General features: G+C 39.6%; 8 protein-coding genes and 2 non-coding genes across 45 annotated transcripts; 5 read left to right on the top strand and 5 right to left on the bottom strand.

Annotated features, from left to right (window-relative positions):
- Positions 1-36,618: 36,618 nt before the first annotated feature.
- On the bottom strand, positions 36,619-111,762 carry SLAIN2 (SLAIN motif family member 2). 3 transcript variants are annotated; one of them, XM_015096491.3, is made up of 9 exons: positions 111,108-111,762; positions 80,423-80,571; positions 75,674-75,838; positions 72,242-72,403; positions 69,055-69,414; positions 68,540-68,677; positions 61,884-61,961; positions 41,111-41,429; positions 36,619-39,631 (listed from the first exon to the last, which is right to left on the bottom strand). In XM_015096491.3, exons 1-9 carry the CDS (start codon positions 111,494-111,496, stop codon positions 39,565-39,567), a joined length of 1,827 nt encoding a protein of 608 aa, XP_014951977.1. In that variant the 5' UTR covers positions 111,497-111,762; the 3' UTR covers positions 36,619-39,564. The 3 variants fall into 3 exon arrangements, with proteins under 3 accessions (XP_014951977.1, XP_027826784.1, XP_014951978.1); XM_027970983.2 differs by having other exon boundaries at positions 111,541-111,762; XM_015096492.3 differs by lacking the exon at positions 61,884-61,961.
- A 58,969-nt stretch (positions 111,763-170,731) lies between these two features.
- TEC (tec protein tyrosine kinase) lies at positions 170,732-328,976 on the top strand. Of its 9 annotated transcripts, none has more exons than XM_042251380.2 (20): positions 170,732-170,771; positions 171,455-171,536; positions 176,468-185,950; positions 227,038-227,223; positions 278,562-278,666; positions 283,709-283,790; positions 284,494-284,622; positions 292,785-292,831; positions 294,590-294,762; positions 298,833-298,898; positions 306,164-306,218; positions 310,236-310,315; positions 311,841-311,974; positions 315,197-315,271; positions 316,036-316,207; positions 316,330-316,546; positions 323,040-323,104; positions 326,302-326,420; positions 326,504-326,637; positions 328,312-328,976. In XM_042251380.2, the coding sequence occupies exons 3-20, from the start codon at positions 185,846-185,848 to the stop codon at positions 328,393-328,395; spliced, it is 2,028 nt and encodes a 675-aa protein (XP_042107314.1). In that variant the 5' UTR covers positions 170,732-170,771; positions 171,455-171,536; positions 176,468-185,845; the 3' UTR covers positions 328,396-328,976. The 9 variants fall into 9 exon arrangements, with proteins under 9 accessions (XP_042107314.1, XP_060273060.1, XP_060273061.1 ...); XM_060417077.1 differs by having other exon boundaries at positions 326,504-326,661; XM_060417078.1 differs by having other exon boundaries at positions 170,732-170,950; positions 326,504-326,661.
- On the bottom strand, positions 175,989-176,061 carry TRNAW-CCA (transfer RNA tryptophan (anticodon CCA)). Its single transcript has one exon. It is a non-coding gene; the product is annotated as a tRNA-Trp (tRNA).
- A 1,654-nt stretch (positions 328,977-330,630) lies between the features above and the next one.
- Positions 330,631-394,073, top strand: TXK (TXK tyrosine kinase). 8 transcript variants are annotated; one of them, XM_042251387.1, is made up of 16 exons: positions 330,631-330,739; positions 332,599-332,662; positions 351,099-351,153; positions 352,152-352,254; positions 352,957-353,162; positions 356,917-356,982; positions 363,948-364,002; positions 372,355-372,434; positions 373,074-373,201; positions 376,250-376,324; positions 379,391-379,562; positions 384,543-384,759; positions 387,291-387,355; positions 388,353-388,471; positions 389,956-390,113; positions 393,034-394,073. In XM_042251387.1, exons 2-16 carry the CDS (start codon positions 332,647-332,649, stop codon positions 393,100-393,102), a joined length of 1,584 nt encoding a protein of 527 aa, XP_042107321.1. In that variant the 5' UTR covers positions 330,631-330,739; positions 332,599-332,646; the 3' UTR covers positions 393,103-394,073. The 8 variants fall into 8 exon arrangements, with proteins under 8 accessions (XP_042107321.1, XP_060273063.1, XP_060273067.1 ...); XM_060417080.1 differs by having other exon boundaries at positions 389,956-394,073; XM_042251386.1 differs by lacking the exon at positions 330,631-330,739 and having other exon boundaries at positions 332,573-332,662.
- Positions 394,074-403,482: 9,409 nt separating this feature from the next.
- Positions 403,483-430,095, bottom strand: NIPAL1 (NIPA like domain containing 1). The gene is made up of 6 exons (XM_027970980.3): positions 429,959-430,095; positions 421,138-421,404; positions 413,529-413,585; positions 410,286-410,376; positions 408,432-408,592; positions 403,483-407,914 (listed from the first exon to the last, which is right to left on the bottom strand). The coding sequence occupies exons 1-6, from the start codon at positions 430,002-430,004 to the stop codon at positions 407,298-407,300; spliced, it is 1,239 nt and encodes a 412-aa protein (XP_027826781.1). The 5' UTR covers positions 430,005-430,095; the 3' UTR covers positions 403,483-407,297.
- A 37,487-nt stretch (positions 430,096-467,582) lies between these two features.
- On the top strand, positions 467,583-482,362 carry CNGA1 (cyclic nucleotide gated channel subunit alpha 1). Its single transcript, XM_015096334.3, has 8 exons — positions 467,583-467,696; positions 468,900-469,019; positions 469,956-470,018; positions 476,603-476,644; positions 476,728-476,838; positions 478,037-478,144; positions 478,917-479,023; positions 480,526-482,362. Exons 1-8 carry the CDS (start codon positions 467,590-467,592, stop codon positions 481,938-481,940), a joined length of 2,073 nt encoding a protein of 690 aa, XP_014951820.2. The 5' UTR covers positions 467,583-467,589; the 3' UTR covers positions 481,941-482,362.
- Positions 482,363-499,563: 17,201 nt separating this feature from the next.
- Positions 499,564-555,531, top strand: NFXL1 (nuclear transcription factor, X-box binding like 1). Of its 7 annotated transcripts, none has more exons than XM_042251377.1 (23): positions 499,564-499,665; positions 500,064-500,249; positions 503,160-503,333; positions 507,021-507,130; positions 508,951-509,081; positions 510,550-510,728; positions 510,958-511,119; positions 511,221-511,321; positions 511,916-512,030; positions 513,612-513,736; positions 514,344-514,466; positions 517,464-517,554; positions 522,071-522,191; positions 522,423-522,582; positions 523,835-523,926; positions 533,664-533,685; positions 534,413-534,553; positions 538,514-538,680; positions 541,567-541,636; positions 546,882-546,986; positions 550,986-551,072; positions 551,881-551,934; positions 553,951-555,531. In XM_042251377.1, exons 2-23 carry the CDS (start codon positions 500,066-500,068, stop codon positions 554,122-554,124), a joined length of 2,688 nt encoding a protein of 895 aa, XP_042107311.1. In that variant the 5' UTR covers positions 499,564-499,665; positions 500,064-500,065; the 3' UTR covers positions 554,125-555,531. The 7 variants fall into 7 exon arrangements, with proteins under 7 accessions (XP_042107311.1, XP_042107308.1, XP_012035315.3 ...); XM_042251374.1 differs by having other exon boundaries at positions 500,064-500,309; XM_012179925.3 differs by having other exon boundaries at positions 499,642-499,728.
- Positions 555,532-564,523: 8,992 nt separating this feature from the next.
- Positions 564,524-862,418, top strand: CORIN (corin, serine peptidase). Of its 7 annotated transcripts, XM_042251370.2 has the most exons (23): positions 564,524-564,701; positions 564,932-565,126; positions 630,977-631,121; positions 646,468-646,668; positions 682,461-682,668; positions 704,837-705,018; positions 755,149-755,262; positions 772,610-772,717; positions 773,847-773,957; positions 776,642-776,758; positions 780,018-780,125; positions 788,029-788,260; positions 791,325-791,470; positions 792,594-792,701; positions 803,575-803,688; positions 805,013-805,123; positions 806,204-806,333; positions 830,349-830,465; positions 833,063-833,112; positions 833,268-833,442; positions 847,016-847,287; positions 849,343-849,476; positions 860,319-862,418. In XM_042251370.2, exons 1-23 carry the CDS (start codon positions 564,630-564,632, stop codon positions 860,499-860,501), a joined length of 3,333 nt encoding a protein of 1,110 aa, XP_042107304.1. In that variant the 5' UTR covers positions 564,524-564,629; the 3' UTR covers positions 860,502-862,418. The 7 variants fall into 7 exon arrangements, with proteins under 7 accessions (XP_042107304.1, XP_012035306.3, XP_060273056.1 ...); XM_012179916.5 differs by lacking the exon at positions 564,932-565,126; XM_060417073.1 differs by lacking the exon at positions 646,468-646,668.
- A 1,738-nt stretch (positions 862,419-864,156) lies between these two features.
- Positions 864,157-991,339, bottom strand: ATP10D (ATPase phospholipid transporting 10D (putative)). Of its 7 annotated transcripts, XM_012179906.5 has the most exons (24): positions 991,123-991,339; positions 984,461-984,588; positions 955,694-956,020; positions 953,066-953,260; positions 938,291-938,495; positions 935,967-936,052; positions 928,492-928,598; positions 928,071-928,202; positions 927,548-927,675; positions 927,186-927,438; positions 914,433-914,671; positions 906,252-906,440; positions 903,305-903,911; positions 902,462-902,568; positions 899,286-899,412; positions 897,480-897,664; positions 893,997-894,306; positions 891,039-891,115; positions 889,283-889,408; positions 883,136-883,336; positions 878,088-878,168; positions 876,759-876,863; positions 872,184-872,371; positions 864,157-865,719 (listed from the first exon to the last, which is right to left on the bottom strand). In XM_012179906.5, exons 3-24 carry the CDS (start codon positions 955,981-955,983, stop codon positions 865,389-865,391), a joined length of 4,269 nt encoding a protein of 1,422 aa, XP_012035296.3. In that variant the 5' UTR covers positions 955,984-956,020; positions 984,461-984,588; positions 991,123-991,339; the 3' UTR covers positions 864,157-865,388. The 7 variants fall into 7 exon arrangements, with proteins under 7 accessions (XP_012035296.3, XP_060273054.1, XP_012035294.3 ...); XM_060417071.1 differs by lacking the exon at positions 878,088-878,168; XM_012179904.5 differs by lacking the exon at positions 984,461-984,588.
- Positions 880,622-880,694, bottom strand: TRNAC-GCA (transfer RNA cysteine (anticodon GCA)). Its single transcript has one exon. It is a non-coding gene; the product is annotated as a tRNA-Cys (tRNA).
- Positions 991,340-1,013,502: the final 22,163 nt, after the last annotated feature.

Genomic DNA, 1,013,502 nt, shown 5'->3' with positions numbered 1-1,013,502 from the left:
GAAACAATTCCATTCACCATTGCAATGAAAAGAATAAAATACTTAGGAATATATCTACCTAAAGAAACTAAGGACCTATATATAGAAAACTATAAAACACTGGTGAAAGAAATCAAAGAGGACACTAACAGATGGAGAAATATACCATGTTCATGGATTGGAAGAATCAATATAGTGAAAATGAGTATACTACCCAAAGCAATCTATAGATTCAATGTAATCCCTATCAAGCTACCAACAGTATTTTTCACAGAGCTAGAACAAATAATTTCACAATTTATATGGAAATACAAAAAACCTCCAATAGCCAAAGCAATCTTGAGAAAGAAGAATGGACCTGGAGGAATCAACCTGCCTGACTTCAGGCTCTACTACAAAGCCACCGTCATCAAGACAGTACAGTACTGGCACTGGCACAAAGACAGAAATATAGATCAATGGAACAAAATAGAAAGCCCAGAGATAAATCCACACACCTAAGGACACCTTATCTTCAACAAAGGAGGCAAGAATATACAATGGATTAACGATAATCTCTTTAGCAAGTGGTGCTGGGAAGACTGGTCAACCACTTGTAAAAGAATGAAACTAGAACACTTTCTAACACCATACACAAAAATAAACTCAAAATGGGCATAAGACCAGAAACTATAAAACTCCTAGAGGAGAACATAGGCAAAACACTCTCTGACATAAATCACAGCAGGATCCTCTATGACCCACCTCCCAGAATGTTGGAAATAAAAGCAAAAATAAACAAATGGGACCTAATTAAAATTAAAAGCTCCTGCACAACAAAGGAAACTATAAACAAGGTGAAAAGACAGCCTTCAGAATGGGAGAAAATAATAGCAAATGAAGCAACTGACAAACAACTAATCTCAAAAATATACAAGCAACTTATGCAGCTCAATTCCAGAAAAATAAATGACCCAATCAAAAAATGGGCCAAAGAACTAAATAAACATTTCTCCAAAGAAGACATACAGATGGCTAACAAATACATGAAAAGATGCTCAACATCACTCATTATTAGAGAAATGCAAATCAAAACCACAATGAGGTACCATTTCATGCCAGTCAGAATGACTGCTATCCAAAAGTCTACAAGCAATAAAGGCTGGAGAGGGTGTGGAGAAAAGGGAACCCTCCTACACTGTTGGTGGGAATGCAAACTAGTACAGCCACTATGGAGAACAGTATGGAGATTCCTTTAAAAACTGGAAATAGAACTGCCTTATGACCCAGCAATCCCACTGCTGGGCATACATACTGAGGAAACCAAAATTGAAAGAGACAAGTGTACCCCAATGTTCATCACAGCACTGTTTATAATAGCCAGGACATGGAAACAACCTAGATATCCATCAGCAGACAAATGGATAAGAAAGCTGTGGTACATATACACAATGCAGTATTACTCAGCCATTAAAAAGAATACATTTGAATCAGTTCTACTGAGGTGGATGAAACTGGAGCCGATTATACAGAGTGAAGTAAAGAAAAACACCAATACAGTATACTAACGCATATATATGAAATTTAGAAAGATGGCAACGATAACCCTGTATGCGAGACAGCAAAAGAGACACAGATGTATAGAACAGTCTTTTGACTCTGTGGGAGTGGGAGAGGGTGGGATGATTTGGGAGAATGGCATTGAAACATGTATAATATCATATAAGAAATGAATCGCCAGTCTAGGTTCGAAGCAGGGTGCAGGATGCTTGGGGCTGGTGCACTGGGATGACCTGGAGGGATGGTGTGAGGGGGAGTTTGGGATTGGGAACACCTGTACACTCATGGCGGATTCATGTTGATGTGTGACAAAACCAATACAATATTGTAAAGTAAAAAAATAATAATAATAAATAAATAAAAGACTGACATAAATGATATTATATTATGGTGCCAAGGATTCTATCATCTGCATACCCTCTCATATTGCTAGTGGTGTATCCTTTCTAGAAGAAAACTTGGTGTAGATGACAGTAGCCCTAAAAATGCGCATCTGCTTTGATCTAGCAATTCTATTTGTGGGTGTTTATCCTAAGGAAACAATCAGGGAATTTTTTTAAAAAAAATGAGAGCCACTTGAGTGCTTACATACAGGACAATCTGCTGAGCTTTTAATCATGGATCATCTCATTCAGTTTTTATAACAGGCTTAATGAGGTCAGAAATTTGCCAAGTCGAAAGAATTTGCCAAGTCACCTCCTAGTAGGGATAGAGTCAGGCTTTTTGAACCCAAGCTTTTGGATCCCAAAGTCAGTCCTAAACCGAATATGATGTAGTTAAACAGGAAAGTGAAAGTGTTATTCGATCAGTCCTTTCTGACTTTTTGCAACCACATGGACTGTAGCCCGCGAGGCTCCTCTGTCCATGGGATTTTCCAGGCAAGAATACTGGAGTGGGTTGCCATTTCCTTCTCCAGGGGATTTTCCCAACCCAGGGATCAAACCCAGGTCTCCTGCATTGCAGGAGGATTCTTTACCACCTGAGCCAATAGAGATTGCCTTTAAAAACTAAAATAGAGTTACTATATGATCCAGCAATCCCACTCCTGGGCATATATCTGGAAAGAGGAATGCTCTAATTTGAAAATATACATGTACCTCAGTGTTTACTGCAACACTATTTCCAATAGCCAAGACATAGAAGCAACCTAAATGTCCACTGAAAAATGAGTGGGTAAAGAAGATGTGATACATATAGCATATATACAATGGAATATCACTCAGCCATTAAAAAGGAATGAAATAAGGCTATTTGTAGCAACATGGATGGACCTAGAGATGATCACACTAAGTGAAGTAAGTCAGATAGAAAAAAAAAAAAATTCTATCACTTCTCTGTGAAATATTACAAAATGATACAAATGAATTTATTTACAAAACAGAAATATAGTCACAAACATAGACATCAAATCCACGGTTACCAAAAGGGAAAAGGGCAGAGGAGGGATAAATTAAGAATTTGAGATTAACAGGCAGGGCTTCCTTGGTGGCTGAGCAGTAAAAAGAATTCACTTGGAATTCAGGAGACGTGGGTTCTATCCCTAGCTTGGGAAGATGCCCTGAAAAAGGAAATGGCAACCCACTCCAGTATTCTTGCCTGGAAAATCCCATGGACAGGGGAGCCTGGAGGGCTTACAGTCCATGGGGTTGCAAAATAGTTAGTCACAACTGAGTGGCTAAACAACAATAACAACAACAAGCTACTATATACAAAATAGATAAACAACAAGGACCTACTGTATAGCACAGGGAACTGCATTCAATATCTTGAAGTACCTATAATGGAACAGAATCTAAGAAAGAAGGTATATCGATATATGTAACTGACTTTGTTGCATACCTGAAACACTGTAAATCAGCTATGCCTCAATTTAAGAAATTTTTAAAAATAAATAAATACGAATGTACTAAGACAAGAGACTACTATGCAGATGCCAAGAAGAGTGCTTACAACCAGAGTTCCTAATCTGGAGTCCACGGATGAGTCTGAGACTCTCCTGAAATAAAGTTAGTTTTTGTACATATGGACATTTTTTTTCCTGAAATGTGAGTTCATGACTTTTCTCAGTAAGTCCAAGACCCATTTTGAGGACTATTTAAAGACAAAAGAAAAATTACGTGTTGACATAATCTTAAGTAAGCTATAAACACATATTAACATACACATATTCTAGTAAATATATTTTATATATATGTAAACTTGGAATTTCTCCAATGTATATCTGCTGCTGCTGCTAAGTCGCTTCAGTCGTGTCCGACTCTGTGCGACCCCATAGACGGCAGCCCACCAGGCTCCCCCGTCCCTGGGATTCTCCAGGCAAGAACACTGGAGTGGGTTGCCATTTCCGTCTCCAATGCATGAAAGTGAAAAGTGAAAGTGAAGTCGTTCAGTCGTGTCCGACTCTTCGTGACCCCATGGACGGCAGCCCACCAGGCTCCTTCGTCCATGGGATTTTCCAGGCCAGAGTACTGGAGTGGGGTGCCATTGCCTCTCCAGTATTAAAAGGGATTTTTATTTTCTTCTTTGTGTTTCACTGTGTTTTTCAAAATTATACATATATTTTATAATCAGAAAAATAAAAAAATTTTTTAGTTTAAAATCCAGAGGAAAAATACATTCTACAAGTATCAAAGTGAAAATCATGTAATCAATCTATAGGCCATAGGTTGATACAGAAAAATAGGCCAAAGATACAATGTATAATAGACAAATTATATTCTACCAAATAGGAAGAGTTTTAAATAGGGAAAGTTTTACCCCACTAATATTTAAATAAACATGTAATATGAAACTTCAAAAAAAAAGTCAAATAGAGTATCAAAGTAACATTTAATTGTGATAATGCTATAGAAGCACACCTTTGATGGTGAGTCGGTATTTGATACAATTTCTGGGGAAAGCACTTTGATAATACAGTCCTGCTTGACATTTGTTTTTAAAAATTTGAATTATTCCAAGTGAGGTGCCAGAAACCCTGACTCAAATTGCTTTAAGCCAAAAAGGGAGTTTAGTGACTCATGAGAATGAAAAATCCCCTGGTGTGGCTGGCTCCCAGGTTACAGTGAGGACTCGGTCTCTGTCCATTTCTCAGCTCTACTTTCCTCTATGTCATCTTTATTTTAACATTCACTTTCTCTCCAGGGGGCTTTTTTTTCCCAGAAATATCCACCAGCTCAGAACCACCCATGGAAAGAGAAAGCTTACTTCCCAATGATTTTCATAAAAGTCTTGGGGTAAATTTGACCCAGGAACTGTGCCCATCCTCAAAAAAGACCTTGTAGCCACAAAGGGGAATGCTCTCCCTTGAACTTGGGGTAGTCTCATCCCCACATGAGACATATGAAACTCAGATTTGGGTCAGGGATTCCCCAGAGGAATACTGGGTGCTCTTAACAGATGGAGGAAATATGGATATTGGGCAGGCAGAAACTAGAGGGCCTCACCCTGCTGATTTAGAGAAATCATCTGAATTGCAGACAGTTTATTCAGGAAGCTAAAATAAGATTGTGGTAAGAGAAAAGACATTTAGAAATAACCTGAATATTCAGCAATATGCAATTGATTGAACATATTACACTTTATTCATATAATGGAACAGTATACAACTATTAAAAAGCTTAATAATCCGAAATGAAGAAAATTAATTATACAACAGAATGTAGACACAATTTGGTCCCAATTTCTTTAAAAATATTTATATATTTGTATTCGAAAGGACTGGACCAATGTGTACAAAATATAGTGGATGATGGATGATTTTTGTATTCTTATATTTGCTTTATCTCTACTCTCAACCACCACCCCCTCATAGAAACTGAAATTGTCAAATAAGTAGATCGAGTATATAGCTATATTGCATTTTAATCAATGAAACAGGGAAGTTTTCTAAATTCCTTGAAGCAACTTGAATTACAATAATGTTTGACCACTTTTGTTGAAAGGAAGCAGGAAAATTTTCTTCTAATAGAATCCATCAAACAGGAGAGTTGGTTGGAATATTCCTCTCAGCTGGTTTGTATCTAAGAACAACATGGCCTGGTGATTATGCCTGACTTGTATAATCAAGCCTATTTTCCAGGATAAATGTCCGTTTCTAACAGTGTTAATTATACTTCAATAACTAGCTAATGACAGATATAACCAGGGACTATCTTCTGTGCCCAAAAAGCGTTCCGCACTTAAAATGCTAGTCTGCAGTAAAGGTTTCACCACTCTCCCAAAGCAGAGGTTCCAATAAACCAAAGTGGCATAAAGCAAAGAAGCAATTACCTTAGGACACATCTTGCAACAGACGTACAAAATCAATCAAGATAAAGCACAGATGTTCAGACAGAGTTCACAGCTCTGGCTGCCTGATGCTGAGATGAGGAGTGTCATTACCAGGAAGGGGTTTGTTGGATCCACTCTTACTGCTTGGAGCACTCGATGCTTCTGTAACGGTTATTGCAAAACCAACACAATTTTCACTTTTTTTATGAAAGTGAAAATCCTCTTTGGATTGCTTTTGGTTAGTGAAAACAAAGACTAATGTGTAGGTCTTTTGTAAAAGTAAAGTGGTATGAAGTGAGCTTTGGAAAAGGGGAGGATACCCATGTTACAATTATATAACTGGCATGAAAGCCTGAATATTTCGAGTTGGTGGGGGCTTGGATTGTCGCTCCTGGTGCATGCTACTGCTGCGGCTAAGTCACTTCAGTCGTGTCCGACTCTGTGCGACCTCATAGACGGCAGCCCACCAGGCTCCCCGTCTCTGGGATTCTCCAGGCAAGAACACTGGAGTAGGTTGCCATTTCCTTCTCCAATGCATAAAAGTGAAAAGTGAAGGTGAAGTTGCTCAGTCGTGTCAGACTCTTAGCGACCCCACGGACTGCAGCCTACCAGGCTCCTCCATCCATGGGATTTTCCAGGCAAGAGTCCTGGAGTGGGTTGCCATTGCCTTCTCCATCTGGTGCATGCAAACATGTTAAAACCTGCTCAGGAATGTATGGGTGACCCGTTGGACTCTGCAGGCAGAGGTCCTATTTATGAAAGCCTTACTGTAGAGTGGCCAGATGTAGTAAATAAAAGTATAGGATGCCCAGTAAAATTTGAATATTGGGTAAACAATAAAGTTTTTAATATAGATGTCCCAAATATTTTATCAGGCATTGTCACCTGGAGAAAGAGGGTGATTAGAAAACTGACCTGAACTGAACTGAGAAAGCTGAAATGAAGTGGTGGCTTCTGAGGGCCAGGAGCACCGTGTGGCTAGGAAGCAACCCCCAAATCGCAGGAAATACACTAAATGGGAAAAGGGGAGGTGATAGGCTTGGGCCAAGGATGGTGCCTGGGGAGCGATGAAGAGGAGACAGCAAGGCCCCTCCTTGTCTCCTGAGGAACATGGCCTGGTTCCAGGTGGAGAGAAGCACTGCTATTGCTGTTTCTGATTAAGCATGTTCTGTAGTGAAGTCCAGTCACATAGAGTGGAAGGAAGACATTGATGTACACAAACACTATAGCAGGAAGTAATCTGGGAATGAAGGATGTGTTAATTGGACACAGAGTGGCTCTCAAGGGGGACAGAAAGCCAAGAAGGAAGCCCTAGGGAGGACCAGTGGACAGAGGTGAAGTCCAAGATGTCCATGGAGGAAGGTATTTATGTTCACCCAACTCATATGGCCAAACAGTCACTCCACTGAGCAAAACCAGTTGTTTTGCTCCCCAGAGTTCCTCCCCTTTTCTCCTGGGAGATAGACCCTCCTTTCGGGTGGGAGGATCTGGGCAGGGGCTGGGGTGTGGAAGTGGGGAGGGGGAGGGTATTGCATGTTCAACAGCTGCTGTCATAAAGTCCGAATGGAAGCCACTGCCTTCCTAAGGACCCCATCTCTGAGTTATCAGGGACTGGTTTAGGGATGGACCTCCAGACCCTTCATAACTTGGAGAAATCCTAGGCAGAGGGTAGCTTTTACTGTCAGCTTGTACGGAGAAATTCACTACGGGCAGAACTGTCCTTGAAAATCCTTTAGATACACATAACAGTATAATAATTTTTTTTCATGAAGGTCACAATGACACATCACCCCAGTATTGGAACAGAGGGCTGTTTCTTCCTCTGAGCACCAGAGGAAGTGATCAGCTTGCAATTCAGGGTCAGGTTATATGAAATGACTCTCTGGACCTTTGCTCCAGGTTATCAGGCCATGATAAGCGCTGGGACCTCAGGTACAGCACATTGTCTTCTCTGGGCTTGGACCCACTGTACTCAGTGGCCGGCCGCGTCACTCACACACAACCATCATCTCTCTGTTATTTTCCCCTCGTCCAACTCAAAGAGTTGATTTTGTAAACAATAAAGTGTGTATATGATGTGACCCCAGGAACCAACCTCTTACCCTCGGTGACTGGTTCAGTAAGTAGAAATTGATCCACCATTAGAAAAGACCCTGATGCGGGGAAAGATTGAAGACAGTAGGAGAAGGGGACAACAGAGGATGAGATGGTTGGATGGCATCGCTGACGCAATGGACATGAGTCCAGGAGACAGTCAAGGACAGGGAAACCTGGTGTGCTGCAGTCCATGGGGTTGCAAAGAGTCAGACACGACTGATCGACCAAACAACAACAAGGTCAATTAAGGCCTTTTCCTGTGATGTTTTTTTAAATGAGAATCACAAGGAAAAGCCCTGTTGTTAAGAAGTTGGCAAGTTGTGAACCCAGAAACTGATACTAACCATAGCTCCATTTTGTAAAACCACCCAGCTTGGGAGAATAAAGCCAAAAATAAAAGCCTAAATAAAGCTGATGAGAGGTGAAGAGAGAAAATGCAGGCAGGTTCCTGTTTGGGTTCTTTCCAACAACACTCCTCACCTTCCTCGTTATGCGAACCAGTTCAAGTTGCAAGTGAAGGAGTCCTTGAATAATAAAACCATTTTCACCTAGTGTGAAAGTGTAGAAAGATTGGGAATTAGTTGTTTAGTAATTTTACAGGTGGCATTTGGCTATTATTTGGTTAGTTTTGGTGTAACTCCCATTCCTGGATTGCAGCCCAATCTCATGCAGCCAGGGGAAGAATGGGCTGCATTAAGTTGTTGCACAAAATAAGCAGTTGCTAATATAGCGTAATCTGTCATCAAGGTATTACCAGCTTCCCATACTGGGAGGTGATCTTAACTGTTACTGAATACATTAGAGTGGCATAACTCACCTAGTTCCTGTGAAGGATCTTGGTATCTCAGTACTGGTTTGTGCAGCTTTTGCTTCCAAACCTTCTGCTACTTCATCTGAGGCTTTGATTCCTTGTGTCCTCACATGACTTTTCCCAGCCTATCTTGCTTGCTCTGATAACATGTCAGATCTCATCCAGCAATCATCTTTGTAAAAATACCATCTCATCTGCTCGTGGATCATGTGATCCAATGCGCACTTCCTAGTCCCTACAGGAGGCATCAGTTGAGAGTTGATTTAATCCAGGTCCTCCTTTGTGTGTTATCTCAAAGTCTGTATCAGAAGGGCCATCAACGTTCCACTCACTTCCTCAGTAATTTAACAATAGGGGTTTGCTTTACATGAGAAGATTGTTTTTTCTTTTCTTTGCTAAACTTCCATTCTTTAACGAGTCCCATCCTTGTTCACCTATTCTCACCTATTCTTTAACTTTCTTACCACTATCAACTAAACAGAAAGGTGAGAAGTCTTGCTTTCCTGGAGTCCTAATATTTCAATGGGCTTCTGATACATAGAAGACTTTCCTGGGGACTTCACATAGCAGTCTTTGTATGGCATAAAGGCTTGTATCAGGAGGCATTTGTCATCTGATAACCTGAAAAGAAAGAAACAGTATCTACAAAGCTCTAGCAGGATATTAAACTGAGAATTATTTGATCTAAACATGAAAAGCTCCAGTGATATTTTTAAAGGTCCTCAACTGAAAGATTACCTCTTGTTAAACAGAAAACACAATAAATAGCAAAAATGAGATTTAAAACAAAAATGTTTTATTAAAATTAGACACCACTAATTAGTTTGAATTTCAGTTAAAAATACTTTTTTTTCCATCACCCCATATAAAGTAGAAAAATGTTAACATTTTTGAATTTGGGAAGTATTGTTTTGAAACTTTCTTCAAAGCTGGCTCTCTTGGAATAATTTTAAGCATCCTGCCAATCACACAAGAAGCAAATCATAAAAACAACCTCTTACTAATTTAACCTTGGTAAGTAATGATATGTGTTTGTGGAATAACAATGAATACTGGTTTCATATGATCCTAAGACAAGACTGTGGTCTGTTAACAATTTTATATTTCATGTATTCTTTTCTCACTCTCAATATTGAATTAGTCTTGCCATCCAATAGATCTGAGAATTATTACCAATAGATGCGCTTTCCAGTATCTGTCATTGCGCTCTACTGCCCTACTTTGTGTAGAGTATTAGTTGGGTGAGAGTAGACAAGGTCCCTGCATCCCCCTTACCACTTCTCAAAATCATGCTGCAAGGACTTACAGGGGCTGGAGATGGGGGGATTATAAACTGGTGCTAGTATTTTTATCATACTTGTTTTGACTCTCTCCGAACTGGTCAAATAGAAATAACTTTTCAGAAAATCTGATATTTTGTAATATATATGACACATATAAGTATATATGTGTGTATGACATATGTTTTAATAGTATGTGTGTGTGTGTGTGTGTATATATATGTATATATATATGCATGCTTCTCCTATTACTCTAGATTTAGAATTGTCTGTAATTAGTAGTGTGAGAGTTGGACTGTGAAGAAAGCTGAGCACCAAAGAATTGATGCTTTTGAACTGTCGTGTTGAAGAAGATTCTTGAGAGTCCCTTGGCCTGCAAAGAGATCTAATCAGTCCATCCTAAAGGAGATCAGTCCTGGGTGTTCATTGAAAGGACTGATGCTGAAGCTGAAACTCCAATACTTGGGCCACCTCATGCAAAGAGTTGACTCATTGGAAGAGACCCTGATGCTGGGAGGGACTGGGGGCAGGAGGAGAAGGGGACAACAGAGGATAAGATGGCTGGATGGCATCACCAACTTGATGGACATGAGTTTGGATGAACTCCGGGAGCTGGTGATGGACAGGGAGGCCTGGGGTGCTGTGATTCATGGGGTCCCAAAGAGTCGGACACGACTGAGTGACTGAACTGAACTGATAGTTAGTAGACACGGATTCTGAAAATTTCAGAGTTCTTTTTGTAATATTGTATTTTTAAAAATATTTATTTATTTATTTTGGTTGCACCAGGTCTTAGTTGCTTCATGTAGGATCTAGTTCCCTGACCAGGGAGTCTTAGCCACTGGACCACCAGGGAAGTCCTGTAATATTGTATTATAAAGGCTCTAATTCAAAGCTGAGTATTAATCTCCCAACAATTTTCAAGACAGTAGAGGGCTTCCCTGGTAGTTCAGATGGTAGAGAATCTGCCTGTAATGCTGGAGACCTGGGTTTGATCCCTAGGTCAAGAAGGTCTCCTGGAGAAGGAAATGGAACCCACTCCAGTATTCTTGCCTGGAGAATTCCATGGACAGAGGAATCTGGTGGGCTACAGTCCAGGGGGTCACAAACAGTCAGACACAACTAAGTGAGTAACACACACACAGGATGATAGAGGTAGGTAGATATGTGATCTGTTTCATATTCTCAAGGACTTTGCTGCTCCAAGTAAACAGTCAATTACAATACACGGCATATTGTAATGAATTGTATATATTCAAGTTCAAATAGAGATAGGTGGTGGTGATGAATTCTGGCTGTGGAGTCTAAGCCTGGTTAACCAACAAGTGTCTAGACTTTGATTGTGTGAAGGAAGGCAAGGACATTCCAAAGAAGAGGTTGAACAAAGTCATGGGTACATGACTTCCACAGAAGCACAGGGAGTGTACACAAGTGGCCAGGACAAGAAAAATATACAGAAAGATGGATGGGAGAAGTAAATTATGTACGGGCTAGGTGAAGTGAAAGTTGGAAAGCCATGTCCAACTCTTTGTGACCCCATGGACTGTAGCCTGTCAGGCCCCTCTGTCCATGGAATTCTTCAGGCCAGAATACTGGAGTGGGTAGCTGTTCCCTTCGCCTGGGTATCTTCCCAACCCAGGGATTGAACCTAGGTCTCCCATGTTGCAGGTGGATTCTTTACCATCTGAGCCACCAGGGAAGCCCAAGAACTCTCGAGTGGGTAGCCTATCCCTTCTCCAGGGTATCTTGCCAACCCAGGAATCAAACCAGAGCCTCCTGCATTGGCAGGACACAGCTATGAAGGGCTTTTTGTTTGTTTTGTTTTTAATTTTTTATTGTCATGTAAAGATCTTTAATTTTATTTTGTGGACAGCAGGAAGTCAGCTAGGTTTTCTATGCAGGGAAACGACATATCCAGATTCAAGACTCAGAAAGACAATTCCAGAAACTTAGGGTAAACGGACAGAAACAGGCGTAAGAAGTGAGTCAAGCTAGGAGGCTATTATGGTAATGCCAATGGAAATTAATGGCAACTTATCTGGAGAATAAGCATGGAAATTGAGAAAAGATACAATTGTGGTGCTGGAGAGAGATGACTCAAAAGCAAAATTAGGTTCTAATTTGGAAGACTGGGTGGATGGTAATAACATTAACTGAGCTACATATCATAGGCAAAGTAGCAAGTATGAGACTAGGTTTTAAGTATGTTGGGTAGGAACTTTCCTGGAGGTCTCGTGGTTAAGATTCTGTGCTTCCACTGCAGGGGATGCAGGTTTGAGCCTTTGTTGGGGAACTAAGATTCTGCCCCAAAATAAAATAAATAGATAAATACATTGGATGCTGGATGTTTGGATATTAGACCGGTTGGAGTCCAATATGTAAATGAGCTTTGGTTCTGAAGCCTAAGACAGAGGCCTGGGAATAGATGTAAATTAGTAGTCAGATGTATAGCAATTGTCACACCTGCCTCTACTTTCTGATAATATGATTGATTCTGCAAGCCGAAAATCTTTCTTTTATGAAAAAACACTGAGAGATGCTACATAGAAGATAACATCATCCCTTTAAAGACACAGACCAGCCCATAACAGAATCCTGGAAAACCTCCATTACATCTAATGGGCATTCCAGAAGGACTTATGGAGGCTGGAGATGGGGGCAAAGAAGTAATATTTCAAAATGTAATAGTTTAAAATTTTCCAGACTTGGAGAAAAATGATTCCAGGTTAAGGAAGCATAGTGAGTCCTGAGAATGGTAAACAGAAATAATTTCATACCTTGTAGATACATTGTAGTGAAGATGAAAAAAGACAGGATATCTTAATTATATAACTTTTGGCTTTACCATCCTCATTTTTAGATAAGATTGAATTGGATAATGTCTAAAATCATTCATTTATCAGATATCTGGATGAATGTCAGGTATTCAGTTCAGTTCAGTTCAGTCGCTCAGTTGTGTCCGACTCTTTGGGACCCCATGAATTGCAGCACGCCAGGCCTCCCTGTTCATCACCAACTCCCAGAGTTCATTCAGACTCACGTCCATCGAGTCAGTGATGCCATCCAGCCATCTCATCCTCTGTCGTCCCCTTCTCCTCCTGCCCCCAATCCCTCCCAGCATCAGAGTCTTTTCCAATGAGTCAACTCTTCGCATGAGGTGGCCAAAGTACTGGAGCTTCAGCTTTAGCATCATTCCTTCCAAAGAAATCCCAGGCCTGATCTCCTTCAGAATGGACTGGTTGAATCAGGTATTAGGGATGTAAAAACGAGGAAGACAACTTCTATAAAGACAGTACCTGCTCTCCACCACACACTTCTATGTTCCATTTATACTCTTCTTCAGACTCTCTTGTGTGATACTTGTCACATCCTTGCTGTTCTAGGATTTAGTCAGGGGCTCTTTTTCCCTCTACACATTCTTAGATGACTTCATTCACTTGCCTTTAGCCCTGAACTGTAGAGAATGACTCTCCAATCTCTACTTCTAGTCCCAAATCCACTACAGATACTGCAAACATGGCATAAACTATAATTCATTCTCTCCACCCCAGACCCCTATTCTTGACCTCAGTTAATGGCACTGCCATCATCAGCTTCTTGCTCTTATTTATGTTTTTCTGTAGCCAGAAATACACTTACTCCTTCTCTTCATCTGGTAATAGCCAGTTCATCCTTCAAAATTCACTTCATATCTCACTTCCTCTGTGAGGCCCTAGAACTCACCTTTGGTTTCCCTGTGAGTCGAGTGTCATCTTCTTTGGTTCCCCAAGTTACCGTTATGGCCTCCCCAACCTGTAATATTTTTTTGACATCTACCTTCTCCAGTAGACACAGGTCTGTAGCAGTGGGAGCTGAGCTAGTGCAGTTTTGTGTCCTGAGCATTGCTTTGTCGTGGAGCACTGCTTTGTCGTAGTTCCTATCTTGAAAAGAGACCCACTCTGAATATAGCTGAATGAATGGGCGATGGGTTAATGAATGGATGTGTCTTATCCATCCAACACAGGGCGAGTCAAGAGATATTGTCATCTGGTGACCACACTCACTTCAGTTAAATTGGCTGTGATTTGCAGTCTGGTGTGAAAGCAGAAATGTGTGCAGAGCACACTGGTGGGTTTCCAGGCTGCCTGATTTCCGCAGCAGGGTGTTGCCAATCATTGTCATAAAGCCGTCGCCACAGCTCTGCTCCAAATGACCTGAAGTGAAACTGTCTGGGCTGTGGACTGGAATATTAAATGACATTGTGTTTCTGCGGCTAGCTGAGCTGCTTGAGTCACAGCTGCAGTAAAAACGTTTTAACAAAATTAAAATCTCTGTGGGGGAGGGGAAGCAGAGCATAAAGAAGGCTGGGCAGAATGCAGAGATGGAGGCAGGCAGGGGAGGGAGACCATGGTATTGCCTAATTTCTATATTTAGTTATAATAGGAAAGAAGAGGTTGAGACTGAGAGGTCTGCATTTGTGATTTAAAATATTCTAAAATTTGCTCCCCATTGAATTGGAAAAAAAAAAAAAAGGTAAGAAATTCTGGAAAATACACACACAAATCAAAAGGGGCCATGGGGCAAAGGAATAAAATCTGTCCCCTGCCAGAGCAAATTGAAACAGATCAATTACCTCTTGTCACTTCCTATTTCCAAACTAATGAATTACTGTTTAAAAAGCTTGGCTCTGTGCACTGTTGGGTTTAGTACAAAGGAGGAAATTTCTGATGTGTATCTCACGCAAATGAAAAATGATCGGGGTGATAAAGTACTGCTGCTTCTTTAGGGAACCAACATAAATAAATCCTGTTCATACAGAAAAACTAGAACTTTAAAAATCTTTATGGTAAATTAGAGTCCTGAGGATCATGTTCTAGTTTATTTTTACTCAAATGAATATGTCTAGGTGTCACCTTGAACAAAGGAAAGAAAATATAAGGTAGCTTTCTTTGGTAGCTTTGCTCCATTTAAAAAGGAAGAAATACTCCAATGTTCATAGCGACACTATTTACAATAGCCAAGACATAGAAACAATCTAAGTGTCTGTCAACAGTTGAATGGATAAAGAAGACATGATATATATACAATGGAATATTATTCAGTGATAAAAAGAATGAAATAATGGCATTCGCAGCAGCATGGATGGATCTAGAGATCATACTAAGTGAAGTAAGTAGACAAAGACAAATATCATACGATCGCTTATATGCTGCTGCTGCTGCTGCTGCTAAGTCGCTTCAGTCGTGTCCGACTCTGTGTGACCCCAGAGATGGCAGCCCACCAGGCTCCCCCGTCCCTGGGATTCTCCAGGCAAGAACACTGGAGTGGGTTGCCATTTCCTTCTCCAATGCATGAGAGTGAAAAGTGAAAGTGAAGTCGCTCAGTTGTGTCCGACCCTTAGCAACTCCATGGACTGCAGCCTACCAGGCTCCTCCGTCCATGCGATTTTCCAGGCAAGAGTACTGGAGTTGGGTGCCATTGCCTTCTCCTCGCTTATATGAGGAATATCATATATTCCAATATCACTTATGTGTGGAATCTAGAAAAATGATACAAATGAACTTATTTACAAATCAAGAAATAGACTCATAGACATAGAAAGCAAACTTATGGTTACCAAAGGGGAAAAGAGGGGAGGAAGGGAAAAATTAGGAGCTTGGGATTAATGGAAACACACTAGTATGCATAAAATAGATAAACAACAAGGACCTACCATATAGCACAGAGAGCTACACTCAGGTATCTTATAATAAGCCATAATGGAAAAGAATTTGAGAAAAGAATATACATACATATGAATCCCTTTTGCTGTACACCTGCAACTTACACATTATAAATCATCTATGCATCAGTTTTTAAAAAAAAAAAGCAGAACTAACTTGTCAGCCCATTGTTTTCCAGGCCCTGAGAGTATAAAAGTGAGTTAGATGAGATTTCTGCAGCTCACAGCAAATGTAAAAAGACGAGACAGGGCCCAACCCAGAGCACCAAAGACCAGCAAAGAGCACAGAGGAGGAAGAACTACTGGACCCAGGAGGGACCAGAGGCGGGCACTGAAGGTCAGGAATCCACTTTCCCCAGAGTCTTAAATCTATAGTCTGTGGGGAACTGAGCTTCTAAGCAAAGAGAGTGATATTTTTTAATAAAACTCTGGTAGTAACTTGAAGGCCAGCCTGAATCCATGACATCCTTGATGATATCATTCCACTTTCCGGCATGTAACTGATATGGGGGTTTTCATCTTCAGGAAAGCGTACTGAAATGCAGGTGATTTTAAACTAAATTTATCACAAACTTTGGTACTTTAACTATTACTAAATTATTGACCACGTGCTTCTTAATTGATCACAGCTGGGCAATGCTAGAGCAAGGATGGTCATGTGCGTTCTGTGGACATTTGGGGGTTCAGGTGTCTTGGGAAGGGGGGTAGGTAAGAAGACGGAGCCTGGACCATCCCCATTACACACACACGTGTACAAAACACACTTCAACCAAAGTAGCTGCACTTTAATTATGGTAGATCTATCACTAAAATTTTGTTTTTATAAGATGTTCCACCGCTTTTTTAAAAAGTTGTTTGCAAAATGGATAGAAGGTGGGAGAGACTGGAGGCAGAGAAAACAAATAGGACATAATTTTAACAGTTTGGGTGAGAATAATAAAACTGGTTCAGGGAGTTCCCTAGTGGCTCAGGTGTTAGGATATGGTGCTTTAAGCGGAACCTTGGTTCAATCCCTGGTCAGGGGACTAAGATCCACAAGCTGCATGGTGCAACCAGGGGAGAAAAATGAACAAAATTTAACCAATCTGCCAAAAAAAAAAAAAAAGGCTCAGTTAAATCTAGTTGAATGGATGAATTAAACCAGTATGAATCACATTCCCTAGATATATTTCCATGATATATATAATAGGAGACTATGCCTCTAATTTATATTGGCATGAGACTGGGGGCGTGTGTGCATGCTGAGTTGCTTCAGTCATCTCCTACTCTGTGCAACGCTATGAACCATACATAGCACTCCAGGCTCTTCTGTCCATGGGATTCTCCAGGCAAGAGTACTGGAGCGGTTTGCTGTACCCTTCTAACCCAGAGATCAAACCTGAGTCCCTTGTGTCTCCTGCATTGGCAGGCAGGTTCTTACCACTAGCACCACTTGGGAATCCCTCGAGATGGGGTGAAAGTGAAAGTCACTCAGTTGTGTCTGACTCTTTGCGACACCATGGGCTATACAGTCCATGGAATTCTCCAGACCAGAACACTGGAGTGGGTAGCCTTGAGGATCTTCCTGATGACTTCCACAAATGGGGACATAAGATCCATTGGGAGTCAACAATCAACAGCAATGAATTTTAAATCAGAGTGGTCCAATTCTGAAAAATAACTCTAGCAGTTACCATAGTTATGGGGTATGTGATCTCACACCCTGGATGAATGTCTGCCTCTCCTAGCTGGCTGTCCATGGTGGCTTCAGTCATTAGCTCTATAACTCCTTGAACCATACATAGACCACTCTGAACTCTTATGATTCTAGGCAAGAGTAGGCTGGAGCGCCAGTATCCGACTTCTAACCTTGATAAAACTGGAGTCCAAAAGTGCTGTGCAGAGGAGCAGTGCTTCCTCTGAAGACAGTAATCTGAAAAGTCGTTCATGTGGAGAGCCTCAGTCATGACTGAAGATAGGGGGGGGCTCTTCAGAGGCTGAGGTCTCTGAGTCTTTTCTAGGTGCAGAAGCTCAGAGGCAGGTCCACTTGTCCAGGAAAATATGGGAGGCTTTTATATAAGAGGTGACCTTTGAATTGAGCCTGTAAAGGTGAATAGGATTTAACAAGATGACTTGATCCCAGCAATACCATGGAATAAATATCCTAAAAACCCCTCTAGTTACAAAATACCAGAACTGTTGAATTAAATACAATAACTGTCCTTTCAATCAGGAACATAGAATCGTGAACCAGTGCTGAAGCCCATGCTTTATTGAAGGAATTTGCAAGAACTAGGAACCCAAGATTGACAGGAGAAATATCAATAACCTCAGATATGCAGATGACACCACCCTTAGGGCAGAAAGTGAAGAGGAGCTAAAAAGCCTCTTGATGAAAGTGAAAGAGGAGAGTGAAAACACTGGCTTAAAACTCAACATTCAGAAAACGAAGATCATGGCATCCGGTCCCATCACTTCATGGGAAATAGATGGGAAACAGTGGAAACAGTGTCAGACTTTATTTTGAGGGGCTCCAAAATCACTGCAGATGGTGATTGCAGCCATGAAATTAAAAGACGCTTACTTCTTGGAAGGAAAGCTATGACCAATTTAGACAGCATATTGAAAAGCAGAGACATTACTTTGCCAACAAAGGTCTGTCTAGTCAAAGCTATGGTTTTTCCAGTGGTCATGTATGGATGTGAGAGTTGGACTATAAAGAAAGCTGAGCGCTGAAGAATTGATGCTTTTGAAGTGTGGTGTTGGAGAAGACTCTTGAGAGTCCCTTGGACAGCAAGGAGATCCAACCAGTCCATTCTAAAGGAAATCAGTCCTAAATATTCACTGGAAGGACTGATGCTAAAGCTGAAACTCTAATCCTTTGGCCACCTGATGCAAAGAACTGAAAGACCCTGATGCTGGGAAAGATTGAAGGCAGGAGGAGAAGGGGAAGACAGAGGATGAGATGGCTGGATGGCATCACTGATGTGATGGACAAGAGTTTGAGTAGGTTTCGGGAGTTGGTGATGGACAGGGAGGCCTGGTGTGCTGTAGTCCATGGGGTTGCAAAGAGTTGGACACAACTGAGCGACTGAACTGAACTGAATAACTAAAGTCCATCTGTGATTCTGATTTCCTTAGTTTTTTGCTTTATGTTGTTTTTCTCTTTCAGGAGATACTACATTGCATTTAGTTGTCATGTATCTTCATTTTATTTTTATAAATATAAAAATTTCACACTAATTCACTTGTTTTGAAAATAAATTGAATTGAGAGCTAGCCGACTGGGAGTCAGTTTCCAGTGCCTCAAGAGAAAACAAGGTCTCCCCCTAGTGTTTAGAATAGAAAATAGCATTTTCTCAACTTTGTACAAATACAAAACAAACCCTCCTTCAGTTCAGTTCAGTTCAGTTCAGTGACTCAGTCGTGTCCAACTCTTTGCAACCCCATGAATCACAGCACCCCAGGCCTCCCTGTCCAACACCAACTCCAGGAGTTTACCCAAACTCATGTCCATCGAGGCAGTGATGCCATCCAGCCATCTCATCCTCTGTTGCTCCCTTCTCCTCCTGCCCCTAATCCCTCCCAGCATCAGAGTCTTTTCCAATGAGTCAACTCTTCGCATCAGGTGGCCCAAGTATTAGAGTTTCAGCTTCAGCATCAGTCCTTTCAATGAACACCCAGGACTGATCTCCTTCAGGATGGACTGGTTGGATCTCCTTGCAGTCCAAGGGACTCTCAAGAGTCTTCTCTAACACCACACTTCAAAAGCATCAATTCTTCAGCGCTCAGCTTTCTTCACTGTCCAACTCTCACATCCATACATGACCACTGGAAAAACCATAGCCTTGACTAGATGGACCTTTGTTGGCAAAGTAATATCTCTGCTTTTTAATATGCTATCTATATTGGTCATAACTTTCCTTCCAAGGAGTAAGCGTCTTTTAATTTCACGGCTGCAATCACCATCTGCAGTGATTTGGAGCCCCTCAAAATAAAGTCTGACACTGTTTCCACTGTTTCCCCATCTATTTCCCATGAAGTGATGGGACCAGATGCCATGATCTTCGTTTTCTGAATGTTGAGCTTTGGCCAACTTTTTCACTCTCCTCTTTCAACTTCATCAAGAGGCTTTTTAGTTCCTCTTCACTTTCTGCCATAAGGTTGGTGTCATCTGCATATCTGAGGTTATTATTATTTCTCCTGGAAATCTTGATTCCAGCTTGTGCTTCTTCCAGCCCAGCATTTCTCATGATCTATTCTGCATATAAGTTAAATAAGCAGGGTGACAATATAAAGCCTTGACTTACTCCTTTTCCTAACTGGAACCAGTCTGTTGTTCCATGTCCAGTTCGAACTGTTGCTTCCTGACCTGCATATAGGTTTCTCAACAGGCAGGTCAGATGGTCTGGTATCCCCATCTCTTGAAGAATTTTTCACAGTTTATTGTGATCCACACAGTCAAAGGCTTTGGCATAGTCAATGAAGCAGAAATATATGTTTTTCTGGAACTCTCTTGCTTTTTCGATGATCCAGCAGATGTTGGCAATTTGATCTCTGGTTCCTCTGCCTTTTCTAAAACAAGCTTGGATATCTGGAAGTTCATGGTTCAAGCTTTCCAAATTTGCTGGCATACTGAACGCAGCACTTTCACAGCGTCATCTTTCAGGATTTGAAATAGCTCAACTGGAATTCCATCACCTTCACTAGCTTTGTTCATAGTGATGCTTTCTAAGGCCCACTTGACTTCACATTCCAGGATGTCTGGCTCTAATTGAGTGATCACACCATCATGATTATATGGGTCGTGAAGATCTCTTTTGTACATTTCTTCTGTGTATTCCTGCCACCTCTTCTTAATATCTTCTGCTTCTGTTAGGTCCATACCATTTCTGTCCTTTATCAAGCCCATCTTTGCATGAAATGTTCCCTTGGTATCTCTAATTTTCTTGAAGAGATTTCTAGACTTTCCCATTCTTTTTGTTTTCCTCTATTTCCTTGCATAAAAAGTTGTCTTTTTGGAAATGATATTAAAAATCCTAGTTTAAATATTATCCACAGGAAGAGAAGGCACAGTTAATTACTAAAAAAAAATGGCCAACAACCTCAACATCAAAATATCCTTGAAGAGGGATGGAGTTTTGGACCTGGCAGGGGGTTCATGTAAATATGTGCAAGGTTGGTGAGCAGGTGTCCCCTACAGGGCCTGATGTCATGCCTCCTACAGAACAGGTAATCAAAGACTGAATGGGCAGTTTTCTGTGAGTTTACACTCTTTATATTCATTATAATATAATCAGGATTAATGAGTATAAAAGATGAGGCATTCAATTCCTGTGCTATCTGTCCACTTCACTAGTCTTAATGAGCACTCCAGTCAACAGCACTTTCCCCCTCTCCTACGTCCCTCCCCAATTACTGGATATTGGATTTCTATCTATTTGAACATTTGAACATAGTGAAAAATCAAGAAGAATGCCAAAGGAGGCCTGTGAAATAACTGTCCCAAAGCAAGTAAATAGAAATCTGGCATCCATGCAAAAATAGACATAGCTAAGAACTTTGAACTTACTGAATATTCTTCTATGTAATTCTAATAATTATGATAATTTGATCTGCATCCACAGGAAAAAAGACAGCACCTCTGTAAAGGTGGCTTCAATGCTGTATTTCTGGCAATAGGAGAACATCTACTGAACACAGAATAGTCATTGGTTTTACTGATGAGCTTAAATTATTAAGCAATATTCACATCATAATCAGCATCTTCTATTTATGAAAGCATCAGAAAAAGATTTTCATCAGATACTAATGAAAGAAATTGAAGAAGACACAAATAAATGGAAAGATAGTCTATGCTCATGAGTTGGAAGATTTAATATTGTTAAAATGCCCACCCTACCCACAGCAATCTACCGATTCAATACATTCCTACCAACATTCCAAAGGCATTTTCCACAGAAATAGAAAAACCCTAAAATAGGTATGGAACCATAAAAGACTCTGAGTAGCCACAGCAGTCTTGAGAAAGAAGAAAAAAACGGGAGGTATCATACTCCCTGATTTCAAATTGTATTACAAAATCATAGTCATCAAAAGAGTATAGTATTGGCATTAAATACAGACACATAGATCAATGGAATAGAATAGAAATCCTTGAAAAAAAAACCCACAAATATAGGGTCAATTAATTTATAAGAAAGGAGCACAAAAACATACAATACAGACAGTGTCTTCAATAAATCGTGTTGGAAAAACTGGATAGTCACATGCAAAAGAAAGAAACTGGACCACTATCTTACCACACATGAAAATTAACGCAAAATGGATCAAAGATTTGAACACGACGCGAAACTGTCACACTCTTATAGTAAGAAGACACAGGCCACAAACTCCTTGAAATCAGTCTTGGTGATTTTTGAATTTGATACCAAAAGCAAAGGCAACAAAAGCAAAAATAAACAAGTGAGACTACATCAAACTAAAAAGCTTCTTCACAGCAAAGGAAATCATAAAGCAAAATGAAAAGTCAACCTACCAAATGGGAGAAAAATTTTGCAAATCATATATAATAAGGGGTTAATATCCAAAATATATAAAGAACTCATAAAACTCAATAGCAAAAAACCCAAATAATTCTATTAAAAACTGAGCAGAGGATCTGAAAGACATTTTTTTCAAAGACAGAGGATTTGAATAGACATTTTTCCAAAGATGGCCAACAGGCACATGAAAAAATGCTCAAAATCACTAATCAATAGAAAAATACAAATCAAATCCACAATGACATATCATCTCCCAACTGTTAGAATGGCTATTATCAAAAAGACTAGAAATAATAAGTATTGCTGAGGATGTGGAAGGAACCCTTGTATACTTGTTGATGGGAATGTATTAATAAACTGGTGCAGCCACTATGGAAAACTGTATGGAGTTTCCTCAAAAAATTTAAAATAGAATTACTATATGATCCAGAAATCCCACTACTGCATATTTATTTGAAAGAAACAAAACAGTACCTTGAAAAGATTACGCACCTCTGTGTTCACTGCATAGCTCAGTTGGTGAAGAATCCGCCTGCAATGCAGGGGACCCAGGTTTGATTCCTGGGTTGGGAAGATCCCCTGGAGAAGGGCTAGGCTGCCCACTCCAGTATTCTTGGGCTTCCCTCGTGGCTCAGCTGGTAAAGAATCTGCCTGCAATGCGGGAGACCTGGGTTTGATCCCTAGGTTGGGAAGATTCCCTGGAGAAGGGAAAGGGTACCCACTCCAGTATTCTGGCCTGGAGAATTCCATGGACTATACATACAGTCTATGAGGTCGCAAACAGTCAGACATGACTGAGTGACTTTCACTCACTCATGTTCACTGCAGCATTATTTATAATAACGAAGCTCTGGAAGCTACCTAAGTGTCCATCAATGGATAAATGGCTAAAGAAAATATGTATAAACATATACATACACAATGGAGTATTACTCAGCTATAAAAAAGAAGGAAACCTTGCCATGTGCAGTAGCATGGATGGGCCTTGAGGACATTATATTAACTGAAATAAGTCAGCCAGAGAAAGACGAATATTGTATGATCTCACTTATATGTGGTATCCAAAACAAAACAAACCGAAGTATGAACAAACAAACTGAGTTCATGGATATAGACAACAGATTGCTGATTACCAGAGGTGCAGAGGGGAAGTGGGAGGTAGTGTGGGAAGTGGGTGAAATGGGTGAAGGGGATTAAAGAGTGGAAACCCAGTTATAAAATAAATAAGTTGTAGATATATAATGTACAACTTGGGGACTATAGCTAATAATATTGTATTGTATATTTGAAAGTTGCTATAGCTAATAATCAGAGAAGGCAATGGCACCCCACTCCAGTACTCTTGCCTGGAAAATCCCATGGATGGAGGAGCCTGGTGGGCTGCAGTCCATGGGGTCACTAAGAGTTGGACACAACTGAGTGACTTCAGTTTCACTTTTCACTTTCATGTATTGGAGAAGGAAATGGCAACCCACTCCAGTGTTCTTGCCTGGAGAATCCCAGGGACGGGGGAGCCTGGCGGGCTGCCGTCTATGGGGTTGCACAGAGTCGGACATGACTGAAGTGACTTAGCAGCAGCAGCAGCAGCAGCAGCATAGCTAATAATTCTGTATTGCATATTTGAAAGTTGCTAAAAGAATAGAACTTGGAAGTTTTCTTCACAAGAAAAATTTGTAACTATGTATAGTGATGAATGTTAACTAGATTTACTATGGTGGTCATTTTGCAATGTATACAAATATCAAATCATTATGTCATATACCTGAAATGAATATAATGCTACATGTCAATTGTATCTAAATACAAATAAAAACAGATTAATAAAAGAGAAAGTTAGTGTTAAAAAGAACTCTTTTTTGGTATATATGAGTCTACCTGGTTTGGTGGCATCTACAAGAGAATAATCTACAAGTACTTCATTTTATCTAAAAGATAAAGTTTAAGTATAAATACTCTTAACTAGCTGCTGACCAAGTTGCCAATTCTCAAAGAAAGCTTTCCCTCTCCCCCACAGTTTTCTGGAGTGTATATTAAAACAAGGATGTCTAACATAGAAAATCAAGTTTTCTAATTAAAACTTTTTCATGTTACTTTAAAGGAATTAAGACAAAGATAAGGGATTTTACAGGTTTTGCTTACACTTTAGTAGTCATAGTCTCTTTTATTTACTATAAACCAACACGTATAACTTGATTATGAAATTATATTATCAGAAGTATTTTTTTCTCAGTGCACAGCTTAGGGCTGTGCAGAGTAAGTTAAACCTACAGAAGCCTTTCTGGCTTGCTGAAGAACGAAAATGTTTGGAAAATTTTAGTATTTAGGTTAAAAATTTCATCATGCTCACCTTACCTCTAAGAGAATAGTTGTATTATAAAACAAAAACACAATCAGTATTCTGAAAAGGAAGAAGAAAATATGCCACATGAGGTTTTTTCTATTTTCTTCAGCTTCATGTTTTCTTGTCCAGTAAAAACTTCTTCTTCTTCTATTTATGTAAATCACCGTTTTTTTGTTTTTTTTTTTGGAGCAAAACAGACTATTAGGAAATAAATTCATATATATTAGGTTGGTGACAATGTAATTTTTGTTTTTGCATTGTTGAAATTTGCCATTTGGTATTGATTTTAATGAGCATTTCTCACTATTTTTTTTTGCTAATGACTTATTATTTGCTGTGTATTTTATATTTATTTTACACTATGGAAATGCTGCTAGACAAGAAGCAAATTCGAGTGATTTTCTAAGAAGGTGGGTTGTAAAGCAGCAGAGACAACTCCCAACATCAACAATGCACTTGGCCCAGGAACTGCTAACAAACATACAATGCAGTGGTGGTTCAAGGAGTTTTGCAAAGGAGATGAGAGCCTTGAAGATGAGGAGTGTAGTGGCCAGCCATCAGAAGTTGACAGTGACCAACTGAGAGCTTGGTCACTGTAGCTGACCTTAACTACATAAGAAGTTGCCAAAGAAATCAATGTCAACCATTCTACAGTCGTTGGGCATTTGAAGCAAATTGGAATGGTGAAAAAGCTCGATAAGTGGGTGCCTCGTGAACCGACTGAAAATTTAAAAAAATCATTTTGAAGTGTTGTCTTCTCTTATTCTACACAACCTCGAACCATTTCTCGATGGGATTGTGATGTATGATGAAAAGTGGATTTTATACAGCAACCAGAGATGACCAGCTCAGGGGATGGACTGAGAAGAAGCTCTAAAGCACTTCCCAAAGCCAAACTTGCACCAAAAAAATATCATGGTCACTGTTGTTGGTCTGATCCATTACAGCTTTCTGAATCCTGGTGAATCCATTACATCTGAGAAGTTTGCTCAGCAAATTGATGAGATGCAGTGAGAACTGCAACAGCTGCAGCTGGCACTGGTCAACAGAAAGGGCCCAATTCTCCGAGACAACACCTGACCGCAAATAGCACAACCAACGCTTCAAAAGTTGAATGAATTGGGCTACAGAGTTTTGCCTCACCCACCATATTCACCTGACTGCTTGCCAACTGACTACCACTTAAAGCATCTCGACAACTTTATGTTTCCACAACCAGGAGGAGGCAGAAAATGCTTTCCAAGAGTTCACTGAATCCTGAAGCATGCATTTTTATGCTATAGGAATAAGCAAACATTTCTCATTGGCAAAAATGTGTTGACTGTAATGGTCATTTTGATTAATAAAGGCGTATTTGAGCCTAGTTATAATGATTCAAAATTTAAGATTTGAAACCGCAGTTACTTTTATACCAACCTAAGAAATTTACACTTTCTGGCAAAGGAAGAAAAATGCAAAGCATATGACAAAGCACAAAGGTCTTATAATCAAAAGGGCCACCCTCAGTTCCTCAAGAGACACAATGATCTTCCAGGTACTGCATTCTAGAATAAAGTTGTTACAATGGGCCCTTATACAGGGGATGTTGAACCACAGAATGAACAATGCCCTTGATAATTTTACACCAGAGAGAAGTAGCTTTTGTGGTTGTTCTTCATAAAACTCTGGATAAAGCCCAAAGCACAACGCTAAAGAAAAATTTAGGAAAGTGACTTTCATGGCCCAAATATCTAAGAGCATGTCCCACGAACCAGATTCTATTCATTTAACTAAAAGTCAGGTAAGTTTTTGGCGAGATTTGGAGAAGTCAGAAGAAGAGCTACGTTTCTCCTACTTTTTGAGAAAGCATTGGGTGTACATATGCACATGGTGAAGAATTCAGAAGCACAAGAAAGATTTCTGGTGAAATGAATGTTTTTACTAAACAGAGTCCCTAGTTCCCCTCTCCAGAGGTCAGTCATCAGTTTCTTTTGTTTTCCTCTAGAGGAAATCATTGCTAATCAAGTGAATAGCACAAACAAGCCTCTTTTTGCCACAAACGGCATTGTTTGGTACTTCGTTTTTGCTTCTAACTCTGTATCTTGGGTATCATGCCACATAATTATACAGAGCTCTTATATCTTGGTCTTCCTAATTGGCTGCATGATATTTCAGTGAATAATGTATCATAATTTAACCAGTGTCCTATTGGTTGTCATTCAAGTTCAGCCTTTGCCACAAGTAACACTATAATAAAGGTCCTATATGCACAACTACATAAACACATGTGCAGGTATAAGATACATTCTTGGAAATCACTGTGTGTGCTTAGTTGCTTCAGTCATGTCCAACTCCATGCCACCCTATGGACTGTCACCCACCAGGCTCCTCTGTCCATGGGATTCTCCAGGCAAGAATAGTGGAGTAGCTTGGCATGCCCTCCTCTGCGGGATCTTCCTGACCCAGGAATTGAACCTCTTACATCTCCTACATCTCCTGCATTAGCAGGCAGGCTCTTTACCACTAGCACCACTTGGGAAGCCCTGGAAATCACTCTATCTACATTTTAACCTACACTGCAAATTTTGTTCAGTGTTACAAACTGCTCTCAAGACATTCTCGCCAACAATGCGTTCATTCAAGATTTAAGTGCTTACAATGTGCTAGGCACTGTTCTAGGCACTTGATGTACAATGATAAATCAAAGATCTCTGCTCCTGTGAAGCTTATATTGTGAGTGTGAGAGAGAGAGAGACAGAGACACAAACAGAAAGACAGAGGGGTTACAAAGAATGACTCTGAAGTTTTCATCCTGTTGCCATCAGCCAAGATGGATACAGGCTTGCAAGATCAGAAGTTTGTTTTCGCACATATACACCCTGAGATTTCTACTGGATTTCCAAGTGAAGATACTGAATCAGCAGATGGGTACATAAATCTTGAGTTCAGGAAATGGGTCTGAATCTAGACACATAATAGATGATTTCTCTAGTCAAGGCTATGGTTTTTCCAGTGGTCACGATGGATGTGAGAGTTGGACTGTGAAGAAGGCTGAGTGCCGAAGAATTGATGCTTTTGAACTGCGGTGTTGGAGAAGACTCTTGAGAGTCCCTTGGACTGCAAGGAGATCCAACCAGTCCATTCTGAAGGAGATCAGCCCTGGGTGTTCTTTTGGAAGGAATGATGCTGGAGCTGAAACTCCAGTACTTTGGCCACCTCATGCAGAGCTTCATTGGAAAAGACTCTGATGCTGGGAGGGATTGGGGGCAGGAGGAGAAGGGGACGACAGAGGATGAGATGGCTGGATGGTATCACTGACTCAATGGACATGAGTCTGAGTGAATTCCGGGAGTTGGTGATGGACAGGGAGGCCTGGCGTGCTGTGATTCATGGGGTTGCAGAGTCGGACATGACTGAGCGACTGAACTGAACTGAAGCCAAGAACCATTGAGTGAGTATAGACAGAGAAGTGGACCAAGGATTGGGACTTTCTGTGCTGTGCTTAGTTGCTCAGTCGTGTCTGACTCTTTGCGACCCCATGAACAGTAGCCCGACAGGCTCCTCTGTCCATAGAATTCTCCAGGCCAGAATACTGGAGTGGGTAGTTGTTCCGTCTCCAGGGTATCTTCCCAACTTAGGGATTGAACCCAGGTCTCCCACATTGCAGGTAGATTCTTTATCATCTGAGCCACCAAAGAAGCCCAAGATTATGGAGTGGTAGCCTATCCCTTTTCCAGGGGAACTTCCTGACCTAGGAATCGAAGTGGGGTCTCCTGCATTGCAGGTGGATTCTTTACCAGCTGAGCTACTAGGGAAGCCCTGGATTGGGCCTTGGGACACATCAAATTAATAGCTGCAATTTAAAAATTGAGATACACTTGGTAAAACTGATAAGGGAGGAGAAGTGGGAGAGGGATAGGGAGAGGGAGAATGTACAAAACCCCAAATATCAATACAAGAAATGAAAGGGATATCACATTGTATTATTCATTCATTAAAAAGAACCATGAAAAACTTCACTCAAAATTATTTTTACTTATCTAGGATACATGGACTAGGTAGCCTTTCCCTTCTCCAGGGACATCTTCCCAACCCAGGGATCGAACCCAGGTCTCCCACATTGCAGGCAGATTCTTTATCAGTTGAGCCACCAGGGATTCCCAGAGACAACTCCTACTAATCAGTTAAAGAAAGCTCAATAGAAAATCAGAGAAAAACAAATACTGTATGTGAATACATAATAAGGGATGTAGAAAAATGGTACAGATGAACCGGATATGTGGACACAGGTAAGAGGGGAAGGTGAGCAGGATGAACAGGGAGATTAGAATTGACATATATACACTACCATGCACAAAATACATCAGCTAGTGGGAACCTTCTGTATAGCACAGGGCGCTCGGTTCAGTGCTCTGTGATGACCCCGAGTGGTGGGGATGCGAGGGTGGGAGGAAGGTCTCAGAGGGAGGGGCATATGTATACATACAGCTGATTCACTTCATTGTACAGCAGAAACTAACACAGCGTTGTATACTCACATAAAAAGAAAATAAAACCAGGCAAGTTCTCGGAACAAATTTCAAGAGGATATCCAAATGATCAACAAGCATGTGAAAAAGAACACAACCATCATGAACTATCAAAGAAATGAAAACTAAACCCACAGAGAGATCACAGTGTACTCTGAATGACTAAAGTAAAGGGAAAAAGGTAAAAATATAGTAAAAAGGACGGTCAATACCAAACACTAGCAAGGATGTGGAGCAATGGAACATTCATACACTGTGGGTAAGAATGGGAGCTGACACAACACTGTGGAAAACAGCCTGGAAAACATCTGTTGATGCTGAACACGTGCACATCCCTTTACCTAGCAATTCCACTTATAAACGTAAGTGCATCAAACAGAAGCGCATGCACATGTACAAGAAAGTTCACAGCAGTCCTTTGACTTCACTGATTTCCTCAATTGTTTTTGAGTTCAGTCTCACTGAAGTCTGCTCTTAAATTTTTTTCCTTTGGCTTCTCTTTGTAGTTTCTTAAGGTAAATGCTTAGATAGTTGATTTGAGATCTCTTATCAGTTTCCTGTTGCTGCTGTAACAAATTACCACAAACTTAGTGGCTTCAGCTCAGTTTAGTTCAGTCGCTCAGTCGTGTCCGACTCTGCGACTCCATGAATTGCAGCACACCAGGCCTCCCTGTCCATCACCAACTCCTGGAGTTCACTCAAACGCACGTCCATCGAGTCGGTGATGCCATCCAGCCATCTCATCCTCTGTTGTCCCCTTCTCCTCCTGCCCCCAATCCCTCCCAGCATCAGAATCTTTTCCAATGAGTCAACTCTTCGCATGAGGCAGCCAAAGGGGATGAAAGAGGAAAATGGTTGGATAGCATCACCAACTCAATGGACATGGGTTTGGGTGGACCCTGGGAGTTGGTGTTGGACAGGAAGGCCTGGTGTGCTGTGGTTCATGGGGTTGCAGAGTCAGACACGACTGAGTGACTGAACTGAATGAACATTTATGCTGCTTTTCCTTTGTTCTTGTAGTTCTAAATTTCCCTCTGGCATCACTGTCTTCAAGTCTGCAGATTTTATATAAAGTCTTATTTTTCCCTCACCGGAAAATGTCATTTTGCTGTAATTACTGTCCAGTGTGTAGAAGTTTGAATTGATTATTCTTTTTCACCTTATTCTAAAGGTCTTATTCACTATTTTACGGACTCACAGAAATCTGTGATCATTTAAATTGTTGTTCTACCATACGTAATGCGTTTCAATCTGGCTGCTTTCAAGACTTTTCTCCTTTATCTCTGGTGTCAGCACTGTAATTGTCTGTATGTGTATTTCTGAGTTTTTGCTTTTTGAGTTATGAAGTTTAATTCACTTCGTTGTCTTAGTGTGGTTTTATCTTATCAACCCAGATAGGTTCAGTTAACTGAGATTCTTGAAATCTGTTAAGTTTATGTCTTTCATCAAATTTGGGAACTTTCATTCATTACTTCTTCAAATAATTGTTCTGTACCTATCTCTTTCTCTTCCTTTCTGGTATCCTAACACTGGTGTGCTAGAGCCAGCTTATGAACAAACTCTCGGAATGGAACTCATTCGTATGTAGGGGGCTTACTGTAAGGCTCCACAGAGAAGAGGCAGAGAGATCAGGAGGGGTATAATCAAGGAGCATGGGTTCTAGAGTGCGGGCTCAGCAGTTGGGACTGATGGGCTTATCTGCTCCATGGCACATGGCATCTTCCCAGACTAGGGATTGAGCCCGTCTCCCCTGCACTGGCAGGCAGATTCTTAAATCACTGGGCCATCACGGAAGTCCCTACAAATGACTTCTTTTTGAGAGCCAGAGTCCAGTGAAACAAATGTTGGGCCTTTTGATACTGGTCCTCTGGTTCCTGAGGCTCTGCTTATTCTTCCAATCTTTTGTTGCTCTGCTCTCCAGGTTTAATAAATTCTATTGATCTTTCTTCAGTATCACTGACTTTCCTGTCATCTTTAGTTAGCTATTGGATCCATCTAGCAACTTTTTAAAACTTCAGATTATTTTTTCAGTTCTAAAATTTCCATTAAAAAAATTCCACTTTGTTGAGAGATTCTACAGTTTCATTCATCTCAAGGGTGTTTTCCTTTATCTCATGTTATAATGGCTGCCTTAAAATCTGAAAATTCTAACATCTGGACCATCTTGGTGTTGACATTTACTATCTTAACTTCTTCAGAATTAATCTCATTTCTCTGGTTCTTTGTATGTTGAATAATTGTGGATTATATGTTAAATTGAACATTATTTAGACTCCGCTGCTGCTGCTGCTGCTAAGTCACTTCAGTCGTGTCCGACTCTGTGTGACCCCAGAGACAGCAGCCCACCAGGCTCCCTCATCCCTGGGATTCTCCAGGCAAGAACACTGGAGTGGGTTACCATTTCCTTCTCCAATGCATGAAAGTGAAAAGTGAAAGTGAAGTCGCTCAGTTGTGTCTGACCCTCAGCGACCCCATGCACTGCAGCCTTCCAGGCTCCTCCGTCCATGGGATTTTCCAGGCAAGAGTACTAGAGTGGGGTGCCACTGCCTTCTCCTTAGGTCCTGTTAAAATGTTCCGGAGAATGTTGATTTTGTTTATTTAAACAACCAACCCAGACAAGTTCAGAATGCAAGTTCTGTTTCATCTTCTGCAGCCTGTGGTTCCAGTGTCAGTTTAGTTTACAAAGGTTTTGTTACGCTGTGTGGGATCAACCTCACACATGCACTGCTCAGTAGTTATGCTGTGTCATAATTAGCGGTTTAAATTAGTTCAGTTCTCAAAGGCTTTGCTGTGCTGCTTTGGGTCTGAGTATGTGTAGTGCAGGGGTAAGCTTAGAGCTTACACTGATTAGTTTGGATTAAATCACAATAAAGGACCCCTTTCTCTGGGCTCTCTTCCTAGTTTCCTCCTTACCCCAAAGGGTGCCTTTGCTTTTCCTCTGACCAGATACAAAGGTTCTCTCAGAATTTTAACTCCATCACTATCACTGGGCAGTTGCCACAACTCAGTTCACCTTTAGGACAAAAAGTAGAGAAAAATGGAGATTACTCTCACTCTTTAGACTGCTGAGGTTCTTTTTCCATTTTCTCTATCAGAAAAATAGGGGTTCCATCAATTTTAACTGTTGGCACTGCTTACTACCAGGGCTTAATGGGGTGCTTAACAGCGACAAATCATGAAAGAAAAGCAAAAGTCCCCAACAAGCTCTAGCTTCCAAGAGCTTTTTTTTTCCCCCTTTTTTTGGGGGAAGGTGGGCAGGGTTCCTTTCATAGGTTTTCCCTCAGAATTTTCTCTGGTTTAACCTATCAGAGGAGCCATCATGACAGCTCTGCTGGGTGCCTTCTCTGAGGACAGGGCCAAGACAAAAGAGAAAAAACCACTCATTTCTCTGAGTCTCTTCTCCAGGTCTGAGGCTCCTCCCAGACCACCTGCTTTTGTTTGTATTTCTGTGTCCACAGGTAGGTACCTTATGCATTTTGTCCAAAATTTTTAGTTGTCAGTAGGAAAAAAAAGCTTTTGAGAGCTTGCTCTGTCTCAATTATCTCTGAAGTCCAAATCTGCAATATTTTTAAGAGACTTAAACTGGAAACAACCCAATTGCTCTTCAACATTAGAATGGACAAATTGTGATATATACAATGGCATATGACAATTAGAATGAACACACTACAATAACATCAATATGCGTGAATTTCACATTATCTTTGCTGTTTAGTTCTTGAGTCAGAGAAATACCATTTTTAGCCTTTAATCAAAATGACAGGCAGAAAAAAATTAGTGTCTGGTTTGTTGTTCAGTTGCTAAATTGTGTCCGAGTCTTTGCGACTCCATGGACTATAGCACACCAGGCTTCCCTGTCCTTCACTATTTCTCAGAGTTTGCTCAAACTCATGTCCATTGAGTCAGTGATGCCATCCAACCACCTCATCCTCTGTTGCCCCCTTCTTCTACTGCCCTCTATTTTTCCCAGCATCAGGGTCTTTTCCAATGAGTCGGCTCTTTGCATCAGGTGGCCAAAGTACTGGAGCTTCAGCTTCTCTGGTTACATTTAGATAAAGTTCAAAAATAGGCAAAACTTAAATTATAATGTTGGAAGTCAGGACACCTGTTATCTTTGAAGAGGAAGGAAGTAGTGATTGGCAGACGGCATTAGGAGAGCTTTTTGGGTACTCTTAAGAGTCTAACTCTTGCCTGCATGGTGGTTATACATGCAGCCACTTAGTAATTCACTCAGCTGAACATTTGTTTTGTACACTTTTCTGTACATATTCTATGTGCCAATTTAAAAAACACATTAACTCTTCCTTCAGGTGGCAGATGACAGAACCTTAGTTTAAGCCAATCTGTGTATTAAGGGGAACTTATAATAAGGATACGAGGTGTTTCGTGGAATTCAAGGTCAGGAATGATACTGGGCTGCATGAACATGAACCAAGGGATCCAATACTATCAGAACCTGCCCTCTCACCACAAATGTAGTGAGGAAACATGACCACTGACATGAAACCACCATTCTATATGGTACACACAGACATTTTTGGTGTGTACCTATTGTTTTGTTTACTCAAGACAAGGCTTACTTACTGGAGACAGCACCACTTTTAGGGAAAATGGTCATCCCTCATCCTATCCATATGGTTTCTCACAAGAGATACATGTTTTTTACTTAACCCCAATCACCTGCCATAGTCAACAAGCCCAGTAATGGGCACCTGACCTGTGCTGGGGAACACTATTCCTAGATGTTTTATTTTTGGGGCCAGCGCTCTATTTTTAAATAGGCATGCTTGGGGTAGGGTGCAGAAATCTGCATTTTAACAGCTTGTCAGATGATTCTGAAGTTTGAGGACTGTAATCTAGACTATCTTGATTCTTTATTTGGCTGTGCCCATTTTTTCAGAGGTGTTTTGTTTTGAAACTGGAATTGTATTCAACCAAACCTGTCAATTCATGGCTTGGTAGGCTGTGTGTGTATGTTGGGGTGGGGGGGGGGGTGGGGGGCTCAAGTGTTAAGAAAAGAAACTATATAAAGAATATGAAAATACAGATGTGGGAAAATTTGGGAATATTTGTACATTTTTCCTGGAACTTTTTCCTCCCCTAGCAGAATCCATCTGAATGATAGGGGTCCTCAGTGACCTCAGAGTTAAGAAAAAGTTACAATGTCAATCATGAATATGATCCCAATTTCATTGGGTGGGTGGGTGGGGGGGACAACATCCTTAAATTTAAGTGGCTTATTACCTATGGAGTAAGTGCTTTTTCTTCTTTATAAATTTCCTCTATTCCTCTATTTTTCTGTAATAAACATAATTTTTCATAAAGACAGCTGATGGTATGAAGATACAGTGTACGTGTTTATTTTTAATCAAGGAATATCTATAATAAGGAACCGAGAAATATGTCAAGCTTTCAACAAGCAGTTAATGTACACCTCTGCTTCAAGAGGAAACTCATGTCAGTATTGTATAAGTGAAAAAAGTATTTCCTCATCTCAAACAGAAGACTTCTTACCCTTCCACTTAATACAGGTTTCCCACTACTGAAGTTGAGAGCGTTCCTATGAAACTTTCCTGAGCTGGAATGGCATAAAGTGAAGAAACAATTATCTGAGGACACAGCTTGCTAACAGAGACACAAATCAAGTACAGCACAGATGCTCACATGGTTCCAAGCTACGGTGGCTTGAGACGCTGAGTAGCTCCTGGTGCAGGGGCTTCACGGGTTGGGCTCACTGTTCCCTGCAAAATAAACACTGAACACTATTTTTGCTTTCACCTTTTTTTGTAAAAGCAAAAATCCTCTTTGAACTTCTTTTGGTTAGTAAAAAGAGGTACAAATTGGTCTTTCAAAAAAGTGAAGTGGCACACAGTGAACCTTTGAAATGTGGGAGATACCTGTTATTTTATAACCATGCTAAGGTCAGCACTTAAATCTTTATTTCTGGGAGGAGAGATTGCAGGATCCAAAGGTAAAATGTGGGATCATTTCCCCTTTTATGTTTCTTAGTATGTTCAGTTAAGTAAAAAGTAATGAGCCTATTATTTTCAAAATCATTAGAAACAAAGCTTTCTTCCCCTCTATCTAAAAAGAAAACACGGAAGTTACCCAGTGTAAAGAACTGGTTTGAAATTAGAATACAGTTAACACTTTTAACTGAGTTGTATTAAGAGAGGTCCATGAGGAAAATTTGTTCCATTTTTTACCAGTAAACAGAAGGCCGTTTCATTTGCTAAGACTTATTCAGGATCATTAAAAATATGTTAGTGGTGCTAACTTTGGCTTCATGCTCATATGAACACACTTTTTTCCTCCAAGTTAGTTTCACTATCATTTATTTTGCTTTTGTAGCTCAAAGCTAAGCTTGGATATAGCAAATAATTCACAAGAACCACCATATATATTTTTGTGTTGTACTGGGTATATAAAAAGCTTAAGTAAACTTTTCATTCATGAATTTACAAGTATAATGACATTCAATTTTAAATGATTCTTTAAAAAAAGATTCTTAAAAGCTTTTAGATTGACTCGGGAGAGAAAGTCAAGCATGAAAGTGTCATGTCTCTACAACTCATTAGTGAGACCAATTTTAACACAGAGAATGGTGAAAACTTCCAAAAGGGATGGAGGGAACTAATAACACAGTATACAATTCTCGATTTTTTTTTCCATTCACCCATAAAAGAAAGATGCACATGATCAACTAAATAAATATGCATCCTGCTGCTGCTGCTGCTAAGTCGCTTCAGTCGTGTCCGACTCTGTGTGACCCCCTAGACAGCAGCCCACCAGGCTCTGCCGCCCCTGGGATTCTCCAGGCAAGAACACTGGAGTGGGTTGCCATTTCCTTCTCCAAGGCATGAAAGTGAAAAGTGAAAGTGAAGTCGCTCAGTCGTGTCCGACTCTTCGAGACCCCATGGACGGCAGCCCACCAGACTCCTCCGTCCGTGGGATTTTCCAGGCAAGAGTACTGGAGTGGGGTGCCATTGGATTTGGTTTGAAAAGGTATTAATTTCCTCTTCTGGATACTTTTTTTAAGGTTGTTTTTAAAAAAGGATTTATTTGACTGCACTGGGTCAGTGTTCTGGCACGTGGGATCTTCCATTGTGGCACGTGGACTTCACAGCATGTGGGATCCCAGCTCTCTGACCAGAGATCGAACCCCTATCCTCTGCATTGCAAAGGGAATTTTTAACCACCGGACCACCAGGGGAAGTCCCTGGATCCTCTTACATAATGGTGTTTTTGCTAGTTTATGTATGCTATCTTTTTTTAACTAGACAACAATTCACAGCAAGTTAAAAAGTTATAGGAATGTACCAGTTTTGAGTAAACTACAAATTTCACCCATCAAAATCCATATATGAAGTAATTAGGACAGAGAGAATACAGCGTGATATATTCCAACCTCACAGAGATCAAGTCCAAAGGGACAATGTGACTTGGGTTGCGTTTAGGAAAAAAAAAATCAACTGAGATATTTATTATTACCAATTGTAAGCAACTGGCGAAAAGGAGGGTAGATCTTACCGTACCCAGAAATTAATAAAACACTTGAAAAAACAAATATAAATTTAATAATAAACATTACGGTCAGGTTGTTTATTAAGGAGGCAACCACACATACAAGTTCGGCTATAGAAATGTTTGCAAATCAAACTTCATGTGATCTAAAAGGACCATGCGTAATGTCAAAAATGGACACCTGTACATTCAATAAAAAGTTAAATATACATAGTCTAGATCATTCTAGAGTTATACAAACATCTGGGGACACATATGTATCTTATTTCCTTCAGAAAAACGTTTTTATAAAAGTGATGTATTGAGATAATAATTTTAAAAGTATCTGACAATTATGAATGGTCCCCAGTATTACAAAATGTGATTCTCAGGGTATGAAAACCAAAAAAAGCCAACCCTTCAGAGTGCTTTATATTATACAAACAAGTTTTGTAGAAAAATGATCCAGCAAATGCTTGAGTTAAGAATATTTATATTTTTCCAATTCTTTACACTTTTATTAACACACTTACAAAAAATAACATTCAAACACTGAAAAATTAAATAACTTTGGAAGCAGAGCTCATAGCTTTCTGCTCACATATAAGTGACAATTCTGGGCTGTTGGCACAAAAAAATAATCAACATTCATAAAACCCTTACTACTATATATCAAACATAAGTTAAAATCATAGGCACTAGTTTATCAAATCCACATTTCATCTGTAAGAGTAACCACAGCGAATCCTTATATTTTTCCCAAACAGAAAAATTGGCAATACACAAAGGCTTTTAGTAAAAAGGCAATTTTTCTCTTTAGGAAACTAAAAGCCAATAGTCTGTGGTAGTATAACAGCAGGTAAAATAATACTTTACCTAACTCAGATCCATCATGTTCTTAACAAGTGATGAAAATTTTAATTAAAGAAAAATAGACATTTTTTTTTCTGATGCAGCCATTAAAAAAAAAGTTAAATAACCTGAATATTCCTTTTGAAACTGATAATCTAACTTAAAAATGTAATGGGTGTTTTATAAGAGTTAAAATTCCTTTTAATTATTAGATTGCAGCATTTTTTTTTTTTTTACAATGTTGCACTGAAAACTGAGACCTATTTTTCCTTTTGTGTATACGTGGTTTAAAAGAGACAGTGGCTAGTTCTTTTACTTACTTAGATTTTTACAAGAGATACCCCTCTACCCAAAACAGATGCATTATCTTCCTCTGAAAAGCAACATTTTAAAGTTCATCATTATATGTGGAATTCTGGCGCCATCCTTTCCTGACCCACTCCCATCACCCTCAAATCCAAGAATAAAATTTCTTCCTTGCATTATACACCAAAATACACTAGCACTGGCAGTTTAAACTTCCAGCAGCTGTGCTAACTGAATGACTCCTTACTGGTCAAGCTAATAAAGACTACCATGGTGTCCATCATGGCAGAACAGCAGTCTTGATCTTAAAAGTTTTATCCTTCTTTCAATCTATAAACCTCAGTACTATCCTGAATATAAGCTTCCCATTTCTCTCTCAATTTCTTTTGCCAACTTACAGAATGTCTTTGACTAACAGAAGATGAACGTATATTCAAATATCTAAAATCCTTTAATGACCTGACTGCCAATATTTTAGAGCTCTACAAATTAAATATTTAAAAACAGACCTCACCATGAAAAAATGAGAAATCTGCAGAAGATGGAAGCTTTAGTCTAGTAATAGTCAAATAAAATCCAAATTAGTTATTTCTAGGATATACATAAGGGCCATCACAGAGCAAGTGTTTAACAGGTTAGAGTCATATGTAGTAGGTTTCATTTGTACCCCCAAATGCAAAAACTGACGTCAGACAGAATCTAAAAGGGACAGTATTTTCAAAGGGTGTGATGAAACAGTTGCTCAGTTTAAGCAGATCAACTTAAATAGGATTCAGCAGGCTATAATTTCCCATCACATAATAGGCTGCTAGGTCAATTAATAGTAACAATACAACTGTCATTACCAGAGTTTTTGAACATTAGTGCATAGATTACACCCCCTCCCCCTTATCGTATGGTTTTGTTCCAGGTTATAAGCACTGAAGTGGTGTTATTTTTATCAAGAATAAAGACACATACTACTTGCTCTTTCCCATCATGGAAACCTGCTAATAAAAACAAGATCTCTTAGTCCTGTAACAGATAACAGCATGTGAAGAAGTTGGCTTCAATAGCAAAGGCTATCTTTCCTGAGCCAGGAGCTATAAAGTTTAGAAAGATTGTACAACTGATATTAAGCCCTTTTGGCAATCAAAACAAACACACAAAAGTCTGATGTGTCAATGCAACATGATGGATGCACGGTCAACACTATCTGGTGGTGGTGATATGTGAGCTACATCCAAAACTTAAGATTAAACAAAATGACAATTTTTCTAATGAATCTGCAAAAATAATTTATAGGATTCTCCCAAATTTAGGTATTGTGTTTTAAATCTCTAGCCCAGGTTTCTTCCCACCCTGTCCCCTTCCATCTCAATCTAGTTTCCTGGAGTACTAGTGAAACGTTTTAGATAATTAGTCAGAATATTAGTTCTCATTAACACAAATATTTATTGATACTATGTATACAGTAACTTAGGTTGAACGTGAAGTTTTGGATAGCTAGAATTCACCTTGTGCACAAAGGTATGCTCTCATTTACAGATGGGCATTTCTCTTTGGCATCCATTGGTTTTTTGCCCAGATATTGGCCTCTGTCAAATATTAAAAAATCAATTTAGTTGCTATTAAATAAAACTAAAAGTGATTCCATGGAGAGTGATTGTATGATTACCAAACACATCTGATGTTAAATGTCATTAAAGTGCTGTTTGATCATCTCTGTCAATTTGTGCTAATTAAGACAGAGAGGGCTGGGATTTTATAAATCCCAAGAGTCTTATCTGAACAGTCTGCATATAAAAGTTGTCTTTTAGTCTGGTGGAGGGGTATCCATGAAGCTGTGGACCTCTGCATTCTTGTTTTTGCTGGTCAATAACAGCCATCTTTCCAACTGTCATCTTTCATGCTGCCATAGGTTTTAGGAGCTGGCAAGGATCTGAAATAAAGCAATTTTACAAAATGATTTGCAAGGTTTTATGGAACATTACCATGCTATCTTCCATGCATATCAATTACTTTGTAGGTTGCAACACAATCCAATGTTCCAGGGGACTGCCGAGATCAAAGCTCTAAACAGCTATCAGCATAACCATTCTAGATCAGGCACGTCCACAACTTTTAAGTTTTACTGGGCATCAGGTAACTGCACTAACCTCTTTTTTGTTAACATAGCCACTGTAGTAAGAGAAAAGACTGTCTTGTCTTTTCCAACCAAATGGATCACTAAACTTATTACTTACTTATTTGAGGGGTAAACTGATGAATGTGTTATTAGTGGCACAGTGTCACCATCGTTAGAGAGGCAAAATGGGATAGTGCTTAAAAGGACTCTGAAGTCAGACATACTTGGAACTGTAGGTCTTACTAGTTGAAGTCTCAGGCAAATTACTTAACTTCATTAAATTTTAATATTCTCTGAAAAATAAGCATAATAACAGTACCTATATGTCTAATGCTATAGTAAAAATTCAGTAAGGTGTTCATGTGTGTGCTAAGTCGCTGTAGCCGTGTCCGACTCTCCAACCCTATGGACTGAAGCCCGCCAGGCTCCTCTGTCCATGAGATTCTCCAGGCAAGAATACTGGAGTGGGTTGCCATTTTTTCCTCCAAGGAATCATCCTGACTTAGGGATTGAAAAACTGTTGTACTCTACTGAACTCAAAAGTGTAATATATTATCTTAGAATAAAAGAAGTATGGTTAATTCAGTTTCAATGCTTAAGGCACAAAAGCACTTTTTTCATGCAAATAAATATTTCAAGTTTAACACATTCAACACAAAATGATGGTGGTAAGCACATTCCTTACCACCATATGTGAAAGGTACAGATATGACTACATATATGTGACTCCCAATCTGGGTAGGCTCAGAATCATCTGAAGATTAAACAAACAAATTTAAAAACAGCATACCTACAGATTTGGGGCTTCACACCAGATCTACTTTGTGGGCAAAACTCAGGCCTCTATATTTACATAAATTCCACAGAAGATTCTGAACTGTAGTGAGATTTGAAAACCAACCTCCTGGATTACACACTCAGACCTGACAGCTAAAGTTTTATCTTAAATCTCATTGTAGGTTCTACTATGTTTTAATATCTTTACTGAATATCATTATATTCAAAATGAACAAATACCACAACTAGATGGAGTGGTTCTAACAATTTTTCCTAGGAATTCACCAAGATGCTTGATCAAACCAGGCATCTGGGCAAATTTAATCTGAATCAAAGTGATATAATACCCCAATGTCCCAAGTGAGAATTTCTTGAAAGTAATGTTTTATTCAAATTTTAATGATTTTAGTGGGAACCCACTAGGACTCCTGATCTTCACTATCAGAACTGAAGGTAATTCCCGTCTACCCACTTTCCTATACTCAAGAAAGTCAAAACAGAGTATTTGCCACTTACCTGCGAACAGGCTGTGCAAGTTTGCTGCGAGGCACTGGTATACCCCCAGCAGAAGGGGCACTGGGTCTGGGCAAGCCACTTCTCATCACAGTTGTCCCTGCAGGTCTGGTTAGAGTAGTGCTGTTGATATTGCTGGGAGGATTTGCTGGGGCTGTGTTCTGAACCATGGGAGGCCCAGGTGAGGAAGTGGTTTGCATGAGCTGTGTTGTTTCTTGGCTACCAGGAGAACCAGAGCCATGGTTACTAAATGCTTTTACTGGTTGCCGGAGAGCCAAAGGAGACGGTGCTGCAGGGGAGCGGAATTTACCTGGAGAAGGTACTGCAGAATGGCAAAGAAAAATCAATGTTTTCAGTGGAAATCAAGTGCAAGTGAAACTGCTGCTTTATGACTGGGCACCAGTACATCTGTATTCCTGAAAATTCACTCTAGAGAAATGCAAGGAGTAAAGAATATTTCTGGGGTAATATATACATTTACATAAAGATCACTAGCAGCTCTTAAGTAACCAAGTCCTTACTCAGAGGACTGTAACTATCCTTGATAGCAGTGTTTTAATTTTTAACTAGGTCAGCTAGGAATCCACAATAACGGAAGAGACACTGCAGCATTCTGTTTCAGCATGGCAACCAACCCAAGCCACATTCTAGAGGTGAAAAAAGTGCTGGCTACTAGACGGTTGACTGGAATTTCAAACACACTTTCCCCTCAAAGAAACAATCATGTAAACATGTTATCAAGTATCTGGAAAGTAAGTCCTCTCTCATCCACAGTGTAACTTAAAATTTAGAAACTGAACCTGCTTCTACTGTGCTTCAGCAAGTAGGGAAGTTAAAATCTAGGAGCACATCAAGAACTATATGAAGTCATAGGATAGACATGGTATGTTTTGCTGGAATGTCAATTCTACTAAGTAGTTAAAGACATTATTAAAATAAGTAATGATACACAGAAGAATTAAATGTGCAATTGAAGTAATTTTTGTCAAAATAAGACTTCAAAATAAATTTTATTATTGTGGTGGTCCCTTAGCATTGTAAGCTCAGATGTTGAGGGATTCATTCATCCTTTCCTGCTTATTCTATTTGGATAAATCACCTCTGGAAGGTTTCTTCAAATACCTATGAATGCCTACATATAATATAAATAAAAAATATTACCTTAACATGCTTTCCTAACAAAGAACTCTGGGGTGGGGGTTCAGAGTGAATGATAGATGGGAGTAAGGGAGGAGAGTTCAGAGGAAAAGGGAGAAAGAAATCAGTCACCCTATTCTCTCTCAACCTGCATTACTTTGCCTAAGATATCAATAGAGAGAAAGCTTGACTATGTACCAAAATCCCAAGGAACATTAAAAGGAGGGGAGAGGGGCCCAAGCACCATTCCCAGAAAATCTAGTTTGGAATGAAATCAATATACTTATTTTAAAACCATAATAGGAGCTTCCAACCATGTTGACAAAAACAGGGCTTACCCTCCTGCTATAAGCACCTCTATAATTTGGGTAAGATACATAAAAACGATTTTCAAATATTGAACAACAGGCAGTACAGGACTGTAATTCCTGAGAGAAGGAAAATAAACGTGATGAGCTCTCAGGCTTTTTAAGGGGAAGGGGATGGCAGTGGATTTTTTGGATTATAGAATAAGGAGGAGGATCCAGAGAATATCAAAATTATCTTGCTAAATTGAGGAGACAAAAATTGGAATCTGAGGGGCAAAGCACCTTAGAGGAGGGAGGTGCTCCAGAAGACCTCTATAACTCAGGTCTGTTTGAACCTCTGCCTGAATATTGAGCTGTGCATGCACCAAGTAAAGCTCCGTAAGACTGAGCAAAGAAGGCATGTAGTAAACTGAACAGTTTCCAAAGCTTTTACAGGACTAGGATACGTTTGAGTTTCAACCAGTTAGAGCAGAGAATCCTTGCCAAATATTCAGGACAATCAGGGGACACTCTAAAAGATATAAACTAGTTCTAGACTAAAACAACTCTAAATCCACTCTAACAAAACTCAACAAAAAGCCACTAAAGCAGGGATCAGCAAGTTACCACTCATGGGAAACTAAAATGCTTTTGTAAATAAAGTTTTATTAGAATATGGCAACATTCATATGTTTATATTTCTTGTCTATGGCTGCTTTCCAGCTACAAAGTGTAGTTAACAGTTACAATAGAGACCATATCACCCATGATCCTAAAATATTTACTATCTGGTCCTTTAAGAAAATGTTTGCTGATCCTTGCTAGAAGGATCACACTAATCTATAAATAACTGTTTGCCAGAATAAAGTCCACACTATTTAAAATTAGATAACAAAATCCAGCATACAACATAAAACTTCACAATGTCTACTAACCAATAAAAACCAGTAGACATATAAAGAAACTATAAAGTGATAACCAAAACTAGGCTAAAAATTAGTCAGGAGAAACAGATTAAGAAGTCACAGGGATGACTGAGCTACTGAACTACTGTAATAGTTTATAAAAACTATTACATACAAGCTTAAGGATATAAAAAATATATAAACATGAGATGAGAATTAAAGATTTTTTGAAGAGCTAGATAGAACTTTTTAAAAAAAACTTTAGGAATTCTATTCTTCTTCTTATTTTTGGCTGCACCCTGTGGCTTGTGGAGAGAAAACAGACTAAAAAAAAAAAATCTCCCAAGGCAATAAACATAAAAGTGAAAACAAACAAATAGGACATAATCAAACTTACAAGCTTTTGTATAACAAAGGAAACCATAAACAAAATGAATAAACAACTTAAAGAATGGTATAACATATTTACAAATGAGGCGACAAACAAGGGCTTAATTTCCAAAATATACAAACAGCTCGTATAGCTGAACAGCCAAAAACAACCAACCAATTGAAAAATGGGCAGGAGACCTACCTAGACATTTCTCCAAAGAAGACATACAGATGGGCAATGCACACATGAAAAGATACTCAACATCACTAATCATTAGAAAAATTCAAATCAAATCTATAATGAGGTATCACCTCACACCCATCAGAAAGGCCATAATAAAAAACTCCACAAAATAATAAATGTTGGAGATGGTGTGGAGAAAAAGGAACCCTCCTACACTTTTGGTGGGAATGTAAATTGATGCAGCCACTATGGAAAACAGTACAGAGGATCTTCAAAAAATTAAAAACAGATCATATGATCCAGCAATCCCACTCCCAGGCAAACATCAGACAAAACCACAATTCAAAAAGATAAATGCAGTCCTATGTTCATAGCAGAACTATTCACAATAGCAAAGACCTGGAAACAACCTGAATATCTATCAACAGATGAATGGATAAACAAGATGTGTTACATATACACAATAGAATCCTACTCAGTTGTAAAAAAAAGAATGAAATAATGCCATTTGCAGCCACATGGATGAACTTAGAGATAACCAGACTAAGTGAAAAATGTTAGAAAAAGAAAGACAAATACCATAAATCACTTACATGTGGAATGTAAAATATGACACAAACAACCCTATGTATGAAACAGAAACAGACACAGAGAAGAGACCTGTGGCTGCCAAGGGGGAATGAAGTCGGGGGAGGGATGGATTAGGAGTTTCAGATCAGCAGAGGCAAACCATTATATATAGAATGGATAACCAACAGGATTCTACTGCATAGCACAGGGAACTACATTCAATATCCTGTGATAAAACCATAATTAAAAAGAATTTTTAAAAATGTACATATATGTATAACTGAATCACTTTGTTGTACAGCAGAAATTAACACAGCATTGTAAACCAACTGTTTATAGTTCAATAGAGAAAAAGAAAGAAGGAAATGAACAGAATTTTCAGGGACCTGTAGGGTTACAAGAGGCTTAGATCTGTATGTCACTGGAGTACTAGGAAGAAAGGAGAAAGAGAGGACAAAAAGTATGGTGGGAAACAATGACTTCCGTGTATGAAAACTCACCATATTTGCTAAAGGACATAAACCTGCAGATTCAAAAAACTAAGAGAACACTAAACTAGATAAATCCAAAGCAATCCATGTCAAAACACATCACAGTTAAACTTTTGAACATGAAACACAATAAAAACCTTGAAGTCAGAGAGAGAGATAACACATAACCTACAGGGGAAGATGAATTTTTAATAACAGTGGACTTCTCAACATAATCCACAGAGATTAGAAGGAAAGTGGCATAAATTTGTCAAGAGTTGAAAGAAAAGAAATGTCAACCCGGAATCCTATACCCAGAGAAAATATCCTAGAAAAATTAAGGGAAAATCAAGACATTCTCAAGACAAAAAAACCAAGACAATGTGTGGGCAGCAGACCCATTTCCTCCCCACTACCCTGCCAAAAAAACCCAGCTGAACAAGTTCTATAAACAGGCAGAAAATGATAAGATGGAACCCTGGAATACCAGAAAGGAAGAAAGAAAAAGGTAAACAAAAATATAGGCAGACTCACAGGCTTTCCCTCTCCTTGAGTTTTCAAAATTATATTTCCAGGTTGAAGAAAAATTTGTAATATTAATGGCATTGGAAATATTAAAGTAAATATTTAAGACAACTACAAATAGGGTGAGGGTAAAGATACAGGAAAAAAGGTAAGGTTTACATACTTGAACTGATAAAATGATAACATCAACAGTGAAGTGAAGTGAAAGTCACTCAGTTGTGTCTGACTCTGTGACCCCATGGACTATACAGTCCATGCAATTCTCCAGGCCAGAATACTGGAGTGGGTAGCCTTTCCCTTCTCCACAGGACCTTCCCAACCCAGAGATCGAATCCAGGTCTCCCGCACTGCAGGCAGATTCTTTACCAGCTGAGCCACAAGGGAAGCCCAAGAATACTGGAGTGGGTAACCTATCCCTTCTCCAGTGGATCTTCCCAACCCAGGAATCAAACCAGGGTCTCCTGCATTGCAGGCGGATTCTTTACCAACTGAACTATGAGATACTGATATGTATATATGATGTTATGCATATATAATGTAATACAGCCACTATTACTGCACAATAACTATGCAAATATATGCACTCAAAAACACTACATTTAAGTCATTTGTGGTTGCCATAGTGGAGAGAGAAAATCAGACAAAGTTGGTCAAAAGGTACAAACTTCCAATTATAAGACTAGTAAGTACCAGGGATATAATGTATTGATAGAACTTAATTAACTGCTGTATGTTATATATGAAAGTTGTTAAAAGAGTGAATCTTAAGATTTTTTGGTTTTGTAGCTGCATGAGATGATGGATGTTCACTAAACTTAATTGGCTATCATTTCATAATGTATGGAAATCAAAATCATTATGTTGTATACCTTATATATATACAGTGTTATATGCCAATTACATCTCAATAAAACTGAAAGGGAAAAAACACTGTAAGTCAAGATGGAATTCCAAAGAATGTTCAAGTAACCCACAGGAATGTAAGAAAAAGAAAACAGATAAATGAAAAATAGGGAAAACAAACAGAAAACAACAAATAAATGGCAGACTTAAGCATATCAATAATTATACGAAACGTAAATGGCCCATCTGTACCAATTATTAAGCCAGATTTGGTAGAAATGCATTTAAAATATAACCTAACTTTATTCTGTCTATAAGAAACTCACTTCAAATATAAAAATATAGGGAGGTTGAAAGTTAAGGGATGGAAAAGATATATCATGCCAACAATACAAAAAGCAAAGCATGATGTTTACAGTAACATCAGACAATTAAAAAGAAAATTACACAGGACAAGGCAGGGTAATACATAATGAAAGCAGGGTCAAATTACCAAGACAAGCCAATCCTAAATATGTACATACTAAAGACAGCTATAAACATGTGAAGGAAAAACTCTGAACTGAAAGGAGAAATAGACAAACCCACAATAGTTGGAGATTTCAACATCTCCCTCTCAACTAATGGAACTAGACAGAAAACAAGCAAGCGTATGTAAAAACTCAACATCACCACCACCAATTATAAGATCTAATTGACATTTATATCAACAGAACAGTCCACTCAACAACAGGAGAAAATACATTCTTTTCAAGTGTCCACAGAAGCCAAGTCAAGATAGAGTACACCCTGGGCCATAAAGCAAACTTCACCAAGTTTTTAAAAAACTGAAATTACAAAGAGTACTTTCTCTGATCATAATATAATGAAATCAATAACTAAAAGGTAACAAAGATTTTAAAAATCACCTGAAAACCAAATAATACACTTGAATAGAAATTTTATAATATATGGAACTGAATAAAAATTAAAATACAAAATATCAAAGTTTGTGGGTCATAATTAGGAAGAAGTCTTACATCAGTAATCTAAGTTCCTATCTTCAAAAACCTAGAAAAAGTAGAGTAAAAAAACTCAAAGCAAGCAGAAGAAAATAATAAAGAGCAAAAATTAATCAGGCTGAAAATAGAAGAGCACAGAAAAAAAAAATCAATGAAACAGAGAGTTCTTTTACAACTGACAAACCTGACAAAATAAAAAGGAGAGAAAATACAAAGTATTAGTATCAGTAGTGAAATGGGATATCACTACAGACCCTGGAGACATTAAAAGGATCACAAGGGAGTACAATTCTACACGTGTTAATCTGACAATTTAGATGAAAAGAACCAACTATTCAAAATGCACAAACTACCATGACTCATCTGGTATGTAACAGATAAACTGAATGGCCATATAATTATTAAGGAAACTGATTACCAACAATGGACTGTCTAGCCAAACTATGGTTTTTCCAGTAGTCATGTATAGCTGTGAGAATTGGACTATAAAGAAAGCTGAGTGCCAAAGATTGGTGCTTTTGAACTGTGGTGTTGGAGAAGACTTTGAGAGTCCTTTGGACTGCAAGGAAATCAAGTCAGCCAATTCTAAAGGAGATCAGTCCTGAATATTCATTCACTGCAAGGACTGATGCTGAAGCTAAAACTCCATTACTTTGGCCACCTGATGTGAAGAACCAACTCCTTAGAAAAGACCCTGCTGCTGGGAAAGATTGAAGGCAGGAGGAGAAGAGGACGACAGAGGATGAGATGGCTGGATGGCATCACCAACACAATGGACATAAGTTTGAGTAGGCTTCAGGAGTTGGTGACAGACAGGAAGGCCTGGCATGCTGCAGTCCATGGGGTCGCAAAGAGTCAGACATGACTGAGCGACTAAACTGAACTGACTGAACTGAATTTCATAACTCGAAATCCTCTGAAAGAGAAACCTCCAGGCATAGACAACTTCACTGAAAAAATCTACCAAATGTTTAAAGAGGAATTAACACCAATTCCATATACTCTCTACCAGAAAAGAGAAGAGGAGAGAATAAATCATAATTAATTCATTTTATGAAATGTCAACCATAATATCAAAACAGAAAAAGACAGTGTCAAAAAAGAAACTTGAAGACCAATACCCCTCAGGAATATGGACATAAAACTCTTAACAAAATATAAACAGAAAGAACTCAGTGATAGATAAAAAAAAATTATACACCATGATCAAGTGGGGTTTTTTCCAGGATGTGAAGATAGTTCAATACTTGAAAATCAATCAACATAATCCTCCACAATTAACAGGCTAAAGAAGAAAAATTACATGAGCCCACCTCTTGATGGAAAAAAGCATTTGACAAAGTTTAACACATATTCATGACAAAATTTTCAGAAAAACATGGAATAGGAACTTCAACTTGATAAAGAGCACCTACAAAAAAATCTACAGCTAACATTATACTTATACTATATAACAATATAAACAATATATAATAATAACCTCAGATATCCAGATACCACCACACTTATGGCAGAAAGCAAAGAACTACAGAGCATCTTGATGAAAGTGAAAGAGGAGAGTGACAAAGTTGGCTTAAAGCTCAACATTCAGAAAACTAAGATTGTGGTATCTGGTCCCATCACTTCACAGGAAATAGATGGGAAACAGTGGAAACAGTGGCTGACTTTAGTTTTTTGGGCTCCAAATTCACTGCAGATGGTGACTGCAGCTTGCTCCTTGCAAGAAAAGTTATGACCAACCTAGACAGCGTATGAAAAAGCAGACACATTACTTTGCCAACAAAGGTCCGTCTAGTCAAAGCTATGGTTTTTCCAGTAGTCATGTATGAATGTGAGAGTTGAACTGTGAAGAAAGCTGAGCGCCAAAGAATTGATGCTTTTGAACTGTGGTGTTGGAGAAGACTTGAGAGTCCCTTGGACTGCAAGGAGATCAAATCAGTCAACCCTAAAGGAAATTAGTCCTGAATATTCACTGCAAGGACTGATGCTGAAGTTGAAATACCAATACTTTGGCCACCTGATGCAAAGAACTGACTCTTTTGAAAAGACCCTGATGCTGGGAAAGATTGAGGGTGGGAGAAGGGGATGACAGAGGATGAGATGGTTGGATGGCATCACCAATGTAAAGGACATGAGTTTGAGTAAACTCTGGGAGTTGGTGATGGACAGGGAGGCCTGGCATATTGCTGTCCATGGGGTTGCAGAGAGTCAGACATGACTGAGCGACTGAACTGAACTGAACATTATACTTAATGAGGAAAGACTGAATGCTTCCCCTCTAAGATCACGAACAAGGTAAGGATATATGCTCTCATCACTCTTATGCAACTCAGTGCTAGAAGTTCCAGTGAGTGCAATAAATAAGAAAAGAAAACAATGGACTTAGATTGGTGCAAACATAACTGAGGTTTTTTACATTGTTGAAACTTGCCATTTGATACTGTAATAGATTCTTAATAAAGGTGGTTATGTTACACATCATTTTAACGCACATTTCTTGCTTTATGCTTTTTGCTAATGACTTATTACTTGTTTTTTATATTTTAGACTATGGAAACGATGTTAGACAAAAAAGCAACTTCAAGTGATTTTCTTATTTAGTTCAAAATGGGTCATAAAGCAGCAGAGACAACTCACAGCATCAACAACACATTTGGCCCAGGAACTGCTAGCGAACATACAGTGCAGTGGTGGTTCAAGAAGTTTCACAAAGGAGATGAGAGCACTGAAGAGGAGGAGCATAGTGACCATCCATTGGAAGATGCCAACTGACAGACACCATCGAAGCTAATCCTCTTACAACTAACCACACGAGAAGTTGCCTAAGTCTCAGTGTCGACCATTCTGTGGTCGTTTGGCAGAGGAAGCAAATTGGGAAGATGAAAAAGCTTGGTAAGTGGGTGCCTCATGAACTGACTGCAAATCAGAAAATTGTCATTTTGAAGGGTTGTCTTTTATTCTACACAATGAGCCATTTCACAATCTGATTGTGATGTATGATGATACCAGGATTTTGTATGACAACCAATGACGACCAGCTCATGGCTGGACTGAGAAGAAGATCCAAAGAACTTCTCAAAGCCAAACTTGCATGCAAAGAAGGTCATGGTCACTGTTTGGTGGTCTGCTATGGTTTGATCCACTACAGCTTTTTGAATCCTAGCGAAACTGTTATATCTGAGAAGTATGCTCAGCAAATTGATGAGATGCAACAAAAACAGCAACGTTTCCAGCCAGCATCAGTCAACAGAAATGGCCCAATTCTTCTCCATGACAACGCCTGACTGCACGTTATACAACTGATGCTTCAAAACTTGATCAAATTGGGCTATGAAGTTTTGCTTCATCCGCCATATTCTCCTGACCTCTTGTCAATCAACTACCATTTCTTTAAGCATCTTTGACAACTTTTTGCAGGGAAAATGGTTCCACAACCACAGGAGGCAGAAAATGCTTTCCAAGAGTTCATCAAATCCCAAAGCACAGATTTTTATGTTCTAGGAATAAGCAAACCTATTTCTCATTGGCAAAATTGTGTCTATTGTAATGGTTCCTATTTTGATTAATAAAGATGTGTTTGAGCCTAGTTATGCACCAACCTAACACATTTCTGGGAAAGACTGAGGGTGGAAGGAGAAGAAAGTGTCAGAGGATGAGATGGCTGGATGGCATCACCGATGCTGTGGACATGAACTTGGGCAAACTCCAGGAGACAGTGAGGGACAGGGAGGCCTGGAGTACTGCAGTCCATAGGGTCACAATGAGTCAGACACAACTAGGCGACTGAACAACAACAACAATGGGTTAGGAAAAAAAGAAACCTCTCTCCATGATTGTTTACACAGAAAATCCCAAGGAATCTAAAAAACAGACAAAAAATAAAATCTTCCAGAAATTCTAAGCTCAGGAAAGTCACAAAATGGAAGATAAACATATAAAAACCGGTTATATTTCTATATGCCAGCAGTAAGTGTATGGAAATATAAATTTTAAATGCAATACCATTTGCACTGCACCCCAAAAGAGAGAAAAATAAATACACAGATGTAAATCTAACAAAACAAGTTTCCGCAAATATCAGGTTAGCTGTGAAGATCAAATGAGTAATGTATAAGCAAACTGTTGATAAAATGTAAAATATTACAGGATTTATAAGACAAATCATAGCCATGCCTCCCATACCCAGGGAATATGGTGCCTTTCAGCCTGCTGCAGCTCAGTTCTCTGGAAGATATTCAACAATGCCACTCAGGACAGTCTCCTGGGCTGTTCTGATAAACTGACTAAAATGTAGGGATTAAGTAAATTAGGCTCTATTGCCCAAATTAATTATGACAGCAGGACATAATTTCTCTTTATACTCATTTTGGATATGAAGAATTACACTTGATCCAAGGCACAAAATGAAGGAATGTTATCTGCTCCAAGCAAGAATTAGAATTCTATTTATAAAACTGACATGACTAAGAATGTTAACTGTGGTGTCAGAGTCATCTCTAAAATGGAATGGTGGGTGATATGAGGATTCTTGTTTTTCAAATATTCATTTTTGTCTTTTAATAAGCATTTAATAAAAATCTGTTTATTTTCTACTTAAGGCTTAAATAATTCAGCAGGCACTTAACTCTAAAAAACAGAAACTGATTAAACTGTATACTGTATTTATCTTGATAAATATTCACTGAATTTTTTACAAATAATCTATCACAACATTAAACACTATCTTGCAATATAAAAACTAGACATATCAAGTGGTTGTTTTCAGTCATGTGTCAACCAAACTACAAATTACATTAATTGTATAATTTTTAAAAAATATGTAAATGTCCAATAAATATATAGTTTGCAATAAAAACACACATAATGCCAAACATTGGCCACCAAGACTAATGGGGAACAAAATAGTTATCAAAACATATATGCCATTCAATTAATTATTTTAATAAATAGAGAATAAGAACAAAAATACTTCCTTGTCAATTATCCTAGTTACACTACTCATTCCAGCCCCTCAATGATCTACGCACGATAAATGATGGGCAACAGGTTACTGACATAATAAGGACTTAAAAAAAATAATTTCTGGTTATTAAAAACCATAGAGATGAAGTAAACATGATTCTCTCATTACAAAGTTAAAGAATCCTTGTTAAAAGAGATGGTAGTAACCATCTAGTACAACCCTTCCACTCTACAGTGAAGGAAAATTGCCATAATCACAGAAATCAATTGACCAAATAAACAGGAAAATGAGGCCTTGAATCCAGGTCTCCTGATTCCCAGACTGGTAATACCAAAGGAGAAACACCTCTGGGAGTAAAAGTTAAAATATCATTTTTAACATTTTAATTTTCAACTAGACTCAGAAAGTTTATTTGTGGGTCTATCCTATGCAGGCTTTATAAGATATGACACCAAGGTATATTAATTTTTTTATGGCTGACAAGTAATCATAGAAAAAGCCTTTGATTTCTTCTTTCATTACTATACAGTACTTGCCATTATTTTTCTAAGCATATAAAGAAAATATTTATTAAACATAGAGGCAGAAGAAACCTGTGAGAATCGGCTTCACTAGCTTTTCTTCCATATATACAAAAACAGATAGATAATAAATAAGCTACCAACACACATCTGCAGCATCAGCAGCATTATTCACAACAGGTAGAAAATGGGAAACAACTCAAATGTCCACCAACTGATGAATGGATAGACAAAACTGGTTTGTGTCCATACAATGGGATATCATTTGGCAATAAAAAAGGAACAAAGTACTAATACATGCTAAATACGATGAACTTGGGAAATGTTACGTTAAGTGAAATAAACCAGCTGCAAAGATCACCTATACTGATATGAGATGTTTAGCACAGGCAAATCCAGAGGCAGATTAGTGGCTGCCAGTGCCTAGAAGGAGTGGGGAATGGGGTGACGAAAATTTCTACAATCAGACAGTGGTTAACAGTTGCTCAACCTATGAACTGACCTTTGAGTAATTCAAGGAGTTAGAGGTGCTGACCATTTGCACAGTGGAAATCCACACGTAACGTTGCAGCTGGCCCTCTGTATGCACGGTTCTGCACCTGTGGATCCAGCCACTCCAGACTGTGTGGTATTGCAGCACATGCGTATAGTGAAAAAATCCACGCATAAGTGAACCCACAGTTCAAACCCATGTTGTTCAAGGGTTAACTGTATTACCCTTTTTTTGCGTACAGTTTAAAAGAATGAATTTTAAAATAAGGGAGGGGAATAACAGCAAGAAACCTCAAAAAAGAAACAGCCCCATTTTCAAACAGTTCCCTAAAACAACAGAAGAGGGAGCGCTACAGCCATAAATTGGAAACTTAAAACTCTGTAAGTGTTTAGAAAACCAATTTCATAGAACAATAAACAGCAGAAAGAATGAGGCCAAATTTCATATAAACCTATTGTATGAAAAAAAGAACATAAGAAAATAAAGACTAGAATAATACTTCTACTAATGGTGAAATCTTGCCAAATATGTCTACCATGCATACGCAACAAAGGTCCATCTAGTCAAAGCTATGGGTTTTCCAGCAGTCATGTATGGATGTGAGAGTTGGATGATAAAGAAAACCGAGAGCTGAAGAATTGATGCTTTTGAAGTGTGGTGTTGGAGAAGACTCTTGAGAGTCCCCTGGACTGCAAGGAGATCAAATCAGTCCTGAATATTCATCACAAGGACTGATGCTGAAGCTGAAACTCCAATCCTTTGGCCACCTGACGCAAAGAACTGACTCATCTGAACGGACAAAGAATTAATCTCAAAAATATACAAGCAACTCCTGCAGCTCAATTCCAGAAAAATAAACGACCCAATCAAAAAGTGGGCCAAAGAACTAAACAGACATTTCTCCACAGAAGACATACAGATGGCTAACAAAAATATGAAAAGATGCTCAACATCACTCATTATCAGAGAAATGCAAATCAAAATCACAATGAGGTACCATCTCACGCCAGTCAGAATGGCTGCGATCCAAAAGTCTACAAGCAATAAATGCTGGAGAGGGTATGCAGAAAAGGGAACCCTCTTACACTGTTGGTGGGAATGCAAACTAGTACAGCCACTTTGGAGAAGAGTGTGGAGGTTCCTTAAAAAACTGGAAATAGAACTGCCATAGGACCCAGCAATCCCACTGCTGGGCATACACACCAAGGAAACCAGAACTGAAAGAGACAAGTGTACCCCAATGTTCACTGCAGCACTGTTTATAATAGCCAGGACATGGAAGCAACCTAGATGTCCATCAGCAGATGAATGGATAAGAAAGCTGTGGTACATATACACAATGGAATATTACTCAGCCATTAAAAAGAATACATTCGAATCAGTTCTAATGAGGTGGATGAAACTGGAGTGAAGTAAGCCAGAAAGAAAAACACCAATACAGTATACTAATGCATATATATGGAATTTAGAAAGATGGTAATGATAATCCTGTATGCGAGACAGCAAAAAAGACACATATGTATAGAAGTCTTTTGGACTCTGTGGGAGAGGGCGAGGGCAGGATGATATGGGAGAATGGCATTGAAAGATGTAAATTATCACATGTGAAACGAATCACCAGTCCAGGTTCAATGTATGATACAGGGTGCTCGGGGCTGGTGCACTGGGATGACCCAGAGAGATAGGATGGGGAGGGAGGTGGGGGGGGTTCAGGATGGGGAACACGTGTACACCCATGGCAGATTCATGTCAATGTAGGGCAAAACCAATACAATATTATAAAGTAAAAAAATAAATAAATTTAAAAAAAAAAGAAAGAAAAGACCCTGAAGACCCTGATGCTGGAAAAGATTGAACGCAGGAGGAGAAGGGGACAGCAGAGGATGAGATGGTTGGATGGCATCACTGACTGGATGGACATGAGTTTGAGCAAGCACCGAGAGTCGGCAATGGACAGGGAAGCCTGGCATGTTGCACTCCAAGGGGTCACAAAGAGTTGGACATGACTGAGCAACTGAACTGAACTGATGTGGTGGTGGTGGTGGTGCTGCTGCTGCATCGCTTCAGTCGTGTCTGACTCTGTGCGACCCCACAGACAGCAGCCCACCAGGCTCCCCCATCCCTGGGATTCTCCAGGCAAGAATACTGGAGTGGGTTGCCATTTCTTTTTCCAATGCATGAAAGTGAAAAGTGAAAGTGAAATTGCTCAGTCATGTCCGAGTCTTCTCGACCCCATGGACTGCAGCCTACCAGGCTCCTCCATCCATGGGATTTTCCAGGCAAGAGTAATGGAGTGGCTTGCCACTGCCTTCTCCGAACTGATGTGCACACACACACAAAGATGAAAATTACAAGCTACAAAAGAACATAAATAATAAATAATGAAAAACATTCAAAAGTGAGATGGTGGAACACAGAAAAGAATTAGACATAAAATAAATCATTTCAAAGTGAAGTCTAAGATGGAAGGAACAAGAGTCACCATACACAACAGAGTGCTTTAAGAGAAATAAACAATGAAAATAAACTTTTACAGAACAAGAAGAAATTAAGAAAGATGAAATGGATTCAAGAGAAGGCAACAAACATAGAAGAAGGGCAAAGAACACCTAATATGTGTACAAGAATACCTACAAAAAGAGAAAAGCAATGCAAAAGGACACAATGATGAAAACTGTAATTCTAAAGAACTTGTCTAAAATTTTTAAATCTCTGCAACTTTAAATTGCAATAACACATCACAAGGCTGGGGAAATCAACTCAGAAGAACCAACACAGAGATGCATTCTCATTAATTATTGACCTTTAAAGAGAAGAAAAAACCTTTGGACATCTAGATAAAAATATCAAATGACTGTAACAAAAACAAGTCTTTATTCCTGACAAAAAATAAGAGTCATATATTTAGGATACTCAAGGAAAGAAAATATGAGCCAAAGATTTCATATCTAGCTGACTTTCAAATATAAAAATAGCAAACAAGCTGTCACCAACATGCAAAAAATGAGAGAATGGATATTGTTCCCATAACTCCTTCCGAAGGAATCTACTAGAGGATAAGCTTTAAATAAGAAAACTGACTGGTGAGACAATATCAACAGACTGGTAGTAAGCATGAGATATTATTTAAATGTAGAGCTATCTCTAAATGAGGCATAAAGGAGAATATGGAATAGTTATATATGGGAAATGTTCTATAAACTGTTTTTAGTAACCATACTGTATGGTGTATTACACTAATGTTATTTATCCCCAGAAGATTCTCTGTAAAACATGGGAGAAAAATTGTTACATGATACTCTATTTCTTTGTGTTTCCAAGAAATAGGCTTCTCAGAGCAGGATAAAAGAAAGATAGATAATAAGTTAAAAGAGGCTAAAGCCCTAAATTTGAAAGGGAAGTATTAGCATGAACTCTTTAAGGCTCTCAATCTTAAAAAATACACAAACCTACACATATACAGTTCTGGTAACTGAAAAGACCTAGAAACAATGACCAACAAGAGAGCAAAGAGCATAAGTAATAATAACTAAGATTTTGGTTCTGAGATTCCACTGCCTACCTAAAGAAATCAAGGTTTTTGGAAAAAAAATAAATCCAGGTCTGTGGCAGGAAATGCAAAAGATGAGCCAATCTTGTCATATCAGTTTATTAAGACTTTATCAAAGACTACCATGGTTGTGTCAAAAAGACCTGAACACCAACTTGATGATGCTTCTACCAAAGTTGGGAAAATGCCCAGAACAGATTGAAACACAATAAAAAAATGTTTGTTTAAATCTATACATTTATAATGACACATATTAAAGAAAAATACTGGTTATCTTTGAAGAATTCTGGGTTGCCAATTTTTTATTTTGCAAACTGGTAAATAAAGGGAAAGAATAAGCACTGAAATAAACCTTTAGTGCTGGTTTACCAAAGAATAAGTTTCTCTGCATACTAGTTTTTTTATTTTAAATAAAGGAATGTTAGAATTGAAAAACCCAATTCTGCAATTCCTAATAAAGTAAGGATATAGGCATTATGCATCAATGCCTGTTAATATCACATGAAACAGGCAACCCCACTGTACGCACCTTTGCCTGAAGAAGTGCCACCACCAATGAGATAGTCTTGCCAAAAATAACATTACTGAATCTAATTAAGCATGAAGATAGCTACCAATTTATAGGAAATACAGAGGAACCTGATAAAAGACATCACAGAAAATCCAATTTGTGTGAACATCTATAGGACAAGTGATTTGGTGGTTTCTTCAAACAATAAGGGGTAGTAAAGAGTTGGAGGAGAGCTATAAATTAAGGGAGACTTAAAAAGACATAGTAAAGAGGCAAAACTATAGTTTGATTACTTGGATGACATACAGAGAAGTAAGGAACTTCTGGAAGTTCTAAAATAAAAATTATGGCTACTTTGGTGAAAAGAGGTCAAGAGAGGATTGTGTTTGAAAGTAGATGGATGTAGAGCATCTAAGGGAGTAAGTTCTAGTCTCCTGATATAAATGGTAGTCACAAGGTTGTTGCCTTATAGGAATTCATTAAGTTCTCTATGTATTATACGGTTTTCTGAATTGGTGTTGTATTTTAAAATAACAAGGATTAAAAGATAAGATTTATGAATCAGAAATCTTTTTAACTGTATTAATATGTAAGTTCTTAGATGAATGAAAGGACTCCTTTATGAAAGAAGTCAAAATGTTCTATTAACACAATCTCAAGATATGGAGAGAAATACTTTAATAAGGTTAATGTATAAACTGAGGGAAAACTAGAGAGTTTATAAAGAGGTACACTAAGCTGTAGCTTCACTATTGTAAAAAATGTTTCCTTCTCTAATGGCAGCAGCATTTTGCCTTATCTATAAACTTGAGGGCTAGGGAGGAATAACAATATGAGGGTAAATCGGAATCAGGTGATCTTTTTAAGACCACAGAATATTAGATTTTTAACATTCTAAAATGCAGTCCTATTTAATCAGGAAAATCAAGGCACAAATTTCAGAGAGGAGGGAATTTTGAAATAGGATTTTCTCAGAAAAGGAAATTAATCAATGTACTTAAGACTTAACTAGAGAAGAAAAAAGAATCTTAGAAAATCACACAAGCCTTAGCAAGTCTAAATGTAAATACAATCCATTCAATCATCATTCCAAAACAGCATGACATGGTCTAACAGAATGTTTGTGTTTGAAGGGAGCCCCAAGAACAGTCCTCTGTGCTCTTCTTTCCCATTCTCCCACTGTATATAACAAAGTCATGGGAGCGGGAGCAACTCCTATCATTTTAACTGCTTCGAAAAGCTGTTTGTGGCAGAGGCTGGCTTTGATCACAACTGTTAATAGAAGAAAAAGTAAAGAGGGGCTAAAACAGAGGAAAAAAGAGAAAAGGATATAATGCATGTATCCTATTTGATTCAGATTCAGTACATGTTAACTGACAGAAAAGAGAACACAAGAAATTTTAAATTTTAGATCCAGAGTAATTATAAAATTCCTGGGTTCATATCATTAAGGACTCTGATTAACTATTGCTTATCTCATGTTAAATATCTCAAAATACAGTGAATTAGAACATTAAAGCAGTATTAGACAACTACCATCACAAACTCCTTAGTTGCTTCTTTCCTTCCAAATAAAAATAAAAAACATTTAAATTTAAAAAAAAAAATTTAAATTTGCCCTGAGCTCTGCATTCACTTTTCTAATTAGTCATTTTCTTCCCCTAACTTGGTTAGGTTCCCACCCTGTTTATCTCTACTTCACTGATTCTCCAACAACTGAAGGTAGATAAAACATATCTTTATCAAAGCAGTTTAAGCAGTCATTTCTATGAAGTCTTAAAAACACACAATGGGTTTCTTCCCTCTTCTCAAAGGGAAAAACTGGATGAAGAAAGCCAAAAGCTTTGCAAGAAGAAAATGCAAACAGGGATGTGTCCAGCCTCTTGAGTTAGTGGCATGATCGTCTTCATCAACAAATGTTCATGGTGTGTTTCTTTTGTGCCACGCAACATAGTTTTACTTCTCTTCCCATCTTCAAACTCCAGCCACTACTAAATGCAATCAAAAGCAGTTTCCAAGAGTTTAAGGAAAACTTCCTCCTCTTCCCACGATTCTTTGAGCCCTTAAAGTAAGTAAATCAGCTTTCTAGAAAACATTATAGGTTCATCCCCAGGATAAGGAACATTTGATTTATATGGCAATTTACCATCTAGTCCATGTTTCTCTACTAGGCAGGTTTGTAAAGTTACCTGTAAACATATGTCCTGTCTGCTTTACATCCTCCAAGATCAGAGAATCCCACAGTCCAAAGCAGACCCCTTTTTCTCACAAAGTCAAGACATGAGGGGAAATCAGAAAACCCATTTTGGCCTTCCAGTCAAGAGAGATTCTCCAATTCAGCTTTACCAGTCGTTAAATTAGTATTTAAAATCCTGTCATAAACCATTTCTCAATTGGTTTAGAACTTACAGTGTAAGTGATCACCAAGCCACAACACCAACCAGAAAATATGGGAGTCTGGATTAAGATAATTAAGAGATTAAACAAAATGAAATTAAAAGAACAAAAATATCAAACATGCACATGCACTGACTCCTCTCCCTGTACCACGTCAACTAGACAGCTAGAGGCACCAGGAACTATGAGACTCAGTGTTCCTGCTGTCACAGAGGCTAGGTAGTCTGGTAGCTCAGAATCACAAAAATAATGTAATCTCCATAGGCCCTACCCACCCCTCCCCCAAAAAGTCAGCCAGAAATTACGATCTTCTCAGTCTGATAATGGCTTCCCTTGTGGCTCAGCTGGTAAAGAATCCGCCTGCAATGTGGGAGACCCAGGTCCAATCCCTGGGTTGGGAAGATCCCCTGGAGAAGGGGAAGGCTACCCACTCCAGTATTCTGGCCTAGAGAATTCCATGGACTGTATAGTCCAAAGAGTCACAAAGAGTTGGACACGACTGAGTGACTGTCACTTTCACTTTCAATCTAATAAAGAGTAACACAGAATCAAGTAAAATTTTTAAATTATATAAACTTAAGGCGCCCAAAATGAAGCAGCTTGTAGAACATACCAAAAAATACAATTTATATAAACTTAATATACTCTCTTGCCCTTTTGTAGATACAATCCTTTCATGATCTTCTGTTTTCACCTTCTTCCCATACCTAAAAATATTCAAAAGTATTTGGGAATCTCAAAAAAGAGGCATAGGGTCCCCAAAAAATTTAAGAACATTTTCTACAATGATCTTTAACAAGTCACCTTCTTCTTCAATAAAAGAGCATAATCTATTCCGCATTTCTGACAAAGGGCACCAGAAAACACCCCTATTGGAGGCCTAAGATCAACTTCCGACATCCAAAACACAAACTTTCCTACAGTCTTATTTTCTATTTGACTATTTTCTTGGGATTCTAATATCTAACAGTATTTCCTTAAATTATACTTATCCACCAAATCACTGCTAAATCATTTGCTTTTAATGAACTTGCTGAAGTATTGATATCTATTTCAGTACTTCTGTCGCCATATTAACTAAATCGTTTTTTCAACAAATCAAACCTCAAACCTCCTCTTCCATGTAACGTGCTGTTAGTGTTTTATCCTTATATTGTTAGTTGTTGAGTTCTGAAGCTGTCAGGAAATCTGTGCAGACAGGGGAAATATTTTTCTTCACTGCCTGTATTTATTCTGTCCCATATTCTCTGAGGTTTCTATTCATTCTTTTTCTCTCTTGGCTGCTCAGCATTCGGAACTTCCTTGACCAGGGGGACCAGGAATCAAACCCTGCCCTGAGAAGCAGAATTATGGACTATTAACCACTTCCCACCAGGGAAGTCCTATTCATTCTTATTACTGTTGGTCTATCCAATCCCACAGTGTTTCTCCCAATTCTTTTTCCTAGCTGTCCATACATTCAATCTCCTGGAACCAATATGATAGCTTTGATGTCCAACCTTCAGATATTTCTTCAACACTCAGTTCTTATAAAAACTACCATTCCATAAATATTCCAAACATCATCAGTTAACCATAACTGTGCTCTAACCTCAATCAATCTCTAATATGAAAACAGGCCCATTTCATCCTACAGGTAAGTAAATCCAAACACCAAAGTCAGAAGAAAAAATACTGCATACAGAATGTCTGGCATTTCATACATTTTAAAGCATTTATTAGTTTATCTAACAAAATTAAAACAGTGCCTCTCAGTTTTAGGTAAGAAAAATGATAAATTCTCTAATATGAAAAGCAATCATAAATAAATATCATTTATTCCTTTCAGAATTGCAACTCAATACATACCTCTGTAGAAAATTAGTTTCTTCTGGATTTATCCAAGTAACAGAGAATGAATCCACATTATTTTATTATTAAAAAAAAAAAAAAAAAAAGACTAAAACGTGCCCTACAGACATCACTGACTCAGTATGCCAAAAGGTGAAAGATTTAACTAGCTTGATTGTTTGCTGAAATTTAAAACTTAGTAAGAGGCTGTAGTTACCTCTTTTTGTAGATGAAGTTTGAAGCAACTGTTTGGCTTTGAGGGAAGTACGAGGCAAATTTTTCAGCCTTTGCGAAGCTGTTGAAAAATAAGGAACTGTAATATTTGCCTGGAAGGACAAGATAAAGGCTATAGCTTCTGTAAACTTGAATATTTTAATATAAACTTGAAAATTTATCAAGAAACAGATAGGCGAGAATACCTCAGAAACCTAAAATCAGAGGAATCAAAGTGATGCTTAGTGCATTAAGTTAGAAAAGAAAGGGAATGGAAATCTTAGTGCAAAGTGCAGACTTTAAGAAACTGTTTCTTATAGATGAGAAAATCTATAACATGTAAACTGATCAAAATATCAGAGAAAACAAAACCACCAGCAAACATGCTACAGGATGCAAAGAATACAAAGCTAATAAGTAAAAGTGATGAACACAAGCACACAGTACAGAAAAAAATAAATAAATGTAGTACTTGTTCAGTGCAAAAAAGCAGACTCTGGCAAAGCAGTTATTGTTAGATGAACGGTCCTAAGGTGAAAGAGTAATCCTCATACTCAAAAAGGAGAAGAAAACTCAGAACCAGGCAGGTCCTCAAGGGAGTCCACAATCTAGTTGCTCTAAGTATGTTCAACAACATCTTGGTGTAGAATTCACCTAGCTGCATTTTAGACCTGGTTATCTGGACTAAGTGCTCATGCATATGGATGGTCAGGGGTAGGGATGTGTGTGTGTATGTGTTGGAGTTGAGGGATTTGGAGGAATCAGAGCATCTGTTTTTTAAGTGTTCAAGGAGGAGTTCTAAGCTTTCTTCACAACTCCTCATCTATTAACTGCAGTAAAACTCTCAAAACTAGCAACTAAGCAGCAGTTCAGAGACATCCAGAGTTAAAGCTCACTATGGCTCCAATGAGTGGGTGAGTCCCACAGCCACCAGGGCAGTCACCTATGTCAGTGGTTCTAAAACATCATTCTGTGATGTGAAAATCAGACTTCATACACCTCTAGGCCCCCAAAAAGAGACCTCAAGCCATAAATCTGGCCAGCATTCAGTCATTTATGGATAAATGTATTACTTGATATATCACCAAAAAGAACTAAGGAGAATTTTTCTTTATCTCTATTACTTAATCCAATCAATGGTGATAGGATTTTCACTAATAGGAAACATTTTTAAAAAGTAACAAACCCATTTGATTTCAATTTCTACCAATACTTATTACAACACACTACTGCAACTCAATGTTGTATGCCAGTTTAAGTTAAATATATTGCCAGGCAGACTAGCAAAAAATTCCCCAAACTTAAAAAAATGTATCAATTTTATAATGCAGTACCTCATATCTATCCCACAGAAATATCAGGCACTATCATCATTAAATATTCTTCATTTATATATTTACTCACACATGCTTTCTACCATTCATATTCTCATTCATTCCCTCACCCATTCATTCCTACTCTCTTTCTAATAATTGTGTACTTTATTCCAGGTACTGTTTTAGAAATAATGAATATATAGCTGGGCAGACAAAGTTCCTGCTTCCATGGAACTAAGAGTTTAGGGAAGGGGAAACAGACAAGAAACAAAGAGTAAAATCCATGGCCTGCCAGATGGTGACAGGTGCTAAGGAGAAAATTAAGTAGGAAAGGGGGACAAGAAGTAGGAGACATAAGCTGCAATCATAAATAGGGTGATTAAGAAATATTTCTCCTGAGATGACATTTGCCCAAAGATCTGAAGGAAGAGTGGAAGTGAGCCATATAGATGTTGGGGGAATGCATTCTAGACAAAAGGAAAAGCAGTAGTAAGGACCTGAGCTAGGAGTGTGCCGGATACACATGAAGAACAGAAGCAGGCCACAGTGTCTGTAGTGGAGCAAATGAGGGCAAAGGGTAACCAACTGCGCATAATGCTGGCAATCCACAATATCTATTAACCACCAAGATTTCTTAAATGAGGGTTTAAATATAAAATATCCTCTATAACCAACTGTTCTGGAAAGATCTTGTTTAAATTCACAGCTATAATAACTCTAATGGACTTTATTTATCCCTCAAGTTTCATGGGTGATGTCACAAGAACAGCATCTACAGACAAGTGATGACTGTCCAGTGGAAATGCAAAGAATCAAACTGTAAATAGGTTCAGGCAGTATACTCTAAATTTGCCTGATACAGAGAATAAAATGAATGATTTTCATGATACCACAAAGAAACATAATGTTACACAAATAAGAACAAAAACTAAATTTTAATCTGAATTATCAATCTTAATTTGATCCATTTTCCAATGGCAAAATCACTTTTATTTCTTTATTTTGACCATGTGGCTTGTGGGATCCTAGTTCCCCTCTAGGGATCCAACTCATGCCTGCTGCAGTGGAAATACAAAGTCCCAACTACTGGACTGCCAAGGAGTTCCCAAAATCACTTTTTAAATGACAAAGTATACTAAACTGAAGTCTCCAAATCCTTCTGGAACTTTAATCCACTCTTCACATTGCTATCAAATTCAATTTCTTAAGAAGGAACCCTGATTAAAAGCCTATGATAGCTTGTTAAGATGAAATCTAAACTCATTTTATTTACCTACTTATTTTTTGGCTGCATCACACAGCTTGTGGGATCTTAGTTTCCTGACTAGAACCTGTACCCTCAGCAATGAAAGTACAGAGGCTTAACCACTGGAGTGCCAGGAAATTCCAAATATGGTATTTTAAAATTCCCACAATCTATCCCCTACCTGCCATCTCTCATTCTTGTCACTGAACCGACTAACCATCCTGTGACCCACACTTTAGTCAAACAAAACCACTATAATCAGGGTGTCATTCTTACGATTTCATTCCTGGTCCCACTGTTGGGAAAACCTATACTTTCTTCCCTCATGTGATACCTTCTCCAGAGCTGGCTGAGATATCTTTCAGTATCTTCCCAGAAAACCTCTTTATACTGATGAGTGTAATACCTCTGTTTCCCCATCACTTCCTGCTTTTGAAGGGCATGAGCTCTCTCTTTCATATTTATATTCCCAATGCTTGGAACATAACATATACCCTATAAACATCTTAATTATTTACTGAATAATTAAGTAATAATAATAATCTCTGGATAAAATCTGGAGACTTCAATTAAATATTCAAGATCCTCCACAGCTGAGATCCAATTCAGTGGTTCTTAAACTTAACTATGCCCCAGAGTCAGCTGAGACACTTCTAAAAAATAGATTCTGGGTCCCCATTCCAGATGTATTCTATCAATGTTTCCAGAAGTAAAGGTCAGAAGAACTATACTTAATATCAATGTTTTTGTGATACCTGACTCAACATAATTATACTGGGGCTTCCCTGGTAGCTCAGACGGTAAAGCTTCTGCCTACAATGCGGGAGACCTGGCTTCAATCCCTGGGTCGGGAAGATCCCCTGGAGAAGGAAATGGTAACCCACTCCAGTATTCTTGCCTGGAAAATCCCATGGACTGAGGAGCCTGGTAGGCTATAGTCCATGGGGTCGCAAAGAGTCGGACATGACTGAGCGACTTATTTTACTTCAACTTCATGTTTCATAATTGTGTAAAATTCTAGTGTTTTGGTCACAAGTGAAATTTGGACGAGAATTCCTTCCCCATGGGCCAAAATGCAGTCTGGCTACACATAAGCTGGCAACTGCCCTGAACACTCCCTCCTCAGTGTGAGGTCCTCAGTACAATACTGATCCTATACATCTCTCCTCTAGGAGTACACTGTATCCTGTGCAAATATATTCTTCCACTTAGTCACATGTAAGCAAGCAAATGATAAATGTTACACAGACTTAGTTTATTCTTTTGTGGTAATTCACAAAGTATTTATAGTTCAACCTCAAATCATGCTCCAACAGAGTCATCCAAGAATATTTTCCAATGCCTCCTTATTTGCAGTTAGGGTCAGCATGATGTAATCCAAACAGTAACTGGGAGGAAATTGGGAGACACAGAGGAGCTGAGAGTTAATCTGGCTTGGTTTTGCCAGTTTTCTAGTTACTTTGCACTGTACATATAATTTACATGGATCTCTGCTCCCTCTCTATAAAAATAAAAAAATGAGATGTTGTGAGGGTCAAATGAGATAATACATATAAAAGTAAATATGTACTACTTTTTCAAAACCAGCTGACTGTCTTGGGTTTTTCTCCCTTCTCTTATTTCTGAACCAGTAATTCCTATATTTTTCTGAAAATTAAGCCTTCTACTAAACCTGTTCTCTAGTGGTCTTAGAAAACAAGGAATACTAGTCTTTTGAAAAACTGTCCTTGACAAACATTCCTTCAACTGGAGAAACTGAAAAAATTACATGTATTCATGACCTTTGCAATGCTCTGGTTTTCTTAAACTTTTTAAGTTACTCACATTTTCCAAATATAAAAGTCAAGAATTGATAATAGCTATGAAAATGAAGTATATTAGAACTCTCATAATATTCATATTTGAATGCCAGCATCCACAATAATGCAGCCATAGCAAATAAGCATATAAAAATAGTGATTGCATAGTAACAAGGCAAAAGAAGTGGTCCCTTAGGTGGAAATAACAGCAATCTTGCAAAGTTAGGTTCATGCAGACCAGCAAGTAAGAACCAAAGCTTTACCACTTAAGAGCTGGAAAAATACTTAAAAGAAAACAAAATGCAGCAAATATATGAACTGGTTTGTATAAAATATTTAAAATGCTATTCATGTATAAAACTTGCCATTATAATATTTTTACATAATTACCATATTAGTCTTTTTATTTTGATATGTAATAGTACATCTAACACACACACTAATTGAAACACGTATTATGTATTAAAGATATATGTAAAATTTTCAGAAAAACAGGTAACATTTTATTTTGCTTCATAATGTATTGACTTTAAACACAAAGCTTTAACTTTTTTTCTTTTTTGGTGGCACCATGTGGCTTGTGGGATCTTAGTTCCCTGACCAGGGACTGAACCCAGAGCCACGGCAGTGAAAGCGCCAGGTCCTAACCACTGGACTGCCAGGGAAGTCCAAGTTTTAAATATTTTTATCAAATGAACTTTATTAAATTTTAAACCTGCTAATATTCTGGATTGACTACTTTTCAAATACATCCTGTGAACAGTGCGACTCTATACTAAAATAAATGTTTCTGACATTTTCATCATAAACAAGTTTCACAACTACAAATATAAAAATAAACAAGTATATGCAATTTTTAAAAAACGATGGTACCTTACTATTTCTCCTGCCTATACATTATTCAAGTACTGAAATGTACTGCTGTGAAACTGCATATATATATTCATTCCACTTACAAGTAAATTAGTGATTAGAATCTCACTATGTTTCTTTACCTATTTTTAATTATCAACTTCTGAGGGAAAACAGAAAATAATTCAACTATAGGGAAAAAATTCTAGGGAATGAGCAAGTGATAAGCTACATAGCCTTTCAAAGCTTCCAGTTCCTAGTTTGTAAAAATGTATTAGTAACTGAAACTACTTTATAGACTTGTTCAGAGGATTAAACAGAATTATGAATATAAGGTATAGCACAATGTGAGTTTTATAAATAATATCATTTACAATTGGTAAATAAGGAAAACTTATCAATATTATCACAAAAGTCATTTTGGTTCAAACTGAACCAAAATTTTTTTCTAGACTGTGAATTTTTGAGCCACCAAATAACAGCAGCTTAATATAAAGTACACCAAGTCAGCTAAACACAACAGAGCCAAGGAAGAATGCAAGGGGACTTACAAAAGAATTGAACGCTGTCAAAGTTGTTACTCAATACACAAGCTACAAATGGACAGTCAGTAACTTTATGTTTGTATCACTTCTTCATCACAGCTTTGAGGAAATGAAGGAACACATCACAGTGACCACTTTAACCACAAACAGTAAATATGTTACAAAGGAACTGAATAAATCAGACTACAACACTGATGTGAACTGTGGGATAGAAGGCATGCATACTGAGCATTTCAGAGATTGCAGAAATAACTCTGATAGTTGTTTAAAACTGGGTTTAGTACATGCTCATATCTGCCTTAGTTAATAAGCAATAGTTCTTGGAAAGTGTTCAATTCTTTTAAAATCACTCTGTAAAGTACAGAGTGCCCATCTACTCCCACATCACTTCTTGGCTCAGTCTGGCCACTTTGTCTTAGGCGTTCCTTCTGTGTGATTCTCTAATCCTTGTTTATGTTGCATATTTCTCCTTAAATCAACAGTTTCAGCTTTTCTTTCCATCAAGTTACTTTCAACCTTTTTTTAAAAAATAAAATTCTACCTTTGGTAAAGTATTTATTAAGAATTTAGCAAGCCTTCATTTGTATATTTATAGGACGATTATTGCTTTTATTAATATTCTAGTAACAAGGCTCCTTGGGTTTTAAATGGTCTATTTCAGGACTATTCTCCCTCGACCCCCCCAGATTCTGTCACTTTTAATGTTCAGTACTGCAGAACGGAAGGTTTTTAAAGAATATATATATTTATATATATTTAATTTATATATAATTTAATATAGCTATGATCATCTTATAGAACTAATAAGCATTACATTTTACTATAGTACAGCTATTCAGCACAAAATTAAACTCTGTAATTTTCATTTTTCTTTAAATAACTGATACATAAAAGGTACTTACTGGCTGAAGCCTGAGGTTGCATGCGAGGTATACCTCCATTTGGCACTTGAAAATTTGAGTCACTTCTGCTGCTTTTCACTGAGTCAACTTGTGTATTAGATGTTCGGGACAGGTTTGGAAGACTGCGTCTTAGTTTTTCTATGACAACAGAATTTTAATTATAAAAAAACAAGTCAAAACATTTTTTAGGATGGAGAAAATTAAAATATTAATATTAAAAAATCATTCTTTAAGTGTTCTGGAGACTTTAGAAGAGCTAACAGAAAAAAAAACCATTCTTATAAAAAATAATACAGTTTCTACAAATGGGTAGAACCTTTAAAAAAAAGTAGAATCTTTTAAAAAGAACCATAAATTACTTAACTCAAAATCTAAACATTTCATGAGTATGGCAAACCAAAACTAACCTAAGTAAAAATTCTTGATCTACTTATCTAAAATACAAAACCTTGGTAAAAACGGTGTTACTATATACCAAAATATGAAGGATAATTTTTTTCCATTCTTATGGTTACCTTCATTTTTAACATTGGTTGTCTGTAAATCTGTTGGATGGCCTTGAAGTGAAAGGCGAGGTTGCTGTAAGCGGCTAATCATAGGCTGTGGGGACACTCTACTGTACTCTATTCCCCGAGCAGGAGATCGAGAACGAGGTGAATTTCGGGGTGACTGCTTGGGTGAAGGTCGAGGTGAATTGCGTGGTGATGGTGAAAACCTGTTAACAGCAGGGTATACCGCATGATGCACATTGTCATCTTCGTCATCTAAACTCTGCGCGTCAAGCTCCTGATCACTAAAAGTACCCCGTCTCGTAGAATTGCAAGATGAACCAGAACTGCGCCGAGACGCTGTGGCTGCATATTCTTGCCGGAGACCTGACAATAATGAATGTGTTATTTCTTTGGTATTAAACATTTAAGGTTTAAAAGCACAAGATTACCATTGAGAAACACAAATAGCATATAACATGTAAAGGAAAATTCCCTTTTACTTGATTCATCTTAGACCTCCCCACACATAAGGATGCATATACTACATCTAAAAAGCTATTGTTAAATTACATGAAATTCATAAACTTTTACCCAATTTCAACATTTCTTCTTGAATCCAAAATCTATATTAAAAAGAAAACCATAAATTTAAAAATACTTCTATTTCAAAAGACAGAGTCTAAACTTGAGATTAACATTAAAGGAATATTGAAGGAAAACAATTACCTGTCCAACCAGTGTAAAGAATATATCAGTGAGTAAATAAACATCCTGGATACTAAACCTTTGGGTTAATCTTACTCAGAAGACGATGAAGGAAACTTCTAACCCACTCTTAGGAATTCAATACTTGGGTACAAATGTATTTTCAATTGCTTCATAAGCTAACGGACTTCAATAAAATAAGCTTATATTCTAAACCATCAAGTAAGAATTTTCAAAGGAGTCCCTTTTTTCTTGTTTTTCCAGAAACACCCAAGCAACCTAAGAGGCCCTTCAAATTGTATTAAAACTTCTGGAGTAAAAACAAATGTGAAACATATTCAATGAGAAAAAAATTACAATTGAAAAAGAGTGTTGAATTCAGATAGTATTTTAGGGCAATCCTGCTAACTATTGGCAGTTTAGTCCAGAAGATCTGTCTGTTCTTGAGTAGTATTCAAACTTCCTAAGTTATATAGTCATACACAGACAGTGTTATCAACATGGTTCCCGAAAGAAGTGAAAGAGAATCATATCAGGGTACCTATAACACTATGGTTTCCTAGGGCCCACCTAGCCCTTTGGTCAGGTTTGGAGACCATTGCAGTAACTGACAAATTACTTGGTGCCACCTAGCAAAAGACAACAGACCCATGAAAAGAGTATTGTTTTAGAAAAGAAAATCCCAATCCTGATGCAAGTTCTCCATTAACAAGTGGGTCTTAGGGAGATCACAACCACTATGGGCATTGTGCTTTTCTCATCTTAAAAATGAGGGATCTGAACCAAGCAAAAGTCCACATCTGTTACTTTACAATTTTGTTAGCAAGAAACTGGAGAAACAATGTTGCAAAAAGGAAAATCATTCTCTTAAAAAGAAAATGATGGTGTTTTCAAAGAGGTATCACTCATATTTTCAGTATCACTTTCTTTTTTTAAAAAGAAAGAAATATTTATGCATGTGAATAGCTTAGAAAGGATTTTTAAAGAAAGGCTAAAATTTCTATTATGTGTTACCAACATACAATATGAAAACTATAGCAAATATGTGATTGAATTTCTAACAAAATATTGCAGTCTAAAAAGTCAGGGTTCAAAGAAGAAACGAATAACTTTAGTCTAAGTGACAGGCAGCATTCTTTATTCTTTCTTCACATCTGTGACAATAACCCCTCATTAGCTGACAATATCATACTTGGAGTGAGCAGTTATGTCTACAAAGTTACAGAAGAAAAGGGTAACATGTTACTGGTTTCTAGGGCTAAAGACAGATAAGCACCAAACCTTTCTATCTTTCTAAGGGAAGATGTGTAAAATGGGATAAGAATTAGCAGAGTAAGAAACCAACATTCTGCAGTTTCTTAATGTTACAGCTTGATAAAACTTACATAAAACAAAGGACAAACAAAATTTCTCAACTAAATTATAGCACTACTCCATTACCTCAGCCAACTGTCAAGACTGAAACCTGTGCTTTAAGGATCTTTTCATTGTAAAGCTTAAAGAGATCACTTTAGAGAGATTGCTTCCTTCAGTTAAGCCCATACAATAAAACGTACAGGCAAGAATAATACTATCATCATCTTATATTCAGATGAGAGTCAAGTCACTGATGAACCCTTGAAATAATAAAAATTTTGTGCACATGTATATTTTGGGGACAACACTCCTATCAGATTCTCAAAGGTACCTGTTACCCAAAAAGTTGCAAGGACCACTGTGCAAAGCAGTATCACATGCTTCATTTAATGTCACAATTTCAAGTTTCACAATTTCATAAAGGTCTCTCTCTCTCTTTATTTAATCATAATACACCATACATTGTAATAAAGATGATATACTTGCCTCCAAGGAGAAAAAATCAATTTTGTGGGTGTGAAAAAAATCTTAAGAGATAACAGTTTGTGGTTCTTAGAGTACACACAAAGAGATATAGAATACATCAGTGGTATTAAAATTTATTGGGAGTGGAGGTGAGTAAAAAGGAAAAGAAAAATCTAAATACGCTCCTTAGGGGACAGGTAATAATGAAGGAACAGCTGAGAAATGCTAATCTACACTAAGGAAACAGAGAACAGAGTATAACTATACTAGTGAATTGGAGAAGGAAATGGCAACCCACTCCAGTACTCTTGCCTGGAGAATCCCATGGACAGAGGAGCCTGGTGGGCTACAGTCTACAGAGTCGCAAAGAGTCGGACACGACTGAGCAACTTCACTCACTCATGCTAGTGAATTACAGTACAGAGTAACACGCAGGGTATGATTTCCAGTCACAGCAGAGCAAAGCCTGCTTTTCTTCAGTACTCACACAGCAAACTGCTCAGCATACAATGGACTCTAAAAACAAGTATATGAACAAACCAGTCCACATGCTGAAAAAGCCTCTGAAATTTCAACATTTCTATTCTTATTAAACTACTAATCCACAACACTGTAAGACATTTAATAAGGGCAACAAAATTATACCATAATGAAAGACCTAAGCTTTAACCATTAAAATACTTACTTTCTTCCTGCATCCGAGCTAGAATTTGCACATCAGTTACATCATTTAGCTTATAATTGGATCCAATTGAATCTTCATCTAATTCTGAAGCACTTAATTCACTGTCTATAGAGGACTGAGGACTGAGTGGAGGATTTCTGTCTGATGAACCTTTCAAATTACCTTAAAAAAGAAAATGATTCAAACTTTGGTGAACAAAAACTGAATAAACATCTGTTGCAATTAACTTGCTATTATATCTTTGGGTTGATTCAGTTTATTGCTATTCTGTCTTTTCTGTTTATAAAATTCCCAGATGTTAAAATTAAAAACTGACCTGATTAAGAATAAAGACAGCTATAGAGACTCCTTCATATACAATGACAAATACAAAACTCATTTTCTTAGCTATAATTTATCCATATTCTTATGAAAAATTAAGTTTTCAAAACAGTACTGGGAAAGTAGTTAATGTTCACATAATACATGCTAGAGGATTCCAACTTTTACCAGGTAGCCAACGAAACTGCTCTATAAATAGATGAATTATGTCATGCTTTCCCCTCCTATTCAGTCATTAGCAAACACCATCATCTTTTCCCTTGAATAAAACCACCTACTTTTCCTAAACAAGAAAACTATAATTTGAGGAAAATCAGGATTCTTTAGAGATTTAGAACCAAACCAAAGAAAGAACACTAAGCTCGTTTCTCCTACGTTATGCCATGTTTACAAAATTCCTGTGTCAAACTAGTAATGGGGATCCAAGGAGTTCTCTGATGTTTAGTAGTGAAGCACAAAGACAGGATGAAGGAAATGACTGGATTAAAAACACATTTTATCACTATAAACCAAAGGAGGATGGAAGACAGCTCAAAGGAATAAAGGCTATACATATCCAAAAGAGTCTTATTAGGTTGGTGAAAAAATAATTGCAGTTTCAGACCGTGAATTTTAAATCATAACTAGGCTCAAACACATCTTTATTAATCAAAATAGGAACAATTATAATCAACACAGTTTTGCTAACAAGAAATAAGTTTGTTTATCCCTGTAGCATAAAAATCTGTGCTTTTGGGTTTTATGAACTCTTAGAAAGCATTTTCTGCCTCCTGCTGGTTGTGGAAGCATCTCCCCTGCAAAAAACTGTTGAGATGCTTGAAGAAGTGGTAGTCGGTTAGCAAGAGGTCAGGTGAATACAGTGGATGAGGTAAAACTTTGTAGCCCAGTTCATTCAATTTTTGAAGTGTTGCTTGTACAACATGTGGTTGGGTGTTGTCATGGAGAAGAACTGGACCCATTCTGTTGACCACTGGCTGCAGGCGTTGCAGTTTTCAGTGCATCTCATCGATTTGCTGAGCATACTTCTCAGGTGTAATGGTTCTGCCAGGATTCAAAAAGCTGTAGTGGATCAGACGAGCAGCGGACCACCAAACAGTGACCAGACCTTTCCTGGTGCCAGTCTGGCTTTGTGAAGAGCTTTGAAAGTCCAAATACAAGCTGGTCGCTGCCAGCTGTCATATAAAATCCACTTTTCGTTGCACATCACAGTCCGATCAAGAAATGGTTCACTGTTGTTACATAGAATAAGAGAAGACAACACTTCAAAAGGATGATTTTTTTGATTTGTGGTCAGCTCATGAGTCACCCACTTATCATGCTTTTTCACCTTTCAATTTGCTTTGAAGGTCAAATGACCATAGAATGGTCAACGTTGAGTTCTTTGGCAACTTCTCATGTAGTTGTACGGAGAAGGCAATGGCACCCCACTCCAGTACTCGTGCCTGGAAAATCCCATGGACAGAGGAACTTGGTAGGCTGCAGTCCATGGGGTCTCTGAGGGTCAGACATGACTGGGCAACTTCACTTTCACTTTTCACTTTCATGCATTGCAGAAGGAAATGGCAACCCACTCCAGTGTTCTTGCCTGGAGAATCCCAGGGACGGCGGACCCTGGTGGGCTGCTGTCTATGGGGTTGCACAGAATCGGACACGACTGAAGAGACTTAGCAGCAGCAGCAGCAGCATGTAGTTGTAAAGAGGATCAGCTTCAGTGACCCTCTTAATTGGTCACTATCAACTTCGGATGGCTGGCCACTCCGCCCCTCATCTTCAAGGCTCTCATCTCTTTTGCAAAATTTCTCAAATCACGACTGCCCTGTATGTTCGTTAGCAATTCCTGGGCCAAATGCGTTGTTGATGTTACAAGTTGTCTCTAATGCCTTACAACCCCTTTTGAACTTGAATAAGAAAACTGATTGAATTTTCTATTTGTTAATCATCATTTCCATAGTTTAAATATAAAATACACAGCAAGTAATAAGTCATTAGCAAAAAAATAATAATAAAGTGAGAAAGGTGCATTAAAATGACGTACAACATAACCACAATTCATTAAGAATCTATTCCAATACCAAACAGCAAAGTTCAACAATACAAACTGCAATTACTTTTGCACCAACCTAATAACTTCTTTCTAAGGAAATGCTTTCATCTGATCAACTTCCAATGAAGAACTGAAAAATCCCAACACTGTTACTAATATTTCTAATACAGATGTATTTGAAATTCTTGTTTTCTGAATTTTTCACCGCAAGAGTCAGCTCTAACATGAATGGCATGTAAAAAGAGCGAGAAGAATACAAAACATAGCTAATATTTATATTATCAAAAAGAGTATAGTGCACATAAAAGGAAATGTACTACAAGGTCAGTCTCAAATAGTATCTGAATAAAAATTTTTAATATTTTTAAAAAATATTAAACAAATAGATCAAACTTTTTAGTACAACAGTCATGGGTGAAATAAGTAGCAACCTATGTACAGAGCAAAGAGCAGGATCAGTAAGTGATGAAACTGGCAAGTACACAGGTCAAAAGTTTGAGGTGATTAATACTTTTTAAGGGAGCTATAATAATTAATCATAACAACAGCAGTAATAAGAGTAACTGAATGGGTGAAATCTAAAGAACAGTAAGCTATACAACAACAGTCTCAGTCATAGAACCATGCAGAACATTCTTTCCTCAATTATAGCAATCTATCCCTCTCCTATACCCTTCATGGCTCTAAACACCCCCTTGGCACATTCATACACAGTCTAATACTATTATTAAAGTATAGTATCAAAGCTCATTAAAACTCCTATTTAACTGAAGCTTTTACAACTCAAGCAAGCATTTGTTAAGAGAATCAAACTTATGATCCTATTTAATCAAGCCACATTAAAAAAATGTTACATATATGCTAAAGAAAACTGGATGTATCCTGGCTTATCTGTATCCCTGGTGCCCAGTACAGCACCACCTGGTGCTAAGTAGCTCCTTGACAATATCTTCTCAAATCTGTTGGAGGTTTCATAAATAAAAGAACTTGAGCTACTGATGAATAAATTATTTTCTGAGGCAGGGCAATAAGTTAAAAACTTTCTCAATTACTTCATTTCTCCTTACCTGAATTTCCAGGAAGTATTAGCTGTTTGACAATAGGAGGTCGCACTGGGGTTGAGGACGGAGAATTGAAACCACTACTGTATGGGCTACTGGCATTTGGACTGTAAGGACTTGTATAACTGACGGAGTTGAAAGGATTATTATACAAATTCTGCCTCTTGAGAGCTGCATTAATGACAAGAGAAAAAATCAAATTGAACAAAAGGCTAGTAACATTTCAAAAAATTTCCTGTTAGGCAATTCAGTAATTCATTATCTCAATTTAAATACAGAAACATTTCTACGGGGGGTTGTATATCACATTAATAATCCCAACAAAATATCTCCACTATCTTAAATTTGGTTACGCAAATAAAACAGGAGCCACATCAAACAAAAATATTTTAAGATGTTACAGAAAAACCCATATGAACTTTATGGCTAACCCAATAATACCACAGGAAGAATATCTCCTCAATAAATTATTAACTACTAAATTAAGTTACTTCTGTCTTGTTAGGAAGTTTACTCCCACTGTTGAATAGCCTTTAAAAATAAAATGAATATAAAAGCAATTTTTGTCTTCTCATTTTTTGAATACATATTGCTAGTAACAACAAAAAACTATGAAATAATGAGGTCTGGATTCCTAAGTTTGGATTTTAGAAGAAATAAAACAATATTGACTATTTAGTGAAAGTGAAGTTGCTCAGTTGTGTCTGACTCTTTTCGACCCTGTGGACTGTAGCCTACCAGGCTCCTCTGTCCATGGGATTTTCCAGGCAAGAATATTGGAGTGGGTTGCCATTTCCTTCTCCAGGAGATCTTCCCTACCCAAAGACTGAACCCAGGCCTCCCACATTGTAGGCAGAAGCTTTAGCTTTACCATCTGAGCCACCAAGGAAGTCCATTGACTATTCAGGCCGTATTCAAGTCAAACATGCAAGAATTCTTAAAAAAAAAAAAAAAAAAAAGTTCTCCCCACTCCTATATTCTGGGCCAAAGAGAATACTCTGCTAGAAAAAGGTAAAACATCTGTGCTATGTGTATAAAATATAAAAGTAGTATGAAAGATCTCAAGCGCAATTATATGGAAGAAAAATTAATACTTAAAATATTTTGGGAGGCACTTTCCTTGTGGTCCCGTGGTTAAGAAGCCACCTCGCAATGCAGGGTACTCAGGTTTGATCCCTGGTCTGGGAAGATTTCACATGCTGCCGAGCAACTAAGCCCACACGCCGCAACTACTGAGCCCACATACAACAACTGGAGAATCTGTGCCGCAACGAAAGATCCCACATGATTCAAGAAGGATCCCGTGTGCTGCAACTGAGACCCAACGCAGCCAGCTAAATAAATACATATATAAAAGCATTTTTTTCTTTCCTCCACTCTATTCTAAAATCTACCATTTATTCATGTTTATGACCATTACCAAAGTATGATGTAGAATACATACACAGATGTGACATGGTACTTTTTCTCAACAGGCCTATCTCCAAGTAGTGCAGGGAGAAAAAACAATGATTTCAAGGCAAAATGAAATGAGTAGTATCAAAAAAGTGCAAAGAGGCTAATGGAAATGAGGAGATGGGAGTAATTCATTACAACCAACAGAAAATAGGTAAGGCTTTTTGGAAGAAGAGGCAGTGGAGCAATCTTAAATGGATGAGTAGTAATTTGATAGGACACTCGTACTGAGCAAAGTATATGGTTTCATCTGTGCTTATAACAAACTAAAGCTGTGTCGTGAAAATGCATACTGTGTTTAGGGAATAACAGTGAGTAATCTAGAAAGGTAAAGTACACGGTGAGGGACAAAACAAGAAAAACCAGCTGGGGCCGGGTCACAGGAGGCCTGGAATGCCATGCTTAGGAGTTTGAAATGTGTCCAGTAGCAATTATAACACCATTAGGGACTTTGAGCAAGAGTACTGTGATCTAATCAGCACAGGAAAAATAAATGGTCAAAATCCTAATGTTAAATGGATTAGACTGAACTCTAATAAAGGTGACCAAAAAAGGGAAGAAAGGGATAATTAAAAACTAGAAAGGATTACTAAAGGAAAAAAAAAAAAAAAAAGATGGTTCTGAAGTTTCTGGTTTGTTTACAGGCAGAGCACCGGTTTTGAGAGGAGGCAAACATGTTTTCTGTTAAGTTGGATAGTACAGTAAGCTGGCCAGTAGTTTTACACATATTCACCACGAGACAAGACATCATTAAACACACTGAGTATGAAGTACATAGCCTGATCTCAATATATCAACCTGAGCAGAAATAGGGGTGTTCGTTCCTTCCTCTTCACTCTGATTTCCTTTGAAGCATATTCTCTATTTGGTTATTTATTTAATTACCATCACTGCAAATTCTCAACTCAAATTTTAACTTTCTTTTTCCTGAGAAATTTCAATCGTACTCACAACATTAGTTATATTACCCAAATCCCCATTACTTATATCTCTAAGCCTACGTTTTCATGGGCTTCAGTCTCATATACACTGCCCACTTAATGTCTCCCCTGAAGGTATGGCAAATGTACCCCAAAACCAACTCATTCTTTTCTCATTTTCATTCTCAAAACTAATTCATGTCCAAATCCAAACTCATTCTTTCTGAGCTAAAACAAATTTTAGCTGCTGTCCTTATCTCAGAACGGTAAAAACATTCACCCTATCACACTAGCTGGAAACAAAGAAATCAATGCCGATACTTTCTTCTCCCCCATTTCCTCATATTTGGCTTATTCCTTTTTCCTTTCACACCTTTTCATCTTGACTATGACCCCTTCCCCCAACGCACACTGCTCAGCTATCATCATCAACCCTCCTCAAAACCATCCTATGCTCACTTTCGGCCTTCTCCACTCTAATATAGTCTGGGATGACAAAATGTTCTAGAGACAGAGGCGACGGCACTGTGAATGTACTTAATGCCACTGAACTGTACATTTAAAAATAGTTAAAGTGGGGAATTTTATGTTAAATAAGTCTTACCACCCAAAAAAAAAAAAAAAGATGGGCAGAGAACAGAGAAGGGAGACCTTAAAGACTGAAAACTAGGGAGTGTTTAAGACAGGGTAAAAAAGATAATGCATTATCATTAAAAAATAAATAAACAAGAAAAGAATGCCTTAGGAACACATGGTAGTCCACTCAAGAGAAGCTGAGTGTGAAGGAGCAGAAACTGTTGTTCTGGAATACAACAGCTAAGTTTCTAGGAAGATGTGCCTTATCAAAAAATACATTTAAAAAAAAAATCTTCCCTCCAACCTGGGAAAAGAGAGGTTTAGGACTATAAGCTTCAAACTTGAAACAGCCAAATTACTTTTCCTTTAAATATATACAGTTATAGCTACTGCTCTGTGCACACAGCTGTAAGATCTAAGCATTGTTATGCAGATCCAGTACTTGATTACACCTAGTTTCAGTTCAAGAGTAACATCTTCTCTTACATGCTCCTACTATCTTTAATAATTTTGTCATAATAAAGCAAAAAGCTAGTCACTCCAATTGCTACTTCTGAAGTGTAACCGCTTTGGTGTTCTCCACTATGTCTATCCCATACATTATTTTATTATAATAACCATTGCTCACTACAGACAAACTACACTTTACTATATGCCAGTTTAACTGTGTACATTCCCCATGCCTCCCCTGACCACTTGCAGCTTACACCCTGAAAAAAAGAGCATGTACTTCAACAATAAAGCCAAAAAAAGTACTCTTAAGGACATAGCTGCCAAGCAAACAAAAAGTGAAAAACAAAAACCTATTCCAAATTAGTAATCATGCATCAATCTTTTACTACATGAGTTTTCCTGAAACCTATTACTTTTTTTGGTCTTCTGTTTTTGTTTTTTGGCCATGCCATGTGAATTGCAGGATCTCAGTTTCCTGAACGGGAACTGAGCCCAGGCACCAGCAGCAAAAGCACTGAGGATCGACCACTAGACATCCAGGGAATTCCTGGAAACTGATATTCTTAACAGAATGACAGTAATTCCAAGAGAGAGTCAATAATATTTTTCCTATATTTCCAACACACCAGTATGCTACATTAAATGCCATAAATAGTGACACATATATTTTATTAGCTTTGTGACTGCTATTAAACAACAGGGCATAAAAGCAATTTAAAACCTAAAATGCCAAATAAAAAAACAAAGCAAACAAAAAGACAACAGGCATGAATGCATTTACTAATCACTACCATGAGCCAGAAAAACATGCAAGGCTCTTTCATAAAACATTATCATTTAATCCTTAAATAACACTTATAAGGTTTCATCATCCTTATAAGAAAACTGAGCTCAACGGAGTTGAGTTAACTCACAGGGTCACAAGCAACTAAGCGACAGAGTGAGAAGGAGATCTCTAAGGTTCTCCCTCTGATTCTTTCTATCACATCAGAATTTCCCTGAGGCTGGTGAGATGATTTCAGATGATACCAGACAAAACATTTTTTAAAATAACCATTTGTTTTAGCTTACATTAGAAAAAAAAAAACTTGCCATAAAATCCATTATTTCACAGATATTTTTTAGCATGAAGCTAAATAAATAGAGATTTTTTTAAAAAAGAACTTATTAAGTAAATAACAGAACAGGGTTATGTGCATATGGCAAAACCTCACAACAGCATGCACAATGTGATCTGAAAAACACCACCAAGCAAGGAACTGCCTTCCTAAAAATATACCATTCAACATTTATCTGTTTTTTGATTAAAGAAAGCAAAGGGGTGAATTTACAAGAAAAATTACAGACATACCTGACATAGTTTGATCAAGTTTGTGGATAAGAGACTTTTTAGCACATTCAACATCAGGACTTGGGTAATCCAAAACTTGCCTGCACCAAACTAAAGGACTAACCGATTTCTGCATTGGTGTAAGTTTTTTCTTTGGTGATGAATATAGCCTAGGAGAAAACAAAAAACAAAAAAGACTAATGTTAGTTACTAAACACAAGGTTATAAAATAAGGGATCTTTTGAACAGATTTAAATTGGGGGATGAGAAGTAAAAAATGATGGAGTATTTTTAAATCACCCACATCTACTTTCTACACAGAAAGAAAATATTATAACCATCAAATCTCAACTATTAAGTCAACTCAAAGGCGGCCAACTGTCCAGTCCTAAAGTCTGTCTTATTTTTCTTTTACTCTCATTCAAAAACTATGAGGAAACATGTTTTTACATTAGTTTATTCTGTTCTTGTAGTTCTTAACTCCCTAACATAACCATATCATTAGGTCTTGTCTAGAAGGCAGACAAATACCTTCCTTGCTTTCCAATTCCCAGTTCCCTTCCTACCACAAACCTCACGAAAATTTATCATTAGCAATTCATTCCTTTTACTTAAGCAGCAGCCCTCTATAGCCCTCTTTTCAAATGATGGTACATTAGAAAAAAGCAATAATGAAAAAAATCCTTAATAACAATATGATCCAATTTACTACATTACTTCGGTTTCAGTAAAGCAGAAAGAAGACATATTTTATAAGTTCCTAGAGAACGTATATAAAAACAAAAAGGTTCAAGAAGACAGGAGACTTTAATTTCCTAAGTAAGTAAGTAAGTGTTAGTCATTCAGCCATGCCCAACTCTTTGGGACCCCATGGACTACGGCCCACCAGGCTCCTCTGTCCATGAGATTTTCCAGGCAAGGATACTGGAGTGGGTTGCCATTTCCTTCTCCAGGGGATCTTCCCGACCCAGGGATTGAACCCAGGTCTCCTGCACTGCAGGCAGATTCTTTACCGACTGAGCTACAAGGGAGGCCTACTTGATTGGTTTTTCCTCAAATGAGTTCAGATCATATCAACTGATGTTCATTTCAAATGTGACTCTACAGGAAAAATGTGAAGTTAACTGGACTCTAACCAGAGTGGTTTCCAAATTAAGACACTTTAGGTGAAATTTATGATGTAAACAAAATTATTATATTTCCAATGGATGTGATGTAAAATCAGCTCCTTTCTTGGGTCCTACTGACACATGGAGGATGGGGAAAGGGAGACAAAGGGCCCCATCTCCCACTGCTTCCTTGTCTTGTTGATGCTGGATAGAGGTGAAAGTTCAGCTCTCTTGCTGGGCCTCTATGACTTAATTTTAACAGAAACAGGGTAATGAAGTAATACTTTTCAAGTTTTATTGACAAGTGAAAACTTGATAATCTCAACCTACTGTAAATTATATTAGCCATCAATAAATTGGCTGTGTCCATCAAAACGCAGTCCCCCTTGATTAAACTATGTATTATTATTTTTTTAATTTTTATTTTTACTTTATTTTGCTTTACAATACTGTATTGGTTCTACCATACATTGATATGAACCAGCCACGGGTGTACATGAGTTCCCAATCCTGAACCCCCCTGCCCACCTCCCACCCCATATCATCTCTCCGGATCATCCCCGTGTAAACTATGTAAGAAATTCAAAAGTATCAGAGTGAAAAAAAATGTTTTCAGTATGCCAACAGTTATTTTAAAGAAGTCTATGTATTTGTAAGAAATGAGCAAAGGAGATAATACGTATAATTACTGCAAGCACTTTTGTTTGGGGTTTTCTTTAAAATTTAGGGTTAGGGAAACACTTGGTTTTGCTAAAGAGGCATTCAGTTACATGCTACATACAATACAGCTTATATGTCCTCTGGCAGGTTTAAAAGTACTGTGAAATGTCAACCAAAGGTTCCCTGACTGAAAAATAATTTGGTGCCAATATCATATGAGCCAAAATGTTTTATTTTTAGGAATCATTTTAGTGATGGGACACTGAAATAAGAGAACAGAGTGGCAGAAAATAGTTTGCACACACAAGGGTTACTGAATCAGTGTCCCCCTTTTCATCACTCGAGGAATAGACAGTTTGCTACATTACCTTTTATCTGTTACCAGAAGGCAAGAGCATTCTCTATTGCCACTAAGGGGATTAAATATAGGATCTGAAGGGAAAGAAGTAGTTTATACATGTAGCATCAGCAGGACTTGGTGACAGATTAATGATGAGGGTAGGAAATAAAAAAGATGGAGAAATCCAAAACTGTTCTACAGTTTTTAGCTTTTTGTGACTGAAAGTATTACAGTGCCACTAACAAAAACAGGAAAGCTACCATTCGTGTGGTATAGGGGAGACCATGTTTTAATAGATTCTGAATTATTGATGCTTTATTCATTTAGTTTATGGTAGTTTCTATATTTTTAAGATGCTAAAAGAACCTTACAACTTTTTTTAAAAATACAACTTTTTCAAGATATAATTTACATACCACAAAATCAACCTGTGTAATCTCTGTACTATAGAACCCATTGTATAATTTGATAAATTTAGTATTTAGTTATTCCAACCACCATCATCATGTAATTTTAGAATTAATTTATATCACCCTAAAAAGAAACCCCTTTTCTGTTTCTACCTCAAGCCCTAGGCATTAACTAATGTGCTTTCAGCTCCATGTCCTTTTCTAGACATTTCATATAAATGAAATCATTCAATGTTTTGTGTGTATGGTTTCCTTCATGTGAATTACCAAAGTCTGAAAGAAAGAGTGAGCACTGCTAAAAACCAAAGTCTGAAAGAAAGAGTGAGCACTGCTACCAATACTAAAAGAACTGTAAGGAATATCACGAACAACGTTATGCCAACAAAGGAGGTATGACAGATAAATTTCTAGAAAGATACAAGTTATCAACTGGGACTCAAGAAAAAATTGAGACTCTGAAGAGATTATAAAAAGAAATTGAATTAGTAATGAGGAATCTCCCTGCAAAGAAAAGTCCAGGCCCGATGCCTTCACTTATTTATCAATACTAAGGAAAAATGCCAATCCTATACAAAATCTTTCAGAAAACAGATCTAATAGTGAAAGACTGAATGCTTCTCTGAAGACTGGGAACACAGTTAAGGATGTACAGTATTATCATCTCTATCCAGTGTGGTACTGGAGTATCTAGCCAGTGCAATATGGCAAGAAAAAGAAATTCAAGGCATCCATATGGGAAAGAAAAAGTAAAACTGTCTTTATTCACAGACAATATGATCCTGTACATAAAAAATCCTTTGTAGAATCTACTGAAAGCAAACAAAATCAACTAGATTTAGCAAGGTCATAGGATATAAAATCAACAGCTCTCCCTCCACAAAAAAATTGTACTTCTATGTATCGAAGAATTCAAACATGAAATAAAAATTCCATTCACAACAGCATCAAAAAGAATACTTCGGAATAAATTTAACAAATGAACTGCAAGAGTTGTACACTGAAAACAATAAAACATTGCTGAGAGAAACTAAAGAAGCCCTAAATAAATGGGACAGATGCATCATCATGTTCACAGACTCAACATTAACATGTCAATTCTTCCAAACTGATCAACAGAATACAACCCCTAAAATATATCATCAGACATTTTTACAGAAATGGACAGCCTGATTCTAAAAGTTACATGAAAATGTAAAGATACAGAATGGCCAAAAGGATTCTGAAAAAGAAAAGTCCTTTTTTTAAAAAAAATTTCAAAATCTCTGATCTTGCTCCCTTCCAATTCATTCCATATACTGCAGGTGAACTGTTTCCTAAAATATGAATCTGACTATTAATACTACTCTACTAAAAATTCTATGCCAGTTTTTAAAAATATCTATCTATAGGCTGCACTGGGTCTTTTTTGCTGTGCATGCACATTCTCTAGTTGCAGTGAGTGGGAGTTTCTCTTTGTTGTGGTGCAAGGACTTTCTCTGTGGTGGTTTCTCTTACTTTGGAGCATGGGTTCTAGGAACATGGACTTCAGTAGTTGTGGTTCATGGGCTCAGTTGCTCGGCAGCATGTGGGATCCTCCTGGACCAGGTATCAAGCCCGTGTCCCCTGCACTGGCAGGCAGATTCCTAACCCCTGAACCACCAGGGAAGTCACTATGCCAGTTTCCTTTTGCCTTACAGTCTTTTCCAAAACACAGCTCCCATGACCCTTGAGACACAGCAATGATCTAACTGTTGTAGTACTTTTTTTTTTTAAGCTACATTTCTCACCCTCCTCCATCACTCCAATCTAAATAACAGCCATATGGTACTAATTTCTAGTCTTGAAAGCCCAATACTTTTGCTTTTAGGTCATCTGTATATGCTGTTCCCCTTGCTCAATTCCACTTTGGGCTTACTTTACCCTTCCCTTGTCCAACTTCAGCCAGCCCACTACTACTTTCTACTGAATCTCAGCTTAAATGTCACTTCTTAAAGGGAACCTTCCTTAAGTATCTTTCATAAGACTATATTAGGTGCCCCTCTATGTACTACATGGTGAAGAAAGGTGTTTTAACAAAGCATCTTTGCATCTACTTAGACATGGCCCACCAAAAAGAAAATTCCACCTCTAACCATCTTTGAATTACAAGAAACTTACTTTATTCATTTTTATCCTGTCTGAAGTTTCTGAGTTGGTATTTCTAAGTTGAAGAGAGACCTGTAAAAAACTGTTAGCAGCAATAAAAACATTAAACATGGATAAACCTCAGAAATACTAAACTAAGTTAAAGAAGTCAGCCACAAAAGACCACAAACTGCATGACACCATTCATATGGAATGTCTAAAATAGGCAAAAGTATGAGATGGAAAGTAGATTAGAGGTTGCCTAGGGATAGGAGAGAGGGTGGGGAAAGAGAAATGGGTAATGACTGCTAATGGGTATAAGAATTCTTTGGGGAATACTGAAAATATTCTAATCCAAGATTATGGCCATGGTTGTACTATTCTGTAAACATACTGGAAATAATACTACAAACAGGTGAATTTTATGTAAATTCTATCTTAGTAAAGGTATTAAAAAATCTGTTAGAAATAATTGGCCTTTCAAGATACTGCATTTTCCCTTAAGAGTAATCAATACAAAGGAATTAAACACCATTAAATGTAATTTATATATATTGCTAAAAGAGCTCTAATAAAGATAAAAGAATATGAATACTAACAATATAAATATTAAGAAACTGATCATTACAAATCATATTTTGACCCATATATCACACATGCCTGTATACTATGACTTGTGATTTTTTTTTTAAAAATCTAAGAATATAACTATTTTTGGAAGAGTAAAAATTTTAGTAATATATTTAAAAATATATATTATGGTCACTATACAAAAAATATCTACATGACCCAGATAACCATGAGGCTATGATCACTCACCTAGAGCCAGACATCCTGGAATGCAAAGTCAAGTGGCTTGGAAGCATCACTACGAACAAAAAGAATGGAGGTGATGGAATTATACCTGAGCTATTTCAAATCCTAAAAGATGATGCTCTGAAAGTGCTGCACTCCATATGTCAACAAATCTGGAAAACTCAACAGTGGCCACAGGACTGGAAAAGGTCAGTTTTCATTCCAATCCCAAAGAAGGCAATCCCAAAGAATGCTCAAACTACCACACAGTTACACTCATCTCATATGCTAGAGAAGTAATGCTTGAAATTCTCTAAGTCAGGATTCACCAGTACATGAACAAACTTCCAGATGTTCCAGATGGATTTAGAAAAGGCAGAGGAACCAGAGAAGAAAACGCCAACATCCACTGGATCATCAAAAAAACACAAGAGTTCCAGAAAAACAGCTACTTCTGCTTTACTGACTATGCCAAAGCCTTTGACTGTGTGGATCACAATAAACTGTGGAAAATTCTGAAAGAGACGGGAATACCAGACCACCTGACCTGCCTCTTGAGAAATCTGTATGCAGGTCAAGAAGCAACAGCTAGAAGTGGATGTGGAACAACAGACTGGTTCCAAATAGGAAAAGGAGTACGTCAAGGCTGTATATTGTTACTCTGCTTATTTAACTAATATGCATCATGAGAAATGCTGGGCAGAATAAAGCACAAGCTGGAATCAAGACTGCCGGGAGAAAAATTCAATAACCTCAGATATGCAGATGATACCACACTTATGGCAGAAAGCAAAGAGAACTAACGAGCCTCTTGATGAAAGTGAAAGAGGAGAGTGAAAAAACTGGCTTAAAATTTAAAAGTTGGCTTAAATTTAAAACTAGTTTTCAAAAACTTAAGAAAAAAAAGTTTTTACAACATTCAGAAAACTAAGATTATGGAATTCGGTCCCATCACTTCATAGCAAATAGATGGGGAAACAACGGAAACAGAAGAGAGACTATTTATTCTCAGTCAGTTCAGTCGCTCAGTCATGTCCACTTTTTGTGACCCCATGAACTGCAGCACCCCAGGCCTCCCTGTCCATCACCATCTCCCGGAGTTCAACCAAACTCACGTCCATAGAGTCGGTGATGCCATCCAGCCATTTCATCCACTGTTGTACCCTTTTCCTCCTGTCCCCAATCCCTCCCAGCATCAGAGTCTTTTCCACTGCGTCAACTCTTTGCATGAGGTGGCCAGAGTACTGGAGTTTCAGCTTTAGCATCATTCCTTCCAAAGAACACTCGGAGCCGATCTCCTTTAGAATGGACTGGTTGAATCTCCTTGCAGTCCAAGGGACTCTCAAGAGTCTTTTCCAACACCATAGTTCAAAAGCATCAATTCTTTGGTACTCAGCTTTCTTCACAGTCCAACTCTCACATCCATACATGACCACTGGAAAAACCACAGCCTTGACTGGACAGACCTTTGTTGGCAAAGCAATGTCTCTGCTTTTCAATACGCTATCTAGGTTGGTCATAACTTTCTTTCCAAGGAGTAAGCGTATTTAATTTCATGGCTGCAGTCACCATCTGCACTGATTTTGGAGCACAAAAAAATAAAGTCTGACACTGTTTCCCCATCTATTTGCCATGAAGTGATGGGACCAGATGCCATGATCTTCGTTTCCTGAATGTTGAGCTTTAAGCCAACTTTTTCACTCTCCTCTTTCACTTTCATCAAGAGGCTTTTCAGTTCCTCTTCACTTTCTGCCATAAGGGTGATGTCATCTGCATATCTGACGTTATTGAGATTTCTCCCGGCAATCCTGATTCCAGCTTGTGCTTCTTCCAGCCCAGAGTTTCTCATGATGTACTCTGCATATAAGTTAAATAAGCAGGGTGACAATATACAGCCTTGACGTACTCCTTTTCCTATTTGGAACCAGTCTGTTGTTCCATGTCCAGTTCTAACTGTTGCTTCCTGACCTGCATATAGGTTTCTCAAGAGGCAGGTCAGGTGGTCTGTATTTCCATCTCTTTCAGAATTTTCCACAGTTTATTGTGATCCACACAGTCAAAGGCTTTGGCATAGTCAATAAAGCAGAAATAGATGTTTTCTGGAACTCTCTTGCTTTTTCCATGATCCAGCGGAAATTGGCAATTTGATCTCTGGTTCCTCTGCCTTTTCTAAAACCAGCTTGAACATCTGGAAGTTCACAGTTCACGTATTGCTGAAGCCTGGCTTGGAGAATTTTGAGCATTACTTTACTAGCATGTGAGATGAGTGCAATTGTGCGGTAGTTTGAGCATTCTTTGGCATTGCCTTTCTTTGGGATTGGAATGAAAACGGACCTTTTCCAGTGCTGTGGCCACTGCTGAGTTTTCCAAATTTCCTGGCATATTGAGTGCAGCACTTTCACAGCATCATCTTTCAGGATTTGCAATAGCTCAACTGGAATTCTATCACCTCCACTAGCTTTGTTCCTAGTGATGCTTTCTAAGGTTCACTTGACTTCACATTCCAGGATGTCTGGCTCTAGGTGAGTGATCATACCATCATGATTATCTTGGTCGTGAAGATCTTTTTTTGTACACTTCTTCTGTGTATTCTTGCCACCTCTTCTTAATATCTTCTGCTTCTGTTAGGTCCATACCATTTCTGTCTTTTATCAAGCCCATCTTTGCATGAAACGTTCCCTTGGTGTCTCTAATTTTCTTGAAGCGATCTCAAGTCTTTCCCATTCTGTTGTTTTCCTCTATTTCTTTGCACTGATCGCTGAGGAAGGCTTTCGTATCTCTTCTTGCTATTCTTTGGAACTCTGCATTCTTTGGAACAGATGCTTCAGTTCTGTTCAGTTTAGTCACTCAGTGTCTGACTCTTTGCGACCCCATGAATTACAGCACACCAGGCCTCCTTGTCCATCACCATCTCCCGGAGTTCAATCAAACTCACGTCCATCGAGTCAGTGATGCCATCCAGCCTTCTCATCCTCTGTCAACCCCTTCTCCTCCTGCCCCCAATCCCTTCCAGCATCAGAGTCTTTTCCAATGAGTCAACTTTCCACATCAGGTGGCCAAAGTACTGGAGTTTCCTTCCAAAGAACACCCAGGGCTGATCTCCTTTAGGATGGACTGGCTGGATCTCCTTGCAGTCCAAGGAACTCTCAAGAGTCTTCTCCTATACCACAATTTAAAAGCATCAATTCTTTGGCACTCAGCTTTCTTCACAGTCCAACTCTGGCATTCATACATGAAAACTGGAAAAATCATAGACTTGACTAAACAGACCTTTGTTGGCAAAGTAATGTCTCTGCTTCTCAATATGCTATCTAGGTTGGTCATAACTTTTCTTCCAAGGAGTAAGCGTCTTTTAATTTCATGGCTGCAATCACCATCTGCAGTGATTTTGGAGCCCAAAAAAATAAAGTCTGACACTGTTTCCATTGTTTCCCCATCTATTTCCCATGAAGTGATGGGACCAGATGCCATGATCTTCGTTTTCTGAATGTTGAGCTTTAAGCCAACTTTTCTACTCTTCACTTTCACTTTCATCAAGAGGCTTTTTCCTCTTCACTTTCTGCCCTAAGTAAGGGTGGTGTCATCTGCATATCTGAGGTTATTGAAATTTCTCCAGGCAATCTTGATTCCAGCTTGTGCTTCTTCCAGCCCTCTTTCCTTTTCACTTCTCTTCTTTCAGAGCTATTTGTACGGCCGCCCCAGACAGCCATTTTACTTTTTTGCATTTCTTTTCCACGGGGATGTTGGTAGGCTCCAAAATCACTGCAGACGGTTACTGCCGCCATAAAATTAAAAGATGCTTGCTCCCTGAAGAACAGCTATGACCAAACTAGACAGCATATTAAAAAGCAGAGACATTACTTTGCCAACATAGGTTCGTCTAGTTAAAGCTATGGTTTTTCCAGTAGTCATGTACGTATGAGAGAGCTGAACTATGAAGAAAGCTGAGCGCCGAAGAATTGATGCTTTTGAACTGTGGAGTTGAAGACTCTTGAGAGTTCCTAGGACTGCAAGGAGATCCAACCAGTCAATCCTAAAGGAAATCAGTGCTGAATATTCATTTGAAGGACTAATTCTGAAGCTGAAACTCTAATACTTTGGCCACCTGATGCGAAGAACTGACTCACTGGAAAAGACCCTGATGCTGGGAAAGATTGAAGGCGGGCGGAGAAGGGGACAACAGAGGATGAGATGGTTGGATTGCATCACCGATGCAATGGACATGAGTTTGAGTAGGCTCCAGGAATTGGTGATGGACAAGGAAGCCTGGCGTGCTGCAGTCCTTGGGCTCACAAACAATCAGACACGACTGAGCGACTGAACTGAACTGACTGTGGACAGTGACTGCAGCCAAGAAATTAAAAGACACTTGCTCCTTGGAAGAAAAGCTATTACAAATCTAGACAGCATATGAAAAAGGAGACATTAGTTAGCCAGAAAGGTCTGTATAGTCAAAGCTATGGTTTTTCCAGTAGTCATGTACAATTGTCAGAGTTGGACCATGAAGAAGGCTGAGTGCCAAATAATTGATGCTTTCAAACTGTGGTGCTGGAGAAGACTCTTGAGAGTACCTTGGACAGCAAAGAGATCAAACTAGTGAATCCTAAAGGAAATCAACCCTGAATTTAGTCATTGGAAGGACTGATGCTGAAGCTCCAACACTTTGGCCACCTGATGCTAAGAGCCGACTCACTGGAAAGACCCTGATGCTGGGAAATAGTGAAGGCAGGAGGAGAAGGGGACGTCAGAGGATGAGATGGTTGGATGGCTTCGCTGACTCAATGGACATGAGTTTGAGCAACTCTGGGAGATGGTGAAGGACAGGGAAGCCTGGGGTGCTGCATGCAGTCCATGGAGTCTCAAACAGTCAAACATGACTTAACGACTGAACAACAAGAAGTGATAATAATCTTCCGCCTACCAATTCTGTCCTCTGAAGTTATTAATATTTATAGTTTGCATAGGTTTCTCCTGAGGTTTCTATACATACACATAGCAGACACATAATTAAAAGATGGGGGTAGATGGGAGACTAGAGATACTTTGCTGAATTTAAGATAACCACAATAATCACGTTTCATGTTGCAGTCAGCTGAAAGTAGGCTAATAAAGTTAAGATTTAACTCAAAGTAAAAATAAAAGCTGTATTAAAATTATTACTGAGAAACTTCTGCAGATTGGTGTGAAAACTTTTACAAGCTAAGGAAAATCAGATTTGAATACCTCAAAATCATCCTTCTCTATTTACTGAGTAAGGCATACTCAAAGCAAAAGATTGGCGCCTCTGTCTTCACAAAGCTCAATATATATTCCCTGCAATAGTAATGACATTTCCAGACTATTAAATATTTGATCCTGAATAAAGTGTTAGTTGCTCAGTCATGCCCAACTCTTTTTGACCCCATGGACTGTAGCCCGCCAGGCTACTTTGTCCATGGAATTTCCCAGGCAAGAAACACTGGAGCAGGCTACCATTTCCTATTCCAGGAGGCCTTCCTGACCCAAGGATCAAACCTACATCTCTTGCGTCTCCTGGATTGGCAGGTATATTCTTTACCACTGTGCCATGTGGGAAGCCCAAGATTTTTTGTCCTACCACATCTAAATATAATTTAATGAACTATTAGGATTGTGTTGCTGTTGTTTAGTTGCTTAGTCATGTCTGACTCTTTTGCAACCACATGGACTGTAACCCGCTAGGCTTCTCTGTCCAGGGGATTTCCCAGGCAAGAATACTGAAGTGGGTTGCCATTTCCTTCTTCAGGGGATCTTCCCAACCCAGGGACTGAATTCACATATCCTGCAATGGCAGGTGAATTCTTTACCGCCAAGCCACCCTGAAAGCACAGCTCTTATGAGATAGGTACTATTATAATCCCTGTTTTATAAATGAGGTCACCGAAGCACAGTGAGATGAATGACTTGCCCAAGATGACATAGCTGTTAAGTGGCAAAACTATGATTGCTTGAGAACAATTGCTCTTAACTATCATACTTTTCCAACTAATACCATTACTTTAAAAAATGCAAAAGATACTTGCAAAGACTTCTATATAGCAATCATCCTAATGGCCTTCTGCTGTTCCCTGCTTTCTTCTAAGCCCTATGAACCACAAAATATAAAGCTGTAATTGATCCTACTATTACAAGGGAAAAAAATCACAATGCAACTGAAGAAAGAATCTTCAGTTTCTCTGTAATTATGCAATTGAAGAAAAGTATCTTCAGTTTATATGCAATAAAAGTCTTTTTGAAATTTTAGTAAATAACAGTGGTAATCATTTGCAAGGCAAATTCATTAATAAAGTCTTAGAACAGTTTAGAAGCCCCAAAATGACATCAGCTGCAGGGCAGAATACAGATATAAACTGCTAGTATGTCAGCAAAACACAACAAGGTGAGTCAAAAACTGGCAGAGCAGGTAGCACAGACTGAAGAGAGGTTTAGAGCAGTAAATCGCAAACTGCTGGACAGTGACATGCTGTGCTTCCATTTTCATTTCATGAGTCTCTTGATTCTCATTTTGCTGTGGTATGAGTTTTTTAATTTTAAGAAAATAAAAACAATTTTGATATTCCTTGGGATGCCACAAAACTGGGCTGGAAATTACTTCTTTAAAAAGGCAAACATCTAGTGTTGAGGCATAATCATGTACTGCTGGAAAACAATAGTAACCGTGAGATCAACTGGGAGTGTAGCAATCAGAAAATGAGTTGTTTCTTTTTGAGAAAAGACATCAGGAAGACTGGAAGTCTCAAACTATACCAGATGCTGCAAACTGTAGCAAAAGCATGTATCACATCTATATATTTCATTAAATGTGTGTGTGGTTCATATTGATTCTCTTAAGAGTATTTTGCTTGTCAACAGCTAATTTTATCTGTGAAAGGCCTTAAACAAGACTTCAGGTGTTTAAGAAACCATGGTTCTTATGGCTAAAAAGTTAACTTTTAGCAAACGATATGTCCTTCAAATCCTAAATAATAATAATGTATGTGTGTGTGTGTCAGTTGCTCAGTCGTGTCTGACTCTTTGCAACCCCATGGACTGTAGCCCACCAGGCTCCTCTGTCCATGGTATTCTCCAGGCAAGAACACTGGAGTGGGTTGCCATTCCCTTCTCCAGGGGATCTTCCCAACCCAGGGATTGAACCCAGGTCTCCTGCATTGCAGGCAAATTCTTTACCATCTAAGCCACCAGGGAAGCCCAATAATAATGTATACTGACTTTTAATGGTTTATCAACCAAGCTTAGGTTTTTAAAATTAATATATATTTTTCTTAGTGTTGGGAAGGTTTCTGCAAAACTATCTGATAAAAGTTGTGAAAGCAGCAAGTTAGAATTTACTAAACACTGGTTAACAAAGATTCATCAACATAACACCAAACTGTCTGCTCAGAGAATCTATTTGCAGTATTCCTACAGGCTCTGAAATTAGATTTTTGGATTATTGTAAAATTAGAATATTTTGTCCACTTTGTGAAAACATGAATCAAACAGGAATAGAAGAAATCAAAATACATATATTAAGATAAACATATATTCAAATATAAGGATTTAACCTCAACAATAGACTAGCCTAAAACATTAGGTAATTACAGTGCTAATATCTTTATGTTACATGACAGAGCAGGAAGAGTAAGTAATACATTATACTCTGCTTTTAGAACCAAAGTTAACGTTAAGGCCAGTCCAGACATTCTCTTCTCTTTTACTTTTGAAAAGACAGATATAAAAAGATAGGAATGAGTATGTGAGGGTTCCTTATTATTAAATGGTACTGTATACCAAGATGGTTAGAATGCATAAAATACATTTTAGGGGGATGGGGGAAAGTATTTAACAATGTCCTTGAGAGAAAACCCAATCTAGTCCTCTACTGTTCAAGCCTGCAGTTGTATGTATACATAAAAGTTATACATATTTAACTCTCTGTCATATACAACTCCAAGCATCTCAGGGCCAGAAATATTCATATCATCTCTTATGGTCCACCCTTAGTGCCAAAGATAACTGCCTGGCACACAGTAGTTTTTCCTAATGTTCAGAATATTACTATTTTATGACTTAGACATGTGTATGAAGCAAAGTTACTAAATCAGATACTTATTCCTGCAATACAGCACTAAATATTTCTGATTAAGGAGACAATGTAAGTATGCTTTAGTGCAATACTTGGGGTGATTTTGCCACTAGGAAACATCTGGCAACGTATGACATTTCTGCCTGGCCAGGGGTGTTGCTACACATCATATAATACACAGGACAGCCCTCACAACAAAGAAGTTTGTGGTCCAAAGTATCAATTCTCTCATATAAGTAAGTAAGATCAAAATGCTATTTTTAAGCAATGTAAATCAACTTCCTTAAAAGCAATGTAGTTACAAAACATCTACATTGCTTAAAAATATCATTTTGGTATTACTTTTAAAGGGCTTCCCTGGTGGTTCAGACAGTAAAAAATCTGCCTGCAGTGCAGGAGACCTGGATTTGATCACTGGGTTGGGAAGATCCTCGGGAAGGGAGCATGGCAACCAACTTCAGTATTCATGCTTGGAGAATCCCCATGGACAGAGGAGTCTGGCAGGCTACAGTCCATGGGGTTGCAAAGAGTCAAACACGACTGAGCAACTAAACATACAAATATTTTATAAGAGGAATTAAACAAATCTGATCTTGAATCATTTAGCTTGATATAACTTTTTTTTTTTTTTTTTGCAATCAATCATAAGTGGTTGGGATGAAATGGAAAGACCATCATCACGGACTCAGTACTTTGATTTGAATTCCAGTTTTGCTATGTGTTTCTGGACCCAAGAGGTGGGTAAAGATCAACTTGGCTTTCTAGCACACAAAGATACCTACATCTCCTGTTCCCACCCACATACTACTGCCACACTATTCTTTTCAAAACACCATTTTGTTAAGGATATTCCAACACTCAAAAACCTCCGTCTAGATTTCAGAGATCATCTACAGTATGGGCTCCAATCCAAAGATTCAACTTTCTTCAGTTCAGTTCAGTCTCTCTGTCGTGACTCTTTGTGATCCCATGGACTGCAGCACGCCAGGCTTCCCTGTCCATCACCAACTCCTGGAGTCTACTCAAACTCATGTCCATCGTGTCGGTGATGCCATCCAACCATCTCATCCTCTGTCGTCCCCTTCTCCTGCCCTCAATCTTTCCCAGCATCACGGTCTTTTCCAATGAGTCAGTTCTTCACATCAGGTGGCCAAAGTATTGGAGTTTCGGCTTCAGCATCAGTCCTTCCAATGAATATTCAGGACTGATTTCCTTTAGGATTGACTGGTTGGATCTCCTTGCAGTCCAAGGGACTCTCAAGAGTCTTCTCCAACACCACACTTCAAAAACATCAATTCTTCAGCGCTCAACTTTCTTTCTTTATAGTCCAACTCTCACATCCATACATGACTACTGGAAAAACCATAGCTTTGACTAGACAGAGCTTTGCTGGTAAAGTAATGTCTCTGCATTTTAATATGCTGTCTAGGTTGGTCACAGCTTTTCTTCCAAGGAACAAGTGTCTTTTAATTTCATAGCTGCAGTCACCACCTGCAGTTATTTTGGAGCCCAAAAAAATAAAGTCTCTCTCTGTTTCCATTGTTTCCCCATCTATCTGCTATGAAGTGATGGGACTGGATGCCATGATCTTAGTTTTCTGTATGTTGAGTTTTAAGCCAACTTTCTTACCTGCTCCCTAACAAACTTCTACCTTCACAGGCTTTGCTTCACCCTACTCAAATGAGTAAGATGAAGAACTGTACAAAAAAGATCTTCACGACCCAGATAATCATGATGGTATGATCACTCACCTAGAGCCAGACATCCTGGAATATGAAGTCAAGTGAGCCTTAGAAAGTATCACTACAAGCAAAGCTAGTGGAGGTGATGGAATTGCAGTTGAGCTATTTCAAATCCTGAAAGATGATGCTGTGAAAGTGCTGCACTCAATATGCCAGCAAATTTGGAAAACTCAGCAGTGGCCACAGCACTGGAACAGGTCCGTTTTCATTCCAATCCCTAAGAAAGGAAATGCCAAAGAATGCTCAAACTACCGCACAATTGCTCATCTCACACGCTAGTAAAGTAATGCTCAAAATTCACCAAGCCAGGCTTCAGCAATACGTGAACCGTGAACTTCCAGATGTTCAAGCTGGTTTTAGAAAAGGCAGAGGAACCAGAGATCAAATTGCCAACATCCGCTGGATCATGGAAAAAGCAAGAGAGTTCCAGAAAACATCTATTTCTGCTTTATTGACTATGCCAAAGCCTTTGACTGTGTGGATCACAATAAACTGTGGAAAATTCTGAAAGAGATGGGAATACAGACCACCTGACCTGCCTCTTGAGAAACCTATATGCAGGTCAGGAAGCAACAGTTAGAACTGGACATGGAACAACAGACTGGTTCCAAATAGGAAAAGGAGTATGTCAAGGCTGTATACTGTCACCCTGCTTATTTAACTTATATGCAGAGGACATCATGAGAAACTCTGGGCTGGAAGAAGCACAAGCTGGAATCAAGATTGCTGGGAGAAATATCAATAACATCAGATATGCAGATGACACCACCCTTATGGCAGAAAGTGAAGAGGAATAAAAAGGCTCTTGATGAAAGTGAAAGAGAAGAGTTGAAAAAGTTGGCTTAAAGCTCAACATTCAGAAAACTAAGATCATGGCATCTGGTCCCAACACTTCATGGGAAATAGATGGGGAAACAATGGAAACAGTGTCAGACTTTATTTTTTTGTGCTCCAAAATCAGTGCAGATGGTGACTGCAGCCATGAAATTAAATACGCTTACTCTTTGGAAGGAAAGTTATGACCAACCTAGACAGCACATTGAAAAGCAGAGACATTACTTTGCCAACAAAGGTCCGTCTAGTCAAGGCTATAACTTTTCCAGTGGTCATGTATAGATGTGAGAGTTGGACTGTGAAGAAAGCTGAGTGCCAAAGAATTGATGCTTTTGAACTGTGGTGTTGGAGAAGACTCCTGAGAGTCCCTTGGACTGCAAGGAGATCCAGCCAGTCCATTCTGAAGGACATCAGCCCTGGGTGTTCTTTGGAAGGAATGATGCTAAAGCTGAAGCTCCAGTACTTTGGCCACCTCATGTGAAGAGTTGACTCACTGGAAAAGATTGATGCTGGGAGGGACTGGGGACAGGAGGAGAAAGGGATGACAATGAGATGGCTGGATGGCATCACTGACTCGATGGACGTGAGTTTCAGTGAACTCTGGGAGTTGTTGATGGACAGGGAGGCCTGGTGTGCTGTGATTCATGGGGTCGCAAAGAGTCGGACATGACTGAGTGATTGAACTGAACTCAAATGAGGCACTCATTCTTTTCCCTGCACTTTTTGATTCAGAAAGAACAGCAAGACATACCCTTTGATCTATCTGTACCCATTGTTGGAAGCTGGTAAAGAATCTGCCTGCAATGCGGGAGACCTGGGTTCGATCCCTGGGTTGGGAAGATCCCACTCCAGTATTCTGGCATGGAGAATTCCCTGGACTGTATAGTTCATGGGGTCACAAAGAGTCAGACAGAACTGAGTGACCTTCACTTTCACTTTCTCACATTCAAGTCCATATAAATTTTTTTTAAGAACTCTCACTGCTGGTTTTATAGAAAATCAAATTTGCTCTCATAATGTTTCCAAGTTAAACTCCAAGCACTTGAAGGCTTAGTATAAAGCCACAATCAGTCATTTAAACAAACATTTATGTGGTAGCTACCACTGGCCAGGCATGGTGCTAAACAGGAATCCAAAGATAAATTAAGACAAAACTGAATGATTGTACCTAACACAGTACTTGTTAGCTCTCTCACTCATAGGCAGTACTACCATCGAAACCTATAGCACCTATTTATCAAGTTCCAAACCTCCAGATTCAGGTTTCTAGGATTCATCTTTCTTGGGAGGATTTTGTTTTTCCAATCCTCTCCAGATCAGCCCCAGCGAAAAATAACCAATGGTAAACAAGAGTTTCACTATGACAAGTCAATGAAAAACCCATTATCTTCCTCCTAGGGGGGAAATTAGCAGGTTCACTCAAAAGATAGTCACATCCTAAAACTATTAATTTACTCTTTCTATATCTACTAGTTATTAATAGAGACATACAATATAATCTCTATAATTATAAAATACAGCACTAATTAGGCACTAAATGCATATACTTAAAACCTCCTCACTAACTTGATACCATCTATTAAATTCCATTCCTCAAGTTTATCAGACTCACAGGTTATTTGTGGACTTAGCCTGGCTCACCCCTTGCTTCTAATTCATACTTTTCAAACAAAACAACCCTTAACAGCCACACATGGTTGGGTACTTTCTGACTCTCTCACAGACAGATGAGCAGAAGTTCCTGAATGGAGTAGTGGAGGGTTGTGTGTGGGAGGAATCTCCTTCTAGTAAACTGTTAGAAGTGGGATATGGTTTGATTCATCCTCATGAATTCTAAACCTCTAAATTTTAACTAAACACGATTTCTCTATTTCTAAGTATTTGTATAAACTTCATGGTATTGCATTATCTTGCTTATCTATTATTTTTCACATTTCAAGAAGATATAATCACTTTTTATTTCCTCCCTATAGTTCTTTTTTTCTTTTCTTTTCTTTTTTTTTTTTTAAATTTTAGTTTTTTATTTTTTAAATTTTAAAATCTTTAATTCTTACATGCATTCCCAAACATGAACCCCCCTCCCACCTCCCTCCCCATAACATCTTTCTGGGTCATCCCCATGCACCAGCCCCAAGCATGCTGCACCTGCGTCAGACATAGACTGGCGATTCAATTCACATGATAGTATACATGTTAGAATGTCTATAGTTCTTTAATATTGTCAAGAAATTGCAATTTGACTCCAGAATTTGAACCTTTTCCAAGATTAAAGCAAACTGTGTATTTTTCATTTTGTGTCTTCCTCTTAAATAATCTAGTTTGTACCTAAAGGTGTCTACATCCTCCATTAGATTCCCAAATGAAAGATCACAGAGGATGTGATTTTTGAGTAAACAGAACACGCAAAATAAGAACTTGTATTACTAAAAGACTTCAAACCTAAATGTTTTTACAAGTTCACTTTTGTTACTAAACTATCATAACAGGAGTCAACATGCCCAGTGCCTTGGCTAACACAAGTCATTATCATAATGAATTTGTTGCTGTTTTACTGTTTAATTGCTAAATTGTATTCAACTCTTTTGTGACCCCCATGGACTATAGCACATCAGGCTCCTCTATCCATGGGATTTTCCAGGCAAGAATACTGGAGTAGGTTGCCATTTCCTTCTCTAGGGGATCTCCCAACCCAGGCATCGAACCCACGTCTCCTGCACTGGCAGGATTATTTACCACTGAGCGATCTGGGAAGACCATTATTAGGAATAGTACATTATTATTAATATAACTCAATGCATTTACATTAAGACATTATTTAATGCTATTTACTATCTAAATTATTTTTTTAATCATGTCAAAATTACACAAATTTACTGATATATAGATATGCTCCCAACAGAAGGCAAGAAGGCAGGGATCTGGGAGAAAAGGAGCCTTTTTGGGCTACCTGGGCATCAGCACCAGCCAGGTACTTCAGGAAGTCTGGCACAGGGATCTGCATGCAGAGTAGTCCTAAAAATGAGACTGAGGAGAGCAAGCAACATCAGTGACCCAGAAGGCTCACAGAATGTGAACTCCAAGCTTTAGAATTCTTTATCTGGTATCCTTGGAAAATTAAGCTGTTTGGATCCCTCCCCCCAACAAAAACAGACTACAGATGACAGTAATATCTTTTTGATCCCCCTCCTAATGAAAATAAAAATAAATGAATGGGAGTTAATTAAACTTAAAAGCTTTTGTAGCAAAGGAGACCATAAACAAAAAGACACCCCACAGAATAGGAGAAAATATTTGCAAATGAAGTAACTAACAAGGGGTTAACCTCTAAAGATACAAACAACTTATGTACCTCAATAAAACAAACAAACAAACAAAAACCAAACAACTCAATCAAAAAAAATGGGTTGGGGAGGGGTGGGGAAGAGAAGACTAAACCAACATTTCTCCAGAGACATACAGATGGCCAAAAAGCACACAAAAAGATGCTCAATATGACTAATTACTAGAGGTATGCGAATCAAAACTACTATGAGGTATCACCTCACACTAGTCAGAATGGTCATCATCAAAAGATCTACCAACAATAAATGCTGGAGAGGGTGTGGAGAAAAGGGAACCTTCCTACACTGTGGGTGGGAATGTAAATTGGTACAACCATTATGGAAAACAGTATGGAGGTTCCTTAAAAAAAATACAGAACTACCACATGATTCAACAATCCCACTATGGGTATACTATGGGCATATATTCAGAGAAACCGTAATTTGAAAAGACACAGGCACCCCAAAGTTCACTGCAGCACAATTCACAAGAGCCGAGACATGGAAGTGACCTAAACATCCATCACGTTGTATTATGATCCCTACTCTATGTGACCACAGACTATTGAAACTGACTTCAATTAGTAGGATTTATCACCAGGATTTTTTAATTATAAAATCAACTTATGTTCATAGCAGAAAACTGAGAAATCATAAAATATACAAAGAAGTATAAAATCTTTTATCCTACCAAAGAGACAATTTTGAAGCTGATTTTTGATATAAGACACTGTATCTTGACAGTATTTTAACTAATTCATGGGAGAGTACAGTTTCAATACTGCCATTATGCAGGCTACATGTGAAATTCCTTACTGTTAACTGGCATTGGTGGCATTCAAGTCATGCAAAAAATTTGGTCTCATTATTTTCAGCTTCACCTAGTTTCAACTTATCATTGACAATCAGATTGATTCAATTTAATATAACTGAACTCACAAGATTCTGAGAGTCTGTTTTGGATACACAAAGATGAATATGATACTGTTCCCTCTGCTTAAAATGCTCACAATCTAGACAAGACAGACCAAAGAGGAGGTTATGATGTTACCCGTGCTCTAAAAAGAAACATAAACAGTAGTAGGTAACATTGAAGAGGAAGTAAACTAAGTGGGAAATTTAGAATTTCAGAGAGAAAAAGAAGATACGCTACACAGAACAAACATTAAAAGGTAATAGGCCTGAACGTTCATGAAATTTCCTGACAACAGCAGGTAAATCTAGGAAAAAGGTGAACTGGACTTATACTGCTGAGAGCTTCAAATATCTTCCTAACCCATTTTTACTCACTAGGCATAATAATGACTTTAGACAGTTTTCAAAACTGAAACCTACCCTCAACAGGAAAAGAATTTGCCATTACTAAGGATATGCAAAGAAATGTGCCACAGATTTATAAAAACTCCATGATGCTTAAAGATCTCTCCCACATTTAAGCTTAGCACTTTGTCTTGAAGGTTATCTTATGTTCCCAAAAGACTACAATATTTTAATCACAGAAATACAACTTAAAAGAACACTTAGAAGTAATCAAATTCAACTTTTACCTCTTTCTAACATCCCTTGCCACAGGACAATTAACTTTTACTGCTAAACGTTACACTTTTTAAAGGCAGTTCATACTGTCTAGGAACAGCTCCACTAGAACATTTTCCTTCTATTAATTAAATATTTGCTTACCTCTAATATATACCTTGGCCACCTAATGTGAAGAGTCAACTCATTGAAAAAGACCCTGATGCTGGGAAAGACTGAAGGCAGGAGGGAAAGGGGATGACAGAGGTTGAGAGAGTTGGATGGCATCACCGACTCAACAGACATGAGTTTGAGCAAACTCTGGGAGATGGTGAAGGACAGGGAAGCCTGGCATACCACAATCCATGGGCTCGCAAAGAGTCGGACACAAATGAGCAGCTGAACAACAACAATGTATACCTATTGTCCTAGTGATGATCTCCAGAGTTATACAGAATAAATCTTAAAAAATCAATCTATCTACAGGTTAAACAAATCAAGATAAAATGTTACTTATCAGGCATGATTTTAAGGCTTGGTATAAATCCCAATGAACTATATTAGCTGTGTGACTTCGAGTTTAATTTCCTTACTTGTAAGAGGACAAGTAAGATAACATGACACCTTCTTATCAATATGATAGAGATAAACTTTGAAGACACAATAATAAATGAAATAAACCAGACACTAAAAGATAAATTCTACATGATTCCACTTCCATGTGGTACCCAGAGTAGTCAAATTCATAGACAGACTGTAGAATGGTGGTGGTGGTGAGGGGCTGGAGGCAGGGTGAATATGGGAATGAGGAGTTACTGTTTATACAAAATTTCAATTTGTAAAGAAAGTTCTAGAGAAGGATAGTGGAGATGACCTCACAACAACATAAATGTGTTTAATATGCCACTGAACTATACACTTAGAAGTGATTAAAATGGTGAAGTTTTTGTTTTGTATATTTTACCCTAATTTAAAAAAAAGGGGGGATAAATACAATTACAATTCAAAACAGATTAAATGATTTAACATGTGTAAAATGCCTTGGTATAAAGAACATGCTCAAACAGTAATGACTGTAATGTATTTTACCAATCACGTGGCCCTTCTTGGTCAAATTCAATTTTTTAAGAAAGCAAGAAAATGCATCACTATGTCTAACTGTTCTAACATTGGGCTGCTCACACATACAGGCTCTAAGAATTTGTTCCATTGAAGAAAAAAGAAAATATAAAGTCATGTTAGAATGACTGGGAAACCAGAGCTAAGAGGGGAATAAAATGGTCATCTGGTATATAACTTCTGATTCAATTAAAACACACACAAACCATGTTACTTTAAAATAACATCTCCTTGGTACAGAAGAATCCAGAAGACAAAACTTTAAGATTTTAATCAGTGAGCCACTGCCAAATCATAAGTGGTGGCAAGTATACAAATTAAATTGCTTTATAAACCTGGGCTCATCATATTAAATTACAAATTCTACCAACAGTCTCCTACAAAAAGCATACGTAAAACAAAATGGTCAGGTAATAAAGTCCATTCTCAAAAGTGAAGGGCTATGAGAAAAAAAATACAGTAAGTAAAAACTATATACCTATCGATCGCTGAGCTGGGTAAAGTTTATCAATAAAATTTATTGATGAGCAATCTGAGTGAAAGTGCCTTCATAAACTTAAAACTGATTTAAAGTAAAGCAAATTTAACAGGATATGAGGAACAATTTAGTTTTCCAATCTCAAAACCTTTTAAGGGGACCTCCCTGGTGGCACAGTGGATAAGAATCCACTTGCCAATGCACGGGACATAGGTTCAATCCCTGGTCCTGGAAGATTCCACCTGCCAAAGAACAACTAAGAAATGAAAGCACAGAGACACTAAAACTAAATTTAATTAAAAATGTTAACTAATTATAAAACTAATGATGATATTACAGGAACTGACTACAGGCCAATAGGCCAAAGAAAAATATGAATGATGTTACTTACCTAATATAAATTCCATACAAAGAAAAGATGTAATAGTGATGATCTAAAAACATTAAGAGCACATTCGATGATATTAAAGATGGGAAACTGGTATTGTAGTTATGTTTAAAAAGAGTCCATATTTTCTACTATAATATTTAGTAATTAAATGATATGATGCTTGAGATGAAATTTACTTCAAAACAGTCCAAAAGGTGGAGGTTTTAATGCTACAGATGAAACAAGAATGGCATGAGCTGGTAAGTGTTAAAGATAAGTGATAAGTAAAGGTTTGTTTCATTGTTCATTCTACTTTTGTACATGTTTAAATTTTTCAAGTTCACTGCAAAGACAGGCCAGTGTAGAATTAAAATAAAATGGTGATGATGATGACAAAGCTAACACTTATATTTTTAATTTGTACCAAGAACTTATAAATGCTTTGCAGATATTTAATTATATGTGGCTGGTATAATAATTAACTCTGCAAACAATGAAGAGTCTCAAGCACAGAGAGTAAGTGGTTGACAAGGTCATGCAGTTGACAAGGGTGGGGCTACAGTCTGACTCCTGGGGCTCTAAGGCCACTTCAGCACAAGAATAATGAGTACCAAAAGAGGTCATCAGATAAAGAAATCAAAAATGTACCTAGGGCTCAGGTTGTTAAAAGATAAATGATCAAACAAATTAGGTGGAATATAGAACAGCTAAAGGTGAATAACTACAAATCTATGAAGAGTAACATTAAAAAAAAAATACAGATAATTAGAATTAGGTAAAGGCTTCCCAGGTGGCACAGTGGTAAAGAAATCAGCCTGCCAAGCAGGAAACATAAGAGCTGTGGATCCAATCCCTGGGTCAGGAAGATCCCCTGGAGGAGGAAATGGAAAACCACTCCAGTATTCTTGCCTAGAAAATTTCATGGACAGAGGAGCCTGGCAGACTACAGTCCATGGGGACGCAAAGAGGTGGACATGACTAAGCATGCACACACACAACAGTTGAAAATGTTTAAATACAGTCAGAGTATCTGTGTTCCAATCCTAGTTTGTCCATATATTTGAGTGACTATAAGCAAGTTATTTAATCTAAGCTTTAATTTCTTCACCTTTAAAATGGGGATTAATAATAGAATGATCATACTGGGTTATTAAAAAGATGAATTACAGTATAAAAAGTGCTTAGTATAGTATCCATCATGTGTTAATGTAATAAATAATTGTTAGCAATTATTAAAAATAAAAGAACAATAAAAATCACATTGACGGATGTCTTCTTTCACTGCTTATACCCAACATGATACTGGGTGTTCTAGTTTCAGGGCATTTAGGCAGGTAAATGAAATAAAAGGTATCCAGCCTGGAAAAAAAGAAGTTAAATTACCTCTATCAGCAGATGACATAATTTTATATATAAAAAATTATGGATTTTTATCATTTTGTTTTTATGGATATAAAAAACTATGGATTCACACCAAAAAACAAACTATCACAGCTAATAAACAACCTCAGTAAGATTGCAAGAGACAATGACATCAATACACAGAAATCAACTGTATTTCTATATAGCAGTAATGAGTCCAAAAATGAAATTAAGAAAAACAATTCCATTTACAGTGACATCAAAAAAAGAATAAAATGACTGAGATAAAATTAACAAAAGGAACATAACACTTCTACACTGAAAACTTTTTAAAAGTTGAAAAAAACTAAAAATCAATATTGTTAAGATCTCAATAGTTAAAATCCCAAATTTACCTACAGGTTTAACATAATCCCTATCAAAATTCCAGTGGTTTTTTTTTTTTTCTGAGATTTACAAGTTGATCCTAAAATTCATATGAAAATACAAAAGTCCCTGAAGAGCCAAAACAATCTTGAAATAAACAAAATCAGAAGACTCACACTTTCCAATTTCAAATCTATAGTAATTATGGCTGTGTAGTACTGGAATAAGGATAGTCATAGATAGATTAACAGAATAGAATTGAGAGTCCAGAAATAAGCCCATACATTTATAAGCAACTGAATTTTGACAAAGGTGTGATGACAATTTAATGGGAACAGAAAAGTCTTCTCAACAAATGGGACAGAGACGACTGGATGTCCACATGCAAAATGAACTGTTGGACCCCTACCTCACACCATATAAAAACTCAGAATGAAGGCTCCCCTGGTGGTCCAGTGGTTAAGAATTCACCTTGCAATGTATGGGACACTGATTCAATCCCTGGTCCACAAAGATCCCACATGCTGTTGGGCAACTAAGCCCATGAATCGCAACTACTGGGGCCAAGTGTTGCAACTACTGAAGCCTACACACCATAGAGCTCGTGGCCTGCAACGAGAGACCACCTCAATGAGAAGCCCACACACCACAACAGGAGAAAGCCCGCATGCAGCAATGAAGACCCAGGACAGCCAAAAATAATTTAAAAATTTAAAAACTCAGAATGAATCTGAATACTGGTAAGAATGTGGAAAAACGGGAACCTTTGTGTAATGCTGGTTGGAATGCACAATGGCTTAGCTGCTGTAGAAAACAATACAGTGGCTCCTCAAAAAATTAAACGTAGAATTACCATTTGATCAAAAAAACTCCACTTCTGGTTATGAATCCACAAGAAATGAAAGCAAGGACTTGCACAGATTATTTGTAGGCCCACATTCATAGCAGCATTTTTCACAACAGCCAAGAAATGGAAGCAATGCAAGCATCCACCAAAAGATGAATGGATAAAGAAGCTGTGTTATATACATAGAATGGACTATTATTCAGCCTTAAAAACAGAAGGAAGCCCTATCATATGCTACAACATGGATGAACCTTAAGAAAATTATGCTCCGTGAAATAAGCTTGTCACAAAGGAACAAATTCTTCATGATTCCACTTATAGGCATCTAATGTAGCTAAACTCACAGAAATAAAGTACATAGGACAGTACTTGCCAGGAGCTGGGGGTCCTGGGGGTAAGGAGTTGCTGTTCTGTGAGTGTCAAGTTTCAGTCACGCAGGATGGGAGGGTTCTGGGGATCTGCTGCACAGAAGCAATGTGTATGCAGCTGACAGTACTACACTACAAACTTGGAATTGTTGGGAGGCTAAACTGAGGGAAATTGAAGTCCAAATTGAGTCAAGGTGATAGCAGGCTGAAAGGCAGCTTGAAACAAGGTTAGCTCTACTCTTCTAAATAATGGAAAATTACTGCTGTTGATCCAAAATATTATGGAAGGGTCAAAAGCCTGAATAAGAGGAAATATTAGAATTTCTAAAGCGAAAAGGAAGCAATGTCTAGAAATTCCAGACAGATTGATTCCTTGCAAAATTCAAAATTATGTTAAACAAAATGTAAAGTTAGAAAAGGTAAAAGCCAGAAGATTCATCATGAACAAGTGAATAACTGCAATTTCTATTTTGATAAGTTCACTTAACTGTAGGTAAGAACTCTGTAGGCACCATACAGCTTAATTACAGCAAGACACTTGGCAAAATCTTTCATAATATCCATACAGGCAAAATGGCATATAGGCTTGATAAGAAGAAATAGTACTAATAGTTATTGAATAACCACAATGTATGTTGACTAATGATGTTAACCTGGAGAAAGTCTAGTCGTACTGCATACTTCAGAGCCCTTTATTCTATAATTTTAGTATTTTCATCAACAACCTGAATGAAGACCCATTAAGTACTCCTATGAAGTATCAGTGAGTGAGTGAGTGAAGTCGCTCAGTCCCGTCCGACTCTTTGAGACCCCATGGACTATATCATACCAGGCTCCTCTGTCCCTGGGATTTTCCAGGCAAGGGTACTGGAGTGGGTTGCCATTTCCTTCTCCAGAGGATCCTCTAGACCCAGGGCTCGAACCCGGATCTCCCACATTGCAGGCAGACGCTTTACCGTCTGAGCCACTAGGGAAGCCATGAAAATGACCAAAAAAATTGGAAGGAATAGGTAATATTAAATTCCTAAATCAAGACTAACAAAATACAAAAACTTAATATTTAAGCTAAAAAAAATAATTACAGAAAACCAGGGTTAGGAAGACTTGGTTTAACTATGTATAAAAATATAGAGTGTAATTGAAACTACTGGCTCATATTGAGCATAAGTAACAGAAGTCAAAACTGTTAATGAAATACCTGGTTCCAAATAACAGCATTTAGCTCATGCAAAATATATCCACCACACGCTGGTCAAATATCATCTAAAATTCCAAGTTCAGTTCTGGATAACACATGTAATGACAAGGAACAACTATAATTTATTAATAGAAAAATGACTATGGTTGAAAGATCAAAGAATTACATTAAGTTAGGAATGATTAAAGGGCTTTCTAGGTGGCTCAGTATTAAAGAATCCACCTGGCAGGCAGGAGAAGCAGCTTTGCTCCCTGGGTCAGAAAGATCCCCTGCAGAAGGAAATGGCAACCCACTCCAGTATTTCTGCCTAGAGAATCCCATGGACAGAGAAGGCTGGTGGGCTACAATCCATGGGATTGCAAAAGAGTCGGACATGACTTAGGAGCTAAATAACAAGAAGGAAACAAACTGAGGTTGTTTTACTCTGGAGATTATAGTGCTCAATGTGTGGTAGGGAGGAGTCAGTAGGGTTATGATGGTAGTATTCAAATAATGTAAGGGGCTGTTCAGGTGGAAAAGGAATTATACTTGGAGAAAGCAAAATAAAGTGGGACAACATAAGCTATGATGTCATAAAGACCTGGATTCAAATCCTGGCTCCATCATTTACTGTCTGCTATTTGATGCTTAGAGAGTGATTAAGTTTCCTTACCTGGAAAATGATACCTACCTCATAAATGGATAAAAAATTAAATGCAATCAAGTGTAAAATTGTTCATACGTTGCCTGGCATTGCATGACACACTGGGATACACATAATGTAAGTTTCCTTCTCTAGATTTTTCTGAGTTGTTCTATAACAGTAATTTTCAAACTAATAATTACCATTAATGGGTCACCAAATCAGCTCAGTGAATTGTAATCAGCATTTTTACCCTAAAGAAACAGAAAATCGTAGCACTTTAACATATATACTAAGTATAGTTTTGTGAAACTGTTTCAATTATTCACATACATGTGTGTACTAAACTGTGGTATAAAATGTATTTATCAGGAAGATGGATCTAAAAAGAGTGAAAGTCACTGCTAAAAGTACAGTGGGTTTGTGTGTGTGTATGTGTGACTCAGTCATGTCCGACTCTTTGCAACCCCATGGACTGCAGCCCACCAGGCTCCTCTGTCCATGGGATTCTCCAGTCAAGAATACCTGAGTGGTCTGCCAGTTCCGTCTCCACTAAGTAGTAGTATACTGGTTACTAACTGTGTTCTATAGAAACTAGTTCCTTGGGAGCTCAAATAAGTTTAGGAGACAAACCACACCACTTAAGAGATTTACTATGTTCAACACATACTAGGATATCAAAAAAGTTCAACATAAAAGAAAACTTTTTTGTTGTTGTTGAACCTTTTCCTCAGATATATCTGATCTCAGACCAACAATTATTTTTTCACACAATATCTACTAACACCTTCAGGAGTGGCATTTTGTGGTATACATTTGGGGAAAAAAACATTTCCCTAAATGAAAGAGAAAGAAATGTGTATGTTACAGAAAGTAGATTTTTAGTTTGCTAAGAAAAACTCCTGATTTAAAATCTTCCTCTTGCTGCTAACACCCACCACCCTTTATAACTTAATACTTCATACACATACTCCAAAAACACTTTAAACATGATTTTCAAACTTTTAATTCACACAAATCTTTTCAGAAAAAGGGTAGGACATCTATAACATCAAGACATGTAACCAGGAACCAACTGGCCAAAAGAAACTTCTAGCATAGTATTTTAAAAGACTTGCTTTACTTGAACAAACCCTATGCTCAGAAACCAAAGCAGCAAAAGACTTAATCAGCCTCTCCAAGCAGAGTTAATGTGTTCTAAGAATATGTAATCTAAAATGGGGGATGAGTGCAGCTAATCCTCGTTTTTATTAAGAGCATCATTCTCATCATCACTTGGAAGAGGCATGCAATGGTATTTAGATGATTCTCACTTCTTTTAAAGTGTATACATACCTAGGATTCCTTTGTGAGGACATGACTTCACACTAATATGAAAACTGTCACTACCACAGTCAGTTCTAATTATATTTGGTATCACTTGGCAGTATAATAAAGGCCTGACATCATATATTCAAGAGTATCTCTGTATTTCAAACCTTTCTAATCGAGAGTTACAAATATCTCTGACTCTGCTCTGGCAGTTGTCAGAGCATAAAATGCCCCTCACTCCTCAGGCTCCACCTCTCCTCAAAGTTTTCCCAACTACCTTAGACCATTATTTTCTTCCCAATTTCTCAGCACTCTCAGTACTTTCAGTCCTTATCAATCTTTTAAGCAATTCACAATGTATTTCCCAGCCAATTCCTTATTTTGTTGTTCAGTCGCCAAGTCGGGTCTGACTCTTCGCAACCCTATCCCAACAAGACTGTAACTGCCTTAATGAACAGGGATCAAATTTAAGAATCTCCCACAAGATCCTGGAAGCACTCACTAAATAAATATTTCTTGATATTAACAACTTGGCTTAAGAGTAATAGCAGCTAGTATCAGAGAGCTTATATACCAGACCCATGCTAAAAGGATACATGGATTACCTCACATGATCTTCACAACGCTATAGAATAAAGAACTATTATTTTCTTCATCAAGTAAGGGGAAGAAAGTGCGGCTCAGAGTAACTTGCCCAAGGTCGTACAGCTGTGAGTAGCAGAGCCAGGGCCTGAATCCAGGCAAAGCTCTCAACTATATCAGGACATTCAGTAAAGTTGCAGCCCTGCAAAACCAGAGTCTATGAAGGATTTCAATTTCACTAAGTTAGAAGTTTCAATTTCAACAAAGAACAGAGATACTTTAGCTAAAAGATGAAAACTTAAAAAAAAAAAAAGACAAAAGAATTTCCCATAGATATTTTTATGCAATTGCCATAAAACACGAAAGAAACTGCCTCTCATGTCCTCTCTATATATGGAAGTGATATTATGCCATGGGTCACAATTTTATCGAGTAGCTTGTGACAATACAGTTCAGTTCACATTTTTAAATAGGGCTCTTTTTCTCTGCCTCTAGCATGACATGGAAATGAAAGATGGAAAACTGTCACTTCACACCTTAGGAAAACGCCAAGCCTAATTCTTGTTTAAAAAATGAGAGTCAGGGCTCTTGTTCCACCGTTGACTCTTACACAAAGCGGCACCATCCTCTGCCCTCTTCACACAAAGCAAGCTTCACCCCACTACCCAAGGGGGAGTGCTGATTCACATGGTCTCCCCATCGCCGCCAGAAATGTACCCAACTCCCACTGGTCCAAAACGCTGACCACTGCGCGGACTTCGATTACCCTGGTCTGCTCCCCGCACCGGGTGACACCTCATCAAGCAGAACCCCTCCCCGACACCCAAAATACCCAAGCCAGCATCCGAAAGCCAGGATTTCACACAAAGCAAGATCCCTTTCTACAGAGCAGTTTCCCATCTCCGACTCCTCCCACGGCGAGCAGCCTTTCCTAGGCTGTGCCAGTCCCCAGACCCCAACGGGGCCCAAAGCCCAGAGGGTGCCCCAACACAGGAGAACTAGCTACAAACCCTGTTCCTCTCGCAAGCCCCGAACCCCCAACTCTCGCTGACCTTACCGCTGCCAAAACAAGAAAACCACGAGTCAGAGAGCGGACCCCGCTACACAAAGCGAGGTGTCTTACCGGGGGACCCCCGTCCCCGCCCAGCCCCGGCCCGGAGCCCCGCGCTCACCAGCTCTCCTCCTCCTCCTCCCAGCCTGACAGGCGCTCCAGCTCCTCGGGCCGCAGCGGCTCCACCTCGTCCAGCAAGCCGCCCTCGCCCGCTGGCAGCAAGGAGGTGGCGTCCCGCAGCTCCTCGCTACTCGTCCGCCTCGGGCCCGACCCGGCCCCGCTGCCCGATTTGGCGCTGAGGCCCAAGGGGAAGCCCCGAGGAGACGCCGTGCCGGAGGAGGGAGTGGACGCTCCGGCCCGAACCGGGCTGCCGGGCCCGAAGGAGCCGGCGCCCTGCACGGCCCCGGAGCGGCTCCTCAGCTGCTCGTTCTGCTTCTCCAGCATCTTCACCAGCTCCTGCAGCTTCCGCACCTCCTGGTCCGCGTTCACGTCGGAGTTAACGTCCTCCATCCCGGCCCCGCTGCCTCTGCCGCCCGCCACCCGTTCGGACTCACAGCGACAGGCAAAGAGCCGCAGGAAAGAGGCGCCGCCGCCGCCGCTCACTCTAGCCGAGGCGCCGGCATATAGCAGGGCCAGGCCCCACCGCCTGTGTCCCTCCTGCTCCGGTTCCCAAGCGTCGCCGGACCCAGCCGAGCCGCCTCATCTGCGCCGGCTCCAGGATTGGGGGAGGCGGCGCCAATATCCGGCCTCGGCAGCCATCTTCCCTCCGTCCCTCCGCCCCTTCAGCCCGGCCCAGTGGGTGACCTCAGAGCGTCGTGGGTGGACCGGCCGCCGACCGGCGCTAGGAACCCAGCTCAGATCTCGCGGAGGGGCGTGGCCATGGGCGAGGCTGGTGGGGCGGGGCCGCGTGGGGCGGGCCTTAAGCCGGAAGGGGCGTGTCCGGAGCGTTGGCGGAGGCGGGTCACTGCTTTGCTGGATGAGACGAACGATTCCGGGCGCAGGCGGGGCCCGAGGGGAGTGTGGACTAGGCAGCGGGTGGGACTAAGATTGCAAGTCGAGACTCTTAGCCCCACCAATTGGCGTTGGTTGAACACCCGCCTGTGGGTCCAGCGTCCGATCCTGTTCTCCTTCTAAGTGGGTTCTCTGGTGGGCGCTGAGCCTGGCCCCATGGAAAGAGTTTTACTTCGTGTGTTTAGCAAATATTTAGTCGATGCCTTCTTGAAATAGGGGATTGTCGGGTCTGGCAGGAGCCGCAGACCATCTGCGACCCGTTTCTTCTGAAAATGAGAAAGCCAAATCTCAAATGGTTAAGAGACGTCTAAAACAGAATAACCATAAATTGTTGAGTGCTTACTACGGAGAGACACTGTGCATTAGATAAAGACATTATCTAGAACAATTTTTCCGACTTCACTGCTGTTTTCAGCACACTCAAGGAAGCAGGGATAGAAAACTGCTCCTTTCTCAACTTTGTTGTCGATGCATAATTTCTTCTTTGTATTTTCTTCTGAAAAGCTTTTCCACATTGTGTCTTGCCTTTAAAAGGTTGTGTACTGAAAGTACTTAATAAACATGTTGACGAATACTGATAAACGCTGAGAGAAGTATGACTAAAAATTTGTCTTCGGTGGCACCCGTTTGTAATTTGTCCCAGGTGGCGCAGTGTTAAAGAATCTGCCTGCCAATTCAGGAGACACAAGCGGCCTGGGTTCGACCCCTGGAGATCCCCTGGAGAAGGGAATGGCAACCCACTCCGGTATTCTTGCTCGGGAATCCCGTGGACAGAGGAGCCTTGTGGGCTACAGTCCATGGGGTCACAAAGAGTCGGAGATGAATGAGACACACACACACACTCTGTTTTGATCACATTCAGTGCTCTTGAGACCTCGGTTGTGAACTATGGTTTGTGTTTGCAGCTCTCCTCTAATTGCCTCCTCCACCCTTTGCTAATAATGGCCCAGTCCTGCTACACCTGGGTGTGGACTCACATGCCCTGTCAAACTTGCTTCTACCCTTGAGTCCTCCTGCGCTGTATTTCCCTTATATTGAATACTCCACCTGCCAAGTCTGATTCTTTTCTTAAAACTCCTGATCACCCATTTAGGAAACCTTTTCCTGACAATTCCAAGGAGATCTAGTTGTTCTGTTTACTGTAGCATTGCTGTTGTTCAGTTGCTAAGTCATGTCTGACTCTCTGTGACCCCGTGGACTGTAGCATGGCAGGCCTCACTGTCTTCAGTATCTCCTAGAGCTTGCTCAAACTCATGTACATTGATCAGCATTACCTGATCAATAATTTTCAACAGGTATTTGCACTTTTGAAAAATTTGCTTCTTTTTCTAAGTCACTTTCAATTCTTTTTGTCTTTGTACCTGATGAAAAGGGACCATTCATTTTAGTTTTCCAGGTCTAGTAAAGTGCCTGACACAGTGGACATTCAATATTTGGCTTGTTGAAAGTTATGAGGAATGTAAATTCTGACAGGTCAAGGACCAGATAGATGTTTATTCATAGCAAAAAAAAAAAAAAGCATTGAGTATTTTCAAAGTTTGCTAACTATAAACAAGTAGAATATTTTCCTAGCTATGCACACCTAGTCAAAGAATGTCTTTGCATCACAGTAACTGTGAAGCAGTATATATTACCTGTATAATGCACATCTAAATATCATTGCTATCCCTGGCACATCTGAATTAGTCACCAGAGGGTTAAACATCATGGTTGCTTTACATAGAGCACTTTCACTTGCATTTAATGGTTTGCAAAATAGATCTCAACCAGCCAGGTTCTGTAACAAAAGCATTCCAAATATATTCCTTGCAAAGAATAATAGTTCATATAACATTATGAAGTTCATGGGGCAATGTGAAGGAATGAATGGGTCATCAAAAGACTGGTTGGCAGATTCTAGCTATACCATAAATATGGTGCAAGTGTGCTAACTAAGTTGCTCCAGTCACTCCAACTCTTTGCGACCCTACCATAGCCCACCAGGCTCCTCTGTCCTTGGGGTTCTCCAGGCAAGAATACTGGAGTGGGTTGCCATTTTCTTCTCCAGGGAATCTTCCTGATTCAGGGATCAAACCCACATCTCTCATTGGCAGGTCCGCTCTTTACCAATAGCACCACCTACTTGACCTTAACCTCTGGCCTTATTTTCAAAATATGTTTGAATACTTCCTCGCACCACCACTAGTACAACTCTAGTTTAAGCTGCTATCTTTTCTTGTGGTTCTCTCTTAATGAATTGTTCCACATTGCTGCTTACAATCTGTGATGCACATAGTAACCAGATGATCCTTTGTTTAAGTCAGACCAGGCCACTTCTTTGCTGGGGATCCTCTGCTTGATTCTTAACATACTTAAAAATCTCAGGTCCTTTCCTTTTCCTGTAAGATTGGATACTTGGCTACTTCTTCAGGTATCTCATTGAGTACCCTATTCTTCCCTTCTATCACTCTAGTCCAGCCACACTGGCCTTTCTGATGTTCTTCAAACATGCCATGCAGATCTCTACTTTAGGGACTTTGCAATTGCTATTCCCTCTATCCAGGGTCAATTCTTCTTCCACACTGTCACATTACTAATCTCCCTTCATTCAGGTCTCAGCTCAAATATAACCACCCAAGTTCACTATCTTCATTATTATGACCCTCACAAAACAGCATCCTTACCGTTCCCTACCCTCTTAACCTTTTAATTTTTCCTCGGATACATCATCTATTTCTTCCTTTAATTTATTGCCTATCTCTCCCCAGCAGAATATGAACTGGGTGAAAACAGGATTCACTGATGCCTGGTGCCAAGAACAGTGCCTACTATATGGTGGATGTTAATAAATGTTGAATGAATGGATGGACTTAGGTCAAGCGGATTTCAGATAAATGTATTTGTTATGTCTCAGATCATTAAGGTGGAGATTCCTAATAATGTTGAATGGTTGATTTTCTTAATTATATTTCCTCTTCCAAAAGAGCAGCATGTCATACACATATGTCATCTTCAACATGTCCTGAACGCCAACAGCCCTTACAAATTGCTGAGGAGAGAAAATCTTAGGTTTTCACTGAGAAGTATGAGGATAAGAATATTACATTCCGTCCTAAAACTATCTTTCTCTTCCAGGTTAACTGCAATACTGTCTTCTCTGGTGATTCTGAATTGTTGGAGCATATTTTTAAAGTCACTCTAAAAGTGACCTCATGTAAGTATGAGGTGTAAAGCTGGGAGGTGTCTGTAGTATGCATCACATTTAGCCCAACTAGCTCTTCAAGTGTTGTCCTTTATGATAAGCTTGCTTTGTTCCTGAATGAAGGAGTTGCTTCTTTTCTAAGCAGGTGTGGCCCCTTCCAAAACTTGCTTCTACTTGCATGTTAGTTCTTGGCGAAACTCCTAACAAAGTGGAAAATATTACAAACCACCAAAAGTATTTAAGGAAAAACTATTACTCAATGGTTTAAAGATATTCAGCAGTCCTAAAATCCTAAACCAATATGTGTATGTGTATGTATGAGCATATGCCCAAAAGGAGTTTAGAAATTACTGGGCACTTACAGAAATATTTGCATTTGTTTTAAAAATGCTCAAATTCTTTGAAGAAACCTTGTCTATTTAGCACATCCATTTTGTCATCACAGGCACACACTGGGCTAGTCATTTCCTAGATGTTCTCTCGCACCTAATCCTCACCAGCATTTTCCCCTGAGATCTACCTCCTTCTGGTCTATCTTGGGGCCTTTTCTTTACCGTCTTTTCCTTTAAGAAGGAATCTCAGGAACTTTAAAAGGCTATGCATATAAGAGATTCTGAATTGAAATCTTGGGAACAAAAAGAAGAGGAACCCAGGATTTGGACCTAAAATTTTTCCAGTCAACATTGATTAGGTCTTACAGTTATGGGATGCCTCAAAAGTGGCCATGATGTCAGGCATCACTTCCTTAGGAAGGTCCTCTGGTCAAGAGTGGCCCCCTATCTCACTGTTGGGGGCATGTATTATAATGATGTAAAGATGGGAAGGCCCATGATGAGGGCAGAGGTGAACAGACTCTTATAGTCTTCGGACGCTATTGTCTGAGCCCCAAATGAAACATTACTTAATCTCCCACCCTTTTGTGGCAGCAAAAGGGAAGATAAGATTTTAAATAAAAATTATTATTTCTTCCTTTTTTTAAGTAGTATATCAGCAGAACAGTGAAGCTGGAAAAGAAGACTGTGAATCACTTCTGAATATCAATGATGTTCTAGGGAACCTACCATTCAAGGATAGGAGAAAACTTTTTAAGAATCATCCAAATCTCCAAGTTGATACAAGTCCCAGTTATCTGTCTAGGATTTAAAATAGGTTGTTCTGAGGACTAACTTAGAGATGCTAGAGAGATAGTAGACTGTGAATAAAGGGCTGGATTAGGCTTAAATAAATTAAGCTGTCTAGACATTTATACAGTTACTCTTCTATCTAAGAAGTTGAAAGAATTCTATTCCTAAGTCTTTGGGATACTCCTGGAATATTACACAGACTGACAGACATAATCAACTATTCAATTTACTGAAGCACATCTAGAAATTTCCTTTCTTATTCATCATCACCCTTATATAAACAAAGTTATATGTACCCTGGAAGTGTAATTCTGTAAATATCTAGGTCTTTCTGGATTAGCCCAATAATAGTGACTAACAAGGGGCTTTCCTGGCAGACCAGTGGTTAAGACTCCATGCTTCCATTCCTGGGGTTGTTAGTTCAATCCCTGGTCAGAGAAGTTCCATATGCCACAAGATGTGGCCCAAAAAACTCCCTGAATACAGAACAACAAAAAATAGTAGCTAACAATTATTGACCACTTTTATGATACATAATAATTCATTTAAAACTCACAATTGTCCTTTGAGGCAGCAGCTATTAGTATCATCATCTCTGTTTTGCAAATGAGGAAACCAAGATAAAAATGTTAAATCACTTCCCAGAAGTAGTAGAGCTGGTTTTGAACCCAGGTGGTCTGACTTTAGAATCTGCACTCAAATCTCCCATAGTTCATGACCAAGATGAGTTCTCCATTATTTTCCTTCCAAGAATTTTGACACCTCAGTCAGCTACCATCTGGAGTGGGGACTGGGAACAATGGTTATTGCTTTCATGATACCCAACAACTTGATCCTCTTGCTCTAAGAGCACGTTTGCCAGTTTTGCAGTCTCAGAGACTCTGGGACTCGACACATAGAAGCAATCTGTTCCTTAAGAGAGGGAAGTAATTCCTCCATCTCTTGTTCAAAATACTTCCTAGTAGGCCATTTACTCTGATAGTATTGGGCTTCCCTTGTGGCTTAGTTGGTAAAGGATCTGCCTGCAATGCAGGAGACCTGGGTTCAGTCCCTGGGTTGGGAAGATCGCCTGGAGAAGGGAAAGGCTACCCACTCCCGTATGCTGTTCTAGAGCATTCCATGGACTGTATAGTCCTTGGGGTTGAAAAGAGTTGGACATGACTGAGCGACTTTCACTTCACTTTTTCTGATAGTACTCCAGATACTTGAGAAGCAGGAGGAAGGGTCCTGAAGACCATGTCCCTCCTGCCCCCAGTCAGCACTTTACTTAGATGAAGCTTCAGCATCTGAGCTTCTTACCCAAAAGAAAGGCTGGTAGACTAGTCCAGTTCTTTAGGAGTTTTATGGGGAAGAAGCTGACAGAGGGAGTCTTTTACCCAGAGCAGTAATACCACCACAATCAACAAAGCATGAAGATTTAAAGGCCAGAATTTAATGGGAAGAGTCCTAGGCCTATACATGAGAGAAGGAAAATTTGAACAGGTCCTGAAATAAGGGAAATGAGTTCAGTTCAGTTCAGTTCAATCACTCAGTCATGTCCGACTCTTTGCGACCCCATGAATCGCAGCACTCCAGGCCTCCCTGTCCATCATCATGTAGTTAGCAAAAGACGAAGTATAAAGCAAAGGAAACACATGAGAGCAGGAGGCGTGGCCTCAACAGTAGATGAGAAGGTGAGTTTCCACTAAAATTAAGTGTTTGCAGGCTCAGTAGCAGGTTGTGTGGGAGGAAGAGTTGCATTTAAAGGGCCAGTGATGCTGTTGCCTGGCTGGGTTGTATGTTTCTAGCCTTGGGACACATTGGTAACCAGATATGCTTGGACCAGGGCCCGCTCTACAGAGTCGCTGATGCACAAGAGTCCACCATTGTGCCGATCTGTAAACAGATTCCATCTCCCCAAAGTTCCCTGAAACCAGATAGCCCTCATCTCACATCTGTACCCTTGTCTAGAGAAATGAGGGTAGGGTGTTGGCAGGAAGATGAGAAGCCGGGCACAGGTCGTTCCCCTGTTATCAGTGGGTATGCTTGACTTCAGATAGGGCACCTGCACGTGAAGAGACAACTACCAGTTCAAACAGAGCTGCTCTGTCTGTTGGCGTGATTGTCTACCCCAGCTTATGAGAAGACTCGCTTCCCCTCTCAGTCATCACCATTCTCCCAGATCGCTTGCACTTTTGCTATTGCCTATTTTTTCAACCCCCTTTCAGTTGATCAGGAGGTGTGGCCAGGTATCTAGGCAACCTCCCGTGACACAAAGCTGTCAGTTCACAGTTCTGCTTAAGTACCCTCTGGTCTTTGAATGTTGTCTGCCTTTCAGTTGTTCAGTCATGTCCGACTCTGTGACCCCATGGACTGCAGCACGCCAGGCTACCCTGTCCTTCACCATCTCTCAGAGTTTGCTCAAACTCATGTCCATTGAGTCTGTGATGCCATCCAACCATCTTATCCTCTGTTGTCCCCTTTTCCTCCTTTGAATATCGGACCCAAATGATGATATGATATCTTTGTAAACAACTCTTGAGAAAACCACCAAGATTCTGCTGTGTGTGGGCAGCAGGACAGATCATGGCATTGACTGTCATGATCCTGGCAGAGAGAGGGTATGTGTACTATGGGCTAGCAGGACAATGTGTATTGCTCTCATAAATAGAATTACAGGCTGCATGGAAGGTGATGAATTTCTCCAACCTGTCCACCAGGTAGGATAAAAGAGATGCTTTTCTACATCTCCACCTCAGATACCTTTAGAGCTACATCATAATGTTGCACAAGGTCCCCTCCAAGAATAGGCATAGCCTGAGTTCAGGCAGAAAAAACAACTCCTCCTACACTTAGTCAAAAGGCTAATAAAGGCCACCACCTCCACACAGAAGCTGATGTGCTCCCTAAGCACAATAATGTAGTTGCCAGAGCTTCCAAGCTATTGTAGCAATGGGCTTGGCTCTGGAGTCTTATATTTGAGCAACAACATTCAGTCATCCCTTGTAGGGTTAGCCCAGCAGTGAACCAGCCAGGATTAGTACCATGAGCAGAGAATATGAGCTGGAGCTATGTGAGAGGATACAAAGTGATGTGCAAGAGGGCTCCAGGCTCATTTCTATTGGGTCAATCTAGCTTAATGCCCAAAGTTTAGACAGTCCTTTCCCTGACCTCCGAACAATGCTAAACATCAGATCTTTTTTCTTATAGTTTCCTAGAATGTTTACATTCAGCTTTTCAGTTGACATGAGATTTATTGTGGTGGGTGTGTAAGGCATAAATCTATTGCTTTTTTTTTTTTTTTCCTTCTTTTTTCTGGCTGAGCAGTGTGGCATGCGGAATCTTAGTTCCCCAGGCAGGAATGGAAACTGTGTCCTCTGCAGTGGAACCCCCAAGTCTTAGCCATTGGACAGCCAGAGAAGTCTCAGTAAGGTTTAACTCTAAATGGACAGTTTTATATGGGTAATGTAGTATGCTGGGTTACACTCTATATATTCATTCAGTCTTTGTTACTAATTCAAAGTACACTGTTAAGGGCCAGAGAAGATAAAGGCCATATAAGGACTGTGCCCCTTACTCTGCAGCAGCTTACTGTCCAATTAAGGGGATGAAATGTACACAGATAACTATGCATACAAAGAACCTTGTGAAAAGTGCCATGTGAGCCATATGGACAAGAGAGAATACAAGGGCTTTTTTTGTGTGTTTGTTTTCCATCTGTTTTTTTTGTTTTTGTTTTTTTTTTGTTTTTGTTTTGAGAGAGAGAGAGAAAGAAAGTATTAAGGGAATAGAAGTAGCTTGAGTTTTCCCAGAAGAAGTGTGATTTCAGATAGGCCTTCAGGGATAGGTAGCTATTTTAACCAACAAGTTGGTTGTAATGAGCAGAAAACCACTTGAACCATCTCAGTTTAAAAAGGGGGTTATCCACTCATCTCACTTTTAAGAATATATTCCAAAAGTAAACTGGAAAAAAATATTTAACAGAAATATGCACAGGGCAATTTACTATTTTTATGCCATTATCGGTAATAACAAAAGCAACTCCAGTATTGAAAGTATGGGACTGGTTGAGACATCATGATGCAGCCACACCGTGGAGAACTGTGCAGTAAAAGGAAAGAGAAAGATAACTTGTCTCCAAGATATTTGGTTTAGAATGGTGCTTAGTGTCAACAGGAGGGACAGATATAAAGTATGTACATATGTGCTTATATTTTCAGAAAGAAACAATGGAAGACTAACACAAAAATGATAAAAACAAAAAACAGTGACCCAGTGAAAAAGGGTGGTGCTAGTGGTAAAGAGGGCTTCCCTGGTGGCTTAGACAGTAAAGAATCTGCCTGCAGTGCAGGAGACCTGGCTTCGATTCCTGGGTCAGGAAGATCCCCTGAAGAAGGGAATGGCAACCCCCTCCAGTAATCTTGCCTGGAGAGTCCCATGGACAGAGGAGCCTGGCGGGGTATAGTCTATAAGGTCGCAAAAAGTAAGACACAACTGAGCAACTAACACTTAATCACTTTGTGGTAAAGAACCCACATGCCACGGCAGGAACATAAGAGGCTTGGGTTCAATTCCTGGATCAGGAAGATCCTCTAGAAGAGAATGTGGCAACCCACTCCAGTATTCTTGCCTGGAAAAATCTCATGGACAGAGGAGCCTGGTGAACTAGAGCCCATAGGGTCGCACAGAGTTGGACATGATTGAAGTGACTTTGCACTCATGCACGCAATGAGAAAGGAGGAAGTAGAGTGAAGGAAATATAAATTATGATACAATATTCATATTTTATGAATTTTGGCAAGATAAAAATTTAAACATGGAAAAAATTTTCTCTGCCGTTTGGCCTCCTCTCTCCCCCATTGTACATTGTGTATCTGAATTGTGCATTGACCAAATCTCCCCATCAGCAGAAATACCTGCTCAACCATAAAGAGCAACATTCTGTCTGGACCAAGAAGACAACTCCTTTAAAGATAACATTCCTTCCTGATGTTCTAAAGGGGTCTGAATGACCCATCACTGTGCACTTACAGATCTGGATTGCATAAGCTGTTAATAATATATCATTTAATATACAGCCCTCTTATCTCAAAAAATTTACATAACTATGCTTTGACTTGTAACAGGTGGAACAGTTCTCAGAGGTTTCTGAAGAGCTTATCCCAGGTTATAATCCTCAATTTGGCTTGACTAAGTTTTCCATTTCTTCTTTAGATTGACTGATTAATTTTTCATCAACAAAATAGAATTTATCTTGAGTTTATCTTGTAATATAGTTTTGACTTTGGAACCATGTAGATATTGACATGCTTAAGAAAGAGAAATCGAAAGTAAAAAAGGCGAGCAGGGGGTGCTTCCCTCGTGGTTCCAGGATAAAGACTCTGCCTACCGATGCAGAAGACATAAGTTCAGTCCCTAGTCTGGAAAGATCCCACGTGACACAGCAGCTAAGCCCGTGCACTATGACTGTTGATCCTGTGCTCTAGAGCCCGGGAACCACAACTCCTGAGCACACACACCGCAACCACTAAAACCCCCATGCCCCAGAGCCTGTGCTCCACAAAAAGAAAAGCCACTGCAATGCAAAGCCTGTGCACCACAACTAGAGAGTAGCTTCTGCTCCCCACAACTCGGGAAAGTCTGGGCAGCAGTGAAGACCCAGCAGAGCCCAGATAAATAAATACATTTTTCAAAAAAGTGAAAAAGTGGAGCTATTAAAAAGTCCTACTATAACATCTGATGATAGGTAAAGCCAGTTGAGGAACAGAACTACAAAGTAAGAAACCAAGGCAAGGACTTCCCTCGTGGTACAGTGAATAAGAATCTGCTTGCCAATGCAGGAGACACAGGTTCCATCCCTCTTCCAGGAAGATCCCATGTGCCTCAAGGCAGCTAACTCTGTATGCCACAACTACTGAACCCAATCACTAGAGCCCTCGAGCTGCAACTACTAAAGCTCATATGCCTAGAGCCTGTGCTCTGCAGCAAGAGAAGAGCCTGCAATGGGAAGCTCAGGCACCTCAATGAAGATTATTCCTCCCTCACCAAAACTAGAGAAAGCCCATGTGCAGCAGCAAAAACCCAGCACAACAACAACAAAAAAGCGGTACTCTATATGACCATAAGAACTATCAGTCATGTTTCAAAAGAAACCAAGGCAATGTCCTCCATCTCCTTTAAGTTACTCATTTATTTATCCAACATGTTTACTGAGCACATATTAGGTACCAGGAATTGTTATAGGCATTAGGCATATAGTAAAAAATCAAAAGGAAAAGACTTTATGGAGCTTACATTTTAGTGATGGGTAACAGATGATTAATACATGAGTAAAATATAGAGTTTGCCATATGATAATGGTGCTATGGAGAAAAATCAGGGAGGAGAATAAGGAGCATGGGCAGGGGTAGGATTGTAATTTTAAATAGTGGCTAGGCAGAGTCTTGCAGAGAAGATGACACTTGAGCAAAGGTCTGAAGGAGGTAAGAAAGCACAACAGGCAGGTTACTTGGGAAGAGCATGCCCACAGAATTGCAAGTCAAAGGCTCTGAGGCCAAAATGTGCCTGGCTTCAAGGAAGAAGTTCCCTGTTGCTGAACTGGAGTGAGTGGTGGGGAGGGTCTTGGGAGACAGAGATCAGAGGGGCAGAGGAAAGCTTCCATAGGGCCTATGAGGTACTTGTAAGGACGTAGGCTTTTACTCCAACTAAAATGAGAAGAAAAGGGAGGATTTTGGGCAGAAGAGTGACATGACCTGATTTGCATTTTAACCAGGAGCTTCCTGGTCTCTGCTTCTTGCATTTTCAGCAGTGGCTCCATGCCTTTTGTTCTCTCTCAAAATTTCTGCTTACTCATGGCTTCTGAGTTCCCATCTTAACATCAGCTTACATGTGACTTTTTGTTTGGTGTTATAACAACTGTTGACATTTCAGCTTGTGTGCCTACTGTGACCTAATCACTCAGTCTCTCAGTGTCTCAATTCTGGATTCTTGGGTGACATAATATTAGACTCACCATATTACTAGGCTAACTAAGATTAGCCCATTGCAAGAGAACAGGCTGAAGCAAGGGTGGGCAGAAATGATTAGCATCCTATAAAATGTCCAAAATATTATGGGCAGAAAAGCAATGGTTAAACAGGTACCTCAAATATTTTGATTATTCAACATATACATAACAATCAGTAATCTGGCATATTTAGTAAACAATCTATAATCCAATTAGACTGCTAGGGTGCTCAGGAACCACCTAGGAGTAATAGTAATAATAGATGACTTTACAGTGCTTTATACTAAAAAAGTTACACGGAGCTCCCCTGTAGCTCAAATGGTAAAGATTCTGCCTGCAATGCATGGGACCTAGGTTTGATACCTGGGTCAGGAAGATCCGCTGGAGAAGGGAATGGTTACCCACTCCAGTATTCATGCCTGGAGAATCCCATGGACAGAGGAGCCTGGCGGGCTACAGTCTGTGGAGTCGCAAAGAGTCAGACACAACTGAGCGACTAACACTGCTACACTGTACTAAAATAGAGCTTCTAAAGCTGTTCATGGTAAAGACTACTTTTCTCATTTCCAATCCGTAGGAGAATTAGACTTTTGTAAAAGTGAATTCCTAGAAAAATTAAATTTAAGAAGATATATAAAATTAAAACCTACATTTGTTGTTAGAGAAAAATTTCATTTTTTTATTTACTTAGAAATTTATACAAATAGCTATAAAAATTTCAAAATGCTTAGTCTCAATCTCTGTACTTATCACGTACCTGTTACAAATAGTTCTAAGCTTTAAATAGCACTGTACTAAAGCTCACTTATCTAAGTAGTAGCTAAATTCTACAGTAATGATGGAAGATTAAGGGCATTTCATATTCTGAATAAGCATATTAAAGAATATGAATTGTGTTGCTGATGTTACTTTCACTTTCCTCATTCTTCTCATTAAATAAGCTTAGTGCCCTGCATGCAGTTTCTAATGAATCTTTGTTGACTGAAATATTTCTGTAGTTTGAGAATAATTTTATGCAAAACAATGTGTAACTTGTTCTATTTAAATTTATTATTACAGATTAAATAAATAGAGGAAAGCAAAAAAATAGAGGAAAACAATAGAATGGGAAAGACTAGAGATCTCTTCAAGAAAATTGGAGATGCCAAGGGAACATTTCATGCAAAGATGGGCACAATAAAACAGAAATGGTATGGACCTAACAGAAGCAAAATATATTAAGAAGAGGTGGCCAGAATACACAGAAGAACTATACAAAAAATACCTTCATGACCCAGATAACCCCGATGGTATGATCACTCACCTACAGGCAGACATCGTGGAATATGAGGTCAAGTGGGCTTTAGGAAGCATCATTACAAACAAAGCTAGTGGAGGTGATGGAATTCCAGTTGAGCTATTTTAAATCCTAAAAGATGATGCTCTGAAAGTGCTGCACTCAATATGCCAGCAAATTTGGAAAACCCAGCAGTGGCCAAAAGACTGGAAAAGGTCAGTTTTCACTCCAATCCCAAAGAAAGGCAATGCCAAAGAATATTCAAACTACTTCACAGTTGCACTCATCTCACACACTAGTAAAGTAATGCTCAAAATTGTCCAAGCCAGTCTTCAGCAATACGTGAACCGTGAACTTTCAGATGTTCAAGCTGGATTTAAAAAAGGCAGAGGAACCAGAGATCAAATTGCCAACATCCGTTGGATCACCAAAAAACCAAGGGAGTTCCAGAAAAACATCTACTCTTGCTTTATTGACTATGCCAAAGGTTTGATTGTGTGGATCACAACAAACTGTGGAAAATTCTTCAAAATATGGGAATACCAGACCACTTGACCTTCCTCCTGAGAAATCTGTATGCAGGTCAAGAAGCAACAGTTAGAACTGTACATGGAACAACGACTGGTTCCAAATTCGGAAAGGAGTACCTCAAGGCTGTATACTGTCACCCTGCTTATTTAACTTATATGCAGAGTACATCATGTGAAATGCTGGGCTGGATGAAGCACAAGCTGGAATCAAGATTGCTGGGAGAAATATCAATAACCTCAGATACACAGATGACACCGCCCTTATGACAGAAAGCAAGGAAGAACTAAAGAGCCTCTTGATGAAAGTAAAAGAGGACAGTGAAAAACGCATCCAGTCCCATCACTTCATGGCAAATCGATGGGGAAACAATGGAAACAGTGAGAAACTTTGGGCTCCAAAATCACTGCAGATGGTGATTGCAGCCATGAAATTAAAAGATGCTTGCTTCTTGGAAGAAAATCTATGACCAAATTAGACAGCATATGAAAAAACAGAGACATTACTTTGCTAACAAAGGTCCATCTAGTCAAAGCTATGGTTTTTCCAGTAGTCATGTGTGGATGTGAGAGTTGGACTATAAAGAAAACTGAGCACCAAAGAATTGATGCTTTTGAACTCTGGTGCTGGAGAAGACTCTTGAGAGTCCCTTGGGCTGCAAGGAGATCAAACCAGTCAGTCCTAAAGGATATCAGTCCTGAATATTCATTGGAAGGACTGAAGCTGAAGCTGAAACTTCAATACTTTGGCCACCTGATGCGAAGAGCTGACTCATTGAAAAAGACCCTGATGCTGGGAAAGATTGAAGGCAGGAGGAGAAGGGGACTACAGAGCATGAGATGGTTGGATGGCATCACCGACTCGACGGACATGAGTGTGAGCAAGCTCCGGGAGTTGGTGATGGACAGGGAAGCCTGGCGTGCTGCAGTTCATAGGGTCAAAAAGAGTTGGACACAACTGAGTGACTGAGCTGAACTGAACTGAACTCTAAATGCTAAATATGGCTGAAATAAGTTCTGGTTTCTCTTGGGTTAGAAATGGGACACTCAAGGGGACAAACAAAATATCTTCTTAAATACCCAAGTCTCTGATGTCTCCTGTATTAGCATGCAGTTTCTTTACCACTAGCGCCACCTGGAAAGCCCAAATTTCAGATATAGACAACAACAAAGTACTGAAACAAGAGGGAAGGGGGCAGGGCTCGACCTCTAAAGAAGACATAGACCAAGGACACAACATAAACTGATTAGAACCAAATAGGTCCGAGATGATGGAAGAGTCGAAAGAGTCGAATTCCGCTAGACCTTGAGCCTCATCATTCACTCATTATAATACATCAGCGAACTAAATGACACACCCACAGGCCCCATGACCTTTCTAAGGTCAAAAGTGAGCAGTGGCTCACTTCCTGAAAATCCCCATCCTTTTCCTAAAATCTGGCATCCCAGCTGGTGTTAGTGGTAAAGAATCCGCCTGTCGATGCAGGAGACATAATAAGAGACACAGCTTAGATCCCTGGGTTGGGAAGATCCCCTGGAAAAGGAACTGGCAGCACACTTCAGTCTTCTTGCCTGGAGTATCCCATGGGCAGAGGAACCTGGCGGGCTACAATCCATAATGCTGTAAAGAGTCAGACATGACTGAAGCGACTTAGCACGCACACGCATCGTCCCTGAAATAGCTGGAAGACTCCTCCCCCTCATTAGAGCATGAAATTACTTACCCCTATAAAAACTGACAAGATGCCCTGGAGAAGGGAATGGCAACCCACTCCAGTATTCTTGCCTAAAGAATCCCGTGGACAGAGGAGCCTGGCGGGCTATAGTCCACGGGGTCACAAAGAGTTGGACATGACTGAGTGACTATACATTCTTTATTCATAAAAACTGACAACGCCTTACCCTTTTACCTTCTTGCACTTCTGAGTGCCACTCTTGCCTTCTGAGATAGCCCATATTCTGTGTAGTGTGTGTGTGTGTGTGTGTGTGTGTGTGTTAGTTGCTCAGTCGTGTCTGATTCTTTGAGACCCAGTGGACAGTAGCCTACCAGGCTCCTCCGTCCATGGAGTTCTCCAGGCAAGAGTACTGGAATGGGTTGCTATTCCTTTCTCCAGGGTATCTTCCTGACCAAGGTATTGAACCTGGGTTTCCTGCATTGCAGGCAGATTCTTTACTGTCTGAGCAACCAGGGAGGCCCCTCTGTGTAATGTGTTTCTCTCTAAATAAATCCACTTCTTACCTATTTGTCTCTCACTAAAGACTTTCTGTGATGAAACATGAAGAAGCTAAGCTTCATTAAGTCCTGTGACCAGGTATGATCTCAATTAGAAGACCATGGGTTCAAGTTCCAGTTTGAGTCGTATGGCTTCAGTACTAACACTAACTTAGAGGGAACAGTGCTTCTAAATATTCACATTTCATTGAGATTGAAAATCCTGGTTCTGTAATTGATTTATGGACCATTTTCTAATATAGCTAGTATTTAAGCACTTAATTGCTATGCTGGGTTTTCTATAAAGTGAATTAAGCTAATTAAAGGCCAATATTTTATGGTTTCATCATCTAATACAAATGTATCAATAAGTATAACTGAAGAAACAGTATGTAAATCATTGATTTATTTACAAACTACCATTCTATAATCCCTGATCGGAAAGAAATTATAGAATAAGTTTACTCTGGTAGCAGTAAGCTTTGACTACTGGTTTATTTCTGAAGACTATATGACTTTCTTTATCCACAGAATTCTGAGTAACCAAAATTTAAACTCATGCACAAACTGATTTTAAAAACCTGAAATTGTTATGAGGAATTAAGTGAGGGTGTTTAAGTCTCTTAGTATTGCCTTGAATTTCTTTCAAAGATAGCATTAAATGTTCCAAGTTTTGTTTTTATTCATACAGAACCAGAGTAGTTCAGCAGGAAAAACATAAAACAATACCCCATTTGACCCTTTGCCACAAGCTACTCTTTAAAAAACAGAAAAAGAAAATTTAAAAAGGGAAATTGTTTTTAAAGAACTATTTCAAGTGCATCATTGCCAGGAATTTAAATTGGTCTCCTCCATACCATTGTTGTAAAAAAACATTAATATTGTTTTCAAAATATTTCTATACCTTTTGGGATGAGATACCTTTGTTTTTCTTTTTTTAAATCAAGTTCTAATGGTAAGGTTCTGTAAGATACAAACTAGTAAATATTCCCTGCATTCACTTGTAAAAATGCTAAACCTATCCTATAACCATTCTAAAAACTATCATATGTACTTATTTACTTCAGAGGTCTAAATATTTACATATTCACTTCAGAGGTGTAAATAGGTTACTGACTGCTGTTTCTTCTGCTTAGCTCATCCTCTTCTCACCTACCTGGAGAGAGACATTTCTCCTGGATCTCTTGCATTTCTGCATATCTTGTGACTGAGCCATTGCCACTCTTTTTCTGGATTATCTTTTCGAGGATGTTTACACAACAAAACAGTCTTGGAAACTACAGATAATGCCTCTCTGTAGAAAAGAGCAGGTTTTTCTTTAGCCATCAAATACAACCCAAATTGCGTATTAAAAACCAGAGACATCATTTTGCTGACAAAGGTCCATACAAGTCAAAGCTATAGATTCTCCAGTAGTCTTGTACTACTACCATAAAGACCATATGGACCTTGGTCTTTATTTTTGGCTGCCCTGGGTCTTCATTGCTGGGTGTAGTCTTTCGCTAGTCGAAGTGAGTGGGAGCTGCTCTCTACTTGAGGTGTGAAGGGCTGCTACCAGTTTGACCATAAAGAGGGCTGAACGCTGAAGAATTGATGCTTTTGAACTGTGGTGCTGGAGAAGACTCTTGAGAGTCCTTTGGACTGCAAGGAGATCAAACCAGTCAATCCTAAAGGAAATCAACCCTGAATAGTCATTGGAAGGACTGATGCTGAAGCTGAAGCTCCAAATCTTTGGCCACCTGATGCAAGGAGCCGACTCACTGAAAAAGACCCTGATGTGCTGGGAAAGATTTAAGGCAAAAGGAGAAGGAGGCAGCAGAGAAAGAGATGGTTAGATAGCATCACCTACTCAATGGACATCAATTTGAGCAAACTCAGAGATAGTGGAGGTCAGAGGGGCCTGACATGCTGCAGGCCATCGGATTGCAAAGAGTTAGACATGACTTAGCAATTAAACAACAAACTGTAAAAATAATGTTTCCTCTCAGGGCCAAGGTCAGGCATACATCCTGCTCATTATAAAAGATTTGGGTTCCCTTGGACTTCCCTGGTGGTCCAGTGGTTAAGAATCCACCTGCCAACCCAGGGGGACATGGGTTTGATCCCTGGTTTGGGGTGATTCCACATTCTATGGGGCAGCTATGCCCACGCACCACAACTACTGAAGCTTGCTTGCCCTAGAGCCTGAGCTTTACAACAAGAGAAGCCACTACAGTAAGAAGCCCTCCACACCTCAAGTAGAGAGCGGCTCCCACTCACTTCAACTAGCGAAAGACTATACCCAGCAATGAAGACCCAGGGCAGCCAAAAATAAACAAGTAAAATAAAAAAGATTTGGGTTCCCTAAACTTGCAGGTTCTCAATCCACTGGGTATGTAAGCACCACCTGGCTCTGTTCATGTTGCCCGGAGCTCAGAACGAGTGCAAATGTTGACACTCTGGCTACTGCTATGAGTATGAATGATATATTGTTCTTTGTCTACAGCTCAGGAACATTTTTGTTTTCTGCCAGAATGAAACTGTGGCAAGCAAACTTCTTAGCTTGTAAATAGGGTAAAATTCCTGGGTTCCTTGCAATACCTCAGTTCTTGCATTGAGATCTTTCCTAAGATGCCCCTTACCTTTTTGCTCTTCAGGTTCCAGAGAGAATCTGTGTCTCCATAATGAACTTCCTTTTTATTTGCATTTAAATGGGCTCCCATTATTTGTAATCAAAATAGTCCTGATACTGTAGCCAAAAGTGGAATCAGACTGCTCACCACTCAAAAGCTGATAAAGTGGCAAGGTTGGTAGAAAGGAAAGCTTGCTTTACTTTAGATGCCAGAAATTGGAGGAGGGGGAGGAAGGGAGAGAGATGGTGTCCTGTCTAGAGACTGACTCCCTACAATCAGGGGCAAGAGCTTTTATAGATGAAGGAGGCGGCTACATGTAGAAACAGTACAGATAGCTCTGAAAGGCATCTTGAAATTGGTCATCAGTAGTCTGATCAGCATCGTGTTGGTTGTTTTAAGTACAGCTACTTTTCAGGTCCACAGTCCATTTTGTTCCCATTTCCAGGAGCCCAGTTCTTAGAACTGTATCATGACTACAGTCTGGTCATCATGTAGTTAACTTCTTCCACCTGGTGGGGGTTTTAGTATCCACAGGATGGCTCACAGTATATGGCTCAGAATATTATCTATAGCCTTTGAGAAAGAGCTAAAGGTCCTTGACTTGCTTATTGACTAAACTACTATTGTTTTGTCCTATTTTCCTTTGCTTCTATATTTTCTTGCTTCCCTGTTCAGATTTATTCTTTGGCTAAAGTTTTTGCATAGATGAAAGGCAGGCAGAGGATATGGAAGGGAAGGACCACAGGGTCCTGTTCAGTTTCAATACCATCAAGAAAATCTATTTCTTTTTGGAAATAGAACAATAGGGGGGAATATTCGAGTGGTGTTCTAAATGCTTTCATTCAACAAATCTTTGTTGAGTCGTTCCAGGTATTATGCTGGATGCTGGGGCTACAATAGCAAGTAGCATGTGGTTCATAGAGGTTCAATTATCCATAAGAGAAGCAGCCTTAAGTATAAGTAAAGCAACACATATTAGTTGTAAATTGTGAGAAGTGGAGGTGAAGGAAAGGAATAAAAAGGGAGGCTACTTTACGAAGAGCGATTGGAGAAGGTGACTTTGGGAGAGGCATATTTAAGCTGAAATGTGAAGGATGAGAAGGCCAAAGATCGGTATAAATTGAAGGAACAGTACGTGCCAAAGCTTTGAGATGGAAAAAGCTTAAGAAATGTGAAAACTGAGAGAAGAACAATTGTGAATAAATGTAGTGAGTAGCGGGAAGAATGCCAGGTGGGGACTTAGGCCAGATTATTCAGGGATTTACTCTGTGTACAATGGGAAGCCATTGGAGAGTTTTAAGAACTTAAAGACAGGACCCAATTTACATTAAAGAAAACAAATTTTGCTGTTGTATGGAGGATGGGTTGGAGGAAAGCAAAATTGGAAGCAGAGAGACCGGTTATGAGGTTGTTGCTTTATCCAGGAAAGAAAGAATGGTGGCCAAAAACAAGTGGTAGCAGTGGAGACAGGGAAAGTGGGTCCTGTGTGACTGGGACAGTGAATGTGGGTGGGGGTGGCAATCTGGGAGAGTGGTGGGTGGGGAAGGTCTGGGGATGTTCAAGTCAAAACTGCCATTTGGGGCAATGTTTAGTTGTACATTTCTGTGCAGTACCCCAGGGAAGACATCAAGTCGGCCATTGGAGGTTGAAGCCTAGAGTTAGATATAAATTTGAGGATCATCAACATATATATAGTATTTGGTCCCAGGATCATAATTTCCTTTCAGTTTACTGAAAGGTTTCTTTCAGTTTACTTTCTTTCCCAGGACTTACTGCTCATCCTTGGTGTCTCAGATGGTAAGGAAACTGCTTGCAATGCAGAAGACCTGGGTTCAACCCCTGGGTCAAGAAGATCCCCTGGAGGAGGAAATGGCAACCCACTCCAGTATTCTTGCCTGGAGAATCCCATGGACAGAAGAGCCTGGTGGGCTACAGTCCATGGGGTCACAAAGAGTCAAAGAGGACTAAACGACTAACACTTTCACTTTCTCCCCAAATTGGGATGTGCAGGAACTTCTGAATCTCCTGCAGACCACCCACAGAACATTAAGAAACGGAAGCACCATGCTCAGATTTCTCTCTTCCTAATGGTGCCACCATGACTATTTTTTTCTTACTCTGGCAGTTCCAGGTTGATGAGGGCCTTCCTACAAGATGGCCTCTTTCCAGAAACCCTGACAGAAAGGTGCCTTTGCTTTCAAGCTCCACCTCAACCTACCTGAAGGGTTTTTGCTGACACAGTTTAATGGGGCTAGAGTTCTGGGCTCCTTCTCAGTTTATATCCATCCATGTTCATGTCTATAAACTAAAATAACATTGCCTCCTTCTCTCCCAAGCATAAGCGTTTCTTCTTTAAAGACTATTTTTTAAAACCACGTGGGTTTTTTGGACATATAAGTTACATACCAAAACATTCACCCACTTGGGTGTATAATTTAATGAATTTTAATAACACTCAAAGTAATAAACATAGCTGTGCAGCCATCATCACCATTCACTGTGGACTATTTCGATCAACCCCTAAAACTCTTCTGTGCTCATTTGCAGGCATTCCTTTTTTCCTCCGCCATGGCTCCAGGCAACCACTCATCTATTTTTGGGACTTTTTTGGCCTTTCCTAGACATTTCATATAAATGGAATCATGCAATATGTGGTCTTTTGTGTCTGGCTCCTCTTACCGAGCATAATGTTTTTGAATTTCATCCAAGTTGTAGCATATAGCAACATTTCATTACTTTTTTATTGCTGAATTTCCTTCTATTGTGTGGATGTACAACATTTTGATTATCCATTTGCTTGCTAATTGTCATTTGGGTTGATTTTGGCTATTATGAGTAATGCTGCAGACATAGCATTCTTATTCACCAGCCTTAGTCACATGTTGAAAGAATCACACATAATTTTTAAAAATTGTGAGTTAAGGGTGTAATTTGTTGTGTCTTTTCCTCTATTTTCCAGTTCTTTTGGAAATTTGGTTATACTGTATATATAGTTTTAAAAGTAAACTTTATTCATTTGATTTAAAAGTTATCATGAGATAGTTCAGTCACACACAAAGGCATTAGGATAACAACCCAAAAAAGTCATGCACCTACCACAGTTCAAGAAATATTTCTCTGTCTAGGAGATAACTGCTCTCATTAATTTGTATTTTCATTCCCATTCATGTCTATGTACTTTTACACGTAGACATTCTTATAAAATGCATAGTATTTTCTGTGTGATTTTAGACTGAAGATACACTGTATGAAAAATAATGGTACTATGTATTCTTCTTAGTACTTTAGTACTAACTTATTTTTTTTTTCCATAATAGCCACATTAAGTTGAACAAATACTATCCCCACTTCACAGATAAGGAAACTGAGGCCAACAGAGGTTAAGTTACCTGCCAAGGTTACACAGGTAGTAAATAGAACTGGGTTTGAACTCAGGAGTCTGACTCCAGAGTATCTGCATGACTATGCCACACTATTTCAAATATTACATTGTCATACTGTGTTTCTTTTGCAACCTGCTTTTCCCTTCAATGTTATATTTGCAAGATTCCCCCATAATGATGCATGAAGCCATAGTTCCTTCCCTTTCATTACAACACGGTATTTTGTTCAATGACTAGGCCACAATTCAGTTATTCATTCTACTATTAATAGAGATGATTACCAAGAATACTGCAAGTACATTCTTGAACAGGTCTTCCTGTGCACACATGCAAGAGTTCCTATAGGGTATATATCTACAGAGAGAATTTCTGGGTCATATGGTATGTGCATCTTCAAACTAACTAGATATTTCCAGTTATTCTCCATAATGATGATGTCATTTCACTTGCAAGAAATCAGCTTGAAAAACATTCTTCTGTCCCTGGTTACAATATAAAAAATAACCAAGCACTACAAGATACTGGAATAAAATGCCAAAAAAAAAAGTGACAAGAAATGGAAGTTAAAAAGAAGAGTATGGTAACCCAAATTTGCTATTTATCAATTTTCTCATCTCCTTTTCCTTTCTTCCTAAGCTATATTCAACTCTTGTATCTTTCCTGAAAAGCACAAACCTGATATATTACTACAAATATTAAAACCCCTGAATTCTTTACAGAGGAGTGAATTATTTTGAAGTGGAGTGCCTTCATAGTTCAGTGTTTCACTGATCCCCTCTTTTCCTTAAACATTGCCATAGGTTTCTTCTCTACCAGCCTGAAACTTGCTATTTTGTATACTCACAATCATGGAGCATTAAAGAGTTGAAACTCTCTTTCATATATAAATAGAGATATAGACCCCAGGGGAATGGCAACCCACTCCAGTACTCTTGCCTGGAGAATCCCATGGAGGGAGCAGCCTGGTAGGCTACAGTCCATGAGGTCGCAAAGAGTCAGACACAAGTGAGTGACTTCACTTCACTTCACTTTATAAACCCCAAGTAACTTTTTTCAGTGAAGAACCTATAAAGTTGTAAGAAAACAAAAAGTTTAGTGTAAGAGATTTTAGTTCAGTTGTTTGATAATTTACATGCATCTAACTGTAATACTGCATAAGAAACTTTCTTTCTTTGGCTGTGCTGGGTCTTCATTGCTGTGTGGCCTTTTCTCTACTCGTGGCTACTCTCCAGCTGAAGTGCAAGAGCTTATCATTGCAATGGCTTCTCTTATTGCAGCTCCCAGGCTCCAGAGCACAGGCTCAGTAGTTTTGGTGTACTGTGCTTAGTTGTCCAGCGGCATGAGGGATCTTCCTGGACCAGGGATTGAACCCATGTTCCCTGCATTAGCAGGTGGATTCTTTACCACTGAGCCACCAGGCAAGCCTGAAAATTTCTTACATAAAAGGAATATAAGCAAACTTTGGAAGGTAAATGTTCTTTTTGAAATATTTTGCCTTAAGATTCTTTTCAAATCTTTCTCTCTCATACATTTAAAATGGAATCAAGTGTAGTTTGCTTCTAAATTATAAGCAATGTTCTGCTTCCTCTGCAGCTTGAAGGGACATCATGGATGATGCCTTTCAGGTATAGAGAAGAGCACAGGATTAGTGGGGGTGGAGGGTGGAAGGAGAGAGAGGGAGCCTCCTAAACATGAGCTCATGGAAGATTGTAAACATTCATTGCATTTTTATTCTTCAGATCAACTAGGCACCTTCACTTATTTGTCTTGCCCCTCTACCTACCATGCTTTCTGAAGCTGTCTCACTTTCTTCTGTGTTCATCTTTCATCAGTCTCTCCTCCTTTGTCCTAGGGTGGCAGGACAGGATTGACAATGTATAAGTGCTCCCCTCTTGGATACTTTCTTTCACTTGATGCCGCATCCCCATAGAAGATATACTCTTTCATCTCACAGATGCTTCCTGTCCTTCCTGGTGTGCCTTATAGAGCAGAGGCTGCAAATTCAAATGCCCACAGTAGCCAGAAAGGCAACTTTACCAAGGAAAAGTGGGAAGGGATCACAGAGAACTGGAATGATGCCCCATAAAAGGAAGTGGCTACTACCAAGCTCCTGTTGATTCTTACCATTGGAAAATGGGATCCCAATATTGCCAGGTCTTTTGATTTCTCAGGTGATCTGGAAATACAGATTTTTAGGTGAAATTCTCCCACTGTTAAATGTTGGAACCTAACTCAGTATAGACAACAGAAACATTCTACAACTTAAACTAAGTTGGAGGGCTGGCAGTGGCTTGCGGGTTGCCATTTTACCACCTTTACTTTAAGGAGAGTTCTGTCTTGGCCAGCTTGATTCCCAGACCTTTTGCGGAGTTGATAATGCAGAATTGAACAAAATGAGTAGAGAGAACCAAGATCTCGGGGGTAAAATGAAAAACATAAGGACCTAACTGAATGATGGAGGATGATCTAGATAACAAAGAGCTGGGAGGAAAGGGGGGTAAGAGAAACAGAGTTTCCAGAGCTGGGCAGTCAGGTGTGGAAAAGTGGGAAGGACGCTCTAGAGGAGTGCTGCACGAGAAATCTTCTTAGGGTGGAGGTAAGGTGAGGAAAAAGCACGAATAAGTGTCAGTAAACATGGGTCACATTTTAACGATCCTCAGAGAAATTAGGTAGAGATTGGAATTCTTTTTTAAAGACCTTTTTGGATGCTAAGGATTGGGCTTTTAAAATGTGACAAAAATAAAGGAAGGAAGGAAGAAAAGAAAAATTAATAAAAAAGAAAGAAGAAAACCAAAATGTAACTCCATATGAAGACCAGGTCACTTCGAGTTCTGGGAATTAGTAGGAATAAGTTTTTTGATTGCTGACAACAGAAACAATTCTGCGTAACTTAAGAAGAAAATAGATAGATTGGAAGGATATGGGGCACATCAAAGAATCAAAGAATTTTAGGAAAACAAGAAAAGCAGGCTAAGGAAATGAGCAAGAATGAGGGAACAGCCTGGAAGACAGCCAGCTCATACACTGGAACAGCCTGCCTCTCTTGTCACTACTGGACACTCACTGTTACACGCCTGGCTCTGCTCTCACTGCTGGTACTCTGTTGGGCACTGGCTGCTCCCATCAGCAACAGAAATAATGTTATAATCTACTGTTCTTGCTTCTTTGTATCAAGACTTGAAATCCATATGCGAGATAGCAAAAGAGACATAGATGTATAGAACAGTCTTTTGGACTCTGTGGGAGAGGGCGAGGGTGGGATGGTTTGGGAGAATGGCACTGAAACATGTATATTATTATCACATGTAAAATGGATCGCCAGTCCAGGTTCACTGCATGATACAGTATGCTCAGGGCTGGTGCACTGGGATGACCCAAAGGGATGGTACGGAGAGGGAGGTGGGAGAGGGGTTCAGGATGGGGAACACGGGTACACCCGTGGCGGATTCATGTTGATGTATGGCAAAACCAATACAATATTGTAAAGCAATTAGCCTTCAATTAAAATAAATAAATTTATATTTTAAAAAAAGACTCAAAATCCTAAATCGAGAATTTCTGTCTAACCTTAGGGCATATGCCTATTCCCTAGCTGGGAGGAATCTGAGAGCACAAGGGTAGTTCTTCTTAGCTTTCCCAGGAGGGGAGAAGCAGCTTTCTGCCCAAATGCATGCATTGGCAGCTTCTCCAGACAGGAAGTTCATTTGTATTAAGAATTGGGCAGTCACACGTCTACTGCAGAACCTCAGTGGAGGTAGTCCCCAGTGTGAAAGACTGAGCAGGAGACGGCCAGTGTATCAGGCAGGATATGATTCTTCATGCTGCAGTAAAAGATAACTCCAGAATTTCAGTGGTTCACAGCAACAAAGTTTTACTTCTCATTCACAACCATTGCAGACTGTCCACTGTCCTCATTTTAGGACCCAGGTTGGTGAAGCAGCCTCTACCTGGAAACATTACTAATCTCATAGCTTCAGTGGGGGTGGGGGGTGGGGTGGGAGGAAGAGCATAGCAAGCCATATTCTAACTCTCAAAGCTTAAGCTTGGAAGTGATGAACATACCTTCTGCTCACATATTCCTCATCCAAACAAATCATACGACCAAACCTATTATCTGTGGGACAGGGAAGTATATTATGACCCAAAGAAAGGGCAGTTTACTATTTTTTAAAAGGAATTAAGGCCATTATCGGGGAGGGAGGAGGGGGGTACACCAGATAGCAGGAATGAGAATATTAGAGGCAAAAAACAAAATGGTGTTTGGGCAGTGGCTACAAATAGCATGCTATTACTGAAGTATAAGGCTCAGAACAGGAAGAATTAAGAGTAGTGAATGACAGGTGGGAAAGAGGTCACCAGGCCCTTGTCTCCAGGATGAAGAACTTGATCCTTATTCTGTAGGCAATGAGGCATCCTTGTGGGTTTTTAAACAAGAATATGAGATGACTACATTTGTGCTTTAGGCAGATTACTCTATGCAAAAGATGATTTGAAAGAGGTCTGTTTGGAGGCTCTTGTATTTATTCAAGTGAAGGATGACAGCCTGAACTGGAGAAGCTAATCGGGGTGAAGAGGTGGTGACAGGCAGAGAGAAGGCAGAATGGCTGCGTTTGTTGATTGATTAGATGTGAAGGGTGAGAGAAAAAGAGACAGGGAGGGTGCTCAAAACTACTCATTCTGCACAATTCAATTTCCTTCACCTTCCTACTAAGTGACAAAGCTGAACGTCTAACATCACCAAAATATTGTAGAACTTGGAATTTTCTGTTTCCCTAGATGTGTACATTGGAAAAGGCTAAAAGTTCCCAAGAAAATAAAAACGGCTAAACATTGCCTCACATCCTAGTGTAAAAAGAAGTTTAAAATGGGCATACTTCTTCAAGTGACTACCTGATCTCTCTTCTCCATTTATCTCCCTTTTTAATCATTCGATTCTCACGTTTTAGCCTATCCTTCAAGGTGTAGTATAACAATGAGAAAGGCGCGCCCTCTTTTTTCTTTTAATAATTTTTATTTGTTTATTTATTTTTGGCTGTGCTGGGTCTTCACTGCTGCTAGGGCTTTTCTCCGGTTGGGGTGAGCAGGGGCCACCCTCTAGTTGTGGTGAGTGCAGCTTCTCTTTGCAGTGGCATCTCCACTGCAAACACAGACTCCAGGGCCTGTGCCATCAGGGAAGCCCAGTCACTTTATGGTAGAACGCCAGCTAATCAGATGGCTCAGCGGTAAAGAATCTGCCTCCCAATGCAGGAGGCACAGGAGATGCAGGTTCGATCCCTGGGTGGGAAAGATCCTGGAAGAGGAAATGATAACCCACTGCAATATTCTTGCCTGGAGAACCCCATGGGCAGAGGAGCCTGGCGGGCTATAGTCCATGGGATCGCAAAGAGTCGGACACGACTGAGCAGCTGAGCACACACACACAGTATCACCAGTAAGAAGACACACTGACGTCATTGCCTACTGATCTGATGCACTGAGAACATCTGTAATACTCCTGCCCCTCAAATTATAACTTGTATCTGATCATGAGGACACAACAAACCCAAACTAAGTTCATGAAACTCGGCCTCAAAAATACCAAAATTATAAAAGACAAAGAGAGTTTGAGAAACGGTCCTGATTTTGATAGGGATTCTGTGGTTTTGTAAATAGTGCCCTTCTTTACAAGGCCAATGGGACAATGTCTGCAACTTACTTTTAAATGGTTTAAAAAATTATACATCATTGCTGTCTCATATATTTGTACGGGTGAGATAATGAGAAGGGGAGGGAGGGAGAGAAAGAGAAAAAAGGAGAATGGTGAAAATGTTAATAAGTAGGGAATCCAGGTCTTGGGTAAAGGGTGTATAGAATTTCTTTGCACCGTTTTCTATAATTCTGGTCTCAAACTAAAACAAAAATTAAAACTAGAGAATGGAACTACTGAATATCGAAAAACATTCTTCAGAAAAAACATCCTTGATACAGTGTTAAGAGAAAGATATTACTAAAGAAATGAATAAAATAAATGACTTGGGGAAACAACAAGCTTCAGAGATGCATCCTTAGTACCAACATGGTGAGACAGGGCGAAAGCAGATATGGCTGCTTGGGTCTGGATCACAACTTCTCTAGTGCTAGAGGCTAGCCCCTTCCTCCGAAGATCAGGGGAGAGTAATGAGAGAATGTAACAACATAATAGAACACAATACAATAAACTCCTTAAAAGCCAATAAGCACCATCTAGTGGCAAGAAGATGACTTTCCCCACAGTTTAAGAATCGTCGAATTCAAATTGTACAGGTCAGTTTGCGTGTCTACCAGCAGAGTGTGAGAGGTTCCAAAGTTTCACACCTTCCCAATCTTCAGCAGGCTTGCTAAGGTCACCCTTGTCCAGTTTTATCATTTGATAAGTATGGAATGGTATTTCCCATAAGTGAAAGTGAAAGTGACTCAGTCATGTCTGACTCGTTGCGACCCCAAGGACTATACAGTCCATGGGATGCTCTAGGCCAGAATACTGGAGTGGGTAGCCTTTCCCTTCTCCAGGGGATCTCCCCAACCCTGGCATTGAACCCAGGTCTCCTGCATTGCAGGCAGATTCTTTACCAACTAAGCCACAAGGAAAGCCCATAAACTTTCCCATAAACTTGAGGTTATATTTAGAGGCTTGGTTTAGATTCAGGTTTGTTTGTTTATTTATTTTTTTAATTGGAGGATAATTGCTTTGCAATATTGTGTTGGTCTTTGTTATACATCAACACAAATTAGTCATAGGTATACATATATCCCAGAGAAGGCAATGGCACCCCACTCCAGTACTCTTGCCTGGAAAATCCCATGGATGGAAAAGTCTGGAAGGCTGCAGTCTATGGGGTCACTGAGGGTTGGACACAACTGAGCGACTTCACTTTCACTTTTCCCTTTCATGCATTGGAGAAGGAAATAGCAACCCACTCCAGTGTTCTAGCCTGGAGAATCCCAGGGATGGGGAGCCTGGTGGGCTGCCGTCTATGAGGTCATGCAGAGTTGGACACGACTGAAGCGACTTAGCAGCAGCAGCAGCATACATATATCCTCTCGTTGTTGAACCTCCCTTCCTCACCCACCTCATCTCACCCCCTCTAGATTGCCACAGAGCACTTGATTTGAGCACCCTGAGTCCCAGCCATTTCCCCTGGCTATCTATTTTACATATGGTAATGTATATGTTTCCATGCTATTCTCTCAATTCGTCCCACCCTCTCCATCCCCGGCTGTGTCCACAAATCTGTTCTCTATGTCTGCATCTCCATTGCTGCCCTGCAAATAAGTCCACCAGTACCATCTTTCTAGATTCCATGTATATCTGTTGATATACAATATTTGCTTTCCTCTTTCCGTCTTACTTCACTCTGTGTAACAGGTTCTAAGTTCATTCACCTCATTAGGACTGACTCAAATGTGTTCTTTTATATGGCTGAGTAATATTCCATTGTGTATATGCACCACAACTCTCTTTATCCATTCATCTGTCAGTGGACATCTAGGTTGCTTCCATGTTCTAACTATTGTAAATATGCTGCAATGAACATTGGGATACATGTGTCTCTTTCAGTTATGGTTTTCTTATGTACTACTGGTATATGCCCAGTAGTGGGATTGTTGGGTCACACTGTAGTTCTATCCCTAGTTTTTTAAGGAATATCCATATTGTTCTCTGTAGTAGCTGTATAAATTTGCATTCCCACTAATAGTGCAAGAGGGTTCACTTTTCCTCACACCTTTCCATCATTATTGTTTGTAGATATTTTGATGATGGCTATTTTGACTGGACATCCTGGAATGTGAAGTCAAGTGGGCCTTAGAAAGCATCACTATGAACAAAGCTAGTGGAGGTGATGGAATTCCAGTTGAGCTATTTCAAATCCTGAATGATGATGCTCTGAAAGTGCTGCACTCAATATGCCAGCAAATTTGGAAAACTCAGCAGTGGCCGCAGCACTGGAAAAGGTCAGTTTTCATTCCAATCCCAAAGAAAGGCAATGCCAAAGAATGCTCAAACTACTGCACAATTGCACTCATCTCACACGCTAGTAAAGTAATGCTCAAAATTCACCAAGCCAGGCTTCAGCAATACGTGAACCGTGAACTTCCAGACGTTCAAGCTGGTTTTAGAAAAGGCAGAGGAACCAGAGATCAAATTGCCAACATCCACTGGATCGTAGAAAAAGCAAGAGAGTTCCAAAGAAACATGTATTTCTGCTTTATCGACTATGCCAAAGCCTTTGACTGTGTGGATCACAATAAACTGTGGAAAGTTCTGAAAGAGATGGGAATACCAGACCACCTGACCTGCCTCTTGAGAAACCTGTATGCAGGTCAGGAAGTAACAGTTAGAACTGGACATGGAACAACAGACTGGTTCCAAATAGGAAAAGGAGTATGTCAAGGCTGTATATTGTCACCTTGCTTATTTAACTTCTATGCAGAGTACAGCAGGAGAAACGCTGGGCTGGAAGAAGCACAAGCTGGAATCAAGATTGCCAGGAGAAATATCAATAACCTCAGATATGCAGATGACACCACCTTTATGGCAGAAAGTGAAGAAGAACTAAAGAGCCTCTTGATGAAAGTGAAAGAGGAGAGTGAAAAAGTTGGCTTAAAGCTCAACATTGAGAAAATGAAGATCATGGCATCTGGTCCCATCACTTCATGGGAAATAGATAGGGAAACACTGGAAACAGTGTCAGACTTTTTGGGCTCCAAAATCATTGCAGATGGTGATTGTAGCCCTGAAATTAAAAGACGCTTACTCCTTGGAAGAAAAGTTATGACCAATCTAGATAGTATACTGAAAAGCAGAGACATTACTTTGCCAACAAAGGTCCGTCTAGTCAAGGCTATGGTTTTTCCTGTGGTTATGTATGGATGTGAAAGTTGGACTGTGAAGAAAGCTGAGCGCTAAAGAATTGATACTTTTGAACTGTGGTGTTGGAGAAGACTCTTGAGAGTCCCTTGGACTGCAAGGAGATCCAACCAGTCCATTCTGAAGGAGATCAGTCCTGGGATTTCTTTGGAAGGAATGATGCTAAAGCTGAAACTCCAGTACTTTGGCCACTTCATGCGAAGAGTTGACTCATTGGAAAAGACTCTGATGCTGGGAGGGATTGGGGGCAGGAGGAGAAGGGGATGACAGAGGATGAGATGGCTGGATGGCATCACCGACTCAATGGATGTGAGTTTGAGTGAATCCGGGAGATGGTGATGGACAGGGAGGCCTGGTGTGCTGCAATTCATGGGGTCGCAAAGAGTCGTACACGAGTGATCTACTGAACTGAACTGATTCTGACCGGTGTGAAGTGATACCTCATTGTAGTTTTGATTTACATTTCTCTAATGAGCAATGTTGAGCATCTTTTCATGTGCTCATTTGTCATCTGGATGTCTTTGGAGAAATGTCTGTTCAGGTCTTCTGCCCAGACCTTTTTGATTGGGCTGTTTGTTTTCCTGATATAGCTGTATGAGCTGGAAATTAATTTTCTGGAAATTAATCCTGTTAGTTGTTTTGGTGGCAATTATTTTCCCCCATTCTGAGGCTTTTAATCTTGTTTATTGTTTTCTTTGCTGTGCAAAAGCTTTTAAGTTTAAGGGCTTCTCAGGTGACACTAGTGGTTAAGAATCTTCCTGCCAATGCAGGAGACCCAAGAGATGTGGGTTCTATCCCTGGGTCAGAAAGATTCCCTGCAGGAGAAATGGCAACCCAGTCCAGTGTTCTTGCCTGGGAAATCCCATGGACAAAGGGGATCGGCAGGCCACAGTCCATGGAATCGCAAAAAACTGACAAGACTGAGCACTGCTACTGTACTGTAAGTCCCATTTGTTTATTTTTGCTTTTATTTCCATTACTCTGCTGCTGCTAAGTCACTCCAGTCGTGTCCGACTCTGTGCAACCCCATAGACGGCAGCCCACCAGGCTCCCCCGTCCCTGGGATTCCCCAGGCAAGAACACTGGAGTGGGTTAAGTGAAAAGTCAAAGTGAAGTTGCTCTGTCGTGTCCGACTCCCAGCGACCCCATGGACTGCAGCCCACCAGGTTCCCCCGTCCATAGGATTTTTCAGGCAAGAGTACGAGAGTGGGGTGCCATTGCCTTCTCCATCCATTACTCTAGGAGATGGGTAAAAGAGGATCTTGCTGTGATGTCAAAGAGTGTACTGCCTGTATTTTCCTCTAAGAGCTTTTTAGTTTCTGGCCTTACATTTAAGTCTTTAATCCATTTTGAGTTTATTTTTGTGTACGGAGTTAGGAAATGTTCTAGTTTAAACAAAGATACTACATACACAATTCTATATACTTCCTATTGTATCACAACAAAAGGCACATGATACTGATTATGAGCTATACAAGCTAAAGCAATGAGGGCACTTTTAGCTTTGTATCATCTTTGTATTATCATTTATTATCTTCAAAGTGGCTTAACAATTGCAGTGTATTTCAATTGTTTCTGTCCATATTTTTAAGCAGGTAAGGTAGGTTACTGAGGCTTTTTTGGTTAGTAAAGGATCACACTTTCCCATGTTTACTATTATATTTCTGTCCTTTTCTTATTATATTACTCAGATAATAACAAATCATTATCATACAGCAAAAACTTATCAGTTTCCCTTAAAATTTATTTTATTTAATTTATTTATGTATTTTAGATTTAAAAATAATTCATATTTCTAGTCTTATCTGAAACCCTTTTGGCATACTGAGTTTTTCAGGTTTAATAAATTTAATAAATGCACATAGGGGCTTCTCTAGTGGCTCAAGAATCTGCCTGCCAATGAAGAAGATGTAGGGTCTATCCCCGGGTTGGGAAGATCCCCTGGAAAAGGAAATGGCAACCCACTCCAGTATTCTTGCCTGGGAAATCCCATGGACAGTGGAGCCTGGAGGGCTATAGTCCATGGGGGTCATCTGACACGACTTAGTGACTAAATAACAACTGGCTGTCAATCAATAAGTTCAAATGCGGCCAATCTGATCCATCAATACATATACTAATAAGACCCCTCATCAATATTTCACCAAACGTTGATAATCTCCTATGCTTCACTTCTCTAATCCCTTCCTCTCCCAGAACTTCTGGCAACCAATAATCTTTTTCCTGTCTCCATAGCTTTGCCTTTTCCAGAATGTCATATAATTGGAATCATACAGTACGTAGTCATTTCATATCTGCTTCTTTCACTTAACAATATGCACTTCAGTGTCTTCCATATCTTTTTTTCCCTCTGTGTCTTTTTGTGACTCGATAGCACATTTCTTTTTGTTGCTGAATAATAGGCCATTGTTTGGTTGTACCACAACTTATCTATCCATTCACCCACTGAGGGATGCCATGGTTGCATCCAAGTTTTGGCAGTTATGAGTACAGCTGCTATAAACATTTGTGTGCAGGTTTTTCTGTGGATGTTTGGATAAATACTGCTTTCCTGATAGTTCAGTTGGTGAGGAATCTACCTGCAATGCAGGAGACCCTGGTTTGATTCCTGGGTTGGGAAGATCTGGAAAAGGGATAGGCTACTCACTCCAGTAATCTTGGGCTTCCCTTGTGGCTCAGCTGGTTAAGAATCCGCCTGCAATGAGGGAGACCTTGGTTCGATCCCTGGGTTGGGAAGATCCCCTGGAGAAGGGAAAAGCTACCCACTCCAGTATTCTGGCCTGGAGAATTCCATGAACTGTATAGTCAATGGGGTCGCAAACAGTCGGATACGACTGAGCGACTTTCACTTAGGTAAATACTAAAGGATATCATTGCTGGGTCATATGCTAAGAGTAAGCTTAGTTTTGTAAAAAAGTGCCAAACTGTTTTCCAGAATTGGCTGTTCCGTTTTGCATTCCCACTGGAAATGAACAAGCTCCCATGGCACCACAAGCTCCCCAGCATTTGGGATTGTCAGTGTTTTGGATTTTAGCCATTGTGATATGTGTGTATTGGTATTTCATTGTTGTTTTAATTTGCAATTCCCTAGTGATATACCATGTTGAGCATCTTTTTTTTTTTTTTAATTGTTTTATTTTTGGCTACACCGGGCTTTCATTATCGCACGTGGGCTTTCTCTAGTTGCTGTGATCAGGCTCCTCATTGCGGTGGCTTCTGTTTTTGCGCAGCATGGATTCTAGGGTTCACGAGCTCAGTAGCTGTGGCACATGGCCATATTTGCCTCGCGGCCTGTGGGATATTCCTGGGCCAGGGATCAAACCGGTGTCGCCCGCACCACAAGGTGGATTCCTAACCACTGGATCACCAGGGAGAACCCCAAGCATCTTTTCATAAACTTATTTGCCCTCCCTTTCTTCTGGGTTTTTCCTGCCACTATAGGTAACCATTTTTTATTGACTTTTGGTTTGCCCTTCTATTTTTACTTAAAAAAATCATATGTACTTATATATATAGTCCCCTTTCTTACACAAAAATGTAGCATACTGTACAGATTCCAAAGCATTTTATAGAGCATCTTTTACTACAGCAGCATAGAACCCATCATATGGACATACTATTGTTTCATAAATGCTGAACATTTAATGGTTTCTAATCTTTTGCTATTACAAATAACACTACAGTGAATAAGCTTGTGCACACATCATTTCATATTTCTGTTTGTATATCTTTGAGATACGTTTTATCGAAAGGTGATCATAGTGTCCAAGGTTAATGACTATGTAATTTTGCTAGATATTGCCAAATTCTCCTGATACCCCTGCATTCCACCAGCAATGTATGAAAATGCATGCTTTCCTGCAGATCTGCCAATAAGATCTTTTGTTAAACTTAAGGATTTTTGCCAATGTGATAGAGGAAAGCTGTAATGTTCTACATTTTAGCACTATAGAAGTCTGTTCTGTTCTAAATTATACATTTTTATGCATCTAAGATATTTTATAAAACAAGTTATCATAAGAAATTATTTTTAAAGAAGATAGGTTTTCTATTTCAGTCTTAGAAGAAATATACCACTTTTATTGATAATCTAACTACTGATTAAAGAACTAGAACAATTTGCAGCTAGAATGAGAAAGAATTTCAGAGGTAAGAAAGTCTGATCTTATCTTTTAACAAAGTAAAACTCCTGAGCTCAAAGAAGCCAGGTAATTAACTTCCAGTTACATGGTTCATGAAAAATGAGCTCACATTTTACTAAACCTAAAAATACTGCAGTGAATACATCAAAATTATGAAGAATGCTCTCCAAAAACTGGAAGGCATAACACCCATCTTCATAACAATTTCACTAAGTTAAACTTTGATGGATTACATCAAAGCCAAAGCACTTGACTGACTACTGCTGTGCTTTTCTACAATTCTGGAAGCTGATGTGAGCAGCGAAACCCAGCGTCACTTGGTTCTAACAGCATTATCAATCATCTTTCTCACTTTTTCAGCTTTACAGTCAAATAGATCTGCTAATGGATTTCTGCCAATAGTTCCCAAATTTACAATATGTAATCTGAAGACAAGGCCTATATATATTAGAATTTTTCTGTCAGTCTTACTATGACAGAATTGTTTGTAATTCTTGAGAACAGAATTATCTTTTTGACTTGGCTTCTTCTTATGGAGTAGCAGGATGAAACTGCAACACTTTTACAGTTTTGGTCCCATTAAAAGGTATAGACACTTAGAAGTATTGTACACTAAATTTGCATTCAGAGACTTCTTAACAAAAGCAAAAAGTTGGAGCAAATTAATCAAAATCACCAATTATCCATGGTGTCATTCATAGCACAAGAAAAATAATTTTTTGGTCCAGCACACAAGCCATTTCAATATCACATATTGCGTTTAGTTTCCATGTTTGCTTTAGTCTTCTTTCATCTGGAATAACACCTCAGACTTTCTTTCATGGCTTTGATTTTTTGGAGCATCAGGTCTGTTACTGTGTAGGATGTCTGATGGTCCCTCACACTTAGACTCAAGTTATGAGTTTGGAACAGGACTAACACAGAAGTGATGCTGTATTTTCAGTGCCTTGGGTCAGTCATACATCAGTTCACGTGACACTAATGTGTCCCAGTAGCCATGATATGTATCTTAATTATTAATACTTGTGTTAAAGAGATGTCTGCTTGGTTTCTCCACTGTAAAGTCACTATTTTTTTTTACAAGTAAAAAGCAATTTGTGGGGAGATACTTTGAGACTATATCCTATTTCTCATTAAACTTTCATCTACTAATTTTAGCATCCATCGATGACTCTTGACCAAGCCAATAACTATGTGATAGTTACCAAATGGTGGCATAAGGATATTGTTTAATTTGGATTTTTTCTCTTTTGGCTGTGCTGTACAGCTTGCAAAATATTAACAGTGGCTTGTGGGCTCTCAGTTCCTGAGCCAGGAATGGAACCTGTGCCCTCAGCAGTGAAAGCACAGAGTTCCAACCATTGGACCACCAGGGAATTCCCAAGTTGGGATTTTCTTAACATACTACGATTGTAATAATACATTTGTTTGCATGAAGTGCCAGAGAAAATAAAATAGCTTAAAACAGCAACCCAAAGAAGCTGTGTAATGACAAGTCAGTTTGCACAAATAACAAAAACTATTTAGAAGTATGAATGAGCAAGTCTCTTACAGCCTAAACCTTTTCTTCCTTTCTAGTTTTATTGAGATATAACTGACATGCAGCACTGTATACATTTAAGGTATACAGCATAATGGCTTGACTCATATATATTGTGAAATAATTACTATAATAAGTTGGTTAACATCCATCATCTCACATAGGTACAAAAACACTCCAAAGAAACAAAGGAAAAAGAAATGCTTTTCACTCTAGTGATGAGAACTGTTAGAATCTATCCCCTTGCTGCTGCTGCTGCTGCTGCTAAGTCACCTCAGTCATGTCTGACTCTGTGTGACCCCATAGACGGCAGCCCACCAGGCTCCCCCGTCCCTGGGATTCTCCAGGCAAGAACACTGGAGTGGGTTGCCATTTCCCTCTCCAATGCATGAAAGTGAAAAGTGAAAGGGAAGTCGCTCAGTCGTGTCCGACTCTTAGCGACCCCATGGACTGCAGCCTACCAGGCTCCTCCATCCATGGGATTTTCCAGGCAAGAGTACTGGAGTGGGGTGCCATTGCCTTCTCCATCTATCCCCTTAGCAACTTTGAAATATACCATCTGGCAGTTTAGCTCTTAGTCATCATGTTTGTTTTGACCTATATATATAAGGTCAAAGAAATTTTGGGAAACCTTTTAAATTTTAATTGTCACACATATCTTTGGGGGTAAATAAAAAGGATGCCCACCCAACATAAGCTTGAAAAAAGATGTTTTGATGGGGTTAACTGGAGCAGACTATCATATCATAAACTTATCACAGGGATGAAATTAACTCTGTTAATAAGCTTGAATCTTACAAGATCTATATGCTTTGCTTTTGTATTTCTCCAAATACAAAAAGTGTTTTCCTTAATAATAACTTACATGAAATTAAAAATTATTGTAATTATTAAACATTTCAAACATACAGAAAAAAATTACAGATATCCATTTACCCACTATCTGAATGTAAATGATGTTTACATCTTACTATCTTTGCTTCAGAATGTTTTTTTCTCTACATAAATAAAGTATTTTGGATACACCTAAAGCCAAACTTTCATCTTTCTCCTTTCCCTCCTCAGGGTTAGCCATTTCCTATCATCAATGTGTCTTTACCATGCATGACTTCATGCTTTGAATATATATCGTTGACTCCAATATCTTAATGAGCTTCCCTCATAGCTCAGTAGGTAAAGAATCTGCCTGCAATGCAGGAGCTCCGGGTTCAATTCCTGGGTCGGGAAAATCCTCTGGAGAAGGAAATAGCAACCCACTCCAGTATTCTTGCCTGGAGAATCCCATGGACAGAGGAAGGCTACAGTCCATGGGGTTGTAAGAGTCAGACATGACTTAGCCACTAAACCACTACCACCTTATTAATATATCTATATAACATTGTTTAATGCATCACATAATTAGATTAATGATTATAAGTTGCATCATACTGAATGTATCATATTTCTATTAACTTTCATTTTTACTTAGTCTAATATTTTTGGAACTTATCTACATTGATACATGTACATCTGACTTATTCATTTTAACTACTGTGTGGAAATTTATTGTATGAATAATCATCACTATTGTTTATTTCCCAGCTGATGATGAATTAGTGTTTTTATTTTAATTTATTTATTTCTGCCTCAAAGGGTGATGTAATAAATATTCTTATATATTTTCCTTGGTATATGTGGGCAAGTTTCCCTGTAGTAAAAAAAATGTGAGTCGTGGAGTAACCATATCTTCAGTTTTACTAAGTGTTGCCAAATTGTTTTCTAAATGGTTGCATCAACTGATACTCTTATCAACAACTCACATCTTCTCTTGATTCATCAGGCTTTCTAATTTGTTTCCAGTTGGAAGTATGTGAATTATCATCTCCTTATTGCTTAAATTTGAATTTCTTAATTAGTAGTACACAAATCTTTCTTTTCATGTTTTTGCTATTGCATTTTCTTTCTCTATAATATACCTGGTTACATCCTTCACCCATTTTTATTGGGTCATTTATAATTTTCTTGTTCATTTGAAAGAGTTCTTATTTATTATAAATATTAATTCTTTGTTCTATGCCTTGCATCTCCTGCCACATGTAACTTGGTAAACTTTGTATATAGTGCTTTGGATACATGTTTTAAATTTAATGTGGCTAAACTTAGTAACCAGATAGTTTCATTTGTTTGGGGTCATGAAGACCAGAAAATCAGCGTTTCTTAAAACTAGTGTTTATTAGCATTAATATACCTGGATGAGATCTAGTTCTCTGTGCTAAACATTCCCCGGTTCCATATCCCTTCTAATGCCTATGGAAGCAGAAGAAATTGAGACAAATTCTTAGAATTTGGATATAGTTGGGAATCTTAAAACTGGCTATAAGAAGCTGCACTTCAAGCAAATATTTTTCCTGGGGTAAATGAAGGAGACTCTCACCAAGTTAGTTTTATTGTCAGTTTTTGTTTTGTTTGGGGAAGGGCAGGGGTTAAACCAGGTAGATGAGCTTTTGTTTCTTAACAGCTACTACTATCTGTGTGTGTTAGCCCCTCAGTCATGTTCAGTTCTCTGCGATCACATAGACTGTAGCCCACCAGGCTCCTCTGTCCAAGGAATTCTCCAGGCAAGAATACTGGAGTGGGTTGCCCTGCTCTTCTCCAGCGGATCTACCCTACCCGGGGATCGAACCCGGGTCTCCTACATTGCAGTCGGACTTTTTACTGCCTGAGTCACCAGGGCTATTACTCCTAATGGGGAGTATTGATAATCTGGTATATGCTACTCTTCAAAAAGAAGAAAAAATATTAAGTTTTTTAAAAACTTTTTATGTTGTATTCGGTATAGCCAATTAGCAATGTTGTGATAGCTTCAGGTGAACAGCAGAGGGTCTCAGTCATACATATACATGTTCTCCCAAGAAATACTGTCTTGAGTCACATTAGCGGATAGGAGTTGCCAGGATATTTTCCTAACATCTTGCTGGTTCTGTGGATGACAGCTGGGGTTTTGTAATACCTGATGCTTAATTCTCTGCCATTTGTTAAGAAATTTCTTTTCTGCAAGGATTGGATGAGTAGCTATTTCTCATATCCATATGAAATACTTCACACCCAACTCCACCTTGCTGAACATTTGGATAGTAGGATGTGTAAAAAGCTAATATAATAGCCACTTTGCTTCTACCAGGAAGAAAAAGGTAGTATACAGCCTCTTTTTTAATGACTGTGAGAACTAGAAAAGTTACTTTCCCCTAAGACTACCTAACTGAATCAACCCAAACTTTAAAATCCTTGGTCAATTTTCCTTATTATGAAATCTTTTCAAAGCAAAATTAAATAATGATATATTAGTCATTACCAATACTAAAAATTACACCCCAACTGATTCTCCATAAACAGAGGCTCATCTTCCAGAGACGAGGGCAGAGAGAAAATTGGTTCAAGTGATCAATTCCTTTTAATGCTTTCTGTTATGTTTATATGCGAGGTGAAGCTTTTTTCATTTTTAAGAGAAGTTCTCTGACCCGTATTAAAGACTGTTTTTTTAAGCTATTGAATTTTCATTTCTTATTAAAAATTATTAAGTTCAGTAAAATTGTTAACAATGAGAGTTAAAAAAAAACAACAACTGGTAATTCCCTGGCAGTCTGATGATTAGGACTCTCACTGAGTGGGCCCCAGGTTCGATCCCTGATCTGGGAACTAAGATCCCACAAGCCTTGTGGTGTGGCCAAAAAAGAAATTAATGAATAAAAATAAATAACAACAACAACAATATCATTGAAAGCTTAATCACAGAAACAATGGATAATAATTACAGAAAATTATAATAGAGAAAAAAGAATATTAAAATCTATAAGCATACCACCTAGAAGTAATAATTATTAGTATTTTGGAATATAATTTATTTTTTCTATGCATATCTATGTACATTTTAACCAAAGATGAGATAATAAAATCCATCTACCTTATAAATATATTTTTCACTGTTTCTTTCTTGATATAACAGTTTACTTTATCAGCAAATATTCATCTAAAATATCATTTTGAAGATCCTTTTACTTATATATGCCATCAGAGTTGTATCATAATACATATATATAGAAATGTACCTAATCATTTTTAAATTTTTATGTTATGAGTTTTAACATTAATGAAAATCATTAATAACTTTTTACACGTGTCTATGAATAGTTCTTTGACGAACAGTCACTCCAGAGCAAATGGTATAAAAATTTTTAGGGCTTTTGATATTTACTACAAAATTTATCTTGATAAAGCTTATATAACTTACACACTTAAAAGCCTTTTAATACATATTTTTTTACTTCCTTACAGGTAAGATTTCAACTTTGTTGGCCATACCCTAATGTTTATCAATATCCAATAGAATATTGACCCATTAACATCCATTTAGTATAGTGCTATGCATTAGAAATCTTATCATATACTATTAATAGGTAACTATTAATTTGAGAGCCATTTCTAGCATTAAATGAAGATGAAAAGTAAATGTAAAAACTTATCTGTGAATTCTTAAAAATATATTCAGGAAAATATTTTTTTAAAAGCTTTCAAAAATATTTGTTTGGTTGTGCCAAGTCTTAGTTGTGGCATGAGGGCTCTAGTTCTCTGTCCAGGGACTGAAGTCTGGCCTACTGCATTGGGAGTGAGGAGTCTTAACCACTGGACCAACATGGAAGTCCCTACTTTTTTTTTTTTTTAATAAACTACTGTATTATTGGAGAATGAGTGACAGTCACAAAAAGGTAGGTTTTGAGCAGAACTATATGTTATAATATAAATATTTAGAAGTGAAAGTGAATGTGTTAGTCAGTTGTGTCTGACTCTGCGACTCCATGGACTGTAGCCCACCAGGGTTCTCTGTCCATGGACTTCTCCAGGCAAGAATACTGGAGTGGGTTGCCATTCGCTTCTCCAGAAACATTTAGAAATTATCCCTGAAATAGTATAGGTTGAAACTATAGTAAAAAAAATTTTAAACTTAGATAAATTATGGATAACTGAACAATGATTGACTCAAAATAGAGATTATACTACATACAATTATTTCATCAAGCAGCACTTTCCCACAAACTAGATTATAAACATTAGACTAGTAATATGATCACAAATGGAATTATTATATTCTATTGTCCTTGCATCATTCATTCAACAAATTTTGAGTGCCTACATGTGCCATTTAAACATTTTTAGTTTTTTTTTCCTATAAACAATCTCACATTCACCAATTCATATTCTACATAGCTGGAGGAGGAAATGGCCAGACACTCCAATATTCTTGCCAGGATAATCCCTGGATAATGGATGTAGGAGCCTGGCTGGCTACAGTCCTTGGGCTCGCAAGAGTTGGACTTGATTAAGCGACTAAACCACTACCAAAATTCTTCATAGCAAGAGTTTAGATTTCCATGATACAGGGGGTGAAACTCCAGGCTTCTGATGCAGGGGGTATGGGTTCGATCCTTGGTTGGAAAATTAAGATCTGGCATGCTGCACATCATGGCCAAAAAAAAAAGAGTATTAAATTTTTTATATTTGTGGAGATAAATACTACAGGACTGGTGAATGACCTTGGAGTCCTGGAGTAAGAGTTGCTGGGACTGGGGTTCCCCTCTTTCTGCAGTAGGAGGGCTGCATCTTCCCACTAGGTCTCCAGATGCCGGGAGCCACTTTCTCAGCACTGCTCAGAACTGCTGGCATTAAAGCTCAGGCTGCCCAAGCAGTTCGTTTATCCCCACAACACTCTCATGCTCACCTTGCCGAAAGAGAGAGCAACAGAGGGGCAGGTCTCTCAACTAGAAGATAGCTTTCACGTTGTACCCACTATGTCCGGGCTCAAGTACATCTCTTTTTAGAACGTGTACGAGGGGGAATGCATCCATCTGCTGCCCCTTCTACCTGGGGTTTCTGCTGGCTCCAAGTGATACCACTGATACTCACTGGAGCCATTCACCTGGCAATATTTAAGTAATCATTGTGGGAATCTTAGATCTGGCAGGGTCTTACCACCCCCTCCCAGCATTTCCTCAACTCCACCATGTCTTGGCAAGTCCCAGGCAGGACCATCAAGGTTCCTTCCGTTCTCCGCTACGCTCCTCCCTGAGAGTAGCTCCACTGCTTTTTGTCCCCTCACCCAGAACACACAGGAGCTGGGATGTGGGGAGTTGAGTGCATGCTAAATCGCTTCAGTGGTATTTGACTCTTTGCGACCCTATCAACTATAGCTCACCAGGCTCTTCCGTCCATGGGATTCTCCAGGCAAGAATATTGGAGTGGACTGCTGTTCCCTCCTGCAGGGAACGTTCTCGATCAGGGATTAACCGGAGTTTGTCTCCTGCATGGGCAGACAGGTTTTTTTTTTTACCACTAACGCCACCTGGTAAGCCCTTCTTTTTTCTTCCCCACCCTTCCCAGGTTTGAGGAATATTTCTATTTTGGATTTTGGTGATGGGGAAGGAACTGGTTCTCTGCTGCATTTCCTTTCAAAATAATTTTTTAAATGACCTTACATTTGGACTTTCCTTTTGAATTTAGAAGCTAGAGTTCAGTGTATTTTTTTTTTTTCCTCACACTAAAAGCTGATCTCTGTCCTGACCCTACCCAGATGGCAGCCTCCTGTCTTGCAGCCCAAAGGGGAAAGATGGTCAAAGGTTCAGGGAACAAAATACACGGACCAAAACCTCACAAAATCATTCCATCAAACAGCTCATGAATATTATGTCTTACATGAGGAAATGGTTATGTTGTCATAAGTGAAAAAATAGGAAAAATGTAACTATGCCTTGAATAAAGCTATATAAAATGAAAATGTCTACATAGAAAATAAGACAGGGATGAAGAACACTAAATTGCTAATTTAAGTTACATTTAGAGCAGAGGGATTATAGGTTGAGATTTTATTTTTTGTTTTCCAAAACGCTTGTGATTACTTTCATAAGTTGGAAAAAAATGAATGTACCAAAACTAAAAGAGAAATGTCTTTCATTGTTTGCAGTACATTTCCTTGAACAGACCTTGAATAATGAAGAAATATACTACATTTATAGATAATGACCCTATCCTCTTGTGGTAAGCCATTCTAGTGTTTTAATAATCTTCTTGGTCAGGAAGTCTTCCTTCTATCTGTCATAAATATAATTTGCTATATTACTATAATGTTTCTTATGTCTCTGGCAAACATTTCAGTTTGTCATTTAGCCAATGTTATCATTGTGGTTAACCACAAAGGAAAAGTATCCTCATATACTATAAATAACAATATGTTAGCTAAACTATTAGTTGTTTATGGAAAGTATTGTAAGTTATATAAACCTCTGTCATAGCGTATCATAATATATTGGAGTAAACATAAGCAAGATAAAATAATTTGTCATTATCTACCAGATTTCTTAGCATATGGGATACTTCCAATAGATGATAATTAAATAAATTCAATTTTATGATTTTAAAAGTCCTGATCATTTCATAGGAACATAAGTGATTTGAAATATCTTGATTTTTGAAAGTCTTTGGATTAAAATCCAGATCAAATCTTTAAGACATTTATTTGAAAAATTATCCTTGTCTATAGTATGAGAGGTTTGCCTGGAGAGCCTCTAACCCTTTCATCCTTTATAAAGGCATTTTTTTGTCTGTTTGTTTGTTTTCTGGCTGTCCTGTACAGCTTGCAGGGTCTTATTTCCCCAACCAGGAATTGAACTCAGGCCTTCTGCACAGAGCCCTAACCGCTGGACTGCCAGGGAATTCCCTAAAGGTAAATAATTCTATGACTTTATGATTCATTGGCCCACAAATGCCAAAAAATTAAATCTAGTTTTCTTTATATTTGAATATTATTTTATTTAAGAAACATTAAAAAAATAAAAGGAACTGGCATATTTAGGCCGAACTTATATTGTCAGTGGAAACAGAATTGAGTGCTTCCCTAGTCCAGTGGATTCAGAGAGCAGAGCCATGTGACTAGTCTAAACACTCCTTCAGGATGACAGAAGGTAGGGTATTTTTACACATAGTGAGGATACTTTCTTTAAATGGCTCTATGCTTCATACAGTCGTTTTCACACTCCATGTTGACTATGCACACGGCCTGAAATAAAATAGTATTGGAGTACAGCAGACACACTAGAGACAGCTCATTGGCAATCAAGAGCTTTGTAAGCCTCAATTATAAAATCACAGAAATTTTCTGGAGAAAAGGGGAAAAGTAAAATCCACTGACTAACAAGGTATCCTCCAGCTGCTGGTACAGAATTTTGCATAGCTTCAGCAATGGCCAAAGGAGTCACAAATCACACGGAAGTGAATTTTGATGGGTCTGTTCCAGTTTTAAGACAGGGTAATCAATCCCTAGTCTGGAGGTCCCTCCTTATCTCTGAGGAGATTGTGGGCAGTTTTGGGATTTACCGAGGAGTCTTGTTCAGTATAAGATGCCTGTGCTGTGCTTAGTTGCTTAGTTGTATCCGACTCTTTGTGATCCCATGGACTGTAGCCTGCCAGGCTCCTCTGTCCATAGGCATTCTCAGGCAAGAATACTGGAGTGGGTTGCCATGCCCTCCTCCAAAGGATTTTCCTGACCCAGGGATCAACCCGGGATCTCCTGCATTGCAGGCGAATTCTTTACCAGCTGAGCTACCAGGGAAGCCCATAAGATGGCTAGGGATCCCTTAATATCATGCGGAAACTTCAATGGCAGTGTTTCCCAAAGTGTGTCACCTGGAGTATTGAAGGCAGTGCCATTTTCCCTGCCTGCCTTTCTGTGAATGTACGCCCACAGTATGCTATGGACCCATGTTGTCCAATCTGGGCACACCAGACACAAGCAGCTATTGAATACCTGCACCTGACTAATCCAAATAGAAATACACTGTAAAATACATACCCAATGTTGAAAGCATAGCAGGAAAAAAATAAAGTAAAATGTCTCACTAATAATTTTTTGTATGCACCACATGTCGAAAAGCTTGTATTCTAGTAAACTGGGTTAAGTAAGACATGCAAATAACCTTAATTTTACTTGTTTCGTTTTTGATAACATGAGTGGCCTGGGTTTGTGGTGCTCATTGGATTTTGGCTGGATGGTGCTGCTCTAGACAGATACCACTGGGAAGAGCTCCTGTCCGTCCCAGCACTCCGCTCGCACAGCATGCTGGGAATACACCAGGGACCACTACAGGAGGCCCTGGCTCAGAGAGGAGGATTTATCTAATGGTCAACAGCAGGGGGCTGTGTTGGAAGCTCCCTGCTGGGTACTGCAGCTGAGTCTGGGGCTGAAGGCGGATGAGGTCAAGGGAGGAAATAACAGGTATTTGCATTTTCAGTTTCCTGAAATTTCCTTATTAGGTTGTTTTATTTAAGTCGGGGAGGGGGGAGTGGAAACAAGTGAAAAGAATATATTAGTACAGGTAGGTCTTTAGATATGTAAATATACAATTGAAGTTTGTTTTATACATTCAACATGACTATTTACTTAAGATTCTTTGACTAAAACCATTAATATATATATTTTAGAGTATGACTTTCTGGGTTTTATTGTAAATCCTTAGTTTTTCTGTTTCATAGTAAATACAGGGCTCATTTTCTCCATCGCATCAGGAGATGGCTATTCATTCAAGGGAAGGAGAGAAGCCAACTTCTCTGTCCCACACGGCTTCTTCTCTATCTTCTCGCAGCAATCATACTGTCTGTGTTGCTGCTGACCCTTGTTGACTTAAAAAAAAATGTACAATATGAGAGTTGCGAGTTAAGTTTTAACTGGGGCAAAATGAGGACTGTAGGCCAGGAGATAGCGCCTCAGATACCTCTGAGAAACTGCTCCAAAGAGGCAGGGATGAAAAAGGTCAATATGTATGTGATTTTTGGTGAAAAGAAAATGCATGCAATCAAGCACATATTTTTCCAAAAGATTTCTGCTTGTCTCTTGAAGCCTTTGCTAGTCATGAGGAAGAGTCACCACCATGAAGGATTTTAGTGCTTTTCTAGATATGAGGAGATACAAGAATTGGGCTCACAAAATCAACTCCTGAAAAGATATAATTATCTGAGGAACTCCCTCCTTCGCAATGAGCACAGAGTGCCTCATTTCTGCTCTCCACCCTGAACTCCTTGCAGGGGGTATTGAAGGTCAGCATTTGCAGCAGCACATGACTTAATCCTTATAGATGTAGATGGCATGTGCCCATGGTAAGTGCCAATTTGTAGTTGACACTCTTAATCAAAGAGTTTGCAGTTCAGAAGTCCGGGGGAGATGCTTAGCTGTCCTTTTGAATGTTTCTATCAGCCCCTGAGGAATAGATTTGCATTTGCATTATTATGGAAGGATGTTCAAGAACTTTCTGTTTAGGATATAGGAATTCCACTAAAGGAATTCTTTTTTTTTTTTTGCTGTTAAAGTTAACAATGCAGGATATTATAAAGAGCAGAAAAACAGTCTGAGGATGAAGGCAATTTTGCAAATAGACTTGAGCCTGTTAACCATCTTCCTCTATGAAAAGAAGTTTATATATTTATTAATTTACTTGGCAAGTTGATGATAGTCTCCCAGGTAGGTGCAAGGAACCTATTGTAGCACCTATAGTAGGTGCTAGTTTCATGAAATCTTGCAGACAATTAAGAAGATATCTTATAGAGGACAATTTCTAGTGTAGATCTGAAAACTTCAAGATGGAGAAACTTAGAGTTAGCAAAGAGGGGAAGAAATTCTTTAAATAGAGAAAGATGTTAATTTTTACCTCTTGAAAAAGACCAAGAGGGTTGCCATCATTTCTAGCAGACTGCCTAACAAAAATGTGTCTGGCAGGCCACATTTTCTAACGGGCTTTGTTCCCACTATTGTTTAGAAGCCAAGAACTAAGTTGAACTAAAGAAGTCTAGCTTGTTTTTGATCATCATATTGTGTTATCAATGTTATGAAATAACATGCAATGTTAGAAAAATAAGCACAGGAAAAGGTTCTTTATAACCTTTTAATTTCTTTTGTATTTAAATTAATCCTCAGGGAAAAGAGAAGAGAAAAGGCCAAAATATTTCTTCCATTTTATAAAAACATGTAGTATCCAATCTCCTTAATTTGGAATTAAATTGGCTGAGCACCTCTGGGTGGGGACTTCTGAGAGATGATGTGGAACATGCCTTGATCTCAGTTTCTAATGCAACCAGCTGCAGCTATTAATGATTCCATACCACCAGGATATAAAGCATATCATAGTCCTTAAACCAAATGTCATCGGTATTGAGCCCTCATCTGTCCACTACAGGCTTCCCTGGTGGCTCAGATGGTAAAGAATCTGCCTGCAATGCAGGAGACCCAGGTTTGATTCCCCAGTCAGGAAGATTCCCTGGAGGAGGGTGTGGCAACTCATTCCAATATTCTTGCCTGGAGAATCCCATGGACAGAGGAGCCTAGTGGGCTACAGTCCCTGGGGTCACAAAGAGTCGGACAAAGCTGAGCAGCTAACACTTCCACTTCTTCCTGTTCACTAGGCAGGAAATCAAATCTCAGTTATTATTCAATCCCTTTTACTCCCTGCCATGGAATCATACAAGAATCACAAGCCTACATTGTTCCAGGAGCTTTGGGAAGAGGCCCATACTTAGTCCTTGAATGGATGTTGACTTCATATCAACTGCTTCTTCTGTAGAAGCTGGTCTTTGGTACTTTGGTGGGCAAGACTGTGGTGAATGAAGCAGACCCTTGCTTAGTTTCCTAAGTTTACTTGGAGGAGCTACCAATGTCCACCCTGAGTGCAGTACATGAATGAGGCCCACAGCCGCCATTCTTAGAACCAGATTGTACTTTGAGTCTAGGGGCAGGACCTGTCTTGGCTTGGGTTCTCCCAAAGCAGAGCTGTGATAAGCGCTCTTACTTAGGCAGTATACTTAGAGTGATAGGGCTTCCCTGGTGGCTCAGTGGTAAAGAATTCACCTGCCAATACAGGAGATGCAGGTTCAGTCTCTGGGTTGGGAAGATCCCCTGGAGAAGGAAATGGCAACCCACTCCGGTATTATTCCCTGGGAAATCACATGGACAGAGGAGCATGGTGGGGTATAGTTCATAGGTCTGCAAAAGAGTCAGATGCAACTTTGCAGCTAAACATCAACAGCAACAACACTTAGAGTGACCATAGGAAACAGGAGTAAGATGGTGGGGAGAGTGAAGCAGAGAAACTGGAAAAGCCGTGTGAAGGCGTGTTTTGGAGGTCAATGCTTTGGGTAACAGGGCTTTGATTTGGCTAAAACCTTCAGTGCAGTATGTTAAGTGACTTCCAGAATAGTCTGTTCAAAATTGTCTGTACTGGAGTTGGAAAAATTCATATATACATCAGGTACTGTCTCCCATTTGTCTAGGGTTGCTGTGTCAGTTTGCCTGGACTGCCACAACATTCCCAGACTGGGCAGCTTAAACAATAGAAATTTATTTTCTCAGAACTTGGGGGCTGGCAGGTCTGGATTCTCCTGAGGTCCCGCTCCTTGGCTTCCTCAGGACCACCTGCTAGCTGTATCCTCACCTGGCCTTATCTCTCTGCGTCTCTTTTCCTGATGTCCCTTCTCCTTCTTACAGGGACATTCGTCCATATAAGGTCCACCCTTATGACCTCTTTGACCTACATTACCCCCTGAAAGGCCCTAACTCCAAATACAGTACGTTCACATTGGAGGTTAGGGCTTAAAACTATGAATTTGGCAGAGGTCGGGGTTGGGGTAGGGTGACACAATTCACTCCATAATGGTTACCCTTGGCAGAGCTAACTGTTGACCAGGGTAGAGAACAAATGCAGTAGTGTAAAGTTACTGGAAACTCAGACTTGGATGAATTCAGAGGTGAGGGGGAAAGAATGTCGTTATTGTTCTGTCGCTAAGTCATGTCTGACTCTTTGAGACCCCATGAGCTGCAGCACGCCAGGTTTCCCTGTCCTTCACTATCTCTTGGAGTTTGCTCCACAATTTTCTGGAGGGGAAAGAATACAGAGTTGGGATTTCAGATGCTTGGACTGTCACCTTTTTCCTTCTCAAGTCAAAACTAGATCTTCCCTCACTATCTAAAATGAACCAGGTTAATCCTTTTCAATGGGCTAGAAACAAAGCCAATCTTTACTTCCCTCCTGGGTGAGGAAAGTATTTTATTTTTAATTTTTTGGCCATGCTACACAGCATGTGGGATCTTAGTTCCTCAACTGGGGATCAAAGTTGTGTCCCCTGCATCAGAAGTACATAGTCTCAACCACTGGACTGCCAGGGAAGTCCTAAAGGCTATGTTTTTTAAGACGATATGCTGGGTCTTTCTTTCCTGGGATGGGTGTCTTAGGCTAAGATGTGTGCTCATCAGAACTAAGACAAGGATCTCATTGCAAATGATTTATTTCGGAGGCAATCAAAGAAAAGAAAGAAGTGAATAAAGTGTGTATTAGTGAGCAGATTATCACTGAGGGCAACTGGCCCTCCATTCACTAGAATATGCCTCAGAGCTGTCCTACCCAAAGGCAAGGAAACTGGGGTATTTATCCTCCAGTCCTCTCCTGTCATTGGTTGGTAGGAGTTTCCTGGCGATGTTAACTCTTCTGGCATTTCTGGACTATTCTGTATAAGAGGAAGCTGTCAGGCACAAGTTGCCTAAGGAAGACCTTGTGTATCTAAGGAATATGAGGGACATTGACAGCTACTATGGTGGGGTGAGGCAGGGAAAGGATGTCTGGAAGAGGGATGAACTAAGTAATTAACAGTATGAGCAGAACTGGACCATCGGAAGATTTCATTAAAAAAAATCAATAAATATGCTGTGATATTAGCAGTAGCTATTTGCATTTGTTTTATTATTGTTACTCAAAACATATTCTGCTATTCAGACTTTGCTATTGTTGTCCAGTTGCTAAGTCATGTTCAACTCTTTGTGACCCCATGAACTGCAGCAGGCCAGGGTTCCTGTCCTTCACTATCTCCCCAAGTTTGCTCAAATTCATATCCATTGAGTCAGTGATACTATCTAACCATATAATCTAATTCAGGCTTTATATTACTTTTAATCGCCTATCTTTGTTAGGTTTAAATCAATGAAGTTTTTTTAAAATTTAAATTTATTTACTTTTGGCTGGGCTGGGTCTTCATTGCTTCGAGGGTTCTTCTCTAGTTGTAGAAGCAAGGGCTACTCTCTCCTTGTGGTGCACAGCCTTCTCACTGTGGTAGTTTTTCTTGTGGAACATGGGCTCTAGGTCACGCAGGCTTCGTAGTTGTGGCACGTGGGCTTGGTAGCTGTGGCTCCGGACTCCAGAGCACAGGCTTAGCTGCTCTTCGGCACGTGGGATCTTCCCAGATCAGGGATCGAATTCATGTCTCCTGCATTGGCAAGTGAATTCTTTACCCCTGAGCCACCAGGGCAGCCTTAAATCAGTGTAGTTTTAATATTTTTTTCTTCTTCATGATTGTTTCATTTTGCAGGCACAAAGTAATACTGTATTGTTGTTCAGTATTGAATGACACTGATTTCTGCTTTTATCTTTAGTATTTCTTCTATTTAAATTTATATAGCTGTTCTTCCTTTTCTAGGTTCTTGACGGCGGGAGCTTAGATTTTTATTTCGGACTTTTCTTCTTTTCTAATGTAGGCATTTACTGCTATAAAATTTTCTCTTGACACTGTTCGGCTGTATGCACAAATATTGATATGCTGTATTTTTGTTTTCATTCCAGACAGAATATTTTTTTGTGTGATACCTTAATACATACTTTGATTCATGGATTATTTACAAGTAAGTTGTTATTTTCCAAGTGTTTGGGAGTTTTCCTGGAAATCTTTGTTATTGATTTCTGGTTTGCTTTCATTGTGACCTGAGAACACATGCTGTATGAGTTCAATTATTTAAAGTTTGCTGTAGTTTGTCTTATGGCCCAGGATATGATTATCTCAGTATATGCTTTAAGAACAGTTGAGGACTATTTTAAGAATTCTATTTCAGTTTAAATACAATGTTTTTGTGTATATCTCTTTCTATAGCTTTTTAAGTGGTTCAGTTCAGTTCAGTTCAGCCACTCAGTCGTGTCCAACTCTTTGCGACCCCATGAATTGCAGCACGCCAGGCCTCCCTGTCCATCACCAACTCCCGGAGTTCACTCAGATTCACGTCCATCGAGTCAGTGATGCCATCCAGCCATCTCATCCTCTGTCGTCCTTTTCTCCTCCTGTCCCCAATCCCTCCCAGCATCAGAGTCTTTTCCAGTGAGTCAACTCTTCGCATGAGGTGGCCAAAGTACTGGAGTTTCAGCTTTAGCATCGTTCCTTCCAAAGAAATCCCAGGGCTGATCTCCTTCAGAATGGACTGGTTGGATCTCCTTGCAGTCCAAGGGACTCTCAAGAGTCTTCTCCAACACCACAGTTCACATGCATTAATTCTTTGGCACTCAGCTTTCTTCACAGTCCAACTCTCATATCCATACATGACTACTGGAAAAACCATAGCCTTGACTAGATGGACCTTAGTCGGCAATAATATCTCTGCTTTTCAATATGCTATCTAGGTTGCTTATAACTTTCCTTCCAAGGAGTAAGCGTCTTTTAATTTCATGGCTGCAGTCACCATCTGCAGTGATTTTGGAGCCCAAAAAAATAAAGTCTGACACTGTTTCCACTGTTTCCCCATCTATTTCCCATGGAGTGATGGGACCGGATGCCATGATCTTTGTTTTCTGAATGTTGAGCTTTAAGCCAACTTTTTCACTCTCCTCTTTCATTTTCATCAAGAAGCTTTTTAGTTCCTCTTCACTTTCTGCCTTAAAGGTGGTGTCATCTGCGTTGCTCTAGCATTTATTGATATATTACATATATATAACTCCTCCTGGTGTCATTTTACCAGTTTGAGGGAAACAGAGAAACTTTAACTCCTTTTGCGTATCTTTACTCTCCAGGTGGCGCTAGTGGTAAAGAACCAGCCTGCCAATGCAGGAGACATAAGACATAAGTTTGATCCCTGGATTGGGAAGATTCCCCTGGAGGAGGGCATGGCAACCCACTCAAGTATTCTTGCCTGGAAAATCCCCATGGACAGCGGAGCCTGGTGGGCTACAGTCCATATAGTTGCAAAGAGTTGGACGTGACTGAAGCGACTTAGCAAGCATGCACTCTCCCCCGTTTATAATTGGCCTTAATAGTGACTTCTGTTGAAAATCTCATTTAAAAGGGTTTAAGGGCTTCCCTGGTGGCCGAGTAGATAAAAATCTCCATGCCAATACAAGGGAAATGGGTTCAATCCCTGGTCCAGGAAGATTCCACATGGTGTGGAGCAACTAAGCCTGTGTGCCACAACTCCTGAGTCCACACAACTACTGAGCCCATCTGCCTAGAGCCTGTGCTCTACTGCAATGAGAGGTCCATGCACCATGATAAAGAGTAGCTCCCACTTGCTGCAATCAGAGAAAACCTGTGTAAAAGCAATGGAGATCCAGCGCAGCCAAAAGTAAATAAAAATAACAATTAAAGGGTTTCAGAGTCGGACACGACTGAAGCGATGCAGCAGCAGCAGCAGCATACTTTACTCAATCCATTTTTAGATGACTGATCTTTCTACCAGAATGTAAGTACCACCATAACAGGGAGTTTTCTTGGGATTGTTCACCAGTGTTGCTGCTGCTGCTGTCGCTTCAGTCGTGTCCGACTCTGTGTGACCCCATAGATGGCAGCCCACCAGGCAGCTTTCTGCTAATGCAGTGATGGTCACATTTTCATAACTGCCACCAGTGAAAGCTCAGTGGTAAAGAATCTGCCTGCAATGCAGGAGATGTAGGTTCAATCCCTGGGTCAGGAAGATCTCCTGGAGAAGGAAATGGCAACTCCAGTATTCTTGCCTGGAAAATCCCACAGACAGAGGAACCTGGTGGGCCACAGTCCATGGGGTTGCAAAAGAGTCGGATATGACTTAGTGACTAAACATCAACAGCCATTGAAAAGGAAGCAGCTTCAAAAAGCTGTGGGGCTAGATCATTCTAGGTAGAAGAAACAGTAAGTAAAAGCCATTAGGCCACAATATACTTAGAATCCTACTAATAATACTGAGTATACCATTCTATATGACATAGCTCATTTCATCTCAATCCTCATAACTATAAATTTGTTGATATAGTATGACTCATTTGAAACACTATTTAGATCCTAATCCAAAACAAAAATTGGCCAAACCCACATGGTTTCACTCAATATGTTCCTCTTCTTACCTTTTTATGTCTTTTCTTCTGAGCATAATCTGGTTTTACTTTGGGGCCTTTTTTTCTAACTCTGTAATTTGATGTGTTTTTACTTACTGTTAAATCAACATTAAAACTTTATAGAAGGAATTAAAAAAAACACACAATGATCCATGATTCAAACATATTTTCCCTGGCAGCTCTGAATGGTTAAAGCTGTAAACTCTAGAGTCATAAAGCTTTATATTCATATCTTGGCTGTGTGACTTCAGGCAAATTATACTTAGGGCCTCTGCATTAGTCCTCTGATCTGTAAAATGAAAAGAAGAACTGCACACAGTTTTTTGTTAAAGCTACTGTACCTCACACAGTTGTGAGAATTAGGTGAATTGATCTAATGCATTTAAACAGTCTGGCACCTAAGAACCCCCCCCCCAATAACTGTTCATAATTCTTATTATCAACCCAACAATTTTCTTCCCACATAATTTTTATTTAGTTGCAGTCATAGGATATGTATGGAGTAGGGAATGGAAAACCAATTTAATATTATTGCCTGGGAAATTCCATGGACAGAGGAGCCTGGCAGACTACAGTCCATGGGACTGCAAAGAGTCAGACATGACTGAGCATGTGAGCATGTGTGCACATACACGTGCATGCACACACACAGAGGATATGTTAAGGATGGTGTTACACTTTTTAAATTTAATTTTCATAAGGTTTCTTCCACACTTATTTAATTAACCTACTGCTTTTAATGATACCCTGATATGCCATACTATTGATTAATTTTGCTTAAAAATTTCCCTGTTACTGGGCATTTATTTTATTATTATGAGTGATGATCATATAAATTTATTATTATGAGTGATGAATAATATTCTTTATTATTATGAGTGATGATCAGTAAAGTGTGGAAAATTCTGAAAGAGATGGGAATACCAGACCACCTGACCTGCCTCTTGGGATATCTGTATGCAGGCCAGGAAGCAACAGTTAGAGAACTGGACATGGAACAACAGACTGGTTCCACATAGGAAAAGGAGTACGTCAAGGCTGTATATTGTCACCCTGCTTATTTAACTTATATGCAGAATACATCATGAGAAACGCTGGGCTGGAAGAAGCAAAAGCTGGAATCAAGATTGCCGGGAAAATCTCAATAATGTCAGATATGCAGATGACACCACGCTTATGGCAGAATGTGAAGAAGAACTAAAGAGCCTCTTGATGAAAGTGAAAGAGGAAAGTTAAAAGTTGGCTTAAAGCTCAACATTCAGAAAACGAAGATCATGGCATCCGGTCCCATTACTTCATCAGCAGAAACAATGGCTGACTTTATTTTTTGGGGCTCCAAAATCACTGCAGATGGTGACTGCAGGCATGAAATTAAAAGACGCTTACTCCTTGGAAGGAAAGTTATGGCCAACCTAGGCAGCATATTAAAAGGCAGAGACATTACTTTGTCAACAAAGGTCCGTCTAGTCAAGGCTATGGTTTTTCCAGTAGTCATGTATGGGTGTGAGAGTTGGACTATAAAGAAAGCTGAGCACCAAAGAATTGATGCATTTGAACTGTGGTGTTGGAGAAGACTCTTGAGAGTCCCTTGGATTGCAAGGAGATCCAACCAGTCCATCCTAAAGGAGATCAGTCCTAGGTGTTCATTGGGAAGACTGATGTTGAAGTTGAAACTCCAATGCTTTGGCCACCTCATGCGAAGAACTGACTCATTTGAAAAGACCCTGATGCTGGGGAAGATTGAGGGCAGGAGGAGAAGGGGACGACAGAGGATGAGACGGTTGGATGACTCAGTGGAGATGAGTTTGGGTGGACTCTGGTAGTTGATGATGGACAGGGAGGCCTGGCGTGCTACGGTTTATAGGGTCTCAAAGAGTCTGACACGACTGAGCAACTGAAATGAACTGATGATCTTATGCACATGCTTTGTACATGATGCTTTTTCCTTCTTTTGAATGATTAATTTCCCAGCTGTCCCCAGGAGTATAATTTTTGATTTTGTGTCCAACATAAAACTCTTTCCTCCCATGTATTTAGTTCCAATGAAGCAACCATTGTACTTTTTACATGTACTTTCAGTACATGATGGGAAGAGAGGCAGACATATCATATCACCACAATGAAGTGATGTTCATGTAGGAACAGACTCTATACAAGACTGATAAGGTCTACATTATTAGCATCATTGTTGTTATCATTCATTTATTCCACAAACACTTACTATTCACCTTGGATGGGCGTGGACAATGGTTAGGAAGAAAGTTACAAAAGGGGGCCAGAGATGTACAAAAAAGAGTGGGAGAAGCTCCAAATGCTAAACACCAGTTTATTTACAAACTTTCCTTGTTGATTCTGCATGTCTTCTCAGGCATCATGTGGAATCTATCTGTAAGTTAAAAAGAGGCATTTTCTTTTCTCAAGGAACTAAGATTATATCAACCTGATATTTCTCAGCTAAATATATGAATTTTATGAAGCCATGTGGATATATGGTAAGAAGGAAGTCCCTCTCTCAAAGAAGTCATAGATCGCCTTTTTCCCCCCTTCTGCATTTCAATTTTATTAAAATAAATAGGGCAGTAAGAATGTTTGCATCTTCTCCTTGGAGGAAGAGGAAGAAATCTCGTCAGGTCCATCATCAGATTCCTTCTTTTGAAGAGGCCCAACCTAAAAGTTTGAGTTACATAAGCCTAACCTTGTATACTATTTTCTTTTCTTAAAAAAATTTTTTTATTGGAGTATAGTTGATTTACAATGTTGTGTTAGTTTCAGGTACACAGCAAAATGAATCAGTTATACATATATATATATATATATATATCTCCACTCTCTTTTAGATTCTTTTTCCATATATGCCATTTCAGAGTTACGTATATTAATAAAAGAATGAAATTAGAACACTCCCTAACACCATACACAAAGAGAAACTGAAAATGGATTAAAAACCTAAATCTAAGGCTGGATATTATAGCACTGTTAGAGGAAAACATAGGCAGAACACTGACATAAACTGCAGCTAGATCTTTCTTTACATTAAAAAATAAATTTTGTATTGGTGTATAGCTGATTAACAACCAATGTTGTGATAGTTTCAGGTGTGCAGCGAAGGGATTCAGTCATACATAATATGTATGCTGTTTTCTATTAAAGCTACTGCTCATTTCACATAAGAAATAGTACAGGTTAAATTTTTTTGTAAGTCTACCACATCCTGAATTCAGTTTTACACCTTTTCATTAATGTAGCTGAAGCTCTCTTTCTGACATTATCTCTAAAAACACTGCTGAAAACCAATGCCAGTACTCTCTACTGGCTTTGGAGATGATATACATGTGTTAATCACCTACTTATGCTTGTTGACTGGTAGTATAAACAATGCTTTCTTCAGGAAATGGTATGATGTTATGGAAACTAATTATTACCAATAGAGTTACATTTACCTAGATGTTTTGTTTACAGATCAGTCTATGGTTTTCTTGAGATCAGAGAGTGACAATCCAGACCTTCTCTTCTAAGAAGAGAAGTGATTTATGAAGGTGTTATGTGAGGATCGGGATTTGCTTCCCTTTCCATCAAACTTCACAAACTTTAAGAGCCTCATTTCCACCAAGTCAAAAACAGGAATCACCAGACTTGCCTCCCTCCAGGGAAAGAAAGCTGAAAATCAGTTCTTTTAATCACCACAAATATCTGTTAAACTCTTAAGACAGTAACTTTTACCTTTTTTGGGGGCAATTTGATGAAAATTCTAAGTTCTCTCCCTTATACATATATATGTGAGCATCTTTTCTTGGGAGAAAGCCAACTTTATTACCATAATTACATAATTATAATTTGTGCACACACAAAAGTATACATTTTGCATACTTTCAGAAGGTTCCTGACCTCTTCTCCCTCAAAGAACACCTTCCCTGGGGGAAATTCTTTAACCAGTCAACAGGCAGCAGAGAAGAGACTGGGGCTGCGAAGAGGCAAGATCACCAAAGAGAAATTTTACTAGATTCATTCTGAGACATCATACTCAAGGCCCTCACCTGAGTGAAAGAGGTTTTGGAATCAGAAAGCCTTGGTTCAAATCTGTGCTCTCTTCCCATCGCCCCTTCCTCTTAGGCAAATCATTAATCATCACATTTTTTTTTTTTTCTGTAAAAAGGAATCTTATCAGACTTCTCGGGGTTATTGTATGAGCAAAAGAGAGATAATATATAGGAAGGCATGCTTTTAGGTCTCCAACAAGCAGGAGGTAGAATGAGGATTAATGAATGTGACTTTCCCTTTGCTTCATCTTCAGGCTGACTACCTGGCTGATCAGCTCCCAGCTCCACTGTCACCTCCTTTGAGAAGCCTCGGGAACAACTAGATCTGTGGTCTTTCCCTCCCCACACTCTCAAATCCATCACCCTACTGTATTTTAGTCAGGAGGCTTCTTGCACCTGCAATGGCTTCATTTTTCACTTGCTTATTGATGACTGACTGTCCCTTTCGCCCCATTATACTAAAAGCTTCTGGAGGGCAGAGTCCTTGTATTTCTCTGGGCTCTAACAGCTCATGAGACATGTGCTGTGCCGTGCTTAGTGGCTCAGTCGTGTCTGACTCTTTGCAACCCCACAGACTATATAGCCCGCCAGGCTCCTCTGTCCACGGGATTCTCCAGGCAAGAATACTGGAGTGGGTTGCCATTTCCTTCTCCTCATGAGATATGGTGGACACTCAAATTTGGTGAGCCAGGAGAGCTGTGGTTTAGCGTTCAAAATCAGGAGGCAGACTACAGGGATTTGAATTCCAGCCTTTCAATTTGTTGTTGGGTGACATTAGGTAGGTTCTTTAAATTCTCTGTGCCTTTCACCCTACATAAACTGGTGGACTTTTATGGAGTCGCAGAGAGTCAGAAAGGGCTGAGCCACTGAGCGAGAACACACACACACACACACACACACACACACACACACACCCGACCACATGACCTGTTGTGATAGTTCCATGGGGTCACACACACAAACACACCACATGACCTGTAGGTGTATCAGATGCGCTCTGCTGCTTCAGGTTGGACAGAAAAAGACTTATTCTTTTGGTAACACACACACACACACACACACACACACACCCCGACCACGTGACCTGTTGTGATAGTTCCATGGGGTCACACATGCACACACACACCACGTGACCTGTAAGTGTATCAGATGCGCTCTGCTGCTTCAGGTTGAACAGAAAAGACTTATTCTTTTGGTAAAACTGGCTGCTTCGCTCCACCTCACTGCGTTACCACCTGGCTCGCCACCATTTAGCGGAAGGGGAGGTGCGGTCCCTAGTTCCGATCGAGTCCCCGCTCACCCACAGGTGGCACTGCTCGGGGCTCTCCCGGGCCAGGGGTGTCCGTGTCCTCGCGGGGCGGTTGAGGGGGGCAGGAAGGAGGAGGTTCCTGCGTCCAGGAAACACCAGGGACGTTCCCGCGACTTCCTCGAAACTTCCGCTGGGTCCCGGGAGTCGGAACGCGTAAGCGACCCACTCCCACCTTCAGTCTCAGCACCGCAGCAGAGCAGTGGGAACAGGTCGCCGCCGGCCTCCGGCAGCTGGAGGCGGAGCCCTCGCGGGCCGGGCGGTCGCCGGGCCGGTCGGGGCGGGGAGAGCCGAGGAGGGGGCGGGGCTCCAGGCACAGGACTCCGAGGCTCGGGCGGACTTCAGTGTCCCGGGCTCCGCGAAGCCGCTGCGCTCCAGCCAGGTAAGGGCGCTGCGGGCAGGCGAGGGCGGCCCAGGGCCTGCGCCACTCGGGGCGGGGAAGGGTGGGTGGGGATGTGTGCGGCGAGAGGAGAGTTCCAGCAGCTCAGAGGCTGACTCTCGTGGAACCAGGAAGGATTTTCTCTACCCCGCGCGGCCGTGAGCCCGAGCGCGCCGCCCCAGGTGAGGAACCCCGTCCCCTGCGGGCTACGGAGGGACAGGTGCGCGTCCCGGCGTAGCCGCGCCTTCCGGCGGCCCCAGCCTCTCGGTCTCCCGGGCTCCGGTGCTGGCTTCTCCCGAGGAGCGCCCGCCCTTCTCCTTGAGTCTCGGGACAGAGGCCGCCCTGCCCCAAATTCAGCGTTGGGTTCACTTCCCAGCCGCGCCGCGGACTTCATTCCTTCTCTCTGCTTGGGCAGCAGCGAAGTCTTGATGCGAGAGTTGGCAGAATCGACAGACTTTCCACGGTTGCATGTGTCTGAGTGCCTGTCCCCACCAGCCTTACATTTTTTTTTTTTTCAGCCTTACATTTTTAAATCTGGGAAACTGTGTATGAATCTTGATAGCAGGGAGTCGGTGAATACATGTGTTGGGAAAACTAGGGCCTTGACTCCGGGGTGTGCGCTTTCCTTCAGATCCTAAATTTCCTTTTGGTTTGATTTTGTTTTTTTTTTTTTTCCTCCATGGAAGAACAAGAAGTTGCTGTGTATCAGATTCGGAAACAGTCTCATCTGTTGCCATTCTTTGGAAACTGGAAGACTTGATTAGAAGGGTAGGTCTCAGTGTTAAGTTAGAACAACAGGATGACTGGTGGCTAAGTGGGTTTGAAGCTTATCCAGAATAGTTAAGTGTTCTGAGCATATACCCTGTGTTTTTCCAGTGAATGCCCATTTTTTTTCCTCTTCGGAAATTCTGAGAATTCACTTTTTTTTCTAGATAATTCTTCCCTAAAGAGCTAGAAAGGAGGAAACACTCCAACAAACCAGTAGGTTTCCCAAGTAAGTTTAGGATTTAACAGGTTGGTTTGTGATACTGGTAGGTTAGTTGTTGAGAATTGCATGGAGTGTCATGATTTACATGGAGAATAGAAAATGTGTATAACAGTCTCCTTAAGTATTTGAATTTTTTATTTTTTTTTTGGTTTAGGCACATTTTCATTGTTTAGGGAAAAACCATACTTTCCCAATACTCGTTAATCTGATCAGTATATTCTTTTGTCAGTTCTAGGTGCTTACTGCATTTGTGTTAATGATCTTGATTCTTCCCAGAGGGTGTGTACATTTTGGTTTGTAGAACTGTATAGGGCAAGCGTTGCAAACACATGGGAATCAGTGTTGTTTGACTGGCAAACCTCTAGTTTGCCACACACAGGTTCTTGAACTAGAATTTTGACATCTTCCCAAATAGAAAAAAAAAAGAATATTAATGTATGCTCTAGCACTGTCAACCTGTTCCTTGCTTATTGTGTATCAAAATAGTCATATTTTGTCAGCAGCTAGTCACTCAAGGGCAGAGTCTATGTTTTATCAGATCTTAGTGAATCTCAAGAAAAAGGCGATCTTTGCTTCCTAAGTTGACCCTGGACAGGATGGCAGGTGGCATTGTGGCTGTGTCTGGCCACTTTTTGCTTGAGGAAGAATTGCTGGTAGAGACCTTCCTCTGTGTGTACAGAGCGCTGGCAGCCTGAGCCTTGCGCTCCAGGCATATCTCTACCTACAGGTTCCTCCAGGTTGACCTGGTTGGTGCCTCCCTTCCCCACCCCAGCTCTTCCAGCTCCTTGGCTTCCATCCCACTACACTGCTCCCTGGGATTCCACCCCTGGAGAGAATCATTTTCTTGTTCAGGGCAGGGATAGTCCACGTAGTTGACAGGGCTGTTGACACCCAGCTTGGTGCATAGATGCTGTTGATGATGGGGCTGCCCGTTTCAGAGCCCTTACTGTGTTCTTTTTCCAGTGTACTCAGGCAAAGTGGAGCAACTGACGTCGAACCCAGATCAATCGCTGTGAAGGCTAGCTGCCTTGGTTGGATTAACTGGAGTCTGCTAGAAAGGAGTGCAATTGGTCCATGGTCCCTGGCAGTTCTAAAATTATCCCGTCCCAGGAGATTATGCCATGAGACTAGCTTTGTTGAAAAGAACCCCAGAGGAGAAAGGCATAGCAGTTGTCTTCACCTACAAGCATGCCTCCACCCAGGCTTGCCTTTGCATCTCTACTCTGGCTCAGCCAGTCCTTCTTGGTTTGGATTATAACTATTAACTTTCCCACTAAGTCTGACTGTTCAGAGCTCAGATGACCGCAGCTGCATGGTCTAGATGTAGAAAATGATATTTTCTTTTGTTTAGGTGAAACAAGGCTGGAATTTTCCCAAACAAATTGTTATTAGGGAAACAGAGCAAAAGCAAATAATAAAAGGGCACAGAAGCCACTATGCTTTTTGTTTTGTTATATTCTTCTCTCTTTTCAGTTTTAGTTTTAAACTTTTAATCCAAGTTACATTTTTCCCTCTTCAGAAATAAACACTTGTGATTCCCTGAGCTGGTTATATTGATATTTATTCCTTGTAGGCGATACTTGTTGCATTTTTCAGTTTGAAGGTTTATCTGTTCACTTCCCGCTGTGGAAGATGATGACTTGGTTCTTTTTTTCCCTTTGACCTCCCATCTAACCACAGCTTCCTTATTTTCCTATCCTTGCCATAGTTAAACAGTAATTAGATCAATATTCGTAGCCAAGCCAAGTACAACTTCTTTTCTTCGGAGTCAGTAATTGCTTTGTTTGTTCACTGATTTAGCTTTTTAAGTACTCATCATTAATTTTACCCAAAGCTTTTGAATAATTTTCAGATTCTTCCCTTGGAAGCATCAGGTATTCTGTCAGTTGCATTCTTGCTCTAGTCTGGACTGGCTGCCTTCTACATATGGGCACAGATGTCACCCTGAGGATCTCCCTTTGTCATCATCCTGGGAATCCCCATCATTTCTCTCCTGTATCAGTTCTCCTGTTGCCTATGGCACAGGCCTTTCTTATCTTTGTAGACTCCTTTGTTTTGGTATAGTCCATCCTCAATAAGTTTCCTGCTGAAGGCTGCATAGGGTGTATATTTTTTTTTATTTAGTTTATTGATTTGTGTTTTGTCTATTCATTTTACAGCAAGTGTTGAAAATATGTTTACCACTGTCAATTGATTGTTTATCTGACTGCAGAGTTATAGGATGGAAGATTTGAAGGCATTGTCTCATCATCCCCTTCTGGATTGTGGTGTTGCTATTGAGAAATTCAGATTCCTTAATTGTTAAGAAATCTTAACAATTAACAATTGTAAAATTTTTCTGACACCGTAATTTTGTCTGTAACCTTTCTACACACCTGCTGTTTGTGGAAGGAAGTTTATAGAATTCCTTTCTGGAAGTTTATAGAATTTTCTCTTGGCCTCCATAATCCTGAAATTTTCATGTGTGCTACGATATGGGTCTGTTTTCATCCATTGTTCTGGGTTCTTCCAGTCCAGAAATCTGTGTCTTTCAGTTTGGAAACTTTTCTTGAGTTATCTTATTGATCATTACTTTTTCTGTCTGATGTCCCTTTCAGAAAATTATTGTTCAGATACTAGATATTTTGGGCTGGATACTAGATGTTTTCTTACCTTTTCTTTACTCTTATCTGTCCTTTTATTTCTTGTTTCTATTTTGGGGGAGATTTTCTCAATATTATCATGAACTCCTTCCACTGAGTTTTTCATGAGTGTAATCAATCATATTTTAAATATTTAAAATTAAAACCTTTTTGTTCCCTGAATATATATGCATATGTATTTGTGTGTGGCTTTTGTATTTATTTCTTTCTTGATTTTGTTTTATGGTTTCAGTGTCTTATCTTTCTGAGGAGTTATTTTTTTTTTCCTTTTAAAGCTTTTTCCTTCCTGCACAGACTCAGTTTCCCCAGGTTGCTATTGTCTGTTTGTTTAGATCTTTACCTTTTGTGTTAGAGACTTTCCTTGTATTTCTGATATCCTATGTTGTCTACTCATATCTAAGTGGGGCATTAAAAAGCTAAAGATGTAGTGGGTTTGTTGACTGGGAAATTCACTACTGGGTGATTTGGGGAGACTCTGATGTTAGTACCTCTTGGGCTGGTGAGGGTGCTCAGAAAAAGCTCTTGCAGTGTTTTTCCTGGCTGATGGGAAGAGCCTGGCTGTCAGGAATCTGGGAGCTAGGTGGAGAAGAGGCTGATTGTCTCAGCATCTGCATGTTCATGTAACCCCTCCATGATATTAAAACACCCGAGCTGTGGCTGCCATACTCCAATACAGAGACCTTCTCTTTTCTGCCCTCTTTGCGAGTAGTTACATGTTCATGTAACTCCTCTGGGGGAAGAGGCAGGGAAGAAACTCTAGGTGTTTTTTTGCTGGGGTGGAGAAGGGGCAATCATTTAACTGCTCAGACTGGCTGAGACCTGGGGGACCTAATTCGTTCCTTAGGAGGCTTTCAATTTTCATTTTTGATCACCCCTCCCCCTACAGAGGGTGCCATTGTCTTAACTTATTTAGATTGCAAGGTGATCAAACCAGCCAGTCCTAAAGGAAATCAACTCTGAATATTCACTGGAAGGACTGATGCTGAAGCTCCAATACTTTGGCCACCTGATCCGAAGAGCCAACTCACTGGAAAAGACCCTGATGCTGGGAAAGATTGAAGGCAGGAGGAGAAGGGGACGACAGAGGATGGGATGGTTAGATGGGATCACCGACTCAGTGGACATGAGTTTGAGCAAACTCTGGGAGATAGTAAAGGACAGGGAAGCTTGGCATGCTGCAGTCCACGGGGTCGGAAAGAGTCAGACACGACTGAGAGACTGAACAACAACAATTTATCATTTTCAGATTCCATGGTATAAATCAGGGTGGATCTTGGCTTCCCTTCACCCCACCAAAGTATTTTTACTATTGTCTCTTTTCTCATTCTCTCCATCCTTGTGGGTTTGTCCCTCAATTGTCATTTTATTGGACTCTCAGGCGGGAGAGAAAGCAGAAGGTTTGTTTACTCTGCTCTTAGTGCCTGAAGTGTAGCTTTCTTAACCACCTCTGCCAAGGGACTAGTGTGGTTTAGCCACGGCAGTGTGCTGCCATTTTTCCTACCTTTACCCAGACTAAGCATTTTCTTTTATTTTTAATTTAATTTAATTTATTTACTTTTTGGGTGCACCATATGGCATGTGGGATCCTAGTTCCCTGGCCAGGGATCAAACCTGGGCCCCTTGCATTGGAAGCACGAAGTCCTAACCACTGGACCACCAGAGAAGTCCCAATAAACATTTTCTAATCACTCTGGGTATATTTTCTCACCCAGCCCAGTTTAGGCCCCTCATTCCTTCTTATATCACTCTAAGGATCCCCTACCAGTTGATTCCAGTGGTCACAGGAAGCAAAACCCCTAGCTTGAGTAGAGTATAGCTTACTGGTCATAGAGCCCTGGTTCCTGCTTCTCAAATTGGCTTTGTCTAGGAGGACTCATTATGTCACCTTGTCCCCTGAGTGTTACACCTTTCAGTGAAGCTCAGCCTCTATATGTCTAATGTTTTAAGCTGGAAGGTAGGCCTGGTGTCATTGGTGATCATGTGGTTTCCAGTGGAAATTATATGTCCTTCTGGAGGCATTTATCACATAGTTGCCTTACCAACAGCAACATCCTCTCTTCCCGTTTCAGAGTTCACACCTTTTCTTGGAATGGGCACCAAGTTCCTGTTTCTGGCTTGGATGAGCAGGGATGACGGACTTACCCTGCTCCTCACAGATGATCACAACTTTTCCAACCCTGTTTAACCAGCTGAGACATTCTTCAGGCTCCCTTAATGCAGTGTGATCTTACAGCTTTCTATCTCAGTAGCTTGACAACACCAACATGATTTTCTGGTTACGCATAGAGGAGTGATGCAAGAGTTAGCTTCCACTGAAGTTGGAAGAGTGTTGATCACACACCACCTTATCTGTGTAGAAAAAGCAAAGCTCTATACCCTCATGATGGTGGCTATGCATTGGGAATCCAGAAAGACCAGTGCTGCCAGTTGCTACAGTGGAGCAGATACAGCAGTCATTCTGAAAGATGACAGCAAAGGATAGGATGGTTAGGAAACACTCAGCTAGAACTCACTAGGTACCATTGTGAACAAAAGCTTGGCCAAGGGGAATACCTTCGGTGCTCATTCTTCCCTCTGTATTTCCACAGATATCCTTCCCTTTTTCTAAACAGAACCTTTGAAGACATTGCAACATCTTTTTCCAAGTAGCATACCTTTTCTTTAATGTGCTGAGTAATTCATATAAGTTCTTTTTGTCCTCTTAGCTGAAATGTGAACTCTCCCAGGTTAAGAGCACATGTCTAATGAATACTAGATCATTGTATCAGATGAATTTTCCAAATAATTGTCAACACTTGACAGTTAAAACACACACACACACACACACGTTATAATTATCCAAGTTGTATCCGATAGTCTGTATTCACTAAATTCTTTTTTAATATATTATATTTTTATTTTTTTAAACTTTTTATTTTGTATCACGGTATAGCTGATTGACAAACAATATTGTATATTCACTAATTCTTGATTATACTTTCACTTCTCTTTGGCTGAATAGACTGAAGCCGTACAGTATTCAGTTTAAGTATTCCCAAGTATAGTGAAGAGGAACTAAAAAGCCTCTTGATGAAAGTGAAAGAGGAGAGTGAAAAAGTTGGCTTAAAGCTCAACATTCAGAAAACGAAGATCATGGCATCTGGTCCCATCACTTCATGGGAAATAGATGGGAAACAGTGGAAACAGTGTCAGATTTTACTTTTTTGGGCTCCAAAATCACTGCAGATGGTGATTGCAGCCATGGAATTAAAAGACGCCTACTCCTTAGAAGAAAAGTTATGACCAACCTAGATAGCATATTGAAAAGCAGAGACATTACTTTGCCAACAAAGGTCCGTCTAGTCAAGGCTATGGTTTTCCAGTAGTCATGTATGGATGTGAGAGTTGGACTGTGAAGAAAGCTGAGTGCCGAAGAATTGATGCTTTTGAACTGTGGTGTTGGAGAAGACTCTTGAGAGTCCCTTGGACTGCAAGGAGATCCAACCAGTCCATTCTGAAGGAGATCAGCCCTGGCTGTTCTTTGGAAGGACTGACGCTAAAGCTCCAGTACTTTGATCACTTCATGCAAAGAGTTGACTCATTGGAAAAGACTCTGATGCTGGGAGTGACTGGGGGCAGGAGGAAGAGGGGACAACAGAGGATGAGATGGCTGGATGGCATTATCAACTCGATGGACGTGAGTCTGAGTGAACTCCGGGAGTTGGTGATGAACAGGGAGGCCTGGCGTGCTGCGATTCATGGGGTCGCAAAGAGTTGGACGTGACTGAGCGACTGAACTGGACTGACTAAAGTATGTTATTTAGAAATAATACTGATTGAAAACATTGAGAGGACAACATTAATTTTACTTATTATTAGTTGTTTTTCACCCATATATTTCTTAGCATAGTGTCGTGATTGTCTTGATTTTTATAGCTAAGGAAAGTAGCTTTGGAAGAGGAAGGGAAGTGTGTGCAAATTAGGTTTCTAATCCTCTAGGTTTTACGTTTGTATTTTTTTTTATGTTTGTATTTTTTAAAAATACATTTGTATTTTATTTTTTCTAAAAGAGGAAGATTTCTCTGATTTCAGCAATATTTCATATAGTTTTACTTTGGTAACTTCAGGCTATTTATTTTTTTAGGTTGAGAGCTTTGGAAATGCTTAGCTACAGAGCATCAAAATGAAAAACTTTACATCGTCATATACTACATGAAAGGCTTATACAGTAAAACTCTCTGTCAAGTACCTTACTCCCTTTACTTTACTTTTTTGCAAAATTCTAGCCTGATTTAATAGGGAAAACTTGTAATGTCTCTTCTCTTTATCCTGAATAGAGTTCTAATAGTGTTTTTCTGTTAGCTATTTCTTTAGAAACTGTCATGTCCTCAAGTATCCCCCAATATTAAGTTTCAGCTATAACTTGTGAGATTTCCACATGACATTTCTGCTTTATTGACTATGCCAAAGCCTTTGACTGTGTGGATCACAGTAAACTGGAAAATTCTTCAAGAGATGGGAATACCAGACCACCTGACCTGCCTCTTGAGAAACCTATCTGCAGGTCAGGAAGCAACAGTTAGAACTGGACATGGAACAACAGACTGGTTCCAAATAGGAAGAGGAGTACGTCAAGGCTGTATATTGTCACCCTGCTTATTTAACTTCTATGCAGAGTACATCATGAGATACACTGGGCTGGAAGAAGCACAAGCTAGAGTCAAGGTTGCTAGAAGAAACATCAGTAACCTCAGATATGCAGATGACACCACCCTTATGGCAGAAAGTGAAGAGGAACTAAAAGAGTCTCTTGATGAAGGTGAAAGAGGAGAGTGAAAAAGTTGGCTTAAAGCTCAACATTCAGAAAACGAAGATCGTGGCATCCGGTCCCATCACTTCATGGGAAATAGATGGAGAAACAGTGGAAACAGTGTCAGACTTTATTTTGGGGGGCTCCAAAATCATTGTAGATGGTGACTGCAGCCATGAAATTAAAAGATGCTTACTCCTTGGAAGAAAAGTTATGACCAACCTAGATAGCATATTGAAAAGCAGAGACATTACTTTGCCAACAAAGGTCCGTCTAGTCAAGGCTGTGGTTTTTCCATTGGTCACGTATGGATGTGAGAGTTGGACTGTGAAGAAGGCTGAGTGCCAAAAAATTGATGCTTTTGAACTGTGGTGTTGGAGAAGACTCTTGAGGGTCCCTTGGACTGCAAGGAGATCCAACCAGTCCATCCTAAAGGAGATCAGCCCTGGGTGTTCTTTGGAAGGAATGATGCTAAAGCTGAAACTCCAATACTTTGGTTACCTCATGCAAAGAATTGACTCATTGGAAAAGACCCTGATGCTGGGAGGGATTGAAGGCAGGAGGAGAAGGGGACAACAGAGGATGAGATGGCTGGATGGAATCACTGACTCAATGGACGTGAGTCTGAGTGAACTCCGGGAGTTGGTGATGGACAGAGAGGCCTGGTGTGCTGCAATCATGGGGTCGCAAAGAGTCGTACACGACTGAGTGACTGAACTGAAGTGAACCCCTAAGTTAAATTGTGTTTTTCTTTCCTACATAGTAGTGATTTCAGTGTTTATTATTCTGCAAATACAATTTAAGCACGCAGTAGAGTTAGTTTTTACCATTGGGATTATTTTTGTTTCACAGAAGGCAGTTGGCTTTCTATTTTATTTTCCTGCCTTCAGTAATAAAAATGCTTGATCCTTTAAGCATGCAGAGAAAAAGAAAACAATTAACTGAGTTTTGAGTGCTGTTAGATATGTAAGTTTTAGGTATGAATGCTTTTATTTTTTTAAAATGATATTCAGCTTATTTTTCACAAATTTAAGCCAGTTACAGAAGCAGTGCATTAAAGAATTCTTGTTCATAGATTCTGGAATCATAGCTGAGGTTTTTGAGGCTCAGCTGGTGACACATCCGGCTTTCCTCTCCCAGACCAAGGATGGAACTCTGCCTGCCACTAGCATTCCCCAGCTCTCAGTGTGCTTTCTGGACTCTCCCTGCCATCATTAAAAAGAAGTCATTTTATAGAATTTTATATATTCATTGTTAAAAAATTATGGACAGTACTGAAGCTTGCAAAAAAGAGATTTAAAATAACCCCCAAACTGTTCCAGAGAGAATCTTGGTAAACTCCCCTCTCCGTCATCTTTATCATCATTTGACTTTCTACAAAGCTTTAGCAACTTTCTAGAAAATAATTAACTGAGGGAGCATTGTGTGCAACCATTTATGTAACTCTGAATTCTATAATCTTTACATATATAACACATATATAGATACATTAATACACACACGTGTGTGTGTATATATATATACTTTATAAGATTAGACTTAGACATGCTATTCTTTGGGTAACAGTGTTCAAAATAGGCATCTTCTTATAGGAATAATTATCGTTTTTAATAGCCTGGTGACAGTCTATCTTGTTAATATGCAATGATATTTTTGAACCACTCCCCAATTGTTGGGCATATTTTTTGTTTGTTTGTCTTTAAGTAAATAGTGTTGCTTTATCTTTTTCCCATTTGGGAACTGTTTTCTCAGGAAATATTTTTCAAAATACCACTCTGGGATTAAAGGATTTCTAGTTTCCATTAATCATTGTCAGCAGGTACATAATAATAATTTATAAAAGCTCACTGGCTATATAAAGTTTCCATTACCTCTTTTTTGACCTTTTGGATCCACGGTATCTCTTCTGGGTGAAGACATAAGGTTTATCTGGAGTTCTTGAGGCCATGCCATGTACCCAGTTGTAGGTCAGATAGTAAAGCTGGAGTAGCCTGACAGGTTTATTTGGGGAGACTGTGTTCTTGTTGATAAATGTCTACAGCCTCTTTTTATTTTGTTGGATATCTGATAGGAAAAGTTTCCAGGGATCAGTAACAAAATGTGGAGGGGTTGTAATGAGATCTGTGAAACTAAATTTGTCTTTAGTACCTGGTCTAAGGTTCATGGAAGTGGGGGAGGCATTATATGTTCAGTAGGGAATTATGACGCTCCCACCCATTTCCCCATTACTGGACTGCATGAGGAAGTAGGAGGGGCAGGGCAACCAGTAACAGGAGAGAATTTTGTAGTAATGCAGTTTCTTGATAAAGAACTGGAGCAGAGTGAATTCCTATTCAGATCCCTGCCCCCACAGCCCCCAATCTCTCAGTCTGATGTTTAAAGCCTAGGCTAGATTTCTAAGTTAGCCATTATGTGGTATTGTGTTCCCAAGCCTCGGGTTTTCCATCTATTAAACAAAGCATAATGACACCTAATTAACAATCCACTTCAGAAAGATTCATGGCCTAATGCTTGTAAAAGACTTTGAGCTTTTCCCAGAGTGTTTTATATACATTCATGAGTAATGAGATGGCCTGCTCTATTTAGCAAAGGACATCTAAGTTATGAGTTTCCCAGGTGGCACTAGTGATAAAGAACCTACCTGCTAATGCAGAGGATGTAAGAGACATGGGTTCGATCCCTGGGTTGGAAAGATTCCCCTGGAGGAGGGCATGGCAACCTACTCCAGTATTCATGCCTGGAGAATCCCATGGACAGAGGAGCCAGGCAGGCTACAGTCCTTAGGGTCGCAAAGGGTCAGAGATGACCAAAGCAACTTAACACATGTATATTATGCCCATTTCACAGATAAAAAAAGTGAGCCTCATAGAGGATAATGCCTTGTTGAGAATAAGACAATAAATTTAATGTGGTGCCTGTGGAATTTTTCTTGGTCTTTGTGGAAGAACTGACTCATTTGAAAAGACCCTGATGCTGGGAAAGACTGAAGGTGGGAGGAGAAGGGGACAACAGAGGATGAGATGGTTCAATGGCATCACTGACTCAATGGACATGAATCTGAGTAAACTCCAGGAGTTGGTGATTGACAGGGAGGCCTGGCGAGCTGCAGTCCATGGGGTTGCAAGGAGTCGGACACTACTGAGCGAGAACTGAACTGAACTTGTGGAACGAGTAGAATTTAAAACAAATTCTGCAGAAGTGTATGTGTTGGGAAAGTGGAGTTTACAGTTTTTAAGCAGATATAACCTTTTGCTGGGATAGGCTACTCCTTTGTGAAGAGGAATCATGTTTGACAAATTCCCTAGAGTTCTTGAGGAACATTGCATAGCTATGGAAGCTAGGGATAAATTGTGAAAAGACTCCACACAAAGGCTATTAAATAAATTTAGTCAGTGGGAGGCTGGGAGAGATATTTTTAGAAGTCAGGAATAGGGAGGGGACTGGAAGATAGAACAGAGGTTAAGCATAGATGGATATGTCTCAGATTATAAATGTGAGTAAGTTAGTTTATTACTATTTCTAGAGTAAACATGTAGAAGAGGGAGTACACAGTGTAAACTCCCAAGTTTACAGGGAACCTGAACCTTTTGGGATGTAAGAAGCCAAATTGCTGGTCTCAAGCTCATGCAAAATGTCAGGGAAGTAGTAAAGACAGCATTTAGGTAAAATGAATCCATCTGTACATACAAATGTTCTAGTTTACTCAAGAATGAGATTCAGATATTACTGTCAATTCTTAACTGAAGACATTGATTCACTGTAGGATTTAGAATAAAAAAGCTAGCTACATCTTAGCTGTTACACATAATTCAGAAATGCTACCTTACTGGTTTTCATGATCCTTAAGCATGTAAGATTGTTCATCAATGTATCTTAAAAACACAGTGGACTTAGAAAAAAGCAAATATATTAATCGGCAGCATAGAGGATTGAGTAAATAATTCTGTCCAGTTCTTTGGTCTTGAAAGATAAATGCTGAGGAGACACGTGGACATGGTGTATCCTCTTAAGCCATGGCAACCCAAGCTCTGTTGTACAGGAAGATCTTTCATTTGCACCTTCTTTATTTCCAAATAATGCTCCAGTGGCCCCCTTGTAGTTAACTGAGCATGTAAGATGTGCCAGACTCCATGCTCAGTTCTTTACATTGGATTATCTCATTTAACCCTCCCAACAATCCCTATAAAGTGGGCAAGATAATTTTTGGCATTTTTATAGATGAAGAGCCTGAAGGAGTCTCGGGGAAATTTGGTTACGTGGTAGAGCCAGAGTTCAGAACAATACAGTCTGACTCCAGTGTACCCTGCAAGCTCTCCTGAGCTACACGTACTGAGCTGCCTGCTTGCCCGCTCGCTCTGTTATTTTCCTTCCTGGTCAACAGAGTTGGACAACCTGGAAGAAAACATAGAGGTCTGCTTCAAACAAAACTAAAAGCAACCAGTTCCCCTGAGTATCATTCCAAGCCCCTCGCACTATAGGTCCTAAGATGTCTTCACAGCAGCACTGATGAATAAAAATATTTTGGGACTTCCATGGTGGTCCAGTGGCTAAGACTCCATGCTCCCAATGCAAGGGGCCTGGGTTTGATACCTGGTCGGGGAAGTAGATCCCACATGCCACAACTGAAGATCCTGCCTGCTCAACTAAGACTGATGCAGCCAAATAAATACATATTTTAAAAAATATTCTGTGTGCCAGACATGTAATTTAGAAGTTTCTAGTTGCCACATTAAAAAAGCAAAACACAACAAGTGAAATTAATTTTAATAGTATATTTTGGGTAACTCAGTACATAAAAAATATTTTACCATATAATCATATAAAAGTTATTAATATGATACTAGAAACAACTCAGGAGCTTACTATGAGCAATACAGTATAATACAATGCAATGCAATTCAATAGAATATCTTATGCAGTACAGTGAATAAAGTAAAATGTAGTCCTACCAAACAAAGTTAGGAAACATATTTACACCACTTCAGTTTTAAATTTTAAATTAAAATTAAAGTGAAATTAAAAAATTAGTCCTCAGTTGTAATAGCCACATATCAAATGCTTAATTGCTGTTTGTGGTGAGTGTCAACCATATTAAATGGAGCAGCCCATAGCAAAAGTTACTGTCTGTCTCCAAAGGCCTGGGGACTCCAGATTCTCTATCTCCACCCTATTCCTTGACCCCTTCCAGCCCCCATGTCATCTTCCCTGCCTATACCCAGGGCTACCATGTACAGTTGTGCAGGTTATTCACTGCAAAACTCTGGGGTGTCATTCAGGTGGACGATTTGGTAGATGTGTTTACTCTGAGGATTGAAGTGAAGTGTCTAAATGAAGAGACATAATTTCCTAATTCATGCAAAGGCATTTTTTGGGGAAGGGGCAGTGGTTGCAGTCCTTTTATACCTTCTTAGCATTCCAGCAGTCGGGCCTGACATTCTTCTCTTGTATGCTCAGGACTTCCAGTGTTCACAGCCTATGGCTAAAAGTAAGGAAGCAGCTTCAGTCACCCTCTCTTCTCCCCAAAATCATGTCACAAACCCATAGTCATTTTTAATGGTAATTTACCTTGGAGCCATGTGTCTCACTCATCACTGTATCCTCAGTGGCTGTCACATAGTATGTAGGTGCTGAACAGATTCACTGATTTGAATTGTCATCTCAGAGTTCATTCAGGGCCCCTGTATTGTAGCCTGAGTTGCCCTTAATGAATCTGGACCTGAGGCTGATTTATCCAAGTTTGCTGACCTGGCTCTCTCTCTCACCAAGTCACAACTCACCCTTCATGTGGTGCCCTTGTTCTGAGTAATAATTGTCATGATTTTTTTAATTACTGATAATAGCTACCATTTATTGATCCCTGTTCATCAAGCATTATGCTTAGCAGTTTATGTGCGTTATTTCATTTAATCTTTTCAAACATCTCTAGAAGGTAGGTACTGTTTTATAAGCAGGAAACTGAGGCAGTGAGAAATTAAGTAATTTACTTGAGGTCACACAGGTGGCTCAGTGATAAAGAATTCGCCTGCAATGCAGAAGGCACAGGAGATGCAGGTTCAATCACTAGGTCAAAGATCCTCTGGAGGAGGAAATGGCAACCCTCTCCACTATTCTTGCCTGAAAAATCTCATGGACAGAGGAGCCTGGTGGGATACAGTCACGGGGCCCCAAAGAGTCAGACACAGTTGAGCGGCTGAACATACATACATATGCAGCTAGTCAATGTCAAAGCTGAAATTTAAAACCAGCTCTGTCTAACTTCAAAACCCTTCTAATGGTTTAAGTGAGAAAACTGGGCTTCTCTTTTGGTATCTGGGGCCTGACTGACAAGTCCCTACACTGTCTTTGCCCAGACTTCCTTCCTTCAGGGAACTTTCTATTCACAGTCCATGTAGTTTGGGTGGGGTTGACACCAGTGCCAAGGATGGTCATGTGACTCAGCTTTGGCCAATCTGAGAAGTGCCTCCTGACCTGGCCAGGTGATTGGTCAGAGGTGGGCACATGACCTAGACTCACTCAGCCTCTCTTTCTGGTTCACTTTAAGAGAGGAGGCATTTTTTTCCCTCTGGGATTTTTAGGCTGCTAGAGTAATGTAACCTAGAACTTCCGGTGGCCATCTTTCCACTACATGGAGGCAGCTGTTTGAAGGAGGAGGGAATGAATGAGGCTGACATGCAGAGAGAAGTACCAAGCGGTGGTGAGAGCACAGCAGCATTTGAACCCCAGCATTCAGATGTGCCTGAATCTTCCAGGACTTCTTGGTTATGTGAGCGAATACATTCCTTTTTGCTGTTATTGTGTGTCCAAATCTAGTTGTTTGGAATTGAAAATGCTAACTAATAGACAGTCTTTTCAGAAGATATTTTTGTCGTGGATTATCCTGTTGCCATTCTCGGTCTGCCAACTGGATGTATTCACTACTTCTTGGGCCTGGGTGCCTCCTGTGGTCTGCTCTGTGCTTGGAGGTCTTTGATCCCTGTAGACCCTGTAATATTCAGCTTGTTTCTTCCCTTATTCCACACCCAGTCCCTCCCTGGTACTCCCCTCAATCCACTACCCCCGTGGCACAGCCCACACAGGGAGATGTCAGTTGCTCCATGAGTGGAACATTAGGGAAATCGGATCTTTGTAGATGTTAGAACAATTACTCATCAACCTACGTCTGAATGTTGATCAAAGATTGTTGAATGCTTAACTCGTCTGGCCCCTGACACTCTCTGGGATCTCAGCCAGTTTAGGCCAGAGCGTTACCTCTTATCCCTAGTATCCTTGGCTCCCAGCCTTTCTGATCAGCTGCCTTCTTATGTACTCTCAACTCCCCTGTGATTCTGAGCTTCCAGCCTTCTACTGGCTTCCTGCCCACGTCTTTCCGGTGGCCCTCTGAGGGCATTGTTCCATGGTGAATCAGCATTCCCACAGCCCAGCTGCCTCACAGAGTGAGAACGCTCCCTTCTCTGCAGCTCACTCTTCTGTAGCCTTCTCCTGGCTTCCCTCTGTTCCTTCCAGGATGCGCAAAAGCCTTTCTCCTTTAGCCTTCAAGCCATTCATGGAAACACCCTTCTGATTTCTCCTTTTGTCACCGACCCATGGTCATGCTGCTTGTTAGATTCACTTGGTTCATGGTTTTCTCTCCCAACTCTGCCGTCTCTGCATTCATATGTACAACTAGCTTTATATATCTGTGATAAGTTGCCCAGTTGCCTTGAGGTACTTAAAGGGAGTAGCTAACTGTGACCAGAGTGGTATATCAGGGACACTCCATAAAAGAGATTACCTGTGATCAGGACCTTAACAAATGGGCCGGATTTCAACAGGTGCTCTTCTAGGCAGAGAGAACTCAAACAAAGGCATGGGGACGTGAAGACATCTATGTCCTTGAGCTCTTGGAAACAGATGGTAGGGTGGGAAGAGGGAACCCAGGTAGAATTTGACATGATGATATGTCGTTAAGATTAAGGAATAACCCCAAAGAGGATCCAGTGTGGAGAATGCAAGCGACAGACCAGCCTTTATTATTAAAGGGAGAAGTACTTTGAAGTTTTCAGGCATAGGATGATAGTACAGATTATAAGATAAAAACCTGTTAGGTTGATTATAAAAGGAGAAGAGTTGTAATTAAAGCAGTTGAAGGAAGTTCACAGTAAGACTAAGGATGTGGGGGGGGGCGGTAGAAGAAAAGGTGGGAGAATTTGTGGAGCAAACTGGTTGTGAGGGTGCAGGGAGCAGGCAGAGAAACCAGCAGGACATCTGCTTCTTAGGAGATGAGAGAGATCAAGGTCCTGCGTGGTGATGGGTGATTTAGAGGTGCAGGATTTGGTGTGAAACAACCGTGTACTAGATGTGAGTCAAAGTACAATTGGCCTTTTAATTATCTTATATATTAAGAGTAAAATGTTTATATCATGATGATTAAAATGACTTAAATTATGTAAGCTTGGGAATTCCTTGGCAATCTAGTGGTTAGGACTCCATACTTTCACTGCTGGGACCTGGGTTCAGTCCCTGGTCAGGGAACTAAAATCCTGCAAGCCGTACCGCATGGCCAAAAAAAAAAAAAAAAAGAAAATTGTGTTAAGATGTTTCTCAAACTGTTCTGTAGAATACTACAACTCTGGGAGATGTTAATCAGGTTCAAAGGAAACAGAATGAGTTCCATGATCAAATAAGATTGGAAAGTATTCTATATGATTCACAGAGCCTATTCATTTCTTAAGCGCTTCTGCGAAATGCACACAGGGAGCCAGTTAGACATTGATTAACCCTGATTTTCCTAAATATATTTGTCTATTTCAGCAAGCATGTAGTCAACACACACTGTAATAGTATGATCTGGCCACTGTGCTGGTCACTGGTCAGTAAGAGAATAAAATCAGCCCATGTGCCTGCCCTTGTGAGAGTGTGGACTGGTATCCTCTGACAAGTTCTTGGTGTTCTGGGACAGTTTGGGAAGCTTTAAGGTGTGTAGACATTCTTGTTTGTGCTCTGGAATAGAGTGGAGTGATTTTTAAAGCAATGCATATTTATTTATTTGGTTGCGTCAGGTCTTAGTTGTGGCACTCAGAATCCTCAGTCTTTCTTGTGGCATGTGGGACTTGCGGAGCATTTGAATGCTGTTAGTTGCAGGGGGTGGGATCTAGTTCCCTAACCAGGGTTTGAGGCTTGGAGTCTTGGCCACTTGACCCCCCCCCCCCCCGCCTCCAGCAGCGTGCTTATCTCCCTTCCTGTCTCTCTGCCTCCGTTTCTCTGTGTTACACCAGTATCTCTACTTTTCGCATACTTTTTCCTGCCCCTTCTGCCTTGGAGATGGACAGAGCTGATGACAAGCTAATTTTCAGTTCTGGGAAGTTGGTGACTTGCCCAGGGTAACCCAGCTAGTTAGTGGTAGAGCCAGAGCCCAGTTCTTCAGACTCTAGGTCCTATACAGATTCCATTCTTGGTGAGAAGGGACAATATGGAATGCCTAAATATTGAAAAAAAAATAAACTCAACAGGTTGAATGGGATACTATGGATTATGCCAGTTTAATCATTATCAGGGCTGATTTAGATATCACGACCACCACCACCATCGTCATCACTAATGTTGAGTAATTACTATGATCTGTGTTCTGTGCTAAGCACTTTACATATATTTAATTTTTACAACAACTCTGTGAAATAGTAATTATTACCCCATTTTATAGATGGGGAGGCCAGCTCAGAAAAGTGAGTGATATATCCATGTTTATACAGCTAGGAAGCAACAAAGCCAGGCTTCCATTCCAGGCTGTTTTCAGAGTCCACATACTTAACTTCATCTTCTATTAGGTGAATTTTTTTCTCTGCTTCTAAAATTCCTTCTCAGAATCAGTCTGTCTTTTCTCCCTTGCCATTTCAGCTTGCCCAGCCCATTCTGTTTGTGAAAAACTTGATTTCAGAAAGGATCTGATCTTTTATTTATTCCATGTCACGTAACATTCATCAAGTATTTAATGGGTGCTTACTATGTGAAGGTAATCCAAGTCTATGCCCCAACCAGTAACGCTGAAGAAGCTGAAGTTGAACAGTTCTATGAAGACCTACAAGACCTTTTAGAACTAATACTCAAAAAAGATGTCCTTTTCATTATAGGGGACTGGAATGCGAAAGTAGGCAGTCAAGAAACACCTGGAGTAACAGGCAAATTTGGCCTTGGAATGCGGAATGAAGCAGGGCAAAGGCTGATAGAGTTTTGCTAAGAGAACTCACTGGTCATAGCAAACACCCTCTTCCAACAACACAAGAGAAGACTCTATGCAGGGACATCACTAGATGGTCAACACCGAAATCAGACTGATTATATTCTTTGCAGCCAAAGATGGAGAAGCTCTATACAGTCAACAAAAACAAGATCAGGAGCTGACTGTGGCTCAGATCATGAACTCCTTATTACCAAATTCAGACTTAAATTGAAGAAAGTAGGGAAAACCGCTAGACCATTCAGGTATGACCTAAATCAAATCCCTTATGATTATACAGTGGAAGTGAGAAATAGATTTAAGGGCCTAGATCTGATAGATAGAGTGCCTGATGAACTATGGAATGAGGTTCATGACATTGTACAGGAGACAGGGATCAAGACCATCCCCATGGAAATGAAATGCAAAAAAGCACAATGGCTGTCTGGGGAGGCCTTACAAATAGCTGTGAAAAGAAGAGAGGCGAAAAGCAAAGGAGAAAAGGAAAGATATAAGCATCTGAATGCAGAGTTCCAAAGAATAGCAAGAAGAGATAAAAAAAGCCTTCTTCAGCGATCAATGCAAAGAAATAGAGGAAAACAACAGACTGGGAAAGACTAGAGATCTCTTCAAGAAAATTACAGATACCAAGGGAACATTTCATGCAAAGATGGGCACAATAAAGGACAGAAATGGTATGGACCTAACAGAAGCAGAAGATATTAAGAGGTGGCAAGAATACACAGAAGAACTGTACAAAAAAGATCTTCATGACCAAGATAATCACAATGGTGTGATCACTCATCTAGAGCCAGACATCCTGGAATGTGAAGCCAAGTGGGCCTTAGAAAGCATCACTATGAACAAAGCTAGTGGAGGTGATGGAATTCCAGTTGAGCTATTGCAAATCCTGAAAGATGATGCTGTGAAAGTGCTGCACTCAATATGCCAGCAAATTTGGAAAACTCAGCAGTGGCCACAGGACTGGAAAAGGTCAGTTTTCATTCCAATCCCAAAGAAAGGCAATGCCAAAGAATGCTCAAACTACTGCACAATTGCACTCATCTCACATTCTAGTAAAGTAATGCTCAAAATTCTCCAAGCCAGGCTTCAGCAATACGTGAACCATGAACTTCCTGATGTTCAAGCTGATTTTAGAAAAGGCAGAGGAACCAGAGATCAAATTGCCAACATCTGCTGGATCATGGAAAAACCAGGAGAGTTCTACAAAAACATCTATTTCTGCTCTGTTGATTATGCAAAAGCCTTTGACTGTGTGGATCACAATAAACTGGAAAATTCTGAAAGAGATGGGAATACCAGACCACCTGACCTGCCTCTTGAGAAATCTGTATGCAGGTCAGGAAGCAACAATTAGAACTGGACATGGAACAACAGACTGGTTCCAAATAGGAAAAGTAGTATGTCAAGGCTGTATATTGTCACCCTGCTTATTTAACTTATATGCAGAGTACATCATGAGAAATGCTGGACTGGAAGAAATACAAGCTGGAATCAAGATTGCCGGGAGAAATCTCAATAATGTCAGATATGCAGATAACACCACGCTTATGGCAGAAAGTGAAGAGGAGCTCAAAAGCCTCTTGATGAAAGTGAAAGAGGAGAGTGAAAAAGTTGGCTTAAAGCTCAACATTCAGAAAACGAATATCATGGCATCTGGTCCCATCACTTCATGGGAAATAGATGGGGAAACAGTGGAAACAGTGACAGACTTTATTTTTTTTGGCTCCAAATCAGTGCAGATGGTGACTGCAGCCATGAAATTAAAAGACGCTTCCTCCTTGGAAGAAAAGTTATGACCGACCTAGATAGCATATTCAAAAGCAGAGACATCACTTTGCTGACTAAGGTCCATCTAGTCAAGGCTATGGTTTTTCCAGTAGTCATGTATGGATGTGAGAGTTGGACTGTGAAGAAGGCTGACCGCTGAAGAATTGATGCTTTTGAAGTGTGGTATTGGAGAAGACTCTTGAGAGTCCCTTGGACTGCAAGGGGATCCAACCAGTCCATTCGGAAGGAGATCAACCCTGGGATTTCTTTGGAAGGAATGATGCTAAAGCTGAAGCTCCAGTACTTTGGCCACCTGATGTGAAGAGTTGACTCATTGGAAAAGACTCTGATGCTGGGATGGATTGGGGGCAGGAGGAGAAGGGGACGACAGAGGATGAGATGGCTGGATGGCATCACTGACTCGATGGACGCGACTCTGAGTGAACTCCGAGAGATGGTGATAGACAGGGAGGCCTGGCGTGCTGCAATTTATGGGGTCGCAAAGAGTCAGACACGACTGAGTGACTGAGCTGAACTGTACTGCTATGTGAAGGAACTGTTTTAGGAGCTGAGGATCCGGTGGTGAACACACAGACTAGATTCCTGCTTATGCAGAAGTTAGAGTCAGTATGGAGGTCACATGATTAAAAACAAATAACAGAAATCCTGCATAGTAATAAGTATGATGCAGAGAATTTAAATCCTTATTTTAATTTAATCAGAGTGACTGATTAGTTTAGATTGTGTAGTCAAGGGAAGGAGGGTTTCCGTGGTGGTTCAGCAGTAGAGAATCTGCCTGCCAATGCAGGAGACAGAAGTTCCATCCCTGGGTCAGGAAGATCCCCTGAAGGAGGGCATGGCAAGCCACTCCAGTATTCTTGTCTGGAGAATTCCATGGACAGAGGAGCCACAGTCCTTGGGGTTGCAAAGAGTCAGACATGACTTAGTGACTAAACAACAAAAGCAACGATCAAGGAAAGGTCTTTTGGTGAAAGTGACATATAGGTTGAATTTGAGTTACAAGATGTTATTGGTTCAAGAGTGAGCAAGAGAGAGCAGGTGGAATGATTTTCTAGATAGAGGTAACATGATTTGCAAAGACTGCCTGCCCCCCCAACATGCCATGGATTTGCTGTGTGTGAAGGACAGGAAGAAGGCTGTTGTGGGTTGACACATAGTGGGCCAGGGAGAGAGTGGTACTGGATGAGGTTGGACAAGTAGGTAGTGTCCTAAATTAAGAGATTTTTAGTCTGAGTTCAGGGTATCCATTAGAGGGTTTAAGCAGGACTGAGGACATAAGCTGATTTATGTTTTTAAAAGTTTGTGTTGACTGAGACTTCCCTGGTGGATAAGAAGCCACCTACTGAAGCAGGGGTCACGGGTTTAATCCCTAGTCTGGGAAGAGTGCCCATGCCTTGGAGCAGCTAAGCCGGTGTGCCACAACTCCTGAGCCTGCGCTCTAGGGCTCACGAGGCACACCTACTGAGCACGTGTGCCTAGAGCCCGTGCTCTGCAACGAGAGAAGCCATGGGAATGAGAAGGCTGAACACCACAACAAAGAGTCGCCCCCTACTCTCTGCCACTAGAAGACTGTGTGCAGCAACGAAGACCCAGTGCAACCAGAAAAAAAAGTTTATGTTGATTGATGAATATAGAAAGGATTGTAAGAAGATGAGGAAGGAAGTAGTGAGACCTAACAGGAGGATATTGCAATAGTCCTGACAAGGGATGATGGTATCTATATCAGTTATTGCCACAGTAATGCTGTGTGACAGATATCCCCTTAAACTTAGTGACATACAGAAAAAAGGATTATTTTTGCTTGGTCAATGGAATGGTTGGGTAATTCTGCTCTCCTGGGCCAGGCTCAGCTGATCCTGACTGAGCTTGTGCATGTCTGTGATCAGCTGTGGGTCAGGTAGGCAACTCTGCCATATTACCTGGTTTCCCTGATATGTTTGGGAGGGCCAGCTGGTTGTTGACTGTCTAGGATGGCCTCAACTCAGATGGCTGGGACAACTGTGGTCTTCTCTGTGTGGTGGTGTTACATGACTCTATTCTTATTCTCAGGCTGGCCCAGTCTTAGTCTCATGGTCATAATAAGGAAGCAAGAAAGGAAATAGAAATGGGCAGGCAGATTTTTAAGCTTTAGCTTGTGTTCAGTTTGCTACTGTTACATTGGTCAAGGCAGGTTACCTGAGTACATCAACAGCTAGTATGAGGGGCAGTGCCAAAGAGCAGCTATACAGAGAGGTATGAAAAGATTCAGAGAGGCATTAAAATCAGAGCCATTAGTGCAATCAGTCTGTTGCACTAAAGGGAAAAAGTATGAAGTGGAGTCTTGAATATTCATAGGATATTAGAATATTTTGGAGCCTGGTGGCTCCATGGGAAAGAGTCGGCCTGCAATGCAGGAGACGTGGGTTCGATCCCTGTTTTGGGAAGATCCCCGGGAGAAGGGAATGGCTACCACTCCAGGATTCTCGCCTAGAGAAGTCCATGAACAGAAGAGCTTGGCATGCTGCAGTCCATGGGGTTACAAAGAGTTGGACACGACTGAGTGACTAACACTTCCACTTCCACAGTCAAAAGAACATGCTGATGGATTAGAGTTGAGGTGTGAAGGAGAGGAATGAATCAATGATAGCTCTTAGATTTTTGGCTGAGCAGCTGGGGAGATGGTGAGGCCATTTATTCAGACATCAAAGACTAGATAAAGAGCAAATTTTGGGGAACTATATAGCAGTCCATTGTAGCCATGTTACATTTGAGATACTTGCTAGATATTTAAATAAAGATATCAAGATTGCAGTTGGATATATAAATCTGAGGTTCTTGGCAACAGGGCTAAAGATGGAGATGTCAGGTTTATTACTACACAGATGGTCTGTCAAGCTGTGGAACTGGATGAGGGTGCCTCCGAGGAGGATTCATAGATGAAGAAGCAAAACAAGCCCAGGACAGAGCGCTGGTGCACACCAGTGTTTAGAAGTAAAGGAGGAAAACAGAGGTCAGCAAAGGAGGCTGAGAAGGTTCAGCCTCTAAGATTGGAGAAAAATCAAGGAGACTTTGGTGTCACAGAGAACCAACAGAAGCGAAGCATTTCAAGGAGAGAATGGTCAGCTGTGTTAACATTGTTAGGGAGTCCGGGGAGAGAGACAAGAACTGGAAAGTGACCACTGGTTCTGGCAACAAGGCTGTTCTTGGTGATCTTGACACATGCAGTCTTAGTGGCCTGATGAGACAGAAGCGCACCTGGAGCAATTTGAGGCCAGCACATGAGTTGAGGAGCAGGGATAGCAACCCTAATCGTGTCTTTCAAGAGCTTTTGCTGTAAAGGGACTCAGGTGATACGGTAGTTGGAGGTGACTATGGGTCAAGGCAGAGGCTTATTTTGGGGAATGTATGTGATGCTGCTGTACCAAAGGGGATGATCCAGTAGAGAGACATCAGGTGCACCAAAGAAGGGAAAGCTACAGGCCACAGATGCTGGAGATGGCAGGAGAGGATGGGATTGAGAATTTAGAATAATTAGTGTGTTACCTTCTTCAGGGGTATTTGGGTGCTCTGTTTTATTTCTAATTTTGGAATGAAATATTTACCATTGAAGTGAATCGTTTCAGCCACCTGCCAGGGTAAGGATGGATATAAGTTCTGCTGTAACACTGGGCAGAGGGAATGCCTCTGTATTAGGCTCATTCAGCTACCATTGTAGAGGAGAGATGGAGAGACTTCTTTGGAAATATTCTATTTCTGTAGGTGGTGCTCAGTGTTTCTTTTTTCTTTTTTTACTTATTTTTATTTTTTGGCTGTGTTGCCTGACATGTGGGATCTTAGTTTGGCAACCAGGGATTGCACATCTCCCCCTGCAGTGGAAGCATGGAGTCTTAACCACTGGACTGCCAGGGAAACCTTCCATGTTTCCTATAATGATAGAAAAACTGATAAATTCAGTTTCTTAGATTTTTGATATGGGTAGCAAGTGTGGCACTTCTTGAGCAAAGTTAGGAAGGGAATGTGAATGACAGTGTCTAGATTCTTATAACAGTATGACTTGATGTTTTGATCAGTTCAATAGATTGCAGACCAGGTATGTATTCTGTAATTCCAGCTGGGAGATGAAAATTGCCTTTTATGCTTTTTAAGATAAAGTAACTTCAAATTTACCTTTTGAACCGTGGTATTGGAGAAGACTCTTGAGAGTCCCTTGGACTGCAAGGAGATCCAACCAGTCCATCCTAAAGGAGATCAGTCCTGGGTGTTCATTGGAAGGACTGATGTTGAAGCTGAAACTCCAATCCTTTGGCCACCTCATGCGAAGAGCTGACTCATTTGAAAAGACCCTGATGCTGGGAAAGATTGAGGAGGGGAGGAGAAGGGGACAACAGAGGATGAGATGGCTGGATGGCATCACCAACTCAATGGACATGAGTTTGGGCAAACTCCAGGAGTTGGTAATGGACAGGGAGGCCTGGTGTGCTGCGGTTCAGGGGGTTGCAAATAGTCGGACGTGACTGAGCAACTGAACTGAACTTAAACTTGAAACTATAATATAAAGCAAATATATTAAATGAATGGTAATTTAAAATGTATTTTGTAGACGTTCATGTGTACATTTGGTGATATTTAAGCAACTGTTTTCACCAGCCTTCCTGGAATCTGTGCTCTGTGTGTGGTGGGTGAGGATGGTGGTATGAAAAAAATGTAGTACCCTGTCTTAGAGTATCTTCACAGTCTTCAAAGATTTTTGTTCAGTTGCTGTGAATCTGTTTTCGTATTTCACTCATTTAAAATATTAGTGTTTACTTGTGCAGTTCATATTGTGAACTGAGAACCACATCTGCCACCACTCTGCTTTTTACTGCTTTCTGATTTGGTGGAAATAATACTGAAAAAGACATCTGCTAGGGTCTTAGTAATTCTTATATATAGCGGTCTGTTAGTTCAAAGGACTGTTAGTTCAAAGTTAGAAATATTAGGAAGTCAAGAAGCAAGACGTAAATCAGATGAAGTCAGAATCTCAAAATGTAAATGCTTCTAGTGTGAAGCTGTGGATCTTTGGAATTGTTGGTGTTTTCTATTACCTTAGATCTTTCAGGAGGGTGTATCTGAAAATACTTAGCCTTCAAAAATTTTTACAGCAAATATATTATTATTTTATTAATGTAATATTTACATTTCTTTCACATGTTGGAGAGTAAGTCTGAATTTCATTTAACTGTTATTGAAAATGAGCTTAAGAGTGTTGATCAGATATCGCTCAAGGATTGTATCTATTTACCTAATTCTGTACTCTACTCTTCTTTCTTTTTTTTGGCCATGCTTTGTGGCTTGTGGGATCTTAGTTCTGCCACCAGGGATTGAACCCAAACTGCTGAGTCCCAACCACTGGACCACCAGGGAATTCCCATCTACTCTTGTTTCTTGACTCAACAAGAAAGTAACCTGTCTAGCTTAGCTCAAGGAGAAATGCTTTATAAGGCTTTATTTACTTAGCTATTGCTGCTGCTGCTGCTGCTGCTAAGTCGCTTTAGTCGTGTCCGACTCTGTGCATAGACGGCAGCCTACCAGGCTCCTCTGTCCATGGGATTTTCCAGGCAAGAGTACTGGAGTGGGGTGCCATTGCCTTCTCCACTTAGCTATTAAGAAGTGTTAATATAAGAAATAGCCAAGTGAGGAATGTTTTTATAATTTCTGCCCAAACTTCTATTCAAGATGTATCATGTAGTATCTTTTGTTGTCCTTTATGACCCCATAAACTAGTTTGTCCTTAGAATTTAATGACAGGGAACGTTTTCCTATTGATCAGTTGGTGTGTCTCTTATGATAAAAAATTTCCTATACTGTGAAGCATTATGTTATCCCTTCCCTGGGTTTTGAGAAGCTCCAAATTTATTGCTCTGGTTATCAGTGTGTAGTAGCATTGTAGCCTATGTGCATTAAACTTTGGGGAATTAAATCCTATGGGTTAACAAAGGAAAGCAACAACATTTTTTTTTTAAAGCTTGGACCATTTTTAAAAATTTAATTTTTATTCTATCTTGGAGTATATTTGATTTACAGTTTCATGTTGATTTCAGGTATACAGCACAGTGACTCAGTTATACATATATATATGTATATGTGTAACATGTATATGTGTGTGTATATATATATATATATATATATATATATACCTTTTCAAATTCTTCTCCCTTATAGATTATTACAGAATGTTGAGTAGCATTCCCTGTGCCATATCAATGTCCTTATTGATTATCTATTTTATATAAACTATTACATACATTAATCCCAAACTCCTAATTTATCCCTCCCCTGACACCCTTCCCCTTTGGTAACCATAAGTTTGTCTTCTGTGTCTGTGAGTCTGTTTCTGTTTTGTAGATAAGATCATTTGTATCATCTTTCTAGATTTCACATATAAGTGAAATCATATGATATTTGTCTTTGTCTGAATTACTCCACTCAGTACGTTAATGTCTAGGTCCATCTGTGTTGCTGCAAATGGCGTCATTTCTTTCCTTTTTATGACCGAGTAATATTCCATTGTATAAGTGTGCCACATCGTCTTTATCCGTTCCTCTGTCGATGACCATTTAGGTTGCTTCCGTATCCTAGCTATTGTAAACAGCACTGCAGTGAACATTGAGGTGCATGTATATTTTCGAATTATGTTTTTTTCTAGATATATACCAACAAGTGGAATTGCTGGGCCATATGGTAGCTCTCTTTTTAGAGAAACAGCAATTTAAAGAATGTGGGTGCTTCCGTTCACCTTTCCACTCCAGAAGCATATGCTCCAGAGGGTGTGTGCTTTGGGAGATGTGGGAACCGCCTGCTTCCTTGTCTGTCTTTGTCAAGGTTTTTCCATGAGCATCTCACAGTACTGAATGTGATTTTAGTGGTGAGAGGTAAGTTTTTCTTACAAACTATCCCTTGAGTTCAAGTTAAGTACTTTGGTGCCAAACAAAACAACCAGAATCTTGTTTTTCTCTGCCAGATTATTAGATTGTTTGCAAAGTGGTCTCCATAATTCCTCTCCCTCCTCCACGTTGAAGATCACCTCCCATTCTGAATCTGGGCTTGGTAATATGACTTGCTTTGGCCAATGAGATAATAGCTAAGGTAAATCATTCAGAGACCTAAAGTGTGTTGCATATTGGGGCTTGCTCTCTCTTATTGCTCTTGGAACCTGGAGAACTACATGTATCAGCTTAAGCTGTCCGGTTGAAGAGGTCACATGGAAGGAACCTGAGGTGTCCTGGCTGATAGCCTGCAAGTGCTCAAAATATGAGTGAGGCCATTCTGGACATCGAGATCAGAATTGTTCCCCTGACAGAATCAGGAGGAAGAATACATTTTAATTGCTTTTATGTTCCTAATTATGGAATGGGGTTTATTTTGCTGGTGATTTTTCTCATCAAGAGCTAATGGATACAACTTCCAATGCTGGTGGACATTTCTGTTAATGCTGTGTTGGGCTTATCTGGAGACAGCGTGGCCGTGTCTTCGATGGAACATTCAAGGCTAATTTTGATTATATTCAGTTTCTGTTGTATGAGCTGATGTGAGGACCAACTTCCGTATAAATTTTGCCTGGTTTCACTCTGTTTTATTCCTTCCTTTTGGTTTCTGATTTCTCCTTTTACTTTTGATTTTCATCTGTATGTTATTTACATGTTGTACATTTATATTTTTCTTGAATTTTTTTATTGAGAATAAATTCAGGTAACCACCATTTGAACCAATTTGAAGAGTACAATCCTGTGGTTTTTAATATATTTACAATGTTGTATAACCACCACCACCATCTAATTCCAGAAGATTCTTATCATTTAAAAAAATTTCTGTACACACCCACCCTACCCCATTCTCTCTTCATTTCATCCAAACGATAGCCTACTTTCTTTCTCTATGGGTTTGCCTGTTTTGGACATTTCACATAAATGGTGTTCTGGTCATTTCACATAAATGGAATCAATAAAACATGTGGCCTTTTGTGCTTGGCTTCTTTAACTTAGTATAATATTTTCAAAGTTCATTTGTGTTGCACTATGAATCAGCACCTCATTGTTTTTTCTGGTGGAATAACATTCAGTTGTATGGGTTTATATATATCTCAATACATCAGTGTATGGACATTTGGGTTGTTTCCACTTTTTGGCTATTATGACTAATACCTCTATGTGCAGTAGTTTATAAGCCTCTTTGTGAATATATGTTTTCAATTCTCTTGGGTATGTACTTAAGAGTGGAAGTGCTGGGTCATAGCTTAACTCTATGTTTAACTTTTGAGGAACTACCAAACTGTTTTTCACATTGGCTGTATCACTTTACATTCCTACTAACAACGGATGAGGGTTCCCGTTTCTCCATATTCTTGTCAATCCTTATTTTCCTTTTCTGGATTATAACGAGCCTAGTATGTGTATAGTAGGATCTCCTTGTGCTTTTGATTTATGTATTCCTAAAAGCAAGAGAGTTCCAGAAAAACATCTGCTTTATTGACTATGCCAAAGCCTTTGACTGTGTGGATCACAATAAACTGTATAAAATTCTTCAAGAGATGGGAATACCAGACCACCTGAGCTGCCTCTTGAGAAATCTATATGTAGGTCAGGAAGCAGTAGTTAGAACTGGACATGGAACAACAGACTGGTTCCAAATAGGAAAAGTAGTATGTCAAGGCTGTATATTGTCACCCTGCTTATTTAACTTAATGAGTGCATCATGAGATACACTAGGCTGGATGAAACACAAGCTGGAATCAAGATTGCCAGGAGAAATATCAATAACCAGATATGCAGATGACACCACCCTTATGGCAAAAAGTGAAGAACCAAAGAGCCTCTTGATGAAAGTGAAAGAGGAGAGTGAAAAAGTTGGCTTAAAACTCAACATTCAGAAAACGAAGATCATGGCATTCAGTCCCATCACTTCATGGCAGATAGATAGGGAAACAGTGGAAACAGGGTCAGACTTTATTTTCTTGGGCTCCAAAATCACTGTAGATGGTGACTGCAGCCATGAAATTAAAAGACACCTGCTCCTTGGAAGAAAAGTTATGACCAACCTAGATAGCATATTAAAAAGCAGAGACATTACTTTGCCAACTAAAGTCTGTCTAGTCAAAGCTATGGTTTTTCCAGTAGTCATGTATGGATGTGAGAGTTGGACTGTAAAGAAAGCTGAGCACTGAAGAACTGATGCTTTTGAACTGTGGTGTTGGAGAAGACTCTTGAAGTCCCTTGGACTGCAAGGAGATCCAACCAGTCCATCCTAAATGAAATCAGTCTTGAGTATTCATTGGAAGGACTGATGCTGAATCTGAAACTCCAATACTTTGGCTACCTAATGTGAAGAACTAGCTTATTTGAAAAGACCCTGATGCTGGGAAAGATTGAAGGTGGGAAGAAAAGGGGACGACAGAGGGTGAGATGGTTGGATGGCATCACCAACTCAATGGACATGAGTTTGAGTAAACTCTTGGAGTTGGTAATGGACAGGGAGGCCTGCTGTGCTGCAGTCCAGGGGTCGCAAAGAATCGGACACGACTGAGCGACTGGACTGAACTGAAAAGCTAGTGATGTTGAGCATTTTTTCAAGTGTTTATTAGCCTTTTGACATCTTTGGGAAAATGTCTACTTAAGTCCTTTACCTGTTAATTTAGAAAAAAATTATTCAGTTGTGTTATATTTTCTGGATACTAGACTCTTATTGGTGCCTCAGCTGGTAAAGAATCTGCCTTCTATGCAGGAGACCTGGGTTCGATCCCAGTTTGGGAAGATGCCCTGGAGAAGGGGACGGTACCCACTCCAGTATTTGGCCTGGATAATTTCACAGACTGTATAGTCCATGGGTTGCAAAGAGTTGGACACGACTGACTTTCACTTCTCTTCAGACTCTTATTGGGTATGTCATTTGTGAATCCTTTCTCCCATATGTGGGTTGTCTTTTTACTTCCTTTGTAGTGTCCCTAGACATACAGAAGTTTTTGAGTTGAAGTCCAGTTTCTCTCTTTCGTCACTTGTGCTCTTCTTGAAGTTGTGTTTAAAAAACCATTGTGTGAACTAAAATCATACTGCTATGTTTCCTTCTGAGAGTTTTTGTAATTTTAGTTTTTACACTGTCTTTGATCCATTTAGAAATCACTTTTGTTTTTGGTGTGAAGTAGGGATCCAAATTCGCTTATATCTAGTTGTCTCAGGACCATTTGTTGCAAAGACTACTCTTTCCTTGTGGAATAGTCTTGGCATGCTCATCAAAAATCAATTAACCATTGATGTGTGGGGTTTCTTTCTGGACTCCCAGTTTTATACTGTTGATCTGTACATCTGTCTTTATATAATATTACACTGTTTGAATTCCTGTAATATTTAGTGAAAGTGAAAGTGTTAGTTGCTCAGTTGTGTCTGACTCTGCAACCACGTGGACTGTAGCCCACCAGTTTCCTCTGTCCATGGAATTCTCCAGGTGAGAGTACTGGAGTGGGTTGCCATTCCCTTTGAAATTGGGACTATGAGACCACCAACCTTTTGTTTTTCAAGATTAAATGGCTATTCAGCATTACTGTGTTAGTTTTAGTATTAGCTTGTCCATTTTTGAAAAAAAAAAAAAAAAAAGGCAATTGGAATTTTGATACAGATTATGTTGAATCTGTAGAATCATTTGATAATGAGTACCACTTTAGCAATATTAAGAATTTCAGTCCTTGAGCATGGACATCTTTCCCTTTATTTTGGTCTTAAATTTCTTTTAACAGCATTTTGTAGTTTCCAGTGCATAAGCCTTACACATCTTTGGTTAAATTCTGTCCATGTTTCTTTTTCTTTTTTTTCTTTTTTGATGGAGTCATATGGCTTGTGGCTCTTAGGTTCCTGACCAGGGATGGAACCTGGGCCCTTGGCAGTGAAAGCATGGAGTCCTAACCACTGGGCCTCCAGGAAATTCCCATGTTCATGTAGTTTTTAAAATTTTACTTTATTGAAGTATAATTGATTTACAATGTTATGTTAATTTCTTCTGTACAGCAGAGTGATTCAGTTATACATGCACACACACATATATATATATATATATACTTCTTCATATCCTTTCCATTGTGGCTTATTACAGGACATTGAATATAGTTCCCTGTGCTATGCACTAGGACCTTGTTGTTTATCCATTCTATATATAATAGTTTGCATCTGCTAACCCCAAACTCCCAATCCCTCCCTCCCTCCACACCACTCCCCTTTGTCTGTCACAAGTCTGTTCTCTGTTTCTGTTTCTGTTTCACAGATAAGTTCACTTGTATCATATTTTAGATTCCACATATAAGTGGTAATCATGTTATCTGTCTTTCTGACTTACTTAGTATGATAATCTCTAGGTCCATCTGTGTTGCTCCGTGTTGCTGCAGATGGATTGTTTCTTTCTTTTCTTATGGCTGAGTAATGTACCACATCTCCTTTATCTGTTCATTTGTTGATGGGCATTTAGGTCGTTTCTATGTCTTGGCTATTGTGAATAGTGCTGCTTGGCTATTGTGAATAGTGATGTATTTTTATTGTAAGGTGTCTCAATTTCTCTCTGAATGTACACAAGGTATAAATTGTAAATCAATAAAAATAAAAATTTTAATGTAGTTAATCAGCTATCTAATGTAGTCAGACTTTTACTATAAAAGTCTGAAAGTAAGGACACAAGATTTCTATTCTTAAAGGTATTATATTAGTTACATTCTCTTTTCTTTCTTCATTTATAAAATGGCACTTGCACTTACTATGGGACTCTTGCACATTTTAATTTCTTAGTGATAATAGTAGCACTACAAAAATTAAAATGGTAAGACTAAGAGTGAACACGTGACACTTAAGTGCATGTGCTCTTCTGAGTGCTTCCTGTGTATTAACTCATTTAATGAAATTCTGAGTGGGGGTGCAATTTTAAAAGCTAAGGGGCTGTGACTTTGTGTTTATGAAACTTTACATTTGAATGACATTTTTAAAAACATAATTTTAATCTAGAATTCTTAAAAATAGCTACAGTGAGTTGTTAGTTTTAAAAATTAAGGTCCTAATAATAGTATTAATGAACAAAGAGAGGGAAGTAGTATTTGTAAACTCAGCTTTTGTGTACTCCGAATTATCGGTAGAGAGGTTTGGACCCGATGATTCTAATTATTGGAGTACCCAGCTCTCATTTTCTGTAAACAAATAACTTGGATGTGAATAAGCTGTAAACGTCACAGTTCTCTGTATGGCACTTGAGAAGGATATTGGAGGAGAGGGCTCTTTAAAGCTTTAGACAGAAACTCTGCTGGAGTGTAAGCTTGAAGAAGGTGAGGCCTGTGTTTTCCATTGCACTGTTGTAACCCTCTCACAGCGTTAGATGTAGAGTAGATTTTAAACAAACTCTTTGGTTGAAAAATGAATGAACAAATGAATACAAGGCTGGAAAAGAATCAGTTTGGATTTTGATTTCTTTTTGATAGTGTAAATACCATTCTCTCCTTTGGGAATATGTGTGTGTATTCGGGTAGAAATGGAAGAAAGAAAGGATTATTGAAATAGAATATGTTTAAATTAATGGAAGTTGTTTTTACTGTTTTTCTTCAAACTCACCTTGCATTTAGTGGGGTTGAGCCCTTGTTCGACCATCTTCCATAGGTGACAACTAACTCAGCCCTTACCCCAGCTCAGACGTCATCTTCTCTGATTATCTTTCTACCTCCTACCTTCGGGCAGAGCTGAAGCTTGTATCCATCTGTGATATAGCACTTACCACATGGTTAATGATATTTTTACTTTCCATTATATATGTCCTTTCTCCTACGTTGTGGATACCTTATTGGCTCTGTCTTCTGCTTTATTCCCAGAATCTGATAGCATATCTGGCACTTAGCAGATACTCAGTTAACAGTTGTGGAATATGAAGACATGTATCAGTTCAAAACAAAGGTATGGCAAAATGAACTGACTGCTGTGTATAAGAAACTTTATGTGCATTTTTCTGATTTATACCTCATGTTACTCCATTAAGGGTGGTACCATTATCCTCATTATGAAGGTAAGGGAATAGTGTCAAACGAGTTAAGTAACTTGTATGAAGTTATACAGCTAATAAATGGCAAAGCTAAGATTTAGAGCCAGGTCAGTCAGATTTAAAAGTTCAGGCTCCTATAGGCAAAACATTCTCTGACGTAAAGTGTAGCAATGTCTCCTTAGGTCGGTCTCCCAAGACAATAGAAATAGAAGCAAAAATAAATAAATGGGACCTAATCAAACATATAAGCTTTTGTGTAGCGAAAGAAACCATAAACAAAATGAAAAGACAGCCTATGGACTGGGAGAAAATATTTACAAACAATGTGACTGATAAGGGCTTAATTTCCGAAATATATGAACAGCCAAGACAATTCAATAACAAAAAATCAAACAACCCAATCAAAAAATGGGCGGAAGACCTAAATAGATATTTCTCCGGAGAAGACATACAGGTGGCCCAAGGCACATGAGAAGAGGCTTAATATCACTAATTATCTGGGAAATGCAAATCAAAACTACTTATCTCATAGTAGTCAGAATGTCCATCATTAAAAAGTCCACAAACATTAAATGCTAGGGAGGATGTGAAGAAAAGGGAAACCTCCTACACTGTTGGTGGGAAGGTAAATTGGTGCAGCCCCCATGGAAAGTAGTATGGAGGTTTCTTAAAAAACTAAAAATAGAGTCACCATATGATCCAGCAATCCCACTACTGGGCATTTATCTGGAGAAAACTCTAGTACAAAGTATATGTGCATCCCAATGTTCATAGCAGCACTAGTTACAGTAGCCAAGACGTGAAAGTAGCATATATGCCCATTGACACATGAATGGATAAAGAAGAGGTGGGATGTATATACAATGGAATATTACTCAGCTGTAAAAAGAATGAAATAATTCCATTTGCAGCAACATGGATGGACCTAGAGATTATCAAACTAAATGAAGTAAGTCAGACAAAGACAAATATCATATGATATCACTTATATGTAGAATCTAAAATATGACACAAATGATCTTATTTACAAAACAGAAACAGGCTCACAGATGTAGAAGACAAATTTATGATTACCAAAGGGGAAAGGAGGTGGGGGAGGGATAAATTAGGAGCTCGAGATTAGCAGATACAAACTATCAATACTATATATAAAATAGGTAAAAACAAGGCCATACTATATAGTACAGGGAACTATATGTAATATCTTATAACCTATAATGGAAAAGAATATGAAAAAAGACTACATATATGTGTATGTATAACAGAATCACTTTCCTGTACACCTGAAACTAACACAGTCTTGTAAATCAACCATATTCCAATAGAAAAAAAGTTAGGTTCCTTCTACTAAATCATTCTGCTTAAACCAGGAGTTCTAATGTAAGTAATTGGTGAAATAAGATGACAGGGTGACATAGGGAAGGAAATCTTTAGGATAATGTATAAAGAACCATTGGTTGTCTCTTCTACAGCTCTGTCAGGAGACATTAAAATTTTTAGAGATAATATGTCAAAAGATATAGGCTTGCCTTCTAGATGGCTGAATTTCCTGTGTTTAATACAGTGGTATGGTTTCAGTGTGTCTGCCCTCTGATGCCCTCTTGCAACACCTACCATATTACTTGGGTTTCTCTTACCTTGGGGGTGGGGTATCTCTTCACGGCTGCTCCAGCAAAGCACAGCCCCTGATCCTTACCTTGGATGAGGGGTATCTCCTCTCGCCGCCATTCCTGACCTTCAGCGAGGGATGGCTCCTCTAGGCCCTCCTGCGCCGGGGCAGCCACCACTCCTTGGAAGCGGGGTTGCTCCTCCCAGCAGCCGCCCCTGGCTTCCGGTGTGGGGTTGCTCCTTCTGGCCGTGGCCTCGGGCGCCGCCCCTGGCCTCGGAGGCGGGGTGGCTCCTCCCGGCTGCCATCCCTGCCCTCGGGGGCAGGGTAGCTCCTCTCGGCCAAGGCGCAGCCTGGCACTCTAGGCTGCTGTCCCTGATCTCGGACGTGGGGTAGGTCTCGGCTGAGCTTAGTGCGCTGGCCGCTGCCTCCGCCTGCGCTTACTGCGCCGGCTGTCTGTATGCAGGCCAGGAAGCAACAGTTAGAACTGGACATGGAACAACAGACTGGTTCCAGATAGGAAAAGAAGTACGTCAAGGCTGTATATTGTCATCCTGATTATTTAACTTATATGCAGAGGACATCATGAGAAACGCTGGACTGGAAGAAACACAAGCTGGAATCAAAATTGCAGGGAAAAATATCAATAACCTCAGATATGCAGATGACACCACCATTATGGCAGAAAGTGAAGAGGAACTAAAAAGCCTCTTGATGAAAGTAATAGAGGAGAGTGAAAAAGTTGGCTTAAAGCTCAACATTCAGAAAACGAAGATCATGGCATCCGGTCCCATCACCCCATGGGAAATAGATGGAGAAACAGTGGAAACAGTGTCAGACTTTATTTTTTTGGGGCTCCAAAATCACTGCAGATGGTGATTGCAGCCAAGAAATTAAAAGACACTTACTCCTTGGAAGGAAAGTTATGACCAACCTAGATAGCATATTCAAAAGCAGAGACATTACTTTGCGGACTAAGGTCCATCTAGTCAAGGCTATGTTTTTTCCTGTGGTCATGTATGGATGTGAGAGTTGGACTGTGAAGAAGGCTGAGCACCGAGAATTGATGCTTTTGAAGCGTGGTGTTGGAGAAGACTCTTGAGAGTCCCTTGGACTGCAAGGAGATCCAACCAGTCCATTCTGAAGGAGATCAGCCCTGGGATTTCTTTGGAAGGAATGATGCTAAAGCTGAAACTCCAGTACTCTGGCCACCTCATGCAAAGAGTTGACTCATTGGAAAAGACTCTGATGCTGGGAGGGATTGGGGACAGGAGGAGAAGGGTGCGACAGAGGATGAGATGGCTGGATGGCATCACTGACTCGATGGACGTGAGTCTGAGTGAACTCTGGGAGTTGGTGATGGGCAGGGAGGCCTGGCATGCTGTGATTCATGGGGTCGCAATGAGTCGGACACGACTGAGCGATTGAACTGAACTGAATACAGTGGTATTAATACAGTGGTATTAAACAGTGGCAGAATTCCAAAGAATAGCAAGGAGAGATAAGAAAGCCTTCCTCAGCGATCAATGCAAAGAAATAGAGGAAAAGAACAGACTGGGAATGACTAGAGATCTCTTCAAGAAAATTACAGATACCAAGGGAACACTTCATGCAAACATGGGCTCAATAAAGGACAGAAATGGTATGGACCTAACAGAAGCAGAAGATATTAAGAAGAGGTGGCAAGAATACACAGAAGAATTGTACAAAAGAGATCTTCACGACCAAGATAATCATGATGGTGTGATCACTCACCTAGATCCAGACATCCTGGAATGTGAAGTCAAGTGGGCCTTAGAAAGCATCACTACGAACAAAGCTAGTGGAGGTGATGGAATTCCAGTTGAGCTATTGCAAATCCTGAAAGATGATGCTGTGAAAGTGCTGCACTCAATATGCCAGCAAATTTGGAAAACTCAGCAGTGGCCACAGGACTGGAAAAGGTCCGTTTTCATTCCAATCCCTAAGAAAGGCAATGCCAAAGAATGCTCAAACTACCGCACAGTTGCACTCATCTCACATTCTAGTAAAGTAATGCTCAAAATTCTCCAAGCCAGGCTTCAGCAATACGTGAACTGGGAACTCCCTGATGTTCAGGCTGGTTTTAGAAAAGGCAGAGGAACCAGAGATCAAATTGCCAACATCCGCTGGATCATGGAAAAAGCAAGAGAGTTCCAGAAAAACATCTATTTCTGCTTTATTGACTATGCCAAAGCCTTTGACTGTGTGGATCACAATAAACTGTGGAAAATTCTGAAAGAGATGGGAATACCAGACCACCTGACCTGCCTCTTGAGAAACCTATATGCAGGTCAGGAAGCAACAGTTAGAACTGGACATGGAACAACAGACTGGTTCCAAATAGGAAAAGGAGTATATCAAGGCTGTATATTGTCACTTTGCTTGTTTAACTTATATGCAGAGGACATCATGAGAAACGCTGGACTGGAAGAAGCACAAGCTGGAATCAAGATTGCCGGGAGAAATATCAATAACCTCAGATATGCAGATGACACCATCCTTATGGCAGAAAGTGAAGAGGAACTAAAAGCCTCTTGATGAAAGTGAAAGAGGAGAGTGAAAAAGTTGGCTTAAAGCTCAACATTCAGAAAACGAATATCATGGCATCTGGTCCCCTCACTTCATGGGAAATAGATGGGAAAACAGTGGAAACAGTGTCAGACTTTATTTTTTGGGGCTCCAAAATCACTGCAGATGGTGATTGCAGCCATGGAATTAAAAGATGCTTACTCCTTGGAAGAAAAGTTATGACCAACCTAGATAGCATATTGAAAAGCAGAGACATTACTTTTCCAACAAAGGTCCATCTAGTCAAGGCTATGGTTTTTCCAGTGGTCATGTATGGATGTGAGAGTTGGACTGTGAAGAAGGCTGAGCACCGAAGAATTGATGCTTTTGAACTGTGGTGTGGGAGAAGACTCTTGAGAGCCCCTTGGACTGCAAGGAGAACCAACCAGTCCATCCTAAAGGAGATCAGTCTTGGGTGTTCTTTGGAAAGACCGATGCTAAAGCTGAAACTCCAGTACTTTGGCCACTTGATGCGAAGAGTTGACTCATTGGAAAAGACTCTGATGCTGGGAAGGATTGGGGGCAGGAGGAGAAGGGGACGACAGAGGATGAGATGGCTGGATGGCATCACCGACTCGATGGACATGAGTTTGCGTGAACTCCTGAAGTTGGTGATGGACAGGGAGGCCTGGCGTGCTGTAATTCATGGGGTCGCAAAGAGCTGGACACAACTGTGCGACTGAACTGAACTGAATACAGTGGTAATATAGGGAACAAGTAGGTTTCCAAAATGTTGAGCTACATAAAATTTTAGAGCTGACAACATTAGAGCTCCTCAGCTTCAAGGCATTAATCTTAGAGATAACGTCATAGGACTTTAGATTTTGTGAGTTTTGCTTTCAGTTGCATTGTCAGCTGAGGGCAGAAAAGATTCTTCTACACCGTGAGGCTCACATTTATACTGTAACAAGGGATTCAGAATAGTGGCGGACAAAGACCTGCCACATCGACGAGACAGAGCAGGAGATCTGGGAGGAAACACCATCATTTCCCAACATCAGAGATGGGTGAGACCCAGAGCTTTGAGCTGCCAACCCCGTCAGGAAAAAGAACTTCTTGCATAGGTCAGACTTAATCCTCTGGAACATCTCAGAGGAGAGAAAGATCCTGGTTTTTTTTTTTTTTTGGTGATTTATGATTAAAAGACAAAGACCCTGATGATTTGCAATACAGATAGATGTACTTTTGAAAAAGATTTTTCCTGCAAATCTGTGCAGTGACAACAGGAAAAATTAAAAATGGTGAAGGATCTGAAAGTAGATACTTCTGTTTCTTTTGTGGTTTGGCTTCTGAGGTAAATACCACCAAGGCTTAAATAGAGTGAAATTGTTAAGCTATCAAGTACTTATTGAATACCTATTGTATTTCAGGCAGTGTACTGGTTGCTGGATCCTGCCAAATGTTATACTTTGTTTTGCTTGATTTTTTGTTAAGACAGAGTATTATTCAGGGTGGGAGAAATACTTGGTAATATGCTTCTGAGAAATTGCTGTGGAATGGAATGGAGATTTATGTATCTGTATAGCGTATGTATGTGCACATGGGCTCAATCGTGTCTGACTCTTTACGACCCCGTGGACTGTCCTACCAGGCTCCTCTGTCCATGGGGTTTCCCAGGTAAGAATACTGGACTGGGCTGCCATTTCCTTCTCCATCATATATGTACATACATACATAGATATCAGCTAATTTATTCTGTTGTGGCTGCCTAAATATCAGCATTGCCTTTTTTTTTTTTTTTTTAAATTTTGGCTGTGGTATACGGGCTTCATTGTGATACACGGGCTCTCTCTAGTTGCAGTGCAAGAGCTTCTCGCTATGGTGCATGCACTTGTCGTGTTGTGGCATGTGGGCTCAAGAACGCAGGGGATCAGGGGCAGTGGAACGAGGGCTTTGTTGTCCCCTAGCGTATGGGATCTTAGTTCCCTGACCAGGGATAGAACCTACATCCCCTGTGTTGGAAGACAGATTCTTAACCACTGGACCACCAGGGAAGTCCCAGTATGGCTTGTTTATGTCAAGTTGATTTTTATAATTTCACACAGCACTGGGAAAAAAATTGGGCATTGGTTTCTTTAATAGAATATAATTTTTCAAATGAAATTTTCAGTTGCACTGAAATATGCAACCGTCTGTTGGCCAAACATGATGTTAAGATTTAATGCTTGGCTGTCACCCCCAAAGGAGAAGTATCTAGCTTCAGAATCTTGGTATGGTTAGGGAATGCTTATGTGGGGAAAACTTTTGTTTTGGAGAAAGTAGTTGAAAATAGTAGGATGATGACGAAGTGAAAGTTCTGTAACTACTAAATTTCAGTTCAAGCTGTTGACAAATTCTGGAAGTTCCATGAAACCATTTCTCAATTCTTTAACACTCGGAATGGCCTTTTTCTTTCCGAAGATTTGTAGTATGTGTATTGAATAAATCTTGCCCCCATGAAAATATGTTTTTAATTCTGTAATTGAATTCAAACAGACATGTTACTCTAGTTAAATTTTATTTTAATTTCAGTCATATACTTGGAATGCATTTGGTCTGTAAAGTGAAGGATATATGTAGTTAAAAGAGTCATTCTTCTGTAACCAAGACTTCTGCTTTTGTCTTTAAGTTCTTTTCTTCACAACAAAACATGCCAAAGTAAATCTCATGATGGAGAGCCAGTACATAACTTCTGAAAATGAGAGTGAACACATGCCATTTTAAACTTTTCTTTCCTGTTTATGATTCAGATAAAAATCAAGCCACTCAGTAAGAACAACATTTTCATATCTGTTATATGTGGAAGTGATTATACAGACCAGAATATTAACATCTATTAATACTTTTATTCATGTGTTGGTGTACATCCAGCTATCTGTCAGAATTCTGGAAGTTCCGTGAAACCATTTCCCAATTATTTAAGACCCAGAATGGCCTTGTTTCTTTCCAAAGATTTGTAGTATGTGTATTGAATAAATCTTTCTCCCCCATGGAAACGTATTTTTAATTCTGTAATTTCATTAAATTACAGTTAATTTGATTGTAATTCTGTAATATGCTCATTGACATGGTCCACCATATTTTGAAGAGGGGTAGTTGTTCCTCTTTAGTGATTACATGTTAGTAATTTTTAAGGTTTATCGGTGTTCCAAAACAACTTGTCCATGTCACTTGTATGGCCCTCAACAGATTGCATTGTAGCTCTTTGTTTTTAAATTGCTTTTCCCTGTGCCTGCCTAGAGCAGAGTTCTTGTCTTGCTAACCTTTGTTACCTCCTCAGTGCCTCCTGCATAGTTTTCATACATCACGGCTTTGCAATAAATGCCAGAATGAATGACCATATATGAATCCCTGAAATTATTATTGTGGACAGATTATGTCATCAACTGAACTTGGTGAAAAGATGGATAAGTGAAAAAGAGGAAACATTTAAGGGAAGGAAGATGGTTGAAAGGGATTAGAGATGAATGAAATGAGAATGAGATGATCAGGAATGATAAAGTATATTAATTATATGTCCTGGTTATGTATTGCTGTGTAACTAACCACCTTAAACTTACCAGCACACAATCACAACCACTTTATTACACTCGTGGATTCTGTAGGCTAAATATTGGACTAGGGCCCAGTGGGAATGTTTGCTCCACAATATCTCATGCTCTTATCTTAGAAAACTTGATAGCTGGGAGCAACTTGGACAGCTGAGAGCTGGAATCATCTGAGGGTTTTTTCACTTATCTGTCTCAAGCTTTTGGGCTGGGATGATTTGAAGGCTGGGCTCAGCAGGAATTCTGCACTGGAACACCTGTATGTGACTTCTCTGTTTGGCAGGAGCTTCTCTCATTATGGTAGCTAGGTTCCATGTAAGACTGTCCCAAGAATGAGAAGTCTGAAAAAACAAGACAGAAGCTACTTGGCCTTTTCTGGCCTAGCCTCACAGATTACCCAGTATCCCTTCTGCTGTCCTCTATGAGTTGAAGGAATCAAAATCCTACTCAAATTCCCTGGGAGGAGTGTCAGTGAACTTGCATCTGTTTTTGAAAACAACAGTATTACGTGTCATAAGTGGTTCAGACAATGGCAGTGATGGGTAGAGCCAAGAACAGGGAAGTACATTATCAATTTACTTCATTAGGGAGAGTGTGTATGAGAAAGGTCCAGTTCCATTCTTTTGTGTATAGCTATCCAGTTTTCCCAACACCGTTTGTTTATTTAGTTTTATTCTTTTCTTTTTGGAAAAATAATTTCATGTATTTATTTTTGGCTGTGCTGGGTCTTTGTTACATGGGTTTTTCTCTAGTTGTGGGGAATGGAGACTACTCTCTCACTACCGTGTATGAGCTTCTCATTATGGTGGCTTCTCCTATTGCTGAGCACAGACTTTAGTAGTTGTGGCACATGAGCTCAGTAGTTACAGCTCCTGGGCTCTAAAGCACAGGCTCAATAGCTGTGGTGCACGGGCTTAGTTGCTCCACATGGCATGAGGGATCTTCTCAGATCAGAGATTGAACTCTTGTCTCCTGCAGTGGCAGGTGGATTCTTGACCACTGAGCCCCGGGGAATCTCCCCAACACCACTTATTGAAGAGATTGTCTTTTCTTCCATTGTATATGCTTGCCTCTTTTGCTGTAGCTTGACTGTGTGAGTGTAGGTTTATTAGGGGGCTCTCTATTGTGTTCCACTGATCTGTGTGTCTTTCTGTGTCAGTGCCATACAGTTTTGATTACAGCACTATAAGTTTGTAGTATAGTTTGAAATCAGGGAGTGTTATACCCCAGCTTTGTTCTTCTCTCTTAAAATTGTTTTATCTATTTGCGGTCATTTGTGGTTCCAAACTTTCCAGCTGGTGCTAGTGGCAGAGAACCTGCCTGCCAGTGCAGGAGATGTAAGAGGCTCGAGTTTGATCCCTTAGTTGGGAGGATCTTTTGAAGGAAGGAATGGCAATTTACTCCAGTATTCTTGCCTAGAGAATCCCATGGACAGAGGAGCCTGGTGGACAGAGCACGGGGTCGCAAAGAGTCGTACTGAGGCGACTTAGCATGCATGTGATTCCAGACAAATTCAGGATTATTTGTTTTAGTTCTATGAAAAATGACATTGGTATTTTGATATGGATTACATTGAATCTGTAGGTTGCTTTGGGTAGCACATCTAAATGATATTGATTCTTCCAGTCTATGAGAGTGGTATATCTTTCCATTTATTTGCCTTGTTTTCAGTTTCTTTCCTCAGTGTCTTAGGAGTTTTCAGAGTATAGGTATCTCATCTCATCAGTTAAATTTATTCCAATTGTAAAGGGCATTGTTTGCTTTATTTCTCTTTCCGATAGTTTGTTATTAGTATATAGAAATGCAGCAGATTTATGTATATTGCTTTTCTTATACCATACTAAAATATAAACTCAAAGTGGATTAAAGACTTGAATATAGGACCTGAAACTACAAAACTCCTAGAACACATGGGCAGTAATCTTTTTTTATATTTATCTTAGTAATATTTTTTTAATATGCTGTTAGGGCCACAATAACAAAAATAAACAAATGGCACTACATCAAACTAAGCCTTTGATGAAGTCAACAAAACAAAAAGACAACCCACTGAACAGGGGAAGATATTTGTAAATTGTATATTTGATAAGGGGTTGATATCCAAAGAACTCCTACAACTCAGTATCAACAAACAAAAGCCCCAATTAAAATATGGGCAGAGGACCTGAATAGACATTTCCCCAAAGAAGATAAACAAGGCATAGGAAAAGTTGCTCCATTGTCACTCACCACCAGGGACATGCAAATCAAAACCACTATGAGGTATCACCTCCCACTTGTGAGATCGGCTCTTAGCAAGAAGAAAAAACAACAAGTGTTGAGGAAAGGGAACCACTGTGCTGTGTTGGGGGGAATGTAAATTGGTGCAGCCACTATAGAAAACTGTATGGAATTTCCTCAAAAAGAGTTAAAAAATAGAGCTACCAAATGATCCAACAGTTCCACTTCTGGGTCTTTATCTGAAGAAAACAAAACAGTGACTCAAAAAGACATATACCCGTAAGTCTTCATTGAAGCATTATTTATGAGTAGCTAGCGTTCATTGATAGATGAATGGATAAAGAAGATGTGGTATATATACACAATGGAATACTACTTGGCTATAAGAAAGAATGAAATCTTGCCATTTGCAGCAACATGGATGGACCTGGTTACCTTCCAGGTCTAAGTGAAATAAATCAGAGAGAGAAAAACACATGCTATGATTTTACTTTTATTTGGAATCTAAAAAACAAAACAAATGAACAAAGAAAAGCAAAGTGGAAACAGACTCAGATACAGAAGATAAACTGGTGGTTGCCAGAGGGGAGGTGGGTGGAAGGACAGGTGAAGGGATGAAGAGGTTCAGTCTTCCGACTATAAAACAAATAAGACATGGAAAAGTAACATGCAGCATGAGGAATATAGTCAGTAATACTGTAATAAGCTGGTGTGCTGACAGATAATTAGACTTTTATGGCAATCATGTCATAGTGTATAAAAATATTGAATCACTGGTGTATACCTGAAACTAATATAATTGGAGAAGGAAACGGCAACCCACTCCAGTACTCTTGTGTACTAATTATAATCCCATAAACAAAAGTCAGTGGACATTTTCCTCAGTAATTAGATCATGGCTTATATTCATGATACTTTTTGAATGTAGTTTACAGTTTTTAATTGCTGCAAGTGATGTATAAGAATGTTTCTCCTTCAATAAAAAAATAAGAAAGAATGTTTTCTATGGAACTGGTATTCATAGGTGTTTAATTTTATCCTTTTAGAGATCAGATATATAACAGCTGGCATTTCACTTGGGGAAATTCATCTTTGAGCTCCACAAGCCTTAGAATTAAGGGTAAATAATTCTCTGGTCAAATTTGCCTCCTTGTCTTAGTGTGCTTTGTAGTTTCAATTGTGATGCTCACCTTTGGTACTTTCTAATGATTCTTTTGAAAAAGGCTACAGTTCAGGTATACTCACTTTATCTGACTGTCCACTGTGTTTTGGTGCTTTGTTAGTGTGTATAGAATTTTCTTTTTATTGTGCTTTAGGCTTGAAAAGCTAACTTCTGCTTTCATGAAATTTGAACAGGGGAAAGGAAAGGAAATAGAAGAAGAGGAGTTATAACAAGGACAAATGTTATATAGACTGTGGTTTTATTTTTGGCCCTGGAAACCACATACTCCTCTTTGTTGGGGAAGAAATGGTATCATATTACATTATCATGAGGCTTTGCTGACTCAAGGAATCATTGGGATCATTGGAAGAGCTTCTGTGATCAGCTGGATAGCGTAGTAATAATATCCTTGAAGGAGAGTCCGCCCACCTTTTTCTACTTTTATTTGACTGTCTTTCCCCTCATCCCCTTCTCTTCCTTTTTTCATCTTTTTATGTACTCTTTCTTACCAGTTCCAAAGGGTTGGATGACAGGGACATGGAAAACCTTACTGTTCCTTTAAATATATTTCAAAAAGTTTTTATTATGACATTTTCAAACGCAGACAAAAATAAAGTGTAATGAACTCCTGTGTGCCTCACTCAGCTTCTACAGTTACCAACTCATGAACAGTTTTATTTTGTCTACAGCCCCATATCCCCTTTACCAGATTATGAAGCAAATCACAGACAGTATTTTGTCTGCAAAATTTCAGTATGTATCTCTAAAAGATAACTCTTAAAAATAGAATCACAGTAGCATCATCACCCCCCAAAAATTCCAAAATGACCTAGTACTATTTTGTTATCATCAAATAAATCTTACCACAAACTTAAAATGATCACCAATATATAGTTAGCGGTCAAGTTGTTAAGAGTTATCTCACACATTTAAGAGATATCTCTTAAGACTTTTAAAAGGCTTTTGACTCCTCCTCAGTCTCACTGTTTTTGTTCCTGTAATTTTTTGTTAAGCTTACTTTCCTGTAAAAACAGCTGAATGCAATAATGATTTGAATTCTTTATTCCTATATTGAAAATAATAGGAAAATAATATGTTGGCATCGATGAATGTTTCAAATTAAAAACAATCTAGATTAATGTAGTCAAGGAACATATTTTGGTATAGATTATTTTATATATAATTTCCAAATTACTTTCATGTCTTCTCCTAGTAAAAGTTGCTGAAAAATCACTTGACCTACTTGAGAAATTTGTTATTCATGCCTTGTTCTCACTGGTTATTGTTTCCTTCTGAATTTGCAAGAAGCAGAAAGAGAAATATTTTCTGTGTATCAGAAACTCCCTTATGCGAGGAGAACTAGTGCCAGAGTACTGTCACTTAAAGTGAATCCACTTACATTTCATAGTAAATAGTAAACAAACAAAAAACCCACTATGATTCAGGCTTTATCATGAAAAATAAAGTGAATATATGTTTTTTAATCTCATATATGGTACCATTTAGATTATAATTTTTAACTTCTAAACGAAGAGGGAATCAACTATTTAGTTTTCTTGAAATTATTTTTCTGATGAAAATGCATGATAAAGATTTTTGACTTCCTTCCCTTACATTTGCATTTGTCAGCACAGATCTAAAGAGGGCCCTTTTTTGGGAAAGCCTTAGCAAGCTTTATCAGGTTTTGCAAGGGTGTTTCCTGAGGTAGATTAAAGGTTAAGTCACTATAACAAAGAGACCATCATTTGGCATTTCTAAAATCTGACAGAAGTGTGTTAATCCCTCACAAAGTAGGGTAGCACAAGTCTAGGCTGATTCAGCAGCTCTGATCCATGAAGTCATTCAAGGACTAGATTCCTTCTTCTTCCCCTCTACTCCCTACTGTCATGTGTTGAATGCATAAAGTTGTGTCTGCCATGTGTACTTTCTAAGAGAAAAGTGGAGAATGCTCTAAATGAGACTGAGGAGGTGGACAATGCTCTAAATCTGGGGAGAGTGACCTGTCTTTAAGTTGAAGCTGGTCCACATATCATGTCTGCACACATCCCTTTGGCTTTCAGTTAGATGGCCACAACTTGCTGCCAAGGCTGGGAAATATTATCTCTAGCCCATACATCCGGAAAGAAGGGAAGGATGAGTAGCGCACAGGGTTACAAGTGGGAAAGGGAGCAAAAAGCGGTCTGACACAGTGTATTTTAGTATTTTAAGTATAACTCATTTAAAAAATTTTTTTTAATTGAAGGATAATTGCTTTACAGAATTTTGTGATTTTCTGTCGTACATCAACAAGAATCAGCCTTAGGTATACCCATGTCCCCGCTCTCCTGGGCCTCCCTCCCATCTCCCTCTCCATTCCACCCTTCCACCTGTCCCCGAGCCCCTGTTTGAGTTCAGAGTCATAGAGCAGATTCCCATTGGCTGTCTATTTTACATATGGTCTTGTGAATTTCTGTTACTCTCTCCAATACATCTCCCCTTCTCCCTCCTCTCCTCCCACTGCCCATAGGTCTGTTCTCCGTGTCTGTTTCTCCACTGCAGCCCTAAAAATAAATTCACCAGTACCATCTCTTAAGATTCCATATATATGTCTCTGTATATGATATTTATATTTCTCTTTCTAAAGTGTAACTCATTTTTGATACTTATGTTATTGTTTTTTTCAGTGCATTTAATTAGTTAATCTGATTAAATGGGGTATAGTTACTTTACAATGTTGAGAGTTTTATTTTATTTTTACCAGCTAACTGCAAGATCCTCATTTGCCAGTGGCATTCATTGAGTGTGATGGGAGCAGTTCTCCAACATTATTCTCATTATTGACTTTTTAAAAACCCTCGTCTTTTGAACATTTGATGTTGAATGTTGCATTCCCTCATTCACTGAGAGAAAATGACCCACAAAGAAGCAGAACCTAGTAATGTGGAAGGAATATTTGGAGCCTATGTGGTCAGTTGATCAATGAGTAGTTTCTATGTTAAGACAACTTTTGATTCTCTCTAGAATGCTTAACTATGAATCTCCTGTAGTGTAAGTATATGAGATGATGTGTTGAGGTATTATAAGCAGATAGGGTGGGGCTCCTCAGAGGAAGAGAACTCAGCCATCCTAGGCCTAAATCATTTTGTGATCTAGCCCAGCCACAGTGCTCACTCTTGCAGAAGAATAGGTCTCAATAGTTAATGATTTTATAGGAGCAAAAGAAGGTAAAACTGAGCAGATATAATCAGGCCAGGGAGATAACTTTACCATGATATATCAGTTGTACTGTTTCAAAGGTCAGGATTAGCCTGAAGCACATTCTTGAGCTGTTTTGCAGAATGCAAACCCTCGTGGGGGCACAATTTCCAGATCCACTGGAACCTAAGGAATGATGATGGTGACCTTTGCTGACCCTCCCAACTTCCATCAACTTGTGCTGGACTCTGTCAACCTTTCCCCAGTTCTATGCTGAATTCTCTTTGCTCCAGCCCCAGTCTTGCTGTTTGGGGAGATAATGCTCTGGGAAGCGTCCTTGTTGTCCTCCTTACTTGCTGCAAGTAATAAATCCTTCCTTCTGCTCTTCTGTTTGAGTCTGTCTTTTGGCTCGATACCTGCCAAGAGGTGAAACCAATTTTCTTGTAATAGTATTGCTCATGGTTTCTTTTGTCAAAACTTTTTTCTCCATCCGCTGTTCTTTTTATCTCTCTTTTTTTTTCTTCATTTTTATCAGCCAGGAGACCCTCAACCACAATCATAGCCAAAGACCCCAGCAGGGTCCTTTGTTGTGAACCCCAAACCTGCCCTAAAGAGTATATGTTAAATTATTGCATATACCTGTGTTATATGGACAGTAGGAAACCACTATCTGTAGTGAAGTACTGCAAGTCCACCCCAAGTCCAACATCTTGATCACCAGCCATATGGCTGGACAGGCGCTGCATACCCAGGAGAGATAAGTCAGCTGACTTATGTAACTTTTGCCTTTTGACCTTTTGAGTCTAATCTAGACCTAGGTTCAGTAGATCAACAAACTACTCAAAACTTTGTAGCCTGTTACTGAGCAACTAGCTGAAAGGAGACATAGTCAAGACTTTAAGAAAATACAGTTTATCCCTGGGTGCCTTGTTTAATAGGTAAGGAAGACTTGCAGGCTAAACTTTTACTCTCAGCTGAGAGCTAAAAAAGTGCCTGATCCTGGAATAGCACCAATTCGTGATATTAAATGGGGAGCCTAGAATGTACCCTTTATTCTGATTAAAGTCAGCCGAGCATTTCCCTTCTTTTTGCTTGTGTTTCTGCTGTTCAGTTCCCCTTTTACAAAAGAAAATTGGGGCTTAAGCTGGGGTTTACATTGTAGAAGAGAGCAGGATAAAGTTTGTTACTATATAGTACCTATCCATTTTAGGTACTTTTGAATTGAACCATAACCCACAGAAACTGTTGGCAGGCATACAGCATTTGATTTCTCAGATAATTGTCAGTCTGATGTTTATTCATGCTAGATTTCTTAACATTACAAACAGGCTCAAACTTTTTGGTAAACCTATGATGAAATGTGTAATAGCCAATGTGTTCTGATGTAAACTTCTGAAATTGAGAGCTTTAACTACATTACTGCTCTCAGAGCATTGCCAAGTACTAGACTGAGTTAGATAATATTGTTGATTTGTATAGGTAAAATATTGCTGAACATTGACATTTTCATATGGCTTAACATAGTAAGATGAGAATTTCAACAACCTTTGATCACTCTGCTTCTTCCTGTAAGGAGTTCATCCTTTCTCTACCCTGACAACTAGGGTTTCTTAATTACTATATTCCTTACCGTCCTCTTGTTTGGTAATTCATAATCATCTCTGTACCCCTGATTGATTAAAAATATTGTGAAAGGATTTATATAATAGGCTGGATAACCTTAGTAGCCATTTAAAAAAACATTTTTCTTCAGGCAGAATTTTTATGATAAAGGAGTTCTTAGATCTTTTGGCTAAAATTGGTAGACCATGAAACCGAGAACCATTAGTTTGGTACTTAGATTTGTAACACTAGACGGAGAATACAACTTCATGGTGGTTTGGATTTCTCTTTGGTGAAACAGTGAACAGTGTCTGTTCTCTACTTTAGAATATTGGTATTCAGATAAGCAACAAGGATATACTGTATAGCACAGGGAACTATATTCATATCTTGTAAAAACTTACAATGGAAAATAATCTGAGAAACATAACTGAATTACTTTGCTATACACCTTAAACTAACACAGTGTTGTAAGTCAACTAATACTTTAATACAAAAAGAATATTGATGTTCAAAGACTCATGTGTTGTTTTTCAAGCTTTTAGCAATTAGCAGTCAGAGTAAAGAAAAGAATGTTCTTGTGCTCACTGTTAAGGAGACACAGAGAAAAGGGTCTTAAGTTGTAGCTCTTAGTTTCATTTTAAAAAGATATTTGTAACCCAGAGTTGGTTCCTTTGTGATTCTTTTGTCTGAAAGGCTCAATCCTTTTTGGTGTGGAAAATGGGAGAATCACCTGGAGGACTCTGAAATTTTGTTTCATCTTGTTTTTTCCTTTGGAGCATCAAACCGATTCTTTCACTCAGAGTGATTGTCTCCAGTTTTCTTAAAATTAATTATGTCTGTATGTATTCTTATTGAAGTACTGTTGATTTACAATGTTGCATTCATTTCAAGTGTATAGCAAAATGATTCAGGTATATATATATATATATATATATATATATGTATATTTCAGATTCTTTTCCCATGTAAGTTATTATACAATATTGAGTATAGTTCCCTATGCTATACAATAGGTCCTTGGTAGTTGTCTATTTCATTTATAGTAGTGTATGTATGTTAATCCCGAGCTCCTAGTTTATCCCCCCCTTGCCCCTTTCCCCTTTGGTAACCGTAAGTTTGTGTTCTGTGGTCTATTTCTTTTCTTTTTTTAAAAAATCTCCCAGATCTGTTATTGAAACTTGCAGTGATCAAACAACTTTGACATGCACATTACATTTACATTTCTTATCATCAGTCCCCTTTCCCAAGGGAGAACTCAGTTTCACAAAAGTTGAGGGACTTTCCCACATTCACAGAACTGAAGAAGCCTGACTTGACCCGGTACCTGGCTTTGGCTGGTTCCAGAGCTCATACTTCTCCTGCCATTCCCTGTTCCTCTGGTAGAATGTGTGGGTCTATTTCTGTTTGATTATAAATTCATTTGTTCTCTTTAGTCTTTGGTATTGAGAGATTGGTGTCCTTCTTAATGATGCCTTGGGAGTCATAGTTTATCTGTTGAAATTTGGAAGTTGCGTGGAATTGCCTTTAGCCATCTGCCTAAATAGAAGGCTGATAATGACGCATCATATGCTTTTCCTTTTAGTTCTCTCTTCCTTTCCACTGGAGAGGTTGTGTGTGTAGCGGTTAATAGTGCAGGCTGTGTGGTCAGAATGCCTGTATTAAAGTCTGGCTCTTATTCTTATCATATGACTAGGGAATAGTACCTTCAATAGGTTTGTTGAATTAAATGAGTTGCTACATCTGAAGTGCTTAGTGCTGGATTGAACCCGGGTCTCCCACATTGTAGACAGACGCTTAACTGTCTGAGCCACCCGGGAAGTCCTTAGAAATGCCAACACATAGCAAAATAGTGAAAGCTTGATTATAATTTTTATTATTTTTCTGTATAAATAGTAATTCTACAGGGATACTCCCTGATTCTCTTCTGGTCTGTTTATCTCTCTGGATTTCATTGATCTTATCAAAAGGTTAGTAGATTGACCTTTCAGGACAATGATGTTTACTATAAGGGAAATCTACTCGGCCTCCTCTCCTATTTTGATGTACTTTTCACAGTATTTGGCAGATAACGTGTTTCCTAGTTTGCAGCTTGGGGTTCAGAGCCATGTTTTTGTTCACTGGAGGTTGGGATTATCTTCCTCTCTGATTTGAACATTTTATTGCTTGCACAGAGTTTTAGGGAAAGTGAGTAGAGAACATATTAATACTCTTTGCACTGCCATTTTCTAATAATTTCCTGATAAGCAACCACTTTTACTTTTAAAACAACATGTTAGTATTGTAAATCTCTAAGTGATGTACTTACGCTGCCACTTCTTGCTTTTTCAATTTTAGGTATGACGCATTGACTTCCTACTAGTACTATGGAGGACATAGTTCTCTTTCACAACATATCTTGGGATCCACAAAGAAGCATATTTCCTGCATTCCCTTACCCCAGTATTTTTATGCTAGTAGTAAGGTTATTGTTGTTCAGTTGTTCAGTTGTGTCTGACTCTTTGCGGTCCCATGGCTTCCCTGTTCCTCATCATCTCCCAGAGTTTGCCCAAGTTCATTTTCATTGAATCAATGATGCCATCCAGCCATCTCATCCTTGTCTTCCTCTTCTCCTTCTGCCTTCACTCTTTCCCAGCATCAGGGTCTTTTCCAGTGAGTCAGCTGTTCACATCAGGTGGCCAAAGTATTGGAGCTTCATCTTCAGCATCAGTCCTTCCAAAGAGTGTTCAGGGTTGATTTCCTTTAAGATTGACTGGTTTGATCTTAAAGGTAAGATTACTACTTATAGTCTATTTTATTACGATGTTCTAGATGTTACATATGGCTGAACTCTGCAGCAAACTGTTATTATTTTTCCTTTTCTGTACAATTTCTTATTTTCCATAAACTAATTTATTATTTTTAGGTTTGCTACATTTTAACTAATTTATTATAAATCTTCTCTCAACACCTTCAGGTTCATTTCCTGGAAGAATTCCTTCCAAGAACTGTTTACCTTGATCTAGTTTGGCCTGGTGATTTTTGGTCTGCTGCCCAATGTCAGCTTCAGATTTCCCTTCACCACTGTTTGGGAGACTATCTTTACCTCTTTTGTTTTGAAACCCTTGTTTCCTGGATTCTGTGTATTTTATGATATAGTTTCTTTTTCTTTTTAAATTTTAATGGAGTATTGTCCTTAGGTAGCTATTTGAAGAGGGTGAATAGGAGGTAAAAATTTTAAAACCTTGCATATTTGAAAATGTTTTTATTCTTTTGTCACTGTATTGATAGTTTGGTTGAGTATAGACTCTTAAGTTAGAAATCAATTTTCTTCAAAAAATTTCTCCATTATTTTCTAGCTTCTATTATTGTCCTTGATGATTGCTATTATGAATTTTGATCCTTTCTATGAAACCTATTTTTAAGCTTGCTGGATCTTGTGCTTGTCCCTGTGATTTTGAAATTTTATGAGCTCTGCTGATTTGATTCTGTTTCAATTGAGAAGTAATCTTTAATTTGGGGAAATTTTCCTAAATTTCTTCTTTGATTGGTTTCTCACTGCTTTCTCCTCTTGGAACTCCTATTTTTCAAATGCTAAATTTTCTGGATGGATCCAGAAAAGTATATTTCCTCTCCAGTTTTTATTTTTATTTTTTGTTTCATATTTTGGGGCTATTTCCTCAGTTTTATATTCTGACTCTTCTACTGAGCTTCTCATATCTATTTTTCCCCCCAGTGTTCTTCTCTTTTGGTTCTGTGTACTTTATTTTGGCTGTATCCTGACCTTGTTTTATGCAAGCAATGTCTTCTCTTAACACTAGGATTTTAGGAGGGAGCCTGGGCTAATGTGTACATTGAGCCCTCCATCTTTAACTGAAAATCTATGTGAGGAGAACTTTCCTTCATTTATATGAACTTTCATAGTATTCTTTGGCCAGGATTTCCCATTGACCAACAGATTATTATAACAACAATGAACTATTTTTTTCATTTATTTAAGTATGTATTTAAAATTTTTTACAATGTTGTGTTGGTTTCTGCCATACAACAGTGCAAGTCAGCCATAATTATACATACATCCGCTCCCTCCATAACACGCCCCCAGGTCATCACAGAGCACTGGACTGGCCTTCTTGTGCTACATAGTAACTTCTCACCAGCTATCCATCCTACATCTGATAGTGTATATATGTTGATGCTACTTTCTCCATTTGGCCCACTCTCTCCCTCCCCCACAGTGTCCACAAGCCTGTTTTCTACGTCTGTGTCTGCATTGCCCCCTGCAAATAGGCTTGTCAATGCCATTTATTAAGATTCCATATACATGCACTAATATACTATATTTATTTTTCTCTTTCCGACCTACTTCACTCTGTATAACAGGTTCCAGGTTCATTCAGCGCACTAGAGCTGACTCAGGTCTATTCTTTTTTATGTCTAGTATCACATTGTATATACGTGCCACATCTTTATCCATTCATCTGTTGATGAGCATGAAGGTTGCTTCCATGTTCTGGCTGTTTTAAATAGTGCTGCTATGCACATCGGGGTACATGTGTCTTTTTTCGATTATTGTTTTCTCAGGGTATCTGCTGGGCTTGCTGGGTCGGTACCACATTTTTAGTTTAAAATAAGGAGGACCAACTTAGATGCAAAGGAACAAGAGCTTTTTATTCTGACTTCTCAGCTTAGGATAATGGGTCAATTAGACCTGTTATCCACCGCTTATTGAGAGGCACCAAGAGTGATATAAAGAGTTCGTGTCAGAGCCCAGTTTCTCCTCATTTAAGATAGTGGCTCTCAAATCTACCTGCACATTAAATTATGATGCCCTGGACCCCACCCCAGACCAATTCAGAGTATCTAGGTATGGGTTCAGGATGTCTGAATTCGGAATTCTGAAAAAAACTTCCCTGTGTGATTCTGATGTATACTTAAAGGTGAGAATTATTCCTCCAGGAGCTTAAAATCTAGGTGAGAGTTAGAATATCAATTTAGAGCAGCATCAATTGCTCTAAGACATGGAAGGCAACAATGAGCTCTGTGATGGGTGATACAGAGATCATGGGCCCAGGAACCAGATAATTTTTAATTAATTGGGACCATCAGGAAAGGCTTCATCAGGGAGGTGAGTTTTGAGCTAGTAGTTTTCATAGGTGGAGAGAGGGGGTTCTCTAGGCCAGGGAATGAATGCTAACTATTTTGACTGGGATATGGAGTGTTTGGAGAGCAGTAAAAGTAAAGGTTGGGTGTTAGGTTGCAGCTAAATTATGGACCATGTCTAGTGTTTTGGCTAAAGAATTTTTACTTTATCCTGCAGGTGATGAGGAGGACTTTGGGGAGGCATGGAGGGTTTCCAGTGAATGAATGTGGCATGATGACTGTGATGTCTTTGAAGGCTGAGCCAGTGGGAATTAAGGGCATGTAGTTTGAATAAAATGAGTCAGGAGCTGGGGTGAAAGGAAGACCAGTTGGAAAGCTATTGTCATGGCCCAGATGATAATTCTTTAAGCTAGAAAAAGAACATTGGAAATAAAAAATAACAATAATAAACATTTGTACAGTGTTTCATAATTAAGTTCTCTCTCACATCTCGTTAAACCTCACAGTGACCTTGTGATATTTAGCTCCATATTTTATGAATGAAAGAAACTGATGTTCAGAGGTTACGCTGTTGTAAAGTAACTTTACAGAAAACAGAAGGCCTGATTGGATAATGAAAGATCAGTAGTAGGGAGTTGCAAGGGATTTGCCAGGGTGTCAGCTTGGGTGGCACTAGGTTGGCTGAGGTTGGTATTGGGTTGGCCGAAAAGTTCATTAATTTCTCTCTGCCAAACTCAGTGGCAAGTTCCCAGTTTTGCTCTCTGATAACCACTTATTCTCTTCACATGACTCCTGTTGCCTCTCTGATTTTTAAAAAATATTTTATTAATTTATTTAATTGTGTCAGGTCTTAGTTGTGGCATACAGGATCTTTAGCTGCTGCATGTGGAATCTAGTTCCTTGACCAGGGATTGAACCCAGGCCCCCAGTATTGTGAGCCCAGAGTCTTAGCAACTGGACCATCAGGGAAGTCCTTGCCTCTATGATTTGCTAAACAATAACTTCTTGTCAGGGTGTGGTGGAAGGAAGGGAAGAAAGGGGTGTTGCCTTTTCAACTTGTCTCAGATAAAAATGTCCAGGCCTTTTCTGAGTGTCTTTGGTTTTCAGAAAGTGAAATTTTGTTGGATTTTGGAAGGCTTATTAGCCTGGGCATGGACAGTCTAGATGTGGGGGCTCCAAATACAGGACTGAGGACCTCATACTGATGAGCTCTGCCTTGAGAGGTAGCCGTGTAGGGTAGGGTAGCTGAGTAGCATAAGCTGTAACTGGGTGGGAATTGTTTTCTCTTGTGATTGAGACAGGAGCCACAGGGAAGAGAATGCGCAGCATGGTAGTGTAGGTATCAGAGAGCATCCTTGTAGTTCTGGTGGTGAGGTTGCTTATCAAGATTACATCCTTGCTACAACTGGAGATGGATGCCATCCACCACTGTGGTAATTCATTTTGTTCACAAGTCTGCATGCCTATGTGCTTGTCTATTTGTGTACCAAGATCCTGAGGCAATTTAAATACCAGCCTAAACCAGCCATGCAGGTGATGAAATGTACTTTTCCATCTGAGATATTTGTTTCTCTGCAATCAAGTAGCAGTAGAGTGTGCCAGCAAACCAAGGGATTGGCAGGGAGGGACAAAGGAGTGGATCATCATGGCAGTTCGGATTAGGTTTTCTTATGATATCCTGGGACTTGGAGGAACAAGATGGAAGAAGAGGAGGTTGAACTTTCATGCCCTGGGCATTTTCAGTCCGGGTGCATAGAGTAACATTCCTCAGCTCCAGTTGTCAGAGTAAAATCTGTTTTTGTAATTTGGAATGACAGGCGTCCTTGGATAATTAACATGTCGCATTTTATTTCAACTGTTTATTTTCTTACTTTAGAACACTGGGATCTTCAATGGCAGGAGAAACAGTGATCAGAAGACCGAGATGAATTTTAACACTATTCTGGAAGAGACTCTTATTAAGAGGTCACAGCAGAAAAAGAAGACATCACCCTTAAACTACAAAGAGAGACTTTTTGTGCTCACGAAGTCCATGTTGACCTACTACGAGGGTCGCCCAGAGGTAGGAGACAATCAAAATTTACTTCGCTGCTTTCTATGTTGATACTACCTTTTGACACTGACATTCCTGACACCCTCCAAATCTTATGCAATAAGCTTTAGGTTAATGAAGTTAAGCTAATGATTTGTTAGCTAATGAAGTTAAGCTAATGATTTGAAAGATAAAGTTTAGAATATGGATGGACATTTTCACACGTCTGTTAATTATGGATTTAGTATGCATGGGGATACATTTTATGTTGGCCTACTGAATTAATCTGTGAGAGGGAACAAATTCCTACATCAGTTTTAGATCCTTGTGGAATTCATTAGGTATGTTTTGTAAATGACTGTTTCCCATAAACTCATATTATGTATCAAAGTCTTCTTTATTAGCACATACAAACTGTGTCTATATCCATCACTCTATGAATATTTCTCCATTACTCAGTGAAAGTCACTTAAAACTGGTTAGTGATTTGGTGAAGTTGACTGGTAGCAAAACTGTTCAACTTTTTTTGTGCTAAGCAGCTAGTACAAAGTTCCTTTGATGGGAGCAGGGGACAGTGGCTCACTGAGAACCTGGTCGGTGAGCAGCTGGCATGGGGTTCATGTTGTCATCCAGCTCCTGGCTCTTAAGTCGGTTTGTCCTCTGGTTCTACCACTCGATGAGGTGTGTGAGTGTAGAGTAGCCTCTGACCCGCCTTTTTCTTCCTGCTGTATTGGGGACGCGTCATCCAGGGGACTGCAGGTCCAGCTGTGTCCTCCCTTTTAGACCTTTTCTCGGGTCCCAGGGGGTGGCTGGAGAGACTGGGTCACCCTTGTTTACCACATGCCATTGTCTAGTTGTTTACTAGTAGATTGCTGGTGATCTTGATGTTTTATTTTATTCTACTTTTTTCCTGGAGTGCCCTCCTCAGAAATGGATTTGCTTCTTTTTATTTTGTTTTTGTTTTGTTTTACGTCCACTGATTTTTCCCACTGATTTCTCTGTGTTTTGGTTCCCCCAGTACAGACAGAATGACATTGCTTTTCACTGGTGGTCCTCAATTCTGTTAATTTCTGTTGTGGCTTGTCATTGTGACCTGTGGTATTCTATAGGTTCATATAATTCAGTCTTTCATCCACCTTCCTAAATCCCCATAATGCTGAAGACCCAAACTTTAAAAACTCAGTTGTAAAACCTGACCTTAGATGAAGCTATTTTTAGTTTTTATCTTAGTGGATATGGGTATATATGGTAATAATCATGTGTTTAATTATGTGGGGCTGTCCTAGTTCTTGCTGGGAGTGTTATGTGTGCTATATGAGGTATAATACATTTATTAAATCTGAAAAATTCAGGATTCCAAAAGAGTTTCAGGTAAGACTAGAAATATGAATTATTTTAAAATCTAAAATAAAATTTAAGGGAAAGATTAATACATTTTTGCTGTATGATAATGATCTGTTATAATTTGAATAGTATAATAAGAAAAGAATAGAAATATTACAGTAAACATGGGAAAGTGTGGTCCTTTACTAACCAAGAAAGCCTCGGAAACCTACCTTACTTGCTTAGAGATATGGACTCTTACAGCTGAAATTCTTTGCAATTGTTAAATCACTTTGAAGATGATAAATGATAATACAAAGATGATACAAAGTTAAAAAGGCCCTCATTGCTTTAGCTTAGGAAGAATAAAGAGAACAGTGGAAACCCTCTTGTTTGACAACCTGACCCGCTGTCTTTCCTGGAAGCAGCTTCAGCCACCATGAGAACCAGAAAGGACAGAATGAGGAAGTTGTCACAATGTAAAAAAAGCCCAGCCTGTGACGCTTACCATCGATTTACTGTATAGCACAGGGAATTACCTTGCCTGGAAAATCCCATGGACAGAGGAGCCTGGTGGGCTAGGCTACGGGGTCACAAAGAATCGGACATGACTGAGCACACACACCCACACATAGGGGATTATACTCGGTATTTTATAATTTATAATGGAATAAAATCTGCAAAAAAACCTGAACCACTATGCTGTATACATGAAACTTGCATGATATTGTAAATCAACTATACTTCAATGGGAAAAAAAAAAAGAAGAATTCATCTCCTTTCTGGCTATTGATGACTGGCCCAGGGAGCCTAGTCGCATTAGCTAGTTCTGCCTGAGCCCCTGCTCATCCCAGGAGCTGGGCATTTTTATCTCTCCTGGATTCTTTTCTCAGGAACTGATGTTCATTGGGACACTTACGATCTTCAGTTGAAAATATGGTTGCAGATTTGTTTTCTTCCCACAATTAAAAACAAATGTTTACCTATATTAAAAAGTTTGGACTTTTAAGAGAAGAATCTGAATTCTTGAGAAAGTAAAAGTTCTGATCATATTGGGCTGAATTCCTTCATGACAGCTCTCAACCTGGCTTCTAGGTAAGTCCAGTAGGACTTCATTGTAGGGTTTCTTCGCTGTTTGAGTTAATGTGCCCAGTTCTCTGTTTTCCACAATTCAGTGTTCTTGTTTCCATCTCCCTTACCCTGTGATCTAAGGTGACGTGGGTAACCATGGAAATCAACAAGAATTTAAACAATATTATTTTGTTAAAAATACAGAACTCTTTTTAGTGTATTAGAAAAACCATAGGGGCCATTCTGGGATAGCCCCAGATATATTTATTTTAGTTGCTCATATTCTGTTTTAGAAGAGAAACAGTGGGTAGGCTACTGATTGATCTAGTAGCTATGTGGTTTCTTTATAGCTATTAAGTGACACTTATCCTTTATTAAAACTCTCAGTTAATCACAGTGTGAGTCAGACATCAGTCTTCTCCAGGTTTTCTACATCCCAGCTCCTTTGATATGATGGCAGCAGGACTTTACTGAAAATTTTCTTGTACCCTAAGTACAGTTTATTGTACTTTTTGAAGTGTGCCAAGGAATTCTGGGAAATTCAGTCAAGCTGTGTCTTTCAAGTCTGATGTTGGAAAACTTATGTTTCAGTCTCTGCTGTGGTTCATTGGTTTGTCCTTCTTACTCATTCTCAACCAGCTCATATTTCTGCATCTTCTAGTGAACTGATAAAATATCTTCCTGACAGTTTATATTGTTTGCTCTTCTTGTAATAACTCAGAACAGAGGACACTGTGATCTTGCTTTCTGATTAGGGAACTAATCACATAGGTCAGACCACCTAATATCCTGCTGGAGCCTCCACTTGGTTTTGAGATGGAATCTAGGGAAGAATAGGGCTGGAGTTAAATCAGAAAAATGACCTGTTAAATAGTAGAAAACAAAGAATGGTGAGATTTCTATATGATGAGATGTTTGAATACAGAAATTTCAAGTTGTATGTAAACCTGCAACTACTGTTACTTGAGAAATCAGGAAGTTTTTAAATTCAACTTTGAAATTATCAATTTGGTTGGTTTGTTGTCTGTAATACTCCTCTGGTTTGAAAACTGGCCAGTAGTTGATGAGGTTGAGGAACAAGGAGACTAATTGTGCTGCGGATCCCTAAGGCCATCCCTAGGTTCAGTGATTCAGTAGAATGCATGGGACTCAGTATAGAGTTGAGCTCACTGCTATGATTTATTTCAGTGAAAGGGAGACAAAGCAAAATGAGCAAGGCAAAAGGTGCATGGGGCAAGTCTGGAGAAACCAAGCACAAGCTTGCAGGAGTTCTCTCTCAGTAGAGTCACAAAGGGGGTGTATAATTCCTTCAGCTCCCAGTTGTGACAGTTGTGAAATGTTTTCTCACTGGGAATCTCGATGGAGACTCAGTGCTGAAGGTTTTCACTGGGCTAGTCATATAGGCACCCTCGATCAAAGCATGTACCAAAATTCCCGACTCTAGAAAGAAAGCAGGTGTTCAGTGTAAACCAGATTGTCTGTACAGTTTAGACCCAGTGAGCTATTCTTATCAGCACTGGGAATATTAGAGCTCTCCCCCTCCCAAAGTCCAAGTTCCCAGATGCCAGCCAAGGACCAACCTTGTAAGCAGACCTTTTTCAGCCTCACAGGCCTGTTAGGTTAACTCTTTCCCACACATTTGTAGTAGTTATGGCACAAATTATTGAGTACCAGATACGGCCAGGTACTATTCTACTGTGCTAAGTACATGCATTAATTTCTTTATTGCTCAAAAGAATAGCATATTACATCTTATTAGGACTCCCATTTCAAAAATGAGCAACACGAGACTTGTACGTATAAAAACTCACACAAGGTCAAATACTGATGAATTACGGGGCTATTTATTCAAAGCCTCTCTTTGAAACAGCCTTGATACTCCAGGGAAAATTAAGGGAAAAATCTATTAAATCTCTCTATAGTACAGATACATTTTTATTTTAAAAGTTTTGAGGAAATTTTTATTTCTTACTTTCAGTTACAAATTTTTAAAAATGTGTCTTGTGGTAGAAGAAAATGAACATCAGACAAAACTAAAGTTTCTGTCTGATTCTGCCACTATCTACCTAGACTTTATAAAACAATGTTTTTCAATTGTTTTTGTAGTTTAGAAATTACTTTCATGTATATTGTCTCTTTACACCCTTAACTCCTTCACCATGACTGTTCAAGCCAACACACACCCAGTCTGTTAACCAAGTCTCATGAATTCTCCTTTCTTTCATCAGAATCTTATTCCAGCCCCCACTGTCATTCTTTTGGTGGATCACTGCCCTAGTTGATTCTACTTTTGAATCTTCATCTTTCAACTATACAGACTTCAGAAGGATACTTAAAACCTATAGCTTTGCATCTACTCTAGGATCAAGTTAAAACCCCTTAGATTGATATACCAGGTACTTGATGCCATTTCTGCTTGTCATCCCTCTGTCTTCCCTCCATCTCCAGCTGTGTCTTCTACCTGTACTCTTTCACATTGTACCTTTCTTAGTATTGTTCAGTCAACTTGGAGTGATATGTTCTTCCACGTGCTTGCCAGGATCTGTCTATCTACCCACATTTACCCATCAAAAATATGGTGAGAGGCCTAGTCAACACTTGCTCATATTTTCTGACTGAGTTCAGTCCCTACCTTCTCTGAAGCCTTTTCTGTAATCCTCACACCAGTGGTGGACTCACCAGCCCCCGTCAGCCCTCTGCGCCCTGTCCCCTATTTTTATTGAGACATCGTGGTTGCTTGACTTTGTTTATGTATCTGTTCCCCCATTGGACTTCAAGCTCTTTGAGGGCAGGGTTCAAAGCTTTCCTATTTTCGTATTTCCGGGAGTTGACTGGAGAGTTGAGTCCTCAGTACCTAGTTGGATGGCTGGTTGGTTCAAAGGAGACTTGGGGAGACCTCAACCCTTCAAAGAAGGTAGGGCTTCCTATGCAGGTTTATCCTATGCAGACATCATGGACAACCAAAAAGGTTATCATGCTGCTAGTAAGAATAAGAGTCAGGATTAGAGCCTTGGTATTCCAACTGTAAGTTCAGTGTTCTTTCTGTAATGCCTCCCTTATCATTTTATACTTTGTACTTAAATCAAACATTCTATGTGATGAGATGTTTGAAAATTTAACTTTTTACCCAGGATAACTGTCTGGATGGTGGAGGAAGTTACAAGATGATGGCATGAGTCTCTTGAATATCCTGGGCCATCTTGCATATTTCTATAAAGTCTTCTAGGTCATATTGTTGCTTGCTTGACTGTTCCTGGGAACCTGGAGACTCTAGTGATGGAGACATAAGAGCTTGTAAGCTTCTGAGATTATTGGTTATTTCTCCCTTAGTTGTATGCCTTGACTAGGTGGACTCGTAGGGGAAAGTATAAGTTTATAGGATCCTTCTTATTGCTACCTGAAGATTTATATCTTCTAGCACTTTCTAGGATTCTGAGGGGTGAGTATGGGGTGGAAGATATAGTTTCTTTTACTTCAGGACAATTGGGAGCATTGGCATCGGGCTTTAGAGGTTTCCAGACAATTCTCCAGCTTATAAAGTGAGACAGCTCTAAATACTCCATAAACAGTACGATGACTAGTGTGCTAGGGGATTTTTCTGGCTCTGAAAAGCCTCAACTCTGTGATCCCATGAAAACTCATTTTCTCACTGGCAGTTGAGTTTCCATGTTTCTGAAATAAGGTTATATCAGCTTCCTGTCTTGTGTCTTAATTTCCTCTTTCTCTTTTCTTCCCCCACTCTTGATTTGTATTTGTGTTCTTATTTTTCTCTCCTGGATCTGACCTTCTTCATCACTTAAAACAGCCAAGATGTAGGTCTGAAGTCCTAGGGTCTGATTTACCCTCTTAAATTGCCAATTTATCTATTTTCATCAAACAGTATTAACTGTTTTTTTTTCTTTTTTCTCTAGGAAGCCGAAATGTATTTAAGACAGAAGAGGGGGATAACACCATTTGTTCTATCCACTCTCCTGAAGTATTTTTATAACCTTTTATTTTGCTGTAGTTTCAAACTGATAGAAAAGTTGCAGGACTAGTACAAGGGACTCTCAAATACTTTACTTAGCTTCACAAATTGCCTGTGGTTGCCCCATTTGCTCTGTTGTTCTGTTGCATGGTCTCTTTCTCTTCCTATGCATGTTTTCTGAACCATTGGGGAATAAGTTGTAGATGGTCCCCTTCTTTACTTTTTTTTCTTTTGGCCGCATCAGGAATAGAACCTATGCCCTCTGCAGTGGAAGGGTAGAATCTTAAATGGATCATAGTGAAGGCCCATGTAGATAATCCCTTTTTGCCACTAAATGGGTTGTTGTATATTGCCTAAAAATGAGGACATTCTCTTTTAGAACAACAGTCCAATGGTCAAAATCAAGACATGTAACACTGATACAATACTATTATTTGGTCCAGAGTCCATGGTCAAATAGGAGAAGACAATGGCAACCCACTTCAGTACTCTTGCCTGGAGAATCCCAGAGACAGAGGAGCCTGGTGGGCTGCCATCTATGGGGTCACACACAGTTGGACATGACTGGCACGACTTAGCAGCAGCAGCAGCAGCCACGGTCAAATTTCATTCATCGTTCCCCTGATGTCTTTATAGCTGTTTCAAAACCTCCCCTCCCAAATCCAGCATCTAATCCCTGATCATGCATTGTGTTTAGTAGGTCAAGACATACAGTTTGTAAATGTTCATGGTGCAAGGAAGAGAATGGTATACAGGAAATACTGTTCTTTGTTGTAAAGTGCCAACTATCTCATGAATACTCAGTGACTGTATATGAGAGTCCACATGCATGAAATCAGATTTAAAAATCATTATACGTTATTCCCCTGCTCACGTTCTCATGGTCATTATTAGGAACTGAAGGTCACCTTCCCATGAAATAAATCACTTTAGCCTGGTACCCTGGGATGATTAGAAACCACTTGTTCCTGTTTCCTTTTCTCTCACCCCCTCCTCGATTTTAACTTTTTATTTTCCTGTGTTAAACAATTACTAGTCATATAAAGCATTTTATGGAGAACAGTACAGTATGAGTAATTTCTAGTAAATGAAGTGTGAGTTTAATCAAAGATTTCTTCCTTATGCTACCTAAAAGTAGAAATAATAAAAGAATTCTAGGTCTCAAAAACACTTCTGCATCTGGCTATAATAGTTGTGATTTATTCATTAATTATTTGTATCATGATGAGAAAGACAAAGCCTGTAAGAAAAAATTAGCATTTCTGTTCAGAAATGGTATTACCTGATTTATTCATAGCTTTCAGCAATTTTTAGTGTTATCAAAAAATAAAATTTCCATCAAAGTTTTGTATAGTTATTTTAGCACTGAATATATTCAGAAAACTGTGCTGTAGGCACTGAAGGCAATTATGAAAAGACCAATTCCCAGAATGTCTGGGAAATGGCAGTATAGTTGAAACAGTGTTTCTCTGTCGCCCCCTTTCCCACCTGCCTGTCTTAAAAGAAACTTGTTTTAACCAGAAGTGTATGTCACTTGTTGCAGCTTTTTTTTTTTTTAAGAACTGTATTTGACATCATGGTTTTTGTAAGATGAGTTTTGTTCTCCGCATCATGAGCTGTTGGTCTGGGAATCCTTAGAAATCTTGGAAGCTAGTTCTGTAATTAGTAGTTTCTATTAAGTGTTTGTTGATGAGGATATATATGATATCACTTATCCTAAAGGACAATTAGAAAAGAGGCCAAATTATATGAGTAGAGGAAGCACGGACTTCCTAGTAGCTCAGATGGTAAAGAATCTGCCTGTAGTGCAGGAGACCCGGGTTTGATCCCTGAGTCGGGAAGATCCTCTGGAGAGGGAAATGGCAGCCCATTTCAGTATTCTTGCCTGGAGAATTCTACAGGCAGAGGAGCCTGGTAGGCTACAGTCCATGGATTAGCAAAGAGTTGGACATGACTGAGCAACTAACACTCCACTCCAGAGGAAGCATTGGTGGTAAAAGTGTAGACTGTGTAGATTTTTGGCAAAGGGTAAGATAGAGACTGGGGAAACATTAGAAAAGATGTCTGCTTGGCCATGGGTTGGAGTATGAGCAGTGTTGGGCAGAAAGAGCCCATTCATATGGTAGGAACATCACGTGCAAAGGCCCTGGGGTAGAAGAGGACTTGGTGTGTCTGTGGGACTGTACTGTTCTAGACCTGTATAGATTTGTATACTGATTATCACCATCCATGGGGATTTCTTATTTGTTAGTAATGAAGAAGAATCATACAATTTTAGAGCTTGAAGGGACATTAAAGAATAATCTTCAAGTTTTTCACTTGTAGAAACTGAACGTAACGAGATGATTTGCTCCAGATCATCCAGTAAGCCAATTGTTAAGCTTGGGCTAAAATCAGATCTGGCACTGCCTTTGTTCTGAAAAGGATGTGTTTGGGTTGCCCAAGTAGCTGAGGGAACTTTTACAGCTTCAATAATATGTTCATGCACAGAACAGACTCCCATCTAGTGATTATTCAGACCCCTTTGCCTAAAAATTCTTGTCATTTTTCTACTTTTGAAGCTTTGTTCTTTCTGTAACTAATAGTTCTGCTTATGTTTATTCAAGTACCATCTCAAGTTCTCTTTTTTAAAAAAAGCTAAATTTTTAAAAATTGAAGTATAGTTGATTTACAACCTTGTATGAGTTTCTGGTGGACGGCAAAGTGATTCAGTTATGTATGTGTGTGTGTGTGTGTATGTATGTGTATATGTATATATATATGTGTGTGTGTGTACATATATATGTATTCTTTTTCAAATTCTTTTCCATTATAGGTTATTATAAGATATTGACTACATCCCTGTGCTGCACAGTAAGACCTTGTTGTTTATCTATTTTATATAAAGAATTGTGTATCTATCAATTCCCAAGCTCCTCATTTACTACCCCCCACCGCAACCTAAATTTCCCCTTTGTTAAATTTGTTTTTTATGTCTGTGAATCTGTTTCTGTTTTGTGACTAAGTTTATTTGTATCACTGTCTTAGATTCCACATAGAGGTGATATCATATAATGTTTCTCTCTGGCTTACCTTTGAGAGACCTTGTTCACCTTCCCACTTTTCCAGCTCACAACCTCCCCCTCTCTTAGCTGGTTGTAATGCCAGCCCTTTCAGGATTACTGTTAAATTTATGTGTATTATTATTGCCTCTTTAAAATCGCTAACTATATGATTACCTCTTTGAGGGAAGAGGTTGTTGCCTTCTAATTTCAATATATCACACAATATCTTGTACCCATTAGGTGCTCAGAAAAGTTTTTGTTGGTAGTAATTACAATAGTGATGATCAGTTAATATTTCAAGTAAGCAAAAAGATCTTTAAAGATATTGTAATAGTTATTTCTGATGCTGTTTGTTCCATTTTAGTTGTTGAGGAGATGCATTATTTAGATTTAGAATCAAAAGTATGTTTTGATTTAGTATTTATTAGTATTAACCTTTCTCCCAAACTAAAATATGGACATTATTGTAAACAACCAGAGTATGAACTGTCAGAAGAAATCATATGTCCATTTGAGAAAGTGAAACTACATTTGAGTTGTTTCTAAACCCATTTAGAACATGGTTTCACCACTGGTCTGTGCTGGTCAGGTACATGTAGAGAATCACCTATTGAAGGCTGCTTAGAAACACTTGGGTTATTCAATGATTATCAATAATCCAGTGACTTTCTTAAGAGAACTCCTGACATTATTAGCCTTTGGGTCTTGTGAATATACTGTACTTCTGAGATAAATCTTACCATATGATGATTTGATAATTGCTACTTCATATAATTAAAAGCATTGTTACAGTCTTTTTTACCAAGGCTCTTCATTTACTTTTTTTATTTTCAATGTTAGAGAACTGCTGTGATGTTTGGAAGATTCTACATTGGTAAACACCTGAAATGAAAAATTTCACAGAATGTGTGAATATAGTTGTTACATAAAATTGAATGAATAAGTGAGGCTTAAGTGAAATCTGTAGTGATTTTTAATAGATTGTGAGAAAGGAGTTTCCCTGTGATCATCCTGGTTGTGTGAGAAGACTTTTGGAAAAGTTCTATCTTCCTTCCAAGTAGTCACATTGGTATAGCTGTTCCTTAATTTTATTTGCCACTGCAAAAGGTAACATGGACAGGTGTAATTCTCTGCTCATGAGATTGTAATATGTGAATTTTTCTCATTTTAGAGGAATATGCCGATAAAATATTGATATTTTATCTATATGTATATCTTGGCAGAAGAGAGTCCATACACTTATTTGTTATGTAGAAGTCAGTTCATTTGTTTTCATTTATTCATAATTTGTACAGCAAAGATTTAGTGAGTATTTAAGTGGTGCTAGTGGTAAAGAATCCTCCTGCCGTCACAGGAGACATAGGAAACACGGGTTTGATCCCTGAGTTGGGAAGATTCCTTGGCGAAGGAAATGGCAATCCAAATCCAGTATTCTTGCCCGGAAAATTCCATGGACAGAGGAACCTGGCAGGCTATAGTCCATGAGTTGCAAAAAGTCAGAAATAACTGACCACACACACACGATAAGATAAGGATGGGAAAACCGAAAAATGAATGATCCTGGTTTTGTTAAGCTTACAGTCTGATTAAGTTATAGTTCTACTTTTCTGGGTTCATAATGGTAGACTTGCCTATCCTGCATCCAGTCTGTTTCAAAGGGGACTTCTTGGCACCTGGAGTTCTTGTCCTTGTATGCCATGGTTATTTGCACTCGCCCATACTTTCTGGATTACCTGGAACTCTGAACTTCCCTCGCCCTTGGGTTTCCCTCTGTCCGTAGACTTTACATAGCATAGATTTCACAAACGTAGAGGGGTTTTACATACACACTTGCAATATTCTGTTCTCCATAGCATCTCCGTAAAGTATATGTGTAGATAACCATTTCTCCACCATTTACTTCATAAGTGAAGACACTGAAGGAGAAACAACTAAGTCATGTACCTTCTCTGAACTGACATCCCATTTGACTAGGTGAACCAAGATGTCTTATCTTTCTGGCTAGCGTGCTGTTAAACCACATTATGCTCCTTCCCTTGAAGGGGGACTTCCTTAAATAGTGTTTTCACTGACCGCCTCTAAACATACATTTCCTTCCTCCTTTCCTTCTGTAGCTTTATATGTTAGATCTTGAAAGGGTGTTCTTTTTAGCAGATGTTGAATTGTGTTTGCTGTTTTCCTCACTGCACCCCTGTGAGATGCTGGGAACCCTATGCATTTCAGTAAATTATAGTTGTACAGAAAAGAGACCCACAGAAAGAACACATTTCTGTGAATGCTTAGATGAAAGAAATGGAAAGGGCTAAACTGAAGTTGTAACTCTTCAGAACTTTAAAATGGGTTTGGTTAAATAATTCCTTTTATTTAATTTTAAATAGCTCATTTCAAAGTGCTTGTGCTGTGCTTAGTTGCTCAGTCGTGTCTGACTGTTTGTGACCCCATGGACTGTAGCCCACCAGGCTCCTCTGTCTATAGGGATTCTCCAGTCAAGAATACTAGAGTGGGTTGCCATACCCTCCTCCAGGGGATCTTCCCAACCCAGGGATTGAACCCAGGTCTCCCACAATGCAGGCAGATTCTTTACCATCTGAGCCACCAGGGAAGCCTAAGAATACTGGAGTGGGTAGCCTATCCCTTTTCCAGGGGAACTTCCTGGCCCAGGAATCGAACTGGGTCTCCTGCATTGTAGGCGGATTCTTTACCAGCTGGCTACTCAGGAAGCCCTCATTTCAAAGTATGAATGGTCAAATGTTTCTTCACACAGAAAACTCACAGATAACTAAAGATGAATTTATTCACATTCATAGTCTATCCCAACAAGTAGAGAACATTATCACAGCTGAAGAGAACTAATAAAATCTATTGCAGTAAGAAGTTAAGTGCTTTTTAAAATAGTAGATAAGTAGTTAAATATTTTTTCTAAATAGTTAAGTAAGCTGATTTTTAGGTTAACTCAGTTCTGACTAAGTTGTTCACTCGTCTCCAACTCTTCATGACTCCATGGACTGTAGCCTGCCAGGCCCCTCTGTCCATGTAATTTTCCAGGCAAGAATACTTGAGCGGGTAGCCATTCCCTTCTTCAGGGGATCTTCCCGACCCAGGGATTGAACCCAGGTCTCCTGCACTGCAAGCATATTCTTTACTGTCTGAGCCACCAAGGAAGCACTGATTATTTTACAACATCATAAAAAGGGTAGAGACTTGAATTTTCTTGGAAAAAAGAGAGCAGCTTGATGCTAAAGGTCAAATATGGAATTTAAAATTTGTTTTTAAACAAAGCGATTCTTTTACTTTCAGACATCACACTAAATCACTTTCTAAGATAGGTATTATGACTAAAATGTATGTAGGAAACAAGAGCAGTATCTACTGGATGAGAGAGTATGTTTCTAGAGGTTCTAGAACAAGCTTATCAGCGGTTTTCTATTTCTTCTTCACTGTAGGGAACTTCTGTTGTGGTCTGAGGTCCATCTTTGAATTAATTGCTTTTCTGTGAGTTAGAGAGTAGATTATGGACTCTGGGTTCAAATCATGTGGGTTCATGTGGGTTCAAATTCTCAATTTGTTACTTATTAACTGTGTGACCTCAGTCAAATTACTAAATCTCTCTGTGTCTCATTTTCCTCATCTTTAAAGTGGGGCAAATAATAGTACTTCCTTACAGGTTTTTGTCAGGAGTAAATGGATTGCCCTGTATATGAAGTAGTTAGGACAGTTCCTGGCATATAGTAGGTGCCATTCTAAGTGTCAGTGATTGTTGTTGTTATAAGTAAATTGCATTGTCTACGCACTTCTGTCTTTTTAGTATAATGTGTTTCAGTTTTTGCTCTTGCATCTGGCTTTTCCCAGATACTGACATATTTTTTCGCAATAAGCATAACCATTTCATTTTCCTAGTAAGTCACTAATCACAGGTGATTTCGTTCTTTAAATTGATCGTTGCTCCCTGTAGCCTAGTTGCATTTGTGGAGTCTGATCACTAGGGGAAATGCATACCGTGTGTGTGTGTGTGTGTGTGTGTGTGTGTGTGTGTGTGTGTGTGTGTGTGTGTGTGTGTAAATGCATGCCGTGTGTGTATAAATGCATACCGTGTGTGTGTGTGTAAATGCATACCATGTGTGTGTGTGTGTGAGCACTCAGTCATGTCTGACTTTTGTGACCCCCTGGACTGTAGCCCACCAGGCTACTTTGTTTATGGAATTCTCCAGGCGAGAATACTGGAGTGGGTTGCCATTTCCTCCTCCAGGGGACCTTCCTGACCCAGAGATTGAACCTGCATCTCTTGTATCTCCTGCATTGGTAGGCGGATTCTTTACCACTCTGCTACCTGGGAAGCCATGCCTACCTTGGGATAGGGCTAGTTCCCATTTTTGGCACCGCTGAGCATCTGTTGGTGGTATTCTCATTGGGTTTACCCTGTAAGTGTCTCTTTTGCCCACTGGCACATGACAGAATGAATGCTGGTTTGATGACTGTTGTGTTCTTCAGTTTTATATTTCATAACACTAGAGGTAGATCGACTGGGAAGGTAAAGAAAAGTAAGCATTAGAACCTTTCAGTTCCATAGAATTGGATTTGTAAAGCCCCTAGAAGGGCCCTAGCACTTTCACAGTTATAATTTTGCACTGAAAATAAGAGTCTTCTTCCCAAGGTGGGTAAGCCTCAAGCCTCTCGAGACCTGGATCTGCTTTTGCAGAACTTGTGAGACACTATTTGTTCTAGTATCTGATAATAACTACAAATCTGCCAGTGAAATACCCCCAGACATCTCCACTGTAAAGGAAGCACATTTATAGTTTATGTTCTTAAAAGTTTTTCTTTCAATATCAAGGTAATTTATCTACTTAAATTTGTTCAATTTATTTTTCTTTAATTAAAGTTTTAGCATTGTTTTTTAAAAAGTCTCATACTAAATATATTCCTGAATATTTTATGGTTGTAGTTACTCTTGTGAACAGGTGAATTTTCAAGATGTGTTATAGTTAGATACTGTTGATATGTAATCAAGCTCTTGATTTTTATATATCTGTTTTGTAACCAACCAGTATACTATATTATTTCTAAGTACTTACATAGGGGCACAATTTTATATTACCAATCTTGCTATAAAAGGGTTATTTTATGCTAAATTTAATCCAATTATGAGAATAAAATAATTTTAAAAAATATATTAAGAAAAATAAAAGCATTTAAAATCCTAAACAGGAATACTTGAAAGCCACATGGAAGCCTAGGGGAGGGTGTTCCAGCAGGCAAATCCAGGAAGTAAGGCCCCAAGGGAGGCATGGGGTACTTCTTTGCTCCAGAAACAGCAGAGAGGCTGAGGGACTGAAGTGGAGTTGGCAGGGTAGCGGGGATTGGCGGGGGTGGGGGGACGGGTGTGGAGTGTGGTGTGGGAGGTGGCTGGTGACCTGGGCAAGTTTGTACATGGATTGTTGTCAACCATGGAAAAGACTGAATTTTGTTCTTCTTTTTCTTTTTTTAATTAATTAATTTATTTTACTTTAAAATATTGTATTGGTTTTGCTATATATTGACTTGAATCCGCCATGGGTGTACATGTGTTCCCCATCCTGAATCCTGCTCCCACCTCCCTCCCCATCCCATCCCTCTGGGTCATCCCAGTGCACCAGCCCCAAGCACCAAGATATTGGAGGGTTACGAGTAGGGAGTGACGTAGTTTGGCCCTGACATTCATGCACATCAGAATCCTGGGGCTCAGTGCAACATGAGTCGGTGGTTAGAAGGTGTGAGGTTGTTTTGGCTCTGCTAGCCAGCATGAGGCTGCAGTCCATGGGGTCGCGAAGAGTCAGACATGACTGAGCGACTTCACTTTCACTTTTCACTTTCATGCATTGGAGAAGGAAATGGCAACCCAGTCCAGTGTTCTTGCCTGGAGAATCCCAGGGACGGGGGAGCCTGGTGGGCTGCCATCTATGGGGTCACACAGAGTCGGACACGGCTGAAGTGATTTAGCAGCAGCAGCAGCAGCCAGTGTGATCTTGAGGAGGTGAGTTATCCATGGAACACCTCAGTTTCAACCCTAAAATGAAGAAGTTGGATTATGTGGTCAGAGTCCTTTTCCTGGCTAAATATGATTCTCAAGTCTTAAAATAGTTATTAAACATTCAACATGTATCGGCAGTGTCCCCCACCTCCCCCACCTGCTCAGACTTGGATTTTCCTTCCCTGATCAGCTTCACCTCTACCTCTGTGGGTAGCCAGATTCCGGTCCGTGTGGAGTGGTGGTAACACTTTTTTTTTTCCAACATATATTTCCCTGGTTACCTCTTTTCATTGACTGTCGGCATTTACTCTCTGTTGAAGGGCCCTTTTAGATTTTTTTCCTCCTTTTTTTTTCTGTTAGGTTTTCTGCCTTTTAAAATGTACTTTTAGAATATATAAAATACATAATCTGAATCAAACTCGCTATCTGTATATGCTTTGCAAATACTTGTTTGTGCTTTGTGACTTGTCTTCTCTTCATGGCACCTTTTTTCTTATTGTGGTAAAAACATATAACATAAAGGTTACCATTGTAACTATTTTAAAGTGTACAATTCAGTGGCATTAAGTATATTAATAATGTTGTGCAACAACAACCACTGTTTAATTCTGGAACTTTTTTAATTTCTCCAAACAGAAACTGAGAATGTTCCATGTGCACTGAAGAAGAACATGTATTATGTTGCTTTTTGGATGAAATGTTCTGTATATATCTGTTAAGTACATCTTATATAAAGTATCATTTAAGGCAGATGGCTCCTTATTGATTTTCTGTCTGGATGATCTATCCATTGATGTAAGTGGGGTGTTAAAGTCCCTTGCTGTTATTGCATTGTGGTTTTTCCCTTTGGATTGGTTAATATTTGCTTTATATATTTATATCCTCCTATGTCGGACTTAAATATTTATGAATGCTATATCCTCTTAGTGGGTTGACATCTTTATAATTCCATTCAGTTCAGTTCAGTCGCTCAGTTGTGTCCGACTCTTTGCAACCCCATGAATCACAGCACATCAGGCCTTCCTGTCCATCACCAACTCCCGGAGTTCACTCCAACTCACGTCCGTTGAGTTGGTGATGCCATCCAGCCATCTCATCTTCTGTTGTCCCCTTTTCCTCCTGCCCCTAATCCCTCCCAGCCATCAGAGTCTTTTCTAATGAGTCAGCTCTTCACATGAGGTGGCCAAAGTACCGGAGCTTCAGCTTTAGCATCATTCCCTCCAAAGAACACCCAGGGCTGATCTCCTTCAGAATAGACTGGTTGGATCTCCTTGCAGTCCAAGGGACTCTCAGGAGTCTTCTCCAACACCACAGTTTAAAAGTATCAATTCTTCGGCACTCAGCCTTCTTCACAGTCCGACTCTCACATCCATACATGACCACTGGAAAACCATAGCCTTGACTAGACAGACCTTCGTTGGCAAAGTAATGTCTCTGCTTTTCAATATGCTATCTAGGTTGGTCATAACTTTTCTTCCAAGGAGTAAGCGTCTTTTAATTTCATGGCTGCAGTTAGATAATGATAATTACATATTCTTCACCTTTTATTACAGTCTTTGTTTTAAAGTCTATTTGTATAACATGGGTAAAGCTGCCCAAGTTTTCCTTGGGTTTCCATTCACCACTACCTTTATACTTACCTTTCCCATGAGATTTATCCTTCCAAATATATTCTTGTTGCTCATTCGTGCCCTCTCTTTTCAGTTTAAAGAAGCTCTTACACATCTGGTTTAGTGATGGTGACTCCTTTAGCATTGTTTGTCTGGAAAACTCTTGGTCTCTCCTTTAATTCTGAATAACTCTGTCAAGTATTCTTGGTTTGACGTTTACTTCTTTCAGGCCTTTGGCTATATTGAACTACCCCAGAATTACCCCAGTATCAGAACCAGACAAGGATGCTGCAAGAAAAGAAAATTGCAGATCAATATCCCTGATAACTTCAGATGTAAAAATCCTTAGGTGGTAAACTCATTGACATAGGTCTTGATGATTTTTTAAATCTGACACCAAAATAAAAGGCAACAAAAGCAAAAATAAGCAAATGGGTCTTCATCAAACCAAAAAGTTCTGCATAGAAAAGGAAACCATCAACAAAATGAAAAGGCAACATACCAACTGGAAGAAAATATTTACAAATCACATATCTGATAAGAAGTTAATATCTAAAATGTATATATAACTCATACAACTCAGTGACAAAAAAAAAGTGGGCTGAAGGTCTGAATTGACATTTTTTCCAATGAAGACATAACAGATGGCCAACAGGTATATGGAAAGGAGTTCAACATCACTAATCATCAGAGAAATGCAAATCAGCACTACAATGAGATATCACTTCACACTTGTCTGAATAGCTATTAAAAAAGATAAGAAATAACAAACATTGGTGAGGGTGTGGGGAAAAGGAAACATTTGTGCACTGTTGGTGGGAATGTAAATTGGTGCAGCCACTACAGAAGACGATATGGAGGTTTCTCAAAAAATTAAAAATAGAGCTACCATATGATCCAGAAGTTCCACTTTTGGATATTTGTCTAAAGAAAAGGAAAACACCAGTTCAAAATGATATGCACTCCTCAGTGTTCATTGCAGCATTATTTACAATAGCCAGAATACAGAAGCAATCTAAATATCAATAAATGAATGAATGGATAAAGAAATTGTGATATACAGAGACATACATGCACACAGGGGAATATTACTCAATCATAAAAAAGAAATGAAAGCGTGCCATTTGCAACAGTGTAGACAGACCTCAGGGCTTCCCTGGTGGCTCAGACAGTAAAGAATCTTCCTGCAATGCAGGAGACTTGGGTTTGATTCCTGGGTTGGGATGATCCTCTGCAGAAAGGGAATGGCTACTCACTCCAATATTCTTACCTAAGAAATCCCAAGGACAGAGAAGCCTGGCGGGCTACAGTCCTTGGAGTTGCAAAGAGTTGGACACAATTGAGCAACTAACATCTGAATACTTGAGATAGACCTCAAGGGCATTGCTAAGTAAAAATCAGTTAAAACATCAGTTCAGTTCAGTCTCTCAGTCACGTCCGACTCTTTGCGACCCCATGGACTGCAGCACTCCTGGCCTCCCTGTCTGTCACCAACTCCCAGAGTTTACTCAAACTCATGTCCATCGAGTTGGTGATGCCATCCAACTTTCACATCTTCTGTTGTCCCCTTTTCCTCCCGCCTTCAATCTTTCCCAGCATCAGGGTCTTTTCCAGTGAGTCATTTCTTCACATCAGGTGGCCAAAGTATTGGAGTTTCAGCTTAGCATCAGTCCTTCCAATGAATATTCAGGACTGATTTCCTTTGATGGACTGGTTGGATCTCCTTGCAGTCCAAGGGACTCTCAGGAGTCTTCTCCAATACCACAGTTCAAAAGCGTCAATTCTTTGGTGCTCACCTTTCTTTATAGTCCAACTCTTACATCCATACATGACTACAGGAATAACCTTAGCTTTGACTAGATGGACTTTTGTTGGTAAAGTAATGTCTCTGCTTTTTAATATGCTGTCTAGGTTGGTCATAAGTTTCCTTCCAAGGAGTAAGTATCTTAATTTCATGGCTGCAGTCACCATCTGCATTGATTTTGGAGCCCCCTCAAAATAAAATCTATCACTGTTTCCACTGTTTCCCCATCTATTTGCCATGAAGTGATGGGACCAGAAGCCACTTAGTTTTCTCCATGTCACTCTCCTCTTTCACTGTCATCAAGGGGCTCTTTAGTTCTTCTTCGCTTTCTGCCGTAAGGGTGGTATCATCTGCATATCTGAGGTTATTGATATTTCTCCTGGCAATCTTGATTCCAGCTTGTGGTTCATCCAGCCCAGTGTTTCTCATGATGTACTCTGCATATAAGTTAACTTTGCAGGGTGACAGTACACAGCCTTGAAATATTCCTTTCCAGATTTGGAACCAGTCTGATGTTCTATGTCCAGTTCTAAGTGTTGCTTCTTGACCTGCATATGGATTTCTCAAGAGGCAGGTCAGGTGGTCTGGTATTCCTATCTCTTTCAGAATTTTCTATAGTTTGTTGTGATCCACACAGTCAAAGCTTTGACATAGTCAATAAAGCAGAAGTAGATGTTTTTCTGGAAATCGCTTGCTTTTTTGATGATCCAATGGATTTTTGGCAATTTGATCTCTAGTTCCTCTGCCTTTTCTAAATCCAGCTTGAATATCTAGAAGTTCACGGTTCATGCACTGCCGAAGCCTGGCTTGGAGAATTTTGAGCATTACTTTACTAGCATGTGAGATGAGTGCAATTGTGTGGTAGTTTGAGCATTCCTTGGCATTGCCTTTCTCTGGGATTACAGAGTGATTTTTAACGTATGTAGTACCTAAAAAAATTAAAAAAGCCAAGTTTATAGATAGAGATAACAGATTGGTGGTTGCCAGAAGTAGGGGGTGCAGGGTTTGAGAAATGGGTACAAGGGTATTTAAATATTTAAAAAATGAAAACATAAAGTAATGAGGAAAAAAATTACAATAAAAGTTAGAATACATAGTTTTTCTTATTTTACATAAAAAAGTAAATCCATTAAGGCATTTTTTGAAAGTGAAAGTGAGCTGCTTCCCATACATTCTGGTTCCTAAATTGGTCCCTAAATTGTGATTAAAAATTTTTAGCACTAAGATTCACAAACACTATACAAAAGAAACCTAAATGAAGCTGACTTAGTATGTCAACTTATAACTTTCCTTTTCACTGTGAGGATACTGGGATACCACTAGAAATGTTTTTTGTTTTTATTTAGAAGGAAGTTTGGTTACATTCTTGGCTAATAGTTTCTAGTCTATAAATTTAATTATTTCTGCTTTATTGACTATGCCAAAGCCTTTTACTGTGTGGATCACAATAAACCGTGGAAAATTCTGAAAGAGATGGGAATACCAGACCACCTGACCTGCCTCTTGGGAAACCTGTATGCAGCTCAGGAAGCAACAGTTAGCACTGGACATGGAGCAACAGACTGGTTCCAAATAGGAAAAGGAGTATGTCAAGGCTGTATGTTGTCACCCTGCTTATTTAAGTTATATGCAGAGTACATCATGAGAAACGCTGGGCTGGAGGAAGCACAGGCTGGAATCAAGATTGCCAATAACCTCAGATATGCAGATGACACCACCCTTACGGCAGAAAGTGAAGAAGAACTAAAGTATCTCTTCATGAAGGTGAAAGAGGAGAGTGAAAAAGTTGGCTTAAAGCTCAACATTCAGAAAACGAAGATCATGGCATCCAATCCCATCGCTTCATGGGGAATAGATGGGGAAACAGTGGAAACAGTGGCTGACTTTTTTTTTTTTTTCTGGGCTCCAAAATCACTGCAGATGGTGACTGCAGCCATGAAATTAAAAGATGCTTACTCTTTGAAAGGAAAGTTATGACCAACCTAGACAGCATGTTCAAAAGCAGAGACATTACTTTGTCAACAAAGGTCCATCTAGTCAAGGCTATGGTTTTTTCAGTGGTCATGTATGGATGTGAGAGTTGGACTATAAAGAAAGCTGAGCACCAAAGAATTGATGCTTTTGAACCGTGGTGTTGGAGGAGACTTTTGAGAGTCCTTTGGACTGCAAGGAGCTCCAACCAGTTCATATTAAAGGAGATCAGTCCTGGGTGTTCATTGGAAGGACTGATGTTGAAGCTGAAACTCCAATACTTTGGCCACCTGATGTGAAGAGCTGACTCATTGGAAAAGACCCTGATGCTGGGAGGGATTGAAGGTGGGAGGAGAAGGTGACAACAGAGGATGAGACAGTTGGATGGCATCACCGACTCAATGGACATGAGTTTGGGTGGACTTTGGGAGTTGGTGATGGACAGGGGGGCCTGGCGTGCTGCAGTTCATGGCGTCGCAAAGAGTCAGACACGACTGAGCGGCTGAACTGAACTGAACGACACATAATGTCTTGCATTTCACCTCTGTTCTGTTTTTTTGGCTTCACTAGGTCTTTGCTGTACTCGGGCTTTGGTTAGATGTGGCTTTCAGGCTTCTCACCGCAGTGGCTTCTTTTGTTGCAGAGCAGGGGCTGTGGGGCATGAGGGCTTCAGTAGGTGTGGTGTACGGACTTAGTTGGTCCTTGGCATGTGGAATCTTCCCAGAACAGGGATTGAACCTGTGTCCCTTGCTTTGGCAGGTAAATTCTTAATGACTGGACCACCAGGGACATCTACCTCTAACTTTTGATAGTTTTTAAGACTATCGAATATAAAAATGGGAATCAGTAAACCCAAGGCCTAGGGTTTATTTGGTCTGTGGAACTAAGCAGTCACTTAATCACTCTGAACTCCAGTAATTTTATGCATAAAGAGGTGCAGGTGGGGCAGGAGGAGTAGCATCTGTCTTACCTATTTTATACACTGGTCAATATCTACTTAGAAAAATGGTAGTGAAACTATTTTGCATCTTTAAAAAATTAGCTATCATTATTATTATGATACAGGCTTCCCAGGTGGCTCAGTGGTGAAAAATCTGCCTACCAATTCAGGAGACACAGGAAATGTGGGTTTGATCCCTGGGTCAGAAAGATCCCCTGGAGGAGGAAATGGCAACCCATTCCAGTATTTTTGCCTGGAGAATCCCATGGACAGAAGAGCCTGGAGGGCTACAGTTCATGGGGCTGTACAGAGTCTGACCTGACTGAGTGAGCACACATATTATTATGATTCTAAATTAATTGTCATTATCAGTCATCTGAAAAGTTGTATTAGGTCAGGTAAATCCAGATGGTATAGAATTTTTTAGTACATAATTAACTTCTGAAAAACCACATGTAGTTTTGGTCATTCCTCAAAATAAAAAAACTGGAAACTAGCTGGAAATTATCGAGAAGGGTCATTAAAATGTTCAAAGGGAAGGACTTCCAGTGTAAACAGTGTAAAAGAGTAGACTGAACATTATAGAATCCTAAAGACTGATACAGGGAAAGGCAACAAAGGAGAGCAGTGGGTCTTTAAAACAAAAACAAACAACCCATCCACCATTGGCCTCATTTAAATAGTTGGTCCCCATTCCCTTAATACTGTAATCCCTTACAGTATTTAGTTTTTTCCATCTGACTCATTTCACTTAGGATAGGGCCATCTTCATCTGTCCATGTTAGTTACACATGGCAAAATTTTTTTATGGCTGAATAGTCTTCCATTGTATATATAGATCACATCTTCTTTGTCCATTCACCTGTTGATGGACACAGGTTGTTTTCATGTCTTGGCTGTTATAAATAATGCTGTTGTGAACATTATGGTGCCTGTACCTTTTCACATTAGTGTTTTTATTTTTTTGTCTATACACCCAGATCTCATTCCTTTTTATAGCTGAATAATATTATATCATAAGGGTATGCCACATTTGGCTTATTCACTTCTCTGTTGATGGTATTTGAGTTGTTTCCACTTTGAGGCTCTTTTGTTCTTTTTTTTTTTCAAATTTTAAACTTTTTATTTTGTATTGGGGTATAGCCGATTAACAATGTTACGGTAATTTCGGGTGAACAGTGAAGGGACTCAGCCATAGATATACATGTATTCATTCTCCCTCAAAGCCCGCTCTCATCTGGGTTGGCACAAAACATTGCGTAGAGTTCCACGTGCTATACAATAGGTCCTTTGTTGGTTATCTATTTTGAATAGCAAATAGCAGTGAGTTCATGACCTTCCCAAACTCCCTAACTATCCCTCCCCCCCGAGCCCCCATCCCCCACCGCCAGCAACCATAAGTTCATTTTCTAAGTCTGTGAGTCTCTTTCTGTTTTGTAAGTAAATTCATTTGTATCATTTCTTTTTAGATGTCATACAATATTTTTCCTTCTTTGTTCGAGTTACTTTTCTCATATGCCACTCTCTAGGTCCATCCATGTTGCAAATAGCATTATTTCATTCTTTTTAGTGGCTGAGTAATATTCCATTGTATATATGTACTAGATTATCTTTATCCATTCCTCTGTCAGTGGACGTTTAAGTTGCTTCCAAGTCTTGGCTTCTTGCCCACAGTAGTAGATATAACAGTCATCTGTATAAAATTCGCTCATTCCTGTCCATTTTAGTTCACTGATTCCTAAAATGTCAATGTTCACTCTTGCCATCTCCTCTTTGACCTATTTGATTTTATTTTCTTGGGCTCCAAAATCACTGCAGATGGTGACTGCAGGCATGAAATTAAAAGACGCTTGCTCCTTGGAATAAAAGCTATGACCAAGCTAGGCAGCATATTAAAAAGCAGAGACATTACTTTGCCAACAAATGTCCGTCTAGTCAAAGCTACGGTTTTTCCAGTAGTCATGTATGGATATGAGAGCTGGACAATAAAAGAAGGCTGAGTGCTAAAGTACTACTTCGAAATGTGGTGCCGGAGAAGACTCTTGAGAGTCCTATGGACAACAAGCAGATCAAACCAGTCAGTCCTAAAGGAAATCATTCCTCAATATTCATTGGAAGGACTGATGCTGAAGCTGAAGCTCCAATACTTTGGCCACCTGATGTGAAGAGCTGACTCATTGTAGAAGCCCCTGATGCTGGGAAAGGTTGAAGGGAGGCGGAAAAGGGGACGACAAAGGATGAGATGGTGGGATGGCATCACCGACTCAATGGACATGAGTTGGAGCAAGCTTCGGGAGTTAATGAAGCACAGGGAAGGCTGGCGTGCTGCAGTCCGTGGGGTCGCAGAGTCAGACACGACTGAGTGACTGAACACCATGTCTTAGCTATGGTGAACAGTGCTGCAGCGAACACTGGGGTGCAGGTACCCTTGCATATCATGTTTTCCTCTGGATATATGCCCAGAAGTGGGACTTCTGGGTCACATGGTAGCTCCATTTTTAGTTTTCTAAGGAATTCTCCATAGTGGCTTTGCCAGTTTGCATCCCCACCAATAGTGTAGGAGGGTTCCCATCTCCACACCCTCTGCAGCATTTGTTGTTTGTGGATTTTTCTGATGGTAGCCATTTTGACTGTGTGAGCGGATACCTTATTGTAGTTTTCGTTTGTATTTCTCTGATAACTAGTGATGTTGAACATCTTTCATGTGCCTGTTGGCCATCTGTATGTCCTCTTTGGAGAAACGGCTAATCAGGTATTTTGCCCATTTTTTGAGTGGGCTGTTTGTTTTGATGCTGTTAAGCATCATAAGCTGTCTGTAAATTCTGGAGACTAATCCATTATAGGTCCTTGTGGCTTTTTGAATGGAGCTGCTGTGAATATCCAGGTCCGTGTTTTTTTGTGGACGTATATTTTCATTTCTCTTGCTGGGTCATTGGGTAACTGTGTTTAACATTTTGAGCGACTGCTAGACTGTTTTCCAAAGGGGCTGTGACATTTTACATTCCCACCTGGGAGTGAATGAAGGTTCCAGTTTCTCCACATCCTTCTTAAGACACTTGTTTAAATCTCCCTTATTGTTTGAAGTCCTCCTAGTTGAAGTGGCATCTCATTGTGGTTTTGATTTGTATTTCTCTTTTGTCTAAAAATGCTGAGCATCTTTTCATGTAGCCTATTGCTTTTTAAAATGCATATATGCTTGCCCTCTTTGGTTAGACAATAAAGCTTGTCTGGCAGGAACTTTATCTTTACTCAGTTTTTTAAATGAAGGGGACAGTGGTGTGCTAGTAAATGCTTCACAACTGGAGGTCAGGGGGAAGCCCAAATTTTTAGCGTTTGCCAGTTTCTGTGGTTTAAGCACTCCTGCTGCTGCTGCTGCTGCTGCTAAGTCGCTTCAGTCGTGTTCGACTCTGTGCGACCCCACAGATGGCAGCCCACCAGGCTCCTCTGTCCCTGGGATTCTCCAGGCAAGAACACTGGAATGGGTTGCCATTTCCTTCTCCAATGCATGAAAGTGAAAAGTGAAAGTGAAGTCGCTCAGTCGTGTCTGACTCTTAGTGACCTCATGGATTGCAGCCTACCAGGCTCCTCTGTCCGTGGGATTTTCCAGGCAAGAGTACTGGAGTGGGGTGCCATTGCCTTCTCTGTTAAGCACTCCTGCTATGGCATATTTCCAGCCATCAACGAGCCATTGAAAGTGGAGCAGGGAGATGGTGTGCACAGTACGCTCTCATGAACTGGCATGAGCTGACTCCTTCCAGCATATCAGGAGGGGGAGGATTGGGTGAAGTAAACCTCATTAGGGCTGCCTGGTGAGTGCAGGCTGGGCCCTGCACATCGGAAGGGGTGCCGTCCTCATGTTAGTCTAAAGAGAAAAATGTATAATGTTCATTGAGTGTCTACCACATACTTAATCTTCACAAGAGTCTCCTGAGGCAGATTTTACTATCTTATTTTCAGAGAAATCCAAGGCTTAGGGAACTATTAACCAATTCAGTGATTCACAGCTCAGTGTCATCCTTGGGATTTAGGTCAGGATTCCAGTTTACCAACTGTTTTGGAGAGATGGTGAGATCTCCAAGACCACCCTCAGGCTTGATTAATTGCTGAGGGAACTCATTCAATGCAGCATGTTACTATACCCATGACTCTCATTTCTTATAGCAAAAGGATACAGAGTAAAATCAGCAAAGGGAAAAGGCACATGAGGTGAAGCCCAGAGGAAACCAGGCTCGAGCTTGCAAGATCCTTTCTCTGTGGAGTCACACAGAGTATGCTAAACCTCTAGCAGTGAGTTGACAATGTGTGAAATATTACCTGGCAGGAAGCTCATTACAGATGCATTAGGGCACTGGTTGGTTATATTGGCACCGTCTGCCTAGCATGAGCCAAAAATCCAAGTTCCAGAAGGAACACAGGTGTTCAGTGTAAACCAGGTTGTTTGTACAGACAGTTTAGACCCAGTGAGCCATGCTTTATTTTCTTTTTTCTTTTATTTTCTGACTCTGTGGCATGTGGGCTCTTAGTTCCTTGACCAGGGATCAGACCCATGCCTCCTGCAAGTGGAAGGGTGGTCTCAACCACTGGATCTCAGTGAGCCATTCTTATCTGTGCTGGGAATGATGGGACCTTTTCAAGTTCCTAAATGCCAGCCCAGGCCAATTGCAGAAAGGCCAATAGGCCTTTCTTAGAATAACAGTCTCCAGTCTGCTGTATTAACTCTTTTCTGCACACTAACCCCAATGCAAAAATAGGAAAGAAGGTTGAGAAAGGGCAGAGACTATATCTGCTTATCATTTCATCCCTTTTCCACTTCTGGTGCCTGCATCAGACTTGATACGAGCTGGGTTTCTAATAATGGTGCCCTGAGTTATGCAAATCCTCACTGGTGCTCAGCCCTTGTGCCCTCTGTAAGGCTTCTGTGCTCGAAAGGTTCTCTGGGTTCAGCCAGAACCTCCAGATCATGATTAATTATGACTATGACTGCTTAGCCCAGAAGTCTCTGTAGCTTCACAACCCCTCCTCTGACTTCTCGGTGACTGTTGTTTCTTGCAAGGCCTTCATTTGAATCACTGAGGTCTACATTTGTATCTCCAGTGGAAACAATGGTTCTTTTGTTCCAGTGCCCCAGACACCTTGCCTCAGGCTCACTTTTACTTCTGTGAACTTTAGCTAAAATTGAAACAGTTTCTTCCCCCTGACTTCCTCTGCCATGGTCCTATGTTGGGGTCACACCTTCTTTTTGTTCTAGCGGGCACTGACAGAGTGGGTTGTCCGCCCTGGGTCCAGTTGTTACCAGCACATTCGGGGATCTCTGCTATAGAGGAACTACTGGGAGAGAGCAGACCCGGCTGCCTCGAGCTGACTAAAACCCAGTTCCTCTCATTCTGAGTCACCAGACAGATCAGTTAAAGAAAACAACTTACCTTTCTTTGACCATTTCCCTCAGCTTTTGACTACTTCCCTCAGGTGAAGTAGTTGTTTTTCTGCCTATGACTTTACATAATTATTTTTTCCACTAATTAATTTAACATTATGGCTGGAAATATTCTTTTTTGGAGTTAAAAGCAAATTTTCTAACTAAAAGAGGAAGCACTGATTCAGATGTCAGATGGCCAGCGTTCGGTCCAAAACTGCGTCACTCACTGGCTCATATGAAGCTGGGGATGAGCAAACTGCTCTGTGCCACAGTCTTCTCATCTGTGAACTGGGGGCAATAATAGTTACTGCCTCATAGGGTTGTTGTGGGCATCAGTTGAGAAAATGCCTTTAAGATTTATTTCTTAGTTATTTGGCGGCACTGGGTCTTAGTTTCATCATGTGGGGTCTTTAGTTGAGGCATGTGAACTCTTATTTGCCACATGTGGGATCTAGTTTCCTGACCAGGGGTAACCCAGGCCCCCTGCATTGGGAACATGGAGTCCTAGCCACTGGACCACCAGGGAAGTCTGAGAGAATGCCTTTAAAATGTGCACTAAGTGAATTTAAAACACAATCCTCCATATAGTGAGCCTAGCTCAGTTGGTAAAGAATCCACCTGCAATGCAGGAGACCCTGGTTCGATTCCTAGGTGGGGAAGATCCGCTAGAGAAGGGATAGGCTACCCACTTCAGTATCCTGAGTGACTTTCACTTTAAAAGGAAAGTCAGTATATTTTAGTTAACTGTTGCTATAAAAGAATCATTCTTTTTGACTGCTCATACTGATTTGAGTAAACAAACACCCTGACCCTCTACCCCACACTCCTTTAGAACTCTATTTAACTGACAGTGAAAATTTTAAGGAAATTGTTTGAAAGGAGTTCCAGTGTGGTGAGTGAAGGCTGCTTACCTTGAAACAAGTTACGGGCTTTGGGACTGGGCAGCCTGGGGTCCACCTGAGACCATTCTCTGACTCTGTGAGCAGAGGGATCACTAACTGGGCTTTTGATTCTTGAGGTGGGGGGTGGGGAGGGCGTGATCTGCCCCTCCAGCCTCGGAATGTAGGCCCCTCCAAAGTCTCTCTGCAGGCTCACAGCTTCCTCCCACCATTACGTTCCTGTTCCTGCTCCTCCTCTTCCTCCTCCTCCTGGCCCATCTCGGATAGTGCCATTTGGATGTGCTCTCCCTGCCTCTTTAATGACTCCCTAGCTCTTATTTATTAATTTATTTACGTATATTGATCCATGTACCTCTTCTTTTCAGATTCTTTTCCTGTTTAGGTTATTACGTAACTTGAGCAGAGGTCCTGTGCTATATGGTAGGTCCTTGTTGGTTGTCCATTTTAAATATAGCTTTGTGTACATGTCCATCCAAGACTCCCCAACTCCTAACCGTTCTGTTCATACAGTGAGTAATGGCGTTTTTCTCCTTTTGTGGGCTCCAAGGTTTTCCTGCTTCCTTTCTGGCTGTTTGTTCTTGTCTCCTTCAAGAGTCAGTGTTCCTTAAGGTTGTTCTTTAAGGCCTCTTTTCTCATTCCACACTTGCCTGAGGGGACATCATTCATTTCCGTGGCTTTGGGTTGGCATCTATTTGCTAATAACATCTCTGCTGTGGTTTCCAGCCTGATGCCTATTCTGAGATCTAAGAATTTTCATCGCCACCTCAAATTCAAACTGTCTGAAAAGAAACTCAGGATCTCTGAGTTTCTGCCCACCATCTCTGCCTCAGTAATTGTACCATGGTCTCTCCAACTGCTTGTGCGAGGAACCTGAAAGTCATTCTGACCTTACCCTTCTTCACTCTCTGTCATGTCTGGACTCGCAACAGATTTTGTTGTTCCTATCTTCTCAATATAACCTCAATCCTGCTGCTTTTTCTTATCTCTACCACCACCATGATCCAAACCACCCCTGCCTATTCTTGGGTAAATATAGTAGCCTCTGTATCATATAGGATTGAGTTAGGCTATATATCACACAAAACCTCTAACTAATAGCAACTTAAATGTAATAGAAATTTTTTTTCTTTCAATGTGGAAAAAGACAAAGACTGGAAGCAAGCTGCCCTGAACTGGTACAGTAGATCCACCCTAGGGGTTTTGAATCCTGTCTTTTTGTTTTATCGTCCTAGCTTATATTTTTTATTTTGGCCCAAGATGGTTGCTGGTGCTCCAGCCATCTTTTCTGAATTGCAGGTTGTAAGAAGGAAGAACCTGGAGAAGGAAATGGCAACCCACTCCAGTACTCTTGCCTGGAGAATCCCATGGAGGGAGGAGAAAAAGAAGGCACTTCTCTCACCTGAGTTGATTTCCTTTAACAGCCTTTCCTTATGGTCTGTGTAAGACTTCCACCTGTATCTCATTGACTGTAAGTTGGCCGCATAGTCATACTTAGCTGCAAAGGGAGCCGAGAAATAGTCTTCTATTTTTAATATCAGTATACCCAACTAAAAGTTCAGTTCAGTTCAGTTTAGTTGCTCAGTCATGTGAGACTCTTTGCTACCCCATCAATCGCAGCATGCCAGGCCTCCCTGTCCGTCATCAACTCCCGGAGTTCACTCAGACTCGCGTCCATCGAGTCAGTGAGGCCATCCAGCCATCTCATCCTCTGTCGTCCCTTTCTTCTCCTGCCCCCAATCCCTCCCAGCATCAAAGTCTTTTCCAGTGAGTCTACTCTTCGCATGAGGTGGCCAAAGTACTGGAGTTTCAGCTTTAGCATTATTCCTTCCAAAGAAATCCCAGGGCTGATCTCCTTCAGAATGGACGGGTTGGATCTCCTTGCAGTCCAAGGGACTCTCAAGAGTCTTCTCCAATACCACACTTCAAAAGCATCAATTCTTTGGCACTCAGCCTTCTTCACAGTCCAACTCTCACATCCATACATGACTACTGGAAAAACCATAGCCTTGACTAGACGGACCTTAGTCGGCAAAGTAATGTCTCTAGGTTGGCCATAACGTTTCTTCCAAGGAGTAAGCGTCTTTTAATTTCATGGCTGCAGTCACCATCTGCAGTGATTTTGGAGCCCCCCAAAATAAACTCTGACACTGTTTAAACTGTTTCCCCATCTATTTCCCATGAAGTGATGGGACCGGATGCCATGATCTTCGTTTTCTGAATGTTGAGCTTTAAGCCAACTTTTTCACTCTCCTCGTTTACTTTCATCAAGAAGCTTTTTAGTTCCTCTTCACTTCTGCCATAATGGTGGTGTCATCTGCGTATCTGAGGTTATTGATATTTCTCCCGGCAATCTTGAATCCAGCTTGTGTTTCTTCCAGTCTAGCCTTTCTCATGATATACTCTGCATATAAGTTAAATAAGCAGGGTGACAACATACAGCCTTGACATACTCCTTTTCCTATTTGGAACCAGTCTGTTGTTCCATGTCCAGTTCTAACTGTTGCTTCCTGACCTGCATACAGATTTCTCAAGAGGCAGGTTAGGTGGTCTGGCATTCCCATCTCTTTCAGAATTTTCCACAGTTTATTGTGATCCACACAGTCAAAGGCTTTGGCATAGTCAATAAAGCAGAAATAGATGTTTTTCTGGAACTCTCTTGCTTTTTCCATGATCCAGCAGATGTTGGCAATTTGATCTCTGGTTCCTCTGCCTTTTCTAACACCAGCTTGAACGTCAGGGAGTTCACGGTTCACGTATTGCTGAAGCCTGGCTTGGAGAGTTTTGAGCATTACTTTACTAGCATGTGAGATGAGTGCAATTGTACAGTAGTTTGAGCATTCTTTGGCATTGCCTTTCTTTGGGATTGGAATGAAAACTGACCTTTTCCAGTCCTGTGGCCACTGCTGAGTTTTCCAAATTTGCTGGCATAAGTTAGGATTCCGTTTTTGCTGAGAAGTGGATATTATGGCTAGACAAGTAGGGATCTCTGCTACGTCCTAATAGCTCCTTTTTCTGTTCTTGCCATCTGCAGTCTGTGTACATCTTGGCCACAGTGATCTTTTGAAAACACAGTCTTGTTCCTCCTATGCTTAAAATCTTCATAAATTAATCACTATCTCCAACTTAAATCTCAACAGGCCTTTGGTCCAGCAGCTTGCCCATCTGCCTGCATTATCTGCACTTCTTTCTCTTCCTCACTTCTGACCTTCCAGGTTACCAGTCTTTGTGTTCCTTATAGGCACCTGGCTCCTTTCCACCTTAGAGCATGTGCTTTAGCTGTGTCCTCTGTCTAGAATCCATCCCTCCCTTCCCTTGACTGGCTAACTTCCTCAGGTTTCAGCTTAAATATCACTTGTTCAGTATAACTTCAGTGATCTTCCAGGTTAGATTAGTTTTCCACTTATAAAGTCAACTTGAGCTTTTACTTTTTTTTTTTTTACCACCTGTCTTTGCTTAATAAATTTTTAGTGCAAATGTTTTTGCAGTCTCTCTCTTAACTAATCTTTTGCAAGGCAGATGAAGGCATTTCTTAGCCCAGTAGTTGACCTGTGGTAGGTAATAAATGGTTGTTGAATGACTGAATGGTATTGAGGTTCAAGGATGGATGTTATGAATTTATTCTGGATCATGATAAAGAGATATAAATGAAAACTGTAAAGAGAAGTGGCTTGCTAGGTAGTCAGAGATACTGAATCAGGCACAGTAAGAGGTTGGGACTAGAGAAGTAATTTTGAAATAATCATATCTAATCTGTTTAATTCTCTTTATCCCAGAAGGAGGTAGCTTCCTAAGGGGATGTGCAGTGGGGCTTTAAATCCAGACAGTTTGCTCTGAATCCTGGATCTGGCATTCACTAGCTATGACAATTGGTCAGCTGATAAAATTCTGTTTCCTTATGTGTAAATGGAGAAAATACATAGCCTGCAAGGACATTTATATGCAGCCAGAATATTTTGAACTCTTCTGTTTAGTCTTAAAAAAACACTATTAAGAAGGAAGATACACCTCACTATTAAAAAGGAAGATATAGCTACTTAAATAAACAGAGATGATGGAAAACATTATCCTTTTTAATCATTTCCTGGTCATATCCTTTGAATGCATATCCTTTTTGCACAGTGAAAATCAAATTGCCTTCTGGGCTTAGGAACAGAGGGCTTTGGGGCTTTTTTGGAGGCTTTTTTTTAAAAAAATAACTTTTTATTTTATGTTGGAGGATTGCTGATGAACAATGTTGTGATAGTTTCAGGTGGACAGCAAAGGGACTCAGCCATATGTATGCATGTGTCCATTCTCCCCCAAACTCCCCTCTTGTCCAGGCTGCCACATAACATTGAGCAGAGTTCCACATGCTATACAGTAGGTCCTTGTTGAACGTAACTTGCCAAATACTTCCATAGTTTGTACCATATGTCATGGTCTTCTGTGCTTTTCAAGCATTAACTTTAATCCTCTGAACTTTATTAAGTAGATGCACCTATCATTTCCATTTTACGGATGAGGAAACTGAAGGATAAGGAGGTTGAGTTCCTCACCCAGGGTTGCAGAGCCAGGAATCCAGCTGAAGCTGTCTGATTCATACATAAGGATCAGGCTTCTATTCATTTTTATGTTCAGCAGAAAAAAGAACTTTCCCTCAAGAAAGCCTAGGAAACTTGTTAAAGTGTGCCTTTGTAGTAACTACTATCAATAGTATACTTTGAAGAAAGAGCAGTTTTGGGCCAAAGGTGCTCTCTGCTGTTGTGTAAAGGCTGTGAGCTACCAGAGATCAACTGTTTCTAATGTAAAAAGGAAGTGCTAATATAGTAGTTTGCAGATTCAGTATTGGTTTCATACTGTAAGACAGAGCTAAAATAGCCGCACAGGGCGAAAATAGTACAGTCACGTGAAGCATCAATAGTCCTTTTTAAAAAACAGAATTATCAGACCCATGAATTAGAGGTTAATCTCTTTTTCCAGATGAAAAGAGTGGATGTTGGTAGATACTGGTAATTTCTATTATGTCCTTCTGTAATGTTAGGGAACTGATATTTGTCCTAACCCAGGGAAGAATCTCATTCATGCCATTTTATTTTCTAAGATACAATCAAATTTGATATCAGTTCTCAGAAGACCTTTCCTGGCATCTAGAAGGTAGGTGTGAGGGTCTTTCTTTTAATAGAACTAGAAACTTTTCCTTTATTTTCCCTAAGGACTAATGTTGTTTTAAAATAATATTAATAGCTAAATTGATCAAACACTGGCTATTTGTCAGGTTTGTTTTGAGAGCTTAGCGTGAGTTGAGTCTTCAACTCTTACAGCAGGCTTAGGAGGTTGTGGTGCTGTTATTCGTCCTATGATATAGCTAAAGGCACTGAAGCTCAGGAAGGTTGAGTAACTTGTCCAAGGAGACACAGCAAATAAGTGACAGAGCTGAGATTCAAACCCAGGCATTCTGACTCCAGAGTCTTGCCTCTTAAGCAGTAAGCTCGTGTTAGAGTCCTGCTAGTTCTTAGTCTAATGAGGTGTGAGATATATAATACAAAGTAAAAATGATTTTTCCTTTTATTGTTATTTTAAATTATTATTATTATTTATGTATTTGGCTGCACCTGCTCTTAGTGACAGCACACAGAATCTTCCGTCTTCTTTATTGCATGCAGAATCTTTAGCTGCAGCCTGTGGGATCTGCTTCCTTGACCGGGGATTGAGCCTGGGCCTCCTACATTGGTATCTCAGAGTCTTAATCACTGGACACCAGAGAGTTCCCAGTTTATTATTTTTAGCAGCCTGGCCCTTGCATGCCAAATATAATCATTCAGTGCCATGGTTCCTCATTTCCTTTAAGGTTAAATGCAACCCCTGTATCAGAGGCTTCCATAATCTGGTCCCTTCTCACCTGCCCCCCCCCCCACCCTCTGACTCTCCTCTCCTGCCTCTTCCACTTGTCCTCCTCAGTTATCTGAACATGCAGGTACATTGACATCCCTAAATATGTTTTGCTCCTTAGCCTATGATATTCTAGTTGTCAGTAATACTCTTTTTCTTTGCTGGGAAAACTCTTCTTTAGGGCTCAAGGTGCAGCTCAAAGAGGCAACTTCTCCATGCAACCTTCTCTTACTCTTCTCCTGGAAGAATCAACCTCTTCTTCCTTTGTGTCCCACTACATTTTGTTCAGGAAAGAACCTTCTACACTGCCTCATGAGTAATCATCTCTTCCCAATCAGCTGGAAATTCGTGAGAACAGGAGCAGATGCTATATAAATGTTGACTGTGAGAGATGGAGGGGTGAGGAGGTGCAGGGGAGATACTTGAAACGTCTGAGGATATGTGGGTTAATTCCAGATATTTAATATCCTGTGTATGGAATGTAAGGCTTTTTGATTTGGGGACATAAATTATTCATTGTGACCTATTCATACTTCCTTTCATAACTCGAAACAAGAAGTGTATGAATTACATTGTTCACAACTGTGATATCCATGAAACAAGCAACAGTGAGATAGCTCTCAATTTGGCATTTTAAATAATTGTGCTGATTCTAGGTTAACTGTCTGATGTTTTAATTTGATTAAGTTAAATCCAATTTCAATTCCAGTGTTTTCCTGGGCTGCCCATACCACATATCCATTGAGCTCCCACTGTGCTGGGTGCTGGTGGTGACCACATGAGGCAGGTGCCCATCCCCTACCCATCTGTTATGGACATGGAGTATTCCATGAGAGTCTCACAGTTAACTACATATTATGATATGTAGAAGTTAGCAAAAGTACTTTCAGAAAAAGTACAGGCTGCTTTTGTTTCAAAGTGTGAGGTATGTGAGTAGGACCAAAACATTCTAATGGTGCAAGATGTATTAAATGGAGCCACCTGAAAATACCAGTATTTGATCATTTTTCACTTCTAAAAGGGTAGTTTCTTATGGTTTGACCTAATATTACCTTTGTGAATTGATGAGAAAAGCCACCTCTCTTTCTGAATCCACTTAAAAGCCTGTGGCTTGGTAATATGGAGGTTTCAGATGTTCTTACAGAAGTCATTTGCTATAGAAACTCCTACAAGTTCCTGGAAAGCCTTGCAAAGCCTGTTGCTGTCTAGGTGGTATGATATGGTCCCTCTGCACTCAGAAGGGAGCTAAGGGGGTAAGGAAGAGAGAATCAAACAGATAAGGCCCCTCACAGGTGCTGGTGGGCCCACAGTGAGCATAGCTTGGCTTCTGGGCTGTAGGGGTCATGTATTTGGCATTGGAGAGCATCTCTTGGAATGGCCATATATTCTGCAACATGGATTAATTTTTATTAGATTATTTGAGAGTTAATTGTATTAGCAATAGCAGAGTAAGAGAGGATGAACAGTTTAAGGATGGCCCCCAGCTGTGATAACCAATAAAGAGTAGAGTAGCACAGTCTAGAACTCTGTCTTCATTTGCTCTTGGTCAACTGGTTTAATGTCAGTGCCCCCATGTACCTAATTATACAATACAGATGCTAAACAACTCATTTTTTCAGTAAGATCAGTAGTTTTATAATTAGACTTGAAGCACTTAGAGATTGATGGATGCAAAGAGTTAGATGAGACCTCTGAGAGCACTGTGTGAGCATCAGGAATTGTGTTGGTTCCTCTTTTGAATCCATTGTTCACAGTACCAACAAGGATAGCTAAATCTTCATTAGCAGCGCTTAAGCAATCTGTTCATCTCTACTGTTTTTACCTGTTTATAATGCGCACTTTCTGTACTTTCACAAGGAATTTTTGTAAGTATATTCAACAACTGCTTTGATCAGGGTTTTTAAAAATATGATGGGAAGAAATATTTTTTTAGACTTCTCAAACGTACTCAAGTGTGGACAGAATAGCACACTGACTTGTATGTATCCAGCACCTGGCTAAATAACCCCAAGTCATACTCCCCATGCCCACTTTGGTTATCTTGTGGCACATCCTTCGCACTCTCAGTATCTTATAGAAATCACATAGTTTCTTCTACATATGCTTCCGTATCCATCCCCAAAAGACACAGAGTACCCATCTTTTTGCTGTTTTGTTTTTATGAAAGTACATTTGGTTTGCAGTGTTCAGGAATACAGCAAAGCTAGACATATATATATATATATATCTATTCTTTTTCAGATTATTTTCCCTTATTACAAATATTGAGCATAGTTCCCTGTGCTATACAGTAGGTCCTTCTTGATTATTTTATATATAGTAGCGTGTATATGTTAGTTCCAGACTTCCAGTTTCTCTCTCCCCCTGCCTTTCCCCTTTGGTAACCAGAAGTTTGCTTTCTGTCTGTGAGTCTGGTTCTGTTTTGTATGTAAGTTCATTTGTATCGTATTTTTTTTTTAACAAAGTCTGCGTCTTAATTAGAACCTTAATACTATCACACATCTCAAAACATATCAACAGAACTTCCTTGATGGCATGAAGCAGGCCCAGTTAGTGGAAGAAATTGTTTTTAAAATAGTTTTATCCATAGAATGTTCACAATTAAGAGATTGTGCTACCAATGTTTTCTGTAAATTAATTGTAATACAAAGTGAATATTCCTATAGAAACCATAGTAAAAGCAGTGGTTAGCACCCATTAGGCCTCCAGAAATCCATGGAACTAGACACTTTCATGTATTTCTCTTTGAATATCTTACTGTGGGGAGAATTGATAGACGGTTCATCTTTTCTTAGGAGAGATCTCAATATAAGATACACATTTTCTCTTTCTTGCTGGTGTTGTCCCATGTGATTCCTTCTCCCCATGTCCACCTCCTCATTCTCCTTCCCTTCACCCCTATCTCTTAGGCCCCCCTAGAAGCAAAAGGAAGGAACTTTCCCCAGCATGACTGATTATCTTTACTGGCAAAAAGGAAGGATGTTGCTTTCTTGCGGGCAGCAAGCAGTCTAGGGAAGCTACGTTATATGTAGTTGAATGTTTTAAAGGTATTTTAGTGAGCAGACTGCAGGATGATCCTGTTAACACTGGGGCAAACTAGAGAAATGTCGTATATGGTCCAGTAGAAACTTATTTAAAGGCCAAGTTCATGCACTGGTCTTGCAGGATCCTAGCACAGCTGGGTTTATTTTAAAGAAATCTTATCTCCAAATCTTACTTCTCTACAGGCACCTTTGTGGTTCACTCACATCAGATAAGCAAAGAGGTTTTTTGTTTTTTTTTTAGTGGAGAATCTGGAGGTCTCACATGGGTAGTGCATAGATAAAGTTCCCAGGAGGTTGTGAGCCTCCTAACATTCCCCTTGCTCAGAAACCCAGTCCTGCCTGCATGTCATAGGTCAGCCTTCAGGATGAGGCTGGGAGCAGTTACCACAGGGGTTTCCCACCCCTGGGACTATCGTTTCTCTGAACAATCACTTCATCAATCCATTTGGCCACGAAGGGGATACTGGGAGTAGGGGTGGAAATCGTACCCCTAATTGTGCTGCAGAAGTAGGCTCATGCCACATGCAAAAGCCACAGAGTTTGCTGAGTGTGTTGGCATTACTCATTGCCCTGCCACGCACCACTTATCCCGGAAACTGCATTTTCAATTTTGCCCTGTTTGCTCTATAATTTTTACCCACCAGAAACTCACACAGCTTCTCTCTCCTAAGTTCCTCTTGATTAGAAATCATGTTTTTGTGATTCTAGTTATTTATACTTTCAAAAAGATATAAAATATCATTAAAAAAAAAACATGAACACATGACTTGTTCACTGGAGAGCCTCAGAACATGTGTGAGCAAACATATGTGCAGTCACATACATGCGGGTGCGCACAGAACCCCTGATACAGAAGCAAGGCTCTGCTTGTCACTGTCAACAGTAGAAACTTGAAAACTGAAACCTAGGTTAAAAGACTTTCCTTCTTTTATCCCCTTCTTTCTCTTTTACTACTTAAACATACAAACAAATAAGATTTGCAGCGGCTTATCCAGTGATTACCTTCTCTGTGGTTGAGGAGGGGTCCCTTGACAGAGTTGTATTTCTGAGAATGTAATGTGTCAGTTACTGTGTTCATTTGTAGTCACACATTCAGCAATGTGCTTTGACTGAACAGGAGGGCAGAAAAAGGGCCTCTTAGGTCCTGGAAATTTGTGGTGTGCCTGTGCCCATCTGGGTTGGTGTATGTCTGAGACAGCAATGGCAGAAATAAAGCTAGCTGCAATGGAAGTGAAAGTTGTCTAACTCTTTGCAACCCCATGGACTATACAGCCCATGGAATTCTCTAGGCCAGAATATTGGAGTGGGTAGCCTTTCCCTGCTCCAGGGGATCTTCCCAACCCACTAGCTGAAACCCTGCTCTAAAATAGCATAGTCAAACAGATAGCTTGTGGGAAGCTGCCGTACAGCACAGGGACCTCAGCTTGGTGCTCTGTGATGACCTAGATGTGTGGGATGGTGTGAGTGTGGGAGGGAGATTCAAGAGGGAGGTGATATCTGTATACATTTAGCTTATTCACATTATTGTCCGCAGAAATTAACACAACATTGTAAAGTAGTTATCCTCTAATTAAAAAAAAAAATTGATGGCTGTGACAGGATATTATGAAATCAGATTCAAGGAAGGCCTCCTCCCTGCTTAGCTGAATCCTCTTCTGTTCATTCATGTTTTCATTCATTCATGTCCAACCCTGGGACCCTGTGGACTGTAGCCTGCCAGGCTCCTCTTTCCATGGAATTCTCCAGGCAAGAATACTGGAGTGGGTTGTCATTTCCTTCTCCAGGGGATCTCAACCCAGGGATCGAACCCAAGTCTCCTGCATCTCCTGCAGTGGCAGGTGGGTTCTTTACCACTGTGCCGCCTGGGAAGCATTCACTCATTCATTCATGCACAAGTCATCAGGCACCTGCCACATGTCAGGTGCTGCGGAGGAGGTGGGTGTGTCTTTCCCACTTAGTGACCTTTATCCTGCCTGCCTCGAAGAAGTCGGTCATGAGAAAAGGAGAAAGAGGAAGGTAGGGCTGGGCACCAGCATTAGGGAAAGGTATTAAATTAATTGTATTTCTTAACCAGAAAAATTTAGCACTGGATGAATCAGGTAGGTGGATGAGTTGTTTCTAAATCAAAACAAATACTAAGGCAGAGCCTTCATTTAATTGAGAGCTGATTAATTGCCTACTTCATTTTTATACCAGTTTTTTTTTATTTGTTTGTTGTTAAGTTTTCTAAGTCTTTGATTTATCTAAAACTTTTTCATATAGGTCACTATAGAGTATTGAGTAGAGTTCCCCGTGCTATACAGTAGGTCCTTATTAGTTATCCATTGTATATATAGTAGTGCATACATGTCAGTCCCAATCTCCAACTTATCCCTCCTGCCTTCACCTCTGGAGAAGGCAATGGCACCCCACTCCAGTACTCTTCCCTGGGAAATCCCATGAACAGAGGAGCGTGGTAGGCTACAGTCCATGGGGTCACTAGAGTCAGACACGACTGAGCGACTTCACTTTCACTTTTCACTTTCCTGCATTGGAGAAGGAAATGGCAACCCACTTCAGTGTTCTTGCCTGGGGAATCCCAGGGACAGAGGAGCCTGGTAGGCTACAGTCCATGGGGTCACTAGAGTCAGACACGACTGAGCGACTTCACTTTCACTTTTCACTTTCCTGCATTGGAGAAGGAAATGGCAACCCACTTCAGTGTTCTTGCCTGGGGAATCCCAGGGACAGAGGAGCCTGGTGGGCTGCCATCTATGGGATTGCACAGAGTCGGACATGACTGACGCGATTTAGCAGCAGCAGCAGCAGCAGCCTTTACCTCCTGGTAACCATAAGATTGTTTTCTATATCTGTAACTCTTTTTCTGTTCTGTAAATAAGTTCATTTGTACCATTTTTTAAAATTCTATTTGTAAGCAATATCATACCGTATTTGTCCTTCTCTGTCTGACTTAACTTCACCCAGTATGACAATCTCTGAGTTCATTTATGTTTCTGCAAATGGCATTATTTTTTTTTTTTATATATAGCAGAGTAATATTCAGTGTAGGGCTTCCCAGGTGGATCAAGTGGTAAAGAAGACTAAGAGTACGTGGCTTAAGTGTTAGTTGCTCAGTCGTGTCCGACTCTGTGCAACCTTGTTGACTGTAGCCTCTCCAGACTCCTCCGTCCATGGGATTTTCCAGACAAGAATACTGGAGTAGGTTGTCATTCCCTTCTTCAAGGGATCTTCCCTACCTAGGGATCGAATCTGGGTCTCCCAGATTACAGGCAGATTCTTTACTGTCTGACCCACCATGGAAGCCCAAGCGGTAAAGAATCTGCCTGCCACTGCAGGGAATGCAGTAGATGTGGGTTTGATCCCTGGGTCAGGAAGAGCCTCTGGAGGAGGAAATGGCAACTCACTCTAGTATTCTTGCCTGCAAAATCCTATGACATAGGAGCCTGCAGGCTACTGTCCCTGGGATCTTGAAGAGTTGGACACAGCTGAATGGCTGAGCATGCAATATTCAATTGCATATATGTACCACATCTTCTTTATGCATTCCTGTTGATGAGGACATTTCATGTCCTGTGAAAGTGGAAAAAAAGTGAAAGTGTTAGTTGCTCAGTCGTGTCTGATTCTTTGTGACCCCATGGACTGTAGCTTGCCAGGCTCCTCTGTCCATGGAATTGTCCAGGCAAGAATACTGCAGTCGGTAGCCATTCTCTTCTCCAGGGGATCTTCCTGACTCAGGGACTGAACCTGGGTCTCCTGCATTGCAAGTGAATTCTTGACCATCTGAGCCACTGTAAATTGTGCTGCAATTAACGTTGGGATGCATGCATCTTTTCAAATTATGGTTTCCTTTGGGTAGATGCCAAGAGATGGATTACTGGATCCTGTGGTAACTCTGTGTTTAGTTTTTAAAAGAACCTCCAAACTGTTCTCCATAGTGGCTGTAGCAATATACATGCCCACCAATAGTATAGGAGGCTTCCCTTTTCTCTACACCCTCTCTAGCATTTATTATTTGTAGATTTTTTATGACCATTCTGACCGTGTGCGGTGATATCTCATTGTATTTTTGATTTGCATTGAGGATCTTTTCATGTACTTTTTTGGCTACCTATATGTCTTCCTTGGAGGAAGGTCTATTTAGATCTTCCACTCATTTTTTGATTGGGTGTGTGTGTGTGTGTGTTTTTTTAAGAGTTTCTTTTTCTGTGAACCATGTTTAAAGTCTTTATTAAATTTGTTAATATAGCTTCCATTGTTTTAGTTTTTTTTACCTCAAGGCATGTGGGATATTACTTCCCCGACTGAGGGTCCATCCCACCCCCTCTGCACTGGAAGGTAAAATCTGAAGTGCTGGACCTTCAAAGAAAGTCCCAAGGTTGTTTGATATTGAGCTGCGTGAGCTATTTGAAGTCTATGATTTAGAACAGTAAATTATTAGCAAAGAATTTCTTAGTTTCTAAATATTCCCAGATTTTAAGATCTCTAAAGGCAGGGGCCATATTTTTTTTTTCAGCTTTGTTGAGGTTATAATTGATATATAGTAAACTGCATGTTATAATTGATATATAGTAAACTGCATGATAGGCTACCACTACAGTATTCTTGGGCTTCCCTGGTGGCTCAGTTGATAAAGAATCTGCCTGCAATGGGGGAGACCTGGGTTTGATCCCTGGGTTGAGAAAGATTCCCTGGAGAAAGGAATGAATATCCACTCCAGTATTCTAGCCTGGAGAATTCTACAGACTGTATAGTCCATGGGGTCACAAAGAGTTGGACATGACTGAGCAACTTTCACTTTCAAACTACATGTATTATTTGAGAAGTCTTGACATATGTATATACCTGTGAAGCCATTACTACAATAAAATAATGAACATATCCATTACCCCTCAAATTTTCTTCATGCTGTTTTTATAATTTGTACCCCACGGAAGAACTGTACAAAAAAGATCTTCACGACCAAGATAATCATGATGATGTGATGACTAATCTAGAGCCAGACATCTTGGAATGTGAAGTCAAGTGGACCTTAGAAAGCATCACTACGAACAAAGCTAGTGGAGGTGATGGCATTCCAGTTGAGCTGTTTCAAATCCTGAAAGATGATGCTGTGAAAGTGCTGCACTCAATATGCCAGCAAATTTGGAAAACTCAGCAATGGCCACAGGACTGGAAAAGGTCAGTTTTCATTCCAATCCCAAAGAAAGGCAATGCCAAAGAATGCTCAAACTACCGCACAATTGCACTCATCTCACATTCTAGTAAAGTAATACTCAAAATTTTCCAAGCCAGGCTTCAGCAATACGTGAACTGTGAACTCCCTGATGTTCAAGCTGGTTTTAGAAAAGGCAGAGGAACCAGAGATCAAATTGCCAACATCTGCTGGATCATGGAAAAAGCAAGAGAGTTCCAGAAAAACATGTATTTCTGCTTTATTGACTATGCCAAAGCCTTTGACTGTGTGGATCACAATAAACTGTGGAAAATTCTGAAAGAGATGGGAATACCAGACCACCTAACCTGCCTCTTGAGAAATCTGTATGCAGGTCAGGAAGCAACAGTTAGAACTGGGCATGGAGCAACAGACTGGTTCCAAATAGGAAAAGGAGTATGTCAAGGCTGTATATTGTCACCCTGCTTATTTAACTTATATGCAGAGGACATCATGAGAAACACTGGACTGGAAGAAACACAAGCTAGAATCAAGATTGCTGGGAGAAATATCAATAACCTCAGATATGCAGATGACACCATCCTTATGGCAGAAAGTGAAGAGGAGCTTAAAAGCCTCTTGATAAAAGTGAAAGAGGAGAGTGAAAAAGTTGGCTTAAAGCTCAACATTCAGAAAACGAAGATCATGGCATCTGGTCCCATCACTTCATGGGAAATAGATGGGAAACAGTAGAAACAGTGTCAGACTTTATTTTTGGGGGCTCCAAAATCACTGCAGATGGTGACTGCAGCCATGAAATTAAAAGATGCTTACTCCTTGGAAGAAAAGTTATGACCAACCTAGATAGCATATTCAAAAGCAGAGACATCGCTTTGCCGACTAAGGTCCATCTAGTCAAGGCTATGGTTTTTCCTGTGGTCATGTATGGATGTGAGAGTTGGACTGTGAAGAAGGCTGAGCGCCGAAGAATTGATGCTTTTGAACTGTGGTGTTGGAGAAGACTCTTGAGAGTCCCTTGGACTGCAAGGAGATCCAACCAGTCCATTCTGAAGGAGATCAACCCTGGGATTTCTTTGGAAGGAATGATGCTAAAGCTGAAACTCCAGTACTCTGGCCACCTCATGCAAAGAGTTGACTCATTGGAAAAGACTCTGATGCTGGGAGGGATTGGAGGCAGGAGGAGAAGGGGATGACTGAGGATGAGATGGCTGGATGGCATCACGGGCTCAATGGACGTGAGTCTGAGTGAAATCTCGGAGATGGTGATGGACAGGGAGGCCTGGCGTGCTGCGATTCATGGGGTCGCAAAGTCAGACACGACTGAGCGACTGAACTGAACTGAACTGAACTGAACCCCCTTTCTATCTCACTATCCCTGGGTAATCACTCATCTGATTTTTGGCACTATAGATTAGTTTGCATGTATGAGGATTTTGAAATAAACTAATATAGCATTTACTCTTTAAAAAGCTAGTTCCTTTCACCTAGCATATTATTTTGAAATATATCCATTTTATTGTATCAATGTTGCATTTCTTTTTATTGCTGTAAACTATTTCATTGTCCTGTCACCTGTTGATGGTCATTGAGGTTGTTTCCAGTTTTCAGCTAATACAAATAAAGCTGCTGGGAAGAACATTTTAGCAGATGTATGGGAGTAAGAGAGCTTTGTTAGTCTGAAGGTGGCAGAATAATCATAATTTAGAAGGTGACTCTATGGACTTCTGTTTGTGATCTTAGTGTTTGCATGTGGCAATTAGTAGTTCTAAAAACTGAAAAATGTATATAATATATATAAATATATATATATTTATATAATATAATAAACACTGGTTGATATTACTTTCACTTACATGCCTTTGGCCAGCGATTGGGCACACGGTCTTACCCAAATGCATGGAGATAGGAAAATACAGTCTAGCTGGGCAACCAGGAAGAAGGGGGAAACATGGCAGTCGAGATCTCGAGCATCATCTCTGCTCCCTAGGCCTCATAGTCTTTGGATTGAATTGATTAAGTCTGGAATTCATTGAATTTGGATGTCTGTCACATGAAATTTATAAAGTAAGAGATCTATATATGTTGATTTCTACAGAACTCACTCCAGTTTTTACTAAGTTTAAGTAAATTGCTTTTAGACTTACTTGCAAATACTTGTATTAGTAGGTTTTGCTTTCAACTATGATAAAACATAACTGGTATTAGTTTTAAAAAGTGCCCTTGGGTTACAAAAGAGTATTAGGAAAAGGGTGCCAGAAGTATAGAAGGAAGAGGAAGAGGAAAGAGGAAATGGTTACTTGGGGGGAATAAAAACTTTAACTTTGAATACAGTGAAAAACAGTCTCCAGAAACCTTATAATCATCTCTATCAACACAATATTATTTGAAGATTATTATGTGATTTTGGAAATGAATTTCTTTTTGTCTTCAGATTCCTTATCATTTATCCTGTTTTTGTTTTGGATGTTATGTTAGAAACCATAATCTTCATAAGTGAGCCATGCTTATGTATGTAACTACTGGCTTCTTAATGTAAAAGTACTCTTTTTATTTGTTTGTTTGATTAAAGTCACTTTGTAAATTGTAAGGCCCTTATGTCAGTTATTATTATGAGCTGATTAAAAGGGAGGAAAAAAATATTAAGATGTCAAGTTTTTGGTTTAGTTTTCTTCTAGTTTTTCATTGGAATTTAGTACTTAGTAAAGTACTAAATAGAATACCAAGAATACCAATAGAATTACCAAGTTGGAAATGACTTTATATTTATTCTACTTCTCCTGATACTGGAAAGGCCTATATCAAAATTATTTCCAGTATCCACACGCACACGGTCATAACCATCCTGAGGTTTTCCTTGTTTCTTATGATTAATGTGTCCTGTTGCTCTTGAGGCCCATTCTTTCAGCTCTGTTCTGAGTGGAAAGGGAAAACAACCTTCATGTATGAAACACGCCTTTTTACTCATTTGAGATTTTTGGTAGAATACATCAATTTATTTCTTTCCTTTTCAAGAGTTGATTGAAAACTCTATGGCCTTTTTTTTTTTTTTTTTTTTTATTTTTTTTTTTTTTTTTTTTTTTGCTCTCTTTTTTTTTTATTTTTTATTTTTTTTATTTTTTATTTTCTTTTATTTTTAGTTTTTATTATTGACCCCTCTGAACTTTCATTGTCAACTTGATTATTCCTTTCCTTAACCTTAGCAAATGGCTAGTTGTAAATTCCATAAGGGCAAGAAATTCTGTGCTTTTAAAATCTCTATCATGGTTCTTTGGTATCTCTGTGCCTGGTGGTAGAAGGAAACCAAAATCAATCTTTAATTAATGTGACTGAGTGAAGAAACGGTCATGATAGAATATAGTGAATGTCACTAGTAAGCTTTGATGCTGCCCATCTGCTGAGGACTGTGAGATTTAAGAACTTCACTATTATTATATATAACATATCTTTTGTCTGTATTCTCTGGAAGGTCCTTTGTCATTAAACATGCCACGTCAACAGCCATCCTTGGGTTTGTACTTATGGTCTGTTTTAATTGTTGTGTCCTTTGGAGAAAACAAGCTGACTGAACACTAAACAATTTAACTGGACCAGATGGAGTCCTAACGAAAGCATGGCAGTGTGTGTGCAACTAACTGGTTTGGGGTGTGCTTTTAATGTGTGCTGTGTGTGTGTTCAGTCACTCAGTTGTGTCTGACTCTGCAACCTCATGGACTATAGCCCACCAGGCTTCTCTGTCCATAGAGTTTTAATTCCATAGTTTGGGGAGAGAGATTCAATTCCAGCAAATAGCCCAGCCCTCACATTCAAGCTGTTAGTTTGAATCTTATTTACTGTCCAGTTTACATTTAATTGGTGAACTTGCTTTGATCTTATACCTATTAAGAATTATAAACATGAGAAATTTCCACTGAGTTAGTTTGTACTCAGTTAAGTGATATCAAGTTACTAAAGAGTACATAGCACTTGAGAAATCAGGATTGGAATTAGAGTTAAGGTCTTGGTTTGTTGTGTGACTTCTGCCCAGTTAATTACACGCTGTCAGCCTTGATTTCTTCATCGGTAAAGTGGGGTAGCAGCTCTCATAATGATGTGAGGATTCACTGAATTACCATTAAAGGTGCACACAGTGCCTGGCTCAGAGTAATTGTTATGGTTTGACATAAGATAATTTTATTTTCTTAAAATAAGTGTTCACAAATACTCAGGCTTGAGAGACCAGGAGTCAGGTAAAAGCTTCTGTGAGTTTGAAAGATGTGGTTTCAGTTCTAGCTCAGCCACTCATCACCTCTCAGCTACTCAGTTTCCTAACAACTTCCCAGGGTTGTTGTGAAGATGAATTAATAGTAGATGCTGCTGTTTAGAGAGTGACTTCCCTATACCAGCCACTGTACTGAACACCTTTGTACCTTATCTTTTTTCCTGCTTAGAGCTTAGTGAAATGAGCAGTGAAATTATCCTTTATCCTTAGTGAAATTATCCTATACCTTCAGAGGGACCCAGAGAAGGCAGAATGTGGCTGGACTCAGGATCTGCCTGCCTCCAAAGTCCATGCCCCCGACCTGAGGTCCCTGCAGTGCACAGGTAATTCATCCAGTAGCTTTCTTCTGTGGCAGGCAGCTGAGAATAGCCACATTAGGAATAAAAGTTGTGATACAGGGGGAAAGGGAGGAACCATTAATAATATCGGAGGGAAACTCTTATTGTGCATAGTAAGTCTTAGGACAGGGATGTAGAAAGGAGGACCCGAGGGTGTTTTGCAGGTAAACCTGGGGCCAGCTCTGGATATTTGTATACAATCATAAAATTTTAGTTTAATTTGGAGTTGTTATTGATATTTTAAAAAATATTTTAATTCTAGAAATTAAAGGAAAATAGGGTATCTTGTAAGACTTTCCCAGGGGCAGGTTCTCTTTCATCTAATTCCCAGTTTTACTGTTCTGCTGATGTGTTGTTTTACACACGTCATATTTCATCTGTCTCTCTAGTTTCCCTATGTAAACAATGGACAAAATGACCATTAGTTACCTATTCCTAATTTGGTCTCAAATAATCATTTTGGTGTCCTTTCCTACACTTCCCCTGAACCACTTTGAACTTTAGCCACAATGAATTTCTGTTCCCTAAATCAGTGCTTTGTTGTTTTTTTCGCCTGAGTTCTCTTCTCCACTTTCTCTAAAAGAAAACTTGTACTTATCTTTTAAAAAGCAAATCAAAATATCAGTTCCTCCCTGAAACTTTCCTGCCTTTTCCTGGCTCATTCCATAGCATAGCATGACACATGACTTCATCTTTATTTGATTGTGAGTCATTTCCCCCTTCCCCTTCCACCTACCATATTATTGTGAGCTCCTCTTGAGGGGACTCTCAACCCCTTTCCGTAATGTTGAGACTGCAGCACACAGCACTGTGCTTGGTGTCTGATCAGTGTTTGCCAGCAGGATGGGTAAAGTAATGAATGACCAACTTAAGTGTGAACCTTTATCTGTAAATTTCATAGGGAAGTATTTGAATTAATAAACCCAAATGTTGGTAGAGTACAATAGATTATATATCATGGGATGTGTATTTAGGGGGGCATAAACCAGCCCACCCCCGATTTTCCTATATAGATTAACTGGCATCTGTCAGCCGCTTTTAGTCACGGGGGCAGATGGTAAGTGGAGATAGGCGTTTCAGAAAGTGATGATGGTCTGCTGCTCAAGAGCTAAGAGAGCTGGCAGGTGATAAATGACCCCAGAGCAGTGTCTGAAAAAGCTCCATGATGTATCAACAGGGATTTTCTCCAGGGTTGGGGGATTAAAGGTCACTTGATTTTCTTCGTGCTGTTAATATTTTCGAAGGTTTCTACAGTGAACACGTGTGACGTATTAATAGGATCACAGTTTCTTCTGCCCACTAACTGGCATAAGCCCAGGAACAGGGTAGGTGGCCTTGTCTAACTAGCCCCCTTGGCACTGTGCACCAGGTTCTTTACAAGTTGGGCCCTGTTCACCTGCCTCATGGAGAAGGCAATGACACCCCACTGCAGTACTTTTGCCTGGAAAATCCCATGGAAGGAGGAGCCTGGTGGGCTGCATTCAGTGGGGTCACTAGAGTCGGACACGATTAAGCAACTTCACTTTTACTTTTCACTTTCATGCATTGGAGAAGGAAATGGAAACCCACTCCAGTGTTCTTGCCTGGAGAATCCCAGGGACAGGGAGGCCTGGTGGGTGCTGTCTATGGGGCCGCACAGAGTTGGACACGACTGAAACGATTTAGTAGCAGCAGCAGCAGCTGCCTCATGTACCTTGTGCTTCAGCCACACTTTTTTTCCTACTTATTTATTTTATATAGCAAACACTCACAGATATCATATTATAGATCACTCTTTAAAGCATTTTGCAAATGCTAACTCATTTAACTCTCATAACTATCTAATAATCTCTATGAAGTGGGTACTATTATTATTCCCATTTTATAGATGAGGCAGCTGAGGTCATTCTGGAGTATGTTTTTCATCCCATGTGCTGTAATTTTCATTCCCTTCCTACCGTATTATCAGAATTTCTTTTCTGAAATTAATCATATAAGCCTTGGTTCCCCAGTGTTCTCTTAGCATCTTTTTTATATCCAGCACTTACTACGTATTGCTGTGTTCTCATGTATGTCTCTCCCACAGGTAAACTTGGGCAAGTTACTTAATTTTTGTTTCCTTCTTCTGTAAGATGTGTCTGTTAACTGTTAACTCACAGCAATGGCACAATATTTGGATTGTATGTTCAGGAAATGCACTTTCTCTCTCTGGACTTGGTGTGTTCCTTAACACAGTGGCTGGCACGGAGCAAGTATTGTTCTGTAAGAAACTGAGTGGATGAGACAGAAGGAAAACCAGAGTGACCTAAAGTCAGAGCCTCTGCAGGAGAGAATAGCAGCACTTCCTTAATGCCTCATAAAGGCTTGAGCGGAAGATAGCTGAGCGAAGGCCATTTGGTTTGGTCATGAGTAGTGTTTTTGAGAACAACTTTAGCAGCTGTGGTGAGAAGGGAGGCAGGCAGATTGCACGTGGTTAAGGAGGAGTGGGTGGGAAGGAAATGAAGGCTGAAGGTGTAATACCTCTCTTTCAGGAAGGGAAGGCCAGAAGAAGGTCCTTGGTGTGGATGGCAGAGGCCTGAAGGTGACTATAGCAGAGGTCCCCAGCCTCCAGGCTTGGGACCGATACCTGCTGTCAGATCGCTAATTGCTGTCTAATTGCTGGCAGCAACATTAGGTTAGAAATAAAGTGCACAGGGAATGTAATGCACTTGAAATATCCTAAAACCAATCCCCAACTCCATGGTCCATGGAAAAATTGTCTTCCACGAAATTGGTCCCTGATGCCAAAAAGGTGGGGGACTTCTGATCTGTAGGCAGGAGAAGCAAAGGCCTCAGAAGAGTATGGCTGTAAAGAGCTTTCCTCTGGCTCTTGGGGCGGAAGGTCAGTCCATGCTCAGAATCCATGTTGCCCCATCGAGGACTTGGCTCCATTAATTTTGTCACCTGTTTACAGCTGGGGCATCCAAGGTTGAGGGAGCCTTAGGAGCTGTTTGGGATCCTTGGGTGATGTGTTTAACCTGTCTGAGGTGCAGTTTCCTCATCTGTAAAGTGAGAATTTGGTGAGCATAGAAAGAAATGAGGTCTGTTAAGTGCCAACTATTGTGTCCTTAGCTGTTGTGTCCTTTTAACCTTCTCATAGAGACAGGATGAAACAGAAGAAAAAGAAGGGTGAATCTTAGGGTGTTTTAGGCCTGCAAAAGTAAGAAGTCAGGGATGTGCTTGTGGGACGGCTTCTCTCTTCTCCATGAGGGAGGGACAGGGACAGTCCACTGGGATGAGGGGAATTGGTGGGGTTGGCAGCTCTGTAGCGTTTATGAGACTGGTGGTCTCCGTGGAGGCCACCGGCTTCTCTCCACTGGAGGCAGATGAGACCTGTGAAGGCCTGGCTAAGTATGAGAGGACAGGTAGGATTGTTTTGTGACCTGCTGCTGCCAGGCATGCAGGAGCAGAAGAAGGTGTGGGTAGAACTGGGGACTGACGGAAATGTCAGTGGGGGATGGGGATTCCTGTGTGGGAGTGGGTTGGGGAGAGGGAGAGAGAGATGGGGGTGGAGGGAGGGAGGGAGACAAGGAGGATGGATGCACTGGTAAGATGACGGTCAGGTAACAAATGGGAGCTGATAGTCTGGGAGGGTGGTCTGGGCTAAGGGTGGTGGTAGTTAAAACACAGAGCTGCTTATAAGGAGCAGGGTAGGGACTCCAAAGGTTGTGGCCAGAGGGGAGTTTCAAAGTACTAGATGAAGCAGTTTTGAATGACCAGGGCCAGGGCATGCCTGGGTCACCCCAGATACTACAGTGTTCTTCATCTTCATTTCTCTTCTTCTGTTCTTTGTCATATGACTCCATACATTCTCTTCTAAAGTAATCTTGGTCTTTGTGCAGCTTTTTGTATGGGATGTATCAGTTAATATTATTCAGTAAATATTTTTTATTTCTACATTGTGCTTAAAATCATTTTTAAGGATGCCAAATTGTCTTTGCACATACTACTTTGTATTCTTCTGGATTTTTTTCCCTGGGATAAATTCTCACATGTGAGATCATTATGCTCACGGATGTTAATGTTTTGGAGGGAGAAGTCCTGGTATGTCATTAGTTACTTGCTGTAGGGAGATTTGCAGTGAGCAGGGAGGGAGGGCAATAAGGAAGAAAAAAAAAGAAAAGAAAATTCAAACATAGACTCTGAATGGAGGTTTTGCATGAGCATGCGTCCTCACATCCTCCTGAGTTCTGTGTGCTGGAGTGCAAGATGTCTCTGGCTGGAGTTTGCATCTGTGATCGAGTGGATGGACTTTTGCTTGGTTTGTCTCTGATGCTTTCTTTTTTGGGTTATGAGAGTTGGCTGTCATCTACAAGTTAAGGTGTGTGTCTGTGAGGAAGACAGCAATCAAAAGGAGTCTCTTTCTCAGTTCTAGACCTTTCTGGAGAGGTCAAGGACAGAGCAATTTCAGCTTTGAAAATTAAAAGGCTTAATTATTTTGATTATAACCCTCATAGTGTTAGTATTTTGAATAATTTTAGCCATACAGCCAGGCATGATTTAGATAATTGTGAAGGAGAATATAATGTTTTGAATCAGTGATTTTTAAAACAAATATTGCTATTAATAACATTTTCCCTTTAACTTATGATTGAAATGGTTCTCTTTTTTTAACAGAAAAAGTGCAGAAAGGGATTTATTGATGTGTCAAAAATCAAGTGTGTGGAAATAGTGAAGAACGATGATGGTGTCATTCCCTGTCAAAATAAATATCCATTTCAGGTGAGCTGGCATATTTTTTCGACAGTGAATTTCTGGGCTTTTAGTCATGTTTACTATTTCACATTTAAGTTCCCTGTCATTGCTTTGTTGATTGATTTCTTGCAGCTTTGTTGAAGTATTAATATAATTGACCCATAAGAATCATATATATATAAGGTATAGATTTGATGTTTTGATATATTTCAACATTATGAGATGATTGCTACAATCAAGCTAGTTAACATATCCATCATTTCACGTAGTTACCATTTTCTTTCCTTCCCCCCTCCCTTGTTTTTTTCTCCAGTGGTGAGACACTTATCTCCCTTCTTAGCAAATTTCAAGCATGTAGTGTTGTTAACTGCTATCCCCATGCTGTACCTTAGATCTCCAGAACTCATTCATCTTGCATAACTTCAGCTTTGTACCCTTTGACCAACATCTCCCAGTGCTCCTCCTACCTGCCCCTGTCAGCCACTCTTGCTGTCTCTATGAGTGTGTTTAAGATTCCACATCTGTGATCATGCGATGTGTATCTTTCTGTGTCTGGTTTATTTCACTTATCATGATGCCCTCCAGGTTTATCCACGTTGAGGCAAGTGACAGGGTTTTTCTCTTTTAAAGCTGCATAATGTTCCACTGTGTGTATGTATATATATGTGTTTGTATGTGTATGTGTATATATATAAAACAATTGCTTTTATTCATTAATCTGTCTGTGGACATCTCATGTTTACCAACTAGATGGCTGTCAGAACCCTCTCCTTATTGGGTTTTTATGGGGGCTCCATTACTTAGGCACAGGTGATTACATCATTGGCCATTGATGAATGAATTCAGTCACAGCTCCTCTGTTCTTCTTGGAGCTCTCCACCTCCGAGAAATGAGACTGAAATTTCCAATACTATGATCACAGGGCTGGCTTCACTGGCAGCCAGCACCCTCCCCCACCTTCTCCCAGATTGTCACCTTATTAGCATAATTAAAAATACCCCTTTTCTCAGCGCAGGAAATTCCAAGCGGTTTCTAGGAGCTCTGTGCCAGGAACCGGAACAGAGACCAAATATATATTTGTTGTTATAAATCACAACATCACAGGTGTTAGCTACAAATTGGCACTTGTCATGGGCACTTGCCATTTACCTCTACAAGATGCTGCTGCAGCTGCTGACCTTCAGTACCCCCTGAAAGAAGTTCAGGGTATAGAGTGGAAATGAAGCACTCTGTGTTTTAGGAAAAACTGGCAGGACAGGTCTTCTGATAGATATTTTCAGGAGCTGATTTTATGAGCACAGTTCTTGTATCTCCTCATATCTGGAAAAGCACTAAAATCCTTCATAATGATGACTGTTTAACGAGCCTAGCAGAAACCTTCTGGCAAAATATGTGCTTGATTGCATGTACCCTCCTTTCAGCAAAAGTCACATATATATTGACCATCCCCCTTGCCTCTTTGGAGCAGTTTCTCAGAGTTATCTGACGTGCTGATTCCCGGGCTGCAGTCCTCATTTTGCCCTAAATAAAACTTGCAGCTCTCACATTGTATCTTTTCAAGGTTGACACAGGTATGAAAATCATGGGCCGAATGAGGCAGCATACATCCCCAGAGCCCTCTCTCTTAGTGCTTTATCTTTACCTCTTTATTATATCTCATTTTCTGTCCTGTAATAAGGTATTTCTTAGATTCATTTCTGTATCTCATGTAGTCCTAGCAAAGTGCTAGTTGTATGAATTAATCACTGAGGAGAATATAGCAATATTTGTTCTATGAAAGGAGATCCAACCAGTCCATCCTAAAGGAAATCAGTCCTGAATATTTATTGGAAGGACTGATGCTGGCTGAAACTCCAATCCTTTGTCTACCTGATGAAAAAGAACTGACTCCTTGGAAAAGACCCTGATGCTGGGAAAGATTGAAGACAGAAGGAGAAGGAGACGACAGAGGATGAGATGGTTGGATGGCATCACCAACTCAATGGACATGCGTTTGAGTAAATTCCCAGAGTTGGCAATGGACAGGGAAGCCTGGTGATCCACGGCATTGCAAAAAGTTGGACACGACTGGGTGACTGAACTGAACTGTTCTATGGTGTTCCCATTGTTACTAGACCACATTTATTTGATTAAAATGAATGAGAAGGGATTGTTGACAAAAAACTAATCAGTTGATCTAAGAAAGAAGTGGGGATTTTAAAAAACTATTTTATATTGAAGTATAATTGATTAACAATGTCATGTTAGTTTCAGGTGTACAGCAGAATGATTCAATTATATATATATATATATACCACACACACACACACGTATCTATTTTTTGGGGGGATTGGCATGTACACACTGCCGTGTGTGTGTGTGTGTGTGTGTGTGTGTGTGTGTGTGTGTGTGTATATATATATATATATATACATTTTTTTTTTGGCTTTGCCGTGCAGCTTGTGAGATCTTATTTCCCTGACCAAGGACTGAGCCTGGGCCCTTAGCAGTGAGAGCATGGGTGAAGTCCTAACCACTGTATTGCCAGGGAAGTCCCCATACTGCTGTATTTTAAATGGCTAACCAACAGGGACCTACTGATAGCATGGGGAACTCTGCTCAGTATTATGTAACAATCTACATGGGAAAAGAATTTGAAAAAAAAAAATGGAAAACTTAATTCGAGCCAGAGTTGAGGATTATAACCTGGGAGGAGCATCTCAAAAAGCTCTGAGAACTGTTCCACCTTCTACAAGTCAAGACACAGTTAATGATACATCAGTTTTTGAGTCAGAGGCCTGGACATCATGTGACATATTATTGACAGTTTTACAGAATCCAGATCTGAGCAGCATTGTAGTGGGTCATGTGACCCTTTACAAGATCAAGAAGGAATGCTATCTTTTAAGGCACCGTATTGTTCCTGCTGGGAAGATGATGTTGCTCTTTAGGGTTGAGCAGGTATTTCTGCTGATGGGGAGGTTTGATTTTGCATTACAGAGTTACACAATGTACAGTTGGGGGGAGAGGAGGCTGAAGAGCAGATAAGAATTTTTTGTTTATATTTCTCTAGTCTTGCCATAAAAATATTATTTTTATTTCTCAGGATTATCTATTAAATATGGTCAGGAAGAGCCATCTATTGATGAAAGAGCTATCTGTGTTCAATCTAGTGGCTATTGACATAGTAAAGAGAGGTTTCTAGCCAGATATTTCTTTTTGGTCAATCAGGGTGTTTCTGCCTTGTGACTGATCATCAAGGGTAAAGTGAAGACCAAAATTCTTGGGTTAGATTCCCATTCTTAATTTTGTTATTAATATTAAAAATATTAGGAATAAGACTGTCTAATTGCTTACCTGGAGGTAACTCTAAAAGAGGTACTGTGGTTAAAAGTTTGGAACTTAGAGTCAGGATCTTGGCTTTCTGGATGACATGCTGATGGGCAGGTAAATTAAGGGGTACCATTTGCAGTGTATTCTGTGTGAGTGGTGCCTCCGGGAGCTATTTAGAATTGATGTCTTGGATAGGCCTTAGTCTCCTCTTCTGCAAAATGGGAATACTAATGCCTTGATGGTAGGATTGATTGAGTTAATATCTGTAAAGTTTAGAGTTGGAGTAGTCAGTGCTTAATTAAGCTACCTACTGCAGTTATTTGTAGTGGCAAAAGGAAGGTGTAGGAGTGATCCTGAAAGAGCAGTCCATTCATCTAAATATTATTCAGAAAAATACTTGATTGGAATAATCCCTGTTGTACCAAGTTTACTTAAGGAACTTTAGTTCCTTACATTGCAAGAAATAATAAGATTGGCACAGCATCCTGGCCTCTGTACATTTTTTTCCTCCTGTAAAAGCACAGTCCTTTGCAAAATCCCACTTGATGTAGACATGAAGAAATAAATTTGCTTTTGTAAGAAGGGAATCTAGGTTCTTTGGAAAAGAACTGGAAATTGAAATCGGTTCTTTGGAAAGCAATTGACTTTTGCTTAAAGAATTTCCGAATCTTTTATTGGTTCCTACTAGTAGTCATGTGCAGCCATGAAACTAAAAGATGCTTACTCCTTGGAAGAAAACTTATGACCAACCTAGATAGCATATTGAAAAGCAGAGACATTACTTTGCCGACTAAGGTCCGTCTAGTCAAGGCTATGGTTTTCCAGTAGTCATGTATGGATGTGAGAGTTGGACTGTGAAGAAGGCTGAGCACCAAAGAATTGATGCGTTTGAACTGTGGTGTTGGAGAAGACTTTTGACAGTCCCTTGGACTGCAAGAAGATCCAACCAGTCCATTCTGAAGGAGATCAGCCCTGGGATTTCTTTGGAAGGAATGATGCTAAAGCTGAAACTCCAGTACTTTGGCCACCTCATGCAAAGAGTTGACTCATTGGAAAAGACTCTGATGCTGGGAGGGATTGTGGGCAGTAGGAGAAGGGGATGACCGAGGATGAGATGGCTGGATGGCATCACTGACTCGATGGACGCAAGTCTGAGTGAACTCCGTGAGTTGGTGATGGACAGGGAGGCCTGGCTTGCTGCGATTCATGGGGTCTCAAAGAGTCAGACACGGCTGAGCGACTGAACTGAACAGAACTGAGTAGTCATGTATGGATGTGAGAGTTGGACTGTGAAGAAAGCTGAGCGCAGAAGAATTGATGCTTTTGAACTGTGGTGTTGGAGAAGACTCTTGAGAGTCCCTTGGACTGCAAGGAGATCAAGCCAGTGCATGCTAAAGGAGATCAGTCCTGGGTGTTCTTTGGAAGGAATGATGCTAAAGCTGAAACTCCAGTACTTTGGCCACCTCATGAGAAGAGTTGACTCATTGGAAAAGACTCTGATGCTGGGAGGGATTGGGAGCAGGAGGAGAAAGGGACGACAGAGGATGAAGTAGCTGGATGGCATCACCAACTCGATGGACGTGAGGGAACTCCGGGAGTTGGTGATGGACAGGGAGGCCTGGCGTGCTGCAATTCATGGGGTCACAAAGAGTCAGACACGACTGAGCAACTAAACTGAACTGAACTGATAGTACCAAGGGCTCTGTGCTAGGTAGGAGTGCTATTTCTGACCTGTTCCATTTTTTGTTTTATTTCAGGTTGTGCATGATGCTAACACACTTTACATTTTTGCACCTAGTGCACAAAGCAGGGACCGGTGGGTAAAGAAGTTAAAAGAAGGTAAACTCATATCATGAAATATTAATCTGTACATAATTTCAGAATATAACATTCTTACCACTAGGACAGAACTATCTTACATTTATAATCTTTTAATCGACAATAAATGCTTCTCCAAGGTCATTCTTTTCCTGTAAGTGACACACATCGAAGATAACTTCCTTTTTTTATAATCTGCTTCCTTCTAGTGGCTTATACATAGTTTTTAAGAAAAACAAGCTTTCATTTAATATATAATACATTTGGAGGTGACTAAGCACTGGGCTTTTATGATAGCAGGATTTAGTATTTTCCAAGAAATTGTGTAGTCAACACTTGATGTGGAGGAATTGACTTGTACGTGAAGAATATTCACTTGTAATTTGTCCTGCATAATCCTCATTGCTTTCTCTGAAGAACAAAATGGTGATGGGCTGACTTTTGTGTTGATCCATCACAGTGTAGCAGAGGTTGCTTCTCCTTGTTAGCACAAGGGTGCCTCACCAAAAAAAGGAGGCAAAAGAGAACTGTATGCCTCTTCTGAGTGTTTATGAGGATTTCCTCATAATAAACAGTCCATGGGGTCACAAAAGAGTCAGACACGACTTTGTGTCTAAACAATAACAATGAATTTGGGAAAGAGTGATCAACAGTGTTATTCAAGGAAACACTCTATCATCTCTGCTTTATTTCACTGATCCTTTAATGTATCTTTGAATTACAGAAATAAAGAACAACAATAATATTATGATTAAATACCATCCTAAATTTTGGGCAGATGGAAGTTATCAGTGTTGCAGACAAACTGAAAAACTAGCACCTGGATGTGAAAAATATAATCTTTTTGAAAGTAGTAAGTATTCATTTTATTCTATAACTATGTTGTGCTCAGGATGTACATATTATTGGTAAAGGGAGAAAGTGACATGTTTTTGATTTTGCAGTTGGTTAAATATGGCCTTCAGACTTTCAGGGTAGGTATATTTTGTAAGGGTAAGTGTGAACCTAAGGAAGGACTGTCAGCACTTTTTCTCTCCTTTCCCCCCAGTGTTACTGAGGTATAATTAACAAAATTGCAACATCTGTACAATTTACAGTGAGGTGATTGGATATACTTATCCACTGGAAAAGGTTCTTCTCATTGAGCTAATTAAAACCTTGTGTGTTTACCTGTGTGTGTGTGTGTGTGTGTGTGTGTGTATGAAAACATTTAAGTTCTATTTTCTTAGAAAACTTCAGTTTACATTACAAAGCTATCAGCTATAGTTGCCATGTTATACACTAGATCCTTAGACTTTGTCTTTTTTCCTGTTTTATATATACACACACAGTTCAGTTCAGTTGCTCAGTTGTGTCGGACTCTTTGCGACTTCGTGGACTGCAGCATGCCAGGCGTCCATGTCTATCACCAACTCCTAGAGCTTGCTCAAACTCATGTCCATCCAGTTGGTGATACCATCCAACCAACCCCTAATCTGTTGTCCCCTTCTCCTCCTGCCTTCAATCTTTCTCAGCATCAGGATCTTTTCCAATGAGTCAGTTCTTCACATCAGGTGGCCAAAGTATAGGAGCTTTAGCTTCAGCATAGGTCCTTCCAATGAATATTCAGGACTGATTTCCTTTAGGATTGACTCGTTTGATCTTCTTGCAATTCAAGGGACTCTCAGGAGTCTTCTGCAACACCACAGTTCAAAAGCATCAATTCTTTGGTGTTCAGCTTTCTTTATGGTCCAACTCGCACATCCATACATGACTAATGAAAAAACCAGCTTTGACTAGATGGACCTTTTTTGGCAAAGTAATGTCTCTGCTTTTTAATATGCTGTCCAGGTTGGTCATAGCTTTTCTTCCAAGGAGCAAGTGTCTTTTAATTTCATGGCTGCAATCACCATCTGCAGTCACTTTGGAGCCAAAAAATAATAAAGTCTGTCACTGTTGCCCTTGTTTCCCCATCTATTTGCCATGAAGTGATGGGACCAGATGCCATGATTTTAGTTTTTTGAATGTTGAGTTTTAAGCCAGCTTTTTCACTCTCCTCTTTCACTTTCATCAAGAAGCTCTTTAGTTCCTCTTTGCTTTTTTCCATAAGGGTGGTGTCATCTGCATATCTGAGGTTATTCATATTTCTCCCTGCAGTCTTGATTCCAGCTTGTCCTTCATCCAGCCCAGCATGTCACATGATGTACTCTGCATTTAAGTTAAATAAGCAGGGTGACAATATACAGCCATGATGTACTTCTTCCCCAATTTGGAACCAGTCTGTTGTTCCATGTCCACTTCTAACTGTTGCTTCTTGATCTGCATACAGATTTCTCAAGAGGCAGGTCAAGTGTTCTGGTATTCCTCTTTCAGAATTTTCCACAGTTTGTTGTGATCCACACAGTCAAAGGCTTTGGCATAGTCAACAATGCAGATGTATTTCTGGAACTCTCTTGCTTTTTCTATGATCCAAAGGATGTTGGCAATTTGATCTCTGGTTCCTCTGCCTTTTCTAAATCCAGCTTGGAAAATTTTGAGCATTACTTTGCTAGTGTATGAGATGAGTGCAATTGTGTGGTAGTTTGAACATTCTTTGGCATTGCCTTTCTTTGGAATTGGAATGAAAACTGACCTTTTCCAGTCCTGTGGCCACTGCTGAGTTTTCCAAATTTCCTGGCATATTGAGTACAGTACTTTAACAGCATCATATTTTAAGATTTGAAATAGCTCAACTGGAATTCTATCACCTCCACTAGCTTTGTTCATAGTGATGCTTCCTGAGGCTCACTTGACTTGGCACTCCAGGATGTCTGGCTCTAGGTGAGTGATGACACCATTATGGTTATCTTGGTCATGACGATCTATTTTGTATAGTTCTGTGTGTTTTTGCCACGTCTTAATATCTTCTGCCTCTGTTAGGTCCGTACCATTTCTGTCCTTTATTGTGGCCATCTTTGTATGAAATGTTCCCTTGCTATCTCAATTTTCTTGAGAGATCTCTAGTCTTTCCCATTCTATTGTTTTCTTCTATTTCTTTGCATTTATCACTGAGGAAGACTTTCTTATCTCTGCTTGCTATTCATTGGAACTCTGCATTCAGAAGTGTGTATCTTTCCTTTTCTCCTTTGCATTTTGCCTCTCTTCTTTTCTCAGCTATTTGTAAGGCCTCCTCAGACAACCATTTTGCCTTTTTGCGTTTCTTTTTCTTGGGCATGGTCTTGATCACTGCCTCCTGTACAATGTCATGAAACTGCATCCATACTTCTTCAGACACTCTGCCTATCAGATCTAATACCTTGAGTCTATTTGTCACTTCCACTGTATAATCATAAGAGATTTGATTTAGGCCATACTTGAATGGTCTAGTGGTTTTCCCAACTTTCTTCAATTTAAGTCTGAATTTTGCAATAAGGAGTTCATGATCTGTGCCACAGTCAGTTCCTAGTCTTGTTTTTGCTGACTGTATAGAGCTTCTCCATCTTTGGCTGCAAAGAATATAATCAATCTGATTTCAGTATTGACCATCTGGTGATGTCCATGTGTAGAGTCTTCTCTTGTGTTATTGGAAGAGGGTGTTTGCTATGACTAGTGTGTTCTCTTGGCAAAACTCTGTTAGCCTTTGCCCTGCTTCATTCTGTACTGCAAGGCCAAATTTGCCTGTTACTCCAGGTGTTTCTTGACTTCCTACTTTTACATTCCAGTCCCCTATGATGAAAAGGACATCTTTTTGGGGGGTGTTAGTTCTAGATATATGTGTGTGTATATGTGCGTGCATGCATGCTTAGTTGCTCAGTTGTGTCCGACTCTTTCTACCCCCATAGACTATAGCCTGCCAGGCTCCTCTGTCCATTGGATTCTCAAGGCAAGAATACTGGAGTAGGTTGCCATTTCCTTCTCCAGTTATATATATATATATATATATATATATATATATATATATATAAAAATTGAGTAATAATTAACATACCTTATTCATTGAATAACTGTAAACTTGTATTCTTTTACCAACATCTCTATTTTCCCCACCCTGCATCCCCTGGCAACTATTATTCTACTATGAGTTTGTTTTTTTTTTTTAAGATTCCCCATATAAATTACAGCATGTGCTATTTGTCCTTTTCTGTCTGGCTTATTTCACTTAGCGTTATGCCCCCCAGCTTCATCCGTGTTGTCACAAATGGAAGGATTTCCTTCTTTTTCTAAGGCTGAATATTCCATCATGTATATGTGTACACATATACACACACATTGCATTTTCTGTATCCAGTCCTCTGTTGGTGAATGCTCAGGTTGTTTCTATTCCTGGCTATTGTAAAATATGCTGCCATGACCATGGGAGTACAGATTGTCTCCTCGAGGTATTGAGTACCTTTCATTTGTGTATATACCCAGAAGTGGGATTGGTGGATCATCTGGTAGTTCTATTTTTAAGTTTTTTGAGGAACTTCTATGTTATTTTCCACAGTGGCTACATCATTTACATTCTCACTAGCAGTGCACAAGAGTTCTCTTTTCTCTGCATCCGTATCAGCATTTGATATCACATGTGGGGTGTTTTTTTTGGTTTGTTTGTTTTTGTTTTTAAAATTTTTTTAATATAAATTTATTTATTTTAATTGGAGGCTAATTACTTTACAATATTGTATTGGTTTTGCTATACATCAACATGAATCCACCACGGGTGTACATGTGTTCCCCATCCTGAACCCCCTTCCCCCCTTCCTCCCCATACCATCCCTCTGGGTCATCCCAGTGCACCAGCCCCAAGCACCCTGTATCATGCATTGAACCTGGACTGGTGATTCGTTTCACATATGATATTATACATGTTTCAGTGCCATTCTCCCAAATCATCCCACCCTCGCCCTCTACCACAGAGTCCAAAAGACTGTTCTATACATCTGTGTCTCTTTTGCTATCTCTCATACAGGGTTATCATTACCATCTTTCTAAATTCCATACATATGCCTTAGTATACTGTATTGGTGTTTTTCTTTCTGGCTTACTTCACTCTGTATAATAGGCTCCAGTTTCATCCACCCCATTAGAACTGATTCAAATATATTCTTTTAATGGCTGAGTAATACTCCATTGTGTATATGTACCACAGCTTTCTTATCCATTTGTCTACTGATGGACATCTAGGTTGCTTCCATGTCCTGGCTATTATAAACAATGCTGCAATGAACATTGGGGTACACTTGTCTCTTTCAATTCTGGTTCCCATGGTGTGTATGCCCAGCAGTAGGATTGCTAGGTCGTATGGCAGTTCTATTTCCAGTTTTTAAAAGAATCTCCACACTGTTCTCCATAGTGGCTGTAGTAGTTTGTACTCCCATCAGCAGTTTAAGAGGGTTCCCTTTTCTCCACACCCTCTCCAGCATTTATTGCTTGTAGACTTTTGGATCACAGCCATTCTGACTGGCGTGAAATGGTACCTCATTGTGGTTTTGATTTGCATTTCTCTGATAATGAGTGATGTTGAGCATCTTTTCATGTGTTTGTTAGCCATCTGTATGTCTTCTTTGGAGAAATGTCTGTTTAGGTCTTTGGCCCATTTTTTGATTGGGTCGTTTATTTTTCTGGAATTGAGCTGCAGGAGTTGCTTATATATTTTTGAAATTAATTCTTTGTCAGTTGCTTCATTTGCTATTATTTTCTCCCATTCTGAAGGCTGTCTTTTCACCTTGCTTATAGTTTTCTTTGTTGTGCAGAAGCTTTTAATCTTAATTAGGTTCCATTTGTTTATTTTTGCTTTTATTTCCAGTAATCTGGGAGGTGGGTCATAGAGGATCCTGCTGTGATTTGTGTCTGAGAGTGTTTTGCCTATGTTCTCCTCTAGGAGTTTTATAGTTTCTGGTCTTACTTTTAGATCTTTAATCCGCTTTGAGTTTATTTTTGTGTATGGTGTTAGAAAGTGTTCTAGTTTCATTCTTTTACAAGTGGTTGACCAGTTTTCCCAGCACCACTTGTTAAAGAGATTATCTTTTTGCCATTGCATATTCTTGCCTTCTTTGTCAAAGATAAGGTGTCCATAGGTGCGTGGATTTATCTCTGGGCTTTCTATTTTGTTCCATTGATCTATATTTCTGTCTTTGTGTTAGTACCATACTGTCTTGATGACTGTGGCTTTGTGGTAGAGCCTGAAGTCAGGCAGATTGATTCCTCCAGTTCCATTCTTCTTTCTCAAGATTGCTTTGGCTATTCGAGGTGTTTTGTATTTCCATACAAATTTTGAAATTATTTGTTCTAGCTCTGTGAAAAATACCATTGGTAGCTTGATAGGGATTGCATTGAATCTATAGATTGCTTTGCATAGTACACTCATTTTCACTATATTGATTCTTCCAATCCAGGAACACGGTATATTTCTCCATCTGTTAGTGTCCTCTTTGATTTCTTTCACCAGTGTTTTATAGTTTTCTATATATAGGTCTTTAGTTTCTTTAGGTAGATATATTCCTAAGTATTTTATTCTTTTCGTTGCTATGGTGAATGGAATTGTTTCCTTAATTTCTCTTTCTATTTTCTCATTATTAGTGTATAGGAATGCAAGGGATTTCTGTGTGTTGATTTTATATCCTGTAACTTTACTGTATTCATTGATTATCTCTAGTAATTTTCTGGTGGAATCTTTAGGGTTTTCTATGTAGAGGATCATGTCATCTGCAAACAGTGAGAGTTTTACTTCTTCTTTTCCAATTTGGATTCCTTTTATTTCTTTTTCTGCTCTGATTGCCGTGGCCAAAACTTCCAAAACTATATTGAATAGTAGTGGTAAATGTGGGCACCCTTGTCTTGTTCCTGACTTTAGAGGAAATGAATCAATCCAAGGAGAAGATATGACAATTATAAATATATATGTGCCCAACCTAGGAGCATTGCAATATGTAAGACAAATGCTATCAAGTATGAAAGTGGAAATTAACAATAACACAATAATAGTGGGAGACTTTAATACTCCACTCACACCTGTGGATAGATCAACTAAACAGAAAATTAACAAGGAAACACAAACTTTAAATGATACAATAGACCAGTTAGACCTAATTGATATCTATAGGACATTTCACCCCCAAACAATGAACTTCACCTTTTTCTCAAGTGCACATGGAACTTTCTCCAAGATAGATCACATCCTGGGCCATAAATCTAGCCTTGGTAAATTGAAAAAAATTGACATCATTCCAAGCATCTTTTCTGACCACAATGCAGTAAGATTAGACCTCAATTACAGGAGAAAAACTATTAAAAATTCCAATATATGGAGGCTGATCAACACGCTGCTGAATAACCAACAAATCACAGAAGAAATCAAAAAAGAAATCAAAATATGCATAGAAATGAATGAAAATGAAAACACAACAACCGAAAACCAGTGGGACACTGTAAAAGTAGTGCTAAGGGGAAAGTTCATAGCAATACAGGCATACCTCAAGAAACAAGAAAAAAGTCAAATAAATAACCTAACTCTACACCAAAGCAACTAGAAAAGAAAGAAATGAAGAGCTCCAGGGTTAGTAGAAGGAAAGAAATCTTAAAAATTAGGGCAGAAATAAATGCAAAAGAAACAAAAGAGACCAAAGCCAAAAGCTGGTTCTTTGAGAGGATAAATAAAATTGACAAACCATTAGCCAGACTCATCAAGAAACAAAGGGAGAAAAATCAAATCAGTAAAATTAGAAATTAAAGTGGAGAGATCGCAACAGATAACACAGAAATACAAAGGATCATAAGAGACTACTATCAGCAATTATATGCCAATAAAATGGGCAACTTGGAAGAAATGGACAAATTCTTAGAAAAGTACAACTTTCCAAAACTGAACCAGGAAGAAATAGAAGAGCTTAACAGACCCATCACAAGCATGGAAATTGAAACAGTAACCAGAAATCTTCCAGCAAACAAAAGCCCAGGTCCAGATGGCTTCACAACTGAATTCTACCAAAAATTTAGAGAAGAGCTAACGCCTATCCTACTCAAACTCTTCCAGAAAATTGCAGAGGAAGGTAAACTTCCAAACTCATTCTATGAGGCCACCATCACCCTAATACCAAAACCTGACAAAGATGCCACAAAAAAAGAAAACTACAGGCCAATATCACTGATGAACATAGATGCAAAAATCCTTAACAAAATTTTAGCAATCAGAATCCAACAACACATTAAAAGATCATACATCATGACCAAGTGGTCTTTATCCCAGGGATGCAAGGATTCTTCAGTATCCACAAATCAATCAATGTAATACACCACATTAAGAAATTGAAAAATAAAAGCCATATGATTATCTCAATAGATGCAGAGAAAGCTTTTGACAAAATTCAACATCCATTTATGATAAAAACTCTCCAGAAAGCAGGAATAGAAGGAATATACCTCAACATAATAAAAGCTATATGACAAACCCACAGCAAACATTATCCTCAATGGTGAATAATTGAAAGCATTTCCCCTAAAGTCGGGAAGACAAGGGTGCCCACTTTCACATGTGGGTTTTATAATTGCTATCCTAGTACATATGAGTTGGTATCTTATTCCTGGTTTTAATTTGCATTTTCCTAATGATTAGTTATGCTGAGCACCTTTTAAGGTACCTCTTGGCTGTTTGTATGTCTTCTTTAAAAAAAAAAATCTCTTTAGGTCCTTTGTCCACTTTTAACTGAGTTATTATTTCACTATTGAGTTGTATGAGTTCCTTGAATATTTTGGATACTAACCCCTTCTCAGATATGTGGGTTGCAAATATTTTCTCCCCTTCTGTTGGTTGCCTTTTCATTTTATTGATGGTTTTCCTTTGCTGAGCAGAAGATTTTTGGTTCTGATGTAATCCCATTTGCTTACAATGAATGACACATGACCTCAATCCCTATGGCATTTACAGTCTGTTCAAGGTATCTGTTCTAAAATAGTGTTGCAAGCAACATGCACCAGAGTGAGAGAGTCAGAGTGGACTTCTTGTTATGTTTACTTTTCCTTAAAACTGTTGATCATTGTTAGATGGCATTTTAACCCATCTTGTTGTTGTATTTTTAGGTATAAGAAAAGCACTACCTCCAACACCAGCACCAGAAATAAAGAAAGTAGGTGGTCTTTAACTTTTGGAAGTGATGAAAGAGATAGTCACTCATTCATGTGTAACTTTTTGCGACCCATGGACTGTAGCCTGCTAGGCTCCACTATCCGTGGGATTTTCCAGGCAAGAACATTGGAGTCAGTAGCTATGCCCTTCTCCATGGGATCTTTCTGACCCAGGGATCGAACCCACATTGCAGATAGCTTTTTTACTGTCTGAGCCACCAGGGAAGCCCCTAACTTTTTTAAGCATGTGTTTACCAAGTGTGTTTTTGTTCAGTCCTGTGATGTTGCCTCCTGCATGGATCATATCAGAAATGGATGCTACTGCTAAGTCACTTCAGTCGTGTCCGACTCTATGTGACCCCATAGACGGCAGCCCACCAGGCTCCCTCGTCCCTGGGATTCTCCAGGCAAGAACACTGGAGTGGGTTGCCATTTCCTTCTCCTCAGAAATGGATAGATTATGGCTTAACTTGATTTTTTTTGGTGTCAAATAATATTTATTTAAGTGTATCAGAAATCATCACTGGGGGCCCTATTATCATTTTGGCTTTGAATATTATTCCAGCAATGTGGGACTTTAGAGGAATATTTCAGTCTTGAGACCACAGTATTATGACAAAAGAATGACTAGTGATTTAATGATATACTTATGAATAGTGGAGTATGGTAGAGAACATATATACTTTGGACTTGGGAGGGACCTGATCCAGCACGAATCTGGTGTGGGTGACTTTAAACCATTGTTTCCTTAGTTATAAAATGGGATTTATATATGCTTATGGAATTAGTACTAAGAATAAATGAGGATGCAAATGAACTTATTTGCAAAACAGAAACAGACTCACAGAGGAAGGAAACTTAGGGTTACCCAAGGGGAAAGGTGGGGTATGGGGGTAAATTAGGAGTTTGAGATTAGCAGATAGGAACTATTATATATAAAGTAGATAAACAGCAAGGTCCTACTCTATAGCATAGGGAGCTGTATTCAGTATCCTATAATAAACCATAATGAAAACAATATGAAAAAGAGTATATACTGAATCACTTCGCTGTATACCAGAAACAAATGCAGCATTGTAAGCTAACTATGTGCTATGCTGTGCTTAGGCGCTTAGTCATGTTCAGCTCTTTGCAACCCCACCTACTGTAGCCCACCAGGCTTCTCTGTCCATGGGGATTCACCAGGCAAGAATACTGGGGTGGGTAGCCTATCCCTTCTCCAGGGGAACTTCCTGACCCAGGAGTCAAACTGAGGTCTGCTGCATTGCAGGCAAATTCTTTACCAGCTGAACTACCAGGGAAGCCCAACTATATATTTCAATTTAAATTTAAAAAAAAAAAGAGAAGAAATATGCCGGCTATGTACTTAGAGTGTACCTTGCACACAGTAGGCATGAAGAAGTAGATTCCTTCAAGTGGGAGACCTGACGAAAGTAGGTCTTTTTCCCATTGTAGGCCATTAAATGGTGGGTCTGCTTCTAGTCGTCATTTCTACTCACATTCTACCCTTGCCTCTCCCTGGTAAGTTAATCCTGACACCGAGAAGAATCCTTTTGATATTTAAAGGCAGTTTTTGCTCTTGTCCTGTATTCTGAAACCCATGAGAGGCCCAGTAGCATCAATATCCTCAAACTCATGTGCGGAGAGTCCGCAGCTTATTTTAGGGAGAGTTTATTCTGTGGCAGTATGCAGTGGCTTAGTGTTTTACTTCACACCCAGTTTCACGTGGAAGACTAAACTTTCACATTTCCATTTCTTAGCGAAGGCCGCCTCCACCAATTCCGCCTGAAGAAGAAAATGGTGAAGAAATAGTTGTAGCCTTGTATGATTTCCAAGCGACGGAAGCACATGATCTCAGACTAGAGAGAGGCCAGGAGTATATCATATTGGAAAAGAATGATGTTCATTGGTGGAGAGCAAGAGATAAATACGGGTAGGTATTCCCTCCCTGTGGACGATACACAGTGGGTGGCTGGGAGTTAAATACTGAGTGAGAAGGTGATAATCTGTAACTGTTATGTAGTGAGACCAGTTCAGCAGCCATAAATGAAAATATACATTATTACCTTTTAGTAGCACAGTGTATTCTTAGTGACCAATAAGTGTAAATGGATCAACCACTTCTTTCCAGATATTAGAATCCATTCACACTGGTCTATTTCTCATCCATTGTATGTTTGAATTTGATTGTTTTTATCTTGGGGGAATGACATTTTAGGTCTCTTCCCGTCCCCCTCCCCCTCAAAGTAAATAAGTAATCTTAGATTGGTTGTAGAAAGAAAGAATGTGAGTATGTGTCTGTCTATATGTATGTGTGTGTGTGCCTATGTCTAAAATACATACATTCAAGAAGTTTAAAAAAAACATTATACTGAATAGGATTTAAAGAGAATAATCCTTTCAACCTTATTATTGGTAAATAGTGGGTAAATATGATAAACATTGCGGGGGGGGGGTGTATCTTAAGCTTCATTAGGAAAGCTCTGTATCCTGTGCTTAACTCTGTAGTATAACCCTGTTTTTATTCTGAATTCCTGTGAATAAGAAGAGGAGGACTTTTTGTCCTGATTAGAGCACTCAGTTCAGTTCAGTTCAGTCGCTCAGTCGTGTCCGACTCTTTGCGACCCTATGAATTGCAGCACGCCAGGCCTCCCTGTCCATCACCAACTCCCGGAATTCACTCAGACTCAGGTCCATCGAGTCAGTGATGCCATCCAGCCATCTCATCCTCTGTCGTCCCCTTCTCCTCCTGCCCCCAATCCCTCCCAGCATCAGAGTCTTTTCCAATGAGTCAGTTCTTCTCATGAAGTGGCCAAAATACTGCAGTTTCAGCTTTAGCATCATTCCTTCCAAAGAAATCCCAGGGCTGATCTCCTTCAGAATGGACTGGTCCCTTCACGCAAATCTACTTTCTTACCTCCTGCCCCACCCCCAGTTGCAGGGTCACTGCTGGAGAAGCAATGGAAGCTTCTGGATTGGGCAGGGCCCGTGTCTGCTGCTCACTTCTTAGTAGTGGTACATCTCCTGAGTGCTGTGCATTAGTACCTTTATGGAAACCTGTTCATCTATGTTTACAGGAAGATCATCACTGCTTTTTTTTTTTTTTGCCAAACAAGACTTTTTTTAAAAAATTATAGACATATCCAGAAGATATGTAATAGTTTAATGGAGCCTCTTGCCACTTGACTTCAGAAATTGGTCAGTCATAATTTTAAAATCTTCCCATTAAAAAAAAAATCTTCCTAACTGTTCCTTTTTTTTTTTTTGAGTATTTAAAAGTAGATTCAAATCATCATGAAATTTCACCCCCAAGTTTAATTGCGAAAGATTTTTTAAACAACTGCTGTGTCATTATCGTGTGTGTGTGTGTTTTAGTCGCTCAGCCATGTCTGACTTTCTGTGCCCACCAGGCTCTTCTGTCCATAGAATTCTCCAGGCAAGAATACTGGAGTGGGTAGCCATTGTCTTCTCCAAGGGATCTTCCCCACCCAGAGATTGTACCTGGGTCTCCTGATTGCAGGCAGTTTCTTTACCGTCTGAGCCACCAGGGAACCCCAACATTGTAATAGAATAATAATTTTCCCTAGAAGAAGAGTACAAATAAAAGCCCAGATATCAAATATTTAAATATTTATAAGTCAAGCTGACAAACTGGTGAATAAGATATAATTTATCCTCCAACTTGACAAACATACCTTCAAAATGACAAGGAAAGCAAGGTTTGGCTTGGAGTTCCGTGCCAGAATGTGACAGTGCACAGAGGGCTGGCCATCTCCCCAGGGTATCGCCCTTCTCCCTTCCCTTCTGTCCCTGGTTCCGTCTCACATGCACCATGTGCATCTCCCAGCTACACATCCAAATTCTGTCCATTTGGTTGGCAAAAGCCACCTCCTAGCTTGGTCACTGCCTGGACCTGGGCTGGAGGAGTGCATGCAAGCAGCGTCATTTGGTTTTCAGAGAATGAAACCCCTTGGAAAGGCCCATGTAGGACTTGGCAATAGGCAGCGAATTCTGAGGCCATAGTTTCAGATGATGGTCCAACTGAGGAATGGTGGATTTTAGCATTCTCTCGAAAGTGTGAGGTCAGAACAGGGGCCCTTCTGGCCCAGGTTTAAGGATAGTACCAACTCTGTAATTCTGGTTTCCCTTGATTAGCTCTAATCTGTAATTTTACAGTTTACTCAAGATTAAAACAAGGTCCACACAATGCATTTTGGCTGATATGTCTCATGTCTCTCTTTTATTCTGCAGCAATCCCTGTCCTTTTCTTCCCCCATTTTTGATTTATTGATGAAACCAGATCTTTTTCTCTATAGTGAGCCACAATCTAGATTAAGCTATTTTCTTCCACATGGTATTGTTTAATATGTATCTATGTCCTGTATATCTGGTGGTTCCACTTCTTATGATGCCAAGGTTACGCAGGTAAACATACCTGAGGTATGTTTGTCAACTTTATTCCTCCATCATAAAATTCTTTGTGAATGTTTCACTTAATGATTTTAGCATCCATTGATGATTATTGCTTAGATCGATTATTTCACTAAGGATAGCAAAATGGTGATTTTTATAATTCTGATGACCTAGCTTCCTCTGCTGATAACAGTGGTAACCAATACTTTTAAAAGTGTTATTATGGATGCTTTTGGGCTTCCCAGGTGGCTCAGTGGTAAAGAACCCACCTGCCAATCAATGCAGGAGATGTGGGTTCACTCCCTGGGTCAGGAAGATCGCCTGGAGAAGGAAATGGCAATCCATTTCCAAGTATTCTTGCCTGGGAAATCCCATGGATAGAGGAGCCTGGTGGGCTACAGTCCATGCGGTTGGAAAGAGTCAGACATGACTGAGCGACTAAACAGAAGGAGAAGCATGGATAGTTTCATATTTGGTTTTTTCCTATTGCAGTCATTATTCTTTTTTGCTTGGATTGTCCCATCATGCGTCAATGGTAGCTATTTTTGTTAGGGGTCCTTTTAGCTTTTCTTTCTCAGCTTCCTTGCTTCCTTGCCTTGAATAAAATAAAAGAGCTCAGTTTCATTCTTGTGTTTTTCCTGGTCAAACCTGCACTTTGCCATTTCCCCATAGAGTTCTGGCTCCTTTTCATACGAAATGATATTTAAAGATGACAGGTGGGGTACTAGGATTCTAATGCTGCTGGATTGTCCTTGCTTCTAGGCCTTTCTCAGTGCACAGAGCCACATATATACACTCTTATGTGTGCATATATTATGAATTGTTACTAACAGTTCCAATTCAGAATTATAGCATTTTTACTCAGAAATTGTATACATATATCTCTTTTTCTGCTGAAATTCTTGGCTCCAGCCAAGATTCTACCTACTCTGATTGCTCCTTAAACTTTAATGTGCACAGGAGTCATCTAGCGTAAAAATGCAAGGTTCCCTGGCCCCACACAGGCCTCCTCAGTTCATGTCTCTTGAGTAGGACCCAGGAATTTGTCATTTACCGAGTGACCAGATGATGCTGATGTAGATGTTAGGGATTACTCTCTGTGAAAGCGTGCGCTGCACAGACTGTCGCGGTGTTGCAGTGGCAGTTGTTTTCGTCCAACACTGCCGCTTTCCTGAAGCGGTGGTTTCTGTAAAACATCCCCCAAAAGTGTGAATTCAAGAGAAGCACCATAGAACGTTAGGAAGGGCTCTGAACTGAGTCACAAGTTCAGAATTCACATTCTGACCCTGTTACTGACTAGTTCTGAGCCCTTGAGAAAGTCTCAGTCTTCCTAAGCTTTGGTTTCCCCCACCAAAAAGTGGGTACAAGAATGTCTACCTACCTTAGAATTTTTGTAAGGATCCTATGAGGAAGTCCTTTGTAAAGCATCAAATATTGCAGATATATTGACTTATTGAGGGTCAGCCAATCTTTCTTATAAGCTTTAGGCAATATTATACTTTAATTATTACAGAAGGGCAGTAATTTTCCTCTTAATACTCTGTCAGTAAAATAATTTCAGTTTATCTAAAGTATTTTTCTCATTTCTAGGAGTGAAGGATATATCCCAAGTAATTATGTGACAGGAAAGAAATCAAACAACTTAGATCAATATGAGTAAGTAAAAGATTATTTTGTGAATGTGGAGAACCAGACATTGTTTTTCTTTTCCTAATTATGTGAGGCATCTGGGAGACTAATGGTTATCTTTAACTGTCTTTATAAGGTGATACCAACTTATTTTTAACTCAGTTGTCTAAGATGGTAAATGATGCTGTAAGAATTAGTTTCTATTATACGCTTCACCTGAACATACTATGTGTGACTCAAGTTACAGAAGTGAATATAATTAAATTGATTTTAAACAAATCACAGCTTAACTGGCTTTGAAATATAGCTCATTGCTCATTCATTTAAGAAATGAAAATACAGTTTGCTAGAGTTGCCTTTAAAAAAGCATTTGATTGTTTATTTTTCTAACTATAATAATATGTGATTATTGTTTTAAAATTGTTTGAAAATATGAAAAATGTTAATAAGGAAAAATTATAAATCAACTAGATCTGAACTCTGTCAACATCTGTATATTTTCTTTCAAGCTTTTTACTGTTTTAAAAAAAACAGAATCATGCTGTATATACTATTTTATATCCTGTTTAATTCACTTAACAGTATATTATTTCCTCATACCGTTAAATGTTCTTCAAGAACATTTTCATAATTGTACTATATTTCATTCTTCAAATATTTACTGAGACCTTAGCATATATCGTGCACTGTGTGAGATCTTAAGGAGTACAAGCAGGCATATAGCCACATGGATGTGCAGTAATTTATAAAATCATTTTCTTATTTGTGTGGCATGAATGTTTTGGCATCTTTGCTATATGAAAATACTGGGATACCTCTTTCTGCTTGTTGTTTTAAACTAGATCTTTAAAAACCTACGTACTGGGCTAAAGGCTAGTTTTGAACTTCTTAAGACTTCCAAAGCATGCTGTCAAATTACTTTTCAGAGAAAGCAAGTGGGCTGCTGTTCATACGCCCACTAGCAGTGTGTTGCCAGGTTTTAGTGAGAGGCTCAAATATACCAAATACTGTTTGTGGTCACTCTGAGGTGGTATTTGATGCTTCATTCACTTCTTTAAAAACAACACCATCACCACCACCTCCAACACAAAGCTGTTTCCTCTGTCCATGTCACTTCCTGTAACATGAGTGTACCTTAGAAGTCTGGAAAAGGATTGACGGATTCAAAAGTCATAGCTCCCAGTGGTGTGACCCCTTCAAAGGTGTTTTAGAAGTAGATGAGGGTATAAAAAACATGTGACTAAAATAGTGTTTTTGCTCTGAAATAAGTTTTAGGAAAATAGAGCATATCTTTAGAATTTAGGGAAGATGCTAAAAGTAGAAACTTGGACCTGATTTTAAAGGGATCTGGTAGAGAAGTGACTGATAATTTGAGGAGGGAAGTGCTTGGAAACCAGATAATCCTTATCTGAATGTAAGACTATCCTCTGTGACTCACGGGATTACACATAAGTGTTTTAGGAAGTTTATGATGCGTTGCCATGCATTTTTTGGGTGCCTGACTCCACCTCTGCATGATTAAGGGTACTTGTTGTGGGAGCCCCCTCAGCTGGCTTCTGCCCAAGGTTGGGGATACCATGTGGCAGGGTGCCAGTTCTGGCTGCATGAGAGATGAAAAACCTGTTCTCAGTGCTGACTCCTGCTGTCTTTCCATGCCACAGTTGGTGTTGGATTTTGCTAAAGCCCATCTTGTAATACATCTTAAATGTCTCCAAGATTAAAAAACCTTTTGCCAGCTGCTGAATCAAGAGCAATAAGGAGTTCATGATATGAGCCACAGTCAGCTCCTGGTCTTATTTTTGCTAACTGTATAGAGCTTCTCCATCTTTGTCTGCAAAGAATATAATCAATCTGATTTTGGTGTTGGCCATCTGGTGATGTCCATGTGTAGAGTCTTCTCTTGTGTTGTTTGGTGAGGTTGGTTGGAAGAGGGTGTTTGCTATGACTAGTGCGTTCTCTTGGCAAAACTCTATTAGCCTTTATCCTGCTTCATTCTGTACTCCAAGGCCAAATTTGCCTATTACTCCAGGTGTTTCTTGACTTCCTACTTTTGAGTTCCAGTCTCCTATAATGAAAAGGACATCTTTTTTGGGTGTTAGTTCTAAAAGGTCTTCCAGGTCTTCATAGAACTGTTCAACTTGAGCTTCTTCAGCATTACTGGTCAGGGCATAGACTTGAATTACTGTGAAATTGAATGGTTTACCTTGGAAACAAACAGAGATCATTCTGTCGTCTTTGAGATTGCCTCCAAGTACTGCATTTCAGACTCTTTCACTGACTATGATGGCTACTCCATTTCTTCTAAGGGATTCTTGCCCACAGTAGTAGATACAATAGTCATCTGAGTTAAATTCACCCATTCCAGTCCATTTTAGTTCACTGATTCCTAGAATGTCAATGTTCACTCTTGCCATCTCCTATTTGACCACTTCCAATTTGCCTTGATTCATGGACCTAACATTCCAGGTTCCTATGCAATATTGTTCTATACAGCATCCGACCTTGCTTCCATCACCAGTCACATCCACAACTGGGTGTTGTTTTTGGTTTGGCTCTGTCTCTTCTTTCTTTCTGGAGTTATTTCTCCACTGATCTCCAGTAGCATACTAGGCACCTACCAACCTGGGGAGTTCATCTTTTAGTGTCCTATCTTTTTGCCTTTCTTACTGTTCATGGGATTCTCAAGGCAAGAATACTGAAGTGGTTTGCCATTCCCTTCTCCAGTGGACCACATTTTGTCAGAACTCTCCACTAAGACCCATCTGTCTTGGGTGGCCCTACACGGCATGGCTTAGTTTCACTGAGTTAGACAAAGCTGTGGTCCATGTGACTAGATTGGCTAGTTTCTGTGATTGTGGTTTTAGGCTGTCTGCCCTCTGATGCCCTCTTTCAGCTCATACTACTGAGAAATGCTGGGCTGGATGAAGCACAAACTAGAATCAAGATTGCCGGGAGAAATATCAATAACCTCAGATATGCAGATGACACCACCCTTATGGCAGAAAGTGAAGAAGAACTAAAGAGGCTCTTGATGACAGTGAAAGAGGAGAGTGAAAAAGTTGACTTAAAGCTCAACATTCAGAAAACTAAGATCATGGCATCTGTTCCCATCACTTCATGGGAAATAGATGCGGAAACAGTGGAAACAGTGACAGATTTTTATTTTGGGGGGCTCCAGAATCACTGCAGATGGTGACTGCAGCCATGAAATTAAAAGATGCTTGCTCCTTGGAAGGAAAGTTATGACCAACCTAGACAGCACATTAAAAAGCAGAGACGTTACTTTGCCAACAAAGGTCTGTCTAGTCAAGGCTATGGTTTTTGCATTAATCATGTATGGATGTGAGAGTTGGACTCTAAAGAAAGCTAAGCGCCGAAGCATTGATGTGTTTGAACTGTGGTGTTGGAGAAGACTCTTGAGAGTCCCTTGGACTGCAAGAAGATCCAACCAGTCCACCCTAAAGGAGATCAGTCCTGAGTGTTCATTGGAAGGACTGATGTTGATGCTGAAAGTCCAATGCTTTGGCCATCTGATGTGAAAAACTGACTCATTGGAAAAGACCCTGATGCTGGGAAAGATTGAAGGCAGGAAGAGAAGGGGATGACAGAGGATGAGATGGTTGGATGGCATCACCGACTCAATAGACACGAGTTGAGTAAACTCTGGGAGTTGGTGATGGACAGGGAGGCCTGGCGTGCTGTGGTCCATGGGGTCACGAAGAGTCAGACACGACTGAGTGACTGAACTGAATTGAACTGAACTGAACTGAATCAAGAGCCCCTCTGCTGTTTGTTTGGGGGCAGGAGGAGTCCCAGGCAATGGTTGTCCCCTGGGCTGGGCTCAGGACTGCCAACCTACAGCTCCCAGGGTGTCAGCACCCTGGTTCTCACCTCTACATCAGGTCCCAGTTGGGGGAGGACAGAACCAGCAGAAGTGCTGCAGGAAAGAAACTGGACTCCCTGTGGTTCTCAGGAATATGTTCCTGATGGAAGCACATTAAAGGAAGAAGGTGACAGAAATGCAAGGGCCCTTAGGCGGGAATAGTCCAGGGCAAGACTTCACGGGTGATCCAGAAGGCAAGGCCCAAATTGAAAACTGGTTAAGATTTATAGCTCATTGATTGGTTGTTTTCTTTTCTTTTTTTTTTTTTTTGTTAATTTATACCTGTTGCCTCCTTTTTATAATTTACCCAGCCCACCCTCCCCAAGAAGCTTGACTAGGATCCTTCCTTTCCAGAAAGGACTCAGTATCCCTAAATCTACTTTTCCCCTCTATTCAGACACCACCATGAAGTCCTGTCCCTTTAAGTGTTTGAAGTGACTAGCCAATCTGAAACCCTCATTCCCATTAGGGTTTTGATATCTAAGAAGGGAATGACAAGTTACTTACAAATCCTGGATGTTGCTTCTAGAGATATATTGTACCTTGACCAAGGGGAACTAACTGACCTCCCGTAAGTATTTGTGTACCAGTCTTGTGAGAGATGCGCGTGCTGGCTTCCTAGAGCTGTAGCTCTCCTCCTCACCATGTGTGCTTCCTCACATTCCCACCCTGTGCATCGTTCTTTCCCATAGGATGCGTTCAGCATCCTTTCCCTCTATCCTTTCCCTCTTGTCTCTCCCTCCTTGCCCGGTGACAGCTATCATAGAAGAGACAAAGAAGCCACAAAGAACCGTTAGGAAATACTCACCAAGAGCCACAAGTTGATTCATCTTTTGATTTGCTCATCACTGCTTCCTGTTTTCCTTCCTTCAACATACATTTCAGTGTCTATTTAGAGTTTCTATTCTAGGGAAAGAGAGCATCCTTTCTGGAGAACCTGCAAATGCCATAAAAATGACTGCTTAGAACAGGATTTGTGCTGTGAATTCCTTTTCTTTCCTTATTTTCTTTATCCCTTCCTAGGAGCGTGAATATACCAAGTGAGGAAAGGACCTCTTTTTTTTCCCTCCGAGTTTCTTACATCTAATTCCTCTTGAAAGCCACAGTCTAGTTTTACTGACTACTTGCATGTGAACGTGAGACTAAACCTCCATTGTTTACTCTTGCTGTGAGAATATGGGCTTGGATCTTCTCTGATTAGTTGCTGCTGCTGCTGCTGCGAAGTCGCTTCAGTCGTGTCTGACTCTGTGCGACCCCAGATGGCAGCGCACCAGGCTCGCCCATCCCTGGGATTCTCCAGGCAAGAACACTGGAGTGGGTTGCCATTTCCTTCTCCAATGCATGAAAGTGAAAAGTAAAAGTGAAGTCGCTCAATTGTGTCTGACTCTTAGTGACCCCATGGACTGGAGCCCACCAGGCTCCTCCATCCATGGGATTTGCCAGACAAGAGTACTGGAGTGGGTGGCCATTGCCTTCTCCGATTAGTTAAGAGAATATTTTTCAGTCTTTCAGATCCTGCTGGTTTATAATGCATAGTGAGAGCTCCAGTTACTGTTCTTAAGACTGTTTTTAAGAAGATAGATATTTTCTCTATCAATGAGAAAGCTTTAGGGACAGGCAGAATCCAATCTGTTCTCCTTTTTTTTTTTTTTAATGTAAACCATTTTAAAAGTCTTTAGTAAATTCATTAACAATGTTGTTTCTGTTTTATGTTTCGTTTTTTTTTTTTTTGGTTGCAAGGCACATAGGATCTTAGCTCCCCAATCAAGGATCAAACCCACACCTCCTGCATTGAGAGGTGAAGTCTCAACCACTGGACAGATGCGGAAGTCCCCTCCTCCTTTATTTCATTTTTCAATTGCTTTCAGAAATTGATCAGAACTATAGCTTTGTTGAATGTGGTCCCAGTTCATAAAGTGGGGTCCACAGAAATGAGATCTTAATACCCACAATTCTGAGGCCTGGTTAATCATTTCAGGCTCCAAATAAAATAAGTTACCAGCTTGTATTGAGATTAGAATTTGTGTTTGGCTGCTACAACTGCTTAAAATAATCTTGACAAAAAAAGATCTTATATTTTTTTTCTTTGTATTTTTCTCTTCCTCAGTCAGGAAAGGCCTTTGTATTGGCCAGTCTCGTGGTGTTTGCTGGGCCAAAAGCAGGTGCTCATCCTCTTATAAAAGCCTGAAACAGTGATAAAAAAATTCATGTGTTTAGAGGGGCCAAGCTCAGTTTTGTAATATTGGAACCCTCAGGAAATACGACTGGTGGAGGGTTCTGCCCACAAAAGGCCATCTAAAACAAAACAACAGAGAACAAAAACTCCAGTGTAAAGCTGACAATTTGAGGGACTTATCTAGCAGTTCAGTGGTTAAGGTTCCATGCTTCCTACACGGGGAGGGGTGTGGGGGCGGTGGGAGGTGTGGGCATGGATTCCTGGTTGGGAATTAAGATTCCACATGTCACACGGCCAAAAAAATAAATAAACCTGACAATTTGAGTTGATCTTCTTTGGCCAACTTGCTCATAGTCCCATGGAGAGATTGAGCTGCAGAAAGCAAGGAAAGGGGTATACTTCTGAGTATGAAGTGGGAGATGGCAGTATCCATCTTTCCTTAGGAAAAATTTCCTAAGGGTTAAAAGGGGCGCTGATATGCAGGGGCTTAGCACAGAGCAGGGAGGGCAGGCGCCACTGCTTGGCTGTGGCAGAATTCCTACAACACACCTGAGGAGGCTACCAGGGGTTAGGACTGTGGTAGAAGCAGTATGCCTGGAAGACCTAGGAGGCCTCCTCCTCTGTTTTGCTCTGTTTCTTTCAACACTTGGGACCTTTGTGAAGTTTACTAGGGGAGTCTTCATGATAAGTTGAGATGAAATCTACTGCCTGTTGGTGGGATGGAGGCTTGGGATTAGATTTAATTTGAATTAAAGACAATATTGTAATGACATTTCCTGCATATTTGAGTCTGTGGGGTAAAATTCATTCTTGCTGTTATTATAATAGTGAAAAATTAGAAATGATTTTTATGTTAGCTAATAAAGAAGAGCTTAAATAAATTATGGCACATCCAGAATGTGAACTATATTGCCCTGCAAAGATGTGTGTGATACACTGTTAAGTGAAAAAATCCAGGTTCTGATACAGCAAGTATAGTTTGATCTCACTTTAATAATGAAAATGAGAATGTTAGCATACATATCAATCTTTATAAAAACATGAGTAGAAAAATTCCACAAGTATTTACATCCAAATGTTACTAGTGGTTTTCTGTTTTATAGAGAATATGCATGATATCTTGTTCTTATTTATTGTTTGTCAATGGTGAGCAGTATTGCCTTGCTAACTCTAAAAAAAAAAAACAGAACAATTAAAATACCTCAGGTCTTAAACATATCTTTTTCTGTTCAGATGGTATTGCAGAAATATGAATAGGAGCAAAGCCGAGCAACTCCTTAGAAGTGAGGTAAGTGTTTGTACTTGTTTTGTGGGTTTGGTTCCAGCACAGAATCAATTGAAATGAATTCCTGATTAGTAATTCCACCTACCTCTGTGACCAAAGCCTAAAAAAATACCATGATGTAAGTACAAAAATTTTTTTAAGTCATTTAAAAGTGAAGCCTGCTATATTTGTTTCCTGGGGCTACTGTAAACAAAGTACCACACACTGAGTGCTGTGCTAAAGTACCACAAACAGGAGTTTGTTGTTTCACGGATCCGAAGGTTAGAAACCTGAAATCCAGCTGTCAGTAGGCGGGGCTCCTTTCGGGGGCTGTGAGGGAGGGATCTGAATGAGGCCTCTCTCCCTTTCTCCCTGTGGTTCTTCCCTCTGTGCATATCTGGCTCTACGTCCAGATGTCCCCTTTATAAGGACTCCAGCCACATAGAAATAGGGCTCCCCGCCCCATGGTCTCATTTTCTCTTGATTGCCTCTGTAAATCTCCACAGAAGGTCACATTCTGAAGTACCAGGGATCAGAACTCCAGTGTGTGTTTTTCAAGGGGGGAAAAAACTCACTATTGTTCAGTCGCCCAGTCGTGTCTGACTTTTTGCGACCCCATGGACTGCAGCAGGCCAGGCTTCCCTGTCCTTCACTATCTCCAGGAGTTTGCTCAAACTCCTGTCAACAGATTTATAACAGTGGGTAATAGCTATACGTGGCCAACATTTATTTTCTTTACTGTTTCTTACTGATTTATCATGTGCTACCTTAATGTTAGTACTTATATGTATTTTTCTTCTTTGCCTCAAGTTGTTTTAAAACAGTTTTAACATCAATCTTACATGCTATCTTTTATAAGTTAAGTGTTAACACACTATTTAGTTGCCATTAGAAATGTGCTAAAATTCTTGCACTTTAGAAAGAATTACAGTGGCAAGATGAAATCTAGTCTAGAGGAAGCTAAGTGGACTGAATAAGGAGACCCATCCAAGTCTAGCTGTGACTTTTCTAGTCTGTTTTTTACATCTGTAAGGCAGAGATGTTGTATTAAAAGATGGCCTCTAAAGTTCTCTGAATTTATGACCTAGTTATTCTATTTAGTAATAGTTCTTTTAAACCTGTGCTTTCTCATTTTATCTCCTGCTTAATATCCCTAGTTGAGGTTTGGTTGGGTTGGGTGCTTATTGCTTATTTCTTGTAGTTTATGTTGAGAGAGCAGTACATGCATGCATGCTAAGTTGCTTCAGTTATGTCTGACTCTTTGTGACCCTATGAACTGTAGCCTGCCAGGCTCCTCTGTCCATGGGATTCTCCAGGCAAGAACACTGGAGTGGGTTGCCATTTCCTCCTCCAGGGGATCCTCCGGACCCAGGGATTGAACCCATGTCTTTTACATCTCCTGCATTGGCAGGCAGGTTCTTTGCCACCAGTGCCACCTGGAAAGCCCATACTGGAAGAGAGCAATAGCAGGTGATCATGCTTGATTCAGAGATCAAATTGCCAACATCCATTGGATCATCGAAAAAGCAGAGAGTTCCAGAAAAACACCTACTTCTGCTTTATTGACTATGCCAAAGCCTTTGACAGTGTGGATCACAAAAAACTGGAACATTCTTTAAGAGATGGGAATACCAGACCACTTTACCTGCCTCTTGAGGAATCTGTATGCAGGTCCAAAAGCAACAGTTAGAACCAGACATGGAACAACAGACTGGTTCCAAATTGGGAAAGGAGTATGTCAAAGCTGTATATTGTTACCTTGCTTGTTTAACTTATATGCAGAGTACATCATGCAGACTGCTGGGCTGGTTGAAGGACAAGCTGAAATCAAGATTGCTGGGAGAAATATCAATAACCTCATATACACAGATGATGCCACTCTTATGGCAGATAGCAAAGAGGAACTAAAGAGCTTCTTGATGAAAGTGAAAGAGGAGAGGGAAGAAGTTGGCTTAAAGTCCAACATTCAGAATACTAAGATCATGGCATCTGGTCCCATCACTTCATGGTAAATAGATGGAGAAACAATGGAAACAGTGACAGACTTTATTTTCTTGAGCTCCAAATCACTGCAGATGGTGACTGCACCCATGAAATTGAAAGCCTCCTTGGAAGAAAAGCTATGACCAACCTAGATAGCATATTAAAAAGCAGAGACATTACTCTGCCGACAAAGATCCATCTAGTCAAAACTATGGTTTTTTATTAGTCACGCATGGATATGAGAGTTGGACTCTAAAGAAAGCTGAGCACCGAAGAATTGATGCTTTTGAACTGTGGTGTTGGAGAAGACTCGAGAGTCCCTTGGTTTGCAAGGAGATCAAACCAGTCGATCCTAAAGGAAATCAGTCCTGAATATTCATTGGAAGGACTGATGCTGAAGCTGAAACTCTAATACTTTGGCCGCTTGATGCAAAGAACTGACTCATTGGAAAAGATCCTGATGCTGGGAAAGATCGAAGTCGGGAGGAGAAAGGGACAACAGAGGATGGGATGGTTGGATGGCATTTCTGACTCTATTAACATGAGTTTGAGCAAGCTCCTGGAGTTGGTGATGGACAGGGAATTCTGGCATGCTGCCGTCTATGCAGTTGCAAAGAGTCAGACACACCTGAGTGACTGAACTGAACTCGACTGATGCTTGATTCATATGACATGTCACCTCTCTTCCCATTCTGTGGGTGGCTCCACAGTGAAAGGCCGCTGTAGGGCAGTGGGTACCTAGAAGGCGTAGGGTCTAAATCCTGGCCCTGCTGTTTACTATCCATTTGACCTGGGGCAAATTTCCAACCTTTCTGTGCTTCATTTCCTCACCTGTAAACAGGTAAGGGGATAATAGTACCCACCTCCAAAGACTGTTTGGAGGACTGAGTAGGTCCACATATAACATAAGAGTAAGTTTTCAATAAGTGTGTGTTTTACTAGGGCCTTCCTTGGTGGTCCAGCGGTTAAGACTCTGCTTCCCCACTGCAGTGGGCACCTGGTTGATCCCTGGTTGGGAAACCAAGACCTCATATGCCACACAGTGCAGCCAAAAACAAAAGAAAATAAGCAAACAAACAAACAAAATGTGTTTTACTAGAAAATCTTCTAGCAAAGAAAAGGAACAGCTTCATAGAGTGAAATCATTTCCAGGAAATTTTGTGTAAGCAAATAATGTTAAGTAACTCAGGGGAAAAAAAGTTTTACTGACCAATAAATTATTATGATCATTGTCCCTAATTGTTCTTATCAGATTTATTTTGGGGGCCTTATTTCATTCCATTGTCTTTCCTAGGAATAAGGAAAAACTGTTTTATTTTCATCTGGTAGGCACACTTCCCAAGCAGGTTCAGTGATGGAGACTGACTGTGGCGTTATTGGTGGAGAGGTGTTTGAGGTTCCTAGCTTCTGTTTCTTGCTCTTTGGCTTAGAACTTGAGGATTTATCTTTTGACCATTCAGTATGTTTCAGCCTTTTGGTTTTCTCTGCTTAACTTGCTTGTGCTTCCATCTCTCCTTTTGTAAAGAGTGATATTTAACATAGATTTCTAGGAGAATTAAGGACTTTTTAAAATGTTTCTATAAAGAGCACTGAGATATTTACAGGAAAAATGCTATGTGGACAAAGATGATATTGAGCTAGGATTCAGGACTTCTAGCAAATATGAAAAATGTATGAAATGAAACCCAGTTGTTAAGAAATACCTTTTTCAGTAACTGTTTCCCCAAATGTCCAGGAAGTAAAGGAATTGCAAAACCTTGTCTGTCAGTTCTGAAAAGGCCCTGAGAGATTATCTTGTTGAAATATCTCCTACTAGTGTATGTGTGAAGAGTTGCAACTATGGGGAATTATGAGTGTGCTTTCTTTAACTAATCTCATGGTCCAGTAATGTGAAGTGAAAGGTCACGTGGATGACTTACCTGTTGGTAAATTGTGCTTCTCCAACCAGATTTTCTAGGAAGAGGATAATAATCATAAACTCATAAGATGGGGTTATTGGATCTTCTGTATGGCATTGATATTGGATTGAAATAAAATTTTTCTTAACTTGGATTTTAGGATAAAGAAGGTGGTTTTATGGTAAGAGATTCCAGTCAACCAGGCATGTATACAGTCTCCCTTTATACAAAGTTTGGAGGGTAAGTAATCTCTCTCTTTTAATTCAGAATCTTTGAATACAGTTCTTATATAGTTTGCATGGATTCCTGAAAAATAAGCTGCTATTCAGAATTTAAAAATCTGAACTTGATTTCTAAAGTCTATGTGCGGTGCTGAGCTTAGTCGCTCAGTTGTGCCCGACTCTTTGTGACCCCATGGACTGTAGTTCACCAGGCTCCTCTGTCCATGGGGATTCTCCAGGCAAGAACACTGGGGTGGGTTGCCATGCCCTCCTCCAGGGGATCTTCCTGACCCAGGGATCAAACCAAGCTCTCCCACATTGCAGGCGGATTCTTTACTGTCTGAGCCACCAGGAAGCCGTAAAGTCTATAACATGTTTGTATTCATATCTAGTAATTTTCCTCATTTTCTATATATGTATTTGTTGAGAATGGCTATTGAAACCTTGGGACTTCCCAGGTGGCCCAGTAAAGAATACAACTGCCAATGCAAGAGACTTGGGTTTGATCTCTGAGTCTGGAAGATCCCCTGGAGTAGGAAATGACAACCCACTCCAGTGTTCTTACCTGGAAAATTTCATGGACAGAGGAACCTGACTGGCTACAGTCTACGGGGTCACAAAGAGTCAGACACCACTGAGGGACTGAGCACACACACAGAAATCTTAGCAGCATTCCACAGATAATTACTTTGTACTGTGCTAGGTGCTAAGGCTCCCACACTGAGCAAAGCACATACAGAACCAGCCCTCCAGTCGCCTGGTGGGAGCTTCTTTCAGAGAAGCAAACAGGCAGTGCTGGTATAGATGCGTGAGTGCTGGGCAGAGTGTATGTGTGGCAGGGTACGGGGGTACATAGCCCAGACACATCTGAGTTAGTCATTAATACTGCCTACTGACATCCAATCTAAGACCTGATGGGTGAGGCAGGTGGAGGTTGGAGGGAGGGGAACAAGTGTTTCTGACACAGGAAATTGCTGGACCCAGAAGTGAAGGAGCACTTGGTGAGCTGAGCAAAGCGTATTGTAACTAGATTGTAGAATGGGAGAGGTAGGGCAAGGGAGGAGAGGGGAACCTGAGAAGGAAATGTGAAGCCTGAGCTTTATCTTAACACCAGCAAGAGTTCTCTGAAAAGGACTTTCATCAGATGACTCCAGATCTGTGTTACAGAAAGATATCTGAAACAGAAGTTGTACATGTTTTATAAGTTCAGTTTATTCACTTTTAGAGGTCCTCTGAACATTTGTAACATCAATAGCAGGGACAAAAAGCAGTAGCCAGCTAATTGCTGTTTTAAGACTCTATTAGTAAAGAGTTGGTAGAAATTCTTTTCAACAGTCTCATGCAAGAGATCAATGATGTTATCAGTGACCACTTTAAATCTCATCTGCTAATTTGAAAGGTAAAACTAAGAAGAACATGGGGAAAAATAAAATTTGTGTTGGAGACTAGATGGGGCTATATGTAGGGACCCTGGTAGAAAATATTTTACAAGTGAAGTTATGTTATTCCAACTTAGTTCTGACACATTTGGATTTTTGTTACAGCGAGGGTTCCTCAGGTTTCAGGCATTACCATATAAAGGAAACAATGACATCTCCAAAGAAGTATTATCTGGCAGAAAAACATGCTTTTGGTTCAATTCCTGAGATTATTGAATATCATAAGCACAATGCAGCAGGTAAGTGAGCTGTTAAAACCTATTTCAAATATGGTTAGAATTCAAATATGGTTAGACATTGTGATGAGTTCTTCCTTGAGCAATTTTATATTGTAATTAGTTGTAGAATGTCATTGATTTAAAATGATTGCATATTAAGGAAATGATATATACAAAGAAAAATCAGAAATAATGACTAAAGAAGTACAGTCTTGACCTTTAAATGCAAGTTATTCTTGTAGGTGGCAAATGTTCACATTTTTGTGATTTATACCCTTGGTGCTGACAAACACTCTTTGCTTGACCAAACTTTAGGCTCTGGAACCATCTCCTAGGTCCATCAGTACATTTTCTTATAATGTCCAATTTTAGCAATAACCCTGCTATGTCAGTTTAACCAGAACCTCTTACCCTTGAGATCTGATATATATCTAAGTACCCTCAATATCTGATTAAGTTCCTCATCTCCAGTCATCCCCTGGGTGATTGTCAGGCATCCTGGCTTATCTTCAGCGAGAATAATCTTGTTGCAAGATTCCTGCTAGATTGGCTTAGCTAGAACCATCCCCACTCCTCCCTCCGCTGGTGTTTCTTGTAGTAATTTTCACCCACTGAACCCCACTCTTCTCCTTGGCTGTAAGCTTTCGCTTGCCCATGCTGTATTTGGAGTTGAGTCTGTCTCTCTCCCCTATTCTAAAATCCCATTGCTGTGGTCCCAATACCTGTCACAGTGGTGCTGAATGAAGCCTGCCGAACCATCTGTCTGTGACAGTGTCATTGAATTTTTTTTTTTCCCTTTAACAGTACCAGACTAAAATTCAACATATGTCTGTGTCAGAGTTGTCACAGAAGCCACCAGATGAACAGCTTGGGTTTAGGTCTGTGTTAGAGGCTTCTAGAGATTAGAGTAATAGTGTCCCAGACAAGTTTCCCATCTTCCTGAATCTCTGCTACACTTGCGACTGAATGGGAATAAACCAAACAGCAAAAACAAAACCAGAGGCCACAGTTTTGCCCATTGAGAGTCGGACACGACTGAGCGACTTCACTTCACTTCACTTCAACCCACTCCACCAGTCCAGCTCTAGGCAACCACTAGTCTACTTTCTCTCTCTACAGATTTGCCTGTTCTGGATTTTTCATGTAAATGGAATTATACAATATGTGGTCTATTGTGACTAACTTCTTTGAGTATAGTATGTCAGAGCCTCTATAAGTACTCTATTCCTTTTCGCTGATGAATAATCATCCATTGTGTGGATTTGTTTATCTGTTTGGTGTCATTCATTAGTTGATGGACATTCGGGTTGTCTCCACCTTTTGGCTGTTTTCAGTTATGCTGCTATGAACATATGTGTACAAGTTTTTGCCTGGGAACATGTTGCATTTTTCTTGGGTACTTACCTAAGAATGGATTTGCTAGATCATATAGCAACTCTGTGTTTAATATTGATGAACAAATTTCATATCAATTTATCCCCCAAAGAACTTTTTTAAATCTTTTATTCTATTCTTTTTCAGTGTTCGCATTCCCCCATTTCTATTTGTTCTTGTGTGAATTTTATTCTTCATCATTATCTCAGTTAATTCATTTCAGAAACATGTATTAAATGCCTGCTGCATACCAGTAGCTATGTCAGGCTGTAGGGAGACTATGGTGAACTAGATGTTATTAATCTCACCATCTGGTGGGAGAGACAGAGAAGTACATGAGAATATTAAATTACTATGAGATATGGTATACTAGAGAAAATACATTGTGCTACAAGGTATCTATAGGTGAAATACCTGGGATTTCTTATTTAGTACTTAAGCAACTTAAGTTAAAGGATTTAAGGTACATCTCTGATTTCCAGTAGCTGGTATTCCCAATCGTGAATGTTGTAGAGTCCAATTTTTTGTTTGTTTTTTTTTTTTTCTCTACTAAATGCTTTATTTTTTAAATTTATTTTTTAATTGAAGGATAATTGCTTTACAGAATTTTGTTGGTTTCTGCCAAACATCAGCATGAATCAGCCATAGGTATACATATGTCCCTTCCCTCTTGAACCTCCCTCCCATCTCCCTCTTTATAGAGTCCAGTTTTTATGCTGAGATTACAAATACAGAATTATGTCAGGTGAATCACTTTAATTTTTAGTAGACTACTGTAGTTCCATTTTATAATTCAAATCATACTGGGAAAGAACATGATACAATAATTGATACTAATTTTTGGAAACTAACTTTAAACATCCTTTAAAGTGTTTGCAAAGACAGTATGCTAGCATGGTGCCTGATAAACACTGCATTTAAAAAAATAATGTTGAATGAATAAAAACATATGTATATTTAAAAAATATGAAATTGTCAACTCAGTAGTGAAACCAAGTAGAACCCTGTGGGGCCTTCCTGGGTACAAAAACCCCTGTGTGTTTCCCATTTCTTGTTTGTTTAAAAAAAAAAAAGCCTCCCCTGAAATCCTAAGGACAGGCTCAAGCAGTTCATGATTAGAGTTACCGGATTCCTAGTTCCTCCTGAAAGTATATAGATAACAATCTGATGCATACCTTTGAGTTGCTCTGAAGAAACTAAGACCCCCATCCAGGTGCAGGAAGGTGACTGCCTGCTGACCACTAGCAGGTAGACCCCAGACTGGTTGGAACTAGAAGGCTGATGACTGAGATTCCTGAAACATCACGCTGTTACCTACCACCAGTCAGTAGAAGGTCCATGAACTAATCACTCATCAGATGATCCCCTCCCACAGCACTGTCTTTAAAACCCTTGTTGAAAGGCTTTTGGGGAGTTTGAGTCTTTTGAGTACAAGCCACACATTCTCCTTGCTCGGCCCTGCAATAAACCTTTATCTGCTCCGAACTCTGACATTTTGGTTTGTTTGGCCTCACTGTGCATCAGGCACACAGACTTGCTTTTGACAACGTAGGATCATCTTCCTTCCTTCCTTCCTTTACTTTTTGCCAGCATATAGCACAGGAGAAGGAAATGGCAACCCACTCCAGTGTTCTTGCCTGGAGGATCCCAGGAATGGGGGAGCCTGGTGGGCTGCCGTCTCTGGGGTTACACAGAGTCGGACCCTACTGAAGTGACTTAGCAGCAGCAGCACAGGGCTGTATGTACATACAGAAGATGAGCAGTAAGTGAATAAAGGAATGAATTTTGTGGTGAATTTCTAGTTTAGTGTTTTACTATGCGGAATGATTCAGAGTGAATTCAATTGCAATACTTTTCTTTGATTTCTAGGACTTGCCACAAGGCTGCGGTACCCAGTTAGCACAAAGGGGAAGAATGCACCAACTACTGCAGGATTCAGCTACGGTAACTCCTTTTGTAGTTGTGTGGGTAATTTTTCTTGTAAAGAACCCATTATCACAAGGCCAGTTTAGATGCGTAGGATTGTACATAGTGGAGCTGTCTTTATAGTCTGAAATGTTAGATGATTATATTTAATAGCTGTAGTAACCCTAAGTTTTCTGTTTTCATCATTATTCATTATTTGGCAAAAAAAAAAAAAAAAAAACCTGCCTGTTTGTGAAAAAGAAGCATTACCATGTTACTTCTAAATTATATCAAAGTCTTCCTGGTTCTCACCAGGCTTGGTTGGCTACTCACAGGAATGTAAAGATGGAGGTTAGTAGAAAAGAGATCCAACTTGATTGTCTTTGTGCTACTGGTGAAAGCCTTTCAAACAGGTTAAACTCTTTCCAACTTGATGGACTTGAAAAAAAAAAAAAAAAAACCTGAAGGAGAAGAATGGTAAAGGAGGAGGTATTTGTTTAAAAAAAAAAAAAAAAAAGAGCACCTTTAACTTTCAGGCTCCATTATTAGCTGATTATGCAGCATCTTCTTTCCTTCAGTTCACTCTGCTTTTATTGTGACAGCTGAGAATGGGTCCATCGTCCTAGAGAGTAGAAAGCCACCTTCTGTAGTTTACATGCAGGTTGCAAGTCTGCTCTCTGTTTTACCAGTGATAGTATTAATTGTATAATTTTTAGATTGACTTCGGTTATAGTTTGTTTCTCACTGATTTCTACTGTGTTCTCCTGCTTAAACTTTAACCACTTTCTCCTTCTGTCTCACAGAAAAATGGGAGATTAACCCTTCAGAGCTGACCTTTATGAGGGAGTTGGGGAGTGGACTGTTTGGAGTGGTGAGGCTCGGCAAGTGGCGAGCTCAGTACAAAGTAGCCATCAAAGCTATTCGGGAAGGTGCCATGTGTGAGGAAGACTTCATAGAAGAAGCTAAAGTGATGATGTAAGTTTCTGTGTTTTTTTCTGGTTCCCCTTTCTGTATTCAGAAGTGGCCCTTTGCCAGCTAACAGCCCTGGTGGTTTCTTTCTCTGCAGTAACTCTCTGTATGCTTAACTTCCCTCCCAGGAAACTGACACACCCGAAGTTAGTACAACTTTATGGTGTATGCACGCAGCAGAAACCCATTTACATTGTTACTGAGTTCATGGAGAGGGGATGCCTTCTGAATTTCCTCCGGCAGAGACAAGGCCATTTCAGTAGAGATATTCTGCTGAGCATGTGTCAAGATGTGTGTGAAGGGATGGAGTACCTGGAGAGAAACAGCTTCATCCACAGAGACCTGGTAATCATGCCACCTGCTTCCCTGTCCCTGGCCAAATTCCTTTGTAATCTGGGTCAGCAGTTCAGTTCAGTTCAGTTCAGTCGCTCAGTCGTGCCTGACCCTTTGTGACCCCATGGACTGTAGCATGCCAGGCTTCCCTGTCCATCATCAATTCCTGGAGCTTGCTCAAACTCATGTCCATCGAGTCTGTGATGCCATCCAACCATCTCATCCCCTGTCGTCCCCTTCTCCTCCCGCCTTCAATCTCTCCCCAGCATCAGGGTCTTTTCCAATGAGTCAGTTCTTCGCATCAGGTGGCCAAAGTATTGGAGTTTCAGCTTCAACATAAGTCCTTCCAATGAATATTCAGGACTGATTTCCTTTAGGATTGACTGGTTGGATCTCCTTGCAGTCCAAGGGACTCTCAAGAGTCTTCTCCAACACGACAATTCAAAAGCATCATTTCTTTGGTGCTTAGCTTTTTTATGGTCCAACTCTGACATCAATACATGACTACTGGAAAAACAATAGCTTTGACTAGTCTACTGGAAAAACCATAGCTTTGTCAGCAGACAAGCAATGATTTATTCATACCCAAGTTTTGTTCTCAACAGTATTTCCCCATTATTTTTAAATGTGATAAATTTAACTTGCCCGATAGTTTTAACAGAAAGATCTTATTAAATCTAATACATGTAGTATATATAGTTACAGTGGTCTTATTTCCAAGTTAATAACCCTCCATTGATATTTGATCTTCACAAGAATCTCATGAGGTAGCCAGTGATAACAGATTTTCTGAGCACCGTTGTCTTATATAGGGAAATTAGCATCAGAGAAGTGAGATAATTTGCATATGGTGATAAATGGGTAAGTTAAGGGTTGACTCATCTTTTGACTTAATACTAAGGTCTTTTCTAGACTAGAAGCAGAAACTATTATATAACAAAAATCCTTCGGTTCATTTTCTTCATTGGGAAGAGATGGAGGGCCATGTTAATAACTCCAGAAAATATCAGTAATCTTTTACTGGTTCTAAATTATTATGATAGAGACACTTCTTGATTTTCCTCTGTCTTATTCTGTCTCCCTTTCTCCTCCATTCTTTTTTCTTTCTCTTTTTCTTCTCTGCCTATTATTGCCCAGTGTGTCTATTTTCAGTATGTTGGTAGAACTGTTAGTTCCTGTTAAAGTAGTACTTTGGCCACCTCATGCGAAGAGTTGACTCATTGGAAAAGACTCTGATGCTGGGAGGGATTGAGGGCAGGAGGAGAAGGGGACGACAGAGGATGAGATGGCTGGATGGCATCACCAATTCATTGGACGTGAGTTTGGATGAACTCCGGGAGTTGGTGATGGACAGAGAGGCCTGGTGTGCTGCAATTCATGGGGTCGCAAAGAGTCAGACACGACTGAGCGACTGAACTGAAACTGAAAGTATACAACACTCTATTATTAACTGTAGTAATCATGCTATGTCTTAGATACTCAGAACTTATAACTGAAAGTTTGTACCCTTTGACCAACATCTCTTATTTCCCCTATCCCCTAACCCCTGGCAGTCACCAGTATACTCTCTCTTTATAAAAGTTCTGTTCTTTTTAACCCCCGCTTAGACTCCATGGGTAAGTGATACCATACAGTGTTCGTCTTTCTCTGACTGACCTTTTTCACTTGACATAGTTTATTCCAGATTCATCCACGTTGTTGCAACTGATGGGATTTCCTTCTTTTTTATGGTTGAATAATGTTCCATTCTGCATGCCTGTGTGTGTATATTTATATACATGTGTGTATATATATATATATATAAAAGCAGAGACATTACTTTGCCGACTAAGGTCTGTCTAGTCAAGGCTATGGTTTTTCCAGTAGTCATGTATGGATGTGAGAGTTGGACTGTGAAGAAGGCTGAGCGCCAAAGAATTGATGCTTTTGAACTGTGGTGTTGGAGAAGACTCTTGAGAGTCCCTTGGACTGCAAGGAGATCCAACCTGTCCATTCTGAAGGAGATCAACCCTGGGATTTCTTTGGAAGAAATGATGCTAAAGCTGAAGCTCCAGTACTTTGGCCACCTCATGCGAAGAGTTGACTCATTGGAAAAGACTTTGATGCTGGGAGGGATTGGGGGCAGGAGGAGAAGGGGACGACCGAGGATGAGATGGCTGGATGGCATCACTGACTCGATGGACGTGAGTCTGAGTGAACTCCAGGAGTTGGTGATGGACAGGGAGGCTTGGTGCTGCGATTCTTGGGGTCGCAAAGAGTTGGACACGACTGAGCAACTGAACTGAACTGAACTGATGCTTGTATATATGTACACACAGGTGTACACACACACACACACTACACATGCATGCAGAATGGATGTATATATACATACACACACATACACACACACACATACACACACACACCCCACATTGTCTTTATTCATTCACCCACTGATGGACACTTACATTGTTACCATATCTTGACTGTTGTGAATAGTGTTGCTATGTATACGGGAGTGCAGATATTCCTTTAAGACACTAATTTTGTTTCCTTTGGATATGTACTCATAAGTGGGATTGCTGGTTCATATGGTCGTTCTATTTTTAATGTCTTGAGGAACCTCCATACTGCTTTCCGTAGTGGCTGTACCAATTTGCATTTCCACCAACAGCATACAAATATTCCTCTTTTTCTGCCTTTTATATTTCTTGCTAGTGTTTGTAATCTTGTGTTTTTGTTGGAGTAATTCTAATAGGTGTGAAGTGATATCTCATTGTAGTTTTGCTTGCATTCCCCTGATGGTTTGTGGTGTCGAGCCCCTTTTCGTATATATACTGACCATTTGTGTATCTTGTTTTTTGTTTGCTGTGCCTTGTGGCATGCAGGATATTAGTTCCCTGACCAGGGATTGAATCCGTGCTCCCTGCAGTGGAAGTGCAGAGTCCTAACCAGCGGACCACCAGGGAATTCCCTGTGTGTCTTTTTTGATGAAGTATGTATTCTGTCCTTTGCCCATTTTTCAGTCAAATATTTGCTTTTTTTTTGGCTATTGAGTTGAATGAGTTCCTTATTTATTTTAGATATTAACGCTTTATCAGAATGGTTTACAAACATTTTTTCCCATTCTGTGGTTTGCCTTTTCATTCTGTTGATTGTTTCCTTTGCTGTGAAAAAACTTCTCATTTTGGTGTAGCCCTAGTTAGTTTATTTGTGCTTTTGTTGCCCATGCTTTCGTGTCATATCCAAAAGTTAATTTTGTGTATGGTGTAAGGTTAGGGTCCAAGTTCATTATTTTGCATATGGATATTTGAATTTCCCAGCACCATTTATGGGAGAGATTATCCTTTCCCTATTGTGTGTTCTTGGTGCCCATGTTAAAGATTATTTAACCATACATGCGTGGGTTTAGTTCCAGTTTCTCTGTTTCTGTTCCGTTGGCCTATGTTTCTCTTTTTGTGCCTGTACCATACTGTTTTGATTACTATATTTCTGTAATCTGGTTCAAAATCAGGAAGTGTGATGCCTCCAGCTTTATTATTTTTCAAGATTCTTCTGGCTAGTCAAGATCTTTTGTAGTTCCATATGGATTTTAGGATTATTTTTTATATTCTATGAAAAATGCAGTAGAATGTTGATAGGGTTGCATTTCATCCATAGATAATTTTAGGTAGTATGGACATTTTGTCAGTATTAATTCTTCCACTCTGTGAACACGGGCCATCTTGCCACTTAATTGTGTCTTCTTCAGTTTCTTTCATCAGTCTTATAGTTGTCAATGTACAGGTCTTTCACCCCCTTGGTTAAATTTATTCCTACATATGTTAATGTTTTTTGTACTATTGAAATTCACTTGGTTTCTTAATTTCTCTCAGTTCATTGTTAGTGTATAGAAACAAAACTGATTTTTCTGTTTATTTTGTATCCAACTTTACTGAATTCTTTTATTTTCTTAACAGTTTTTTAGTGGAGTCTTTATAGTTTTCTATATATAAGATCATGTCATCTGCAAACAGCAACAGTCTTACTTTTCTATTCTAGTTTGGATGCCTTTTATTTTCTTTTCTCATCTTGTTCTGGCTAGGACTCCCAAGTACTGTGTTGAAAAGAAGTGACAAGAGTGGGCATCCTTGTCTTGTTCTGGATCTTGAAGAAAATGCTTTTAGCTTTTCACCATTGAGTATGTGGTTAGCTGTGAGCTTGTAATATATGTTTTTATTATGTTGAAGTATATTACTTCTATTAAGTACATTACTTCTAATTTGTTGAGAGTTTTTAATCATGAAATCAAGGGATGTTCAGTTTTGTCAAATGCTTTTTCTGTGTCTATTGAGATAATCATTTTTATCCTTCCTTCTGTTAGTGTGGTTCCTCGCAGTTTTTGATTTGCATGTATTGAACTATTCTTGTATCTCAGGATTAAATACCAATGATCATAGCATGTGATCATTTTAAATGTGCTGTTGAATTCTGTTTGCTAATATTTTGTTGAGGATCTTTATATCTGTGTTCATCAGGGATATTGGCCTATAATTTTATTTTCTTGTGTCCTTATCCTGCTTTGGTGTTAGGGTAATGTCAACCTTATTAAATAGGATTGGAAGTGTACCTTTTAAAAAATTTTTGGAAGAGCTAGAGAACTCAAATTTGATGTTAAGTCTTCTTTAAATGTTTGATAGAATTCACCAGTGCAATCATTTAGCCCTGGACTTTTCTTTCACAAAACTTAAAAAATTTATTTATTTTGGCTATGCTGGTCTTCATTGCTACCCATGGCCTTCTGTAACTGTGGTGACTAGAGGGTCTGTTCTAGTTCCAGTGCATGGGCTTCTCATTGCCGTGGTTTCTGTTGTTGCAGAGCGTGGGCTTTAGGGCACGCAGGCTTTAGTAGTTGCTGTGCAGGGGCTTTAGAGCACAGACTCGGCACATGTGGCACATGGGCTCCGCTGCTTATGGCGTGTGGGATCTTCTCGGACCAGGGATTGAACCCACGCCCCCTGCATTGGCAGGCGGATTCCCAGTCACTGGACAAAACTTTTAAAGACTACATTTTATGATAGGGGCAAAGGACTTTTCAAACTTGAAGATGTGAAAAGGCGGTGGGGTGGGGTGGGGGTTAGGGGGCTTTCCTGGTTAAGAATCTGTCTTGTGGTACAATCGACACTGGTTTGATCCTTGGTCCTGGAAGATCCCACATATTGCAGAGTAACTAAGCTTGAGTGCTGCAACTACTGAGCCCATGCTCTGGAGCTTGCGAGTTGTAACTATTGAGCCCAAGAGCCCTGGAGTCTCAGAGTCCCGCAACAGAAGCCACTGCAATAGGAAGCCTGTGCACCACCAACTAGAGAGTACTCTCCACTTGCTGCAACTAGAGAAAACCCATGCACAGCAACGAAGACCCAGTGCAGCCAATAAATGAATAAATAAAAAATGTTAAAGGCAGATGTGATCTGTGTAGCATTAAATTGTTATTATTATGTGCGGTGATGATAAAGAACATCTCTTTGTCATATTGAAACTTGTGAACTTAGCACCTTCCTCTTTCTTACACTTGTAAAACTGATGGAAATCTGTAGTCTCCGTGGGTATGACAGAGTACACCTCTTTATACACACACCTTGGTGAAGGCAATTCTGATACGTTTGTGCCTGTGATACTGACATCAGTAGGGTATGTTTTTGTCATCCCTTAAGGAAGATTTTGATGGTCTGTCTCCTGGGGGAGGAGTCCTGGTGACCATCATGTAAAGGCACTGTAGGGTATCTTTACAGGAAGATGGAGATAACCCAGAGAATGGGCATTAAGTAATACTTTTAAAGAAACATTTAAAACACATTCAACAGGAAATAACCTCATTCTGAAGCATCAGGAAGAAAAATACATTTTTACCCTATGGCTTTAGCATTTTAAGTGATTGTCATCATGTCCTCCCTCTGAGAGATACTATGTGTTATTCCAGACTATTTTCTTGAACCTTGTAACCTTAAAGAGTGGGCAAGAAAATTTAAATAATCTAGAATTGTATTTGTCATAAGTGAAAAAGCAAAGTATATTATGCAGGGCTGTTCTTTTGACTGTTTGGGGTAGGGAAGACCAATCATTGAGCAAAACCACTGGGTGAAAGATTTTTCACCCATCACTGTGGTGGTTTTGTGTTATATAGCTCACCTAGTAAGAACCTGAATTAAGGACCTTAAGAGGTGTTGTGACTATCGATAAGAAAATCAGGTAATTTAATAAGAATAGCAAAAAGCTGGTTGACCCTTCTGTTAGTCATTAGTGGCGACAGTTGGCAAAGATTATGTAATAGTGCCTTGTTTGCACATGAGACTTTTGACCTGTCTTTCTATCCATTCTTTCACATATATGTTGAAGACATTTCCATAGGGGTAAAAAAAATTTCATATAAGACACCTCTGCAAATGTTGACTGGCTTACAGTAAATTTAATATACACAGAGCTTATATTTTTCTATTTTTATTGAACTTTTACACTAATATACCATTTTAATGTTGTTTTCCAGGCTGCCAGAAATTGTCTAGTAAATGAGGCAGGAATTGTGAAAGTGTCTGATTTCGGAATGGCTAGGTAAGTCTGCGTATATGTGACCATTTTCTCTAAATTTGGGGTGAAATTAAGGCTGTGGCCTTTCCCTTTAAAGTACTTGACTTTTTCTTTGCAGTTTGTGTCAACTTCTTCCTCTAAAGCCTATTTAAGAACTCTTTTGAAATATCTTTTGCTCCATTAGCAAAACATTAGAAGTATGCATCATTTTTGTACAGATCGATTTTTCTGCTTCTTAGTATTTTTGATATAAGGTTAGAAAATAAATTAGATAATCTATATTGTAAAAAAATTATTTGCTGAATTTGTCTAAATTGTTAGCTTTGATTTCTTTCTCAGGTAAACTGTTGAGAAATTATGATTACTTAGTGCTTCATTTGGAGAAGGCAATGGCAAACCACTCTAGTACTCTTGCCTGGAAAATCTCATGGAATTTCCCTGGTAGGCTGCAGTCCATGGGGTCGCTAAGAATCGGACACGACTGAGCAACTTCACTTTCACTTTTCACTTTCCTGCATTGGAGAAGGAAATGGCAACCCAATCCAGTGTTCTTGCCTGGAGAATCCCAGGGACAGGGGAGCGTGGTGGGCTGCCATCTATGGGGTCGCACAGAGTCAAACACGACTGAAGCGACTTAGCAGCAGCAGCAGCAGTACTTCATTATGTGGCTTTAGTTGATATTCACATTAGTTCATAAAATTGATAAGCATGGAAATATTCTGTACTGATAAAGCAAAAAGGAAATCCTGTTAGCCATCCTGAGATAAAGATTAATGTATTAATAACAGTACTGTATACATTGTGTTAATCATTGTTAACCATTCTCTCCACTAGGTGGTAGTATAGCCTGTTAAATATACAGCTTTCTTTTCTCCCTGGTGAGGATTAAATTTCTAGAATCTTTTGTTTTGATAGAAATGTGTTTGGGGTACAGTTTTTAGAATAACCAAATCGGTAGTGTTTTTATTCTCCTAATTTTTAAAATTTTAGTAGTGTGTTATAAAAGACCTTTAAAAAGTATTTCATTTGTCCTTTCTTTCCCTCCTTCCTTCTTTTCATTCATTCATCTGTACGTGTGTGAGTCCTAAGTCACTTCAGTCCTGTCCGACTCTTTGCGACCCTGTGGACTGGAGCCTTCCAAGCTCCTCTGTCCATGGAATTCTCCAGGCATCTGTACCTCCATCCATAAAAAAATTAGGTGCCTGTGCTGCGCTAGGCACAACATTAGAGATTGAAGCCTAGCAGAGGCTAAGACATTCGAGTCCCTGCCCATGTGCAGCTTTAATTCAGGAGGAGAGAGAAGCATAAGACCTCAGAAGCACTAAGAGGGGGAAACAACAGAGTGAGGTACCAGCACGGGGGTTCGCAAATATCAGCCTCCGGGCCACATCTGACCTGACACCTCTGTTTGTACAACCTGAGCCACCCACGGTGTTCACATTTTTTAATGGTCTGAAGAAAACTTAAAAAAATGTTATGACATGTGAAAATGATCTGAAAGTCCAATATCAGTGTCCATAAATATGATATTATTAGGACATAGACTCGTCTGACTGCTTTCTCTCGACAAAGGCCTGCAAACCTGAAATATTCATGATCTGGCCTTTTACAGAAAACATTCGCCAACCCTTGTGATAGTGATAAGCTGGGGTTCGTGGGGTGGTGGGTGCTGAGTGATGTGTGGGGTGGGGTGATGGTTACTTTTTTAGGTCTGTTGCTCTGGAAGGCTCTTTGAGACCAGGATATTTGGAAAGGGACTCAAAAGGTAGGCAGTAGTCAATTAGGTGAAAAATCTGACTGTAAAATAATCCAGGTGGTAAGAAACAGCGAGTGCAAAAATTTGAAATTAGGGATGAGTTTGGCCTGCTCAGGAGTCAAAAGAGGGTCAGGGTGGTTGGCCCACGGCCAGCGTGAGGAACGGTTATAAAGCAGGCAAAGCCAGGTCATACAGCCAGGTCTCTCTCCTAAGGAAATTCAAGCCAAGGGAGGTTTGAAAGCCATTACTGTCAGAAATGGGACCAGAACTGCCGACTCTCAGGAAGTAATGACCCAGTGCTCTTTGTTTTCATTCTGTGAAGACATTCTGTATCTGCCAGGAAGATCTCCAATTTCATGCTTGATTTTCGTATATGTCAGTCTTTCAGAAAAACCTGTGCTTTTGCATCAGTCCCTCTAAAACAGTGGTCCCCAACCTTTTTGGCACCAGGGACTACTTTCATGAAAGGAAATTTTCCCATGGACCCGGGGTGGGGGATGGTTTCAGGATGATTCAAGCACATTATATTTATTGTGCATTTTATTTCTATTAGTATTACATCAATTCCAGCTCAGATCATCAGGCATTAGATCTTAGAGGTTGGGAATCCCTGCTTCTAAAACACTCATTCCACACTCAACTCAAACTCTGCTGACAGGCACCCATGGTGGCATTGTCACCATCTTTGTCTATACAGCAAGGGAAGTTTGTGCAAGTATTTGAATTTTCCCATGGAGCTTGTATAAGTTAACTTCATATGTCCCTGTACTACATAAACACCTTCCTCTTGCAAATACATACTGAACACATTATAAAAAGGGCTGAAGAACCCAGGTTTACCATCCCAATTAAGGATCCTCCCCAGGGGTAACTGGTGTTACCAGCTTGTGTGTGTCTTCCCGGAAGGACATAAGTGTACTCCCACAGAAGAATTACATGCTATTGTTTTGAGTGTGTATGTATAGAGGAGGGATGTTGTGGTATATACACCACAGTGTACAGACATCATTTTGCTCTTCTTATTTGCTATAGTTTTAAGTGGTGCTCTGTGGAATCATGGGGGCAAAAGCACATGTTCCAGGCTCTTTGCACCACTTCCTTAGAGCAGCTCTGCTTTAGATGTTTTATAAATGCAGCCTTTGGGTAGAACTTGGTTTATAGGACAAAATTGCTTATTTAAAAAAAAGGTTGCAAGCTTTTATTGTGTGCTGCCTCCACTGCCTTATAAAAAAGAAAAACATAAAAGTGAAAGTGCAGATAGAATGTTACAGCGTTTCCATCTCAAGCACCCAGAGGAAGACAACAATCGCAGAGGCGTGGCTGCAGAGGCAAGCAGCTTCAACCGGATGCTTGTTGGACTTCAATCAACTGTGTTTTGATTCTGGGGTGGGTGGCGGGGGTGGGGGTAAGGGGGTATTAAAGAACCTGTCCAAAATAGAGATCATAACTCACTGTCTTACCCCAGGTATGTCCTGGATGATCAGTACACGAGTTCTTCTGGTGCTAAATTTCCTGTGAAGTGGTGTCCACCTGAGGTGTTTAATTACAGCCGCTTTAGCAGCAAATCAGATGTCTGGTCATTTGGTAAGACTCGAGCTCCACTTCCCCTCAACTCTGCCCTAAAGAGGAAGTGGGTGCATTGTTTGGCAATCCTTCTCGTCTTCCAGGTGTCTTAATGTGGGAAGTATTCACTGAAGGCAGAATGCCCTTTGAGAAAAACACCAACTATGAAGTGGTAACCATGGTTACCCGCGGCCACCGACTGCACCAGCCAAAGTTGGCCTCCAGATATGTATACGAGGTGATGCTGAGATGTTGGCAGGAGGTATTACATTTTTGGGGTGCTTTCTTCCTCAGTCTCTAAAGCATTCAGGGATCTGGGCTTGGTAGATTTTAATTTAATGTGTGGTCATTATAGCCTAGTGCATGCTTTACATGATTTCAGACTCTTAAGTAGGAAGCTGCTCTTCTCAACTCGGTCTGAGTAACAGGAAGAAGATGTGAAGATGAGGAAAACACTAATAATAAGATAGTCAATTCAGGCTGCCCCTTCCCTCCCAAGTGGGCATCCTGCCGTGGTTGCCTGAGTTGGGGACTCTGGGAACAAACCTGGAGAAGTAGCTCTTCTTTCAGTGGCCCTCTTGTGTTATGGAAATATATACTCTTTCACCAGAGAGGATTTCTTTCTCCAAGCCTCAAATTCCTCAGGTCTCTTTACTCGTAGTCTTTGGAAGCTTTCCTTCTCCATGTGTTGAAATGTTACCTCATAGAAGAGACTGGCTTCCCTGGTGGCTCAGTGGTGAAGAATCTCCCTGCTAATGCAGGAGACGTGGGTTTGATCCCTGGGTCGGGAAGATCCCTTGGAGAAGGAGATGAGAACCCACTCTAGTGTTCTTGCCTGAAGAATCCCATGGAGAGAAGCCTGGCAGGCTCCAGTCCATGGGGTCACAAGAGTCGGACCTGACTGACAGTTAAACAACAACGACAGAGATTAGACACGAAAGTGACTTTTGGAAGAAAGTCGCTTCAGTCGTGTCCGACTCTGTGCGACCCCATAGACAGCAGCCCACCAGGCTCCCCCGTCCCTGGGATGCTCCAGGCAAGAACACTGGAGTGGGTTGCCATTTCCTCCTCCAATGCATGAAAGTGAAAAGTGAAAGTGAAGTCGCTCAGTCGTGTCTGACTCCTAGCGACCCCATGGACGGCAGCCTACCAGGCTCCTCCATCCATGGGATTTTCCAGGCAAGAGTGCTGGAGTGGGGTGCCATTGCCTTCTCCAACACTAACATTAGTTCACAAGTATTACGTGATAGGCACTGTGCTAAGTGCTTTCGGTTAGTCCTCAAAGTAACCCTGTGAAGTTTGGATACATTGACCACGGTGTGGATGGGGATACCATGTTAATGCCTGCCCAAGGCCACTTTGCCGTAGAGAAACAGAGTCCTGTCCAACTCCAAAGCCCATGCCCTCAGTCACTTGCTATCATTTGCCTCCTAAGAGCATTGATTGGGATGGGAAGAGGCCTTCTGGCCAAGAAGTGGCGCTGGCCGGGAGGGGATAGTGTGAGCAAAGATCGGGTGGTGGCACTGGACGTAGTGTGTGTACACAAGTGTGGAGACTGTTCTGCTTGAGCATAGAGCCCAGGTGAGGGTTTTGTGGGAAATAAAATGGTAGCAAGGCCATGGGGGTGGGACAGGTCACAGAGGGCGCTGCAGGGTAGCAGGACTTGATTTTACAGGTAGTTGGGATCTCTACTAGGTTCTTGAGTTGGATGCAAAAGCTGTGGGGCAGAAAGATTAGTGTAGCAGCAACACACGCAGGATCAGTGAGACCTGATGGAGAGGTATGTGTGCTCCGGTCCGGAAGCAAAGAGTCCCTCACTCTGGTACGCTGTGCCGTCTGAGTTTGAGCAGTGAAAACTCATTTTGGGGATGAGTTCTGGAACCCACAGCTTCTCTTTGATTTTGAATTCTAGAAACCGGAGGGAAGGCCTTCCTTTGAAGATTTGCTGCGCACGATAGATGAGCTAGTCGAATGTGGAGAAGCTTTTGGAAGATGAGTGGCGCTGTGACCGACGGCTTTCAGATTCCAAAGCACGAGGATGAAATGGCACTTTGTGGCAGACTCTTAATTTATTTAGCACTTGGACGGGTAGATTGTTTTACTTATAAAGTGGAAACACCTGACGCATTTGCTTCATGACCAGCCGTAGCTCTGTGACTGAATCTTCTGGATTAATGGAAATGCTGGCTTAGACAAAGTGGTTAAAAGCACCCACTTTTATTCATTCCACAAGGGCTAGAGTGCCCACTGTGGGCCAGGCACTGTACCCAGGCCCCCAGAGTCAGTCCATTTCTGGGGTGTACAAGGGGTCATGTCCGCTGGTATCAGTGGAAGGCCAGGGTAATTGGGAGGAGGAAGGGCGTCAGAGCTGCAGTCCAGCCACCCATCTGCCCCGTGATTTCTCAAAAATCTGGGCCAGGGTGTTGTCTAGAATGTGGGTTCTGGATGGATCAGTACCCATCTTAGGTTTTGAAACATCTGTTTTCAAGATTGCCATTAGTATCTCATTAAAACATATTTGTATGCTGTACATATTATAAATATATATAATATATAAAGTTATATATTTATAAGAAATGAGTTGTCTTTTTTTAATTTAATTTTTATTGGGATATAGCTGATTTCATGAGTTGTCGTTTAATTGAAACATTTAATGCTGTAATACATGAGCCAACCTTCTTAGGACATGGATTGTCTTAATTCCTTTTTCCCCAGGGATAAAACATTCCCTACTGAAGAGGAATGTCTGGACCCTTCTATTGCTTGTGCCCGCTCCTTACTTGAGTAGCCATGTTTGGGGTGCCTGTCCAGTTTAAGCCCCCAGCAGGGTTTGTGTTGGGCTAAGTGGTCCTGTCCATGGTATCCACAGCTAATTAAAGTTGGATGGAAAATTGAACTGGGTTTCCCTGATGGCTCAGATGGTAAAGAATCTGCCTGCAATGCAGGAGACCTGGGTTCGATCCCTGGGTTGGGAAGATCCCCTGGAGAAGGAGACGGCAACCCACTCCAGTATTCTTGCCTGGAGAATTCCATGGACAGAGGGCCCTGGAGGGCTGTTGTCCTTGGGATCACAAAGAGTTGAAAGGTCCTGTCCATGATATCCACAGCTAATTGCAGTTGTATGGCGAATTGAACTCAGCCATTCAGTTAGTCTCTGTGTCTGAAACTCTGTCCCTGGACATAAATGCTGTGAGTGGAGGTGTACTCTGGAGCAGAAGGATCAGTGATGATCAGCACAATGCCTGTCCCCACTGCCTGCAAGATGCAGGAGCAAGCCAAGTTCTGGCAGAATCCAGGAAACAGCCAGGAATAATGGAGAGCATGGTGTACCAAGCTGTCTCCCAGATGGTTTTCAGGAGGCCTGCTTGGACTTGAGTTCCTGTGTCAGAGAAATTTTCTATTATAGCTTCATAGTAGACCCTGTGATTGAGGTTATTTGAGTGGGTTTCTGCCCCTTATAATTTCTGACCAAGATACCATCTGAATTAGAACCTCATTTCTTCATGAGCCCAGGGAAAAGAAACACAGTCTCTATCATGAAAGCAAAGGCTATGTATTGCTCTACACAGGATTGTTGGTTTTGAAGCCACAGAAAGCCCAGGAGGACACAGGGGCTTTCTTTAGGAATTCATCTGCTCCAGGGACCCTGGTCTTGACCCTGTTCTGTGCAGCACTGTGTGAACACTCCTTATGTAGCATTCACACAGTAGTTCTTATGTGAAGAAGCTACTCAATGCCCGGCAGCGAGTTGTCTTGACCAGCAACATCCTATAGAACCTCCCCCAGGAATAGCTGCAGAGGCTAAACCACCGTGTTGCCAAAGAAACAGCTCACAGGAGGGCAATGCTGGGTTCAGGAGTATACCTCTCTGGTTCCCTAAGCAAGTAACAGGTCAGAAGATGAGCCCATGGCCTCAGAATAGCACAAATACTGTTCCCTAGCTACCTGTTTCCTCTAGGACTCTCTGTTGATCTTGGGACATCAAAAAGGCACCTCTGTGGTTCGTATGTTTGAAGCACTAAAATGTCTTACTCATTTATGCAGGGCCCAAAGAAACCTGTGTACTGCAAGACTCGGGTTTCAAAGGATTTATTATGGCTCTTGCTTCCAAGAACAAGCTGAGGCCTCCATGTTTAATTTTTTTTTTTTTCAAACTACACACTCAAGACCCACTTCCTTTACCATCCTGCAAGTCTCATGAACAAGGGTGGGGCTGCTTCTATCACATGCCAGCTTGTAGGGCACATGCCAGCTTGTTGGGACCCAGACAGCATGTCTTCTACATGTGACTTCTCATTTCCCTGTTTGAGGATCTAGAGGCAAGAGCAGGCAAAGTCAAGGTGAGTGACCCATCTACCCTCTTTTGTTGACGGCACTGACTTGAATACTGCAGCGGTGGTACTGTGTGCTATGTGTGCTAAGTCACTCAGTCGTGTCTGACTCTGCAACCCCATGGACTGTAGCCTGCCAGGCTCCTCTGTTCATAGGGATCCTCCAGGCAAGAATACTGGAGTGGGTTGCCATGCCCTCCTCCAGGAGATCTTCCCGACCCAGGGATCAAACCCAGCTCTCTCAGTGGTACTGCTGCTGCTGCTGCTGCTAAGTCGCTTCAGTTGTGTCCAACTCTGTACGACCCCATAGATGGCAGCCCATCAGGCTCCCCCGTCCCTGGGATTTTCCAGGCAAGAACACTGGAGTGGGTTGCCATTTCCTTCTCCAGTGCAGGAAAGTGAAAAGTGAAAGTGAAGTTCCTCAGTCGTGTCCGACTCTTCGCAACCCCATGGACTGCAGCCCACCAGGCTCCTCCATCCGTGGGATTTTCCAGGCAAGAGTACTGGAGTGGAGTGCCATTACCTTCTCCACGCAGTGGTGCTAGAACCATTTAACTGAAAAAGTGCTTAAATGGTTAAAAAAAATTATACATGTTGTATGTAGGGAAAAACAAGACGTTTGAAGGAACACAAGCTGTGGCTGGCTTCTCTGAGCAGCACCTTCATATGACCCTGGAGAATCATCTTTCCAGTCTGTTCAGTTCAGCTGCCTTCCATCCTTCCCTGTTCCCTACCTAATGGAAAAAAATAAAACATTTGTCCTGAGCCTTGCCACAGTCTGTTTCTTGCCTTCCTCCTCATCTTCCTGTTTAACCGTACCCCCATCACAACAACATATGCATATGTTAACTGTAGCTCATTCAGGGAGTTGGCTGTGCACAAGCTGTAGCCTACCTTACAATCATTTTCACGCTTTTTTCCCTCCTTCCTTCCTCGCCTTGACGACTCCTGCGCCTCCCAGCCACATCCCGTGTTTCCCGTTTGACCTTGAGGAGCTGCATTGAAAGTGCTAGGTGGCTTTGATGAAAAAGGAGAAGCTATAGCCCTTGCCTAACAGTTGATGAATACTTTTGATGGGAAAGCAAGATTTGGCTACATTTGGAAACATCTTAAAAAATCTTTAAATCGTTCACTAGAACGTTTTGAAAAAGTTTTTTTTTTAATATATATATAAAGCCCTAGCTGCAGCAAAAGAAGTAGAAATAGAAGAATCCACCCAGAATATGTAAAGAGATCTTAATCTATAAAGCAGGAAATAGGAAGGGCCATGTGAATTTGCTATGTCTTCAGCGCACTTGTTCCCTTTAGTTTACTTACTTTTTGTTTATTTTTCAGTGGGATAAAGTGAAACTCCTAAGTGCATTTTTATCATTGATAATGTTACCTGGGGATGGGTTGGTTTTCCCTCCTCCCCACGGAATAAATTTTCTTCTGATGGTGCCGAAAAGTGTTAGTACTGAGCCGGAGGACAGAACATTCTAGACGTGGTACTTCAAAACTGACAATCTAGTTCTGTTTCTACCATGAACTGTGCCCCTTATCCCATCTGTGCCTCCATTTCCTCTTCTGTTCAGAGACAGAAGTTTGCATTCATGCTCTTTTTTTAAGGTCCCTTTTACCCAAACCTTGTGACTTCTTGAAATGGTCTTTGGTGGGGTCACCCACACAGTCGGGAAGGAGGAGCAAACAGCAGCTACCCTCAGATCTGGATGGAGATTATTCAGCTTTCTCTTATATAGGCCATCAGGCTGTCATTCACACACTTCGCTGAGGTTTTTAGAACAGGAAAATAGGTGGGGTTAACTTTGCCCGTGAGAAACACCCTCGGTGAGCTATGATTTCAGTTAAAAGATGTGTTTTTGTGACAGGAGCATCGCTGGAGACCAGAAGGCTGTATGCTCCCCACATAAGGCAGCATGATTCTTTCCACTTGTAAGTAAGATGGCTTGGGCCTTTGTCTTCAGGGCTTGTTCTGGGCTTGGTTCTCACTCTTGAATTCCAGAAGTTATGATCTTTGCAAGATAATTTCCCCAGATGTTGTGACAGGGTTTTGTTTGTTATTTGACAAGCATGGTGATGATGTCATTTTAGAAAATATTCAGCCTTAAGAACACAAACCGCCCCCCGCCCCAAATTTCTGTGTGTAGAAATGTGATCAGTTTGAAAAGTATTTGTGTTAGAATATTTAGTGAGAGAACTGAGGGCAGAAGTCTAGGATACCAAGTTCTAGTTCAGGATTTGCTGCCACCTTCGGGGGTCACCTTTGGCAACTTCTTTATGTGAGGTCCCCATCTGTACAGCAGGGACCCTCTTTTTGCCTACCTCCCAACACAGTGTAATAGAAAACAAGAAATTAAAATGACAGGTTCTTCATGAACTTAATTTTGGAATGGATTTGGAGGACTATTCAGTCCCATGTACAAGTTTTGGAAATGCATATTAATTTACCTTGAAGACTCAGAGAGACTTGTTATGCAAGAAATTAAAAATTGGGAAGAAAAACACTGATTTGAATACTGGATGAGTATGAAAACTATGCTCAGTAACATCAGAATAAAGCAGTCAAGGCCAGCTGACAACAGTTTTTACACTTCTGATTTTTTAAGTGGCATTAGGAAAAATTGTTTGCAATTTTTAAAATGTCATGGGTTTAAACTAAATCACCTCAGGACTCGATAAGATTTGTAAAAAAAAAAAATTATCCAGGCTATCCCACTTGTACTTACCTGAACTATAACTTACTGTCAGGATCCACACATAAAGATGGATGCCTGTTATCAGACTTACAGGCAAAGCAGAGTGAAGCGCTAAGAGCTAAGAAGCAGTAACCCGTGTCCCCACCTCCCCCAGCAACAGGACAAAGATGAACAGTGACTTAATAAGAACCTTTTATTAAAAGCCATGTGGGCATCTGTTCTTCATGTCTCCTGAGATCAGAACTAGAGAAAAGGCTGTAAATAACAGGAAGGATTCAGTTATATATAAAATAAACAGTGAGGGTTGAGACAACGATTAGATTGCCCAAAGGACTGAATAAGAGGTTGCCTATTTGTGGGGATATTTTGAGGATCATTCTGTCTGGTCTGGAAGGGCATAGGTTTGATGAACTATCACTGTCCTTTCCAGCTTCTGATAATTTGACTGCATGGTGAGAATCACCAATTTATCTATTCCAACAAAGTGCACTTAGATGTGACTCTGTTTCCTCCTGGGTGAAACAAATGAGTGTTTACTGCCAATGAGAGAAAACTGAGGGGTGCCCCAGGGTGTGTTAGTACCAACTGAAACCGTATTTCTAAGTGTTTGCTGGGCCACAGTCATTTGAGAAACACAGTGGTCGTTTTAAGGGTTGTCATAGAAGTCTGGCCTCCTAGGCTGCTGCTGTGGGACAGGAGAAGGTGGAAGGTGAGTGCTGATCATACAGACTGGTGGGCAGAGCCTGAGGGAGGTGCCAGGGCCCTGCTCCAGTGAGGGTCAGTTTGTGAAACAACAACTAACGGCTGCTTTGAGGACAGTCCCAGCCCAGGGGATTATTTAGGGCGCAGGGACCAGGGAGAAATGTTGGGGGCTCGTAAAGCTGACTACCGCCCTCCCTTCCACCTCATCATCACCTTATTTCTCGTTTCTTTCCAGTTTATAGAGAAGAAGGAAAAGTAATCTTTGAGTGCTTCTTAAGTCTTAGTGTGTCCAAAGTGTGCCTGGGATACTGGTAAAAGGTAGTTTTCTGGACTCATAATTTGATCGGGGGTGGGGGTGGCGAGGTAAGGACCCCGTGATCACGCTACCTTTCCTGGGCCTCTGATTTCAAAGCCCCTCTTATTCCTTCTTGTTCCTCCTTGGGCCACCTGATGGAAAGAGCTGACTTACTGGAAAAGACCCTGATGCTGGGAAAGATTGAAGGCAGGAGGAGAAGGGGGCGACCGAGGAGAATGAGTTGGTTAAATAGCAGCATCGAGTCAATGGACGTGAGTTTGAGCAAATTCCAGGAGACAGTGAAGGACAGGGAAGCCTGGCGTGCTGCAGTCCATGGGGTCACAAAGAGTCAGACGTGACTGAGCGAACAACAACTGAACAAACAAAAACTGAAAAACAACAACATTCCTCATATTTGAGTCCCACACGAACCCCTTTAAATTAATATTCTGTTATTTCTTTTCCAGTTAATACGAAGATAAGGAGGGTGGCTGCATAGGCATCTCTAAGGTGGCCCAGTGATGCCTCCTCTTGCTGTCCACACCCTTGCATGATCTCTCTTCTCTAGTATGAACGGAGTATGGTAGCTGGGCTGGATAGAGTGCTCCTGGGAGATGAGCTTGCAGCAGACTAGCTTCTGTCTTAGCGCTCTCAGACTTCCTGTCTTTTGGAAAGCCCACTGCCATGCTGTGAGCCTTCTTGGACAGCCTATGGAGAATCCCCATCCCCATGAGCCATGCCACCAAAGCCAGCAACAGCCGTGTGAGTGAACTTGAAAGCAGATTCTCCAACTTAACCCAACTCCCCTTTACCACAATGTCACGAGCTTCGTGACCTTTTCAGCTTGATTCAGAGGCACCCAGCAAAGCTGTGCCTGGACTCCCGACCCACAGAAACTGTGAGATGGTTTCTGCCTCTAGGTTTGGCATCCAACAATGAATAGCTAAATCAGTGGCAAAACCTAGGACAGCCATGGACCTAAAGAAGACTTGGCCAGTTTGCCTCAGGCTGGAGTCGGTCCTCTTTCTGAAAAATAGGCTCAGTGTTAATATGGACACTAGAATACATGTCTTTCCTTTTGTTTCTAAATCATTTCATTTTTATCCTCTCACAGCTGCATAAAAGCAATAATGCCCATAGCAGCCACTGTCTGGCACCGGGTTTGTGAGGTTTCCATGCTTTTTTGTGTGTGACCAGCAGATGCCTTGCTGCGCAGTGAAGCCCACTGACCAGCATCTTTCTCCTCCCTGCCTTTGGAGAGCGTGGCCCAGTGCTGGCTGCCAGCGGGTCTGGTGACCACCAAGATGGCCAGATGTCTGGGTGTGATGTCTATGAGCTGTTTGTGCACTTGGAGGTCACAGACCACAACCTCCTAGGAAACACCACTCTGAGATCTGGTGATGGAGGAGTTGTGTGCAGGATGCTTGCAAAGTCCTCTTCATGCTATCCCAGAACTGAGGAGGAATGAAGTTCTTTCCTGAAGCAAACAAGGGCTTCTGGAGCTGGAATGTTTGATATCCGGGGCTTTGCTGGCTAAAGCTGTGAATGGATGGGCTGTCAGTCTTCAGGGAGACTCCACCTTTTCCTTCAGCATCTTTGCTCCCAGGACACCATTTCCCCTAGTGCCCAGTGCCCCATGCAGCTCCCCGAGCTTCCAGAGTCCCCTTGCCCTTTCCCTCACACAGCAGCTCCTCAGGCCCAGCCAGGCCAGCACTGCGCTTGTCCTCCACCCAGAGTATCAGATACTGTCCCATGAGCAAGCTGCCTGTTTTCTATTACGAACCAACGAATCCCTTAGTGGAGTAACTTGAAGCTTTAACAGACAGGATAATGTCCAAAAACCAGTTTGAGATCTAATACAGAGTCACTGACTTATTTTGTCAATACATTTAAAAGACACTAACATCTCTGATGACTTATTTTTAGAAGAATGGAAACACACTGTTTCTTAATTCTGTGAAAGGAGTGTCCTTTTAATATCAGAAGAGGCGCACACACATAACAAGGAAAATGTAAGGTTTCAAATACATAGAGCATAAACTCAGAACCGAGGATATCTTTTAAATGTTTTAAAATTTAAATTTTACTTTATATTGGAGTATAGTTGATTTACAATGTGTTAGTTTCAGGTATACAGCAAAATGACTCAGTTATATATCAACTGTTTTTCAGACTTTCTTCCCATATAGATTATTACAGAATATTCAGTAAAAGTTCTCTGTGCTATTTATATACAGTAGGTTCCTGTTGATTATCTATTTTATATATAGTAGTATGTATATGTGTGTATATGTGTACCCAAAACTCCTAATTTATCATGCCCTCACCTTTCCCCTTTGGTGACCATAAGTTTGTATCGAGGATAATGTTTTAAATTGAGTAAATATTTCTCTGAAAAACTCAGTGTGTTTCTCTCCCTCTCGTTTCCTCCCTCTCTTCCCCTTTCCCTCTCTTTCTATTTTCTTTTCTGTCTTTCCCTCATTGATGTGGATTCTTCATTCAGTGGACAGAAAGCCTTTTTGCGGTGCCTGCTCAGAGGTAGAAATCCAAGCTATAAAAAAGCTAGCTATGTGTCACACCTCCCAGATGACGTGGGGTTAAGTTCACTAAAATGTATCTGTCTTCAAAAGTCCCTTAATAGATGTGGAGTGGACTGTTAGTCGCTCAGTCGTGTCTGACTCTTTGCAAACCCACAGGCTGTAGCCCACCAGACTCCTCTGTCCAAGGAATTCTCCGGGCAAGAATACTGGAGTAGGTTGCCATTTCCTTCTGCAGAGGATCTTTCCTACCCAGGGATCAAACCCAGGTCTCCTGCATTGTAGGCAGATTCTTTACTGTCTGACCTACTGGAAAGTCCCAGAAATAGATCTAGGGGTGGAAGTTTACTGCAGTCATGAAGAGGTGTGCCCTTTCTGTGAATTTCTGGGGTAAAAAAAAAGGCGGTTCTTACAGTGGACTTAGGAGGATCAGCTCCAATAGCCCAGAGACCTTTTTCCAAAGCCAAAGTTTCCCAGACTTTGCCATTCCTGGAATTCTTCAGCTGTGAGTGCAGCTGCCCTAGAATTCCTGGTCCTAAAACCACAACCTGGATTGTGTGGGCTGAGCCACTAGCCTAGTCTTTGGCTCGAGGCAGCTCTTGAAACGAGCCAGTAATTCACATTTTCGAATAAATGTCACCAGCCATCTATTACTGCTGCTGCTGCTGCTGCTAAGTCGCTTCAGTCTTGTCCGACTCTGTGCGACCCCATAGACGGCAGCCCGTCAGGCTCCCCCGTCCCTGGGATTCTCCAGGCAAGAACACTGGAGTGGGTTGCTATTTCCTTCTCCAATGCATGAAAGTGAAAAGTGAAAGTGAAGTCGCTCAGTCGTGTTCGACTCTTAGCGACCCCATGGACTGCAGCCTACCAGGCTCCTCCATCCATGGGATTTTTCCAGGCAAGAGTACTGGAGTGGGGTGCCATTGCCTTCTCCAGCCATCTATTACTAGCAAAGTTGTTATAAGCAACCAGCCAGTTGTTATAAGCAAACTCAGGAGGAATGAGTTTCACTTGGCGCACTGATTCAAAACGAAACTCTGCCATCGGAAACGCCCGGGGATGAACGTGAGGTTATACACATACAAACCTGAAAACATTAGAAACGCGCCAGCTTTGCTTCCCAGACAGCAGTGGCCCAACAGCTCCTGTGCTTGGGTTCATCTTCGGGACTGAGAGCCTCCGGGAGATGTTGTGAGAAGTGGTGCTTCTCCCATTTGCTCCCTTCTAGCGCCCCCTGGTGGAAAACCGTCCCCAAACCGAGCCCTGCCGTAGCCATGTGCTCAAGGCCAGAGGTGGAAAGGAGACGCGCGGATGGGAGAAGAGGGCAAGCCTTCACAGGAAAGAACGAGAATATCAAATAAAATGAGAAGCCCAACTCCCTTATCCATGAGAGACTTGCCAGTTCCTAAAGGTCACAGAGATTATGGCGGGATGTGATGCCCTTTTCCTGATTTGCTGGTACAAGATAGATAATTAAAGACATTTGCTGGGGAATAAGAAGCAGATGAAAAGAACAGCACAGATGTAAGCCTGGGAGAGAGGAAGCTCTGATTACTTCCAGCGATAATCCTCAACCCTGAGTATAACCTCCAGCAGGCAAATAGTCATTGTCTGTCTCTGGGGCGTTTTAGACAGTCTCTGGCAAAGGCCAGGTATGCATGAATTTCTGCCTAAAGCGGAAATTTTACAAAGGCGCAAAAAGGCTTTCTCTTTGCAGGTTACTGAGAAAAAATTCAAAGAATAGCTTCTGTAATCACCGTGGGCATGTGGCAGTGACTTCGTTTACTCATTCACCTGGACGACCTGTGATGCTGTAAATACCAAATGACCATGAATCCAATAATCATTATCATTTACTTTGGCATGAATCAACACTTCAGTCTGTAAACAGACATGCCAAGTGTCTTGAAGAGTCACGCCAAACAAGGATGGTCAGGAAGCTGTTTGGCTTTTACCGTTTGTTTTTCACTCACTCCTTGGTAATTCACTGGGCAGCAACTAGTTGCTAGCAACTGTTTTGTGCAGAACTGGAACCATGAACAAGGCAGACGTGGGCCTCCATGCTCACAGCTGTCCTTGGCCTTCAGCGGAAAACCTTATTGTGACTAAAGTCATAGCGGAGTAGTACCTTTATTTCAAGGCAGTTGTCTTTGCTATTGAATGAGGACAAATACATTTTTTTTATTGGAGTATAATTGTCTTATATCTTTCCTTTTCTCCTTGGCTTTTCGCTTCTCTTCTTTTCACAGCTATTTGTAAGGCTTCCCCAGACAGCCATTTCGCTTTTTTGCATTTCTTTTCCATGGAGATGGTCTTGATCCCTGTCTCCTGTACAATGTCACGAACCTCATTCCATAGTTTATCAGGCAATCTATCTATCAGATCTAGGCCCTTAAATCTATTTCTCACTTCCACTGTATAATCATAAGGGATTTGATTTAGGTCATACCTGAATGGTCTAGCGGTTTTCCCTGCTTTCTTCAATTTAAGTCTGAATTTGGTAATAAGGAGTTCATGGTCCGAGCCACAGTCAGCTCCTAGTCTTGTTTTTGTTGACTGTATAGAGCTTCTCCATCTTTGGTTGCAGAGAATATAATCAATCTGATTTCGGTGTTGACCATCTGGTGATGTTCATGTGTAGAGTCTTCTCTTGTGTTGTTGGAAGAGGGTGTTTGCTATGACCAGTGTATTTTCTTGGCAAAACTCTGTTAGTCTTTGCCCTGCTTCATTCTGCATTCCAAGGCCAAATTTGCCTGTTACTCCAGGTGTTTCTTGACTTCCTACTTTTGCATTCCAGTCCCCTATAATGAAAAGGACATCTTTTTTGGGTGTTAGTTCTAAAAGGTCTTGTAGATCTTCATAGAACCGTTCAGCATCAGCTTCTTCAGCATTACTGGTTGGGGCATAGACTTGGATTTCTGTGATATTGAATGGTTTGCCTTGGAAACGAACAGAGATCATTCCTTCTTTAGCAATCAATGCAAAGAAATAGAGGAAAAGAACAGAATGGGAAAGACTAGAGATCTCCTCAAGAAAATTAGAGATACCAAGGGAACATTTCATTCAAAGATGGGCTCGATAAAGGACAGAAATGGTATGGACCTAACGGAAGCAGAAGATATTAAGAACAGATGGCAAGAATACACAGAAGAACTATACAGAAAAGATCTTCATGACCCAGATAATCACGATGGTGTGATCACTTATCTAGAGCCAGACATCCTGGAATGTGAAGTCAAGCTGGCCTTCGAAAGCTACGAACAAAGCTAGTGGAGGTGATGGATTTCCAGTGGAGCTATTTCAAATCCTGAAAGATAATGCTGTGAAAGTGCTGCATTCAATATGCCAGCAAATTTGGAAAACTCAGCAGTGGCCGCAGGACTGAAAAAGGTCCGTTTTCATTCCAATCCCAAAGAAAGGCAATGCCAAACAATGCTCAATTTGCTGCACAATTGCACTCATCTCACACGCTAGTAAAGTAATGCTCAAAATTCTCCAAGTCAGGCTTCAGCAATACGTGAACCGTGAACTTCCTGATGTTCAAGCTGGTTTTAGAAAAGGCAGAGGAACCAGAGATCAAATTGCCAACATCCACTGGATCATGGAAAAAGCAAGAGAGTTCCAGAAAAACATCTATTTCTGCTTTATTGACTATGCCAAAGCCTTTGACTGTGTGGATCACAATAAACTGTGGAAAATTCTGAAAGAGATGGGAATACCAGACCACCTGACCTGTCTCTTGAGAAATCTCATGCAGGCCAGGAAGCAACAGTTAGAACTGGACATGGAACAACAGACTGGTTCCAAATAGGAAAAGGAGTACATCAAGGCTGTATATTGTCATCCTGCTTATTTAACTTATATGCAGAGTATATCATAAGAAACGCTGGACTGGAAGAAACACGAGCTGGAATCAAGATTGCTGGGAGAAATATCAATAACCTCAGATATGCAGATGACACCACCCTTATGGCAGAAAGTGAAGAGGAACTAAAAAGCCTCTTGATGAAGGTAAAAGAGGAGAGTGAAAAAGTTGGCTTAAAGCTCAACATTCAGAAAACGAAGATCATGGCATCTGGTCCCATCACTTCATGGGAAAGAGATGGGGAAACAGTGGAAACAGTGTCAGACTTTATTTTTTGGGGCTCCAAAATCACTGCAGATGGTGACTGCAGCCATGAAATTAAAAGACGCTTATTCCTTGGAAGAAAAGTTTTGAGCAACCTAGATAGCATATTCAAAAGCAGAGACATTACTTTGCCAACTAAGGTCCATCTAGTCAAGGCTATGGTTTTTCCTGTGGTCATGTATGGATGTGAGAGTTGGACTGTGAAGAAGGCTGAGCGCCGAAGAATTGATGCGTTTGAACTGTGGTGTTGGAGAAGACTCTTGAGAGTCCCTTGGACTGCAAGGAGATCCAACCAGTTCATTCTGAAGGAGATCAGCCCTGGGATTTCTTTGGAAGGAATGATGCTGAAGCTGAAACTCCAGTACTTTGGCCACCTCATGTGAAGAGTTGACTCATTGGAAAAGACTCTGATGCTGGGAAGGATTGGGGGCAGGAGAAAAAGGGGACGCCAGAGGATGAGATGGCTGGATGGCATCACTGACTCGATGGATGTGAGTCTGAGTGAACTCCGGGAGTTGGTGATGGACAGGGAGGCCTGGTGTGCTGCGATTCATGGGGTCGCAAAGAGTCGGACACGACTGAACTACTGAACTGAACTGAGCTGATAGCTGTCTTACAAAGTTGTGTTAATTTCTGCTGTACAGAAAAGTGAATCAGTTATATATATACATATATCCCGTATATGGATATTGGATTTCCTTCCCACTTATGTCACCACAGAGTATTTGGAGAGTTCCCTGTGCTATACAGTCGGTTCTCATTAGTTATCTATTCTGTAAGTAGCAGTGTACGTAGTATTACCAATATCCCAATCCATCCCACCTCCCTTCCCCCTCCTTGTTATCCATGTTTGTTCTCTACGTCTGTGTCTCTATTTCTGCTTTGCAAATCAAATGAATATTCCTGAGTATTCTTCCTCCTAAATTTTAGCCTGCAGAAGAGAGTAAAGGTAACTGAGAGATTGTTACTGGATTTATTATCCACTCTGCTAGTGTGTAGTCATGTATTATAAATTCAGTGAAGAGGGCAAGGCCTTTTCCTAGTCCCCAGATATTATGTCTGCTGACAAATACCAGCAATTACCCTTTGAAAGCTCTATATATTTAAGGAAAAGACTCCGATGCTGGGAAAGATAGAAAGCAAAAGAAGGGTGTGGCAGAGGATGAGATAATTAGATAGCGTCACCTTACACAATGTGGGTGAGCCTCATTTAATTGGTTGAAGGCCTTAATAGAGCAAAGACTGATCTCCATTAAGCAAGAAAAAAGTGGGGCATCAGCCTGCCTCTGGACTCAAACTGCAGTTCTTCCCTGTCTCCAGTCTGCCTCATCACATTTTGGACTCACCAGCCCTCATAACTGTGTGAGCCAATTCCTTAACTCAGTCTCTCTCTGATCACCTTGATAAATATGAGTGTCATGCCTGCAAACATGCAAGTGCCTTTAGAAGAAGCACTGCAGTGCATGTTTGCTGTCGCATCAATTGACTGTCATAGCATTTACACCTGGAGAGCTGTTTTAGTTGGAAGAGGGCCCATTAGAGTCCTGAGTGGGGTAAATAGGGTAGAGAATGGACTCAGAACACAGGAGTTGGGGGACTGGAGGTCAGCTTTAACCTACTTAGCCTTCTTCCCATTCTGTCTTCAGAGGGAGAACCACAGTCTCCTTCTGTCTGTTTACCTTCACTCCACCCTGTGAATACAGAGCACATGAATGAGTTCTAGGAAGCTGACCGATGGGAAAGGAGGGAACTAAATGGCTAACTGCTCTGTTCTAGGCATTCCCCTTCGCTATCTTACACAATCTTCTTATCCACAAGAAGAGACTCATCAGTACGCTCACGGACTCAACCGAGCTCTGTGGGCTTAAATTTGTGCTTGGTTGCTTTTTAGGTATGTGGCTTTGGACAAATTACCGAACCTCTCTGTTATTCAGTTTCTTCTGTGCAATGGGGATAATAACATTCAGTTCAGTTCAGTCACTCAGTCGTGTCCGACTCTTTGCGACCCCATGAGCTGCAGCACACCAGGCCTCTCTATCCAACACCAACTCCCAGAGCCCACCCAAACTCGTGTCCACTAAGTCAGTGATGCCATCCAACCATCTCATCCTCTGTCGTCCCCTTCTCCTGCCCTCAATCTTTCCCAGCATCAGGGGCTTTTCTAATGAGTCAGCTCTTCACATCAGGTGATCAAAGTATTGGAGTTTCAGCTTCAACATCAGATCTTCCAATGAACACCCTGGACTGATCTCCTTTAGGATGGACTGGTTGGATCTCCTTGGAGTTCAAGGGACTCTCAAGAGTCTTCTCCAACACCACAGTTCAAAAGCATCAATTCTTTGGTGCTCAGCTTTCTTTATAGTCCAACTCTCAAATCCATACATGACCACTGGAAAAACCATAGCTTTGACTAGATGGACATTCGTTGGCAAAGTAATGTCTCTGCTTTTGAATATGCTATCTAGGTTGGCCATAACTTTTCTTCCAAGGAGTAAGCGTCTTTTAATTTCATGGCTGCAGTCACCGTCTGCAGTGATTTTGGAGCCCCAAAAATAAAGTCTCTCACTGTTTCCACTGTTTCCCCATCTATTTGCCATGAAGTGATGGGACTGGATGCCACGATCTTAGTTTTAGAGGCTTTTTAGTTCCTCTTCACTTTCTGCCATAAGGGTGGTGTCATCCGCATATCTAAGGTTATTGATATTTCTCCCGGCAACCTTGATTCCAGCTCGTGCTTCATCCAGCCCAGCGTTTCCCATGATGTACTCTGCATATAAGTTAAATAAGCAGGGTGACAACATACAGCCTTGACATACACCTTTTGGTGACAACATACAGCCTTGACATACACCTTTTCCTACTTGGAACCAGTCTGTTGTTCCATGTCCAGTTCTAACTGTTGCTTCCTGACCTGCATACAGGTTTCTCAAGAGACAGGTCAGGTGGTCTGGTATTCCCATCTCTTTCAGAATTTTCCACAGTTTATTGTGATCCACACAGACAAAGGCTTTGGCATAGTCAATAAAGCAGAAATAGATGTTTTTCTAGAACTCTCTTGCTTTTTCGATGATCCAGCGGATGTTGGCAATTTGATCTCTGGTTCTTCTGCCTTTTCTAAAACCAGCTTGAACATCTGGAAGTTCACAGTTCATGTATTGCTGAAGCCTGGCTTGGAGAATTTTGAGCATTAGTTTACTAGGGTGTGAGATGATGCAATTGTGCAGCAATTTGAGCATTCTTTGGCATTGCCTTTCTTTGGGATTGGAATGAAAACGGACCTTTTCCAGTCCTGTGGCCACTGCTGAGTTTTCCAAATTTGCTGGCATATTGAGTGCAGCACTTTCACAGCATCATCTTTCAGGATTTGAAATAGCTCTACTGGAATTCCATCACCTCCACTAGCTTTGTTCGTAGTTATGCTTCCTAAGGCCCATTTGGCTTCACATTCCAGGATGCCTGGCTCTAGGTAATAATAACATTAATAATAACAGTATTACATTATTATTACAGTAAGATCTTACTGTTACACATTGAAATAGTGTAGGGAGTGAGTGTGTGTGTATGTGTGTGTGCTCAGTCAGTCATGTCTGACTCTTTGTGACTTTATGAACTGTAGCTCCTCTGTCCATGAGATTTCCCAGACAAGAATACTGGGGTGGGGTGCCATTTCCTACTTCAGGGGATCTTCCTGGCCCAGGAATCAAACCTGTGCCTCTTGCATCTCCTGCATTGGCAGGCGGATTCTTTACCAGTAGCGTCACTTCCATAGGGTGTGAATTAGTATATGATAATGAGATCTTACTGTAGTGTCTGCATCGGGGAAGGGGATGGCACCCCACTCCAGTACTCTTGCCTGGAAAATCCCATGGACAGAGGAGCCTGGTAGGCTGTAGTCCATGGGGTCACAAAGTCGGACACGACTGAGCGACTTCACTTTCACTTTTCACTTTCATGCACTGGAGAAGGAAATGGCAACCCACTCCAGTATTCTTGCCTGGTGAATCCCAGGGATGGGGGAGCCTGGTGGGCTTCCTTTTATGGGGTCGCACAGAGTCGGACACGACTGAAGCGACTTAGCAGCAGCAGCAGCAGCAGCAGCAGCAGTAGTGTCTGCATATGGTAAAGACTTTGTTGGTAGGAGTGGGGAACTGCCTCTCTTAGAAGGTAGGTTTTATTTCCAACATTTTCCAGGTGAGTTTCCTGAGTAGATGCCCCACATCATATTGTTGCTACAAGAAAATGGAGCCATGACGTGACTTCAGGTTGCTCTGACCCTAATGATCGCTCAACTCCATATCTATCCTAACACAGAAAAAAAAAATTTGAACACCAATTTTACCATTTCGTTTAGCATCTCATGGATCGATGTTTGACTTCGGATAAACTGCTATTTTTTTTTCTTCCCACTCTTCTCCTTCTTCTTTTATTATATCTGGAACAAAATGTTAGACTCATGACCTACTATAAGCTCCGGAAGCTGTCTTCTTCAGCCTTATTGTTCCACTTAGTCAAAAGGACGTGGTCAACCTAGCTTTGTCTGTGGCCAGCATCAAGCTGTGAGATACCATGTGGTAGAGTGAGTTACTGAGAAATAGAGCCTAAATGTAATATGATGGTGTAGAGATCAGGAAGGTGTTACTTAACAGTTATCTACTGAGTTCTTGTTCTAAAGGAGCCTCCGATGCGATGTTACGGACAAGACAAAAAAGCATGCAACTCAGACCAAGAATCGAGCTTAATAGTTACAATCTAGCTCAATGGTTCTTAACAAAGGGTGGTTTTGCCCGCAGGGGACATCTGACAATGCCGCTGAATAGAGCGGTGTTCACACCTGTGAGGGGGAAGTGGGTATTAGAGGGGTGATGGGGCTGTTGCCGCTGGCACCTAGTGCATAGTGGCCAGAGATGCTGGTAAACATCCTGCAATACACAGGACGGCTCCCCGCAACAAAGAATCCATCAGTCTAAAGTGTCTAAAGTATCAGTAGTGGTGAGATTGAGAAGCCCAGTTAGTATAAATGACCATGGAAGATGGTACCTAATTAAGAGCCACAAGGCAAGACAAGTTATAGCGCTTTAGAAGCCTGGAGGAAGATTAGATGGGAGTGAAGTACAAAGGAAGCCTTTTTCAGGCTGGAGGCAGAACTAGGCAAGATGTCTGTGAGAACAGCAAATAGAAGAAGCTGGTGTAACAGGAATTGGTAAACAGTAAGAGTCAGGATGGGGGTGATCAGATTTTGAAAGGCCCTGAAGATAAGGAAAGATACAATCTCGTTGCCATATGTTGTTGAGAGTCTATTTTATCAGTTTAATTTTTTATTGAGGATTCAGTTCAGCTCAGTTCAGTCACTCAGTCGTGTCCGACTCTGTGAACCCATGAATCGCAGCACGCCAGGCCTCCCTGTCCATCACCATCTCCCGGAGTTCAGTGATATTCAATGTTCTAGCTTATATTAAAACCTGTGACCATAAAGGTCTTCGCTTACCTTGCCAGACCATCTTACAAAGGTTTCTAGGCTGAGTACAGAGTTTATTCTGCTTTATTGTGACCAAATTGTTCTCTGTCTTCAGTAGTTAGTGACTCTGTTCTACATATACAGTAAGGTCCTATCTTCTCTTATTTCGAGGACTTTCATAACCTAATCTTATATCCCCACTCTTACAGGTCACTACTTATTCTGTTGCTTATTTAGTTGCACTTGCTTATTCTGTCCCCTACACATTGAGTTTTCATTTTCCTGTTGGGACTGAATCAAAACAGGTGGGTGCTTTGGAAAAGTTATCATTTGATGCTCCTTCAAACCCATTCATTCATATGTTGATTTTGCTCAGCAAATATTTGTTGAGTAATGATTAGGTGTCAAAAACTGTTCAGGCCTCTTGGGATCTACCTGCGAACAAAGTAGACAATGATCCCTGTCTGCATTCTAGTTGAGGAGACAGTAAGGGGAGAAATGGTTAATTGCTAATCATGTTAGAATGTGGGGAATGCTATTTACAAAAAGAAGAATAGAGCGAAGTCAGGAATCCTGAAGTTACTAGGTGGAGGACAGGTAGCAATAGTCATGGGTCAGGGCACTCTTCACTGAGAAGGTGAGATTGGAGCAGACTTGAGGAGTGGAGAGAGGCAAGGACTGATGCCTGAGGGAAATGGTCCAGGCAGAACAGAAGTGAAGAGCCTGTGCTGAGAGCAGGCCTGGCCCGGAAGCACTGTGGGGCCAGTGTGGCCAGCGTTGGGGGTAGATGAGCATGAGCGCATTGGAGAGAGGGGTGAGAAGGCTCCAGGAGGCCAGACCACGGAAGGTGTAGAGACTGTTGTGAGAAATCGGCTAAAACGCTCCGTGAAATGGAGAGCGTTGTGGGTTTTTGAGACAAGGAGTAGCATGATCTGACCTAGGTTTTAAATTAATTACTCTGACTGCAGAAAAGAAACCACAGGGGGAGTTAAGGGTAGAAGCAGTAGGAAGTTAGGAGGCTATTGGTATAATTCAGATAATGGAGACTTAGACCTTTTTAGTAACAGAAGGGTGGGGGAAAAACACTAAGATTTTGAAAACTGACAGAAGCAGTTGAGACCCAAAAGCCTAATAATACACAGTGTGGTGCAAATTCGGGGGGGGGGCACTCTATTTGAGAGCCCAGACTCTATTTGATTTCTCCAGAAATCAACTTTGGGATGGAGAACAGATGGTTTCTTGGCTACGGAAGAAAGCTATTAAATTAGAGGGGTAAAGGTGAATCTTTGCCTGATAGAAATGAGATGTTTGCCAACTGGACCCCCAAGGTGTCTATAGCCCAAAGACACAATAATGGCAGTGTCCAAATCAGAGAAAGGCATGTAAGTAATACATGAATCTAGGTTTTGAAGGTCAACTTCGGTGAAAGGAAAAGGAAACAATATATAATTGATTACTGTCCTGGGTGTCTTTATCTTATTCACCCTATTCTGTCCTGGAAGGATGACCAGCAGGAGTTAAATGTGGAACCAGCCTCCATAGTGGCTTAGTGAGCTTGCTGCTGCTGCTGCTGCTGCTGCTGCTAAGTCGTTTCAGTCGTGTCCGACTCTGTGTGACCCCATAGACGGAAGCCCACCAGGCTCCCCTGTCCCTGGGATTCTCCAGGCAAGAACACTGGAGTGGGTTGCCATTTCCTTCTCCAATGCATGAAAGTGGAAAGTGAAAAGTGAAATTGAAGTCGTTCAGTCGTGTCCGACTCTTAGCGACCCCATGGACTGCAGCCTACCAGGCTCCTCCTTCCATGGGATTTTCCAGGCAAGAGCGCTGGAGTGGGGTGCCATTGCCTTCTCCGATTCCTTCTTCTCCTGGAAAAGTTATCTGTAGGGCTTAGTTCAATATGCTTCAAGCTCTCTGGCTTCTGGTAGCTAAATGGCCGGCTAAAGCCTTAATTCCTATGACATCTGGGAGACAACATCTTGCAAAGTTGGAATGATGTTCTATAGGATACAGTAAATGTCTTAAACCAGCAGCAAATGTGGTGATGTCTTCATAAAGCTAGGATCCATGTGTCTGGCAATTGAGGAGGAAGAGGTTGGAGTGGCCCCTCTTACCAACTAATAACCCACTGGAATATTGTTATTTTCTTTCCCTGCGACTTTTGTGTTTGGTGAGCTTGGAGATACCAGTGCCGCAGAGAAGAATCCCTTTCTTAGGGAATATTGGGAGCTAAGATTGCCCTCTGACCGTTGTGGGATTCTTGGTATCAGTGAGCTGATGGGCACAGAAAGGACTCAATGTATCAGAGATGAGTACCACAATTTCCAGGAAGAAACTGGGTTCATTCTCTACAATGAGGACAAAGAGGGCTTGGAAACTCAGGGGACATACTAGCTTCATTTCTTTCCTTTATTGGGGTGAAGTAGAAAAGAATAGCTTTATTGCTTTGCCAGGCAAGGGGGGGTGGGTGGTGAGTAGATCACAGTGTTTCTCCCCCTGGAGGCGGTAATGAGGAGATTTATTAGGAATGGTTCAAGGAGCAGGGCATGGTCAGCTCGTGGACATTCTTCTGATTGGCTAGTGGTGAGTCGGCATCATCAGCTTCTGGTTCCAACAGGCCTGGGGACTATGTGCTTGTGGGCAGCGTAAAGTTAACTTCTTCCATCTGGTGGGGGTTTCAGTCTCTGGTTTCAGGACCTAATGAAGCTCAGTCTTGTCTCATCACAGAAAGAATTCAGTAAGAGACAAAGTGATAGGTAAGAGGTGGATTTATTTAGAGAGAAATACATTCCACAGACAGAGTGTGGGCTACCTCAGGAGGCGACAGTAGCCACTAGCTTCATTCCTTAATATTCAAAATAGTCCTGCTCAGTAGAAAATTGTAACAACCCCATTAAGAACAACTAAGGACCAGATCCTACAGGAATGAACATTTGGGCAATTCCAGCAGATGAAAACTCCTTCCACCAAAGTGTTAGCAAAGGCAAGAGAGCACAAGGAATGGAAGGTGACAGAGGGCATCTGTGATCGACTTACGACCCAGGATAGCTACAAAGGTGGGAATAGTAGCAGCTATGTCCTATGTTACTCTTGTTTTCACCTTATGTCTTTCTCCATCTGATGTAAGAATCCTAATGATGGTTAATGTACCAAGTTTCAGGTGGGAGTGTAATCAAATTGACAGCACCTGGTGATAATGTTAGCTGATGGGGCTTTGTTGCTCCCTGTGTTCTGAGGGCATAGAGTGGATGCTGAGGGGTAGGTTGTACTGGGTGGCTTCTGCTTGTATCCGTCCCTCTTCTGTGTTCCAGGAGAGAAACTTTAGAGAAAACATCTAATTTAATCTTTTCAACAAAACTGTAATAATAATAGATTTTGATTGCCCTCTTACTACATACATGGCATAGCTCTAGGTGTTGTATAGGAACCCATTCAATTAATCCTCACAGTAGCCTTACATGCTAAGTATCCTATTATTCCCGTTTTACAGATGAGGAAACCTAAGCACAAACACTTAACTAGCTTGCCCAAATCCACAAAGGCGGAGATTAATCTCTGCCCCTTAAGGCTTCTCGAAGGGGATAGGTATGATTTTCTTGTTTTTACAGATAGGAAAACAATGACTTAGAGAAGTAAAGGGATTTATTCTTGATATAGTCAGCACCCCCCTGCCCCACCTCCAGCTAGAATTCATATGCAGCCCTTTCTAACCTCAAAGCTAATGCTCATGTCTAATGTACTCTGCTTTCTTAATAATACTTCATTTTCAGGGGCCAGTATGAGAAAGAGTTGCTGTGAAATGTAGGTTCTATGAACATAAAACAGCTTTCGATATATTCAGAATTTATTTATGGTTTGAAAATAGGCAAATAATCTAACAAAGATTAAGCTTGACAAAAGAAGTGTAAGAATGACCCAGATTTACTAAGTAGTTAGTACTTTCTTAAAATATTCAGTTTGTTTGAACCTAATCCATAGAAAGTTTGAGATCCAAAAAGGTACGTGTATTTTTATACACAAAATATAAAAATAGAATAAACATGCTGTTATATTATGTAGTATATTACATATTATAAATATATTTAGTATATTCATATTACTTTATATAAATGTATTTTAAAATATATTTGAAGAAATGTAATGGACCTAATTTTAAATCCCTACTAGTAGATTCTCTAGGAGAACGTTGTTTTTGGAATCATATTCTTTGGTACATTTGTCAGCCGACATCAGCCCTGATCAAGGTGAAGTGAGTACACCGGTCATTTATCATTCACTGACTGAGGAAATGCATGAAGCCAGAACCAGAGACAAGAGCCTGAGAAGGGAAACCACAATGGCCAGGGTGCCAGTAACTTATTTTCGTGTTAGTGACAATCTTTCACCTTTTACTAGTGAAGAAGGGCAGGTATAGGTTGGCATGTGCTGTATTAATAGGATTCTTTCTATTACCCATGCCCTCGGAGATTTCCTCCTTTGGAATAGTGCCAGCAGCTTCCTCTTTCCAATATCACGGACTCGTGGCTTTCTAACAGTTGAAAATGATCTGCTTTTCAGATAATACCATCCAGTCGATTTTCTGCTGCTGCTGTTGCTGTTCCGTGCAGAAGCGGTAAGTCTGAGGGCAACTTCTTGGGTGGAATCTCCCTGTTTCTTTGAATCTGCTGTTCATCTGCCTGGGAAACTCCTCCCATTTTCTCCCTATTGAATGGCCATTCATTTTAAAGCTAGCGATAGGTCATGTGTCAGGTCCATGGTCTTTCTCCAGTCTCTTGAACTTAACTGCTCCTTCCATTGTGTTCCCAGAGCATGCGGCCTGGTTCTGTATTTAATATTTGTTTCATGCATGCTATTTATGTGTCTGTGTCTCACTGTAATTTTTACCTTTTAAGGGCAAAAATCCTGTCTTATTTGAGATTCTCCCTGAAACTACCAATGTGTTTTATACTTTGGTGCCCAGTAAATGATGCATAAAGATAAAAATACAGGGTGCCATGATAATAGTAACAGCCAGCATTTAATGGGAGTCCTATATGTCAGACTGTGTTAAAAAGTTTATGTTTTTTAGCTCTTAGTAACTCTCAAAACCACCCTTTTTATTTGTTTTTACAATCCCCATTATACAGATGAAGAAATGCAGGCCTAGGGAGGTTACATTGCCCAAGGCCACACTATAAAAATGGTAGATCTGGGATCCAAACTCATGTTCTTAATCGCTACATCACATCTACTTTTTGACAATAGATACTTTCAAATGAGGCGATGCATGTGAAATGTAAAACACTGTGCCTGACACAGAGTAAGGTCTTCATTATTGTGGTTGTAATTGTATGCCCTTAATAGTCACCAGACTCTATGTTGCCCACGTGACATGTATTTTCTCAATTTTATTATTCATAACAACTCTATATGCTCTTAGTGTCTCTAGTCCTAGATTTAAAAAAGTAAAATAAAGTTCTGAGAGGTCCCAGAGTGCCTTGCCCAAGGAGTTAGGAAGTCTTCTAAATAAAAAATAGGAAGGAGACTTTACTACTAGCTTGTTTATAGTCGAGTGGATTTATAGCTAAGAGTAAAATAATCCTTTGTAACACGATTATTTTTCAATGTCAGGCAAGTGAGGACACAAATAAGCCTTAGCAAAGATGAAGAACTTTCAGAAAAATACACACAGCGTCGCAGACCATGGTTCAGTGACTTGCCAAGTAAGAAGCAAGTGAGTATCATTTTGAAGGGGGAGAAGGGGTAGAGGAAGGTGGCATTTTTAGGCTCTGTGCTTCGTGAGGTACCGTTTTCTACCCTGCCCAGAACCTAATGTCATGCTTGGCACATAATAAGTTTTCAATAAACTTTTAGTGAATCAACAGCCTAGAAGAAAGGGAAAGAAAAAAAGACCAGTTAAAATGGCCTATCCTGCAATATTTTGGCAGAATTTGAAATTGGGGAAAAAATGCCTTCTGGCTATCGCCATTTTGAGGCCAGGATCAGTTTTCAGTTCAGTGTTAGAAAATAAGTTTTCTTGGGAAGTTGATAAGCCCACACACAAGCTTACAGCATATTAAAGGGAAAAGCTGGTTGTTGTTTTTTTTCTTCCTCCTTTTTCCAAAGGAGAAAAATCCTTAAAGTGAAATTATTAAGGAGGAAATAAAATTTTAAGAATTGTGACATGAAAAATATTCAGTGCCATGCTGGCAAGAGAATTTGTGATCTCGAGAATTTACAGAATGATGAGTGTGTTGCTGGATCAGAAAATTGTTTTGTAGTTAGTCGTTTCCTACGTTTATACCATCAGGGCTTCGGCTTTACTGCAGCTAGCTGGGAGAAACCAGGCGGCAGGCAGATACTCTCTACCCTTGTTCTTTTTTAGCTCAGATCACTAAAACAATAGTAGCACGACTCACTCCTTAGTGTTTTACAGTCCAACAGGGGCCATGGGCAACCATCAAAACGCAAGCCACTGCCTCCCCTCCCACCCTCTGAGGTTTCTGAAGAGAAGATCCACGTTAAGGCACTGTACGATTTCCTGCCCAGAGAGCCCTATGATTTAGCCTTAAAGAGAGCCGAGGAATACCTTATCTTGGAGAAGTATGATCCTCACTGGTGGAAGGCAAGAGACCGCTTGGGGTAAGACTGGTGGTTTGTCTTTACCAAATATTTCCTCTTCCAGTCCCTAAAGTCTTCCGAAGTGTGAAATAGACTCCGTTTAGCTTATTAGAGAAATAGACTCTGTTTGTTTTCTCAAGGTTTATAACTCTCCCTTGTAAATGAAACAGAAGCTGTTCCCACACCCCTCCATCTGTATGAATGGGTATTATAATGCTGTGATTTCAGGCAGACTCTCCAAACTAGGCACATGTGGCTTTATATCCTGATGTAGCCACACACTGCTGTGTGTTGTGGGGCAAATTACTTATCCTCTCTGTTTCCCTTCCCTCCTTCCTTTCTCCCTCCCTCCTTCCCTTTCTTCCTGCCTTTTCCCTTCCTTTCTTTCTTCTCAGATATAGCCACCAGGGAAGTCTCTATAATTGACATAGAACACTATATTAGTTGCAGGTGTACAACATAATGATTTGTTCTTTATATTTATTGTGAAATAATCACTACAAGTCTAGTTAACATTCGGCAGCGTACATAGTTACAATTTTTTTCCTTGTGATAGGAACTTTTATGATTTACTGTCTTAGCAACTTTCAGACATGCAATATGGTACTATTTTTCACTTTTAATGCTTTTTAACTTTTTTAAATTATGAAAATAAGGTAACATATTTACAGGAGACATGGAAAATATAGAGCAAAGTTACATATAGTTCTATTATATATAATTGTTTTTAGGTAGGTAAATTAAGATGTTTAGTTCGAGTTTCAATATCAAACTCTCAAAAATTAATAGAATGAATATACAGAGAAATAGAAGGATATAGTAGACCTGAAAAGCACTATGAATCAATTCAACATAATATAAATTTATACAGCTTTCACACAACAGTAGGACACAAATTCTATTCAAGTTCCTATAGACAATAAAAAGAACTAAAATGCCTCTTGGTGAAAGTGAAAGAGGAGAGTGAAAAAGTTGGCTTAAAACTCAACATTCAGAAAATGAAGATCATGGCATCCAGTCCCATCACTTCATGGCCAGTAGATGGGGAAACAATGGAAAACAGTGACAGACTTTATTTTTTTGGGTTCCAAAATCACTGCAGATGGTGACTTCTGCCATGAGATTAAAAGACACTTACTCCTTGGAAGAAAAGCTATGACCAACCTAGACAGCATATTAAAAAGCAGAGACGTTACTTTGCCAACAAAGCTCCGCCTAGTCAAAGCTATGGTTTTTTCAGGAGTTATATATGGATGTGAGAGTTGGACTGTGAAGAAAGCTGAGTGCTGAAGAATTGATGCTTTTGAACTGTGGTGTTGGAGAAGACTCTTGAGAGTCCCTTGGACTGCAAGGAGATCCAACTAGCCAATCCTAAAGGAGATCAGTCCTGAATATTCATTGGAAGGACTAATGCTGAAGCTGAAACTCCAATACTTTGGCCACCTGATTCGAAGAACTGACTCAGAAGACCCTGATGCTGGGAAAGATTGAAGGCAGGAGGAGAAGGGGACCACAGGGGATGAGATGGTTGGATGGCATCACTGACTTGATCTACATGAGTTTGAGCAAGCTCCAGGAATTGGTGATGGACAGGGAAACCTTGTGTGCTGCAGTCCATGGGGTTGCAAAGAGTCAGACATGACTGAGCTGCTGAACTGAACTGAATTGATGGACAATAAACTAGGAGACACTGGAACATAATTCAGGGACATAAGTCCAGGTGCAAAAATGTCATGGTCTAAATGTATTGAAATCTTACAGAAGTCTGTTCTGTTATTACTGTGGAGTTAAAACATGCAATACGGTACTATTAACTCGTCATGATTCTACACATCATATCCCAAGCCTCATTTATTTTGTAACTGGAAGTTTATACCTTTTGATCCCCTTCACCCATTTTATCTCCCTACAACCACCCTTGCCTCTGGCAGCCACCAGTGTATTCTTTGTACTTTGAGCTTGTTTTGTTTCAATTTTTCATTTTTTTTTTAAAGTTTCACGTGTAAGTGAGACCACATGGTTTTTGTCTTTATTTCACTTAGTATAGTGCTGTCAAGGTCCGTCTATGTTGTTGCAAATGACAAAAATTTTACTCTTTTTATGAGTGAATAATATTTCATATATACCACATTTTCTTTATCAACTCATCCATCAGTGGACACTTGGTTGTCTCCATATCTTGGCTATTACAAATAGTGTTACAGTAAACATGGGGGTGCATGTATCTTTTTAAGTTAGTGTTTTCATTTTCTTCAGATAAATATCCAGAGGTGGAATTGGTGGATCATAAGATAGTTCTGTTTTTAATGAATTTTATTTGTAAATAAGAATACTAGTTTCTACCATACAAGTTTTTATTCTAATTTATGCTTTTTTTTTTTGCAATTTGAATTTTTTTCCTATTAAGCTCTAAGATAGAAACAGAAACAGTGTCTTACTCATTTTCATATTTCTACAATGACTAGTTTTGGAAGTAAACATTGCAGTAGTTTCTGAATGAAATTAGAAAAAAAGGCCCTGGGATACAAAAATACTTTTTTGTACCGCTTGCAATAGATTGTTAATTCTAGACTGGAGTCCTGGGTAGAGAAGAATTCTGAGGAGTATGTCTGCTTTCTGGGAGAGAATTCTTGGCCTTGTCAAGATTTTGAGGTTATAAGTATCTAAGCATTAGAAGTACATACAAATCTCTTTATGTTTTCTTAATGATTTGACTCTTTTACCAGTTCTTAATTAAGACTCAACATATGCTGGTGACTTTTCAGTGGGTAAAGAGGAATGATGTCCCAGAGACCGTGTAAGTTAGTAGGTTCAGGTCTGTATCAGTAACTATCCTTGCAGGTGGTATGTTGTCATGACTCAGACTTAAAGAGAAACAGCACCAATTTTTAACTTCAAAGTTAATCAGACAAATAGTGCCTAAATTCTGCTTTGCCACACCTCCAAACCCAGACTCTTTCCCAAAAGCAAGCACCATTATTCATTTAGTGATTCATTTCAATGATCTTCCTGTCCAGATCACTTTCAATGCACTTTCTTGGATGTATTAAAAATATGGTATTGTCTGAGGATTTAATTTATTTAAATCTGACTATACTTTATGCATTGCTCTGCAACTTGCTTGTATTCCTCAATAATATGTCTTGGAGATCTTTCATAATTTTAAATTTCAGATTTTGTTGGTGAAGTTATAGGAAAAGAAAAACTCCTCCCCTGCTGATAAGTGTGAAAATTGTTGCCCTTTGACAGCAATTTGCTGTTATCTACTGAAAAGATGCGCTTAATCAGCAACCCAGCAATTTTCCCACTTTGTATCTGTCTTAGAGAAATACTCTTACTTGTACACAAGAAGGCATATTCAAGTATTTCTTTACAGCTTTGTTGTAATAGAGCATGGCTAAACTAGAATATCTATTCTGTGGGATGCTCTGCAGCAATTAAAAAGAATTAAGTCAATATCTTTCCAATTGGTATGTTTTTAATCTAGTCACTATTACATCCCAGTGATTATGTTAAGCGGCCCTTTTCCTATTTGCAAAGATATCTGTGTGAGAAAACATCTTAAACTACTAATGTTAAACATCAGAAACTTAGTATTTGTTGTGCAAAGATTTTAGTTGAATGTTGAAATGAAAAAACTTTTTTCTTCTCTCAACAATTTAATTAGTCAAATGAATTTGATTTTCCTCTGCATCCTTGAGGTTTTTTAAAGGGATCTTTGCCACAATAATGCCACAGATGTGCCAAAATTTTGACTTTTGCTTTGTGTTTGTAGGAATGAAGGCTTAATTCCAAGCAACTATGTGACCGAAAACAAACCAACTAATTTAGAAATATATGAGTAAGTGTCCTCCAAAATATGTCCCGTGGTTAATCTATAAAAATCAGGTACATTTGGGTAACTTATTAGTATATATACTGTTTTGGGTCTGAAAAGGGAAAAGAAAGTAACACATTTGGAAGCTTTAGCTTAAGAGATTTTTAATCTTAATAATGGCTGATTCAGAAACTTCTTTTTCTTACAATTACTTTTTTTTGGTTTTGTTTGGCCAGTTAAAGGAAATTTTAACAGTGACTACAAGAAGCCAAACACTCATCTTGCACTTGTTTTACTGCGAGTCCTAAGTGGAAAAGTTATTATTTTAAAAATGAGGACTTCCTGGTGGTCCAGTGGTTAAGACTCTACACTTCTATTGCAGGAGGCATGGGTTCCATCCTTGGTTGGGGAGCTAAGACCAAAACTAAATGAAAAATGACATCAATTGTTCATTAATTAAGTTAGACTTAATATACAGACATGTTACTATAGTTTGACTCATGTTTTGAAGTGTTTAGAAATCACTGAAGATGAGAAATAGGCTAATGCTATAGTTCAGAAGAACTTTTGATATGTTCACTAGAGTTTTGCTTAGAAATGCATTCTTGTTACACTATATTAATGGATTTAGAAGATAGAAGCATTAGCAATCACTATTTAACCCCTCAATCTGCAGATCAGAAAATAAAGTTGAGATATTAATGTACAGATAGAGAGACAGGGCTAGGAGTGGTCCTTGTTGTACAGTTACCAAGTCATGTCTGACTCTTTGGGAGCCCTGGGATTGCAGCTTGTCAGGCTTCCCTGTCCCTCACCATGTCCTGGACTTTGCCCAAGTTCATGTCCATTGAATTGGTGATGCCATCCAACCATTTCATCCTCTGTTGCCGCCTTCTCCTCCTGCCTTCAATCTTTCCCAGCATCACGGTCTTTTCCAATGAGTCAGCTGTTCACATCAGGTGGCCAAAGTATTGGAGTTTCAGCTTCGGCATCAGTCCTTCCAAAGAGTATTCAGGGTTGATTTCCTAGTCTTTTATAAATTTAGGTTTGCAGTTTGAGCACTTGAGTGCCCTCCCCCGACTTAGATACTAGTTTTGCAGTTAGCATATGTTCCAGTAGGTTGTATTAGGTGATGTGAATTGAGGCATTAGAACAGGTACTTCCCTGAGAACCAGGCAAATTGAAAGAGAACTCAGCCTTGGACTGCCTTGCTGCTCATTGAAGCCCATTTGTAGGCCAGACTCAGCATGCCTGCCTGCCTGCCAAGTCGCTTCAGTCATGTCTGACTCTGTGCGACCCTATGAACTTTAGCCCACCAAGCTCCTCTGTCCATGGGATTCTCTAGGCAAGAATACTGTAGTGGGTTGCCATGCCCTCCTCCAGGGGATCTTCCCAACCCAGGGATAGAACCTGTGTCTATTACATCTCCTGCATTGGCAGGCAGGTTCTTTACCGCTAGTGCCACCTGGGAAACTCCAGACTCAGCACATCCGTCACCGAAAACACCCATAACCTTACCAGACCTTTCTGCTGGCTGTTTCCATTCTCCTTCTCAAGTCTCTGTCCTCAGCTCCATCACGGTGTCTTGTCTCTCTTCCTCTCCTTTGCTTAGCTTGTCATAACCCCTCTCTTGGTCTGTGTCATTTAGCTCTGCCCTGAAATTCCTTCTCCACTCAAAGCCCCCAGGTGGCTGACTCCACCTTCCTTAGCAAATAGCTTCACAACTCTCTACAGTTGCTCAGGCATGCCCCATGCATGGAGTTGGGGGTGGGGAGTGGGCAGGGGAGAGGAACTCACCACTAGCCCCAGCTGAAGCTGCTCAGCACAAACAGGTCTCTTTGAACTCTTTGAAGGCCAGATGAGGGAAAATTTTGTTTGAAAATCTCCTGCTAAGAAAAACCAGAAAAATAAGATGATTTTATCACCATATTCTAACTTCAGTTTGGATTTTCCTGGAAATTAAAGGAGACCTGTGTGAAGGTACCTAACACAGTGCCTGGTGATTAGCAAGTGGACGCTCAGTAATCAGCGTGGCTACTTTTCTTCCTTCTGTTATGAATTGATGTGCTTGTTGCTTCCCCTGTTTAGACCAGGCTTATGGTCTGGCTTTAACAACTTGTTTATACTGCAGATACTGGATCACAAATTAAGCCACTCTGAAGTTAGATAATCATCTCATTTCCTTAGCCTGGATTTATGTTTCTGTAAGCCTCTTTTATAAATGACTCTAATTATGAAAAGACCAATTTTTAATTTTATTATGGTTTTAAGAAGGTTATTAAAATATAGATCATCAATATAAATCACTAAAATTGATCAATCACTTACTATGCACCAAGCACCATTCTACTGACTGTACAGAAATTACTGTCCCATGTTGAAGTGCAGCAGTATGGGCTTATAAATCAGAGAAATCTGGGTTCAAATTCTGGCATCACTCTTGACTAATGGTTCAGCTCTGAGCAAAGTTACCTAATGTCTTTAAACCTCTGAATGATCTGAACCCTGGGGACAATAATGCCTGTCTCATTCGGTACATAGTAGCTTTCCAATACATTCTAGAAGTTACGACTATTTCCTTGAACTGTGAAACAAGAAAGACATTTACAGCTTTGTCCACCTTGCCTAGTATAACTGGTACACTACATTCAGAGTCACTTCAGTCCTCCACTTAATTTGTTCGATCTTTATCGTTATGTACTTAGGATAATATTAGATGTTAGCTGTTGTAAGCAGTGGAAGCACAATACAGAATACACAGAAGGAGTCCTGGTTTTCATGGAACTTACAGCTTCACAAAGAAATAGACATTAAGTAACCCTGAATTGACAAATAGACACATCATTTTAAATTGTGGTGTTATGAAGGAATAGTATGGAGCACAGGAAGGAAACGAGGGGAGGGAATATAATTTAAATGAGCATGTTGAGTGGGGAAGACCTTTCTGAGGACGTGACTTGAGGCCTAAAGGAGAAAGGAGAGAGTTAAGGGGCTGATGGAAGAAGGAATCCTGTCCCTGTGGGCTTCTGACATCTCTGGGGATCCTTTATACAGAGAAATATTTATGGCTACTTTGGTTTGAAATTAATATTCAAATTATCAACAATGCAATGAAAAAACTTTGTTTTCAGTAACCCTTCAAATTGAACTTTTAAATCTTGATATACTATTTATAAATCTAAAAAACAAGAACAATTACCTAAATTCATACTTGACAAAAATATCCTTAAACAATCCATCCTATTTACAAACTCAGTTAATTAAGTTTCCTGAAACATTTAACTTGCATAAATAAACTGAATAAATTCAGTTTTCTTTATAAAGGACATGCCTGACAGGTCAAATTTGCAATTGTAATAGCCCCTTGTAAGTCCTTACATGATCCTGGAAATGTAATAAATTAAACATAAATGTTTAATTAAGCATAATGTGAATTGAGTTCTTTTACCCATGTGAATATTATTTTAAAAATTAATTATTCTCAAACTTCAAATATCAAGTTGAAGTGTGAAGTGAAAGTTGTGTCCAACTCTTTACAGTCCATGGAATTCTCTAGGCCAGAATACTGGAGTGGGTAGCCTTCCCTTACTCCGGAAGATCTTCCCAACCCAGGGATCAAACCCAGGTCTCAGGGAAGCCCAAGAATACTGGAGTGGGTAGCCCACCCCCTTTCCAGCAGATCTTCCCCACCCAGGAATTGAACTGGTGTCTCCTGCATTGCAGGTGGATTCTTTACCAACTGAGCTATCAGAAGCTTCCCTTGTGGCTCAGCTGGTAAACAAGTTGAAGATTAGTTACAAATCTTAAAGCAAAGACAAAAAACCTGATATGCCAGATTCTCTTAAAATTTTTGATATTTTAAGTAGCAGACATTGATTATTCTGAGCCATGGATGTATAGTCTGACTTATCTCATTTTCTCTACACTAAATGCTTAATCTTCTCAGGGTCAGAAAGTCACCTGCTGCTGCTAAGTCACTTCAGTCGTGTCCGACTCTGTGCGACCCCGTAGATGGCAGCCAACCAGGCTCCTCTGTCCCTGGGATTCTCCAGGCAAGAATACTAGAGTGGGTTGCCATTTCCTTCTCTAATGCATGCCTGCATGCTAAGTCACTTCAGTCGTGTCTGACTCTGTGCAACCCCATGGACAGCAGCCCACCAGGCTCCTCTGTCCATAGGATTCTCTAGGCAAGAGTATTGGAGTGGGTTGCCATTTCCTTCTCCAGAAAGTCACCAGTGAAGCAAATTAACTTTCTCAGATCTAATAGGGTTTCCAGGGCTAAAACTCAAAGTCACAATACTATTCTTTACTGATTAAAAATCTAAGACTGGCACATGGGAGGCTTACACATATGTTCCATATGTGATGATTGTACTCAACCACAGTCAGATGTAGTAAAAAATGTATTAATAGAATCCCCACCCAATCCTGTGATTTGGGGCTTCTAATGACATCATTCAATATTAATTTTATAGTCAGTGTTGTCTCAATAAAGAAGTTGCAGCCTTACCTATTTGAAAAACACAAAACAAAAAACTCTTCTACCTTTTATCATCTGATTTAAATAGTTGAAATTCTAAAATACCATGCCTCAACCTCCTCTAAATTACATTTATCATTTTTCTGCCTTTTATTTATCATTATTGTAATGCAGATGGAATTCTGCCTTATTTTAACTGATCTTAAATTCATCATATACTTCTATCTGGTTCTTTTGTTACTTTTTTGAAGTCATTCTGAGAATGACTTCCACACGGATGGATTTTTAATTTATATTTAAACACAATATATTTTATTTATCACTATAATAAGTAAATACAAAGCAACAAAATGAATACCAACATGATAGCAGGTAAAGGAACATTATTTAGAAAAAAAATCAATTTATGTTAATTCCTCCCTTTTTGAGTGTCATTATGCTGTCTTCTGGAGAAGGCGATGGCACCCCACTCCAGTACGCTTGCCTGGAAAATCCCATGGACGGGGGAGCCTGGTAGGCTGCAGTCCATGGGGTCGCGAAGAGTTGGACACGACTGAAGTGACTAAGCAGAATGCTGTCTTCTCTTTTCACAACTTCAGTCTATTTCAGTGAGCTATAATCATTAGTCTCTTTTTAGCACCCATATTTCATAACTTAGCCAGTATGGGGGCCTCTTTAAATTGGTCCCCTGTAAATTTAACTCCACCTCATTTATTTTGAAAAATTTCTTCTTTCTACAGCAAGAGGTCTTAGACGCATCTTGAAATTCCCTCCCACAATAATAATATTCATTAACAAATATTGAATGATAGGCACAGTTTAAATTCACAATTACTCTTGTTCCCATTAGCAATAGGCAGTTATATGACTTTGACTAGAATCATCTGTAATCATCCCTTGTTCTCTGTGGTTCATCCTTTAAAAGACCGTTTTCAATTTAAGAGCGTTAACATTAATATTTTAAACACCTGGCCACGCTAGTTAGTGGCAGCTTTCTACTATAGAAGGTTAGGGGAAGTCCACATGAGGAGACAGGTCCCATTGTCCCAGGCAGGTATGAGTCTCATTCAGCCACCACTGGGCTCCCCCACCTGACTTAATGCCTGGGTATACCCACACCCTTTCTTCCGCTGTCCACAAAAATAGTATTTCTGGTAATATTAGATTAGCTTCTTTTTAAAGGCTTGTTTTGGAATGAAAGTGTTTCCTTTTTCTTTTCTTCTCCTCTGTTCTATCGTCACTTCCTCTCTCTTTCCCGTACAACATTTGCCTACTGCTTAGGTGCTGTCACATCACACCATATGTTTATTTATTAAAAAAAAAATAAAAACAATTTTTTGTTAAAGATTTTTTTATGTGGACCATTAAAAAAAATCTTTACTGAGTTTGTTATAATATTGCTTCTGTTTTGTTTTTGGTCTTTTGGCCCTGAGGTATGTGAGATCTTAGCTCCCAGATCAAGGATCAAACCCACACACCCCTTGTATTGGAAGATGAAGTTTTAACCACTGAACTTCCAGGGAAGTCCCAAAACCATATGTTTAAATTACAGTGTTCATTAATTATGATTACTGTGTGAACGTCTGATATTTTAAGGTCATTTAATGACGTGTTTCATGCAGACACAACAGGAAGGCTGGAGGCAGAAAAGGGCTTGGTGAATTTCAGCCGGGAAAGAAATCCAATGTGATGGAAGTTTAGTGAGTGAAGGAAGAATGAGGAGAATATGAGGCCCAGGAGGGTGTGGGGTGGGGTGATTAGTATACTGGTTGTTCCATTTACTCTATTAAATTACTGACTTTACTACAAGGTGGCATACTTTGGAGCTTCCCAGGTGGCTCGGTGGTAAAGAATTTGCCTGCCAATGCAGCAGACATGAGTCAACCCCTGACTGGGGAAGATCCCTGGGAGAGAGAAACGGCAACCCACTCCAGTATTCTTGCCTGGGAAATCCCAAGGACAGAGTAGTCTGGCGAGCTACAGTCCATGGGTCGCAAAAGAGTTGGACATGACTTAGCAACTAAACAGCAACAACAACATATTTAGGAGAATCAGATAAGTCAGTGTGAGTTTTAAGTTTGGAAAGGTGACGACACATGTAAGAGCAGGCAAATAAGATATTCCTGAGGGGAAAGATATGTGTATGTTTTAGTTGGGTTTAACCAAAGCTCAGGAAAGTGTTTATCAAAGATGATGACTTTTTAACCACATACATTTCATGGAAATTTTCAGGAAGTTAAACCATTCAAAATTAAGTGTGTTAAACCAAGTGTGTTTCAGAAAGTTGAAATATGGTAGAAAAATGAGATACTGGCTTGCAATTAATATAACTGTTAAATAAATCACTTGATATATTATTATAGTACATTATTGTTTATGTGAGTTAATCAGTCCCTTTATAAAATTAGTTCTGGAGTGTGTTTTTTTAAATGAAGGAAATGGAACAGGGTTTTTTTTCTGGAAACAAATGATATATAACATTAAATAATTATTTTTATTGCTCTTACAGGTGGTACCATAGGAATATCACTAGAAATCAGGCAGAACATCTTTTGAGACAAGAGGTAATTTATCCATGAATAATTTTGTGGATAGTTTCAAAATTTCTGAGAGAGGTGAATTATAAATACTCAGCTAAAAATGTTTTATTACTTCCTGATTTTTTTAGTTCTAAAATATTATTACAACTTCACTGGTACTACATTTTCTATTAAATTATAAACTAGATTAATTTGTATCAAATCATGTTTTCCATTGATTTTCACAATTTCACATATCTTTCTCCTGAAATGATTTCATCTCTAACATACCAAAACTGCTTCATTCACTCCAAAGTGCATTCTGCCAGAAGGGTCTCTAATTGAATTGCCTGTATACATTTGCATCAATGTCAGTCCAATAGATTCTCGGTCCTGAGCTTAGCTTAGACTCGTAAAAAGCATAGATACAGAAAAATACATGCAGCTGCACTTTCATTCTTTGGGAACAAAAGGAAGAGTGGAGCAGCAAACTTAGATCAAAACTGCTCATTTAGGTCAAAACAAAACAAAACTGAGTATAGTTTAAATTTCCAACTGACGGTAAGTATCAGCTGTGGGTAAATGCATAGTCAAAACTAGAAAGTAGCTGAGAAGTATGCATGTCATTATGACCCGATGTCAGATGCTGAGGAAATCTAGTAATATGAGTGAGAAAAAAATCAGTTCTGTAACTCAAAACTCAGTGCCAGTAATGACCTATGACACAGGGAAGATCCAGTTAGTATTTGGGGGATAGGCTGAGTACGAGGAACACAGACCTCTCAGGAGCTGGTGGAGATGGAGGTTGGAGGTCTGGCCCGGTCTCATTGGCTACAAGAAAAGGGAGCATGACGGCCAATGTGATATCTGCCTGGCATGGTGACATTATATATTAGCTGGTTCAGAACGGACAAGGAAGATGTAGTGATAAGCAGGCAGAACTGGAGAAAGGAAGTGGACAATTCAATCCACGGAAAGCAAGCTTGTCACAGGCAATATGGCCCGAATCACTGGGCTGGGCGGGTTCTACATGAGGTTCTGCATCTGAGAGGAAGCCAGAACAGGGTGAGAATCTGGCCTCCCTACCAAGAGTAGAATGGAGCATTTTGTAGCAAAACGTCCATACCCACAATCCAGATATCACAAATAGTAACACTGATCATAATGTTCTTCAATAAAATAAGACATTACAGAAGCTGTTGAGGCCCACCCTCTCCCTTATCTTTTTGGTCCTCACTTCTGAGGCAACCACAATAGAGGAGCATGTTCCCATTTTGTCCATGGGTTTATACTTTTATCACATGTATGTGTATAAACAACTATAGTGCTATTTTATGTGTTTTAATATTTGATGTCAAGGAGAGCACATATATGTTGATTTTTTTAACCAAACATTATATTTTCCATTTAATTCATAGGCATACACATGGATCAACACATACCTTCAACTATTATGTACTATTTCATTATGAGTACATAAAATATATCAATTTTATTATAGATAAACATTCTAATCATTTCTAATTTTTCGCTCTTACAAACAGTGCTGCAAAGAACATCCTTGTGCATGTCATCTTGTATACAAGGGCAAGGGGTTCTTTGAATTACACTCCAAAATGGAATCATCTGGTCAGAGGATATGTGCAGATTTAACATTACTAGATACTGTGTATTCAAATCAGGATTCAGGTACTTAGATCAATTTATACTCTTACAGGGAGTGAAAAAGCTGGTTTCCTACAAGGGCTTTTCTCATGGCTCAGATGGAAAGGGATCTGCCTGTAATGCAGGATCCCTGGGTTGGGAAGATCCTCTGGAGGAAGGCATGGCAACTTGTTCCAGGATTCTGCCTGGGAAATCCCATGGGCAGAGGAGCCTGGCAGGCTACAGTCCATGGGGTTGCAGTCAGATATGACTGAGTGATTAACAATCACTCATATTCCTACTAACAGTGGGTAGTTTCCGATTCCCCCCCCCCCAATTCATTGAGTGAAAAATTCTGTATTTTAAAATGTAATTTCTTTGGTAAACAGTTCAGTTGAAGTAACTTTCTATGTGTCTTTGACCAGTTGTACTGCCTCTGCTGTTACATGCCTGTTAATATCCTTTGCTCATTTTTCTATAATGTGTTTGGTTTTTTTAATACTGATCAATATGTGTTGTACTTAAGAAATATATATTCTGAATACCAATCTTTTGGCATTATGTGTTACAATGATATTTTTTGGATTTCTGGCTTTTTGTAAACTTTAGAGTATTTTCGTATACAAAAATTTTAAAATGTTAATGGCAAATCTCAATATTTTCCTTTATGATTTCTGCTTTTTGTTTTGTGTTATTTACTCTAAGAGATTCCTCTCTCTTCTGAGATAATAAAGGAATTTTATATTTTTCATTAAATGTTTTAAAGATGTGCTTTCACATTGAGGTCTTTAATCTGTCTGAAGAATGTATGTATGATGTTTTAAATACATACATATCTTTCCTATATATCTTAAAATATTTGTATAATTTACATATTTTCCAATTTTTATTTTTAAAATTATGCCTGGTTTAAATTTTATTTGGTTATGAGTCATTTAAAATATATATTGCTAGTTTGGCTTTCCTCAATTTAGCATTTTTCCTGTTAAGTTCAAAGTGAGCCCGGCTTCTAATTTTCTGTTCTCTTTGTCTGGTTTTGGTATAAATGTTATCCTAGCATCATAAAATAAGTTGGAATGTGGGGTTTTTAATCTCTTTTTCTAATCTCTGAAATTGTTTATATTAGATAGATGTTATTTGTTTCTTGAAGGTTAGTAAAATTTTCATAAAATAGTCTGGCAAAGACCACATCTATCCTTTTAAGAAAGAGAAAAATATACATTACTGTCTTCTCCACTTTGACCACTTTGAGTAAGTAAATGGAAGTTTTGAACAGACCATTTGCTGTATACTCATCGTGGATTATAATTAAGCCCTAGTTTTGACTAGCCTGTTTACCATATAGTGAGTTTTTGTACATTCCAGTTACAGAGATGTTCCCTTGAGATTTTGGTGAAATTTAAGGGAAGCAGAAATCTGCATTTGCAGTGAAAAATGATTGGTCTGTTTTTCATATTTAAGGGGCATGTGGCTATTTTCATGCTAATGTTGATATCATATGCATTCTTTTCATGATCTTCTTCTGCCGCTATAAACACATCAACAAAAAAGTCATTTTCAAAATGCAGTTTTTAAAACCTGGGCTTTATTAATAGTAGCAGTTTTGAATATGTAAGGTTAGTAGCTGCAGAAATCAAGCACTAGGTGGCACCCAGTTATCTTAACATTGGAGATATTGATATAGTTGTCAATTTTTTAAACTTACTTATTTTTAAAATTTTTATTAGAGTATAGTTGCTTTACAATGTTGTATTGGTTTCTGCTGTCCAGCAAAGTACATTTTACTGTTTAAACAATGAAGGTTTCTCTGGCTAGTCTCCCTTTTTAAGAAACTTTCTGAAAATATATGTTTTGTCTGTATGAACTTCAGAATTACTTTGCCTTGTTTAAGAAGTCTTCCTGTTGTTTGCATTAAATTTACAGATTAATTTAGGGAAAATTATTTATGCATTACAAATCAGTGTGTTTTGGGGACCAGTTTGTTCCAGGATGTATATATTAATTATTCACATAGAAAAAAATCAAAATTAGACCCAAACCTAAAGCAAAAATTGATATTAGATGGATGAAAGACCTAATTAGAAAAAGCAAATGCTTTTGTATTTTTCAGGAGAATTTTAAGGTTTTCTTCATTTAACACATGCACGTGTATTTTTAAATTTATATTAAAATAATTTATCTTTTTGTTTCTATTATAAGTGGGCATATCTTTTTATTTTTACTTTTGAAATCTCTTGATTTCTATGAATTAATTTTGTAACTGATGACTTTGATGAATTCGAAGTTTCTTTTTGATAGATAAGAAGTGGATTTAGTTAGAGAGACACACTCCACAGACAGAGTATGGGCCATCACAGAAGGCGAGTGTGGCTCAACTATTTTACTGTAGTAGTTTTTCAGTTGATGCTCTTAGGTTTAGGTACATAATCTTAGCAGTAGCAAACAGATTATTTCAACCCTCTTTTACAATTTTAATTCAGGGTTCTAATTTCTGCCTCGTTTAATGGCACTGGCTAGTTTCTTAGAACAGTTTTAAATACCACTGCTGACAGTGGGCATTTCTTTTTTCCTAATTTTAGTTAGAATGATTTCCACATAAAGCATGATACTGGACTTGGGACCAAAGTAAATAAGGGCTATTGTGTTAAAGAATATACATATATTCCTATTTTATAAAGAATAAAAAAACCTTGATAATAGAAATTGAAATTAAGTGCTTCTTCAACATCTATGGAAATTTAAGTGAGATTTTTCTTCTCAGATCTATTAAATGTTGACTCATATTAATAAAATTCTTAATGTTACATTACTTTTAAATTCCTTATGTAATCCCTCTTGGTTATGGTGTATTATTCTTCTGTTGTGCTACTGGATTCAGTTTGTTAATATTTAGTTAGGGTTTTTGCATTGATACGAGTGAAGACTGGTTGGTAATTTTCCCTTTTGTGCACAATCTTTGCTATGTTATGGCATGGATATTGAGGCTACTTTTTTATTGGGCCTATTTGTTCTTTTCATATGTTCTGGAATTATTTAATTGATCTATCTCTTTTTTTAAGATTTAGTAACATCACAGTTCAATGTAGTGCTTTTTTAATGTTGAAGCTGTTTTAAAACCTTATCTGCTTTTCAATTTATTAGGTCTATTAAGATTTCTAGCTTTTCTGGAATCAATTTTGACAAATGTTATGTTTTGCTAGCTACTTGTCCATTTTATTCAAGTTTTCAAATATATAGAGCCAAGAAGATTTTTTTTTCTGAATCCTTGTGACATTTTTAATAGATTTCCTCCGCTATTTATTAATTAGGTTAACTAGTAGGATACCTATTTTATTGTTTTTCTGTAGACAACCAGACTTTGAATGTAATTACTGTCTATCTATATTATATTTTTGTTTTTATAATTTATTATTTTCTGCCTTTGCCTTTATTAATTCTTTTCTTCTACTTTACCTGAGTTTATTTTATAATTCTTAACCTAACTTCTTGAGTTGGATATGTTTATTTTGTATTCTTCTCATTTATTGATATAATAAGACTGTGAATTTATTTCTGAGTATTGCCTAAACTATATAGCAGAGGTCCTAATAAGTAGTGTGTCAGTATTCTAGATGTTTTCATTTGTATTTGAATTTCCTTTTTTATTGAAACATGGTTGACATGTTTCATGTCAACATATTGTTACATGGTAAACATATTTTATCAGTTTCAGGTGTATGTACTGCATATTGATTTGATATTTGCATATATTATGAAATAATCACTGTAAATCTAGTCACATTCTGTCCCCATACCGGAGAAGGGAATAGCAACCCACTCCAGTACTCTTGCCTGGAAAATCCCATGGATGGAGGAGCCTGGTAGGCTGCAGTCCATGGGGTCGCCAAGAGTCGGAAACGACTGAGTGACTTCACTTTCACTTTTCACTTTCATGCATTGGAGAAGGAAATGGCAACCCACTCCAGTGTTCTTGCCTGAAGAATCCCAGGGATAGTGGAGCCTGGTGGGCTGCCGTCTCTGGGGTCACACAGAGTTGGACAAGACTGAAGCAACTTAGCAGCAGCAGCAGCAGTCCCCATACAAAATTACTACAATATTATTGACCATATTTCTTATGTTGTATATTACATCCCTGTGGCTTATTTATTTTCTAACAGGAGGTTTGTAATTCAATCCCCTTCACCTAGTTCATGCTCCCTACCACCCCCTCCCGTTGGGCAACCACCCATTTGTTCTCTGTATCTATGAGTCTGTTTTTGTTTTGTTTGCTTTGCTTTTTAGATTACACATATAGGTGAGATCATGTGGTATTTGTCCTTCTTGGTCTGGTTTATTTCACTTAGCATTATACCTTCTAGGTCTGTCCATATTGTCACAAATGGCAAGGTTTCATTATTTTTTATGGCTAGGTAATATTCCATGGTATATGTACACCACATCTTCTTTATCCGTTCATCTATCAGTGGATACTTAGGTTGCTTCCATATCTTGACTATTGTAAATAATGCTGCTATGAACATGTGCCTTTTCAAATTAATGCTTTTGTTTTCTTTGGGTGAATACGCAGAAGTAGAATTGCTGGACCATGTGGTTGTTCTATTTGAGGAATCTTCATGCTATTTTCCATAGTGGCTGCATCAATTTGTAATCCCACAAAGAGTACACAAGGGTTCTCTTTTCTCCACATCCTTGGCAACACTTGTCTCTTTGATGACAGCCTTTCTAACAGGTGTGAGGTAATATCTCAAGGTGGATTTGATTTGCATTTCCCTGATAATTAGTGGTGTTGAGCATCTTTTCATGGGTCTGTTTGCCAACTAGATGTCTTCTTTGGAAAAATGTCTGTTCAGATCCTCTGCCCTTTTTTAAACAAAATTGTCTATTTTTTGATGTTGAGTTGTATGAGTTCTTTGTATGTTTCAGGTACTAACCCCTGATCAGATATATCTTTTGTAAATATCTATTCCCATTCAGTAAGCTGCTTTTTCATTTTGTTGCTCATTTCTTTACTGTGTAGAAGCTTTTTAGTGTAATGTAGTCTTGTTCATTTTTGCTTGTTTCCTTTGCTTTGTTTCCATTGTTCCTTGTCTTCCTTTTGAGAAGACAAATCCAAAAAAAATGTTGCTAAGACCAACGTCAGAGAGCATACTGCCTATGTTCTTTTCTAGGACTATGATGGTTTCAGGTCTTACATTTAAATCTTTAATCCACTTTGAGTTTATTTTGGTACACTGTGGGAGAAAGTAGCCCAGTTTGATTCCTTTGCAAGTGGCTGTCCAGTTTTCCCACTGCAGTTTATTGAAAAGTCTGTCTTTCCCCCATTGTGTATTCTTGCCCTTTTTTGGGTCACAGATTATTTGACCATAGAAGCATGGGTTTATTTCTGGGCTCTCTACTGTACCACTGGTTAAAAACTCTGACCAGAAAAGGCTTGTCTCTTGGTAAGCATCTGGAAGGAGGAGACAATGTATTATGTTCCTCTTGAGGGGTCACATCATGCTGTTAGGGTTGTGCAGTTCTCACCAGTACTTCATAAGTGTAAATGTTCATGAGTTTGACAAGATCTGAGATATTTTCCTCTGCATGAACATAAGCAAACTTAATAGAGGCAAAGATTTTTTTGTTTGTTAATATCAAACAAACCAGACCAAGCAGTCCAACCTTCAAGTTTATTTAAAAGCAGTTTCAAAGAATGTCAAAAGTATTAGTTGCTAAGTCCTGACTGACTCTTTGCGACCCCATGGACCATAGCCTGCCAGACTCCTATGTCCATGGGATTTTCTAGACAAGAATACTGGAATGGGTTGCCATTCCCTTCTCCAGGGAATCTTCCTGACCCAGGGATTGAACCCAGGTCTCTCACATTGCAGGCAGATTCTTTACCATCTGAGCCACCAGGGAAGCCCAAAGAATGTCATTGGGGATCCAACTGATAATGTAAACATCAACCTTACTATAATATTCTTACCTCTTGCCCTCTGTGTCTCCTATATCCTTGCATGCATGCATGCTAAGTCATTTCACTCATGTACAACTCTGCAACCCCATGGACTGTAGTCCACCAGGCTCCTTTGTCCTTAGGGTTTTCCAGGCAAGAATATTGGAGTGGGTTGCCATGCCCGTCTCCAGAGGATCTTCCCAGCCCAGGGATTGAATCTGCATCTCTTGTGTCTCCTGCATCGGCAGGCGGATTCTTTACCACTACTGCCGCCTGGAAAGCCTGTATCCTTAGAGCAAACAAAATGGTTCTCCTTGCTCTTCTCTCAAGACTTCTCCAAGTCTATTCTCTTTCCATCTGCGTCATAAACTGGTCTTTTTCCCCATTCCTCAGATTCCTAGATGTATTTCTCCCTGCCTCCCTCACCCCCACTTGCCATATTGTTTCTTTGCCTGTAAAGAAAAATCCTGTTCATCTGTCTCAGAGTTCTTATTCATCAGCTCTTTTATCTATTACTTAATCAGTATACAAAAATAACTAAATGGTGGGGTACAAGGTTGTCAAATGCGGTATTAGAAAAATCATGAGCGAAGTTTTAAAATGCTCATACATTGCAGATTCTTAACCCAATTTTATTTTATTTTTTAGGTATGACATCTAAATCTGTAAGAATTTAAGAGATAAGATTGTGTGTACTTATAAAAACAATATCATCCTTCTATAGTAGTCAGTATAGCTTTAGTTTTCATTATGGAGATATTTGTCTTTCTTCCAAATAAGGAATAAACATGTACAATGAATGAATTGTTTTGCAGTCTAAAGAAGGTGCATTTATTGTCAGAGATTCAAGACATTTGGGATCCTACACCATTTCTGTGTTTATAAGAGATAAAAGGTAAGCAATTGTGATTTTGGTCACTTTAGAAATAACAGTCACTAGGATAGTCATTGTTAACGAGTCACCATCACATATTACCTACAGAGAGCTCTCTTGAATGCAGAAAGCTTCCTGTTTCTTTCTTCCTGAGAATGTTCTTTGCCTATGGGTTCTCGTGGTCCCCCCGGGGTGGGCTGGCAGTGACTAAGAGCATTGTAGGTATGTTTCACATTTCTCTCATGGCTTCCTGAAGGGATTAAGCCCCACTTGCCCATAACAAACCTGCTCATCAAGACACCCTCTGGTGGTTTTCCTCCTTTCTTTGTCTCACATGTCTCACAGTGCATTTGCTTATTCACTGGACTGATACCTGATTCAGTAGATACTTAGAAGTATCCATTACGAGCTGTACATTTTTGGACACTAGACTTGTCACCTAGACATCTTTGGCTGAAGTTATATTTGATCTAAGACCCTAATACCATAGCTGTGGAATTTTCCCAGCAATGGTGAGGCACCTGTTTATTGTAATCCTATCTACTTTTCAGTGTGTAGTGAGGATACAAGGTTTTGAAGTCGAGTCCTGTTGCTTAATGATTGACTTGGTTTCAAAGTGATCTTCTGCTTGTTTATGAACTCACATTTTATTGGTTATAGAGATATGGAGGCTACCATCAAGCATTATCAAATTAAAAGGAATGACTCAGGACAGTGGTATGTGGCTGAAAGACACCTGTTTCAATCAATCCCTGAGTTGATATGGTATCACCAGCACAATGCAGCCGGTAAGTTGAAAGATTCAGGCTGGGAGAGTTGGGGAGCCAGGCCCCAGGCAGGTTATGTGCCTTTGGTCAGACATTTAACAGGAGCAAATATCCCTGTAGAAATGTTAAAGAGCTTGAAATACAACCTGTCTTATGAGTAGTTCTCCTCCTCAGGAGAGAAGGAGGAGATGTTTTTTTGTTTTTCTAGTTAGAGGGGCAAGAGGTAGGTTGATTTTTCACATTTCTGTCAGTTTAGAAAAAAGATACGTGACAAAGATTCAAAAGGCCATTTAGTCACTATACGTTTGTTCTTGAAATTTACATGGTGCTAAATGTAATAAAATTTCAAATGTCTTAAAGAATCATGCTTTTTTTTCCTTTGCCCCTATAAATTTGCTCTCTAGACAGTTACAGTAGAAAATTACCCTTAAATGTCTCATTCTCTGTATTTCCTGTTTGGAGAGCAGGCACAGTCTTTCACAGTTATAATCTGACTTAAGTATACCATACCAGAGGCATATTTAACCCCCTCCTCTTGCTGTTATTTGCAATGATGGCTACTTTTGCAAACCTATCATCTGTGGAAAGATGTAAGATTCCAGAAAGTTCCATCACAGTTACAATCACAGCTCTGACCTTCAGCCCTCATTCAGTCTATCCTGGACTACTCTGAGTCCAAGGGGAATCTCTTTACCTCAACATTAGAGAATTTGGAACCCAGTGCAACTTTCATATTGTTTTGATTTCTTGATGCGCAGTACTTTTTAAGATTTTTCTCATGAAAAGTTGTGTTGACAAAAAAAGAATCCCTTTTGGAAAGCAGTCACTTTTCCATTACACTGGTTTTTTATATTAGGAATAAATCCAGGGAAATTTTATACACTTATGAGCTGAGTCCACCTGGATACTCCTGGTGGTCACTGGGCCTTTAGTTAGAGAGGAAGTGGCAACGTGTTTGAGTGAGGCCAGTGAGGACGTATTTGTGGCCAGAGATAGAAACCCTTAGAATCAGATCAGGTCTGAGTTTTCTTCTTCACTCTTCTCTTTCCTCTTCCTTCAAAGAAGAAATTTAAGAAACTGAGTGTCTGTGGTGGTGAGGTTAAAAAAAGTACTGAGGCAGATCAGGATGTGCTAACCTAAAAAGTTGTTGGTGATAAATTGTTTATAAAGGAAAAAAAGTGCAAAACAGTATATTTATAGCCTCACTTTTGTAGAGTAATACACATTCATACAGGCATGTGTGCCTAGGAAAATTCTGTTAAATTTAGATAATAATTTTTTAACTAATAACATGATAACAGACTATAAACTGTTAATGTTTACCTCTGAGGAAGGAGACTGAGGGTAAGGAAAACTTTTATTTTCTGCTTTATAGCTTGCCCTAGGTTTTTTTTTAAAATTACAATATACATATACATAAATTATTCTCACAGTGTATGAAATACCATACAGATAACTTTTAAAATTAAAGCTAGATCAAACAATAAGAAGATGAAAGACAGGAGTTGAAAACTTATAACTATGGCTGCTGTTAGAGAGAAAACAAAGCAGAAAAGAGATAAGACAAAGAGGAAGAAAAATGATAAGAGGAAAGGCATGGGATCCAGAAGCAACTAGTATTTATTGAAGACTTACTTTGGGCCAGACCCTATTTATGTCTATTTATTTATTTAATCCTCAGAGAAATCCGATGAGGTTGATACTGTTGACATCTCCATCTCCCAGATGAGGAAACTCAGGCATTCGTTGTGCTCAAGGTCACACCATTAATAGGTATTTGAGCCAAGATTTGAAACCACAGAAATCTATGAAGCCACTGGAGCCATTCAACCCTCTGGCTTCACAGTCTGTGTTTAATGACTGCTGTCTTTTCCAGAAAGAAGCAAATTAGATTATTGGAGAGACCATTTTAGAAGAGGCTTGAAACCCATGACTAGCCCATCTACTTTTTGACTTCTGGTCAGTTACGCTCAGAACAATCCATTTCCTTACCAGAAGTAAGGACAGTGCCGAGAGCGACAGGCTTTTTTTGTTTCTATCAGAGAGATACACTGTCACTAAACTATTGGTAGTCATTCACAAAACAAAAATGTTTGGCAAGCAAAAACTTTGAATTCAGAGGGAAGTGTTAGGTGTTAAAGCAGTTCCTCTTGTGTTTTTTATTTGGATCATGTGTTATGGAGTCCCAACTCGATGAGGACTCTAACCCCAACTAGGTCTTCAGAGTCACTAGTAAGCATCCTTTCTTCTGTTCAAATTTCTACCATTCTCCTCAAAACCCTCTTTCCAGTATTATCCACTGCCCATCAGCAAATTGCCTTTCTACTTCACTAAGAAAATTGAAATCTAAGCGGTATAAACTATGTATAAAATAAGCTACAAGGATATATTATACAACATAGAGAGTTACAGCCAATATTTTATAACTATAGATGGAGTATAACCTTGAAAAATTATGAAACACCTTATTGTACAGCTATAACTTATATAATATTGTACATCAACTATATTCTGTTTTAAAAAGTTAAAAGGACATCAAAGTCACCAAAAATGAGCTATCTCAATCTCATCCTTTTGCTTGCCATGCTCTTACCCTCATCTCACTCCCTCCAGCATTCAGCATATTTTTCTATAGTGAAATCTTGGAAATAATTTTAAGGTCGATTCATAGTCATTGATGTATATTGATTATATGTTGAGTGTAAGAAGCTTATAGCAAAACATTGACATTTCCATGAAACATACATATGTGTATATACGTTCAAATTCACATATAGAGATTTTTGCAAAGATGGTCACAAAAATGATAACAAAGTATCTCTGGATACTAAGATTTTGTAAGGGACCTTTTCATTTTTGTATTTTCTTGGATTCTTTAACTTGTGTTCAATGAGCATACGCTATATTATGAAAAGTCTTTTTCAAATAGGAAAAATAACCAAACAGACTAACTGTAGAATGCTTTCTCTGGCTGATCTGTTTAGGGAATGGTTCCATCTTCTGGTATATTTGGCTTTTTCTCTTGTACCAGGAACTAGAACTGAAATGCTGGTCTCTTTTTCTCCCCAGGACTCATGTCCCGTCTCCGTTACCCAGTTGGTCTGATGGGCAGTTGTTTGCCAGCCACAGCTGGTTTTAGTTATGGTAAAGTATGCATGCTTGCTCAAGTAAAAATCAAATCAAGAGTCTATCCCAAGTTCTATGTTCTTTGAATTCTCAGCTCTTTTGAGATGTCTGTCTTGATATATGTTTTCTCCTCAACGTTTAAATCTCCTTTCTGAGATTTAAATGCATTTAAATGCATCTCATAAGGGCATTTAAACTTTGGGGGGAAATGTTTCACTTTTGCTTTAAATTTCATTATGCATTGTTTGGAACCTCTTTGATAAATTCCAGTTCTTTTTATTTGAATGATTGGGTTGTTGCTCTCTGGTTATGTGGGTGACTGGGAAATGACTTCTTCCCAATGGGACCTACTAAAACGAACTGCGAAATCTGTCCTTTTCACCTTTTCAAATAGAACTTGGGTGAAGTTTGATTTGAAGTATTTTCTAGTGAATGTGGTAGTTACGAATCTATGAGAATAAATAAGAGCCAAAGAATCTTTCTTTCTAATTTGGTGATATTTTATTTCCTTAAATTTATCTCATTATGGGGACTAAGAATATGCTTAAAAAATACACACACACACAATTATTGTGTAGCAGGTACCCAGGACTCAGTCTCTGAATTGGAATGGAAAGGTGATTCCAGAGTGTTATGTGTGCTTAGATTATTTCTCTACCCCATAAATACTACATGTTTAAAAATTCTATCATTAGCAGTTTATCTAAGTTAAATATGGTCCTCATTCATTAAAAAATAAACTTTTCAATATTTAAATATCCTTAACAGTATATAGCTCATAAATCTAGAGTCTGATTAATTTTGTCTCATTTCGATTACTTTATATAAACGAAGTTCAACACCGTGCATCCATGCCTGGCTTCTTTCTCCCACCGGCCCATGAGTGAGTTCACTCGTGGTGTCGGATGTGGTTGGCTCATCTGTGTGGCGCTGCACTACTGTTTTGTGACTATACTGCAATGGGTTTGCCCATTTTTCTTTATATAGCCATTTGGGTTGTAACCAACTTTTGGCTTTTCTAAATAATATTATTATGAACATTCTTGTATGTCTTTTGATAAAGTTTAATCACATTTATGGCCAGACAATGTTGGATGTATACTTAGAAACAGATTTGCTGGGTCACAGAGTATGCACACACTCAGATTTAGTCAGTTTTCCAAAGAGCTTATCCCAAATTATAGTTCAATCAGTGACATGTGTGAGTTTCAGCTGTTCCGCATCTTTGTCCTTGCCAGTGTTTCATATTCTTGCGGTTTTTGTTTGTTCTGGCTTGGTTTTGGTTCACATTTTAGCCAATCTAGACTGTGTGTGCATATCTCATTTTGGTTTAAATATGCAATTTCCTTGATCAACTTTTCATAGGTTCAGTTGCCATTTTGGGTATTCTCTTTTGTGAGAGAAAACTCTATTCAAGTTTTTATTTGACACTTAAAAATAGGATTATATGCCTTGTCCTAGTTGATTTATTCTTATTTTGAAAAGGAATTCTTAGGTAGGTTATGTATTTTAAGAAATATCTTCCCCCAGTCTGAGGCTTAACTTTTCATTTTCTTAGTGGGCTATATTTGATAAATAAGATTTTATGAAGTATAATTTATCAATATTTTCTTCTATGATTATATTCTGTTGAATAAATCTATGCCAATCCCAAGGTCATGAATATATTCTCCTATGTTACTTAGCCCGATACAAGGGTCCATTAGTCCTTATAATTCTTTTTTTGGGGGGTGGGGTGGGTAGGGGAGAACATGCTTCACAGCTTGTGAAATCTTAGTTCCTTCTCCAGAAATTGAACCTGGGCACTGGACAGTGAAAGCATGAAATCCTAACCACTGGAGAGCCAGAGAATTCCCTTCGATTCTTTTAAATGCATTATCTTAAAGTTCCAGCAGATGGTGGCATTGCTATATAAAAAGGGATACTAAAAAGTTAAGATTTGATTCTCAGTTTTCCAAAGTATTATTTTAAAAATAGTCCCTGCCGATTATACAGAGTGAAGTAAGCCAGAAAGAAAAACACCAATACAGTATACTAACACATATATATGGAATTTAGAAAGATGGCAATGACGACCCTGTATGCAAGACAGGAAAAAAGACACAGCTGTGTATAACGGACTTTTGGACTCAGAGGGAGAGGGGGTGGGATGATTTGGGAGAATGGTTTTCTAACATGTATACTATCATGTAAGAATTGAATCGCCAGTCTATGTCTGACGCAGGATACAGCATGCTTGGGGCTGGTGCATGGGGATGACCCACAGAGATGTTATGGGGAGGGAGGTGGGAGGGGGTTCATGTTTGGGAACACATGTAAGAATTAAGGATTTTAAAATTAAAAAAATAAAAAACTGAAAAGAAAAAAAAATAATAAAAAAAAATAAAAATAGTCCCCCCTCCCCCACTGATTTGCTTTTATATGATGAGACATATTCACTAATGCAATTCTCATTTCAAACGTACACTTAGATATAGGTTAGAATCTTAATATTGAAAATATTTATGATGAATTGATTAGACTTTTTGCAAAAGAGAAAGGGCAAAAAAGCCCTTTAGAGGTGGGAGTGGCAGAGGAACTGTAAAAGAAACTGGGATTGGGGTGAGGGGAGCCCAGGTTTTCTCTGCCTCACAAGTTTACTTATCAGAACAAAAAGAGTCTGGGGACATACATATTTAGGTCCCACATCTGGTTTTGGCAGGTTTAGTTTAGAAAGACACGGAACTGTGTTTCCTTCTGGGTCTCTCAGGAAAGAAAAAGCCTGTTTTGATACCCATAATTTCTCTCTAAGTAAGTGAGGTTTGTGTCTTTGTTTATTTTTACTTATTTTATGAAAATGTGTTTATATGGCACGGCTCAACATACAAAATTCCTTAAGAAATTATTGCATTTAAACTTGAATTCTGGAATTACACTTTTAAGCCACAATGATAGTATTAAAAATGGTAACAGGCCTTTTCTACTCATTTGTAAATGTTTTCGACCTCTCTGAAAAATAAAATAGGTTGAGATAATTCCTAGATCTTTTCTAGCTCTAAAATTTAACTTTTCCTTACTTGTAACATGGATATTTTACTTTTCCAGAAAAGTGGGAGATAGATCCATCTGAGTTGGCTTTTGTGAAGCAGATTGGAAGTGGTCAGTTTGGAGTGGTCTATTTAGGCCAATGGCGAGCACATGTCCAGGTAGCTATCAAGGCCATCAACGAAGGCTTCATGTCTGAAGAGGATTTCATTGAAGAGGCTAAAGTGATGATGTAAGTATACACAAAACCCAGACAAATAGGCACAACATCCAGGTGTCATGGAAAGAACATGGATCTTGGAGTCACAAGTGGATTTGTGTCACAACTCTGCCCAAGCTAGTTGTGGGACCTGGGCTAATTATTTGACTTCTGTGTGGCTTGAGTTGTTTCATTTTTCTAAGCTTCAATTTCCTCACCTGTAAAATCTCACCTAGAATCTCTATCAGAAACAAGGAAGTAGAATTTAAATCCTTCTTCTGAGATGTTTAAACATAATTTGAGCAATTTTTGGGAAAAAAATATTTCACTTTTTTTTCAAATCTTATTATACATTTTTAGGAGCCCTTTCGATAAAGCAGGTGGAAGATGATGGTGAAAGGGGTGATAGCAGAGATGGAAAGAAGGGAATAGTTTCAGGATACATTTTTGAGATAAAATTATCAGGACTTGCTGATAAATTAGATGTTGCAAATCACTTAAGGAGACTGGGGGACCAAAAAGTGAAAACCAAGGTCTTGGGTGCACTATTAGGCAGAGAATGCACCATTTACTGAAATGGAAGAGACCTGCTGAGGAATAGTTTTAGAGGAAAAATGAGTAATTCTGCTTTGGACTTGTTGAATTTGAGAAACCTATTGGGTAGCCAAGTATGACCAAGGGTCAAATGCATGAGTCTAGAGTTCAGCCTGGTCACCACAGATGACATTAAAAACTCTGAAACTTGATCTGATCACATGGGAAAAAAGCACAATAGGAAGAGAAGAAGACTACAGAGTTTGAAAATATTTAAGTAACAAATTTACATAAATATGACATGTTTGTTCTACAATGAATCATATGCATTTTTCTAAGATGAGAAAGAAATGTGTATTAATGGGTCCTAAAGTTACAGCAAACAACAGCATTCTTTTTCTGTTTGCATCTTTCTGTGACCTTGAAAAATATTTGTCCTATTTGTTAGACTGAACCATACAAGTGAGGGTTTATTTATTTGTTCTTGCCTTATTTCTGATAATTTTTTCTGATAAACTTTGGCTAGTGATCTTACTGAGCAAATACAGTGTAATGTTCTAATTCTCAAATGCTTACATGTGACTATCAATTTGGCAGCTTTCTCTTGGAAAATTAGTTTTCCATCTCAAGAATTGCCTTCCTGCCATTATTCTGCACACATGTAAGCTGCATCCCCTAAGTGAAAACACACTTCATGAATTAGAAACGTAAATCAGACAAAATCTACACATATAATATGTACGTGTGTGTGTGTGCTCAGTTGCTCAGTTGTGTCTGATGCTTGCGATCCCATAGACTGTAGTCTGCCAGGCTCCTCTATCCATGGGATTTCCAGGCAAGAATAACTGCAGTGTGTTGCCATTTCCTACTTCAGGGAATCTTCCCAGGATTGGTCTCTTGTGTCTCCTGCACTGGCAGGCAGACTTTACCACTAGTGCCACCATATAATACCTATATCTACAAATTAAAGTCATGTATAGGTGCTTGAATATCTTTACCCCTACTAACTGGAGTGTTTCTGTTTGCTCATTATATGGGAATGTATCAATCACTCATACATGTTGTTTTGATATAATTAATCTCCCTGATTCATTGATCTTGTATTATCTTTATGAATGGAAAGAAGTAACATTTCAAGGTATTTTTGACTAACAAAATGTTAGTTAATTATACACCTCCTAAAATTACAAACATTAATTTGAATATTCTATTTCATATTCAAGTTGGCATAAAAGGGCTTTCATTTCAGTTCAGTCCCTCAATCGTGTCTGACTCTTTGTGACCCCATGAACCACAGCACGCCAGGCCTCCCTGTTCATCACCATCTCCCGGAGTTCACTCAGACTCACGTCCATCGAGTCCATGATGCCATCCAGCCATCTCATCCTCTGTCGTCGCCTTCTCCTCCTGCCCCCAATCCCTCCCAGCATCAGAGTCTTTTCCAATGAGTCAACTCTTCGCATGAGGTGGCCAAAGTACTGGAGTTTCAGCTTTAGCATCATTCCTTCCAAAGAACACCCAAGACTGATCTCCTTCAGAATGGACTGGTTGGATCTCCTTGCAGTCCAAGGGACTCTCAAGAGTCTTCTCCAACACCACAGTTCAAAAGAATCAATTCTTTGGTGCTCAGCTTTCTTCACAGTCCAACCCTCACAACTATACATGACTACTGGAAAAACCATAGCCTTGACTAGATGGACCCTTAGTCGGCAAAGTAATGTCTCTGCTTTTGAGTATGCTATCTAGGTTGGTCATAACTTTTCTTCCAAGGAGTAAGCATCTTTTAATTTCATGGCTGCAGTCACCATCTGCAGTGATTTTGGAGCCCCCAAAAATAAAGTCTGACACTGTTTCCACTGTTTCCCCATTTATTTGCTGTGAAGTGACGGGACTGGATGCCACGATCTTAGTTTTCTGAATGTTGAGCTTTAAGCCAACTTTTTCACTCTTCTCTTTCACTTTCATCAAGAGGCTTTTGAGTTCCTCTTCACTTTCTGCCATAAGGGTGGTGTCATCTGCATATCTGAGGTTATTGATATTTCTCCCGGCAACCTTGATTCCAGCTTGTGCTTCTTCCAGCCCAGCGTTTCTCGTGATGTACTCTGCATATAAGTTAAATTAGCAGGGTGACAATATACAGCCTTGACGTACTCCTTTTCCTACTTGGAACCAGTCTGTTTTTCCATGTCCAGTTCTAACTGTTGCTTCCTGACCTGCATATAGGTTTCTCAAGAGGCAGGTCAGGTGGTCTGGTATTCCAATCTCTTTCAGAATTTTCCACAGTTTATTGTGATCCGCACAGTCAAAGTCTTTGGCATAGTCAATAAAGCAGAAATAGATGTCTCTCTGGAACTCTCTTGCTTTTTCCATGATCCAGCGGATGTTGGCAATTTGATCTCTGGTTCCTCTGCCTTTTCTAAAACCAGCTTGAACATCCGGAAGTTCACGGTTCACGTATTGCTGAAGTCTGGCTTGGAGAATTTTGAGCATTACTTTACTAGCGTGTGAGATGAGTGCAATTGTGTGGTAGTTTGAGCATTCTTTGGCATTGACTTTCTTAGGGATTGGAATGAAAACAGACCTTTTCCAGTCCTGTGGCCACTGCTGAGTTTTCCAAACTTGCTGGCATATTGAGTACAGCACTTTCACAACATCATCTATCAGGATTTGAAGTGGCTCAACTGGAATTCCATCACCTCCACTAGCTTTGTTTATAGTGATGCTTTCTAAGGTTCACTTGACTTCACATTCCAGGATGTCTGGCTCTAGGTGAGTCATCACACCATCATGATTATCTTGGTCATGAAGATCTTTTTTGTACAGTTCTTCTGTGTATTCTTGCCACCTCTTCTTAATATCTTCTGCTTCTGTTAGGTCCATACCATTTCTGACCTTTATCGAGCCCATATTAGCATGAAATGTTCCCTTGGTAGCTCTAATTTTCTTGAAGAGATCTCTAGTCTTTCCCATTCTGTTGGTTTCCTCTATTTATTTGCACTGATCCCTGAGGAAGGCTTTCTTATCTCTTCTTGCTATTCTTTGGAACTCTGCATTCAGATCCTTATGTCTTTCCTTTTCTCCTTTGCTTTTCGCTTCTCTTTTTTTAGTCATGTATTTACATGTATCCATTCTCCCTCAAACTCCCCTCCAATCCTGGTTGCCACATAACATTGAGGAGAGTTATCTGTGCTATACAGTAGGTCCTTGTTGGTTATCCATTTTAGATATAGCGGTGTGTACGTGTGGATCCAAACTCCCTAACTATCCCTTCTCCCCATCTTTCCCAGCTGGTAACCATAAGTTCATTCTCTAAATCTGTGAATCTGTTTCTGTTTTGTAGATAAGTTCATTTGTATCATTTCATTTCCTTAAACAAAAAATTTTTAAAGCGTATTTTATTTTTGGCTGTGCTGGGCCATTGTTGCTGCTCGGGCTTTTCTCCAGTAACGGTGAGCCGGGGCTGCTCTCTAGCTGCGGTGCGCATGATTTTCATTGCGGTGGCATCTGCCGTGTGGAGCACAGGCTGTAGGGCGTGCAGGCTTCAGCAGCTGTGGCTCCCAGGCTCTAGAACAAAGGCTCAGTAGCTGTGGCAAACTAAGCAACTAGGCTTAGTTGCTCACGGCATGTGGCATCTTCCCAGATCAGGGATCAAACCTGCGTCTCTTGAACTGGCAGGTGGATTCTTTACCACTGAGCCACCAGGGAAGCCCCTCATTTGTATCATTTCTTAAAAACTTTATTTTAGTGTATTTTAGTAGGTGATATTCAAGGACACTGTGTATGTGTGTGTGAAAAGAGAAAAAGAGAGGAGAGAAAAGTTCAAGCAGCTGAGCACAAATGTTTTAGTTCTCTAAAGTGAAATTTTCTTTAAGTTATCCAACAGTTCAAAGCTCATTTCTATGAGGTGTCATAGCCATCACCTTTTAAGAGACATAAAATTATGATATGGGTGTGTCTGTGTGTATGTGTGTGATTACTAAATACATAGAAGAGTTTCATGTCAGTAAATGTTTTTCAGTCTTCAACTTAATCTAAAAATTTCCTTTAAATGCATTTATTAGTTATAATTTAAGTTTCTTTTAAAAATTCACATCAATTGCTCTTTCTTCCCTCTGTCTGTCCCGAATTTTTTGTCTAGACAGCTGTGATTGGGGAGGTTGAAACTCAAGGACCAGGAACTGGGCAAGGAGTAGCAGTAAAGAGGAAACAAAAGGCTTACAAAATGGAAAAAAGAAAAATAGAATATGGACTATCCTGTGTGTACCACAACTTAGGAAGTAGTACCGCATAACCTCTTGACCCCACTCTCTCAGCACATAAAGTGGGAAGGAAACTGTCCTACTTGCTCTGTGGTTGGGTTAGTTTCAGTCATAGCTTGATGATGAACATTATATGGAAATGGTAAGTATCACCAGTTGAGTTCAAACACTTGAAAACACAAAAGTGATTTTGCTCATGGGTCTATGCTTTCTTCAACAGGAAGTTATCTCATTCGAAGCTGGTTCAGCTTTATGGAGTGTGTATACAGCAGAAGCCCCTTTATATTGTGACAGAGTTTATGGAAAATGGCTGCCTGCTTAACTATCTGAGAGAGAGAAAAGGAAAGCTTAGCAAGGAGATGCTACTGAGTGTGTGCCAAGATATCTGTGAAGGAATGGAGTATCTGGAGAGAAACTGCTTTATCCATAGGGATTTAGTAAGTACAGAGCAAATTTGCTATTTTGTGAAGGACATGATAAGTTAGGACTTTCAGTACTTTGAATAATGCATCCTTTGGCTTAATTTTAAAACATTTTTCTATTCATGTAATTTGTTGAGAAATGTAGATTTATTTTCTATTGCCTACTGATGCTGTAACCAAGTAAGATGTTACTCTACATGTGTCTTGAACTAATTATTCACCAACAAATGAACTAAACTACTTTCCCTTCCTCTCTCCCCCTTTCTTCTTCCTTCTCTTATTGCCTTCTTTCTTTCTTTCAGCCAATAATCAAATACATATTAAGTGCCTATATATGACAAGCTCTCTGCCAGGTGCTGGAGGACCATGCTGAAGCACCAGCCCCAGTGGGTCTCACCCAGGGGGTGAAACTGCCTCCGAGTGGAGATGGTTTGGTTCTTACAGCAGCATAAAAGCACTACTGGCATTATTGAGAGGGACTCGAAATGTTAAACCATTCTGTTCTGTATCACTCAGAACAACCCTCCAAACAAAAAAGATCAAAGCTTGTTTTACCTCAGAAGCAAATAGCTCTCCTTCCCTGCCTTGCTACCTCCCCTTGAAAAACATTTTCTATCTGCTCCGTATTTATTCATGATATTCATACCATTCCTTCTGTGTCCCTTCATGTCTCGTTTCTAAGTTCCCAAATTAAATCCAATGAAAATTTGAGAATTTATGAGGAGTCCCTGTTACTGACACTTACAGGTAATCCTGAACTTCCATCAGCCATGACTAGGATGACCATAATATCTGTCATTCAGGCTGGACTATTTTGGGGCAAGAAAGGGGTCATAATTTCATTAGCCCCAGCACACCATTGCTTGTCCTACACATGATTGAGAGCTCTCATTGGCGTTTATTATTTACGACCTCCTTTAATAATTGTTTGCATTGTTTACACAAATATTAGACTCCAGACTCCTTGACACCAAGGCGTAGACTTCTTAGCTGCAGTTCAGTGTCATGAGAGTGCAAGCTGCTGAGCAATGGCTCTCAAACTTAGCTGGGCATTAGAATCACCTGGGGGCTTTAAAACATCACAGTACCGAGCCCATACCCCCAACCAATGAAATCAGAATCTTTGGGGGTAAAATCTAGTGATCAAGTTTTTGAGAAATTTCCCTGATAAGTTTGTTATGTAGTCAAGATGGCATACCCTGCTTCAGCTAGTTGAAATCTCACCTTTGTTTCTTACTAGCCGTGTGACCTTAAGTTAGTTAACTAGTCAAGTGGTGTTAATTATAGCACCTCCTTCCTATGGGCTTACTGGGAGGATTACGTGAATTAATATGTGTAAGCACTTAAAGCAGTGCCTGGCACGTAGAAAAGCTCCACCATTGTTCTACACGCCTCATGACGCATTCCCCAGTGTCTGGCCTGAGTTGCCATTGAGCACACATTTTATTGGATGGATACGGTATCAGTTCCACCTAACTCACCTTCCTAGTCTCTGTGGTTTGTCCTCCCCATGAAGATTAGAATTCAAAATTCAGTCAGGTGACAGCTGAGGTAATTCCATTTGCTCCAGCTGTCTTCTTGCAGACCTACCTAGTCTTGGTTCCTTCCTTGATCACTGTCTTTTGTGTCCTGTTTTCTCCACCTACATGCCACTTAAGATCTATTAGCTAACAATGTGTGTGTTCTCTGTTGAGGGCTTGCCTTGTGGTTTGACTTTGAGATCATTGCTGGCACTTGTCAACATCTTCCAGACTGGCCCCTGCTGGCCCTCCATTTCAAGTTTTTTCTTTTGTTTTTGAACTAACTGAACCACAAATTAGCTCAAAAGAGAAAAATTCGGTCAAACCTTTGACCTACATGAGGCTAAAAAATGAAGTCAATGGTTTTCCTGACTAAGCTGACTGAAAATAGATTGTCTTGGCATCAAATAGTTTCTGCATTATATACTGCTATATTTAGCTCACTGTGGTTTAATAAATAAGAAAATATCAATTGTAAACTGTTCAGTTCAGTTGCTCAGTTGTGTCCGACTCTTTGTGACCCCATGATGTTACATTCAATGAAATGTAAATTTTAAATACAATTTCTTAATTTCTATAAGTAATTTTATACAATGATTATCCCAAAGATATATAATGATCTTTTATTTTTCATGCATATTGGACTTTCCTCTTTTTATTTATAAAGGTAAAGTTTTAAATACACACGGTTTTTTATGTCAAGATTCATAGTTTTTTACCTCTTAGTTTGAGTTTATCCTGATACTTGTCAAGGATACTTCTTGAGAAAGATTACACATTTTAAAAAGGAAAAAAGTTAGTTAAAATTTTTCTTTTTTTATCATTTCTTAAAAAAAAATCACTAAAATCCATCTCGCAAGGGCAGATACATTAAATCCTATGTAGCACCGACAGTTATCACCATGAAGTAGCATGGTTGCTCACTCAGAGGTAGTGCTGAGCCACGAGCGAAATAAGGAAAAGAGTACAAACTCTGGAAAGAAAAAACTTTGCATTCAAACCTGGATTCTTTTCTTCTTTCTATAGGCAGCAAGGAATTGTTTGGTCAGTTCTACATGTATAGTAAAAATTTCGGACTTTGGAATGACAAGGTACATGATGCACTTTCTTTCTTTGTTTACTCGTAGTAGGGAATCTTACATTCGTCTACAGACAGACTGAAGGTGTTATCGGCTTTGCTCTTTTTTCCCTGAGGGAAGTGTTGATGTGGTTGGATGTCCTGCTGACCCACTTTGAGCTTTAGGACATGCACCAATTTAGCTATAAGGGAAACTGAGACTGTGGGCTAGTCTTCTGATCTGTCAGGTCATTATTAATAAAATATGTCATCCCTTAAAAATAAAAAGAATTTCTTAGTCGACTTATGATATGTAGAAGGTTAAGAGAAAAGTTGTCCTTATATATTTCTGAAATAGAAAAAAAAATTTGTTTGCTCAGCTTTGATTTTGCTGTCCTTTTCCTGCATTTCTCTTATCAATTGTAGTAGCTGACAGTCAGCAAGGGTGTGAAAATAAGGTTGAAAAACCTTATTTTCAACAACTCAGTGCAATTTATATTTTGAGTCTGCTTTCCTTCAGGTTGCTAGAAAGTTAATCCTAGTGATTTCAGGGTTTCTCTCTGGCTCTCTTCAGGGTCAAAATCCAAACTCCTTCTGTCTCATGGGGCCACATACTAGAGATGGCCTGACTGGTCCCTGTTGCTGATCACTGAAACTGGCTTCCCTGCAGCCACCATTTTCCTGTTTTGTCCTTGTCTGACTCTTGACACAGGTGGTTGCTGACTCATCCTGAATTTCTGTCTGTAAGATTCCTTCATGCCTGGCATTATTAAACCACAGGCCTATTTTAAACTGAAGAATTGCTATGGTTTTCTGAGATTCAAATATAATAAACACAATGGAGGTTTGGTTTAAGGGGGAAATTGTATCAGGGTTACTTTCCTACCTTGATAGCAAGAAGAGAAGGTATCCTGAGCCTTTCTGTGGTAAAAGACTTTGTATTTTAGAAATCAGAGTTAACCAAAAGGATTAGAAGTACACAGAACTTAGGGGTGATTAACACAATGTGCTCTGAACTCTGATGGCTGTAGGTACGTTTTGGATGATGAATATGTCAGTTCTTCTGGAGCCAAGTTCCCAGTCAAGTGGTCCCCTCCTGAAGTTTTTCATTTCAACAGATATAGCAGCAAATCTGACGTCTGGTCATTCGGTGAGTGAATTTGATGTTCATTTGCTGGAGCTTTATTGAATAAAATAGAGATTGCTCTTTTAACTTTGATTTTTTGATATTATCTAGCTAAAAGTCTTCTTATAACTGTGTTTCTGTCTCAGGTGTTCTAACACATCAGATTGTCTTTGGCAGCTGGCAACCTTCTTATATAAATTTGCCTTTGGGGTCTTTTCCTTTCCCACTGAGCACTTGCTGTAAAACCGTTTACAGAGTCTACTGATTTAGAAAACAAATTCAGCCAACCTTCCCACACCACAGAGACTTGCAAGGAAAACTGATTTTACAGCATCATTTAATCTTGAGTGTAATTAATAACCTTCATTTCTTGACTATCCGTGATGCCATCTCGTTTACATTATTATTCCCATATTTTGTGAAATTAGACATAGGCTTCCTTGGGGTCTATCAATAGCTATTTATATTGGGTAATGTTCTTCATTGAAAAAGAGATACTGTGGATCCATGTCTGATGGAATTTGTTCTTTGAGTTGACTTGCAGACAATGGCAATAAATGTGTAAATGATCTATCTATTCTCTTTCACCTGGGCCTTCCTGGGTGCCTTCTTAGGTTGTGAGAGACATCTGTACCCTCAAAGGGTGTGAATGTTATTTCCCACAATAAGGTTTAGCTTGTATTGATCTCATTAGCTCTCCACTGACATGTGATAGTCTTGGCTGGTGACATTTTAAGCTCTGCTGGAGAGCAGTTGAGTTGTGAGACCAATGATAACACCATAAGGATTTCATCAATGGTGGCTATAGAACAATTAGAAACCCTAGAGTTTTATCTGACCACCTGTCTTTCTTCCTCACTGGGCAGTGAGCTTCTTAAATTCTTAAGAACTTGGACAGGTTTCAATCTTAATTCTGTGGCTCTAACATAAGGGTGGAGTCTGATCAATATATAATACATATTTGTAGAATAAGTGAATAATTAAATGAACTCAAATTGAGAGACTTGAAGGAGCTTCATCAATCATCAATGAGTTTTGAACACCTGCTTATATAAACAGAACCCCTGCCAGATTTTCTGGGACTCTACTCAGCAGTCTTTCAATGGAAAGAGGGAAATGCATGCCTCCTGGTCAGGAGTTTTCCTGGCCTTAGCAGGCAGCAGGGGATTACACAATATTGTCATTTTCTATGGAATGGTAGAAAGTTTCATTGATATCAGGGTATGGAGACATGAATAGTACTTTGAATTAAAGATGCTGCCAGCATTTTCTTCCAATAAGAAGGCTGTCAGAACCAACAGAAAAGGGAAGGAATTGTTTTCCCTTGGAATATATTCAGTTCAAAACCTAAGATGCACAGGATCTGCTTCCTGGATAGAACTGCAGTCATTCTGGATGATTGCAACTCCATGGCTGCAGGAGGGAAATAATGCCTTGTAATTGGAAACAGCTCAGTTCCAAGTAACCACCTCTGTCTAACCTCTTATTTTTATGTGTTTTATTTTCAGGAGTTTTGATGTGGGAAGTTTTCTCAGAAGGAAAAATGCCTTTTGAGAATAGGTCAAATTTGCAAGTCGTGGAAGCTATTTCTAAAGGCTTCAGGCTGTACCGACCTTACCTGGCACCAATGTCCATATATGAAGTCATGTATAGCTGCTGGCATGAGGTGAGTGCCCTTACTTTCCTTCAAAGGTTGGCAGTTCCTGCATCTGAGAGCAGATTGATTATCACCCATGTTACCCCAGGACTCTGTCATGGCAGGAAACGGTTTCTATTTCTTGGTAATGATCCCTGAGAGCCAGAAGTACTTCCACAATAAAAATCATTAACACATTTTAACAGTGGCCTTTCAACTGAGGAATTCAGTACCTTTTCTAAGTCGTATCTTTCCAAAATTGGTTCCTACAGAAACTCTCGATGTTATTAAAGCCTCCGTGATGAGAGGTTTTACTCCTTTTAAGAACTTCTGGGTGGAAACTAAGGGTAGAATCAGACTTGTTCAATTTTCACGTTGAAAGAGAAGGATGGTGTTTTTATTTACTTCACTCTACTATAATTTGTCTTGCTTTTCCAAGGGTAAGAGTAATGGGTTTTATCTCTCCTGTGGCATTTGAGACTCCTGATAGATTAAACAAAAATAGGAATGAAGGCAGGAAGTGTGCCAGGAACTTGTACTCAGAAATCTCTCTCAGGAGGCCAGTTTCTCTTTTACTTGAAATGCCAACCTTAAAAATCAGGCCGGATGAGTTTATATCCCACCTCTGTCTTTTCTGGGGACAACTCAACACACCCCTCCCCATCATCAGACTCCTCTGTGACTTTGACAGTTCTCTCTTTCCAGTTGACAGTTTCAGCCCAGAATAGCTACAACTGGATGAGGATTTCCTCCTGGCTAAAAAAGAAATCACTCAACTTCCAATTCACAAACACTAAAAAAATTCAGTATTTCAGAAGTAACGTGGTTGTTTCCATTCCAGAAAAGTATTAATTTTATAAAGATCCCCAGTGTATGAAAATACTTTACATATGATTAACTGCTCTGCAAGGGCTCTTGAAAGACATAAAAAAATATTAAGTAAGCTGTTAGTAGCAAACAGATGTCTGAAGAGCATCTTTGCAATAATAATGTAAATAGCTCAGGAATGTACATGTCTAAAGCAATATACTTGTACATGCATATATAATAGAATACTTTTTGAGATTTTACATATCTGTGGAGAGGAGACAGAGAAAGGAGTAAATAAGATACTGAGGACCAAGTAAACAAGGTGCTTAAGCATCTCTAGACTCAAACATGATTATATTAGCATGGTTATACTTGTTTCTGGAGAAGGCAATGGCAACCCACTCCAGTACTCTTGCCTGGCAAATCCTATGGACAGAGGAACCTGGTAGGCTGCAGTCCATGGGGTTGCTAGGAGTCGGACACGACTGAGTGACTTCACTTTCACTTTTCACTTTCATGCATTGGAGAAGGAAATGGCAACCCACTCCAGTGTTCTTGCCTGGAGAATCCCAGGGATGGCGGAGCCTGGTGGGCTGCCGTCTATGGGGTCGCACAGAGTCGTCGGACACGACTGAAGCGACTTAGCAGCAGCAGCATACTTGTTTCATTGGCTCTACTACTGGCACAACCTCAGCACCAGCAACAAGCTCCTCTATTTATTCTTGAAGTCTCAAGGAAGACTCTCACATGTGCTCACATATTCTCCTATTCTGTCCTTTAATTGTTATATTTTATTTACTCTATTTAAAAAATGTCATTTATTAAAGTATAGTTGGCTTACAATGTTGTATATTAATTGCTGTTATACAGCAAAATGATTCAGTTATACATATATGTACATTCTTCTTATTCTTCTGTTATGGTTTATCACAGGACATTGAATATAGTTCCCTGTGTATACAGTAGGACCTTGTTGTTTATCCATTCTATATATAATAGTTTGCACCTGCTAATCCCAAACTCCCAACCCCTCCCTCCTCCACTCCCCCTCACCTTTGGCAACCAAAAATCTGTTCTCTGTGTCTGTGAGTCTGTTTCTTTTTTGTAGATAAGTTCATTTCTTTCATAGTTTATCCGCATATAAGCAAAATCATATGGTATTTGTCTTTCTCTTTCTGACTGACTTCACTCAGTATGATAATCTCTAGGTCTACCCATGGTGCTGCACATGGTATTGCTTTCTCTTTTTTATGGCTGAGTAGTATTCCGTTGTATATATGTACTTCATCTTCTTTATCCATTCCTGCATTGATGCACATTTAGGTTGTCTCCTACTCTGTACTTTTATTGATGCCATCTGTTTACAAGCCACTAGGGGTGGTGTCTCCCTACTAACCCTGTTGCCAGGGACCCCTACTACCATGAATATTTCTATTTCCCATGGATTTCGAAGATGCCATGGGGCTTCCTCATGGAGTCAAAGTCAAACCACATCCCACTGTGAAACAGGAAAAAGGCTCTAATCTCCATGGCTTGGAATTTATTGACTGAGCCTGAAGACAGCACAGTCAGTGCTTCAAGACCTGAAAAGGCCCTCATGGAAATATGCCTTTTGCTTTCTGACTAAAATCTGTCTTTCTACAGGGGGTCAGGTATAGTGAATAACGGGAAGAGCTTGGGGACTTGGGACTCTAGAGGCCCCTCTCTCCCAGCTCTTCCTTTATTCCATGCATATCAAGTCATCCAAATAGATCTCTAGGGCAGATCTATGGAGCGTTCTGTGGTGATGGAAGTATGCTATCCGCATTGTCCAAAAGGTCAGGTGATACCTGGCTATTGAATTGAAAAGTAGCTAGGGTGACTGAGAACTGAATTTTAAGATGTATCTAATTTCAGTTAATTTAAATAGCCATGTGAATGTTTGCAGCTCTAGCCATTTTATTTTTGCAGCGATCTCTTCCCTTATATTTTCACACCCCTGCCTCGCTCAGCTGCTGTTCATGCCCTGTCTATCAGCCAAGATATCTGTCTCTTCTGTTCGTGGTGAAACAGACCGGATCTGGGTCCTGCCAGCAAGTTCCAAAGCTGGTCTCTGTGTGAATCTTAAGCTAAGTTGACCGCCTCCAATTCCCTTTTCCAGAAACCTAAAGGCCGCCCGACGTTTGCTGAGCTGCTACAGGTTCTTACAGAGATTGCAGAAACCTGGTGACCTAAAGGGACTGCCAACCCAGAGGATCATCCTGCAGGACCGTCATGAAAGGAAACCCTGGGTGAAGTCACTGATGGTGACTATCACCCTTTAGAGCCACTGACTCTGAGAAACAGTGCAAAGATCACAGGCTTTTCCAATTTGTTAAAGCTTGAGAGTATTCTGACAATAACTCTTCTACATGTATGTTTGAAAGTGACTTCTAAACCTGGATTTTCCTGTAATATTCTTTATGTCTCATGCATGAAGAATGAAAAAATTGCTCCATGGTGGTCTTTACAGTGACTGCTCTTCATGAGAAACGCCCTGAGAGCCCCCAAGGTTACATGAGAACCTTATCCTTTACTGAGGACACTGCTTTACTGAAGAGGAGTGACTTCTTCTTTTTTTTTTTTTTTACTTTGGTGGCGCATCCGTAGAAGATGAAAATAAATTCTGCCAAATCCTGGAATAAAGGAGCCTGCCCTGCAGGATGTCATGCTTTTGAGCTGTACAGATCTTTATGAAAAATGCACCTTTACAAGCCACATGAGTGAGCATTCTGGAACTGTCCTTCATAATCTTCCTTATGTTATTTAATAAACTATTTTTGCACAGATTTGATTATTTCAGCACAGTTTCCTGTGCTCCAGTATTGAACAGTTACAGGAGAAAGTCCTTTGAACAGGATCTGGTGAAGTTTCTGTTTCTAGTGAGATCCATTGTCCAGGACAATTCAGAACCTCCATCTCAATTCTGAGATTTCACCCTTGGTACCTGTGAAATTGGATAATTGAGGAAGCCTCATTTTGTCATAGAAAGTACCTCTGGCACCTTCTAGAAGATGACTTGCTTTTTCCATAAGAACAAAAGGTGGCAAAAGCAAGATACTCAAATGTTACATCAAGTTCCATTATTTCTGAAGTCCAAGGTTTTAGATTCAAAATGAAATAACCAGTAATCACCATTAAACCTTAATTTTTCACATACCATTTGCAGGAATGATTGGAAATTGATCTTCTTCATCTTCAGTGCTTCAGAAAGGGGAAGCTGCATAGGGGAAAGGGTGCTGTAGAAAGCGGGAGTCATTACCATAAGGTTTAACAATGGGAGGGGCTTTCTAGATGGCACCTAGTGGTAAAGACCCCGCCTGCCAATGCAGGAAACATAAGAGACACGAGTTTGATCTCTGGGTCTGGAAGATCCCCTGGAGGGGGGTCATGGCAACCCACTCCAGTGTTCTTGCCTGGAGAATTCCCTGGACAGAGGAGCTTGGCAGGCTACAACCCATAGGGTCACAAAAAGAGCTGGACACAGCTGAGCACACTCGCACTTGGAAATAGAAACTCAGAGCTCTGGGGAGTGCAGCAGAGGAGTGGGTAACAGATGGAGGAAAGATAATCAAAAAACATCCACCGTTCTTCTCTTCCCCATGAGTCTCTTGCTTTCTTGGCCATTTAACACGTGGTCCAGCATCTTCACTAGTAACAACTTGGAGCTGTTCAGCTATGATCCCTATTTCCTTAAAGCAGATTAGCTCAAGTATGATTGATAAACTGGGGGACTTTGTCAGTATTAAGTGCCAGTTGGCCAGGTTTGTTTTTCTCCAGCACTTTAATGTTCTGAAGTCATCTGGGGTAATTTTTCTCACAACTAAAGAGAAAGCTTTAGCAGTAAATGAGGATCTTAAGAAATATAGGTGCCTTCTTTTAGTGCCGGTAGTGGTGGGTTGGTGACTTCCTGTATGATAAGCTGTCTGGGAAAGCTGAAAATGCAGGTGAAGAATCGGCTTGGACTGAAGCAGAGTGGTTTCCTTCTGTCACTTGTGCGCATCCACTCATTGATCTCATCTCCTGCTCCTCCCCTGTTAACTCACACTGTCCCTCGAACATTCCAGGCACCTCCTCACCTCAGGGCTTTTGCATCTGCCTGCCTTTTGCCAGGAGTGCTCCTCCTTGATAGCAATGTGGCTTGCCTCCTCATCTCCTCAGGACTGTTGCTCAAAAGTCACCCTCTCTGTTACGCTTTCTTGAATCATCCTATTTAAAACGATAACCCCACCATGGACATTCCCTGTCTCCTTTTTCCATATAATTTTTTATCTACAGCTCTTAACATTATACAGAAAATAATATATTTCTACTTATTTATTTGGTCTATTGTCTGTCTCATTATCCCTGAAACTGTAACATGTGTGAGGTCAGGCATTTTTGTCTCTTTTGTTCACTGCTATATCCCCAGCTCCTTAAATAGGGCCCAACACAGAGTTAAGCTAAACACTCATGGAATAACCCAATGAAATACAAGTGGTGGAATTATCCGGAGGCTTCATCTTCCAGAGGTGGGGATCCAGTCTGGTAAGCAGCTCTCCTCTTGGGATTCTTGGACAATCCATTGCTTTGCCACACAATAGTAGGCCATTTTTCCTTCTGATTCTAGTGTATAATCTCAGGTGTTCATCGCTCTTTTTAGTAGAATTCTTACTTTTTCAAGAACAATTTGACTTACCCATAAATTTTCCATATCTCCTTTTCCCTGTTTACATAGAGAAAATTATGTTTTGTTAGGGATTGACATCAGATTAACAGAAAAAAAGATTCCCAAATAAATCTATAGAGAAACATAAATTCATATAGACACATCGATATTTAATAGAAGTAGATTATCCTTGTGTCTACACAAGGACAGAAGTTTCTTCACACTCCTACCAGATGTACAAGCAGCCTGCAGCTATTTTATTTTATCTGAAATTATCCTGTTTTCCTCAGGTTCCCCTACCTGCTTAGAGTGCTGAGAAAATTTAGCTTAATCTTGTGACTTTAGTCCAGGGCAAAAATGAAAATATTCTCTGTGGGTGAAGTGGGTTGTCTCTCAGATTTTGCTTTTCCTTCTGCTTCTGCCAAGGTAGCATCTGGGCAGAGAAGAGAGAGGGGTGACTTTATCCAGGGGGTGATATTCAAAATATTTACCAACTGATTTGTCACAGGCAGACACCAATCAGAATGGATGGTGACCGCCAGTAATCAGTCCAGCCCTGCTGATGGAGACCATGACTATCAGCCCTGGCGAGGTGACCTTGAGGTGCTGACGTGAATGGGAGGGCTGCTTGGATTGGAGCAGTGTCCCCTGGCACCTCTGGTCTCAGCAACACTGCTTATCAGCCTGGTTGCTGCTTGTCCTACTGGCCTTTGCAGACCATAGGTTGGCCTCTCTTGACTAGCTCAGGATACAGAAGCTCTTCCTGGCTACTGAAACCTCATCCCAGCTCTTGCTGGCACTGTGGGGCCCTCTTAGGCTCTGCTCTGAGTTCCACTTGTCCCTCAGCCTGGGCTGTGTTGTAGCAGAGGCTGCCAGTCACCTTGGCTCCTGAACAATGGGCACCATGACAGTGCTTCTGCTCTCAGTCCATTGAGCTCCTGAGTCCCATCTTGAGTGTGTGTGGGAACTTCTGGGTCTTGTTCATACCACTCAGGGTAGAACAGCTCAGAAAGTTGAAACCCTGCAACTGTGCACTCCCACCCCTCCCCCTTACCACCCTGCCTGACCTTGTTGTGGGGCAGAGTTTATCTTGCTATAGCTGCTTGCCAGACTTGGGCAGGGACTGTTTGTGAGGGAACCCCCTCCAGGAGTCTGAAATATGAATCACAGCAAAAGCCCCTCACTGCCCTTGGCAGTGTCCACCTGGCCTCCCCTTCCTCGGTGGTATCTTCAGCCCATCTAACATCATTCTCCCAAAGAATATGAGATTTTTACTTCCTTGCCCTGGTCCTCACACAATAGAATGATCCAAGAGCTTTTCAAAAATATCTTATTTATCTGCTTTGAGGAGACCCAGGCATTGGTTTTACAACAAAGTGCCCCAAGTGATTCTCATGCAGGGCTGAGAACCATGGTTGTTAGCCCAGTGGCTCTCAGTCTTCACTGCTTACTAGAACCATCTGGGGAGATTTCATGCTCAGGCTACATCCTGCAGCAATGAAATCAGAATCACTAGCACAGGACTTTTTAAGTTGTTTGGATTATTCCAATAGGAGTCAAATGTGACAACTCTTGTTCTTCCAGGTCAGTTACTCTCAAACACTAATGCATGTACAATCACCTGCGGCCTTTGTTAAAACGCAGGTTCTGATTCAATAGGTCTGAGGTGGGGCCTCAGAGTCTTAGTTACTGAAAAGCTCCCAGCTGATGTCAATGGTGCAGGTCTTTAGACCATATCCTTCTTCCCAGAGGGTATTTGCCTTCTCACCCTCACAAACTAACTGGATTCAGAGAGAGGGAAATCACCTTGTTGAGTGAGTGACGTATTTCAAAGTTGTTATGCCTATTACATATTTCCTGGTAGTTGTTGGCATTTTATCTTCCAAAAGTCATGTAAAACCCTTTATTATTCTTGTTATGAAAGGTTGAAAAATTCAATTTTTAAGGCTGTCTTGTGGCAAGCTTGTTGCTTTAGTTGCTAAGTCATGTCTGACTCGCTTATGAGGCTCTTATGAGTCCTGGTAGCCCACCAGGCTCTTCTGTCCGTGGAATTCTCCAGGCAAGAATGCTGGAGTGGGTTGACATTTCCTTCTCCAGGGGATCTTCCCAACCCAGGGATTGAACCCACATCTTCTGCATTGGCAGATACGTTCTTAAAGCCCCATGACAAGCTTACCCACATGAGAAAGTTCTACATAACGAGATGCAGCCAGAAGCACCCAAGGATAGCTTCCCTTCCCAAAGGAACAAACCAATTTCACCAGAAGGAAAACTTTTGCTTCTTCCTACTTGGAGCACAGCCTTGAGACCTGGAGGTATAGTAGGTATAGTTACAGTGGATGGGATTCTCAGATTAAACATAGAAGGACCAGTCAAATCTGAATTTGGGATGACTTTTTTTTTTCTTTTTTGGCTACGTCGTGCATGGCTTGCAGGGACCTTAGTTCCCAGACCAGGGATGGACGCTGAAAGCGTGGACTCAACCACTGGACCGACAGGGGGTTCCCAACAGTTTTCTAGTGTGTTGTAGTCTCTTCTGTTGTGGTCACCCTCAGAGATGGATGAACCCCTATCCCAGACTTGGTTCAGATGTTGAGACTGCCGTTGTCATAGACACATTGAGAGAGTGTGAAAGGTTTATGACTCAGAGTGAGGGTTTCTGCGGACACCCGTGAACACGCTCCCCAACAGACCCAAAAGGTGACTTGAGAGCGCAGGGAGGAGCGGTTCCTTTGGGGTTTTGTGGTGAGGAAGGGTGGGGTAGAGAGGAAGGGGCTGGGCTGGTGTAGTTTGAACTTCCGCTGCTACGGAAGGAGCAGCAGTTCCTATCAGCTTGCTTGGGCGTGGGCAGAAGGGAAGAAGGCAGTGATGAGGCTTGAAAACTGTCATCAGTTAAACTGTTTATAACTGTGTTCCAAAGATTGTAGGGACATTCTTATACTATTTGAGGTATTGTGTGTGTGAAGTTCAAATTCAGCTGGGTGGTGTTTGTGGTTATTAAATGGCAGCCTTGTCTATGGAGCAGAGAGATACAAAGGGCGTGAATCTCTCCTTTGTGGCAGCTCTGCATTGCCCACTTCTAGGCTTCTTGTTCTATGAAACAAATGAATCCCTATTTCTTTAAGCCAATATTAGTCAGTCATTTAATTACCAGAAGCCAAGCCTATTCCTAAATGATACGTGTCTACTATTCTTCTATTGGCAGCTATCTTACTATATGCTTCTACTTAGGTCCCAATTATGTAGCTCACTTCAAAGATTATTGAAATCTAAAAAATTGAAAACAACCATAGCCACAGAATATACATGCTCTATTTTAGCACTTTTAAAATAACAGCTTTACCATGGGGATGAGACTTGGATAGGTGGGGTCTTAGATTAGATCTGTGGTTCTCAAGCCTGGCTGCCTATTAAAATCACCAGGGGAACTTCTAACAAAATAGCTTGACTGTACCCCCACCCTCACATGTTCTCTTTGATTGGTTTGGGGTGGGGTCTGGGCTTGGGAAGGTAAAACAGCCTTCTCAGGTGAAAGTAATGTGCAGTCAGGGTCAAAAATCATTGCGTGAAATAAAATACTTTGTTTTCTCTGGGTCAAGACTTCTTGTGAAGATTTTTTAAAAGGTGGGACAAAAGGAGAAAGATATCTCAGTGATGCCTGATGACTAACAGCTGTTCAACAGGGGGGCCCTTAATAAGACATCAGATGCTTTAGTTAGCCTGCCTTTAGCCACCAGCACAGCCAAGACATCACAGCCAAGACATCAAAGCCAAGGGGGGCTAAAGGAATACAATGACTTTTTTTTTTTTTTTTTTACAAAGAGCCAGAAATCCAGAGGCAGGGAGTCTGCAGTTTCTCCTTTCTGGATGGCAGTGCTCCCAGGTTACTTGGGAAGATACTAAAGATGCTGAGAACCTAGAGAGGATGTACTCATTTTAAAATTATTTTTAAGATTTTTTTTAATGTGGACCATTTTTAAAGTCTTAATTGAATTTGTTACAATATTGTTTGCATTTTGGGATTTTGGGGCAAAAGGCACGTGGGATCTTAGGTCCAGGACCAGGGATTGAACTCACATCCCCTGCATTGGAAGGTAAAGTCTTAACCACTGGATAAGTCCTGAGGAGTTACTGTTTATATCTCATGGAGGAGGGGTGGGGGGCACTCTGCATACAGAATTCCATGAAATCTCAGGAAAAGGGCCAGAAATTCATGTATTTTAGGAAGGGGTTTGTTTTGTGGAATCTGCTGGTTGATTGGGGGAAGTGAAAGTCAGGTGAGTTTCTGACTCTGAAATTAAGCCTTGTTTTCTTGTTTGCTTGGGAACCCGATCGGACGTTTCTGTTCAGCTACAGGTTTTAGAGCTCAGCCTTTTATGTCTCATTGATGATTCTGAAGTCATGGTCTTTCAGAGACACTGGACACACGGATGAGTTTGTCAGAAGGGTTTAATCTTCACTAGGCTGGACTGTAAATTATCCCAGTGTTGTGAAGGTAAGATCACATGCCCATGGCGCTGGCGGGGACCTGCTTCTTCCAGCCCCAGCTATGCCACACCATGAAGCAAAACAAATAATATAACACTTGATCTTGTTTGACCAGTTCCTCCATGCCTTTTATTTTTCCTCGGGCAGCAGGGTAATCTCCTATCAGCAGGCACCTCCCATAAGAAGTGGAAATGCTGCCTGTAACCTGAATTACATTGAATTCCTTAAGTCCACCTGACCTAAACCAGTTTGGTTCTCACAGTGAAACCACACTGTGGTGTCTCCAATGTTGACCCTCCTTCTTGCCCAGGTGAACTCAATCCAGTAGCCTACCTTTGCAGAAAGTCTGTCTCAGTACTTGCTAAAAAGACTGAATCACTGCCTTCCTTAAGTTTACACCCTGCGATCCTGTGATCCCAGACTCTCAAAGCCTTGCCCTTTTTTCTGTGCATGCAAGATTACTCAGAAGGAATTAAGTTCAAGTAAGATAACAAGGGTAAATAAAACCACATTCTATCCATAATAATTAAATTTCTGTTTCCTGCAAGGCTTGTCCATTATAACCTAGTCTTAACCATTCCCTGGGTTGGGAGAAGTGTGAACTCTTTTATTCAAATATACTTTATTTAAACTCTTCTAGTGAAATGATGAAATGTTTATAGTGAAAACAAAGGCAAAAGCTAATTGAAAAACAAGGAGACTTTCTGAGTTGGAGAGCTAGTTTGTCCCTTCTTGGTCTGTGAAACAATTTCATTGGGATGTTTGTTGTGCACAATTAACTCAAGGAGGAGCCATATACTTCACCCAGATCCATTCCAGGGAAGATCTAGAGACTTGACTCATAGATGCTAAAGAGTCAGGCCCTGTATTTGGTTTCCATGGTTGGTGAGTCTATAGAAGGCATTCACAATGTAATCCACAAACTTTTTTAAGTATAATACTTTTATTGTACCTGGTTTTCTTTTAAAAAATTATTGGAATATAGTTGATTTACAATGTTGTCTTAGTTTCAGGTGTACAGCAAAGTGATTCAGTTTTATATATGTATTCTTTTTTAAAAAAAACTTTTTATTTTGTATTGGGTTATAGCTGATTAACAACATTGTAATATTTTCAGGTAAATAGCAAAAAAACAAAAAAACAACCAGCCATACATATACATGTATTCATACTCCCCCCAATTCCTCTCCCATCCAGGCTGCCACATAACATTGAGCAGAATTTGATGCGCTATACAGTAGGTCCTTGTTGGTTATTATATATTTTATATACAGTATTTTGCATATGTTTTAATCCCAATCTCCTAATTTATCCCTCCCCCAATAGCACTCCACTCCAGTACTCTTGCCTGGAAAATCCCATGGACGGAAGAGCCTGGTAGGCTGCAGTCCATGGGTCGCTCGGAGTCGACTTTCACTTTCACTTTTCACTTTCATGCATTGGAGAAGGAAATGGCAACCCACTCCAGTGTTCTTGCCTGGAGAATCCCAGGGACGAGGGAGCCTGGTGGGCTGCCGTCTATGGGGTCACACAGAGTCGGACACGACTGAAGCGACTTAGCAGCACCTTCCCCAACTTCGCTTTTGGTAACCATAAATTTGTTATCTAAGTCGGTGAGTCTGTTTCTGTTTTGTAAATAAGTTCATTTGTATCATTTTTTTAAAAGATGCCACAAGTAAGAGATAGCATATGATGTCTATCTTTCTCTGACCTATTTAATATCATAATCTCTGAAAGTGTGAAAGTTGCTCAGTTGTGTCTGACTCTTTGTGACCCCACGGACTGTAGTCCATGAAATTCTCCAGGCCAGAATACTGGAGTGAGTACCCTTTCCCTTTTCCAGGGGATCTTCCCAATCCAGGGATCGAACCGTGGTCTCCTGCATTGTGGGTGGATTCTTAACCAGCTGAGCCACTCAAGGGAAGCCCAAGAATACTGGAGTGGGTAGTCTGTCCCTTCCCCAGGGGATCTTCGAGCTATGAGGGAAGTAGATCCATCCATATTGCTGCAAATGGCATTATTTCACTGGTTTTTACGGCTGAGTACTATTCCATATTGTATACATACCACATCTTCTCTATCTATTCATCTATTGATGGATACTTCAGTTGCTTCCATGTCTTGGCTGTTCTAAATAGTGCCACAAGCTGTGGGGACAGATTGAGTTTCATGCTGGCAGTCAGGAACTTCTGGCTGGATCACAGAAAGCAGGGTGTGGGAGGGAATTCTGGGAATGTGGTACTCAGGGCTTTTACCTCCATCTGTCATCCCTTCTGCACCACACACCTCTCCTCCCGGCCCTGCCCCCTGCCCCAGTCAAGTAGTTGCTCGGGCCTACATGTAGCTGTGTGAGGCAGGGCTGCATGGTCTTAAAAGCACCCCAGGGCAGAAAACTGGTGTGAGGCCTTGTCTCCTGACCACTGGACAAGCTTGAGGTTAGTGAAGCTTGGCCTACTGATTCCTGCCAGCTCTATTCCCAGCCACAGGGGGAGTTCTCCATATGAAACACAAAGTGCTTTAGAACTCAGAGGTTTTCTCCCATACTAAAGGCATTAATGGAGACTCGGTTTTCCTTCAAGAAGAAAGATTTTTCATGATTTGTAACTGAAGTGGGAAAAGGTGTCTCAGGTGGTCAGCTCTCTCAAAAAGCTTTTTTCTGCTTGTTTTTTGGCAAACAAATTCTCAGTTGGGAAACATGTATTGTTCATTGTTGTAGATAAAATTTAAGACTCTTTGTAACCTAAGCTTACCTCTTAGAGGCTTCCTGTACACTGCAGCCAGGGTACTGTAATGTTTGGTCTATGCTAACATGGCTTGCCGGGGGCAGCTGTCGTTCATTCTGACTCTGGGGAGATGTGTTCCACCAAGGCCTCCTTAGATGTGCCTAAGGAGTGGCCCTCCATACTGTGGAGTGGGGAGTTTGGGGAGCTTGGGTTTTGGTCATTCTGGCCCTAAGTAGCAATGTGATTTAGGGAACTGCAAATTATTTCTGTTCATTTAAAAAACAGACACAGGTAAGAAAGAGGCTTTTGTACCCTAGACAATTCATTTCCTTAGAAACAACTGAGAGAGCTGTTCTTAAACATGAATTCAAATTAAAATAAGGAAAGTTGATAAAGTCATGGTGATATGGTCAATACTGATAGTTGATAAAGGCATGTGGTCAAGTTCCCCTGGGGCCAGAAAGAGGGTTTGCTACCAAACATTGTTATATATTTTTTTCTTTTTCTCGTTTTTCTTTTAAATTTCTGAACTGAGAGGAGATACCATTACACTGACTGTTCAACAAAATTATCAAAAGATAAGACAGTTTCTTCTACTTTTTGTTCAGGTGCCAGATCAGTTAGTTATATAGGAGATGGCTTTGTGCAGAGCCTTTTTCTAAAACATAGACTTTAATTTCAAGGAAAATGACAAAGCATTAAGTACAAAGCCTTTTAAACCTTGAACTTTTCTTTTTAATTTTGCCATGACATAAACTTTAAGAAACTCAAAATGGAATTCCAACAAGGATAAGTAAGCCACATTATTTTATTACAAATGAAAAGATATAGAGAAACATTAAAAGTTGTAAACTTTCTAAAATGCACAGTATTTATAAACATTAGAAAAATAGAAAATTTCATGATCACAATTTTTTAAATATTTGAAAATATTTCATATATATTGATGTTATTTTCTACAAAGCTTTATTGGGATGTGAAAACTGTATTTAGTTTGGTTTTATTAAGAAAAATATTTTTGTCTGACATTTTGTATTGTTGATAATACACTAATAGAATTCATTTTCAGTTGAATTATTAAAAATGAACTAAAGTCACAAACTGAGAGCAAAAAACAATTTATGAAAACTGATGACTAATGGTCCTTATCAGTCTAATATTAAGACTATGAGAATTAAAATGTTTCAGAGACCTGAATTGTATTGAATGCCTCAATGTCAGGGATAAACGTGAGTGCTTTCCGTATATATATATTTGATTTCATACCCTTAAAAATGTTAACTGCATGCTGCCAAATCTAGAGGCTTTTATGAATATTTGGAAATCTGAACTAAAAATTAAATAATTAACCATTGATCTAAGAATAAAATTTTAAGTTAGAAAATAAAATTATTACGTTTACAGAATTAGGAAAGGCTTTCCTTTTGGCTGTGTGAAGACAGCTTTGTGATCCTTAATGATACACGTACAGATTTTCACATAATAAATCTTAAGGTATCTGAGATAAAGTGTATATATATTAAAATATATACATTTGAAAGTACCAGTTAAGACTAACACAGTTAGTCTGAATATAGGGATCCAGCATTTTATTCTTCCTTAGACAACATCTTCCTATTTGGGAAAAAGTATTCTGGGTTTTGGATTTGCAAAATTTTGGTTTTTCAATGCATATGCCCACCAGAGATTTTTAGAGTTTTTCAAATGTTTCATTGTTTCTCAATACATTTCAACTCATTAGATTTTTCTGAGACTTTCTCCTGGGCATATGTGTCAACACCAGTTCATTATCCATCCCAGGGTACACATGGTTTCTTGTATTCCAGGAACCTTCAAGCTGGGCACAATATACCAAGGGCAAAGCTTTGTAACAGGTGACCTTGAGGAAATACCTGAAACCAAGATTCACTTAAACGGAGGACTACCTTGGAGTCAGGTTGGATGCTCACTAAGAAGGTGTCCTGGAGAAAGCAACAGTTTTCAACAGAAAAAAAGAAAAACTTTAAATGAATTTCTACAACTTTTAACCACTACCTTTTTAGAAACCACGTTTTCTATGAACACAAGCTTGTGGTTATAACTTATGAATCTGATATACAATTTAGATGAAACAGCAATCAACAGAGTAAACATATATTTGACCTGAGGTATCAACCCATGAATCTTCCATGGATTATCAATTTTCAAATATTTGGAAGGCACTGAATTGCACTCAACACTGCGTGTGTGCTAAGTCACTTCAGTCATGTCCAGCTCTTTGCAACCCCATGGACTGTAGACTGCCAGGCCCTTCTGTCCATAGGATTCTCCAGGCAAGGACACTGGAGTGGGTTGCCATGCCCTTCTCCAGGGGATCTTCCTAATCCAGGGATTGAACCTGTGTTTCTCATGTCTCCTGCATTAGCAGGCTGGTTCTTTACCACTAGCGCAGCCCTATGCTAAAGAGACTATACCAGCACTTTAGAACGTTGCAGTCATCTCAGGTCATGACTGTGGACGTCAGTAATAGTTCAGCGAAACTGTGGAAATGCTCAAGTCACTTTAATGGCATTCTGAAGAAATTACCCAGGACAGACTTAAGCTAGATTACAAACAAATAAAACTACTAACATTTGAGGTTAGAGAAGAAAAATCCAGTCAAACTGAAGGGTTTTTGGGGTTAGGATTTTTTTGAGAGAAATAACTTTGGTCTAGAAATAATATAGCTAATTTCTTTTCCATTAAATTAATGAGTGATGAGTAATCTACCCATTAACAGTAAAGACCACCAAAATTGTTACTTCTCCCGTGCACTTGAAGATAGGAAAATTTTATGCAGGCTTTAAACATGAAAATATATTTCCCTGTACTAAGGTCTTAGTATTTTACCCTGAGGTCTTAGTATTTTGTTTTCTAAGAAGTTAACCCACCTTCCTATTCCCCCCAGATAATTACAATAAAATGTATAGAAAGCATGGCCAGGATGAAATTCAACAGAAAAAGACAATCTACCACTTACTGTGGTAGGATGCTGCTGCTAAGTCGCTTCAGTCATGTCCGACTCTTTGCGACCCCACAGACGGTAGCCACCAGGCTCCCCAGTCCCTGGGATTCTCCAGGCAAAAAACAGTGGAATGGGTTGCCATTTCCTTCTCCAATGCATGAAAGAGAAAAGTGAAAGTGAAGTCGCTCAGTCATGTCAGACTCTCAGCGACCCCATGGACTGCAGCCCATCAGGCTCCTCCATCCATGGGATTTTCCAGGCAAGAGCACTGGAATGGGGTGCCACTGCCTTCTCCTAAATTATTCCTGCTGCTGCTGCTGCTGCTAAGTCGTTTCAGTCGTGTCCGACTCTGTGCGACCCCATAGATGGCAGCCCATCAGGCTCCTGTGTCCCTGGGATTCTCCAGGCAAGAACACTGGAGTGGGTTGCCATTTCCTTCTCCGTGGTAGGATATGTATATTTTTTAAAGGTTAGTAACCAATTATAATTTCCTTAATAAAGGTCAAAGTGCCAGATTTCAAGAGGACAATTATGATAACTTATTCAGGTCTTTCATAAAGATTTTTCTATTTAGTTTGTGGAAACCCCCCCCTTTGGGGATTAAACCTTTGAGAAAAATTGAAGTGTATAATATAATGCTAAAATAATGTAGCAATTACTCTTTGAAAGTCTCTACATCAAAAAGAAAAATGACACTTGGGATAATAATAACAAAAGTAAAAAACAAAATTAATATAGAGAACTCCAAAGCTGAAATCACTTGTACTTCTTCAGAAACTCAGTTGTGTCTTATATTGTTCAGGTCTGAATTAAAAGAACCCATGAACATAATCATGTGCATTTGTTTTTGTGAAAAGGAAAAATAGTTTCATTTACCTAAGGTATTAAGTATTTCTCTCTTCCATTCTCCCATTTTAATTGTTAATAAATCTGTGATATGTCAATAAATTACAACTTATGAGCCCGTCGTGGGCACATGTGTCTTGCAGTCTAGCATACCACCGAGCAGATTTCCAACATGTGTATGTTCTTTAACGCTCTTCCCTTTAGCTCTTTAGTTCAGAAAGAAGGAAGTTGTAGAGCGAGGGGAAGCATCAGTGATCTCACTTCTCAGTCTTGATAATTTGAAACTATGACTCATTAGAGAGTGATGGCTGATATTCTGCTTGTCAGTACACAGTTGAGTTTACCTATGAATTACTGAGAGACTGAGAATAGCAGCCAAAGAAACGAAGAGCCACCTGGCAGAGTCACGCACACTGTGACCAGAAGAAAGAGATTATTCTGAGAGTTATCTAATTCTTTGACTTCTTTCATGCTTAGGGAGTGTTTCAAGTGTGCAGAAATGAAAAATAGCAGAAGTCTTCTGGACCAAAACTTTGATTTTTCAAACTTGATGGCTAAAAGTGAAGGCATTTTTATTTGGCCTCATGTGTACATTATGAGTTAGAACTTTAAAAATGCCAGCTTTCCTTATATTTCTTTCAAGAATCAGGTATTCCTTCTCCTCTCCAAGTGTCTCCTGCTGGTTAAAGTCCAGGCTTCTAGGGATTTTGACCAGTCCTGCTATATAAGGTAATGTCATCATCGAATCCTGGGACTGAACAGTCTGTGTTCTCTAGTAAGACGTATTTGTCTTCACTGCCATTTGCAGAGAGGACTTCTTTCTGAGTAGTGGATGTCAGGTCACTCCAGGTAATGTTAATGTTTTTAAAAGCATGTAGAAGGAAGATGCCATTGATGATGGTGAAGAACCCACTCAAAGTCCCGATGACATCTCCAGCATTCATGCCATACCATTCTTGGAATAAGATGGCGGAGCAAGTCACCACCATGGATGTGAACAACACATAATAAATGGGAGTCACAAGAGATGTATTAAAGGTGTCCAGTGCTTTGTTGAGATAGTTGATCTGTGTTGTCACTGAAAGCACAAGTACAGCCAACAAAACAAAGACCAGGGGATGCTTATAAACGGGCTTCCATTCCAGTAGTTCTTTGATGGCAATTCCCAGGCCCTTGACAGAGGAAACTGAAAATGCTCCAATCAATGAACAGATTGATATGTAGACCAGTATGTTGGTCTGTCCTTTCTTGGGTGCCACAATCAAAATTAGTACCAAGGAGATCACAGTTATGATCACAGCAAAGCAGATAAATCCTGTTAGAAGGAGAAAAGAATTAGACTTTAGAAAATGCCAATAGGGTCAGGTCTTTGTGAAATCTTGTTAGTCATGAGTTTAGGAGCATAAGTGTTTTAGAAAGAGAACCATGATTAAATTAAAAACAGGAACAGCAACATGTTACTGCATGGCTTTTGATATCTCACAATGGACTTTCACAGACATATTTGAACCTCACAGACAACACTATAAGGTACAGCAGCTATTGCCCGATTGACTTTATTTTCAGAATGAGGAAGATGTCAGACTTTGGGTTGGAATATATGCCTTTCCCCTCTCCAATTCCCATTTCTTCCCTTCATTCTCTGAAGTGAAGCACGGACACAAAAATAAGTTGCGGCACCTTTTCAGAAGGCTGGTACTACTCAGAAGGCTTGTACTATATCTCAATCCACAGACAGGCTTTCAGGAAGCATATTATAATATTATTACAAAGTCATGTGATGAGAGAAAGTGGAGCAGAATTTGAGTGTCTCTTTCGGTTGAATTACAGACCTGGGTCTCTCAATTTCATTTCCATTTCATGCAGAGTAGCAACTTTCTCTTCTTGTGGGGCATGGATAACCATCACAGTTGATCCCAATATACTTAATATGCAGCCTATTTTCCCATGAATGTTCAACTGCTCATTTAAAAAGTACGAAGACAATATTGCACTGTGGGAAGAAGGAAAAAAAAAAATCACTCTTATTCAATTATCTTTGGATTCCATAGCAGCTCAGTTGTCAGGCTGTGGTGTGAACCAGTCTGTATCTCAGTCAACTGCTTGGAATATGCTACGGGACACTGAAAACCCCACTTAGCTTGCTTGCTTTATTTATGTGTGTGTGAAGTTTTTTATATATTACTAAATTTGTATTTAGAAAAATTTCTACCATTTGTCAAACTTTAAGATTAACATTTAAAAAATCATTGGTAGTTTGCTATTTTAAAAAAATTTCATGGGAGTATAGCTGATTTACAGTGTTCTGTTAGTTTCAGGAATACAGCAAAGTGAATCAGCTATAAATATGCATATGTCCACTCTTTTTTAGATTCTGTTCCCATATAGGCCATTACAGAGTATTGAGTAGAGTTCCCTGTGCTATACAGTAGGTTCTGATTAGTTGTCTATTTTATATACAGTATATATATGTCAATTCCAGTCTTCCAATTTATCCCTTCCTCTCCCTTCACCTTCTGGTAACTGTAGGTTTATTTTCTACATCTGTACTCTGATTAGCTTTAAAACTCAGAAAAGATGATTAATCAAATCTGCTTAATTGCTTTTATATCTAAAACGTCATAATAGGCATTCTGTACACCTGAAAATTTCCCATGACCTTCTAAGAGGTCCCACTCAATTTGTTTTCAATTTCCCCATCTTCTGTAAAGTCAAAGTAGAAGATATTTTTACATCTTACTGGCATGATATATTTAGAACACGCATGCTCATGAAAGCTTCAAAAAAAGATATAAACCTAAAGAAGAATTAACTCTGCTCTTCAGGGCCAGTATTTAGCTAGTACACACAAGTACAACCAAATGGCTTGTCAAAATACTGAAATATTTCCTTACCAGCTGCTATTGCCCTGATACTTTCACCTATCCAATGCTCCCACTGCTTAGGTTGCTATGGCCTCAGGAAGTTCTAGATTGGCACCACGATGGACACAGATTATGCCTTCCTGCTGTTCAACCACTAGGTTGGCTGTGGTCCCTTCTCCTTATGCCCTGGCACTCCCACCAGTGGGTAGGCCTAGTCATAAACCTTCTTCTAGAGGTTGATAATGGAGATAAAAGGAAAAGACAACAAACACAATAGTTGCTTAGTTACAAAATAAAACAGTTCATGGGCTCATGGAACACATTCATTTGGGATCATAATAACGATCAACTCAAGATATATTAGATCCACTTTCTATTGACAGGAAAATGACTCCTGCTTGCAGGACTAAAAGAAACTAAGATGTCTCCAAACAGAAGTAATTCAGCATCAATGCAAGAGTTTTAGTAAAGAGCTGAAATTTAACCCAAATATCATGCTTTTTAAAGTCCTCTGATAACTATAGTCATTAACCACTATGACAAGAGAAAGCATAAAGAGGGTTGTGGCAATTTGTTCAGGCGAGAGGGGAAAAACTGCTTGGCTTCACTGAATCATCACAAAGAAAACACACAATTACCTTAAGTTTGGCAGGAAGACACTCCATTTCTTATTTCTACTGCTATTGTGGAATCTTCTTAAATTATTTTTGTGATTTTCAAAATTTTGCTTTGATGATACGCTTAGTAATCTATTTCTTGTGGGTTATGTGAATCATGGTATTAAAATCTCTGCAGAAGCCAAGTTCCTTACTGCTCACATACCTTACAAGAACACTCAGAGCGCCCAGTGAGGTGACCAGAGTGGCAGGAGCGAAAGCATAAGCTGCAAAATTCACCACCTCTCCTGCTCCCACTGGAAAGCAAGCAGCAGCGTTAACATAAAGGACAGGCACGTGTATTCAACAACTGACACAGGCAAAACAGTAGTCTTTTATCCTGAAGACGCTCATATCTAATGAAAAGGAATAATTTAACTTCTTTTAGGGAAGGTGGGGAAAGTTTGGTATTAAAAGGTTCCAGATAAACCATAACTACCTGATGAGGCAAACTCACTAATGCAAAAAGTGGTGACAGGGAAATATCTATTTTAAAAGACCTTCAATAAAGATTTTAGTTACTTTAGTACCAGAAACATAGTTGGTCACTCTGCTGAAATCTGGTAGAGGCAGGCTTTGAAGTGAGCAGAGAATTATTGTTTGCTCAAGAATACCTACTATTGGGCAAATTAACAATAAAGCAACTTGTAAAATTAGAACACTTTCTAGAGGTGTACAGTCCAGTCAGGGTTAGGCAGAGATACCCACAGGCCTGTGTAGTCAGCCAGCCCTGGATTTCAGGGGATCTACAAGCAAGTAACAGTATCTTAGCTCAAGTCCTAATAATGTGCTCCTGAAGGCCTTTTCTTATCTGAGCAACTCCAGACTTCCATGAGATAGGGAGATGCAATTAACTTTGAGAGCAATGGAAAATCCCTCTAAGAGTTGGGTTCTTGTATTGAGGGCAGATTATTCTCCTGGGTCACCACTGAATGCTTGCCCACAGAATGTAGTATTTCACACCGCAACTATGCCAAGCACATACTTCTTGTTGAGAGAGTTCTGGAACAGATAAAAGACACCAGTACACTTTTTCTTTTTCCCCCTGGCTGCTATCCACTCCACTCCCAGCCCCTACCCCATCCCCAGCCAGATCTGCAAGAGTAATCAGCTTCAAAACATCGTAGAAGAAATAGAAACATATAGAATGGAACAATTAGGAGACTGTGCATAATAGCAACAATGGTGGTTTTCTTGGAATCATAAGCAATGAAATAAAATTCATATTTTATGGCAAGATGAGAAAAATGTAAACATAATTTTTTTCCCCATTTGGGCTCCCTCTCCCCTTTAGTGTGTCTTGTGCATTAACCAGACCTCCTTAGCAGATATCCTTCCTCCTTAATATTGAAGGGCCTACTACCTTCTTTGTACATGCATATCTGGATTGTGTAAAGTGTACATTATACAGCATTTAATGTACAGCCTCCTGTCTTGAAAAACTTATACAACTGTGCTTTGATCTCTAATGGGCAGAATAGTTTGCTGAGAGGCTGTTCTCAGGTTATAATTCTCAATTTGGCTTGAATAAAATTTTCCATTTCTTTTTTAGACTGACTAGTTAATTTTTCGTCAACATAAGCTTTCTTGAATATCTCATTATTTATATTTTTATCATGATAGCTTTCCAGGAAAATACTGACTTCATGAAGTACTGTGTGTTTGTCTCTAGGTAAAAATCTCTAATGTTGAAGACAGTGCTTTTCTCGCTTCAATACTTGTAGAAACCATGTGCATGGTGAGAATACAATTACAAGCGTAGCCATATAATATTCTTCTACTTTCTATTGCATAGGTAGAGGGTGGGAAGATACGAGAAAGAGAGAGAGTAAAGGAAGAGAATCATCCAAGTATTTATTTGGAATCTTCCCAGTAGGGTCCCTGACGACAGTTATTCAAATGAAGTAAGAAAACAAATGTGAAAACACCTTAAAAATTTAAAAAATTGAAATTATTTTTATTCATCTTGTAAGCAGATAGGGTATGGGTTTCTCAAAGGAAAAGAATGAGATACAGCTTTCTGATGTAAGAGAAGCCATCTTAGGCCTAAGCTATTGTGTGCTCTAAGGCCACAGTGCTTGTCCTTGAACAGGCCTCAGTAATTAACGATCTTAAAGGAACAAAAGGACAAACTGTTATCAGGCAAGAAAGTAACAACAATAAAGATGATAAATTGGTTGTAAAGACTCCCAATTCTGGTTCAGTGGAAAGGTTAGCCTAAAGTACTTTCTCGAGCTACTTTGCAGAATTTAAATCCCCTCCACCACTAGATCCATTTGAACCTAAGGAATGATGTTGAACTTGCCCAACCCTCATGACTTCTATAAACTAGATAGAAGCCTTAGCTTGGAATTTATCAACCTTCATCCCATTTCTATGTTGGATTCTCTGCTCAAGCCCTCCATGAGTATGCACATACTTTGAGCTTGAAACTTTCCCAATTTGCTGTTTGGGGAGACAGTGCTTTGGGAAAGATCCCCAGAATTCTTACCTGTTTCAAGTAACAAATCCTTTTTTCTTATCTTTGGTTTGGTTGTGTCTTTTGACACCCACCAAGAGGCAAACCCAGTTTTGAGGTAACAAGCCTTTTAGATACCACCATTTGTTAAAAAAAAAAAGAAAGTTATCCAATTCTTTAAGAGAATCTCAAAAATACTGAAATGTTTTACTTGGTGCAGGAAAACTGATGGAAGTTTAAAGGCTGCAGAGGGAGATGGCTGGCAAGTGTGTGAAACTACAATTTATGAGGTCCTTTCTCTGGAAGTTTAAGGCTTGGAATTTGAAAGAGTTCAGAGGAGTTAGCAGGGAGATATAAATCTGCAAAAGTGCTTGAGAGATAACACTGCCTTCTCTCTGGACATCACATTAATGAAAGTGCTTTCACCTCATACAGAGTCTCATTTAATCCTCCGGGCAAGTCTAGGAGGAGGGAGAATACTGACAATCTTCATCTCCTCTCTGTTTGTTCAGAACTAAGCAGCCCAAGGGGACTTTCATTTATCCACGTTTTGGTCCTTGCTAGGAAAGTTACCCACTCTATGCAGCTAGAATAGTCACATATAGAATTAGGAGCCGGGGAAATGTAGGAGGGAAGCATTTTCATCAATTATTATGGGGAATAAAATATAAGAGAAGGAGAAGTTTGTGATAAAACATAAGATTTCAGATGATAAGTTTTTTCCTGGCATTCCAAGACAGTATTGAGAACATGAGGGTGGGAGGAAGACAGAATAAAACTTAATTCTAAATTCATAGGACTTACTTTACATATAAGACATTATGCCCACACAAAAACTTCCAGACTTATATGCCAGCCTTACCAGTTGGATAAACTGATCAATTTGAACAACTGCATGTAATTTATTCATCATTTTGCAAGCAAACACCATTCTTGGCATTATGGACTCACTTGAGAGTAATCCTGCCCACCAGAGCCATTCCTTGAGGTAAGAATGTCCACCTTGTCCTAGGAAAATGATGAAAATAGAAATTAAGTTCTAAAGTGGAAGAAGAGGGTTTGGGGAGTTAACTTCTATAAAAGGTACCAGAATATGGTTGGAAAAAGCAAGACTTAAGGCCTACTCAGTATATCTCATCTTTTAGCTTACTTACTCAGTCATTTCTAGAGATCTCCTAAAGTTTTCTTTATGTTGCCTTTGATTTCTATAGAAAATAAGTTTTCTTCATTTGCAGGAAAATTAGTCATGAGGTTTATTATTGTCAACTCAAAAAAAAAATGCAAACCTAAAAACAGAATTATGTTCTATTTGGTGGATTTGCTGAGGGCTTAAGTCTGGGAGGCAGCCTCTCAGATAATTCTGAGGTCCTGCTCTGAATAGGAAAGGGAAGAACCAGGATATATAGGAGTTTTGTGGGGGGGGGAAAAAAAAAAAACAACAAAAAAACAAAAAACAACCAAAGCCAAACAAACAAAAAAACCCCAGATAGTTGGAACATCAAAAGATTACTGTTAATTAAAAAAAAATGAATTTAGCACTTTTATTTGTGTGGGAAGATGTAGGAGTTTGGCTCACTGGAATCATTCCTTTGGTATGCACCTTAAGTATTTAGGGCCAGTATCTAGTGCTCTCCATCTTGAATCCCCTCAGGCTGCACTGTCTGCTGGTGGTGGCAGTCACTAATGCCTTGATGTCAGCAGTATCCTTTGTTTACTGATATGGAAGGTGACATTTTTTGTCTAAACTATTTATGCCATTCAGAGGTGTAGATCTCTCTCTCTCTCTTTAGTCGCTAAGTCATGTCCGGCTCTTGCGATCCCATGGACTGTAGCCTGCCAGGCTCCTCTGTCCATGGGATTCTCCAGGCAAGAATACTGGAGTGGGTTGCCATTTCCTTCTCCAGGGGATCTTCCTGACCCAGGGATCGAACCCAGCTCTCCTGCTTTGCAGGCAGATTCTTTACCAACTGAGCTATGAGGGAATAGAGAGAATTATAAGCCCTAAATGCTTTATTTTGGCCACAATTAAAGACAGAACCCTGTAAATATTAAATTGGATTGGTACCAAATGAAGACATTAAAGGAAAGAATTTGGCTGACATAAGAACTTTTGAAATTTTGGATAGTCAATGAGAGAATAACCAGTATTAGCCAGTTGGACTCTACTCTACCTTTTGGCACCACGAAACTGAATTTGTGTCAGTTGTCCTTCAGTCGCTCAGTTGTGTCTGACACTTTGTGACCCCATGGACAGCAGCATGCCAGGCTTCCCTGTCCATCACCAACTCCCAGAGCTTGCACAAACTCATGTCCATTGAGTCAGTGATGCCATCCAACCATCTCATCTTCTGTCATCCTCTTCTCCTCCTACCTTCAATCTTTCCCAACGTCAGGGTCTTTTCTTTGCAATGAATCAGTTCTTTGCATCAGGTGGCCAAAGTATTGGGGATTCAACATCAGTCCTAATGAATATTCAGGACTGATTTCCTTTAGGATGGACTGGTTGGATCTCCTTGCAGTCCAAGGAACTCTCAAGAGTTTTCAACAACACCAAAGCTCAAAAGCATCAATTGTTTGGTGTTCAGCCTTCTTTATGGTCCAACTCTCAAATCCATACATGACTACTGGAAGAACCACAGCTTTAACTATACGGACCTTTGTCAGTAAAGTAATGTCTCTGCTTTTAAATATGCTGTCTAGGTTTGTCACAGCTTTTCTTCCAAGGAGCAAGCATCTTTTAATTTCATGGCTGCAGTCACCATCTACAGTGATTTTGGAGAAAATCAAGAAAATACAGTCTGTCACTGTTTCCATTGTTTCCCCATCTATTTGCCACGAAGTGATGGGACCGGATGCCATGGTCTTAATTTTTTGAATGTTGAATTTCAAGCCAGCTTTTTGAATCTCCTCTTTCACTTTCATCAAGAGGTTCTTTAGTTCCTCTTCGCTTTCTGCCATAAAGGTGGTGTCATCTGCATATCTGAAGTTATTGATATTTCCTGGCAATCTTGATTCCAGCTTGTGCTTCATCCAGCCTGGCATTTCACATGATATACTCTGCATATAAGTTAAATTAGCAGGGTGACAATATACACACTTGACGTACTTCTTTCCCAATTTGGAACCAGTCTGTTGTTTCATGTCCAGTTCTAACTGTTGCTTCTTGACCTGTACAGGTTTCTCAGGAGGCAGGTAAGGTGGTCTGGTATTCCCATCTTTTTAAGAATTTTCCATAGTTTGTTGTGATCCACAGTCAAAGGCTTTAGCATAGTCAATGAAGCAGAAGTAGATGTTTTTCTGGAACTCTCTTGCTTTTTCTATGGTCCAGCGGATGTTGGCAATTTGATCTCTGGTTCCTCTGCCTTTTCTAAATCCAGTTTGAACATCTGAACTTTCTCTGTTCATGTACCATAGGCCTGGTTTGGAGAATTTTGAGGATTACTTTGCTAGCATGTGAAATTAGTGCAATTGTGTGGTAGTTTGAACATTCCTTGGCATTGCCCTTCTTTGGAACTGGAATGAAAACTGACCTTTTCTAGTCCTGTGGCCACTACTGAGTTTTCCATATTTGCTGGGATACTGAGTACAGCACTTTCACAGCATTATCTTTTAGGATTTGAAATAGCTCAGGTGGAATTCCATCACCTCCACTAGCTTTGTTCGTAGTGATGCTTCCTAAGACCCACTTGACTTCACATTCCAGGATGTGTGGCTCTAGGTGAGTGATCACACCATCCTGGTTATCTGGGTCATTAAGATCTTTCTTTGTATAATTCTTCTGTGTATTCTTGCCACCTCTTCTTAATATCTTCTGCTTCTGTTAAGTCCATACCATTTCTGTCCTTTACCGAGCCCATCTTTGCATGAAATGTTCCCTTGGTATCTCTAATTTTCTTGAAGAGATCTCTAGTCTTTCCCATCCTATTGTTTTCCTCTATTTCTTTGCACTGTTCACTTAGGAAGGTTTTCTTATCCCTCCTTGCTATTCTTTGGAACTGCATTCAGATGGATATATCTTTCTTTTTCTCCTTGCCTTTCAGTTCTCTTCTTTCTCAGCTAATTTGCCATTTCATCTTTTTGCATTTCTTTTTCTTGGGGTTGGTTTTGATCACCACCTCCTGTACAATGTGATGAACTTCTGTCCATAGTTCTTCAGGCACTGTGTCTATCAGATCTAATCCCTTGAATCTATTTGTGTCTAGTGTACTGAAAAGGACAAAAACCTTTCTTAAGATACTCAGGGAATTATCTTCCCACTCTTGTAATTTTTTACCTTAACCACATGAATTAACCACCTATTTATGATTTTTTCCTTACAAAATTTGCAAATAACTAAATTGGAATATTAAAATATGATTTCATATGCTGTTTTAAAAAAACTTAGTATCAGAAATACTTTCTCAGCCCTTAATTAATAATTGAGCATTCTAAAGTCTGGTATATTATTATTAACCTGTATGAGACCATATAGACACTCAAACATATAGTTTCTAGTTTTTTTCTAATCATTAAATAAAAGCCTTAAATATTATAAACATCCAGGTATGTAAATCTAGGTTGAATTCTTATTCACTCATTTTTCTTTTTTTAAACTCTTTTACTGTATAGGCCATAATGCTTATATTAGATGTGTTTAATTCTTTTTTTTAAGACATTGAAATATACTTGATTTATAATTTTGTGTTAGTTCCAGGTATATAGCAAAGTGATTTATATATATATATTTCAGATTAATTTCCATTATAGGTTATTACATGATATTGAATGTAGTTCTATATGCTATACAGTAAATATTTGTTGCTCATCTATTTTAGGTACAGTAGTTTGTGTCTCTTAATATCATACTTCTAATTTATCCTAATTTATCCCCTTCCCTTTGGTAACCATAAGTTTGTTTTCTATGTCTGTGAGTCTGGTTCTCTTTTATATATATATATATATATATATTCATTTGCATTATTTTGTAGATTCCACATATAAGTAATATATATTTGTCTTTCTCTGTTTGACTTAGTATTACATTCTCTAGGTGCATCTGTGTTGGTGTAAGTGGCAAGATTTAATTCATTTTTATGATTGGGTAATATTTTGTTATATTTATATATCCCATCTTCTTAAGCCAATCATCTGTTGATGGGCACTTGGGTTTTCTACATGCCTTGGCTTTTGTAAATAGTGCTGCTTTGAACACTGGGGTGTATTTATGTCTTTTCAAATTAGAGTTTTTGTCTTTTTGAATATATGCCCAGGAATGGGACTGCTGGATCATATGGTAACTCTAATTTTAGTGTTCTAAGAAACCTCCAATCGTTTTCCATAGTGGCTGTACCAATTTACCTTCCCACCAACAGTATGGGAGGGTTCCCTTTTCTCCACACCCTCTCCAGTCATTTGTCTGTGGACTTTTTAATGATGGCCATTCTGACCAGGGTGGGATAATACCTCACTATAGTTTTGATTTGCATTTCTCTGATAATTAGTGATACTGAACATCTTGTCATGTGTCTCTGGGTTATATGAATGTCTTCTTTGGAAAAATGTCTATTTAAGCATTCTGCCATTTTTTGATTGGGTTGTTTGTTTTGATATTGAGTTGTATGAGCTATTTGTATATTTTTGATGTTAACTCCTTGTTGGTCACACTGTTTGCAAATACTTTCTCCTATTACATAGGTTGTCTTTTTTGTTTTGTTGATGGTTTCCCTTACTATGCAAAAGCTTTAAGTTTGATTAGGTCCTATTTGTTTAGTTTTGCTTTTATTTTTTTGCCTTGGGAGACTGATATAAAAATATTGCTATGATTTATGTCCAAGAATGTTTTGCCTATGTTCTCCTCTAGGAGTTTTATGGTGTCACATCTTATATTTAGGTCTTTAAACCATTTTGAGTTTATTTTTGTATATGGTGGTGGTGGTGAAGTCACTCAGTCGTGTCCGACTCTTTGCGACCCTGTAGACTGTAACCTACTAGGCTTCTCAGGGATCGAACCCGGGTCTCCTGCATTGCAGGCAGATGCTTTAACCTCTGAGCCACCAGGGAAGCCCTTTGTATGTGGTGTGAGGGAATGTTCTAATTTCCTTGATTTACATGTAGCTGTCCAGTTATCCCAACACCAGGTATTGAAGAAACTGTCTTTTCTCCATTATATATTCTTGCTTGCTTTATAATAGAATAATTGACTGCAGATGTGTGGGTTATCTCTGTTCCATTGATCTATATGTCTGCTTTTGTGCCAATATGATGCTGTTTTGATTAATGTAGTTTCATTCACTTCTTAAGATAAATTCCCAGAAGTAGAATTATTAGATTTTTAAGATGGTAACATTTTAAACTTTCCCAAATTTCTCTCAGGAAAATTTATACCCATTTATATTGCTTCCAGCAATGTTTGAGAAAGCTATTTATTTCTCAAATTCCCTTAGCAGCATAGGGCATTATTTTTTAAAGAAAAACCAAATCTTGTTAAAATAGTAGGCAACAACTCTGGAGCCCATTGTTACAGAGTTGATATCTCTTTGGATACTAGTGAATTAACATTTACTTAAGTATGTTTATTGGCCACTTACAGTTCTTATTCTGTGAGTTCCTTGTTTATGTGCTTTGTCTTTTTCTGTTAGGTACTAATCTTTTTCTTATCAACTATTGTTGTTGTTTAGTCACAGCTAAGTCACGTCTGACCGTTTTGAGACCCCATGGACTGGAGCCTGCCAGGGTCCTCTGTCCTTGGGATTCTCTAGGCAAGAATACTGGAGTGGGTTGCCATTTCCTTTTCCTGGGATTATCAACTATAGTCACTCTATATATTGTGGATCCTAACCACCCTTTGTCATATATTTTGATATTTTCTCTCCTACATGTCATTTCCTTTTCAGTTTCAGTTAAAGGTGTTTTCAAGTAGGATTTTTTTTTGGTCTTTCCAGATAATCTCTTTCTTCATACAGAATTGTTTCCTCCTTTATCTTTATGCTTAGGAAGACTTTCTGATTAAAAAAATTATTTTAAATTTAACTTAAACTATGTGAAATCTATTGTGAAAAATGGTATAAAGTAGAACTCTTACATTTTTCTCCTCTAGTTTTTGCCAGTTGTCTCTATACTTTCGATTGAATAATTCACCCTTTCTCTAGTGGACTGAAATGCCACTTTAAAAACTGTGTAATAAACTGCTGCATGGACTTACTCGATTTTTCAATTATCTTTTATTTTGTCTATCTTTTTAAATGCTAAACTATTTTAATCAGTGTCCCCTCAATAGTACTCTTCTATAAACTTGTTTGTGTAATTCATAACCATTTATTATCCTCCATGGATCTTAGAACAATATTTAGCTTTTTAAAGACATTATTCTTGATAAGAATGAATAGAAAATTCATGGCTAATGAAGGACAGTCAAGTAGAGCTAACAGCTCTACTAACAGCTCTGAAATGTCACTGCAAATAGTAACCTAATTCTACTGCTATCCATTTATTGACCTGACAATACTTATTGGGTGCCAACCTCTATGCTAGGGAAGGTTCCTGCTTTTGTGAATCTACTATTGATAAACAAGCCTGTTGACAACAAGTAAATAAATAATAAAAGTACAATGACAAATTATTCCAGGGACAGTGAAGGAAACCCTTAGTGCAATAACAGCAGGGGTGGAGGTGAGTGAGACCTTCCCAAAGAGGATGGTCAAGAAGGCCATTCTGGAGTGGTTATAGTTTAGTTGAAGTCTGAAGGATGAGTCACCAAGCGACAGGCAGGGAGAAGAGAGTTGCAGGCAAAGGAAAGACCTTGAGGTGGGAAGCTGTCCCAGCCATGCTGTGCTCAGTCATTTCTGATTCTATGCTGTCCCCATGGACGGTAGCCCACCAGGTTCCTCTGTCCATGGGATTCTCCAGGCAAGAATACTGGGGTGGGTTGCCATTTCCTACTGCAGGGGATCTTCCTGACCCATGGATTGAACCCCTGTCTCTTGAGGTGGGAAAGAACTTGGTAAATTCCAAGAGCCAGAGAAAAGCAGGTGGCAGGGAGGGTAGCAGAAGATGAAGCTAGAGAGGTAGCGTGGGACACTTTAGGCAGGAGGTGAGGTCAGAGATTGTACAAGGATGTTTGGATTTTACTCTGCGTGCAGAGAAAACCCCCTAATGTGTTTAGCCTGATCTGACTTTAAATCCTGAAATCTCAGACTAAGGAGAAGGAGGTGACAGAGGATGAGATAGTTGAATGGCATCACTGACTCAATGGATGTGAGTTTGGGCAAATTCCTGGAGACAGTGAAGGACAGGGAAGCCTGGCGTGCTGCAGTCCAGAGGGTCGCAGAGTCAGACATGACTTAGCCACTGAACAACAACAAGGTTATGAAAGAATAACTCTTTCCACACGCTAAACCTCTTGAGTTTTAGTTTCACCCTAAAGGAGACACAACTGGTTCAGTCCTGGAAACTGCTGAGAACAGAGATAGGGGCTAAGACAGAGACAGGGAAATTCTCTGAAATTCTCATAGCACCGTGGTCTTACAATAGGATTATCTCTGCAATTAGAAACTTGAATTCATTAGTTGCATTTGTCTCTTACCAGCTCTAGTGACACCCTTTTTGGCCAGTTGCAAGAGGCCCTTTTTTTTCAAGATGAAACTGGAGCCAATAAAAATACTGGAACTTATTGCCAGTACCAGGCCTATATAAAGGCTGTATTTGTTCTCTGTATTTGTAGAAACGCTCAGGTTGGTTATGCTGGAATTCAGGTCCCTGTAGAGGACAGGAGAAGCCAGCAGCTGTGACACACGTGTGATCTCACACCAAGCCTGGGAGGCATTTGGGCAGCTCAGGGACAGCACATAGCCTGGAAAAAGGGAAAGAGGGAGATGTCAACTGACGAAAGGGAGATGCATTAACATTTTCTTTCTTTATCCAAGAAATAGAAACTTTCTTTCTCTACTAACACACTTTTTTACTGCCTGATGGGGGCAGTCTCCAGCACGTGATCCACGGGCTGGCAGACACATTCTGCTGGGCTCACACACACAAGTTCTTCACAGTGTTTGCAAAGTGCTTTAGCTGTCATCATCTAAGCATGACAAACTTCACATCAAAGTCTGGATTCCTCTTATTGAATGGAAAGTCTAGCAATACTTGGTTCTCTGCTGGAGCATCAAGGAGCTGTGCGCACTGGCTTGGGCTCAGCAGTTCATTATAGCCCCCTCCCCGGCACATCCACTTCCCTCCATCAGTGTGTTTCCCAGAAAGCATCAGTGTGTGTATAATGCCCGAAAGTAGGAAAGAGCACAGCAACCCCACCAGACTAGAAATCACCATGTTACAAGAAACTGAGCTAACCCACTTGATGTGCATTTCAGAAAATGTGTTTAAAAGTGGGTCTAGTTTTCTAGACCACTTTCCCCATAAAGAATAATTTTTCAAGTCTAATTCACTTCCTCCTTAATAAAACAGACTCTAATAGAAAAATGAATTAAATATCAGTTGGCCTTTTTTTTTTTCCCCTTGAAGAGGATTCAAATAAGCATGTAAATCCACTGAACCAGACCCATTATTATAACTGCCTGTTTTTTGGAGGGGGGAGGAGCTAAATACTAAAACACAGAATGAAAACATTTTATATTGTTTAAGAGATTTTTATAATCTATTCTCCATTTGAAAAGCTGCCAACACAGTGACCCTGTGACTAGGTTTTCTATCTTCTCAACTTTTTTTCCATTTGAAAGACATATTTTCCTAGCGTGATTTACCCTGAACAAAAATGCGCAAAAACAAATTTTAGAATTCAGTGAAATAAAGTCAGCTTTACATCTCAAAACTCTTAAGAAAGCACGTAAACAACAAAAGATAGTTTGACTAAATGTTGTCTTCGAAACAAAACTTTAATAGTGGGATCTGTGCCTCTGGGGCAAAGCAGTATGCGTGCATGCATGCATGCGTGCTAAGTTGCTTCAGTCTTGTCCAACTCTTTGCAACCGTCTAGACTGTAACCCACCAGGCTCCTCTGTCCATGGGATTCTCCAGGCAAGAATACTGGAGTGGGTTGCCATGTCCTCCTGTAGTGGCTTCCCAACCCACAGATCAAACCTGCACATCTTTTGTCTCATGCACTGGCAGGCAGGTTCATTACCACTAGCACCACCTGGGAAGCCCTAGAAGCAGTATGAGTTATGTGAATTTTACCACACATACAGTTGAGAAACAACTATTAAGTTCAAGTCTAGCAAAAGGTAAAATAACTGAATTCAGTTTTTTCATGGTTATTCTTTCATTTATCTCTGTAATTTGAAAATGAACCAACTTTGATTCAGAGATACAGGATAAATTCTGAGACAAAACTTCTAAATATTCCAAGGAGAATTATATTACTTCAGGGATAGTTTACTGTAACTGAGGAGTTTTTCAGGCTGGTTGTTTTACTAAGGACTGCTGCAAGTTTTCACATAAGCTAGCCGCAGCAACCTAGTCCTGGACACTGTTCATCGCATCTAACCCCCAATTACTACCAAAGTAATTTTTAGTAGTAAGAATTTTGATTACATGAATTTTTGTGAAAACATCTGACTGAACTGGACAGAAAATTCCATGGCTGCATCAGTATCATTTACTATGTAGTTAACATAACCATTCCAAAACTTTATCTCTGGAAACAGTGTGGGTGGATCTCATTCCAGTGAAACAATACTCTTTCTGAACTGTTTACACAGCAAAATGTTTTTTAGGGGGCGTGGGGCAGAGGATGATAAGGGAGCGCAAATAATCTTTGTTGCCTTTTGTAAGTTCTCATTGTAAATGAACATTAATGTTGCATGTTTTATGGCAGGAAAAATAATAAAATCTTGTCTAGTTACTGACCTTAGAACTTAAATTGTTTTATGTTTGGGGAGCATATGAAAGAGGGAGGCCACGGCAGATATGAACGAATGAGGGAGTGACTGGTGGGTAGGCGGGTATGGAGTGCTGCAGGGCAGGAGGGGAGGGATGGAGGAAGCGGAATATGTGGGCAGGGACACTGGAGGGTTTCAGAGCAATTAGAGATCTCAAAATTGAGGTAGCTTCTTAAGATTATAGTAAGCAAAATAATTCTCCAGGAGTTTAATCCAAACTTTATCTAACACAGAAAATCTATTACATTCCTTCTTTTTCATTTTAATAGACACTGCCAATAGCCCTATCAAGTATCTAAACCAATTTATATTCCTGTCAGCAAAGAGCATGTATCATTTCTTTAATGTTATGTTATTTTAAATACTGAATAACATTTAGGAAATATGTGTCAGTTATAAAGAAAAAATAATATACACCAACGTATCAACCACCTAATTTAAGAAATAAAACATTACCCCTCAAGGTAACAACTAATCTGATTTTCTGTCTAATAGTCCTTGCTTCAAAAAAAAAATGATTTCCTGGGACTTCCCTGCTAATCCACTGGTTAAGACTTGGAGGTTCCACTGCAAGGGACATGGGTTCAATCCCTGCTCAGGGAACTAAGATCCTACATGCCATGGGGAATGGCCAAAAGAAAAAAAAAAGAAAGAAATTTCCCCTATAAGATTATCTTTAAATAATAAATTGTTTTATTTTCTTCTTTTTGCACTTTCTAAAAATGTAATCATATAGTATGCATTCTTTGGTGATTGGGTTGCTTTTGAGGTTTATCATTCTGATGCTCTGACTGTAAGGTTTCCTTTTTTCCCTACTGGTCTGTAGAATTCCACTTTATGACTATCTCACCAGTAGTTTTTCTATTTTATAGTTTGTGGACATTTGGGTAATTTGCTGTGTTCTTGTTTTTACAAACAGTGCTGCTAACGTTCTCAATTATGTTAAACCAAATGAAGTTGATGATATTTGACAGTTTTTGACTCAACAGAAAATAGCAGTTTCATATGATTCAACTTAAGATGTATCTTCTAGGTACAGGTGTGAATGTCTTCTTACACACACTTAAAAATTTAACAACAAAGTCAAATTTTCTATAGGATTATATGCCTTTTCCCACCTTAAACTCTATTACTGATTGTCTATAATCTTGGGAAAGTTGAGTCATTACTCTTGACTTCAGTTTCTTCATCTCTCAAATGAGGGAGTTTGACTCAATGAGTCCAAAGATCCCTTCAGTACCTTTGGGTTTGATAATAAGCTATCTTGGTTTCCAGAGTAATTTACTTATAATTCTGGTAGTTCATAAATATCGCTGATGGACCAGCTCTAAATTCATAGGCACTTGTATCTGGAAGATATCTTAAAGAAACTGATGCCAAGATATTAAGTGACTTGGCAAAGACACGTAACAGCCAAAATCAGGGCCAAATAATCCAATTCCCAGACTACTATTCTATTTCAGAAACATAAGAACAAAAAGTTCAAATAAAGTCAGTTAAAATTTACTGTTGTTTATACAAAGATGAAATGCTTTGAATAGCTTTTTCAAGTCTTATTTGTCTATAAAGAATAATTTGGGGCTCTCCTGGTGGCTCAGTGGTAAAGAATCTGCCTGCCAATGTAGGAGACACAGGAGGATCCCTGTTCCTGGAAGATCCCACATACCTTGGAGCAACTAAGCCTGTGCACCACAACTATTGACCTTGTACTCTAGAGCCTGGGAGCTGCAACAACCGAAGCCTGAGCATCCTAGAGTTTGGGTTGTGTGTAATACAGCAATAGCTGACTGATAGTGGTGGTTTGGTGGTTTAATCGCTAAGTTGTGTCTGACTCTTGCAACCCCATGGACTGTAGCCAGCCAGGCTCCTCTGTCCTTGGGATTTCCCAGGCAAGAATCCTGGAGTGGGTTACCACTTCCTTCTCTAGGGGATCTTCCCGACCCAGGGATCAAACCCACATCTCCTGCCTTGCAGCCGGATTCTTTACTGCTGAGCCACCAGGGAAGCCCCTAGCTGACTGATACACTTGCCTGTTTATATTAGCAAAGGAAAGAATGAATGAGATCTCTTCTGTCTCCTACAATTTATTCTCCAAATATCAGCCAGTGTGAATCAGATTACATCACTCCCCTGCTTAATTCCCCATGATTTTTCATGGCAGTTATAACAAAATTTAAATTTCTAATTTTTAAAGAGCTTTATATGTTCTGAGACTTGCTCACCTCTGACATTACATTGCATTACTCTCTCACTCATTCCCTGAAACAACACTTTTCATTCTCTGATTCAATATATTTTTATTGAGTATCTACCATCTGTCAGGCATTTTCTAGAAGCTGGGGTTACAACTGTGAGTAAAGTAAAATTCCTGGGAAAATAAACAAGTGAACTAAAAACTACAGAATATGTTGACTGCCATGGAAAGGAGTAAAAGCAGCATAAAGGAGTATTTTTTAAGAGGGAGCACTGAATAGAAAAACCTCTCTGCTAAAAGTAAATGCAAACACCCAGATGTGGAAATTTACTTGAGGAGGGTAAAAGGAAGTTTACTAGCCAGGTTGGCTGATGAGAGAAGAGAGATGTTATGAGATGAGGCCAAAGAGTAGTAAGACATAGGCTCAGGTGAAATAAGCCTTTTGTTAAGTCCATCCTTTTGTGTCACTTCTCCTTCCAAAATTCTACAATGGCTTCCCTTTCCATTCAGAAAAAATCCAAAATCCCCACCACAGTCTAAAATGGCCTATAGAATCCTGCCTCCATGTATCTCTGTAACCTCATTTCCTAATTTTCTCCCTTCTTTCTTTTTTTCTTTTTTTTTTTCCTTCTTTCTTTAATAGGCTTAATTTCTTCTCATCTTAGAAGCTTTTAAGTAAGTAGCCTTCACTTGTTACTTAGTCCTAGTAGTGGCTGGTATGGCTAACTCCTCTTCACTCAACTCTCACCTCCTTAGAAAGACCTTCTCTGCCTTTCCAACCTAATTTCTCACTTTCCACTGTACAATTTAACACTGCCAACCAAACAAATGTCTTCTTACAGCTTAATTATGGCTTTGTAACAACACTGTATATCCACAGATCTATTTCATTTATTCAACAAACTACCATGTGGGTGCTAAGTCACTTCAGTTGTGTCCAACTCTCTGTGACCCTAAGGACTGTAGCCAGCCAAGCTCCTCTGTCCATGGGATTCTTCAGTCAAGAATACTAGAGTGGGTTGCCATTTCCTTCTCCAAGGGATCTTCCAGACTCAGGGATTGAACCTGCATCTCCTGTGTCTCCTGCATTGGCAGGCGGGTTCTTTACCACTAGCGCCACCCGGGAAGCCCAAACTACCATACAAGGCACCATGTTAGGTAACCATTCATCAACACTTAAATTCTTATTATACTTTCTGTGTGCCCAGCCTGTTCTAGGAATGTGGGAGACAGCGATCAACAAGATAGGTAAACAGGTCTCTGTTCTCATGAAAACTGACAATTTTATTGAGAAAACTAACAAAAAGACAATAATAAGGAGGGTAGAATAGGAATGAGAAATAATTTGGAGCAGAAATGGAGAGAAAATTTGGAGAATGAGAAATAATTTTGCTATAAACTGGAAGTTTGGAAATAAACTGTGATAGGACTGGGTAAGAAGCCCATTATTTCAATTAATCCAAATAAAATTGAGCAGATACTGTTGATTTTTTTAAGTTAAAAATTTGTATGTCTAAACAAGATCATCCCACTATCAGTATTTCTGGAAGCCAAATACTCTATGAGGACTGTTGACCATCAGATTTCCTACATAAACTGCTGCAATTAATAACATATTGTTTACTGAACAAACTTTAGTGAAGATTTTTACTAGCTTAGAGCACTTAAATTTCCACACTTTGAGCACTTAAACTTGGAAAAAAAAAACTTATGTTTTTAACTTTCTTGTAGAAATCTGGAGAAAATCTATTTTAGTGTAATATAAAAGAAGCTATATTTTATAGAGAAAATACAGCTTGCCCTGCTAATTAAAGTTATGTTCATTTGGTGGAATTTTGAGAAATGTTTATGATATGGTTTTTTTAAGAGTAAAATCTCAGAATCATTAACATATACCATTGCATCCAAGAGGCCAGAGAATGTAGATGGGCACCTACAGAAAAACAAAGTCTCAAATAATTTTGTACTTGGTTTGATTCCTAATTATGAAGACTTATTCAATTATTTGGGCCTCTAGGCCCAGACTGTCTTGCAAATCTCTCTGTTCTATTAATAGAACCTCGGTCAACGTTTGACACATGGGACCTAGGTCAATGTCATTTGAATAAGTGAACAAACGAAAAATGGATCCTTTACTCCATGTCAGGTCAGACTCTAAAGTGTTTGCTTCATATGTAATCCCACCTGCATCTACTCCTCAAACTCTAAACTGTAGGAATTATTCTCAATTTACAGATGAAGAAAGACTTAAGGATGGTATCATAGCTGAGAAAACTGCCTGTGAGCTCAGTTGCTTCAGTCATGTCTGATTCTTTGCAACTCCAGGGACTGCAGCCCACCAGGATCCTCTGTCCGTGGGATTCTCCAGGCAAAAGGACTGAAGTGGGTTGCCATTCCCTCCTCCAGGCGATCTTCCTGATCCAGGGATCGAACTGGAGTCATCTGCATTTCCTGCACTGCAGGCAGATTCTTCACCACTGAGTCACCAGGGAAGTTTCACTGATAACAATTCTGGTTTCTCTCAAGTCTTTTCCCCCAGCTGTTGTTCAGTCTCTCAGTCGTGTGCTTAGTTGTGTATCCAACTCTTTGCAACCTCATGGACTGCAGCACGCCAAGGTTCCCTGTCCTTCACCATCTCCCTGATGTTGCTCAAATTCATGTCCATTGAGTTTGTGATGCCCCCAGAGTCCCACACAATTAATTACCACAGTTAACCCTTGGTATTAAACATGGAGGGCTTCCTTGGTGGTTCAGAGGTAAAGAATCAACCTGCCAAAGCAGGAGACTTGAGTTCCATCCCTGGATTGGGAAGATCCTTTGGGGAAGGAAATGGCAACCCACTCCAGTATTCTTGCCTGGAGAATTCCATGGACAGAGGAGCCTGGTGGCTACAGTCTGTGGAGTCACAAAGAGTCTTACAGAACTTAATGACTAAAAAACAATGATTAAACATGGAGCTTGAACATTTCTTGTTGGAACTAAATATATGAGCAAAGCGGGAAAATCATCCCTAAGTTCAAACAAGCAGGGTAATTCACACATCCTCCTTACAGATCCTTGGGTAAACAAGGGTGGATGTGTTAGTAACAGTCCGACTTACTGGTTTAGGAATTCTTTAGACAAAGATTGACTATCTAGGAAATAATTCTAGATCCTACTGCCTTCAAAACCACTTTCAAAACTACAACTTTCTAATAGTTTGTGAATTGTTCAGGCATTTTACTCTGTGTTCGTTCTTTCTCTTCCTGGCATCGTTCTGACTCGTTCACTGCGTTCTGGCTTAAAAACAAAACAAACAATACTTCTCCACATCAAGGAATAAGCTGGGAGAGCCAAGGAAAGAGAAACTCGGGGGGATTTGCCCGCAATTTTGGGAAGGTAGAGTTCTTGCCACGCCTCTCTTTGTCCCCTCCCTCTTTACATCCTTACGGGTAAATCAGAAATCAGCTTTCCTCTGGACTCTGTACAAACTGAAAACTGTGATTTCTCCTGATACAAACTGTCCGCCGCCCCCTACCCGCCTGCCTGGTCCCCAGGTCCTGAGTTTCATCCCGAGTTACATGCGCCTTCGGTACTGAAGTTGTAGAAAGCCCAGGAGCAAAGGGCAAGGGGCGGCGCCCTAAGACTTTACCCGAAGAGGGTGGGGGCAGAAACCCAGGCCACAAAGCAGTGACAAACCAACAAATGATCGCGCCCAGTTCCGGTCTCGGCTTAACCAGCCAAGTGACTCTGCAGCGAGTCAGACGCGAGGCTACTGAGGTTGGAGGCGTTTTCACCTCTCAAAGAAAGAGGAGAGAGGTGGGCAGCCCAGCCTTGTCCAGCCTCCTCCCCCGAGGGTGTTTAGGGCGCCTGACCCTCTACTGTTCTTGAGCTTCGCCAAGCCAGCGCTGTGCGCAAGACTGGACGCCCGCCGGGTCCACGGCCGCGCCCTCTGCCCACGGGATGACGTCGACCACGGAATCTGGAAGTGAGTCTGAGTCAGTGGAAGCGTCTTTCTCGGATGAAACTTGGGAGTCTTCCCACAACACCCTGAACACCCCGTCAAGACACTCAACTCTTCATAATTTATGTGGACCTGTCTTCTGGAGTGGGAGTGGGAAGCCATGTATATCTTGTTCGACTCAGGCATTCCCATAGAGTCTGGCATATTGTTGGCACCAATAAATATCTGTTGACGAGCTGAGTGAATGAATAAATGTATGAATGAGTACGTTAAGAGTCGGCGTTTCCCTTTCTAGACTCCACAAGTACCCGCGACCGCCCGCCGGGTCTCATCGCCACCCGGACGCCAAGTCCTCCGGCCCGGAGCAGACACTCACCTTCTCGGCAGGGCTCTCCGGGCGGCAGCCTCACCTGTGCCCCCATGGCCCCCGACGGGGCTTCCCAGGCGCAGAAGCTCGCTCCTCAAGCACCCGGTTTTCTCCAGCTCCCCATGTAACCGCGTTGGGGCGGAGCTGCGGGGTCTCGGACTGCGGCGCGCAGACCCCGGCCCCGGGCAGCCTCAGCCAATGGGGACGGCGGGGTGGGGCCTCCGCTAGAGCCACGCCCCCGAGCCTCGGGGTTGGGTGCTGATTCCCACAGAGCTGGCGGAGGCTGCAATCCGCCCGCGCAGGTACCAGTGGTGGGTGTGAGGACGCCCCCTGGGGACCGCAGCTGGACCCAAGCAGAGCAGAAGCGCAGGCACACTTCGCGGTGTAAAGCGTCTCTCGGAGCGTGGAAGTCGCCAGGTCAACTCCCGGGGAATTTTGTGACGTAAAAGTCTGTGCTGAGGCCCCCTTCAGGCTCCTCCCTGGTCGAAATGCCCTCTGCCGGGGGATTCTGAGGGCCCTGCTTTGGGTGTTCGCGGTTTTGCAGGGAAGCTGTGGCCCCTGGGATTCTGCTCTGATTACCAAGTAAAGTTTATTCTGGCGGCTTGAGAAGAGAGTTTGTTGTTTTGGATTATTATCAGCTTTTCCCTAAGTCCAAGTTATGACCAAACTAGATAGCATATTCAAAAGCAGAGATATTACTTTGCCGACTAAGATCCGTCTAGCCAAGGCTATGGTTTTTCCAGTAGTCATGTATGGATGTGAGAGTTCCGAAGAATTGATGCGTTTGAACTGTGGTGTTGGAGAAGACCCTTGAGAGTCCCTCGACTGCAAGGAGATCCAACCAGTCCATTCTGAAGATCAGCCCTGGGATTTCTTTGGAAAGAATGAAGCTAAAGCTGAAACTTCAGTACTTTGGCCACCTCATGCAAAGAGTTGACTCATTGGAAAAGACTCTGATGCTAGGAGGGATTGGGGGCAGGGGGAGAAGGGGACGACAGAGGATGAAATGGCTGGATGGCATCACCTACTCGATGGATGTGAGTTTGAGTGAACTCCAGGAGTTGGTGATGGACAGGGAGGCCTGGCGTGCTGCAATTCATGGGGTTGCAAAGAGTCAGACACGAATGAGCGACTGAAGTGAACTGAACGTTTATGATAGTCTTACTTTTCCATGCATATGTAGGCACTTTATGTGTATTAACTCGTTATATCCCATAACATAGTCTGTTAACTCCTAGTTTACCGAGGAGAGATCAGAGGAAAAGAATGAGATTAAGTAATTTAACCAGCTAGTCATTGGAAGGCTTGGTAGCAGGTCATTATACAGCACGATATGGGTATAATTCCTGGTAAAGCTCTCACCACAGGAATGGGGTGCCTCTGTGCTCTGGGGCTTCGGCAGGGAAGGAAATACTCTTGTCTGCCTATCTTGCCTTTGCTGTAGGTAATCATGAGCAGTGCTATTAACTTTGTTACCTAGGAGTTGCATAGCAGAGGCTTGATCTTGCTTTTCTTGTTCTTTCAGTGAAGAGTTTAGATCAGCGAACAAAACAATACAAGGTACACACTTTCACATGTGATTGCCTTGGTGGAGAAGGAATAGCATGGGGAGGTGAAAGTTGGAAGGAAAGGAGATTTATGCCAAACTTGGATCACTGTAAAGCTTTGATTTCTATTTAAACGTTTTGTTTATACCTTAGAGTTGAAAATTTTACCTTATTAAAGATTGGTGATGATAGTCAACACGGATCTAAAGTACTATTTATTTATTACTTAGTTAACTGACACATATGTAGCATTTATATGGACAAATATTCTGAGATCTTTATGAATATTTGCTTTTAAAATTATCATAATAGATAGAAACTATTCTTAATCCTCACCTACAGATAACAAAACGGAGGCACACAGAGATTCAAACACTTGCCTGTGAACATATAGCTAGTAAGTGGTGGAGCTGGGGTGCTACCTGAGGCCTCAGAGTCTGTGCTCTTAACCCATTTGCTAATTGGATATTTTTTAAAAAATGAAAAATGTATCTTTGAGATGATACATAAATCTAGATCTGCAACTATTGAGTGGTTTTCTTCCTGATTATAGATCACATTTTTCTACCTTTTTAAATAAAATTTTTATTATTCATTTATTTATCTTTGGCTGCACTGGATCTTCATTGCTGCGGTGGTCTTTCTCTAGTTGTGGAGGGTGGGGGCTACTTATTGTGGTGGCTTCTCTTGTTGCGGAGCATGGGCTCCAGGCATGCAGGCTTCAGTAGCTGAAGCATTTGGGTTCAGCAGTTGTGGTGCACGGGCTTATCTGTTTCCAGGCATGTGGGATCTTAGTTCCCTGACCAAGGACTGAACCTGGTTCCCTGGACTACCAGGGAAGTCCTTGAACATGATATTTAAAATTCATGATTTATTTATGAATCTAAGCATCATTTTATGACTTGTATTGACAAGCAAACAGTACAAAGTTTCTCCACATAGAAATTGATAAAATAATCTATGATGACTCAAGTCTTATTTAACTTGGCACTGCTATCAGTAACACACAACCCTCTCTCCTCCGTGATAGGTTCCTTACCTACTCTGAATCCTTTGGAGCCCTTCTATATTAATTATGTTGTTTAACTAGAAATTTTGTGGGCTTCCCAGGTAGTGCTAGTGGTAAAGAATCTGCCTACCAATGCAGGAGATGCAAGAGACACGGCTTTTATCCCTGGGTGGGGAAGATCCCCTTGAGTAGGAAATGGTACCCCACGCACACACACACCCCACACACAACCAGAAATTTGATATTCTAACAGTAATTATTAATTAATAGTGAACTCCAGGACCTTTTAGTAAATAATACCTTAATAGTTGTCATAATTGATGTTCCAATGTATGCTATACCTGTTGGAAGAGTTTTGTGTAGAATATCTCTAATTACCATTAAGTGATAAAAAGGATCCCTTCAACTATCAACTATACTGATGAAAACAAACCCTTGCTAATTGGCAGGGCCAGTGTGCAACTCTACATTAGTTTGACTCCAAAGTCTGTTTGGTATTCTAAGCAACTGTTAACATAAGGTGCTAAAATTTTATTACTCAGCTTCTTTTAGATGTATGAGAATTAATCAAAATTCTATCAGTTTTTTAAGATCAGTTAAATTCAGTAATAATAAATGTTTTCTTTTAAATTACATGATAGTTTATGAAGAGTTGTGTAATTTTAGTTACAATAGCACAATAGTTACTTAGGTATGTACACTTCTTACGGGTAGGGCTGTGATTCTGTAGGCTCTAAAATCCTATTTTATTCATTCAGTAGGTCTGGTTTTACAGGTTGGATGCTTATGATCTGTAATTAGTGTGTGCTGTCCCTATAAACAAATCTACCTGAAAACCTAAATTATAATTAAGGAGTTAGTTTGCTCATTAGCAGAAATCTCACCACGTATTGCGGGCTTCCCAGGTGACTCAGTGGTAAAGCATCCACCTGCCAGTGTAGGAGACTCAGGAGATTCAGATTCGATCCCTAGGTTGGGAAGATTCTCTGGAGTAGGAAATGACACCTGTTCCAGTGTTCTTGTCTGGAAAATCCCATGGACAGAGGAGCCTGGCAGGCTGCAGTCCGTGGTATCACAAAGAGTTGGACAGGACTGAGCGACTGAGCCTGCACACATAGCCATATATTGAACACCTCATTTGTGGAAGAAAGTTTACTTACTATGTTAGATATATCTTTTAACTATGAAATAGAGAAGACTTAAAAATATTTAAAAAATTGAAGTATAGTTAATTTACTGTGTGTGTCAGATGATACCACACTTATGGCAGAAAGTGAAGAAGAACTAGAGCCTCTTGATGAAAGTGAAAGAGGAGAGTGAAAAAGCTTAAAACTTAAATATTAAGTTTTAAATGGCTTAAAACTTAAAACAACATTCAAAAAACTAAGATCATGGCATCTGGTCCCATCACTTCATGGTAAATAGATGGGGAAACAGTGGAAACAGTGACAGATTTTATTTTGGGGGGCTCCAAAATCACTGCAGATGGTGACTGCAGCCATGAAATTAAAAGACGCTTACTCCCTGGAAGGAAAGTTATGACCAAGCTAGACAGCATATTAAGAAGCAGAGACATTACTTTGCCAACAAAGGTCCGTCTTGTCAAAGCTATGGTTTTTTCAGTAGTCATGTATGGATGTGAGAGTTGGACTGTGAAGAAAGCTGAACGCTGAAGAATTGATGCGTTTTTTTTTTTTTTTTGACTTCCAAGAAACTCTTTATTTTTTAATTTTTATTTTTACTTTATTTTGCTTTACAATACTGTATTGGTTTTGCCATACATTGACATGAATCAGCCACGGGTGTACATGAGTTCCCAATCCTGAATCCCCCTCCCACCTCCCACCCCATATCATCTCTCTGGATCATCCCCATGCACCAGCCCCAAGCATCCTGTATCCTGTATCAAACATAGACTGGTGATTCGTTTCTTACATGATAGTATACCTGTTTCAATGCCATTCTCCCAAATCATCCCACTCTCTCCCTCTCCCACAGAGTCCAAAAGTCCGGTCTAAACATCTGTGTCTCTTGCTGTCTTGCATACAGGGTTATCATTACCATCTTTCTAAATTCCATATATATGTGTTAGTATACCGTATTGGTGTTTTTCTTTCTGGCTTACTTCACTCTGTATAATAGGCTCCAGTTTCATCCACCTCATTAGAACTGATTCAAATGTATTCTTTTTAATGGCTGAGTAATACTCCATTGTGTATATGTACCACAGCTTTCTTATCCATTCGTCTGCTGATGGACATCTAGGTTGTTTCCATGTCCTGGCTTTTATAAAGTGTTGCGATGAACATTGGGTACACGTGTCTCTTTCAATTCTGGTTTCCTCGGTGTGTATGCCCAGCAGTGGGATTGCTGGGTCATAAAGCAGTTCTATTTGCAATTTTTTAAGGAATCTCCACACTGTTCTCCCTACTGGCTGTACTAGTTTGCATTCCCATCAACAGTGTTAAGAGGGTTCCCTTTCCTCCACACTCTCTCAAGCATTTATTGCTTGTAGACTTTTGGATCGCTGCCATTCTGACTGGTGTGAAATGGTACCTCACTGTGGTTTTGATTTTCATTTCTCTGATAATGAGTGATGTTGAGCATCTTTTCATGTGTTTGTTAGCCATCCATATGTCTTGTTTGGAGAAATAGCCAAAGCAATCTTGAGAAAGAAGAATGGAACTGGAGGAATCAACCTGCCTGACTTCAGGCTCTGCTACAAAGCCACAGTCATCAAGACAGTATGGTACTGGCACGAAGACAGAAATATAGATCAATGGAACAAAATAGAAAGCCCAGAGATAAATCCACACACATATGGACACCTTATCTTCGACAAAGGAAGCAAGAATATACAATGGATTAAAGACAATCTCTTTAACAAGTGGTGCTGGGAAAACTGGTCAACCACTTGTAAAAGAATGAAACTAGATCACTTTCTAACACCATACACAAAAATAAACTCAAAATGGATTAAAGATCTGAATGTAAGACCAGAAACTATAAAACTCCTAGAGGAGAACATAGGCAAAACACTCTCAGACATAAATCACAGCAGGATCCTCTATGATCCACCTCCCAGAATACTGGAAATAAAAGCAAAAATAAACAAATGGGAACTAATTAAAATTAAAAGCTTCTGCACAACAAGGGAAACTATAAGCAAGGTGAAAAGACAGCCTTCCGAATGGGAGAAAATAATAGCAATGAAGCAACTGACAAACAACTAATCTCAAAAATATACAAGCAACTTATGTAGCTCAATTCCAGAAAAATAAACGACCCAATCAAAAAGTGGACCAAAGAACTAAATAGACATTTCTCCAAAGAAGACATACGGATGAACTGATGCTTTTGACTGCAAGGAGATCCAACCAGTCCATCCTAAAGGAAATCAGTCCTGAATATTCATTGGAAGGACTGATGCTGAAGCTGAAATTCCAATATTTTGGCCACATGATGCAAAGAATTGATTCATTTGAAAAGACCCTTATTCTGGGAAATAATGATTGATGGCAGGAGGAGAAGGGGATGACAGAGGATGAGATGTTTGAATGGCATCACGGACTCAATTAACGAGTTTGAGTAAGCTCTGAGAGTTGGTGATGAACAGGGAAGCCTGGCATGCTGCATTACATGGGGTTGTAAAGAGTTGGATACAGCTGAGTGACTGAACTGAACTCACTGAAGTGTACAGCAGAATGATTCAGTTATACATATATTCTTTTTCAGATTCTTTTCATCTGCCATCCTGTTCTGAACCACTGCCGTCTCTCACTGAATTGCTGTCTTAGCCTCCTAACTGTTCTTCACTTGATCTGTCCTCTAAGACCTTAACTCCTTCCCCTCCTGTCTTTGCTTCCTCTAACCTAGCCACCTGACCTCTTTGATGTTCTTTAAATACTCTAAGGCAGTCCTGTTTTTGAGCTTTGCACATGTTTTCTCGCCAGGCAGGATCTGCCCCCCCCCCACCCCCCAGAACTAGGCATGACTAGCTCTGTGCCTATATTGAGATCTCAGCTAGGTGAGGTCTTCCCTGAATACCCCATCTGAAACTGTCCTGCCTTATCCCCAAATCATTTTCTCTCCCCCTGCCTTATTTTATCATATTATTAATCACTGTCTGACTTCTGTGTTTACTGCTTAGTTTATTGTCTTGTGCTATCCTATCCCATTAGAATGTATCCTCTATGAGGGCAGGAACTTTTTTGTTTTGTTTACTTTTAATAGTTTTGTTTTAGTTTTGTTTACTATTAAACTTCTTAGTGCTTAGAAGGGAGCCTGGCACTGAATATCTGTTAAATGAATGATTATGCATGGTATTGAGCTAAACACTAAAGATACAGTCGTGAATAACACAGACATAGTCCTTTGTGGAGTTTATAGTTTTTATAGGGGAGACAGACATTAAACAATGTAGCTCAGCTGGTGAAGAATCTGCCTGCAATGCAGGAAACCTGGGTTTGATTGCTGGGTTGGGAAGATCCCCTAGAGAATGGAAAGGCTACCCAATCCAGTATTCTGGCCAGGAGAATTCCATGGAGTGTATAGTCCGTGGGGTCTCAAAGAGTCAGACACTACTGAGTGACTTTTACTTTACACAAGATTTAATTATTATGGTTATAAGTGCTGAGAAGACATCATTGACCTTTCTGACTGCAGGTCTTGGTGTGCTGGAAGACATACTGTCAAATATTTAATAATTTAGGGGCAAGCACCAGAATCCTTTACATCACACAATTTTTTGAAATGAAAATGTAAAAGAATCAATGTCACACAAATGAGCATCTACAGTTAGAGGCAGTTTAAATAGGATTATAAAGATTTAGAGGGAGCTGACAAAGCAAGGCTGGGAACCAGACTAAAAGTAGCCTACTAAACAGATAATCTAGTCTGGCTATGTTCTTTCCATCAGTCAAGGTTACTGCAGGTTCCAGGAGAAGAAATCCATTGGCAGACTGGGTCAAGTTAATTGTACTTTGGAGGGGAAAACAAAATGAAACGAGATGAAACATACTTTTACCCTTTTAAATTCGGGTAAATCAGAAAAGTATCCTAGTATGTGTGTTGTATATATGAAAACAACATTCCTACTTACCTTTGATTTCAGCAGAGATAATTTTCCCCCAGAAGTTTTCTTGACCGACTCTTTTCCTCTCCAAATCTTAGGGCTTCTTTTGTGTGCTTCCTTAGACCTCTGTCACACGCTTTGGTAAGCACCTCTTGCTTTGCCTGTTTCCTTCTTGTGGATAATCTCTAAGGAAAGGGCTTGTGGGTGTGCTCCCAGACCTTAGAATAGCACCCAGCATAGTGTGGTGCTCAGGAATTACATGTTGAATGAATTCTATGCCTTTATGAAGGACTATTATTTCACATTGTTAAGTACTATACACACAGAAAACACAGATTTTCATTTTAAAAAACGGAAGAGAATTACTTGGTCACACTCTGCTAGAATTATGTAATAAATTGTTTAGAAACAAGGTATAAAAAATAGCTCTGTATCTTTACCTATTAGTTATTTAATAGCCACATGTACCTGGCTATCAAAAGTCCAGTTGCAACATGTTGAATACAGGTAAGGCCTAAGCAATGTGTTGCAAAGATCCAGTTTAGAGGAAAGCGAAAGGGGAGAGAGTGCATTATTAAGTGTCATCTTATATACGCCATGAGTGTGTCATAAGGTGTAATCTTGCTCCATTTTTCTCACAAAATGTACTGAGGGAGGTATTATATTTCCATTTTACAGATAAATTGAGGCTCAGAAAGCTTAAGTCATTTTCTCAAGACTGCACAACTAGTAAGTGTCATCTCAAGAATCAAAAATATTCACTTCATCTTTAATTATAGTTTTGGAATAGGGAAGGTGCACAAAGGCAGTGGAAGCTAGCAAGGGAAGATAAAATAAATGAGAGCTTCTTATGGTGTGTGTGTGTGTGTGTGTGTGTGTGTGTGTGTGTGTGTGTATGTGTGTGTGTGTGTGTGTGTGTGTGTGTGTGTGTGATTCATTGGGGAATAGCTATTTTATAATGGCAAGTTCTGTGAAGTTTTATGTCAACCAGGGGTTGAGTCGACAGGAGGAAGAAAGGTATCAGAATTATTGCCTCAACTTTCTTGTTTAATTCATTGAATCATTCTAAGAGTATTTCAGTTAACAAGCAATCCAGGGGAAAATGAATGGCACTGTGAGGGAACAAGTTCCTAATCTTGTCATCTCGTTTTATTTTTAGGTATATTTGTTTTAGTTACATCTTTGAGCTTCCCTCATAGCTCATTGGTAAAGAATCTGCCTGCAATGCAGGAGACCCCAGTTTGATTCTTGGGTTGGGAAAATCCACTGGAGAAGGGATAGGCTACCCATTCCAGTATTTTGGGGCTTCTCTTATGGCTCAGCTGGTAAAGAATCTGCCTGCAGTGTGGAAGGCCTGGGTTTGATCCCTGGGTTGGGAAGATCCTCTGGAGAAGGAAAAGCCTGTCCACTCCAGTATTCTGGCCTGGAGAATTACATGAACTGTATAGTCCATGGGGTCAGTCACAAAGCTCTGGCGTGACTTTCACTTGGTGTATGAGGTAAGATTAGAAAAAGATTGCTCTAAATAACTGTAAGATATTTCCTGAGCAGAAATTTTTTTTTTTTTTTTTTTTTTTTTTTACTTCTTTTTGGCCATGCCACTTGACTTGTAGGATCTTAGTGCCTGACAAGTGATGGAATCTGGGCTCCTGGCACTAGAAGTGTGGACTCCTAACCACTGGACAGCCAGGGAATTTTCAAGAAAATATATTTTCAACTTTTAAAAGAAAGCATACACATTTCTGATAGTAGACCAATTATTGTAAAATAAAATTTAACTCTGCTATTTATCTTTAAAAATATTTAATAGTCACTTATAAAGTGTTTACCATGCTTTAGGAAGTGTAATAAACTCTTCATATTACTATATCTCATTTTAATCCTCAGATCTGCAAGGTATTATCATGTCCATTTCATTGAAACTGAAACTGAGACCCAGAGGGTTCACTATCATGCTCTAGTCTCAGAGCTGGTGAACTTGGAGCTGAGGTTCAAACCAGGCCTGTGACTCCCAAACCTCTGCGTGTAAACTTAGCATGGTGTCACAGACAACACCCCAACCTAAAGGTAGCTGTAGTTCCTGTAAGAGAGACGGAAGTAAAGTGAACATTGAATTTAAGAACAAAAGGTTCTTTATTATTAGACAAGTATAATTTTCTGAAAAATCCTTACTTCCAAGAAGAGATCTCTAACTAAGCATATTAAGGAGGTCTACAGTAATAAATCAGAAAAAAAGTTTTGTGAGTATGTGAAGTGAAGTGAAAGTTGCTCAGTCATGTCCAACTCCTTGTGATCCCATGGACTATACAGTCCATGGAATTCTCCAGGCCAGAATATGGAGTGGATAGCCATTCCCTTCTCCAGGAGATCTTCCTAACCCAGGAATTGAACCACGGACTCCTGCATTGCAGACAGATTCTTTACTAGCTGAGCAACCAGGGAAGCCCTTAGTGAGTATGTAAACTATCAAATATTTCATTAAAAACTCTGAGGAAAATTTACTGTTTGGTCATTAGAATAATATTCAGACACTAACTGGCATATCTTATTGCCACACTTAAAGTATGCCTTATTCTTTCAGGGACTCTCAGACTCATCCAATTTTATTTCTGACTAGATATGTTTCAGACATGCAGCTCTTCCACAAAACACACATTAAATGGGTCAGTGAATAAATAAGTATACCTTATTTATATTTTAACCATTTTATTATGATGGCACTATATTTAAAATTTTAGTCATAATTTGTAAAAGCCTATAATTCTATCCAGATTGTAATGCTGGATGAATTGAAAATAGAACTTTAATAAAATTCATTAGCCAACATTACCTTGGGTTAAGTTTAACTGCAAATTTGTTAAGAGGTATAGTATGAGAAAACCCCTTTTGTTCCTAAATCTGTCACATATTAATAAGCCTGGGCTCTAGCAAAGGATAATGGTGCTTTGCTGTTATTTTCATCTGTATATAAATCCGCAAATCCAATACTGGCTCATGAAAATCCTCCTTTGTCAATGCCACAGAACTGTTTCTTTCCTTGGGAATGATTAAGAAAACTAGCTGTTCATGCATGTTTAAAGAAAGGGAAAAGATCAGTGTATTTATTTCTTTTAAAAATTAGGACCTGGATTTTGACAATGTCCAGATTTACACTATATCCCTGTTTGCTTTGGATACACCACTGACTTCTGTTTCTGGAAGACACAGGTATAGCGCTTAAGCAACCAAAGGTAAGAACTCAGTGGTAATTAAAATTATATTTTCACATATGTTTATATCTCTGTTTCGATTTATTAATGCATCAGCATTTGCTGTGTTTTCCATGGTATATGCTTTCTAGCTACAACTGATGGTTTTATTTTTATTGATTTCTCTGTATTTTTGACAGATAAATGAATATTCTACTAAACACAATTTAGTTAAAGATATAATTTTAGTTAAAAATAACACTAAATAAAGTCTGGCAATATGGTCCTGCTAATCTGAATATCACAGCATAGTAAATACTACCTTTTTGCAAGTTTCAAATTCATTTTTTACAAATGTAGATATAGTTGATTTACAATATTGTCTTAGTTCCTAGTGTACAACAAAATGATTCATTTATATATATATAAAACATATGAATATCTGTGTATACATACGTTACATATATATATATATTCTTTTTCAGATTCTGTTCCATTTGGGTTATTAAAAGATATTGAGTAGAGTCCCCTGTGCTATACAGTAGGTCCTTATTGTTTACCTTCAAGTTCATTTTTAGAAGTCAAAACAATACCTTTGTTCAGATATGTCTTTCCTCAAAGGAAGTATCATATACTAGGTTTTCTTTCTTTTTAAGATATTTGAAGATGGAACACTGTCAAATTCATATAAATCCTAATAAAACTCCCTGAAAATATGAGCTCCAACTCATTGGAGACATTTAAGAACTTTTTAAATGTTAGTTACTTTATAAACATTATTATAGCAACCTGCAAACTTCCTTTTAGAGATAAGTGGTCTAAAAAGGTTTAAAGAATCTTTCAAGGTAACATTACTATTATGTGATGGAGCCAGAATTTAAATTATCTTGCTTTCTTTTATTTCTCCATGATAGGCATGTATAATTTAATTAGACTTTAAAAAACTTATCACTTATTTGATAGTTTTATTTTCCTGGCCTTCCTGGTGGCTCAGAAGGTAAAGAATCTAAAGAATCTGCCTGCAGGGCAGGAGACTTGGGTTTGATCCCTGAGTCAGGAAGATGCCCTGTAGCAGGGAATGGCTACCCACTCTAGTATTCTTGCCTAGAGAATTCCATGGTCAGAGAAGCCTGGAGGGGTTCAGTCCACAGGGTCACCAAGAGTTAGGAACTACTGAGTGACTGACACTTTCTTTTTTCACTTTATTTTTATAAACTTAAAACTACTCTTTATCATGTTTATTGTGCCAAGATTCAGTCAGTTCAGTTTAGCTCAGTTCAGTTCAGTTCATTCGCTCAGTCGTGTCCGACTCTTTGCAACCCCATGAATCGCAGCATGCCAGGCCTCCCTGTCCATCACCAACTCCCGGAATTCACTCAGACTCACGTCCATCGAGTCAGTGATGCCATCCAGCCATCTCATCCTGGGTCGTCCCCTTCTCCTCCTGCCCCCAATCCCTCCAAGATTACAGGATTTTAAATATTTGTGCTTTCATTCTGTATCAGAAAGTTAAACTTTATTAAACTGAGCTTTTAAAATGTTCCTACTGTTAAAGACATATCTTTTTACTCCTTGACCTTTTCTGTTTATATATCCCTCAGTCAATTTGTTCCACTATATTTATTCTTTCACTTACTGTTCTTTCTATAAACGTTACTTACGGTTTTGTTAGATGAAGCAGGCGGATAAAAGAGAATGGGGATGGTGGTGGTTAAGCATCATGATGTTAACTGTAAATAAAAGACCTAATAATTATTGATTATACTTTATATCCCATAGCGCAGGGGTCCCCAACCTCCAGGATCTAATGCTTGATGACCTGGGGTGAAGCAGATGTAATAACAATAGAAATAAAGTGTACAGTAAATGTAATGCCCTTGAATCATTACCAAACCATCCCCCTCAACCCTGGTCCTTGGGAAAATTGTCTTCCATGAAATTGGTCCCTGGTGCCAAAAAGGTTGGGGACCATTGCATAGAGAATACACCCTCTTTTCTCTACTCTTGGAATATTGGTACATATTGATCACAAAAATAATCTCAATTAGCAAAAAAGTATACATTTTCTAGTCACAGTCAAATAAAGTTAAAAATTAATAAGTTTAAATTAAGGACCCTACCCCTTAGAATTAAAAAAAAAAAAGGTGGGAAGGGGGAGAAATATCAAATAACTCTTTGAAGATAATAGCAAGACACTATTATAGATCTTTCTCTTTTATATGGAGGTAATTTTTTAAGCTATGAAATTAATAGTGCTAAAAACTTAAAAGTCTGGATAAAATAGATTATTTTCTATATAAACAAATGCCTAAATTTAAATTGAAAAGTAAAACTTAAATTGACTAAAACTTATGGACATGATTTTAAAAAGGGGTCCAAAACTACCTCCAAAAAAGCTACTGTACCCTAGATATTTTTATTTATTATTCAATAAAGACTTATTTGGTACCTATTATGTGCCAGTGATTGTCTTAGATAGAAACTTTGCTTTGTTTCCTACTCTGTCCCTATCAATAGTTCAGCGGGATAAATCCACATAGGGCCAGAGCCCGTCACCTGACTTAAGAGTGCATGGGAACGTAGGCCGTCATATTTTAAGTTTTGGCTATGGCACTAATCAAACAGCTGGCGCTTTCCTACATTCCCTCAAAGGAAAAATAGCATGTACCGTCCCATCAGCAGACAACCATTATGCCAAGATTTTGAATTATGGTAATCTAGATACTCTAGAGTGTGAAGCAAGTGCTTATAATTACACGTAACAGTTCTCAAATGTTACAAATCTTTCCAGTTACAAATCAGCTTTAGCTGATGAAAGGTAACTGGTGAAGTTTAACGTATATTCTTGAAAAAAGAGGAAATTACTTATATAAGAAAACTTCCTTAACACAATAAAGAAAATTTATCTGGAACCAGTGAGAAAAATAGGAGAAATTCTAGGGACTGAAACAGAAGCAGGATATAGTATCTATTATTTAGCAGTGTTCTATAACTTGTACTGAACATAATGAAATGAGAAAAATAAATAAGATATACATTTTGAAGTGATAAAATTATCATTACTTGTGGGTATCGTCTACCTAGAAAATGCAAATGGATCAATTTAAAACTATTAAAGCTAAAGTTCAATAAGATGATAGACTACAAAATAAATATATAAACTGACAGCTCTCCTATAAATCAGTAGTAACTGGTGAGACAATATGTTAAAAAAATCTTATTTACAAATACAAATTTAAATACATGGAATATATTTAACTAGAAATATGCATAGCTTGTTTAATGAAAATTATAAAGACTTAAAACATGTACTTATATGGTAGACTTTAAAAGCCATCAATAAATGAAGAGATGTCCCTTGTCAGGTAATTAAAAATTTTAACATATTAAGTATGTTGATTCTCTCAAAATTAATCCATAAATCTAATGAAATCTCTTTTCAAAGCACATTGTTTTCTTGGGGATTGATAAACTTGTTCTAAAGGCAATTGGAATTAAGAAATGTATACATTGTACTGTTATAGAAATAGTATTTTAATGTGATCATTAAAATGATGATATAATGTAGATGTTTAAGTTTTGAGAGTAGTGTTTGTGCAATAAAATAATATCAAAAGTAAAGCAAAGCTTTCTTGGAAGGTTTTTATGAGCCAGGCATTATGTAAGTTGCTCAGTTCAGTTCAGTTCAATCACTCAGTCGTGTCCGACTCTTTGCAACCCCACGAATTGCAGCACGCCAGGCCATCCTGTCCATCACCAACTCCCGGAGTTCACTCAGACTCACATCCATCGAGTCGGTGATGCCATCCAGCCATCTCATCCTCTGTTGTCCCCTTCCTCTCCTGACCCCAATCCCTCCCAGCATCAGAGTCTTTTCCAATGAGTTCATTCTTCGCATGAGGTGGCCAAAGTACTAGAGTTTCAGCTTTAGCATCATTCCTTTCGAAGAACACCCAGGACTGATCTTCAGAATGGACTGGTTGGATCTCCTTGCAGTCCAAAGGACTCTCAACAGTCTTCTCCAACACCACAGTTCAAAAGCATCAATTCTTCGTTGCTCAGGAGCTCATTGGTACCTGATCTCAAGTCTGGCGGGACAGACACTGATAACTGGATCATAATACAATAATGGGTCAGGGCACTCACGAAAAGTGTTCCATATTACATGAGTGCTGAGGGGAAGGCACAAGCACCCAGGCATCCTAGTCCTAGTCATTAGAAATATTTGCTCTTTTCTTTATTCCTTACCTTCTTCAGATGGTGTTTCTTCTGCCAGGAGTGCTCATTTCCACTACTACCTTAGTAAACTCCTACTCATCCTTCAAAACCCAGTCACATATTCCCTGCTTTGGAGAGCTTTCATGAATCTCCTGACTCCACAGAGTTGGATAAACACACAAAATTGTCATGTTGGATTTTTGTTACTTACAGGGCTCTCTTATTAACTTCTTTAGGGCTGGAAGCCTGCCTTAACATTCCATCCTCCCTCTTTTCTTCCTTGCCTTCACACTGCAGCAAGCTATATGGCACATAGCACATGCTCAACAAGGGTTGAGAAACAAAAATATTCAGTAAAGATTAGATTATGTTATCTTCAAACTGTTTAAAGTAAAAATATCAGTAGTTTTAATGTGTTCTTTTGGGTATAAAACATAGATTTGTAAGAAAAGCAGGGAAAAAATTATCCTAAATTTCAAATAGGCATTGTAACTGACAAAATTCCTGTGTAATTAGAATCCAGGGGACCCCAAGTGCTGGGTTAGAAATACTTATTTGCCTCTTTGTATGTTTACTCACTATTGTTTCCGTCAAATTTTATATTTGCTTTGTCCCAAGGATATAAAGAGCAGAGAAAGTTCTCTGCTTTTAATAAGCTTAGAGAAGAATTGGTAAAGCGGAATAGTCATATGCAAACGTAGATGTATGTACAAAGAAATAAATGCTTATGGCTAACATACTGGTTTAAAATATAGTCAATATGTATAATAGATGGTAAAATCATAACAGATTTTATGGAAGATGAAACCCTAATTTAGACTTTCCCTAAAGGCTTCTCATCAGCATCCATTTTCTGAGAAATTCCATTCTCATCAGATTGCATTTCCTGAGAAACAAATATTTGAGTGAGGTACCCTAAGATAAAGGTCAAGCAAACCTGCAGGTAATCATAATTTATTAATTTTTATGGTCAAGTGTTAGAATTCAGAATACTTCCTGATTGAGTGGGGAAAAGGGGGAGGATAACGCATTAAGGCTTCCAACCATTGCAGAAAGTCTTCATTCTTACCCTTGATCGGTATAACACATTGCTTCTAGAGAAAATTTTCTGTGATGATGTAAGGTCTTGTGGTGCTCCAGGGTTTTAATATATATGACTTTATTGTTATAATCTATGCTTTAAGTGAAAGAGGAGAGTGAAAAAGCTGGCTTAAAGCTCAACATTCAGAAAACGAAGATCATGGCATCTGGTCCCATCACTTCATGGGAAATAGATGGGGAAACAGTGGAAACAGTGTCAGACTTTATTTTTTTGGGCTCCAAAATCACTGCAAATGGTGACTGCAGCCATGAAATAAAAAGATGCTTCCTCCTTGGAAGAAAAGTTATGACCAACCTAGATAGCATATTCAAAAGCTGAGACATTACTTTGCCGACTAAGGTCCGTCTAGTCAAGGCTATGGTTTTTCCTGCGGTCATGTATGGATTAGAGAGTTGGACTGTGAAGAAAGCTGAGGGCCAAAGAATTGATGCTTTTGAAGTGTGGTGTTGGAGAAGACTCTTGAGAGTCCCTTGGACTGCAAGGAGATCCAACCAGTCCATTCTGAAGGAGATCAGCCCTGGGATTTTTTTGGAAGGGATGATGCTAAAGCTGAAACTCCAGTACTCTGGCCACCTCATGCGAAAAGACTCTGATGTTGGGAGGGATTGGGGTCAGGAGGAGAAGGGGACGACCGACGATGAGATGGCTGGATGGCATCACTGACTTGATGGATGTGAGTCTGAGTGAACTCCGGGAGATGGTGATGGACAGGGAGGCCTGGCGTGCTGCAATTCATGGGGTCACAAAGAGTCGGACACGACTGAGCGACTGAACTAAACTGAACTGATACTTTAAGTTTATTTAAAAAATATTCTTAGTTCTGATCACTGGGAATGGAGTAGCAGTTTTGCTCTTAGGACGTTTACTTTTCTGGCATTTATATCACTGTTTTCTTGTAAAATGTTTGACTAAAAAAATGAGTTTGGAGAATATATTTGGGTATTTGATGGTTTATTAACTGCCTTTTGATTAATTGAGATTTTACTTTATGATGGCCCCTTTGCAAATTTTCTGTGAATTGTAAAGGTGATGATAATGATTAGGATAATAATAACTTCTGTAGTGAAATTGTTGCTTCCTGAAAAAGTGTTGTATTTTCTCTGTAAGTTGATAACAATTGTTTTAACAATCGTTCCTTGTGTTTGTCTGCTACGGGCACACATAGCAACAGTTTTGTTCAGTTCTGTTTTAGTCTTCATGGGAATTACAGTTAGCTTATGATCTTCTAAAGATAATTATTAAATAGTTGCTCTGACAAAATTGAGTTCTCAAAGTGTTAGTTCAAGGTGGGAAGGGTTCAAGAAAGATTACTTTAAGCATCTTAGCTCTCTTTGTCTCCCTTAGAAAGTTGATAGTTGTCTCTTTCTGAGCTTGGTAGTTATATAATTACATCATCAACTTGCTGCTGCTGCTGCTAAGTTGCTTCAGTTGTGTCCAACTCTGTGCGACCCCACAGACAGCAGCCCATTAGGCTCCCCCGTCCCTGGGATTCTCCAGGCAAGAACACTGGAGTGGGTTGCCATTTCCTTCTCCAATGTATGAAAGTGAAAAGTGAAAGTGAAGTCGCTTAGTTGTGTCCAACTGTTCGTGACCCCATGAACTGCAGCCCACCAGGCCCCTCCGTCCATGGGATTCTCCAGGCAAGAGTACTGGAGTGGGTTGCCATTGCCTTCTCCGATCATCAACTTGAATTTGTGTAAATCTTCACAGCCTTCAATATTACTTTATGTGTATTTTTCATTAACTCCCCATAGAGAATCACTATAGTAGCCAGGACAGGTTTTAGCATATATCTCCACTCTATGGAAGGGGAAACGAAGCTCAGAAAGATCTCTGCCAAGTTCTCACTGGCAAGTTGGTGTAGAGCTGGGGCTAGAACCTAAGCTTTGCCAAGCAGTAGATGGTTGTTTTCAGGCACTGGCTGCTTCTCTATTGCAGAGCTGGCAAAGCCTGTTCTGGATGGTTACACAACTCTGGGAGCATTGTTCGATATTAAGAAAGAACCTAGGCTCTGCAATAGGATACTGAGATTGGGAAAGGACTGGAAAACATTATTTTAAAGCAAAACTGCTGATATAAGTTATTTTTGCTACTAACCAAAATCTCATTTATAAATACTGCCTTTTTATTCTCATTAAGAAAATAAATTAGGCAAAATTACAGAATACAAAGAAAAGGCCATATACTGATGATCCTACCACTAAACACTTAAAATGTGTAATATTAAAGTATTTATCCTTTCCATGCACATATGTAACATTTTTAATAAAACAGGATGATACCATAGTGTTTAACAATCTGCTTTTTCTGTTTAACACTATATCATGAACATTTCTACAAGTTGTTTAGTAATATTCTTTTGAGAAAATATATTAAAATTTATCCTTTTATTATAAAGTTAATATGTGCACATTGTATAAAGTTCAAATAATACAAAGATCTAGTCTCCAGAGGTAACTATTGTTTACAGTTAACTGCATGTTGTTCTGCACTTTTTTTTGAGGCTTGAATTTTACTGGTTGCATTGGCAGATTAGAGTACATTCTTTAGAATATCTTTGCACTAATGGAGAAGAAAGCATTTCTCTTTAAAAAGGTACCTATTTACTTAGTGTCAATATAACAAATAATGATGTTGTTGTTTTTGTTCAGTCTCCCAGTCGTGTCCAACTCTTTACGACCCCATGGACTGCAACGTGCCAGGCCTCCCTGTCCCTCACCATCTCCCAAAGTTTGCCCAGGTTCATGTCCATTGCACCAGAAATGCCATCCAGCCATCTCACCCTGATGCCCTCTTCTCCTTTTGCCCTCAATCTTTCCCAGCATCAGGGACTTTTCCAGTGAGTTGGCTATTCGCATCAGATGACCAAAATATTGGAACTTCAGCTTCAGCATCAGCTCTTTGAACAAATATTCATGGTTGATTTCTCTTAAGATTGACGGGTTTGCTCCTTGCTGTCCAAGGGACTCTCAGGAGTCTTCTCCAGCACCACAGTTTGAAGGTATTAGTTCCTCGACACTCTGCCTTCTTTGTATTCATACATACAGATAATAGATGAATACCAAATACATCATTTCTCTCAGTTTTTTTGGGACATTCACAAAGAATTCTACTCCAGAAAGCACCAACATATAGGAATCCTCATACAAGTTGAATGATCTTTGGCTAATGCAAAAGTGGGAGTTGGTGATAGACAGGGAGGCCTGGTGTGCTGCAGTCCATGGGGTCACAAAGAGTCAGACATGACTGAGCAACTGACCTGAACTGAAAGCTGAAACTCCTACTTTGGTTACCTGATGCAAAGAGCTGAGTCATTGGAAAAGACCCTGATGCTGGGAAAGATTGAAGTCAGGAGGAGAAGGAGGTGACAAAAGATGAGATGGTTGGAAAGCATTTTCCACGCAATGGACATGAGTTTGAGCAAACTCCGGGAGATGGTGAAGGACAGGGAAGTCTGACATGCTGCAGTTCATGAAGTCTCAACGAGTCAGACACGACTGAGCAAATGAACAACAAATAATTAAACAGTGTGGGTGCTCTGAGCTGCATAATATGCAGCTGTCTTTGTTTAAAGATGATGCTTTAAAGTCTGCATGCTCTGCCAGACTTAGAAACTGGATTGTTCAGTTCAGTTTTCAATTTTATCCAGAAGTAGTTCACTGCTTGGGTGGCATAATACGGTCAAAACATAGTTGTGATGATAATTAAATGAGATTAAAGGAGTTAGATTGCTTAGTAAGCCAAACACTGGTAAACAAATATTTCCTTCTAAATAATTTAAGGGATTTACATGTTAGTAAAGTATATGAATGGCATTGCTGTTCTGTGCTGTGCTTAGTTGCTCAGTTGTGTCCGATTCTTTGAGATCCCCTGGACTGTAGCCCACCAGGCCTGTCCATGGGGATTCTCCAGGCAAGAATACTAGAGTGGGTTGCCATGCCCTCCTCTAGGGGATCTTCCCAACTCAGAGATCAAACCCAGGTCTTTCATTGCAGGTGGATTCTTTACCATCTGAGCCACCAGGGAAGCCCATGAATACTGGAGTGGGTAGCCTATTCCTTCTCTAGGGGATCTTCCCGGTCTAGGAATCGAATCAGGATCTCCCGCATTGCAGGTGAATTCTTTACAGCTGAGCTACCAGGGAAGCCTCATGAATGGCATTCAATTCAGTTCATTTCAGTCACTCAGTTATGTCCGACTCTTTGTGACCCCATGGAATGCAGCATGCCAGTCTTCCTTGTCCATCACCAACTCTGGACCTTGCTCAAACTCATGTCCATTGAGTCTATGATGCCATCCAACTATCTCATCCTCTGTCGTTCCCTTCTCTTCCTGTCTTCAATCTTTCCCAGCATCAGGGTCTTTTTCAAGGAGTCAGTTCTTTGCATCAGGTGGCCAAAGTATTGGAGTTTCAGCTTCAGCATCAGTTCTTCCAATGAATATTCAGGACTGATTTCCTTTAGGATGGACTGGTTGGATCTCCTTGCAGTCCAAGGGACTCTCAAGGGTCTTCTCCAACACCACAGTTCAAAAGCATCAATTCTTCAGTGCTCAGATTTCTTTATGGTCCAACTCTCACATCCATACATGACTACTGGAAAAACCATAGCTTTGACTAGACGGAGCTTTGTCAGGAAAGTAATGTCTCTACTTTTTAATGAGTGGCATTAGTAGAGCACTAATTTTGGAATTTTATGCTTTATAATATTATGCTTAATCAGAAAGGTAAAATTAAAGTGAAGTTAATAGAGGACCAGGGGTACATATTCACTTGGAGGATAATAATAATGCCTAGCACCTAGCAGGCATGTTTTGAATGAATGAAAGAACCCAACTGAAAAATGTACCAAGAATATAAACTTCTAATAAATCCAAATGATTAATAGACTCATGAGAGTTTGTCCAACTTCTTCAGTAAAGGCAAATCAAAAACCATAGTGCAAACAAATTTGTCTCAATAAATTCAGAAAAAACACCCTAAAATCCAACAATATGAAGGTTGGTCTGGTGTGGAGGAAATGATATACCCGGATAGGATTCACAGAATGTAAAATGATAGACAACCTTGAGCAGAAATTTGGCTGATCTCATAAGCTGAAAGTAGAACCAGCCATTTCACTTCTGGATGTAGACATAAGGACTACTCTTACACAGGAGTCTAAGGAAACATGCAAAGGATTTTTATAGTAGCATTGTTCATAATAGCAAAAAACTGGAAAGAACCAATTTTCCATTAACAGAAAGAAGAGGTACAAACAGAAAAAAGGAGCAAAATATAATCTATATAGGTTACAGTATTAACAAACAAAATTATAAAATGAAATGGGAAGTCAAAATTATACACTTAACATGTCTCAAACTATACTTTGGTTATGAATGCTTATATATCTATGTAAAATGAAGAATTGATGCTTTTGAACTGTGGTGTTGGAGAAGACTCTTGAGAGTCCCTTGGACTGCAAGGAGATCCAACCTGTCCATTCTAAAGGAGATCAGTCCTAGTGTTCATTGGAAGGACTGATGCTGAAGCTGAAACTCCAATATTTTGGCCACCCCATGCGAAGAGTTGGCTCATTGGAGAAGACTTTGATGCTGGGAGGGATTGGGGGCAGGAGGAGAAGGGGATGACAGAGGATGAGATGGCTGGATGGCATCACTGACTCGATGGACATGAATCTGAGTGAACTCCGGGAGTTGGTAATGGACAGGGAGGCCTGGCGAGCTGTGATTCATGGGGTCGCAAAGAGTCGGACATGACTGAGTGACTGAACTCAACTGAACTGAAAACGATGGAATGAGCTGGAAAAATACACACCAAACTTACCGTGGTGGTTGCTTCTGGGCAGAGGGTAGAAGGAAGACAAGGTTGGAACTTGGTGGTGGCAGCTTGGTAAAAGGACCTAAAGTTTGGATATAAAGTTTAATTTTATTTTTAATTGGAAGATAATTGCTTTACAATGTTGTGTTGGTTTCAGCCTTACAACTATGTGAAGCATTGTTATATGTATAACATATATGTTATTAGTATATAATATATAAGCATAAGTATATGTGACTCCCTCTTGAAACTCCTTCCCACCCAGGTATAAAATTTTATTTTCAAAGCCATCAAATGTGGGAAGCAAGTTTGACAAAAGACAAAAGTTAACTTTGTTAATTCCTGGTGGTGGAACTATGGGTAACATAATTTTACATTGTTTTGCATTCTGAAATGAGGGTCAGTATTCATATCCTCAAATTTATTAATGTATGTTGTACAATATTCGGAAAATGCAATAGTCTCCTTTCTATGCTTATTGCCCATTCTCATCCATGGTTTTCTTTTTTCAGAGGCAGGTAATAACTGTTACCACTTTCTTGCTGCATCTTCCTTTCTCTTTCTCCACACACATGCATATACACACATGAATATATATATATATATGTATGTGTATATATATATCTTTTCTGACATATGGTAATATACTATATCTTTAAGAACTTACAATACCTGTTCATCTAGAAGTATTTTGTCCTTTCTAATAACTATATAGTTTTTATCCTGTCTTTTTTGAAGTAATAAAAAGGGAGAAAGAAATTGAGAGGGAGGGAGGGAAACTGGGACTTTGTTGCAGAAGAAAGGGTAATAATTCAGTAGACAATGGTGAAATCTTGAAGATTCTAGAACAAGGATATGCTATGTATATGCTCCTTAAGAAGATTAATTTGGGAGTACTTTGAAGGAGGAACTGGGGGGAGGGGGAGGCTGGGGATAAATAAATCAGCTAAAAGACTTAGTCAAAGATAAGTGGCAACAAGCACCTGACAAACCCCTAGTGATAATTAGAATGAAAAAGTGGGAGTGTGGGCAAGAGCAGTTGTAAGATAGGGTATGTAAGATTTGACAAAGTGACTGGGTGGGGGTGGGGGAAGGAAAGAGTCAAAGACAATGAACTCCTAAGTTCTCAGAGAATTAAGTGCAAGAAAGAACAGTGATTCTATGACCAGAAATAGGCAAGTCAGGAAGAAGAGCTGGTTTGACAGGGAAAGAAGTGAAAGTCCGCTTTTGAACACATTGGACGCAGGGCTCTGAAGTGGCTACTGCAGAAAACAAATGAGAAGAGATTGGCTAATAGGAGGTACTCAAAATATTTGAAATGAATTAAAGAATGAAATGCAATATTGAAGCCAAGAAAGATGGTCAGGGCTATTTATGTGAAATTTGGAGATAGCTGCATAGAAGTGAAGGCAGAATTTTATGCAAGAAAATGGGTGAAAGTATGAGTCCCTTTGTTTCTCAACAGAGCAGGATGTTGAATGCAGGACTGTGCATGCTATAGATTTCTATGTGATATGTGATATTACTAGTATAAATGGAAAGGCACAGTGGAAAAAATTACTGGAGCAGACAGAGCACTGGTGTTTTGGATGTCTAGACTTCTTGAGTGCACGCGAAGTCACTTCAATCATGTCTGACTCTTTGTGATCCTATGGACTGTAGCCCAGGCTCCTCTGTCCATGGGATTCTCTAGGGAAGAATACTGGAGTGGGTTGCCATGCCCTCCTCCAGGGGATCTTTCAGACCCAGGTATGGAAACCGAGTCTCTTATGTCTCCTATATTGGCAGACGTGTTCTTTACTACATTGACACCTGGGAAACCTATTACTGATTGGTGAAAAAGGGAGATCCACATTCATGCCATGTTGCTAGTGGCTACAGCATCTTCAGATTCAGTTGTCCTTATAGTCCTGATGAGCTGCACCAGAGTTGGGAGAAAGTGATAAACAGAGGAGGTGGGGAATGAGACTTTAGTAAAGAGGTTGGAACAGGAGCAAACAAGGAGATTTAGATTCATTTCTTCATCGCTTTTACCCCTGCTTCCTCTGACCTGCATTGATTCATTTGCTCATTCATTCTTTCCACAAACATCATTGGGTACTTGCAGAGTTTGAAGTGCGATTCTTAATACTAAGGATTATATCTATTATATGCCATTGCCTTCTCCAAGGATATATATGAATGAAACACAAAACAAAAACAAGCCCTTCTCTTGAAGAGTTCAGTCTAGTGAAATTATAGAAAATCCTGTCTGGTATTTTTCCTAAGTGGATTTAGAATTTCTACACAGTAAGGGTTTAGAGCGGAGAAGGCAATGGCAACCCAGTCCAATACTCTTGCCTGGAAAATCCCATGGATGGAGGAGCCTGGTAGGCTGTAGTCCATGGGGTCGCTAAGAGTCGGATACGACTGAGCGACTTCACTTTCACTTTTCACTTTCCTGCATTGGAGAAGGAAATGGCAACCCACTCCAGTGTTCTTGCCTGGAGAATCCCAGGGACGGCAGAGCCTGCCGTCTATGGTGGGCTGCCATCTATGGGGTTAATTCTATCTGATAAGAGATGGCAGCTAGGAACTTAGTTTAAAGCTATATTTATTTACCAAATCAACTGTTGTTTTTTTTTTTTTAAGTATATTTTTTGCTGGTAACTTGGCTCCTAAAGGACATCTTTGGAAGTTAGAACCCCTAAAGCTGCCATTTTGCTGAAGTCAATGTTTAAAGACATATGTTTTGAGTCTATCTCACTGCCTTGTAAATAACTGACTGAATCCAAAAGGTACACTTGCTTGGAGAAGACAACACTGATAGGCATAAAGCAGGGACAGACAGGTTTCGCTTGGGGCCATTGGTGACTAAATTCCCATATCATGCCTTTCCTGAGCTGTGCCAGAAAGAGCTTGAGCTTTACAGCTTGTGTGTGCATACCGGCACTGCAATAAAAATCACATGAACAAATCTTTTAACCTCTTACATCTACTACCGCAGGCAGGAATCCCTCAGAAGAAATGGAGTAGCTATCATGGTCAACAAAAGAGTCCGAAATGCAGTACTTGGATGCAATCTCAAAACGACAGAATGATCTCTGTTCATCTCCAGGGCAAACCATTCAATATCACAGTTATCCAAGTCTATGCCCCAACCAATAACGCTGAAGAAACTGAAGTTGAACAGTTTTATGAAGACCTACAAGATCCTTTAGAACTAACACCCCCAAAAGATGTCCTTTTCATTATAGGGGACTGGAATGCAAAAGCAGGAAGTCAAGAAACACCTGGAGAAACGGGCAAATTTGGCCTTGGAATGTGGAATGAAGCAGGGCAAAGACTAACAGAGTTTTGCCAAGAAAATGCACTGGTCATAGCAAACACCCTCTTCCAACAACACAAGAGAAGACTCTACACATGGACATCACCAGATGGTCAACACCGAAATCAGATTGATTATATTCTCTGCAGCCAAAGATGGAGAAGCTCTATACAGTCAACAAAAACAAGACAAGGAGCTGACTGTGGCTCAGATCATGAACTCCTTATTGCCAAATTCAGACTTAAATTGAAGAAAGTAGGGAAAACCGCTAGAACATCCAGGTATTACCTAAATCAAATCCCTTATGTTTATACAAGGAAGTGAGAAATAGATTTAAGGGCCTAGATCTGATAGATAGAGTGCCTGATGAACTATGGAATGAGGTTCATGACATGGTACAGGAGACAGGGATCAAGACCATCCCCATGGAAAAGAAATGCAAAAAAAGCAAAATGGCTGGCTGAGGAGGCCTTTCAAATAGCTGTGAAAAGAAGAGAGGCGAAAAGCAAAGGAGAAAAGGAAAGATATTCCCATCTGAATGCAGAGTTCCAAAGAATGGCAAGAAGAGATAAGAAAGCCTTCTTCAGCGATCAGCACAAAGAAATAGAGGAAAACAATAGAATGGGAAAGACTAGTGATCTCTTCAAGAAAATTAGAGATACCAAGGGAACATTTCATGCAAAGATGGGCTCGATAAAGGACAGAAATGATCTGGACCTAACAGAAGCAGAAGATATTAACAAGAGGTGGCAAGAATACACGGAAGAACTGTACAAAAAAGATCTTCACAACCCAGATAATCATGTTGATGTGATCACTAATCTAGAGCCAGACATCTTGGAATGTGAAGTCAAGTGGGCCTTAGAAAGCATCACTATGAACAAAGCTAGTGGAGATGATGGAATTCCAGTTGAGCTATTTCAAAGCCTGAAAGATGAGGCTGTGAAAGTGCTGCACTCAATATGCCAACAAGTTTGGAAAACTCAGCAGTGGCCACAGGACTGGAAAAGTTCAGTTTTCATTCCAATCCCTAAGAAAGGCAATGCCAAAGAATGCTCAAACTACCGCACAATTGTACTCATCTGACATGCTAGTAATGTAATGCTCAAAATTCTCCAAGCCAGACTTCAGCAAGACATGAACCGTGAATTCCCTGATGTTCAAGCTGGTTTTAGAAAAGGCAGAGGAACCAGAGATCAAATTGCCAACATCCGCTGGATCATGGAAAAAGCAAAAGAGTTCCAGAAAAACATCTATTTCTGCTTTATTGACTAGGCCAAAGCCTTTGTCTGTGTGGATCACAATAAACTGTGGAAAATTCTTCAAGAGATTGGAATACCAGACCACCTAACCTGCCTCTTGAGATATCTGTATGCAGGTCAGGAAGCAACAGTTAGAACTGGACATGGAACAACAGACTGGTTCCAAGTAGGAAAAGGAGTACGTCAAGGCTGTATATTGTCACCCTGCTTATTTAACTTTTATGCAGAGTACATCATGAGAAACACTGGACTGGAAGAAACACAAGCTAATCAAGTTTGCCAGGAGAAATAGCAATAACCTCAGATATGCAGATGACACCACCCTTATGGCAGAAAGTGAAGAGGAACTCAAAAGCTTCCTGATGAAAGTGAAAGAGGAGAGTGAAAAAGTTGGCTTAAAGCTCAACATTCAGAAAACGAAGATCATGGCATCCGGTCCCATCACTTCATGGGAAATAGATGGGGAAACAGTGGAAACAGTGGCAGACTATTTTTTGGGGCTCCAAAATCACTGCAGATGGTGACTGCAGCCATGAAATTGAAAGACACTTACTCCTTGGAAGGAAAGTTATGACCAACCTAGATATCATACTCAAAAGCAAAGACATTACTTTGCTGACTAAGGTCCGCCTAGTCAAGGCTATGGTTTTTCCTGTGGTCATGTATGGATGTGAGAGTTGGACTGTGAAGAAAGCTGAGTGCTGAAGAATTGATGCTTTTGAATTGTGGTGTTGGAGAAGACTCTTGAGAGTCCCTTGGATTGCAAGGAGATCCAACCAGTCCATCCTGAAGGAGATCAACCCTGGGATTTCTTTGGAAGGAATGATGCTAAAGCTGAAGCTCCAGTACTTTGGCCACCTCATGCGAAGAGTTGACTCATTGGAAAAGACTCTGATGCTGGGAGGGATTGGGGGCAGGAGGAGAAGGGGGCGACCCAGGATGAGATGGCTGGATGGCATCAAGGACTCAATGGATGTGAGTCTGAGTGAACTCCAGGAGATGGTGATGGACAGGGAGGCCTGGCAAGCTGTGATTCATGGGGTCGCAAAGAGTTGGACATGACTGAGCGACTGAACTGAACTGAACTGAGCTTCATATTCTCCCCTGTGAAATGGAGAAGATAAAGCTGTGACTCAGATTCTTATGTGGATTCAATATGCTAAACTGATGTAACGCCTAACTGTAGCAGGCGTTTAATAAATCCTTCTCACCTTTGTCTCTGTGTCTCCGTGGTCCCCAAGTACATACAGAGGCTGGTAGGGGTAGACTGATGCAGAGAATGGACAACATATAGTTCTTTCTCACTTGCCTGTTCTCATCCTGCCTACCTTTGTCACACCCAATGGCAAGGAGTCGTGAGTATTTCACAGAGATGTTCTCCCAAATGCAATCAGAAATGCTTCATTTCATGTCTAAAAAAAATGGTTAGAATTTGGTTAGATTCTGATGATGCCCAGGCTAGATGCACCTGATCCTCTTAGAAAGAGGCTGACATTTTCCTACCTTTCAACTGCCTCTTCTAAATCCTTCACAGCACCCTTTTCTTTTTCCACTCTTTTCCCACTGGAACATATCTTGAGCATGTTCTGACCCCCTGTTGCTGCTCCACTTTCATTAAATAATTTGGCACTTACCATTTAGATGTCCCTTTCCTGTTGTGTCTCGCTGTCATTCCGGGCAGCTTCCACACCTATGAAATATGCATTCGAGACATCTGAGTTCCTAGCTTCCCAAGGTCTTTCCTTCTCTTTTCTTCCACGTCTCCACTGTGGTCACCTGAATCCTTAACTCATAGCTGCTTCACCTCCACAGTTGTAGATTTCAATGCAGCGTCTTATTTCCTGAGCACAGCCCCCTCTACTTCCTGCTCTTACTCTCTAAACCTGTTGTTCAGCCTCATTGAGACATTTGTCCCTTTAACCTTTAATTTCCTAACAAATCCTCCTTTCCTATCATCCCCCGCTCCTTCAGCTGAAGCTCTGTGATGTTTTATCTCTCACAGCCTCCTTAGCTCTTGTCCCTCCACCCCAGTTACTGACACCAGTCTCAGATCATTCCAGATACCTTTTGGGCTCTTTTCTTCCTGAACAGCTAGGTGTGGTGAGACATCACAGCACCTTGTGCACTGTTGCTGGGACCCTGTGATAACTGTAATCCTTCTGTAGATTTCTACCCTAGGTTCTTCCTGTCACCTCACCCAGTTGGAAAACTGACCATGGCCCCATTAGCATCCTCCAGTGACTCCTCATCCTTGTTAACACAGCATTCAGTGCAGGTAATGAATTAACCCCTGCATCCCTCTTCCCTTTTTTTCTTGTCATTTACTCACACAACTGTATTCCGCATGATTTGATCTGCTGTGCCTCCCAGAAGGCATCCTGCTGGCTCACATGCTTGCTTTTCTGTACTTGCTGCTCCTCCATACAATCTTGTTCCATGTTGTAATAGGCTTGGTGGGTGCCTGCTCTGTGTACAAGGTCTCTTTAGCCTTGTCTTTTTAGGAAGTGTTATCTCAAGCTCCCTGCAGAGGATTTGGTACATCCTCTCTTGGCTCCCACTGCACCCCTGGCCTGACATACCTCTTTGTGCTGGATAGCAACTGTTTGACTCCTCGAATCCCCTTTCACCATGTATTAGTTTCCTAGGACTGCTATAATCAACTTACCTGAACATGGTGGCTTAAAAAAACAGAGATCTATTGTCTCAGTTCTAGAAGCCAGAAGTACCACATCAAGGTATTAGTTGGGCCATGCTCCCTCTGAAGGCACAAGGGAAGAGTCTGTTCCATACCTCTCTTCTAGCTTCTATTACCTGCAGCTATTCCTTGGCTTGGGGATTGCTGTTGTTCAGTCGCTCAGTGGTGGCTGACTCTTTGTGACCCAAAGAAGGTCCCTTTCTTCTTCTTCTCTTTTTCTGTCTTACTGCAAGAGCTAGGACCTCCAGTACAATTTTGATACTGCTAGAATATCTTTACCTTGTTCTTGGCTTTAGGAGGAATATCTTCAGTGTTTTCATCATTAGGTATGATGTCAGTTATGGGGTTTTTGTATTTTTTTTTAAATCATGTTCATCAGCATGCCCCTGTCCTTCACCATCTCCTGGAGTTTGCTCACACTCAGGTCCATTGAATCAGTAATGCCATCCAAACATGTGGATCTTATATCTTATATCATCATATATCTTCCCATGGTATTTTCTTTGTGTATCTCCACAGTCTTCCTTCTGTCAGTGTCTCTATGCTCAAATTTCCCCATTTCCAGCTATCAGTTTTTTTCTCATGATATAACACTATTAAAATGTCCACTAACTTTGAAGCAAAGAGAAAATAACCTTAGAAATGGAAAGAGTGATAAGTAATTATTAACCCTTATTTGGTTTCTTTTATGGGCCCCAAACATTTTGTTCAATGTGGTGCTCTTATCTTTTTTCCCATTATTAGTTGTGATCTCTTTAGGGTTGTAGTCATATCTGGGCTTCTTTCTCAAAGTAGCTGACAGAGAATTTTGTACGTAGTATTTATGTTTTGAATTGAACATATAAAATTCATTTCCTGGAATGTATGTTTCACTTTCATATTATTCATTGCTAATATACAGAAATAAAATTAACTTTTTTACATTGACTTTTTGTTCTGTGACCTTGCTAAGTTCACTTGTTTGTTCTAATATTTATTTTTCTATAGATTCTTTAGAGTTGTTTACAGATACTACCATTTCCTGTCTGAAAATAAGGATATCTATCATCTATCATTTCTGAAAATATAGTTTCATTTTTATCCAATATAAAACCTTTCCAATATAGAACCTTGCTTTTCCCCCCCTTTCTTCTTCTCCTTCTTCTCTTTTTCTGTCTTTCTGCAAGAGCTAGGACCTCCAGTACAATTTGGATACCGCTAGAATATCTTTGCCTTGTTCTTGGCTTTAGGGGGAATATCTTCAGTGTTTTCATCATTAGGTATGATGCCAGTTATAGGGTTTTTGTACTTTTTTAAAAATCAGGTTGAAGAAATTTCCTTTTATTCCTGGTTTGCTAAAAGTTTTTATTGTGAATAGTTATTAAATTTTGTCAAATGATTTTTCCGCATCTGTTGAAATGATCAGATTGTTTTCTTACCTTTTTCTATTAATATAGAGAGTTTCCTTGTTTTTTAAATTTATATTTTTCATTTAAGTTGTGAAGTTGACTTTTTCTTATATTAGTTGTTTGTGAGTTTTGTCTTTGAGAATTGATCCTAAATGTTTCAGATTTGCAGATCTGAACTGTAAGAGAGGTAATAAGATCAGCCTTGAAGTCTTTCTTGACCATTATTTTATCTCTCCCACAGCTGTATTCAGAAATACAAATATTACTGGGTTAGTGTAGGGCCAATAGCAATGCCAAAGAATGCTCAAACTACCGCACAATTGCACTCATCTCACATGCTAGTAAAGTAATGCTCAAAATTCTCCAAGCCAGGCTTCAGCAAGACGTGAACCGTGAACTTCCTGATGTTCAAGCTGGTTTTAGAAAAGGCAGAGGAACCAGAGATCAAATTGCCAACATCCGCTGGATCATGGAAAAAGCAAGAGAGTTCCAGAAAAACATCTATTTCTGCTTTATTGACTATGCCAAAGCCTTTGACTGTGTGGATCACAATAAAGTATGGAAAATTCTGAAAGAGATTGGAATACCAGACCACCTGACCTGCCTCTTGAGAAACCTATATGCAGGTCAAGAAGCACCAGTTAGAACTGGACATGGAACATCAGACTGGTTCCAAGTAGGAAAAGGAGTACATCAAGGCTGTATATTGTCACCCTGCTTATTTAACTTCTATGCAGAGTACATCATGAGAAACGCTGGGCTGGATGAAACACAAGCTGGAATAAAGACTGCTGGGAGAAATATCAATAACCTCAGATATGCAGATGACACCACCCTTATGGCAGAAAGTGAAGAGGAACTCAAAAGCCTCTTGATGAAAGTGAAAGAGGAGAGTGAAAAAGTTGGCTTAAAGCTCAACATTCAGAAAACGAAGATCATGGCATCTGGTCCCATCACTTCATGGGAAATAGATGGGAAAACAGTGGAAACAGTGGCAGACTATTTTTTGGGGCTCCAAAATCACTGCAGATGGTGACTGCAGCCATGAAATTAAAAGACGCTTACTCCTTGGAAGAAAAGTTATGACCAACCTAGATAGCATATTGAAAAGCAGAGACATTACTTTGCCAACAAAGGTCCGTCTAGCCAATGCTATGGTTTTTCCAGTAGTCTTGTATGGATGTGAGAGTTGGACTGTGAAGAAGGCTGAGCGCTGAAGAATTGATGCTTTTGAACTGTGGTGTTGGAGAAGACTCTTGAGAGTCCCTTGGACTGCAAGGAGATCCAACCAGTCCATTCTAAAGGAGATCAGCCCTGGGATTCTTTGGAAGGAATGATGCTAAAGCTGAAACTCCAGTACTTTGGCCACCTCATGCGAAGAGTTGACTCATTGGAAAAGACTCTGATGCTGGGAGGGATTGGGGGCAGGAGGAGAAGGGGACGACAGAGGATGACTTGGCTGGATGGCATCACTGACTCGATGGATGTGAGTCTGAGTGAACTCCGGGAGTTGGTGATGGACAGGGAGGTCTGGCATGCTGCGATTCATGGAGTCGCAAAGAGTCAGACACGACTGAGCGAATGAACCGAACTGAACTGAATAGCATAGAGTAATGTTTCTTTAAATGTAATTTAGGAACGGCTTGAAATATAATTACTTAAGGTGCTTGACAGAATTGTAGATTCCTCTGCCCCATGACATTCATACTCTGAGAGCAGGACCTGGGAATCTGTATTTTACACAAAATTTACAGGTATCATTCATCCTAAATTTAGAGAACCACTCACTGCTTCATAGTTAATTATGTTCATGTGTGTGAGTACACAGCGTATCTTTCTGATATTTGATATAAAAATGATACAATTCTGATTTTGCAGATGTAAAAACCAAGGCTGAATAAGGTTAAAAATCTCACTTGAGTTCATTCAGCTAACAAATGGTAGAGGTAGATTTTGAACCCAAGACAGACTGCTTCCTGGGCATTCATAATTTATATTCCAAGTTAATTTTGCCTGAAATATTCCTCAGGTTTCTCAATCATTTACTTTGCTTTATCTAAGTGAAGTATTTGTTTTAGTCTTTTATTTTAATTGGAGGATAATTGTTCTACAATGTTGTGTTGATTTCTTTGTGAAGTTTTTTTATTGCCTTGCTTCAGTTCAGTTCAGTTGCTCAGTTGTGTCCGACTCTTTGCGACCCCATGAATCACAGCACTCCAGGCCTCCCTGTCCATCACCATCTCCCGGAGTTCACTCAGACTCACGTCCATCGAGTCAGTGATGCCATCCAGCCACCTCATCCTTGGTCGTCCCCTTCTCCTCCTGCCCTCAATCCCTCCCAGCATCAAAGTCTTTTTTAATGAGTCAACTCTTCACATTGCCTTGCTTAAGTGAGAAAATTTTGTTATTTAAAAATGAAAGCTGAAACTTTGCAAAAACAGTTGTTTCATTTTGATGCAAAGATTCATGTTTGAAAACCAACAAAGGAATGAATTCTCTAAAAGAATTTTTTGTTTTTTGTTCAGATGTCTTACTAATCATCTTATGGTACCAAAATAAGTTGAAAAGTATATGGAAAAAATCAACTATTGCTGACATTAAAAACCCTGTCTCAAACTACAAATTTTGCCTTTAAAATGTAAAAAACTTTAATGTAAAATTTCAAAATAAAATATTAGCAGCTAAAATTCAATACATATGAAAAGAATAACTTACCATAGTCAAGGAGATTTTATTCCATAACTATTAAAATAATTTATTAATATAGTTCAGTATATTAATAAGGAAAATTGAAAGGAAAAATATGATTATTTCTATAAAAGCAAGGGAGCCTTAATAAAAATCAACATTCATTCCAAATTCTAATTATTAAAAATTAATAAAATATGAATAAATGGAGATTTTGCTACCATGTAGCAAAGATTTCTCTTAAGCTAACAGTCAGTAATATGCTTAAGAGTGAACCTATAAAACATTCTCATAAAGCCAAGACCCATACTAGGTGTCTCTTAAGATAGTTTTAATATCAGAATATCAAGACTGTTACTTGTTATGTTCTGGAATTTTTAGTCAAGGTAACTAGACATCAAAAAGCTAAATACCTCATAAAAAAGACACAGAATAATTTGTGTAAGTTCTATGATTTCATTACTGAAAGTAGAAATTGTTTAGCATTAAAACTATTAGAAATATTTTAAATTATTTAACTTTAACTGTAAAGGTCAGTTAGGTTGGCTGGTTTAAAATAAATAAGTAAATAAATATTTTTTTATGATACAGCAGAAGCAATGGGAAAAAGGGAAAAGCAAGGGGAAATGTCTTGACTATCATGATAGAGATAAAAATTCAAAATATCTAGAAATTAATAAAAATATAGAATCTATACATAGAAACTTTTTCAAAAACATAAAGAAAAATAATATTCCAACATTTTCTATAATTTTAAAGCCAACTCCACCAAAATCTTTATGGTTGACAAAACAAATTTTGAACAATGACATTTCAAGCTAGTAGGGGAAAGATAGACTATTGATTATTGGTTTAGTGCTATTTAGATTATTGACTAGCCATTTAGAAAACGTAAAGTTAAATCCCTACCTCACACCTTACACCAAAATTAATTTGATAGATTAAAATTTAAATGTGAAAAAGGAAACCATAGAAACAGTGGAGAAAATGTGTTGATAAATAATTATAAGGTCTAGAGTGGAATTTTGTGTATTTTATTTTTCTATTTCTATATTTTTCTTTTTTCCTAGAGTGAAGATATATTAAAAAGTGATTATGTGATATAAAAAAGTTTTTTTCCTATATAGAACACTTAGGCTAACAAGAAGTTATGGGAGAAGGGAAGTGATTCTTTGTTTTTCAGGTGCAAGCAAAGTCCAGGTTTGGTTCATTCTGACATATTGGATAATATTATTTGTCCTTATTTAATCTTTTTTACTCACACATAGATTTTCCTATGTTGAGATGGATGAAATAATCATATATTCTCCTTTTACTAAATATAAGGTACAGGATCTCCCTGAAAGAGTGGTCATTGATGACAATAGGAAGCCAGCATGCTATAAATATAACCAGAATATCCATGCTAATGCTGAAAAGGAGTCAATGAGATAGTTCTCAAAGTGGTTGTTTCTTTAAAAGTTGCTTTATATTTATTTTTTATTTTTGCTTTATATTTAAATAAATATGCACACTTTTATTAACAAGCATCACAAAAATCCTGTTTACTATTTTTTGACTACTGACCACTAGTTATTTTCATTAGTTGTATGAATAGTAGGGTGAAATTAAGAACATTATTTATTGCCATCCTCACTTGAAGATGTAACATTTTAAAGAACGAAGGGTATTTTATACATTTTCTCACATGAAATGGTGTCTTTTTCTTAGTTTTTGCTTTTCTATTTTATTCATAACAAAGGCAAGTTTCCCAACAAAACCCAGAGATCAGTGGTAGAAGAATAACAAAGGAAAAATTCCCAGTCTATATAATAAAAACCTGGGAGTGCAGGAAAGTGGGGAGGGGGGTGTTGTGGGAGGAGAGGGATGGCTGGATGACCAGCCACAGAGCATAAGATGGAGGTTTGGGATCTGTTGAAGTTGTCTAGCATCCCAGTCATCCTCTCACCATGTTGGCCTTCTTTGGGTCTTTATCAGCAGGACCACAGCAAGTGGTATTCAGTACAAGAACTGCTGTTCTTAGAGCCCATGAACAGATACTGGGTTTTTGTTTTGTCGACTGGAATAAACATACAGCTTAAAAGCTGAGAATTGTATTTTATTTGGGGACATTACTGAGAACTATATTCTGAGAGGCAACCTTGCAGATAGCTATGAGGGACTGATCCAAAGAGGTAGGGAGGGAATAAGGATATATATATGAGTTTTTGCTGAAAAAAAAAAAAAAAAAGAAAGCAAATCATATTGTTGACCATCAAAAGATTACTGCTAATCACAAAAAAAAGACTTCCTAAGATAATGATTTTAGTGCTTTTCAATGTATGGGAAGTGTCAAGAGTCTGGGCTCACTGAAATTACTCCTTTGCTATGCATCTTAATTGCCTAAAGCCAGTGGCTTGTTTCACCCCACTCCAGTACTCTTGCCTGGGAGGTCCCATGGATGGAGGAGCCTGGTGGGCTGCAGTCCATGGGGTCGCTGAGGGTCGGACACGACTGAGCAACTTCACTTTCACTTTTCACTTTCCTGCATTGGAAAAGGGAATGGCAACCCACTCCAGTGTTCTTGCCTGGAGAATCCCAGGGACTGGGGAGCCTGGTGGGTTGCCGACTCTGGGGTCGCACAGAGTCAGACATGACTGAAGTGACTTAGCAGTAGTAGTGGTGGTGGCCTGTTTTCTCCATTCTGAATCCTCTCAGGGTGCACCTGCTCTAGTTGCCCCAAAGACTTGATGGCTTGATGGTGAGCAACATGTATGTGTTGTTTACTGGAATGGTGAGCAGCATTCTTTGTTTATTGAAATAGCAACATATTTTAAAATCCACAGTTTCCTTTATTTTACTGATACCTAGCACTTTAAATCCCATGGGCAGAGGAGCCTGGTAGGCTGCAGTCCATGGGGTCGCTGAGAGTTGGACACGACTCAGTGACTTCTCTTTCACTTTTTACTTTCATGCATTGGAGAAGGAAATGGCAACCCACTCCAGTGTTCTCACCTGGAGAATCCCAGGGATGGGGGAGCCTGGTGGGCTGCTGTCTCTGGGGTCGCACAGAGTCAGACACGACTGAAGCGACCTAGCAGCAGCAGCAGCACTTTATTAGTGGGGAGTCTTGGTCTTGGGGAGGAGCTGGTGTGGATACCTAGTGCCCATCTAGGCTCATTTTTCTGGATATCAGATGTTGTCTCTATGCAACTTTAAAGGAAACATCCTTAGGGATGAAATCCTGACAGGGTGGCTCTGTGAATAGCAAGCAGCAAGGGTAAGGGGAGGATCCTGGACACAGCTGGGCCCTTGGGACAGCAGAGCTTCAACATGGGACTCCATGTCCATGGTGGGAGAGCAGTGGTTGTACACACAGGTACACTGTCCAGGCCCAGCAGGAACTTGTTTCCAGCCATGTCACTGCAGCTCACTGGAGACCCAGTAAGGAACTTGGAGTCAGTCAGGATTGCAGGGGTGTCATCATGGAGCTACTAGTTAAAGAACCCACCTACCAAGGTAGGAGACATAAAGGGCGCCGGTTTGATCCTTGAGTTGGGAAGATTCCCTGGAGGAGGCAAGGCAACCCACTCCAGTATTCTTGCCTGGAGAATCCCATGGACAGAAGAGCCTGGCAGGCTACAGTCCATAAGGTCAAAAAGAGTCGGTCATGGCTGAAACAACTGAGCATGCATGCACCTCTGGGTGCTAGCGGAACATCAGGAAAGAAGGCAAAAGCAGATCTGCCTGTTGGCCATTCACTTTGTGTAAAGCTGGGCTCCAGCCACCACAAGGTTGGGTTGCTTTGTTCTTGGTGTTTTCCTGATGCCTTAACTGGTTGTATGGAAGCTGAATGGTATGTGTATCAGAATAACACAGGAAACTTGCTAAAATGTGGATCAGTCGCATCTTTATTCACTCCAAAGTTTGAATCCCACTTGAGACTCACTGTTTTTTTCTGAATGCCTGTAGAAATTCACATCTGATTACATCCATTTTGGTATTTTATTTTATAGCTTTTTATTCTTACTTCATTGTTGGGTGTGTATGTGAAGTCCCTATAATTTTGTTCTACACTTACATTGTCTAAATATTTCAAAGTTAGGGTAAATCCAAATTAAAAGAAGTTCTACACTTCTGGTGCATTCTTGAATTTAAAAAAAATACACAAAAACCTTTCTAGTGGTAATTAAAGTATTAGACCATTACTATATTCTATTAAAAATAATTTCTACCTATAACTAGAAATAAGATTGTTAATGCAGCCTTGGAAGAATGATAGAGTGAAACTTTGGATTATATTTGTAAGTATATAAAAAGTCTTCCTGCTAACAAGACTTTTTTCTCCCAGATATTAAACTAACCATGAAGAAAATGATTATTAATACATGGCGCTCTTTTGTAAATATTCCCAATGTGGTTGGACCAGATGTTGAAAAGGAAATAAGAAGGATGGAAAATGGAGCATGCAGGTAAATGCACACTCTCTTCTACATATTTTTAATACCAGCCACCATTCTTAAGTTTGGATGGGCTTAATTACAGTTTAAGTTTTAATTTCAAACCTTGAACTTCATAATTTATTTAATTTAGTGAATTTGCTTCTACTTTGTGACAGCCTAACTTGTCTAACAAATGAACAGAGATATTATTGTGGGCATTCTTTAGAAGCACCTTTGCCAAATATTTCCTTTGTCACTGGCAGGACCTTTCCTCACGAAACATTTCACATCTAAAGGGACAACAGTGCCATGGAGAAATATGGGGAAGAAGAATAGTGTGAAATGCTAATGTGTTCTAAGAGTATGATTTAAAGTGGTCACCCTATAAATGAAGCGAACATGTATAAATATAGTTGAATTTATTTTTGGTGAAATGAAATGTTATTACAAGTTAATTTAAAAACCTGTATTTTTTGACCTAAAGTATAGGTATCAAGGGCTACCCTGGTGGCTCAGACTGTAAAGAATCTGCCTGCAATGTGGGAGACCTGTGTTTGATCCTGGGTTGGGAAGATCCCCTGGAGGAGGGCACGGCAATCCGTTCCAGTGTTCTTGCCTGGAGAATCCTCATGGACAGAGGAGCCTGGCGCACTACAGTCCATGGGGTCCCAAAGAGTTGGACACGACTGAGCGACTAACCACATAGATATAAAGGGGGCTTCCCTGGTAGCTTAGCTGGTAAAGAATCCGCCTGCAATTCAGGAGACCCTGGTTTGATTCCTGGGTTGGGAAGATCCCCTGGAGAAGGGATAGGCTGCCCGCTCCAGTATCTTGCCTGGAAAATCCCCATGGACAGAGGAGCCTGGTGGGCTGTAGTCCATGGCATAGCAAAGAGTCAGACACAACTGAGCGACTGAGAACACACGACACATAGATACTATACTTTCCATCTGACAAACACTAACATTATCATCTCAGTTCATCAAACAATACAAATTTGAGAGTCCTAGAGAGTAGTTTCTTAATTACACGTATTGTGCTGGATTGTGCATATACTCTAATTCTGTTCTTGAGAGTAAATTGCTACTTCTGCACAGCTTGCATTTCAGTCTTATTACACATTGTTGTCTGTGTTTGTTTGAGAGAGAAGAGATCCCCCAGTGAGAAATGTCGTTCCCCTATAATGGTTCAAAACATTGATCTAATTCATCTTTGCCACCTTTTGGACCATAGCTCCTTTTCTGATGATGATGACGACAGTGCCTCTATATTTGAAGAATCAGAGAGTGAGAACCCCCATGCAAGGGATTCCTTTAGAAGTGATACACACGGAAGCGGACAACCATCACAGAGGTGAGCAATGTGATCGGTCCCTCCACACTTGTTTTTAAACTATTATTTAGATGAAAGAAAGGCACTATTCGTCCACTTGGTGGGCTTGGCAACCTTGATAAGCTTGGCAAACCTTCCTGCTGCCCAGCTACTCTGAAGTACATTCTGTTCCTTACTCTTGTCTTCTCTTGGGAATCTGCCACCGCCTGATGATAATTTATGTTCTCGGGGCTCCAAGTCATAAACACACTTTCCAATCAGTTTCCCTGAGACCCGTGTCTATCCCTTAGGAAATCTCATACCTGAGTCCTCTCTGATTTCCTCCTCTTCTCTGACGCTTCTTCCAAGCAATTGTATGTGAGAGGGATTAGCTGTCTTTCTCTAAAATGCTCTCTCCCCTTCAACCCTACTTACAGGGAAGTCAAGTATTAGGGTGAGTATCGAGAAGAGAAAACTTAACAAATCCACCTCAAACTGTTGACTCTGAGAGTGTAAAAGAAGTGTAGTATTGGTGTGGATGAGGGATTCCCATTCTATCATGCTTATTTACATTTTCTTTGGCTTTGTCCCTCTTTTTTCCCCTCTCCTCTTTCTTTCCCCACTGACCACCTTCAGTTTTCCTGTTGTTTTCATTTCTCTTATCTTCCATGACAGTCTAAGACTTAGATCTCTTGCTGAGAGTTAGCAGCATCCAAGTTGGCTCACTCAGGATGTAGAGAATGGTAATGTGATCCATTGTAAGCACTGATGAATAGACATTTACCGATCGCTTTGATTCCCGGCACTAACATTCAGCAACTCACACTTCATGGAAGCTCTCTATTTTCAAAAATTGCCCAGGCACTAGTTAGTAATGGGTAGAAACTGGAAAGCATTTGTTCTTTAAGACTGTTTGCTTACCATGGACATTGTATATATGGTAACTACAAAGTCTTTACTGTATTTTTTCATTTCCAGGGAGCAATACTTGCCTGGAGCCATTGCACTTTTTAATGTTAACAACAGCAGCAATAAGGAGCAGTAAGTATATCGGCAATAGAAAGCCAAACCTTTGTTTTTAAAGAAAACCAGTAAAAGGCATAAAAACGTCTGAATGTGTTAGACTCCAAATACTTATTTGGCAAACTCTATCTAATACAATTGCAAAGATATTTTTTTGTTTTGTCATTTCCTTCTGAAAAATGGACCTAGCCATGTTAAAAGTAGTATGTGTTTATTTAAATACATGTAGGAAACCCTTGTCTAGACCATATGTGCAATTGTACCTCCATGTGGTTAGGGTTAGGGTGGCTGACCAAATAAATGAAACATTATTAATCGTCCTCATTCTAAGTCAATATGTCTTAGATCAAGTTTCCCAGGAGACAGTCTCTGGGATGGAGGCTTGTATATGGAGGTTTATTGGGAGTGCTTTCAGAAATTACACCTAGAAGGGAGTTAAGGGAGTAGGACCGGGTAGAGAAGGAAGCTGGGCTTCATAAATAGAGTTGATGTGCCATGTGGCCCTTCAGAATTGTTCTATAGTTAGGTGATAGGACTGGGCTTTGTATGCATGCGCGGTCATTGGATGAGGGCTGCCTCAGGAAGGGTGGCATAATTTTGAGCATGGTGGCTTCCTTCAGCCAAGGCCACCCAAGGGAGAGGGAAACTATAAGCTGGCAGTAACCAAAACTGGACAATGGCACTGGTCAAAGCCCTGAAGCGAAAAAGCAAATTAGTATCCATATTATAGAGCTCCGCGGTGTCTCAGCAGTAAAGAATCTGCCTGCAGTACAGGAAATGCAAGAGATGCGCGTTCGATCCCTGGGCTGGGAAGAGCCCTTGGAGAAGGAAATAGTAATCCACTCCAGTATTCTTGCCTGGAAAATTCCGTAAACAGAGGAGCCTAGCAGGCTACAGTCCATGGAGTTGCAAAAGAGTTAGACATGACTTAGCGACTGAGCACAGCATCCATAATATATATTGATTCAAGTCAGAATTATTTGATACCCTTTCTATGGTGTAATTAACTTGCCACCAAGTGACCGCTTTCCTCAAGTAATGGTGCTGTTTTAGAGTCATAGCATTAGTCTTTGTAACTGGAAGGTTAGACAGTATTAGCAGCAGTTAAATCACCTGGGTGAATGGGACCTCTGTGCTGGGCCCATACTTCATCTCCATCTCTGCCAACATGGTTGCTCCATTCATGTCCAAGTTGTGTCAGCACTGAGGATGCCAGTGACAGAGGGTAGCTTTATCAGCAGGCAGGTTTTTTCTACTTGGTTGTTTTTACTTTCCTTTTCCATGGCACCTAATATTTGATGGGCATTAACATGGGATACAGAGATTTTAAAACTTTGTGCCCATGCCCCTGAAGTCCATTTAGTCTGCCTGTTCTCCAGAATTATTTTTGCTGATCTTTCAGTATTTTTTCATCAGGTCCCTGACCAACCAGCCAATGCATTGTGACTGTCCATGAATCCTTGTACATTCTTAATTTGAGCCATTTCTTTTTTCCCACCAAGCGAATGACTATGCAGTGTTTGACACTGTCCCATTGGTAAGATTAACCTCACTGTCTTTAAGGCTACCTCTCCATAGTGCTTTTCTGTAGACAACAGCTCATTTTGGCTTAATCCAAAGTGCCAAACTGACTCATCATAGATCATGCTTTATCAGCTGCTCATACAAAGCAAATATATGGCCACGATAGGGCAGGAGGAGTAGCTTTAGACACCAGTGGTAGATGACATGGGGAGAAGGTGCTGAGCCACCTGCTCAATCCCAAATATACCACTTCATCATATGATAGACTGCAATACAACTTTAGGACTTATTAGTCCAGCTCATGGTCAGTAGTCATTGTCTATCCTATGGTTAGATAATCCTCCTTAAGGTCCCAGTTAACCTGATGTCATTGGTACAGATATGGTGGACCAATGTGATAATCTGAGGAATGTCCAGATGGCCCAGGTCCCTTGAGATTATGTCATGATAGTAGGTGGGAGAGTTAACATAGCCCTGGAAAATACTGTAGATGACATACTGTTGTCCATCCCTTGTGGATATGGACTATTTATGACCTTCTTCCCTGATAGTGATTAAATATAACACATTTACCCAAATATATCACTGACCCCGAATCTTAGGAATCTGGTATAGATTGGGTGAGTGTATTGTTTTTCACATTCACCACAGTGGCTGCAATGGGAGCTACTATTTGGTTGATTTTGCAGTAGTCTGCTGCTGTCCAGCAGGATCCATTTGGTCATAGTAGGGGTCAGACATTGAATTAAATGAGAATGTGATGGGGAAACACCACCCCTGCATGCATTAGGTCTTTAAGGATTGATTTCCTTTCCTGTCCAGAATGCAATATTGTTTGTTTGTTTGTTTTTTGCTGGAAGGTAGGAAACAGCTTTATGGCTTCCACTTGGTCCTCCTCACTACATTAACTCATATTCCACAAGCCAAGAAACTTGTGGAGATGTTGTTGTTGTTGTTCAGTTGCTCAGTCATGTCTGATTCTTTGTGACCCCATAGACTGCAGCACGCCAGGCTTTCCTGCCCTTCACCATCTCCCAGAATTTGCCCAAACTCATGTCCATTGAGTCAGTGATGCCATCCAACCATCTCACCCTCTGTTGTCCCCTTCTCCTACAGCCCTCAATCTTTCCCAGCATCAGGGTCTTTTCCAATGAGTTAGCTTTTCACATCAGGTGGCCAAAGTATTGGAGCTTCAGTTTCAGCATCAGTACTTCCATTGAATACTCAGGATTGGTTTCCTTTAGGATTGACTGGTTTGATCTCCTTGCAGTCCGAGGGACTCTCGAGAGTCTTCTCCAGAACCACAGTTCAAAGGCATTAATTCTTCGGTGCCTAGCCTTTTTTATTGTCCAGCTGTCACATTCATCCATGACTACTTGAAAAACCATACCTTTGACTATACGGACCTTTATTGGCAAAGGAATGTCTCTGTTTTTTTAAATTTTTTTTAATTTTTATTTTTTTTAATTTTACAATCTTTAATTCTTACATGCGTTCCCAAACATGAACCCCCTCCCACCTCCCTCCCCATGACATCTCTCTGGGTCATCCCCATGCACCAGCCCCAAGCATGCTGCATCCTGCATCAGACATAGACTGGTGATTCAATTCTTACATGATAGTATACATGTTAGAATGTCATTCTCCCAAATCGTCCCACCCTCTCCCTCTCCCTCTGAGTCCAAAAGTCCGTTATACACATCTGTGTCTCTTTCCCTGTCTTGCATACAGGGTCGTCATTGCCATCTTCCTAAATTCCATATATATGTGTTAGTATACTGTATTGGTGTTTTTCTTTCTGGCTTACTTCACTCTGTATAATCGGCTCCAGTTACCTATCCTCCTCAAACTCTTCCAGAAAATTGCAGAGGAAGGTAAACTTCCAAACTCATTCTATGAGGCCACCATCACCCTAATACCAAAACCTGACAAAGATGTCACAAAAAAGAAAACTACAGGCCAATATCACTGATGAACATAGATGCAAAAATCCTCAACAAAATTCTAGCAATCAGAATCCAACAACACATTAAAAAGATCATACACCATGACCAAGTGGGCTTTATCCCAGGGATGCAAGGATTCTTCAATATCCGCAAATCAATCAATGTAATTCACCACATTAACAAATTGAAAAATAAAAACCATATGATTATCTCAATAGATGCAGAGAAGGCCTTTGACAAAATTCAACATCCATTTATGATAAAAACTCTCCAGAAAGCAGGAATAGAAGGAACATACCTCAACATAATAAAAGCTATCTATGACAAACCCACAGCAAACATTATCCTCAATGGTGAAAAATTGAAAGCATTTCCCCTAAAGTCAGGAACAAGACAAGGGTGTCCACTTTCACCGCTACTATTCAACATAGTTCTGTTTTTTTAATATGCTGTCTAGGTTTGTTACTGCTTTTCTTCCAAGGAGCAAGGGTCTTTTAATTTCATGGCATGGCTGAAAGTGGAGATGAGGATTCTTCTAATGGCCAGATAGATTTATTCTGTTTATACTTGAGCAGCTGGAGAAAGTATAAACACATGACACACCTACTATGACAAGTATATTCAGTAATGATTTCCCCAGTCTTCCCTATAAAGAGAATCAATGGATTTCAAAGGAGGAGAAGGGGATAACAGAGGATAAAATGGTTGGATGGCATCACTGACTCGATGGACCTGAGTTTGAGCAAGCTCTGGGAGTTGGTGATGGACAGGGAAGCCTGGCGTGCTGCAGTCCATGGATCGCAAAGAGTTGGACTTGACTGAGCGACTGAACTGAACTGAACTGGAGAAATGACCACAAGGGGACATCTTTAGACCCAATAGAGGCTCCACGAATTACTACCAAACCACCATATGTCCCCCATTTTAATGGAGGGGGCATGATAATGCTTTAGTTCCTGGGTCTCAGTAGCAAAACTTGGGTCCTCTGCCAAGCGGTTTTTAATGTATCTAGGCATTCTTTTTTCCCCCTAGGGTGCGTGTCTGCATGCTAAGTCACTTCAGTCGTGTCCAACTCTGCAACACCATGGACTGTAGCCCACCAGGCTCCTCTGTCCATGGTGATTCTCCAGGCAAGAATACTGGAGTGGGTTACCATGCTTTCCACCAGGGGATCTTCCTGACCCAGGGATCTGACCTGTGTCTCCTATGACTCCTGCATTGCAGGCGGATTCTTGACTGCTGAGCCATTGGGGAAGCCCCACTAGGGTACAATTACCTAAGTAAATGACCATTGACTTTCTTTAGGGGAAAGACTGGGGAAATCGTTACTGAATATACTTGTCATTGCTGTTGCAGTCCTTCTTCATGGGAGCTTGGCTTTTCCTCCAGTCAGTGGTTTCATTTTTGAAAGCTTACTCAGGTTTAGAAACTGTTCAAGGGGTTGTGACTTTTTATTGCGGTAACTTGCCCTCAACCTCCTGATCATCCATTCCTGGTGTGTTTTTTTATTGTAAATGTTAAACAGTACCCTAACAAGTCAATGGGATGCCCACCTATCTAGGAACACGGTAGACTATTAACCCCTTCTATAGCTTTCTGTGGGTTAAAGGCCCTGGCTACTACGTGCACTTCACTGCTAATTACAACAATCAGCCCCACTTCTTTTCTGATGGGTAAGCACTGCTGCTGATCTCCATGATTCTAGATCCTGTCATCCCTATTGCTCTCAGGGAATCTGATTCTATACCCAGGTCAGTGTCTCTCACTGCTCGCTGAAGTAAACAGAGGACAGCACCACTGAGCTGCTTAGTGATGCTGGTGCCCCTCTCACCAGCACAGTCCCTATCATTTTTGTATCCTCTCAGCCCTCTTAGGGAACACAATCAGTTGGTGAGCTAGTTTCCTTACTTAGTATATTCATTTTAGCATGCCACTTCTCTGAATCTTTCTGATACCTCCTTCCACCATCTGCCATGACATTTTCTAATCTTTATGTCACTTAGTGTGAGCCATCACCTTTTCCAAACTTTTAAATGCCATCCAAGAAGGTGCCAGCACCATCTCCCAGGGTCTGTGTGAGGACGTAAAATCCTGTATCATAGGAATGTACTCCTATAGCTGTAAATTCCATCTTATCTGACTTTATATTCTGTTCCTGTTTGTACATGACAACCTTAGGTGCCAAGCCCCAGCTCCTTGTCAATTTTATCTCCTGTTTCTCCTTGGTAGCAGTTTTCTACTTCCACTGGGCCATTCCTACCCAGATGAAGTTCATTTGTATATTTGCACCTGAAAGTTTCCCTCCCTTTAGCATTCTTCCTCTTCTTCTCAGCCTCTACAACTCTTACATATACCTGGATGCCTACGTTTATTCCTACTTCTCTTTAAGAGCATTCTCTGACTATCCCAGTAGTAATGAGATGCTTGTTCATTCAACTCTGAATAATATATTTTCCCAAGACATCTGAGCCAACAATGACAGCCTACTATTACTTTTGCTCTGACTCCAGAATCTATTCTTCTGCTGACAGAGAAAGCCAACTGCAGAAAGAGGCCTCTAATCACATACTCTCCACTCAAGAAGAAACTGTACATAGACGATGATCTCAAATCCAGTGAATGATTCTAAGAACTGGAATTGTAATTCTGTTACCACAGAACTTTTTGACTGCTCATAAAAGATTGCTTCAGCCAGGATTACCCCTCTAGAGAAATGTCTTGACATTTTCTGGAAATTCTCAAAGTTCTTATTCAAGTATAAATCTAAGTGACATCAAGAAGCTGAAAGTTTAAGTAACCATTTTTTGGATATGTATTGAGACTTTGAAAGTGCACTCTTGCATCTGTTATTTTGTAAATTTCCCTCCCTGGGTTTATGCCTTTATCCACCTCCATTTTCTCCAAATTTCTACATGCACTAATTCCTGGGAATTTTTATTTGCTTCTTATCTGGGTATGTGTCTATTTTTGGTTGAACGCTCCATTAAGAGACCAGATTTCTGGTCTCTGAACATGGGGGTGTGTCTTTGAACACAAAGCTCAGAATTCTTGCCCAATGAAGAGAAAAGTGAGTAAGAATGGAAGTCAGAACGTGATTTGTTTATGTGATGCAAACACTGTTTTTTCCTATAGAGAACCAAAAGAAAAGAAGAAAAAGAAAAAAGAAAAGAAGAGGTGAGACTTTGGCTTGAATGAACCCACATTTTTCTGCCCATAACGTTTTTGTATTTTACCAACTGTATTGCTCACTTTTTCAGCAAGCCAGATGATAAAAATGAAAATAAAAAGGACCCAGAAAAGAAAAAGAAGAAAGAAAAGGACAAAGACAAGAAAAAGAAAGAGGAGAAAGGGAAAGATAAGAAAGAGGAGTAAGTATTTTTAATGGCATTGAGAGTGGAAGTAAATTTGTGATAGGTTTTAGATGCAGAGATAATTTCCCAGAAATTTACAGGAAAGAGGCCCTGTGTAAAGGCTAAATAAATTGTTGTCAAATGTGAATTAATTTTTTTCCAATTTCCATAAAATTAGCAATGGTAGTCTTAATCTTAATTTTCTCATCAAGAACTTTCAGTGTCATAGTTAATTTCCTTCTTTAAGCACTGATGAAGATAAACTTATTATTGGGACATATTTAGGATCCAGAGAAAATTGCATTTCTAGGCTCTTACCGTTATTTTTTTTATTTGAAGTAAAAATTTAATAACGAACGTTTTTGAGTCATCCATACTATATGGCAAATAATCTAAAGTAAAGTAGTCTCATTACAAAAGCCATGCTTAAGAGTTAGAATTTCATAAGAATAAGACTGAGTGATGTTTTCCAAGCTATCTTTTTACTTTATAATTAAAGAAAAACTTGTTCTTTTAGCTTACTCAAAGAAAACACTATCAGACAATGGTTTAATTATTTGTGCCTGTTAGAAATTTGTTGATGTTGTATAAAGGGAAAAATCCTTAAAAATAATAGGCTTGATACCAGAAAGTTTTTTAAAATATCATTTGATGGTATAGTTTCTTCCTTTCTTCTTTCTCTCATCCTCTACTTCTTCTCAATTCTTCATGCACACTTAAGGATGAGTACTTTTTATTAGATTGTGTTATATTCTTCTCTCCATACAGATGAGAAAGAAGCCATGAGTTCCCCCTCACAATGTGGTCCCTGATTGTTATATTACCTGGTAAGGGGAGTGGCAAAACCATCATTCTCCCACCACCCATAACCCTCCAAAGGGATCTGTGGAATATCCAGAGTTTGGCATGATCTATGCTGTTGTTCTTTCTCAGTAGCTGGAGTGATAGAAGTGTCTACAGCATCACAGTTAAATAAGGGCTTAGATAAAGTCTAAAGTATGGTTTAATGTGAGACTAATAATTTAACTATCCACCCCTCACTAACCACTTTCTTATGATTAATGCACTATGTCAAACTGGTCTTCCCACTGTGGAGTGAGCTTCTCCATCTTGTTTTTATATCATTAATTGTGGGTGATGGGTGTAACCATATTTGATATGTGAAATAAAAATCTTGTTTCTTGGTAACCTTCCCTTTATTTCTAATTGCTGGTAGAGAGAAGAAGGAAGTCGTGGTTATTGATCCCTCAGGAAATACGTATTACAACTGGCTGTTCTGCATCACCTTACCTGTTATGTATAACTGGACCATGATTATTGCAAGGTGTCTGTATATTTTTATGGATCTCAACCCACTTCTAGTTTCCAATTTCACTGACTTAACAGTTTGGCTTAGAAGAACTTTTTAGGACATACCTTTCTCCACCACCAGTTTTCTAGATGTTACATTCTCTGTGTTTTCCTAAGATCAAAAGTTCTTTGGTTTCCAATATCCTTGGAAATCCAGAACTGGGATGGTGGCATAGTTTTAAACTTTTGAATTGCTCAATCATTTAATTAGAGTTTTGGGAAAAACTTTTTATTTTCTTTGGCCTGCAAGAAAAAGAAAGTTGCCAAGACTGGAAAAAGATCAAGGATCTAGGTTTTATAGAGCAAGATGGGTTTCCCAAGTAGTATCTATGATTCCTTGTCTTTTAGACAGTGAACATCTCAGTCACCCAGGGCCAAGTGTGATTTCCTGAGGCACTTTGGGTAGAAACAGTCAGTATGAACCTGGTTATCAATGTGTATCACCAAAAATTATCAGTATTTTGACATTAGCTTGAGACATTTATTTCATTTAATATTTTCACAAAGCTGACTGGTATAATGGAAAGAATGTTGAAATTCAGAAATGTGAAAAAACTAAATCTAACTCTCAGATTTGGGAATAAATTTGGGAAAACCATGGTTGAGTAAATGGATTCTAAGGACCCCTCCTCACCTTAGTGTATTATATTTCTCATCATGATAAAAATTATACAAAGAGGACTTTTATTTAAATTTATTTAAATCAGTCCTGTTTCATTTTATTTATACAAGTTTTTCTTTTACAGAGCATGTTTTGATGAACTTCAGTCTGATTACCTAGAATACTGGTTTGTTTTTGATTACTTATCAGATATAGTCTATCTTCTTGATATGTTTGTACGGACAAGGACAGGTAAATATGTTTAGTTTGGATATTTTGCAATTTTGTGTTTTTGTCTCCATGTTTAATTTGAAATTTATTAATTCAAATATTCTTAAAGAAAACAAATAGTTGTTTGAGAAGAAAAGTCACCACTGAAAGCAAGAGTACCATATACTCACCCATAGGCTGGTGTGTGTTAGTTGCTCAATTGTGTCTGACTCTTTGCCACCCCATGGACTGTAGCCTGCCAAGTTCCTCTGTCCATGGACTCCTCTAGGCAAGAATATTGGAGTGGGTTCTCACTCCCTTCTCCAGGGGATCTTCTTGACTCAAGGATTGAACCTGGGTCTTCTGCACTGCAGAAGGTTCTTTACCATCTGAGCCACCAGGGAAGGCCAACCCACAGGCTTAGGCCACTCCAACTGATTCAGAAGGACATTACTAGCAACCTTCTGGATGTGGATTGATGGCTTTCCTCCATTAGCCTGTTCACTGGGTTTATACAAGGCAGGAGGAACAGAGAGAAGAGAAGTATTCTGCAGCTCTGTGAGGACAGGGTAACTGCTACTTAACAGAGGTACCTTGAAGAGACATGGGGGAAAAGATCATTGTACTTAGCAGAGCTGTCCTAGAAATATTATAAGAAACAGGATATACATCCTTAATTCAGCTTTATGGTTCATGGGGGGAAATTATTGACCAATAATCTGGGTAGGATCTTATAACTTCTTATTTAAGTATTGTTAAATAGGTATAAGCTTATTGTTTCTATACTATTCTCTACATGCAAAGGTAACCTATGTATGCAGAGAATGGCTTTTAAGAATCCTTATGTAAAATAGTGACATTCTCTAGTATCATTTAAACAATATTTCAGTTCTGTTCTATGTACAGCTCTGGTAACCAAAATAGGAAGAGAAATAAAGTTTTCCCTAGTGAAATATATCAAGCATTGAAATTCTGAGTTTAATACACAAGGCCCATGGTAGCAGCTTAAATGAAAGGAAGATCCCAGATGTCTAATTTAGCCTGGAGAAGGGCAAGAAAGAGATATGAAAATGAAGCCTCGAAGGAGATATGCTTCACATTGAAGGGGTAAGGCAAGACTATGCGGGATAGTCAAACAGCAAGGAAGATTACCCAAGCTTCAAGAGTGAGGCTGGGATTCTGACAAAAAGTGGCATGAGGAATTAAACACAGTGCTAGAGCGTACAAAAGACTTTGTATGAACACTATTTATAAAAAGAATAGCTTAACCTGGAGAAGACGCTGAGCCTAGAGAAATTTGCATATATACCTCATAGATGCATACATTGCATATAAACTCTTACTTTTGTACTTATAAAGCTTGATTTTTTATTTCTGCAAAAGAACATTTTCCACAGCCGTATGTTGATCTCATTACATTGCTGAAAGTGTATTTATTGAAATGAGCTCTTGTTTTGAACTCAATGAAGTTGGTTGAAAGTTACTTTAGAAAAATTCACAACGGCATAAAAAGGAAAAACATTTTTTTTTTTTTTCTATTTTAGGTTACCTAGAGCAAGGACTACTGGTGAGGGAAGAGCGTAAACTCATAGAGAAGTATAAATCAACCTTTCAATTTAAACTTGATGTTCTATCAGTGATCCCAACTGATCTGCTATATATTAAGTTTGGCTGGAATTATCCAGAAATTAGATTAAACAGATTGTTAAGGATCTCTCGAATGTTTGAGTTCTTCCAGAGAACAGAAACACGGACAAACTACCCAAACATCTTCAGGATCTCTAACCTTGTCATGTACATCATCATCATCATCCATTGGAATGCGTGTGTGTACTTCTCTATTTCCAAAGCTATCGGGTTTGGAAATGACACATGGGTCTATCCTGATGTTAATGATCCTGATTTTGGCCGTTTGGCTAGAAAATATGTGTACAGTCTTTACTGGTCTACACTGACTTTGACCACTATTGGTGAAACACCGCCTCCCGTGAGGGATTCTGAGTATTTCTTTGTGGTTGCTGATTTCCTCATTGGAGTGTTAATTTTTGCCACCATTGTCGGTAACATAGGTTCTATGATTTCCAACATGAATGCAGCCAGGGCAGAATTTCAAGCAAGAATTGATGCAATCAAGCAATACATGCATTTTCGAAATGTAAGCAAAGATATGGAAAAGCGAGTTATTAAATGGTTCGACTATCTGTGGACCAACAAAAAAACAGTGGATGAGAGAGAAGTTCTGAAGTATCTACCTGATAAACTAAGAGCAGAGATCGCCATCAACGTTCACTTAGACACATTAAAAAAGGTGCGCATTTTTGCAGACTGTGAAGCTGGTCTGTTGGTGGAGTTGGTCTTGAAATTACAACCCCAAGTCTACAGTCCTGGAGATTACATTTGCAAGAAAGGGGATATTGGCCGAGAGATGTATATCATCAAGGAAGGCAAACTGGCCGTGGTGGCTGATGATGGGATCACTCAGTTTGTGGTATTGAGTGATGGCAGCTACTTTGGTGAAATCAGTATCCTTAATATTAAAGGTAGCAAAGCTGGCAATCGAAGAACAGCCAATATTAAAAGCATTGGCTACTCAGATCTATTCTGTCTCTCAAAAGATGACCTCATGGAAGCTCTAACTGAGTACCCAGATGCCAAAGGTATGCTAGAAGAGAAAGGGAAGCAAATCTTGATGAAAGATGGTCTATTGGACATAAACATTGCAAATGCTGGAAGTGATCCTAAAGATCTTGAAGAGAAGGTCACCCGAATGGAGAGCTCAGTAGACCTCCTGCAAACAAGGTTTGCTCGGATCCTGGCTGAGTATGAGTCAATGCAGCAGAAACTGAAGCAGAGACTAACCAAGGTTGAGAAATTCCTGAAACCACTAATTGACACAGAGTTTTCAGCTATCGAAGGATCTGGAACTGAAAGCGGGCCCACAGACTCTACACAGGACTGAAAAGCTAGTTTTTCATGAGGACATTACTCAGGATCCTTTTGGTAATGTGATGAAGGTACCTGTAAGCTGGAAGACAAGGATGACTCAGCTGGGAATTTTTCCATAGGGAAAATGTGCTTTGTTGCAGGGCACAAACCATACATTCACTTGTGAGGTACTGTGGTTAAAGAACCATCACACTTAGAATTTTTCACAATGGATAACCTGCAAAGATATGAACCAATTAATTTGTCAGCATCTCTTATCTTCTAATTTTTTCACATATGGTCCTCTTATGTAACACTGTTTATAAAAGTGAACAAGCATCTCTCACTTTCAGACAATTTATATTGCTCAGGAGCAACTGAAAATTATCATGTACCTCATGTTCCGGATGATATTTAAAAAGAATTAGAATGCAATAAAGTGAGATAAATCCTAAAGCTATAGAGAATATTATTTATTTGATAATTCAGTTGAGAGTTTAGGACATTTTAGAGCTTCCAAGTCATTTTAAAGACTTTCATCATTTACTCTAGAGCTTGGGAAGAATGGTTGAAAGAAACTTCTTACTGATATAAGCATGACAAATCATATTTATATATGTGTGTATGTGTGTATATATATGTACACACACACACACACATACATACACACATGGTGTGTGCTTGCTCAGTCATGTCTGACTCTTTGCGGCTGCATGGGCTGAAGTTCGCCAGACTCCTCCATCCATTCTGTACACACACACACACACACACACACATGACTATGCTGTGCTTAGTTGTGTCTGGCTCCTTGTGACCCCATGCACTGCAGCCCGCCAGGATCCTCTGTCCATGGAATTTTGCAGGCAACAGTACTGGAATGGGTTGCCATTTCCTCCTCCAGGGGAACTTCTGGACCCAGGGATTGAACCTGCATCTCCTGCATTGCAAATGGATGCTTTAGTACTTGAGCCATCGAGTAAGCCTTGTTGTTGTTGTTGTTTTAGTTGCTCAGTCTTGTCTAACTCTTTTGCAACCCCATGGGCTATAGCCCACTAGGCCCTGTGTCCATGGGATTTCCCAGGCAAGAATACTGGAATGGGTTGCCATTTCCGTCTCCAGGGGATATTCCTGACCTAGGGCTCAAACCCACGTCTCCTGCATTGCAAGCAGGATCTTTACCACTGAACCACCTGGGAAGTTGAAAATCATGAAATTGAAAATCATAAAATATTATAAGAATCTTTATATAAATTTAAAAATGTATGATTATTAAGGCTTGATAGAAGTTGGCTACTATCTCCTTTCTCTGACTGACCAGCAATAAGAAAAAGAGATAAAGCTAATACTTTTGCTGGGTGATGAACAAAGGAAATTGTTAGAAAATGAGACCTGGAAGTACTATAGTCCAGCATGGGCATCATGGGAGCTTCTTAGCAATTCAGAATCTCAGGCCCTACCCCAGACCTGCTGTATCAGAATCCAAATTTTAGCAACCCCCTAGGTAATTCATACATTAAAGCACGAGAAGACAGCCATGAAGGAGTTAATAGGAGGGTGGGTCTAGAAAAGAAACTGGAATTATATGACAAGTGTGTGTTTGCAGAAGACACTGACAATCAGTTATACAACTCTACTGCTAAACTCAGATGTGGCTCAATAAATTCTTACCACAGATCACTGGGATTGACTTCAGATTTCTGCTGCTGCTGCTAAGTCACTTCAGTCGTATCCAACTCTGTGTGACCCCATGGATGGCAGCCCACCAGGCTCCCTTGTTCCTGGGATTCTCCAGGCAAGAACACTGGAGTGGGTTGCCATTTCCTTCTCCAATGCATGAAAGTGAAAAGTGAAAGGGAAGTCGCTCAGTCATGTCCGACTCTTATAATATGACTTAACATGACTTAATATGACTTAACATAATATGACAATAATATGACTTGTTAATTTGACATTTCAGATATACCTGTGGACCTCAATCAGTGTATGCCAATGGTAGAAGTTATCCTATTCTACCAATAGGATATTTGTTGAATTAAATGTTGTCTTTGCCTTGAAGCCTTTGAAGACTTCCCTTCAGCATCCTACCTATATCTTTAATATCGACAGGCAAATGCTTCACTGCAGAGGAAGTGGTTAGTCCTGGAATGGGTGAATCATAAGTAATAAAAAAATATGGCTTCTTCTTGAGACAAGTGCTTCTTGTCCTCTCTTTTCTTTCTTATTATTCCTATTCCTTCATCTGTGTTTAATTCTTTTCTTTGTGTTCTTTCTTGTCTGCTATAAAAACCTCTAAAACACTGTAAACAGGCTTGAAGGCTCCTCATAGCAGGTAGATTTGCTGGGAATAAGTGAGGGTTACACACCTCTCTTAGAGCTGTCTCCCAAAGGAGAAGCAGCCCCAACCACAGCATCCAGTGGAGGGCACATTGAATCTGATCTGAGCTAGAGACATATCCAAGGGCTTTGATTTGATGACTTCTGACCCCAAGCTCTCAGCTTACATCAGATAGGTAGCAGGTTCGTGGTACAAAGCCTTGGGCTAAGGACGGTTTAGCCAAATCCTTTTTCACGACTCTTCCAGGTGGTGAAGACTCCAGTTTTAGACACCTGGAGTGTGAAGCATTACTTCACAACTGAGCTCTGGCTTCATGCTGCTGTTGCTGTTATGTCGCTTCAGTCGTGTCCGACTCTGTATGACCCCATAGACAGCAGCCCCTGAGGCTCCCCCGTCCCTGGGATTCTCCAGGCAAGAACACTGGAGTGGGTTGCCATTTCCTTCTCCAATGTATGAAAGTGAAAAGTGAAAGTGAAGATGCTCAGTCTGGTCCGACTCTTAGCGACCCCATGGACTGCAGCCTACCAGGCTCCTCCTTCCATGGGATTTTCCAGGCAACAGTACTGGAGTGGGTTGCCACTGCCTTCTCTGCTGGCTTCATGAGCAAATTGAAAAAAAAAAAAAAAAAAAAGACAGGGAACATGTGGCTTTGGTGAGACTGATGGTAAGTGTGCTGACTTGGGTACATGTGGATGTCAAAGCAGGAGCTCTCTTTTATCAATCCAGAGACCATCCACATTCCATCCTGATCCCGCACTCCAATGGCTGTCTGGGACTAGGATCTTAACATGTTAAGACTACGACAGGCTTGATGTAAGGACAAGTGAAGGCTGGCTGAAGTTGGAAGATCTTTAGTAATGGCATCTGAGAGGAAATGAGAGGGAGAATTCTGGGACTTGTAGATGGCAGATCAGAGAGAATATGACCCAGGCTTGCCAATGTGTCTGGTAGGTACTCTGCCTTCTTCCCAATTCTATTATAGTATGATATAGGAAGAGATTACTTCAAAGTTTTGCAGAATTTTTTAAAATCAATTTTTCTAACTTGAAATATGATGTGATTAAACTTCTTACCATTAGGAGGCAATATCGGCCTATAATTATAAACTTCAGAGCATGAAGCTGTTTTTTTCTCATAGAAATTGTAGGTAGTAAAATCAGAGCTCTTTGGTAACAATAGGCAGTCTTTCTCTGACATGAATATTTCCAGAAGATTTTAGTATAGACTATATATTAATCTAAAATGAAAGCATGATCAAATAAAGTATAAAATACAAATGTAATGGGTAAAATAACATAAATGGAAGCATTTTAACATTTCTTATTTTCAGGAAGTTCATCCAGGCACTAATATAATTTCATTGCAAGAAGCTTTTGCCAATGTGTAAGATACATTTTAAAGGTAAGCAAAATGGGGAGAAAAGGAGCAAGCAGCATTTATATTGAGCTTCATTTTATATTTTTATTTTTTAAAAAGTCCACTGCTTTAAAATGTTTGAAAACCACAGATATGTTTTAATAGTGTTGGATGTATCTATGTATGGCTTGGACATTGTCAGTTTAAGTTATATTCTTCCTTATGACTATTGAAATTGTATTAATGGATGTCCTAGTTTATAGTCTATTCAGAATATAAAATACAAAAAATATAGTCTTATAGACTCAGAAGAAATAGTTTGCTATTTGCTGAACTAGTTAATATCAAGGTGAAGAGAGAAAGTGGGAAATTCAAGAAAAGGGAATCAGAGAATATAGAAAATGCATGCTCTAGGGATCATCTTATTTATCCCTCCTCATTTTGAAAATACAGAAATGATGATCAAACAACAGTAAAACTGATGAGTATGTAGTAATGGGAACTCTGAATGAGACTGGAAATTTTTGCCATATGTTGGAAAGCAATATGCTAATATCTGCTAGAGCTGTAAGTTGGGTTAACCTAAAACCCACTGGCCACATTCTTCAACACTGAGACACTTTGAAGGGTGTAGTAGTAAAAAAATGTAAACAACTTAAATGATCATGGAAAGGAGATGACTTATAAATTGGAATACATTCATATAATGGATTCTATAAAATGTGTGAATACTAACAATTGCATCCATCTCACATGCTAGTAAAGTAATGCTCAAAATTCTCCAAGCCAGGCTTCAGCAATACACGAACTGTGAAATTCCAGATGTTCAAGCTGGTTTTAGAAAAGGCAGAAGAACCAGAGATCAAATTGCCAACATCCGCTGGATCATCGGAAAAGCAAGAGAGTTCTAGAAAAACATCTATCTCTGCTTTATTGACTATGTCAAAGCCTTTGACTGTGTGGATCACAATAAACTGTGGAAAATTCTGAAAGAGATGGGAATACCAGACCACCTGACCTGTCTCTTGAGAAACCTGTATGCAGGTCAGGAAGCAACAGTTAGAATTGGACATGGAACAACAGACTGGTTCCAAGTAGGAAAAGGAGTACGTCAAGGCTGTATATTGTCACCCTGCTTATTTAACTTCTGTGCAGAGTACATCATGAGAAATGCTGGGCTGGATGAAACACAAGCTGGAATCAAGATTGCCAGGAGAAATATCAATAACCTCAGATATGCAGATGACACCACCCTTATGGCAGAAAGTGAAGAGGAACTAAAAAGCTTCTTGATGAAAGTGAAAGAGGAGAGTGAAAAAGTTGGCTTAAAGCTCAACATTCAGAAAACGAAGATCATGGCATCTGGTCCCATCACTTCATGGGAAATAGATGGGCAAACAGTAGAAACAGTGTCAGACTTTATTTTTGGGGGCTCCAAAATCACTGCAGATGGTGACTGCAGCCATGAAATTAAAAGACGCTTACTCCTTGGAAGGAAAGTTATGACCAACCTAGACAGCATATTCAAAAGCAGAGACATTACTTTGTCAACAAAGGTCCATCTAGTCAAGGCTATGATTTTTCCAGTAGTCATGTATGGACATGAGAGTTGGACTCTAAAGAAACCTGAGCACCAAAGAATTGATTCTTTTGAACTGTGGTGTTTGAGAAGACTCTTGAGAGTCCCTTGGACTGCAAGGAGATCTAACCTATCCATCCTAAAGGAGATCAGTCCTGGGTATTCATTGGAAGGACTGATGTTAAAGCTGAAATTCCAATACTTTGGCCACGTGATGTGAAGAACTGACTCATTTGAAAAGACCCTGATGCTGGGAAAGATTGCAGGCAGGCAGAGAAGGGGAGGACAGAGGATGAGATGGCTATATGGCATCACTAACTCAATGGACATGAGTTTGGGTAGGCTCTGGGAGTTGGTGATGGACAGGGAGGCCTGGCGTGCTGCAGTCCATGGGGTCGCAAAGAGTCGGACATGACTGAGAGACTGAACTGAACCGAACATTTATGTAGTTCTGAGTTTGTGCCAGGCTGTGTCCCAAGTGTTTTCCAGATGTCAATTCATTTAATTCTCAGGACAGCCTAGAAATTAGGTTCTCTTAGGTCTCCTGTTTAACAGATGAGGAAATGGAGCCACAGAGAGTTTATTATTTTGCCTGATGCCCACAAGAAGAAAGTTACACAACCACTATTTGAATCTAAGCCCTGAGGTTCCATTGTGTTTTTTCTTAACACTTTCATTTGTGCAGACTCTTGAATGTACATATAATTATTATCTATACAAAACTTACAAACATACATCAAAGTACTAGGTAGCACTTATGGAAGTGTACCTGTGATATAACAGTTTAAAAACAGGCAGGGGAATAAGCAGAAATCAGGAAAGTGATGACTTCTGTGTTGAATGGAGAGAATGGGATGGAAGAGAGACTGGAAAATTCATAGGACTTCATTTATATGTTTTATATATTTTAAAACAATATGAAGGAAGTAACTCCAAATGTTAAGATCTGACAAACCTACATACACATACGGACATATCTTCTCTCTATGATTTTTGGTATATTTGAATTATTTCACAAGAAGAAAAAAGATGAGTTAAGTATAAATTCACACAGCTAGTTTAGTGCCAAAGCCTGGACTTTTAACCCTTGGCTCAGTGTTTACTTCACTATGAGATTGTACTTGATTGCTTTCTACACAGACGAACTTGAGTGCTTTATGAGGCTCAACTTGGTGGTTACATGCCTATTACCTGTGTTTCCACTTGAAGTTAGTCAGAGTGCATCTTAAATCACTTGGAGACAATACCTTCTAGAATTACATTCCACGTCTGGCTCTTGGTTTCCTGATGAGTTCAAGGTGAAGGAATGCATTTTTCACCCATGCATTCCTTTGGGATTCTGAAAATAGCAATTTACCACAAAATTACTCACCAGCCTGACAATGTTGGCCCTTAAAAATAGTTGATATTCCCTTTCTTGTCAGATTGCCAGTTTCTCCTCTCTTCAGTTAGGTTCCTTTTTGTTTCATCTAGGCTGAGCTTTGGCCAGTTGGACTTGGTCCAAGAAGCTACTTGAGTTAGGTCTTCAGAGAGCAGGGAGCCTATTTCCTGGGTTTGTCACAAAGATTCATGATGCTAAGGAGCACAGGTATCCTGGTGGCACCCAAGTCCATGGTGCTCCCTGATATCCTCCAGTGGCCTCATTGTGGCAGAAAGAGTGTTGAAGGATGAACATCTGTCTACCATTACCTAGGGGGACTCCAGGATAGGAATGTAATTTGTTTCCACTCAGTTTTTAGTGTAACAAACCTCTCTCCCTAGTTCCTTAGTTTCCTAAAGATAAGGATAATTAATAGATCTACATTTATGGTTTTTTCCATTGTTCCATTTCTGATATAATTTCAACGTGCCTAAAAAAACCATAAAATAAATAAAATTACCAAAGAAGCATACTATAGTAAAGTAACATGAAATTTACCTTGATTATATTCCTTTTATTTTTATGTCTAAAAGAACCGGGCATTTGAAATTCATTGATTAAAGAGAGACAAGACTCCTCAGTGGTAGAAAAATGAGAGTTGTTTTATTAATGAACTGAAATAATGGATATGTCTTTTTAAAATAAATTTTAGTGCTAAACTCTTTAATATAGATCTCTTGATTTAATGCCACTGACCTAGTCTTATTTCTTTTACCTTGAGAGGTAGCCTTCTCCACTGATTGTTGTTATTCAGTTGCTGAGTCATGTCTGACTCTTTGCAACCCCATAGACTGCAGCACACCAGGCTTCCCTGCTCCGCTGGCCCACATGCCAAACCAGAAAGCTTTTTTGAAGCTCAGAGAGAGTAACCAAAAATAAATCACACACGCACACACACACAAATACAAATACATAATATAGATTAATCATATTTCAAATACCTATTTGCCATCAAATGTAGTATGCTGTGATATGGGCGATGCAGATTGAGCCTTTGCTTCGTGAGCCCAGTTATTATCACTTTCTTCAAATTATTTGAGCCTCTCAAACTGGAAGGCTCAAACTGGAAGCCATAACTGAATAATCTATTTGAGCTGTAAATAAATTTGTGAACAAAAGGAAATCAGTAGATATCACTTATTTAAACTTTTAAAAAGTTATTGTAACAATGATTACCATAATTATTTTTTGAATTTTATAGTAGACTTGGAACAGATATCATACAATAAGTGGTAAGGATGAATAGATTCCCTAGGTATTGACTCTGATGGGACTGGTCACATTTGAAAGTGAAAGTGATGTCACTCAGTCCTGTCCGACTCTTCACGACCCCATGGACTGTAGCCTACTAGGCTCCTCCGTCCATGGGATTCTCCAGGGAAGAGTACTAGAGTGGGTTGCCATTTCCTTCTCCAGAGGATCTTCCCAACCCAGGGATTGAACCCGGGTCTCCTGCACTGCAGAGAGACGCTTTACCATTTAAAATGAGCCATTTAAAATGTTTAATTAAACAGCATCTTAAAACCAGTAGATGGGCTTCAGTAGGGGTAAGTTCTACTGGAGTGAGTACATTTGGGATAAGATAATGAAAATTATAATTTTAAAATAATTGGCTCTAAGCAATCAAAGGCAGTGAAGGCTTATATAAGGAATTTGCAGCTAGTAATGTTCTCAGTGGAGATTACAAAAAGATAAAAAAAGACTGGATTTAATTAGGAAGTTTTAAGAAGAAACATGCTCTTGCCTTTGTAGGAAATCATGGGGCATCTGAACTTAGAATACTGTATGCATTTCTGTTTAGTGAACAGAATGTATTTTATTAGATGTGGATGGGGTCTAGAGATTGACTAAAAGGGTGATAGAGTCGCCACATGTGAATAAATGGTCCACAGGTAGGGGGAGTGTGGGACTCCAGCTGGGTGATCAGGAGTATAAGTGACAACCGAAAGACTAGTGACTGGCATCTGAAGTGAGGGGGCCAGTCTTGTGGGACTGAGCCCTTAACCTGTGAGATCTGAGCTCTCCAGGCAATTGTGTCAGAACTGAATTAAATGTAGGACACCCAGTTGGTACCCACTGAGAACTGAATAATTATTTTGTGTGGAAAAACCCACACATCTGGTATCAAACGTGTTGCTGTACATAGAGAGAAATGTGAGAGCCAGCTTTTGGTGAAGACTTGATGTGTTCTAAGCAGAACTCATGATTTTTTCCCCCAAATATGTTCCTTCCCTAATATTCTCTATCTCAGAAGAGGGCACTGCCATTGGCTCAGTTCCTCGGATAAAAAACTTTTGACTCTTAATTTCACACCTGCTATCATAATTTGTCAGTGAATTTTGTCAGCTCAACCTTCAAAACATATCCTGAATCTCATTATAAGTCATCATATCCAAACCACCATCTTCACTTGGACTATACACAGCATATTAAAGGTGTCTATTGTAACTCTTGCTCCCCTTTCCCCAATAGCCCATTTCGAGGTAGAGCTGCCATTGTGATCTTACAAAAACAAAATCCGATTATGTGACTTCCTTGCCTCAGCTTGCTCACAATTAAATCCAAAATCCTCACCGTAGCCCTACATTAAATGGCCCCAATCATCTCTCTGATTTGGTGTCCTACTGCTCCTCTGCCTGCTCAAACTCTTTTAGTTATATTGGCCTCCTTGTTGGTCCTTAAACATACCAAGTATGCCCCCTTTTCTGGGTCCTTGTTTTCTTTTTCTCTTTCTGGAAAATTCTTTCCCTAGTATCCAGTGGGTGTTGCACCTTCATTCAGATCTCTGCTCAAATGTCAGCGTGGTAGAGTAACTTCTTTGCTCAGTCTAAATTGAAAACCTTTTCACCGCATCTCCCCACACAGATCACTGCTTCATATTATGTCTTAATTTATATTTCACTTGTTTGCTATCTGCTTTCCCCATTCAAATGTAAGTTCCATGAGGACAGGTACTTTATTTCACGTGCTGCTCTATTTCCAGTATGTAGAAAATGTCTAGGCATAATAGGGGTCTGTTGAGTGAATTAATAAATGCATTTTCCAACCAATCCTGGGAGATACAACTCAAGAGTTCAAATTAAGGTTAACTGAAAGATTATGATTACTGTAGTGTGATTATTTGCACATCTGAATTTGTAAACTGAATCCTACAAGTACAATTTAATTCTATGTAGCCATTCTTTTACAAGGCTCTTCCTAGCTCAAATTTTTCTATTATTTCTACATTCATTTTCCTGAAAAATCTCCCTTTTAAAATGTCATCTCCCTTCTCTTGAACCTCACAGTGGGTACTTAGTGTCAACATTGAAACCAAAATTTTCTGTTTCAAAATGTTCTCCAACCCCATTAGTCACCTTTGCCTGGGGATTCAATAGAATTTTCTTTTGTCTGGTTCAAACATGTGCTTTGTTTGTTTTCAGTTCTAAACCTTGGCTCATTCTGTCCCTACCAAATACAGTGCCTCTTACTTACAACACAAGAGAAGACCCTACACATGGACATCACCAGATGGTCAATACCAAAATCAGATTGATTTTATTCTTTGCAGCCAAAGATGGAGAAGGTCAATACAGTCAACAAAAACAAGACCAGGAGCTGACTGTGGCTCAAATCATGAATTCCTTATTGCAAAATTAGAACTTAAATTGAAGAAAGTAGGGAAAACCACTAGACTATTCAGGTATGAAGTGAAGTGAAGTCGCTTAGTCATTTATGACTCTTTGCGACCCTGTGGACTGTAGCCCACCAGTCTCCTCCATCCATGAGATTCTCCAGGCAAGAATACTGGAGTGGGGTGCCATTTCCTTCTCCAGGGGATCTTCCTGACCCAGGGATCGAACCCAGGTCTCCCGCATTGCGGGCAGACGCTTTAACCTCTGAGCCACAAGGGATACCCATTCAGGTATGACTTAAGTCAAATTCCTTGCAATTATACAGTGGAAGTGACCAAGAGATTCAAGGGATTAGATCTGATAGGTAGAGTGCCTGAAGAACTATGGACGGAGGTTCGTGACATTGTACAGGAGACGGATCAAGACCATCCCCAAGAAAAAGAAATGCGGAAAAGGAAAAATGGTTGTCTGAGGAGGCCTTACAAATAGCTGAGAAAAGAAGAGAAGCTAAAGGCAAAGGAAAGATATACCCATCTGAATATAGAGTTCCAAAGAGTAGCAAGGAGAGATAAGAAAGCCTTCCTCAGTGATCAGTGCAAAGAAATAAAGGAAAACAATAGAATGGGAAAGAGTAGAGATCTCTTCAAGAAAATTAGAGATGTGAAGGGAATATTTCACACAAAGATGGGCAGAAATGATATGGACCTAACAGAAGCAGAAGATATTAAGAAGAGGTGGCAAGAATACACAGAAGAACTATACAAAAGATCTTCATGACCTAGATAATCACGATGCTATGATCACTCACCTAGAGCCAGACATCCTGGAATGTGAAGTCAAGTGGGCCTTAGGAAGCATCACAATGAGCTAAGCTAGTGGAAGTGATGGAATTCCAGTTGATCTATTTCAAATCCTAAAAGATGATGCTGTGAAAGTGCTGCACCCAATATGCCAGCAAAGTTGGAAAACTCAGCAATGGCCATAGGACTGGAAAAGTTCAGTTTTCATTCCAGTTCCAAAGAAGGGCAATGCTAAAGAATGCTCAAACTACCACACAATTGCACTCATCTCACACACTAGTAAAGTAAAGCTCAAAATTCTCCAAGCCAGGCTTCAACAGTATGTGAACCACGAACTTCCAGGGGTTCAAACTGGAATAAGAAAAGGCAGAAGAACTAGAGATCAAATCGCCAACATCTGTTGGATCATCCAAAAAGCAAGAGAATTCCAGAAAAATATCTACTTCTGCTTTGTTGTCTATGCCAAAATCTCTGACTGTGTGGATCACAACAAATTGTGGAAAATTCTGAAAGAGATGGGAATACTGGATCACTCTACCTGCCTCCTAAGAAATCTGTATGCAGATCAAGGAGCAACAGTTAGAACTGGACATGGAACAACAGACTGGTTTCAAATTGGGAAAGGAGTACATCAAGGCTGTATATTGTCACCCTGCTTATTTAACTTATATGCAGAGTACATTATGCCAAATGCCAGACTGGATGAAGCGCAAGCTGGAATCAAGATTATCAGGAGAAATATCAATAACATCAGATATGCAGATGACACCACCCTTATGGCAGAAAGTGAAGAAGACCTAAAGAGACTCTTGATGAAAGTGAAAGAGGAGAGTAAAAAAGTTGGCTTAAAGCTCAACATTCAGAAAACTAAAATCATGGCATCCGGTCCCATCACTTCATGGCAAGTAGATGGGGAAACAGTGGAAACAGTGGCTGACTTTATTTTTTTTGGGGGGGGGGGGCTCCAAAATCACTGCAGATGGTGACTGCAGCCATGAAATTAAAAGACCCATGCTCCTTGGAATAAAAGCTATGCCAAACCTAGACAGCATATTTAAAAGCAGAGACATTACTTTGTTGACAAAGGTCCGTTTAATCAAAGGTATGGTTTTTTCCAGTAGTCAGGTATGGATGTGAGAGTTGGACTCTAAAGAAAGCTGAATGCTGAAGAACTGATGCTTTTGAATTGTGGTGTTGGAGAAGACTGTTGAGAGTCCCTTGGACTGCAGGAAGATATCAAAGCAGTCCATCCTAAAGGAAATCAGTCCTGAATATTCATTGGAAGGATTGATGCTGAAGCTGAAATTCCAAAACTTTGGCCACCTGATGTGAAGAACTAACTCCTTGGAAAAGACCCTGATGCTGGGAAAGATTGAAGGCAGGAGGAGAAGGAGACAACAGAGGAAGAGATGGTTGGATGGCATCACTGACTCGATGGACATGAGTTTGAGTAAGCTCTGGGAGTTGGTGATGGACAGCAAGCCTAGTGTGCTGCAGTCTGTGGGGTTGCAAAGTGTTGGACACAACTGAGTGACTGAATTGACTGACCACTTACATCCGCATTTTAGTCTGCCTTTAATACTTTTCTCAGTTCACAGCATCTCAGTGAACCTTCTCATTCCTATTCTGATTCTTTATTTACAATGAACCCTTCCCATCTCTGAGTACAAATATGCAATGCCTGGCAATACTGGATAACTGCCAGAGTCAGTTTTTTAAAAAAATTATTTATTTATTTTGGGCTCTGCTGGTTCTTGGTTACTGTGTGGGCTTTCCTCTAGTTGTGCTGAGCAGGGGCTACTCTAGTTGCTGTGCAGGGGCTGCTCATTGCAGTAGATTCTCTGTGGAGTACAGGCTCTAGGACAGGTAAGCTTCAGTGATTGTGGCATGTGGGCTCAGTAGTTTTGGTTCCCTGGGCTCTAGTGCACAGACACAATAGTTGTGGCCATGGGCTTAGTTGCTTTGAAGCATTTGGCATCTTCCTATACCAGGGATTGAACCTGTGTCTTCTGTGTTGACTGGCAGATTCTTTACCACTGAGCCACCAGGGAAGCCCCAGACTCAATTATTGATTGATGGATGGGTTATTTAGCTGAATATTAGAAAATAGTTTAGATGAAATATGAATAAATATTTGGTTAACTTTTGTTTCTGAAGGTTTTACTAGAAAAAGAAACTGATCACCCAGTTTAAAAATTATGCTATTTTAATGAAATTAACATTATACAATACTACTTTTATCACTCAGTTCTCTCAGTATTAATAAGTAAAGCAAAATAAGAATCTATCCTTGAAAGTTATTTGTGTTTAACCTGGCTAGAGAAATCAGCCTAATTATTCAGTTTTCTAATTTTCTTCTGTCCCACGGAGAGCACTTCTGTCTCACTTTTTTCAACTGGTATATTTTGCACTTTATGTTGTACCTTTTATTTTCTTGACACTTCCCCTCTTTATTTCCTTGTTAACTATATTTATTTTTGCTGTCAATGTGATTGGATCATATCCAATATGTCAAGTAAAAGGTATTGAGTGCTTGTATCAGTCTTGGTCCAATCAACAATAGAAACCACACAGTGGGTTAAGTTTAATAGAAAGAATTATTAAGCTCTGATAAAAGAAGGACTAGAAGGAAACTACGTATGGTATTCTAGGACTGAGGGAGAATACCCAAGGAAGGACAAACTTGGAAGTGTTTCCCTCCCCAGGATTGATTCAGTCTGATTGGAGAAGGTGTAGTTTAGCCCACTGGATAGCAGAGAAGCTTGCTGGTTTGTTCTGGCCACAGCTGTTCTGCAGTCTCCTGCAGAGTGCAGTGATCAGAAACCAGAGGGGTGAGTTTGCAGAGGGGATGGGAGCCAAGGCTCAGGGGCGCTGTGGCAGGTGTGAGGAGGGTGTCAGCTGCAGAGGGAGTGGTGACTCAGGGGGATCAGTGGTGAGCAGAAGACCGTAAGGTCGGTTTCTATGTTGAGAGGGCTGCTTTGGAAGATTATTTTCAGGCCAGGCAAATGCTGCAAGGTGGCTGACCTACTATATATACAGCAGCAGGAAATAACAGGAGAGTGTCTTGCTTCCTCCAATGCTTCTCCAGTGCCCTCTGCCGAGAAAACTTAACATCTCTGTAGAGATGCTTCAAGTTCTGTCCTGTCACAGAGCACATACTAAAGGGTGAATAGGAGCTGAGGGGCAATGTATTGATAACAGGCAAAGTGTTTACCCGCGTCTAGATGTATTTGTCAAAGATAAATGTATTCAGGGAGCTATACTGATACACTGGCAAAACGAATCCGTATCAGGGAGACATGTCAGTAATGGACAAATAATTTTTAAAATGACTGGACAACAGGGGTATTCAGATATCCTATTTTTTCCTATATTTTATTTTGGGATTCTTTAAAAATTGAGGTGTGTCATACATATAGTTGGAGCAGGCAATGGCACCCCATTCCAGTACTCTTGCCTGGAGAATCCCAGGGACGGGGGAGCCAGGTGGGCTTCCATCTATGGGGTCGCACAGAATCGGACACCACTGAAGTGACTTAGCAGCAGCAGCAGCAGCAGCAACATACATATAGTAAATTGCACAAATCATAAATGTATAATATTTTGAGTTTTAACATACGTACACACAAGTAAAACTACTACCCAGATTAAGATAGAATTTTCCCACCACTCAGGAGAATACCTTATTCCTCCTCCCAGTTAAAATTCTCCCACCCCTACCAGAAGTAGGCACTAATCTGGCCTCTGTTACTTGTTCAGGAACTTCATGAAATTGGATTCACAAGTAAGTCATCTGTTGTGTCTGGCATCTTTCGTTCAACATGATATCTTTGAGATTTACTCATCTTGCTTCACATATCGGTATTTCTTTTGGCATAGCATTCTATTATATGAATATACCGCAATTTTTCTATCCTGTTGATAGATATGTGGGTTGTTCCTAGTTTTTGACTATTATGAGTAAAGCTGCTATAAAATGAGTTTTTGTGAAGCTGTGCACTCAGGTCTTTCAGGTATATATTCAGAAGTGGAATTACTTGGTCCTTGGAACATGCTTTAGTAGTGAGTCATGTTTAGCTTTAATAGATACAGCCCAACATTTTTCTAAAGAGTTTGAACCAATTTCCACTCCTACCAAAATGTATGAGAGTTCCAATTGCTCCATATTGTTGCCAGTAGTTGGCTAATCTTTTGTTTTTCGCTTTTCTTGAGGGTAGTATTTTTAATAATTAAGATTAATTAGAACTATACAATTATATTTATCAATTTTTATAATCTTAACTATCTAGTATTTATCATCTTCATGTATTTCTCATGTTCCCCTTTGGTAAATAGAACTTGTTTCTTTCAAATGTTATCTGAAATTTCAAAGTGAAAATAGCAGAAAATGGTAGCTTTTGAAATGTGCTTTTTACCTATACTTCCACATTATAATATCCATCAGCTCTCCACTCTTTTCGAGAATACTATAATAAATGCTTGCTCATTCACATAGCATATAACATTCTTTTTGACACCACTGTAGTTATTATGATTATCAATTATCTTTGTAAAATGGCAAGGGAAAAACTCTGAACATGTGCCTTTTGCCTGATTAGGGCCTCTAAACATAAGGGGAATTTCTATGTAAACATTGCTTTTTCACAGTAATTAAGTAGTATGGTGTTTTTAAGAGTATAGTACAGGAGTCACACAGCTCAGCTGCAGTCCTGGCTCTGCTAGGATACTTAATAAGAAAGTTTTCTGTGTCTTTATTTTCTAATTTACAAAATGGAATAGAAAACAACACCAGGTTATGTCAAGGGCAAGGAACTTAACCTCTCTATCCCTCAGTGTTCTCAGCTGTAAAATGGGGATAAAAATAGGATTATTGAGTATCACATTGTTAAAACACATATATATGTAAAACACTTTGCATAGTGCCTGGAACTTAATAAATGCTATATTAATATTAGGTATTTATTAATTAAGCTGAAGAGTTGTAAAGGGCCGTGTAGTCCCAAACAGCAATTAATATATTTCTCAATCCCAGACAGACTCCTGAATTTTTAAGATTTCTCCCACTCTTCTCTTTATCTATTATTGAAAACAGCAGAGCCAGAAGAATTAGGACCAGACCTGGCTCTTAACTACTTTTCCTTTTGTTGTGAAAGTAAAAATCGGCCTGCTTCAGAAACAGTATATTATAAACTATAAAGGACTTTGATACTAATGCCGTTAGATTTATCTTCTACACCCCTTTAGTTCAGTTCAGTTCAGTTCAGTCGCTCAGTCGTGTCCGACTCTTTGCGACCCCATGAATCGCAGCACGCCAGGCCTCCCTGTCCATCACCATCTCCCGGAGTTCACTCAGACTCACGTCCATCGAGTCAGTGATGCCATCCAGCCATCTCATCCTCTGTCGTCCCCTTCTCCTCCTGCCCCCAATCCCTCCCAGCATCAGAGTCTCTTCCAATGAGTCCACTCTTCACATGAGGTGGCCAAACTACTGGAGCTTCAGCTTTAGCATCATTCCTTCCAAAGAAATCCCAGGGTTGATCTCCTTCAGAATGGACTGGTTGGATCTCCTTGCAGTCCAAGGGACTCTCAAGAGTCTTCTCCAACACCACAGTTCAAAAGCATCAATTCTTCGGCACTCAGCCTTCTTCACAGTCCAACTCTCACATCCATACATGACCACAGGAAAAACCATAGCCTTGATTAGACGGACCTTAGTCGGCAAAGTAATGTCTCTTGCTTTTGAATATGCTATCTAGGTTGGTCATAACTTTTCTTCCAAGGAGTAAGTGTCTTTTAATTTCATGGCTGCAGTCACCATCTGCAGTGATTTTGGATTCCCCCCCACCCCGCCCCCCCCCGCCAAAAGTCTGACACTGTTTCCACTGTTTCCCCATCTCTTTCCCATGAAGTGATGGGACCAGATGCCATGATCTTCGTTTTCTGAATGTTGAGCTTTAAGCCAACTTTTTCACTCTCCTCTTTGACTTTCAGAAAAGCGTTTTTTCCACTCCAGCCACTTTACCGCAACACTCCCTCGGCTTTCCCTCCCTCTTCCCCGACCTCAAGTAATTTTCTCGTAAATGCCTTTTCCCATCTGCGAGAAAAGTTCTCTGGCACCAAAGACAGTGGGCAGTCAATTACGACCACTGGCACAGACTCTAGCTAGGTTCAGGGAAGTTGCGAGGAAAAAGCAGCAACCTTCGGTGTCTTGAACACCTCAGGGCCCCGCCCACTTCCCCATCTAGTTCGCTCTCTCTGCGCCCCACCCGCCCGAAGTGAAAGTGAAAGTCGCTCAGTCATGTTCGACTCTTTGCGACCCCATGGACTATACAATCCACAGAATTCTCTAGGCCAGAATACTGGAGTGGGTAGCTTTTCCCGTCTCCAGGGGATCTTCCCAACCCAGGGATCGAACCCAGGTCTCCCGCATTGCTGGCGTATTCTTTACCAGCTGAGCTATAAGAGAAGCCCGAACCCCAGAGAATTTCGGGAACTGTAGTTTCCGAAGGCCCGATTCAGTTGGCGCATGCGTTCCGAGGACTTGCCAACACACAGAAAAGGTCCCGGATGAGGAAGCGGCCGGTGATGCCACGCGTTCTGCGATCTGTGGGCCTGGACTTCTGGGAATTGTAGTCGCTTGAGGCGGGCGCCGTCGGTAAGGAGACGTAGCTTTCCTTGAGGTTTGCTACTGCAGTTGCTTCCCGGCGGGATACGCCGGGTCAGTCGGTTGTTCTCCCATCACCGCGCTACTCTGAGGCCCAGGAGGCTCTTTCCTTCTCCCTCGACTCTTTCTCCGTGGGTGTATGCGCCTTGCTCTGCAGTCCATTTCTCTGCCTAGCTCTCTCCCTCTCCTAGCCATCTCCAAAGCCTGGGCGTAGTGGGGGCTCGCCCTCTGGGAGAGACAGGGCCGCGACCTTTTCAAATCCGGACCCCGTCCGGCGGAGACCCTCCTTACTCCACCCTCATCTCGGTTTCCCTCACTGTCCTTTTCCCCAGACTCCTCGGCACCGCAGCCCTCACGCTCCTTCCACTTTTTTTTTTTTCCCTCTGCAGGGATGGAAGCTTCCTGGCGCCAGGTGGCCGGTGGTCGAGGCCGAGCCCGAGGACGAGCCACTGCGGCCCCCTCCTCAGGAAATGGAGTCCATCTCCGCGGCGCCGGAGGAGGGCGGGAGAAGGGGTCGGTGGGCGCTGCTGGTCCTGGCCGCAGCCCCGGAGGAGCGGCCACCCCTGCGGCTGCAGGTAGCTCAGCGCGGCGCAGCCCCGCGGGGTCTGAAGCGTCGCAGACTTCCGTGGCCGGTGGTGAGAATGGCTCCTGTTCTCGGGCTCACCTGAATGCCCACCTCCTAAGGCACTTCCTAGTCTGAGCTGCCTCCGCATTCACTACTTTCCTTCTCCTTCGGGAGTTTGTAATTGGCCTCACTTCTCAAAGCTTTCAGGCAGCTGCTCATTCTAGGCCAATTCCCATCACACCGTATTCATCATCAGTTTAATTGATATTAATCTTTGTTATTTCTCCGTCCCGTAGTCTTCTTTTCACTCTTGTCTATTGAATCCCTAAGGTTGCAAATCGTAGCCCAGCGGTCTGATTCAGCATATAGTTTGGTTACCACAGTGCGTTAAATCTGAATTGATTGCCGGCAGTTTTTTGTTTTTCTTTTTAAAATTTCATAAAAATCCGGTTAGCAACTTTTCTTCTAAAACACTGTGGCTTTGGTACTTTTATGCGTGGCAACAGTCGGCTGGGCCGAATTACAGAAGTCCCTTTTAGATTGGATTTAGGCTTTCCCCTTCGGATTTTGTCTCCAACTGGTTGTCATTTTCCATCTTTGTTTGATTACTTAGTTTAGTGACTTTAATTATCTATGTCCTGTACGCACTTGACTTTGTGGTACTGTTTTCTACTGGGGTCACAAATTCCTAGTCACAAATTTGATGTCCTTTCCTGGATATATCTGGTGTGGCCTCCTTCAGCTTGTCAATATCCTTCACCCAAGGCAAGAGACAGGAGTTGGAGCTAACTCTCAGAGATAGTGAAGGACAGGGAAGCCGGGCTTGCCGCAGTTCATGGGGTCACAAAGAGCTTAGTGACTGAACAACAAAGCAGTGTTTTGGTGGAGTGCGCACATGCAGCTTTCAGTTGTCCACAGTAGTGAACTAGTGCAGGGGGATCAGGGAATAATCCTGGAAATAATTTTATTGTTGTATTTTTCAAAATAAATTTTTTTAGGTGGAGGAGCAAATTGAGCTTCTGAATGTTTTCCCTCCTCATCTAACTTAAAATTTAGGTGATATTCTGAGTTTATGATAGTGGTGAGTTAGAGTATGATATTGGTGGTAGTGAGGTATGCAAGAGGGAGACTTGTGAACAGTTTTGGTGAACTTCCTTGGATTTTGTAGATAGAGAAAAGCAAGCATCCTTCAACTGGATAATTGAGATTTGACTGTAAGAAATAATATATGGGAGGGTTGCTTTGTCAGCTGTCTTTGAGATGATCTGATCTGGGTCTGTTGATCAGGTTATGAATTTTTTATTATATCTGCTTCAACCTTTAAAAAATTTTTGAGTCATATATCTTATTGTATCAATTAGTTTTCTACTAGCACTCAAAGATTCCTATGTAAGCTCTGTACATTTTCCTCCAGTTTTACTTGAAATACCCAGGAGTTCCCAGCCAAGCCAGCTGCAATAAGAAAAGGAAAGCATTTCATGAGGAAAATAAAGATAAAACATCATTAAATACAAATACACCACCTAAAATAGGAAAACTTGTATGAATAGTGACTCATCAGTTTCAAGCATAAAGTGCATTTCTTAGTGCGCTGATGAATTAAGACATCAAAGAATTAAGATCAATTCAGTATGTTTGTGGCTCCTTTCTTGAACTGTGGTTGCTGTCCAAAGAGTTTATTAATGCTTGTAGAGAATTCTGATAGTCCTTGCTCTTGAGGAGTTTGAAGTCTCATTGGGAATGTGCTATGAAGTAGTCTAATTCTTTTTTGCATTATTTAAGCAAGTAACAAAGTCAGAAGTACAGACATTGCTAAACAGAATAATGGAACTAATTCAAAACTTATTTAACATTTCTTTTTGGAATGAAGTTGTGAGAAGCACGTTTTCCATGTTAGCAGTGGGATTCCATGTTTGTGTGGGATTCCTGTGCTTAGTCACTCAGTCGTGTCCCACTCTTTGCGACCCCATGGACTGTAGCTCGATAGGCTCCTCTGGCCATGGGGAGCCTCCAGGCAAGAATACTGGGATGGGTTACCATGCCCTCTTCCAGGGGATCTTCTTGTGGCCCAGGGATCGAACCCAGGTCTCCCCCATGCAGGCAGGTTCTTTACTGTCTGAGCCACGTTCAATCACTTCTTGTGTGGGATTAATGTTCAGTAAATGTGTTTTGTGACCACATGCTAATAAAGACAAAAAAGTTCTTGCGCTTTCTAAGCAGCAAATTGTAAACATAGTGGGTACACAGTGACTATTGCTCGTGCTAAGTGTTTGGTGGACCAGGCCATGTTGGGTTTGTAGTATGGAAGAAGATGATTTGAAAAAGCACCTGGCTTTGCTGATTCTGATGTGCTCCCCGTGCATATGTTTCCCACCTCTTAAGAATCACTGTGTACCATTCATGTAAAACTTTTTTTTATTATTGGAGTATAATATCTTTGCATTGTTGCATTAGTTTCTGCTGTACAACAAAGTGAATCAACTATGTGTATCCTTTTCCTCTTGTACCTTCCTACCATTTATTTTTAAACATCTCACTTTAATTTTGTTAATGTCCTTGTCTTGAGGTTGATCACCAGTTTTTTGATACTTTAACTTGCCTTTATAATTTAAAAAATTGATTTGTTAGTCACTCTAGAACAGTTTGTTGCGTTTAGCAGAATATTTAACAAAAGTGAAAGTTTATATTGTGGTATTCTCTTTACCTATATGATAAGAAATTTGCAAATACTTTTTTTCATAGATGACAGTAAAATAGAATGCACCAAAGGTGACTTTTAAATCTGTATTTTAATAATGTGTTGGTATCTCATGTCTTGCTTTTTGTGAGATTGTTTTGCAGAAATGAAAAACACTTTTTTCTTTTTTTTTTTCACTTATTTATTTATTTATTTATTTTTCACTTTTTTTCTATTAAGCAGAGCTAATGTCTCAAAAGAAATTTGAGGAAATCAAGAAGGCTAATCAGGCTGCAGCCAAAAAAATTGTTGAAGAACACTTTAGCTCTTCATCTGAAGAAGAAGGGGATGAAGATTTTGAAGGAAAAAGAGGAAAAATAGTTGCTAATACGTTTATAACTTATACTACTCAGACAGGTACTGTATGAGCTTTTACATTTTGATATTTTTACATCAAATGAAAAATATATTCCTGACTTTTTGTAACACCTTTACTCTGTGTGGGATACTTTTTGTATCTTAAGAATGAACATTCTTGTGCTGTGGAGCTGAATTTTTAAACCTTTTACTGTTTGCTGCCTCTGTGGCTAAGACACTTCAGTTGTGTCCAACTCTGTGCGACCCCATAGATGGCAGCCCACCAGGCTCCCCCATCCCTGGGATTCTCCAGGCAAGAACACTGGAGTGGGTTGCCATTTCCTTCTCCAATACGTGAAAGTGAAAAGTGAAAGTGAAGTCACTCAGTCGTGTCCGACCCTCAGCGACCCCATGGACTGCAGCCTTCCAGGCTCCTCCGTCCATGGGATTTTCCAGGCAAGAGTACTGGAGTGGGGTGCCATTGCCTTCTCTGTTTACTATTTGAGTTATATGTTTTATCATAGTCATAGGATGGCAATGTCTTTTATAGCCTTAGAAATTCTCTTTGGTGTTTAATTGGCATCTCATTAGTATGCCTGGGTAGTGGCAATGGGGGATCTTCCCTGAGAGATGAGTTGGGTCCAGTTGTTCCTGATGATGGTTTGATTGCACTTGAAGACTTTGAATACTCCTTTAAATTGATTCTTCATTTTTTTCTTTTTCATTATGTTAAATGTATCTTGGAGTCAGTTTCATTTCTTGACTTTATTCCTTTATTTTGTATCTTACAACTTCTGATGTTTATGCTTTAAAAAAAATCTTAGTCTCCTCAGGTTCAGTGTGTACAGTCACATTGTGTGTTGTATATATCTGGGTTACTTAGCCACATTTGTTTATGAGAGCAAGGGGCAAAGTGATGTTGCTGTGAAGATTTGGTACTAAGTGTAGAAATAGATTATTTTCAGTGAAGTGCTCTTACACGTTCCACATTTTATACTTACAGTCGTTGCTGGAAGCATTCGTGTATGTATTATCCACATTAGTTGTTCGCTGAGTATATTGATAGCATCATGAGCCTGGGTACATATCATCAAAATGGTTTCCAAGGAATTTACTATATCTGGCAAGGAATTAAGATTAGGAAGCTTGACTAAGAAGTCTGGCTCAGCCAGGTAAAAGTTGGTAAAGAGGAACCTTGAGGTTTCTTGCTTTTGAAGGACTTCATAGAAAGTAACTTAAGGTTTCCTTCAAGAAGACCTCACTTAAACCATTCTAGGTACAGGTGTTATTTTTAAATAGGAAATCCAGTGATATAACTGAGTATTTCTGTCTAGTGTTTAGAAAACTTTTATCATATATGAATTTTGTTCATTTTTAACCCAGCTTTCATCTCAAAGTGTTACTGTTGTATTGTGTCAAATCCGTAAGTATTTTGATATCCATTCCATTGTGTTCTGTACTTTGCCTCTACCAAAGTCAGGAAACTTGACTGGTACAGTAAATGCCAGAGTTATGAGATGGTTCACATCTCTCGTTAGTGAATTGAACAACAGAACTTAACCGAAGAAATTGCATTTTTTCTGCCTGAGCACAGCCTTTATACTTTGATGTCAAGTTTCAGACTTTAATGGTCAGCTTCCTGTTGGGTATTGCTGTCTTGCTCGCCTATGGAAACATAAACATATGTTGAAAGATAACTTATTTATTGTTTTGTTTTCTTTATATTAATTAGTAGTGCCACAGTTTTCCCAGTCATCCACCTAAGGCAGAAATCTGGGAGCAGGGTTGGCATATACATGACATGAGTATATTTTATTTGCTCCCACTCTTCCCTCAGCCTATGTCAGACAGCTCTTCAGACACAACAGTCTTTTCCTTCTGAATCTTGGCATGAACATTGACTTTTCAAAGCAACACAATCTCATTGTCACCAAGTCCTGCTGAGTTTTACTTCCTAAATTTCGTAAATTCACCCCACCTTTCCCCATACTGTCATCACCTTAATTCAGGCCCCTACAGCTGTTTAATAGGTTTAATAGCTATTAAATAATAGTTATTTAAATCCACATAATAGCTCTGTGGGATAGATATTATTATTACTACTATTTTAAAGATGAGAAAGCTGGGATTGGGCACATTGACTTACTAAAGGTCATTTTTTGCTTCATCTGCTGTAATTACCTCCTCTCTGGTACTTCATGTTTCCAGGCTTGGCCTCCTCACAGTCATTTTTCTTCAGTTGCCAGAGTGATCTTGTTAAAATGCATGACTTCAAATGCCATCCTAGCCACCATGACATCTTGGGCAGTATACTTTATTGCTGCAGCCAAGTTTTAACACAATTTTCAAAGAAGTCTTACATAAATTTTATAAATATAAGATTAAATTATTTTATTAAAGTCTATTCATCTTGCTTTTTATCTTCTATGTTACATGGTAGCTGTTAAATTAGATAAAATGTTAAAATGCTCTACATTCGTTAGAGCCAGCTATGTCAAAGAGCAAAATAAATACATAGAATATGGTTACTAAGTCTGCTTTTAAGGATTCTCAATCAAACTTTGATGTTTGTTCAAAACAATTGTCTTTAGTAAGTTTATAGTATTTTATAGTTTTGGGAGTGATTTTATATATATTTTATTGAATAACCTAAATTATACTTGTGTTTATGGTATGGTAGAACAAGATTTTGTGACTTTTGTGTTTACTTAGATGGTCTTAGGAAGTAAAGAATTATCCAAGTGTCCTTTTTATTTTTCTTTTTGATGACATAAATTTTGGCTTGTACAATTTTATTGCCATGTTCTGTACTTACAATAGTTTATGCTAGTAGTGTACTTTTCTTGGAGACTTGGTTAACCCCTATTGAATAATCTTTATCATACTAAAGGCCTGTAGGTTTATTTTTCTTACACTAAAGTGACTCAGATTATTGTCCTTTTGGTGTCATGTGGGCGTTGGGGTTGTTTTTCTGCCTTTTATTGTGCTGCTATTTCTTGGACCTTCCTGTATTAAACCCTTGCTGCAGCATAGCATAGTGGTCAAGAGGGCTCACTTTGGAGCCATACCGAAGTTACTTAAATGTTATGTGCTTCAGTTTTCTCATCTGTAAAATGAAATTAAAAACATCTTATTTAATCTTACTGAAATACAAATAGTGCAGTGTCTACCAAGTAAATGCTTAATGATTGCTTAAAGAAAATTCGGTGTAGTAATTTTTTTTCCTAAGTCATGCTTCCTTTTTAAGCAGAAATAGCATAATTTAATGAAACAAGGTTATTGTACTGGATTGATCTTTTCATTCGACAGATTTTTACTAAGAACATGCTTTTGTCAGACAGACTCGTAACACGCAGACTCTTACGCACTTACACATTGATGGACATATGCTTATATTTAGGCTCAGTGGCTCTGCTGAGCTGCTTTTCAGTTCCTTTCACCTCGTTTTAGGTATGGTTTCTCTTAGTACCTGGCATCTTGCTGCCTTTGCCTGAGGCTCTGCCCCCACCGGATTTGTTAAGGACTGTAACAGCAGGTAAACTCTGAGAGAAGGTCAAAATAGAATGCATGGACTTTGTGACCTCTTGGCAGTTCACTGGTTGCTTTTTTTCTTTAGCTTCTCCTTTTTTTAGCTGTAGTTTGAACAATTGATAATACCAGACAGTTCTCCTGTAATGTAGTGTTGTTGGTGACTGTGTTCTTTTCAGATGTTGCTTAACCTTAAGTTTTCAATTTTTAAATTTCAAGATGGAGATGTACGAGAATTAGAGCGAACGAAACAATACTTAAATGAAGCTTTTCAAGCCGGGGCTATGACATGCTTAATTTGTATTGCTTCAGTGAAGAGAAACCAAGCAGTAAGTTTTTGTCCTTATCTAAAATAATGTTATCATCTCCCTCAAATATCTTATTTTGCCTGTATAATTTGCAATCATTTATTACTCTTTTTGCTTATTTTTGTTCAAAAATGTTTCATTTGAGAATTCTATTTATAAATTGATATTCAGTTTTGGGGAATCTGTGATTAAAAGAAAAATACCTCTAAATGAGCAATGAATATTTTCAGCACTATTTATAAAACTGAAGCAAATATCTTCAGTTTCAATGCATATGTCATGTTGATAAAGCCTTTTTAGCATCAGTACGTTGTAGAGATTCACAAGTACTGAAATGTTAAACTATATTTCATTACTTTCACCAGGTTTTAAAAAATATAGTTGTGTTCCCTGCCTTCAAGGAAGTAAAACCTAGCAGTGACATTTATGGTTTATTATTGAGCTTCTCTTGTGTTGAAGGTGCTTCTGGAAAGTGGCTAGGGTTAATAGGGAGAGATGGATTCAGAGATAACTTATGTACTTAGAGATTCTATGGCCTAATGGTGAAGTTAATATATATGTAAATTTAAAGAGCATTAATAAAGCAATTAAGGGGAAGTGATGACTGAGTGTGATAGACTCACCATTTAGACCTCAAGTTAATCCTCTGCTGTTGTAGCCCCATTGCCTAGAGAAGGGCAGTGTGGTCAGATGTGAAATGGATGGGTCATGTAGAATGAGCCAGAAATTTAAGCTATATCAGATAGGTTAGCATAGCAGCTGCAGGTGCCTTTAGTGCTTCTGGTTGGCTTACTCTGAATTCAGCTGCAGTGGAGGAATAGTCTCTTCATTAAACACTTGCTGTTTAATGCTATTTTCCCAACCTCACTGCTTTCTCTTTGGGAACTAACTCAGCAGGAAGTACTGAAGCAGGGCAGAGTTAATGCCCGCTGGGGCAACATTCCACCATAGGAAGCTGGGGGATGAGTGCCCTAGCTTCCTGTTTGCTAGTGGTTAGGGCTGGAGTTGTCCTAGGCATGTTTTATGTGGTTCTTCAGAGCATTCCGAACGGGACTGAACTTTGGCCCTTAGTGGTAATCAGCTGAGTAATATGCAGTTTATTTGCATTTCCTTTTCTCTCTCTTGACCTTTTGCTTCTATATCACAGTTCTTTTCTTAGGCACTGCTTTTTTTGGGGAACTCAAACTAAGAAGTTAGCTTGTTTTCAGTGCTTTTGCTGGCTTATGATATTTATATATATATTTTCAAGTTTTTTTGTTCACCCAGGTTTCAGAATTTAGCATTAATTGCGAGACTAATAGATTTTTTATAACAATGGGGCAACAGAGATTATATGTACATACTTGTGTTTAAGGATTCCTTTTGTGGTGTTATTTACAATTAGAAAAACCTAAATGTACAACAACCCATAATTTGTTAAATTATAGTATATAAATCAGTGTGATAACCTGCTATACAGCTATAAATATCATGTTGTATGGACAGACATATTTGATAAGGGTAAATGCTTATACTATGTTAAAAAAAAAGGCTATAGTTACATGTCAGTAAGTGCAGTATGACCTCATTTTTTAAAAAGTATGAAATATATACAAAAATTTTAGAGATTTTCAGAATGTTAGCAGTAGTTTCTAGCTGAATGAATCTGAATGGTTAATATTATTTTTCTTTTAAGTGTTCTACATGTAAATTAATTTTTTTAAAGAACATTTCTTCTATTATGCTAGAGGAAAGTTTTTTTCTATAATTAGCTCTTGAAAATGGTACTTATTTTAAAGTATTGTGGAATTATCAAAGAAAAATCATTTTGTGTTTGTTAATCTCTGATACCTTTGTCTTAGGTTTGGAGTTGTTCAGGATGTTTCTGTATATTTCACATGCCCTGTATCCAGAAGTGGGCTAAAGACAGCCAGTTTCTGGTATCTTCTCTGACGGATGATGATTTTGGAAAGAGAGATTATCCCTGGCCATGGTAACTTTCTCTAATTTAGTTGGAGTGCTTAGTAGTAAGTAAATGAAAATTGTAGCTTCTAAGTTGCTTTATTGGCAATTTCATTGTCCATGCTTGGCCTTCAAGTAGTCATTTGGTTTGTGAAGATATGAAACCTACTAATGGCTCCCCCCATTGCCCCAGCTTGTATAACTACTAGTTCCTTTTGGTAACTAATAAATCATTTAGATTCTTCCCCCCTCCCCCCGCCCCCCAACCACAAAGCAATGTCTTAGTTATCTTTTTTTTTTTTTCCATTCTGGTTTCTTTATTTTTATTGTTTTTAAATATAAATTTATTTATTTTAATTGGAGGTTAATTACTTTACAATATTATATTGGTTTTGCCATGCGTCAACATGAATCCGCCACAGGTATACACGTGTTCCCCATCCTGAACCCCCTCCCTCCTCCCTCCCCGAACCATCTTTCTGCATGATACTGGATGCTTGGGGCTGGTGCACTTAGTTATCTTTTTAAAGAACTTTTAATTTCTTTTTGACTAGAATCCATTGAAATTCTGCAGCTTCTCTCAGGAGCTCCTGTTTATATATTTTAGTATTACATTGTACAAGACTGTCATCTAACATTTTGATCATTGGCTTCCTAGTTTTATCCTCGAAATCTCTCAAAGCTTCAGGTTATCCAATCTCATTAAATTTTCTTCATTTATTATTTTAGTTTGGCTTCTACGACCAAAACTGCTTTATTTTAGTCTTGCTGGGTAAAAATCTGTTTTAGCAGAGAATGTGATATAGTATTTGAACTTTTCTTTGACTTAGGCATATTTGAAATGTATATATTTTTGTATTAGATGTTAAATATGAATATTTTTTATTTTCAAATATTTTTCCCCTTCTAGATTTTGTCATGTTTCTTGCTGCTATATTACCTACCTGTAACCTGATTCCTCTCTTCTGCTTGCTATTGCTAATATAGTTTGCTTATTTGTAGACCACCCAACCAAACTTTTAAAATAGTGAGCCTTATAAAATTGGAATGAATAACTCAAGAATAAAGTTCAGGTGGTTAGTAGAAAGCTAATGATGCTTTCTTGTGTAGCTATATTTTAGATATGTGTTGTTTAATACAGTAGCAGCTAGCCACATGCAGTTGTTTATACTCTTAAAAATAATGAAATAAAAAATTGTTTCTTTCTCAGTTGTATGTATTAGCCACATTTCAAGTGCTCATTAGCCATATGTGGCTAATGGCTATGGTGTTGGACATGACAGGTATAAAACACTTTCATCATCTCAGGAAATTATTGGACAGAGCTATTCTAGATGGTTGAAGTTGATTTTAGTAAAATCTTGTTTCTTACTAATATATAGAGATGGAGCAGAGGTTACATTAACTGATTGTATGTACTCCATTGTTAAGTATATTTATATCCCATCTCATGTCACTTTTATAAATGAAATTAACTTCAGGAATTTCATTTTTTGTAGTCCCAAATGTAGGTTTGAATACAAACGATCTGACACACCTAGTAGGTACTATTGCTATTGTGGAAAAGTGGAAGATCCACCTTTAGATCCGTGGCTCGTGCCTCATTCGTGTGGCCAAGTATGTGAGAGAGATTTTAAACCTTCTTGTGGCCATAAGTGTTTACTCCTCTGCCATCCAGGTGAGTTATATATTATATTTTTTGTCATTTGTGGGTAGTTATTTCTTCTTACGTTGAAGCAAAAAAATCATTGTGAAAGTTGAACCCAGAGCTTAAGTGTACATAAGAAAATATTTGAAGGGATTGCCTTTTAAAGTATCAGGAAAGTGTTAGGAATTACTGATAGGTGTAGGCACTGACAATTTTCATTTTTGACCTCTGATTTTTTTTTCCTTTCGCTGGATTCTAGGTCCTTGCCCCCCTTGTCCCAAGATGGTCACAACTACTTGTTATTGTAAGAAAGCGAAACCCATCCCTCGCCGGTGCAGTGCTAAGGCATGGTCCTGTCAGCTGCCATGTGGACGGAAATTGCTTTGTGGACAGCATAAATGTGAAAATCCTTGTCATGCAGGTAAAAGGTCGTAAGTGTTAGTGTTCCAGCCTTAAGCAGAAGTCAAAGCAGTCTCCATTGCTTTTATGATGTTCCATGCTTATTTATCATTTTGATTTTAGGAAGTTGCCCACCCTGTCCAAGAGTTAGTAGACAAAAGTGTGTCTGTGGCAAACGAGTAGCTGAAAGAAGCTGTGCAAGTCCACTGTGGCACTGTGATCAAGTAAGTGTATATGCATTTTGAGGAGTGGGTGTTAAAGTCTATCAAAGCATATACAATTAGAAATGCTAGTTAGGTTTAGTTGGATAAAAAGAGAAGAACAGCACCTCAGATGAATTTTATTCATGTTTTAGGAAACTTTTCAACTTAGTATCATTTTAATTACCAGGAGAATTTTTTTTTTTTTCAAAATTAACAGCAACTTGTTGAATTTCAGATTTAGTACATATGTACTCTTTCTTGCTAGCTTTTTCTCCTTCTCTTTTCCCTCTTCTTGAGTTAATCCACTTGAGGAAGTAGGGTTGATTTTGTAGCTTGTCTTAGAATTGGCGTGGCTTTAGTACCATTGGAAATCTTTGGTGGATGACCACATGAAACTGTATGTTCCTTTTGCCTTTATTATATTTTAAAGATATATTCTGGCACATAAGAAACGTGTGTGTGTGTGTTTATGCACATTCATGATACCGATGTAAGAGAGAAAGCGTAATAATATGAGGAATATAAAGAAGTTGCTTATTTGTGATTGAGAAATTATTATGTATACAAAGTCTTGTTAACTTTTAAGTCTTTAGCATTTATTGCATGTTGTTCTAGGTGTGTGGGAAAACACTACCATGTGGTAATCATACGTGTGAGCAAGTTTGCCATGTAGGTGCTTGTGGAGATTGTCCTCGATCTGGGAAAAGGTTCTGTCCGTGTCAGAAGTCAAGTAAGACTTTCTAAAAAATCTTTAATCAGATTATGATTAATTGTTATGCTAATTATTATATTTTCCCAATTAGTTTTCTCTGGAAATTTATAATGTCATTTCAATAATAATATAAATTCAATATTAGATATCTACACACCTGGGTAACAGGACAATGTAGCCTGGTGGATTAAGAACTCAGATTTTGGCCCCAGACTTCCTGAGCCTCTGAAATGGGTGTCTTGTCAATCTCAGACCAACCTCTTTTCAACCCATCAAAGCACATTCAAGGTGTATCTTCGGCTTCCATCTGAACGCTCTTCCAACTCCCCTATTCTTTCAACCCCTGACCAGTGAAGAGAAGTGATTCAGGGAAGTAAATGTCAATATCCTGCGCTGCATGCTGATAAAACAAACAAAAAACTGAACTAGAGTGATAATAATATGATCTTTGATTGTATAAGGGTCACCATTCTGAATAGCATGCCAACACATATAAATCTGGGTGAGTTAAGACTGTGATGAATATAAGTATTGCAAGATATATTCCTGATTTAGTTCCTTCCTCTGATCCCATTTCTTTCTTTCCTTGCATGAATAAATCTCTGCTAAAATTAAAAAAAAAAGAAAAAAGAAAAAGACTAGGCATATCTGGGTTGAAATCCCACTTTCTTGAGCTATACTTTTCCCAAGTTAAATGGGGATAATAGTAGTACCTTCTTTATAAGATAATTGTGAGAATTAAGTGATAAAATGCACATAAATTATTTAGTATAGTGGCCAGCACATGAAGGAAACCTAATAATTATAAACTCTTGCCATTATTCTGTATTAGATTATAGGTGAATTTAGTTTTGACTACTTTGAGATAAAGGCATAGAAGAGTTTCAGTTGACGTTCAGTTTCTTGATTTAGCACCAATACCAGCACACATATTTGTGAGATTATTGCCAGCATTAGTTATAAACTTAATGGCCAATTTCATAGTTTCAAAATCTAGATCTTTTTTTTTTCATCCTATGAGCTTTTAGAGCAATTTTTTTTTTTTTTTTTTTAAAATTCTGTATATTGTAGAATTCTTCCCAGTAGTTTCCAGGGACTTACTCATTTCTTTAGAAAAGTATTTCTGAAGTAGTTAGCTCATAAAAATGTGCTTCCTGAGTATGGTAACGTGTCATGTGTCAAATTCTTTTTAAAATGCATAAACTTTGGGACTTCCCTGGCACTCCAATAGTTAAGAATCCTCCTTGCAATGCAGGGGACCTGGGTTGGATCCCTGTTTGGGAAGTAGGATCCCACGTGCCACAGAGCGGCTAAGCCTGAGTGCTTCAGCTAGAGAGCCTGTGCGCCACAACGAAGATCCCACCTGCTGCAACTTAAGATCTGATGCAGCCAAATAAATTTTTTTTTTTTTAAAAACATAAACTTTACAAATATTAGGGGTTTTCATTAAAGTGAACTTTTCCCATTAATTATGTAGATGCAAAAACTCACGTCAGAAAGGCCTGTCATTTAGGGAATCAGAAGTACATGGCATATTATTAGTGCTTTATAATAATATATGTTGTTATTAATACTGATTTTTTTTTTGTCTGCTTCTAGAATTTTCCTTGCCTTGTACAGAAGATGTACCAACTTGTGGAGACAGTTGTGACAAAGTACTTGAATGTGGAATCCATAGATGTTCACAGCGTTGTCACCGAGGCCCTTGTGAAACATGTAGACAAGTCAGTCATCTCCTGTAATAGCTACTTTTTTAACAGCTGTCATAATATGTCAAATGGGATTGTTTTATAATTGTTCTCTTAAACATCTGTTGTCATGATCTAACATTTATTATGATGAAACAGGAGAGTATGCCAGCAGTTAAATCTGCAGTTACCATTTATTTTGTATTCCTTGGTAAAAGTTTGAATGTTGTCATTTTTAGACTAATGTGGACTTGTTTGTTCTCAGTAGGCATTCAGAGCAACAATGAATTAGGCTTAGTGATGATGGAAAAAAATGCCTAGATGTCATTTTGGTTTTGACATACTACCAGATAATCCAGTTTTCTTGTTTTATTGAAACTAGATGTATAGATGTTATGGTGTAATTAGATATGAGATTTTAATTGTTTTACTATTTAATATCAGGTTTTTCCTAAATTTAATAATAGAAATTCTGTGAAGTCTTTTTGGAACAAGTGTCTTAGAAAATTCAGCCTTTGGTTTTTTTTAAGTCTTTAATACAAAAGGCTCTTAAAACTTTTCTCTTTCATTTTTTAGTAATTATAGAGATAGCAATGTGAAAAAAATCATATCAACAAAAGTCAATAGCGTTTGATTCTTCCAGGAAGTGGAAAAGCATTGTCGCTGTGGGAAGCATACAAAACGAATGCCGTGCCATAAACCTTATCTTTGTGAAACTAAGTGTGTTAAGATGCGGGACTGTCAGAAGCATCAGTGTAGGAGAAAGGTAATAAGCTTGGAAAACTGATTTTTAAATTCTTTTGAGTTTTTTCCTTTTGGGGCCCATGATAAGTGCCATCTTGACTTGTTCCTCAGATATTTAGACATAGTCTTTGCTTCCTATATGAAATACTAATAAATATTCTACATTATTGTTTGTATTAGTGGGAATTCTACCACGGTTTTTAAATAACAATGGTGTCCTTTTGTCCTGTGCATAATTCTTTTGTCTTGATTCTCTGGCTGTTTCTCTTCCTTGACTAAAACGTCATAGCAGTGTTAGCAATGTTATTTGGTTTTGTAGAGGCTTAACTTCTGCTGTTCAGATCTTATCTGTAGAAACTTGGTTCAGTATAAGGAGTATTTTATTGAGTCTGTAGATTTGCAGTTTTTTCAAGCCTCTTTTATTATTATAAATTATCCCTCTCTCTCTGGTAAGATACCTTGTTCTTACATTTATTAAATACAGTGATTTCAACTTTGTTTTTCATAGTGTTAATACAGTATATCTTTCCCATCCTTTTGACTTATTCATATCTTTATATTTAAAGTGAACATCTATGCAGAGCACTTAGATTTTTTTTAATTTTATTTAATCTTTAGTGTTTAATTTGAGTGTAGATCATTGACATTTCTTATGATCTTTAATAAAATGGTTGGATTTAAATCTATCATTTTGCTATTTATTTTGTTTGCCCATCTGCTCTTTGTTTCTTTTCCTTCTCTTGTGTCTTCTGTTTAATTGAGTGTTGCTTTTCAATGATTCTACTTTACCTCCTTTATTTGATTCTCACACATTTTATACCATTTTTAAAAATAATCTTAAATATGTTGTTTTTGCTTTAAATAGGTATCTTTCAAAGAATTAGAAAAATAGGTAATCTTTTATATTTATCATCAAACTCATGACTTTTGCCATTTTTCATCCTTTTATAAAGATTCAGGTTTCTATCTGGTTTCATTTTCTTTTATCTGAAGAACTTCCTTTAACACCTTTGGAGTGCTGTTCATGGAGTCTTTCAATTTTTGTAAACTCTCTTTAGCTTTTGTTTGTGAAAAATAGTTTTACTGTATGATTTTTATTTGACAGTTTTCCCCCCATACGTTAAACAATTTTTGTTATCTTTGTTCTTCTGTATGTATCTTTTTTCTCTGGCTGTTTAAAAAGATTTTTCTGTTTATCATTAGTCTTCAGGAATTTATTAGTGATTTCCTTTGTATTGCCTTCTTCATGTTTCTTTTGCTCAGCTTTTGTTGAGCTTCTTGTATTTCTTTATAGTTTTCATCATACTTATGACATTTTCGATCTTTATTTCTTCAAATATTTCTCCTATTCTTTGCTTTCTGACATTCCAGGGATGTATATGTCAAACTACTTGAGGGTCTATAGTTCTAATGCTTCACTGATGCTCCATTTATTATTTAGTCTTTTTAAGGTTCATATTTTATGTTAGCTTATATTGCTTTATCTTCAGGTTCACTAAGTTTTCTTTTGCATTGTATAATCCCATTTTTAATCCCATCATGTATTTTCTCGTCTCAGACGGTATTTTTTCATCTGAGACTTGGAGTTGTGTCTTTTTCATCACTTCCATGTCTGTCCTTTTCATGCTTATGCTTTCTTCTATTGTCATCAGTATAGGTGGATAGGCTATACTTCACATGCCTATTTTAATGTCCTTATCTACTAATTCTGTCATCTGTCATTTTTGGGTCTATTTTTGTTGATTGAATTTTGCTTTCCTTTTGGGTTATTTTTTCCTCCTGGGTCACTTTTGATTGGTTTCCAGATATTATGAACTTTATGTTTTGTGCTACCATTTCTCCACAAATTCTAACCATACTGGCTTCTTAACCTTGAATTTTGTCTCCTTAAATTGGTGAGACCACTGGACTTTGCTTGTGATTTTTCTCCTTGTGCTGCAGTGTGGAAACTTCCAGGTCTATGAAGCTTGTGCTATCATAGGACTCACCTTTTTTGTTTATCTTTTCATAGGGTTTCTGTCCAATGTTGCCTAATTGTCCAAAATCTGAAAACTTTTGTTTGATATATTTTGTCTGATTTTCTAGTTGTTTAAAGCAGGAGAGTAAATCTGGTCATTATTGCTCATCATGGTGAGAAACAAACACCTAAAACGCTTATTGCAGTGATCTTCTTTTCCCCCATTGGCACTGGGAAAGTGATAGGCACATAGTATTTTTTGGTAAATACTTACTGAATTGAATGAACTATTTTAACTTCTAATTGCCTTTCAATAATGTATATTTTGTTTTGAGCTATTTTTATATTCTGAAACGTTTTCTTAAGTAGGTTAACAAACCCATGTTTCCTTAAGACAGTTGTAGTCTGTATTTCGTTTCCAAGGTTTGGATATATGAGAAGTCAAGGAGTTAGAGTGGCAGATGAAACTTTTAAGTAATTGCTTTGTGTTCATGAATGAAAATTGGGACAAGTCTTAGACAGCTATATTTCTCACAGATTGAAAACTAAGAAGTAACAAACTAGAGAGTGCTGAAGTCAATTAGCCTGTCTCTGCTTCTTTCCTTTAGTTAGACTCTGATTCTTTGGTTTGAAAATAATTGCCCACCTAATTTATATAATGCACTGGCTTTATTATAGTCAAATCTTAAAAATAGGCAGATTGTTTGCCTAAATTGATTGTAGAGTTTGACCACATGCATTCCTATGGTTAATGTTGTCAGTCTCTGCATAGATAAGTAGAAGAGAATCTCTTATGGAACTATTTTAAATTATAGAATAGTTAACTAAAGGGCACATAAATTTAGCTTGATTTCACTAAATTAGGTCATTGTCTATTTAAACTTACAAGTTCATAGTATAATGTATTCTACACAAGAATGTTAATACTCTTGAATATTCTTATTCTTATAGTGAAAAGAACAATCTTTTGATTTCCCTAATTTCTGTGAATAACTAGTAATGACATTCATATTATGTATGATTTTCAAATTATCTGTTCTTTATATATTGCTTTCCCTTCAGTGTTGCCCTGGAAACTGTCCACCTTGTGATCAAAACTGTGGACGGACTTTAGGATGTAGAAACCATAAGTGTCCATCTGTCTGCCATAGAGGTAAAATTTAATAACAGCTGTAATTTTATGTTTATATTTACATAGTGCTTTATAGTTGATAGAGAGCTTTCACATTTATTATCTTACTCTCAACAATCTTAATACGTTAGAGTAGTCACTAGTATCCTTATTTTATGGTCGAGGACATTTAAGCTGAAGAGGATTCAGTTATTTCCTTAGGGAATTTTCTAGCAAGGCACCATAGCCAAGATTTGAACCCAGGCCTTCTGAATATAAACTTTAGTTCTTTCTGTAATACCATATTGTTTCCTTTCTTCTACCCAATCTTCCCCATATAGTTTTTAAGCTAATAGGTTTTTCAGTACTATTTTGAATTTTAGACATTTATATGAAATTAAGTTTAGTAAAGGAATGAATATATTCTTTCCAGTGAGTCTCAAAATTTTTTATCTCAAGGCCCTTTTACACTCATTTTGGACCCAAAGACCTTTTGTTAATATGGGTTTTATCTATTGATATTTATTCTATTTAAAATTAAAATATAGTAACATTATTTTATTTAAACATAGTAATAACCCATTACATCTTAATATAGTAACTTTTTTGCATGTGAAAAATAAGTATTTTCTGGAAAAAAAAATTGGTGGGAAGAATGGTATTTTGTATTTTTGCAGATTTCTTTAATGTCCAGCTTAGTAGAAGATAACTGGATTCACGTATCTGCTTCTGAATTCAATCTATTGTGATATCCCTTGTCACATAGCTTCTGGAAAATTCTAATCTATGTATAAGAGATCTTGCACACCACCTGAAAGGGTCTCAGGAGTCCCTAAGTTATTAGACACTGAAAACTGAGTTAACTTTACTCATTTGGAGTATGTTAGTATGAAGTGAAATCTCCGGAAAGATAGTATATGGTCTTGGGAAGAGCATGGACTTAAATTAAGAGGTCTGAGTCAAGTCTGAACTTAGTAGCTGTATGACCTTGGACAAACGACTATACTGTTTTTTTTTTTTTTTTTCCTTTGGGATTAGGTGGATGCCAAATATCTCTCTTAATGTCTTCATCCTTTCAGAAATCTTGGAAGGTGAATGACATTAGTGTTGTTCTGTGTAAGGAGGAAGAAGGCAAAGACTATTGGCCCAAGGTTATAGAACTAGTTACAGAGTCAAGATGTGAACCCAAAACGTCAATAAGTATTTTTGAGTGTCTTCTAAGTACTAGGCACCGGGATTACATGAGTGAATGATTTGACAAAGTACCTGCTTTTATGGAACTTATTTTGTAGTTCTCCCTTAATTAGAATAAAAATAAATAAATTAGTACAGAATATCAGATAGTGACAAGTATAATAAGAGAATTAGAGTGAAATTAAAATTGTGTTAGTGGAGATGATATATACTGCTTTACTTAGTGTGGTCAAGTAGGATGATGTGTGAGGGGGACCCTGAGAGAAGTAGGGATCAGATGCTGTGGAAATGGGGATGGGGCGATGGGATTGCAGATGCCTTAGGACAGAAACATTTGAGAGGACGGAAGTGACTGTCCAAGGAGATGAGGTCAGAGAGAGGGTGGGATAAAGGACTGCTGAGGAAAGGAGAATATGTCTAGGGCCTCAGAAGCCACTGTTAAAACGTGGCCTTCACTTTAAGTTGAAAACTTGACTGGTTGTATGACCATCAAAGAAATTAGATCAGTAGTTGAGAATTTTCTCACCAAGAAAAAAAAGGCCTCATTGATATTTACACATGATTTTTAACAGATAAACGTTTAAGGTATATATAAGTTTAATCTCTTTGTAAATTATTTGATAGTATATGTAAAAAAGGATTGTGCCCCAGCTCTTATGTATCTTACAGAGAAAGAAAGAGAAAATTACAGGTCAATCTAACTTATGAACATGTTTGTGAAATTAGTTTTAACCACTCAAATCCAGCTAGATGGTATTAAGATATCCATGCGGTAATATATGGTTGGTTTAAGAATAGTAAATCTAATACGTTTCCACTACACTAATAGACTAAAGGAGAAAAGAGATCATTTTAGTAAATGTCTGAGAAACCGTTAGTAAAATTCAAAATCCATATATGATGAAAACTTAACCAGGAATAGAGGAGAGCATCATTAACCTGATATATAGAGTATCTGCAAAAAGCATAAAGCAAGCATCATACTTAGTGGAGAAATGTTGAAAGCATATCCCCATCTTGTACTCCTTTGAAGCAGATCCCATAAATACCCATAAATGCATCTCTAAAAGATGGATTCTTAACCTGAAAATAGTTAATCTGTTTCTTAATATCAGCAAATATGTGGTGTTCACATATCTTCTTGTTTCATAAATACCTTTATTTTTTTACTTCAGTTTGTATGACTCAGAAATCTTACTAAGATTGACATTGTAGTTGGTTGATGTCTCTAAAGTCTGTTAATCTGTAATTTCCCTCTTTTTTTATGATTTTCCATCTTTTTCTTTTGTCACTTAAGAAACTAGATTGCTTTATACAGTTTATAGAGTCTGGGTTTTTCAGAATGCATCTCTGTGGTATTACTGAATTTTTGGCACTTTCCTCTGTATTTCCTATAAACTGTTAGTGGGACTAGTGGTTTGATCAGATCTAGGTTCAATTATTATTATTATTATTTGGCAGAATGTTTATTTTAAAAAAGCTAATTAGCCCCTAACAAAATTTATCTTAATGGAAAGTATATGAAAATACCATTGTACAGCTCTTACCACAATTGCATAAGATATGTAAAATCATTATTTTATGTCATTTCCCATTATTCTAGACACCTTCATAATCTAAGTTATACTGTAACTCATAGGAAGAGCATGCTATCTGCATGTTTGCATTGTGAATATATGAAAGTTCAATGTATAGTTCTTTTAAGTTTAAGACCGTCTATGGTTATGGTTCCAGAATTATTGGGCTTTTGACCCACTGGTCACTATAACTCTATGCTCCTTTTTCATTTAAAAAATACTGTAACTGAAGTTATTTTAGTTTATCTGTCACGTTGTACAAGTGTCTGTAATGGGTTCATTATGAAGACTGTTGAGGGAAATTATCCCTTATTCTCAAGATTTAATTAAGAAAAAAACCTAATACTGAAGTTTAGGATGGCAAAAAGATGTTTGATAAGTTTCTCTCTGAATTGCTGAAGATGAATGAAAATTATCATTGTTAAATGTGGAAATTGATACAATGTGCTGAGTAAGAACAGACATAAATACTGCTATTAATTTCAAAAAAATGTGACATCTAGTCATTCTTTTGGAAGGAACAAAATAAAGTTTGTTCAGGTGAGTCAGGATGACTTGGTTTGCATTACCATCAAGATAATACTTCATTGGATTATACTTACCAAAACTCTGAAGTCTAAGTCTGGTAATTTGTATGATACATGTGTGTTTTTTCCCTATGATGTTGTTTGTTTTCTTTTTCTGTGGTCATTATTTAACTTATTAAGTATTTTAAACTTTTGTTTGTTTTGAACTTACAGAATCTTTAACCAGACTATTTTTTATCATTAATCTGTTTTTTATTAGGTTAACTGCTGTTCAGTATTTTGCTTGGTCCTGACACCTAGGCAGCGATGTCTTGAGATACTTACTTCCTAGTTGAAGACTCTTTATTCCTTTTTTATTATTTCATTTTTAATGGGGTGCCCTACTGGGAAAACAGAGTAGAAAGAAAGCCCTTAAGAGAATGTCAAAGCCTTGGGGAGAACTTTTTAGCCCATTTTAAAAGATTTCTTTTAAGTTGGTTTTGTGTGTTTCTACCAACCCATAACAAAAGAAGGTGAAAAACTAAAACTCTAAAGACGTTCCCTTTTGAAATATTTAGAAGAGAATTATTTGGAATTATAGCCTAAAATGAGATTTTACAATTTAGTCTTTTCTCAGAGCATGAGTAATGGAAAATTGACTGTACTTGTTAATAATCTGATGAAAGAAGTCACTCATATTGGGGAATTTATCTTAAAATAATGTACTTGAATAAATGTATGTATGAAATTAAGCCAAAAAGATTATTGCTAACAGATTTTCCAAAGACTTAGCTCCATTTTGCTTATATAATTTTAATAATGTGTTATTTGTTACTTAGAATAGAACTTTTAGCAAATTTTAAGGAAAATTCTAAAACTTTTTGTTGAAGTACCAGTGTAGATACAGAGAAGTATACAGATGGCAAGTGTACAGTTTGATGACTTTTTATAAACTGAACCTACCCATATAACCAGAACTCACATTATTAAGCAGAACATTACCAGCATTTCCAAAACTATTTTTGTGTCCTTTGTAATCATCATCCTGATTTTAAACAAAGTAGATTTAGTTTTTCCTGTTTATTTTATGTAAATGGAATCATACTCTTGGTGTCGAATTTCTTTTGCTCAGTGTTATGTGTGAGGTTCATTCAGACTGGTTTTATTCTCATAGTAGAATCCCATTGTGTGAATATACTAAACTTATTGATTCTGCTGTTTATGGGAATTTGGATAGTTAAGGAACTTTCTCTTTAAGTTTCAGACATTTTTTTTTTTCAGGTAGTTGTTATCCTTGCCCAGAGACTGTAGATGTGAAGTGCAATTGTGGTAATACAAAGGTGACAGTACCCTGTGGCCGAGAACGTACCACAAGACCCCCCAAGTGCAAAGAACAGTGCAGGTTAGTACAAAGCTCTGCACAGACTTACATCTGGTATCTTAGAGATTTAAATTCATATCGATTTTTAATTTTGTTAATATTTTCAGTTTTGCTTTAATGTTCTAAAATATTAATATTCACAATATGTCATTCTGTATGGAATCAGAATATATATATAAATAAATAATTGCACTTTAGATATAATTGTTCAGTGATCAAAGTAATTAAAAAAAATTGTATTTTATAATTTAGTCGGCCACCAACTTGCCATCATACAAGTCAAGAAAAACATCGCTGTCACTTTGGCTCTTGTCCTCCATGTCGTCAACCTTGCCAGAAGGTTTTGGAGAAATGTGGTCACTTATGTCCTGCTCCGTGTCATGATCAAGCATTAATAAAGCAAACTGGCAGGGTAAGAGAACAAATATTACTAAGAGATAATGCATTTCTCTGGGTTAGGTTTTCTTAATTTTACTTAGTCATACAACAAGCGATGATTAATTACTTGAAAGTGAAAATGAAGTCGCTCCGTGGTGTCCGACTCTTTGCGACCCCATAGACTGTAGCCCACCAGGCTCCTCCGTCCATGGGATTCTCCAGGAAGGAATACTGGAGTGGGTTGCCATTTCCTTCTCCAGGGGATCTTCCCGACCCAGGAATCGAACCCAGGTCTCCCACATTGCAGGCTAACCTCTGAGCCACCAGGGAAGCCCGATTAATTACTTACTGGGTATTAAACACTGTGATAGGAGCTGGGTCATAGGTATAGGGCTTCTCTGGTAGCTCAGCTGGTAAAGAATCTGCCTGCAATGCAGGAGACCCTGATTCGAGTCCTAGGTCGAGAAGATCTGCTGGAGAAGAGATAGGCTACCCACTCCAGTATTCTTGGGCTTCCTTGGTGGCTCAGGTGATAAAGAATCTGCCTGCAATGCAGGAGACTTGGGTTCGAACCCTGGGTTGGGAAGACCCCCTGGCGAAGGGAAAGGCTACCCTCTCCAGTATTCTGGTCTGAGTCCATGGGGTTGCAAAGAGTCAGACATGACGGAATGACTTTCACATATGGTTTAAGACTTGACCTTCTGTCTTTAGAAGCTTACAGTATAGAAAAGAAAAGAAACCAATAAACAAATGTTTGTAAGAACAGCATAATAGTCATTTTATAATCATGCAGATGAGTTTGTGGGTCCTCCATATATGGTGGTTTAGGGTTATAAATATCTCCTAATTTTTTCAAAGATTCCTTCACACATTCAGCAAATATTTACTGAATTCTTACTATGTGTTAAGCATTTTTCTAGGTGCTGGGGAGATAGCAGTGAACCAAACAATGGAGGTTAAATTCCATTGGTGGAATTTAGATTTTGTGATTCTGTTTTGTTTTGTTTTGTTTGGGCTTATAAGAAGTGGAGGATGCTATGCTGCCTTTGTTCTGTTATTTAAAAACTGCAATCTGCCTCAATTTTTAATATAAATGTGTTAGAGGGAAACAATGTAGTGGAATTTAAGGATGTAGTAAAATATTTCAATAAGCACAATTTGTTGATTACTTGAAAAGATTTCAACCTGCTTGAGCAGAGGATTTTTGGAACTGTTTTCTTAGATTCTTAAACTGGCCATACAATTTAATTCCTCTGACTTAAAATTGGTATGTATTTTACTTGTAGCACCAGCCTACAGGCCCTTGGGAACAGCCTTCTGAACCAGCATTTATTCAGACTGCATTGCCTTGTCCTCCATGTCAAGTTCCTATTCCTATGTAAGTATTAGAATTTTAGCTTTTTTTTTACTTTTTAATTTATTTTTGTTGTGGCATGTGGGATCTTTAGTGGCAGTATGTGAACTCTTAGTTGGCGTATGTGGAATCTAGTTTCCTGACTTGGAAACTTGGGCTCTCTGCATTGGGAGCAGAGTCTTTAAGATCTTTTGACATAGTCCGAAGCATATCTTAAGAAACTTCTCCCCTTTTTCTTTTTGTAGTTCATTATTATTTCAGGCCTAACCTGTAAAGTGGGCTTCCCTAGTGGCTCTGGTAACCTGGTATCTCTTCCCTGGTAGCCTGTAAAGTAGTCTGTCTTTCTGTTTCATTCTTTTCCAAATATATTTTGCATACTGCTTAAAATATTCCTCTAGATAACTTTTTTTGAGTCATTTTCCCCAACTAGCGTTTTAATGGGTCAGTATAGCCACTCCTACTCTTCTTTTGGTTACTGTTTGCATGGATAAATGGACAGATTCTTAGAAATACGTAACTGTACTGAAACTGACCCAAGAAGAAGTAGGAGATCTGAGTATAACTAGTAAAGAGAGTAAATTAGTAACAAAAACCTTACCACAAAGAGAACCTCAGGACCAATGACTTCACTGGTGAATTCTACCAAACTTTTAAAGAGTTAACACCAGTGTTTTACTCAGGAGGGACGCTTCCTGATGCATTCAGTGAGGCTAGAATTTCCCTGTTAATAAGAAAAAGACAGGAAAAATACAGTCCAATATCCCCTTTTTAATATAGATACAAAAGTTTTTAGCTAGATATTAGCAAACTAAATCCAGCAATGTACAAAAAAGAATTACATACCATGGCCAAGTGTGTATATTCCAGAAATATGAATTTGAATCAACCTCAGTCATTCATTCATCAATGATTGATTAAAATCAATCAGCTTAGTTCTTCATCAGTAGAGTAATAGGCAGTTGATAGATGCAGAAAAACATTTGACAAAATCTGACACATTTTCTTGATAAAAACACTCAACAGTCTTGGAGTAAGAGGGAGCTTCCTCAACCCAATGAAGGATAGCTATGAAAAACCCATAGTTACCATCACACTTAATGGTGAAAGATTTAAAGGTTTCACCCTGAATATCAGGAAGAAGACTAGGATGTTTGTTCTGCCACTTCTGTTGAATGCTTTACTATAGATACTAGCTAGAGCAATTAGACTAGAAAATGAAGAAGTAAAACTGTTTGGATTTTCAGATAACATGATCATGTGTATGGAAGATCCTAAGGAATCTTTCCAAAAATTATTAGAGATATTAAATGAGTTTAATGAGGTTATAAGAAGCATGAATATACAAAAGTCAATTCTATTTTCTATACACTAACAGTGAACAATCTGCAAATTGAACTAAGGAAACAGTTCCATTTCCAATAACATTAAGAAGAATAAACATTTTGTTTATTTAATAAATTTGATAGAAGAAATCCAAGATTTCCACACTGAGAACTATAAAACGTTGGTAGAATTTAAAGAGGACCAAAAACTATAGTACTGACATCCAGATAGACATAAAGGTCAAGTGCATAGAGCTGACAGCCCAGAAGTAAATGCATACATTTATGGTCAGTTGATTTTTGGCAAGAGTGTCAGAATAATTACATAGGGGAAAGAATACTTTTTGTAACAAATGGTTTGGCGACAATTGAATATTCACATGGAAAATGAGCTCAAATTCTTACATCGCAGCATATGTAAATAGTAACTCAAAATGGATAAGAGGCCTACAATTAAGGACTAAAACTACTAAACTCCGAGAAGAAAACATAGAATAAAATCTTTGTGTCCTTGGGTTAGGGATTGTTTTATTAGATATGACACCTGAAACATAAATAAGAGAAAAAATAAATTGGAGTTCATAAAAAGTAAGTCAGAGGACATTATCAAGAAAGTGCACATTAAGGACACTATGAAAAAATTGAAGATAGCTCACAGAATGGGAGAAAATGTAAATATATATCTTATAGGAGTATATTATCCAGATTATGTAAAGAATTCTTAGACTGAGAGACAAAAAGACTAATAATCCAATTTCAAAATGGTCAAAAACTTAGAATAGGCGTTTCTTCAAAGATCTACAAATAGATAATTAATACATGTGAAAAGAGGCTCCATGTCACCAGTTAGGAAAATATACATCAAAACCACCAAGAGATAGTATTTTATACCCACTAGGAATGCTAAAATAAAACAGACATATGATGTGTTGGTGAAGATGCGGAGAAATTGGAGCCGTTATACATAGCTATTGGGAATGTAAAATGGTGTAGCTACTTTGGAAACAGTTTGGTAGTTTCTCAGGAGACTAAACAGAGTCACCATATGACCCAATTTTGCTTTAGATCTATACCCAGGAAAATTGAAAATATATGTTCACAAAAACTTGAACATGAATGTCCATAGCAGCATTATTACTAATAGCCCCAAAAGTGAAGACAACTCAACTGTCTGTCAACTGATGAATGGATAAGCAAAATGTGGTTTAGTCATACAATGGAATATCAGTTCAGTTCAATTGCTCAGATGTGTCCGAATCTTTGTGACCCCATGGACTGCAGCATGCCAGGTCTCCCTGTCTATTGCCAACTCCTGAAGTTTACTCAAACTTGTGTCCTTTGAGTTGGTGATGCCTTTCAACCATCTCATCCTCTGTTGTCCCCTTCTTCTGCTTTCAGTCTTGCCCAGCATCAGGGTCTTTTCAAATGAGTCAGTTCTTTGCATCAGGTGGCCAAAGTATTGGAGTTTCCGCTTCAGCATCAGTCCTCCAATGAATATTCAGGACTGATTTCCATTAGGATGGACTGGTTGGATCTCCTTGCTGTCCAAGGGACTCTCAAGAGTCTTCTCCAACACCACAGTTCAAAACCATCAATTCTTTGTTGCTCAGCTTTCCTTATAGTCCCAATTCTCACATCCATACATGACTACTGGAAAAACCATAGCTTTGACTAGACAGACCTTTGTTGGCAAAGTAATGTCTCTGCTTTTTAAATGCTATCTAGGTTGGTCATAACTTTTCTTCCAAGGAGCAAGCGTCTTTTAATTTCATGGCTGCAGTCACCATCTGCAGTGATTTTGGAGCCCAGAAAAATAAAGCCTCTCACTATTTCCATTGTTTCCCCACCTATTTGCTCTGAAGTGATGGGACCAGATGCCATGATTTTAGTTTTCTGAATGTTGAGTTTTAAGCTAACTTTTTCACTCTCCTCTTTACTTTCATCAAGAGGCTCTTTAGTTCTTCTTCACTTTCTGCCATAGGGTGGTGTCATCTGCATATCTGAGGTTATTGATACTTCTCTTGGCAGTCTTGATTCCAGCTTGTGCTTTATCCAGCTCAGCATTTCTCATGATGTACTCTGCATAAAAGTTAAATAAGCAGGGTGACAATATACAGCCTTGACATACTCCTTTTCCTATTTGGAAGCAATCTGTTGTTCCATGTCCAGTTCTAACTGTTGCTTCCTGACCTGCATACAGATTTCTCAAGAGGTAGGTCAGGTGGTCTGGTATTCCCATCTCTTTAAGAATGTTCTGCAGTTGTTTTGATCCATACCGTCAAAGGCTTTGGCATAGTCAATAAAGCAGAAGTAGACTTGCTCATGAGTGTCTAGGAGTCTCTGGCTGAGATGTGGGTTGGCAGTGGCCTGCTGCAGGGCTGGGAGCACTGAGTGTAGCAGTATATACATGGGACCTTTTGAAGGAGGTTGCCATTATCTTCATTACCTCCACCATAGGTTGGCCCCAGGTAAATAACAGGGAAGGAACACAGCCCCACCCATCAATAGAAAATTGGATTAAAGATTTACTGAATAGGGCCCTGCCCATCAGAACTAGACCCAATTTCCCCCTCAGTCAGTCTCCCCCATCAGGAAGCTTCCATAAGCCTCTTACCCTTCTCCGTCAGAGGGCAGACAGACTGAAAACCACAATCACAGAAAACTAACCAATCTGATCACATGGACTACAGCCTTGTCTAACTCAATGAAACTTATAAGCCATGCCATGTAAGGCCACGCAAGATGGATGGGTCATGGTGAAGAGTTCTGACAAAACGTGGTCTACTGGAAAAGGGAATGGCAAACCACTTCAGTATTCTTGCCTTGAGAACCCCATGAACAGTAGGAAAAGGCAAAAAGAAAAAAGATAGGACACTGAAAGATGAGCTCCCCAGGTTGGTAGGTGCCCAATATGCTACTGGAGATCAGTGGAGAAATAACTCCAGAAAGAATGAAGAGACAGAGCCAAAGCAAAACAACACCAGTTGTGGATGGGACTGGTGATGGAAGTAAAGTCTGATGCTGTAAAGAGAAATATCGCATAGGAACCTGGAATGTTAGGTCCATGAATCAAGGCAAATTGGAAGTGGTCAAATAAGATGGCAAGAGTGAACGTCGACTTTTTAAGAATCAGCGAACTAAAATGGACTGGAATGGGTGAATTTAACTCAGATGACCATTATATCAACTATTGTGGGCAAGAATCCCTTAGAAGAAATGGAGTAGCCATCATAGTCAACAGAAGAGTCTGAAATGCAGTACTTGGATGCAATCTCAAAAATGACAGAATGATCTCTGTTTGTTTCCAAGGCAAACAATTCAGTATCACAGTAATCCAAATCTATGCCCAGATCAGTAATGCTGAAGAAGCTGAAGTTGAACAGTTCTATGAAGACCTACAAGACCTTCTAGAACTAACAGCCAAAAAAGATGTCCTTTTTATTGTGGGGGACTGGAATGCAAAAGTAGGGAGTGAAGAAATACCTGGGGTAACAGGCAAATTTGGCCTTGGAGTGCAGAATGAAACAGGTGAAAGGCTAACAGTTTTGCCAAGAGAACGCACTGGTCATAGCAAACACCCTCTTCCAACAACACAAGAGAAAACTCTACACATGGACATCACCAGATGGTCAATACCAAAATCAGATTGATTATATATTTTGCAGCCAAAGATGGAGAAGCTCTATACAGTCAGCAAAAGCAAGACCAGAAGCTGATTGTGGCACAGACCATGAACTCCTTATTGCCAAATTTAGACTTAAATTTAAGAAAGTCGGGAAAACCAATAGACCATTCAGGTTTGACCTAAACCAAATCCCTTACAGTTATATAGTGGAAGTGACAAATAGATTCAAGGGATTAGGTCTGATAGAGTGCCTGATGAATATGGACGGAGGTTTGTGACATTGTAAAGGAGGGTGTGATCAGGACCATCCCCGAGAAAAAGAAATGCAAAAAGGCAAAATGGTTGTCTGAGGAGGCCTTACAGATAGCTGTGCATAGAAGAGAAGGGAAAGGCATAGGAGAAAAGGAAAGATATACCCATTTGAATGCAGAATTCCAAAGAATAGCAAGGAGAGATAAGAAAGCCTTCCTCAGTGATCAATGCAAAGAAATAGAGGAAAACAATAGAATGGGAAAGAGTAGAGATCTCTTCAAGAAAATCAGAGATACCAAGGGAACATTTTATGCAAAGATGGGCTCAAAGGACAGAAATGGTATGGACCTGACAGAAGCAGAAGATATTAAGAAGAGGTGGCAAGAATACACAACTGCACAAAAAAGATCTTCATGACACAGATCATCATGATGTTGTGATCACTCCCCTAGAGCCAGACATCCTGGAATATGAAGTCCAGTGGGCTTTAGGAAGCATCATTATGAACAAAGCTAATGGAGGTGATGGAATTCCAATTGATCCATTTCAAATCCTAAAAGGTGATGCTGTGAAAGTGCTGCACTCAATATGCCAGCAAATTTGGAAAACTCAGCAGTAGCCACAGGACTGGAAAAGGTGAGTTTACATTCCAGTTCCAAAGAATGCTCAAACTACCGCACAGTTGCACTCATCTCACAGACTAGTAAAGTAATGCTCAAAGTTCTCCAAGCCAGGCTTCAACAGTACGTGAACCGTGAACTTTCAGATGTTTAAGTTGGTTTTAGGAAAGGCAGAGGAACCAGAGATCAAATTGCCTACATCCGTTGGATCATCCAAAAAACAAGAGAATGTCGAAAAATTATCTACTGCTTTATTGACTATGCCAAAGCCTTTGACTGTGTGGACCACAACAAACAATGGAATATGATTCAGCCATAAAAATGCATGATTTTTTGATATATTTTCATGTTACATGGTTGAACCTTGAAAACATTTCATTCTAAATGAAAGAAGCCAGACACAGAAGGCCACATAATAAATTTATATGAAATGTCCATAATAGGCAAATCCATTGAGACAGAAAGTAGGTTAGTGGTTGCAGAGTCTGGGGATAGGAGACCATGGAGAATGATTCTAATTGTTTCAGGGCTTTGGGTCATGAAAATATTCTAGGATTAAGTCGTGGTGATTTTAGTTACACAACCTTGTGAATACACTAAACACCTCTGAATTGTACTCTTTAAAAGTATACATTTTATGGTATGTGAATTTTATCTCAGTTTTAAAAAGGAGAAGAACATGTATAAAGATCCTTCTAACTCTGATATGATTTTTTAGTAATATGCATAACAAAATTATTGTAAAGTATATATTAAAAATATTACTTGTCACATGAATTATGAAGGTAATATAATTTCTTATTACTATACAGTGTTTTTGTTTTCCTGTCCTCTTGTTTTAAAAATAACATTACATTTGATAATAATTTGGCCATGTGGTATAAGAATTCTGAAGATGTATGTATAACATATATAATATGTGCTGTATCATTTAGGGTGCCTTTAGCTTCAAGTAACAAACTAAATAAAAAGCAACATGGTAACATTTATTTCTTGCACAGTTAGACTGGTGTTAGAACTGCTTCATAGTTGGTTAATCTGATTAATTCAGATACCTCATTGAGGGCCCAGATTTTGTCCTTACTTTGTATCCTTTGTATAGTCTTTGCTCTCTGGGTATTTGCCTTTCTGATAAACTTCCCATCCAATTAGTAAAGTTTCCAAAGGGAGAAATGGAAGCTGTTTGTGCCTTCAGCCATCATTTTCTTTAAAGACTGTGGAAATTTTTCTCATAATAAAATTCTTCTTCACTTTTCATTGGCCGGAGTTGGATCACATGACAATTTCTAGTCTCTCGAAAGGGACATAAAATATTTGCTTTGTTTTTTTAAATGGACTTTATTTTAAAGATGACTTTTTAGGTTTACAGGAGAATTTCACAGAAAGTACAAAGAGGTCTTGTTTTCCTGCCATTCACACACTGTTTCCCCTGTTTTTAATATATTACATTAGTGTGGAATTATAGTCTTTAAAAGTATAAACTTTATGGCATGTGAATTTTATCTCAGTTTAAAAACCAAACACACACACATATATATAAAGGTCTTTGTAACTGTGATATAATGCTTTTTCAGTGGCATGTGTAACATAATTATTATTATGAAGTATATTTTGAAATGTATTATTTGTCACATGAACTATCCAGGTACTATAATTTCTTTCTTAGAGCAGAATTTTTTATAGCTAAGGAACTGATACTGATACATTATTATTAACTAAAGTTTATAGTTTACATTAGGATATACTTTTCCAGTTGTATGTGCATAATCTCCTGCCTGCGTCCACCATTACTTACCATACAGAATAGTTTCACTGCCCTAAAAACATCCTGTGCTACACTTGTTCATCCCTCACCTGCTTGCCCCTCAAGCCCCTGGAAACTGTTTATCTTTTTCTTTCTTTTACTGTCTCTAGAATTCTTCCTTTTTCAAATTGTCCTGTAGTTGGAATCCTACAGTATATAGCCTTTTTAGCATGTTGCACTTAATAATTTACATTTAATTTCCTGTATGTCTTTTTATGGCTTGATGGCTCATTTCTTTTTATTGCTAAGCAATATTCCATTGTTCCACAGTTTGTTTATTATTCACCTGTTGAAGGACATTTTGGTTGTCAAAGTTTTAGCAGTTATGAAGAAAGCTGCTGTAAACATTCATGTCTAAGTTTTTTGTGGTCATATTTTTCAACTCATTTGGGTAAATGTTTAGGAGTGCTGATTCTGGATCATATGGTAGACCTATGTTTACCTATATGAGACAGCGCCATTTTGCATTCTCTCCAGCAGTGTATGAGAGTTCCCTTTGCCCTGCATCCTTACCAGCAAATATTGTCAGTGTTTTGGATTTTAGCTGTCCTAATGGGTGTGTAGTAACAGCAACATCTTATTGCTGTTTTAATTGGCATTTCTCTAGTGGTAAATGATGTTGAACATCTTTTCATATGCTTATTTGCCATTTGTATATATATAAAGTGTCCTCTGTTCAGATCTTGCCCATTGATTTAATTGAGTTGTTTGATTTATTATTATTGAATTTTAAGAGTTCTTTTATATTCTGCATACAAGTCCTTTACCAGCTGTGTTTTTCCAAATATTTTCTCCCAGTCTGTGGCTTATCTTTTCATTTAAGTGTTCTTATTTAAGTGCTTATGGCAGAGCAGATGTTTTGGGTTTAATGAAGTCCAACTTAGCCATTTTTCTTTCCTGGATTGTGCTTTTGGTGTTGTATTTAAAAAGTCATCACCAAACCCAAGGTAACCTAGATCGTCTCCTCCTTTGTTTTATAGTTTTGCGTTTCACATTTAGGTCTTTGATCCATTTTGACGTAACTTCAGTCAGGTATAAAGTCTGTTTGTATTTTTTTCCATGTAGATGTTCCTTTGTTCCAGCACCAGCTATATGCTGAAAAGTCTATCCTTTCACCGTTTGATTGCCTTTCTCTGTCAAAGATCAATCGACTATCTTTGTGTGAGTCTGTTTCTGGGCTCTCTGTTCCATTGATGTGTTTGTCTGTTCTTTCACTAATACCATACTATCTTGATCACTGTAGCCTTGTAATAAGGTTTGATGTTGGGTAGTGTCAGTTCTTTGCCTATGTTCTTCAGTACTGTGTTGGCTATCCTGGGTTTTTTTGTTTTTCCATAAAGACCGTAGACTCAGTTTGTTGATATCCACAAAATAACGTGATGGGATTTTGATTGTAATTGTGTTGAATCTAGATGAAGTTGGGAAGAAGTGACATTTTAACAGCATTGCACCTTTCTAAAGATGAACATGAAATATCTCTTCATCTATTTAGGTTTACTTTTATTTCTTTCATCAGTGTTTTATAGTTTTCTTCATATAGATCTTATTATTTATTTTGTTAGATTTATATCTAATAAGTATTTCATTTTTGTGTGTGCTAGTATAAATGGTGAAAGTGAAAGTTGCTCAGTTGTTTCCTACTCTTTGTGACCCCACGGACTATACTGTCCATGGAATTCTCTAGGCCAGAATACTGGAGTGGGTAGCCTTTCCCTGCTCCAGGGGATCTTCCCAATCCAGGGATCGAACCCAGGTCTCCCGTGTTGCAGGCGGATTCTTTACCAGCTGAGCCATAAGGGAAGCCCAAGAATACTGGAGTGGGTAGCCTATCCCTTCTCCAGTGGATCTTCCTGACCCAGGAATTGAACTGGGGTCTCCTGCATTGCAGGTGGATTCTTTACCAACTGAGCTATCAGGGAAGCCCGGATATAAATGGTAGTGTGTTTTTAGTTTCAAATTCCAGTTCAGCAGTTGGCTTTTGTATATTAACTTTGTATCCTGGAATCTTTCTATAATCACTTATTATTTCCATATGTGTTTATTTTTTATTGTTAATTTAAAAATCAGTAGAGTTAGCATCTTTGCTTTAAAATATTCTTTTTGAAGAATGTATAATGTTTTCATTTTTTTTCTTATAGGGAATGTCTTGGAAAACATGAGGTGAGTTCCAGGCACAAGCTTTAACTAAAGCTTACAATCTATTAATATATTCCTCTTCTGTATGATGGCTATTAGAAATAACAAAGTCAATGTATTGTCTTTTTAGTGCTCTAAAGAGTGTAAGAGTTTGTCTACTAAGTATTCAAAAATATACAGTGCTTTTATTTGAGAATTAGCCTATGAATATGCATTCACTACAGAAGCATTATATTGTTGAGTTTCCCTTTTAGGAATAGGATATTCTGCTTCTTGGCATTCATTCTTTGGATTTTTTTTGATAGATTACTTTGATTTTGATAGTAATTATTAATGAAATATGTTAGATAGAACTTGTTCTCAAATGAATAACAATCCTTTTGGAAACATGCTTCCAGTAGGCTCTGTATGTGTGTACGTTGCTGCTGCTGCTAAGTCACTTCAGTCATGTCCGACTCTGCGACCCCATAGATGGCAGCCCACCAGGCTCCCCTGTCACTGGGATTCTCCAGGCAAGAACACTGGAGTGGGTTGCCATTTCCTTCTCCAGTGTATGAAAGTAAAAAGTGAAAGTGAAGATGCTCAGTCGTGTCCGACTCTTAGCGACCCCATGGACTGCAGCCTACCAGGCTCCTCCGTCCATGGGGTTTTCCAGGCAAGAGTACTGGAGTGGGTTGCCATTGCCTTCTCTGGTGTACGTTGCTAATTTTCCTTTTTTTCTTAAAAATTTTTTTTTTTCTTAAATTTTAAGGTGAGCCCTCTACCATGTCATGCTGTAGGACCTTATTCTTGTAAAAGAGTTTGTGGACGAACCTTAACTTGTCAGAATCATGTATGTACGAAAGAGTGTCATAAAGTAACTGAAACAGATTCCTGCACTGACAAAAAAAAGGTAATGTCCTTGGATTGAATGTATACATGGTTATGATATGCTTAAAACACTTTCTTTTAATAATTATGCCATAAATATTTTGCTATAATTTCTCTCTCTTTTGTTGCCCTCATCCCTTCTCCTTCCTTGCTTTTCCTAAGACAGCCAGCTTTAACACTTGGCGTATATCTCTCTGTATCTTTGTGCTAGCTCATAATAATATGCCTTTTACTTTGGTACTCTTTACATGCTGTACCTGTGTTACTACATAGGATTTGATTTTATGATAAAAGTACAGAAATTGTCCTTTTTAGACAATAGCGGCAGTATCACCTCTACTGCTATCCGTTTATATCTCAAAGTTTTGTCTGGAGCATTTGCTCTCAGCTGTTTTTTAACTCTAAAATGGGTAGTAGGTGACGTTCACGATTTTAATAAATTCTCTGTTGGCAGTAAATAACATCACAAATATGGGATATGTGTAAATTGTGTGAGATTTACTAAAATTAGCATTTTACAAGCATATGAGATATCAACCTTAAAAAAAAGTCTAAAAGTTGCCATTTTGCATAGAAAAACAAATGTAGCTAATCAAATTTCAAATAATATAAAATTTTATTTTTAAAATATTGTTTTTTCTTAGGTGTCCATTTTGTAGGGAATCCTAATAATTTAGCAGTGTGCTTAATAAGGAATAATGTCAAACATTTTTAAGCTTCATTACTAAGTAATGTTACATTAACAGATGTTTAAATTATTATATGAATTGTGTTATTGAAAATTTCACTTGCGTTGTTAGATGTTTTGATCTTTGATTTGGTAATTATAATACATGGCAACATAAATGTCCGTAGTATATTCTTTTTTGTGTGTAAATATATGTGTAACTTGTATTGCTTATAATTTCTTCATTGAGCTATACCTTGATCCTTAGTCAAAATACTGTCATGATAAAATGAGGAAGATACTAGACTTATAAAATCGAACTAATATAATGATTAGAATCTCTTTAGAGAATAGCTGATGTATGATATATGGCCAGAATATCAACTGAATCAGAAAAAATTCATTTAAAGAAGTGGGGAATTACAGTTACTTTGGATTACTTGACATGGCTTCCTAGACAGTGAATTGCTCTGGCAAAATATGAGTTATAAATTATGTGCAATTCTTCTCAATGTAGCTACAAGTTCATCCCTATCTCACATTCAGGGAAGGCTACTGCAGTGTACGTGAATGAAAATTATTTTGGAAGATAACTTTGTAATCATTCTAATTTATGTATTGAAAATTAAATAATTCAGAAACTTTTAAAATTCTTTACTGTAACATTTCAATTGAGTCTCCTGTAGGTCCTGCTTTATCTTTTCTCAGTATATATGAAGATATTCTGTTACAAGTTCTTTATAGTCCCCTACTTAAATATAAATTCCTTGGGTCAGGGACCCTCTCCAATCTGCATATTCCTAGTATATGGGACAATACCTGGCACACAATGCTGAATAAGTATTAATAGAATAAGTTAATATATATTTTTTAAAAAAGAAACTATAGAGGAATGTTTGATAATTGAAACGCTTTTTCTTTGTAATCCTGCATGTCAAAAATAGCTTAGAATTTTATGTCAATTAAAAAAGACATAGAGATGCTCAACAAAGTCCCTCTCTGGTCTAGTAATTTAATAATTTACCTAATATGTATCTACTAAAGAACTGAATTTGTGTTGGTTGTTATTCAGTCGTGTCCGACTCTTTGTGACCCCATGGACCACAGCACGCCAGTCTTCCCAGTCCATCACCAACTCCTGGAGCTTGCTCAAACTCATGTCCATAGTGTCAGTGATGCCATCCAACCGTCTCGTCATCTGTCCCTTTCTTCCCCTGCCTTCAGTCTTCCCCAGCATCAGGGTCTTTTCCAATGAATTGGCTGTTTGTATCAGGTAGCCAAAGTATAGGAGCTTCAGCATCAGCACCAGTCCTTCCAATGAATATGCAGGATAGATTTCTTTTAGGATGGACTGATTTGATCTTCTTGTTGTCTAAGGGACTCTCAAGAGTCTTCTCCAACACCACAGTTCAAACGCATCAATTCTTCTACGCTCAGCCTTCTTTATAGTCCAACTCTCACATCCATACGTGACTACTGGAAAAACCATAGCTTTGACTATATAGACCTTTGTTGGCAAAGTAATGTCTCTGGCTTTTTAATATGCTGTCTAAGTTTTAGCTTTTCATCTAAGGAGCAAACGTCTTTTAAAGTCTTGGGTGCAGCCACCATTTATGGTGGTTTTGGAGCTCAAGAAAATAGTTTGTCACTGATTCCATTGTTTCCTCATCTGTTTGCCATGAAGTGATGGGATTGGATGCCATCATCTTAGTTTTTTGAATGTTGAGTTTTAAGCCAACTTTTTCATTCTCCTTTTTCATTAAGAGGCTTCCTCTTCACTTTCTGCCATAAGGGTGGTGTCATCTGCATATCTGAGGTTATTGATATTTCTTCCGGCAATCTTGATCCAGCTTGTGCTTCATCCAGCCTGGCATCTCACATGAATAAATGAGAGCAATTGACATGGATACTGTGCAAATAGGAAAAGGAGTACGTCAAGGCTGTATATTGTCACCCTGCTTATTTAACTTAATGAAAGTGAAACTTCCATTAACTTAAGTGAAAGTGGAGAGTGAAAAAGTTGGCTTAAAGCTCAGCATTCAGAAAACTAAGATCATGGCATCTGGTCCCATCACTTCATGGGAAATAGATGGGAAACAGTGGAAACAGTGGCAGACTTTATTTTTTTGGGCTCCAAAATCACTGCAGATGGTGATTGCAGCCATGAAATTAAAAGATGCTTACTCCTTGGAAGAAAAGTTATGATCAACCTAGACAGCATATTGAAAAGCAGAGGCATTACTTTGGCAACAAAGGTCTGTCTTGTCAAGGCTGTGGTTTTTCTAGTAGTCATGTATGGATGCAAGAGTTGGACTGTGAAGAAAGCTGAGTGCCGAAGAATTGATGCTTTTGAACTGTGGTATTGGAGAAGACTCTTGAGAGTCCCTTGGACTGTAAGGAGATCCAACCAGTCCATTCTAAAGGAGATCAGCCCTGGGTGTTCTTTGGAAGGAATGATGCTAAAGCTGAAACTCCAGTACTTTGGCCACCTCATGCGAAGAGTTGACTCATTAGAAAAGACTCTGATGCTGGGAGGGATTGGGGGCAGGAGGAGAAGGGGATGACAGAGGATGAGATGGCTGGATGGCATCACTGACTCGATGGACATGAGTTTGTGTGAACTCTGGGAGATGGTGATGGACAGGGAGGCCTGAAGAGTCGGACACGACTGAGCGACTGAACTGAACTGAACTGACATGGATACTAAGTTATGAGGGTTAAACATTTTTATTATCATCCCCAAATTCAGCCATGATTACAAAAGAGGAGCTTTGTTGAGCTACATTAAGGTCCATTTATTTGTAAATGTAATTTAATCTTGTCTCACTGAAGTGCATTCAAAAATAAATTAGACTGCTAGTCATTTTCTTTCCCTTGTGTATGTGTTTCTCCTTGGCCAGATGTGATTAATATTCCTAGAACATTGATTGCTTTGGTAATTTTTATTCATGTGTTAACAGTGTTGATTTCTTTAGTTAGATGATGGTCATACTTCTTGAGTGGAAATTAGTAAGCTATTGCTGTTTCCTCCCCACCTCCTACCACTGACTAGGAAGTAATTTACATTTTAGTAGGAAAGCTTCATGTAATCAAGTCCATTTTAAAGGTGAAGCAGTTATGGTCCCATTGATAATCCTGCTGATATTCATTTGAATATTTTTAGAAGAGTGTAAGCATAGCACCATTTTATTAACTGAATTTCTGAGAGCTGCAGATGTCCTTTCTTTCAATGAGATACAAAAATTTTATAGCTTTAGCTGTATAGAAATGTTAGATTTCTGTATTTCAATGGTTTATTTCATTGGTACTTACCAGGCTGGCCCAGAATGCCTTCACTGTGAAGAAGGGTGCTCTAAATCACGGCCGTCGGGTTGTCCTCATCCGTGTGTCCTGCCATGTCACCCTGGAGAGTGTCCTCCATGTGTTCAGATGCTTAGAATAAAATGTCACTGCAAGATCACAAGTCTTTATGTGGAATGTAGGTCAGTAGACTGAAGAAATACTCTTGTTTTACCAGCCATTTTAACTGTTATCTTTTTTTATAATTCAGAACCTTTAATACAATACTTTAAGGAATATTTTTCAGTGTGGTCCTTAGAGGCTGGAGGCCTTTATTTTCTGGTAGAGATCTGGAAGGAAGAAATGTAGGCTGTTTCACCTTCCAGATACTTTACCTAGATTTTAATCAGGGAAATTCTGTTTTTTCCATTTGGGTATTTCATGTGAGATTTTGTTAGGAAAAAGCTTGCTTTTAGAAAAACAACAGAAGCACTCCTATAGCAGATTGTTCAAATACCAGTGTCAGCTAGGGTTTTGTTGGTTCAAAGTTGACTTGCGCGTAGTTACTTAGGTGCGATTTTTAAATCGTAGATTTAAAAGGTAGGCTTTTGTTTATTGCAGATGTTACTGTTATGGCAGTTATCATACTAGGATATGACTTCTATATTTTCCTTACTTAAAAATGCAGGTTTTGCTTGTGGATTATGTGGAGGGAAATTTTTTTTTTTCATTTTTTTTCTATTTAATCATGATCTGACATAATTAACCATTTCACTAAAGTCTGTCAAGTGAGATTTTTGTAAGTATGTTTTACTCAAATTAAATTTTGGAATATGAGTTTATTTCTGACTTTCTGGACCTTACTTTCAGAAAAATGGTAATCAGTTTAGTTGCTCAGTTGTCTCCTACTCTTTGTGACCCCATGGACTGCAGCACTCCAGGCTGCCTGTCCATCACCCAACTCCTGGATCTTGCTCAGACTCATGTCCACCGAGTCAGAGATGTCATCCAGCCATCTCATCTTCTGTCGTCCCCTTCTCCTCCTGCCTTCAATCTTTCCCAGCATCAGGGTGTTTTCCAGTGAGTCATTTTCATATCAGGTGGCCAAAGTAAATGCTGATAGTATCTTAAAAATTTTTTTGTTACTTATACTCTGCGGCTGCTAAGTTGCTTCAGTCGTGTCCAACTCTGTGACCCCAGGGATGGCAGCCCACCAGGCTCCTTTGTCCCTGGGATTCTCCAGGCAAGAATACTGGAGTGGGTTGCCATTTCCTTCTCCAGTGCATGCATGCATGCATGCATGCTAAGTTGCTTCAGTCGTGTCCAACTCCATGTGACCCCATGGACAGCAGCCCTCCAGGCTCCTCTGTCCACAGGATTCTCCAGGCAGGAACTGGAGTGGGTTGCCATTTCCTTCTCCCACATATACTGTAGACTCATGGTTTAAATTGGGAAGTCAGATTTTATTCTTTTTAAATACTAAAATTATTTTGTTGAAATTAAAAAATTACAATTTTTAGTTTTAGAAATTTTGTAAGAAGTAGTTAAGGGGACAATATTGCTTTATTAACGAGTGTTAGTGATGAAAAGAGGCTGTTTTCTTCTTTCCTTTTTTGGGACTGTGCCCTCTGTGAATCTTAGTTCCTCAACCAGGGATCGAACCCATACCTCTTGCAGTGGAAGCATGGAATCTTAATCATTGGACTGCCAGGAATGTCCCAAGAGTTTGTTTTCTTTGGTCTTGCAGTGTCCTAAATTTGCCCCTCTGGCTTCTTTTTCGTTTGTCATGTGGTCTCCAAAGGACACCTCCTTTTACCTTCTTCCACAAAGCATTGCCTTTCTAACACTGGCTCCTTGATTCTTGCATACTTTTTAAAAGCGTCTTCTCTTGCTTTGATTTACCAAGATTTTTTCAGTATTTTTACATTTGTGGTAGACTTTTTCTTCCTGGTACAACATTAGCTCATTCCCTGTCTCCTCATACCTCTCATTTTTTCCACAACTCTACCAAGCTGTCTGTGAAGATTTGCTATGGGAGCTTGAGAAATAGCTCTGCTAGGAGTTGGTGTTTATTTGTCTACTTACAGGTCATTTGCAATTTGTAGAAATTTCTATCTTCTAGTTTTGCTGACATCATGGAATTTCGGTGATTCTGTTTGTTATTAATGAGCTGAATGATTTTGGCTAGAAATGTTTGGAGGTAGATGGCTTGGAAGTGGTTTCCATTACCACAGCTATAGAGTTCTTTTTTTTCTTTTCTTGAATCCATGGTTTTATACAGAATTCTTCAGTCAGTATTTTTTCTGATAATTTCATTTACTTTCCATTTCCTAAGCCATCTTTTCCTTTTAGTCATTTTTTGCTTCATGCAGTTTCTTCTATAGAAATTAGTTATAAAAAATACAGGCCTTGAAAAACTTGTTTCTAATTATAGAGAAACAGGAACAAAATTATCTCTTTAAGTTCAGAGGGGAGCACTTTACTTGTAAGAATGAAAATATAGAGCCAGTATGAAAACTTTAGTTGCAGAGCCAGTATAAAAACGATGTTATTATTACATGAAACTGTCAAGAAAATTGCCTGTGTTATCTAGGATACAAGTTTTAGCTAATTTGATATAGATACTTAAGATAATAGTTTTGACATTAGTGAGGCTAAACTTATGGTGTATTTTAGCAATTATGTCTAGTGAAAGGAATAGGAAAACAAAGAATAAAGGAAAAGAGAAGAAAGGTAGAAGAGAAAAGTGAGATGTATGATGGGGATGTTTAGACTGTCATTGGTTACTGACTCATGTATCTACTGTTCAGCTAGCTCTTTGTTAGAAAGTAGTTTTATTCATTGGTGTTTATGACTTCAGAGTTACCCCCTGTATCAGATATAAAAGCGCAGACTGATTTCAAGTGAACTGATATAAAATAAATCATTTTCTAACATTAATAAATAGCTTAATCCAGAATCAACTGAAAAAAGTTTTTCTGAGGAGCTTATTGCATTGCTGTTTGAAATTGTGAGCTGTTTTTAGAAAAACCATACTATAAAATGGACTTTGCTTTGACTGTCATCAAAACTTCCTCTCATATTTTTAGAAAAATAACCACAGCTGATGTAAATGAAAAGAATCTATTGAGTTGTTGCAAAAATCAGTGTCCTAAAGAGGTAAGATTTAATACAAGTTTTTTACATTGTATTTCTTGGGCATTGTTTCTCTTTTGTTGTTTGTTCATCCTATTGTAGATCTTTTCTGGACTCACTAGATATGTGGGCCCAGAAAGCAAAATGTAATTGATATGTGTTGTAGTTAGGGTAAGTGCACATTTCTGCAGAATTTTGGGATAGTAGGAGCAGGAATGATCCTTTGACGATTTTTTTATGACCTAATGTTTTCCCATCTTGAAATATAAGTAGATTAGGAACTGTGTGGCTCATGGGCAGTTGGACAGTAAATCCACAGTAGAAAAAACAGATCGTGTGTGTGTGTGTATAAACCTTAAAGCTCATTATTTGAATTAGTATAAAGCATTCATGTATGAAGTTTTTCTTTTAGAGATTATGATGCTGGTACATGCATTGTTTTCAAGCTAAAAGTATCAAAAGTAGTTCAGAAAAATTGTTCAGAGTGAAAAGGTAAAAACTCACTGGGAATAATTTTGAGTATCACTGGCAGTAATTTTGAGAAACCAAAGCAGTCTATCTCTGTTTGACCAACTTAAAAGTTAAGACAGTCCTTTTTTGATCGTTGCAGTAGGGAAGTGACAGTTATTTGATTTATAAAGGAATTCTTTTTACTTATAACTGTACTAGTAGCACCTTTTTTCTTTAATTCTTTGTCTTTATATACTTACCTAAGTGTTTCTTATCCTATTTAGAATCAGGAAGAGATGACAGCAAAGTCGTAACTATAGTAGTCTGTCTCTTTGATTAAAGAAAAAGCAAATCAGTGCATGATAATGCCTTTTTTATTAACAGTATTTCCTTTTAACTAAAACTTTGGACACATTTGTGGATTTTTGTTTAAGAACTATTGGGAATTGGACCTGGGAATTTTAAAAGTTACGTGAGATTATAAAAGGGAGAAATTTCAAGCAATACATGCTTATTTTAATAATCCTGTCTTTGTTATATAAGTGAAACCTGAGGCATGGGATATTTCAAAGTTAATTTTCTGAATTCTACAAATTCTGAGTTTCCCCTTGTTAAAATACATTTTCTTGTTCAGATTCAAGTTTCAGATAATAAGTAGTTGAGAATGTTTTATTTTTAATCTGACACAGTAATTTGGGATGAGATTGCTGTCAGAAATAAGCATTTAAGTCAGGGATCACTAATTTGTAATTTAGCATTGCTTTGGTTATGATTTGTTTGTGATCCTGTTATGATATTTGGGTGGGACTAGAGCTGAATATGCACTATTTATTTAGAAATTTTTTCCCATGCTCATCATTTTTTAATTCTAGGACATTCTGGAGACCATGTTATTGCTAGTGTCTCCTTGGACTTTCTTGAAAAATATATCCTTAGGTTGGGAACGGTCCATATGGTTATTAAGGTTTAGAACAGTCTCGGAGTAGACAGGTGAACATTATTATGTCTAATAGAATTCAATCTAGTTTATGTTCTGATAAGGCTACAGCAGTGGTTTTCAAACTCTGATATGCATCAGAATCATTATAAGCACTTGTTAAAACAGGTTAATGGGCCCACACCAGAGTTCCTGATTTTGTGGGCCTGGAGTGGAGGTCCCAGAATTTGCATTTCTAATAAGCTCGTACATAAGGATGATAATATTGGTCTGGTACAGTTTGAGAACCAGTAGACTATGATGGTATCAACCAAGAACTATCTTTCTGAACTTGCCACAGAAATCTTAGACTCAGACTTAAGATACAGGATTATGACAAATTCTGATGCATTGATAAATTTCTGTTTGTTTTCTCTTCCCCTTACCATACTATAGATTTCCTATGGGCAGCGACTGTGTCATATTTGTCTTTGTATCCAGTCCCTGGTTGTACTTAATAGGTAGCTAGTAAATGTCTATTGAGTGTGAGTGTAAGAGTGAACTGTGGGGATGGCATAAGTGTGTTCTAGTTACATTGCTTCTCTGATACACACTCCATGTGTCTATTGGATTGTTCAATTAAGTTTGAATTAAACTTAGAGGAAATATATAAAGATAGCGTGAAGAACTGAACCTTTATTTAAAACGTGCCTCGTATATACAATTCTACTTTTAAAATCATTTCTGAATTTGGTTTTATCATTCCCATGCAAGCTTTTCTATTTTTTACTTGGATACATTATTTAATGTCTCTGTATATCAGATTGTTCATGTGTAAAATGGAGGCAGTAGCAATACTCATTTTAGAGTGCTGAATATTAAGTGAATCAGTAACAGGTAAAGATCTTAGTATATGGTAAATGCTATGGATGTTCCAGCTATGGTGATGATGATATGGGTATTTATCTACAAATAATATTGATATGCAAACTTTCTTTAATTATTTTTAAAGAGCTTTTAAGTTTATTGGGATTAAAATGAGACATTTTGAACTAGACAGTATTGCTTGTTAGTAAGCCATTTATTTTGACTTACCAAAGTGCTAGCAAATGATATTAAGGGCTGAGTAGAGTAGAGGAAAACCATCTCACTTTAAATGCGAAGGGTAGGATATCTCATCTTTAAATGAATACCAGGGTTGGATGTTTTTTAAAAATGTCTTTTTTTTTTTTTTTTTTTTTGCTGTGAAGAAGATACAGTCATTGTATATATTTTATATTCTAAGCAATTTTCTTTGGGACTACTTTTTTGCCCTTTCAGAATATAATCTGGCTTTTGAGATAATACATGCCTGCACATCTAACAGGGAAATGGTTATGTGATTTGATTTTTTAAATAATGAAATGATTACGCACTCAACAGTGCATAGTACATATATGTACAGTATAAAAATGGTTAAAAACTGAACATCATATAACTCCACCTAAGTCAAAAAATATAGCATCTTAGAAGTCCACCAAAGTTCCTTTCTCTCCAGCACACTGAAGAGACAGAATAATGATCAGTAAGAGACCACACTGTAGCCATGAGTCAATATAATTTCAAAAAGATCTTTCCTTACTGATTCTGATATGTTTCCCTATTCGCTTTCCACTTCAGAATCACTGATTTAAAGTAGAGTGCTTAATTACTTTCAGAGAAGATGACTGATGTAATTACATTCAAGATTAAGGAAAGAACAAGATGCTGTAAAGACATATTTTGAAGGGAAAAAAGGATAGGTGGTGAGCTAATGCCAAGTGTTTGTCTTGTTTATGAAGCCAGGCTAGAGGCACTGGCAGGAATGAAGGTGAGAGGGAGGTGAGGGAGTCCCTGAAACAAATACTCTTAGACAGGTGTTTGATAGTGAATAAATATTGTGCTTGTTAAGTTGTGTTGAGGGCCTAGTATTAGGTGTAGAGAAAAACGAGACTGAAGTGGCCCAGAAATGCGTAGTGTGGAACTCATTCTAGTAGGTAGCATTGCACTATGCTAGGATTAGTGAAAATGCAGTATGAATGATCCAAATTTAGTTTTGGTATTGTTAGGTAGTTAGAATAGGAAACAGGAGTCCAGAATGGCAGTGGCTAAAAGATAAGGAAGGGAAAAGCCCGAGAAAATAGAGCAAAGGAAGGTCCGAGGATTGGAGTGAGGATCTCAGGTAGAACAAACAGCACTCCTGGCTACCCCAATTTACACAGGGCAGGCCCAGGGAGGAGGAAAAGACATAAAAAGAGGAGCCAAAGGGAAAGGGGTCTCTCTCTCTCTCCCCTGTGCGCTGGGGCGCTCTTCTCTTCGCATCTGTGGGTCGACATGCCCTCACACCTCAAGGATGAATTTTCCTGCTATTTTCTAAGTAAAATAGAGCTGTAAAACAGAGCTGTAACACTGATTTGTCTAAGAGCTATAACACAGTCTGTTCGAGACCTAAGAGCTATAACAAGCTCAAGACCCGAGAGCTGTGACGCACTGAGGGCTTTAATGTCCGTCACTCCAAATCTTTGTTGTGATGAGACAGAACCGAGGAGCATACACTCGCCTGACAGTATGAATGTCTCAGCTAAAAATTAAAAAAATTTGAAAGCTGGTTGCATACTCGAGAGAGACTAAAGACAATAGGAGAGGATTCTGAATTTCTTAAAGTGGGTGGTAGAGTCAGTAATTTGAAAGATCAGTCTGGTGAATCATAAAGACTAGAATTTGGAGAATTCAGATATTTATTGAGGTATCCACTATTTGTAAATAACTTTGTTAATGAATATGAGAGACAAAAAGAAATATAAAACCACTGCTCTTAACTAACTTGCAGTAATAACCTTTATTAGGTAGCTAAATATATTAAGCCCATTTAATCCTCACAACAGCTTTATAAAGTTTTATTACTCTTCCCATTTTTAGATGTGAAGCGACTTACCCAAGGTCCCATAGCTAATCAACAGGGCATCTGGGATTCAGTTGTAGGCAGTATGATTTTGAAATTTAACCGCTAACCAGTGGGTGTCTTTTATATTCTCGTTGGAAAGGAGAAATATATGAAGTGGTTTTAAAAATGATTTTTAAGTTGAAAATAATACAGGCATTGTCACAATAGTTTAGAAATAGATTATTATTGTTTTTCAAATGTAGGCAAACTCATGCCATGCTTTAATGATGATTTAAGCTGCATTTTGAAATTTGTATAAGATTTGAATAGAAAAAAGAAGAGAACCCTTTCATTTGAAAGCTTGACTGAGATAAGAAAATAGTATATAAAGTCAAGGAGCACATAGACATCACAGCAATTACTGAATTGGTTTGGCTACTTGTTTGGTATGTTTTAATTCAGAGTGGCAAGCCTTTTAGAGTAAAAGGCTAAGCAGTTGTATCACAGCACAGTGGCTTAAGGACAAGGAAATTTACTTTCTCACAGAACAGTGAAAGAGAAGATAGATGTGTCACTGTGCTCCACGGGACCCAAGTTAGCAGGGCAGCTCTGTTCTCTTTGACTGATGGGATCCTCGTTGCTCTAGATATCCTCATTTCCAGCATACTGGGAAGGGAAGAGCATGGACCTGTGCTCTTAAAAGCTTTAAGGCGTGGAGGTGCTCTTGATTACAGTCCATTGGCCAGAGCTTAGTCATAGGGCTCTAAGTAGCCTCAGGAGTGATGTAAGGTGTACTCTTGGAGTGGAAACAGGTAGAATATTGAATATTTCTGGGAATTAAGATTATTTATATCTAAAAGAAAAAAATGAAAAACTTAGCCAGTTGTTCAAGATTTATTGACCCTATTGTAATGGACTTTTTCTTAAAATAGTTGTTGGGGGAAAGGGGAAGTAGAGTATGACTATAAATATGAAATTGTTTTATTTTGGTTTTATTTTAGCTTCCTTGTGGTCATAGATGCAAAGAAATGTGCCATCCTGGTGAATGTCCCTTTAACTGCAACCAAAAGGTGAAACTTAGATGTCCTTGTAAAAGAATAAAAAAGGTAAATATTTTAAGTTATTAAAAATTCTTTTCTATGTACATTTTTTTTTTTTGGTGGGGAGAGTATGTTTTGGTAGTTCTTTGACTTTAATTTTTTGCCTTTTAATTTTAAGCTCTTATTTCGTAGAGTTTTTTCATTATTGGCCTATCTCTGTAAATCCTTATTTTAAAAATCAGCATTGTTTGGCAGCTAGTTTTCTGCAATTTAATAGTTAAAGAGGATTATTTTATATTGGAACTGAGTTCAGTGCTGTTTTTTAGACAGAATCTGTGTTCTAGATTTGAGGTCTCCACATAGTGACAGTGCGAGTAATGAAGTGAGTTTCATGATTTAAGAAATGGTCTGGAATGAACCTTTGTTGCTCTTACTTATGGAAGTTTTTTATAATCAGTATTCTGTTGTAAAAATGTTACCTTAAAAAGACCTCACATACTCAGCCTTATAAAATTATAAAATAACATTCAAACTTGGAGAGAATTAATTTTAAGATGAAGTTACAGTTAAAATGAAAAAAAAAAAAGATAAAGTTATGATAATGGAGGAGTGAAAGGGCAAAAGCTAATGGTTGGAAAGCTCAGTGGTAGCAAACTACATACCGTTTGGCAAAACTTAGAAAGGACTCAGGTCAGTTCTCCTTTTCCTTGACTTCCCTGTTTACACTGTGGACTCTTACAAAGATTTCTTTACTTCTGATTTTCTCTTTCTCAGCTATAGTTGTAACTCCTTGTTTTCTTCACATTATTATGGTTGTTCGCTAAAGCTGCTCTTTCAGTTTACTCATTTACTCATCTATTCAGCAAATATTTATTGAAAATCTTTTGCTTTTATTGAGGACCTTTGCTTTTCTTCTGCTTTTACAGCTCCAACTATCGTTTCCTGGATTGGTTATTTCTGAATTTAAATTTATAGGCCTAAGTTTTTCTGGAGTTGGATCCCTAAGTTTTAGGTTTTTAAAGGGATCACCTCTGTATGAAAATCAGTACTCAGTCAAATCACTTTTAATCTGAAATGTTTCTCAGGTTTTCTCTCAAACCTCATCTTACTATCCAGGTGCAGTTTGCCACCCCTTAGAACTGGCAACAGCTTATTCTTAGACTTTGAAAACAGCTTCATAGCAGATTTCCATGCCTCTAATCATAATACTTCCAATCCAAGTTCTTCACTGCTTCTTCATTACTTGGGAAAAACTAAGTACTTTATAAGGTATACATGTACAGAATTATGGCATAGGAGGGGCTCTGTCTTGTCCTGCTTGTCTGGTCATGTCCCCTGTTGGTCCTTCCTGTGATTTGTTTCTTAAGTGCGCTGACACGTGGGCTATATTCTGCTTTAATACGTAATACTATTTATGTTCCTTCTGTATAGAATATAAATTTTTTCCCTTTACTGCCCCATTTTGTATAATCCTGTTTATGCTTACTAGCATACATGCAAGCATTTCTTGGTTTGGGAAGATTTACTTTCCTTCTGCCTCCTTCTGAAAGGACTTAGGTGCTCCTTCCTCTTGACTTCCTTTATACTTTGTGCTAAGTTCATGACTAAGAGCTTTGTGATTCTAGGGATGTGTGTAACCGTGTTTACATAGACTTACTGAAAGGAATAAAAGAGATGATGCTTATATAGCAGTTAGCGCCATAAGTACTCTATGTTTAATAAATAGCAGCTGCTATTATTATTATTATTAGTTTAGCATTTACCATATTAATTTTTTCCTTATTGTATCCCCTATTCCTAATGCAGTGCTTGGCATGTAATAGGTACTCTATAAGTACCTTTTGAATGAGAAAAGATATGGTAATCTTTCTTCCAGACTGATAGACTTAATATCCACTAACATGCAGTATTTATTTTTGTCTCTAATGTTTCTCCATGTTATTTTTCCTTTAGACTATTGTTGGATGACAAGGCTGTTTATCACCAACCTCAGCCAAAATTCTGTGCTATAAAGTCCTTTTATTGAAGTGTATGTCCTTTGCTCAGGATTTGATGATCTCATTTCCTTACTCTGGTAGATTTGAACTAAAAAACTAGTTTCTGAGGGTGTGGTGAGAAAGGAGCAACTTGGTACCAATAGGTACACTTACAGCAAAAATGACATCTGGCAGCAAGAAATATGGAATGAATAAAAGGCAGACAAAGATGTACAGAAGCAAAGTTTAGACTATTTAAAATAGAGACCACTAATTTTATTACAGTTCAGTTCAGTCGCTCAGTCATGTCCTACTCTTTGCAACCCCATAAACCGCAGCATGCGAGGCCTCCCTGTCCATCACCAACTCCTGGAGTTTACCCAAACTAATAGTGATGCCATCCAACCATCTCATCCTCTGTCATCCCCTTCTCCTGCCCTCAATCTTTCCCAACATCAGGGTCTTTTCCAGTGAGTCAGCTCTTTGCATCTGGTGGCCAAAATATTGGGAGTTTCAGCTTCAACATCAGTCTTTCCAATGAACACCCAGGACTGATCTCCTTTAGGATGGACTGGTTGGATCTCCTTACAGTCCAAGGGACTCTCAAGAGTCTTCTCCAACACCACAGTTCAAAAGCATCAATTCTTCGGTGCTCAGCTTTCTTTATAGTTCAACACTCACATCCATACATGACTAATGGAAAAACAATAGCCTTTACTAGATGGAACTTTGTTGGCAAAGTAATGTCTCTGCTTTTGAATATGCTGTCTAGGTTGGTCATAACTTTCCTTCCAAGGAGGAAGCATCTTTTAATTTCATGGCTGCAGTCACCATCTGCAGTGATTTTGGAGCCCCCAAAAATAAAGTCTGCCACTGTTTCCACTGTTTCCCCATCTATTTCCCATGAAGTGATGGGACCAGATGCCATGATCTTCGTTTCTGAATGTTGAACTTTAAGCCAACTTTTTCACTCTCCTCTTTCACTTTCATCAAGAGGCTCTTTAGTTCTTCTTCATTTTCTGCCATAAGGGCGGTGTCATCTGCATATCTGAGGTTATTGATATTTCTCCTGGCAGTCTTGATTCCAGCTTGTGCTTCCTCCAGCCCAGCGTTTCTCATGATGTACTCTGCATAGAAGTTAAATAAGCAGGGTGACAATATACAGCCTTGACGTGCTCCTTTTCCTATTGGAACCAGTCTTGTTGTTCCATGTCCAGTTCTAACTGTTGCTTCCTGACCTGCATACAGGTTTCTCAAGAGGTAGGTCAGGTGGTCTGGTATTCTGATCTCTTTCAGAATTTTCCAGTTTACTGTAATCCACACAGTCAAAGACTTTTGGCATAGTCAATAAAGCAGAAATAAATGTTTTTCTGGAACTGTCTTGCTTTTTTGATGATCCAGCGGATGTTGGCAGTTTGATCTTTGGTTCTTCTGCCTTTTCCAAAACCAGCTTGAACATCTGGAAGTTCACAGTTCATGTATTGCTGAAGCCTGGCTTGGAGAATTTTAAGCATTACTTTACTAGTACACAAATTGATTATAGTCTTGATGTCACCTCATCAAAAAAACTATATTTTTTATTATTTTATTAAGGAATCAGTGAAATACAGAAAGAAGGTTTAGAATGATTTTCACCTCAGCTATTTTAAAAAATATAAGTGGTTGAGAAAAAAACTTGTAGCTCTCCAAAAGACTCTCTAGAGCCACACTGTGGTGATAGCCACTAGCCACTTATGGCTATTTAAATTAGAATTTTAATGAATCAACATTAAATAATATGTGACATGACATTCAGTTCCTTGATTTCAGTACACTTTGAGTACTCAGGCACCACGTGTGGGAAGCGCTACCCTTGTGAGTATAGAACATTTCCATTGCCTCAGCTAGCTGTGTTGGATGGCACTTCTCTAGCATCTTCCTGGAGGCTTCAGAAGAGTAATAGGAAGCAATAAAGAGAAATGAAGAATAAAAATGAAATAATAGGCATAATCTTAAGCTTCTAGAGAAATTTTGCTTTTTTATGGCATGCAGTTACTACAACTTTGAGGGAAATCTTTTGAAGTAAAAATTAAAAAAATTTTATTTGTAGGAAGTGCAGTGCAACAAAGTACGTGAAAATCAGATTTCCATAGAATGTGACACAACATGCAAAGAAATGAAGCAGAAAGCATCTGAGGTAATGTCATTTTTAATGTGTTAGTGGCCTTTCCTTATTTATTTTGTACATTAAATTTATGTGCTTATTATGAAGAACTTGAAATCTCATCCTTTTTTGTTTTTGTGATAAAAGCCTAGTGTATAGGCCTATTTTAAAACTCTCAGATGTGCTGGTGTGTGCTAGATATAATCTTTATTGTCTGGTGTGTACTAGATTTTCCCATACTCTGTACCAGTTAGTAGATGTACTCTGGAACATAGTTACTCATCTTAATGTTAGTTTAAGCTTCCTGAAAATTATGTTAAAATACTACAAAAATAAAATTTTAGGGTTCTTTGCTGTTTTTAGGGTTCTTTGCTGTTCTTTTAGTGTCACTATTTCCCTCCATTAACCCAGTGAATAAACTTCTGGTTTTGTTTGAAACTAAAGATTCCCTTCCAGAGACGGTGTTTTAGGAAAATGGTCAATTTCATCCCTAGGCAAACAGTAATATTTAATAATTGACTATAGTCTTAATATGGTAACTTAAGAGTAAAAGTTTTAAAAGTATTTCAGTTTACAGTGTTGTAACTCTGTGTGTTATGATCTAGTATCTTATAGTTGTTCGGCTGAATAAGATATAACACTCTACTTCCCCTCACACCCTGTTAGATAGTACTCTAGTAACACTTCTCAGTGTATAACATTTATGGTTCTTTAAATAAATTTCAGTATGAAGCTCTCAGAAGTTGTTATAGGTTAGTGGAGCCTGGAAGGAAAGATGTTAAAATTCTGTATAAAATTTGGTGATTGCAATGTTAATTTAGTTTTAAATGTCTATAAACAGTTAAAAGAAGCAGAAGCCAAAGCTGCCCTTGAAGAGGAAAAACGAAGACAACAGGTAACAGAAAACACCCAAACTTAGGTCCTTTTTGCATAATTGTTAGTTTTTATGCAGATACAAGATATGTGGAAACATATAAACTAGGTCAGCTCAATTCTGGACTGAAAATATAGTTCCTTGTAAAACAAAAATTATCCGTTTGTTTGTTTCAGTCCAGGTATCCTGAACCTCTGAAGGAAGCATGGGACCCTGTATGTGCCCAGATATTCTGTGTATTTTGTGTATTACCAATTACTTCCTTGTCGATTTCATCCATTCTCCAGAGATAACACCTCTTTTGGTTTGAGTGACAGGGGGTCAGGACATGGCAGCATCCGTTTTAAGGCATCCCCTAGAGTACGCATCTTCACTCATCTTACTGAGTTGTAGGTTGTCTGTGACAGATAAGTGCTGTTTACTAACCAATACATTTGCTTTAATAATACACCTTCTTATTTCCCCGTTAGACTCTTGAATGCCTTCAAGAATTCTTAAATTTTTATCTGCATTCGAGATAAAATGTGTTACCTAGATAACAAGTACATTCTTATACCTCCTGTTTGTTCACATACTATATTTATTGATCATATATTCCAAAGAGTGGCTTAGCTTTCTAATAGTGACATGTAATTTTTTGTCAGTTTCATTTTGAGATACTTCAGTGCTTAGCAAGTAGTGTACATTGTATGTAAACTACCACCATTATGAATGAAGAAACTGAAATTTGCATGTCTTGAGAGAGGGCATTGAAAATAACTCATGTAGCAAGGTGGGATAAAATAACCTCTCATGTTTTACGTTCTGTAAAGTTGATTTGCCTAATATAAAAAAATAAATTATCAGAGCTAATGCAATAAAACATGGGTTGACTGGAATCCTGGAGATTATTAATAGTCTAGGGTGTCCCTTCTCCTTTTTATAAGCCATTATGGAGAGAAATCTTAAATATAGTCTCTATTTACTGCCTTTTAGACAGTGTATAGAATATAATTTAAACCACTTTTGACAACTGTGAGTCATCATTTATGGATCAGTTATTTTACTGTGCCAGTGGTTCTCAAGTTTGACTGCTTTTAATATATTTTGACTTTTTGCTGTATATCACAACCACTTGAGAATATTTTGATATTTTGGTTCATTGAAGAATGTCGCTTTCTGTTAAATTAAGTATTGAATATATGTTAGGTCTTCAGATGTGGTTTATGAGCAAAGTTATGGGTATGTTAACTGAAGTTTCTATTTCCTTCCTTTAAATGAACATTTATAGATTTTTGCATGAATATTATATATATGTTGATAAGTGCCAGGCTTTAGTTAATAACAATGCAGTGTATAATATTATACTGTCATGCATTAAAGCTTAATAAGTAAGTTCTTTACAGTAGACTAAAAATCTACACTTTATAATGAGTGTCATCAACTTTTTTAAAGTTATTTTTTAGAATGAATTTTTATATAATTCTTTCTAAAGGAGTCATTTTGGTTTAAAGTATGATGAAGCATTTTTCCCCTGAAGAATTTTTACTCTGTTTTTAAATGTATTTGATTGAGAGGTATCAATTTCTGGCAGCTTTTTCTATTCACTTACATGAATGTCTTCCATAAAAGTCATTAATATTTGTTACCAGCATTGTGTAAAACTAGGATTATAGGTATCTTTATCCTAATGGGTCGTCTATCTGCACTTGCTGGAAGCTCTGTATTATAGAGCCCTATTAACTACAGATTAATGGTGCTAAATAAAACTAATATCTATATTTTAAATCAGATGTTTCTATATTTAGTATCAAAAGCAGGCCATCAGTCTGAAATAGTCTCTTTCACCACTCTCTAGTTCCAGTTCTTCTTACCTCAACTCTGAATTTGTTGAATACGGTCAGTAGTGGAAAGATAGTATTTTTAAAAAATCAAATCTGTATATTAATTATATACCATTACTATTAAAACATTTCCCCAGTTTATTTTTGTCTGAGTGGAAAAATTCAAGTCAATGTGTGTATTGAATTTAATAAAAATGATACTGTTTTGATTTAGGCTGAACTGGAAGCTTTTGAAAACAGACTGAAGGGTCGTCGGAAGAAGAACAGGAAGAGAGATGAAGTGGCAGTTGAGCTAACCCTATGGCAGAAATATAAATATTACCTCTTTCCACTGTGTACAATTGTGGTAGTAGTGTTTGCATGGTACATAGCCCATGCTGTGGATTAAAAAATGTTTGACTTGTTAATATACCTCAGATTAGATTTAGATAAGTTGTTAAATTTGGAATATTAGAAAGCAGATGCTGTAAAACACAATATATATTCACATTCATCTCTGTATTCTCTTTGAACTCTTGTTAGAAGGATAGAATGTTAAGCTTTACCTTAATTAGCATCCTAAAAGTGGCACTATAACAGTATTTAATAGTAAAAGCATGACTGAAATTGTAAAATATTTCATAAGGCATAGATAGTGGCAAGGTAACATGTCAGTTGTTTGTTGTGCTTCCTTGTATTAACATACCTATTTCATTTACTATTTCAAGCCATCTTTTTCTTTTTTGGCAAAATTAAGATTAAACTGAGCCATATATGTAATTAGAGGAATATTTTACAATGTTGTGGTTACTTATTAAAAGGTACTTTTCCTGATCATGTAACTTTGTACTTTTTAAAAAATATATATTCTCTAAAGGACCTCTTAAGTTATAACATGAAGCTATATAATTAGACTCTAGAAGTTGGTTTATTAGTGAGGAATTTTTATCAGTTATTACTGTTTTATGTAGTATGTTCCTCAGAGGAAAATGTAATTGTTTTTAAAAAATGCTAGGCTAGATTTCTTACATGTGGTTATTTCTCATGTAAGAAGCTTCTATCTGAAGTTGGCATGTTCTGTAAAACTTTATGCATTTTTTTCAAAGTGATAATAAAAGAAAAACTAATATTTATGAGCAATATATGCTGAGCACAGGCTTATAAACTTTATGTACATTATTCTCATTTCTTCTTACCACAGTCCTATTGGTAGATTTTTTTTTTCAGCTGGAAATAATCAATTCTTATGAAAACAAGCTAACAGAGAAGTATCAATAAGCTGAATCTCTTTGAATTGTAAGTCATTTAAAATGTTTTTGATATTTAATTTTTGTACGATTAATTAAAATTTTTCATACCAGATTTTTAATGTAGAATATTTACTATTTAAAACATTCAGGAGCCTATAATTTTATCAATTTATAAAACTCTAATGCTTGTTACAAAACATAGTAATTGACAGGTACTAAAAAGTGGTAGAAGTACTAAGAAGGATTTTAAAATTTTGCTTCCTTTAACTCAGTTTGTTTAATGTTACGTCCCTGAGTCGGGTATTAGCTGGTGTCTAAAGTGGGAAGACAGTCATTCCTTTCTTTATTGTATTTTTGTTTTAATTTTAGATTTTTAAAAAATCTTTCCCAGTGTTAGAGTTACTGTGTTGGTGTCTTAGAAGCTCTAAATCAGAGCTCTTACACTCAAGTCATTACCTTACTCTAATCTAAAACGAATATTAATTAAATGATTAGGTGTCCACATTGGAAGCTCTTTTCATGTATTTCAAGATCTTGGCCTAATAAACAGACAGACCTGGAGATTAGTTCATGTCTGTTTGTTGGGTTTCTGTTCTTGCTAAGTTTTCTTTCCAAGTTTTGCAGAAGAATTTAGTGAGCAGAAGAAGATGGAGTGAATAACACAGTTTGCTGTTTTTTATTTGATTGGCTAGTAGCTCAGAGCTTAATTAGCCCAGAGTCACACAACTGTGCATTCATTTATTCAATCAACAGATGCCTTTACTGTGTGATGGGTACTTTTTAGGTACTGGAAATAATGGCGGTCCTTTCAGGGACCTGTTAAAGAGTAGAAGAAAGCAGGCAGGAAATAGATACACAATAAAATGAATGTGATTTCATGTACGGTAAGTGGTGTTAAAAAATGAGAGAAATGTTACCGAAAGTGATGGGGGTGGGGGGCGTGGGGAGCGTGTAAAGGCACTAACTACTTAAATTGAAAAAGTCCCTCTGAGGTGGGGACATTTGAGTTGTGACCTGAATGACCTTCAGTTGATGTTCTGAGGGAAAAGTCTGTGAGTGAGAGAAAGCAGCAAGAAGAAAGTCTTTAAGTTGGGAGATGCTTGGCCTGGCTGAGGAATAGGTGGAAGAGCCAGTGTGTCTGGAGCTTAGTGAGTGACAGGGAAAGAGGGTCCAGCGCCATTTCTTAGCAAGGTTGGTAAACCGTGGTATGGAATTGGAGTTGATTTCTAGTTGCAGTGGGCAGCCACTGGAAGTTTTAGCTGGGGAATAATTATTTGTTAATTCAGACTTAAATTGAAGAAAGTTGGGAAAACCACTAGACCATTCAGGTATGACCTAAATCAAATCCCTTATGATTATACAGAAGTGAGGAATAGATTTAAGGGACTAGATCTGATAGACAGAGTGCCTGATGAACTATGGACAGAGGTTCGTGACATTGTACAGGAGACAGGGATCAAGACCATCCCCAAGAAAAAGAAATGCAAAAAAGCAAAATGGCTGTCTGGGGAGGCCTTACAGATAGCTGTGAAAAGAAGAGAGGTGAAAAGCAAAGGAGAAAAGGAAAGATATACCCATTTGAATGCAGAGTTCCAAAGAATAGCAAGGAGAGATAAGAAAGCCTTCCTCAGTGATCAATGCAAAGAAATAGAGGAAAATAATAGAATGGGAAAGACTAGAGATCTCTTCAAGAAAATTAGAGATACCAAGGGAACATTTCATGCAAAGGTGGGCTCAATAAAGGACAGAAATGGTATGGACCTAACAGAAGCAGAAGATATTAAGAAGAGGTGGCAAGAATAAACAAACTGTACAAAAAAGATCTTCACGACCCAGATAATCATGATAATGTGATCACTCACCTAGAGCCAGACATCCTGGAATGCGAAGTCCAGTGGGCCTTAGGAGGCATCGCTACGAACAAAGCTAGTTGAGGTGATGGAATTCTAGTTGAGCGATTTCAAATCCTAAAAGATAATGCTGTGAAAGTGCTGCACTCAATATGCTAGCAAATTTGGAAAACTCAGCAGTGGCCACAGGACTGGAAAAGGTCAGTTTTCATTCCAGTCCCAAAGAAAGTGCCAAAGAATGCTCAAACTACCACACAGTTGCACTCATCTCACACACTAGTAAAGCAATGCTCAAAATTCTCTAAGTGAGGCTTCAACAATACATGAACTGTGAACTTCCAGATATTCAAGCTGGTTTTAGAAAAGGCAGAGGAACCAGAGATCAAATTGCCAACATCTGCTGGATCATTGAAAAAGCAAGAGAGTTCCAGAAAAACATCTATTTCTGCTTTATTGACTATGCCAAAGCCTTTGACTGTGTGGGTCACAATAAACTGTGGACAATTCTGAAAGAGATGGGCATACCAGACCACCTGACCTGCCTCTTGAGAAACCTATATGCAGGTCAGGAAGCAACAGTTAGAACTAGACATGGAACAACAGACTGGTTCCAAATAGGAAAAGGAGTATGTCAGGGCTGTGCAGAGTACATCATGAGAAACACTGGGCTGGATGAAGCACAAGCTAGAATCAAGATTACTGGGAGAAATAGCAATAACCTCAGATACGCAGATGATACCACCCTTATGGCAGAAAGTGAAGAAGAACTAAAGATCCTCTTGATGAAAGATGAGAGTGAAAAAGTTGGCTTAAAGCTCAGAGTGAAGTAAGCCAGAAAGAAAAACACCAATACAGTATACTAACACATATATATGGAATTTAGAAAGATGGCAATGACGATCCTGTATGCAAGACAGCAAAAAGACACAGATGTGTATAACGGACTTTTGGACTCAGAGGGAGAGGGAGAGGGTGGGATGATTTGGGAGAATGGCATTCTAACATGTATACTATCATGTAAGAATCGAATCGCCAGTCTATGTCTGACGCAGGATACAGCATGCTTGGGGCTGGTACATGGGGATGACCCAGAGAGATGTTATGGGGAGGGAGGTGGGAGGGGGGTTCATGTTTGGGAACGCATGTAAGAATTAAAGATTTTAAAATTTAAAAAAAAAAAAAAAAAAAGCTCAACATTCAGAAAACGAAGATCATGGCATCTGGTCCCATCACTTCATGGCAAATAGATGAGAAAACAGTGGGAACAGTGGCTGATTTTATTTTTCCGGGCTCCAAAATCACTGCAGATGGTGATTGCAGCCATGAAATTAAAAGATGCTTACTCCTTGAAGGAAAGTTATGACAAACCTAGATAGCATATTAAAATGCAGAGACATTACTTTGCCAACAAAGGTCCATCTAGTCAAAGCTATGGTTTTTCCAGTAGTCATGTATGGGTGTGAGAGTTGGACTATAAAGAAAACTGAGCGCCAAAAAATTGATGCTTTTGAACTGTGGTGCTGGAGAAGACTCTTGTGAGTTCCTTGGACTGGAGAGATCCAACCAGTCTATCCTAAAGGAGATGAGTCCTGAGTGTTGAAAGACTGATGTTGAAGCTGAAATTCCAGTACTTTGGCCACCTGATGCAAAGAGCTGACTAATTTGAAAAGACCCTGATGCTGGAAAAGATTGAAGGCGGGAGGAGAACGGGCCGATAGAGGATGAGATGTTTGGATGGCATCACCGACTCAACGGACATGAGTTTGAGTAAATTCTGGGAGTTGGTAATGGACAGGGATGCCTGGCATGCTACAGTTCATGGGGTCGCAAAGAGTCAGACATGACTGAGTGACTGAACTGAACTGAATAATTTCTTACTGTTCTTTTAAGATAACTGTCTTCTGACTGCTGTGTGGAGAAAAGACTATGCAGAGGAGAGTAAAAGCAGGGAGTGAGGTAGGTGGGAGGCAGCCCAGGCTGGAGGGGCTGCTATGCCGGGATTCAGTGATGCAGGCCTGCAGTTCCCACGGTTCCCTGTTGCCCTGAAGGAGTGATCTGAGGACACTGCAGAACCTGCTGTGTAGTGAGTGAAAGGGGAGGAAATAAATTCTTTAAGGTCAAATTTAAATTTTGTCCAAATGCTTAATGCTAATTTGTTCTGAAGTTATTAAAGTGGTACCTGTTGACCTTTTTGCTTCAATCTGAGCCAATTAGAGAAGGAATGGAAAAGTTACCAAGTAGCTACTCAGAATGACACAGATAAAAATGTTAATGTGATGGCCTTATTTTCCTATTTACTTGTGTCATTTTAAAAGTTTATTAGTTTAGTTTTTGAAATTTGTGGCATATTTATGTTGAAATTTTTTAGTTTTCCAGTTTAAACATTTTTAGGGATTGAGCAATACCTAATGTTTGTATTTCAGTTAATTTCACTCCTCAAATCTAAATTCAGAAAATCTCAAATAAGGGCTTCCCTGGTGGCTCAAACTGTAAAGTCTGCTTGCAGTGTGGGAGACCCAGGTTCCATCCCTGGGTGGGGAAGATCCCCCGGAGAAGGAAATGGCAACACACTCCTGTACTCTTGCCTGGAGAATCCCATGGACAGAGGAAGGAGCCTGGCAGGCTACAGTCAATGAGGTTGCAAAGAGTTGGATATGACTGAGCAACTTCACTTTCACTTTCAGTCACAAATAAGTTGGTGAAATCTTTGCTAAATTGCCAAATGAACTTTACTGGAGCAAGACATTGAAAATATTGCTTTTTGCCAAGAAGTCTGATGCTAGAACTTCATGGCTATGAATGTTAAACTTTCTAAACAGAGGTAAGTATCTGTGTTAGTGTTTAAAGATGTCCTAAAGGAATTTTTGACTCTTCACTTTATTTCTGATGACCCAAGGACAACTCCAGCTGTTAGGTTTGCCCATATCTGGGTGCTAGGAAGTGAAACAGAAGTCTGAGCTCTGGAGCTAGAGTTTATATAAAAGTAGCTCTGTCTCTTTGGTCTGTGGAAGGTGCCTCTTTATTGAGTGACAGTGATTTAGACCTCCTGAAGCCTTGGACCTTAGGGTCTCCCTGTGAGGTAGGAGGAGGAAAGGGCAGAATACTGATTACTATCTCTGAGAAGAGATGTGAATTTGGGAGGGTTGAGAGACATCAGAAACCCCTCTGCTTTCTCTTAAGGGTGTTCATTCTTTTCTTGTGTTTCAGAATCTTGGTCTGTTGAGCAAGTTTAGGTCTGTTGCTTGCCAAGCTGCTGTTCTTGCTCAGTTTTCTTTCCAAATGCAAAGGCATGTATTTCAGTGGTACTATGAGGAATTATCCATATAGCCTGAAATTCCACAGTCTAGATTCATCTGAGTTAAAACATTTCTAGGGAGAAATTTCCTAGACATCCCTAACTAATCTCTTCTGGCTGTTGTGTATCTTCACACAATGTTTTTTCCTTGTAACGCTGCACAGTACCTATCTTTGAATTCTATATTTGTTTGTTATCTGTCTCCTTCACTAGCAGGAAAGCTCCACAAGGGTGGGGGTGCGGTTTTGCTTACTGCTGTAACTCTAGAGTGGGAAACCGTGCCTAGCCACATAGCAGATGCTGGTTTTAGTTTTCTAGAGCTGCCATGACAAATTATCACAAACAGAGTGGCTTGAAGCAACAAAAACTTATTCTCTCAGTTTAGGAGGTCAGATGTCCAAAATCAAAATGTCAGCAGGGTTGGCTCCGGGAGACTCAAGAGAAAGAAAGCCTTCCACACCTCTCTCTTAGCTTCCAGTTTGGAGCAACAGTCCTTGGCGTTTCCTGGTTTGTAGATACATCAGTGTGTCACCCCCATTTCCACATGGCCTTCTTGTCTATGTGTGTCCTTTTCTGACTCTTTAGAACACTCTGTAGTTAGAGCCCATACCACTCCAGTATAATCTCATTTTACCCAATTATACCGGCAAAGACCCTATTTCCAAATAAGGAAAGTTATATATTTAGTTCCAGGTGGACATTAATTTTGTGGGGGATGCAGGGGACACTATTTAACTCACTGCAGTGCTCAGTAAACATTTGATGGATGAATGAGAGGATTCACAGTGTAATTCTGGGCTGTAAACTTTTGGGGCATTTTTCATTACTGTCTTAATTGTACTGCAGGAGGTAGGGGTTAAGAGGTCAGTCTAGTTCCAGATTGCTTGGGCTTCTGGTTCTATCCTTTTCTAGTTGTGAGGTCTTGGGCAATTACTTAACTTCTCTTAGACTTCATTTACTCCTCATCTGTAAAACAGAAACAAGGAGAAATAGTAGATTATTGTGTCTACAACTATTTTAACTGTTTTTTTTTATTGGAGTATCATTGCCTTAAAATGTTGCATTAGTTTCTGCTGTACAGTGAAATGAATCAGCTATATGTATACATGAATCCTCTTCTTAGACCTCTCTCCCCCTGTCCCACTCCATCCTACCTATCTAGGTTATCACAGAGCACCAAGCTGAATTCCCTGTGCTATACAGCAGGTTCCCATTAGCTATGTCTACAGCACTTCTTATGTTTGTTTAACCCCCATGACAACTTAACGCAGTGGGGCTATTCTCATTTTACAACAGAGGAAATAGGTTTGGATCAAGAATTCAAAACTGAAAAAATACACGTTACTTTGTGAACATACACTCTGGCATACAGTGCTTAGAAATTCTTAACTATGATGATAGATAAATGTGACAATGTCATGAGTTCTCTTACAGATTGATTCACAAATCAGAAAAACGAATTGTAAACTGGGACATTTCACTTTTAGCTCATGTGGTCATCATCATTGAGGGGGTATTCTCAGGAAGGGGTTTCCCCAGGGGCTCAGCAGTAAAGAATCCTGCATTGCAGGAATTCAGGTTCGACCCCTGGGTCAGGAAGATCCCCTGGAGAAGCAATGTCAACTCCAGTATTCTTGCCTGGAAAATGCCATGGACAGAGGAGCCTGGAAGACGACAGTCCATTGGGTTGCAGAGACACAACTGAGTGACAGAATAAACGAGCATTCTTAGAAAAACTAGACAGGATGTGGGCAGTCAAATGGCAGCCCTAGAGGTGGGGAAGACTAGCACTAGGTATGTGAGGGTGTTAGAAATAGAAGTCCCTTGAAACTTTTTATGGGCCAGTTCTTACTACCTTCTTCCCAGGGACTACTCTATAGAGTATGGGATTAATACCCCAGAAATAGTATGTACAGCAAACAATGTCTACATGGGCTGTTTTTATCATACAGAACATTTCAGCATGCTGGAATATTTTTATCCAGATACGGGTATGTTTTTGCCTCTTAAGTAAACTCTCCCTGCAATTGGTAAATGTCCAGTTTGCCTATTTCTTGCTGTATTCTTCATATATTTTTTACTTTAAAGTCTTCGTATCTTTAGATCTCAGCTTAAACTCCCTAAAATACATTCTTACCTTACTTGCAAGTATTTTTCCATAGTTTATTTACATTTGTGTATGTTTGTTTAATGTGTTTATTATTTCAGAAAGTTCTCCAAGGGCAGGAACTCTTTTGTTCATCTGGCAGCTAACAAATCTTAAATTAGAGTGTTAGTTGAATGAATAGATAAATTGGTAAGTCTTGGGATAACATATCTATTTTAGCTGCTGCTTTCCTGTTTTCATCCTGGAGTACTGGTTGCTTCTCTGAGATGTCTCTTTCCTGTTCTCAAATGGCCTTCATTTGTAGTACTAAGCACTGAAATCAGTCTGTAATATGCAATGTGATCCACGTTTGATCTGTAAAGTCACCCTTTCCAGAGGTATACTCACTACCTTTAAGTTAATTTGCCCATAAATCCCATTAAGATTTTTTCTTTTAAACCATCCAAATAGATATATGTTTGAAATATTAGACAATAAAAATTTCAAAAGGCTGTAAATATTTGTTTATGTAAAATGAAAAGTATTATAAGAAACTAGGTGATGGTTTTCACTCTAAGTTGAAAAGCAAACGTGGCAAATTTTTTAAAAAGGAATAGTTCATAGGTCATTGAATATTGTGAGCTTGCTGCAAATTCAAGTGAGGTTTCTAACATTTGTTATGATTCCTTATATCAAAGAAGTTTGTTACAAAGCATATAAAAATAGCTGTTTACCTTCATGCAAAGACTACCTCAGATATTTACTCTGTTGCCACTGGTACCTAGCATTGGTTGGGTTTTCTTGCTAAAAGGAAGCTTAGAAAATGTCATTTTACACAATCAGTGCAGTCAGCTTTAGTTCTCTGAAGGATGGTCCTGTATAGTAGTGGCTAGTTCAGATTCCCCAATGTAGCTACTTGAATGTCAGTTTCTGTAGTACCTCCACCAGAGGGCAGAAAGTGGAAGCGAAAAGAGGTGAATAAACAATCCATCCTTGGCTTCAGAATGCCTGTAGAAATATTGAGGATTGAATCCAACCCTCATTTTATAGATGGAGTTGACCGCAATGAAAGACTAGGGGGTTTGCTCATGGACAAATTGTTTAGGCTCTTGATTTCAGGCTGGTGTTCCTGTGGTAATGATGACGTGTGATGAGACAATATTTTAGAACATAGTCCTGAAATTACCCTGCCTCTGCAGAATTCCAGCTCCGTACTTGCTAACTGTGTAAACTTAAAATTAGGCTGGTTACTTTGATTCTCTCCCAATTTCAACTATTGTATGATGCACTTATTACATTTTCTACTTTCTCATTTCAATTCAGAAGCAAAATACTGATTTCCCCACCCCCAATTTTACAAGTTATCCCCCTCTCCAGTTGTAATATTGAGGGAACAGGTGCCTGGTACTTGTTTTTATTGACTATTCATAGCTGCCTCCAGAATACCAGAGATGCATTTATTCAGTAACCTCATGAGTGATTTGTGAAAATTTCATTAGATCTTGACCGAGGTTGGATAAAAAAAATATTTCTCAGCAAAACTCAATGTAGTGCTTTTCTGCCAAGCCTATGGCAACTCTCTTGGGCTTCAGGTGATAGTCTTTATCATTATAAATACCTGCGGTGCTCTCCTGGAAGCTGCGTGAGGAGAAGCAGCTGCTGGTGAGTGGCCGAAAGGCACAGAGTTGTTGGCCTCTAGGGTTCAGCCTGTGGAAGTCCTGGGCATGAAATTGCCACCAGGCTTCTGGAAGCTGACTCTGCGTTACTCCGGGTCCCTGCAGCCTTAGCAAAGTCTCAGGCAGTCTTGCAAAAGCAGTTTCTTCCCTAAACAGAATCTCGATTCCATTTTTCTAAAGCAAACAATGATTACCCTAGAAAACATACGTTTTTGTTGAGATAACAAACTTGGCCCTTAATTGACAGTGGCTGCAGATATATTTTGATTTTTACTCGGCTACGCTCAGGCCAAGAGACTGATCTAGGATATGATGAGATCTGGGAGAGATGAGAAGCAATTCCTTTGCTCTCAGCTACTCTGTCTTCCCCCAGCCCAAACACTCAGTTCTCTCCCTCGCTCTCTCCATGCTGCCGTCGCGGGTCGTAAGTGTGGGGGAGAGTTTGGGTGGAAGACCAGCGGTCCACTTGGCTTACCCCCCAGCCCCTGAAGAATAACTTATTTGAAAAAACAGCCTAGAAGAGGTGGGGTTGCGGAGGATCTGTCATCAAGGGTTTTTATGGGTGGGGCCTAGGGACACGAGGGAAGGGAGGGAGTGGTCCGCGGGTAGGATCTGACGAGCAGACAAAATGTGGGGCCCCTGTCCCTTGAAGGGCAACTTGTCTCTTCCTGAGCGAGGAGCAAGGAATCCGTAGTGCCTCTCCCAGGGGCACGCAGAGGCGAGAGAGACCAAGAGTGGACGGAGGAAAAAGCGAGACATGCTCTGCACGAAGCAGTCCCCTGCCCTGGCTCCGGAAGAGCGCTACCGCCCAGCCCTGGCCCCGGAGCGGGTAAGATCCTGTTGCCGGACAGGTCGGATGACCTCTCAGTCCGGATGGATTCAGGGTCAATCCTTCCTGTCCCGCCCCCTCCTCCCCTTGGATGCCACCTTCCCCCACCGTCGGTGAGCTTCGGCTGTCCCAGCCCCACGCTATAACTAGTCCTTGGGCGCAGGGTCATGGATAGGGTTTCCTTTAGCCCTCGAGCCAGGTCGGTCCAGAGACCACGCTCTCCTTGCCAGGGGCATCGTCATGTCCCAGGTACGCACCCCACTCCCCCACTGCCCCTCTTCAACACGGAGTCCTCCATGCATCAAGTGGACTCGTCGGCGTCCGGGGTCCGGAGGAGGCTGCTGAAGGAGACGTTGGAAACAGCCCCTTGGGGGTCGAAGGCTTTGAGCATCTGGAAGGAGCGCGCAGCATCGCATGTCCCAGACGTAAGCCTCTCAACTGCGCGCGCCTGTCTCCGTCCCTCCGAGCTCCCGGATTCACACTCAGTTCCCCTGCCACCAGTGGTGCCGGTGATCATTGGACCATCTGAGCGTGGGCATCCTAGGACTGGTCCGACTTGCAGTTGCAGGGTGCTGGCAACTCCTGCGTCCCCTGTGCGCAAACTTGGCGGCGTGTACCGGCTCTGGGCGCAAGGAGCGCGGGGCTGCCTGGGGACGCAGGTTCCAGCTACTTTGGGTTCGGCGAGCTCTGATCCTGTCCTGGGAAGGGACAGCATTGCCCCTGATTTGGGAGAAGAAAGGTAGGGAAGAGGAACACGGAAGGTCCTCGCTGGCCTGATGCCACAGGAACTGGGTCTCTTTCGCGCTGCTCTTGTTCGATGTCAGGAGGGTCCTGGAGTCCACTTGCTGCTGCGGGGTTCCGGCAGCTCAGAACCGGGTACCAGAGACGGTTCTCTGGGCGGGGATGGAGGGCTGCGCGGGTTAGGTGTTACTGGGTCGAATCCTGCCAGGACTCGTCCCCAGCTCTTGCGGCGAGCTCTGCACCCCGCCTGCCACCCTCTCCCGGCCGGTGGATGGCGATGTAGGCACTTTTTGCACTACTCGGTCAGAGTTCTGCGCGCTCAGAGCTAGGAGCTCATAAGGGAAGCCGCCCGGCGGGGCATTCCCAGGGAAGCTGTCCTGTCAATTCAAAGTGGAGCTTTCCTCCCGCGGGAAAACTTTTGAGAACAATGTACTACAAAGACAAACTCACTCTTGAATAAGACCAGACGACTTCTCTGTGCGCATTTGTATTTTGTAGTCTCCCCCGACCCCTCCTTGGTAAAGTAATTTACTGATGGAAGCAAAACTCTGCAAAGGAATGCCGACTGCCACCAGAAAGGAAGTGAAGTCAGGACTTAGTGGTGGTCATTTCCCAAAGACACATACATTTTAGCTGAAGGTGTTAGAAATTAAAGATGTTGCAACACATTACTTTTGGGAATGGTGGTGGTTTAGTCCCTAAGTTGTGTCTGACTCTTGCGACCCCATGTAACCCCATGGACTGTAGCCCGCCAGGCTCCGCTGTTCATGGAATTCTCCAGGCAAGAATACAGGAGTGGGTTGTCATTTCCTTTGAAGGGGATCTTCCCTACCCAGGAATCAAACTCAGGTTTCCTACATTGCAGTCAGATGATTTACCGTGAAGGAAGCCCCACTTTTGGGAGTAGCCCAGAGAAAATGACAGGAAACAATGGGTTTTTAAAAAGCTATAAAATCAGTTTTTGTCACAACAGTCACCTGCTAGGTTGTATTATTTGGTGTTAATAATTTTGTTGTGTAAACTTAGGCTAGAAATCAGTCCCCACAGCCAGGTTCCTGGAGCTTGAGAGATTAGACTAGCTGTCTGGGTAGACAAATGTGATTACTGGGCTAAGCTGGTTTTCCATAGAATTCTTCCCAGGACACACTGAGAGTTGCATGAGGATGAAGTATTTTCGGAGTTATTTGGGTGTGGATCACATAAGTCTCACAACCTCAAAATGCTGTAAAGCTTTATTTAGGGGGAAGGGGCTCTTCCCGGAGGGTTCCTTGCAGGATCAGAGCACAGGACTCAGTTAAAGGCTCAGTTAGACAAATAAGGATTGTTGTATTAATCTCATCAAGTGTATTTCCAGGCATAATGAAACTTTTTAAAGGGATGCACAATTAGTTCCATTAGAAACCTTCTTCATAATACTGCAGAAATCTTATTTATAGCACAGCAGGGATCCACACCTCCACCACAAACCACCTGTGGTTTTGTCTTGGGAGGGCCATCTTTCCCACCATGGCTTCATCTGATTTCCACACTTGCGGTATCTAATGACCTTCATTAGCCCTTTTCCACGGCTGGAGACAAACAGGAGATTGGGGGAGAAGCTGAGCAGCCCAGATTTAACACTGTCACTCTTGATTTGAAACCAGTTATTTTCAAACCTACATACCATTTCTTAGGTATCCCAGCTCTCGGTTTTCCTCATTCCCTTACCTCCAGCCTCCCCTGCTGTGAAGACCTGTAGTCTTGGGGTTTCTAAGTGTCACTATGGCCAGGGAAATGGGGGCTCCCTGAGGACCAGGAAAGCTGGATGATAGAAATAGTGCTAAATGTGTCCCAGGAAGAAGGTTTATTTAATCTGCCAATTTGGCCTTAATAAGTTAGTAAGCAGGTACTCATTCTTGCCTCCTGTTCTTCTTGATTAAGTGGAAAATGGGGCTGGTTGCTTAGAGGATCCTGATTTGTATGGAATACTAGATCCACACTAAACACTCAAGTAATTCTCAGACCTGTACCTGTTCTGCAAAATCTACTCAGACACACATATATACACTAATCCATGCATACCCATTTTTGTGTTTCAGACCCTTCAGAGAGGGTGGAAATGGAAGACATCACAAGAGTGAAAGGTGCTGTAAATGGAGTGCCTTGATGACTAGAGTATGGATTTTGATGTCAAAGCCATATTCAGATCTCTGGCCCTAGCCTGTAAAAGCTGTAAGGCCCTGGGCATGTCAGAGAATCTTGCTGAACCCTGATTTCCTCATCCAGCTGATGGAGATGATCACTGACTATCTATAAGAGCATGTGAAGATTAAGGAAATAAATATGTCCTGTAGCCAACCCACCAGGCTTCTTTGTCCATGGGATTTCCCAAGAAAGAACACTGGAGTAGGCTGCTGTTTCCTCCTTTAGGGGATCTTCCCGACCCAGGGATCAAACATGGGTCTCCTGCATTGCAGGCAGACTCTACCACCTGAGCCACCGGGGAAGCCCAGATATGTCCTAGAAATACTCTACATACAGCTGTACCTTCTGTGAAGGCTTCCTCCCCTGTTTTTACTTGTGGGGCTAGTCACATCTCAGATTTCTGAGGCTCTCAGGTTTGTCTCTACAGCCAGCCTTCTGTGATTCTAGAGCAGTGCCCTCCAATAGAGTAGCTGCCGGCCACATGTGGTTATTTAATTATTATGGTCATTTAAATGAATCAAAATTAAATTAAAAATTTAGTTTTCCAGTCTCACTGGCCACATTTCAAGTGCTCAGTAATCAAATGTGGCCAGTGGTTACCCTATTAGACAGTGTAGACAGAACATCTCATTCACTGAGGAGTGTTCTCTTAGTTCTAGAGCTCTTTGCTTGAGTGATAATTTAATGAGACTCTCAGATGATAAAGGTTTTCCTGTCCAGCACTTCCCTTTGCTTTTTTTCCTCTTCTTTTCCTCTTGTTCTGTATAGCTGAATCCCTTCTGTTGTGTCACAGCCAGAGCATTTGTTGAGCGGTAGATGGGTGTTTATAATTGGCATAATTTATATAATTATAGAATAAATGATATATAGTATTTATTATAAATCAATCAAGTGTGTGTATTAGTCACAAAATCCTTAGAAAGTCTCCCATCACTGATGATTTTTGCTAATGTAGCATCCTTTTCCTTTCACAGTGAGATTTATGGCTGGTGGTTTTCCTGGTTTTAGAACAGAAATTCTGATATAATAGAGGGAGACTCTTCTCACTCTTATGTACCCCTTGTTCAGTTGCTAAGTCATGTCTGACTCTTTGCAACCCCATGGACTGAGGCACTCCAGGCTCCTCCGTCCATAGGGTTCTCCAAGCAAGAACACTAGAGTGGGTTGCCATTTCCCTTTCCATATGTACCCATATGTACCCTTATGTATTGTACTTTTTTCCATAAGAATGACAATATTGATCTATTTTCACTTACAGTGGGGTTATGTCCCAATAACCCTTCATTTTATTGTTTTTTAGTCACTTAGTTGTGTCTGACTCTTTGCCACCCCATGGACTACAGCACGCCAGCCTTCCCTGTCCTTTACCATCTCTCAGAGTTTGCCCAAACTCATATCCATTGAGTTGTTGATGCCATCCAACCATCTCATCCTCTGTGGCCCCCTTCTCTTCCTGCCCTCAATCTTTCCCAGCATTGGGGTCTTTTTCAATGAGTCGGCTTGTCACATCAGGTGGCCAGAGTATCGGAGCTTCAGTTTCAGCTTCAGTCCTTCCAATGAATATTCAGGGTTGATTTCCTTTAGGACTGACTAGTTTGATCTCCTTGCTGTCCAAGGGACTCTCAAGAGTCTTCTCTAGCACCACAGTTTAGAAGCATCAGTTCTGGTAGACATGAATTTTTGAGGGACATTATTCAAGCCAGTACAGATGTGCAGACAGATAATCCTTTCCCTGCCCTAAGTTTATTTGGTTCCTAGGACTTTGCTAAATCTGCTTTAGTGCATAGTCCATAATATTTATTATTCTTATAGGCAACCACCATGCAGGTTGGGAGAGTATGTGTGCTTTCCACATGGGTGTAGAGTACATGGGCTGGCTTGCTGAGTCAGCTGCCCTTTCCTAAGCCTGTCACTGTCCCCAGCCCATCCTCCTCTACTTCTTTCTCTTCACTCAGAAAGAGCTGCTGTTGTCCCAGAGCACTGGTGTATCTGGTGGCCGCATTGCTGAGGGCTCTGTAGCCGTGTTTGCTCAGCTCTGAGCTCTGCTGAAGGATGCCTATAAATTATGTTTTCCTCTGAGCCTGTTGGCAGTGACCTCCCTCAGCTCACCTTTCAGCAGCTGTTTGAATATTCTCCTGCTGTACATTTCTCCGTGTTCAGACCATCAGAGCTTGTGGTGACAAGTGCAGTATCGGTGCTGGTTGGGGGTAGCTGGGGATCCAGGGTGCTCCTGTAGGTCATCCATCTGGCCATTCAGTATCAGTGCTGAAACTTACAAGCAGCTCAAGAGGACATCTGTGAAAAAGGGCCAGCCAACCAACAGGCTGGCTTAAGAGTAGGGCAGAAAATATAGCTATGGGTTGTAAAGGTTGTTTTGGTGCCACTAGTTTGAGCTTAGCTGGAGTCTCCTTTGAACTTTCGGGCTGACAGCATTTAGAGAGTACCTTTTGTTTCTAGTGCTTAAGAGAGTTTTAAGGAAAAGTTCTTATGCAGCTATGAAAGTAAACGATGCTAGGCTCTCCAGAGCCATGAAGGTCATTCTGCTAAAGTGTCACAGATGCATCTTAAAGGTTGATAGCACCAGAAAATTTTAATCATGTGTCCATGAACCCCATGAGTACTGAACAATCTCTATGAACAGTTCAATGTGAATTTTTCTGGCCAGGGCAATATAACTCTCTGAGAACTTAAGAGCCACATGCTAGAACAAGATAATCTTGTAAGAATTCAGTTGCATCACCTGGACAGAAAGAGAGGTAGATTCATCCATTTATTCAACAAACATTTATGTGCCAGGCACAGTACTTGCCACTTGGGATGCACCAATGAACAAAACAGAGATTCATGTGTGTGTGAAGCAAATTCGTTTCTAATTACGTGGTAAACACTATTATCGGGAGCACAGGGAGAAGAGAAATGTTGACATCGTATGAGTCACTTTGCCTGTTGTTCTGCTCAGTGCCCTGGAGTGAGAGCACAAATGAAGAGAGGGGAATCTGCTATTAATTTCAGAACTCCAGTGCCTTTTGTATGTATCCAGCTTGCAGGCCAACATGTGATCCTGTGTTTAAAGATCAATGCCTTTTTTTTCCTTCTAACCTCAGGCCAATTAATTAATCTGGTACTCAACTGTTGAGCTTGTTCCATCTCTGGAAAAACTAACCATGTGGGATTGATTGACAGAAATTATATTGGTCTCCAACGTGGCACTTTCTTAAGGATTTTCAAGGATTATTTCGGTATTACATGATTTTCAGGACTGTGTACCTATTTCAGAGTCTCATCTTGCAAGCAAGGTGCCACTCCTCTGTAGGGTGGTTTGGTAATCAAAACTGTATGATTGCACTTAATGTTTCTCTGTGGATCCTTTAAAGCAATTTTGTTTAATTTGACACAATCAGAAATGGGAGCTCTAGTCTTTATCTGATACTGAGTTGCTGTGAGACTTTACAGAAGTCAATTAACTTTTGGATCCTGGTTTCCTCATGTATAAAATGAGGACTAGATACTCTCTAAGGGCCTTTCTAGATCTAAAAACTAGATTATCATGTTGCAGAAAAAACAAGGAGCTCATTGTACCCTTATCCTTTTTCTTTCTCTCCTCTCTTTCAATTGAGAAGTGCTGCTGGGTGAAGGGCATCTGAACTGATGCTGGTATCTGCTTCCCTCTTTGTGGGTCTTTGCCATTTCTTTTCACAGTGACCTCTGCCAAAGTGCAGAATGGCCTGTTCTTGGAGGCCATTCCTTGGAAGGAAGGCTAAGCAAAGGAAATTTGCTCACCAGAAGCCAGGTTTGTCTGGGGATATCTTCTTTGGTTCTAAGTCAGATCTGAGCATTTCACCCAGGCATGCAGATTGTGCATGGTAGAAAAGGTGTAGAGAGACAGTCATTGGTGTTGAGGGCCTCACAACAGGTGGTCCACAACAAGCTGGGAGCCAGGCATGCGTCTATTGTTGGCTGCAGGTTTGTCAGAAACAGCTTTTGTTATGTTGAGGTGTGTTCCCTCTACGCCCACTTTGGCAAGAGTAGCATCATGAATGGATGTTGAATTTTATCAAATACTTTTTCTGCATGTTGAGTTGATCATGTGGTTTCTGTCTTTTCATTTGTTGATGTGCTGTATCATATTGATTTGTGTATGTTGAACTATCTTTTTGACCCTGGGATGAATCTAACTTGATTGTGGTGTATGATTTCTTTTTAATGTGTTGCTGGATTCATTTTGTTAATGTCTTATTGAGTTTTTGCATCTATATCATCAAAGATACTGGTCTGCAGTTTAACATTTGGTAGTGTCTTTGTCTGGTACCAGGTATGCCTCTAGCTGAGCAGGAGTTTAACACAGGATAAAGTCCTTTCTCACCTGGGTAGGTAGGATACACCTCCTCTGTGTTCACAGTTAAAAAATAAAAAATAATAAAAATAGGTTCAGAGTGGCAAGGGAATAAAATTTCCAGGTGAAGAGAATTCTGGGATCTCTGAAATTTGGAAAGAATCAGATATAAAAGAACTCAGGAAGTAGAGTGAGCTTGATTAAATCATTAAACCTGAGCCAAGATAAGCTCAGGGCAGCCCTGGATGCTGCGGCATACAGACCTGGCTCAGGTTCTTACCCATCACTTATTAGCTGGAGGCCACTGTAACAGGTAAATTCCCATTAGGCTTGATTTCTTTCTTGGAAGAATGGGAATAATGTTCCTCTCTCTGGATTCTGATTGATGGCTCAGTGAAATAATGCTTTATGAAAGTGCTTTGTAAGAACACAAGTTGCTACATATATATATGTATGTGCATATATATGTTCCTGTTTTCCAGTGGAGAATTTAGTTAGTTGTACACGTCCCTAAGTAACAACCTCTTGATTTGAAATCTCAGTTTTGTGTCATCAGTTGCTTTCCCTAGAGAAGGTTGGAAGAAGATATATTGCTTTCAACATTTAGGTTCTAACTGTAAGACAAAAATAAAACAATTGAAATTTAGCATTACCCTGCTTCCTTTGTGGTCTATAGCAGCATCAGCCAACAGTAATATAATGTTGGCCACATGTGTAATTTAAAATTTTCTAGTAGCTACATTTGAAAAAGTGAAAAGAAACAGATTGATTTTATTTTTATTTATTTTAATTGGAGGCTAATTACTTTACAATATTGTGGTGGTTTTTACCGTACATTCACATGAATCAGCCATGGGTGTACATGTTTTCCCCATCCTGAACACCCCTCCCACCTCCCTCCCCATCCTATCCCTCAGGGTCATCCAAGTGCCCCAGCCCTGAGCACCCTGTCTCATGCATTGAACCTGGACTGGTGATCTATTTCACATGTGTTAATATACATGTTTCAATGCTATTTTCTCGACTCATCCCACCCTTGCCTTCTCCCACAGAGTCCAAAAGTCTGTATTTTACATCTGTGTCTCTTTTGTTGTCTCGCATATAGGGTTATTGTTACCATCTTTCTAAATCCCATATATATGTGTTAATATACTGTGTTGGTATTTTTCTTTCTGACTTACTTCACTCTGTATAATAGGCTCCAGTTTCATCAACCTCATTAAAACTGATTCAAATGCATTCTTTTTAATAGCTGAGTAATATTCCATTGTGTATATGTACCACAGCTTTCTTATAGATTCGTCTGCTGATGGACATCTAGGTTGCTCCCATGTCCTGGCTGTTATAAACAGTGCTGTGATGAACATTGGGGTACACGTGTCTCTTTCAGTTCTGATTCCCTTGGTGTGTATGCCCAGCAGTGGGATTGCTGGGTTGTGTGGCAGTTCTATTTCCAGCTTTTTAAGGAATCTCCACACTGTTCTCCATAGTGGCTGTACTAGTTTGCATTCCCAACAGTGTAAGAGGGTTCCTTTTTCTCTGCACCCTCTCCAGCATTTATTGTTTGTAGACTTTTTGATAGCAGCCATTCTGACTGGTGTAAAATGGTACCTGTTTGTGGTTTAGATTTGCATTTCTCTGATAATGAGTGATGTTGAGCATCTTTTCATGTGTTTGTTAGCCATCCGTATGTCTTCTTTGGAGAAATGTCTGTTTAGTTCTTTGGCCCATCTTTTGAATGGGTTGCTTATTTTTCTGGAATTGAGCTGCATGAGCTGCTTGTATACTTTTTAGATTAATTCTTTGTCAGTTGCTTCATTTGCTATTATTTTCTCCCACTCAGAAGGCTGTCTTTTCACCTTACTTATAGTTTCCTTCATTGTGCAGAAGCTTTTAAGTTTAATTAGGTCCCATTTGTTATTTTTGCTTTTATTTCCAGTGCTCTGAGAGATGGGACATAGAGGATCCTGCTATGATTTATGTCAGAGAGTGTTTTGCCTATGTTTTCCTCTAGGAGTTTTGTAGTTTCTGGTCTTACTTTTAGATCTTTAATCCATTTTGAGTTTATTTTTGTGTATGGTGTTAGAAAGTGATCTAGTTTCATTCTTTTACAAGTGGTTGGCCAGTTTTCCCAGCACCACTTGTTAAAGAGATTGTCTTTTCTCCATTGTATATTCTTGCCTCCTTTGTCAAAAATAAGGTGTCCATAGGTGCATGGATTTATCTCTGGACTATTTTGTTTCATTGATCTATATTTCTGTCTTTGTGCCAGTACCACAGTGTCTTGATGACTGTAGCTTTGTAGTATAGCCAGGCAGGCAGGTTGATTCCTCCAGTTCGTCTTCTTTCTCAAGATTGCTTTGGCTATTTGAGGTTTTTTGTATTTCCATACAAATTGTGAAATTATTTGTTCTAGTTCTCTGAAAAATACTCTCGGTAGCTTGATAGGGATTGCATTGAATTTGTAGATTGCTTTGGGTAGTATACTCATTTTCATTATATTGATTCTTCTGATCCATGAACATGGTAAATTTCTCCATCTATTTGTGTCGTATTTGATTTCTTTCATTAGTGTTCAATAGTTTTCTATATATTGATCTTTTATTTCTTTAGGTAGATATATTCCTAAGTATTTTATTCTTTTCGTTGCAATGGTGAGTGGAATTGTTTCCTTAGTTTCTCTTTCTGTTTTCTCATTGTCAGTGTATAGGAAAACAAGGGATTTCTGTGTGTTAATTTTATATCCTTCAACTTTACTATTCATTGATTAGCTCCAGTAATTTTCTGGTGGAGTCTTTAGGGTTCTCTGTGTAGAGGATCGTGTCATCTGCAAACAACGAGAGTTTTACTTCTTCTTTTTCAATCTGGATTCCTTTTCTTTTTCTGCTCTGATTGGTATGGCTAAAACTTCCAAAATTATGTTGAATAGTAGTGGTGAGAGTGGGTGTCCTTGTGTTGTTCCTGACTTTAGAGGAAATGCTTTCAATTTTTCACCATTGAGGATAATGTTTGCTGTGGGTTTATCATATATGGTTTTTATTATGTTGAGGTATGTTCCTTCTATGCCTGCTTTCTGGAGGGTTTTTATCATAAATGGATGCTGAATTTTGTCAAAGGCCTTCTCTGTATCCATTGAGATAATCATATGGTTTTTATCTTTCAGTTTGTTAATGTGGTGTATCACATTGATTGATTTGCGAATATTGAAGAATCCTTGCATCCCTGGGATAAAGCTCACTTGGTCATGATGTATGATCTTTTTAATGTTATTGGATTCTGTTTGCTAGAATTTTGTTAAGAATTTTTGCGTCTGTGTTCATCAGTGATATTGGCCTGTAGCTTTCTTTTTTTGTGTGGCATCTTTGTCTGGTTTTGGTATTAGGGTGATGGTGGCCTCATAGAATGAGTTTGGAAGTTTACCTTCCTCTGCAGTTTTCTGGAAGAGTTTGAGTAGTGTAGGTGTTAGCTCTTCTCTAAATTTTTGGTAGAATTCCTCTGTGAAGCCGTCTGGCCCTGGTCTTTTGTTTGTTGGAAGATTTCTGATTACAGTTTCGATTTCTGTGCTTGTGATGGGTCTGTTAAGATTTTCTATTTCTTCCTGGTTCAGTTTTGGAAAGCTATACTTTTCTAAGAATTTGTCCATTTCTTCCAAGTTGTCCATTTTATTGGCATATAGTTGATGCTAATGCTCTCTTATGATCCTTTGTATTTCTGTGTTGTCTGTTGTGATTTCTCCATTTTCATTTCTAATTTTGTTGACTTGATTCTTCTCCCGTTTTTTCTTGATGAGTCTGGCTAATGGTTTGTCCATTTTATTTATCTTCTCAAAGAACCAGCTTTTAGCTTTGTTGATTTTTGCTATGGTCCCTTCTGTTTCTTTTGCATTTATTTCTGCCCTAATTTTTATGATTTCTTTCCTTCTACTAACCCTGGGGTTCTTCATTTCTTCTTTTCCTAGTTGCTTTAGGTGTAGAGTTAGGTTGTTTATTTGATTTTTCTCTTTTTCTTGAGGTAGGCTTGTATTGCTACGAACCTTCCCCTTAGCACTGCTTTTTCTGAATCCCATAGGTTTTAGGTTGTTGTGTTTTCATTTTCCTTTGTTTCTATGCATATTTTGATTTCTTTTTTGATTTCTTCTATGATTTGTTGGTTATTCAGAAGTGTGTTGTTTAGCCTCCATATGTTTGTATTTTTAATAGTTTTTTTTTTTTCCCTGTAGTTGACATCTAATCTTACCACATTGTGATCAGAAAAGATGCTTGGGATGATTTCAATTTTTTTTGAATTTACCAAGGCTAGATTTATGGCCCAGGATGTGATCTATCTGGAGAAGGTTCTCTGTGCACTTGAGAAAAAGGTGAAATTCATTGTTTTGGGGTGAAATGTCCTATAGATATCAATTAGGTCTAACTAGTCCATTGTATCATTTAAAGTTTGTGTTTCCTTGTTAATTTTCCGTTTAGTTGATCTGGGGTATTAAAGTCTCCCACTATTATTGTGTTACTGTTAATTTCCCCTTTCATACTTGTTAGCATTTGCCTTACATATTGTGGTGCTCCTATGTTGGGTGTATATATATTTATAATTGTTATATCTTCTTCTTGGATTGATCCTTTGATCATTATGTAGTGTCCTTCTTCGGATAAGCAACGGCACCCCACTCCAGTACTCTTGCCTGGAAAATCCCATGGACGGGGGAGCCTGGTGGGCTACCGTCTATGGGGTTGCACAGAGTTGGACACGACTGAGTACCTTCACTTTCACTTTTCACTTTCATGCATTGGAGAAGGAAATGGCAACCCACTCCAGTGTTCTTGCCTGGAGAATCCCAGGGACGATGGAGCCTGGTAGGCTGCCATCTATGGGGTTGCGCAGAGTCAGACATGACTGAGGCGACTTAGCAGCAGCAGCAGCAGCAGCAGCAGCAGCAGTGTCCTTCTTTGTCTCTCTTCACTGCCTTTATTTCAAAGTGTATTTTATCTGATATGAGTATTGCTACTCCTGCTTTCTTTTGATCTCCATTTGAGTGAAATATCTTTTTCCAGCCCTTCACTTTCAAGTCGGTTTGTGTCCTTTGTTTTGAGGTGGGTCTCTTGTAGACAGCATATATAGGGGTCTTGTTTTTGTATCCATTCAGCCAGTCTTTGTCTTTTGGTTGGGGCATTCAACCCATTTACATTTACAGTAATTATTGATAAGTATGATCCTGTTGCCATTTACTTTGTTGTTTTGGGTTCAAGTTTATAAACCTTTTCTGTGTTTCCTGCCTAGAGAAGATCTTTTAGCATTTGTTGAAGAGCTGGTTTGGTGGTGCTGAATTCTCTCAGATTTTGCTTGTCTGTAAAGCTTTTGATTTCTTCTTCATATTTAAATGAGATCATTTCTAGGTATAGTAATCTGGGTTATAGGTTTTTCTCTTTCATCCCTTTAAATATGTCCTGACATTCCCTTCTGGCCTGAAGAGTTTCTAGTGAAAGATCAGCTGTTATCCTTATGGGAATCCCCTTGTGTGTTGTTTGTTGTTTTTCCCTTGCTGCCTTTAATATTTTTTCTTTGTGTTTGATCTTCATTAATTTGATTAATCTGTGTCTTGGGATGTTTCACCTTGGGTTTATCCTGTTTGGGACTCTCTGGGTTTCTTGGACTTGGGTGGCTATTTCCTTCCCCATTTTAGGGAAGTTTCCAATTATTATCTCCTCAAGTAGTTTCTCATGGCCTTTCTTTTGTCCTCTTCTTCTGGGACTCCTATGTTTCAAATGTTGGGGCATTTGATGTTATCCCAGAGGTCTCTGAGGTTGTCCTCATTTCTTTCAATTCTTTTTTCTCTTTTCCTCTCTGCTTCATTTATTTCCACCATTCTATCTTCCACCTCACTTATCCTATCTTCTGCCTCTGTTATTCTACTGTTGGTTCCCTCCAGAGTGTTTTTGATCTCAGTTATTGCATTATTCATTATTAATTGACTCTTTTTTATTTCTTCTAGGTCCTTGTTAAACATTTATTCCATTTTCTCAATCCTTGTCTCCAGACCCTTTATCTGTAACTCTATTTTGTTTTCAAGATTTTGGATCTTTTTTACTATCATTAATCTGAATTCTTTTTCAGGTAGACTCCCTATCTCCTCCTCTTTGGTTTGGTTTGGTGGGCATTTATTGTGTTCCTTTACCTGCTGAATATTTCTCTGCCTTTTCTTCTTGTTTAGGTTGCTGTGTTTGGGGTGGCCTTTCTGTATGCTGGAAATTAGTGGTTTCTGTTTATTGTGGAGGTTCCTCCCTGTGGGTGGGGTTGGACAAGTGGCTTGTCAGAGTTTCCTGATTAGGGAAGCTTGCATCAGTGTTCTGGTGGGTGGAGCTGGGTCTCTTCTGTCTGGAGTGCAATGAAGTGTCCAGTAGTGAGTTTTGAGGTATCTATGGATTTGGTGTGACTTTTGGCCACCTATGGGGCTTCCCTGGTGGCTCAGAGGTTAAAGCGCCTGCCTCCAATGTGGGAGACCCAGGTTTGATCCCTGGGTCAGGAAGATCCCCTGAAGAAGGAAATGGTAACCCACTCCAGAATTCTTGCCTGGAAAATCCCATGGACGGAGAAGCCTGGTAGGCTACAGTCCATGGGGTTGCAAAGAAGGGGGAGTCAAAAGGAGAGAGACCAATCTAGCCAGTAATCAGTTCCCTAAGTGTTCTCCACAGCCCGGAACACCCAAAGAGATTCACAGGGTTAACTAGAGAAGAGAAGGGGGAGGGAGGAGATAGAGGTCACCTGGGGGAGAAAAAGGAGAGTCAAAAGGGGAGAGAGCAATCAAGCCAGTAATCACACTTCTAAGTAAAAATGGGTACTGAAGATTGCATTCTTAAAGGTACAAAATTGATAACAAATACCAAAAAGCAAAGATTAAAAATGAAGAGTAGAGGTTAGACTCTTAAACATATAATATTAAAAAAACCAAAGAAAATCACAAAAATTAAAAATATATATATGAAATTTGCTTTAGAAATAGGGTCTTTTTTTTTTTTTGAAAGGTAATTGTAGGTTTTAAACAGAAGGCAATGGCACCCCACTCCAGTACTCTTGCCTGGAAAATCCCATGGACAGAGGAGCCTGGTAGGCTGCAGTCCATGAAGCCGCTAAGAGTCAGACACGGCTGAGTGACTTCCCTTTCACTTTTCACTTTCATGCATTGGAGAAGGAAATGGCAACCTACTCCAGTGTTCTTGCCTGGAGAATCCCAGGGACAGAGGAGCCTGGTAGGAGGCCGTCTATGGGGTCGCACAGAGTTGGACATGACTGAAGTGACTTAGCAGCAGCAGGAGCAGTGGTAGGTTTTAAAAGTGAAAATGAAAGGAGTAATAACTTAAAAATAAAAAATTTTTTAAATTAAAAAATGATATTAAAATATATCTAGGAGTTTCTCTGGAGCTGTTGAGGGCAGTGTGTGATCGTTTCAGTTTCAGATGGTTCCTTGTTCCAGCTTATACTTCTTCTCAAGGTCTATCAGCCCCTTCCAATGTAGTCAGTGCTAACTACAGCGTTTTAATCTGTTGCACCTGTCATTTCCAAAGCGGTTCCCTCTTTGTTTGTTTTGGGTTCCTCTGTTTGCAAGTCTCTTCAGTGTCTAATTTCCACCCTGACACAAGGGGGCGAAGATGGTCATTTATTTAGGATCACTTATTCCATTGTACTGTGGGGAGGGAGGAACACTGCAAACAAATATCACTGGCATGTGTGGGGAGTTCTTGCAGTGTCTGGGCCACATTGGGTTTGCCCCCGCTCACGGTGTGTGTGCTTTCCCGGTCTACACTGCTCAGGCTCCAGGTTGCTCTGCAGGGAAACTGTCTAAAGCGGGCCCTGGGTTGCGTGCACTTCCCAGGTCTAAGCTGCTCAGGTTTAGGTTCTCGGGTACTCCACAAAGGCACAGACTCAGTTGGGCCTGTACTTTGTGCCCTTCCCAGGTCCGAGCAGCTCAGGTGACCAGGTGCTTGGCAAGAGCACTCACCCCAGGTTGGGGGGGGGTGTCTTATCGCCTCCCCCCATCCCAGCTGCTTGGTTTCCTGGGTGTGCAGTGAGAGTGCCTTCTCAGGTGTGCCGTGTGTCTCCTCTGGGGAGCTGATCTCTGGCTGCGACACTCCTGGCAGATGTCAACCATCCAGAATCCCAGGAAGACTTGGTTAGCAACTGGGAGCCTGCTCACAGTTTGGTAGAGGATGCCATCTCTGGGGCGGAGTTTGCCCCTCACCTTCCAGCTCTGGCTGTCACCTGCCTGCCTCCTTGCCTCTGGCGGGGGGTGGGCTGGTCCAGATTAATTTTAATAATATGTCGTATTTAACTCACTCTGTCCAAGATTTTGTAATTCACACATGTATACAGTGCGTGTGTGCTCTGTTGTGTCTGACTCTTTGTAACCCCATGGACTACAGTCCACCAGGCTGTGAAATTCTCCAGGCAAGAATACTAGCGTGGGTTGCCATTTCCTCCTCCAGGGGATCTTCCCAACCCAGGGATTGAACCCGCATCTCTTCTGTTTTCTGTGTTGGTGGGTGGATTCTTTACCACTGAGCCACATGGGAAGCCCAATTCTAACATGGAATTTGATATAAAAGTTATGAATGAAGTTATTATTTTCAGACTGTCTTCAAATTTCAATACTCTTACAGTGCACAGCAATCCAGGTGAGTTGCATTTTCCAGTGCTCAATACCCACATGTGGCCAATGTCTCTACTGTATTAGACAGTACAGGGCCATGTGGAGTGTACTAAGTTGCATAATGGACTCCCAAATATAGCCACGTCCTGATCCCCAGGACCTGTGAATACCATTTTTAAGGCCAAAGGGGTTTTGCAGCTGTGACTAACTAAGATTTCAAGATGGGGAGATTGTCCTGGATATCTGGAAGGAACTGATGAGACCATGGTGTCTTTATAGGAGGGAGGCAAGAGGGTCAGTCAGAGGAGAAGGCAATGGATGTAGAGCCTGGAGAGATGTGCTCTGAAGATGCAGGAAGGGCTACCAGCCAAGGAATACAGACAGGTGGCCACTAACAGCTGGAAAAGGCAAGGAAATAGATCCTCTCCTAAAAGAATTCAGAAGGAAGTGACCCAGATGATACCTTGACACCGTGACTTAGCCTGTGAAACCAATTTCAGACTTCTGAGCTTCATAAATATGAGGGAAATAAATTTGTGTTGTTGTAATTATGGTGGTAATTTGTTACAGCAGCCATAGGAAGCTACTTCATTAGGAATGCTCAAATATTATTTCCCAGGCTCTTTTGAGGGGGTGTTCCCCTGGCTACAGCATCTTAAATACTTTCAGTTGGCTTCCCCCAGCTTCCCCTGCCCATTTCTAGGGCTGCTGTATGGGACTGCTCTCCTCCCCAAGCACTGGGGGCTGTCTTACTCTGACTCAATTTGCAACCTTTGGTAACAAAACTCACCTGGTGTCTCATCACTGCCGTGGAAGATGAAAAAGTTTTTTCACATTAGAGTAAGGGGTGGCGCTAGTGGTAAAGAACCCACCTGGCAATGCAAGAGATGTAAGAGACGTGGGTTTGATCCCTGGGTTGGGAAGATTACCCTGGAGGAGGGCATGGCTACCCACTCCAGTATGCTTGCCTGGAGAATCCCATGGACAGTAGAGCCTGGCAGGTTATGGTCCATAGGTTCACAAAGAGTCAGACACAACTGAAGTGACTTAGCACAGCACATGCTGGAGGAAAAAAAAAAATGGTTTAGAAAGAATTACTGGCTGTCTTTACTGATCTGTTCAGTGTTGTAAATCTAAAAATGTGCTAAAAATAATGTCAATTTAAAAAGATGTACTGTTGTGTAGGTTTGATAGGGGTAAAATTTTGCTCTTGTACCTTTATCCAGAAATGTTTGTGAGGGTGTGGTTAGATCAGCAAGGTTTAGTGTGCATGAGAGTCACCTGCAGGGCCTGATGCAACACTGCTGGATCCTGCTGCCAGAATTTCTAACTTGGTAGATGGGGCCCCAAATGTGCATTTCTAATAAGTTTCATGTGAAGCCAATACAGCAGGCAAGGAGGAAGATGGGTGGGTAGGTAGGTATTGGGAGAGTCTCTCTGAATACTAGCATGAAGGTAAGACTTCTAAGCCTCACCTCCTTGGGAAGGTGCAGCATCATTGCTGAGAAGACCCCCCCCCCCTCCTAGGCTGGCCTGCCCTCCCCCACCAGGACGCACACAACCTCCTCTTCCAAGGTAAGCTCTGCAGTCGTTGCCACAAAACTGCAGAGTCACCCACTGCTCTTGCTTGGCTGTTTTCTGCCTCCCACCCTGAGGTCTAAAGTAGGTATCAATCCTGAAATCCCCAAGTCTCAGCTAAAAATACCTCCTTTGGCACAAACCAGCTGACGTCTCAGATTTCCCAGCCAAAGTGAATCCCTGGTCCTAGGGTTGCCCTAGTGGAAAGTCCATAAGCAGAAAATGCCAGGTTAAAAAAAGCTCTGGGGAGGCCCCCTGAAAGCTCTCACCCCAGCTGACTATTTGGGGTGGCCAATTCCAGGCCCTGAGGGTGGACATGGGAGGATTAAGCCAGGAGTGGCTGTGTTTGTTCAGTTTCATTCTGTAGAAAAGTTCTGCCAAACTTGAGACCAGCTCCCTTTCTCCTCTGATCTTTGTGTTTTTGGTTTTTTAAAATGTAAATTCTAGATTTGGTAACTATCATTCTAAACCTGGCCTATCCTGAATTTTTTTTTTAATTTAAATTTTTATTTTTACTTTATTTTACTTTACAATACTGTATTGGTTTCGCCATACATTGACATGAATCCACCATAGGTGTACATGCGTTCCCAAACATGAACCCCCCTCCCACCTCACTCTCCATAACATCTCTCTGGGTCATCCCTGTGCACCAGCCCCAAGCATCCTGTATCCTGCATCGGACATAGACTGGCAATTCATTTCTTACATGATAGTACACATGTTTCAATGCCATTCTCCCAAATCATCCCATCCTCTCCCTCTCCCTCTCCCTCAGAGTCCAAAAGTCCGCTCTACACATCTGTGTCTCCTTTGCTGTCTCACATACAGGGTTATCATTGCCATCTTTCTAAATTCCATATATATGTGTTAGTATACTGTATTGGCGGTTTTCTTTCTGGCTTACTTCACTGTATATAATCGGCTCCAGTTTCATCCACCTCATTAGAACTGATTAAAATGTATTCTTTTTAATGGCTGAGTAATACTCCATTGTGTATATGTACCACAGCTTTCTTATCCATTCATCTGCTGATGGACATCTAGGTTGTTTCCATGTCCTGGCTATTATAAACAGTGCTGTGATGAACATTGGGATACACGTGTCTCTTTCAATTCTGGTTTCCTTGGTGTGTATGCCCAGCAGTGGGATTGCTGGGTCATAAGGCAGTTCTATTTGCAATTTTTTAAGGAATCTCCACACTGTTTTCCATAGTGGCTGTACTAGTTTGCATTCCCACCAACAGTGTAGGAGGGTTCCCTTTTCTCCACACCCTCTCCAGCATTTATTGCTTGCAGATTTTTGGATCGCAGACATTCTGACTGGTGTGAAGTGGTACCTCATTGTGGTTTTGATTTGCATTTCTCTAATAATGAGTGATGTTGAGCATCTTTTCATGTGTTTGTTAGCCATCTGTATGTCTTCTTTGGAGAAATGTCTATTTAGTTCCTTGGCCCATTTTTTGATTGGGTCGTTTATTTTTCTGGGATTGAGCTACATAAGTTGCTTGTATATTTTTGAGATTAATTCTTTGTCAGTTGCTTCATTTGCTATTATTTTCTCCCACTCAGAAGGCTGTCTTTTCACCTTGCTTATATTTTCCTTTGTTGTGCAGAAGCTTTTAATTTTAATTAGATCCCATTTGTTTATTTTTGCTTTTATTTCCAGAATTCTGGGAGGTGGATCATAGAGGATCCTGCTGTGATTTATGTCGGAGAGTGTTTTGCCTATGTTCTCCTCTAGGAGTTTTATAGTTTCTGGTCTTACATTTAGATCTTTAATCCATTTTGAGTTTATTTTCATGTGCGGTGTTAGAAAGTGATCTAGTTTCATTCTTTTACAAGTGGTTGACCAGTTTTCCCAGCACCACTTGTTAAAGAGATTGTCTTTACTCCATTGTATATTCTTGCCTCCTTTGTCAAAGATAAGGTGTCCATATGCATGTGGATTTATCGCTGGGCTTTCTATTTTGTTCCATTGATCTATATTTCTGTCTTTGTGCCAGTACCATACTGTCTTGATGACTGTGGCTTTGTAGTAGAGCTTGAAGTCAGGCAAGTTGATTCCTCCAGTTCTGTTCTTCTTTCTCAAGGTTGCTTTGGCTATTCGAGGTTTTTTGTATTTCCATACAAATCTTGAAATTATTTGTTCTAGTTCTGTGAAAAATATGGCTGGTAGCTTGATAGGGATTGCATTGAATTTGTAGATTGCTTTGGGTAGTATACTCATTTTCACTATATTGATTCTTCCAATCCATGAACATGGTATATTTCTCCATCTATTAATGTCCTCTTTGATTTCTTTCATCAGTGTTTTATAGTTTTCTATATATAGGTCTTTAGTTTCTTTAGGTAGATATATTCCTAAGTATTTTATTCTTTTCGTTGCAATGGTGAATTTTCCCCTTCATTTCTTTTTCTACTTTCTCATTATTAGTGTATAGGAATGCAAGGGATTTCTGTGTGTTGATTTATATCCTGCAACTCTACTATATTCATTGATTAGCTCTAGTAATTTTCTGGTGGAGTCTTTAGGGTTTTCTATTTAGAGGATCATGTCATCTGCAAACAGTGAGAGTTTTACTTCTATTCCAGTTTGGATTCCTTTTATTTCTTTTTCTGCTCTGATTGCTGTGGCCAAAACTTCTAAAACTATGTTGAATAGTAGTGGTGAAAGTGGGCACCCTTGTCTTGTTCGTGACTTTAGGGGAAATGCTTTCAGTTTTTCACCATTGAGGATAATGTTTGCTGTGGGTTTGTCATATATAGCTTTTATTATGTTCAGGTATGTTCCTTCTATTCCTGTTTTCTGAAGAGTTTTTATCATAAATGGATGTTGAATTTTGTCAAAGGCCTTCTCTGCATCTATTGAGATAATCATATGGCTTTTATTTTTCAATTTGTTAATGTGGTGAATTACATTGATTGATTTGCAGATATTGAAGAATCCTTGCATCCCTGGGATAAAGCCCACTTGGCCATGGTGTATGATCTTTCTAATGTGTTGTTGGATTCTGATTGCTAGAATTTTGTTGAGGATTTTTGCATCTATGTTCATCAGTGATATTGGCCTGTAGTTTTCTTTTTTTGTAGCATCTTTGTCAGGTTTTGGTATTAGGGTGATGGTGGCCTCATGGAATGAGTTTGGAAGTTTACCTTCCTCTGCAATTTTCTGGAAGAGTTTGAGGAGGATAGGTGTTAGCTCTTCTCAAAATTTTTGGTAGAATTCAGCTGTGAAGCCATCTGGACCTGGGCTTTTGTTTGCTGGAAGATTTCTGATTACAGTTTCAATTTCCATGCTTATGATGGGTCTGTTATTTTCTATTTCTTCCTGGTTCAGTTTTGGAAAGTTATACTTTTCTAAGAATTTGTCCATTTCTTCCACATTGTCCATTTTATTGGCATATAATTGCTGATAGTAGTCTCTTATGATCCTTTGTATTTCTGTGTTGTCTGTTGTGATCTCTCCATTTTCATTCCTAATTTTATTGATTTGATTTTTCTCTCTTTGCTTCTTGATGAGTCTGGCTAATGGTTTGTCAGTTTTATTTATCCTTTCAAAGAACCAGCTTTTGGCTTTGTTGATTTTTGCTATGGTCTCTTGTTTCTTTTGCATTTATTTCTGCCCTAATTTTTAAGACTTTTTCCTTCTACTAACTCTGGGGTTCTCCATTTCTTCCTTTTCTAGTTGCTTTAGGTGTAGAGTTAGGTTTTTATTTGACTTTTTTCTTGTTTCTTGAGGTATGCCTGTATTGCTGTGAACTTTCCTCTTAGCACTGCTTTTATAGTGTCCCACAGGTTTTGGGTTGTTGTGTTTTCATGTTCATTAGTTTCTGTGCATATTTTGATTTCTTTTTTGATTTCTGCTATGATTTGTTGGTTACTCAGCAGCGTGTTGTTTAGCCTCCATATGTTGGAATTTTTAATAGTTTTTCTCCTGTAATTGAGATCTAATCTTAATGCATTATGGTCAGAAAAGATGCTTGGAATGATTTCAGTTTTTTTGAATTTATCAAGGTTAGATTTATGGCCCAGGATGTGATCTATCCTGGAGAAGCTTCCATGAGCACTTGAGAAAAAGGTGAAATTCATTGTTTTGGGGTGAAATGTCCTATAGGTATCAATTAGGTCTAACTGGTCTATTGTATCATTTAAAGTTTGCGTTTCTTTGTTAATTTTCTGTTTAGTTGATCTGTCCATAGGTGTGAGTGGGGTATTAAAGTCTCCCACTGTTATTGTGTTATTGTTAATTTCCCCTTTCATACTTGTTAGCATTTGTCTTACATATTGCAGTGCTCCTATGTTGGGTGCATATATATTTATAATTGTTATATCTTCTTGGATTGATCCTTTGATCATTATGTAGTGCCCTTCTTTGTCTCTTTTCACAGCCTTTGTTTTAGAGTCTATTTTATCGGATATGAATATTGCCACTCCTGCTTTCTTTTGGTCTCTATTTGCGTGGAATATCTTTTCTAGCCCTTCACTTTCAGTCTGTATGTGTCCCTCATTTTGAGGTGGGTCTCTTGTAAGCAGCATATAGAGGGGTCTTGTTTTTGTATCCATTCAGCCAGTCTTTGCCTTTTGGTTGGGGCATTCAACCCATTTACGTAAGGTAATTATTGATAAGTATGATCCCATTACCATTTACTTTATTGTTTTGGTTTCGGGTTTATACACCCTTTGTGTGTTTCCTGTCCAGAGAATATCATTTACCATTTGTTGGAGAGCTGGTTTGGTGGTGCTGAATTCTCTGAGCTTTTGCTTGTCTGTAAAGCTTTTGATTTCTCCTTCGTATTTGAATGAGATCCTTGCTGGGTACCGTAATCTGGGCTGTGGGTTATTTTCTTTCATCACTTTAAGTATGTCTTGCCATTCCCTCCTGGCCTGAAGAGTTTCTATTGAAAGATCAGCTGTTATCCTTATGGGATTCCCCTTGTGTGTTATTTGTTGTTTTTCCCTTGCTGCTTTTAATATTTGTTCTTTGTGTTTGACCTTTGTTAATTTGATTAATATGTGTCTTGGGGTGTTTCACCTTGGGTTTATCCTATTTGGAACTCTGGGTTTCTTGGACTTGGGTGATTATTTCCTTCCCCATTTTAGGGAAGTTTTCAACTATTATCTCCTCAAGGATTTTCTCATGGTCTTTCTTTTAGTCTTCTTCTTCTGGGACTCCTATAATTCAAATGTTGGAGCGTTTCATATTGTCCTGGAGGTCTCTGAGGTTGTCCTCATTTCTTTTAATTCATTTTTCTTTTTTCCCCTCTGATTCATTTATTTCTACCATTCTATCTTCTATTTCACTAATCCTATCTTCTGCCTCCATTATTCTACTATTTGTTGCCTCCAGAGTGTTTCTGATCTCATTTATTGAATTAGTCATTATATATTGACTCTTTTATTTCTTCCAGGTCCTTGTTAAACCTTTCTTGCATCTTCTCAATCCTTGTCTCTAGGCTATTTATCTGTGATTCCATTTTGATTTCAAGATTTTGGATCATTTTCACTATCAATATTCGGAATCCTTTATCAGGTAGATTCCCTATCTCTTCCTCTTTTGTTTGGTTTGGTGGGCATTTCTCCTGTTCCTTTACCTGCTGAGTATTCCTCTGTCTCTTCATCTTGGTTATATTGCTGCGTTTGGGGTGGCCTTTCTATATTCTGGAAATTTGTGGAGTTCTCTTTATTATGAAGCTTCCTCACTGTGGGTGGGGTTGTATCAGTGGTTTGTCAAGGTTTCCTGGTTAGGGAGGCTTGTCTTGGAGTTCTGGTGGGTGGAGCTGCGTTTCTTCTCTCTGGAGTGCAATGGAGTGACCAGTAATGGGTTATGAGATGTCAATGGTTTTGGAGTAACTTTGAGCTGCCTGTATATTGAAGCTCAGGGGTGTGTTCCTGTGTTGCTGGAGAATTTGCATGGTATGTCTTGCTCTGGAACTTGTTGGCCCTTGGGTGGAGCTTGGTTTCAGTGTAAGTATGGAGGCGTTTGATGAGCTCCTATTGATTAATGTTCCCTGAATTCAGGAGTTCTCTGATGTTCTTAGGCTTTGGATTTAAGCCTCCTGCTTCTGGTTTTCAGTTTTATTTTTACCGTAGCCTCTAGACTTCTCCATCTATACAGCACTGATGATAAAACATCTAGGTTAAAGATGAAAAGTTTCTCCACATTGAGGGACACCCAGAGAGGTTCACTGAGTTACATGGAGAAGAGAAGAGGGAGGGGGTATTTAGAGGTGACTGGAATGAGATGAGGTGAGATCAAAAGAGGAGAGAGCAAGCTTGCCAGTAATCACTTCCTTATGTGCACTCCACAGTCTGGACCGCTCAGAGGTATTCATGGAGTTATACAGAGAAGAGGAGAGGGAGGAAGTAGACAGAGGTGGCCAGGAGGATAAAAGAGGGAAATGAAAAGGAGAGAGACAAATCCAGCCAGTAACCAATTCCTTAGGTATTCTCCACCATCTGGAACACACAGAGATTCACAGAGTTGGATAGAGAAGAGAAAGGGGAGGGAAGAGACAGAGGCCACCTGGTAGAGAAAAAGGAGAGTCCAAAGGAGGAGAGTGGTCAAGCCAGTAATCTCGCTCTCAGGTAAAATCGGGTAGTGAAGTTTGGGTTTTTAAATGTACAAACTTGACAACAAAAACCAAAAAGCAAAGATTAAAGATCTATAGTAGAGGTTTTTTCAAAAATACAATATTAAAGAAAAGAAGAAGAAAACAACAACAACAGCAACAAAAAAAAGCCACAAGAATTATTAAAAACACCAACAACAACCACACAAAGACTATATATGGTGTTTGCTTTAAAAAATAGTCTTCTGTTTTTTTGAAAAGTAATAGTAGGTTATAGAAATAAAAATTAGAGGAGAAATAGAGGACTTAACAATTTTAAAAAGTTAGGGAAAAAAAAAGAAAAAGAAATGAAGAAAAAACAACCCCACAACAGCATCAAAAAAAAATTAAAAACAAAAAACAAAACAACAACAACAAAAAAGGAATGATTGTAAAAATAGTAAAGATATATCTGGCCCTTTCTCTGGTGTTGTGGGCAGTGTGGGGTCACTTCCAAGGCGGTTCCCTCTGTTTAACTTCTTATGTTTGCTGGTCTCTTCAGTGTCTGATTTCCATCCTGACACAGGGAGTGGGTGGTGGACACTTTTTTTTTTTTTTTTTTTAGGCTCACTTGTTCAGTCGCACTGTGGGGAGGGAGGGATGCTGCAAACAAATAACACCGTCGTGTGCACACAGTGTTTCAGCCCCGCTGGGCCTGTCCCTGCTTGTGGTGCACAAACCGCTCCAGCTCTGTGTTGCTCAGCTGGGAACCGTCTGAGGCCGGCCCTAGGCAGTGTGCTCCTCCCCAGTCTAAGCCGCTCAGGTCTGGTGCTCAGGTAGCCCTCAGAGGCGCAGATTCGGTTGGGACTGCATTTTGTGCCCTTCCCAGGTCCGAATATCTCAGGTGTTTGGCGAGCGCGGTCGCTGCCACTTGTCGCCTTTCCTGTCTCTGCTGCTCAGTTTTCTGGGTGTACTGCTGGTGCCCCTCGTGAGGCAGATGGTGACTGTCCAGCACCCCCAGGAGTCTTAGCAAAGAAGCCTGCTTGCAGTTTGGTAGATAAAGTCTCTCCAGGGCTGCAATTGCCCCTTTCCAGCCCTTATGGCTCTGGCTGCCTGTCCCCGGCGGGGGATGGTCTGCAGCCGGCTATTTCCGTTCTGTCCTTTGTTCTATGCGTGGTCCTGGTGGTGTCTTATGTTCGAGCTTTTCGCGTGGTAGCTATCCCACAGTCTGGTTTGCTAGCCCAAGTTAGTTCGTTCTGGTTACGCGTGGGGCGTTCCTGCCCGATTCTTACAAAGCTCTGCAGCCCGCTACTCCCGCATCTCCCACACCTCCCTGCCCTGCCCCCACTTGTTAGTGGTGTATGCAGGAGTCTGTGCTGCTTTTCTGCTGGGGGAGTTACTGTTGGGCTTGTAATCTGTTGGTTTTCATTATTTATTTATTTTTCCTTCCTGTTATGTTGCCCTCTGTGCTTCCAAGGCTCACCACAGACTCGGCAGGGAGAGTGTTTCCTGGTGTTTGGAAACTTCTCTTCTTAAAATTCCCTTCCCAGGACAGAGCTCCCTCCCCACCTCCTTTGTCTCTTTCTTCGTCTTTTATACTTTTTCCTACCTGTTTTTGAAGGCAATGATCTGCTTTTCTGGGTGCCTGATGTCCTCTGCCAGCATTCAGAAGTTGTTTTGTGGAGTTTGCTCAGCGTTGAAATGTTCTTTTGAGGAATTTGTGAGGGAGAAAGTGGTCTCCCTGTCCTATTCCTCCGCCATCTTAGGACCGCCCCCATCCTGATTTTTATTCTGCCTTTTTCTGAATAACAATTGAGCTCCCCAACCTTCCTGAAATTAAAATGGAGATGAACATTTCTGAAGGTGTCCTTGGTTAAAAATGGAGTGGTCCCTTGGAAGGAGCAGATTAGTATGTGCCCAGGTCTGAGGTCTGGGTTCCTGGGGACAACTCCAGCTTGCCTATTGACTCTTTCCCCATGGAACCAACATTTTTGCTCATTTTGTTTAATTTGTTTTGTTTTTTTGTGTGTGTGCTTAGTTGCTTAGTCGTGTCCGACTCTTTGCGACCTATGGACTGTGGCCTGCCAGTCTCCTATATCTTTGGGGTTTCTCCAGGCAAGAACATTGGAGTGGGTTGCCATGCCCTCCTCCAGGGGATCTTCCCAACCCGGGGATCGGTCCCAGGTCTTCTGCATTGCAGATGGATTCTTTACTGTCTGAGTCATGGTTTTTTTTTTTTGTTTGTTTTGTTTTGTTTTAATTAAAATATGGTTCATTTACTATGTTGTATTAGTTTCAGGTGTACAGCAAAGTGATTCAGCTATACATACGTGTATATATATATTTTTTTTAGATTATTTTCCCTTATAGTTTATTACAAAGTATAATTCCTTGTGTCAGAATGGTAGGTCCTTCTTGGTTATCTGCTTTATGTATAGTAGTTTTTATATGTTACTCCCAAACTCCTCATTTATCCTTCTGTTTTCTCCTTTGGCAATAATTTTGTTTACTATGTCTGTGGATCTATTTCTGTTTCATAAATGTTTATTTGTATCATATTTTAGATTTCACATAGGAGGGATATCCTATGATAGCTTTCTGACTTACTGTTTCACTTAGTATCATAATCTCTAGGTCTATCCATGTTGCTGCAAATGTCTTTATTTCATTCCTTTTTATGGCTGTGTAATATTCCATTGTTTTATATATATATATATATATATATATATATATATATAAATCACATATTTATCTATTCCTTTTTCTTTTTTTTTTTTTCTGATGTGTCCTTATTTAAGGCCAACTCACTGCACCAGAAAGCAGCCTAATAAAAGCTGATTTGGACAGGAACCTTCCAACAATGGCTATGATACAAAGTTGATTAATGAAATTTGGCCAAAACTCAATGAACTTTCAATTCTAATGTACTGATATTTAAAGAGGAGGACTTAGTATAGGAAAGATAAATTATAGCAATTGAATCAAAGTTGCAATCAGCAAATGCTTGCACTGGGAACTCAGTTGCATATTCCTGTCTTTGATAGACTCACCTGAGGTTTCCAAATCTGGTTTTTTTTTTTTAAGGAGTTTTTGTTTCTTCTTTCACAAAGATGTATCCATTCATCTTTTGATGGGCATTTAGGTTGCTTCTGTGTCTTGGCAGTTGCAAATGAACAGTGCTGCAATGAACATTGGGCACCAAGTTTTATTTGTATTGTTTTAACTTTACCTCTGTTAGCTGAGTGTCAATAACAGGAACAAAAATGCTCTCTGGATAAGAAATAGATACTCCTAACAATATTCTTTAATCATTTTGGGTCAGAAACTCCTAAAAACTGATGCACCTCTCCCCTCCTTCCTTCCTTAAAGAAAGTTTTCTTAACAGATGAGAAATATCTTCTTTCCAGAAAAAATTATTTTCCCTATAGAAAGTAAGAAGAAGGAGAGGAAATGGCAACTCACTCCAGTATTCTTGCCTAGAGAATTCCATGGACAGGAGAGCCTGGAGGACTACAGTCCATGGGATCCCTAAGAGTCTGACACGACAGTGATTCATACTTTCATCACTTTTCATGGGAAATTAACAATAACTATTTTAATTTTTTAATTAAAATTTTAGAAACTTTTAATTTGCAAAAGCAGGCTTTTCTTTTTAAATGTTTACTTCTCCAAGGCAAAGGGAAAATATAACAAATTATCCTACTTGGCCTTTTACTCCTTAATAGGCTTTGTCTCCCCAAGACAAAAAGAAATACAACAAATGATCCAAATTGGCCTTTTCTAGATGCTCCCTGTGAGGTGGAGAAATAGGTCAACTCTGATGAGAAGTAATGAGCACAGAGCTTTTGTCATGGTCTGGCTGCTGTAGCAGAAAAAAATTACACACACAAAACACACATCCTCACAAAGACTGACTTAAAAGTAGCTGAGACATCTGCAAGAGCCAGATCTTGTCATTTTATTCCTCTTCTCTGGGTGTTATAAGTGAGAAAAGAGTGAAAGAATAACATGGGTTGCTTTCTGTAGGCCTCAGACCTTTCTGTGGAGTTTCCTTTTCCTGGCTCTGTGCTGAATAGCTGAGTCTGGAATCTGGTCAGTGGGTGGAGCAAGGTGCCCTGAGGGGCAGCACAGTGGCTTAGAACCCATGGGTTGAGGACAGCATCACCGTGGAGGGGTGGCCAGTGGGATGTTTAAGAGTCTAGGTAAGGTGGAGAGGGTGTGAGGGATGGGGGCCTGAGGTGGGGAGCGGTCCGAGTTGAGCAGGATGAGGAAGGCACAGACACTGAGTAGCCAGGGAGGAATGTCAGCGCTCCTGGCAGGGTGAGCATGGTACCCCCACAGGTGATAAAGCTGAGGGATTCTTTACAGTCTAGGTGACTGATAGAACAAGCTCAGAACAAGCCAGGTTTCTTGTTGTTGGGGGAAAAAAAAGTTAAAAATAGGGAAAGGCAGAAAGCTAGACTTATAAGCCTGATGGGATTGGAATTGGAAATAGGCATGTAAATGTATACATTTCAAGATACAAAGGTAGAGATATAGAAATAAGTATAGATGTGAATGTCTGTGTGTGCACACATGCACACGTGAGGGCACACACAGTATAAATACATTTTCCCCTTCAACTCTGTCAGCTGAGAAGAGACTGGGAATAGCCACAAGCTAAGACCATTGAGCATGCCCTGTGAGAAACAAGGGGCCTCCAGATCTTGGTTTCAAATAACATTTTCTACCGAAAGAAACCAGGCTCCTCAGAGAAATGGCTAATTCCAAGGGTCAGACAAGGAAAGTAAAAGATGAGTCCAAAACATCTTGTTCAAAAAGCAAGAAAGTGCTCAAAGAATGATGTGGGCATGTTCAAAACACAGAAGCTAGCTTGAACTGGCTCCCACTGGCTAAACAGAGTGAGATTTGAGCATCAGAATAAATAATGATAGTAGAGGTGACAAAGTGTTAAGTAAAATAGAAAATGAAGAGCCCATGCATATGTCCATAAAAGAATGAGCTGGGATATTTACATAATCAGAATCTCTCTGCAAAATCATTACTGATTACATGGATGGTAGAAGAGAGTAATATTACAGGGGACATGGCAGTCACCATCTTTATCATGTGATTAATGGAATTATCATCAGCAAAGGGACAAATCAATAGGAGGCAATGAAAAGAATGTAGTATTACTTTTGTGATATTACTGCTAAAGTTATCATAATTTAGCCTTAAACCACAACTAAGGAATATTCTATAAAATAACTGACCTGTAATTTTCAAAGTGTCAAAGTCAAGGAAATGGAAGGAAGACAGAAGGAAGCCAAAGAACCAGAGAATTAAATGCAATACCTAATTCTAAGTTAGACCATTTTGGTTTAAGCGGTAGTGTTGGGCCTTGGCAAGATTGGAAAGGGATCTGAGAATTAGATGGTGGCAATGTGTCCATGGGCTTCCCTGGTGGCTCAGCTGCTAAAGAATCCACCTGTAATGCAGGAGACCCTGGTTAAGTTCCTGGATTGGGAAGATCCCCTGGAGAAGGGATAAGCTACCACTCCAGTATTCTTGGGGTTCCCTGGTGGCTCAGACAGTAAGGAATCCGCCCACAGTGCAGGAGACATGGGTTCGATCTCTGGGTTGGGAAGATCCCCTGGAGGAGGGCATGGCAACCCACTCTGGTATTCTTGCCCAGAGAATCCATGTGAACAGAGAAGCCTGGAGGGTTACAGTCCACAGGATCACAAACAATTGGACAGGACTGAGCGACTAAGCACAGCACAATGTATCCATGGAATTTCCTCTGGTTATGTAGGAGAACGTCCTTGTTCATAGGAGAAAACTATCCTAGAGTGTTAGGGCATCCAGTTAGCAACTTAGTGTTAAATGGTTCAAAAAACAAGCTCTTTGTATTTATCGTATTTCCAACTTTTCTATAAATATGTAGTTGTGTCAAATTTTAATAAAAGGGAAAGAAATTTTGATTTCAAGAATTTTATGTTTGTATCTACACTAACAAAGTTTATTTGTAATCACTAACTTTTTGGCAAACTTTCTTTATTTTTGAAATCTGTAAACAATTAGTATATGTTTAATATACAATTTGCTCATATTTCCAAAAGTGGATATTTTTTATCTTTTACAATTGAAACAGGATTATTTTATAATCATTTTATTCACAGTTATCATCCTTCACTGCATTTTTTTGGATCAGTTCAGTTGCTCAGTTGTGTCCAATGGACTGCAGTATGCCAGGCTTCCCTGTCCATCACCAACTCCTGGAGTTTGCTCAAATTCATGTCCATCAAGTCAGTGATGCCATCCAACCATCTCATCCTCTGTCGTCCCCTTCTCCACCTGCCTTCAGTCTTTCCCAGCATCAGGGTCTTTTCCAGTGAGTCAGTTCTTTACATCAGGTGGCCAAAGTATTGCAGCTTCAGCTTCAGCATCAGTCCTTCCAATGAATATTCAGGACTGATTTCCTTTAGGAATGACTGTTTGATCTCCTTGCAGTCCAAGGGACTCTCAAGAGTCTTCACCAACACCTCAGTTCAAAAGCATCAATTCTTTGGCTTTCAGCCTTCTCCAGGGGATCTTCCTGACCCAGGATCGAACCCGCGTCTCCTGCATTGCAGGTGGATTCTTTTCCCACTGAGCCATTGGAGAAGCCTCAAATAATAGCATAAATAATACTAACTCAGTTGTATCTCTCTATGTGTAAGCAAATATTGCCCTTTCTCATTAGTGTATGCCTAACATCTAGAACACAGTCAGGAATGGAATGGATTAATACCTGTTGAATGAATAACTGAACTCAACCATCTCAACCTTCTTTATAGTCCAGCTCTCACATCCGTTGCCCTATTGGTAGAAATGTAAATTGATACAACCATTATCGAATACGGTATGGAGATTCTTTTAAAAAATAGGAATAAAACCACCATATGAACCAGCAATCCCACTCCTAGGCATATACCCTGAGGCAACCAAAATTGAAAGAGACACAAGGGCTTCCCTTGTGGCTCAGCTGATAAAGAATCTGCCCGCAATGTGGGAGACCTGGGTTTGATCCTTGGGTTGGGAAGATCCTTGGAGAAGAGAAAGGCTACCCACTCCAGTATCCCAGAGTATCCTGAAGAATTCCAAGGACTGTATAGTCCATGGGATCCAAAGAGTCAGACACGACTCAACGACTTGCACTTCACTTCACACCCATACATGACTACAGGAAAAACCATAGTTTTGACTGTATGGACCTTTGTTGCAAAGTAGTGTCTCTGCTTTTTAATATGCTGTCTAGGTTTGTCCATAAGTCTGTTCTCTATGTCTGTTTCTGTTCTGTTGCCCTGTAAATAAATTCTTCAGTACCATTTTTCTAGATTCCATATATATGCATTAGAATATGATATTTATCTTTATCTTTCTGACTCACTTCACTCTGTATTATAGGTTCTAGGTTCATCCACCTCATTAGAACTGATTCAAATGCATTCCTTTTTATGGCTGAGTAATAGTCCATTGTGTATATGTACCACAACTTCTCTGTTGATGGACATCTAGCTATTATAGATAGTGCTGCAATGAACAATGAGATACATGTGTCTCTTTCCATTTTGGTTTCCTCAGGGTATATGCCTAGGAGTGGGATTGCTGGGTCATATGGTGGTTTTATTCCTAGTGTTCTAAGGAGTCTCCATACTGTCTTCCATAGTGGCTGTATCAATTTACATTCTCACCAATGGTGCAAGAGCATTCCCTTTTCTGCACACCCTCTCCAGCATTTATTGTTTGTAGGCTTTTTGATGATAGCCATTCTGACCAGTGTGAGGTGACATCTCACTGTAGTTTTGATTTGCATTTCTTTAATAATGAGTGATGTTGAGCATCTTTTCATGTGTTTGTTAGCCATCTGTCTTCTTTGGAGAAATGCCTGCTGAGGTTTTCCCCCACTTTTTGATTGGGTTATTTGTTTTTCTGGTCTTGAGTTGTATGAGCTGTTTGTATATTTTGGAAATTAATCCTCTGTCAGTTTTCATTTGCTATTATTTTCTCCCATTCTGAGGGTTGTTTTTTCACCTTGCTTATAGTTTCCTTTGCTGTGCAAAAGCTTTTAAGTTTAATCAGGTTCCACTTGTTTAATTTTGTTTTTATTTCTGTTACTCTGGAAGGTAGGTCATAGAGGATCTTGCTTTGATTTATGTCATCAAGTCCTTCCTCTGCAGTTTTTGGAAAGAGTTTTGGAAGGATAGGCATTAGCTTTTCTCTAAGTGTTTGATAGAATTCTCCTGTGAAGTCATCTGGTCCTAGGCTTTTGTTTTTTGAGAGATTTTTGATCCCAGCTTCAATTTAAGTGCTTATAGTTTGGTTGTTCATAATTTCTATTTCTTCCTGGTTCAGTCTTGGAAGATTGAACTTTTCTAAGAATCTGTCCATTTTTTCCAGGTTATCTATTTTATTGCCATATAGTTGTTCATAATAGTCTCTTATAATCCTTTGTATTTCTGAATTGTCTGTTGTAACCTCTCCTTTTTCATTTCTAATTTTGTTGATTTGATTCTTCTCTCTTTTCCTTGATGAGTCTGGCTAAAGGTTTGTCAATTTTCTTTATCTTCTCAAAGAACCAGCTTTTAGTTTTATTAATCTTTACTATTGTTTATTTCATTTCTTTTTCATTTATTTCTGTTTGGATCTTTATGATTTCTTTCCTTCTACCAATATTGGGTTGTTTTTTCCCCTCCTTTTCCCAGTTATTTTAGGTGTAAAATTAGGTTGTCTATTTGATGTTTTTCTTGCTTCTTGAGGTAGGATTATATTGCTATAAACTTCCCCCTTAGAACTGCTTTTGCTGCATCCCATATGTTTTGAGTTATCATGTTTTCATTGTCATTTGTTTCTAGAAATTTTTTTATTTCCCTTTTGATTTCTTCAGTAACCTGTTGGTTATTTAGAAATGTGTTATTTAGTCTCCATGTGTTTGTGTTTCCTACACTTTTTTTTCTTGTAATTGATATCTAGTCTCATAGCATTGTGGTCGGAGAAGATGCTTGATACAATTTCAATTTTCTTAAATTTAGTGAGGTTTGATTTGTGACCCAAGATGTGGTCTATCCTGGAGAATGTTCCATGTGCACTTGAAAAGAAGGTGTATTCTTCTGCATTTGGATGGAATGTCCTGAAGATATCAATGAGATCCATCTCACCTAATGTATTTAAGGCTTATGTTTCCTTATTAATTTTCTGTTTAGATGATCTGTCCATTGGTGTGGGTGGGGTGTTAAAGTCTCCTACTATTACTATGTTACTGTCAATTTCTCCTTCTATATCTATTAGTGTTTGTCTTATGTATTGAGGTGCTCCTATGTTGGGTGCATAGATATTTACAATTGTTATGTCTTCCTCTTGGATTAATCCCTTGATCATTATGTAGTATCCTTCCTTATCTCTTGTAATTATCTTTAAGGTCTATTTTGTCTGATATGAGGATTGCTATTCCAGCTTTCTTTTGCTTCCCATTTGCATGGAATATATTTTTCCATACTCTCACTTTCAGTTTGTATGTGTCTTTAGGTCTAAAGTGGATTCCTTATAGATGGCATATATATGTGTCTTGTTTTTGTATCCATTAAGCAAGTCTGTATTTTTTGGATGGAGCATTTAATCCATTTACATTTAAAGTAATTATTGATATATATGTTCCTGTTGCCATTGTATTAATTGTTTGGGGTTGATTTTGTAGATCTTTTTTCTTCTCTTGTATTTCTTGACTATATAAGTCCATTTAACATTTGTTGTGAAGCTGGTTTGGTGGTACTGAATTCTCTTAACTTTTGCTTGTCTGAAAAGCTTTATTTCTCCATCAATTCTGAATGAGATCCTTGCTAGGTACAGTAATCTTGGTTGTAGATTTTCCCTTTCAGTACTTTAAATATATCCTGCCATTCCCTTCTGGCCTGCAGAGTTTCTGCTGAAAGATCAGCTGTTAAGTGTATGGGATTTTCCCTTGTATGTTACTTGTTGCTTCTCCCTTGCTGCTTTTAATATTCTTTCTTTGTGTTTAGTCTTTGTTAGTTTGATTAGTATGTATCTTGGCATGTTTCTCCTTGGGTTTATCTTGTGTGGGACTCTCTGTGCCTCTTGGACTTGATTGACTATTTTCTATTCCATGTTGGGGAAGTTTTCAACTATAATCTCTTCAAAAATTTTCTCATACCCTTTCCTTTTCACTTCTTCTTCTGGGACCCCTATAATTTGAACGTTGGTGCATTTAATATGGTCCTGGGCATCTCTGAGACTGTCCTCAATTCTTCTCATTCTTTTTACTTTATTCTGCTCTTCAGAAGTTATTTCCACCATTTTATTTATCATCCAGCTCACTGATTCATTCTCCTACTTCAGATATTCTGCTATTGATTGCTTCTATTTTTAATTTCAGTAATTATATTGTCTCTGTATGTTTATTCTTTAACTCTTCTAGATCTTTGTTAATTGATTCTTGCATTTTTTCCATTTTGTTTTCATGGTTTTTGATAATCTTTACTATCATAATTCTGAGTTCTTTTTCAGGTAGTTTGCCTATTTCCTCTTCATTTATTTGGACTTCTGTGTTTCTAGTTTGTTCCTTCATTTGTACAGTATTTCTGTGCCTTTTCATTATTTTTTTTTAACTTACTGTGTTTGAGGTCTCCTTTTCCCAGGCTTCCCTAGTGGCTCAGATGGTAAAGCATCTGTCTGCAATGCAGGAGACCCAGCTTCGATCCCTAGGTTGGGAAGATCCTCTGGAGAAGGAAATGGCAGCCCTCTCCAGTATTCTTGCCTGGAAAATCCCATGGACCATGGAGCCTGGTAGGCTACCATCCATGGGGTTGCAAAGAGTCAGACATGACTGAGCGACTTCACTTTCACTTTCACTCACTTTCCCAGGCTTCAAGGAAAGTTGAATTCTTTCCATGAAGAAGGTTGAATTCTTTCTTCCCTTTGGTTTCTGCCCTCCTAAAGTTGGTCCAGTCGTTTGTGTGAGCTTCCTATAAGGTGAGATTTGTGTTGAGTTTTTGTTTGTTTGTTTTTCCTCTGACGGGCAAGGCTGAGTGAGGTGGTAATCCTGTCTGCTGATGATTGGGTTTGTATTTTTGTTTTATTTATTATTTAGATGAGGCATCTTGCACAGGGTGCTACTGGTGGTTGGGTGATACTGGGTCTTGTACTCAAGTGGTTTCCTTTCTGTGAGTTCTCACTATTTGATATTCCCTAGGGTTAGTTCTCTGGTAGTCTAGGGTCTTGGAGTCATTGCTCCCACTCCAAAGGCTCAGAGCTTGATATTTTTCTGAAGCAATATTCTGGAGCAACACCCCACCATGTGCGGCCAATGGCAGTAAGGACATGGTGCTTTTTTTTTCCTTTCATTAAGAGGCTCTTTAATTCTTTGCTTTCTGCCATAAGGGTGGTGTCACCTGTGTATCTGAGATTATTGTTATTTCTCCTGGCAATCTTGATATATTGTTTAATATGTATAATCAATCTTGATATATTGTTTAAATGTTTAATAATCACCTAATCTTGATGATATATTGATTTTTATCCTTTCCATTAAAAAAATCAGTATATCAAGATTGGGTGATTATTAAACATTTAGAGGTAAATAATCTGCTTGCAATGCAGGAGACCCTGGTTTGATCCCTGGGTCAGGAGAAGCTCCTGAAATAGGAAATGGCAACCTGCTCCAGCATTCTTGCCTGAAAAATTCCATGGACAAAGGAGCCTGGTAGGCTGCAGTCTATGGACCAGAAAGAGTCTGAAGTGGCTGAGCATCCACAAACATTTATAGACATCTCTTCATTAGTTTAGACTGCCTTAATTGAGATCCAGAGATTTGCTTCTTCATGGGCAAATTAGATATATCCACAGTCTGTGCTAAGTCACATCAGTTGTGTCCAACTCTTTATGACCCCATGGACTGTAGCCCGCCAGGCTGCTCTGACCATGGGATTCTCCAGGCAAGAATACTGGAGTGGGTTGCCATGACCTCCTCCAGGGGATATTCCTGATCCAGGGATTGAACACATATCTCTTATGTCTCCTGCATTGGCAGGCAGGTTCTTTACCACTATGACACCTGGGAAGCCCATATCCACAATATTGTACATTTAAAAAAATTTGTCAATTATATGTTTTCTTTTGTTTCAAAGTACAGATGACTTTAGCATTGGAAAGAAAGTCAAGAGAATTGACAGGTGTTATTCTTTGTGAAATACTGCATTTTGATTTCTAAAATGCTTTTTTACTTGGGAATACTAACTGTGGAAAGATGTCAAAATAAAATTTAAAAGTATGGATATACCAATGAAATCTGTACTCTCAAAAGCCTTTTTAAAATAACAACTTATAATTTTAGGAAATGTTAAGTAATTCTTTTTTAAAAAATTTTTTATTTTTACTTTATTTTACTTTACAATACTGTATTGGTTTTGCCATACATTGACATGAATCCACCACGGGTGTACATGAGATCCCAAATATGAACCCCCCTCCCACCTCCATCCCCACAACATCCCTCTGGGTCATCCCCATGCACCAGCCCCCAAGCATGCTGTATCCTGCATCGGATATAGACTGGTGATTCGATTCTTACATGATAGTATACATGTTTCAATGCCATTCTCCCAAATCATCCCATCCTCTCCCTCTCCCACAGAGTCCAAAAGTCCGCTATACACATCTGTGTCTTTTTTGCTGTCTTGCATACAGGGTCATCATTGCCATCTTTCTAAATTCCATATATATGTGTTAGTATACTGTATTGGCGGTTTTCTTTATGGCTTACTTCACTCTGTATAATCAGCTCCAGTTTCATCCATCTCATCAGAACTGATTCAAATGTATTCTTTTTAATGGCTGAGTAATACTCCATTGTGTATATGTACCACAGCTTTCTTATCCATTCATCTGCTGATGGACATCTAGGTTGTTTCCATGTCCTGGCTGTTATAAACAGTGCTGCGATGAACATTGGGGTACATGTGTCTCTTTCTATTCTGGTTTCCTCGGTGTGTATGCCCAGCAGTGGGATTGCTGGGTCATAAGGCAGTTCTATTTGCAATTTTTTAAGGAATCTCCACACTGTTCTCCATAGTGGCTGTACTAGTTTGCATTCCCACCAACAGTGTAGGAGGGTTCCCTTTTCTCCACACCCTCTCCAGCATTTATTGCTTGCAGATTTTTGGATCGCAGCCATTCTGACTGGTGTGAAGTGGTACGTCATTGTGGTTTTGATTTGCATTTCTCTAATAATGAGTGATGTTGAGCATCTTTTCATGTGTTTGTTAGCCATCTGTATGTCTTCTTTGGAGAAATGTCTATTTAGTTCCTTGGCCCATTTTTTGATTGGGTCGTTTATTTTTCTGGAATTGAGTTGCATAAGTTGCTTGTATATTTTTGAGATTAGTTGTTGTCAGTTGTTTCATTTGCTATTATTTTCTCCCATTCTGAAGGCTGTCTTTTCACCTTGCTTATAGTTTCCTTTGTTGTGCAGAAGCTTTTAATTTTAATTAGATCCCATTTGTTTATTTTTGCTTTTATTTCCAGAATTCTGGGAGGTGGATCATAGAGGATCCTGCTGTGATTTATGTCTGAGAGTGTTTTGCCTATGTTCTGCTCTAGGAGTTTTATAGTTTCTGGTCTTACATTTAGATCTTTAATCCATTTTGAGTTTATTTTCATGTGCGGTGTTAGAAAGTGATCTAGTTTCATTCTTTTACAAGTGGTTGACCAGTTTTCCCAGCACCACTTGTTAAAGAGATTGTCTTTACTCCATTGTATATTCTTGCCTCCTTTGTCAAAGATAAGGTGTCCATAGGTGTGTGGACTTATCTCTGGACTTTCTATTTTGTTCCATTGATCTATATTTCTGTCTTTGTGCCAGTACCATACTGTCTTGATGACTGTGGCTTTGTAGTAGAGCTTGAAGTCAGGCAAGTTGATTCCTCCAGTTCAATTCTTCTTTCTAAAGATTGCTTTGGCTATTTGAGGTTTTTTGTATTTCCATACAAATCTTGAAATTATTTGTTCTAGTTCTGTGAAAAATATGGCTGGTAGCTTGATAGGGATTGCATTGAATTTGTAGATTGCTTTGGGTAGTATACTCATTTTAAACTATATTGATTCTTCCGATCCATGAACATGGTATATTTCTCCATCTATTAGTGTCCTCTTTGATTTCTTTCATCAGTGTTTTATAGTTTTCTATATATAGGTCTTTAGTTTCTTTAGGTAGATATATTCCTAAGTATTTTATTCTTTTCGTTGCAATGGGAAATGTTAAGTAATTCTTAATCTTTGGGACTCTTGTGATAAATATTAAACATTTAGCACTGTTTATAATGTATGTATTAACATATTAAAAGCATGGGAGGGGAGGGAGAAGTGAATGGGATGAATGGAGAGTAACATGGAAGCATATACACTACTATATGAAAAATAGATAACCAATGGGAATTTCCTGTATGACTCAAGGACCCCAAACCAGAGCTCTCTAACAACCAAGAGAGGAGGGAAGGGATGGGAGGTGGGATGGAGTTTCAAGAGGGTGGAGACATATGTAAACCTATGTCCTGAATGATGGAGTCATGTTGAAGTATAGAAGAGTCCAACACAAAATTGTGAAGCAATTTTCATTTAATTAAAAAGAAGTAAATTTATTAAAAAGCACCTTGGGAAACATGTGGAAAGAATCTGAGAATCATTACTATAAATGAAATCATAATTCTAGTAATTCAGTTTTGAATGTCTATATGTAAGCACTCATTAATATTCCTTGTCATTGAAATATTTTCATTATTAGACTCTCCCTCTTGTAGTTAAGTTGAACATGTTTTTTGGTCTTGTTTTTTCTGAGGTATTACTGATGTACAATATTATATAGGTTACAGGTGTACAGTAGTACACCTGTATATGGAATCTATACAGTGTATAGATTCACAATTTTAAAGGTTATACTCCACTTTTAAATATCCTTGTAGCTTGTGTTATACATAATAGTTTGTACCTCTTAATTCCCCACCCCTGCACTGCCCCTTCTCCCTTCCCTGTCCCCATGATAACCACTTAGTTTGTTTGCTGTATCTGAAAGTCGGCGTCATTAGTGTTGATATTCACTAGTTTGTTGTATTTTTTAGATTTACATATAAGTGAATACATACAGTATTTATCTTTCTCTCTGATTTATTTCACTTAGCATTATACCCTTCAAGTCCATCCATCTTGCTACAAATGGCATTATTTCATTCTTTTTTATGGGTGAGTAATATTCCTATATACATACACCACTTTATCCATTCATCTGTTGCTGGATGCTTAGGTTACTTCTGTATCTTGGCATTTATAAATACTGCTGCTATGAACATGGGGATACTAGTATCTTTTAGTATTAGTGTTTTTGTTTCTGTCAGATATATACCAAAGTGAAATTGCTGGGTCATATGGTAGTTCTATTTTTAGTTTTTTGAGAAACTTTCATGCTATTATCCGCAGTGGCTGCACCAATTTATATTTGTACCAACAGTGTATGAGCCCACCAGGTCTCTTTTTCTCCTCATCCTTGCCAACATTTGATATTTTTGATGATAACCATTCTGACCGGCATGAGGTGATATGGCATTGTGTTTTTTTTTTTTAAATTGAGGTTTTGATTTGCTGTTCCCTGACAATTAACAATGTGGAGCATCATTTCATGTACCTGTTGGCCATTGGGATGTCCTCTTTAGAAAAAATGTCTATTCAGGTCTTTCTGCCCATGTCTAAATCAGGTTGCTTGTTATTTTGATGTTGAGCTATTTATATATTTTAAGTATTGACTCTCTTATCAGTCATGTCATTTACAAAGAACATATTACATTTTTTTTAAAAAAGGCAAGTTTGGGGATTTTTTTTTTTTTGCATTACCACAAATTCTGTACCTAGTGTTTTGTCTATATAGCACTTATCACAATTGAAATTAGGTGAATATTTGTATAGCTATTTACTGTTTTTTCTCTGGTTGAGTATGTGTTCCATGAGGACAGGAGCTATTTGCTTGCCCATTTCTCTACCTTCATATCTTAACACAATCTGGCAAATCACTTTCTCATGTGCTAGTCATTTTATTATTATTTTTTTAATGAGCTCATTTTGCAGGATGGGGAAGGGTTACATGGATATGCAGAGTGGTTTTAGTTTTCTTCTGACAGGCACCTAGTAGAATCTCCAGTCTAACTAATATATTTTTATATTAGTTTCCTAGCTTCAGAATTGTGCACCTTGACTATCATATAAATTTGGTGCCAAGCCCTGCTCATGAGACAGGCTAGGAATTCTTTTATATTTTCATAAGAGCTTTTAACTTGTTTCCCCTTTACAGATATGTTTCTTTTGGTCCTTTTCTTGGGCTAACCAAGAGGAAACTTTTCTAGAATGTGTTCTTGAAATGTTTCACTGAGAATGTGTTCCTCTGAGCATCCTGGCTTGAGTCAAGGCTCTCAGCTCCAACTCTTAGCCTAGACCTTTCCTCAGGTTCCTTCCTTAGCATCCAAACCCAAACCCAAGTGAACTGGGCCTATTTTGAGGTCCAGAACCCATTTCTCCCTGCACCCCTAATTGCCAGAACTCTCAGCCTCAATTTTCACACTTCATGCCCTGGATTTCAGTTTCCCTGTCTTTTCTTGCCCGAAAGGATTTCACTCTTTCTTGTGAATGCCGCTATATATTTAAATTGGCCTAATTTTGGCCTAAACAATAGTTGAAGAAACCATCGGTGGTTTGATTTGGGAGGGAAGTGACACATCTGGGAGTCCACACTCTTGGTTCCACCTTTGTACTTTGTAGACCCAGAAAACATCCTGAGAGAGACTACTTTTCTAGCCTTGGGGTAGTCATGGCAGTTGGAATCTCCTGGACTGTGTAAAATTTTGGGGAGGTATTCTATATTTGATAGGACTCTATTGCTTATAAATTTTGGAAAACTTGCTGCTAAGCTGCTAAGTCTCTTCAGTCCTATCTGACTTTGTGCGACCCCAAAGATGGCAGCCCACCAGGCTCGCCTGTCCTTGGGATTCTCCAGGCAAGAACCTTGGAGTGGGTTGCCATTTCCTTCTCCAATGCATGAAAGTGAAAAGTGAAAGTGAAGTCGCTCAGTTGTGTCTGACTCCTAGGGACACCATGGACTGCAGTCTACCAGTCTCCTCCGTCCATGGGATTTTCCAGGCAAGGGTACTGGAGTGGGTTGCCATTGCATTCTCTGCTGCTGCTGCTGCTAAGTCGCTTCAGTTGTGTCTGACTCTGTGCGACCCCATTGACGGCAGCCCACCAGGCTCCCCCTCCCTGGGATTCTCCAGGCAAGAACACTGGAGTGGGTTGCCATTTTCTTCTCCAAAGTGGAAAACTTCAGTTCAGTTGCTCAGTCGTGTCCGACTCTTTGTGACCCCGTGAATCGCAGCACGCCAGGCCTCCCTATCCATCACCATCTCCCAGAGTTCACTCAGACTCACTTCCATCGAGTCCGTGATGCCATCCAGCCATCTCGTCCTCGGTCGTCCCCTTCTCCACCTGCCCCCAATCCCTCCCAGCATCGGGGTCTTTTCCAATGAGTCAACTCTTCACATGAGGTGGCCAAAGTACTGGAGCTTCAGCTTTAGCATCATTCCTTTCAAAGAAATCCCAGGGTTGATCTCTTTCAGAATGGACTGGTTGGATCTCCTTGCAGTCCAAGGGACTCTCAAGAGTCTTCTCCAACACCACAGTTCAAAAGCATCAATTCTTCGGCGCTCAGCCTTCTTCACAGTCCAACTCTCACATCCATACATGACTACTGGAAAAACCATAGCCTTGACTAGACGGACCTTAGTCGGCAAAGTAATGTCTCTGCTTTTGAATATACTATCGAGGTTGGTCATAATTTTTTTCCCAAGGAGTAAGCGTCTTTTAATTTCATGGCTGCAGTCACCATCTGCAGTGATTTTGGAGCTCCCCAAAATAAAGTCTGACACTGTTTCCACTGTTTCCCCATCTATTTCCCATGAAGTGATGGGACTGGATGCCATGATCTTCATTTTCTGAATGTTGAGCTTTAAGCCAATTTTTTCAGTCTCCACTTTCACTTTCATCAAGAGGCTTTTCAGTTCCTCTTCACTTTCTGCCATAAGGGTGGTGTCATCTGCATATCTGAGGTTATTGATATTTCTCCTGATAATATTGATTCCAGCTTGTGTTTCTTCCAGTCCATCGTTTCTCATGATGTACTCTGCATAGAAGTTAAATAAGCAGGGTGACAATATACAGCCTTGACATACTCCTTTTCCTATTTGGAACCAGTCTGTTGTTCCATGTCCAGTTCTAACTGTTGCTTTCTGACCTGCATATAGGTTTCTCAAGAGGCAGGTCAGGTGGTCTGGTATTCCCATCTCTTTCAGAATTTTCCACAGTTTATTGTGATCCACACAGTCAAAGGCTTTGTCATAGTCAAGAAGGCATAAATAGATGTTTTTCTGGAACTCTCTTGCTTTTTCCATGATCCAGCGGATGTTGGCAATTTGATCTCTGGTTCTTCTGCCTTTTCTAAAACCAGCTTGAACATCAGGGAGTTCATGGTTCACGTATTGCTGAAGCATGGCTTGGAGAATTTTGAGCATTACTTTACTAGCATGTGAGATGAGTGCAATTGTGTGGTAGTTTGAGCATTCTTTGGCATTTCCTTTCTTTGGGATTGGAATGAAATCTGACCTTTTCCAGTCCTGTGGCCACTGCTGAGTTTTCCAAATTTGCTGGCATATTGAGTGCAGTACTCTCACAGCATCATCTTTGAGGATTTGAAACAGATCAACTGGAATTCCATCACCTCCACTAGCTTTGTTCGTAGTGACGCTTTCTAAGGCCCACTTGACTTCACATTCCAAAATGTCTGGCTCTAGATGAGTGATCACATCATCATGATTATCTGGGTCATGAAGATCTTTTTTGTACAGTTCTTCCATGTATTCTTGCCACCTCTTCTTAATATCTTCTGCTTCTGTTAGGTCCATACCATTTCTGTCCTTTATCGAGCCCATCTTTGCATGAAATGTTCCCTTGGTATCTGTAATTTTCTTGAAGAGATCTCTAGTCTTTCCCATTCTGTTCTTTTCCTCTATTTCTTTGCACTGATCGCTGAAGAAGGCTTTCTTATCTCTTCTTGCTATTCTTTGGAACTCTGCATTCAGATGCTTATATCTTTCCTTTTCTCCTTTGCTTTTCACCTCCCTTCTTTTCACAGCTATTTGTAAGGCCTCCCCAGACAGTCATTTTGCTTTTTTGCATTTCTTTTCCATAGGGATAGTCCTGATCCCTGTCTCCTGTACAGTGTCACAAACCTCATTCCATAGTTCATCAGGCACTCTATCTATCAGATCTAGACCCTTAAATCTATTTCTCACTTCCACTGTATAATCATAAGGGATTTGATTTAGGTCATACCTGAATGGTCTAGCGGTTTTCCCTACTTTCTTCAATTTAAGTCTGGATTTGGTAATAAGTAGTCAGCTCCTGGTCTTGTTTTTGTTGACTGTATAGAGCTTCTCCATCTTTGGCTGCAAAGAATATAATCAATCTGATTTCGGTGTTGACCATCTGGTGATGTCCATGTGTAGAGTCTTCTCTTGTGTTATTGGAAGAGGGTGTTTGCTATGACCAGTGCATTTTCTTGGCAAAACTCTATTAGACTTTGCCGTTCTTCATTCTGCATTCCAAGGCCAAATTTGCCTGTTACTCCAGGTGTTTCTTGACTTCCTACTTTTGCATTCCAGTCCCCTATAATGAAAAGGACATCTTTTTTGGGTGTTAGTTCTAGAAGGTCTTGTAGGTCTTCATGAAACCATTCAACTTCAGTTTCTTCAGCGTTATTGGTTGGGGCATAGACTCGGATAACTGTGATATTGAATGGTTTGCCTTGGAGATGAACAGAGATCATTCTGTCATTTTTGAGATTGCATCCAAGTACTGCATTTTGGACTCTTTTGTTAACCATGATGGCTACTCCATTTCTTCTGAGGGATTCCTGCCCGCAGTAGTAGATATAATGGTCATCTGAGTTAAATTCACCCATTCCAGTCCATATTAGTTCGCTGATTCCTAGAATGTCGATGTTCACCCTTGCCATCTCTTGTTTGACCACTTCCAATTTGCCTTGATTCATGGACCTGGCATTCCAGGTTCCTATGCAATATTGCTGTTTACAGCATCGGGTCTTGGTTCTATCACCAGTCACATCCACAACTGGGTATTGTCTTTGCTTTGGCTCCATTCCTTCATTCTTTCTGGAGTTATTTCTCCACTGATCTCCAGTAGGATATTGGGCCCCTAATGACCTGGGGAGTTCCTTTTTTGGTATCCTATCATTTTTCCTTTCTCCACTGTTCATGGGGTTCTCAAGGCAAGAATACTGAAGTGGCTTGCCATTCCCTTCTCCAGTGGACCACATTCTGTCAGACCTCTCCACCATGACGTGCCCATCTTGGGTTGCCCCGCAGGCATGGCTTGGTTTCATTGAGTTAGGCAAGGCTGTGGTCCTAGTGTGATTAGATTAACTAGTTTTCTGTGAGTATGATTTCAGTGTCTGCCCTCTGATGCCCTCTTGCAACACCTACCATCTTACTTGGGTTTCTCTTACCTTGGGCGTGGGGTATCTCTTCATGGCTGCTCCAACAAAGCACAGCCGCTCTCCTTACCTTGGACGAGGGGTATCTCCTTACCGCCGCTGTTCCTGACCTTCAGCGTGGGATAGCTCCTCTAGGCCCTCCTGTGCCTGCTCAGGAAAACTTAGAACTCTCTAAACCAAAGAGGACATGACTGTCTTGGGTTTCCTTGGTGTTTCACAGATGCCAAGGGCAGGAAAGCAGGCCAGAATGATGAACTAGAGGCTGGTGGGACCTTACAAAAAAGAACACGCTCAGTTGTGGGTATTCAGTGTCCACAGATAACATGTGTTGTGCCTCTGGTCTTTGCTTCTGTATCAGGACCATGTGAAACTCTTCACTTGGCTAAGGTTGATGGGATCATTTCTCCTCTCCCATCATCTTTCACATTTTTTAAGGACTCCGATTCCCTCCTTATCCCTCCCTTATCATTGTATTGCTTGCTGCTACTGGTGCTGCTGCTGCTAATTTGCTTCAGTTGTGTCCGACTCTGTGCGACCCCATAGACGCCAGCCCACCGGGTTCCGCCATCCCTGGGATTTTCCAGGCAAGAGTACTGGAGTGGTGTGCCATTGCCTTCTCCAATGCGTGAAAGTGAAAAGTGAAAGTGAAGTCGCTCGGTCGTGTCCGACTCTTAGTGACCCCATGGACTGCAGCCCACCAGGCTCCTCTGTCCATGGGATTTTCCAGGCAAGAGTACTGGAGTGGGGTGCCATTACCTTCTCTGGTATTGCTTGCTGGGAATGGTCATTTCCTTGCCAGGGTCCAGCCCTGGTGGATCCAGGGTGATTCAAAGGTGGGGACGGAGTCGGCGTCCTTGGAAATAACTTATTCAATTACAGATAGAGAGGGATTAGAAAATTAGCATAGAAAAAGAGGCTGAATAACTTGGTTTACGTGGGGTACCAATAAAATTCCAAGACAAGGAATTTGCACCATCTATGTTGGGCCACTGGTGCCACTTGAATATCAGAAGGTGCCCCTCCTTGGGCTCCTTCTCACGTGGGCTTGAAAACCAGGGCAAGTAAGTAGACGTGGTGAGCACCCATGCTCCAGATGGGAATTCAGCCAGAAAAACGGGGAGCAAGAAAGAACGACATGGGGGAATCAGTCTTTCCGGAAACTGATCCCAATTTCTTTATTTTTAAGTCTGCTTATATACCTTTTGTTACACATAGGGATGAATACAGAGTCACGTGGGGGTCAGCAGTCCTGACCTTTGTCAAAATCAGGTGCTTTACATAAAAAAAGATCTTAGGAGTTTTACATCATCTTCTGGCCATGAGGCCTGCTGACATTTTACAACCCTTTCTTTCTGATAACCAAAAAACTTATTTTTTCCAAGGGTGTTTTTCCTTAAACCAGGCACCATGCTCCAAATAAAGTTGCATTCCTATAGGGTGAGGGTTTAGTGAGTTAAAATCAAGAAAGGAATTTTTTTAACCCAAGGTTAACATGATTAATCTTAAAGGTTAATACTTATTTCTCCTATATGTTAGTTATATTCATTATAAGAGCAGGGAATATGGAGATTTAGCAGCAAACATCAGCCCAACAAATGAAAATCCTTTCACCAATGTTCCCCTTAAGATCTATTTAGTCTTAAGATAGTGATAAAGTTACATTTTTACCTAGCAAGGACACAGTGATTTATAACAAAGTACAGTGATCTATTACAAAAGAGAAAATTCACTAACTCAAAAAGTCTAGTATTGCTAACCTTAAAAACTACTATATTTCCTTTTCTGTATTCCAAATACATTGATTAATATATTCCCAGGTACCTAAGGATATGGAGGCCTGGCAGCAATCATTGACTCAACAATGAGAAAAGCCCTATGCTAATTAAGACTCTCAAAATACTCCAAAACTCTCTGTACTGTTTATGGTTGAGAGGTAGTAAACAATCCTGTGTGTAGTGGCAGAAGTATGGATAATCCTGTCACACAAGCTAGTTTGCCAGCAGAGAGGTTTGACCTGAGACACCCTTATCCCACCCAGGGCAGGGAATTAGCAGCAATTATTGGCACAACAAATGAAAAACCCTTCACCAATATAATTCCTAACCAACCCACTATTCTGACAATTTCCCAAAAGAATTTGTCTTTAGTAAGTCTAAAACATGTCATGCCTCTCAGGTTGGGAGGCAGTAAACAATCACATGTGGCCTGACGAACCTATACAGGCGGGCTAGAAAGCCTTCAGAGGAGTTTGTAAGTTGAAACACTCTTGTCACGCCTAGGAATTTTTATTGACTTGGAGCTGCATGTTTACTCCTTCTCCGAGAGAACCGGTGGGGAACAGCCCCCCATAAAGTCAGAGGTGTAGGTGAGAGCATGAAACAGTAAAGTAGATAGACTCTGGTTTTGGGGGTAGATGCTCGGGAACTGGAGGTTTCCTGAGGCTTGATCACGCCTTTGTGTATGCCAAGCCTCCTTCCTCATGACCTTTGTCATGGGCGGAGTTCCTCATGGTGGCCCCTGGCAATTTCCTCATAAGATATTTTCTTTCCTAGACTATTTTTGTCTCTATTTGTTCCCTCCTCTTCTAGGGAGACCTCACTAAGTTTGAAAGCCTTCAACCTGTTTGAGTTTGGTTATTCTCCATTTGTATTTCATGTAGGTCTATACTCCTTGCTGAGCTTGCATTTAGTTTCTTTTTGCTTTCTGGCCAACAGTTTCTCCCTTTCTTACTCTTCTAAATTTTCCCCTACAAGGACTCCTGTAGCCAGAAATATGCTCGGTGAATTCAAGGTCTGCCAAAACCTTCCATTTTAAATAAACCTCCCCAGCTGGTTAATTTCTATCCAAGAGGTTTTCTTCTATCAGGTCCTCTTCTAACCTAGGCTTGGACTCAGTCTGTTATGGACTGCCCAGTTCCCTTTTAAAGTGTTTCATCTTTGCTGTGTTTTCTCTTATTTCTATCAATTTTCTATAACATTCAGTAAGTGTATACACAATACTTATGTACTCACCTATAATAACTGTGTCAGACTGAAACTTGATGCTAAAGACTTCTAGAAGGATATATGTTATCTGGATTTTCTAAATCTTACCCCATCCAGTATATCTAGATTTTCAATAGCTGCTTGACATAGCTGTCCAGTCTTGAAGGCTTGGTTCCCTAATTATTCTTTGTTAAAAAATAATTTTATTTTTGGCTGTGCTGGGTCATGACTGCTTCACGGGCTTTTCTCTAGGGGTAGGGGTGAGGGGCTGCTCTCTAGGTGCAGCACGCAGGCTTCTCATTACAGTGGTTTCTCTTGTGGTGGAGCATGGGCTCTAGGGCATGTGGACTTCAATAGTTGTGGCACGTGGGCTCAGTGGCTCCTGAGCTCTAGAGCAAAGGCTCAATAGTTGTGGCATGTGGGCTTAGTTGCTCTGGAACACGTGGGATCTTCCCTGATCAAGGATCAAATCCATGTCTCCTGCATTGGCAGGCAGATTCTTTACCATTGAGCCACTGGGAAAGCCCCCTATAATTATTCTTGTAATGAACTATCTGCAGCTTTAAGAAAGTGTGAAAGTGTTAGTCACTCAGTCATGTCCAACTCTTTCCAACCCCATGGACTATTGCCCACCAGGCTCCTCTGTCTATGGAATTCTCCAGGCAAGAATACTGGGGTGAGTTGCCATTCCCTTCTCCATGGGATCTTCCCAACCCAGGGATCAAACCCAGGTCTCATGCATTGCAGGCAGATTCTTTATCATCTGAGCTACGAGGGAAGCTTTAAGAGGCTTTCAGTAATTTCTCAGGTCCTTGCTTCCTTGGGGGCAGTCAATTCATTTATTCTTTGAGAGCCTGCTCTTTCTCCACTCTTTTATTTCTTCAGGTTCCAGACATATATTATCATCTAGTAACCTCTAAGAACATCTCCTTTTTCCAATAGTCTAAGGATATTAGACTGGTTATAACTCTTTGTCTTTCTATATTGATATGTTTAGATCTTTAGAGTCACATTTTCTCCTTCCTATCTGCTCAGCCTATCTGCTCAAACCTCAGTCTTTCTCTTAAGGAAATCTCTTCCTTCAGCGTCACCAATTCGTTGGTCTGAAGATAAGACTGAAGTGTGTTTTTCAAACCATTCCACATTGACTTCCTGAGTTAAACTGCTTCTGTAGAGTCAGGACATTCAATTGCACAGGCCTTTTGAATTGCTCTTTTAGCTTTGCATTTGTAAAAGTTTTGTTGAATTGTGTTCTTACTTCACCTCAAAAAGATGGAATACACGAAGATAAAGGGTTGCATTCTCTTTTGTTTGTTTTGTAGCAAAACCAACTACCATTCTCTGATGAAATCAATGAATTAGGTCTCTAAAATCTAGAACCATTGTCAGAGGTTAGTTAACACATTTAGAGTGAATTAGAACCATGAGATGGAGGACAATAGAATGGGAAAGACTAGATAGAGATCTCTTCAAGAAAATTAGAGATATCAAGGGAACATTTCATGCAAAGATGGGCTCAATAAAGGACAAAAATGGTACGGACCTAACAGAAGTAGAAGATATTTAGAAGAGGTGGCAAGAATACACAGAAGAACTATACAAAAAAGATCTTCATGACCCAATCACAACAATGTGATCACTCATCTAGACCCAGACATCCTGGAACGTGAAGTAAGTGGGCTTAGGAAGCATCACTACAAACAAAGCTGGTGGAGGTTGATGGAATTCCAGTTAACCTATTTTAGATCCTAAAAGATGATGCTGTGAAAGTGCTGCACTCAATATGCCAGCAAGTTTGGAAAATGCAGCAGTGGCCACAGGACTGGAAAAGATCAGTTTTCATTCCAATTCCAAAGAAAGGCAATGCCAAAGAATACTCAAACTACTGCACAATTTCACTCATCTCACACACTAGCAAAGTAACACTCAAAATTCTCCAAGCCAGGCTTCAACAGTATGTGAACCATGAACTTCCAGATGTTCAGGCTGGATTTAGAAAAGGCAGAGGAACTAGAGATCAAATTGCCAACATCTGTTAGATCATTGAAAAAGCAAGAGAGTTCCAGAAAAACATCTGCTTTATTGACTATGCCAAAGCCTTTGATTCTGCGGATCACGACAAACTGTGGAAAATTCTTAAAGAGACAGGAACACCAGACTACTTTACTTGCCTCTTGAGAAATCTGTATGCAGGCCAGGAAGCAACGGTTAGAACTGGACATGGAACAACAGACTGGTTCCAGATCAGGAAAGGTGTATGTCAAGGCTGTACATTGTCAATCTGTTTATTTAACTTGTATACAGAGTACATCGTGAGAAACACTGGGCTGGATGAAGTAAAAGCTGGAATCAATATTGCTGGGAGAAATAGCAGTAATCTCAGATATGTAGATGACACCACCCTTATGACAAAAAGCAAAGAAGAACTAAAGAGCCTCTTGATGAAATTGAAAGAGGAGAGTGAAAAAGTTGGCTTAAAGTTCAACATTCAGAAACGAAGATCATGGCATCTGGTCCAATCACTTCATGGCAAATAGATGGGGAAACAATGGGAACAGTGAGAGATTTTATTTTTCTGGGCTTCAAAATCACTGCAGATGGTGACCGCAGCCATGAAATTAAAAGACGCTTACTCCTTGGACGAAAAGTTATGACCAACCTAGACAACATATTAAAAAACAGAGACATTACTTTGCCAACAAAGGTCTGTCTAGTCAAAGTTATGATTTTTCCAGTAGTCATATATGGATGTGAGAGTTCAACTATAAAGAAAGCTGAGCGCTAAAGTATCGATGCTTTTGAACTGTAGTGTTGGAGAAGACTTTGAGAGTCCCTTGGACTGCAAGGAGATCCAACCAGTCCATCCTAAGGGAGATCAGTCCTGAATATTCATTGGAAGGACTGATGCTGAAGCTGAAACTCCAATACTTTGGCCACCTGGTGCGACGAACTGACTCATTTGAAAAGACCCTGATGCTGGGAAAGATGGAATGTGGGAGGAGAAGGGGCTGATAGAAGATGAGATGGCTGGATGGCATCACGGACTCAATGGACATGAATTTGAGTAAACTCCAGGAGTTGGTGATGGACAGGGAAGCCTGGCATGCTGCAGTCCATGGGGTCGCAAAGTCAGACAAAACTGGGTGACTGAACTGAACTAATGGAGGACTGCAACATTTGTAAACAAGCTCTGTGTATCTGAGTAATTGGTTCCACCTCTTGTTGATTTCTTTCCATGGACCTGAATGCAGCTTATAACAATGTGGACTAAGCGTGTCCTGGTTCCCTTTGCCCCATGGTTAACTCGTAGTCCTTTCTGCAAACCATGTGACTCTCCTGTTAAACAGTCTTGAAGTTACCCATGATGCTGTATATGGCGGAAGTAGGCTGTCAGCTCCCAGATGGCAAGGACCGTCTTTCCTGTCTTCCTATACTTACAGCTTGGCTGTGCACAAAATAGGTGCTCAATAAGCATGAATGGAATAAACCAAACTAATGAGATTTCTAACATGAAACAGACTTTTTTTTTTTTTTTTGGTAATGGAAACCTCAGTGCATACCATCTCTATATTGTCCAACTAGATCTTCATGAAATACAGCAACATGTATGATGAATGTTGAGTTTGAAATCCACTTTTGCTCCAGGTATTCAGAAAGAAACTGCTGTTCCATCTAATGCATGAAAACCTTACTTGTACTTTTTTTTTCTTTACTACAAGATTCAGCAGGTAGGTTCAGTAGGTTGTCTTCAACATCTGTTTATGTTTTACTTTGCATTGAAATGCCTGAAATGAATTGTTGTAGAGTATAAAATCTATTTTGTCTTGTATGCATCCCCTGATTGTTTTCAGCTGTAGAAAGTTAGGTTTGTAGTTCTCTATTCTGCCAATCAGTTTCAGTTTTTGAAAGTCACAAGATTTCCATCATTATTAGATCAGCGAGTCAATTAGGTGTCTACAGTGGGCACAAATTCAATAGCTTCCTTCATGCTACACAAAAGATAGGTTTGGCTTCATTTGGAAATCTGAGGTTTCTCTGAATTATGCCACAGCTTCCTTAGAAATGAAGTAACTTGTAATCAGAATGTGAAATTCAGAATATTTTAATTAGTAAATGTCAAATATTTAATTTCCTAAAGGATGGAGAGCACAACCCTTCTTTTCCCCCCTATTCTGTAGTCTTCATTGTTTCCAGAAATACATACTGAAAAAAAGGAGGGACCTTTAAGACTCTGCAATATATGCAGAAAGAGTTCTGATATTGTATCTGTCTTAAATGGAATCTTTTATTACTTCAAGATTTGTATCTGCTGTAAAATGATATCATTGACATATTTGAGATTGGGGGCAAAGCCATCTCAAAAGAGGACATGGGGTCTCATTTATCTGCCTCATCTAGGTGGGGGGAGTTGCCTGCTGTTTCTTTCCAAGATCATCTTCAGAAACTATCACAGGCATGTGACCCTCCCACCGGGCTCTAAAGAAAATGGGGTTTACCTTCAAAGTTCTCATGTTGCCTTTGAAGACATCTCCTCACTTTAACAAAGGTTATAACTTTCCTCCAGGGAGACTGATTTGAACAAATTTCATGCTGTGTGTTCAAGAAAAATCAAGACTCCTACAGCTTTCTAAAGTTGAAAGAGATGTTGTTATTATCACTATTTCCTTACTTTTCTTTTGGTTTGTCAATTTCATTTTATTGTTGGAATATTTGTGGTTGGAGCAAGGCATTTATTTTTTATCCTTTATTTACAGATATGAATATATGGGTGGGACAGGGTGATGACTTTATAAGCTCACCTAGATTTTCAGTGGTGGAGACAGTATCGTAGAAATTGCTTCTGAAGCATTCTAGTCTTTTCTCTCATGTTTTAGACTTCAGCTAAATAGCACTATCCTCCAAACAAACACTGAATTGATATGCTGTCTGGATATTGGATTATTATTACAGGTCTTCTTGAAAGGAAAAATATCGTGTTGATATTTGGTCTCCATATTGAATAACTGTTCTGGGATGTGTGACTAGGAAACTCCAGGGAGGACTAGTTGATGCTGTTAATTTTCAAAGAAGAAAATGTGAGCAGGACTGGATTTCAGAACCATGTGTTCTGGTGTGAATTGAGTAATTTCATTTTGAAAGAGTGTGTGAGTTATTTGAACTTTATATGCTTCAATTAAATGCCAGAAAATGGGATGAAAAGACTTACTGAAAACCAGAAACCAGATGCTTGTTCTTCAGGCCTCTTGGGGCATTAAAAACAAACATCACAACAAAAGACATTTGGGTTTGGTATACTTCACTGATGGATGGTTTGGGAGACCTTTTGCTTCTTGACAGAGTGGAAGCTAGTATGAGCGAGGACTGAGAGATGCCTGGTTTGAGAAATAGCTAGATGATTGATCTTATATTCAATAAATCTTCTCTTGATTCACATAAGGAGTGATTTCAGTTTATTGAGGACAGAGAGGAAAGCATCTAGCAGTGGCAGATTTTCCTTTCTAAAATAAGTGGATAACATTGGCTCATTTTTACTCAGTGTACAGAGAGTGGAGGTAGTTTGGAGAAGCTCCATCTCTAACACTGAAACAACAATTCACATCACATTTTGGACTGATGGTTGTGTGCAGGATACTGTTCCAGGCTGACTGTTAGCTGGTGGAATCTTAGCATCTGCCTTTTCTCAGGATCATGGATCATGGACCATGGACCATGAGGACCATGATGTGACGATGTAACATGTCCACAGAGTTTAGGGGGAGCTCCTGTGCCTGGTGCAGGCTACATCAGCTGGAGTGACCTTGTGCTCATGGTAGGCTGTTCTCTGGTAACAGTAAGTATGAAGGCCTGTGCAGTTCATCACCTTCCTGTCTAAAGAATCAGGGTGCTCAATGAGCCTCAAACCAAGTACATGGTATTGCCTTTGGATGTCTTGTTCTTAATTGTTTTTAACATTGTAAGCAATTTTTTTGTGTAGGACAGATGGTCACAGAATTCTACCATGATTTTACATACAACCCCATCCATTAAAATGTGCACATTCATTTTAGTTTAAGAATATTTTCTTATTTTGACTTGACCATATCATAAAGTTGAGAGCTATGAATAGAATTTTACTAAATCCAGATTGACGTATGGATTAGGATAAACTTTGTGTAGTAATATTTGTGCAGCTGAAGTTCAGACTATGTTACTTAACTATCCTGCATTAACCAAGTATACTTAATTTCACAATTGGACTTAATATAATTATTTCTTCATAAAATCTATAATATAGCATCACATTATAAAGGTAGAATTACCCTTTACATTTTAAAATATTCTGTTGATGAGAAACAGTTTATATACAACTTCAAGTTTGTCTCTTTGTAATTTAAACATGTCCTATTTGAAATAAAAATATTAGCATATCTCTTATATTTGATGCTATACCTTAAAAGTAGTAAGCTGATGTTAGTCTCTTTGTGGATGGTATCATTTGGTGAATATTATAAATTCTTGAGCTCTTGCAGGCCAAAATGGCATATGTTTAGCAAAACTTTGGAATTTTTCTTCTTGTTGTTAATTGTTGTTGATGTTATTAAATATAAACTTGACCCTCTTTTTTGTTTCAATCTTTGCTATTGAAAATGATTTTTCTTGCACTGTCTTAAAGCATACAACATCTTTGGGAACTGATGATCAAGGCCAATACTTACATGTCATTCTCAGGGCAAAACATTTGAAGCTATGGAAGTTGTAGAAGATTTCACATTTTCTGGAATTCCATTTCATTCTCTGGCAGTATTTTATAAATTCTTTATAATTTGCTTATTTTCTTATCATTTTCCGTGTCTACAAAAGGTGGAGAATAGTAAACTTCTGTAAAGATTCCACATAATCAAGGCTTTATTAGATAATTAGGTTAAAGTTTTAAAAATAATTTTGAAATGTGAGCTCTAGAAATAATACCACAGAGAGGCCGTTTCTAAGACGTAGCTCTCATTGTCCAACTGCCATGAGTGGTCATCCTCCGTTAGGCTGTCTGACTTGCAAGGAGGGCAGAAGCATGGAGACTCAAGAAGTCTGTTGCTTACCCTGCAATGGCTACATTATGAGATCTGGTCCTGCGTAGGTTTGGGATCACCTGAGGTCAGCTCTGTGTGGCTCAGTGGGGGAAACCTCAGTCTGTCTTTGTAGACAGATCTGGAGAGTAGATAGCATGTTCCAGGAAGCCCCGAAAGCAGTGATCTAGAATTCAAGACAAATTAAAAACCATGGATCTCTAGTCACCTTCAGAATTTCAGAAAAGGGAATCAGTTTAGATCTGCCTTTTTCATTGATTAGCTTGAATTTTTTTAATTAAATTACTCACAAAGATCCTCACGTTCCTCTTCTGTAAATGGGTATGGTGATAGCACCCACTCAGTAGAGCTGTCTTGAGTATTTCTGTATCTGACACATTTAGAGGAATGCCTGGCTCACAGGAAAACGTCAGTGGGTTTCTGGCTATACTATTACTATTATAATGACTGTAATAATTATTCACACATGGAGCAGTAGCATTCAATTCCTTGTATTTTTAAGACTCTTCTGACAATGGGAGGGTGTAGTAGAAGAGTTTATCCATTATTTTTGATATTTTTATGAAGTGTGTACTACAAGCCAGGCCTTTTAAAAATACTGGGGCTACAATGAGAAGCAAAACCCAACTTGGTCCCTGACCTCATAGAGTCTACAGTCTAGCAGGAATAATCAACATAATCTAATATTCAAACAAATATATGTAAATGATAACTGGGATATAGGACAGAAAGACCAGAACAAGCATGGGTCATGAGTTGATGTGTAAGGGTGACCTGAGTGACTCCCAAAGGTTGGGGATGGAGGGAGGCCAGTCCAGGCAAAGAGTGATAATGGGGAACTGAGAGGACCTAGGTGGCTGGTGTGGAGAGAAGGCGATGGGCTTGAGAGGTGTAAAGTCATGAACTGCTGTAATTAACCTGGTGTAGGCAGGGCACACCTAGAGAGTGTCCAGATCCTGCTACTCAAAGTATGGTCCTCACACCACCCTCATCAGCATCCTCTGGGAGCTGGTAAGAAATGCAGAATCTCAAGCCCCACCCCACCACCTCCAAAGCTACTGGGTCAGACTCTCTGCATGTGATTCATGTGCACAATGAAGTCGGAGAAGCACTGTCTTCTAGAACAGGTTAGGAAAACTGTTTTTTGTCTTTCAAGTCTCTGGAGGGTTTTATGTAGGCAGGTGACACATCCACATGAGCATTTTGAAAAGACCTCTTCGGTCAGTGTGGCATTTTGAAGGGGAAAGGTGAGGATGTGGGGAAAGAAGATAGGACCAACCTTACTTTGAATGGTTTGCTGTCTACTAATCCCTATTTAAAAACATTTTGGCTGTCACACTTTACTTAGTAAATTACAGATTAGCAATTTTTAATTACAAATCACTAAGCTGTAAATTTTTCTTCTGAACTTATCCTGATTGATGACATAAATGCTGTGCTTAGTTGCTCAGTCATGTCCGACTCTTTGTGACTCCATGGACTGTAGCCCGCCAGACTCCTCTGTTCATGGGGATTCTCCAGGCAAGAATACTGGAGTGGGTTGCCATGCCCTCCTCCAGGGGATCTTCCCAACCCAGGGATGAAACCCAGGTCTTCCACATTGCTTGTGGATTCTTTACCATTTAAGCCACTAGGGAAGCCCAAGAATACTGGAGTGGGTAGCTTGTCTGTTTCCAGCCAACAGGAAAGAGGAAAGGCAATACCCCTGTCTCGGAAAATACTTCCTGGAAGTCACATTGACCATTTTGAAATTCATCTCATGGTCCAGAGCTTGACCACATGGCCTCACACAACTCTAGAAGAGACTGGGAAATGGTGTCTTCATTCTAAATGTAGGGTTCTGTTTCTAAGATCAAAGGAAAGAATAGATGCTGGGAATCAGTTAGTCTCTTTTTCATACCAGAAACTCAGATGAGGCAGAAAGAGATTGCTTCTGTCTGGGTAGTCAAGGAAGTCTTCCTGAATGAGATGGAATTTGAGTTACTCCTTTAAGGATTGGGATTTATGTAGATTGATGTGGGAGAAATAGTCTGGAACCATGATTTTGAAACTGTGTGCTGAAGTACCCTATGACACTGCAGTGATTCATAGAGGCTGCTGGTAATTTTCAATTTTTGAGGGAAATCTAGTGATATTTGACATTTGTTGGTTACCAAATGAAATACTAGCTTGACATAGTTCACATTTTCAACGTGGGATTGTGCTCTATTCCTTTTGAGGTCATTCTATCTTCATAAATCTGGGTTCTTGGTGGTTGCTGTGTAGAAAGTTGTATCAGGCAAGAATCTACTTGGAACAGGCAATGTGTGGAGGTGTTTTTCAATCTGATTCCGAGGTTAAAGTGTTGAGCAGTGCTCAACCGATGCATACTTCCCAAGATGGTAAATAATCGTGGTTAAGGATGGCATGAAAATATCTAAAGCTTTTAACTTATATGTAGTAGTTTTTCAAATGTTTACCAAATTTTTAGGATATGAGTACTTAAAAAATTGTTTGATGAAGCTACTTAATAAATGGAACCATTAAGCACTTCTTTTGGCCTAGGTCCACTGAAAATAGTACCTACACACTGATGGTACCATGAACCTAGAATGTCTGGGGATTGCTGATGTGTGGGGTTAACAGAGTTACAAGGCTACTTCTTTCTTAACATAGGTGGTGTTGAAAAATATTTTTCTATAATAAAATCCATGATAATTTACTTTTTAAAACAACATTTTCTAACTGACTTCAAAGATCATGATAGGAAATTTGAGTATGGAGTAGTACTAATAAATAGTCCTAGTAAAAACTGATGTTATATTTTTTAGTATATTTTCCCTGAAAGGAAATATTTTTTTATTATTTTATCAAATATATTCTCTCACCTAAAGTGTTTTTGGATGATTTAAGAATAGACCTTATGAGGCATATATCATTTTTTAAAGAAGGATTATTTACATAGTTGTGTACAGAGAATTTTTGTTTAGGTGGTTGAGTTCAGTTATTTATTCAACAGGTGTTAATCTATTCCTGACTTGTGTTCTAGATACTGGGCATACACTAATAAGAAGGGGCAATATTTGCTTACATAGAGAGAGATACAACTGAGTTAGTATTATTTATGCTATTATTTGAGGCTTCTCCAGTGGCTCGGTGGGAAAAGAATCCGCCTGCAATGCAAGAGACACAGGAGATGCGGGTTCAATCCTGGGTCAGGAAGATCCCCTGGAGAAGGAAATGGTAAACCACTCCAGTATTCTTGCCTGAAAAATCCCATGGACAGAGGAGCCTGGTGGGCTATAGTCCAAAGCGTAGCAAAGAGTCGGACATGACTGAGTGACTAAGCACATAGAGCGCATTGTATGCTATTATTTTTGCCTGTTTTTGCAGAAGCAGGAATAAATTTGTACTTTCTCCTTTATAATCTTCTGAGTATCTGTTGGTCCTTAGAGTTTATAATGCATGTTGCAGTCCTATTTAAGTTTGAACATCCCTGAAACTTAGTGCTTTCCTTTCTTCTTCAAGTGTAATGCATTAAAAGTCTGGATAATTTTTTTTAAGATTATCTTTGAACGTTTTTATGAAATAACCATGTAGTACAGCAATAATTATGCAGTTTCTTTTTTTATTGCCAGTTTGCCACCAGTACAATTATATCAGGTTTTACTAAGGGCCCTAGTAAGAGATAATGTGATTTTCTTAAAAGAATTTATAATTTGATTTGGCTATCATATTAAGATTTATAACAATTAAAATAGCCATGGATGCACGGATACACTGATACTCTGTATCAGGAGTTGGCAAACTTTGTCTGTAAAGGGCCTGATAGTAAATATTTTTGGCCTTGTGGGCCACATGGCTCTGTTAAAACCACTCAGTGCTATTGCTGTAGCAGGAAAGCAGCTGTAACAGTATACAATGCATGAACAGGGCTGTATGCTAATAAAACTTTATGGTAAAAACAGGCAGTGTTGAGGCAATTCCCATTTGATGGTTTTTATTTTCTCCATTTGGTGGGAATTGGGATGGATCCTTTTCTGAAAGTGAGGGCAGAAGGCAGAAGAGTAGGGAAAGATAGTTGGAGGAGAATAGAGAAGACTTTAAACTAGCAATCAGTCAGTCCTGTTAAGTAACTTTTTACAGCCACACATTCAGTTGTCCAGGTGTAGATATATAGAGAAGATTGTTGAATTCATCTCATGTTGACCTTTATAAGATGAGGGAGAAGAAAATCCAGAGGGGGCAAAGTGGTTCAGGGCATTAGCAAGAGTATCATTGAAATAATGACCCAAAGATTTTAAAGAAGGTATGTAGGGAAATGAAGAAAGGAGAGAGTTGATAGAGTTGATAGAGTGGCAGAAGAAAGAGGATCAATGGACAAAGTCCTGCAAGTGTCAGAGAATGGCTGTTGTGATGAATGGGTAAAGAAGATGTGATATCTGTCTCTCAATATGCACACACAATGGAATATTACTCAGACATAAAGAATGAAGTAATGCCATATGCAGCAAACATATGGACCTAGAAATTATCATACTAAGTATGATAAGTAAGCCAAAGACAAATATCATGATATTGCTCCAAAGTAGAAGCTAAAAAAATACAAATGAACTATTTAGAAAACAGAAATAAACTCACAGACATAGAATACAAGCTTATGGTTACCAAAGAGGAAGGGAGTGGGTAGGGATAAATTAGGAGTTTGGAATTAACATAGCCAAACTACTTTATATGAAATAGATAACCAACAGCTAGGTCGTTGTTGGTTATCTATTTTATAGATAATACGGGGATTGATACTCAATATTTAGTAATAATGATAAGGGAAAAGAATCTGAAAAAGAATATGTATGTGTGTATATACACACACAATTAACTGAGTCACTGTGCTATACACATGAAACTTACACATTATAGGCAAACTATAGGCTTTAAAAAAGAGACAGAATGGCTGTCGTGAAAATAGTTTAATCAGTATGCCAAGAGGCAAGCATAACAGAATTAAAAATGTAAAAGAGATGAATGAGAAAATATCCCAATGGAACCAGAGACTCAAGGAGATATTCTAGTTAGGTAGATTATATTCAGCATATGTAAGCCAGCATGATACCTTTTAAAATAAATGTAGTCTTTAAGACATAAGAAATGAATCTTTACTAACAAGATTAGTAAAACATAAGAACTACAATGCAAAAGAATGCTCAAACTACTGCACAATTGCACTCATCTCACACACTAGAAAGTAATGCTCAAAATTCTCCAAGCCATGCTTCAGCAATACATGAACTGTGAACTCCCTGATGTTCAAGCTGGTTTTAGAAAAGGCAGAGGAACCAGAGATCAAATTGCCAACATCTGCTGGATCATGGAAAAAGCAAGAGAGTTCCAAAAATAACATCTATTTCTGCTTTATTGACTATGCCAAAGACTTTGTCTGTGTAGATCACAATAAACTGTGGAAAATTTTGAAAGAGATGGGAATCCCAGACCACCTGACCTGCCTCTTGAGAAACCTATATGCAGGTCAGGAAGCAACAGTTAGAACTGGACATGGAACAACAGACTGGTTCCAAATAGGAAAAGGAGTATGTCAAGGCTGTATATTGTCACCCTACTTATTTAACTTCTATGCAGGGTGCATCATGAGAAACGCTGGACTGGAAGAAACACAAGCTGGAATCAAGATTGCTGGGAGAAATATCAATAACCTCAGATATGCAGATGACACTACCCTTATGGCAGAAAGTGAAGAACTAAAAAGCCTCTTGATGAAAGTGAAAAGTGGAGAGTGAAAAATTTGGCTTAAATTTCAACATTCAGAAAACGAAGATATGGCATCTGGTTCCATCACTTCATGGGAAATAGATGGGAAACAGTGGAAACAGTGTCAGACTTTATTTTTGGGGGCTCCAAATTCACTGCAGATGGTGACTGCAGCCATGAAATTAAGAGACACTTACTCCTTGGAAGAAAAGTTATGATCAACCTTGATAGTATATTCAAAAGCAGAGACATTACTTTGTCAACAAAGGTCTGTCTAGTCAAAGCTATGGTTTTTCCAGTGGTCACGTATGGATGTGAGAGTTGGACTGTGAAGAAAGGTGAGCACTGAAGAATTGATGCTTTTGAACTGTGGTGTTGGAGAAGACTCTTGAGAGTCCCTTGGACTGCAAGGAGAGCCAACCAGTACATTCTGAAGGAGATCAGCCCTGGGGTTTCTTTGGAAGGAATGATGCTAAAGCTGAAACTCCAGTACTTTGGCCACCTCATGGGAAGAGTTGACTCATTGGAAAAGACTCTGATGCTGGGAGGGATTGGGGGCAGGAGGAGAAGGGGATGACTGAGGATGAGATGGCTGGATGGCATCACGGACTCGATGGATGTGAGTCTGAATGAACTCTGAGGATTGGTGATGGATAGGGAGGCCTGGCGTGCTGCGATTCATGGGGTCACAAAGAGTTGGACACGACTGAGTGACTGAACTAATCTGAAGAACTACATATTTGAAATATGTGTGGGTCAGCCAGTTGCACTGTTCCCTGCTTGCACTGTTGGAGTGCTTGGCTTACAGTTTCAAGTATGTGGAGGGTAGATTCTCGAAGAGGGTACCTTCTGCAGAGAGGGCTGTTGAGTCCACCTAAATAAAACTTAGGAATTGTCTTAGTGGTTTAGCTCATCTGGCCTCATTCACCCAACAGTAAAGTCTGAGAGTTGCATTATATTCAGAAGAACCTCAATGGCTTCTCCAGTGGCTCAGATGGTAAAGAATCTGCCTGCAGTGCAGGAGACCTGGGTTTGATCCTTGGGCTGGGAAGATCCCCTGGAGAAGGAAATGGCAACCCACTCCAGTATTCCTGCCTGGAAAATCCCATGGACAGAAGAGCCCGGTGGGCTACAGTCCAAGAGATCACAAAGAATCAGACACAACTGAGTGACTAACACTTTCACTTTTCAAAGGGCCTCTGACTAATGCAGCATTTACAGTAATAGTCTTAAGTGGCTATGAATGCTAGAGAAAAGTTAAACACTTGAGGAAAGGGCTGAGGTTTCCTCTAAGTATTTCTTAGTTCTAGATTTTTTCTAAGTATTTCTTCCTCTTCCCCCCTGCATAAAAGGAATCAATTTCATAGTCACTGGAGAAAGCATTTGCACTAATCATGAATATGGTTTCTGGAGATCAAGCACTTGTTGATATACTTATATAAGATAATAAAATGAGCCACTGGCACTTTGCCTACTGATTTTCACTTATGAATACTAAATGGGATGTATTTGGCCATAGGATTTCAGATAGCACTGAGGCCACTGTACATTTGCAACCCAAGAAGATCATTCCTACACTGCTCTTGTGACCCCCTTAACAAAGAAATCTTTTCAATTGTTGTGGAAGCCAAAGAAAGTTCATAACTCCTTACCTCTCTGGGTGTATTTTATCACTCTTTTAAATTATAACAGGACTTTTCAGTGATACTTTTCTGAGAATCATGGCTAGTTCAAGTGCTGGTTCTTTACAATGTCTTAAGTGATCTTCTAGCAAGAAATTGTATTCCTGTCTTTTCAATTCCTGTAAGCCTCACAGTGCTGATCATTTGCTATCTCAAAATGTAGTTATTTATGTCCATATCTTACCTCTCCTACAAGACTGTGAGCTTTGGAGGAACAGTAGTTCTTAGATTATTGTTAAATTCATCACTGTGCTTATTATAATTAGTAGATGTATCAATAACCACTTCTTGAGTAAATGAAGCAAAAAAGTCAGTTCTACTATGGTCTCTGAGCTATAGTTCCACACTGGTATTTTACAGGTAAATGTTATGTCCAAGCCTCAAATGATACCACCCATCACTGTTATAAGCAGTGTGTTATAAAGATATTATATTGCATCATTCTGTTAATTCTCGTTGAGTGAAATCTGAAACTGGCCCCCATATATGGAGGACAAGGAGAGGCTGAAGAAAGAGGTAGACTGCCGGGATCCAGCCCCAGTGGATCCAGGGTATCTGAAGTGGGGATGGCGTCGGTGAGGAGAGATTTATTTATTTAGAGATATAAAGAGAGATTAGGAAAAAATAGTGCAGTGGAGAAAATAGAGGAGAAAAGAGGCTGAAATTCCTTGGTTTACACAGGAAGCCAATAAAGCCCCAAGACAAGAGACTTGCACTGTCCACATAGGCCGCAGGTGCCCTCCTGGTCTCCTGAGGGAGTGAAGACACAGAGCGCCTTCCCGTTCAGGTCTTAGAAGCCCAGGCAAATGAGTAGACACGGCGAGCCTCTGTACTCCAGACGGGAATTAGCCTGAAAAGGAGAGAAAGAAAAGAAGACACGAGGGAAACCAGTCTTTCCAGGAACTGGTCTATCTCTTTATTTTTCAGGAAAGCTTTTATACTTTAAGTTGTACATAGAGATAAATGGGAAATACAAAGTCATGCGGGGTCAGCAGTCCTGACCCTTATCGATACCAGGCACTTCTTTATGCATGCATACAAAGTTCTTAGGTCATTTTACATCATCTTCTGGCCAGGGGGCCTGCTAACATTTTATGACCCTTTCTTTCTGATAATGGTCAGTCAGCCAGAAAGCTTTTTTTTCCCAAGGGTGATTTTTCTTAAACCAGGCACCACCCTCCTAAGGCACCAGATAAAGTTGCATTCCTACAGGGCAAAGGTGCAGTGGGCTATAATCAAGAAAAGAATTTACTAGCCTAAGGTCTAACGTGATTAACATCAAAGCTTATTACTTATTTTTCCCATATGCCAGTTATATCAATTAATGTATATAAGGGACAAGGGATATTGAGACTTAGCAGCAAATATTGGCTCAACAATGAAACCCTCCACCAGTATATTTCTAACAATCCACTAATACTACACTAACAATTTCTAACTTCTCAAAAGACTCTGTATTTAAAAAGTTTGGAGCTTCTTGTACCTCTCACGGTTGGGAGGCTGTGAACAATCACATGTGTGGTTGTAAGAGGCCAGATAAACTTGTCAGGCAGGCTACAGAGCCATCAGAGGAGTTTTTGGACTGAAACACTCTTGTTATGCCCAGGAGACTTATTAACTGGAGCTCTAAGTTAACTCTTTTCAGAGAAAGGTGGTGAGGGATAGCCCCCTGTTAATGTCAGAAGAGTTGGTGAAAGGCATAATGGAATAAGGCAGACAGACTCTATTTTTGGGGTGGATGCTCAAGAACGTCCAGGGGGGTTCCCTCGAGGCCTGATCTTGCCTTTGCCTGTCAGGCCTCTTCCTCATGACCTTTGCCATGGGCGGGATTCCCCATGCTGGCTCCCGGCAGTAGATCATTCCAGATTGCTAGGTGGCAGTTTTAATAACCAAGGTAACTTACTTGCAAGGTTTGTCTTGGGTGACTACAAGGTCATTAGATCTCCACACCTGCCAGAATCATATAATGGGATTCAGTCATGTGTATCATCTGGATGGTCTCAGCAGCACATTGCTTACTCAAGGCTGCATCCTTGAAAACAGCTTTGGCTGTGGGAACACTGGGTGTAACATACATTCTGAGGACAGAATAGTGGGTGAGGAGCCTCTGATTGCCTGAGTCCAGCTCATGGGTCAATGTGATGGGTCACATCCTTTCCATGACCTCCTCCAAAATGGTGCCAAGTATTTGTATATTAAGTCTGAGGGATCTCACATTGGTGGGTCAATTAAACCAGGTTCAAAAGGCATGGATCAGTAAAGGTGTTAATCTAGGAAATCAAGCCATTCTCAAGCTAACATCGTATGTTCATTCAAGTAATGTCTCCCACAGAGAATTCTTAAAATTATAGACAGTGTCACCACATCAGTATGTTTAGTGAACACTGTTTGGAATATGTGTTAGTGAACAAGAGTTGATTTTGATGTAGGAGGAACAAAGCAGAAATAGAGAATGGCATACGCCTTGCATTGCATCAAAGTTGCCTTTTTATACACGGGAAACTATCAGGTGTTAGTTATATGCCAGAAAAGATCAAGTGTAAGATCATTGGTTAGGACTTCTCAATTGTGATATGGCTTTCTCAAAGGTCATTTGGTTTTAAAAATTAGATACTTCTTACAGGGGAAGAACCAACAAAACCTGGTAATGAATGGCATGGAGGAGATCATGGAAAAGTCTGGAGTCTTGGGCTTGTAGGAGTAGTGGAATTTGTTTTAGCACATATATGGAAGTCAGGAGAAGAACTAGTTTGAAAGTGAAAAAATGACAGTGAAAGTTGCTCAGTTGTGTCCGACTCTTTGTGACCCCATGGACTATACAGTCCATGGAATTCTCCAGGCCAGAATACTGGAGTAGGTAGCTTTTCCCAGGGATTGAATCCAGGTCTCCTGCATTGCAGGCGGATTCTTTACCAGCTGAGCCACAAGGTAGGGTTAAAGAAGGAAATTAGTTTGGTTGTGGACATGCTGAGAAGAGATGACACTATGCATTAGGCATGAGAAATTTATGATCTAACTTGAAAGGAAGTTCAGGACTCAAGAGATTCAAGAGCTGGGTACACCAAGGCTATAGTTCAAGCTCTGAAACTGTCAGAAATGGCATGGAGAGTCAGAAGTCTTAAAGAGAACCATAAGAAACATTTTAATTAATGGGATCAGAAGTGTTGCTCACTGTGACTCAAATCACTTTTAAGTCCATCTCTGTTGAACAAGTTACTGCACTAAGCCAGTTGCAATACATGAATTTCCAGACATTGTTTCTGACAAGAGATTGAGCTAGCAAAATTTAAAGTTTGAAGATAAGAATTCCAACTTGAATCATCACTTTTGTACCTCATCATTCTCTGATGGGCTGAAGGGGCAGTGTGGACAACAGAGAGATTGTCAGTGGCCAGCAGAACAGGCTCTCTTTCATTACTCAGCCTGCCACTTAATACGTAGTAAGTAATATTCAATCTTGCTGAATCATTAATGGTTAAAAGCTTATTTTATCCAGACTCATTCACATTTGGGTTAGGACTAATGAGACAAACAAGAATGAAATCTGGATGATGCCCTGTCCACCCTACTCACCAGTATTTAATCACTGCATTAGGCAGTTTGCTTAGAGCTCTAGGTCAAGGTGAGTTCTACTGTGAAATAATACCAAATTAGCAGATAAGTTTAAACAAATTTAAGATGGAATATGGTTATAAGTCCATATACTCCTGAAAAACATTTCAGAAATAGATGGTTTGCTCAGTCCAGAAAATGGTTTGTACAATCATTTGTTTATTTATTAGTGGGATCTGGTGACTAAACCCATTTCATGCTATGTACTACACAGGAAAATTTAAGCATGATACTGCTGTGGCTCAGATGGTAAAGCATCTGCCTACAATGCAGGAGACCCAAGTTTGAGCCCTGGGTTGGGAAGTTCCCCTGGAGAAGGAAATGGCAACCCACTCCAGTATTCTTGCCTGGAAAATCCCATGGATGGAGGAGCCTGGTAGGCTACAGTCCATTGGGTTGCAAAGAGTTGGACACTAATGAGCGACTTCACTTCACTTCTGCTCTAAATGGACTGCTGTCCTCTAAAATGTCATACTGTGTATTGAATTGGTTTGCAATATTAAAACCATGTTTCATTTTCATCTTCTACTTTAGGTCTTGGGAGCTGATGATGATGACATGGGTGATGGCTGCTCTCGGAAGCTGACAACTGTGAATATTCTTCGTTTCCTCTTGCTGGTCCTGATTCCATGTATCTGTGCTCTCATTGTCCTGCTGGTGATCCTGCTCTCCTTTGTTGGTGAGTGATGCCATTATTAAAGAAAAATGAAGTTAAAATTAACATTAGTATGATTCGTAAGAGTGGTTTCTGCTGCTCTGGATGGTGGTTTACTACGGGAGGATCTTTCTGGGCAAGGAGAAATCTGATTGCTTTTGCATTTGTAAAAGACAAAAGACCTGAATACATTATAGGGAACTGATGATAGAAAGAAATGAAGGCAGGGAGACCAATTTGGTGACTCGCTATCATCTGAGTAAAAGATGGCAAGAGCTTGAATTAAAGCATTTGGTGCATGAAAATCAATGGAAATCAAGACTGCTTAGGATTTTGGCATGAAGGAGAAAGAGGAGTCAAGGTTGACTCTCGGATTTCTAGCTTGGGCAACCAGGTTGGCTTTGGTGCCATCTGTTAACATGGGAAGAAAAGGCAGAGGACTGAGATGCAGGTAGATGGAGGTCAGGCTGGAAGTTCAGTTAGGACATGATAAGCTGGAGATTTTTATGGGACAACTGAATACAGTAGAGCCATAGTTTAAGTGCATTTATCATGAGCAAATTCAACAGTGCAGGCTGGGCCAAGAAATGGAGGACTGTAAGAATTTCTTAACTTCCTAAGAAAATTTCAAGGAAAATTGTGAGTCTGTGCGATTTTTTGGCTTCTGTACACTTTAGAATTTAACTCTCATCCTGCTGTTACTGGTTGGAAGCTGGAACCATCAGGAAGGGAAGCTGAGAAGGGAGCCTAGCCTGCCTGTATTTGTGAAGGTGGGAGTCTCAGCAGAAGTAGCAGGGGTAGATGAACTGTGAGGAGAAAGTGCACTGATTCAAAGCTGAGGACAAAGCCTTGGAGGATGCTGATGTTCAGGGGAGATGAGAAAAGAGGAAGGATCAAGAGATACCAGAGTTGTTGGACAAGAAGGAAAGGATCCCAGAGATGCTGGGTTTCATAGAAGCCTAGGGCAGAGATGGTCAGAGGTCACAGGGTGACAAGTAAGAAGAGGGCAGGAAAACCGCAGGTTTTCTGTTGGAGTTTCAGTCGCCCTGCCCCATATTGTGCCCGCTGTGGTCTGCGCTGGACTAGAGGCAGGACAAACCCTGAAACTGACCTCTGCCCCTCTCTTCTGCCAGGACTCCCTCCCCTCCAGACTTGGCCTGCTTTTGTTTCCTTTCCTGTGCCTTCCAGTAGTTGCTTTTTTATATTTTGTCCAGAGTTTGTAGTTGTTACATCTGGAAGAATCTGTCTGGTAGGTGCTCCCTTGGTCATACATCTGTCATTTGGAATGCTCTCATTGTCATAACCGGAGAAGGCAATGGTGACCCACTCCAGTACTCTTGCCTGGAAAATCCCATGGGTGGAGGAGCCTGGTAGGCTGCAGTCCATGGGGTCGCTAAGAGTCGGACACGACTGAGTGACTTGACTTTCACTTTTCACTTTCACTCTCACTTTTCACTTTCACTCATTGGAGAAGGAAATGACACCCCATTCCAGTGTTCTTGCCTGGAGAATCCCAGGGACGAGGGAGCCTGGTAGGCTGCCGTCTATGGGGTCACACACAGTCGGACACGACTGAAGCGACTTAGCAGCAGCAGCACTGTCATAACACTGTGTGGAATGGCTCATACACTCTAAAGAATACTTCCTTTCATTCTCAGGGTGGAATGCTAATATAAGTTTAAAACCCATTTTTAAGTGCTTTAATGCTTAGAGGCCTCTGAGCAGAGGCTGTTCAGTTTAGTCGCTCAGTCATGTCCGACTCTTTGCGGCAGGGTTCTATTATAACAATGCTTTACTTGGATTTATTGATTTATTTAAACATTTTAATAACTTTATTAAAATATAATTTACATATCATACAATCCACCCATTAAAAGGTGTGTAATTCAGTAATTTTTAATATATTTACAGGTAAGTTCAGTCATCACCATAGTCAATTTTTGAACATTTTCATTGCCTCAAGAAGAAAATTTCTTCTCTCTTAGCTGTCTGTCACCCTTCCATTGTTCTGTGTCCCCTCTGCCCCAGCTCTAAGCAACCATTAATCTACTATATGTTTCCCCTTTCTGGACATTTCATATGACCATGTGTGGTTTTTGTGACTGGCTTCTTTCACCCCACGTAATATCTTCAGGGTTCATCCATGTTATTGTATGTATCAGTATTTCATTCCTATGGCCAAATAATATTCTGTTGTATGGATTTACCACATTTAAAAAATCTATCAATTGGTGGACATATTAGTTGTTTTCACCTTTTGACTATTATGAATAATGTTGCTCTGAACCTTCATGTACATAAAACAAGTTTTTATGTGTACATGTTTTCATTTCTCTTGGGCTTATCCCTAGGGGTACAATTTTTTAAAAATCACCTTATGAAATTAGGAAACTGACCAATTTGCAACCATTTCTTGGTACTATTCTAAGGTACATTTTTAAAGGTAACCTTTAGAAAGTGAGTGTTTTCTGGCACTGTCTTCAAAAGCATTCTTTTCATATGTTCTGAACCAGATGATTTCATATAGATACATTAAGTAATCTCTGCCCAGATAAACATTTCCTGTTTTATAACTGAGATGTTTACTGTTGTAGTGAGCAATAAAATCATTTTATATCTCTGTTTTAAAAAACCTCACTAGATTCTGCTTGCTTTTAAGAATGTTCTGTTTGATTTGAGTTTATAATTTGTGCTCTTTCAAAGTTTTGCAGTAATTTCCGGGTCTCTAAGAGATGCTGGAATGCCATGTACGAATAGCAGGAGCTTTGGCTTCAAAAGGTGAAGAGATGATAGTGAGAGGATTTTTGACTAGGAAAAGATAGTAAAAGCCTTATGCTAACAAACACAGATGCATTGTGCCTCTCTAATTTTGTCTGTTTGGGCTTCTGGCATGCATAAAATCAAGATGGCAAAGAGATTTCTGAAATAAGAGAGTTAGACTTCCTGAATAATTATTTCTGCAGCAGGCTGTGGAAAAGAGCAATAGCAAATTGTTTCTCTCCTCAACCCTTAAATTGAAGTTGGAGCTACAAAGGTTTTGTTCAGTTTAATTTATTATAGTTTAGACTAGAAAAGTTCAGTTTTCATTCCAATCCCAAAGAAAGGGAATGCCAAAGAATGCTCAAACTACTACACAATTGCACTCATCTCACACAATAGTAAAGTAATGCTCAAAATTGTCCAAGCCAGGCTTCAACAATATGTAAACTGTGAACTTCCAGATGTTCAAGCTGGTTTTAGAAAAGGCAGAGGAACCAGAGATCAAATTGGCAATATCCGCTGGATCATCAAAAAAGAAAGAGAGTTCCAAAATATATCTATTTCTGCTTTATTGACTATGCCAAAATCTTAGACTGTATGGATCACAACAAACTGTGGAAAATTCTGAAAGAGATGGGAATACTAGAACATCTGACCTGCCTCTTGAGAAATCTGTATGCAGGTCAGGAAGCAACAGTTAGAACTGGACATGGAACAACAGACTGGTTCCAAATAGGAAAAGGAGTACGTCAAGGCTGTATATTGTCACCCTGCTTATTTAACTTCTAAGCAGAGTACATCATGAGAAACGCTGGGCTGGAATAAGCACAAGCTGGAATCAAGATTGCCGGGAGAAATATCAGTAACCTCAGATATGCAGATGACACCACCCTTATGGCAGAAAATGAAGAGGAACTAAAGAGCCTCTTGATATGGTAAAAGAGGAGAGTGAAAAAGTTGGCTTAAAGCTAAACATTCAGAAAACTAAGATCATGGCATCTGGTCCCGTCACTTCATGTCCAGTAGATGGGTAAACAATGAAAACAGTGGCTGACTTTATTTTCTTGGGCTCCAAAATTACTGCAGATGGTGACTACAGCCATGAAATTAAAAGATGCTTGCTCCTTGGAAGAAAAGCTATGAACCAGCCTAGACAGTGTATTAAAAAGCTGAGACATTACTTTGCCAAAAAAGGTCTGTTTAATCAAAGCAATGGTTTTTCCAGTAGTCATGTATAGATGTGAGAGTTGGACCATAAAGAAGGATGAGCACCAAAGAATGATGATTTTGAAATGTGGTATTAGAGAAGACTCTTGAGAGTCCCTTGGACTGCAAGGAGACCAAACCAGTCCATCCTAAAGGAAATCTATCCTGAATATTCACTGGAAGGACTGATGCTGAAGCTGAAACTCCAATACTTTGGTCACCTGATGCAAAGAGTCAACTCATTAGAAAAGACCCTGATGCTGGGAAAAATTAACAGCAGGAGACGGGGACGACAGAGGATGAGACAGTTGGATGGCATCACTGACTCAGTGGACATGAGTTTGAGCAAGCTCTGGGAGATGGTGATGGACAGGGAAGCCTGGTGTGCTGTAGTCCATGGGGTGGCAAAGAGTCAGACATGACTGTGTGACTGAACAACACTCAAAAATTGGCCAAAATTGTTATCTCATTTTAACTCTAAAAGAACTGAAGTCTGTGTATTATGGCCATCCTTTTAGTAATCTCATATTCCATAACCCCATAACCCTATGAGAAAGCCATTGCCATAGTATAGTTTAATTGCCAATAAAGTAGCTAGGAAGAAATAAAGTTTATAGACTGCTGGATTTGTGATATGATGCCAAGTTTCACTTGACTCTTCTGCTTAGGCCTGAGAGCTACTTTCATTCCTCTTAAAAGAGCTTAAACTGGCAGTGGGCTGTGCTGCCATCACATGACTGCAGGAGTCAGCTTGTGCCATGAGATGCTTTATTAGAGCTTGAACCAATGCCTAACAAATTATTTATCAATAATATAGAAACATATTACATATGCAACACTTTAAGTAAAATTATATTGACATGTTGAGCAACATAGCATAAAATTGTAGGTATAATCTTATACTGTTCATTCCTTGAACAGGCATTTATTGAGTGACTGTTAAGTGCAAAGCAGTCTTCCCTGGTGACTCAGCCAGTAAAAAAATTTTCCTGCATTGTGGGTGACCTGGGTTCGACCCCTGGTTTGGAGAGATCCTCTGGAGAAGGGTGCCTGCTCCAATATTGTGGCCTGGAGAATTCCATGGACTATATAGTCCATGGGGTTGCAGAGTTGGACACGTGCACTTTTACTAAGTGCAAAGCGATAACCTATGGGTCTTGGACACAGCCCTGAATCAAGCTTCCTCCATGGGACTCCCAGTTCATTGAGGGAGGGGCACATAGAAAATGATCACATAATTGATTAATTATCACACAGGTAGCTCCTATGTGGGAAGAGACAGTTTTTCTGAGACAGGGTGTGAACCCAGCCTGAGAAGCCTTCGTTGATGGGGGAGCACTTTACCCATGACCTCAACCATGGGGATATCAGAGTAGGGGAGTGGATCTGGGTGGGGCTGTTAAAAGGTCCCTTTGACACTTGTCTGGAGAAAGGGTTGAAGTGGGTAGAGTATGTGACAGGGAGAAGAAATACAGTTATTACAAGAATCCTGCAGACATGGTGCTTTGGAATATGTTCTACACTGATTTTTGCAAAATTTATTCATCTCAATTTATTTCACTAAAATTAAGATCCCCAAAAAACTCTTTAAAATGCTCTTAACTTTTTCTTGCTAACAGCTGAAGACTTGGTTTCAAAGGTTTATCCATTCATCCACATCTAAAACAAACTGTTCTAGCCTTACGCTTATGAAGAATAGCCTAAGGCTACCATCCTAGTTTTCTCAAAACTACAAAAAAACCTATGTGGGGCCTATTAACTTTTTAATTTTTGTCACTCAGTGAAGAAGAAAGAAATTATCATGGATGTATAGGAAATATAAGTAGTCTGTTTTTCTTTTTTTAATTAATTAATTATTTTTACTTTACAACACTGTATTGGTTTTGCCATACATTGACATGAATCCGCCACAGGTGTACATGAGTTCCCAACTCTGAACCCCCCTCCCACCACCCTCCCCATATCATATCTCTGGGTCATCCCAGTGTACCAGCCCCAAGCATCCCGTATCCTGTATCAAACCTAGACTAGTGATTCATTTCTTACATGATAGTATACATGTTTCAATGCCATTCTCCCAAATCATCCCATCCTCTCCCTCTCCCACAGAGTCCAAAAGTCTGTTCTTTACATCTGTGTCTCTTTTGCTGTCTTGCATACAGGGTTATCATTACCATCTTTCTAAATTCCATATATATGCCTTAGTATACTGTATTGGTGTTTTTCTTTCTGGCTTACTTTACTCTGTATAATTGGCTCCAGTTTCATCCACCTCATTAGAACTGATTCAAATGTATTCTATTTAATGGCTGAGTAATACTCCATTATGTATATGTACCACAGCTTTCTTATCCATTCATCTGCTGATGGACATCTAGGTTGCTTCCATGTCCTGGCTATTATAAACAGTGCTGCAATGAACATTGGGGTACACGTGTCTCTTTCAATTCTGGTTTCCTTGGTGTGTATGCCCAGCAGTGGGATTGCTGGGTCATAAGGCAGTTCTATTTCCAGTTTTTTAAGGAATCTCCACACTGTTCTCCATAGTGGCTGTACTAGTTTGCATTCCCACCAACAGTGTAAGAGAGTTCCCTTTTCTCCACACACTCTCCAGCATTTATTGCTTATAGACTTTTGGATTGCAGCCATTCTGACTGGTGTGAAATAGTACCTCATTGTGGTCTTGACTTTCCTCTTCAAAAATTCTAGATGAGCTAGAGATCATTGGATTTAAATATAGTTTTTCTCTTACCAAATTTCTTAGCAGCTGTGGCTTTTACAAGAATTTGGAATCTGAACTTCGTAACGTACAATGTTGTGTTTTGAATATAATTTTAAAAGGGCAAACTGCTCAGATCCTTAGTCTTTTTCCACCAGAACCTTAAGATTTTCTATGCAGTTCTCAAATTTGAGAATATTTTTTTCTTTAATTCCTTGGGTCTGAGGTTATGTATAATGTATGATGTTTTGGAAAAGGCAGTCTAAAGTCTTGTATTCAGAGTTTAGTCAGTGGACCAGCAGCATCAGCATCACTTGGGAGTTTGTGTGAAATGCAAAATCTGGAATCTTGGGCCCCTCTCCAGACCTGCCATATTTACTTTCAAACAAGCTCCCCAGGTCATTTCTGTGCTTCATCCAGTCCTTAATCCACTGTAATCTGATTTTTCTTCTTTCTCTTCTTTTCATACTACTATATCTGTTCTGCCCCAGGGCCCCAATGTCCTTTCATTGAAAAGCAGCATTTGGAACCTGTGTGTGTTTGAACAAGACTTTGGAGAGCCTCTGTTTTCGCTCTGTGTTTACATCTGCTCACAGTGAGCATGCTCAGTTTTGACTACTCCTTTCTTCTTGAAATGCTCTTCTGCTTTGCCTGGATATTATCATTTCTAATTTTCTTTCTATTTCTGTCTGCTCTTTCTCTGTGTCCTTAAGCTCGTCCTTCTCTATGTGCTAAGTCACTTCAGTCATGTCCAAATCTTTGCGACTTGTAGCCCACCAGGCTCCTCTGTCAGTAGGATGCTCCAGGCAAGAATACTGGGTTCTTCCCAACCTAGGGATCGAACCCTCATCTCTTATGTCTCCTGCATTGGCAGGAGGGTTCTTCACCACTAGCACCACCTTTTTGTACCTAGCCAGTAAATTTGGGAGTGTCTACCTTAGCTCTCTTCTCACTTTGCACCTATACTTCTCTAGACAGTATCATGCTCTCCCATGACTTCTTTCATCATTCATGCATTCAACAAGTGTTTATTGAGGCCTACACTGGAGCCAAGCATTCTACTGTGTGCTTGAAATGCGGTCATGCATACTAAACCTTTTTAACTTTGAAGAGGCAGACAAGAAACAGCCAATTTCACTTGAGTGTGTTAGTGATATAAGCAGAGTGTGATCAGGGAAGCACATTTGTGGGGAAGTCTGGTAAGACCTTCTGGAGGAAATATTTAGATTGCTTTGGATTTAGATTTCTTTCCCCTTGTGTGTTTCATTGCATTTTACACTCAATGTATTCATAATAATTACAGTAACAAAAGTAAACTTATACGATGTCTATTTTTCATTCTCTATTATCTATTATATCAGTCAGGGCAGGCTATGCTATGCTGTGTAACAGAAATAATCATAATATATTAGTGGTTTATCAATGCTGAAAGTCAGTTTCTCTTTTGCAGCACATGCTTTACAAGATGGCAGGGGGGCTGTGCTCATTCAGGTCACTCAGGAACTAAATTGATGGACTAGCCATCATCTTGAACCTTGAGGTTATTGTGCCAGAGAGAAAGAGAAAGAGCCCTAGAGGGTTTTTTTTTTTAAGTATGTAATATGGCATCATTAATTATAATCACATTGCAGTACATTAAACCCCCAGAATATACTCATCTTATAACTAGAAGTCTGTACACTTTGATCAGCATCAAAGATGTCAAGAGACAAAGAATGAGGCCAGAGAATGTAACTCCAGCATGTGTCCTAGTAGAATGGGAGAAAGTTGAAAATATTTGATGAATAACTCAAATGACAATCATCCCACCTCGGTAAATATCTTCATTTACCCATAGCTCAAACTGGAAGCCTTTAAGGGACCTGTGACACTTTGTTAAGTTCTTATAATTTTGCCTCTGAAAGTTCTCTCTCAAATGTTCCCCTTGCCCTCACTGATTTTTGCCTTGGCTCAGTCCATCTTTTTTCCCTTGGGCTATTGCAGTAGCCTTCTAACTGTCTGCCAGACTTAGCCCCTTTAAGCATCACTGTTGTCTGAGTGGTCATTTTAACATTCTACCCCATTTAAGACCCTTCAGAAGTTCTCTATCATGACAAGATCAACTCCAAAGCTTTAACAAGAATACCCTTCACAGTCTGGCTCCACTTCCTTTGCTCCTGTCAGCTCCCTGTGTGCTAGCCATGTTTAGTTACTTACTACTCAGCTTTTGCATATTTTTCCCCTTGCTCTATCTAAAAAGTTCTCCATTCCTTAATGCGGGGAATTGTTTCCCCATAAATGCTTGGCTCAAACCTAGAAAATCCCTAGTTATCTTTTAAGATTCTCATGAAGGATCATTATCCCCTAAGAAATCTTTCCTGATTTTCCTAAATGGAGTCTCAGCTTCTTCTCTAATTTTTGTCAACAGATTGTCATACGCATATCATTCTCAAAGCATTTGTATCATGGTCTGTATTTTTACATACATATCTGTCTTCTTCAGCTCATCTGTAAACATCTTGATGAAAACCTCTAACTAAAGTTTTTAATTTGCTTTCAGTAGAGAGTAAATACATAGCTCCTGGAACATAGAAAATGCATGCTTGTGCTCAGTCCTTAAGTCCTGTCTGACTCCTAGAGACCCCATGGACTGTAGCCCACCAGGCTCCTCTGTCTACAGGATTTCCCAGGCAAGAATACTGGAGTGGGTTGTCTCCTCTTCCAGGGGATCTTCCCAATCCAGGGATCAAGCCTGCATTGGCAGGCAGATTCTTTACCCCTGAGCCATAAATGTATTACCACATGACTAGAGATATAAATGTATTACCACATGACTAGAAATGTTAAAGCTGAAGCTCTAATACTTTGGCCACTTGATGTGAATAGCTGACTCTTTGGAAAAGACCCTGATGCTGGGAAAGATTGAAGGCAGGAGGAGAAAGGGACAACAGAGGATGAGACGGTTGGATGGCATCACCAACACAATGGAGATGAGTTTGAGAAAACTCTGGGAGATGACAGACAGGGAAGCCTGGCATGCTGCAGTCCATGGGGTCACAAAGAGTTGGACATGACTGGGTGACTGAACAATAAGAAATATAAAGATGGGGAGTTTATTTCAAACTCATAGGAAGATAAACTTCTTACATGCCCACGATGGTTGAGTTTTTTAACTTGTATACCTTGTCCAAAGTGAAAAGCATGTGTGACTCTCTGATTATGGGTATATATCTTATCCCAACTCAATTCTTGGGCTAAGTTAATGTAAGCTTCAGTTTCCTTCTCTCTGAAACTTCATCAAGAAGGGTTAATTATAGCATAATCATAGGATTGTTGGAAGTCTAACTAGTAAAGATACTTAGTCTAGTGCTTATATTAGTTTTGTATTGCTGCTGTAATATTAATGCTGTAATGAAGCTTAAAATAACACAAACGTAGTAGCTTAGAGTTATAGAGGATTGTTGGAAGTCTAACTAGTAAAGACTAGTTATCATAGGATTGTTGGAAGTCTAATTAGTAAAGATACTTAGTCTGCTGCTGCTGCTGCTGCTGTTAAGTCGCTCCAGTCGTGTCCGACTCTGTGCAACCCCATAGATGGCAACCCACCAGGCTCCCCCATCCCTGGGATTCTCCAGGCAAGAACACTGTATTAGCTTTGTATTGCTGCTGTAATATTACTGCTGTAATGAAGCTTAAAATAACACAAATGTAGTAGCTTAGAGTTATAGAGGTCAGAAGCACAAAATAGGCCTCATGGGGTTAAAATTAAGGTGTTGGTAGGCGACTCTGGGAACCAGTCTGTTTTCTGCCTTTTCCAGCTTCTAGAGTCTTCCTACATTCCTTGGTTTGTGGCCCCCTTGCCATCTTCATAATGAGCAATGGCTCATTGAGTCTTTCTCACACTGTTATAGCTCTGACATGCACTTTCTTACCTTCTTCTGTTTATAAGGACCCAGTGAGTACCTTCATCTAGATAGTCTAGGATAATTTCTCCATCTCAGACTCCATAACTTACATTTGCAACCCCTTTTGCCATGCAAGGAGTGTGAAGTAACCTATGCCCAGGTTCTGGGACTTGGGATGTGGACATCTCTGGGGGAGCATCATTTTGGCTGCCACAGTGCTCAATCTACTAGATGTTTCGATAAGTGATCAGTAACGCTTGGTTTTTACTATTGGAATTGGAGACCATTTCTTAAACATTGTGCTTCCCAGGTGGCTTAGTGGAAAGAATCCACTGCCAGTACAGGAGATGCAGGTTTGATCCCTGAGTCCTAAAGATCCCCTGGAGGAGGAAATGGCAATCCACTCCCCTATTCTTGCCTGGAGAATCCCATGGACAGAGGAGTATGGCAGGCTATAGTCCATGGGGTTGCAAAGATTCGGACATGACTGAGCGTCTGAATGCTCCTGCTGCTATTGCTAAGTCGCTTCAGTCATGTCCGACTCTGTGCCACCCCATAGACAGCAGCCCACCAGTCTTCCCCGTCCCTGGGATTTTCCAGGCAAGAACAATGGAGCAGATTGCCATTTTCTTCTCCAATGCATGAAAGTGAAAAGTGAAAGTGAAGTCACTCAGTCGTGTCCGACTCTTAGCGACCCCATGGACTGCAGCCTACCAGGCTCCTCCATCCATGGGATTTTCCAGCAAGAGTACTGGAGTGGGGTACCATTACCTTCTCCCTAAATGCTTCTAAACATTGTTAAATAGAACTGTGTTATAGCTGAAACAACACTTTTGCAACATACAACCCTGATACAGTGTGGCCTTCTATTAATAACTTAGCATGAAAGGGCCACAGTTATTTTATTCTAAAATAGGGTTAAGCAATACACTTTTGAAAATTTCCGTAGCCATTTTATTATGCTGGGATATATTTAAAGTAAAAAGAAATTGGCATTTATTTATAAGTACCTTATTGCCCTAAGGGGGCTTCCCTAATTTGTCAGTTGGTAAATAATCTACCTGCAATGCAGGAGTCTCTGATTTGATTCCTGGGTTGGGAAGATCTGCTGGAGAAGCGATAGGCTAGTCATTCCAGTATGCTTGGGCTTCCCTTGTGGCTCAGTTGGTAAAGAATCCGCCTGCAGTGTAGGAGACCTGGGTTTGATCCCTAGGTTGGGAAGATCCCCTGAAGGGAAGGCTTACCAACTCCAGTATCCTGGCTTAGAGAATTGCATGGACTATATAGTCCATGGGGTCGCAAAGAGTTGGACTCGACTGAGCAACTTTCACTTATAGCCCTAAAAAAGACTATTTTACTTTTATTACTATTACTGTGCAGTAATGACTAACAGTTACTGAGAACTTACTATGTGCCAGGAACTGTTCCAACTGTTTATGTGTGTATTGACTAATACAGCCCACTGAGGGGAGATGCTGTTACTTTCCTTATTTTGCATCAGTTGAGACTTTGCTCAGAGTTTCAGGGCTGGTGAGTACTAGTGATGGGATTTTAACTCAGGTGTTCAGGCTTTAGAACCTATACTTTTAACCACAGCACTATAAAAATAAGAATGTGGAGAAGGATGTGGCAACACTTGATGAGTGAACACTCTACTCCGGACTAATAACTCATAGCTTTTTTATAGCTCATCATGGTATAGCTTGAGAGTGTTTAGTCTTATTGAATTCTGTTTTCTGTGCTTTGGAAAAAAATGCATAATAGAGGGCCAACTGTGAGTTGAGAGTTAGTCAGTTTCCAGAGATGCTTGAAAATATTGTCTAGTGAGTTCAGGCTTTTAAAGACAGGTCCTTTAAGCGTGTTGTCTCCGTCTGTTGTCTTTCTCTCAAAAATATAGTTTAAGGACATTAGCTGCAGCTACTATCATATATCATGTGTTATCTTTTTTCTTCTGTCAACTTGCTTTGATGTAGAGAGTTTAAGAGCTAGGAATCTGCCTTTTTTTTTTTTTGAAAGTTGTTATTTAAGTCAGTGTTTCCTGAAAAAGTCCGTGTTTGCTGCTGCTGCTGCTAAGTTGCGTCAGTCGTGTCCAACTCCATGTGACCCCAGAGATGGCAGCCCACCAGGCTCCCCCATCCCTGGGATTCTCCAGGCAAGAACACTAGTGTGGGCTGCCATTTCCTTCTCCAATGCATGAAAGTGAAAAGTGAAAGGGAAGTAGCTCAGTCGTGTCCGATTCCTAATGACCCCATGGACTGCCGCCTACCAGGCTCCTCCGTCCATGGAATTTTCCAGGCAAGAGTACTGGAGTGGGGTGCCATTGCCTTCTCCAAGTCAGTGTTTACAGAATATTTTAGAGTAAACATGTTATTAACACTTTCAATACTGTTGCTAGGTGAAAAACTTAAAGATGATTAATAAAGCCAGTCATTACAAACAAAATGGTAAGAACAACTGTTGAAGTATTTTGCATGATAAGGAACCCGATTTAAATGCATCACACAAGGATATGACTGAGGAACTGGCATGTGTTCAAACTGTGTTAACAAAGATGGATACTGATCATAGGGTTAGTGCAATAAGCAAATTGACTTTATGGACCTTATATATTCATTACAGCTGCATTAGTGGAAATGAAAAGTTATGTGCAAGAACATCTCTTTATGCCAAAATTAGTAAAGAAGAGAGCAAACTAGTACATTAGAAATAAAATTGTATCTAATTAATTAGTAACTTTTTTTGCATGAATGTAATACATATTTTATAGTGATCAAGTCTATTGTATACATTTTGATTTACAGTAAATTCTAAATCACTTTGAAAATCAAAATCAGTTAAATGAAGTCTTTTCTTTCACCTACTGCATTTAATATTTACTCGTAATCACAGTTTGGGGAGTGTGTTACCTGCACCACATGGTCATGATTTAGCTTTTACGCTCCACTGTTTTATTTAGAGTCCTTTGGCAGATGAAACTGTTGACCTTAGTTAGCTAGAAAACAGCTGCTTTTCTATTTTGATTTAAGTTAATGTTTTCCAAGTGTCAAGCACATGTAGAGAAATTTTTTCCATAGACTGATATTAAACATTTTATTTATATTTCTTTTATTTTTAATGGTCCATGAGCTGTTTAGAAAAGTGAGAGCCAGTTAGAGCATTCACTGTAAATGCTTTTGGGAAAAAAAAAAACTCCCTTGGGTATTAGTATAATGGATCAATATCACATTCATTTATTTTAGTGGTATACTCAATCAGAGTGCTGTATTCTGGAAACACTCTGTTGTCTATTTTGACTATGGTAAAAATACATGATCTCTTTCAAAGTTTTCAGATTGTCTGCCTAAAGCCAATGCTAGAGGATTCCCAACAATCTTAGGTTGGGCTCTTTTTTTTTGTTCATGAATAAATACCTTGAGAAAGTTGATAATCTTACTTTAATGCCTTTTTCTTATAATCATGTTTTGTAGCTTCTGGTCAAAGACAAAGATGACTTAGTTTCTTTTAGTTTTGTTGGAATTGCAGTTATTTTTTGGATTTCAATAAGTCTTGGCAAATTTTGAGTCCTCTTATTTTTAGTATCTACTGTGTGTAGTTCATTGAAAGCTAGTGTCAAATGTGGAGAAATAGAAGGCTGGAGGTATGCTGGTGCTCTTGTCCTCTGTGGCAGGTAGAGATGGAGAGCTCTGTGTGCTGGGTACTGCTAAGCTGCTAAGTCACTTCAGTCGTGTCCAACTCTGTGCGACCCCACAGACGGCAGTCCACCAGGCTCCCCCGTCCCTGGGGTTCTCCAGGCAAGAACACTGGAGTGGGTTGCCATTTCCTTCTCCAATGCATGAAAGTGAAGAGTGAAAGTGAAGTCGCTCAGTCGTGTCCGACTCTTAGCGACCCCATGGACTGCAGCCCACCAGACTCCTCCATTCATGTGATTTTCCAGGCAAGAGTACTGGAGTGGGGTGCCATTGCCTTCTCTGGTGCTGGGTACAGAGTAGCATAAGATGATGTGTGAAATTGAAACACCATGATAGCAGGAAGGAAACACTAAGTTCCCCATGTTTTATTTGTGGCGAGTCCCAGGTGAGGTGGGCACTAGGAAACCTGGGTGGAGACTCTAGTTTCTAAACCTTTAGCTCTTGAGAAGCGATAGTCTCCTCACAGGGTTATGTGATTTATGGTAGAAGAGATTATGCTTGTCCCAGTGATGTGGGTGGATTTGCTGGCCATCATCTTTCTCTTTGTTTGCCCAAGAGGGCAGCTCTAGATTTTTCCTAATTTTTTTTTAAATAAATACTTCTAATAATGCCGACTAAGGTCCGTCTAGTCAAGGCTATGGTTTTTCCAGTGGTCATGTATGGATGTGAGAGCTGGACTGTGAAGAAAGCTGAGCACCGAAGAATTGATGCTTTTGAAGTGTGGTGTTGGAGAAGACTCTTGAGAGTCCCTTGGACTGCAAGGAGATCCAACCAGTCCATTCTGAAGGAGATCAACCCTGGGATTTCTTTGGAAGGAATGATGCTAAAGCTGAAACTCCAATACTTTGGCCACTTCATGGGAAGAGTTGACTCATTGGAAAAGACTCTGATGCTGGGAGGGATTGAGGGCAGGAGGAGAATGGGACGACAGAGGATGAGATGGCTGGATGGCATCACTGACTCGATGGACATGAATCTGAGTGAACTCCGGGAGTTGGTGATGGACAGGGAGACCTGGCGTGCTGCGATTCATGGGGTCGCAGAGTCGGACACGACTGAGAGACTGAACTGAACTGAATAACGTCTTAAAATATCTTTTTTTGATCTTTCAGGAACATTAAAAAAGGCCTATTTTAAATCAAATGGGAGTGAACCTTTGGTCACTGATAGTAAAGTCCACGTGTCTGATGTTATTCTTAATACAATTCATAATGACGAGAGCACTGTGACATCTGCTGCCCATCCCACCCAACACATTCCGGCCTGGACTATGGATGCTTCTCTCTCAGCAGACCAGAATCACAGGAACACAAGTAAGTCTGAAGGTGTTGAATGCCTGGGCCCTTTAATGTCTGTGGAATCCACAGGTAGATTTTTGAAGCATGGTGACTGATGCTGTTAATTCACAGTCCCTTACTGGTCAAACAGGAAAAGCTCTGCTCCCTTATCTGGCAAGCATAGCTGAGTGTCCTCTTTCTAAACATGAAATACCATCAGTTCAGCCATCCAGATAGGGGACAGAAGCAAGAAATAAAAATGTACCAGTGCCATTCAATGTTTCTGAAGCATAAAAATCTATGCCGCTTGAATTAGTATAATGGTGTTGATTTTATCACCTCTGAATGCTTGTGCCTCTGCTTTAAAGTTTTAGGTTACTTATGTTGAGATGGTTAAATTAATAAGTAAATTAAGTTACTTATTTTGTTATTGGTACCTTGTGGCAGGTAGCCCAATTCTATGGTTCTAGGTATTTTCACTGTCAGCATCTTTGCCTTAGACGTCTTTGCTACAAACATTTCTGCCTCCTAATTAATTGGTTGTAAGTTAATTTTGTCATAAAAGATAATGAAAAATAAAGGACATTTGAAAAGATTTAATGAAACAAATTAACAAAATTTTAAAAACTTCATGGCTAAATAAAAAAATTTTGAATACGTTTGAAACGTGTAGATTCATGGTGATGCAGCACAAATAACTGATTTTGTGAGTTGTACCTGGTCTTCAAAGTCTTCTGTTTATAATATTTTTATACACTATTTTTTTTGCATGATCATTTCTCTTCACTTGGCCTTGGGCTTTTCCTTCTTTGCTAAAATTTGTCCCTTCATTAAGAGAGGCATCAGTCTCCAAATCCTAGGATGTGCTTTTGTAACTGAGTTCTGTATTGCATTGTGACAGTCTTCTACAGTGTTGTATGTTCTTGGCATATTGTCACATGTTTGTTGATAGACTTTCTGAAGTTCTATGGAAAATGTGGGTTCAACTCTGCGCCACTGAGGTCCTCAGCCTCCTTCTCCTCCAGTGTAGTGTGTTTCAAAATAAGAAACCATCTTGAAGCAAATCATTGTCTTCTCTCAGCTCAGTAAAGCTATCAATATCATCTCTAGCTGAAAGAAATGCTAACACATTTCACTTCGTTGAAAGCAAACTGTCAGGCCCCAAATTGTCAACCATTAGTTTATCTTTCATTGCAAAATTGCCATACAGTCAGTCAGTTACATGGTGAAAATGTCTGCGACAGAGATGCTTATAGTGAGAAAACCAGGCACACGGTTCTGTGATAGAATGCCAAGGAATTTGAGGGTTATCCACTCATCTGTTTTCCAGGTTGTCTATATGTTCTTTCTTGTTTCCCTGTTTTCTCAGCTGTGAGATCTATTTTACTTATTGACTGACGAATAATCATACCTTGAGGAAAATGGCATGTGCAGAACTTCTATTTGAGGACAGATGGAGGTATTTGTCAGTTATTCCAGAGAAAGAGCTGGGAGGGAGAGAGGGAAGACAGAAAGTGTGGAGTTGGGTCTGAGATGGTGGCAGATGATATGCTCTGGAATGTAACTCTGTCCCTCTCTAGTTCTTTCAGGAAAGTTCCTAAACTTCTATAATGCTAGTGGGAGGGGATTAGTTAGGAAATGACCCAGTCAGTACTCATACATCATAATCAGAGCTCAGTCACTGGTAAAAGGTTTCGCTGCAATGGTCTTGATTCTTACTTTCTGCCTCCTAAAACAATGTTGTGTGATTGATAAAACCCATTCATCCCTGATCACTTTCCTGTTTGTTACTACCTCTTTCATCAAAACCTTCAGGGGAGAATCATATCTTGGGTCTAGGAAAGAGTATTTATTTTCATTCTGAGCCAGGAAGGGAAGGATTAAACTGACTGTTAAGCTATCACAGTATAAGTTTGCCAGCATCTGAAGAAAAGCAGGATTATTTTGTTTCTCTAACCCCAAAGAGTCAGAATATTTGGATTCTACAGAGCACCAATAGAAGTTAACTGTTTCCTATGCTTTGTGTTCACCAGTGATTCCTGCAGATTCATATTCATTACCTGACAGTAATACTGCAAACCCAAATTATGCCAGGTAAATTGTATTTTTCTCATGAGTTTAATTTTAAAATTTTGAATATTTTGGTCATGACTTAAGCACCTCATTATTCTTAGTACTGTGGTTTTCAACAGAAGGACAGAAGTAATTTAAGCAAAAGTTCAGTCCAGTTAATGTGGTTGTAATTATAGTAATTGGTATTTTGAAAGTTCCATCATTGTTAACATTCAAATAGAGGTGACAAACACATACCCTGAAGAGTAAAGAAATATATAGTCTCGTCCTTGTTGCTCAGTTTGGAAATCTGATGGGAGTCTGTTTGACTCATTTTCTCGTCCTATGGCTGGAACATTGCTTGAGAATATGAACATAATTGACATGTAAAGGAAATCCAGGTGAAATTAAAATGCTTAATTTGAGAAAGGTCAACACCTTTGAATATGTGTCATTCTGTGTTCTTAAATGTATTTGATTGTTAGCCTTGAGCTTTATTGTCTGATCATAAAGACTCTCAGTAGACTGTCTATATTAACTAAAATTATTTACTGTAAGGGATTTGACAGTTTATCATGCATTTCAATAATATTGCTAGCCTGTGAGTATTGAGCTTTGGACAGTTTTGGGGGCATGTTTGAATATTTTCTCTGTGGTTATTTTTTAAAAAAATTTTATTGAAGTATAATTGATTTACAATGTGTTAATTTCTGCTGTACAGCAAAGTAATTCAGTTATACATATATATACATGCTTTTCCATATTCTTTTCTATTATGGTTTGCCATAAGGGTATTGAACGTAGTTCCCTGTGTTATACAATAGGACCTTGTTTATCTCTCTGTGGCCCTTATAATTAATAAGGTATACAGGACAGAAATATACACCATTTTTCAAGATATGAAATTGAGGCTTAGGGAAATCAAGTTGACGTATCCAGTGTCACTTGTTTACAAGTCAGTAACCATGGAATTGGGATTCAGATCTTGGGGCTCCTGGACCAGTGTTCTTTCAAGAATATCATGCTTCCTTATTTAATTTCACTGCTTTCTTCGCAATAGCAGGAGCATTTCTGAGCAAATTTTAAGCTCTAGGAGAGTAGAGAAAGTAATCTGCTTTGTTTACCGCTTTATTGCCTGTGCTCAATAAACTATTTTTTGAATGAATGAATAAACTACAGTCACTTCAAAAATTTAATACCTGATTACATTTATTGGTAATGCCTAATCACCCTTCTGTATTTGGTATCTGTTTAGTCAGTTTTACCTAAAGTATCATTTAATGCTGTGTATCTCTATTAACACAGCAGAGAGTTTCCTTTTATTCCTTTAAAAAATTATCCTCTAATTGAAAGTCCTTTTAAATTTCTGGCACATGTAAAAGCTATTTGAATCCACTTCAGTCCAAAAATACAGTGGCAAGACATTCTGTCCTATCCAATATCCTGGGTAGAAAAACAAGGGGAGAACTCCTGAAAAAGTACCAGGAAATAGCCTTTCCTAAAGACATTTTCTTTTGGGGGTCCTTAGTATTATACCAAAGCATAGAATACTGCAGTTTGTAAAATTTAACCAGAATACCTCCTATGTTATGCTATGCAGCAGAGTTGGGCTTTGTAAATGTGAAATAGGCCTTGTGTGACATCTGTTACATTTGGAGTTTCATCAGTTGCGTTTTGAAAATCAGTTTAAATATAGAAAAGTAAAAGGCCCACAGTTATCTTTCATGCTATATTTCAGCAAGGGATTTTTCTAGATTGCGTTCTGTATGTGGATTTTTATTTTCATCTTTTCTACTTATATATATAAGATTTAAATAATATAAATATAAATATCCTTATAAATATTTAAGCAGGATATATTGAGTTTTAAGGAAAGGGAAAACTCTTTTACCAACCAAAAGCATTTGGGTTTAACCCAGCATTTGGGTTAAAAGTAATATGGCACAAAATAAAATAACCTATAAGCTCTAATCAGGAATTAGTGACAAGAGTGGGCTAATGTGCTGAAAGCGTATTTTGTTCTCTTAGTGAACTTTTTGTTGTGTGTGCGCTAAGTCACTTCAGATGTGTCTGACTCTTTGTAATCCCATAGACTGTAGCCCGCTAGGCGCCTCTGTCCATGGGATTCTCCAAGCAAAGATACTGGAGTGGGGTGCCGTTTCCTCCTCCAGGGGATCTTCCCAACCCAGGAATTGAACCTGTATCTCTTATGTCTCCCGCATTGGCAGGCGGGTTCTTTACCACTAGTACCACCAGGGAAGCCCACTGTTACCTGCTCCTAAATCTTCTGTATCAGGTGAAAAATCATCATACTTCTCATTCACTTAGAAAAAAAGCTTTTTTGAGATATAATCCACATACCATAAAATTTGACCTCTACTATATATAAATAAGGTTTTTTTTTTTTTCCCATGTCAATTGGCTTGTGGGATCTTGGTTCTCCAATGAGGGACTGAATCTGGGCCGTGGCAGTGAGAGTACTGAGTCCTAATCACTGGACTGCCAGGGAGTTCCTAATAACTGCATATTTTAAAAATGTATTCACAGATTTGTGCAACTACCACCACCACCTAATTTTAGAATATTTTCATCACTGCAAAAAGAGATGCTGTATCCATTATTGCCCATTTCTCCTCTTCCTCAGCCTGTATCCAAAATTAATCTACTTTTTGTCTATTGATATGCCTGTTCTGAATATTTCATTTAAAGGGCATCATGAAATAAATATGTGGTTTTGTGACTGATGTCTCATATTTTTCCTGGATATGGGCACAGCCCTGGCCTTCTAGTTTTTCAGGGAATACGTCAGAGCTTTTCAAAGGCCCCTTCAAACATCTCATTCCCTAGTTTTTCCTTTGAAGTATTTTGGTCAATCTCTTATTTCTAACAGGTATCCTTGCTGAAGGTAACTATGATGTTAAACGATTACCATAGATTGTTTTCAACAAGTACCCTGGGAATGGAAATGTTTGTGAAGAGAAAGCTCTGAGTTAAATCAAATAAAGACAAGTGCTGAGCATGAATCCTTTTCAGGGAGCTTCTAAACAAGTTGAATGGTGACAGTTCTCTGGAGACAGCTTTTTGGGGAGCTTCAAACTCATTCTTCCCCCTCCATTTCCTTCTAGTTTGCTGGTTTTCATAGTTACCAGGGTTGAGAAGCCGTTGGTTTTCAAGGCCTCTGTGGACCTGAGGAGAGGGTGATGTGAATAGGGCAAGTTGAAATGCTACGAAGTTCTTGGTTCTCACTGTGATTCCACCATTTTTCTTGAAACAAATGTTCCTCTAATTAAGGCAGACCTTTAGTTAAATTCCAAAGTTCTGAAAAATATGATTATTGACATTTTTCCCAGTGTTTTTATTGCTTTTATGGAGAAACAGATTTTTGGAGGATCTTACTGTGCCGTTCTGGAAGTGTTTCCTAACCCTGCTTTTATCTTCCTTATCTACCTTATTGCTTCTTTTGCATTTCCTCCAACATTGACAGTTAATTTTTCTTCTTTTTATGATGAATAAGTATAATCACATTATATATTATTTTAAAATGGAAGATTTTTTTCTTCCCCTTTTTTGAATAAATCACTTCATTTCTTCTTCCTTTGGCATCATATTACCCTATTTCTGCCCACAGTTAGCCCATGTTACCCTAGTGTATATGATTTTGTGGTTTTCTCTATGCTCATACAGTCATATAAACATATATACCTAAATGTGTATACAGAATAACATATACACTGGAGTGTTTCTGTCTTGAGAAATGGAATATTTCCTGCCATATCAGTAAACAAAGGATGTCACTGTCATCAGTGATTGCAGCCACCACCCCTGGTGAGTTGGTGAGCCCTGAAGGAACTCAGGAAGGAACGAATACCTGCCACCTAGCAACTATGAGACTGTAGCCACTCCGTACAGTGAGCCCTGAGGAAACACAGGATGTGAAAACACAGGATACCAGCCCCATATAGGTGAGGTGCATGTGAAAGAAATGATTTCGGTGAGCCCAGACTCTTGCATTTTCTCATACATAGAAAAGCACTAAATTCCTTAACTAGACATCTGGTTTTCTTTAATTAACAATAATCTTTTGACATTTAGACTACCTGCTCTTTGTTGGAAAACTCCTATATAATGCTGAGTCAGACATGACTGAGCAGCTAACACTTTCATGCTTCTTCACCTCCTCACCTCGTCAGAGCAGTTCTATTAGAGTTACTTGAGATGTTACCTCCTGGGCTTGAAGTCCTAAAAATTCTTGCCAAATAAAACATAGCTTTCAACTTTTAGGTTGTGAATATTTTTTAAGTCTAACTCATTTTTGTTTTTCAGAAAATGAGGTCACATTTATTACATACAATTTTATATATAATGTTTTTCTCACTCAAGAATACTTCATGTAGGACTTCCCTAGTGGTCCAGGGGTTAAGAATCTCTCTGCCAATGCAGAGGACACGGGTTTGATCCCTGGTCTGGAAAGATTCCACATGCCACAGTGGCCCTAAGCCTGTGCACCGCAACTGCTGAGCCCATGCTCTAGAGCCCATTCTTCACAATAAGAGAAGCTGCCACAATGAGAAGCCTGTGCACCACAACTAGAGGGTAGCCCCAGTGCAGCAACAAAGACCCAGCACAGCCAAATAAAATAACTTTAAAAAAAAAAGAATATTTGATGTAAGTATCTCCAAGACAGTGATTTAGCTCTAATTCATTATTACAATGATTGAATGACATTCTGTACTGGCATTACACCATAATTTATTTCAACCATTCTCCTAACAGTGATATTCACCTTATATACATATTTTTCTCTTCAATGAACTATATAGTCTCTCTTCTGAAGATAAAATGACTTGGATCATGACAGTGAAACAACAGTGATTTATTAACACTGATAACTGTACCAAAACGCCCTAAACACGCACTCTGAATTTGCTGAGTGTAGAAAGTTTATACACCAATCAAAAACCTTAAGCCTATTCTTTCTTCGAGTTTTCTGTTTTTAACACAGTATTAGCTTGAAAGTGAGTTCTGCAAGAGTATGAAGCTAAGAGAATCAGAGCAAGATCTGAAATTATACTTGGATGACTGTATCAGGAAGCTATCCAAATGGGTAATAAGGGGAGGGGGGTGTCTAATTAGACATCTGAAATCACATAAAGTCCCTTCTCCTTTTCCCTTGACATTTTCTAATCCAGCCAGAGTGGAATCCTGGATGTCTTCTTTATATTCGTTGGAGGTCATTTTTGCTGTCCTTAGAGTCAGGTACCCGTCTCTATAGATTACTGACTGTAGGTTATTGTGCAGTTTGGAGGGGGAATCTGTGCTTATATGTAAATATGGATGGGTCAATGGCTTATCATTGTTCTGTTGTTTCTTGGACAGTATTTCTCTACCTGGGGCCTGAGGAACCTCATATGTTTTCTGGGGGATCAAAGAATTCTCTATAAGAATTTCTTAAATGTAGCCTTCTATTTCAATGATAAAAAGTAGTTAATGTACACCTATTCTTGATAACCTGGATAACTGTCTTATAACAAGTACTGATATGAAATTTTGGTGCCTGTATTTGAGTTTCTATTTATGATAAAGTTTCTGCTAAGCTTTATTTCTTAGACATTTGTCCAGCCATTAAGAAAGGAACAGAGGCAGGTTTGAGAGTCTTCTCAATGGCGGAACTAAAGTATATACTGGCATGTTGTACAAAGGATGTCTTTGTGGCAGTTAAAATAGAGGAAAACTGACTTACTCAGTGGGGATACATGGTAGCATAAGCTTCCTAAATATAGGAGAACTTGTGCTTTAGGAGTTAGCACCATATTCATAGTGTTTTAGCAGAGCTGTTGCTGCTGCTGCTAAGTTGCTTCAGTTGTGTCCGACTGTGCGACCCCATAAATGGCAGCCCACCAGGCTCCCCCGTCCCTGGGATTCTCCAGGCAAGAACACTGGAGTGGGTTGCCATTTTCTTCTCCAATGCATGAAAGTGAAAAGTGAAAGTGAAGTCACTCAGTTGTGTCCGACTCTTCACGATCCCATTGATTGCAGCCCACCAGGCTCCTCTATCCATGGGATTTTCGAGGCAAGAGTACTGGAATGGGGTGCCATCACCTTCTCCTTTAGCAGAGCACTGTTAACATTAATTCATTAATGTAATTAACTTAAATCTTACTAGTTTTGTAGTTTCATTTCTATTTAATTTATATATATTGACTTTATTGCATGTTAGATCTATATGTATAAAAGGGTTTATATTTAATTTTTACCTGCATAACTTTCTCTCTGTGAAAAAGCCTGTACAATTCTTCAACTTGTGAGATACTGATTTAGGGTACCTGAATTCTTGCTGTTCATGACATATTCTCCGGAAAAGCAGTGATACTCTGCAGCAGAGCTTCTTAACATTTTTGTGCCAGGGACTCCTTTGACAATCTGGTCAAGCTTATAGTTGCTTTCTCAGATAATTTTTTGATGCTTAAAGCATACCACACATAATCATAAAGAAAAACAATCTTATGAAAATCTAGTTATCAAAATATAAATATAAATTCATAATATAGTAATACATGTATTTATTTTTTAACACATTAAATAATGATATCTAGCCTAGGTCAGATATCTGTAATTTTATAACAGTTATTGGATGAGCATACATAATACTTTGAAATGTCTGTAATAAGTCTATGTTGATATGAAAACAGTTATGATGTCTAATTTGTTTTTCTGATTGTTATCTACATTGATAATTTAAGTAAGCTAAATTTCATTTGAAGCTTATTGGAAATAGAGATAATATTTTTCTCCTGTCCAATTTCTTCATAGACAGCAATTCTCTTCTAACTGAAATATAGTTGTTTTTTAATATCGTTTAAGGTGTACAGCAAAGTGATTTGGTTGTATATATATATGTATGTAAATATATATATATTCTTTTTGATCCTTTTCTATTATAATTCATTATGTTATAGAATATAGTTGCCTGTGTTATACAGTAAATCCTTCTTTATTTATATATGGGAGTGTGCACCTGTTAATCCTATACTCCCAGTTTATCCCCCTACCCCTTCCCCTTTGGTAACCATATGCTTCTTTTCTATGTCTGTGGATCTGTTTCTGTTTTATAAATAAGTTCATTTGTAATATTATTAGATTCTACATATAAGTGATATATAATATTATCTTAGTCTGACTTACTTTATTTCGTATGATAATCTCTAGGTCCATTCATGTTGCTTCAAATAACATTACTTCATTCTTTTTTATGTCTGAATAATATTCCACTGTATATATATGTGTGTGTATGTGTGTGGGTGTATATATATATATATTATATATATATCACATCTTCTTTATCCATTCATCTGTTGATATACACTTAGATTGCTTCCGTGTCTTAGCTGTTGTAAATAATGCTGCTTTGAACATTAGGGTGCACATATATTTTTGTATTAGAGCTTTCATCTTTTCCAGATATATGCCTGGGAGGGGGATTGACAGCAAAACTTTTATGTATGAAACCATTAAGGTCTTTGGATTATAATTAAGAACATATGCTTTAGAGGAAATTAGTGGATTTTTTTTTTTTTTTAGTACTTGAGAGAGTCTGAGATCCGCCTAAGCTACTTCATTAGGAATTTGCTACTTTCAAAATTTACTGTAGTCATAACCCTGAATCCCATCCCTTATGTGCTCTGCTGGCCACCAATGTTAGATTCCAAGCTTCAAGTATAGTTGGTTGCCCTCACCATATACTAAACTATATTCTTTAGGCTTAAAGAAGAGTTATGAGATTCAGACATGGGTTCTGGCTAATATCAACATCCAAGCAAGAACAACTGAAGCATTTAAATAAGTTTTGCCTGCTTATCTGGTTGGTGTGGTAGTGTTCTAATAAAGACCTCCTTAATTCTTAGGAGAGGAAAAAGGAAATTTGAATATAGGGATTGACTCCTTTTTTTTCCCCTCCCCACTCTCCTTTCCTTCTTCTTCATTCCATCTGTAGAGGACTCTGTCCCTGGGATGTATTGGGTTCCTCCCAGAGAGAGCAAACTCAATCTTTGCAGAACTAGGGTTTTGAAAGGGATGATGGAACAGTGCCTGGTTCATTCTCCTTTGGCTCCAGTCCTTGGTTCACTCTCCTTTGGCTACAGTCCCATTCCTCCCATTGCAAAGATTTCTGGGCAAGACTTCCAGACCCCTGCTCCAAAATGAATCCTGCAGTCCTCCACAGTGACATCTGCCCCCAAAGGTAATGTGCCTATAATACATTATTAAAGCAAACAAGAGTTAGAGTTAAATTGCCATGTCAAAAAGGCTTTTGGTTCCTCTTCAGAAACAACAGCCGCATACATTTGATCAATGTAGAGAATTAAAAAAAAAAAAAGTAGCATGCTGATAACAGCATTACAAAAACAGTCCTGATCAAATCCAAGGACAAAAATGATCTTTTAAAAGCCAAATTTGCATGTAAAAGTGTGATTTCAAAGTGTGTAATTTAATTTACTCCATGATTTTGAAAGCAAATTGGCACTGTATATATTCTTTTGCCTGAATTGCTCAATTTGCTGTCTCAGGTTTCTAGTCTTTGTACAACTGGGTGTTGAGAGCAAGAAGCCCATCAGCAGGAATCTGTTTGCTGTTACTTGTGCCTTTGGAGAATATGCCTATTTGTAGTTGAAATGAATATGGTAATGACTTTTCCAAGCCAAAAGCTTTGCATCAATTTACATGTGATGCAAACCATTCCTTGTCTCATAGTGTTAACATATTTTATTTTTTGCTGCTGTGCATTATTAATACTTGCAGGAGGTGTTTAACTGATAAAACTTACAGTACTTGTTTGTGATTATTTTAATTGGTGTAAACTCATTCTGATACCAGTGTACCAAATCTTATAAGATACCAGTATCTTACAAGCTTTGTGAGATATCTCAATTTCTGAGAGGCAAGCTGAAACTCCAGTACTTTGGCCACCTCATGCGAAGAGTTGACTCATTGGAAAAGACTTTGATGCTAGGAGGGATTGGGGGCAGGAGAAGAAGGGGACGACAGAGGATGAGATGGCTGGATGGCATCACTGACTTGATGGACACGAGTCTGAGTGAACTCCGGGAGATGGTGATGGACAGGGAGGCCTGGCGTGCTGCGATTCATGCGGTCGCAAAGAGTCGGACACGACTGACACTGAAATGAACTGAACTGAACTGATGTTAATACTAGGAATCACCACTGGCTCTTAAACAGCTATTTTTGGGTGCCAAGCTCTGAGGTTTGGCTCTGTAGAGTATAATGGTGGATCAGATAGAAATCCTGTCTTCAAGTAGCCAGTTGTCTAGTAACTGCCTTGAGACATGAACATTTTATTTATAACCTGAGAAATTCATAATGGAGGTTAAGAGAATAAAGAAAACATAATTCATTTCAACTGTTAATTCTTTAAAAGACAAGATTGCTAATTCATCCACTTTTTTCTATAATAAATCTTTCTTCTAAACATCATCAAGTTTTATTTACAGTTATAAAAGTTTTGTTTTGAAGGTCTGTCATGGATTTTCCATTTTTAATCAGATTATACTGTTTCATTCTTAGATTCAAAAACTTATTCATAATATAATTCTTAGATACATTGAATAGAGTCTTTTGTTTTCAGTTTTATGGATGGTCCACTATGCTTTTACAGGTACTAGTGAGAATTTTGCATGCTAAGTCGCTTCAGTCATGTCCAACTCTGTGCAACCCCATGGATGGCAGCTCACCAGGCTCCCCTGTCCACAGGATTCTCCAGGCAAGAATACTGGAGTGGGTTGCCATTTCCTTCTCCAAAATGAGAATTTTATCATCTCAGAAAATGGGAGATCAGGAATTCTATAATTCCTTGAAATTGCTTTCCAATTCTTCCATTGTTTATTAAAGGCAGAGGGTTAGTTTCTTCTGTGGTTATATGTTCATAGATACGCACTAGACAAAGGCCTCTAGGATATACATTTCAGAAGACTGATGATGATCAGTCTTATGGTTATTAAGCCACAGACCATTTTTTGTTGAAAGTCCATTTCCATTTTTGTTGAAAGTCAACAAAAATGGAAACTAGAATAGGGGAGGGTTGGTTATGGGAGGGAAAAGAAGACCTTAAATCAAAAGTCTTTGCTTGTTCTAGAGTTTGGGGATTTGCCAAGTGGTCATATTGTGGCTGACCATAAGAGGCAGTGAGACAGGTGAGGTAGTGAGACATGGGAACACCATCAGTATTTAGTAGGGACCTGTCACCCTTTGCTTATCTATTATTCCTCCTTTTTGGAATGGGAATGCCCCTCATTCCTCTCCCACCATTTTGTTTTAGAATCACATAATTTGTCTAGTTTCACACATTGACAGCTGAAGAGGAATTTTGCCTGAGGAGCAATCATATCTTGAGTCTCCCTCATATTTAGATGATCTAGATGACATTTAGATGAGACTTTAGACTTCTGTGTGCATGTGTTTTCTCTTCCTTATGATTTTCTTTTTATAAATTATTTTTAATTGGAGGATAATTGCTTTACAATGTTGTCTTGGTTTCTACCATACATCAACATGAATCAGCCATAGGTATATATATGTTCCCTCCTTCTTGAATCTCCCTGTCACCTCCTACCCCAACCCACCCCTCTAGGTTATCACAGAGCACCACGTTGAGTTTCCTATGTTACACAGCAACTTCTCATTAGTTATCTATTTTACGTATGGTAATGTATATATTTCAGTGCTACTCTGTTAATTCATCCCATCCTCTCCTGCCCCTGCTGTGTCAATAGTCTGAGTAAGTCTTCATGTCTGAGTAAGTCATAAGTTTCTGTTTGAGTAAGACTTTAGATTTTGATGCTGAAACGACTTAAGACTTTTGAGCTGTTGGGGTGAAGTGAATACATGTACTTGTGGGAAGGACAGTGAGTTTTGGGGAGCCAGGGTTAGAATATTATCAATTGAATGTACGACAAACCTAAACAGTGTGTTAAAAAAGCAGAGACATCACTTTGATGACAAAGGTCTGTATAGTCAAAGCTGTGGCTTTTCTAGTAATCATGTACAGAAGTGAGAGTTGGACCATAAAGAAGGCTGACCACTGAAGAATTAATGCTTTTGAATTGTGGTGCTGGAGAAGACTCTTGAGAGTCCCTTGGACTGCAAGGAGATCAAACTAGTCAATCCTAGAGGAAATCAATCCTGAATATTCGTTGGAAGGACTGATGCTGAGGCTGTAATACTTTGGCCACCTAATGTGAAGAGCCAACTTATTGGAAAAGATCCTGATGCTTGGAAAGATTGAGGGCAGTAGAAGAGGGTGACAGAGGGTGAGATAGTTGAATGGTATCACTGACTCAATGGGCATGAATTTGAGCAAACTCCAGGAGATAGTGAAGGACAGAGAGGCCTAGTATGCTGCAGTTCATGGAGTCTCAAAGAGTTGGACATGACTTAGTGACTGAGCAACAACATTCCTCCAATATTTCATATATTGAGGCCCTGGCCCCTGATATACTTGTGATCATTTGTATATCTTCCCTGGAAAAATGTTTATTCAGGTCCTCTGCCTATTTTGAAATTGGATTATTAAAGATTTTGGGGGGCTGAGTTGGATGAGCTCTTTATGTATTTTGATTATTAATCCCTTTGCCAGATATATGATTTGCAAATATGATCTCCTGTTCCATCCATTATCTTTTCAAACTTTTTAGTTTGATGTAGTTCCATTTGCTTTTTTAGCTGTTGTTGCCTGTATTTTGGCATTTTATCAAAAAAATCATTGCCAAGACCAGTGTCAAGGAGCTTTTTTCATATGTTTTTTTCTGAGATGTTTCATGGTTTCAGGTCTTACATTTACATCTTTAATCCATTTCAAGATTCCATTAGGTAGTTTTATTATATTGGGGTTGTTATTTTAGAACTATTGTTTGCACATTTTAGGAGAAAACAAGTGTTTATATTCATGATTTTAGGAACAAGCATTTTCAACATAAAAGAGGTATAAATATAAAAGCAAATTAAAAGCCTGTAACCTTAATTTTGAGTCGATAATGTCAGTATAAATTCGATATTTTTTTTCTCCTTTAAAAATATATACTAATTTATCTCAGTTTGCCACAAAAAGCCTTTAAGAAGTGGCAGCCCATGAACAATGAACACATCTGATGGCTAGTTATTGAAGAATTGTATTTTTGTCCAAAAATTAAAATTTATTAACCAAATGCTATGTTTTTTTTTAAATTTTTACATCTTATATTTAACATTCAGTCTTAAAATGAAAAGTTATTTTGATTTTTTTTAACTATTAAACTTACTAACTTAGTTTATATTTTGATGTTCATGATTCTGATGTCATAATGAGATATGGTTGCCCTTTTCATATGCAAACTAACTTACTCCTTCATTTCAGGAAAAAAATTATAACATCTTTCTAGTCTTTTCTCTTCCACTTTTGGGTTCTTGAATTCAGAACATTTTTTTGTTGTTGTTGAATTGCTGTCTTCCTTATGTTTATCTTCTTAATTATTCTCATAATGATTATCATTCATTCCTTTAATTTTTACATACTAGTTCTAAATAGTCTTAGTATTAAATTAATTTTTTAGTATTACAGTCTCATTTTCTTTTATTCCAGTCTTTTTTTCTTGTGTCTTGTTCCCTTTTTGATAAACTTATTTTTTTTATTGCTTTCTTGCAACACATAGCAATTTTTAAAGGTCTGTGTGTTTTGTTTTTGAATTATGTTTTCTTTCCTTTGGATTTTTAATCAATCTTTTGTTCTTCTTCCCCCTCTTCCTCTTAATCAACCCTATGTTGGATAAATGTGTGCCGGGGTCCAGCCCTGGTGGATCCAGGGTAATCTGAAGGGGAGATGGAATCGGCGTCCTAGGAAAAAGCTATTTAATTAGAAATATAAAGAGAGATTAGAAAAGAATAGTGTAGTAGGAAAATTAGTGGAGAAAAAGAGGCTGAATAACTTGGTTTACGTGGAATACCAATATAACTCCAAGACAAGGAATTTGCACCATCTATGTAGGCCACCGGTGCCCACTTGAATAGCGGAGGGTGCCCCGCCTTGGACTCCCTCTTGCTGGGTCTTAGAAGCCAGGACAAATAAGTAGACATGGTGAGCATCCATGCTCCAGATGGGAATTCAGCCAGAAGGGGAAAGAAAGAATGACACAGGGGAATCAGTTTTTCCAGAAACTGATCCATTTTCTTTATTTTCAGGTTTGCTTATATACTTTTTGTTATACATAGGGATGAATACAGAGTCACGTGGGGTCAGCGGACCTGACCCTTGTCAAAATCAGGTGCTTCATACAAATGTATACAAAGGTCTTAGGGGTTTTACATCATCTTCTGGCCATGAGGCCTGCTGACATTTTATGGCCCTTTCTGATAACGGTCAGTCAACCAGAAAACTTATTTTTTCCAGGGGTGATGTTTTCTTAAACTAGGCACCACCCTCCGAAGGTACCAGATAAAGTTGCATTCCTATAGGGTGAGGGAGCAGGGGGTTATAATCAAGAAAAGAAATTTACTTAGCCTAAGGTTTAACGTGATTAATATCAAAGGTTAATACTTATTTCTCCTATATGCTAGTTATATTCATTATAAGGGCAGGGAATATGGAGATTTAGCGGCAAATATTGGCTCAACAAATGAAAAAACCTTCATCAATATAATTTCTAATCAACCCACTATACTAATAATTTCTAACTTCTTAAAAGAATCTGTTTTTAGAAAGTTTACAGCATCTCATGCCTCTCACGGTTGGGAGGCTGTAAACAATCACATGTGGAAGGACAAATCTGCTCAGGCAGGCTAGAGAACCTTCAGAGGAGTTTATAAGTTGAAACACTCTTGTCATGCCCAGGAATTTTTTATTGACTGGAGCTGCAAGTTAACTCCTTCTCCGAGAGAGGTGGTGGGGGACAGCCCCCCGTAAAGTCCAAGGTGTAGGTGAGAGCATAAAACAGTAAAGTAGGCAGATTCTGGTTTTGGGGTAGATGCTTGGGAACAGGGGGTCTCCTGAGTTTCGATCCTGCCTTTGTGTAATGCCGAACCTCCTTCCTCATGACCTTTTTCACAGGCAGAGTTCCTCACGCTGGCTCCTGGGAAATGTGCAGTCATTAAAAATAATGTTGTGGAAGTGTACATACTGATATGTATAAATGTTAAGACCTATTAGTAAATAAGCAGGCTGTTAAATAGTATGCACATTGAATATGTACAATGAATTGTAATGTTAAATATATTCATGTTAAATATATATGATATATATTTTGAAAGAGAAACACTAGTAAAATAAGTCAAATTTTAATAAGTATTGCAGTATATACCCTATATGTAAACCCTATTAAGTAGATACTATTATTACCCCCATGTTACAGTAAAGAAATGAATGTTGAGAGACTTTAAATATCATCTGTAAAGATAGTAAGGAAGCTGGCAGATGTATTTAGGTTATTTGACTTCAGTAATTATATATATCTAAATTTTTACTGTGGTTATTTCTGAGTCATAGTACTATAGGTAACTTCTTTTTAAGAAAAAAAAAAACAAACACCTGTTTTTTAATTTGGCTACACCAGGTATTATTTGCAGCATGCAGGGTCCTTAGTTGCGGCTTGTGGGATCTAGTTCTCTGACCAGGGATCAAGGCTAGGCCCACTGCATTGGGAGCACAGAGTCTTAGCCACTGGACCACTAGGGAATCCCTATTGTTAACTTTTTATATTCTTCTTTGCACCGCTCTGTATTTCCGGTATCTTTCACCTTTCACAAGCACTTATGGCCTTATAATAAAATAAATATCTACTAAAGACTCTAAACAATAGTATGTACTGACTAAATAGTGATATCACCATGCTGCTGCTAAGTTGCTTCAGTCGTGTCCAACTCTGTGCAACCCCATAGATGGCAGCCCACCAGGCTGCACTGTCCCTGGGATTCTCCAGGCAAGAACACTGGAGTAAGTCTTTTAAAATAAATTTCCACTTCTGTTTACCTCATTTCGTGGCTAAATTACATAGATAGTTTTGTATATGTTATTTAATATAAAATCTTAATTGACTTACATAGGATATGGAAATATAAGAAATAAATATAGCTTAAAATTCTGAAGTCAGATAATTTAATAATATGATTTAAGTTATATCATTTTCTCTCTTAGTTCCTTTGTGCACCCAAAGTATAGGGTTTCTTTCTTTTATTTTTTTTTTTCAAATTTCAAAATTTGGAGGATACTTTTATTTTTCTCTATTGTTGAGCAAATAAGACAGTAAGCCCTAGGTTTCTGGTTTCTATAGGAAAAAATACTGTAGCCAATGGTGCTCAACTTCCAAAATTTTGAGACAATTTAAAGAAATCTTTAAACAAAGAAGGCTGTTATACTTTTTTCAATATTATAAGCGATTTCAAATATACATAATATAATAATCACCATAACTTCTTACATCTTGCTATTCATAACTTCTTTCTGGGTACTTTTCTTTCTGCTACTTCTTTCTGGGTCTCTCCTTAATTAAATATACTCCTTGGAAGTTCTTTCCGTGGAAACTTTCTAGTTTTTGTCTAAAATTACCTTATTTAACCCTCAATATCATGGTTTAGGTACAGAATTCTAGATTGACGTTTTTTTTCACCCATCAACTTAAAAAATTTTATTTTACATTTTTCTGTACTCTTGTGATGCCATCAGAAGCTTTAATGCAAATTTAATTTTTATCTCTTTGTAGGCAACTTGCATTTTGTCTTTGGAATCTTAAAAAATTTTTTCTTTGCATTTTCTGGTTTCACTAAAGTGACTATATTGTAGATTTCTTTTTTTTAAATTGAAGTATAGTTAATTTATAATGTTGTGTTAGTTTCAGGTGTACAGCAAAGTGATTCAGTTCTGTCTCTGTCTCTCTGTCTGCTTCCCTTCTCTCTATAATACATACATACATACATATATATATATATATATTCTTTTCCATTGTAAGTTATTGTTGTTGTTGTTCAGTCACCCAGTTGTGTTTGACTATTTGTGACACCATGGACTGCAGCATGCCAGGCCTCCCTGTCCCTCACCATCTCCTGGAGTTTGCCCAAGTTCACATTCATTGCATCAGTGATGCTGTCCAGCTGTCTTATCCTCTGACGCTCTCTTCTCCTTCTGCTGTCAATCTTTCCCAGCATCAGGGACTTTTGAAATTAGTCATCTGCTCACATCAGACGACCAAAATACAGGAGCTTCAGCTTATAGGTTATTAGATAACCTATAAGCTATTAGATATTAAATAGTTCCCTGTGCCTATAGTAAATCCTTGTTTTTTATGTTTTATAGATAGCAGTGTGTATACATTAACCCCAAACTCCTAATTTATCTCTCTCTCTTCTATCCCAACTATCTCTTTTGCTAATCATACATTTTTTGCGTGTGTGTCTGTGAGTCTCTTTCTATTTTTATAAATAAGTTCATTTATATCATTTTTTAAGATTCCATGTGTAAGTGATATCCTATACCTTTAAAATTTGGATTTCTTTGTCTGACTTACTTCACTTAATATGATAAGCTCTAGGTCTATCCATATTGCTGCAAATGGCATTATTTCATTCTTTTTAATGGCTGAATAATATTCCATTGCATATATACCACATCTTCTTTTATTGTTCAACTGTTGATGGACACTTAGTTTGTTTCCATGTCTTGGTAATTGTAAATAGCTGTACTATGAACACTGGGGTGCATTTATCTTTTTGAATTAGAGTTTTCTCTGGGTATATCCCCAGGAGTGGGTTTGCTGAATCATATGGCAACTCATCTTTATCAATAGTTTTTTAAGGAACCTCCATGCTGTTCTATATATGACTTCACCAATTTATCTTCCCACCAACACTATACAGGGTTCCCTTTTCTTCATGCTCTCTCCAGTGTTTAGTATTGTATATTTCTTTTTGTATGTCTTGTTTACAAGGTGTGCTTCTTGAGTCTGAGGATTCAGGTCTTCAGTTTGGGAGCGTTCTCGGCTATTAATCCTGTGACTGTATCCTTACTCCCGATTTTTCTGTTCTCTTTCTGGAACTCTAATTATCTTATGTAGGACATTCTCATTCATCCTCTATAAATCTTTCTGCTGAATTTTTTGGTATTTTCTCAGATTTATTTTTAATTCTCAAGTTCTTTCTTCAGTGGTATCTAATATTCTATTTTAATCTGTTCACTGTTTTTATTTTTATTTATTTTTATGTCTTGCTCATTAACGCAACTTTAATAACTAATAATATGTGCTTGGCACATAGTAAGAAAAATCATGTTTAACTGTTGTGAACTCTTTCTTTCATGTGCTAGGAATTCATCACCATGTCCATGTTCAAATTTTTTTTTAATTGAAGGATAATTGCTTTACAGAATTTCATTGTTTTCTATAAAACCTAAAGATGAATCAGCCATAGGTATACATATGTCCCTTCCCTCTTGAACATCCCTTCCATATACCTCCCCATCCCACCCCTCTAGGGTGATGCAGAATCCCTGTCTATGTTTCCTGAGACATACAGCAAATTCCCATTGGCTATCTATTTTACATATGGTAATGTAAATTTCCATGTTACTATCTCCATACATCTCACCCTCCCCTCCCCTCTCCCCATGTCTGTAAGTCTGGTCTCTATGTCTGTTTCTCCACTGCTGCCTTGCAAATAAATTATCTGGTACCATCTTTCTAGATTCCATATATATGCATTAGTATACGATATTTATCTTTCTCTTTCTGAATTACTTCACTCTGTATAATAGGCTCTAGGTTCATCCTCCTCATTAGAACTGACTCAAATGCATTCCCTTTTTATGGCTGAGTAATATTCCATTGTGTATATGTACCACAACTTCTTTCAGTGGACATCTAAGTTGCTTCCATGTTCTAGCTATTGTAAAGAGTTCTGCAATGAACATTGGGGTACATGTGTCTTTTTCAATTTTGGTTTCCTCAGGGTATATGTGGAGAAGGCAATGGCACCCCACTCCAGTACTCTTGCCTGAAAAATCCCAGGGACAGCGGAGCCTGGTGGGCTGCCATTTATGGGGTCGCACAGAGTCAGACACAACTGAAGTGACTTAGCAGCAGCAGCAGCAGCAGCAGCAGCAGCAGCAGCAGCAGCAGCAGGGTATATGACTAAGAATGGGATTGCTGGGTTATATGGTGGTTTTATTCCTAGTTTTTTAAGGAATCTCCCCATACTATCTTCCATTGTGGCTATATCAATTTACATTCCCACCAATGGTGAAAGAGCATTTCTTTTTCTCCACACCCTCTCCAGCATTTATTGTTTGCAGACTTTTGGGTGATGGCCATTCTCACCAGTGTGAGGTGATGTCTCATTGTAGTTTTGATTTGCATTTCTTTAATAATGAGCAATATTGAGCATCTTTTCATGTGTGTGTTAGCCATCTGTGTATCGTCTTTGGAGAAATGTCTTTTGAGGTCTTTTTCCCACTTTTTGATTGGGTTATTTGTTTTTCTGGTATTGAGTTGTATGTGCTGCTTGTCAGTTCAGTTCAGTCACTCAGTCATGTCTTACTCTCTGCAGCCCCATGAACTGCAGCACTCCAGGCCTCCCTGTCCATCACCAACTCCCGGAGTTTACCCAGACTCATGTTCATTGAATCGGTGATGCCATCCAGCCATCTCATCCTCTGTCATCCCCTTCTCCTCCTGCCCTCAATCTTTCCCAGCATCAGAGTCTTTTCAAATGAGTCAGCTCTTCACATCAGGTGGCCAAAGTATTGGAGTTTCAGCTTCAGCATCAGTCCTTCCAATGTATACTCAGGACTGATCTCCTTTAGGAGGGACTGGTTGGATTTCCTTGCAGTCCAGGGGACTCTCAAGAGTCTTCTCCAACACCACAGTTCACAAGCATCAATTCTTCGGTGCTCAGCTTTCTTTATAGTCCCAACTATCACATGCATACATGACTACTGGGAAAACCATACCCTTGACTAGACGGACTTTTGTTGGCAAAGTAATGTCTCTGCTTTTCAAAATGCTATCTAGGTTGGTCATGACTTTCCTTCCAAGGAGGAAGTGTCTTTTACTTTCATGGCTGCACTCACCATCTGCAGTGATTTTGGAGCCCCCAAAATAAAGTCTGCCACTGTTTCCCCATCTATTTCCCATGAAGTGATGGGCCATGATCTTCGTTTTCTGAATGTTGAGCTTTAAGCCAACTTTTTCACTCTCTTCTTTCAGTTTCATCAAGAGGGTCTTTAGTTCTTCACTTTCTGCTGTAAGGGTGGTGTCATCTGCATATCTGAGGTTATTGATATTTCTCCCGGCAATCTTGATTCCAGCTTGTGCTTCTTCCAGTCCAGCGTTTCTCGTGATGTACTCTGCATATAAGTTAAATAAGCAGGGTGACAAAATACAGCCTTGATGTACTCCTTTTCCTATTTGGAACCAGTCTGTTGTTCCATGTTTGGTTCTAACTGTTGCTTCCTGACCTGCATATAGGTTTCTCAAGAGGCATATTTTGGAAATTAATCCTTTGTCAGTTGTTTCATTTGCTATTATTTTCTCTCATTCTGAGGGTTGGGTTTTTAAATCTTGTTTATAGTTTCCTTTGCTGTGCAAAAGCTTTTAAGTTTACTCAGGTCCCACTTGTTTATGTTTATTTTTATTTCCATTACTCTTGGGAGTGGGTCATAAAGGATATTGCTTTGATTTATGTCATTGAGTGTTCTGCCTATGTTTTCCTGTAAGAGTTTTATAGTTTCTGGCCTTACATTTAGGTCTTTAATCCATTTTGAGTTTATCTTTGTGTATGGTGTTAGGAAGTGTTCTAATTTCATTCTTTTACATGTAGCTATCCAGTTTTCCCAGCACCACTTATTGAAGAGACTGTCCTTTCCCCATTGTATATTCTTGCCTCCTTTGTCAAAAATAAGGTACCCATAGGTTCATCAGTTTATTTCTGGGCTTTCTATCTTTTTCCCATTCATCTGTAGTTCTGTTTTTGTGCCAGTACCATACTGTCTTGATGACTGTAGCTTTGTAGAATGATTCGAAGTCAGGAAGATCGATTCCTCCAGCTCCATTTCTCTTTCTCAAGACTGCTTTGGCTATTTGGGGTCATTTGTGTTTCCATATGAATTGAGTTCACTGAGTTTTAAATCATAATATCCACCTTTGCACAGTGGCAGTTTCCTAGCCAAGGACGTTTATCTGAGATGTGATTATTGCTAACTAAATTATAATATTCATACATACTTTTTATTTCTAGAGATTCTATTTGGTTTCTTTTTCAGTCTTCCAGATCTTTATTTATAGTGTGTCATTCTTTTCAAATGGTTTTAATTACTACATTTTTGTCTTTAGTTGTTTTACTCATTCTTGCTTAATAGACTCTGTCAGATTGCTCAATTGTCTGAAGTTCTCCACTTTAGTTATTATTGCTAGTTGTGACTAATGACTTATTATTCTTTCTTCGAGTGAATTGTTTCCTGTTTATTTTATGACTTTGGATTATAAACTTTTTGGATTCAGGGCATGCCACTTCGGACAATTTTGTTTTTGGTTTGGCTAGTCACCCCAGGATATCACTGTCCCAGGGCCAATTTTTGTGCTAATTTTTGGCTTGGGGGATTCTTGGATTACACATGTAGTGGTAAATTCAAATCCATGGGACCTCCAGAGTTGTATTAAGAAGAGCCCAAAGAAAGGCTTTTGTTTCAAACCAGATTCTAGGCAATCAGATGATCTCCCTGATCATATAGCTGAGCTAGTTGAAAGTGAAAGTTGCTCAGTTGTGTTTGACTCTTTGTAACCCCCTTGGACTAGACCATGGAATTCTCCAGGCCAGATTACTGGAGTGGGTAACCTTTCCCTTCTCCAGGGGATCTTCCAAACCCAGGGATGGAACCCAGGTCTCCTGCACTGGAGGCAGATTCTTTCCCAACTGAGCCACCAGGGAAGCCCAAGAATACTGGAGTGGGTAGCCTATCCCTTCTCCAGCGAATCTTTGCTACCAAAAATCAAACTGGGGTCTCCAGCATTGCAGTCAGATTCTTTACCAGCTGAGCTACCAGGGAAGCCCTAAATTTTGTGGTTAGTGTGATTTGTTATGCATGTATGCTAAGTCACTTCAGTCATGTCTGACTCTTTGCAACCCCATGAACTGTAGCCTACCAGGCTCCTCTGTCCATGGGATTCTCCAGGCAGGATTATTGGAATGGGTTGCCCTGCCCTTCTCCAGGGGATCGTCCCAACCCAGGGATCGAACCCGTGTCTCTTACATTACATTACCACATCTCCTGCATTGGCAGGTGGGTACTTTACCACTAGTGCTACCTGGGAGTTCTTGCTTTTTGTGGGGGTCTTGGTTCCTATTTGTACTTCCTATGGACTCAAAGCCTCAGCTGTTTGTTGAGATTGGTGACTTCCTCCAAGACAGGATCATTACAGTATCTGCTTATGAAATGTTCACCCATATGCTCTTCATTCCTGTGATGTCCTACTCACTGCTCTTGTTTTTGATTTACCCTTGCATTTATGCAGTTTTGAGATGTCCTTTTCTTTATGGAACATTCAGCTGTTTACATAAAAATGTTTATTTTATTTTATCAACTATTTCTAAAGGTTTATAATGGGTGGGCTTTCAGATTACTTAGTCAACATTATTTAAGAATCTTTTCTTCAAAAAAATAATTTTATACAGAAATTTTTAATCATATACAAAAGTAGAGAGACTAGTACATGAATGCACATATGCCCTCTTTTACTTTATCAATATTTTATTAGTTTTCTCAGGATCTTTTGTAAAGCATTTTTTTCTTGCATGATTTCTAGTAGAGTTTATACTTGCTTCCATTGTTGAAAGTTAGGCTGTTCTCTGTATTGTTTGCACAGAGAATTTTGATATTAACCAGTTTGTAATTAAAATATTCTACTTCATAGTTTTAGGAAATCACCTGGAGAAATCAAAGTTTTTATAAAGCAGTATGTTAAACTACATTAAATATTCATCATTATTAAAATTCATATTCAACAATTTCCCAATTATTAGAAACAAAATTGATTCAACATTTCCCTCTTGTGTTGGGTATTTCTTGCCTTCCACAGCATCCTTCAGATCTCTGCCTCTTTAGGTTCACATTATATTTGCCCCATTTGAAGCTGGAGCAGCCTTATCATTTTGATTCGGCTTCTTGGTATTCCAACTCTATACATTCATTCCCGTGTTCAAACTTCCTGTGTTTATCTTTTTTGGCTTAATTATCCCAAAACCTTCTATCCTAGTTATTTTCATAGCCATCCTAATGTGAAAAAGTCAAGGAGTGGAGAGGTTTCAGAATTTACATTTTTCAAGGCCAGATTTATCACACAGCCATATTTTTTGTCATTGACAAATGTATTCTTGTTATCTACTATAGTTGGTAACACTTAGGAAAAAAACTAGTCCACAGTTTCTTGCTTGTATCTTATTGATAAAGAAGACTTTAATGTCCAACAAATGTCTTCAACTTTAATCTGACAAATTCCCCTAATTTATCCATAGTAGAGATATAATATAGTCATTAATATTTGCTTGAGAAACTGTGTATCAAGGAAGCAAAATGACTGTTTTGTAATGGATTTGCCTTGATTTGCTTCCTTGATACACAGTTTCATTGGAAGGACTGATGCTGAAGCTGAAACTCCAATACTTTGGCCATCTCATGCGAAGAGTTGACTCATTGGAAAAGACTCTGATGCTAGGAGGGATTGGGGGCAGGAGAAGGGGATGACCACCAGGGTCCAGCCCCCGCAGGATCCAGGGAAACCTGAAGGAGAAACGGCGTTGGCGATTGATTTAGAGAGAGGAGGAAAGAAAGTTGAAGATAAGAAAATAGAGGAGAGAAAGAGGCTGATATTCCTTGGTTTACATAGAAAGCCAATAAAACTTCAAGACAAGAAGTTTGCCCTGTTCACGGAGGCCACAGGTGCCCTCCCGGTCTCCCGAGGGAGTGAAGGCGCAGAACGTCTTCCTGTTCAGGTCTTAGAAACCCAGGCAGATAAGTGAACGCAGAGAGCCCCCATGCTCCAAGGGATCAGCCTGAAAAAGAGAGGGAGAGGGAGAGAGAGAGAGAGAAAGAGAGAAGAAAAAACATAGGGTGACCAAGCTTCTGCGAGGCCCAAAAGCTTTATTTTTCAAAAGGTACTTTTATACCTTGCCTTATACATAGGGGGAAATGAAAGATGCAAGGTCATACAGAGTCAGCCCAAACATTCCAGCAGTTTTGCCCTTATCGAAACCAGGATTTTTCTGCATATCTTTCCCACAAATGATGTTTTGTACAGTATCTTCTGGCCTTGGAGGCCTGTGAACATTTTATGACCCTCTTTTGATAAAGGCTGCTCAACCAGAAAACTTAAGATTAATCATGTTAACCTTGGGTTAAATAGATTCCTTTCTTGATTGTAACTCACTACACCCTCACCCTATAGGAATGTAACTTTATTTGGAGGGTGGTGCCTGGTTTAAGAAAAAGCACCCTTGGAAAAAATAAGTTTTTTGGTTATCAGAAAGAAAGGATCATAAAATGTTAGCAGGTCTCACTCATGGCCAGAAGATGATGTAATATCCCTAAGACCTTTCTTTTACATTTATGTGAAGCACCTGATTTTGATAAAGGTCAGGACTGCTGACCCCCGTGTGACTCTGTATTCATCCCTATGTGTAACAAAAGGTATATAAGCTGACCCCAAAATAAAGAAATCGGATCAGTTTCTGGAAAGACTGATTCCCCCATGTCGCTTCTTTCTTGCTCCCGTTTTTCTGGCTGAATTCCCATCTGGAGCATGGATGCTATTCCACGTAATCCAAGTTATTCAGCCTCCTTTTCTCCACTAATCTTCCTACTACACTATCCATTTCTAATCTCTCTATATCTGTGATTAAATATGTATTTTTCCAAAGACGCTGACTCCGTCCCCACCTTCGAATCACCCTGGATCCACCAGGGCTGGACCCCGGCAGTTGAATAAAAGAGTTTCATCAAGTTATGAACATTTGGCTACCGTTTAAACATCTTAGAATCAGGTAGTATGGATGTGTGTTTAAATGATAGGGGAGATCTAGTTTTATACATGTATATATATTCATGCACATATATATATATATACATATATGTATATATACACACATATATATTATACTGAAAGCTTGAAGATTTGCAAAATATTTCACCAAGTGGCTTGAGGTTGCTTTCAAAATGTTAAGTCTGGAATATTTGTAATTATACAAAAACTGTTAAACCCTAAACCTCGTAATTCTCCTGGCAGGAGTAGCTAGCTCTTAATTCTGACCATTTACACAGTGTAACCACTGCAGATGGTGACTGCAGCCATGAAATTAAAAGACACTTCCTCCTTGGAAGGAAAGTTATGACAAACCTAGATAGCATATTAAAAAGCAGAGACATTACTTTGCCAACAAAGGTTCGTCTAGTCAAGCCTATGGTTTTTCCAGTGGTCATGTATGGATGTGAGAGTTGGACTGTGAAGAAAGCTGAGCACCAAATAATTGATAATTTTGAACTGCGGTGTTGGAGAAGACTCTTGCGAGTTCCTTGGACTGCAAGGAGATCCAACCAGTCCATCCTAAAGGAGATCAGTCCTGGGTGCTCATTGGAAGGACTGATGCTGAAGCTGAAACTCCAATACTTTGGCCACCTGATGCAAAATGCTGACTCATTTGAAAAGACCCTGATGCTGGGAAAGATTGAGGGCAGGAGGAGAAGGGGATGACAGAGGATGAGATGGATTGATGGCATCACAGACACAATGGATATGGGTTTGGGTGGAATCTGGGGGTTGGTGATGGATAGGGAGGCCTGGTGTGCTGCGGTTCATGGGGTCTTAAAGTGTTGGACATGACTGAGCAACTGAACTGGGTGTATACTCTTTGGTATCAAGTGATTTCTATTCACAGGACAAAGTCTCTCCATAAATGTGGAAGGATGCTGAGAACAAACACAAATAAATAATATCTTATCACCTAGTCCAGTTGTTGTAATGAGAGCAAATTCAGATAATGTTATAAAGAGGCCCAGGAGTACTTTGAGTGGTGTGCTTATGGGAACTTTGCTGAAACCCCCTCCTAGACCACCCCCCCCCCCAGCCCCAGAAAGCTGGTTCTCTGAAGCAAGCCTTCGCTGTGGCTTCTTACTCCAACAGAATATCTGAGCTGCTGTGATTAATCTAGTGGAGAGAAGGGAGCTGCTTTCCTTTGATACTTTTATTTGGTGGCTACAAATCTTTAGTAAATATGAAATGATGACAAATGTTATAATAGGAACAATGAGGACAGATGAGCCTGTCTTCAATGAGCCTGAATATAAATTATTGAAAATCAAAACACTGACATCTAAATTTGAGAAAATATATTTGTGCTGCCTCAATATTTGATTCTGGCATATTTCTTAAGAAAGGAGTTCACTTTCAAAACTAACTTTCCTTTGTCCCGTCCTAATAAGTAAAGATTTATTGTGATATTAGGCTCTCCTAATTAAAGCACGTCTGCTGCTTTGTTTCTTGCTGAGTATTAGTACTATGACTGTGTGTATCAATGCCAGACAGTAAAGTGTCTGTTGTCTGTCTCCCGTGACTAGAATAAAAGCTCCATAAGGGCAGGGATTTTGTTTTCAGTTTCAGTTCAGTCACTCAGTCGTGTCCAACTCTTTAAGACCCCATGAATCACAGCATGCCAGGCCTCCCTGTCCATCACCAACTTCCGGAGTTCACTCAGACCCACGTCCATCAAGTCAGTGATGCCATCCAGCCATCTCATCCTCTGTCATCCCCTTCTCCTCCTGCCCCCAATCCCTCCCAGCATCAGAGTCTTTTCCAATGAGTCAACTCTTCGCATGAGGTGGCCAAAGTACTGGAGTTTCAGCTTCAGCAGCATTCCCTCCAAAGAAATCCCAGGGCTGATCTCTTTCAGAATGAACTGGTTGGATCTCCTTGCAGTCCAAGGGACTCTCAAGAGTCTTCTCCAACACCACAGTTCAAAAGCATCAATTCTTCGGTGCTCAGCTTTCTTCACAGTCCAACTCTCACATCCATACATGACCACAGGAAAAACCATAGCCTTGACTAGACGGACCTTAGTCGGCAAAGTAATGTCTCTGCTTCGAATATACTATCTAGGTTGGTCATAACTTTTCTTCCAAGGAGTAATCTTTTAATTTCATGGCTGCAGTCACCATCTGCAGTGATTTCAGAGCCCCCCAAAATAAAGTCTGACACTGTTTCCACTGTTTCCCCATCTATTTCCCATGAAGTGATGGGACCAGATGCCATGATCTAGAGGCTTTTTAGTTCCTCTTCACTTTCTGCCATAAGGGTGGTATTATCTGCATATCTGAGTTATTGATATTTCTCCCAGCAATCTTGATTCCAGCTTGTGCTTCTTCCAGCCCAGCGTTTCTCATGATGTACTCTGCATATAAGTTAAATAAGCAGGGTGACAATATACAGCCTTGACATACTCCTTTTCCTGTTTGGAACCAGTCTGTTTTTCCATGTCCAGTTCTAACTGTTGCTTCCTGACCTGCATATTGCATCATGTCATTTGCTCTGTGAGCTACTCTAGTGGTTCAGACGATAAAGAATCTGCCTGCAGTGAAGGAGTCTTGGGTCCAATCCCTGGGTTGGGAAGATCCCTTGGAGAAGGGAATGGCTACCCACTCCAGTATTTTTGCCTGGAGAGTCCCATAGACAGAAGGGCTTGGCAGGTTACAGCCCATGGTGTCAGAGTCGGACATGACTGAGTGACTAAGCACACACACATGCACATTTGCTCTGCTCCTCAAGCAGTGCCTGACACAGATACTGCTACTGCTAAGTCGCTTCAGTCGTGTCCAACTCTGTGTGACCCCATAGACGGCAGCCCACCAGGCTCCCCCATCCCTGGGATTCTCCAGGCAAGAACACTGGAGTGGGGTGCCATTTCCTTCTCCAGTGCATGAAAATGAAAAGTGAAAGGGAAGTTGCTCAGTCGTGTCCAACTCCTAGCAACCCCATGGACTACAGACCATCAGGCTTCTCTGTCCATAGGATTTTCCAGGCAAGAGTACTGGAGTGGGGTGCCATTGCTTTCTCCTGACATAGATAAGAAGTCAATAAATATTTGTTGAATGAGTAGTGAAAAAGAGCCTACCAGCCTCCATAGAACTCATGGGGCCCCAACCAATGTGGTAGGAATTCCAGGGAGGAAATATCTTCAATTTTAATGTTTGGATTATGGGCACAGCTGTTGATGGAAAGAGACTTGGACTTGGTTAGGATGATTTGAGTTGAATTTTAGCTTTGGCATTTATTAGCTGTGTGAATCTTTAATTTTTTTAAACTTGTTTATTGAAGAATAGTTTATTTACAGTGTTGTATTAGGTTCAGATATATAGCAAGTGATTCCGTTATATGTGTGTGTATGTATATATATATATATTTTCAGATTCTCTTCCATTATATGTTATTATAAGATATTGAATGTAGTTCCCTGTGCCATATAGGTGGTCCTTCTTATTTATTTATTTTATGTATAGTAGTGTGTATATTGGAGAAGGATGGAAGAGCCTGGTAGGCTGCAGTCCATGGGGTCACTAAGAGTTAGACACGACTGAGCGATTTCACTTTCAATTTTCACTTTCCACTTTCATGCATTGGAGAAGGAAATGGCACCCCACTCCAGTGTTCTTGCCTGGAGAATCCCAGGGACGGGGAAGCCTGATGGGCTGCCGTCTATGGGGGCGCACAGAGTTGGACACAACTGAAGTGACTTAGCATCAGCAGCAGCAGTGTGTATATGTTAATCCCAAACTCCTAATTTATTCCTCCTCTTGCTTTCCCCTTTGGTATGTGAGTCTACTTCTGTTTTGTAAATATTATTTGCATCATTTCTTTAGATTCCACATATAAGTGATATCATATAATATTTGTCTTTCTCTGTGTGACGTACTTCACTTAGTATGATAATCTCTAGGTCCATCTGTTGCTGCAGATGGCGTTATTCTTTTTTATTTAGTTGCTCATTCATGTCAGACTCTTTGCAACTCCATGGACTGTATCCCACCAGGCTCCTCTGTCCATCAGATTCTCCAGGCAAGAATACAGGAGTGGGTAGCCATTCCTTTCTCCAGGGGATCTCTTGACCCAGGGATCAACCCTGGGTTTCCTGCACTTCAGGCAGCTTCTTTACCATCTGAGCCACCATGGAAGCTCTATTCTTTTTTTATAGCTGAGTAATATTTCACTGTATACATTACTATATCTTTATCCATTCCTCTGTTGATGGATATTTAGGTTTAGTGATGTGAATCTTATGGGAAAATTACGCAAACCTTGTTTCCTCAGCTGTGAAACAGAGTTACTTGTAAGGAGGGCAAAGTATGTGAAAGGGCAGAAAACAATGCTGCAGTTTTTCAGTAAATAGTGGAGATAAAAATATGCAGATAAAAGTGCCATATGTAACCACAAAAAGCTAGAATTTAAACTACAGAGGTATAGGAATAAGAGTTATCATCTGGGAAAACAGCAACAAAATTAATGACAGACTGGATGAAAGGAATGATAAAGGAAAACATGTGAAGAGGGCCAATGCTGCCGTGGCTTTCTTCCCAAATCACTGTAGCGGGCTGTGTGTAGAGAACTCGCCCTTACAGTCCTGTCAAATTCTCAAGATCTGGAAGTCAGACAGACAAATGTTGAAGCATCCACAAGGAAGTCTTGTGAAGAAAATTCATGAGGTAAAATAAGTAAGTTAGGGCAAACCAAGCCAAACTCTGATAAAATATTCCCTTCTGATACAATGGAATCCTTATCAGTAGCCCTTCAATTAAATGTGAAATCATACATAGGAAGTCAGAAAGGTTACTGAGGTTTCTTGTTAGTTTGTGTCTACAAAAGGTTATCTTTTGTCCAGAAAAGACAGCAAAGTACTTTGGAAAGTTGACATTTTATTATTCTTAATTTAAGAAGATTTTACCTGTCAAATAACACTATTATGTAATAATCATTATGGTTTAGATACTATTTTGCTTTTATTTAAATATAATCTTTATTTGGTCTTAAGGGATTTTTAAAAAGAACCCATTGCTGAAATAAATTCTGTGCAAGAATTTTCTGAAGTTAATTTTGCATTAAAAATAATCATATAAGTAAGAATTTCTAGCTCCACATTACCTAATTCCAAAAGTAGACAACACAGAATTTATCCTAATTCCCAAATGAGCATAAGGAAAACTTTTAAAGCAGACCTATCTTTCTTTCCTCATTCTAGTAACTAGAAGTTTTAGCAATGTGATGTGAGTTGAGAAAGCCCCAGTTTTATCTAGAAACTGTTGAGTCAGATTAAGAAAACAAAAAAATCAATATCTTCTTCAATACAAGCAGCATTTTATTTTTCATATTAAATTTTTTCCCTCAAATTGGGACCTGTGTTTTAATCAGCATATACTTTGGTAATTTGTTATTAAATCATGCCTTATTGGCAATGCTGTTTTAGAATTTAGGAACTAATCACAATAAATATTTCTGGTTCACCAGAAATACATTGCATCAAGAAGTAATTTTGCTCTTAAAATCTGTTTCTAAGTTTTCCTCCTCAAGTTCCCCAACTTAAAGTAATAATCGTTTAAAAGACACATTTAATTGAATAATAATGTCTATAGGAACACTATGGTTAATTATCTATTGTATTATTTTATCTATTCTTACACAGCAACATCCTTGCCTTCTAATTTCTACTGGAGTCAGTAGTAAATGCCCAGGGAAGAGAAACAAACATTCCCCTCTTTTCTCTACCTTATGAAAATCAAGTTGGAAGAGCAGCAACAATAAATGAATCCATTTCCAAAAGTGCCCTTCCTTTCCCCTCAGAGAAATGACTCTGCGTGGTGCCTGTTATGTAGTTGGCTTATGCAAAATCATTTGCCCCTCATGAGAATGTGCACAAATTCAAGACTAGAATTACATGTTTCAAAGGCAAGAACATTCTGGGGAAAAAACAACATTTGACATGCACACTGAGGCAGAAAGGATGATAGGAAATTTATACAATTTCTTGAATATAAAAGGCTTGAAATCAAGAGTCTTAAAAAGTAATTCCCTTTTATATTTTTTGGCTATTAGCAAATTCTCAGTTGAGTGCTTTTCTGCCCAGATTCAAGTTTTTAGTCATTCTGTGTCATGTGCAATTATGATTCTGTCTTTGTAGTAATTTTTTCCCTACCGTTAGTAAGTACCCTGTTTTTATCGTTTCTGTCAGGTATTTTTGATCAGCAAATCCAGTTGTTCTTCATTAAGTCTTCCCTAGTCATTCACGCTACATTGAGTTCTTGCTCTTTTGAATTCCTTTGGCATTTGTTGTGTTATTGACAGCTGTGGTATAGAGGGATGAATGCTGGCCTGAGAGATGGAGGACCTGTGTATCAGTCCCACCTCTGTTACTGACTGTTGTTGTTGTTACTAAGTTGTGTCTGACTCTTTGTGACCCCATGGAGCTACAGCATGCCAGGCTTCGCTGTCCTCCACTATGTCCTGGAGTTTGCTCAAATTCACATCCATTGAGTCAGTGATGCCACCCAACCATCTCATCCTCTGTTACCCACTCCTCCTCCTGCCCTCAATCTTTCCCAGCATCAGGGTCTTTCCCAATGAGTTGACTCTGTATCAGGTGGCCAAAGTACTGGAGCTTCAGCTTCGGGATCAGTTCTTCCAACGAATATTCAGGATTGATTTCCTTTAGGATTAACTGGTTTGATCTCCTTGCAGTCCAAGGGACTCTCAAGAGTCTTCTCCAACACCACAGTTCAAAAGTATCAATTCTTTGGCACTCAGCTTTCTTTATGATCTAACTCTCATATCCATACATGACTACGGAAAAACCATAGCTCTGACTAGACGGACATTTGTCGGCAAAGTGATATCTTTGCTTTTTAATATGCTGTCTAGGTTTGTCATAGCTTTCTTTCCAAGAAGCAAGCGCCTTTTAATTTCATCGCTGCAGTCACCATCCACAGTGATTTTGAAGCCCAAGAAAAAATCTGTCACTGCTTCCACTTTTTCCCCTTCTATTTGCCATGAAGTGATGGGACTTGATGCCATGATATTCGTTTTTTGAATGTTGAGTTTTAAGCCAGCTTTTTCACTCTCCTCTTTTACCCTTAAGAGGCTCTTCAGTTACTGAGTGTCCTGCAAATCACTTTTTGTCTATGTCCCTAGCTACCTATTTGTCTATCCATCCTGTCCATCCATCTATCACATTTCCAGCTACCTACATATCTATGAGGACTTTAGTTCCTTCATCTATAATGAGTTTATAATCCTAATAGGATTACTTTGGAAAACTCTATAAAACTATTATATAAGTATAAAACATTATTATTTTTGTCCATACCAATTTTTTTGAGACATATGTTAAGGTTTCAGACTATTATTTATCATTTTTCTCTTTTCCCAAAGGAATTTGCTATTAGAAAATCTTTTTTTTTCTTTTGTACAGCTCACACTGTCATGAACATAATAGAGCCAACTAAAGTATGATTTTCCTTATTATCTTGTATTTTTTAAGTGATCACTCAGTATTCTGTGTTTTCTTTGCCTTGGTGGGATAAATGAGCCTTTTGATGATCTCATGCAATATGGTTTATCATCAAGTATATAAACCCCAAAGCTGATGACTCCTAAAGAAAATAATGTAATATAAAATGAAGGATAACATGTGATATTATCTATGAATATAAATATGGATCTTGTGGTATATCATTACACGCTTTTTGGCCTCTTTCTTTCATAGGCCATTAGGAATTATCTTCTTTAAAAACTGTTTTTTAACATTATAACCCTCTTTGTGTTAGCTTAAGGTAGCTCCAAATGGAAGTTACTCAGAATACATAAATTTGAAGATCTAGAATTTCCACATAATAGCTGTGCACTCCTCAACAGATATCTTAGCTTTTCCAAAATTGGCTTCGTGTGTAATACAGAAATGATATCACTTTCTTGGGTTGTAGAAATGAGATCATTCTGAATGAGGAGATCTGAGCACTTGTTTTGGTGCCTGGCACAAACCTGATTTGTAATCGGTTTTCTTGATACTGAATTTTTCATGAATTGTTTCATATTTTGGATGGACATAAATTTACTCTTACCTCTTGTAAGCCAGCTTTTCTGCTTGTAGCACAATACATAGAATTGTATCATTTTGAACTCCACTGTCTGTACCTTCTTTTGGCTTGTAATGCTTTCCCACACCAATGCATTTTAACTTCCTTCCTGAAAGACTTCAGTGTCATATTTGTGAAACTTGCCCAGAACTCCCACCTCGGCACTCATGTGAAGCTGAATGCATGTTTATGCCTATTTGTGTTCTGTCTACATATTTTAGTTTGGATTTTTCTTTCTTTCTGATTCCTTTATTTCCCATTTTGCATTATGAGTTTGATGAAGTCCAAAAAAATGCACCCTTCATTTTTTGGCCAATCGTGCAATTTTATAGCATGAAGGAGAAGAAAAAGCCATGGAAGTGATCCTTCTCAGGAGCACCAATTTGGAGGAAAATAAGGTCAGAGTCTCTGAGCTGACCCTGAACTGTTGACATGGGCAGGACTGGAAACTCTTGATAATCATCTATTTTAAAAAAACAGGATCATGGTATAACAATTAGTTTGTGATTAGTAACTTTTATTTATTATAGACATCATTCTATGTGATTAATAGTCTTCTAAAGCATCTTTCATGTAACTGAGTTTTCTGTTGTTTGTTCCATAATATTTTAAACCAGTTTCCTTTGTTGAATGTTTAGGTGATTGCTATTTTTTTTTAAGTATAAGCTGTACAGAGATGAAGATTCCTGTAGATAAATCCATATGCACAACTGTGATTTTTTTATGATAAATTTTTAGAAATACTACAGTGTCAAAGTATATGCATTTTTTAAATACATATTTTTTTGATACATATTGCCCAGCCCAGCTGTGATCTAGAATAGTGATTGCCATCTGGCTAGGTGAGAGTGTTTTTCTTCACACATTTTCCCAGTGCACAGAAGTTATCCCTCTGTGAATATTAGCAGCTTGATTTTGTGATCACAAACATACTTCTTTTCTCTTTCTTTTCTGAAAAATTTGTTATGTGATATTTAAAGAGTACACTCCATTTGTAGTTATTACAAAATATTGGCTATATTCCCTGTGTATACAATATATCCTGTAGCCTATCTTACACCTAGTAGATTGTATCTGCCACTCCCTTACCCCTGTATTCCACTCCATTCTTACTGGTGACCACTAGTTTGTTCTCTGTGTCTGTAAGTCTGCTTCTTTTGGTTATATTCACTAGTTTGTTGTATTTTTTAGATTCCACATGTCATGATATCATATAGCATTTGTCTTTCTCTGACTTATTTCACTTAGCACAGTACCCTCCAAATCCATCCATGTTGTTGCAAATGGCAAAATTTCAAATGTTTCTTTTTGTTGATTTAGTAGGTTTCAGTTATATATATATATATATGTATATATATATACACACACATATTACATTTTTATCCATTTGTATTGATGGACACTTAGGTTGCTTTCATATCTTAACAATTGTAAATAATGCTGCTATATATGTATGTGTCCTATTGTATGTCCATAATTATTCTGACTTGCAGATTTATTTTATGGTATGAACACATTAGTCTATCATATCAAATGAGTTTATAAATATATAATTGTTATGTGTCTTCTCCTAAATGTAATTTTCTTACCTTCCCAGGTGCCTGCATGAACATCACCCACAGCCAGTGTCAGATATTGCCCTACTACACCACGCTGACATCTCCCCTCTCCATTGTCAAAAGCATGGAAATGGAGAAGTTCCTCAAATTCTTCACGTACCTCCATCGCCTCGGTTGCTATCAACATATCATGCTTTTTGGCTGCAGCCTGGCCTTTCCCAAGTGCATCAGGGATGGTGCTGACAGGTATTTTGGAACCAAAAGCATTCAGTGATAAGAGTCAGTGGTAGCAGGAGTGTCTGAGAGTCATCTCAAGCTACCGCCTTTTGTTTTGATTGTTGTTAAAGGAGGAAAAAAAAACCACACCAGTCATAGCCAGTGGTAATTCTTTTGAAGTAGACATTTTTGGAAAATCTGGGATAATTTTATTTATGGCAAGAAATTATTCAGGCTGGTTATGGCGCCATTAGTCGTAGTAGTCAGTAAGTGTTTTGGTCTTCCAGCAGAAGACAGCACACTCAAAGGGTGATGGAAAAGAGAGGATTTATGGAGGTGTGGGCAAGGTTAAGAGAACAAGGGATAGTCAAGGAGCAGACAGACCTGGAGAGGGCTGTGGGCAAGGGGTCTCCCAGCAAGTCAAGTGCTGTCACTTAAGACCAAGGAGCACGGACACTGCCAGCCAGTTGGTCCTGCAGGGAGAGAGAGGAGGGCATAAACGCCCTGACCTCACTCTCCTCCTGCCTTCCTGTCTGCCAAGGCCTCACACCAATTGCGCTTGCCCACAACCACTGGGCAAGGGCAAGTAATTGATGTGAGCACAATAGATGAGATCCAAAATCTCATCCCAATATCATCAGCTCCGAAGTTCCAAATCTCATCTAAATCTGATCTGGGTAAGACACTGGTGATTCTTATGGTCAACACTTGAACCCAGAGCGTTTGAGGAGGACAAAGGATAGGAGCAGAGGGTCAAAGGCTGTCCAGCATGATGTCAAGTAGGATTAAAAATGATTTTCTTTGGGGGGCCCTGAGGGAGAACATGTGAGTTAGTGTGTTTTGTAAGCTCATTTTTTTTTTTAACGGAAATATATGGACATGTAACATTAGTTCTGGGTGTACCACCCGAAGCAATATATGTGTGTGTTGTAAAGTGATCACAACAGTAAGTCTAGTTAACATCCACCACTACACATAGTTAACAGGTTTTTTTTTTTTTTTCTGATGAAAACTTTTAAGATCTTCTCTCTTAACAACTTTCAGACATGCAATGTGGTATTATTTACCATAGTCTCCTTGTTTACATTATAACCCTATGCCTTATTTATTTTGAAATAGTGTAATTTCAATATTATATTAAATAATTTTCTATCAAAGTAAATCAATATGTTATGGAATATTTGAAATTGTATAGAGCTTTTTAAATTTCAAAGCATTGTTAAGTACATAATCTTATATAACATCAATTATTTTCTGAATTAATGTTAGAAACTTGTCAGGGTAGTAATGAGAGAATGAATTGTATTTTTAAATTCAAATAGGTTTTATGTTATTTGTACCAATTTAATGTATAAAGAATGTTTTGAGTATAACAAAGGTATTTATTATTTTAACTGGAAAAAGCCTACATTACCATAAAATAAAAACCAAGTAGAGAAGAAACAATAGATTCTAAATTGTAGAAGTAAGTATGCAAGCACTGTTAACAGACACAGCTTTCAGGAAAATGTTTCCTTGAAAGACTCATTTGCATGTCTGACGCAGGATGCAGCATGCTTGGGGCTGGTGCATGGGGATGACCCAGAAAGATGTTCTGGGGAGGGAGGTGGGAGGGGGGTTCATGTTTGGGAATGCATGTAAGAATTAAAGATTTTAAAATTTAAAACATAAAAAAAAAAAAAAAGAAAGACTCATTTGCAGAGAATGCTTGCATAATAAAGAGAGAAACTCTGTTAGGTCTTACTTAAGAGTCAAACTTTGTAATAGTGGCAGAGAACTATCTGTTATGTTCCTAGAACAGTGGCATTATAATGTGGTGGTGGTTACTTTAATTTCCTAGGGTGACTATAACAAATTACTACAGGCTGGGTGTTTTAAACAGAAATTTATTCTCTCACAGTTCTAGAAGCTAGAAGTCCAAAATCTGTCTGGGCTGTGCTCCCTCTGGGGGTTCCAGGGAGAGAATGCGTTTCCTTTCTTTGCCAGTTTCCAGTGGTTTCAAGCATTCTTGACTTGTGGCCATGTCACTCCAGTCTCTGTCTCCATCTTCACATTGCCTTCTTCTCTGTGTATCTGTGTTTGCCTTTTGAAGACACTTGTCACTGGACTTAGGGCTTACGCATGCAGATAAGCCAAGATGATCTCATCATCGCCAGATCTTTATATCTGCAAAGGCCCTTTTTTCCCAAATAAGGCCATATTCATAGGTTCCCAAGGTTAAGACCTGGCCATGTCTTTTGGGGGCCACCATGGCTATGGTTTTTCCAGTAGTCATGTATGGATGTGAAAGTTGGACTGTGAAGAAAGCTGAGCGCTGAAGAATTGATGCTTTTGAACTGTGTTGTTGGAGAAGACTCCTGAGAGTCCCTTGGACTGCAAGGAGATCCAACCAGTCCATTCTAAAGGAGATCATTCCTGGGTGTTCTTTGGAAGGACTGATACTAAAGCTGGAAGGACTGATACTAAAGCTGAAACTCCAGTACTTTGGCCACCTCATGTGAAGAGTTGACTCATTGGAAAAGACTCTGATGCTGGGAGGGATTGGGGGCAGGAGGAGAAGGGGACGACAGAGGATGAGATGGCTGGATGACATCACCGACTCGATGGACGTGAGTCTGCGTGAACTCTGGGAGTTGGTGATGGACAGGGAGGCCTGGCGTGCTGTGATTCATGGAATTGCAAAGAGTCGGACATGACTGAGCTACTGAACTGAACTGAACTGATTCGACACACAGGCTATAAGTTGTGCGTCTAAGCCTACTCGTCTGTAAAATGTAGATAATCATCATGCTTTACAAAGTTCACGTGAGGATTAAATGACAGTGTGAGGCTTTTATGAAGAGCTCGGTAAAAGTCAGCAATAGCTCTCAGTGGACCAAAAAGAAGAGGCAGTACTGATGACACTGAGAGCACAGAGTATTTCTACTATATGCTAGATATTGAAGGATCGCAGAAAACATGTAAGATATTGTATGAATGGAAAGAAAATTAGGTAGAATACTCAAGGTTGCTGGCGTTGGATTCTGTTTCTCCATAATTTCAACAATTTCACTTATATCTCTTTGCTTTAATTTCTCTATGGACTCATGAGTATGTAAATAAAACAAAGAAAGAGAGTGCATTCAGCCTCCAGGAGACTCTTAAACTCATTTTGATCATCTTTTTATGATAATTCAATCTCTACTCTCAGCTAAATCAGTTGTAATATTCTAGTTAAGCTGCTCAGAGTCTGCAGGGCACTTTTAGGTAAAATTTGTTTTTCTCCTGACCTAGTTCATCCTGAGAAATGCTCTCATGTAAGAGTTTTCCATTTTCTCTGTTATAATGGATAATAATTTATAGTCAATTTTCAGGTATCTTTTGGGGACTTCTCCTACTTTTTATAACACTTATTATTGTATTATATTTACTTTTCTAATTGTACTTTCAGACCAGTGTGCATGAGACCCGCAAGCTAAATGTAATAAGCACAATCAGTTCAGAAAGGTAAAACATACAAAATAATTCTTATCTATTATATATCAAATATTTTTTTATATTTCACCATTTTGGATCATTTGTTTTACTGATTTTCTCTACTATTCAAATAACGTGTGCTCACTCAATCGTGTCCGACTCTTTGCAGCCCCATGGACTCTATGAGACTTCTCTATCCATGGGATTCTCCAGGCAAGAATACCAGAGTGGGTAGCCATTCCCTTCTCCAGGGATTCAAATAATAGAAAATTGCTTTTATTCCATCCTAGAGAAGACAGATACTTAATAATATTTAGGGTTAAATTTTAAAAGATCTACTGTGATATATAAGTAGTACATTTTTTAATCTGTCCCTTTAAGATCTCAACTATACTCAGCTATATTATATAGCAATGAACTTACTCTATAACAATTAAACTTAACAGTTTAATTGAACAGTTTCATTAATAGTTTCATTTACTAAAGAATAAATGTGTGTATCAGGGACTATAATACAGGATAATTAAAGGATATCTTATAGCACAGGATAATCCATAGTTATATTGATTCAATAAAATATATCTCAAGGTATAGAGATTTGGCTGATAAATGATTTAGGTAGCTCTAATATTATGTGACTTAGAAGGAATAGCTTAAAAATATCAGAAAGTTGGTAGAGAGAAATGAGCAGTTCCTAGGCCAGTAGAATGACAGCTATTTCTGGATGACTTTTGACACACTTTAAGTCTCTGTGTTTGGAAGAGGAGGCAGCCATTGAAGCCACATGCTTTTGATATATGACCATCACCCTTTCCTACAGGGTTGAAATAATAGGCCTATGACTTTACAAAGCAGAAGCAGGGTTAATGGCCTGAAAGGTGCAGCCTTGGCTTTGTTTCTAGAAGACACCCAGGAGATCCTGCTAATCTTCATTACCCCACTTACACCTTCTAGTACTTTGCAGAGGAACTTTGCTCATGAAATAAATTCTTAACATTAAAAAATGGGATATTTGCTATTGATTTTTTCCTCTGGAGTGTTGATTTGCCTCTCCATCCTTAGCAGATATTTTTAACATCTGTAGAAAGGAAATAATTCTTATTTACTGTTTATTTTGGTAGCTCGTATACCATATTCAAATGATACGGTGAGGATGAACATGGTTCTTACCCAAGGGGCTAAGTCGCTTTAGTTGTGTCTGACTCTTTGCAACCCCACGGACTGTATAGCACTGCAAACCCCTCTGTCCATGGGATTCTTCAGGCAAGAATACTGGAGTGGGTTGCCGTTTCCTCCTCCAGGAAATCATCCTTTACCCCAGGGATAAATTCTGAGTCTCCTGCTTTACAGGCAGATTCTTTACCGCTTGAGCCTACGCAAGGAGGACTTGCAAATTTGTAAAGTGTTCCATGTTTTTTGCCTTTTGATTAAGACAACTCATATAAAGTATTTGTGCTTCCCTGGTGGCTCAGACAGTAAAGCGTCTGCCTGCAATGCAGGAGACCTGGGTTTGATCCCTGGGTTGGGAAGATTTCCTGGAGACAGAAATGGCAACCCACTCCAGTACTCTTGCCTGGAAAATCCCATGGATGGAGGAGCCTGGTAGGCTACAGTCCATGGGGTCGCAAAGAGTCAGACATGACTGAGTGACTTCACTTTATAAAGTATTTAGCTCAATACCTGAGTCATCATGTCCCAATCAAAGTTTAGCTAATACATCAATTTTGGAGTCAATATTTCTCACGCCAGACCTAATTGAATTTGTCCAAAAAAGTATGAAGTATGTCAGTTTCTGTTATACATATTTTAGTCATGAAAATAGATAAATTATATGAAAAAATTATTTATCTATCCACATAACTAGGGACTAAAGAAAGCTTATATCTCAAACCTGGGATCTATAGGATAGTTTTCTGCCATGTATTCAAGTTTCATAGCTTTGTGGAAGGGGTTGAGGGAGGTTTCTCAAACGAACTTCTTTAAAAGCACTGTGCTTTCCCCTGAATAAATAATACGTTCCCTGGACATCAGAGAACTTAATCTGGCAAATGCAGAGAATGCGCTTGAAAGTCTGGGGACAGACGAAACCTGATTTAAACCACAGCCCTGCCAATGTGCAGCTGTAAGGTTTTGGCACTTCAGTTGACCTTTCTGACCTTCTGTTTCCTCTCCTGTTTAGTGAAAATGATAATTCCCACCTCTTAGTTGCATTGCATTCGTCAAGTCAGCAAATCTGGAAGACCCATGAGTGGCCACAGGACTTGAAAAGATCAATCCTCATCCCAATTCCCAAGAAGGTTAGCACTAAAGAATGTGCTAACCATCGGACAATTTCACCGATCTCCCTTGTTAGTAGGGTCATCCTTAAAATCTTGCACGCTAGGCTTCAGCATTATGTGAACCAAGAACTTCAGATGTCCAAGCTGGGTTTAGAAAAGGAAGAGGAACCAGAAATCAAATTGTGAACATTTGCTGTATCACAGAGAAAGCTAACGAATTCCAGAGACACATCTACCTCTGTTTCATCTGCTATGCCAAAGCCTTTGATTGTGTGGATCATAATAAACTGTGGAAAGCTCTTAAGGAGATGGGAATACCAGATCATCTTACCTGTCTCCTGAAAAACTTGTATGTACGTCAAGAAGCAATAATCAGAACACCGTATGGAACAACTGATTGGTTCAAGATTGAGAAAGGAGTACGGCAGGGCTGTCTGCTGTCACCCTGTTTGTTTAATCTATACGCTGAGCCCATCATGAGAAGTGCTGGGCTGGATGAGTTACAAGCTGGAATCAAGACTGGTGGCAAAAACAACAACCTCAGATATGTGGATGATACCACCCTAATGAGCACTATTGTATGTTATTGTATGTTATGTTATTGTATGTTATATGAAAGTTGTTAAGAGAGTAAATCCTATGAGTTCTCATCACAAGGAATTTTTTTCTATTTATTTAATTTCGTATCTGTATGAAATGATAGATGTTTTCTAAGTCTATTGTGGTAATCATTAGCTGTATATTCTGAACGTATACAGTGCTGTATGTCAGTTGTGTCTAAATAAGACTGAAAGGGGAAAAAATAAAAACACAAATTAGGTGATGTTATTCTCCTGCCCCTACCCTTTCAAAGGTTTTCCCTTAGACTTAGATTACAAGCTCAACTTCCTGCTGTGGCTTTTCAAGACTTTCTTGCTTCTCTGGTGTCATCAACCCTACCACGGCGACACTGACCTTTCTCAAAAATGACAACCTTTTCCCATCTTCCTTTGCACATACTTCTCCCTTCATCAGGTTGGATCTATCTCCTTGAACTATGTCCTCTCCTCAAAAGACATCTCCACAGAGAAGTCTTCTCTGGTCACCCACCACCCTTGGTGGTTCTATTGTCTTTCACTGCAGCCTGGCTGTGTCCCTTTTCACTTGTCTGTATGTCCTCTGTCTAACTTTATAAGCCCCACAGTGGCAGAGAACTTATGACTTTCTGCATTGTTGTATAACCAATGTCCAGAGCAGTGCCTAGCTTATAGTAGGCACTCAATAAATATTTGCTGGAATGAATGTATCAATAAATAAACTCTTCCATTAGGGAGCTCTCCTAAATGTCTGGGTCAATGGGAATTCAAAGTACTTTGACAGTAGTTGGGGATTGCTTTTTATAATTGATATGTTCCTGAAAATTCATGCGTAAACCATTCTATATATGTTAAATAATTACAGTTTTACATTGAGTTGTATGGTATCAAAGATGATTTAGTTTCCTTCTGAGTGAGCTTCAGTTGGCAGAACAATGAGCTAAAATTTAAATTGCTATTCTTCATTGCTCTCAGAATCCTGTTGAATAGATCAGGAAACACTAGATTATTCTTGAGGGTTGGCTTGGTGGTTCAGTGCTTTTCTTTTAATATTGACTCATATGCATCGGTTAAAAAAGACCTTAGGTCAACTTGAGTTGAAAATCTTAGACCTAAGGTTCATTTATGGAGCAGAAACAAAACAATTATGTCTAGAGAAAAAGGGCCAGAATAGTGATTCAGAATCTGTTCATGTGAAGAATAGTTGGGGCACCTGGTGGTGTGAGGGCCCTGAGTGTGCACCACAGCCACCCGCAAATGCTCCTGGGCCACGACTGGAAGAGCAGTTTTTCTCTGTACTTCCACAGGGCAAAGAGAAAACCAGTAACTGAAAGTCATAAAGAAGTAAAGTCTAACTTGACTAAGGACTTCATGAATACTAAAGTTGTCCTGTCATTGTGTTAGTCGCTCAGTCATGTCCAACTCTTTGCGACCTTATGGACTGTAGTCCGCCAGTCTCCTCTGTCCATGGAATTCTCTAGACAAGAATACCAGAGTGTGTAGCCATTCCCTTCTCCAGGGGATCATCCCAACTCAGGGACTGAACCCAGGTCTCCCACATTGCAGGCAAATTCTTTACCATCCGAGCCAGCAGGGAAACCCCACTAAAGTTGTATATATATGGAAATGTTGTCTCAAGAAATGGTGAGTTGTTATTACTAGAGGTATTTCAATCAACTGGTGAGGACTTAGTGGAGTCACACTAATTCACACATACAGACAAGTGACAAGGACTCTAGCATCTTATGGTCAATTAGTTTCTTGTGGATGAAGGGGCAGGTTCAACAGTGGCTCATGGTTCTAATTCAAGGAACTCTAAAAACCTATGAAAAAAGATGAAAAAAATTAAATTTACCATGACTTTTTTCAGGGACACTTTATATTTGCTTTGGGAATAATAGACAATTCAGTTGGGGGGCCTTGTGGGAGTTGTGTTGACATCCAATGGATCCAGTAGCTGCAAACGGGCACCTAACTGTCTTTAGAAAGGATGAGCTGAGTTACCTGCAGGACTTCTCTTCTGCCCAGTGGGGCTTGTACGTTGGAACCCTGCTAGCCAAAGCCCTCTTTCTCTCTGTTGTAACTGTCAGGTTCTTCCCTAAATAAACTTTAAAGAAATGCTTACAGTGTATCACCTTGGGGAAATGTTAAATTACCTGCTGGAAACACCTCTGTATCTTGATTGGCTTGGCTCTTGCTCAGAATTAAAAGGTTTATGGTAGAAAGCAGAACTTTTGACTCTAGGTATTTAACTTATTGACAGGAGATATATTAATATATCTTTCATTACCTGAATGTTATCACCAGAGATGTTTCAGTATTCACTTACATAATAAGTCACCGGCCATAGAAATTAGTTTCTGCAAAAAGCTCCCAGTCAATATTGTGTTAAGATCTGTCTGCTTTTCACCCTGAATTATGTGTTTTTCTTCTAAAATCACGACTGGAATTCTGTGTTGCTATCTTCTACTCACCTTGTATTTATCTTCTAAGCTTTTGGTTTTGCTAAAATCCTGGTAGCTAAATAAAAGTTCTAGGCATATTTTGTTTCAGCTACTCTAAAGGAGAAAAAAAAGTGTTGACAGAAACAAGAGGTATTTAAAATTTCTGTTTTTGGAAGACACAATTGATTCACTTTTTATCAGTGCCCTAGGCTTCCTTTTTAGAAGTAACAGAGTTCCCTAGAATAATGAGTCGATACTCTAGCCCCATTATTTAAAGTTACAGTGAATGTTTCCTGTCATTTCAAATACACAGATAAAGTTTTCCTCTTTCAACTCTATCCATTTACTAAAGACAGCCAAATCACCAAGATGGCCTCTAGGTGAATAGTCAAGATAGGCACCAAAGTTGATATAGGAATGAATTTTCAAAAATATTTGCTATACTGGAATTACAAAACCTCTTCTCCACCATCCAATTTAAATTCAGAATTGCTACTACTACACGGCATTAAATTACTACCACATTGTTGAGTTTGATTTCTACTGCTAACCTTTTAGTAAAAAAGTAACAGATTTATTTGTTTATAATGTAATTTTAGAAGGCTTACTGTATTCTTAAAAACATGATTTTGTAAGACAGCATGTGCCACTCACCTATGGAAATGCGATCCGGAAATAATCTTAAAAGCCAATTGAAAATTATGGTTAAAACAATTTTTGAAGAATTCATAAATTAGGTAGTCCACACAAACTTAATTACTTTTTTTACTGCTGATTTGTTTATTAGAGATTTTTGTCTATGTCCCAAGAACTCTAATTGTGTCACATTTGAGAATAAATGGAAACATGGCAGGAAAAAATTTTTTCATGATTATATATTTAAAGAATTTTTATGGGTCTAAAAGAGGCTTTGTTGCTAATACCAAGCAAAAATTCAGAAAGTCATCTGCCACTTATTTCCCTGATTTTATCTGCTAACTAGAAAACAGCGGTCTTTTCAGCTACAGCTGTGCTGTCTCCCTGGCTGTTTAGGTGGTCAATTGTATCACAGTTCACTTCTCAGCCTCAGGCAACATGGGTGATTGAGTCTGCTTAAGGCCATTACTTATAAAACATCAAATGATAAGTAAGGTTCCATTTTATGTGCCAGAATGGCTCAAAGTGTGGATAATAGTCAGATAACTCATATTATTTTTATTTTACAAAGACACAACGCTGTTGAATCAGGACACAGGAGCTCAAATCTCCCTGAAAATGCCTTGTCAAATTACTGACAAAGTCTCAAGCACACATATTTCATCAGACTCAGTGGAGTAGTTTGTTTACTTTTGTCCTCAATTATATGGATGTGACTAGAATTTAGATTTAGTGCTAGTGACTCACTGCATTCAAAAATCCCTATATCAGGCATCACTTCGTGATATACAAAAAAATCAAAACAGCTGCAAAAAATAATTGAACGGTTGCAAATTTTTTTTGTGACTTGTTAATTCTCTATCCCATGGGCCCTGGAAAGTATGTCAAGTATTAATGAGAATCAGGATCATGTTGTGTAGAAGGTTATGGAATTTTATATTCTCTTTTAGGGGTGTTTGTGTGGTTTTACATTATTCACTCTTGTCTTAATTCTAGCTGTGTTTATCGGCGGGCATTTCCTCAGGTTCTCTATTTTAAGGGTGACATTTTACTATTGATATATAAGCAAGACACTTATCCCCTGGAGAAGGAAATGGCAACCCACTCCAGTATTCTTGCCTGGAAAATCCCATGGATGGAGGAGCTATATGGGCTACAGTCCATGGGGTCGCAAAGTATTGGACACAAATGAGTGACTTCACTTTCTATTCATCCATAGAAGTTTTACTGCCATTTGCCCTTACATGGGAATTATTTCAGGATTCAACCACATAGAATTTGGGGGCAGTGAGGGAGGAAGAAACATGCGAGCAAGGAGAGAGCGAGCTTTTGTACAAACCATTAAGTTGGGAGTTAGGTAGTGGTGACTCTGCTCCCGACTTTGTTACTGACAGCTTTGTTCCAAGAGGCCACCAAATTATTCTCTGCATGTGATTCTTTTACTTCACGAACAAATATTTTTGGAGTGCTTGTTGTATACTGTATTTGGCAGCAAACAAATAGACAAGATCCTTGACTTCATGAACCACATATTATATTGGAGGAAGATCAGCAATGAGCAAATAAATAGATTTTTAAAAATTATTTATTTATTTATTTATTTTATAATAATACTGAATATTTTGTATTGAATGCACTTTTCATAAGATAATACTTAAATTGAAGAAAGTAGGAAAACCGCTAGACCATTCAGATATAACCTAAATCAAATCCCTTATGATTATACAGTGAAAGTGAGAAATAGATTTAAGGGTCTAGATCTGATAGATAGAGTGCCTGATGAACTATGGAATGAGGTTCATGACCTGGTACAGGAGACAGGGATCAAGACCATCCCCATGGAAAAGAAATGCAAAGAAGCAAAATGGCTGTCTGGGGAGGCCTTACAAATAGCTGTGAAAAGAAGAGAGGTGAAAAGGAAAGATATAAGCATCTGAATGCAGAGTTCCAGAGACTAGCAAGAAGAGATAAGAAAGCCTTCTTCAGCGATCAATGCAAAGAAATAGAGGAAAACAACACAATGGGAAAGGCTAGAGATCTCTTCAAGAAAATTAGAGATGCCAAGGGAACATTTCACGCAAATTGGGCTCGATAAAGGACAGATGGTATGGACCTAACAGAAGCAGCAGATATTAAGAAGAGGTGGCAAGAATACACGGAAGAACTGTACAAAAAAGATCTTCATGACCCAGATATTCATGATGATGTGATCACTCATCTAGAGCCAGACATCTTGGAATGTGAAGTCAAGTGGGCCTTAGAAAGCATCACTACAAACAAAGCTAGTGGAGGTGATGGAATTCCAGTTGAGCTCTTTCAAATCCTGAAAGATGATGCTGTGAAAGTGCTGCACTCAATATGCCAGCAAATTTGGAAAACTCAGCAGTGGCCACAGGACTGGAAAAGGTCAGTTTTCATTCCAATTCCAAAGAAAGGCAATGCCAAAGAATGCTCAAACTACCGCACAATTGCACTCATCTCACATGCTAGTAAAGTAATGCTCAAAATTCTCCAAGCCAGACTTCAGCAACACGTGAACTGTGAACTTCCTGATGTTCAATCTGGTTTTAGAAAAGGCAGAGGAACCAGAGATCAAATTGCCAATATCCGCTGGATCATGGAAAAAGCAAGAGAGTTCCAGAAAAACATCTATTTCTGCTTTCTTGACTATGCCAAAGCCTTTGACTGTGTGGATCACAAAAAACTGTGGAAAATTCTGAAAGAGATGGGAATACCAGACCACCTGACCTGCCTCTTGAGAAATCTGTATGCAGGTCATGAAGCAACAGTTAGAACTGGACATGGAACAACAGACTGGTTCCAAATAGGAAAAGGAGTATGTCAAGGCTGTATATTGTCACCCTGCTTATTTAACTTCTATGCAGAGTACATCATGAGAAACACTGGACTGGAAGAAACACAAGCTGGAATCAAGATTGCCAGGAAAAATAGCAATAAACTCAGATATGCAGATGACACCACCCTTATGGCAGAAAGTGAAGAAGAGCTAAAAAGCCTCTTGATGAAAGTGAAAGAGGAGAGTGAAAAAGTTGGCTTAAAGCTCAACATTCAGAAAACGAAGATCATGGCATCTGGTCCCATCACTTCATGGGAAATAGATGGGGGAACAGTAAAAACAGTGTCAGACTTTATTTTTGGGGGCTCCAAAATCACTGCAGATGGTGACTGCAGCCATGAAATTAAAAAACATTTACTCCTTGAAAGAAAAGTTATGACCAACCTCGATAGTATATTCAAAAGCAGAGACATTACTTTGCTGACTAAGGTCAATCTAGTCAAAGCTATGGTTTTTCCAGTGGTCATGTATGGATGTGAGAGTTGGACTGTGAAGAAGGCTGAGAGCCGAAGAATTGATGCTTTTGAAGTGTGGTGTTGGAGAAGACTCTTGAGAGTCCCTTGGACTGCAAGGAGATCCAACCAGTCCATTCTGAAGGAGATCAGCCCTGGGATTTCTTTGGAAGGAATGATGCTAAAGCTGAAACTCCAGTACTTTGGCCACCTCATGTGAAGAGTTGACTCATTGGAAAAGACTCTGATGCTGGGAGGGATTGGGGGCAGAAGGAGAAGGGGACGACCAAGGATGAGATGGCTGGATGGCATCACGGACTCTATGGACATGAGTCTGAGTGAACTCCGGGAGTTGGTGATGGACAGGGAGGCCTGGCGTGCTGCGATTCGTGGGGTCACAAAGAGTCAGACACGACTGAGCGACTGAGCTGAACTGAACTGAATACATAAAAATTTTTTAAAAAATAATACTATGTCAAGTACAGATATACTATTGATAAATGCAATGGAAAAAATAAAAATAAAGGAAGTGGAGAGCTTGGAGAGTGTGGGTATGATGGCAAGGGGTTAGATTTTAAGTAAAATGTCATTCAGGAAAATCTCACTGAGAAAAAGATGTGGAAACCCAGGATCCATGAAGATATGGGAATTCAGGAAGTGAGGAGAGCCAGATATCCTGAGTCCTGTGATATCTGCCCCAAATGAGAAAGAGGGCATGATGGAAACAATCCTGCAAGCAGATACTGTTGGCAAGGATGCAAGTGTTGGGGGGTAGATATAAGGGAGAGTTGGAGGGTCTTGCCAGGCACGTGTAGAGCTTGGGAACTCCCTTTCAGCTTCTGACAGTTGTTTTCAACAAAGATGTTAGGAAAGTTATTAATATATTCCTTTAGCAAGCATTTATTGGCACCTACAATGTACTAGGTGCATTGTTTGATGCTGAGGATACTTTGATGAATAAAACACATTTTGCCTTCAAGGGACTCATCCTAATAAGGGACCAGACATGAAAACAATTACATTAATGTCCAATGCAATCAGTTTTAAAAGGTGTGTGTTATGGGGACAACACAGAGGGTCTCTCCATTAGGCAGTATTAGGGAAGGCTGCTCCAAGGGAGGAAGTAATAGCTGGATTATATTTGGGAGGATAAACAGAAGTTTGCCATGTGGACAAGGTGGAAAAAGAGAGCAGCCTAAATCTATTTTGTATTAGGGGAACTACAACTAGCTTAATTTTATGAGAACAAAAAATAAGAGAATAAATGGATGTGAGGGAGGTTGGGAAAGTAAAATATGTGATACTTAGTAATCAATTGCATATGAATGGTGAGGGTAAAGCAAAGGTTTGTAGGCTTGGGGACTTGGGTAAACAGTATTACCACCAAGAAAGTCGTTTATCTCAAAGGGAGACTGGTGGCTATGGTGGTGTTGGGAGATAGCGGGGTGTTGTTGACATAAAGTCTTCATCTGGTTCAACAAGTGCATGACCATAATTTTCCTTTCAGTGGAGATAAAAGCAGCTTTCTTTCTGGAGGAGATGATGTGATTTATACCGGCGTCCAGTGCTATGCTGGTAAATTGGCTCCCTGAAAAACAAAACTATTATTTGTAGCATTTGCTGATTTTTGTGGTGTAAAGATTCCTACTAGATTTCAAGCTGATAATAGTTGAACAGTCTCCTCGCACAGCACTAATTTTGTCCCCTGAGAGGTATTTGCTGAGCTCCCGCTTGGTGTGAGGCATGCAGCCGTGTGCTGGCCCTTTTCCTGTATTTCTCCTTGTTCACTTCCCACCCTCCTCCAGCCCACTCTTCCCCACAGGTTAGTTTTAACAGTAGGTCTGCTTTCTAGCTTCTGGTGGCTCAGAGAGGCAGTCCTGATCTCCTTATTTCTTCTTTACCTGGTTACGCAGTTTGGAATTGCCTGCCTCACTGTGAGAGGCTGTGGCTCCTATCAGGCGGCCTTGTGCACACAGCTCTCTCCGAGTTCCAGTAACTGCTTCTTCACCTTTTCCCTTGAATCTGGGATGCCAGCAGCAATCTGTCCCCACAGGCTGAACTACCCCTAGTTGGTTTTTTGAAACCTTTCTAGCATCTTTGTAAAAGGGCCTTTCGTTAAATGCTCTGCAGTGACCCTACTTGAGCAAGCTGTTTCTTTCATGCTGAAACTATGATCATTGCAAACAAAAAATAAGACAGACACAGTCCTGGATTTTTAAGAATTTCAGACTGATGTGACCAAAAAATACCTTGACTTCTCCCATGATCTCTCTTCTGGTGTGAGACACTGACACCCATAAACGTTCACCAGCATGGTTTTCCATGCCCATGCCTAGTGAAGCTGGGAAGAAAGGGAACCTCTTTCCTGCTCCCATTATGCCCCACCTAAGCCATATGTCTCCTGAGGTCGCTTGAGGCCACCAGAGATCTGGACGTAGGAAGCTGGTGCCGTTGGTCCATCACAGAAAGAGCCATCTGTTGCTATTCATGTTTTCTGGCAGTGCTGATGAATTCATGCTCCTGTGTGATTTGTGAGTTTATACCCCTGTGTTATCTGTGGACTCATGTTTATGAGATGAGGTCAGCTAGGTGAGACATTCTGGAGCACTGGGCTGGCATCATAGCACTGGCTATGAGATCTTTTTAGGTTTCAATTTCCTCATAATTAAAAGGAGGAAATAGGAGTAGATTTTCTTGCAAGATCATCCATCATTAGCATTCTCTTCATAACTAAAGTCTGCAGCTCTGGGAGCTCCCTGACTATGACCTTGTGAGAGCTGTTCACTGAACAACTTGTTTTGGCTTCAGTTCAGTTCAGTCGCTCAGTCGTGTCCGACTCTTTGTGACCCCATGAACTGCAGCACATCAGACCTCCCTGTCCATCATCAACTCCCGGAGTCCACCCAAACCCACGTCCATCGAGTCAGTGATGCCATCCAACCATCTCATCCTCTATCATCCCCTTCTCCTCCTGCCCTCAATCTTTCCCAGCATCAGCGTCTTTTCAAATGAGTCAGCTCTTCACATCAGATGGCCAAAGTATTGGAGTTTCAGCTTCAACATCAGTCCTTCCAATGAACACCCAGGACTGATCTCCTTTAGGATGATCTGGTTGGATCTCCTTGCAGTCCAAGGGACTCTCAAGAGTCTTTCCCAACACCACAGTTCAAAAGCATCAACTCTTCAGTGCTCAGCCTTCTTTATAGTCCAACTCTCATATCCATACATGACCACTGGAAAAACCATAACCTTGACTAGATGGACCTTTGTTGGCAAAGTAATGTCTCTGCTTTTTAATATGCTGTCCAGGTTGGTCATTACCAAAGACAAATTTAGGAATTAAAAAAAAATATTGTATAAATCTCATCAGTGAATAATACATCTAACTCAATAGCATGCCTCTTACCAAGTGATATATCAAAGAGAAATATTTTAGTTACCTATTGCTGCATAGCAGATTACCATAGACGTGGCAGCTTAAAACAGCACACATCTATTATCTAACAGATTCTGTGATTTGGAACCTGGGAGTGCCTTAGGTCCTTTGTGTCATACAGGTTACAGTCATGGTGTTGTCCAGGGCTGGGGTCTTGTCTGATGGCTTGCCTAGGAAAGGATCCACTTCCAGGCTCATGTGATGGAAGAATTTCAGTTCCTTAAGGGTGGAGGGTCTCAGTTCCTGGCTGGCTATTGGCCAGAGGACAACCTCAAGTCCTTGCCAGTAAGCCCACCCGATACAGCAACTTGCTTCAACAGAACCAGTGAGGAAGAGAGTGCTAGCAAGATAGAAGTCACGGTCCTATGTACCCTAATGACGCAAGTGACATCCCATTATCTCCTACTGATTGTTAAGTAGGTCACTAGCCAGCTCACATTCAAGGGGATGGATTATACAGAGTATAAATAGTGTGAGGTAGGAGTCATTGGGGGCCATCTTAAAGTCAGCCTTTCACAAAAACTGCTCCTCTCCCATGGGAAAAGAGTTTTAAATCCTGAGCTTTTCTGATATACTCAAAGGTTAGTTTATTTGTCAGAAATAAAAAGTGACAGTGAAATGCAGTGTGGGATCCTAAATGAAGATCTTGGTGATGTTTGAATTGGGTCTTTACTTGAGGTAAAGATATTGTATGGTGTTAATTTCTTGGTTCTGATAATAGTACTGTAGTTGTGTAAGGTGTTTGCTTTGGGGGAGCCTGGATAAAGGCCATATGGAAACTTTATGTGTTATTTTTAAAACTTTTCTGTAAGTCTCTAAAAGTAGTTTAAAGTAAAAAGTTAAATATTAGATAAAATTAGCTACAGGAATATTATTGTACAACATGGGGAATATAGCAAATATTTTATAGCTGTAAATCAAGCGCCATGTGCTTAGTTGCTCAGTCATGTCCGACTCTGCAACCCCATGGACTATAGCCTACCAGGCTCCTCTGTCCATGGGGATTCTCCAGGGAAGAATACTGGAGTGCCCTCCTCCAGGGGGTCTTCCCAATCCAGGGACTGGACCCAGGTCTCCCGCACTGAAGGCAGATTCTTTACCACCTGAGTCACCAGTTCAGTTCAGTCGCTCAGTTGTGTCTGACTCTTTGCGACCCCATGAATCACAGCACGCCAGGCCTCCCTGTCCATCACCAACTCCCGGAGTTCACTCAGACTCACATCCATTCAGTCAGTGATGCCATCCAGCCATCTCATCCTCTGTCATCCCCTTCTCCTCCTGCCCCCAATCCCTCCCAGCATCAGAGTCTTTTCCAATGAGTCAACTCTTCGCATGAGGTGGCCAAAGTACTGGAGTTTCAACTTCAGCATCATTCCCTCCAAAGAAATCCCAGGGCTGATCTCCTTCAGAATGGACTGGTTGGATCTCCTTGCAGTCCAAGGGACTCTCAAGAGTCTTCTCCAACACCACAGTTCAAAAGAATCAATTCTTTGGTGCTCAGCTTTCTTCCCAGTCCAACTCTCACATCCCTACATGACCACTGGAAAAACCATAGCCTTGACTAGACAGACCTTAGTCGGCAAAGTAATGTCTCTGCTTTTGAATATGCTATCTAGGTTGGTCATAACTTTTCTTCCAGGGAGTATGTATTTTTTAATTTCATGGCTGCAATCACCATCTGCAGTGATTTTGGAGCCAGGGAAGCCCATAAATCAAATATAACCTTTAAAAGTTGTGAATCTCTATATTGTATACTTGTAACCTATATAATATTGTACATGAGCCATATTTCAAAAAAAACTAAAAAGTTAGAAAAAAGTGATTTATAAAACCTAAAAATCCTTTAGCTATTATATATGCCTACAATGTGGCTATAGCTTATTCAATAGTTTTAACTTTATGTCTTTATCAGAGCTATTTTTGCAGATAAAAATCTGTAAATTTGTGGGTGGGAAAATGGGGAGATACTGGTCAAAGGGTACAATAAAAAAAATATATATGTAAATATAGGAAATTTAGTAGATAAATTTGCTTAAAATTGTATAGATAAAATCTATAATTTTTTGTATTAACAGAGAGATAATTTGAGTAGCATTGTTAATGAAAATCCCCTAAAAACCTCATTATTAGTATATAGTAGAAGTATTTATATTTGTATGTATTTGTTTCAACAAAATTACAGAGGTAAGAATTCTCTGCTTAAGCCTTAGTTGAAATGTTTTAGGGGGATTTTGCACAACACCAAATATCCTTCAAATGTCCATTTAAAATAATCACCTTTTCTAAAATAGTGTCCTGATAGCCAAATCTGACTCCTTCCCTGTTCTGAGCACTGTTTTCAGATGTCAGTCTGCTTGTTGCTTAGATATCAGCACTTATATTCCAAAACAGTGTGGTCTGTCTCAACACACTCTTCCATGTGATGAAAAGTAAAATGCTTCAACCCCTTGTAGGCACTTGAATTTCATGCAAAGCAAGAACAAATGGCTCCTCATTTTGCTCAGTGTTTGAAAGGGCTGCAAGTTATTAATACCCCATCACTATTTCACATGTCCTCATCTGGCAATTTAAAGCCTATGGGTCTCGGTTGGTTACACCTCTTAAGAGAGCTATTTGGAAACACTCTAGACATTTTTCTTAGGCCCTATTTTTAGAATGGAAGGCCTAATGGTATTTTAATGTCTCTATATATTCCCAGATCAAGTCTTGAGAAAAAAAAATATGTTACCTTTTGAAATTTAGCAAAGCTGGTGGGATTATCACCACTCCTCTGAGAAGCATTGTGTTAAAGAGTGAATTTTAATTCACAGAATGTCAGTGGTAAAAGGACTATGAAAAAATCAGCTCTTCCAAATTCCTCACTTTTCAAATGATGAAACTGAGTCTTGTATGAATGAACTGTTGGCCAAAAATCAGACAGTGAGGAGTGGCCAACGTGAAAAGTTCAGAGGGGTAGCTTATGATTTCCTACAGAAAATAACTCAGGTGAGGGTCAATGACAAGAATTGAGCTTCTGAGTTATAGACTCAGCTTTAGAGTGAAAGTGGTCTGCTGGACCCCTGTGTGAACCTTCATCGCCTTTACCATAGAAGGCTCTGAATGAAGATGTGGAGTGATCAAAGAATATGTGGGTTCAGAAGCGAGGAAAGGTCCAAGAAACACCTGGGAGAGTTTGGCCCCAAGTGCTACTCAGCCTTGCAGTGATCTTCCCCCCATGACAATGTGGGATGACTTTTCCCTCTGTAAGCGGTACCTGGAATTCCATCAGAGATTCCTTTGGTCCAGCAAGCAATCTTCTAATGATGCCAAAAACCTCTGGAGGGGGAAGTGTCCATCTGTTATTATGTACAACTCTGTGTTATTTTCATCTCTCTTCTTCTTTGAAAGTCTCATTTCAGTCAGCTCACTTGGGGAACATAGCTTTGATGGTAGGAAGGGGAAAAATGTTTAGCAGCAAGTATGGCTTCCCCGGTGGTATTAGTGGTAAAGAATCTGCCTGCCAAGCAGAAGACACGACTTTGGTTCCTGAGTTGGGAAGATTCCCTGGAGGAGAAAATGGCAACACACTCCAGTATTCTTGCCTGTAGAATCCCATGGACAGAGGAGCCTGGTGGGCTACAGTCCTTGGGGTCACAAAGAGTCGGACACAACTGAGTGACTAAACAATGATGCTCTGGTGGAGGTGGCTTTGCAGGTGGGGTGCTGGAGTGGGGTGGGCAGGATGGTGTCAGGACGCTGGGACACAGGTCAGGGACTAGGAAGCAAAGGAAGAATGCTGAAACCAAGCCAAGCTTGCTGTGTAGCTTTATTGTGGGCTCTTTCACCTGGGAAAGAAAGAGAAAAGCCTTCACCCTTTCCTAGTGTTTCTTAGCCCCTTTGGCAAGTACGGATTGATTGGAGGTTAAGTAGAAGTTTGTAGAGTGATGGGAGAACCCAACTACTGTGTATGTGGTTGGTTCACTGGGAAAGTGCATACCAGGTTTTGAATTAACCTTGAGTTATGCTTTTGGGACATATATTCCTAAAGTAAGGACTCATGTGTAATGGAGTAGGTAATAGTCCTTGAATTGGTTGGCCTGGGTTTGAATGCTGGCTGGGACACTCACTAACTCAGTGATCTTGGAAGAATCTCATCTATTTTCTGGGCTTCAGTTTCTTTATTTGTATAGTAGAGATGACAGTAATGGTATCGCTGGTGGTGTACTGTAGTGAGAAATGAGTTAATGTGTATGTAGCACTTAGAGCCTAGCAAAGTAGAAGCAATTGCATAGGAATTCTGTGTTCTCTACATTCCTCCACCATGTTTCTCAGTTTTATTTGAGAAAATATGTAAGGTCTCTGGAATAAGATCTAGGAAAGAAAATCTTCTCAAAAATGTTACTTAAGCAGAATTTTCAGTTCTATGAATATCTAATTTATTTCCTGAATGGCAATCAGGTTTCTCCTTTCCACTGAGATACTTGCTTGGACTAATTCATATTTTATGTCTAAAGCTAATTCTTTCAAATGCAAAACGTCTTCTCACATCGTCACTAACAAATTTGGATACATGTTAATATAGTCATGTGAATAGTAGGATTCTAAAATTAATTTTAAGACAAGTTTCTGAGAAGAAGGACAAAAGTGTTTGTATCTAAATGTAATTGTTGAGTACTCTTTTCCCACATTTTTATATATAAAAGATCCTTTCATTTTTAACTTGATCCTGTCTGTTTTAACTCAGTGGTTGGCATATCCCTTTATGTTCCAGTGATCTATAGATGAATGAGTGCAGAATTATAAATGTGTTTGTTGGGTCAAGGAGTTCTTAAAGCCAAATTGTTAGGTCCTTATGTGAGAATAAATGATATGGGATGGTAGATAGGGCATGGGTTGAATGTTAAAAATCTGGATTCTCTCCCTGCTTCATCTGTTATGAAGCTGTGTATCTCAGAATCTCCCTAGACTTCCCTCAAATGAAGGATTTGAATGAGGTATTGATTAAGATTTCTTACAGATCTGATACTGTATGATTCTGAAATTTCTTATTGACCTTGCATTTTTGAAGTGTGTGCTTTGCTTTGACTGACATGTATATTTTCTTTCCTAGTTTTCTTAAAAATCATTTGAGATGCCTTTGCCAGATGACCAGCTAGGGTGAGAGGTGCTGTCCATAGCTCAAAGTAGAAAAAGCTGCCTGGATCTGCAGGAGAACAAGACCATGACCTTGACATTGTAGTGTCCCCGTCCCCAGACACAGGGACTCAGATCCAGCAGTGTTTGATTGCATGTCAGATGAATAAAGACAAACTCCAAAGCATTATTACCTTACTGCTAGTGGACAATTGTTTGTGTTTTGCTATTTTGCAGAAGATAGCATAGAAATGAAAAGGTAAATTACTGTACAAGGTTTCAGAGTTGCCATTTGCTTTTGTAATATTTTCTTTTCTAGGGAGACAGTGTAGGTTAAGGAACAGCTTTCTCTATCTGCTTCTCAGAGATACTTTGAATTTCTCAGAGGGTTGATAAAGAAATGAGATTAACCTATTTTGTGATCTACTTCTGCCTTTTCATTTTGGGGACATTCATTTTCATGTTAATTTATTCAGTGAGTTAATTTATTGAGTGAGGCAATGGCACCTCACTCCAGTACTCTTGCCTGGAAAATCCCATGGACAGAGGAGCCTGGTAGGCTGCAGTCCATGGGGTCGCTAGGAGTCGGACATGACTGAAGCAACTTAGCAGTAGCAGTAGAGCTGGTTTTTTTTTTTTTTTTTTTGGTTGACAGGTTTACTTAACACAAGAAATCTCAAAAAAAAATCGTTTTGGATAAAACCTTCTACAAGAGAGAGTTAGATGATCTGTTATGGAACTAGCTTATTCCCTCTAGAATCATGACAGTGAGGTGGCTAAAATGCTTGTTACAGGGTTAAAGGTTGTTGTTGACGATTCAAGTTGTTGATTATAGTAAATATAAATTAAGGTATTATTGTAGCATGGGTGGCCAACTTTTCTTTAGTTTAATTATTATTTTGAGAAACAGTCTGTAAAAGCATTAATTTCCACCTTTCTCTTTTCTTCTAGTCATGGACTCCTGCCTTGTAGATCCTTCTGTGAGTCTGCAAAAGAGGGCTGTGAGTCAGTCCTGGGAATGGTGAATGCCTCCTGGCCCGATTTCCTCAAGTGTTCACAGTTTAGAAACCAAAGTGAAAACAGCAATGTCAGCAGGATTTGCTTCTCACCACAGCAGGAAAACGAAAAGCAATGTAGGTGTCTGCATTTTGTTGCATTTTTTAGTTTTTTTTTAAATTGAAGTTCATGCTAGGAAATACACAAATAATGCGTATAGTACAATAAATTTTAACGAAGTGACCAGAGTCATGTAACCAGCATCCAGACCAAGAAATAGAATAGTAACAGCAACCCAGAAACCCAACCTTCCTACCAGTGATCTGACCCTCCTAAAAGAGACCTCTATACAGACTTCCATCACCTCAGGTAATTTTGCCAGCTTCTGAACTTGATATCAGTGGTATCAATCGTACAGTATGCATGCCTTTTTTGTCTCACTCCATTTGCTCAACATTATGTTTTAGAGATTCACTGTATTTTCATCTTCATGTAGTTTATTCATTCTCATTTTTTATGGTATTCTAATATATTTTATGGGGTTCCCTGGTGGCTCAGTGGTAAAAAATTCACCTGCCCATGTCTGCCAGTGCAGGAGATGCAAGTTCAATCCCTGAGTCGGGAAGATCCCTGAGAGAAGGAAATGGCAAACCACTACTGTACGCTTGCCTAGGAAATCTCATGGACACAGGAGCCTGGTGGGCTACAGTCCATGGGGTTGCAAACAGTCAGACATGACAGCAACTAAACAATATGTTTTAGACCACAATATAGTTTTCTGCTCTGCTGTTGACAGACATGTGAGTTGTTTCCAGCTACTGTCAATGGTGATGCTATGACTATTCTTGTACATGTCTTTGATGGGACATGGCTATGTATTTGTTTAGCAAAACAGTTTTTTAAAGTGGTTATGGACATTATATTCCTCCCAGCTATGAAAGTTGCACTTGCTCCAAATTTTCCCCAGCACTTGGTATTGCCAGTCATTTTCATTTAAGCAGTTCTGATGGTAGTGTTGTGGTATTTCTTTGTGGTTTTAAGTTGCATTTTCCTAATGAATGGGGCTGAATTTTCAAGCTGTTTTGGTTATTTAAATATCCTTTTTTGTGAAGTGTCTGTCCAAGTATTTTGTCCATTTTTTGATTGGGTAGTCCGTCTGCTCCTGATTTGTAGCTCTGTATGCATTCTGTATAGAAGTTATCTGTTGGATATATGCATTGTAAAGGTTGCCCACTGGCTGGCTTACCTGTCTTCTGTTAGTGTCTATTATGGAATAGAAAGTCTTAATTTTAATGGGTCTGTATTATTAATCTTTTCCAATCCTCAGTTTTCCAGATTCTCATGCTACAGTATGTGAAAGCCTCTTTCTAAATTACTAGAAGGGCCTTTTGGCTTCCACAACATAAGTTACAGTTGCCTGCAGTTTTGAGTTCTTTTTCTAGAATATTGATGCTTGAAGGTGATGGCACCCCACTCCAGTACTCTTGCCTGGGAAATCCCATGGACGGAGGACATAGGCTGCAGTCCATGGGGTCGTGAAGAGTTGGACACGACTGAGCGTCTTCCCTTTCACTTTTCACTTTCATGCATTGGAGAAGGAAATGGCAACCCACTCCAGTGTTCTTCCCTGAAGAATCCCAGGGATGGGGGAGCCTGGTGGGCTGCCGTCTCTGGGGTCACACAGAGTCGGACATGACTAAGTGACTTAGAAGCAGCACTAAGCCATCCAATCCATTGTCCTTATAGTTACTAAATACGTGGTAAGTCACCCCATTGAGTGCATTCCTTTCTGTAGGTAAAGTATTCCAGTTCACTTCTGATAATGATTTTAACAATTGGACCACCCCTGATGCCAGGGAATGTCTGTCTCCACCTACCATCAATAATGGCAACTTCACTCTCATGCCAGCAGTGAGTGATCCAGATCAATAACCCCATCAGACTGCCTGCTTTCCGGGACCACTCCTGCAACTGTCACAAGCTGGGTCTTTCAGAAGCAGTCACTGAGATGGAATTTGTTGTACAGAGTGTTTATTAGGTATCAGCACTTGTGTAAAGGAGGAGAGAGAAGGCAGGATTAGGTGGAGGCAGAAGCTGAAATGTGATCCAGAGCCACTGAAGCTTTGGCTAAATCCTCAGGGAGTTCTGGGGCTCATATGGTCTCAGGGACTTGTTTCATGCTGGGACAAGTCCACCAGGTCTTTATACCCCCACCTGAAGCCGCCGCTGGATGTGATCCTTCTTGGGAAGGATGTGCTCTTGTTTAGGGCCGTTCTCTGCAGCTGAGGCTAAACCTGAAGCATCTGAAGCCTGTTGGCTGACAGTGGGGGAAGCAGATTCTCTTCTGAAGGGCAGGAGTGTAGAGTGGGAACAGACCACATTGATTCAGTAAGAACTGCACTGATTTTGCTCTCTGTTTATAAGACAGCATCGGTAAGACTCCACCTCCCTCCCATTTGTTTCCATTCTGAGAATGCGTTTCTCTGGTGAGCCTTGCTGTTAGAAACCAAGGCATTTATTGCATTCTGTTCCTCCTTGGCAGTCCCAAGTTGTAATTTTTTTTTTTTTTTTTGGTAGAGCAGCAAGATTGCTAGATTTCCACTTGGCTTTGCAGAGGTTTTCTACCTAACTCTGGCTTGTTCTTCACAGCAGAAGCCTTTAGGGGAAATCCTTCCACATGATAGGCCTGCCCTTCTCTGTGTCTCCTTTCCCGCTACATCCTTGGCGCCTTAATTTCCCATTCCTCTGGTAGCATCAAAACGCGAATTTTTGTCTGTCTACCTCTGTGGGATTACCAAAAAGTTCTACTGGCTTCTCTGCCTCTTTGCAGTGGCCCTATGTCCAGGTTCTCAGTTTCTAGCACTGTGCCAGGAATCGGCAAGTTCCAAGGGGTAAAAGCATCCATACATAGAATGTAGACTGTTTGTTCTGAAGTTGTCTTCTCTCTGGATCTTAGCCACTCACCTCTTAATAGTCTCACCAGCTATCAGAGGCCTTTAAACGGATGTTTCTTGTGTTTCATCTGGCTTTTCCAGTTTTACTTGATGGGAGGGACATTAACCTGTCACAAGTTACTCACCCAAGCCAAAAGTAAGGGTTTGTTTATTTCTTTTTAACACACTGTACAGTAGAGGTCTACTGCTAAATTAGGATTCCCTCCAAAAGGTTGTATACAGCAATAAACGACCAGAATGATGAGTGAGTGTACATGAAAAAGAAGCCCTTTTAATTCTTTTTCAGCTACATTTGTCCCATTTTAATAAGAACACTTTATTAGTTGTCATTTGGAAAAAGTAGCCTGTTGATATAGGATTTAAGAATCTACTGAGAAAATTTGAAAATAAAAAAATCATCAGTGTTCCATAACATGATGGTCCTAAAGTATCAGTTTTTAAAATCAAAGTAATACCAATATTCTTTAATAGCTCTAGGTGAAATGCTGCTTCACATATATTCCTCAAATATCAGAAGGTAGTACAGATCTTTCCATCTTGGAAAAGATTGATGGCTTTGGAAAAGATCTGGGAAGATATATTAAAGAAACTTACGTTTTAAGAGAACAGAAATGTCCTAAGTACACTCATCTGAGATCCTCTATTTGTCAACCTTTTTAGAATTCTTTATACTCTTTTTTTTTTCCATGTAGAGTTAATTCTCTGAAAATGAGTCTGATAATCAGTGTTTGATGCAGTATTTTCCTGGAATTTAAAATAATTTTTCCTTCTCATGCTTGATAGATAAATGGTATGCTAGCCATCATAGGTATATTCATAGGGCATGTGCTAGGAAAGAACCACTGTTAGCTGTGATATTTATGTATGCATGAGAATATAATTTCTAGCGCATACACACATAATTACTTAAAAATATTCATATACTAAGAATATCGTATGCCAGGTAGAAAAGTATGAATTATATAATATTGCCTTAATCGTATAAGGGTTTGTGTTGTAAGACCAGTTATGAATATAACTTGTGAAACTCTTTTTCTCATTTTTTCACTAATTTAGTAAATATTCATTGAATATTCAGTTCTGAGCATTATTGCAGGTAATATGAAAAAATAAATGGAATTACAGTAACCATGATATTGGTTTATATCCACCTGGAGTGATGGTTCTCAACCAGAGATAATTTTGTGACCCCTCCACCTGGGAACATTTGACAATGTCTGAAGATAATTTCCTGGTGGCTCAGATGGTAAAGCATCTGTCTACAATGCGGGAGACCTGGGTTCGATCCCTAGGTCGGGAAGTTCCCTGGAGAAGGAAATGGCAACCCACTCCAGTACTCTTGCCTAGAAAATCCCATGGAGGAGGAGCCTGGTGTCCATGGGGTTGCAAAGAGTCAGACACGACTGAGCAACTTCACTCAGAGACAATTTGGTTGTCACAACTCTGGGGACAGAAAGAGTTGCTACTGGCATTCTGCAGGTAGAGACCCACCATACTGTAAAACATCCTGCAGGGCATAGGGCAGCTACCCACACAAACTGTTTGGTCCCAAATGCCAGTAGTGCTCCTTTCGAGAGACTCTAGGCTGGGCGTGATGTTTTGCAAGGTACTTTCTAGTAATAATAATAATACTTCTCGTACTCCCTACCTTTAAGGAGTATTAAGAATTAATACTTTAAGGAGTGTTAAGCCTAATTTGGTAGATCTATATATGAGAATGTGAGAAACAATGTCAAAAGAACATTAATAACTCCATATAGCATGCTGGCAGATAGAAACTAAAGAAGAACACAGGTTAAATGTCAATGGAATAGAATTGGAGTCAATGACATAAAGGAGTTCTGAATATTTGAAAAATGAAGGGTCTCACTCGACACAGAGGAAGCAAGGGGGTGTCCCGGGTAGGCCTTCAGCACTGCGGACCTGTGTTGGGTATCAGGTGTCTATTTAGCCCGTGAAACAAATGATGATTAAAAGTTGACTCCCATCTTAGTTTTCTCCTTCCAACTTGTCAAGTCATTTGCCCAAGAAAACAGCAGCCTCGCTTTTACCTTGTGAGCCCCATTCTCCTTTCCAAAGTGCTTTCACAGCTGTTAGCTCACTTTGCTTCCAGAGTAAATCTCTGAGGTATTATCATCTTCATTTTATAAATTAGGAAACTAAGGTTCAGGAAGATTATCCCAAGATTATTTTAAATCAGCCCCCCAGTTCTGTTTTCATCCTGGGACCGTCCTGGGATTTGATTATTAATCTTTGAATGCTCCCCTCTGTTACAGCCTCCTTCTCACAAGAGCTTTCAAATGCCTTTTTAGACTGAGTTGAGCCAAAACTCACAACTTGTAATAGCTGCTTTTCCCAATGCACAGCTCTGTAAATTTAATTCATCTTGTCATAGCATCTTTTAAATCAGTCGTAACTCTGAAGATATTTTGTTCTCATATGGAAGGATACTCAGTTGTCTTACCCTTTCTATCTTATATCAATGCCTGGTCCTGTAAAGTAAATAATGTGCTAACGTGATAATGCTGTGGAAACTGTTCTCAGGTTTTTAAAATGAACATTAGTGTGTGTTTCCATAGTTGAGCTGTGAGAACTCAGAGGGCTAAAGGTCAAGGTCCATCAATCATTCTGAGCTGTCTGACTAGCCCTTTACTCTACCTTGTCTGAAATTGTGTATGGAAAGTAGTTTAGGAATAGATCTCTGCTGCTATGAAAGAACTTCAGCTATTTATTCTTTCATTTTCCTCTTCCTTTTCCGAGTGTCTTGTTTGCTTTCTTAGCTTTGGTTGTTGAGATAAACCACTTCAGTATGTTAGCTCCAATATATTGTTGTCTCAAGATCTCAGTAAAACATAATGCCCCCTTTCTCCTTTTGTGTTGTGAATTCACTTGGGAAAATTACTCTTTCTTTGAGGTAGTGTCAATATTTTGCCAGAGGTAGATGAGTAGAGTTACCAAAATTAGCTACACATTTTTCATTACAATGAATAATCAAATATAATGAGATTTTCCTAGAACCTCAAATTTTGTAACATTTATAATTTTAAATTATTGACAATTTAAACTATAAAAGCATGTTCTTTCTTTGATATATAGCTGCTTCTTTTAAGGGCACCAAACCTAAATCTGAAGACTTGTTTTCAAGCACTAGTTGTTTTATTTAATAACTGGGTGGTCTTGAAGCAAGTTTCATAAACTCTATTTGCTTCTCTTTCCTCAATTTTATTTTACAGTAGGAATAATACCTGGGTAGTAAAATGGTTTTATGGACTAAATAAAATACTGTATTTGAAAATATTTTGGAATCTATACTGCACTATGAAAATGTAAACACTTCAGTATAACAGACATTTAGAAGCATGTTCTATGGACCATGTAGTCAGTCAGGAACTGGGAAGGAAAGATGGAATGCAGAATTTTTTAAAAAGCTTGTTTATTTGGCTGCATCAGGTCTTAGTTGCCCCTCATGGGATCTCTTTAGATGTAGCATGTGAGATCTAGTTCCCTGACCAGAGATCCAACCCAGGCCCTCTGCACTGGGAGCATGTAATCTTAGCCACTGGACCAGGGAAATACTGGCATGCCAACTTTTTAAAGTGCTCATAAGCCCATAAAGAGCTAGACAGATGAGTACACAGGCAGGGCCTAAGACAAGGATTTGAGCACAAATCATATGTTTGGGAGAGGTGTGGACCAGTGGAGGAGTGGGGAGGTGGTTCAAGGGATGGAAGGTGGCCAGTAAATTGTGAATCCAGCTACCATTGTGGTCAACTGAAGCTTAATGTCATGGTAAAATCTGGGAAATAGTGTATGATTTATACAATATGACTCCAAATTACCCGACTAGAGTAATGAGGAACTTGGGGATACCCTTCCTTCCTTTAGCCTTTGAAGCTGATAAGGATCTACCACAGCCTATAAGTACTATGTCCTGTAAGAGCAGAGACATGGGATTGTGGAGGAGGAAGTCTGAAACCTGGCTGCACCCTACAACGGAAGGCCTTTGTCTCTGGTTATTTCTCCTTCATCTGTGGCACTCTCTTTGCCTTTGTTTCTAGAACACTGCTCTGTTTTGGTTTGCTTCCCATACTCTGGCCACACTCCAGTCTCTCCTCCTCTCCTGGCTCCTGAAATATTGATATTCCACAGAACACTGGTCTCAACCCTCTTTCCTCAATAGTCTATTCATTTTGTCTAGGAAACCTCATAGTTGGTCGTAGCCACATAAGTACTGATGACTCTTAAATCTGTACTTCATCCCCAATTTTATTCCATCCCTCAGGCTTCCAATCTGTGTTCTGAAGTCCTTGCTCCAACCTCTCAAGCAAAGCTACTTTCCCCTAGATCTCCAGGAATTGTCATCCGTGTTTCTGAATTCTATGGGAAGTTCTCAGTCTTCCCCTGACTTGACCTCCTGCAACTTTTGCCACATTTAATTACTCTCTTCATCCAAGATAAACTCTCTAGGCTTCCAGGGAGGTTTTCTTTCTACTTTTGGTCTGTGTGCATATTCAGTTGCATCTGATTCCTTGTGATCCCATGGACTGTAGGCCACCAGGATTCTCTGTCCATAGGATTTTCCAGGCAAGAATATTGGAGTAAATTGCCATTTCCTCCTCCCGGGGACCTTCCTGACCCAGAGTTCAAACTCGTGTTTCCTGCAAGTCTCCTACACTGTACGCAGATTCTTTACCTCTGAGCCACCAACAGAATTTCTTTCTACTCTGGCCACCTATTTTCAGCCTCCTTTGATGTTTTCTCCTCATTCCTCTCACCTCTAAACACTGGAGTGCCCCAGGGCTCATTTCTTGGGTCACTCCTCTTTTGAATGGTTTAATTCAGGCTCATGGCTTGAAATACCACCAGACACTGACATCTACCAGCATGGATCTCAAACCCGCACATCCTCTAAACTCTGGGCTTGCATGTATATATATGCTTGTGCTATACACTCACCACACACACACACACACACACACACACACACACACACACTGCTTTCAGCTTTCTAGTTATTTCTACTCGAGTGTCTGCAAAATGTGTTAAGCATAGTAGGTCCTACATACTACCCTGATCTAGTATTGCCCCCACCCCTGCTCTCCTCCAAAGGCTCCTCACGTTAGTAAGTAACAGCTTCATTCTTCTAGTTGTTTCAGCCAAAAGCCTTGTATTATCCTTGACTTTTCTTTCTCTTCCATACCATATCTGACCTTTCAGATATCTTACTGTTTCTACTGTCAAAATATACACATAATCCAACCAGTGTTCACTATCTCCATGACCACCCCTGGCTCTGGTTATTTCAGTTCTTGCTTGGATTATCCTTCCACCTCCTTATTAGCATCCTTGCTTGCCCCAGCAGGTTGTTCTCCATACAGAAGCAAAAGGGATCATTTAAACATTTATATCTCTTCTCTCCAAGTTTTCCCATCTCCCTCAATATAAAAGCTACTATCCCTACGACCTTCAGGGCACTCCATCAGTATCATTGCCTTGCATGACTCCAGGGGGGCACCAGTCACACAGAATTCAAGATAAACAGTGCCTGCTAGAATTGTACAACACAGACATCCTGCCCTTCATTATCTTGCCCTTATCATCTCTCTGATTTTTCTCTGAATACTTACCTTTTTGCTCTTAAGGCTCCAACTCCTCTGCCTGCAATGCTCTTCTCCTAGAGATATTTTCTCAGTTCTTTAAAGCACCTGTCTGTAGGGCAGTAACATAGAACATGTTAGGGAGAATGATCACAGATAACGGAAGGAAGAGAAGCCATAGGAATAATAGCTATTGTTACTGTTGTGGTTATTAAAAGACTTGGAAGAACTCTTAATAAACTACACAATCAACTTGTCCAGTACTTGAATTTCATTTGGCTGTGAATTGAACCTTGAAGGTTTTAAAAATCATTTAAAGTCCCTAACAATCTCTTTCCATCTATGAACCATGAGGAATGCTCAGCTTGTGGATTTCCTGTTTTCTGTGAGAGCCAGTCTTGTTTTGACTTTCCTCCTTCCCATGCCAGCTAAAGAAGCAGTGCCAAATAAAACAGATTTCTTGTTGAGCCTAAGTACTAGCTCTTCTCTTTGGGTTCAGTAATTCTTGTTTATAGATCATTTGAGATTAGATGTCTAATCTCTGCCAGATATTGCTTTGCTTGAGATGGCACAGTGGTTCCTAAAACAGAAATAGAGAGATGTCCTTTCCTCACCTGCATTCATTCATTCTTCCTCTATTTTTAAGTTAATAGCATGGCTTGGAAGTTGATAACTCAGAAACTCAATATCATGGGTTGATCCCTGTGCATCTTACAGAATATTATTTTGTTCAGTGGCTGGAGACCAAGGGCATCCACTTTTTGTTCCGTATTGCCTCTTGCTATCAGAAATCCACATTTGTGGTCTTACAGATGATAATAAAATGCAGACATGTTTATCAACAAAGCAAAAGTTTGATTTTTTTGATATATGTAATTATAAATTCATAGCGCTAAGCCTATTATATTTTAGTCAATAAGCAGTCTGACCACTTTAACAAGAATGCTGGTAATTCACATGTGAACAATTCAAAGCCTGATCTATTTTAATTCTATCTCCAACTTTATATATCTATGTTGATCAATTTAATCACAGCAGATACATCTTTATAGAACCAGGTAGCTGAATAAAATTGCTGGTTGGTTTTTTTTTTCCACACAATAAAAATATTAGCTTTGTTCTGTTTCATATTTCTCTCTAAAAATTCCCAAGACTGGATACTACCTGTCCTTTTGATGGACATAACTCCTTACACTCAGTCAGTTCTCCTTTAAATTGAGCTCCAGGAATGTGGCAATTTCCTGATAATTCAGACATCCTAGAGTTTGAACTCTACACTCTGGGCCACCCACTGAAACTAATGCATGATTCAGAATCATCTCATCAAAGTCTGAATCTCTTCTGAAATTGAGACTTCATTATGCCAAATAGCATCACGATTTTTATAACTTCAATTCCATTGAGCTCAGCAGTTGGGAAGTAATTGCCATCTCCATTTCATCTGCTCAATCCATATGTTTATTTGGAGTCTAAACCTCTGTGCACATTTAAACAAAATGAGCCAAATTCATATTGAGGAGGCTGTGTATGTAACATAGTATTCAGAGGTATGGTCTTCCAAATATTTTTGCTTGTGGGACCCTAAAAGGATTTTGAAAAATTATATACCTCTTTCACAATTTTAAGTTAATATTTAAAAACTTTAAATCATGAATGTAAGCAGTTGACAGAGTACAATCTAAAGGATATTATAATAATTGACATATTAAAAATGAAACTGTTATATTACTCTTTTAAATGTGTTCAGTGGAATTTAAATACCATAGTGACTTGGCACTCACAGCCATCCAAAATTTGCAAGCTCTTCTTTTAATATTGGACAAATATTGCATAGCTTCTCTTTTCACACTTCTATTTCCCTTTGCTCACAGAATTTCATTCTGGCATATTCTTTTAAATGCTTATAATTATTTTTATCACCTTAGAAAAAAGCCATATATGAGAGTGGAAATTATTACTTACAAAAAACTTTTCTCATTTATGAGACTGAGTGTTAGCATTTTGACTACTTTCTGTAGTAATTGTGACTTAAGTCTATGTGTTTATAAATAATTACTAAGCTTAAATGTGACATTTGTTGGAAATTCATCTCTCATTCTGTTAGATGGGATGATTTCTTTTAAAACTGGTTTGTGTAGAATGGAACAGGGTTTGGCATCTATTCCATTTCTACTTTTTTTGTCTTCTGGATTGTAATGACTTAAAGACTTATTCATATAATTAAGTACATGGAAATGAAAGGACCATAATAATGGTCTTTAATTATTTGAAGAAATTTCCAGGTTAATATAAAAAGTCACATAGTAATAATCTACCATTAAAATTATTAGAGTCTTGGTTTGATTCTTCTCCTATTTTTGAAAGTAAGAATTGGAAAGCATTTTACTTGCCCATGAATTTATTATCCTATCATTAGTCTTCATGGTCTCAATTTCTGATAATTTTACCAGGATTTATCAAACATCTATTTATTTTATTTATCTAACATCTTTCAGTTAGATCACTTTGTTTAAATCCGTATACTGAGAAAGAATTGGGAAACTGAAATATTGTTAATTTCAATTTATCTTTGATAATACAATAATTTTGATGAAAAGCTTTATATGCTATCATATCCATTAAATATATGCATGAAAACTTTGAAGCTGTTTATTTGCTTCATTCAATTTACATAGAATTTACCTAATTGATACAGCCAAACTTCACTCTTAAACTAATTGGCCAAATTAGAGTGACTTTCTGACAGAAATAAGCTGATTTTTAGTTTATATTAGTGTGTTAATATATGTCCCTGTGTAAAGTATCTTACTTTACTTCTTAATTTACATGACAAAATTCAGTTTTTTCTTGTGTACAATTCTGTGAATTCTAACACATGCATAGATTCATATAACCATTAACACATCAGGATACACAATAGTTCTATTACCCAAAATGTGTACTCATGTTATCCTTTGTGGTCAACCCCACATTCCAACCCCACTGATCAGCTCTTTAGACTTTTAGTCATACCTTTCATGTAAATAGAATTACAGTATCTTTTGAGGCTAAACTTCTTTCACTTATAGTGATACCTTTAAGATTAATTCATGTTGTTACTTGTATCCACTATTAGTATTATTTTTACTATTAGTATTTGATTTCTATGTATGATGACTTACTTGTTGTAGGACATTTATTTTTAATGCATGCCTGTACCCCAAGCTCAAGCAAATTTTCCCAAACCTCATCCTGCGTGGCTCCCAGGACTCAGGGCCCCTGAGTTGGCATGTCCTCTTAGCTGCCTCCTCTGCAAGATTCCCAGCTACGGCCTAAAGGACATTTTTTATTTCCAATTTTTAGTGATTATGAGTATTATTGCCAGCCATTTACTTAAATTTTTTTAAGCAAATTTCTCCAGGATAAACACCTAGATTGGTAAGTGTTTTATTATATAGGAATTGCCAAACTGTTTTCTAGACTGGCTGTTTTGTTTTGCTTTCTCACCAATAATATATGCGAATTCCAGTTGCTCCATAATCTCACCAGTGTGTGGTATTGTCTGGTTGATTTGTATTGCTTTTGTGTTAGCTATTCTACTAGGTATGGAGAGGTATCTCATTGTGGTTTTAATTTGCATTTATTTGATGACTAGTGACTGAGCATCTTTAACATGCTGATTTCCCATTGGTACATCTTCTTTGGTGAAGTGCCCATTCATTTCGTTTGCTCATTTTCTCCCCCTTGGGTTGTATTTCTTATTGTTGAGTTTTGAGAGTTCTTTGTATGTTCTCGGTGACAAATCTTTTATTGATTATGTGATTTGGAAATATTTTCTCCCAGCCTACACCTGTCTTTTCATTCTCTTCACATGTCTTTCACTGAACAGACACTTTTATTTCAATGAAGTCTAATTTATCAATCTTTTTTGTATATTACATGCTTTTGTATCAAAGAACTCTTTGCCTTAGGTATGTGCATGAAGATTTTCTCTTATAATTTCTCCTGAGACTTTTATACTTTTCATTTTATTTTAAACTATGGTGAGTTAAATTTTGCATAAAGTGTGAAGTACAGGTCAAGTGGTATTTCCTTTTTCAAATTGTTATACAATTTTTCTAGGATCACTTGTTGAAAAGACTATCCTTTCCTCATTAAATTGCTTTTGTACCTTTGTTATGTTAATTTACCATGTTCGTGTGGGTCTGTTTCTTGATTCTACTCTGTTCCATTCTGTATCTATCCAAAACCATTCTATCTTATTATTATAGCTTTATAATAAGTGTTAACATCTTGGTGGTGTGAATTTCTCACCTGTGTTCTTATTCAAAATTTATTTTTAAGTTCTAGTGTCTTGTCTTTCTGTATAAATCCTGCAGTGATTTGATTGCAATTGTGTTAAAGCTATCAATCAGTTTAGGAAGATGTCAATTTGATGGCTTAATCATATTGAATCTTTTAAACCATAACTTTGGTTTATCTTACCATTTATTAGGTCTTCCTTGACCCTGATATCAACATTTTCATTATATAGATTTTGCACATATTTCATTGGGTTCTTTTAGAGCTGTTGTAAAAGGTATTGTTTTTATGATATTGGTCTCCTATTTTTCTTTGTTGTTATGGTAAACAGAATTGTAATATACTCTCCATTACCCAGGAGTGCCACTCTACCTGTATAATTTCCCTACTTTTGAATGTGGACCTGAATTGTGTATATGATATGATAGTCACTTCTGTTATATGTTCCAGCTGACTTTGAGAAAGGTAGAGTATGAATGGAAGGACTGACATAATCATTTGAACCCTTAAACTATTCTTGGTTCCTGATAGTTTTTTATTATGAAAGATATTGAATTTTATCAAATGCTTTTTTCTGAGTCTGTTATTTTGATCATTTGGTTTTTCTTTAGTTTGGTAATCAGGTGATTACATTAAAAAAATTTTTTGGATGTTGAACTAGCATTGCTTCTGAGAATAAACCCCACTTGGTTGATTATTTTGTGCCTAAAGATGATTTTCCTTGAATTTATTCTATCAGCTTGATGGAAAAGCTCAGTCATTCTGAATGAACTTTTTGGCCAACCCAGTAGTAGGGGGCTGCTGTGATTCTTTGTGGGGAATCCCATGGATGGAGGAGCCTGGTGGGCTGCAGTCCATGGGGTCGCTAAGAGCCAGACACAACTGAGCAACCTCACTTTCATTTTTCACTTTCATGCGTTGGAGAAGGAAATGGCAACCCACTCCATTATTCTTGCCTGGAGAATCCCAGGGACGGTGGAGCCTGATTGGCTGCCGTCTATGGGGCCGCGCAGAGTCGGACACGACTGAAGCGACTTAGCAGCAGCAGCAGCAGCTGTGATTCTAAAGTCTAAATTTATATCTTTCACTAGATTTAGGAAGTTATAATCATTTACTTTTCAATTTTCTGTACAAATTTTTCTCATTTCCTTCTTGGATTTTAATGACATCAGTGTTAGATCTTTTTATAGTACCCAACTGGTCCCTAAACTTATGTTCTTTTTTTTTTTTTTCTTTTTTTCTCTTCAGTCTTTCTTCTCTCTCATGCAGGTTGGATAATCTGTTAATCTATGTTCAAGTTCACTGGCTCTTTCCATTGTCATCTCTGTTCTGCCATTCTGTGGCTCTTAAAAAAAAGAACTTAGTTATTGTATTTTTTAGTTCTAAAATTTCTACTTGATTCTTTCTTGAAGTTGTTATTTCTCTACTGAGAACTTCTGTCTTTCCACTCATTTCAAACCTATTGACCATTACTTCATGGAGCATGTGTATAATAACTGCTTTAAAGTCTTCGTCAAGTAATTCCAACATCTACGTCATCTGAGGGTTGGTGTTTGTGTTTTCACTGGGGTTACTGAGAATGTTCTGCTTTTTAGTTTGTCAACCAATTTGGAGTAAAAAGTCGGCATTTTGAGTACATTATGAAATTCTAGGCCTTGTTAAAATTCTCTGGAGGATGTTGGTTTCCGTTTGTGTTTTGTTGTTTCATAGTCACCTGACCCACTGGGGTTCAGGTCACAAGTTCCATTATACTTTCTGTGGGCTTTGGTTCCAATGTCAGTTTAGTTTTCAAAGACTTTGTTGTACCTGTTGGATCCTCCCCACATGTATGCCTCCTGTGGACCAGTCTGGTACCTGGGCCATGCCTACATTGCAGTTTACTTCTCAAAGATTTTGGTATTATAGTTCAAGCCATTTTTACAGATTCATTCCCGGGGAATATGCTCAGGACTTCATACACAGCTTCCTCCTCTGTGGCCTCCTGGAAACTCCCTAACTCCCAGGGACCCTTCCTCCTGTTTTTTTGTTTAAAAAGCTGTAGTTTCATCACCCATTCAGTGTCATACCCACCACTGGGGCGAATACACAGCCTAGGCTGTTGCTGTCTACCCTGTTGCAAGCATACTGCTTTATTACTGGGACCTCCCTCCAAAGGAGGGTCAAGAGAAAAGACACCTCGGGGATTTCCCCTTCTCTTTGCTTGGCAGGGACCCTCCCTTCCATTTCTCTGACCAGGGAGAGAGTTTCTCTTGACCATGCCAGCTAAATAGTTCCATAATTTTACTACCCTGATTCTGTGTTGCAAAATATGGGTGGAAAAAGAAAAACACTACAAAATGCACTTCGTTATTAGTCTTTTTTTAAAAATTGAAGTATATTTGACATATAGCATTATGTTAGTTTCAAATGTACAATGTAATGACTTGATACTTGTATTAGTCTATTTTAAGCTAAGTTCCCTTTTCAATCTGCCTGTTATTCCTTCCTTTTCAGATACCAAGGATAACTTGCTTTACGTGTTTTGTTGACAATATTCAGTTATAATTAGAGGGGTAATGAGGTGGAATGTTCTTATTCCATCTTAACTAGAGCTAGAAGCTTAGGCTCTCACTTTCTATCTCTAATTTTAAGATACGTATTTAGGTAGACAGACAGACAAAACTCAAGGCTTTGACACAAATTTGCTGCCTGAAGGAAATAAGCACTCTTGCCTTCAGTGCCCTTTTAGCTTTGCCCATCAAGAGGTTTTCCTTAAGGACAATGTATTCTCTGACATTTGAGGGGTGAGGATGCAAGACAGCTAAAGGGAAGGTAGTTTGTACTGTCTACTGTTTGGAACTCCAGAGGCTTCACCCTTTAGGATTATATACCACCACAGGCTTGGAATGAATAAGAGATGTGTTTTTATTTGTTTCAAGTCATTCATAGGACATTCCGAAAGAGGAGGTGAGAAAAGAAAAACTGATGATTTTGTCCTTGCATGTGGCCTCAAGTAAAGGCAACTGTAGTAGAGAGGGAAATTAAGGATATGGAAATTGATTCCCTAAAAATCTGCCTGTATGTGCCCTTGGAAAGTCTTTGCCTCTGGCTGTTGTGGAATCATACAGGCCTGGCTATTATCCTGGTTCTGCTTCTCCAGTGATAATCTGAAGCTGGAAACAGACACATTTAGTGTAGATATGAATCACAAGTGACAGAAAAGGATGTGCACATGTACAAGTGACAACATTAGTATATATGGAAGTGGTAATATTAGTGATATGTGATAAGTATCAAGCACAGAGGGCTTCCCAGGTGGCACTAGTGATAAAGAACCCAGCTGTCAGTGCAGGAGATGTAAGAGACACAGGGTTCCATTCCTGGGGTCGGGGAGATCCCCCGAAGGAGGGCATGCAACCCACTCCAGTATTCTTGCTTGGAGAATCCCATGGACAGAGAAGCCTGGCCGGCTATGGTTCATAGGGTCGCAAAAAGTCAAACACAAATGAAGTAAGTTAGCACACATGCACGTATCAAGCACAGAAAAGTGCTGAGTAATTGTGAAGGTGGAATAGTTAGAGGCTGGTGGGGCTAATCTATGGAAATGGCATTTTGATAGAGATATGTAGAAGGGATGATCAATTACTTTTAAGTTAAGCTTCTCTTGACTGAATATGGTTAAAGGCACTTATGAAATTAAACAAGAAAAAAAATCCCCAGAGATATAGTGGTCAGACTTTCCAATCTAAATAAGAGAGTCTTAATAATAACATTTAATGGGAATAGCTGTAACAATAATGATATATAACATTTGCTTAGTATTTATTATGTATAAAGTGCTGTGCTAAGTGTTTTAGAGACATTTTCTCACAGCAGCACTGTGAGGGTTATGGTTATTCTTCCTGTTACAGCCTGAATGTTTGTGTCCCCCTTCTCAAATTCAAATGTTGAAACGAATTCCCTCTGGAGTGGTATTAGGAGGTGCAGACTTTTGGGAAGTAATTGGGTTTAGATGAGGTTGTCAGGGTGGATCCCATGATGAGATGTAACCTTTTACTAAAAAAAAAAAAAAAAAAGGAAAATACCAATATTTATTAGTGCTAAGAGAATTGCTAAGAGTCAGACATGACTGAGCGACTTCACTTTTCACTTTCATGCATTGGAGAAGGAAAGGCACCCCACTTCAGTGTCCTTGCCTGGAGAATCCCAGGGACAGGGGAGCCTGATGGGCTGCCATTTATGGGGTCGCACAGAGTCGGACACAACTGAAGCAACTTGGCAGCAGCAGCAGCAGAGAAATGCGGCAAACCCTGAAGAGAAGCAAAAATGCCCTTTTTAAGGAAAGAGCCCAGAACTTGCTCTCTCCCTGAGCACACACCAAGGAAGGCCATGTGAGAACGTAAATGAGGTGGGCCCTCACCAGGAATCTAACCCTGCTGGCACCCTAATCTTAAGCTTCCAGAAGTGTGAAAAATAAATATTTTTTGTTTAAGCAACCTAGTTTGCAGATTGTTATGGCCACATGAACTGGCTGAGACACTGCCCATTTTGTAGGTGAGAGAGCTGATGCTTGGAGAAGTTAAATAACTTACTCAAAATTACAGAGGCATGACTTGACAGAGCTGATATTTGAACCTGATATTTGTTTTGATCTGGGCCTGTTAAGAGTTCAAAGACCTAGAATGACCCTGTTATAAAACATAGTGCACTCATTTTAAGAGAAGAAAAGAGGATTTCCATGTGTATCTAACTTAATAGCATTCAGAATGAGCACAAAGTGCTGTGTGTAGACTACTTATTTAAAAATCACTCCTTGCAGGTACTTAGAATAAAGATTAGACCTATCACATTAGGCCCACAAAGGAAGGAAAGGGTTTATTTTATGCAGAAAGTATATGTTGTATAGGGACATTTCTGTATATATGTACATGTGTCTATATAAAACACACAACTGCATATATTAAGCAAATACCTTAACCTAATACCAATAACTTCAGATGTGCAGATGACACCACCCTTATGGCAGAGAATGAAGAGGAACTAAAAAGCCTCTTGATGGAAGTTAAAGAGGAGAGTGAAAAAGTTGGCTTAAAGCTCAACATTCAGAAAACGAAGATCATGGCTTCTGGTCCCATCATTTCATGGGAAATAGATGGGGAAACAGTGGAAACATGGCTGATTTTATTTTTGGGGGCTCCAAAATCACTGCAGATGGTGATTGCAGCCATGAAATTAAAAGATGCTTCCTCCTTGGAAGAAAAGTTATGACCAACCTAGACAGCATATTCAAAAGCAGAGACATTACTTTGCTGACTAAGGTCCGTCTAGTCAAGGCTATGGTTTTTCCTGTGGTCATGTATAGATGTGAGAGTTAGACTGTGAAGAAAGCTAAGCACCGAAGAATTGATGCTTTTGAACTGTGGTGTTGGAGAATACTCTTGGGAGTCCCTTGGACTGCAAGGAGATCCAACCAGTCCATCCTAAAAGAGATCTGTCCTGGTTGTTCATTGGAAGGACTGATGCTAAAGCTGAAACTCCAATGCTTTGGCCACCTCATGTGAAGAGTTGACTCATTGGAAAAGACTCTGATGCTGGTAGGGATTGGGGGCAGGAGGAGAAGGGGATGACAGAGGATGAGATGGCTGGATGGCATCACCGACTCGATGGATGTGAGTTTAAGTGAACTCTGGGAGTTGGTGATGGACAGGGACGCCTGGTGTGCTGTGATTCATGGGGTCGCAAAGAGTCAAACATGACTGAGTGACTGAAGTGAACTGAACTGAACTGAATAATTTGTGGTTAGATACGCAATGGTTACCTGTACATACCCCATCAGCTTCTCTCTCTTGTATTCTTTATGGGAATGTTTCTACTTTTCTTTTTATTTCTCATGGGTGGCCTTTTGAATAAATCTCAACACAGGACAAAAAGTGGCTGTTCAGTTTATAACTGCTGCTATTGACCTAAAACTCTGAACTCTAAGGAAAAGTTTAGAGTTTTGCTCTCAGGCTCCTTCAACAAGATGTCAGAAATGTGAGGCTTAATTCAGGCTAAGACTCTGCACTGAAAATAAGTGCCTGTTGGTAGTCTTCTAATTGAAGAAAATATACAATGCTCAGATCTGCCCGGTATAGAATAGGAGTGATAAAAATAAAACAGCCTCAGAATATTTTTGTTTCATGAAATCTTTTATTCTGCCAGTCAAATATAGAGGCAGACATGAATGCACTGACCTTTTATTTATTTCTGTTATCTGTAGCACATTTTTGCTATTTTTATGAAGCAAGGTCTTACAAGTTGATTTGACTGGAGCAATATGAAGTAAGATGCAAGACAACATACTTCTAGCAAGAAAGCAACAGCTGTATCTAGGACCCCTGGTTCACTAAAATCAACTCAAATGTGAAAAACAGAATGTTCTGGATGAGGTTTAAAGTTCATCACTCAAAAATCATGAGAGTCTTTGGCAGTTACTCTGTCCACTCAGTAGCATGTGAAAGGTCTGAAAGAGTTAATGTTTTCTGAAATTGCTTCATATACCCAGCCAGTGGCCCCACAGGACCTGGCTTTTTACACCATAGGATTTTATGAAATACTGTTCTTTGGAGTGGCTAAGCTGTTTCCAATTTTCCCAATTTGGACTTCAGAAGACCCTCTGCTAAGAGTAACTTTTGAATAGAGGATTTTTACAGATTTTTATAAGATACAATCTGAAGACTGGAATGTTTCTTGCTTAATTGCAAAACTCAACAGCCAGGGGATTAATATTTGAATGTTGTAAAAAAACATATTTATCTTGTTCTAATAGAAAACCAACTGTTTCATATGATGTAATAGCCTGTTTAGAAGAGCAAATTACTAGAAAAATTTAGGTAAAGAGGAATTATTCTTATGTTCCTTCTGTTTTCTGGGAATTCAGCTTAAAAGACGTGCACTCGTGCCTTCTTTCAGCAGTTATGGAGCATCACCTATGCGCCATTCATGTGTGCAGCAAAGGGGCTTGGCGTGTCTACCGTGTGTTGAGATTGTTTCTGGCAATGGGGATTCAGGAGTAAACACGGCGGACAAAGTCCTGTGCTGAAGGACTCATACACTGGAGATTTGCGATCCACTGGGGAGCGGAAAAGGCAGAAGGAGTGATAATAAGCAAATGTTTGGTTGGGAACAGGTAGAAGGTAGTGGTGGTCTTAGTTCCCAGCCAGAGATTGAATTCAGGCTGCGGCAATGAGAGTGCTGAATCCTAACCGCTAGACCAGTGGCCAGTGACAAGGCCCTGGCCCGTACTGCTTTGCAGAAAATGATTTTCCACAAAGAAATGGAAAGGAATGAAACAAGTAAAGTGTTTATTAGGAGGAAAAAGGGTACATGTGAATAGGCACACACAGGCTGGTTCAGAGAGAAAGTTCCACTCTTGTGGTAGTTTGAATCACTATGGGCCGTTTCTTTTGGGTTTTCTTCAATCAATCATCTTGCTTTACCTGAGTTCATATTTGGTATATCTCAAGGTCTTCCCATTTGTCTGCACACATCGCTTAGCCAAGATGGAGTCTAGGGAAGAGGCTTATGGGTAGGTTGACATCACTTCTCTTTTGACCTGCAAGGAGCCTTTCTGTGTATGTATAGTTGGGAAGGTCTTCTTGACCTTGAGAATGAGAAATATATGGTCTCTGTCTTTTATCTGGGCAGGTCTCAGCGCCTCCTTCTCTTTATCCTGGATTATTTGTCCACAGGCACAAACTCCAGCTGCTCAGCCTGGGGCCCATCTGTCTCCTGCCTCAGTGGTTGTACCATTTGTCAAAGTAGAGGCTACAGGGAACAGAATAGTTTGGGAGAAAGAACCATTTGACTTGTGAATTTCCTGGTCTAATGAGATAGTGATTCGTGTCACTAATGTTGTGCGTCCATCTTAGCATTTGGTGCCAAGTCAGATGCCCAACGGAGAAGGCAGTGCTGACCCACTCCAGTACTCTCACCTGGAAAATCCCATGGACAGAGGAGCTGCAGTCCATGGGGTCGCGAAGAGTCAGACATGACTGAGCGACTTCACTTTCATTTTTCACTTTCATGCATTGGAGAAGGAAATGGCAACCCACTCCAGTGTTCTTGCCTGGAGACTGCCAGAGATGGGGAAGCCTGGTGGGCTGCCATCTATGGGGTCGCAGAGAGTCGGACACGACTGAAGTGACTTAGCAGCAGCAGATGCCCAAAGGCCATTCTGCCTGGCTGGCTGAACTCTAGTCTATTTTTATTCCTACTTGGGATATTGTGCTCATTTGCAGCCTTGTTCTCCCTCCCCTGTGCTGTCTCTGTACCTCCTCCAAAGTTCATTGCCAGTTTATCACTCTTATGTTGTGTACAGGGCTGTCTGTATCTTTGTTCCTCTCGTATCTGGTACTTAGCCTTCTCAGTTTCTTCCGGGCCTGGCATGATTCCCCAAACAATATCAACTGAAACTCCTATAATCAGCAGTCACAAAATGTAATAAGGGTGTTTCTTCACCCCTATATTTAAATGTCATGCCAATGCTTTATCTTTTATTCTGTGTCATGCCTCATATAGGTCTCATAGATTGAACCCAAAAGACTAAAATACTGGAGAAATTTGTCGTTGGGCTCCTGGTCCCAATATTTTTTTGTACAGGGTAAATGCCATTAAATTACAAAATAAAACCAAGGATATAAAAGCAGTTGGCCATTTAACCTCACATGTTTAACTTTTAGATTTCATCTGAAGGAAAGAAGTAGGTTGTGGAAAGTGATCTGAGCCTGCTTGGAAGTGTGAGAGATAGTATGGATGAAGGATGGGGGCCGGTGAAAGAAAGGGCTGAATGAAGGATTTCTCTGCTGGAAGAATACAGACTGGTTAGAGAGGAAATGAAAGCTGGGAAAACTGGAGGGGGCCTTTGAAGTGGAGAATTGGGAGTCTGCACTTGATAAGGAGAACAATAGTGAGGCCACTGGCGGGGTGGGGTGACCTGGTCAAAGCTGTGGGTGAGAAAAAACATTTTTTACCGACCGGTAAAATTGAATATGTACCGGTTTTGCATGCTTGAGTTGTCTATTAGAGCCATTGTTGTTGCTGTGAAACACCCTGAAGGACGTTACAATGGAAAATAAATGAGAAAAATCCATGGTTCTGAGATTTCTGAGTTTCAACACAAAAACATTACTTTTCCCTTAAGGAAACTAATTACAACTTGTCGTCTTCTTCAAAGGCAAGCATCTTTTTGGACTTGGCCAACTTAATTTTTTTTGAAAATTTGCTTTAGTTGTGATGTTTGTAATATTATTTCTATAGGAATTTTGTTTATAACATCAGAGCTAATAGGGATTCCTCTACTTTGTATTGTAGAGAACGTATTCTCTATTTTTTCCAATACATTATCCTTTCAGTTAACATTTAAAAGTGGCCTTATTTTCATTTACTTTTTAGTAATATTTGTAAAGCATTAGCATTCTTGTGTGATAATTGAAGCCATCTTTTTTTAAGCTGATGCACAGAAATAAATGCCTCTTATCTAGGTTGGAAAACTGAGACTTTCCTCATAGCTGTATTTAGCTATAAGTTATAACTGATTGCAATTTATAAATCATTAATTATAGTTTATGATAATAATAATTATAAGTAGTAAAAGAACTTTATATACATTCATATATATACACATATATATGTGAAAAATACTGTTCTTTGTGATTTAACATTGAGTTGGATCTAAAAGGAAATGACACTGGACTAAAATACCCAGGCAATGTCTCTAATTGTGTTTCTGATAGAAAACAAAGGTGTTTAAATGCTTTTTGGCTAATATAATCCTATCTACTCAGAACTGTTGAGTTGCAGAAGTTGTGTACATATACAATCATGTTATTTTATAGAGTTGCTTACATAACTGTTATGTGTCATTGTTTAAAGGCAAATAATTAAAACACATTGGATAAAAGAAAAAACTTTCATATTTGCAAGTCTGTTCTCTTGTTTATTGTTGCAACTTCATATGCCTTTCTTCTAAAATCATGCAGTTAAACCACAGTCTAGGTATGTGAAAGCCCAAGGACAAATCAAATATTGGAAGATCACAGTTGTTTGCACTAAGCACTGAATACTCCAAATGAGTCATTGTATAAACTGAACAGATGTTGGGAGCAAGTTGGCACGCTGTAATGAACCTCATTTTCATCGTATATCATTGGGTTATTCTTTGGCGCCTCCAAGGGTAGATGTGCTTTCTAAACAACCAATTTACTACTAGGGAGCAACATAAACAGTAGGGAAAACAGAGTACTACATTTAGTTCAATTGAGTATGTCAAATGACAATTTGAATAGCTTCCTTAACATTCAGATGTTGAAAAAAATTCTTCTACTTCTTTCCTTTCACTTCAGGGAGGATACCTTATGCCAAACAGATGCAGAGTTTAAACTACTCTCGAAGGCTCCCTCGAGGAAGTTTGAACAATATTCCTTGGCAAACCTATTTCAATCTGTCATACTTTTTAGCAATAGGAAATTGGCCCCTGCCTTTTATTGCAGCATTTTTTTTTTTTTTTTTTTTTTACACCAGCTCTTAATGGAGCAGAAAAGGCATTTGGGCACCTTCTTCCATGAAATCTCCCGTTATGTGTCTAAAGAATATTATGAAGATTATGTCATCAAACCAGTATCACCAGGTGGTCCTGACAGAAGGCCAGATATACTTTAGGTGTGTTCTTGTTTCTAGTATACTATTCCTACGTCCATGATTGTACTCTTTGATTCTTGTTTCTGGTAAATGATTCCTATTTCCAGGATCATAATCTTGATTCTGATATTAAAGATGTTCCCTTGGTGAGATGGTGATGTGTTTTCAGGTTGTAGTAATCAGTAGAATGTGATGGTAATATTTATTAATTTCTGCAGGTTAGAGAACTTTGCTTTTTTTCCCTAGTGTTTTATGTTTTAGATATTCTAACTGAAATAAATTATATCATTTAACATTTACTATTTTGCTGTCTTCATGGATCTTATTTAGACAAAATCATTTAAAATCCCCACTCTTTGAAAGGCCTCCTATTTTGTTAGTTTCTTTCTTGCATTATCCCAATAACTACTCAAAATTATAATGGTCTTAAGGCCAGGATTGATTCTTATCAAAAATCATTTAAAAATATTAGTCACAATAGCAACATATATATATATTTAAAATCAACTTTCTGAGTTCTCTTATTATCATCCAGTTTTTTACTATATGAATAGATTTGTTGATTTGAAATCACACCCATCATTTTCTTTTATCTAAAGAGTATGTCAATTTGTTCTAGATTAGGATCAGCAAATTACAACCCCTGAACCAGATACAACCTGCAGCCTGTTTTTTAAATAAAGCTTTATTGAAACACACCCATGCCCTTTCATTTACATATTATCTATGACTACTTTTGCTCCACAATGGCATAAACAATTGAAATAGAGATTGTACTAATTGCAAAGCCTAAAAAATTTACTCTGTGGCCCTTTAGAGAAAAAATTTGCCAACTTCTGTTCTAGATTAATTTGTATTTGAAAAGGAAAGATATAAGCATCTGAATGCAGAGTTCCAGAGACTAGCAAGAAGAGATAAGAAAGCCTTCTTCAGTGATCAATGCAAAGAAATAGAGGAAAACAACACAATGGGAAAGACTAGAGATCTCTTCAAGAAAATTACAGATACCAAGGGGACATTTCATGCAAAGATGGGCACAATAAAGGACAGAAATGGTATGGACCTAACAGAAGCAGAAGATATTAAGAAGAGGTGGCAAGAATACACAGAAGAACTGTACAAAAAAGATCTTCACATCCCAGATAATCATGATGGTGTGATCACTCATCTAGAGCCAGACATCCTGGAATGTGAAGTCAAGTGGGCCTTAGAAAGCATCACTATGAACAAAGCTAGTGGAGGTGATGGAATTCCAGTTGAGCTGTTTCAGATCCTAAAAGATGATGCTGTGAAAGGGCTGCACTCAATATGCCAGCAAATTTGGAAAACTCAGCAGTGGCCACAGGACTGGAAAAGGTCAGTTTCCATTCCAATTCCAAAGAAAGGCAATGCAAAAGAATGCTCAAACTACCGCACAATTGCACTCATCTCACATGCTAGTAAAGTAATGCTCAAAATTCTGCAAGCCAGGCTTCAGCAATATGTGAACTGTGAACTTCCTGATGTTCAAGCTGGTCTTAGAAAAGGCAGAGGAACCAGAGATCAAATTGCCAATATCTGCTGGATCATGGAAAAAGCAAGAGAGTTCCAGAAAACATCTATTTCTGCTTTCTTGACTATGCCAAAGCCTTTGACTGTGTGGATCACAAAAAACTGTGGAAAATTCTGAAAGAGATGGGAATACAGACCACCTGACCTGCCTCTTGAGAAACCTGTATGCAGGTCAGGAAGCAACAGTTAGAACTGGACATGGAACAACAGACTGGTTCCAAATAGGAAAAGGAGTATGGCAAGGCTGTATATTGTCACCCTGCTTATTTAACTTATACGTAGAGCACATTATGAGAAATGCTGGACTGGAAGAAATACAAGCTGGAATCAAGATTGCCGGGAGAAATAGCAATAAACTCAGATATGCAGATGACACCACCCTTATGGCAGAAAGTGAAGAGGAACTCAAAAGCCTCTTGATGAAAGTGAAAGAGGAGAGTGAAAAAGTTGGCTTAAAGTTCAACATTCAGAAAACGAAGATCATGCCATCCAGTTCACTTCATGGGAAATAGATGGGGAAACAGTGGAAACAGTGTCAAGACTTTATTTTTTGGGGCTCCAAAATCACTGCTGATTGTGACTGCAGCCATGAAATTAAAAGACGCTTACTCCTTGAAAGAAAAGTTATGGCCAACCTAGATAGCATATTCAAAAGCAGAGACATTACTTTGCCGACTAAGGTCCATGTAGTCAAGGCTATGATTTTTCCTGTGGTCATATATGGATGTGAGAGTTGGACTGTGAAGAAGGCTGAGCGCCGAAGAATTGATGCGTTTGAACTGTGTTGGAGAAGACTCTTGAGAGTCCTTTGGACTGCAAGGAGATCCAACCAGTCCATCCTGAAGGAGATCAGCCCTGGGATTTCTTTGGAAGGAATGATGCTAAAGCTGAAACTTCAGTACTTTGGCCATCTCATGCGAAGAGTTGACTCATTGGAAAAGACTCTGATGCTGGGAGGATTGGGGGCAGGAGGAGAAGGGGATGACAGAGGATGAGATGGCTGGATGGCATCACCGACTTGATGGACATGAGTCTGAGTGAACTCCGGGAGTTGGTGATGGACAGGGAGGCCTGGCGTGCTGCGATTCATGGGGTCGCAAAGAGTCGGACACGACTGAGCGACTGAACTGAACTGAACTGAGAGCCTTGGATCAGACACTAGAAAATCTGGGTTCCAATCCTGCCTCTTTTTTCTAATTGGCTCTGAGACTTTGGCCAAGTCAAATTTCCTCATCTTTAGGATGGAGAGGGAGCGGCAGGACTGTAGGATTGCCAGTCTCTTCCAGTTTTAAAATTCCAAAAACCTAATTAGCTCTATTTTACCTAAAATAAGTTAAAATTGATTTTTTTTCTTGTGGATTGAATTTTGGGTTTTTAATAATCCCTCTTGAGCGTGTTAGATGTACATCAAAATTTCCATACATGTTCCATGATTTTAAAATAATATAGCTCATCTGTATGAGCTTTACATTTGCCAAGTATAGGGGTAGACACTTGACCTTATTTTTTTTTTTTGTCTTCAGAATACCTGTCTATAGTAGGTATGAATGTTCGCACCTCGTATTAGAGGCAGAACTGGGACTTGAACCCAGTTTTGGTAAAGCTCCATTGTCTTTCCACTGTAGCAAAATGATCTCTTTTCCTGTGCTATTTCTATTTTAGTTCAATCATTTCAGTATAAATTAGCTGCTCACTTATCCAGAGGTTACCACCCAAATTATTCAGAACACAACCAATAATTAAAAAGTAAAAATACAGAAAAGATGAACAACCAAATAGATGTTCACTCTACCATTAAAAATATTTCCCAAGGTCTTTCATAGCATGTTCATTTTTACTTTGGAAACAAATCTAAAAACTGGCTCTTTTCTTTTTTTGGTTTCCCAGATCTGTAGTTAATGGCAAAAAATTTTGAATGAAGATGGATAGAACTACTGGTGCAGGTATCTCTGCCTCAGTAGAGATGCTGACCCCTGAACTGATATATAACGTATGGGAAAGGATGAGACACTCCAAATGGCAAGAGCCTGAAGCAGGCAGCAGTTTTAGGCAGCTTAGCATAGGGCCTGATCCCCCTCTCCTTCCTGCCACCCGTAACTTTCCTGAGAAAGTTGCTCCTTGTAAAGAGCCTGGGGCAGCAAAGAAATGTTAAAACTTGGCACTCTCCATTTAATAAGGTGGAGAACAAGTGTTCTATTTTACTGAGCTTTAATAAAATAATGAAAGATGTTAGGAATCTTGAAGGGAAACACTTTAGCTATTTGAATTTTTCTCTATGTGAAATATTTTCTTCCTTAAAAATGCTGAACAAATGAAATATTACCCTGTACAGACTTAAGAAATCTTTCTGCAGATATTCACTATTTTGCCTCCTTTTTCTGGTCTTTTTTTATTGTCTTATTCATTGTTCACTCTCTGAAAACAGGACTCTAGAGATAAGTAATTAATTAAAAGTCTGCCTTTGCAGTTTCATCTATTACCAGATTTTCTCCACACCTAATTAAGTCTCAAGGTTTTCCATTATCTCTTTTTATTCCCAATAGCTTTCAAGAAGGTTTATTGTTCTCCTTTTGCTTTTTTTTTCAAAGTAGAAGCCCATTTTCTCCTCGAGTTTTAAAAAACCGTCTTGCACTGATCCGTTGTGTATTGTTGATTGCAAAGTTAATCTTGTAAGAAGGTGAACTTATTTCTACTGCCAGGCTCTTTTGGGGTTGAGAGGAGTGAATTTGGTAGCTTTTTTGTTTCTCTCTTATACTCACTTCTTGGTCTTCTCTTTTAATTTAAATTAAATTTTATTTTTTATTGAAGTATAGCTGATTTCAAATGTTGCGTTTTAAATCAGCAAAGTGATTCGGAGATATATATATATTCTTCTTCAGATTCTTTTCCCTTATAGGTTATTACAAAATATTGAGTATAAATCCTTGTGCTATACAGGGGGTCCTTATTGGTTATCTATTTTATATATTTATTTCACCAGTCCCTAGACCACGGTCCTTATCTAAGTGATAGAAGCTGGTTGAACCCTGTATTTGTGCTTCAGCTTGTAGGAGAGCAAAGAGAGGAAATAAATGGCAGCAAGTCCCTTTTAAAGCAGGCAAAGTAGAACAATCTGCTTATTTTCTATTGTGGACCACTTAGTAATATGGGGCTGGAAAATGTCCTCAGTTCGGCAGTCTTGGGTTCACCTTAAACTCCACTGTTACAGAAGACATGGAGAGCACAGGAGGATGGACAGCCAGCAGTCCCTGCATGTTTCTCTGGTGGTTCCCATGTCTAGACAGTGACTCCAGTAGGATGGACTTTGGCGGGTGTGGTAAAAGAGATGTGGGTGGAGGATGTATATGGTGACCTCCTGGGATGCTGGAACCCCTGCTGTTGTAACATCTTGAAAGAATTTGTCACTGATTTTCACCCCATCTCACCCTTCTTGCCTTTCTCTTTGCTTTATTTTTTATTTATTTTATTTTATTTTATTTTTTTTAGTTTTTATTTTTAAATTTTAATATCTTTAATTCTTACATGCGTTCCCAAACATGAACCCCCCTCCCACCTCCCTCCCTATAACATCTCTCTGGGTCATCCCCATGCACCAGCCCCAAGCATGCTGCATCCTGCGTCAGACATAGACTGGCGATTCAATTCTTACACGAAAGGCTGGGGCAGGGCTGGCTTGATGGGCTGGTGACCCATGCAGTGGCACAGCACTTTTAGAAGACTTTCTTGCTTAGTTTAATGCTCTGCTGTCACTGTCTTGAAATTAACAGCTTTATCTTTATAATGTGTTTGTGAGATTTAATGGGACAATGGAGCATGCATGGAGTGTGTGTGGCAGGGATATGCTAGGTGGTAGAGTGTGCACACTCAAATGCATGATGGTTGGGAGGTGTGGGTGCTGAACAATTGGCCTGTTGGCCCAAAGTATGTGCTTGTGGACTGTCTGGGAACCCATAGGGCCCCAAAGTGACTGGGTTGGGACCTTGGCCCAGATTGGTGGCCATGATGGTGTCATGACACAGAAGCAATGACAAAAGTGGGTTCTGAGGGGGGCAGTGGTGGGCTTGGCCCCAGGGAAGAAGAGGGCCTCCCCATGGGATCCTCTGGGAGACCAGCTTGGTGGATTGTCCCTGCAGCCTGTCTCAGTGGCATCTGCACAGATATTAACTCTCCACCCGAATTTTGAGACCGAAGCTACTAGTGCTCGAACAGTAGACTTTATTAGTAAATTATTCACTACAAAAGCACACACATGAGCATTACAATAAAGCATTTATCAAGGAGTGACTAGAATTCTTCAAAGATTTAAAAATCCTTGGTTTTCAAAGTTGAAATGTTGCAAAAACACGCATCTATGGGCTTGGAAATAGAAATTACAGTTAACCATTGTCAGTGGAAATAGAGCACTACTTTCTGTGTGTCCCTTATTAATGAGGTGCACTATTTTTGTGTGCGCCACTTGTTAATGAGGAAGACAACAAAATGAACGTTTCCTTAAAACTGATGATATAGCTATAGAATGTATAAACAGATATTTTGAATTGTATGCAGATTTTGAAGTCACTTTTGATTTCTTGTATGATCGCCACAATTTACAGGAAATAACAGAATAAACATTAAAATGCCATTGTAGAAATTTACATTTAAAATTAAATTCAGACTTACATGGAACTAATTCATATGAAGAATTAAACCTTTTCATTAATTGCTCCATGAGAATCATTAGCTCTAGATGTGCTAAAGTTTGTATTTTAAAATAACTAATCAAAAATGTACCCCAGTGTTGTCACAGGGTATAAAATAGCCATAAAAGAACAAGGAAAGTTGCATCAGAAAAAAGATCCTTGTCAAAATTAAATATTAACAAACATTGTTTGCAATCTTGCTTTCTGTCAAGTCATTTATACCAGCTTCCATTGTATAGATTGAAAATAATGCTGCTGAAAATATACATTTTGATGAGTTCATGAGTTTGCAGAATAATGAGTCAGAAAAATCACGTTAATCATGCATTGTTATTTCTTAAATTATGATACAAAATATTTTTTTGTTTAACTTATAAGTTATTGTTTATCACATACCACAATGACTGCTAGTATTTTTTTAATTAATTTTTATTGAAGGACAATTGCTTCATAGCATTGTTAGTTTCTGCTATTCAGCAAAGTGAATCAGCTCTATATGTATATATATCCCTTCTTTTTAGATTTCCTTCCCATTTAGGTCACCACAGAGCACTGAGTAGGGTTCCCTGTGCTATACAGTAGGTTCTCATTAGTTATTTATTTTATACATAGTGTATATATGTCACCCACGTCAGTATTCTTGCCTGCAGAATTCCATGGATGGAGGAACCTGGCAGGTTACAGTCCATGGGGTCGCAGAGAGTCGAACATGACTGAGTGACTAACACACACACACACACACACACACACACACACACGTATGTCAATCCCAATCTCCTAATTCATTCTACCATCCTCTCTTCCCCCCTAGGTATCCAGAAGTTTATTCTCTGTGTCTGTGTCTCTATTTCGGCTTTGCTAGTAAGTTCATCTGTACCATTTTTTTAGATTCCATATATAAGCGATATACAGAATTTGTTTTTTCTTTCCGGTTACTTCATTCTGCATAACAGTCTCTAGATCCATCCGCATCTATGCAAATAGCACTATTTTGTTCCTTTCTACCGCTGAGTAGTAGTGCACTGTGTACATGTACCACATCTTATTTTTCCATTCTGCTGTTGACGGATATTTAGGTTGCTTCCATGTCTTGTCTATTGTAAATAGCGCTCCAGTAAACACTGGGGCACTGGGGTACATGTATCTTTTTGAATTATGGTTTTCTCTGGGTATATGCCCAGGAATGTGTTGCTGGGTCACACGGTAGTTCTATTTTTCGTTAAGGAACCTCCATACTGTTCTCCATAGTGGCTATACCAATTTATATTCCCACCAACAGTGTAGGAGGGTTCCCTTTTCTCCACACCCACTGTAGCATTTACTGTTTGTAGACTTTCTGATGATGGCCATTCTGACTGGTGTGAGGTGATACCTCATTATAGTTTTGATCACCACTTCTCTAATAGTTAGTGATGTTGACCATCTTTTCATGTGTTTGTTGGCTGTCTGTATGTCTTTTTTGGAAAACTGTTTATTTGGGTCTTCTGTCCTTTTTTCCATTGAGTTGTTTGTTTTGATATTGAGCTGCTTGAGCTGTTTGTATATTTTGGAGATTAATCCCTTGTCAGTTGCTTTGTTTGCAAATATTTTCTCCCGTTCTGAGGGTTGTCTCTTTGTTTTATTTATGCTATCCTTTGCTCTGCAAACGTTTTGAGTTTAATTAGGTCCCATTTGTTTATTTTTATTTTTATTTTCATTTCTCTAGCAGGTAGGTCAAAAAGATCTTGCTGAAATTTATGTCGAGTGTTCTGCCAATGTTTTCCCCTAAGTGTTTTATGGTGTCCATCCTTACATTTATGTCTTTAATCCATTTTGAGTTTATTTCTGTGTATGATGTTAGGGAGTGTTCTAACGTCATTCTTTTACATATAGCTGTCCAGTTTTCCCAGCACCACTGTGATGAGACTGTCTTTTCTCCATTGTATATTCTTGCCTCATTTGTCATAGATTAAATGACCAAAGGTGCATGGGTTTATCTCTAGGCTTTCTATCCTATTCTATTGACCTATATATCTATTTTGTACCAGGACCATAGTGTCTTGATGACTGCATAGTCTGAAGTCAGGGAGACTGATTCCTCAAGCTTCATTTTTATTTCTCAAGATTGCTTTGGCTGTTCAGGGTCTTTTGTATTTCGATACAAATTGTAAAAAATTTTTGTTCTAATTCTGTGAAAAAAAGCCATTGGTAATTTGATACAGTTTGCACTGAGTCTGTCCAAATTGACCCTGACATGACCCCAATGTGATCAGCTTGGACAGATTCAATGCAAACCCTGTCAAATTACCTGGGTTGGAAAAATCCCCTGGAGAAGGAATAGGCTACCAACTCCAGTATTCTTGGGCTTCCTTGGTGGTTCAGTTGGTAAAAAATTCTCCTGCAATGGGGGAGACCTGGGTTTGATCCCTGAGTTGGGAAGATCCCCTGGAGAAGGGAATGGCTATCCACTCCAGCAGAATTGCTTGGAGAATTCCACGGACAGAGGGTCCTGGCAGGCTACAGTCCATGGTGTCACAAAGAGTCAGACACGACTGAGCAGTTTCACTTTGCATTGAATCTGTAGATTGCTTTGAGTAGTATACTGCTCGTATTATTTTAACTGATAAAATAATGGAAAATATGGGTGTTTTAGTATTTTTAATGTCCTTCCCACCCCCACCCCACGTCTTCACTTTCACGTGTGTAGCTGATCCCAGCAGGGGAACTAGTCTGCTCAGCTTTCTGCGGCTACCTCTTGGCTGCCTTTTCTATGCCTGCTACAGAAGAGTGTGAAGTCCCATAGTGTCTCTGCGTTCACATGTAGCTCTTTTGAGTTTTTAAAAGGGACTTTGGTTACCGATGAAGAATGAGAGAGAGAGGGAGGACAAGGCCAAGCTCCTGGTCAGGACTCTGTCCTCTTCTGGTTGTTTGCTCGGCTCTCTTGCCTCCTGGGAGAGTCGGAAGCACGTGTGGCTGATAGCTCCAAAAGCCCAGATGGCTCTTGGTTGCACCGAAGCCTGATATCAGATTCATTCACCTTTAAAGTATCATTCCTGAGTCTCTTGAACACTCTGATTATAGGAGTTGAATTGAACAGCAATTTTCCCCTAGTGAACTTGCATGGCCCAAGATGCCTGTTACCATGGACTCCTCCTGCAGTAGAATTGACTGAATTATCCTGGAACCAAGAATAGTGACTAGAGAGAGATGCCAAGTCATGGCATCTCTGACACAGGGAATGGGAAGAGGAGGTCAATCAGTAGGTGGGAGAGAAGGCACACCTCCCTGAGCCAGTCATCTGCAGGTGGATCTTTATATGTAAGAGGCATAGAAAAAAAATAGTAAAATATCACAGCTTCTGTGGTAGGCAGAATAATACTCACCCTGCCAAAGATATCCCTGTTCTGGGCCCTGGAACCTGTGAATACATGAATTTGCATGGCAGTGGGGAATCACAGTTGAGGATGGAAATAGGGGTGCTTCTCATCTGACCTTAAAACAGGGAGATTCTCCTGGACTATCTGAGTGGCCCAGTGTAATCACAAGAGTCCTTAACAGTGAATGAGGGAAGCAGAAGAGGAGGGTCAGAGAAAGACATGAACATCCAGGCAAGATTAGAGAGACGCTCTGTTGCTGGCTTTCAAAGTGAAGGAAGGAGACCAAGAGCCAGGGAAGGGGGGCCCAGCTGCTAGAAACTGGAAAAGGCAAAGAAACCGATTCTCCCCCAGAGCCTCCAGAAGGGAACACACACTTGCCAGCATCTTTATTTTAGCCCAGCGAGAACCATGTCAGACTTCTGACCTGCAAAACCTATGAGACAATAAACTTCTGTTTTAAGCCACCCAGTTTGGCATGATTCTTTACAACAGAACTGAAAACTAATCCAGAGCCCTTGAGTGTTTATATTAGATGCATGGGCTTTGGAATGAAATTGCTTGGGTTTTAGTAAGTAGCTCTGCTACTTATTAGATATGTAATGGGAGAAAGTGATCGACTTTTCCAAGTCTTGGTCTCATTCTCTGATGAGATTATCACCTCATAGCTGTGTTCTTAGGTGTGTTGTTGTTCAGTCCCTCAGTCATGTCCAACTCTTTGTGAGCCCATGGACTGCAACATGCCAGGCTTCCTTGTCTGTCCTTCACCATGTGCCAGAGCTTGCTCAAACTCATGTCCATTGAGTCAGTGTTGCCATACAACCATCTCATCCTCTGTTGTCCCCTTCTCCTCCTACCTTCAATCTGTCCCAGAATTAGGGTCTTTTCTAGTGAGTCGGCTCTTCGCATCAGGTGGCCAAAGGATTGGAACTTCAGCTTCAGCATCAGTCCTTCCAATGAATATTCAGGATTGATTTCCTTTAGGATTGACTGGTTTGATCTTGCAGTCCAAGGGACTCTCAAGTCTTCTCCAACACCACAGTTCAAAAGCATCAATTCTTTGGCACTCAGCCTTCTTTATGGTCCAACTCTCACATCCATACATGACCACTAGAAAAACCATAGCTTTGACTATATGAACCTTTGTTGGCAAAGAAGTGTCTCTGCTTTTTTGTTTCTCATAGCTTCTCTTCCAAGGAGCAAGTGTCTTAATTTCATGGCTGCAGTCACCATTCACAGAGATTTTGGAGCCCAAGAAAATAAATTCCATCACTGTTTCCATTGTTTTCACATCTATTTGCCATGAAGTTCTTAGGTATAAATTAAGGCAAAGCTTTTCAGACATTGTCTGATAAAGAGAATGTGTTTGATCGGTATTAGCTTAAAGTTGTGGGTATCTAATCCTGGGTGGGATTTTTAGCGAGGGAGGCCCTCTCACCTCTCTGATTCCTGTGGAGTTCACTGCCCCCACTTCTGTGGCTCCTACTGCTCCTACGTTGACCCTCTGGGGCCTTTGTACCCAGGTATGTCCTTGCTGGGGCCCACTCTAGATTTTTCCTAATTTTTATACTAACTTTTCCTAATTTTTTATACTAATGTTTAAATAGAAAACATTTGCTATTTTTAATAAATAATTTAAAATATCTTTGAAAAAATAAAAAATATAAGTATTTATAAAGTGCTATCTCTGGAGGTGTTGATCATTGATAATGACCTGTCTCTTGTACTGTCTATAAGGCCTCATGCTTTCTGCCATGCTCCATACTGTGCCTTTTGCTGACAGACCCCAGAATTCTAAGTTGGTTGAGTAATCGAGGAGTCCCCGGGAACTGCCTTTTAATGGTCGAGTTTTGGCATTAGTTAAATGAATAAAATCCAGCTGGGAAATATTTTAGGCAGTGAGATCTCCCAAGGGCCCTTTGAATCAAGCCAAATTTTACAGAGTATTTGGCCTCCTTTTCTGTCTACTTGTAAACGGCCCTGGAATGGCCATTTTCTAAGGAGGATAGTTGCAGAGAAAAGTTGGCAGTTTTCTTCACAGTTCTTAGAGCAGAAAAGTTTGTAGCTTATGACTAACATGTCAGAAGAACTTTTCTGCGGTGAGGAAGCCTTTTATTTCAATGTGGGTGCCATGGTGAGACCTTCTAAAGGCATTTGTAAATGAGATTATCTGGTAATGAGATCACCTGCTGAAAAATCATTTCCATTCCACAAAAATCACATTAGGTACAAGTGACAATTCTAAAAATGTACATAAAGCCATTTGAAATAAAGCTAATAACTGGATTTCTGAAATTATTGGTTGACATGAGAAAGGAAAAAGTCAGTTCTGAAATAATTGCTCCAAGTACTTTGTTCCATATAATGCATTGGTCTGTGAGAATTCTTATTTTTGTGTCTGTATTTGAAGTAAAAATGATTTTTAATGTGATTTTATTTTTATTTATTTATTTTTTTGGGCTGCATGGCATGTGGGATCTTATTTCCCCAACCAGGGATGGAACCCATTCCCCCTACATTGGAAGTGTGAAGTCTTAACCGGTGGCCTGCTAGGGAAGTCCCATTATCTTATTGAACATAATTAGTAAAGATGTGCAAAATACAATTGTTTTCCATCACTGTCACACATCCAGACACTTGTCATAGTTGTAGCATGGGCTCTGTGCTTCAGTATGTGGTCTCCCTCTGGTGGTCAGTGTTAAGAAAGGGACTGGCTGAAAGTAACTATCCAACTTCTTCCCTTTGCCGTTTTACTGAAGCTTACATTTGGAAAGCGTCTCGAGAGTTCTTTTATTCTGCTCCACTACATACAGATCAGTATTTAATATTTTGACCATTTCAGCAATATGAGAAGTATCATAGGAAATGATAATCAGGAATGATACCCTAGCAGAAATTAGTCAGTCAGTCTATAGCCTTCACCTACCTATGGCCATGGCAAAATCAGTTTTGACTGTTAAGAAGCCTGGCTTGACTTCTGTATCTTGGTGGCCTATTTTTGGCATGCCTTGACCAGTCTTAATTTTGGCCATGGTATTTTCCTTCTACTCTAGATAGATTCTGGGCTGAGTGCAAAGTTTATTTAGCCACACCATGTGTCCATTGCTCTTTAAGGGCCTATGGCTATCGCAGGAAACCAAACAGACTGCATCTCTGCCCTCCTAGAGTTTCTGTCCTATGACACAGTTTATGAGGCCCTAAACCATAAAGGCTGATATAGTTGACTTCACATATATGTAAAACTTTTCTATAGCTGGAAAGACTGTGAATTTAAAAGACCAGTAAGTGATGGTCTAAGGAAAATAATTGAAGCAGATGGAGTCTCGATAAATCAATAGGGAAGAAAACCAATAGAAAAATGTGCCACTCTTTATAATAGCCAGGACATGGAAACAACCTAGATGTCCATCAGCAGATGAATGGATAAGAAAGCTGTGGTACATATACACAATGGAGTATTACTCAGCCATTAAAAAGAATACATTTGAATCAGTTCCAATGAAGTGGATGAAACTGGAGCCGATTATACAGAGTGAAGTAAGCCAGAAAGAAAAACACCAATACAGTATACTAACACATATATATGGAATTTAGAAAGATGGTAATGATAACCCTGTATGTGAGACAGCAAAAGAGACACAGATGTATAGAACACACTTCTGGACTCTGTAGGAGAGGGAGAGGGTGGGATGATTTGGGAGAATGGCACTGAAACATGTATACTATCATGTAAGAAACGAATTGCCAGTCTATGTTTGATACAGGATACAGGATGCTTGGGGCTGGTGCATGGGGATGACCCAGAGGGATGGTGTGGGGTGAGGGGTGGGAGGGGGGGTTCAGGGTTGGGGGCTTGTGTGCACCCGGGGCAGATTCATGTCAGGGTGTGGCAGAACCAATGCAGTATTGTAAAGTAGAGTGAAAATGAAAATTGGAAAAGAAAAAAAAAAAAGAAAAAAACTGGAAGGAACAAACTCAGAACTGGATAACCCAAGTAAAATTTAGAATATGGAACATGCTTTAAAAAAAAAAAAATTTTTGTTTTTACTTTGTTTTGCTTTGCAGTGCTGTACTGGTTTTACCATGATTTCAAATTTACCCGGTTATAGACACGAGCAAAGGATGCCTTTTGGAAAAGAGGAGTCTCCCAACTGGAATTCCCTATGAATTTCCACAGCCTGTCAGGTTGTGAAGGTCCCAGGCTGAGTTCTCCCCTCTGGCGCCAACAGCCTCTGTATACTGAGTACCGCTGCCATCTTGTGCTTCTGCTTGGCAACTGCACGTTCCATATCCTTTTGACAGGTGGGAGAAATGGACATCTCCCCAGGGACAGCACCCCAGGTGAGCTCAGTATCCCCATAGCGCATGCACCACTGGATGAAACTTGTGTTACAACATTTCCCAGTATTAACTTAAGCACAGGAGGCTGATCATGGAGTATTTTTAGAGGCGACTACATCACCACTGGGTCTGCAGTATGGAGAGTTTATTGACTTTCCATTATCTGAAGCGACATCTTTCCTCCTCTTAGGAGTAAAGCAGACCTTTCTTTAGTTGACTTAGGTCTGACCTTGTTGTCAGATTGCCATTTGTTTCTAGTTCTGTTTGTCTTTCCTGAAATTCCGGCCTCTCTCAAACTCTCTTCTCTTCTGCCTGGGCTCCTCCCACTACTCCCCACTCTCCACCATTGACTAGATGACTGTATCTTGTGTACAGGAGACATTATTCCTGTTTATTGTTTACAAAGGACCATCTGAAGATTTTGGAGCAAACTTTCATATTTTCCCCCTCCCTCTGAGCTCTTGGGTACTGTGTACCCAAGTCTTCTAATCTCAGTAAGTTGGCAGCTATGACTGTGGAATGCAAGTTAATTAAATTGTGCTTATATTTAGTTTTAGGCAAGGTTGATTTTTCCATGTCAGGTTTCGTCTGTGTGGCTTTGTTATATATAATACTGGTAACCAGGGATACTAGGAGAGATTTTACAAAGCTGTGCTGTGAAGGGCATGCAGAGAAGAAAGTGGAGGAAGCCCGGGAGAGAGAGTTCAGGGACCTCTGTGTCCCACCAGCATGTAAATCATTTCAGAAGACACTAACGATTTAACAGTGAAAGTCAGCTTTCCTGGAGCAATTGACTTCCTTTTTTTTTGGTCTATGAGCCAAAGAAAAGTTAGTAAATTCTAATGTTGTTATATTGGTTCCTATGGGTGTTGATCGCTTCAGACAATGCTCTTTCTCAGTTATCTTGGTTGTTACAATGAATGACATTGCCTTCACTTCCAGGTCTAAATGGGCAGTATTATATCTGCAAGGTTGGTGAATAACATGCTCTAGTTATTTGCAGGTTAACTCTTTAAACACAAGGTATTTTTAAACACTTTGTGATGGCTGTCTTTGGGAAGCGAATTACACACTTCCCAGCCTTAGTAAACGGAACGCAGTGGACTTTACATGATTTGGTGCCTGGCACTTTACATCTGTTACTGATTAGTGTATACTCAAAGACAATTCCAAAACAGGTAGAATTCAGATAAGGAAACTGAAGCCCCGAAAACTTAAATAACTTGGTCAAAGCAGCACAGGTAGCCTAATTTAAATCCAAGTTTGTGCCTTTTCTACAAAATGACTTTTATTTTGGTACCGTAGGGTCACTGTTACGAATAATTGCATTTCTTGTCTGTAGACCCAATCTATGTCAGGATATTAGGATGAGTATGAATTAATTTTCTCTCAATTTTCTTTTAATCATAATAGCATTTAGAACTGAAGTGACCTGATTATCAGGGGTAGTTTAAACTTGAAGGGTCAGGTAATCAAAAGGATCTAGGTTTTCCCAACTCTGCTTTGACCTGAACGATGGAATATGTGCTGTTCCCATGGTCTCTTGCGTCGGGGCAAGTGAATGGTTTGCTATGATCAGTTATGAGGATGAAGAGTAGAGAGGGTTTTAGGCAGAGCTTCAACCCAGGAGTTCAGAATCTTGCATCCAGCTACTGGCGATCTGATCTGCCAAATTGATAGATCCTACAGTATCTTGAAGATAATGATAATGTTTGGAATACTCTGTTACAGTAATTAACAATAATTAACAGTAATGGGGAATAGGTGGGAAAGTGGTATTGGTACAGTCCTCATGGGATTGGAAGTGAAGTTTTAGGCTCTAAGGTAGAACTGTAATCTTTTAAAATAGAAGTATAGTTGAATTACAATGTTGTATTAGTTTCAGGTGTACAGCAAAGTGATTCATATATATATATATATATATTTTTATAGTAGTGTAAATCGCTTAGTCATGTCTGACTCTCTGCGACCCCACAGATTGTAGCTTGCCAGGCTCCTCTGTCCATGGGATTCTCTAGGCAAGAATACTGGAGTGGGTTGCCATTCCCTTCTCCAGAGGATCTTCCTGACCCAGGGATCAAACCTAGGTCCCCTGGATCACAGGCAGATTCTTTACCATTTGAGCTATAAGGAAGCTCTCTCTCTATATATATATAGTTTTTCAGGTTCTTTCCCCTTATAGTTTATTACAAAATATTGAGTATAGTTCCCTGTGCTGTGCTGTAGGTCCTTGTTGATTATCTGTTTTATTTATAGTAGTGTGCATATATTAATAGCAATCTCCTAATTTATTCCTGTAATCTGTTCTTGAAAGATATTTTTTCAAAGTTTGTGCCTCGGGAATTTCTAAACATGTGTATGTTTATTCTATTTCTGGGTCTCAAGACCCACAGTACTGCAAAGTCATAGATAATTTATTCAAACTTTTACATTGTTAGTACATAAAATGGACAAAGGTAAAAGAAACTGGGACTAAAAAAAGAAATTTGGTTTGAGTTGAAAATGGCATTTGCACCTATGAACTTATAAAATGATATCAGTTCAGTTTGTATAGCCCAACAATTAAGAAAAATACCCTGCAATGGGTCTTCAATCTGATTATTTTTCTGTTTGTCTTTCTTCTAAGTCTTTCCATAGATGTTGTGACTGAATTTTACACATTTAATAAAGATCTGAAAAATGTTAATATGTATAACATTTTAGATACTACCATATGCACACACAAGACTGTTATTTTCTTTCCAAGTCATATATAATCTCCTTTATTTCTCTTAGGGTTATATGCATGCATTAACTCTTTTATAGAAGACATCCTACCTTTGTTTGAAATTTGTCAAAGGTAGTGTGTATAGTGTACCATCATTAGTGTGTATCAGTTTTATGATTCATAATGAATAATCGCAAAATGTGATTTGAGACAGCCATATGTTTGGAGAAAACCTCAAAAATACTTTGAAGTACCACTAAGTGAGAATTACTTGTGTATAAGATGTAGGTTTTATTTCCCAAAGCAAGTTTATAAAGTATAACTCCCCTAAATGGTGGAGTAATTATCTCTGAATTTAGAAATCTCTGCCTGCCTGATAATAATTCCTGACAGGGAGGGTCAACTATAAACATTGAGTTTCAAAATTTTTGTGTTCTTTAGAAGTTATGTTACTGCATTTATTTGCAGGAAATAAATGAATTTATTTGCAGGAAATAAATAGCAGAGTTCTGTCATATATCTTATATTCAAGTGTTGTTTTTTTTTTTTTAATTGGCTCTTAGAGCCCTATTTAAGACTTTTAGACTCTAAAACTTGAGGTAGTAAACTTGTATATTCTTTTAATTAGACAGTACCTGTTTGAAAGTTGTTTCTCTCGTTTCAGAAAATTTCTTTCTCTTCTCTTTCTCAACTGTTGAATGAATAGAGATTCCTTTTCAAAGAGTTTCTTCAGACTTCTACTTGGCAGTCTATTTCTGCCAGTCTCTGACCATAAAGCTTGACTTCCTGCTTTTTACTGTGCTCTTTCTTTACTTTCTCCCCTGTCTAATTAGATTTAAAATCTACTGGCCAAGGTTTTGTCTAACTTTATTTTATATTGTGATTTTACTTGAGATGTTGAGTGATGACATGAGCTGCTTTCTAAACTCTATTTCCATCCCTTCTCCTATCAGAGTGTTTCCAGTTACAAATCTATTCTTGTTTCCTGCTAATGATTTTTAGATAATTTTACAATGACTGTTTTTTTCCCCAGAATGATAGATCTTTCATGCTGTTGGACAGGCAATAAGTATACTTAACTCTGATTTTCAGAAATTTAAGGTGAAGGCCAGCTGGCAGAGTTTCCGTTCAGTCAAAGCATAGCTTTATTTCAGAGGGGGGAAAAATGAGTCAAGGAGTAACTCAGTCTTAAGGACATTTAATTGGGGGAGTTGTTTTGAACTTGCTTTGAACATTGGTTTGGCAGAGATGGTTTCTCACTAATAAAAACAAGTTATATAATAGGCACTGAGTTGGACTGTAGTGAGGGGATTGGTTTTACCTTGTCTTTGCAGCAAGGTGTTTGCCACAGATCATAAAGGAGGAAACCACGTGGCAGTTCTATTTTTAGAATATCTAAGTTAAGAACTCTCTAAATGCATTTATACAACAGGCATTACTGACCACCTAAGACATACTACCTTGGAACAAAGATGTTGAAAGGTACTAATGGAAACATTTGCTTCCTCTGCGATGAATGAAAAAAATCTGTGTAATAGATGTGTTTGTTGTCATCTGTGAGTTCTCAGAAAAGGGAGAGCAGCCTTGAGGAGAGAATGACTGAGCACAGACTGTGTGATCACCCAGGGCAAGGCATACTGGTGGAAGTGTGTGAAGGGGTAGAGACATCTCCCAAGGTTTGGAAGGGGCCTGGGCTTTGGCCTGTCCCTTATGTAGCAGGGACTGGTGCGCACTTGCTGAGGGGAAGGACAGGGCTCAGAGAGGAACAGCTCTGTGGGACAGACAGGAAAGCTGACATCAGGGACCAGGGCCCTGGCATGACCGTGGTGAGGCAGTAACATGGCAGAGCATCCTGTCTACCATGAGGGCTTAGCATCACGAAGCCCTCAGCCGTTCTCTAAGGAATTGAAGCTAAGCCTCTCCCTCTATTCTTAATCCTTGTACCACCTACGGAGGGAGAGGCCCCCTGAAGCATGCCTGAGTAATATTTCTTTGCACTTTTTTGAGTGGGGAAGTGTGTATTAATTTGATTTAGAAAAATAGAGTGATGTGGCATCTCTTGCCCCACAGTGTGAGGGAGTTAGGTCTGCACCCACTGCACCTTCAGGAAGGGCTGCTCTGACCTCGCTGTGGCCCTAGGTCTCAACTCTCACCTGTGTTTCTCCTGTTTTAGACCTTTCCTGAACTCCCCGCCTCCCACACCCACCCCACTCCGAAGGTTACTTATCTTGCATCCCCTTCTTTCAAGTTTAAGTAAATGAAAAACCAAATAGTCTATAATTAAATTCAGGGCTAAGTATTCATCACCAAGAAAATGAAGTAAAATGTAAGCTCTTTTAGATATGAACTGAACACTTAAAATCTTAAGGGTGAAGGGGTTTTCAAACTTGTTTTTGGCAGCAGAAACCCATTTCAAAGGAAATTATACATAGACTCAAATACATAAGCCAAGCAATGGTAGAACCCTCTGGTTGAAGTGGAGGAGGGTGACTCAGACACCCCCTTCACCCATGATGTGGCCCCAAATTCCCTTTCCTTGGTACCCTGGAGTTCATCTAAAAGCCGCCATGTTAGCCCAAGGAATGGGTACTGTCGGTGGAGATGCTGGGAGAACGTTAGACACACTATCACAGGTCAGTGGGGATACTCATTGTTCTAACATAGGAACAGATGCTGCTCAGAAGCCAGACTTGTCCGTGGGTTTGAGTGAGTGTCCTGCTAGAACACAGAGCAACTGTCATATTTTACCAGCAGTTTATTCCTCTAGCAGTTAAAAGGACAAAATTGTGGGATACCTATTGCTTATCCAGGTAGAACCAATAAACAGGAGCAATCATGTAGTCCTGCTGGGCACCTTAAATTCTCAGTCTTCATTTATTCATTTAACAAATATTTAATTCCACTCTAGACTCAGTACACAATGGTGAGAAAAACTGATGAAGCTCCTTCTCTCAAGGAGCTAACATTCTAGAAAGGAGAGAGTATAAGCAAACAAATACATATCTTCTGCTAATATCAATTATATGAGTCATGAAGTAATAGGAGTTCATTTGATAAGTCCTGATGGGGCTATTAAAAGTGACTAGCACATGTACCCCACATTTAACAGGTGTCTAATAGATGAAGAGGAGGAAGGAGAGAATGAGGATTACTAACCTTGGAAGATAGATACTTCTGAGGAAGTCACATTGCAGTGATGGGGTTAAGGGACAGGCAGCTATAAGACAGCCTTCATTTTTAGATTGTAAATATATTCCTGATGTTGATGATCCTTCATCCCTGAGCTCCTGTATCTTCAAGAGTGGTCATAGTTTATTTGACCTGTGGCAACCTGGAGGCAGAACTTAATACCACTCCATGCTCCCTGCAAAGAATGTACTCACTCAAAAGCATTAAAAACCACATTTCTAATGATATTGATGAACCTATTTGCAGGGCAGGAATGGAGATGCAGACATAGAGAATGGACTGTGGACATATCAGAGGAAGGGGAGGGTGGGAAGAATCAAGAGAGTAGCATTGACATATATACACTAGCCTGTGTAAAATAGCTATCTAGTGGGAACATGCTGTATAGAATGGGAGCTCAGCTCAGTGCTCCGTGATGACCTGGAGGGATGAGTGTGGCGGGGAGGGAGGCTCAATGGGGAAAGGATGCTTGTATACTTTGGTTGTTTCAGACTGTTGTACAGCAAAAACCAAAACAACACTGTAAAGCAATAATACTCCCGTTTTAAAAAGCACATTTCTTTTTTGCCCCACTTCCCTTGTAGTCTACTGCCCCATTTGATTATTCTCTTCTGGAGCAAAAATGTTGTCCTTTCATTCTGAGTTACTTCCTCTCCTCTCATTCTCTCTCAAACGTATGCCGTCGGACTTTTGTTCTCACTGCTCCGTTCAAACTCCTCTTACCTGTGTCCCCATTTCTCACTTTCGTCTTACCTGACCCATCAGCAGGTCCCTTCTGGTGCAGCAGATCACTTCCTCCTCTTTGACATCTTCTCCTTTACTTGGCTTCCAGGATAACACATCACGTGCTGGGTTTCCTCCTACCTCCTTCACAGCCTCTTCGCTGGCTTCTCCTCTTTCCTGAAACCATTGCCTGTGCAGTGGTTCAGCCCTCATTCATCTTCTCTGCCCCATCTCGCTGAGTCTCACGTTTCTCTCTCTTCACGAACCATTCCCCTCATGATCTCACCTAGCCAGTACTTGCTTTAAATTGATTTGCTGGTGACTCATACTTTTATCGTTGTAGTCCTGTCCTCTTTCCTGGACTTTGAACTTATGTATGCGGTTGTCCCCTCAGCATTTTCGCTTGGTTGTCTACTTGACATGTCAGACTCAACATGTCCAAATTGTAACTTCTGATTTTTTTCCCCATAGTCTTGCTCCTTCAGTTGTCTTCCCCATCTCAGCAGATGGCAGTTCCTGTTGTTTGGCTGGGTGGAAACTTAAAGACACCATAGGTTCTTTTCTTTCCCTCACAACTCTCATCTAATGGGCCAGAAAACCCTGCTTGTTCTACTTTCAAAGTATGTCCAGCATCTAATGATGTCTTGGCCTCTCCACCATTATCCCTTCTGAGCCACCATCATCTCTTTTTGGATTAAATCCAGTAGGCTCCTACCTGTTATCCCTACTGCTCCTGTGGCTTCTCTGGAATATTTTCAGCACAACAAGCAGAGATCCTTGAAAACGTAAGTCAGATCACACCACCCTTCACTCAAGTCGACGTGTAATGAATCCTATTATCTAAGCTACAAAATCTTTGCAGAGCCTTGTGTTTGGGGCTTCCTGTCTTCTCTGCCTGATCCCTTGCTTCTTCACCCCTTTGCTGTCTCTGCCTTAGACACTTGGTCTCCTTGGTGTTCCCCATACCTGCCAGCTGTGTTCTGGCCTGACGGTCTTTGCTTCCTCCCTGAAATCTTTCCCTGAGATTTCATTAACGCCCTCCATCTTTGAAGGTGTTGTTCGGATGTCAACTTTTAACTTGGAGGCCTGTTCTACCCCAGGCCCACATCTGCTATCTCTCTGTTGTACTCTTTTTTGCTTTATGGCCCTTATCATATTCTAACCTAATATATAATAATTTTCTTATTTATTATGTTCATTGATATATTCTCATCTTTACAAAAAGGGATCTTTCTGTATTCATGCTCCTAGAAGAATGACAAATTGGTTAAATAAATGGGTGGAAAAAACTTAGAAAGCAACATGCTGCTGCTAAGTCACTTCAGTCGTGTCTGACTCTGTGTGACCCCATAGACGGCAGCCTACTAGGCTCCTCCGTCCCTGGGATTCTCCAGGCAAGAATACTGGAGTGGATTGCCATTTCCTTCTTCAACATAATCCTTGTCAATTCCATATGGCAGATAGGGAAGTGATTACACCTACCATCTACAACTTGAAATGTCCCTTTAGATATTTCTGTTTTCCAAAGGGTCTTCTCTATACTGCGCCTCAGGGAGATTCAACCAAGTTTTTAACCTCTCTTTCTCTCCCCCAAGACATTGCCCGACTTCACTGGCTCCTCTCTGTCTATGGGGATTTCATTCTTTTCAGACAGAGCTTTCTGCAATCCATCGATACCTACTCTAGATGTCTTGAAAGTGGAAGTGTGAAGCGCTCAGTCATGTCCGACTGTTTGAGACCCAATGGACTTTGGTATCCAACAAAAGGAAGGGCCTTCCAGTTCATATGACTTAGAGGGCGGAGTAAAGACAAAGTTAATTATTGAGCGCCCACTTGGATTTCCTCTCCTTTCTCATCTCTTGGGCTTCTGTCCCTGGTTTGGAAAGATGCCCTGGAGAAGGAAATGGCAACCCACCCCAGTATTCTTGGCTGGGAAATCCTGTGGACAGAGGAACCTGGTGGGCTACAGTCCATGGGGTCACAAAGAGTGGAATACAACTTAGCGACTAGACAACTACAACACTCACCTCTTATCTCTCACCCCACTCCTTTTATCAACATATTATAGGGAAACACAATGCTCTCTCCAAGAAGTATTCTTGTCTCACCTCATTCTTTTTCATATGGTCAAATAGCTTTGTAAAAGGTAAGAGCAATGGTGGTTTATAGTAACTTAATTTTGAGCACCATGTGGAATGAAGGGCTGATAAACTCTCGGTCAGTAGAGGCTCAGGCGATGCTGCTGTTGTGTGCCAGGTTGCTTTTCTCTTCGGAGATAGAGTTGAACTTGAGCTTTAGGCTTTAAGCAAGGACTCAAAGGCATGGTGAATGAGGATACTATGCAGTCAGAGACCAGTGAGTAATTTCTGAGAAAAAACTCTAAAAGTTAACAGGCAAAGTAATGAGAGGATTTGCTGATATACATGCTATATTACAGACAGAGAGACCTGAGAGGGCTGGAAGCAACTGCAGAAAATCTGAAGTTTGTTTCAGGCTATAGGTGTTATTTCAGCAGTTTGTTATCAGAAGCAAAAAGATTGAAAAGAGCGGATCATCCTCAGGGGTATATACTCTTCAGAATCCGTGAGATTCTGAAGTCCAAGTGACTCATAATTGTCTTCTTCATTAGGATATGTAAACTAGTATCTTAAGCAATATGTCTTTGTATACTGCTATTAGTGCATTAATATTAATTGTCATATCTGTAAATGGAAGTTATTTTGGTGATGAAGCATCTTTAGTTCTTAAAATTCCTTTATTAGATGATGGTCAGTAGAGTATATGCTACATGAAGGTGAAGTCGTTTTGTTTTCTTTACTGCTGTATCTGGCATTACTGCTAGAGTAATGCTTAGCACATAGGAGCCAGTAAATATTTTCTCAATCAATGAATGAACCTGCCACTGAGCAATCTGCCATTGATCTAAAGTCCAGTTTATACACTGTTAATGATGTTAATGAAAATGATGTCAAGATTGGATAGCGTGACTTCACCTCTGGGAATATCCCTTTGTCATCTTAAGGACTCAGTCTAAAAGCTATTGGAAGATGATTGTTATAAGACAGTGACAGTTATGGTTGAAAAATCTCTCATTTTAAGAGATTTTAAGAGCTCTCTCAGGGTATTTTCCAAAAAATTGAAAGCTCACAAAGAATGTCATCTCATCTTGTCTAATTTACCTGAAGGACAGATATTTATCTTTTGTTTAGAAAGGAAAAGGCAAGTTTGAGTGTTTACCTGAACCTGGTACCCTTGAACTGAGTGCCTATCAACCGTGCAGAGAGTGGCTATGGTGTGAAGGATTGGGCCTAGAGCCCAGACCCCACGACTCTGGGGTGTTTTCATGGATTCTCAGCTCTATGGCTTTGGGCAATTGCAGTCTTAAGCACACAATGCTCTAGTTTCTGTTTGTAAACTACCACTTACCCTGAGGAAGTTGTGATAGAATTCCTGCTTGTGTAGATATTGAGCACTTTAGAACTTCTAAATGAGATATGTCTGATCTGTTTTGCTAGTTGAACTGTTTTACACAAATACAGTTTTACACAAAAGTGAAGATTCTGAATACAGGTTAAGAAGACATCAAACAGAAAGAGAATGTACAAAGATATCCTAGCTGTACAAAGAGTGTTGATTAATGAAGTTGTGAACATCCAAAGGACTTGCAAAGGGAGAATAAAAATAAAGAAACAATTTTCAGTGTCTTAAAATCACGGACAGCCACTTCTCCAACTGAGAAACCACACAAAAGAAGTCAGTTTCTGCTGAATCAGCGAAGACATGGGATGTCAGTAATCAAAACATGTCAGCAGTGTCATGTTTTAAATTTGATCCAGATTTTATTGAACCTTACACACGAATGGCTTTATTGGAGTAGAATATATGGGGTCTTAGAGATGAAGCCTAGATGTTAGGAGCTATTTAATGTTGAACTTTGAGCCACATTTCCCAAGGAATCATCAAACCACAATGTAGGGAATGCAGTCATTCTTCTGAGGGGTTGCAGCTGCTGAAATGCAGACAGATGGAATTTCTGCACTTTCTAGTGTAGAACAGAAACAATCTCACAATAGGATGCACACTTACTCTTTGAAAACTTTCTCTTAACCCTAAAGAGACACTATTGTATAGACTGGCCAATAATATCTTTACTGTTTTGGGTTTTCATTTTATATCTGGTTTCCTGTATGGTCTTGAGGAGTTTCTGTCTGTAGCTACTGCTGCTGCTGCTAAGTCGCTTCAGTCGTGTCCAACTCTGTGTGACCCCATAGACGGCAGCCCACCAGGCTCCGCCATCCCTGGGATTCTCCAGGCAAGAACACTGAAGTGGGTTGCCATTTCCTTCTCCAATGCATGAAAGTGAAAAGTGAAAGTGAAGTCGCTCAGTCATGTCTGACTCTTCGCGACCCCATGGACTGCAGCTAGAGAAGTACAATTCTGGGCTGAGTCCTCTCAGTTCAGTTCAGTCACTCAGTCGTGTCTGACTCTTTGCGACCCCATGAATCGCAGCACGCCAGGCCTCCCTGTCCATCACCAACTCCTGGAGTCCACCCAAACTCATGTCCATTGAGTCAGTGATGCCATCCAACCATCTCATCCTCTTTCGTCCCCTTCTCCTCCTCTAAGACTCTATAAACCTTAAGCTTGTTGTATGTCTTGGCAGTTGAAATCCATAGATGCCATTTGTATTGATACAGAAATCATGGGATATAATGGAAATCCAGATTTTCATTGTTGATACTGTGAAGGTTACACATGAATTACCATCATAAGAAATATACCAAATTGACTGGTACTTAATGTTCAACAGGGCTTCCCTGGTGACTCAGATGGTAAAGAATCTGCCTGCAATGGAGGAGACCCAGATTTGATCCTTGGGTCAGGAAGATTCTCTGAGAAGGGAATGGCAACCCACTCCAGTATTCTTGCTTAGAGAATTCCATGGGTGGAGGAACCTGGCAGGCTATACCCATGGGGCTGCAAAGTGTCGTGTATAACTGAGCAACTAACATACTTGCACTTTTACTTAATGTTCAACAAATTGAAACTCTGATTCCTTGATAGCATTGCAAGATAATCCATTAATTGCATTTTTCCTTTGCCTTGTGGCAATACATTTTGCTCCATTGAGATGGAAGTGACTTTTTCCCTTTAATTAAGAACCTCCTGAGTGGCAGCCTCTCTGCTGGGGAATGTGGAACATGTAAGCGTCATGGACCTTACTGCCTGGAATGTTTCTGAAGTTTTCTGTATTTCAGCTTGTGAGTTAAATGTTCCATATTTATTTCCCTTTAGTTAGACAACAAGATTCATCTCATCAAGGAATACACAGTTCCTTAAATACAAAAACTTGGACTTATTCATAATGATTTACTTTGTATGAAGGCCAAGAAATAAGATTGCTGGGTCAAAGATTATACACGTTTAAAAGGCATTTGATGCAAATTGCTAAATATTGAAGTGTATTTTAACACCCATTTTGTTGAATTAATTTGTCCTTTGAGTAATGGTCTCCCTTAGAAGAATCTTTCTAGCTTCTCCCACATTTTATGTCTAATGTAGTTTTGAAATAATTGAATATTTGTTGAATTTTGAGGAGAAAAGGAACATAATATTTAAAGCAAAGAACACCAAAGTGCAACCGGGTTAAGGAACAGAAAAGAAAGAAAATATTATTAGCTAATGTTGTTTCACATTCCTTATGCCAAAATAGGCTCTAACATTTTTAACTGGCTTTTTTATTAAGCCCAGTTAATAAATATATTTCAATACAAGGCATAGGATCTCTATGCCTGTGTTCAAGCACATATCAACTATTTGTATCTAACTTTCTCTGCATGACACTGATTGTTGTAGAAGGATTTTAAATGTTCAATAAATTTCACTTTAAAATAATTTTCAGTTATTAAAAAAAATGCTCCCACTTGGTATCTTTCCGCACATAAGCTGTGCAATAGACAAGGCCGCTCTCTTGTGCTATGAAAGCCCACTGGCGAATTTCCTTTCACTTTTCTCAGGCAAACACTTTGTATTCTTCTCAGGTAATTTTACAATTAATGTTCTGGAAAGCCAGAGAGGAATTGGTGACAATGAAACCGAGGGGGTTGGGAAACACATCTGTTGAACATCAAGAGAAGGTTTTCTTTCTGTTCTTTATTTCTCCTAATTAAAAAAAAAAAAAACCCTCTTATTTATTTTGACATTGTTTTTCTGCCTCTCTCCTTTTTTTTTAGCGCTCTGCAGAGGGGGCGAGAGCTTTCTGTGCACCAGTGGCATCTGTGTCCCCAGGAAACTGCAGTGTAACGGCTACAACGACTGTGATGACTGGAGTGACGAGGCTCATTGCAGTATGTGACAGGCGGTGTGGGGGTTGTCTGCAGGGATATGGCTTCTATTCAGGGGCCTGGAAACCAGAGCATTCCATTGTCTAGTCCTGACAACCCGGCGCTTGGGTGGACTGCTGTTAGTTTGCTTTTCTTTAGTGAGCAAAGTGTTTATCTTCCCCCACCCCACATGACAGCTGCATGTTTGCGCACCTTTCAAAAGCCTGATTCCATTAGGAACTTGACAGCTAGATGTGTTTTGGAACAGGTCAGGCTCAAAGTGTTTTTCCTTCAAGTATCTTAAAATTGGAAAAAGGCTTTTCATTTATTTTCTTTGGGTGAGGATTTTTGTTTTTGTTTTTAAAGTTCTAAGAGTATGAAGGTCAACTTAAAAAAAAAAAAAGGATATTTTTAATAGGAACATTTTTTACCCTCATGATTTTTAACATTCGTGACACAGAAAACACAAAATTTCTTGTTTGTTTATGCTTCCTCTCAGCCTGGAGAGAGTTAAGGCATGAACCAACTGTTCTGTGTCTATGGATCAGTAGATTCAGCCTTTAAACATCCTCCACTTTCCTATCATTGATTTGGCTAGTCGTTTTGACCAAAAACAGTGGTTTGTCCAATATTGTATGTGCTTGCTTGAGCTGCCTTACAAAATACCACAGGCTGAGACTTAAACAACAGAAATGTATTTTCTAACAGTTCTGGAGGCTGAAAAGTCCAAGATCAAGGTCTGACAGGGTTCAGTTTCTGATGAGATTTCTGTTCCTGGCTTGCAGGTAACTGCCATATGCCTGTGTACTCAAATAACCTCTCTGGGGGGAAAGCAAGAGAGGGGGAGAAGGGGAGAGGAGGGAGGAGGTAGGGAGGAGAGAGCTCTCGTGTCTCTTCCCCTTCTTATAAGGGTATCAGCTCAGTTGAATTAGGGTCCCACCCTTCTGATCTTTATCACTGCTTCACAGGCCCTGTCCGTCACGTTGGGGATTAAAGCCAACATGTTGCTGAAACTCAGCCTCTGTTCACTGGTACAGAGTAGAAACGCAGAGACAGACTTTTGGGTGAAATAGAAAAGAGTAGCTTTAATTGCTTTGCCAGGCAAAGGGGGCCTCAGTGCACTAATGCCCTGAACTGTGTGACCCACCCTGAAGAGGGTAGTGAGGAGTTTTATAGAGTTTAGGACATGATCAGCTCATGGATAGGGCTTCCCTGGTGGCTCAGACAGTAAAGCATCTGCCTACAATGCCGGAGACCTGGGTTCAATCCCTGGGTCAGGAAGATCTCCTGGAGAAGGAAATGGCAACCCACTCCAGTATTCTTGCCTGGAAAATTCCATGGACAGAGAAGCCTGGTAGTCTACAGTCCATGGGCTCGCAAAGAGTCGGACACGACTGAGCAACTTCACTTTCACTTTCAGCTCATGGATAGGTCTTGGCTTAGTTGTTTCAGGTAAGTTTCAAGCCTTATCAACCTTCTGGTTTCAACCAGTCTAAGGTCTGTGTTCTTGTGGTCAGCATTTTTCATCTGGAGGGGGTCTGCTTCCTGTAAACACGACTTACAAGTGTGTGTCAGGCATTTATCTGTATCTTTCAGGGAACTGGGAGTTTGGTGATTCTGTTATGTGACAGAATCGTAGTCTAAATCGTTACCGGTCCCCAGCCCAACAGCTGTTCTTTGTTTCTACTTCTTCACATTTCCCAGTCATTAACTCTTGAGTCAGACAAAGACAAGGGCACAAGGCTTGTACATGGTTTCAAACCTATAAATTTTGGGAGGACACAGTCTTTCAGTCCACATCAAATGTGTATTCAGATCTCAAATTGGTTTGCAATTATGCAACAGATAAAATGGAAAAATTAGTCTCAAGAATACATTGCAGGATCTGCCTCCAAAACAAGCCCATATGCAATGGTGTTTGAATTGCTTTTTAATGGTTATATGACCAGCAATTGTTACTATGGGAAAAGCTGTGTTTTCCTTCCTGTAGGAGTTGCCAAAGCTTTATAAGAGCTCCTCTCAATTGCTCATCTCAATTGAAAAATTCCTCTGGTGTGTTTGCCAGGCGGACCAACTCTTCTTCCATATGAAGGCTTCTAGGACATTTATTTGTCATAACTCTTGAAAGGCAGTAGATTGTGGTAATATTTAGTTAGGGTCAGTATTTCCCAAACTGGTATTCCATAGTACCTGAGTCTTGAAAAATGCCTGGGAAAAAAGCATGAGAAATTATGTCGGTCAGATCTCAGTTGCTTTAGTCATATCCAGCTCTTTGTGACCCCAGGGACTGTAACCCATCTGGCTCCTCTGTCTAGGGGATTTTCCAGGCAAGAGTGGGTTGACTGTAACCTACCAGGCTCCTCTGTCCAGGGGATTTTCTAGGCAAGAGTGGGTTGACTGTAACCCACCAGGCTCCTCTGTCCAGGGGATTTTCTAGGCAAGAGTGGGTTGCTGTTTCCCGCTTCAGGGGATCTTCCTGACCCAGGGATTGAACCCATGTCTCTTGCAACTCCTGCACTGGCAGGGGGATTCTTTTACCACTGAGCCACCTGGGAAGCCCTGATCTACTTCCTAGAGAGTTACAGTACATATTTGCTCACTAAAGTTTCTGATAAATCCCAGTTTTTTTTTAAAACATTAATTTTATCTTAAGTTGGTATTTCCTCAAAATTATTTGTTTACATATTACCTCACATTTATTTATTCACACATTTATTTATTTTATATAATATCTAGCATCCTATAGAATTTCAGTTATGTTGCTCATATTCTGTTAGAAATGTTTTCACTAAGATATTTGTCTTTATAACTTGGAATTCTCTCTTCAGAAAAACCTATGGTACATGATTGTATATGAAAACCATTTTTTTATGGGATGTATATTTACATTAGGCTTCCCAGGTAAAACTAGTGGTAAAGAACCCACCTGCCTGTATAGGAGACTTAAGAGATGTGGATTCAGTTCCTGGGTTGGGACGATCCCCTGGAAGAGGGCATGGCCACCCACTCTAGTATTCTTGCTGGGAGAATCCCATGGACAGAGGAGCCTGGCAGGCTACAGTCCATGGGGTTGCGAAGAGGGGGACACCACTGAGTGTCTGAGCACATATTTACATTAGGTAAGCAAACACCCTCTTCCAACAACACAAGAGAAGACTCTACACATGGACATCACCAGATGGTCAACACCGAAATCAGATTGATTATATTCTTTGCAGCCAAAGATGGAGAAGCTCTATACAGTCAACAAAATAAGACCTGGAGCTGACTGTGGCTCAGCTCATGAACTTCTTATTACCAAATCCAGACTTAAATTGAAGAAAGTAGGGAAAACCACTAGACCATTCAGGTATGACCTAAATCCAATCCCTTATGATTATACAGTGGAAGTGAGAAATAGATTTAAGGGTCTAGATCTGATAGACAGAGTGCCTGATGAACTATGGAATGAGGTTCGTGACATTGTACAGGAGACAGGGATCAAGACCATCCCCATGGAAAAGAAATGCAAAAAGCAAAATGGCTGTCTGGGGAGGCCTTACAAATAGCTGTGAAAAGAAGAGAGGCGAAAAGCCAAGGAGAAAAGGAAAGATATAAGCATCTGAATGCAGAGTTCCAAAGAATAGCAAGAAGAGATAAGAAAGCCTTCTTCAGCGATCAATGCAAAGAAATAGAGGAAAACAACAGAATGGGAAAGACTAGAGATCTCTTCAAGAAAATTAGAGATACCAAGGGAACATTTCATGCAAAGATGGGCTCGATAAAGGACAGAAATGGTCTGGCCCTAACAGAAGCAGAAGATATTAAGAAGAGGTGGCAAGAATACGCAGAAGAGCTATACAAAAAAGGTCTTCATGACCTGGATAATCACGATGGTGTGATCACTCATCTAGAGCCAGACATCTTGGAATGTGAAGTCAAGTGGGCCTTAGAAAGCATCACTACGAACAAAGCTAGAGGAGGTGATGGAATTCCAGTTGAGCTATTTCAAATCCTGAAAGATGATGCTCTGAAAGTGCTGCACTCAATATGCCAGCAAATTTGGAAAACTCAGCAGTGGCCACAGGACTGGAAAAAGTCAGTTTTCATTCCAGTCCCAAAGAAAGGCAATGCCAAAGAATGCCCAAACTACCACACAATTGCACTCATCTCACATGCTAGTAAAGTAATGCTCAAAATTCTCCAAGCCAGGCTTCAGTAATACGTGAACCAGGAACTTCCTGATGTTCAAGCTGGTTTTAGAAAAGGCAGAGGAACCAGACATCAAATTGCCACCATCTGCTGGATCATGGAAAAAGCAAGAGAGTTCCAGAAAAACATCTATGTCTGCTTTATGGACTATGCCAAAGCCTTTGACTGTGTGGATCACAATAAACTGTGGAAAATTCTGAAAGAGATGGGAATACCAGACCACCTGACCTGCCTCTTGAGAAACCTATATGCAGGTCAGGAAGCAACAGTTAGAACTGGACATGGAACAACAGACTGGTTCCAAATAGGAAAAGGAGTACATCAAGGCTGTATATTGTCACCCTGCTTATTTAACTTCTCTGCAGAGTATATAATGAGAAACGCTGGACTGGAAGAAACACAAGCTGGAATCAGGATTGCTGGGAGAAATATCAATAACCTCAGATATGCAGATGACACCACCCTTATGGCAGAAAGTGAAGAAGAACTAAAAAGCCTCTTAATGAAAGTGAAAGTGGAGACTGAAAGAGTTGGCTTAAAGCTCAACATTCAGAAAACAAAGATCATGGCATCCGGTCGCATCACTTCATGGGAAATAGATGGGAAAACAGTGGAAACAGTGTCAGACTTTATTTTGGGGGGCTCCAAAATCACTGCAGATGGTGACTGCAGCCATGAAATTAAAAGATGCTTGCCCCTTGGAGGAAAAGTTATGACCAACCTAGATAGCATATTCAAAAGGAGAGACATTACTTTGCCGACTATGGGGCGGCAGCCGGGAGGAGCCACCCCTTGCCCAAGGCCAGGGGCAGTGGCCTGGAGGAGCAACCCCATGTCCAAGGAGCAGTGGCTGCTCAGGCGCAGGAGGGCCTAGAGGAGCTATCCCACACTGAAGGTCAGGAAGGGCGGCAGTGAGGAGATACCCTTCGTCCAAGGTAAGGAGCAGCATCTGCGCTTTGCTGGAGCAGCCGTGAAGAGATACCCCACACCAAAGGTAAGAGAAACCCAAGTAAGATGGTAGGTGTTGCAAGAGGGCATCAGAGGGCAGACACACTGAAATCATACTCACAGAAAACTAGTCAATCTAATCACACTAGGACCACAGCTTTGTCTAACTCAATGAAGCTAAGCCATGCCTGCAGGGCAACCCAAGACGGGCACGTCATGGTGGAGAGGTCTGATAGAATGTGGTCCACTGAAGAAGGGAATGGCAAACCACTTCAGTATTCTTGCCTTGAGAACCCCATACTTTGATAGGATACTGAAAGAGGAACTCCCCGGGTCAGTAGGTGCCCAGCACGCTACTGGAGATCAGTGGAGAAATAACTCCAGAAAGAATGAAGGGATGGAGCCAAAGCAAAAACAATACCCAGCTGTGGATGTGACTGGTGATAGAAACAAGATTCGATGCTGTAAAGAGCAATATTGCATAGGAACCGGGAATGACAGGTCCATGAATCAAGGCAAATTGGAAGTGGTCAAACAAGAGATGGCAAGGGTGAACGTCGACATTCTAGGAATCAGCGAACTAAAATGGACTGGAATGGGTGAAAAGGTCCAACTAGTCAAGGCTATGGTTTTTCCTGTGGTCATGTTTGGATGTGAGAGTTGGACTGTGAAGAAGGCTGAGCGCCGAAGAATTGATGCTTTTGAACTGCGGTGTTGGAGAAGACTCTTGAGAGTCCCTTAGACTGCAAGGAGATCCAACCAATCCATTCTGAAGAAGATCAGCCCTGGGATATCTTTGGAAGGAATGATGCTAAAGCTGAAACTCCAGTACTTTGGCCACCTCATGCAAAGAGTTGACTCATTGGAAAAGACTCTGATGCTGGGAGGGATTGGGGACAGGAGGAGAAGGGGATGACAGAGGATGAGATGGCTGGATGGCATCATGGACTCGATGGATGCGAGTCTGAGTGAACTCTGGGGGTTGGTGATGGACAGGGAAGCCTGGTGTGCTATGATTCATGGGGTCGCAAAGAGTCAGACATGACTGAGTGACTGAACTGAACTGAATTTTGCTATGGATTTAGGAGCAAATATTATACAAAGCACCTACAGTACGGATTTTAAGTGGTTCAATATAATTATATACAGTAATGGGAGTTACAGTGGAATCTCTTGTTTATCCCCTAATTATGGCCCACGTTGTGTCATATTCAAATTCTACAGATGCCTCTACCTCTGAGGTAGGCCAACACTGGCTTCATCTCCCATTGCATGGAACATTACACCCTAAACAGTAAGAGGAGCTTTCTGCTGCATTTGTTGAAAGTGTAAATTTTCCTAGTCAGTCACTAAACAAAGAAGGTATTATTATTATTCTGTAAGGTAGTCAGCAATGTCCCAGGAGTGGAAGAGTTCATTAAGGAAGATACAGGCTTTCCTTCCTCATGAACATACTTCAAAAACCATTTGGCTTGGTTCATTGAGGAAATACACCCCTTGAGAATACTTGTTCATGAAAATACTGAGTTAGACATTGAAAGCTGTGCATGTAATTGTTGCTGACCTTACAAGGACGTCTGCATCTGCAGTTTAGCATGCCAGAGCCTGTGGTACTGCAGCGTGTGTGTTTATGGAAGGGGCCACCCTCCTGTTGTCACTGTGCTGAAGTGAAGGAATAATGTCACGTCTGACTTAGGGCATGGATCAGAGCTGGAATGCAGCCCACAGATACTCCCAAGGGGAGAGGGAGGTTTTGCTGGACATTCTCAGTTGGAGCTCAAGGATTTACCATGTTCTGAGGGTTCTGACAGGTACAGGAGGAAGACTGCCTTCCTAGGAAGGAAGGGAAGGGGTTTGCTGTTTGAGTGAGTTCTCAAATCAACTGTGCTGGAAGCATTTACCTACATGATGTGATTTAATTTTCAGCAAAGGAAGTGAAGCTCATGGTAATGAAATAATTTGCCAGTGGTTCAAAGTGCCATATTAGAACCCACTCCTGAATGGGTCCAAATTAAATTATTTTCTCTTAATTGTGCTGCTTTTGACTTGCCAATGTCCAGAAAGTGCAAATTTGGTGAATGATTGTGCTCAGATCATTCATATGACAGGAAAATGTTTAGTTTGGGTGCTCTGTTATGTTGAGGGAGAAAATTGTCCTTACAGTGGCTCACCAGGTGTCTGGGACTGCTTACTGACCTCCTCCCAACTCATTTTGTTGTGTTTCTTGATCTCTTCCTTGCGTGTGTTAGTTGCTCAGTCATGTCCAACTCTTTGCGACCCTGTGGACTGTAGCCCACCAGGCTCCTCTGTCCATGGAATTCTTCAGGCAAGAACACTGGAGTGGGTTGCCATTCCCTTCTCCAGGGGATGTTCCTGACGCAGGGATCAAACTCAGGTCTCCTGCATTGCAGGTGGATTCTTTACTGTCTGAGACACCAGGGAAGCCCTGTCTCTTCCTTAAGTATTGGTAAAACGGACAGGTATCAAACCACTGAGAATTTTAGTGTTGTACAGAGAAGATTTTTGAAAATTAGGACGTGCTTTTAAAATTTCTAGCTTTGTGACTTGAAATAGGCTATGTCTCACCCCTTGGTTTTCCTTGTCATCAAGACCGGCAGCACAGTAGCATCTCCAGAAGCCCCACTTGCAGAAATTCTAGCTCTGTCAGTCTGGAGGGGGCGCCCCGGCAGCAGTCCCTTTGTGAAACTCTGCCACTGATTCTAGTGCGCAGTCAAGTTTGCAACCACTGCACTAGAGGGTGTCTGGTGTCTCTTTTGTTGCTAATATTCTATCATCTTTTGATTCTGTAACCAGCTCTAGAACAGCATCCGATATGTAGCAGGTGCTTAGCAAATGAAAAAGCCTCAGGAAAAGGGTTGTCACAGGGAAAAGAACCGCCACAAAGTCCTCATACTTTATGCCATGTAAACCAATGTCAAATAATTTCAGGAGTCATTCACTCTGAATTTGGGGTAACATTGGTTGTTACCCCATTTATTTTTGTGTACTGTGGTAAACTAATTATACTGAGTTAGCTAAATATACTAGTTAGCTTACTTAGTTATACTAATTATCATACAGATTAATACGAGGTCTTGAGTCGGACTGCCTGGTTCCTCTTTCTTTCTTTCCTGCCTTCTTTCTTTTTGGCTGTGCTGGGTCCTCCTTGCTGTGTGGGCTTTGCTCTAATTGTGGCAAGCGGGGACTGCTGTCTAGCTGCAGGCTTTTCATTGTAGTGGCTTCTCTTCTTGGGGAGCACGGGCTCTAGGGCATGCAGGTTTCAGTAGCTGTGGCACGTGGGCTCAGCAGTTGCAGTTCCCAGGCTCCAGAGCATAGGCTCAACTGTTGTGACACATGGTTGCTCCGAGGCATGTGGAATCTTTGAGGACTAGGGATTGAACCCGTGTCTCCTGCACTGGCAGGCAAATTCTTTACCACTGAGCCACCAGGGAATCCCCTCCTATTTCTTCTTTATCATTTCCTACCTCTGTAAATATGGAAGGTACTCCATCTCTCTGGGGTCTTAGTGTCCTCATCAGTAAAGTGAAGACAATAAATAATATTATTATACTAACTATCTCTAGAATTGTTGAGCAGAACAATGAATCACTAGATGTCAAGTACAGAGACCAGTGCCTGGCATGCAGTAATTCTCAAAAGGCATTAGGATTTATGGTTGTGACTGTGGTTGCTATCTTATTCTCCATGTCGTCCTTCCAACATCCCTCCCATTCCTGTCCCACCAAAGGTCAGGTGATACATTGTGGAGGAGACAGAAATACTACCATATGCACAATTGTTTTAAAAGTAGCACCACATGAGGCTATCTTGGAAAGGAGGCTACCCAAGTAGCACAGAATAAAAACTGATATTCCAAATAATGTTTCTGAATCATCAAAAATGACTGTAGCTACTATATCTATTAAGACAGGGAGCAAATAAATACTACAAAGATTTCTACCAAATTAATAAAAATAAAAATATTTCATTCTGCCCTAATGGAAGAAGTTTCAGATGTCTGGAAAATTCACTCCTGTTTTGAGACCATCTGATGATATGGAATGATATTGGATAGTCTTCAATTCCTGCTATGTGTGAAGCATGTTCTAGATATGTAGTAAATATAAAGACTGTTAAGACATGATTTTTTTTGCTTCATAAGCCTTTTAGTCTAATCAGGGAAATGGCATAGAGATCATAACATAAACACAGAGATAATTAAATATCACATTTTAGAACAATGTAATAGATGTGCATGCTAAGTCCCTTCAGTTGTGTCGGACTCTTTGCGACCACGTGGACTGTAGCCCGCCAGGCTCCTCTGTCCATGGGATTCTCTAGGCGAGAATACTGACGTGGGTTGCCATGCCCTTCTCTAGGGGATCTTCCCAATTGAGGGATTGAACCCGTGTCTCTTATGTCTCCTGCATTGGTAGGCCAGTTCTTTACCACTAGTGCTACCTGGGAAGCCCAATATAATAGGTATGGCAAAGCAAAAGATGGTATAAACAGAAAGATCTTGTGAGAGAGAAGAGCACAGATCACTGGTTGCCAGACTGGCATGAGAGAGCCAATGGGAAAGACAGGATTAAAACTGGCTTTGGAATAAGGTGATGCTTGGATATCCCAGAACAGCAGCTCTCTGTCGGAGGCAATATTCCCTTCTAGATGTTTTGTACTTTATGGAGACCTATTTGATTGTAACCACCGGGGAAGTTTAAGGGGACGCTACTGGCATTTAGTGGGCAGTGGCTGGTATTGTTGCTAAACATGCAGCATACAGGATAGCTCCCCACAACAGAGTCACCCAGCCCCAAGTGTCCACAGTACTGCAGTTGAGAAATCCCATTTTGGAGCTAGAAGTCAATAGCTGAAAACCCTCAGGACATCAAGAAGCCCAGGTCACTGTAACAAGCTGGAAAACTGTGGGCAAACTGGTTAACCTCTCAGTCATCTCAAAACAAGGCTGTTTCTGGGTGGAAATTGAGCATCCCTACTTGAATCCTGAGTTAAGGCAACATGATTATGTTTATAGACTCAAGAGACTCAGCAAATTGAATGAGCCTCTTGAAGAAAGATTTTCTGTTCCTTACCTGTCTCTTTTCATTTAATAACAATTTTGGGGGATAAAAGTTAATGGTGTAAGATGCCAGACTGAAATAAATATTAACATGCAAGAACTTTAGAAGTAGTATTTTGTATCAAAACTCTCATTCAGAAAAAAAAGATCTGTATCTAGAAAAATACCCACCCAGTTAATGCAAAATTATGCTTGTATTGAGCAAGAAAAGCACAGCAAGCAGCTTCTGTAAGTTTTGATCTGTTGGCCCCAAATTGCACTTAGAGCATGTCTTTTCAGGTGAAACAAACATTTATTCCAATAAAAGGAAGCACTGTGATCTTTGTTATTTGCTATGTATTTCTGGGTGTGCAGTGCCTCTGGTTAAGGTTTTCTGTGTTTACTAATCATACAGACCTTAGGGAGGTAACAAGTTGTTTTTCAAATGCAGCTAATTTTGTGTCTAACGTCTGAGAATGGCTTCTAACCAAGAAAATCATAGCAGTGGAAAGTTGAGCTTGTACCTGTATGAATAATGAGGAATTATAAAAAAACATATTTGAATCATCTCCATTTATGAAATAAGTTAATCAATGACAGCATTAATTTACAAAATATATCCAATGAGCGTTTTTTGTATGAATTGTCAGGGGTCCCAGAATGGACCTTAGAAATATTTTAAGCGTTCTCAGGTTAATCAGATTCTGAAAGAAATATTTGATTCTCCAGTCCTACCATCCAAAAAAGTGAAGTGTACTGCTTAAAAAAAATTAATTCGTATGTTTTAAAATTTATCACCCCTTCACACTGCCTCCTCCTTCTGGTGATGTAAGTACTTCTGCACTGATGGTCAAGGTGAAGATCCCCCGTAATGCTGATTCTAGCATGCTGATTCAAAACTTCTCATAAGAGATGAAAATAAAACAAAAGTCAAAAAGATCTTTAACATTTCCCAAGGAAACTTGATGCACAAGTTCCCCAACTTAGCTCAGTGGGCAGGAGAACCTCAATCAACCTTTCCTGACTCAGCCGGTAAGTGTGTGGGCAGCTCAGCTGGCAGTAGGGTGCAGGATGGGGAGTTAGCACCCTAGGCTGAATGGGGGGAAATAGTACGGTCAAGGTGAAAACTGGCACCTCTTTTTAGTCCTTATGTTTTCCCTTATGATGGTTGTCCTTATTTGAAAATTATTTGGCCTAGGGGAAATGAGAAAAAAAAAAGGACTTACAAGGTTCTGTATGTGTTTATGTGTGTGCATGTGTGTATGCCCTCTTAACGATGGTGCTGAACAGATGATCTCTAAGGCACATTCCATTTCTAAAATGGTGTGATTCTGAAAGTATTTGTGACTTCTTAGACGAGTGCTCTTTGAAATAGAAGCTGATGATTCATGTAAATAACAAGTATAATATTTTGATGTGGCTCACAGTTTCACTAGTCAGTGCCTAATATTTTTGATAATGAATTGTTATAGAATTGGGGATGTTTAAAGGGGTGCATGTGTGCAAAGTCGCTTTAGTCATGTCTAACTCTTTGCAACACTGTAGCCCACCACGCTCCTCTGTCCAGTCAAGAATGCTAGAGTGGGTTGCTGTGCCCTCCTCCGGGGTATCTTCCTGACCCAGGGATCAAACCCACATCTCCTGCATTTGGCAGGCGGGCTCTTTACCACTAATGAGACCTGGGAAGCCCCAAGGTAAAGTACCCATCACCGATTGTATCAGAGGCAGACTTTTGCTTCAGGAGAAACAATTAGCTGGAATTCAGGAGGCTGGGATGTTTACCATTAGATTCTTGACCTTTACCAGTCAAGCAGACTGATCCTCATACGTGACTTTATTTCTCACTTCTTTCCTTTGTTCTTGCTTCTTGCTTTCCTTGCTTTGTTCTTTCCTTCTACTTGAAACATGCTGAAATTTTCATTCCATCCACTCTACTAAAATTCTGCACGTCTTCCATGATCCCTCTCCAGCCTTAAGAATCTGTTTTCGAACTTAATTCACTCCAAGGGAAAACATAATATTGGGTTGGCCAAAAGTTCATTTGGATTTTTCCATGACATCTTACAAAAACACCTGAATGAACTTTTTGACCAATCTAATACATTTAAGAAATTTAGTTGCTACTAACTACAGCCTTTACATGTAAACATTTTTACCTCCTTGAGGTATAACTTATCTACTGTAAAGTTATTTAGTAAATTTATAGGATTATGAAACCCTCACCACGATCCACTTCTAGAACTTTCCCATCTTTCCCCACATTTCCCTCCTATTTATCTGCATTCAGTCCTCACTCCTACATCTCCAGCCACAGCCACATCTGTCTCTGTAAGTTTGCCTTTTCCAGAAACTTTATAAATGGGTCGCACAATATGTGGTTTTTGTATTTGGTTTCTTTCACTTAGCAAAAGGTATCTGAGCTTCATTGCTGCTGTCACATGCATCAGTAGCTTGATACTTTCAATTGATGAACAGTGTCCCATTGTATGAATGCACCACATTTTGCTTGTACACTTACCAGTTGTTGAGCATTTGGATTATTTCTAGGCTTTGGCTATTATGAATAAGACTGCGATAAACATTCACATGCCAGTCTTTGGGTTTCACTTCTCTTCTACTTAGATTTCTAAGAGTGGAATTCATGAATCTCATGAAGTCATAGTTAAGCTTATAAGAAGCTGACAAACTGCTGTCCAATGTGGCATTATTATTTTACACCCCCACCAACTACTTATGAGGGTTTCAATTTCTCAGAATCCTTGTTAATACTTGATATTGTCTGTCTTATCTATTACAGCTATTACTTATTGTGGTTTTATTTGCATTTCCTTAATGATGAATTACACTGAGCACCTTTTCATGTGCTTATCAGCCATTTGTATATCTTTCATGAAGACTTTCTATTCAAGTTCTTTTGTTTCTTTGTAATTGGGTGGTTTGTCTTATTATTGAGTGTAAGATATCTATGCATATTCTGGATATAAGTCCTTTATCAGATACATGCTTTGAAAATATTTTTTTTCAGCATGTGACTTGTCTTCTCGTCTTTAAAACAGCATCTTTGGAAGCACAAATGTTTTTAATTTTAAAAGTGGAAGTGTTTAGTCGCTCAGTCATTTCTGACTCTTTGCGACCCCATGGACTGTAACAGCCCAAGGAATCTGTCCATGGGATTCTCCAGGCAAGAATTCGGGAGTAGGTAGCCATTCCCTTCTCCAGGGGATCTTTCCAGCCCAGGAATCAAACTCAGGTTTCATGCATTGTAGGCGTATTCTTTACTAACTGGGAAGATCTTTTGAATTTTAATGAATATCATTTATTATTTTTTAGGTTTGTGCTTTTATTATCATATCCAAGAATTCTTTGCCACCCCCATCAGAAAGACTTTTTTCTTATTTTTTTTCTAGACGCTTCATAATTTTAACTCTACATTGAAATCTATAATCCTTTTCGAGATTTTTTGATATGGTTTGAGATAGAGATCAGAGTTCAACTTTGCATACTTGAAACCCAGTTGTCCCCACATCGTTTGTTGAAGAGTATTCTTTTCCCATTGAATTGCCTTGGCATCTTACATACATTATTATTTATGTCTTCCCCTAACTCTATTAAATAGTTGTTCTTTTCATAATTAAGTTTACAGACGCAAATTTTAACTAATACACTCAACATCATAGCCAATAGATGGAAGAACTAGGATAGGAGTTCTGGTTTACTCAAGAACAAGATCTGTCTTACTAAAATTTCCTTCCATGATGTTTATTCCAACATCAAACTGTAAGCTTCTTGAGGTTCAGTTCAGTGCAGTTCAGTCACTCAGTTGTGTACGACTCTTTGCGACCCCATGGACCACAGCACTCCAGGCTTCCCTGTCCATCACCAACTCCTGGAGTTTACCCAAACTCATGTCCATTGAGTCGGTGATGCCATCCATCCATCTTATCCTCTGTTGTCCCCTTCTCCTCCTGCCCTCAATCTTTCCTAGCATCAGGGTGTTTTCAAATGAGTCAGCTCTTCGCATCAGTGGCCAGACTATTGGAGTTTCAGCTTCAGCATCAGTCCCTCCAATGAACACCCAGGACTGATCTCCTTTAGGATGGACTGGTTGGATCTCCTTGCAGTCCAAGGGACTCTCAAGAGTCTTCTCCAGTACCACAGTTCAGAATCATCAATTCTTCCATATTCAGCTTTCTTTGCAGTCCAACATCCATACATGACTACTGGAAAAACCATAGCCTTAACTAGACATACCTTTGCTGACAAAGTAATGTCTCTGCTTTTTAATATGCTGTGTAGGTTGGTCATAACTTTCTTTCCAAGAAGTAAGTGTCTTTTAATTTCACGGCTGCAGTCACTGTCTGCAGGGATTTTGAAGCCCCCAAAAATAAAGTCAGCCACTGTTTCCCCATCTATTTGCCATGAAGTGATGGGACTGGATGCCATGATCTTAGTTTTCTGAATGTTGAGCTTTAAGCCAACTTTTTCACTCTCCACTTTCACTTTCATCAAGAGCCTCTTTAGTTCTTCTTCACTTACTGCCATAAAGGTGGTGTCATCTGCATATCTGAGTTTATTGATATTTTTCCCGGCAATCTTGATTCTAGCTTGTGCTTCCTCCAGCCCAGCGTTTCTCATGATATACTCTGCATAGAAGTTAAATAAGCAGGGTGACAATACACAGCCTTGATATACTCCTTTTCCTACTTGGAACCAGTCTGTTGTTCCATGTCCAGTTCTAACTGGTGCTTCCTGACCTGCATATAGGTTTCTCAAGAGGCAGATCAGGTGGTCAGGTATTCCCATCTCTTTCAGAATTTTCCATAGTTTATTGTGATCCACACAGTCAAAGGCTTTGGCATAGTCAATAAAGCAGAAATAGATGTTTTTCTGGAACTCTCTTGCCTTTTTAATGATCCAGTGGATCTTGGCAATTTGATGTCTGGTTCCTCTACCTTTTCTAAAATCAACTTGAACATTTGGAAGTTCACGGTTCACATATTGCTGAAGCCTGGCTTGGAGAATTTTGAGCATTACTTTACTAGCGTGTGAGATGCGTGCAATTGTGTGGTAGTTTGAGCATTCTTTGGCATTGCCTTTCTTTGGGATTGGAATGAAAACTGACCTTTTCCAGTCCTGTGGCCACTACTGAGTTTTTCAAATTTGCTGGCATATTGAGTGCAGCACTTTCACAGCACCATTTTTTAGGATTTGAAATAGCTCAACTGGAATTCCATCACCTCCACTAGCTTTGTTGTAGTGATGCTTCTTTCTAAGGCCCACTTTTCTTCACATTCCAGGATGTCTGGCTCTAGTTGAGTGATCACATCATCATGATATCTGGGTTGTGAAGATCTTTTTTGTACAGTTCTTCCATGTATTCTTGCCACCTCTTCTTAACATCTTCTGCTTCTGTTAGGTCCATACCATTTCTGTCCTTTACTGAGCCCATCTTTTTTTTCTTGACGAGATCTCTAGTCTTTTCCATTCTATTGTTTTCCTTTATTTGTTTGCACTGATCACAGAGGAAGGCTTTCTTATCTCTCCTTGCTGTTCTTTGGAACTCTGCATTCAAATGGGTACATCTTTCCTTTTCTCCTTTGCTTTTCTCTTCTCCTCTTTTCACAGCTATTTGTAAGGCTTCCTCAGACAGCCATTTTGCTTTTTTGCATTTCTTTTTCTTGGGGATGGTCTGGCTCCCTGTCTCTTGTACAATGTCATGAACATCCATCCATAGTTCATCAGGCACTCTGTCTATCAGATCTAGTCCCTTAAATCTATTTCTCACTTCTACTGTATAGTCATAAGGGATTTGATTTAGGTCGTACCTGAATGGTCCAGTGGTTTTACCCACTTTCTTCAATTTAAGTCTGAATTTGGCAATTAGGGTTACATCACTTTTTCTTATCTTGGCATCATAATCTAGGACAGTACTGCTTATCTGAGGGTCATGCTATGAAACATTCAGTTGATTTAAGTGGTAAAGTTGTGTGAGTATGTAACGACTCTGTAATGTAAATGACTTTTTCTCTTTGTTATGTCTGTGTTTACCATTGACAAAACTAGACTTTCATTTTAAAGTAAACTTCCAGCAATCCCACTGCTGGGCATACACAGCAAGGAAACCAGAACTGAAAGAGACACATGTACCCCAATGTTCATCACAGCACTGTTTATAATAGCCAGGACATGGAAACAACCTAGATGTCCATCAACAGATGAATGGATAAGAAAGCTGTGGTACATATACACAATGGAGTATTACTCAGCCATTAAAAAGAATACATTTGAATCAGTTCTGTTGAGATGGGATGAAACTGGAGCCGATTATACAGAGTGAAGTAAGCCAGAAAGAAAAACACCAATACAGTATACCAACACATATATATGGAATTTAGAAGGATGGCAATTATGACCCTGTATGCAAGACAGCAAAAAACAGAAGCGGATGTGTATAGCAGACTTTTGGACTCAGAGGGAGAGGGAGAGGGTGGGATGATTTGGGAGAATGGCATTGAAACATGTATACTATCATGTAAGAATTGAATCACCAGTCTATGTCCAATGCAGGATACAGCATGCTTGGGGCTGGTGCATGGGGATGACCCAGAGGGATGTTGTGGGGAGGGAGGTGGGAGGGGGGTTCATGTTTGGGATCGCATGTATACCCGTGGTGGATTCATGTCAATGTATGGCAAAACCAATACAGTATTGTGAAGTAAAATAAAGTAAAAATAAAAATTGAAAAAAAAAAGTAAACTTTTTAAAGAAATAACTACTCACTGTCTATGAAGTATTCATTCTGTATGAAACTGAACTTCACTAGAAACTATGGTGGATTGAGAATGTGTTTTCTCATATTCGGCTATAAGGAAGCTTTCAAGTGACATAGAGTGGAACGTGGGTATTTTCAGGGAGTGGTAAGAGCATTGGCTTGGGAGCCAGTGGATCCTCGTCATGGTTCCACAGTAACTTGTTATATGACCTTGAGCACATCAGTGGCTCCCTCCACACCACAGTCTTCCTCCCCTGGGAAACAGCAGATGTGGACCAGGTCACCATTATGATCCCCACCCCCCCCCCATGATATGCTTCTGTTATATTATACCAGCTACTACTGTAACATCCTTTTATGCTCTGATGACCCATCAGTGGCTTGTTTTTTTTTCCCCCCAGATTGCAGCAAGAATCTGTTTCACTGTCACACAGGCAAGTGCCTTAATTATAGCCTGGTGTGTGATGGCTATGATGACTGTGGAGATCTGAGTGATGAACAAAACTGTGGTAAGTAACATTATTTCCCTAAAGGTTTTCATTGAAAATTGTAGGGACTTATAATCAAAATCCTGTAGTTCATTGTTAGTGTGGTTAGGGAGTTAAATCACAAAATGATTGGTTTCTTAATTTTCAGGAAGAGCAGGCTTTTTCAATTACTAGTCTGCCATATCTTATGTGTAAATGTAATATTTCTTGGGTAAAGTCATACTAAGGAAACATAAAAGAAGTGGAATGGGAATGGGAGTTAACATGTTTTTGTCTCTTTGAAAGTGTTTGTTTCTTCTCTGGTTGGAGTCAGTGGCTCATGGTTAGATTTTGAGCTCTTGAGCAAAACTCTGCTTGCAGTTCTTGATCCTTTTGTTATATATAACCAAAGACCTCGCCTGTATTTGATTGCCAGGCGCTACAGGGCGACTTCTGCTGTGGACACATCAAGGGTTTGTTTTACGTTCAAAAGCTCATCTTATCTTTTAAAGGAGGAATCCACATACTAGTTGCACGTTTGTACCTGTAAACAACATCTTTCCAATACAGCCCACACCAGCCCCTGCTAGCCAGTTGTCTTTATGTTGTACAAATTCAGCTTTTTTCCACATGTGATATACAGTATTTTTCTCTAACTTATCTCATTTAGCATACATTTACACAACATTTTATGTCAATTATATCTCAGTTAGAAAGAGGAATGAACCTTTTAAAGTTGTTGTTGTTTAGTTGCTAAGTCATGTTCAATTCTTCTGTGACCCTGTGAACTGTAGCCCACCAGGCTCCTTTGTCTATGGGATTTCCCAGACAAGAATACTGGAGTGGGTTGCAGTTTCTTTCTCCAGGGGATCTTCCCAACCCAAGGATCGAACCCATGTCTCCTGAATTAGCAGATGGATTTACCACTGAGCGCCACATTTTAAAGAACTGTGTTTGATTCTGAATGTCCTCTCCTGAATTATTAATAAAACCAGCTGAATTCTTCTTGCTTGTTTACCATTTTGACTTTGTGATTAGCTCTCAAATTTTTGGTAGTGTATAATTTAGTGACAGAAGAACTTTCTAACTTGTACTGGCACTATGAACCATACATTCCAAGTGTTTGTCATGCTGGTTCTCTCCATTTTCCTGACTTGCTTGCTTCCTCCAGATTGCAACCCTGTAGAGGAGCATCGCTGTGGAGACGGGCGCTGCATTGCCATTGAATGGGTGTGTGATGGGGACCACGACTGCGTGGATAAATCCGATGAAGTCAATTGCTGTGAGTGCCCTGAAGGTTTTCATCTTGTTCATTTTCCCACTTCTGTCTGTTTGGTCAAATACACTCAAGATTCACTATCTAAACAGTGCATTCTTACACTTTGGTCCTGGCCTATACAGATGATAATTGAATGGCATGATGACAGTAACAGTGTAGTATAACTGATGTCTGAATTTCTTTTCCCAAAACTCAAAGCCTGAGTTGGCCACTCTGGCCAAGCAGGTGGCTGTTTCCTCTCGCATTACCCACAAACCTTCTTTTGTGACTTTGTCAAAGCAGATAGTCTCCCCAGAGACTGGGAACTTTCTGTCTGCAAACAATATATTAGCAGTTAAGCAAGAGCCTCCACACATGCCCACCATTTGTCAGAGAGCATAGTGAGAACTGACAGAGAGAAGAGAGCCTTCAGGGCTGATGGAATTACACAGAGTGTGTGATGATATTATTACTTCAGAGCCTGTCTTATTTCTGGTGAGTATATCTGGAGAAAACCAAAATTCAAAAGGGTACACGTACCCATATATTCATAGCAGCAGACCCGGGTTCGATCCCTGGTTTGGGAAGATCTCCTGCAGAAAGAAATGGCAGCCCACTCCAGTATTCTTGCCTGGAAAATCCCATGGATGGCGGAGCCTGGTAGGCTACCATCCATGGGGTGGCAAAGAGTTGGACACGACTGAGTGACTTCAAGACACGGAAGCAACCTAAATGTTCCTTGACAGAATGAATGGATAAAGAAGATGTGGTCTGTGTATACTGTAGAATGTTGCTCAGCCATAAAAAATGCTGAAATAATGCCATTTGCAGAAACATGGATGGACCTGTAGATTATCATACTAAGTGAAAGAAGCTAGACAGAGGTAGACAAGTAGCATATGACATCACCTATATGTGGAATCTAAAAAATTACACAAATGAACTTATTTGCCAAACAGAAGCAGACTCATAGACACAGGAAACAAATTTATGTTACCAAAGGGGAAAGAAAAGGAAAAATAAATTAGGACTTTGGAATTAGCATAGACACACTGCTGTATATAAAATAGATAACCAACAAGATCTACTGTATAGCATAGTGAACTATACTTAATATTTTGCAGTAACCAATAGGAATAGGTACATATACATGGATGTATACATGTATGACTGAATCACTGTGCTATATACCTGAAACTAACTATTATAAATCAAGTATACTTCAATTGTTTTTTTTTTTTAAAAAAGACTCTTCAGGTAGCTGTTATACCACCTAATAAAATCTAGTATGGCTTGCCACATTTTTTTCCTAGAAAGTATATTATACTCGATAGGGAATAATAAAATGATTAAATAGAAGCTAAAGAAGAGTGATATTGACCTGAAAGAGTTAATGTGGTGCATTTTATGCATATTCAAGCTAATTAAACTTTTTATTCCATCTTTTACTGTCTAATAAAAGTAGAAACAGTGGCTACATAAGAGATTAGCTGTTTAATTTGCTTGTAATTTAAGGCAAAAATAGAAATGTAGGTTGCATGGCTTTTATTTTGACATAAGAAAACTCATTTAAATTAATTAACAAACACTATGCCCAGCTTTCCTCTTTCCTGAATTATATTTGAACTGGAATATCATCTGAGTCCTGACTGAGTGGACATTGTGGAACAGGATGGACTGTATTTTGATGGATCTTGGAAAAGCAAGAACATGGTGCTTATGTGTGTATGTAGACAGCAACTTTGTGAAGGCTGAGGTCACATGATACAGGGGTTTCTGATGCTTTAAAAGACAATAGGGATAGAATTAAGACAACCAGTTCCTGGAAGGTTAATGGTCACTAGATCATCCTTTTAAATATAGGATGTCATAAGCAAGTTTTGAAATAAAGTGTTTACTGTGGGGTAGGTATAATGCATTTCATTGGTGCATTAGGTCAGGTTGGTGCAGAGTGAAATGCTGGGGCTCAGGATTAGAAAATCTTCCTTCCATATTCTGGCCCTACTTTTCAACAGCCTTGAGAGTATGGCACACACACTAAAGTCTCTAAGCTTCAGTTTCTTTATTCTAAACTAGGTTGATAACTTGCACTTTACAAATTCGTTATGAGGATTTGAGATTAGACATGTAATACTCCTAGCACAGCTATTGCCACTAAGTAAACCTTTAATAAATTGTAGTTTTCATATCATTGGTATAACTGCTTGTTGTTTAGTCGCTAAGTAACATCCGATTCTTTTGTGACTCCATGCACTGTAGCCCACCAGGCTCCTCTGTCCATGGGATTTCCCGGGCAAGAATACTGGAGTGGATTGTCATTCCCTTCTCCAGGGGATCTTCCTGACCCAGGGATTGAACCCACGTCTCCTGCATTGCAGGCAGATTCTTTACCAATGAGCCACCTGGGCAGTCCAGTATAACTACTACCATTGTTAATACTATTTCACTTATGCAGTGATCTAGAAAAGGTTAGTTTTAAGCAAGTGCTACTTAATAGGGTAAGAGAAATTCCAGATAGAAAACCTTGCATTCCAAGAACACTTGGGATGAAAAACCTTAGTGACACATTCATTCATTTGGGCAGAGCATTCAGATGTTTAGAACACTTCATTTCTTGGTGATGCCAGATAAATGGGAATCATGGATATGATCCGCACACTGAAAGAAATACAGATAATTAAAATGCATGTTATTTTGGTGTTCCCTAGCATGTCACAGCCAGGGTCTGGTGGAATGCAGAAATGGACAGTGCATCCCCAGCACTTTCCAGTGTGATGGAGACGAGGACTGTAAGGATGGAAGTGATGAGGAGAGTTGTAGTGATGGTAAGTGTGTGTTCCAACCCCAGAAATAGTCTTTCCTTGGGAGCAAAACAAAACGTTGAAAGTTACCTGGTGCTTAAAGGATTCCCACAGAAATAGTTTCAGATTGCCTAATGCACTGGTCCCCACAGTTCCAGTCAGCCAGAAACCTTTTTTTGTGGTAAATACATGTCTCAGGCAACTTACACTGAAAACTCATTCCTAAGGGTAAAAAATAGTGGTTAAACACTTAAACAGCACAGGTAGATTCAGTTAGCTGTTTTATGGGGAAACACTACAATAAAGAGAAAAGTGTAGCACATACTATTCAGTTCAATTAGATTCCAGTTAGAAGGAAATGGCTTCTGAAATTGAATGCAATGGCTTCCAAAAATAACCATGTGCAGAGAAGCCATTTAATGCCTCCCATTGCCAAACAATATGCTGGAACACATTTTAAAAGCAGTCTTATTATCTGTGAAGCCCTCAAAGAAAAAGTAAGTCAAATAAATTGGTTTTCTGTTGGAAAAGAAAGCTCTACCCTGATTGTCTTAAGCCTCAGTTTGTGTAGAAGTATCTCTCAGTACAGGGCTAGTGATATCTTTTGACTTAAAAACCACTACGTTTGTCTATAAGTCTTACTTGCGTCTTACTAACATAGCCTTGTTGTTAGGAATGTGGAGGTTGCCGCTCAGCTGCCTGGGTTCAGACCCCAGCTCCCACTTACTCCCTGGTTGACTTTGGGCCAGTAATTTAAGCCTGTTACTTCTCAGTTTCTGTATCTATAATCTCAGAATAATGATAACTACTTCATAGAGATGACATGTGTTGAGTACTCCATAAATGTAAAGATAAGCTATTTTCTGTGGCTGGTACCTGAAAGCCTGTCATAGGCTGTGTGTATCCCACATCAGCTAATGAGCTTGGTCACCTGTAACTAAATTAGATTTGCTGTAATGAGTATTGATATTAGAATAGTTTTAATGAGAATGCATTGTAGACCAAAAGAGAGAGCCTTTTAATCACAGATTTATTCCATAAAAAACTAGATAAGGATAGCTTTGTTTTACCAGTTTTGAAAATTCAGGAGGAAATCCTTTTCTGGCCTTGAGTTATTCCATATCAGCCAAGAAGCTCCCTTTAGATCAAATAGTTCTTTATCTCTACATAATTCAATGCTGTTTGAAATAATTTTGTATTCTTTACTATGCAGTGGCAGGATTTGCCGGTATTTCTTTATATCTGTGAGATTCAAGAAAAATCACATGATAAAATATAAAAAAAAGGAAAGTGAAATTGTAGCGAATTTAGATTATTCACTCTGCTAAATTCAACATACTAAAAGTATATTGTGGTGCTTGGAATTCAGTGGCAAGCAGAACAGCTCATGGGGCTGGCAGGCTTCTGGGAGAGATAGGCGTGAAACAGTAGGTCTGGTAACCAGGGAGGGATGCAGGCCAGGAAGGAAATTCAAGGTGCTAGGATTTGTTATTATGGATGCATGTCCTGGTAAAGGGCTTCTGGGAAGCTGCCCTGAAGAGTATGTATTGGAGCTACTATCTGAAGAATGAATGGAATTAGCAAAGGATAGTGGGACTGGAGAAAGCATTTCAGACACAGGGAACCGCTTGTCCAAAGGCCCCAAGGTAGAAAGAGCAAGGTAGCGTAGAGGGGTGGGAGAACGCCATTGTCTTTAGAGAGCTGAGAGTGAAGGGCAGCGAGTTACAACACAACAGAGTCACTGTCAGCAGTAATCACTGACTGCTAATGGTCGGCTAGGCTGGGAGGAGGGCCGGGATCGCTTCTCCCGGGGCTTGGAGCCCTATTCAAGACAGAGGCCTTTACAACCCTCAGCTTCACTCTCAGCCTTTCTGTTTAGTCTCCCTTAACTAAGGGAGTGACTCCAATACATCCTGCTATTGGCTTGGGAAACCCATCCTTCCCTCTTACCCCAGCTTATCCCATTTGCCTAAAAACTCCTCTGAGAAGCTTTCTTCTTTCTGCCCTAATTTGCTTTTACTGCTTTTTACATGTATCTTCAGGGAGCAATGATCATATGGTATTATAAGATTTCGTTCATGAAGATATCCCTAATTAGAGTTGAAACTATCAGACTTTTTTAATCTTTTAATGCTCAGTGCCTTGCTGGCAAACTAAGTTGTCACATAGCAAGCACTTAATATTGGCTCAAATAATGAATGCATGGTGTCTGAATAAAAATTTTTTAAAAGAGACTAGTATTCATGGAACTTAGCCTGACTTACCTTGCAAAAAAACCTTTTATCTGCTAAATATTGAAAAAAAGGGAGCGATATCTCTTTTTTGCAAGGCTATGATATATAGTGTTGTTCATTAACGGTACTAGAAGGGAGAGAGAGTCCAGTATACTAAATATTATATTTAGAATTATGGGTAAGATTGTAGATATAACTTAGAATTCTAGATAAGAAAGTCCAGTATAATAAATATTGTCAGAATTATAGGTAAGAATGATTGTTATACTGTTATTTATATTTAAAAATGCCTTGCAAAATATTGTAGAGTCCAGATGATGTGTCTAAAAATAATTGACTATAATGGGGGCAAACTAGAAAGAGAATGGGCAGTAATTTATTGCCTTTTCCATTTATCTACAAATGACCAGGAAATCAATGGGAAAAGCAGTTTTCTCTCCATGTACCTTAAGGAAAAGCCATTAGGCTGACATTACTGTTGTCATTCATTTGGAAACAAGAAACCTAATTCTCAGGTCATTGCAGCTGGGGCAGTGCTACTTTCCAGAGACACACCAAAAATATGGATAACAGCTGCTTACAATCCTGCCATGATAAAGTACCCTTATTATATTGATGTTGATGCCCTATTTATTATTAAGGAGAGCATTTTCCTTAGAGGGAAGACTAGAGCTGGGATCAAATGAGACTTTAAAATATTGGCGCTTCCCTCAAATTACTTGAGTTTTCTTTTGTCATCAGCTATATGCACCCGTGTAAATACAAGATGCTCTCTTTTTCATTAAAAACTAGAACAACCTATTTTTAAAGGATGGGTTGCCCTTTAGATTCTTCATTCCTGAAGAGTCCTTCTGGAATAACAGTGTTGTATTTAGCTGCAGGAAAATTAATCCAGAAAGTACCTACTCAGCTTGTGTTCAATATTTTTGAAGATGCTAGAAGGAAATTAGAGTTGTGTCCTTCCTCAGCTCTGGATCCTTCAGACACTAGTGCTTAGAATTTACTTACGGATGCTGATGAAAGTGAATGCGCCTTTCTCTCTTCTGTAGGTCAGACTCTATGTCAAGAAGGAGACCAAAGATGCCTCTACAGTTCTTGCCTTGATTCATGTGGTGGTAACTCTCTTTGTGACCCCAGCAACAGTGTGAATAATTGTAGTAAGTACAGCCTCTGACAAATGCAATCACTCTGTCAGGATATGCATTCAATGTTTTTCTTTCTCATTTACATTAAAATGCTGAAGTCTGGAATCCCTCCAAAATATGTATATGCATATATTTTTTCTTTTTTTTTTTTAAAGGTTGCATGTGGTAGCAGAAAAGAAGCAAAGTGGTCTTAATTAACTGAAATCATAAACAAATGTATCACTGTGAATGGGCTATAAATCCATGTTTAATATCATTGGCATGACTTTCCACTCAGCATCAGCTCCTATATATTATTTTCCTGGCTCCATCTGCAGGCAGAGGCTATCGTTCTTCCTTTTTAAAGCCCGGCCTCAAAAGTAGAAACTTTATCTGAGAAGCAGATATAAAATTCATCTAAACAACCACATAAAATTTTGGCGGTCTGTTCTTGCGATAAAATGTATTCTCACCCTCCCAGGAACTTTGCTGACCTAGAACAATCTTGTGGCTGTTGTGTTCATTTGTGTTGGTGACAGGGGAAAGGCTCCAAATGGTGACAGGTGGTTCCAAATGACAGGTGGCTTTCTCCAGACTGGCTTATGAGGAGGGATAATTAGGGGAAGATGGAATGGGCAAGGTGAGCAGAAAGACTTTCCCGGGGAATTTAAAATGAATCAGAAAGTCCCCAAAGGCCCTGATTTCTAGTAATGGTGTCTTACTTCTGGACTCTGCCTTCATAGTCTACTCCCTTCTTACACTCTTTAGAACTAATTTTTGGCCTCCCTGTCAGCTTGGGCTTAAGATTCAGAAGAGGTCTGTCAAGCTTTCAGTTGACAAGAAGGTGTGGCTTCTTAGCACAGATCCTGGCAGTGAAGGTCCTAGAGGCTGGGAGGTTGAAAAGCTGAAGGGTTCAGGTCCCTGGAATTGTTCAAGTTTTCAGATCCTAATTTTACTCATGACTTTTCTGGGTCAGCATAGAGCTTATGGGTGGGGAAAGCCCATACCCCTTAGGGGACTTTTAGGGGTGAAAACAGTGGGCTGGATAGGAGACTGAGGGAGACAGCCACTTAATAATCCATCTGACAAGATTTTTTATTTTCATGAGCACTTAATAACTGTTTGGCTGAAAGCACAATTCCCAGTCCTCCACTTCCCATAGGGAGAGAGCAGTGCAGATAGTTACCAGTCTGACTACTAAGACATGTTACCATTTTATTCACTCTAAACTCCATTAAATATATGTATATGTGTGTATATGGTTAGTCTTTGCTTATCTCGGACTCTTCCTTGGAACTCGTTCAGAATCTTTTTTTTTTTTCTTTTACTTCACTTTGAACTTGGGTTGCAGAGTTTTGGACAGTGACAGTGTTGTCTCAGACATGTGTATTTTACTAAAGTTTTGAGGGTTATCTGACATAGCATGGCACTGTTAGATTAAAAAATTTTGAGAGAGCAGTGTTAGCCCATATCAAGTTTAGGTGGGGAGTCACTAGGTGTATGTTTTCCTGTTTTCTCTATACTTGAAATATTTTAAGATTAAAAATGTAAATATCTTTTCATCTGTCAAAATAAAAGAATTTGTAGGAAGAGCACTAGATAACTTGGCTCATATATATATTCAACCAGTACTTAGCCTGTGATGTTCCAGGGACTCTGTGCACTTTTATGGAAAAGAAAGGAGACATGATTTCAGCCTTCCTGGAGATTACTTTTCAGTAGGGGGATCATTTACCACCTTCCCAGTCATATATATAATTTAATTTTGGTTTCCTTTTTATGTTCTTCAAATGCGCTCACAATTTCCCTAGCATCTCACTGTCTCAGCAGCTTCCTCTTTCACCACAAATGTTTTTGCCAGGCTCTCTCCATGTATATTCAGCAGACACTCGAACACCTCCTCTTCTGAGTGTCAGGCACTGGGCTAGTCACTCATCCCCATTCCTTGTGTGTGATTAAAAACAGTGTATAAGTCTAACCTCCAGTTGAGAGTAAAGATGCTACTCCCTATTTTTCAAAGAGTAGACACACACACACAAAGTAGATAAAGAATGGTGTGTGTCTACTTGGTTCTCTATAAAAACATGGACAAGCAACATCTCCCCTCAGAAAACTCTTAACCACTTGAAAATGTGATTAATCACTTAAAAATCTTTGCTGCTACCAATAAGATCCTGTTGTTATTTAGATTCTGGGGCACAAGTGATCAGCACTGTCATTCCCTGGCTGCCTGCCAGTGGAGAATGTGGGTTTGGAAAATGTGGATGTTTTGTCTGGTGGAGTCAGCCTCTCTCACTGGAGTTGCTGGGACGCTAGTTCTTAAAGACAGTGGTTCTTGTTGTCCCATAAAAAATTATGTAACTTCCTAATTGTCCCTGAAGATGTGTTGGGTAGGGCCCAGGCATCAGTATTTTCAAAACCTCCCAGGTGACCCCAGTGTGCAGTGCAAGTTGAGAATGATTGCTTTGTGGCCTGATGAGGCTGCAGAAATTAGTAACATCTTGAAAGAGGGTGTGAAAAATGTCTTCATGGTTTTTGTATTTTTCAATGGATAAGTTTCATGGTTTATCTCAGATTCCCGCAAGTGGCTACAATTTGAAGAACAAAAGCCTAAACAATATAGCTCAGATAATAGTGTTCAGTGATAGGCCAGTGTCACCATATCCACTCACGCCCAGAATCTTTAATACGTCTGTACTCTGCTGGGAGGCAAAAGCAGATAGCTCCTTGCCTTGGGGAGTAGGAACAGGGATGTAATGTCCCCTCAGTCGGGGGTGTAGGGACTAACCCATCACTTGCACCTTGCATTGTGCGATCCGGACAGCTGGGAAATCTGGTGGAGGGAGCAGCTCCCGGGCATGTGTCTCTCTCTGCCTCCCTGTACCCAGGACCACTGTGGCCATGCAAAGCCAGAAATGACTGTCATGCCTCAGGGACTCCCCTGAGTTTCCCATAGTGTTCCAGCAGTCTTTCATTCTACGTGTTTGCCCATGTACTTTTACCTCCAACACTCATTTTAATAACACAGAAGGGATGGCGGGACAAGTGACTAGTCCAGTGCTGGACACTCAGCAGAGGGGATGTTCAAACGTTTGCTGAATATATATGGAAAGGACCTGGCAAGAACATCTGTGATGAAAGAGGAAACTGATGAGACAGTGAGATACTAGGGAAACTGTGCTGAGTGTGTTTGAAGAACAGAAAAAGAAAACCAAAATCGTATATATGAGTGGGAAGATGGCAGTATGATCCTCCCACTGAAAAGTTAAATCCAGGAAGAAGTAACAGCTTTGTTATTTGAATAATTTCTCAGGGGTATGTCAATTTTCTGGCCTCTCTTTGCAGTCTCTAGTTGGAGGAACAGAGAGTGTAGAAGTGTGATCAAAGAGTCAGGTGAGAAGAATGGGCTCAAACAGCATTTTCAAGGAGTAAATGAAAAGTAATTGATTGAATGAGAATATTGCCATATGGTAACCAGGAGAATTAATAGGACGAGACATTGAGCATGGACAGGCAGCTGTAGACATCACAAAGAGAAGTCGCTGGACATGTCGTTTGATGAGAGAACATCACAGCACCTAGAACCTTGTCCAAGTCCTGGTGAAACCTAACCAGCCTCCTGGCTTCAGCTGCCAGTGTTCAGGTAACAAGGAGTACAGGGGTACATGTTTTACCTGCCTAGAGTGTTCCATCAGCAAAATCCAGACTGGCGCCCTCCAAGGTCAAGTCCCCAGGTTTTTCAATACTTAAATATTAAGGAGAAATAAGACATAGAGGGGGAACATAGCTATTATAAGAGACTGAGATAGGTTTTCAAAAATGGGTAGCCAAACTGTAGAATGTAGGTTGTGGTACATACACACTTAGGTAATAAAGCTATAAAGAAGAACAAGGAAGTAATGACTCTGAAACTCAGTAGTTACTTTGTAGGAGAAGAGGAGAATGTTGACATATGACAGGGTATATGGAAGGGCGCCTGTGATGGTCTGGTAAAGTTCAATTTCTTGACCTGAGTGGTGGTTACAAGGATGTTCACCTTATAATAGCTCTTCAAATTATTGAAAATAATAAAGATAGAGATTTAAAATGAAAAGTGAAAGTGGTAGTCGCTCAGTCACGTCCGACTCTTTGGGAGTCCATGGACTGTAGCCCACCAGGTTTCTCCGTCCATGGGATTCTCCAGGCAAGAATACTGGAGTGGGTAAGTCAGTTCCTTCTCCAGGGGATCTTCTCCGCCGAGGGATCAAACCTGGGTCTCCTGCATTGTAGATGGATACTTTACTGTCTGAGCCACAAAATTTGATGCAAAGGTGAACCTGAGGATCGTATACATGCCAATTTACATGACATTTTCTCATGTAAATGACCATAACATAATACATGATTCCCAATGACTTAAGATACTGTGTGCGTGCTAAGTCGCTTCAGTTGTGTCTGACTCCTTGCGACCCTATGGATTGTACCCCGCCAGGTTCCTCTCTCCGTGGAATTCTCCAGGCAAGAATACTGTAGTCGGTAGCCATTTCCCCCTTCAGGGATCTTCCTGACCCAGGGATGGACCCCACATCTCTTTTGTCTCCTGCATCGGCAGGCCGGTTCTTTACCACTGTTGCCACCAAGATGTAACATCATTTAGTTAACAATCCTGTCTGGGGGTTGAATTCAGAGTTTGGAAGGTGGGCTATCATTGAGACTCCATCACGACATTTCTTTCAACAGATATCTTTTTAAACCTCATCTATGTTCAAGATGCCCTGCTGAGCACTGAAAACATTGGAAACAGCCCTGTGGTTGCTAAACGTCCTCACATGTTTGTGACGTGATCGCCCTCTAGTGACTGTTGTAAATCAGGTTCATATGTGAGTCTAATGCTTAAGAAAAAAAGTTTGATACCATAAATCCCAGAATTGGAGGTTGCCAGATATCTTGGAGAAGGAAATGGCAACCCACTCCAGGATTCTTGCCTGGAGAATCCCAGGGACGGAGGAGCCTAGTGGACTGCCGTCTATGGGGTCGCACAGAGTCGGACACAACTGAAGTGACTTAGCAGCAGCAGCAGCAGATATCTTGAGAGTTTATCTTGCTTAGCATTCCATTATGAAGGAACAAAACACAGGATTCAATCAACCTCAGTGCATTCAATAAAGATCTCAGAATAGTATATGATCATAACTTAATCCTTTCATCTCCCTTGACGCTGAAATATTTAAAGCCTGTATCTTATCCCAAATCAAAAGTGGTACATCCCCTACATATCAAAAGAGAGAAAAGTTGTCCATGCGATATGTTTATTAGTTAATATCAATGAAAGGAACTGATAAAAAAGTCAAAACTTGATAGGGTGGTTGAGGAAAAGAGAAAGAAAAGGTGTCTACAGGGGAAAAAAGACTGCATCAAAATATGTGTAAATGATCCCATTTTGGGGGGTAAAATTTTAAGTATATTGAAGAAATTAGGAAAAACATAGAGGTTGAGCTGTTTCTACTGCTTGGTCATGATAGGTTATCAAGCAACAAAAACAAGTTGAAAAGTAATAGTGATAGTATAGTTATCCTTTGGCGAAAGCATAGACGTATCTCTGCCTGTGGTGTGTAAACTCTTATGCATATAAATATGAGCAAGTGAAAGGCCTGGAAGGATTAAAACTGTCTTTTAGCTTTGAGGAAAGTTAAGAGAAAGGGAGGTGGGGAATGGAGAACTTTTCCTATATGCATCTTTTTATTGTCTTTATAATGAACATGCATTTTCTGTGTGTAATCTGAAATCAAACATTTCATGTTACTCCTCTTTCACAAATCAGAGAAGCAAGAATTTGAACAAACCCCATCCCTCTTCCATCTCTTTCTTCTCTCTACACTGTAGGCATCCTCAGGATTATGCCAGATTTAGCGAGTTACTTCCCCAGTAAACTGAGTCTTATATATGTGGTCATGAGCTTTTTAATCTGATCAGTGTCAAGCTTCCTATAGCATAGTCTCTGAAAAGCCCTCAGATTCTTTAAATTGAGAAATCATCCCAGAGCTGTTTTACTATTTCACTGCAGTCCTAATTGCTGATCTGGTTGCCTGCTTACCACTTCTTAGTTAAATAATTAAATTTAACTTGAATAATTACCCTTAAGGCATGAAGTCTTTGGTGGACCTGTCTTGATTCTACAAAGACACTCCGTTGATCATCTCTTTCCTCTGGGAATGAGGCATGTCTACAGCAGAAAAGGGACAGAAAGCCTTGCTGCTGCTTTCCCCCAAATCTGTCCAAACTCCTTTTGTCCTGGGAAGTCTTCCCAAGCTGCTTCTGTCCGCTTTGTCCCTTTGGGTTCAAGCATTTTGTCCAGTCCTGCTGGCCTAACCTGTTCATGTTATATCCCTGGAGACTTAGACTGCTTCAATGGCTTGGACTCTATTTTGAATTATTTTTACATTTTAAAGTGCCTAGGATAGTTTCTGGCACTTTTCTTCCTCCTATCCTCCCTTAATTCTCACACTATGCTTGGTGCAGACGCTGAGATCAAGAAATAAGATCTCCAGGGAACTATATTTAATATCTTATAATAAACTATAATGGAAAAGAATCTGAAAAAGAATTCATTTTAATTATGTATGTAAAACTGAATCGCTTAAGCTAACACAACACTGTAAATGAGCTATCCTTCAATTTTTAAAAAAAGAAAGTCTCATTTCACAGAGGTCTCAGCATTGTGTGGGGAAGACAAGGAAGTAAGTGAAGAATAGAGCAGAGGGCCCTGTGGGCACGGCAGGTATGTCCTGGAGATACTCTGGCGCTCCTTCTGGGAGTGGAAGAGGAAGAGTGGTTGGCCAGGAAGCCTTCCTGGAAGAGATGTTTGTGCTGAGTGCTGTGAACCAAGGAGAAATTAGCTTGGTGAGGAGGATGGGAAAGGATTATTCCAGGAAGCAAGTGCTGACAGGTAGAAACATGATTGCATTTGAGGGGTGATTGTAAGTGTGTGAAGGAAAGAAAGAGATAAAAGCTACCAGGAATCACGAAGTCATGCGATTCTTAAAATGTCTGGTGTCACCAAGCAAATGTTGCTGATGAGATAGGATGGGTGATGAGGCTAGAAAGTTAGGCTGTGGTTTGGAGTGTGAAATAGCCTTGGATGCCAAGCTAAGGGTTAGGGACGATCTCTCTGGCAATGGATATCTAATGGACTTCAGCCTCCTCTTGCCCTGGAATTGTGTAGCTTTACACGTTGATCAGTGAATCTCTGGTGGCTCAGACAGTAAAGAATCTGCCTGCAATGCAGGAAACCTGGGTTTAATCCCTGGATTGGGAAGAGTCCTTAGAGAATAGAATAGCTAAATGGCTACTCACTCCAGTATTCTTGCCTAGAGAACTCCATGGCCAGAGAAGCCTGGCATGTTACAATCCATGGGATTGCAAAGAGTCAGACACAAATGAATGACTTTCACTTTTCACTTTCATATGTTTATTAACCACAAAACACAAAAAAGTCATCTACTTGCCTCCTCAGCTAAATTCATTAATTTTTAAAAGTGACTCACAGGGTAATGGGGAATGCATTAGTTTAGAAATAATGGATAAATCAGAAGATGACAAATTAAAGTAAAAGGAAGCAGGAAAAGGAGTCACTTTCAGATAAGTGAGACCAAGGGGAAAATGAGGAAGACTTTCTGAAACATTCATTCAGGGCAGTGTGCTGGCAGATGCATATACAGAAATGAGTCTTGGCTTGTCAGGACACCTCATGAACCACACTATTTATCTTTTGATGGCAACCTCAGGTACTGCTTGCATTCTAGTCTTAAATACTTTTAATAAAGATTGTAAAATAGACTTTAATTTTGTAAGTTGTTTTACATGTGGAATTATAAATATAAAAAAATGAAATTTTATAAATGAAAATATATAATATGTATCTGTATGTGTTTTTTGTTGTTGTTGTTGTTATTGTTAGGTCAGTGTGAACCAATTACATTGGAACTCTGCTTGAATTTGCCCTACAACCATACAAATTTTCCGAATTACCTTGGCCACAGGACTCAGAAAGAAGCATCCATCAGCTGGGAGTCTTCTCTTTTCCCTGCACTTGTTCAAACCAACTGTTACAAATACCTCATGTTCTTTGCTTGTACCATCTTGGTACCAAAGTGTGATGAGGATACACACCAGCGTATCCCACCTTGCAGGTAACACAATGGCTTCTCCCCCAGGCATCCTCTTTTTCCCTCAGGGAGAACCAAGGGAATAGAGATTTAGTTTGAGTTTAGACAAAGTACCTATTTTGCTAAGAAGCTCTGTGTTTAACAAATTACATATTAAAATGGTAAAGAAGTGGAATTCTAAAATGAGTATCTGAGTAAGAAGTCATTGCTGAAGAACCAAACAAGGTGTGAACTGCCTTTGATAATAGTTCATGGACTTTAACCAAATAAAATCACATGTTTCATTTTGGTGGATCAAGAAGTGGTTTTTTAAATGTGAGACAGCAGAAGGAGGGATCTGTCTGCCTCTTGATCTAGCAGTGTTGATGTACTTAAAATGCTGTTTTCTAACTGTGTCAAAAGTTAGGAGACATCACAGAAACTTCTCAGGATAGACAGGGGATGAACATAGAGTTTTTCTACCTGCTTGGGTGAAATTCAGGACAGCATTTCAAGAGGATGGCTTGGCCTTAGGATATGAGTGATATCTTGTGGTTAAGACTATGACACTGGAGTCCACCTTCTGATTCAAGTCCTGGCTCTTTCTCTAGCTACTTGTAGCCTGAGACCATTTCCTCGATCTCTTCCAATCCCAGTTCCTTTACTTGTATGATCAGGATTGTGGATGGTGGATGGTGGTTGGGTTGAGTTATTGTGAGATTAAGATTAGACAAATGTACAAAAAGGTGAAGCTTTGCCAGTTGATTGTGAGCCCAGACTAAACACTGCTCTGATGTTAGGACAGGAGCACAGCTCACTGCTTTGTGGCGGTTTGGCCTTCTTCTCTGCCGTGTGTCCTGGGTTATAGTCAGAGAATGTACGCACGCAAAGCGGCTGTCACAGAGGTGGGCTGCTCGCCTCAGGCTGCTTTCCATCACGGAGTGAATACACAGATGTGCCTGCCAAAATCTGAGTGGTAACTGTGAAAACGATATGTTTGGATCAGAAGTTATTCAGAACTTAAAGAAAAAGCAGTAATATCAAAACAGTGAACAGATGAGAAAACAAATTAAATACTGAATATATCAAATGGATGACAAGGAAGGGTCATCTATAGAGTCAGGACAGGAAACAATAAAATTTCAAAATGACTTGGGAAACTGAACAAAAGGTACAAGTAGAATAATACAATGTAGGCTTGTGTAAATATACTTCTGAAAATTTCTGTTAAATGCCTTTTAAAATATTACTAATAAAACACCTACCAGTTTTATGTTAACAAGTTATTTGTAAATCTTACTCCATTTTTGCTAAGCAAGGTTGATGATAGTGAATACTTACTTTTAATAGTGCTTAACAAATTCTTGTATTTGATTTTTCTTTTCATATGTGTATAAACATCTCCCTAACATAGTGTTCTCTGGAACAAATTTATATCCACATATAACTGATAATTTTAAGATTTAGGTTTTATATTTAAATGCCTAAGATGAGTTGGATCCTGAAATACTATACAGTGAACAATTTGGTGACCTGATTCTAGGTATTTTAGCTTTGTTTCTTAGCACATATACATCTTTCGTTTTTAGTAGCTATCAAAGAGAATTTTACATTATGATATTTGTATGAAAATATTTTTTGTATAAAGACGGTAATATACTGATATGCTCATGGGGTTGCACATAGTTGCTTTTGCCGGGTTTGTTTATTGATCTTAAAATTCAGTTTTTAAGTTATGAATTGGAAAAAAATCTAATGTTATTGAGCCCTTATAATGTGCTAAATACTTTAGTTGTCATACTCAAAGTAACCTTTTGGGACTGTTGTCCCTGTGGTTGAACACCGCACAGATTATGATATGAACAGTGTGCCATGGAGTTGTAGTGCCATTTATTTTATTCTATTTTATAGGGAAAAAAAGTGGTAGAGTCAGGCAGTACTTGACTTCTACCTGAAATAGGTATCTTTTGGTTAATTTAAGATAGCAACAGCAATTGAGTTATATATACCTTTTATTAATCTGCAACAAAACTGTTCAATCCAACAGATAGTTGTTAAACACTGTTGAGCTTCTCATTTTTGCCTCATATGGGAATGCCAGGGCTTTGTCTTTGCCCCAGATTCCTAGGGTAAACCAGCATTAAGTTATGCTCTGTCTTAAATCTAGACAGAGTTAAATCAAAATGGAGACTTTTGGGAAACTTCTCTGTTCAATTGCTAGCCATTCCTTATCTTGTTGATATTAACTTAGTTTAAAGTTGGAAACTTTTGAGAAATGAGAATGTCTTTAAAAGGAAATAAGAAATTTGCCTAGGAACTTACTTTGGTTATGCCTACTTAACATTTAAAAACTAATTTATTGGTTATATATTGAGGCAAAACTACATTTTTTTCCTATCTGAAGTAAAGAAATCTTCTTTGAGACATGCTGGTGCCTCAATTTACAATATTCTAGGTACAAATGAAGTAACACATTAAAACACCTAGTGCAGTGCTTAGTATATCTTTTCTTTAACAAAAGCCAACACATTTAATTTTTTACCAACTTGAGCTCAACATAGATGGGTTTGAGAGAAGCACGAGGTTTTTCAACAATATTGGTGTAAGCTGAAGTATTGCCTTTAGGGAAGCCAGGTTAAAACTTGAAATGGCCCAGTCACAGGGCACCAGAAGGGGCTGAGGGTGTTGTATAGATTCCATGCCCTTTGGTGGCAGAGTGCCCATAGTGATGTTGGGAACTTGCTTGAAACAAAAATGTTGGAGAATGTATCTGCCTGAAGACAAAAGAGAAAGCAAGAAAGGTAAACTGGAGAAGGGAATTCATGTTCTGGGAACAACTCTATTTCCATTTCTGCAGTAGAGGGGTTTTTTTTGGTGAAACTGTGTTTCAGAAATCTATTTCCCTTGTAATGATATCACTTATTTTGGATTCCCAAATACCTATTATGTGTATGTGTATCCATATATACATTGACACACATACACACTGCATATACACACCACATATATACACTGACCCATGGCTGTATCGAATTAAAAGTCCTGTGTAGATGCCTAACATTTGGTATAGCTATTTCTGCCTGTAATGTTGTCTTTTTTGCTCTTTTAGAGCTCTCTGTGAGCATTCCAAAGAACGCTGTGAGTCTGTTCTTGGGATTGTGGGTCTACAGTGGCCAGAAGACACAGATTGCAATCAATTTCCAGAGGAAAATGCAGACAATCAAACCTGCCTAATGCCGGATGATGAAGTTGAAGGTTAATTTTTACCAATTTTTAAATCAATTACAATGCAGTATCTAATATGAATGAATAAGCTACCTTTAGAAGTTTCTTTATTGTTGTTTTTATTTGATTGCCAATAGAAAGGCTATGTAGGTGGTGAATCTATAAACTTGATTACATTTAAGAATTTAATACTCATCTATTAGACACTGTATTCATCACTTGCAGAGATGACTTTATAATAATCTGTGTTTATTGTAAACACAATTCACAGAGTCCATTATATATGGAAGCTGCTTTTATACTAGAGGGTCTTGAAGGTAACAGTGAAGATAAATCCATGGCTCCTTCAGTTCAGTTGCTCAGTCGTGTCTGACTCTTTGTGACCCCATGGACCTGCAGCACACCAGGCTTCTCTGTCCATCACCAGCTCCTGGAGCTTGCTCAACTCATGTCCATAGAGTCGCTGATGCCATCTATCCATCTCACCCTCTGTCATCCCCTTCTCCTCCTGCCTTCAATCTTTCCCAGAATCAGGGTCTTTTCCAAGGAGTCAGGTCTTCATATCAGGTCGCCAAAGTGTTGGCATTTCAGCTTCAGCATCAGTCCTTCCAATGAATATTTAGGACTGACTTCCTTTAGGATTGACTGATTTCCTTGCAGCCCAAGGGACTCTCAAGAGTGTTTTCCAATACCACAGTCCAAAAGCATTAATTCTTCGGCGCTCAGCTTCAAGTGGAAAGCATTCAAAGACCTTGGCCATGAGAGATGATCAGATAGAGAAATGCCTGCTCACCAGGTGGAAAGATTAGAATGGGAAACAATTTGACAAATGAAAGGAGGGCAGTTAGAAGCATTGGCTTCCTAGGACATTTCAGGCTCCAGCAATTGTCCGTTCAGAAAGAGAAGTAATTGTTGGAAAGCATAAAGACACAAAACAGCTAATGTGGAGATATGATGCCAAGGATTAAGTAAAAAGATGCTGAGGGCAGACAGAAGAGAACCAAGTAAACTTTGGTGATTTCATCTTGGTGAAGGACCATCCTTATCTTCAGTGATATCTTTTCCACATCATCCCACACGTAAATGAATAACATAGCTGATGGGTCTGGGTTTTCGGTTTGTTGGCAGTAATATGGCCCATTGCTTTTTACAGAATGCTCACCTAGTCACTTCAAGTGCAGCTCAGGACGGTGTGTTCTGGCTTCCAGAAGATGTGATGGCCAGGCTGACTGTGATGATGATAGTGATGAAGAAAACTGTGGTATGTATGTGAGATGGCACTTTTCTCAAACATACACTAGGATAAGGGGTTGTGTTAAAATATGTCCGTTGTTTACTGACAGTTTTAAGTACACAGTGGCACCCCACTCCAGTACTCTTGCCTGGAAAATCCCATGGATGGAGGAGCCTGGTAGGCTGCAGTCCATGGGGTCGCTAAGAGTCTGACATGACTGAGCAACTTCACTTTCACTTTTCACTTTCATGCATTGGAGAAGGAAATGGCAGCCCACTCCAGTGTTCTTGCCTGGAGAATCCCAGGGACGGGGGACCCTGGTGGGCTGCCGTCTATGGGTTGCACAGAGTCAGACATGACTGAAGCGACTTAGCAGTAGCAGCAGCAAGACTGAATGTTTAGACATTTACTTCTTAAATTATCAAACAGCAAGACATGAGTTATAAATGTTTTTCCTGTTAGTTCCATTGATTTTCTCTAAATTACACTTCTGTTTATAACCTTGATGACATACGTGCAAACCCTCAGTAAAATGAGAAGCTCTTCACAAATGTAAGAGATTATTTTTATTGAGAGATTCTAAAGCAGTTGTCGTCTGTTATAAGATCAGAATAATGCTGTCCTTACTTATAATTCCCATATTGTTAAACAGGCATCTAGATACACAAAGACAGACTACAGGCTCCAAAGTTTATGTTTAATTGGGATTAAATTTCATGCCCTCTATGATTTTTGTCTCTGCCCACAGAGGATAAAACTCTTCCTGGCATTTCTGCCTTTGAGTTCCAAAGTCACCATGGCAAAGGCAAGAAATGCCAACGGCAATTTAAGTGGAGCTAATTCCCATTTTACTTCCCTGCAAACCTTTGTACTTGGAACCTCAAAATGTATCAGGGAATTGAAAACAGACAATGCTCTTCACTAAGTAATATGCTGGAGTAAAGCAAAATGATTGAAGGGCTAGCCAAAGAATAGTTTGGTTATGACTATTTAGCTTGTTCTGCTTTAAAAAATCTGACATTTTTTGCTATTGAAAACACATGAGGCAATGCATCTTTTGAAATCATTTTATTCTTTTGGCCTTTGAAGGATGAAATATTGCCTTGCTCCCCAAAATGAGTTTTCCATAGTAGACATTGCCCTTCTAGTCTAGACAAAATGTCACAAGCAATCAACTGAAATCCTATCAGCTGTGATAAATATGGATAAGTGCATTTTCTAGAAAATCAGAGCTGTCAGAATGATGGTCCAGTGACCAGGGGTAATTTTGTTAGGGAGGAGCATACAGTTTTTTGTGAAGCTACTGTTGCTTGCTTTGTTTGTGGGCTTTATATAAATAAACAAGCCAATACTCATTGACTATCCCCTATATAAGTTACTCATTAAGAATCTATTGGATTTTTTTTTCACTAACTATGGGCTATGGTATTTTGAGGTGCAGCTTAAACTAAACTATCTTAGATTGTTCAAAGAGAATATCATAGTTCAATGATATTCCATTGGGTGGCTAGACCAAAATTTGCAATAGGGTACTAATTATTTGAGAAATGTAAATGCTCAGTCTCAAAAAAAGACTTTGGAAGATTAAATGGTCTAAGGTCTAGAGTATATTTGGTAAAGAAGAAATTTAAAGCTCTGTTCATTACAAATGATCCTAAAATGTCAGATTTCTAGGTAAGCTATAAGTTTCTATGCATACTCAAATCTAACAATTACAGGCTCACCAGAACTATTGAATAAGTTACCTAATCTCTATAAAACACTCAAAATACTGATGATGTTATTGAGAGTTCTAGTTGAGGAAAGTTAAAAGTCAGTAATAAATTAATACGTTGAGGGTATTAATTGCCCCCAACAGTATTAGTTCATGAGAAATTAATTTCTCATCATATCTTTCAAAGTGAATTATAATAAATATTTTATGTACAATCCCCTTCAGAATATATGCAGGGGTTTGAATGGGCATGCCCCATGCTTTGGGAGAACACAGCACTTAAAATCAAATGAGGAAGTAGAGGAAGGCCCAGCACAGAGAGAACTGCTGGGAAACCATCCCCTCCCGACTTTGCCTCCTTGCTCAGTCTGTCCCTTTGTTTCCATGGGCATGGGCAGGCGTGCCGTCTGGTAATACAAACGCCAGCTCCAGTGCAGCAGCATTTCACACCACGCTTCATGTCTTTCTGATTTACTCTGCCCATTGTGGTGTGGAGGTCACTTAAATGCTGGGGCTTTACCGAATAATGTGACAATTAACTATTCACTTTCACACATCTGTTGCTCCGCCAGAACTTCTTTCAACATAATTGGTTTTCCCCTCAAAGCAATACTTCTTTAACTTAGTTGTAAAAGAATTGATGGGTTGGAACGCTGTGTGTCTTTGACACTTTTGCAGTAGGAAAACATGGTGGTCAGAGCACACTGTTTGTAAATACTTGTCAAATATACACATTAAGCATTTAGCAATGGGTAATGCTAAATTCTGAAGTAGCTCCTGCTCTTGTGGTAAATTTTTGTTGTTGAAGTTGCACTGCTTGTGTAATTGTTAATGTAAACAACATTTATATTGGAAATATTGGCGTTATTAGAAATGTCTTCAGCAAGTGTTTGGAAGCATTATGTAGATATGAACACATCATTCCAGAACTGCTTCATGGGAGGGAAGCCTAAAAGGTAGGATTGCTCTACAGAGTCAGTACTGTTTCTTGTCTTAAAGTAATAATTTGTCATTACTTGAACCTCTACTATGTAGATGAAGTTGGCTGTATGTCTAGCAAGTGGATTAAAGAGGCTTATTTTCATTCTAACCTTTCTTAAGCATTGATATCTAAGCTATGGAGAAAAATCTGGGTGGAGAAATGAATAAGAGGGGCATAAAGGAATGGCAACCTAAAGAAAGTAACAGCAAGATTATAATTCTGAGCTTTGCCATTACATTATAGATTTGAGCTTGGGCTTGTGAGACTGAGGTTAGCTTTTTTAGGTCTGTGTCCACAAGGAGGTGAGCTGCCGGCAGGAGTAAGGTGGTTCCTGGGCTGTGATGTGTGCAGCAGGTCCTCTCAATGGGGAGGTTAAATGAGAATAGAGTTTGAACAATTTTTCCGCATCTACTGGAGAAATAAAATCCTTCGTTACATGAATACAGCTTCACAATTACTAATCAATCACTACATAAAAGGCATTCAGCATACAGAGAAAGATGGACAACAATACAAATGCGAGTGTCCTTGAGGGACCTTCTGTTTGTCTTCAAATGATTAAAAACCATTTCATTATCTATCTTTGATCTCCTCTTGGGTGATAAAATGTAATAAAACATTTTATTCTAACCTGAACTTCTTCTTGGAGTCAAAACCCCCTTAAAAAAATAGAATATGATCTCTTTGTGACCCCATGAACCATAGCCCGCCAGGCTCCTCTGTTCATAGAATTCTCAGGGGATCTTCCCAACCTAGGGATCAAACCTGGGTCTCCCCCACTGCAGGTTGATTCTTAACTGTCTGAGCCTGAGGGAAGCCCCAACACCCCCATAGCTGTGTTTTAAAGCCTTTGGCTCTGATATTGGTGGGGTTTACAGCTTGACTTTAAATGTTTTCCAAAAGACTTTTTTCTGTTGTAAGAAATACATAAATACTTTTAAGGAGTTAAGAAGGACTTAACTGTTATGTTTTTTTAACACTGCAGAGAGCCAGTCTCCATGCCTCTGCGTCTCTTTGTCCCTTTGCTGGTAGAAGAGACTAACTTCCTGCTCTGTGACTGGAAGACAGAGTGAGGGTCATTGTGTTCATCTCACGTTCAGTTCAGTTCAGTTCAGTCACTCAGTCTTGTCCGACTCTTCACGACCCCATGAATCGCAGCATGCCAGGCCTACCTATCCATCACCAATTCCTGGAGTTCACTCAAACTCATGTCCATCGAGTCCGTGATGCCATCCAACCATCTCATCCTCTGTCGTCCCCTTCTTCTCCTGCCCCCAATCCCTCCCAGCTTCAGAGTCTTCCAATGAGTCAATTCTTCACATGAGGTGGCCAAAGTACTGGAGTTTCAGCTTTAGCATCATTCCTTCCAAAGAAATCCCAGGGCTGATCTCCTTCAGAATGGACTGGTTGGATCTCCTTGCAGTCCAAGGGACTCTCAAGAATCTTCTCCAACAACACAGTTCAAAAGCATCAATTCTTCGGTGCTCAGCTTTCTTCACAGTCCAACTCTCACATCCATACATGACCACTGGAAAAACCATAGCCTTGACTAGATGGACCTTAGTCAGCAAAGTAATGTCTCTGCTTTTGAATATACTATCTAGGTTGCTCATAACTTTTCTTCCAAGGAGTAAGCGTCTTTTAATTTCATGGCTGCAGTCACCATCTGCAGTGATTTTGGAGCCCCCCAAAATAAAATCTGACACTGTTTCCACTGTTTCCCCATCTATTTGCCATGAAGTGATGGGACCAGATGCCATGATCTTCGTTTTCTGAATGTTGAGCTTTAAGCCAACTTTTTCACTCTCCACTTTCACTTTCATCAAGAGGCTTTTTCGTTCCTCTTCACTTTCTGCCATAAGGGTGGTGTCATCTGCGTATCTGAGCTTATTGATATTTCTCCCGGCAATCTTGATTCTGGCTTGTGCTTCTTCCAGCCCAGCATTTCTCATCTCATAATACGTGCACACAAATGTACTTTCAGGATGAGACTTAGGACTGATCTCTGACTAACTTAATTATTTCATGTTAAGGAGCAGATATTCTCCTTCCCTTTAAGTAGTTTTCTGCTTGGTCAGCTCTTTGATGTCATTTGGTATCTGGGACAGGCAGCCTGAAATGGCGTGTCTTGCTCTATGTACACCTAGTGTGTATTGTCACTCAATCATGTCTGACTCTTTTGTGACGTCATGGCCTGTGGCCCACTAGACTCCTTTGTCCATGGAATTTTTCAGGCAAGAATACTGGAGTGGGTTGCCATTTCCTTCTCCCAGGATCTTCCTGACCTGACCCAGGGATGGAACCCAGGTCTCCTGCATTGCAGGGGATTCTTCATTGCTGAGCCACTAGGGAAGGCCATATAGACCTAGAGTGCCAAGTTCCTTCAGTTGTGTCCATTGTGACTCTATGCACTGTGGCCGCCAGGCTCCTCTGTTCATGGGATTCTCCTGACAAGAATACTGGAATGGGTTGCCATTTCCTTCTCTAGGGGATCTTCCCAACCCAGGGATTGAACCCATGTCTCTTATGTCTCCTGCTTTGGCAGGCAGGCTCTTTACCACTAGTGCCGTCTAAGAAGCCCATGTAGACCTAGACTCGGATTTAAATCCTGATTTAGCATTTGGAGGCTGTGTGACTTTTGACCAGTCATGTAACTTCTCTGGGCCTCAGCCTTCTCACCTGTAACATTTAGAGAAACCTTCCTTTATCCCTCACAGCTTGGAATGCATATAACAAGCCTTATTCAGTCCTCAGAAGGCAAGAACCAAGAGCCCAGCTGTCATAGTGCTAGGAAATCAGGAGGCATGTCCCCCCATCCCCAGGTCACCTCAGGGATCTCCCTTGAGGGAAGGAGCCTCGTCTAGCTTGGTCTCTGACAGACCAGGTCTTATATATGGCAGAAGAGAGCAGGCTGGGTGAAGTCCCTGATTTACACCGTGAACATGGACATCAGGGTGGCCCCTTGTCCTGGAGGAAGTGCTTGTTTTGATGGTGCATGTCTCCATCTCCAGGATAACACACTGAGCATGGCCCTGACCCCACGATATAAAGCCTGTCAGTTTCTTCAGGCTGCCTCTTCCCAGGGTACTGGGCCAGCACATGTGGAGAGGATGGCATGAAGATGCCACCCCTAAAAGGGGAAGGTGATTCAGGAATTGGGAAGTCCACTGGGGCTTTCTGGGCAGAGACGAGAGCTCTATGACTTGTGCTGGCGTTGGTTGCCCCTGCCGCTTAGGCCTGGAGTCTGGGGGAGGAGTGGGAGGCAGGTCCTTTTGACCCAGCTGTTACCACAGGTACTATGGCTTTTCTTTGAGATTTGGGCCCCATAGTCAGGGGTCCCAGGCTCTGGAGGGGCCGTCATACCTGCCAGGCCTGAACCTCACTGTTCAGCTGCTGTGATCCACTCTGAGGTCACATCCATAGCCACTGGGACAGCTGCTGGCTGAAGATGGCTAGATCCAGCCCAGTCCAGCTTCTACCAGCACCAGGATGCAGAAGGGCCTTTCTCCCTTGCTCTCATGAGCAGCTCCTCCGTGGGAATACTTTTGTTCTTTTTTTGTGGCAATACTTTTTATCTGATATACTCATCAAGTTAGCAGCCCTGATGAACAGACCTAATTACCTTATACTTGCATAACTGAGAGCTTCATAAAGTACAAGAAGCATCTGTTTTAAGGTGGTTTGCTCTCTTCACCTATAATGACAACTTTTTAAAATTTTATTTATTTTTTTTTAATTTTTATTTATTTATTTATTTTTAATTTTAAAATCTTTAATTCTTACATGCGTTCCCAAACATGACCCCCCTCCCACCTCCCTCCCCACAGCATCTCTCTGGGTCATCCCCATGCACCAGCCCCAAGCATGCTGCACCCTACGTCAGACATGGACTGGCGATTCAATTCTTACATGATAGTATACATGTTAGAATTCCCATTCTCCCAAATCATCCCACCCTCTCCCTCTCCCTCTGAGTCCAAAAGTCCATTATACACATCTGTGTCTTTTTTCCTGTCTTGCATACAGGGTCGTCATTGCCATCTTCCTAAATTCCATATATATGTGTTAGTATACTGTATTGGTGTTTTTCTTTCTGGCTTACTTCACTCTGTATAATTGGCTCCAGTTTCATCCATCTCATCAGAACTGATTCAAATGAATTCTTTTTAACGGCTGAGTAATACTCCATTGTGTATATGTACCACAGCTTTCTTATCCATTCATCTGCTGATGGACATCTAGGTTGCTTCCATGTCCTGGCTATTATAAACAGTGCTGCGATGAACATTGGGGTACATGTGTCTCTTTCAATTCTGGTTTCCTCAGTGTGTATGCCCAGAAGTGGGATCGCTGGGTCATAAGGTAGTTCTATTTGCAATTTTTTAAGGAATCTCCACACTGTTCTCCATAGTGGCTGTACTAGTTTGCATTCTCACCAACAGTGTAGGAGGGTTCCCTTTTCTCCACACCCTCTCCAGCATTTATTGCTTGCAGATTTTTGGATCGCAGCCATTCTGACTGGTGTGAAGTGGTACCTCATTGTGGTTATGAGCCCCTGTTTGAGTTCCTTGAGTCATAAATTAGATCCCATGGGCTATCTACTTTCCATATGGTAATATATGTTTCTGTGTTGCTCTCTCCGTACATCTCACCCTCTCCTTCCTTACCCTGTCCTATTGTGTCCATAAGTCTGTTCCCTATGTCTGTGAATGACAACTTTTTTGATGGAGAGACAAGGTTCCCCAGTTCAAGTGGGATCTGTCCAAGACAGGGAAGCCAGCTTCACAGAATTTTTGTGAAGATGAGAGTGAATAAGTTAAAAACTCAGCAGAATGCTTAGCACACTTAGATGATGAACCATTCCGGTTTGCCTGGTACTGCGAGTGGTTTCTTGGAAGAGGGGTAGATTGATGCTCAAGCCTGCAAAGTCTCAGGAAAACTGGGATGAACTGTCACTTTAGCAACACACAGTGGCCGCTGTGAGTGGCCATGGCCTCTGTGCAGGGGTGGCTGTTATCCTGACGTCAATAATTATTTGACTGTATAAACTACAGCCGCATTAGACATCCCATCCTATCCATATCTGTTTTTCATTTTTAATGGAGTCATGCCCTCTTCCTTTAAAAGCATACATTTAAAGCATAATTACACCAAAAATGCCACTTTAAAGAGAGAACAATTTCTTCACAAAATCACAGTATTGTCTTCCATGGGACTCATGTCCTGACCTGTTTTCATCCTAATTCATTTATGCTCATCGTAACTCCACAGAAGAGGACATTAGGCTGCACAAACTTTTATTAGAAAAGAGAATATACAGAAGGGAAATTACTGACCAGAGAGTACTTATTTCTCCCTTATAGCAACCCTTTGTAGCAGGTGTTAATATTCTGTTTTAGAGATATGGAAACAGAGGTTCAGAGAAATTAAGAAACTTATCCAAGGTCACACAGCTAATGAGATTGAAGCTGGGGTTTAAATCCAGATGTCTGCCTCTAAGCTCTGTTTCCCTTGCTCTTACCTCTGGCACGTGCTATGTATTCTCATTGTACAGACAACTACAACTAAGGACTTAGACCTTCTTCCCAATTGGATATTTCTCCATAAGGCTGGATTTGAAGCAATTTATTTATTTTCTCTAACTCTCAGTTTCCTCACTTAGGAAATGATGATTGTAATTCTGACATTGTGGTGTTATTTTAAGAACTAAAACTATTATCTAGAATGTGGATTTAGGGTGGATAATAAGTGTTACTTCCTATTATTACCCTCTGTGAAATTAAAAGATGCTTACTCCTTGGAAGAAAAGTTATGACCAACCTAGATAGCATATTCAAAAGCAGAGACATTACTTTGCCGACTAAGGTCTGTCTAGTCAAGGCTATGGTTTTTCCAGTGGTCATGTATGGATGTGAGAGTTGGACTGTGAAGAAAGCTGAGCGCCAAAGAATTGATGCTTTTGAACTGTGGTGTTGGAGAAGACTCTTGGGAGTCCCTTGGACTGCAAGGAGATCCAACCAGTCCATTCTGAAGGAGATCAGCCCTGGGATTTCTTTGGAAGGAATGATGCTAAAGCTGAAACTCCAGTACTTTGTCCACCTCATGCGAAGAGTTGACTCATTGGAAAAGAATCTGATGCTGGGAGGGATTGGGGGCAGGAGGAGAAGGGGACGACAGAGGATGAGATGGCTGGATGGCATCACTGACTCGATGGACGTGAATCTGAGTGAACTCTGGGAATTGGTGATGGATAGGGAGACCTGGCATGCTGCGATTCATGGGGTCGCAAAGAGTCGGACACGACTGAGCGACTGAACTGGACTGAACTGTGAGGATGAAGATCTTATGTACCAGTGGATTGACTTGTGTGGTCTTTTCTCAGCTCATTCATGTGTTCAAGTTCTTCTCTGTACTTCTGTGAATAGTCAGAAAGACTCATGCTGTTTTTCCTCATCATCTGCTAGCAAGTGGTGTTGTTTGTGATGAGAGTCTCATTGTCGGAACATTCCAGATGATGCCTGTATTCTCGGTTAGCTGAAAACTCCAAATAATATCCCCATGATTTCCTAGAATAGATGTCCCTGGGTCTAAGACAATTCCAGATAGTTAGTGATGGATTCTCACGGTTTATTTCCTATACAGTTCTGTGGTCAGATACTCTCCCACTGTCCTATATGTTTGAATGATGAAACACTTTATTTTTAAAATATTTTATTTTTTGTTAACCCCTCCTTCTTTTTTTTTTTTTTTTTGGCCATACCATGTGGCATGTGGGATCTTAGTTCCCTGAGCTGAGATAAAACCCATGCTCCCATCAGAGTCCTAACCACTGGATCACCAGGGAAGCCCTGAATGGTACAACCATGCATGGTTGGTTGCTCAACTGTGTCTGACTCTGCCTCCTGCCAGGCTCCTCTGTCCATGGGATTCCCCAGGCAAGAATACTAGTGTGGGTTGTCATTTCTTCCTGTAGGGGATCTTCCTGACCTAGGGATCAAACCCGCATCTCCTGCATTGGAGGTGGATTCTTTTCCTGCTAAGCATCTGAAACACTTTAAACCTAACTTTTCCCATTGTAAAATCTCTCTTCTGCGAATTTATTTTGATAATTTTTCAATGAAAATTCTTTTTTTAAAGCAGATTATTTTTCCTATGAGAGCCTCCAAGAAACTTGAGTCGATCATCTATGCCATTTCTCTGAGTGATTTGTACCAGGTCTGATGAGAAGTTGTGTCTTTAAAGACACTCCTTATTTCATCACTGCTTGGTGTTTCATTCACTGTAAACTAAACTACCTTTTTCTAGGAACAAGAGACTTTTTGTTTCTTACATGAAATAAAGTTCCATTTAAAATTCATATGTGTTGAGAGTCTACTGAGGGCTAGCTGCCATTCTAGGCAGGGGAGTCAAGATGCTCAAAGATGAATATATGTGGTCTCTTCCTCCACACCCTCACAACATGGTGAGAGTCATGGGTCCAACCTGAGTGGCAGGAACAATTAGACATTTGGCATGTTTTAGCGAACATATAAATTCACTGTCTATGAATCAAATGACATTTATTAAGTTCATTGCAAGAGCTTGTTATTTTATAGACAGATTGCCATGCAAGCTTATAGTCTTTATATTTATTTCTCATATAATAGATAGCTTCTAATCTTAGATTTCTGGCTACACTACTGAAGGTAATGGCTTTCATACCTGGCTCACCAACTAGTTTTGTAGATATTTGGCATAGGAGTTGCCTCTTTTGCTAAACACACAGATGGCGTTACCATTTGTTGATTGAAATTACATTTTAAGATAATATACATTTAGATCACTAGGTTTGGGCATATTTGCTTAAAAGTGTAGCTCATCATTTTAGATATGAATCTTATGAGTTGGCAAATGGGCTCAGAAAGCAAAAGGAACAGCAAAAGATGAACGTTACTGTACAGTTGCTTTTTCATTTTTTTCCTGTTTCCCATATGTCACTTTTGATCTTCTCCTGGAAGAGATGTACTATTTATAATGCAATATGGAGATTACCAAGCATTTATACTTTCAAAATTACATTTTCCATGGTATACAGAAATCAAAACTTGTTAAGAAGAAAGAAATCCTCCCTTTATATTGTCATTCTTTTTTTACTTTGTTTGATCAAAGCCATAGTTATTTTCACCTTCACATCTATTGCAAATAACCTTTCTTTCTGTCTCCAGGATGTAAGGAGAGAGATCTTTGGGAATGTCCATCCAGTAAACAGTGTTTGAAGCACACAGTCATCTGTGATGGGTTTCCAGACTGCCCTGATAACATGGATGAAAAAAACTGCTGTAAGTACTTATTGGGCATTTGTCAATGTGACATTTTATTTTAAACATTAATTATCCCTCATTTTGGATAGGTGAGAAATTTGGAAATACATGTCAAAAGCTTTTTGTATTTTCAGACTTTTTGACTAAAACTTCACTTGGAAAAATATATGCCAAATACAATCAAAAGTGTAAAATATAGGCATGATGATATTGGTCTAGAAGCATCCTTAGGGAGAACCAATAAGAAAAGATGGTGTCTCTTCCAGGCCACTTCTCTTCCAGGCTAGGACACACAGCCTTGGATGGCAGGGTTTGGTCAGGAACTACCTTGTAAAGTACAACCTACAAAACCACAAGCCGAGACGCTGATTTTAGGTGCCATGTTTGCTCCTGGGCTAATAACTGTACTCAGGAAAATACAATTGTAGTGAGAAAAATGTCATGTCTTATTTAAACGACTTAGGATTCTTTCCCTGGACAGGGGCTGGTGTGGAGGCCTGAATAAAAATCAGATTCCCTTAAGAAAGGAGGAAGAAAAGTAATAGATATTAGATAGGCAATTAAGGCAGAGAAGGCAATGGCACCCCACTCCAGTACTCTTGCCTGGAAAATCCCATGGACAGAGGAGCCCGGTAGGCTACAGTCCATGGGGTCGCTGAGTCGGACATGACTGAGCGACTTCACTTTCACTTTTCACTTTCATGCATTGGAGAAGGAAATGGCAACCCACTCCAGTGTTCTTGCCTGGAGAATCCCAGGGACAGAGGAGCCTGGTGGGCTTCCGTCTATGGGGTCACACAGAGTCAGACATGACTGATGCGACTTAGCAGCAGCAGCAGCAGGCAATTAAGGAGTTTGGCTATAGTTTTTAAAAACCCAAGAGAAGATTAGTGTGTGACTCTGAGAGTCACTTAATACTAGAGATTAAAAAAAAAATAAAACTAACCATAAATGTGGACAGAGCTGGGTTTCATCCTAGAGTGACTTCAGTCTGCTCATGTCCAGTGCTCAGCTCAAGCCACTTCAGATTTTAGTTCTGTGCTCTCATCTTTGGGATTTCTGCTGCTCTGGGTGCCATTTTTCAATGCTGTGGTTAGTAGCAGAGAATTTAGTCACTTGGAGATGGTAGTGCTGTTTAAATGCTTGCTGTTTGTGTGGATGGACATCTCAAAAATGAGATCGTACCAGCTTTGCTCTTTGGTATTGACTCTTACTGGAAGGCCTCGGCAACCACATCTTTTCCTCCTTTGACGCACCTGTTGGCAAACCGTGAGGTGCCTGTTAGTGCAAATGTCATCCATTCCTAAAATGTTTGTCTCCTCCCTTCTTGTTCCCTTGCCAGCATTTTGCCAAGCTGATGAGCTAGAATGTGCAAACCACGAGTGTGTGCCACGTGACCGGTGGTGTGACGGTGAAGCCGACTGTATAGACAGTTCCGATGAATGGGACTGTGGTGAGCTGCTTGTTTCTGCCATCTGCTCTAACGCCTGGTGGCCATTTAAGTTAAACGAATCCTAACTGGCTTTATGGATCTTACTAACCAAGTTCATCTCTTCTACTTTACTACTGTAAAAGCAGTCAGCAGTGATTTGTACATGCTATTTCCAACTCACAGAACACTTCCCCCCAGGTTACTTCTCTGTTGTCTGTCTTACATATGAAAATATTTGGGTTCAAATTTTTATGATCATATAACTTTCCATATGAATATAATTTTAAACTCTATCATCCCCCAACTTTAACATTTATCAATAGTTGGTCAATCTTATATCACTGACACTACCTGGAATAAGATATTAACATGGCCTTTCTGTCTGCCCTATATTCTTGCTCGAAATCCAGATGAGATTTCTATCTACTACCTTCCATGCACAGGACTTAAAGGCATCTCCCACTGGTGTCCCAGTGTTGCAGTTTATAATCTTGAGTTTGGTTCATTCTGTCATCCTACACTTATCCCTCCTTCCATTCCCTTGGTCCTTATTTTGGCATCGTCTGGCCAAATCATAATTATGAAATGTATTATCATTAATTGTGCAGTGTTTTCCATAAATGATCTGTGGGGTATGAAGTACAGAGGATTCTCTTTTATAAAAGAAGAATTAGCCCATATGCCACATTAATCCAAAATTAACATCACTCACACATTTACATTCTCAAATACCTTCTTGAAAGGAAACAATTTGAATGAAGTTACAACTAGCTCCTTCTAATTATTCAAATCATTGGATAAACTCATGGGAATGGGACTGCCGCTGGCCATCTTCTAACTCATAATGAAAAGTTGAGAATTGCCTGTCCATTTCCCTAAGAGTCTCTAGTTCTTGAGGGCAGAAACACATCTAACTCATTTTCTAGTCCTCTGCCACATGGTGATCACAATGGTTTGCAGAGCGGAAGAATTCACCAAATAGTTTTTAGCTAAAATAAATAAAAATACATGTCTGCAAGTAAAATAAAGGCATGTTATCATGTGGTTTCATGAGAAGAGATGTTTTAAATTAGAGTTCCCCTCCTTTTTTTCCCCACTCAGTGACCCTCTCTGCAAACGTGAACTCCTCCTCATTCCTGATGGCTCACAGATCTGCCATGGAACACCACGTGTGTGCGGATGGCTGGCAGGAGACACTGAGTCAGCTGGCCTGCAAGCAGATGGGTTTAGGGTAAGGTCAGTAGTTTGTAGCCCTGATGAATTTCTCAGAGGGCTTCATGGAACTTGGCAATAATGTCTTCCTTATGAATTCAGGATGAGTTAGTGCTCTCACACCCAAAAAGCACAGGAAATGAATCAGGTAAGAGGACTGTTTTTAATTACAGGCACCTGCTCTGAAGAGTGTGGGTTGAAAACCTACTTTAATAAAGCCTCTGAAAGTAAATGAAATGATTGTATTTTAAGGACTTCTGAAATGAAATGCTTTTGTTATTTATAAAAGCATTAAGATGGTTTCTTCCAAGGAATCTGATGGGGAAATCTTGCAATTTTCCCCCAAGAGGTTATTGAAAATGCCTTTTTAAGCAACACACATTTTTCAATAAGTTGAGAAATAGAACATGAAGTTGCTGGTATTTCAATTTAGCCTATGTATTGCAGAAAATGTAAATCAGCAAAGAGTTCACCATTTTTGCTTCTTAGAATGAAAAGACAGTCACCAGCTTTGATACACACACACTGAAATTAATACTTTGAAAGTGGGATTCTTGGTGTGTAAGGCTTTCTTTTCTAGTTCTGTTGGGATTGGAAAACAATAATTGAAAGGTCTTAGAATATATGTGGAAGTGTGTGTGTGTTTATACAGTTAAACATATAAACACACATTTTTTTTTCTTTTACTGATGATGTATGTGAGTTTTGGGGAAAATATAGAAATGATGGAAATAAAAAGTTATAAAATTCTAGAGTAAAAGACTGAGTTAATGTCATTTCCCAGTATCCCACTGAGCAAACTTGAAATATTTTATAATAATGAGCCATCCAATTATGGGGTAGCAACCTGCCGCACATTCTTGCTACCCCAGTTTGAAGAATTATGTAAATACTAGCATCTTCAGCCTATTTTTCCCTATGTGAAGTCCTACATCTTTGGAAAACTGAGTAACTGTTGTAATAAGAGAGCTTTAAACTTTGCCAGAGTGGAAAAATTATATTTGTCAAGATCCATTAAACTGTACTTCATTTTCAAAACTTCCTCATTGTGTCTAAATGAAAGGAGTTGTGATTGTGACCAGAGATAAATTAAATGCCTTTTGGAAGAGCTTTACTTTCCTCTCGCCAGACACAAGGTAATTTCTTAACATGGAAACCTGATTACATAATGACACAACTCCACTGAGAGTTCGAAGGGAAAGTTGGAATTACAAAGATTTTATAACCAGAAAATTCTCTTGACAAGCCACTCTGTTCTGTTGTAAACAGAAGGAATCATTTTTAAAATATTCTGCTTTATATTTCTCCTAATTTTGAGGATATTGAATTTAAATTTCTTATTGTGGAAAAAATACGTGTCATAAAACTCACCATTTTAGCCATTTTAAAGTGTACAATTCAGTGGCATTTAGTGTATTCATAATGTGGAAACATCATCATCTGACTTCTTTCACTAAGCATAATGTTTTCATGCATCTATGTATCAGTGCTTTATTTCTGTTTATGGCTGAATAATATTCCATTGTGTGGATACACCATATTTTAAAAATTACTTTATCTAGTTTTATTGTTGGTTGTGCTGCGTCTTCATTGCTGCACGGACTTTCTCTAGCTGCGGCAAGTGGGGGCTGCTCTTTAGTCGCTATGCCCAGGCTTCTCATTGCAGTGGTTTCTCTTGTTGCAGAGTATGGGCTCTAGGGCGCTTGGACTTCAGTGGTTGCAGCATGCAGGCTCAGTGTCTGCAGCTCTGAGGTCTAGAGCACAGGCTCAGTTGTTGTGATGCATGGGCTTATTTGCTCCACAGCATGTGGCATCATCCTGGACCAAGAATAGAACCAGTGTCTCTTGCATTGGCAGGCAGATTCTTTACCACTGAGCCACGAGTGAAGCCCCTTATTTTAAATCTGTTGATCCATTGATGAAGTATTAATTTTAGTGGTTTCTGCTTTTGGCTATTGTGTGTATATAGGAGTTTAGAAAATCTCTTTACTCCATTGTTTCATTTCTTTAACACAGTGGGAAAATCTTTGCAATATCTTGGATATTTAAAATCTAGATAGACATTTGGATTTTTTAAAAGATAACTGTATTTCATAGGAGCGCTAGGAACATTTGAGGGAGAGCAGTATGGTTGAAAAACCATAATTGTTATGTGCCTGAGTTAATGGGTAAGAAGTGATTCATCTTCCAAGGAAGTGAGTACAAAAGGTAATATTAGGTTTCTTTTTTTTTTTTTTTAGTTTTTTAGTTTTTAAAATTTTAAAATCTTTAATTCTTACATGCGTTCCCAAACATGAACCCCCAATATACTTTTGGATTGCTTTTGAATTTACTCTTCAGTTTACATGGGTGGCTCATGAATTGACAGATACCTAGAAAGTCAGGCTGGGGCAGGAATAAAGATCATTGGCAAGACAAGGCCAAATTCTTACCGTGGGACTAGGATACTTAGGAAGCTGCGGTTACCACTATGCTTGGAGACCAGTTGCTGTGCTGCAAACTCACAGTTCTGTCACTGGTATTTCAAATTAACACTTAAGTAATCCTGCATCTTTGAGTCATTCCCTCCAGATCCAAAGTCCCTACTGTTAAGGTCTCTTTGGCCGTGACTAGTCACTGACCTATACTGCAGCTGTCAGAGAGAGAAGAGGAAAGAGGAAAGAGCTGTCCTCCTTTAGCTTCTGGGGTGGAGTAGTCACTCTATGGACCTGCCTTGGTACTGCTGAACAGACTGTGCATCCAAAACTTGAAGTGTAAAAAATGATCCCAACTAGTTCTATTCCATATCTTTCTCCTATTGTTTTTTGAGCATCTGCTTATGGACCTTGCATTGCATTGTGTGGAGGATGCAAAGGTGAATAACATCGTCAAAGAGCTTATAACATAATGGGGAAGACATATCAGTAAACAATCAGTTTTTTAAAGGAAAATCTTTTTGTCATCTGAGAAAACTTCACTTATAGCTTGGCATTTCTATTAAAATTGTATAAGAAAAATATTCAACTCTAATATTACCTTGATAATATAATATAGATTCATTAAATCATTCACTCATTCAGTAAACATTTATAGAGAAAAGCACTGTAGTGTAGTATCCAAAACAAACACACCTTAAATCCAAATGGATCATTCATGGAGCTAGTTTGTTAAAAATGCAGATCTACACCAAGTGACATGTTTTGCAGGGATTCTATTGAAATGCTTTTATGATAGAAGCAGTTGATTAAAAACACCTGCACTTAGAGTTTTCTCAGACCCAAATTGTGCTTTCCATGTCTAACAGCAGAAAAGCTAGACTCTCAACTAAGTGCTTGTCCAAATGAGAGGACTCAGAATTCTCTTCTGAAGCTGAAAGACATTTTATCTCCATCTGTAGGTATCTCTGGAGTTCACCCCAGCTGGAAGTACGATGGCTGTTTGATTGGATAAGGGTATAAATCAAGCCCCTAAATTCTCATGACAGTATATTGACTTTGCTACCTGCATATCCAGTATCAAAAACATATGGACATTTATTTAATCAGCAATACAAATCAGAATTTAGACTGCCTCCTAATGCTTGCCAAATGTTCAGTTGAGACATCTGATATTTGGGGAAGTTGGTCAAAGAAAATGTGATTCTTTGTGTCTCTTGGCCTCATCAGCTTATCTTTATAAAAGTTAGATCATCTGGAAATAGGCTATACTATTTTGGCAAAAATTCCTTTATAGAATTAGTTGCAATTTGATTTTATGCCCTAATCCTTTAGAGTTGGTGAGTAGAAGAAACATCCTTCCAAAGAATGTTTCTGTGTCTTAGGCAAAACCACAAAGACAGCATCTATTGTATTACCTATTAGCCCCTGATGTAAGATTTACATCATAATTTTTCCTAACATGTATTCCCAGGACAAAGTTTCTAATTTCAGAATTCATTTGTCATGTGTGAACTATTTAATCCAGGATGGTTTCCTTATTGATTGACTTCCATGAACCTCAAAGACAGATCCAGTCGTCTGTAGTAATAAATCTAGCCCAGGATGCTGGTCCTGTACATGTAAACTATGGGAAGGAAGTGCAAATCCTTGTAGTTTTTTTAAAATTAGGATATAATTTAGATACCATGAAATTCACAGTTTAAGTGTACAATTCAGTTGTTTTTAGTATATTCACAAGGTTATTGTAACCCTCATCACCAATTACAGAGTATTTTCATCAAAATAGAAACCCCATTTTCAATAGCAGTCATTTCCCAATTCTTCTTCTCCTCAGCCCCTGAAAAATACTGATTTACTTTCTGTATCTATGGACTTGCCTATTGTATATATTTCACATATAGAATCATGCACTATATGCTTTTTTTGTCTAGCTTCTTCAACATAGCATAATGCTCTTAAGATTTATTCATGTTGTATGTTGTATCAGTTCGTCAATCCTGTTTATGGCTGAATAGTAGTCTATTGAGTAGATAGAACCACCTTTTGATTATCCATTCATCAATTGATTGCCATTTTGGTTGTTTCCACTTTTTGGCTCTTATGAATGATGTTACCATGAACATTTATGTATAAGTTTTTGTGTGAACATATATTTTCAATTCCCTTGGGCATATATCTTAAAACTAGAATTATTGGGTCAAGTGGTAACATTATGTATAACTTTCGAATAACTACAAAACTATTTTCCAAAGGGGCCACACCATCTTATACTCCACCAACCATGCAGAAGAGTTCAAATTTCTCCATCTCCTCACCAACACTTTTTCATATTTTTGATTGTGAGTATTCAGTGTATTCAAAAATGATATTGTTCATTTTTTGATCTGGGTGGCCAAGAGAGGGAATGTACAGAGAGAAGATAAGAAGACCAAGAGCTGAGCCCTCTCATTAAGAAGATCAGAGAAGAGAAGTAGCAAGCTAAAGGAAATGAAAAAGAATTACCAGTGGGGTGGGAGTATGTTGTACCCTGAAAACCGAGTGAGGAAAGTCTATAAAGGAAAAAGTGATGGTCAGTTCTATCAAATGCTGTTGAGAAGTAAAATAAGGACTGAAAATGACTATTAGTCAGCAACATGCATGTCATTGACATGAGCAGTTTCAATAGAGCAAGGGAGCAAAAGCCTGAGAGATAGTATGATAAGAAAAGAGAAACAAAAGACAGTAAGCATAGAATTTTTTGAGCAATTTAGCCAAAAAGAGAAGCAAAGAAACATGGGCAGTGCCTGGTGAGGGAAACTGCAATAGGAGATCTTTGGTGCTTCCATTTCCCTGAAAGCTCTCACTATTCCATGACTGAATTTCTATTAAAGGCCTACCTGCTATAGTACAAACATCATGTCCAATTGCTATAGACTGAATGTTTATGTCCACTTTAAATTCATAAGTGAAATCCTAACCCCAATGTGATGGCGATCAAAGGTGGTGCTTTGGGAGGTGATCAGTACATGAGGGTGGAGGCTTCAAGAATGGAATTAGTGCCCTTATATAAGAGATCACAGAGAGTTCCCTCCAGCCTTCCATCATGTGATGACACAACAAGATAGCTGTCTATGATTGAGGAAATGGGCCTTCAGTTCAGTTCAGTTCAGTTCAGTTGCTCAGTCATGTCTGACTCTTTGCAACCCCATGGACTACAGCATGCCAGGTTTCCCTGTCCTTCACTATCTTTCGGAATTTACTCAAACTCATGTCCATCGCATCAGTGATGCCATCCAACTATCTCATCCTTTGTTGTCCCCTTCTCCTCCTGCCCTCAATCTTTTCCAGCATCAGAGTCTTTTCAAATGAATCAGTTCTTCACATCAGTTGGCCAAAGTATTGGAGTTTCAGCTTCGGCATCAGTCCTTCCAATGAATATTCAGGACTGATTTCCTTTAGTATTGACTGGCTTGATCTCCTTCCAGTCCAAGGGACTCTTGAGAGACAGAAATAAATTATTTTCTGTCAAAAGTCCTCTTTCTTTCCATTTTTTTTAAACCAAATAAGTTTAGATTATTTTCCTCAACTGGTAGGCCTGCTATAAGCTAGATCATCTCTTTTTCTTCAAATTCATATCCTTTTACATTCTCCTTCTCTTTCCAGACTGGCTGGTCTTTTATCTGTGCTGTATAGGCCCATTCCTTCCTGCTGCTGCCTCTGGGTCCACTGATGATTGTTCTTACATTTCCAATTCAAATTCTTCAGGGCCTTACTCAAGCCTCATGACTTCTATGAAGCCCTTCTCATATCCTTGACTTCTTTTGTCCCTAAATTTCCTGTGATTACTTAAAAATCAATACAACACGATAGCTTTCTTAATTCTACAATGATATATATCATTCACATTTTTTGATTCTTCATTTATTTCCCAGAATAGGTTACACAGAATAATAATGACCAACCTTACTTGTATGCCAGGCTGTTCTGAGTACTTGATACATATTATCTCAATTTATCTACATTAGTATAAAAGACAAGTAGTATTGTTATTTCTACTTTACATAGTTAAGAAACTGATGATTAGAAAAGTCAAGGAACTTGCTAGGTTGCAGAAAAATACAGAGCTAGGATGTAAGTCCAACTAAGGGCAAAAGACCTCTTCGATATGATGAGTAGATCTGATGAAGCACCCAGTTCTTCAGTAGACATGCCATGATTGACGTGGTCACCCACTTTCTCAAACATAAACCTCATATAGTATTGCTTTGTATGGGAGTTATGTGGCAAGTCTTAATTACATGAAAGAGCATGTATAAGGATATGAATTTCAAGAAAGAGAGATAAACTAGCTTACAGCAGCCCTACCAGTTGAGGAAAATAGTCCAAACTTATTTGGCTTTTAAAAAAACGGAAAGGTCACCTAGTGATCTTATCATTGTAGGATTTTTAAGTAAATAGCAGTGAGGAGGTGGTAATGGTGGTAGAAATTCATCATGCAGGACCATGATCCAAAAATTTCTCATGTTCTGAAAAGTCACATAGTAATAAGTACATGCTTGGTTTATTTTAAGTAGAAATCAGGTGAAGCAAATCCACAAAATGCTGTTTTCTTTTACATGTAGCTTTGTAACTTCTCTGGCAGATATGTGGTTTGGGCATGGGGAAAAAAATTCTTAACACATTCCCAAGAAGCTGCCAGTTATATGACTGTCTGGCTGAGAAGAAAATCATAGAGTCCAATGTGTAAGTGTAAAATTCTCTGAAGTATGCTGTACTGGGGTGAACAGGAAGAATAATTTTCCTGAAAAATTGCTGCATCCTAAAGGAAGAGGAGCTATTTTTTAAGTTCTTCCATGAGAAGAATCTTCCATGAGATGATGCTGTTAAAGTGCTGCACTCAATATGTCAGCAAATGTGGAAAACTCAGCAGTGCCCTCAGGAATGGAAAAGGTCAGTTTTCATTCCAATACCAAAGAAAGGCAATGCCAAGCAATGTTCAAGCAGCTGCACAATTGTGCTGATTTCACATGCTAGCAAGGTAATGCTCAAAATCTTTCAAGCTAGGCTTCAGTAGTATATGAACTAAGAACTTCCAGGGATACAAGCTGGATTTAGAAAAGGCAGAGGAACCAGAGATCAAATTGCTGACATCTGCTGGACCATAGAAAAAGCAAAGGAATTCCAGAAAAACATTTACCTCTGCTTCATTGGCTACGCTAAAGCCTTTGACTGTGTGGATCACAACAAACTGTGGAAAATTCTTAAGGAGATGGGAATACCAGACCACCTTACTTGCCTCCTGAGAAACCTGTATTCTGGTCAAGAAGCAACAGTTAGAACTGGACAAGAAGCAACAGTTAGAACTGGACATGGAACAACGGACTGGTTCAAAATTAGGAAAGGAGTACATCAAGGCTATATATTGTCATCCTGCTTATTTAATATGCAGAATACATCTTGTGAAATGCCAGGCTGGTTGAAGCACAAACTGGAGTCAAGATTGCCAGGAGAAATATTAGTAACCTCAGATATGCAGATGACATCACCCTTCCAGCAGAAAGCGAAGAAGAACTAAAGAACCTCTTGATGAAGGTGAAAGAGCAGAATGAAAAAGCTGGCTTAACACGCAACATTAAAAAGGGAAAATCATGGCGTCCGGTCCCATCACTTCATGGCAAATAGATGGGGAAACGATGGAAATAGTGACAGACTTTATTTTCTTGGGCTCCAAAATTGCTGCAGATGGTGACTACAGCCACAAAATTAAAAGACACTTGTTCCTTGGAAGAAAAGCTATGACCTACCTAGACAACATATTAAAAAGCAGAGACATCACTTTGCAAACAAAGGTCCATATAGTCAAACTTATCGTTTTTCCATTAGTCACGTACAATGTGAGAGATGGACCATGAAGAAAACTGGGTGCTGAAGAATTGATACTTTCGAACTTTGAGACTGGAGAAATTCTTGAGAGTCCCTTGGACAGCAAGGAGATCAAACCAGTCAATCCTAAAAGAAATCAACCCTGAATATTCATTGGAAGGACTGGTACTGAAGTTGAAGCTTCAATACTTTGGCTACCCGATGCAAAGAACTGACTCATTGAAAAAGACCCTGATGCTGGGAGAGATTGAGGGCAGGAGGAGAAGTGGGTGACAGAGGATGACATGGTTGGATGACATCATTGACTCAATGGACATGAGTTTGAGCAAACTGGAAGATAGTGAAGGACAGAGAAGGCTGGCATGCTGCAGTCCATTGGGTCACAAAGAATCAGATACAACTGAGTGACTGAACAACAAATGAGACCACTAGGTATGAAGCTTTAATAAGCAAGAGCAAGGTGAGCCTACCAATTGTCCTAAGAGCATATCCACATGATCACTATCAGCAAGCTATGCCAAGAATTCAGATTATTGGTTAGCAAACTGAATCTCAAACTGTCTCATTTGGGCTAATGAATAATTTATGAAATGAAATGGAAACCTCTCAGTGATGTAGGGAAATTTGCCATTTTAACTGTAAACTATGTAAGATCCTAGGTTAATCACATTTTTATTTACTCTCTTTCCATTTTGTGATTAAAAAATGTTCATCATTAAAAATGGACTCACACAGGATTTGTAAAATCAAAGATGGTTTCCATGAGTTCTCCAGAATTAAGTACTGTCAAAACACACCTTTCCACCAAAAATTCAGGGCTACTTGTGAGCAAGAAGGTCTTGGAATGGGGAATAAGCAATCTCTTTAAAAGTCTTTGAAGGCATCAGATTCTCTAGTCCTCGTTACATATTGCTGTTGGGCATGAATATCAATGGGTCCTAGGTAGATAAGAACATGATTTACATCTTGAGAATCCATAAGAAATTGACCAGGAAGACCTGTGTTATCTCTGTTAGAAGTCCTTATATGGCAGCCTATGGCTTTTGGAACTGTACCAGAGACTCCCGGTGATGACTTGACTTCTCCGTGTTGTCTTTGAAACCTACTGCAGTCTGGCTTGCCTTTTACTCCCAAGACAGAGTTTATAGCAATGATATTATCTAAATGCCAAACCCACTGGTCTTTTCCTTTAATTTGTACAGTTCGGAATCAAAATCCAGTTTCTTACTCTGACTTACAAGGCATAATCTGGAAGCTGCCTCCCTCTCTGACCCTATCTCCTAGCACTTTGCATTTGTCTGATAAACTTTAGACGTATTGACCTTATTACTGATATTCCAGTGCTATAAACTTATTCCCATCCCAGATGCCTCGGCTTCACTGTTACTTTGTTCAGAAAGCTGATCTCTAGACCTTAACAGGATCACCTCCATCTCATCATGTCTCAGCTTGAATATCAACTACTTACAAAGGTCTTGACAACCTTCATTGGAGCAGCTTTCACAGTCACCAAGGTACTCTCTATTTGCTTCCACTATCTTCTTCAAAGCATCTACTGGTATCAGAAACTATTTTTTCACATATTTGTAATTTGTTCCTCTCACTAAAGTAGGTAAAATAGCTCCTCGAGAGGTTCACTCTATCTGATATAATACCAATGTGCTGCCTCCATTTCCATTCTAGCATATTAGCCTTATTAATAATCAGTTTTAATCCTTGTCCATCTGACTATGTCATTTGTTTAAATTCTGTTAGGGTGATATTCCTTCAGCACTGAGTAAAGCAAGTTTACTGAATACTGGGTATTAACCCATTACATCATTCATGAACACAAGTCTAATTTCTACCCAATTGTGTACCCTTCCTACATCTTCCAAGAGCTAACAAACTAACATGTAGATCTTGACTCTGAGGCATAATAATCTTTTAAACTAAAAATTTCAAGTGAAGTCACTTGTAGCAGACTTTTGTTGTGCTGCTTCTCTGCATTCCTCCTTTCCTTGGGGACCTGCATCCCTTCATTTTTGGGATTTGCTTCAGTTCCCATTTGATCCTTGGGATCCAAAAGGGAGCTGCCATCTTTAGCCATGATCCACTTTTCTTGGCTTCAGTGATTGGTAGAAGGGTAGGTGATACCTCATCCAAGCTGGACAGATCAAAGGACCTCATTCTTGGGCAACAGTGATTGGTTTTGTGATAAAGTCTTTCAATAAGATTTAAGTCGATTTTGGCAAAAAGACTTCTTTTTGGTCACAAAGATGAATGGATTTGAGTTTAGAGCTGCAGACAGCCTGTCCCCTGGGTTGTGGAAAAGTCACTTGGAGGTCACTAAAACCACCCTCCCATCTTTTCTCCCTCCTTCTCACTGATGGAAGTGGAGATGAGAGATGGAGGGTCCTAAAGGTACTTGGTCCCTGGGCACCAGCTATCCTAAAGGTTATCCCCATCCCTTTAGTGGCTGACTGCATTTCCACATTTTGATATTCAGCTATTCTGTCACTATTTTGGGTTCTAAAATGCTCATTTTTTTGTTGTTGTTGATATAATACTATTAACTGAATTTTTTTAAAGCCCTGAAATTTGAGTTATTTTATATTGTAGCATACCCAGTATCATAGTCTGCCTTAAAATTTCAAATTGAATAGAGGCACACTTTCTATGGGCTTCCTAGGTGGCTCAGTGGTAAAGAGTACACCTGCCAGTGCAAGAGACACAGTTTTGATCCCTGAATCGGGGAGATCCCCTGCAAGAGGAAATGGCAACCCACTCCAGTGTTCTTGCCAGGATGATCCCATGGACAAAGGAGCCTGGTGGGCTACAGTCCATGGGTTGAAAAAGAGTCAGACACAACTCAGCAACTGAACAGCATACACACACTTTCTATATACCTATAATCTCAAGATAAGAGAGGCAAGAGCAATTGACATAGCAAGGATCCTATTAGAAAAATAAATTCTACCTTGGCTTCCAGGCTTTCTGAACCAGTGGAATAAAAAATGGCATATTACAATGAAAACTGGTGATCTCTACACTGATGAACTGAAAGAAGGCAAAGACAAACAGGAAACACTTTTTAAACAACTAAATAAGTTGCTGTCAAGAAAATACTGAGTCTCTGTCTCTTAAAAAAGAAAAAATATAACTGTCCCCAAAGTTTTCCTCCAACATATCAAAAAAGAAATGGGTTTTTTTTTTTAGATAAAATATCTAGAAGGAAATACTTGGTCTACTATAGATTCTGAAAGAGGTATGTATTTATGCTCAAAAATATACTTACAGTCTGACACCAATTATTGAGTTTGTTTTATAAGTTTGAATTCTTATAGGTGATCAAATGACTTTTAAATTTAATGACTGGTTTATTTTTATACTTTTACTGGTGTTTATTTTAAATAGTGCTTTATTTGTTAGTTTTATTTTTTAATTTATGTTAAAATGATAATGCATATTTAATAGGTACAGTTTTATAATTTTGTATTAGAAATGAATTATTTAGTTCCATTGATTTATTTTATGAAATGTGAACCTGTTATAATTTAATTTTATAATCTATTACTTCTTTTTGTTTATAGATGGTTTTTGTCACTTCCACCTATAAATCATGGCCTAGTACAATTATTATACTCTATCTCTGAGGTAGACAAATTAATGAAAATATATATTTTTAGTAAAGATTATATACAATAAAAATATTTAAAAATACTTAATTTACTGGGAAAATAATTCAGACTTTATGGTTTTCTTTGAAAAATTTCTGTTGTGGCAGTCTTTGTTGTATAAAGCATAAGCTCAGCTATCTAACCAGACAAATGATTCTATAGTCATGTTCACTGGCGTGTGTTTGAAACTCATGATGCCTTTCCATCAGTATTTCTAAACCATCCTTCCACTTGGCAAAATAATTTTACTGTCTTTTACTATTAACATATTTAATCTATAGGAACCAAACAGAGATAATAACATGACAGGGTATAAGAAAAGACTTTTGAAATCAGATATAAAATATTTAATAGAAATTTTCCAAGTTCTGAAGAGGATATTTAGAATTGCAAATAATATATCCACCACACAAGGCATTTGTATTTCAAGACTAACCATCAGTCCCCAAGGTCGAAGACTCATGATTTTCCCAAGCAACAGATACTATAGAGCAGTCCTCGTCCTTCCACTGCAATGGAAGGTAAATTTAGGTAAGTTTAGCTAAGTCCTGCACTACTGTGTTGCTGTCAAAAGTAAGGAAGCCCTAGACTTTAAGTTTATGCTGTTCATTTTTTATGTAATTAGTCCTAGCATAATTGTAACACAAGGATGATATGTCTTATTACTAAATACCAAGTAACCTGAAAATGTGGTAAAAATAGGCCACATTATCTAGAGATCTGATTATTCACCTAAGCCTTACAGAATTCTTTTCAGAATATCAGGATAATTTGGAATCCTAGGTATGTTCTTTCTTCTCATTTTAGTAGAGGTGGGGTGGGATTATGTTATACATTTTTTATTTGTGTCTTCTGGCCACACATTTCAAGAAGCAAATTGGAGTGAAAATCTCTTGCATCTGTGTGCAGTGCTACCTTTAGATCCAGAGCAGAGGGCCCTTGTGCTGGACCCCAGGACTTAGCGCGGTATTTCTCAACCAGCAGTGACTGCCCCAAGGCAACATTTGGAATTGTCAGTAGATCTTTCGATTGGCAGTCCAGGAGTGGTGTGGAGATATTGGCATCTTGTAGGTAGAAACCAGGGGTGATGCTGAACACCCTACAGTGCCCAGGACAGCCCCATATAGCAAATAATTCAGTCAGTTCAGTCACTCAGTAGTGTCCAACTCTTTGCGACCCCATGAATTGCAGCACGCCAGGCCTCCCTGTCCATCACCAACTCCTGGAGTTCACTCAGACTCGCGTCCATCGAGTCAGTGATGCCATCCAGCCATCTCATCCTCTGTTGTCCCCTTCTCCTCCTGCCCCCAATCCCTCCCAGCATCAGAGTCTTTTCCAATGAGTCAACTCTTCGCATGAGGTGGCCAAAGTACTGGAGTTTCAGCTTTAGCATCATTCCTTCCAAAGAAATCCCAGGGCTGATCTCCTTCAGAATGGACTGGTTGGATTCCTTGCAGTCCAAGGGACTCTCAAGAGTCTTCTCCAACACCACAGTTCAAAAGCATCAATTCTTCGGCGCTCAGCCTTCTTCAGAGTCCAATTCTCACATCCATACATGACCACTGGAAAAACCATAGCCTTGACTAGACGGACCTTTGTTGGAAAAGTAATGTCTCTGCTTTTCAATATGCTATCTAGGTTGATCATAACTTTTCTTCCAAGGAGTAAGCGTCTTTTAATTTCATGGTATCTGGCATCAAATGTCAGTAGTGCCAAGGGTGAGAAAGCCTGATTTAGAGGGACCACTGTGGTCTTTCTCCTCAGCTATGCCTCACCTTATAGGGCAAAGAGTCTGTCCATCAAAAGGTGTACCCACTGGGAGTCTGGTGCACTGTATTCAAAGTATGGTCTCAGGCCATAGCATCTGTATTGTCTGAGGTCATGTTAGATAGGGCCATTTAGGAGCCTCATCTCAGACTTATCAAACCTGGAAATCTAGGTATGGGGCCAACAACCATTGTTGTCACTGGTCCTCCAGTGATTCTAATGAATGCTAAGGTTTGAAAACCACTAATTTAAGGAGTCCAAGCTTTCTTTCTATATTTGACTTGAAAGTTATCTTCATCAAAATGGGAAGATAGAATAATTTTCTTTAACAGCTTGTTAACTCAAATTATAATATCTAATATCTAATATGATATAGTATCAGTTCAGTTCAGTCACTCAGTCATGTCTGACTCTTTACAACACCATGGACTATAACACGCCAGGCTTCCTTGTCCTTCACCAACTCCCAGAGCTTGCTCAAATTCATGTCCATCAGGTCGGTGATGCCATCCAACCATCTCATCCTCTGTCATCCCCTTCTCCTCCCACTTTCAATCTTTCCCTGCTCAGGGTCTTTTCTGATGGGTCAGTTCTTTGCATCAGGTGGCAAAGTATTGGAGCTTCAGCTTCAGTCTTTCCGATGAATATTCAGGACTGATTTATTTTAGGATTGACTGGTTGGATTTCCTTGCAGTCCAAGGGACTGTCAAGAGTATTCTCCAACAACACAGTTCAAAAGCATCAATTCTTTGATGCTCGGCTCTCTTTATGGTTCAACTCTCACATCCATTCATGACTACTGGAAAAACCATAGATTTGACTAGACAGACCTTTGTTGGCAAAGTAAAGTCTCTGCTTTTTAATATGCTGTCTAGGTTGGTCATAGCTTTTCTTCCAAGGAGCAAGCGTCTTTTAATTACATGGCTGCAGTCACCATCTGTGGTGATTTTGGAGCCCCCCAAAATAAAGTCTCTGATGGTTTCCATTTTTCCCCCATCTATTTGCCATGAAGCAATGGGACCAGATGCCATGATCTTAGTTTTCTGAAAGTTGAGTTTTAAGCCAACTTTTTCACTCTCCTCTTTCACTTTCATCAAGAGGCTTTTTAGTTCCTCTTCACTTTCTGCCATCTGAGGTTACTGATATTTCTCCCAGCAATCTTGATTCCAGCTTGTGCTTCACCCAGCCCGGCATTTCTCATGATGTACTCTGTATATAAGTTAAATAAACCAGGTGACAACATACAGCCTTGACGTACTCCTTTCCCAATTTGGAACCAGTCCACTGTTAGATGTCCAGTTCTAACTGTTGCTTTTTGACCTGCATACAGATTTCTCAGGAGGCAGGTAAGGTGATCTGGTATTCCCATCTCTTTAAGAATTTTCCACAGTGTATTGTGACCCACACAGTCAAAGGCTTTGGCATAGTCAATAAAGCAGATGTTTTTCTGAAACTCTCTTGCTTTTTCCATGATCCCGCGGATGTTGGCAATTTGATCTCTGGTTCCTCTGCCTTTTTTAAATCCAGCTTGAACATCTGGAATTTCTTGGTTCACATACTGTTGAAGCCCTGCTTGGAGAATTTTTGAAAATGATATAGTATATTGGCCTCTATCTACACTGTTGTTCTGGGCCCCCCACAAGTGTTTGGGAAAGGTCTATATCTGGGTCTTATTTTCTCACACAGTCAAAAGAGGACATTGAAATAGATTGTGGTTGAATTTTCTTCTGTGCGTATGATTTCATGGTTGCTCTAGAAACATGTGACTTCATTCCCTGCATAGACACCTTAAGATACAGTGACTCTGATGTTTCATCACTAGAAAGGTGTTGTTTTGCTCTTTTGGTCTCTACCCAAGAGGATTTCTTTTTCTCTTGGTATACATCAAACTAATTACCAATGGGTAAACAAAATTTGAGTAGTTAAGTTCCAGATATATTTTCATAGCATGGCTTACATTATATGCATAGTTATAAAAATTAAGATGTATAGGCACACCTAGTCTTGATAAGTATGTAAACTGACATTACTCTCTGAAGGGGAAATTCATACTATTCATCAAAAATTTACATTTGATTCAATAGTTTTATTTCTAGGTATTTATTCTCAAGTCACACTTGTGCATGTGGGCAAAGGTGAGTGGTTAAGGTGTTAACTGCTGCTTTTTCATTATAATTCCAAATTGGAAATGGTCTCAATAGAGGATTGGTGAAATAAATGTACGTGCATGGAACACTATGCAGCTATGGAAAGAACGTGGTGTGTGGTCTGAATAAGAGGAGGGCTTCATGGTGCTCACAGTGTTAGAAGAGGTACTCTGATGTCAGACCAAGGAATGCAATATCGGAGCTGTGTGACCTGCGGAAAATTTTGTATTCTCTCTTTGACTCAATTTTTTCATCTCCAAAATGGTGAATACCAATAAAGCATACTTCCCTGGTGGCTGGGATGGTAAATAATCCACCTGCAATGTGGGAGACCTGGGTTCAATCCCTGGGTCTGGAGATCCCCTGGAGGAGGAAATGGCAACCCACTCCGGCATTCTTGCCTGGAGAATCCCATGGAAAGAGGAGCCTGGCAGGCTACAGTCCATGGGATTGCAAAGAGTCAGACACTACTGAGCGACTTTCACATGTACGTATACATACGTCACAAAGTTGAGAGGATTAAATAATATAAAACAAGTTAATCTTATCGTGTGTTGCCTATAGAAAAGAAGTAATAGTTATTAATATAATCATTACTAATATTATCTAGCTATTTCTATGCAAAGACTTCCAAGATAGGTCCTTAAATGAAAACAACACCATACAGAACAATACTGTTGTTCAGTCAGTGAGTCATGTCCGACCCTTTGCGACCCCATAAACTGCAGCACACCAGGCTTTCCTGTCTATCACTATCTCCCAGAAATTATATAGACTAAAAACAGAGGGATACAAGCATTATAGACAGTGCTTGGCAAGGATACTCAAATGCTATTTACAGTGGTGATTTTATACATCTTGGATGGGAAGAATATTTTTTCATTGTATAATGTTTGGATTTTTTTCCATGTATAAGTGTTACTTTTATGATTTTTAAAATTATTTAAAGAAATGTTGAAACCACACAGATGCTCAGATTCTGTATGATGGCAGAAGTTGAGCCATATGGATTCACCGATTTTTTTAAATGGGTGATAAGATGACATTTCTATGAAGCGTGCTAGTGTTAAAGAGTTTCATGGAAAACTAATTTTCATAATGATACTCCTTTCTTCTTGATGAATTTCTTAGGTTTTCCATTTGACGTAACTGAGAGGTTCAGGCTAAATTGCCTTTCTTGGAAGCTAATTGAATAAAATGCAAAAACATCCCTCAAGGTGATTGAAGGGACCTGGTTCCTTTGCAGTGATTTTCCCAACCAGCCTCAGTGTGAATCCTATGCTTATGCCGAACCATCCTCATGTGAGTCCCTGTTGCCCTCTGAATCTGCCTAAGGACTGTTTTCATTAAATAACGTATCTGAAGGTGATATTCCTTTGGCTTTTTGCCAATAAATTGCATGAATTTAGGAGGCCACGGATTGTTCTATTGCAGACAGAAATTCTCAGGATGCAGGTGTTAACAGAAACCTTGAAACCTTGAGTGGTAAGCATGACCTCTGATTTCTCTGCTTCCCATCCCACTGTGCCTCCACATACAGTACTTTTGGGATTACTGGAAAGCCACAGCCTTATTTTGATGAAGGAAGAAATTTCCCATTTTCCAGTCAGTTTTGTGGCATATTAGATTATATAACAGTTCATTCAAGATCCTAAATCAATTAAAGCTTGTGCAATGCTTCTTAAAGTATGGGAGGGATTATGCCATTAAAAAAAAAATCAAATGATTAGAGTTCATCTTTTATGAAGAACTCTGTTTTGTTTTTAATTTTTTTGGCTCTTATTCTTTCCTCAAGTCGTTAGAGGGTTTTATTAAAAATAACTGCATTTGGTGAGGTTTAAAAAAATTTTTTTTTTCTATTTTGTGATTACAGTTGTTTTTAAATAATGGTAACTAGGTGAAATGGTAACTTTTCTTTCAATGCCACTCTAACTTTCCTTCCCTTTCTGTGCTCTCTCTCTCTCTGTTTTTGCAAAAATAAAAATAAAAATAAAGACATTCCATTATCAAAAGAGCAAGTCGCTAAGCTCAGACTTAGTGCTACTACCACTTCAAGGTTTCCAGGTTCATTTGAATCCTCACTGCTGCTCACCATACTTTTATCTTTGATATGTTTTTCTAAATACCTCCACCAGGGAGCAACTTCATATACACGTCACTTTCCTCACCATTGAGCACCCCTGCCACTGCCCCTCCCCCACACCTTTCATCTGAGGCTCTCCCCTCCTTCTTGAAATGAAAAGTAGAGACTATCTGATTATCATACTGTTCATGGGGTTCTCAAGGCAAGAATATTGAAGTGGTTTGCCATTCCATTTTCCAGTGGACCACGTTTTGTCAGAACTCTCCACCATGACCTGTCTGACTTGGGTGGCCCTATGTGGCATGGCTCATAGTTTCATTGAGTTGGACAAGACTGTGGTCCGTGTGATCAGAATGGTTAGTTTTCTGTGATTGTGTGTTTTCAGTCTGTCTGTCCTCTGATGGAGAAGGATAAGAGGTTTATGGAAGCTTCCTGATGGGAGAGACTGACTGAGGGGGAAACTGGGTCTTGTTCTGATGGGCTCAGCAAATATTTAATCCAATTTTCTGTTGAAGGGTGGGGCTGTGTTCCCTCCCTGTTATTTAATCTGAGGCCAAACTGTGGTAGAGGTAATGAAGATAATGGCGACCTCCTTCAAAAGGTCCCATGCAGGCACTGCTGCACTCAATGCCCTCAACCCACACCTCCGTGAGAGACTCTTGGACACGTATGGGCAATTCTGGGTCAGCCTCGTGTGGGATCACTGCTTCTTTCTCCTGGCTCTTGGTGCACACAAGATTCTGTTTGTGCCCTCCAAGAGTCTGTTTCCACAGTCCAGTGTAAGTTCTGGTGGCTTTGCTGGGGTTAATGGAGACCTCCTCCAAGAGGTCTTATGCTATGCCAGTGTCTACTGCACCCAGAGCCCCTGCCCCTGCAGCAGTCCACTGCTGACCTGTACTTCCTCAGGAGACACCCAAACATGAGCAGTATGAAAGGGCAAAAAGATAGGACACTCAAAGATGAACTCCTCAGGTCGGTAAGTGCCCAGTATGCTACTGGAGATCAGTGGAGAAATAACTCCAGAAAGAATGAAGGGATAGAGCCAAAGAAAAAGCAACACCCAGTTGTGGATGTGACTGGTGATGGAAGTAAAGTTTGATGCTGTAAAGAGCAATATTGCATAGGAACCAACGTTAGGTCCATGAATCAAGGCAAATTAGAAGTGGTCAAACAGGAGATGGCAAGATGAACGTCAACATTTTAGGAATCAGCGAACTAAAATGGACTGGAATGGGTGAATTTAACTCAGATGACCATCATATCTACTACTGTAGGCAAGAATCCCATAGAAGAAATGGAGTAGCTGTAATAGTCAACAAAAAAGTCTGAAATGCAGTACTTGGATGCAATCTCAAAAATGACAGAATGATCTCTGTTCGATTCCAAGGCAAACCATTCAATATCACTGTATTCCAACTCTCTGCCCCGACAAGTAATGCTGAAGCAACTGAACTTAAACTGTGGAAAATTCTGAAAGAGGTGAGAAAACCAGACCACCTGACCTGCCTCTTGAGAAACCTATATGCAGCTCAGGAAGCAACAGTTAGAAGTGGACATGGAACAACAGACTGCCTCCAAATAGGAAAAGGAGTACATCAAGGCTGTATATTGTCACACTGCTTATTTAACTTATATGCATAGTACATTATGAGAAACGCTGGGCTGGAAGAAGCACAAGCTGGAATCAAGATTGCCGGGAGAAATATCAATAACCTCAGATATGCAGATGACACCACCCTTATGGCACAAAGTGAAGAAGAACTAAAGAGCCTCTTAATGAAAGTGAAAGAGGAGAGTGAAAAAGTTGGCTTAAAGCTCAACATTCAGAAAACTAAGATCATGGCATCTGGTCCCATCACTTCATGGAAAATAGATCAGGAAACAGTGTCAGACTTTACTTTTTGGGGCTCCAAAATCACTGCAGATGGTGATTGCAGCCATGAAATTAAAAGACACTTACTCCTTGGAAGAAAAGTTATGACCAACCTAGATAGCATATTGAAAAGCAGAGATATTACTTTTCCAACAAAGGTCCATCTAGTCAAGGCTATGATTTTTCCTGTGGTCATGTATGGATGTGAGAGTTGGACTGTGAAGAAAGCTGAGCACCGAAGAATTGATGCTTTTGAACTGTGTTGTTGGAGAAGACTCTTGGGAGTCCCTTGGACTGCAAGGAGATCCAACCAGTCCATCCTAAAGGAGATCAGTCCTGGGTGTTCATTTCAAGGACTGTTGCTCAAGCAGAAACTCCAATACTTTGGCCACCTCATGCGAAGACTTGACTCATTGGAAAAGACCCTGATGCTAAGAGGGATTGGGGGCAGGAGGAGAAGGGGACGACAGAGGACGAGATAGCTGGATGGCATCACTGACTCGATGAACATGAGTTTGAGTGAACTCCGGGAGTTGGTGATGGACAGGGAGGCCTGGCATGCAGTGATTCATGGGGTTGCAAAGAGTCAGACACGACTGAGCAACTGAACTGAACTGAGCTGATGAAGACATACAAGACCTTCTAGAACTAACCCCCCTCAAAAGATGTCCTTTTCATTATAGGGGACCACAATGCAAAAGTAGGAAGTCAAGAAATACCTGGAGTAACAGGCAAATTTGGCCTTGGAGTACAGAATGAAGAAGAGCAAAGGCTAATAGAGTTTTGCCAAGAGAACACACGGTCATAGCAAACACCCTCTTCCAACACCACAAGAGAAGACTCTACACATGGACATCACCAGACAGCCAACAGTGAAATCAGATTGATTATATTCTTTGCAGCCAAAGATGGAGAAGCTCTATACAGTCAGCAAAAATAAGACTGGGAGCTGACTGTGGCTCAGATCATGAACTCCTTATTGTCAAATTCAGACTTAAATTGAAGAAAGTGGGGAAAACCACTAGACCATTCAAGTATAACCTAAATAAATTTCTTTACAATTATACAGTAGAAGTGACAAATAGATTCAAGGAATTAGATCTGATAGACAGAGTGCCTGAAGAATGATGGATGGAGGTTCATGACATTGTACTGGGAGCAGTGATCAAAACCATCCCCAAGAAAAAGAAATGCAAAAGGCAAAATGGTTGTCTGAGGAGGCCTTACAAAGAGCTATGAAAAGAAAGATAAGCAAAAGGCAAAGAAGAAAAGAAAGCTATATCCGTTTGAATGCAGAGTTCCAAAGAATAGCAAGGAGAAATAAGAAAGCCTTCCTCAGTGATCAGTGCAAAGAAATAGAGGAAAACAATAGAATGGGAAAGACTAGAGATCTCTTCAAGAAAATTAGAGATACCAAGGGAACATTTCATGCAGAGATGGGCTTGATAAAGGACAGAAATGGTATGGACCTAACAGAAACAGAAGATATTAAGAAGAGGTGGCAAGAATACCCTGAAGAACTATGCAAAAAATATCTTCATGATCCAGATAACCACGATGGTGTGATCACTTACCTAGAGCCAGACATCCTGGAATGGAAAGTCAAATGGGCCTTAGGAAGCATCACTATGAGCAAAGCTAATGGAGGTGATGGGATTCCAGTTGAGCTATTTCAAATCCTGAAAGATGATGCTGTGAAAATGCTGAGCTCAATATGCCAGCAAATTTGGAAAACTCAGCAGTGGCCACAGGACTGCAAAAGGTCAATTTTCATCCCAATCCCAAAGAAAGGCAATGCCAAAGAATGCTTAAACTACCACGCAGTTGTACTTATCTCACACACTAGTAAAGTAATGCTCAAAGTTCTTCAAGTCAGGCTTCAACAGTACATGAAACGTGAACTTTCAGATGTTCAAGCTGATTTTAGAAAAGGCAGAGGAACCAGAGATCAAATTGCCAACATCCATTGGGTCATTGAAAAAGCAAGAGAGTTCCAGAAAAACATCTACTTCTGCTTTATTGACTCTGCCAAAGCATTTAACTGTGTGGATCACAATACACTGTGGAAAATACTTAGATATGGGAATACCATACTGCCTGACCTGCCTTATGAGAAATCTGTTTGTAGGTCAAGAAGCAACATTTAGAACTGGACATGAAACAACAGACTGGTTCCAAATCGGGAAAGGAGTACATCAATGATGTATATTATCATCATTCTTATTTAACTTATATGTAGAGTACATCATGCAAAATGCTGGGCTGGAGGAAGCAGAAGCTGGAATCAAGATTACTGGGAGGAATATCAGTAACCTCAGATATGCAGATCTCAACATCCTTATTGCAGAAAGTGAAGAAGAACTAAAAAGCCTCTTGATGAAAGTGAAAGAGGAGAGTGAAAAAGTTGGCTTAAAACTCAACATTCAGAAAACGATCGTGTCATCTGGTCCTATCACTTTATGGCAAATAGATGGGGAAATAGTGGAAATAGTGACAGACTTTATTTTTCTGGGCTCCAAAATCACTGCAGATGGTGACTGCAGCCATGAAATTAAAAGACACTTTCTCCTTGGAAGAAAAGTTATGACCAACCTAGACAGCATATTAAAAAGCAGAGACATTACTTTGTCAACAAAGATCCATCTAGTCAAAGCTATGGTTTTCCCAGTAGTCATATATGGATGTGAGAGTTGGACTATGAAGAAAGCTGAGCACCGAAGTATTGATGCTTTTGAACTATGTTGTTGGAGAAGACTCTTGACGGTCCCTTGGACGTCAAGGAGATCCAAAGGAAGGATTGATGCTGAAGTTGCAACTCCAATACTCTGGCCAACTGATGCGAAAAACCGACTCATTTGAAAAGACCCTGATGCTGGGAAAGATTGAAGGTGGGAGGAGAAGGAGATGAGAGGGGATAAGATGGTTGGATGGCATCACTGACTCAATGGACGTGAGTTTGAATAAACTCCTGGAGTTGGTGATGGACAGGGAAGCCTGGCATGCTGCAGTCCATGGGGTCACAAGAGTTGGATACAACTGGGGGACTGAACTGAACTTAACTAATCTGATTATCTGATTTGCATTCTCTCATGAATTCTCTTGAATTCTCTCCCCATCTCCAAATCCAAATACCTACTTCCTTCTCTCCTACTTTCTTCCAGATTCAGAAGGAATCCCCCTTTCTCCTGTCTAAAATGAATTCCACCACCTCATTGAGCCGTGATAACATCATGTGAAAAAGATCCAAAAGATTTTCATCAAATATGGATTGCCTAAGTGAACCAACTATTTCTTGAAATGTCGGATATTTTACATAAAAACCCAGACATTTTTGAAATATAAAATTTTAAAGCTTGGCTACAGGGCAACTGTATTTATGTGATACCTGAATGAGGCATTCAAAGCAGAGTAGTGGTGGAAGCTGAGTGAGAATATAGGTAGACAACAAAATGATGCTCACCCCTATCTCTGCTTTTTAGAGTCCTTCCTAATTTTTAGTGCATAAAGATTTTGCAGTATGTTGAAAAAATTCCACTTACAATTTTATACTGTCTAAGCAAACATTAAATAGCCATTGATTTTCTCTACTTATTACTTATTATAAGATATTGCTTTATTGAAAGATTATACTAGATAAGAAAAGAAGATGAAAAAATACTCCAGGCAATTAAATTTTATTTACTTTTTTTTGATTCCTGCCTAAACTTGCTCTTGTTTTTCAGGTATTGCCTTTTACATGGCGTATGTTAGAATTCCAACACCTCAGATGTACAAATATATTACAGCAGAGAGTGATTGAAATAGCTGTAACATTGTAGATCTTTATTGCTTCAGGATACTTTCAGTAACTTCTCTTGCTGATCACATTCCATAGCAAACTTTTTTGAATACTAATCCCCCTCTTGAAATATTGACTATTAATTTAACGCTGCTTTTTTGTAAGAGTTGTTATTGCTGTTGTTTAGTCACTAAGTCTTATCTGACTCTTTAATGACCTCATGGACATAGCCCCCAGGCTCCTCTGTCCCTGGAATTCTCCAGGCAAGAATACTGGAGTGGGTTGCCATTTCCTTCTACAGGGGATCTTCCTGACCCAGAGATCGAGCCCGCATCTTCTGCATTGGCAGGCAGATTCTTTACCACTGAAAGTAAGTGCTCAGTAATGATATTGCTTTGTCAAAGATCATTGTATTAGAATATTTATCTGGTATTTGTCTTTCTATTAGGGAACCATCTGTGACCAAATTGATAGAGGAACAGGAGCAAGACCAACAGTGGCTTACATTACGCTCCAACTGGGAGAGCCTTAATGCAACAACTTTGCATGAACTACTGGTAAAAGGGTAAGACAACCCATCACTAGAGCTGTGTAGAGTGGATTATGGAGCAAAGGTCTATCATCAGGGCCCGGATTCTGTTTCAGATCTAAGGTATTCTACATGTATCACATCAAACAGGAACTTGCATAGACTACCTAAGGACATTTGTATTTCAACATCATTTGGCTTTTTTCCTTCTTTGCAGACATACATCTTTTTCTTTTGGCTAATTGCATTTTTTTATTATGATTACAGAAACTATCATAGTGTAGGATGCAGAACTTGGGTTCTAATCTTAGAGTGTTTTTCACATCCTGTTTGAAATAAATTCTTAATGTCTACAATTCCTACAGATGCTACATGGGACTAGTTAACAGAGGAAATTGAAGTCATGACAGCTGATAAAACTCAGAGAGTCTGAGAAAAAAAAAAAAAACAGACACACAAAGAAATTGTAATCAAGTAACCTCGAAAATTTACTTCTGAAAAATTTCCCCTAAAAAAGGTTGTAGAATGTTAAGTGTGGCCTCCCTCATCTATGGGCAGGGGTGCAGGAGAAAGATACATTGAGGGAATTAACACATTTGGTGATTATGACATTATAGGGACATAGCTATAGAATATTTACATAAAACTTGCTCAGATTCACAGCCCACAAATGGTAAGTGCTATTCTCTGGACTCAAAACAAGTTTTTATGACTCCAAAGCTTTTAATTAGTGCTAGAGAAACCACCTCTTAAGAATTTCAAAGAAGAAAATTAAAAGGTGGGTCATTTTTCTTTAGATGTCTTGACATTTTCCCTATAGACAAAACTGTGTCCAAATTTCTGAAAAGCTGTCAACTGAAGCACTTTCTCCAAAACAATGACCTGAATCTTCCAACAGAGTGGCTTGTTTTTCCAAACTGGAACTTCCAAGAAAGCCCTTCTAGGTCGGTAGATTGATGGATAGATGGACAAAGTGACTTGAAATGGAAAGTCAGTGGATCTAATTTTAGTCTTGCCTTACTACCTAGATGTGTGATCCCACACAACCTCAATTTCCTTTTAAAATAAAAGAGTTAAGACAGATAGTCTTTGATCTTTCTGTATTCCTAAAAGCTATGATTTTAAGATCTAATAGATAACAGCTAATTATTGCTATCTTTTCTATGCCAGGTTTATTGTTGAACTCTGAGGGGATGTAGAAGTGATAAGGGGGACAAGAACCCTGGTCTCAGGAAACATACACTTTAGAGGTGAAAAGAGAGAGTATAAGCAATAAGAAACAGAGTGAATTTCACATATTTGGAAATGCTACAAAGAAACTAAGGATAATGAGACGAGAGTGAGGAAGAGATAGGACTTCAGGTTATGGGAAGGTAAAACGTGTATGTGCTTTTTCTGTATTATATAATTTATTGTATACATAGATCCCCATGCAAATTTAGCAACAAAAGAAAATATAGCAGGTCTTCCAAAAGGAATGTGGAAATTAATACTTAGGGTTTTTTTTTTTTTTTCTGACAGATCAAGGATTCTAAGCACATCTAGTCTCAAAGTGTTTTTTTTTCCTTTAAGTTTGCATTGTAGAATAAATGCTTAGCAGAGAACCTTGTGATATAAACTATCACGCCCTGAACTGAATTCTCTTGTGCAGCCACATTGATAGATGCTTAAACATGGCCATGTGTTTTCCTTCAAAACTTAACTCTGATTTTTAAAAATCTTTGCTTTCCTGGATGCATTGTTTCTATAAATTCCACCTATTGATTCTGATCCTGCCACCTAGAGTAACATGGCATGAATTTAATCCCCCTTCTTCCTGTCAGCTAATCATAGATACATAGTTTAACACTGAAAGTTCTCAGCAACATAGAAAACAAATGTATGGCTACTAAAGGTGAAAGGGAAGCAGGGAGAGACAAATTAGGAATATGGGATTGATAGGTACAAACTACTGTACATAAAACAGATAAGCAACAAAGATCTGCTGTATAGCATGAGGGATTATATTCAACATCTTATCATAAGCTATAATGGAATAGAATCAGAAAAAATAACTGAATTACAGTGCTGTATACTTGAAACTAACACAATATTGTAAATCAACTACAGTTTTTTAAAAGGTAATCAAGTCTCTACAAGATTCTCTTCTAGTCTAAATATTCAGTTCCTTTGTCTGTTCTCTAACTTTTTGAAGTAATTCATTATTTCTCTCAAACCATTTCTCAGTTTCTTTTGGACATACACGCCCTCTCTATAAGCATAAAGATTGGACATGCTCCCTCCTCACCACACGTTCTGAGAAGCAGACTAGTTCCTTTCCTTTTCCTCTCCCTACTTTGAAAATCATTGAGTTTATATTCTGGGTGGTGCAACCAGCTTAGGTGATATGAGAAACCTGGCTAACTGTAGTTTCGCTTCCCACAAATGTGAAACTGTATTACCATGATGTTAAATACACGAAAAAAGTACATCCTTCCTATACCTCCATCCCAAAGTGATAGCTGACCACAGCCCTGACTTGAGAGTTCCTGTCTTAAGTACAACCTGCGTCTTGCTTTCCACTGGTAAAGTGTTTGAAGTAAACAATAAATACGTAACTTAATATTATGCCATTTTTTTGTTTCCAAATCTAGGCAGTCCTGTTATAGCAGAAGTAAGATTTCTCTTCTGTGTGCTAAACAAGGTGAGAGAATTCGTGGTATAACAATGGTATCTGAACCTAACTGGATTGGCTCAGGGGGAGAAATGATCTCGTGTACATGACAGCAAAGATGCAGGCACCCAGTTGGGTTTGGCGGTGAGTCACATCTGTCTGTCCTCTGTCCTGCTCCTTGGTAGACTGTGGGCGCCGCCCTGCTGCCCGGATGAACAAGAGGATTCTAGGGGGCCGGACAAGTCGCCCAGGAAGGTGGCCCTGGCAGTGTTCCCTGCAGAGTGAACCCAGTGGGCACATTTGTGGTTGTGTCCTCATTGCCAAGAAATGGGTTCTGACGGTCGCCCACTGCTTCGAGGGGTAAGCTGCACCTTTTCTTTTGCTCTGCCTGGATCTGATCTTTTGTCATTTGGGCATTCTTAAAGGCATATGTCATTCTGTAATTCAATGCAGAAGTCACAGTTGATCTTCCCAGGCCTTTATCTGCTTAGATTTTTCTGCCCTTGGTGTTATCATGCTCATTTATTGGCAATAGATGTATACTAATCATGATTTATGTCCTGAAGAGGGAGGGGCAGGAGGAAGTAAAGAAGACTGACTCTTCAGCCAGCATTAGTCTCTTTTCTAGCCCTCTTAAAGACATCAAATGCATATGAAGTTAAACAGCAGGGATTTGCTTGGATACTATAGTGACATTAGGAGGCTAGAGGAATTGGTGAGGAGTTTGGGAAGCAGAGTAAAAGAGAAAATATGTGTATTAGGGCTGCCCAGAGAAACAGACCAGTGAGAGAGTTTTCAGGGAATTGGCAAACGTTACTGGAGGTTTGGTGAATCTAAAGTCTGAAGGGATGGCAGACATGCAGGAGGCTCAGGTAAGAGCTGCAGTAAAAGTCCAAAGGCAGTGTGCTGGCTGGCAACTCTGTCTTGCTTTGGGAGGGAATCAGTCTTTGTTCTATGAAGGTCTCCAACTGATCTGGAAAGGCCCACCCACATTATGGAGGGTGGTCTGCCAAATGTTGGGGCACCATGGTCCAGCCAGTTGGCACATAAAATTAATCATCAAAATATACCTAAGAGGAGCAGAAAAATAAGATCAATGGGAAACCTATGTCAAATTGACAAACATCCCTGAAGAAGGTCCTTGTTGGTTTAGATTGTTATAATATAATTTTTGAGCAAGAAAAAAAAACCCCAAACCCTAACCAAGCAATGACAACAGTAGTAACAATGAAATCCAACCATTTTTTATACCCATGGAGGATTCTGGAAGTTAGACATCCAGACAGGACATAGCTTGTGGTTTGTCTCTGCTTGGCAATGTCAGGGGCCTCTGCTGGAAGGTTCTAAGGTTCTGAGGCTGGAACCATCTGAAATCCGGCAGCAGATTGTGCCTGTTGGCAGGGGCCTGTTTCTCGCCAAGCAGGACTCACAGCTTGGTGGCTAGCATTCCCAGAGCAAGAGTCCCAAAACAGGAAGTCAGGAGAAAGCTGTGTCACCTTTTTTGATCCAGCCACCAAAGACGCACAACCCCCTTCTGCTATGGGGTTGATGAGAGCTGTCATAGCCCTGCTCACATTCAAAGGGCGGAAACATGGAGCTCTTCTCTCAGAGAGGAATGGCAAAGTATTTGAGGACTTGTTTTAAAATCCACTATCCTTCCCATTTCTTCCCTTTATTTTTAATAATTTTACTTTATATAAAAGTATTCTTGCCTGGAGAATCCCCATGAACAGAGAAGCCTGGCAGTCCATGAGGTTGCAAAGAGTCGGACATCACTGAGTGACTAAGCACAGCACGGCAATAATAAATAATAACAAATATTTAAAACAAAAACTCACAATTCTATCACTTCATTAAATTGGTTATTGTCATTTAACCAGACTAATTTGTAGGAAGTCTACTATTATTTTTCCGCTGTGCTCAGTCACTCAGTCGTGCCCCACTCTTTGTGGCACTATGGATGGACTGTAGTAGGCTGCTCTGTCCATAGGATTTTCCTGGCAAGAATACTGGGGTGGGTTGCCGTATCCTTCTCCAGGGGATCTTCCTGACCCAGGGACTGGACCCTTTTCTCCTGTGTCTCCTGCATTGCAGGCAGGTTCTTTACCACTGAGCCACTGGGGATTTCCTCAGCTTTGCTATTTACTGTGTGACCATGGGTCAATTTATAAACTTTTCTGAGCTACAGTTTCCTCATCTGTGAAATGAGGAAAATAACAATCCCGACCTCACAGTGTTGGTGGAGGCATCAACTGAAATAGTCTCTGTAATGCCTTAAGAATTATGCCTGATACCAATGAAGACATCAATAAAGGTAAATATTTATTTTTAATATATTATTACTATAAACATGCATTCTGACTTTTCCCTTAGTGTTATGGTGTATTTTTGCATTTTGCTATTTTTATCTCCTTTCACACTCTTTCTCTTATACTTTCTCATCATCCTCAAGGTAACCCCTAGCGATTGTTTCTCCACAGATATAAACACCTGTTTTTCACAGGGTGTCATTTATTTTTACAATTTGAAATCGCACTCTGTACTTTTGTTTGTCGGTTGATTTTCTCACGTGGCAGTACATCATGGACATCCCCTCCAAGTCAACGGAGGCAGCACAAGCTCATTCTTCTTCAAGGCTAAATGACACTCCATCACAGAGACTCAAAATAACTTTTTCTATTAATATTATTCCTGAGTTGATGGACATTCACCTTAGTCCCAGTTTACTCTCATTTTAACAACACTGCAATGCATCTTCTTATACAAAGCTACTCACCCATTAGTACGCTTGTTTCTACAGGACAGAGTCCCAGAACATATATTCATCTTCATGCGGGGGTTAAAGAAATGAATACATCTTTAATTTCTTGAAATTCTAACCCAGTGAGGAGACAGACATCTGAACAAATAATTAGAATATAACATGAGAATTGATTATAAAAGGGAAATGTGTATGTCTAGCTATTTGATTGCTCTTTTGGGGAAGATATAATGTAAAAAGTCAAACCAGAACCTCCTCTTGAGAACTTTTAATGTGTAAGAGTGACACCAAATGATAGGAAGAGTCTGTGTAGTATGTCAGGAAATACATTGGAATGTTATTGCTTTGGAAGGGGCCAGATGTTTCCAGATGTCTTTTCCAGTTCTGATTTATAACTCCTTGATAAGCAGAAGATTGTGTTAGCAAGTGCCTTCATCAAAAGATGATTACCTAAATGAATCCAACAGCTCTTTAAAGGAACAACACCCTTTATACGTGATTTCATTCAGTTCATGGGCCACTTTTGTCATTTCCACATGTGGTATCCAATTTCCTTCTTTCTGTCAGATCCACTGACAGATCTGTGAAGTGAAGGAGGAACCTTGCAATAGAGAAGAAATATGTGTTTATAATTAAGAACATGGATATTCTGTCAAAAGTCCTGATGAACTTTTGTGGAACTGAATTTCACAGATGTCAAGTGGGGCCTGGCCTATCCATACAAAGTTAGAAATTGCCCAATATCAAGCAAGTCTTTGCTTGAATGGGTGCTATGTCTTTGATTCTATTTTACAGTCTCTCCAGTGGCCTCAAAAGTTTTTGAGAACCTCTAATTGTAAGCCTTACTCTCTGGAGGAATCATTGATTGTTATAATTAATGGGATTTGCTTCATATCCTGATCCCATACTTTGGCAGGGCCCAGTGTGACCTGTCAGTAGGTCTTTGCAAGCCTGTCTCTTTTAATTATATTCATGGTGGTGGTGGTGGTTGGGGTGGGGGGGGGGGCGGGGAGACAAGGTTGTCTTGCTCTTCCATGGAGAAGTATTTAAAAATCCCAAAGGAAAATTAAAAACATGAGGTACTAAGTGGATTAGATGAAGTCACAAATGCCCTAATAAAAATTAAACTGCCACAGTTCTAAGAAAGAAAGACATTGAGTTTCAGGGGCAATTTAACAAGCAATTTTCCTCCCTAATTCCATCTCCAAAAGACTAAAGGATGAACTTCCTAGGCTGGCACACAACTCATAATTTTCAGAAGTGTCTGATTCCTTTCCAGGAAGCCTGCATGAAAAAGTATCCTTTTACTATATGATCACAACCCTTAACCCTGCCAGGTAACCCAAATCTTGATTTCTACCACACCAGTTCTTTACTCCAAGACTTGCATTTGCTTATTTGTATGTCTCCTATTATCTCAGTCCATCTGCCTCTTCCTCATCTCTTTTTCTTTCCCCAGCTAACCTAGTTCCCTGGGATCATTACTTCAGTTCTCCCATCAGGACCTTCAACTTCTTTACCCCTACATCTTTCTGCCATACACACCAGGTGGACCTCTAACTAAGAGTCACTGTGAATAGCACATGTTCAATCTTCTGCTCTTTAGAACTGAGACATTTACCCAACCATGCAGTTCAGTGTCATGTCTGACTTTCAGCACCCACTGGACTCTTAATAATACTCTGGACAGCTCTCTTTCTCATTCCCCATAGAACAAAACCCTTGTGCTCCCCCAACTGTCCTGATCTAACAGTGTTTTAATACAATCAGGAGAAGAAGTGATGGCTGGGTCTGACTTTTTATTACTGAGCCCACGTGGTATCCTCATGGTCACTTCTTTATCTTCTAGGTGCTTATAAACGATGCCAGTTATTTACAGTCTGTTCTTTCCATTCTGTCACCTTGAGAGATTTGATCCATTCCCATCAAGTACTGATGTCCACTGAAACAGGAATTCTCCATTTGGAATCCATATGTCTCCTGGGGGTGCCGTTTTCCAGCATCACCAGAGAGTGAGCAACTGTGGTGACCCTGACCTGACTCCATGCTCCCAACTTCTCTGTCCCTAAAGAGGCATTCTCTGCATTCTACCCACTCCAGTGGCAAATGTCTGGGTCTAGGATCTAGGCAAGCAGGTGGCCTAAACTTTGGGCCAATCCCTATAGTTTCTGGGGCTTGCAGAAACTCATTAAAGAGTTCTCCCACTTCCAACCTTTGTAGTTATTGTTTCTTCTAGTCTTGCAGCTACCTATTCACATACTCTGCACCTGTAGCCGAACAGCTGGCCATTGCTGGAGAATATCACACACCTGAATGCTACCTAAGCTCGTGTCAAATGTATGATCATGAATCTCAAATGTGCATCTAACAATGTGGTACCCATCAATATATGTTCACAGTAAAGCCACTTTTCCATTCTCAATTATTTGACATCTTCTCCTCTCTCCCCAAATTTCCTTCACCCTCCACTGGTCTCATCTCATTCTTCATGAGAAAACAAACATCATTATATCTTTGGCCTTGTTGCACCCCTAATCCCAACAAGGTATCTATGCCAGTGGCCATGTTCCAGCCTTTGTCTTGAGTAATGATGGAGGATGTGTCCTTGCTTCTATTTAAAGATAACCATATTCCCATTCATCTTTCCAAAGACGGTTTTTCAAATTATCACTGCTGTTTTTCATCTGTTTCTTTCCTTTTGCTGGATCATTTGCTTCAGTAAACATGTCTCAGTGTTCCAACTTAAACCTCTTTCTCTTGACTTCGCATCCCCTCTTCAATTATTGCCACATTTCAGCTATTATTCACAGTAAAACTCCTCAGAGTTTCCTGCAGTCGCTGTCTCCACTGCTATGCTTGCTATACTCACCTCAGGGCACTGAGGTTGCTCTCTCGTCAAGGTCACTTGAAATGGCACTTACCAAAGTCTTCAGTGACTTCCATCTTGTCAAATCCAATGGTCAATTTTCAGTTTCCAACTTACTGGAACCCTCCCCAGTATTTGAGGGCTACATCCTTTTTGAAATACTTTATTCACTTTTCTTCTAAAACTACAAAGAAAATCCTTATGTCACTGACCTACCCCTCCACCCACCTCTTTCTCTCTCTCTCTCTCTTTTTTTTTTTTTTTTGCAGCTTCTCCTTTTTTAGAATACTGAACATTTTAGTTCTCCAGGTGTGTTATGGACGGCACATTTGTGTTCCCATGTTGAATATCCAACCCCCAAGAGGGTGGTATTAGGAGTTGGGGCCCCTGAGAGGTGATTAGGTCATAAAGGTAAAACCCCATGATGGCATAAGTGTCCTTAGAAGAGCAAGAAAGTTGGCCCTCTCTCCCTGTGCCTTGTAAAGATACATCAAGATCACCATCTATAAGCAAGGAAGAGAGTCTTCACCAGAACTTGACCCTGCTAGTGTCCTAATCTTTGTCTTCTAACCTCAACAACTATGAGATGTAACTGTTTGTTGTTTAAACCGCCCAGTCTATGGTGGAACTAGAAATGTTACCTTATCTACTACTGACTCCTCCCATAGTCTTAGACCAGGCATCAACTCTACACTTCAATGTATTAAGCACTTAAAAGTTTTATCACATGGAAGATGAATCTTCTGGGATGTTCTCTGAAGATCATTCTCCTTGAATGAAGGTATTAGAAGTTAAGGAAAGTTCAAATAGTTTTGCTTTGTTTTAGTTTACTACTAATATTAAATTATTTACCCAGATAGAAGTCCTCTTTTCTTGTTCTTCTCACACATTATTTTGCTAAGAGCCATTTTAATTTTTCCTTTTTGTTCCCCCATTGATTGATTTGTTGAAGTATAAGGAATTCCCTTTGCTCTTGGACATGGGGTAAACCCCCCTTACAACAAAGGTCCATCTAATCAAGGCTATGGTTTTTCCTGTGGTCATGTATGGATGTGAGAGTTGGACTATAAAGAAAGCTGAGCAGTAAATAATTGATGCTTTTGAACTGTGGTGTTGGAAAAGACTCTCGAGGGTCCCTTGGACTGTAAGGAGATCCAACTAGTCCATCCTAAAGGAAATCAGCCCTGTATATTCATTGAAGGACTGATGCTGAAGCTGAAACTCCAATACTTTGGCCACCATTTGGAAAGAACCAACTCATTTGAAAGGACCCTGATGCTGGGAAAGATTGAAGGCAGGAGGAGAAGGGGATGACAGAGGATGAGATGGCTGGATGGCATCACTGACCCAACGGACATGAGTTTGAGTAAAATCTGGGAGTTGGTGATGGACAGGGAAGCCTGGTGTGCTGCAGTCCATGGGGTCCCAAGGATTCAGACACAACTGCATGGCTGAACTGAACTGAACTGAACTGAAGGAATTCCCTGGTGGTCCAGTGGTTAGGACTCCATTCTTCTACCGCCAGGGGCCCAGATTCAATCACTGGTCAGGGAACTAACATCCCGCAAGCCACACAGCATGGCCGCAAACAAAATTTATTGAAATAAGTTACTTTACAATGTTTTGTTTATTTCAGATGTACAGCCAAGTGATTCAGTTATACATATACATAATATTCATTCTTTTCCCTTATAGATTATTACAAAATACTGAGTACAGTTCCCTTCTTAAATAGTACATCCTTGTTGGTTATCTATTTTACATGTTGTATGTATATATTAATCCCAAACTCCTAATTTATCCCCCCCTTTGGTAACCATAAGTTTGTTTTCTGTGTCTGTGAGTCTATTTCTGTTTTGTTTATACATTCATTTGTATACTTTATTTTTAGATTCTACATATAAGCAGTATCATATGGCGTCTGTCTTTCTGATTTAGTATGATAATCTCTGACTTCATCCATATGGCTGCAAATGATTTTATTTCATTCTTTTTATGACTATTATTCATATTTCTTTCTCCATTCACCTGTCAGTGGACATTTAGGTTGTGTCCATGTATTGGCTATTACAAAGAGTGTGTCAGTGAACACTGGGGTGTATGTATCTTTTCAAATTATGGTTTCCTCCAGATATATTCCCAGGAGTGGGACTGCAGGATCATACAGTAGCTCTGGTTTTCATTTTTTAAGGTACCTCCATACTGCTCTCTGTAGTTGCTGTACCAGTTTACATTCCCAGCAATGGTGGAAGGGGGTTCTATGACTAAGACTTTTTGACAGTTGCTGCAATTTTGTGCCACTGTTCTGTGATAAACTTACCAGTTTCAAAGCTCTGAGATTCATATGTTGCTACATTTACTTTATTAGCTGATTCATTTTCTTACTACAATAATTTGTGATGGTAAATCAGAATTTGGAACTCAAACTCTCCCCTCTCTGTTTAGCTGTACTTGCTTTAAGAATCTCTGGACACATTGTCCTTTTTTTCAAAATATTCTTAAATCTGATTCTCAAGGTCTAGGATGTGCATCTGACTATCCCCTTTTCTTGCTTTTTTTGGACCCTGGGATAATAGAATTGTTCACTTCTTTAAGTTCATCACTGAAGGCTAGATCTCCATCATATCTGGGGGACACATTCAGGAAAGAGAAGGTATCTTCCTGATGTCTGCCCTCCTATCACTCCTCAGCCAGCCTCCACCCATCATGCATGCTTTCCCCTCTGTGGCCAAAACCTGATTCCTGTGCTGATGCCTATGACCTCTCCTCTTTGTTTCAGAGAAGCTTAGTATAAAGATTGTGTTAGAGGTTTAAAGGCTTTCTGGTCTGTTGCCATCACTTAGTATCTCTGTGACTTTAGATGAATCACTCATCTGCTCTGAGTCACTGCTTTCTCTACTGTGAAATGGAATAAGCATTCCTATTTACACCTCATAACTGGTGAGAAGATGATTTAACTGACATGTAGAAATACTTGGAAACCACAGATCTAGATCTGATCTCTTTTGCTTGTTGGATGCATTTAAAAACTTTCAGTCAGCACTTCAAACTATGTATGCTTTACATAAAATCCAGAACTCTGGCTTCTCTGAAGCGATTTGAAGGTCAGGTCTCACTGGACATTCCAACACAACAACCATGAGTGGGAGCTGAGAGGCAGATGGCCCTGGAGATGGCAAGTCTTGTGGTCTGACACCTGCTATTATTGACTTATACTCAGCCCCTTTATGCATTTGCTTTGTGGTCACTCTATTCTAAAGTCTATTCACTGTGTGTGTTGCAGAGAATTCTTTAAAAAAAATTACCAAGGGCAGGTGCAATATTAAAAGTTAAGAGGTTTCTAAGATTTGTAGAATAGCAATGATGCTATTCAAACTATTAATACTTCCAAGTCACCATCTGGCTGTGCTATTTATGGAGTAAGTGTTGTAAAACAGAGTGATTTCTATCACAAATATTAATTATAAATATTATTTTTATTTTCTGAAAAAGGATAAATAGTATAAGTTATTCAAAGTAAACTCAGGATGAAAAAAAGGGGAAATTTTGTGCTCTTAAGAAAAGGCAAAGATAGAAGATAATCTCTAAACCTGGCCAGCTGAATTAAGTGAAAATGTGGTGAGTTTATGTTTAAGCTAGAGTTGAGTGTGGCAGATTGCAAACTGAAATTGGTTATTGTGTCCAGAGACCTTGTGCCTTCAATTCTGTATAAACTCCCCTGGACATCATAGTGTATCTGAAGTATATAAGTAGTTGTGTATTCTGTCTAGAGTGATCACTGAAGAATTAGGAGTTGAAATCATATTATCTCAACGTTATCGATAATGTCTATTCATTGTTAAGACAGGAGTATAAACATGAAGCAAATTAAATGTGAATTTCTGGTAATGAAATGCCATCTAGAGCAAGAATTAAAGGAGAAAAAGGTCTCTTAACACCTTCCTCAGTCATTTTTTATTGTTATTGTGAATTTTTTCACCTGGCTTCATGAGGATGTTTGTACAAACTTCTTTAAGGATTGGCCAGTTTTTCCTGATGTTGCTTTGAAGTCTGACAGCACTGAGAAAAAAATCCCCCTGATGCTAAAGATTTTCAGCTGCTCTACTTGGGTTTTCATCTTTGTAGCCCAATTTAACTCTTTTCTAAAAGGACTACATAAACATAGCTTGTTCCTGTGTTTCTCTACTGGGTACTTTTTAATGAAACTGGATTCGTGTGGCCTTCATGTAGCCCTGTGTCCTCTTTCCTCTTTTGCTTCTACCCCGAAGGGAGTGACTCATTCTTTCTAGCACACACTTAATATACTAATACAGCATTTCTACACACCTCCCTCACTTCATGTACCCCTTTTGAACAACAGGTTATTGTTTTCCCTGGTGTTTTCCAGACTTGGAAAAAACATTTTAAAAGACTTTATTTTTCCCCTTATCAGTTCAGTTCAGTCGCTCAGTCGTGTCTGACTCTGCGACCCCATGAATCGCAGCACGCCAGGCCTCCCTGTCCATCACGATCTCCCAGAGTTCACTCAGACTCACGTCCATTGAGTCAGTGATGCCATCCAGCCATCTCATCCTCTGTCTTCCCCTTCTCCTCCTGCCCTCAATCCCTCCCAGCATCAGAGTCTTTTCCAATGAGTCAGCTCTTCGCATGAGGTAGCCAAAGTACTGGAGTTTCAGCTGCAGCATCATTCCTTCCAAAGAAATCCCAGGGCTGATATGCTTCAGTGGACTGGTTGGATCTCCTTGCAGTCCAAGGGACTCTCAAGAGTCTTCTCCAACACCACAGTTCAGAAGCATCAATTCTTTGGCGCTCAGCTTTCTTCACAGTCCAACTCTCACATCCGTACATGACCACAGGAAAAACCATAGCCTTGATTAGATGGACCTTTGTTGGAAAAGTAATGTCTCTGCTTTTCAATATGCTATCTAGGTTGATCATAACTTTTCTCCCAAGGAGTAAGCGTCTTTTAATTTCACGGCTGCAATCACCATCTGCAGTGATTTTGGAGCCCCAAAAAATAAAGTCTGACACTGTTTCCACTGTTTCCCATCTATTTCCCATGAAGTGATAGGACCAGATGCCATGATCTTAACAAAAAGGAAAATAGAACAATGTCCTTACTGAATATTGAAGTATGTGAATTTCCTGTTTGGGTTTTTGTTTGTTTGTTTGTTTGCTTTTGGTGGGTATTAATGCCATAATGACGGTCAGGAAGAAACAGTTAGAACTAGACATGGAACAACAGACTGGTTCCAAATAGGAAAAGGAGTACGTCAAGGCTGTATATTGTCACCCTGCTGATTTAACTTCTATGCAGAGTACATTGTGAGAAACTCTGGGCTGGAAGAAGCACAAGCTGGAATCAAGATTTCTGGGAGAAATATCAGTAACCTCAGATATGCAGATGACACCACCCTTATGGCAGAAAGTGAAGAGGAACTAAAAAGCCTCTTGATGAAAGCGAAAGAGGAGAGTGAAAAAGTTGGCTTAAAGCTCAACATTCAGAAAATGAAGATCATGACATCTGGTCCCACCACTTTATGGGAAATAAATAGGGAAGCAGTGGGAACAGTGTCAGACTTTTATTTTTGGGAGCTCCAAAATCACTGCAGATGGTGACTGCAGCCATGAAATTAAGACGCTTACTCCTTGGGAGAAAAGTTATGACCAACCTAGATAGCATATTGAAAAGCAGAGACATTACTTTGCCAACAAAGGTCCATCTAGTCAAGGCTATGGTTTTCCAGTGGTCATGTATGGATGTGAGAGTTGGACTGTGAAGAAGGCTGAGCGCTGAAGAATTGATGCTTTTGAACTGTGGTGTTGGAGAAGACTCTTGAGAGTCCCTTGGACAGCAAGGAGATCCAACCAGTCCATTCTGAAGGAGATCAGCCCTGGGATTTCTTTGGAGGGAATGATGCTAAAACTGAAACTCCAGTACTTTGGCCACCTCATGTGAAGAGTTGACTCATTGGGAAAGACTCTGATGCTGGGAGGGATTGGGGGCAGGAGGAGAAGGGGACGACAGAGGATGAGATGGCTGGATGGCATCACTGACTCAATGGACGTGAGTCTGAGTGAACTCCAGGAGTTGGTGATGGACAGGGAGGCCTGGTGTGCTCCAATTCATGGTGTTGCAAAGAGTTGGACACGACTGAGCGACTGAACTGAACTGAACTGAACTGACAGTAGCTTGTGTCACAAGAGGCTACTGAATATAATAACGTTTAGCAGTTTTATTAACATGTTTTACTGTTAGAATTACATTAACTGGGATATAGCAATTAAGTCTGTAAAGTTTACTCAATTTCATTTTGTTCCAAATAGTTTGCAGTGTTCAACTATTTGTCATACCACCTGTGATTTAAGCAGATAGATGAATATTTTTTGTAACCAAAATTTAGCAGCTTTGAATTGAGGTAAGAAGCTATTAAATAGGTAGACATTTGAGATCAATAATTATTCTATTTCAGATGTCTTAAACAATAGAATTTGAGTGAGTGTTGAATTTCTCAGATGGTCATATGCTTACTCCTCTAAACTGAAAAATGGAACAGGGAAAGGGAGAGAGGGAAGGAAGGAAGAAAAAGGAGAAAGAATGACATGTTCTGTAACAGATGGTTTTATTTAATGAAAAACAACATGTATAATATCATGTAAGAAACGAATTGCCAGTCTAGGTTAGACGCAGGATACAGGATGCTTGGGGCTGGTGTGCTAGGATGACCCAGAGAGATGGTATGGGGAGGGAGTTGGGAGGGGAGTTCAGGATTGGGAACTCATGTACACCCGTGGCAGATTCATGTTGATGTATGACAAAACCAATACAGTATTGTAAAGTAAAATTTTAAAAAAGTAAAACAATTTTGTAACATTATCCTGTAATGTTCATGCCGTAGCACTTTTTGCATTTTATTATAATAGTTTCTTTTATTGTATATCTTCACTCAATCCTAAAGTTTGTATCTTTCTTGCTCGTTACTGAAATCCCCAGCACAATATCTATATATCTATAGAGCTATATTTGTCTCTATATGGGTATTATATATATTCAAATAATATCAATTTTATTGAGGTATAATTGATGTACAGTATAAGTTTCAGGTGTACAACATAGCAATTCATAATTTTTAAAGGCTATATTCTATTTAGTTATTTTCAAATACTGACTATACAAGGACCTACTGTATAACTATATTCAGTATCTTTTAATGACCTATAATGGAAAAGAATCTGAAAAGAATTATGAACAGGAAACAAATTTTATATAATTTTATCTTTTAAAAGGTCACTCTGTGTGAGGAGACTGGGTTGTAGGGGTTAAGAGTAAAAGAAGGGCCACCATTTGGGAGAGGTGAGTAGCTTAGATTAGGATTGTAGCGGTGGCAGAAGGGGAAACAAGATTCAGGATATATTTGAAAGTGGAGCAGTGAGGACTTGCTGATGCTTTCAGTGCTGTGTGTAACAGAGATGATCCAATATTGCGTAATGGGTGGCTGTAAATAGCAAATAACTGTAGAATGGATTCTATAGCTCAAAGGAGAGGATGGAGCTGGAGATACACATTTGAAAGTTACAAATGCCATTTGGGTGGCATTTAAAGCCATCTGACTAAGTAAGCTCTTCAAAGGGGTAAGTGAAGAATGAGAAGACTAAAGGCAGAGCTCTGGGTCACTTCAGTGAAGACATTGAGAGCAGAGGAGGAGGACGCAACAGAGAGGAAGGGGTGCCAGAAACAGGAGGAAATTCTGGAGCATGGGGAGTTCTCGAAGTCAAGTGGGAAGGTGTTTTAAAGTGGAATTAGATAGACTATTCCTGTCAAGTGTTCAAAAGCAGTGATGTCTGAGACTACCCATTATAAGTTGTAGGTGACCTTTTTTTTAAGTTGCTAGCTAGAAATTTTCAGAAGCCTTCCTTGAAAACTTGACATTTCTCTGATGCACTGGGTCCTTCTTGGAGGGATCACTTAACCTCTGGTTTTCATTCTCTTTTATTTTTTTTCTCCTGTCTCTTCTTCATGACTTTTCATCATCTTTCCCAGTCAATGAAGCAAGGAACTACTGTCTCCCTTTCAAAGTGAACAAGTGTTATTTTCCAGAGCAGCCCCATTTAGGAAGCCCAAGCTTTGCTTTCCACAACAATATATTTACCAATTGCTCAAGGGTTATATAAGTTTTTATAAGAATACGTGGGATATGGGAGTGGAAAGAGCCATTATTTATAAAAAAATATTTAAAAATCATATATAAATTTTTAAAGATAAATCACAGTTTAAGATGCTAATAGCTCTTGGATCATTATTTTAGGAGAGAGAATGCTGCCGTTTGGAAAGTGGTGTTTGGCATCAATAACCTAGACCACCCATCAACATTCATGCAGATGCGCCTTGTGAAGACCATCATCCTGCATCCTCGCTACAGTCGAGCGGTGGTGGACTATGACATCAGCATAGTGGAGCTAAGCCAAGACATCAATGAAACAAGCTACGTCCGACCAGTCTGCTTACCCAGCCCAGATCAGTCCTTAGAACCTGATACTTACTGCTATATCACAGGCTGGGGACACATGGGCAACAAAAGTAAGTCAGGATTCTTGGGAGCACTTACCTTTCAGCTTTTAACTGGAAAACACTAGGGTACTTCCTAACCTTTGGTAATCATTTCCCATTTTCACTTAGAGAGTCACAAATAGCATGTGTCACTCCCCCCCTTCCACGCAAATTGTAGAAGTCAATACTTCGTCATGCACTTAAATTTGCAAACCCAAATGAAACCTCAGAAGTCCCTCTCTATACCTCATTTCTCCAGGGAGCCCCTACAGATGCTTGGAGCTGACATGCAAGATCAGTTATCCCTGCCTTGATAGGGATTGTATTTAATCTAGATTGCTTTAGGTAGGATAGTCATTTTGACAATGCTGATTCTTCCAATCCAAGAATGTGGTATATCTCTCCATCTGTTTGTGTTATCTTTGATTTCTTTCATTAGCGTCTTATAGTTTTCTGAGTACATGTCTTTTGTCTCCTTAGGTAGGTTTATTCCTAGGTATTTTATTCTTTTTGATGAGGTGGTAAATGTGATCATTTCCCTGATTTCTGTTTCTGATCTTTTGTTGTTTGTGTATAGGAAGCCAAGAGATTTCTGTGTATTAATTTTGTATCCTGCACCTTTGCCAAATTCATTGATTAGCTCTAGTAGTTTTCTGGTAGCATCTTTAGAATTTTCTATGTATAATATCAGGGTTTCCCTGGTAGCTCAGAAGTTAAAGCGCCTGCCTGCAATATGGGAGACCAGGGTTCCATCCCTGGGTTGGGAAGATCCCCTGGAGAAAGAAATGGCAACCCACTCCAGCACTCTTGCCTGGAAAATCCCATGGATGGAGGAGTCTGGTAGGCTACAGTCCATGAGGTCACAAAGAGTCGGACAAGACTGAGCGACTTTGCAAACAGTGAGAGTTTTTTCTTCTTTTCCGATGTGGATTCCTTTTGTCTTCTCTGATAGCCGTGGCTAGGACTTTCAAAACTATGGTGAATAATAGTGGCGAAAGTAGACATTTTTGTCTTGTTTCTGATCTCAGAGGAAATACTGTTTTTCACCATTGAGAACATACAGAAATTTAGAAATTTGTACTGCTGTCTCTCAGCTGCCTGTAAAGGGCTCTTACTTTGCTTGACCTGTTAAAAGTTTAGAGTAAGAATTTAATTGCTATTTTCTTTAATAGTAAGCACTGACCATGCCAACTATGTCAGTGTAGTACTGCAGCTCTCAGGGATGATGATACATATCGGTGTCCTGTTATCCACCTTTTGTTGTTGAGTCACCAAGTCGTGTTTGACTCTTTGTAACTGTAGTCTGCCAGGGCCCCCGTCCATGGGATTTCCCAGGCAAGAACTTTCAGGCAAGCTGGAATTCACACATTTTCTCTGCTGACACTAAGGGACACTTTTCCCTTTGGACATCTTTCTGACATATCTTCTAGGATTAAAGGTTCTGATCTAATGATGGCTACTGTAGCATGTGGTGAGATATTATTGTTTAAACCAAGGATGGGACAACCATTCCCCTGTTACTCTGAACAGATGATCTGAACTTTAGCAGAATGGACTCACATGCTGAGCTGTCACAGAGCTGGCAGCCTCCCATCTGGGGCAGAGCTCTGGCTTGATTATTTTCATTGTAATACCTATTGTTTATGTTGCCGCATGTAATAAGAGAGGGAGGCAGTTTCCTGGTGGGGCCAGTGGTTAAGATTCAGTGCTTACACTGCAGAGGCCTGGGTTCCATATCTGGTGGAGGATCCATCCTGCATGCTGTGTAGTGCAACCAAAACACAAAAAATAAATTAGAAAACCCATTTGTAAAAAATGAAAGGGAAACCATGAGCCAGGTTACTTAACCAGTCTGTGCCTCCATTTTCTCATTAACAAAATGGAGGGACTTGACTAATGGAATGACTGCTATCAGCACTTCTAATTGGAAAATTTTGATTCTAAATGAGCTTTGTCCTTGAAATAACATTCTAAGAATATGGTTTTCTTGATATAAACATGTAATGATTTCCTATATGACTAGCCTAATTTTTGAGTCATTTTACGCTCATGTTTTATTTCTTTCTCTTTTTTAAAAAAATCCAGTGCCTTTTAAGCTGCAAGAGGGAGAAGTACGCATTATTTCTCTGGAGCAGTGTCAGTCCTACTTTGACATGAAGACCATCACCAACCGGATGATCTGTGCTGGCTATGAGTCTGGCACAGTTGACTCGTGCATGGTAAGTTGCTCTGTGCTTACCAAAGAGATTCAATTCTGCAATAGGTTCAGTGGGTCCATAGAAGCTCATTATTATTCATGCGTGGCTCTTTGGGAAAGTGTTTTTGAAAATAACTTATCAGATGTTTCCAGTATCTCTTCTAAATACTTTTTAATAACTCACTGAATTCTCATAATCATCACTTGTGGAAAAAAAGGGACCATAGAGGTTAAGTAATTTACCCCCTATCACCCAGGACTAAGGTGGTAGAATGAAGTTATGAATGTGCTTGGCCACTAACTATCCTAGAAGCAAGGATTAATGTGAACACATTTCTCTGTGTTGCCAACATGACCCGGAGGCTCACCAAAAACTCATGCCTCAGGACAGCTCTCTACAAAGAGCTCTATGTCCTTTCATAGAAATGGATGCTCCACAGTGCACTGCAAATGTTCAAGTTTGTCTTAGTCTAATTTTGCGCAGCTTTTTTATTCAATTCTATTTTTCTCTTACTTCAAGTTGAATGAAAGTCTTTTAAAAACCAAAGCAAAACAGTTTGTTTTTTGCCAGGCAGACCTAACCTCAACTGTAAAATGAAATGGTAACTACTAAAGGGAGGGGATGGAAGGTTGATTCTTGAAAGACAAATTAAGGCCCAACATAGACATGGGTGTAGTCGTGCTCATATAATAATAAGAATTGGGTCCTGTCAACTTCTTTGGTGGTGGCAGTTCCACACTGTGGGCATCTTAAACACATACCAGATGCTCTCTAACAAAACCCCAGGTAGAAAAGAAGAGAGACAAAAGGCTACTTTTTTTTTTTACCAAGTCTAGGAGAAGGAAATGGCAACCCACTCCAGTGTTCTTGCCTGGAGAATCCCAGGGATGGGGGAGCCTGGTAGGTTAACGTCTCTCGGGTCACACAGAGTTGGACATGACTGAAGTGACTTAGCAAGCAGCAGAGCAAAATTATTCATCAGAACCTCTCATTATCTTCCTTAACTGCATCAATAGGACACATCGGAGGCCATGGTCCTCTGTTAAGGTCTAGAAATAATGGGACTCAATGTTGAAACCAAACAAACTTTGGCCTGAAGTCCAGTATTATGAAGAGGAAAAGAGGACCAAATTGTGCTTTTATCTGTATCCTTCTTTCATTTCAAACTGCTGCTGCTTCACTTGTTTCCCAGCTAACATGTCCACCGGTCTCACTAAGCTTAGCTCAAACTCTACTCTTAAGGGGATCCTATGTTCCCCTCTAGCTGGAAGCAATTGCTCATTCTTTTGAAGACTCCTTTATTTATAGCCCTTAGATTTTGCTTTCATGTGAAGTTTTTCTCATTATCCAAGTGGACTTTTGGCCCCTTTATGGTAAAAATAGCTCCTACTTCTGTAGACATTAGACAGAATCCTCCAAAAAATAGATTCTAAATAATTATGTGGCTAAGTTTCTGATCTGGAAATGTAGGGATGCTGTAAACATACCCCATTTTAATAACTAGCATAAATAAGTGGTGGTAGTGGTGGTTTAGTCACTAAGTTGTGTAGCACAGCATATCTTAATTTTTTTTTAAATAAGAGGAGATGAAAAACTGGAATATGTCTAATCAAAATGTTTCCAGTAAATTTTGCTTAAAAATCAATAAGGCTTTCAGACAGAACAATTTAGTCAGCCCCTTGAAAGGCCTATGCTTATTAGCTAGGCTTGTGTGTTCACTTGTGTCTGATTCCTTGTGACTGCATGGACTGTAGCCCACCAGGTTCCTCTGTCCATGGATGTTTCCAGGCAAGAATATGGAGTGGGTTGCCATTTCCTCCTCCAAGGGCTCTTCCTGACCTAGGGTTTGATCCCATGTCTCCTGTCTTGGCAGGCAGATTCTTTACCACTGAGCCACCAGGGCTTCTCATTAGTTAGGTTTATATCATTGGTAAGTTATTAATATGATGATCACCACTTCTAGGAAATGGCATCATATATTCAAACCTGAAAGAGAAAATTTTCAACCTAGGATACTCTACCCAGAAAGATTATCATTTAGAATAAAAAAAGATAAAGAATTTCTCAGACAAGCAAGAACTAAAAGAATTGAGCAATATGAAACCAACCTTAAGGTCCATATAGTCAAGGCTATGGTTTTCCAGTGGTCATGTATGGATGTGAGAGTTGGACTGTGAAGAAAGCTGAGCACCAAAGAATTGATGCTTTTGAACTATGGTGTTGGAGAAGACTCTTGAGAGTCCCTTGGACTGCAGGAGATCCAACCAGTCCATTCAGAAGATCAGCCCTGGGATTTCTTTGAAAAGAATGATGCTAACGCTGAAACTCCAGTACTTTGGCCACCTCATGCAAAGAGTTGACTCATTGGAAAAAGACTCTGATGCTGGGAGGGATTGGGGACAGGAGGAGAAGGGGACAACAGAGGATGAGATGGCTGGATGGCATCACTGACTCGATGGACGTGGGTCTGAGTGAACTCCAGGAGTTGGTGATGGACAGGGAGGCCTGGCGTGCTGCGATTCATGGGGTCGCAAAGAGTCGGACAAAGGTGAGCAATTAAACTGAACTGAACTGAAAATAAATATTAAAGGGTCTTCTCTAAGTAGAAAAGAAGCAACAATCTACTGGAAAGGAAAAAATCACAGGAGGAGAAGCAAATACATAAAAAGATTGCTCAAGTTCAGTCACTCAGCTGTGTCTGACTCTCTGCGACCCCATGAACTGCAGCACACCAAGCATCCCTGTCCATCACCAACTCCTGGAGTCCATCTAAACCCATGTCCATTGAGTGGGTGATGCCATCCAACCATCTCATCCTCTGTCGTCCCCTTCTCCTCCTGCCCTCAATCTTCCCCAGCATCAGGGTCTTTTCAAATGAGTCAGCTCTTCGCATCAGGTGGCCAAAGTATTGGAGTTTCAGCCCCAAGAAAAAGAAATGCAAAAAAGCAAAATGGCTGTCTGAGGAGGCCTTGCAAATAGCTGTGAAAAGAAGGAAAGCAAAAAGCAAAGGATAAAAGGAAACCTCTACCCATTTGAATGCTGAGTTCCAAAGAATAGCAAGGAGAGATAAGAAAGCCTTCCTCAGTGATCAATGCAAAGAAATAGAGGAAAACAATAGAATGGGAAAGACTAGAGATCTTGTCAAGAAAATTAGAGATACCAAGGGAACATTTCATGCAAAGATGGGCTCAAAAAAGGACAGAAATGGTGTGGACCTAACAGAAGCAGAAGATATTAAGAAGAGGTGTCAAGAATGTACAGAAGAACTGTACAAAAAAGATCTTCACGACCCAGATAATCATGATGGTGTGGTCTGGCTCACCTAGAGCCAGACATCCTGGAATGTGAAGTCAAGTGGGCCTTAGGAAGCATCACTATGAACAAAGCTAGTGGAGGTGATGGAATTCAAGTTGAGCTTTCAAATCCTAAAAGATGATGCTGTGAAAGTGCTGCACTCAATATGCCAGCAAATTTGGAAAACTCAGCAGTGGCCACAGGACTGGAAAAGGTCAGCTTTCATTCCATCCCAAAGAAAGGCAATGCCAAAGAATGCTCAAACTAACACACAGTTGCACTCATCTCACACCCTAGTAAAGTAATGCTCAAAATTCTCCAAGCCAGGCTTTAGGAATACATGAACCATGAACTTCCAGATGTTCAAGCTGGTTTTAGAAAAGGCAGAGGAACCAGAGATCAAACTGCCAACATCCACTGGATCATCAAAAGCAAGAGAATTCCAGAAAAACATCTATTTTTGCTTTATTGACTATGCCAAAACCTTTGTGTGGATTACAATAAACTGGAAAATTCTGAAAGAGATGGGAATACCAGACCACCTGACCTGCCTCTTGAGAAACCTGTATGCAGGTCAGGAAGCAACAGTTAGAACTGGACATGGAACAACAGACTGGTTCTAAGTAGGAAAAGGAGTATGTCAAGGCTGCATATTGTCACACTGCTTACTTAACTTCTATGCAGAGTACATCATGAGAAACGCTGGGCTGGAAGTATCACAAGCTGGAATGAATATGACCGGGAGAAATATCAATAACCTCAGATATGCAGATGACACCACCCTTATGGCAGAAAGTGAAGAAGAACTAAAGAGCCTCTTGATGATAGTGAAAGAGAAGAGTGAAAAAGTTGGCTTAAAGCTCAACAATCAGAAAACAGATCATGGCATCTGGTCCCATCACTTCATGGGGAAACAGTGGCTGACTTTATTTTTCTGGGCTCTAAAATCACTATAGATGGTGACTGCAGCCATGAAATTAAAAGATGCTTACTCCTTGGAAGAAAAGTTATGACCAATCTAGACAGCATATTAAAAAGCAGAGATATTACTTTGTCAACAAAGGTCCGTCTAGTCAAGGCTATGGTTTTTCCAGTGGTCATGTATGACTGTGAGAGTTGGACTATGAAGAAAGCTGAGCACCAAAGAATTGATGCTTTTGAACTGTGGTGTTGGAGAAGACTCTTGAGAGTCCCTTGGCCTACAAGGAGATCCAACCAGTGCATCCTAAAGGAGATCAGTCCTCAGTGTTTGTTCATTGGTAGGACTGATGTTGAAACTGAGAAGGACTGAAGATCACTTAAATATGCCAGTACAGAGATTAAGAAGCAATCAAAATTTTTGTAAAAGTGAGTATAATAAATTTAAAGCAAGTACAGTAATGGGTCAGCATATTTGAACTCCATAGTAATCACAAATTAAACACATACAATAGTTTCACAGAAATCTAAAAGAAAGGAACTCAAGCATACTTCAAAAGAAAATCATCAAAGCACAAAAGGAAAAACAAAAAGAACTCAACTATAAAAACAACTGAAGTAAGGTTTAAAATGGTAATATGTACATGCATAATTATTTTATATTGGGGTATAGGTGAGTTACTATATTGTGTTAGTTTCAGGTGTACAGAAAAGTGGTTCAGTTATATCCATTCTTTATCAGATTCTTTCCCCATGTATGCTATTATATAACACTGAGTAGAATTCCCTGCGCTATACAGTAGGTCGTTGTTAGTGATCTATTTTCTACATTGTAGTGTGTATATGTTAATCCCAAACTCCTAATTTGTTCCCCTCCCCACCTTTCCCCTTTGATAACTATGTTGTTTTCTAAGCCTGTGGGTCTATTTCTGTTTTGTAAATAAGTTCATTTATATCATCTTTTTAGATTCCAAATATAACTGATGTGATATTTTTCTCTGACATAATTCAATTGGTGTGACAATCTCCAGGTCCACCCATGATGGTGCAAATGGCTTTATTTCATTCTTTTTAACGGCTGAATAATATCTCATCGTATATATGTAGTATATTTTCTTTACCTATCATTCTGTCTATGGGCCAGTAAGTTGCTTCCATGTTTTGGCTATTGTAAATAGTGCTGCAATGAATATTGGGGTGCATGCATCTTTTTTTTTCCCCCCAGATATATGTCTAGGAGTTGCTGGATCATATGGTAACTCTACTTTTAGTTTTTTAAGGAACTTCTGTACTATTCTCCATAGTGATTGTACCAATTTACATTTCCACCTACAGTGTAGGAAGGGTTACCTTTTCTCCACACTCTCTTCAGCATTTATTGTTTGTAGACATTGATAATGGCTCTTCTGACTAGTCTGAGTTGATACTACAGTGTAGTTTTAATTTGCTTTTCTCTAATAATTAGCAACATTGAATATCTTTTTATGTTCTTTTTGGTCATTTGTATGTCTTCTTTAGAGAACTGTTTCTCTCCTGCCCATTTTTGATTGGCTTGTTTTTTGATATTGAGCTTCATGAGCTGTTTGTATATTTTGGAGATTAATCCCTTGTTAGTTGCATCCTTTGCAAATATTTTCTCCCATTTTGTAAGCTGTCTTTTTGTTTAGGTGGTTTCCTTTGCTGTGCAAAAGCTTTTAAATTTAATTAAATCTCATTTGTTTATTATTTTTAATCTTTATTACTATAGGAGGTGGATTGAAAACGATCTTGCTGTGGTTTATATCAAAGAGTGTTCTGCCTATGTTTTCCTCTTAGAGTTTTGGAATATCCAATCTTACATTTAGGTCTTTGAGTTTATTTTTGTGCATAATGTTAGGGAGTATTTTAATTTCATTCTTTTATATGTAGCTTTCCAATTTTCCTAGCGCCACTTACTGAAGAAGAGACTGTCTTTTCTCCATTGTATATTCTTGCTTTCTTTGTCATATTGTTATGTGGACTTATTTCTAGGCTTTCTATCCTGTACCATTTATCTATAAGCCTGTCTTTGGGCCAGTACCATACTGCTTTGATTACTGTAGCTTTACAACATATTCTGAAGTAACAGAGCCTGATTTCTCAGCTTTTCTTTCTTTCTCAAGATTGCTTTGGTTATTTGGGATCTTTTGTGTTTCCATACAAGTTATAAGATTTTTTTGTTCTAGATCTGCAAAAAATGACATAATTTGATAGGGATTGCATTGAATCTGTAGATTTCCTTGGGTAATATAGTAATTTGGACAATACTGATTCTTCTAATCCATGAACATGGTAGGTATATCTTTCCATTTATTTGTGTGTTCTTCCATTTATTTGTGTTCTTCAATTTGTTGCATCAGTATCTTATAGTTTTATAAGTACAGGTATTTTGTCTCCTTAGGTATGTTTATTCCAAGATATTTTATTTTTTTGATGAAACAGTAAATGGGATTGTTTCCTTAATTTCTCTTTCTGATCTTACATTCTTAGTGTCTAGAAATTCAACACGTCTGTGTATTAATCTTGTATCCTGTAACTGTACCAAATTTATTGATGAGTTCTAATAGTTTTCTTGTAGCATCTTTAGGATTTTCTGCATGTAGTTATGTCATCTGCAAACAGTGACAATTTTACTTTTCATACTTTGGATTGCCATTAATTCTTTTTCTTCTCTGACTGCTATTGTTGGGACTCTCAAAACTATGTTGAGTAGAAGTGGCAAGAGAAGACATCTTTGTCTTGTACCTAATTTTAGAGGAAATGCTTTCAGCTTTTCACCATTGAGTATGATGTTTAGCTGCGGGTTTGTCACATGCTGTGCTGTGCTCAGTTGTGTCTGATTCTTTGTGACCCCACAGACTGTAGCCCGCCAGGCTCCTTTGTCCATGGGGATTCTCCAGGCAAGAATACTGGAGTGAGTTGCCATGTCCTCCTCCAGGGGAATCTTTCCAACCCAGGTATTGAATCCAGGTCTCCCACATTTCAGGTAGATTCTTTACAAACTGAGCCACCAGGGAAGCCCAAGAATACTGGAGTGGGTAGCCTATCCCCTCTCCAGGGGATCTTCCTGATCCAGGAACTGAACCAGGGTCTCCTGCATTGCAGGCAGATTCTTTACCAGTTAAGCTACCAGGGAACCCCATATATGCCTTTATTATGCTGAATTATGTTCCCTCTATGCCCACTTTTTAAAAATGGGTAAGGAGTTTTGTCCAAAGCTGCTTCTACATTTATTGAGATGATAATACAGTTTTTATTCTTCAGTTTGCTAACGTTCACACCACAAACTGGGTATAGAGGGAATATATCTCAACATAATAAAAGCCATTTGTGACAAACTTACAGCCAGCATAATACCCAATGGTGAAAAACTGAAAACCTTGAAGGGAAAGAAAACTGTCATTATTTGCAGATGATATGATACTCTATACAAAGAATCCTAAAGTCTCCATACAAAAACTATTAGAACTAATAACTAAATTCAGCCAGGTAACAGAATAAAAGATTAAAAACAGAATAAAAAGATTCATATACAGAAAGCTATTGCATTTCTTTACACTAAATGGAATATCAGAAAGAAAAAAATTGAAAAAAAAATTGTTTTTAAAATCACATTAAAAAATACCTAAGAATAAACTTAACCAAGGAGGTGAAAACCCTTATGTACTGAAAACTAAAATGTAAAGAAAACTGAAGATGATTCAAAGAAATGGAAAGACATCCAATGCTCTAGCATTGAAAGAATTAGTATTGGAAAAATGATCATACTACCCAAAGCAATCTACATATTTAATGCAACCCCTGCCAAAAAATCCTGATTAGTGAAGAACTGAGTCATATGAAAAGACCCTGATGCTGGGAAAGATTGAAGGTGGGAGGAGAAGTGGACGACAGAGGATGAGATGGATGGATGGCATCACCAACTCAATGGACCTGAGTTTGAATAAACTCTGGGAGTTGGTGATGGACAGGGAGGCCTGGCATGCTACAGTCCATGGGGATCGCAAAGAGTCAGACATGACTGAGTGACTGAACTAAACTGTCAAAATACTTGTGACTTTTTTTTTTAAATAGAACTAGAACAAATAATTCTAAAATTTATGTGGAATCACAGAAGATCCAGAATTGATAAAGCAACTCTGAGAAAAAAGAACAAAACTTGGAGACATACTCATTCCAGATTATACTACAAAGCTGCTGCTGCTAAGTCACTTCAGTCGTGTCCGACTCTGTGCGACCCCATAGATGGCAGCCCACCAGGCTCCCCTGTCCCTGGGATTCTCCAGGCAAGAACACTGGAGTGGGTTGCCATTTCCTTCTCCAATGCATGAAAGTGAAGTCTCTCAGTCGTATCTGACTTGTAGCGACCCCATGGACTGCAGCCTACCAGGCTCCTCCATCCATGGGATTTTCCAGGCAAGAGTACTGGAGTGGGGTACCATTGCCTTCTCCGATACCACAAAGCTACAGCAATCAAAATAGCATGGTAACAGACTTATGGATCAGTGGAATAGGATAGAGGCCAAAAATAAACCCACACATTTATGGTCAATCTCTAAGGCAAGAATACAGTGCAGAAAAGACAATCTCTTCAATAAGCGGTGTTGGGAAAGCTGGACAGCTACATGTAAATCAATGAAATTACAACAAAAAATATACATAATTATTATAATTATACAAAAATTAACTCAAAACAATTTAAAGACCTAAATGTAAGACATGCCATAAAACTCCTATAAGATTACATAGGTAAAACATTCTTTGATATAAATTGTAGCAATACTTTTTTAGACCAGCCTCCCAAAGCAAAAGAAACAGAAGCAAAAACAAACTAGTGGCACCTGATGAGAAGAACTGACTCATTGGAAAAGACCCTGATGCTGGGAAAGATTGAAGGCAGGAGGAAAAGGAAACAGAGGATGAGATGGTTGGATGGCATCACTGACTCTATGGACATGAGCTTGAGTAGGCTCCGGGAGTTGGTGATGATAGGGAAGCCTGGCGTGCTGTAGTCCATGGGGGTTGCAAAGAGTCGAACATGACTGAGCAACTGACTGAACTGAAAAAATAATACAAATGAATCTATATATACAATAGAAACAGATTCACAGACATAGAAAACAAACTTACAGTTACCAAAGCAGGGAGGGATAAATAAGATATAACAATTATTATATATTTAAATATTTATATTTATATAAGTAGTAACATGTAAATAATAATTATTGTTATAATAATTATTAACCTGTAGTTATTTCATGAGAATTAAATAAACTAACACAGGGAAGGTGTTTAGGAGAGTATCAGTAAACACGATTTCTATTTCTCAACATTACCAAGTGGGAGGACCATAGATACACTTCCAAGTTTGAAATTCTTGCAAAGCAAGGAGTGTTTTGTAAATATCTGTCATGAGTCCACATGCTTACTTATTTTCTAGAGTATCTATCCTTCTCTTTTGAGGCCATGCAGAACATATCTCTCATATTCTCACCTTTTCAGATATAGAAAATATTAGCATTTTTAAAGCCATAGTGTCAATTATATTGGGAGAAGGAAAACTGAATAAAACTTAACTGTATTAACTTCCCTGGTAAAGTGTCTGCCTACAATGCGGGAGACCTGGGTTCAATCCCTGGGTTGGGGATATCTCCTGGAGAAGGGAATGGCAACCTATTCCAGTATTCTTGCTGCCACCCGCACCACCCACCCCCCCCCCATCCCCCCAACCCCGCCAAGAAAAAAACCAACAAGCGGTTTAAAGAAATATTTAGCCTTCCTTGGTGGCTCAGATGGTAAAGAGTCTATCTACAATGCGGAAGACCCGGGTTCGATCCCTGGGTTGGGAAGATCCCCTGGAGAAGGAAATGGCAATCCACTCCAGTACTATTGCCTGGAAAATCCCATGGACAGAGGAGACTGGTAGGGTACAGTCCCTGGGGTCACAGAGTCAGACAAGACTGAGCAACTTCACTTTCACTTAACTGTAATGCCTAAACTTAAATATTAAGAATGAATGTCTCTATGCAAATGAAATCTCTATGTATGCATTATAATAAGTTTTACTGTAATTCTTATGTGGTATTTTCTATTTAAGCATGCTAATTCTTTTCTATTAAATATAGTATTAAGCTTTTCTTACCCTGAGTGTGTTTTACTTAATACATTCATTCACACAGCAAAAATAAGTGACTTATTTTTAGATTTTTCTAGCACTATTTTTTTTTTGTGAGAAAACTATCCTTGAACATGTTCTACATTTATAAACTGGATCAAAATGAAAAGAGTTAGATCATTTAGGGACTCAGTCCTGATATACTTAAAATTTAAAAAAGTTTGATATATTTCGATTAAGTGTAAGAAATGACAAAATGTCCTCAGATTTCACAGAAAAAAAATATAGTCCTTTCTCAAGCCACCTCTATTCTTTAATCAAGATTTAAAATGTTCATTTGGAAGTTCTGTTTATGTAGGGGAAAGCGTGTTCCCTTTACACATTGACAATGAGACCTTTGTTGAAATTTTTCAGGACATTGGTTAAGCTGGGTTTGGCTTTATTTTACCCTCAGGATAGCATGGACACATGAGGGCTCTGAAATATCAGTGACTAACATCCACTGCTCTTCATTACAGGGTGACAGTGGTGGGCCTCTAGTTTGTGAGAAGCCGGGAGGACAGTGGACGTTATTTGGCTTAACTTCATGGGGCTCCGTCTGCTTTTCCAAAGTCCTGGGGCCTGGAGTTTACAGCAACGTGACATACTTTGTCAAATGGATTGAAAGACAAATATACATCCATACCTTTCTCCTAAACTAATTCCAAAGATGATGAGACTTTTGCCAGCAACATTCAAAGAAAATGGCCTTTTCGACGGTGGAGGATGTCCTGTAGAGAGCTGTACGGAAGCACTTTTCATAGACAGGGATGCTCCACAGTGCACTGCAAATGTTCATGTTTGTCTCAGTCGAATTTTATGCAGGTTTTTTTTTTTTTTCAATTCTGTTTTTCTCTTACTTCAAGTTGAATGAAAATCTTTTAAAAACCAAAGCAAAACAGAGTTTGTTCTTCTGCTAGGCAGGCCTAACCTCAACTGTAAAGTGAAATGGTCAACTTGGGAAAGAGAAGAGCATAGGGACCAGGGTAACAGGTTAGAGAAAGTTCCCTCTTGTCCAGTCATAAAAGGACATTGAGACCCAGGCTGATGAATCTTTGCCAGCAAAATGAAAATTTCTCCAGCATAAGAGCATAGTGGCAAATTTCAACAACAACATCAGAGGCTTGCTTTTGATTTATGAAAAGCCAAGATAATTTACATGCTTAAGTTATTCATTATTATTCTTCTACAGTTTGCATAATTCTGAGAACTTATGAAAGAGCATCCATTTAGGTAGCTGAAAGAGCAAATCCCATTGACCACAAAGTTATTTTCACATCAATATTAGCACTTGATATGAAAAGACTGCACATTTGGAATTTAAATCCAGGTTGTAATTGCATAGGAAAATCTCCATAGACCCTTCCCAGAGTTGGAGTTTGTTCACTCTGTATCAGTTAAGCAACTGAGATTTTGACAACTAGGAAACTATTTGTGGGAAAAATTTCTGTCTTTGTGACAATGAAGTTGAGGTTAAACTTTGCTAAAGGAGGACTTGCTTTAGAGTAGAGATGCAGTTTTTTAAGGAAATTAAATTTTACCCCACACCTAATTATTTTCCAGTTTTTCTCTATTCATCCATACCAATAAGGTTACAGAGATGTATTTCAAAGCACAGTAAAATTTTTTGCATGAAGAAAAACATTTTGTAATTTTCCTTAAAAGATATTTAATAGCTGGTGTTGCCATTTATTCCCATAATTAAAACAAAATTAAATATGCTTTTAAGTACTATGTCATGATGCACATCAATTTACAAAGGAATTGGTGGTTAAAGTATTTTTTTCCCACTAAAAACCTTCAAAACACAAATCTTCACATGTACCTAATTTAATTTATGGGCCTTCCTGGTAGCTCAGCAGTAAAGAATCTTCCTGCAAATGCAGGAGACACTGGTTCAGTCCCTGGGTTGGGAAGATCCTCTGGAGAATGAAATGGCAACCCACTCGTCTTCGTGCCTGGGAAATCCCATGGACAGAGGAACCTGGCAGGCTACAGTCCATGGGGTCTCAAAGAGTTGGACACGACTGAGCACCTGAACACCAACAAAAGATTTCCTCCACAGCCTGGGCTGCCCCAGCACCCCCCGAGACTACCTGCAGTTTTATACATGTCGTTTTGTACTCTCCCCTATGTGTTTTCATAGGTGACATTCGCAAAGCTGTCTTGACACTTTCCATGTGATTCATCTCTTGTTCTGTAGTTTGTATGAACCTATCGAGAAGGTAAAATCCAGCAACTCAATTATGGTCACAATTGTATGAAAGCTTAAGAACATACATCAGTTCTGTTATATAACGGAACAACTTATGCTCAACTTATGTTCAGTGAAATGTATATACTGTAGTTATTTTAAATAACCCTTAATACAAATAAAATGGTATAATTTTAATTGGATGTAAAACATGGAACAAGCCCCAGAAAACGTTTCCCACTATTATAGTTGGCACTGTTTCCCACCAATCAAAATTTACTGTCTTTTATCTCACTCCCCCAGGAACATGCTCTTTTAAATGCCACTACCCTCCTGCTCTCCACCCGGGTGCCCTTTCCCAATAAAATCTCTTGCTTTGTCAGCAGATGTGTCTCCTTGGACAATTCATTTCCAAGTGTTAGACAAGAGCCCAGTTTCGGGCCCTGGAAAGGGTCCACCTTCCTGCAACAAATGGTGACTCTGGCGGGGACTCTTCTTCGCTGAGACTGACATCCTGACCACTCAGGGTACTCAGGGGCCAGCTTGCCTGCCAATGGACCAGACCCAGCTGCCGTAACTGGGACCCTTTTGTTCCTGGTCTCCTCCTGACGCGGACAACTGGCCAGAGTGCCCCGACCGGTAAGGAACAAGAGACTTTATTGACCTCTCCCCCCTTCCCTCTCTCTTTCCTCTCCTTTACCCGACCTATCCTTCCCTGTTTTTCTAGTCCCCCGGTCCTGGACGCAGGAATCTGGTCAAAGGACCCTCAGCCTGAGCTGAGGATTGGAGACTGATCACCTCCTCTTGGCAGAGAACTCGAATTCTGGTTCTGGTCTGATTTCTGGCAGGGCCGAGTTCCAGTCCTCCCTTCTCTGGAGGCCCAGGGAAAAGTCCCATAACGCCTGGGCATCTGTAGGTGGCAGGAGACGTCTGTAAGGCCACCCCTTTCACCCTCCTCTCCCGCTCCTCCCTTCTTCTTTCAACCTGGCTTCCTTTCCTCCCTTGAAATCTTTGATGTTAGTACTTGGATTCTTGTATTTAAGGGCTTCCCTGGTGGTGCAGAGGTTAAAGCATCTGCCTGCAATGTGGGGGACCTGGGTTTGATCCCTGGGTCGGGAAGATCCCCTAGAAAAGGAAATGGCAACCCACTCCAGTATTCTTGCCTGGAGAATCCCATGGACGGAGGAGCTTGGTGGGCTACAGTCCACGGGTCACAAAGAGTCAGACACGACAGAGCGACTTCACTTTCACTCTTTGATTAGTCTGAAAGAGTTTGCCAATAATCTCTAATCACCCATTCAGTGTCCAAGGAAAACCTTAGCCCTGGTAAGAGGATAAGGACTTTTGTCTTCTAGAACACATTTTGGGAATCTAATCCAATTCTTTATAAATCTTTTGGGGTAAAAATTATATCACAAATATATACTGCTAATTTTTCTTGGTTACTAGGAGCAAATCGGGCTCCCCCAAATTTGGTAAAATATGCTGAATACTTACCGAAAATGCTGGAACATCAGCTTAGGAAACTGCATAAGAGTTATTCACTTGGAAATGAGAATCTTTAAAGGCTTTATAAAGACCCCAAATCTCTGCCTGAGGACCAGATGTGTCTCAGAATCCAGAATTTTAAAAAATTTAAAAAGCATAATATTAAAATGTTTAGTAGCACAGTAACAAAATTATTAATATTTTTGTGGCAAAATATGAGTAACTATATTAAATAGTCTTGTATCTGTTTAAGACATTGTATTTGTGCTTAATTTATGAAAACTTTTTCAGTTTTCAGAGTTCCTGGGATTGCTGAAGAAGAAGTTGTAGACCCATAACATGAACTGTTGTGTACAGATAATTTATATCAGAGAGACTGACCTTTTTTTAGTCATTTGGACTCATTCCTTAGATTCTTTTTTAAGTGAATATATCTCTAAATTTTTATTTATCAGAAGATGCTCTCAAGGAGTAAATGCTAGTTGCTATGAAGATAACAGATGATATGACATCACTGACTTTTCCATATAAGGATAGGTCAAACAATATTCTTTAAAGGTATTGCTTTGGGATTTTCCTTCTCAGTTCTGGTAGCAATTACTATTGGATTTGATGAGTATCAGAGTTATGACAGCTTTTAATATATGTTATTTATTAAAAAGCTTAAAAAAATCATAAGAAAGCAGATAGCTACCTCCATTAGCCATATGGGATTTTGGATATATGCTAGAAATCAGTCTGTATAAAAGACCATTTGCAATAATATTAGAAGGCTACAAAAAATATCAGACCAGAACAGTAGGCAACAAGTAGAAAATTAAGCCCTGAGAACACAGCTGAATAGTCATTAAGAAGAGCTTGATACAAACATAGAACATTAGCATGGAGATTTCACAAAGGAAGTTCTGGGTTGGCTGATAATTTTCAGATGAATGGATACAGAATTTTAAAAGAACTCGACAAGAATACATGATCTTATAATAATACCTGGCAGTTGTAGTAGAAACTAGTTTTCTTGTTCCAATTAAAGCCAGCATACATGATTTGCAACAGCAATGGACTTGGTATAGACTTTCATGTCCTAAATGTAATTAAAAGCAAATCTAAGAACCTCAGAGAATTCTCCTGAGAATCACCTGTATCAGTGTCAGTTTATAATATCTCATTTTTAGAGGTTGAAAGAGGTTGAAAGTATTTGCATGCCAGAAAAGTTATAGGGTAAAGACGATAAACCCTCAAGTGGTCTCCTGAAGACTGTTTTGATTGTCTCATTTTGATCAGGTTACTGTCAGTTTTAGAATACAGGAAACTGCCAAGGTGGCCTAGACTCAACTGATTCCATTTTCCTTACCTATGGGCTCTATCACCTCACTCACAGCATGTGTACAGAGGCAGACCTCATAAAAAGTCTTCTTTTGACTAGAAGCCGAGAGAGGAATGCATCTCCATGGACCCCTGGCATCCCTGCTGCCCCTTTCTAAGGAGGACTCCATCTCAGGAGAACACTGAAATGAGCAGAGTCAAATAAATATATGTCCCAAATGAATCCTCTTGAAAATATTTGCATTTATAGAACAAGTAAAATGCTTTCACAAAATCCAAAAAGTTTCATGAAAGCATCTGAATCTGAATTAAATATTTCACTTCTCTAAACTCTGTCCAGGTCAAATTCCAACGTCCGTTACACATGGATCCACAAACGTACAGTAAAAGTCATCACATAGGCTTTTCCAAACATTTCCAGTAAAATGTTCTTGTCCCTTAAGGAAAAATCAAGTCATGTTGCTTTGGCAAAGGAGCCTCTTCAAAGTTGCTTTCCCAAATTTGATGGAATACTGGCATCTCCAAGGAGGATATCCTGCTTTTTTTAATCCTTTGAGGGTCCAGCCATCCCTGAGGCCTTAGTTTCAGAGAAGTCTGAGTCTAAAGCAGTTTCACATATAGCTAAGTTTCCTTTCTCAACAGCACAAGCAGTTGCCGACATCGCTGCAAAGACAGCAGATGGGTCATAAATGGGTATTTTCTCTGACTCAACCGCTGAGTGGTCAGCATACTTAGACATCAACTGATCCATCTGCCCAGGCCCTCTCCACTTCTTGAGAGCTTCAATCCTCTCCTCTGCAGGCAGTCTATCCAAGTGTTTTGCCCTCAGAATTGGAGATGGAAAGAGGGATCCCTGAAGAACTCTGTATAGAAACCTAGGTGACAAAAAGCATCACAGAATTACATTCACCTCGAATGCATTATGGGCCACAAAAAACACTCACCGATTAGAAAAAGCAAAAGGGTCTGGTGGCCCTTCTTGAGGTAAAGAGGGAGGATAAGTGAACTATAAAATGGAGATAACAACATGAAATTAATGTTTATTAAACACTGAGAAAATAATGAGTTCCTGACTGTCCAACAAAAAATAAAATCTGTAATAAAAGTAGAGATACCAACAGAGCTACATTACAGTCTTAATGTTATCATGTTAATGACCAGAGATGTATTAATGCCATAGGTGTCAGTTTCTTCAACAATCCCCTAGTCAATAGTCTGTTAAGTGAGACAATACATGTGAAGCAGGCAAAGCATTGGCACAGTATTTTTTAAAATGCTAGCTTCTAATTTTCTATGGCTATTGTAACAAATTATCACAAACTTGACCCCTTCAGGCCAAGCTGACAGTATTTAGGGGCTTCCCTGGTGGTTCAGCAGTAAATAATATGCCTGCCAGTTCTGGAGACATGGGCTCAATCCTTCGGTCAGGAAGATCCTCTGGAGAAGGAAATGGCAATCCTCTCTAATACAGAGGAGCCTGGTGGGCTACAGTTCATAGCGTCACAAAGAGTTAGAGATGACTTGGCAACTAAATAAAAACAAGAACATTTGCAAAAACCTTGTTGAGTCTCCAGTGTATGTTATGGGCATTTATGCCATTAGATAAGAGGGTCCTGCCACAGATCTTTCCTGTGTATCTCACCTCCTTCCTTGGTGACTGTTGAGGTGACTGAGAGGATCCATGAGTCACATACCCAATCTCTTCAGCACCAGCAAAGGCTGTTCAGCCACACTCTTGGCCCTCTCTCTCGAGCATACTCCCAATAGCAAACTGCCTAATTTTAGCAACTTTTGAAATCTGGGTAGGCTGAGAATTTTCTAAATCTAGTTTCTTTGGACTTAATGGTACCTTCCCTCAATCTCTTTTCCTTCACATTTTCCCAGGTTGTTGTTCAGTTGCTAAGTTTCTATAAATAAGAACAAGAAGAAACTAGACCAAACCTTCAACACTTTGCTTAGAAAACTCCTCAGCTAAATACCCAAGTTCATCACTTACAAATTCTGCTTTCCACATAACAGTAGAACACAATTCAGCTAAGTTTCCTGTCACTATACTGCCAAGATTCCCTTTCCTCCAACTTCCAATAATGTTTCTCATTTCCTTCTGAGACTTTGCCAGTGGTACCTTTAACACTCACATTTCTAGCAACATTGCATTAATGACCATTTATGTATTTTCCAAGATGATTTATGTTTCTCTGACCATGCTTTCTATTTTCTTCTGAATTTTCACCAGCAGATACTTTAATGTCCATAGTTCTATTGACAGTTTGCACACATGCCTCAAAATTCAACAGTCTATAATATACCTCACAGTTTTTCCAGGACCTGCCCATTATCTAATTTCAAAGCCTATTTCACATTTTTAGGTATATATTACAGCAGTACCCACCTTCCTGATACAAAAGTCTGCATTTGTTTTCTATAGCTGCTGCAGCATAAATGTGCTGGCTTAGGACAACAGAACCTTATTTTCTCACAGTTCAGCAGGCCAAGAATTCTGAAATCTGTGTTTTCATCTCAATCCCAAAGAAAGGCAATGCCAAAGAACGTTCAAGGTACAACTGCACTCATCCTACATGCTAGCAAAGTAATGCTCAAAATTCTTCAGGCCAGGCTTCAAACAGTTCGTGAACCATGAACTTCCAGATGTTCAAGCAGGGTTTAGAAAAGGCAGAGGAATCAGAGATCAAATTGCCAGCATCCACTGGATTACAGAAAAGGCAAAAAGTTCCAGAAAAACATCTATCCCTGCTTTACTGACTATGGCAAAGCCTTTGACAGTGTGGATCATGACAAACTGTGGAAAATTCTTCAGGAAATGGGAATACCAGACCACCTTACCTGCCTCACAAGAAATCTGTATGAAGATCAAAAAGCAACAGTTAGAACTGGACATGGAACAATGGACTGGTTCCAAATTGGGCAAGGAGTATGTCAAGGCTATGTACTATCATGCTGTTTATTTAACTTGCAAGCAGAGTACATCATGTGAAATTCCAGGCTGAATAAAGCACAAACTGGAATCAAGATTGCTGGGAGAAATATCAATAACCTCAGATACTTAGATGACACCACCCTTATGGCAGAAAGAGAAGAGGAACTAAAGAGCCTCTTGATGAAAGTGATAGAGGAGAGTGAAAAAGCTGGCTTAACACTCAACACTCAAAAAACTAAGATCATGGCATCCAGTACCATCACTTCATGGCAAATAGATAGGGAAACAATGGAAAACGTAACAGACTTTATTTTCTTGGGCTCCAAAATCACTGCAGATGGTGACTACAGCCATGCAATTAAAAGATGCTTGCTCCTTGGAAGAAAAGCTATGACCAAACTAGACATCATATTTATAAGCAAAAACACTACTTTGCTGACAAAGGTCTGTCTACTCAAAGCTATGGTTTTTCCAGTAGTCATGTATGGATGTGAGAGTTGAACTATAAAGAAAGCTGAGTGTTGAAGAATTGATGCTTTTGAACTGTGGTTCAAGAAGAGTCAAGAAGACTCTTGAGAGTCCCTTGGACTGCAAGGGGATGAAACCAGTCCATCATAAAGGAAATCAGCCCCGAATATTCATCGGAAGGACTGATGCTGAAGCTCCAATACTTTGGCCACCTGATGTGAAGAACTGACTCACTGGAAAAGACCCTGATGCTGGGCAAAACTAAAGGCAGGAGAAGGGGATGACAGAGGATGAGATGGGTGGATGGCATCACTGACTCGATGGACATGAGTTTGAGTAAGCTCCAGGAGGTGGTGATGGACAGGGAAGCCTGGCATGTGCAGTCCATTGGGTCACAAAGAGTTGGACATGACTGAGTGAACTGAACAACAAAATCAAGGTGCCGGCAAAGACAGACATATAGATCAATGGAACAAAATAGAAAGCCCAGAGATAAATCCACACATATGGACACCTTATCTTTGACAAAGGAGGCAAGAATATACAATGGAGTAAAGACAATCTCTTTAACAAGTGGTGCTGGGAAAACTGGTCAACCACTTGTAAAAGAATGAAACTAGATCACTTTCTAACACCGCACACAAAAATTAACTCAAAATGGATTAAAGATCTAAACGTAAGATCAGAAACCATGAAACTCCTAGAGGAGAACATAGGCAAAACACTCTCAGACATAAATCACAGCAGGATCCTCTATGATCCACCTCCCAGAATTCTGGAAATAAAAGCAAAAATAAACAAATGGGATCTAATTAAAATTAAAAGCTTCTGCACAACAAAGGAAAATATAAGCAAGGTGAAAGACAGCCTTCTGAATGGGAGAAAATAATAGCAAATGAAGCAACTGACAAACAACTAATCTCAAAAATATACAAGCAACTTATGCAGCTCAATTCCAGAAAAATAAATGACCCAATCAAAAATGGGCCAAAGAACTAAATAGACATTTCTCCAAAGAAGACATACGGATGGCTAACAAACACATGAAAAGATGCTCAACATCACTCATTATTAGAGAAATGCAAATCAAAACCACAATGAGGTACCACTTCACACCAGTCAGAATGGCTGCGATCCAAAAATCTGCAAGCAATAAATGCTGGAGGGCGGAGAAAGGAACCCTCCTACACTGTTGGTGGGAATGCAAACTAGTACAGCCACTATGGAGAACAGTGTGGAGAGTCCTTAAAAATTGCAAATAGAACTACCTTATGACCCAGCAATCCTTCTGCTGGGCATACACACTGAGGAAACCAGAATTGAAAGAGACACATGTACCCCAATGTTCATCGCAGCACTGTTTATAATAGCCAGGACATGGAAACAACCTAGATGTCCTTCAGCAGATGAATGGATAAGAAAGCTGTGGTACATATACACAATGGAGTATTACTCAGCCGTTAAAAGAATTCATTTGAATCAGTTCTGATGAGATGGATGAAACTGGAGCAGATTATACAGAGTGAAGTAAGCCAGAAAAAAAAACACCAATACAGTATACTAACACATATATATGGAATTTAGGAAGATGGCAATGATGACCCTGTATGCAAGACAGCAAAAAAAGACACAGATGTGTATAACGGACTTTTGGACTCAGAGGGAGAGGGAGAGGTGGGATGATTTGGGAGAATGGGAATTCTAACATGTATACTATCATGTAAGAATTAAATTGCCAGTCTATGTCTGACGCAGGATACAGCATGCTTGGGGCTGGTGCATGGAGATGACCCAGAGAGATGCTATGGGGAGGGAGGTGGGAGGGGGTTCATGTTTGGGAATGCATGTAAGAATTAAAGATTTTAAAATTTAAAAATAAAAAACTTAAAAAAAAAATTAACCTAAAAAAAAAAAAAATCAAGGTGTCGGAAAGTCCATGCTCCCTCTTGTAGAGAATTCATTTCTTGCCTCTGCCAGCTTCTGGTGGCTGCAGGCATTCCTTGGCTTGTGACCAAGGTATTTCTGTTATCATGGTCAAAGTGCATTCTCCTGTCTGTGTCAAATCTCCCCCTGCCTCTCTGCAAATGGCACTATTTCATTCCTTTTTATGGCTGAATATTCCATTGTGTATATATACCACATCTTTATCCATTCATTGCTTCCATGTCCTAGCCACTGTAAATAGTGCTGCTATGAATATTGGGGTACATGTGGCTTTTTAAATTATGGTTTTCTCAGAGTATATTGCCCAGTGGTGGGATTGCTGGGTTAGGGGCTTGTTTGTTTTTTCAGGTTACTACAACAATAATAGGTAAAATTGTACTGTTAATGCACTTGAAAAAAGTTTTCAGGCTATAACTTTAAAGTTATAAAGAAAAGAAAGTGAAGTCGCTCAGTCATGTCTGACTCTTTGTGACCCCATGGACTGTGCATGCCAGGCTTCCCTGTCCATTGCCAGGCTCCTCAGTCCATGGGATTTTCTGGGCAAGAGTACTGGAGTAGGTCGCCATTTCCTTCTCCAGGGGATCTTCCCAACCCAGTGATCGAACTCAGGTCTCCCGCACTGCAGGCAGACGCTCTACCGTCTGAGCTACCAGGGAAGCCCATAACTTTAAAGTAAAACTGTTTCTTCATAAATTCTACACATTCATCTTGTCAGTTTTTAATCTGAAAGTTGGTAATAACAGCAAGAACTACTGAAGCAACTCAGTTTACCAGGGATATTGTTAAGTATATAATTGTAGCCACCACAGAATGACTCGGGTGGGGTTTTCTTATGCATTTCTAGAAGGGACGTCTATCCACAACAAAAGGTCTGTGCCCGTTGTTTCTTATGACGATGTTACAGATTGGGGTTGGCAAGCTTTCATCCAATAGGCCAGACAGTAAGGCGTGGGGCACCAGACAGTCTGTGTTGGAACTATTCAACTCTGCTATTATAGTGCAAAAGCAGCCACAGACAGTACATAAATTAGTAAGTATGTCTATGTTCCAATAAAATGTTATTTATAAAAACAGGCAGCAGGTCAGAGTTGCTTGTGAGCCAATTTGTCAACCCTGTGAGCAAATAATATGAAATCATCATTTTGATGTTTATATCATATTTATAAAGGGAGAACAATTCTTTGCTATAGTGTTTTCAGCTAAACAGATTACATAAAACTACAAAGGGGAAGAGCTCTAAGGAGTCTGGAGAAGCTATAGATTAAAAACCCAGGCATACATCTGAGCCATTTCCATTGACATGAGAAACGGAGTTAAACTTAAATGAGGAAGATAACTGAAGTCCGAAAGGAGGTAAGCTTTCAAAGTTTATAGGTTTTAGGTGAGACTGCTACACGTCCCTCAGTACCCATTCTCCCCTTCTTTTTAGAAACCACCAGATTTTAGCCACTCAGAGTTCTGCATACCCAGATTCTAGATGATGGGATATGAGCAATGATAGATATTACATTACACCTGGGTCATATCACTACGAAAAAGAATAAAAGAGCAAAGTTGGAAAGCTACATGGCCTCCATCTTCTCTTTCTCCCTCCTGTAGGCAGAGATGCAGGGCAGGGATGCAGGACCAGAGTGTACTGGTGGTGACCAGCTTCAGTCATGCAAATGAAGGCAACGCCCTTGGGAGATGGCAGAACAAAACAAAGGAAAGGATCTGAGTCCTTCGATAACTTTGGGAAGCAAAGCTGCCCTATCCCTGTGGACTATCAACCAGACTAGACATTTTCTTGAAAGAGAAATAAATCTTTTCATTTGCTTAAGCCACTTTTGTACTCTGGTAAAAGAGATAAAACCAATATTCTAACTACCACATAGACCGACTTTTCTACTACTAAACATGATGGTCTAACCATCTATTCTTAGTAGTTGCTAGAAGAATTCTAAACCTATGATCTTGCTTCCTCCCTTGATGATAAAACAAATAACATACCTGGGCAGTAGAGCAACACAGGTTGTGAGAACACAAACTAAGTAGAACACTGGATCTGCCATGTGCTCCTGCATAATCCAATAGGGGTTGGATGGTGGGTTACAAGTTACACACATGGCTCCAAAAACCAAGGCGAAGAAAAAATAGGACAAGATGCTCCCAACGATGACCAGCATGTGGATCCAAGTCTGCAAGATAAGAAAAGGAAGGGAAATGAATATACTCTGATAGTTCCACAGTCTGGCAAAATCTGCTCTTTTGAAGAAACATCGTATTTAAGCAGTGGGTAAATGGTATAACAAATCAGTGAACAAAACGCAAAATATTGAAGCACAAGAGCATCCTTCATGAATAGCTCATATCACTGTGTAAGTTATATAAAATGAAATCAAATGCCCCAAAGTAATTCTGATGACTAGCTCGTTTTGTACTGTCCATGCTTGGGCTTTCCAGGTGGCTCAGACCGTCAAGAATCTGCCCACAGTGTGGGAGACCCAGGTTTGATCCCTGGGTCAGGAAGATCCCCTGGAGAAGGGACTGGCAATCTACTCCAGTATGCTTGCCTGGGAAACCCCATGGACAGAGGAGCCTGGTGGGCTACAGTCCATGGGGTCGCAGAGTCCCCACAACTAAGTGGCTAACATACACACATGCTCCATGAGGTATTAGGATTTTCTCCTTATTTTTCCATATAGTCACTTAGTGGTCTGTTTCTTCTTTGAGATAATACCTTAATCCAGTGAACTTCAAACGTTATCCATTTAAGGTGGTAGATATCACTGTTGTTCACCAATCTCTCATTCTCTGCCTCTAATACACACTCAAAAGAACTGCATTTCCCCACTACCTTGAAATTAAGCATGGCTGTGTCTTGCTTAGACCAAAGAAATGTGAATGGAAAGGATGTGCAAACTTTCCAGTTAGAAGCATGGCAGAGCAGGTGTGCAATTTTCCATACTGTCTCCTTTCTTTCCATGTTTGACCAAGATTTTCTTTTTGGGAATAATTTCAGGTGGTACAGCTATAAGACATGGCTTGGGTCACTGAGCCACTCCTTGGAGGACAATCGCTCTGAAGTTCTCTGCAACCTTAGTAACTCTACATGAGCAAGATACACATCTTTGTATATCACATTATAGCCTATCCACCTTCATACCTACACAGAGCTTGCATTATTATTTTTATTATTTTGCTATAAATGGGCTCACTAAATAACTTTATTTAGAAAGAAAAGCAGATCACTACCTTAAATGTAAGATCTGCATTTTCTATCATAACAGCTTTGAGTCTGCGGTCTGATCTATCTTTGTTACAAAAGGAAATTAGCAAGATTTACTGTGATAAAACATGAGAGCCCCAAACAGACTTCTTTTTTGACATAATCCAAAGTATGAAGAGAGTCACTTTCACATTATCTAACTGTCACTGTTATTTAGTGCGGTGTACAGTCCCACCGAAAATCACTGTGTACACCATGGTGGTATTTATCAGTCTTTTGGGGGAAGAATGCTTTTATTAATCTTTTTTACTTTCTAGGCCTAAGATTCTCAAACAAGATCCAATTTTCTCTGTTTTCTTCTTAACCTTGCAAAGTACTTTTCCAGGATAGATATCTTCACAAAAATCACAAAAACAGTTCGTGTTTTGTAAACATGCACAAAATGCTCAGAAAATGTTGGATGAATTCTCAATTAAGATCCTTCTGGCAACGCAGATATAGGGAATAGACATGTGGGCATGGGGAGGGGGGTTAATTGGGAGATTGGGACGGACATATGAGCAGTGCCGTATGTAAAACGGATGGCTAGTGGGAAGCTGCTGTAGAGCACGAGGAGTTCAGCTCGGTGCTCATGGTGACCCGGAGGGGTGGGATGGGTGGATGTTCCAAGAGGGAGGGGATATATGTATAAATATAGATCCAGGTTTGATCCCTGAGTTGGGAAGATCCCCTGGAGAATGGAATGGCTACCCACTCCAGTATTGTTGCCTGGAAAATTCCATGGACAGAGGAGCCTGGCAGGCTATGGTCCATGGGGTCTCAAAGAGTGGGACTTGACTGAGCGACTAACACTTTGACTTTCATAGTGATTCACCTTGTTGTACAGCAGAAAATAAAACATTGTACAGCAACTGGGCTTCTCTGGTTAAAAAGATCTTTATGCCTCTGAAGACAATGATTTTTTTCTTTCTCAAATGTTCTTCCTTCTCACTGAGCCCTACTGCCAGGGTTTTCTTTTTCCTTTTAAGAAGTACTTTTGGCAAGTGAGAAGTGACTTGATGGAGTTGACCTGTTTAAATAAATGGATGCAGATAAAGTCAAGGGATGCTGGGTAAAAACCAACAGGGACGGGAGGGAAGTGACAGTGAGATGGTGAGTAACAGGTGATGGAAACCAATTCATATTCTCAGAATGGCTGTTACTGACAATAGAGCTCCAGAGGCCATGAACTCTATCCCACCCTGCAGTGTGAGAAACAATTCTTTAATGATACATTCTTTATATGGTACTCATTGTTCTTGGCACCTCGCTTTTGCTCCCCTTCTGTTAGTGAAGACTCCCAGAATTATGTGCAATCTTGACAAAACATTGCTCTTTTGCCAAACCCTGTGACTAGAACTAAGGAAATAGAATTCTGTCACCAGGGACTGAACTTGGAACACAATGAATGTGGCAAGAATAGAGAGAAAATGACTGGGACCAGTTCAGACTACAGTACCATCCTGACAAGCTTATCCATTGCTTTCTGCTCCCTGGATCTCTGGAGTCACTCTGAGTCCTCAGGACATTGTTTTGTTTTACTATGATCCTTCAGTATCTTTTTAATAACTTTTCCGTTTGCTCAGGTTAGCTAAAATAGATTGCTATTGCTCATAACCACGGAACCCAAACTGACACTTGACATGTTAGCATCTTTGCAAAACCTTTTGATGTCAGAGCTTATGACATTTCCTTAGGCAGTAGCCAAAAGTATCTACATAAGAGTTTAAAAATGAAATTAAATAGATACTAAAATAATCCCCAATATTTTAGTTCTAGAACTCCCTTTACTTTTCCCATATGGTATCTGCAGATATTAACTTTTTGTAACACTTTAGGCTTATAAAGTTTGGTTATAGAAGGTTATAAGCAAAGCATGTGATGCCAAAAATATTCAGCCCTACCTAAAAAATTATAATCTCATGATGTAACCTCATTATCATTTACAACTATAATTTCACCCAGCCATTTCCTATATAAAATGCATCACCAGTAAAATGTTAAATCACCTCTAAACATTGGTTATTTAATTATTCATTTATTTATTCAAATATTTTTTGAGTACCTACTGTGTGCCAGCCTTGTCCTAGATACTGGTATACAATGGTAAACAAAACATGAATTCTGCCCTCAAGAAGATTACAGTCTAATGTAGAAGAGAAACATGAATAGCATAATCACATAATTACATGAATTATAAATTATTATTAGGATTATGAATAAAGTAAGAGGATCAGAGAAGAAAATGGATGGTTAGGAAAGGGTTCTTGAGAGAAGCAGCATTTTTGCTGAAACCAAAAAAAAGCCAAAGAAACAAAAACTTTTGACCTGGGTAAAGTGCAGGGATCCAAAAGTAAACAAGGGATGCTCCCATCAGAAGATATGGTCAGTGCTAAGACCCTGATGTGCTAATGAGCTCACTGTACCTGAGAAAAAGAGGGACAATGCGGTGCTAGTCCGCAAATAAGTGGAAATGACATTGGAGAGAGAAGAGGCGGCGTGGCTGCATGAAGCATTATAGGCTGTCTTAGGGCTTTTAGATTTTATTCCAAGTAAAATCGGAAGCCACTGAAGGGTTTTACCCAAAGGAGAGCAAAAAGGTATGCTTTATATTTCAAAAGGATGATTTTGGTTGCTTTGTAGAGAAGGGCCAGCAGAGTCAAGAGTCAAGGTGAGAAGATCAAGGAGGCCGCAGCTATAATTCAGGGAGAAATGACAGAGGCTTTGATGACAGCAGAGACAATGACAATGGGAGTGAGTGAGCAGCATAAATGATCACAGAGGCAGTTTCCGTACTAGCTTTGTTTCACAGCTATCCTGCAATCACTCTGAAGAAAAGACTTAACTTTCTCAGTTAGTTGGCAACTAAGTTCAAAAAGGCCTAGGTATAAATGAAATGAATGGTAAAACTTTTGGAGGGAGAAAAAAAATTTTCGTTTATGAGAAAAGCATAAAATTATTACTTACAAAAGTCACTATACCAGGATTAAGGCACAACACCTGTTTTCATTTTAGTTGAAGGCATCAGCTTCATCTTGAAGAATGCTGGCCAATGCTGGGAATTATTTCTCCAGCCTGACTCACACCATGAAGCATTCACACATGAGCACCACCAAGGGGACCAGGCAGGTGTTCCCCACTCCCCCTGGCTGCACATTAACCTTAGCGTAATGGCGCTCAACAATCCACGAGAGTGGCTGTGAGTTACCCTTCTTCCTTGGAGTCATTGCTCTTCTCATTACCATTTGTTTTCTAGGCATGAGGACATTTCCCCAACAACAGTTTCAGGCTACTTCAGAGGCAGGAAAACCACTCACCAAACTCTTGCTTTCTATCACCAGATGGAGGAGAATGACGAACAGAGCAGCTGTGTTCAGGGGGTTACCAAATGTAAAGATGTCAATGTCTGAGCCCTGGTAGGTCTACAAAGAGAGGATAAAAGTTGGTGATCTTGGAGAGTTGTGCACACTCTGGTGTATCGTCACTTTATTCCATGGCCCAAATGAGAACCGGGTCCCTTTCTTCAGTGTTCCTAATAATTGGTCATTTAAGATAAACAAACATTTTTAGAAAAAGAGACTGAATCCCAGAGAGGCCATCCAATCTTTGGATTTTTCAGTTGGAATTATTTTTATTCTGAATCTTAATTCTTCTTCTTTGATTCTTTTACTTATGTTTCTGATTCTTTGAAGTATATAGAAATTTCAAATATGTTCCACTTAACAGAGCTGCAAACCTTTGAAGCAGATACTATGGCTAACTTGAGTTTTTGCCATGGTTAAGTAAATATCCACCCCTCTCATATGCTTCTGTCTTTAAGTCCTTAACGTATTCCTCACATGACACAGTTTTCTGATATTTTATAATTCTAGTCATTCTTTTCTAAATAGACTTTAGATTGCCTTACCTATATTCCTCTTGAAATACAGTATACCTTGAATATTCTAGGTGGGTAAATTCAAGTAGTTTTATTTGAATAAAGAATGAAAATTGTTAACTTAAAGACTATTACCTTTTCCCTTTTTGTTAATGAACCTTTGGTAACCATCCATGATCAAATTATTGTTTTCTTCTGGGGAGGGAGGTGGGTGAATGGGCAACTATATCATGCTGCTTGGTACTGGTCTAAATTTTTTAAATTAATTTTATTAATTCTTTGTTTAGTCATATTTTTTCCATTTTTTACCTGCATAACAGGGTGGTGTTTGTTTGTTTGTTTGTTTTAGTTTGGGGGATACTACTTAATTTAATACTCTGAATGTCATCCTGGTAGAATTAGTCCAGCACTAACTAATAATAGCTTTCATATTCTGACTTTGCCTCTCTGATTTTGACTCATCTAATTATACACCAGGCTTTCAACTTTATTCAAGTCATTGATGAAAATTATCAAGCAGTACAGGGCTAAAAAGGGAACTAAAAGGCACTTCTCTCCAAATTTAACCCGTTACCTACCATCTAGGCACTTCTCTCCAAATTTAACCTACTACCCTACCATAGTTGAGAAAAGCATTATATTTAGTCAGTTAATGACTTAATTCCATGAACAATCTACCCTCATATACCTATTCTAAATACTGACACCAGTGACAGAGAGGCACCATTTATTCATGAACAACAAATCCTTTGAGTTAACAAGGACTCACATAGTAAGGCACAAAGAAGCAGACCAGGCTCTGATAAAAGGCATCCAGCAAAGTAATCCAGAAGGTGAGGGGTAAGTATGCCTGAAAACAAAGCAGATATTGGGGAGGGAGAAAGATTAATAAGGGTCAAAGCAAAATCAAGGCACACCACCAGCCAGGGCTTGTTTTTGCTTCTCTGAGAGAAAACTATTCCTTCAGTCTCTCATTCATGACACAGGTCAGATCTGTAAGTGGTAGTGAAAGAATAAGGGGGTGATAATTGAATAAAATGAGTTCACAGGTGAAGAAAAACCTGAAGGAACTCCTCAACTTGTATTGCTTCTAACACAGGGATCAATCTTAGTCCCTTCCCATGATCTAGGAGGTCCCGTGTGGTCTTATCATTGAAATCCCTGCCCTCCTGGTCTAATCTTCATTCACCATCCTCCCAACACACAGACTTCATCTGTTGCTCAAATATGCCAAATCCCTTCTTTCCTCAGGGTTTTCCATGTGCTGTTATCTCTGCTAGAAATTCTTCCTAGACCTCCTACACAACCAGTTCCTCATTATTCATATCCTAATTCAAATATCACTCCTCATAGAGGCATAGACCCCAGACCAATCTAAAAGTTATATCCACTTATCATTTACTATTAACACCAGGGATCCTTAGAAGTCCTTCATTACAATCGGAAATCATCTCGTTTTCCTAATCATTTCCTGTTTCTCTCAACAGAAAGCAAGCTTCATAAAGTGGGAAATTGAATAATTTAGATTCTTTTACTCAAGTGATTAAAACATTGCCTGGTAAATAGCAAGTACCCAAGAAATATTTCTTGGATTAATAAACTATTTTTACCTAACTTTTCATGTGCTAAACTGCTTCCTACCAGAAGTCTGCAGAAAGAGAACTATCAAGTATAAATACTAGTCAAATGATTGAAAACAGGTTTTCAAATAAAAGATAATTTTGAATAGATAATACTGTGTGTGCAGGATTCTGAGGCTCCATTCAGACCTGATAGGAAGGATGGAGGGCCATAGTTTATTAGTGACTCTGCCACGGATAAAAATGACAACACATACATCATATCCTTGAGCTACTTTTTCCTTTTCTTAACATGTTATTAGTCTTATTTCCTTTAAAATGAAAAAAGAGGCTGAAATTGTCTTCAAAATGGGTAGCTGTCTTCTAAAGCTTTGTAAGTGTTCGAAATCTCCATATACATTCTTCCAGCCCTCAAAAGAAGTTTGAGGCATCTATCTTTTTTTCTTTTGTTTTTTAATCTCTTTGTCCTCTGGAAAAATCAAAGTGATGAAGAGTCATGGTTTCCAGTCTACCTTTCCCTGTATCTTCTGTTACAATCTTCTCATTGGAATGATGGAATCTTCTACCTGCCTTTCTTCGAGTGTCCATAAACTAAGCACAATCAAATGGGTGGAAGAGAATGTAGCAGAGTCAAAAGGGCCACCAAAATGTCACTGGACAAGACAGAACAATTCCAGGATAAGTTAAAATACAGCTCCATGCTTCTAAGGGAACAGAGGCTGCTCAAAATATCTAGAGCCAAAAGGTAACAAGTACACTTTCTTCACAGTCATGTGAATTAGGGGACTTCAGGGTAGGGAAGTGTCAAGGATAAGACAAATGAGAGGCTGAAAGGAGTAACTCATGAGATCTCTGGAAACTGAAAGGCAAAAATCTGGACATGAAGTTAAAGCCAGAAGGCTGTGTGGGTGAAGAAAGATGGTAATAGATGACAGCTGTCTGGAAGGGACACCTCTCACTGCGGCCTTCCAGACCCATCTCCTTTCAAGGAGAGAGATGCTATAACCCTGGAAAGTTATCTTTCATGACACCAAAGACAGGAAATGGCCCAAACATAAAACAGAATTTGTTTGGAGGCCAAGTTCACAGAAAGGACAACTCTTCTGGAAGGTAAATCAATGAAATCAATTACCTTTTATCAATAGCCACATGCTGGGACACTGCCTGCAATCACCATGTATTACAAAACTGGCCAGCTCAGTAGAACAATGTGTGCACAGAATTGATAGCAGGGCTCAACAACAGGAAACAATGACCTCAACTCTTCCAGGGTAAAGACCAATTACAGTCTTCAGGCTGTACAAATGGGCTTCTGAAACACCAGCTATAAAAAAATTAAAGGTCTCCCTTCTATTCTTTCTTCAATGGACTTGGAATTTAACTTAGACCTGGGGTGCAGGACAACTTCACGACTATCAGCCACGCATTCCTGCACCCCTGGCTTTGAACCTTAAGTCAGATTGGACTTTTTTAGAATACCCCGTTTGGTTCTTCAATTGAAATGAATTGGATGAAACTGAAGAATTGTAAGGATTTCCTCCTCCCTGGAAGCTGACTTCTCCTTGCATTGACTGCCCCATGAGCCTTTCCCTTCTCTAGGGGATCTTCCCAAACCAGGGATTGAACCCAGGTCTCCCGAATTGCAGGCGGATTCTTTACAAGCTGAGCCACAAGGGAAGCCCAAGAATACTGGAGTGGGTAGCGTATCCCTTCTCCAGCCGACTTTCCTGACCCTGGAATCGAACCAGGGTCTCCTGCATTGCAGGCAGACTCTCTACCAACTGAGCTATCAGGGAAGCCCATACCCATGAGCCTAAGGATATTAACTTACTCTCCAGTCTGGAAAGGTAGTTCAAGCCAGAAAAAAGTTGGATTGACAAAAATAAAGCATCATTTTATATTTAGGATTTCCTCAAATTTCTGGTTAAGTCTAGGGGTGGGATAAAAACAACAACATTGAGAGTGTAATATGGCTAAACTTTTATACATATTATTTTACTTAATCTTCACATAATCTCCATAAAGAAACTGGAGTACAGGCAAGTTAAGTAACTTACCAAAGTCACATACCACTGAGCCAGAATGTAAACTCAGGCTAACCATCACCCATCATTTATAACATGTGCTGTTCTGGGTCAGTGTCTTCAGAATAGTGAGTCCAGTGAAACCCAATGAATGAATTTCTTACCATGGGTCTCATTTTCATTTCTCCAGCCCTTTGACAGGAAACCCTCTTTCCTAAACCTGTCCATGTGGTTAAGCTCTGTCCTCAGGAAAGATCCATATCCCAGGGCTGGTTGGTGAGAAAATGATCTTTCTAGTCACAATACACACAGGACTCAAATCCCAATGCACAAGACCTGAGTTCAATGCCTGGGTAGGGAAGAACCCCTAGAGAAGAGAATGGCAACCCCCTTCAGTATTCTTGCCTTGAGAATCCAATGGGCAGAGGTCCCTGGCAGGCTACAGTCCATGGCGCTGGAAAGAGTTGGATATGACTGAGCGACTAATACTGTCACCGTCAGCTCAGCCAAGGAGTCATAACCAGCACATTTACAGCTGATTTAAGAATAACGGTGTCTTACACAACATTGTAAATCAACTACACTCCAGTACAAAATAAAAATTAAATTAAAAAAAGAATAATAGATGTCACCATTAGTCCTCGATTGCGCAGTTACGGGGCCAATATATTTCCCTTTTTCATTAAGCCAATTTGAGCTGGTTTTCTATCACCTGAAACTGAAGAGTCCTGACTAACACAGACTTCTTCTTAAGGCTAGAATATTTTACGAGACTAAGCTCTCAGCTTTGTCCATTTACTGGTATCTACAGGTTGCTGGTCCACCTCTGTCCCTGTGATCCTGAGCACTTATGAGAGCACTTTGGATTTCTGGCCATTAAATAGCAAAGGGGTTGGGAGTACCCAAGGACTGACGATAACATCAGTGTTCTTTCAGCATCGCAGCAGAGGTTTGGGAACTGGGGTTCATCTGCACCACCCATGAGCTCGGTGACATGGTTGGATTACTTAAGATACCTTGCCTGTGCCTGACTTTCCTCATCTACAGAGTGGCTAACGATAGCATCTATTCTGCAGGGTCATTTTGAGAATTACATTTATGTATGTTAAGCACTTTACATACATAAATGTATGTATGCATATATATATATGCCTGGCATATAAGAGGCATTACATAATGTTCATAAGGCTATCTCAAAAATAGTTACTAATTATGTAAAAGATGAACTAGACAAAAGAAGAGTTTTGAGACAACTAGCTCAATTAATTGGTGACTATAATATTATGGGTAACAGGTAATGAGGGCAGAGAGAAGGATGGAGAGGGGACAGATATAAGGGATATACCAGAGGTGGGCAGACAGGACTGAGAGGTTAATTAAGTGGAAGATGGACACAGGTTTAGGGAGAGGGAGGCAGTAAGATCATACCCCTATTTCGCATGACAATAAAACCTGAAGAATTTAATTTTGGCTTTAGAACCAGACTAAGAAGTGTTCCCATCCCAGTTCTGCTATTTTTTTTTTTTTTTCATAGCTATGAGATTTCTGGAAAAATTCCTCAGCTCCTTTGAAATTCAGATTCTTCATCTTAGAATGGGAACACCACCAGGTTTTCTCTCAAAGTGCTTTGTGAAGATAAATGGGACTGTGAATACTTCGTAGTTTGCCCAATAGAAGGCGCCAGGGGTTTAAGAAATACTGCTACTGCTACTGCTGCTGCTGCTAAGTCGCTTCAGCCATGTCCGACTCTGTGCGACCCCACAGACAGCAGCCCACCAGGCTCCCCAGTCCCTGGGATTCTCCAGGCAATAACACTGGAGTGGGTTGCCATGTCCTTCTCCAATGCATCAAAGGGAAAAGTGAAGTCGCTCAGTTGTGTCCGACTCCTAGTGACCCCATGGACTGCAGCCTACCAGGCTCCTCCATCCATGGGATTTTCCAGGCAAGAGTACTGGAGTGGGGCGCCATTGCCTTCCAGATAATGTTATTTGTAAGGTCTGAAGACTGGAGTTCTTCTTAGAAGCACCTGAGGTCTTTCACAGTTTTGCTTTCTCTTTGTTATGTCTGCTGTGTTAGCAGAGATCTTCGGAAACAAACACAGATGATTCAGATACGTTTCAATACACCAGAGTATTTGAGCCAAGCACCCCGGAAGATGCCTGACTTTGACGACGGCTGTATATCGGTGTGCATGTTTTTGCTGTAGCACCCACCTCTGACCTCTGGCCACTTCTGTAGAGCTCAGGCAGCTGCATGAGAGTCTCTGCAGATACGTCTTTCTCTAGGACTCCATAAATGACGGGAGGTGCAGATGTGAAAAGAAGGTTGAAGAAGATCAAGACCCAGTAGTCAGTCATGGATGTTCCTGAAAACCCACAAAAGAACTGGTACCAGAAAAGGAGGTTCACATAGGCCTAGGGACACAAAGAGAAAAAGTCGCATCTTAGAGTCTGCTATGAGAGCCATGACCACACATGCCACCCAGTGCTGTTCTGAATGGTGTGATCTCAGCCTCTCAGTACAGCTTCTTTTCTGATGGAATGGAGAACCACAGCTGACCTTACAGCTTTTTCTTTTTTTTGGTAAATGTTTTATTTAAACACACACACATACAGTCAGTTTACTATGTGGTACTGGCACTCATCATTCTAAGAGCTTTATAAATCATTCATTTAATTTTCATAACAACTTGGAAATTATTGGTGTTCCTATTTTACAGATGAGGAAAGTGAGGCAGGGAGAGGCTAAGGAACTTGCCTAAAGTTACCCGGCAGATAAGTGGCAGAGCCAGGATTCAGAGACATTCCAGCTCCAGATGAAGAGAAGCTGGACCTGCGCTGGTAGGTAGCAGCCATCACAACAAATGTTCATTCAATTGCTTTCTGGGTTCTCGATTATTTTTTTCGTGGTGAAGTGGGATGGTGCCAGTGCGTGGGCAACCATCCCAGTTTGCTTGAGGCAAAGGGGTCTCTCAGGACACAGTACTCTTATGACTTCAACAGGGGCAGACCCAGGCAAACCAGGACAGGTGGTCATCCCAGAGGCCAGGCACATACATTCACAATGGTTTCAGTATTTTGTCTCACGTGCAGTGAGTCTGCAATAGCAAAAGCTTTCTGCCCAGAAGCAATGTAGGACACAGGAAAAGGTCATTCAACTCAGATTTAGGGGGTCTTGTTTCAAGTCCCAGAGGACACTTTCTATATGACTATATGACTTTAGGTAATTTTAAAAACCTCTATAAATGTTGGTTTCTATGTCTGAAAAAGACATAGAGAATTATACCACATCAGGTCTTAATATCAAGATCCAGTTAGAAACTGCTCATGAACTATAAAGTGCCTTTTTAGTTCAGTTCAGTTGCTCATTTGTGTCCGACTCTTTATGACCCCATGGACTGCAGCACGCCAGGCCTCTCTGTCCATCACCAACTCCCGGAGTTTACCCAAACTCACGTCCATTGAGTCGGTGATGCCATCCAACCATCTCATCCTCTGTTGTTCCCTTCTCCTCCTGCAGTTTCCAAAGTCTATTGTGATCTACACAGCCAAAGGCTTTGGCATAGTCAATAAAGCAGAAATAAGATGTTTTTCTGGAACTCTCTTTGCTTTTTCAATGATCCAATGGATGTTGGCAATTTGATCTCTGGTTCCTCTGCCTTTTCTAAAACCAGCTTGAACATCTGGAAGTTCACGGTTCACGTATTGCTGAAGCCTGGCTTGGAAAATTTTGAGCATTACTTTGCTAGCGTGTGAGATGAGCACAACTGTGCAGTAATTTGAGCATTCTTTGGCACTGCCTTTCTTTGGGATTGGAATGAAAACTGACCTTTTCCAGTCCTGCGGCCACTGCTGAGTTTTCCAAATTTGCTGGCATATTGAGTGAAGCACTTTCGCAGCATCATCTTTTAGGATCTGAAATAGCTCAACTGGAAAAGCTCATCACCTTCACTAGCTTTGTTCATAGTGATGCTTCCTAAGGCCCACTTGACTTCACATTCCAGGATGTCTGTGGCTCTAGGTGAGTGATCACACCATGGTAATTATCTGGGTCATGAAGATCTTGTTTGTATAGTTCTGTGTATTGTTGCCACCTCTTAATATCTTCTGCTTCTGTTAGGTCCCTACCATTTCTGTCCTTTATTGAGCCCATCTTTGCATGAAATGTTCCCTTGGTATCTCTCATTTCCTTGAAGAGATGTCTACTCTTTCCCATTTTATTGTTTTCTTCTATTTCTTTGCATTTGTTGCTGAGGAAGGCTTTCTTATCTCTCCTTGCTGTTCTTTGGAACTCTGTATTCAAATGGGTATATCTTTCCTTTTCTCCTTTGCTTTTCACTTCTCTTTGGTAACCCACTCCAGGGTTCTTGCCTGGAGAATCCCATGGACGGGGGAGGCTGGTGGGCTACAGTCCACGGGGTTGCAAAGAGTTGGACACGACTGAGCAACTTCACTTCACTTTTCTTCTTTTCACAGCTATTTGTAAGGCCTCCTCAGACAGTCATTTTGCTTTTTTGCATTTCTTTTTCTTAGGGATAGTCTTGCTCCCTATCTCCTGTACAATGTCATGAACCTCTGTCCACAGTTCATCAGGCCCTCTATCAGATTTAGTCCCTTAAATCTATTTTTCACTTCCACTGTATAATCATAAGGGATTTCATTTAGGTCATACCTGAATGGTCTGGTGGTTTTCCCCACTTTGTTCAATTTAAGTATGAATTTTACAATAAGGAGTTCATGATCTGAGTCATAGTCAGCTCCTGGTCTTGTTTTTGTTGACTGTATAGAGCTTCTCCATCTTTGGCTGTAAAGGATATAATCAATCTGATTTTGGTGTTGACCATCTGGTGATGTCCATGTGTAAAGTCTTCTCTTGTGTTGTTGGAAGAGGGTGTTTGCTATGACCAGTGCGTTCTCTTGGCAAAAGTCTATTAGCCTTTGCCCTGTATCATTCTGTACTCCAAGGCCAAATGTGCCTGTTACTCCAGGTGTTTCTTGACCTCCTCCTTTTGCATTCCAGTCCCCTATAATGAAAAGGACATCTTTTTGGGGTGTTAGTTCTAAAATGTCTTGTAGGTCTTCACAGAACCATTCAACTTCAGCTTCTTCAGCATTACTGGTCAGGGCATAGACTTGGATTACCATGATATTGAATAGTTTGCCTTGGAAACGAACAGAAACCAGTCTGTCATTTTTGAGACTGCATCCAAGTACTGCATTTTGGCCTCCTTTGTTGACTCCTTTGTTGGCTACTCCATTTCCTCTAATGGATTCCTGCCCACAGTAGTAGAAATAATGGTCATTTGAGTTAAACTCACCCATTCCAGTCCATTTTAGTTCGCTGATCCCTAGAAGGTTGACGTTCACTCTTGCCAAGTTTGACCACTTCCACTTTGCCTTGATTCATGTACCTAATATTTCAGTTCCAATTCAACATTGCTCTTTACAGCATCAGACCTTGCTTCTATCACCAGTCACATCGACAACTGCGTGGTGTTTTTGCTTTGGTTCCATCCCTTCATTCTTTCTGGAGTTATTTCTCCACTGATCTCCAGTAGCATACTGGGCACGTACCGACCTGGGGAGTTCATCTCTCAGTGTCCTATCTTTTTGCCTTTTCATACTGTTCATGGGGTTCTCAAGGCAAGAATAAAGTGCCTTTTAATTAACATTAATTGATTAAGATATTATTATTATTGGCACCATAGATACCTTGGAACACTTTAGGATGGGGGCCACAGTCCTTAGAATAGAGTTTCTTAGCCTAGGGTCCATTGATATGCATTATGCATCGCTCCTGAAAACATAGTGGTTTAGGGTGCTATTCTGGGGACTGAATCCATAGCCTTCATCACTATCTCAAAAGTTGTTCAAGATCAAAGAACCACAGTCTCAGAAAGCTAAGCTACTCAAATGGCTTCTGATACTGGCCCTATTCTCCATAGTTTACAAATCAGTCCCTGTTTGGCTAGGCAAGAAAGAGGCAGAAACAAGTAGAGAGGATTTCAGTGTGAACAGCCATCAAGGTTTACAGAGCAGAAAGACCATGGGGTCCCTGCTCCTTGGTGATGGGCTTTCTACAAATAAACATTCTCTCTCTCCAAGAATATGAGGCATCCCTTTCTAATATTAGCTAGAAATATGGAGTTAAAAGGAGGGAGTGGTGGAGTAGGCTGCATCATAACTGCTGCTGTTTGTTTAGTCGCTAAATCGTGTCTGACTCTTTGTTAACCTTGGAGTGTAACCCACCGGGCTCCTCCTCTGGGATTATCCTGGCAATACTGGAATGGGTTTTCCATTTCCTTTTTCAGGGAATCTTACTGACCCAGGGATCAAACTTGTGTCTACATTGCAGGTGGATTTTCCACTCTTGAATCAGGGCATTATAATATTAATAGAAGTAGAAAAATGCAAAGATATGAAAATGAAACCTAGGAGAGGGGCTCCTTTCTTAAAGTCCTGGAATTTTACATTAAAATCACAGCCTAACCTACAGTCAACATTCAGACAGAGATATTATGCATTTCAAATATTTTTGTAAAGTTTTTTATTAACACTTTGACTAAATGTTCAGCTCAGTTCTGTCGCTCACTCATGTCTGACTCTGCGACCCCATGGACTGCAGCACTCCAGGCTTCCCTGTCCATCACCAGCTCCCGGAGTTTGCTCAAACTCATGTCCATAGAGTCGGTGATGCTATCTAACCATCTCATCTTTGATCGTCCCCTTCTCCTCCTGCCTTCAATATTTCCCAGCACCAGGGTCTTTTCAAATGAGTCAGTTCTTTGCATCAGATGGCCAAAGCTGGAGTTTCAGCTTTAGCGTCAGTCCTTCCAATGAATATTCAGGACTGATTTCCTTTAGGTTTGACTGGTTTGATATCCTTGCAGTCCAAGGGACTCTCAAGAGTCTTTTCCAACACCACAGTTCAAAGGCATCAATTCTTCGGCACTCAGCTTTCTTTATAGACCAACTCTCACATCCATACATGACTACTGGAAAAACCATAGTTTTGACTAGATGGACCTTTGTTGGTAAAGCAATGTCTCTGCTTTTTAATATGCTGTCTAGGTTGGTAATAGCTTTTCTTCCAAAGAGCAAGCGTGTTTTTAATTTCATGGAGGCAGTCACCATCTGCAGTGATTTTGGAGCCCAAGAAAATAAAGTCTGTCACTGTTTCCACTGTTTCCCCATCTATTTGCCATGAAGTGATGGGACTGGATCCTAGTTTTCTGAATGTTGAGCTTTAAGCCAACTTTTTCACTCTCCTCTTTCACTTTCATCAAGAGGCTCTTTAGTTCTTCACTTTCTGCCATAAGGGTGGTGTCATCTGCATATCTGAGGTTATTGATATTTCTTCTGACAATCTGGATTCCACTTGTGCTTCATCCAGCCCGGCATTTTGCATGATGTACTCTGGTGACTAAGTATGCTAATTCTAATTAGTAAAGTACCAAGAGCTTCCTGAAAAGTTCACTGTGCTAGAAGAAAAAAAAAAAAATGTTCCTGCTGATGATAGACAAACACACACATGCACAGATCTAAAAATGACCCAAAGTCATCTTTTCCCTAAAGATGGTATTTCAGTAGTGATGTAAATTTTTGTTTACTACTAACTTCCTACATATGGACTTAAAAGACCAAGAATAAATTTGGTTGAAAATCATGACATATTTACCTAATCATCCCACTAAGAAGGGATTTAGGTGAAGCAACCTAAGGTCAACATGGGTTTATAAAAGAGAAAACTGAAATTTAAGCAATAAGTTGAAGACTAAAAGCCAAGATGCTTACTAATCAAATTCTGCCCTTTTCAGAATTACAGCTACCAAGTACAAACACATTTTACAGGCTTGCCATAGAATTCCTTATCTAGTGGTACTAGCCAGCTCTATAGACTACGGCACTATCCTAGGATTTCATTTGTATCTGCATCTTCCACATACCACATGGGACATCCATTAGGGACAGCAGACTTTTTTTTAAAGTAATCTCCTGTAACATGGAAGCAAACCTTTTCATTCTCTACTGACAGACAGCATTAAACATTTCATAATTCTGCTTGTCACAATCATTTTACAGAAGGTCAAAAATTGGATTCTAAATGAATCAGACAGGGTTTAATTGAATTTAAATGCATAGGGAATAGAAAATGCTAGCAGATGGACAAGCCTAGCAATTTGCTATCAGCTGCTGAAACATAGCAGATTATTCCTAGTAAGACAGCAGGAGTCATCCTGGCTGCTTCCCAAACATCAACAAGCAAAGTAAGCTTCAGGTTGGGCCCTCCCTCTTCACCCCTTACACCAGCAGGAGAGGAAGGGCCACAGGGAAAAGGATGAGTTCTCTGGAGCTACATACCACGTTCTTGTGGAAAAAATACAGAATCATGTTGGAAAGTCGGGTATAACACCAGTGCCCGTGGACGAGGAGGAGCTTGCTGAGATGTCTAAACTGAGAAACAGCAAAGTCGCTGGCCATCACAGCCTGTGGAGACGGCGGAGAGAATGTCACCCTGAGCAAAACATGTTAGAACAGACACAGCATGGCAGCCTGACCTCCAGCAGGCTCAGACTGGTCAAAATGTGGTTTAAATGTAGTAAATCACACAGAGACAAATATCAAACATACATGAAAATCTAAAAAAAAAACAGGAGTACAAATGAACTTATTTGCAAAACAGAAACAAAGTCACAGATGTAGAAAACAAATTTATGGTTACCAGGGTGCAAGGGGACAGGGATAAACTGGGAGATGTGAAAGTGAAGTTGCTCAGTCGTGTCCGACTCTGTGCGACCCCATAGACGGCAGCCCACCAGGCTCCACCGTCCCTGGGATTCTCCAGGCAAGAACACTGGAGTGGGTTGCCATTTCCTTCTCCAACGCATGAAAGGGAAAAGTGAAAGTGAAGTCGCTCAGTTCGTATCTGACTCTTAGCGACCCCATGGACTGCAGCCTACCAGGCTCCTCAGGCCATGGGATTCCCCAAGCAAGAGTACTGGCGTGGGTTGCCAGTGCCTTCTCCGAAACTGGGAGATAGGGACTGATATATATACTATATATAAAATAGATAACTAATAAGGGTCTATTGCCCAGTACAGGGAGCTCTACTAAATACTCTGTAACAGCCTATGTGGGAAAAGAATCTAAAAACAGTTGGGTATATGTATAATTAATTCATTTTGAAACTAACATAGCATTGTAAGTCAGCTATACTTAAATAAAATTTTTTTAAAATATGTAGTTTAAGCCTTACATGGAGATACCCCCCCAACCCTCCCCCAAAAAAACCCTCTCCAAACAAGCAAAAATGCATGCATACAGAGCCTTAACGGGTTGCCTGGAGTTACCACTCAGCTTTCCAATATGATCCAATGAAACAACACTTCTCTGGTCTACTATTCATGACATAATTTTGGCAAGTGTGCTTCCCCTAGAAAGCAGCTCCCTTAGAACTCTGAGGGAGCATTTGCTTCTCCTCAACGAAGAGAATATAAAAGTATACAGTTATGACTTCACGTGACTATTAATAACACGGCAGGCAAAGGAGATATTTGAATTTCTCATCTTTTGTAAAGACATCAAAGTTTACAATTCTCAGGAAACCCTAAGCCGCACAGCCCACTTTCTTTTGGCAGCACTTGCTCCAATCATGACAAGCAGTCTTTTGGCCAAGCCTCCATCTGAGTTTTGTGCCTTCAACACTATCCAATGCATACATGTGCACACATAAAAACTGGCAAGCACACCTCCCTCTTTCTCTCCTATCTGCTCTTCGCTTCTCCCTCTCTCTTTAGGATCTTTAGGTCTTTTATTCAAATCCTTAGTAGCTCTCAGCGTAAAGCCATAGTTATTGCAGAGATAACACATATGTTCTTATGATTTATATACGTTTTATTTTTAAAACCGAACAAGTGAGTTAAAATTACCCAGGAAAATACCATAATACTCACCCAGTAAATAATCACTGGGCAAATGAATGGATAAACACCCTGTCACTTACTTCTGAGCTAGCTGCAGACAGCCTCACTCTACCACAGAGACGTGACCGTGGAGAAGGCTGCCTTTGGATGGGAAGGTCAAGTTTATGGTATTTGGGTGTGCAACATCTACTCACCTGCATGCCTTCTTGCCCAGAGATACCAATGCCAATGTCTGCCACTTGAATCATGCTGACATCGTTGGCACCATCACCTTCGTGAGACAGGAGAAGAGAAACGGATGAGGAGCAAAGAAAAGATGCAAACTGCAAATCAGTAGCAGCCTCTCAAGCCAACAAATGAATCCTTCAAGGTTTATCCCATGTCTCCAAGCTGCCTGGAAGCTGGCTAAGCAGGAATTCAAGGTGGCCTCCTATTGCCATCAGAATTCTAAATCAGTACCACCTGAAAATCCTTTACCTGGGCTAGCCTCCCCTTTGTCTATGTCATTCACTCGACTTCCAATTTCCCAGATATACTCTGCTTCTTCTAGCCCTGCACCTAGTGTTTCTCTATAACACTACACTCATCACCTCCCCCCCCCCCCCCCCCCCGCCACCTTGCTCGATTTTAACTGCTCTCTCAGCTTAGATATCACTTCCTCTGGGAAATCCATCTCATATTCCTTTTAAATAATACTCATTTGCTTATTTTTGGCTATACCGGGTCTTTGTTGCTATGTGTGGGCTTTCTCTAGTTGCAGTGAGCAAGGGCTACTCTCTAGTTACGGTGCGAGGGCTTCTCTTTGCAGCGGCTCCTCTTGTTGTGGAGTAAAGGCTCTATTGAGCATGGGCTTCAACAGTTGCAGCACACTGGCTTAGCTGCCCCACAGCATATGGAATCTTCCTGAACCAGGGATTGAACTCGTGTCTCCTGCATTGGCAGGTGGACTCTTAGCCACTGGACCACCAGGGAAGTCATATTTCTTTTAGATATGATGCCCCTTCCTTAGGTGTCAAGTACCACTGAGTATGTCTCTAGTAAACCTGTCACATGGTATTATGGTTGCTATAGATTTCCTTGTCTCAACACAGGGGCAACTTCTTAAGAGGAGTTATTACATTCCCACTGGTAATGAACATTGGTTGTTCCCAACTGCCCAGCAAACTTGACTTGTTTTCTAATGAAGTATCCGACCTTTCCCTGGGGACTGAGTCTATGTGTTTTGTTAGGATGAACCCAAATCTCCAGATTTGGGATGGGCAACTGAAGAAAGCCCGGGGAATTAGCATCATCTGTTCCCTGGCCTCAGTGATTGGTTCAGAGATGGGTACATGATTCAACTTAATTGATATAATTGACACGTCCAGGGCTCTAGCCTCAGGAACATATGGATCCAGGGCCTTGAACAGTTCACTCATTTATATGTTCTTTCAATAGGACAGTTGAACAGAATTCCACCCTAATCCTGATACTTTATTCCAGCAACTTGAAAACATGTACTACTATTTCTGAGGTTGCTAATAGGATGAGATATAAAGGTGGGAATTTTCAGTGGCTAGAACAGCATCCTGAGGGGAGAGGCTACCTGAGACTGAAAATAATCCACGTAGAAGCAGAGACTATAAGGGAAGACTGAGTTCTCATTGTGCTAATGTCTGAATTTTGGTGTGTCACAGAACTTACTCTCACCCTGTTTCTCTTTTACACTTATATTCATTTTTGGTGATCTTATCTAACATCAAGGCTTTAAATATCATCACTAGACTTCCCAAATTTATGTCTCTAGCCAACTCCTCACTGCTAAAATCTCAGACTTTATCTCCAGCTGCCTGCCTAACATCACTGATGACATCTAATGGATTTCTCAAACTTAATGTAAGACCCAACTCCTGCTTCCCCTGACTCCATCCCAGTAAATGGATACTCCATCCTTTATATTCTTAGAGATAAACCCTTGACCTCCCCCTTGACGCCTACTATTCTTCAACATATCCAAGCCATCAGCAAATTTCACCAGCTCTTTCTTCAAACCATGTCCATTATCTGATCACATCCCACCACCTCCTCTGCTCCCACTTGGGCTCAAGCCACAGTTCTCTTCTCCCTGAATTATTCCAATAGCTGCTCAACTGCACTTCCTATGTCCTTGTGACCCAGTGGTTACTCCCAACACAGCAGCCAATGTGAACCGTCTCAACTTAAGGCAGCTCATGTCCCTCCTCTGCCCAAAGTCCTCCTGAGGCTCCCTATCTCCACAGATAAAAGCCAAAATTCCTAATGGCCTCCAAGACTTTACATGATCTGGCTGCCTGCCACGTTTCTGCTCTTCATTAACCTGCAGAAGACTCTTCCTTTTGCTCAACCTGCTTTGGGTTTGACACACTGAGCACGGTCCATATCCTGACATTTCACTGTCTTCTCTGCCAGAAATTCACCCCCTCCCCCAAGATCTCCTATGGCTGCTTTATCATCTCCTTCAAGTCTCTGCTCATACCATCTAATCAGTAAGGCTATCTCTGAAAACCCTATTTTAAATAGCAGCCCCTTCCCCTTCCCCCAGTGCTCTTCATCCCTTGATTTTAATTTTTTCAACAGCACTTGTCACTATCTGATATCTTAAATCTTTATACCTTTTTGTTTTGTTTCACTTTTTACTGCATTGCCCTCCTCCTAGATGTAAGCTCCTTAAGAAAAGGTACTCTGTTGGTCTTGTACACTCGTCTTTATCTACTGCCTAGGATAATGCCTGGTATATAGAAGGCACTCAATAAACAGTTGTTGAACAAATAAATAAATGAATTGTTAATTTTCCTGACTTTAACTTTCTTGAAGGTAGAACTCAGGGACTCATCAGGTCTACGTTTAACTACATAACCCTCCTAATCCAGGTGATCTGGGGATCTGATATGTAACACAGACTCCTATTATGTTGTTTTCTATGTCACATATCTACCACCTGATTCATAACAGGGGGCCAAATAGGTGATGGAGGGCAAAGGGGAGATAGTCGGGGGATGGAGAGAAAGAAGGGAGGAGAAGGACAGACCCACATAAGGACAAAGGGATGTATGGAAGAAAGGATAAGCAGAAGAATCAGCCTTTGGTGTGACATGAAAGGGAGAAGCATGGGGCTGGGTCCCACTCCCACTCACCGATGGCCAGGGTCATCACCCGGAGGTGGCTGCGCACCAGTTTTACCACCTCGCTCTTCTGCAGGGGCGTGGCTCGGCAGCAGACAACAGCTTGGCAGCAAGCAGTCAGCTCCAGGAACTGCTTCTGCAGACTCTCTTGCAGGGCAAACTCCAGGGTCTTCCCTGTGATAATGAGTGCGGCCCGAAGCCCTGAGCCCTGCAGGGTGGGAGGAGGCTGGTGTAAACTCGCACTCAACGAAGCTTGCTCCGGAGAAGCTGGGTTCTTCTGAAGTTCTTTCAAAATTGTATCCATCAGCATCTCACAGGCATTCTTGAAACAAGAGGCACAGACATTTAGCCTCGGGGCTCCCTTGCCGGCCACTTTCAGCTAAATTTATCACTGCTATTCTTTAACATCTGCCGCATCCAGGCAACCCCAGGGAGGCAGTAACAGGTTCCTTTTGAAGACCTCACGCTCTTCTGCAGAGCTTCTATGTGTATGTGGGAAGGGGATAAATGGATGAGGAACATCTCACTTCCAACTATACAACTGAGAAATAAGTGTTAAGATTTGTTATTTGTGCAGTTTACTTCTCAAACTATCAAGTGCGCTCTGGTCTCATTCTTCCATTTTCTATGTGCTAGGCTTTAGGCAAATTACATAACCTCTCTCACGCTCAACTTTCTAATCTGAAAAATACAAATGTCTACATTATACAGCTGTTGTGAGGAATAAGTGAAATAATGCACGCAAAGCTCCTAGTGTAAAGCACAATACTCGGAATTTAAAACAGTAATTATTATTTTTCTCCTCTTTTTGATTCCACACATTTATTCACTAATTCACTTAACTATTTACTGAGAATTCTAGGTGCTGGGGACAAGTCAATGAACCGGAAGTCCCCACCCTCACCGAGCTAACATTCTGGTTCTGTTCTCAGCGGCCTTATCACGGCTGGTTTGCATACAATCCCTCCACTCTCCTCACCCCAGGCTTGTTAGGAAGGTCTCTGAAGACAGACAGCACTTTTAATTTATTTTTGAAACCATCATAACGCCTAAAAGAGGACCAAGTTGGTCACTCAATAAATATTCATTGATGAATTCTACTCAAAACAAGCACAATAAATTTAACCAGAAACTATAGTGTCAAATGACACACAGAGCCGAACAAAAGCCTAGAGCAGTGCACTTAAGTTTATACACTCAGTCTAAAAAAATTTATTCAGGAAAGAGTTCCTCACTCAGAGGCTATTTTCTCTTATTTCAAATGCTGTTTTATCAACTATTTCTCAACCCACAATAAAATAGATGAAAAGTAGGTATGGATATGTAGGCACACACAGACACAATAAAGACTTAACAACCACATACACAATAAACAAGAGATTCAATTTCAAAATGGCAACCTTTACCATGGGTACAAATCCGATCCCATACACCTCAAATGTCCCCAATGAATCAACTATGCTCATTAGAGGCTCAAAATGTAATAATTAAAAAAAAAAGATAAAAAATTATCTTTAAAAACCCTCTGGAGTTGGGTTAAATTAAAATGGTACATTTGGAAGGTAACATACTCTGCAGTCATTGAAAATCAAGATGCCTATTAACCTGTTGTGAGCTGTTTAGTTGCTAAGTCATGTCAGACTCTTTTGCAACCCTATGGACTGTAGCCCGCCAGACCCATCTGTCCAGGTGATTTCCCAGGCGAGAATACTGGAGCAGGTTGCCATTTTCTTTTCTGGGGGATCTTCCAACCCAGGGATCGAACTCACATCTCCTACAGTGGCAGGGGGGTTCTTTACCAGCGAAGCACCAGGGGAGCCCTTACATCTGCCAGGGGCCATATTAAACAATTTCCATTTTCCATTTAATATGCACAACAATGCTATGAAATGGGCACTACTCTCACATTACAGGTTAAGGAAAATGACTCAGGCGGTCAACTCCCAAAGGTCACATACCTGGTCACTGGCAGGCTAAGCATTTGAATCCAGGTCTTACTAGACTTAAGGGCACATCCATTTTAGTGACTAAAATGACCAGGCATTTTCTGGTGCTAACTCCCTTGCTGATACTGGGATCTGGCTGCTAGTTTTGCTTATGGGTTCCTGGGCCACTGTCCACTGCCAAGGAGAACTAAGTCTGTATTAAGGAAAATTCTCTTCCCTCAAAGTGTACCATCTAGTTGGGTATTGACTGACGACTGGCCATAACAACATGGCTAATCAAACACGGTAGCCTGTGGCCAAGACCCAAGACATGATCTGGGTGGCAAGTTCCAGAGAACTTCTGAGAGGTAGGTTGCTATGGCAAAATGAACGTGACTGATAGAGCCTGACAACTTAGGAAGGAAGGAGGAAGGTTTTCCAAGCAAATTATACAACACACACAAATTCTTAGTGTCACTGTATTAAGAATCTTCAATAAAATGCCTGTTTAACTAATTAGATTATTTGTGTTAGAGATTAGTGACAGGACTTCCCTGGTGGCTCAGACGGTAAAGCGTCTGTCTACAATGTGGGAGACCTGAGTTCGAGCCCTGGGTTGGGAAGATCCCCTGGAGAAGGAAACGGCAACCCACTCCAGTACTATTGCCTGGAAAATCCCATGGACAGAGGAGCCTGGTAGGTTACAGTCTATGGGGTCACAAAGAGTCGGACATGACTGAGCAACCTCACTTTCACTAATTAGATTATTTGTGTTAGAGATTAGTAACAGGGCTGGAGGGAAGAGGGTATTGGGAAATATAGGCTGAATCCAAACCTTTTAAATTCCTTCTCCTTAAAAAAGGAGAATAAAAAACTTTTTTCCCTTCAAGTTCTTTCAACTTTTGATATTCTCAGGTGCACTGTATAAAATCTGCCACTAGAGGGCAAGATTATCCTCTGAGCCTAATTTTAGAATTATCAGGAAAATATTCACACAGTTACACCAGAAATCACTTCCCCTCAGCTTGAAAGGGAGGAAGATGCCTGCCTCACATCTTGACATATTTTGTCATCATGGGCTAAATCTGGTGAACTCAGTGACAATTCAATATGGGGGTAAGAGAGAAGCAAATTCATTGGAAATTCTTTTAATGGGAATTTTTTCCTTTGAATCATTATATTTTCCAAGCTTTTAAAATAACTAAACCAGCTACATTGCTGGACAGTAGTAGCAGTACAGTTGCTAAGTCGTGTCTGACTCCTCTGACCAAATGGATTGTAGCCGGCCAGGCTCCTCTGTCCATGGAATTCTCCAGGCAAGAATACTGGAGTGGGTTGCCATTTCCTTCTCCAGGGGACCTTTCTGACCCAGGGATCGAACCCAGGTCTCCTGCATTGCAGGCCCGACTCTTTACCACTGAGCCACCAGGGAAGTCCCACTGCTGGACAGAAGAACTGATTATCAAGCAGTTAATGGTCATTGGTTTTTCCTTCTCCTAACAGTCATGAAATCACAAGTATTCCACTGGCTTTGGAAAAAAGGAGACTGGGCTAATCTCAGGGTACATACTTTACTTTCAGTATTGAGGATAAAGAGCTTGTCATTTGGCTCCAGTAATTTGCACGCATAGGCAATATTGACAGCTGTCTCCTGTTTGTCCCCTGTCAGCATCCAGATCTTGATTCCAGCTTTGTGAAGGGCTTCTATAGCCTCAGGGACCCCCTCCTGCAGACGATCTTCAATGCCAGTAGCACCTAAAAAATAACCAGAGTTTAACAGCGCTTGTAAGAAACAAAAGCCAGCTGAAGCTCGCCTAAACTGTGATGGAACCTATCTGTCAGCTGATCCTGTTCTGGACTATGCAAACCACTCCAGTAGCTTCAAGGGGTCCAAATGAAATGTTGACTCCTCAGACCAAAATCATATACAAAAAAGTAATATTGGGGGAGGAAAGCCTTAGCACTCAATGAGTTTATCAAACTCACTTGCTCTCCTTCTGGCTAGCTTTCTTCTAGGGGGATTGAGGGGATTTCATTCAGTTACTTATATAAACTTACTCCCCAATTTTATAATTCTATGATACTCCTAAGGGTAAAGACAGGCTTTTAAAGAATGTTCTGGTCAGTAACCCATAATATCTATTTTCAATGCTCTTTCATACTATAAGTCCATAATTTCCTTTTCTAAAACAACTGAGACTAGCTTTATTTTGGAACTCAAAGTCTCTGCAGATTTTTAGGTAACACAGTACATGAGTCATATCTTATAATATCTGGTAATCAAGCATATTAATATTTCTTTAGCAAAACTTATAAATTACAATAATCACACTAATTAGGATAACAAATACTTTAAACCATCTTATCAAATCAGGCCTGATCTGGCCACTAAATGAGTTTTGGCAGTAAAGCCACAGAGCATGTTGAGTTTGGGACCGCAGACAAGGAAAAGTGGATCTATTATAGACCACTCACACTGTCATGGAGAAACGACTTGGGAGGAAGATCATTACTCCGCTGGCTAGAGACCAAGTCAGGTCATTGCTTTTCTCTGAACCTGAGGAATGGAGCTTAGAGACTGGTATTTTGGTGTGTTAGCATTTATATTAGTACCTAGAGGTCCAGACTCTAAAACTGTGTTTTTCAACCTTGACTGCCTCTTGGGAACTACTTGGGGAACTTTGAAAACTTCAAATACCCAGGCCATATATCAGGCCAACTGAATCAGATTCTGGGGGTAGGCACTGGTATTATTTAAACTCCTCCAGGTGATTTTAAGATGCAGTTCAATCTGAAACAAGAGGTGTCAGGTGTGCAACTTTTAGCTGAAACCAAAAGGTAAGAGAGAAAAAAAATTTTAGTCCAATTGCAGGCACAGAATAAAGAATATGGGCCCTAGAGTGAGAGATGGATAGCTCTGAGCTTTTCCCCAGCTCTGCCAGTGACTAGACTGTGACTCTGAACAAGTCATTAAACTGCTCTGCACCAAGTTTCTTCTATGTAAAACAGATCTGTAGTGTGGGATTCAAAAAGACAACATATTAAAAAACCCTATCCAATACCTGGCAAGAAACTCTAGCTTTCTTCTCTTGACCAAGGGTATTTATTCAGCTTTATATTCTATGCTAAGTGTTGAATTAAATGATCTTAAGGATGATCACGCTGAGCCTACCACAAATGAAGTCAAGTTTACCGTGGTCAAAAACGGACTGGGAAGGATTGGAAGGTGGGTAGAAATCAAACTGGACAGGGTGGATAGAAACATATGTATCTGTTAGATCAAAGTGGGAAAAAAGGCACTGGTGAATAACTAATACACAGACATTAGGCATTTTAAAAAATTCTCCATTAAGACAATACACCATAGTCCACCTACCAAGTAAAGTTAGTTTGTTCTCCAACCTCATGGCAGATTCAAGGAGTAATTCTTCCCTGTTGTCAATGCTGGTTTCAGCTAAAAAATGATTTCTCAGCCACTCTGCATATTCAGTGTCACTCATGACCTATGGGGGAGGGGAAAAAGCTATGAGGCAAGCTATGTGATAAACCTGTCAAGACCCACGCTAGAAAAATATCAAATCATGAACTCATTTTAGGTATACCCCTTTCTGGGTTCACTTAGGCCAGGTCCAAATACCATACCTGGCAGCAAACCTCCCAAGCTTTGTGATCAGACTAGTAAAACCCTGAGGATGGATGGACCCCGTAGCTCAGTATCTCCAGGAAATTCTACTCATAAGATGAAAGTGGGTTAATCTATTTAATTAAGCCAGGAACTATGCAGAGAGAAAGGAGCCACTTGAAAGTGAAATCCAGGGGGATTCTAATGGTGCAGCTGAGAAAGTGGTGTTAGGTACTCAATTCCAGGTGTCACACAGCTATAGCAGCAGCAGTTTCGTTTGGCCGCACCATGCGGCATGTGGGATCTTAGTTCCCCTACTTAGGGATCAAACCCACACTCCCTGCATTGGAAGCATGGACTCTTAACCACTGGACCACGGGGAAAGTCCCACCTTTGATTACTTTTGATGGTTGGTTTATGGGGTGAGTTATTCATAGGCGTTAAAAGAAAGAGGAAGCCAAATGAGTGAAGCAAGAAAGCTCTCTTCCAAACAAAACGTTAAGTGGAATTCCTAGAGAAAGAACCAATGCTACATGTTCCTCTGTCTTCAGATTGCTGTAGAGAAGAAATCTACTTTCAATTCTTATAAAGCAGCATGGAGTTGATGGGGTGAGCCAATTTCTCTACTCATTCTTGCCCATAAGGTAATGTGATTTGGGAGAATCTGACATCTGCTGGGCTCTATCTTTATTAGGACAGAAATCATTCCCACTGAAAAGGCAGAGGCTCTGTTTTGATCTTGATTTCTTCACTCTTACAACCATGTGTGAGACAGGCTTTTGATTATCCTTGCAGCTGATATGAAGTGCTTCGGAGTCTATAAAATATGCTACTTTCCCTAAGGCTGTTCCCAAGAATTAGAATTTGGGAAAGAAATGAGAGATGCCTGCACTGGTCTCAGGACCTAGTTACAGTCTCCAATTCAGTTAAGACTCCAATTCAGTCCGCAGTTCTCTCAGGAGCTCTATCATTTAGGAATTATCGGACAGCCAGTGAAGAATGGATGCTTTGATCTACCCATTTCTCTCCACCTTCTCTACTAGTTAGAGCTCACAATGAAGGACAGAAAATTGACACTCTGGCTTCTAACACAGCAAAAATTAACTGCAGGGCTCAGATCCAGGGAGGGAGAGGATGACAGAATGGGTGGGAGGTAGTTATGGAGAAGCGAGAGAGTTGGCAAGAGCAGCCTCCTTGGTTCTCCTCCAGTATTTCCCCTGTGTGGACTGACAGATAAATCACTGAAGGACAAGAAACAAGGAACAAAGTCTTAGCTATATCTTGATAGCAGACTCCCTTCCCTTCCCCATAAGTACATTCTTCCCTTGCCCTAGGCCTTACTAGATTTTCCTTCCCTACCTTAAGTAGACTTCTCCATCTTCTCCTGCCACAGCTCTCATCAATAGCTAGCTGAATCTCCACTGAAGGAAGAAACATTACCTAGGTGTGCATTTGGGGATACAGTTGTAGGGATGGGACTCGGCATGTCTTGGCTTATTAATAAGGGACAGGAATCTAAAGGTGTAAGGCTTTGCATAGGCTTATTACACCTGAGTGGGCTTCCCAGGTGGCACTAGTGGTAAAGAACTTGCCAGTACAGGATACATGAAAAGATGCGGGTTCAACCCCTGGGTCAGGAAGATGCTCTGGAGAAGGAAATAGGAACATACTCCAGTATTTCTGCCTGGAGAAGCCCATGGACAGAGGAGCCTGGTGGGTCCACAGGGTTGCAAAGAGTCAGACACAACTAAAGCAACTTAGCACGAAGCACACATTACAGCTGAGCAGCTGGACTTGGTCAGTACTGAAGCCAGGCCCCACTGAAAAAACTTGACGAATTTACTCTTAAAAGACTATGTATCTCAGTCTCTCCCAGGGATGGTTTTGGTAGTAACACCCCTCAAATCACTTCTTGGAACTCTACTTTCTTATTACATAATTTTTCATGTAGAAAGGAAGAACTAGGTCTCAGAAAACTGAGATAATATTTAGGGAATTGATCTGGATTTGCAGATAAAGATGTACAAGCCAACGAGGAAAAAATATCAAGAACTTCTAAGGGGAAAATAAAGGCCAGTCTCTGGCCTCATTCATTAAAATGCTACAAGACAGAGGAAAGACATTTACAAGGTACTGAGAGCCAGAGAGTAGGGTCCAGGGATTTTTACTCCCAGCCATACTGCAGTTTCCATGGGCTTCTCCAGGCAGGAATACTTTGCCGACAAAGGTCCATCTAGTCAAGGCTATGGTTTTTCCTGTGGTCATGTATGGATGTGAGAGTTGGACTGTGAAGAAGGCTGAGCGCTGAAGAATTGATGCTTTTGAACTGTGGTGTTGGAGAAGACTCTTGAAAGTCCCTTGGACTGCAAGGAGATCCAACCAGTCCATTCTGAAGGAGATCAACCCTGGGATTTCTTTGGAAGGAATGATGCTAAAGCTGAAACTCCAGTACTTTGGCCACCTCATGAGAAGAGTTGACTCATTGGAAAAAAACTCTGATGTTGGGAGGGATTGGGGGCAGGAGGAGAAGGGGACGACCGAGGATGAGATGGCTGGATGGCATCACGGACTCAATGGATGTGAGTCTGAGTGAACTCCAGGAGATGGTGATGGACAGGGAGGCCTGGCGTGCTGCAATTCATGTGGTTGCAAAGAGTCCATGGGGACACGACTGAGCGACTGAACCAAACCGAACTGCAGTTTCCAAATGAAAATACTCAGATCTATTGAAAACTTTTCTGGCAAAATACTCTGAGAACAAACTCTGACCAACTAATATATAAGGAATAAGGAAGCTATATGAAAAGAAAGCCACTGGCCCAGGAACTTTCTCAGATATCTGGATCAGGGTTTGATACATGCTTGTTTTCATTAAATGATGGTCGAACACACGAAAGAAGGAAGCCTTTGGGTGCCCCAAGCAGCCTCACCCTCTTTGCTATACACAGAGTGCGCAGCCCTCGTTTGGCGTAGTCCTCCAAGTGCTTCTGGGTTTTCTCCCTTATCATCATCTGCTGTTTTTCCAGACCTGGTCCATCTGAAATAATTGACGAAACACAAGTGCTCCTACCAGTTTATCCAACGACAAACATTTTTAAAAAATAATGGAACCTTAATCCATAACAAACAAAAGACCTCATAGTTTTGAATCCTAAATGTGCATTTATAAAAGGGATCCCCTCAGAATAAATCTTTCCCTTGTTCCTTTCTCCTTGGGGAGAAAAAGGCTCCCAAATTAATGCAAATACCATTCCCACAACAGTGATAATGATAGTAACAATGATTATACTGATGCTGGCTGTCTTCCACTGAGCACTTACCATTTTCTAGGCTCTGAGCAGAGGCACTGCGTATATTGCATATAGTATATCCCTTTGATCCATTATCTGCTGATTATACTATGGACAAATGTTATTTGTTTTTGTAAAAATGTGAAAGCCTATACTTGAGAACCCTAATATTGCATAAGAATTATATAAAAATGTGAAACCCTATACTTGAGTGTAACTTCTATTGTTTTAAATGTTTGTGTCCTCTGCCATGAGTTACACAACATTCTCACTTTCAAAAAAAAGAATACAGATTTGAACCCTGGTCTATGGAACCCCAAAACTTAGGTGCTTTCTCACCAAATCCTAGGCAGCTTCCCCTACTTCATCAAGTGTGATGGATCCTCACAGATCTGCTTGTTTGCCTTTACAAGACCATTGAGAGTGGCCTTGTGATCACGAAGCCCTTCCCATCACTTCTTTCTCAGACCTGCATGAACCCACCTGGGGAAGCCACAGAGAGCAACTCCATGATCGTGGAATCAGCGCCCTTTGTATATACAACCACTTGGTTGGAAAGGGGGTGCCGGACCACCACGGACATTCTTTTCCTTACTGAGTCGAAGGGCAGGATATGTAGGAGTTGAAATGTTAATGGTCCCAAAGCAGCGAAGTCCACCACGACCTGCTCTGGGGTCCGGGACTGCAGAGTGCACTGGTAAGCCCGGGCAGCGTACACTAAGGCGGCTTCATCAGGGCTCTCAGCCTCATAACACAGGCTGGAGGTCAAGGGCTGTCCAGCAAGGGCTTCTACCTTGCCATTTGCGATGCCTGCATCGCTGTTTTGTTTCTCAATTTCTGTGGGACATGCTGAGTTATCAGAGCCCTGGAGGCTCTCACTTGTCTGGGAGATCTCTTCCTCCACAGGTGAGGCTGGTTTCATTCTATTAAACAGAGAGAGTCTGCTCACAAAGGCGTTTGGGACTCCAGATGGCTCTTTCCCACTGGCAAGAGATGGTGAACTCGACCTTCGGACAGACAGTCTCTGGAAGAGGTTTTTAATCTCATCCAAAGATTTAATGGGTATTCCACGCAGAGAGGAGAGTCCGACCTAGGAAAGATAACATGAGAAGGTCTCAATAAAACAGTCAAAAGCAGTTGATAGCAACTACGAAGTCAAACTAGGGGACAAAAGGACAATGAAAAGTTACTACTTCCTTACATAGCAAACTGTTTCATATTTAACAATGATGCAAAAAAAAATAATAAAAATAAAAGCAGCCATTATGAAAAAGATTTGCTAATGTTGGTAGCACTGTGAATTTCTACAACCATTTAGGAAGAAATCTGACAGCTCATAGCAAAAGACAAAGTGTGCTAATATTGGTAGCAGTGGGCATACTTTTAGCAAATTTTTCTGATAAAATAACCTAATATAAAAAATTATCTTTATTATATGCATCCTAGCAATAATAATTTTAAAATTATAAGTATTCAATAACAAATTAGAAACATCTTAAAATGTTTTATAATATTTAAATATCAAGTTTATAAAGATTACAGGGCCATACTGAAAAAGCTATAAAAATAGTGTGAGCAGCAGAAAAACAAATGAGTGATTTGTAGAAGAAAGTAAATCAAAAGACTAGCAAAATGTGTTTTTTCTTTCATTTTTCAGATTATAAAAAAGGTTGTTAATTTGACTTAAGAAAAACAGGCCAATAAAGTAGTTTATAGAAGACGATCAATATCATGATATGAATTCAAATTTCTGCTTTTATAGAACTTTTTCTTGTTCATATTCTGATTTCTTCTAGATCTTAACTGTTACCAGTGATTCAATTTAGAATTTAATACTAATTGGGAAGACCAATTAATTGAATTGTAAAATTTTCACAATAGAAATGTCCAAGAATTAAATAATTTTCTCCTAATAATTATTAATTTTATGATAGTTTGAGGGACTCATGTTGGTCAATTTGCAAACTTACTGGCAACTCAAAAATGAAAAGTGAACTCAACTACAGATGACGTTTCTGTATTACACATGAATTCCAATGAGCTCTTTATTCACTGCCTTGCTATCACTACCTTAAAATATCATAACACTTAGGCTTATATATGCCTACAGAGATTGTCTTTCAGGCCACAGAATATTCATTCTTTGGGGATAAGACAACTCTATATCTTAAGCAGAAAACGCCAAAAGATGTCTGCATTGGAAACAGACGTATATCAAAAGGTGTTGTAGCGGAGAAAAACAGAATAACCAGTGATTTATCCTCTAACTAGATAACTTCAAAGAGCAAGTTTCTAATTGAAATCTTATAAAAATACAGTTTCGGATCAAATGAAAGCTTAATGAGAAGTTATTTTTATGTTAAAACTGACCACCTCTGAAGTTGCCAAGAGAAAATGATCTAATAGAAAATGAAAATTTAATTGGGTTGTGTTGCAAATTGAATTTTAAGTGGATGCGTGCAAAAGGGGAAATAGTTATACTCAAGGAAGACAGCACAGTGAGTGGTGAATCACCAATCTCTAAAGCAAGCTTTCCTTTTTAATTGAAAATGAATTTTCCATGAATTCTAAGCTACAAAGAGACTTTAAAGATTCAGCTTGTGTGGGAACAGCAGAACCTTGGTATATTATAGATGTATTGGATCTTCCAGTGATTGAGTTTACATTACCCAAGTGGCATATGAAAAGGTATGTTATCATTAAACATGATAATGAATCCAATACTTTATATTTTGCTTGATGTAGTGCATATGTTGGAGGTCTCAGAAGTTTCACAGAAAGCTTCAATTTGGTAGGCAAAGTAAAGCAAAATGAAGAGTCACATTTGCCAAGAACTGCTCTCATTAGCTATCCTCCTGGAAGCAAAGTAGTATAGTAGCATGGATCCATACTCCCTGGGTTCAATCCTATTTCCCCAACAAACTGGTCCTGTATCCCTGGGCAAGTTACTTAAGCTTACCTGTAAAATAAGGAGTAGCAGAATAATAGTACCTAACTCATGGAACTGTTGGGAGTATTAAATCTATTAATACCAATAAATCACTTAGAACATCATAAATTCAGAGTACAGGTTAAACGATGTATATATGTTACCTGTTACTATTGTTAATTACAATCCATATAAGACCATGGGCTTCCCAGGTGGCGAAAGTGGTAAAGAACCCACCTGCCAATGCAGGTTAGATGTAAGAAACTCCAGTTCGATCCCTGGGTAGGGAAGGTCCCCTGGAGGAGGACATGGCAACCCACTCCAGTATTCTTGCCTGGAGAATCCCCATAGACAGAGGAGCCTGGCAGGCTACAGTCCATGGAGTTGCAAAGATTTGGACATGACTGAAGCAATTTAGCATGCATGCACAGTAAGAGCACATAATATAATTAAACCCAAAGTTCTCTTCTGGAAGGTGACCCTCGCTTGCATTAGTCTTACCTTTTGCCGTGGCTGGTTAGGAGCAGAAACCACGACTGTGTTGCAAATTGCCAATGCAATAAAGAAGTCGATGATGTACAGAGTCTCCAGTGGTGGATCTGGGGTAGGCTCATCCGTTGGGGTGAAGAGCAGAGGTGTAATCTGACTAAACTTGTCCAAAAGCCTGGTGTCTGGTACCACATCTGTTTCCTGAATATCCAATGAGACAAAGTGTGGTCACAATAAGCATCTAAAAATATGAGTTTTAAATCTACACAAGAAGCATGATTTCTAACCAGAATCTAAGAAACATGAGACAGTATACTATTCTTTTTTTAAAAAATTGAATGTACATGGTATCATGGGAAGTGAAAAAAAAGGAAATAAAAGACAAAAAATTAAATGGAAAATCCAGAATGCATAATACGAAAGGAGATTACCTTGACTATTAAACAAAGTAAGAGATAGAGACAATGCCTTTCACCAAATTCTAACTGAATGAGTGTTTCCTTATTTTGAAATATACAGTGCAGAGCTATATTTTATTGTAGGATTCTACTTTGGGCATAGATTCATCCAACAGCAACCGATGAATATTAATTCTTTTAAAAGTGAGCATGTTATTCGTACTATGTTATTTTAACAAAATATTTTATGGCTCAAGTCACTACTATTGTTTAAAACCCAACCTTCCAAAATAAAAACTATAAGCAGGTTAACAGAGTTTATCTGTATTTCCCTAGTAATACCTTACAAGACATGAACATCCATGCTTGCTATGCTAAGTTGCTTCAGATGTGTCCAGCTCTTTGTGACCCTATGGACTGTACCCTCTTGTTCACGGTTCTTCTGTCCATGGGATTCTCCAGGCAAGAGGACTGGAGTGCATTATCATTCTCTCTTCCAGGGGATCTTCCCAACCGAGAGAGAGATTCAGCGATGAACATTCAAAGGTACCTCTAAGAGAGTTCTGATTATCAAATATATTTGGCAACTGTGACCTATGGCCTTCTCTTTTGTACAATTCCTTTTACAAATTGGCTTTAAGAAGTTTCACTATTGGGGGAAAATACTTCATTCTGTTTAACACAGTACTTTTGACACTTATTTAGAAGTACTAGCTTTAATGAATGAAGTTCCTTTATAATTTTGTAATATGTAGTCAACTGCTTTAGAAATTTTTCGGATGACTCAAAAAAGGGATCATCATCTCTGAATCAAGTTTTCCAAAAAGTGCCACTGTATTCTAGAGGAGTCCAGGATGCTGGCAAAGCATACTGACTTCAGGAAAGCCAAGAGAGGCGATGGAGAGAACAGACTCAAATGAGATGCTTGATGTTAGACTCAGTGATCATGGCTTGTGTTTTACACTTAGGAGTTCGGTCAAGTTTTAACACAGGTTCAACAAGCAAAGAGCACAGGCTGGAAATCATATGGGTTTGGGCTCTAGATCCACTACATGCTGTCTAGGGGCCTCAGGCAACTTACTTATTTAACCCTCTGAGCTTCATTTCTTCTGAATAACCTTAAGAAGTATACCTACCTCAGAGGGTGGCTGTATAAAGTAAATGAGACAACAAGTGAGACGAGACCAGCACAACAGAAACGGAAATAATTTTATGTTCCTTTTTCTTCTGGAATGACACTCATTTTCAGGCAGTTTACCTGGTTCACAGTGGATTTCAAAGGTCCCAGTTTTCTGCTGTCAAAAGACATCCTTAAATTTCTATCTAAAGACAGCATCTATTGTTCTGTGATAGCTAACTCAGCAAAAATTTGAACCATGTTGTGTCTGATAGAGTTTGTAAATGTTTGTAATCTGATGACTGCTCATTAACTAGTTGGCCACATTCCCTCTCAAGTCTCACACAGAGTAACACTGAGCCAGCAAGAGTCTGTGCTGTGCCCTCAGTTACTTGGAGAACCATCCTTTCCTAGAGGATCCCCTTGCCAAAGTTAGTTACAAGAGAGTGGCAAGGTCTGATGCTTGGGAACCTTGTTGCATGGAATTGATGAAGGCTATGATGATACTGGCATCTAGTGAGTGTGAGAGAGGCTACAGGCTGGAGCAGTATTTCTAAAGGCATCCTTCTCAAAATGTTTATACATATTAAGCAAAACTCCAAAGAGTTCCATACTAAAATAAGTTTAAGAAATGTTTAAATAGGTCTCGCTATTGTAGCACTTCTAAGAGTGTTTATAAGGTACTGGGAATCTCCAAGAAGAAGCCAGTATGCAGGCTTTGGCAATGTTATCTCTAAGAGACATTTGCTCTTTGGCACACAATCAGGGTTGAGTTACAGACCTTAGAAGCAAACAGTGGTTTTATTGTACTGATGATCTCTGCACTGATGAGTAACTGGCTTCAGAACATCAGGACTCTACTTCATTCTAAAGTTATTCTAAGACTAATGACAGATTTGTAAGTTCCATCTTGGTGACAAACACTGTTGACATAAATCAATCTAATGTGTCATTCAGGGAATTTAAGACCTGATGCTGTGGCCATGAGAATAAAAGAAGACATGGAGCTTACCAAAGCTGGGACTCTGATTGGAAACCATATTTACAAAAAGAATTGTCGAAATAGACGTGAGGAACTCAGGACCATACAAGACCCTAAAAGCATCATATATGTATATAAAGAAGAGCCCAGAAGATTTAAGGAATAAGCCACGTTAAAATGAAGCTTCAAGAACAACATATTCTTCCCTTTAGTTGGTGTCTCTAACAAGTTAACCCTGAATGACTAAGGTGTTTAGTTCCTGAACTCAGGAGAAGTATAGAGTTATCATACATAATTGTTATGTATAAGATGGTTTGACAGGGTTTTTTTCTTCTTCTTCTAAGATCCAAATCTTCCTCATGGAAACCTATTTCAAAATTGACTTTTGCTCTTTTTTTTTTTTTTCTGTGATGGACAGCTCCTGCCTTCTCTGAACTCGAATTAACCCAAGAACCAAATCCACACCATCCAGCTTCAAATAATTCCATGTATATGTACTTCTCTCCCCACAGGGAAAGTTCCTTTAAAGGAAGGAAACTATATCTTATAGATTTTTGCATACTTTTTAAAATTGAAGAACAGCTGATTTACAATGTCTCAGGTATACAACAAAATGATTCAGTTATATATACATCTATTCTTTTTCAAAATTTTTCCATTCTAAGTTATTATTTGGTATTGAATATACTTCCCCAAGCTATACAGTAAATCCTTGTTGCTTATTTCAGGTCAGTTGCTCAGTTGTATCCGACTCTGTGACCCTATGGACTGCAACACGCCAGGCTTCCCTGTCCATCACCAACTCCCGAAGCTTGCTCAAAATCATGCCCATGGAGTTGGTGATGCTAACCAACCATCTCATCCTGTCATCCCCTTCTCTTTCTGCCTTCAGTCTTTCCCAGCATCAGGGTTTGTTCCAAGACCTTTTCATGTATGGTAGTTTGTATCTCTTAATTCAACCACAACTTTTTTTTTATGTATAGTAGCTTGTATCTCTTAATCCCATGCTCCTAATTTATCCCTTCCCCCTTTCTTCTGTGGTAACCATAAATTTGTTTTCTGCATTTCTATTTCTGTTTCATAATAAACTCATTTGCATCATTTTTTAAGATCTCACATGTAAGTGATATCGGGCTTCCCTGGTGACTCAGTGGTAAATAATCCACCTACCAAGCGGGAGACTCAGGCTTGATCCGGGATTAGGAAGATCCCTCGGAGAAGGAAATGGCAACCCACTCCAGTATTCTTGCCTGGGAAATACTATGGACTGAGGAGCCTGGCGAGCTACATTCCATGGGGTCACAAAAGACTCGGACACAACTGAGTGATTAAACAATATGTATGGATGTGAGAGTTGGACTGTGAAGAAGGCTGAGCGCTGAAGAATTGATGCTTTTGAACTGTGGTATTGGAGAAGACTCTTGAGAGTCCCTTGGACTGCAAGGAGATCCAACCAGTCCATTCTGAAGGAGATCAGCCCTGGGATTTCTTTGGAAGGAATGATGGTAAAGCTGAAACTCCTGTACTGTGGCCACCTCATGCGAACAGTTGACTCATTGGAAAAGACTCTGATGCTGGGAGGGATTGGGGGCAGGAGGAGAAGGGGACGACAGGGGATGAGATGGCTAGATGGCATCACGGACTTGATGGACGTGAATCTGAGTGAACTCCGGGAGTTGGTGATGGACAGGGAGGCCTGGTGTGCTGCGATTCATGGGGTCGCAAAGAGTCAGACACGACTGAGCGACTGAACTATGTACTGAATGTAAACTGTTTTCAAACTGAGAATGACTTGGACCCACTTTGTTTATGCAAATTTGAAAATGTCCAAAGTTTAATAATGAACAAAGATACTCCATGCGGGAAATAACATTGACCAAGGTCTAACACTGTGCCCTGTTGTTCAGTTGCTGAGTTGTGTCCAACTCTTTGCAACTGCATGGACTGTAGCCCACCAGCCTCCTCTGTTCATGGAGTTTCCCAGGCAAATTTCCCTGGAGTCGGTTGCCATTTCCTTCTCCAGGGTATCTTCCCCACCCAGGGATCAAACCCATGTCGCCTGCTTGGCAGGCGATTCTTTACCACTGAGCCACCTGGGAAGCCCAACACTGCACTCTACTCCTCCTCTCCTGTCACCTGTACCTAAGGTTTTTCTCTCGTTCCCTGCTGCCGCCCTCACTCCAATCTTAGGGACTCAGCACTGCACCTGGACAACTTTGGCTTAAATATAGATGCAAACGCCTTCTGCCTCAGATTCCTAAATACCAAAGACCTATCAGAAAAGACAAAGGCCAACAGCCACACACGCACAGCTGCTCCTCCCCACTACGTTCTCCCCAGTTGTGTGGTTCTGAGCCTCTGCACACACTACATCCTGTCTGCCTGAGCGCTTTTCCTTCCTTTTCTACTATGTAACCCTCTACTCATTAGTTCACTCATAACATCAGTTTTACCTCTTTTGTGCAGCTTTTCTTGATCCCTTCTCATCCCCACAGAGTTGATGACTCTCTTTGTGCCTTTTTAATACTATGGATTAACTACCATTACTGCATCTTCAATACAGGATTACCTCTATTTACTTTTTTTTTTTTACTTTTTATTTTTACTTTATTTTACTTTATAATACTGTATTGGTTTTGCCATACATTGCCTCTATTTACTTTTATGTCTGCCTCCTCTATCAAAAGCAAAGCTGAAAGCTGGGGATGCGTTTTATCCGTTTTATATCCCAGGCTCTACTATTATGTCATTATCTTCCATTACTCCATTTATGGAATATTTGCTCCATAAATATTTATTATTGATCTATGGTATCAGCAACACCTCAAGGAAAGAGGGGTGCACAAAATCTATGGGATCCTGGGTGCATGGAACTGACATCCTAGGTGGGGGGAGATAAATTAACCTATAAACAGATGGTTCTAGATCCAGACAAGTGTGCAGGAGATGGAACATACTTTGGATTGGGTGGTCAGTGAAATTTACTGAATCTTACTACCATGATGAATTGATGTTTTTGAACTGTGGTGTTAGAGAAGACTCTTGAGAGTCCCTTGGACAGCAAGGAGATCAAACCAGTCAACCCTAAATGAAATCAACCCTGAATATTCATTGGAAGGACTGATGCTGAAGCTCTAATACTCTGGCCACCAGATGCAAAGAGCTAACTACTGGAAAAGACCCTGATGCTGGAAAAGATTGAGGGCAGGAGGAGAAGGGGATGACAGAGGTGAGATGGTTGGATAGCATGACTGACTCAATAGATATGAGTCTGAGCAAACTCCAGGAGATAGTGAAGGACAGGGAAGCCTGCCGTGCTGCAGTTCATGGGGTCACAAAGAGTCTGACAGGGCTTAGCAACTGAACAACAAGCTTTATTGAGGAGGTGACATCTGAGCTGAGACCTCAGTGAAAAGAAAGGAAACAGCCATATGAAGACCTAGGAGGACAGCACTCCAGGCAGAATGAATAGCATGCTTGCTGAATGAAAATCTCCCGAGGATTAAAGAAGCATAAAAACACTGACTCACAAAGTCAAGGTTTCTGTTTCTAAAGTAGGTCATGTGAGTCCAGGACTCAAGGTCCTCAATGTCATCCTAACTCCTGAAGCTGGCACACCTTTGCCAGCCCTCTGCCTTGGACCCTCACTCGCTGACCCTCCCCTTGCCTCCCACATGAAGGGCACCATCTTAACAACTTTTCACTTCCAGACATCACAGCCCTCATTGTGCTTTCACACTGGCGTTCTACAACCTGGGATACATGAACACACTTTTAGTATCATATGTACAGTTTTCACAGATGTCAGCTTTTCAGGTTAAAGGATCTACAGTTTTCTCAAAATAATCTTTAGTCTCCAAGAAGGATAGAATTAGCTTGTCTAGAGCAAGCATGAGAGATGGTCTCATATCTCAAGGAAGACCTCGTCATCCTATATGTAAGGGTCTGCTATTCAAAACACAAAACAATGCAGCAATCCCAGAGAAGCTGCATAATCAGCACAACACATGGAACTGGAGTATAAGGCAAGTCAAAACAGATTGAACAGGAAGACTGAGCCTGTTGAGCGGCTTCAAATAATGATACTTCACTGAGAGCAGACATGGGAGGCTCTGACCTTAGATGCGGAGGATTCAAGGTGATGAAATCCTTGCTCTCAAGGAGCAAGGTCCACATCAGAGGCAGAAATAAGGCCAATGATATGAGGATTAAGGGACTGAGGGCAGGAGGGACTGTGTAAACAGAACTTAGAAACAAAGAGTCTGAGAAGTCTTTGGAAGAAATGATATTTAAAGAAGTATTTCATCAGATCTGGTAGATAGAGGTAGGTGGTGAGGGGAGAATGAATTTTAGACAGGGGAAATGGTACAAAAACCATAATGACTCCAAATTAGGAAATAATCCTTTGTTCCATGAAGAGAGTGAGGCTGGATCGGGAAACTGAGAGGGAGGCCATGGTACAGTCCCACCTGGTCATTAGTATCCCTGACTTCCAAGTAAACATGAGTCAACATGGGGTTAACCGCAGGTGGCTGGAAAAGGTAAAAGATCAGCAGAGTATTGGGCAAAACTGATCAAACAGAAGAAAACAGGTATCTACGTCTGATATAGCCTGAAAATCAGTACAGAGAAGAGGTTGTATGCATTCTTTACTTTTTTTTTTTTCCTCTCAGAGATTGGAGAAAAATTAAGTCCAGATGTTCGGAATAGCTTGACATATGGTAATGATAGGATATAACAGGTATTATATCCTTAGAGCCAAAGAAATGCATTGGATGAGTTTCAGTGAAATGATCTTCCTCGATTCTAAATTGCCCTATTTGTTGGAACTTTGAAAAGAGCCAGATTCCCCTCAAGGCCTTTCTAGGACAAATGAGATCCCTGGGGTATACTCAGATCACATATCTACTATGAAAGTCTAGATAAATTCACTGCAGAAACAAAAGTCTTCCCAAAACTGTTTATGTCTTGTTATGTCACCTGATTCAGAGATCACCAACTGCTTACCAGTCTCACGGCTACGGAATCCTCATCTTGAATGAGGATAAGGAAAAGTTAATGAAATGTGGAGGGCAGAGAAGGCAGCTGAAATTTTATCAGTGATTTTAAGTGCACCAAAAGTTTTGATTTCTAATTCTTTCTCACAAGCATCTTTCCTCTTTCCCATTTTCCACATGGCTCTTCCTCCATATTTTCGTCCCAGGACTTAAGAACACACCTTCTTGAGCTCTGATATAGAAACACTAGAAAATGATCTGCTGAGGACTAGGAATGGAGAAAAGGACACAGATTTGGTGGGATTTCAGGGAGGATTACAGAGAGATAAAAAGGCCTCGGAGGATACTGAAAGGCCTCTGATTTCTCAATCAATTAGACACACTTACCAGTGTATGAGATACCTCTGCTAAGTTGTGCTGGTTCTGAAAGTGAGCCATGCTCATTAAAGCAAGGCAGCTTTCTCCAGGCTCAGAAGTGATTGACCATGACCAGAAACATGTTTTTCAGAAATGGTATACTATCTTTTGACACTGATCTCCAAAATTAAGATATTGTGAATGTGTGGCAATCAGACTGAACTTACACAGTCTCTTCTCAGGGAGAAAAGACAACAGTGTGTGGCTCTATTATAATTATGAGAATGTTCTTTCATTATTCATCACAGACAGACAAGTTGCAAGTCACACAATCACACTTACAATGGGGCTACTGAAAGCAGCCTGTCTGGAATGAGGCACTTCACTGGCTCCTTCTCTACTTTCTAGAGCAAAACAGCTCCCAGTAAGATGATTCGAGGAGATACTTCCTAGAGGCCGATTGTGAACTGTCCTGCAGCTGGGGGCCCTCGGTTTCGCCATATTGCTGAGGGAGCCACTGGGAGTGTCGGCAGAATCTTCATCTTCAGAGGCAGCTTCCTGATAGGATTCCAACCTCTTGGCTGAGGGAGAGAAAACCACACTGGGTCATTCCCTGAGATGAAACACTTGCAGGTTGAATATATCAAGCATTTTCTTAAACAGCTATTTCACATGATCTCCTCTTTTAAACTTGGCTTCCAAACTCCTTCAATACTCTGAATTAATGAACTTGTATCATTGAGAAAAGTAGCAGCAATGAGAGAAGCCACATGAGTTCCTCCCTTCACCACCTACATACTCTTCCTCTGTGGTGTCATCTGGTCCCATCTTTAAACTATTACCTCTGTGCACATTTTTGGCACATATCTGCATGATTCACTCCCTTACCTCCTTGAAGTCATGTCCCTTTGTCATGAAGAGTTCTCAGATCAAACCACGCTGTTCGTTATATAGCCTACCTCAGAACTTACCACCATCTATACATCACAGACCTTATTTTTAATTCTTTGAATCATCCATTAGAATATAAACTCCAAAAGGGCAGAGAATGTTGCCTTTTGTTAATATGATATTTCTAAAACCCAGGGCAGGGGTTGATACTCAAAAAATACTAGTTGAATAAATAATGGATATCTTAAATTTGGTACGGTAAATGTAGACTGCTCCTTCTATTCCCCCGGGCTCCTGTCAAATCACTCTTTCTCGTCTTTGTAAATGAAACCTAAATATCTACCTAGCTATTTATACCAAAAATCTAGGATTATCCTTGATTTCTCTTTTCTTCCTTATCCCTAGTATTGAAAGCATCACCAACAGCTGTCTATTATTCATCTAAAATATATCCCAAATACCGAAACTTCTCTTCATCTCCATCACCTTAATCCAACTCACCATCATCTCCCAAATGGACCAGAACAATAGCGTCCTGACTGGCCTCCTTGCTCTATGTACTCCACTCCTGAAACAGTAGCTAGAGTGATCTTCCAAAGATAGAGCAAATCAGACTACTGCCCACACAAAACTTTCTAGTTTTCTGGCTTCACAGTTCACTTTTAATAAAATCTGAATTCCTTATCTTCGCATACATAACTCAAAATGATCTGTCCTCTGATGACCTAACTTTTCTGGCCCCTCATCTACACTAAATCTAGCCTCACTGGCCTTTCTTTACTTTGAAAACTGTCAAGCTCATTTCTGTCTGAGGGCCCCTATACTAGCTGCTCCATCTGACTGGAAGGCTTTTACTCCTGAATTCAAAAACCAAGTCATTCAGATCTAGGCTCTGATATTCCCCCCTAGAGAGGCCTTGCTCAACCATCCCATTCAAAGTGCTTTCTATTCATTCCGTATCATAAAGTGTAAGTAAATGTTAGTCGTGTCCAACTCTTTGAGACCCTATAGACTGTAGCCCGTCAGGCTCCTCTGACCATGGGATTCTTCAGGCAAAAATACTGGAGTGTCATGCCATTTCCTACTCCAAGGGACATTCCCAACCCAGGGATCAAATCCAGGTCACCTGCACTGCAGGCAGATTCTTTACCATCCACACCACTGGGGAAGCCCAATCAGCCCATTTTAATTCTCTGCAAAACAATTTTTAATATTTTTATTTAAAAATTAACTTGTGAAGCTGTGAAAGTGCTGCACTCAATATGTCAGCAAATTTGGAAAACTCAGCAGTGGCCACAGGACTGGAAAAGGTCAGTTTTCATTCCAATCCCAAAGAAAGGCAATGCCAAAGAATGCTCAAACTACCGCACGATTGCACTCATCTCACACACTAGTAAAGTAATGCTCAAAATTCTCCAAGCCAGGCTTCACCAGTACGTGAACCGTGAAATTCCAGATGCTCAAGCTGGATTTGGTAAAGGCAGAGGAAGCAGAGATCAAATTGTCAAAATCCACTGGATCATAGAAAAAGCAAGAGAGTTCCAGAAAAACATCTATTTCTGTTTTATTGACTATGCCAGAGCCTTTGGCTGTGTGGGTTCCAACAAACTGTGGAAAATTCTGAGAGAGATGGGAATACCAGACCACCTGACCTGCCTCCTGGGAAATCTGTATGCAGGTAAAGAAGCAACAGTTAAAACTGGATATGGAAGAACAGACTGGTTCCAAATTGGGAAAGGAGTACGTCAAAGCTGTATATTGTCACCCTGCTTATTTAACTTCTATGCAGAGTACATCATGAGAAACACTGGGCTGGAGGAAGCACAAGCTGGAATCAAGATTGCTGGGAGAACTCTCAATAACCTCAGATATGCAGATGACACTACCCTTATGGCAGAAAGTGAAGAGGAATTAAAAGGCCTCTTGATGAAAGTGAAAGAGGAAACTGAAAAAGTTGGCTGAAAGCTCAACATTCAGAAAACAAAGATCATGGCATCTAGTCCCATCACTTTATGGAAAATAGATGGGGAAACAGTGGAAACAGTGTCAGACTTTATTCTTTTGGGCTCCAAAATCACTGCAGATGGTGACTGCAGACATGTAATTAAAAGATGCTTACTCCTTGGAAGGAAAGTTATGACCAACCTAGATAGCATATTGAAAAGCAGAGACATATACTTTGCCAACAAATATCTGTCTAGTCAAGGCTATGGTTTTTCCAGTGGTCATGTATGGCTGTGCGAGTTGGACTGTGAAGAAAGCTGAGCGCAGAAGAATTGATGCTTTTGAAGTGTGGTGGTGGAGAAGACTCGAGAGTCCTTTGGACTGCAAGGAGATCCAACCAGTTCATTCTGAAGGAGATTAGTCCTGGGTGTTCTTTGGAAGGACTGATGCTAAAGCCGAAACTCCAGTACTTTGGCCACCTCATGTGAAGAGTTGACTCACTGGAAAAGACTCTGATGCTGGGAGGGATTGGGGTCAGGAGGAGAAGGGGACGATAGAGGATGAGATGGCTGGATGGCATCATCAACTCAATGGATGTGAGTTTGAGTGAACTCCGGGAGTTGGTGATGGACAGAGAGGCCTGGTGTGCTGCAATTCATGGGGTCGCAAAGAGTCGGACACGACTGAGCGACTGAACTGAACTGAATTTTCTCCAGCAGAAGTTCTATGACATGAGCGGCCTGTCTTGTTTATCATTATGTACAGTGTCTGAAATGGAGAGTAGACAATCAAAAACTACATGCTTGTTTGGATTACTAGTTATCTGTATTCATGCCAATTCTAGCTACTGAATAGGTATGGCTTTCAGGAAGTTAATTTATAAAATAAAGAGAATCTGCATATTCTATTCATTTTAATAGCTTCTGTCTATGTTTTTTAAGGACAAGGAGAGACTAAGAGGCAACATGGTGATTCTGTGCTCTAGGACTAACTCTTTCCAAGAGTAAGTGGTTTCCAGCAAATCACTTGCCTTTCTAGGCCTCTGTTTTCTTACTGGAAAAATGAACAGTTTGGACTCAATGACTTTAAGATCCTTTCCAATTCTGCAGTTCTGTAAGTTTATTATATTCTCTGCCTAAAAAAATACAAACTATTTCCCTATATGTCCTTTGAACTTCAAAAACAGATATATTTATTGCATCCCAAATACTCTGAGGTTCTCCATTCTTACCCGTGCCTTTGCTCAAGATAGCCATTCTCTTTTCTACTTACCTTAGTCCTAGTTCCTCACTGAAGACCTCTGCTTCATCCCACTCTCTGGTACCACTTTGTAGCTTAGATGCACTGCTAAATGTTACTATGTGCCAGTTATTTGTCTTACTTAATCACTGTAACAACCTTCTGAGGTAGATATTATCAATACCTTCATTTTATAAATAAATACATAAAAATTAAGTAAGTTTCCCCATCTCACGAGAGTGATACAGATCAGTTTTATATCCAGTTCTATTAAACTCCACAGCCAGTGCTGTGAGTCTTCATGCTATACTGTTACTAAATATAGCCCCCAAATTAAAATGGTCAATATTCCCTGCTTGATTTCAATGAGTCCATGTGTTGTAGTTTAAACATTATATGAATAATGAATAAGGGTATGAATAAACATATGAATAACATCCCTAGCATCAAGGGAAAATCCACTGTAGGAGAGAGCATTAGCACTTACTGAGTACCTCCTTTTCATCAAGCATCTTGCTAGGTCCTTTGTTTTTTTTAATTTTTTATTGTTATTATTTTCCCTTCCTTTTTCTCAAACTTCCCCTAGCTTTCTTTGCTGATCCTTGGCCACCTTGCCAGGACCACTGCCTGTGACTGTACATGCTGCGCTAAGTCCTTTTTATAAACAACTACATATAGCTGTATATATATATTTTTTATCTTTAAAATAATGTTATTGGCTAGAAATTATCACTGTTCCACTTTGCAGCTAAGGAGAGTAAGACAGTAAACAGTTCAGAGTGAGTAGAGCTGGGATCTGAATTTGAGTTTTCATGACTCCAAAGTCAGACAAGTACCTGCTATATGTCCTTAGCAGTTACTTATAGGGCCTCCCAGGTGGCACAAGTGGTAAAGAACCCACCTGCCAATGCAGGAGACATAAGAGAGGTGGGTTTTGATCCCTGGGTTGGGAAGATCCCCTGGAGGAGGTCGTGGCAACCCACTCCAGTAACCTCGCCTGGAGAATCACATGGACAGAGGAGTCTGGCAGGCTACAGTCCATAGGGCTGCAAGGAGTCAGACACGACTTAAATGACTGAGCATAGCACAGCACACAGTTACTTGTATACAAGAGGTCAGCTCAGTGATTCTGAATGAGGGTCAAATTTATCTCCTAGCAAACATTTGGCAATGCCTGTTCACAATTTGGCAATTACATCTTGGGAGGAGTGCGATGCCATGCAGTGGGCAAAGGCCAAGAATGCTTCTAAATATCTTAAACAACTCCCCATTAACACAAAGTCATCCAGCCCAAAATGTCAACAGTGCTAGGTTGATAAATGCTTGAGTAGATAAAAAAATTTACGTACTGATAATGTGATACCATTTTAAAATAATTAAAATACTATACAACATATATAAACATGAAGGTTATACCTTAGGAATTTCTCATAGTCATCATTAGGGGAAGTATTCATCAAGGAACTGTGGAATTAGTATAGAGCCAGATAGCTGAGCTGTTCCTGTAGGATGAACTTGCTCAATAGGGACTGATAAAACTATAAGAGTGAAATAAGAAAGACATGGAGTAACTCAATCTTTAATAATTTGTGGGAAGCTATGAGAAATAAATCAGAGAAAGCAATGGCAACTCACTCCAGTACTCTTGCCTGGAAAATTCCATGGACAGAGAAGCCTGGTAGGCTTCAGTCCATGGGGTTGCAAAGAGTTGGACATGACTGAGTGACTTCACTTTCACTTTTGTGCATTGGAGAAGGAAACGGCAACCCACTCCAGTGTTCTTGCCTGGAGAATCTCAGGGACGGCGGAGCCTGGTGGGCTGCTGTCTATGGGGTCACGCAGACTCGGACACAACTGAAGCAACTTAGCAGCAGTAGCAGCAGCATGAGAAATAAACAGACAAGTTACAATGTGATTCAGAAAACAAAGCTACTAAAAGCCATACTTTTAGACTCTCAAATTTTTTTTAAAAATTGAGCATGAGAAGCAAAGGTTTATTATTGTACTGATAAACAAAATCTATCCAAATGACCACCAAGACTTTTATTATGTCTCCTAAAGTAGACTAGAAAAGTTCCATGAATACCTCACAGCAGCAAGAGAATTCTTACCTTCCAGCTCATAAGAGAAAATATACAAAGTCTATAATGTTTCCTTTGTCTCAAGGTAGGTACTATGTTAGACGCTACATTAACTACTTTATTTCTCTCTTATTTAATCCTAATCTGTCTTCTCTTCCAATGCTCCTGTTCTAACATCCAGTAACCTGTTCACGGCCTATTATTTACATTTATGTGGTATCTGGAAGAAGTGAGCATTAGCCTATGAAACAGAACATTTATCACACTTTTCAACGTGCTCTCCAAAGGGCCAGACACAAGGATGAAAAGCATAGGACACTCAGATAAACTTCTTTCAACTATATCATCCCCATATCCTCCACTGAACATTTTGCTATGAACTAATTACACAAACATTTCCAGCATTCCAACTTTCACCTGCTTGTAAACAGCACACCCAGTTGAGTTTCTTTCAACTGTATCATCCTCACAACCTTGACACAAAGCCTTTTATTCTAATTCCTCATATTTCCAGCATTCCAAGAATTTCTAGGCCAGTATCTTCAAAGCCCCAAACCTTGACCAGTGCAAATCCACCTCCAAAACTGACTGCTTGAAAATCAAAACAATATAGAAAGGCACCACTGAATTTAAACCTATGACACTTAAAAAGGTATTTTTATGTTTCCAGGTGTCCCTCCCACGTTGGACCATGAGCTTCTCAACAGACAAGTCTATCTCTTATTTTGACACAACAACAATGTGCTCGGTTGCTCAGTCGTATCTGGCTCTTTATGACCCTATGGACTATATCCCACCAGGCTCCTCTGTCCATGGAATTTTCCAGGCAAGAATACTGGAATGGGTTGCCATTTCTTCATCCAGGTATGACAACAATACTAGCAACTAATATTTATAAAGAATTTATTCTGTGTTATGCTCTACGTGCCTTTTAAAAAATATATTTACTTATTTGGCTGTGCTAGGTCTTAGTTGCAGCACACGGGATCTTTCAGTTTCAGCATGTGGGATCTAGCTCCCCTGACCAGGGATTGAAGCTGGGTCCCTGGCATTGGGAGTGCAGAGTCTTAGTTACTGGACCACCAGGGAAGTCTCCAAGTGCTTTTTCATAATTTACCTTCTCTTATCCTCTTAATCACCCCCTGAAGTAGATACTATTAATATTACCAATTCTTTTTTATCATAGCCCAGAGAAATTATATCACTTGCCCAGAGTCACACAGCTTGCTGGCGGTGAAGATGGGAGTCAGATTTAGGAGGCTTGATTCCAAAATCCTTGTTTTTAGAAACCACTGAAGGCTGCCACATTCTGTCAGACCTCTCCACCATGACCGGCCCGTCAACAACAGACTGGAAAAGGAGTACGTCAAGGCTGTATATTGCCACCCTGCTTATTTAACTTCTATGCAGAGTACATCATGAGAAACACTGGGCTGGAGGAAGCACAAGCTGGAATCAAGATTGCCGGGAGAAATCTCAATAACCGCAGATATGCAGATGACAACACCCTTATGGCAGAAAGTAAAGAGGAACTAAAAAGCCTCTTGATGAAAGTGAAAATGGAGAGTGAAAAAGTTGGCTGAAAGCTCAACATTCAGAAAGATCATGGCATCTGGTCCCATCACTTCAAGGGAAATAGATGGGGAAACAGTGGAAACAGTGTCAGACTTTATTCTTTTGGGCTCCAAAATCACTGCAGATGGTGATTGCAGCCATGTAATTAAAAAATGCTTACTCCTTGGAAGGAAAGTTATGACCAACCTAGATAGCATATTGAAAAGCAGAGACATTACTTTGCCAACAAAGGTCCGTCTAGTCAAGGCTATGGTTTTTCCAGTAGCCACGTATGGCTGTGAGAGTTGGACTGTGAAGAAAGCTGAGCGCCGAAGAATTGATGCTTTTGAACTGTGGTGTTGGAGAAGGCTCTTAAGAGTCCCTTGGACTGCAAGGAGATCCAACCAGTCCATTCTGAAGGAGATCAGCCCTGGGATTTCTTTGGAAGGAATGATGCTAAAGCTGAAACTCCAGTACTTTGGCCACCTCATGTGAAGAGTTGACTCACTGGAAAAGACTCTGAGGCTGGGAGGGATTGGGGGCAGGAGGAGAAGGGGACGACAGAGGATGAGGTGGCTGGATGGCATCACTGACTCGATGGATGTGAGTCTGAGTGAACTCCGGGAGCTGGTGATGGACAGGGAGGCCTGGCGTGCCGCGATTCATGGGGTTGCAACGAGTTGGATGCGACTGAACTGAACTGAAAGGCTGCCACTACGTCCATCAAATTTACAAGCTTCATCATAAAGGCACTATGCAGACATACCCAAATTGAGGGGTACCCTACAAAATCCCTAAAGAGTGCCCCTCAGAATTCTTGAAGTGAAAAGTAAAGTGAAAGAGTTAGTCGCTCAGATGTGTCTGACTCTTTGCGACCCCCCTGGACTGTAACCCGCAAGGCTCCTCTGTCCATGGAATTCTCTAAGGCAAGAATACTGGAGTGGGTAGTTATTCCCTTTTCCAGGGGATATTCCTGACCCAGGGTTTGAACCAAGCTGTCCTGCATTACAGGCAGATCCAAAAAAGGAAAGGCCAAGAAACTCAAAATCTAGAGGCACCTAAATGATGACTAAGTGGTATCCTTGGACAGGGTCTGAGACAAAAAAGACCTTTGGTAAAAAGTAAGGAAGTCCCAATAAAGTCTGGATTTTAGTTATCAATGAAGTATCAATATGGGCTCATTATTTGTGACTGATGTATCTTAAGACTAATGTAAAATGTTAAGACAAGGGAAGCTGGGCAGGAGGAGCATACTGGAATGCACAATATTTTTATAACTTTCCTGTAAATCTAAAACCATTCTAAAATAAAATGTTTATTATTAATATTCTTTTTCAGAAATCTTTTAAAGGAGTTTAAAAAATTTTAATATCCATACAAGTCACCTGAGGTATTGTTAAATGAAGATTTTAATTGAAACTTTAAAGAGGGGCCCGAGACTCTGCATTTCTAAGATACACCTGGGTGTTGCTGATGCTTAGTCCATGAAACAAATTTATAAGTTGAAAGGCCTTAAATCAAGAAATGGCGTCATCAAATGTATTTAGTTCAACTGCAGAAGAGTAAGGGGTTATTTCCCAGCAGTAACATTTTCGATGGAAATATCTCGTAGGCAGTTCTTTTGACAGAAAATCATCCTGAAGGCTTAACTAATTTTCATTTCAGTGAAAACAAGGCCTCAGGGTTAAGTTCTGAGGAAAACTAGCCTGTATCATTATCCCCTTCAGCACTGAGGGGGGCGGGGGGAGGAAGGTGTGTGTTTGTATGCATATGCTTGTTTTTAAACCATTACACAAGAGACTTGTCTCTTGAGGGCTTCCCTGATAGCTCAGTTGGTAAAGAATCCACCTGCAATGCAGGAGACCCCAGTTTGACTCCTGGGTTGGGAAGATCCCCTGGAAAAGGGATAGGCTACCCAATCCAGTAATCTTGAGCTTCCCTTGTGGCTCAGCTGGGAAAGAATCCGCCTGCAATGCAGGAGACCTGGGTTCAATCCCTGGGTTGGGAAGATCCCCTGGAGAAGGGAATGGCTACCCACTCCAGTATTCTGGCCTGGAGAATTCCATGGACTGTATAGTCCATGGAGTCACAAAGAGTCGGACACAACTGAGCGACTTTCACTTTCACAGACAAGAGACTAGGAGCTCTGAATGTATATATGGTAGAAAGGTGTGGACAGGCAATGTCAACACCTCCCAGAGGTGGTGTAACACTCATTGGTTCACAGATATCTTACCAATTACAGTTCAGTCCTGGTAGCATTTGATTCTCAGTCACTTAGCATCTTCCCTGCACAAAGGGCCACAGAAGAGAAGTACTCACTGGGCAGCAGTGTATATATTGATGGACAGGGCAAGAGAGGGCTGGTATCAGCTCTCCTAGATGCTACAAAATTAAAATGCCAAAATACAAAAAATAATACAGCGTTTCCCACCATATATTTTGTGAAACATGACTGCTATAACATACTTCCCCAAAATAGGAATTTATAGTCAGATAATTTTGGAAAAGACTAATCTCACAAATGGACATAGGGGTTTAACTCCAGTGATGTTCACTGCAGTATTGTTTACAACAGCAAATGAGTGTTGATAAGCTAAACTAATGGTTGATCCGTTACCTATATCGTGGCAATTATTACAATGTGATACAGCATAACCATTAGAAGAATAAGAAGAGAACAGAAAGGCAATCATGATGAAGTCTCAAGACTTAGAAATGGTTATAAAAGTCAAAGCACACTGTGATGTCACTTTGTTTAAAAACATATATTAATGTTTACAGGAAAAAATACTCCAAAGAAAAGCACTAAAATGTTCCTAGTGGTCCAGTCAGAGTGGTACGACCTCCTCAGGTACAAAGAGGTGTCAGAACATCCCTGAGGTCAGAGAGATTCAAAACCAGAGGTTCTGCTGCTTGCCTTGAAGAAGTGACTGCCATGCTGTGGAGAGGTCACAGGGCAAGGAATGATGGGCTGTCTCCATGAACTCAGAACAGACCCAAGGTGACAGCCAGCAAGAAAGCAAGGGCCACAGTCCTACAACCTCAAGACTCTGACAATTCCGAAACCAGGGAACTAAGAAGAGGACCCTGAGCCTCAGGTAAGATCACAGCCCCAGCCGACCCCTAGATTTCAGCCTGGTGAGAGATTCAGGGAGGACATAGCTACCTGGACCCATATTCCTGACCCACAAAAGCTATAAGACAGTATATGTTATTTGAAGCCATCAAATTTGTGGTAACTTGTTATGTGGCAATAGAAAACTAATACAGTGATAAATAACAAACCAGAGAAGTATTTGCCACTTGTAGAAGAAAAGAATTCTGTCAGCATCGGTATTCAAATTATTGTTTTTCAAATAATTCAAATTATTGAACACAGGTTCAATACAAGTGCATAAATGAAAATGGACTCTAACCAGAGACAGCCTAGCCAGGGATATACAAGCTGAACACCAACCCTGCCATAATAGATAAAATCCTCCTACAGACTACTAAGAATAAGAAAAACTCATTCGTAAAATAGGAAGACATGTAAAATAGATTTTGTCAAGGAAATTCAAATGGCTAAAAACATAAGTTAGCATCTCATTGCTAATCATAGAAAAATTAAGACAATGAAATGCTAACTGCATCTACAAAACTCACAAATTAAAAAGAATAGCTTCATCCCATTATGGTTGGGTAGGAAAAATAGATATTATTCTTATGGGTTGTGAGAATGTAAATTAGCACAATGCTTTAGAGATAAATTTTGTGGGATCTATAAAAATTCTATATGTGCATACTTCTGGATCTAGCAAAACCAACTTTAGATATGTGTACAGAAACGGATATTGCATGATGAATTTTATTTTGTACATTATAATTTTTCATCTTGTCTATCTTCTTGCATTAAACTGTAAGCTACATCAGAAACTCATGTCACATGTTAGGAGCTCACAAAATATTTGTTTAATGAATAAGTGATGTTAATTGCAAGTACTATTATAACGGGCTTCCCAGATGGCACCAGCAAAGAAAGTGAAAGTTGCTCAGTTGTGTCCAGCTCTTTGTGACCCCATGGACTATATAATACAGTCCATGGAACTCTCCAGGCCAGAATACTGGAGTGGGTAGCCTTTCCTTTCTCCAGGGGATCTTCCCAACCCAGGGATCGAGCCCTTCTTCTGCATTGCAGGCGGATTCGTTACCAACTGAGTGCACCTGCATGCGAATGCCGAAGACATAAAAGACACAGTCCTTGGCTTGGGAAGCTCCCCTGGAGGAGGGCATGGCAACCCACATGAGTGTTCTTGCCTGGAGAATCCCATGGACAGAGGAGCCTGGAGGGCTACAGCCCACGGGATCACAAAGAGTCGGACACCACTGCATAGACTTACACACACATTGCTATAATAGCAAACTAAGCTTGATCACATACAGTGCGATACTATGAATTTCATGTTAACTCATGAACTGACTTAGAAAAACCCCCATGAGATACTGAGGAATAGAAAAAGCAAATTGCAAAGTAATATTACATAACTTATAAAAGAAATATACAAATATTTATTTTCACATATATAAGAATATACATAAAGAAATGGATGGTTATATATTCAAATTATTAACAGTGGTTCACCTCTAGGTTAATATGTTTTGGACACTTCTCAGAATTATCTTTATAAGAGCATATTTACTTTTGTAAATAATAAAGTTAATGAAGTTCAATTCTTAAAAGAAAACTTGTAATTTATATATTTACTTCCTCTTATCTGCTCATCTTATTTCTTCTTAAAATAGGTATTCCTAGCCAGGGACCAACAGTTACCTATGGGCTGAGTGATGGGGTAAGGGAAGACTGTCGTCCCTTTGGAATTATTAAAAAAAAAAAATTTTTTTTAAGGGATATGGTCCATAGGAAGAAGGGCATGGCAACCCACTCCAGTATTCTTGCCTGGAGAATCCCATGGACAGAGGAGCCTGGTGGGCTACAGTCCATGGGGTCACAAAGAGTTGGCCACAACTGAGTGACTAATACACACATGCTCCATAGTGTTTCATGAGATTCTCAAAAATATCTATAATGCAGTATCACTGACACCGTACCTAACCCCAAACCTTCTACAATTGCTAGCAATTTCCTTTCCTTTCAGAGAAACCATGGTCAAAAAAAAAAAAAAAAAATATGACGGAGGCAGACTCTGACTTTAACCCACTAACTCTCGACTAACTTTTGACCTACTAACTTTTAAAGAGACAACAATGAAACTCCACGAGCATCTGGAGGAATTAAGTACACAATGATTAAATATCACACTTCTGTGCCAGAATTACCAAACTGTTAAGTGGATGCAAAAAAGACAAATCTCAAGGCTGATTTTCACAGAAACTCAACACTCACCATTTTCTTCATGGCAGTAATCAAAGCCTGCCACACTACATCTTCGAAAAACCATCTTATTTTCAGTGAGGGTTCCTGTTTTATCAGAAAAGAGGTACTGAATCTGTCCAAGATCCTCAGTGATGTTCAGGGCTCGGCACTGAACAGTAGAACCCATTTTCTCATTGTAGAAATCCACATCGCTTTGAATAAAATATATCTGGCCAAGCTTCACAATTTCAATGGAAACATAGAGAGAAATGGGAATCAAGACCTAAGAAGAACCAAACAATTTAAAAACGTTAAAGGGAGAAAAGAAAGGATGAAAAGCTGGATAAGTAGCAAAGATTTTAAAATTGTATGATGAGCTCAATAGAAATTACCTGTAACAAAATGATCATGGTCCAAAACATACAGAAACCTGCCAACACTGGTGATATGATATGTCCATCTGGCTCAGGGATATTAAAAAAGGGTATGTTTTCATATCTGCTCAACCAGATTCCATGACCTTTCAAAAAATGCACAGACATCAAAAGGTTGCTATGTATATATTATGCAAATACAGAACTTTATTTCTAAAAAAAGAGAGATGACAGTATTTATTTTGGTCGAACACCAGCTGTTTGAGAAACAAATTCAAAAGACTACATGTTCTCCTGCTTCTGTCTCTCTTTACATCTCTTCCCAGGTCCCTTTATTAGTGTGGCCACATGTAATCAATATTAATGCTTTTCCAATTAGAGAATGAGAGAGATGAAGACGTGAGGAAAATAATTATTGGCAAATAACCACCCCCACTTACTGGAGTCAAACTTAGATTCATAAATATCATTTTGAAAATATAATACTTTAAAACGAATATCTTGAGGGAAAGATGTCAGCAAATAATCAAATTCTACCTACCCAATGCACCAGTTAAACACATTATAACCAAAAGTAGGACACACCAGAGGACATCTGTATTTGCTCTTCTTTCTAATTTGCTGCGCTTATATCTTGGTCCGCTGTTGTTCAGCATTGCTTTGGTTTCATGGCCTACATGGGTAACACAATCTTCAGAAAATGTGGAAATTAAAGCCAAGTAGCAAATATCATATTTTTAAGTCTCTCTGGCAGACAATTTAATGAAAAGTAGCTATGTAATATACTTTGTTAAATTTAGTTTCCATTTGTGATCCATTTAGAAAAACAGAGACCAATGATTAAGATTATCAAGACAAAATTTCCTTTCTGCTGCTAGAGATTGCATTCGAATAAGTGGAAAATATTAAGTCGCAGAAAAGCACAGAGGAGACGATGGTGAAAAGTCAGAAGGGTAACCAACCTGCATAGACCACGATGCCCATGACAGCCTCCGTGTTTCTAATGGTGCATCCTCTAAGTAATAAATTCTCTTTACTGAGACCCACACGCTCTTTGTTGGAATGTTCTCTATAAAAAAGACAGCATATAGATTTATTTTTAAATAGCAAAAATGGGAATGTAAAAATAAACACTATGAATTTTGAGTTTTCTTGATTAGAGTATAAAGTTAAGCAGTTCACAGGAAAAGTTTCAACTCTTGATGTACTTGATCTAGTTATTTCCCACTTTGGCTGCGAAAAAAGACACAACAGGTTTCTAACACTGTTTTCTATCATTCATTGTTTGCCAACTACTAGTACTACAAAAACTAAAAGATAATCCAAATAAGAAAACTATTTTCTATAGTAGAAACCTGTATTTGGGAGTAACTTAATAGCTGATGAGGGAAAAGTTCTTAATGAGAAGGGAAAAGTTCTTAATGGAATTAGAAAATTACTATCTTGGTCCTGGTGAAATCAAGGATTATTCTCGGGCAGTAATAGTTAGTGGCTACTAAAATCATTAGGTAGAAGAAGGCTGGTGGGGAAGTTTAGAATGAAAGGGTAAGGCTGACAATACCAATCTTAACAAAACTACAGGACATCAAGGCCTCCAGAAGTTTAGGGACAGAAACTGCTCATCTAATCAAGCCTGGGAATCTAATCAAGCTTCTATGGGGATGAATCAAACAGGGGTCTGTGGCATCAGGGGATCTGTGAAGCCTTTGAAACTGTATACAGTATTTCCCTGTGTGTGTCTATGTATGCACATTCATATACATTTGCCATTTTCTAGACAGTATTTCTTTCGTCAGATTCTAAATGTCTGTGAAGAGTTTTCAGGAAACAAGGCCAGAAAAACATGTTAACCATCACCCAAGGATGCAGTTGGCCAAATCTATGAAATCTGCAGGGGTAACCTCTGCAGGCAAAATGTTCTAATGAACAAGTGAGTGGCATGCGGGGTGGGGTGGGGGTGGGGGGTGGGGAGGAAGGGAGCTGGGGGAGGGCAGCAGAAGTGGTGGAGGGAATAGGAGGGGAAATTTAGAGACATATCAACTAAACACAACATGCATACCTTTGTTTTGATCCTGGTTAGAATATATTAACTATAAAAAATTTGAGATAACTGGAGAAATTTAAACAAAGACTAGGTATTAGATATTATCAAGAAATTGTTCTTAATTTACTTAAATGTTAAAATGATGTTATGACTATTTTTCTATAAAGTTTTTTTCTGTTGTATATTCATAGTGAAGTATTTACAGTGAAATGATGTGATGTAGGGGCATATAGGGAAGGAATTGGGAGGATAATTGAAACAAAGTTGGCGAATTATAAAATAGCTAAAACTGGGTGAGGGCCTATGGTGTTCATTACACTTTTCTTCCTACTTTTGCATATGTGAAATCTTCTGTAATAAACAGTTTTAAAATAATCAATGTAATCACCTGAATAACTTACTATAGTGGTAAAAATGCAGAGCGGACTCACTGGAAAATTTTTAAAAATAAGCAAAAAGGTATTTCACATATTTTGTGAAAACGCATACTAAATTTCAGAATTAAGGTTAGTTTATTTTCTAAACAACAGACTACAGTCTATGAGTTGTTTCCTCTTTGTTATATATAGGGAAATTGTCATTATATCTGCTATCTTACAAGGAAAAGAAAAAAGAAAGCTCTTCAAGAGAAGTCTGAAGAGCTTTCCTACTCTTCAAATGAGGAGGAAAATAGACAAATCTGTTTTGTCATTTTACTCCTCTAACTTGCAAAGCATTTTCTTTTAAGAGGTATGTGTTTGCATTCCTTCATATATATGGGTTTATGCACAAAGAGAGACCCATGGGGTCATAGTCAGAACCAGCAGTGTCCTTGGGTTTAACCTAATTCTATCAATACTTCCTGGATTTACAGATGAGGAAATTAACCCCAATATTTACATTCCCAAGTAGCATTCTCAGGCACGTATCCCAGGCTTGATTAGGCTCCTCAACAACACAGCATTTATTATTCTTAGAATCTTTACAGGAACAGATATAATATACAAAAGCATCAGTTACAAAATTTCTTAGTATATTAAAACTTTTACCCTGGGATCCTCATTTTTCACCATTACATCCCTCTAGTTTACCACCTTTATATTAAAGCCCAACTTTTATCTTGATTGTACTGGCTCCAAACTCTAAACATCCTGCACTCGATGAGTGTGTATTTGGCACGCGTGATATGGGACCTTCAGATTCTGTGCAAGACGTGGACTGTCTGATTACAGCCTTCATCCATTCAAGAGCCTACATAATATGTACCATATGCCCAGCACACCCACCTGAATGCTGAGAACAGAAAAACAAACTTAGATAGTCTTGGCCTCTGTGGTTTAACAGGAGGTGATCCATATAGAAATGTCAAAGTATAATAACAATAGTATAGTTACTATGATAGAAATCTGATATTCAGCATACAACATGGGCACAAACAGGGAAAAGTCAGTGCTTCCTGAGAGTAAGAAGATCAGAGAAGCCATCAATAATATAGAGAGTGAGCCTGAACATCTCAATTCCTGTTAATTTTAGAAAATAGGCCACACAGCAGGAAAAATGTAAGGATCTAGTTTAGCAGATAGAAACTATTTCACAAAAAATTACTGTATCCACCTGGGCTGACTCTACTAAATATGCATGCTCTGACTCAGATTCTGTGCAGAGTACTATATTTCAGACCACACAGAGAGACTAAAGTTCTATTCTTTTCTGTCCAGAACTGTGCCAGAACCTAGTCTGAGCTTAGCAAGGGAGTCAGTGTTCCCAGTGAGGGGCTGTAAAAACTGGACTCTAAGGTATTTTTTGGCCTGGACCTCAGGTGCTGAAGTCCAGGTCAGAAAAAATGACAACCACTAAATCTTCCAATTACAACAGGAAATTGTACAAATAGTCAGCAGTTGAGAAAATAATACTAGGAAATGATTCTTCTTAAACTTTTGAGCATGTTTCTGATGGCAGGAGAATCTGTTAACTTCCCTTCATCATCTCGCCTCTCTGTGATCTACTATATAGCTCACCTATCCTCCAAACATACTTAAACTACTTATGACTCCACAAATGCACTGTGGTCTCAGGCCCCTATGTCATTACCTGTATTGGTCCCTCAACCTAGAAGGTCAGTAATTCTTTGTATTTACTTGTCTGCCTGGTATCTTCTTATTTTTGATGGTTTAAGTCTGGCATTATCTTTCTATCTGGACTAAATCCTTTTCCTTTTCCCACTGCATAGCTTCCTGTCCCTGCCCCAACACCCATCTGTATCAGATGCTACTGAAAGATGCTACCACTATGTTCTAAACTTCCATCTTGACAATTCTCTAAAATTTTAAACAACTTGATTGAAGAATAACAAGAATCATACAGTAACATATATACTGTACACATTTAAAGTGCAAAATTTAATGTTTCAACGATTCCCTTGTGAAAACATCACTACAATTAGAAAAATGAACATATCCATTGCTCCCTAAGGTTTCCTTATGTGTTTCTATAATCTTTTCTTCCTATCCTCCCTCTCCCAGGCACCCACTATCTGCTTTCTATCACTATGAATTAGCTTTGTTTTTTGAGAAATTATATAAATCAAATCATATAGTATATATTCTTTTTTGTCTGGCTTCTCTCAATATTATTTTGAGGTGCATCTATGTTGCTGCATATATCACTAGTGGATTCCTTTTCACTGAAGCGTAGTATTCATTGTATGGCTCTATCATTTGTTTATCCATTTACCTGTTGATGGAATATTTGGGGCTATTCCAAATAGCGCCAAATAAATAAAGCAGCTCTGAAAATTGGTGTCCAGGTTAGTACACGAATAAATGTTTTCCCTTGAGTAACTACTTAGGCGTAGAATAACCAGATCATAAAGTAGGTGTGTATTTAATGTTTTAGGAAATTTCCAAACTATTTTCTAAAGTGATCGTGCTTTTTCCATTCCCACCAGCAGTATATGCATATTCTAGTTTCTCTACATTCTTGTGAAAAGTTGGTACAGTCAGTCCAAAGTCCATGTATTGTCTTTGGTGAAGTGTCCAATATTTTTGATCATTTAAAAACTGTATTGTTCATTTTCTTATTGAACAATAAGCAAATAATAAAGACATTTTATTTAATAATAAAGAAAAACATATTCCAAACACAAGTCCTTCATGAGATATACACACTGCAAGCTATTTTCTTCCAGCTTGAATGAAAACTTGTTTTCATTCATTTAGCAGTGTCACTTGAAGAGAATAAGTTTCTAATACCGATGAAGGTATTTAATTATTTTTGTCCTTTTATGAACTGCACTTTTGGAGTTATACCTAAGAAATCTTTGACTAACACAAGATACCAAAGGTTTCCCCTATGTTTCCTTCTAGGAGTATTAGAATTTCAGGTTTACAGTGAAGTACAGGATCCACTTTTAGTTAATCTTCGTGGTGAGAGGTCTGTGTTGAAATTTATTTTTTTGAATATAGATGTGCAATTGTTGCAGCATCATTTGTTGAAACAACTAACCTTTCTCCACTAAACTGCTTTTTCATCTTTGTAAAAATCCAGTTGCCCATAAATGTCCGGACCAATTTCTGGACTGTAATCTACTCCACTGACCTAGTGTTATACCATTATGTCAAAAACAAAATCTGGCAGTCTTAGCCCTCCACATCTGTTCTTCTTTTTCAACGTTGTTGTAGTTAGATGATTCTATTGTCATATAAATTTTTAGAATAAACTTACCCGTTTCTAAAACTGAAATTTAAAAAAAGCGGGGGGGGGGGGGCGGACTTCTCAGATAGCTCAGTTGGTAAAGAATCCACCTGCAATGCAGGAGACCCCGGGTTGATTCCTGATTCAGGAAGATCCCCTGGAGAAGGAATAGGCTACCCACTCCAGAATTCTTAGGGTTCCCTTGTGTCTCAGCTGGTAAAGAATCCACCTGCAATGAGGGAGACCCAGGTGCAATCCCTGGGTTGGGAAGATCTCCTGGAGAAGGGAATGGCTGCCAGTCCAGTATTCTGGCCTGGAGAATTCCATGGACTGTATAGTCCATGGGGTGGCAAAGAGTCAAGCACGACTGAGCGACTTCCACTTTCAAAAATAAAAAACTTTGTTGGAATTTCAATTGGGATTACAATGAATCTACAGATCAATTTTGGGGGAAAAATTAACACTGAGTTTTAATGCATGAACAACAAATGTCTCTCCATTTAGTTACATCTTTAGTTTATCTCAACCATGTTCAGTGGTTTTCAATATGTAGGTCTTTCATATCTTTTGTCTGATTTATTCTTAAGTATTTTTTTCTGATGCTATTGTAAATTGATTTTTTTTAAGTTTTGATATCTGTATGTTCTTTACATGTACAGAAATACAATTAATATTTTTATATTGATCTTATTTCCTACAACACTGCTAAACTATCAATTCCAGTTGCTTTTTAATAGATTTCATCACGTTTTCTACAAAGACCATCATCTCATCAATAAATAAAAGACGGTTTTACTACTTTATCACTTGCTGCTTTTATTTCATTTTCTTTACATTAGCTAGGATCTCCCTGAATAAAAGTGGTAAGAGATAATATTCATGTCTTGTTCTTGATCTTAGGGGAAAGATGTTTCAATTCAGTTCAGTTCAGTTCAGTCACTCAGTCGTGTCCGACTCTTTGCGATCCCATGAATCGCAGCATGCCAGGCCTCCCTGTCCATCACCAACTCCCGGAGTTCACTGAGACCCACGTCCATTGAGTCCGTGATGCCATCCAGCCATCTCATCCTCTGTCGTCCCCTTCTCCTCCTGCCCCCAATCCCTCCCAGCATCAAAGTATTTTCCAATGAGTCAACTCTTCGCATGAGGTGGCCAAAGTACTGGAGTTTCAGCTTTAGCATCATTCCTTCCAAAGAAATCCCAGGGTTGATCTTCAGAATGGACTGGCTGGATCTCCTTGTTTAGTCCTTTACTATTCACCACTCCAGTATTCTTGCCTGGAGAATTCCCATGGATAGAGGAGCCTGGCAGGCTAGTCCATGGATTCAAAAAGAGTTGGGCATGACTGAGCAACTAAGCACACAGCACACCAAGCATGCTGCTAGCTGCGTGGGTTTTGCAGATGCCTGTCAATAAGAAGAGAAAGTGTCCTTCTATTTTCAGTTTGCAAAAACGGAAGTTAGATCTTGTCAATGGAAGTTAAATTTTTCTATGTCCAGGAGATTCTCACCTGTTTTTTCATTTGTTAATTATGGTTTGCTAATATTATAAATTACATTGTTTGATCTTCTAATGTTAAGTCAACAGTGCATTTTTGGTATAAGTTCTACTGAGTCATTATTACTTTCTTCTTTATATATGGTTGGGTTTGCTTTGATTTGCTACTAATCTGTGTAAATTTTTTGTATCTATGTTCATGGGGGCTATAAATCTTCCTTTAAATGTCTCTGTACTCTTTTGGTATCAGGATGATTCTGGTGTCAAAAGATAATTAAGGAACTTTTTTCTCTGCCATCTTCTTATAAGATCAGCACTATGAAGTAGGTCTAATTGACTTCTCTTAAACATCAGGAAGGATAGAAAGAGTCAGTAACTTGGATCAAAAAATAAAGCACTTAAGTGGCAGAAGCCAGCCAGAAATCAGGTAAGACCCTAAATTCTAGCTCCCATTGGAAAGGGATGCAGATGCCATAGGAAACTGCCAGATGGATGCTGCTGTGGATTCCCATACTTTTTCTTAAATGTGTTTCAAAGTCATTGTCTAACTTTTACCAGCTGAGTTGCCCACCTGCTCTAACAGGATAGAAGGACACCATCCTGTCATGCCACTTAAGCTGCCATGTCTGTCCAAACACTTTCTTCCAAATAACTAACATGTCTTGGGCTTAACATGGAGCTCATGTAAATCATTCATATATCACTGAAAGAGATTCTACAGCTATTTTAAGAACAAGATTTTGTGTTATTTTAAAAATATACATAGGTAAATATTTATCAAATAATTAAAATAAGCCAAACTTATAGGAGAAGGCAATGGCACCCCACTCCAGTACTCTTGCCTGGAAAATCCCATGGACAGAGGAGCCTGGTAGGCTGCAGTCCATGGGGTCGCTAAGGGTCGGACACGACTGAACGACTTCACTTTCACTTTTCACTTTCATGCATTGGAGAAGGAAATGGCAACCCACTCCAGTGTTCTTGCCTGGAGAATCCCAGGGACGGGGCAGCCTGGTGGGCTGCCATCTATGGGGTCGCACAGAGTCAGACACGACTGAAGTGACTTAGTAGCAGCAGTATAGGTGGCTTAACTTACAGCCTTTAGTGATTTAACTTGGGTATAAGTACACAAAAGTTTTGTGTGTTTTTTTTTTTTTTAAGTTAAATATAACTGCAACATACAATTCCACTCACACCCACAAAGGAAAGTCTTGTATCACTCACAGGAAGCCTCGGAATCTGTTGAGGTCATTGTTTGGACTTTCACATTCTATCCTACTGGAGAATTTCTCAGGATCAACCTCAGAGTCCTAAAAATATATATATTTGAAAAATTACCACACAAAAAATAAAGGTTAAATCTTGATATTTAAGTGTTTATCCTTTTACCAATTAAAAGGTATTCATGTCACAAAATATATGTCACAAATTACCCAAATGAAGGAAAGTACACATAATTATGAATGAATAGAGGAGATGAGAATGGTCCTAGAGGATTAATAAATATCTTCAGGTGGTGAGAATGCCTGAACCGTACACTGAAATTCATGCAGGACTCCCTGCAGGAGGGAGCTTCTCCTATAAAAAACACTCTTTTATCCGGAAGACACTGAAAAGCTGAAAATACTTTTCTTATTGTTCTTTAAACATACAGGTAGTTTCTGAGATTAAGTGTATATCTATACACACACACACATACACACATGTAATATAGGCCTCCCAGGTGGCACTAGTGGTAAGAACCCACCTGCTAATGCAGGCAACATAAGAGGTACGGGTTCAATCTCTGTTTTCGGGAAGATCCCCTGGAGGAGGGCATGGCAACCCACTCCAGTATTCTTGCCTGGAGAACCCCATGGACAGAAGAATCTGGTGGGCTACAGTCCATAGGGTCACAAAGAGTCAGACACAACTGAAGTGACTTAGCATGCATGCATACATGTATATAAGTAGCATGCATTTAATCTCAGCAAATTTTATTTAAAAATTTAATCTAGATCTAGATTAAATCTAGACATATCTCACAAAATTCTGTAAAAAATAATTTTAAAATGCTTTATGAAACCAACAAGTGAATAAACAGTGTCTTACAGAAAATAGGCACGGCTTCTATAAAGCATGGATTCACTAAGAACAAGCCACGTCAACCTTATATCCTTTCCTTTTTTTATATGGTTTTTTGGATAATAAGATAAATGCTACTGATATATCTCAGTATATATTGATATATATATTGATATGTGTATCAGCAAACATTTGAAATATGAGTCATATGATCGTGTGATTTGGCTTGCTAATAATTGATATTTACTGAGTTCTTCTAATGAGTTAGAATCTATATTATGCCCTTTAAACATCTTAACTATTTTCTTCTTCACTAGATACTATAATTAGGCCTAATTAACAGATGAGGAAAGATACATACAAAGAGGACCAGTAATTTGCTAAAGGTTTCAAAACAAGCAGGTTTTTAGAGTCAGGATTATAATTGAGGCCATCAGAGTCTGGAGAGCCGACCCTTAACTGAATGTAAGGTACGCTGATTAATCAACTGGCATCACCCCTCAAAGTAGGTATTTAGTGGTATGTAATTTCCAAGTGGTAGAGGATTTTTACCAATGTTTTAAGTGTGAAAATGATTACAAATGGGACAATGATAGGAAGTTGAGAGGCATAACAATCAGAGGATCCAAATTAATCTATAGGTAGAAAGACAGACTTAATGTGACAAAGTCGAATTTACCAAAGATAAGGATATTATGAGGTTACAATATTTTTGGTCTGTAAGAAATGTGACTTAATAGTAGTTGAAGCAAAAAAAAAAAAAAATTACATTTAAAAACACCTCATTTTAAGTGCTTGCAGAGAAAGGAAAGGAAAACTGATAAGCACTTTGCATGATGTGTTTATATATGTTACTTCATTCTGTCATACAACAGGCTATGAGGGAGGTGGCATCATTTCCACTTTAAACACCTGAGGCATAAAGTGTTTAAGTGACCTCCCCAAAACCACACAGTAATTAAATGACAGAACTGTTTCAATTTTACTCAAACTTGTGTTAATATAAATTCAAAGTTCTTATTTCCCTCTCCACAGCACGTGAAGAGTCAGAGCTCTGTGGCATGAGAAGTTATGAAAGTCTTAAAAGGCCTTGATACGTAAGTAATTACCAGATTTTAGGAACAATACCAAATGATATCTCCAGCTTCAATAAAACAACATACACACAGAAGCTTAAGAAAAACAGAAGTTGATCATTTCTATTGCAAAAGAATTTTCCAAAACTGCTAGGTTTCGTAAATTCAATTCCCAGAAATGTGACTGTCAGAGTGAAATGTCTGAACTCTGAAGTCATTATATCCTATTACCTATGAAATATGGCACACTTCTACTGATATCTGGAATTACATTAAGCCCTCGAGACTTCTATTTTGTAAAGGTAAAAATAAATTTGAAACATCTCTTTATCTGTACTTGTGAAAATGAGCTCAGTCATCTTCTGAAAAGAAAATGTTAATATCACCAGCGGAGAACACATTTTTTACCTGCTCTGCATATCTCCGAACCACCTGCTTCTGTTTTAAATTGCTCTCTCCATCAAGACCAGAAGTCTCAATGTGACAGATTCCATCTGGATCAGTAGAAAAGAGTAAAACCATATCTGCAGGAATGACCTCATTGCAGGAAAGGTGAATAAAGTCCCCAACAGTAACATCTTTCCAGCATCTGTCCACATACTTTTTCTCTTTCCTAAAATTGAAAAAAAAAAAGTTTAAAAAGAATCTCAAGACAAAAACTCAAATAATAGTTTTTTTTAGTTTATAATTTAAAGTATTAGGGTGATTTTAATTGGTTAAATGCTAAAAGGGGAAGCCAGAGAATTTGTAAAACTTAAATTCCACAACTTGCTTCATCTGAAAATTTAGTTACTAAGCATACAAAAAAATATTTTTTCAATTATTTTTTTCCTGTGAGATTCTGAACTATTATGTTAATTGAGTAATTCTGGAATGAAATTAAAATTATCACTGCTGCTGCTGCTACTGCTGCTGCTAAGTCGCTTCAGTCGTGTCTGACTCTGTGCAACCCACAGACGGCAGCCCACCAGGCTCCACCGTCCCTGGGATTCTCCAAGCAAGAACACTGGAGTGGGTTGCCATTTCCTTCTCCAATGCATGAAAGTGAAAAGTGAAAGTGAAGTCGCTTAGTCGTGTCCGACTCTTCGTGACCCCATGGACTGCAGCCTACCAGGCTCCTCTGTCCATGGGATTTTCCAGGCAAGAGTACTGGAGTGGGGTGCCATTGCCTTCTCAGAAAATTGACACTGGATGGGTTTATTCATAAATGAAGCAATTCCTGCGTGCTCTCCATGTCAGGTGTCAAGGATCCAAAAGTGCATAAGACACATTATCTGCTCTTGGAGAGCTTCTCATCTGGTAGATAGGATGAGTAAAATAAACTCAAAAGAAGTAAAATAAATACCCAGGCATTTGAAAAGTCATTATACCAGCATATTAACACCCACAGTGTATGTATTCAGTCACTAAGTTGTGCCCAACTCTTTGCGACCCCATGGACTTTAGCCTGCCAGACTCTGTCCATAGGATTTCCCAGGCAAGCATACTGGAGTGAGTTGCCATTTCCTTTTCCAGGAGATCTTCCCGACGCAAGGATTGAACCCCTGTTTCCTACATCTCCTGCATCGGCAGGCGGATTCTTTACTACTGAGCCACTTGGGCACCCCATTAACACCCCTAATTATCATTTAATAGAAATACTGGTTAAAACGGTTCTGAGTTGGCTATAGCTGATCCCTAGAAAGGAAAATGAGAATTTTTAACCCTTTTAAAAGTGCAGTTTTTCATTCTATATATTCAATTCTTTTAAAAGAAAGGCACATTAATTGAGGTTGATTTGCCTTAAATGTCTTGGTTTGTGTTAAAGTTTTACCAACGTTTTCATGCCTTTTCATAAAAAATGGCATGAATTGGATTCCACAAAGCATTTTCCTTAAGAGTAGAATAGGAAATGTGTATCACAGAAAACCATGTAACTCGTTAAGCAGCATTTCGCATCCAATGATTCCAACAAGGTCTTAAAAAGATCTGTCTCATTTCCTTATTGTCTCCCATGTATCTGTAAAGAACTAGTATTTGTCATAAAAAGGCACTTATTTTTAAAGTAAAGATTCTATTATGGAGCTAAATATTCAAATTCATTGTCAAGAAGCTTAGGAGATAGCTATATTCTGAAAGCTATATGACCTATATATTAAAAATGAATGCATCATATTAAATAGAAATGCTACATGAAGCCAACACTTATACACTTCTGCTACACAGAATTATATTGTTATTTCAAGAAATAATTCATCCAAAGGGCTACCTAAGAAGAATATTTTCAGGATATATTCTCGCAAAATACCTTATGTACAAAGTTGAATCCCACTAAAAGAATTCCTTAATTACCTGAAGAGTTTGTTAGTTTACCACCAAAGGTAAATCAATGGTTTAACAGTTTTTCTTTAGTGTTTGAATATATCAGTTTACTCTTCCATGGAGGGAAGAAACAGAAGACCCAACAGGTAGGCAGGAATCATATTTTGAAGGTTCAGTCCTACTGCCATTCCTAGAAATAAGGATTTTCATTTCATAAAAAAAAAAAAAAAAGACTGGAAAATCACTAAAGGTTCATAGGAGAATATGATCCTATTTCTACTTGCTAAATCCTGCCTCAGAGTAATGGATGGACTATTGGGTGACAGGCTGGTTAGAAATAGGAATGGCAAGAAACCAATGGAAAGATACTGAAATAATTCAGGGGAGGGATAAAGATGATTACAATCAAGACAGTAGCAAAAAGGATGGATAAAATGAGATTAAATCAAGATATATTTGGGTATTAGAGACAAGTATTCTGACTTATTATACACAAAAAAGTTATCAAGGATGATGCTGTGGTTTCAAACCTTCATGGTGAATGGTATTTTTTTTTTTACCATGTCCTAGGTTTTAGAGTAACTGGATGCATCATGGGGAAGATAATAAATCTAGTTTAAAAAGTTTTAAGTAGGATATAAAATTGAAGAGGTCCAGCATTTTGAGGGTTTTGATCAGAAGTTCACAAGTAGAAATACAGTACCTACAAGTCCTAGGCACAGAGAGAGCAATTGACACCAGGCAAGGAGATCCAACCAGTCCATTCTAAAGGAGATCAGTCCTGGGTGTTCTTTGGAAGGAATGATGCTCAAGCTGAAACTCCAGTACTTTGGCCACCTCATGCGACGAGTTGACTCATTGGAAAAGACTCTGATGCTGGGAGGGATTGAGGGCAGGAAGAAAAGGGAATGACAGAGATGAGATGGCTGGATGGCATCATCGACTTGATGGACGTGAGTCTGAGTGAATATTCTGGGAGTTGGTGATGGACAGGGAGGCCTGGCATGCTTCGATTCATGGGGTCGCAAAGAGTCGGACACGACTGAGCAACTGATCTGAACTGGACTGAAGGATATGAGATTCCTTAGAGTGAAAGAGACTTCAAGGTGATAGAGGAGTGAAGTAAGATTCAAGAGGAAATGTTGGAGAAATCAAGAAAGAAGGAAATTTCAAAATATTTACACTGTTTACAACAGCTAGAACATAGTGTCAACCTAGATGTCCATTAACAGATGAATGGATAAAGCAGCTGTGGTACATATATACAATGGAATGTTACTCAGCCATAAAAAGGAACAATTTGAGTCAGTTCTAATGAGATGGAAGGAACCTAGAGCCTGTTATACAGAGTGAAGTAAGTCAGAAAAATAAGGATAAATGTTGTATACTAATGTATATATATGGAATCTAGAAAGCTGATACTGATGGAATTATTTGCAGAACAGCAGTGGAGACCCAGATATAGAGAACAGACTTATGGACATGGTGGGTGGGGGGAGGGAAGAAGGAGAGGGTGGGATGTATGGAGCGAGTAACATGGAAACTTATATTACTATATGTAAAATAGATAGCCAACAGAAACTTGCTGTATGACCCTGGGAACTCAAACAGGTACTCTGTAACAACCTAGAGAGGTGGGATGGGGGGGAAGATTGGGGGGAGGTTCAAGAGGGAGGGGACATATGTATATCTATGGCTGACTCATGTTGATGTCTGGAAGAAACCAACAAAATTCTGTAAAGCAATTATCCTTCAACTAAAAATAAATTTTTTTTAAAAAGGGAGTTATCAGAGTAACAAAAGCCACAAAGGGATCATGTCTGTGGTATGTGGTTATTAGGATGTCTGCTATTAAGTAGGGAATATGAAAATTGTTGACATGGAGAGTAAAGAAGAAAGTGAGACCTCCAGTGGGTTAAGGCATGATTAGAAGTTGAAGGAGTCGTCTACTTCATGAAGTTTAGCTCTGAAAGGAATAAAGGGTGAAAGTAGCCACTGCAAGGGAAGGGAAGGCAAAGGACAGCAAGGATGAAAGAACCGGGCAGGAAAAAAAAAGAGAGAACTGGACACACACACAGCATGCACGGAAGAAGCCCATGGAGAAGGCAAGGTAGGGGAGAGGAGAGAGAACGGGCAGTGTTGGTTGAAGTGATCAAGAAGTAACAAGGAATGGAATTGAGAACACAGATGAAAGGACTACTATTACAAGGAAGGGAGTTACTGCTTCATGTAAAGTCAGAAGCAAGCAGCTGAAGATGACATAAGCAGGAACTGAGATACCTGGTTCATGCTTAATGACCTCTACTTTTTCTATGAAGAAAGGTGTAAGGAAAGTTGCTGAGAATTTGTGAAAGTAGGGAGAGAAGACAGACTTGAATCCTAGGGTTAAGGATTTATTTTTCTTTCAAACCTAAAAATGGAAATCTTCTAAGGGACAAATTTACTCTCCACTCTACATTGGAACAAAATCCAAATGAGGTTAATTTTACAACTGAATGAACTTCACTATTCCCCATTTGGAGTTCATACTCGATTTTAAAAAGTGGCTAATGTCCCCAGTAGCTGGCTATGTGTGTGCTTAGTCACTCAGTGGTACCTGATTCTCTGAGGCCTCATGGACTGGAGCCCATCAGGCTCTTCTGTCCATGGGATTTTCCAGGCAAGAATACTGATGTAGGTTACCATTTCCGCCTCCAGGGGATCTTCCCAGCCTAGGGACTGAACCTGTGTATCCTGCAGATTCTTTACCACTGAGCCATATTGATCTTAATTTATGCCAGTTACCATGTTAGACGCTAAGAATACAAAAGTGATTAAGTTATTATCATTCCCCTAGAAAGCTATAGTCAAAATGTGAAAAAGAACCACAAACAGCAATTTTATACGATAGGTACACACAGGCTCTTTTGGGAGCAAATAGCCGGGACATTGACCTCTGGAGGAGGTGCATTCTGCAGGATGATCTAAAGTCATGTGAAGAAAGTGGGATGGTGTAACTGTCAAGAGTGACAGTGGAGGCATAACGCCACAGAGTATGGGTGTGTACGATGTTTTAAAACTGCAAGCTAAGCAACAATGTTCATTGCCGATCTTAACTAGCTTTGAGAATATATCAATGTGGTAGACGCTAAATGAGGTTTATTTCCTTCTTGGACATAGAACTAAAACCAGCAGAAACTTTCTTCTTCTCTCAGCCTAAATCTACAGCTAGAATTTCCTGCATCTACTTGTTATTTGTTGCTTCAATATTACTCTCACCGTTTAGGATATGGCACTTATAATCCATCCTTCAGGTAAACTCAATCAGCTCAGTTCATTCTCTCAGTCATCTTCAACTCTCTTCGACCCCATGGACTGCAACATGCCAGGACTGCCTGTCCATCACAAACTCCTGGAGTTTACTCAAACTGATGTCCACTGAGTCAGTGATACCTTCTAACCATCTCATCCTCTGTCGTCCCCTTCTCCACCTGCCTTCAATCTTTCCCAGCATCAGGGTCTTTTCCAATGAGTCGTTCTTTGCATCAGGTGGCCAAAGTATTGGAGTTTCAGCTTCAACATCAGTCCTTCCAATGAATATTCAGGACTGACTTCCTTTAGGACAGGCTGGTCAGATCTCCTTGCCGTCCAAGGGACTCTCAAGAGTATTCTCCATCACCAGAGTTCAAAAGCATCAATTCTTTGGCTCTCAGCTTTCTTTATAGTCCAGCTCTCACATCCATACATGTTACTGGGAAAACCATAGCTTTGACAAGATGGAACTTTGTTGGCAAAGTAGTCTCTGCTTTTTAATATGCTGTCTAGGTTGGTCATAGCTTTTCTTCCAAGGAGTGTCTTTTAATTTCATGGCTGCAGTCACCATCTACAGTGATTTTGGAGCTCAGTAAAGTCTGTTACTGTTTCCACTGTTTCCCCATCTATTTGTCATGAAATTATGGGACCAGATGACCTGCTCTTAGTTTTCTGAATGTTGAGTTTTAAGCCAATTTTTTCACTCTCCTCTTTCACTTTCATCAAGAGGCTTTTTAGTTCTTCTTTGCTTTCTGCCATAAGGGTGGTACCATCTGCATATCTGAGGTTATTGATATCTCTCCTGGCAATCTTGATTTGTTTGTGCTTCATCCAGCCCTGCATTTCTCATGATGTACTCTGCATAAAACTTAAATAAGCAGGGTAACAATATACAGCCTTGACATACTCCTTTTCCTATTTGGAACCAGTCTGTTGTTCCATTTCTAGTTCTAACTGTTGCTTTTTGACATGCATACAGATTTCTCAGGAGGCAGGTCAGGTGGTCTGGTATTCCCATCTCTTCCAGAATTTTCCACAGTTTATTGTGATCCACACATTCTAAGGCTTTGGCATAGTCAATAAAGCAGAAATAGATGTTTTTCTGGATCTCTCTTGCTTTTTCGATGATCCAATGGATGTTGGCAATTTGGTCTCTGGTTCCTCTGCCTTTTCTAAATCCAGCTTGAACATTTGGAAGTTCTTGGTTCACGTACTATTAAAGCCTGGCTTGGAGAATTTTGAGCATTACTTGACTAGCGTGTGAGATGAATGCAACTGTGTGGTAGTTTGAGCATTATTGGCATTGCCTTTCTTTGGGATTCGAGTGAAAGCTGACCTTTTCCAGTCCTGTGGCCACTGCTGAGTTTTCCAAATTTGCTGGCATATTGAGTGCAGCACTTTCACAGCATCATCTTTCAGGATTTTAAACAGCTCAACTGGAATTCCATCACCTCCACTAGGTTTGTTTGTAGTGATGCTTCCTAAGGCGCACTTGACTTCGCATTCCAGAATGTCTGGCTCTAGGTTGGTGATCACATCATCGTGATTATCTGGGTCGTGAAGATCTTTTTTGTACAGTTCTTCTGTGTATTCTTGCCACCTCTTCTTAATATCTTCAGCTTCTGTTAGGTCCATACCATTTCTGTCCTTTATTGGGCCTATCTTTGCATGAAATAGTCCCTTGGTATCTCAAATTTTCTTGAAGAGATCTCTAGACTTTCCCATTCTATTGCTTCCATTTCTTTGTATTGATTGCTGAGGAAAGCTACCCATTTTGCTTCTAGACCGATTTTGTTCAATGTCGCCCAGCTTTTATGTCAATACATAAGCACTGGGGAAATTTGGGAAGAATATATTCAATTAGTAATAGTAATTCCACTGGTGGGAGTTGGCTGCAGAGAGGTGAAAAGGTGGAAAATGTGGACTGCTATTTCCTACTTTAACAAATCTAAAGAAAGAGTGGGATTATGAATGAATTTTTCTTTTTGACGTTCATCAGTACTTCTCTGAAAAAAACACTAAAAACAATTTATATAATGAATATCATTGGCACAGAGCAGCTCAGATTTATTGGTTCAGTTTAGTTGCTCAGTTGTGTCCGACTCTTTGTGACCCCATGAACCGTAGCACACCAGGATCCTCTGTCCATTACCAATTCTCAGGGTTCACCCAAACCCATGTTCAATGAGTTGGTGATGCCATCCAACTATCTCATTCTCTGTGAGAGAAGGGGACTTCTCCGCCTGCCCTCAATCCTTCCCAGCATCAGGGTCTTTTCAAATGAGCCAGCTCTTTGCATCAGGTGGCCAAAGTATTGGAGTTTCAGCTTCAACATCAGTCCTTCCAAAGAACACCCAGGCCTGATCTCCTTGCAGTCCAAGGGACTCTCAAGAGTCTTCTCCAACACCATAATTCAAAAGTATCAATTCTTTGGTGCTCAGCTTTCTTTATAGTCCAACTCTCACATCCATACATGACTACCAGAAAAACCATAGCCTTGACTAGACAGACCTCTGTTGACAAAGTAATGTCTCTGCTTTTTAATATGCTGTCTAGGTAACTGACTTTATTTTGGGGGACTCCAAAATCACTGCAGATGGTGACTGCAGCCATGAAATTAAAAGACAGGTACTCTTTGGAAGGAAAGTTATGACCAACCCAGACATTTATTGGAGGCTTTATCCATTCATAAATCATTTAAATTTTATATCGATTTTATGTAGTTGGTACTATGAATGCACTATGCCCCACTCCCCACCTCTTACAAATGAGAAAAACTGGCTTAGGCAGGTTAAGTAACTAGTTCAAGGTCACACAGTTTCTAGTATTTCTGGGATTAAAACAAGGCAAGTAGCTCCAGAGTCCACCTCTCAAATACTGGACTTTACTCCCAGTTATAACAACTTATCAATGACCACCGAATAGAATATTGATTAACTATGTATTAGAAAGTGAATTTCAAGAACTATTTTAGAAATTGTTACACATAAATAAGGTTAATACCTTAGAAGGCCACTAATATTTAGTTCCAAGAATAATGAAATACCATGGATTTATGAGATAATCTAAAATATTAACATCAGCTAGTATTTTAAAACTCCCAACATCCCAAATGGCTCAATGGGTAAAGACTCCACCTGCAATGCAGGAGACATGGGAGACGCCAATGCGATTCCTGGGTTGGGAACATCTCTTGGAGAGGGAAATGGCAACCCACTCCAGTATTCCTGCTAAAAAAACCCCATGGACAGAGAAGTCTGGAGGGCTGCAGTCCAAAGGGTTGCAAGAGTTAGACAAGACTAAGACAAGGCAGGAGGAGAAGGGGACAACAGAGGATGAGATGGTTGGATGGCATCACTGACTCAATGGACATGAGTTTGGCTAAACTCTGGGAGTTGGTGATGGACAGGGAGGCCTGGTGTGCTGCGGTTCATGGGGTCACAGAGTCGGACACGACTGAGCAACGGAACTGAACTGACTGAACTGAAGCACACACCAAAACACCAACAATATGGTTGATTTTTAAAGATCAGAAAACAATGCAAGTTCTTGGATGGCAGGCACTTTGTTTTTTTGTTTAAACCTCTAAATCTCTCAGAGCCTGCAACACAGTATGCACCTAAATTTGTCAGATGATTAACAGTATTATTTTCAACACACTTCTAATATACTTGAAGCAAATCTTAAAACCTTACCAAATGGCTGCCATTTTAAAGGCAATCTTAAGAATGTGAAGTTTTTGATAATAGTTCATTCTAACTTAATTGAGGTATAATAGGGTTTAAATGTTTACTTTCTGTTCTAGCATTTGTTATTTCCCAATGATACTTTCCCAAATAAAATTAAGCACCTTGTGAAAGACCACAGTCTCACAAATGAGAACCAAATTATCTGCATAAAAATGTTAATGCTTCTTGCAAAAGCTTGCAAAGTTTAATGACCCCATATTTTCAACTTACTTTTACTGAGAAATAATTAGTACTTTAAAGTAATTTCTTTGTATTTCACAGGAATTTAAGTTAGTACATTAACTTAAATGAATAGCAATAAATAGACAATCTTTATTTCTCTATATTCTTATAATTTGTTCCAAGAACAGTGAGGGGTAGGCATTGGAATATAAGCATTATTTCTTCTTCAACACCAAAAAATAGGCAAATTACATAGAATAACAGTTAATAAATGAAAAAGAATTACCAGATTCTATTATGAAATGCAATCATAAAATGATATCTCAGACTAGAGTTTAAAATAACTGAAAAGAATATTGCCTCTCATCTTCAAGTTTATATGCAAATTATCTAAAACAGATCCAAAGGACACCTGAGGAAAAAATTGTACCATGTCTCCCATTAGGAAATTGTAATAAAGGGGCTCCCAAGTAGTGCAGTGGTAAAGAATCTGCCTGCCAATGCAGGAGATGAGAGAGACGTGAGTTTGATCCCTATTTGGGAAGATCCCCTAGAGGAGGAAATGGCAACCCACTCCTGTATTCTTGCCAGGAAAATTTCATGGACAGAGAAGCCTGGCAGGCTACGGTCCATGGGGCCACAGAGAGTTGAATGCAACTGAGACACCAAGCACACAGTGTTTTACTAAATTCTCAATTATTGATTAAATGACTTGATCATGTAACAAATATAGACTCTAGCTTATAGTTGTTATTAACCTACAATAATCGTAATAGCTAATTTTTACTTAGTGGGCTTCCCTGGTGGCTCAGATGGTAAGAATCTGCCTACAATGCAGGAGACCTGGGTTCGATCCTTGGGTTGGGAAGATCCCCTGGAGGAGATAATGGCAACCCATTCTAGTATTCTTGCCTGGAGAATCCCCATGGACAGAGGGGCCTGGGAGGCTACAGTCCAGGAGGTCACAAAGAGTCGGACACAAACAAGTGACTGAGCACACTAGTTAGCACTTAGAAAGGGGTAGGTGCTATGCTTACTGTTTGGTACTATTTTATTCATAATGAAAGAAACTGGAATTTAGCTAGTTTACATAATTTTTCCCAAGACTATACGGCTACTAAGTATGAGAATCAGAACTTTTTAGAGCAACCCTAAAAAGGAAATATACAGCATCAACTTTAACCTCACACTAAAAATTAGAATTTATGTACAAGAATTTGTATTTAAAAATATATAAGAAATATTCTCTCCATTTGCTAAATTTGATACTGAGTAATCGTAAAATTGGTCAAAATATGGAGTTTGTCCTTCAGATAATCACTGTAAAATTCTACTTCCTATAGCCATGTTTTGAAGGCAGAGATTGTATCAACATTTCATCTCTCTGTCCCTGGCATATGAAAGCATTTAAACGTCACTAAATGATTCATAGCACTGTTTCAGTAAAGTGGTCTATGAATTTAAAAACCATGGCCTTTTAATATTTTATTTTTCTATACAACGCATCATTTTTTTCTGGTTCCCCTTAGACTATATAAGAAAAAAGAGAATATTTTCTTATTTAAGTACAGTTCACAGCATCTTTGGGATTTCCCTGGTGGCTCAGATGGTAAAGAATCTGCCTGCAGTGAGAGAGACCAGGGTTCAGTCCCTGGGTGGGGAAGATACCCTGGAGATGGGAATGGCAACCCACTCCAGTATTCTTGCCTGGAGAATTCCATGGACAGAGGAACCTGGCAGGCTACAAAGTCCACAGGGTCACAAAGAGTTGCACGCGACTGAACAACTAATAAACACACACAGAGCATATATAGCATCTCACAAAAGAGAAAAAAAAGTTACTTTGCTTCAGTAAGTCTTTAAAACAAATTTTGGGAAAGCCACTGAATAATTCTAATAACAAACAAAATTCAGATTTCTACATATATCAGCTTAAGTATCACTTCTTCAGAGAAGCCTTCCCTCTTCATTTGCTCATATAAAATGAAAGACAGCTGTATTATCAGGACCAGGCTTTGAGTTATTTTTCTCCCAAAACAACAACAAAAAAATTATGCCATCTGGTTGAACTCTTAGTCAAGTGAGCTTTAAATTTGTTCAGAATATACTTCTGTTTACTTCTCGGTTTAAAACTATACTTTAAAACCGAGATATCTTTTATTCTGACTTGCAAACTAAAATATAACAGGTTATTTTATAAATTTGACAGATTAGGAATTACTCTTATGAATGTTGGCTCTGTATCAGAGCACTGAAGTCAACCCAAGAAATATGCCACATGCTTTGGGATCTCAGAAGAGTAGCACCTGTCAAACAGTACCTGTGACGTTTCCCCAAAGGCTGAAATAGGTGCCTACCTTTGAACTCAAACCTCAGTCTTCTACCTCATTCCATGTTCTCCCTTGAGGATTTAAGTCAAACTCCTAACTTCAGAATCCCCTCTAAACGGACTGATGACTTTGAAATTTCTCTCTGCAGCCTTTCCTTCCCTCCAGAAATTCTGCCATATGTTCCTATTTGCCCACTGGACATTCCTCTGGGATGCCTGTCTTGCTATTGTTTCTAGTTCATTCTACCTTAGATGAACTTAATGCTCCCTATTTCTATCAGTGGTATTTTTTACCCTATAAATCTGAAAAGAAAAAAAATCACAAAAGTTCACCAAATTCCACTGGGCCCTTCTACACAGTATCTATTCTATGAATTCCTTCCTACACTTAGCACATACTCCTGGTAGTACCCTGGATTGATTAGCAGACGCAGATCCATGAAGAAGCCATTCTTATGACCCGAACTGACCAATATTCCTTAAACCACAACTTTTACTATGCCGTTTCTTGGCTCAAAACATGGATTCTGTACCACTCAAGGAAAATATCTGTGATGGTTAATTTTATGAGTCAACTTCACTGGTTGAAAGGATGCCCAGGTACCTGTTTAAATATTATTTCTAGGTGTCTCTGGGGTTGTTTCTGGAAGAGATGAACATTTGAATTGGTGAACTGAGTAAAGCAGATGGCCTTTCCCAGTATAGGTGGGCATCATCCAATTTGTTGAGGGCTTGAATAGAACAAAAAGGCGAAGGAAGGCTGAATTCACTGTCTGCCTAACTGATCTGGTACACTGATCTGCCCTGGACATTCCTGGTTCTCAGGCCTACAGACATGGATTGGAATCTATACCATCACTCTCTGGCCTTCAAACTACACGACAGACAATTCTCTGGCAGGCTACAATCCATGGGGTCGCAAAGAATCGCAAAGGGACTTCTTAGCCTCCACAATCCCATGAGCCAATTCCTTACAACAAATCTTATTCCTATTGATTGTATTTCTCTGGAGAGCTCTTTTATTCAGTGTGTAAGCAGTAGCCTGGGCATGACATTCCTCCATAGCAGGCCTCAAATTCCCCTTTTATTTCTTTTTGTTGTTCTTTAGTTGCTAAGTCATGTTTGACTCTTTGCAGCCCAAGAACTGTGACCTGCCAGGCTCCTCTGTCCATAGGATTTCCCAGGCAAGAATACTGCAATAGGTTGCCATTTCTTTCTCTGGGGCATCTTCCTCACCCAAGGACTGAACCCACATCTCCTGCACTGGCAGGTGAATTCTTTACCACCGAGTCACCAGGGGATCCTCTTATTTCTAATTATAGCCCTTTTACTGGGCCACTACCCTCAGGCCAAATTAACCTACTCATCATCCTCAGAATACTCCATAAACTTTCCAAACTCTGAAATGAAAAAGTGACACCAAAACCTTATTTGTAAAGCAGCAAACACAATGAGAATTTCATAAATCTATCCTTAATGATAACTTTAAGAAGTAGATACATTTCTCATGAAAAGGAACTTCAGAGAATTAACCTTATAAACTTGGCATTGGCATTCACAAAAGCCACATAAATAAGGACTTAAAAATATTGCTCCTTGAAAAGGGAACCGTCCTACACTGTTGGTGGGAATGTAAATTAATGCAACCAGTATGGAGGTTCCTTAAAAAATTAAAAATAGAGCGACCATACGATCCAGCAATCCCACTCTTAGGCATATATCCACAGAAAATAGTAATCTGAAAAGATACAATGCATCCCAATGTTCATAGCAACATTCTTTTTACAATAGCCAAGACACGGAAGTAACCTAAGCGTCTACTGACAAATGAATGGATAAAGAAGGTAAAATATGTATATTCACACATACATATACACACAATGCAATACTACTCAGTCATAAAAAAGAATGAAATAATGCCATTTACAGCAACATGGATGCAGGTGGAGATCATACTAAGTGAAGTAAGTCAGAAAGAAAAAGATATATCACTTATATATGGAATCTAAAATATAACACAAATGAATTTATCTGTGAAATAGAAACAGACTCCCAGACACAGAGAACAAACTTGTGGATGCCAAAGAGGAGGAGGGTGGGAGAAAGAAGGATTCAGAGTCTGAGATTAGCTGATACAAACTATTATTTATAGAATGGATAAATAACAAGGTCCCACTGTATAACACAGGGAACTATATTTGATATTCTATAATAAATCACTTACCAAGTGAACTACAGGGAAGCACTATAATAAATCAAAATGGAAAAGAATATGAAAAACAATGTCTATATATGCATAACTGAATCTGCTGTACAGTAGAAATGAACATAACTATACTTTAATTAAAAAATATATTCTCCTCTTTGATATATTAATTCCATTCCTAATTATAATGGGAAAATAATCATAGATCTTCAATACTTCTGTGTAAGAATATGTACTGATACATTTTCAAAATTATATAAATATGGGAAATATTTAAATTGTCTTAGAGTCTTATTACAATGCAGCTATTAAAAGTGCCTTCTTGATAGATAAAGACAGGGGAAATATTTATGATGTAAATTAGGCTAAAATAATAGAATAAAAACAATATATGTAGTACAATCCCTATTTTGTAAACTGTCCTACGTTTCCCTACCACACACAATATGTATGACTTCAAGGAACACATCACAGCATTATAAATAGTTGTCTCTGGACACAATTTGTAAATGTAGTCATTAATATACAGCACAGTTAAACACTCACCTTAATGGACTTCACTCTTGGCTGTACAGGCTATTTCATAAATACTTGAAACAGAAGTCTCCAAGAGAGCAAGTATGCTCCTTATAAGTCTTCCTATTATGAATGCCCTCAGTTGCTGCTGCAACAGGAAGGGTTTTATAGGCTTCTTGCTTTGTTTACAAAAAAGAATGCACTTCTCTGTATCTCACAATTCCTTTCCTCCACAAGAAACTCACCTTCTCTCATATTCCATCTCATTTTTCATATTCATTCATATATTTCATATCCCATCCTCTTAATCCCAAATTGTAAATATCTAGGGTTAAAAGCTATCTGCTTGCTTTCCTTCTTATGGTTTGAAGTTTAATTCTTTCAGCTCTACTTATACCTAAATTATAGAAGCTTTTACTTTATCAACATCTGGTTGACAATGGTTTAATGTGTTTATTGTTTTCCTATGATCCTGAATTAAATGCACTCGAATTTTAATAAATATTAGTTAAAAACACCATCCTACCCCCCAAAAGTGTCCTAGTCACATCTAAGGGGTGGAGAGTAACATTCTGCATGTTTCTAAATGATGCATGTATATTCCCCAGCATAGTTCCTGTTACACTTACCTACTATAAACTTTAGTTACTAGGTTGTTGATCTGTTTGTCAATTTTGTATTTTCGGTAATCTTCCAAGCCATCTTTAATTGCAATAATTGTAAGGACAACCACCAGCGGCAGCATAGTAATTTCTTTTTGGAAGGCTTCTACCAAAGGCACCCAGTTCAGAACAACTAGAAACAGGAAATATAAATTGGCGACTCTGAAACCCAAACACACACAAGGAGGTGTTAACAAAGCAAGCAAAGGCTGGAACAAAAGAGGCCAAAGACCCAATGGTGTTTTCCCACAAGTTTCTATCAGTTGATTTTGGATGCTACAAAACAGAACTAGTGAAATCTAACACATCTGAATTAACAATTTATTATCCCTGCAGACATCTGGTTGGACATACTCTAATAAATGTGAGGTATCATTCATTAAATCTATTATAGTCAATATTGCAGTGTGACTATTGTGAGTTGTGTAACATAATAAAGCACAATAGGAAGTACTACTTTCTTTTAAAAAGTTCAAAAAACTTAAGAGGAAATTCAAAGTTAATACATTGCAAAAACAAAAAATTAACTCTAACGTTCTGAAGTTAACTTGATTGTCCAAACATTAGATTCAAACAAGGTTCAAAATAATTAGAAAATCCTGAGGTTTATTTTTCCCTGAGATCAACACTTCCATTTCTGCTTTCACATTACTGAGAACTACTTTTTAAGGAACTACTTCTCTCTTTTATATGATCAAATATTTCCCACTGGACCCTAAGGCAAATGCAAGCAGCCTTTTTCCTTAAAAGAAACTAAATCTCAACTTTGCATGGTCCCTTGAATTTTTATCACATATTTTTCCCATGGCCAAACTTCTCAAAATAATCTACACATATTCCTCATTTCTCACCTCCAATTCCTCTTCCCCTGAAATTTTGGCTACTTGCAACCCTTTTTGCTTCTTCTGTGGCTTCAATGATTTGAATGTACAGTTCAGTTCAGTCGCTCAGTCATGTCTGACTCTTTGCGACCCCATGGACTGCAGCACACCAAGTTAACTGCATCTTGATGTATAGGACTGGGCCCTGAACTCTATTCAGGTTCTAATTCTGTCATGGGCACAACTGCAAACTCCATACAAGACAGAAACATCCATAGTAGTTAAAACCATTAATTCAACAAATTCACATCTGTTCTTTAACCATATCCACTGTTCCATAACTGCATGGAATATATAGAGATTAAAAAATGAGGATGAATATATATGAAATGAATAATACTGGAAAAAATAGCAATAAATGCTGAGAATCTCTATACTCACATTAGCATCTCAAACTCAACATTTACAAAACAACATAACCTTTGAGCCAACCTTCTTGTTATTCCTGTCTTTCTTTTTTCTCTTAATAATCCTGGTCATCATAACTCAATTTGCTCACATCATCTTTTCACTCCTTTCACTTAATTCCTTACATTTATCCATAGTATTTGTAACAGATTATCCTCTTTTTCATCCCCACATTGTTCTACTTTCAGGTCTCTATTACAGCTTGCCAAGATGTATGCAGCAGCTTCCTAAATGTTCTATCCTGCTTTCAATTAGCCTCTAACAGTATTAGTCACAGAGGCCTACTTCCCAGGCCTCCAGCAAATCTTCTATGCCATTGCCATTCTGCATTCCTTCCTCCACCTGAAATGTGCTTCACAGATATTTCTGCCTTGAAAATCTCAACCTTCATAATTAACTTCACATGCCACTTTCTTTCTATTGCTCTGGCTGATAGTAGTATTTCTCTTTTTGAGGCTTCCATCCTGGTTGGCAGCACCTTATAGCACTCATCACATCCGCTGTGTCTTTTCACTGTATGCACATCTTGCTGCCCTTGCTAAATATAAGACTCCATAAGGAAAGAAGCTTCATGTAACCTTGCATTTCCTTCAATACTTAATCTGATGAAAGGGCTTCAGTAAATACATTATTACAGTGAATTATTTCTGCTTTACCTCATCTTACCGCTTACATCTGTATTTACTTCAGAGCTCTATTTCCTCCTTTTATGAGGAAGAAAAAGCTAGGAGCTAGTGGCTAAGACTTCCTGCTCCCAATGCAAGGTGCCTGGGTTCAATCCCTGGTCAGGGAACAAGATCCCACATGCTGCAACTAAAGATTCCTTATGCCACAATGAAGATTTAAGATCCCATGTACTGTAACTGGGACCCAGAGCAGCCCAAGAAGTAAATAAATAAATATTTTTTAAAAAAGAAGAAAAGGCTATAAGTCAAATTTAAATGCAGAATTAACATTCTTTTAATGGACAGAACACAAAAGCAAGAGTAAATAGACTGAAGGTCATATCCCCTCATTCACTTCTGGCAGGACACTGGTTAAACTACAGGGCCAAACTTAGTTTCCTTATCTGTAATATGAAGATAACAATATCTTCTCTTGTCACGAGAAAGCATTTTATTAGTCCTAAAGTGTTATACGAATGTAAGGAGTCATCATTTCACAATGGGACCCTACCAGAAATCATCAAAGGTAATGTCACGAGCGTTAGGCTTAGGTATCAGACATTATAAAAATGAAAAGTCTTATATATTAATCAGAATGACAAAGAACATTCTAAATTTTTTTTCCCCAAAAATAAAAGTACCTGTGAAATTGTTCAAACAAATTTCTCGGCACAAAATTCAACAGCGTGTACTTTGTTGTCCGTATTCTGTTGTTCACGTAGGTTCCAGAGAACTTTTCATACTCCTCCTTGAAGAGCTGGAGGTGGGGAACAACAACCCGATGCTTTCCTGCCAGTTTGAGGGTCTGGGAGGACTTGCCCCCACAGGCAAGCAGAGAGGAATAGCTGTATGGTCTCTCGTCATCGTCTGTGTTCGTACGGCCGATCAGCCGCTGCCAGTGATACCTGGCCCATTGAAGAGGCTCGGTCATGTCCAAAATGCGGGGAGATCCAGGTTGCACAGGTAATCTGGCAAAACAAAGAAAAATCCATTAAAACAATTCTCATAAACTTCTGGAAAGTCTTAAAGAACAGTAATGTTAGTAAGATTAAATTTTTTCTATACTAAGCAAACAAATGACTCAACAGTTTATTCAGTATTGTTTTATCGTTTAGTTGCTCAGTCGTGTCTGACTCTTTTGCGACCCCATGGACTTTGGCCTGCCAGGGTCCTCTTTCCATGGGATTTTCTGGGCAAGAATACTGGAGAGGGTTGCCATTTCCTCCTCCAAGGGATCTTTCCAACCCAGGGATCAAACCCGCATCTCCTACATTGTAGGTGGATACTTTATCTCTGAGCCACCTGAGAAGACTTATTTAGTCTAGAAGGTAGCAATATGAAAGTAAAAGAAGTCACTAAAAGTCCATTTTAACCAAATCTTAATGAAATAGAGCATACACCTTCTGTCTTATGGGCTGATCACCTAACCAACAAGAGATAGCACCCAAAAGGCCACTCCACAAGTTGAGACAAAAACTTTGTGCTTAATGTGTACAAGTCTCAATTTATCTAATCAATTTTCTCATCCTTGAAATGGGATTGTCACACATGTCAGGAGACTGTTGGGAGGATTAAGGGAATAACATATAAATCACCTAGCATGAAGTCGGATATGGAGGAAGCAATCAGTAAAGCCCCTGCAGATTACAAAAATAGCCACAAATGCTTTCCATCCCTGTAGGCACACCCCTTTACCCATGAAGTGGTGAAGTCTTTCTCTACCTGCTGAATCTAGGCCTGGTCTCATGGCTTGCTTTGACTAATGAATCACTAGTAAACCTGATACAAGCAAAGGCTTGCAAAGTGCCTACTCATGGGACTCCCTTAACAACTCCTTTCTCACTGCTCTTGAGAACCCTGCGGCCACTACCACGTGTCTAGCCCAGGCTGGCAGTACTCAGGATGAGTACTCACGACCCACTTAGCAACCATTGCTCCTATCAACATAGGGGTGAGGCCACTGAGTGCCAGCAGACTGACAACACCTGAGTGTGCCCAGATGATACAATCTAGAGCAGAGATGAGCTGTCCCAACTGAACTCTACTCCCACGGTCAACCCATCACACTCTGAGTCAATGAAAGTTACACCACCAAGTTTTGGGGTGGTTTGATAGAAAACAAAATCTCTTACATCTCTTCCCTTATTTTCTCTATTTTCGAGTGTGTATTTTCCAAGAAATTCAGCCCTTCCTAGAACATGAGCTCATTAGTTTAAGAAAAAAAAGCTCTAATGTTCACTAAGAGCACACTCTATTCCAAGCACTTTGCAAAAGTATTTAAGAAGAACCAACCAGTCAATCCTAAAGAAAATCAGTCCCAAATGTCCATTGGAAGGACGGATGCTGAAGCTGAAACTTCAATACTTTGGCTACCTGATGCGAAGAACTGACTCACTAGACTCATCAGGGTCACTGGAAAAGACCCTGATGCTGGGAAAGATTGAAGGCAGGAGGAGAAGGGGATGACAGAGGATGAGATTGTTGGATGGCATCAGCGACTCGATGGATGTGAATTTGAGCAAGCTCTGGGAGCTGGTGATAAGACAGGGAAGTCTAGCATGCTGCAGTCCATGGGGTTGCAAAGAGTCAGACACGACTGAGTGATTGAACTGAACTGATCTTATTTAGTATTTACATTAATCTTATGACAGTCATTATTCTACTTCACAAAAGAGGAAATAGGTTTAGGGAAGTTAAGTGACTTGCTGAAATTTACATGGTTAGCATGTAGGTAAGGTTGATTCAAATCAAATCTTTCCAACTCAGTCTGTTTTTAACTGTTAATGTGCTTCATTTAACTTCACATCCAGAGTAACTGGTACTTAGTAGATAGCCAGTAAAAGTTCACTGAGTAGGCGAGGAGATTGGAGGGCAAGGTCTGGAAGCCTTGCTATCTATTCTTACATTATCAATGTCACTGCATTTACTTGATCATTTTAGGGTGGAGTTCACTTCTGGAGATTTTTAGTAAATCTGTGGGAATGTCCTGACAATCTGTATTGGTAACAAAACTCCCCTGATGAATTGGATTCGGGTGGTCCATGATCGCATCTGCAGAAAAACTAGGTTACGCGGTAGAAAGTACATGAGGTTAAAAATACAGAGACCTGGAGCCTCATCTCCAGAATCTCAGGGTCTAGGTGAGGCAATAAGTATGTAAATATATAAATGCAATCCCAAGTGCAAAAGAGTCTTCAAGGTAATGAAGTAGTTTGGGCAAATTCTCTAAGCTTCCTTCCTTTCTAAGCTTCATTTTAAGCTTATGTCTATGATTTTCTCTAAAGTATAATAACTAATCAGATATAGAAATTATCCCCCTAAGGATATTAAAATTATATTCGGCTTTCATGGATCTGAAATCATAAATCAATATGTAGCAGCACTGGAAGATTTGGTCCTATTCTAGTAATTCTAGTGAATCAATATTTTTAACAATCCATTCAGCTAATACACTTATTTACTCTATATTGGTCCTTAAGCAAACCAAGAGATTACAGTTACGCAGCATCACTATCACTGTACTTATAGAAAATAAGTTGAATCATAAATAATCTCACAAAAATTCATCAGATCTTTAAAACTTAAAACAATAAAAACAAGTAAGAGGCAGAAAATCCCCTTTAATGGGAAGAACACAATAGCCTCCAAATGTGTGTATTTGTGCCTGGATATAGACACCCATAATAGACAGCATCTACTACCAGTGAGAGAAAATATCCAAAAAGTCAGTTTCATAGTTGTATACTAGGAATAGAAACAAGACAAAAAAAGTTCTACTCCATCGGTTTGCTGTCCTGGAGTTTGCTGTCTCAAATATCTGTCCATAGGGAGCTAAATCAAAGCAGACTGGTCAAAGTAGTCCTCTTTTAATATAATGTTTTAATCTATCTCTGAAGTAATTTGAAAAGCCTGTTTTTCACTTCAGTATAGGTGATGCATAACAACATGGGGGCTTGGGTGCCCACGCTCCTCATTGTAGAAAATCCACATATAACTTGTACTTGGCCTTGCATTTCCAGTTTCCAGGCATCTGCAGACTCAACCAGCCAGGATTTGGTTATACTGTAAACATTTACTACTGAAAAATATCCAAGTTTAAGTGGATCCCTGCAGTTCCAACCTGCATTGTTCAAGGGCCAACTGTATATAAATTAGCTTCTTAACCTATAAGAAGTAATGAGAGCTTGGAGAACTTAACGTAGTTCATAAGATATCCAGAAATTTTCCCAGAATAAGGATGTAAGATAGTGCTGTATTGATGAATCAGTAGATAATGTAAAATACTTAATATAAGCACTAAACACTTTTCATGTATTTCATCCCATCAGGTGACCGTTATGACAAAACTTAACTTTTAGAAGGCTGAAACTAATACAACTTTTCATTATTTCTGGAAACCTTAAGAGTCTGCATTTACAACTAAACTCTTAAGACACAGGAGTGTGCATCCTGCTAGGGCCCTCAATCTCATACAACAATCTAGATTCTACTTAGATTTTTAAATTTCACAATAGAGTTTCCTGAGAATGCAAACTTAGAAATGATGAAGCAAATACAACACGTGGAAAGTGTTAACTTCAGGTCACCTTTCCCCATTCACTCAGTGCCAGAGGCAATTCTACAAATGGAAAATGTTTCATTGCCAAAGTATCCCCAGGTCCACCTTCCTCTGAGCCTCTCCAGTGCCCTTAAACTTGCATTAGGTGCTCTTTTCACTCATACCATCTTCCCCCTTCCCCCTTTTCATCCTCTAGGAATTTCAGTAACACAGAATTGGGACTGGCTCAGTGTCCTCCTCAGCATCCTCTCTCAGTCATGGAGTCTCTGTTCTACTCTCTAAGGTCATGTGACTTGCCATCTTGTAACGACCCTCCTTCCCTTCATCACGGCCACTCTTGCCTGAAAATTAATGACTGGATTAAAGCACTGATCTCCAGTGTTCTTGCCTGGAGAATCCCAAGGACGGAGGAGCCTGGTGGGCTACAGTCCATGGAGTCACAAGTGTGGGGGTAATTAACATGTGGTGAAAATCCTTTCAAATTTCCAGCTTAGAATTTATACCATTTTAGATTCAGGGGGAATGACCAAGGAATCTACTTAGTCACTCTAGCTCAGAGCTTTCAAAATCTAACTGCTAGGACAGTGGGAAATACATTCTATTATGCAACACATACACATATATAGCTGAAACAACAGTACTACAAAGCAATTCTTGCCCTTCCTACTTGCCATGCAAGCATCTTCTATCCTGCTCTGTTCTCTTTCTCTTTCTCAATCTCTCTCATTTTAATACTGGTCAAGCTGGCACCAAGTTGGTTTCAGGGTCCACTAACGTGCTGCTTTATACACTTTGGAAAGACACCGATTGCACATGGCTCCTCATGGGCTGAACGCACACATGGAAGAGTGGATACATACATCCTCTGATGGCAGAAGGCAACCAAAACACAGTAGTTGGACTAAAGGCCCAAGAGAGGCCAATACCTTCCCCAGTAGCAAGAAGCCAGAAGCAGCTTTTTCATCTTTCTCCATTTGCCTCAGGAAACTTAAAAGCATACAAATATTTAGAAAAAGCTTCATTATTACTTTCACATAAATGTTCACGGAATTTTTCCTTTAAGATATGAAGGGACAGCAAATCACAGTAAATCACAGCAAGAATCTTGACATAAGTTTAGACTTTAGAGATTATTTCATCTAGAAGTCACAAGCCAGTAGCCCTTAAGCAAATTTCTACCTAATGATGTATTCTGTATCATGGTGTTGGCAAACACATTGTTTTACACTTTTTGAATATAGGACTAAAATTTTAAAATAGAGAAATTCACATAAAATACTGATAATTGACTTCTTTTAAAAAGAAAAAAAGTACAAAACACTGGGCATATATTTTCACATGGTAGCGAACATCGAAGTTTTTTTTACCATAGCTCCTCATCCTAATCCTGCCTTTTTTGGGTTCACCAATTTTAATTGAGTGAATGAACACTCTGATCACCACTTTTTAACAAATCAAATTTATCCTCTATAGACCCAGGTTTGAATATCAGTTGCACCACTTAACAGCTATGTGGCCCACATAATTAACCTATTAGCCTCAGCTGGCTAAGGAACACAAGGAGGCACCATGAAGTGTCATGGGGCACACAGTAGATTAACGAGTCATTCTTTTCCCCACTCTTCTCCTTGGCTGTTTCTGAACATAAATCAAGGTTGCAAACCCTGTAAATTGGGCTGAAGTCCAAACTTTCAACATATTGCTTGCAAATTAAGGTTGTCCAAGTCTAAGTAAATGCTCTGTTCAATATACCTAATGATACTTGAAGTAAGCAACATTCAGTAGGCTACAAATAGAGATCCAATCACAAAAGACAGGCAAGACATAAAATGATCTTTATATCATCTGATCTCATCCTCAACCATTAACTCTACAATTCATTCTATGTTTGTGAACAAACTGTATCCCACTCCTGTGGTGTTTTCCAAGTTCCCCCAACAAGAATGCCCTGGGGGCCCTGTTAATCAGCATTCCCTAGGCCCCTCCCCTGGAGATTCTGATTCAGAGGCTATCGAATGGGGCCCACAAATGTGGAACTTAATAAGTACCCAGGTGACTTACCAAGGAGGTTGCCAAGTATAACCTACACCCTGCACCTTGGCAAATCTGCCCTCTCTTTGCGGCAAGCTGATCAATCATATAGCAACTCACCACATAAGCCTCTCTTCACCCTCTAGACTTTTGGCTTTACCTTAGAGAGGGAGAGATGGAGAAGGATCCACACAGGAGATACGGTACATTGATCCCTTCTCTGCTCTCATTACAAACCTGAGCATGACTCAGGCACTGCAATCTATGCTGCTGCTGCTGCTAAGTCGCTTCAATTGTGTCTGACTCTGTGCAACCTCACAGACGGCAGCCCACTTGGGTTGCCATTTCCTTCTCCAATGCATGAAAGTGAAGTTGCTCACTTTCTGACTCTTAGCGACCCCATGGACTGCAGCCTACCAGGCTCCTCCATCCATGGGATTTTCCAGGCAAGAGTACTGGAGTGGGGTGCCATCACTGCAGGTAGCTTCATTTTTCAAAGTCAGAGAACATAGCTAAGTACTTTCCAGACTCCAAAGAGTCTAACTAATGTTTGCTCAAAGTGAGATGATCAACAAATGGCTGATCACTGAAGTTTACAGAAAAGTAATAGAAGGGAAATAGAAACAAAAACACAGTTTCCTTTTTCATGGCTCAGCCTGGCCTTCCTTCCACAAAAGGAAAAGATGAAAGTTTAAGGCAACAGAAATAATTCACTTTCAGCTTTGACTGCATCATTCTGTCTTTATTAGTAGAAGGAGTCTGCTTCTCCAAGTCTGAAGGACTTTTTTAGGAAATCATTCTGTCCTACTAGATTTGTAAGATCAATAAGTGTATAATCGTGATCAAGAGCATAGACAGGAGCCAGACACCGACATCAATTCCTGGCACCTCCACTTGCCACCTAACCTCAGTTAAAGACTTGTGAGGATTCAGTGAGTTAATATATGTAAAGCTCTTAGAGCAGTGTGGGAAGCATGTAAGTATTAAGTAAAGATTAACAACTGTAGTGATAATCTGGGAAATGTTTTCTCAACCATAGTAGTTTTGCAGAAGTGTTAATTGAGAATGTTATGTATAGTATTGATAGTAACGACTATATCAACTTACTCATTGATGTTTCATTTCTTAAAGTGCATGTAACTCACACTCAATCACCTGGTCACACAGCTTTAGCAACTTAGTTCTTTCACTGAGCTGGAGAGTCTGCCAGGCAACCAACTAGCTGAGCAGAGCAACACGCTCTCAACTATCCCCAAAGGATAAAGAGAGCACTCTGACAGACAAAAGCGCTAATGAGCAACTTCATGCGAAGCATTTTCAGAATTTTTCAAGAACATCATTCATAATTCAAAGACTTTTCCTACTCCATGAAGAGTTGATTTGTCATGGTTTTCCACTAGTCAACCAAAAGGCTCCATGCTTTATTTGACCTCATCCTCTGCCACTAACCCTTGAAAATTAACACAATTTTTTAAACATAACAAGAACTAGGTACCTAAAGGTCATTCATCATTACTTGGAATAAGAAAGAACGTTTTAGATCTGATACATCACTCCTGAATGAGCTTCTGTCCTTAAAAGATAGAAGATTATTTCATTAAAAAGGAAAAAACCTACATAGGCTTTATTAAAATCTCCATTTCTAATTTCATTTTTAGTTTAAGAGCAAACTTCTACTATATGAAAATTAGTAGTAGTTTGTTGTAAAATGGATTACAACAAACTTGCTGATGGTTAGCGATGGAAAAATACCACTCAAAGTTAAACTATACGGAGGGTGGGAGGTAGGTTCAAGAGGGAGGGGACATGCATAAACCTATGGCTGATTGATGTTGATATATGGCAGAAACAAACAATATTGTAAAGCAATTATCCTCCAATTAAAAACAAATAAAATTTTTTAGAAAAGATTAACTATATGTAAAGGACTGCAGGTTCCTGGGCTCAGCATGCCCACTTGAAGCCTAATATTACCCAGAAATATGGAGTCAAAGGCCACCTGATTCTGTATACCTTGCTTTAACTAACACAGTAGCATTTTATCTGGGATTTAAAAGTTAATTAATATGACCATAGATCCTAAAGATCAAGATTCTTAATACATGCTGACACTAGGAGAGAGGATCTGGCATGAGATGAATACAAAACAAATGCTACATATACCCAACTGCAATACTACTTCATAGCAAGGCAACTATATGGCTGGAAAAAAAATGTTTTATTGTAATAATTATTTATCACCATCATATAAATATCTGTATGTACTAAAATATGTATGCATAAGTTTTATAACTGCCACAAGAAAATTACAAACTACTTTCGCTTATAAGTATTGTTGGGGAAACAATAAAATTTAGCAAATGAAATACAATTCAAAAGAACAGCTGCTGGTGGTCTCAAAGGGTTGACAGCATCCTTAACTGACAGCCAGCAAGGAAACAGAGACTGAGTATTGTTGGGGAAACAATAAAATTTAGCAAATGAAATACAATTCAAAAGAACAGCTGCTGGTGGTCTCAAAGGGTTGACAGCATCCTTAACTGACAGCCAGCAAGGAAACAGAGACGTAGGTCCTACAACCACAGGAACTGATTCTGCCAGCAATCTCAATAAGGCTGTAAGTAGATCCTTCCCCACCCTAACCTCAGACTTTGAGACTTGAGCAACAAACCCAACCTCACTGTTCCTGGACTTCTGATCTATGGAACTGTACACTAATAAGCTGGGGCTGTTTTAAGCACTAAACTGTGGTAATCTATAGAAAATTAACACAGAGGCCCAAAACTAGATGCTTTTATAAACAGGAAGATAACATATGGAAAAGTGGAATTTCAAATTGCAAAATGGTAATTTAACAACTCTGGAATAAACTGACATTCATCTTGAAAACAGAAAGCTAAATTCCTACTCTATACATTAAAAATATATCTTTTATTAAAATTTTAATAAATTTTTAATTTAATAACTTTTAAGTTAAAAACAAATCTCTAGATTAAAAACTTAAATACAAAAATTACAATAAATTTACCAGAAGAAAATTTAGAAAGATATTTTTTTACTGTTAGCTAAGAAAAACTTTCCAAAGCAAGAGAGAAGTTAGTAAAGACAAATGTTTTGACTATTCACTTATCTATCATCTATCTTATATAGCAAAAATCATAAATAAAATCAACAGACAAGTGCAGCTCATAATGATGGCTGCTGCTGCTAAGTCGCTTCAGTCGTGTTCAACTCTGTGCGACCCCATAGACGGCAGCCCACCAGGCTCCCCCATCCCTGGGATTCTCCAGGCAAGGACACTGGAGTGGGTTGCCATTGCCTTCTCCAATGCATGAAAGTGAAAAGTCAAAGTGAAGTGGCTCAGTCGTGTCTGACTCTTCGCGACCCCATGGACTGCAGCCTACCAGGCTCTTCCGTCCATGGGATTTTCCAGGCAAGAGTACTGGAGTGGGGTGCCATTGCCTTCTCCGCATAATGATGGCAAGCTCTTAATATTCCTAGTAACCAAATCAGTCATATAAATTTATAAGAGAAAAATAAAAAGGCCAATAAAATTGGGTAAGGAATATGAATAAGCAATTCTCAAAAGAGGACATCCAAAGGGCCAATAAATATGAAGAGACCCTCAAGCCTCACTAGTCACCAGAAGGTTGCAAACTGAAGGTATAATGGAGATACTGTTTTTATCCATATGACTGATAAATATTAAAGTAATTATAGCCTGTGCTGGTGAGGATAGGTATAAACAACCCCCTGGACAACGGAAGTGAAAACTGCTACAATCTTCCTCCTCTTTTACCCTCTCTCATGCCCTCTAAATTGACAGTATCTCTTAAAATTTTAAATACATATGAATACTGATGGAGCAATGGGCTTTCCCAGTGGCTCAGTGGTAAAAGAATCCACTGTAATGCAGGAGACTCTGAGACACAGGTTGAATTCTTGGGGAGGGAAGATCCCCTGGAGGAGGAAATGGAACCCACCCCAGTCATCTTGCCCAGAAAATTCTATAAACAGAGGAGCCTCTACAGTCCATGGGGTAGTCCTCATGGTCACAAAGAGTCAGACATGACTCAATGACTAAACAACAATACCAGCAACTAACAGCAATTCCACTTTGGGGAGTCTTACCTGTATGTACAAGAATGTATACTGTAGTTGGGTTTTTTTGGCACTAACAACCTGGAAATATCAAGAAAGTCAACTGGAGAACAGCTAACTAAATTATAACATTCACATTATGGGATATTATGCATATATTAAAAAAAACATTTCTCTAACCATTGACCTGGACTGATAACTGTTTAGGTACTAAAGCAGAAAAGGAATAAAACAAATGACAGAGAAATGTAAATGTAATAATCCAAAATTTGCAAAAACGAATGAAGAACAGACTAATACGAAAGACCTGGGTTCAAAGAATGGTGAGAAGAACTTGGACACAGTTCAAGTTTCACTTTGGTTTACCGCCCTAATGAGTAAACAGGATCTGCAAAGATCTGAGTGGCTGTAGCTCCTATCCCCTGCCTAGTTTCTCATGAAGTTATGACTACTTAGGAGCTTTGTCAATTGTGGAGAATGAGGAGCCCATCAAGAAACAACAACCTGGAATTAAGTCTTTTCAATTTCTTAGGCTGCAAAAGGGTCACATCAAGACAAAAGAGTCTACTGATTAGTAACCAAGGACTAGTCCTCCTGCAGCACAGATTCATAGTCTAGGTTTTATTTCTTAGAGCATCACTGAATCTTCCGTTGACTGGCCTTAACACAAACTGCCTCAATGTGTGGATGTTCATATACATTTGCAAGGACATGAATGAAAGTACAGAAAAATTCACACAAGTCTATTAATATCGGTTATCTTGAGGAGGGAATAAAAAGAAAACAGAAATTATTAACCTTCCTTTTGTTATAGTAAAAATGTGATGTTGTTCACTCACTCAGCCGTGTCCAACTCTTTGTGACCCCACAGATCACAGCACACCAGGCTTCCCTGTCCTTCTCCAACTCTCAGAGCTTGCTCAAAGTCATGTTCATTGAGTCGGTGATTCATCCAACCATCTCATCCTCTGTCGTTCCCATCTCCTCCTCCTTTCAATCTCTCCCAGCATTAGGGTCTTTTCTAATGAGCTGACTCTTTACATCAGTTCACCAAAGGATTGGAACTTCAGAATCAGCCCTTCCAATGAATATTCAGGGTTGATTTCCTTTAGGATTGACAGGTTTGATCTTGCAGTCCAAAAAACTCTCAAGAGTCTTCTCCAACCCCACAGTTCAAAAGAATCAATTCTCTGGTGCTTAGCCTTCTTTATGGTTCAATTCTCACATCCATACATGATACTGGAAAAACCATAGCTTTCACTAGATGAACCTTTGTTGGCAAAGTAATGTTTCTGCTTTTTAATACACTGCCTAGGTTTCTCACAGCTTTTCTCCCAAAGAGCAAGCATCTTTTAATTTCATGGCTGCAGTCAGTGTCCACAGTGATTTTGGAGCCCAAGAAAATAAAGTTTGTCACTGTTACCATTGTTTCCCCATCTGTTTGCCATGAAGTGATGGGACCAGATGCTATTATTTTAGTTTTTTGGATGTTAAGTTTTAAGCCAGCTTTTTCACTCCACTCTTTCACCTTCATCAAGAGGCTCTTTAGTTCCTTTTGCATTCTGTGATAAGGATGGTGTCATCTGCATATCTGAGGTTATGGATATTTCTGCCGGCAATCTGGATTCCAGTTTATGCTTCATCCAGCCTGGCATTTTGCATGATGTACTCTGCAAATAAGATAAATAAGCAGGGTGACCATAGACAGCCTTGATGTACTCCTTTCCCAATTTGGAACCAGTCCATTGTTCCATGTCCATTTCTAACTGTTGCATCTTGACCTGCATATAGATTTCTCAGGAATCAGGTAAGGTGGTCTGGTATTCCCATCTCTTGAAGAATTTTCCACAGTTTGCTGTGATCCACATGTCAAAGGCTTAAGCATAGTCGGGGGAGTAGAAATAGTTCTTCTGGAATTCTCTTGCTTTTCTGTGATCCAGCAGATGTAGGCAATTTGATCACTGGTTCCTCTGCCTTTTCTAAATCAGCTTGTACAACTGGAAGTTCTCGGTTCATTCAGTGCTGAAGCACAGCTTGGAGGATTCTGAGCGTGACATTGCCAGCGTGTGAACTGACTACAACTGTGCGGTAGTTTGAGCATTCTTTGACTTTTGTCTTTCTTTAGGATTGTAATGAAAACTGACTTTTCCAGCCCTGTGGCCACTGCTGAGTTTTCCAAATTTGCTGGCATATTGAGTGCAGCACTTTCACAGCATCATCTTTCAGGATTTTAAACAGCTCAGCTGGAATTCCATCACCTCCACTAGCTTTGTTTTAGTGATGTTTCCTAAGGCCCACTTGACGTCACACTCCAAGATGTCTGTCTCTAGGTGAGTGATCACACCATCGTGGTTATCCAGGTCATTAAAATCTTTTTTGCATAGTTCTTCTGTGTATTCTTGCCACCTCTTTTTAATATCTTCTGCTTCTGTTAGATCCTTACCATTTCTGTCCTTTATTGTGCTCATCTTTGCATGAAATGTCCTCTTGGTATCTCTAATTTTCTTGAAGTAAAAAGATATTTTTAATTAAACTTTTTGAAGGAAGAAGCTGTAAATAATAGCTATGAAACAGTCTAAAACTGCCCGTGTATAGATGTGAGAGTGTATAGATGTGCCAAAGAACTGATGCCTTCAAACTGTGGTGCTGGAGAAGACTCTTGAGAGTCCCTTGGACAGCAAGGAGATCAAACCAGTCTATCCTAAAGGAAATCAACTCTGAATATTCACTAGAAGGACTGATACAGAAGCTGAAACTACAACACTTCTGGTCACCTAATGCAAAGAGCCGAGTCACTGGAAAAGACCCTGATGCTTGGAAAGCCTGAAGGGAGGAGGAGAAGGGGATGACAGGGGAAGAGATGGTTGGATGGCATCACCAACTCAATGGACATGAATTTGTGCAAACTCCAGGAGATGGTGAAGGACAAGGAAGCCCGTTGTGCTGCAGCCCATGGGGTTAAAAAGAGTCGGACACGATTGAGTGACTGAACAACAAAGCAGCTGAGCTTAACGTTAGGCCTGCATGATGCTACATGAGCCAATATTCTTTTTACTCCAGAGGCTAAAAAATAAACGAAGTTTTGAAAATTACAAGCTATCAATTTTAAGTCTAAAATCAATTAAGTTCAGAAATAAACATAAACCAAGATCTGCTTAGAGAATAAGTACAAGCAATTCTGCAAGGATTATTACTGCTTATGAAATAAATTTTTCATGTCATTTAAATTTCACAACATGCTGTGGAGTTTTATTTCCGTTTTTCAGAAGAAGAAACAAGAAGTCAAGGAAGGTTTCCAGAACTCAAGACATACAATGTTTGATGCCAAAGGCATGCCTTTCCAACTAAACAATGCTACTTATATATAAAATTAAAAATAATCAAATATAATCATTTTAAGCTAAATTATTTCTAACCAGGGTATATTTTTTGAGACGATATAAAAGCTAGTCATTCAATAAGAGCATACCTAAAATTACATATCATACTATGTTCCCTCTTGTACATAAACGTACTTGAAAGCAGTCAGTTCTCAAAAACCCCGTTTCCCTTAATGAATGCTTAGTGAAGCTTGCAGCAGGGCAGATTACCAAAGGTAAATACAGGATAATGAACTCCCTTGAGTCCAGTAGGTATTTTAAAATTTCTGAGATCATCCCATCACGAGCCAACAAACAACTTGAAATATATACAAGAGCTCACTCGCCCTAAAAAGAAAAACACGTTTGTGCATAGTCATCTCAAGATGCCTTTGGTGGATGTCAAATGCCAGGATGCATCAGGAAGTCTTGAGACACACCCCTGAGTCTGATACAGCAAATCTAGGGTGGGGATCTAGAATCTACATGTTTAACAAGTTTCCAAGTAGTGCTGGACCCACTTTGAGAAACACCATTCTATACTATTCTAACACTATTCTATTTACAGTAATCCAAGTCTACGCGCCAACCACAAATGCCTAAGAAGCTGAACAATTCTATGAAGATCTACAAGACCTTCGAGAACTAACACCCCAAAAAGATGTCCTTTTCATTATAAGGGACTGGAATGCAAACTAGGAAGTCAAGAGATATCTGGAAACAGGAAAGTTTGGCCTTGGAGTACAAAATGAAGCATGGCAAAGGATAATAGAGTTTTGCCAACAGAATGCACTGGTCACAGTAAATACCCTCTTCCAACAACACAAAAGAAGACTCTATACATGGACATCACCAAATGGTCAATACTGAAATCAGACCGATTATATTCTTTGTAGCCAAAGATGGAGAAGCTCTATACAGTCAGCGAAAACAAGACTGGGAGCTGACTATGGCTCAGACATTGAACTCCTTATTGAAAAATTCAGGCTTAAACTGAAGAAAGTAGGGAAAACCCCTAGACCATTCAGGTATGACCTAAATCAAATCCCTTACGATTATACACTGGAAGTGGCAAATAGATTCAAGGGATTAGATCTGATAGAGTGCCTGAAGAACTATGGACAGAGGTCCGTAACACTGCACCGGAGGCAGTGATCAAAACCATCCCCAACAAGAAGAAATGCAAAAAGGCAAAATGGTTGTCCGAGGAGGCCTTACAAATAGCTGAGAAAAGAGAAGCAAAAGGCAAAGGAGAAGAGAAAAGATACATCCATCTGAATGCCGAGTTCCAATGTACAGCAAGGAGAGAGAAGAAAGCCTTCTTAAATGATCAATGGAAAGAAAAGGAGCAAAACAATAGAATAGGAAAAATTAGAGATCTCTTCAAGATTAGATAACAAGGGATCATTTCATGCAAAGATGGGCACAATAAAGGGCAGAAATGGTATGGACCTAATAGAAGCAGAAGGTATTAAGAGGTGGCAAGAATACACGGAGTTCAATTCAGTCACTCAGTGGCGTCCTACTCTTCGCAACCCCATAGACTGCAGCACGCCAGGCTTCCCTGTCCATCACCAACTCCCAGAGCTTGCTCAAACTCATTTCCATTGCATCGGTGATGCCATCCAACCATCTCATCCTCTGTCATACCCTGCTTCTCCTGCCTCAATCTTTCCCAGCATCAGGGTCTTTTCTAGTGAGTCAGTTCTTCACATCAGGTGGCCAAAGTATTGGAGTTTCAGTTTCAGCATCAGTCCTTCCCATGAATATTCAGGACTGATTTCCTTTAGGATGGACTGGTTGGATCTCCTTGCAGTCCAAGGGACTCTCAAGGGTCTTCTCCAACACCACAGCTCAAAAGCATCAGTTCTTCGGCACTCAGCCTTGTTTATGGTCCAATTCTCACATCCATACATAACTACTGGAAAAACCATAGCTCTGACTAGACAGACCTTTGCTGGCAGAGTAATGTCTCTGCTTTTTAATATGCTGTCTAGGTTCGTCATAGCTTTTCTTCCAAGGAGCAAGTGTCTTATAATTTCATGGCTGCAGTCATCATTTGCCGTGATTTTGAAGCCCAAAAAGACAAAAAAAAAAAAAAAAAGATCTTAATGACTCAGATAACCACAATGGTCTGATCGCTCACCTAGAGTCAGACATCCTGGAGTGTGAAGTCAAGAAAGTTAAGAGGAACTAAAAAGCTTCTTGATGAAAGTGAAAGAGGAGTGAAAAAGCTGGCTTAAAACCCAACATTCAAAAAACTAAGATCCTCGCGTCCAGTCCCATCACTTCATGGCAAATAGATGGAGAAATAATGGAAACAGTGACATATTTTATTTGGGGGGCTCCAAAATCACTGCAGATAAGATGCTTGCTCCATATTAAGGCCAGGCAAGGGTAATACATCACCAAAAGCACTGAACTATTACTTTTGATTCCTGGTGGTTAGTATCATGAAAGGAAGTGCTACATGAGAATATAAGAAACTACGTATCTTTCACTTTGACCACTAAAAAACCTTTGCTACAGTTCTATCATTTTTAGGATGCTAAACAGGAAAAAGTCCATTTTACTTAAGCACATACCCCTTTCTAGAAAAGAATGCTTAAATCAAGCTCACTCAGTCCCATTCATTCAAGAACCATGGCCTGAAAAATAGACTCAATGGTTAATAGTGGGGAGACAGAAACAAAAAATACAGTTCTATTTACATCAGAGCAGCAGCCTCTAGCCCAGAATAAGGGAGGGGGCCAAGCAGAGCAAAAAGTGACAGGCTTATATCATTGTTGATGAGTCAAATTAGAATTTTCAAATACAACATTTTTATTTGGGTAGCCTATCCCTTCTCCAGGATAGCTTTCTGATCCAGGAACTGAACTGGGGTCTCCTGCATTGCAGGTGGATTCTTTACCAACTGAGCTATGAGGGAAGCCCCAGAAAGAAGATAGCAGTATAAAATATAACTGGGGTAAACAAATGCATTGTTTTATACAGAAAAACTTATCCATTCTTAGTGTTCCAAACTTATATTAAATACAAAGAGTTTCTTCAATTCTCCTGCGTGAGAATAAAGCCTATACACACACACACACATATATATCTCCCAATATATAGACACTGAAACATATGTCAATATATAGACACTTAAATATCTACTATCTCTCTTTAATATACCTCAACTTTTTTTCTGAAGGGATAACACACCTAAATGAGTCACCTCTGTCTGATGCTTTGACTCAAAACTGAATTAAGCTAGCAAAACTACAGGTAAGTGATGCAAGTATATGCATGTACCTTTGTTATTGGGAACTAAAAAAAAATCTCACCTATATTCATAGTGAGTTCCCACTCTCTTAGTCTATTCTTAAAGCTGAAAAAAAATAAAGATACATTAAAAGGTTAATAAGGACAAGATAAGGGGGCCCATTCCTGCCGCTATTATTCAACATAGTTTTGGAGGCACAGCAATCAAAGAAAAATAAAAGGAATCCAGGTTGGAAAAGAAGAAGTAATACTATACATAGAAAACCCTAAAGACGCCACCAGGAAATTACTAGAGCTAATCAATGAACGTATTAAAGTCACAAGATATAAAATACAAAGAAATCCCTTACATTTCTATACACTAACAACAAAAATATCAGAAAGAGAAATTAAGGAAATAATCCATTCACCACTGCAACAAAAAGATAAAATACCTAGTAATAAACATACCTAAAGAAACAAAAGTCTTGTATGCAGAAAACTATAAAACACTGATGAAAGAAATCACAGATGAAACAAACAGATGGAGAGATATACCATGTTCTTGGGTAGAAAGAATCAATATTGTGAAAACAACTACAGTATCCAAAGCAATCTATACTTTCAATGCAATCCCTCTGAAAGTATCAATGCTATTTTCACAGAACTAGAACAACAACAAAAATTTCACAATTTGTATGGGAACACAAAAGACCCCAAATAGCCAAAGCATCTTGAGAAAGAAGAATGGAGATGGAGGAATCAACCACCTTGACTTCAAACTATACTACAAAGTTATAGTCATCAAGACAGTATGATATTGGCACAAAAACCAGAAATATAGACCAATGGAACAAGATAGAAAGCCCAGAGATAAACCCATGCACCAGTGGGCACCTTATCTCTGACAAAGGAGCCAAGAATATAAAATGGGGCAAAGACAGTCTCGTCAATAAATGGTGCTGGGAAAACTGGGCAGCTACATGTAAAAGAATGAAACTGGAATACTTCCTAACACCATACAGAGGGATCAACTCAAAATGGATTAAAGACCTAAATGTAAGACCAGAAACTATAAAACTCTTAGAGGAAAACATAAGCACAACACTCTTGGACATAAACCACAGCAAGATCTTCTATGACTCACTTTCTAGAGTACTGGAAATAAAAACAAGCAAACGGGACCTAATTAAAAGCTGTTGCACAGCAAAGGAAGCTATAAACAAGGTGAAAAGACGATTTTCATAATAGGAGCAAACAACAGCAAATGAAACAATTGACAAAGGATAAATCTCCAAAATATATAAGCAGCTCATGCAGCTCAATACCAGATAAACAACCCAATCAAAATATGGGCAGAATATCTGAACAGACATTTATCCAAAGAAGACATGAAATGAAGTGAAAGTCACTCGTTGTGTCCAACTCTTTGCAACCCCCCATGTACTATACAGTCCATGGAATTCCCTAGGTCAGAATTCTGGAGTGGGTAGCCTTTCCCTTCTCCAGGGGATCTTCCCAACCCAGGGATCAAACCCAGGTCTCCTGCATTGCAGGCGGATTCTTTACCAGCTGTGCCACAGGGGAATTTCAAGAATACTGGAGTGGGTAGCCTTTCCCTTCTCCAGCGGATCTTTCTGATCCAGGAATCAAACCCGGGACTCCTGCACTGCAGGCGGATTCTTTACCAACTGAGCCATCAGGGAAGCCAAGAAGACATAAAGATGCTGATAAACACATGAAAAGATGCTCAACATTGCTCATTATTAGAGAAATGCAAATTAAAACTACAATGAGGCATCACCTCACACTGGTCAGAATGACCATCATCAAAAAATCTACAAACAATAAGTGCTGGAGAGAGTGTGGAGAAAAGGAAACCCTCTTGTGCTGTTGGTGGGAAGGTAAATTGATACCACCACTATGGAGAACAGCATGGAGATTCCTTAAAAAACTAGAAATAAAACTACCATATGACACAGCAACCCCACCACTGGGCATATTCCCTGAGGAAATCATAACTGAAAAAAGACACATGTCCCCCAATGTTCATCACAGACCTATTTACAATAGCCAAGACATGGACACAACCGAGATGCCCAACAACACAGGAAAGGCTAAAGAAGCTGTGGTACATATATACAATGGGATATCACTCAGCCATAAAAAGGAACATATTTGATTGAGTCAGTTCAAATGAGGTGGATGAACCTAGAGCCTATTACACAGAGTGAAGCAAGTCAGAAAGAGAAAAACAAATATCATATATTAACACACATAGATATGGAACCTAGAAAAATGGTACTACATGAACCACTTGCAGGGCAGCAGTGGAGACAGACAGCACAGACGTGTGGACACAGTGGGGCAAGGAGAGAGCGGGACAATTTGAGACAGTAGCTTTGAAACATATATTATCATATGCAAAACAGAGAGCCAGTGGAAATTTGCTACATGATGCAGGGAGTGTGTGACAGTGCTGTGTGACAACCTAGAGGGGTGGGTTGGGGTGGAGGCGGGAGGGAGGTTCAAGAGGGAGGGGACATATGTATACCTATGGCTGTTCATGTTGCTGTATGGCAGAAACCAACACAGTACTGTAAAGCAATTATCCTCCAATTAAAAATAATTTTTAAAAGGTTAATGATAGCAATCGTTAATACCATGTTTTGACACTGATAATCCTAGATGCTTCTAAAATAACATGTTATTGAAATGACAGAACAGCATGTTTTTGAGATTTATTCAACTCTAATAAAATATGACTCATTCTATAAGCCTAAGATGATAACAGTATCTACCATTCTTAAAGACATGTCAAGTTCTGTGCAAGGGATAAATACACATTAACGTTAGTTCTTACAATAAAGCACAAATTATTATCCCCACTTAAATGAGGAAACTGAGGCTCAGAGTGAGAAACTCACCCAAGGCTAATGCAAATAAGCCTCTGTAGTTATTAGGAGGCTCTGACACAGGGCAAAAGCACTTGAGCAACAGGTTGGCAGAGGCACAAAGGATCTCCAAAGAATGTAAGGGTGGGAAGAACAGGACTAGGATAAGGAAAAGTCACTTAGAAGGAGAAAATACTGAAGGCATACTTCATTTGAAAAACTGAAGTTAAGAGATTCAAATTTAAACTTAAATTTGTATTTAAGTTTAAAAAATGTATTAGATGCCTTCAATAGAAAGTTTCCATATATTTGAAACATGATTCACTATATACACATAACATGTGTTTAAAATAAATGATTCATTTTTATTCTGCCTTCCATATTCTCTGACCCCACAGGGACCTTCAAGCAGCTGCCCCCTCCCGCCACCTCCTCACTGCCTTTCATTCTTGCGTGGCCACACTTCCGTACTTAGTCTGAATGTTGTGGTCAACACTGCTATCACTTCTTTGTATAGTCTCTCAGCCTCTTAGCTCCTCTTTCACTTCTTTCTTGGCCAAACCCTTACCCTAGTTACAGCTTACAGAAAACCCAAATGAACTTCCTGGCCAACTCAAATCAGTTTGATCTGAATCTCTACATACTCTGTTCCAATACTGAAAAGTTGAAAGTGGCTAAGAGAAATCCCTGAAGAGTGTCACTTCATTTTTTTTTATGTTTTGCCTTTGTGATAGCAGCAATATTCTTATAAACATGCCAGGGGACTAGAAGTAAGTAAGAACTTGTGCAAAGATATGGTGGCAAATAAGCAGGCTTAGTGTTACTTTAAATTCTTGACCATGAACTACTAGTTGACCAGACATGCCAACTGCAGTCACACAGCATTTCTAGTCTCTTCACTTTCCCACTTTTACCGACAACTGTTTTAGACTTTCTCCTCTAATTTCCAACAGCTCCCTTTCTGCTGAAGACCATATTTCTATTTTACTGGGAAAGTCAAAGCCCTCAGAAGAGAACTTCTACAGATTCCCCACCACATAACCACCCTCCAGCACAGACTGGATCTCTTCCTAATTTCCAGATATGTACTTCTGATTGCCAACTAGTCAGCTCATCTCCATCTGGGCTCACCATCAAATGGTAACATGTGCAAAATGGAACTCCTGATACTAACCCCACCAAAACCTGCTTATTCCACAGATTCGTCTTGTCAGTTAGTTGAATGTAGCTCCATCCTTCTAGGACCCTGAGCCCAAAGGCCTCTGGATCATCCAGGGTCCTGTGTCTCACAAACCACACAGTCAGTAGATTTTGTTGACTCTATCTTCCAAATATGGGGCTTCCTGGATGGCTCAGTGGTAAAGACTCTGTCTGCGAATGCAGGAGACGCAAGAAAGGTGGGTTCAATCCCTTGGTTGGGAAGACCCCCTGGAGTAGGAAATGGCAACCCATTCCAGTATTCTTGTCTGGGAAATTCCACGGACAGAGAAACTTGGCGGGCTACAGTCCATGGGGCCACAAAGAGTTGGACATGACTGAGCACCACCACCATCACCTTCCAAGTATATCTGGATTCTCACCACTTGGCATCGCTCCACCACTATCATCTGAGTCCAACACTCGAACTTGCCCTGTTAACGCTTCATTTGGAACCTAAAACTTCTTCCGCAATTTAAAATTCTCTAAGTTCAGTTCAGTCGCTCAGTCGTGTCCAACTCTTTGCAACCCCGTGAATTGCAGCACGCCAGGCCTCCCTGTCCATCACCAACTCCCGGAGTTCACTCAGACTCACGTCCATCGAGTCTGTGATGCCATCCAGCCATCCCATCCTCGGTCATCCCCTTCTCCTCCTGCCCCCAATCCCTCCCAGCATCAGAGTCTTTTCCAATGAGTCAACTCTTTGCATGAGGTGGCCAAAGTACTGGAGCTTCAGCTTTAGCATCATTCCTTCCAAAGAAATCCCAGGGTTGATCTCCTTCAGAATGGACTAGTTGGATCTCCTTGCAGTCCAAGGGACCCCCCAGAGTCTTCTCCAACACCACAGTTCAAAAGCATCAATTCTTTGGCGCTCAGCCTTCTTCACAGTCCAACTCTGAGGAGCGGTGGCTGTGCAGGCACAGGAGGGCCTAGAGGAGCTATCCCACGTTGAAGGTCAGGAATGGCAGCGGTAAGGAGATACCCCTCATCCAAGGTAAGAAGCAGCGGCTGTGCTTTGCTGGAGCAGCCGTGAAGAGATACCCCACGCCCAAGGTAATAGAAACCCAAGTAAGATGGTAGGTGTTGCAAGAGGGCATTAGAGGGCAGACACACTGAAACCATACTCACAGAAAACTAGTCAATCTAATCACACTAGGACCACAGCCTTGTCGAACTCAATGAAACCAAGCCATGCCTTCGGGGCAACCCAGGATGGGCGGGTCACGGTGGAGAGGTCTGACAGAATGTGGTCCACTGGAGAAGGGAATGGCAAGCCACTTCAGTATTCTTGCCTTGAGAACCCCATGAACAGTATGAAAAGGCAAAATGATAGGATATTGAAAGAGGAACTCCCCAGGTCAATAGGTGCCCAATATGCTACTGGAGATCAGTGGAGAAATAACTCCAGAAAGAATGAAGGGATGAAGCCAAAGCAAAAACAATACCCAGGTGTGGATGTGACTGGTGATAGAAGCAAGATCCAATGCTGTAAAGTGCAATATTGCATAGGAACCTGGAATGTCAGGTCCATGAATCAAGGCAAATTGGAAGTGGTCAAACAAGAGATGGCAAGGGTGAACATCAACATTCTAGGAATCAGCAAACTAAAATGGACTGGAATGGGTGAATTTAACTCAGATGACCATTATATCTACTACTGCGGGCAGGAATCCCTCAGAAGAAATGGAGTAGCCATCATGGTCAACAAAAGAGTCTGAAATGCAGTACTTGGATGCAATCTCAAAAAAGAAAGAATGATCTCTGTTAGTCTCCAAGGCAAAATTCTCTAAAGGGGACGCTTATTCCTTGGAAGGAAAGTTATGACCAACCTAGACAGCATATTAAAAAGCAGAGACATTACTCTGCCAACAAAGGTCCGTCTAGTCAAGGCTATGGTTTTTCCAGCAGTCATGTATGGATGTGAGAGTTGGACTATAAAGAAAGCTGAGCACCAAAGAATTGATGCTTTTGAACTGTGGTGTTGGAGAAGACCCTTGAGAGTCCCTTGGACTGCAAGGAGATCCAACCAATCCATCCTGAAGGAAATCAGTCCTGAACATTCATTGGAAAGACTTATGCTGAAGCTGAAACTCCAATACTTTGGCCACCTGATGCAAAGAGCTGACTCATTGGAAAAGACCCTGAAGCTGGGAAAGACTGAGGACAGAAGGAGAAGGGGACAACAGAGGATGAGATGGTTGGATGGCATCACCTACTCAATGGACATGAGTTTGGGTAGGCTCCGGGAGTTGGTGATGGACAGGGAAGCCTGGCGTGCTGTGGTTCACGGGAGAGTCAGACACGACTGAGCGACTGAACTGAAAGGCTACCATGTTAATTATAATAAAAGCCATGAAGGCCACGCACACCTACCTCCCAATGTCCTCTCCAATCTATTCCTCTGCCTCTCCTTCATTCCACTCCTTACACAGCCTTGTCTCAGAAATTTATACTTTTTCCCTTTCTTATTTTTCATAAACTTAAGTCATTTTCTAACAATCTATAATTTTTTTTGTATTTTAGTTCTTGTCTCCCCTTCCAGAGTAGAAATTTTTATCTCCTTTGTCCACTGATGTAACCTGCGCTTAGAACAGTATCAAACCCAGAGCAGACTTCCAACACATATTTGTGGAATAGACTTATGAACAAATGACTAAAATAACACCTCTCTTATATGCAGTAACAACCAGAATACCTCTAACAATCTTATACATACCAACTCTAGAAGTAATATAAGCTTAGTTATCTCATGGTATTATAGCTTTTATTATATATGCTAAAATTATTATACTTTGAAGATCTTTAGCAGGTAACCCTAAAATGGCTGCTAATAAGACTCTGCAACAAAAAAGACATAAAAGGGGAAATAAAACAAATAGAACCTAGTTTTAAAAATAGCAGAGGAATTTGAATTTCATTGTTCTAAAACTCTCAGGAAGGAAGTTCCTCTGAGTACCCTATTTTTTTCAAGAGGTTTGAAGTTTATCCCTTAAATATCAAAATAACTTCTTCATGATAGAAATCATTGTGTGTTCTCAATTTTCCTACATTTTATACAACATTTTGAATAAGTTTTTCTTTCTGAGAATTCATCACCAAAATGCTCAAAGCACCAATTATTGTAAAGTACCCCATATAGTGATGCCTTCAGGGTCTTCAGAGGTATATCTATAGGTTTTCAACCAGCAGTTGAAGACCTTGTTTTGAATGTTCATGACTATTTTCATAGGTTTGTGTTCCCCTTGGCTGCCCAAATATCTGCCTTTATGATATTTGAACTCATATTTCCAACTACTTTAGAACAAATAAACTGAATTAACCACCTCAGTGGTCTTCAGGAAGCAGAAGTATAGAAACAGAAGACTTATTTTAGTGAAACCTATTCTCACTGTTCAGAGATTGCCTTTCCTTACATTTGTTTAATAAATAGCTACCAAAAGGCTACCATATGTCAGCAAAGTACTGTCCAGGCATTAAAACCAAAATGATGAAAAGTTATGTGTAAACTCTGTGGTTCTTGTCTTCAAAGACCACACAGTTCAGGAGAGGGATCCTGCAAGAAGTTCATGCGATTCCCTCATTGCCTGAAATACTTCAGAGATCAATTCCCTTGGGACAAACTTTGACATGTTTATGGCCAGGCTTCAGAATAGCAAATACTGAGAGCATTAAAACACTAACCATTAAATAAGTGGAGCTAAACCCCAGATAAGTGCTCATTTTGAAAACTACAAAGTATCTTTTTAAACTGGCAGAATACAAATTTCCTAGTGTGTTATCTTTATTCATTCATACAAAGACTGCAACCTTCAGCTCTATGTGATGAAGTGTGTATTTTTGTGTGTGTAAAACATAATAAACACACTGTATTGTGATCATCAAGATAAGCTTTAAAAGATTATTCAAAAGATAGAGGAATGAGCTATAATTATTATTTTCATGTCTGTTTCCTCTATAAGACCATCTGGTATACTGCTTTAACCAGTAACTAACTGGACAATGCCCAGCACATAGCAAGTACTCAATGAGTATTTTTTTAAATAAATTAATGTCCAGTCAGGTTCACTATGGTACACTATGCGTCCAGGGAATGAGTACTCATCAAAAAAGAATTTGATTTTTAAGAGGATAAGAGTCAAGCAATCAAAAAAGTGTGGGAAAAAGTATTGTTGAATGATGGAGTGGGGTGCTTCGGTGTGATTCTACTTGGTCAATTCCACCTGATTTTTGAAATCCAAAGAAGACAAAGATGGTCAACAGGCACATGAAAAGACACTCAACATCACTAATCAGAGAAATATAAATTAAAATGAGGTATCATCTTACGCCTGTCAGAACAGCTATCGCCAAAAAGTCTACAAATAACCAATGTTGATGAGGATGTGGAGAAAAGGGAATCCTGGTACACTCTCGGTGGGAATATAAACTTGTGCAGCAGCCCAGTGGAAAACAGTGTAGAGGTTCCTCAAAAAACTAGCATATGATCCACCCATTCCACTCCTGACTATGTATTTGAAGAAAATGAAAATCCCAATTCAAAAAGACCTATGTTCATTGCAGAATTTATAATAGCTGAAATATAGAACCAACTTAAGTGTCCATCAGCAGATAGACTGATAAAGATGTGGCACACACACGCATACACACACTCACAATGGACTATTAGCCACTAAAAAAATAGTGAATTCTGTCATTTGCCACAACATGAGTGGACCTACAGGTTATTATGCTATTAGGTCAGGCAGAGAAAATCCTGTATGTTATCACTGATACATGGAATCCAAAAGATGAAAAAGAACAAATATAACAAAACAGGAAAAGACTCACAGATACAGAGAACAAATTAGTTGTTACCAGTAGGGAGAGGGAAGGAAGAAGGGCAAGATGGGGATAGGGGATTAAGAGGCAGAAACTACTATGTATAAAAAAGCTACAAGGGCAGAGACTGTACAGCACAGGGAATACAGCCAACATTTAATGACAACTTTAAATGGAGTGTAATCAACAAAAATATTGAATCACTATGTTGCATATAGGAAACTAATACTGTAAATCAACTGTACATCAAATAACAATTTTAAAATTAAGTAAAATAACAAAATAAAGAAATCTTAAGATTCTTAAGCCTAAGCCTGTGTCCTCAAACTGCCAGAGATCTGAGTCACTGGAAAGTTTGCGAAAGCACAGATTCCACCTGGAACACACACACTCTCGCCCCAATTTGATTCAGTCAGTCTGCAGTGGGGCCTATGAACTGGCAGTTCTAAGAAATTCGAATGATGTTGATGCTCTCACACTGGGGACCAGACTTAAAACCATGAGCCTAGGCAACCCAAATTTGCTCTGAAGAGATTTTTTGTACCTTTTAAAAATTTTATTTATTGACTATAGTTGATTTACAATATTGTGTTAGTTTCAGCTGTATAGTAAAGTGACTCAGTCATATATATAGTTCCTTTTTAAAAATCCTTTCCTATTACAGATTATTACAAGATACTGAATACCATTCCCTGTCCCACACAGTAAATCCATATCTATTTTATATGGAGTGGTGTGTATCTGCTAATTCCGTAATTTATGGAATTTGTCCCTCCCCCTACTCCTTCCCTTTGGTAACCATAAGTCTGTTTGTTTTCTATATCTGTGACTGTTTTAGAGAGACTGATTTTTAATTTAAAGTATATATTCTCCATGGATTCATTACTATTAAGTATCATTTTTATGCAACTATTCATTTCCTCCCCAATGATGCATACATTATTTAAATAATTAGTGAAACTACTTCTTTATACTCCTTTATACATAGGGCAATTATTTTCTGGATTAGTCATCATGGAAATTTGTAAAAAGCAAAAGAAAATAAAACGCTTAAAAGAATATGGAATAATAAGAGGAAAAAAGCATAAACTGGGAAGTGGAGTTATTTGCAGCTAAAATGGAAAGAATTTAGGCATTGAAAGAATGTATATACTCATAAAACTAAACAGACCACAAATGTTTTCCAAAGGCCTCTTGCAGATCATTAACCTGAGCTATTAAATTACAAACCAAATAAACACATGAAAGACTATAATTTTTAAGCTTGTGGTATTACTGGATAAATGATGAAGACAGATATTATTTTAGTTGAATTATTAAAAAAATATTCCAGTATAATGAACAAGAGGTTTAATTCATTTCTAAAACCTTTTTTCAAGATTCAATTCTGGAAGTATTTTGGTCACTTAAAATATGATATAAATATTTCACAGATAATTTCACAATGGATAAAAATAACTTCAGCACATGACAAAGTAACACAAGCACAGATTACATATGTCAATTACTTTAACTGTCACAACATACATACACTTGACCCTTGAACAACATGAGTTTGAATTGCATACGTCCACTTATATGCTGACTGCTTTCAATAAATACAGTACTACACCAACCATGGCTCGCTGAATTATGGAACTGATGATATGAAGGGTCAACTCTGCATTCTGAACATCTGTGGATTTTGATATCCACAGTGGGTTCTGGAACCAACCTCGCACAGATAGGCAGGGATATGTAAGTGTTAGTCAATTGTAACTCACAAATGTAAGTAACAATTGTGTCTGACTCTTTGCGATCCCAGGGACTGTAGACCATCAGGCTCCTCCAACCATGGAATTCTCCAGGTAAGAATTGGGTTGCCATTCCGTCCTCCAGAGGATCTTCCTGACCCAGAGATCAAACCTGGGTCTCCTGGATTGCAGACAGATTCTTTACAGTCTGAGCCACTAAGGGCTAAGGGCAGGGAGGGATGACTGTATTTAAACTGTCCCCAAAGCTTGCAAGTTAAGTGTTATTAAGTACAGTATATAAATAGCAATAAGAGATGAAAACTACAAATGGTATTAAAAAGAAATGGATGGTGTTCACTGGAATTCGAAATTGGATTCATGATAAGTGGTCAATTCCAATAATTACTAGATGCCCTCCACCCTCCAAAACACATCCATTTGAATTAAAAGTGATATTATAATCAGCTGTTTTCAAAACAGCAGATTCATCTGCAGTTAGTATAAAGAACACAGGCTCTAAAGAGTTCCAATGGTACTGACGCTCAGATTCTCAGTCTGTATCACAAACTCTTAGCCTGAGCCTCAGGTCCCTCATCTGTAAAATGGAAATAAAATCATAGGCCTCATACTCTTTTTTTACCATTTAAATGACAATTTTTTGCTTTGTAACTGGAGGACAATTGGTTTACACGATTGTGTTAGTTTCCGCTAAACATCAACATGAATCAGCCATAGGTATACATATGTCCCCACTCTCTTGAGCCTCCCCTCCTCCTCCCACCCCAACCCACCCCTCTAGGTTATCACAGAGCACCAGGTTTGAGTCCCCAACATCATACAGCAAATTCCCACTGGCTGTCTATTTTACATATGGTGAAGTACGAGTTTCAGTGACCCTCTCTCCTCTTCCCCTATTGCGTCCACAAGTCTGTTTTCCATGTCTGCGTCTCCATTGCTGCCCTGCAAACAGGTTCATCAGTACCATTTTTCTAGATTCCACTGATACGTGTTAATATACATTTGCTTGTCTCTTTCTGACTTACTTCACTCTGCATAATAGGCTCTAGATCCATCCACCTCATTAGCACTGACTTACATGTGATCCTTTTTATGTGTACTATATACCATGGAATACTACTCAGCCTCACACTGTTTTAAAAGGAGGTTTATGAAATCAATGTACCAGTACTTGTCCAGCACACTGAAAGTGCTCAACTTCATTCTTCCAACTAATGTTTGCTGAGCTTCCACTATTATGCCAGCATTATAACAGGTAACAGAGATTAATCAGAGAACAAAACAGACAAAAATCTCTGTCTTCTAGGAGCTTACCTTTGAGTGTTCATTTCCTTTACCTTGTCTTATAGGCACAGTGCTGGTACTTTGAGAATGAATAAACATGCCCAGAACCAGTCAAAATACTCAATTCGACAAAAATAAAATAAATAAGTCACACTAATCATGCAGTACATACCTTTACGGAACTAGAACATCTTAGGAGAATACACGACATGAGACTGGAAGACAGAAAAGTAGGGTAGGCTGCCCAAGAGACAGAACTTTAACTGAGTCTTGGGAAATATCGAGAATCAGATATGTGATCTGTAAATTTTAGAAAAGAAAATATGAATAAAGGTAAGGCAGCTGGAAAACCCTGTAACCCAGTGTTACATAACACTGTGTAGTTCAATATGGTTTGCATTTCAAGTACAAATTAAGGAATGATGGGAAATTAAAAAGGATATCTAGTAGTAAGTCTTTACCTACTAAGATGAAAAAATTATATTCAAAAGAATAGGATATTATTAAAAATATATATTTATGATAAAAATTCTCAACAAAGTGAGTACAGGGGGAACATACCTCAACATAGTAAATCCCATTTATGACACACCAACAGCTAATCCTATTTAACAGTGAAAAGCTATGACTTTTCCCTCTACAATCAGGAATAAGACAAGTATGACCATGCTCCCGTTTTTATTCAACATAGTACTGGAAGTCCCAAGTTACACAATCAGAAAAGAAAAATAAGACATACAACTGGGAGAGAAGTATTAAAACTATCACTAGTAGAAGATGACATAATATTATATACAGAAAATTCTAACAATTCCACCAAAAAAAAGAAAAACTAGAATAAATTTAGTAAAATTGTAGGATACAAAATTAACATACAGAAATCTGTTGCATTTTTATACAATAAAAATGAGCTACCGATCTCATTTACAATTGCACCAAAAAGAATAAAATAGCCAGGAATAAATCCAAAGAAAATGAAAGACCTGTACTCTGAAAAATATAAGACCTTTATAAAAGAAACTGAAGTTGACCCCAATAAATGGAATGATATATTGTGTTCATGGATCACAAAAATATTGTTAAAATTAATGTACTATCCAAAACAATCTACATATTCAATGCAATATCTATCAATTCATCCACAACATTTTTTCACAGAACTAGAATAAGTAATCCTAAAATATGTATGAACTACAAAAAATCCTGACTAGCCCAAGCAATCTTGAGAAAAAGAACAAAACTAGAGGCATCATGCTCCTTAACTTCAGACTATACTACAAAGCTACAGTAATAAAAACAGTATGATACTCACACAAAAACAGACACATGGATTAATGGAACAGACCCAGAAAGAAGCCCACCCACATCTGATCAATTGATTACTCCACGACAAAGGGGGCTTCCCAGGTGGCATTAGTGGTTAAGAACCTGCTGGGCAATGCAGGAGATGTAAGAAACTTGGGTCTGATCCCTGGGTCAGGAAGATCCCCTAGACAAGGAAATGGCAACCCACTCCAGTATTCTCACCTGGAGAATCCCATGAACAGAGGGAACTAGTGGGCCACGATGGTTGCAAAGAGTCGGACACAACTAAAGCGACTTAACATGTATGACAAAGGAGGCATAAATATACGAGGAAAAGACAGCCTCTTCAATAAGCTGTGTTAGGAAAACTGGACAATCACATGTAAAAGGATGAAAAATAAACCAAAAATAAACCTGAAAAGTGAAAGGCTTCTACTAAGACCTGATACAAAAAACTCCCAGTAAAAAACAAAGGCAGTATACTTTTATATCAGTCCTAGAAATATTTTTAATGGATATGTCTCCTTAGGAAAGGGCAACAAAAAGCAAAAATAAGTGGGACCACATCAAATGAAAAAGCTATTTCACAAAGAAGGAAACCATCAACAAAATGAAAATACAACTTACTGAATGGGAGAAGGTATTTGTAAATGATATGTCTGATAAGGGGTTAATATCCAAAATATATTTTTAAAAACTCATACAACTCAGTATCAAAAAGTAAAGCCAGTCTGACTAAAAAATGCACAGAATCTAAATAGGTATTTTTCAAATAAAACATACGGATGACCAAGCATTTGAAAAGATGCTCAGCATCACTATTCAGAAGAGAAATGCAAATCAAAACCACAATGAGCTATTACCTCACACCTATCAAAATGGCTATCATCGAAAAGAAACATCAAGTATTGGTGAGAATGTATAGAAAAGGGAATGCTTGTGCACTGTTAATTGAAATGTAAATTGGCATTGCCACCCTGGAAAACAATACAGAGTCCTCTCAAAAACAGAACTAAAAAGCAGAGACATAGCTTTGCCAACAAAGGTCCATCTAGTCAAAGCTCTGATTTTTCCAGTAGTCATGTATGGATGAGAGACTTGGACCATAAAGAAGCATGAGCACCAAAGAATCATGCTTTTGAACTGTGGTATTGGAGAAGACTCTTGAGAGTCCCTTAGACAGCAAGGAGATCAAACCAGTCAGTCAAAGGAAATCGGTCCTGAATATTCATTGGAAGGACTGATGATGAAGTTCCACACTTTGGTGATGCGAAGAGCTGCCTCTATTGGAAAAGACTCTGATGCTAGGAAAGATTGAGGGCAGGAGGAGAAGGAGGTGACAGAGGATGAGATGGTTGGATGACATCACCAACTCAATCGACATGAGTTTGAGCAAACTCTGGGAGATAGTGAAGGACAGGGAAGGTTGGCATGCTGCAGTCCATGGGGTCACAGAGAGTCAGACGTGACTGAACGACAACCACCACCACATGCTTAGCAATTCCACTTCTAGGTATTTATCCCCCCAAATTAAAACACTAAAGATACATGCAGCCCAATGTTCACTGAGGCATTATTTACAATAGCCAAGATATGAAAGTAAGCTAAGTGTTCCTCAACACACAAATTAATACAAAAGATGTGGTATATATGCACAACGGAAGATTACTCAGCCATAAAAAAAATAATGAAATCTTGCCATTTGTGACAACAAGGACGGACCTAGAGGTTATTTTTCTTAGTAAAATAAGTCAGAAAAAAGATGAATACTGTATGTTTTTAGTTATATATGAAATTTAATAAAGCAACAAACGAATATAACAAAGCAGAGACAGACTCAAATATAGAGAACAAATTAGTGGTTGCAGGAAGGGAGGGGGAATGGATCAAACAGGTGAAGAGGATTAAGAGGTGCCAACTACCTTATAAAATAAGTAAGTCACAGGGATATAATGCATAGCACAGAGAAAACAATCAATAATATTGTAATAACTTCATGCATAATGTATAAAATATTGAAATATTATATTGCACACTTGAAACTAATGATATCATAAGTCAACTATTCTTCAATAAAAATTTTTTAAAAGACAGGCATTTTTCTAACATGGCAAGGTTAATTTGTCGGCTGAAAGACATCACAGATTAGTAGAATATGTCATTAAACTATCTGAGAATACCTCTCTATGGAAGACTTTAGCAAAGAAGAAAGGACAGTTAAGATTTTTAGTAGAACTTTCTATGTATTATTATAGTCTGCAAGAGGAATGAGAATTTTTAAACATAGTGCTAAGTAATTACGAGTACTATAAACTGAAGAATGCTTCCTTGGTGGTTCAGACAGTAAAGTATCTGTCCTCAATACGGGAGACCTGGGTTCGATCCCTGGGTGGAGAAGATCCCCTGGAGAAGGAAATGGCAACCTACTCCAGTGTTCTTGCCTGGAAAATCCCACAGATTGAGGAACCTGGTGGGCTCTGGTCATAGGATTTCAAAGAGTCGGACACTACTGAGGGACTTCACTCACTAAACTGAAGAAAGACTTCACATTTTTGGATAATGTAAAGCTAATTTTCACCTTCCTTATAACCAAAATAATAAGATTTATAAAATTATTTATCCTACCTGAAGAGTTAAAATTTTGTAAGTTTGTTTTTTTAACAGAACTGTAGTTGTTCCCATCTTCCTCTTTCAGAATGGCCTTAAATGGAGTAAGTAGATTTTAGCGAAATAAATTAAGGGAGGAAATCCCATGGACAGAGGAACCTGATGGGCTGTAGTCCACAGGGACACACTCTTTTTCAAAACTGGTACCACCATTACTTTTCCTCTGTGATACTAGCTTTGTAAAAGTACTGTTTCTATGACTAAGATGGTTTCTAAAATGAAATAAATCCATCTACAGTAGAAATGTCCTCCATCTTAGTAAAGACGTAAATTGAGAGGCATGCTCAAAGAAACGAATTTGGGAATAACAGAGGAATTACAATTTTGGACACCTGAACTATATAGCAAGCCAGAAGTGAGTTCATTGAGGATTTGGAATGTTGTTGTTTAGTAGCTTAGTCCTGTGCGACTCTTTGGAACCCCATGGAATGTAGCCCACCAGGCTCCTCTGTCCATGGGATTTTCCAGGCAAGGATACTGGAGTCAGTTGCCATTTCCTTCTCCAGGGGATTTACCCCACCTTGGGATTGAAGCCACATCTCCTGCATCACAGGCTTTAACACTGAGGAAGCCGGCAGGGTTTGGAATACGCTGTGTTTATGGGCAGGGCATGTAACGAGAGAGTTCAATGAGTATCTGTTAAAAAGTCAAAATAAACGGAGACCTGCTTTGAAAATTCCCTGAGCAGATACGACCAGTCTAATCATACAAGAGAAACTCAATGTAACTCGTTTTTTGGACACCAACCTGACCTGGGTCATTTATTTTTTACTCTGGAAATCACAAGCAAAAACTTTCCAATGCTGATAACAGGCAAAACTTCTGATTAACTCCTTGACATTTAAGAAACTTCCAAATTATCGACTTCTGTGTGTGTGTGTGTGCTTAGTCGCTCTATTCTGTCTGCGACCCCATGGACTGTACCCCACCGGGCTCCTCTGTCCATGGGGATTCTCCAGGCGAGAATACTGGAGTGGACTGCCACGCCCTCCTCCAGGGGATCTTCCCAACCTAGGGATCAAACCAAGGTCTCCCGCATTGCAGGCAGATTCTTTACCATCTGAGCCACCAGGGAAGCCCTCTGTAAATCAGGCATTTATGGGAAATTGGTCTCCCAGTCTTTAAGCTTCGCTTTCCTAAAGGCACATGAGGGAAATCATTCATTCTATCAATTTCAGATTGAAATTCTTTCACAGCAGGGAGGAAGGGAATGATGTTTTAAGAGAATATACTCACAACAAACCTATTTCAGCTGAAAAGGAAACCTGCACAGCTGCTAATGCTTTGAGTTTTGAGGATCCTCAAGTGATCTTGTTTGTAGCATTTTCTTTGGTTTTGCCTCATTAAAAAGACTACTTTCAACTAGATCAGACAATAAGGTGTGTAGAGACGGCTTGAATATGTGGACATTTTTTACCTCTTAATTTTTCAAGTTAATTCTAAGTCCATTTGTCTAACAGATGTATCATCTCTGTTCTATTACAAATTATAATCAAATTCTAAACGTTTCCTCCATTTACTAACATCAAAATAAATGATAGCCCATTCAAATTCTATTTAGTCACTAAGCAATCGTATTGAACAAATATTCAGTTATTAGGCAAAGGTCAAACAGTACTGACATCCTATTTTAGACTGCTCAGATTCTCCATCTTTTTTATACAACTTAACAAATGTTTAGCAGTTACAGTGTTACTTTTTAAAACTGTCTAAAAGTTTTTGAATGTTGGAGAGTTGTTTTTCAAATTATATAGCATGATCTCCTTGTGATAAATTATCACAATGTAGGTAATAGGTATCTGTATCATGGACAGCAGAGTTCAGAAGGAGAGAGATTACCTTGCGGGGTAAACTGGAATGAGTGCTCACACCTGGGCACTGAATGAATTTACCGTTACAATGATCATGTGCTACACATTGGCTCTAAACAAGCCACCAAATCTCTCTTTCTGATGGTACTCTTCCCAGAAACGGTGACCTAGCCGAATTTCAAAATATTTATCTGCTCTGGAGTTACTTTTCGGATATAGTAACATTGGTGGATAAGGAGTGCCCTATCCTTGTGGGTCCTCTTTCAAGGTTGATTAGAGTCAGAGACTTGCCCTCAGACTACGGAATTGTTTTTCTCCTTGAAAAGAACTTATGTGAAAAGAAGCAAAAAAAATCTTTGGTTTTATTTAGATAACACTCTAAATACCCGAGGAGACGTGCCCTTATGATTATGAATAGTTTAAATACATGATTTCTGAAGGCACAGGGAGCCTGACCTTCCAGAATGGAGGGTTTCACTAACCAACCAGATGTCTCTCTTCTGTAAAGTATAATCACAGGTTTTACAATGTAAAGTAAAGGGTGCCCCAAACAACAATGAAGCTCTGCAAAATTAGTGTTTGCATGGAAAATTGAGGGCGTTTTGGTACGGCTCCTGTAAAAACTATTTCTGGGCAAGCTCCAACACAAACACCTTTTTCTTCCTAAGGAATCAATCCGTGGTTTATCTACTGGGTAAAAATCTCAATCCCTATTCTATTCATTATATTTGAAACAGAGCCAAAATTGCTTTAAACTGTTCGATTTCACAATGAGATGACAAAGGGTGTGTGTGCATAACTTATCTTTTCATAAAACCCAGCATTCAGAAAAGATAGTCATCCCTCTCCTGTAATCAAGTGACTGAAAATGGTGTTAAGATTCTTCTTTTTAAAGTTTAACAAAGCTACAAAGTCCAGTTTTGAGGTACTTCATCCGATTTGAACACCACTATTGCCGGAGGCAGAGGACAGAGAGAGTAAAGAAACAGGGGAAAAGAGTAGAGAAAAGGAAGGCAGGGAAACCGTCAGAGGCTCGCTGGTTCACCCTTACCAGTTTCTCTCTGGGCACACATCACAGCATGATGGTCACAAGTCCCAAGATGCAAGAGAAGAACCAAGCACAGATCCGAAGAGAGGAGGCGGGTTATGCTTCTACGCCAGCCATTTGACTTTGAAGGAAAAAACCCAACAAAACACCTCTCAGACGGCTCTCAAAGTCAGCTGCCAAAACCCGAGCCCAGCCGGGGCCGAGCTGGCAACCTTCTGCTCCCGGCGGCCCGCCCCCGCGGCTCCGCCTCCGCTTTCCGCTGGGATGCAGAGTGGCCCGAACTTCCGCGGAAGGCCAATCGCTCGCCGCCCCGCCTCTCGTGACGTCAGGTGCAAGGGGCGGGCTTGGCCGCCGAGGGGTTTCCCAGCTCCAGCTGTTGGCGGGAGCTTCCTGTCTGCTTGATGCAGATGTCTCCCGGTAACCCAGAACCTGCCTGCTCAGGTGTTCGGTTTATTTTTGTATCGCTGAAATTCTGTTTTAACAGTTCATTCATTTACCTAAACTTGAAACTCTTGGGAATTATTTTTGGAGGGTAAAAGGGTCAAATCTAAATACTTAATATTGATGTTAACTAGAAAAGAGATATTGAGAAAAAAAAATTATTTGGTCTTTTTTCCTCACTCCTTGACCTTCTATCCCCTTCTTCACCCTGAATTATGTGGCTTTGTGCTGCCATGGTCTGCTAGCTTAAAACTCACAGCTTTAAAAATATATTTTACTTCCAAGTAAATTCCAACAACCCATCAGCTCTCTCAACACTTCTCACCTGCAAAGTGCCTTGAGAAAGGGAAAGGGGATGCAGAGAAGGCAGAACAATAATTCAGACCAAATAGTAAGAATCACTGGCTGCCACTTGTTTTATCCCACAAAGATAAAGAGGGGCAAATCTCTCCACAACTTTTTTGTATATTTATCTTCCATTTTCTCAAATGTTTAAATACGTGGCAAGAGTGAAGAAAACTAAATGATAGTACGAACGTTTCCCTAATAGTGAAGAGCCCATCAGGACAGAACCATGTAGCTAGGAGACTTGCAAGGTCAAGCTGGAGAGGCCGAACAAGTTCCTGCACCTACAGAGTAGGTGCCTCTCCCAGACAAGGAGAAACAAGTTCTGGGTGTGGCTTCCTGCGATGGCCAATTCAGGAAACTCTTTCTTGCAGGCAAGTTTTGTTCAGTTCTGGGATAAGCCTAGCCTAGTAGACCAGAGTTTCTATCTTGTGGCCTCTGAAATTCCTGGCCCTGGTAACCCTTTTTACAGTCATTAGACTCTCTCTAAATGATATAAAAGATGAAGCAATTTTTCTGATAGCCAAACTTCCTGGGGAGAGCTTTCCGTAATTTCCCCTCAGCACTGATGCTGAAATAATCTCAGTGGAGGGCTTTCTTGAGAGGATGCATACCAGGACAATTCAGGCAGGGAGCTGGTATTTGCAGCCAGTTTGGATTGCTTAAATTGGGTTCTAACAAGTTACACATCAGAGTCAACTGAGGAGCTTGATGCCAAGGCCCCACCCAAGCCAATTAAATCTGAATCTCTGGGGATGGACTTCAAGCAATCTCTTTTATTTGTTTAAAGCTCTCCATGTGATTCTAATCTGCAGCAAACGTTGAGAATCACTGGCTTAGATTTAAATTGTCTTAGATGAAAATCTACATTATATTTAAGTTAAAAAATGCAGTAGCAGGATAATGTAAAACACTTTGTAATACAGTTTGTTCATATATATTTATATATTTAAATGTATATTAAATATAAAATGTATTATAAATGGAACTTAATATAAACATAAAATATGATGTTAAGACACACAAAATTGTTTACTCAGAGGGAAAGGATGAAGAATGAGGGGAAGTAGAAGAGGGGACATTACTAGCTTTCTTTTTGTTTCTGTAGCATTTGACTGAATGCAAGGAGCATGTGTCCCATTTGATTTAAATGTATTTAATTAAGTTTTAAAAATTAATACTTTAGTGAAATGGTGGAGGGAATTTAAGAGGTACAAACTTCTAGTTATGAAATGAATCACAGGGATGAAATGCACAGTGCGGGGAATATAGTCAGTAATAATGTAATATCTTTGTATGGTGATGAAGGTGGTCAAAAGGTACTACCTTCAATTATAAGATGACTAAGTCCTAGGGATGTAATGAACAACGTGATTAATACATGCAACATGGCTGCATGTTATATATATGAAAGTTGTTAAAAGCTAATCCTACCAGTTCTCATCACAAGAAAAAAAGAATTTTTTCTTTTATTTTTCTACCTATATGAGATGATGGATGGTCACTAAACTTATTGGGGTAATCGTTTCATGATGTGTGTAAGTCAAATCATTATGCTGCACACCTTGAATTTATACAGTTGTTGCAGTTGTCGTTTAGTCCCTATGTCTGTGCCTGACTCTTCTGATACCCCATGGACTGTAGCCCACCAGGCTCCTCTGTCTGTGGCAAGAACACTGGAGTGGGCTGCCATTTCCTTCTCCATAAACTTACACAATGCTGTATGTCAATTGTGTCTCAGTAAAATTGGAAGAAGAAATCAATACTTATGAATATATTTGCAAATAACCACGATTAATGTGAGTTTCCGTTTTTTTCCAAATGTTCCTCTAGTATCTAACATTTATCATAGGGTTGCTTCCATTTTGTTAAAAAATTCCATAAAATCTTTGATTAAATACATTGGCTACCAAAATGTAAGTATTAACCCATACACCATTGCTAAACTTAACATGTTTATTTTCTTTTAATTTCAGAAATATTTTCCAATTTTATGTGCCCATCTCCTCATGAAGTTTTAGGAGAAAATATTCAAAATATATAGTATGGATGTAAGGAAATTTCATCTTTTCCAACTGGAAAATTATTTGTGATTAGTAGTACATCAGTATCAACAACTTTGTAACTAACTGCCAGTAGGAAACATGGCATAGGAGTCAAGTGTCTAGGTTTAACCTGGCTTTAAATCTTAGCTCTGTTAATTTTAGATGTATATTCTTGGGTACCATCGCTAAGCTCCACAGGTGAAATGATTCCAATAATACCTACCTCAGTGGAAGATTACATCAAGTCATATAGCTGCAGTGCTTATCACTGTGTAAAGCAAAAAGTAGGAACGTAATATATGATAGTTATCAATTCTCTGACTTCTACTTTCCCCTCTTAAACATACTCGAAGATTATCATGGCAGCAGTGAACTGACTTAGACTTTATCAGAAAACATTTTTTTTTTTAAACAAAACAGTAATCATGATTCTTCCTATGACTGATGACGCCTCTTATCCAGACAGATGAGAAAGAGAAACATTCATCCTTTCAGACCACTACTGTAACATGTAATATATGAAACTATGTGTGTGTGTTTTGTTTGCCTCCAAATATTTCACATGTAACAGTGTTCCCTAAAGTGACATGGCTGATTTTTCAGGATTCATCAACCACTTCTTCTCTGTATTAGTTATCTTATTAACAAAGTATGACTCAAGCGCGGATGAGTATTTCCCAGGATTGGCTTTCCAACTTTTGGCCAAAAAAAAAAGAGTTCAATGCCTCAAGCCATAAGGGCTTATGCCTCATAGATGAGCCCTAATTTTGGTCACATCATCACCAGATTTTTTTCTCTCTCTTTTTTCTTTTCCTTAATATTTGCTGAGCACTAGTAAAAACAATTCTTTTAGGCACTGTTCTCAAGAGTTTGAGAACATCTACTACCTCATTTAATCCTCATATTATCCCTATGAGTTCAGTGTTTATTTAGAGATAAGAATCTGAGGTACAGAGAGATAAAGTGACTTTCCCAAGACAGACAAGCTAGTAAGTGAAAAGCTGGAGAACCCATATTCTATTGTGGACTATTCAGCATAGCATGCGGTGAATTAGGAAGGTGCATATTAAATGATTTTGGGGGACAGGGAGAGGTGAAAACCATGCTATGACTATAACTGCCTTGATGAGAGTAGAAATTCTATATTTTTAAGAAATAACAATATATACATCATTATTACTGATTGTAAACTTATGCCTTAATTTTATATTTGTGCATTTGTTAAAAAGAGGAATCACATTTCCTTCCCTTTACATGGGCTTTCCTGGTGGCTCAGATGGTGAAGAATCTGCCTGCAAATGCAGGAGACCCTGGTTCGATCCCTGGGTGGGGAAGGCCCCTGGAGAAGGGAATGGCAACTCACTCCAGTATTCTTGTCTGGAGAATCCCATGGACAGAGGAGCCTGGCAGGTTACAATCCGTGGGGTCACAAAGAGCTGGACTCCACTGAGCGACTAACACTCACTTTCCCTTTTCATCAGCTGAATCACTTTGTTCCACATGAGAACATTGGCTTTTCATCTTATAAAAACCCTTAAAATGCAATGATCACACAGAATATCAACAAGAGAATCTCCATAATGGCAGTGATTCAAGCTGGTCTCGGACTTCTAGATAGGTCCATTAACTCCTTCTGGAAACTGTTTGTATTGTGAAAAGTGCATGATAGGATGGTAGCAGAATTCCTCACATGGATTGATGGTCTTTTACTTTAAGAAAGATAATTTTGGCTTTCCCGGTGGCTCAGTGGTCAAGAATTCACCTGCAATGAAGACAATTCCTCAGTTCCTTACTTATACAAAAGTTGGCTCCAGAGCTTTATTCTGAATTTAGATTTAATTGAGATAAAGAAGTACATATACATTTCTCTAAATATGATGTATTTCCCCCACTGCCCAGACCAGGTAGGAGTGTGAGGGCTTTGGAAAGATAAGAGGATAAGCAATAACTCTACCCAGAGAGAAAGAAGACAGGATCTGGCCTCTAAGGAATGGCATACAATCTTGAGTCAGATGTGTAAGAAAGCCAATGACAAATTCTGTGAGCAGCTACAACTGATAGACTTTAAGAAAGTGATATCTAAAACCCACTGTTAAGCTGTTTCCTTTGCTGTGGTGCTATATACCTTACAAATCAGAGTTCCCCAGACAATAGGCTATGGTTGTACTGTGAGATAATCTCTCGGCCCCTGAGCAGCTCCATGGGACCTATGGGGTCTAGAACTCATCATGGAATAGGAACCCATGGAGCTGATGAAAGGGTAACCTGTTTGCAAGGTTCAAAAAACACAGCAGCTGGCCTCAGGGAATGTTAGGTGGTGCTGGTAAGGAGGGTAAGGAAGCATAGGCCTGTTCCCAGTTCTTTCTTTTGATACCTCTCTCCATTTTCAGATGTGGAGGCCGACTGCTGCTTAAGACATCAGTCAATTCAGTCCCTCATTCATGTCTAACTCTTTGCATGGACTGTAGCACACCAGGCTTCCCTGTCCATCACCAACTCCCAGAGCTTGCTCAAACTCATGTCCATTGAGTCGGTGATGCCATCCAACCATCTCATCCTCTGTTGTCCCCTTCTCCTCCTGCCTTCAATCTTTCCCAGCATCAGGGTCTTTTTCAATGAGTCAGCTCTTCTCATCAGGTGGCCAAAGTATTGGAACTTCAGCTTCAGCATCTGTCCTTCAAATGAACATTCAGGACTAATTTCCTCTAGGATTGACTGGTTTGTCTCCTTGCAGTACAGGGGATTCTCAACAGTCTTCTTCAATACCACAGTTCAAAAACATCAATTCTTTGGTGCTCAGCTTTCTTTATGGTCCAACTCTCATATCCATACATGACTACTGGAAAAGCCATAGCTTTGACTAGACGGACCTTTGTTGGCAAAGTAACGCCTCTGCTTTTTAATACGCTGTCTAAGTTGGTCATAGCTTTTCTTCCAAGGAGCAAGCGTCTTTTAATTTCATGGCTGCAGTCACCATCTGCAGTGACTTTGGAGCCCAAGAAAATAATGTCTGCCACTGTTTCCATTGTTTCCCTATTTGCCATTAAGTGATGGGACTGGATGCCATGATCTTAGTTTTCAGAATGTTGAGTTTTAAGCCAGCTTTTTCATTCATCTCTTTCACTTTCATCAAGAGGCACTTTAGTTCCTCTTCACTTTCTGCCATAAGGGTGGTGTCAACCATGTTGCCTTTTTGCATTTCTTTTTCTTGGAGATGGTCTTGATCACTGCCTTCTGTACGATGTCAGGAACCTCCATCCATAGTTCTTTAGGCACTCTGTTTATCAGATTTAATCCCTTGAATCTATTTGTCACTTTCACTGTATAATCGTAAGGGAATTGATTTAGGTCATAACGGAATTCCCTACTTTCTTCCCTACTTTCTTCAACGTAAATCTGAATTTGGCAATAAGGAATTCATGATCGGAGCCACAGTCACCTCCTGATCTTGTTTTTGATGACTGTATAGAGCTTCTCCATCTTTGGCTGCAAAGAATATAATCAATCTGATTTTGGTATTGACCATCTGATGATATCCATTTGTATAGTCTTCTCTTGTGCTGTTGGAAGAGGGTGTTTGCTAACCAATGCGTTCTCTTTGTAAAACTCTGTTAGCCTTTGTCCTGTTTCATTTCATACTCCAAGGCCAAATTTGCCTGTTACTCCAGTTATCTCTTGACTTCCTACTTTTGCATTCCAGTCCCCTATGATGAAAAGGACATCTTTTTGGCAGAGTTATTTTTAAAAGGTCTTGTAGATCTCATAGAACCATTCAATTTCAGCTTCTTCAGCATTACTGGTTGGGGTATAGACTTGGATTACTCTGATATTGAATGGTTTGCCTTGGAAACGAACAGACATCATTCTGTCATTTTTGAGATTGCAGCCAAGTACTGCATTTTGGACCCTTTTGTTGACTATGAGGGCTACTCCACTTCTTCTAAGGGATTCTTGCCCACAGTAGTAGATATAATGGTCATCTGAATTCCATTCACCCATTCCAGTCCATTTTAGTTCACTGATTCCTAAAATGTCGATGTTCACTCTTGCCATCTCCTGTTTGCCCACCTCTAATTTACCCTGATTCATGGACCTAACATTCCAGGTTCCTATGAAATACTGCTCTTTACAGCATCAGACTTACTTCCGTCACCAGTCACATCCACAACTGGGCATTGTTTTCGCTTTGGCTCCGTATTTTCATCCTTTCTGGAGTTATTTCCCCACTCTTCTCCAGTAGCATACTGGGCAGCTACTGACCTGAGGAATTCATCTTTCAGTGTCCTGTCTTTTTGCCTTTTCATACTATTCATGGGGTTCTCAAGGCAAGAATACTGAAGTGGTTTGTCATTCCCTTCTCCAGTGGACCATGTTTTGTCAGAACTCTCCACCATGACCTGTCCATCTTGAGTGGCCCTACACGGCATGGCTCATAGTTTCATTGAGTTAGAAAAGGCTGTGGCCCATGTGGTCCTTAAGACATATGTTCTGCAAATTAGAGCTTGACATGAAAAACTGAACTGGATGCAAAATACATTCACATTATCACAAAGAATTTCAATATTTTCCAGTGAAATACAAGGTTGATCCATATGCAACTGCCAATATTCAATCAGTTTTGACATCCTAAAATAGCAATTTCATATGGTTAGACTAATTAAAGGGAAAACTATCAGTGCCTTGAAATATAATTTCTACTCTTACAAATTCTGATATGGTTTTAAAAATAGTTTCTCACTGATGGCAATTATCAAGAATTTGAAGAAATTGTATGTTTACCCAAAATTATATGTAACCATTTCAAACAGAAAACCTTTTATAAAAATGCTCATAGAAAGAGACCAGACATAACAGGCCACATATTGTATGATTCTGTTTTTATGAAATGCCCAGAATAGGTAAATCCACAGAGGCAGAAAGTAGAACAGTAGTTGCCAGGGCCTGGGAAGAGAGGTGAATAGGCAGTGACTGCCAATGACTACAAGAGTTCTAACTGGGGTGAAAAAGAATGTTCTGAAAATATATAGTGATGGTGATTGTATGAGTCTACTAAAAATACTTAAAAGGGATATTTACATTAAACAAGTGAATTTTATATTACCTGAATTATATCCCAACTAAAAAATATCTACAAGGAAAAAAAGGTTCAAATCAAGCAAGAGATACTCAATAAAAATTTTAAATCTTTCATAAAAAATTTATATAAAGTCAAAGTCTCAAAAATCTTCCCCAATACTTGGAATTTTAAGATCTATTATGATTCTGTTATAGTTTAAAATGCAATGGAATTTTGTACCAAGCCCTATGTAGATCAAATTATTTTATCTCATTAGGCTGGACAAGTATTATTTTCTGTGTATGCAACACATGAAAAGTGACAAAAATCTGTACTGTATTATCCTCCAACCTTTATTAAAAAAAAAAGTCTGTTATGTTCACTGGCTTATTTTAATAGAATCAGGAGAATTGAAGAGGAATGCCTATTCCCGAGAGGAGGCAACCCGAGAAAAGATGATAAACATGAAGCAATCTCACCAGCTGGGATTGCCTATTATATAGTTGTAAATTTTTACTTTGCCTTCTATCTCTCATTTATGTACTTTAGTAAGTTAAGAAATGCTTCAGTCTTTGATTATCTTTAAGACTTCTCTCATAGCTCAGTCAGTAAAGAATATGCCTGCAATGCAGGAGATTCGGGTTCGATTCCTGGGTTGGGAAGATCTCCTGGAGAAGGAAATGGCAACCCACTCCAGTATTCTTGCCTGGAGAATCCCATGGACAAAGGAGCCTAGCAGGCTGCAGTCCATGTGTTTGCAAGGGTTGGACATGACTTAGCAACTAAACCTATTATCTTTACTGAATCTTGTAAAATATACCAAAATTTAAAAATGACTTCAAAGTTCAAAGTGAAGTTTGCAGAACTGTCACCCTTGTATGCCTTAGTTTCCATCATCCTGTCAATATTGGAGGTGGAACGATCCAAGTTCTGGACTCTGAAAATCACCATCTGTAGCCACAGATTCATATATCCTGCTCCTTTATTAACCTTTTCAGAACCTCACTTGCTTCCCAGCCTAGACACTCATCAGGCAGTTCAATGACACATTCAAAGCATAAGTATTGTGGGGACAAATATAGATTTCAGACATCTTGAGATTTTTTTTTTAAAGTTAGATGCTCAGAAATGAAACAGAGGGCCAGATACATTGACTTATGTGTATATACCTCAATACCAGAATTTTAAAAAATGAGGTATATCAAGGTAATCCCACTCTTAGGAGGAGAGAAAGATGACCAAATTCAGCCATACCCCCTGCTTTCTTGACAAGGCTGAAGATTTGTGAAGTTAACAGGGATTCCCTGTTCTTCAAACTCAAGCTCTTATACTTACCACTGGGAGATGGGCACCTTGCAGATGGAAAAATGGACTTCAGTTCCATGTTGGAGACCTCCTGGAAGTGGTCTTCTTTTATACAGTTCTATGTGCGAGTCTATTACCCTGGAAGAGGTCTCCTTTTACACTGCCAGAGACTGAGCCGCAATCCAGGGGGATGTCTAAACCTCATAATTCTTGTTTCATTACCCCTGGTTTAGAATATCTCCCTCTGGGAGCCTCGCACTGACTATCTTTTCCAGCTAGCAAAAAGTGTACAGGGGCTTTGTATACTTTTTCAATACTTGCCAATAGCTTACTGTGTGGCTGGCTAAGTGCTAAGGACCCAAAAGTAAAAGAAGTCTTTGATATCATTGGCTTGTTCAGTTCAGTTCACTTCAGTCACTCAGTCGTGTCCAACTCTTTCAGTTCAGTCCAGTTGAGTCACTCAGTCGTGTCCGACTCTTTGCAACCCCATGAATCGCAGCACACCAGGCCTCCCTGTCCATCACCATCTCCCGGAGTTCACTCAGACTCATGTCCATCGAGTCTGTGATGCCATCCAGCCATCCCATCCTCGGTCGTCCCCTTCTCCTCCTGCCCCCAATCCCTCCCAGCATCAGAGTCTTTTCCAATGAGTCAACTCTTCTCATGAAGTGGCCAAAGTACTGGAGTTTCAGCTTTAGCATCATTCCCTCCAAAGAAATCCTAGGGTTGATCTCCTTCAAAATGGACTGGTTGGATCTCCTTGCAGTCCAAGGGACTCTCAAGAGTCTTCTCCAACACCACAGTTTAAAAGCATCAATTCTTTGGCGCGACCCCATAAATTGCAGCATGCCAGGCCTCCCTGTCCATCACCATCTCCCGGAGTTCACTCAAACCCATGTCCATCAAGTTGGTGATGCCATCCTGCCATCCCATCCTCTGCCTTCCCCTTCTCCTCCTGCCCCCAATCCCTCCCAGCATCAGAGTCTTTTCCAATGACTCAACTCTTCACATGAGGTGGCCAAAGTACTGGAGTTTCAGCTTTAACATGTAGCCTCATCAAAAACAAGAGCAATTGTCAGCCAATCGTAATGTATTATGAAAACTGCTATAATGGGAAAAGTTTATGTGCTAGATATGGGCAGGTAAGACTTCCTGGAGCAAATGATACCTAACCTGATATCTGCAGGATGCAAAGAAATCAGCCAAATGAAAGGAGAAATAAGAGGAAGTATTTCAGATAGAGGAAACATTCAGTAGGTTATATGGCTATCATATTTAGGACTTACATTTTTTTAATGTAGATTTTTATTTTAAAATTCCAGCATATTTTAAAATCCCTGATCAGAATATTTTATTTATTTATTTATTTTAATATAAATTTACTTATTTTAATTGGCGGCTAATTACTTTACAATATTGTATTGGTTTTGCCATACATCAACATGAATCTGCCATGAGTGTACACATGTTCCCCATCCTGAACCCCCCTCCCACCTCCCTTCCCATACCATCCCTCTGGGTCATCCCAGTGCACCAGCCCCAAGCATCCTGTATCATGCATCAAACATGGACTGGCGATTCATTTCACATATGATATTATACATGTTTCAATGCCATTCTCCCAAATCATCCCACCCTTGCCCTCTCCCACAGAGCAGGACTTACATTTATCTTCATGTGATCAGCATGGAGATTTTTACAGGTATTGGTGACTTTGGTCTGACAAAGTTGGTCATCTCTATGATGGTTTCACAGTTTTGGCTCCGTATCTCAAGGACTTCCTACAGATCACAGTCAGCTCCTGGTTCCACTACCCCTTTTCTTTGACACAAATCTACCTTGTCAGTCTTCAACCCTGGGGAGACTACCAGCTGCTTTTCCCTGTATGATTCTGGATTGTATTGCAGGAGAACGTGATGAAAATAAGCCAAATGACTCCTCTGAAAACTTCAGTTAACTCAGTAGAATCCACACTCTTTTGGTTTTGCTTTTGTCTTTAAATAATTCCTTATCACATTCTGAGCCAAGCCCTCCTCTTCTAACAAATATTTACTGAGCACCATCAAGTGCCAGGCACCAGTCTAAACCCAGTCTCACCATCTTCATTCATGACAGGCAATTATGCAATGTACTGAAATGGATCTAAGACACGTTGGGGTGGGAATCTTGCTGATGCCTAGATTTCAATGTGAAGTATCCTTCCTTATCTAGAGAAAGAAGTTGATTATCTCTGGCTCCCAGCTCTTGGCCAGGGATTTATGTTATCAACTATTATCTCTCTTTCAATCCCTACTTTTTCTCTGGATTATTCCCATCAGCCTACAAATATTTAATTTAGAGGTGGAATATATAGGTTCTCTACACTGAAGGGAGGGCTTCCCTGGTGGCTCAGAGGTTAAAGCGTCTGCCTCCAATGCAGGAAACCTGGGTTTGATCCCTGGGTCGGGAAGATCCCCTGGAGAAGGAAATGGTAACCCACTCCAGTATTCTTGCCTGGAGAATCCCATGGATGGAGAAGCCTGGTAGGCTACAGTCCACGGGGTCGCAAAGAGTCAGACACGACTAAGCGACTTCACTTGCACTTTCACACTGAAGGGAAGGAGGAAGAGGAGAAAAAAGAAAGAAAGAGGAAGAGAAGGCAGGAAGTTTATTGAAAGAAGAGAGAAAAAAAAATCTTTCTCTTGATTCTGCTGTTCCTTCAGAACAAACTATGATTTTTATCTTTTTTTAATCTCTTTACTACCTTACCAAAGTTCACTGGAACATGTCTTAAAGACTTCCTAACTTCTTAAGCCCTTGTGGTCTGGTTTCTTTTTTCTCCCTTGAAACTTATCAAAAGTTACAATTCCAGTTGTCCAATTCACTGTCTTTCTCACAGTCTCCATTGTCAAAACTCACATTCCACATTACAGGAACTCCCCCCCCAAGGAGTTTCTGGTGTTCTTTCTGCCTTTAAAGAAAAAAAAAAAATAGACTTGTTTGGCTCATCTTCTTTTATCCTAGATATAAGTGATATTTCTGGGGCTTCGCTACTGGCTCAGTGGTAAAGAATTCACCTGCCAATGCAGGAGACATGGTTTTGATCCTTGGGTCAGGAAGATCCCCCGGAGAAGGGAATGGCAAACTACTCCAGTATTCTTGCCTGAGAAATCCCATGGACAGAAGAGCCTGGCGGGCTACAGTCCATGGGGGGGTCACAAAGAGTCGTACAGGACTTAGAAACTAAACAACAACTAAAACAAAGTGATATTTCTAAAGACTACCCTGATAATCTCATTCATCCTCTTGAATTTAGTTTTGGTCTCTAGGCTGAGGACTTCCAAACTTCTTTTACCCTCTACTGAGCTTTATATGTACATTTCCAGTTGTCAGCCCACCACTTCTTCCTGATGGCAAAGTCATCCTGGTACCTCCAAGGCTGTGTCCCCTTCTTTCTACCCTGCTGCTTTTGTTTCTCCTTCCCATATCTCTATCAGGCTCTGAGACTCCCACAGTTGGGGTTCACTCATGTCAACGCAGCCCTGGCAACTAGTGGGGCAGCACACTAGAAGCTGATTAGCAAGAGACCCTGGAACATCTTGGGACTAATCATTAGAAAAGAAAATTCCAGGCCCACTTGATTGGCCTAGAAAAAAATAAAATTAACCCTTGTAAGGGCTGGATAATTCCAAGTAGAGCATGATGTTTTTCATTAAGGGTCATCTTCTACCCTCACCCTTTAAATACCACCACAGAACTTTAACACCAGTTTGCAAGGTGCTAATAGAGTAAGTGTTTATAACGGAGGTATGATTCAAGTGTTATGGGAGCGTAAATGATAGGGAACTAGCAAAAATTTTATATGGGATGTCATCTGAATGGATATCATGAGTTGGAATGACACCTTTGACAAAATACAAAACAAACAAGAGGAAAAACACAAAGACAGTGGCATGTATGGCACATTCGTGTGTGTGTGTGTGTGTGTGTTTTAAGTTTTATGTGACCAGTAGAGAAGGCGAGAAAGAGAATTAGGACTCTACTCTGAAGGTTTCAAGAAGAGTGAGCGATGTGGTCACACCTGTGCTACAATAAGCTGATCTAAAAGTGATGGGCAGGAGAGATACTGCAGAGAGAGAGAGATGAAACGGAGGCCTGAAACAAGGAAGTGGTGTAGAAAGGAAGTGGTGCATTCGAGAGTCTTTGCATGGTCCAATCTTTCTTGTTTCTTTCTTGTCAGAGCTCCAGCCGACAATCGAGGTTGTGTGGCCTGCAGGGATGATACTGCTCTGAGTAATGGGGTCATTCAAACAGTCCTGAGCCCCTGGGAAGAACCCCAACCTGGGCAGGCTGACAAGCAGAATTCTAGCTGCTGAACTTTTGGTCTAGCAGATAATATGCAACTTATGTGGTGATTAAAAAGTGACATTATCAGCAGGAAAAAAATATGGTTCAAAAGGATACATGCACTCCAATGTTCATTGCAGAACTGTCTACAATAGCCAAGACCTGGAAGCAACCTAAATGTCCATCATCAGATGAATGGATAAAGAATATGTGGTACATACATAAAATGGAGTATTAGCCATTAAAAAGATGAAATTATGCCATTTACAGCAACATGGATGGACCTGGAGATTATTATAGTAAGGCAGACAGAAAGACAATATCATATGATATTGCTTATATGCAGAATCTGTTAAGAAAAATGATACAAATAAACCTATTTACAAAGCTGAAACAGACTCAGAGACTTAGAGAACTAACTTGGTTATGGTGAAGGGGGAGAAAGTTGGCGAGAGGGATAGATTGGGAGTTTTGGATTGATATGTATACAGTGTTATATTTAAAATACATAACCAACAAGGTCCTACTGTATAGCACTGGAAACTCTGCCCAACATTCTGTAATAACCTACTTGTATATGTATAACTGAAACACTTTGCTATGCACCTGAAACGAACACAATATTGTTAAATAGTGCGTTTCCACGCTGAATGTAGTGACTTTCCTGTCATCTACTGGATAAAATAGCAAACTCCTTCTTTGAGTGATTTTGCTGATCAAGAATCTCCATTACTGGGGCTTCCCAGGTGGGCCAGTGGTTAAGAATCTGCCTTTCAATGCATGGGACACTGATTGGGTTCCTGGTCCAGGAAGATTCCACATGCCACGGAGCAACTAAGTCTGTGGGCCACAACTACTGAGCCTGTGTCCTAGAGCCCGCAAACTACAACTACGGAGCTCACGCGCTGCAACTACTGAACCCTCTGTGCCCTAGAGCTTGAACTCTGCAACAAGGAAAGCCACTACAATGAGAAGCCCTTGAACCACAGCTAGGGAGTAGCCCCCACTCGCCATAACTAGAGAAAAGTCCACGCAGCAATGAAGACCCGGCATATCCAAAAATTAAATATATTTTTAAAAAATTCCATTACTAAGAAAATTACAACAGAAAGTCAATAAAACTGGGGCAGGGGGAGGGCACACAGTGGACTTCAAAGGTACTGAGGATGTTTCATTGTTTCTTAAACTCAGCGGTGCTGTGTTAGGATTCTGGGGAGAAACAGAGCCAATACAATGGATATAAATACATAATGAGAGAAAGAGAGAGATTGAAAGATTTTTAGGAGTTGCTCACGTGAATGTAGAGGCTATTAAATCCCAAATCTGCAAGTTTGGTTGTCAGGCCAGAGATCCAGGGAAGAGCTGATGTTGGAGTTTCAGTCCAAAGGCAGTGTGCTTCCAGAATTCTCTCTTTTGCGGGAGACCAGTGTTTTTCTTTTAAGGCTTTCAGTTGATTGAATGAGGCTCACCCACATTATGCAGGTTAATTTGCTTCACTCAAAGTAAGGTGATTTACAGTTAATCAAATCTAAAAAATAATCTTGAAAGAAACACCTAGACTAATGTTTGACCTAGCATCTGGGTATTGTGGCCTGGCTATGCTGACACATAAAATTTACCCTAACAGGTGGGTATATGGGTCTTCTTTTTATTATTGCTTTTAAACTGTAAATACACATTAAAAAGTAAAACAAAATCAGTATCTTTCTTCCTCTTGGACACTGAGATTACAGTTTGGAACATAAGATCTTACTTAAGATTGGCCGAGACAGTTGTGAGAGCCCATGTGGGCCAACAATAAGAAAATAGACTTTAAAGATATGCAAATCAAGGGCCCTGTGGAATGCAAGGGGATCAGATATGTAAACAAGCACTGCTAAAACAAGAGCAAGGTATAGGCTGGCCTATCTGAATGCAGAGTTCCAAAGAATAGCAAGAAGAGATAAGAAAGCCTTCTTCAGCGATCAATGCAAAGAAACAGAGGAAAACAACAGAATGGGAAAGACTAGAGATCTCTTCAAGAAAATTAGAGATACCAAGGGACCATTTCATGCAAAGATAGGCTCGATAAAGGACAGAAATGGTCTGGATCTAACAGAAGCAGAAGATATTAAGAAGAGATGGCAAGAATACACAGAAGAACTATACAAAAAATATCTTCATGACCCAGATAATCACGATGGTGTGATCACTCATCTAGAGCCAGACATCCTGGAATGTGAAGTCAAGTGGGCCTTAGAAAGCATCACTACGAACAAAGCTAGGGGAGGTGATGGAATTCCAGTTGAGCTATTTCATATCCTGAAAGATGATGCTGTGAAAGTGCTGCACTCAATATGCCAGCAAATTTGGAAAACTCAGCAGCGGCCACAGGACTGGAAAAGGTCAGTTTTCATTCCAATCCCAAAGAAAGGCAATGCCAAAGAATGCTCAGACTACCGCACAATTGCACTCATCTCACATGCTAGTAAAGTAATGCTCAAAATTCTCCAAGCCAGGCTTCAGCAATACGTGAACCGGGAACTTCCTGATGTTCAAGCTGGTTTTAGAAAAGGCAGAGGAGCCAGAGATCAAATTGCCAACATCCACTGGATCATGGAAAAAGCAGGAGAGTTCCAGAAAAATATCTATTTCTGCTTTCTTGACTATGCCAAAGCCTTTGACTGTGTGGGTCACAATAATCTGTGGAAAATGCTGAAAGAGATGGGAATACTAGACCACCTGACCTGCCTCTTGAGAAATCTGTATGCAGGTCAGGAAGCACCAGTTAGAACTGGACATGGAACAACAGACTGGTTCCAAATAGGAAAAGGAGTACATCAAGGCTGTATATTGTCACCCTGCTTATTTAACTTCTATGCAGAGTACATCATGAGAAACGCTGGGCTGGAAGAAACACAATCTGGAATCAAGATTGCCGGGAGAAATATCAATAACCTCAGATATGCAGATGACACCACCCTTATGGCAGAAAGTGAAGAGGAGCTAAAAAGCCTCTTGATGAAAGTGAAAGAGGAGAGTGAAAAAGTTGGCTTAAAGCTCAACATTTAGGAAATGAAGATCATGGCATCTGGTCCCATCACTTCATTGGAATAGATGGGGAAACAGTAGAAACAGTGTCAGACTTTATTTTTTGGGGCTCCAAAATCACTGCAGATGGTGATTGCAGCCATGAAATTAAAAGACGCTTAATCCTTGGAAGAAAAGTTATGAGCAACCTAGACAGTATATTCAAACGCAGAGACATTACTTTGCCGACTAAGGTCCATCTAGTCAAAGCTATGGTTTTTCCAATAGTCATGTATGGATGTGAGAGTTGGACTGTGAAGAATGCTGAGCGCTGAAAATTGATGCTTTTGAACTGTGGTGTTGGAGAAGACTCTTGAGAGTCCCTTGGACTGCAAGGAGATCCAACCAGTCCATTCTGAAGGAGATCAGCCTTGGGATTTCTTTGGAAGGAATGATGCTAAAGCTGAAACTCCAGTACTTTGGCCACCTCATGCAAAGAGTTGACTCATTGGAAAAGACTCTGATGCTGGGAGGGATTGGGGGCAGGAGGGGAAGGGGACGACCGAGGATGGGATGGCTGGATGGCATCACGGACTCGAAGGACGCGAATCTGAGTGAACTCCGGGATTTGGTGATGGACAGGGAGGCCTGGTGTGCTGCGATTCATGGGGTCGCGAAGAGTCGGACAAGACTGAGCGACTGAACTGAACTGATTCTATTCTCACATACTGGATATGACCCCTTATTTTATCTCTAATTGATTCAAAAGGTTGTTAATGAGCTACCAATTGGAAGTTCAGGGCATCTGCTGAAGTATTAGGGGAAGGAAGGAAAGAATCTAAAAAATATCCTAACAATTGCCTTCGTAGATGAAACAGGCAGAACTGAGAGGCAGAAAGAAGGCTGGCTAGACCGTCAAGGGGCTCACTCCCTTGCTGGGCCTGAGACAGCTTCTGTTGACACATGCTGGCCTTGATTACTCCTCTGAAAATGGTTACTGCTTAAGTTCACCCAAGGTATAGTGTTTAATGTTAGACTAATTTGAACCATCTTTCATCAAGGAGACACATACTGAACCCACAGTGAGTACTGCTGCTGCTGCTGCTAAGTCGCTTCAGTCATGTCCAACTCTGTGCGACCCCATAGATGGCAGCCCATTAGGCTCCTCTGTCCCTGGGATTATCCAGGCAAGAATACTGGAGTGGGTTGCCATTTCCTTCTCCAATGCATGAAAGTGAAAAGTGAAAGTGAAGTCGCTCAGTCGTGCCTGACTCTTAGCGACCCCATGGACTGCAGCCTATCAGGCTTCTCCATCCATGGCATTTTCCAGGCAAGAGTACTGGAGTGGGTTGCCATTGCCTTCTCAATATTTATTTCTTTACCAAAACAATGTTTCTTAAAAACTGTGTTTACTGAATTTCCGTATGTCAAATTTTATTTCAAATACCCTAGAGAAGTTCATTACTAGAGGAGCCTGGTAATGAATCCTATTACTATATCAGATTTTTAAATGCTTCTTTTCTTAAAAGAAGGCGCTAATGATGTGCAGTGTGCCCTTCAGGCCTGCTAGGTTCTGAGCGATCTTTCACATGGTCTCTCAATAGGTTATTTGGTGATTTAGTCACTAAGTCGTGCTTGACTCTTGGCAACACTGTGGACTGTAGCCCCCCAGGCTCCTCCGTCCATAGGACTTCCCAGGCAAGAATACTGGAGTGGGTTGTCATTTCCTTCTCCAGGGGGATCTTCCCAACCTACGGATCTAACCTGAGTATCAAACCCACGTCTCCTGCCCTGCTGCTGCTGCTGCTGCTGCTAAGTTGTGTCAGTCGTGTCCAACTCTGTGTGACTCCACAGACGGAAGCCCACCAGGCTCCCCTGTCCCTGGGATTCTCCAGGCAAGAACACTGGAGTGGGTTGCCATTTCCTTCTCCAATGCATGAAAGTGAAAAGTGAAAGTGAAGTTGCTCAGTCATGTCTGACTCTTAGTGATGCTATGGACTGCAGCCTACCAGGCTCCTCCATCCATGGGGTTTTACAGGCAAGAGTACTGGAGTGGGTGCCATTGCCTTCTCACTCCTGCATTGCAGGTGGATTCTTTACCACTGAGCCACCAGGAAAGCTGTGATAGGTTATTACTGTTTGCATAAAATCCATTTGCTGTCATTGGTATAGAGTTTTTATAAGAATTCTTAAAAATATTATATAATGTACACAATTCCATTAAATGAGCTTTTATAGATGCTAAGACAGAGGGCTTATATTATGACCCTTTTTTCTCTCCCAATTTACATAGTTTAATCTATGCTAAAATCTCTTTGAATTTTAAAATGATCTTTCTTTGCCTAAAATAGATTAAAGTGAATTTAACAAAAATGAATTTATAAAAGTGTCTGTGTTTTATCCATAAACTCTTAAAACTTACTATGGCATACACTACAATTACTCCTCATCATTCTCTGTACATTCCAGCATGTCAAGTGGATAACTACTTTACCATCAAAGACAGTCAAGACATGATTAGCCTTATTGAACTGTGTTCAATTGATGTTGGTGTTATACTTTGAGTCTGTATTGGGCTGGACCACTGGGTGATTTGAACTTCTGAAGGCCTCTATTTTCTCTTTTGTAAAAGTAAGTTGAATTAGATGCCTTCCAAGGTTAGTTTGGCTTCTCACACTATAATTATTTGAGTTCTTGTTTCCTCTTGCTCTGCTCTATAATTTAGCCACAATGCGAAAAGAAGTTTTAGCTTAGAAAATTATCTGCTTCACTTTGGACCTAAATATTCCTAATACTCTATATAGAAATTTCTTTATTTTTAGTATCAAATTTTGATTTAAAAATTACTAATTTGGGGATATAGACTGACATGGGATTTTATTATCTGCCTTTTTGGTTCATATAATTCCTTGCAACCAAATTGCTGTGTTCATCCATTTCTGCCTGTGGACATTCAATCCATCTTCCAAATCCTGCTTATTCCATTACCAGAACATCTCTGGTCATCTTGATAGTGAGTTTCCCTTCTTCTGAGTTCCTGGCTTAGATCTATCATGTGAGCTCTGTTTTCATTTCGGTTTTCTTTTTGTAAAATTTAAGTGATCTAGAAAAATACAAAGGTTGTAGAATAAATTTACCTATCCTACCTTTTGGAATGAAAAATAATTACCATTTTGGATTATGTGTTCCTAATCTCGGTTCTTTCCATAGTGATCACTAAAGTCCTTTTTAATATTACTTGAAGTCTAATTTCCAGAAGCTACATGTATGTGTTGTGTAACCTTCCACATCCATATATATATATGTTGCTACTTTTTTGTACTTTACTGTAAATGATGGTTATGTGGTATGTAAACAAGTTCCACATCCTTTTTTTTCAACTGAACAGTATATTTTTAAAATCAACATCTATTCTCACTGATGTAATAAATAAGTTCATTTTTTAAAGTACATACAGCATTCTTGTATATGACTATACATTATTTAATTTATAATTCCTCTATTGATGAAATGCTCTTTACATTGTGGTAATTAGTTCATTAAAACAAAAACTCCCCTACTGCAATTCCTGGAGTTTTTAAAATATGCTGAATAATCTATTTTTCCTAGCAAGAAAAACAAAAATAGTGTTTCCCTTAACTAAATTTGTTGTTTGTTGTTGTTGAGTTGCTAGTCATGTCTGACTCTTTTGTGACCCCATAGATTGTAGCCTGCCAGGCTCCTCTGTCCATGGGATTTCCCAGACAAAAATACTGCAGTGAGTTGCCATTTCCTTTTCTAGGAGATCTTCCTGATCCAGGGATCAAACCCACATTTCCTGCATTGGCAGACAGATTCTTTACCAGTGAGCCACCAGGGAATCCCTAACTAAATCTAGCTTGAACTAAAATGACAAAATATCTTTTTCTTTTTTTTTTTTAGTTTTTTATTTTTAAAATTTTAAAATCTTTAATTCTTACATGCGTTCCCAAACATGAACCCCCCTCCCACCTCCCTCCCCATAACATCTCTCTGGGTCATCCCCATGTACCAGCCCCAAGCATGCTGCATCCTGCGTCAGACATAGACTGGCGATTCAATTCTTGCATGATAGTATACATGTTAGAATGCCATTCTCCCAAATCATCCCACCCTCTCCCTCTCCCTCTGAGTCCAAAAGTCCATTATACACATCTGTGTCTCTTTCCCTGTCTTGCATACAGGGTTGTCATTGCCATCTTCCTAAATTCCATAAATATGTGTTAGTATACTGTATTGGTGTTTTTCTTTCTGGCTTACTTCACTCTGTATAATCGGCTCCAGTTTCATCCATCTCATCAGAACTGATTCAAATGAATTCTTTTTTACGGCTGAGTAATACTCCATTGTGTATATGTACCACAGCTTTCTTATCCATTCATCTGCTGATGGACATCTAGGTTGTTTCCATGTCCTGGCTATTATAAACAGTGCTGCGATGAACATTGGGGTACATGTGTCTCTTTCAATTCTGGTTTCCTCGGTGTGTATGCCCAGCAGGGGGATTGCTGGGTCATAAGGTAGTTCTATTTGCAATTTTTTAAGGAATCTCCACACTGTTCTCCATAGTGGCTGTACTAGTTTGCATTCCCACCAACAGTGTAGGAGGGTTCCCTTTTTTCCACAGCCTCTCCAGCATTTATTGCTTGCAGATTTTTGGATCGAAGCCATTCTGACTGGTGTGAAGTGGTACCTCATTGTGGTTTTGATTTGCATTTCTCTGATAATGAGTGATGTTGAGCATCTTTTCATGTGTTTGTTAGCCATCCGTATGTCTTCTTTGGAGAAATGTCTATTTAGTTCTTTGGCCCATTTTTTGATTGGGTCGTTTATTTTTCTGGAGTTGAGCTGCAGAAGTTGCTTGTATATTTTTGAGATTAGTTGTTTGTCAGTTGCTTCATTTGCTATTATTTTCTCCCATTCAGAAGGCTGTCTTTTCACCTTGCTTATATTTTCCTTTGTTGTGCAGAAGCTTTTAATTTTAATTAGATCCCATTTGTTTATTTTTGCTTTTATTTCCAGAATTCTGGGAGGTGGATCATAGAGGATCCTGCTGTGATTTATGTCTGAGAGTGTTTTGCCTATGTTTAACAAGTGGTGCTGGGAAAACTGGTCAACCACTTGTAAAAGAATGAAACTAGATCACTTCCTAACACCGCACACAAAAATAAACTCAAAATGGATTAAAGATCTAAATGTAAGATCAGAAACCATAAAATGACAAAATATCTTTAAGTGCAAATAAGAATAGTAAATTGGCTTGAAAGATTATACCCCTGAAGACATACAACTGAGTTTGAGGAATGCTGAGTGAAGCTGATTAAAGGTTAACAACTGATGTACTCAGGCAGAAGAGAGTATCTATCAGTAGTAACATGAATTATCCATGAGGAAGGAGAAGCAGGAAGACAGAAGATGGGAAAAAATCAGAACCTACAAAAAATAAAAACAAAACTCCAACGATTCTGCAATAAAATCAAAATTAGTCTCCCCAACAGCTCACACTGTTGGAACAAGTGTAGAGAAGACTTCCCTATGACTTCCTCTTTTGTCAAACCAATCTTTGAATGAGTATGGGGACGGATACAACATTTGAATGGACCTCACCAAGTAAACCAATTAACCAGCTAGAATGACCTTTTCAGGTTAGTTGGTGACTACAGCTGTGGGTATTTTCCTGCACAGCTGAAGGGCAGGGTGGAATGTAAACTTGAGAGTTCCTTCAAGAAGAAGGAGGTGAGAAAGGAAGCATTTCTTTTTGCATTTGTTCAATATCAACCTGACTAGGAAGGAGAAGGCAATGGCAATGGCACCCCACTCCAGTACTCTTGCCTGGGA

This window comes from Ovis aries, chromosome 6 (genome assembly GCF_016772045.2).
Source record: "Ovis aries strain OAR_USU_Benz2616 breed Rambouillet chromosome 6, ARS-UI_Ramb_v3.0, whole genome shotgun sequence".
In the NCBI taxonomy this organism is placed as follows: Eukaryota; Metazoa; Chordata; class Mammalia; order Artiodactyla; family Bovidae; genus Ovis; species Ovis aries.
This window is presented reverse-complemented; position numbering and strand designations above follow the sequence as displayed.

Coding starts and splice junctions, on each gene's coding strand:
- SLAIN2 (XM_015096491.3), bottom strand. CDS start 111,496: ATGGAGGACGTTAACTCCGACGTGAACGCGGACCAGGAGGTGCGGAAG. Junction 80,572..111,107: donor GAGGAGGAGGAGGAGAGCTG/GTGAGCGCGGGG, acceptor GTTTTCTCCTAG/GCTATATTCATCACCAAAGA. Junction 61,962..68,539: donor GCAACCTCAGGCTTCAGCCA/GTAAGTACCTTT, acceptor ATTTTTCAACAG/CTTCGCAAAGGCTGAAAAAT.
- TEC (XM_060417079.1), top strand. CDS start 185,846: ATGAGGCTGACATGCAGAGAGAAGTACCAAGCGGTGGTGAGAGCACAG. Junction 227,224..278,561: donor ACTACGAGGGTCGCCCAGAG/GTAGGAGACAAT, acceptor TTTTTTTAACAG/AAAAAGTGCAGAAAGGGATT. Junction 298,899..306,163: donor AACAACTTAGATCAATATGA/GTAAGTAAAAGA, acceptor TTTTCTGTTCAG/ATGGTATTGCAGAAATATGA.
- TXK (XM_060417080.1), top strand. Junction 356,983..363,947: donor ACTAATTTAGAAATATATGA/GTAAGTGTCCTC, acceptor TTGCTCTTACAG/GTGGTACCATAGGAATATCA. Junction 379,563..384,542: donor GAAGAGGCTAAAGTGATGAT/GTAAGTATACAC, acceptor TTTCTTCAACAG/GAAGTTATCTCATTCGAAGC.
- NIPAL1 (XM_027970980.3), bottom strand. CDS start 430,004: ATGGGGGCACAGGTGAGGCTGCCGCCCGGAGAGCCCTGCCGAGAAG. Junction 421,405..429,958: donor CGGAGAGCCCTGCCGAGAAG/GTGAGTGTCTGC, acceptor CCCTTTTTCCAG/GCTATGTGCTGTCCCTGAGC. Junction 407,915..408,431: donor AATGAAATTGAGAGACCCAG/GTCTGTAATTCA, acceptor TCCTTCTAACAG/GATTTATCTGCTTTGCTGTG.
- CNGA1 (XM_015096334.3), top strand. CDS start 467,590: ATGAAGAAAATGATTATTAATACATGGCGCTCTTTTGTAAATATTCCC. Junction 469,020..469,955: donor AGCGGACAACCATCACAGAG/GTGAGCAATGTG, acceptor TTTCATTTCCAG/GGAGCAATACTTGCCTGGAG. Junction 479,024..480,525: donor GTTTGTACGGACAAGGACAG/GTAAATATGTTT, acceptor TTTCTATTTTAG/GTTACCTAGAGCAAGGACTA.
- NFXL1 (XM_042251374.1), top strand. CDS start 500,066: ATGGAAGCTTCCTGGCGCCAGGTGGCCGGTGGTCGAGGCCGAGCCCGA. Junction 510,729..510,957: donor TTTACTCCTCTGCCATCCAG/GTGAGTTATATA, acceptor GCTGGATTCTAG/GTCCTTGCCCCCCTTGTCCC. Junction 512,031..513,611: donor CTGTCCGTGTCAGAAGTCAA/GTAAGACTTTCT, acceptor GTCTGCTTCTAG/AATTTTCCTTGCCTTGTACA.
- CORIN (XM_042251370.2), top strand. CDS start 564,630: ATGCTCTGCACGAAGCAGTCCCCTGCCCTGGCTCCGGAAGAGCGCTAC. Junction 780,126..788,028: donor CAACAGTGTGAATAATTGTA/GTAAGTACAGCC, acceptor TGTTATTGTTAG/GTCAGTGTGAACCAATTACA. Junction 805,124..806,203: donor TTCCGATGAATGGGACTGTG/GTGAGCTGCTTG, acceptor TTCCCCACTCAG/TGACCCTCTCTGCAAACGTG.
- ATP10D (XM_012179906.5), bottom strand. CDS start 955,983: ATGACCGAGCCTCTTCAATGGGCCAGGTATCACTGGCAGCGGCTGATC. Junction 906,441..914,432: donor CTGCTTTCAGTAGCCCCATT/GTAAGTGTGATT, acceptor TTGGATATTCAG/GAAACAGATGTGGTACCAGA. Junction 899,413..902,461: donor CTCTGTGTATAGCAAAGAGG/GTGAGGCTGCTT, acceptor CCTCCCCCATAG/GTCATGAGTGACACTGAATA.